The sequence below is a fragment of the Papio anubis genome, chromosome 18, assembly GCF_008728515.1.
Source record: "Papio anubis isolate 15944 chromosome 18, Panubis1.0, whole genome shotgun sequence".
Classification (NCBI taxonomy): domain Eukaryota; kingdom Metazoa; phylum Chordata; class Mammalia; order Primates; family Cercopithecidae; genus Papio; species Papio anubis.
This window is the reverse complement of record NC_044993.1, coordinates 61,182,229-62,335,661: the sequence shown is the minus strand read 5'-3', so window position 1 is coordinate 62,335,661 and position 1,153,433 is coordinate 61,182,229. Positions and strand designations below refer to the sequence as shown.

Sequence of the window (1,153,433 nt, the reverse complement as noted above, 5' to 3'; positions counted from 1 at the left end):
AACCAGCAACCCTTGCATGGGGCTTCTCTGTCTATGGAGTGGCCATTCTTTATTCCTTTTCTTTCCTAAAAAACTTGCTTTCACTTTACGGACTTGCCCTGAATTCTTTCTTGCACGAGACCCAGGAACCCTCTCTTGGAGTCTGGATCAGGACCCCTTTCTGGTAACAGTAGGACCCACCTGAAAGGGTTGTTGTGAGGATTAACTGAGTTGATGCATAGATAGCACTCAAACCCTGGAACACAGGATGTGCCACGTATGTGTTTGCTGTGGTTAGCAGCACCACACACACAGACATGTGTAAGGCCACTTAGCGATACACAGACACATGCAGAGGGACATGCGGAACCTCAACAACTCACACACAAATAGACACACAGACATGTGGGACATAAGGGGCATTTCTGAGCCACGCACCCAGTACCTACATGCAGAGACACAGGCACTTATACGCACATGCACACAGATGAGACCATCTTTGCAAAAATTATAACAGTGAGAAAATTGTGACAGTGAAGGGGATCTGATCTAACCGACTCCCATCTTGCCTTTCACCCCCAAACTGCTCCTCATCATTCCTGGGCTTGAGCCACACTAACTCTGGGGAACATTTAGTTGATAGTTTAAGTGATAACTTTTATTTTTAGTGCATAGTTTAATGATAATGATTCCCTTCCTCCAAACACAACCGCCTTTGTGAAGCTAACAAAAGGCCACCAGGTTACGAAGCTAAGGAATAAGAGAAAGCTAAATTCTGCTAAGGTATAGACATACATGATTACCAGCCATTATTCCAGAGGCCACAAGATTTGTAACTTTCCCTATTGCCCCTGCAGATAACATCACTATTGTGAATCTAAGGTCAGCCTTTTGAAACGTCTTCTCAGGTTTTTGCATTTCTGACAATCCACTGAGGACTCAGTGCACATGAGGACCGTTTTCCACAACCCTATGATTGCATCCCCTGCCAATCAGCAGCACCCATTCCCTGGCCAGTCAAACCATCCTTGAAAAACCCTAGCCTCTGAATTTTCAGGGAGACTGACTCAAGTCATAAAACTCCAGTCTCAGTCAGGCACAGTGGCTCATGCCTGTAATCCCAGCAATTTGGGAGGCCAAGGTGGTGGATCACTTGAGGTCAGGAGTTCAGGACCAGCCTGGCCAACATGATGAAACCCCATCTCTACTAAAAATGCCAAAATTAGCCAGGCATGGCGGTGGGCGCCTATAATCCCAGCTACAGCTACTCGAGTGGCTGAGGCAGGAGAATCGCTTGAACCTGGGAAGCAGAGGTTGCAGAGAGCTGAGATCACGCCATTGCACTCCAGCCTGGGTGTCACAGTGAGACACCATCTCAAAATAATAAAATAAAATAAAACTCCGTCTCCCATTCAGCCAGCTCTGTGTGAATTAAACTCTTTCTCCCTTGCAAATTCCCATCATGATAAATTGGCTCTATCTGGGCAGTAGGCAAAATGAATCCATTAGGTGGTTACACAGATACACAAATGCATATTCAGAGCCTAAAGACAGATGCACCCACAGTGATTGCGCAAACACTTGCATAGACACACACTCATGCACGCATGCAGATACCAAGCAACGCTGGGGCGATGTCTGCAACCAGCGCTCCAGCCAGAGCCAACCCCTGCAGTGGTTCATGATGGTTCCCGTGCTTCCTCTCCCTCTCCCCTCCCTTACACCCTCCACCCTGGCTCACCTTTGTCCAGGACACACCTGGGAGTGGCCATGGGAACAAGAAGACTTCCATGTCCCTCAACAGGCTCCTTTGTCACCTCTCGGGTTATAATACACCGGCTCACACACAGGCCAGTTTCTGTCTGCCTGACTGCAGATACCCCCAAAGCGCCCACTTCAAGGAGGAAATGAAACCTGGGCTCCAGTAGCCTCTGACCCCATATCTGTCTCTCTGACCAAGGGGAAGAAAAACGCCCAAACTGCAACAGCTCCCACCTGTCTCCCCTCCTCTGGGCCAGCGTCCCCAGAGGGACCCTTTTTGTCATCAGCGCCTCAACCCAGACCACGTGGATTAAAAGCTTTCTTCTGTGGGACATACGGAGCCACGCTCCCAGTACCTTTTTGACTCCTCCCAGACCTGTGTCGCAGGTGGCAGGGTTCCACACCCACACGGGCACATGGGGCCAGACTTGGGCTCTGGGTAGCACAAAGACACGGGGCATTTACAGGGGAGGTGGCTGGAGGCTTTGGAAGACACTCGGGCCATCACAGGCTGGGTTCTTTTTCCTCCCCAAGGCTCAGTCTGCTCATCTGTAAAAGGGGGTGAGAAGAACTGCCATCTGCATTGGGCATGAACATTGTGTGGGGCTACCCAGGCTCTGAGCTCCATCCCAAGCATGGAGAAATTTCCCTCCTTAGAAGGCTTGCAATTCTCCAGCCTCCTTGGAGCCAGGCTGAGGCAATCAGGTGTGCCTGCTCCAGATGGAATGGGTGCTAGTGAAGCAGCATCGTTGTCTGATGTAAATACACGAGATTTGTTGTCTCACAGCCATGGAAAACTAGGACGCGGACGCACCAGAGTGAGGTTAAGAGCAGAGGTTTAGCAGGCGAAAGAATGAGCTCTCTGCGCAGACACAAGTCCCAGAGAAAATGGGTTGCTGCTTCCGCAGTGGAATGCAGAAGGTTTTATAGATGAGCTTGAGAAGGCAGAGTCTGATTTACATAGGGCACGAAGATTGGTCGAACCAGGTGTGCTATTTGCATAGCACGTGAAGAACTGGTTAGGACTAGGTGTGCCGTTTGCATAGTGCATGAAGAAGCTGGCTGTCCCACCCTAATCGTTTATTATGCAGATGAGCTCTCTACCTGGCCAACGCCAATGTTGCCTGTTCCTTTACTGTACACACAGTGACGAAGAAAAGGGAAGATAGAGCCCCCGTTTTGAACGTACCTGGCCTTCAGGTAGCCCTTCCCTATTGGCACAGCTGCCGGCACTCACCTGTGCAAGCTTCCAGCTTGCTTAACTATGTCTGCAGCTCGATTTTCCAGCCTGCTCTTTGTTAGAAAAGAAATGATTTGGGGGCTACTTTTTATTAAAAGGGAAATTCTACCAAGGACTCTGTTGCCCTTACTATCTGCCTAAATATATATTTTTTCTTTTTTTTTCTTTTGAGATGGAGTCTAGCTTTGTTGCCCAGACTGGAGTGCAGTAGCACAATTTCAGCTCACTGCAGCCTCCGCCTCCCGGGTTCCAGTGATTCTCCTGCCTCAGCCTCCCGGGTAGCTGGGATTATGGGCACGCACCACCAGTGTGCTCATGTGTAAAAGTGAGCCCAGCTAATTTTTGTATTTTTAGTAGAGATGGGGTTTCACCATGTTGGCCGGACTGGTCTCGAACTCCTGATCTCAGATGATTCACCCACCTCGTGCTATGATTATAGGCGTGGGCCACCATGCCTGGTCTGCCTAAATAATTTCTATCTCCTGTATCACTAGCAGCACAGAGAAGTGGAGAAGGGGCCTCGCGGTAGGTGGCAGGAACACCCACCTCTTGGGGCCAGTGTGGCTGCCATAGGTCCAGGACTGCAGCCTGGGAATGGAGCCCCAGTAGAGAGGTCCGGTTCCGGGCATTCATTGGCGGCTCACTCTCTATCCCATCTTCAGCGCTGGGGCAGAGCTACTCAGTCCCCTTTCTGTAAATTCTTCTTCTTACATCAGCCAAGTCTGTTTCTGCTGCTGGCAGCTGGGGACCAGGGGCTCATCTATGGCCTCGTAAAACTGCCGTGAGGAGCAAATGAAACAATCCACCAAAGACTCAGCACAGTGCCTGCCCACGAGGGGCACTCAGCACGTGGACAAGCCTGCTATCCACAACATAGGCTGCACGCAGCGGCTCACGCCTGTAATCCCAGCGCTTTGCAAGGCTGAGGTGGGAGGATCACTTGAGCCCAGGAGTTCAAGACCAGCCTGGGCAACATAAGGAGCTCCTGTCTCTACAAAAATGTTTAAAACTTAGCCAGGCATGCTAGTAGTGCCTGTAGTCCCAGCTACTCCAGAGGCTGAGGTGGGAGCATCACTTGACCCCAGGAGTTTGAGGCTTCAGTGAGCCATGATTGTGCCACTGCACTCTAGTCTGGGTGACAGAGTGAGACCCTTCCTCAAAAACACAAACAAAATATATATAATAACATATATGATCATATATATTACAATATATAATATATAATCATATATAATCATATATTATATATTGTAATCATATATATTATATATTATATATGATTATATATTATATATGATCATATATAATCACATATATATGATTAGCCTAGCTCTGTCACCTGCCAGCCAGGAACCTGAGTACGTCACATCACCTCTGGGCCTCAGTTTTCTCAGCTGTGAGATGGGAACAGTAATAGTCCACTTCCCCATGGGTTTGGGGTGATGATTAAATGAGATAATGCACATAACAAGTGCTCAGTATTTCCCATTGATGATGGTGCTTTTGCCTTAACATGGTAACAGCATGATTTATTTGAGTTTTATGAAATAAGAACTGAGTAGGTGTCCTCAAATTCAGAGGAAAAAAATACATTGGGGCTGGGTGTGGTGGCTCACGCCTGTAATCCCAGCACTTTGGGAGGCAGAAGCAGGCGGATCACGAGGTCAGGAGTTCAAGACCAGCCTGACCAACATGATGAAAGCCAGTCTCTACTAAAAATACAAAAATTAGCCGGGCATGGTGATGCGTGTCTGTAATTCCAGCTACTCAGGAGGCTAAGGCAGGAGAATCACTTGAACCCGGGAGGTGGAGGTTGCAGTGAGCCGAGATTGTGCCACTGCACTCCAGCCTTGGCCAACACAGCGAGACTCTGTCTCAAAAAAAAAAAAAATACGTTCTGTATTTTCACTAACCTGCAATTACAATTTAGCATCTAACTGTAATTCCTACTTTTTTTTTTTTTGAGTCGGAGTCTCACTCTGTCGCCCAGGTTGGAGTGCAATGGCACAATCTCTGGCTTAATACAACCGCCGCCTCCCAAGTTCAAGCAATTCTCCTGCCTCACCCTCCCAAGTAGCTGGGATTACAGGCACCCGCCACCACGCCCGGCTATTTTTGTGTTTTTAGTAGAGACAGGGTTTCACCATATTGGTCGGCCTGGTCTCAAACTCCTGACCTTGTGATCCGCCCTCCTGGGCCTCCCAAAGTGCTGGGATTACAGGCTTGAGCCACCGCGCCCGGCCTCTAACTGTAATTCCTAATGGAGCAATTCTCGTGTTAGTATTAGCAAGATTCCAACAGGAATCACAGGTATTTTTAATCCCACAATCTCATTTTAGGTATACATACCTGGCTACCTTTGTAACCTGTGTATTTATTTATTTTTTTTGCATTGAAAAAATATTCTGGATAGTAAACTTTAGTTATTTAAATGCACAACAAAGCTGGGCGTGGTGGCTCACATTGTAATCGCAGCACTTTGGGAGGCCAAGGTGGGCGGATCACGAGGTCAGGAGATGGAGACCATCCTGGCCAACATGGTGAAACCCCGTCTCTACTAAAAATACAAAAATTAGCTGGGCGTGGGGGTGGGAGACTGAGCCAGGAGAATGGCTTGAACCCGGGAGGCGGAGGTTGCAGTGAGCCAAGATCGCGCCACTGCACTCCAGCCCGGTGACAGAGCAAGACTCTATCTCAAAATAGAAAAAAAAAAAAAAAAAAGATCATAACAAAAGTGTTCAAGGAAATGGGTACTGACATCAACAACTTATTGTGAAATACATCCAAAAAGTAAGATGTGTAGAGTGATGGATGTATCACTCTCACATCTCATAATGTGCATTATGAGATCGGTGAATGATTAGGTAGAGAGAGGGATGGATGGATGGATGGACGGATGGATGGATGGATGAATAAACAAATGGGTAGAGTTTAGAGGGATGGTTAGAGGGAGACAGGAATGGATGCATAGATGGTCAGAGGTAGGGATAGATGGATGCATAAATGGATGGGTAAATGGATGAATGGGTAGATGGATGAATGTTTAGAGGGAGAGAAGGATGGATGGGTAAATGGTTAGAGGGAGGGATGGGTGGATAGATGATTGGAGGGAGGGATGGATGGATGGATAAATTGATGGATGGATGGGTGGTTAGAGGGAGGGAGGGATAGATGGGGCCTGGATAGACGGGTAGATGGATGAATGATTAGAGGGAGGGAAGGATAAATGGGTGAGTGGTGGATGCATGGGTAGATAGATGGATGGATGGCTGGTTAGAAGGAGTGAGGGATGGATGGGTGGGTGGGAGGCATGCATGGATGGATGAATGGATGGACAAATAGGACAAAATATTATCTGGGTGATGTGTACATAGGTATTCACCATGCAGTTCTTTCAACTTTTCTTTATATTTGGACATTTTCACAACAAAACTTTGGAAGAAAGATTTAAAAAAGAAAAAAGAATAAAACAGAAAAGGACATTCAAAGTCTAGGCAAAGAAAAAAGATTCATCTTTAAAATAATCTTTATAGGCCACGTGTGGTGGCTCATGCCTGTAATCCCAGCACTTTGGGAGGCAGAGGAGGGTGGATTACTTGAGATCAGGAGTTCAAGACCTGCCTGGCCAACATGGTGAAACCCCGTCTCTACTAAAAACACAAAAATTAGCCGGAGCCTCTGCCTCCTGGGCTCAAGAGATCCTCCCCTCTGAGCCCCCCCAAGTAGCTGGGAGTACAGGCGAGAGCCACCGTGCCTGGTTAATTTTTGTATTTTTTGCAGAGATGTGGTTTCACCATGTTGCCCAGGCTGGTCTTGAACTCCTGAGCTCAAGCGATCCACCCGCCTTAGCCTCCCAAAGTACTGAGATTATAGGCGTGAGCCACCGCACCCGGCAAACAATGTGTCGATGTAGATAACCTTGTTTGTTGACTGTCCTCTCACTAGAAAGGGAGGTCCACTCTGCCAGGGCTGGGTCCTTATTAGGCACTCATGGCTGGATCCATAGGGCTGAGCACAGCATCCAGCACATAGTAGCTGCTCAACACATGTGGGTGGCGTGATTGAGTGCCTAAGTCAGTGAACGGACAAACGAATGAAGGGGTTCTCGCCCTGATACTCGTTCTGCAGCCTGGGAAACTGAAGCTCAGAGACGAAGTGACTTCACTGAGGTCACATGGACAGTGGGCGGCAGAGCTGGAGCTACCTACGCGATTGGGATTACGAAATATTTCACAAGTGCCAAGAAGTGCACGTGATGCAGGGCTCCAGAAAGCTTCCTCTTCGATTTGCCGCAGTCCCTGCAGCAGAGAGGCAGCCCAAGGCTCTGCAGATCACTGCCCCTTCATCAGAGGTGTAGCCACCCTTGTGCAGGCCCCGGCTCGAGGTCTTCCCACTCGATGCTGGTATGGGGGTGATGATCATCCATCTGGCAGGTCACAAGGACAACCCTCGGGATGGGAAATCTGATCCTAACTGCTGAGTCACAGCTAAACGGCAGAATGACGTCATCTGTAACCAAGGCATGCATTCCAAACTCAGCCCCAGCTTGTCTTCTCCTCAAGTCCGAGTGAGACCCTCTCAATCTACACCACCCCTCCTCGTGTTCGGCTGTTTTCAAGCCCACACACTGGCAAAGACGCTGCCAGGAAGGAAGCAAGCCAAGCCCAGGGAGAGGAGAGAGCTGGTTTGCTGTGGGTGGCCGGGAACAAGGTCCCGGGTGGGGAGGAGACAGAGCACAGTCATGATACCAGGCCGGGAGCAGTGGTTGACTCCCGTAATCTCAGCATTTGGGGAGGTTGAGGCAGGAGGATCGCTTGAGCCCAGGAGTTCAAGACCAGCCTGGCAAACATAAGGAAACCCATCTCCATTTAAAAAAAAATTAGACAGGCATGGTGGTGCATACTTGTAGTACCTGCCACATGGGAGGCTGGGGCAGGAGGGTCGCTTGAGCCCAGGAGGTTGAGGCTGCTGTGAGCCGTGATTATGCCATTGCACTCCAGCCTGGGTGATGGAGGGGGACCCTGTCTCAGAGAAAGAAAGAAAAAGGGCGGGGGGGAAGGGTAAAGGCCCCATACTGGCATGTACAGCCTCCTGCCCGACCGCCATTTCCAGGAGCCCCTTTCAGAGAGTAAAGAGAGCTGGAACAAGGGCACAATGCTGACGGAAGGACAGACGGACAGATGGGCAGACTGCGTGGAGGGCAGAAGGGCCCGCAGCCTCCAGAGGAACACGATAAGCAGGAGAAAGCAGGCCATGCACAGGTGATGTGCGTGCCAGAAGCAAGCTAGCAGATAAGAGAAATTCCAATAACCGCACAGCACTCAAGTGAGATTAACAACACCCTGACTTCTCAGCAGGCCAGCATGGCCCCCTAGAGGCCAAGGGCAGAATTTTATTTTTATCTCTCTCTCTCTCTCTCTCTCTATTGTCTATTTATTTTTGAGACAGAATCTCGCTTTGTCGCCCAGGATGGACTGCAGTGATATGATCTTGGCTCACTGCAACCTCCGTCTCCAGGGTTCAAGTGATTCCCCTGCCTCAGCCTCCCAGGTAGCTGTAATTATAGGTGTGAGCCATCACAGCCAGTTAATTTTTGTATTTTTAGTAGAGACGGGGTTTTACCACGTTGGCCAGGCTGGTCTCTAACTCCTGGCCTCAAGTGATTCATCCGCCTTGTCCTCCCAAAGTGCTGGGATTACAGGCATGAGCCACTGCGCTGAGCCTGTTGAGGCAAAGCATAACCCCAGATCTTCCTAGCCAATGGACCCCTCGCTTCTGAAACAGTTCCGGTGGTCAAGTTCTGGGCATGGCCTGGACTTCTTGGTTTTGTGGGGAGGAATCACTAGTGCTGGGTGTTGATAGACACCAAAGCTTTTCCAACTGTGCATGTCCGGGATACCTGACTTGCTGCGTTGGCTCAGGTGTATCTGCCAGGTAACATGACCTTCTGTTATCAACAGAGTAGGGCCAGTTTGGGCTGGTCTTGCAGTTATGTTTTCTCGAGGAACAGTTTGGGCTCACCCTGTCTTTCCAATCAGCTGAAACTGGAGCATCCCTCAGCCTCAGTTTCCCCAATATCCTGAACTCTGCTCCCTTCATCGTGCACAAAGGCCAGATTTCCTGTGAAACCATGTGGTGCAGGGTTAGGAAGAGACAGCCCTGGCTGGGCATGGTAGATCATACCTGTAACCCCTGCACTTTGGGAGGCTGAAGCAGGCAGAGCACCTGAGGTCAGGAGTTTGAGACCAGCCTGGCCAACATAGTGAAAGTCCTTCTCTACTAAAAATACCAAAAAAATTAGCCAGGTATGGTGGCCCATGTCTGTAATCCCAGCTGCTCTGGAGGCTGAGGCAGGAGAATCTCTTGAACCTAGGAGGCGGAGGCTGCAGTGAGCCAAGATCCCAGCACTGCACTCCAGCCTGGGCGATATAGGGAGACTCTGTCTCAAAAAAAAAAAAAAAGAAAAGAAAAAAAAAGACAAAAAAGAAAGAGACAGTCCTTCCATGCCCCCTGCCTGGGCAAATGACACCTCCACCCACAGAGGCTCAAAGCTGGGGAGCAAGATATCCTCCTTACCACTGCCCTCTCCCACCCCCCACCTTTCCCAAACCCTCACAGAGCACAACACAGACTACTCTGCACCCCAATATCCACTCTCCCCTTCTTCCAAAGCAATAGGACTTCCAATACATAGCTGGGCATAGCCAGCCAGAAATAAGACCACATTTCCCGGCCTCCCTTGCATATAGGTGTGGCCAAGGGGTTAAATTCTGGCCAACAGGGTGTGCGAAAAAGTGACCTGCGCAGCTCCCTGGATGTGTCTTTAAGGGAAAGGGCAGGTCTACCTCCATCATTACCTTCTCTTCTCCTTTCCCCTTCCTGGTAGTTGGAGTGCAGGAGAGGGTGATCATCTGATTTGGACAATAAGAGCAAAGACAATCGTTTATGGATAATGCAGCAATAAGGTAGGAGGAGCCTGGGTCCCTGATGCCTTGGAAGAGCCAAACCAGAGCTGGGACACTTACTTACACCAGGACTGACTTGGTGTTAAAGGGAAACAGAGGCCAGGTGTGGTGGCTCATGCCTGTAATCCCAGCACTTTGGGAGGCCTAGGAGGGCAGATCACTTGAGACCAGGATTTCGAGACCAGCCTGGCCAACATGGTGAAACCCCGTCTCTACAAAAAATACAAAAATTAGCCAGGCGTGGTGGTGGGCGCCTGCAGTCTCAGCTCCTCAGAAGGCTGAGGCAGGCGAATCATTTGAAGGAGACTGAGGCTGCAGTGAGCTGTGATTGTGCCGCTGCACTCCAGCCTGGGCAACTGAGCAAGAACCTGTCTCAAAAAAAAAAAAAAAAAAAAGAAAGAAAGAAAGAAAAGAAAAGAAAGAAACAATCCTTTCATGTTTAAACCAGTTATTTTACGTCTTCAAAATGGCAGTTGAACCAATATCCCAACTAATAAAGTCACCAAGTTCTGTGCATTTTGCCTCATGCTGGTCACCTAAATTCATCTACTTTTCTCCTTTTTTTTTTTGAGACAGAGTTTCGCTCTTGTTGCTCAGGCTGGAGTGCAATGGCATGATCGGCTCACTGCAAACTCCGCCTCCTGGGTTCAAGTGCAATTCTCCTGCCTCAGCCTCCAGAGTAGCTGGGATTACAGGCCTGTGCCACCACACCTGGCTAATTTTGTATTTTTAGTAGAGACGGGGTTTCTCCATGTTGATCAGGTTGGTCTCAAACTCCTGACCTCAGGTGATCCACCCGCCTAGGCCTCCCAAAGTGCTGGGATTACAGGCGTGAGCCACTGTGCCTGGCCATCTACTTCTTTTCATCTCCACTGACCCCAACCCAGGCAAAGATATGGTCCCCTCCATCCCTTCCCTCACTTCCTGAGCTGCAGCCTCACCAGCTTTCTGTCAAATGTATCAGGCTCACTCGGGCAGCAGAGCCTTCATACATGCTACTGCCTGCTTCTTTCTCTCTTCATCTAATCACCTCCTATTTTTCCTTCAGATCTCAGCGTGACCACCAGCTCCTCTTCAAGAACAGCCTTCAGTGACCACCCTGATAGGGCAGAGCCCCTGTTTTGAAATCCCAGAACACCATGAACCTCTCCTGTATAATATATATCATAGTTAGGATTTAAAATCCCCTGAGGGCAACTAGGAATCCATTCCCCACATCACAGACACACAAGGTTTTTTATTGCGGCACTAGTAGTGACAGCAAAACACCAGAAACTCAAACATCCACCAAGAAGGAACTGGTTGAATAATCTATGGCAAAGCCATACAAAAGAGTACTATGCAGCAATATAAAGAAATGAGTCTGGGCACAGTGGCTCACACCTGTAATCCCAGCACTTTGGGAGGCCGAGGCAGGCAGATCACGAGGTCAGGAGATCCAGACCATCCGCATAACACAGTGAAACCCCTATCTGTACTAAAAATACAAAAAATTAGCTGGACGTGGTGGCAGACACCTGTAGTCCCAGCTACTCAGGAGGCTGAGGCAGGAGACTCCGAACACGGGAGGCGGAGCTTGCAATGAGCCAAGATCGTGCCATTGCACTCCGGCCTGGGCGACAGCGGCAGAGTGAGACTCTGTCTCACAAAAAAGAAAGGAAGAAAGGAGGAAAGGAAGAAAGGAAGAAAGACAAGAAAGAAAGAAAGAAAGAAAGAAAGAAAGAAAGAAAGAAAGAAAGAAAGAAAGAAAGAAAAGAAAGAAAGAAAGAAAGAAAGAAAGAAAGAAAGAAAGAAAAGAAAAGAAAGAGAAAGAGAGAGAGAAAGAAAGAAAAGAGAAAGAAAGAAAGAAAGAAAGAAAGAAAGAAAGAAAGAAAGAAAGAAAGAAAGAAAGAAAGAAAGAAAGAAAGAGAAGGCCAGGCATGGTGGCTCACGCCTGTAATCCTAACACCTTGGGAGGCTGAGGCAGGCAGATAGATCACCTGAGGTCAGAAGTTCCAAACCAGCCTGGCCATCATGGCAAAACCCTGTCTCTACTAAAATACAAAATTGGCTGGCATGGATGCCCAGAATCCCAGCTGCTCAAGAGGCTGAGGCAGGAGAATTGCTTAAACCCAGGAGGCAGAGGTTGCTGTGAGCCAAGATCACGCCATTGCACTCAAGCCTGGGCAACACAGTGACACTCCGTCTCAAAAAAAAAAAAAAAAAAAAAAAAATAGTTTCCTTATCCTACAATGGAGTGGTCTCCAGGATATATGGTTAAGCAAAAAATAAATAACTGGTCCACGTGTGGTGACTCACACCTGTAATCCCAGAACTTTGGGAGGCCAAAGCAGGTGGATCACCCGCGGTCAGGAGTTTGAGACCAGCCTGACCAACATGACAAAACCTTATCACTACTAAAAATACAAAAATTAGCTGAGCATGGTGGTGGGTGCCTGTAATTCCAGCTACACAGGAGGCTGAGGCAGGAGAATTACTTGAACCCTGGAGACAGAGGTTGCAGTGAGCCGAGGTTGCAGCACTGCACTCTAGCCTGAGTGACGCAGTGAGACTCTGTCTCAAAAAAAATTTTAAATAAAATAAATAAATAAATAAATAAATAAATAAATAACAGTATCCAAGGATCAGAACTATGAATGCAAAGCATGCTACCTACCTTCTGAATATGCCTGTGGTTTGTATATGTTTGTTCATATTTTCTTTTTTTTTTTTTGAGACAGAGTCTCACTCTGTCACCCAAGCTGGAGTGCAGTGGCATGATCTCAGCTCACTGCAAGCTCTGCCTCCCGGGTTCGCGGCATTCTCCTGCCTCAGCCTCTCAAGTAGCTGGGACTACAGGCGCCCGCCACCATGCCGGGCTAATTTTTTTTATTTTTGGTAGAGACGGGGTTTCACTGAGTTAGCCAGGGTGGTCTCGATCTCCTGTTCTTGTTATCTGCCCGCCTCGGCCTCCCAAAGTGCTGGGATTGCAGGCGTGAGCCACCGCGCCTGGCCTGTTCATATTTTCAAAGAAAAACAATGAAATAATAAAGCCAACATGGGCATTTAGGGGCTAAGAGGTGGGAGACTGGTGATGGGGGGTGGAAGCCCAGCTTCTCTGAGTGTGTCGTGTTTTAGAGTTCCTATTTGGTAAATGTAAATATTTTACAAAATTACAAAGTCAAATCAAAGACTAAAAGACCAATCCCTTAAAATAAAAAAAATTAAAAGTAAAAAACCGAGAGTATATGCCAACTTGGCATAACCACACTAAGAAGCATTATTGGAAGTGACTTTTTTTCCCTTTTTTTTTTTTCAGACAGAGTCTCACTCTGTCGCCCAGGCTGGAGTGCAGTGGCACAATCTTGGCTCACTGCAATCTCTGCCTGCTGTGTTCAAGCAATTCTCATGCCTCAGCCTCCCGACATAGCTGGGATCACGAGCAGGCATCGCCACGCCCGGCAAATTTTTTTGTAATTTTAGTAGGGACGGGGTTTCACCATGTTGGCCAGGCTGGTCTCGAACTCCTGACCTCAGGTGATCTGCCCGCCTTGGCCTCCCAAAGTGCTGGGATTGCAGGTGTGAGCCACCGCACCCAGCCTCTTCTTTTTTTTTTTAACTTTTACTTGAAGTTCAGGGGTACAAGTACAGGTTTGTTACATAGGTGAACCTGTGTCATGGGGGTTTGTTGTACAGATGATTTCACCACACAAGTATTAAGCCTAGTACCCAGTAGTTATTTTTCCTGATCCTCTCCCTCCTCCCACCCTCCACCCTCCAAAAGGCTCCAGTGTGTGTTGTTCTCCTCTATGTGTCCATGTGTTCTGTCATTGAGTTCCCAGGAAGTGACTTTAAAATAGCATATTGAGGCTGTGCACGGTGGCTCATGCCTGTAATCCCAGCACTTTCGGAAGCCAAAGCGGGCAGATCATGAGGTCATGAGTCTGAGACCAGCCTGGCCAATATGGTGAAACACTGTCTCTACTAAAAATACAAAAATTAGCCAGGTGTGGTGGCACGTGCCTGTAATCCCAGCTACTCGGGAGGCTGACGCAGAAGAATCGCTTGAATCCAGGAGGTGGAGGTTGCAGTGAGCAGAGATCACACCACTGCACCCCAACCTGGGCGACAGAGCGAGACTCTGTCTCAAAAACAAAAATAGCATTTTGAGCCAGGCACAGTGGCTCATGCCTATAATCCCAGCACTTTGGGAGGCCAGGAGTTCCAGACCAGCCTGGCCAACGTGGTGAAACCCTGTCTCTATCTACTAATAATAAAACTAAGCTGGGAGTGGTGGCACACAAATGTAATCCTAGCTACCCAGGAGGCTGACGCAGGAGAACTGCTTGAACCCAGGAGGCAGAGTCTGCAGTGAGCCGAGATTGTGCCACTGTACTCCAGCCTGAGTAACAGAGCGAAACTCTGTGTAAAAAAAAAAAAAAAAAGCACTTTAATTGTATTATATCAGATATTATATATCTCTAGTGAGTTTTACCCTAAGAACAAAAGAACCACCATAAAAGAGAACCACAATGAAATCCTCACCTGTACTCAGTTATCTTACAGGTAGTGATTATATTAGCATTGTGACATTGAAGCTGTCAGGTGTTTGCCATCTCTTGCTTCCTCTCTCACCACATGATCTCTGCACATGCCTGCTCCCTCTTTGCCATCCACCATGAGTGGACACAGCCCAAGGCTCTCACCAAATCCAGCTGCCCAATCTTGAACTATTCTTTTTTTCCTTTTTTTGAGATGGAGTCTTGTTCTCTCACCCAGGCTGGAGTGCAGTGGCACGATCTTGGCTCACTACAACTCCTGCCTCCTGGGTTCAAGCAATTCTCCTGCCTCAGCGTCCCAGGTAGCTGGGATTACAGGCACCCACCACCACACTCAGCTAATTTTTTGTATTTTTAATAGAGATGGGGTTTCACCATGCCTGGCCAGGCTGGTTTGAACTCCTGACCTCAGAATGATCCACCTGCCTCCCGGCCTCCCAGAGCTAAGGTTGCCCACAGGCATGAGCCACCACACACCTTGTCCCAATCTTGGAAGTTTTGAAGCCTCTTTTCTTTGTAAAGTTTTTACAAAGAAGTGATTATCTTTCCTGTAATAGGATAAGAAAGTAATGGAAATTGGGGGGGCACTGCTTGAAATCACCTGTAATCTTCGGTTTCATAGAGACCAAAGTGATGAACGTTGAAACTCCTAAAGTCTGAGATCTTATCAAACCGTTAAAACAACGTCTCTAAAAATAAAGAAGCAATAGCCAGGGCCAATGATGCATGCCGCCAGCGAAAGCAGAAAACTGAGGTCTAAAGCGAGGCAGGAGAAATTACGGTGAATGGGTGCCAGCTGACCAGATGCGGCTCAAAGGAAGGAAAGAAAAGACAGAAGACACAAAAGGAAGGAAAAGAGGAAGAAGGAAGGAAGGAAGGAAGAAGGAAGGAAGGAAAGGAAGGAAGGAAAGAAGGAAAGAAAGGGGAATTAGTATCAATCTCGCAATCGAAACCGTTTCTAAGATATATGCCAGGCATGGTGGCTCACACCTGTAATTCCCAGCACTTTGGGAGGCCGAGGTGGCCGGATCACCTGATGTTAGGAGTCACAGAGACCAGCCTGGCCAATTTGGTGAAACATCATCTCTACTAAAAGTACAAAAACTAAGCTAAAGCGTGGTGGTTTTGCACCTGTAGTCTCAGCTACTCAGGAGGCTGAGACAAGAGAATCCCTTGAACCTGGGGACAGAGGTTGCAGTGAGCTGAAATCCCATGCCCTGCACTCCAGCTATTAGGTAACAGAGCAAGACTCTGTCTAAAAAAAAAAAAAAGAAAAGAAAGAAAGAAAGAAAGAAAGAAAAAGGCCAGAGCACAGTGGCTCATGCCCTATAATCCTTTAGGAGGGGCTGAATAAATGGATCACAAAGTCAGGAGTTCAAGACCAGCCTGTGACCAACATGGGTAAGAACCAGGGAGTACAAAGGTGGCTGGGTGTGGTGGTGCACGCCTGGGAGTCAGGAGGCTGGGGCAGGAGAATCCGCCAGCAGGGAGGAGGGTTGCAGTGAGCCGAGGATCGGCCGCCATTGCACTCCAGCCTGGGCGGCGGGGACTCAGTCTTGGGAAGGAGGAAGGAAGGAAAAGAAGGAAGGGAGGAGAGGGGAGGGAGGGAGGGAGGGAGGAAGGAAAGAAAACAAAACAAACTCTCAGAGACTACTGAGGTCCCATCAAAGGTAAAGGACATCATGCAAAGACGTTCCTGTACTGACTATGATTCTGAGTGCTTTACAAGTTTTTATTTATTTATTTATTTTATTTTTTGAGATAGAGTCTCATTCTGTTTCCTAGGCTGGAGTGCAGTGGCATGATCTCGGCTCACTGCAACCTCTGCCCCCCAGGTTCAAGTAATTCTCCTACCTCAACCTCTGAGTAGCCGGGATTACAGGTGCGCCACCACACCCAGCTAATTTTTGTATTTTTCATAGAGATAGGGTTTCACCATGTTGCCCAGGCTGGTCTTGAACTCCTGGCCTCAAGTGATCCATCCACCTCAGCCTCCCAAACTCCTGGGATTACAGGCATGAGTCATTGCACCTGGCCCTTTACAAGTATTAACTCACCCCTAGGAACATTATGCTTAACCTCATTTAATCCTGGTAATGTGCCTTCTAGGAGGGCACGTGATTATGTTTCTTTTATACATGAGGAAACAGAGTCACAGGGAGATTACTAAAAAAAACTGCCCAGGACCATGAAGCCAGTGGGCGGCTGAGCCAGTATTTACATTCGGAAAGTCTGACCCTAGAGTCCAAGGCCTTAACCATTTTCTGAGCTAACGTAGGTGATTTCACATTGAAGTAGAAAAGGAAAACAAAGGAGGCCAACTATAGGAGCTCATGCTGGCCATCCTAGTGCTTTGGGAGGCCGAGGTAGGAGGATCACTTGAGGACAGGAGCTTGTGACCAGCCTGGGTAACATAGCAAAATCCTGTCTCTATGAAAAAAAAAAATTTGACTTAGCCAGGTGTAGTGGGGCACACCTGTAGTCCCAGCTATTTGGGAGGCTGATGCGGGGAGGATTGCTTGAGCCCACGAAGCTGAGGCTGCAGTGACCTGTGATCTCACTACTGCACTCTAGCCTGGGCAACAGAATAAGATGCTGTCTCAAACAAGCTTGGCTGTTTACAAGGCCAAATTCAAAAAAGAAAGGAAAATCAGCTAGAGCTGGTAAACTGTGCCTAAATCCAACACTTTGGGAGGCCTTGGGAGTTGGGCGGATTGCAGGCTCAGGAGTTCAGGAACCAGCCTGGGCAACATGGCAAGAGAACCCATCTCTACTAAAAATAAAAGATTATCAGATGTGGTATGTGAAATTGGTGCCTGTGATCCCTGGGCACTCGAGGGCTGAGAGAATTACTAGAATCGCTTGAAACTGCAAAGCAGAGGCCTTAGTAAGTCAAGATGGCCCCACTTTACTCCAGCCTGGGCAACAGAGTGAGACTCTGTCTCCAAAAAGAAAAAGAAAAAGAAAAGAAAAGAAAGGAAAGGTCCATCCAGAGACTTGACAGAAACTGGGGAATGGGGGGTGGTAAAGGGGTGGAGTTCAGAACCATGGACAGCACCCTCCCCCGTCCCCCCCTTCGCCCCCCCACCCCCGCCTCCCCTAACCTCACTCCCATCTTACCCACTTGGTAGCACACAGTGCCTATAATCAAGGCTTTCAGCGGCTGACACCAATGGGATCAGAGACCAGCTGGGATGTACTCGGCCCCATATCTTTTTTTTTTTTCCCCTGAGACGGAATCTGGCTCTGTCGCCCAGGCTGGAGTGCAGTGGTGCCATCTTGGCTCACTGCAACCTCCACCGGGTTCAAAGAATTCACCTGCCTCAGCGTTCCGAGTAGTTGGGATTACAGGCGCCCACCACCACACCTAGCTAGTTTTTGTATTTTTAGTGGAGACTGGGTTTCACCATGCTAGCCAGGCTGGTCTGGAACTCCTGACCTCTGGTGATCCGCCCACTTCAGCCTCCCAAAGTGCTGGGATTACAGGCGTGAGCCATCGCGCCCGGCCTCGCTCCTCTATCTTGATTAGTTGCTGACCAAGCTTCCATGACACCCAGCCTCCCTGCCAGTCACGTCTCACCTCCTCCTGACCTGCCTGGGGCCACCTAGGCTCTCTTCCTCAAGGCCACCCCTTAATAATAGGGATCACCATTTAATTCCTGAAAATGCTCAGCCAGGTGGGATTGAGTATTCCCACTTCCCAGATGGGGAAACTGAGGCTCAGAGATGTATCCAACTGCCGAGTTCATGCACCTGCGAAGCGGCTGCTTCTGGTACTGGGCTCTTGTGGCTCCCCATTGCCTCCCTCTTGTTGGCTCATGCTCCCCAGGAGGGTGAGCGTGGTGTGCTGGTGGCCCTTGCTGAGAAGTGAGTCACCCTCATTTTGTGTCTGTGTCATCCCCACAGCTGCAGCTGGGAGCTGGGAGGAGGCATCTGAGCCGATAAACTAGGGGTAAGAAGGCTGCTTCTCCCAGCGAGAAAGGATCCAGCTCTCACAGCACCTGACAATTCTACCTCCGGAAGATTCCTGGAACCTGTCCCTATTCCCTCCTCCCCGAAGCCCCAGGCCATGATCAGCTCTTGCCCACACTGTAAGGAGCCACCTCCCCAGTCTTCCTGCCTCCTCCTCACCTCCCCAAATCTGCTTCCTGCAAGAGAGATGGAGACAGATTCCAGATACACTTTGAAAGTGGAATTGACAGGGCTTGTGACGAAATGGACAAATGAGTATATTTAGCTGCCACCAACAACAGTGTGACTCCCTTCTCTAACCAGGCCTAATTTTGTTTCTTTCAAGATAGTTACCCAATAAAGCGGGATCCTCAGGCTCACCACAAGTCCCAGGCTGGAAGCCTTTCTGCTGGAGGCCATGTCAGGGGCAGCAAATCAATGATTATGAGTGAGGATTCCGTACTTTCTCTAACAATTAACACGCCAGGAAATACAAAGGAGGGAATCATCATAGACCAAAGGGGCTCTAAGAGATGTAGCAACCAAATGTGACATTTGGACTTTGTCTCTTGCTTTGACCCAATGAACCATAAAAATATATTTAGGAAACAACGGAGAGGAGATGGCATTTTTAGACAATATTGGTGAGTCATATCAAATGATACAATGCTGGAGACCTGAAATAGAATGATTCAGCAAGGGGCAGGTGAGGAAGTGGGTGAGGTAGAGCTGAAAAAAGGTTGTCCAGAGAAGGTTATACATTTCTCAAAAGACACACTTCAGGCCAGGCTCAGTGGCTCATGCCTGTAATCCCAGCACTGTGGGAGGCCAATGTGGGAGGATCACATATTCATTACAGTGGTTCATGCCTATAATCCCAATCCTTTGGGAGGCTGAGGCAGGATTCTCTTGAGGCCAAGTTCAAGAACATCCTGGGCAACATAGTCTCTACAAAAAATAAAAATTAAAAAAATAAATTAACAAAAAGAAAAGATTGCTCTCAAACCGTGTGCGGCAGTGTACACCCGTCGTCCTATCTACTTGGGAGGCTGAGGCAGGAGGATCACTGGAGCTCAGAAGTTTGAGGCTGCAGTGAGCCGTGATCTTACCACTGCACTCCAGCCTGGGCAACAGAGTAAGACTCTGTCACTAAAAGAAAAGAAAGAAAAATAAAATAAGATACACTTCCCATGATCACAGTAAATAGAGTATGTCTGGAAACTGGGCCAGCCAGCAGCTCACCGGTGCGAGAATATGGGGGTGGTCCACCCCAGCGTAGTGTTACTTGTTGATTATTGTTTTTTTGTTTTTCTATGGAGTGCAGCAGTGTGTGATCTTGGCTCACTGCAACCTTCACTTTCTGTGTTCAAGTGATTCTCCTGCCTCAGCCTCTCAAGTAGCCAGGATTACAGGCGCCTGCCACCACGCCCAGCTAATTTTTGTATTTTTAGTAGAGACAGGGTTTCACCATATTGGCCAGGCTGGTCTGGAACTCCTGATCTCAGTTGATCCGCCTGCCTCAGCCTCCCAGAGTGCTGGGATTACAGGCATGAGCCACTGGGCCAGGCCAAGAGTGAAGGTTTTAGAGCCAACCTGCTTGGTTCAAACCCTGCAGTGCGACCTGTGGCAACTCACGTTCCCACTCAGTTTCCCCATCTGTTAAATGGAGGGACAACAATCTCTGCCTGACAGGGTTGTGGTGAGGGTTCCAGGACTTGAAACTTAGAACAGGGCCCAGCAGGTCAAAAGCACTAAAGAAATGTCAGTTCTGATTCTTGCTATTAGGAAATATTGGGGTGTTTTTACGATTTTTTTTAAACTTTGTGTTCATCTGAACAGATTCAGACCCCCTCCCTTTCTGGGGGAACATACAGGGAACCTGGGGGGCTTGCTTATTTATAACAGATTTATTTAGTTATAATTCACATAGAATTCACCCATGTAAAGCGTACACAGCAGTGGTTTTTAGTGTATCTCTGGAGTTGTGTAAACTGCGATTTTATTTTATTTTTGAGACAAGGTTTCCCTTTGTCACCCAGACTGGAGTGCAGTGGAGTGATGATAGCTCATTGCAACCTCGATCTCCTTGGCTCAAGTGAGCCTCTGGCCTCAGCCTCCCACATAGCTGGGGCTACAGGCATATGCCACCACACCCAGCTAATTTCTGTGGGGTTTTTGTTTTGTTTTGTTTTGTTTGTATTTTTTGTAGGGACAAAGTCTCACTGTGTTGCTCAAGCTGGTCTCGAACTCCTGAGCTCAAGCAATCCTCCCGCCTTGGCCTCCCAGGCATGAGCCACCGTGCCTGGCCCATCATTGCAGCTTTAGAACATTACCCAAAGTAGGGTATGGCTTCAATGTGGGTAGGTGGGTGGTGATTCTGATCTCTCTCTCTCTCTCTCTTTTTGTTTGCCTCGACCTCTTGGGCTAAAGCAATCCTCCAGTCTCAGCCTCTCCAAGAGCTGGCATTAAAGGTACCACCAGGGCTGGATAATTTTCTTATTATTTTTTGGTAGAGACAGGGTCTGGCTATGTTGCCCAGGCTGGTTCCAAACTCCTGACCTCAAGATATCCTCCTGCCTTAGCCTCCCAAAGGGCTAGGATTACAGGGGTGAGCCACTGCATGCAGCCCCCTCAGCCTTCTTATGATTTATCTTATGGCCAAAAGTATGGGCCATGGGGGCACCATCTGCCCACTGCTCCCCTGGGGTGGGACCAACAGGCAGTTTCCACAATATTCTTTTTTTTTTTTTTTTGAGAGGGCGTCTGGCTCTGTTGCCCGGGCTGGAGTGCAGTGGCCGGATCTCAGCTCACTGCAAGCTCCGCCTCCCGGGTTTACGCCATTCTCCTGCGTCAGCCTCCCGGGTAGCTGGGACTACAGGTGCCCGCCACCTCGCCTGGCTAGTTTTCCTTTTTTGTATTTTTAGTAGAGACGGGGTTTCACCATGTTAGCCAGGATGGTCTCAATCTCCTGACCTAGTGATCCGCCCGTCTCGGCCTCCCAAAGTGCTGGGATTACAGGCTTGAGCCACCGCGCCCGGCCCCCACAATATTCTTTAAGGCACCCGTGGGCTGCCAGCTGGCCCAGCTTCCAGGTGCATTTAGTTACTGCAACCACGTGAAGAATGTCTTTAGAGAAAGGTGCCCACAGACCTCAGTGTGGCTTTCTCTAGATCAATGATAACCTGCCACAGTTTAATTTCCTTCTTTTCTGTCTCAAGGGAGGGAAAAATGATTACAGCCTACATGGCCAGTGTTAAAGTCACTGGAAGGCCCATCGAGGGCCACTGAGTGATTGGCACGCCATTGACTGCCCTGGAATAGAGGGCAGCAGAAGAGAGGAATCAAGAATGGCTCTGGGGTCGGCTGGGCACTGTGGTTCACACCTGTAATACTAGCACCTTGGGAGGCCAAGTCGGGTGGATCAGTTGAGGTCAGGAGTTCGAGACCAGCCTGGCCAACATGGTAAAACCCCGTCTCTACTAATAATATAAAAATAACCAGGTGTAGTGGCCACGCCTGTAGCCCCAGCTACTCAGGAGGCAGGAGGCTGAGGTGGGCGGATCTCTGGAGCCCAGGAGGCGGAGGTTTCAGTCAGCTGAGATCTCACCACTGCACTCCAGCCTGGGCAACAAAGTGAGACTCCGTCTCAAAAAAAAAAAACGCCGGGCACTGTGGCTCATGCCTGTAATCCCAGCACTTTGGGAGGCCGAGGCAGGTGGATCACGATGTCAAGAGATCAAGACCTTCCTGGCCAACATGGTGAAACCCCGTCTCTACTAAAAATACAAAAGTTAGTTGGGCATGGTAGCGCGCACCTGTGGTCCCAGCTACTCGGGAGGCTCAGGCAGGAGAATCGCTTGAGCCTGGGAGGCAGAAGTTGCAGTGAGCTGAGATGGCGCCACTATACTCCAGCCTCATGACAGAGCAAGACTCTGCCTCAAAAAAAAAAAAAAAAAGAAAAAGAAAAAATTGAGAATGGCTCTGGTGTGTCTGGCTCAGCAGCCAGTGGCTGACGGTGCCATTTACCGAAGGGGGCAGGTAGGAAAGGGGCAAGTGAATCCACAACCCCAATTTTCACAGAGTTGCTGCGAGGCTCAAATGAGATCTCACAGGCCTTTGGGGTCAGATGGAGCTGGGTTCAAATCCTGCCTCCCGCCTTCTGAGCCATGTGGTCCTGAGCGAGTCAGTCTGAGTCTGGGTCTCCCGGTCTGTGAAATGGACCGTGAATCCTGCCTCCGACAGTTGCGGTGTGAGGGGCAGAGAGGTCCAGGCCTGCGGTGCCCCCAGCACAAGACCTGGCGCGTGGTAGGTGGTACATGCCTGGCGCAGAGTAGGAGGTCCGTGGCCTTAAGGGAGATGAGTATTCGTATCTCACACTGGCCACAGATCCTGCTCACACCCTTGGGGGAAATTCCAGCTCAGAGAGTACCTGTCTTGCGGCTGGGAGGGGCAGAGACCATGGAAAGACCCCGAGAGACAGGGAACTGCCCGTTAGGGGGTTTCCAGGCTGCGGGGAGAAGAGTCTGATGGGCGAGGGGAGGTGAACACACCACCCCCTGCTTGAAACCCTCCATGCCTCCCCAACCAGGGTCACACTCCCCAATGTCACTCACCTTCCCAGCCTGGCCCACATCTTCCAACCCCAACTCCTCGCCCTCCCAGCCACCCTAGCCCTCTATGTTCCACCTCAAGCCTTTGCACTGGCCCTCCCTCCTCCAGGAATGTTCTTTCTCTCTTTTTTTCTTTTATTTATTTATTTTTTTGAGATGGAGTCTTGCTCTGTCACCCAGGTTGAAGTACAGTGGCACAATCTCAGCTCACGACAACCTCCACTTCCCAGATTCAAGTGATTCTCCTGCCTCAGCCGCCCGAGTAGCTGGGACTACAGGTGCAAGCCACCACGCCTAGCTAATTTTTGTATTTTTAGTAGAGACGGGGTTTCACTATGTTGGCCAGGATGGTCTCTAACTCCTGACCTCAGGTGATCTGCTCGCCTCAGCCTCCCAAAGTGCTGGGAATACAAGCGTGGGCCACCACACCTGGCCTTTTTTTTTTTTTTTTTTTTTTTTGTCCTTTTAATGAGATGGGATTTCACTCTGTTGCCCAGGATGGAGTGCAGTGGTGCAATTATAGCTCACTGTAGCCTTGACCTCTTGGGCTCAAGAGATCCTCCCACCTCAGCCTCCCAAGGACTGGTAGTGCTGGGACTACAGGCACACACTGTCATGCTTGGCTCGTATTTTCTTTTTTTTTTTTTTCTTTTTTTTTTTTGTAGGGATAGGGTGTGGGGGGGTCTCCCTATATTGCCCAGGCTGGTCTCAAACTCCTGGCCTCAAGCAATACTCATGCCTCAGCCTCCTAAAGTGCTGGGTTTACAGGTGTGAGCCTCTTGCTCTGGGCCCCAGAAATGCTCTTTCCATGAGTGGCTTCTTGGTGCACTTTAGGCTCTACGTCCTCAGGGAGTCCTACCCTGGCCCCTTCGCTATTGAAGTCCCAGCCCCGCACACCAGCTGTGCCTCTCTGAAACTATATTACACAATGTATTAATTAACTTACACGTTCCTATGCTGACGACCTCCCCCACCAGAAGGTCAGTGCCGTGGGGGCTGGAATCTCACTCTGTCGTCCAGGCTGGAGTGCAGGCACCATCTCTGCTCGCTGCAACCTCCGCCTCCCAGGTTCGAGCAATTCTCCTGCCTCAGCCTCCCGAGTAGCTCAGATTACAAGCGCCTGTCACCACACCTGGCTAATTTTTGTATTTCTAGTAGAGATGCGGGTTTCACCATATTGGCCTCGAACTCCTGAACTCAAGTGATCTGCCTGCCTTGGCCTCCCAAAGTGCTGGGATTACAGGTGTGAGCCACCGCGGTGGGGAAGGGGGTTTGGAATCTTGTCTTGTGCATGGCTCCATCTGTAGGCCTTTTCTTGTGCTTCCCCAGTGGCTGAGCCTGGGCTGGGGCTGCCTGGGAAGAATCCTCCAGGAGTCCCAGGTCCCCAACGAGGCCTTGGGAGGGCACCTAGGCTCTGAGTGACCCAAAGATGGTCACTCCACAGCTCCAGGGCAGGGCGGGGCTCAAACCTCTCCTCTTAAAGAATTCCATGGGCCTATTTCCTGCCTGTTTCCGGGAGGCAGAATGGTCTTCGTTCCTGGAATATGTTTTCATGTTGTCACCTCCAGTGTCCCCAAGTCCATGGCTCCGCCCATGGCTTCACTGACTGCTGGCCACTGGATAGGACTTGGAGGCTCCTCCGACCCTGTTCCTGGGATCGCCTGCAGCTGGCCTCAGCCTGATCCCCTGCTCTCCTCTGCACAGCGACTCCACCACTCGTTCTGTTGGCTCTTTGCTACCAATCCTCCTGTATCTATCAGCACCTCTTCATCTCTGCCTCAGTCCAAGGAATCAACCTTGCTCACTCAGGGACTCCAGGGGCCTCCACCCTGCTCTCCTGGCCTTGCTGTACTATTTTCTATACAGCAATCTCAGCCAGCTCTTTCAAATTTAATGTGGGACTGGCCACAGTGGCTCATGCCCTTAATCCCAGCACTCTGGGAGGCCGAGACAGGGGTATCGCTTGAGTCCAAGAGTTTGAGACTAGCCTGGACAACATAGCAATACCCCGTCTCAATTAAAAATAAAAAAGGGGCCAGGCACAGTGGCTCACACCTCCCAGCACTTTGGGAGGCCCAGGTGAGCAGGTCATTTGAAGTCAGGAGTTCCAGACCAGCCTGGCCAACACGGTAAAACCCCATCTCTACTAAAAACACAAAAATTAGCCAGGCTTGGTGGCCCGCACCTGTAATCCCAGCTACTTGGGAGGCTGAGGCAACAGAATCGCTTGAACCCAGAAGGCAGAGGCTGCAGTGAGCCAAGTTCTCGCCACTGCACTCCAGCCTGGGTGTCAGAATGAGACTCTGTCTCAAAATAAAATAAAATAGAGAGAGAGGATGGGTAGAAGGCCACATCACTGGAGAGGGACCGACTCCCCACACCTACTAAACATGAACCTGCATTTATTGAGCGCCAATTACAGGCATCACCCTGTGTTAGAGACAGATATGGTCCTTGCCTTCAGAGACAAAGTTTGGGGCTAGGGGGCACCTTCCTTGTTTGTTTCCTGTCTGCCTGCCTACATCCATTCATTCATTTCCTTTCAATAAGTATTTACCAAACAGGCATGATGGCTCACGCCTGTAACCCCAGCACTCTAGGACGCTGAGACAGGCAGATCACTTGAGTTTGAGACTAGCCTGGCCAACACGGTGAAACTCCATCTCTACTAAAACTACAAAACTTAGCTGGATGTGGTGGCATGAGAGTGCAATCCCAGCTACTCAGGAGGCTGAGGCAGGAGAATCGCTTGAATCCGGGAAGTGGAAGTTGCAGTGAGCTATGATTGTACCACTGCACTCCAGCTTGGGTGACAGGGTGAGACCTCGTCGCAAAAGATAAATAAATAAATAAAAGCCTTCACCAAGAATCCACAGTCCCTGGGTTACAGAGCTGGCACAGACTAGCAGACTTTTTCCCAGCCCTCAGGGGTCTCAGAGCTTGTTGGGGTCCACAGGTGAGATCTGGGCTGGGCTGTGGGAACACAGAGTGGGGTTGTGGGGCTGGTTTTTCCAGGCAGACTCTTGACTGGTGAGAAGGAGTCTGCAAGGAGGGGGCAGGAAATCCCAGGCCTCGGGAGCAGCTTGTGCAAAGGCTGGCAGCCCAAAGGAGACACAAGGAGCAGGGGACCGCGTGGCTGGCATGGAGTGAGGAGGCAGGAGGAAGAAGACAGGGCACGAAGGCAGTTGGAAATGCTGTGGGAGCCTCAGTGGCCCCACGGATCTCAGAGGGAACCAGGGACCTGGAGCTGCTGTCCTGGTCCTGCCCAGCCTCCCAGCCAGGACAGGCCAGGGCCTGCCTGAGACAGCTCACCAGACTCCAACCCTTCCCTCAGGGGCCAGAGCAGAAGGGACAGGGCTTGGCAGGGTGCCCCGAGCAGGGCGGGCCATTCTTCCTGAGTCAAGAATTGCCCTCCCGGGGAGGCCTTGGCTCTGCTTGGAAGGGGTTCTCATTTCGTCCCATGCTCCTCCCCGCCAGAGTTCTAAGCAGGCGCTCAGTCTGCCGACGCACCAAGCCCATGCTACAGATGGAGAAACAGGCGCAGTGGAGTTGAGCTCAGAGCCAGATGCGGCAGAGCCAGGCTTGAACCCAGAGCCTGTGTGGCTCAGAGCCCAGAAAAATGTTCCCTGGAGAGCTCGTCCCAGGCGGGGCAGTCTGGTTCTAGAGCAAAGATCTCTCCCTGAGCCTTGCAGGGCCTGGCAGGCTCGTCGGGGCTCAGGAAGATCACAAAAGCATCAACATCAGCTCCCTTGCTTTTTCCCTTTCTTTTTGTTGTTGTTGCTGTTGTTGAGACAGGGTCTTGCTCTGTCACCCGGCTGGAGAGCAGTGCTGCGGTCTCAGCTCATTGCAGCCCTGATCTCCCAGGCTCAGGTCATCCTCCCACCTCAGCCTCCCGAACAGCTGGGACTACAGGTGCTCAACCACGCCCAGCTAATTTTTTGATTTTTTTTGTAGAGATGGGGGTCTCGCTATGTTGCCCAGGCTAGTCTCAAACTCCTGACCTCAAGGAATCCTCCTGCCTTAGCCCCAAAGTCCTGGGATTATAGGCATGAGCCAGACACCTGACCTATGTCAGTATTTTAGTATAAAATGCTAATTATTTAGTATCAACCATCAAGAAGAGCTCGCCTACCATTTGGAAGTGCCAAATTCCAGGGCTTGACATTCCTTCAAGCTAGTAGTTTTGATTTTTTACTTTTTTGAGACAGGGTCTCTTACTCTGTCACCCAGGCTAGAGTCCAGCGGCACAATGATGACTCACTGCAGCCTCAGCTTCCCAGGCTTAAGTGATCCTCCTGCTTCAGCCTCCCAAGCAGCTGGGACCATGCCCTGCTAATATTTAAATTTTTTTGTAGAGACAGGGGTCTCACCGTGTTTCCCAGACTGGTCTCGAACTCTTGGCCTCAAGCATTCCTCCCACCTTGGCCTCCCAAAGTGCTGAGATCACAGGCATGAGCCACCACACCTGGCCCTCAAGCTAGTCATGTTTATTATCCACCTGTTTACAAATGCTGTGTGTGAACCTGAACCGTTTTTTGGAAATGGCCTTACATCACAGGGTTGTGGTGAGGATGAGATGTTGGAGTAAACTCCAGCTTCTGTTATTCTAGCTCAGCAGTACCGAGTCTTTATATGTTTCCAATTATTTGTTAAAATCTGAAATCTATGTGTGCTGATGGGGAGTAAGTTTCAAGATATATTTTCAAGTGAGAAATGGAAGGAACAGAACAGCATGTATGGAACATGGCCATCTGTGTTTTTAAAATGGGAATACATATATATATATATATATATGTATGTATTCTATATATGCCTGTGTTTGCGCAGATCTCTGGAAGGATGCACAGAGGAAATGGATTGTGCACCCCCCTACCCCCACACCCACCCCTTCCTCTCCTTCGCTCTTCTCCCCGGAATGTATGCAGCATATGGTGCATTTTCCTCTTTCTTATTGTCTGTCTCTTCCAGGAAAATGGACGCTCCATCAGGGCCGAGGGGTTTTGGGGTGTGTTTGCTGCTGACTCCAGCACCTAAACTTGCGCAGCCCAACCCAGCAACCCCAGCCGCGTGTGGTGACCAAGCGCTGGAAACATGGCTGGTCTGAATTGAGAAGGACATGAGAGTAAAATACATGTGAGTTTGTTTTTGGTTTTTGTTTTGTTTTGTTTTTTGAGACGGAGTCTCACTCTGTTGCCCAGGCTGCAGTGCAGTGGCACGATCTCAGCTCACTGCAACCTCTGCCTCCCAGGTTCAAGCGATTCTTCTGCCTCAGCCTCCCAAGTAGCTGGGATTACAGGCGTGCATGTGCCGCCACACCTGGCTAATTTCTGTAGTTTTAGTAGAGATGGGGTTTTGCCATGTTGGCTAGGCTGGTCTTGAACTCCTGACCTTGTGATCCACCCGCCTCAGCCCTCCAAAGTGCTGGGATTACAGGCGAGCCACTGTGCCCAGCCTATACCTGTATCTATGTACTTATACATGAATACATAATATGTGTGTGTGTGTGTGCGTGTATATACATATATATATAGAGAGAGAGAGAGAGAGAAAGTCTAAATACCATATCTGTAAATGTGACCTTATTTGAAAATAGGGGGCCATGCATGGTGGCTCATGTCTATAATCCCAGCACTCTGGGAGGCTGAGGTGGGAGGATCACTTGAGTCCAGGAGGAGTTAAGACAAGCCTGGGCAACACAGTGAGATCCATCTCTACAAAAATAAAATAAAATTAACCATGCATGGTGGCATGCACCTGTACTCCTAGCAACTTGGGAGACTGAGGTGGGAGGATCGCTTGAGCCCAGGAGTTGGAGGCCACAGTGAGCTATGATGGTTCCATGGTGAGAGAGAGAGAGAGAAAGAAGTTACGTAAAAAAATAAAAATAAAAAGATTCCAGTCCAGTCAGGCACAGTGGCTCATGCCTGTAATCACAGCACTTTGGGAGGCCAAGGCAGGGGGATCACCTGAGGTCAGGAGTTTGAGACCAGCCTGCCCAACATGGTGAAACCCCATCTCTACTAAAATACAAAAATTAGCCAGGCATGGTGAAGCATAGCTGTAATCCCAGCTACTCGGGAGGCTGAGGCAGGAGAATCACTTGAGCCCGGGAGGCGGAGGTTGCAGTGAGCCGAGATCGTGCCACTGCACTCCAGCCTGGGTGACAGAGTGAGACTCTGTCTCCAAAAAAAAAAAAAAAAAAAAAAATTCCCTTCCCAGGGCCAGCTCATTGTCCATCCACCTCCACACCTGTGGTTCCAGCACTAGGCTGTATCTATCTGGCGCCTGGCATCTTCTCAGAGAGGCCCTACCTACCTCTGTCCTGCAAGGGCCCCCTCACCTCTTACCTTACTCTTTCCTTTTCTCCATAACATGTACACCTGTTTCTGCATTTATCATCTGTCTTCCCTCGGGAGAATGTAAACCCCACAAAGGCTGGGTTTTGCCTGCCTGGCTCATGGCTATCTCCCCAGCACCTAGCACAGTGCTTAGAACATAGTAGCTGCTCAGTTAAAACCGACAGAAAAGGCTGGGTGCGGTGGCTCACACCTGTAATTCCCACACTTTGGGAGGCCGAGGTGGGAGGACTGCTTGAGCCTAGGAGGTCAAGACCAGTGTGGGCAACATAGAAAAACCCTGTCTCTACAAAAAACATACAAAAGTTACGTAGGCGTGGTGGCACGCACCTGTGGCCTAGTTACTCGGGAGGCTGAGGCAGGAAGATCGCTTGAGCCAGGAGGTGGAGGTTGTAATAAGCCAAGATCGCACCACTGCACTCCAGTCTGGGAGACAGAGTGAGACCCTGTCTCAAAAAAAAAAAAAAAAAGATTGGCAGAAAGGATGAATAACTGAATGAGTGAATAAATGAATGATCCAGTAGGTAGATGATGAACAGACGCCACTGTTCAGTGAGTTTGGGGCAGGGTACGGCAGAAGGAATCACAGGCCAGGCTGGGGGCAGGGAGCACCCTGGGCAGGGCATGCTGTTCCCCTCCCTCGGTCCTCTCCTTATCACATGGACCCCAAAGACCCCAGAGATGAAGGCCAGAACCAGCCCAGGCCCCGCTCAGACACGACAACCCAGATGGACTTTTCCAGGGGATGTAGAGACCTGTGGGATGGCCACATCTCCTGACTGAGGCTCTGCTGTGCCCACCAGGAAGAGGACCCTGAGGTGCCCGGGCTGTGATCACTCAGCTGTTTCATCTCACTTTAGTCACTCACCTGCCACTGTCCCCGTTTTTCCACCTCCCGCACCATCTCTTCAGTTACTGCCTTCATACTTTGCTTTAACTCATTTGTTCTTTCCCAAACACATTGATTTAAAAAGCAGTGGGGGCAGGCTGCAGTGGTTCACACCTGTAATCTTAGCACTTTGGGAGGCCGAGGCAGACAGATCACCTGGGGTCAGGAGTTCGAGACCAGCCTGGCCAACATGGCGAAACCCCATCTCTACTAAAATTATAAAAAGTATCTGGACATGGTGGCAGGGACCTCTATTCTCTGCTACTTAAAAGGCTTAGGTAGGAGAATCAATTGAACCCAGGAGGTGGAGGTTGTAGTGAGCCAAGATCGCACCACTGCATTCCAGCCTGGGCAACAAAGTGAGACTCTGTCTCAAAAAAAAAAAAAAAAAAAAAAAATAGCAATGAGGGCTGGACGCCGTAGCTCATACCTGTAATCCCAGCACTTTGGGAGGCTGAGGCAGGCAGATTGCTGAGCCCAGGAGTTCGAAACCAGCCTGGGTAACATAGAGAGATTCCATCTCTGCAGAAAAAAAAATAGGCTGGGTGCGGTGGCTCGTGCCTGTAATCCCAGCACCTTGGGAGGCCAAAGAGGATGGATCACTGAGGTCAGGAGTTCGAGACCAGGGTGACCAACATGGAAAAACCCCGTCTCTACTAAAAATACCAAAAAAATTAGCCAGCGGTGGTGGCTGGCATCTGTAATCCCAGCTGCTTGGGAGGCTGAGGCAGGAGAATCGCTTGAACCCGGGAGGCAGAGGTTGCAGTGAGCCAAGATTGCACCACTGCACTCCAGCCTGGGCGACAAGAGCAAGACTCTATCTCAAAAAAAAAAAAGGAAAGAAAGAAAAAGAAAATAATAAAATTAGCCCAGTGTGGAGGCACACCTGTAGTCCCAACTACTCGGGAGGCTGAGACAGTAGGATTGCTTGAGCCTGGATGGCAGAGGATGCAGTGAGCCAAGATCACGCCACTGCACTCCAGTCTGGATGACAGAGTGAGATCCTGTCTCAAACAAAAACAAAACAAAACGAAAAGCTGAGTGGGGTCACACACACCTGTGGTCCTAGCTACTCAAGAGGCTGAAGTGGGAGGATCCGGGGAGGTCAAGACGGCAGTAAGCAGTGATTGTGCCACTGGACTCCAGCCTGAGTGAAAAAAAATCAAGACCCTGCCTCAAAACCAAAGAAAATAAGAAATAAAAAGCAATGGGTATGTCATTACCATATACAGAAACACAATACCCACATCATACACAGAAGGTAACTGAAACATACACACACAGAAACCCACACATTGTTCAATTCTAGCTGCAGAGTGTCAACTGCCCGGGATTCTGAGTCTGAGGTCTGTGCTCTCTCGAGGACGTAAGGGGGCTGAGCCAGCCTTACAGAGATGCTCAGGCCACACTAGCAGCAAGGGAGGCCTTGCCCCTAGAATGGGAGCTGCTACGGGTTTCCGAGCTGGGTGATGTCCTCTTTTCCTTCCACCTAACCTCACCCTGCAGACCTCACCAGTGGTTCACATCTCACCCTTCATGAAAAATCCCCTCTGGCCACGCAGTTTTCATTTTGTTCTCAGGCCTGGATCCCCTATATAGATGCCCCAGGAGCAGAGGCCTGCCCACCCGAGCAGGGAGTCCCAGCTGTAGAGTCTCCCTTGAGGCTGAGGCCTCTCCACCCCCGAGCAATATCCTTCCTTGTCCTGGCCCTTATAGCGGATAGGGGAGTGGGGAGAGGGCCAGGCTGGCACAGGGCACACCAGCTGGACCCCAGCAAGCCCAGGGAGCTGGGGTGAGCTCATCCCAAGTCCTTAATCATCTTCCTGGCTAATGAGCATCCGAGAATCTCCATCCCATTCTATAAGGACGAAACCCCCGGGATGTAAGGCCAGATGTCACCACAGAGGGAGGTAGAGGAAATGGGCTTGGGGGAAGGGCGCGATACTTCCTGCCTCCTCTTTGTCGGGGAGAGAAAGGTGGGACTGCAGCAAGCAGTTTGGGTCGTGGTTAAGTGCAGGATCCTGTACCCTGTCTCATGGGCTCCAATGCAGGCTTGGAGCCCACTACTCTGTGACTTTCAGCAAGTGACTTCCCCATTGCTGCTCAAAGTGCATTCCCGAATTATCACCACCACTCGGGAACTTTTTGAAAAATGGGATTTAAAGTAGCAGTGGCTCAAGCCTGAAATCCCAGCACTTTGGGAGGCCGAGGCAGGCGAGGATCACGGAGTCAGAGTCCCGAGACCATCCTGGCTAACACGGTGAAACCCCGTCTCTACTAAGAAATACAAAACAGCCGGGGGCCGAGGTGGTGGGCCTGTAGTCCCAGCTTCTTTCGGGAGGCTGAGGCGGATAGCGTGAACCGGGAGGCGGAGCTTAGGTGAGAGCTGAGATCAGCCCTGCACTCCAGCCTGGGCGACAGCGAGACTCCGTCTCAAAAGAAAAATGCAGGATTTCGGGCTTAGATCTACTGGGTCAGAAGCTGGATATTTTATTTTATTTTACTTTATTTATTTTATTTTGAGACCGGGCTCAGCTCACTCTGTCACCCAAGCTGGAGTGCAATGGTGTAATCACAGCTCACTGCAGCCTCAACCTCCCAGGGTCAAGGAATCCTCCTACTTCAGCCTCCCCAGTACCTGGGACTACAGGCACACAACGCCACGGCCAGCTAACTTTTCTTTTTTAGAGATGAGGGTCTCACTACATTTCCAAGGCTGTTCTCAAACTCCTGGGCTCAAGCCATCCCCCTGCCTTGGCATTCCCCAAAGTGCTGAGATTACAGGTGTGAGCCACCGCACCCGGCCTCATCTCCATTTTTCAGATGAAAAAACTGAGGCACAGAAATGTTCGGCTGTTTTTCCAAAACCACCCAGCAGGAAAGGCTGGAATCTGGCAATCTGACTCTCAGCTTCTATGCCATGCTGAATCTCCCTCACTATTTCCCCCCCAGAATCTTTCCCCTCTAAGTGTCCCTGCCTCCTCTGTCATCATGTTGCCAGTCCTGGCCCTGAGTCACCTCCCAGGTCCTCACTGCCTTCATACTTTGCTTTAACTTATTTGTTCTTTCCCAAACACATTGATTTAAAAAGCAGTGGGGGCAGGGTGCATTGGCAGAGACTAATGAGGTCTCTGCCAACTTGAGGCAGGGACCACAGAAGCTGCTGGAACTGGCTTTGTGGGAAGAACCTATTTCCTTCCACTCTGGGCTCTCAGGTGTAGCTGATGGGGCAGCAGCTGGGCAGACATGGGTGCGGAGCTGTCCTGAGATGCCTGGCGCTGGACTGTGGGGCAGCTGGCTGAAGTTGGGCTCTCCTCTGCCTTTCTGTCCTACCTTCCTGCACGACTCCCAGCTCACCTCCTGGGCCTGGCTTCCTGGCTAGGCTGCCGCTGGACCTGGAGTTCTGCAGTCTGATCGTTCATTCATTCAGCATCCATGTATTCAGCAGACACTGTGTGTCAGGCACTGTTCTGGAGACACAGCAGTGACTGCAATACACCTGGTACTGGGAGAGAAGACCAAACGTTCATCACACATTGTCAAAAATATACAGTTTCACAATGGGCAGGCTGGGCATGGTGGCTCATGCCTCTAATCCCAGCATTTTGAGAGGCCGGGGCAGGAGGATCACCCAGGAGTTTGAGATCAGCTTAGGCAACAAAGAGAGACCCCCATCTCTACAAATAATTAAAAAGCTAGCCGGGCATGGTGGCATGCGCCTGTAGTCTCAGCTACCTGGGAGGCTGAGGTAGGAGGATCGCTTGAGCCCAGGAGTTCAAGGTTACAGTTAGCTATGAGTGCACCACTGTACTCCAGTCTGGGCGACAGAGCAAGACCTTGTCTCTAAAAAAGAAAAAAAAATAGCTTTGTCAAATCCGCCCACATTCATAGATACAGGCTGAGTGGGAGGATGGCTTGAGCCCAGGAAGGAGTTGGATGGAGGCTGTAATTGCACCACTGCACTCCAGCCTGAGTGACAGACCAAGACCCCGTCTCAAAAGCAAAACCAAAAACCCCAAGGCAGCTCCCCTTGGCTAGGCGATCAGGGAGGGCCCTCCTGAGGAAGGGGCATTTAAGCTGAGATCGGGAAGATGAAGTAGAAGAGTTCCAGCTGCAGGGAACCACACAGGCAAAGGCCTGGCGGTGGAAAAGCCTTGGTGCACCGGGCGCAGGAAAGAAAACCCAGCCAGGCTGAGTGGAGGGAGTGAGGGCCTGGCTACCTTGGCCTCGTGAGCCCAACCCTCCATGCTCTTCCAAAGCCTTCTGCTTGAGAATGGGAAAGAAGTTTCCAGCAAATAAGGCCCCCGCTCCCGGAAGGAGGTCCCACCTCGACCTTACCCCCTCCTGTCTTCTCAAGTCCCCTGGGACACAGAGGCCTTGAAGGACCCACCCTCACCCCTTCTGTGGGTCCCAGGGCTGGGGTGTCCTCTCGTTGATGGCTTTTTTGGGGTGGATGAGTGGAGATTACTCCAGTAACTGGCGCTCCTGTCTTCCCAGGCAGACAGGCCTGGCCTCAAATCCCCTCTTCATCAGGAGCAGGCTGTGGGACTTCAGCTCTGTGGAGCCTCGGGTTCCTTATCTGTAAAATGGGAGGATTCTTTCTTCCGGAGTCATCTTAATAAAATGTGTTGGGCTGTTTATACAGGACAGGCAGGCATTTGGTGGGGGCCAAACCACCGGGTTATCATGCTAAAAATAACCATGATTATAGATGGCCGAGGGGTGCAAATGCCTCACAGCCCCATTCCGCAGAGGAATGAGAGCTTCGTCAGGGCCTGGACCTTGTCTAGCTCGTGGCTGCTCCCACGACGACTGGCGTGGCAGGCACGTGGTCAGTGTTCCGCCATCGACTGACTGGGCGGATGAATGATAGATACATAAATGAATTCGCGAACGAATTCCCAGCTTCCTCTGGAAGCAAGGTCATTCACCTCAGCGGTCGCGCCTCTCCCCTGTCCCGGATTCCCCACCACTCTCAGCTCTCGGGGAGTATGCAGCACTCTTCGGTGCGGCGTGCCTCAGTTTCCTCTGCTGTAAGCGGGCGGGACCAGGGCAGCCTGCGGGGGTCAGGATGAAGCTGGCGGAGGAAGGGCGCCTGTAGAGGGGCCCCGTACCCATGGGCGCCCAATCCGCGCTCTCCAGGGCCGAGCCCGCCCCCCGCCCCCGCCCCCGCCCCGCCCCGCCCCCAGCCCCGCCCCGCCCGCTGCGCGCAGCCCCCGCCCCACCGTCCGTCGGCCCCGAGCGCACGTGACTCCGCCCCGGCCCGCCCCGCCCCGCCGTCCCAGCGCGGGCTCCCATTGGCTTCTCTGGGAGGCTCCGCCCCCAGCCGGGGAGGTGCCGGGCCCCGCCCGCCGCAGCGCGGGGCTCCTGCGTCCGGAGTGCGCGGCTGCCGGACCGGGCGGGCGGGCGGAGCCGGGCCCGCGGGGCTGCTGCGGGGCGATCGGGCCGGGCCGCGGCCGCGCCATGGTAAGCCGGGCGGGGCAGGCCGCGCGCTCGGGCCGGGCGGGGGCGCGGGGACCCGGGAGCGGGAAGGGGGCGGCCAGGACGGGGAGGGGCGCGCGCGACGGCGGGGCCGGGGTCTGCGGGCGGGGGAGGGGCGGCCCGGCGGGCGCGGCTCGGGGGAGGGTCCGTTCCAGGGGCCGCGCCCGCGGGCCGGGGTTCTTTGTCAGAGGCGCTGCGGCGAGATCGGGACAAAGGAGGCGGCGGGGGGCGGAGGCCGCTTTGCGGGGATCGCGGTCCGCTCGCCCCCGCCCGTGCAGCCCCCGCCCGTCCGCAGCTACGCGCCCGCCCGCCCGCCTTCCCCCGGCACTTCGGGGTTCTTCAAAATTCTGGGAGCTCCGGGAAGGGCTCCGGAGGATAGGGGTCCAGGTGACGTCCGGCGCCCGTCTCGCGGGTAGGGAAACTGAGTCCGGGCCGCAGCGTTGGGCGCCCTGTTCCATGGGCACTGGCTGCGCGGCGTGGGCATGCTTGGGTCCCGTGGTCCCCGTCCCACACCCCGCCCCCGTCGGGCCGACTCGAGCTACCTCCCCAGCTGCCGTCCCCCGTCCAGCTGTCGCCCCCTGGGCCGAGCCCCCTCCTCCCTGGAGCCTCGCTTTGCTCCTCCGTAGAGTGGGGGAGACGCCGGCGGCGCCGGGCTGGGCGGAACGGGAGGGTGAGTGGAGCGCGCCTGGCACCGCTCCTGCCTAGCCGCCCGCGCTCAGCATTTGGGAGCCGCCGGGGCGCTGTCACCCCTAAGTCCCTAGCACCCAGCCCAGGTCGCCCAGCCCGCCCCAGCGAGGACATCATTGGGGTTCACCTGTCCCCGGCCCCTCAGGCATGCGGGAGAGGAGGTGGGGAGAAGGTGGCATTTTAGAGTCAGGGTCGAAATGCGGGATTTTGGATGCAGGTTGCCTGGGTTTGAATCCCTGCGCGTCTACTTTTGAGCTGTGTGACCTTGGACAATGGACTGAACTTCTCTGAGCCACCGATTTCTGTATCTGCCAAGAGGGAACAGTAATAGCTCAACTGCCCTGTTGTCTTGAGGCAGAAAGGAGACGTCAGTGTGAGCTGTTTATCTCAGTGTCTGGCACATATAATTGCCACCAACTTTCTCCGGCATCTACCAGCAAAGTTGTTTGGCCAAACAGGCCAACCCTGGGCCAGCCTGTGAAAATGTGATTCACAGGGTGGGGGCATGAGCCTCTGGCCTGGGCCGAGGAAGACCCCGACTGACCTTGGGGCAGTCCCGAATCAGAGCTCTGCCGGCTCCCGCTTCCTCTTTTGCCACTGCGGAACCTAGGGGGTTCTGGAGCGAGTTTCCTCTTCTGAGGATGGGGGTGTCGTGGTTCGGGGTGGAGGATGAGATGACACTGGCCAGAGAGCTGGACACAGCCCCATCAGTGTCAGTCCTACTGGCATCCGGCTGTTCTCTGTCCTGGCTTCTGGGGGGCCGGGGCCTTGTGTGATGCGTCCTTGTGTCCCACTGGCTGCCCAGGGCCCAGGGCAGAGCGGACATCCCACCTTGTCCTGGCTGTGTCCAGCAGTGCCCTCTTCTCCCTACAACCCTGTTTTCCCAGTCAGAACCTGGGGCAGGAAATGTTTCTGGTTTGTGAACTGGGGTTCGCTGAAGAGTTTGTTGGCACCCTTGGCAGGTGGCTTTATGGGGGCAGTGTTGAAAGCTCCGTGGGGATGGCTGGCCCCTGTAAGCAGGGCAGCCCTCCTGGCATCTCTCGAGGAGCCTCAGGAGGTGGCGGCTGCCAGCCGGGGGTGTTTTGCTGGTGGTGAGCCCGGTAATGCTCGTGATGTGCCCAGTTGAGTTAGGAGGAGGCAGCGTGTCCCTGGGGAAGGGGTGTTTGTGGCACTGGGCCTAGGCCACGCTCTGTGCCCTCCTGGTCCTGGCGGTGGGCTTGGGGGTCCCTCGGGCTCAGTGTTCTCCCTTTGTCCCTCCTGTAGCACACAGGAAGGTGTAGCTGGTGACATGCAAACCTAGGTGACCTCATGGCCCTTTTGTTTTCACTTTTCTCACCACTTCTTATCCTCCCCATGACCTGGTAGATGAGGTCAGGGACTTGTACCCACTTTGCACATTGAGAAACTGAGGCCAAGAGGAGCAGCTTGCTTGGCTGGGAGGAAGCAGGCCACAAAAGTGAGTGCTGGGCTGGGAGGATGGAGGGGACTTCAGCCTGCTCTGCTGCAGGCTGTGGGCCCCCCGGGCCTAGAGCAAGTGGAGTGGCCTCTAGAGTGGGATCAGGCTCAGACAAGCCAGGGCCCTGGGAGGGAGAGCAGGACAGGAGGATACCCCTCCCCTCACTGGTAGCTGGGGCAGGGACTGTCCATTTGAATGGCTCTGACGGAGTGGGGTTCACCCCTGGCTCTGCCCCCATGCTCCTTGGGTCCCAGTTACTGATCTCTGTGGACCTTGGCAAACCAGGTAGGACAGTGTCAGTAACACCTGCAAGCTTGGGCGGCTGTGGGGAGTGGCTGAGGGCGGTGCGGGCCCCCGCTCACATGGCATGGCTCAGGCTTGTCTTGCTGTTATTATTCCATGGGACGCATGTGGGCTCTGTCAGAAGACAGAGCGTGTCCCGTGCTGCAGTTGAACCCCGCTGGGGTTGTTTGAGGGTGCTGGGGCAGGGGGTTCTGGAGAGCCTGGGCCTTGGAGCTTGCTTTTATGGTGGGTGTGTGGGATCTGAGAGTCAAGACCCCCTTGGCAGAGGATGGCAGGACTGAAGGCACATGGAGCAGGAGGGTGTGTGTTTGGGGGATCCAGATGGCCTTGGGCTTCAAATCCCAAGCAGAGGGGACACTCCAGCCTGCCCAGAGATCGAAGGCCCAGGCTGTGCTCTGGCCCCTAGCCCCTGGCCCCTCTGCACTTGGAAGACGCCCCCTTGGCTCTGCCGGGCTCCGCTCTGGGCTCCCATCCTGCCTTCTGGCTTTTTGCTTCACCTCCCTACATGCACCTCAGTTTCCTCACCTGCCAGATGGAGATGCTAGGGTGAGCAGAGGTGGCCGCAGCCTTGCTGGATCAGATGCTGGTGGGAATGATGGTTGCTGGGTGGGCCAGGATTCCCATGTGCCAGCCTGGGCATCCCCCCAACCCAAGCTGTGGCCCGTCTCTGTTCCCTGCATCCTGTGGGCTTTACTGGATCAGGGCGAGGGGTTACCCAGCTTGCAAGACACAGCTTTGCTCAGAGCGGCTAGAAAGGAAGAGCAGACAGGTGGGGTCCAGCCAGGCACAGGGCTTATGGAGACCTGCTGCCCTCCGTGCTTTGAGTTTCCCTGGGCTCTGCTTCTTGGCCACCCCCTTCCCTCCCTGCCTGCCAGCAAGCATGGAGCCAGCTGCCCCTCCATGGGCTCAGGCCTGCCAGAATCCACTGGCACTCACCGCTCTACCCCCACACTTGGCCTGCGGCCCTCTCCCACTCAATCTGCGGCTTTTCTGAGTCTGTTGGGACAGAACATGGGGACCTGTCCTCAGGGTCCTGGGAGTGCCGGGGTGTCAGGGACCCCCCACCTATGATCCCTGTGAGAACAGGGTCTCCTCTAACTCATCACTATCTGCAGGGTGGGAACACGCAACAGAGATTTACTGAGCACCTACTGTGTACCCGTGCAGGGCAGGGTACAGCTGTGGGTGGGACAGACGGTGCCCTCCTTGGACAGCCTTGGAGTCCAGTGCAGGGAGTGACACAGCAGCCAGAGGACGGCCCTGAGCCTAGAGAAGGGCAGCTAGCAAGGAGAGCAAATGAAGTAGGGCAAGGCTGTAGTGGTGGGGCGTGGGAGGAGGGGCGTCTGGGGCCAGTGGTATGGGAGGGCAGCCTGCAACAGGCGCCTTCTGAGAAAGTCCCGAATAGGAAGGTGCCAGCCATGGGGCAGTCAGGGCAGAGCTGGGAGCGTGAGCTCACAGCGGAGGGTGTGGGGACGCCTAGGGAGGCAGGGAGCTTGGATTCTCTTGTGCTGGGGAGGGTTCCCTGTGGGGATAACGCCATCTCATTTTTGCAAAGATAGTTTGTCAGGAAACATTTGCTGAGTGAATGAAGGAACAGATATGCACTTGGGAGGGCCGGACCACAGGCCAGGTGTGACTGTGGCTCGGTCACTAGGCTCTGTGCTCACGGTGGGGGCAGAGCCCCACATCTGGCCCTGTCCATGCCTCCTGGCCTGGGGTCAGGGTGGCAGACAGGGTTTTGAGGTCACCACTCCTCTTAGAGAATCCCTTTGAGCTGGGGCTGCCTGTTCCTCAGTTTCCTCATTAGTCCTGGGGCCACTGAACTCACGTGCCTCCTGGCCTGCCCACCTGGCTTTGCCCTGCCTACCCCAGGTCATGGTGCCATTGTTTGATTTTCTACTTCCTGTCCCTGAACCACCCCCACCCCCAAACACACACACTTCCCCTTCCGAATTGATACTGACTTGCCTTCCTGTCCAGAAGCCCCAGGGGAGGGCAGGTGCCCCAGCAGGCCCTGTGGACCAGAGGTGCAGGGGAGAGGGAAGCGGGAGGTGGGAGGCACAGGGCAGATTGGTGTTCTCCCTGCAGGGAGAGAACACAGAGGTTGGTAGGGACAGGTGTAGACAGGCTCACCCAGCCATGGTGGGCAGGCTGTCTGTGGAGTCAGAGGGGTCCCCTGTCCAGTCTGGAGGCGTGAGAGAACAGCTAAGTGGGGTTGTGGGACTGGACGGTGGCAGGGGAGAGGCCAGGGTGGTCTGTGCATGCAGGGGACAGAGCAGGGCCACCGGGGAGCTCATGGTCCGCTAGAGGGGGAGGTGGGCGCTAATCAGGTGGCCATGCTCCAGAAGCCAGGGCTACACGCCAAGGCCACTGCTCCGGAGGGAAGGAGCCCGACCTGGACTTCCGGGTTGGGAAGGCTTCCCTGCCAGAGCTGATGTTAACCGGTTCAGGGTTTCTTTCTGCAGCCAGGCCATCTGTGTGGTGGGGGCTGCCCTGTGCACTGTAAGTGCCAGCAGCATCCATGGTCTCCCTACTAGATGCCAGGATTGCCACCTGCCCCCAGTTGTGACAACCAGAATTGGTGCCAGACATGGCCAGATGTCCCCAGGGTGGGGGCAGAGTGGCCCCCAGTTGAGAACCACTGAACAAGGGTAAGCCGCCAGAACATTCTGGGCAGGGGCAACAGCCTGGGCCAGGGCCTGGTGGGAGGGTTCGTGGGGGGTCAGCGTGGCTGGTGAGCAGGGCATACTGGGGATGTGTAGTGTTCGGTCCTGCAGGTCATTGTGAGGACTTGGAAGGTGTCCTGGCTGCAGTGGCCCCTGAGGGTAGACAGGGAGATCCTTAGCGCCTGCAGCAGCCTAGCTCCTGGAGTCAGGGGGAAGGCAGTGGAATGGAGGGAGGGCGCCTCCTCTGCCTAGGGCCTCTGCAGAAGCTGCCCGTTTCCCGGTTCCTGGTCCCTGGTCCCTGGACAGATGCTGGGGGCGTTGACTTAACTGCCCTTGACCTTCAGGCAAACCTCGCTTCTGGGGAACCTCCTGGTTGGGTAAGAATCATTTCTCCTTAAGGCTGCTGTTCCTCAAGGACGCAGCAGGTTTGACCCTGTTTGGAGGGAAAATCTTCCAGTGCCGTCTGCCTGCGCTGATGTCAATCTTATCCAAAGGGAACAAAAAGAAGCCAGACGTCTCATTCTGAGTGCCGACCGCACGCCCAGTCCTGTGTGGAACGCGTCCCCGGCCTGTCCTCATCCTCCCTGACCCTGGGCGCAGTAAGCGTTTGCTCTGTTTGTGGCGAGTGAGGCAGGAGAGGGAAGAAAGTGCGGGCCAGAGAACCTGCCAGCATCAGCACTGCGGGGCAGCAGAGGCAAAGCCCTGGCCTCAGCAGTCTCACTGGCTGTGCCTTGGGTGTCACCTAGAGGGCTGACAGGGCGCCTGGAGCCGGGGACTCTTAGACCTTATGTGCATTCCACAGCCACACTGTCCTCAGCCACTCAGCAGGACCACCCCCGGGTGAACTCCGTGGCTTGGCCAGGTGGAGATGGTGGTCCCAGCCCTCCAACTTCTGGCATCATTCCTTCAATATGCGGAGCACAGGCTTGGCCTGGCCTGGGAGGGGCCTCGTCCCCGCCCCCACCCAAATCAGCTGGTGCCCCGACTCCTGGCACTTGCGGGGGGACCCTCTCCGCCTTCAGAGCCTTAGCCCTCACTGTGCTCCCTGCCAGGAACACTCTTCCCCATCAGCACCACCTCCCTGCCTCTCACCTGCCCACCCAAGTTAGCATCTTGGCATCTGGTCACTGTGTTCCTGACAATGGCACCCTGCATTGCAAGTGATGGGCATTTGGGGTACTAACCAGGTGCAGTCTGGCTCCCGCACTAGATGCTAAGCACCATCAGGGAGGGAGCCTCTGTCCCACCCTCCCTGCCTCCCTGAAACTCTCCCAAGTGCCTGTCTTCATCTCCCAGGACACTCTACCCTGTTGCTTGCTTGGTTGGCCTCCGTCCAAACCACACAAGGGAATCTGCCGCCCAGCTTCTTTCTCAGATGGTGTGCCGCGTTCCAGGGGTCTTCCCAGGCCAGCTGCAGTGTCTGGTGACAAAGGCTGTTGTCCACTATACCCTCTCACAGGTGTCCCCAAAGGACCTGCCTGTTCCGTATACGATGCCTGTTTGGGAGAGGGGCTGATGTCATTTCTTTTTTGTTTTTTTTTTGGAGATACTCTTGCTCTTGTTGCCCAGGCTGGAGGGCTAGAGTGTAGTGGCGTGATCTCGGCTCACTGCAACGTCTGCCTCCCAGCTTCAAGCAATTCTCATGCCTCAGCCTCCCAAGTAACTGGGATTACAGGCATGTGCCACCATGCCCAGCTAATTTTTGTATTTTAGTAGATACGCGGTTTCACTATGTTGGCCAGGCTGGTCTTAAACTCCTGGGCTCAAGTGATCTGCCCGCCTCAGCCTCCTAAAGTGCTGGAATTACAGGCATGAGCCACTGCGCCTGGCCATTTCTCTGCTTTCAAACCCCCATCTCTGGCCATTAGGAGGCCCTGGCTCCCCTCAGTCCCTGAGTGGTCATGAACACTGAGTGGGGGGCTGGGCTTCCCAAAGGCGTACCTTCAGCAGAAGAACCTGAACCGTGCCTGGCCCTCTGGCATTCTTTGCTGCAGCTGTCACTGTCACAGTGTTCTGCAGCCAGCGAGGGTGACTCGCCTGCCTGGTACAGCAGCACTCTTGGGGTTTCAAAGGTCATGAGCAGGAGCTGGGTGAGGACGGGCAAGCAGACACCTTCGAACACCGGCCAATATGCTTTTTGGCAGGGTGAGGGTGGGACGGGCAGGTCTGAGAACAATTAAAAATAGACCACGTGTTAGTGCCAACCGCAGCTCGTTCAACCTGCTTTGTCTTTCAGGACTCCCGTGTCCAGCCTGAGTTCCAGCCTCACTGAGTGGCCACCCCCAAAGCGCTTCCATCCGAGGAAGCCCCCAGCACTGACCATGTCTATTATGGACCACAGCCCCACCACGGGCGTGGTCACAGTCATCGTCATCCTCATTGCCATCGCGGCCCTGGGGGCCTTGATCCTGGGCTGCTGGTGCTACCTGCGGCTGCAGCGCATCAGCCAGTCAGAGGACGAGGAGAGCATCGTGGGGGATGGGGAGACCAAGGAACCCTTCCTGCTGGTGCAGTATTCGGCCAAGGGACCGTGCGTGGAGAGAAAGGCCAAGCTGATGACTCCCAACGGCCCGGAAGTCCACGGCTGAGCCAGGATGCGAGGCTCCTGGTCCTGTTTGCAGCCGGCCGAGAGGCGCTGGGAGGGGCAAAACCACATGGACGCGCTGCTGTCTGAGAGGAAGGGCTGACACTTGCTGGCATGGCCTCTGCGGGCTTCGTCATCGCATGCACTGATGCCCGGGGACCTGGCTGTCCTGGGCTTCGCCTCGGCCTCCGGGTGAGGCTGCCCATTGCAGGCACTGGGCAGGCCTGACCTTGCTGGGTCTCATGGCCCTGTAGCGCTTTTGTTACTTGAATGTCTAGCTGAGCCTGTTTTTGATGGAGCTACTACTGTAATGCGTGAACTAACAAACCTGTGAACTGTAAATAAGCCCCTGGAAGCACGTGCTTAAGCCCTTTTGCTGATTTTTAAAAATATCATCTAGCGCACACGGGACTGGTTTGATTCTGGCTGTACTAATGACAAGCTGAGTCAAGACCCTGGAGGGTCATAGGCTTGTAAAGGCCCACGCCGCACTCGGCAAGGGTCTCTCATGTGTGTCCGTCTGTGTGTATATCAAGGAAATGAGATGCCAGTTTGGGGTCTCGTGGCTGACCAGTTGGGGTGCTTGGGTGATCTCTGCTTGGTTAGTCATGGGTGGAAGAAGAACCACACCCCCCACACCCCTCTGTTCTTTCTCCAGATAGACTCACTTGTTAAATAGCAGTTTTGTTGAGTGGAGTTACTGCAGGGAAGCTACTGGACCTGCCTGGGAGCCAGTGAAGGGCGAGTCAGGGCACGTGTCCCAGAGGCTGCCAGCGTCCTTGTAGCAGAGCAGTTTCTTGCCGCTTTGGTCTTCAGCATGCCGAGTCCCCCATCCTGAGTGCAGGCTTCGCTGAAATTGCTCTGGTCCTCGTAGAACCTGTGGTGGCTACTTTTGGTCTGAAACCCAGCTGGCCCAGCAAAGAGAAAAGGTTGTATGTTTTGTATTGGTATTTCCTATTTTCTGCACTGGAGGGGAGGGGACTGTTGAGGTTCTGTCTTTTTTCTTTTTTTCCTCTTACCTTTTTACACCAGTTGGCTTCCTTTCCTCTCTGATGACTGCCTGCCTGTGGGGTCCTGACTTCACTTTCCTCAGTGGGTCTCCAGTCCCCTAACCCAGCTCTGAAGGCACTTAGGACCCAGGGAACATTTCTTGCATGCACATTCCCACAAGAGCCACCAGACTGCTTCCTGCTAGCCTGTGCTTGCGGCAGGGAGCCGGGGCAGGGCAGAGGTGAACTTTAAGTTCAGGACTTGTCTGTCCCACAGGTGGCTCTCGGGTGAGCTAGCATCTCCACAGCCTGTCTTCAAGGCCTCCCTTGTGTACACTTCAGTGAGTGAGCTCACTTCGATTTTTAATCCCACCACCATAAGCACATACTAATTTTATTTATGATTCAAACATGACTCGTGCCGGCCATCCCTGTAATAGATGGAAGGTCAGCCCGGGCTTAACCACACAGAGCACTGGCCCTTAATGCCTGAGCTCAGAGCTCTGGCCTCCTGCTCAGACTGAAGGCACCTCCTCTGGCCTCACCTAAGCCTCTTCTAAAATACGTGTTGAATGAATCCATGTTCTGGAACCCTGAGGGCGGGAGAAGTAGGGAGGACTTTGTTTAAGCAGCATACACCTAAATTGGGGGTTTAAACATTTAAGTAGGAGCTTGGGGTGGGAAGAGGGACGGCTGGCTGGGCCATCTGAGCAAAAGGTAGTAATGAAACACCTCAGTTGGGCTCTTGAGATTCCTTAGGAAGCAGGAGAAGCAACACCTCTGGCTACTCTGGTGTGGCCAAGTTCAGAGGAGGTGGTGGTGGGGCAGGCGTGATGTCAGCAGAAGCCCTGCAGGCTGGGTGGGCAGGACGTGTGGTTGGGGCCACTGAAACTAGGTCTAGGAGGGAGAACAGAAGTTCCAAAGGTGCCGACTGAAGATGGGGGAAAAGGTTTGCTTTGGTGAGTGAGAAAAGGCTGGGTGTGTGATCCATCCCCTCACGTTTCAGAACTTCCAGGCTTTCTACCTCGACTCTCACCGCAGCCAGCACATACACCTAGGCTGTTTTTCTTTCCTCCACACCCGAGGGACACAGGAGCAGCTAGGATCTGCATTTTCAGGTTCCGAGCCTGACCCCTGGAACTGACCAGTGCTCGACTGTCAGACTTGGCCTATGGTTTTGACCTTGCCAGTGAAGTTTCAGTTTTGAAGTGATTAAATGTCACTTTCTCATCAGTTTCACTTCTGGAGGTTTTCCGATCCCACTCCCTGGTGGCAGGGATGTACCTGGGAGTTTGAATCAGGCCCATTTGAGCGTGGTAGCCGTGTTGGGTGAAGGTCAGGGGCTCAGTGAGGCACTGGGGGGGTTTTCAGGAGGAAAATGAAAATGGCTGTACAACCAGTGAACCACATCATAGCTCTCACTGTTCTTATTTTTCAATAGCTTTTTTTTTAGCATAGACACCAGAGCCACATTCAAATGGCTTAGTAGGTTATGACCTCTCTTTGAATTATTTCTGAATGCCCAACTGTTGCATTCAAGTTTTCTGACTAATCAAGAAATTAAGCATTCATCCTTCGTATCACTGCAGAAGCAACAGTGGGGGGACAGGGAGGGAACTCTTGACACTGAGCCACTAAAATATGGACTAATTTTTTGGACAAATCTTCAAACGGACTGTGCTACTGTTTTTGTTTCAAAGCTACCAAGTTTGTGCAATAAGTGGAAGGGATGTCATCTCTCTTCAATAAATGCTGAATGACATTCAAGTTGATTTTCTAGACCACTGAGAAAATCTTTATTTACAATAAATTTCAATAAAATTTGCATAAATATATTCCCAATGTACAATTTTCACCTCTGATTTCTTCACGTCATTTAAAAAGTTAGTCTGTCCTGTTCTCGTTATTCCTTTCAGACACCAGTGTGGCACTGACGTTGGCAGGTGGAGGGGAACTGCCAGGGAGCTGGGGGGTGCCTGAGGGCTCCGGCTGCTTGGGGCGGACCTCTTTCCGGGTCGCCAGGCTTTCAGCTCCATCCCTGCCTTCCAGTTTCCTCTCCATGGTCGCCACCAGGATCTTGAGCCATGTGTTCTCGGTGAGGAGGTTTTCCGAGGCATCAGCCAGCTCCTGTAGCTTGCGGGCCAGCTCCTGCAGCTCGCCTGTCTTCTGCTCGTAGAGGGCCTGCAGCTGCTCACTGTGGGCGCGGAGCAGGCTGTGCTGCTCCTCCAGGGCTCGCTGCTGCCGCCGCAGCCGGTGCTCATCTCTGCGGGCGCTGGAGAGCTGGGACTCTACCTGCACTTGTGCTCGCTGGAGGCTGCTTATTTCTGCTCTCAGTTTCTGGATCTCTCTCTCCAAGTGGGAGATGTGCCCCCGCTGTAAGACTGCCTCGCTCTGAAGACACTCCTTGGTAGGATAGTTAGCCATGTTCTGGGGGCTGGAAGCAGGATCTGAGTGATGCAAAATGAACTTCAACAGGTTTGGAAGGGTGATGGGGAGGTCTTCAGGGTATTTCACACTTAGGTCCTTTCTGGAGAGAAAGGGAAAGGAAGCAAAGACGGGAGTCATACCAACACAATTAGTCCAAAAGCAGACTACCTGAGGCCAGGCCATCTACTTCTCACCAAGAAAAGACATTCTATGGATTTTACTTACTGAAAGTGAGGAAAATGTTGCCTGGGCAAGAAATTCTCTACAAAGCTGAGGCTGTCCCATATGCTCGTTCTGCAATTAAGATGGCTTATCTGTTCCTGAAGCCAGAGCTCAGCTTCACCCACACCTTCCAAGAAAGACAAGAGCTCCTAGGCCCAGGCCTAAAGCCAGTGATGCAGGGCCCCAGGAGTGTGTGGGCATGGGGCCTCTGTGTGCTGGGAGATGCCCAGCGGCTGTGTCAGGAAGAGCGTCCAGGGGAAGCAGGATTGTCCCACCTATGTCCCTCTTGTGCCTACTGACAGTGCCCAGAGGAATAGGAAGAACTTCAAAGATACTCAGTTTCTTCAGCAAGCATTTATTACACATTATCTAAGGCAGGGGTTCTCAACTGGGGGTGATTGTACCCCCACTCCCCGGGTACATCTGGCTCATACCTGGCAACCTGATACCTGGCAAACAGCCCAACCAAGGGACTATGAATTCAGGCTGCCTGGCCCTGAGAGCACAGAACAAGGAAGGAAGGTGACATAGGAAGGGGTTTTTCATACAGCTTTGTTCCAGGTCCTGATCTAGAGATCTAGAAAATTCCTCTTCAGAACTTGTCATTTAATCATCTGATGATGTTTGTCTCACATATCTATTTACCTGTGCCTGTACAGTCTTGCTGCAATCGATCAAAACTACCAGCTTTATGCACTTAGGTATGAGGTGGGCTGGCAGCAGCCGGGTTTGTCTCCCTCAGGTATTAACAGAATGGAAGTCAACAGCAGGGACTCCAGAGCCTGGCTGCCCAGGGCCACTGCACCTGGCCGTAAATTGTTTTATAATTTTGGGGTAAGCATTCAACCATCCCCTCCTTTAAAGCTTAGTTTTCTTAACATACAAGCTTTCTTCAAGTGGGGCATCCCAGCCATTCAAATGACAAAGCTGGGTGTGGTGCTGTGTGCCTGTAATCCCAGTGCTTTGGGAGGCTGAGGCGGGAGGATCACTTGAGGCCAGGAGTTTGAGACCAGCCTGGACAATATAGTAAGGCCTCATCTGTATAAACAATAAAATAAAAAAATCAGCCAGGCAAGGTGGCACACGCCTGTAGATCCAGCTACTTGGGAGCCTGAGGTGGTGGGATCACTTGAGCCCAGGAGTTCAAGGCTGCAGTGAGCCATAATCACACCACTGCACTCCAGCCTGGGCAACAGAGTCAGACCTTGTCTCAAAAACAGAAAATAAAACCCCACAACAACTGAAAACATATCGTGGCCCTGTCAAGTGGGCCCATGGAAAAATACCAGATGCTGGACCTGCCCTCACGTTCTGCGGCACAAGCCTGGTCTTATAAGGCAGAGTAAAGGTGAATTACTCCCCAGAAAAAGCTGCCAAGGTCCCTCAGGATATCTACCTCCAGGCATATACAGGACATGACATTTGTGAGCATGCTCTCTGCTAACTAAGAAGTCTTGGTGCACCCTCCATGAATGTCCCTAATGGGCATGCTAAAATGCTGCCACACTTTGGGAAAGTAGAGGGACACAGAATGTCAACAGTCTACCGCCAGGAAAGCAGTCATGTGAAAGTTTGGTGGGAAGAGGTCCCCATGTCTATGCAACTCTCCTCTAACCCTGAGGGAGTGGCAGGGTACACCGCTAAAAAAGTGTGATTCTTCCCCTGGAACACATCAGAGTCTCTTGGTGGACAGGGGCACCCATCTCCCCTTCATCACCTGGCCCAGGGCTAGGTCAGAGCACCTATATTTTGAAATGTCACACAGAGTCTGATGCAAGTGCTGGCTGGAGGAGCACCTGCTTGGTGGAGCAAGTGGCTCCGAGACGCCTCTGCACAGGAAGGCTATGTCTCCCTCAAGGCCCCACCCCTTCCTCTTCCTCCCGAGGACAGCTCTTGCATTTTTTTCCTTCACGATTTTTATAAATCAGGACATGCTCTTTGTAGACAATTTGCAAGAGATGTAAAAACATACAAGCAGCACCTTCAAATCATTTGCAATCTCACTCCTCTGAAGTCATCAATGTTAACACCTCAACACTTTCCCCTCTGTGAACATCTCCACACAGCATTAGTTTCTATTTTATCACAGTAAATATACAATTTCATGTCCTTTTCACTAAAAATAGCATAAGCAGGTGGACAGTGAAAAAGGTCTTATTACATGTTATCAAACAGCCTTTTTCATTTCCTCTTTTGCAAGCTGTCAGCTCACGCTGTTTGCCCATTTACCTTCTGGCTAAACCAAACACTCGCTTGGGACCAGCTCATGATGAGCATACTTTACTTCTACCATTTCTTTTTAGGAAATGAGAAAAATTCCATTCCAAAGCCATAAAGCTTTGGTTTACCAACCTCCTTACATTAAAAGAGAAGTGGACAGCCTTCTTATGTTCGAGATTTAGAAACGACAAGGGTGAGGGCTGCAGCAAGTATCCAGCCTGGGGCCGGAGAAATGCGCTCATCTGCACGTTTCCCACAGCAGGCAGCCTAAGAACGAAGGTCACTCAGCCCAGACGCCGGTCTCCAGATGATGCCCCGCCCTGCCACCTGTTCCGCCTATGTCTCTCTACACAGATGCATTTCTGCCAGCTGCTGAGAACTTCTTCATTAAAAGGCATGTGCTGGGTGCTAAGATTTTAATATTTTTTCTTTTCTTTTCTTTTTTTTTGAGACGGAGTCTCGCTCTGTCACCCAGGCTGGAGTGCAGTGGCCGGATCTCAGCTCACTGCAAGCTCCGCCTCCCAGGTTTACGCCATTCTCCTGCCTCAGCCTCCCGAGTAGCTGGGACTGCAGGCGCCCGCCACCTCGCCCGGCTAGTTTTTTGTATTTTTTAGTAGAGACGGGGTTTCACCGTGTTAGCCAGGATGGTCTCGATCTCCTGACCTTGTGATCTGCCCGTCTCGGCCTCCCAAAGTGCTGGGATTACAGGCTTGAGCCACCGCGCCTGGCCAAGATTTTAATATTTTTTCAAACTATGCTTGGAATTCAAAAATTATACGTCATTAAACTACATGCTCAACTCCTGTCCCACACAGATGAAACTGTTAGTGTTAATATCCATGATTCCTGGACTATGTGGTAATTTAAACACTTCTTAGAAAGAAAAAGCCTCATCACAACTCAGTCGGCAGTAGAAAGGGTGAGTCACACTCTGTTTTTAGTGCATGACAAGACCCTACTACCACAGAAGTATTCCAGCAAAATTTCTTTGAGATACAAAGCAAAAACCAAGGGAATGATTCAATAGATACGAAGGAAACACTCTCCTAGAGAAACATGACAAGCTGAATCGCAAAAGGGAGGCAGGAAATTAAAACAGCAAACATCATACATGCGAGCCAGGGAACTCCCTAAATGATGCTACAGACACTTTCCCTGGGGAGAAGATATTGTCAAAGCCATGTGAGTGGGTCCCCAAAAGGACTAAACTTTCTAAAAACCAAAGGGAACCTATAAAAAGGGAGCAAACATCCAGTGTATTAGGCTCTAAAGGACCAAGAGTTAATTTCTTTTTCCACTAAAGCATCTGCATCTACGTTCACTAACTGGAAGTCCGCTCCCCCTTGTTCATGTCCTGCTTGCCGGGGCTTTCGGGGTAGTTGCTGTTAAGAACTGTGCCTGGAATACTGATTAGGCAAGCGTGAAAAAATCAAGCGACAACCCCATGGCAGACGTTCACAGCAGTCTGCATGCACGGGAGAAAGCCCCTTTGCAGGGCTCCTGGAATCCGAGGCAAGGATGTGCCACGGGTAAGAAAGCCACCCTATCCTCTGTACGAGAGGGATGAGGAGCTGCTGGGAGGCCAACTGACAGACAAGCATGTGGAAGGCTTGGGGCAGGCAGAGCTCCACAGATTCTCTGCTGTTTTACCCCACACAAACATGGGGCCTTTTTTTCCTGTCAGTCTCTGCGTCCTCCATATGTTCACATAGGCCATGAAAAGCTAAGAATTCTCACAGCCACATTCAAGCTTGGTAAGAGATAGGCTGTGAGAAGAACCACCTTTAAAAGATCCATACCACACATAACATCCTGACACTACAACCCTTTTAGTCTATGCCCCTAAGGACACTTTTTTTTTTGGAGACGGAGCCTTGTTCTGTCTTCCAGGCTGGAGTGCAGTGGTGTGATCTTGGCTCACTGCAACCTCTGCATCCCAGGTTCAAGAGATTCTCGTGCCTCAGCCTCAGAGTAGCTGGGATTATAAGCATATGTCACCATGCCTGGCTAATTTTTGTAATTTTTGTAGTGACGGGTTTCACCATGTTGGCCAGGCTGGTCTCAACTTCTTGAGCTCAAGCAGTCTGCCTGCCTCAACCTCCCAAAGTGCTGGCATTACAGGCGTGAGCCACCGCGCCTGGTTCCCAAGGGAACATTTTTTGAACATAATGAATGATTTACATCTTAAACCCATTTCAATTTCAGACCTCCACAAAAGAATCCCAACTGCCCACTAGTGAAAAAAATTCGGCATTACCTGTTGCAGGGAAAAAACAAGACAGTAGGAAGACGATCAACCATAAATTCCCAAGGAAGGTCATTCTGAGACACGTCAATCCTGGCAAAGCGGAAGAAGAGAAATGGCAGAAGATCAGCCCAAGAAACGCCAACTTGAAAGAACCTTCTCAGATAACTTCAAGAACCTGGTGCATTTTTTACACCCCACATTGGGGTAGCCCCTTCTCGATGAGTATACTACCAGGTGTGAGCTGGGCGCTGGTACTCCCAAGACATGCAACATTCCGCTATGTGGACGCTTCCCACTGAGTGGCAATGCAATGTCCTGAAAGTAAAAATGAACTTGCAGAAAATGCCACACTGACACCTAGGGAGTCGTTCACTCCTCACCTGACAGGATCTAGCCAAGTATTTTAATCCCTGAATAGCTCTGGGAAAAGAAAGGAAATAATTGAGCAAAATACATCAAGCCTCTCTGAAGATGGAAAATTATACCCTCTTTATGTTGTAAATCTGGATAGAGGCCAAAAACAGCCTATTTTCTTAGCAGATTTGACATTAATTTTCTAACACAGAAAGTGACATGTGTACTAACTCACCCAGCCTGTGCTCAATCACTGTGGGAGCTAACTGCAACTGCTCTAGAGGCCTGCCCTGGGCAGCTGGCACAGAGCTGGGCACACAGCTGGGCGCCCACACTCAGGCCAAGCAGACATGGGGCCACAACAGCACCCTTGATGGAAGGGGCTGCATCCTCCTTGCGGAGGGGCTACTCAGCTACTATTCATAAACAGTGCACACAAAAGATGAACATGTTTTCAATCATTACTTTGACAGAAGGTTTTAGAAAGCATAACTGGGGGAAGTGAGGGTGGGGTAAGTGCCATGTATTTGTCCAAAACGATGAAATTTCCTTTTTCAAAAATGGCACAACCAGGCTGGGCACAGTGGCTCACGCCTGTAAACCCAGCACTTTGGGGGGCCGAGGTGGGTGGATTGTTTGAGCCTAGGAGTTGGACACCAGCCTGGGCAACATGGCGAAACCCTGTCTCTACAAAACATTGGCCGGGTATCCTGGCACATGCCTGTAGTTCAGCTACTTGGGAAGGTGGGAGAATCACCTGAACCTGGGAGGTTGGGGCTGCAGTGAGCTGTGACTGCACCACTGCACTCTGGCCTAGGCAACAGAGTGAGACGCTGTCTCAAAAAAAACAACAACAAAAGGCATAACCAAATGAAAACCATTTACCAAAAGTTTACTAACAAAACAGCACACTCCTGCCTCACCTGTGCCAGCCTACCTAAAACATTAGTGTTCCTTTCTAAACAAGTGGTATAGAACACTATATTCCATAATTAAATGCTTTTTCTCACCTGATTTTTACTTCGAAGAAAGCACAAACTATAAAATTAAAACATTGTAAAAATCCACTCAGAATTCCACTGGGCTAATCAGGCCCCCCTTTCTTATGCAGGCTTGGTCTATATGCTTGCTTTTTAAAATTTTTTCTGAGACAGAGTCTTGCTCTGTCGCCCAGGCTGGAATGCAGTGGTGTGATCTTGGCTCACTGCAGCCTCCGCCTGGTGGATTCAAGTGATTCTCCTGCCTCAGCCTTCTGAGTAGCTGGGACTACAGGCATGTGCTGCCACACCTGGCTAATTTTTGTATTTTTAGTAGAGACAGGATTTCACTATGTTGGCCAGGCTGGTCTCAAACTCCTGGCCTCATGTGATCCGCCCACCTCAGCCTCCCAACGTGCTGGGATTAGAGGCATAAGCCACCGTGCCCGGCCTATATGCTTACATTTTTTTTTTTTTTGAGACGGAGTCTCGCTCTGTGCCCCAGGCTGGAGTGCAGTGGCGCAATTTCGGCTCACTGAAAGCTCCGCCTCCCAGGTTCACGCCATTCTCCTGCCTCAGCCTCCTCAGCACTACAGGTGCCCGCCACCGCGCCCGGCTAATTTTTTGTATTTTTAGTAGAGACGGGGTTTCACCGTGTTAGCCAGGATGGTCTCGATCTCCTGACCTTGTGATCCGCCCGCCTCGGCCTCCCAAAGTGCTGGGATTACAGGCGTGAGCCACCGCGCCCGGCATGCTTACATATTTTTAAGAATAGTTGTCATATATTGCATACTCTGTTCTTTTCCATTAATTGTGTGTATGAAAAGCATTGTTAAAGGATAAAAACTCCATTAAATGCCCAGCCATAATTTACTTAAACATTCATCTCCTGGTGGATATAAACAATGCTATAATGATGAGCTCATGCTTCTTTGGAATTCCTATTCCATTACTTCTCCAAAGTAAAATTAACTGGGTCAAAAATGTGTTAACTGTTTTTGTTGATTTCTTGCAAATGTTGCCAAATGCTTTCCAAAAGAGTTATGGCAATGTACTCATTCCATCAGATACATTTGACTGCAGTTTCCATTTTATTTTATCAACACAAGATTCTGTCACTTAAAACCACTGATTACTTTAATATGTTAAATGACACTTTGTTACTGTTTTAATTTACATTTATTAGATTATAATTTCCCCACATGTTTATTTACTCTCTCCTCTTAAAAGAAAAACCTGTTCACGTCCTTTGTTCACAATGGAATCTGTCTCAGCCGTTTCCTAAACCATTTTAATTTCGGGGGAGGCTGGAGTATGAATGCCTGATTCAATCCTGGCCCCTCATTTGCAGGTTGAAACTCTGGGCAACTTGTCTAATCTTTCCAAGCCTCAGTTTCCTCCTCAATACAAATAGCATTTTCTTTTTTTAACCAGAGTGCCTTCACTAAGCGTCACGAGGACTCAGTCAGGTAATATGTATATCGAAAACTCTAACTCTCCCAGCATAGTAACTTCTCAGATCTGGCTCTGATTATTACTCACAGTGCATGTAACAGGTGACACAGAGACACTGCAAAATTTTTTAATGGTCCCCCTTTTCGTCTGCTTTCCCTGTTTTCTTTCACTGCACGTATTTCTAGTGGAATCTGACCATTTTTCTTTCTTTATTTTTCCAACTGCTTCCACTTTCGAAACTTTCCATCACTCAGAGGAACCAGCAAATCCTATTTTTTGTTTTGATTTTTCATATTTAACTCTTATCTATCTGTAGGGATTTGGGGGAGGCGGGGGGTTAAATTTGAACAGTTTTCCCCACCCAAAACTGCTTACTACCCCATCTAAAAACTCTGTATTTGAGCCTTCTTTTTCCAAAAAATATTTTTTAAAATTTTACTTTTTCAAAAGCCCACATACAGTACCCATGGAATCACAATACTAGAATGTGGATATCTACCGACCTTTCCTTTTAATTTCACAAATGAGGTAAACCAGGGCTAGTGGAGAGATCTGCTTGGGATCCCAGGACCCACTGGCATTGCCTGGGGCAACTGTTCCATGGAATTCCAAGGGGCCATCCTGGCAACCAGGTCAGTGCTCTCCCCACAGAACTGCACTCAGCCACCTACGAATCTAGTCAGGGCTAAACATCAACATCATGGAAGGAACACTCTGAATTCATGAGGAAAAGTCCGGTTTCAAAGAGGCTTTGCTCATGGCTTCAACCTGACAATTAAATCCAGCCAAGTCCTACCAAAGGTTAATGGAAAATGGGCAGACCCTCGCACATCATATGGCTAAGCTGCAAAGAAGAGTAAAAATGGGCATACAGCCCAAAGCACTGCAGAAAAGGCCTGCTTACCTTGCCACAGTGAATGTGTCCATGGGCAGGTTCCGAGCTAGCTGGATGAAGACGTGATTGAGGGATGGACAGAAGCCACACCACGGAGCGTAATAGAGCAGGAGAACATCCTGTGGGAAGGGGAAGACAGCTGTTACTTGCACCAGGAAATGGGCTCTTCTTCATTTCTTTCCTTATTGCTTAGAATCCAGCAAGCACTCGATAAATGCTACCTATGCAAATATTACAGTGAAAATTTTCATCTTTAGGTCTTTCCAATTCTGTGCTTTCTGAAGCACTTTTTTGAAATTTAAAAACCACATGTAATTCATTCACGGTCCACAATCGGACCATCACGTGGTTACTCTTCTGTACATCAAAAACAGCTGCTCACCCCAACAACTGCAGTCTGGAAATTATTTTAAGAGGGACAGATGGCTTAACTTTTGCCTCTCATGACTCCATACCTGTTTCTGAAGGACTACTTCCCAAAAGGTATCAGTTGTCACTTCAGTGATTAAATGCTGAGACGGGAACTGGGCAGAGTCACTTCCAATGAGATGCCTTTTCAAGGGACTATAGAGAACGCTGAAGTTTTGAATAAAAGACTCTAAAAATAAAGAGAAAATGAGATCAACTCTTCTCTAGATACAAGAAGAATAGCTGGCCTACTTTTAAACTCCACATTTTAAAAACTCGAATGACTTCACAGGCTCACATTTTTAACATTTCACCTATCAGCAAAACCCCAAACAAAGCTGCCCGGGTGGCATCAGGTTTAGCTCTGGTAGTATTAACTCAGCAGACAGTAATGCAGATATCAAAACATTATGCAGTGTTAGATGCTCTAATATTCATAGATCATTCTTTTTTTAAAAGGACTGGTCCACAAATAGACACCAAGTGAGACTGTATAAATCGTCAAGAAGCCACAATCTTTTCAAGAAATTTCACCCTATAATACTAAAACCTTTAGGCTTAACTACAAAAGTAGCAATTGCACAAGCTACAGTAATGTGGAATGTGTTTAAATGTTCATTAGTTTGGGGACAATGAGCTATAGTTTTTTGTTTCCTTTATTAAGGTTAAGTTTCTTTTTTTAAAGGTTAAGAAAAAATTATATGTAGTGGAAAAATACATAAAACCCATAATAATAAAAAACCTGGCTTGAACCAACAGTTTTACCACAAATTCTGCCATCTTCAGAGTCCTTTGCTTCATCTGAAACAACAGTAATTTGAATTTCACTTTCTTTTTTTTTTTTTTTTTTAACAGACAGGGTCTCACTGTGTCACCCAGGCTGGAGTGCAGTGCTGCAATCACAGCTCACTGTAGCCTTGAACTCCTGGGCTCAAGTGATCCTCCTACCTCGGTCTCCAGAGTAGCTGGGACTACAGGCTTACACTATTGCACTCAGCTAAAGTTTCAGTTCTTTTTCTTTCTTCTAACTCCCTCCATTTTGAGGTGCAAGGGGCAATGCAGTGTGCAGAATGGAGGAGGAAGTGAAGAATGTCATGTGAATACGAAAGAGAATTCACGATCAGCATCTGAATAACACTTAGCTGGCTATGTTTTTGAAACATGAAACCAAGAATTATTTCCTACTCTGAATAAAGCCTAAATTCTGAAACTGCCCTAGAGACAGCTGACTTACGAATTAACTCTCTAAACCAACAATGACACACAGTAGGTGTTTTTTACAAGCTCCCTAAAAATTCTGTCACCAACTACAGGACAAAGAACAGCTAGGCTAAACATTTCAGAGAAGATACAGAAGATGGAAAGAAATCTAAAGAAGGCTTCTTTCAATTACCCTTAAATTCAAAGTGAACACATTATGAGGTCATTAAACACTTGAGCATTACTGAATGGAATTCAGGAAAATCTAATACAGACTACCTCAAAAATACATGCTTGTGGGAGCACTGACCCCATTTCTCTGGAGTCTGTTTCCCATTTTTAAAAAAATGCTTGTTTCATTTTAAGAAAGCTCAACACATCAAAATGACTTTAGAAAACATGAACTGGGAGTAATCTCTAATATCAACAGATTATCCCCTCCAAAAAGTGACTGGTCACAAGGTTCTTTTAAACACTGAAGAACTCTTGGATTTATAATATGCAATTGATACAGAAAAATCATTACTTACATAAAGCCTTTTCACAAATGTGTCTAATGTAAGAAACAAGCTTCACCAGGATTTGAAAGAGCATGGCTAAAAGGACTCATATGTAGAAGCTCTGAGTCTACAGTTGATTTCATACTTTGTAAAACTTGAAATGAAAGGTTTCCTTCCCTACCAAATTCCTCCTTTCTCCATTCGGCATACACTGACCCTCCCTCAGGTTTCCAATGAGGCTGAACTAACGTGGCTTTTGAATTCTCACTTCATTGTGTGTAGTCAGGGGCGTCAGCAGAGCCCTGGGGAACAGGCCAGTGTGGGTCAGCCCAATGTTGCTGCCAAGCCCCGGGGGCAAGCCCTGGATGCTTTCTCATCATGGAGTCTTACTCCTCAAAAAGTGGGGTTTGCTGGTTTGCAACTGACACTTATTTATTTGCACTTTACACTTGTTACAATCTAGGTACCCCAGGTCCCAACAATATTACTCAGTACATTATGAAACAGCAGCAGAACAAATTAGGTCTGGTGGCCTTGATCCTTAGACATTTAAGCCTGTGAGACAAAAAGGGAGGCAAGATGGCTCTACTTCCTTCTTCACTGCTTCTCTTTAAGCTCCTTTAGAACAAAGCTGCTGTCAAGGCTCCCTTTCATCAGCCCCTAGGACATCCTACCGGAATGGCTCTCCACCTCCCTGCCGGTTCTACTCCCCAAGTCCTCACTGCCTGCAGCTGGTTCTACCTTAGACATGTGACAGAAATCGCCAATTTAGAAAGTGGGACTCTTACCCCCACCATGGGCTAAATGACAAACTTATCCAAAATTTAGAGTGAGGAAGTTTCTGCTCCATTTAACAGACAAAATTACCTTCTTTGAAAATTACGACTGATGGTGGTCTAAAGACTTAAAATGAGCTACGAAGCTGACATTACCCCACAACTAAATGTAATGAGAGCCATCAATAAAATGTACCAATATGAAATCAAGCAAAATGTACAATGCTTGGGGAAATAAACTGCCTACAGTACCCAGGGTGAGCTTCATCAGCGCTTGCTTTGGATCCAAGATGTAGTGAGACTCTTCTTTCACGTCAACAATTGCCGCAAATTCTTTCACCTGAGTGGAGCTCGGAGCACCCAGTCTCTCTGCGTATAACCAAAACAAATTTGAATCCAAAAGGTAGATGTTGAGAGTCTTGTTGGTTCTGCAGCTCAGGCCTGTGAAGTTTGTGCTAGTCATGTCCACTCCTGGAAAGAGATACCTGTTCTCCTCAATGTGAGGAATGGAGCTTGGGGCATCGACCTCACATTTCTTCTCAAGGGAAGAAAATGCAACGGTAGGGGCTTCAAAGACACCTTGTTCAGAATCGATGAAGCCTGCCACACCCCTGCTTATGGTCCTGCAACATGCAGTGTAGTAGCTGAAGGGGCTATAGGAAGTTAAAAAATTGCTGCATTCTATGCTGTCTGATGCCACGTGATAAAAGGTCTGCTCCTTGAGGTAGAAAGAATCCAGAGCTGCTGCCATTTCAAAAAAGCTGCACTGTGGCATGCTGACCGAGCTCGGCTTCACGCCCCCGGCAGTCTGGTTGACACAGAGTTCACAGACGTTGTGGGTCCTGGAGAAGGAGTGCCACTGGGGCAGCACCACAGTGTTGCAGCAGGGGGATGCTGTGATCAGCGGCGGGTCTGGCAGCTGTGCCGGGGCTTCCAGGGCCAGGGACTCCAGCATTGGAGCGTCCACCCGCCGCAGGTGCTGAAGGAGACGCTCCACCACCTGGTCCCCATGACAGTTGTTGTACTCCAAGGCCACTTCGGTGATCTGAAATACAGGGCAGAGTTGGTGAGGGGCCTGGGGATGACTGAGGGACTAGCAACCCCTTAGCCACGTTTCACTTTCTGCAATTTCAATTATCCATGGTCACCTCTGGTTCAAAAATATTAAATGGAAAATTCCAGAAATAAACAAGTCGTAAGTTTTAAACTACACGTCGCTCTGAGTACTGTGATGAAATTTTTGTCATTACAAAAATTGCGAGCCATCCCTTTGTCTAGTGTGTCAGTGCTGTGGATGCTACTAGCCTGTTACTTAGTAGCCAACTCAGTTATCAGATCAACTGTCTCAGTATCACAGTGCTTGTCTTCAAGTAACCCTTTATTTATTACAAAGGCCCCAAAGTGCAAGGGTAGTGATGCTGGCAATTCAGATATGCCAAAGAGAAGCCAAAAATGCTTCCTTTAAGTGAAATGGCAAAAGTCTCAATAAGAAAAAAAAAACAAACAGTAAGGTTGCTAAGATCTTCGGTAAGAACGAATCTTCTACCCATGAAATTGTGAAGAAAAATGAAATTTGTGTGTAGTATATACAGGGTTCAGTATCATCTGTGGTTTCAGGCATTCATTGGGGGTCTTGGAACATATCACCAAGAATCCGCAGGGGGGTAGATGAGACTGCAGGGGGAGATGGTTACTGTATTTTTAAAAACACAACCCCAGGCATGGCACTCCTGGGCCAAATTATATGCTGCCCATGAGATAAAACCTCCATATAATCTGGCCCGTTTGGCTTTCCAGTCTTACCCTACCCTCTTCAGAACAGACCAGGCCCTCCCGCAATGCCACGCTGTTACAGAGGCCTGGCTGGGGACACCGCCTCCTCCATCTGTTCCTAAGGCCCAGCACCAGGGCAGCTGCTTCAGGGAAGCTAGCCCTACTCTCACTCCAGGAAGAGCTAGTTTCTGCACCTCCAATGTCCCTGAGGCCCCTTCTATAGTCTCACAAGCTTCTGCTGAGACAGACCTCTTCCCCACAAGCTTATGGAACCTCACGGGCAGAAGCCACATTGGATTTATCCTGCCATCCCCGGGGTCCAGTACAGGGCCAGGCACATAACAAATGCTCAGTAAACCCTTGATGAATGAGTGGCAGCTCAGGGTAATGCACACAATCCCCTTTCTTGGTAAGATTTGCCACTTTACCGTCAGACCAGTATTGGCAATTTGGATTTACATTTTATTCTAAGGTTCTTCCATTTCCAAAAAGAATATTTCATTACCCACCTCCCATTCTGGTTTCCTGAGAAAGACAAGTAAGTTACAATCCAAAGGCATTTACTCTCTAAAACAGAAGTGTGTCAACTTGAATCAAATCTCACCACAGTTAGTTACGGGGTGCTGTCACTCAGGATTTTGTTTCGCTGTGTGTGTGTAAAACAATTTAATGAGTGTAATTTCCAATTAAAAAAAACAAGTTTTATAAAAATAAAAATGTTTTATAACATGTAATATTTGTAGTTAATTCAAAACATACATATTTGTACAGAAGAATAAATTGTTCCAATAGTTCTTGGCATAAAAAAAGTCACCTTATAACCCACCAGAAAACTACTGGGTAAAGAAAAGAAGTCACTTTAGATGATAGGCCAGTGCTTGAAATTTTATTTCCCCTGCACAAAAACATCTCAGTGGTTTTTGGATGAGGCTCTGACAGCATGCAGCACTAACAAGGTCAAGCCTATATAATCCATGAAGAGCCCAGATGCTCTCTGGCCCCATCCTGGTACTGCTTTATATTCAAAGACGCAGTAATAGACAACTACTCCCACCCACTCCCCCCAAAACCTCTATAAGACTTCAAGATTTACTGTAATCTTTTACAGAAGTCCAAGTAGGAGATCATTAATTATATTGTAGAGAAGAAAATTCCTTGAAAAGTCTTTCTTCATTTCTTTTCTCTTCAGTATCTCATAAACAAAGCAGCCACATAAAGAATATTTTTAATTGAAGAAAGTATTCGGTCTACAGCAATGCTTTTTTTTTCTTTTTTTGAGATGGAGTTTCACTCTTGTCGCCCAAGCCGGAGTGCAATGGCATGATCTCAGCTCACTGCAACCTCCGCCTTCTGGGTTCAAGCAATTCTCCTGCCTTAGCCTCCCAAGTAGCTGGGATTACAGGCGTGCATCGCCACGCCCAGCTAATTCTTTCTATTTTTATTTCGCCTGGCTAATTTTTTTGTACTTTTAGGAGAGACGGGATTTCACCATGTTGGCCAGGCTGGTCTTGAACTCCTCATCTCAGGTGATCCACCTGCCTCGGCCTCCCAGGGCTTGTAATCCTGCTGGGATTATAAGCGTGAGCCACCACACCCAACCAGTAATGCTTTTTTTGAGACGGAGTTTTGCTCTTGTTGCACAGGCTACAGGGCAGTGGCACGATCTTGACTCACTGCGACCTCTGCCTCCCAGATTCAAGCGAGTCTCCTGCCTCAGCCTCCCAAGTAGCTGAGACTACAGGCGCACACCACCATGTCTGGCTAATTTTTGTATTTTCAGTAGAGACGAGAGTTCACTATGCTGGCCAGGCTTGTCTTGAACTCCTGGTATCAGGTGATGTGATCTGCCCGCCTCAGCCTTCCAAAGTGCTGGGATTACAGGCGTGAGCCACCGTGCCTGGCCAGCAATGCTCCTAAAGAGTTAGGCGTTATCATTTTTCTCCTATGAAGGGGTATTTATGTTTCTATTCCTTTTTACATAACAGGCAGTTTTGAAAACACAACTCAAGTTATGTCACATTATGTGTATCACTTGATATCATTTAATTTCATGTGAATAATTAAGGAAATCTTGGCAAATAACTTTAACTGTTCGCAGAGTAGATGGTTCCTTCTATTTTCTTTAATCAGGGAAATCTGTGAGTCTGAACATGCTAACCGCGCCTTTACTTACAAGATTCAGACGATGTGAATGCCTCAAATAAATGCTTTTAAAATAGAAAACAAGCCACGAAGACTCTTTGCTGGCTGAGGTAAGCATTTCCTTTGATTAACGAATTGTGTAATACACACTGCAATGTCTTTTTTTTTTTTTTTTTTTTTGAGACGGAGTCTCGCTCTGTCGCCCAGGCTGGAGTGCAGTGGCCGGATCTCAGCTCACTGCAAGCTCCGCCTCCCGGGTTCCCGCCATTCTCCTGCCTCAGCCTCCCGAGTAGCTGGGACTACAGGCGCCCACAACCGTGCCCGGCTAATTTTTTGTATTTTTAGTAGAGACGAGGTTTCACCGTGGTCTCGATCTCCTGACCTTGTGATCCGCCCGCCTCGGCCTCCCAAAGTGCTGGGATTACAGGCGTGAGCCACCGCGCCCGGCTGCAATGTCTTATAACTTCTCTAGAACTCTCTAGAGACACCGGGGTGTCAGTGGCCTTACATCGGTGTCAGGATCTGTGCTTTTGCGTGTGTGTGTACACACAGGCATGTGTCTGGGTATGCATGCAGGTACGCATGTGTGCAGAAGCAGCTACCCAGTATGGGCTTGGTACGGCCACCAAATGGTCACTCCTGACTGGCATCCTACACGCACCACAGCACAATTATCTAGAATGTTGGTGCTTGGTATGCCCGCAACTTTATTCCACTCACTCTAAGATGACCTCTCTCTTCTCAACAATGGAAGCATCCTCAACTTTCTGCCCAATATAAGGCCTAAGGTACTAATGGAAAAATAAAGCCACCTAACTCTTTCACGGTCAACAAGCTAATGAATTTACAACTCATCTTGCGTAAGTACAGCGTTCATCCTTCCCACCTTACCTGAATGCCCAAAGGCTTCTTCATCTCTAGTCACTGTGTCACAATTTCCCGGATCATAGACCCTACTTTCCATCCTCCACCTCTACCACCCAAGTTCAGGTTCTTACTACTTCGCAGTTTTCTGGAACCCTGCTGCCAGAAAAACTTTCATAATGATAATGCACAGCTCTGGCTGCATCTCTTCACTGTCAGTAAGACTTGTATGGGCCGAGGGCAGTGGCTCATGCCTGTAATCCCAACACTTTAGGAGGCCAAGGAAGGCCAATCGCTTGAGCCCAGGGCTTTTGAAACCTGCCTGGGTAACATGGCGAAACTCCATCTCTACAAAACAATACAAAAATTAGCCAGGCGTAGAGGCGTGCACCTGTAGTCCCAGCTACTTGGGAGGCTGAGGTGGCAGGATCACTTGAGCTCAGGAGGCAGTGAGCTGAGATCGTACCACTGTACTCCAACCTGGGCAACAAAGGCAGACCCTAACTCAAAAAAAAAAAAAAAAAACAGAAGACAAAGACTTGGATGACTATGATTAATCTTGAAATCCTCAGAGAATTCTGCAAGGCCCTCTCCTCCAAAGGCTTTTTCAAGATCTCTCCCCAGTTAGCCCTTCCTGCAGACCACAAACTCCAGCCTCCTTCCTAACACCCAAACCTGCGGCAACTCCCATCCCTCATGCCTCTGCTCAGGGTCCTCCTTCCCATAAGTTTTTCTCAACCCATGAAGATCCTGGCTGCCCCTACAAGACTGTCTAGAATACTTCACCCATCCAAAGCCTCTGCTAACCCCTCCCCTGTCCAGGACCCCGCTTTCTGAGATGGCACCCTCCCTCCTTCGGTTCCTCCTGACCCTGGGCCTGATCGTCCTCTACTGTGAATTATAGGCAGGCTTTCACTCCCTATACTGGACAAGCCTCTAAGACCACAGGGCAAGATGGTGTTGCATCCACCCTTTCTCCCCTGGAGCTTCCCATCGCAGTGCTCAGTAAACATTTGCCAAACTGACCTGAAACAAAAAGGGGAATGTGCTGGACAGGCACTTTGCTTGTCTAGTAGTTCATAATACAGTGAGATGCCGCGTGGTGTTCGGTTATCTCACCCACATGCTGAGGTTAAGGGAATGCACTTACCGCACAGAGACAATGGGAGCCCCAAAGAAAGGAGTCACAGGCAAAACCATGATAACAAGGAGGCCTGTTGGTAGGTAGAGGATTTGCGGACTGCTGGAGGGGACACTCATTGAGAAACAACAGGCGAGAAAGTAAGAGTCTTCCCACCAGGTGCCTAAATCCAGCCACAACCCTCTGGGTAGACAACCCCGCCAGGACCACTACCCAGCCAAACCAGACAGGAGAGAACTCTCCAAATCCACAACCATAGCCAAACCACCTTGATTGAAAACCTTCCTTTCCTACAACGAGCTTTAAGGCTATTAATATTAGATACAGTAAAGGCCTAGTCATTTGAAATGGTGTCACAGTTCACAAAAGATCCATGTAGTGAAAATTTTCTAAAGAAATAGTTTTATTACTTTGAGTCCTCCCTAATTAGAGGGGAAGAAACAAAGCTATTTCATTTCTTTCTTCTTTCTTCCTCTAAGCCAAAGAGCAGCATTCATTCAGAATACTCCCCGGGGGAATCCTAACTTGAACAAAAAGACTCCAGCACAGCAAAGGGAGGGATCCAGCTGGGCGAGAAGTCCTGCCTCCCTGTCCCTCCAGGCAGGGGGCCAGGCCAGCACTGAGGGCCTCAGGGACAGGCAGCATCTGCTTAGCTGGCCAGTGGTACGCTGGCTGTCTGAAATTGGTTTTGGCCAATTAAGGGATCCTTGAGGGAGAGAAAAAATAAAACCCTCAGTAAATGCAATTTTGCCACCCCAGGCTCGCTCTGCATACTATGCCTGCTGTCTCTAAGTGCCTCCAAATGCTCCGTGTAGAAAATAAACTCACACCCAGAGAGAGCGCACCAGATGAAGCCGAAGACAGGCAGGAACAGCAGGCTCCAATGGCGCTGCCTCTGAAAACCACTCTGGCTTCTGCACGACAAGGAAGGTTCAGAGAAGCAAGGTGTCCCAACATCACTGCTGCTGCTTGCTCTCCTCTGCTGTCCTGAGGATGGCCAGGGCTGGCAGTCTGGCCAAACCCCAAGACAATGGCACCTCCTAGGCCTCACTAAGCTCGGCCTGTGTTCCTACCACTCCCTATTTCACCTCCCAAACCGGAGGCTCAACAGCAGTCACATCAGAAGAGGGCATTTGGTCCTTCTCTAGAGGGGCACAGTATGGCTTCCCTGCCTCTTCCCACTCACTCCAGACACTAACAGCTGTCAATGAACACGGCCACAGAGGCTGCGGCAATCCCTGTCCTAGACACGGCTCTCTCCTGCCCATATGGAGGGGCAAAGAGCAATGCTCAGAGCCATAGCTGCCAGAGTAAACGACTGAGTGCGGGATGAGAGGGGCCAGGTAGATGAGGCTTCCCGACTCCTCATGAGGTGCTTTTCTATCACAGCTCTTACCTCGTCTATTAAAGGATGACTTTCGGCCAGGGGATTAAAAGGTATGAACAGAAACAGTGCTGGTCCTTTCTTCAGCTCGTTATTCAGCAAGAGACTCTTGCCTCCGTGTGGCTGCAGCCACCGAAAGAGCGTCTCCTGGTTTTCTAAGGCCCACTTACAGATGTTCTCAGCTGTGTAGTTCAGGACCTCCCTAGGGAAGACCTGTGAAGGACAAAGGCACAGAGGAAAAAGGAGAGCTCAGTGAGGTAGGGCAAGCTCAAGGCACATCAGTGCTGTCCCAACCCCACCACTGCAGGTGAGAAAACCCAGGCTCGGAGTGGGGCCTGGCCCCACTGTGCAGCCAACACCTGCTTCTCCAGAGACAGCATTTCCTCACGAGTGGTTGAAAAAACAAAAGTGGTTGCAGGAGGTGACTTCCATATTGTGTGATTCATCTTTCTGTCTTGAGACAGATCTACCTATCAACAAATAATTCTCCCTGCCAGCTGGTGGCGGTAACAACCTCTATCACCCTGTCCAAGGACAGGTATTAAACGTCACTGGGTATTTATAAAAGGACCAAGACATATTTAAGGGAACAGAAATTATGGAGTCAAGGATCACTTCGATTTTGACCTTGGTCCTTCAAATGCTGCCCCCCAAGGGCAGAATGGAGCCTCTGTGCGGCACAGGCTGTCTGTGCTGTTCACTTGTATCCTCTGGGACTAGACCAACACCAGGCACAGAGCAGGAACTCAACACATGTCTTCATCAATCAAAAATGACCTAAACTTGCACAAGGCCACGGATCATATTTTATGTGCACAAATAAACAAAAGAGACACTTAGATTTTTTGCTTTGTTTTGCTATAAATAACCAATGTATGTGAACATAAAATGAGTTTTGAAATTCTAAAAATATAAATCACTGGCTTCAAACAGAACTACCAAAGGGGTGCTTCAGAGGGTTTTACAAAATGAGATATTTAAAACTCCTCAAAACGAAGATTTAAATTGACTCATAACGAAGATAACCACTGCTTGTGTTTTTAAAAATAATGGTATCCCAGTATTCTTGCATTTGATAAAAGGAATTCTACTGCTACACAAACCAACCAACCTTAAACACTACCAAATCGAAGCAGTAAACCTGATATATTTTTCCATCTCACAGTCCTCCCTTTTTTTCCCCATCTACTTTTAATTTCTTTCTCAGTGCCCTTTACTATAAATAAATATATGGAGGCTGTGTAACATGCTAAAAATGAAGGATGTAGGAAAATGACAGATAGCAAAAGTAGATGATGTCAAAGCAGCTTAGGCAGAGGCACAAGGAGCGTAGGTGGGCAGCAGAGAAACAACTACAGCAGTGATTGTCAAGGTGGAACAGTGGGAGTTTGAAAAACCATACTCAAACTACACTCAAACATTTCTATTTGGAAAACACAAAAATACATTTGACTTTTGGAATATAAACTGCAAGAAGTAAAGCACAACATCTGGGCTACGAAGATATGCAGAAGCCAGGGCGACTGGCAAGCAAGGGGGCACCCTTGGAATGGGCCCAACAGTCCCTCCGAAGGCACAAGACTCAGACATTGTGCCAAGGGGGGCACAGGTTTTAAAGGCTGGGTACGCTGGGTGCAGGGAAATTTATCTGTATATGACATGCAAGTTACTGACAATGATGCAAGAGAGACAGACTACTTCAGGAAAGTCAGCTCAGTGATGTGACTGAGGAAGCAGCAACAGAGTAGAAGCACAGGACTGAGCAGGACACAGGTCAATGCTCAGAAGCAGCTGAGTTCAGGCTGCTCCACAGAAAGCAAATGAAATTGGGGAACAAAGGCGACAATGGAAAACTGAGGCTCTCTGGGATGAGAAGCCATCAACTTCTCACTGTGACTTGACAAGAACATCAAAAACCCATTACATCAGCTAAGGAGAAAAGCATGTCACATTACTACTCATCATAAAAGAAACAGATAAACAGAGAACATCACTTAGTGGAAGCCTAGCTTCTGAAAACACAGGCTCAGAGTAACAATTCTCCAAGAGAGTAACTCTGTAATTTTATCCAGGAAGAAAAACTTTCAAGTCTGTACCAAAATCTAAGAATACAAATAAAGAATTTCTGCACATTAATTTCAAGAGCCCTCTAATGCATGGGTTCTTAATCTGGGGCCTGGGCTCTAGGGTGGGGCTGGAAGAACTCTCCATTCATATATAAAATCATGTGCGCTTTTCTAGAGAGTGTCCATAGATTTTATCCAATTCTCAAAGGAGTCCGTGACCTAAACAAGGTTAAGAACCACTGCGCTAATATAAACGTGATTTCAAAATACTTACAAGTGATGTGTTGAAATGTCTATGTAAATACACACTTCCAGAGTGTACTAAGGATACCAGTTTCGCAAGATGTTTATTTGTGATAACCCCAAATCGTACTGTTCCTAGGTAATCTGAAACAGAAAATTTTCCTTTATTAAAGAAAAGGCCTGTGCCTTAAAACAACCACAAAACCCAACGATCAAGTCTTGAAGCACAAACCCCAGGAGCAAAGCTCCTTCTGGTAACCTAGCCTAGAGAGGGAAGGAAGAGGAGTTGAGGAACCTCTCCCCCTGAAACCGACCTCAGCCTCTCAGATGTCAAGCCTGCTCCTGAGAGGATGTCTCTAACGCCTCTGACAATCACTTGTGTTGAGGAGTCCCCTGTGTCCACCTATGATGGTCTGACTTGTCCCCCTTGATCACAGGCTGAGGCACACTATGTTCTCTGTCTGGACACTTCTTGTGGCTGGTTCCTTCTTATTACTCATCTCAGCTCCTACTTTCTCTGAGAAGCCTTCCCTGACCACCCCACCTAACACCTAATATACAGGGGACAGAGTTTACAAAGGGAAACTGGGCTCCCGACCCATTCAGGTACTCTCTTTACTGTTACCCTATTTTTGATAGCACTTATTAACATTTGCATAATCTCATTCATTTATTTAGATTTCCTTTGGTCCAATGTCCTCTTTTTTTTTTTTGAGATGGAGTCTCGCTCTGTGGCCCAGGTTGGAGTGCAGTGGTGCGATCTCGGCTCACTGCAACCACTGTCTCGTCGTGGGCTCAAGCAATTCTCCTGCCTCAGCCTCCCGAGTAGCTGCAATTACAGGCGTGCACCACCACACTCAGCTAATTTTTGTATTTTTAGTAGAGACGGGGTTTCACCATGTTGGCCAGGCTGGTCTCGAACTCCTGACCGCAAGTGATCTGCCCGCCTCTGCCTCCCAAAGTGCCAGAATTACAGGTGTGAGCCACCACGCTTGGCCCAATTTCCTCTTCTGACGGTAATTTCTGTGAAATTAGAGATTTTGTTTCATGCTAGATGTATCCCAGGACCTACAGAAGTGCCGGGATGTATAGTTAAGAGATCAAAAAATATTTATTAAATGAACAAATCTAGCATATATAAAGTCTTATACACATCAACAAGAAATGAAAAATTGTTAAAATGGGCAAACCACAGAAAAGGAAATGTGTATACATGGCTAATAATTACTGGAAATAAACTCAACCTCACTATCCCGAAAGAAAGCAAATTAAAACAAAAGACTATTTTTGACCCTCAAATTGCCCAGAATTTAAGACATAGGAAACATCAGGTATTGAACAGTAGAGAAATGAGTATTTGATGTGATGCTGGTGGAAAAAGGCAAAACGGCACAGCCACTCAGGAGAGCAGCTGCTGTACTGACTAGAAGAAGAATGGACACAGCTGGGATTTCCACTGCTGAGCATCCACATGTGTGTTGGAGCCACACGCAAGGACATTCACCAAGAAACACTCTGCAAATGTTAAAAACAATGAGGCAGGACTATACAGCAGAAACAGAAGCTGAAAAAGTTACAGTAGAACTTTGATGTTAACCAAAAAAAAAAAAAAAAAGGAAAAAAAGAACTCACACTTATAAATTGTTTTTTATATATATATATTTCCCCTCCTACGGGCACATATGTTTAGAAATGTACAAAGAATCTAAAAGGATAATAAAAGTGGTCTGATGTTGGAGAACAAACATCAACAGGGACCTTATCCTTATGTGTGAAGCTTTCATTTTTTTTCATGGAGTAAAATATTTGTGTGATTATAAAGTATTTAGTGTTAAAGGAGGGTGAATAAGATACTGCAGAAAAAGGTACATTCTTTCCTATCCCCTATTGCTTTATTAGCACATGCTAAATAAAACATCAGTTAAACTTTAGGCCAGGTGCAGTGGCTCATGCCTTTAATCCTAGCACTTTGGGAGGCCAAGGTGGGTGGATTGCCTGAGCTCAGAAGTTTAAGACCAGCGTGGCCAACACAGTGAAACCCTGTCTCTACTAAAAATATAAAAATTAGCTGGGTGTGTTGTGGTGGGCACCTGTAATCCCAGCTACTTGGGAGGCTGAGGCATGAGAATCATGTGAACCCAGGAGGCAGAGGTTGCTGTGAGCTGAGATCCCAAGATCGTGCCACTGCACTCCAGCCTGGGCGACAGAGTGAGACTCTGTCTCCAAAATAAATAAATAAGTAAACTTTAAAAAAAAATCAGTTAAACATCAAATGTTACCAAATTATATACAGGTAGCTAAGATATAAAAATATTGAGGTGCTAAACCCATAAAGTTTCTAGTTTTATCCCACGACCCCCACCTTTCAGTGGTGTGGTTCTCTCTCCCTCAGGTAAGGAGTGGTTGATGAGGTGGGAGTGAATATGTCCCTACTGCGAGAGTCAATAATTTTTCATACAAACCTGGTAAGTTTAAAATGGCACAAAACAAAAGAAATACAGGACAAATAAGCCAGAAATTAAACAGACTGATAACTTATGGGGTGGCTGGGGAAAAGGGGAATGGGAACGGGAAAGCAGGGCTGAGGAGGCCTGGCACTGAGTAGGTCTTTTTGTATCTGACTCCTAGGGCCACAGTGATGTATCACACACCCTTCACACACTCCAAAATTAAACCATTAGTTAAAACCAAGCGAGATGTGGCAAACCCAAAGTGGAATACAGTATGTACAAATAACCCTAACTATTGCAAATGGGTTAACACCATGGTGAATGGGATAGGAAGAAAGAACTAACCTAAGTAACTGGAAAACAGTATCTTGACTGGATGCTGTAAAACTAAAGGCAAAAAGAATTGTACATAAATGCTGTAAATCTGGTAGTAAATGTGTTTCTTAAGGAGGTATAAGTTAGCAATTCTGAAACTACGAACTTATTTACTTCTTTGTAGTAAATACATCATAGATAATTATAGCCAGGACTCTCACTGTCGCAGTAAGAAGTTATATACTAATAAGAGAAGGCTAAAATAAACTCTGTAATGTTAAATTGAAATCAGAGAGAATGAATATAAACTTATGGTTTTTGATACATACATACACACACACACACACACACAGAGGGAGAGAGAGAGGATGGATAGAGAAATACAGATATATGCATATGTGTGGATATAATACACTTCCTAGTTCTATCTACTGAGAAGACCTAGAAGTTATGACATCCTGATACCAAAGAGCACACCTAGCATGTAGATCTTGGTTTCTAAATGCCATTCTCCAGTAAAAGAAACCAAGGCCCTTGGAGAAGAGGTTGATTCCAGAGCTAGGGCAAAGAAAGTACAAGATAAGCCTGAAATACCTTGTATCAGAAGTAAAGAAGTGGGCATGGTGGCTCACACCTGTAATCCCAGCACTTTGGGAGGCCAAGGCGGGCGAATCACCTGAGGTCACGAGCTCGAGACCAGCCTGGCCAACATAGTGAAACCCCATCTCTACTAAAAATACAAAATTTAGCCTGGCATGGTGGCACACGCCTGTAATTCCAGCTATCTGCGAGGCTGAGGCAGCAGAACCGCTTGAACCCAGGAGGTGCAGGTTGCAGTGAGCTGAGATTTCGCCATTGCACTCCAGCCTGGGCGACAAGAGTGAAACTCTGTCTCAAAAAAAATAAATAAATGAAGTAAAGAAGTGCTCATAAAAGGATGGGGGTTTGTCCAAAGGACCCAGGAGCCAAGTGGAAGCCCTCCTAGTAGCCAAAGCTGGAACAATTTGAGCAACAAAATAAACAATGACAGTACACAGAATAAGATAAATACCCATGACTCCATAATAATATTAATGAGAACAGTCAGCTCTTCTTTATAGGAGAATTCCACTAATAATGAAAAATGAATGAAGGAAACAGAAAATAACCATTTGAACACCAGAGTAATTGTTGCAGGCAAGATCCACCTATGGCGGCTAAAATTCTTGAGCAAAAGTTTGAGGATATATTTATATAGTAACAAATGATCTTCCCCCAAGGTTATTTATTTACTAATTACAAAGGAAGAGATAGTAACTTTTCAGTGGAGAAACACAGCAGACACTACTTTAACCAAATGATCACAGTTAATGTGACCAGTAGGAGACACACTGACATCCTATGAACCCCCCGATAAGAAGTGCTGAGAAGGACCTATTTCTATGGTATTGTTGTCAAAAGACATGACCTATTCCAATAACAAGAAAACAGACAAAATTGAGTGATTTTCTACAAAATGCCTGAGAAGTATCTTCAGAAGTGTCAAGGTTATAAAGGACAAGGAAAGACAGAGGATTTGTCATAGGCTGAAGGAAACAGAAAAAAACAACCCGTTGCGATATGGGATCCCAGACTGGATCCTGAAACAAAAACAGGCACTAGTGGAAACACTCAGACAATTCAAATGAGGTCTGCAATTTAGTGAATAGGACTGTACCAATGTTAATTTCTTTTTCTTTTCTTTGTCTTTCTTTCTTTCTTTCTTTCTTTTTTTTTTTTTTTTTTTTTTTTTGAGAGACAGATTCTTGCTCTGTCACCCAGGCTGGAGTGCAGTGGTGCATCTCGGCTCACTGCAACCTTAAGTGATTCTCCTGCCTCAGCCTCCCGAGTAGCTGGGATTACAGCCATGCACCCCCACGTCTGGCTAATTTTTCTGTATTTTTAGTAGATAAGGGTTTCATCATGTTGGCCAGGATGGTCTCTAACTCCTGACCTCAAGCGGTCCACCTGGCCTCAGCCTCCTAAAGTGCTGGGATTACAGGTGTGAGCCACCACGCCCAACAGTAATATTAATTTCTTATTTTGTACAAAACCACCTAACAATTGGTTATGTAAGATGTTAACAACAGGGGAAACTGGCTAAAGGCAGGTAATTATGGAACTCTCTGTTCTATTTTTGCATCTTTTCTCTAAGTATAGAATTAAAGATTTTTAAGAACTTTGTTTAAAGGGCATGGCATATAAGTCCAGATCCCAAAGCTGTCAGAAGAAACAGACCAAAGAGAGGATGTGAATTAGCAGGACCAAAACACCACTCTCTCAGAGGCAACTGATCTTGGCGGACAGTCACAGTTAAAAGAAGAGAAGGAAAAGCAGCCAGTAAGGAAATTCATTTGATAGCCTGCCAAAGTCACCATCGCAATTTATTAGAGCAGAGGAACAAGAAGTGACAGCCTGACCCCAAAGTTAAAAGGGGCCATTCAAAAACCTGTTTAACTGCATTAATAAGAATGGACAGTCTGCCCACACAGAACAAATTCTAACATGGTCAAACATATTACAATTTCAAAACTGCATTTTTCACACATAGAGAAATTTACAAAAATCACACTTCTATTTAAGTTCTAGCATATGGTGGAAAACTTGCTGGAAGAAGCAGCTTAAATTTGCAGTCTCACGTGAACAAAGAATACTTAGATTAGCAGAGGAAGTTTATAGCGTAAAGATGACACAAAAAAACCGCATGTCACATCTTATCCAGAGTGTTCTCTGATAAGCAGAGCTCCAGGGCTTTCTACCATAGAGGTCTTAATCATTTATAAAATGAATTATTTTGTCCTAAAAGTCACGAAGTTTCAATATTTTAATTAAGAACCTGGAATCTGTTGGACAATTAAAAATAAACTAAGACTCATACTCTCCCCTCCTCTACCCAAAAAGGTCTAACAACTGCAGTATCCCATTCGATTAAAAAAAAAAAAATTCTCCATTAGCCTGATAATTGGCCAGTTCAAGATCTGTGTTAACCACACAGTGACAACTGGTGTCAATGATCACTGCAAGATGTAATGAGATCTTGAAGAAACATTTGGGTAAAAGAATTAGTTACTAAGCAGTTTCCACAGCTGCTCAAGCAGGTGGCTAAGAAGGTCAAGGTGACCATAGCATGTCTCTTGGCACCACTAACTTCTCAGGGAGGGAGGGTGCTCCTTTGCTGCTTGCTACAGAGGGTACTGAGCCCTGGGCCCCGTGATCATCGGCTACAAGGCCGTGCACACAGGCACCATCTAGACCCATCACAGCACATCTCCCGTGGGCATGGGCTGGGGAACCAGCACTATTATGTTGATGCTAATACTGTTTGCTGTGCTTTGAGTAGAAATGGTCTTGTGCTTTGACCCATCAAATCTTGCCTACTTTTGGCAGGCAGGCAGGTTTACTCCTGGTCATCTCTTGTGAGTGGGATTCTTCTCTGCCCCTAACAGAATGCTCCCCTCTTACTTCCCACACCCTCCCCAGGTATAGCTTTGGCTGCCCTTCTTGTGCCTCCCATGCACCGCTGTCACCATTCACCTCATGGCAGCTACCAAGGGTGCCCTGAAAGGCCTGAAACTCCATCTGGTTTCCACTCACATTCATCTGGCTCACTCTCCTCTAGTTTGAATAGAAGCTTTTTGGTTTTGGACAAGGTTTTAATACACAACTACAGCTGACCCTTGAACAACATGGGTTTGAACTGCATGGGTCCACTTACATGCAGATTTTTTTTTAATCAAACACAGATCCAAAATACAGTATTTGCAGAATTAAAAACCCACCTATATGGAGAGCCACTTTTCATACATGCAGGTTCTGAAGAGCCAACTGTGGGACTCGAGTATGCAAATTCTGGTATATTTGGGGATCTTAGAACTAATCCCCAATCTATAACAAGGGACAACTGTATTTTAGTTTAGTATCATATGACTTAAATTTAATTTTAAATATTAAAATGTCAGTTTAGGGCTGGACATGGTAGCTCACGCCTGTAATCCCAGCACTTTGGGAGGCCGAGGTGGGTGGATCAACTGAGGTCAGGAGTTCGAGACCAGCCTGGCCAACCTGGTGAAATCCCATCTCTACTCAAAATTAGCCAGGCTTAGTGGCAGGCGCCTGTAGTCCCAGCTATTCGGGATGCTGAGGCAGGAGAATCACTTTAATGTGGGAGGTGGAAAAAAAAAATTCATCATTTTTATACTGATTATATGTTGAAATAATTTGGATACACTGGGTTAAACATTAATTTCACCTGTTTCTTTGATTTGCCCCCCCCCGACCTTTTTTTTTTTTTTTTTTAAGGACAGTCTCATGTTGTCACCTAGCCTGGAGTAAAGTGGCCCGATCTTGGCTCACTGCAACCTCTGCCTCCCAGGTTCAAGCGATTCTCCTGCCTCAGCCTCCTGAGTAGCTGAGATTGCAGGTGTGCGCCACCATGCCCGGCTAATTTCTGTATTGTTAGTAGAGACAGAGTTTCACCATGTTGGCCAGGCTGGTCTCGAACTCCTGACCTCAAGTGATCTGCCTACCTCAGCCTCCCAAAGTGCTGGGATTACAGACCTGAGCCACTGCACCCAGACTCACCTACTTCTTTTTAATATTTAGTGAAGCTACTAGAAAATTTTAAATTAGGCTGGGAATGGTAGCTCACATCTATAATCTCAACAGTTTTGAGAGGTTGAGGCAGGAGGATCACTTGAGGCCAGAAGTCCAAGACCAGCCTGGGCGAGAGAGTGAGACCCTAGCTCTAAAAAAATTTTTAAAAATTAGCTGAGCGTGATGATGTAAGCCTATAGTCCTAGCTACTCAGGAGGCTGATGCAGGAGGACTGCTTGAGCCCAGGAGGTCGAGGCTGCAGTGAGTTATAATTGCACCACTGCACTCCAGCCTGGACAACAATGTGAGACCCTGTCTCAAAAAACAAAATTAAAAAAAGAAAATTTTAAATTAGCTATGTGGTTCATATTGTATTTCCACTGGATTATGCCAGAGTGGTAATGATGAAAAAGCAAGGTTCATGTATCTCAGGAAGAAAATTAGGCTGAGATGATAAATCCAGCAGCCAGCAAGTCTTAGTAATTGGCACTTATCCGGTAAGATCACATGAGACAATGTTTCTTGAATTTTTTTCATGAAAATCCCTCCAACAGCAAATAATAATTATCTTTAAGAACGTGTCCCCTTTTCTTCAAAAAGGAAAAAGTGGGGCTCTAGACCTATGACTCTAGCCTGAGCTTCTGAAGTTAATTCTCTCTCACAGGCCTACAGTAAATAGCACTTGGTGTACTACAAAGTACCCAAGGATACACTGAAAGAACAGACAGAAACTACAGATCTGAACAATGTGGAATTCCTTACATTAGGGAATGTCATCTGCTATCATGGAGACTTCTGTGTGAGCTCACCTCTAAGGCATCATGGAACAAAATAGAGTATCAGGTCAAGAAAAATGCTCATAAAGGTAACTGCTAACAAACCAACATACACTTCAAAACAAAATACCACTGGATTAAGTCACATGGCATTTAATCAGCATGGCTAAGAAGTCATTGACTCCATGGGGAAATTCTTCCCATTTCTTTAAACTGGAAAACAGTGATATCCCAAAAGGCAAACCTGTATCATGCTACCTTCCATCTGTTGGGAAACAACTCTCATTTTAGTCTGTTAATTTTAACTTTTACTTTCCCACTCTTCTTTCCAAAGTCAGAATAAGGAGAACAATAGGATTATTTTAAAAGGGATTTAAATAACCCCTCTAATTTTAATCTTTACAGAGTGATTCACTTCTCAAATTCTTCATAACCATTTACTAGACAGTGATGTCATACATTTCCAATAAAGTGTCCATTAAAACGAAAAAACCTTCGAAGAAATGTAACATTACAGAAATGCTTGTTTTCAATGTATAAACTATCATTACTTGGATTTTCCCCCTAGAAATGAGACAGTGAAATGTGCATAGTTTCAAAATTCTTTTTTTTGAGACAGAGTCTCGCTTGTGCCCCAGGCTGGAGGCAGGGCCGGATCTCCCACAAAGCTCCGGGCCTCCCAGGCTTCACGCCATTCTCCTGCCTCAGCCTCCCGAGTAGCTGGACTACAGGCGCCTCAGCCACCACCGCTAGTTTTTTAGCTTCTTTAGTAGAGACGGGGTTTCAATGGTTAGCCAGGATGGCCCTGGATCTCCTGACCTCGCGGATCCGCCTGGCCTGCTCTCCCAAAGTGCACGGATTACAGGCTTGAGCCACCGCGCCCGCCTTCAAAATTCTTAATATAAAGCACAAAGCAATTATCTAGAAAAAAAAAATCTGGCATTTGGACATCACAGACACACTGTGGTGTTTGCCAAGATATTACTAAACTAACACGTAACTTATAAGCTGTGATTCTTTTTTTTTTTTCTCTCTTTTTTTTTTTTTTTTTTGAGATGGAGTCTCATACTGTCCCCCAGGCTGGAGTACAATGGCGTGATCTCGGCTCACTGCAACCTCTGCCTCCCAGGTTCAAGTAATTCTCCTGCTTCAGCCTCCCGAGTAGCTGAGATTACAGGTGTCCACCACCACGCCCAGCTAATTTTTTGTATTTTTAGTAGAGATGAGGTTTCACTATATTGGTAAGGCTGGTCTCGAACTCCTGACCTTGTGATCTGCCCGCTTCAGCCTCCCAAAGTGCTGGGATTACAGGAGTGAGCCACCGCGCCCAACAGCTGTGATTCTTTTTGTGTGTGAGCTAGGCAGGAAGGAAAGAGAAATGCAGTTCCAAATACATGATTTTAGGAGGGAATAAACTATAGTACTAAATACGCATTGTTACATATACTTAACCTGACAGTAAAATAAACACCCTCACATCAGCTGTTCTCATTTAGTAAGTCTAAAGAACCATATTAAAATGATCAATTCAGGCTGGGCACAGTGGCTCACACCACCACGGTGAAACCCCGACTCTACCGAAAGTACAAACATTAGACAGACGTGGTGGCGCATGCCTATAATCCCAGCTACTCGGGAGGCTGAGGCAGGAGAATCGCTTGAACCCGGGAGACGGAGACTGCAGTGAGCCATGATCACACCACTGCACTCTAGACTCAGTGACAGAGCGAGACTCCATCTCAAAAGAAAAAATAAAATAAAATAAAAAATAAAATGATCAATTGAAAAACTTCCCTTGTATGCACCTCAATAAAATTTTTTTTTTTTTTTGGTAGCCCTCAGGGGAAGGAAGGACTCTGCAAACTAAATATATCCACTGAGAAACCTCCTCCACCCCATTTCAGGCTGTTCTTAAGGTCTAACACAGGAGTCAGCTAGATGAGGTCTCTGTCACATGTTCTCTTTTTCCCCTCCAAACAATGCTTTAAAAATGTAAAAAACATTCTTAGCTCCCAGGCCTACAAAAATAGGCCAAGGGCCATTGCTTTTTCAAGATGACGTGTCCCTTACAGGTAACTAGGGCAAAGCTCCCTTATTTTACAGATGGGAAACCTGAAACCTGAAGGCCAGTGAGAAAACGCCGCTGGGCCATGATTACACCAGGATACTTGCTATTAAAATGACTACAGGGCCAGGCGCAGTGGCTCATGCCTGTAATCCCAGCACTTTGGGAGGCCAAGGTGGGTGGACTGCTTGAGCCCAGGAATTCAAGAGCAGCCAAGGCAACATGGCAAAACCTCATCTCTACAAAAATTAGCTGAGTGTGATGGCATGAGCCTGCAGGAAGATCACCTGAGCCTGGGAAGTTGGAAGCTGTAATGAGTCATGACTGTGCCACTGCACTCTAGCTTGGGCAACAGAGTGAGACCCTGTCGAATAAATAAATAAACATTAAATAAGATAAAACGACTTCAGGACTCACTGGCCCCTGCCTATCTATGCTTATTGTTAGGAAGATACCACTAAAGCCCAGGGAAAACTAGAAACCAAGACAGGCTGCTAAGCAGAAGACACAGCCTATTTGTCTATTAGTGCAACAGGAGCTCCAAGAAAGAAGCTGGGGTAATGAGAATCACAGGACGTCCAGTGTGCCGGACGTCACGCTAGGTAGTCAAGAGTTATCAATCCACAGAACTTCCCCTAGGCCTTGAAAAATTAGGAAGGCAGACGTTAGCCAGGGAAACACATGACATTTAAAGCAGTATCACAGGCAAAGCCAAGAGGGAATCACCGTATCATACCACCTGCTGCACCTCAGTAAAGCAGAGGAGCTGCAGAGAAAACAGAGTAAGGGTGGAGTAAGTGAGCTCTGCACCAGGGTTCTCATTTCAGCTCCCGTATTTACCGGCATGTGACGGTACCGGCTTCCTGTTGCTGCTGTAAAAAATAACGGCAGACACAAATGTATTTTAAAATTCTGGATGTCAAAAGTCCAAAATGAGTCTCACTGGGCTAAAATCAACCCTGGCCTGTTAGCAAGTCATGTTCCTTTGGGAGGCTCTAGGAGAGAATCCATTTCCTTGACTTTTCCAGCTCCAGAGGTCACCCACATCCCTTGGTTTGTGGCCCTTTCCTCCTTCAAAGCCAGTGACAACTGGACTGTCGGTCTCACATTACACTCTGTTATTTTACCTCCAATTTTCATTCTTAAGAATCCTTCTGATTACACTGAGCCCACCCCAGTAACACAGGATAACCTCAGGGCCAGCTGATGAGCAATCTAATTCTCTTTGCTACCTTAATTCCTCCTTGCCATGTATCTAACCTATTCACAGGTTCTAGTAAGTAAGAAGTGGAGCTTTTTAAGGAGCCCTTAGGAGCCCTGCCTACTACATTAACCCCCAAGTTAACAACCTCCTCGAAGCTTCAGTTTCTTCATCTGTGAAACTGGAATAATAAACAGTTCCTACTTCAAAGGGTGACAGTGAAGACTGTCATTCAGGTAAAGTGACTGGCTATGGAAGTGCTCAGTCAAGTATCAGCTTATCTGGTTCAACTGTATATAAAAGGTGGCCAAGGACAGACTAGAACTGGGCCTTTCTGCATGGAGTTGTGTGACTGTAAGTTTCTGACTTTATTATGTGATCCCTAAGATTCTTCTCTAAGATTGTAATGCTTCTGGTTCTTTATCTAGGAGTCTTATCAACTTCCAAATATGAAAAAAACAAACTTGGAGAAATAGGATCAACACCCACACCCATACTCTTTTAAAAGAGGACAAGTTTAAAAGGGTAGAAAATATCACTAAATAATTAGAAAGTTAAGGTGCAATTTTTCAAATACCTGGGATCGAGGAATCAAAATCTCTCTAAATGAACACGAAATTTGGCTCTGAGCTTCCTGAAGCCAAAGCACAAGTGAACACACCTGTTGCTTTCCCCCGCCCCATCAATCTTCCACTCTGCATGTGGTTTCTTCCACCCTTACCTGCAGGCTGACCCTCCCACCCCCAAGCACCCATCTCCACTGAGTCATCTTCCCATCTCCACTGAGTAAGGAAGGCTGTCACAGACCCATCACCAAATTCTCATTGTGAGCAACCCTACTTCTTGGCCACACTGGCTGGTGGCTCCTGCTGATGGCAGGAAATGAGGTGCATTCATCATTACAGCTATATCACACACCAGATCCTCAAATGGTTGTTGAATTATTTAATAAGAAATCATAGTTCTGATTCTAACCTCAAGTGCTGGAAGGACCTTTTTTGGCCTTAGTTCTTATTTACAAGACTTAAGAAATAAGTCATGGAGGGGCACAGTGGCTTACGCCTTTAACCATAGCACTTTTTGAGGCTGAGGTGGCTGGACTGCTTCAGCCCAGGAGTTCAAGATCAGCCAGGGCAACATGATGAAACCACGTCTCTACAAAAAAATAGAAAAATTTGGCCAGGCGGGGTGGACGCCGCCTATAATGCCAGCACTTTGGGAGGCTGAGGTGGTCGGATCACCTGAGGTCAGGAGTTCGAAACCAGCCTGACCAACATGGAGAAACCCCATTTCTACTAAAAAAAAAAAAAAAAAAAAAAAATTAGTTGGGCGTGATGGCACATGCCTGTAAATCCCAGCTACTCGGGAGGCAGGAGAATCACTTGAACCCAGGAGGCGGAGGTTGCAGTAAGCCAAGATCGTGCCATTGCACTCTAGCCTGGGCAACAAGAGTGAAACTCTGTCTCGGGGGGGAAAAAATTGCCAGGCGTGGTGGTGCATGCCTATAGTCCCAGCTCCCTGGGGGGCTGAGGTGGGAGGATCACCTGAGCCTGGGGAGGTTGAGGCTGCAGTGAGCCATGATTGGCACTCCAGCCTGGGCAACAGAGCAAGACTCTGTCTCAAAAAAAAAAAAAGAAAAGAAAAGAAATCATAACGGAAATAAAAGCATCTCCCATAAAATACACAAGGATTCCTTTGCTAAAATAATGGCAACTGACTTAAAAAGTCAGGTTTTTTTGTTGTTGTTGGTTTGTTTTTGTTTTTTTGACAGAGTTTTGCTCTTGTTGCCCAGGCTGGAGTGCAATGGCATGACTTCAGCTCACCACAACCTCCGCCTCCCAGGTTCAAGCGATCCTCCTGTCTCAGCGTCCCGAGCAGCTAGGATTACAGGCATGTGCCACCATGCCCAGATATTTTTGTATTTTTAATAAAGACCAGGTTTCTCCATGTTGGCCAGGTTGGTCTCAAACTCCTGACCTCAGGTGATCCACCCGCCTTGGCCTCCGAAAGTGCTGGGATTACAGGCACGAGCCACAGCGCCCGGCCCAAAGTATGAAATTTTTAATATATTTATTCTAATCTGATTTAGTCAGTACCTAGAAGGGTCTCAATGCAGGCAGATAGTTAGAAAAAGATTCCCCCCATGAGTGGGTATAGTGACAACAAATGAAATTACCCAAGAAAACAAAACGATCCTAGAACCCATTCCACTTGCTGAGAACTGTTAGACTCAATGTCTGGTCCAAAGACCCAAGAGTTAGGTCCAAAAACCTGAGAAAATAAAGCAATCTCCAAGCCAGGCTTGCTTGTCAGTCCCTTGTTTTTCTAATGCCTTTTAAAATGTCACATACAGAGTAAGAAAACCCTAGCCTTCAGCTCTCTCTCTCTCTCTCTCTTTTTTTTTTTTTTTTTGAGACAGGGTCTCACTTTTGTCACCCGGGCCAGAAAGCAGTGGCATGATCTCAGCTCACTGCAGCCCTGACCTCCTAGGTTCAAGCGATCCTCCCACCTCAGCCCCTACGTACCTGCAACTACAGGCTACTTTTTGTATTTTTTGTAGCGATGGGGTTTCACCACACTGTGAAAGGCGGGTCTCAAACTCCTGAGCTCAAGGGATCCACCTGCCTCAGTCTCACAAAGTGCTAGGATTACAGGTGTGAGCCACCACGCCCCGCCAAGATCTCTTGATGCTGTATAAAATCTCACAATCTGACAGAATAGTGCTCCAGAAAAGCTTTCTTCATGCATAAGGTCTTGGAGGAGGGCACTTTTTGTGTGTACTGACTCAGTTCCACAAGCAAATCTCAGCAGCATCAGACGCCACCTGGTGGACTAAAGGGACACTACGCCGGAATCAAAGTTCTTCCTCCATTTAATACATTTCCTCTAAAACACTATTTCACAGAGGGAGTTCCTCAGAAAACTAATGCTACAAGATTTCCTCATCAACTGAGTTTAGGAATTCCCAAAGGTGAAAGAAAGGAGTGGAAATAGTATCTTTAGTTAACAGTTTAGTGTGGCCGGGAGCAGTGGCTCACTCCTGTAATCCCAGCTCTTTGGGAGGATTGCCTGAGCTCAGGAGCTTGAGACCACCCTGGGCAACACAGTGAAACCCCATGTCTACTAAAATACAAAAAAATTGGCCAGGCATAGTAGCGTGTGCCTGTAGTCCCAGCTACTCGGGAAGCTGAGGCAGGAGAATTGCTTGAACCCGGGAGGCGGAGGTTGCAGTGAGCAGAGAACGTGCGTCTCAAAAACAAAACAAAACAAAAAAATTTAGTGCATTTCCAAGATGACATTTAGGTACCATGTGAATTCAATTTGATCTCTACCAAAAAAAAAAAAATTGTTTTAACTTGCTGATGTGGTGGTGCATACCTGTAGTTCTAGCTACTCAGAAGGCTGAGGCAGAAGGATTGCTTGAGCCCAGGAGTTCAAGGTTACAGAGACCACCACTGCATTCCAGCCTGGGCAACAAAGTGAGACCCTGTCTTGGCAAAAAAAAAAAAAAAAAAGAACCAGGCAGGGAAATTCCTACACTATGGTCTATGGAGCCTGAAGGGACGGGCACAAGAAGTGGAGAAAGTGGTGAGAGGGGATCCAAAGTGATGTTTAAAATCCCGTAGCTAAAATCTTTCTCACGTGTCCTTTACCAGTCATTCATTCACCCTCTTAGCTACAACTATGCTCAGGCAGGGTATGGAGTTATAGGAGCAATAAAACAAAACTCTGCCATCAAGGTCCTTAGTAAATATTATCTGAACAAATTAGATCCTATTCTGGTGGGAGAGAGATTCAGTCCATTAGACAGGGAGAAACCCATGTGTTACAAACAGAAGCAGGTAGGAGGTGCACAGGAAAGGGGAAGAGAGAGACTGTGCCTGCTGGTCAGTCAATGACATCATTTCTTGTGTGGATGTTTTTACTAGAATAGGTAAAATACTTATCTGAGGTGCTTTCAGCCAGATGGCTTCGTTTCTAATTAAGGTATAAAGACTATTATTTAACTTACACACAAAGTATTTCTTTACTTAATCACTTTACTCACACACAAAATATTTCACATGATTTGACCTTATAAAATAAAGATTTATATACTTACCTCTAATCCTCCCCAAATTTACAGATAAACAAACTCAAACACAGAAAGGTTAAATATTTTGTTCCAAGTTTACAGACCCCACCAGGAGCAGACAAAGGGTAAGGACCAGGCACTCCTTGCTCCCAGCCCACTGTTTTTCTCCCTAAACTGCACTGCAAGCCCTTTTGTAGATTGGATGAAAAACAGGGTCAGAATTTGCTGCAAATCTTCTCTTTTAAAAAAGCCACTGAATTATAGTAGAATATAACAACATTTTGCCAGAACACATTTTTACAGCAAATAATGAAATAATCATCAGATTTTTAAAAATCAAGCAAGCAACTTCAGAATATGACCCCTCTACCAAATTTTCTTTTGGCAATAAAGTAGCCTCTCTGCCAAGATCAAATGTAAAAATGTTCCAAGAGGAACAGCCTTTGCAGTCCTGGAAGAATACAGAAGTATAAGAGAGCTGATTTCCTCCAGGCTTTTCAAACATACACAAAGATTGCCAGCTCACAATTAATCATCTAGCACCGTGAAACGATTAAACATTAATGAGAGATATGTAAAACCTACTATAAAAAATTAAAAGGAAGTTTTGAATAAATGAATAATCATGCTGTGAACCTAGAAAGGAAAGCTAAATGTTATGAACATGTCAATTATCTTCAAGTCAATTTATATATTTAACATAATTTCAACAAAATTCCAGCCAAAGGCAAGGATGGACATAAAAGAATATTCCACAAAACACAAGAACTAGAAGAAGTCCAGACTTGACCAAGTAATAGCAATTTACAAAGCAAGAACTTAGATTGTTTACTCAGACAAAAATAGGTATCTAGACCAAAATAAATCACAGAAATAGACCCAAATGCATGGAAAAATATGTTCTGTAGTAAAGCAGAAATCATCAAGGTTAGAGAGAAAGGAAACATCATTTTATAAATGAGAGGGGGAAAAAAATCAACTGTGCTCTATATTTTAAGCCAAAGTAAAGCCAGGGAGCATAAAGTGCTAAATAATTTTTAAATTTAAAAAAGAAGAAAATAGACTTCCTCTCAAGCTTGGCGTTTGTTTGGTGGGGTCCCACGCGGGTTCAACATGCGTATCGAGAAGTGTTATTTCTGTTCGGGGCCCATCTACCCTGGACACGGCATGATGTTCGTCCGCAACGATTGCAAGGTGTTCAGATTTTGCAAATCTAAATGTCATAAAAACTTTAAAAAGAAGCGCAATCCTCGCAAAGTTAGGTGGACCAAGGCATTCCGGAAAGCAGCTGGTAAAGAGCTTACAGTGGATAATTCATTTGAATTTGAAAAACGTAGAAATGAACCTATCAAATACCAGCGAGAGCTATGGAATAAAACTATTGATGCAATGAAGAGAGTTGAAGAGATCAAACAGAAATGCCAAGCTAAATTTATGATGAACAGATTGAAGAAAAATAAAGAGCTACAGAAAGTTCAGGATATCAAAGAAGTCAAGCAAAACATCCATCTTATCCGAGCCCCTCTTGCAGGCAAAGGGAAGCAGTTGGAAGAGAAAATGGTACAGCAGTTACAAGAGGATGTGGACATGGAAGATGCTCCTTAAAAATCTCTGTAACCATTTCTTTTGTGTACATTTGAAAAGACCCTTTGGATACTTGGAACTGCTAAATTATCTTATTTTTTACATAAGGTCACTTAAATGAAAGGTGATTAAAATACATCTTTCCTACATTGCCTTCTACATAACATCAGATATTATGGATGTTAGATTGCATCTCAGTGTTAAATCTTCACTGATAGATGTACTTAAGTAAATCATGAAAATTCTGCTTATAACTATAGAAGTGAATTGTGGATGTAAAATGGTTATGCCATTTGGGTAATGGCACTAGGCAGCATTTGTATAGTAACTAATGGCAAAAATTCATGGCTAGTGATGTATAAAATAAAATATTCTTTGCGGTAAAATATTCCCTTTGTTAATGTTATAGAAGGGGGGATACAAAAAGGAACTAACAATTTGTATGGCAGTATCAGATATTATTTTTGTTTTAGTATTTCCTGTTTTGGTTTATTTGCATCTTAGAAGAGCATAATGACATTGTTTGATGAAACCTAAATTATGCTGGACTGTTTTGACCTGGTTTAACCCTTCTGATAGGTAGTTGTGGATGTTGGGGATGAGATCTGAATAATCTTTGCCTGGAGTGACACTACACTCTAGAATTTCCACTTTGGAGAATATTCAGTTCTCACTTGTGATTCCTGGTAGAACAAACTTTATTTTTCTAGCCCAGCAGTGATCTAGAAGCAGAGGAATCCCAGCGCCTTTTAAAAGTTATTATGTGGTTTTCTTTTAAAAAGCTGCTGATTTTGGAAGGTAGAATTTATGGGTATAACGTATGTTCATTATTTGTATGTAAAATAAAACCATTTAAAAAGTAAAATAAAAAAAAAAAAAAAAAAAAAAAAAAACAAATATAGTCATCAGATTTTCAGGAAAAAAGAAAAAAGGAAAACTAACCAGAAGGCTGGGCACAGTGGCTCATGCCTGTAATCCCAGCACTTTGGGAAGCTGAGGTGGGTGGATCACTTGAGGTCATGAGTTTGAGATCAGCCTGGCCAACATGGCAAAAAACTGTCTCAACTAAAAATACAAAAATTAGGTGGGATGGTGGTGGGTGCCTGTAGTCCTAGCTACTTAGGAGGCTGAGGCATCAGAATCCCTTGAACCTGAGCCGAGGTTGCAGTGAGCTGAGATCACGCCACTGCACTCCAGCCTGGGCAAAAGAGAGAGACTCCAACTCAAAAAAAAAAAAAAAAAAAAGAAAAGAAAAAAAAAAAGGCTAACACAATAATGGACAGAAATATGTGCAAGAGTTCCTGTCCACAGCACCTAACAGCTGGGCCAAGGTAAACTGACAGACGAGCACTAAGGCCGAGCCTTGGAGAAAAAAGGAAACAGTTAAAACAACAAGAGAAGGCAGTTACTGTTACAGTGCTGAGGTGGGAAGTGAATTTCCTTTCTTTTACTGTGTAAAAATAGCAAATGTTAGACAAGTTTTGTTAAGTGGGGGGTAAAGGACCACAGAACCTGATCTTACAACCCAAGCCTCGCATGCTGAGGGGCAGGAATAAGCTCTCCTCACAGCACACCCTACAGCCCTGTGATGCTTCAGACGTGGTACACTCACAAATTATTTATGCACTGATGACCAGCTAGCTTCAAAAAACAAATGTAGAACTTGCAAGTGGCCTGGCTATTTCTAAGACAATTAAAAAAAAAATCATTAAGGCAGGGCAAAGGCATGTGCATTGTATAAATGCTTGTGGCCTGCTGAACCAAGGTATCTGCTTTCTGCTACAACAGTCTAAACACTTCTTCAGTTCAGCTCTCTATAACTAAATGTTAGATGTGTCAAATGTTTCTCCAGCCTTGATCTGTATACACAATCTAAACATGACATTGACCTAGAATTTAATTCGAAACTGTATCTTTTTTTTTTTAAGCGTGCATGTGTGTTTCTCCTACCTCCTACTGCACATCTGCTGTTAAGGAAAATACCATTTGACTTCAGGGTAGAAGAAAGGGAGAAAAACCCCACATGCCCAAGACAAGATTTACTTTAGGGAATCCTTCATAGTGCACATATTACAGAAAATAATCATTTCCAAATGTGTGAATTTAGCCACAAAAAAATGGGGTGAAAAGGATTAATCAGAATTCATCTCGGCTCCTGCAAACTTGCATATGCAACAGAATTTTACAAGATCCAACTAGAATCACAGGATAGGGAAGAGACGCAGAGAAGGTAAATCAGACCACATTTATTATGAAAACAACTTGCATATAAATTTGTCAAAAAAAAATTTTTGTTTTTGAGACGGAGTCTCGCTCTTGTTGTCCAGGCTGGAGTGCAATGGCACGATCTTGGCTCACCACAACCTCTGCCTCCTGGATTCAAGCGATTCTTCTGCCTCATCATCCCAAGTAGCTGAGATTACAGGCATGGACCACCACGCCTGGTTAATTTTGTATTTTTAGTAGAGACGGTTTCTCCATGTTGGTTAGGCTGGTCTCGAACTCCTGACCTCAGGTGATCCGCCCATCTCGGCCTCCCAAAGTGCTGGGATTACAGGTGTGAGCCACCATGCCCGGCCAGGTATAAATTTGTCAAAATTAGTGATTTGACCAAGGAGGTTCATTTTGTACCTCTGAGTAATTTTTAACCATTTATCTCTTTCAACCTTGTTTTATTTATCACTATTTACCCTTCTTTTGCTTAAAGAAAGGAGAAAAAAGCTACTGTCTCGTATTAGAAGGGTATTCCTAAAAGGAGCACCATTTTAGAAACCTCTGAATGAAAAAATAATTTAAAATGAGTAATGTATTTCTAATATGGCATAGCAGCACATAATACAAGCCAATCAAATAACAAAACATGCTTCTACGACCTTGAAATGGCCTCTTCAGCTTACAAACTTGAATGCTACCATCACTTTAGTGACTGACTCTAGGTTACCCTTTTATATAATCTTCATTAAGGTCTGTCTTCTTCTGTGAAGGGCTTTATTTAATTTTCCATGAAGATCTTTGAATGCTTATTTAAGTTGCTTATCTTAAGCTTATTTAAGTTGGCAGTATTTTGTTTTCAAAGTTCAAACTTTTATTTGCTAAGTCTTCTTAGTCACTTGAAACTGTGCAGCTCAAAGTCTTTCAATTAGACAGACATACTTATATGACAGCTTGATTTTCTCCCCCTATGTCTCCCAGACAATGTGAATATAGTAGATTCTCTGTGCTTTTAAATAAAACCTTCAAGGTATATATTTAAATGGCCAGTCATATAATTGTATCATAAATACTGTTTTAATATTCCAAAAATAAAAATAATAAAAGAATAATTACATATTTTTGGTTGATCTCCTGGGGGAAGATGATAGGGCCATTAATGTGATCACTTGCTTGGCAAAGACTGACTGAGCCCCTGCTTTATGCCAGGCTATACAGAAAGAACTCTAACATGAGGAACATGGTCCCTACCCTCAGAAATCTTACAGTCTAGGGAAAAAGACATTAAATAAATCATCTTGTAACCACATATATAAATGCAATCTGTGTTAACTGTTACAAAAGAAACAACAGGGTACCCAAGTTAGACTGGGGTAGAGGTTTCAGTTATTTAATTGTGGAAGTGATATTTGAGCTGGGCCCTGACAGGTGGAGAACTGGGACCTAGGGGTGGAGGCACATTCCAGGAAGAAGGACTAGCATGTGCAAAGGCCACAGTCCGAGGAAGGAGGAGTGAGTGGATACCAGTTACGTGTCCACTGGTCTGGTCTAGGTGTGGGTGAAGGGGCGCAGACTAGAGTGGTAACAAAGGGGATGGAGACAAGCGAGCAGATGAGAATGGATCTGACACAGAACTGACAGGCTGTAGAGTTAGGACTGAGAGAGAGCATAGAACAACATAAAACAATTGGGAGAATATGACCTTTCACTTAAAAACCAGGACACCAAACAATATACAATTCAACTAAGTCCAAAGAAAAATACAGATATGAGAAGCTGGCAGTATCCCATGCTGTAAAGTGACATGAGTTTTATACCTGGAAAAATACTTCTCAAAAGAAATGCATTGCTAAATTACAACCTATCTAACTGACAGACAAAATAACCACTAAAAATGCTGACAAAAACCTTTAACTATACATACAGAAAAAGATTATGATATAACAAATTTTAAAGTACAAAATATATAATTACAGATACAACGTGAAGTTCTCTTTCTCTCTTTCTCTCTCTCTCTCTCTATATTTTTGTTTTGTTTTGTTTTTAGGTTTTTTTTTTTTTTTTTGAGACAGAGTCTTGCTCTGTCACTCAGGCTGGAGTGCAATGGTGTGATCGCGGCTCACTGCAACCTCCGCCTCCCGGGTTCAAGGGATTCTCCTGCCTCAGCCTCCTAAGCAGCTGGGACTACAGGCGTGTGCGACCACGCCTGGCTAATTTTTGTATTTTTAGTAGAGACAGGGTTTTGTCATGTTGGCCAGGCTGTTCTCGAACCCCTGACCTCAGGTGATCCGCCCGCCTTGGCCTTCCAAAGTGCTGGGATTACAGGTGTGAGCCACTGCACCCAGCATATAGAAATATAAATATAAATAAACAAATATATATATATATATATTTGAGACAGGATATTACTCTTTTCCCCAGGTTGCAGTGCAGTGGTACGATCTCGGCTCACTGCAACCTCTGCCTCCTGGGTTGAAGCGATTCTCCCACCTCAGCCTCCTGAGTAGCTGGGATTACAGGTGTGCACCACCACACCTGCCTAATTTTTGTATTCTTTGTAGAGATGGGGTTTTGTCATGTTGGCCAGGCTGATCTCAATCTCCTGGACTCAAGTAATCCACCTGCCTCAGCCTCCCAAAGTGCTGGGACTACAGGCATGAGCCACTGCGCCCAGCCTCAAGCTATATTATTAGAAAGCTAAACATTTGAGAGACTATATGTGAAATAGAACAGTATTTCCTGTTTGCTAATGATGGAACATTAAACAATGTAATTATTAAAAATACAGTGACGGCCAAGCGCAGTGGCTCATGCCTGTAATCCCAGCACTTTGGGAACCGAGGCAGGTGGATCACCTGAGGTCAGGAGTCTGAGACCAGCCTGGCCAACATGGTAAAACCCCATATCTACTGAAAATACAAAAATTAGCCAGGCATGGTGGCAGGTGCCTGTAGTTCCAGCTACTCAGGAGTCTGAGGCAGGAGAATCACTTGAACCCGGGACACAGATTCCAGTGAGCCAAGATCATGCCACTGCACTGCAGCCTGGGCGACAGAGTAAGACTCCATCTAAAAATAAATAAAATAAATAAAAATACATTGAGAAAAGGAATCAAGCAAAGTAGAATATATATTAATAATAATACATGGAAAAGATGTAAATATCAATTCTACTGAAGTACCAATGTCTTAATATGAATCATTTTTTACCTTTCTTTAATGAATGTAATGCTGAGGTGAAGAAGGTCAAATAACCAGGAGGCTGGGGTGAGCCGCTGAACTCAAAGTACCCGAGTACTCCAGGCTGCAGGAAAAAGAGCAGAATTAGGTAAGTGAGGCACTGTCAGCCACAGTGTAATGGAGGATATTTTAAAGCAAGAAAGACATATTATAATTTAACAATTAATGCATCTTGTTGCATTTCCTTTTTTCAAAAAGCCTAAGCACATGAGAAAAATTTCAGGTTGGGGTTGAACATCCCCTCCATTTAAACAACAAACAGGGTAAGGGATGGAGTTGCAGCAGCTTTGACAGGATTGTACAGTGGTCATTCAGGGGCATTCAAAGCTGAAACTTCCTTCTGTCCCCACGAGTAGGTCTTTCCACACCCTGTTGACAGTACAATTCTCCCAGACTCAAAACTTCATCAGTAAGTTATGTCCTCAATCGCTTTTAACAACTCCAGACAAGCAGTGGCAATAATTTTCTTTTAACCTTTCTTAAGTTTCTTCTTGAATTGCTTTCTCTCATTGACTCCAAACATACCTTCACACTTTGCTGGAAATCAGGGTTAATCTTCACCTGTAATCAAGCCCCTTCAATGGGAAACAAACCATAGAACCGCCCCCCTCAAAACCCAGCATTCCACAGTGGCAACTCTCCTTTCCCTCAGGTCTGCAGAGGACCTACCTCCAGCCCTCTGGGCTCCTCCACCCTACATACTCATTTCCACCTGCTCATTCCATTCCTCTAAGCTGGGCGTAGAACTCTCCTTCATTCTGCCAAACCAATTAACTGTCCCCTACCAGATACGTTCTGCCTTCCTGTTTACAATCACTTCTTCCTTCTTTGAAGGCCCTATGGCACTCATTCAGTCAGGTTTTGTTCTGTAATAATCATATCTGCCTTAAAAGTCAAACTGTGAGATCCCTGAGGAAAGAGTGCTGGACTTGGAGTCAGAAGACCTAAGCTCAAGACTGAGATCTAGTGGCTGAAAGAACAGCCTCAGGAGAACCCTTCAATATGAACCCTCAGTTGCCTGATGTGGAAATAGGAACAATTCTTCACAGGGTTAGGCAAAGAGCAAGCCTGATGAACCGTAAAGCACTAGGCAAATGAAAAGAATCCTTTTAAGCCCAAAAGCACTTGGCACCACACTCTATATTAGTAAGTCATTGCGGAAGCGAACTTGATCACTGAAACAAAATTGCATCCAAAACTTAGGGTAGAAATTTAATCTGTTGGTAAAATTTAAAATCAGTATGCTATATAAAAGAGGAAACTTCTGGCCGGGTGCAGTGGCTCACGCCCATAATCCCAGCACTCTGGGAGGCCAAGGCAGCACCTGAGGTTGGGAGTTCGAGACCAGCCTGACCAACATGGAAAAACCCTGTCTCTATTACAAATACAAAATTAGCTGGGCGTGGTGGCACATGCCTGTAATCCCAGCTACTAGGGAGGCTGAGGCAGGAAAATCTCTCGAACCTGGGAGGTGGAGGTTGTGGCGGTGAGCTGAGATTGTACCATTGCACTCCAGCCTGGGCAGCAAGAGTGAAACTCTGTCTCAAAAAAAAAAGGAAAAAAAAAAAAAGAGGAAATTTCTGATCTGTAGTGGAATATACTATCTTTCCAATCTAAACCACTTGCTTGTTCTAAGATTCAACTGTAAATGAATCAACTGGTTTTCATTCTGATAGAAACTTAACATCTAGGCTGGGTGCAGTGGCTCACACTTGTAATCCCAGCACTTTGGGAGACCTAGGTGGGAGGATCATTTGAGGTCAGGAGTTCGAGACCAGCCTGGTCAACATGGCGAAACCCCGTCTCTATTAAAAAATACAAAAATTAGCCAGGTGTGGTGGTACGTGCCTGTAGTCGCAAATACTCAGGAAGCTGAGGCAAGAGAATCCCTTGAACCCTGGGGGCGGAGGTTGCAGCGAGCTGAGATCATGCCCCTGCACTCCGACCGGTGGGGGACAGAGCAAGACTCCATCTCAAAAAAAAAAAAAAAAAAAGGAAAAGAAAAAAAAAAGAAACAGAGTCTCACTCTGTTGCCCAGGCTCAAACCTGTAATCCCAGCACTTTGGGAGGCTGAGGCGGGAGGATCACTTGTGGTCAGTTCAAGACCAGCCTGGCCCTCATGGTGGAACCCCATCTCTATTGAAAATACAAAAATTAGCCAGGCTTGGTGGTGCATGCCTGTAATCCAGCTACTCGAGAGGCTGAGGCATGAGAATTGCTTGAACCAGGGAGGTGGAGATTGCAGTGAGCCAAGATCGTGCCACTGCATTCCGGCCTGGGCAACAGAGAAAGACTCTGTCTCAAACAAACAAACACAAAACTATGAACTAAGAGAAACAGTGCGCAACATTCAGAGTAGAATTTTACAAACAATATGACAATGTCGGGTACCAGCATTCTACAATTCTGTCAAAATGCTCAAGTTTTCTGTCATCTGGCAATTTTACTTAACTCTCTTCTTCCCCCTAAAAGATTCCTGAGCCTTTCCCCATCCCATTTAAATTTAAAACAATTTTGTTACCAAGCTGTTAGGAATAAATGAATGAATGTATGCTAAATAAGTGTTCTTAAATGGATACAGAAATTCACAAAAAGATTCTTAAAATATTTTGCCTGCAGATAGAAGATAAGAGTTTGAAATAATAATACTGTTAGCATTTGGTGAGTAAATTATACGGCACAAGTCAAACGAATCTGTCAAGTGCTTTAAAAAATAAAAAAGAGGCCAGCAGCGCTGGCTCATGCCTGTAATCCCTTCAGATCACTTGAGGCCAGGAGTTTGAGGCCACCCTGGCCAGCCTGGTGAAACCCCGCTCTACTAAAAATACAAAAATTAGCCGAGCATGATAGTGGGTGCCTGTAGTTGCAGCTACTTGGGAGGCTGAGGCAGGAGAATTGCTTGAACCTGGGAGGTGGAGGTTGCAGTGAGCAGAGATCACACCACTGAACTCCAGACTGTGGAAGAGAGTGAGACTCTGTCTCAAAAAACCAAATAAATAAATAAGAAAGCAACCACTATTGATGTAGAAGCTACCAATACCTAACACAATGATGTCCAAACAATACTGAAATTAGAGGAGCCAGAAAATCAGTCACTGAAAATTAAATTACCATTGCTCAGTCCTATTCCCTTTCCAATCAACTTAATATCCACTGAAATTAAAATGACACTGGCCAGGTGTGGTGGCTTATGTCTGTAATCCCAGGACTTCTGGGGGCTGAGATGGGAGGATCACCTGACCTCAGGAGTTCAAGACCAGCCTGGGCAATATGGCAAGATCTCATCTCTACAAAGTAAAAATAAAAATGACACTGGTTCTGTTAGAATACGTTGTTCACAGTAATCGACTTCATTTTCCTCTCTGTATTTAAATTGGCAGGAAGAACATTCGAGGAAGAGGGATTCCACAATTGGAGTAACTGAAGTAAGCAGAATTTCTTTTTTCTTTTTTTGAGACAGAGTCTTTCTCTGTCGCCAAGGCTGGAGTGCAGTGGCGCGATCTCGGCTCACTGCAATCTCTGCCTCCCGGGTTAAAGCAATTCTCCTGCCTCAGTCTCCCAAGTAGCTGGGATTACAGGCGCCTGCCACCATGTCCGGCTAATTTTTTGTATTTTTAGTAGAGACGGGGTTTCACCATGTTGGCCAGGCTGGTCGTGAACCCTGATCTCATGATCTGCTCGCCTCGGCCTCCCAAATCGCTGGGATTACAGGCGTGAGCCATGGGGCCCGGTAGAATTTCTTAACATGGTTTGCAAGGAAATGACATAGAGCTCTTAATCTCCCTTTATGGGATCTCCTGGCAAGTTCATTTCAGTTTTTTAGCTACATTCATCATTTATAAGGTAAATATTGTAGTGCTTACCTGGATAGAAAATTCTAGACCCTATCCTGCCTCAATATTGTGACTATCATACACAGAATAATCCCAGTTCTGCAGAATAAATGTGAATGACCCAATTAATAACAGGAAAGGGCAAAACTCTGCTGCTTCAGAGCCATGGCATCATCCTTTATCCATATTTATTCTTTTAAGTATTCATTTAAAAAAAAAAAAGCTACAGCCAAATTAAGGAGCCAATATCTTTAAAATGTTCTATCATGAAAGAAAAAAGTTTCAAAAAATGACATTAAATAGTTAAATGTTTGAAGTTGTAAGCCCTAGGTAGATACTGAAGTTTCAATTCAGGAACCTTAAATATCGCTTTGAGGAAGGAACATGATAGACAAGAATTTGGGGAGCCACAAGGCTGGGCTATCATCCAGTCTCCACGTAGGTAAATCACAGCCTCCCTGTACCTTAGCTTCTTAATCTGTTCGAAGGATCTACAATTTCCATCTACCTCACACGGCTGTTTGGAACATTAGAAATAAGCACTTGAAAACTAAAGAGCACTTGACAATGCATAGTTTATGCTTTACTTCTTTGCTAATAACAACTAAAGTATTTCAGGGTTTACAAAGTTAAGAATTTTTAGTATTCACCCTTTCATGTCTTTCTACGATGTTGAAGTAAATTAAAGGCAAAACTGTTGTCCTAGAAATTGTTTCTGGGCTCAGAGTCTTGTCTTTGTTTTGTTTTGAGATGGGGTCTCACTCTGTCACCCAGGCTGGAGTGCAGTGGTGCCATCATAGCTCATTGTAACCCCAAACTCCTGGGCTCAAGCAATTCTCCAGCCTCAGCCTCCCAAGTAGCTGGGACTACAGGCATGTGCCACCATGTCTGGCTAATTTTTAACATTTTGTTAGAGAGACAGGGTCTTATTTTGTTGCCCAGGCTGGTCTTGAATTCCTGTTTTCAAGCAATCTTCCCACCTTGGCCTCCCAAAGTGCTGGGATTACAGGCCTGAGGCACCTCGCCGGACCTCTTAGAGTCATATTTTACGAACATAAAACCGTGGTTGATGATTAGCAATCTGATATTGGTAGGTTTGAGATATCTAAGCGAAATAAAATATTTTCCATTGGTTAAAAACGTCCACTCTTCGGCCGGGTGCGGTGACTCACGCCTGTAATCCCAGCACTTTGGGAGGCTGAGGCAGGCGGATCACGAGGTCAGGAGATCGAGACCATCCTAGCTAACACGATGAAACTCCGTCTCTACTAAAAATACAAAAAATTAGCCAGGCACGGCGGCACATGCCTGTAGTCCCAGCTACTCATGAGGCTGAGGCAGGAGAATCGCTTGAACCTGGGAGGTGGAGGTTCTAGTGAGCCGAGATCACGCCACTACGCTCCAGCCTGGACAAGAGAGAGACTCCATCTCAAAAAAAAAAAAAAAATTCCACTCTAAGTAATTCAGTATCAAATCATCTGAATAGGCCTTTGAAACAATTCAACTATAGGATTTCTAAAAAAATAAATAAATAAAGATACAATTAGAACATTCCTTTTTCTAACAATAGAATAAGCATATATGAATAGAGTTCCATATACATATAACAACAGTTTACGTCAGCCGGGCACAGTGGCTTACACCTGCAATCCTAGCATTTTGGAAGGCTGAGGTGGGTGGACCGCTTGAGGCTAGGAGTTCAAGACCAGCCTGGTCAAATGGTGAAACCCCGTCTCTACTAAAAATACAAAAACAGCTGGGCGCGGTGGCACATGCCTGTAATCCCAGCTACTCAGGAGGCTGAGGCACGAGAATCGCTTGAACCCAGGAAGTGGAGGTTGCAGTGAGATGAGATTGTGCCACCACACTGGGAGACAGAGCGAGACTCTGTCTCAAAAAAAAGTTTATGTCAGTAGAGAATATTATTTATTTCAAGACATCGTTGCTTCCCAAATAATGCTAATTATATTATTTTCTAATGGTCCAAAATGCTCACAAATGTCTGAATTAGAGACAAATTTATAACTAACCAATATTTTTTTTCCTTCCTTAAAATCCAGATCCTACACAAGAAATTTTTTTTTTAAACAAGCAGGAAATTATCACACACACTCCTACAAGATGTTACAAACACATCTAATAGACATTAAGTCAAGCAAAAAAACACAATCCTTCATTATGTCAAACCTTAGAAATGCCATGAAAACATTAATTATTTTGACCCAATTTTGATATACTTAAATTTAAACACACTTGATACTGAAATCCATATTGATAAAAAACGTAAACTGAGATAAGGCTCTTGACCAAAACAAGTATCTTTCTTAGTAAGATGTCTTTAAATTAGCAAGCTCCTTCACATATTTAAACTGTATAGGGTTTTTTGTTTGTTTTTTGGAAAAAATAAGGAAAAAAAAATGAGTAAAAAGTTGAGTATCAGAGATAGCTCTAGTGATGACAATCTAACTCACCCCTAGCTATAATTCCCCCCCGATAACTTTCCAGCATTCTCTAGTCAAGGCACTGTTTAGTTTTCATCTTCTCTCTACTGTCACCATTATAAGCAGATAAACTTTTAATTATTAAATTAAGGCCTTCTGAGAGCCACATGAAAAAAGATGTGTTTTCTTCCTCTTAAGGCCTTAATTGGGAAAACTCAATTATTCAGAGCAGTAGTTCTTAACTGGGGGAATTTTGCCCCCTAAGGGGTATTTGGCAAGGTCTGCAGATATTTTTGGTTGTCACAACTGAGGGGAGAAAAGGGTGCTACCAACATGCAGTGGGTGGAGGCCAGGGATACTGCTAAATATCCTGCCAAGAACAGGACAGTCCCCCAAACCACAGAATTATCTGACCTCCAATGTCAACTGTGCCAAGGTTGAGAAACCCAAACTTAGCAGAATATTCAAAAGCTGATTGTACTCTACTCCAGGGACTCCAAAAATTCCTTAACTTTCCTAATCATTCAACCGTCAAAACCACGACAGTGGCTTCATTTCCCGATCGAGAATTCTGTGTCTATGTTATAGGCAATGTGTGTGAAACTGACACATTTTCTAGGCTGTGCTATTTGGTATATTTTGCAAGACAAATGGTTTCACAAGTGTCATGCTGGGCTTGACTAGTGAGTTATTTCACAATTAATCAAGTACTATCTATCTCTTGCTAATGAGACAATCTCATCTCAGTGAGAAGCCCAGCAAAAGATGACACTAACCCGATAAAAGCCACAGCTTTTGGGAGGAAGTCATTTTAAAGGCTGACAGAAGTGATCGAGGGACCCCATCTTGGTAGCACTCTTGTGGTTCCCATTTTAAAGGCAGTCCAGCTTAATCACTGTTGTACATCACTCTAATTCAGTGGGCTGCCAAAAAACTTTAATGTAATGTTTTAAATGTCATCAGCAGTAATATAATCAGATTAGTGAGTCTAACATGAACTCCAAATCAATACTTGGAGCACAGTCTTTTAAAGTACTGCTGGGCTGGGCACGGTGGCTCATGCCTGTAATCCCAGCACTTTGTGAGGCTGAAGCAGAAGGATCGCTTGAGCCAAGATGGCACCACCGCACTCCAGCCTAGGTGACAGAGTGAAACCCTATCTCAAAAAAATAAAATAATCCAGCCTGGCCAACAAATTGAAACCCCATCTCTACTAAAAATACAAAAAATTAGCCAGGTATGATGGTGCATGCCTGTAATCCCAGCTACTTAGGAGACTGAGGCAGAAGAATCACTTGAACTCAAGAGATGGAGGTTACAGTGAGCCAAGATCACGCCACTGCACTCCAGCCTGGGTAACAGAGTGAGACCATCTCTAAATAAATAAATAAATAAATAAATAAATAAATAAAATAGAGTACTGCTAAAAGCAGGTCTGTCTGACTCCTGATTCTTCACCATTTTGCTGTGCCATCTCGAGTCGCTCTGGCTGTAACCCACTGCAAATCCATGTCAAAACCCACTTATCACAACTTTACTATTAGAAGGAATCCCAAGGACACCCTGGCCCAGGCCCCTGATGCCCAGGAAGTAAGTAACCCGCCCCAAGTCACAGACCCAGTGAGTGTGCCAAAGGGATCAGGCCCCAGTACCCTGTCTCTTCATACAGCCCTCACCCACCAGCCTGCCCAGGGCAAACGAGAGGCAGGCCTCTGAGGTGCACAGACATCCATCTGCTATCTATGTAATTAAGGAATATTTATTCTGATGCATAGCTAAGAACTATAAGCAGAATAACTAGATATTCATACTGCTGCTTGGGGAATCTCTGCTAACATTTTACACATATGTAGAGTTTCTAACACGATTGAAAAAAGCTATACTGATGTTCTGGTGAAAAAATTTGTATCCAATCTACACAGAATATAAATAGTGCGAACAGTAAAATTCAACTAGCCACAATTCTAAACTGTCGGGAAGGTCTGGATTTACATGGTTTTTTATCTCTGTCAGATATTTACGGTCTTGATTTTGTCGTACCTAAGTATCTTTTTACTTGTACTCAAGTATGATTTTATACTTGCTCCAGTGAATTTTTTGCAACTACTTTTTTTTTTTTTTTTTTTTGAGACGGAGTCTCGCTGTGTCTCCCAGGCTGGAGTGCAGTGGCGTGATCTCAGCTCACTGCAAGCTCCGCCTCCCGGGTTCACACCATTCTCCCGCCTCAGCCTCCCAAGTAGCTGAGACTACAGGCGCCCGCCACCACGCCCGGCTAGTTTTTTTTTTTGTATTTTTGGTAGAGACGGGGTTTCACCATGTTAGCCAGGATAGTCTCGATCTCCTGACCTCGTGACCCACCCGCCTCGGCCTCCCAAAGTGCTGGGATTACAGGCTTGAGCCACCGCGCCCGGCCACAGAACTACTTTTACAATTTTTGAGGTTACATATTTTAATAATCCCAATACTGGCCTCACAATAAGAAGTCATTCTTAACCAGCATTAAAGATCCTATAGGGCTGGGCATGGTGGCTCATATCTGTAATCCCAACACTTTGGGAGGCCAACACGGGAGGATCACTTGAGGCCCAGAGTTCAAGACCAGCCTGGCCAACACGGCGAAACCCTCTTTAGTAAATATACAAAAATTAGCTGGGCGTGGTGGCACATGCCTGTAATCCCAACTACTTGGGTGGCTGAGGCACAAGAAGCATTTGAACCCGGGAGGGGAGGCTGCAGTGAGCTGAGATCACACTCCAGCCTGGGTGTCAGAGCAAGACTCTGTCTCAAAAAAAAAAAAAAAAACAAAACTATAAAAATAATTTACCAAGGGCTGAAGTTGGCAATGGGGAAGCAGGAAAGAAGCTACATTAGTAAAGTTAGAAAACTTTCTGTAAATAAGACCTTGAAATAGTTATATACTTCATAACATGGAAGGAAACATATTTCCAGTTTTCAAAAAAATCAAACTACAACTAACAAGAAAAACCAGGTATCTCATAGTACAATGCTATGAGAAGTGTCAAATAATATTCTTAGAAATTTGCAGCTGCACAGAAATTGTAAGTTAATTCTCATCTACTCTAAGTTAATTGTGAGGCAAGATGAAAATCTGTTGAAAATTCCCTAACAAAAAAACAAAGATTTTGCTAGTACTCTATTCTCTTAAAACTCTCTTGGACAAACCATCCTTACAGTCATATCTCAGAAAGCATTTAACTGGGGCTGATGCATCACATGACCTTCGACTTGCTGCAATTCAGGAGGTTTTTTTTAAAACCCCTTTAATACAAACAATCCAATACAACCCAGTGAAAGGCCTTGAGTATGGAGGAGGAGATATGAAAGACAAGTACCTCGTAGTTTGAGAGAAAATCTAGTAATTCTGATTGAGATGGGATGTAGAGAAGTGGTTTCATCACCCGGCGGACAAACTTCTCAATGTAAACAGCACTCATGGGGCCTTTGTATTCGATTGGTCCAAAACTAGTACCAAAAAATAAAAATAAAAATAAAAATAATACACCATGCATTAAGCCTGTAATGTAGAACTAAAATCATCACCACCACAAAATGAAAATGTCTTGCTTTGGGATCCAACCAAGTCACAGATCAGTAGCCTGCTTTGCTCAGGAGGTGACCAGAGAATTAAGAATAAGCATTTTAGGTGAGGAGAGGCGGAAGCAGCCCCTATCCTTCTATGATCTTGAATTCAACTGCAAACTGAATTGCCAAACAAAAAACATTTATTCTTGTCTCTTAAAAAAAAATTAATTCCCACAATATTTCTTTTAAAAACAAAACAGAAAGACAACCCTGGAAATTGACCTCATGCTAAGGGATTCCAGGATTTAACTATACAATTCAATGTAGGCGGGCAGATTTTCCTTCTACTAGTCACTGTAAGGTAAGGGACAGGTTGAACAGTTGGCCCTTGCCCTACTAAAAAGAAATAGGCGGACAAAGGATCACTGAATGAACCTTAAACTCATTTGAAGCTTTATTACAACAACAACAAATTATGTGAAGGTCTGAAGTCAGTGACCAGTATAAATGATCTGTCTTCCTTTCCCCTCCAGTTGTGCCTGGGAACACACACAATTTGATTCAGTGCCACCAAGTAATACCACCACCATTCAGTTATCCTTCTAAGCTAATCAGAATTCTCATGTGCCTCTCTTCAATCTCACGCAATACAGACACTGCCCATATATAATTGGATGGTAGGTGGCAAGGGTGGGGGGTTATGGTGAAATTCAACAACTGCATAATCATTCTTTTCTCTAAACAGAAATTGACATTAAGCTTACTGTTAACAGTAACAATAGAGCCCAGTTAAGAATTTTATAAAGGTTGTGATTATAATACCAGAATACATGGTTACAGAAATTCACATAGACACACACACACACACACACACACAGTGATGAGATAAACACAATTCTTCAATATACACTGCAGAATGATGTCAAAGGAATATTAGCATGAAAAAAAGTGAAAACAGCATTCTCTACATGTACAGCTGGGAGACAGTTAAGAATTCGACCAAATCAAGACTTACTACAAATTAGTTCAGTCTAAAAATTACCACCACCACCAACCCCATCAACCACCAATAATTTTTAATTTAAAGGAAGAAATCAAAAAAGCATCTAACTCATTCCAGAAAAAGGAGCCACCAATCTGGAAACCTCAACTACTCAGGCCAAGAGGCTTTGCTGAGTTTTCCTGGTGTGATGTTACAAGGGTCCTAGTGACTTATAAAACCCAACAACGCAAAGACAGGGGTGTGGAGGCAGGCATTTCAAGGTGCATGCCACCTCAAATTCCTCATCTGTAAAATAAGAACGTTGGACATATTTCTAAAGTTCCTTGGAGGTCCCTTCAATCTTTCTGCAAAAGCTAAGCAAACAAATATACATACATATATGACAATACTGTATACCCACATATCCCAAAATGACATTTGTACTTGATTCCGTGGAACTCTTCTGATTTTAATGTCACATCACATTAAGTCCACCCCTGAGCAGCCTGAAAGGACTATACCCCCCTACTAGGCTTCCATGCCCTTTTTCAAAGCCAAAAAGAAATGCAAGGACTTCAGCAGGGCAAGCTCATCATCCCATTACAGAGCACAGAGTTAAGTACACCACCTTACACTTACCTTTAAAACAAAAAGAGTAACTCTGAGAAAGTATTCCTGTATCCGAAAACACCTGTACTTGAACCTTCCACATAAAGGCAGAACCTCTAAGTTACTGGCCAAAAAGTGGGGAAGAAATCTGAAAATCATCTTAGTGGTCCCTAAGCAAACACTGGCTTGTTACTACAAATATTAAAATACAAACTTCTAATATCCAGAGGAAAACGTGGGGGTAGAGATGGAGTAAGAAAGTGTGTTTTTGCCCAAATACCATCTAATAGTTCCTGGGAGTCAATACTGTGTGCCAGACAACAGCTTATGTTACAGACACAGAAATGGGATGGAATGTGACAGATAACCCACAAATCATTGTTTGTTGATGTCTGCTATAAATCCCCAGTGATTATGGCCCAAGAAGTTTAGAAGGAAAAAGCAAAGCTCTCTATTAATCAAATCTCCTTTACCCATTTTACCTTCAACAAACTTCAAGCCAATTACCCTGAACAAAGTCCAAAGTCCTATCTCCTATCTCCAAAACCCTTCAAGTCAGATTTTTAGACATTACTTATCATTCACAGCAGGGTCTGGGCTATACTCTAGTACAGCCCAGGTTGAGACCAGCCTGGCCAACATGGTAAAACCCCGTCTCTACTAAAAATACAAAAATGAGCCAGGCATGGTGGCAGGCGCCTATAATCCCAGCTACTCGGGAGGCTAAGGCAGGAAAACTGCTTGAACCCGGAGGCGGAGGCTGCAGTGAGCCGAGATTGCACCATTGCACTCCAGCCTGGGCAACAAAAGCTAAACTCTGTCTCAAAAAAAAATTAAATAAGATAAAATAAAACGCTTTCCATTTTTCAGCCCTCTTTGTGACTTCAGAATTGTGGACATGGGACTGTGTACCTGTAGTAATTTTCTTCCCAATAGAAAAGATGGTAAGATACACTCTGGACTCTGCTATGCCTCCAGGTGAAAGGATAAGACACTTGGTGGATTTTTACATTACAAAACACTCTTACAATATCTGAAATACATTGGAGTAATTGGTACTTTGAAAAACAATGCTGTAAAATGTGTAATGACATGAAAAGATGCTCAAAAAAGTGAGAAAAGCAGTTTAGGAAAGAGTATTACTGCCTGATCCCACGTTTAGCTTTAAAAAGGGTGGTGGATTATCCAGCTCTTTTATTTTTGCTTATCTGTATTATCTAAATTTTCTGTACTGAGTATCTAATATTTTAATATAGAAAAAATGCAAAATTCATTTATAAACTGGCAAACCAAACTGGAATGAGAAACCTATTTAAAAAGTTCTTACCTCCGATGATATAGATATATTACAGGAAAATAAAAGAAGTGTTTCTGTTTTCTGCATTTCCCCTGGTTCCACCAACAGTTAATTGCCACAAACAACACCTGCAGAGCCAAAAAAGGGTTTCAAATGACTGTGAATAACAACTGAAAAGTTACCAAGATTTAAAAGATGAAATTAAAAATGGAAGTATTCCTCTCTCACTGAAACAGAAAGTACGAAAAAAAAACTGTTTTGAGTTTTCAAAGGTCATCATTTATCACTAAAATAAAAAAGAAAGACATACTCTTATCTATGATGTCCAGCCAGGACTTGGACCATGTTTACCAATCTTACCATGCAGTAAAGTTCAAAAGATTTTTATGTGTTTCCAAAAATAAACCCACTTTTTTCCCTACTGAGTACATGGAATAGTAAGCTCTCAATTTGGAAGAAGCTGAAATCTTTTTTTAAAAAAAGCAGCAGCAGTCGCTGGATTGCACTATAACCCCCACAACCTGTCACTATGTGATCGTAAACAAACTGCTTCACCCCTTACGCCTGCGGTCCTGCTTCAGAAAAACAGGGCTAACAGCATCGGCTTGCAAGTGGTTGAGAATTAGCACAGGGCCTGGCGCACCAGAGTATCATTATTATTATACTAATGCCATCACTCAGAAGGACATACTGCTTAGGTTGACAGTAAGGTAGCCAATTCACACTTATTAATAAAACACAATAGATTTCCCTCTTGTGCCCAACATGGGCAACATGAACTTTGTTCTCTAAATTTGGAAGGCTCCACAGTTTCTAAGAAAAACCAACTGAGAGTTCCAAATGAACTTCTGGAACTCGGCTGCCTACACACGTTACTTCAGATCAGTGGTTCTGAGCAGGAGAGTCTCAGAAATCTGTGGGACGCTTTTTGCTTGCTGCAATGACTGGGGGAAGCTACAGTACATATGTAGGGCAGGGCCATTGGTAGATGTCCTGCTACACTCAAACCTGCTTTGCACACAGAAGAATCATCCATAGCACTTCAAAGGAGTTCAAAATGCCTGCCAAACACTGATGTTGGGGAAAAACTGTTATTATCCAAGCCCAGAACCTAGCTCCATTTTACATGTGAATCTAAAGCATGCTTTTTGTGTTCACTGGATTTTTCAGGAAAGCAACTTCTATGTAAACTGAGAGCAGAAAGGGCTTTGTGTGGTTCAGGATTTTACCAAGATTGTTCACCATTTAGGATAATCAACTACTAAGAGCACTGTCCCTATGGCAGGTAAGTCACCAACATATCACCTTTATCAGTCTACATTTGTAACTATCCCACTCACAGCGGTTCTACATAAAGGTATATGGACCCGTTCTGACTGTGCACTTATATACTAAAATATATACAATTTAGTTACAAATTACTTTTTCCCCCCCAACTTTATGTTCCAGTCAGTGCATTAGATTATTTTGAAATTACATGTATAGGAAAAATTTATCATCTATGAATTCCTTTTCAGGAAGAAAAGGGGACATCAAAAAATACTTATTTTCTAAAGTGCAACTGGGGTCCACTGGGCTGAAAACCACTGCCATAACAGGTGACTTATTTGCCTATATATCTTTCTTACCTAGCCCAAAGGTGGCATTCCTTATCTGTTGAATATAGTTCTGGTCCAAATATTAAAAAGGTCGGCCTTGTTACAATGTAGTCATATCATACATAAATTTTCTTACCTGAAATACCTAACTAGCGGCTGAGCATGGTAGCTTAAGCCTGTAATCCCAGCACTCTGGGAGGCCAACGTGGGTGGATCACAAGGTCAGGAGATGGAGACCTCCTGGCTAACACAGTGAAACCCCGTCTCTACTAAAAATACAAAAAATTAGCTGGGTGTGGTGGCGGGTGCCTGTAGTCCCAGCTACTCAGGAGGCTCAGTCGGAAGAATGGTGTGAACTTGGGAGGCGGAGCTTGCAGTGAGCTGAGATCGCGCCACTGCACTCCAGTGACAGAGCGACACTCCGTCTCAAAAAAAAAATAATAAAATATAATATAAATAAATAAATAAACCTAACTAGCAAGTATCAAATGGATATGCAAGAACTAGGATTTTTAGTCCCTCTACCTTTTTTAATGCTTAAACCAAACAGTATGGCACCCCAGGATGAGCACTGGCCTGTGTTATGAGATTCAGAATCTGCTCCCACACTTGCCTCGGACTACAGTCACCACATTTGGAAATCCTTTCTTTTGCTTTACAGAAGGCTCTGTAACTTAGAAAGGACTCTCAGAGTTCACCTTGGCAAAGTCTGCCCATTGGGCAAGGTGTCTCTATGGGGACATCCTGCCCTACATACAGGACTGAAAGTCATTTGATTCTTAAGCTGAATGTGAGCATTACCTGGTCTGAAAGCCGACTTGCTGCTTGCTGAATTTCTGCCCTGGCAGCGATGGACTGTCCACACCAAGGGGCATAGAAGAACAGCAGTACCACCTCTGAGTCCCGGCGAATGTACTCTGCATAGTCCAGCTGTCCCTGGAAGAGGTCAAGCACTGGAGACCTCGGGGAGAAAAAGCTGACAGGTGGCTTTGCTGGTATTATCACATCTTTTGCTCGACTAAAAAAGAGCAAACACAGAAAAGATTGCTTAGTTTATCTCCTTCTAAAAATAGCTCTGTGGAAACAGAACGAAGCTTAAAAGAAAAATCCTCTTTTGAATAAGAAAATGGAGTCCCAAAATCACTGCCCTAGAAAGGCAACATCTGGCTAAGCAAATGCAAGACATGAATAATATGTTGGAAACAATTCTCTGAGATTCTGTCCCCTAGGTATAGGCTGGAAGGGCAGTGGAGAGCAGAGGAGGATGTCTTTGAATAATCCATATGCCTGCCCCCCATACCTCAAAGACTTCATCCTCCTTTTTCTGCAGCCTGGCTCTCCAAAGAAGCCACTTATCTCCAAGGGTTTAGAACCACCAGCATGCGAGCTCAGAATTACGGTGAGGGAGCATGTACACTACTACTAATGATTTCCATGGGAGATGCTCACAGTCAACTCAACTTTGAGAAAACATTAAGCTTATTAGCTGGAGTTGGCTTGTACTTATCCAGGACATTCAGCTAACAGTAACAATTAAACAATAATATACATTCCTCCAGATATATATCATAATCCTAAGACTAATGAAGATGAGTAACAAAGCAACAGCCTATTTAACTGGAAAATGGGCTTTTTGAACACTTGAGTTTCCCACAAGAAAGAGATCAGGAGGAAAAAGAAAATAACACTGGACAAACAAGAGGTCAGAAGTAACTTTCCTCATCAAGACCTAAAGGTCTAGGCCCAGGCTGCATTCCACCAAGTAGAAGGGCCCTAGTAAACACCCTGAGCTGTCCATGTAGCTGCACTCACATACCATAAAACGATTATAGCAGGTTTGCTAAGAAACAATGGAGACCCAATTATGCACTATCTAAACGAGATAAATAGAGAATATAAACATGGAAACCTAAAAAACGATTAGATTAACCCCAAAGAAAGTAAAGGAGGCCAGGCGCGGTTGACTCACACCTGTAATCCCAGCACTTTGGGAGGCTGAGGCAGGCAGATCTCCTGAGGTCAGGAGTTCAAGACCAGCCTGGCCATGGTGAAACCCCATCTCTACTCAAAATAAAAAAGTAGCTGGATGTGGTGATAGGTGCCCGTAATCGCTTGAACCCAGGAGGCAGAGGTTGCAGAGAGCCGAGATTGCACCATTGCACTCCAGCCTACGTGACAAGAGCAAAACTCCATCTAAAAAAAAAAAGAAAGGAAGGAACAAGAAAAGAAGCCAGATGGTACAAATGGAAAACGAGGAGCACAAAGGTACACTTAAACCCAACTACATCAACAATTACGTTACATATAAAAGGAGGGGCCAGGTGCAGTGGCTCACGCCTGTAATCACAGCACTTTGGGAAGCCAAGCTGGGCAGATCACGAGGTCAGAAGATGGAGACTATCCTAGGTAACACGGTGAAGCCCGGTCTCTACTAAAAAAATACAAAAAATTAGCTGGGCGTGGTGGCTGGGGCCTGTAGTTCCAGCTACTTGGAAGGCTGAGGCAGGAGAATCGTGTACGTTGCAGTAAACTGAGATCACACCACTGCACTCAGCCTGGGCAACAGAGCAAGACTACGCCTCTCAAAAAAAAAAAAAAAAAAAAAAAAGGAAGCAACCTAATTGGGAGGAACAGACTGCCAGACAGGATAAAGCAAGACCCAATTATGCACTATCTAAACGAGATATAGTTTAAATATAAAGATGTAGGTAGGATAAAGGCATAAGGATAAGAAAAGAAAAACTATGTAAACAGTAAGCATAAGAAAGCTGGCATGACTCATGAGGTAAAATGATAAACTGGGGTATATTCTTACCCCAGTTTACTTAATTGTTACTCCACAATAAAAACGAAAAACAAAACCTACTCATATATATTATAACTGGGATGAGTCTCAAAATGATTATGCTGAGTGAAAAAGGTGCTAAAGAGTACATGCACTATGACTGCATTTATATGAAATTCCAGAACAGGCAGAAGTCTTCAACGGAGCAAGTCACCTATTTATTCACTCAAATATTTTAACTTTCAATCAGAGAGCTTTCAGTCTACGCAGAATGCCTTCATAACCCGAAAAACTCAATCACTTACACAATTATTCAAAAATTCTTTACTGAGCAGCTGTGACTATGCTTTGGGAATGAGCACTGAGGCTGCAGCAGCTAGCACTGTGTGTTGTCGAGGAGATCACTTTCTAGGGGAGGAAGACAAGAAAAACATCAAATGTGTAAAAAATAAAAATATACAACATGCTCGCTGCTATGTGAAAAATTTAACAAAGTAATATACAGAAGGACACGGCAGCTACTCTGATGGCGTGGTGGTTTGGGAGGTGCTATAATTTAAGCTCTGAGACCTGAATGACAAGAAGATAGCCATGTAAGAGGTGAGGAAAGCACTACAGGAAAAAAAAAAAAAAAAAGGGACATGTTTTCAAGAGATCCAAAATTCTACTCTTTGGAGAAATTATTTTTCTACCATTCAAACTGCATATGGCCAAGCGTGGTGGCTCAGGCCTGTAATCCCAGCACTTTGGGAGGCTGAGGCGGGTGGATCACATGAGGTCAGGAGTTTGAGACCAGCCTGACCAACACAGTGAAACCCCATTTCTACTAAAAATACAAAATTAGCCGGGCATGGTGGTGCACACCTGTAATCCCAGCCACTTGGGAGGCCGAGGCAGAAGAATCGCTTAAACACGGGAGGCAGAGGTTGCCGTAAGCCAAGATCACTCCATTGCACTCCAGACTGGGAAACAAGAGCAAAACTCCATCTCAAAAGAAAAAAAAACAAAAAAACAAAAAAAAACACGATGTAAGCATCAGATAACGCAATCTGAGGAAAAATGTAGGTCTGACAGCAGAAGAAAGGATAAAGAGCAACTCAGTAATTTTGCTCTGCATATTCAGAAGCATTCCCAAATGGGCCAGAGAAAGTACAAGGCCAATCAAAAATCAAATATTAGCCAGGGAGAAGAAACACTGGCCTCAATTCCATCAGAAACACTGGTGAGTTTCTATTTAACTCATCAATCTGCTTCATGTTTTAGAGAAACTATACCTAGAGCAAAGATTTCCTGCAGCGATGAGGGTTATGTCTCGTGTACAAAAAACTCAAGAGTTGGTTGCAAATAAGGCGGCCTGTTGTTGCTGAGCCAGTGGCATGTGCCTATAGTCTCAGCTACTACTATACTCTGGAGGCTGAGGCAGGAGAATTACTTGAGCCCCGCAGTCTGAGGCTGTAGCATGCCATAACTGCACCTATGAATAGCCACTGCACTCCAGCCTGGGCAACATAAAAAAAAAAAAAGCCTGTTGAAACCCCAATTTTCATACGAAATTCATACCTTACATCACTTCCTTGCAAAGACCATTTGAGGCAGGTTTGAAATTACAAAATGGAATAAAGCAAAATAAATACATGTATACGTATATACGTATCTACACACAATTTTTTTTTGCCTCTAAATCAAGGTAAAAGAAAGGTGAGCAGGATGAAGAGACAGAGGTAAGTAAAGATTAGATGCCCAGAAATGCACAATTATTCACTGTGGCTCAACCTCAAATCAACCTTTTCCATATTATCTGGTTTGAACTCAGCCGAGCCACAGACATTGAAGAGAGCAGTCATTTATTTCAAGCCTGGAGCTGTTCGTAAAAATTAAAAAAAAAAAAAAATTCCTAGGCCAGGAGCGGTGGCTCACGCCTGTAATCCCAGCACTTTGGCAGGCTGAGGTAGGAGGATCACCTGAGGTCAGGAGTTCGAGACTAGCCTGGTCAACATGGTGAAACCTCATCTCTACTAAAAATACAAAAATTAGCTGGGTGTGGTGGTGCGCACCTGTAATCCCAGCTACTCGGGAGGCTGAGGCAGGAGAATCACTTGATCCCAGGAGGTGGAGGTTGCGGTGAGCTGAGATTTAAAAAAATCCTATTCTCCCTTAAGCCTTATTAAAGGAAAGATCTTAAAAGTGAAAGAGGAAAAGGGAGGTAGAAATGTTAGCCAGTTGTACATCAATAAATAGTATCATCACATCATTCAAAGATGACCCTAAAAAAATTAATCTGAGTCTATTCAAAGATGGTCAAATTTGCCAGTGACACAGAAAGATGAAGCAGCAGCCATTTACTGGTTCACGCTCCTTGTCTGAAGCAAGAAAGGATTTCATTTTGCCTACTCTAGTAAATGGATTTACTCTCTTCCTTCTGAATCTCAAAGGACTTCCGTATCAATTAAGTCATGCTGTCTCAGAACAAACATTAACCATTATTTCCATACTTTAACAAACCGATGTAAATAAACTCCACACCCCTGGAGTGGGGAACCTCTCTTCCTAATTTGAACCTAAATATCACCTCGCAACACTCTACCTTCTAAAATACTTTGTACATTGTCCTTGTGGGAGACAATAATAAAGTACAAGGTTAAGAATCTAGGTCCTGACAATAAATGATTCAAATTCCAGCTCAGTCACTTAACATGTGGGTGTGATTTGGGGCAGGTTCTGAAACATCACCAAGGCTGGACTCCTTCATCTGTGCATTGGGAAAGATAACAGTATATTCGAACTTTAATGGGTTCTGTGAGATTTAAATGACACCCATACTAGGCTCTCAATTATGTATTAAATGAATAAATGCATTCATGGAAACAGTGGTTCCCAAGCAGGCAGTTCTGCTCCCAGGGGACATCTAACAATGTCTGAAGCCATTGGGGGTTGTTACATCTTGTGGGGTGTGCTACTGGTATCTAGTGGGTAGAGGCCAGGGATGCTGCTAAACATCCTACAGTGCACAGGGCAGCCCCCACAACACAGAACTATCTGACCCAAAATATCAACAGTGCCAAGACTGAGAAACCCTGCTGACAGTACAGTACCTGGCCCATGGAAAATGCTGAGAGTTACTATAATTTATCTTTCCACTAAAATCCCCAATCTTTTGACACCTCTTTGACAACCAGCCGCATATCGTGCTAAATAAACTAAAAAATGTTCCAACGTGAAATCACAGATTATGATCATAGCAGCAATACAGATCTCACAAATTGGGATCCCAAAAGACCCACCGTTGATTTGGGAGACCAGAAGTACACCTGAAATACAAAGTCAATTTTGTATGTGTGTACATTCCTGAAAACACACACATGAGCTTTCATTTACCTACTCCCTACACCCCAGCCTACTGTCAGGTCTTTTTATCAATTCCAGGGAAACACCAAGCTTGTCCAGCCTCAGAACCTCCACATTTGCTGTTCGCTCTACCTTGGACACGCTCCCCCCAGATCTTCCCAGCGCTGGTCCCTTCTCCTTTTTGTATAAGCTTCAAATGTCACTTCCTTAGGAAGTCTTTCCTCACCGCCATCGTTTCTATGCCCTGCATAGCACTGAAGCTTTAAAAAATTATATTATGTTTACTTGCTCACTGTCCCACCCACTCAAGGGAGCAAAGAGTTCGCCTGGACAAGTGTCCGGCACATAGTAGGTGCAGATAAATAATCGTTAGATCAGGCCGGGTGCCGGGGCTCTAGGCTGTAAATCTCAGCATTTTGGGAGGCCAAGGCGGGTGGATCACGTGACGTTAGGAGTTCGAGACCAGCCTGGCCAACATGGTGAAACCCTGTCTCTACTAAAAACACAAAAATTAGCCAGGCATCGTGGCGCGAGCCTGTGATCCGAGCTACTCGGGAGGCTGAGGCAGGAGAACCCCTTGAACCCGGGAGGCGGAGGTTGCAGTGAGCCGAGATCGCACCACTGCACTCCTGCCTGGGCGACAGAGCGTGACTCCGTCTCAAAATAATAATGATCGTTAGATCAATGAGAGCGGGAATTCTAAAAGCGGTCTGGAACTCTCAGACGGTTGTGGATCTCTTACACCGGAAGCTTAAGGGGAATAAAATCGGTGAGAAATGAGGGTCCTACAGCCTGGGCCGAAGTGACAGGTCCACCCCTAGAGACTCCCACAGGTGAGGAGCACCCCGACCCTCCTCCCTCGGCACTAAAGCGGGACGACGGGGCGCGGGGCTGCACCCGGAAGCCTGGCTATAATGTCCGCGGGCGGGCCGGGGCAAGGGGAAGGTGGGAGGCCGTGGCTGCAGGCTCCAGGAGGGGCCAGCAGTCCTGGGCAACGTCAGGCCCGACTTCCCCGGCGGAGGCCGCTGCGACCCGACCCTGCAGGGTCCAGGCGGCAGAGCAGGGGGAGCGCCGCACCGGGGCCCCGGGGTCCGGGCCGCCTCACCTGCAGGTGAACTTGAGGGCGAGGAGCAGCGCGCAGCCGAGCGCCACGGCCCCGCAGAGCAGCTCGGGCCGCTGGCGCGCCATGAGGGAGGCGCCACGCAGCCCGCGACGGAGTCGCCCCGCCGAGGACGCTGTGGCCGGGGCCGGGCTCGGGCTGAGGCAGTCGGAGCCCGCGGGGCCGCCGCCACCCCCTCCCTCGTCCTCGGCGTCCTCGCTGCTGCTGCTGCCGCCGCCGCCGCGGCCTCCGCATTCCGACATTACATGCTCCCCGTCGCCGGCTTTATGCCGCCGCCTCGGGCCCGAAGGCCCGGCCCGGCCCGTCGCTCCCCAATCCCGCAGCTCGCCGCGCCCGCTAACCCGGACACTCCACGTCAGCTTCGCCGCCGCCTCAGGGTCCGCCCCAGCTCACACCCCAGAGCACACGGCTCCTCCCACCGCTCACGGAGTCCGCGCGGGCGCCGACACTGCCCAAATCCCCGCCCCCAACGGGCCACGCCCTACACACTACGTAAATGCGCGGAAGCCTGCCCCGCCCGCAGCCCCGCCTTCGTCTCACCGGCCGCGACCCGTCTGCGCAGGCGCCGTCGCGGGACGTGGAGAAACTGCGGCTTTGGGATCAGGCCCGCGGGGGACATTTGGAACTTTGACACCACTGTAGTCTCGTCTCGCCGCGCTGGGTTTTAGGAGCCGTAACGACAGCAGCAATCGTGTCCATTCTCACTACAGGCCCCGAAGCACGTAGGTGCCATTTTTTATCCCCACTTAACTGAAGGAAAAAAAAAAAAAAAACACGGCCGAGCGCAGTGGCTCGAGCCTGTAATCGCAGCACTTTGGGAAGCCAAGGCGGGCAGATTATATGGGACCAGGAGTTCGAGACCAGCCTGGCCAACATGGTGAAACCTCGTCTCTGCTGAAAATACAAAACTATTAGCCGGGCGTGGTGGCGGGCGCCTGTAATCCCAGCTGCTGAGGCAGAGAATTGCTCGAACCCGGGAGGCGGAGGTTGGCAGTGAGCGGAGATCGCGCCATTGCACTCCCGCCTGGGCAAGAGAGAGAGAGAGAGACTCTGTCTCAAAAAAAAAAAAAAAAAAAAAGACTTGTCCTCCAATGTCAATAACTACAAACTAGACAAACTTTCGAGGGCATTAAGACAATATGGTGTTATGCCACAAACAAAAGGCACAGCAAACAGCCAGTAGTTGAGACGCCACCGCTGCCACAGGTCAGCTATGTGACCCAGGTGCAAATCTCATCACTTCCTGTCTGGTTCTGCTTCTGTGGGTGTAGAATGGGGCAATCAATGGCTGTCTTGCTCGGTTGGCCATTTAATGTGTCAACCACCCAGGCCCAACATGTTGGGAGTTCATGTATACCAACCATTTTCCTACTTGTTTTCTGTATCTCCTTTTTTTTTGGTTGTTTTTTGATACAGGGTCTGGTGTCACCTAGGCTGGAGTGCAGTGGCGCAATCATAGCTCACTGCAGGCTTGACAACCCCAGCTCAAGCGATCCACCCCCCTCAGACTCCCAAGTAGTAGGCAACACAGATGTGTGCCGCTACGCCCAGCCTTTTTTTTTTTTTTTTTTTTTTTTAGTTTTTTGTAGAGACAAGGTCTCTCCATGTTGCCTAGGCTGGTCTTGAACTCCTGGGCTCAAGCGATCCTCCTACCTCGGCCTCTCAAAGCGTTAGGATTATGTAAAAGCATGAGCCACTTCACCCACCTGTCGCATCTTTTTGTTCCTTCTTTACTGCCTTATTTTGCAGAAAGTAGCTATTTTCTAGTATAACATTAATTCCTTTAATTATTTTTAACTTGTCCCTCATCCCCTTTGTTATTATTACCCTTATTATCTATGTTACAAACCCAACCATACAGTGTTAATCTTGTTTTAAAAAGCTAAGAGAAAAAATATAGAGTTTTTTTAACCTTCTAATACGCCATTTATACTTCTGTTGATTCCGTTGTGTAGATTAGAATTACACAATTTATTGCTAAAGAAAATAAATATGGTCAAAAGTCACCAGTGTCCTCATTCACTGTAGGTTGCTGGAACAGAATTTACCCTACACTTCCGTAAGACATCTGACATTTGCACAGGGCTTCGTAAGGTCCAAAGTACTTTTGTTGTCTGTGGTTTGTCTCACAAAACCCACAGTCCTTTGTGAGCAAATGCAAGGCAGTGTCTTACTGGCCGGAAAACCACCCTGGATTAATAAAAGAATGCCTCCTTTCCTCTTCACTTTCTGAGCAACTGGGGCGCTGCTCTGGCAGCAGAACGTTCTTTTTTATTTTTTGTAGAGATGGGATCTCACTGTGTTGCCCAGGCTGGTCTTGAACTCCTGGCCTCCAGTGATCCTCCTGCTCTGGACTCCCAGAGTTCTGGGATCTCAAGTATGAGCCACTGCAGCTGGCCCAGAATGTTTTTCCGAAACAATTATAAATTTGTTTCAAAATACACTAGGCCTTTGGGGTCAGGCTGTACTGCTTTTCAAAGGTTAGGTTAGCCCTAACTTGTCCACACCAACTTGTATCTGAGCTTTTCCTAGCCACTTTTTTTTTTTTTAATTTATTTATGTATTTTTCTGAGATGGAGTCTCACTCTATCGACCAGGCTGGAGTGCAGTGGCACCGTATCGGCTTACTGCAACCTCTGTCTCCTGGGTTCAAGCAATTCTCCTGCCTCAGCGTCCCGAGTAGCTGGAATTATAGGTACCCACCACCACGCCTGGGTAATTTTTATATTTTTAGTAGAGACAGGGTTTCACCATGTTGGCCAGACTGGTCTCAAACTCCTGACCTCAGGTGATCCACCCGCCTTGGCCTCCCAAAGTGCTGGGATTACAGGTATGAGCCACCGCTCCCAGCCTCTTGGCTACTTTTTATACCAAGATCAAGTTGCTGGGGGTTTGAGGAGGGAATGGGGCAGAGGAATATACGTGTCATGTGCTGTAACAGTGGTCCCAGAAAATTATGATACTGTTTTTATTGTACCTTTTCTTTTCTTTGACAGAGTCTTGCTCTGTCAACCAGGCTGGAGTGCAGTGGCACCATCTTGCTTCACTACAACCTCCACCTCCTGGGTTCAAACAATTCTCATGCCTCTGCCTCCCAAGTAGTTGGGATTACAGGCGTGTGCCACCATGTCTGGCTAATTTTTGTATGTTTTATAGTGATGGGGTTTTGCCATGGTGGCCAGGCTGGTGAACTCCTGACCTCAAGTGATCTGCCTGCCTTGGCCTCCCAAAGTGCTGAGATTAAAGGCGTGTGCCACCAGGCCCAGCCCACTATACCTTTTCTATGTTTGGGTAAATTTAGATACACAAATACCACTGTGTTACAGTTGTCTAAGATATTTAGTATAGTAACATGCTGTACTGGTTTGTAGCCTAGAGCACATAGTATATAGCAATAGCCTAGGCATGTAGTAGGCTATATTGTCTAGGTTTGTGTGCGTGTACTCTATGGATATTGACACACCACTGATATCCCCTAACAATATGTTTCTCAGAACATGTCCCTGTCATGCATGGCCATGTATTTCCTCCATATTAATCCTTCCTTGTAGCCAGAGAGAACTAATGCTTATTAATTTTGATTTTGTTTTTTTCAAGACAGTCTCGCTGTGTCGCCCAGGCTGGAGTGCAGTGGTGCAACCTCAGCTCACTGCAACCTCTGCCTCCCAGGTTCAAAAGATTCTCCTGCCTCAGTCTCCCGAGTAGCTGGGACTACAGGCATATACCACCATGCCCAGCTAATTTTTGTATTTTTTTTGTTTCTTGAGACGGAGTTTCACTCTTGTTACCCAGGCTGGAGTGCAATGGCACGATCTCGACTCACCGCAACCTCCGCTTCCTAGGTTCAAGCGATTCTCCTGCCTCAGCCTCCCGAGTAGGTGAGATTACAGGCACACGCCACCACTAATTTTGTATTTTTAGTAGAGACGGGGTGTCTCCATGTTGATCAGGCTGGTCTCAAACTCCTGACCTCAGGTGATCTGCCCACCTCAGCCTCCCAAAGTGCTGGGATTACAGGCATGAGCCACCACACCCGGCCTAATTTTTGTATTTTTACTAGAGATGGGGTTTCACCATGTTGGCAGTGCTTATTAATTTTGAAAGCTTCCAAGCCTTTACTTGGAATGCCTAACAACACAAGACATCAGATTATGCAGAAGAAAAGGGCAGGCCCTTGGCCTGGGTACTCTGGACAATGGTGTTTGTGTTCTTGGAGACTTTGTATCATCACCACAGAATGGGTTTTCTAGAAATGGGCATTCATCCCTTGCATCAAATAAAGCAGTGCGTATTCTCATCTCCCCAGGCCAACTAAAGTGTCTGAGGCATCAGGCATGGTGGTTCTCACCTGTAATCCCAGCACTTTGGGAGGCCAAGGTGAAAGGATTGCTTAAGCCCAGGAGCTGGAGATCAGCCTGGGCAACATAGTGAGACGCCAACTCTACAAAAAATAAAATACAAAAAACATTAGCTGGGCACGGTGGTGCATGCCTGTAGTCCTAGCTACTCGGGGGGCTGAGGCAGGAGATCACTTGCGCCCAGAAGGTTGAGGCTACAGTGATACAGTGAGCTAAGGTTTTGCCACTGCACTCCAGCCTAGGGACAGAGCAAGACTGTCTCGAAAAAAAACAAAAGAGTATTTGAAACCTGCCCTAACTGCCCTCCTTCAATTTCCCAATTGGTGCAGGTCCCTGGAGCTAAATCAAAACAAAGGCTGGGGGCTCTGTGCAAACAGTCCTCACAGGATAGGAAGCTCCAGGAAGGGTGAGTGATGGAGAGGGGTGGGCACCTCTGGGCAGTGGCCCCCCTGTCCAGGATGCCTCGGTCACAGAGTGGGAGCACTGTGCAGAGAAGGGGTCCCTGAGGGTAGGAAAGATTCACCTACAGCCTCCACACCTTCAGGGCAGATGAGATAGCTCACTACAGCCAAACAAAACTGAAGTCACAACTCTTGCACAACACTGTTGATATTCACAATAGCCAAAAATCAGAAACAACCCAAATGTCCATCAACCGACAAATGGATTTTTAAAAAATGTGGTCCATCCAAATAGTGGAGTATTATGTGGCTATAAAAAGTAATGACGTACCACTGGACACCGTGGCTCATGCCTGTAATCCCAGCACTTCGGGAGGCCGAGGCTGGTGGATCACCTGAGGTCAGGAGTTCAAGACCAACCTGACCAACATGGTGAAACCCCCGTCTCTACAAAAAATACAAAAAAAATTAGCTGGGCGTGGTGGTGTATGCCTGTAATCCCAGCTACTCAGGAGGCTGAGGCAGGAGAATTGCTTGAACCCAGGAGATAGAGGTTGCAGTGAGCCAAGATTGCGCCATTGCACTTTAGCCTGGGTGACGAGCGAAACTCCATCTCAAAAAAAAAAAGTAATGAAGTACTGATACATGCCACGACACAGGTGAGCCTTGGAGAATTATGCTAAAGAAAGAAGCCAGTCGTAAAAGGCCACATATTATATGATTCCATTTATACGAAATGTCTAGAACAAGAGAATCCCTGGAGACAGAAGGCAGGTTAGCTTGAGAGGCAGGACGAGTGTATAGATTCTGGGAGTGATGGCTAAGGCATGTGGGTTTTATTTAGGTAATGAAAATACTCTAAAATTGATTGTGGTGGTTATAGCACAACATTGTGAATATGCTAAACACCACTGAATCATATGCTTACAAATGGTGGTTTGTCAACTGAATTGTATCTCAATCATTTTTTAAACATTAAAAAAAAAATGAGATAACATGCCTAAGTTGACACACTAGTTATTACTTTCCTCTACTAATAAAATGGGATTGGAGTTTGCTTGTTCACTTTTTTTCCCCTTTCTTTTTATCCCCCACTGTGCACCACATTCTTCTCCAAACCTGCTGCAGTAAACCCCGCACTTGTAGGATGGGGTGTGATCTCACCGGAGTAATTAACATTGACTTCCTAATGCTGAGACCAAGGCTGTGTGGCAGGCAGGGTTCTTAGCTGCAAACCAGAGCATGAAACTGGCTGAGTTAGCAGAAATGGAATTTACCAAAAAGATGGTTCAGAGCTTAGAGAATTGCTGAGAAGGTGGAAAGCTGAAGCACAGAAAATGTAGGGGGAGTTTGGGGAAAAAATCTCAACACTCATAGGATCGTCAAAGGTTGTTTTTAGCCTAGATTCCAAAGGGTAAAGCAACTGGCTTTTTAGTCATTAAACAGGCTGGGTGCGGTGACTCACACCTGTAATCCTAGCACTTTGGGAGACTGAGGTGGGGGAATCACTTGAGACCAGGAATTCGAGACCTATCTAGTGAAGCCCCCATCTCTACCACAAATACAAAAATTAGCCAGGCATGGTGGCGTATGCTTGTAATCCCGGCTACTCAGGAAACTGAGGTGGGGGAATCACTTGAGACCAGGAATTCGAGACCTACCTGATGAAGCCCCCATCTCTACCACAAATACAAAAATTAGCCAGGCATGGGGGTGTGTGCCTGTAATCCCGGCTACTCAGAAGACTGAGGTGGGAGGATCGCTTGAGCCTGGTAGGTGAAGGTTGCAGTGAGCTGAGATCGTGACACTGTACTCCAGCCTGGGCTACAGAGTGAGATACTGTCTGATCTCAGTAACCTCCACCTCCCAGGTTCAAGTGATTCTCCTGCCTCAGCCTCCCAAATAACTGGGATTACAGGCACCCGTCGCCACACCCGGCGACTTTTTGTATTTTTAGTAGAGACGGGGTTTCACCATGTTGACCAAGGTATTCTTGAACTCCTGACCTCAAGTGATCCTCCCTTCTCGGCCTCCCAAAATGCTGGGATTACAGGTGTGAGCTATTGTGCCTGGCCCAGAGACAACTTTTTATTATCTATTCCCCCTGGAAAAAGAGGACATAAGGAGTTTGGGAGAAAGTACACGGAAGGAAAAAAACGTAACAACCATCAGCAGACTTAGGGAAACTCAGCAGAATAACATACTATTTCATTCTACAGAAAACATCACCCTAACACACGATTATTTTTTAGTTAAGATGCAATCCTGAGGTCAGGCGCCGTGGCTCAACGTAGTCCCAGCTACTCGGGAGGCAGGAGAATGGCGTGAACCCGGGAGGCGGAGCTTGCAGTGAGCCGAGATCGCAGGAGAATGGCGTAAACCCGGGAGGCGGAGCTTGCAGTGAGCCAAGATCGCCCCACTGCCGCTCCAGCTTGGGCAACAGAGCGTAATCCCAGCACTTTGGGAGGCCAAGCCGGGTAGATCATGAGGTCAGGAGATCGAGACCATCCTGGCTAACGTGGTGAAACCCCGTCTCTACTAAAAATACAAAAAATTAGCCGGGCGTGGTGGCAGGCGCCTGTAGTTCCAGTTACTCAGGAGGCTGAGTCAGGAGAATGGCGTGAATCTGGGAGGCGGAGCTTGCAGTGAGCTGAGATTATGCCACTGCACTCCACCCTGGGCGACAGAGCCAGACTCTGTCTAAAAAATAAAAAATAATAATAAAATAAAATTTTAAAAAAGATGCACTCCTGATGCCTCTTGTTCAGTGACTGGCCTCCACTGCCCCCTGACACATGGAGGGAACCAGAGACTCTCCTAGTATTTTTGAAGAGTCACAGATGGCATCCCATGTCACTCTACTTCTCTAACGCCTTGCAGCCATGCCCTCCTCTCCATTGGTCGGCTCACACAGAAAAAAGACCCTTTTCTATTTCCCCACATCCCACACGTTCAACGTTCCCATGAGGAAGTGACTTTGCTTAAGGGTTTAAAGGCTTGCTACATCACAGCCCAGTAGATCCTGTCTTTAAAGTCTCTGAGCCCTATCAAAGGTGTTATGCCAAACAGCCATCTTGGTGGTATTCCACAGCCCAAGTCTTACCAGCTGACCATTTTTCTCCCTGCTCATGTAGCTCATTTGAATGGAACACGGGAGCCCCAGGAAGAGCTACCTAGACGAATCGATCAGTGAGAGTCCCACAGCCCAAATTCAGAGGAGAGGAGGGCAAAGTCAAAAGCTGCTTTCATGTCCCAATTTGCATTCTGTCAGTCACTGCCTAAATGAAAATGTTTTTGAAAAAATCAACTTGATTTTTGTACCCAGTTTCAACAATTCTTTGTGGGAAAGGACCACAGGAAAAAAATGAAAGGCATCTATATATAAAATCTTTATTACAGGCAGTATTGGTCCATACACTAACACAATACCAACAGTACAAGTTTAATCTTTCAAAATCATCATTTAAACAGCAAAAGACCAAGAAATAAAATTTGAGTCAATTAATTATTTTTCAAAATATTCTCAATGCACATTATCCTTAATTCCCTTATTATAGTGAAACATACAAATACAGAAAAATACCCCATTTAACAAATACTAGTGTTAAATGGTTATTTGGCTTAAAATCTGAGTTAAGAAAATCCTTTTTAGCAACCTACATACAGATAAGTAGCAAACTTTATTATATTAAACAAATTCATTCTGCTAAAACATGTAAAGAATTTCATCGATCATGTATTCTGACCCCAGTACAAGTATTTATTCTCTTACCGTCATGATTCTTATATGAAGGACCAACTCAAAGAGTTGTCCTAGATATAACCTTATCCTCTTCCCCAACATACTTCATCCAAAAGTCTGTTCAACAGATGGCAACCGGGTAGCAGTCACTTCACCATCTGATGCCAATGGTTCCGTGAGAGCGTGGCCAGGCCTGTGAAACAGCCCATTTTCCTACCTACTGTGGGTTGCTGCTCAGGAGGAACGATATACGCCAATACAAGCAGAAAATCTGCAGCTCCTCTGCTATGTGCCTTAGAACACTTTCAATTTTTCTGGTCAATGCTCTGATTAGGTATCATACATAAAAGCCAGCATATTAGTTTAAATCTTTAAACAAAAAACTATATTTTCCAAAGTCATTATCATTTGGGCCAATTAAGTGATCTTTTCGTGCTTTGTTGAGCTTCATCTTTAGGGCATCTCTTCTTTCTTCCCATTCATGAAGTTCGGCGTTTCCGTGTGCAAATTTACAGCTGTTTCCTTCTGGGCAGGTGCCATTCATATACCTGTGAGGACAAGTCAGGTGCTCAGTGTCCACAAGTTGTTTCTAAAAATCGTGTCATGATTCTTGAAACTGTATACTTCACTAGCTTTATGATTTGCATGCAACTTTTAGTTAGGAATCTCAAGCCTAGAAAGGTAATTATTTTATAGCCATGACATCTACAATAGAAAAATCAGTACTTTATTTAAATGTACTCTATGAAAAGTACTGACTGACAGGAGAAAAAAGACTATAGTTGTTCCTGATGTAGTAGAAAGAAATCAGAGGTGGCATCAAGGAAAAAAATGTCTTCAATAGTTTTAAGGATCACATGCATCTAAATTAGGGAATTAAATATTAACAGTGATTTAATAAAATGAGCAATTCAGAATTACTTAGTTTTTCACTGAAAAACTTTTTTTTTTTTTTTTTTTTTTGAGACAGAGTCTCACTCTGTTGCCCAGGCTGGAGTACAGTGGTGCAACCTCAGCTGACTACAACCTCCGCCTCCTGGGTTCAAGTGATTGTCCTGCCTCAGCCTCCTGAGTAGCTGGGATTACAGGCACCTGCCACCACGCCCGGTTAATTTTTGCAGTTTTAGTAGAGACAGGGTTTCACCATGTTGGCCAGGATGGTCTCAAACTCCTGGCCTCAAGTGACCCAACCACCTCAGCCTCCCGAAGTGCTGGGATTACAGATGTGAGCCACCATGCCCGGCCGCGTTGAAAAACTTTCTAAGAAAATCGAACAAAGGAGTGATACATACCAACATCTTCCTTTGATCTAAGTTCTAGATTTTAAATATAATGTAAAAGCCATCTCAAATCTGATGAACATTTACTGTGAGCAAAGGTTGTGGCAAAGGGTTTGAGAATCACAGCTGTGAACACAAAGGTCATTTGGGCAAATTGGAATGAACATGCTTCTCTATTCAATTATCCTAAGACATTTCAAATTAGTATTGGAAGACTATTAAATCTTTTCATATAATCTAAGAAGAGTGAAAGGAATGGTTTGATGAGCAATGAAACACTTTGAGGCCAAAACCCAAGAATTTTTCAGGGTCTGTCAGAGCACAGCAACATTAGAACTTTAACACCCAGGTATTCCGTGTCAGCTGACATGTCCATGAAAATTTGAGATCAGCAATTCTGACATGGAAAACTGTAGAAACCTACATACCTATCACAAATACTGAAATAGCCTGTTGGGAAGCGGTGCTGCCAGCAGTACTGGTCGTCCTCGGTGTGGAAAACCTTCTCTTTGTGCTTCTCGGAGGAGATGTGGCCCTGCCACTGCTTCTCACTGTTGCAGTTTTTCCCACACATCCAGCAGTGAAAGTCCACCTAATGTGCAGCAAAGACACATGTCCCATCAGTCACCTGATCTAAGACCCAGACGCAATTCCAGGGAGCCCAGGCTGGTGGGAGAGCCAGGCAAGACATACAACTCAGGTTAGAAATAGGGACAAGGAAAGGACCGCAGCATGGGGATGCAAGCCAGCACTCAGGACACAGAGAAGAAGGGTGACAAATGCTGCCACCTGCCCAGGAAATCGCGGGTCAAGAGGCAATAGGAGCTGGTGTGCAAACAAGGATGTTTGCTGGGAGAACAAGAGGCAGGTGCAAACAAGGATTCAGGGAAGAATTAACACCATGAGGAAACTCAGAGAGGATGGGAAAGACTAGGACATGCCAACTCCAAAAGGACGAGCAGCAGCTCCACTCAGTGTATGTGAACTGAGCCTCTGCTATGGCATCAGGAATGTAAAGACACTGCCCCTGTGGGGAACAGACCTATGCAAAAGGAACTGTGATGGTGGGATTTAAGTGTTACAACAGATGCAAACTGTTAAGTGTTGGATAGTATTTCCCAAATGTCCTGGGCAATAAATATCTGCAACACTGGATAAAACCAGATTTGAACTCATTCAGTGTAGGGTATAAATGAAGACTTTTTATTACTTTATTTTTTTAGAGACATGGTCTCGCTGTCATCCAGGCTACAGTAAGGTGGTGTGATCATAGCTCACTGTAGTCTCAAATTCCTGGGCTCAAGTGATCCTCCCACTTCAGCCTCCTGAGTTGCTAGGATTACAGGTGCAAGCCACCACGCCCAGTTCCAAGACTCTTTATTATGAAACACCCCAAGTAAGCCTTATTTATTTATGTGTTTATTTTTGAGACAGAGTCTCACTCTGTCACCTAGGCTGGAGTGGAGTGATGCGATCTTGGCTCACTGCAACCTCCATCTCCCAGGTTTAAGCAATTCTCCTGCCTCAGCCTCCTAAGTAGCTGGGATTACAGGCACCTGCCACCATGCCCAGCTAATTGTTTGCATTTTTAGTGGAGAAGGGGTTTCACCAAGTTGGCCAGGCTGGTCTCGAACTCCTAATCTTAGGTGATCCACCCACCTCAGTCTCCCAAAGTGCTGGGATTACAGGCATGAACCACCATGCCCGGCCCCAGGTAAGCCTTATGATCTAGCAAGTCGAGGTGACCTGCTCTAGAAACACCAAGGAGCAGCCAGGCACAATGGCTCACGCCTATAATCACAGCACTTTGGGAGGCCGAGGCAGGAGAAGTGCTTGAGCACAGGAGTTTGAGACTAGCGTGGGCAACATGGCAAAATCCCCATCTCTACAAAAAATACAAAAATTAGCCAGGCGTGGCAGTGAGCACCTGTAGTTCTAGCTACTCGGGAGGCTGAGGTTGGAGGATCACCTGAGCCCAGGAGGCAGTGGCTGCAGTGAGCCATAATCATGCCACTGTACTCCAGCCTAGATGACAGAGTGAGACCCTGTCTCAAAAAAAAAAAAAAAAGAAAGAAAGGAAGGAAGAAAAAAATACATATATATAATAAACACTAAGGAGCACTTAAGTAAAGGTAGCAAGGGAATCAATGTGACAAAGGTAGAAATTCACAGGGCATGTCACAAGCAGAGAGACGCTGCGCAAGGCCAGGCCACACACAAGCCCTGTAATGGGCGGTGAAACTGGATCCGACTGAATCAACAGAGAGACTGAGGTGCCAAAAAACAAGAAATAAGGGCAGTAACACATATGCTTATGTAAACTTTTAAAACCACATCAAGCAGAACTATAGATTATTTAAGAATAAATGCAGCCAGGCATGGTGGCTCACGCCTGTAATCCCAGCACTTTGGGAGGCTGAGGCAGGCGGATCACCTGAGGTCGGGAGTTCAAGACCAGCCTGACCAACATGGTGAAACTCCATCTCTACTGAAAATACAAAAATTAGCCGTGCGTGGTGGCCGGCGCCTATAGTCCCAGCTACACGGGAGGCTAAGGCAGGAGAATTGCTTGAACCTGGGAGGCGGAGGTTGCAGTGAGCCAAGACCGTGCCACTGCACTCCAGCCTGGGTGACAGCGAGACTCCATCTCAAAAAAAAAAAAAAAAAGAATAAATGTGTCATCCATAGGTAAACATGGCCTGGAAAAATACACACTGGATTGTTCCTCTGGGAAGGGTAACATATGGGGCTCCAACTTTATCTGTAGCATTTTATTTTACAGTAGTAATTACAACAAATTGTTAACATCAGTTAACTTGTGATGGTGGGCTCAGATATTTGTTATATTATCCTCTTCAGTTTTTTGAAAATTTTAAAGGAAAACCAAAACAGTTAACAGACCACTGGTAACTTAATGTCCCCAAGAACCATAGAGAGAGAGGCCAGACTGCAGGCGGTAAGCAGGGAATGTAAGGTCCAGCGGGGTAGACAGCCCACATCGCTGAGCCACCTCCTGGGGCCTCCCACTAGGGAAGAGTCACAGACTCCTCATACTTCACTAATCCATCAGGAGAACCCCACTCGGAGACATAAATAATCTGCCCAGGGTGCCAGGCAAGTAAGGAGAGAAACCAGGACTTGGACTTACAATTCTCTGGCTCCAAAGTCAGAAGGATTGAAGAAAGGATTTTTTCACATGAGGAGACTTAAGCTAGTGGCAGGAAACCACTAGAGAGAGAAGATGAAGACACAGGACAGAGAAGGGCAGGCAGTGAGTGATGGTGCCAGGTTTTGGAGAAGATGGGAAAGAAAAGAAAGGCCGGGCATGGTGGCTCACACCTGTAATCCCAGCACTTTGGGAGGCTAAGGCAGGCAGATCACCAGGTCAGGAGATCGAGACCATCCTGGCCAACATGGTGAAACCCATCTCTACTAAAAATACAAAAATTATTTTGTATTTTTACAAAATAATTGCTGGGCGTGGTGGTATGAGCCTGTAATCCCAGCTACTTGGGAGGCTGAGGCAGTAGAATCGCTTGAACCAGGGAAGCAGAGTTTGCAGTGAGCCAAAATCACACCACTGCACTCCAGCCTGGCGACAGAGCAAGACTCTGTCTCAAAACAAACAAACAAACAAAAATGGAAAAAAAGGCTCCATCAATGGCTCAGCAAAGGGGGGAATGACCCATGGTACTCACTGTAACTTCAGCATAATCTGTTGGCATGTGAATTTGTTTTCCATTTTCCTTGTTTGACTGACTGGCTACATCTTCACTTTTTTCATTTTTTTGACTCTTTAGCCATAGTTCGTAAAATTGCTCCATATCTTGTACTAAAGAAAAATGAATTACTTTCAGCAGCACCAACTAAACACCACTTAAATACACACAACTGTGCGCACATTTTGTATCAGTCAGCATACATTTCAAAAGAAACTCGAAGGGGCTGAAGGAGACTATTGTATTAGACATGGAGAGATCACCCAGTTCAAGCAGCAGGTAAACTCTCATGCATAAGAACTACTTTCAGGACTCTTAGATGGCAAATATTAGTTCTCAAGATTAATGAACCCCTCCTTGCATTTGCACGACACTTTGGGGATGTTTAAAACTCAGAAACCATTATAAACGGCATTGTCACCAAAGCCTCACCACTGCCTATCGCCCTGCATTTCACACTCAGTGTCAGAGCTAGAACCACACAAGGCTACTTACGTGGCTTGGGGGACTTGGAGCTGATACACTCCTCACTGCTTACTGAGAAAGATGAGAAACATACTACTACTGGACCAAGATCCTGACCCTGATGGGAGTCCATCAGTCAAGCCACAGTCCCAGAGGGTGGACATGCTGGGCTGTAACTGACAAGACAACCATGACCAAGTCCTGGACAGCGGCTGCCAGTTGCTTCCTATGGTAAGAACAGGTGTATTCTGCATTATTGCCAAGTGCTAAAGCCGAGGTTTCTCAACCTCCATGCGGTTGACATTCTGGCTAGAGAATTCTTTGCTGGGGGCATGCCCTGTGCGTTACAGGATGGTGAGCAGCATCCCTGACCTCTACCCACTAGATGCCTGAGCAACTTCTGCCAGTCATGACAATGAAAATGTCTCCAGACATTGCCAAATGTCCCCAAGGAAGGGGAGTGGCAAAATTTGTTCCCAGTTGAGAACCGCTGTGCTAAAAATTCTGGTGATGAGGATCTGGTCAAAACTTGGCTTTGTTGTCTGCCTAATGGTTTCTAACAATGTATCATCAGGCAAAGATTAGAGATAAACTAGAAATTCTTCTTCCTTAAGACCAGTGGTGGCAGGGGTCACTGCAAAAGCCTGGTATGCAAGGGCATCTTCAGTGAGGCCAGACTGCATGGCCTCACTCCTAGCAAGACAGCTAGAGGGAATCCCCTCCACATACCACTAACAATCTATGTGGTTGAAACACGGCAGGCAATAGTCAAATCTGGTTGGTTCTTATAATCCGGAGACTGCAGTCAGTATACCTTTCATCAGTTTACTTAAGATTAAAGAATAATGACCCTTGTAGTAAAACATTTTATGGTCAAAAGTGAAAGGCTGTCTGCGGCTCCTCTCAAAGGCTCCCACAATAAACTTGGAATTTGACCAGAATAAACATTCTTCCCTTGGACCTCTGATTCTGAGCCTGTTTGATTACTAATGCCTCCCTGAAGAAACCCCAATTTTAACCTGGTTAATTCAGAAGGCAAACTATTTCCAATATGAGCAGATGATCTGATTGAAACAGTCAAGGGAGTACTGAACTTCCCAGGGCCATTTTTTAGGAATACATCTATTACACGTAAGGATGCAGACCTATATATTTATATCCAAATCTGACCTAACCAAACACAGATCAGATGCCAGATCCTACCCCACTGAGGCTGTGCCCACATTTTCCAGGCATCGCCACCAACAGAGCTACTGAAGAAACGGGGCAACCGTTTAGAATGCAAACTGCTTTCTGCGTTCACAGGAAGCTGGCATATTTATAGAGAGGAAAGGAACTTTCAGGCAAGCTAGCTCAAGGACACAGCTCAAAAGATTAACTTACTCCCATTCTCCTTCATGTAAGTCCAAACTTCTCTTTCCTCAGGACTATGAGCAAAGGAACAGTTTCCAACATATTGACATTTTTTCCCAGAAGCAATATGGTTGCACAGCTGTATAAAAAAATAGGAATATGATTAAGACAAAGTACACATAGTAAAACTGCCTAATTTTTACATTTTTCAAAAGAAGCATTATTATCCATGCTAATACTTAGTAATCAAGTTCTAAAGATTAATTTGATTCTATTCAAATTAACTATATGCCCTAAATATATGAGATGATATTAAGGTTTCTATCTCAAAATTTTTCAAAAGAAAATGTCCAAAACAGAGTAAAGCATAGAACATTTTCTAACAAGAAAATGTCTACAAACTCACTTACTCAGAACATTTAATCTCCACAATGAGCATCCCTGGCCCTCTCAGTCTGACAGCTCCTGTTTCCCCTGCCCAACACTAATGATTCCTCCACATCAAGCACTTGAAAGCAGTAAAGAAACTGCAGGCTACTCCAAAGGGTACTGAACAGTGCCAAAACATTTCAGAAATTTAACTTACTTATAACCAGTACTGGAAGCTAACCAAGGCCATAATTCATGATATATGCATTATCAGAAGACAGTTATCACACTAGCCATACCATGGAGTTACACAGCTTTCAAATAATACCTCTTCAGGTTATTTGTATTTTTATTTAACAAAGTAAATACAGTGATACTGGTAGGAAAATAGAGTGATCGTGATGAGCAGAACGCAGACTTCCCTAAGAATCATGAACCAGGAACCAAGAAAACCTCCATCACCGAGATCGCATTCTTGAATACCATCAACCTACTTGTCTGTATGAGGTATAAATCCTAGTACAACTAATTATTAGCTTATCTTAGTTTGTGCTTCAGCGGGAGCTGGCCCTGTATTATTTAGCTTACGTGACATTAAATGCTTAGCATCTGTCACATTTTTCAGAGTTTTGGCTAAAACTTGGTCACCCCCCTTAACACTGCACATTTCCTCCCTTGGACCAATGTCAGTGACCCCACCCTTAAAATCTTCTGCATAAAGTCAGTACTGGATAAAACAGTCATATTCTTTCCCCCATCAAACCCCAGTAAGTACTTAGTTATATTACTAGGGAAACATTTACCATAGTCTTTCAAAGCTCAATGATAAGAAGCAGGAAGAAGAGCAGGTAAAGGAGAAGGCTGGGCACCATGCCAGGTGTTTACATAACACCATTGCACATAATTATTTCCAATTACACATGAGTAAACTGAGGCTGAATAACTTGACTGGGGCCCTTCTGGCAGACTTTGAAGCCCATTGTCTTTAAGCCTCACCACACTATCTACACACATACACACACACAGTATAATTTCTTCTATAAGAAAAAAGGTCCCAGGCCGGGCACGGTGACTCAGCCTGTAATCCCAACACTTTAGGAGGCCGAGGCAGGTGGGTCACTTGAGGTCAGGAGTTCGAGAACAGCCTGGCCAACATGATGAAGCCTCATCTCTACTAAAAAAAAATACAAAAATTAGCTGAGCGTGGTGGCACATGCCTGTAATCCCAGCTACTTGGGAGGCTGAGGCAGGAGAATGGCCTGAACCCAGGAGGCGGAGGCTGTGGTGAGTGGAGATCGCACCATTGCACTCCAGCCTGGGTGACAAAGCAAGAAAAAATGCAAACAAAAAAAAAAAAAAAAAAAAAAAAAAAAAGAGAGGAAATAAGCTACTGTAATGTTGCACAGTACTACACCATGTTCAAGATTAAAGAATAACCAACACTCTAAGCTGCTGCCTCAGGAACCAGGGTTGTTCTCAGTTGTACTCATTTTAACAAGGTACTTGATATACATATTATCTCCATCATCCTTTAAACCACAAGAAATCAGTGTTCCAAATAAACTTCTTTCCCCCTCCTACATAACCCATTGATAAAATCTGAGTCTAAAACTACTCTGGATAAAACACAAACCCAGCAGAGTCTAAAACTACTCTGGATAAAACACAAACCCGGCAGGGCGCAGTGGCTCAAGCCTGTAATCCCAGCACTTTGGGAGGCCGAGACGGCGGATCACGAGGTCAGGAGATCGAGACCATCCTGGCTAACACGGTGAAACCCCGTCTCTATTAAAAAATACAAAAAAAAACTAGCCGGGCGCAGTGGCGGGCGCCAGTAGTCCCAGCTACTTGGGAGGCTGAGGCAGGAGAATGGCGTGAACCCGGGAGGCTGAGCTTGCAGTGAGCTGAGATCCGGCCACTGCACTCCAGCCTGGGCGGCAGAGCGAGACTCCGTCTCAAAAAAAAAAAAAAAAAAAAAAAAACACACACACACAAACCCACCAACCCCTCAAAAAGACTGGCTGTGTTACTTGTGTAAGTTTTACAAAACTGCAAGGTACTGTAGGTGGTGAAAAATGCATCTACCTCTTCTTCAACTCTTTCTTGCAGTTCAGAGAGAGGCCTCATTTACAAGAGGACTCTACAGTCCATCTGCCCTGCTTCTATGGGCAAAAGGTTCCCTCCATATTTCCTCAATCCGGGTAGAGAGCTTACTACCTGTGGATGCTCCAAGTGTCCCTGTTTGCTAATGCACATGTGAAGTGCCTCTGGACGCTCTCCAGACCCTCTCTCTCCTGAAGAAGAAAGTCCAGGACAACTCAAGTGATTTGCTCAGACAATCATCTTCAAGATCAGGTAAGGTGCTACAGTGTACCAAGATGAAATATGTGAATGAAATACTATCCTAACTTTAAGTTAGTCTAGTATTTTCTAGTTTTTGAAGAACATGTTCCTCTAACATTGAACATTTTCCTTTGGGTTACTTTTAGAAAGTCCTATAAAGTGAGGTGTCTTGTAGCTACATATCTCTTGCTGCAGTGAAAGAGACAAGGCATGATAAAAACAAACTCATCAACAGCATTCATAATACTGAAAACCTTGGGTCTGGTATCAAACCAAAGAAATCACAATTAAGTAAAATTTGCTCTCATTCCCTCCCCAAAGTAATTCATCTAAAAAATAAGTTACATTGTCCCCATAACTCTTCCTCAGATCCACTATCTATTTACTTTTTCCAAATAACTAATAAAATTCCAATCAATATGAAAACTGCTATGGAATCATACATATACTAAAGGGGAAGGAAAACCAAAGAGGAACCATTTAAATAGCATTATTACTGACGAATACTATTTAAAGGGCTTGAGTTTCAATCTGAATTACTACTATTTTCTAATGATTTGAAATGCCTAATTAAAAAAAAAGTGGCTTAAAAATTACGTATGTACATCAAACTGTAAAGGCATTTGTTTCTTTGTGGGGAGAGGACGGATGTTCATCCACTTCTTACGTTCAATAGACATCACTCTCATCGCACGCCGGTCTTTGGTCCACCTAAGAAAAATGGAGTTCAGAAAAAAACAAAGACACACGAGCAAAAGACATAACACAAAGGGAGAGGCACAAAGTTTGTACCTGAGGAACCAGAGAATTTTTTTCTCAATGATTCTATAAATACCTTATGATTCTATATTTTCACTTCCTATTATCATTTACAAACATTCCCTATTCCCTAAACAAAGAATTGATAAAATATAGGAAAAAAACACTACTTTTGAATTACTATCTACTAGGTCCTAAAAATCTCTTCCCTTGTGTTTGTAATTACCGTAAATTATCTATTTTTCTCTCCTCTCTTCAAAGCCTTAAACTTTTTTCTTATGTGTATGATTTTATACCTATGAAACAGAAAATTACAAAATAGGAATTGTTTCCACACACAATACTTACGAATGCCTTGCTTTTGCACTACAATATTTTCTGTTTTTGTCTGGTTCAATGACTTGACCGTTTCTCAGACACTGGGCGCACACAAACTTTATCTTCATATTAAGAAATCCAGGCATCATTTGATTACCAAGTACCTTAAACAATTAAAAGATTCGTTTTAATTTTTTTTTTTTTTTACAGAAAACCAGTTTTCTGATGACAAAATACTAAATCAACATGCATTTTTTTCACAACAATATACAATTTCCCATTTTTATCTGACGTGATGACTTGACCATTATATCTGATAACTACATCTCCAATTCTTCCCCCAAATGTAAGAGAATATCATAAAAGTAGATTATAGATGCCAAACTTTAATTTATGAAACCCATCTTTGAAATTGATGACTAGAATTGTTTTATCTGGGTCAGGGGTGTTGAGGGGAGAGCAATGGAAAAACGAGAGATGCCAGGTGGAAAGCTAACCTATAAAAATAATCTACCGCCCCCTTACTCCAAGAATCCATAAAGCCCAGAACTCCAGGTGTTTTGTCAATTAAACTAAATAAGAAAACAGTGTCCTCCACTCTTGGCAGGCATTGTGGGATGCATAATTTTTTTATTATAATCAACTAAAATGCAAATTGTTTTTTCTCATAAGAATGACTCACCTGAATGAACATTAAGAAAGTAACTGGACTGTAAGTGTTAACTGCATCCACCAACAACCAACATCTATTAGGCAATTCCAGAAAGGACACCAAATGCAGAAAGTACACAAGAGAAAAATACCTGCGCTCCAGGTACATTTGCTTCCAAATTCTGCCAATATCGTTTAGATTCTTGAGCAATAGCATCATGTGAGATACCTGGGGAATGTACAAGCCTTACTTTAAATTGTATCTATAAGAGCAACAGCCCACCAATCTGGGTGCAGTTAGACGTGGAGAACCTTCAGCTTCCAAACTATTCTCATACATCCTAATCCATCAGCAAGGATGAAGACCACCTTACTCTTTTTGGAAATGGAATATACACAAATATAGCTCTTTGTGCCTCCTGAGGAATCTTTCCTCCCAACAACTGCATGTATCAACTCGTATCAGTAATTAATGACATGAGAACACACTCAAAATAGGCAACTCTAAAAATCAAAAGTTTAAAGCTCAGGACAAAATCAATAGTGTCGCCACATCTTGTTGATGGAGAAGGGTAGGTCTCCAAATTTCCAAATTCCTTTTTTTTTTTTTTTCTTTTTTCTTTTTTGGAGACAGTCTCACTTTATCACCCAGGCTGGGGTGTAGTGGCATGATCTTGGCCTACTGCAATCTCTGCCTCCCAGGTTCAAGCAGTTCTCATGCCTCAGCCTCCCAGGTAGCTGGGATTACAGGCGCCCGCCACCACGCCCGATTAATTTTTGTATTTTTTGTAGAGATGGGGATTTCACAGTACTGGTCAGGCTGGTCTTGAACTCCTGGCCTCAAGTGATCCATCTGCCTCAGCCTCCCAAAGTAGTGGGATTACAGTCATGAGCCACCACGCCAGGCCCAAATTACTGTTTCATTAAACCCTGTCTGCTTTTGAGGAGACATACTTCTCAGTCACACACAAACCTACCTGTTTCATTTTGCATTATCCACACTTTCAGTTCCACAAGACTATGGGCATAAAAGCACTCATCTTCCCTTAAACAGCCATACCGAACCTCATGTCGACATAAATCAAGCTGACACTGACCATGAAAAGAACGTATTTTGGAGTATTTTACTGTTGTCTCTCGCAAAATGTGGACAAGGCACCTAAGATGAAAACAGTGACATTTTAATATTGTTCTGCCACAGATTTTTCAAATACATATATAAGTTCTACACTGACAATGCATTTAAAAAAAATTTTGTTTTTTTCGAGGCAGAGTCTTGCTCTGTCGCCCAGGCTGGAGTGCAGTGGCATGGACTACAGGCGCCCGCCACCATGCCCGGCTAATTTTTTGTATTTTTAGTAGAGACGGGGTTTCACCGTGTTAGCCAGGATGGTCTCGATCTTCTTACCTTGTGATCTGCCTGCCTCGGCCTCCCAAGTGCTGGGATTACAGGCGTAAGCCACCGCACCCGGCCCTACATTTTAAATTTTTATCAGAAAAAAAAAAAAAAAATCAGTGGGGCCGGGTACAGTGGCTCACACCTGTAATCCCAGCACTTTGGGAGGCCAACGTGGGTGGATCACCTGAGGTCAGGAGTTCGAAACCAGCCTGGCCAAAATGTTGAAACCCTGTCACTACTAAAAATACAAAAAATTGGCCAGGCGTGAAGGCTCACTCCTGTAATCCCAGCACTTTGGGAGGCCAAAACGGGTGGATAACTTGAGGTCAGGAGTTTAAGACCAGCCCGGCCAACATGGTAAAACCCTGTCTCTACTAAAAATGCAAAAATTAGCTGGGTGTGGTGGCACGCACCTGTAATCCCAGCTACTGGAGAGGCTGAGGCAGGAGAATCGCTTGAACCCGGGAGGCGGAGGTTGCAGTGAGCTGAGATCGCACCACTGCACTCCAGCCTTGGAAACAGAACAAGATTTCGTCTCAAAAAAAAAAAAAAAAATACAAAAAATTAGCCAGGCCTGGTGGTGGGTGTCTATAATCCCAGCTACTCGAGAGGCTGAGGCAGGAGAATCTCTTGAATCTGGGAGGCAGAACTTGCTGTGAGCCAAGATCATGCCACTGCACTTCAGCCTCGGTGACAGAGCAAGACTCTCTCTTGGCCGGGCGCGGTGGCTCAAGCCTGTAATCCCAGCACTTTGGGAGGCCGAGACGGGCGGATCACGAGGTCAGGAGATCGAGACCATCCTGGCGAACACAGTGAAACCCCGTCTCTACTAAAAAATACAAAAAAACTAGCCGGGCGAGGCGGCGGGCGCCTGTAGTCCCAGCTACTCGGGAGGCTGAGGCAGGAGAATGGCGTAAACCCGGGGGGCGGAGCTTGCAGTGAGCTGAGATCCGGCCACTGCACTCCAGCCCGGGCGACAGAGCCAGACTCCGTCTCAAAAAAAAAAAAAAAGACTCTCTCTCAAAAAAAACGAACAAAAAAACCAAATCACTACATGCAATTGTTGGATTAATTGGGGGGGGGGGGACTTATATTTTAAGCCATAAAAACCTAAATCCATGTCATGAGAAACTATACATCAATAAGGCTTTTCTGTTTTACATAATATATTTAGTTAATTATTCACTTCCCAGCCAAATCTACTAAAAGACATTTTAAAATTTCGTCATTGTTCTTCAGAACAACAACAAATGATGAAAGAGCAATGCCTGGACAGACACTACTACTAGTTTTTATTCAGATCTAGAAAAAGAATCTATTTTGTCATTACAGAAATTAGAAACTATCAACATACTTATTGTCTTCAAACTCATGCTTTGTAACCGGGTGAGAACAAGCAGTAGAATTATCTTTATTTCTTTTACTTATCATTCTAGGCTTATGATCAAAACATTTCTGGAATAGAGAGAGAAAGATTATCAAAAAAAATAGAAAATATAAATTTTGTACCCAGAATATTGTCCTAGTTTCAATATCATTACAAAATTAATACTCAATATGAAGTTTTAATATTCTTTTTGGTAACAGTAGTAGCTATCATTTACTGAATGAATGTTTTATCACATGGCAGGACCAGAGGAATATTTTATTCACAAATGAGATATTATTTATCATATAAATAAGTGAATATTTATTCATTTACTGAGTGAATGTTTTATCACATGGCAGGACAATACCACTGGGCTTGCAAATTCAACTTTACAATAGAAAATAAGTTTTGGAGAACGCACCTCACAAAGGAATATAAATTCTCCAAGATGCTCCTGGAGAAGTTTGAACACAGTAAGGTTAATCTTTCCATTGCCGCCAAAGAAAGCCTCGCGGCTGAATGCCCCTTTCCGCTCCAGTGTCCACACATCTATCTCCTCTTGGCAATAAGCAAACGTGCAGTGGCCTGAATATCTACATTCCTCCTCAGCAGCAACATCTAGAAAAACAGGGAATGGAAAGACAATGAAAACATGGCAATTGGCCTGTACTCCCAGTTACTTGGGAGGCTGAGGTGGATCCCTTGAGCCCAGGAGTTCAAGGCTGCGGTGAGCAATGATCTTGCCACTGCACTCCAGCCTGGGCAACAGAGCAAGTCCCAGTGTCAAAACAAACAAAAAAAATGATGTTAATTGTTTCCTTAAAGTCAATGAATATAAGTAACATTTAGGGCATCATTTGAACTTGTATAACAATTCATGGACAGTCTCAAACAATGATATGCATATTATTATCAGGGGATGGATGGTATCAACTCTAAAAAAGAGAAGTACCACAAGCCTTAATTATTTTTATTACAGACTGTGAGAAGAGCCTTGATACTCTCATGGAATACACCTCAGTTGAAAAAAAAAAAATTCACTTAGGGACATTCTAAGCTCACTCACACAAACTTGTTTGACAAACATGAAAATACCAAGTTCTCTCAAAAGCATCTTAAACACTTTTCAAAGCCTTAGCTCAGTGTTTTCATTCTGTTTAGAGAGAACTTAAGGTTTGAGACAGTCATCTATTTAAAACCTGGTCATAGGCGAGGTATGGTGGCTCACACCTGTAATCCCAATATTTTGGGAGGCCGAGGCAGGCAGATCATTTGAGGCCAGGACTTCAAAACGAGCCTAACCAACATGATGAAACCCATCTCTACCAAAAAATACAAAAATTAGTGGGGCAGGGTGGCACACGCCTGTAATTCCAGCTATTCGGTAGCTGAGTCATGAGAAAATTGCTTGAACCTGGGAAGCAGAGGTTGCAGGGAGCCGAGATTGCGCCTGTGCACGCCAGCCTGGGAGACAGCGAGACTCTGTCACAAAAAATTAAGAAATAAATAAATAAAATAAAACCTTGGCCAGTACAGTGGCTGACGCCTGTGATCCTAACACTCTGGGAAGCCCAGGTGGGCAGATAACTTGAGGCCAGGAATTTGAAACCAGCCTAGGCAACATTGCGAAACCCTGTCTCTACCAAAAATACAAAAATTAGCCAGGTGTATCGGCGGATGCCTGTAATCCCAGCTACTCGGGAGGCTGAGGCAGGAGAATTGCTTGAACCCAGAAGGCAGAGGTTGCAGTGAGTTGATATTGCGCCACTGCACTCCAGCCTGGATGACAGAGTGAGACTGTCTCAAAAAAGAAAAAGCTAAAAACAACAGTAAAAATAATATAAAACATATTAACATCTCAATCCAAGGAACTTGCTATTAGCTCTAAACATTTTTTATAACAGTCAATACCACTATAATAACATAATGGAATAAATTATATATTAATAGATGTTATAATAAATGTAGCAAGCACAGTCCTATACCACATACTGACATTTCAGTCAACTACAGACTGTATATATAATGGTGGTCCCATAAGATTAATACTGCGTTTTTTCTGTACCTTTTCTATGTTTAGATACACAGATACTGTTGCGTTACAGTAGCCTCAGTATTCAGTACAGTAACATGCTGTACAAGTCTGTAGTTTAGGAGCCATTGACTATGTCATGGATAGGCTAGGTGCATTGTCGGCTACACCGTTGAGGTTTGTGTAAGTAAACCTTACACAAATACATTTCTCAGAATGTATCCCTGTCATTAAGCTAAGCATGACTGTAGTTCATCACTTATGTAATGTATACTAATTAATTACAGTATATACCTTTACATATATAATATGGTCCTTCATAATTTGTTTTTGTTGGTCTTGGACGTATTTTTTTCCATGATTTATCTTCAACATTCTTTATCCTACCGATTAAAATATCTTTCTTACACTTATGATCTATATTAGCATGGTAAGTGAAATCCATTAACTTAGGGCCTGAAAAAGATGTAAAGAGGATTGCTCATATGCACAAAAAATATCATTTCATTTTACAGGTAAATTTACAAGCAGGCATGAACAGATGAACATCATTTATTAAATTCCCACAGAAATCCCACTTCCACAACCCTAAAATGTAAGCAGGCTACTAAGGTAGATTTTTGCCTTTTATATTTTATCAGACAACACAATGTTCTATTCAACTCCACTCCTGCCAAAAAAAATACCCTTACTTAACTTTAGGGAAATAATCTGGAGAGGAATTTTGACGGCTTGTAAAAGTAAAGAACACTGTTAAACTAAGAAAGAAAATGAAGTTGACTCCAATCAGAATAAACTGTGTTTATATCACTTGATTTAAGGTAAAGATATGAAACAATCTAACAAAGTATTTAATTTTCATATACACGGTATTGTATTCTGGTCTTACAATGCTGTTTTCTAGTCCTTGCTCTATTTGAAAATAATCAACTTCTTAAGCATATACTGAGAACATAAGGAGTTTCATTAAAATTTTAATAAGCTTCCAAAAATAGGTAAATATTCTATTCTACATGATTCTATAAATAAAATTACATCAAGTAAAAGCAGAGATTTATCCTATTGCCCTCCAAAGGCACTCAGTCAGTAACTGCTACTTGTTTAGGAAGAATTCAAAATAGGGATTGAAGAACCATAATAACTGATGTTGTTCACATGTATTTACAAATTCCTAAGAACTTTCAAGGTTACGAACAAGCAGTTTAATACTCTCTGCATGTTTGTTTGGTCCTGACCTGATTTTACAAAACAGATCTGGCAAGCTTGTCTCAATTCATGGGTTCCTTCGAGGGGATGTCTTGGAGTCACTGATGAAGATGGTTTGGTAACTGCACTTCCAAAAAAGTTTCCGAAGTCATTTCTAGGCTGACTTGAAATTCCCAGGAAATTCTCCGAGGCAAACAAACTACCTGGTCCATTCATCTGCAAGAAAAATAAGAAGAAAAAAAAAAAAAAAAAACCCAACAAATATTGCATTATCACTGAAGAAAGGAACTGAATACATCTGAAAAAATAAGATAATCTTCATAAACTGAGGTCAGTACTACTCCATCCTTAATGCTCTTCTATCTTAAAAACTGTCTCTTTCTACATTTTTCTCTCTTTTGGTTTCTAGGCACACCCCCCCTTTTTTGATCCTCCATATTATAGTAAGTTCTACTGCAAAAGTACACACGCTTTACATGCCCTGATCTTATATTTCCTTGATTTGTTTATGCTGTACTAAAGCCTCTTACACTGTCTGCAATACTGATTAATTTGCTATGACAGATCAAGTCTTAAACACAAAGCCATTATTACTAGATGTTCCAGAAGTCTTACTTTAACACAATTTCCTACAGCACACACAAAATTTAAGGGAGACTGTCATGTTCATTCAAATAACTCAGTTACTTAAGTAACTATCTTCAATTCAAGCGATGTATTTACAAAAGAGGAAGTGGCACTTACAAGTAAAAGGGAAGAATTACTGTTGTTAAGCGGTGTTCCCTCTCTAGAAGTTGAGGTGGACAGATCTAAAATAATAAAAAAACTTCAACAGACCTTTTCATTCTGATCATGTAATAAGAACATCAGGGCTTAGTAGCTTACTGGCTATGGCCTCCCACGCTATTCTCCCATCCCAATTTCTAGAAATTTTCTTGCTCAGTGTTGACACCCAAAGAGGGCTCTAGAGTCTTTGCTTTCCTCTAGAAACCAAGGGCATAGTCAAACAAATTTAAATAAAAACCTATTTTCAGAGAAATAAGCTAAGGCAGGGCCCACCAACTACAACTACTAAAAACACCAAGAAAATTCTTCATATTCAAAAATGGGAACCTTTTGAAAATATGGGGCTGGGTGCAGTGGCTCACATCTGGCAATCCCAGCACTTTGGGAGGCCGAAGTGGGCAGATCACAGGAGGTCAGGAGTTTGAGACCAGCCTGGCCAACATGGTGAAACCCCTTCTCTACTGAAAATACAAAAAAAAATTGCCAGGTGTGATGGCAGGCACCTGTAATCCCAGCTACTCGGGAGGCTAAGGCAGGAGACTCGCTTGAACCCAAGAGGCAGAGGTTGCAGTGAGCCAAGATCTCACCACTGCACTCCAGCCTGGGCAACAGAGTGAGACTGTCTCAAAAAAAATGAAGCAGGAACTGACCTAATATTTAAAAAAAAAAAAAAAAAAATCAGTAAGATTTTCAATTACTTTCTCTTTTTTGTTTTTTGTTTTTTTTTGAGACAGGGTCGCATTCTGTCACCCATGCTAGAGTGCAAGGGCGTGATCTTGGCTCACTGCAGCCTCAACCTCCTGGGCTCAAGGAATCCTCCCACCTCCACCTCCCGAGTAACTGGGATCACCGGCACATACCACATCCAGCTAATTTTTATATTTTTTGTAGAGACAGGGTTTCACCATGTTGCCCAGACTGGTCTCAAACTACTCAGGCTGGTCTCAAACCCCTGAGCTCAAGGGATCCTCCTGCCTCGGCCTCCCAAAGTGCTGGGATTACAGGTGTGAGCCACCGCGCCTGGCCTGCTTTCTTTTTCTTAGTCTAGCACTCAATTATTTTCTCTCTGCCCTTCTGTCTCCCATATATTTTAATTTCTTCCATTGTAAATCTTTAAGTCAATTATGTAAGATATTTGCCGTTTTAGCCATGTAACAACGCCTTCAAAAAAATATTTTTCTAGTGATTGTTTGTATATATGTTAAACCTACGATGACAGAAACAGGAGTCAGACCCCAAGCTCAGCAATCTCCTGGAAAGTTAAAGCAGCAGCCACGGTTTGCTGAGCTCCACAGATGAAACCTAAAATAGACACATCTAACTGCTATCATTCTAAACACTGATCTTAAATTAGTGTTTGCCTAGATCAAAATTTAATGGCATAGCCTGTCTCTAAGACCCTTTAAGATGAGATACACCTTTATGGGAGAATACACTAATAGTCATTTCACCCCCAAAACAATACACTCCCAGCTTAACAAACTATCCTACAGAAACACCAGTGCCACACACATTTCTCTTCTCATGCCTTTGCTCCTGGGTCTCCAGAATGGCATAGCTAAGTCAAGGTCAATTCAAAACTGAAGGCTTAGTCTTTCTATTTTTAGCTACAATGAAAATAATTCATGTCTCTGCTACCTAGAGTCAGTTAAATAATGGCCAAACAAACATTTTCATTTTGAGAAAATTAACTGCAATTGTTTACAATTTACATTTGGTTCTTACCTCGTTTGGATTCACTCATTGAAAATGAATTTAAAGAAGAACAAAAATCTTCTAAGGATGAAGTCAAAGGTGGATAAAATTCTGAGAAGGAGGGTGGAGGAGCATACCTCGCACCAATGGGTAAGGTTCCTAACAGAGATGCCGAAAAGGGCATGCTAGGAGAGACACTGGCCGTCTGAAGGGGTCCTCTGACTAAAGCTGACGGCTGTGGAAGAAAAAAAGATGTGATTAAAATTCATGAAGCTGTCATGGGTTTGACTGAACTACTTTCAACACCAGCAAATAAAAGCATTATTACACTGGGAGATCATGTTTAGGCCAGGCACGGTGGCCTGTAATCCTAACACTTTGGGAGGCCAAGGCAGGAGGATTGCCTGAGCTCAGGAGTTCGAGACCAGCCTGGGCAACACGGTGAAACCCCATCTCTACTAAAATACAAAAAGTTGGCTGTGCATGGCAGCGTGTGCCTGTAGTCCCAGCTACTTGGGAGGCTGAGGCAGGAGAATTGTTTGAACCCAGGAGGCGGAGCTTGTAGTGAGCCAAGATCATACAACTGCACTACAGCCTGGGCAACCGAGCAAGACTCCATCTCCAAGAAAAACAAAGTTTAAATCAGAATCAAGATTCGTTTAAAACTATTTTACCTACAGAACTTCTTTTCAAGAACAATTTTTTTAAAAAAATCAAGGTGGGATATCTAACTTTTTTTTTTTGAGATACAGGCTCACTCTGTCACCCAGGCTGGAGTACAGTGGCACAACCTCGGCTCACTGCAACCTCTGCCTTCCCAGTTCAAGCGATTCTCCTGCCTCAGCCTCCTGTGTAGCTGGGATTACAGGCATGTGCCACCACGCCCGGCTCATTTTTGTATTTTTAATAGAGACAGGGTTTCGCCATGTTGGCCAGGCTGGTCTCAAACTCCCGACCTCAAGTGATTCACCCACCTAGGACTCCCAAAGTGCTGGGATTACAAGCATGAGCCACTGCACCAGGCCAGATGTCTAACATTTTAATTCAAATGTTACATTCATGTTTCATCTGCAAAACTTCCCTATGCTTCCCTACCCTTACCTGACTATAGGACTCATAAGAATTTGCATCATATGAGGTTGGGCATGATGGCTCACACCTGTAATCCCAGCACTTTGGGAGGCCGAGGTGGGTGGATCACGAGGTCAGGAGTTCAAGACCAACCTGGCCAAGATAGTGAAACCCCATCTCTACTAAAAATACACAAAAAATTAGCCGGGCGTGGTAGCGGCTGCCTGTAATCTCAGCTGCTCGGGAGGCTGAGGCAGGTAATTGCTTGAACCTGGGAGGTGGAGGTTGCAGTAAGCCAAGATCGCGCCACTGCAATCCAGCCTGAGCGACAGAGTGAGACTCCATCTCAAAAAAAAAAAAAAAATTTTGCATCATTAAAGAGGAATTGTGGGATATATGTGGTGCAGCAGGAGGACAGGTGATCCAGAGACGGGAGCTGGAGAAGCCCATGAAGATTGGGACAACCTCTCTGGAGGTGTGAACTTACAACTGGACAAGAACATACAACTCTAACCTCTCCAGGCCCCATCAAAGCTGCAACTCACTGAGAGCTTCCACGCACCTTACATTATGGTATCATAGGCTATCTATTTGGTTCTTAAAACAGCTCTCTCAGATACATCCTACTGTGATAACCATCATACAGATGAGGGAAATGATGTACTATGGTGAAGTAACTTGCCCAGTACCGCAGAGCTGGTAAGAATCAAACCCAGCTCTGTCAGCCTTTTGCACACTGACACCATCTATTTCACCAGCCCTGGAAACCAGCTTGGAATGTCTCCCTCTCATCACTATCATCCTACCACTGCTGCTACTAAATTATTATACTTTATAGAAGGGGTCAGAAAAGTCTTTTTTTTTTTTTTTTTTTTGAGACAGAGTCTTGCTCTGTCACCCAGGGTGGAGTGCAGTGGTGCGATCTTGGCTCACTGCAACCTCCGCCTCCCGGGCTCAAGTGATTCTCTTGCCTCAACCACCCAAGTAGCTGGGATTACAGATGTGCACCACCATGCCCAGCTAATTTCTATAATTTTTAGTGGAGGTAGAGTTTTGCCATGTTGGCCAGGCTGTTCTCAAACTCCTGGTGATCTGCCCGCCTCAGCCTCCCAAAGTGCTGTGATTACAGGCATGCACCACTGCACCCAGCAAAAAAGTCTTTCTATACAGGGATGGATACTAAGTATTTTAGGCTCTGTAGGCCACACGGTCCCTCTTGCAAGGACTCAACTATGCTGTTGCAGTGCAAAAGCAGCCACAGACAGCACATAAAATGAGTAGTCACTGATGTGTTACAGTAAAACTTTACTTATGGACCCTGAAATTGGAATGTCATGTAATTTTATTGACTGACTGAGACAGGGCCTCACTGTGTTGCCCAGGCTAGAGTGCATGGCACAATCAGTGCTCACTACAGCCTAAACATCCTGGGCGCAAGTGATCCTCTCCTCTCAGCCTTCCAAGCAGTGGGACCATAGGCACGCACCACCATGCCAGGCTGTTTTTAATTTTTTGTAGAGACGTGGCCTTGCTATGGTTACCCAGGCTAGTTTCAAATAATTTCCACGTCACAAAATATTATTCTCTTTTTTTGTTCTTCTCTAAACCATTTAAGAATTGTAAAAAATATTCTTAGTTTGCAAGCCACACAAAAACAGGCAATAGGCCAGATTGAGCCTGTGGGCTATAGTTGGCTGAACCCTGCTTTAACATATGTGGTTGCTAGCGTATTATCTTTAAGAATAAGAAGTCCTGAGGCCAGGCACGGTGGCTCACACCTGTAATCCCAGCACTTCGGGAGCCCGAGGTGGGTGGATCACAAGGTCAGGAGATCAAGACCATTCTGGCTAACACGGTGAAACCCCATCTCTACTAAAAATACAAAAAAATTAGCCGGGCGTGGTGGCGGGTGCCTGTAGTCCCAGCTACTCAGGAAGCTGAGGCAGGAGAATGGTGTGAACCCAGGAGGTGGAGCTTGCAGTGAAGCGAGATTGCACCACTGCACTCCAGCCTGGGCAACAGAGCGAGACTCCGTCTCAAATAAATAAATAAATAAAAAAGAATAAGAAGTCCTTAATCTATATAATTCATTTTTTCTTAAATACAAAATGCCTATTATTTATCAGAATGTTTTATTTGCCCTTTCTATAATATGTGATCCCAATATGAATTGGAAAAAAATTGGCTAATTACTAGATAGCATTATTTCTTTTACTTCAAAATGATCAAATTAACCAGTTCCATTAGACAAGAATAAAAGTAACTTTCAAGGTTAGAACAAACCCCAAATTCAGCCTATATGCAATACTGAAAAAGTCTATCAAGTTATATTACAATTTTAAAAAAGTCAACCCTGTCTTCGGAAGAAACTTGAGTAACACTGAAACTTACCATAACAGTTTCATTAGTTTCAGGTGCAGAATCAAGGAGGTCATCTAGTTCATCTCCAAGGACCATATCTCCATCATCTAGAAAAGCTTCCGGCATAGTGAAGGGCATCTTTCCTCCATTTGCCAGCACTGCAGATGGCAGAGTGCTCTCTTCCACTTGCAGTGGCAGAATAGAAGTTAAGGGCATAACAGGAACTGAGGCCAGCTCACTTCCAACTTCATGAGAGAAACTGGGTGCGGGTAAAGAGACAACAGGAACTGCTTCTTGCCTTGGAGTTAATAAATCTGTAACACAGATGGAAATGTACTCAGTCACTTTCATTGTACTTACATAATAATAGCATTAATCCCCAATAGTAGAGATATGAAGATGAAAATATGAAAGCAATTATAAAAATAATAAAATTGACAGTATACTAAAGCAATTCCAAATAGATACAGTCACTTGTGAAAACTTATCCTTCTTTCACAAAATGCCTGTACCTCTTTTTGGGCACAGCTGTCAGACAGCAGCAAGGCCACCGGGGGTGTCAGTGGTTGCTTACTAACATCCAACGCTTATCAGTCACTCACTGGCACATCCAAAGGCATAAAGGGAGCGTTGGAAATCATTCTCACTTTAATATTAATACATTAATATGAATATAACCACACAGCAATATTATTTGACAACAATACATCACACACAAAGACATCAGGTACAAAGCTGGCACTCTTCAAATTGTTAAGATGATATGTGAAAACATACCTGGCTCAATATCTTCCACAGAATGGTTCAAAGCCTAGAAATTAAACAACAATAGGTCATAATATTTTCAGGACTCTAAGGCATAAAACAATTGGTAAAACTCACCCTAAGCCGGGCACAGTGGCTCACGCCTGGAATCCCAGCACCTGGGGAGGCCCACACAGGCAGATCACGAGATCAGGAGTTTGAGACCAGCCTGGCCAACATGGTGAAACCCCGTCTCTACTAAAATTACAAAAATTAGCCAGGTGTGGTGCTGGGTGTCTGTAATCCCAGCTACTCAGGAGGCTGAGGCAGGAGAACTGCTTGAACCCGGGAGTTGGAGGCTGCAGTGAGCTGAGATAGTGCCACTGCACTCCAGCCTAGGTGACAGAGTAAGACTGTGTCTCGGAAAAAAAAAAAAAAAAAGAAAAAAAAACTCACCCTGAGAGCAATGCATGTTTCCACAGAAATTCAACTCCCAATTAGGATCCAAGAAATGAATGGAACACACAAACCTGTATACACGTGGTGTTAGATGAGGTGCTGGTCTAGCAGTGCTGCCACTTATTTCTTGTGGACCAGCATTTCTCAAAGGCTATTCAGCAGAATACCAGGGACTAATTTGGCCACCATTCACTGTCCAACTCACAATAGCCATTAGCATCCTAATAGCCCCAAGAAGACTTACTTTAAAATTAAAAACAAAAGAGAAATAAAAACAAAAACCCACAAAAACCTTTGTTAATTTTATCACAAATGACTCCCAAAACTAGTATTTGGCCCTGAACCACTCTTATCGCACTGAAACCTAACATCTATGAACATCCTATAAAATGCCCCACTGGAGCATTCAGGAAATGCTGGTTACACCTAAAATATATTACTTGAGTTGGAGATGTTCTTTTGTAAAGTGACTGCAAGTGGCCAGAAGAGGTGGCTCACGCCTGTAATCCCAGCGTTTTCGGAGGCCAAGGCAGGAGGAATACTTGAGCTCAGGAGTTTGAGGCCAGCCTGGGCAACATGGTGAAACCCCATCGCTACAAAAAATACAAAAATTTGCCAGGCATGGTGGTATGTGCCTGTGGTCCCAGCTACTCGGGAGGCTGAGGTGGGAGGATCACTTGAGCCCAAGGAGGTGGAGCTTGCAGTGAGCCAAGATCAGGACACTGCCCTCCAGCCTGGGCAACAGAGCAAGACTCTGTCTCAAAAAAATAAATAAATGAAGTGACAGGAAGCTATGGCCAATTTCATGTTTGAAGAATTAAAAAGGTTCCCAAAATAAACACACACCAAAAATACTAAAAGCAGAATTGCTCCCATCCTTCCCTTTAAAAAACAAATTATAATTTTGACAGAAAAAATAACTTTACCTTGGTAGCCCCATCCCCAGGAACTGATTTTAATGAGAGCTGAAATAAAATAAAGACACTAATTTAAAAACAGAACTGACTCCAAGTTATAAAACAAAATGAAAACACCTTATGGAGAGAACACCTGCTTACCTCAGCTCTGACATATGCTTTTCTTATTTTAAATCCCAATTTCTGAGCTAGTTCTTGAGTTAGTTTTATTACATGCTCATCCTGAAAAAAATAAGTATATATAATTCACAAAAGGTTATATTTCCTAACTGTCAAGAAGAATAGACAAAACAGTGAAGTTTCCCATCAAGACACTTGCTTCATTAACAATTATACCCAACTGAAGCAGGTTGATGGATGCCTGGAAAATGTAACTCTTTAAATGCCATTTATTATGATGTAAATGGTTATGATGTAAACAAATAAACTATAAATTCCATACCTGAGGCACTGCTAAGGAGCACTTTGCTACAGCATCATAAGCCTTTTTGTATCTTCCTAAATCACTTAAAGCCTTAGATTTCCGATACAAAGCTTTGCAGTTACTGGCATTAAAACTGAGTACTATATTGCAGTCCTCCAAAACTTTATCATGGAAACCCTGGGGTGTAAAACCAAAGAATAAAGTCAGCAATCAAACAATTCATTTCTTGCACTGAAGACTTCCTGGAATGTAAACAAATTAATACCCCTTCCTATCACCCTCCCTCTAAACTCCAAGTTAGCAGTATTACTTTTATTTTTAAAATTATTTTATTAAATTTCAAATACACAGAAGTAGAAAAGAATATCATGAATACCCATGTACCCACCATCCAGGTCAGACAAATGCTAATATTTGGCCAGAAAGTCCCCAGATCTTCAAGAAATAAAGCTTTCCAGACCTAACTGATGTCCCCAGGTGTCCCTCTTCTATTCTCAACTCTGTAGTTACCCTTTTCTGGAGCACATTAAGATGTCAAAGAGAAACGTAACTCCAAACAGCTAACTGATAAGGAATATATTACTAAAAACAAAATAAACAATGAATGCTCTTTAACAAAGAGCTAGGTGACAACATGATATTTGTCCTTTTTTTTTTTTTTTTTTTGAGACGGAGTCTCACTTTGTCACCCAGGCTGGAGTGCAATGGCGGGCTCTCGGCTCACTGCAAGCTCCGCCTCCCGGATTCCTACCATTCTCCTGCCTCAGCCTCCCGAGTAGCTGGGACTACAGGCGCCTACCACCATGCCCGGCTAATTTTTTGTATTTTTAGTAGAGACAGGGTTTCACTGTATTAGCCAGGATGGTCTTGATCTCCTGACCTCGTGATCCACCCACCTCGGCCTCCCAGAGTGCTGGGATTACAGGCGTGAGCCACCGCGCCCGGCTGGATATTTTTCTTAAATTCAGGGTTATATTTTACTGAATGTCCACAGTGAAAATTAAAAGCACTTTGGGCTGGGCACAGTGGCTCATGGCTATAGTCTCAGCACTGTGGGAGGCAGAAGTGGGTGGATCACCTGAGGTCAGGAGTTCGACACCAGCCTAGCCAACATGGTGAAACCCCATCTCTACTAAAAATACAAAAATTAGCCAGGCAAGATGGTGGGCATCTGTAATCCCAGCTACTTGGGAGGCTGAAGCAGGAAAATTACCTGAGCCCGGGAGGTGGAGGATAGAGTAAGCCAAGATTGTGCCACTGTATTCCAGCCTGGGCAACACAGTGAGACTCCATCTCAAAAATTTTAAAAAGGTGTCTGGGCATGGTGGTTCATGCCTGTAATCCCAGCACTTGTGGGAGGCTGAGACAGGCAGATTACCTGAGGTCAGGAGTTCGAGACCAGCCTGACCAACATGGAGAACCTCCGTCTCTACTAAAAATACAAAATTAGCCGGGCGTGGTGGTACATGCCTGTAATCTCAGCTACTCAGGAGGCTGAGGCAGGAGAATCGCTTGAACCCAGAAGGCGGAGGTTACCGTGAGCCAAGACTGTGCCACTGTACTCCAGCCTGGGCAACAAGAGTGAAACTCTGTCTCAAAAAAAAAAAAAAAAAAAAAGTTTTAAAAGGAAAAAAAAAGAAAAGAAAAGAAAAAAAAAAGCACTTCAAAAGCTTTTTAAGCTTAAAAATGTGAAAAGCTAGTGTGAATTCCTTTGAAGACTAATTACTATTTCGTGACTAAGAACAAAAAACACTCGTAAGAGTGTTTTTTTACAAAGAGTATTTTATAACATCTACTGGATTTTGACTAAGATGTTAAATGGGAACATGGATACCTGAAAGACACATTTGACTTGTGAAGACCTGTATCTTCCCAGGATGACTTTTTTATAAACAGACACACCCTCAAAAGCCATACTCAAATGGGAATTGTCAAGGACCAGTAACTAAGAAACAAATTATTTCTTAAATCCCTAAGTTTTTGTCCAAAATTAATTTTTATTTTTTTATTTTACTTTATTTTTTGAGATGAAGTCTTGCTCTGTCGCCCAGGCTGGAGTGCAGTGGTGTAATCTCGGCTCACTGCAACCTCCGCCTCACGGGTTCAAGTGGTTCTCCTGCCTCAGCCTCCTGAGTAGCTGGGACTACAGGCACGTGCCACTGTGCCCAGCTGATTTTCGTATTTTTAGTAGAGACGGGGTTTCACCATATTGGCCAGGCTGGTCTCGAACTCCTGACCTCATGATCTACCCACCCTGGCCTCCCAAAGTGCTGGGATTACAGGCGTGAGCCACCGCACCCAGCCAATCCAAAGCTAACTTTTAAAAGCCTCACGTCACTCCAAAAGCAGGTAATACGACTTTCTTAAAAACTTAGTTTAAGAAACTGACTTTTTATTGGGCCGGGTGCAGTGGCTCACACCTGTAATCCCAACACTTTGGGAGGCCGAGGCGGGTGGATCACAAGGTCAGGAGTTCAAGACCAGCCTGGCCAAAATGGTGAAACCCTGTCTCTAATAAAAATACAAAAATTAGCTGGGCGTGGTGGCAGGCACCTATAATCCCAGCTACTCAGGAGGCTGAGGCAGAGAAGTGCTTGAACCCAGGAGGTGGAGGTTGCAGTGAGCCGAGATCACACCACTGCACTCCAGCCTGAGTGACTGAGCGAGACTCTGTCTCAAAAAAAAAAAAAAAAGAAATTGACTTTTTATTAATGTACTAAGTCATTGAAAAAATTCTTTTCACTCTAGAAACATCACTTTAAAAATTACAACTCCGCCGGGCGCGGTGGCTCACGCCTGTAATCCCAGCACTTTGGGAGGCCGAGGCGGGCGGATCACAAGGTCAGGAGATCGAGACCACGGTGAAACCCCGTCTCCACTAAAAATACAAAAAATTAGCCGGGCGCGGTGAAGGGCGCCTGTAGTCCCAGCTACTCAGGAGGCTGAGGCAGGAGAATGGCGTGAACCTGGGAGGCGGAGCTTGCAGTGCGCCGAGATCACGCCACTGCACTCCAGCCTGGGCGACAGAGCGAGACTCTGTCTCAAAAAAAAAAAAAAAATTACAACTCACCATATTAGAATAGCAGGCAATACGATTTATATATAGTTTTTCAATTATTTCTTTGGGGATTAAAATTTCTTCAGATTTTGCATAATCAGCTATATTCAAAGCTTCCGTGTACTGGCTTATCGAGTTGTTCCAATCACGTTCCCGATAAACGTCATTTCCTTCATTAAAAAGATTTCTCACGAGAGCATGCAAATATACCTAAAAAAGAGAAAGTTACCACTTGAAGTCTTCTATCAAACAAGATAAGGCATAAGTAATTTTTAATTTTTATACCTAAAACTTCACAGGAAACAATGTGACAGAACAGCAGCATTGCTCTAAGAAATTGTGAGATGCCCGAGTCACTGCTATCTCAGCTAGGTATTGTATCTTGCTTGCTTTTTCAAGGGGAAATTCAATTTCTCACTATTAAGAAATAGCAAAAGTACCCTATAAATATTTGTTCACATCTCCAATTCTGTTCCTACTAGAGAAACGAAGTGGAAGCCCCAGGTCAAAGAGAGTGAATAGCTTAAGGCTTTTGAGCAGTGTTTCCAAACTGCCTTCGAAAAAGGCCACGATGAAAAATGGTTCTAGTGGTTTTCTTTACACTCCATATTGGTCAGGCTGGTCTCGAACTCCTGACCTCATGATCCACCCACCTGGGTAGTGTGTGTGCATGTGTACACGTGTGGTTACACATGCACATGTATGTAAAATCTACCAATTTCTAGGTGGAAAATGGTATTATTTTGTGTTTTTATGGTTTTTTTTTTTTTTAATGGTATCCTCTTTGTATTTGCATGTCTTTACCAGTGAAATTGAACTATTCCACATTTTTATGGACCCCTTGTATTTCTTTTTCTGTAAATTGCTCAGGTCATTTACTGATTTGGGGGGAGGGGAATGTTAAACTTTTTTCTTATCAAGTAAGTACATATATTCTTTTAGCATGTACAAAAGTTTGTCATTTTCCTTCATTATTTCTATCATGCTTTAGTTTAGTTCTGAGTCTCACTCTGGCACCCAGGCTGGAGTGCAGTGGCACGATCTCAACTCACTGTAACTTCACTTCCTGCGTTCAAATGATTCTTGGTGTCTCAGCCTCCTGCGTAGCTGGGATTACAGGCACCTGCCACCACACTTGGCTAATTTTTGTATCTTTAGTAGAGATGGGGTTTTGCCATGTTGCCCAGGCTAGTCTCAAACTCCTGGCCTCAAGTGATCCACCCTCTTCAGCCTCCAAAAGTGCTGGGATTACAGGTATGAGCCACCATGCCTCGCCATATTTTCGTATTTTAAAAGCCCTTTTTCAACACAAGATCAGAAAAATATTCAACTTGTTTTGTCTCATTTTATGAATTCCTGTCTAAGCTGATTAAATCATTTAAAAGACGGGACAGATCAACTATTAACAATCAGTGTAACTCGTGACATGCCACTTAGCATCTTTAAACCCCAGTTCCACATGTGCAAAACGAAACAACTGTTACAGTTTATTTCTGGCTGTAATACTTTTTTATTCTAAATCTGTTTGTAGAGAGGGAAGGAATAAGAAAGAAGAAAAGGGGAGGAGGGAGAGAGGCAGCAAGAAAGTGACATTTAGAAGCCTCAAAACCCTCAGAGGATAAAAAACACAGGTGAACCAACCTGTGTTAGTAGAGACAAGAGTCTGCAGTCAAAGTCCCAATGAACTGGGCTTTCTCCCTGTTCCTAACTAGTAGATCACTAGTTCTTCCCTCTTGGTATCCAGTTCCCCTTTGCTGCTGTCAGAACATCTCCTAACAGAAAAAGATGTTCCACACACTCTTTCTCAATAAATTCTGTCCCACTTATTTTCAATGACATGATAAATAATTTTCAAGGGGCTCAAAAGATAAATTAATTCAAAACCACACTAATAGAGGAAAGAAAATACAGGACAACTGTGCAAGTATGCAAAAAAAAAAAAAAAAAAAAAAACCTATATAGAAGGGATTGGCAAACTTCTGCAAATGCCCAGACAGTACATGTTTTAGGCTCCATGGGCCATATGGTCTCTGTTAAAACTACCATATGTTGCAAAAACAGCCACAGATAATACATAAACAAATGAGTGTGGCTGTGTTCCAATAAAGCTTTATTTGCAAAAAAAAATGAAATAAAATTTAAAAAAGGACAGCAGGCCAGATTGGGCCCACAAGGCCATCATTTACCAACCCCTGCTACAAATTACAGTTTACAAGCCAGTTGCAGAGCTTTCAAGCAGACCTGCCCGGAGTCATTACCGCATATTGCTCCTGTGTTCCTGGATATGACAGCGGCGACCTAAGAACAAGAAACAAATTAACTGTAATTATCAAGCTCCTTATCAGGACTTGTTCAGCCAGAAGTCATCTTAAATCTATGGTTCCATTAGCTTGCTACTGGTTCAAGGCATATTTTAAAGACTTCCTCCTCCTTTACTACCATTATTCACAGATGACTACAGTTACGAAAACAAAAAATAAAACACACAAAAAAACTAAACTATTACTTAGTATTTTTTAAGTACAACACTTTACTTTCAAACCTACTTCTATTTTTAAAAACCCTAATTCTCCAAATGCCAAAAAAAAGGTTAAAAATAGTACAGAACCACTAACAATATTTGATCCAATTTACTGCAGTATAGAGAGAATGTCTCCTTCCCAGGAAGGAACAAAGAGGCCCTTCTGTCTGGACATGTCCATCCAAACCACAGCTGTCTCATCATTGACATGCTTCAAGAAGTCCAATTAAACACTGAGCTTCTGAACAGACACGTCTGATCACAGAAGCCCTCTGTGCCGCCAGATGTTCATTTTCAGTCACTTTCCACTCAGCAGCACTCTTCTTAGAACAAATTCAAATTCCTCAGTCTAACATTTTGGGGGAGACTAACAATTATAGCCCTAAAAGCCAGCAACAGTAAGACTTGCTTCCGAATGCAAGAATGTTCAAATGGACGAGAGAAAAAAATATTGCTAGAATATGGAGTTTCTAACCCAAATTAACTGGACCTATTAAACATGACTAAAGAGTTCTTACCCTCCACAAAACATACATCCACATCAAAGAATTAAGACGTGGCAAGAACACAAGAACTCTTGAAGCTCTTACTGTATGAACTGCAGTCCTTCCTTAATGTTCTGCTGCCTTTTTCTTCTCTCCTCGGACACACTGGACATGTTATCCCACACATCCACTTTCTAAATGAGCAATCTGGAAAGAAACAAGGCAAAAAAGCACATAAGGTACCAGGGCCCCTGGACTCCAATCAAAACACCCATAAATCCAGACCTTGTCACACAATCGGCTATGGACACGTCCATTTCTGACTTGACTCCAGGGTCCTGGACAGCAGGGACCCTACGGGAGTCATCTTTGTGGGCCCCCTATGGTCTGGCACACCATAAGCACACCGTTTTCACATTCTTTTTTTGAGACGGAGTCTTACTCCATTGCCCAGGCTAGAGTGTAGTGGCGTGATCTCGGCTCACTGCAACTTCCGCCTCCTGGGTTCAAGCAATTCTCCTGTCTCAGCCTCCTGAGTGGCTGGGACTACAGTCGCCTGCCACCACACCTAGCTAATTTTTGTATTTTTAGGAGAGACGGGATTTCACCTTGTTGGTCAAGCTAGACTCGAACTCCTGACCTCAAGTGATCCACCTACCTCGGCCTCCCAAAGTGTGGGATTATAGGTTTGAGCCACGGCGCCTGGCCAGTTTTCACGTTCTTTAAGGCTGAATGGCTATGCAGACTTCATATACCCCTCCTGAGCAGTCTCCAGGAAAAAGTCATGTCTCCCCTTCCTTTCCTCTTCCCTCCTTTGGCTTCAGGTTTTGTTTTTCCCCTGTCTACACGCACGCATAAGCTGTCCCTAGAACAGTTCCAGCCTTGTTTTGCTTCTGGAAGCTCTCCAGAAATAAAAGGGTTTCACATCCGCTTGCCTCCGAGGGAGTCTGACTTCCTTGTAAGCCAAGTTTAAACCTTATACATATTTTGTCCCACAAACTTCCAAAATGATTATTGTTGACACAACAGATAAAATAATGATATACATAAAGTTACTTCTATTGGAATGTTCTGGATGTTAAAATGTTACCTTCAATATAACACTTGCAAATGTCAACACATATCGTTCTTTTGGGCCCCACCTCCACTAATCAGTGTTCACTGAGCAGTTCCCCAAGTTCAAGGAGAGCCACAGAGAAGAGATCTGACAGAAAACATCATCTCCCAGTGGCCCAAACGAGTTTCTCAGGCGTGGCATTCTGGGCTAGCTAAGTAGTTGTCTTGTGATTGCAGGATGTTGGCAGTATTTCTGCCTCTACCCACTATGCCTGTAACCCCTCACCCCAACCCCACTCACAACCAAAAATGTCTCCAGATATTGTCAAATATCAGGGTGGGGAAAGCACAATCGGCCCCAGTTGAGAACAACTGACACCTCAAGTTAAGACAACATCTTACACATAAACCATGTATTTGGACCTAGGTGACAGGAAGGGAAATTCCACTCATGTTTCAAACACATTGCTGAAATTTTTTAGTTTCATTATTGCTTGGCATTTGCAGTTTTATTTTTAAATCTCATTTTTTTTTTAAGTATAAGGGTGAGATGGGGGTTGGAATGTCCCAAATGCTGGTAACTGGTGCTAATCCCTTTCTTCTTTGAAACATTGTCAGTTCTCAATATTTTTGTCCTATAAAGTTGGCACTTTACTGAAGTGTTTACATGGGAAAGGATATGACATAGGGGACTTGCTTTAAAATACTCCAGCAACAAAAAAAGGCAGGGGCGGGGGGAGGCGCTGGGTGTGAGGTGGGGAGGAAACAGCAGAACGCTGATAACCACGGGAGAAGTGCAGGGGATTCTTCAGTACTAGTCTCTGGACTTTGTAGGTGTTTGAAACATTACAAAATAAGAAGTTTAAGAAATCCATGACACTAGAGTAAAATGACACTATTTCTGGGATGTGCTTTTAAAACAGTTTAGCCAAAAGGCAGGTAGCTGGGTGGAAATAAAACAAGAATGCCAAAAATACGGATAATGGTTCCAGCTGGATGAGGGGACATGGAAGCTCATTCTGCCCTTCTATCTACTTGGACATGTCCACCCATGTTCTTATGAGAAGTGTTTTGGTTTTTTTTTTAATTTATATATTTTTTTAAAATGTATAAATGTTTTTTAAAAATTTATATGTACAAAATAATTTAAGGAAGCACTATTTGTAAAAGAAAAAGATTTTTAAAACTAACTCAGGCCACTCATGGTAGCTCATACCTGTAATCCCAGCACTTTGGGAGGCAAAGGCAGGAAGATCATTTGAGCCTAGGAGTTCAAGACCAACCTGGGCAACACAGGGAGACCCCCATCTCTACAAAAAATTTTAAAAGAGGCCAGGAGCAGTGGCTCACACCTGTAATCCAGCACTTTGAGAGGCCAAGGTGGGTGGATCACCTGAGGTCAGGAGTTCGAGACCAGCCTGACCAACATGGAGAAACCCCATCTCTACTGAAAATACAAAATTAGCCAGGCATGGTGGTGTGTGCCTATAATCCCAGTTATTTGGGAGGCTGAGGCAGGAGAATCGCTTGAACCTGGTAGGCGGATGTTGCAGTGAGCCAAGATCGCACCATTGCACTCCACTGGGCAACAAGAGTGACTCTCCGTCTCAAAACAAAACAAAACAAAACAAAAAAACAAAAAAAGTTGGTGGGGCGTGGTGGTTCATGCCTATAATCCCAGCACTTTGGGAGACTGAGGCGGGTGGATCACCTGAGGTCAGGAGTTCCAGACCAGCCTGATCAACATGCGGAAACCTACTAAAAATACAAAATTAGCCAGGTGTGGTGGTGCATGCCTGTAATCCCAGCTACTGTTGAGGCTGGGGCAGGAGAATCGCTTGAACTCGAGAGGTGGAGGTTGCGATGAGCTGAGATGGTGCCACGGCACTCCAGCCTAGGCAACAAGAGTGAAACTCCGTCTCAAAATAAATAAATAAACAAAAAATATAAAGATTAGCTAGGCATGGTGGCATGCACCTGTAGTCCTAGCTACTCAGGAGGCTGAGGTGGGAGGACTGATGGAGCCTGTGAGGTTGAGGTTGCAGTGAGCTGTAATCATGCCACTGCACTCCAGCCTGGGTGACAGAGTGAGACCCTGTCTCAAAAAAAAGAATAAATAAATAAAAATAAAGTAACCGGGTGTTGTGGTGCGTACCTGTAGTCCCAGCTACTCAGAAGATGGAGACAGGAGGATGGCTTGAACCCAGGAGGTCCAGGCTGTAATGAGCTACGATTGGGCCACTGCACTCCTGCCTGGGTGAGAAAGTGAGACCCTGTCTCAAAAGTAGTATTTTTTAAAAAAACTTACCCAAAGTCTATCAAAAACGAAATGCCTGAAGAAATTATAGGAAAAAAAAAAAAAAAAGATGAGGCATATAAGTATCCATGATATGACCTGTTTTGTTTTGTTTTGTTTTTTGAGACGGAGTCTCACTCTGTCAAGCAGGCTGGAGTGCAATGGCACGATCTCTGTTCACTGCAACCTCCGCCTCGTGGCTTCACGCCATTCTCCTGCCTCAGCCTCCCAAGTAGCTGGGACTACAGGTGCCCGCCACCACGCCCAGCTAATTTTTTGTATTTTTAGTAGAGATGGGGTTTCACTGTGTTAGCCAGGATGGTCTCGATCTCCTGACCTCGTGAGTGATCCGCCCGCCTCAGCCTCCCAAAGTGCTGGCATTACAAGTGTGAGCCACCGTGCCTGGCCATTTTGTTTTTTTTTTAAGTGGCAGGTAGGTATATATATTGACATATGCTTGTGTGGACATAAAATAGCTCCAGATGGAATCATGGAGACTACAGCAGTAGTGGAAGACTGAGGGCTGGAACAGGGGTAGGGCGAGGTCTTTTCAATTTATATGTTCAAAACTTTTGTTTTATTTGGAGCCACGTAAACGAATTACCTCTGTACAAAAATTAAACAAATTTTTTAAAGTTTATGTATCCTCTGAGCCCTTCCTTGGAAAGATGACTTAAGGGACCACCGGGCTTTTGTTTGTTTTAGCTAAAACAGGGCAATTTAATTAGAGTTCGAACTGTAGAGCTCAGAGGAACCCAGAGTAGTCTTCAGGGTGCCAGAGCAGTCAGGCCAGAAGGAGGGAACCAAAGAAAAGGATGCCCGAAACCAGGACGATGGCCATACTGTTCAGTGAATGATGTACCTTTCTCTCAGCCTCTGTCTAGCCAAGGTGGGGAACTGGTTTGAGGTTGACTCAGAAAGTTAATCTGCTGGTTAAGAATGGACTCCTGGGTACTGATATCTGCCAAGTTTATAGCCTTAAAGCTATTTTCCCCAGAAAGTGTTAGAGAACCTCGAACCTCAACCTTATACACAAAAGGCATGTGGCAAAGAGCTGACACCACAAGTAAGTGATTGAAAAGAAATGGAAAATGGATACAGACATTTTTAATGCACAAAATACACCCCTTTATATGTTTAAAGATCTAGGATCATAATATCAGGAATATTGAAATATAACATGACAGAAGATTTCATCTTCAGTCGTTTTTTAAGTTTCCCCAAAAACTTTTATTTTGAAAGTTCTCAAACACACAGTAAAGTTAAAAAAAAAAAATTACAATACTGTATGCCCAAATGTACAATTAATGTTTTGTGAGATCACATCTGCCCATCTTTATCTACCGGCTCATCCTTCTGTTCATTCATCAGTCCATCTTACTGTTTTAATAAATTTCAAAGTGAGCTGCAGACACCTAAACATCTCAGCACACACTTCAGTAACTAGAGATCAATATTTGTTTACAGTTTTGTTTTTCAAGATAAAACACACAAATCTTAATGTGAATTTTGACAAACTCATGTGACCCAAAGCCCTATCAGGATATAGACCAGCACTTTGGGAGGCCAAGGCAGGAGGATCATTTGAGCCCAGGAGTATAAGAACAGCCTGGGCAAGATAGAGAGACCCCATCTCTACAAAGAAACAAAAAAGAAAATAAGCCAGGTATGGTGGTATGTGCCTGTAGTCCCAGCTACTCAGGAGGCTAAGGCAAGAGGACTGATTAAGCCCAGGAGTTGGAGGCTGCAGCGAGCTGCCAACCGCGCCACTACACCTCAACTTGGGCAACAGAACAAGATCTTATCTCTTAAAAAAGAAAAGATACAGACCATTAACTGTCACTCTAGAGAAAATTCCCTCGTGCCCCTTCCCCAAACTACTACTGTAATTTCTTTTTTCCTCACCATTTATTAGTTCTACCTGTGAAACAACCTGCCCCACACACACACCCCTTTGTGTTTTGGGGTTTTGTGTTTTTTTTTTTTTTTTTGAGACAAGGTCTTACTGTCATCCAGGCTGGAGTACAGTGGTGTGATCACAGCTCATTGCAACCTCGAACTTCTGGTCTCAAGCGATCCTCCCCCATCAGCCCCTTCAGTAGCTGAGACTACAAGTGTGCCACCATGCCCAGCTAATTGTGTTAATTCCACAGGGATTAAAAGCACAGGGACTGGCCAGGTGGGGTGGCTCATGCCTGTAACCCCAGTACTTTGGGAGGCCGAGGCGGGCAGATCACCTGAGGTCAGGAGTTTGAGACTAGGCTTGCCAACATGGTGAAACCCTGTCTCTACTAAAAATACAAAAATTAGCCAGGCATGGTGGTACATGCCTGTAATTCCAGCTACTCGGAAGGCCGAGGTAGGAGAATCGTTTGAACCTGGCAGGCAGCGGTTGCAGTGAGCTGAAATCATGCCATCGCACTCCAGCCTGGGGGACAAGAGCAAGACTTTGTCTCCAAAGAAAAAAAAAAAAAAGCACAGGGATTACAGGTGTGAGCCCCCTTGTCCAGCCCCATACTGCTTTTTTTAAATAGAAAAAAAAGATGTTTAAAAATATACCATCTTATTTTTGGATCCTGTTAAAATCTAGCCTCAATTTTAAAGGAAGAAAGAATTTTACAAAGTCAAACCAACAGTCTCTTTTCTTACTCAGCCTCAGCAGCACTCCCTCCTTGGGGCCCCTCCCTTCAACTTCCACCTCACAGCCCTGGCTAGGTTTGTCCCTACCTCACAGGGCACTCGTCTCCTGCAGGCTGAGGCTCCATCTCCACAGACCTCTCACTTTGAGAGCCCTGAGGACCCACTCTTGAGATCTCCCGGAGCCATACTCTCCCATACAGGGCCTCCCTCCACCAGATGGATGTCAAATGCCCTCATGGAGGGCCCCATGACAACTCTCACATCCATCCCAAGGCAGACCCTCCGGCCTGTTTGACAGTTCCATTTGAATTTCTTTTTTTTTTTTTTTTTTTTTTTGTGTGAGACGGAGTCTCGCTCTGTCGCCCAGGCTGGAGTGCAGTGGCCGGATCTCAGCTCACTGCAAGCTCCGCCTCCCGGGTTCCCGCCATTCTCCTGCCTCAGCCTCCCGAGTAGCTGGGACTACAGGCGCCCACAACCGCGCCCGGCTAATTTTTTGTATTTTTAGTAGAGACGAGGTTTCACCGTGGTCTCGATCTCCTGACCTTGTGATCCGCCCGCCTCGGCCTCCCAAAGTGCTGGGATTACAGGCGTGAGCCACCGCGCCCGGCCTTCCATTTGAATTTCTCACAGACATCCCAAACTGTCCATTTTAACATGACAGTGAAAAGGAATGTCTCCTTCCCAACCAATCACTCAGCCACCCATTTGCCCCCCTGGAGGGCCACCAACCACTGTTACCAGTCTCAGAAAAGTCCTGACAAATATATATATCTATCTTTTCTTTTTCTTTTTTTTTTTTTGAGATGGAGTCTTGCTTTGTCGCCCAAGCTGGAGTGTAGTGGCGTGATCTCGGCTCACTACTACCTCCACCTCCTGAGTTCAAGCGACTATCCTGCCTCAGCCTCCTGAGTAGCTGGGATTACAGGTGTGCGCCACCACACCCAGCTAATTTTTGTATTTTTAATAGAGATGGGGTTTCACCATGTTGGTCAAGCAGATCTCAAAACTCCTGACCTTGTGATCTACCTGCCTTGGCCTCCCAAAGCGCTGGGATTACAGGCGTGAGCCACCGTGCCTGGCCCAACAAAGATATTCTATAGAACGATTCTGTATCTTGATTGTGGGAGTGGTTACATGAATTTATGCATGGGATAAAACTGCGTGATACTACACACACACACACACACACACACACACACACACACGAGTGCTGGTTAAAACCCAGTGAGGCCTGTAGTTTGGTTAACAGTATTATACTAATGTCAATTTCCTGGTTGTCTGACAGTGTGCTACAGTTATATGTCACCATTCAAGGAAGCAGGGGTGAAGGGTTCATGGGACTTTATGTACTACTTTTGCAACTTCCTGTGAGTCTATAATTATTTCAAAACAAAAAGTTAAAAGTATTCTGTATATATGTTTTTTTTGAGATGAACTCTCACTCTGTCACCCAGGCTGGAGTGCAATGACACGATCTCAACTCACTGCAACCTCTGCTTTCCGGGTTCAAGCAATTCTTCTGCCTCAGCCTCCCAAGTAGCTGGGATTACAGGCGCACACTACCATGCTTGGCTAATTTTTGTATTTCTGTAGAGACAGGGTTTCACCATGTCAGCCAGCTGGTCTTGAACTCCTGACCTCAGGTGATCGGCCTGCCTCAGCCTCCCAAAGTGCTGGAATTACAGGCGTGAGCCAGCACGCCCAGCAGTGTATATGTTCTTCTTTATTCAAACTGGAGCCACCAGCGAGTTCTGTACCCCACTGTCTTCATGGAGTATCTAATCAGTGTGTTTTCAATACACACTCAGCGTTCTATGATATGCCTGTACCACAATTTTACCAGGCCTCTGGTGATGGACCTTCTGGTTGTTTCCAATCTTTAAAGGTCACCATGTGCACGGGGCATTTCATACACATCTAAGTAACCCTTTAAAGAACTTTTAGGCCGGGCGCGGTGGCTCAAGCCTGTAATCCCAGCACTTTGGGAGGCCGAGACGGGCCGATCTCCACCTGAACTTAAGAGCGAGACTCCATCTCAGGAAAAAAAAAAAGAATTTGTAAAGGATAAAGGGCATATGTATTTATTTTGCCAGCTATTGCCACAATACACCGAGCGATACTCCCACTAACAATGCACAGGATTCCTGGTTCACTGCTTCATTCAGGCATTATCAAATGTGTGAATCCTTGTTAACCAAAAAAGTGAGAAACAGTGTGGCAATGTGATGAGGCTGGTTTGTTTTAATCTCTCATTATCAAGGCTGAGCGTCCTTTCAGATTTAAGAATCATCTGTACTTCCTTGTCTGTGAATTGTTTGCTCATATCCTCTGCTCATTTTTCTTCCAGGCTGAGCTTTACTTATTTATGGAAGCTCTTTATATGTTGAGGAAAATAGTCCTTTTTGATGTTGGTGTTTTTTCCAATTTGATGTCAATCTTTTGACTTTGGTTATTTTTGACAGCAAAGGTTTTTCATTGTTGTTGTTATTGTGTTTTGAGATGGAGTTTCACTCTTATTGCCCAGGCTGGAGTGCAATGGCACGATCTCGGCTCATTGCAACCTCCACCTCCCAGGTTCAAGCGATTCTTCTGCCTCAGCCTCCCAGGTAGCTGCGATTACAGGCATGCGCCAAAATGCCCAGCTAATTTTGTATTTTTAGTAGAGACGGGGTTTCTCCATGTTGGTCAGGCTGGTCTTGAACTCCTGACCTCAGGTGATCTTCCCACCTCAGCCTCTCAAAGTGCTGGGATTATAGGCGTGAGCCACCGTGCCCGGCCTTTTTTAAAAAAATTTTTTTTAAGTAGCTGAATTTATCAGTATTTCCTTTTATGGCTCCTAGATTCTGACATACTCAGAAATACTTTCCCCACTCTGAGATTATAAAATACTCACTCCTCTCATATTTTCTTCTAGTACGTGTTTCATCTTGAAGTATTTTTTAAATCTACCCCACCATTTTACTACAAAGAGTGATGTAGGGGCCGGGCACGGTGGCTCACGCCTATAATCCCAACACTTTGGGAGGCCAAGGCAGGTGGATCACCTGAAGTCAAGAGTTCGAGACGAGCCTGGCCAACACAGCGAAACCCCGTCTCTACTAAAAATACAAAAATTAGCTGGGCACGGTGGCAAACGCCTGTAATCCCAGCTACTCCGGAGGCTGAGGCATCAGAATCCCTTGAACCCAGGAGGCAGAGGGTGCAGTGAGCCAAGATAACACCATTGCACTCCAGTCTGGGCCACAGAGCGACATTCTGCCTCAAAAATAAATAAATAAAATAAGTAAAAAATAAAAATAAACATCAGCCCAGACTGGGGGCACCTTCCTGTATGTAGTCTCAGCTACTCAGAGGTTGAGGGAGGAAGATCGCTTAAGCCCAGGGGTTCAAGGCTCAGCAAGCTACAATCACACCACTGCACTCCAGCCTGGGGTACAGAGCGAGACCCTGTTTCAAAAATAAATTTTAAAACACACACACACACACACACCCTAATTCTTGCACTCTGCTTAAGACCCTTCAGCGGTTGCTCGGGACGCTGGATGAAGCCTTGCCTCCGTAGGGTGACCTAGCAGATCCCCCTCCCCAAGCCATGCAGCTCCTCCCTCCCCCAGTTTCACACATGAGGCTCCTGTCATACTGACCTTTTAAGAGCTCCCAGAACAAGTCAGGCACTCCATGCTTCTAAGTCACTGTGTTTGTTGCTCCCTCTGCCCAAAATACACTTCCCAGCTCTCCACAGGGCTGGCTCCTTTTCATCCATCCAGAAGTGGGCTTAAATAACACTGTTAGGGACCTTCCCTTGCCACCCTAAACTGCTGCCTCACCCCAGTCTCACCCCTCTTATTCACTTCAGCAGGTACCTGGTACTTCTTAGCCTTCATTGTAAGAACAACATCTGGGTGCAGCTCAACAAATACTTGAACGAAAGAATGAAGTAAGTGGCCCAGTGTAAAGAGAATGCCTCATACAAAGTTCAGAGACCCAGGAGATAGAAGCTGGTAAAACTATTCACAAAAAGCAAGCGTGGGCCAGGCGCGGTGGCTCAAGCCTGTAATCCCAGCACTCTGGGAGGCTGAGGCGGGCGGATCACGAAGTCAAGAGATCGAGACCATCCTGGCTAACACAGTGAAACCCCGTCTCTACTAAAATTACAAAAAATTAGCCAGGCGTGGTGGCAGGCACCTGTGGTCCCAGCTACTCGGGAGGCTGAGGCAGGAGAATGACGTGAACCGGGGAGGCGGAGCTTGCAGTGAGCCGAGATCGGGCCCCACTGCACTCCAGCCTGGGCGACACAGCAAGACTTCGCTTCAAAAAAAAAAGCAAGTGTGAAGAAGGAGGGTGCCCGGTAGGAAATGACTGCCTGCAAAGAGCTGGCTATGGTGGGGCTCGGCCTCCAACCCTTTGGGGGAACAAGGTGGGAAGTGAATTAATATAGTGGGAACTGGCTGGAGACAGCGATTGAAAAAAACCTGAAACCATAAGCAACTCCTCAAGTTATACAATGACAAGTTTCACTGATCCCCTCTCCTCCTAAATAAAAAAGAATTCCAGGGAAGAAGGCACTTTGTTTTTTTGTTTTGTCTTTGAGACAGTGTCTCCCTATGTTGCCCAGGTTGCAGTGCAGTGGCACAATCACAGCTCACTGCAGCCTCGACCTCCAGAGCTCAATCCTCCCACCTCAGCCTCCCAAGTAGCTGGGACTACAAGCACATGCCACTATACCTGAATAACTGTTGTATTTTTTGTAGAGACAGAGTCTCACTGTATTGCCCAGGCTGGTCTCAAACTTCTGGGCTCAAGCAATCCACCCACCTTAGCCTCCCAAAGTATTAGGATTATAGGTGTGACCCATGCCTGGCCCAAGGAGAAACACTTTGAACAGTTCATTTTAAAGCAAGAAACTCAATTAAATAGGAATTTCATTAAATTAACTGAACTCTTACAAACTGGAATATCATCTCTCTGGGATCAGCTGATTTAAAATTTGTTACTAATCTTGAAGTTATGTAAGATCTCAAGGTATCCTGGATCTTCAGAATTCCCTTACTATTTACTCAGTGCCTAGTAGGTTAAACTCATTATCACAAAGTCTAGTACAATGTTGGTAACTAGACAAATATATCCACATCCATGAGTTTTTGACCTTACATGGTAACTTTAGACACTAGCTCTCATTAACAGAAGACATCAAGGTAAGGGAAATGTGACTGCAACATACTGAGACAGAAATAGTAGCTCTTACTGGATGCCAGGCACTGTTCTACATGCTTTATACGTATTAAGTCATTTAATCCTCCTGCTAACCTTAAGTGACAGGTACTATAAAGAAACTGAAATATAGATAAGTGACGCAACTGGCCCAGGATTACAGCTAGGAAGTAGCAGAGCTCGATTTCAAAGGCAGACAGCCTGGCTCCAAGCCTGAGTGCCTATCCACCTGGCTCTTCTGAACATTATGTGCCAATGACGCCTGGAGGGGGGTGAGCACCTGTCTAGGGTGACCCTGGGCTGGGCTCTGAAAGACAAATATGGCTCTGATGAACAGGTGGGCACTTTGAAGCCATTCAGGAGAAATGAAAGAAACACACGCATGCGTGTGCGCACGTGCACACAAAAAGATATGCTCAACAGACATCATTTAATGCAACTCAGACAAAGTGATGAAGCAGAGGGCTTTCACAGGAATGCAGTAGGCCAGGAGTCAGGACATCACTCCAGGGAAAATCTTTCAAGGCAATATGCTCCACCCAGAACATAATGTATTTAAATACAAATAATATTAAAACAGCCTTACAAGACGTGCTAACACAGGACCAAAGTGTCCCACTGAATGCAGTGCAGAGGTCACCTAGCACAGCATTTGTACTTTTGCCTAAAAAGGTATCACTACATTTCAAGTGAAAAATTACAGGCTGGGTGCAGTGGCTCATGCCTGTAATCCCAACACTTTGGGAGGCTGAGGTGGGAGGATCACTTCAGGACAGGAGTTTGAGACCAGCCTGGGCAACACAGGAGACCCCATCTCTACAAAAAAACTTTTAAAAATTAAATGGGCATGGTGGTGTAGACCTGTAGTGCCAGCTACTCGGGAGACTGAGGTAGAAGGATTGCTTGAGGCCAGGAGTTTGAGGTCGCAGCAAACTATGACTATGCCACTATACTCCAGCTTGGGTGTCAGAGCAAGATCCTGTCTCAAAAAAAAGGGAGTTGGGGGGAGGAAAAATGATAGTCCATATTTAATTCTATCCTCAGACTGAAGCCTCTCTGTGTAATATTAACAGCTTTAAAAACAGTAACTACAAAGTAGTTCAAGTATCCTTATTGTCATCCTTGTTTGGCAACAGTGTATTAACTGGCTCTTGCAACACTTACAAAAGCACCTGGGGTACAATGCAAGCCTCAGAAGGCTGCAAACCCAGGTGATAACACATTAAAGATGTTGAAGCTCCTACTGGATACTTTGTGAAACAGTTTCTCCCTTTTACTGAAAAGGAAAACTTTGTGAGAGATGGTATGCCAAACAACAGCACGAAGGTAATGTTACATTTTGGCTGGAGTTCTTCCCCCGACAGGAACTATTCGCTTTGAAATTGCTGTCAGATTTCAGATTCTGTAAGATACAATGCCTGTCAAGAGGCTCCCCCGGCAAAAAGCCTCCCAAGAGCCTCCCTCTGCACCCAAGCCCCGCTAAGTGGTGGTTTCCAGGAACTTCTCATCTTATCTATGACCTCTGTATGGAAGAACTCAACAGGAATATTTCATGTAAAATCTTCATGATAAATGATTTGCCTGGGGACACTCATACCACCACGATGTGCCCAAGGAAGTCTTCCCAACCAAGTAAGTGCTGACACCTAACCCCAACACACACTCACCTTCTTACCAACTGTGCCAGATTAATGTCCTGCTCCAAATTCGGGCCTTTTCAGAAAACACAAAGCTTCCCACTTTCTATTTGTGAAAAAGTAACCGCGTTGCTTTACATAAACGAAAATCACCTCATTTAATATGTCTTCTGTGTACATGTAAATTAAAACATGTTATCACTAGCAGTAACTTTTAAACTTCCAGATTAATACTTTAATATTTCCTCCTTAAAAATTATCTAAAATTTCTTCTTGATTTGCCAACACCTCACTTTAATTTTCATAAGGATTCTGGAGAAAAATATTTTCTACCAAAAAAAAAAAAAAGGCAAAACAAAACACTTCAAGACATTATCTAGAAGACAAAAGTTTGCTCACATCATACTGTCTCTAGAAAGCACTTTCTAGGGTATCTGTGGCAACAGGATACAGACATCTTTTGTTTCTTTCTTCCTTTACTGAAATGCTCAAAACTTTCCAATAGTCACTCTCACCATCCCTAGAATTGAGAGTTTCTATAATTGATTCTTTTCCACTTATATTGACAATTTAATCCACCCCAATTGGCAGGTTTTAAAATCAGTCAGAATTAAGAATTGTGGAACAATGTAGCTGACAAATCACCATTCTTATTTGCAAAAACTGACAGAACCTGGGGAATGGGAAAGGAAGAGGGTGTAGGTCTGTGTAAAACCCGAAATTCACAGTAACATGAAGAAACGCAAGAATTCTCCACTTCATTTGGATGGCAGAAAATCAATGGGCTCTTTGCAGAATAAACACACACGCACGCAGACACACACACAAATATTGATAATATTCAGCCTCAGTAACTCATGATCTCATTCTGAGCCAAAACTCATATAACTATTTGTAGCCTCCAGCATACAGCAGATAGGGAAAATTTTTCAACAGGGAAAATACTGTCCATTAACCTGAATTATTCTGCAGATTAGGACAAGACCCCATTGTGCAATTCAGTTCAATAGTTTGGCTCAGGATGAGAAGGAAGAGGCAGCGGATTCTTTGAGAGCCTTAAGGGAAGGAGGCCACATGCCATCAGAGAAGCAGGAAAGATAAGCAGATAGACATGTGTTCTCAGGGCCACCACCCTTTCAGATGCCCCAGCTGAGCGCTGTCCAGTCAAAATACTATACAAAATATACAAAATGAGGCATACATGTCATTGTATGTATGTATGTATGTATGTGGTGAGGGAGTCTCATCTGTTGCCCAGGGAGGAGTGCAATGGTGCAATCTCTGCTCACTGCAACCTCTGTCTCCCGGTTCAAGCGATTCTTCTGCCTCAGCCTCCCCAGTAGCTGGGATTACAGGCGCCTGCCACCACGCCTGGTTAATTTTTGTATTTTTACTAGAGACGGGTTTCACCATGTTGGCCAGGCTGGTCTCGAATTCCTCACCTCAGGTGATGCACCCACCTCATCCTCCCAAAGTACTGGGATTACAGACGTGAGTCACCCCGCCCGGCCCATACATGTCATTTTAAATATCCAAATAGCCACACTAAAAAAGGGAAAAAGAAAAGCAGTGAGATTAACTTTTGTTTTTTTATTTGTTTTGAGACAGTGTCTCGCTCTGTCACCCAGGCTGGAGCGCACTGGCACAATCTCGGCTCACCGAAGCCTCAATCTCCTGGGCTCAAGGGATGCTCCCACCCAAGCCTCCCGAGTAGCAGATTCTCCCACCTTAGCCTCCCGAGTAGCTGACTACAGGCGTGTGCCACCACGCCCGGTTAATTTTTTGTATTTTCTGTAGAGACAGGGGCCTCACTAAGTTGAGCAGGCTGGTCTTGAACTCCTGCAATCAAACGATCCGCCTGCCTCAGCCTCCCAAAGTTTTGGGATGACAAGCATGAGCCACTGCATCCTGCCAAGATTAATTTTAATGATAGATTTTCGTTAATCCAGTTTGTCCCAAACATGACCATCTCAACATGCATTTAAGTGTAAGAGATTACCAATGACAACCTTTACGTTCTTTCTCATCCTAAGTCTTTAAAATCAGATGTACGTTTCACAGCTGGGACCACAACTCAAACTGGCCCCATTTCGTGGGCTCCATCGTCCCAAGCGGCCGGGGGTCAGTGGCCACTGTACTGGGCACGGCAAGGTCCTTCGTGGTTCCATACCGAACACGGACAACTCCTTTTCATCCCTAGACAGGTGGGGACAGGAAAATACCCAACTCCGAGCACATCCACCCAGTCCCCACGCAGGCGCGACCTCGGAGGCCCCGGCCAGGCCTCAGGCAGCCCCACCCCTGCGCTGCCCAGGCCTGACCGGAAGCCCCGCTAATGGGAACTGACAGGTCCCGGTCCCGGTCCTCCCGGGCGGCGCCCCCGCCTCCGCGGACCCCACGGCCTCTCCCCGCCCGGCCCAGGGCTGCACCCCGCGCGAAAAAATAAAAAAAGAAGAGGGGCTAAAAAAGAGGGATGAGCCCCCAAATTAATGCACCAAGCTCGCCGCCGGCATCCTTCCCGCCCCCAAGCCCAAGACGCTGACTCGGGGTCCCCGCGATCACCAGAGCAGACAGAAATAACGAAAAAAAAAGGTTTTTTTAGTGAAATCACCAAAAGAGACATTGTGCCGAGGAATGGCAGGCAGAAGTGGGTCACGTTATTCTCGGTGGGGGAAGGGGACGGCGCGCCCACCTGGCCCTCCGCGCGCAGGGCCCCGGCCCCGCTCCTCTCAGGGTCCTCTCGGGTCCGCGGGCCCTGGACCCCGCCGCCCCTCCCCCGCCCCGCCCGCCGTCCGTTAACGGCCGCGCGCGGGCACGAGGCGGCGGCGGCGCGCGCGCGGGGGCGCGGGCGCGCGCTTCCTTCACCCCAGCGGCGCCCCCCTACCCCTACCTGTGAGGACGACGCGCCGGCGGGCAGCGGAAGGCAGGCGGAGGCGGGCGGCAGCAGGCGGGCGGCGGTGGCGGCGGTGGCGGCGGCGGCGAGGCCCGGGTGCGCGCTCGCAGCTCTCCCTCGGTTAGCGGCGGCTGCGGCGGCTCGGCTGCGCCCGCGGCGGCGCCCTCTGGCGGCGGGAGGCCGCACTTGCCGCCCGAGAGACGCCGCCATTGGCTGCGCCGGAGCTACGGGCTGGGGGCGGTGGCGCCACGTCTGACTGGAGGCAGGGACCTGGGCGCGCCGTTCAATCCGGAGCCCCGGCGTCGAAGCGCGGCCCACCGGGGGAGCCAATGGGAAGGCCACGTTGCGCACTGGACGCGCTCGGACTCAAGACGGATTAACCAGCACCTGGGTGTTCTGGGGCCTCGCCGGGGCCGCGGCCTGATCAGAAGCGCGAGGAGGTAGAACAGCGTCCAGCGGGTAGAGGAGCCGGAGTCGGCATCGGGAAGCCCACCCTGGAGCCTGCGTAGCTTGGCGAGTCCTCATCCGGGGCGCCGTGCTGTGCGAAGAGTAACGCTGCATCCTCAGAACAACCGTGATTGTCCTCATCCCTACCGATGAGGAACGGAGGCGCGGAGCCCCGCGGCAGCCGGGGGTCCAAAGACAGCCTCCTTCCAGTTCCATCTGCCGGCTCTTGGAAGGCCTGGATCCCTGTCCTTTAGGGCCCAGCGCAAGTGCCGCCTCTTCCACATGCATTTTACGGCCAGGTGCCCCGCTGCGGGCACGGCTTCTTGTAAAACGCTCAGCTCAGCAGTGGGCGAGGCAGGGTCCCTGCCCCATGGGATGGAGGGCGGAAATCTGGGCCGACAAGCGCCCAAATAAGACCATTTTGGACGGTGAAGACCAAAGAAATTCAAGCAGGAGGGTGTGACAGGAGGTTTTGGGAAAGCCTCTGAGGAGGTGACAGCCGTGCAGCCATGGGGAAGTGTGCCCCAGGTAGAGGGGAGGTGGATGCAAAAGCCTTGAAGCTGGAGCTCCGTGTCTGGATAACAGGAAAGGCCTGCATGGCTGATGTGTGCCAGAGGGGAGAAAGATCTGTGACACAGAGGGCCCGCCCTGTGGAATTTGGAGTTTTGTGTGGATGGGGGTCATTGAGTCTGAATTGGGAGTTCCAAAATCTCATTTATATTTTAGAAAGTTCTCTCCAGCTACTGTGCAGAGATTGGGATGTAGGAGGGACAAGAGGGGAAGTGGGGACACTAGCTACAGTAGCTCTTCCAGGGGCCTGGGTGAGGTAGATTTACAAACCAGAGTATTAGTTCAGGCTGCCATGATAAAATACCCCCAGACCAGGCAGCTTAGACAACAGGAATTTATTTTCTCACAATTTTAGAGGCTACAAGTCTAAGGGCTGGTTTCTGGTGAGGCCTCTCTCCCTGGCTTGCAAACAGCTGCCTTCTCACTGTGTCCTCATATGACCTTTCTCTCTGAGCAGGAATCCCTGGTGTGTCCTCCTTTTTCTTACAGGAACAACAGTTTTACTAGATTAGGGCCCCACCCTATGACTTCATTTAACCCCATTGACTGCCTAAAAGGCCCTATTCAAACAGTCATGTTAGGCCAGGCGCGGTGGCTCACGCCTGTTATTCTAGCACTTTGGGAAGCCGAGGCAGATGAATTGCCTGAGCTCAGGAGTTGGAGACCAGCCTGGGCAACACAATGAAATCCCGTTCTCTACTAAAATACAAAAAATTAGCCAGGCATGGCGATGTGCACCTGTAATCCCAGCTACTCGGGAGGCTGAGTGAGAAGAATTGCTTGGACTTTGGAGGTGGAGGTTGCAGTGAGCTGAGATCGCGCCATTACACTCCAGCCTGGGGGAGAGAGAGATTCTGTCTTAAAAGAAAAAAAAAAAAAATTAGGGACCCTCTGACTTCATTTAACCCTAATGACTGCCTAAAAGGCCCTATTCAAATAGTCATGTTAGTGTTAGAGCTTCAACATATGGACTGCGTGGTGGGGATGTGAGGAGTGGGGAGCGTTTCAGTCCGTAACACCAGGTAAGTGCTGCAACAAATACTGGAGAGCTGATGGGCTATGGTTTTAGGGAAGCGCCTCTAAGAAAGGGGTGGATTACGCTGGGCGCAGTGGCTCACATCTGTAATCCCAGCACTTTGGGAGGCCGAGGCAGGGAGATCACAAGGTTAGAAGTTCAAGACCAGCCTGGCCAACATGGTGAAACCGTCTCTCTACTAAAAATACAAAAATTAGCCGGGCATGGTGGCAGGTGCCTGTAATCCCAGCTACTGGGGAGGCTGAGGCAGGAGAATCGCTTGAACCTGGGAGGCGGAGGTTGTAGTGAGATCGCACCACTGTACTCCAGCCTGGGTGACACAGCGAGACTCCATCTCAAAACAAAATAAGAAAAAGAAAGGGGTGGATTATTCTCGTGACCAGAGACTGCTCATCATTCAGGCCTCAGTTCCAACAGCCTCTTCTTCGAGAGGCTTTCACTGACAGCCCATCTAAAAGTTGCTCACTAACACAGCCCCCTATCTTATTTTCCAAGCAATCATCATGATCTGAAATGACCTCATCTAGTCCTGTTGCCAGAAGGCTCAGGAGATCTCTGGATACTGATGAGACCCCAGTCCCAGCCAGTTTCCAGGTTCTTGACACCATGGAGAGAAAGAATTCAAGAATGAGTTGAATGACGCAAAGGGCAAGAAGGGTTTTTTGGTTTTTGTCGTTTTTGGTTTTTTGAGACAGGATCTCCGTCACCCAGGCTGAAGTACAGAGGCGCAATCATGGCTCACTGCAGTCTTGATCTCCCAGGCTCAGGTGATTCCCCCACCTCAGCCTCCTGAGTAGCTGGGACTACAGGCATACACCACCACACTGACTAATTTTTTTTTTTTTTTTTTTTTTGTAGAGACAGGGTTTTGCCATGTTGCCCAGGCTGGTCCCAAACTTCTGGGCTCAAGCAGTCCTCCCACCGTGACCTCCCAAAGTGCTGGAATTACAGATGTAAGATACTGTACCCAGCTGCAAGAAGCTTTATTGTGAAGTGAACATACACATTTAAGAGAGAAATGCAGGCGTGCCAGTGAGAATGAGTCTCGCACAACGGAGTTTGGGTTTCTAATTTTATGGGTGTTTCTTTTAGTTACAGGATGGAATTATCATTAGGCATTCTGGAAAAGGAGGGGATTTCAGGGACCTCCACCTTAATTACTGCCCCCTTTCTCCCTTATTTGGGTTTGCTGGAAGAAGCATGGACATGTCACCCTGACCAGAGTTTTGGCCATATTCTCTCCCTTGGGTTTTCTGTTACCCTGTGGTTTCTTTGCCTAGTTCCTGTTTTAGCTGTTGTTTGGGTTTTTCCATCCTCCTGTGACCACCCAGTGCTGTTCCTGTCTCAGGCATTTGGGTGCGTGTTTGTGGTCTGCCTCCAACCCTACAGGAGAGCAGAGACCCTGCTTCTTTTTTTTGGTTTGTTTTTTATTTTTTTGCTTTTTGAGACAGGGTTTTGCTCTTGTTGCCCAGGCTGGAGTGCAATGATGCAATCTTGGCTCACTGCAACCTCCGCCTCCCGGGTTCAAGCGATTCTCCTGCCTCAGCCTCCCAAATAGCTTAGATTACAGGTGTGCGCCACCACACCTGGCTGATTTTTGTATTTTTAGTATAGACGGGGTTTCTCCGTGTTGGTCAGGCTGGTCTTACCTGACCTCAGGTGATCCACCCGCCTCAGCCTCCCAAAGTATTGGGATTGCAGGCATGAGTCACCACACCTGGCCCAACTGGTTTCTTTTGTCCTATATTCTCAGCCTCTCGATAGTAGGTAGCACCCCTTAAATACTTCTGGAGTGGGCCTGGCGCGGTGGCTCACGCCTGTAATCCCAGCACTTTGAAGCCTAGGCGGGCAGATCACAAGGTCAAGAGTTCAAGACCAGCCTGACCAACATGATGAAACCCCGTCTCTACTAAAAATACAAAAATTAGTCGGGCATGCGCGCCTGTAATCCTAGCCACTCAGGAGGCTGAGGCAGGAGAATCACTTGAACCCGGGAGGTGGAGGTTGCAGTGAGCCAAGATCATGCCATTGCACGCCAGCCTGGGCGACAGAGCGAGACTCTGTCTCAAAAAAATAAAATAAAAATTCTGGAGTGGATTTCTCAAGCAAGCCTGAGGCTAAGATCTGATGAGAAGCGTGAATAAGAGATATCCTAATGCAGTGGTGCACGTAGAAAAGAAAAAAGCCTGACGCGGTGGCTCACGCCTGCAATCCCAGCACTTTGGGAGGCCGAGGTGGGCAGATCACTTGAGCCCAGGAGTTCAAGACCTGCCTGGCCAACATGGCAAACCCATGTCTGTACCAAAAATACAAAAATTAGCCAGGCGTTGTGGCACGTGCCTGTAATCCCAACTACTTGGAAAGCTGAGGCGCTCATGCCACTGCACTCCAGCCTGGGCGACAGACCAAGACTCCATCTCGAAAAAAAAGCTCTTGTGATTGCATTGGGTCCACCTGGATAACCCAAGATGGTCTCTTCATCTCGAGATTGTAATTTAATCACAACAGCAGACTCCCTTTTGCTAGGTAACAGGTTACTGGGGTTAGCATGTGGACATCTTTGGGGAACCGTAAGTCTGCCTATCACAGAGCAAAGTAAAGGACATCTGTGTATGGGTGGGCCTGCTTCCTGGGATCCCCATCTCTAGCCCTTGTTGAGGTGATGACACTCCCTTTTCCCCCACCCCTGATAGCACGGGCGCTATTGTGCTAAGGAAAATAGATGGAGTCATTCCTGAGGCTTCCACTCTGGTGAGAGAAATTTTCAGTTTCTTCATTGGATATTGCACTGACAGGTACACTCTCTAAGGACCTATTATGTGCCCCATGCCTTGTGCAAGGCACCTGAGGGTACAAAGTTGGATAAGACAGGATTCCTGCCCTCAACCAACCTACAGTCAGGTTGAGGAGACAGGCTCTGTGCATCAGTGATTCCAGGGGTGGCCAGGGTAGGCAGAGGAGTCTGTGGAGCCACCTAGGAGTGACCTCTTCATTCTCTCCAGAAATGTTTACAGAGCACTTACTCTGTGCCAGATACTATTCTAAATTCATGGGATGTGTCAGTACAGAACAAAGATCACTATCCTCATGAAGTTTACATTCCAGGAGAGAGTGAAACAGACAAACAATATAAGTAAATCATAGAGTATGTTAGAGGATGCTGGGTATTATGTTTAAAGAAAAAGCGGTGGTGGGCAGAAGCCGAGCACAGTGGCTCCACCTGTCATCCCAGCACTTTGGGAGACTGAGGCAGAAGTTCGAAACTACTTTGGGCGCCATGAGGAGACATGTCTACAAAGAAAAAAGGTGGGGGGAAGGGGGAGATGTAGAACCAACAGTACTTAAAGACACTGATATAGATGCCAGATTGAGAAGTAGGGTGGTTATCAATGAATGCTATGAAGATACCATAAAGAAGATGGTGACAGCCTATTCTGGGCACACTGCTTGTGAGGTAGCCCCGCTCTGCAAGGAGTAGGGGTTTTTCTGTTTTGTTTTGTTTTTGGAAAATTTAATTTTGGCCAGGCATGGTGGCTCATACCTGTAATCCCAGCACTTTAGGAGGCTGAGGTAGGCAGATCACCTGAGGTCAGGAGTTTGAGACCAGCCTGGCCAACATGGCAAAACCTCGTCTCTACTAAAAATACAAAAATTAGCCGGGCGAGGTGGCGCACACCTGTAATCCCAGCTACACAGGAGGATGAGGCAGGAGAATCGCTTGAACTCAGAAGGCGGAGGTTGCAGTGAGCTGAGGTTGTGCCACTGTACTCCAGCCTGGGCAACAGAGTGAGACTCTATCTCAAATAATAATTTTTCAATTAATTGAAGGAGATGGTGGGAAAACCAAGTCATACAAAAGGAGTTGCAGAGTCATTCCTGTAGGGGTCCAGTAGGAGCCTGCCCAGGGGTCACCGGAACTGGGTAGACTCATGAACACCCTGCCCACTCTAGCTGAGGTTAACAACTGCTTCCCAGCCCTCTCTGTTCTTGCCATGTGGTCTACAAATGCAGCTTTACCAGAAACTCCAGGCATATTTCAAGATTAGCTAGAAATTGGGATTTTATTACAACAAATCACCCTATTTTGAAAAGCGAATTAAGTAGAGAAAAGAAACACTATATAATACAAATAAGCCATGTCCGTAGGCAGCATTGAGCCCATGGGCCACCCACTTGCAACATCTGTCTTAAAAACTAAATAAGATAGAGATAGATCTGGCTGGGCGCAGTGGCTCAAGCCTGTAATCCCAGCACTTTGGGAGGCCGAGATGGGCGGATCACGAGGTCAGGAGATCGAGACCATCCTGGCTAACGCAGTGAAACCCTGTCTCTACTAAAAAAAATACAAAAAACTAGCCGGGCGAGGTGGCGGGCGCCTGTAGTCCCAGCCACTCAGGAGGCTGATGCAGGAGAATGGCATGAACCCGGGAGGTGGAGCTTGCAGTGAGCCCAGATCGTGTCACTACACTCCAGCCCGGGCAACAGAGCGAGACTCCGTCTCAAAAAAAAAAAAAAGATATAGATAGATCTTAGGACAACCCTTCTAGATTCATTAATGGCAGTTATGATGTAGTCACCAGATACTGTAGTGAATGCCATAAAAAATACAGATGGGGCTAGGCGGGGTGGCTCACACCTGTAATCCCAGCGCTTTGGGAGTCCGAGGCAGGTGAATCACTTGAGGTCAGAGGTTCGAGACCAGCGTGGGAAACATGGTGAAACGCCATCTCTACCAAAAATACAAAAATTAGCCAGGCGTGGTAGTGGGCACCTGTAATTCCAACTACTTAGGAGGCTGAGGTGAGAGAATTGTTTGAACTCAGGAGGCAGAGGTTGCAGTGCGCTGAGATCTACCCACTGTATTCCAGCCTGGGTGACACAGCAAGACTTTGTCTCAAAAAAAAAAAAAAATATATATATATATATATTTGTATGTATATATATTTGTGGGTATATACATATATATACACACACACAAATATATTTGTGTATATATATAATATACATTTTTGTGTATATATGTTTTTGGGGGGAGGGGGCAAAAAAAATGGAAGACAAAGTTATGACTGGACACCTGATCTTTTTTTCTTTTTTTCTTCTCTTTTTCTTTTCTTTTTTTTTTTTTAAGACAGGGCCTCTCTCTGTTACCCAGGCTGGAGTGCAGTGGCACAACCACAGCTCACTGCAGCCTCAATCTCCTGGGCTCAAGCAATCCTCCCACCTCAGCCTCCCAAGTAGCTGGGACTACAGGCTCATGCCACAGCCTTTTTAATTAAAAAAAGAAAGAAAAAGAAAGAAAACAAGGGCTGTTATTTCCTATGCTTTTGGCTTTTCTGAAGTATATTAGTTTGCAATTTCAGCCTTCTTGCTCGCCTTGAATCCTCCACCCCTCTGCATGTTGTACCTGTTCTCAGCTGTATTAGGAGTCAGTATATAGGATTAGTTCAGGATGCCTTGGTTTTCCTTTCAGCTAGGCACCAAATCAAGTGTCTCAGTAAAATAACCCATCTCCTAGCACCCATCTAAAAAATTGGGAGTTACTTCTCCTTGGCCCATGAGGTCTCTGAATACCAGCTTCTACATCTAAGCAGCAATAGCAGTAGTAGTTCGGCTTTCTGTACAAAGTTATCTGAGATTCTCAGCAGGAGCTGGCGTGCACACATAACAGTATGTGCTTTTTAAAAATATATTCACTGGCCGGGCGCGGTGTCTCACGCCTATAATCCCAGTCATTTAGGAGGCCGAGGTGGGCAGATCACTTAAGGTCAGGTGTTCAAGACCAGTCTGGCCAACATGGTGAAACCCCATCTCTACTAAAAATACAAAAATTAGCTGGGCATGGTGATGGATCCCTGTAGTCCCAGCTACTTGGAGGCTGAGGCAGGAGAATTGCTTGAATCCAGAAGGCGGAGGTTGCAGTGAGTCAAGATTGTGCCACTGCACTCCAGCCTGAGCAACAGAGCAAGACTACATCTCAAAAAAATTTTTAAAAAGTATATATATATATATACACACACACACAGACACACACAACTTAAGTTCCCCCTGAAAGAAAAAAGTACTTTGTATTGTGATAAATATATTGACTCATTTAAGCTTTCCCAAATAAATACAAGGTGAACTTTAAGATGCTACAAGTAGGTAGCACAATTGTGGAAGCTTTGGAGTCTGGGAAGCATGGAGGCAAGTCCTCCTTACCCATCTGGGTGGCCCTAAGCAAGTATCTTTCAGAGCCTTGAGTTCATCTTTAAATGCGGATAACGATCCTCCTGGCACAGTGATGATTAAATAACATATATAAACCACCTGGCACAGTGACTGTTCAATAAACAGCAGATCCTTTTTTTTTTCTCACCTAGAGTTCAGTGGCAAGATCACAGCTCACTGTAACCTCAGCCTCCCGGAGCTCAAGGGGTCCTCCCACCTCAGCGTTCCGAGTAGCTGGGACTACAGGCATGCACACCACCACACCTGTCTAATTTTTGTATTTTTTGGTAGAGACGGGGTTTTACCACGTTGCCTAGGCTGGTCTCGAACTCCTGGGCTTAAGCAATCTGCCTACCTCGGCCTCCCGAAGCGCTGGGATTACAGGTGTGAGCCACCGTGCCCAGCATAGCAGTTATTATACCATGATGGAGTAATCTTTCCAGCAGTAATCTTTGGGGTGGGAAGGGATACTTGCACATGCACATACCCCATCCCCAGGAGATTGTGAAGCATGCTCCCCCGTCCACCCTGGGAGTGACTGCCTTGGAAAAAACTGTTCCTGAGAGGCAGGATGGAGGGTGACAAATCCCTCAGGTGCACTGAGGTGGAAAAATGGTCAAGCGTCTCTGCCTTAAAAATGGAGCTTAGGAGATAAAACCCACCATCTAGGGGCCATTATCACCATGTTACCTACTGAAATGAGCTGACCACAGGACCAACCTCAAATAAGAACAGATAACAAAAATGACCTGTTTGCAAATATTACAGACCTGTACGAGAAAAGAAGTACCTTCCAATTTCTAGCACTTAAAATATGAAAGAAACATTTAGGAAAACATTTAGAGAAGAAACATTTAATACTCAAAATGTGCTCCATGTTTGCCAAATTGCCCCAGGATACTCTGACCACATGCATTGAGTGTTGTCAGTACTCCTGGAAATCTGTGATAGAATCTTAATGTGCACCATGCAAAGTTTAATATCACATTTCTGTTGAATAATCACTGTGAGGCCGGGTGCGTTGGCTCATGCCTGTAATCCCAACACTTTGGGAGGCTGAGGCGGGCGTATCACCTGAGGTCAAGAGTTCGAGACCAGCCTGACCAACATGATGAAAACCTGTCTCTACTGAAAATACAAAATTAGCCAGGCGTGGTGACACATGTCTGTAATCCCAGCTACTCGGGAGGCTGAGACAGGAGAATCACTTGAACTCAGGAGGCAGAGGTCACAGTGAGCCAAGATCACGCCTTTGTACTTCAGCCCGGGCAAGAAGAGCAAAACTGTCTCAAAAAAAAAAAAAAAAAAATTAAATTAAAAAAAAAAATTAAACATGCTCTTTGACGATTCCCCAACATGTGGATTTGGGAAATGCATTACAGAATAGAAAGGAGCAAAAACACAGATTAAGGGAACCTGATATGCTGGGATACAGGGTCCAGGACCTTTGTCATTCAATATGTGAAAATATCAGGATGTGGCCAGACGCAGTGGCTCAAGCCTGTAATCCCAGCACTTTGGGAGGCCGAGACGGGCGGATCACAAGGTCAGGAGATCGAGACCATCCTGGCTAACACGGTGAAACCCCGTCTCTACTAAAAATACAAAAGACTAGCCGGGCGAGGTGGCGGCGCCTGTAGTCCCAGCTACTCGGGAGGCTGAGGCAGGAGAATGGCGGGAACCCGGGAGGCGGAGCTTGCAGTGAGCTGAGATCCGGCCACTACACTCCAGCCTGGGCGACAGAGCGAGACTCCGTCTCAAAAAAAAAAAGAAAAAAAGAAAAAAGAAAATATCAGGATGTGCAAGTGAGAAACAACTTAAAACCTTAAAATCAGAAGATCACTCCCCACCGACACCGCAGATTAGAAGATAAGAATCACCTCAAAGGAAGCTGCTGTCGAGCTCCTTTAATTCAACTAACCAACAATATTATGCAACTGCTTTTTTAAATTTATTTATTTATTTATTTATTTATTTATTTATTTATTTTTTTTTTTTTTTTTGAGGCAGAGTCTCGCTCTGTCGCCCAGGCTGGAGTGCAGTGGCGCCATCTCGGCTCACTACAAGCTCCGCCTCCCGGGTTCACGCCATTCTCCTCCCTCAGCCTCCCGAGTAGCTGGGACTACAGGCACCAGCCACCGTGTCTGGCTAATCTTTTGTATTTTTAGTAGAGACGGGGTTTCACTGTGTTAGCCAGGATGGTCTCGATCTCCTAACCTCGTGATCTGCCCGCCTCGGCCTCCCAAAGCGCTGGGATTACCGGCATGAGCCACCCTGCCCGGCCAGCAACTGCTTTTTAAAAAAAAAACATGTTCAAGGATCATACATTTTACTCAGATTTTTATATCATTTGGCAGGGAGCCAAGGCATATTAGGAAATTCACAGAAACCATAAACATAAAAAAATGTGTAAGTCCTCAGTTCAGTAACCACACAAATATTTCCAAGAACACATCCAAAGCCACTTTCCCTTCTGCAAAGCTGTTATAAAATGTACTTAGCACCAGGCACGTGGCTCATGCCTGTAATCCCAGCACTTTGGGAGGCCGAGGGGGGTGGATCACGAGGTCAGGAGTTCAAGACCAGCCTGACCAAGATGGTGAAACCCCTTCTCTACTAAAAATACAAAAATTAGCCAGGTGTGGTGGTGTGTGCCTGTAATCCCAGCTACTGAGGAGGCTGAGGCAGGAGAATCGCTTAAACCCGGGAGGCGGAGGTTGCAGTGAGCCGAGATCACGCCACTGCATCCCAGCTTGGGCAACAGAGCAAGACTGTCTCAAAAAAAGATAATAAAATATGCTAATTTATCCACAAAATGTATGACAATAGTTTGGCACCTTTTTTGCTGGAGGGTGTCAAAATCTAGCAAAAAAGTTGCTCTAACCAGATTCAAACTAGAATATTATAGATCAAATCTAACCACTCAAATCTTGCCTAAGTCTTAGTGATTCAAATACCCTTTGGGTGCCAGTTCCCTTTCAGCACTTCACTGGTATTTTCTTTCAAGGATTTATGAGTGTATATGTCAAGAATTTTTTGTCTGGGCGTGGTGGCTCACGCCTGTAATCCCAGCAGTTTGGGAGGCCAAGGCAAGTGGGTCACCTGAGGTCAGGAGTTGGAGACCAGCCCACCCAACATGGTAAAACACTGTCTCTACTAAAAATACAAAAAATTAGCTGAGCATAGTGGCAGGCACCTGTAATCCCAGCTACCAGGGAGGCTGAGGCAGAAGAATCAATCAAACCCAGAAAGCAGAGGTTGCAGTGAGCTGAGATGGTACCACTGTACTCCAGCCTGGGCAACAGAGCAAGACCCTGTCTCAAAACAAACAAACAAAAAGAATTTGTTAGTTGTAAGAGACTGTTAAGTAGTGAACCCTAATTTAAAAAGGCTAAGGGGGCCGGATGCGGTGGCTCACACCTGTAATCCCAGCACTTTGGGAGGTCGAGGCGGGCGGATCACAAGGTCAGGAGATCGAGACCATCCTGGCTAACACGGTGAAACTCCATCTCTACTTTAAAAAATACAAAAAAATTAGCCGGGCATGGTGGCAGGCGCCTGTAGTCCCAGCTACTCAGGAGGCTGAGGCAGGAGAATGGCGTGAACCCGGGAGGCGGAGCTTGCAGTGAGCAGAGATCGCGCCACTGCACTCCAGCCTGGGCAACAGAGTGAGACTCCCTCTCAAAAAATAAATAAATAACAAATAAAAAATAAAATAAAAAGGCTAAGGGGAAGAAAGGAAATTTATGAGCTCACAGAACTTAATTGTCCAGGTAAGGTTCATGTCAGTATCATCAGAAACTCAGGCACGCACTCTCCTTCTGTCAGTTATGCTTTCCATTCTCAGGCAGACCCACCCCTTGGGGCAATGTAACTGCCAGCAGTTCCAGGCTTAGGTGGTATTTTCTCAGCAACTTACACAAAGCCTTGCTCTTACAAACATTTCCATAAAACCTGGACCTGACTCACTGGCCAGAACTGTGTCACACTGTCACCAGTGGAGGGTGTCCAGCTTCTTGACATTTGAACAAAGAATTGGACGAAACGCACAAAGCAATGAAAGAAAAGCACAGATTTATTGAAACGAAAGTAACACTGCACAGAGTAGGGAGCAAGTTAGAGGAAGTGACTCAAGAACGCCGGTTACAGAATTTTCTGGGGTTTAAATACCCTTCAGAGGTTTCCCATTGGTTATTTGGGGTATACATTATGTAAATGAAGAGAATAAGTGAAGTTACAAAGCTATTTACTTGGCATACACCCTATGCAAATGAAGAGGATGTTTCCTGCCATAGCTGAAGTGAAGTTACCTCATCTCTACTAAAAATACAAAAATTAGCTGATGTGGTAGCGGGCATCTGTAATCCCAGCTACTCAAGAGGCTGAGGCAGGAGAATCGCTTGAATCCAGGAGGCAGAAGTTGCAGTGAGCCGAGATCAGGCCACTGAACTCCATCTAGAACAAAAAGCAAAAAACAAAAAAGGACAGTTAATTGGGGGGTTTTCCCTTTTATTTCATTCTAGGAAGTTTGTTTGTTTGTTTATTGAGACAGAGTCTCACTTTGTTGCCCAGGCTATAGTGCAGTGGTAGGCTCTTGGCTCACTGCAGCCTCTGCCTCCCAGGTTCAAGCAATTTTCCTGCCTCAGCCTCCCAAGTAGCTGGGATTACAGGTGCTCACCAGCACACCAAGCTAATTTTTCTATTTTTAATAGAGATGGAGTTTCACCATGTTGGCCAGGGTGGCCTCGAACTCCTGACCTCAGGTGATCCACCCACCTCGGCCTCCGAAAGTGCTGGGATTACAGGTGTGACAGCCACCACGCTCAGCCGAGTTCTAGAAAGTTTTTAGGTTCCCTGCCTCCAGACCCCATTCTCCTGCCTCAACATGACCATCCTGAATCAATCATCCAGGCAGGGCAGGTTATACAGTTTTGTTGTAAACAGTTATGTTAAGGCCGGGTGTGGTGGCTCACATCTGTAATCTCAGCACTTTGGGAGGCCGGGGTGGGCAGATCACTTGAGGCCAGAAATTCCAGACTAGCCTGGCCAACATGGTGAAACCCCATCTCTACCAAAAGTACAAAAATTACCAAGATGTGGTGGCATGCACCTATAACCTCAGCTACTCAGGAGGCTGAAATAGGAGAATCGCTTGAACCCAGGAGGCAGAGGTTGCAGTGAGCTGAGATTGGCCACTGCATTCCAGCCTGGGCAACAGAGCCAGACTCTGGACAAAAAAAAAAAAAAAAAGAACAATGCTCCTTGATAGGTGCTGTTCTACAACACAGAGACTAAGGGGAATTGAAAGATAATCCTCAAAGATTACCAAATGTTGGCTGCGTGCGGTGGCTCACATCTGTAATCTCAGCACTTTGGGAGGCCGGGGTGGGCAGATCACTTGAGGCCAGAAATTCCAGACTAGCCTGGCCAACATGGTGAAACCCCATCTCTACCAAAAGTACAAAAATTACCAAGATGTGGTGGCATGCACCTATAACCTCAGCTACTCAGGAGGCTGAAATAGGAGAATCGCTTGAACCCAGGAGGCAGAGGTTGCAGTGAGCTGAGATTGGCCACTGCATTCCCGCCCGGGCAAAAAGACCCAGCCCCGGAAAAAAAAAAAAAAAAAAAAGAACAATGCTCCTTGATAGGTGCTGTTCTACAACACAGAGACTAAGGGGAATTGAAAGATAATCCTCAAAGATTACCAAATGTTGGCTGCGTGCAGTGGCTCACGCCTGTAATTCCAGCACTTTGGGAGGCCGAGGTGGGCAGATCACCTGAGGTCAGGAGTTCGAGACCAACCTGACCAACATGGTAAAACCCCGTCTCTACTAAAAATTCAAAAATTAGCTGGGCATGGTGTCTTGCCCCTGTTGTCCCAGCTAGTCAGGAGGCTGAGGTGGGAGAATCGCTTGAACCCAAGAGGCAGAGGCTGCAGTGAGCCGAGATCGCACTACTGCATTTGAGCCTGGGTTTCAGAGTGAGACCCCATCTCAAAAAAAAAAAAAAAAAAGATTTCTATGTGGCATGAAGGCTTTTGGACGATATGTAAGTCAAAAAGAATGCATGTGACATCTTGTATTTAGTTATGAAAAACAAGTGTTTGTTGAATAACATGTATGTCGTGATTAAGATGTCAGGGTAAGGCCAGGCACGGTGGCTCACACCTGTAATCCCAGCACTTTGGGAGGCCGAGGTGGGCGGAGCTCACGAGGTCAGGAGATCAAGACCATCTGGCTAACATGGTGAAACCCCGTCTCTACTAAAAAATACAAAAAAACTAGCCGGGCGTGGTGGCGGGCGCCTGTAGTCCCAGCTACTCAGGACACTGAGGCAGGAGAATGGCGTGAACCCGGGAGGCGGAGCTTGCAGTGAGCTGAGATCATGCCACTGCACTCCAGTCTCGGTGACAGAGCAAGACTCCGTCTCAAAAAAATAAAGATGTGAGAGATGTGATCAGCTGAGGAGAAACTAAAGCAGAAGACAAGTGATCACTCATAAGATCAGAGAAGAGGCCAGGAAACAATATGCAGAGCCAAGGAACGAAAAATATACAGTAAGATGTAATCGGGGGTGTGGGGGGAGCGGGGCGCAGCGGCTTGTGTCTGTAATCCCAGCTACACAGGAGGCTGAGGCAAGAATTGCTGAACCCAGGAGGCGGAGGTTGCAGTGAGCTGAGATCGCGCCACTGAGCTCCAGCCTGGGCCACAGAGCGAGACTGTCTCAAAAAACAAAAAAGATGTCATCAGCCAGGAAACAAAACCTCCCTCAAAGAAGCTAAAGCTAAGCAAAGTTAAATGTGTTTGCAAACTGGCAGTTATGGTGGTAAATTTTGGGTATGCAGTTTTTAAAATCACAGTTTAGGGGGGTAAAAAAGCAGCAGCTCTGAAAAGTATTTGCCTTATGAAGGCAATTAAATAAATTCTTTTTTTTTTTTTTTTTTTTTTTTGAGATGGAGTCTCACTTTATTGCCTAGGCTGAATTGCCAGACCATGGCTCACTGCAACCTCTGCCTCCTGGGTTCAAGCAATTCTCCTGCCTCAGCCTTCTGAGTAGCTGGAATTACAGGTGCTGCCACCAAGCCTGGCCAATTTTTGCATTTTTAGTAGAGACGGGGTTTCACCATGTTGGCCAGGCTGGTCTCAAACTCCTGACCTCAGGTCATCCATTCGCCTCAGCCTCCCAAAGTGCTGGGATTACAGGCATCAACCACGGCACCCAGCTGAGCTTTGTTAAGAATCAAATTTTTAACACCAGCAACAAAAAAGTAAAGAATCTGGCCGGTTGTGGTGGCTTACACCTGTAATCCCAGCACTTTGGGAGGCCGAGACTGGCTGGATCACAAGGTCAGGAGATTGAGACCATCCTGGCTAACACAGTGAAACGACTTCTCTACTAAAAAAAATACAAAAAAAATTAGCCGGGCATGGTGGCAGGCGCCTGTAGTCCCAGCTACTTGAGAGGCTGAGGCAGGAGAATGGCGTGAACCTGGGAGGCGGAGCTTGCAGTGAGCTGAGATCACACCACTGCACTCCAGCCTGGGCGACAGAACGAGACTCCGTCTCAAAAACAACAACAAAACCCTATTCCTTTTCTTACGGTTTCTGTATTTGCACCTATAAAAGAATAAGATAAACAGGGCACGGTGGCTCATGCTTGTAATCCCATCTCTTTAGGAGGCCGAGGCGGATAGACTGCTTGAGGACAGGAGTTCAAGACCAGCCTGACCAACATGGTGAAACTCTGTCTCTACTAAAAATACAAAAATTAGCCGGGTGTGGTGGCAGACACCTGTAATCCCAGCTACTCGGGAGGCTGAGGCAGGAGAATCACTTGAACCCAGGGGGCAGAGTTTGCATCTTGCCACTGCGCTCCAGCATGGGCAACAGAGCAAGACTCCGTCTCAAAAAAAAAAAAAAAAAAAATATATATATATATATACACAATATTGGGATTTTACAGTGCTTCCAATCAGAAAAACAGCAATAGTTAAATACGGCAGTTTTAAAATAGCCACATCCAGCCGGTCATCGTGCCTCATGCCTGTAATTCCAGCACTTTGGGAGGCCGAGATGGATGGATCACCTGAGGTCAGGAGTTTGAGACCAGCTTGGCCAACATGGTGAAACCCCATCTCTGCTAAAAATAAAAAAAATCAGCCGGGCATCGTGGCATGTGCCAGTAATCCCAGCTACTGGGGGGCTGAGGCCGGAGGATCACTTGAACCTGGGAGACGGAGGTTGCAGTGAGCCAAGATCGTGCCACTGCACTCCAGCCTGGGCAACACAGTGAGACTGTCTCAAAAAAAAAAAAAGTCACGTCCTTTCTTCACCAAAACAATTCTTTTCTTGGGGGTGGCAGACAGGGTGGGTGGGTTGTGAGTTTTAGAGGGCTATGATAGACCACTGGTGACACCTTGTGGCTAGTTCTTACCATTACAACCACATTTTGGGTTCCCTTTCAAATGTAAAATTAGAAAAATCAACATTGGGTATTTTTTCATTTACATAATTTTGTGAAACTAAAATGTGTTTAACTTTTCATTTTGAGATGATTATAGATTCATCAGGGGGTCCCAAGAAATGTATAGGGAAGTTCCATAGACCCTTCTCAGCCTCCCCCAGTGTTAACTATTAAATACCAAAACCAAGAAAGGGACATTGGTACAATCTATAGATCTAATGCAGTTTTCACAGTTACACCTGCTCTCCTTTGTGACAAAAGCACTTTGACATATCAAGGAAAACACATCAGGCCAACAAGAATCTCTTTCTTTGGTGGTGAAATAATATTAAATTCAATGACCAACTAGAAATTTTACCTTAGTTTTATGATAAAGTAAAATGAATCTCAGCATTCTACAACTTAGTTTTGTTGAAACAAATCTTGTTTCAGCCTGGAGTGGTGCCATCTTGGCTCACTGCAGCCTCAACCTCCCAGCTCACGGCTCGAGTGATCCTCCCACCTCAGCATCCAGGGTGGCTGGAACTACAGGCACACAACGCAACACCCAATTTTTTTTTTTTTTGAGACAGGGTCTCACTCTGTCACCCAGGCTGGAGTCTGGAGTACAGTGGCATGATCATGGCTCACTACTGTCTCCGCCTCCCAGGTTCAAGCAGTTCTCTTGCTTCAGCCTCCTGAGCAGCTGGGACTACAGGCACACCAAATGTAATTTTTTTTTTTTTTTTTTTTTTTTTTGTATTTTTAGTAGAGACAGGGTTTTGCCATGTTGACCAGACTGGTCTCAAACCCCTGACTTCAGGAAATCCACCGGCCTTGGCCTCCCAAAGTGCTGGGATTACAAGCGTGAGCCACCACACCCAGCCCCCAACTAATTTCTTGTACTTTTTTTTTTGTAGAGATGGGATTTTTGCCATGTTGTCCAGGCAGGTGTTGAACTCCTGACCTCAAGTGACCCAGCCGCCTTGGCCTCCCAAAATGCTGGGATTACCAGTGGGAGAGACCACATATGACCTCTAGCTTTTTGTGTGTGTGTGAGACAGTTTCACTCTTGTTGCCCAGGCTGGAGCACAATGGCGCGATCTCTGCTCACCACAACCTCCGCCTCCAGGGTTCAAGCGATTCTCCCGCCTCAGCCTCCCTAGTAGCTGGGATTACAGGTGTCTGCCATCACGCTCGGCTAATTTTTCGTATGTTTAGTAGAAAGAGGGTTTCACCTTGTTGGTCAGGCTGGTCTTGAACTCCTGACCTCAGGTCATCCACCCACCTCAGGCTCCCGAAGTGCTGGGATTACAGGTGTGAGCCACCGCACCTGGCCTGCCTTTCTTCTTTTGCTCAGGATTGCTTTGGATATGTGGACTCATATTGGTTCCATATGAATTTTAGGATTTTTTTTTCTGTCTCTGTGAAAATGTCATTGGTATTTTGATAGGGAGTGAAATGAATCTGTAGATGACTTTGGATAGCATGGTCACCGAGGGAAAAAACACCGATTGTTTTTTCTCTGCTCTAACCACGACAGCAATGAATACAGATGACTTCTGTAACCACAGACGACTTCTGTGACCAAAGGTGTGGGGATTTCTCCCCACACACCAAGCAATCAATCAATTCTACATCAGACATCTGCTGGGTGGCCTCCAATATATATATATATATTTTTACATAGTCTGTGTCGCCCAGGCTGGAGTGCAGTGGTGCAATCTTGGCTCACTGCAACTTCCGCCTCCCGAGTTCAAGTGATTCTCCTGCCTCAGCCTCCTGAATAGCTGGGAATACAGGTGCCTGCCACCATGCCTGGGTAATTTTTGTATTTTTAGTAGACAGGGTTTCACCATGTTGTCCAGGCTGGTCTTGAACTCCTGACCTCAGGTGATCCACTCTCCTTGGCCTCCAAAAGTTCTGGGATTACAGGCATGAGCGACTGCACCCGGCATTTTTTTCCCCCCTTTTAAACAAGGTCTAGCTCTGTTGCCCAGGCTGGAGTGGAGTAGCACAATCTCAACCTCTGAGGCTCAATCAATCCTCCCACCTCAGCTTTCCAAGTAGCTGGACCACAGGCAAGTGCCATCGTGCCTGGCTTTTTTTTCTGAGACACAGTCTTGCTCTGTCACTCAGACTGGAGTGCAATGACGTGGTCTAGGCTCACTGCAGCCTCTGCCTCCCAGATTCAAGTGATTCTCTTGCCTCTGCCTCCCGAGTAGCCGGGACTACAGGGACACACCGCCATGCTTGGATAATTTCTGTATTTTTAGTAGAGACAGGGTTTCACCATATTGGCCAGGCTGGTCTCAAACTCCTGACCTCAGGTGATCCACCCATCTCGGCCTCCTAAAGTGCTAGATTGCAGGTGTGAGCCACCACACCGGGCCTGTTTTTGTATTTTTTATAGAGACAGGCTTTTGCCATGTTAACCAGGTTAGTCTCGAACTCCTGAACTTAAGCAATCTACCTGCCTTGGCCTCCCAACGTGCTGGGATTACAGGCATGAAGCACCATGCCCAGCCTCAATTCTGACACTATCTACCTTGATATAGCATCAGGCCCCACAGACTGAGGGCTCACTCCCACAAAACAGCCCTCTCCCTTCCCGCCAGTCACAAATCTGAGCCTCCAGAACTTCTGACTTGTTTCAACTTGGGCTTCCCACAACCCTCTCTTTGGGTTCATTTAATTTGCTAATGCAGCTTACAGAATCCAGGGAAACACATTTACTGGTTTATTATAAAGGATGTTACCGGGCAAGGGATGATGGCTCATGCCTGTAATCCTTTGGGAGGCAAAGGCAGGCCAGGGTGCCAGGGGTCAGGAGTTTGAGACCAGCCTGGCCAACAAGGCAAAACCTTGTCGGTACTAAAAATCCAAACAGTAGTCGGGTGTGGTGGCTCACACCTGCAATCCCAGCTACCCAGGAGGCTGAAGCAGAATCCCATATGGGCAGAGCGGAACCTCACAATGGCGGGCCTCCGCCTGCACTCCAGCATGGTCTACAGAATTGCCAATGTAAAAAAAAAAAAAAAAAAAAAAAAAAAGGAGATGTTACTGGCTCACACTGGGAGCTGACATGTGTCAGATCACTTGAGGTCAGGAGTTCAAGACCAGCCTGGCCAACATGGTGAAAACCCTTCTCTACTAAAAATCCAAAAAGTAGCCGGGCATGGTGGTAGGCACCTGTAATCCCAGCACTTTGGGAGGCTGAGGTGGGCAGATCACTTGAGATCAGGAGTTCGAGACCAGCCTGGCTAACATGGAGAAATTCTGTCTCTATTAAAAAATACAAAAATTAGCCAGGCGTAATGGCAAAGGAATCCCAGCTACTTGGGAGGTTAAGTCAGCACAATCACTTGAATATGGAAAGCAGAGGTTGCAGTGAGCCGAGACTGTGCCATTGCACTCCAACCTGGGTGACAGAGCGAGACTGTCTCAAAAATAAAAAATAAAAAAGATGTTACCAAGGATACAGATGAAGAGACTCATAGGGTGAGGTGTGGGGAAAGGGGCTCAGAACTTCCCTGCCCTTCTTGGGTGAGCCACCCTCCAGGAATCTCCCCATGTTCAGCTCTCTGGAAACTCCCTGAACCCTGTCCTCTTAGGCACTGGTTATGATGAATAACCACACAGAAATGCAACTGGACACAAAGATCTGGCCATGATCTAACAGACGAAGTGGAGAAACAGAGCAAGGCCTCCGATTCTTCATGCTCTCTGTGGCCCCTTCTTCCAGGGTACATGGCGGGATCTCCTCTGAAGCGGGGGGTATTGTGACCCGCAATCAAAGTAGGTCAGACAACATTCCTTCTCCCAGGGTATGGGGTAGAGCCCATTCTGAAATGGGAGTATTATCACCTACTGTCAGACAAGCTGTGTCACTGAATTTACCTTTTTTTTGGGGGGGGGAGATGGAGTCTCACTCTTGTCACCAGACAGGAGCGCAGTGGCGTGATCTCAGCTCACTGTAACCTCCTCCTCCTGGGTTCAAGCAGTTCTCCTGCCTGTCTCCCGAGTAGCTGGGACTATAGGCACATGCCACCACGCCTAGCTAATTTTTGTGTTTTTAGTAGAAATGGGGTTTCACCATGTTGGCCAGGATGGTCTTGACCTCGTGATCCACCTGCCTCAGCCTCCCAAAGTGCTGAGATTACAGGCATGAGCCACTGTGCCTGGCCACAGAACTTCTTCATAGCCAACTCCAAGAAGGAAGGCAAGAGAAGATTCCTGCCTTGGGGAGAAAAATGGCAGGAGAAAGAAAGGTTGTTTTCCAAGACCTGCTTCAGAAGTCTCGGCTCACAGCAAGCTCTGCATCCCAGGTTCAAGAATTATTGCACCTCAGCCTCCCGAGTAGCTGAGACTACAGGTACGTGCCACCACACCCGACTAGTTTTTGTATTTTCAGTAGAGATGTGGTTTCACCATGTTGCTCAGACTGGTCTTGAACTCTTGACCTCAAGTGATCCACCCATCTCAACCTCCCAAAATGCTGGGATTACCGGTGTGAGCCACCACACCCGGCCGACTTGGTTTTGTTTTTTTTTTTTTTTGAGACCAAGTCTTACTCTGTGCCCCAGCCTGGATTGCAATGGCAAGATCTTGGCTCACTGCAGCCCCCACCTCCCAGGTTCAAGTGATTCTGTCTCAGCCTCCCAAGTAGCTGGGATTACAGGCATGCACCACCACACCTAGCTAATTTTTATATTTTTAGTAGAGATGGGGTTTCACCATGTTGGTCAGGCTGGTCTCAAACGCCTGCCCTCAGGTGATCCATCCGCCTCGGCCTCCCAAAGTGCTGGGATTACAGGTGTGAGCCATTGTACCCAGCAACGACATGGAATTATTCTGTTGAGTGGGAGGGGAAGACAGTCTCATTTTGTCATCCAAGCTGGAATGCAGTGGCACAATCTCAGCTCACTGCAACCTCCGCCTCCTGGGCTCAAGCGATTCTCTTGCCTGAGCCTCCCAAGTACCTGAGACTATAGACATCCACCACCATGCCCAGGCTATTTTTTTTTTTTTTTTTTGAGACATGGTTTCACCATGTTGCCCATACTGGTTTCAAACTCCTGGGCTCAAGCGATCCACCCACCTTGGCCTCCCACAGTGCTAGGATTACAGGTGAGCGACACCATGCCTGGCCAGATGGCATGAATTTGAGAGGCATCATTATGACCTGAAGGTCCTTCTGCACAGGGAATCTTATGCTTTAGAGAATAAAAACATTATAAAATTAGAAGAGTGTTTTTTGAGACAGAGCCTCACCCTGTTGCCCAGGCTGGAGTGCAGTGGCACAATCTCAGCTCACTGCAACCTCCGCCTCCCAGGTTCAAGCGATTCTCTTGCCTCAGCCTCCAGAGCAGCTGGAATTACAGGCGGCTGCCACCACGCCTGGCTAATTTTTCTATTTTTAGTAGAGATGGGGTTTCACCATGTTGGCCAGGCTGGTCTCGAACTCCTGACCTTGTGATCCACCCACCTCGGCCTCCGAAACTGCTGGGATTTCAAGAGTTTTTTAAAAGCCAGATTTTATTTCTATTTTAAAACAATGCTCAGGAGACTTAGCTCCAAAGACCAAGAGGCCAGGGTTCCATGTACAGCTACAGCGAGGTGCTGGCGATGACTGAGTGAGTCGTGGAAGGCGCTGTAGTTCCTTGGAGACTTCCACTTTTTCGTATCACTCCTAGTCTTAGTCTCGTGGTTTTCTGCAAGTTCTCGTCGACTGTAACTGTACACAGGGCTGTCACTCCAGTGAGGACAATGAAAAAAGCACCTATGGCTATCATTGTTAATCCCGTAGAGAAAACCACAGAGTCAGAGGGGTCCTGTAGAACAACAACGAGTCCCAGAATCACAGTCGATAACCCTAAGCAGGTGACAAGCAGACATTCAGAACAAGACAAGCATCGAAACTCCTGTCTTCCAGATAGACTCATCCATGGGTAAGTTTGGATAGGTTGGTACATGGTGATTTTTTGCTGCAGTAGGTAAGGGAAGAAAAAGTCTATGAAAGCTCAAATATAAAAAGGGTAAATAGAATCCTTTCTTTTTTTCTGTGAATTGCATCTACTGTGCATTCTATTTTCCTTTTTTTTTGTTTTTTTTTTTGTTTTGTTTTTTTAAACAGAGTCTCGCTCTGTTGCCAGGCTCAAGTGCAGTGGCGTGATCTTGGCTCACTTCAAGCTCTGCCTCTCGGGTTCAAGTGATTCTCCTGCCTCAGACTCCCTAGTAGCTGGGATTACAGGTGTGTGCCACCACACCCAGCTAATTGTTGTATTTTTAGTAGAGACAGGGTTTCACCACGTTGGCCAGAATGGTCTCAGTCTCTTGACCTCTTGATCCGCCTGCCTCAGCCTCCCAAAGTGCTGGGATTATAGGTAGGACCCACGGCGCCCGGCCCTTTTTCTTTTCTTTTCTTTTCTTTTCTTTTTTTTTTTTTAATGAGACAGAGTCTCACTCTGTTGCCCAGGCTGGAGTGTAGTGGCACGATCTAGGCTCACTGCAACCTCCACCTCCCAGGTTCAAGGGATTCTCCTGCCTCAGCCTCCTGAGTAGCTGGGATTACAGGTGCCCACCGCCACAGCTGGCTAATTTTTGTATTTGTAGTAGAGACAGGGTTTCAGCATATTGGCCAGGCTAGTCTCAAACTCCTGAATTCAAGTGATATGCCCACCTTGGCCTCCCCAAACGCTGGATTTACAAGCATAAGCCACCACACTGGGCCTACTATGCATTTTCAATCAGAACTCCCTTGACCCTGTGTAATATCCTGAAGGTAATTTAAAGGGCTGGCTTCTAAGAGGCACTCAAATTCCCCTCTGAGGAGACTCTCAGGAGGTCAGAGTTCTTCACGGTTTAAAATATATCTTTTGGCTGGGTGCGGTGGCTCACACCTGTAATCCCAACATTTTTGGACACCAAGTTGGGAGGACTGCTTCAGCTCAGAAGTTCAAGACCAGCTTGGGCAACATAGCTGAGACCCTGCCTCTACTAAAAATTTGAAGAAAATTATCCAGTTCTGGTAGTACCTGCCTGTAGTCCCATATACTTGGGAAGCTGAAGCAGGAGAATCACCTGAACCCAGGAGATGGAGGCTACAGTGAGCTATGATTAGGCCACTGTACTCCAGCCTGAGTGACAGGACGAGACCCTGTCTCAAATTTTTAAAAAAAGGAAATAAGAAGATATATCTTTACAATGTGAAAAGAAAACAAAATCTCAACCCCAAACTCACTATGCCCAGGGGAAAAGTTAAGCTTGGAAACCAAGTCACACAAACAAAACAAAATCTGCCTTTCCTTTTGTTCCTAAACAGATAACTATAAGATAGAAGGCCAGCCGGGTGCGGTAGCTCATGCCTGTAATTCCAGCACTTTGGGAGGCTGAGGCAGGCGGATCATGAGGTCAGGAGATTGAGACCATCCTGGCTAACACGGTGAAACCCCATCTCTCCTAAAAATACAAATTAGCCGGGCCTGGTAGCGGGCGCCTGTAGTCCCAGCTACTTGGGAGGCTGAGGCAGGAGAATGGCATCAACCTGGGAGGTGGAGCTTGCAGTGAGCTGAGACCATGCCACTGCACTCCAGCCTGGGCGACAGAGCGGGACTCCGTCTCGGGGGGAAAAAAAAAGACTAAAAAAGATAGAAGGCCACGTGTCTCACAAGGGGGACTTTTTTACCTGACAATGTAAATTAGTAGCTTATCTTCATAGGGAGGAGACAAGAGACTATAAATCGCCCCACCCACCCACCCATGCATATTTGATTTTTATATTTATCTACAGGTCAAGTACAGATTGCCCGAGTTCGAGAAATACATGATTGTTCTTCCTCTCCTTCCAGTGGCTCATGCCTGTAATCCCAGCACTTTGGGAGGCTGAGGCGGGCAGATCATTAGGTCAGGAGATCGAGACCATCCTGGCTAACACGGTGAAACCCCGTCTCTACTAAAAATACAAAAAATTAGCCGGGTGTGGTGGCAGGCGCCTGTAGTCCCAGCTACTTGGGAGGCTGAGGCAGGAGAATGGCGTGAACCTGGGAGGTGCAGCTTGCAGGGAGCCGAGACGATGCCACTGCACTCCAGCCTGGGCAACAGAGCGGGACTCTGTCTCGGGGGGGAAAAAAAAAAGACTAAAAAAGATAGAAGGCCACATGTCTCACAAGGGGGACTTTTTTACCCAACAATGTAAATTAATAGCTTATCTTCATAGGGAAGAGACAAGAGGAGACTTTAAACCGCCCCACCCACCCACCCCGAGACCTGTGCATATTTGATTTTTATGTTTATCTACAGGTCAAGTACAGATTGCTTGAGTTCAAGAAATACATGATTGTTCTTCCTCTCCTTCCTTTTCACATGCAGCACGTGGATTCAGTGAGCACCCAAAGCCTCAAAACAATGTGACCCTATCCTTCCCTGTTTTTTCTGTCCACCTTTCCCCTCCTGCCCACTGTTTCCCCTTAAATATTGAAGCCCTCTAAATCCTGTTTGGAAAAAGTGCTGGCTCCAGATCCTCTTGTGGCTTCTGTCTCTTTTTCCTGGGCATGTCCTCAACGTTGGCCAAAATAAACCTCTACAGGAATTGGGACCTTCTGAAACTTCTAGTTTACAAGTGAAATTTCATGAAGCTATCTCAAGACATCCAGAAAGACTACTTCTGAAAATGAATCCTTGTGCTTGGGAGGCCAAGGCAGGTAGATCGCTTGAGCCCAAGAGTTCAAGACCAGCCTGGGGAATGTGGCAAAACCCTGTCTCTACAAAAATAAATAAATAAAATAAAATACAAAAAATGAGCCCCGCATGGTGGCATGTGCCTGTAGTCCCAGATACCCTGGGAGCTGAGGCTTCAGTGAGCCTTGATTGTGCCACTGCACTCCAACCTGTGAGACAGCAAGGCCTCATCTCAATTATAAAAAAAGAAGGCTGGGCACAGTGGCTCATGCCTGTAATCCCAGCTCTTTGAGAGGCCAAGGCGAGCAGATCGCCTGAGGTCAGGGGTTCAAGACCAGTCCAGCCAACATGATGAAACTCCATCTCTACTAAAAATACTAAAATTAGCCAGGTGTGGTGGCATGTGCCTGTAATCTCAGCTACTTGGGAGGCTGAGGCAGGAGAATCACCTGCACCTGGGAGGCAGAGGTGGCAGTGAGCCAAGATTACACCACTGCACTCCAGCCTGGGTGACAAGAACAAGACTTCATCTTAAAAAAAAAAAAAAAGAAGAAGAAAATAGCCGGGCGCAGTGGCTCATGCCTGTGATCCCAGCACTTTGGAAGGCTGAGGCAGGTGGATCACCTGAGATTGGGAGTTCAAGATCAGCCTGACCAACATTGAGAAACCCCATCTCTACTAAAAATACAACAATTAGCCAGATGTGCTGGCTGTAATCCCAGCTACTCGGGAGGCTGAGGTAGGAGAATTGCTTGAACCCGGTAGGGTGAGCCAAGATTACACCATTGCACTCCAGCCTGGGCAACAAGAGCAAAACTCCGTCTCAGAAGAAGAAGAAGAAACTGAAGTACAAGGCCAAGGGTACTTGAAGTAGGCTTAACTTCTTCCTGAAGCACCATTAGTACTTGAAGGTAAATTTATGTTTTTATACTTTAGGTACAAGTAATGAAATTCAAGGCCAGGCATAGTGACTCATGCTTGGAACCCCCGCACTTTGGGAGGCCGAGGCAGGAGAATCACTTGAGGTCAGGAGTTTGAGACCAGCTTGGCCAACATGGTGAAATCCCTTCTCTACCAAAAATACAAAAATTAAGCCAGGTGCATTGGCTCACGTCCATCGTCTCAGCCCTTTTGGAGGCTGAGGCGGGCAGATCACTTGAGGTCAGGAGTTTAAGACCAGCCTGGCCAACATGGTGAAACCCCATCTCTACTTAAAATATGAAAATTAGCTGGGTGTGGTGGCACACACCTGTAATCCCAGCTACTCAGGAAGCCAAGGCAGGAGAATTGCTTGAACCCAGGAAGCGGAGGTTGCAGCGAGCGGAGATCACACCATTGCACTCTAGCCTGGGTGAGAGAGTGAGACTCTGTCTCAAAAAACAAACAACAACAACAAAAAAAAAAACCCACAAAAATTAGCCAGGTATGGATGGCCCACACCTGTAGTTCCAGCTACTGAGAAGGCTTGAGGCAGGACAGTCTCTTGAACCCGGGAGGCAGAGGTTGCAGTGAGCCGAGATCACACCACTGCACTCCAGCCTGGACAACATGGCAAGACTCTGTCTCAAAAAAAAAAAAAAAAAAAAAAAAAAAATCCAGAAGACACAAACAAAAACAAGTGACAAGTAATGAAACTCAAGGTCAAAGATTAAGAACATGGACTTGAAGGAGACGGGACAGTCACTCAAAGGAAACGTATTTTGTTTTTCACCAGCAGGAGGACTCAGTAGGTACAAAGTTTATCAAGGAAGAAGCCTGGGCGGGGACAGTGATTGCCAAACGCTCCCCGCAGCTGTGGTTGCTCTTGCCTTGGGGACAGGAGTTCACCTGAGGTTACTGTTTATTAGAGAGCATCAAATGTGGATCGCAGAACTCCATAGCCACCAACCTAACTCAAGTCCCGGTTGGGATTTTCACTGAGAAATGGTTGTGTGGCATTTTATCAACACATCAGCACCCCTGCGAAAAAGGTTTGGCTTCTAATTAATCGGATTAATAGCCAGCTTCCAAATCAATGGCTTTTCTTAACACACCAGCAAAAGTCATTTGCTGAGTGAAAACCTGAGAACATCTACTATTCAGTGATCTTTCCTGAAGAGATAAGTGGTAAGAGCAACTCCGCCCAACAAAATATGAAGTCTTAGGTTTTTCAAGCAGTAAATGAATACTGAATGAAAGCTAAGCATAAAGATAATACATTAATGGCTGGGCGGGGTGGCTCACGCCTGTAATCCCAGCACTCTGGGAGGCCAAGGTGGGTGGATCACCTGCGGTCAAGAGTTCGAGACCATCCTGGCCAACATAGTAAAACCCCATTTCTACTAAAAATACAAAAAAAGTAGCCGGGCATGTGATGCATGCCTGTAATCCCAGGTACTCGGGCGGCTGAGGCAGGAGAATCGCTTGAACCCCGGAGGCAGAGGTTACAGTGAGCTGAGATCACACCACTGCACTCCAGCTTGGGCAACAAGAGTAAAACTCCACCTCAAAAAAATAAAATAAAATAAAATAAAATAATACTACTACATTCATATAAAATCATGGGGACAACTGGAATGGAAAAAGAAATTCGAAGAGGAAAAAATGGTAAACCTTGCTTTTTTTTTTTTTTTTGAGACAGTCTTGCTGTGTCACCAGGATGGGGTGCAGTGCTGTGATCTCAGCACACTGCAATCTCTACCTCCTGGGTTCAAGTGATTCTCCTGCCTCAACCTCCCGAGTAGCTGGGACTACAGGCATGTGCCACCACATCTGGGTAATTTTTGTATTTTTAGTAGAGACAGGGTTTCACCATGTTGGCCAGATGATCTCAATCTCTTGACCTCCTGATATGCCCGCCTCGGCCTCCCAAAGTGCTGTGATTACAGGCGTAAGCCACCGCGCCCAACCGGTTTTTTGTTTTGTTTTTGAGACAGGGTCTTGCTCTGTCCCCCAGGCTGGAGTGCAGTGGCGCAATCTCAGCTCACTGCAACCACTGCCTCCCAGGCTCAAGCGATCCTCCCATCTCAGCCTCCCAAGTAGCTGGGACTACAGTGCCTGCCACCACTCCTGGCTTATTTTTGTGTGTGTTTTTGTAGAGAGGGGGTTTCATCTTGTTGCCCAAGCTGGTGTCAAACTTCTGGGATCAGGCAATCCTCCTGCCTCGGCCTCCTGAACTGCTGGGATTACAGGTGTGAGCCACCACACCTGGCCCAGGTGTTTTCAATGATGTCTTTGCAACTGTATACACTAAACATTTTAGGTGTCAGGTTAAATACTAGGTGGAACAGAGTTCATCACAAAATTTTAGGGTATGTAGGAACACAAAAAAAAAAACACTAATGAAAACAATGACAAATACTAGTGGTTTTGGCCTTTTAGGCTTGAATTCACCTTTAATGGAACCATTTTATTAATTTGCCATTTCATATGATGTTTTAACCCTAAATTGCTGGTAAGTTTTGTAGCTGAATTTTCTGAGCATTTGTGACTAACTATGCTGTGTTCTTTAGTTTACTAACAATTTTGTTTCTGATTCCCTAATGTTTAGCCATCCTTACATTCTTCAGATAAGCTCTCCTAAGCTGTTATTAACCTGGTCAAGCAGTACATGGCGTACATTTATCTTAAGACCAGGTGAGAGCAGTTTTTCTGGAGAAGAAAACTACTAGGTTTGAGTACTAAAAATATTACTTTTGCAAAATGAATTGGGAAGCTTTGAATTATAACGGCAACTACTCAAGATTTGTATGCACGACATTATTTTATTTTTTGAGACAGGATCTTTCTCTGTTACCCAGGCTGGAGTGCATTGGCGTGGTCTCGGCTCACTGCAACCTCCACCTCCCATGCTCAAGCAATCCTCCTCCCTCAACCTCCAGAGTGACTGAGACTAAGCCACCTTGCCCAGCTAATTTTTGTATTTTGAGTAGAGACGGGGTTTGCCATGTTACCCAGGCTGGTCTGAGCTCAAGTGATCCACCTACATCAAGCCTTCCAAAGTGCTAGGACTACAGGCGTAAGCCAGCGCACCTGGCCCACAGTATTATTAAGTTAAATCTCACTGTCTTTTCTCTTCCAGTTTTCAGGTTTTTGTCTCTTCATCCAGTTTTGGGAACTTTTGAGTTCCCATTATCTAGACATAAGATGTTGATATGAAATGGGCATAATTCCCTTTGATTTTTTTTAGCTTATCTTTCCTGCCTAGGTTATTAAATGGCAAATATTTGTTTTTTCCCCCCCTGCTTTGCAGGGATGTATTGATCTGCCACCTTTTTCAAAAACCAGTTTAGGGCCAGGCACAGGAGCTTACACCTATAACCCCAGCACTTTGGGAGACTGAGGTGGGAGGATCCCTTGAAGTCAGGAGTTTGAGATTAGCCTGGGCAACATAGTTGAGACCCATCTCTACTAAAAATCTAAAAATTTTTTCAAAGCCAAGCACAGTAGCTCATGTCTGTAATGCTAACACTTTGCAAGGCCAAGGCGGGTAGATCACTTGAGGTTAAGAGTTCAAAATCAGACTGGCCAACATGGTAAATTCCTGTCTCCACTAAAAATACAAAAATTAGCCGAGCATGGTGGCACGCGCCTGTAATCCCAGCTACTTAGGAGGCAGTGAGCCGAGATTGTGCCACTGCACTCCAGCCTGAGCAACAGAGACTCTGTCTCAAAAAAAAAAAAAAAAAAAGAAAAGAAAAGAAAAAAGAGAAATCCAACAGCCTGACAGAAAAATAGTCAATGGATATGAACAAGAGACTAGATCTCTGAAGAAATATAAATTGTTAACTTAATATAAAAAAAAATGCAGCCCAACAACATTAATATTTAAGACAGCCTTTTAAGTGACTTTCAATCACAGTTAACAAAGAGCAAGCTAAAAGTTTTATAAAAGAAATGATAGCGTCTCTCACCTGTTACGGCAGGCAACTTTTTAGCAAAATAAGGTCAGGAATAGTTTCCCCAAACAGCTGGACACCCTCCGTCAAGACAAACCGTCTTAGATAAAAAGATGAGCAACGTGATGCTGTGTTTCTTTTATACGAATTAGGCTCTTGATTGGATAATTGAAATAACACGAATTCTCACAAGCAGAAATCTTCACACATCAGGTTAGATTGTTTTCTTAATTCATGCAATAATATAATCCCTCAGTTCTATAAACGTTGAAGAAATTCACTTCTCACAAGGAGAGACTGGGGGTAAATCCATATAGCAGTTCGCTTGAAAGCCCCCACGTAAAATAATAATAATAATAACAACAACAACAAATAAAAGATCTGTTTTACCCTGGTTGGTTTTTAGTTGAGCATTTCATTTGGTTCACCTGCTGAGAATTTGGTAACGATGTTACTGTGAAGCAGGACGACTTCTAGCCACTGTATCCTTCACAGCACTGTTTCCCAGCACTCACTGAGCAGAAGAATCACCTGGCCTCTTGGTCAAAACACAGATTCCTAAGTTCCACATGTATACAGTAATTCCAGTTAAGCAGGTCTGCAGTCGGACCGGGAGTGTGCATTTTTCAGAAACACCACCCACCCCGACCAGGGATCTTTAAATATTTTTACCATGCTCTTAATAATAGACATTTCAGAGGGATGAGTTGAAAGAGGGCTGGCATTTGTTCACTACAAAATCATACCATTGCAGGAATCTTGGAAAATATAGACCAGAAGGAAACAAAGGGAGAAAAATAAGCATAGGAAAAAATACTGTAAAAAAATCAAGATATTAAATATTAACTGAGCTTATGTTTAGGAAGTGGAACTGTGTATTATTATTTACAGGTTTTATTTACAGACTAAAGGGTGCAGAAGGCATTAAAATATTTTGTGATACTAATCCCATTTTGGAGATAAAAAATAAGCACTGGTCAGGCACAGTAGCTCATGCCTATAATCCCAGCACTTTAGCAGGCTGAGGTGGTAGGATCACTAGAGGCCAGGAGTTCAAAGTGGACGACATAATGAGATACTCAATTTTTTTTTTTTTTTTTTTTTTTTTTAGATGGAGTCTCCCTCTGTCGCCCAGGCTGGAGTGCAGTGACACCTTCTCGGCTCACTGCAACCTTCACCTCCTGGGTTCAAGTGATTTTCCTGTCTCAGACTCCCAAAGTAGCTGGGACTACAAGTGTGCACCACCACACCCAGCTAATTTTGTATTGATTTTTAGTAGAGATGAGGTTTCATCACGTTGGCCAGGCTGGTCTCGAACTCTTGACCTTAGGTGATCCACCCACCTTGGCCTCCCAAAGTGCTGGAATTATAGGTGTGAGCATCATGCCCAGCCCCCGAGATACTCCATCTCTTATATATATATATATACTTTTTAAAATTAGCTGGTCATAGTGGTGCCCACTTGTAGTCCCAGCTACTCAGGAGGCTGAGGTTGGAGGATCACTTGAGCCTAGGAGGTCAAGGCTGCACTGAGCCATGATCATGCCACTGCACTCCAGCCTGGGCAAAAAAGTGAGAACCTGTCTTACAGGTAAAATCTGTAAGTGTTTAAGTGTGGAATTTTTTAAAAATTTATTTTAATTTTATTTAAAAATTGAGGCCAGGTGTGGTGGCTCATGCCTATAATCCCAGCACTTTGGGACACTGAAGCAGGTGAATCACGAGGTCAGGAGTTCAAGACCAGACTGGCCAAGATGGTGAAGCCCCCATCTCTACTAAAAATACAAAAATTAGCCGGGCGTGGTGTCATGCGCCTATAATCCCAGCTACTCAGGAGGCTGAGGTATGAGAATCACTTGAACCCGGGAGGCAGAGGTTGCAGTGAGCTGAGATCGCGCCATTGCACTCCAGCCTGGGTGACAAGAGCAAGACTCCATCTCAAAAAAAAAAAAAGAAAAGAAAAAGAAACAAAAAGAAAAGGACCCAGCAGAGTTACATAAACAGGAGATACTAATCATTTTAAGCATTGAACTGCAATGTTATAATCTGGGGTTAAATAGAACCACCTAAATAATTTGCCATTTTTTCTCTCCAGGACCACTATACTGAAATAATCCCCACAACCAAAATTTTACTCATAGTCTTTGATCAGATGCACTAATTTCCTCAGGATCCAAGGACTGATGAAGGTTTCTCATGGCTCATACAGTCCAAATTGGGAATCTTGGTATTTCAATATTAATACTATCTGTAGGCAAGAAAACCTTGACAATATCAGAAAAAAAATGTAGGTAGTGCAGAACTTTCAAATATTTAACTAAATGGTAAGATTTCTTGGCTCTTAAACACCCATATACAGAAAGTAGAGCAATTTCTCGGTACCCTCATTTCAGTATTTCTCAAGGAGACCAAAATACAATGTGATCCTTTTTTTTTTTTTTTTTTTTTGAGATGGTGTCTTGCTCTGTCGCCCAGGCTGGAGTGCAGCAGCGTGATCTTGGCTCACTGCAAGCTCCACCTCCCGGGTTCATGCCATTCTCCTGCCTCAGCCTCCCGAATAGCTGGGATGACAGGCGCACGCTGCTGCGCCCAGCAAATTTTTTGTAGTTTTGGTATAGACGGGGTTTCACCGTATTAGCCAGGATGGTCTCAGTCTCCTGACATCATGATTCCCCCGCCTAGGCCTCTCAAAGTGCTGGGATTACAGGCGTCAGCCACCGCGCCCGGCCTTTTTTTTTTTTTTTTTTTTTTGATGGATTCTCACTCTGTCACCCAGGCTGGGGCTCAGTGGCGTGATCTTGGCTCACTGCAACCTCTGCCTCCTGGGTTCAAGCGATTCTCCTGCCTTAGCCTCTTGAGTAGCTGGGATTACAGATGCCCACTACCACATCGGCTAATTTTTGTATTTTTAGTACAGACGAGATTTTGCCATGTTGGCCAGGCTGGTTTCGAACTCCCGACCTCAGGTGATCTGCCCACTTCAGCCTCCCAAAGTGCTGGGATTACAGGCGTGAGCCACCGCGCCCAGCCACAATGTGATGTTTAGCAGTTGGATTGACTTAAATACATTCATGGCATGTAAAATGAAATTTTAATTATTATGATTCCTGAAAAAACAAATGAACTAAAACTCAATTACTTCCTTCAGAACAAAAATGTTACACTAGAATTTCTCCCATCAGATCTCATTTCGTTCATTAAATCTCCCTGGTGAAGAGGATGGATTCCAGAAACCCAGGGCCAACAATGAAATATCAGCCTCATACTTTGCCCACAAGAGCACACAAGAGCATCATATACCATAGTAGAGATTTATGGTCCTCCTCTTAGCCCCCGGGGAGACTACTATCAGCTCCTAGCACTATCAGCTGGCTAGGAATGTGTATGCAACACTTCTGAAGCCTTGGAAACCTAGTACAGAACGTACTCATCTTAAGATGATTCAACTTTATGATTTTTCAACTTTATGATGGTATAAAAGTGATACATAATCAGTAGAAACCATACACACATAACCATTGTTTTTTACTTTTAGTACAGTATTCATTACATTTGTCAACACTTTATTATAAGATAAGCTTTATGTTAGATGATAATACCAGCATCTTGCTCAATAAATTGAAGCCGGCTTTTTCAACAGAGAATATTATTAGAATGAAACTAGATGCAAGAACAGGAAGGTAAACACCTGTGTCATATTCAACAAGACTGAACTACGGGGCAAAGAATCACATAGTGTTGCAAAATCTTGAACTGGCTAGAGGATACGATTACAAAACCCACACAGCTATTGCTGGAAAATTATGTCATGCAGAGAACAGACTGGCATGATTATGTATGTGGATTTGTCCTACACAAATCAGATCTTTAAGTGAAACAAGTCTATCTAACCATAGAACCTAGTTTCTATGGAAAACAAATCAATTAAGCTAAACTCCCACATTTTAAATGTATATTCATTTATAGAAGCCTGAAAGGACAGTGGGGTTACAAATAATTTTATATTTTAGAGGCTTTCATAATTTAAAAAGTTAACATTACAATTCGTGTTACTAAAATGCAAAAGCAGGTTGGGCATGGCGCCTCACGCCTGTAATCTGAACATTTCGGGAGGCTGAGGCAGGAGGACTTGAGGACAGGAGTTCAAGGCCAGCCTCGGGAATACAGGGAAAACCCATCTCTACGACATACGTAAAAATTGGCCAGGTGTGATGGCATACCCCTGTAGTCTGAGCTACTTGGGAGGCTGAGGTGGGAGGATGGCCTTGAGCCCAGGAGATTGAGGCTGGAACTGTGATGGCACTAGTGCACTCCAGCCTGGGAAACAGTAAGACCATCTCCCCCACTGCCCGCACCCGCCCCCCCCCACCCCCCGCAAAAAAACAAAAGCAGGCTAGACTCCTCTAACTTGAGGGAGAGCTACAGATCTGTTTTCTTTTTACTCCGTTTTGCTCTGCCACCCAGGCTGGAATGCAGTGGTGTGATCTCGGCTCACTGCAACCTCCACCTCCTGGGTTAAAGTGATTCTCCTGCTTCAGCCTCCCAAGTAGCTGGGATCCCAGGCCTCCCACCACGTCTGGCTAGTTTTTGTATTTTTAGTAGAGATGGGGTTTCACCATGTTAACCAGGCTGATCTCAGATCTCCTGGCCTCAAGTGATCTGCCAGCCATGGCTGGGATTACAGATGTGAGCCACCATGCCCAGAATTTTTTTTTTTTTGAGACTGGGCCAGGGGAGGGGGCAGCAGGCCAGGGATTGTCTCTGTTGCCCAGGCTGGAGTACAAGATCGTGATCATGGCCCACTGCAGTCTCTACCTCCCAGGTTCAAGCAATCCTCCCACCTCAGCCTCCCAAGTAGCTGGGACCACGGGCATGTGCCAAATACACCCAGCTTATTTTTGGTAGAGGTGTGGTTTTGCCATGTTGCCCAGGATGGTCTCAAACTCCTAGGCTCAAGCAATCCACCCAGCCTTCCAAGTGCTGGGATTATGTTGGGAAAAGCTGAGTGTTGGGAGAAGCTGAGGCAGGGCTTGCATGTCTGACACAATGTAAGAGTCTTGGAACATGTCCGGGGTCCAGGGTCTAAAACCCCTTGTGGCCTTTGGAACACCAAGCTCTGTGCTAAAGGGTGGAAGGGTACCCTGAGGCGCCATAATCTAAGCCCAGGGCATAAAATCCCTCGTGGCTTGGATCGAATCCAGGGCTTGTGGCTCTGGAACGTGTCTAGACTTGCTGGCTCCTTGCTCTCCCAGGATCAATTGTATCTTGAGTTAAAACAACCTGCTCTCCACTATCTCGAGTAGCAGAACAAATGCTAAACCATCACAGCTGTAAATCATGTGCTTAATGCAACGCGCCCTTTCCACCTCCACATTCTCACCACTTGTTTCTTTGTTGGATTACCAATAAACAGCATGGGCTCCCAGTGCTCAGGGCCTTCGCAGCCTCCACGATGGCGATGGTCCCCGGTCCCACTTTTCTCTCTCTCAAATTTTTTCTCAATCCTTTGACTCCGCCAGACTTCATCACCCCCACGACCTGGTGTTGGGTCTGATCACTCCAACAGGGTTACAGATATGAGCCACTGCACCTGGCACCCACATCATCTCTGAAAGCAGTTCAGTCTTTTGCATGCAAGCACATTCCTGCACTGCAGTGAATCTGTAACTTACTACTACAGATGCATACCAATTCACAACCAGTGAAAGGCCGAATACCTAAAAAGTTTACCGCCTCAGAATATACTTGACAATTGCGGAAACTTCAGTAGTCTACTCTTCCAAGTTTCCTTGGAGTTGTCATATATAAGCAAGTCCATATGGACTGAGGAATAACGAGGAAGAGGGGAAGGCTTATGGAAGATAAATCACGTTCTTGCCTCCAGTAGGTAGGATTCAATTCAGTGCCTGTATAAATGACTCCATGTTAATTTCCCTTCCCATATGGATGCTAATCCAGTGACTCATAAGCTTAGACCAATTCAGCATGAGAGCCAAGCAACTCATGCTTCTCCTGAATTCTATAGCTGTATTCTCATACAGCGAGGCCCTCACTGGGCCACTTTGGGGATGACCACAAAGGTATGTGATGGGTCACATCATAGACCTCCAGTCAGACCCACGTGATTTGGAAAGCCAACAGTGTGTCTACTCAGAAGCAAAGCAACGTTATACTTTTTTCTGAGACGGAATCTCAGTCACCCAGGCTGGAGCACAGTGGGGTGATAGTGGCTCACTGTAGCCTCGACCTCTTGTGCTCACTTGATCCTTCCACCTCAGCCTGAGAGCACAGGTGCACACCACCATGCCACACTATTTTTTTTTTCTTTTGTAGAGATGGGGTTTCACCAAGTTGCCCAGGATAGCCCTAAACTCCTGGGCTCAAGCAATCCTCCCACCTTGGCTTCCCAAAGTGCTGAACCACCACAGAGAAGCACTCTATTTTTCCTCTATTGTATTAGCAAATACACAGAAGGACAATTTAAAAATATATTATTATACCCAGGAACATGTGTCAGAATTATTTATGGAGGTTTTATTATTTTTATTTATTTTTGAGATGCAGTCTCGTTCTGTCATCAGGCTGGAGTGCAGTGGCTCAATCTCGGCTCACTGCAACCTCTGCCTCCCAGGATCAGGCAATTCTCCTGCCTCAGCCTCCCTAGTAGCTGGGATTACAGGCGCTCGCCACCACGCCCAATTAATTTTTGTATTTTTAGTAGAGATGGAGTTTCACCATGTTGGCCAGGATGGTCTCAATCTCTTGACCTTATGATCCACCCGCCTCGACCACCTGAAGTGCTGGGATTACAGGCATGAGGCACCGCGCCTGGACTACTTATGGAGGTTTTAAAAAATCTTGAAGTCCAGGCCTGACGCTTGCAGAAGGTTACTTATAAAGGGGGTCAAGATCTGAGTATTTCTAAGAAGCTCTGGAGGCAGCACTGAAGTTTCCTTCCGGCTGAATGACTGACTTTAGGCCGACTGGGGTACTTTGGGTTTTTTGGGCCATTTTTTGGGGGTGTGGGAAGCTTTTCTCACAGATTTACTAAGAGTGGTGAAGAATCTGGCCCCCGGCTTTTTTGGAGTCTGTCTCGCATCTTTTTTCCCCAGTGAAGGATTTTTTTCCTTCACTGCCTCTTCTTTGATCTTTCGCTTCTTCCCTGGGCCTTTCCCTGGGGTCTCTGCAGCTTTTGGGGTCTCAGATGCTGGCAAGGCCTTTCTTTTCTTCCCACGAGGTGTACTGGGATTAGGACTCTTTGTTGGAGACTTCTTTCCTGTGGCATGTTTTTGAATCTAGGAAAAAAAAAAAGAAAGTTTAATACAGAAAAAGCCACAACACCTGACACTCTAACTCCAGGAGTTACTGTTTTTATTTTTATTATTTTTGAGACGGAGTTTCGCTCTTGCTGCCCATGCTAGAGTGCAATGGCACAATCTCAGCTCACTGCAACCTCCACCTCCCGAGTAGCTGGGATTATAGGCACGTGCCACCACGCCCTGCTCATTTTTTTTATTTTTAGTAGAAACAGGGTTTCACTATGTTGGCCAGGTTGGTCTCGAACGCCTGACCTAAGGTGATCCACTTGCCTTGGCCTCCTAAAGTGCTATGATTACAGGCGTGAGCCACTGTGCCCGGCCAAGTTACTCTTTTTCAGCACATGGCCAAGGTACTGTTTTTATTAGTTAACCCCCAAAAGGTACACCTCAGTATGATGACAGAGATAAGCTGTATTTCACTATTAAGAATGAGGGATAGGTGCAGTGGCTCATGTCTGTAATCCCAGCACTATGGGAGGCTGAGGCAGGTGGATCACTTCAGGCCAAGAGTTCAAGAGCAGCCTGGTCAACATGGTGAAACCCCGTCTCTACTAAAAATACAAAAGTAGCCGGGCATGGTGGCACTTACCTGTAATCCCAGCTACTCAAGAGGCTGAGGCATGAGAATTGCTTGGGCCTGAAAGGTGGAAGCTGCTGTGAGCTGAGATCATGCCACTGCACTCCAGCCTGGGCAACAAAGTGAGACCTTGTCTCAAAAAAAAAAAAAAAAAAAAAAAGAATTGTGAAGACCCAGAGGTCTTCCTGGTCCAGTCAGAGGAAAACCACCTTTCCCTACGACTGAGGGGAGGGACTCCTGGAAGCACCATGAGGAGCACAGCAGACACACATGGGAGCAAATCCTGAGTCCTCCAACTGTAGCTGCACATCCCTGGCACATGGTGTAGGGCAGGGGTTCCCAAATTCTCTGTGTAAAAGCCAACTGGTGGCTGGGTGCGGTGGTTCATGCCTGTAATCCCAGCACTCTGGGAGGCTGAGGCGGGCGGATCACCTGAGGCCAGGAGTTCGAGACAAGCCTAGTCAACGTGGCAAAACCCCGTCTCTACTAAAAACACAAAAATTAGCTGGGCGTGGTGGTATACGCCTATAATCCCAGCTACTTGGCAGGCTGAGGAAGGAGAATTGCTTGAATCAGGGAGGCAGAGGTTGCAGTGAGCTGAGATCACACTACTGCACTCCAGCCTGGGTGACAGATTGAGGCTCCATCTTCAAAAAAAACCAAAGCAAAAAAAAAAAAAAGCCAACTGGTTGGGGCTAGGTGTGGTGACTCACACTTGTAATCCCAGCACTTTGGCAGGCCGGGGTGGGAAGACTGTTTTGACCCCAGAAGTGTAAGACCAGTCTGGGCAATATAACAAGATTTCATCTCAAAAAAAAAAAAAGAAAAGAAAAAAAGTACAATAAATCATATGATAATCACTTTCATTGTTCTTTGGGTTCACTCTAGTATTTTTCATCAGCACAGTACCTGCCTGACACAGTAGCCACTAAACAATCCATTATGAACAGTAAATATTAAAACAATACCTCTACATTTTCATTAGCTGGAGTCGTCTTTCCTATTGGTACCAGCTGTGGAATTTCATCTCCGGATTCATCTGTTGCTTTAACTTGGGCTTTTCCTCTGCCACGTTTTTTCTTCCCATGCTCTGGGGTCTGTTCCTTCTTTGATTCAGGTTTCTTCACTGTAGTATCACCACTTTCAGGTGCCACATCATCTTTACTAAGAACTGATGCAGACTTCCTAGCCTGCCTCTTCTTTTTCCTCTCCTTTTGTTTTTCAAAATTTCTCTCTCTTCGTTTTCTCCTTGCCTCCTACCAAAAAACACCAAACACTTTAGCAGGAACAGTTCTGTTGGTTAAGAAACGGCATAGATTTACCACTTGCAGTTTTGATTATCCATAAGCCCCTGAATGGACCTTGATCTGTACAAAGAACAAACTCCTTAACTAGCACTGGAACCTCAACCGCAGTTTTTGACTCACAGCCAAACATGCATTTTACGCAGTAAATTATATACTGGTATTTCAGAATCTGACTATCTAAAGCATATAGTTAAGAGACTTTTGTGAAACACAGTATGGTTTAGAGAGTGTAAAGAATAATCCTCAGCTGGGCGTGGTGGCTCATGCCTGTAATCACAGCACTCAGGGAGGCTGAGGCAGGAGGATCACTTGAGGTCAGGACTTCGAGATCAGCCTGGTCAACATGGTGAAACCCCATCTCTATTAAAAACACAAAAATTAGTTGGGCATGGTGATGCGTGCCTGTAGTCCCAACTACTCAGGAGGGTGAGGCACAGAGAATCATCTGAACTTGGAAGGCAGGGGTTGTAGTGAGCTGAGATCATGCCACTACACTCCAGCCTGGGCGACAGAGCAAAACTGTCTCAAAAACAAAATTAAAAATTCATTGGACACACTTAACATGGCTAAAGAGAGAAACACTAGGAGATCAGTCTCACAAATAGCAAAAATTAAATTTTCTTTCCTTCCAAAAGCTTCTTTTGCTAGAGTACAAGTAATACTGAAAACCTACAAACCAAGCCCAGGAGGTATCTGTGAGCATAATCTCCCACACCCATGTGCGTGCACATCAGGTGAACTGGTGTGTTGAAATCATCCCTAGGCCCAGTCCCCATGAATGCGGGTGTACGAGTTTGTACTGTGATCAAACAGCGCCTTTTCTAGGGGTGGCTCGTGCCTGTCACTCTTTTCCCTGAGCTGTCAGGATTAAACTCCAGCCACCTACAACCCTGGATGGGAATAACTGGGTAAATAATTATGTCAATCCCTTTTATTACTGTTTCAAATGTATGTATATATCTCACATTTATTTCAATGTTTTAAGCGTTTTGGTCTTTATTTAGACGTATGGTGATGTTATCTACGACTGGAAATATGTGGTAAGAACTTAACTCAGGCCCCCTCAAAAGCCAGTTAATCTAGGCCAGGCATAGTAGCTCTTGCCTGTAATCCCAGCATTTTGGGAGGCCAAGGCAGGCCGGTTGCTTGAGCACAAGAATTCAAGATCAGCCTGAGAAACAGGGAGACCATGTCTGTACAAAAAAAAAAAAAATTAAAAATTAGCTGGGCGTGGTGGACCATGCCTGTAGTCCCAGCTACTCGGAAGGTTGACACAGGATTGTATGACCCCAGGAGGTCAAGGCTTCAGTAAGCCTTGATTGTGTCACTGTGCTCCAGCCCGGGGCACAGAGTGAGACACTGTCTCTCTAAACAAAACCAGCAAGCACTGGATCAAACAAAAGTTAAAAACACACCCAATTTATCAATAAATACAAGATATTTCTATCTTAACATGCATTACTGATACTAATATCAACTACTTCATGTAAAGTGACAAAAGCATAACCACCAGAAAACCAGAAGACAACTGGAAAGTCAGGCAGGGATGATGGTCTACTTCTCTCTCCTAGGGACTGAGTTTACACCCTTCATTATTCATTCTATAAGTATTTAAAATTCTACTAACTTTTTTCCGCTTATTAAGCATAGATCTTTTGGTGGCTTCATCCCAATTGCTGACAAAGGAGGAAAAGATGGGAAGCGCAGCCGATTTATCAGTTTTCACAAACAGGAGTTTCACGCTCTCCCACTTCTGAAACAAAGAAAAGAGTAACATCGTCTACATATACTTTGTTTCTTTTAAATGAACAATCAATTGATGCTCCTGCAATACTGTACCTCTGGCAATTTTTCTGAAAGTCCTTTGGTGACAGCAACAATGTTTTCAATGATGTGCTCAATTTGCATTCCAATGTGACCGATACGTATAGCACTGAAATTTAAGAGTATTAGACAAGATTTTAAAAAACCATTTTTCAAAATAAACCAGGCAGGTATATGAGAAATATAAATACATAATTCTCAAGTTTTTTTTCTTTTTTTTCTTTTAAAAAGGTAGAAACATTAAGCCTGGGCAACATGGCAAAATCCTGTCTCTACCACACTAACAAAAATTAACTGGGCATGGTGGTACATGCCTGTAATCTCAGTTACTCAGGATGCTAAGGCAGAAAAATCACCTGAGCCCAGGAGCTCAAGGCTAGTGAGCCCAGATCCGGCAACTGCACTCCAGCCTGGGTAACAGAGCAAAACAGTCTAAACAACAACAACAACAACAAAAATCCATTAAAATCTTTAGGTTCTAAATATATTTTATTTCATTTTTGAGAAAGTGTTTTCTTGTTGCCCAGGCTGAGGTGCAGTGGCACAATCAACGTACTGCACTTAATCGGAGTAGCTGGGACTACAGGTAGCCCAGTGGATTTTTGTATTTTTTGTAGAGATGGGTTCTCACTCCTGAGCTCAAGTGATCCACCAGGCTGGTCTTGAACTCCTGGGCTCAAGTGATCCTCCTGCCTTGGCCTCCCAAAGTGCTGGGATTACAGGCATGAGCCACCATGCCTGGCCTAAATGTATTTTAAAGGAAGATTATCATCTTTCATGTACTAGAAATTCCTTCTACCTAAAGTAAAATGTCACATCATGAGGGGGTGATTTTTTTTTGAGATGAAGTCTTGCTCTGTCGCCCAGGCTGAAGTGCAGTGACGTGATCTCGGCCCACTACAACCTTCGCCTCCTGGGTTCAAGCAATCCTCCTGCCTCAGTCTCCCTAGTAGCTGAGATTACAGGCGCACACCACCACGCACAGCTAATTCTTTTTCTGTTTTTGAGATGGAGTTTCGCTCTTGTTGCCTAGGCTGGAGTGCAATGGTGTGATCTTGGCTCACCACAACCTCCACCTCCTGGATTCAAGCGATTCTCCTGCCTTAGCCTCCCGAGTAGCTGGGATTACAGGCATGTGCCACCACGCCCGGCTAATTTTTTGTATTTTTTTCTTTTTTAAGTAGAGACGGAGTTTCTCCATGTTGGTCAGGCTGGTCTCAAACTCCTGACCTCAGGTGATCCACCTGCCTCGGCCTCCCAAAGTGCTGGGACTACAGGCTTGAACCACTGCGCACAGCCTAATTTGTATATTTTAGTAGGGATGGGGTTTCACCGTGTTGGCCAGGCTGGTCTTGAACACCTGACCTCCAGTGATCCACCCACCTCAGTCTCCCAAAGTGCTGGGATTATAAGCGTGAGCCACCATGCCCAGCTGAGGGGGTGATTAAAGAGCTGGTAGCACCTGACTGTGAGGCTAAGGAGCATTGGGAGGCAGGGGCAGAGCAGGTTCTACCTTTATCTTAGAAAAACCCATGTCGCTGAGTCTGCCTTCAAGCTGTTCTAAGGGGAGCTACCTCCAGGAGCGTCACCTGCTCTCTCTATAGTTCTACTGCTCCACTCAGCTGCCATGTTCAAGAATAAACAGTTCTTGTCCCTGGTGGAACAGTGTCTTTCAGCTAAGATCAAGATCATCCCTTCAGGTGAAAGAGAGTGCAGGCAGAAGCCCAGTGAGAAACCTGGAGGGCTCAGCGCTGGGGCCAAAAGGCAGGCTCACTGTCGGCACAGTGTCTGCGGAATGAGGATGAGACAGGCTGTTGCTCCTCTCTTTTCAGCCAAAGACTGGGTACTGCCCATTCCCTGTGCTTGTTACCACCTGCCTGCAAGCACACTTGAGCATCCCAGATAGAAAAATGGTGAGGGGGTCAGAAGAGAGAGGAACAGAAGTGGAAGAGGAAAATAAATTATTATGCTGGGGAAAGGTAAGAGAGGAAATAAAAGAATGATTTCTTTTTTTCTCAGTTGTCTGCAACTTTCTTTAAGCTGTTGCTTTTGCCTTGGAAGATCCCCAGTGGTAGGAGACTCCTTTACCTGCCTTCCTGGTGCCATCTCCTCCTCCCACGTACTGATGGGGCCCATAAACACGGCCTGACTTCTGGCCAACCAGTTCCATGAGCCACTGCTTTGACATCCGCCTTTAACCAAAAGGACAGGGGTCCAGGCCCCGTGGCTAACTCTTCTCAGCTACTTCATTACACCTGATGAAGGGCTTCCCAGCGGCACGCAGAAGACAACGCCAGAGACCACCTGTCCTGCCCATCCGCACCCTGCTCTGCTCTACCTGGAGACACTCTGCTGGGGTCAGGCCTCCCTGGTGAGCAGAGGTAAGAAATCTGTGTTTTCTGCCGAGTGTGACCACTAGGTATGCATGGTTCCTGGGGAATCTCTGGGTGGAAGGGCAGTGGCCTACAGCTCTGTCCTACTGGTAGCTACCCATCTCCACACCGCAGTCAGCAAGGTGAAGTACTTCATAAAATGTATTTTCAATACATTTAAAACCTGCCCTACCCCCCAAGCTGGTACACTGCCAAGAATACAAACTTAACCCATTTCTCAGCCTAATAAAATAGACTGAGCCACATCCTCTGCTCAGCCAGAGGTCGGAAGCAATCACTGACCTAAAACATCTGTTCTAGTAGACTAGGTGTGGGGGCTCCGCCTAGCTCAGTGTCCTGAGTAAGGTTAAACCAATACAACAACACAGACACCAAACAGGCGGATGAACAGGATAAATGCTGAATTCATTTAATAGGAAGTTGAACCAAGAATGAGGTGGATCTTCACTTTAAGGGGTAATATGGTGCTTTTAAAGGACAATCTGAGGCCAGGCATGGTGGCTCACGTCTATAATCTCAACACTTTTGGAGGCCAGGACTGGAGGACTAGTTTTGTCCAAGGGTTTAAGTCCAGACGGGGCAACATAGTGAGACCCTGCCTCTACAAAACATTGAAAAATTAGCCAGGTATGGTGGCATGTGCCTGTAGTCCCAGCTACTGAGGAGGCTGAGGTGGGAGGATTGCTTGAGCCAAGGAGTTGGAGGTTGCAGTGAACTGTGATTGCACCAGAGTGCAGTAGCACGATAAATAGAGGACAAGCTGAAAGCCCAGAACTAGTCATGTTCTCCAAGCATTCATCTTACTCTCTTTGCTTCCCTTAGTATCTGGAGCTGCCCTGTTCAACGCAGTGACCATCAGCCACTAGCCACATGTGCCTATTTTAAATTTAAAATTCAGTTCCTAGCACAGTAGCCACATTTCAAGTGCTCAATAGCTACATACAAGTAGTGCCTACTGTATGAGACAGCACAGACGCAGACCATTTCCATCACAGTAGAAAGCTCTACCAGACAACATTGTTCTAGAGAACTGAACTTTTTTTTCTTTTTTCATTTAAAGACACTCTTGCTCTGTCATTTAGGCTGGAGGACAGTGACAAGAACATGATTCACTGCAGTCTTGACCTCGTGGGCTCAAGTGATCTTCCTGCCTCAGCCTCCCACGTAGCTGGGAGCACATGGATGCAGCACTACACCTGGCTAATGTTCTTGATTTTTCTGTAAGTGGGGGAGGGGGGTCTCACTATGTTGCCCAAGCTGGACTTGAACTCCTGGGCTCAAGTGATCCTCCTGCCTCGGCCTCCCAAAGTACTGGGATTACAGGCATAAGCCACTGCACCTGACCTGAGAATGGATCACTTCTGAGGAACAGATTTTAGTTCTAAAAAAGATCTGGAGCCATTAACAAAATCTTTTTAAAAAGTATATAAAATCATTGTCAAATACAAGATTAAAGGAGGCACATATGAATGCCTTTTACCTACCTGCAAGAACCGCTTTTAGAAATGTTTAAGACCGTTCCACCTACACAGTCATTGATCTCTCTTGATAAATTCTTGGACAGAAGGTTTACAGATACTGGAACTCTATAAAAAACACACAGGCATTCAGAACACAATGCTTACACACCTAGAAACTTCATGCTGCTGAAGTCTCGTCATTACTAAGAAACTTACTTCTTTCTTTGATAGAAATGTCTCCCAATGAGTGAGGGTAAGAGCCGCCTAATTCTGGCATCAGTAAGGAAGAAGTCAAAACTGCTCAGAAGGCGGAGCTTGGCTTCATAGGATTTATATTCCTTCTTTAGCGTTTGGAGGGAGATAATCTAGGAAGTATAGAGAAGAATAAAAACAAAAAGTTAGGAATCTAAACAAGGGAAGAAATACTTAGGCAACAATTTGTATTTGGATTAAAAAAAGTCCTAGAGCTATGCCTCTTATACTTTTTTTTTTTTTTTTTTTTGAGGCGGAGTCTTCACTCTGTCGCCCAGGCTGGAGTGCAGTGGCGCGATCTCGGCTCACTGCAAGCTCCGCCTCCCGGGTCCGCGCCATTCTCCTGCCTCAGCCTCCCAAGTAGCTGGGACTACAGGCGCCCGCCACCGCGCCCGGCTAATTTTTTGTGTTTTAGTAGAGACGGGGTTTCACCGTGTTAGCCAGGATGGTCTCGATCTCCTGACCTCGTGATCCGCCCGCCTCGGCCTCCCAAAGTGCCGGGATTACAGGCGTGAGCCACCGCGCCCGGCCATGCCTCTTATACTTTAATGAACACATGAGTGCCTAAAATGTGCCGGGCACTATGCTACATGCTGGAGACACTGAGACAAATGAGAAAGGGCCCCAGCTAAAGAAACTTAGATACAGGTCAGCAACATATATATATTGTTATACATATATTGCTGTATGTGCTCACGCCTGTAACACCAGCCCTTTGGGAGGCCGAGGTGGCCGAATCACCAGAGGTCAGGAGTTCAAGACCAGCCTGGCCAACATATTGAAACCTCGTCTCTACAAAAATATAAAAATTAGCCAGGCATGATGGCGGGTGCCTGCAATTCCAGCTATTCGGGCGGCTGAGGCAGGAGAATAGCTTGAACCCAGGAGGTAGAGTTGCAGTCAGCCAAGGTCCTGCCACTGCATTCCAGCCTGGGCGACAGAGCGAGACTCCAAACAAAAAAAAACTTAGATACCTTAGATCCAGCAGGTAATAAAGATAAGTACACCAACTACAAAACAGCTAATCAGAGAAAAACAAGATGCTGTGGAAGTACAGAGGAATGACACGAGCCACCTCTTTTATAATTTGCAAGATACAAAAGCTACTGACATACACGCCACCACAAATTAAGTTAAAAAGAGAAAAGTAGAAGAAAAATACTAAGAAATATAGCAATGTATTTGTGACATCATTTTGACTGAATTAAATCCTCTTGAAAATATTAACCAGGCTTCCTACCTGAGAAATGGTTTTAATTCCATGCTTGTTTAAAAGCTTTCTATAAAACTGTTCCGTCTTTTCAGGAGTTGAATTGGGTTCGTCCTTTGTAAATAAACAGATATCTTCTGAATCTGATCGAATGCTATGAGGCAAGGTCCTACAAAATATGTGAAAAGAAACCGAGGAAAGCATTATTACACACATTATGCATGTTTGTATCACACAGAATACACAATAAACTTAGTGTCATTTAAATAACCTTTAGTCATGCTAGTTAAGCAAATATTGCACCACAAACAACATTTAAAAATATATTTTATGGCCAGTAGTAGTGGCTCAAGCCTGTAATCCCAGGACTTTAGGAGGCCAAGGCATATGGATCACCTGAGGTCAGGAGTTCAAGACCAGCCGGCCAACATGGTGAAACTGCATTTCTACTAAAAGTGTAAAAAATTAGCCAGGGGCAGTGGTGGGCGCCTGTAATCCCAGCTACTTGAGAGTCTGAGGCAGGAAAATCGCTTGAACCTGGGAGGTGGAGGTTGCAGTGAGCCAAGATGGCACCACTGGACTCCAGCCTGGGTAACAAGAGGCAAACTCCGTCTCAAAAAGCAAAAACCAAAATAAAAAACAAAACTCACTTTCAATGGCAAATAAATGACAAATACACACAGGCCCAAATATCAATTAACACTTGGGATATAGCAAGAATTAAAATATACTCAAAGACATCCAAATTCTTGCATATGTAATTATTATGATGTATCTGTTGCTGTATGTGCACACGTACTCTAATGTGCTATAATAACCTAGCTTAATCAGGACAGGCCTGGTTCAGAATTTTACCTTCTCTAAAACTCAACTCCATAAACAGAATAACTCTTTCTTCTTTTCTTTTTTTTTGAGACAGGGTTTTGCTCAGTCGCCAAGGCTGGAGTGCAGTGGTGTGACCACAGCTCACGATAGCCTCCAGCACAGTTGAGACTCCAGGCGCTTACCAGTTGGGCCCCCAGCTAACTTTTGTATTTTTCGCAGAGACAGGGTTTCGCTGCATAGCCTACGCTGGTCTTGAATTTGTGGGCTCACGTAATTCACCTGCCTCACCCTCCCAAACTGCTGAGATCATAGCTCAGCCAACTTTTTTTTTTTTTTTTTTTTTTTTTAAGATGGGAGTCTCACTGTTGCCCAGGCTGGAGTCTCTGCAACCTCTGCCTTCTGGGTTCAAATGATACTTGTGCTTCAGCCTCCCAAGCAGCTGGGATTACAGATGACCACCATCATGCCCAGCTAATTTTTGTATTTTTAGTAGAGATGGGGTTTTGCCATGTTGGTCAGGCTGATCTCAAACTCCCGGGCCTCAAGTGATCCACCTACCTTACCTCCCGAAGTGCTGGGATTACAGTGACGAGCCACCGTGCCCAGCACAACATAACTTTTAAGAATTGAAACAGGCCAGGCACGGTGGCTAAGCCTGTAATCCCAGCACTTTGGGAGGCTGAGACGGGCGGGTCACAAGGTCAGGAGATTGAGACCATCCTGGCTAACACAGTGAAATCCCGTCTCTACTAAAAAATACAAAAAACTAGCCGGGCGAGGTGGCGGGCGCCTGTAGTCCCAGCTACTCGGGAGGCTGAGGCAGGAGAATGGCGTGAACCTGGGAGGCGGAGCTTGCAGTGAGCTGAGATCCGGCCACTGCTCCCCAGCTTGGGCGACAGAGCGAGAGTCCGTCTCAAAAACAAAACAAAAAAAAGAAACAGGCTGGGCACAGTGGCTAAAGCCTGTAATCTCAACACTTTGGGAGACTGAGAGGGAGAACTGCTTGAGCTTGAGATTGAGATCAGCCTGGACAACACAGTGAAACCTCATCTCCCTCATCTCTACAAAAAATTTCAAAATTAGCTGGGCATGGTGGCATACACCTATAGTCCCAGCTACTTGGGAGGCTGAGATGGGAGGATCACTTGAGTCAGGTCAGGGAGGTCGACGTTGCAGCGAACACAGATCTCACTACTGCACTCCAGTTAGGCAACAGCACAAGACCCTGTCTCTTAAAAAAAAAAAAAAAAAGAGAGAGATAAAAGAATCGAAACCAAAAACATGGAATAAACCAAGCGGGACCAGCAAACACAATTATGCCACATCTTACAGAAAATAAAATAAGAGGGTTTAACTCATTTCTTATGCTTACAACCTATGTTCTGAAGAAGCATTTTGTATAATCACCATGGATTTTTTCATAGAAAGGACTTCACTGGAGTTTTTAGTAGTCTCTGTACAAAGGAATAAATTGTAGCCCCAAAGAATTTTTGCTTGACATAGAAAGATAACGGTTTCTAAAAAAAAAAAAAAAAAAAAAAAAAAAAGCTGTTTAACTTATTCCACCTTTATTCTTTCAAACACCAGGTTTTCGATTTAACAGACCTGATTACGTTAGCTGTTCACCAAGCTCTAAGAAAACTGGTGATTTTTTTTTTTTTTTTAGATGGAGTCTTGCTCTGTCGTCCAGACTAGAGTGCAGTGGCCGGATCTCAGCTCACTGCAAGCTCCGCTTCCTGGGTTCACGCCATTCTCCTGCCTCAGCCTCCCGGAGTAGCTGGGACTACAGGCAACCGTCACCACGGCCGGATAGTGTGTGTGTGTGTGTGTGTGTGTGTGTGTGTGTGTGTGTTTAGTAGAGACGGGGTTTCACTGTGTTAGCCAGGATGGTCTCGATCTCGTGTGTGTGTGTGTGTGTGTGTGTGTGTGTGTTTAGTAGAGACGGGGTTTCACCGTGTTAGCCAGGATGGTCTCGATCTCCTGACCTTGTGATCCGCCCGCCTCAGCCTCCCAAAGTGCTGGGATTACAGGTGTGAGCCACCGCGCCCAGTCAAAAACTGGTGAAATTTCTAGAAAATTTTAGCACATCTGAATTCCTACGGTTCTTTTATTTTTATTTTTTTGAGATGACTCTTGCTCTGTCGCCTAGGCTGGAATGCGATGGAGAGATCTCTGTTCGCTGTGACCTCCGCCTCCCAGGTTCAAGCGACTCTCCTGCCTCAGCCTTCCCAGCAGCTGAGATTACAGGCATTCGCCATCATGTACAGCTAATTTTTGTATTTTTGGAGAGACGGGGTTTTACCATGTTGGCCAGGCTGGTCTTGAACTCCTGATCTCAGGTGATCCGCCTACCTCGGCGTCCCAAAGTACTAGGATTACCGGTGTGAGCCACCACGCCAAACCTCTATGGTTCTTTTAGACCTAATTGTTTTACTTCATGTCAGATTTTTATTATAAGTTTGCAAAGTTTCCATTAGAAACTACGATGGAATTGTTCGAGTTACAAAGAATGAACAAGCAGATAAAAACAGCAAAGGTAGAAAATCACAACTTACAATCTGACCCTCAGTTCTTTACTTGGAATTTTCCATAATACCACCATTAAAAATAAATTTTCACTCTCATTCAAAAGCAACCCGTAATTGTTTTTCCTGGACTTGCAATGCGTCAGGAGCGCATCCACTGCCTTTCTAACCTGCAAAGTGAAGATTGACAAATAATTGAAATGTTCTCACAATAACTTACACAAATAAGTGAAACGTTCTCAATCTAATTTAGCATTTGTCCCCTCTCACACCTATTTTTTCCCTTCCAACTTCAATTTCAAGGGGTAACCTCCATAACCGTATCTATGAGGATCTTGCAATTTATATTCAGAAAAATCTAAGAATCCATCAAACACGCCTAAGTATCCACTTCCAGCACTGTCTGCAGGACGCCTCTTCTACTTAAGATATCGGGCCAGAGGGAAACGTGCCTCTCCTGCCCTCAACGATGAAAGCAGTAATTCCACGAAAAGTGCAAAGTGTCATCCATTTAGCATTTACTGAGCACTCTCGTTTTTTTTTTTTGAGACACAGTCTCGCTGTTGTCGCCTGAGCTGGAATGAAATGGCAGGATCTCGGCTCACTGAAACCTCCGCCTCCCAGGTTCCAGCAATTCTCCTGCCTCAGCCTCCCGAGTAGCTGACAATACACGCGCCCGCCACCAACCCCCAGCTAATTTTTGTATTTTTAGTAGAGACGGGGTTTCACCATGTCGGCCAGGCTGGTCTGTAACTCCTGATCTCAGGTGATCCACCCCCCTCGGCCTCCCAAAATGCTGGGATTACAGGCGTGAGCCACCGTGCCCGGCCTACTGAGTACCTTCTCACCACGTGCCAGGCCCTTGGTCAAAGCGCTTTACACGCATTACCTCTCCCGATCCTGGATAGCGGGGAATGGAAGGGCCCATTTTAAATAGCGGGTAGCAGACCTGCAAAACTAAACGACTCGGTCAAGGGCTAACGATAGGGAAGCTAAGCCAGGTCGCCAGGTCGATCTCGTCTAGCTCCACGGTACACTTGCAACCCAATTCAAGAGCGCCAGGCCGCAGGACTGGGGGAAGCAGGCGCCCACCCAAGTGTTTAAAGGGGAGAGGCAGCTGAGGCACACGGCCCGCAAGCAACCGTCCCACAGCCTCGGGGAAGTGCGCCGAGCACGCACTCAGGTTCCGGCACCCTGCGCCTCACGACGTCACCGCCACCACGCTTCCAAGCCACCCTCCCCAGGAACCACTCACCTGCTCTTTGTCCAGCTGCTTCCGTGCTGTCGGGGCCCCTGGAGTCGAGGCGGAGGTTGCAGTCGAGGCTGAAGAAGACGGCGGCGCGGAGTCCGAGTCCTCCATCTTGTTTTCACCTCGTGAAGACGCGCGTGTGAAACCCCGCGGCTGGCTTCTGCTGCGCACGCGCGAGCGAGGCCCGGACCCGGAAGCGAGGGGGCGGGAACCGAGCCTCTGTGCGTCATTTCCGGGCGAGCGTAGGGTTTTGCACTTAAGGGCGGTGGCTGCTGTCAGAGTCAGTTCCTTGAGGAGGCACCTGCTCTTCCGCTCTTCTCCCGCTTTGCATGAGGTGTGAGTAGTAGCTTGGGTGTCCCCTCAATCTTACACGATAGAAATCAAGAAAGCACCTTGAGACGGGAGTCCCGTCAGGAGGCCCAGTGGGGTCCCGCACACTCCACGGTCCCCGCCTCCGGGAAGGCCGCGCGTGGCGTGGGCAGAGAGCGGAATCCTGGCTCTACTGCCCACCTGCCGGTTGACTTTAGGCGATGCCAACCCCAGGCTGGTGAGGAGTCCATGAAATATAAGGCACGGGAGCCACCCGGCGCGTCGTTAAGCAGCGTGAGGGACTGAAAGATGAGTCTGAGCCAATCTCTTAGCTTCTGGTCTCTCAGAGAGGCGGGAGGTAAGATCCTGTACAAAAAAGCGTGGCTGGCCGTGCGCGTGGCTGGCGCCTGGAATCCTAGCGCTTTGGGAGGCCGAGGCGAGGGATTCCAGGAGTTGGAGACCAGCCCGTGCAATATACGAGACCCCGTCTCTCCAAAAAATACAAAGATTAGCCGGCGTGGTGGTGCGCGCCAGTAGTACCAGCTACTTGGGAGGTGGAGGATGGAGGATCTTGAGCCCAGGAATTGGAGGCTCAGTGAGTTCTGATCCGCGTCACTGCACTCCAGCATAGGCAGTAGAGCGAGACCTTGTCGCTAAACAAAGAAGCAAGTAAGAGCGGAGGCTGGGTAACTGACAAATCGAATATCTTACAACAGGGGAGTCCAATCTTTTGGCTTCCATGGGCCACAGTGGAAGAAGAATTGTCTGGGCCCACATATAAAATACATTAACACTAATGATAGCTGATAAGCTTTAAAAAAAAAATCTTTTAAAAATCTCATAATGCTTTAAGAAAGTTTACGAAATTGTGTTGGGCTGTATTCAAAACCTGGCCTCTAGGGCCGCACGCGGCCCTTGGGTAGGACAGGCTTGCTTTGTAATGTCTTCCTCCCACTCCACGCACCTCCCCAGAGGTACCCTTACCAGTGCCTCCTGGAACCTTCCAGAGATGTTCTAGGTATGTTTAGGAGATACTTCTCCTTTCTCTTTTTGGATGGGTTTAATTTTTTTCCTTTTTTTTGTGTGTGTGTGTGTAACAGTCTCGCTCTGTCGCCCAGGCTGGAGTGCAGTGATCTCGTCTCACTGCAATCTCCCCATTTTCAGTTCAAGCAGTTCTCTTGTCTCAGCCTCCCGAGTAGCTGGAACTACAGGCGCACGCCACCACGCCCGGCTACCTTTTTTTTTTTTTTTTTTCCGAGACGGACTTTCACTCTTGTTGCCTAGGCTGGAGTGCAATGGCGAGATCTCAGCCCACCGCAACCTCCGCCTCCCGGTTCAAGCTATTCTCTCCTGCCTCAGCCTCCCCAGTAGCTGAGATTACAGGCATGCGCCATCACGCCTGGCTAATTTTGTATTTTTAGTAGAGACGGGGTTTGTCCATGTTGGCCAGGCTGGTCTCGAACTCCTGACCTCAGGTGATCCACTCGCCTTGGCCTCCCAAAGTGCTGGGATGACAGGAGTGAGCCACTGTGCCCAGCCATTTTTTTTTTTTTTTTTTTTTTTTTTAAAGAAACGGAGACTGGCTCTGTCACTCAGGCTGGAGTGTAGTGGCGTGACTATAGCTTAACTGCAGTTTGGAACTCCTGGGTTCAAGAGATCCTCCGGCTTCAGCTTCCCGAGTAGGTAGGACTAAAGGTTCTGGTCACCATGTCCTGATATCTTTTACAGTTTTTTTTGTAGAGATGAGGACAGGGAGGAGTCTCACCATGTTGCCCAGGCTGGTCTCGAACTCCTGGCTTCAAGGGATCCTCCCACCTCAGCCTCCCAAAGTGCTGGGGTTGCATGCATGAACCACTGAACCTGGCCAAACTTACTTATTACAAAAACACATATAGTAGCCTGGTATACCCATTGTTCCACACCTTGCTTTTTCTTCTTAATGTACCTTGGAGATAGTTCCAAGTCAGTACACAAAGCTCTGCCTCATCTTTTTAAACGGCTCTATGGCGTCCCACCATGCAGCAACACTACAGTTTATATAGGAACTTTTTTAGGCGCCTTCAGGATGGTTTCAGACTTTTTACAACTAGTCATGTAAAGTTTTAAGAGATGGAGGAATGAGAGTAAGAGGTTTTCCCTCAGTTGCTTTCAGAAGGTGTTCCTTCCATGAAAGGATATTCTGCTAATCTCTAATAATAGCCTTGTGTTTAATCAACGTATAGAAGAAATGTTCTGAAATCATTGGCACCTGCTTCCCTTTGTGTATTCTAGAATCTAGTGTAAGAGTGGTTTCCTTTTAGCACAGTGTAATGAATTGTTACACTGGGCTTTGTGGATCTGTGTTTTGTAGTAGTATTAAGAGTATGGAGACTGTCAGATGTTCTTTCACCTGAACTTAAGTTTGAGAACCATGCTTGTAGGCCAAGGAAACAGTGTGAATGCCGGTGAACGAGTATGGAAGTGTTTGGAAGCAGTATGTAGCTAGAGCAGGAATGTGCAGAGGGGAGGAATGGGAGATGCAGGTTGGAAAGTAGGTAAAGGAATGAATTCATTATCAAGCTGAGGGTTTATACTCACTTTGGAGAAATTGTAAAGATAAGAGGTTTTTGAACTGGCAGTAGAGAAGAAAAGGTAGTGATGATTTATGCATTAGGTAAGTTAATAATGTGGTTGTGATATTGTGGTTTTAAAGATGTGTCCTATCTACTCATTCTTTGATAACTGTCCTCTCAGCTAATGAGGCTTCGTTTCCCTCCCCTTGAGTGTAGACTGGACTTAGTGGCTTGCTTGTGTCAAACAGAATATGGCAGAAGTGATACTATGTCACTTCTGAGATTAGGTTATAAAAAGACTGTAGTTTAATCTTTGATGTTCTTTCTCTCCCTGTTTCCCTCTCTCATTTACTCCCTCCCTCATTACTTGTAAGGCAGCCCTAGAGAAAGGGAAGCCAGCTGCCATGTTGTGAGGACACTTGGGCAGCCACACGAGTGAGCTTGGAAGTGGATCCTCCTTCAGTCCAACCTCGAGATGACTGCAAACTCAAGAGGCCCTGAGCCAGGCTAGGCTGCTCCCAGATTCCTGACCCATAAAAACTGTGATATCATAAATGTGTGTTCTTTTGAGGCACTAAATTGGGGTAATTTGTTACCCATTAGTAGATAACTAGTGTAGATTAGTAGACTTCCTGTCTTTGGACTCATTGACACATTCACCTGTCTTCACTTAAAAGTCCTATTGGGACCTCATCTTCGGCAAGTCCCATCATGAATCATCATCTTCTCAAACCTGCCCCTCTTGTGTGTGTGTGTGGTTTTTTTTTGTTTGTTTTTGTTTTGAGATGGAATCTTGCTCTGTCACTTAGGCTGGAGTGCACTGGCACAGTCTCGGCTCACTGCAACCTCTCCTTCCCAGGTTCAAGCGATTCTCGTGCCTCAACCTCCTGAGTAGCTGGGATTACGGGCATGTGCCATGGTGCCTGGCGAATTTTTGTGTTTTAAGTAGAGATGGGTTTTCTCCATGCTGGCCAGGCTAGTCTCGAGCCCCTGACCTCAAGTGACCCACCTGCCTTGGGCTCCCAAAGTGCTGGGATTACAGGTGTGAGCCACCGCTCCCGGCCCCTTGTGTGTGTTCTGTGTCCATCATTGGTACCACCAAGCCGAATAGGGGAGTTATTCTTAACTCTTTCCTTCTTATCCCCCAAACATAGTCAATAACAAAGTCTTGCTTATTCTTTTTTTTCGAGACGGAGACTTGCTCGGTAGCCCAGGCTGGAGTGCAGTGGCGCAATCTCATCTCACTGCAGCCTCCACCTCCTGGATTCAAGTGATTTTCCTGCCTCAGCCTCCCGAGTAAGAGGGATTACAAGCGTGTGCCACCATGCCCGGCTAAGTTTTGTAGTTTTAGTAATGACGAGATTTCACCATGTTGGCCAGTCTGGTCATGAACTCCTGACCTCAAGTGATTCTCCTGCCTTTGCCTTCCAAAGTGCTGCGATTACAGGCATGAACCACTGCACCAGGCCCTTGTTTATTCTTTTTAAATGTCTCTTGCATATATCCAATTCTGTTAATTCCTGCCACATGGTGGTAGAGGACATTATCATGTATTTGTTTTTTGTTTTTGCCTAGATTACTTAGGTTCCTCCTCCACTTTTGCATCTTTTATTTTTATTTATTTTAGTTTTGGGACAAGGTCTCACTCTGTCATGCAGGCTGGAGTATGGTGGGGTGATCACAGCTCATTGCAGCCTCAACCTCCTGGACTCAAGTGATGGTCCCACCTCAGACTCCCAAGTAGCTGAAATTACAGGTGTGTGCCACCACATCTGCGTAATTTTTTAACTTTTTTGTAGAGATGGGGTTCTCCCTATGTTACCCAGGCTGGTCTCGAACTCCTGGACTCAAGTGATCCTCCCACCTAGACCTCCCAAAGTGTTGGGATTATAGGTGTGAGCCATCGCTTCCAGCCCAATTTTGCATCTTACAGTCCATTCTCTACCCTTCAGATGGCGTGATCTTGTTAAAATTCAAATCTAATTGTATCAAACTATGCTGAATCACCTTCATTGGATTATTGTCATTGGAATGAGGTATATTCCTTAATTTGCCTTGTATGTATCACAGTTTGCATCTCTTGTCTGGTGTCCTATGTAGTTTAGTATTTGTCCAAGAAAATAGTGTTCCAGTTTGAAAGGTAAATCATATGGACCGGGCATGGTGACTCATGCCTGTAATCCTAGCACTTTGGGAGGTCAAGGTAGGATTGCTTGAGCTTAGGAGTTCAAAGCTGCAGTTAGCTGTGATTGTGCTACTGTACTCCAGCTTGGGTGACAGAGTGAGACCCTGTCTAAAAAAATAAATAAGTAAAAAATTTTAAAATGTAAGTCACATGGTAATTCTCAACATGGTAGTTACTCTTCATCTGGTCCCTTTCTTTTTATCTTCCTAACTTCATACCCTGCCACTCAATCCTTCGATCTTTAAGTCCTAGTTTCAACTCTGCAGTTTCTACTTTTCTTCATACCTTCCAACGTACTATCACTTCTTCCTGGAACACTATCGCCTTGTACCTCCATATACCATCCCCACATTTATTAACTCATCCTTCTAATTTCTGCTTCAGATTACTTCAGGAGAATTGTAGCTTAGATAATCCTGTCCTCTTACCCCAAAATATTTATGGTTTTCCTACTGTAATTGCCTCTCCCCTGTTTGAGGATAAGCTCTGAGAGGGTAGGAGAGAGCCAATTAATGGTAGGAAAACTATAAATGGTATCTTCACTATTTATCCTTATTTATTTACTATAAATGACATAAGTAGTATTTCTTTAGAATGAGCAATGCATTAGAATGGCCTGAAACAGGGCTTAAGGAGATGAACATGGGAAACTATTGTGGTTTTTTAGGTATCAAGATCTGATGGTAGGGTGATAGTGAGGACAGGGTACCTATACTGCTTGACCTGAGCTTGGAGATAGAAGGAGAGAAGTTTAGATTACTTCCAAATTCTGAGAGCCTGAAAAACTGGGCAAATGGGTGGTATTAATAGAACTGGGGAAGAAAGGAGGAGCAGCAGATTTAGAGGGAAAACATGAGATTCCTTTTCAATAGAGTCATGTACCACATAATGATGTTTCTTTCAACAACAGACCTACATACATGGTCACATAAGATCATAATGGAGCTGAAAAATTCCTGTCGCCTAGTGATGTAATAGCCATCATAATGTCAGAGCATTCCTCACATGTTTGTGGTGATGTTGGTGTAAATAAGCCTACTATACTGCCCCCAAGTATGGCAAATATAGTTATGTACAGTACAGAATTACTTGATAGCAGCAACTATGTTACTGGTTTATGTGTGTACTATACTGTGCCTTTTTTTTTTTAATAGATGGGATCTTACTACATTGCCCAGGCTGTTCTTGAACTCCTGAGCTCAAGTGGTCCTCCTGCTTCCTGCCTCCTGAAGTGTTGGGCATGAGATTACAGGGATGAGCCACCATGCCCTGCTATACTGTACTTTTTTTTTTTTTTTGAGACAGAGTCTTACTCTGTCACCCAAGCTTGAGTGCAGTGGCATGATATCAGCTCACTGGAACTTCCACCTCCTGGGTTCAAGCGATTCTCCTGCCTCAGCCTCCCGAGTAGCTGGGATTACAGGCGTTCGCCACCCTACCATGCTAATTTTTGTATTTTTAATAGAGACAGAGTTTTGCCTTGTTGGCCAGGCTGGTCTTGAACTCCTTGCTTCAGGTGATCTGCCTGCCTCGACCTCCCGAAGTGCTAGGATTACAGGCGTGAACCACCACGCCTGGCCTATACTGTACTTTTTATAGTTATTTTAGAGTATATCTCTTCTACTTATAAACAAAAAAAAAGTTAACTGTAAAACAGCCTCAGACAGGTCCTTCAGGAGATATTCCAGAAGAAGGCATTGTTAGTTATCATAGGAGATGACAACTGCAGGTGTCAGTGTCCTTGAACACCTTCTAGTAGGACAGATAAGATGTGGAAGTGGAAGACAGTTGATATTGATGATCCTGACTCTGTGTAGTCATAGACCTAGGTGTGTGTTTGTGTCTTCTTTTTATTTTATTTTAACTTTCTTTCTTTTCTTTTCTTTTTTTTTTAAGTAGAGACAAGGTCGCATTCTGTTGCCCAGGCTGGTCTCAAACTCCTGAGCTCAAGAGATCCTACCACCTCGACCTTCCAAAGTGCTGGGATTACAGGTGTGAGCCACTGTGCCCAGCCTGTGTTTTCTTTTTTTTTTTCTTTTTTTTTTTTTTTTGAGACAGAGTTTCGCTCTGTGGCTCAGGCTGGAGGTAATAGCGCGATCTTGGCTCACTACAACCTCCACCTTCCAGGTTCAAGCGATTCCCCTGCTTCAGCCTCCTGAGTAGCTGGGACTACAGGAGCATGCCACCATGCCTGGCTAATTTTTTGTACTTTTAGTAGAGGCAGGGTTTCACCGTGTTAGCCAGGATGGTCTCAATCTCCTAGCCTTGTGATCCGCCCACCTCCGCCTCCCAAAGTGCTGGGATTACAGGCATGAGCCAATGCGCCCGGCCTTTCATTTTTAATAAAAACGTTTTAAAAGGGCCAGGTACGGTGGCTCATACCTGTAATCCCAGCACTTTGGGAGGCTGAGGTGGGCAGATCACCTAAGGTCAAGAGTTCTGAGACCAGCCTGGCCAACATGATGAAACCCTGTCTCTACTAAAATTACAAAACTTAGCCGGGAGTGGTGACGGGTACCTGTAATCCCAGCTACTGAGGAGGCTGAGGCAGGAGAATCACTTGAACCCAGGAGGCAGAGGTTGCAGCAAGCCGAGATTGCCCCATCGCACTCCAGCCTGGGTGACAGAGCAAGACTCTGTCTAAAAAACAACAAAACTTTAAAAACGAAAAAAAGGCCAGACATGGTGGCTCACGCCTGAATCCCAGCACTTTGGGAGGCCGAGTTGGGTGGATCACGAGGTCAGGAGATTGAGACCATCGTGGCTAACATGGTGAAACCCCGTCTCTACTAAAAATACAAAAAAAAAAAAATTAGCTGGGTGTGGTGGCACGCACCTGTAGTCCCAGCTATTTGGGAGGCTAAGGCAGGAGAATCACTTGAACCTGGTAGGTGGAAGTTGCAGTGAGCCGAGATCACGCCACTGCACTCCAGCCTGGGCGATAGAACGAGACTCCGTCTCAGTAAAAACAAAAAACAAACAAACAAAAAAACGGAAAAAAATAAAAAATAGAGAAAATAGAGAAAAGCTTACAGAATAAGTATATAAAGAAAAACATTTTTGTGCAGCTGAACAATGTGTTTGTGTTTTAAGCAAAGTGTTACTACAAAAGAGTCAAAAACTTAAAAATGTAAAAGTTTATAAAGTAAAAATGTTACAGTAAGCCAAGGTTAATTTATTATTGAAGAAAGAAAAATTTTTTAAAGCCAGGCTCAGTGGTGTGTGCCTATTGTCTTAACTACTCAGGAGGCTGAGGCAGGAGGATTGCTTGAGCCTGGGAGTTCAAGTTCAGTCGGGACAACATAGTGAGACCCCTGTCTCAGAAAAAAAAAAAGAAAGAAAAATAAATCTAGTCTACCTAAGAGTACAGTGTTTGTAAGTCTGCAGTGGTGTACAGTAATGTCCTAGGCCTTCTCATTCACTCATTCACCCAGAGCAACTTCCAGTCCTGCAAGCTCCATTCACGATAAGTGCCCTATACAGGTGTGCCATTTTTAATGTTTTATACTGTTTTTTTTACTGTATCTTTTAGGTACAGTTGCCTACAGTATTTAGTACAGTAATATGCTGTACAGGTTTGTACCCCAGGAGCAATAAGCTGTATCACATAGCATTGGCGTGTAGCAAGCCATACCATTTAGGTTGGTGTGAGTACACTGATACTTCCACAACTATAAAGTCACCCAAAGGTGCATTTCTCAGGATGTATCCTTATCATTAAGCAACCCATGACTGTATTTTGAGTTTGAAGTTCCAGTGGTACATCTAAATGGATCTGGAATGTGGGAGAACATTCCTGAACTAAAAAGAAGGAAATTAGAAGTTATTTTCATGGAGGTGATGATTAAAGCTTTGTAAATAGGTGAGATTACAAAAAAAAGTCTAGAGGAAGAATAAAGTTGTAAAGAAACCTTCAATAACAAATGAGGAGGAAACAGAAATAGTTGAAGATGTAAAAGAAAACCAATTTAGGAGGCTGAGGCAGCCAGCTTGCTTGAGCTCAGGAGTTCAAGACTGCCCTGGGCAACATGGTAAGATCCTGTCTCTACAAAAAACAGAAAAATTAGATGGTTATGGTGGCATATGCCTGTGTCACAGCTACTCGTGATGCTGAAATGGGAGGATTGCTTGAGCCCAGGGAGTTGACGCTACAGTGAGCCACGATTGTGCCACTGCACTCTAGCCTAGACAACAGAGCAAGACCTTGTCTAAAAAAAAAAAAAAAAAAAGAATGAAGGCTGGGCGTGGTGGCTCACGCCTGTAATCCCAGCACTTTGGGAGGCCGAGAGGGGCAGATCACGAGGTCAGGAGATTGAGATCATCCTGGCTAACACAGTGAAACCCCATCTCTACTAAAAATACAAAAAGTTAGCCGGGAATGGTGGCGGGCACCTGTAGTCCCAGCTACTCAGGAGGCTGAGGCAGGAGAATCGCTTGAACCCAGGAGGTGGAGGTGGCAGTGAGCTGAGATTGCGCCACTGCTCTCCCACTCCAGCCTGGGAGACAGAGCGAGACTGTCTTAAAAAACAAACAAACAAAAAAAAACCAAAAAGAATGAAAACCAAGAGGGTGCCAAGTTACAGAAGCCATGAGAGAGTGGAGGTATCTGAAGCTGTGTTAACACTGTTAAATATTGAAGTTGAGAAGAATACATACTGATAAAAGACCATATTGTCAGCACCACAAGACAGAGTGAAAAAATTAAATAAATAAATAAATAGGCCAGGCGCGGTGGCTCACACCTGTAATCCCAGCACTTTGGGAGGCTGAGGAGGGAGGATTGCTTGAGGCCAGGAGTTCTAGGCTAGTCTGAATGACATAGCAAAACCTCATTTCTACAAAAACCAAGGTAATTAATTTCAATTAGTGAGTACCCAGTTCTCACTGATATCGTGAATACTATTAAGTTGTTTCTCTTGGAAGGTACTGAGATATGTCTCTTCAAACTTCTTGAAATTCTTTTTTGTAGTTAATTTTATGAAGGATTTTATAAATCAACTAATTGTAAAGAGCATTTGAATATGTTGCTGAATGGTAAACATAAAGTTCAAGAAACTTCACACTTAATAATGGAACTCATATTCTAGTTCAAAATAAATATTGTTACAATCAACTAGTAACCTTAGAAAACTATTAGACATCCATTTTTATATAGCACTGTTAACTCAGAGTTGTTACAAATGGCAGACTAACAAAAGAAATGCCACATAGTCAATTGGTGATGTCTGGATTATCTAAAGGTAATTTAATACTCAGCATATTCTTGGTACTGAAATCTGCTAAGTAATATTAACCTAAACATAATGGAATCAAGGGTGAAACAATATTGCCCAAATGTAGAATGTGACATTGTAAGGAAGGTACAAAGAACATAGTGTTTTGGGTCAGAAAGATCAGTCTGAATCCCAACTCCATGATTTACTAGTTGTTTAGCCTTAGACAAGGTGGCTAATCTCCCAAGCCTCAATGTCTTCATCTGTTAAATAAAGCTGGTTCCCTCGGATTCAATAGAATCTATCTTCACAGTGTCTGTCTTGTGCATGATAGCACAAGGTTAGTTCTCTTCCCCTTCCCTTTGCTGAAAATAATGTAATCATTATTAAATGGATTGGAAAATGAAATTGTGCATCTTAGGGGCCAAAAGAAGGCAGGAGGCAGCTTACCTGCATTCAAACAGGGAAGAAATAGCCAATCAGTAAATAAATTGATATTTGATTCTAATTTGGGGGCGAAGGGGCGGAGGGCTGGGAAAGAGAAACAAGAGAACAATGATATTACCGGAGAAAGAAATGTAAAGAGGTTTTCCATAGAAAACCTAACTTTATTAACTTAAGTTTGCTGTTTATTTTTAACTCTTTGTCCTCATACAATCTATGTGGGTATCACAAGTACACTATTTTGCTGCTAGGTATCATAGTGCACACCAACCCCACTCAATACATGATTAACAAACAGATTCTTAATCCAGTCAACCTGTATTTAGAGTTATATTCCCCAAGGAATAGAATATTAAGGCTAATCTTAGAAGTAATTTCTACATTTAAAAAAAAATAGGTTAAATAGCATAAGGTTAGTTCTCTTCTCCTCCTTTTGCTGAAAGGGATACTATTAGTCTCTTTTTATCAATGACAATACCAGCTGATAACTTGCAGGACTGTGGTCTTCTAGCCAGTCCCAGTACATAACTGGTAAATGTTATAACAACTCAAAGTGCTACTTTATTCAAATTAGGAAAGTTTTTTTTTTTTTTTTTTTTTTTTTTGAGATGGAGCCTCTCTCTATTGCCCAGGCTGGAGTGCAGTGGCGTGATCTCAGCTCACTGCAACCTCTGCCTCCGAGTAGCTGGGATTACAGGTATGTGCCACGATGCCTGGCTAATTTTTGTATTTTTAGTAGAGACAGGGTTTCACCATGCTGGCCAGGCTGGTCTAGAACTCCTAACCTCAGGCAGTCTGCCTGCCTTGGCCTCCCAAAGTGCTGGGATTACAGGGGTGAGCCAGCGTGCCTGGCAGGAAACTTTTAAATAGCTACTATACTGTAAAGTATTATGCTAGGTCATCAATAAGGATCTATAAAAGGACTTAGAGAAAATAAGTTATTCATACACAGAATTGAATAAATCTACCAAAAAAAGAAAAAGAAAATGATTTAGCCCTGAAGTTTAAAAACAGTTATTTAGTAGAGGTGCAAGTCAGGTTAGTTCTGTAAGTTAGCTCTAGCAACATGAAAGTCATAGGGACAATCCAGTTTTAGAATTGGCCCATCATTTAGAAATGGCGCCTCAGGCCAGGCACAGTGGCTCATGCCTGTAATCCCGGCACTTTGGGAAGCCGAGGAGGGTGGATCACCTGAGGTCAGGAGTTAGAGACCAGCCTGGCCAACATGGCAAAACCCCATCTCTACTAAAAAAAGTTTAAAAATTAGCCGGGTGTGGTGGCACATGCCTGTCATCCCAGCTACTCAGGACACTGATTGTTTGAACCTGGGAGGTGGAGGTTGCACTGAGCCAAGATCCTGCCACTGCACTCCAGCCTGGGCGACAGAGCGAGACTGTGTCTCAAAAACAAAAAGGAAAGGAAAGAAATGGTGCCTCACAGGCAATACAGGGAAGACCCTCTTTAGGATTGGAAAGGGAGATGAGAAGGGAGCTCATGTTATTTCACCACCTATTAGGATCATTACGTTATCTGTTTATCCTTGGTGAGTTTTATAAAAGTAGATGAAGAAGAGGTGAGACTTTTCTCTCTGGTTTTACTTCCTTGCATTAGAGAAATTCAGAAGAAAGGTATTTGCATTTGCAACTAACCTGTCAAAGAATGCTAATTGGAAAGCAAAATCAAATCTCCCTTCAAGGATAGATCATTTGAATTAGAAAGTATTCATAAAATGGAGTATTAGCAAAAAAAAAAAAAAAAGAGAACTGCTGATACACACAACATAAGCTCTGAAACGTAATGTGCCAAAGATGACAAAGTTGAGTTCAAGCTATGTGATTCCAGTTATGTAGAGTTCAAAAACAGACAAAACTATTATAATGGCAAACCAGTGAATGCCTTGGCAAGAGGGGATTGGTTGGAAAGTAGCAGAAGAGAGCTTTCTGAGGTGATGTGTTCTGCATGTTGATGGGGTGTTTACACAGTTGTATACACTTGACAAACTCATTGTAAAATTAAGATCTGTGCTTTTCACTGTATGCAAATTTTACCGTAATAAAAAATCCTCTTCTTTGTCATATAACATCTGTCTTCTGGAACTTCCTTACAAATCATAATTACTCCTAAGAATCTAAATCTTGAAGATTCATTTTTTATCCTAAAACCTGATGTATTTGCCAGGGAATTAACAAAGATAGTGTTGTCGACTGCTTTTAAGTAACTTCTGTAGTTTTAAAAAATTGATTCATAATAGAGGTACAAATTTTCAAGGTGCATGTGATAATACATTGATATAATGTGTACCAATCAAATCAGGGTAATTGGGATATCCATCGCCTGTTTATCTCCATGCTGGAAACATTCAAATTATTTCTTCTGTTTGGAAATGTAGAACTTGTGTAGTTGATAAGCAAATACAAAGTCGTTTGGGAGTACTGTGCCCAGTTAAGTGGGATGAAATCCTCATTAAAAATTTCAACCTAAATATAACTACAAGGTACAAAACAAAATTTTTTTTTTCCATTATGCCCTCCTAATTATTTTTACCAGTAGCTTGACTCTTGACTAAGCTCAAACCAGAGAACAGAACTTTTAGTGAAAATGCTTTAAACATGTAAACTAATATTACTGTGTTTGATGATGATCATTTCCATAGAAGGCAAATGTTTAGGAATCACATGTGGGCAATGGGATGTTAAGAAAATGTGCAGCTAACATTAAATGTGACTCACTGCAGATAGAGGAAATTTTTGGCCGTTTTTTTTTTTTTTTTTTTTTTTTGAGATGGAGTCTCACTCCCATTGCACAGGCTGGAGTGCAGTGGTGCCATCTCGGCTCACTGCAACCTCCACCTCCCGGGTTCAAACGATTCTTCCTCAGCCTCCCAAGTAGCTGGGATTACAGGCTTGTACTACTGTGCCTGGCTAATTTTAGTATTTTTAGCAGAGACAGGGTTTCGCCATGTTGGCCATGCTGGTCTTGAACTCCTGACCTCAGGTGATCCACCCACCTCGGCCTCCCAAAGTGCCAGGATTACAGGCGTGAGCCACTGTGCCCGGCCTGGCATAATTTTTAACAGAAGGATGATATTCCAAATAATTCAAAAAGTACACTCCTCAGCTAGAGGAATTTTACTTGTTGTAGGCAGTCTCTTATTCCTAGCAGAAAACATATGAAAATATTTCTTGCATGTAATATGGGTGCACAAAGCCTTCAGAAGCAATTTGAAGGAAAGATTGACAGTAACAAGAATTTCACTTAAAAACAAAACAAACAAAAAAAACCAGCATCTCATTATGTTGCCCAGGCTAGAATGCGTGGCAGTTCACAGGCGTAACCATAACCCACTGCAGCCTTGAACTCCTGGGCTCAGGTGATCTTCCCAACTCAGGAGTAGCTGGGAGTACAGGCATGTGTCACTGCATCTAGCAAATTTCCCCTTTTTTTTTTTTTTTTTTTAAAAAGAGTCTCGCCCTGTTAACAGGCTGGAGTGCAGTGGCGCTATCTCGGCTCACTGCAACCTCTGCCTTCTGGGTTCAAGTGATTCTCCTGCCTCAGTCTCCCCAGTAGCTGGGACTACAGGTGTGTGCCACCATGCTTGGCTAATTTTTGTATTTTCAGTAGAGACAGGGTTTCACCATGTTGGCCAGGATTGTATCGATCTTTTTACCTCATGATCTGCCCACCTCAGGCTCCCAAAGTGTTGGGATTACAGGCATGAGCCACCACACCCAGCTGGCAAATTTCACTTTTAAGACCAACACATTGAATTAACTCTAAAGAGGACAAAGTAAATATAAGTAAACAAAAAAAGGATGTTACATGACTTTTACAGTTCTTAATCCAACATCAAAATGGCGATAAAGGCTTAAAAATTGTCACTAATGGTTAAATAATTCTCCAGGATTTTTTTTTCACATGGCCAAAGAGGCTAAACTTGTGTTTTAAGACACTTTTAAGTTTGGTAAGCTTTAAAATTCTATTTTACTGTTATTTGGTCTTTATTCTAGATTGAGATACACAGTCTTTCACTACAGATTTACAGCATCCAAGGTATTAATGGCTATTTTTCGTGGTTTTTTTTTGAGATGGAGTCTTGCTCTTGTTGGCCAGGCTGGGTGCGTGGCGCGATCTTGGCTCACTGCAACCTTCGCCTCCTGGGTTCAAGCAATTCTCCTGCCTCGGCTTCCCAAGTAGCTGGGATTACAGGCGCATGCCTCCACGCCCAGCTAATTTTTGTATTTTTTAGTAGAGATGGGTTTTCACCACGTTTGCCACGCTGGTCTGGAATTGCAGACCTCTTAAGTGATTTGCCCGTCTCGGCCTCCCAAAGTGCTGGGATTACAGGCATGAGCCACTGTGCCTGACCTGAACCCCTACTTTAATAGCAAGCTTGGTCCCAAGTTTTAAGCTATGATTGGTTTAATGCCAGATACCTAGAGGCTGACTGCCAAAACCTCAAAGTGATTCACCTAAAGACAGTTCAAACAGGACCTTAGTGAGTACACAGGAATAAACTGCTGTCATTCAAGTAGCCACTGTATATATTACCTTTATCATTAATTTCTTCTTGCCCTTGCACATTGAATAAAATGGGCAAGCACTATTTGGTCTCTTGATCTTTATTAAAAATCCTCAATGTAGAGGTTCATAGTTCTGACAATTGACGTTTCCCCCAACTCTGCTATTCACATAAAACCACATACTGTGATCTAGTTATTTATTATTCAGCATCTCTAACTTCCTATAGGGTTATTTTTTGTTTCCTAAGGTTGTTGTATACATTATACAAAAGACTTGCATACCATATGCAAGCAGATGATGTTTGTGAATCCCTTATGTGACAGAGCTTATTAGATCCATCCAACAAACCTGTTGGTAGATGGTTCCAATAGCTGATACAAAAATAAAAGGATTGTACAGAAAAGGGCATGGATGGCTTTTGCTTGTTACAACACAGGTAATTACGAACGACAAATCCTTCAAAAGGGAAGATGACAACTTTTATTGTTATTACAAAAGCAAATTTAACTTGTCATTTGAATAATTGCAAGAGCAGACTAAGGGCTTAATCCTCACACAGGCACCAAGTCAGGCACAGTAGGTAGCTACAAATCGTAAGAAAAAAATTTCTTTCCTACCTAGAGCACTCTTCCATGCTTTGGAATTAGGCTAAAAAACTCGCAAACCTGATCAGCTCCCTTTAATCCTTTTTTTTTTTTTTTTTTTTTAAAAGAGATCTAGGTATTAACCTGCTGTCTAGCGAAAACTAGTCACTTAGTCACTAAGTCCTGGCCTGAGATACCTACATTTCCTTTAGAACAAACAGAACTAACAGGTGTGTACATTTCTGAGAGCCCGATGTGTGAGTCCTTAAAATGTAGACCTTGCAGGAGGCTCAGACCTCAGTTTCACCTAACGCATGTGGAGGAAATGGAGGTGAGAATAGTCACCTGAAGAGTGCAAGCGCTCCAGCTCCAACACACTCTTCCCCAGGCAGCAGGAAAAGGAGGTAGCAAGGACTTGGGCTGACATCTGAAGCACTAAGCTAATGTGCCTGGTAGAGGGGAGCCTCAGGAAGCACAAAATGTCGTTCCACCTGTGCTGTCCACAAACCTGAGGTTTCCACATCGTTTTAAAGGGCACAGTGGCAAATGTGACAAGGCAGAAAACAATAACCATTTCAAGGATCACTTAAGGAATCCTGGTGTTTTCTGCTTAATCAGACGTAGTGCCAATCTGCTTTTCCCTTATATTGGAGAACATAAAGGTTTTAATCTCCACTCCCGCACCTTCAGGCCCTTGTAATAATCCTTAGTAAACAACTCAGCTAGCATTATTGTTTCAAGGAAGCATAGGATTAGAGGTATGTGAGAAGTGTATTTATTGAAGGGAAGGGAAGACTCAGTAAGTTCTAGGATATTAAAGTCAAGAATATCCTAGAGCCAAAAACCACCAAAAGTTGAACCAAATCTACCTGAACTGAATTCTGACAGTAAACTGGGTCAAATGGAATCCACATTATTACTACTAGAAAATAAAAACACTTCCTATTCCATTTACTATGAAACCTAATCTAACCACAACTGACTGCTATAAATGTAAACCTAGTTAAGTCTTTTGTGCTATGTGATTACACTTAACAAGTTGCTGCCATGGCGAGATCTCTAAAGAAAGAAACAAGATCAAGAATGTATAGATGGCATCTGCTAGAATCACTGAAAAAGTTAGCTGGAAGAAATAAAGCCTATTATTTGGAGACAAATAATTGTCCCCTAAAACCACTGGTTGCTCTCTCTACCTTACGTATGTCTGTGAGAGGATTAATGGCACAGTTTGTTGTGATAAGGTAGGCCAACAATGAATATAACATTTAAACCATCCTAAAATCAGAGCTATAGTGCTATAACCAGATTTTTCACAAAGGGTTTTAAAGTTGAAAGTTGCCTGATGGTAAGAACTGTAATAAAACTGCATATTTTCCCCTTGACTACCTTAAATCCCTACCCAAAGCAATTAAGCTATCATCCATGAAGTAGCGGTCCATGAGGAAGTCCATGCCAGTAAGGAAAGGTGCTAGAGTGCTGTTATGTATAATAGTCATCAAAGATCACGGAGTAATTACAGTCGTTACTAGTGTTCCTGAAGATCGCCAAGGGAGTTTAGCTGATTTTTTTCCAGAGTTCATCTTGGGAAAAGTTTTTGACCATAGGTTCAACTTTTTTCTTGGGTTGCAAAACTGCATCTGGCTGCAAGTCTGACCCAAAATATTCGCAGCACATCAGCTGAGAGGATGCCGGCAATTGTTGAACTACATCACAGTTCAAAGTCCCATATTGTGAGAGCAGTACTTGTAGTTTATGTAACCAGCAAATGTGAGTTACCTCTTGTTACAGTGAACAACCTGCACTGTTAGAGTTTAGGAACTTTTGACATTCAGTTATCACATATTTCAAAGATTTTGAACTCAAAACAAAAAAAATACATGGACTTAATTATTCAGTAACACTTTACTATTTGTCACTTAATCTCAAGACAATACACACTCAGTCCAACTCTTTTGGTTTGATTTTACATAGATTTTCACTTACTTTTGCAAAGTAAAAACAAGAAATGAGTGCTGTATTTCCCCCCTCCCACAGTAAGAAACAAGGGTTTAAAATGGCAATTACTTAGATGTTTCTTTCAACATTTCTTAAATTCACTTTATTAATTTAAAAAACTAATTAAATAATCGAGCATGAAAGTTATATAAAGAACATCATTAATGTGAAAAGATGCAAGAAAAAAATCATTCTAGTAGAACAACGTTAAAGATAGAGAACAAATGCTTAGGCGATACCCTAAATATGCAGCCAACTACCCTATTTTTGCACTGTCGACCATCTAAACACGTTTGCATTTGCAGAAGACAGAATGACAGCACAGGAATTTGTATTGCTCTATAAAGGTCCAACGTCTCCACATAATGCCAAGTTCACCTTAGACATTTTAACTTTCTTATCCAAATGAATAGCCCGTGTAAGCAGGATTTGAAAATGCATCAACTTTAAAAAGATGAGAACAATTTTCAAAGCCCATAGAACTTATGTTGCTGGTTAATTTTAGCATTGAAATTTCTTTTGAATAATCTAATCTTGCAAATATGCAAGAATCCAGTGGAATTTTTACAGTTACATTTGTATTTGTATGAACTGTTACTTTTTAGAGGTAGGCCTTTCACAGTTGATATCCAAGTTACTTAAGAGTCTTGGCAACATGCACATAATATTCTAACAGTGCAAATGTTTTAGTAGCAAACATAACTTATTTTTTAAAAATGTGTTCAATTTAGAAAGGGAACTCTTATCTCTGGAAATGATTTCAGTGGCTCTTGAACTTTTAAATATTCATTAAAATTCAAGCAATTATTAGTATTTGTTTTTATTAACATGGAATTACAAAAAGAACTATTATGTTTTGATTAAAGCTCCTATATTTTCCAGAAAAATAAAAGCCCAGATATTTGCAGACCTAATAAAATTTATTTAAATTTCATGCAATTTAATAGCCATAATTATAGTTTCAAGAATCTGTAGAACAATAACTTTGCTCTGTCCATAAGATGTAGCCTCATTCATGAAATGAATGGGAATTTCACAGTTAAGAAAACACTAGGCCAAGCACAGGGCCTCACGCCTGTAATCCTAGCACTTTTGAGAGGCTGAAGCGAGTGGATCACTTGAGGTCAGGAGTTTGAGAGCAGCCTGGCCAATATGGTGAAACCTCGTCTCTACTAAAACTACAAAAATTAACTGGGCCTGGTGGTGGGCTCCTGTAATCCCAGCTACTCAAGAGGCTGAGGCAGGAAATTGAATCCGGGAGATGGAGGCTGCAGTGAGCCGAGATTGAGCCACTGCACTCCAGCCCAGGTGACAGAGTAAGCCTCTGTCTCAAAACAGAACAAAACACCCAATAGATTAAGTTTTATGTTCTGTGACTGGAAATACAGTCTGTCCAGGCTTTTCTTTTCCGAGGAGCAAAATTACAGGGAAGGGACTTGTCATTAAATATACAATTACAAAGTACCTTATTTAGACAGAAATCACAATCTAAAAGAGGCTCTCTTTGATAAATGGCAACACTCAACATCAAGGGGGCTTCGGATAAACCTACAAATTGCCTCCATTCCTCATTTTTCTCATGAAAAATTTCAGAGTCATGATAATTATAGCACAAAGTCATTCAATCTAAAACCACCATAGTGCTGCACTGTGGTTCATCAAAAACATGGTGAGCAAATTTCAGCTTTACACTTAACAAAACTCAGTGCATTTCAAATGATTGAGATAAAACTTACACTGTGCTTGATTCTACTTATTGATGATAATTTTAGTCTGTGCAGATTCTGATGATTCGAAATATGTTTATTTAGTTGCTGGGTTGAGATTTAGCTTTAACCAGCAAGGATCATCCAAACTTCAAAGTTATTGGTAAAAAGAGTAAACTGGGTAACTTGTAGAAGTGGCACTTGCAACTGATACGGTTTTCATACTAGAAGCATGCAGCTTTTATAAATACTAAAAGAGGAATTTTTGCCAGGTCTCAAACATGCTTTATTTGTTGTAAATTCCACTAATTTAACGAGTTAATGGAATTTTCTCTCGGGGTACAATTTCATTACGCTTTACTTACAAAAACTACAGTATGCTGTTCATTTTAAAACAACTTACTGTGTTTAAGAAATCATGGTACAATATAATTGGAAAAATAAATAAATAAATAACTGAAAGACCTAGTAAAGCAGTGTCACATTTGGATAAAGGGATTTAACTGCATGTATGCATTAACAATCAAAAGAAGGGGTCAAATTAATCCTTTCCTTTAATACAAACTTGAACACTGTGAATGCCTCATTTATAGTGGGTCGGGAAAGAGTTTATAAAAGTCCAAGTAATAAAATGTATTCAATTACTTGGGAAAGTTAAAAAGCTAATGCAACAATGTTACATCCAGATAAAAAACATTATTCAAAAGCAATTCAAATACCGAAAAGGATTTCAAATTGAATATTTTATTAACATGGTAGTTGCCTTTGTAACATGTGCACACACACTCGCACACTCAGAATGATCTGCCTGGGGAAAAAATACTAAATATGCCTAAGGGGAAAATGTAAAATAAAAAAATTCCTGTAGGTTTTCATTATTGTAGGCAATTATGTCCACATCACTTACAAAGCTATTGCCAAATCTGTCCAAGGAAGCAGAGTTTGAAGAGGGGGCTAGGGATGGGAATCTTGGGAAAAATTCAACAGTGGCATAGCAGAGCTCTCAATATGAGAAAGCTGACATAATGTGGACTTTTGCTGTGAATTTCCTCTTTGCAAAATATGGGGAGAGGTTTATGGGCAGAAAATAAGAGAAGGCGGTGTGAAGTAGGCTTTTGCAGTCAATTTTCCTCACAGTATTGTGCAGGGTCATCAAGAAAATGCTTAGTCTTTCTCTGGAACCAGTTTCAGAACTTTTCCAATTGCAATGGTCTTACCTAGAAATGAAAATTTTTAAAAATCTTTCAGTAGTTAACAGCAAGTCTATATAAGATACTAAAACTTATTATTTTAAATCACAAAAATATTTTTTACAATGTAAGTTACTAATTAACTAGCTTTACTGCCAAACCCATGATACTTCTATTTAGGTAGTCTTAATAAGTGGGTCTTATTTGGGGGAGCTGGTAAAGAGATGGTTCCCTGTATCAAAAACCTATCTCCCCCCCGCCCCCCACCAAGCAATTCTCCTGCTTCATCCTCCCGAGTAGCTGGGATTACAGGTGCCCGCCACTACACCCAGCTAATTTTTGTATTTTTAGTAGAGACGGAGTTTCACCATGTTGGCCTGGCTGGTCTCCAACTCCTGACCTCAGGTGATCCACCCGCCTCAGCCTCCCAAAGTGCTGAGATTACAGGCATGAGCCACTGAGTAAAGACAGAGTCTTACTCTGTCCACCCAGGCTGGAGTGCAGTGGCGTGACTTTGGCTGACTGCAACCTCCTCCTTCCAGGTTCAAGCGATTCTCCTGCCTCAGCCTCCCGAGTAGCTGATTATAGGTGCCTGCCACCATGCCCAGCTGATTTTTGTATTTTTAGTAGAGGAAGGGTTTCACCATGTTGGCCAGGCTGGTCTTGAACTCTTGGCCTCAGATGATCTGCCTGCCTTGGCCTCCCAAAGTGCTGGGATTACAGGCGTGAGGCACCACACTGGGCCAAAAACCTCTGGATTAAAAAAAAAGCGGGGTCAGGGGGAATATCTGTATTTGTGGAATATCCACACAATGGAATACTATTCAGCAATAAAAAGGAATAAATAACATGTTACATGGTTGAACTTCAAAATCATACTAAGTAAAATAAACTAGACAAAGGACCACATACTTTATAATTCTATTTATGGAGTGTCTATAAAAGACAAATTGAAAAGTGGTTGCCTAGGGGTGGAGTCGGGAATAAGGGGTGATTATGAACAAGTATAAGGTTTCTTTTTAGGTGTTCCAAATGTTCTAACATTAGTATATGGTAAAAGTTGTAAAATTCTGGAAACGTACTAAAATTCATTGAATTATATATTTAAAACAGGTCAGTTTCATATTATGAAAATTGTATCTCAATAAAGCTGCTAAAAAAATCCCAAAACCTATCCTTAAGTAACTGAAAAGACACAGCAATCGCCACTGACTACAATGCAGTGAACACATCCTTCTGGTAGTACTCCTGTGGACTGAAAGGAATACAAAACCCATTGGGTCTTGTGGAAAACCTAAAAGCCAAGTTATCTTTTTTTTTTTTTTAACCCAAGTTATCTTTTAGGGAAAAATAATTCTAGGGTTAAGAATTCCTGCTACATTAATTGCTTTTCTTCTGTCTTCCTGATTTTATCAGGTTCTGAGTGGTAAACTAAAACTATCATTTTGTTATATTAATAAGATAAACACAATAACCAGTTTTACTATCAACCAGAAAAGTTCTGGGCCTTTAAAGTAAAATAAACATTGTCTTTATACAATTTTGTCCAGTGTAAGGTTCAGGAACTGTATTCATCACCAGGTAAGCTTAGCACAGTTCCTGAGACTTTGTAGATACAAAGTAGTTTTTGCTAAATGGAATCGGAATGAACATGTGAAATGACTATTCTGTATTTGAATGGAACTATAAAGTTTTATGTAAAGTCTTCTATAGTCTTAAAATGGTTATCTAAGTTAGAAATATTAACAGCCGGGACAGGCTCGGTGGCTCACGTCTGTAATCCCAGCACTTTGGGAGGCCAAGGTGGGTGGATCGCGAGGTCAGGAGATCAAGACCATCCTGGCTAACACGATGAAACCCTGTCTCTACTTAAAATACAAAAAAGTAGCCGGGCATGGTGGCGGCGCCTGTAGCCACAGCTACTCGGGAGGCGAGGCAGGAGAATGGCGTGAACCTGGGAGGTGGAGCTTGCAGTGCCAAGATTGTGCCACTGTACTCCAGCCTGGGTGACAGAGCAAGACTCCATCTCAAAAAAAGGAAAGGAAAAGGAATATTAACAGACCATAAGGAAACGTTTCATAACAATCATTTTGTTTTTATGCCAAAGAAGTTCATGACCCCAAGATGGGAATATTAGTTGTTCTGCGTCACCGAGAGGTAGGCAGAAATGGATGCACACAAAAGGTCACAAACATTAGACCTCTGAAAAATTAGGTGTAAAAAAAATCATTCTCTATATCCCTTTTAATATCCAGACATATTACAAAGGATTACATCATAGAAATGTCTTAGTAAACAAAACAGCCCTCCAAATCCACTACTCACAAAACATCAAAATTAAGATTCTTTACGTAGAACATTACTAGATTTGGCATTACTGCTAAAACACGTGGTCAATTCTGTTCAATACATTCAACTCATAAAACATTCATATGAATACAGAATGTGAATGGAAGTTTTCTGTGAACCCACTGCAATGTGTACTGTACTGAGATGATGAAGATGACCAAAGCTAGGTATCCTGGATATACTACTAGACATCAGTTTAAAAACTCTTACCCTCATCTCTTAAGGTAAAACGACCCATCTGAGGGAAGTCTTTAAAGGTCTCCAGGCAGATGGTTCCTGCTGTCCTTAAGCGAGCAATGCATACTTGATCTTGTTTCACAAAACGGGGTCGGGTCTTACTTTTTTCTCCTGATTTTTTGTCTACCAAGCAGATTAAGGCCTAACCAAGAAAAGAGTATGAGAAAATCAGAATAATGCCAAATGAAATAATCTTTAAGAACAGGTATAGAAATAAAAGTGCATCACTGTTGCTGATTAGAAATTATGAAGATAAAATGGTATTAAAACCGAAATAAACCAATTATCTTAAACTCACTGTTATTTCGACTTCCTCAATACAGGTATGAATATGCAGCACCGCATTATAGCCTGGGCAGATGATGGATTTGTGCTCTATAATCACTATCTGTCAAACAAACAAACACACACATTCTTATCTTTATCCTTAGGGTAAAAAAGAATTCAGTGTTCTTAAGCGCCATATAAATCCCAAGAATTAGTGTTACCATCTCAGTAGGACACCAACTTAAAAGTGATTTTTGTTTTGTTTTTGTTGGTTTTTTTTTTTTTGAGACGGAGTCTCGCTCTGTCGCCCAGGCTGAAGTGCAGTGGCCGGATCTCACCTCACTGCAAGCTCCGCCTCCCGGGTTTACGCCATTCTCCTGCCTCAGCCTCCCGAGTAGCTGGGACTACAGGCGCCCGCCACCTCGCCCGGCTAGTTTTTTTGTATTTTTTAGTAGAGACGGGGTTTCACCGTATTAGCCAGGATAGTCTCTATGTCCTGACCTCGTGATCCACCTGTCTCGGCCTCCCAAAGTGCTGGGATTACAGGCTTGAGCCACCGTGCCCGGCCTAAAAGTGATTTTTGTATTAGAGGTGATAGGTTTGTCTTACTAATTTTGTTCACAGCATGGGGTCAGGCTGCTTGACCTCAAAGCACGAATTTCAATATCCTGTCCTCTATTAATGTTCTTGGTGAGTCCCTGGTCAATTTTCAAAACACAGCAGGCTGGCTGGGCACAGTGGCTCACGCCTGTAATCTCAGCACTTTGGGAGGCCGAGGCGTGGTGGGCAGGGGGAACACTTGAGGCCAGGAGTTCGAGACCAGCCTGGACAACATGGTGAAACCCCGTCTCTACTAAAAATACAAAACAATCAGCTAGGCCTGGTGGTGGGCGCCTATAATTCCAGCTACTCAGGAGGCTGAGGCAGGACAATCACTTGAATCCCGGAGGTGGAAGTTGCAGTGAGCCGAGATCGTGCCACTGCACTCCAGCCTGGGTGACAGAGCAAAACTCCATCTCCAAACAAAATAAAAGACAGCAGGCCAACCTTCTTCTTTGGGAAGCCTTTCTTCATATTCCCCAAGGAATTAAGCTAATCTTTACCGCTCAGAAGCTACCTAGATGTAAACTTATCCAGCTTTATCCATTTCTCAATATCCAAGGTCCAGTAAAGTAAACAACTTTACATCTGGCATCAAAATCTAACTTGATTAGTTGTCATACCTTAGAACAGAACTTTAAAAAATTCTGTTAACCACACCAGTCACTTACTCTGTCATTCTCCTAGGGAGGTTACCTTGTTAATAACAGGGAAACTTGTGTAATTTCTTGTCTGGAAAGCCATGTGCTGTGAATGAGCACATAAACCATGACTTCCACAGTAACAGTGCTCCGGTAAATATTAGATACTCTAAAATGTATCATCAGGAGATCAAACATAAAAAGGAACTTACAAAGAATACTCCTTATCCAGTAAGCACTTGTACCAGCTTGAAGATCTTGTATGAGGTGCCTATTGTGGTTATAAGTGGCTTATAATATTTCCATTCCCCTTCTATACACTAAGATGGGTTAACTGGCATGTCACCAATAATCAGGACAAAAGGCACTGATATTCCAATTTCATTTAGACATTAAAACCCACTATTACAACGACAATAATTTGTTTACCTGGGCATCAAATGTGCGTCCAGAATGACAAAGATTATTAGGATCACAAAGTATAAATCCGGGAAGAATCTCCTCTTCTTCAATTCCTTTCAGTCTGATTTTGAGGTTTTCACCTGGGGCTACAGTATCCGTTTCTACATCATCGGAAAGTATTCCAAGAACTTCCACGTTGTGCTTTAAAATAAAACAAGACTGGAGGTTTTCTGACACATTCACTGCATTATGGGACATAAAATGATCTGAATGTCTGCTCAATAAAGAGTTTCAAGATTTGACTGTAAACACTTATTATATCTGTATGGACATAAAATCTTAGCCTAGATATGATCGGTGAAAATCATATCCTAGAAGTATAACTGCCAATTAAAGTATTAACGTGTCACCTTTTAAATATCACATTCTAATCATTTTCAAATAGAACACAGTATACACTAGCATTTGCCTTTTTTACTTTTTCAAAATCAAAAACACAATATTTGGATTTCAGTTTCATGGATATAATTTTTATTATTATGGAATTCTATGAAGGATTTAATAAACCTGTCTTCCATTACCTATCAATCTCCAAATATCGGAATTCTGCACTACTTAAAAGTTATTGAACTAAGCTTTAAAAGTCTATCACCTATTTAATGAATACATAATTTCCTTTTGGTGTGATCAAATGCTCTGGAATTAGATAGTGATGATGGCTGCATAGGACTGTTTTTTTTTTGAGGTGGACTTTTGCTCTTGTTGCCCAGGCTGGAGTGCAGTGGCGTGATCTTGGCTCACTGCAACTTCCACCTCCTGCGTTCAAGCCATTCTCCTGCTTCAGCCTCCCAAGTAGCTGGGATTACAGGCACCCGCCACCTCGCCCGGCTAATTTTTTGTATTTTTAGTAGTGACGAGCTTTCACCATGTTGGCCAGGCAGGTCTCAAACTCCTGACCACAGGTGATCCACCCACCTTTGCCTCCCAAAGTGCTCAGATTACAGGCGTGAGCCACTGTGCCCAGCCTAAACTCTTTGTTTCTAACAAAATAGTCCATAGAGCTGGGTAGTCCACATGCCTTTAGCCCAGCTACTTGGAAGGTTGAGGCATGAGGATTGCCTGAGCCCAGGAGTTTAAGGCTGCAGTGAGCTACGATCACACCACCGCACTGTAGCCTGAGTGACACAGCGAGACCCTGTCTTTAAAAAAAAAAAAAAAAAAAAAGTTTTTAATGTAAAAATAAAATAGTTATGGAAGCCTCCAGTTCTGATGCCAGTATTGCTCCTCAGTACTTCCAATGCTGGCTGTGGCAGTAAGGTGAAGCAAAAGAACAAGTGATGTGAGAGGAGATACACATGAAATTTACCATCAGTGACATTGACTACATTTAACAATGCCCTGCAGGCCGGGTGCAGTGGCTCATGCCTCAGCACTTTGGGAGGCTGAGGCGGGTGGATCACCTGAGGTCAGGAGTTTGAGACCAGCCTGGCCAACATGGTGAAACCCTGTCTCTACTAAAAATACAAAAGAAAAAAAGCAATTAGCGGGGCATGGTGGCAGGTGCCTGTAATCCCAGCTACTCGGGAGGACTGGGCAGGAGAATCACTTGAACCCAGGATGCAGAGGATGCAGTGAGCCAAGATCGTGTCACTGTACTCCAGCCTGGGCAACAAGAGCGAAACTCCATCTCCAGGGAAAAAAAAAAAGGATGGGGGGTGCCAGGCGTGGTGGCTCACACCTGGAATCCCAGCACTTTGGGGGGCTGAGGCAGGTGGACCATGATGTCAGGAGTTCAAGGCCAGCCTTGCCAAGATGGTGAAATCCTGTCTCTACTAAAAATACAAAAATTAGCCAGGCGCGGTGGCAGGCACTTGTAATCCCAGCTACTCGGGAGGCCGAGGCAGAGAATTGCTTGAACCCTGGAGGTGGAGGCTGCAGTAAGCCAAGATGGCGCCAGTGTACTCCAGCCTGGGCCACAGTAGGAGACTCCGTCTCAAAAAAAAAAAAGAAGAAAGAAAGAAACAAGAGTTTAGAAGTCACTCACCTAAAAAACAATCTGTATTGGCTGGGCGCAGTGGCTCACGCCTGTAATCCCAGCACTTTGGGAGGCCGAGGCAGATGGATCACGAGGTCATAAGTTCAAGACCAGCCTGGCCAACATGGTGAAACCCCGTCTCTACTAAAAATACAAAAATGAGCTAGGCATGTTGGCACGTTCCTGTAATCCCAGCTACTCGGGAGGCTGAGGCAGGAGCATTGCTTGAACTGGGACCCGGGAGGTGGAGGTTGCAGTGAGCTGAGATAGTGCCACTACACTCCAGCCTGGCATACAGAGTGAGACTCCGTCTCAAAAAACAAACAAACAAACAAATAAAAAAACCACTATCTGTATCTCAGAACAGTTTCATAAAATATCAAAGTAAAAAACCAATTTTTAATTTAACCCATTAATTACTGTGGTTAAAATACATGTAACAAAATTTACCAGCATAACCATTTTAGATGTACGTTTCAATAGTATTAGATACATTAAAATACTGTACAACCAATATTCAGAACTCCAAAATCTTGTTATCTTGCAAAACTTAAACTCCCCATTCCCCCAAACACTGGCAACCACCATCCTACTTTCAGTTGACAAATGTGACTATTCGAGGTACCTCATTTAAGTAGAATCATACGGTATTTGTCTTTTTGTGACTGGTTTATTTCACATAGCATAATGTCCTCAAGGTTCATTCATGTTGTGGCCTATGTCAGAACTTCCTTTTGAAGGCTGTACAATATTCTATTACATATATGTAACACGCTTGCTTTATCCATTCATCCTTTAGGGACACCAGGGCTGCTTCCACCTTCTGGCTAATGTGAATAATGCATCTATGAACATGTTTATACAGATATCTGAGACTCTGCTTTCAACTCTTTTGAGTATATACTCAGAAATGGTATTGCTGGATTACGTGGGAAATCTATGTTTGATTTTTTGAGGAAGTGCTATATTTTTTCACAGCACTTGGCACAATTTTACATTACCAACAGTGCACAAGGGTTCCAAATTCTCCACATCCTTGCCAACACATGTTACTTTGTTTTCCAAAAAAAGTTTTTAACTGAGATGGGATCTTACACATAGAGACCTGGCCTGGTCTCAAAATTCAAGTGATCCTCCTGCCTCAGCTTCTCCCAAAGTGCAGGGATGATAGGCGTAAGCCACCATGTCCAGCCCTGTGGATTTGATTTCTATTTCCCTAATGGTTAGTGGTGCTAAGCATCTTTTCATGTACGTTTTGGCTGTTTGTACATCATCTTTGGAAAAATGTCTATTGCAGTCCTTTGCCCATTTTTGAATTGGGTTGTTTAGTTTTTTTGTTGACTTGTAGGAGTTCTTCATATATTCTAGTATTAACCCCATATTTAGATATATGATTGGCAAATGTTTTCTCTCATTCCATAGGTTGCCAACCCCATGAATTTTTTATTGTAAAAGTCTTGCCAGTTTTTTATTTGATATTTGAGACGGTGTCTCGCACTGTTGCCCGTGCTGGTGTGCAGTGGTGTGATCTTGGCTCGCTGTAACCTCCACCTCCTGGGTTCAAGCGATTCTCCTGTCTCAGCCTCCTGGATAGCTAGGATTACAGGCACCCGCTGACACACTTGGCTAATTTTTTGTATTTTTAGTAGAGACGGGGTTTCACTATGTTGGCCAAGCTGGTCTCGAACTCCTGACCTCGTGATCCACCCACCTCAGCCTCCCAAAGTGCTGGAATTACATGCGTGGCCCACTGTGCCAGCCGCGTCTATGTCTTTTAAACTATTCTAGCTCTGTTCCACTGAGATTCAGGAGGACTAAACTGAAGTGAGTTTTTGAGACTTGCTCAACTCTAGGACATTCTGTACCTGCCTAGTGATTAGTATCAAGTGACGGCTTCCACAGAGAACAGCCACTTTCTCTATACTAGCTACTAAGGCCCCTCACTTGCAAATATGTCTGGGTACTAACTTCACTTATGTTTAGAGAATCATACTTTTTTCTATTCTGGAAAAATATAAATAATAACATTTAACTTTTAAACCATTTAGTTTGCAATTCAGTGCCATCTAGTGTATTCACCATGTTGTACAATCAATACCACTAATTCTAAAACTTTATTGTCCCAAAAAGGAAATCCTATACCCATTAAGCAGTCACTCCCTACTTTCCCTCCTTCAGCCCCTTGCAACCAAGCTGCCTTACACCTCCATAGCTTTTTTTTTTTTTTTTTTCCGAGAAAAGGTCTTGCTCTGTTGCCCAGCCTGGAGTGCAGTGGTATGATCAGACATCATAAATCATAGCAGCCTTGACTTCCTGGGCTTAAGCAATCCTCCTGCCTCAACCTCCCAAATAGCTGGGACCACAGGCATGTATCACCACAAGTGGCTAATTTTATTTTTCAAAGAGACAGAGTCTCCCTACGTTGCCCAGTGTGGTCTCCAATTCCTGGGCTCAAGCTATCTGTCCACCTCAAACTCCCAAAGTGCTAGGTGTTAGCCACCCGGCCTGGCTCATCTCCATAATTTTTGTGACAACTCTACAGACAAAACTCAGTAAGGGCTGGGTGTGGTGGCTCACGCCTGTAATCCCAGCACTTTGGGAGGCCCAGGCGGGCAAATCACAAGGTTAGGAGTTCGAGACCAGCCTGGCCAACATGGTGAAACCCTGTCTCTACTAAAACTACAAAAGTTAGCCAGATATAGTGATGCATGCCTGTAATCCCAGCTACCCAGTTGGCGGAGGTTGCAGTAAGTCGAGAATGCACCACTGCACTCCAGCCTGGGCGATGGGGCTAGACTCCATCTCAAAACAACAACAACTAACTAAGAACTCAACCTGAGAATTATTTTCATTCAGATGTCAGCCTTCAAGTTGCAAAGATAATAGGAAAAAGCAGGCTTTAAAATAGAAACATTTTAGAAGATACTATATATTCTAATCTCCAATGCACAAGGCATCAAGAAGCGAGATAATACAATTTGTAAGGTGCCAATTATGTCTAAATATTACATTTGATAATGGATTCTTTTTCTAATTTACTCTGCCTGGAGTTAGCATGGTAAATAAATTCTCACTGAAATCTAGCAAAATCTCCATCTGAAGGTACTGATGACTCAAGTATGTGGTCCAGCATAAGCAACATCTTTGGAGCTGTTAGAGAAGCTCTGCTTCAGGTTATCTGCAAACATCAGCAATTGAACAGTCAAAAATAACACAAAGGAGGTCAGGTATGGTGGCTCACGCCTGTAATCCTAGCACTTTGGGAGGCCAAGATGGGAGGATTCTTTGAGGCCAGGAGTTAGAGACTAGTCTAGTCAACATAGTGAGACCCCATCTCAATTTTTATTTAAAGAAAAAAAAAAAAAATTAGCCAGGCAGAGTGGCACATGCCTATAGTCCCAGCTACTTGGGAGGCTCAGGTGGCAGGATTACTTGAAAGTTTGAGGCTGCAATAAGCTATGACTGTGCCATTGCACTGCTGCCTCAGTGACAGAACAAGACCCTATCTTTAAAAAAAAAAAAAAAAAATCAATAAATAGATGGGAAACAGCATAACCGATTCTTACCTTGTTTGGCATCATCACAAGCTGCTGGCCTTTACAAATAGATCCTGATTCCAGCTTTCCCAGGACCACAGTGCCCATATCCTGATGAAATGTAAAATAAAATCCAGTTTCAGACTTACTGGTGCTGTATAACAGCTCAATAGCCCAAAGTGAAATTCTACACTGCTTATTCATAAAGGAAAATCATTTGCTTAAGTAGAAGGCTTAGGTTCATCTTAAACTCAGTAACAAATACTCTATAATAATTTGTCATAAGCATTTGTGTGATCATATTAATAATGCAGGATGCCTATGATTTAAAAAGAAAATATGGTGCAGGGTGGGTACGGTGGCTCATGCCTATAATCTCAACACTTTGGGAGGCAGAGGGGGTGGACCACCTGAGGTCAGGAGTTCGAGACCAGCCTGGCCAATATGGCGAAACCCCATCTCTACTAAAAATACAAAAATTAGCCAGGCATGGTGGAATGCCTGTAATCCCAGCTACTCGAGAGGCTGAAGCAGAAAAATCGCTTGAACTTGGGAGGCAGAGGTTGCCGTGAGCCAAGACTGAACCACTCAACTCTAGCTTGAGACAGAGCAAGACTCTGTCTCAAAAAACAGGCTGGGCTCGGTGGCTCACAAGGTCAGGAAATCGAGCCCATCCTGGCTAACACGGTGAAACCCCATTTCTACTAAAAATACAAAAATTAGCTGGGTGTGATGGTGCATGCCTATAATCCCAGCTACTCAGAAGGCTGAGGCATGAGAATCGCTTAAACCTAGGAGGCAGAGGTTGCAGTGAGCTGAGATGATGCCACTGCACACCAGCCTGGCGAAAGAGCGAGACTCCATCTAAAAAAAGAAAAAAGAAAAAAAAAAGGTGCAAAAAACAACAAAGAAATTCATGTTGGAAGATCTGAACTGATTGTACCAATTCAGGTTCTCCTGATCTCTAGGCCTGTTTCCTCATATATAAAATTGGAAAAAACAGTATTTGTTAAAGAAATTTAGAATGGAGCTAATTAAAGAATGATGTATTTGAGGAGGAGAAAACATTACATACACTGATACCGCAAAACTTAAAAAAAATTCAAGTTGGAAATCCAGTTAAAAACAAGGAAGTTTATTTTAAGATGAACATCCAGTGCTGGTGAGGCTGTGGTAAAACGAACACTCATGCTGCCAGTGGTAACAGAAGTTAGCACAGTATTTTTGCGATGCTATGTATCAATATGCATCAACTTTAATGAGAAAATCCTTTGAGCCCAGCAGTTACATCTATGAGTTTATCACTGAGATATGATCCCTGGCTCATCTGGAAACAGCTAAAATAAACTAAACTTGTTGAATAAATTATGGTCTGTCTATATCACTAAAATAAAGCCAGTAAGAAAAAGACATCAATGTTATGTTGTTAATAAAGTTTCTGGACCAGGCATGGTGGCTCATGCCTGTAATCCCAGCACTTTGGAAGGCCAAGGCGGGCAGATCACCTGAGCTTAGGAGTTCGAGACCAGCCTGGCCAACATTGTGAAACCCCATCTCTACTAAAAATACAAAAAACAATTAGCCGGATGCAGTAGCACATGTCTGTACTCCCAGTGACTTAGGAGGCTGAGGCTGGAGAATCTCCTGAACCTGGAAGACAGAGATTGCAGTGAGCTCACACCACTGCACTCTAGCCTGGGTGACAGAACGAGACTCCATCTCAAAAAAAAAAAAAAAAGGCCAGGTGTAGTAACTCACACCTGTAATCCCGGCACTTTGGGAGGCCAAGGTGAATGGATCACAAGGTCAGGAGATCGAGACCATCCTAGCTAACACGGTGAAACCCTGTCTCTACTAACAATACAAAAAAATTAGTTAGGCATGGTGGTGGGTACCTGTAGTCCTAGCTACTCAGGAGGCTGAGGCAGGGCAATGGCGTGAACCTGCAAGGCGTGACCTGCAAGCTTGCAGTGAGCCCAGACTACACCACTGCACTCTAGCCTGGAGAACAGAGTGTGAGACTCTGTCTCAAAAAGAAAAAAAAAGAAAGAAAAAAAGTTTTCATAATTAGAAACAAAATGCACAACAATGATTTCACCTCCCAAGAAACCCAATTTCTTTAACATTTTGGGTACCTTGTACTTATCCACAATTGGCAGCCTGATTGGTCCATCAACTGATCTATTGAAGTTTGGCAAATTATCCAGATATGGAATAAACGGTAATCCACTGAGAACATAACAACAATATCCATTAAAGGAAAGAAAGTCAACATAAATATCAAAATGTTAAGTTAACATGACTATAACTTTAAACAGGTTATAACAATATTTTCATTCTACTCATGTATTTTTCCCATTCAACCAATTTATTATCCATTTCATCTCACTTATTCCACAGAAAACTAAAAATATTACAAAACTGCTCAGTATAAGGCTTCCTCATAAACTTATTAAAATTTAGAAAAGTATTTTACAGCAAATAACCTATATGTAATAAATTGACTATATTACTTAATTTTTATCGACTTTTCCAGTTTTGAAACCAAGATTCCATAAAATAATTTCCCCTTTAAACATATAGTACTGGCTGGGTGCAGTGGCTCATGCCTATAATTCCAGCACTTTGGGAGGCCGAAAAGCAGGTGCATCTCTTGAGCCCAGGAGTCCAAGACCAGCCTGGGCAACATGGTGACTCCTCATCTCTACTAAAAATACAAAAATCAGCCAGGTGCGGTGGCATGCGCTTATAGTCCCTACGACTTGGGAGGCTGAGGTAGGAGGATCTCTTGAGCTGGGAGGTAGAGGTTGCAGTGAGCTGAGATCATGCCACCGCACTCCAGCCTGGGCAACAGAGTGAAAGCCTGTTTCAAAAAAAAACAAATAAACAACAACAAAAAAAACCAGAAACACAGAGTCCAAGAATAAACTCATATTTATGGTCATTTGATTTTCAATGAGGGAGCCAATTCAATTCAATGGAAAAAGAATAGTCTTTTCAACAAATTGTGTGTAAACAATTAATATACAAAAACAAAATGAACCTAGACATAGACCTTACATCTTACACAAAAGTTAACTCAAAATAAAATACACACCTAAATGTAAAAAGCTTCAAAAATAAAACCTTTTGTGCTTCAAAGGACACCATCGAGAAGTGAAAAAAGGCAACTCATAAAGTGGGAGAAAATACTTGCTATAATCAGATTGCAGCTGATAAGGGACTGGTGGCCAGTATTAAAAAGAACTCTTAGGACTCAGCAACAAAATGACAACCCAGTTTAAAAATGGGCAAAGATCTAAGTATTTTTAAAACCAAGGTTACAGTTAATATTCTCTTAAACTACTTATAAAGATGTATGCTCAATAGCATATGTTAACATGTTACTCAGCATATGTCTTTATAAGTAATTTAAGTAGTAACATCCTTTTCCTTTTTAAAAAAAGGAAAAAACAGTTACTTACATGTACCAAGGACAGAAATCCGACTGCTCTTTGAGATTTGCTCCAGTAAGTCCTGAGCAGGGCATAAAGTGAATGTCCTTTTTGGGATTGAAGCCAACTTTTTTCAAAAATGGCACTAGTTTCTCTTTACATTCTTCATATCTACAATTATAATATAACCAAAATAACTCAATTACAATGTAAACCAAGAACTCTAGTTTCCTAAGTAAACAGATTAAGGTTTAGAAAAACCCTAGAGAAAAAGGCGTACAATAACAAAACCATCCTTAGTCCCACTAACATAAAATACCAGACATCTACGCTCACCTCTCATTGCTCCAATTTACTGTTGGATCATCCATCTTATTAATTAGCACAATTAGGTGTTTTACACCTGCTGTCTTTGCCAACATTGCATGTTCTCTTGTCTGTCCTCCTTTTTCAAATCCAGTTTCAAACTCTCCTTTCCTGGCTGAGATTACCTAATTCCAAGAAAGGAAACAGTTTACTCCTACGCCTTCAGGCATACCCTTATGGCAGTAAAACATCTTTCCTTTCAGTTATATCACAAGGTTTTTTGGCAAGAAAATAGAAGAAAATGAGTTATGACGTACTTGCTTTTGAATGTCACAAATCAAACAATGTCTAAATGCTTCCAATCCCCCACATTCCCAAAATCTAGTATACCTGCATATTTTAAAATTCCAACATTTACTTTCTAGACCTTGTAACTACAAAAAAAACCAAAAAACAAAAAAAAAGGGATCTACTACCAGTATTTTGTGAAAATTGCAAAACGACTGAAGACCATATGAAACAGATGGTTTCCTATTCATCTTTTACCCATGGTGCCTAACGGCGGACTTGGCATTTAATAGAGACTAAGATCTGACATGGTAATAGGTAACAGCAACAGGAGAGAAAAGGTAAAATATACTTTCAGAAGTAAATCAAATTTTGAAGATTTCTTGAAGAGATTAGTATGATGAAAACTGACCGTGTACATCATTATATTTCACTACAACCTGAATTTGAGCTTTTAGAAGATAAATTCAAATTTAAAGACATAAGTGGGGCTACTAACAAATTAGACGGACTGGAAATGTCTTCTTACCAGCACAGCCAGATCAGCTTGAGAGGCACCACCAATCATATTTGGGACAAAACTCTTGTGGCCAGGGGCATCTAGAATTGTGAAATGCTTCTTTTCGGTTTCAAAATAGGCACGACCCACTTCTACTGTTTTACCCTTGTCTCGTTCTTCCTGATTTGTGTCTAAGGCCCAAGACAAGTACCTGAAATAATTTTTTACAAAAGAATAATATTCCTAAGAACATCAGAGTTTTTAGGATATTCTTCACCATTAAAGATATAATTGACAACATCCAGCTTTATGTCCATCACACAACAACTAAATCATGAACAAGACTGGTGAAATTAAAACTGAGCCGGGCACGGTGGCTCACACCTGTAATCCTAGCACTTCTGGAGGCCAAGGCGGTGGATCACGAGGTCAGGGGTTTGAGACCAGCCTGACCAACATGGTGACGCCACGTCTCTACTGAAAATACAAAAATTAGCAGGGTGTGGAGGCGCCCACCTGTAATCCCACCTAGTTAGGAGGCTGAGGCAGGAGAATCGCTTGAACTCAGGAGCTTGCAGTAAGCCAAGATCGTGCCACTGCACTCCAGCCCGGGCAACAGGGAGAGGCTCCGTCTCAAAAGAAAAAAAAGTAAACGAAGAAATTGAAAGAATAGGGCTGGGTGCGGTGGCTCACGCCTTTAATCCCCACACTTTGGGAGGGCGAGGCTGGCAGATCACCTGAGGTCAGGAGTTTGAGACCAGCCTGGCCAATACAACAAAACCTCATCTCTACTAAAAATACAAAAATTGGGCATAGTAGTGCATACCTATAGTCACAGCTATTTCAGAAGCTGAAACAGGAGAATCGCTTGAAGTTGGGAAGTAGAGGTTGCAGTGAGCCGAGATCGTGCCACTGCACTTCAGGCTGGGCAACAGAGCGAGACTCTGTCTCAAAAAAAAAGGGGGGTTGGGCACAGTGGCTCACGCCTATAATCCCAGCACTTTGGGAGGCCGAGGCGGGCGGATCACCTGAGGTCAAGAGATCGAGACCATTCTGGCCAACATGGTGAGACCCCGTCTCTACTAAAAATACAAAAATTAGCTGGGCATGGTGGCGCATGCCTGTAGTCCCAGCTACTGGGGAGGCTGAGGCAGGAGAATCGCTTGAACCCAGGAGGCGGACATTGCAGTGAGCTGAGATTGCACCACTGCACTCCAGCCTGGTGACACAGGGAGACTCTGTCTCCAAAAAAAAAGAAAACTGAAAAAATGTATTATTTTGATTCAAACCCTTGGAAGTTTTATATAAACACAGTCAATTATACAGTCTAGAACATTATTTTATGGCAAGTTGACAACATACACAGAAAAACTAAGTACAAATGCCAGTATCACTGTGTGTTAAGTGATAATGAGCTCCCTTATTACTTCATTTTTATACTCACATGGCACAAAATACAACACAAATAATGGGTGTCTTGAGAGTCAAAGGGTAATACAACTTTTTTGGATGGGCACGGTGACTCACGCCTATAATCTCAGCACTCTGAGAGGCTAAGGTGGGCGGATCACGAGGTCAGGAGATCAAGACCATCCTAGCTAACACAGTGAAACCCCGACTCTACTAAAAATACAAAAAATTAGCCGGGCGTGGTGGCGGGCACCTGTAGTCCGAGCTACTCGGGAGGCTGAGGCAGGACAATGGTGTGAACTCAGGAGGCAGAGCTTGCAGTGAGCGGAGATGGAGCCACTACACTCTAGCCTGGGCGACAGAGCCCAGGCCATGTCTGGCCCCTTTTTTTTTTTTTTTGAGACGGAGTCTCACTCTGGCCCAGGATGAAGTGCAGCGGCACCATCTCGGCTCACTGCAACCTCTGCTTCCCAGGTTTCAGCTATTCTCCTGCCTCAGGCTCCCAAGTAGCTGGGATTACAGGTGCCCACCACCACACCTTCCTAATTTTTGTCGTTTTGTTTTTTTTGGAGATGGAGTTTCACTCTTGTTGCCCAGCCTGGAGTGCAACAGCCCGATCTCGGTTCACTGCAACCTCCGCCTCCCGGGTTCAAGTGATTCTCCTGCCTCAGCCTCCCCAGTAGATGGGATTAGAGGCATGTGCCACCACGCCCAGCTGATTTTGTATTTTTAGTAGAGACAGGGTTTCTCCATGTTGGTCAGGCTGGTCTCGAACTCCTGACCTCAGGTGATCCGCCTGCCTCGGCCTCCCAAAGAGCTGGGATTACAGGCATGAGCCACTGCACCCAGCCATTTTTGTAGTTTTAGTAGAGACAAGGTTTCACCATGTTGGCCAGGGTGGTCTCGAACTCCCGACCTCAGGTGATCTGCCTGCCTTGCCTCCCAAAGTGCTGAGATTACAGACGTGAGTCACCACACCTGGCCCAATAAAAATTGTTGTTTTTTTTTTTTTTTTTGACAGGGAGTCTTACTCTGTTGCCCAGGCTGGAGTGCAGTGGCGCGATCTCGGCTCACTGCAAGCTCCGCCTCCCAGGTTCATGCCATTCTCTTGCCTCAGCCTCCCTAGTGGCTAGGACTACAGGCGCCTGCCACCTCGCCCAGCTAATTTTTTGGATTTTTAGCAGAGAAGGGGTTTCACCGTGTTAGCCACGATGGTCTCGATCTCCTGACCTCGTGATCCGTCCACCTCGGCCTCCCAAAGTGCTGGGATTACAGGCGTAAACCACTGTGCCAGGCCTAAAACTTTTTAATAAAATAAAAAATAACTGTCCTCAGATATTTTTGAAAAGTGAAAGCTACTAACGCACCATGTGGGAGCAATGGCTACTTGCTAAAAATTGCTTCAATATTACACTGCCAAGTAAAAATTTATATAAATTCAAACCATCCATAACAGTAAGCATTAATTTAGCTTACCTCATCATCTGTACTTCATAGCATGTCCTCAATTTTTTATAACACTGACTAGCATTTTTCCCACTGATTATAGAGGAATATAATTTTATTTTTTCTTAAATGACCACCAATATCCCATTGAGATAAGGCTTGCTAACTTTTTAAAAATAAAAGTAGTAAGGTTAGAAAACAGAAAAAAGTTGACTGTCTCACCATTCAAAGGCAACCACTGTCAATAATTCCATTCCATTTTATTTCCAGCATTTATTTACATAATGGTCATATCTTAAGCACAAGGATGTTTCCTGCTTCCCCCCAACTGCCACCACAATGCAAGTTCTATTCATGGTTACTATAAATTATGTAAATGTAAGTTTTCAGCGGTTGCAGAATGACCCAATTAAATGGATGGTTTATAATATTTTCAACAAGTCTATCACCAAATGTATGGATTGTTTCCAAATTTCTCTGTGTTAGTTATTAAGTCATTAGGAACTCATCTTCTGTGTATTATGAGGAGAGGGGAAATTTCCTTTGTTGTGATACCATTTTAGACTTCAACAATTTATATTTTAACAGGCTCCAAAAGCAGTAAGTGGGCATCGTTTCCTTAAAAGTAATTTATAATGTCATTAAAGTTTACTATACCAAGTTTCTCTGTTTTTCTCTTTAGCTTCTCTTTCATACTTTTCAAGTGTCCTTTTGTCAACCATTCCAGTCAAATACCTGAAAACATTTAAAGAAAAAAAAAGTAAACAATTATTCACGAATTACTCAGTGGAATTAGGAAAATGTGAAAATCGCCGACGGGAATTTCAACTCCAGAAAATAGTTATTTTATGTGTGTGTGTGTGTGTCCATCTCAAAATATATGTATTAAAAATATATATTAAAAAAAAAAAATATATATATATATTTTTTTTTTTTTGAGACGGAGTTTCGCTCTTGTCATCCAGCTGGAGTGCAATGGCACAATCTCGGCTCACTGCAACCTCTGTCTCCCGGGTTCAAGTGATTCTCCTGCCTGAGCCTCCCGAGTAGCTGGGATTACAGGCATCCACCACCATGCCCGGCTAATTTTTGTACTTGTAGTAGAGACAGGGTTTCACTATGTTGACCAGGCTGGTCTCAAACTCCTCACCTCAGGTGATCCACCCGCCTCGGCCTCCCAAAGTGCTGGGATTACAGGCGTGAGTCACTGCGCCTGGCCATATTTTTTTTTTTTTTTTTTTGAGACAGGGTCTCGCTGTGTTGCCCAGGGTAGAGTGCAGCGGCGTGGTCTCAGCTCACTGCAACCTCTTCCTCCTGGGTCCAAGTGATTCTCCTGTCTCAGTCTCTCAAGCAGCTGGGATTACAGGCAAGTGCCACCATGCCAGACTAAGTTTTTGTATTTTCAGTAGAGACTGGGTTTCACCATGTTGGTCAGGCTGGTCTCGAACTCCTGACCTCAAGTGATCTGCCCACCTCGGCCTCCCAAAGTGCTGGGATTACAGGTGTGAGAGCCACCATGCCTGGCTAGAAAATAGTTAAAGGTACCACTGGTGGATGCTAAAATTATGGAAAGTGTAAGTGGAAAAAGGATATTTACAGTCTCAAATTATCAGACAAAGTGGCCTGGTGTGGTGGTTCACGCCCATAATCCCAGCACTTTGGGAGGCCAAAGCAGGTGGATCACAAGGTCAGGAGTTCGAGACCAGCCTGACCAACATAGTGAAACCTCATCTCTACTAAAAATACAAAATAATTAGCCAGACGTGGTGGTGCATGCCTATAATCCCAGCCACTTGGGAGACTAAGGCAGGAGAATTGCTTGAACCCTGGAGGCAGAGGTTGCAATGAGCCAAGATCACGCCACTGCACTCCAGCCTGGGGGATACAGTGAGACTCAGTCTAAAAAAAAAAAAAAAAAAAAAGAAAAGAAAAGGAAAAACTAACCTTATAGTGGACAATCTTGACAGATGACACCTTAACCAAGTAATTATGACTAATTTCACCAGTAATAAGGAAGTTCTGATGAATGACTATGGTTATAAGATGTTAACATCAGGGCAGGATGAATGAAGGGAACTTTCTGTACTGTTTTTGCAATCATTCCGTAAATCTAAAATTATTTCAGAATATAGAAGGTTTTTGTTTGTTTTTTAAAGTAAATATAAGGTGGGCATGGTGGTGCAAGCATGTAGTCCCAGCTACTTGAGAGGCTGAGGTAGGAGGATCAGTTGAGCACAGGAGTTTGAAGCTATAGTGTGCTATGATCCCCCCTATAAATAGCCACTACGCTCCAGCCCGGACAACACAGCAAGACCCTGTCTCTTAAAATAAATATAGTTTTATTTTTATTTTTTATAGCAATGAGGGTCTCACTATATTGCCCTGGTTGTTCTTGAAGCCTGGGCTCAAATGATCCTTCCACCTTGGCCTCCCCAAAGTGCTAGGATTACAGGTATGAGCCACCATGCCTAGCCAAGTAAATTTAAAAATAAAATAACAAGTAAATGTAAATGTAGGTACTATAGAAAAGAGAAAAAATTGCAACAATGTTGTCTAGGCAAGTAAATCTTATTACTTGTCAAAATGAGATAATAATTTTAAAATAGTTCGTTAGTAACGCATACTTCCTTTGACTCACTCCAATTCAAAGCCCTTTCCCTATAGCTTTCATCTGTGTTCTCCACATAGACATCTATAGTGCAGTGCACATAAGCATTTGCATGTAGAAACCCAGTGTGATGCCACCAAAACTTACAGTCCATCAGCAAAAAATATACACTGTCCTGAAACATAACATTATATGGCTGTGACACTTCAACCACAGAGACCTGGTGAAGGACCCCTGTTTAACAGCCTCTCTTAGGGTCTCTGTTGTGGAAACGTTCAGAAGTAACTAGCAAGATTACCAATTACCATTAGCCAGGTGTGGTTAATCACACCTGTATCCCAGCACTTTGGGAGGCAGAGGAGGGCAGAACACTTGACCCCAAGAGGTCAAGACCAGCCTGGGCAATATGAAGAAACACCACCTCTACAAAAAACACAAAAATTAGCCAGGCCTGGGCCTGGTCGCATGCACCTGTAATCCCACCTACTTAGGAGGCTGAGGTGGAAGGACTGCTTGAGCCCAGGAGGTCGAGGCTGCAGTGAGCCAAAATCATGCCACTGCACTCCAGCCTTGGTAACAGAATGAGACCCTATCTCAAAAAAAAAAAATTTAACTAGGCAAGATGATGGCAAGCCCTCTAGGTCTTCTGATGACACAGTTTGAAGAAATGGGTCTAATTTAGAGGAGCAATTAAAAATTTAGGACTTTTTAGTTATCAAGATTTGTCAATACTAAAATGCATTACTAAAAGCCAGCCAGTCATTTCCTACCTAGGAAATTCCTATCATACGATCAAAAAATTATCTTAGCATTTTAGCTAGTCTACCTGTCTATTAAATCCATATACATTTAAGGAGCTAATGAATGAGGAAAAAACAGTTCTCCCATTCACCATATTCAAGAGCTGGTTTTCATTATTCCCATGTATGTTATATGCAAAGCACACTAAGATTTCCCATAATCTAGAGTTTTATGTTCATTTTTTATTTTTAAAAAATGTAAAAAGCTTTCAGAAACACATTTAACAATAGCAATAGTCACATTACAAAAACTACTACTTTTTTTAAAAAATTAAAGTAGAGACAGAGTGTCACTGTCTTGCCCAGGCCGGCCCAGGCTGGTTTCAAACTCTAGACCTCAAGTCAAGTGATCCTCCCACCTTAGCCTCTCAAAATGCTGGGATTAGAGGTGTGTTCCACCACACCAGGCCAAAAATCACTTCTTAACATCAGTATTACGTCTCAGTAATTTTATTTTTAATTTTTCTTGGGGGGACCCATTTTATCTCCTTTGTGTGACTGTATGAAAGTTTACAATGCCTAAAATTCATTCAATCAATTTAACTCTGTTATTTAACAAAAGATACAGACTTACATTATTTGTCCTCCAATGGTTGACTTGCCAGCATCTAAAAGTAACATCAACATGCAAACCATAGGTTAAAACCAAAAACCAGTGGCTACATATGCAAGCAACAGTGCCCTTTAACATACATAATTAAATCTTCCATATGAATTTGTGGCATAAATCCTAGTTCATTACCCTTCTGCTTTTGAAAATGAGGCTCAAGGCTGGGCTCGGTGGCTCACGCCTGTAATTCCAGCACTTTGGGAGGCCAGTGAGGGCAGATCACCTGAGGTCAGGAGTTCAAGACCAGCCTGGCCAACATGGTGAAACCTTATTTCTACTAAAAATACAAAAATTAGCTAGGCATGGTGGCGGCCACCTGTAATCCCAGCGACTTGGGAAGCTGAGGCAGAAAAATCGTGTGAACTTGGGAAACAGAGGTTGCAGTGAGCCGAGATCATACCATTGCATTCCAGCCTGGGCGACAAGAGCGAAACTCCGTCTCAAAAAAAAAGAGAAACATTTATAAATACTTTACTGATAAACGAAAGAATTTTTTAACAGATTACTCCGAAGGCACAGCAGCAACTGACTATAAATTCCCCAGGAGGAGTTTCAGAGAACAAAAGCAGCTGAAGAACTGTGAACTACATTTAGGTGCTTTCACTTATAGCAAGTAAGGTATGTGCTCCTTTACACTTTTTTTTTTTTTCCTCCCAGACAGAATCTTGCTCCGTTGCCCAGAGTTGGAATGCAGTGGCGCTATCTTGGTTCACTGCAACCTTCACCTCCTGGGTTCAAGCAATTCTCCTGCCTCAGCCTCCAGAGTAGATGGGATTACAGGCTCATGTCGCCATACCTGGCTAATTTTTGTATTTTTAGTAGAGACAGGGTTTCACCATGTTGGCCAGGCTGGTCTTGAACTCCTGACCTCATGATCCACCCACCTTGGCCTCCCAAAGTGCTGGGATTACAGGCGTGAGCCACAGTGCTCAGTCGCTCCTTTACACTTTCAAAAGAGTTCTTGCTACTAAAAGAAGGAGTATGGTGTTTCATATTCGGGGGGAAGGCAGAGACAGTAGAAATGAAAGACACATAATTCTGTATTTTTTTCTCACAATTCTGGGGATAGGTCATATAATCAGATAATATCTGAATAAATTAAATAAATTTGTTCTTGTGTTTTTTGCTAAACCAGCAACCTGGCAAGCATCCAGAAGTTACTCCAAATTATTGATTTCCAGCTTCACAAAAAATTAAGATATCTGGTAAGGTCAATCACATTAAAATTAACAAAGTTAACTGAGGTTCATTAAAAAAGGGCACATTTTCTAAGATATTGATATTATCTATGCTGAACCACCATCAATGGTCAATAGACTAATTATATGTTACATACAATATACTGAGGTTTTTCTTCCAGCATCTATGCTATTACAGAATTATTCATTTGCCTAAACTTCAAGAAAAGTACTTGCATTTTTTTGCCAGCTAAAAAAACTCTAGCAAGTTAAAAATCAAGACATTTTCAATTAATTTGCTTCAGTTTCACTAAACATCTCCAAGTAGCTAAAAAGGATGTTCTATGTTTCATGTATCCAGTAACTTTAATTGCTATGACAGCAGCTTACCTACATGCCCAATGAATACTACATTTACATGCTCTTTCTTAGGAGCACCTGGTGGTGCAACCACAGACTTAGGTTTTGGGATCTCCTCTTCCTCCTCCATCATTTCATGGGCACTTTCCTCTGGCGGCCTTCCATCTCCCAAGGAACCAACCCCTGGCTCTGCTTCACTTATTTCTTCTTTGTGCTCCCATGATTCTTCTGGAGACATTTCTGTCTCTCCATTTTCTACTGAAGGAAGACATTTTAACTTAGTATTCTGAAAAAGATTTATAATCTATACTTTAAAATACACAAGCTTTAAAACAACAAATGGGACTTTGCATATGTAGTTCCATTTCCTAATGCCTAGTGACACATAAGCAGGAAAACCTCTTTCGTAACAGAAATGGGTGACAGCTTTCAAGGCAGACTCACTGCTGGTATCAGATCAGAGGGCACTGACTCACAGGCTGAGATTGCTATTTTAGCAAAGCTTCATTTTCATGAGGACAAACAAAATGTAAACAAGAGTCCTAACATTCCCAACAGCCTAGTTATTCCAGTGTTGAGACACCCTGATAGTAAGAAAAAAAGTAAAGTTTAAAATTGTGACACACGAAAAGTATGAAAGGATTTAGGAAATACTTTCTTTTTCCTCTTAAAGTAATAAAACTTTGGCATCAACTTTAATCACCCTGGGAACATGAAACCCTTAAGAATTAAGTTATAAAAAGGAAGAACATTTTTCACCAAAAAAACAGAACATGTGGCCTGGCATGGTGGCTCACACCTGTAATCCCAGCACTTTGGGAGGCCGAGGTGGGCGGATCACGAGGTCAGGAGTTCCAGACCAGCCTGACCAAGATGGTGAAACCCCATCTCTACTAAAAATAAAAAAATTGCCAGGCGTCGTGGCACCGCTTGTAATCCCAGCTACTCAGGAAGCTGAGGCCGGAGAATCATTTGAAGCCGGGAGGCGGAGGTTGCAGTGAGCCGAGATCACACCACTGCACTCCAGCTTGGGCGACAGAGCAAGACTCCATCTCAAAAAAAGAAAACAGAACATGTACAGGTATTTTAATTGACTTTACCATTCCTCCACTCAATTTTATTTGCAATCACTAAGTTTATCAAGACAGTGTTAATGCCTAGTTTGTTCTACTTTCTAAATACTAATAGCAAAGACTCAATATGACTTAAATGTAGGCATTACAATAATCATAACACATTTGCACCTTAATTCTTGAGAGTGAAAGAGTTTCATTTACTGTATTAATATGATCAAAAATTTTCTTACCAATAGGTTCTGAAAGTTCCATGCTAACAGCTGAATTTGAACCTAGACAAGAGATTGAAATATAATATATATTTACAAAACAGTATCTAGCTTTATACAGCATAGACAACCTAATGTTTTCTCAAGTAGACTTTCAAAGACAGCATCATTACCTTCACACAATGACTGTTCCTCTTGAGAGGATTCCACAGGTGCTGTTTAACAGAAATAAGTTCTGTTAAAAATTGATACTTATCCATCCATTTCACTTATCTTTTAATATGTAGTAAAAACAGAAGTTCAATAACACAACACAAGCCTCAATCAATAACCCCAGATCAATGGCAGCTAACTCAGGCCTTCAAATTAGAAGTCTCTGCTTAACCTACTTTTCAAAATTCTACTAATTACAGCTAATTTTGAAACATTTTCAGTAGTTTCAATGTATTCATAAAAACATGCTTATTCTTTTGATTTGCTTTATAAACTTTTTCTTCACAGATACTGTCAAAGTAATCTGCAGCTCAGCACAGATCAGATGTGTTCAACAAATACACATCTACTTCCCATGATTCTCTCTTGGTAAGCTAGCCCAAGAAAGCTGTGATTAGCTTTTTTTTTTTTTTTTGAGACTCAGTTTCACTCTTGTTGTCCAGGCTAGAGTGCAATGAATGGCACCATCTCGGCTTACCACAGCCTCCACCTCCCTGGTTCAAGCGATTCTCCTGCCTCAGTCTCCTGAATAGCTGGGATTACAGGCACATGCCACCACGCCTGGCTAATTTTGTATTTTTAGTAAAGACGGGGTTTTGCCATGTTGGTCAGGCTGGTCTTGAACTACTGACCTCAGGTGATCCGCCCACCTCGGCCTCCCAAAGTGCTGGGATTACAGGTTTGAGCCACCGCGCCCGGCCTGTGATTAGCCCATTTTAATATTCCATACTCATCAAAATTCCTGAATAAATTAGATACCTGTAAGATAAATGACATTTGTATAGTGTCCTGAAATACATATAAGCCGCTTAAAAAACATCTGCAGAAAAGGTGATTCCAGTGATGCCAGTTTTTTCCTACACTAGAACTCTAAGACCAAGCAACAATCCAGTTTCCAGTTGCCACACTGCAAATTTATTTATGACATTACTGGAAGAGATGTGGAAGAAATACATACTAATAACCAAATATCTAAGTCTGCTTTTTGGATTTTAGTTTGTCAGATACAGACAAACCTAAATTATACTCCAATATGAACGTGCCCCTGCTCTAAACAATCTCCACCATAGAAAAAGACACCAAAGAATTAAATCATATGAATCATGCACAGCAAGTATGAAAAAATAATGAATTTGTAACCTGTAAAATCATTACCCGGAAAGGATCAATACCTTTAAGAGTCAAGAGAGAGTGTTTTGGGCCCAACCTTCAATAGCATCAAATGTTGAGTAAAGTAATTTCCTGTCCCTGATAGGTAAAGGACACACCAAATTGTTTTTCTTTTTTATTTTTTAAGTGACAGGCTCAGATTGTCACTTAGGAAGATCTGTTTCTTGCAGCTTAAACTACATGAACTAGAGTGGGCAAGACCCCACAAGCAGGAAGACCCACATCACCACTACAAGAAAGCATGCCATGGGGACAACCAAGCAATACAACTGGAAGGGCAGGCGGGCTACACCTGACAGGAGGTGGGAGAAAGGGAGAGTACAAGGTCTAAGATGACCCCAAGCTGTGGGATGAGCAGGACATTAACAAACAGGGGGGAAACCCATTTGAACCTGGTTTGGAAGGAGACCGAAACTGTACTTCAAACACAATACAGATTTAACCTTTTTTTGCTTTTCCATTTTGAAGAAAAGTTTAAGGGTAAGGTAAGGAAAAATTACTCAATTTTCAGAGAAAGCCAGGCAGTACTGAGAGAATCAAGTTCACAGGCCACCCTAAGAAGGAGGTGACAGCATGGGGTACTCTCAAAGCCTGGAACTAAGCTGACTCCTAGGCTTGACTCCTGGCTTATGACAAGCTGTGAATGCATTTATTCCATTGAAATTGTGGGAATGATACACCATCTACCTGAGAGGATTGTTGAGGGGTTTATGGGAGGAAATGGGAGAATAATTTGTTTAGTGTCAGTTAAAGAACTCCTGGCATATTCAACAAATGTCAGTCTCCATCTGCTATGTAACTACTCCAACTCAATCCTATCAATATGTATTGAGTATCAGTCAGACACAGTGGCTCACACCTGTAATCCCAACACTTTGGGAGGCCAAGGCGGGGGGATCATTTGAGTTCGGGAGTTCAAGACCAGCCTGGCCAACATGGCAAAACCCTGTCTCTACTAAAAATGCAAAAAAATTAGCCGAGTGTGGCGCACACCTGTAATCCCAGCTACTCGGGAGGCCGAGGCAGGAGGATCACTTGATCCCGGGAGGTGGAGGTTGCAGTGAGCCAAGATCACGTCACTGTACTCCAGCCTGGGCAACAAGAGTGAAACTCCATCTCAAAAAAAAAAAAGAAAAACTAATAAAAATGCGTGTGTGTGTGTGTGTGTGTGTGTGTGTGTGTGTGTGTGTGTACTGAGTATCTATTATAGGCCAGACAAGGATAAAAAGTACTCACGAATCCATATTGTGTAGGGGGTGGGTGGTGGTGGTAGCAATTTGTTTTAACTAATTTTTATTGAGCCCTATGTGCCGACTGCTAGCTCATCCCCACCAAAAGCCCTAGGAAACAGATCCTGTAATCACTACCATCTAACATACAGGCACATCAGAATCAACTGCAGGCATTTCCAAGTTATGCAAGTGCCATCTTCCCCTTCCTCAGATAGCCCCTGCTGAAAATTAGTATTCAAGTAAAGTAAGCTCTGGTGGACATACAGTTATGATGTACTGTATGTTAAAGCAGGAAAATGACTGGTATGGTGGGCTTCCTCACCACTCTCAAGCGCATCACTAACTGTAACAGCTTTTCAAAACAAAACAGTACTTACACCTGACCACTTAGTTCCTGGCACCAGCTATTAGATTTACAATACAGATGGCTCCTCAACTTACAATGGATTGTAAATTGCAAACGGGTTGGGCATGGTGGCTCACACCTGTAGTCCCAAACCTCTGGGAGTCCAAGGTGGGAGGATGGCAAGAGTTTGAGACCAGCCTGGGCAACATGGCAAAACCCCATCTGTACCAAAAAAAAAAAAAATTCTGTCAGGAGTGGTGGCACACGCCCAGAGTCCCAGCTGCTCGGGGGGCTGAGCCCGGGAGGTCAAGGTTGCAATGAGTAGTGATTGCACCACTGCACTCCAGCCTGGGCGGGACAGTGACACCCTGTCTTAAAAAATAAAAACGATATATTTCTACCCTGTCTTCATTCATCCACAGTAAACCCTTACTTCTTCATTCTTCTCTGGTCTTATTCATGATGCATACAACATCCAGATTTTACTGGCTACTAATGAGCCTGGGCTTAGAATCTTCCTAGGTTGAACTGTTCATGGCTAGGAAATAGATGATTAGGGTGTAATTTCTCACATCCTGCATGGTTCACAGCTGCTAGTAAAAGAAGTTAGAACCCTCTCAAGGAATGAAACTAGAGTTTCAAATTTTCCAACGTTATCTCTATGTTTAGAAACACACCCTTATTAACTATTTAAAAATGGAACAATTTTTGTAAGTGGAAAAGCTTTTCAGAGTTTACCACTGAGTGCAACTGCCATGCCCCAAATTAAAAGGAAAAACTAAGTTTGAGACCAGCCTGGGCAACATGGCAAAACCCCATCTCTACAAAAAATATATATGTATAAAAATTAGGCTGGACATGGTGGTTCATGCTTGTAGTCCCAGCTACTTAGGAAGCTGAGGCAAGAGAATTGCTTGAGCCCAGGTAGCAGAGGTCGCAGTGAGCCAAGATTGCACCACTGCACTCTAGCCTGGGTGAAAGAATGAGACCCTGTCTCGGCCAGGCGCAGTGGCTCAAGCCTGTAATCCCAGCACTTTGTTGGGAGGCCGAGACAGGCGGATCACGAGGTCAGGAGATAGAGATCATTCTGGCTAACACGGTGAAACCCCGTCTCTACTAAAAAATACAAAAAACTAGCCGGGCGAGGTGGCGGCGCCTGTAGTCCCAGCTACTCGGGAGGCTGAGGCAGGAGAATGGCGTAAACCCGGGAGGCAGAGCTTGCAGTGAGCTGAGATCTGGCCACTGCACTCCAGCCTGGGTGACAGAGCGAGACTCCTCCCCCAAAAAAAAAAAAAAAAAAAATGAATGAGACCCTGTCTCAAAAAAAAGAGGAAAAATTAGGCTGGGCATTGTGGCTCACACCTGTAATGCCAGCACTTTGGGAGGCCGAGGTGGGCGGATTACCTGAGGTCAGGAGTATGAGACCAGCCTGACCAATATGAGGAAACCCCGACTCTACTAAAAATACAAAAATTTGCCAGGCATGATGTCTCATGCCTGTAATCCCAGCTACTTGGGAGGCTGAGGCAGGATAATCACTTGAACTTGGAAGGCGGAGATTGCTGTGAGCTGAGATTGCACCATTGCACTCCAGCCTGGGCAACGTGAGTGAAACTCCGTCTTTTAAAAAAAAAAAAAAAAAAGAAGCAAAACTAATAGTATAATTTATAATAAAGGAAAATTAATCAATTGGCTGTGATACTTGGTACATTACCACAAATTTTAAAACATGAAGTGAAAAGATTTTACCACAAGACAGCAGAACACTAGTACTGCCTGTGATACAGATGATAAACTGGATCTTGTTTTTTTTTTTTTTTAGAGATGGAGTCTCGCTCTGTCGCCCAGGCTGGAGTGCAATATCGTGGTCTCGGCTCATTGCAACCTCCACTTCCCAGGTTCAAGCGATTCTCCAGCTTGAAGTCCCGAGTAGCTGAGACTACAGGCATGTGCCACCATACCCAGCTAATTTTTGTAGTTTTAGTAGAGACAGGGTTTCACTATGTTGGCCAGGCTGGTCTCAAACTCCTGACCTCATGTGATCTGCCCACCTCAGCCTCCCAAAGTCCTGGGATTACAGTCATGAGCCACCGCACCTGGCCTTAAATTTTTTATAGAGATGGGGTTTCAATAGGTTTCCCAGACTGGTCTCCAACTCCTGAGCTCAAGCAATCCACCCACCTCAGCCTCCCAAAGTGCTAGGATTACAGGTGTGAGCCACCGCGCCCAACTTCCAAAATACTTTAATAACCCAAAAGGAAACCCATATTCATTTAGCAGTTACTGCCCACACTCTCTCCTAGCTTCTGGCAGCCACCAGTAAGTCTGTTTTCTGTCTCTGTGGATTTACCTCTTCTGAATATTTCATATCAATGGAATCATAGAATATGTGGTGTTTGTGTTGTTTCACCATAATCAAATTCTAACTATCAATTTTAAGATCCAGTTATCAGGCCAGGCGCGGTGGCTCACGACTGTAATCCCAGCACTTTGGGAGGCTGAGGCAGGCAGAGCACCTGAGGTTGGGAGTTTGAGACCAGCCTGGCCAACACCATGAAACCCCGTCTCTACTAAAAATACAAAAATTAGCTGGGGTGGTGACAGGTGCCTATAATCCCAGCTACTCAGGAGGCTGAGCCAGGAGAATCTGGGAATCTTGAACCTGGAAGGCAGAGGCTGCAGTGAGCTGAGATCACACCACTGCACTTCAGCCTGGGCATAACAGTGAGACTCTGTCTCAAAAAAAAATAAAAATAAAAATTAGCTGGGCGTGGTGGCACATGTCTGTAGCGCCAGCTACTTGGGATGCTGAGGTGGGAAGATCACTTGAACCCGGGAGGTGGAGCGAGGTTGCAGTGAACCAAGATGGCACCACTGCTCTCCAACCTGGACGATGGGGTGAGACCCTGTCTCCCCCCAAAAAAAAGAAAATGCTTTAGAACTAGCTAGAAATGCTGGTTGTACAACACGGTGTGAATGTACTAAATGTCACTGAATTGTTCACTTTAAAATGGTTAGTTTTATTTATTTATTTGTTAATTGTTTATCAAGAGGAACTATTTCTTAGCCCACATATTCATGTGTTCAGGAACACGAGTCAGTGACAAACTTCTAAGTAAACCAACCTGAATAAATTCTTTATATTCCAAGATTACTTTACACTCTGACAGATACCAGCCTTCCTCATCTCCTCAAAATCTCATCATTTCTGTAGAAATCTGCATATGCCTTCTTTCTTGGTTCAGCCACACCAAACTTATACAAAGCTGCAACCCCCAGGGATACCATGAATGCTCCAAACATATGAAATTGCAGACGCTTGGCCAAAAGGCCAGGCATCTGAGGCTTTGGCAACACTTCGGGAACCATGGTAGTTACTGTCCTTGATATGTGCGCCAACCTCAACACCAACGTCCTTCCTGACTCATGTTATTTTATTTTATTTATTTTGAGACGGAGTCTTGCTCTGTCGCCAGGCTGGAGTGCAGTGGTGCAATCTCGACTCACGGCAACTTCCGCCTCCCGGGTTCAAGTGATTCCCCTGCCTCAGCCTCCTGAATAGCTGGGACAACAAGCGCGCGCCACCACGCCTGGGTAATTTTTTTATTTTAGTAGAGATGGGGTTTCACCATGTTGGCCAGGATGGTCTCAATCTCCTGACCTTGTGATCTGCCCACCTAGGCCTCCTAAAGTGCTGGGATTACAGGCGTGAGCTACCGCACCCAACCAGTTTTATGTTATGTGGATTTTGCTTCAATTTTTAAAAAGGGTATACAATTATTTTTAAAGCTTTGATCATGGATCAAAGGACTTGAACATGGAGAATCCTACTTGGCCAGCACATCCACACAGCACACGTCAGTCAAGGCCACAGACATCATGGCAGGTAAAAAAAAGCTACGTTTTGATTCAAGTTATATGTTTGAAACACAAATGTTTGCCTAATTCTTAAAAAGTGCCTGATGCATATATTTCATAAATCAGCAATTTAAATTCATACTGCTTTAGACACAAAACTAATCTTTAGGCCGGGTGCAGTGGCTCATGCCTGTAAAACCAACACTCTGGGAGGCAAGGCAGGAGGATCACTTGAGGCCAGGAGTTTGAGGCCAGGTGGTCACCCTGCGAAACACAAGGAGACTTCATCCTTACAAAAAATTTAAAAATTAACTGGGTATAGTGGCACAAGCCTATAGTCCCAGGCAGGAGAATCACTTGAACCTGGGAGGTGGAGGCTGCAGTGAGCAGTGATCACACCAGTGCACTCCAGCCTGGGCGACACAGCAAGACCCTGTATCAAACAATAACAACAAAACACAGTCATCCTAAGTAAAATTGTAGTTTTGTTAGCTAAATGGGGTGTTAATTAAAGAAAAATACTATTTCAGAGCTGTCACAGAAGTGTCTCACATTGCATGAAAGTGAGAAGTATGTGTGACAAAAATCTGTCCAAGTTTCTGTAGTGATGGAAATGTTTTACATCTGTGCTGTGACATGATAGTCACCAGCGACATGTGGTTATTAAGCACTGGAAACATGGTTATTACGACTGAGGAACTGAATTTTAAATTTAATTTTAATAAATTTAAATAGCCACATGTGGTTTTCGATCACACTTTGGACACACAGTTCTAGCTCAAGGATTCTCCTAAATTGTAGTACACACTTGCCTACCTAATCCCCCATTTCTATCCCATTCCCTGTCCATCCCCCAGCCTGAAGGGCTAACGATCACTCCTCTCAGACATGACACCTCTTTAAATTAGAGGCACACGCGGGGACTGGGTGCAGTGGCTCACACCTTTACCTGTAATCCCAGCACTTTGGGAGGCCAAGGCAGGTGGATCACTTGAGGTCAGGAATTTGAGACCAGCCTGGCCAACATGGTGAAACCCCGTCTCTACTAAAAAATTAGCCGGGTCTGGTGGCACACACCTGTAACCCCAGCTACTCAGGAGGCTGTGGTGGGAGAATGGCTTGAACTGGGGAGGCGCAGGTTGCAGTGAGTTGAGATCATTCAGTTACTGCACTCCAGCCTGAGTGACAGAACAAGACTCTGTCTCAAAAATAAATAAATAAATACATACATAATAGGTACACATGTATCTTAGCTCTTGTTCCCTAGATTATAGACTTCCAGAATTAACTGTAGGTGGATGGATTTCTGAAACATGGAGACTTTTTTCTACTTCGGTAATCTCAACAAGTTGGCATGATGTATTGTATAGAATAAATACACAGTCAATTTTTACTGAATTAGCGTGTTTTTCCTTGACTTTCACACTGGTTCCTTCCAGTCACATCAGTTCACTTTTTCACTTTTCTTTTTTCTTCTTTTTGAGATGGAGTCTCGCTCTGTCGCCCAGGCTGGAGTGCAGTGGCACAATCTCGGCTCACTGCAACCTCCACCTCCTGGGTTCAAGCATGAGCCACCGCGCCTGGCCTCACTTTCCTTTTCTGACCAGGATCCTTAGCCTCCATCTGTACATTCATTGCATTTCCATTAGGGTTCAAGAGAGTTGAAAACAATTGTAAATGTGTCAACTTTCTAAGAAGGGGTTAGGGAAGCACTACACTCAGGAGGTGTTGGGCCAGGTGTGGTGGTTCTCGCCTATAAGCCCAGCACTTTGGGACGCCAAGCTAAGAGGACTGCTTGAGGCCAAGAGTTCAAGACCTGCTGGGGCAACACAGCGAGGCTTTGTCTCTACAAAAAAAAAATGTAAAAATTAGCCAAGCGTGGAGGCATATAGTTGTAGTCCCAGCTATTTGGGAGGCTGAGGCAGGAGGATCCCTTAAACCCAGGAGGTTGAGGCCGCAGTGAGCTCTGACTGTGCCACTGCACTCCAGCCTGGGCAACATGAGACTCTGTCTCAAAAAACAAAATTAAAAAAAGAAAATTTTAAATTAACTATGTGGTTCATATTACATTTCCATTGCATTATGCCAGGGTGGTAACGATAAAAAAGCAAGATTCATTTATCTCAGGAAGAAAATTAGGCTGAGATGATAAATCCAGCAGCCAGCAAGTCTTAATAATTGGCACTTATCTGGTAAGATCACATGAGACAATGTTTCTTGAAATTTTTTCACGAAAATCCCTCCAACAGCAAAGAATGACCCCATCTCTGAACAAAAATTTGCAAGCTGAGGTATTTTTTTCCCCCATAGACAATACCGAAAAACAGTAAAAGCAAACACCAGAAAGAAAAGTCAGCAGAACACATAAAAAATGTGGATGGTTTTGCCTTAATTACCTAACAGTCTAAAAATAAAAAGGCACAGTGGTACAGACAGTGGTGAACAGAGCTGTTTTAAAGTATTTTACATCAACATTTGCTAAAATGTAAAAAGAAGTAATTTCAAAATATTGCTTTAAATCAGAGCATTGCCTACTTATGACAAATATCATTCTGCTACCACTGAGACAGAACACGGAGAAATGCCACAGTCCAAGCTCACGGGCCCAGTTTCTGGAGAGTCTCAGTCTACTTTAATACAAAATCACAGGGAAAGCACTAGCAGTCACTACTAGAACAAACTTTGAAATGACCTAGATTCTAAGCCTCGCTCCTCTCATGGATGTGACCTAAGTTATTTAGCTTTACTGAGCCCTTATTTTCTCATCTGTAAAATGGGTCAACAGTACCTAAACCTCAAGAGAATGTTGTGAAGACTAAATAACTGAGAAGGGGATATTAAGCAGTGGTGGTAACTGCTCAATAAATTTATTACAGCAAGCATTTCAAAGCCCCAAAATAATTTCAAAAACCTTTAAGAATGAAACATGAGGCAAATGCCAAGGCCACTCTCAGAAAACACATGCCAGTTGTAGTAATCAGCTCTAAGCATGCCCTTCCCCGCCCCTGCCCCCGACCGCCCCCTCCCCTCCCCCGTTATTAAAGAGCATGATGTGGCAGATCGAGCACTAAACTAGCAGGTGGCAAATCTGCATTCTAGACTCAACAGGGTCATTAACTCTGTGAGTGACCTTAGGCATCTACTTAGCATTTCTAAGGCTCCAGTTCCTTTATCCGAAAATGAGGAGATTGTACAAGTGCTAGGGTCATATCCAGCGCTAACATTCTAAGAACCTCTTTATTCAGACACTAAAGGAATACCACATTATCAACCTGATTAGACTTTGCATAGAGTAACTAAAATTCTATTCTGTTTTTCAAACAACCCTGAAGGATAGTCTTACAGCTACATCCTGACTACTTCAAAAACAATTTGAAGCCAGGCAAGGTGGCTCACACATGTAATCCCAGCACTTTGGGAGGCTGAGGCGGGTGGATCACTTGAGGTCAGGAGTTCGAGACTAGCCTGGTCAGCATGGCAAAGCCCTATCTCTACTAAAAATACAAAAATTAGCCAGGCGTGGTGGTGCACGTGTATAATCCCAGCTACTTGGGAGGCTGAGGCAGGAGAATCACTTGAACCAGGCAGGCAGAGGTTGGGGTGAGCCAACATCACGCCAGTGCACTCCAGCCTGGGCGACAGAGAGAGATTCATCTCAAAAACAAAAAAACAAAACAAAAAAACCATTTAAATAACACTTAAAATACACAAACCAAAACCATTTCAGAGAGCCTCAAAAAAACGTACAAAAATAACAGAAAGAGCAGGGTGCGGTGTCTCATGCCTGTAATCCCAGCACTTTGGGAGGCCAAGGTGGGTGGCTCACTTGAGGTCAGTAGTTCAAGACCTGCCTCGCCAACATGGCGAATCCCTGTCTCTACTAAAAATACAAAAATTAGCAGGGCATGGTGGTGCGCACCTGTAATCCCAGCTACTCGGGAGACTAGGGCAGGAGAATCGCTTGAACCCGGGAGGTGGAGGCTGCCGTGAGCCGCGATCACTACACTCCAGCTGGGGCAACAGAGGGAGACTCCATGTCAAAAACAAAAAATAACAGAAACATTTTTCTGCTACCAAAATGAACCACCCAAAGGCAATGGACAAGTAGTATGGTAACATACCGGAATTCCACAGAAATACTCAACCAGGAAATTACCCAGTGAAATTCTGCAGAATGAGGTTTTTTTTTTTTTCAAGTGAAGTGACAATTACCTAATGGGAATGTGGTTTGGAAGTGAGTGTCACCAATGTTAGGTCAGGTGCTCAAGAAAGCCTTAATGTGTTCTTCTCCCTTTGAAAGTAGAATTATGACGGGAAACTGGTTCAACATGCAGTACTGTAACAACTAGATTTCCTTAAAACAAAGCCATTTACAAAGGAGCCATATAAATCTACATCCTAGGCTCTACTGAAAACAAGGCAGAAAATTATAAGCCTTGAAACAAATCAACAGCTAAAAACTGTCAATTTTCTTGATTGTTCTGAGGACCTCAGACCCTTCAACTAGTAGCCAAATTCTTGCCTCCCGAAGATATTTTAAAACTAAAGGTAAAATGATGAAATTCTAAACATGCCCCAATAGATACACTAGCCAGACTCATAGTAACTGAACTCACTGCTGTTTAATGCGAAATAGACAAGTACTGTAAAAAGATAACTAGTGCTCTACCTTCAGCACTCTCGAAAAACTTAAAAATACGAAACCTGGCCAGGCACAGTGGCTCTCGCCTGTAATCCCAGCACTTTGGGAGGCTGAGACAGGTGGATCACCTGGGGTCAGGAGTTTGAGACCAGCCTGGGCAACATGCTGAAACCCTGCCTCTACTAAAAATACAAAAATTAGCTGGGCGTGGTGGCAGGCACCTGTAATCTCAGCTACTTGGGAAGCTGAGGCAGGAGAATTGCTTGAACCTGGGAGGCGAAGGTTAAGGTGAACCGAATTAAGGCCACTGCACTCCAGCCTGTGACAGAGCCAGACTCCATCGCAAAAAACAAAAACAAAATCTTAGCCAGGCGTTGTGGTGGGTGCCTATAGTCCTAGCTACTCAGGAGGCTGAGGCAGAAGGATCACTTGAGCCCAGGGATTTGAAGTAACAATGGGCTATGATCACACCACTGTACTCTAGCTTGGGTGGCAAAGTAAGATCCTGTCTCTAAAAATAGTAAGTAAAAAGTTTTTTAAAATGCACACAACCTTGGTGTTCAGGCTTTGGCTACAACTCTGGCCCAGGAGGCCAGAAAAAAAAATACACACAAGGCATTCAGAAAGAACAGTGAGTAGATAATAAAACTTTAATTTTATTAGAGTGACAAGACTGCAATGTTTTACATAAGGGATTGCTGTTCTCAGCTTTGAAAGCCCTCTCTACACTCTCTGCAGGGCTCGCTTACCACGCTGTGACTTCCACTAGAGTACACTGGGCATCTGATCCCTTTATAGATTCCTTCAGGACCACAACTGATTCATCTTGGTGTTATTTCAAGTGCCTAGCACAGCACCTTACATTCAGTGGACTGCTAAATGTTTGTTAATTAGTTGCCAGTACACATATCTGAGCAAAACCAGAAATTCGCATTTCTGGAAAAAATTCCATTCTAATACTGCTAACTCAACCCAGAAGGTTATCAAATCTTTTTCATTTCTTTCTCTCCAACCAGAAAGAAAGTATTATGTGAAAACTTTCAGATATTTCTTCCCCAGCAAACCAAAGCAAGCAAATCAAGGCTTAAAGTCTGTCCTCTACATTACCTCCTTAACTTGTCCAAACTGAAATTGCTGTCTTTTCACGCACTACAACTTCAGAAAAGGTAAAAAATAAAGAAGAATGCAATGAGATATGTACTAACAGCACTACGTAAAACCTGCTTCAAAGAGGGTTTATTCCAGTCAAAATTTCTAACAGTTTAAACAACTGCACAACTTGGCACAGCATATCCCTAGATGATGCCTTCGCTTGTTCCCTAAATCCTCACTTTCAAGCCATTCATACATGTAAAACCATGAAACAGACAAAAAGGTCAGCCATGGCAGGAGAAGTAAAGAAAGGCTGTGTAATACTTACTACTGTGATACTCCAGGGATACTGTGGGGCCTCTACTCTACCCCATCTGCTGTCCCACTGAAGCCTAAAAACGCCTTTATATGAGCACAGTTCTTGCAGGCACTTCAGTCTCAAAAACGGATTCTCAAATATAGAATTTTCGCTATCGTCTACCTCAACAGACAGAATTTAACATAATAAAGTATAAGGGCCTTTCTGGATTAAACAACCATTACTTTGATTTGGGATCCTCTCTACTCTGGTGGCCCTGAAGAGGTCACTTCTGAGATGTTCCAGCTTAAAACTGAGAATATTCTAAAAAGTATCTGCCAAGTGGTGATGGTTGCATAACCTTACAAATATACCAGAAGCCACTGAACTGTACACTTTACTTTTCTTTTTGGACAGTGTCTCATTTGGTCACCCAGGCTGAGTGCAGTGGTGCCATCATAGCTCACTGCAGCCTCCAACTCCTGGGCTCAAGAGATCCTCCCACCTCAGCCTCCCAAGTAGCTGGGACTACAGGCTTATGCCACCACTCTCAGCTTTTTTTTTTTTTTTTTTTTTTTTTGAGATGGAGTCTCATTGTCACCCAGGCTAGAGTGCAGTGGTGTGATCTCAGCTCACTGCAACCTCCGCCTCCCAGGTTCAAGTGATTCTCCTGCCTCAGCCTCCCAAGTAGCTGGGACTATGGGCGTGCACAACCACGCCTGACTAATTTTTATATTTTTAGTAGAGATGGGTTTTGCCATGTTGGCCAGGCTGGTCTCGAACTCCTGACCTCAGGTGATCCATCGACCTCGGCCTCCCAAAGTGCTGGGATTACAGGCATGAGCCACTGCGCCCTGTTGTATTTTAGTGTTTGTGGACACAGGGTCTCAGTCTCACTATGTTTTACAGAGACCTCAGGCAACCCTCTCACCTCAGACTCCCAGAGTGTTGGGTTTATAGGTGTGAGCCAATGCACCCAGCTTGTACAGTTGAAAAGGGTGAATTTGGCCAGGCGCGGTGGCTCAAGCCTGTAATCCCAGCACTTTGGGAGGCCGAGACGGGCGGATCATGAGGTCAGGAGATCGAGACCATCCTGGCTAACACGGTGAAACCCCGTCTCTACTAAAAATACAAGAAAATTAGCCGGGCGAGGTGGCGGGCGCCTGTAGTCCCAGCTACTCGGGAGGCTGAGGCAGGAGAATGGCGTGAACCCGGGGGGGCGGAGCTTGCAGTGAGCCGAGATCGCGCCACTACACTCCAGCCTGGGGCACAGAGCAAGACTCCGTCTCAAAAAAAAAAAAAGAAAAAAAGAAAAAAAAAAGAAAAAAAAAGAAAAGGGTGAATTTTACAGTGTGTAAGCTAAATCTCAATCAAAAAAAAAAAAAAAAAGCTGGGCGCAGTGGCTCACACCTGTAATCCCAGCATTTTGGGAGGCCAAGGTGGGCAGATCACCTGAAGTCAGGAGTTCAAGACCAACCTAGCCAATATGGTGAAATCTCATCTCTACAAAAACACACACAGAAAAGAAAAATAGCTAGGCATGATGGCAGGTGCCTGTGATCCCAGCTACTTGGGAGGCTGAGGCAGGAGAATTGCTTGAACCTGGGAGGAGGAGGTTGTAGTGAGCCGAGATCATGCCATTGCACACCAGCCGGGGCAACAGAGCGAGACTCCGTCTCAAAAAAAAAAAAAAAAAAAAGGCCTCCTCCAATAAATAAGGCATTCAGCAAATGAACGCTACAAAACAGAATGTTCTCTTTAAAATTCAAGTTCCACAATACAATCTGCTAAGTTATGGAGACAGTGCCTCCTCTGAGTAAGTACTGAGGGCTGCTGGTTTTATTCCATGCTTATTTCTTAATGGCACTGAGTTTTGAGAGGCATTAAAGGTGGGATGATGCAAAGAACACCACATCATTACTTTAGAAGCTCTGGCTGTTCTAGAAAGTCCAAATAACCCTAAAAATCACTAAACCAGTTTCTTACCTAAGAATAAAAAAAACTAGTTGCAAATTAAAACTTAAATACATCCTATCAGAGAAAATGCTTGTTCTAATACACATTAAACCTTGTCTTCTACATTGTCATTCATTTGGGGACCTCAATTTTTAAGGAGAATCTCTTGGCCAATTTACTTGGCTCTAGAGAACTGTGCTTAAATGAATTACACTTAATTACACTTACATGGGTTCCACTTAATTATTTCTTAGGAACCTGTATTCTTTAGTTTTCAAAGATATCCAAGGTCAACACTGAATCCCAAGGTCTGACTCTCCAGGCTCCTTCAACAGCTTTCCTGGCAAGCAGTTTAAAAACACACCCACCACAAATTTCAGCTATGGCTTAACTAAAGAACAAAATGTGCTGCTAGCCCTATTGTCCACTTCCTCACTATCAAAAAAACCTTGCAAACTTTTTGGTTCCCCTTTTGTAAATTTCAATCCAGGTGTTATTTCCTAATTTTCCCCCTGCTTTTTACAAGCACTGATTGTTATCCGATGCTGGCTTTTTATGGACTGGAACATGCAATCCAACAGTCTCAATATAACTGTGGACCTCAATTTAGAAAATCAGTTCTTTTCCAAATAGACATCTTACGTAGGATAATTTTTTAAAAACATTAACTGGCATCTTGGTAGAAGCAGTTGGTAAACTCAGTAACACCAAAATAGTTTTCTGATTAAAAACAAGAAAGCTGACCATGATGTAGGGATTTTCTTACTGACAGCTACTTCCCTACAGGTTTTCACATCTCCAACTTCTAGCATTGTTAAAGAGAAAAAAATTAGGTCTAACTACAAATTAGCAACTATGAGGAAGAGAGAAAGCCTGCATAAAAGGTAATACCTAGTCACCAACAGGCACCAACAGTGACTATTTTAGACCAAGGATGGTTATCCCCGGATGACTGGCTGGACAGGCTGTAAATGGAATCCTGAGTCTAGTCAGAGTCCTGAGTCTAGTCAGAGTGGTGCTGGCGGCTCCACAGAAAGGAGGAAGAGCCAAAAAAGAAAATGGCTGGATAAACAAAATCTGCAAAATAAGGTAGGGAATGGGCACTTTTAGGAGCTGAGAAGTGAACTAGGTTAGGCAGTCAAAATGGCTTGATATATCAAGTCAAGAATTACAAGCTAAGCTTCCTTATTCAAAAGGAAAACATCGTCTATGGCCATACCACCCTGGACGTGCTCGATCTCCTCAAATCTCCTCAAAAGAAAACATCAGGCCGGGCGCGGTGGCTCAAGCCTGTAATCCCAGCACTTTGGGAGGCCGAGACGGGTGGATCACGAGGTCAGGAGATCGAGACCATCCTGGCTAACATGGTGAAACCCCGTCTCTACTAAAAAAATACAAAAAACTAGCCGGGCGTGGTGGCGGGTGCCTGTAGTCCCAGCTACTTGGGAGGCTGAGGCAGGAGAATGGCGTGAACCCGGGAGGCGGAGCTTGCAGTGAGCCGAGATCCGGCCATTGCACTCCAGCCTGGGCGGCAGAGCAAGACTCCGTCTCAAAAAAATAAAAAAGAAAAAAGAAAAAAGAAAACATCAACCATCCACACAAACAAAAGAAATGCCATTGTCAATAAAACCACCAAATCAACCGTGTTGACGTACATACGTCATCAGAGTGTTTCTCCAAACGCTATCCTTTTACCACAAAAGAGCAAACGGTGACAAGCCTCCGTAGAAACCAAATTCCTAAAGCACTTTTATAATGTCCACTTATCTAAGAACCACAATACAGAACTTTATTTTTTATATGAAAAACATAAATGTATTTCTCATAACACAATACAGAACTTTAAAGAGACAAATCAACAATATGTTCTCACTTAAAATGCGCTGGAAGTCATGACCCAACCCATCAATGTCCTGGCTAAATGATGAAAGGACGTTCAGCCTTTTCCTTCCTTTTTCATTTTCTCTTTAAGGAAACACTGACATTTCCTAAAATAAGCACCATTAGGAAGAGAATACTTAAGTTCACTCATTTGACATTCCTCCAAAATCAGTACCTGAAAGCATGCTACCTACCACAAAATAAGCACCATTGTAAGAATACTTAAGTTCACTCATTTGATATTCCTACAACGTCAGCACCTGCAAGCAGGCTACCTACCACTTAAGCAACCCCTAAGTACTGGAAGATGTTTAAAAACCAAAGTTAATTCGAAATCACAGAATGTATGTCTACTAGCTACAGTCAGAAAGACACCTGACAACCATTAAATTATAACAAATGCTCAAGTGTCTGAAGAAGTAGACTGAATTACTGACACACGAACACAGTGAGTTATTCCAAGCAATCTGAATAAGGTCAACGATTTTACAGCAATGAAAATTCTCTAAACGTGTCGCTGACAAAGGAGAAAAGTGTAAGCCTCACTTAAAAAAGACAAATCAATATAGTCTCCTATCACACATTAAGTGAGGAATCCTAACTTTGCGGCACTTTGTAAACTTTAGAAGCCTACACAATGCTAAAGGTAAAACAGATCTTGGTATTGATAGCCAAGTTTCTGCCCGATCACAAGGCTGCAATGCATCTTGGGATCCCTTCAGGACGGTTCAGGGCCATGGATAATTTAAAACGTAATTACAGTTTCAACAGTAGGAACTGCAGCAGGAGACGCTCTCTCAGCTGGACCTAAGGTGAAAGGAAAACTCGGGCATTTGTCTTCCCCCACTCCTCCGATCTCTAAACGCCCACCCGACTGATTCCTGGCTCCATCTGCGCCTCGTGGCGGTGATCCGCCGCGGCCCCCACTCTGTCCCATACGGTTCACATCTCAAGCAGGTAACTGCGGACTCCAGAGCAGGGTAGGGGCGCGGAAGGGCGGCACTCGGGTCCGGGTCTTTGGGCGCGCTACCCGCTGTCCGCTCCCCGCCTGGCCACCGCCGCGGGCCGCCCCGCGCAGGCCGGCTCCCGGGCTCGGGGCGCCCCACCTAGGCGGACGGCGCCACTGTCAGCACCCCACGTGCCGGCCGGGCTCCAGGGCCGCGCGCCCCCGGGCCGCACCCCTACGCCATGTGGGCTCCGGCGCCCTGCCTGGCTTCCTCCCGCGTCCCCGGGGCTGCCCAGCGTCCCGGGCCTTTACCCGCAGGGCCTCCCGCGCCGCTGCCAGCTCCGTGGTTGGTGGCGGCGCCGCCAGCTGGGGGTGGCGGCGCTGCCGGGCCCCGCAGGAAGGACGGCACGAACTCGGCGGCGTGGACGTTGGGCACGAAGGGCTTGGCGTTGACGTTGAGTTGCCGGCTGAAGGCCGCGCTGAGGTTCTCCCGCTGGGCCTCGGCCGCCGCCGCCAGGGAGCCGCCGCCGCCGCCGCCGCCACACGGGCCCGGCCCGGGGGCTTCCATGTCCGCCTGGTCCCAGCAGTCGGGCGCCGAGTCGCTGCTGCTGCTGCCGCTGCTGCTCCCGCCGCCGCCGCCGCCGCCGCCACCGCCGCCACTGCCCGGATCCATGATCGGGGGGGCCGTGTGTGTGGTGGACAGAGAGCGGGAAATGGAGGCAGGGGCGCCCGGCCGGGGAGGAGTGGGCCGCGCTGACCGAGGGAAGGCGGCGGGGCAGAAGGGCCGGGAGCTAGCGACAAAGATTCCCGGCGTCGCCGCGGCAGCAGCTCCAGTCCCGACTCCACACTCGCGACGACGACAGAGGCGACGGCTGCGGCGGCGGCTCAACCCTCCTCCTCGTGTCTGCGAGCGGATCTCCTCCCACCTAACCACATCCGACTGCCTCACCGCCAACCCCACGCCCGGCGCGGATTGACCCCTCACCGCTACCCGTACCTTCGCCTCGGTAGTTCTCTGTTCTGGCCGCCCCCGTTTCCGGCTATTTAGCACGGCGGGAGGCGGAACTACAAGTTCCGGCAGCGCCCGCGCGACCTCGCTGCAGTTTTCCCGGGGGCCGACGGGAGTCGGAGTTCAGGGACTGGGCGCAACCGGAAGCCGCTCCGGCTCCCGGCAGGCAACGCAAGGAGGGGGAGGTCTTGTGGCCGCTCGACTGCCCCACCTGTCACCGGGTGGGGGGCAGGGGCAGGCTCTGGTTGGTGCAGCTCTGGGCTGGGCCGAAGACCGAGAGTCTTTTAGCCCATAGGAGGGGTCCACTCTGGCCTGTGGGACACAGGGTGCGGGAAAACGGACAGCATCAATAACGTGGGGAAGAAAAATACACTCAGCTCCCGAAAATTCCTGTACTCTCTTTTCACCACCTTTCCTGCGTTCTCTGCCTCACAGTCTCCCTACCTTGTTCTCTCTCCACCTTCTTTCTCCCTACCCCCAGCCAGATTTTGCCCTACATTTCAAAGCCGGTGCCGATTTCAAAGCTGATTTCATTTTATGTAATCATTTGGTGGAAGAGACAATAAAACTGTGAGATGTTCCAGCTTAAAACTGCAGTGTGGCTCATAAATCGCTGGGGCCCAGGCTCTGCCCAGGCAGAAGGGATCGTTAACTGGAAACTTTCAATGACTCACTGTTTGTTTGACTAGTCATATAAAGCCTTCACCCAAATTTTTCCATCCTTTCCTCCTCCCTGCCAAAGGGTTTGCAAATTAAACAGAGGATTGCCATATTCCATGGTGTATCCGGCTGTACCTAACTAACAGGGTTATTTGGTGAGTCCAGCTTCCTTATGCACCATTAGGTGAAGTGCTTTCCTCTTGAATGGTCTGATTTGCTCAAGAATTCCTATGGTAGTTTTCATTGACTGCATCTTACACTTACAGATTGCAATTAGGTAAACCTGGGAAAAGAGCAAAAGCAAAAGAGAAATACTTAGAGTTCGCATTTAGGCTCTTCATGAAGTAGGAAAAATGTTGCTCTGAGTACCTGTTAAGTTTTCCTGTAATTCACCCATATGGAGCCCAAGACAGAGAAAAACATATTGTTAGTATTTTCCTGAAAAGAGTCTAGACAGGGTGCAACTAATCTGCCTAGAAATTACAGAGTAAAGGAAGTACATACATAGAATAGATGTTTCTGAACAACCTTAGGTTGTTTAAAAAAAAAAAAAACTGGCCGGGCGCGGTTCCTCAAGCCTGTAATCCCAGCACTTAGGGAGGCCGAGACGGGCAGATCACGAGGTCAGGAGATCGAGACCATCCTGGCTAACACAGTGAAACCCCGTGTCTACTAAAAAAATATAAAAAAACTAGCCGGGCGAGGTGGCGGGCGCCTGTAGTCCCAGCTACTTGGGAGGCTGAGGCAGAAGAATGGCGTGAACCCAGGAGGCGGAGCTTGCAGTAAGCTGAGATCCGGCCACTGCACTCCAGCCTGGGCGACAGAGCGAGACTCTGTCTCAACAACAACAACAAAAAAAACTAACAAAATCTCGATCTTGATCTGTATTTTAATTTTAAACCTCTGTATTGTAAAGATAAGAGACAACTCAGCCTAATGAGATAGGTCACAAACGACGCTCTCAAGTATTTTTCAAAAGAGTCCTAGGCTACAGTAGTTTGAATTTAATTTTAAACTACCAAGCTTTATGGATTGAAAAAACACATACTGGCCAGGCGCAGTAGCTCATGCCCATAATCCCAGCACTTTGGGAGGCCGAGGCAGATGGATCACGTGAGGTGAGGAGTCCGTGACCAGCCTGGCCAACATGGTGAAACCCCGTCTCTACTAAAAATACAAAAATTAGCTGGGCATGGTGGCACATGCCTGTAATCCCAGCCCACTTTGGGGAGGCGAGATGGGATCCGAGGTCAGGAGGTCGAGACCATCACAGCTACTGCGGTGGAAACCCGTCTCTACTAAGAAATACAAAAAATAGCGGAGGTGCTTGGCCGCCTGTAGTCCCAGCTACTTTCCGGGAGAGCTGAGGCCGAGGAGAATAAGTGAACCAGGGGCCGGAGCTGCAGTGAGCTGAATCCGACCACACTCCCAGCCTGGAAGCGACAGCTGAGACTCGTCTCAAAAAAAAAAAAAAAAAAAAAAAAAAAAGTAATACAAAAAAATTAGCTGGGCATGGTGGCACATGCCTGTAATCCCAGCTGCTCAGGAAGCTGAGGCAGGAAAATCGCCTGAACCTGGGAGGTGGAGGTTGCAGTGAGCCAACATTGTGCCACTACACTCCAGCCTGGGCAACAGAGTGAGAGTCTGTCCTCTCAAAAACAAACAAGCGAAAAAAAAAAAAAAAAAAACGTGATCCACCCTCCTCAGCCTCCCAAAGTGCTGGGATTACGATTAATGAGCCACCCGGCGCCCGGCAGAGTTTGCCTCTGCTTAATAGGAAATTTGGTTATAGCACATTATTATACCCGAGACCTAACTGAATCATACTTAACAATGTCCATTTAAAGTTGGTTAAGTAACCGTCAGATTACAGAGAACTTAACAACTGTTTATAAAAATTAGAACCATTTATCACGGGGCTTTGTAATTGCTATTGAATAAAAGATGTTCACCTTATATTCCACAAGAAAAAATACAAGGTGTTCAAAATGAAATGCCTTCTCTTTCAGATTTTCATTCCCATCCACCCACTCCTAAGAAAATGTCAACACAATCAGCGGGCTCAAATAATGAACTACATCCTTCTGCAAGCATTTTGTCTTTGAATACTGCTCTCCTCTTTGTAGCACCCTACAGCACTGAATGGTCCCTTTCTCACAGGTTAGTTCTTCACATCTAATTGAATTGGCGAGGTTCCTTCTGCCTGGTTCTTTTCTGGGACAAAGGCAGAAACTGTTCAGACTGCTGCTTAGAAAGCAGTTGATGTCATTAGAACACTTGTCTGAACAGGATAATTATAGTTATTCTGGGAAAAAATCCACTCCAGTTGGTTCAAAGCTTTGACCTGCCAGACAGACCTCCAGCAGAAAAGGAAAAATCCTTCTTGTTAGTTGTGCTAAGACTGAGCAACTTGAGGGCAGGGTCTTGCAGCCAATCTTCTTTACATTTCCTGCCTAGAGAATAATGCCCATTATATAAAGGGGCATTTTATATCAATTTAACTGGCTGATACTGTCCTTTGATACTCATTTAAGACTGTTGTTGGCGGTGAAGCTCACGCCCTGTAATCCCAGCTTTTGGGAGGCGAGAGGCGGAGGCGGATCACAAAGGTCAGGAGATCGAGACCACGGTGAAACCCCGTCTCTACTAAAAAATACAAAAAATTAGCGGTGATTTGTAGGCCTGTAGTCCCAGCTACTCGGGAGGCTGAGGCAGGAGAATGGTGAACCGGAGGGCTTGCAGTGAGCGGTCAGCCACTGCACTCAACCTGGGCGACAGAAGCTGAGACTCTGTCTCAAAAAAAAAAAAAAAGACTGTTGAGGCGTAGAATTTAATTTTATTTATTTATTTATTTGTTTTGTTTATAATTTTCTTGAGATGGGGTCTCACTCTGTCGCCCAGGCTGGGAATGCACGAGTGGCGTGATCTCAGCTCACTGCAACCTCTACCTCCCAGTTCAGCGATTCTCTCCCCTCAGCCTCCCGAGGTAGCACTGGGACTAGAGTGCACCACCACACCCAGCTAAGTTTTGTATTTTTTGAAATGAGAGCAGTTCTATTGACCAGGATGGTCTTGATTTCTTGACCTTGTGATTCACCCTCCTCAGCCTCCCAAAGTGTTGGATTACAGGCGTGAGACACTGCGCCCGGCCTGTATTTTTTTTTTTTTTTTTAGTAGAGATGGGGTTTCACAATGTTGGCCAGGCTGGTCTCGAACTCCTGACCTCAGGTGATCCACCTGGCTCGGCATCCCAAAATGCTGGGATTACAGGCGTGAGCCACTGCACCTGGTCCAGAAATAAAACAAATTTAATATGCGTGTTTGTTGCCTCCTTGACCACCAACCTAGTCCAATTCTGCCTCTTCAAAAAAGGCAACCACATGTTGCCTCTTCCTTTTCTCCCCAGAAAAAAATTATCTTTATCTTTTTTTTTTTTTTTTTTTGTGACAGAGTCTCACTCTGTTGCCCAGGCTGGAGTGCAGTGGCACGATCTTGGCTCCCTGGAATCTCCACCTCCCAGGTTCAAGCGATTCTCCTGCCTCAGCCTCCCGAGTAGCTGGGACTACAGGCATCTGCCCCCATGCCCAGCTAATTTTTGTATTTTTAGTAGAGAGGAGGGTTTCACCATGTTGGCCAGGCTGGTCTCGAACTCCTGACTTCAAGTGATCCACCCACCTCTGCCTCCCAAAGTGCTGGGATGACAGGCGTGAGCCACCGCACCCGGCCTTTTTTTTTGAAACAAAGTCTTGCCCTGTTGCCTCGGCTGGAGGGCACTACATGATCACAGCTCACTACAACCCTGACCTCCTGGGCTCAAGCAATCCTCCCACCTCAGCCCCTGGAGTAGCTGGGACCACAGGTTCAAGCCACTTACTTTTTACATTTTTTTTGTAGGGGGTGAGTCTCACTATGTTGCGCAGGCTGGTCTTAAACACCTGGGCTGAAATGATCCTCCTGCCTCAGCCTCCCAAAGGGTTAGGATTACAAGAGTGAACCGCCACAGCCAACCATACGTTGCCTTTACAGCGTGGGCAAGTGGGAACTTATATCCAAGAAGCAGGGAGGGGGGCAATAAATGGAAACAATTAAGAGGAAACATAGGGGTAAGGGGGATTCTGGCTAAGCCCACCTAACAGGATTCTTGCTGAAGGCAGGTCAGGGTGACCAAATATTACCTAGAGGATGGTGGAGGATGAGGAACCTGATCAGCTATGGAAGATGATCAGATATCAACGGTGGGGGGTTCTTGCTAAACTGACTTAGCAGGGTTCTTTGCTAAAACTGGATTTAATAAGGAAGTGCACAGATGGGCTTTGCAGAAGATTCAGAAGCCTGACTAAAGTTTGGCCAAACAAAGAATCTTTGTCATGTGTGAGATTAAAAAAAAAAAAAAGGTAAGGAAGCCGGGCATGGTAGCTTGCACCTGTAATCCCAGCTACTTGAGAGGCTAACGCAGGTGGATGGTTTGAGTCCAGGAGTTTGAAACCAGCCTGGGCAACATACCGAAAGACTGCATCTCTACAAAAATAAATTTTAAAAAAAGACAAGGAAAGGCTGGGGGCGGTGGCTCACGCCTGTAATCCCAGCACTTTGGGAGGCTGAGGCGGATGAATCTTGAGGTCAGGAGTTTGAGACCAGCGTGGCCAACATGGGGAAACCCCGTCTCTACTAAAGATATAAAAAATTAGCCGGGCGTGGTGGCGCGTGCTTGTAATGCCAGCTACTCAGGAGGGTGAGACAGGAGAATCACTTGAACCTGGGAGGCAGAGGTTGCAGTGAGCTGACATTGTGTCATTACACTCCAGCCTGGGTGACAGGGTGAGACTCTGCCTCAAAATAAACAATAAATAAATAAGGAAAGGCTGAATGGATAGCAGATGGTGATGATAATGATGATGCTATTGTTAAAACTTGGTAATGCCAACATGATCAAAATGACACTGAGCCCCAGAGCTCTGTCTTAAAGGACAGTCAATTGACCAGTTCATGTGCCAGAACTGGCTTCCTTGTCAGCTCCTGTGGGTTAATTGCCTTTTCAATGAACAGCTACAAAAACCAGTTATCCTGGTTTCCCCAGGAATCAGAGACGCTTCTGTGAGTCAATCTTTTACGTCACTTTGCAGGTCTCATTTTCTGAGTCCATCCATCTGGAGGAAGAGATCTTAGTCAATAAAATCACGGTGCCTTCTGTCACTAAAACCCAGGAGGCATTAACACTCATTTACACCCCCTGGGTTTCCCTGTAAATGGACTTATCCCCCGCTGGTAGAATGAAGCTACCAGGATCACTCTAAGAGTTGCCAATTTCCTACGCCAGCATAGTGCAGGTCTCCTCCCTGTACTGGCAGAGCTAGGCCCTTGAAAGGTATCTGAACAGCGGCTGTCCCCAGGTTGAACAGGCTTGTTGATTTACGTTGGAAATAGCTGTCTTGCTGTAATGATTGTCCCAGTACATCCACTTTGTGCATGTAGAAGACTCATAAGAGCATGGAGAAAGCCTGATCATCAACGTATGACTCAGATGAAAAGTTGATTTATTCTGCAGAGACCAGGGTTCATTGTCATTTTCCATTGTCAAGGGAAGAAAACAAAGTTCAGAGACGTTGAATAACTTGAGATATTGACATATTGCTTGGCATGTTTTTTTGTTTTGTTTTGTTTTTGTTCTTTTTTCTTTTTTTCTTTCTTTTTTTTTTTGAGATGGAGTTTCACTCTTGTTGCCCAGCCTGGAGTGCAATGGCTTGATCTTGGTTCACTGCAACCTCTGCCTCCTAGGCTCAACCGATTTGCCTGCCTCAGCCCCTCAAGTAGCTGGGATTACAGGCATGTGCCACCACACCTGGCTAATTTGATATTTATAGTTTTATTTTATTTATTTATTTGTTTTTGAGATGGAGTCTCACTCTGTACCCCAAGCTGGGGCGCAGTAGCGTGATCTTGGCTCACTGCAACCTCTGCCTCCGGGGCTCAAGTGATTCTCGTGCCTCAACCTCCCGAGTAGCTGGGACTACAGGAGCCTGCCACCACACCCAGCTAATTTTTTGTATTTTAGTAGAGACAGGATTTCACCAGGTTGCTGAGGGCGGTCTCGAATCCTGAGCTCAGAAGATCTGTCCGCCTTGGCCTCCCAAAGTGCTGGGATTACAAGCATGAGCCATGACACCACAGTGCCCAGCTTAATTTCATATTTTAGTAGAAACAAGGTTTCACTAAAAAAAAAAAAAAAAAAGGAATGGAACTGCTGGATGATGTGGATATTACCTTTAATGTTACTTTAAAATGTGTTTACCTTTGGCCAAGAGCAGTAGCTCACACCTATAGTCTCAGCACTTTGGGAGGCTGAGGTGGGAGGATGGCTTGAAGCCAGGAGGTAAAGACCAGCCTGGGCAACAAAGTCAAGATCCTGTGCCTACAAAAAATTTAAAAATTATCTGTGTGGTAGTGCATTCCTGTAGTCCCAGCTACCTGGGAGGCTGACGTGGCAGGATAGTTTGAGTCCGGAAGACATAGGCTGCAGTGAGCCATGACCGTGCCACTGCATAGTCTTGGTGACAGAGGGAGACCCATCTCAAAACAAAAAACAAACAAACAAAAAAACCTGGGCACAGTGGCAGCCATCTATAGTCCCAGCTACTTGGGAGGCTGAGGCAGGAGGATCACTTGAGCCCAGGAGTTTGAGGCTGTGGTTAGCTATGATCAGACAGTCCTCTCCAGCCCGGGCAACAGAGCAGCACCTTGTCTCGAAAAATATTAAAAAATAAAAGTAAAAGAAAAATAGGCTAGTCGCAGTGGCTCACGCCTGTAATCCCAGCACTTTGGGAGGCCGAGGCAGGCGGATCACCCGAGATTGGGAGTTCAAGATCAGCCTGACCAACATGAATAAACTCCGTCTTTACTAAAAATACAAAATTAGCCGGGCATGGTGGCATCTGCCTGTAATCTCAGGTACTTGGGAGGCTGAGGCAGGAGAATCACTTGAATCCGGGAGGCCAAGGTTGTGGTGAGCCAAGATCACGCCATTACACTCCAGCCTGGGCAACAAGAGCGAAACTTTGTTTCATTAAAAAAAAAAAAAAAAGGTGTGTGTATATATATATACACACACACACACACACATATATATATATTTATTAGAGATGGAGTCTTGCTGTATTGGCCAGGCTGGTCTCAAACTCCTGGCCTCAAGCTATCCTCCTCCCTTGCTCTTCTAAAGTGTTGGGATTACAGGCATGAACCACCATGCCCAGACAAAACTTTAAAAAAAATTTTTATTTACCTTTAACATCACAACAGCCCTGAAGGGCTGCATGTGTTATCTCCATATTATCAAGATGAGAAAACAAAAGTTCACAGAGGTTGAATAACTTGAAGCCAGTTCTATCAGACCGCGAAGCTATGGCGCACGCTTTCATCCTCACTTAGCAAAATCATAGCATCACTGGGGTTTCTTGCATAGGGAACTCAATCGGAAACTGTACAAGCCAGCTCCTGCAAAGAATACCTTCTAAAGTTTTAACGCATAAGTTTTCTTCTCATCAGCTGGATTAAAAATAAACCTCTGATTTCCTGGGAGAGGACCTCGGCTGGCCTCTGATAGCCGGTCCCCGCGGTCCGCGTCTGTGGGCCGCTCCGCCCCACGTGGGGCTTTCTTTTGCTCCGGGACGGGTCCATACGGAGAGCCCTTCGTCCTGGGCAACGGGGTGTGGCTGGAAAGGCGGTCGCCCCTCGCACGTCACGTCACGCAACGCACGTTCGTGGGGAACCCGGCGCTAAACCCTTCGTAGACTACCTGCTTCTGGGTCGGAGTTTCGTACCTAGCAGAGCAGCTCCCTCGCTGCGATCTATAGAAAGTCAGCCCTGAGGCCGGGCGCGGTGGCTCAAGCCTGTAATCCCAGCACTTTGGGAGGCCGAGACGGGCGGATCACAAGGTCAGGGGATCGAGACCATCCTGGCTAACCCGGTGAAACCCCGTCTCTACTAAAAAATACAAATAACTAGCCGGGCGAGGTGGCGGGCGCCTGTAGTCCCAGCTACTGGGGAGGCTGGGGCAGGAGAATGGCGTGAACCCGGGAGGCGGAGCTTGCAGTGAGCCGAGATCTGGCCACTGCACTCCAGCCTGGGTGACTGAGCGAGACTCTGTCTCAAAAAAAAAAAAAAGAAAGTCAGCCCTGACAGAGGGGTTGTTTTATTTAAAAAAATAAAATGAATGAATGAATGAATGAATGGATAGATAAATATCTGATTTTAAAATCTCACTGATTCAAATCCATATCAACTTTCAAAGAGGATTTGAAGCTTGTTAGAATAAAACCATAGGGGCAGTAATGTCCAAAATTAAGAAACAAGAGAAAAGTCAGAAACCAACACATAAAGAGAGGAGAAGGAGAGGGAAAGGGTATCAAGATTCTTTTTATTTTATTTTATCATTAATTAATTAATTAATTTATTTATTTGATATGGAGTCTTGCTGTGTTGCCAGGCTGGAGGGCAGTGGCCTGATCTCGGCTCTTGGCTCACTGCAACCTCTGCCTCCCCAGCTCAAGCAATTCCCCTGGCTCAGCCTCCCGAGTAGCTGGGGCTACAGGCTTCTGCCACCAGGCCCAGCTAATTTTCTGTATTTTAGTAGAGACGGGGTTTCACCGTGTTGGCCAGGATGGTCTCGATCTCCTGACCTTAAGTGATCCGCCCACCTCGGCCTCCCAAAGTGCTGGGATTACAGACGTGAGCCACCGGGACTTCTTTTTTTATTTTTATTTATTTATTTATTTATTTTTGAGACGGAGTCTCGCTCTGTCGCCCAGGCTGGAGTGCAGTGGCCGGATCTCAGCTCACTGCAAGCTCCGCCTCCCGGGTTTATGCCATTCTCCTGCCTCAGCCTCCCGAGTAGCTGGGACTACAGGCGCCCGCCACCACACCCGGCTAGTTTTTTGTATTTTTCTTTTCTTTTCTTCTCCTAGAATTGAAATTCTCTTTTCTTTTCTTTTTTTAAAGAGATGGGTTCTCACTCTCACTCTGTTGCCCATGCTGGAGTGCAGTGGTGCAATCTTAGCTCACTGCAGCTTCGCACTCCTGGCATCAAGCAATTCTCTCTCCTCAGCCTCCTGAGTACCTGGGATTACAGGTGTGTGCCATCATGCCAGGCCAATTTTTTTGTTTGTTTTTTTAGAGATGGGGGGGGGGTCTCACTATGTTGCCTAGGCTGGTCTTGAACTCCTGGCTTCAAGCGATTCTCCTGCCTTGGCCTCTCAAAGTGCTGGGATTACAGGTGTGAGCCACCGCACCTGGCCAAGATCTCTTGATTAAAGACAGCTACGGCAACTGATCATAATATTTAATTCTAAGTTCCTTAGCACACAGGGAAAAGACAGACATTGGACAATGCACCTCTCTTTGGCAGCAGAGCACACACAAATTTATTCATTCATTTTACTTCCATTCATTCTGAGTCTACTGAAGGCCAACGAACATTTTCCTGATCCTGAAGCAATTTCCTGGGAATTGATGTTAGCATAATCAACACAACACCATTCACGGTGCTGGGGTCCTACCTTCACTTCCCGACTTTTGACTTCCCCAAATGTGACTGGCCCCTTACTGATAGGATCTTTTTTTTTTTTTTTTTTTTTTTTTTTGAGATAAGGTCTCGCTCTGTTGCCAGGCTGGAGTGCAGTGGCGTGATCTCAGCTCACTGCAACCTCTGCCTCCCGGGTTCAAACGATTCTCCTGCCGCAACCTCTGGAGTAGCTGAGACTACAGAAGCATGCCCCCACGCCCAGCTAATTTTTGTAATTTTAGTAGAGACGGAGTTTCACCATGTTGGCCAGGCTGGTCTCGAACTCCTGACCTCGTGATCCACCCTCCTCGGCCTCCCAAAGTGTTGGGATTACAGGCATGAGCCACGGTGCCTGACCCTTGATACTATCTTTATTGAGTACATGGCTGGTATTGGAGATCAGGAAAGCAGATTAGACATTCACAGTGCATGTTTTTACAGAAGCCCAATATGCAGTTTTCAAGCCGTATTAAAGACTGTCCCTATCCTCAGTTCATTTCACTATAATTATTCTTGCCTCATGGATCAATTAACAATCATCTATTCTCTTACACCTTCTGTAATGGGGTTTGTTTTCCTGCCTCTAATTGTGTATTACGGGATTTGCTTTCAAACTGCCTTTGCGAAGATTAAGAGAGTGAGAGAAGCCTAGCATGGCTGCCTCTATCTTGCTTCTAGACTCACAGGCTGGCTGTCTTTGCTCATTCCTAGGTGTAGACCAAGCTAACCATGGAGGAAATGTAGCTTATTATTTAACTTTTTTTTTGAGATGGAGTCTTGCTCTGTCGCCCAGGCTGGAGCACAGTGGCCCGATCCAGGCTCACTGCAACCTCCGCCTTATTGCTTAACTTTGAAGCAAGGATGATAATAGTCCCTCCCTAAAATAAACCGCCTCTTTGCTCAGGGACCACCTTTGTAAACTAATGAAAGGATTTACATTGTGGGAAGGGAGCGAATTCTGCTAAAATGTAGGCAAAGTTTCTATAAATCCCTTACTGCTCAGAAGTCATATGGCCAGAAGTCACAAGATTTGTGACTTCTCCAATTACTCCTGTAGATAACACTGCTATTATAGAACCCACAGTTGGTCTTTGAGATGTTTTTCAGACTATTGTATCCTGGCAACCAACTCACCCCATCAGACCCATGAATTATAACTTAGCCAGTCCTATGGTCCTCACCAAGGGGCAGATTCAGCACATAGGAACCACTTCCCACACCCCTGTGATTTCATCCCCAGTCAATCACCAGCACCCATTTCCTAGCTCACTGCCCACCAAATTACCCATACAATCCCAGTTTCTCCCTTGATCCCAGGAGTTTGGGACCAGCCTGGGCAATATGGCAAAACCTCATCTCTACAAAAAATACAAAAATCAGCTGGGTGTGGTGACGCAGCACCTGTAGTCCCACCTACTCAGGAGGCTGAGGTGGGAGGCTTGCTTGAGCTGGGGATGTGGAGGCTGCAGTGAGCCATGACCATGCCACTGTGCTGCAGCCTGGGTGACAGAGTGAAACCCTGTCTCAAAAAAAAAGAAAAAAAAAAGAAAAAAGAAAAGAAAAAGAAAAAAAGAAAGAACCAAGTATAAATGTATCAGCAGGAAAAGATCTTACAAATCTAATGTTGGGGGCAGAGGAGAAATTTGTAGAATATGTACAATATGACTCCACTTGTGAAAAACTTTTAAAGACTCAAACTGAAAAAAGAATATGTTGTTATGGGAACATATCAAGCAGGAAAAGCATCTTCTCTGAGTTATCTGGGAGACTGGTTTGAGTAATAGCTCTAGTCCCTCCACTTGGCGAGCCTTGTGTTAATTGATCTCTTTCTTTACTGCAATCTCAATCTCAGTGATTTGGGTTTATCTCTGCAGCGGGCAAGAAGGCCAGGTGAGGTGGCTCAAAGTGCTATAATCCCAGCACTTTGGGAGGTTGAGATGGCAGTACTGCGTGAGTCCAGGAGTTCAAGATGAGCCTGGAAAACATAGCAAGACCCCCATCTCTATTAAAATTTTAAAAGTTAACCAGGTATGGTGGTGCATGCCTGTACCGCTACTCAGGAGGCTGAGGTGGGAGTATTGCTTGAGCCCAGGAAGTAGAGGCTGCAGTGAGTGAGCCATAATTATGCCATGGCACTCTAGCCTAGGCAACAGAATGAGACCCTGTTTAAAAAAAAAAAAAAGTCAGGTTAACATCAAGTGTTGGTAAGGAAGTGAGGAAATAGGGACATGTATATGCCACTGGTAGGTGTGCAAATTGCTATGACATCTTGGGAAAGCATTTTGCAACCTGTAATACTGATGTGGAGATGTGCCTATCCCACAAGCCAGCAATACAATTTCATTGTCAAGTACATTCCCTTGATTTGAACTTCCCAACCTGTGAGTGGCCAAGTGAATGACAGGTGCTGAGAAACTGATCCCCTCAGTGCCCACAGGACCTAAGTAGCTCCAGCCTTTGGGCGTGTGGCGTCTGGCCGTGAGCAGCCTCCTGCTTACAAATACTCTATTACTATTTCTTGTGTGAGCCGGACATGAAAAGGATCGGGAAATACTGAGCTAGGGAAACTCCCTGGTGAGCACCAAGAGATGGGTTTAAAGCTGTTCATTACAGCACTGCTCGAAGTAGCCCAAATTAGAAACACCTATAAATGTCTATCAGTAGGAGAAGAAATAACTAAACATGATGGAATACTATTCAGCAATGATCACGAATGAACCAAACCCTGCTGGGTGCGGTGGCTCATGCCTGTAATCCCAGCACTCTGGGAGGCTGACGGGCTTGGATTGCTTGAGCCCAGGAGTTCGATACCAGCCTGGGCAACATGGCAAAACCCCATCTCTACAAAAATACAAAAATCAGCTGGGTGTGGTGACACAGCACCTGTAGTCCCACCTACTCAGGAGGCTGAGGTGGGAGGCTTGCTTGAGCTGGGGATGTGGAGGCTGCAGTGAGCCATGAATGCCACTGAGGCCCAGGCCTGGTGGTGGACTGAAACCCCATCCCCAAAAAAAAAAAAAAAAAAAAAATGAAAGAAAAAAGAAAGAGGAAAGAGGAAAGAAAAGAAAGAAAGAAAGAAAGAAAGAAAGAAAGAAAGAAAGAAAGAAAGAGAAAGAAAGAATAGCTGGATGGAAAGAAAAGAAAGAAAGAAAGGAAAGAAAAAGAAAGAAAGAGAAAGAAAGAAAGAAAGAAAGAAAGAAAGAAAGAAAGAAAGAAAGAAAGAAAGAAAGAAAGAAAGAGAGAGAGGAAAGAAAGAAAGAAAGAAAGAGAAAGAAAGAAAGAAAACCAACCAAACAGGTCAAGGGGACAGCTTAACACTTAATGTTTTAGTAGATCTGGAAAGTTAGAATGATAAAATAATATGATGCCATTTAGAAAAACTTTTTCATGACAGAGTCTCACTCTGTCACCCAGGCTGGAGTACAGTGGCATGATCTCGGCTCACTGCAACCTCTGCCTCCTGGGTTCAAGTGATTCTCCTGCCTCAGCCTCCTGAGTAGCTGGGATTATAGGCGTCTGCCACCAAACCCAGCTAATTTTTAGTAGAGATGGGGTTTCACCACGTTTATCAGGCTGGTCTCGAACTCCTGACCTTATGATCCGCCCACCTCGGCCTCCCAAAGTGCTGGGATTACAGGTGTGAGCCACCGTGCCCAGCCTGTGAAAAACTTTTAAAGACACACTGAAAAAACAATACTCTATGTTGTTATGGGAACATATACAAGCAGGAAAAGTATTACAACAGGCACACAGAGGCTGCTGGCCAACTTGAAGAAAGTGATTTCTGTAGATGAGGAAAAAAAATAAATGGAATAAGGGCATGGTTTTAGCTATATATGTAACATTGCATTTACTTATTTTATCTTTATGTATTTATTTATTTATTTTTCTTGTGACGGAGTCTCTCCCTCTGTTGCCCAGACTAGAGTAGAGTGGCGAGATCTGCAACCTCCACCTCCCGGGTTCAATCGATTCCCCTGTCTTCCGCACAGCCGGCTCTGCATGAGTTACTCTTTCTCCGTTGCAATTTCCCTGTCTCCTGATAAATCGACTCTGTCTAGGCAGGGGGCAAGGTGAACCCGCTGGGCAGTTAAGGCCCCAGAATTTAGTCCGCAGGTAAGTGGAGCAGGAGTCACATCAATAGCATCCATTCAGTGGGCTGTTTTTCCGAGTCAGATGCTGTGCCGGGGGTTTTGTTTACACACCTCTTTGCATCCCCTGAAACGACTCTGTGGGCTTGGGATTATCCCCTCAGGAGGTAACTAGGTCCAAGACAGCAAAAGAACTGGCTAAGGATCACAGAGAAGTCTCATGGCAGAGCTGAAATTCAAAGCTTCATTCAGTATTCTTTTTTTTTTTTAAGGCGGGGTCTCACTCTGTCGCCTAGGCTGGAGTGCAATGGTGTGATCTCAGCTCACTGCAACCTCCGCTGCCTGGGTTCAAGCAATTCTCATCCCTCAACCTCCCGAGTAGCTGGGATTACAGGCACCTGCCGCCACGTCCAGCTAATTTTTGTATTTTTAGTAGAGACGGGGTTTCCCTATATTGGTCAGGCTGGTCTCAAGCTCCTGACCTCAGGTGATCCACCTGCCTCGGCCTCCCAAAGTGCTGAGATTACAGGCATGAGCCACCCCACCTGGCCTGTCTTCACATTTTTGCCATCGGCACTTATCATCTGTGCTGTTATTTACTTAATGCTTTTTCTTCAAACTGATACCCTTTTGTAATTGAATAAATGTACTTTAAAAGGAAACTTTATTTCTACAATAAATGGGAAACATGTGTCTGTTACAGTGAAAAGAAGGTTATTTCGAAAACATATACAAAAGAAACAAAATATTGTAACATTTGGTCAGATACTATTACCTGCTGAGACCCTCTCTTTGTTCAAAATGGAGATGAGAAAGCCCTGGAGATGTGTTAAAGATATAATAAGGCCAGGCACCGTGGCTTATGCCTGTAATCCCAGCACTTTGGGAGGCCGATGTGGGTGGATCACCTGAGGTCAGGAGTTTGAGACCAGCCTGGCCAACATGGCAAAATTCCGTCTCTACTAAAAATACAAAAATTAGCTGGGCATGGTGGCGCACGCCTCTAATCCCAGCTACTTGGAAGGCTGAGGCAGGAGAATCGCTTGAACCTGGGAGATGGAGGTTGCAGTGAGCCGAGATCACGCCATGGAGCTGCAGCCTGAGTAACAGAGTGAGACTCTGTGTTTAAAAAAAAAAAAAAAAAAAGGAACAAAAACAAAACAAAACAAAACATATACAAAACAAACAAAATACATTTAGGCCAGATACTATTACCTGCTGAGGCCCTCTCTCTTCAAAATGGAGATTAGAAAACCTTGGAGATGTGTTAAAGATATAATAGCCAGCCGGGTGTGGTGGCTCATGCCTGTAATCCCAGCACTTTGGAAGGCTGAGGCAGGTGGATCACCTGAGGTCGGGAGTTCAAGACCAGCCTGACCAACATGGAGAAACCGTGTCTCCACTAAAAATAATAAAAAAAAAAAAAAAAAAGGAAAACAGAAAATGGCAAGTGTTGGTGATGATTTGCAGAAATTATTGGAATCTTTGTGCACTAGGGTGGGAATATAAAACAATGCAGCCACTGTGGACAATGGTATGGCAATTCTTCAACAAAATTAAACTGAGAATTAGTATATGAGTCAGCAATTTCACTTCCCGGTATGTGCACAAAAGAATTGAAAACAGGGACTGCAACAGATATTTCTTTTCTTTTTTTTTTTTTTTGAGACGGAGTCTCGCTCTGTCTCCCGGGCTGGAGTGCAGTGGCCGGATCTCAGCTCACTGCAAGCTCCGCCTCCCGGGTTCACGCCATTCTCCTGCCTCAGCCTCCCGAGTAGCTGGGACTACAGGCGCCCGCCACCTCGCCCGGCTAGTTTTTTGTATTTTTTTAGTAGAGACGGGGTTTCACCGTGTTAGCCAGGCTAGTCTCGAAATCCTGACCTCATGATCCGCCCGTCTCGGCCTCCCAAAGTGCTGGGATTACAGGCTTGAGCCACCGCGCCCGGCCCCTGGAACAGATATTTCTATACTAATGTTAATACCAATAGCCAAATGTTTGTTCGCAATAGCCAAAATGTAGAAACAACCGAAATGTCCATTGATAGATGAATAGATAAACAAAATATAGTACTTATGTATATATATTATGTATATATATGCACAATAAAATAATTTTTGTGTGTGCATGTGACAGTCTTGCTCTGTCACCTGGGCTGGAGCGCAGTGGCTCAATCTTAGCTCACTGCAACCTCCGCCTCCTGGGTTCAAGCCGTTCTCGTGCCTCAGCCTCCCAAGTAGCTGGGATTACAGGTGTGTGCCATCACACCCAGTCCTGTTTGTTTTGTTTTGTTTTTCGGATGGAGTCTCACTCTGTTGCCCAGGCTGGAGCACAATAGTGTGATCTCAGCTCACTGCAGCCTCCACCTCCTGGGTTCAAGCGATTCTCCTGCCTCAGCCTCCTGAGGAGCTGGGACTACAGGCGCATATCACCACACCCGGCTAATTTTTGTATTTTTAGTAGAGATGGGGTTTCACCATGTTGGCCAGGCTGGTCTTGAATTCCTGACCTCAGGTGATCCACCCACCTCGGCCTCCCAATGTGATGGGATTACAAGCATGAGCCACCGTGCCTAGTCCCTGTTTATTTTTTAAGTAATAGCCATCCTAATGGGTGTAAAGTGGTATCTCATTGGGGTTTTGTTTGCATTTCCCTAATGATTAGTGATTTTGTGCATCTTTTCATGGGCTTTTGGGCATTTATGTTAATATATCCTTGGGAATATCTATTGAAGTTCTGATTCTAGATTCCACCCTCGGCCTGGTATGGTGGCTCATGCCTGTAATCTCAGCACATTGGGAAGCTAAGTCAGGCAGATCTCTTGAGGTCAGCAGTTCAAGAACTTCCTGGCTAAGATGGCGAAACCCTATCTCTACTAAAAATACAAAAATTAGCTGGGCATGATGGCAAGTGTCTGTAATCCCACTACTTGGGAGTCTAAGGCATGAGAATTGTTTGAACCTGGGGAGGCAGAGATTGCAGTGAGCTTAGATCGTGCCACTGCACTCCAGCCTGGGCAACAGAGCAAGACTTTGTCTCCAATTAGTCAATCAATAAACAAATTCCACCTTCTTCCTCCCAGATTTCTTGATATGTCAGAGGATCTGGTTTTGTGTCTTTTTTTTTTTTTTTTTTTTTTTGAGATAGAGTCTCACTCTATTGCTCAGGCTGGAGTGCAGTGGAGCGATATTGGTTCATTGCAAGCTCCACCTCCCGGGTTCACACCATTCTCCTGCCTCAGCCTCCCAAGTAGCTGGGACTATAGGCACATGCCATCACGCCCTGCTAATTTTTTGTATTTTTAGTAGAGACAAGGTTTCACCGTGTTAGCCAGGATGGTCTCAATCTCCTGACCTCGTGATTCACCCACCTCAGCCTCCCAAAGTGCTGCGATTACAGGCATGAGCCAGTGGGCCCATCTGGTTTTGTGCCATTTTTACACATAACTACATGGTACTGCATTGTTTTGAAGTTCGACTTGATAACATGATGATGAACATTCTTGTAACCAAATCTTTGAAGACTTCCTTAATTCTGTAAAAGAAATTTCTGGATGTGAACTTCTGACTTCTGAATCAAAGTATATGTGTGTGTGTGTGTGTGTGTGTGTGTGTGTGTGTGTGTAGTATGTATTTTGTTGTTGTTTGTTTGTTTTTGTTTTTTTGTTTGTTTGTTTGAGATGGATCTCACTCTGTCGCCCAGGCTGGAGTGCAGTGGCACAATCTTGGCTCACTGCAACCTCTGCCTCCTGGGTTCAAGTGATTCTCCTGCCTCAGCCTCCTGAGTAGCTGGGACTACAGGCACTACAGGCACATGCCACAACACCCAGCTAATTTTTTGTATTTTTAGTAGAGACGGGGTCTCACTGTGTTAGCCAGGATGGTCTCGATATCCCGACCTCGTGATCCACCTGCCTCGGCCTCCCAAAGTTTTTTTTTTTCCAGACAGGGTCTTGCTTTGTCACCCAGGCTGGAGTATACTGGAACAATCATGGCTCACTGCAGCCTTGACCTCCTGGGTTCAGGTGATCCTCCAACATCAGCTTCTTGAGTAGCTGGGACTGTAAGTGTGCACCAGCATGTCTGGCTAATTTTTGTGGGTTTTTTTGTAGAGATAGGGTCTCTCTATGTTGCCCAGGCTGGTCTGGCCTCCAACTCCTGGGCTCAAGGGATCCTCCTGTCTTGGCCTCCCCAAGCGCTAATATTACAGGCATGAGCCACTGGGCCCAGAATATCTATTTTTCAGAGCCTTTCCATTCACATTGCTGAATGTCCCTTGGAGTGGGGATACTGCTTATATTGCTGCTTGAGTTCTAAGAGGGATAGTATTATTTTAGTGCTTAGAAACACATTTTATGGCCGGGCGCGGTGGCTCAAGCCTGTAATCCCAGCACTTTGGGAGGCCGAGACAGGCGGATCACTAGGTCAGGAGATAGAGACCATCCTGGCTAACACAGTGAAACCCCGTCTCTACTAAAAAATACAAAAAACTAGCCGGGCGAGGTGGCGGGCGCCTGTAGTCCCAGCTACTCGGGAGGCTGAGGCAGGAGAATGGCGTAAACCTGGGAGGCGGAGCTTGCAGTGAGCCGAGATCCAGCCACTGCACTCCAGCCTGGGCGACAGAGCGGGACTCTGCCTCAAAAAAAAAAAAAAAAAAAAAAAAAGAAGAAACACATTTTATGCCTTTACCCCCTATAAATTACATTTTGTTTCTTTGGGGTTTGAATTACTTTTGTCAGATAAGTCAGGCTAGTGGGTGCTAATCTTCGTGACTGTGACTAAACATTGCTAATGTTACTAAGCTAATAGCAGCAGCAATATCAGACTGAGAGTGGGATGGCCTTTCATTTCCAGCCAGGCGATTAAAGTCTGTTTATAATTGCCTGGCAGAGAGACTGGCTGATTTCCAATTAGCAAACCAGACGAACAGCATTCATTTGAAATTTTTTTTTTGAATTTTTTTGTTTGTGTACAACCAACTTAGTGTTTCCATAATTCAGTTTCTGATGAAACATAAATTTGGAGAATGATAATTTGCCTGGTAGTTTCTGACAGTTCCTGGACAAATCTTTGCACTGTTGTTGTTTTATTTTACTTATTTAATTTTTTGAGACAGATTCTCGTTCTTTCACCCAGGCTGAAATGCAATGGTATGATTTTTGCTCGCTGCAACCTCCGCTCTGGGGTTCAAGCGATTCTCCTGCCTCAGCCTCCCAAGTAGCTGGGACTACAGGTGTGCACCACCACACCCAGCTAATTTTTGTATTTTTAGTAGAGATGGGGTTTCACCATGTTACCCAGGCTGGTCTCGAACTCCCGGGCTCAAGCAATTCTCTGGCCTCAGCCTCCCAAAGTGCTGGGATTACAGGTGTGAAGCACCGTGTCTGACAGGAATAGATGTTTCTAAGAGTGCGACCCAGAGGTTATTGGGCTTCCGTCTACAGTGTGTAGGTGGCTTCCTGGCTTCTAGAGCAGTTGGGGTCAGCAGTTTCTTTCTTTCTTTCCTTTCTTTCTTTCTTTTTTTGAGACAGAGTCTGGCTCTGTTGCCCATGCTGGAGTGCAGTGGTATGATTTGGGCTCACTGCAACCTCTGCCTCCCAGGTTCAAGCAATTATCCTACTTCAGCCTCCCAAGTAGCTGAGATTTCAGGCGCCTGCCACCACATCCGGCTAATTTTTGCATTTTTAGTGGAGACGGGGTTTCACCATGTTGGCCAGGCTGGTCTTGAACTCCTGACCTCAAGTGATGTACCCGCCTCGGCCTCCCAAAGTGCCAGGATTACAGGCATGAGCCACCGTGCCCGGCCAGGGGTCACCAGTTTCAATTCTCCCCAACAGTTTGCCAGGTCTCAGGCAGCTTTTCTGGCTCCGGCTGAGTCTTTTGTCAGATGAATACATCACCAGAGCTCCCCCTCCAGTTGCGGAAATGAGAGCTCTAAATAAGAAAGTTGAGGTTCTGCCTGGAATGAGAATTCTCATGAGAGAGAGGACATCGATGACGGCCAAAGCCTGTCAATCTTCCTCCTTGCAGACTTCCAGGCCTGGTTTCTGCTGACCTGTGTATCTTTGCACATTGAAAGGGAACGCTGCCCTCCAGGAGCCTTCAACATGGATCAGCACACTCATTGTGCCCATGGCAGAGCTATGGCTCTTGTTTGCAGAAAGGAGGGTACCAGCTTCAGGGCCATGTGGCTCCCAGTGGAGAAGCACACTTTATGGTGTGCGTCTCTAAAATGGGGATCATAACAGAACCTATTCATAAGGCTATGATGAAGGTTAAAGGGTACCACACAGCAATAGCATTTATCACAGTGCCTAGTACATGCTAGCCACTCAGTAAGTGTTCGTTGAATGAAAATGCCCCATGAGATAGTTCTAGAAGGGGGACTACTTTGTTATTTTGCTGATGTGGGATAATGTTCTCGATTGAATGATATCAAATGCTGTCTTTGCATGAATTGTGATTGTCATATGGTATACCTCTTTTAGCTATGCCATATGATATACCTCTATGAGGGTGGTGAATTACAATGATAGATTTTGGTTTTTTTAGATAGAGTCTTGCTCTGTCACCTGGCTGGAGTGCAGTGGTACAATCTCAGCTCACTGCTACCTCTGCCTCCTGGGTTCGACCGATTCTCCCACCTTGGCCTCCTGAGTAGCTAAGACTTGGGACCACAGGCACACATCACCATACCCAGCTAAGTTTTGTATTTTTTTGTTTGTTTGTTTGGAGACAGAGTCTCACTCTGTCATCCAAGCTGGAGTGCAGTGGTGCAATCTCCACTCACTGCAACCTCCGCCTCCCAGGTTCAAGTGATTCTCCTGCCTCAGCCTCCTGAGTAGCTGAGATTACAGATGCACACCACCACACATGGCTAATTTTTGCATTTTTAGTGGAGACAGGGTTTTACCATGTTGATCAGGCTGGTCTTGAACTACTGACTTCATGATCCGCCCACCTTGGCCTCCCAAAGTGCTAGGATTATAGGCATGAGCCACTGTGCTTGGCTCAATTTTTGTATTTTTAGTAGAGATGGTGTTTCACCATGTGGCCCAGGCTGATCTCAAACTTCTGAGCTCAAGCAATCCACCTGCCTTGGCCTCCCAAAGTCTTGGGATTACAGGCAGGAGCTGTTGTGCCTGGTGATAAATTTTATTATGTTGAGCCATCCTTGCATTTCTGAGATAAGCCCTACTTGATCACGATTGTTATGGTTTTAATTGTGTCCCCCAAAAAGATGTGTTGAAGGCCTACACCTAGGTGCCCATGAATGTAACCCTATTTGGAAATAGTCTTTGAAGATGTAGTGAAGATGAGGTAATTCCGGTGGGCCATAATCCAATGTGGCTGGTGTCCTTATGAGAAGGGGAAAATACCATGTGAAGACAGATATTCACAAGGGAAAAACAGCATTGAACAAGGGAGTCAGAGATTGAAATGTGGCAGCTGCAAAATGAAGAATGGCAAGGATTTCTAGTAAACCACGAGCAGCTAGGAAGAGGCAAGGAAGGATTCTCCCCAGTAGATTTCAGAGGGATCATGGCCGTGCTGGCATCTTGATTTCAGATGTCTAATCTTCGCAACCCTGAGATGATAAATAAGTTTCCATTGTTTTAAGCCACCCAGTTTGTGGAACTTTAATAGATCAGCCTTAGGCAACTAACATAATGATACACTATTTTCTTATCTATTTGGATTCAGTTAGCCAACATTTTATTTACAATTTTAGCCTCTACATTTGGAAATGAAATGCATCTATAATTGTATTTATCTTATCTGGTTTTGGAGTCAAGATTACACTCATGTCATCTTGTGTTAGTCAGGGTTCTCCAGAGGGACAGAACGTATAGGATACTTGTGTATATGAAGGGAGTTTATTAGGGACAATAGGCTCACATGATCACAAGGTGAAGTCCCATGATAGGCCATCTGAAAGCTGGGGAAGAAAGAAGCCACTAGGGGCTCAATCAGAGGCCAAAAGCATCAAAAGCAGGAAAGCCAACAGTGCAGCCTTTGGTCTGTGGCTAAAGGCCCAAGAGTCCCTGGCAAACCACTGGTATATGTCTGGGGGTCCAAAGGCGAAAGAACCTGGAGTCTGACGTCCAAGGGCAGAAGGAATGGGAGGAAGCATGCAGCATGGGAGCAGGACCAGAAGACTCAGCAAGCCAGTTTAACCCACCTTCCTCTGCCTGCTTTGTTCTAGCCATGATCACAGCATATCAGACGGTGCCCACCCATATTGAGGGTGGGTCTTCCTCTCCTAGTCCACTGAGTCAAATGTCAATCTCCTTTGGCAACACCCTCATAGACACACTCAGAAGCAATTATTATTATTAGTTTTTAGAAGGAGTCTCGCTCTGTCGCCCAGGCTGGAGTGCAGTGGCACGATATTGGCTCACTGCATGCTCCGCCTCCCAGGTTCACGCCATTCTCCTGCCTCAGCCTCCCAAGTAGCTGGGACTACAGGTGCCTGCCACCACACCTGGCTAATTTTTTGTATTTTTAGTAGAGATGGGGTTTCACTGTGTTAGCCAGGATGGTCTCAATCTCCTGACCTCATGATCTGCCCACCTCTGCCTCCCAAAGTGCTGGGATTACAGGCGTGAGTCACCGTGCCAGGCCCGTGCCTGGCTAATAAATTTTTTATAGAGACAAAGTCCTGCTCTGTTAGCCAGGTTGGTCTCGAACTCCTGGCCTCAAGCAACTCAAACAATCTCCCTACCTCAGCCTCCTGAAGTGTTGGGATTACAGGTGGGAGCCACTAAGCCCAGAGGTACTGGCTTCTTAATCTCTTTTTCTCCTCTCACCTTGCCCTCATCTCCTTTTAGGGTTCCCCCTGGGGGCCCGACTTCTCTTTCTATTCTTCTGGTTCCCCCTCCTTTGAAGCTTTGTTTCTATTCTTCCGGTTCTCCCTCCTTTGAAGCTTTTTGTCCCATAGACCCTAAGACAAAAGAGGAGGCTCATTTTCTAGCCTAAGCATTTATCTTGGTCATCTTTACCAACAAAGAAAATTCCCTCCCTCAAAGGAATGCTCATTTTGTGTTAAAGTAATATACCTTATTATATCTCTCCACCAATATTTGGGCTATTTGGACTTTTTTAAAATGAGGAAAGGGTAAACGGAGAGTGACCGAAGCCATCCAAAGGAAGGAGAACTCTACAATGTTAATAAAAAGGCACACAACACATTACAGATTCCATACAATGGGATTCATTCTGATATCAGTTTCCTGTTCTTTCTACAAAGGAACTATTCATATTACAAATTTCTTAGCTGTAGCTTAAATAATACTCTGCATTGTGGTTCAGGTTAGTGTTCTCGTCTTGAAAATCCCAATTTTAGCTCATTCCCTTTTCTGTACCATCCTCTCTCTCGCTCTCTGTTTTTTGTTTTGTTTTGTTTTTCATTTTTTTTGAGAGGGAGTCTTGCTCTTTTTGCCCAGGCCAGAGTGCAATGGATCTCAGCTCACCGCAACCTCTGCCTCCCGAGTTCAAGCGATTCTCCTGTCTCAGCCTCCCAAGTAGCTGGGATTATGGCATGAGACACCACGCCCAGCTAATTTTGTATTTTTAGTAGAGACAGGGGTTTCACCATGTTGGTCAGGCTGTTCTTGAACACCTGACTTCAGGTGATCTGCCCGCCTCGGTCTCCCAAAGTGCTGGGATGACAGGTATGAGCCACCACACCAGTCTCTTTTATGTTTGTAGAGAAGGGGTATTGCTCTGTGGCCCAGGCTAGAGTGCAGGAGCACGATCATAGTTCACAGCAACTTCCGACTCCTGGGCTCAAATGATCCTGCCGCCTTGGCCTCCCAAAGTGCTGGGATTACAGGCATGAGCCACTGCACCCAGGCATCATCCTCTTTTCTTATTCCTTGATTTCTCTGCTGTAGTTGCCTCCTTGTATCAAATTCTTTGTCCTATTCAAACTGAGTTATTTGTCTTCACCACAGCAAGCATGCAAAGTTGATTCTCAAATGCTCAATCTTTGCCCCAGAATTAATAAGGAACATTGCGTCACTCCATGATGCTCAGTAAAATGCAAGTAACACAAAATCCAGCTCAAGTTGGTTTAGGCAATACGAAGGATTTCTTGGCACCTGTAACTGAAGAAGAGTCCAGACGTTGGGTGAAGTTCATGTGCTGTTTCATCAGGAGTCTGACCGTGTTTCTGTTCAGTTTTCTGAGCTCTGCCCTCCTCTGAGTCAGCTCCATCCTAGGATGGTGGGAAGATCCCAAACCCCATATCACTTTAGAAGAAGCTGTTTCTTCATCCCTCGCTCTTGAGAGTGAGGAAATGTTTCATGAAAAGATGCTAAATAGGGCCGGGTGTGGTGGCTCACAACTAATCCCAGAACTTTGGGAGGCTGAGGCCGGCGGATCACGAAGTCAGGAGTTCGAGACCAGTCTGACCAATATGGTGAAACCCCACCTCTACTAAAAATACAAAAACATTAGTCAGGTGTGGTGGCACACACCTGTAATCCCAGCTACTCAGGAGGTTGAAGCAGGAGAAATGCCTGAGTCTGGGAGGCGGAGGTTGCAGTGAGCCAAGATCGCGCCACTGCGCTCCAGCCTGGGCAACAGATCAAGACTGCCTCAAAAAAAAAAAAAAAAATTAGCTGGGCGTTGTGGTGGGCTCCTGCAATCCCAGCTACTCAGGAGTCTGAGGCAGGGAGAATTGCTTGAACCCGGGAGGCAGAGGTTGCAGTGAGCTGAGATCACGCTACTTCACTCCAGCCTGGGCAACAGAGTGAGACCCTGTCTTTAAAAAAAAAAAAGCATAATGAGATACCACTTCATATCCACTAGGATGACTAATACTCAAAAACAGAATAATAAATGGTGAGGATATGGAGAAACAGAGATACTCCCAAATTGCTGGTAGGAAAGTAAAATAAGGCCTGCCACTTTGGAAAGTGGTTAGAAAGTTTAATAAAAATGTAAACATAAATTCATCCGGCAATTTTATTCCTAGGTATTTCTGACTGAGAGGAATGAAAGCATATGTTTACACAAAGTAACATAAACTCCCCTGCTGAGTAGCTGGGATTACTGGTGCTTGCCACCACACCCAGCTAATTTTTGTATTTTTAGTAGAGATGGGGTTTCATCGTGTTGGCCAGGCTGGTCTCGAACTCCTGACCTGAGGTGTGATCCACCTGCCTCAGTCTCCCAAAGTGCTAGGATTACAGGTGTGAGCCACCTCGACCAGCCTAAAATTCAACTATTTGAATTATATATATGGTGTATATATAGATATATACATAACATATAAAATAAAATTCAATTATGTATATATTTTAATTAAACAAATCTTTTTGTTCTGATGGGGTCTCACTATGATGCTTGGGTAGGTCTCGAACTCTTGAGCTCAGGATATCCTCCTGCCTCAGTCTTCCAAAGTGCTGGAAGGTGTGAGCCACCATGCCTAGCCAATGGTTGAATGGTGTATGTGTGTGTGTGTGTGTGTGTGTATACATATATACATACACATATACATTTTTTTTTTTTTTTTTTTGAGACGGAGTCTCGCTCTGCTGCCCGGGCTGGAGTGCAGTGGCCGGATCTCAGCTCACTGCAAGCTCCGCCTCCCGGGTTCACGCCATTCTCCTGCCTCAGTCTCCCGAGTAGCTGGGACTACAGGCGCCCGCCACCTCGCCCGGCTAGTTTTTTGTATTTTTTTTAGTAGAGATGGGGTTTCACCGTGTTAGCCAGGATGGTCTCGATCTCCCGACCTCGTGATCCGCCCGTCTCGGCCTCCCAAAGTGCTGGGATTACAGGCTTGAGCCACCGCGCCCGGCCCACATATACATATTTTAAAGAGTGATCTTCATCAGAAATTCTGGATGAAAAAAAGGAAATAAAAGTTTTAAAAAGAAGAATAAGGAAACGTTTTCCAAAATGCCTCTGACAAATTACCTCTTGTGATTTATTGGCCCAAGGTGTGGCATGGGGACTGGCTTGCACTGACTGGCTTCGTCTGGGTTCTAGACGGGAGCAGCTGGTCATGGGAGCTGGGGCTATCACGAGTGCCCGTGAAGCATGTGGGCTGTGGGTAGGGACCATTACCTAATCAAAAATCAGAGGATTGCAAGAAGGTGGAAGTGGACACTAGGTGGACAACCACTAAGGTGTCATTTACACCCAAGACTGGCCACTTGATACAGACCCCTCCCCCTGCATTCTCCAGCCCGTTATCCACATCCTGTCTCCTACTTCTCTGCCCACTATGGCAAAGGGAGGCAGAGTAGGGGTGGGAAGAGTCACTGCCTAAAACATGGCTTTCCTGCAGGGTGACCAGCTGTCCTGGGACTGAGTGCTTTTCTGGGACATGGGACCGAAGGTGCTAAAACTGGGGAAGTTCCAGGTGAACTGGGAGGGGTTGGTCACCTGGTCACCTCACCAAATAGAAACAAAGAAGCACTCCTAATGAACTATGAATCTTGTCATCAAGCACCAATGGCTGCCAACACCACAAAGAGACAATCGGTCATTGTGTGTCTGTGAGGAAAGCATGCTCAACACTATTTTTGAAATATTTTTTGACAAAAAGATTGAACATAAATACAAACAAGCCTATAGATCCAACTACCAATTCACAGGAAATACAGAGACTGTGGGGTGTTTAAAATGGAAACTTGCTGGGCGTGGTGGCTCACGCCTGTAATCCCAGCACTTTGGGAGCCCAAGGTGGGTGGATCACCTGAGGTCAGGAGTTTGAGAGCAGCCTGGCCAACGTGGCGAAACCCCTTCTCTACTAAAAATATAAAAATTAGCCGGATGTGGTGGCAGGCGCCTGTAGTCCCAGCTACTTGGGAAGCTGAAGCAGGAGAATTGCTTGAACCTGGGAGGTGAAGTTTGCACTGAGCCAAGATCTTGCCACTGCACTCCAGCCTGGACAACAGAACAAGACTCTGTCTCAGAAAAAAAAAAAAAAAAAAAAAAAAAAAATCCAAGGGGAAGTAGACAAGAGTAAAGGTAAGTTAAGCTTGACCCTCCTTGGTTGATAATTTTTGAAGCCCAGTGATGGTAGATGCTACTCTCTTTACTTTTTGAGATGTTGACATGCTGCTGCATAATGAAAACAATGAGGAGAGGCTCGGCATCTCTTTCTCTCTGTGTAACGCTGTGAACGGGTTTGCATGGTCCATTCCCTTCCTCCCCTAGCCCATGGGCTTCTCTGAGTCACAAGTGCACCAGCGTCTCAACAGAAATTAGAATGTCACAGATCAGGAAATTTTCCAAAATTTTGGTGAAGAACAAAGTCAACTTTTCGTTTTGCCAAATTAAAATAAAACTTCTCATCTACTCTCAGCATAATTTCATGTAAATATCAAGAACATAATTTCAGAACTGAGCTGGGCTTTCAACCGCCTATGATTCGCTTCTGAACAAACTGGCTTCAGTGTCTCTGTTTCCTCAATTTGTCCTGAAACTGGCAACGTACACACCCCGGAGACAGGAAGGAAGGCTTTGAGGACTGACTGCTCCCACTTTGCACTTCCCTTCTTGATGATAAGAGACGGACTTGGACGCTGCTGTCGTTATAAAGTGCAGGGCTGAGAAATTATAAGCTGCTCAAGCAGTGCAGGTGTGGGTCCCCCTACATCGAGTACTTCGGGGTTCATGCCACTGCTGTGGCGTGAGCCACCGCGCCCGGCCATGCCTAGCTAATTTTTAAAATTTTTTGTAGAACTGAGCTCACTGCAACCTCCGCCTCCTGTATTCAAGAGATTCTCATGCCTCAGCCTCCCGAATAGCTGGGAATACAGGCGTGCACCACCACACCCAGCTAATTTTTTGTACTTTAGTAGAGGTTGGGTTTCATCATGTTGGTCAGTCTGGTCTCAAACTCCTGACCTCAAGTGATCCACCCACCTCGGCCTCCCAAAGTGCTGGGATTATAGGCATGAGCCCCCTTGCCCAGCTGCTGCATCTGTTTTTTTTTCCACCTCCTGGGTTCAAGCGATTCTCCTGCCTCAGCCTCCCGAATAGCTGAGATTACAGGTGCCCATCACCATGTCCGGCTAATTTTTGTACTTTTAGTAGAGACAGGGATTCATACTGTTGCCCAGGCTGATCTTGAACTCCTGGTCTCAAGTGATCCACCTGCCTTGGCCTCCCTAAGTGCTGGGATTACAGGTGTGAGGCACCAAACCCAGGCTGAGTAGCTAGGACTGTGGGTGAATGTCCTCATGCCTAGCTAATTTTTTTTTTTTTTTGAGATGGAGTCTCACTCTGTCGCCCAGACTGGAGTGCAGTGGTGCCATCTCGGCTCACTGCAAATTCCGCCCCTCAGGTTCATGCCATTCTCCTGCCTCAGCCTCCTGAGTAGCTGGGACTACCGGCGCCTGCCACCACACCCGGCTAATTTTTGTATTTTCCTTGGCTCATGGCCCCACATCACTTTGACTTTGGTTCCCATTGTCACATTTACTTCTATGACTCTGAGACTACTTCCCCACTCTTTTCTTTTCTTTTTTTTTTTTTTGAGACAAAGTATCACTCTTGTCCCCCAGGCTGGAGTGCAATGACTCGATCTCAGTTCACTGCAGCTCCGCCTCCCAGGTTCAAGTGATTCTCCTGCTTCAGCCTCCTGAGTAGCTGGAATTACAGGCGCCTGCCACCACGCCCGGCTAATTTTTGTATTTTTAGTAGAGACAGGGTTTCACTATGTTGGCCAGGCTAGTCTCGAACTCCTGACCTCAGGTGATCCACCTGCCTCTGCCTCCCAAAGTGCTAGGATTGCAGGTGTGAACCACCATGCCCAGCCCTTCCCCACTCTTTTAAGAAGCCATTTGAATGGGCTTATTTCACTGGACACATCTGAATAACCCATGATCTTCTTATCTCAAAATCTCTCTCTCTCTTTTTGAGATAGGGTCTCGCTCTGTCATCCAGGCTGGAATGCAGTGGTGCAGTCATAGCTCCCTGCAACCTCCAACTTCTGTGCTCAAGCCATCCTCCTGCCTGTCTCCCAAGCAGCTGGAACTACAGGCACATACCACCATGCCCGGCTAATTTTTAAATTGTTTGTAGATACGGGCTCTCGCTATATTGCCCAGGGTGGTCTCAAATTCCTGGCCTCAAGCAATCCTCCTGCCTCAGTCTGTCAAAGTGCTGGGATTACAGGCTTGAGCCATGACATGCCGCCTCAATATCTTTAGCTGAATCTCCAAACTCATCTGCAACATCCCTTTTGCCACATAAGGTCACATATTCGCAGGTTCTGGGGATCAGGAAGTGGATATTTTTAGGAACCATTATTCTGCCTAACATTCCATGTGTCCACAGTTTTGGTTTATAACAATTTATCTGGGAGATAGCCAGAAAAATAAGTCTATTTCCTGTCTTCAAATGTCATCATTCTGTTGGTAAGACAAAATATTTACGCAGTAAACAGAAACACAGGCAGCACGGTCAGGGCTGCTGTGGGAGAGAGAGATAATAGATTGAGTTGATATAGATGAGGATGAATGTGGGATCCTTTTGTCTCTCCCAGTATCTCCCCTCCACAGACCTACAGGTTATTGCCTTGTAGGCTGGCCCCTGCCCACTGTGAACGCCGCCCCCAGGAACTGTGGTGTGGATGTTGTACCCTGGAGGTGTATAACAGCTTCCCTGCCTCATCCCCACACAGGAAGGAGGGAGCTCTGGGGAAAGGTGAGATGGACTCTCCCACCAGATCACCAGAGGCCCTCGCTTTCTGCTTTGACTGATGCTTTACTGAGGTAGGAGGTGGGACTCAACTCCAGGGGTGGGGCTCAGACACCGGACCCAGTTGAGGACTAGGCAGCTTTCCATCAGACATGCCCACCAGTGTGCCATGTCAGTTTACCATCACCATGGCAACACTCCAGGGCTTACTGCCCATTTCCTGGCAATGCCCTGAGGACCCAAAAGTTACCACCCCTTCCCTAGAAATTCTGCATAAACCACTACTTAATCGGCATATTATTAATTAATTAATTATTTGAGATGGAGTCTTGCTCTGTCATCAGGCTGGAGTTCAGTGGCACGAACTCGGCTCGCTGCAACCTCTGCCTCCTGGGTTCAAGCGATTCCCCTGCCTCAGCCTCCTGAGTAGCTGGGATTACAGGTGCGCACCACCACGCCCTCCTAATTTTTTGTATTTTTTAGTAGAGACAGGATTTCACCGTGTTGGCCAGGATGGTCTTGATCTACTGACTTCGTGAATCCGCCTGCCTAGGCCTCCCAAAGTGCTGGGATTACAGGCATGAGCCACCGCGCCCAGCTTTAACCTGCATGTTATTAAAAGTGGGTATATGGCCAGGCACGGTGGCTCACACCTGTAATCCCAGCACTTTGGGAGACCAAGGTGGGTGGATCACCTGAAGTCAGGAGTTCAAGACCAGCCAACATGGTGAAACCGCATCTCTTCTAAAAATACAAAAAATTAGCTGGGTGGTGCATGCCTGTAACCCCAGGTACTCGGGAGACTGAGGCAGGAGAATCGCTTGAGCCCGGGAGGTAGAAGTTGCAGCGAGCCGAGATCACACCACTGCACTCCAGCTTGGGCAACAAGAGTAAAACTCTGTTTCCACAAAAAAAAAAAAAAAAAAAAAAAGAAAGAAAGAAAAAGAAAAAGAAAAAGAAAAAAAGGGTGTAGCTGGGCACGGTGGCTCATGCCTGTAATCCCAGCAATTTGGAAGGCTGAGGCAAGCAGATCACCAGCCTGGCCAACCTGATGAAACCCCGTCTCTAACTCCATCTCTACTAAGAATACAAAAATTAGCTGGACATGGTTGTGGATGCCTGTAATCTCAGCTACTCGGGAGGCCGAGGCAGGAGAACTGCCTGAACCCAGCAGGTAGAGGTTACAGTGAACTGAGATCACGCCACGGCACTCCAACCTGGGAAACAAAAAGTTAACCATATGACCCAGCAATTCCACTCCTAGGTAAATACCCAAGAGCACTAAAAACGCCTGTGCACTCAAAAACTCATGCACAAATGCCCATAGCATTGTTAATGTCGGTACTGTCATTACTCTCTGTTATAGCCAAAAAGTGCAGACATCCCAAATGTCCCTCAACTAATGAATGGATAAAGAAAATGTAGTCTACCCATACAATGAAATAGTATTTGGCCATAAAAAGGAATGAAGTGGGCGCAGGGGTTCACACCTGTAATCCTAGCACTTTGGGAGGACTGCTTGAGGACAGGAGTTCGAGACCAGCCTAGTCAACATGGTGAAACCCCATCTGTACTAAAAATGTACAAAAATTAGCTGGGCGTGGTGGCAGGTGCCTGTGTCCCAGCTACTCGGGAGGCCGAGGCAGGAGAATCACTTGAACTCGGGAGGCAGAGGTTGCAATGAGCTGAGATCATCCCCCTGAACTCTAGCCTGGATGACAGAGCGAGACAGTCTAAAAAAGAAAAAAAAAAAAAAAAGGAATGAAGTGCATGCTACAATATGGATAGACCCTGAAAACATGCTGAGCAAAAGGAAGATAGACACAGAAGATGACAAAGTGTATGATTCCATTTATAGGAAATGTACAGAACAGGCAAATCCAGAGACAAAAATGGATTGCTGGTTCCTGGGGGCTGGGAAGTGAATGGAAGGACATGGGGAGTGACTTTTTTTTTTTTTTTTTAAGACAGACTCTTGCTCTGTTGCCCAGGCTGGAGTGCAGTGGCGCAATCTCTGCTCACTGCAAGCTCCGCCTCCTGGGTTCATGCCATTCTCCTGCCTCAGCCTCCTTAGTAGCTGGGACTACAGGTGCCTGCCGCCATACCCGGGTAATTTTTTTGTATTTTTTAGTAGAGACGGTGTTTCACCATGTTAGCCAGGATGGTCTTGATCTCCTGACCTCGTGATCCGCCTGCCTCGGCCTCCCAAAGTGCTGGGATTACAGGCATGAGCCACCATGCCTGGTCTTTTTTTTTTTTTTTTGAGATGGAGTCTTGCTCTTGTTGCCCAGACTAGAGTGCAGTGGCACGATCTCAGCTCTGCCTCCCAGGTTGAAGCGATTCTCCTGCCTCAGCCTCCTGAGTAGCTGGGACTACAGGCGTGCACCACCATGCCCAGCTAATTTTTCTATTTTTTGTAGATATGGGGTTTCACCAGGTTGGCCAGGCTGGTCTCAAACTCCTGACCTCGTGATCTGCCCACCTCATTCTCCCAAAGTGCTGGGATTACAGGAGTGAGCCACTGTGTTTGGCCTCCTCTCTCCCCCTCCACCTCCCCTCCCCTTCCCTCTCCTCCCCTTCTCTTTCCTCCCCTTCCCTCTCTTTTTTTTCTTTTCTTTCTTGCAAGGGCTCACTCTTTCACCCAGACTGGAGTGCAGTGGTGAAACCATAGCTCACTGTAGCCTCCCTCAGACTCCTGGCCTCAACCAATCCTCTTGCCTCAACTTCCCAAGTAGCTGGGACTACAGGTATGCACCATCACACCTGGACAATTTTTTTTTTTTTACTTTTGTAGAGATGCAAGTCTTGCTATGTTGCCCAGGCTGGTCTCAAACTCCTGGGCCCTAGTAATCCTCCCACCTCGGACTCTCAAACTGCTGGGATTACAGGTGTGAGTCACTGCACCTGGCCAGTGTAGGATTTCTTTGGGGAATGATGAAAATATTCTAAAATTGATTGTGGTGAGATGCTGCAACTCTGGATATACTAAAAACCATGGAATTGTTCACTTTAAAGGGTGAATTTTATAGCATGTAAATTACATCTCAACAAAGCTGTTTTTACAGAAAGGACGAAATAGACAAGTAAATTTTGAGGCCGTTGTATTTGTCACACAGCTCTCACGCACTAAGTAATCCTTACTGAAACTCACATCATAATGGAAGTCTCACAGAACTCTGCTATTCCCACAGGTCCAGGACAGACCAGTTGGAGGCTGAGGACTCATTCTAGTCATGTCCAGACCCAGAGTCTGTTGCCTGGGGGCTGTGGGCTTGGCAGAGCCTATTTTGATGTGGTGGTATCAAGTCTCTCTTCTGGATACCTCAATTAGTTGCTTGCAGCCTGTCTTTGTTGCTGTTTGCAGTGGTGTTTTACTACCTTGTTGAGAGATCTGCAAAGTTCATGCTTTCGCCGAGCAATCTGAACAGTATGTAATCTGGTTGAGTTCCTGTACTTGGTTGCAGTTAGAAACAGTCCTGCCCTCTTCCTACTACAATTTCTCCTGGACTCTGGAAGGCTGGAGGCAAGGGATACGCCTTCCCCTTTCTCCTCCCTGCCTCTTTACTATCCATTCATCTGTTAGACCTTAAACCGTGCTTAACACTAACATTCTCTCCAGAGGCCAAATGAAATTTACCACTGATGCAGGGCAAGTGAGCCCCAAAGTGGGGCTTAGCCCATGAGGGTTCTTGTCTTTGCCCAGGAAAGAACTGAAGGGCAAGCGGAGGTAAAATAAAACAGCTTTATTAAAGCAGTGGTGTTACAACTCCTTAGGTGTTACAGCTCTGTGACTGTTCCTGCAGAATCAGGCTACCCTGTAAGCAGGGAGTAGCCACTCAGGCAGTTTTGCAGTCACATTTATACCCACTCTTTTCCTTTTTTTTTTTTTTTTTTTTGACATGGAGTCTCACTCTGCTGCCCAGGCTGGAGTACAGTGGCATGATCTTGGCTCACTGCAACCTCTGCCTCCCAGGTTCAAGTGATTCTCCTGCCTCAGTCTCCTGAGTAGCTGGGATTACAGGTGCGTACCACCATATCTGACTAATTTCTGTATTTTTACTAGAGACGGGGTTTCATCATGTTGGCCAGGCTGGTCTCAAACTCCCAACCTCAGGTGATCCACCTGCCTCAGCCTCCCAAAGTGCTGGGATTACAGGTGTGAGCCACGGCACCCAGCTTGAGCATCTTTTATTTAAAAATTAAAAAAATGCCGGGCACAGCGGCTCATGCCTGTAATCCCAGCACTTTGGGAGGCTGAGGCAGGCAGATCGCCTGAGGTCAGGAGTTTGAGACCAGCCTGACCAACACGGAGAAACCCCGTCTCTACTAAAAATACAAAATTAGCCGGGCATGGTGGTGCATGCCTGAAATCTCAGCTACTCAGGAGGCTGAGGCGGGAGGATCACTTGAACCCGGGAGGCGGAGGTTGTGGTGAGCCGAGATCTCGCCATTGCACTCCAGCCTGGGTGACAAGAATGAAACTCCGTCTCAAACAAACAAACAGAAACTGAGCATTTTTGAGTGTGCTTCCTGGCTATTTGTACCTCTTCCTTAGAGAAATGTCTTTTCAGACTCTTGGCCCATTTAAAAATCAGGTACATTTAATCTTTTAAAAAACTATTATGTTTTTTAGAGAAGGGTGTCTTGTTATATTGTCTGGGCTGGGCCGGAACTCCGGGGGTCAAGCAGTCCTCCTGCCTCAGCCTCCTGAGTAGCTGGCATTACAGGCACATGACACCACACCTAGCCAAGTACATTTGATTTTGAATGATCTCCTCAACAATAATATACTGGAGCCACTCTCTATGTTTGTTTTCCTCAGACATCTCAGGGATGAACAGAGCCACTATGCAGTAATGCTTCACGGTGGGCATTCTGAAGTCAGATGGACTGCATTTGAATCCCAGCGTAGCTACTTATTAATATGCGATCTTCATCATTCTCTCTGGACCTCGGTTTTACCCACCTACACAATGCAGATGGAAATATTAGCTACTTTAGGCCAGGTGCACTGGCTCACACCTATAATCCCAGCACTTTGGGAGGTCAAGGCAGGCGGATTGCTCGAGGCCAGGAGTTCCAGACCAGCCTGGTCAACACAGCAAAACCCCAACTCCACCCAAAATACAAAAATTAGCCAGGCGTGGTGGCACATGCCTGTAGTCCCAGCTATGCTGGGAGGCTGAGACATGAGAATCACTTGAACCTGGAAGGCGGAAGTTACAGTGAGCTGAGATTGCGCCACTGGACTCCAGCCTGGGTGACAGAGTGAGAGTTTCTTAAAAAAAAAAAGAAAAGAAAAAAAGAAGAGTTGCCGGGTGCAGTGGCTCACACCTGTAATCCCAGTACTTTGGGAGGCTGAGGCGGGTGGATCGCCTGAGGTCGGGAGTTTGAGACCAGCCTGGGCAACACGGTGAAATCCTGTCTCTACTAAACATACAAAATTAGCTGGGTGTGGTGGCGGGTGCCTGTAATCCCAGCTACTCAGGAGGCTGAGACATGAGAATTGCGTGAACCCGGGAGGCGGAGGTTACAGTGCGCCAAAATCGCGCCACTGCACTCTGGGCGACAAGAGCGAAACTCTGTCTCAAAAAGAAAAGAAATATTAACTACTTTAGAGGTTTGTTGTGAGCATTGAAAAAGGCAGTGATTTGTTGGGTGTGGTGGCTCATGTCGGTAATCGTAGCACTTTGGGAGGCTGAGGTGGGTGGATTGCTTGAGGCCAGGATTTGCAGACCAGCCTGGGCAACATAGCAAGACACTGTGTCTACAAAAAATTTGAAAATCAGCTGAGTGTGGTGCCTGCTGCATGCCTGTAATCCCAGCTTCTTGTAGGGGGGAGGGGGCTGAGATGGGAGGATTGCTTGAGCCCGGGAAGTCAAGGCTGCTGTGAGCCATGATGCTGTGATCAGGCCACTGTACTTCAGCCTGGGCAACAGAGTGAGACCCTGTCTCAAAAAAAGAAAAGGAGACAGAAAGGAAGGAAGGAAAAAAGACAGTGATTGTCAAAGGCTTTGGTAAGGGCTCAGTAAATGTCAGCCACAACAGTAATGACATCAACACTTGCTAAGCCTTTTCTGTTTTACTACTGTGCACGTTGGTGACGTCATGCAATCAACTCGGCAACCTTGCAAAATAGGTATCATCATCTCCACTTACAAGCAAGAAACTGAGGCTTAGCAAGGTGAAGTCGTGTGAGCAGAGCTACATAGCTGGTAGGTGGCAAAGCAGATTCCCACCCAGGCTCCTGTGACTCCTGGGTCCTCCTCAGATGTTAGCCTCAGTCAAGTTTTTAGCCCAAATCTTCATCTCCTCTTGCCAGGATTTCTGCTATTCAAATGCAATCACGGGAATCAGAAAAGAACCCAGATAAATACATCAGCAGCAGCTTATTCAGGCAGAGAAAACATACAGCAGCCCCGAGAATGCAGCTCATCTTGCTTTGGGCTTACTTTTGAGTGAAAGGTTCTCTTAGCCAAGCCCTGGCCAGTCTCCTCATTCAGCCCAGACTCTCAGAGCCTTATGGAGCTGGCTGGACAGCAGTGGAAGTAAAGGGCAGCCTTGCTCCCTCTTCTTTAACATCGTTTAGGATTTCTGTGTAGTTCCTCAGAGCGACATTGGGTGTCACCTTTGAGTTACCTGAAGCCAGTTTCCCCCAGAGGTTGATGAGTGTGTCCTTTTCCCAGAGTTTCTGGTTGTCTAAGATCTATCTGCTTTGGAGATACAGTACATTCATTGCCAATACTTGTGCCCCCGACTTCACAGGAATATCTCGTTCTCATTTGTCCTGAAAGAAGAGTGTTCTCTGCAACCACATAAGCCTTGAATTTGTTTTTTAATTAATTTTTTTTTTGAGATGGAGTCTCTCTCTGTCACCCAGGCTGGAGTGCAGTGGCACGATCTTGGCTCATTGCAACCTCCACCTCCTGGGTTTAAGCGATTCTCCTGCCTCAACCTACTGAGTAGCTGGGATTACAGGCGCCCGCCACCACCCGTGGCTAATTTTTGTATCTTTAGTAGTAGTGATGGGGTTTCGTCCTGTTGGCTGGGCTTGTCTTGAACTCTTGACCTCAGTTGATCTGCCCACCTCAGCCTCCCAAGGTGCTGGGATTACAGGCATGAGCCACTGTGCCCAGCCTAATTAATTTTTTTTCTAAGAGATAGGGTATCACTATGTTGTCCAGGCTGGTCTTGAACTCTTGGGCTCAAAGCAATCCTCTTGCTGCAGCCTCCAAAAATGCTCAGATTATAGGCCTGAGCCACGATGCCCACTAAGCCTTGAATTTCAAGATGGGCTTCATGCCTGATGACTTTGCAAATGACTTCTCTTCTGTGGAAAGGAGGATGCTAACATAAGGACGAGAGAGAGTTTATGCAAAGTCCCTACCAACTCAGAGCCCTTTTCTCCCTATGTTCTTTGCACTCTGCCCACACATCGGTTTCCAAGCCTGGCTGTGAGTAACAGTGAACAACTCAGGGGCCAGGACTCTTTTCGATCGCTCCCTCCTTCCTCTCATCCTCCATCCCTTCCTTCTTCCTTCCGCCCCATAAATATTTACCAAGTAGATATTACGTGTCAGACACTGGGAACATAACAGAGAACGAAACAAAAGTTCTCTTTCTTTGTAGAATTTACACTGAAACTTCTTATTTCTCTGTATGTTCTCAGCAGCATCTAAGCTGAGAACATACAGAGAAACAAGACATTGAATGGCTTGGCTAACCCTCTTCCTTTCTAGTTTTTCCTATCCATATACTAACATATATACATGATTTTTTTGTATGTAAAATATATTTTATTGTTCTTTAAAAGGATTCAGGGTTTGGTTTTAAATCAGACTGCACACCTTTCAAATCAATTTGACATCTCTCTCACTGTGTCAAACTGGCTTCAGTTAGCAATACCTCATTAAATCCAAAAGAAAAAAAATGCTTTAATTTTAAGGAAGAAAATTCAGTTTTGAGAACACTAACATTAGTCTGTAATTCAAAACAAAGTGAGGGCTAATGTTTCATGATTCTTTATACATCCTTCTCCTCAACACAGAACCAGGGAAGTAGCAGGCACTGGCACTGATACTGACGGACACTGCAAGCACACACACCCAGCCCCCAAACAACAAAATTCAGAGTATGTCAAAGGCAAAAGGTTTGTTATGGTATTGATCGAAACCCCCGGAGTCCGTCGGGCATCTCATGCCTGTAATCCCAGCACTCTGGGAGGCCGAGGTGGGCGGATGAGGAGGTCAGGAGATCAAGACCATCCTGGCTAATGAGGTCAGGAGATCAAGACCATCTTGGCTAACTAGGTCAGGAGATCAAGACCATCCTGGCTAATGAGGTCAGGAGATCAAGACCGTCCTGGCTAACAGGGGTGAACCCCATCTCTACTAAAAACAAAAAGAAAAAAATTAAGTGGCTCACACCTGTAATCCCAAGCACTGGGAGGCAGAAGTAGAAGTGAGATCCACAAAGATCAGGAGATCACTTGACCACAGTGAAACCCAAGTCTCTACTAAAAAAAAAAATACAAAAAATTAGCGAGCAGTGGGCAGGCACCTGTAGTCCCAGCCTTGGGAGGCAGAGGCAGGAGAATGGCTTTTGGGAACCGGGGAGGCCCGGAGCTTGCAGTGAGCCGGGATGGGTGCCACTGCACTCCAGCCAGTGGGACAGAGAGGGCAGGACTCATTAAAAAGAAAAAAAAGTGGCTGAAGTGAGGTGGTGGGTGCCTGTAGTCCCAAATTTTCAGGAAGAGGATGAGGAGCAGGAGCAGCATGAACCGGGGAAACCGACGCTTCCAGTAAGCGAGATCAAACCCACTGCACTCCAGCCACAGACGATAGAGCAAGACTCATCTCAAAAAAAAAAAAAAAAAAAAAAAAAGCAAGAAACCCCTGGAGTCAACAGTCTCAGCAGGTATCTTCAAGGTTTTGATCTTGAATCTATATGAAAGAATCTATTGTCATGTACATGATATTTACATTTCAAATGGAAATAGGACCCATCTTAATAACATTCGATGACTAACCCCTACACCTGAAACTTAATAGGGTACTATGGCCACCCTCCCTCCCTCCCTCCCTCCCTTCCTTCCTTCCTTCCTCTCTCTTTCTTGTCTCTCTCTCTCTCTCTCTGCCTTCCTTCCTTCCTTCCTTCCTTTTTTTTTTAAGATGGAGTCTCGCTCTGTCACCCAGGCTGGAGTGTAGTGGTGCAATCTCGGCTCACTGCAACCTCCGCCTCCCGGGTTCAAGCGATTCTCCTGCCTCAGCCTCCCAAGTAGCTGAGACTACAGGCACATGCCACCATGCCTGGCTAACTTTTTGTATCTTTAGTAGGGACGGGGTTTCACCGTGTTAGCCAGGACGGTCTCGATCTCCTGACCTCATGATTCACCTGCCTCGGCGTCTCAAAGTGCTAGGATTACAGGCGTGAGCCACCGCGCCTGGTGTGAGATGCAAACATTTTTCTTAGTTTATTTTTTGCTTTCATATCATCCTTTGTTTTATTTACTTATTTATTTACTTTAATTTTTTTTTTTTTTTTTGAGATGGAGTCTCTTGCTCTGTGGTCTGGGCTGGAATGCAGTGGCGCAATTCTCCTGCCTCAGCCTTTGGAATAGCTGGGATTACAGGTGCACGCTAACATGCCCGGCTAGTTTTTGTATTTTTAGTAGAGACGGGGTTTCACCAAGTTGGCCAGGCTAGTCTCCACCTCCTGACCTCAAGTGATTTGCCCATCTCGGCCTCCCAAAGTCCTGGGACTACAGGCATAAGCCACTGCACCCAGCCTCATATCATCTTTCTTTTGTAAACAGTGCTTAGCATTCTATTGATCAGGCATACTATAATTTTTAAGCAGTCTTTTATTAATAATAGGCATTTTGGTTATTTCCAATTTTTTTGCAATTAAAAACCACTCAGCTCTTTCTAGTAATCTGCTTTGCATCTCTTTCATGCGAAATTCCTAAAAGTGGAATTGCTTCATTAAAGAACATTAATTTTAGGCCAGGTGTGCTGGCTAATGCCTGTAATCCCAACACTTTGGAAGACTGGGGTGGAAGGATCACTTGAGACCAGAAGTTCGAGACCAGCCTGGGCAACATAGCGAGACCCCATCTCTGAAAAAAAAAAAAAAATTAGCCAGTTGTGGTTGCATGCCTATAATCCCAGCTTCTGGGGAGGCTGAGGCAGAAGAATCACTTGAACCCAGGAGTTTAAGGTTACAGTGAGTTATGATTGCACCACTGCACTCCAGCCTGGGTGACAAGGTAAGACTCTGTCCCTAAAAAAAAAAAAAAAAAAGGACTCTTTTAGGTATAATTGAGAAATAAAAATTTTTTTTTTTTTTTTTTTTTTTTTGAGACGGAGTCTCGCTCTGTCGCCCAGGCTGGAGTGCAGTGGCGCAATCTCCGCTCACTGCAAGCTCCGCCTCCCGGGCTCACGCCATTCTCCCGCCTCAGCCTCCGAGTAGCTGGGACTACAGGCGCCCGCCACCACGCCCGGCTAGTTTTTTGTATTTTTAGTAGAGACGGGGTTTCACCATGTTAGCCAGGATGGTCTCGATCTCCTGACCTCGTGATCCACCCGCCTCGGCCTCCCAAAGTGCTGGGATTACAGGCTTGAGCCACCGCGCCCGGCCTAAAAATTTGTTTTAAAAAGAAAAAAGGCTCGATACATATTGAGTATTGGATATTATATTTAAAATAACTTTTTGCTATTTAAAAACAACAAACTTTTATTGATTAAAAAAAAAACCCTCACATACCCATCACCCATCAAGTCAGGCTGACCTGATCTAATCTGTACACGTAACTACATCTGCCTCTCTTGTATTATTTTGAAGTAATTCATTTCAGCTATAAGGATTTCAGAATTTAGACTGGGCGCGGTGGCTCACACCTATAATCCCAGCATTGTGGATTGAGGCCAGGAGTCCGAGACCAGCCTGGCCAACATGGTGAAACTCCATCTCTACTAAAAATACAAAAATTAGCCAGCTGTGGCCGCACATGTCTGTAATCCAAGCTACTCTGGAGGCTGAGGCATGAGAATCACTTGAACCTGGGAGGCGGAGTTTGCAGTGAACCAAGATGGTACCATTGTACTCTAGCCTAGGTGACCGAGTGAAACTCTGTCTCAAAAAAAAAAAAAAAAAAAAAAATTTTTTGAGATTTAGAGAGACACTATCTTTGGATAAGAAATTTGCCATTCCAGCTGGACGTGGTGGCTCACGCCTGTAATCCCAGCACTTTGGGAGGCTGAGGCAGGTGGATCATGAGGTCAGAAGATCGAGACCATCCTGGCCAACATGGTGAAATTCTGTCTCTACTAAAAATACCAAAAAAAAAAAAAAATAGCCAGGTGTGGTGGCACACCTCCGTATTCCCAGCTAGCTACTTGGGAGGCTGGGGCAGGAGAATTGCTTGAACCCAAGAGGCGGAGGTTGCAGTGAGCCAAGATTGTACCACTGGACTGCAGCCTGGGTGACAGAGAGAGATTCTGTCTCAAAAAAAAAAAAAAAAAAAAAAGAAAGAAAGAAAAAAAAGAAAAAAGAAATTTGCCATTCCTCCTCCCAGTTCTGTCAGAGAGTGGCAACGGAAATTTACCCAATGATGCTGCTTGGGAAGGCTTCCACTGGGAGGATGCTTGGAGGAAAACGTTTAATCCCACTCCACGTATCCCCTCTGGAACCTGGCTCTCGTTTTGAAAACAGGAAAAAACCGATCACCCACTTAGATGACTCAGCCAGCCCCAGGCCTCCTCTGGTCCACTGCAGAGTCCCTGCAGACCCAAATGCTTTGCCTCAGCCACGCTTTTTCACTTATTTTTGATTCATTTCAAAGGCAGGCAGGAAATTGCCGCCAGTCATTAATCATGCATGAATCTTTCCTCTGCCCCTCTTCCATGAAGAGGACCCATGTTGATGGGCACCTCCCTCTTGTGTTCTTACCTTGATGGGCTCTGACAGCAGGTGGTAGGTGTCTCTCTCTATTTCACAGCACAGGTCACCAAGACTCAGGGAGGGAAAGTGAATTGCTCAAGCCCTGTAAGTGGGAGAACCAAGCCTTGAACCCGGTTCTGTGGGCTCTTAGTGGAAAGCCCACAGGGTGGGTTCAAGGCCTGGTTCCCACATTGCACTCAAAAATGAACACTCTCTGGGGTCCTGCTCTCAGTAGCCGTCTGGATGAGAAATGATCTCTTGCAGGGCGCAGTGGCTCACACCTGTAATCCCAGTACTTTGGGAGGCTGAGGCGGGCAGATCACCTGAGGTCAGGAGTTTGAGACCAGCCTGGCCAATGTGGTGAAACCCTGTCTCTATTAAAAATACAAAAATTAGCCGGACGTGGTGGCAGGCACCTGTAGTCCCAACTACTTGGGAGGCTGAGGCAGGAGAATTGCTTGAACCCAGGAGGTAGAGGTTGCAGTGAGCTGAGATTGTACCATTGCTCTCCAGCCTGGGCAACAGAGTGAGACTCTGTCTGAAAAGAGAAAAGAAGAGAAGAGAAGAGAAGAGAAGAGAAGAGAAGAGAAGAGAAGAGAATATTTCCTTCAGAATGCCCAGGAGGGACACTGACTAAGAACCGGATGCTCATGCTGGCATTGGAACCAGGCTTCTCCAGGTCCCTTCCTGAAAACCTCTCTTGCTCTTGGCAGGCTCTCAGTCTCCATACTCAGCTGGCTTCACCCCAGGGGTACCAGGCACTAGGGGGTGGAGGACAGGTACCCTACTGGCCAGGCCCCCAGGAGGGCTCCACAGCTGGCCCTGCCTCCTCATTCAGGCAGCACCAGTTGTTGCCAAGATGGCTATTGTTTTTATTTTAAGTTAATTAATTAATTAATTATTATTATTATTATTCTTTTGAGATGGAGTCTCGCTGTGTCACCCAGGCTGGAGTGCAGTGGTGCGATCTCAGCTTACTGTAGCCTCCACTGCTTGGGGTTCAAGCGATTCTCCTGCCTCAGCCTCCCAAGTGGCTGGGATTACAGGTATGTGCCACCATACCTGTCTAACTTTTTTTTTTTTTTTTGAGATGGAGTCTCACTCTGTTGCCCAGGCTGGAGTGCAGTGGTGCGATCTCAGCTTACTGCAACCTCCACCTTCTGGGTTCAAGCGATTGTCCTCCCTCAGCCTCCCGAGTAGCTGGGACTACAGGCGTGTGCCACTGTGCCCGGCTAAGTTTTGTATTTTTAGTTGAGACAGGGTTTCACCATGTTAGCCAGGATGGTTTCCATCTCCTGACCTCATGATCCACCTGCCTTGGCCTCCCAAAGGCTGGGACCTCGTGAGCCACCACGCCCAGCCAAACTTTTGTAGTTTTTGTAGAAACGGGGTTTCACTATGTTGGCCAGGCTGGTCTTGACCTCCTGGGCTCATCTGATCCTCCCGCCCCATCTGATCCCATCCCAAAGTGCCAGGATTATAGGTGTGAGCCACTGCGCCTGGCCCCGTTGCCCTATTCTTGCTGTTGGACCTTGGGCAAGAGCTGTAACTTCTCAGCCTCAGCCTTAGCCTACTCATCTGTGGAATGGGAGTAATAATAAGAATTGCACCTACCTTACCTCTTAACTGTCTGCAGCTTCCCCTCTGTCTCCATGGCAGTCTCTTCTCACGAAACAGGCAGAATGGGCTTTTTTTTTTTTTTTTTTCTAAGATGGAGTCTCAGTCTGTCTCCCAGGCTGGAGTGCAGTGGCGCAATCTTGGCTCACTGAAACCTCCGCCTTCTGGGTTCAAGGGATTCTCCTGCCTCAGCCTCCTGAGTAGCTGGGATTACAGGTGTCCGCCACAACACCCAGCTAATTTTTCTATTTTTAGTAGAGACGGAGTTTCACCATGTTGACCAGGCTGGTCTCCATCTCCTGACCTCTAGTGATCCGCCCTCCTTGGATTACCAAAGTGCTGGGATTACAGGCATGAGCCACCGTGCCTTGCCTAAATTTTTTTGGGTGAATCATTTCCTTTACATCTAGTCCACTGTACCATTTAATCAACTTTAGCTTGTCTTGGGTTCATCACTCTAAATCCTGTCCATTGCTCCCACTGAATTATTATAACAGCTTTTCATCTACCTTTTCTCCTCTTTTTAACACAAATCTGATCTCACTTTTCTACTTTAAACTCTTTAGTTTTTACCCGTTGCCCTACTCTTTTTTTTTTTTTTTTTTTTTTTTGAGACGGAGTCTCGCTCTGACGCCTAGGCTGGAGTACAGTGGCCAGATCTCAGCTCACTGCAACCTCTGCCTCCCGGGTTTACGCCATTCTCCTGCCTCAATCTCCCAGAGTAGCTGGGACTACGGGCGCCCGCCACCTCGCCCGGCTAGTTTTTTGTAGTTTTTAGTAGAGACGGGGTTTCACTGTGTTAGCCAGGATGGTCTCAATCTCCTGACCTCGTGATCTGCCTGTCTCGGCCTCCCAAAGTGCTGGGATTACAGGCTTAAGCCACCGCGCCCGGCCACCCTACTCTTTTTTTTTAGACATGGTCTCTGTCACCCAGGCTGGAGCGCAGTAGCATGGTCATAGCTCACTGCTGTCTCAAATTTTTAGGCTCAAGCAATCTGCCTGCCTCAGCCTCCTGAGTGGCTGGGACTACAGGTGTGTGCCACCACGCCTGGGTAATTAAAAAAAATTTTTTTTTAGTAGAGATGAGGTCTCACTATATTGCCCGGCTGGTCTTAAACTCCTGGGCTCATCTGATTCTCCCACCTCAGCCTCCCAAAATGCCGGGATTACAGGTGTGAGCCACTGCGCCTGGCCCTATTGCCCTATTCTTGCTGTTGGACCCTGGGCAAGAGCTGTAACTTCTCAACCTCAGCCTTAGTCTACTCATCTGTGGAATGGGAGTAATAATAAGAATTGCACCTACCTTACCGGATTGATGAGAAGATCAGCTCGTTGCAAAATACGCAGCACAGCACACAGCATCTCCCAAGAGCCCTGTGAATGGAAGCTTTCATTATTTAGGTCAGCATTTGTTTTGTATTGAAGCTAGACACAAGGCTATACAAAATGAATCCTCTGTGAGGATGGCAATAAGTGTTAGAAAAATCACATGTCCAAAGTGAACTTTTCCAATAACTGTTAAAATAATGAAAAAAGCAGAGTTTGCCTAGCATTTCGGCCTGTTGAAACGTGGAAGAGACATCTATTTTGAAAGCTTGAGTTTGCATATCATTAGATTCACAATGAAAACACATTAAGTAAAAGACTTAAAAGTAGGCTCACATTTACATTAAAATCATGTCGTCTGCACCATCGACAGAATCTTAAACGTAGAAATAAAGGAATTCATTTTAATCATAGCTCCAAACTGATTTCCGAAACCTCTTAATCAGGAAATTTCAAAAAAAATATTTAAAAATGCATGGTAACACTTTTCAGAGCAATTGCAAAATTTAATGTGTGCAAATTATTCATATATTCATAATTTTATTATCACATATCAGATTTGGGGAATCGAGTGCAAGGTAAAGGAAATATCTATTAGCTGCTAAAAAAAAAAAAACCCATATGTGAAAAGAATTTGAATTTAAATATTGTAACTGCCATCCTATTGACTCAGAACTCTCACAAAAGCTCTCACTACTTAATAAGGTTGGCAGCGCTCATCGATTGGAAAGGCTACATTAGTGGGAACCTTTCTGTTTTTTTTTTTTTTTTTAAAACAGAGTCTCGCATTGTCGCCCAGGCTGGAGGGCAGTGGTGCGATCTTGGCTCACTGCAATCTCCACCTCCCGGGTTCAAGCGATTCTCCTGCCTCAGCCTCCCAAGTAGCTGGGATTACTCGTGCCCTCCACCACACACAGCTAATTTTTTGTATTTCTAGTAGAGAAGTGGTTTCACTGTGTTGGCCAGGCTGGTCTCAAACTCCTGACCTCATGATCCACCTGCGTCAGGCTCCCAAAGTGCTGGGATTACAGGCGTGAGCCACTGCACCTGGCCCCTTTCTTTTTTAAAGAGCTTTCACAGAGTCAGACTTTCTGTAGAACTGAACCAAACTGTGATGTGGCCAGCTGTTTTTCTGAAACTGCTTTTGTTTGATTTGGTAAATTTTAAAAATAGGTCCAGCAAGGAAGGGAATAAATGACTGAAAACGGAAATACGAAGAGGCCTTGACGTTCTAGCCAGCCCAGGAGAGCTCTCAGCAAAGTGAGCATGCTGGTCATTACCATTTACTAAAATTAGAAATTCTCCTAAAAGTTAATAGGAGAAACAGAGAGGCTTTTGGCCAAAGCGCCATAGGCTGGGAGGGTAGAATTGAGGCCTCAGGCAGTGCTGTGGTTTGAATGTGTCCCCCAAAATTCACGCGTTGGAAACTGAATCCCTGGTGCAACAGTGTTGGGAGGTGAGATTTTTAAGAGGTGATTAAGTCATGAAGCCTCTGAGCTCATGAATGGATGAATGCTAGGATCCTTCTAAAAAAATGAGTTCTAGGCCTGGCATGGTGGCTCACGCCTGTAATCCCAGCACTCTAGGAGGCTGAGACAGGCAAATCACTTGAGGTCAGGAGTTTGAGACCAGCCTGGGCAACACGGTAAGATCCTGTCTCTACTAAAAATACAAAAATTAGCCAGGTGTGGTGGCACGTGCCTGTAGTCCCAGCTAAGGCACGTGGGAGGCTCAGGCACAAGAATTGCTTAAATCTGGGAGGTAGAGGTTGCTGTGAGCTGAGATTGTGCCACTGCACTACAGCCTGGGTAACAGAGCGAGACTCCATCTCAAAAACAAAACAAAACAAACAAAAAATATATGTATACACATAGAAAACCTGTTCCCATAAAAATGTACATGAATGCTCATAGCAGCATTATTCATAATAGCTAAGTGAAAATAACCCAAATACCCATGAACTGATGAATACATGAACAAAATTTGGTATATCCATAGAACAGACTATTATTCGGCCGTAGGAAGGACTGAAGTACTGATTCATGCTACAGCATGGATGAACCTGGAAATCATTATATGAAGTGAAAGAAGCCGGACACAAAAGACCACCTACTGTATGATACTGTATGATTCCATTTATATGAAATGTCCAGAATAAGCAAATCCACAGAGGAAGAAAGTAGGTTAGTGGTTGTCAGGGGCTGGAGGAGGGGGAATGGAGAGTGACTGCTAGTGGGGACAAGGTTAATTTTGGGGGTAATGGAAATGTTGTGGAATTAGGTAACCATGATTGATGCATGAATCTATGAATACGCTAAAATTCACCTAATTATGTACTTTATTTATTTCTTTACTATTTTTTATTTTTGAGACAGGGTCTGGCTCTAATTGCCCACGTTTGCTCACTGCTGCCTCTGCCTCCTGGGCTTAAGCAATCCTCCCACCTCAGCCTCCCCTGAGTAGCTGGGACTACAGGCGTGTATCAGTGTGCTTGGACAATTTTTGTATTTTTCTTGGTAGAGACAGGGTTTTGCCATGTTGCCTAGGCTGGTCTCGAATTCCTAGGCTCAAGTGATCCCAGCCATACACATTAAGAGAGTGATCTTGCTGGATGTGGTGGCTCATGCCTGTAATCTCAATACTTTGGGAGGCTGAGGTGGGAGGGTCCCTTGAGCCCAGGAGTTCAAGACCAGCCTCAGCAACAAAGGAAGACCCCATCTCTACAAAAAAATTGAAATATTAACCAGGTGTGGTGGCGTGCACCATTGGCCCCAGCTACTCAGGAGGTTGAGGTGGGAGTATTGCTTGAACCTAGGAGGTAGAGGTGGCACTGAACTATGATTGTGCCACTGCCCTCTAGCCTGGGCAACAGAATGAGAACTGTCTCAAAACCAAAAACAAAACCAAGAGTTATCTTTACAGTATGTGAATGATATCTCAAAGCTGGTATTAAAGTAAAATAAACTGGGCTGGGCATGGTGGCTTATGCCTGTAATCCCAGCACTTTGGGAGGCCTAGGCGGGAGGATCACTTAAGCCCAGGAGTTCAAGACCAGCCTGGGAAACGTAGTGAGACTCCCGTCTCTGAAAAAAAAAAAAAAATGTAGCCGAGCATGGTGATGTATACTTGTAGTCTCAGCTACTTGGAAGGCTGAGGAGGGACGACTGCTTGAGCCCTGGAGGTGGAGGTTACACTGAGCCGTGATCCCACCACTGTACTTTAGTCTTTTTTATCTCAAAAAAAAAAAAAAAAAAAAAAAAGCCGAGCGTGGCGGTTCACACCTGTAATCCCAGCACTTTGGGAGGCCGAGGCGGGCAGATCACCTGAGATCGGGAGTTTGAAACCAGCCTGACCAACACGGACAAACCCCATCTCTACTAAAAATACAAAATTAGCCAGGCGTGGTGGCAGGTGCCTGTAATCCCAGCTACTCGGGAGGCCGAGGCAGGAGAATTACTTGATCCTGGAAGGTGGAGTTTGTGGTGAGCCGAGATCGCGCCGTTGCACTTCAGCCTGGGCAACAAGAGCAAAATTCCATCTCAAAAAAAAAAAAAAAAAGGAACCTGACCAAGCCTGCATGATCATAAAGGGACTTTTCCAGGACCCCAAATCACGGTGATTACTGCCTGTTGGAAAGTTCCCTGTGTTGTGCAGTTGCACTTGTATCTAAATGACAGCCCAAGTCAGGGAAAGAAAGTGTGCATTAGGCTGGGCGTGGTGGCTCACGCCTGGGCAACACGGCAAAACCTTGTCTCTACGAAAAATACAAAAATTAGGTGGGTGTGGTGGTGTGCACCTGCAGTCCCAGGTACCTGGGAGGCCGAGGCAGGAGAATCACTTGAACCTGGGAGGGGGAGTTTGTAGTGAGCTGAGATCGCACCACTGTACTCCAGCCTGGACAATAGAGCGAGACCCTGTCAAATAAACAAACAAACAAACAAATAAATAAATAAATAGCGCTAGAAAGACAAACCAAACTGATTTAAGCAAAAAAGGAGTGTATTGGCTCACATAACTCCAGGCACGGCTTGTTTCTCCCTCTTTACATCTCAGTTCCAGCCTTCTGTTTCATGGCTCAATTTTGAGACCAAGTCTGGCTAGTGGGTCATGAAATGGTTGCAGCCACCCTCTCAAATTCAGTAGGAAAGGCAACAAGAGGTTCTTTCTCAAATGTCTCAGCAAAAAGCTTGTTGTGGTTCAGGGACTCTGGTGGAGTTAACAGCTGCACCCACAGACTAGAGGCCAAGGGATGGTAATCGGTTATATTTTACAGTATTATGGGCACCAGCCACTGAAACCAGGCAGGTGACGGGAGAAGGAGGAATGGTGGTTAAAGGCCCCACCAGAATCTCAATGACAGAGAATGTGGCAGGGATGGGTTCTAAACGGGTGCTACTAGAAACAGGGTGCATGGTTCTTGGGGTAGGGAGAGGGCAAGAGAAAAACAAGCTAGGATGCCTGCTCTAGGGAGTGTTTTGGGCTAATACCCTACAACAGGATATAGACTTACTTAACAAGTCAGGAGATCGAGACCATCCTGGCTAACACGGTGAAACCCCGTCTCTACTAAAAATAAAAAAAAAATCAGCCGGGTGTGGTGGCACGTGCCTATAGTCCCAGCTACCCAGGAGGGCGAGACAGGAGAATGGCGTGAACCCAGGAGGCGGAGCTTGCAGTGAGCCGAGATCGTGCCACTGCACTCCAGCTTGGGCGATAGAGCGAGACTTGGTCTCAAAAAAAAAAAAACCAAAAAACAAAACAAAACAAGTCTCTACCAGATGGCTCCCATAGGCAAAACATTTGCTAGGTGATGGAGCAGAGGTTGATACAAACATGAATACTGGTCAATTTCTTTTCTGAAAAGCACCAGCCATCTAATGAAAGGGATGCTCTGTTCTAACTCAGAATATAAGAATGGTAGTGATGGCCGGGTGCAGTGGCTCACGCCTGTAATCCCAGCACTTTAGTTGGCCGAGATGGGCTGATCACTTGAGGTCAGGAGTTCAAGACCAGTCTGTCCAACATGGCGAAACCTTGTCTTTACTAGAAACACGAAAATCAGCCAGGTGTGGTGGCATGCAACTGTAATCCCAGCTACTCGGGAGGCTGAGACAGGAGAATCGCTTGAACCAGGGAGGCAGAGGTTGCAGTGAGCCGAGATTGCACCACTGTACTCTAGCCTGGGCAACAGAGTGAGACTGTCTCAAAAAAAAAAAAAAAAAAGGGAAAGAAAACATTAGCTGGGTGTGGTGGTGTGTGCCCATGGTCCCAGTTGCTCGGGAGGCTGAGGTGGGAGGATCACTTGAGCCCAAGAGGTCGAGGCTGCAGTGAGCTATGATCACGCCACTGCACTCCAGCCTGGGTGGCAGAGCAAGACTCTGTCTCAAAAAAAAAAAAAAAAAAAAAGGAAGAAACAAATTCAACTTATGAATTTTGGGGGGACCCAATTCTGCCCATAGCCCTCATTATTTATATCACTTTCCATCCTCCCTTTCTTCACTTTCCTTTTCTCTCATCGTTCCTGCACTGTTTGTGTCTCCCAGATAAAGCATTAGCACTTCCATCCTTGCCTAAGGCTCCATTTCCCAGGGAATTTAGGCTAATACAGTGTTGTTAGAACACACACACACACACCACACACACACATACCACACATACACACCACACACACGCATACACCACACACACACCCCTCCACCCCCACCCCTGCAGTTTAGCACCAAATCTATGTTCCTTGTCACCATAGAGTTAAGTGAAATAGTTTCTATGCTGTAATTGGACCACAACACTCCCTTTCTCCAAATGCACCAGAGCCTCCCAGTGCACTGGGACTAAAACTCTGACTCCTAATCCTTCAGGGCCCTGCCTGATCGGTGACCTGCTCGCCCCTCTATTCTCACTTCCAATATGCTCCAGCCACACAGGGCCTCTTACGGGTCCTCCAGCTCAACTGAGTCCCTCCTTGCCTCAGGGGTATCACTGTTGCAGTCCCCTTTGCCTAGGGCACTCTTCCCAGCTGGGTCACAGGGCTGCCTTCTCTCTACCTGATGGGTTCCAGACTGAATCTCACCTTCTGCATTTGTTTGCTAGGATCCTTGAGTAGAAGCTACAGAGAGAGCAGGGCCTTGCTGACACAGCCTGTCCTCGGCCTTCCAAAGTGCTGGGGTTACAGGCATGAGCCACTGAGCCTTGCCTATATGTTACAGTAACTTTCTTTCTTTCTTTCTCTCTTTCTTTCTCTCTCTCTTTCTCTTTCTTTCTTTCTTTCTTTCTTTCTTTCTTTCTTTCTTTCTTTCTTTCTTTCTTTCTTTCTTTCTTTCTTTCTTTCTTTTTCTTTCTTTCTTTCTCTTTCTCTCCTTTCTCTCCTTCCTTCCTTCCTCCCTTCCTCCCTCCCTCTCCCTCCCTCCCTGCTCCCCTCCCTCCCTCCCTCCCTGCCTCCTTCCTTCCTTCCTTCCTTCCCTGTAACAAAGGACCACAACTTTGGTGTCAAAAAAAAAAAAAAAAAGACTGGGCACAGTGGCTCATGCCTGTAATCCCAGCATTTTGGGAGGCTGAGGTGGTAGAATTACTTGAGCCCCAGAGTTCAGGATGACCCTGGACAACATAGTGAGACCCTATCTCTTAAAAAAAAAATTAGCCAGTTATGGTGACATGCACCTGTGGTCTCAGCTACTTGGGAGGCTGAGGCAGGAGGATCACTTGATCCCAGGAGTTTGAGTCCAGCCCAGGCAATACAGTGAGACTTGCCTCTATAAATAAATAAATAAATACACACCTGTGGTCCCAGCTGCTTAGGGGGCTGAGGCAGGAGGATTCCTTGAGCTCTGACTGTGCCATTGCACTCCAGCCTGGGCAATAGAGTGAGACCCCATTTCAAACAAACAAACAAACATAGAATTAATTATCTCCCAACTCTGGAAGACAGAAGTCTGAAATCAAGGTGTCAGTAGGGGCTGGGTGCACTGGCTCATGCCTGTAATCCCAGCACTTTGGGAGGCCGAGGCGGGTGGATCATGAGGTCAGGAGATCCAGACCATCCTGGCTAACATGATGAAACTCCATCTCTACTAAAAATACAAAAAAAATTTAGCTGGGCGTGGTGGCGGGCGCCTGTAGTACCAGCTACTCAGGAGGCTGAGGCAGGAGAATGGCATGAACCCGGGAGGCAGAGCTTGCAGTGAGCCGAGATTGCGCCACCCCACCCCAACCGGGGGGAAAAGGGGAGACCCTTTCCCAAAAAAAAAAAAAAAAAAAAGAAACAGAAATTAAAGTTTATAGCAGTTTTACTCATAATTTCCAAAACTTGGAAGCAACTAAGATGTTCATTAGTAGGTGAATGGATAACTAAACTGTGGTACATCTAGATGACAGAATATTACTCAGGGCTAAAAAGAAATAAGCTATCGAAGTGTGAAAAGACATGGAAGAAAGTTAAATGCATATTACTAAATGAAAGAAATCCGGCCGGGCGCGGTGGCTCAAGCCTGTAATCCCAGCACTTTGGGAGGCTGAGGAGGGCGGATCACGAGCTCAGGAGATCGAGACCATCCTGGCTAACACGGTGAAACCCCGTCTCTACTAGGAAAAAAAAAAAAAAAAATTCGCCGGGTGTGGTGGCAGGCACCTGTAATCCCAGCTACTCGGGAGGCTGAGGCAGGAGAATGGTGTGAACCCAGGAGGCGGAGCTTGCAGTGAGCTGAGATTATGCCACTGCACTCAGCCTGGGTGACAGAGAGAGACTCTGCCTCAAAAAAATAAATAAATAAATAAAAAGGTGACATACTGTATGATTTCAAAGATGACATTCTGGAAAAGGCAAAACTATGGAGACAGTAAAAAAAACAGTCATTGCAGGGATTAGGTGGGGAGGGATGAGGAGAAAGGAAGCAGAAGAGTTTCAGGGCAGTAAAACTACTCTGTATGATTCTATGATGATGGATACACGTCACCAAGAGTGAACCCTAATGTAGACTATGGACTTGGATGACAATGATTTGGCAATGTAGGTTTGTTGATTGCAACAAATGTACTGTACTGCTGGGGGATTTTGATCATCAGGGATGCTGTGCATGTGTACAGGCAAGAGGTATATGGGATATCTCTGTAGTGGGGTGTCTAATCCCATTTTGGGCCTTGGCTATTGTGTGTTCAGAAGTTTTAAAGCCACTTTCATAGTTTATTTTACATCAGCTAGGGTTTTACAGTTTAGATAGAGTTTAGCTTTATTGCATCAGATCTAAAACACCCTCTACGCCGATTCCTATTGACTCGGGCTAATCGTATGACCACGGTGGCTGGCACGAAATTAACCAGCCCTTAACGTAGCATAGCTTAGTTAAACTTTCATTTATTGCTAAAGATTTGTCACTGCTGTCTCCCATGGGGGTGTGGCTGGGCAAAGTGTTTTGAGCTGCGTGTGCGTGCTTGATACTCACTCCTCTTATGATAGAGGGGATATGAATCTAGAACTACTGTAAAAAATAATAATAATAAAGTCAGGCTGAGTGTGGTGGCTCACGCCTGTAATCCTAGGACTTTGGGAGGCGTGGACGGGAGGATCTCATGAGCCCAGAAGTTTGAGACCAGTCATGGGCAACATAGTGGGACCTCATCTCTACAAAAAAATTAAAAATTAGGCCGGGCGCGGTGGGTGTCGCCTGTAATCCCAGCACTTTAGGAGGCCGAGGTGGGTGGATCACATGAGAGGTCAGGATTTCAAGACAAGCCTAGCCAACATGATGAAACCCCGTCTCTACTAAAAATACAAAAAATTAGCTGGGCGTGGTGGCGGGCTCCTGTAATCCCAGCTACTCGGGAGGTTGAGGCTGGAGAATCGCTTGAACCAAGGAGGCAGAGGTTGCAGTGAGCCCAGATTGCACCACTGCACTCCAGCCTGAGTGACAAGAGCTAAACTCCGTCCCCCAAAAAAAGGAAAAAAGAAAAATTAAACTTCACCATGAGCCTTCCAGTTGCCAACAGTCAAGGCACCCTGGAAATCAGAGTGAAGCCGCATTGAAAAATTCTAAAAAGCCGACAGAATGTGGCACTTCTGATAGCGTGGAGGGAGAGCAGTTCAGAGGAGCTGATCTTCAAAGGGAATCTTTGTGGAAAACAAGCAGAGAGCCTCGAGAATTGGCCCCATGTCAAATTCGCCTTTTCATGTTGGTAAGCAAATAAGGCTTCTGAGGAACGTGCAAAGATCTAAGTCCGAGGGAGAGGGAGGGAGGAAGAAGGTCTTTGCACTGGACTCTGCCTTTGCAGGACTTGCTGAGCAGGGCTCCTGGGCTCCCTCCTTTTCAGACCCCAGCTCCAAACTGTTTCATCTCCTCCAGCTCCCCTAAGTGCAAGGCTCACCTCCTTCAGGCTGTTTCACGTTGAAGAAGAAACTAACCTGTGTGCAGTTTATGGGTATGCCAGAGGGCCAGTATTTCTAACTTGTTGCCTGATGTTCATTTGTGTTCTTGTTAGTTTTGTGTTCTTTTCAGGCTTCTTTCATTTTGAACTGCATGCACTAGAAAGGGTTTGCTCATTCGTATAGAGATATAGTTATCATAAAGAAGTTTTTGCCAGGTGTAGTGGCCATGCCTGTAATCCTAGCACTTTGGGAGGCCAAGGTGGGCAGATTGCCTGAGGTCAGGAGTTCGAGACCAGCCTGGCCAACATGGTGAAACCCTGTCTCTACTAAAAATACAAAAATTAGCCAGGTGTGTTGGCACATGCCTGTAGTTCCAGCTACTTGGGAGGCTGAGGCAGGAGAATTGCTTGAAGCCGGGAGGCGGAGGATGCAGTGAGCTGAGATTGCAGGACTGCATTTCAGCCTGGGTGACAGAGTGAGACTGTAGCTCAAAAAAAAAAAAAAAAAAAAAAAAAATTTTAAAATGAAGTTTTTAGTGCAAGTAAAGAGACAGTATTGTACAGGAGTTAATGCAACAGCTTTGGACTCTATCGGTCAGGATAGATGAGGTTTTGCTGCAATAACAAACACCACCCACATCTCAGGGGTTTATTTCTCATTCATGAAACATGTCTGTCTTAGTCTACTTGCGCTGCTATAATGAAATACTGGCTGGGCGTGGCAGCTCACATCTGTAATTCCAGTACTTTGAGAGGCTGAGGCAGGAGGATCGCTTGAGCCCAGGAGTTTGAGACCAGCCTGGGAGAGGGAGACCCTGTCTCTATCAGGAAAAAAAGATGGCTCAAGCCTGTAATCCCAGCACTTTGGGAGGCTGAGGCAGGCAGATCACAAGGTCAGGATATTGAGACCATCCTGGCTAACACAGTGAAACCCTATTTCTACTAAAAATACACAAACCAGCTGGGCATGGTGGCAGGCCCCAGCTACTCGGGAGGCTGAGGCAGGAGAATGGCGTGAACCCGGGAGGCAGAGCTTGCAGTGCGCCAAGATCATGCCACTGCACTCCAGGTGGGCAATAGAGCGAGACTCTGTCTCAAAAAAAAAAAAAAAAAAAAAAGGTCCAGATGCAGTGGCTTATGTCTGTAATCCCAGCAATTAGCAATTTGGGAGGTGATGGCGGGCAGATCACTTGAGGTCAGGAGTTCAAGAGCAGCCTGGCCAAAGTGATGAAACCCCGTTTCTATTAAAAATACAAAAATGAGTTGGGCGTGGTGTGCACCTATAGTCCCAGCTACTTGGGAAGCTGAGGCAGGAGAAACACTTCAACTCAGGAGGTGGAGGTTGCAGTGAGCCGAGATTGCACCACTGCAGTTTAGGCCTGGGTGACAGAGAAAGACTCCACCTAAAAAAAAAAAAAAAAAAAAAAAAGAAAAGAAAGAAAATAAATAAAAACAAAATATCATAGACTGTTGGCTTGAAGAACAGAGATTTATTTCTCACAGTTCTGGAGACAAGGAAGTCCCAAATCAATATGCTGACAAATGTAGTGCTTGGTGAGGGCTTGCCTCCTGTCCTGTAGACAGCCAGCTTCTCGCTGTGTCCTCACATGGACTTGTCTAGTTACGTGCTCACGGAGAGCTCTCATCTTTTTTCTTTTTCTTTTTCTTTTTTTGAGACAGATTCTCACTCTCTCACCCAGGCTAGGGTGCAGCAGTGCAATCACGGCTCACTGCAACCTCCGCCTCCCGGATTCAAGCAGTTCTCCTGCCTCAGCCTCCTGAGTAGCTGGGATTACACACACCACTATGCCTGGCTAATTTTTGTATTTTTAGTAGAGACGGGGTTTCACCATGTTGGTCAGGCTGATCTTGAACTCCTGACCTCGTGATCTGCCCACCTCAGCCTTCCAAAGTGCTGGGATTACAGGCATGAGCCACTGCACCTGGCCTTTTTTTGTGTGTGTGTTTTTTTTTTTTCCCCCCCAGACATGGAGTCTCGCTCTATTGCCCAGGCTGGAGTGCAGTGGTGTGATCTTGGCTCACTACAACCTCTGCCACCCGGGTTCAAGTGATTCCCCTGCCTCAGCCTCCTGAGTAGCTGGGATTACAGGCATGTGCTACCATACCCAGCTAATTTCTGTATTTTTTTTAGTGGAGACAGGGTTTCACCATGTTGGCCAGGCTGGTCTTAAACTCCTGACCTCAAGTGGTCTGCCTGCCTCAGCGTCCCAAAGTGCTGGGATTACAGACCTGAGTCAACATGCCTGGCCCTTAAATCAGTAGACTTTGAACAAAGGACATTGCCCTCCATAATGTGGGTGGGCTTCATCCAATCAGGTGAAGGCCTTAAGAGCAAAGACCAACATTTCCTGAAAAAAAAAGGAATTCAGCCTCAAGACTGAAACACAGACACCCTCTCTGAGTTTCCGGCCTGCCTGGTTTGCCCTGTGGATTTCAAACTCAGGACTGCAACATCCACTGTTACCTGGATTTTCAGTCTGCTGGCCTGCCCTACGGAGTTTGGACTTGCCAGCTCCCACAATTGCATGAAGCAATTCCTTAAAGTAAATCTCTGTCTCTAGCTCTATATCTTCTATTGGTTCTGTTTCTCTGGAGAATTCTACTGATACTTAGACATCCCCCAATTACAGAATCCCCCGCATATCCTGCCAACATCAGTTAAGCCGTGTTTTTGCAAACTCTCCCCAAATAACCTGACACAAATCCAAAGCCTATGATGAGAACTTTCTAACATTGTCTTTATTGAGTCACTCAGGACTGACTACTTAACTTGTGGGACCCAGTACACAATGAAAATGCTGGCTGGGTGCGGTGGCTCACTCCTGTAATTCCAACACTTTGGGAGGCTGTGGTGGGCGGATCACCTGAGGTCAGGAGTTCAAGACCAGCCTGGCCAACATGGTGAAACCTCACCTCTACTAAAAACACAAAATTAAACTGGGTGTGGTGGTGGGTGCCTGTAATCCCAGCTACTCAGGAAGGCTGAGGCAGGAGACGTGCTTGAACCTGGGAGGCGGAGGCTGCAGTGAGCCCAGATCACACCACTGCAGTCCAGCCTGGAAGACACAGCGAGACTCTGTTAAAAAAAAAAAAAAAAAAAAAAATCATAGGCCAGGCATGGTGGCTCATGCTTATAATCCTAGCACTTTGGGAGGCCAAGTAGGGTGGATGCCTTGAGTCTAGGAGTTTGAGACCAGCCTGGGCAACACAGTGAGATCCGCATCTCTGCAAAAAATAAAGTTAAATAAAAAACCTAGCCAGGCAAGGTGGCATGTGCCTATAGTCCCAGCTACTCAGGGGACTGAAGTGGGATGATGATCACTTGGGCCGGGGAGGTTGAGGCTGCAGTGAGCTTTGATCTCACTAACAGAGTGAGACCCTGTCTCAAAAACAAAGCAAAATAAGAAAGCCTGCAGGTTGAAAATATCAAGGTTAAAGAGATGGTAACAGTCAGGGTTGGTGTGGGGAACTGAGCCACCATGGGTGAGTGTTATGGGATAAGGGAAGGAATGAGACTTTGCACAATTATTGCAGGATCTGGGGAGGTGAAGATCTGGGAGTGGGACCAGAGGAGTCACCAACCAGTGGATCTAGAATCAGGAATGTCTGTTTGCCAAAGTGGGGCTTTGCAGGGGGAGCTCGTGGAAGGGTTTAGGTTGCCCCTGTATGGCTCTTGCCTCTGTGAATGGGCAGCCAAGCATTTGGTGCTGGGGCTCAGGCCATGGCAGAAGAAGCTATTAATGACTTTGAGAGTTTCCAGCACCACTTTGCTTCCTTAGAGCTGTGAGTAACAAGTGAAGCTTGAGGCAGGCGTGAGTACTGGATTCCTCTCTGTTCTTTCCATGTCATGCGAGGGCAAACACAGCACTCTTTTGGTGATGTGATTACATCAGCACCAGTCTCATAAAACTTTAAAAAAAAATCCTTATTTCAAAATCATGCTCCTAGCCAGGCACAGTGGCTCACACATGTAATCCCAGCACTTTGGGAGGCTGAAGTGGGAGAATCGCTTGAGGCCAGGAGTTCAAGACTTGCCTGGGCAACAGAGCAAGACCCGGCCCCTAAAAAAAATTAAAAAGAAAAAAAATTGCTGTGCATGGTGGTGTACTACCGTAGTCCCAGCTACATGGGAGGCTGAGGCAGGAGGATTGTCTGAGCCTAGGAATTTCAGGCCGCAGTGAGCTGTGATCACACAACTACACTCCAACCTGGGTGACAGAGGGAGACCCTGTCTCAAAAAAAAAAAAAAAAATCATATTATTAAAAAAAAGTATTCAAACACTACCAAAGATTTTTCAATGAAAAGTGAGTCTTTTTCTTTCTTTAGATTTTGTCTATTGCCAGAGACAGTCTATCAGTCTTCTTTCTATGTTTGCAAATAAAGCCTCTGTTTACGTCTATCTATTCAGACGCTACCTATTTTTTAAAATTTCATTTTATTTGAGACAGAGTCTTGCTCTGTTGCCCAGGTTGGAGTGCAGTAGCACACAACCATGGTTCACTGCAGCCTCAACCTCCTAGGTTCAGGTGATCCTCCTGCCTCAGCCTCCCTAGTAGCTGGGACCACAGGCATGCACTACCACACCTAGCTAATTTTTAAATTATTTGTAGAGAAAGAGTCTCCCTGTGTTGCCCAGGCTGTCTCTAACTACTGGGCTCAAGTGATTCTTCTACCTCGGGCTACCAAAATGCTGGCATTACAGGTGAGAGCCACGGTGCCCAATCTGTATTTCGTGTTTTTCACTTAGCGATTTATCTTTCATATGAGAACACATCTGTCTCATTCTTTTTGATGGCCATAGTCTTCCACTGTGAGGCTCCCAGTGACAAACAGTTAGGTTGTTCTAGGCTCTTATGAATAGATATGATGCTGCAGTGAACTACACTGTACATGCGATTTTAAGTACCTGAGCAAGTATATCTGTCAGACACAATAGTGTTTTCTTTCCAAAGAGTTATCAAAGCTTTCTTCCTCTGGCTTCTCCTCGCTTCCCAGGTATGGCTCCTTTTTTTTTTTTTTTTTTTTTTTGAGACGGAGTCTCGTTCTGTCGCCCAGGCGGGAGTGTGCAGTGGCACGATCTCAGCTCACTGCAACCTCTGCCTCCCGGGTTCAAGCAACTGTCCTGCCTCAGGCTACCAAGTAGCTAGGATTACAGGCGCGCACCACCATGCCCGGCTAATTTTTTTGTATTTTTGGTAGAGACGGGGTTTCACCATGTTGGCCAGGCTGGTCTCGAATTCCTGACCGGAATTCGCCAGTTATCCGCCGGCTTTGGCCTCCCAAAGTGCTGGGATTACAGGTGTGAGCCACGGCGCCTGGCCTCAGGCATGGCTCCTATTGGTTGCTTCCTCTTCCTCACTACTCCTTAAATATCTACCATCTGGCTTGCATCAGGGACACACTCAAAGGCCACCAATGACCTGCTTCTTTAGTGCGTCGCCCCAATCTTCCTGTAGAATTTGACTCCACCCCGTAACTCAGGCTAAAATCTCTCCTTGCTTGACTGTTACGGGAGTTTTTTTTTTTTTTTTTTTTTTGAGGCAGGTCTCACTCTGTAGTCCAGACTGCAGTGCAGTGGTGCAATCTTGGCTCCCTGCAACCTCTGCTTCCCAGGATCAAACGATCCTCCTGCCTCAGCCTCCCAAGTAGCTGGGATTACAGGTGCACACCACCACACCTGGCTAATTTTTGTATTTTCAGTAGAGATGGGGTTTCACCATGTTGGCCAGGCTGGTCTCGAACTACTGACCTCAGGTGATCCGCCCGCCTCAGCCTCCCAAAGTGCTGGGATTACAGGCGTAAGCCACCGCACCTGGCCTGGGAGATAATTTTTGTTCTCTCCCTATTTCTCTAATCACGTTTCTCCTGTCTTCTTTGCCGGTCTTCCAAAGGTCAGCTATCTGGCAGAGGCTGAGGGAGTGGAGCCTCCTGGGCCAGCTGCTTCAGCTTCTCCCTGTCCTGCCAAGGCAGCCTCACCCACTTACTTCACTGCCTGGACCCCAGAGGAATGTGAGGTTTTGATCAGTATCTAAGTTCAAGATCTTTCCTAGGCTCAAGTCCTGCATTTAAAAAAAAAAAAAAAGTATTGTTTAAATTTCTGCATTTTATTTTCATGATTTTAGCATTTATTATGTACTACTTTAAAAATACAAAAAGCAGCCAGGCGCAGTGGCTCACACCTGTAATCCCAGCACTTTGGGAGGCCAAGGTGGGTGGATCACTTGAGGTCAGGAGTTTGAGACCAGCCTGGCCAACACAGTGAAACCCCGTCTCTACTAAAAATACAAAAACTAGCCAGGCCTGGAGGCACGCACCTGTAATCCCAGCTACTAGGGAGGCTGAGGCAAGAGAATGGCTTGAACCTGGGAGGTGGATGTTGCAGTGAGCCGAAATTTCGCCACTGCACTCCAGCCTGGGCGACAGAGGGAGACTCTGTCTCAAAAAAAAAAAAAAAAAAAAAAGCAACGTATGAACAGTTGTATAATATGCTCTAGCTGCCTCCTGGGTGGATACAAATATAATAGGTAGGGTCTGAATAGACAGACATAAACAGAGGCTCTATTTGGAAAGGCAGAAGACTGATAGTCTTGACTGGGCGCTGTGGCTTACACCTGTAATCTCAGTACTTTGGGAGGCTGAGGCAGGAGGATCACTTGAGCTCAGGAGTTCGAGACCAACATGATGAAATCTCATCTCTACAAAACATGGGCAACATGATGAAATCTCATCTCTACAAAAAAAATACAAAAATTAGCTGGGCATGGTGGCATGTGCGTAGTTCTAGCTACTCAGCTGAGGTGGGAGGATGGCTTGAGCCCAGAAGGTGGAGGCTGCAGTGAACCCTGATGGTGTCACTGCACTCCAGCCGGGGCAACAGAGCAATACCCTGTCTTAAAAAAAAAAAAAAGTCCGGGCGCGGTGGCTCATGCCGGTAATCCCAGCACTTTGGGAGGCCGAGGCAGGCGGATCACGAGGTCAGGAGATCGAGACCATCCTGGCTAACATGGTGAAACCCTGTCTCTACTAAAAATACAAAAACAAAATTAGCCGGACGTGGTGGTGGGCGCCTATTGTCCCAGCTCCTCTGGAGGCTGAGGCAGGAGAATGGTGTGAACCCGGGATTCGGAGCTTGCAGTAAGCCGAGATAGAGCCCCTGCACTCCAGCCTGGGTGGCGGAGTGAGACTCTATCTCAAAAAAAAAAAAAAAAAAAAAAAGAGAAAGAAGACTGATAGTAATTACTGCCTCTGGCAAGAGATAGGAAATCTAGGGTAGGAAAAGACTTACTTTTCATTAAAAAATCTTTGGTACTGTTTGAATACTTATTTTTTAATAATATTAATTTTAAAAATAAGAATTATCAATGGCTAGGCATGATGCCTCATGCCTGTAATTCCAGCACTTTGGGAGGCCAAGGCGGGTACATCACGAGGTCAGGAGATCGAGACCATCCTGGCCAACAAGGTGAAACCCTGTCTCTACTAAAAATACAAATGTTAGCTGGCTGTGGTGGTGTGCGCCTGTAATCCCAGCTACTTGGGAGGCTGAGGCAGGAGAATCGCTTGAACCAGGGAGGCAGGGGTTGCAGATCCAGTGTACCCCAGCCTGGCGACAGAGTGAGACTCCGTCTCAAAAAAAAAAAAAAAATTATCAGCCAGGCGAGGGGGCTCGTGCCTGTAATCCCAGCAGTTTGGGAGGCCAAGGCGGGTGGATCACCTGAGGTCAGGAGTTCGAGACCAGCCTGACCAACATGGTGAAACCCTGTCTCTACTAAAAATGGAAAAATTAGCTGGGCGTGGTGGCACATGCCTGTAATCCCAGCTACTCAGGAGGCTGAGGCAAGAGAATCACTTGAACCTGGGAGGTGGAGGTTGCAGTGAGCCGAGATCGTGCCACTGCACTCCAGCCTGGGCAACAAGAGTGAAATTTCAGCTCATAAAAAAAAAAAAAAAAAAAAAAAAAAAAGGAATAATTTTTTAAAGGATGGGGCGCTTGGAGGATGGAATAAAGTAGAAAGGATGGCAGGTTTCCTTGGCACACTCCTTGGGCCTTAAGAAAGTGTAAAGAATAACAAAAATACAACAAAAGGAAAACAACAAATATCAATGTTTCTACCATTCAGCTTAATAAAGAAAATATAATAAACACAGGTGGAGCCTCTTTTGTGCTCCCCTTCTTCCCCACCACTCACCCCACAGATAATCACTATACGGAATTAGGAGTTTGTCATTCCCTCAAATTTTACTTGAGTCCTGCATTTCTGACAAACCTCTGGACATCTCTATACGGGTATTTCACTCAGTATCGTTAAAAGCAAATTCAAGACGGGCTTAGTGGCTCACACCTGTAATCCCAGCACTTTGGGAGGCCGAGGTAGGTGGATCACTTGACCCCAAGTGTTTGAGAGCAACCTGGGAAACATGGCAAAAACCCATCTCTACAAAAAATACAAAACTTACCAGGTATGCTGGCACATGTCTGTAGTCCCAGCTACTTGGAAGGCTGGGGTGGGAAGATCGCCTGAACCCAGGAGGTGGAGGCTGCAGTGAGCTGTGATCGTGCCACGGCACTCAGCCTGGGCGACAGTGTGAGACCCTGCCTAAAAAAAAGAAAAAAAAAAAAAGGCAAATTCAAGTACTTCATTTATGTAAACAGAAAAATGCACTATATAAATCTATCTATCTAGAATTCAGGGATCATTGAAACAAAAGACATCACTTCAGCAGGCCTGTTTGCAACTTCTGGGATACACTAGGTGTTAGCAGTGATTACTTGTGGATGCTTGGACTGTGGATTTTTAAAATGGTTTTTTATCTGCTCATCTGTATTTGTAAATTTTCAACAATGGAACATAGATTATTGCATTATTATTATAATACCCCAAACCTATCTTCCCTTCAGCCCTCTTTCCACGAGCTCTTACCCTAAATGTCTCTTTTTCTGTCAGTGGTATTGTGAGTCTTCCTTAGTGCATCACCTCTGATCTTTCTGTAGAGTTTGTTTTTTTTGAGATAGAGTCTCAAAAAAAGACTCTATCACAAAAAAAGATAGATCCTCACTGCAACCTCCGCCTCCCGGGTTCAAGCACGTCTCCCTGACTCAGCCACCTCAGTAGCTGGGATTATAGGTGCCTGCCACCATGCGTGGCTAATTTTTGTATTTTTGGTAGAGACGGGGTTTCACCATGTTGGCCAGGCTGTTCTGGAACTCCTGATGTCAAATGATCCAACCACCTTGGCCTCCCAAAGTGCTGGGATTACAAGAGTGAGCCACAGCGTCCAGCCCACACCCGACTAATTTTTAAAATGTTTTAGTAAAGACAGGGTTTTGCCATGTTGCCCAGGCTGGTTTTGAGCTCCTAGGCTCAAGTAATCATTTTGCCTTGGCCTCCCAAAGTCCTGGGATTACTGTTGTGAGTCCCTGCGCCTGGCCTCAATGTTAAGATCTTAAGGGGCACAGCACAGACCTTGTCTTGTCTATCTCCCTGGCGCCTCTCACACAGTACAGCTCATTAACAGATGTTCCAGAAACTGTTACTGAACACGGCTTGATGCCGTGGGCTTGTCTGCATCTTGCAACTGTCACCTGGCTGAGAAATTTCTTCTATAAATAGCAGTTTCTGTTTCAGATGTGATTTGCCCCGATATTTACACCCTGTCTCTTACCCCGTCCACGACTCAAACTTAGAAACTTGTATTAGATGTGGTATTCAAATCCTTAGCTGCCGCGAAGAAACAGACGGCCCCGTAAGAACCCACGAAGCAGGCCAAGTTCATAGTTCTCGACATTCTAGCTGCTCTTGCTGCATTTGCTCCGGAATTCTTGTGGAGATATTACTTGTCCTTCCAGGCTGTTTTTTCTGTAGCTCCCTTGTTTTCTTTTCGTGATCATGTTGCAGATGGCTCGGCAGTGCTCCCAAAATGAGTATTTTGACAGTTTGTTGCATGATTGCAAACCTTGTCAACTTCGATGTTCTAGTACTCCTCCTCTAACATGTCAGCGTTATTGCAATGCAAGTAAGTAATGTCGCTTGAACGATTATTCATTGGTGTGAACTCTTCTGTCTCTATGGACTGCTTATTCAGAGAATCAACATAATGGGCATGATGGTGAGTTTTCTTGAATCAAAAAGAGAAAGGAAGCAAGGCAATAATTTTAACGTTTACAGAAACAATGTAATTATTTGGAACTGAACTCGATATGATTCAGCACTATTAGCAACATAGATTTTAAAAAAAATATCAGCTCTTGTAGTTAAGTGATATTTAGAATTTAAAAGTCAATGTTCATTAATTAAGGTGATTGAATGGAAAAAGTCCATACTTGATTATTTTGCTAACAAAATAATCCATAATTGATTATTTTAGCAAAACAATCAAGTATGACAGCCGGGTGTGGTGGCTCACACCTGTAATCCCAGCACTTTGGGAGGCTGAGGCGGGTGGATCACCTGAGGTCGGGAGTTTGAGACCAGGCTGGCCAACGTGGTGAAACCCCGTCTCTACTAAAAATACAAAAATTAGCTGGGCGTGGGGGTGCAGGTCTGTAATTCCAGCTACTCGGGAGGCTGAGGCAGGAGAATCGCTTGAACTCAGGAGGTGGAGGCTGCAGTGACCTGAGATCGCGCCACTGCACTCCAGCCTGGGCAACAGAGCAAGACTTCATCTCAAAATAAATAAATAAATAAATAACAACAATAAAGGATGTGAATATTATGTTATCAGCTCATTATCTGTCTGACATTCTTTTCATAAAGGTATGACCAATTCAGTGAAAGGAATGAATGCGATTCTCTGGACCTGTTTGGGACTGAGCTTGATAATTTCTTTGGCAGTTTTCGTGCTAACGTTTTTGCTAAGGAAGATGAGCTCTGAACCATTAAAGGATGAGTTTAAAAACACAGGTTGGTTTGATGGTGAATCTTTGAAATCTGTTTCCAGTGGATGGCTATTGTGAGTTTCAGTTCCTTTTCTTTTTTTAGCATTGACTATTTCACTTCATTACAGCCCTTTTGAATGTGTTAGAGCATAGTTATATTAAACGAGCTTGGTAGAGGTGAGCCATCTTCACTCTGATTTTGACACCTTGGCAGATTTTCTACAATGTCAGCCTTCCCCAGGATTCTTCCCTTGTTAATTACTCTATTGAAAGTACTAAGGCTTTCTTGGGAAACATCAGTCTCTTTGTCTGAAGTTAGCACATCGATTAAATGCCACATTATCAGAAACTCCTAGCCAGGTCTGCTACTGTCAGGAAAAGCATATTTGTTAAGATCTAAGGCCATGTTATTATACAAATATGTGTTGTTTCCTTGGGTGAACACTTTACTACTGAAAAATGTTAGAAATGAATAACCACTTGCTCCTGAATTATTTGAGGAATCATCTAAAAAATAATTATCTTTTTTAAGCAATAGAGAACTAGTCCCAGAAAAATGAATGTTCTACTTAAGTGCCTCTTAAGATAAAAATACTTCTGCAGCACCTTTGCTCATGATTGGATTCCCTAGTATGTACAACCACTGCCCTATTTTTGTATGCATTTATTTATGTATGTATGTATTTATTTATTTAGAGACGGAGTCTCGCTCTGTGGCCCATGCTGGAGTGCAGTGGCATGATCTCAACTCACTACAATCTCTGCCTCTTGGGTTCAAACGATTCTCCCACCTCAGCCTCCTGAGTAACTGGGACTATAGGCATGTGCCACCACGTCCGACTAATTTTTGTACTTTTTGGTAGAGACAGGGTTTCATCATGTTGGCCAGGATGGTCTCAAGTTCCTGAACACAAGTGATCTGCCCTCCTCGGCTTCCCAAAGTGCTGGGATTACAGATGTGAGCCACCGTGCCCAGCACATACTCATTCTTTTTTACTGAAAAGATCTGTTTCAAGCTGGGTGTGGTGGCATGGAGCTGTAGTCCCAACTACTCTGGAGGCAAACGTGGGAGGATTGCTTGAGCCCAGGAATTTGAATGTAGCCTGGCAACATAGTAAGACCCCATATCTAAAAAATGAAAAAATCTCTCTCACATTGCTTTGAGTCCCGATGTGTACTGGTAAGACTCTCATGACCACACACTCTGTCAAGTTTAGGTTAATGTTTCTGTTTCTGCATAATCAGGATCAGGTCTCCTGGGCATGGCTAACATTGACCTGGAAAAGGGCAGGACTGGTGATGAAATTGTTCTTCCAAGAGGCCTGGAGTACACGGTGGAAGAATGCACCTGTGAAGACTGCATCAAGAATAAACCAAAGGTCGATTCTGACCATTGCTTTCCACTCCCAGCCATGGAGGAAGGCGCAACCATTCTCGTCACCACGAAAACGAATGACTATTGCAATAGCCTGCCAGCTGCTTTGAGTGTTACGGAGATAGAGAAATCAATTTCTGCTAGGTAATTAACCATTTCAACTCCTGCAGTGCCACTTTAAAAATCTTTTGTTGGAATAGATGATGTGTCAGATCTCTTTAGGATGACTATATTTTTCAGTTGCTGATATAGCTTTTTGTCTAACCATGGAAACTCTTTATGTTAGATATATTTCTCTAGGTTACTGTCGGGAGCTTAATGGTAGAAACTTCCCTGGTTTCATGATTAAACTCTTTTTTTTTTCCTGACATCTAAGTTTTTATTAACATGAGTTTTAAAAAACAAGCATGTATACCAGTGTGGGGGGTGAGGGTGGGAGAGAAAGGTGGGACAGGGGGAGAGAATTCCAATCTATTGATAATAAAGTTCCAGTTTTGGCCAGGCGTGGTGGCTCACGCCTGTAATCCCAGCACTTTGAAAGGCTGAGGCAGGCAGATTACCTGAGATTAGGAATTCGAGACCAGCCTGACCAACATGGTGAAACCCTGTCTCTACTAAAAATACAAAAATTAGCTGGGCATGGTGGTAGGTGCCTATAATCCCAGCTACTCGGGAGGCTGAGGCAGGAGAATTGGTTGAACCTGGAAGGTGGAGGTTGCAATGAACTGAGATAGCGCCCCTGCACTCCAGCCTGGGCGACAGAGCGAGACTCCGTCTCAAAACAAAACAAAACAAACCAAACAAACAAACAAAAAAACCCTCCAGTTTCATCTTCTGCTGGATTTCATAGTGCCCCAAATATATGTGGTCCTTAAAAATTGTATACCACTTATTCAGGAGTCTCGTTCTGAAAGGACTGTTCTTGTTACAGCCCAGACTAGGGCTTCTTAAGGTCCCCAATGGTGTTATCTGTGTAGCATTTAACACAGACCTTCTCCACACTATCCACTCTCCACTGAGGTTGTTGCAAACAACCTCGATCATCCTAGCTGATGCTCATCACCTTGAACATGCTGACATGACATTCTTCTCACTAGAGTCCTCTAAACGCTTGACTTACTGAAAAAAAAAAAAGTACAGCATTCTGTAGATCTCAGTAACAAATTTCTTTCTTTCCTTTCTTTTTTTTTTTGAGACAGAGTCCTGCTCTGTTGCCCAGGTTGGAGTGCAGTGGTGTGACCACAGCTCACCACAACCTCTACCTTGCACATTCAAGCGATTCTCCTGCCTCAGCCTCCCGAGTAGCTGGGATTACAGGCACGTGGCAACATGCCCTGCTGATTTTTGTACTTTTTTTTTTTTTTTTTTTGAGACGAAGTCTTGCTCTGTCGCCCAGGCTGGAGTGCAGTGGCCGGATCTCAGCTCACTGCAAGCTCCGCCTCCCGGGTTCACGCCATTCTCCTGCCTCAGCCTCCCGAGTAGCTGGGACTACAGGCGTCCGCCACATCGCCCGGCTAGTTTTTTGTATTTTTTAGTAGAGACGGGGTTTCACCATGTTAGCCAGGATGGTCTCGATCTCCTGACCTCGTGATCCGACTGTCTCGGCCTCCCAAAGTGCTGGGATTACAGGCTTGAGCCACCGCGCCCGGCCGATTTTTGTACTTTTAGTAGAGATGGGGTTTCACCATGTTGGTCAGGCTGGTCTTGAACACGTGACTTCAGGTGATCCACCTGCCTTGGCCTCCCAAAGTAATGGGATTACCGGCGTGAGCCATCGCGGCCAGCCCCAGTCACATGCTTCCATGGCTAGGGCGCTTCTCTCCCATATACTCATTTCAGGAAAGATCGGATTTTTCTATTTATTTTTAAATTTTATTTATTTATTTTTTGAGACAGAGTCTCGCTCTGTCACTGAGACTGGAGTGCAGTGGTGTGATCTCAGCTCACTGCAACCTCTGCCTCCAGGGTTCAAGCAATTCTCTGTCTCAGCCTCCTGAGTAGCTGGGATTACAGGTGCCCGCCACTATGCCTAGCTAATTTTTGTATTTTTAGTAGAGATGGGGTTTCACCATCTTGGTCAGGTTGGTCTTGAACTCCTGATCTCATGATCCACCTGTCTTGGCCACTCAAAGTGCTGGGACTACAGGTGTGAGCCACTGTGCTTGGCCTTTTCTCTTTATTGTTAACGGAAAGCTAACTTATCCTATGTACTTCTGCAAACAGGAGAAGCCTAGAATCAACCAGACAAATTCAGTGTGCAGTGCACAGGTAGTTCTTGGCCTTGTGAGCTTCCAGCCTAATGAAAGCATCAGGCATTACTATAATTACACAACTAAATGTGTAATCGCAAACTGTGTTAATGGTGCACGAGATACTGTTTTCAGCCCAAAATGTGAGTGTGCTATAATAATCATATTTCACCCTTATATAGTCTTATTTATGTGCCTGTAGTTCCAGCTACACAGGAGCCTGAGGTGGCAGGATCACCTGAGCCCCAGAGGTAGAGGCTGCAGTGAGCCAAGATCATGCCACTGCATTCCAGCCTGGGCAATGGAGTGAGACCCTATCTCAAAAAAAAAAAAAAAAAAAAAAAAAGAAAAAGAATAAGAAAACGCTAATTTTCTCAAAGTGCTGGGACTACAGGCACAAGCCACCGTGCCTGGCCTTTTCTCTTTATTGTTAACGGAAAGCTAACTTATCCTATGTACTTCTGCAAACAGGAGAAGCCTAGAATCAACCAGACAAATTCAGTGTGCAGTGCACAGGTAGTTTTTGGCCTTGTGAGCTTCCAGCTTAATGAAAGCATCAGGCATTACTATAATTACACAATTAAATGTGTACTCTACAGGCTGGGATTACAGGCGCCTGCCACCATGCCCGGCTATATTTTTGTATTTTTAGTATAGATGGGGTTTCACTCTGTTGGCCAGGGTGGTCTTGAACTCTGTTGTAAGTGCCTTACCTGTACTAACTCATTTTATTTTATTTTTTTGAGATGGAGTCTCGCTCTGTTGCCCAGGCTGGACTGCGCTGGTGTGATCTCGGCTCACTGCAACCTCCACCTCCTGGGTTCAAGATTCTCCTATCTCAGCCTCCCAAGTAGCTGGGATTACAGGTGCCCGCCACCACACCTGCCTTATACTAACTCATTTTAAGAACACAAAAACTCCTGGGTATGGCCGGGTGTGGTGGCTCATGCCTGTAATCCCAGCACTTTGGGAGGCCGAGACAGGCAGATCACCTGAGGTCAGGAGTTGGAGACCAGCCTGACCAACATTGTGAAAATCTGTCTTGTCTCACATTTCCAGTCTCTTTTTTTTTTTTTTTTTTGAGATGGAGTCTCGCTCTGTCGCCCAGGCTGGAGTGCAGTGGCCGGATCTCAGCTCACAGCAAGCTCCGCCTCCCGGGTTTACGCCATTCTCCTGCCTCAGCCTCCCGAGTAGCTGGGACTACAGGCGCCCGCCACCTCGCCGGGCTATTTTTTTGTATTTTTTTAGTAGAGACGGGGTTTCACCGTGTTAGCCAGGATGGTCTCGATCTCCTGACCTCGTGATCCGCCCGTCTTGGCCTCCCAAAGTGCTGGGATTACAGGCTTGAGCCACTGCACCTGGCTTGTGTTTTGTTTTTTAGAGACAGAGTCTTGCTCTGTTGCCCAGGCTGGAGTGCAGTGGCCGGATCTCAGCTCACTGCAAGCTCCGCCTTCCGGGTTCACGCCATTCTCCTGCCTCAGCCTCCCGAGTAGCTGGGACTACCGGCGCCCGCCACCTCGCCTGGCTAGTTTTTTGTATTTTTTAGTAGAGACGGGGTTTCACCGTGTTAGCCAGGATGGTCTCGATCTCCTGACCTCGTGATCCGCCCGTCTCGGCCTCCCAAAGTGCTGGGATTACAGGCTTGAGCCACCATGCCCGGCCACATTTCCAGTCTTTATTTATTTTTGAGATGAAGTCTCACTCTGTCGCCCATGCTGGAACACAGTGGCACTATCTGAGCTCACTGCAACCTCTGCTTTCTGGGTTCAAGCAATTCTCCTCTCTCGGCCTCCTGAGCAGCTGGGACTACATTCGCATGCCACCATGCCCGGCTAGTTTTTGTATTTTTAGTACAGACGGGGTTTCACCATATTGGTCAGGCTGGTCTCGGACTCCTGACCTCAGGTGATCCACCCACTTTGGCCTCCCAAAGTGCTAGAACTATAAGTGTGGGCCATCGCACCTGGCCTTCCGCTATTTAAAATCAGCATTTTTTTTTCTCTCTTTTGAGACAGAGTTTTGCTCTTGTTGCCCAGGTTAGAGTGCAGTGGTGCGATCTTGGCTCACTGTAACCTCCACCTTACAGTTTCAAATGATTCTCCTGCCTCAGCCTCCCAAGTAGCTGGGATTACAGGCGCCCGTCACCACGCGCGGCTAATTTTTGTATTTTTAGTATAGATTGGGTTTCACTCTGTTGGCCACAGTGGTCTTCAACTCCTGACCTCATGACCCACCTGCCTCGGCCTCCCAAAGTGCTGGGATTACAGGCATGAGCTACCGTGCCTGGCCTAAAGTCAGCGTTTTCTTGTTCATTTTTTTTTTTTTTTTTTTTGAGATAGGGTCTCACTCCAATGCACAGGTTGGAGTGCAGTGGCATGATCTTGGCTCACTGCAGCCTCGACGTCTGGGGCTCAGATGATCCTCCCACCTCAGGCTCCTGTGTAGCTGGAACTATAGGCATATATCATCACACTTGGCTAATTTTTTCTATTTTTTTAGTACAGACGGAGTTTGGCTATATTGCCAAGGCTGGTCTTGAACTCCTGGGCTCAAGCGATCCTCCCACCTTGGCCTCCCAAAGTGCTGGGATCACACATGAGCCACTATGCCTGGCCTAAAACCAGCATTTTCATCTGCTACATCATTGTGTGCTAGGTCAGTCATGTTAAAGAAAAGGGTCAAACTCTAAAATATGTGAAGAGATTTATTCTGAACCAAATATGCGTGACCAATGGCCAGGACATAGCCCTGAGGAGATTCTGAGAACACATGCACGGGGTGGTTGGGCCACAGCTTGGTTTTATACATTTTAGGGAGACAAAAAGCATCAATCAGTATGTATAAAATGTACAACGGTTTGGTCCAGAAAGGCAGGCCAACCAGAAGCAGGTATGGGGTAGTGGGGTGGTGGTGGGAGTGGTTCAAGTCATAGGTAGATTCAAAGATTTTCCTTCTTTTTTATTTTTTTAGACAGAGTCTTGCTCTGTTACCCAGACTGGAGTGCAGTGGCGCAATCTTGGCTCACTGCAACCTCTGCCTCCCAGGTTCAAGCAATCCTCCTGCCTCAGCCTCTCAAGTAGCTAGGATTACAACAGTGCGGCACCACGCCCAACTAATTTTTGGGCTGGTCTTTGGGGTTTTGCCATGTTGGCCAGGCTGGTCTCGAACTCCTGACCTCAAGTGATCCGCTTGCCTCAGCCTCGCAAAGTGCTGGGATTACAGGCGCGAGCTACTGTGCTCCTGGCCTAGATTCAAAGATTTTCTGATTGGCAACTGGTTGAAAGAGTTAAGTTATTGTTTAAAGATTTAGAATCAGCCAGGCATGGTGGCTCATGCCTGTAATCCCAGCACTTTGGGAGGCTGAGGTGGGCGGATCACGAGGCCAGGAGTTCGAGACCAGCATCGCCAACACAATGAAACCCCGTCTCTACTAAAAATACAAAAAATTAGCCAGGCGTGGTGGCAGGCACCTGTAATCTCAGCTACTCGGGAGGCTGAGGCAGGAGAATCGCTTGAACCTGGGAGACAGAGGTTGCAGTGAGCTGAGATCACGCTATTGCACTCCACAGCCCCACAGCCCAGGTGACAGTGTGAGACTGTCTCAAAAAAAAAAAAAAAAAAAAAAAAAAAGATTTCTGGGTTAACATAAGGGATTGTGGAGACCATGGTTCTGTCATGCAGATGAAGCCTCCAGGTGTCAGGCTTCAGAAAACAGATTGTAAATGTTTCTTACCAGACTTAAAGAGTCTCTACTGGGCTAGGCACCCTGGCTCACACCCATAATTCCAGCACTTTGGGAGGCCGAGGCGGGTGGATCATAAGCTCAAGAGTTTGAAACCAGCCTGAACAATATGGGGAAACCCCGTCTCTACTGAAAATACAGTAATTAGCCGGGGCTTGGTGGCATGTGCCTGTAATTCCAGCTACTTTGGAGTCTGAGGCACAAGAATCACTTGAACCCGGGAGGCAGAGGTTGCAGCGAGCTGAGATCACACCACTGCACTCCAGCCTGGGTAACACAGCGAGACTGCATCTTTAAAAAAAAAAAAAAAAAAAGCTAGGCATAGTGGCTTATGCCTGTAATCTCAGCACTTTGGGAGGCTGAGGTGGGCGGATCACCGGGTTAAGAGATTGAGCCCATCCTGGCCAACATGGTGAAACCCCATCTCTACTAAAATTAGCTGGGCGCGGTGGTGGGCCCCTGTAATCCCAGCTACTCAGGAGGCTGAGGCAGGAGAATCGCTTGAAACCAGGAGGTGGAGGTTGCTGTGAGCTGAGATGGCGTCAGTGCATTCTACGTTGGCAACAGAGCGAGACTCGATCTCAAAAAAAAAAAAAAAAAAAAAATAGCTGGCACGGAGGCTGATGCCTGTAATCCCAGCACTTTGGGAGGCCAAGGTGGGTGGATCACCTGAGGTCAAGAGTTCAAGACCAGTCTGGCCAACATGGAGAAATCCTGTCTCTACTAAAAATATAAAATTAATCGGGCGTGGTGGGGCATGCCTGTAATCCCAGATACTCAGGAGGCTGAGGCAGGAGACTTGCTTGAACCTGGGAAGCGGAAGTTGCAGTGAGCCGAGATCGCGCCATTGCACTCCAGGCTGGGCAACAAGAGTGAAACTCAGTCTAAAAAAAAAAAAAAAGACTCTATTCTATCAGTAATTCTAAAAGGGAGGAGTCTATCATGAGGCATGTCTGCCTCCCATTTCCCATCATGGTCTGAACTAGTTTTTCAGGTTGCCTTTGGAATGCCCTTGGCCAAGAGGAGGGCTCCATTCAGATGACTGGGGGGCTTAGAATTTTATTTTTGGTTTACAGACATGATTTGCTTAGCTATCCTTCCATAGCTGAGCTTTGGTTCTTTCCACTGTAGGGGCCAAGGGAAAAACTTCCTCTTAGCCCTTTGAAAGTTGCTGAAAGGCTGGGTGCGGTGGCTCACGCCTGTAATCCTAGCACTTTGGGAGGCTGAGGCGGTGGATCATGAGGTCAGGAGATCAAGACCATCCTGGCTAACACGGTGAAACCCTGTTTCTACTAAAAATACAAAAAATTAGCCGGGCATAGTGGCGGGCGCCTGTAGTCCCTGCTACTTGGCAGGCTGAGGCAGGAGAATGGTGTGAATCCCGGAGGCAGAGCTTGCAGGAAGCCGAGATCGCGCCACTGCACTCCAGCCTGGGCGACAGAGCGAGACTCCGTCTCAAAAAAAAAAAAAAAAAAAAAGATTTTGAATGATTCTGAGACTGTCTTTATCTTGCGAAAGGATTTGTTCAGGTGTGGTTACATTCTTAGTTTTACAAGGAGGGGGAAAATTGTTATTTTTGGTGGGTCCCAAGTTTTAGGCAGATGAAGGAACTTCATCCTGGCTTTGGGAGATTTGCTGTGTATGGGCGAGGCCAGAGAGACTATGATGCTTCTTCAGTCCAGCATGTCAAAATGCCATATTTTCGGGTACTGGTGTCTAAGCCCCAACGCCACTTTTCCATTATTATAGAAAATGCTGCAGACTGGGCTTGGTGACTCATGCCTGCAATCCCAGCACTTTGGGAGGCCGAGGAGGGTTGATTACCTCAGGTCAGGAGTTCACGGCTGGCCAACATGTTGAAACCCCATCTTTACTAAAAACACAAAATACAAAAGTTAGCATGCATGGTGGTGCCACACCTGTAATCCCAGCTACTTGGGTGGCTGAGGCAGGAGAATCGTTAGAACCTAGGAAGCGGAGGTTGCAGTGAGCCGAGATTGTGTCATTATGGATCAATCGAGACTTATTATGGATCAATCGAGTAAGTCTCCTTCAGCATTAGAGAAAAAAAGATAGAAAGTAGAGGAGAATATATTACCTACAGAATTGGTTTTTAAAACATCTCCTTAAATGTATGCTTATGTGTACAGGGTTGTGATATAAAATACATTTCTTCACTCTGGGTGTGGGCAAAACAAGTTGGGAAAATACTCCTTCAGTCCCCCCATCTGTAAAATGGGACAAAACCCTGGACTTCATAAAAATGTGCCAGGCGGGGTGGCTCATGCTTGTAATCCCAGCACTTTGGGAGGCCGAGGTGGGTGGATCACGAGGTCAGGAGATGGAGACCATTCTGGCTAACACGTTGAAACCCCCTCTCTACTAAAAAAATACAAAAAATTAGCTGGGCATGGTGGCAGGTGCCAGTAGTCCCAGCTACTTGGGAGGCTGAGGCAGGAGAATCACCTGAAACTGGGAGGCGGAGTTTGCAGTGAGCCGAGATCGCACCACTGCATTCCAGCCAGGGCAACATAGCAATACTCTTTCTCAAAAAAAAAAAAAAAAAAAAAAATTTTTTGTGAATGTTTAACACTTGTGTTCACACTCAATCCATCACCTTTTCCATCTCCACTGCCACCATTGCAGCTAGGCACCATGTCTTGCCTGGACAACTGCAGTAACTCCTTAACCAGCTGCTCTTTCTCCACCCTGCCCCCATTATAATTCATTCTCATCCCAGGAAGAGCCATATCTTCTTTTCTTTTTTTTTTTTTTTGAGAGGGAGTCTCTCTCTGTTACCCAGGCTAAAGTGTGGTGGCAGGATCTCGGCTCAGTGCAACCTCTGCCTCCCGGGTTCAAGCAATTCTCCTGTTTCAGCCTCCCCAGTAGCTGGGACTACAGGAGCACGCCACCATGGCCTGGCTAATTTTTATATTTTTAGTAGAGATGGGATTTCACTATGTTGGCCAGGCTGGTCTCGAACTTCTGATCTCAGGAGATTCATCCACTTTGGCCTCCCAAAGTGTTGGGATTACAGGCATGAGTCACCGCGTCCGGCCTAGGAGCCATATCTTTTTCTTTTTTGTTTTTCAGTGGGGCGTTCTCCACTCACTGAAAGCTCCGCCTCCCGGGTTCACGCCATTCTCCTGCCTCAGCCTCTCGAGTAGCTGGGACCACAGGCGCCCGCCACCACGCCCGGCCAATTTTTTGTATTTTTAGTAGAGATGGGGTTTCACCGTGTTAGCCAGGATGGTCTCGATCTCCTGACCTTGTGATCCGCCCGCCTCGGCCTCCCAAAGTGCTGGGATTACAGGCGTGAGATACCACGCCCGGCCGGGGCCATATCTTAAAATCTATGTCACTCCTCTGTTCGAATCCTTTTTTTTTCTTTTTTCTTTTTTTTTTTTTAGAGAACGGCGTCTCGCTATGTTGCCCAGGCTGCTCTCGAACTCCTGGCCTCAAGCGATCCGCCCGCCTCGGCCCTCCCAACTGCTGAGATTACAGATGTGAGCCACAGCGCTCGGTCTCTGCTTCCTTTTTTGCAATAGCCTCCTATTCCCCGACCTTCCTAGAGTTAGGCAGAAAACCCCAAACTCCTTCCTCTGGCCTGCAAGGCCCTCCCTCCACCTCTTCAATTTCCTCCCTCTCACCACCCTTTTCTCACTCACCCTCTCGAACTCCTGGACTCAGGTGATCCGCCCGCCTCGGCCTCCCAAAGTGTTGGGATTACAGGCGTGAGCCACCGCACCAGGCCTATTTTCTCACTCATCCCCTCGCTCCGGTCAACTCCTCCAGGCAGGGGCCTGGCAATTGCACCTCCTTATGGAACGCTGTCCCTGGGGATCTTCCCAGGCTGGTTTCGTCTCATCACCCAGGTCTGAGCTCAAAAGTCGTCTCCTTAGAGAGGCCCTCCGGGATTGCCCATCTGCCTGTGATCACGCTTTGTCCCGTTACTCTCTTTTTATTTCCTTTCCTGCTCGTATCCCTCTCTGGGACAAAGTCGCCCACCACTCGTGGCTTTCTTCTCTATCTGTTGCCCCGACAGGAGTGGGAACCTCAGGAGGGCAGGAGAGGCGTCTTGGGGACTTGGGGACAGTGACACCTCCTCGCGGGGTCTCGGGTCCACCGGGAGTCCCCAGCCCGCGTCGCCTCTGCATCGCTCTTCACACCAGGTCCCGCAACCTGGACCTGCGCCGGTGTTTACGTTCCGGGTCGGCGGGCGGGGCCTTGTCGGCGGTCAGGCTCTGCTTCCGGGGCGGGGCGGCTGGGGCGGGGCTCCTGTCTCCCGGCCTGTCTGGAGCTCGGCGGCCGCAGAGGCGGCAGCGGCGGCGGCGCGGCGCAGGCACCGGCCCGGGGAGCGGCATCATGAGCGGTGAGTGGCGACCCCGCCGCTGTCACCCGCCCTGGCCGCCCCGGCTCCCGCCGCTGCAGCTGCACACTCCGGTCCCTGGGTCCCCGCGCCCCACTCCCTCGCAGACCCCCGCCCAGTCGCTCCCTTTTCCAGACCCCTGGTTCCCAGGACTCCCGGCTCCTGGCCCCTGCTCACCTGCGGGTCTCTGATCTCCCGTCGCCGGGCACTCCTGGTCTCCTGACTCTTGTCCATCCATAAAAACCAGCTCCTAAACCGCTGTCCCCAGTCGTCCCAGTCCTGCGACCCCTTTGCCTAGTGTCCAGACCCCCAGTTCTGAGACCTCCCAGGTCTCAGTCTCTCCTGACTCCTAGACCTGCTGCGTCCCAGCTGCAGTTCCCGGGCCTCCATCCCCAGTCATCCCCGCTACCCAGGCCCCTGGTCTCCAGTCCCTGCGGTTTCCATACAGGCAGAGTCTTTTTGGACACTTAGTTTGCTGACCCCACTATCCCCGTGTCCCAGGAGCTCCTGGTCCCCAGAGGAGCTCACTTCTCCAACCCCTTTGTCTTCCCCATCCCTCTCATCCCTCCCACCCGTGTTCCCAGTGCTTTGCTCTTCCCATCACCAGTTCTTCCCAGTTACCCACTCAGCTTCCCTGTCGGGTCCTGGCTTTTACATTTCGATGATCCTTGCATATTCCATCCTTTTCCATGTCTTATCCTGGCTCATCATTATCTTTTAAGATCTCTCTTGCCTTGTCCTGCAGCCCTTCCCTTCTTGTCCCGTGCCCAGCTCATCTGGGGACCGTCACTTCGTCCTTGCTCTTCCCAGTGCAAACTTCTTCCTCTCACCATCGAGGGGGTGGTATTGGTGGGGATGCTGGAAGTGAGAGGGAGGTGGGTGTGGACAGCTCATCCTCAATGTTTTCTGAAGTTTAGTCCCTTGACTCTACCCTCCTTTCCTCTGAGGAGTCTTATTGGTGTTGTGGTGCTAAGTCATTCCTGGGTGTTGTATGTGGAGATGGGAGTGACTCAGGGAAGCCTCTCAGCTCTCCCCTGACTGTCTGTCCAGCCACTCTGGGATCTGGATTTATTTAGGAAGCCCCGCCTATCCTCCTAGTGCCTGTTTCTCCCTCACGGTGGAATTGTTTCTGAGGAATCCCTGTATCCAGCCCTCCTGGCCGTTGTCTTCCACGCAGGCATTTCTGGAGGTTGAGCGAGGGGCAAGGCCGAGGGATACCGCTGTCTTCAATGTTAACTTTTAAAGTTATCTCTGTGGATCTTTTTTGTTGTTTGTTTGTTTGTTTAAACAAGTGATGTGCCTTTTGTGTTTGTTATTCAAAGGCAAGATTTGTGAAATGGACAGTCCTAATAATGAGGGGCCTGGTGAGGGGGAGTTTCCTGGGAGATAATCCACCTTTGGTTGCCAAATCAAATGGTTTTAAGCCTAAGTATGGTTTCTGATTTGTGAATATTAGTAATACCACAATAAAGACGTTATGAGCTGGCTTCCAGCAGGAAGTGAGGTAGGTTGGTATAAGTGCAGGTCCTGAAGCCAGACTTCCTGGGTTCAAATCTTGGCCCTGCCATATAAAGCTGTGTGATTTAAGAGTAAGTTACTTGACCATTCTGGGAGTCCCAGCAAAATGAGGATACGTAGTAGTACCCATCTCCTAGACTTGTAATGACTGAGTAACATTCATCAGGTAAAGTGACTGGTACTGTGTGTATCACGAGGTGCACTGTCCGAATCTCAGAGCTGTCTGCTGTTGTTTCTGTAAGGGCTCATGTGGGGTAGGAGTGGGATTGTTTTTGCCTAGTTATGAGAGACATAACTCTCATTTGGGCTGGGACTAGGCACTCTCGGAAAATCTTTTCCTTTTAATGTGACCAAGGAGTCTTTGCCACAAGCTCACATTTCTGGACCCCTTTCATTCTACTTTTAGCACAAGAGAAAATGAAATTGATAAGCCAATAGAAATTGGTCAGTTTATCTTTCAAGGAGAAATAATATGAAAACTCTGGTGGTGTGCGTCTGTAATCCCAGCTACTTCGGAGGCTGAGGCAGGAGAATCGCTTAAACCCGGGTGCCAGAGGTTGCAGTGAGCCAAGATCAAGCCACTGCACTCCAGCCTGGGCGACAGAGCAAGACTTTGTCTCAAAAAAAAAAAAAAAAAAAAAAAAAAAGAAAACTCAGCAAATTTTAAAATAAAAAATCATTACGTCTGCTGGACATGATGGCTCACACCTGTAATCTCAGCACTTTGGGAGGCAGATGCAGGCGGGTCACTTGAGGTCAGGAGTTTGAGACCAGCCTGGCCAACATGGTGAAACCTTGTGTCTACTCAAAATACAAAAATTAACAGGGCATAATGGCAGGTGCCTGGAATGCCGGCTACTCGGGAGGCTGAGGGATGAGAATCTCTTGAACCCAGGAGGTGGAGGTTGCAGCGAGCCATGATCATGTCACTGCACTCCAGCCTGCGCAATAGAGTGGGACTCAGTCTCAAAAAAAAAAAAAAAAAAAAAAAAATTATATCTAAAGCCAAACAAATTAGAAAAGGAAACCAACAAATGACTTTTTAGGAAAAAGCATTAAGGATGAAAACCTTCCTTTGGAAACATTGTAATTGAGGCAGAAAAAGTGGTCTGTGAAGATGTTAGGGGAAGTCCAGCCGTATATTTTAATTGTTTCTTGAGAATGCAGTTGAAAGTGGGTTTCCCCACTTCTGGGGTTGATAACTGGTACATGATAAAATAAAGTGGCACGGAAATATTTCCTCTTTCTTCTGTCCCTCACTTATAATGTTTTATTTATTTATTTATTTATTTATTTATTTTATTTATGTTTTAGAGACGGAGTCATGCTCTGTCACCCAGGCTGGAGTGCAGTGGCACGATCTTAGCTTACTGCAACCTTCGTCTCCTGGGTTTGAGCAATTCTCCTGCCTCAGGCTCCTGAGTAGCTGGGACTACAGATGTGCACCACCATGCCCGGCTGATTTTTGTATTTTTAGTAGAGATGGAGTTTCGCCCTGTTGGCCAGGCTGGTCTCGAACTCCTGGCTTCATGTGATCCACTCTTGAACTCCTGGCTTCATGTGATCCACCTGCCTCAGACCCGCAAAGTGCTGGGATTAGAGGCATGAGCTACCGCGCCCCGGCCTTAACATTTTCTAATATAGTGTATTTTAAAACCTCAGAATCTAAGTAAGGTTTAAACAGTGCACATTGGTTTGTCTTTTTTTTTTTTTTTTTGAGACAGAGTCTCGCTCTGTCGCCCAGGCTGGAGTGCAGTGGCGCGATCTTGGCTCACTGCAAGCTCCGCCTCCCGGGTTCACGCCATTCACCTGCCTCAGCCTCCCGAGTAGCTGGGACTACAGGCGCCCGCCACTGTGCCCGGCTAATTTTTTGTATTTTTAGTAGAGACGGGGTTTCACCGTGGTCTCGATCTCCTGACCTTGTGATCCGCCCGCCTCGGCCTCCCAAAGTGCTGGGATTACAGGCGTGAGCCACCGCGCCCGGCCTGGTTTGTCTTTTAAATCTTTTAGGTCTCTCCCTCACCTCCTTTTTATTTTATTTTTATTTTTTATTTTTTGGTATTTTCAGAACCGTGCAAATATCACCATAGTTAATTTCACAACGTTTTAATTACCTCAGAAAGAAACTTTGTACCCATTAGCAGTCATTCATCTTTCCCCCTCCCCTCAGCCCCTGGGAACCACTCATCTACTTTCTGTCTCTGGATGTGCCTGTTGTGGGTATTTCATATAAATGAAATCATACAATATGTGCCCTCTCGTATCTGGCTTTTTTCACTCGGTATAATTTTCCTGAGGTTAAACCATGTTATAGCATATATCTGTACTTCATTCCTTTTTGTGGCCAAATTATATTCCTTTATGTGGGTATCATACATTTTGTTTATTCATGCATCAAAAATGGGCATTTGAGTTGTTTCTACTTTTTAGCTGTTTTGAATAATGCTGCTATGAACATTCACACACAAGTGTTTGCGGGGGCAAGTCTCTTCATTTCTCTTGGGCATGTATGGAAGAGTGGAATTGCAGGGTCATATAGTAACTGTGGTTAACCATTTGAAGAACTGTGTCAGACTGGTTTTCAAAGTGGCTGCACCATTTTAAATTCTCACCAACAGCATATGAGGGTTCTGTTTCTCCACACCTTCCCCAATAGTCTTTTTAATAATAGACATTCTAGTGGGTGTGAAGTGATATTTCTTTGTAGTTTTGATTTGCATTTCCTAAGTGACTAGTGATGTTGAGCATCTTATCTTGTGCTTATTGACCAATTGTATATTCTCCTTGGAGAAATGTCTATTCAAATCCTTTGGCCATTTTAACATTAGGCTGTCTTTTTATTGCTGATCTGTAAGAATCCTCTGTAATTTCTAGATACAAGTCCCGTATCAGGTTTATTGTTTACAAAATTTTTCTCCCCCTCCATGGTTTGTCTTTTCATTTTCATTTTCTTTTCTTTTCTTTTCTTTTTTTTTTTTTTTGATTTGGAGTCTTGCTCTGTCACCCAGGCTGGAGTACTGGAGTGCAGTGAGCAATCTTGGCTCACTGCAACCTCTGCCTCCCGGGTTCAAGTGATTCTCCTGTCTCAGCCTCTGGAGTAGCTGGGACTGCAGGTGCACTGCCCCACACCCAGCTAATTTTTTTGTAGTTTTAGTAGACATGGGGTTTCGCCATGTTGACCGGGCTGGTCTCGAACTCCTGGCCTCAAGTGATCCTCCTACCTTGGCCTCCCAAAGTGTTGGGATTACAGGCATGAGCCACCGCGCCTGGCCAATTTTTGTATTATTAGTATTGATGGGGTTTTACCATGTTAGCTAGCTGGTCTCGAGCTCCTGACCTCAAGTGATCTGCCCACCTCAGCCTCCCAAAGTGCTGGGATTACAGGCCTGAGTCACTGTGCCTGGGCTCTTTTCACTTTCTTGATGGTGTTTTTTGAAGCAGGGAGTCTTTTTTTAAACTACAGGCTGCCCTTTAGTCTCTCTCCTTTTTCCTCTTGCAGTTGTTGTTGAAGGAAACAGTTATTTATCCCAAGGATCCTTTGCAGGTCTCTGCTGATTGCATGCTTTTGGTGTGGCATAAAGTGTTTTTCAGTCTCTTGTATGTGCTATAAATTGGTAATTAGAGTCTGCTGTATTTTTGAGTTGAAAATGTTTGAGTAGAGTCAGAGGCTAGATGGGTGCAAAGCTGAATACATTAAGTACAAGTAACCAGGAAGTGGAATGGCCCTAGGTAATATATACACAAGATAAGTGGGTATCATGAGGCCAGAAACAACTAAGATGACCATTAATTGGGGGGTAGGTAAACCTAGTGTGCTGTGGTCACCTGATGGAAAGCCTCAGAAATGTTAAAAGCAGTGATACAGATTCATACACATGACCGTGGCAGTATCTCAATGTTAATGTTCTGTAAGAAAAGCAGGGTGGGTCTGGCGTGATTGCTCATGCCTGTAATCTCAGCACTTTGGGAGGCCCAGGTGGGAGGATTGCTTGAGTCCAGAAGTTAGAGACCAGTCTGGGTAACATAGCGAGATCTCATCTCAATTAAAAAAAAAAAAAAAAAAAAAAGCAGAGTGTAGAATTATACCTAAAATATATACCTTGGTCCAAATTAAAACATACACAAGACAATATTTATGGATTCTTATATGTATGTAGAACTAAAAAAATTATCAGGAAGAAAGATGCCTGCAGACATGTAGGGGTGGTTACTGTAGGATGGTGGCCACAATTTGTTTCTTTTTCTTTAGAGAACCCAGTAGATGGGAATACCTGATTGCCCACCTCTTCAGACTATGTAAGGAATGCTGATTTTCAGATACGTGTTTGCTGTTACTGGGAAAGTAGAGCTTGTAGAGCCAGAAAGTCATTATTATACTCAAGTTTTGTCTTCTGTAAGTCTTTATTCTTAAGTTCCTAGATGCTCGTTAACATCAGTGTTTTTTCAGGAGACACTGAGATTTCCATTTGAAGGGTGAGGAAAGCCAGGCCCACAGTGATCAAATAATTTGTGTAACAGATGAGCTCAAAGATTCGTCATATATCAGAATTTTGGGCTTAATGGGTAATTTACTGCTGTTTCTTGCCTGATGTTGATGTATATTTTGGCAGCTTTGTATTAAAAAAAATTTTTTTAAATTAACAAATACTTTTTTGAGACAGATTCTCACTGTGTTGTCCAGGCTGGAGTGCAGTGCCGTAATGTTGGCTCAGTGCAACCTCTGCCTCCTGGGCTCCAGTGATTCTTGTGCCTCAGCCTCCCAAGCAGCTGGGATTACGGGTGCGCGCCACCACGCCTGGCTAATTTTTTATGTTTTTAGTAGAGATGGGTTTTGCCATGTTGCCCAGGTTGGTCTCAAAATTCTGAGCTCAGGTTATCCACCTGCCTTGGCCTCCCAAAGTGCTAGGATTACAGGCGTGAGCCACGGCACCTGGTCTACTTTTTTTTTTTTTTTTTTTTTTGTGGAGATGGGTCTTACTGCGTTGCCCAGGTTTATCTGGTATTCCTGGCCTTAAGCCATCCTGTCTCAACCTTCCGAAGTGCTGAGATTATAGTCGTAAGCCACTGTGCTCGGCTGCTCTTTCTTAGTTTTCTGGAATGTTGAAGGTCACATTTTTCTCCTTGGCACTGACTGGGCCCTCTCCGGCAGTGGCTTGTACTTAGAATAAGGAATCAGCTGAAATGAATGAAAGAATGAATGAAAAAAGAATCTTTGTGGTTTTCATTCAAAGTAGAAAGTGATGCTATCAACATTTCCCCCCCTCGTGAAGGCACTGGATTGATCTATGATGGTGGAATGCAAGAAGTACATGTTCCACCATCAGCAAACAGTTGATCCCCACCTGCGATGGACTAGGTCCTACTGGTGTTGGTTCTCCTGCTTCCTGGTTGCTTGACTCCAGGTAACTGATAGGAACTCAAATGCTTAGAGCTCTTAAAATATGTAACTAAAATCCAAGATTTTATAGATTTCTCTAACTTGTGGCAATGTGAGCCTAGTTCCAGATAAAGCAACTTCCATCTGCCACTGTCTTGTCTATACATAGGCCATATATTTGCAGTGGGGGTGATATCACCCCCAAGGGGTTGAACACTGGTTCTCAGGAGAGAAAAAAAACTTACTTGGACGTAGAAAGCACAGATAGGCATATAGTACATATGTACATTGTATCTGTGGTATGACTTTTTCATGGAGAGGATGATTAGCAAAAAAGTGTCTAAAAAGTATCCTTGAGGGCAAGAATGAAACAGATTGAGCAGGACACAGTGGCTCACACCTGTAATTCCAGCACTTTGGGAGGCTAAGCTGGGAGGATCACTTGAGCCCAGGAGTTTGAGACCAGCCTGGGCAACATAGCGGGACCCCGTCTGTGTACACACACACATACACACACACACACACACACAGTAGCTGGGTGTAATGGTGCATACCCATGGTCCTAGCCACTCGGGAGGCTGAGGTGGGAGGATCACTTGAGCCTGGGAGGTTGAGGCTACAGTGAGCCGTGAAAGTACCATTGCACTCCAGCCTGGGTGACAGAGCCAGACCCTCAGACCCTGTCTCAAAAAAAAAAAAAAAAAAAAAAAAAAAAGAGAAATACTGATACAGGCTGCAGTAATTTTTTTATTATCATACAACTTTGCATCTTGCTTTCTTGCTTTTCACCATTAACATTTCAGGACAAAACTTTACCACATTGCTCCATGGATTCCCTATTGATCACTTTTACGGACTGTACAGTCCATCTTTCATCCACCACTTTGCATGTCGTACAACTTTTAACTATCGATTTTAGTTGTGGAAACTTAGCCTATCTTCCTCTCTCCCTCTAGCCTCTCCTCCCTCTCTCCCTCTCTCTTTCCCTTCCTCCCTTTCTTCTTCTCTTTCCTCCCTTTCTTTTTCTTTTGAGACAGGATGTTGCTCTGTTGCCCAGGCTGGAGTGCAGTGGTGGTACAATTATAGCTCACAGCAGCCTTGACCTCCTGGGCTCAAGTGATCCTCCCACCTCAGCCTCCTGAGTATCTGGGACTAAAGGTACAACACCACACCCGTCTAACTTTTTAATTTGGTGTAGAGACAGGGTCTCACTATATTGCCCAGGCTGATCTTGAACTCCGGACCTCAAGTGATCTTCCTGCTTCAGCCTCCCAAAGTGCCAGGATTACAGGTGTGATCCACTATACCTGGCTTTCCTTCTTTCTTTTTGTTTCAAAGTAATGATGCAGTGAACATTTTTTTTTTTCAAGGTAGTTTTCCATCCTTTAGATTATGTCTTTAGGGTGATTTTCCAAAAGTAGCATTGACATCGAAGAGTTTATCACTTTTGATGCCTTTTTTTTTGGCACATAATTAAACTCAGTTGGATTGATTTTTCCAAAGTGGTTACACTAAATTCAAATGCTGCCAGTAAGCATGAGGGCTCTGGTGGAAGCAGAGGTTGGCCAGAAATTCGGGGTTCAACATTCAGCAAACACTGGATGATAATTTGGTATATCCTCTATCACTTATCAAAAGGTTGTTACCATTGGGGTCTGTTGAAGCAAAAGGAATGAATGTACCAGATTTTGTTGGGATCGTGCTGAGTGTGTTAGCCAGGACTCTTTTCAGTGGAATGTGACAGAAGCTGATCAAACTGATTTCAGCAACATGGGAATGTATGGTGTCTTATAGGGCTGGCTTTGAGCTTAGCTGGATCCACGTGGTAAAGGACTATCAGGACTATCTTTCTGTCTGGCTGTCAACTCGGCTTTCCTCTCTGTGGGCTTCATCCACAGGCAGCCGCTCCTCCACGGAGGCGAGAGAGCCACCAGTTGGACCTCATCGTCCAACCCGGCAATACCCGAGCACAAAGTGAGCTGCTTTCCCTAGTGCTCTAGCCAGAGTCCTGGGGCGGACCCACCAGAGTCGGGCTGGCCACGTGGTCATCCTGCGACCCATCGCTGTGACGGTGGTTGGCCAGGTCTGGACCATAAGTCTAGTCTGGAGCCTGTGGCTGGGAGTCCATCCGACTAAATTGTCTGGATGGAGGATGAACTTCAGGGGAAGGGCTGCTGTAATTTTGGATGGGGTGGTTAGGAATGTGATGTGGCAACAGAGGCTTCATGAGGCAGGTGGCTCCTAGGTTTTCTTCCTGAGCAGCTAAAAGGGGTGGGAATTGCCTTATCTTTTATTTTTTATTTTTTTGAGTTGGAGTCTCGCTCTGTAACCCAGGCTGGACTGTAGTGGCATGATCTTTGCCCACTGCAACCTCTGTCTCCCACGTTCAAGCGATTCTCCCGCCTCAAGCGCCACCATGCCTGGCTCATTATTGTATTTTTAGTAGAGATGGGGTTTCACTATGTTGGCCAGGCTGGTCTCAAACTCCTGACCTCAGGTGATTCACCGGCCTCGGGCTCCCAGAGTGCTGGGATGACAGGCGTGAGCCACCGCGTCTAACCAGAATTGCCTTTTCCTGAGGTGGGAGAGCCTGTAGGGGAGCAGGTTGGGTGGGGGCTGAGCACTTTGAAGCCTGCAAGGGCAGTGAGGACTCTTTTCCTTGCCCTGACATTTTGCTGTCTGGGAGCCCTTCAGAGACCTGGCACTAGTGTTTCCTCTGCCCACCCAGGCAGTACCCCGCTTCCTCCGAGGAGGGAATCTTGCCCACTCCATCTCATTTTTCTTTGCTTGCATCTGTGTTTCTTGGAATCGCTCTTTCCTCCTACAACTTAAAAAAAAAAAAAGCAAAAACCCAAAACGACATTAAAGACTATTGTGAAAACAAAATATACCTTTAAATATACATTCTTGGCACATTTAATATTTAAATTTGTAGGTATTCCACTTCTGCCTTTGTTCAGAGCATACACTATATATGTATTTGCATAATTGCATTGTATCTACGTTTGAATGAGCGTTTCTGCTTAGATGATAGCACTTATCCACGTTCCTTATCTTCAAAATTCTTTGAAAAGGCAGCATAACATTCCACCAAATTGATGTGCCGCAGCTATTTAACCCCTCTCCCATTGCAAAAGACAGTCAATTCCATTTGTGGTGTTCTTGGTAGGCGTTTCCTGTGAAGGGCCAGATAGTAAATATTTTCTGCTTTGTGGGCCATCTGGTCTCAGCCTCAAGTATTCATCTCTGCTGTCATAGCATGAAGGCAGCCACAGACCATGGGTAAATGAAAGGACGTGGCTATGTTCCAATAAAACTTTATTTAGAGAAAGTCAGCAGCTGGATTTGGCTTGGGGGCTATAGTTGACTGACCCCTATACTAGGACACTACAGTAAAAATCTTCGTGCCCTTTGATGCTCAGGAAGTCATTGTGTTATTGTGGAAAAGCTTTGGATGCAGACAAGTTCTGGATTTAACTCCCTGTTGAAGAACTTGGGCAGTTTTTGTTTTCTGTCTTATTTTTTTGAGACAGGGTCTCACTGTGTCACCCAGGCTGGAGTGCAGTGGTACAATCATAGCTCACTGCAGCCTCAACCTCCTGGGCTCAAGTGATCCTTCCTCCTCAGCTCCCCAAGAGGCTGGGACTACAGGTGTGTGCCACCCTGCCCGGCTAATTTTTTTTTGTTTTTGAATTTTCATGGAGACGAGGCCTCACTATGTTGCCTAGGCTGGTCTCAAACTCCTGAGCCCAAGCAGCCCTCCCTCCTTGGCGTCCCAAAGTGCTGGAGTTATAAGCGTGAGCCACTGTGCCAGCCCGGGCAGAATTTTGAACTTCTCTGACTCTTACTCTTTTTTTTTTTTTTTTGGAGACAGAGTCTCGCTCTGTCACCCAGGCTGGAGTGCAGCGGCTTAATCGCTGCAACCTCTGCCTCCCGGGTTCAAGTAATCCTTCCGCCTCAGCCTCCCCAGTAGCTGGGACTACAGGTGCGTGCCACCACGCCCAGCTAGTTTTTGTATTATTAGTAGAGACGGAGTTTCACCATGTTAGCCAGGCTGGTCTTGAACTCCTGGCCTTGTGATCCGCTTGCCTCAGCCTCCCAAAGTGCTGGGATTACAGGCGTGAGCCACCACGCCTGACTCTGACTCTTACTCTTAATTCCCTTATCGGAAAATGGAAATTAAAGCAAGTAATGAATGTATAGTGCCTTTCTCAGGACCTGCAACATAGAGGACCAGGTGAAATTGTTATTTGTATCTTTTCTCATTTCCCCTGTTCCTTTTTAGCTTAATTTCCAAGGTGTCAAAAGGGATTTTCATTTTTTTTGTAGCTTTTGATATGCATTGCCACATCGCTTTTCAGTACTTCCTGCACCCATAAATTGTTACCAGTGGTGTGTACTTGATTTATCATAGGTTTACTGGCATTGGGGAATTTCACCTTAAATGTTTCTTGGAGGCTAGGTACGGTAGCTCATGCCTGTAATCCCAGCACTTTGGGAGGCCGAGGTGGGTGGATCACCTGAGATCAGAAGTTTGAGACCAGCCTGAACAACATGGTGAAACCCCATCTCTACTAAAAGTACAAAAATTAGGTGGATGTGGTAGTGGGTGCCTGTAATCCCAGCTACGCGGGAGACTGAGGCAGGAGAATCACTTGAACCCGGGAGGCAGACGTTGCAATGAGCCAAGATCACGCCACTGTACTCCAGCCTGGGCGAGACTGAGACTCCATCTCAAAAAAAAAAAAAAAAGTTTCTTGGTTAATTTGTGGTTATATAATGGGGCCTTGTGGTAGTTATTAGTAAGCATATAATTTGCATTTCTCCAACCAGGAGGGAAGATATTCTTTCTTTCTTTTTTGAGATAGGACCTTGCTCTGTCGCTTAGGCTGGAGTGCAATGGTGTGATCAGTGCTTACTGCAGCCTTGACCTATAGGCTCAAGTGATCCTCCAGCCTCAGTCTCCCTCATAGCTTGGACTACAGGTGTGTGCCACCACACACAGCTAATTTTTAGAAAAAACTTTTTTTTTTTTTTAGACGGAGTCTTGCTCTGTTACCCAGTGCAGTGGTGCAATCTCTGCTCACTGCAAGCGCCGCCTCCTGGGTTCACGCCATTCTCCTGCCTCAACCTCTCGAGTAGCTGGGAGTACAGGCACCCGCCACCACGCCCAGCTAATTTTTTTTTGTATTTTTAGTAGAGACGGGGTTTCACCGTGTTTGCCAGGATGGTCTCGATCTTCTGACCTTGTGATCCGCCCGCCTTGGCCTCCCAAAGTGCTGGGATTACAGGTGTGAGCCACAACGCCCGGCCAGTTAAAAAAACCTTTTTGTAGGGACGGTGTTTCACTGTGTTACGCAGGCTGGTCTCAAACTCCTAGGCGCAAGCAATTCTCTTACCTCTACCTCCCAAAGTTCCAAGATTACAGGTGTGAGCCACCATGCTTGGCCTCTTGTCTCTTTAAAGTTTTTGCACATTGCCATGTTAGTGTTTTTTTTTTTTTTTTTCTACAGCAAGAACTGGTGAACTGGGTTGGCCTCCTGTTTTGCAAATAAAGTTTTATTGGAACAAAGCTATATCTATTCATTTACTATTGTCTGTGGTTTCTTTCAGGCTACAATGGCAGAACTGAGTAACTGTGACAGAGAGTGTATGGCCTGCAAAGCCTAAAATATAAATATTTACTGTTTTGCTCTTTATGGAAAATGTTTGCCAATCCCTGCTCAAGAGAAATTTTTTTTTTTTGAGATGGAATCTCACTCTGTTGCTCAGGCTGGAGTGCAGTGGTGCAATCTCGGCAACCTCCACCCCGTTGGGTTCAAGTGATTCTCCTGCCTCAGCCTCCCAGTAGCTGAGATTACAGGTGGGCACCATCATGCCTGGCTAATTTTTGTATTTTCAGTGGAAACGGGGTTTCACCATTTTGGCCAGGCTGGTCTTTAACTCCTGACCGCCAGTGATCTGCCTGCCTCAGCCTCCCAAAGTGCTGGGATTACAGGCAGGAGCCATCACGCCTGGCCTGCTCTAGAGTAAACTGATGGTCCCCATTCTTTGCTCATTTATTTTGTCATTGATCTTGGACACCATAAGCCCACATGGATGGCCTGAGCCCATCTGTCTACATGCAGAGCCTGTCTCTTTCTGTTGTGTGGTGGCAGATAGTCTGTCCTTTTGTCCTGGGCCAGCTGTGCCACTTTACCGTACAATACTGGAACCAGCGCCCTGACTTTGGGGAAGAACGATTGTCCATTTTATCTGTGCGTGTGCTAAGGCTAGAGCAGATGAAACCACCACCTCGCTCTGCCCATGACAGGAATGAGGCGGCTGCTGTATCCTGGCCAGTCCTGGTCCTTTTTATTTAAAGTAGCCACTTGGGGAGCCACAGAAGTGAACTGCACCAGAATCTAGATTCAACAGCTGTTGAGTTCCTTCTGTGATGGGAGAGTTCATGAGGCTCCCGTCTATCCCGGAGAGCTCACAATGCATAATCCCTTCCACGACAGGGATGACACCAGCACTATGGCAGGACTGCAGGGCCATGGGAGCGCTGTGTGGGGAGACAGCAGTGTGCCCCTTGCGGGACCCTCTGCAGGAAGATTTCTCTGAGAAGGGAACCATTTGAGTCAGCCATCGGGAGGTTGTTTTTTCTTTGGTGGCACTTTGATGACGGAGCCCTTTTCTGTGCCGAGATTGAGCCATTCAAGGAGTGAGCCTGGTTTTGTGAAGGTTGGAAGGTACAAGGTTTGGGGTAAAATGTCGGGTCTGTCACCTCTGAGCTGTTCTTTGGGCAAATGATCAATGTCTCGTAGCCTCAGTTCCTTTGTCTGTTTCACCAGGGTGGCCAGCCCCCACCTTCCAGATAGATGTGAGGGTTAAACGTATGTCTCAGTATGGCGGATTGGCAGCAGACCTGGCCCCAGATGTGTTGTGTTTGGTTCATGCCGAGTTGGCTGGAACATTGTTCTAACAAGAGTATAATTAGGGGCCAAGTAACTGACACAAAAAATCTGGATTTTCAGCCTCTCTTGAAAAACCAGGAGATGGGGCAATTACTGGTATTGCTGTGAGGTGCTGTCTGCCAGTACTGGGTAGCAGCTGTCATCTCGAGAGGGGCACCTGCTCTGCTCTTGTGATCTGTGCCTTGCCAGCCCACCCCACTCATTTCTATCCCCCACCTGACCCCTTGGTTATTACAGGGGTCCCTCTTGGTCTTGTATGTGCCCCGGGCATATATTGGGCAGCCCTTTCTGCCCCCTCCTCCTTTGCTTCTGCTTTCTTTCAGTTTCTTTATTTGGAATGGTTGTGGATTTTGGGGAGTGGGATGGGAATTAGACAATAGCAACAACGTTAAAGTCATCATTGGGCTGGTAGCGCCAGGCATCCCAGATGCCTGCCAGTGTAACTGAGGATGAATTCTGCAGTGACAACAGGTTGATAATGTCCTTGTTCTCTGCAAGACTCTGTATGTGGGGCCTTGGTTAGACGGTGAGGGGAGATGGGAGCATGATTATGATGTGGGCCTGGTCTACGGCCTGCTGGGGAACTCTTACGTTTAACCGTCTAATTGCACGGTGGCTGTAAGGTCTACAAACACAGATACTATTGTTTTAATTTTTAACCTGCCATCCTTCATTATTTCTGCCAGGGCAGTGGGCTGTTAAATCCAGCCCAAGACCTGTTCGTTATACATTATCTATGGCTGTTTTTCACCCTGCAGTGGCAGAGTTGGGTAGTGACAGCAACCCTTTGGCCCACAAAGCCTAAAATGTTGACGGCGGGACTCTTTCCAGAAAAAGCTTGCTGACCCCCATTCTAGGGTATGCTAAAGGTACAGGTTCAGTGAAAATCAGAAACAAATCATGTGAGGCAGCCCACCGCAGATGCACACGCAGGGCTTAGAGAAATACCGTGTTCATTGCAGTTTTGCAGGGCACATTGGATGAATCACATAACATCATTGTGTGTATCCTGTAATACTAGTAAGTCATTTATTGTGTATTCATCTGCGCTTCCAGATGCTCTATCCACTGCATAGAAAATTCAGTGCGCGGTAAAGGAAATGAGAGCAAAAGGGCCAGAGCTAGGAACAGCAACTGAGGCAGGGGTGGCTGTCACAGAGGGCCTTTGCCGTGAGACTTGCCATCTCATGAGGGAAGAGCCATACCAGGTAGGGGGAGATTGGGGTGCAGGAGGGGCCCGTGGAAGCGAGGCATGGTTTCTATTACATGTATTAATTTTATTTTATAAAAGTATAAATCTATGTAAATGTAAATATATGTAAATTTATTTATTTTTTTAAATTTCATTTTAGTTTGTTTTGAGATGGAGTCTCACTCTGTTGCAGTGGTGTGATCTCGGCTCACTGCAACCTCCACCTCCAAGGTTCAAGTGATTCTCCAGCCTCAGCCTCCTGAGTAGCTGGGATAACAGGCGCCTGCCACCATACCTGGGTAATTTTTTGTATTATTATTATTATTTTTGAGATGGAGTTTTGCTCTTGTTGCCCAGGCTAGAGTGCAATGGCGCAATCTTGGCTCTCTGCAACCTCCGCCTCTTGGATTCAAGTGATTCTCCTGCCTCAGCTTCCCAAGTAGCTGGGATTATAGGCGTCTGTCATCATGCCTGACTCATTTTTGTATTTTTAGTAGAGATGGGGTTTAACCATGTTGGCCAGGCTGGTCTCGAACTCCTGACCTCAGGTGATCCGCCTGGCTAGGCCTCCCAAAATGCTGGGATAACAGGCGTGAGCCACTGCACCTGGCCAATTTTTTTGTATTTTTAGTAGAGATGGGGGTTTCACCATGTTGGCCAGGCTGATTTCGAACTCTTGGCCCCAAGTCATCCACCTGCCTCTACCTCCCAAAGTGCTGGGATTACAAGCATGAGCCACCTCACCCAGCCGGGAGTAGCTTTTCTACTGTGTGATTCAATATGGGGACTGGGTTCTCCGTGCAGTTGCTTTGTCTAACCCTTGGGAGAATCCTACTGTAGTTGTTCGTTAGAATAGGAACATTTTCTCAGCCAACATCTACCTGTTGCAGTCCTTTTCATAAAAATATTGGGCCAAGAGTGGTGGCTTACATCTGTAATCTCAGCACATTGGGAGACTGAGGCAGGAGGATCGTTTGAGGCCAGGAGTTTGAGACCAGCCTGGGCAACTTAGCGAGACCCTCTCTTTACAAAACATACAAAATTAACCCAGTGTGGTGGTGCATGCCTGTAGTCCCAGCTACTTGGGAGGCTGAGGTGGGAGGACTGCTTGAGCCCAGGAGTTGGAGGCCTCAGTGAGCTATGATCATGCCACTGTACTCTAGCCTGGGTGACAGAGCCAGACTCCATTTCTTAAATTTTTTTTTTTTAAATTGAGGTGAAATTCACAAAACAAAGAATTAACTGTTGTTCTAAAGCAAGCAGTTCACTAGTATTTAGTACATTTGCATTGTTGTGCAATCAGCACTCTTGTCTAGTTTCAAAACATTTTCATCACCCAAAGGAAACTCCATATCCATTAAGCAGTAGCTCCCCATCCCCCTACTGCCCCAGCCCCTGGCAACCACCTGTCTGCCTTCTGTCTATAGATTTCCTGTTCTGGTCCTTCCCAGTTTTGCAAGCGTGGCTAAGGTTCCCAGTTGTTCAGTGAAGGATGTCAGTGTGGTGTGTGGAAGGAGCACTTGCTTGAGAGTTAGGGAGAGCAGGGCTCAGCCTGCAATGCAGCATCTGCTTGACTGCCCTTGGGCAGAATTCCTTGTACAGAGTGGGCACTCAGAGAGCATTGCCCTTTTTTTCTTTTCTCGCTTGTACCTGCTTAATGTATTACAAAGATCTCACCAGGGAAATGTCTAGCATGACGTTGCCTCCACCGTGCTGCATGGAGAGGCAGCAAAATACCACTATTTAAATATCTGCACGGGCCAGGCATGGTGGCTCATGCCTGTAATCCCAGCACTTTGGAAGGCCCGGGTGGGTGGATCACTTGAGGTCAGGAGTTTGAGACCAGCCTGACCAACATGGCGAAACCCCATCTCTACTAAAAATAAAAACAAACAAACAAAAAAATGAGCCAGGCGTGGTAGGGGACACCTGTAATCCCAGCTACTCAGGAGGCTGAGGTAGGAGAATTGCTTGAACCTGGGAGGTGGAGGCCTCAGTGAGAAGAGATGGAGTCACTGTACTCCAGCCTGGGCGAAAAAAGCAAGACTCCATCTCATAAATAAAAAAAATATATATATGTGCGTGTGTGCATATATATGTGTGTGTATATGTGTATATGTGTGTGTGTGTGTATATATATATGTGTGTGGGCTTGACTAAGGGGCTTGACCTCTGTGGAATGGGAACCAGTTTACTTGGAGCTCCAGGGTTGCGAAGGTTAAAGAAGGAATATAGCCAGAATGCCTGGTTGCATCCTGCTTGTTTTCCCCTCTCCACATGCCAGGGGTCCTCTTTCACCCTTTCATCTCCCAGGGCAGCAAACACAGGCCTGGATTGAATTGCTTTGCCTGGGCTTTGGAGAGAAGGTAGCTCGTTGAAACGACTTCTGGGAGCCAGAGGTCTTGATACCTTGGGGTAAGGGTTGCCAACAATGATGATAATGATGGCTAATTTTATTAAATGCTTGGTATATACCAGGCACTATTCTAGGTGCACAATACAATTTCCCTCATTTCATCATCCAAAGAGGTAGGTTCTCTGGTGAGCCTGAAGCAGGGGGGTTAAGTAACTTGCTCATGATCACATGGCTGGTAGAGTAGGATTCTAACCTGGGCTATCCTGTTCTTAATTTCTGCTCTTTCTCTCCAGGAGGTCACTGTAGCTTGAATGGCAACCCCAGGCAGAAGGCTAGAGGTTTGTGGTAAAAATTAATGTAGGACTCAAAGGACTGTAAACATTAAACATTAAATCCTGAGAGTTCTAAACATTGAAGACAAAGGCCGGGTGTGGTGACTCACGCCTGTAATCCCAGCACTTTGGAAGGCCAAGGCAGTCGGATCACCTGAGGTCAGGCATTTGAGAGCAGTCTGGCCAACATGGTGAAACCCTGTCTCTACTAAAAAGACAAAAATTAGCTGGGCGTGGTAGCAGGCGCCTGTAATCCCAGCTACTTGGGAGGCTGAGGCAGGATAATTGCTTGAATCTGGGAGGCGGAGGTTGCAGTTAGCTGAGATGGTGCCATTGCACTCCAGCCTGGGCGACAGGAGTGAGACTCCACCTACAAACAAACAACAACAACAAGAAAACATTAAAGAGAGACCCAAGTAGGTGACTGATTTTCCCATGCACATGAGGTTTCTGAGTAGAGTTAGGGGGTGTCAGCTGACTGCATTTCTCAGACAGGTTTGTGAATCCCTGGAGGTATTCCCTCGGGTGCCTTTCCATTTTCTGTTTTCATTTTGATGATGATCTAAATGAGAAATAAAAAGAAGCCTATTCTTGTTCACCTGGTTGCTGGCTGGGGGCTGCCCCTGGAGATGAGGAAGCAGGAAGATGGGGTTTGATCGCTCCTGTGTGGCGAAGTGTTTGCAGAATTTGGAAGTGCTTGCTGAAATTGGAAGTGCTTGCTGAATTTGGAAGTGCTTGCTGAATTTGGAAGTGTTTGCTGAATTTGCAGTGGGCCACTGCTGCAGGTTGTGAAGGAGGTCGAGGGCGAGCAGGGCTTAGCAGCTGGCAGGTCCAGGATCCCATGGACTTGGAAGTGAATCCCTCCTCAGCCACTTCCCATGGGTCTGGTCCTGTAAAGGTATTTTCCTGAGTCGCAGTCCTCGCTACTGAGTGGAGCCGTTTTTTCCTTCTTTGTCAAGGATTTAATAGGTCATTTAATGACTTAGCCTCTGGTTGGGACTCAGTAGGTGGGCACATTCTTCCTGCTTCTCTCTGAGTGGCGGCAACATTTGAAGCTGGCAGATTCTTGTGGGCCCTGGCGGAGGTGCTGTATTCTCCACTGGATTCAAAGGGAGAAGGTAAGAAGGAGACTGGTAGCATCGATTGCTCTGCCTGCCTGTCTCTGCAGAGTTTCCATAGACTCTAGAGCTAGGAGAGCATGATCTCATGCAGAAACCAGTGGCCAAACAAGGGAAGTGACTGTCCCTATCACATGGCTAGCAAGCGGGCCAGGCAGGATGAGAGCTCAGGCCTTGTGACTTCCCGCTCAGTGCGCTCCACTGTTCCTCTCAGTTGATAAGCGGTCCTCAGACCACCTGTGCTCCCTGCAGCCTAGTAAAGCCCCTTCTCTCTCTCTCTTTACTTATTTATTTATTTATGAGACACTCTCACTCTGTTGCCCAGGCTGGAGTGCATTGGTGCAATCTTGGCTCGCTGCAACCTCCATCTCCCAGGTTCAAGCGATTCTCCTGCCTCAGCCTTCTGAGTAGCTGGGACTAAAGGTGCTTGCCACCACACCTGGCTAGTTTTTGTATTTTTAGTAGAGATGGGGTTTTGCCATGTTCGTGAGGCTGGTCTTAAACTCCTGACTTCATGTGATCCGTCCGCCTTGGCCTCCCAAAGTTGCTGAGATTATAGATTTGAGCCATTGCTCCCGGCCGACCCCTTTCTCTTAAGCTCATTCAGGGATAAGTTGCCACAGCTGCCCCTTCTGAGGTCAAGGTTGTCTCAGTTGAGAGCTGCTTGCCTGCAGAGAGACATCACAGCCAGGAAGTGTGAGCCTCTGGGTTGAGACCTGCACAACCTCGGGTAGTTTTTTTTTTTTTTTTTTTTTTGAGACGGAGTCTCGCTCTGTAGCCCAGGCTGGAGTGCAGTGGCCCGATCTCAGCTCACTGCAAGCTCCGCCTCCCAGGTTCACGCCATTCTCCGGCCTCAGCCTCCCGAGTAGCTGGGACTACAGGTGCCGCCACCTCGCCCGGCTAGTTTTTTTTTTTTTTTTGTATTTCTTAGTAGAGACGGAGTTTCACCGTGAACAGGTTTTTCTTTTCTTCCCCTCACCCCATCATAAAAAGAGGCTTTGCAGAGTAAGGCAGAGGAGGCTGCGACATCTCATCCAGAACAAGCAGTAGGGCAAAATACTCTTAAAAAAAAAAAAAAAAAGAGACCTGGAGGATCATTGTGCATTTCAGGAAGGGTAGGTGCTAAATCTTTGTTATTCAAGTGTGAAGGGAGTCAGCAGTATTAGCTCACCTGAGAGCTTATGAGAAACACAGAGTTGGCTGGGCGCGGTGGCTCATACCTGTAATCCCAGCACGTTGGGAGGCTGAGGTGGGTGGATCACAAGGTCAGGAGTTCAAGACCAGCCTGGCCAACATGGTGAAACCCTGTCTCTACTAAAAATACAAAAATTAGCTTGGCGTGGTGGTGTGTGCCTGTAATTCCAGCTATTCGGGAGGCTGAGGCAGGAGAATTGCTTGAACCTGGGAGGTGGAGGTTGCAGTGAGCCCAGATTGCGCCACTGAACTCCAGCCTGGGCAATGGAGCAAGACTGTCTCAGAAAAAAAAAAAAGAGAAATACAGAATTAGGCCCCATTTGCAGCCTCCTGAATCAGAATCTGCCTTTTGGGCTGGGCGCGGTGGCTCACGCCTATTATCCCAGCTCTTTGGGAGGCTGAGGCAGGAGGATCGCTTGAGCCCAGGAGTTCAAGAGCTGCTTGGGCAACCTCGTGAGACCCCGTCTTTATAAAAAATAAAAATAAATAAATTATCTGTGAGTGGTGCCCTATGCCTGTAGTCCCAGCTACTCGGAGGGCTGAGACAGGAGAGTGGATTGAGCCCAGGAGGTTGAGACTGCAGAGAGCTGTGATTGTACCACTTACTCCAGCCTGGGTGATAGAGTTCCTGTCTCAGAAAAAACGCCAGCAAACAAATGGCTGCTTTTTAACAAGATCTCCAGGAGATCTGTGTGGACATCAAAGTTTGAGAAGAACTGCATTACAAAATTTTTTTTTTTTTTTTTTTTTTTGAGACGGAGTCTCGCTCTGTCGCCCAGGCTGGAGTGCAGTGGCCGGATCTCAGCTCACTGCACGCTCCGCCTCCCGGGTTTACGCCATTCGCCTGCCTCAGCCTCCCGAGTAGCTGGGACTACAGGCGCCCGCCACCTCGCCCGGCTAGTTTTTTGTATTTTTTTTAGTAGAGACGGGGTTTCACCGTGTTAGCCAGGATGGTCTCGATCTCCTGACCTCGTGATCCACCGGTCTCGGCCTCCCAAAGTGCTGGGATTACAGGCTTGAGCCACCGCGCCCGGCCTACAAAATTATCAGTAGGGAGATGAAAGAGATTTTTGTTTTCTTTGTATATTTTTTCCCGATTTGTTATTATTCTATTTTTTTTTTTTTTTTCCCTACATGAATTGCTTTTACGATGAGAAAAAAATAACAAAGGCATTTCCAGTGCGGGGAACCCTGTCAAGTTTCCAGTTGATATTGCTCAAGGGCAGGTAGAGCTGTCAGGTCTCATACTTGGAAAAAGGAAGAAAGCAAGCCTGACTTTTCTATTCTGGTGTTAGGGAGGGAAGACCAGAATCCAAACCCTGGATTCTGGAACAAAGAGCGTTTGATTGATAGAGACAGGTGTCAAGAGGTGTCAGAGGACCTTGGCCAGATGGGTCTATAGCCATCCTGAGCAATGCCTTGAGATGCCTCATGGCTGGTGGGAATGGTGTCCAGGCTATTCTTGATCGAAACCTCTGCCAGAAAAAAATACTAATGGTATTTTTTTGAAGAGTCAGTTGTTTTACTGTGTGTCTGCTGACTGGTTTTATCACTAGGCCTGGAGGTAAGGCGGGATCCTTGGTATCATGGTCCTAACACAGGCTTTAGAGGTCTTGAGTCAGGATTACTGTTTAACCAATTAGTATTAAAATTTCAACAGAGTCTAACCCCATTATCATGGCCCACATGATCCTATGTGACTGGTCTCTGCCTGCCTGTTTGATCTTTCCTTCCGTTTTTTTTTTTTTTTTTTTTTTTTTTTTTGAGATGGAGTCTGGCTCTGTTGCCCAGGCTGGAGTGCAGTGGCCGGATCTCAGCTCACTGCAAGCACTGCCTCCCGGGTTCACGCCATTCTCCTGCCTCAGCCTCCCGAGTAGCTGGGAGTACAGGCGCCCGCCACCTCGCCCGGCTAATTTTTTTTGTACTTTAGTAGAGACGGGGTTTCACCGTGTTAGCCAGGATGGTCTCGATCTCCTGACCTCGTGATCCGCCCGTCTCGGCCTCCCAAAGTGCTGGGATTACAGGCTTGAGCCACCGCGCCCGGCCTCCTTCTCTTTATAGAGGGCTCAGCTCACATGTCACCTGTGCAGAGAGGCCCTCAGGGGCTGCCTTGGCTAAAGCAGCCTTCTTGCTTCCTCCCTATCCCATCACTGTCTTTGTTTTTTCTTCCTAGTATGACTCTAACACTTTTTCGTTGATTAGTTTATTTTTATACTATTTTTTTTTGTTTGTTTTTGAGATAGGGTCTCACTCTGTCACCCAGGCCAGAGTGTAGTGGCACGATCTCAGCTCACTGCAACCTCTGCCTCCCGGGTTCAAGTGATCCTTCCACCTCTGTCTCGTGAACAGCTGGGACCACAGCTGTGTGCCACCATGCCCGGCTAAATTTTTTGTGTTTTTTGGTAGATACAGGGCTTCGTCATGTTGCCCAACCTGGTCTCAAACTCCTGATCTCAAGCAATCTGCCTGCCTCAGCCTCCCAAAGCGTTGGGATTACAGGCGTGAACCACTGTGCCCGGCCTTCTAGTAGGATTTTTAGCTCCATGAGAAGATGGCTCTTTTACACCATTTAACTTGTATGTCCTCAGCTCTTAAAACATTGCCTCACACACACTAGAAGTTAAATAAATCCTGGGTGGATCAACACACACAGTCAATTGACTTCTCCCAGCTTCAGCTTTCCCATCTGTGTTTGGGATCCTGGCTTGTAGGCTGGATGTGAAGATGAAGGGAGATATTGCATGCATAGTACTCAGCTTGGTTCCTGGCATGTAGGATGCGCCCAGCATATGGTGGTGGTTGTTATCAACCAGCTGGCCCTGGCTTGACCTGGAGGAATCACTGACCATCTCTGAGATAATGCCCTGCTGCTCCGCCCCGGTGCAGCCTACGTAGAGTTGCCCAGGACAGAAGCAGCCTGATGGCAATTCAACGCCTGCAGTGTGAAGCATCTGTCCTTACAACCTGAATTCCAGTATCCTTTGAAGTCAGTGTGCTCTGTGACTGGTGCATCATAGTCCGTGGCTTTGTATCTTGCTTGGAGTCACTGGGCCTCTTGTGGAGATCAGGTGTGGCTCTGACAGCTGTCCGCCTGGTGTTTTCAAGTGCACTTTCCCCAGACCTTCTGAAATGGAAATTCAGTATATGTCATGTGTGTCAGTTGGGAATGCTTTTGGCTGCAAGTAACAGCTCAATGTGCCGTGGTGTGGACAAATATCGTTATTTATTTTGTGAGAGTTAGCTTGTTTCTAGTCTTGGCTTACCAACTCAGTGATATCAGGGCTGGTGTCTTTGTGACTCTCTAGGTCTTTCTCTCAGGCTCATGACTTCATGGTGGCAAAATGCTACTCGGGCTCCACCCAACATGTCTATGATTGAGGCATGAAGGATGGAAGACAGAATGATGCCCTTCATAGCTCTTCTTTCTATCAGAAAGGAATGACTTTCCCAGAACTTTCCCAGTACACTTCTGCTATCTTCTCATTGGCCAGACCGCTTAAGTTCAACCTCAGCTGCCGAGAAGAGGAGTAATCAGGTTTTACAGCTTGGATTGCTGAAGGCGGCATGGGAAAAGGATGTAGGAGATGATAGTGAGAACAGCCAGTGAGCAGTTCCCACTGTACTGGGAAACTTGTATTTTATTTCAGGCTGCTGGTTGATAACTGGGGGCAGTTTTGATTCCCAGGGGACATTGGCATTACATGGAAACATTTTGGTATGACTCAGGGGTTTGTGTGTGCTAATGCCACGTAGTGTGTAGAGGCCAGGGATGCTGCTAAACATCCTACAATGTCAGTAGTGCCAAGGGATGAGAAACCTTTAGACCACTGTAGACATGTTGTTCAGATTTGGGGAAAATTAGTTTACCTGTTTTCCTTTGATGCAGTAACAGGCAATAGCCAAACTTCATTGTAATGATACAGATTATTGGTACCTAGTCGTGCTATTGATTTGGTTAAAGATCAGTTGTAAAGGACTGGTCTAGTTGGGGACAGCCGTGTCCGAGTGTCAACGAGAACTAATTAAGCCTCATTGCGTTTTAGGATCACAGAACAATGACAAAAGACAATTTCTGCTGGAGCGACTGCTGGATGCAGTGAAACAGGTAAGCAGAAAGCACACATTTGCCTTTTTGGTCGAGTAATAGTGTCAGATAATTAATGTAGGTCATTTCTTCCCTATAACATACACAGACTAACTCCCACTTTATACTTGGGAACAGTGAAGCGATCTAATCGTTTTCCCCAGGAAATGATAGAGCAGTGAACCCGGTCAGAGTTGGGTTGGAGGAAGTCCTGTGTCTTGAATTTCGAAAGCCCTCTAGAGGACCCCCATCCTTCAGTGATGTCCCTTCAAGAAAGGCACTGAGCTGGGTGCGGTGGCTCACGCCTGTAATCCCAGCACCTTGGGAGGTCAAGGTGACCGCATCACTTGAGGTCAGGAGTTCCAAACTAACCTGGCCAACATGGTGAAACCCTGTCTCTACTAAAAATACAAAAATTAGCTGGACGTGGTGGCAGCCACCTGTAATCCCAGCTATTTGGGAGGCTGAGGCAGGAGAATTGCTTGAACCTGGGAGGTGGAGGTTGCAGTGAGCCGAGATTGCCCCACTGCACTCCAGCCTGGGCAACAGAGTGAGACTTTGTCTCAAAAAAAAAAAAAAAAAAAAGGGCATTGATGTGGGTTTCAAAGTCCCATTGTCTCATTTCCAAGCAGTTGTGTTTGAGGGCATCTCTGAGGGGTGCAGAGGTGGTGGTTTGGAGTTAGGATCCCTGAGCACAAGAAGGCTAGGACAAGGAGGAAGGAGGCCACGCCTGGGGTCCTCTGCTGCTGCCCCCAGCTGTGTGGACACTCCAGGTGGCTTTGCTGTGATTGATGTGATGCTGTTTCTGATGCTTGACTCTGGCTGGGCTTGGAAGCAAGCTTGGATGTGAGACTGGAATCTGCTTGCTGCATGTACCAGATGCATGCTACTGTTAGCTGTCACTGATCACACCTCCACTGTGTGCCAGGCTCTCTGCTGAGCACTTTATATTTAATCCTTCCAACAACACTGTGAGATTATAGTTCCTGCAGTTGGTTTCATTTTACAGCTGAAGAGACTGAAACTCAGAGGGATCCAATAACTTGCTCAAGGCGTCGTAGTTAGTAAGCGGCAGAGCTAGGATCCAAATCTGGGAATTCTAGGAGCTCACTTTTTGGAAGGGGCAGTTGACAGTTATAATTATGTGTGTAATTACACTGTAGGGAGGTAAGTACTGTAATAGGGGTGTGTGTGAAATTTTTTTATTTTTTTATTTTTTAGAGATAAGGTCTTGCTCTTGTCTAGGCTGGAGCACAGTGGTACCATCATAGTTCATTGTAACCTCAAACTCCTGGGCTCAAGCAATCCTCCCACCTTGGCCTCCTGAGTGGCTGGGACTACAGGTGCGTGCCACCATATGTGGCTGGGGTGTATGTTGAGTATTGAAGTGAGCCCAGAGAATGCAGTATCTATGTAAGCCTTGAGGCGTTGTGTGGTAAGAGGGACACAGGCTTTCTGCTCCGACGTAGTTGGAATTAAAGGTAGCTTTACTTCTTCAGCTCTGTGTGTACAGGGACAGCTCACGCACCCTCCCTGAGCATCTCTCTGCTCTTCTGTAACTGGGTCACTTAATCTGTGTATGGCTTCTGAGGGAATTGGCTTGTTAAAGTAGGTAAAGGGCCTGGACAGAGCCTGGTCCTCTGTTAACATGGTAACATCTGGAGCCCATGTTATTAGCTTATTCTTTCTTTGCTGCAGAAATGGAAAATATAATAAGATGAGGAGGCAAGATGAACCACTTTAAAGGTAGCAGAGAGAAATAAAATGGAGCTTATGCCCAGAGCTTCTGCTGCTTTTTTTTTTTTTTTGGATGGAGTCTAGCTCTGTCGCCCGGGCTGGAGTGCAGTGGCGCAATCTCAGCTCACTGCAACTTCTGTCTCCTGGGCTCAAGTGATTTTCCTGCCTCAAACTCCTGAGTAGCTGGGACTACAGGTGCGTGCCACCACACCTGGCTAATTTTTGTATTTTTTAGTAGAGGTGGGATTTCACCATGTTGGCCAGGCTGGTCTCGAACTCCTGACCTTGGGTGATCAGCCCACCTCGGCCTCCCTTACTGCTAGGATTACAGATGTGAGCCACTGCGCCTAGCCTGCAGTTATTATTATTATTATTATTATTATTATTATTATTATTGTTATTTTGAGGGTTAAAGTGTTGCACATGACTTTTTTGCATGACTTTCAAAAATAAATTTTATTGATGTATAATTTACATATAATAAAATATAGCATTTTAAGTGTACAGTTTCATGTGTTTTGACAAATATATCATTTAAAATTATATATATACACACACATATACACATACACACACAGATACACACACACACATACAATGTAGTAGTTTTCATAATAAGTTTAGGAACCCTGCAAGCCTGCTACCCATAGCAGCGATTCTATACCTTTAAAAGAAAAAGACAGTAGTAGGCCAGGCATAGTGGCTTATGCCTGTAATCCCAGTGCTTTGGGAGGTTGGAGCAGGAGGATCTCTTGAGGCTAGGAGTATGAGGGCAGCCTGGGCAACATAGTGAGAACCCTATCTCTATAAAAAATAAAAAATATGAGTTGGACCTGGTGGCACGTGCCTGTAATCCCAGCTACTTGGGAGGCTGAGGTGGGAGAATTGCTTGAGCCCAGGTATTTGAGGTTACCATGAGCTATGATGGCACCACTACCCTTCAGCCTGGTGACAGAGCGAGACCCCATTTTTTTTTTTTTTTGTTAAGAAAATTAGAATAGTGGATAATGGTGATGGTTGCTCAACATTGTGAATTGAAATTTACACCTAAAGATGGTTAAAATGGCAAAGTTTATGTTATCTATATTTTAATTTTACCAATTCAAAAAGTAGCCTGCAGGGTCAGGTGCCGTGGCTCATGCCTGTAATCCCAGCACTTTGGGAGGCCAAGGTGGGCGATCACCTGAGGTCAGGAGTTCAAGACCAGCCTGACCAACATGGAGAAACCCCATCTCTACTAAAAATACAAAAATTAGCCGGGCATAGTGGCACATGCCTGTATCCCAGCTACTTGGGAGTCTGAGGCAGGAGAATCACTTGAACCCGGGAGGGAGAGGTTGCGGTGAGCTGAGATCGATCCATTACACTCCAGCCTGGGCAACAAGAGTGAAACTCCGTCTCAAAAAATAAAAAATAAAAATAAAAAAGAAGTAGCCTGCTTTCATTTTTACCCACCCTCAGTAAATGGTCATTCCACACAACCCAATGACTCGTATGAGGCTTGATTTGTACTGCTGTAACGTCATAGCCAGTCACGACAACTCTGGGGCTTGTCCAAAGGGGCCCATTCAGCGCAGGTTTGTGGAAGTTGTAATTATCTCCCGCGAAGCGCTCTGTGTGGTAGACAGTCAGCTGCCGACAGGCAGGAGCAGCTTCCTGGATAATGCACAGATGGCCGTGTGCTTTTGTTTTTCTGTTAGCAATGTTTTCCCACAAGGCTTGCTTTTGTACAAGTGGGAGATAAGGGTTTCCTTTAAGTGGCAGCTTCAAGGCTGAGGTGTGCACCTTCTTAAGTCTTGTGCTGATACCCAGGGGACAGGGACGTCCTCACTTGACGTGCAGAGCTTCTGGTCCCGTGTCCCCTCCCTGACCCTTAAGCCCTACGTGGGCTGTTGTGTGACGTTTTGAGTGTCGCATCCCAGCAGCTGATCTCAGCAGCTTCTTTTTCTGTGCAGTGCCAAATCCGCTTTGGAGGGAGAAAGGAGATCGCCTCGGATTCCGACAGCAGGTAAATATGTCACTTCTAAAACCATTGACCATCGAGCTTGAAAAGGCGGCAGAAGGCGGCCGGCTTCTGTGCTCTGCCTCTGCAGCCAAGAGGTGCAGCGCTGAAATTTGAGTCAACCGTGGACTCTCTGTGCGGTGACTGCTCATCTCCCACACTGCACGTTTTCCATAATTCTCTTTCTAGGAATCTATTCGGAGGGAATTATTCGAGATACCTTTCCATATAAAATTATTTTCAGGGTAATTAATAATTATGAGAACTTGGATGCCTAAATACCCAATAATTGGGAAATGGTTAATAAAATATAGTGCGTTAATGGGGTGGAATGTTTTTTTTTTTTTTTTTTTGAGGGAGGGGGGCTCTCGCGGTCGCCCAGGCGGGAGTGCAGTGGCGGGGTCTCGGCTCACTGCAAGCTCCGCCTCCCGGGTTCACGCCATTCTCCTGCCTCAGCCTCCTGAGTAGCTGGGACTACAGGCGCCCACCACCGCGCCCGGCTGATTTTTTGTATTTTTAGTAGAGACGGGGTTTCACTGTGGTCTCGATCTCCTGACCTTGTGATCCGCCCGCCTCGGCCTCCCAAAGTGCTGGGATTACAGGCGTGAGCCACCGCGCCCAGCCGGTGGAATGTTATATAGCCATTAAGAGTAATGTTTATATGGAATTTGTTTTCAATGGAATGTTTTATAGCCATTAAGAGTAATGTTTATATGGAATTTGTTTTCAATGGAAAAATGCATGGGTAATAATTTAGAAATTACATATATAGTAAAAAGGCATATGTTGTAAAAAGAGCAGGATCCGAAATTCTATGCATATGGAGTGGTCCTAGCTATGTTAGATAGCAACTCTGGCCAGAACACACTGAAATGTGGCCTAAGGTAGCAGTAGGGGTAAGAATACTGGGAATATTGCTTTCTGGTATTTTTCGCGTTTTTTATTGTGATCATGTGTTCCTTTTATGATAAAAAATAATTCCTAAAAATGGGCCAGGTGCGGTGGCTCATGCCTATAATCCCAGCATTTGCGAGGCCGAGTCAGGTGGATCACCTGGTTCGAGACCAGGCTGGCCAACATGGTGAAATCTCGTCTCTACTAAAAATACAAAAATTAGCTGAGTGTGGTGGTGCACGCCTGTAGTCCCAGAGACTTGGGAGGCTGAGGCAGGACAATCGCTTGAACCCAGGCTAATTTTGGGGAAAATTAAGGATTTAGGAGGTGGAGGTTGCAGTGAGCTGAGATCGCGCCACTACACTCCAGCCTGGGTGACAAAGTGACACAGGGTGAGCCTCTGTCTCAAAAAATAAAATTTGGCTGGGTGCAGTGGCTCATGCCTGTAATCCCACCACTTTGGGAGGTTGAGGCAGGTGGATCACGAGGTCAGGAGTTCGAGACCAGCCTGGCCAAGATGGTGAAACCCCTTGAGGCTTGATTTGTGCTGCTAAAAATACCAAAAATTAGCCGGGCTTGGTGGCGGGTGCCTATAATCCCAGCTACTCAGGAGGCTGAGGCAGGAGAATTGCCTAAACCCAGGAGGCAGAGGTTGCAGTGAGCCGAGATTGTGCCACTGTACTCTAGCCTGGGTGACAAAGCAAGACTCTATCTCAAAAAAAAAAAAAAAAAATTTCCTAAAAATGGCCATTGACATTCACGACCCAGGAAAGGCTGACATCATGGCATAAGCTAATAACATTGGCTGGAAGGAGACCCATAGGCCACATAGGGCTTGGCAAAGGTAGGAGACTCGCAAGCATCCAGTCCTTGCTGCAAATGCGTTGTGAGCTCAGTCAGAGCTAATTTGTGCTCTGCAGCCCCTGAGGTGGCAGGAGGGAGATTCCTGCATGGGAAGGAAAGGAAAGGGAACTTGCTTGCTCAACGTTCATCTCATCCTGGAAACTGTTCATGTCCCCCACACTCTCACCGTAGCCCACCCTGCCGTGTCCATCGTTCCTTTTTCTGTCCTTTCCTACTGTAAACTTTTAACAGCCATGAGCAAAGCATGTAGACCTTCCTGGAATAGAGCCATGTGGATGATTCGAAACTGGCACAGATTTAAAGTGATGCACCCTATTATCCGTGCCTTCTCTGCTTATGTTTTCTCCATTGCACGTATCACCATCCAACTAACTATATATACATTCGGCTTTTTAATTTTGCCTATTATCCTGTCACTATAATGTCGGCTCTGTGCAGGCAGGTATGTTTTGCTGTCTTGTTTACAGATGTTTTCTAGTGCCTAGAAGCATTCAGTAAAGATTTGTTAGCCAGATGAGTGTGTATTACATTGTACTGTAGTCAGGTGTTCAAATATCTGTGCCACCACGAAGCTTGTGAGATTGGAAGGCAGAAAGGGTGTTTCTCCATTTATTTTTAAAAATTTTACTTCTCAGTGTTTTACACAAGCACTTTGTGCCTGTCGTACATTAGATTCTCAGTATATGTTCGTGGCATTAGATCATTAGACTCAATGATCAATTTAGTCCTTCCTGAGGGCCTACTATGGGGCCTGGCCTTGGCCAGGGATCCAAGGTCCGCTTGCGTCAGAATCACCTGGGAGGCTTATTGATTAATGATGCAGTGTCTAAGTCCTGTCCTAGTTGTATTGGAGCAGGATGTGTATATGTGCATGAGTGTGTGTGTGAATGACTGAAGCCGAGGAGCTTGCTGAGAATTTGCATTTCAACAGGATCTCCAGGTGATTCTGCTGGACAGCAAAGCTTCCAGTGCAATCACTGTTCCAGGGCCTGGGATGCAGAGGTCATTAGGAAAGACTCCTCTTTCCTGACCCGGTTGGTTTGTCTGTGTTTATGTGTGTGTATGGGTGTGTGTGGTGTGTGTGTGTCTAAGTATCCATGACTTCTTGACCACTTTTCTTCATTACCGTGCTGTCCGCTTCCTGAGAGAGGCAGTCCTGCTTGGAATGTTAGGTTAACGTGTTCTTACACAGGTGGAGTATCCCTCATCCAAAAACCCACAATTCAAAATGCTCCAAAATCTAAAACTTTTTGAGTACCAACCTGATGCTCAAAGGAGATGCTAATGGAAGCCAGTTGGATTTTGGATTTTTGGATTAGGCTCACCTAACTGGTAACTATATAATGCAAATATTCCACAGTCTGGAAAAACCTGAAATCCGAAACATTTCTGATCCTAAGCATTTTGGATAAAGAATACTGAACCTATATAATAGAATTTGCTACCATAACCTTTGTTACAGAAAATGTTATGTTTTGTAGTAGAATTGAAAAAGTTAATTCCTTCTGTGATAACTGTCGTTTGTGGCTAAAAGGAGTATGCTGCTTACTATTACTAATAATAGGCCAGGCACTGTGGCTCATGTCTGTAATCTCATTGCTTTGGGAGGCTGAGGTAGGAGGATTGCTTGAGGCCAGGAGTTCAAGGCCGCGGTGAGCTACGATCGTGCCATTGCATTCCAGCCTGGGCAATAGACAGAGACCCTGTCTCTAAAAATAATAATAATAATAGCCAGGCATGGTGGCTCATGCCTGTAATCGCAGCACTTTGGGAGGCCAAGGCGGGAGGATCACCTGAGGTCAGGAGTTCGAGACCAGCCTGACCAATGTGGAGAAACCCTGTCTCTACTTAAAATACAAAATTAGCCAGGCATGGTGGCACATGCCTGTAATCCCAGCTAGGCAGGGAGGCTGAGGCACGAGAAGCGCTTCAACCTGGGAGGTGGAGGTTTCGGTGAGCCGCAATTGCTCCAGTCTGGGCAACAAGAGCGATACTCCATCTCAAAAAAAAAAAAAAAAAAGTAATAATAATAGTTATAGTTTGTGACTGCCTTTGCTACATTTTATTTATGTTGATTCTTAGTCCTCAGAAGGAGCAGAGGTATTATCCTTTCTTTTTTTCTTTTTTTTTTTTTTGAGGCAGGGTCTTCCTCTGTCACTCAGCCTGGAGTGCAGTAGTGTGATCATGGTTCATAGCAGCCTCAACCTCCCAGGCTCAAGATCTTCCCACCTCAGCCTCCTGAGTAGCTGGGAGTACAGATGCAAGCCACCATACTTGGCTACTTTTTGTATTTTTTGTAGAGATGGGGTCTCACTATGTTGCCCAGGCTGGTCTCGAACTCGTGGACTCAAGTGATCCTCCCACCTTGGCCTCCCAAAATGTTGGGATTACAGGTATGAGCCATACTGTGCCTGGGTTATCCCTTTTTCACTGATGAGAAAACTGATTCAGGCCGGGCGTGGTGGCTCACGCCTGTAATCCCAGCACTTTTGGAGGCCGAGGCGGGCGGATCACAAGGTCAGGAGATCTAGACCATGGTGAAACCCCGTCTCTACTAAAAATAGAAAAAATTAGCCGGGCGCAGTGGTGGGCGCCTGTAGTCCCAGCTACTCGGGAGGCTGAGGCAGGAGAATGGCGTGAACCCGGGAGGCGGAGCTTGCAGTGAGCCGAGATTGCGCCACTGCACCCCACCCGGGGGAAAAAAGAAAACCCCCGCCCCAAAAAAAAAAAAAAAAAAAAAAAGAAAACTGATTCAGAGAGGCAAAATGCCATAGCCTAGGTTAGACATTTTGAAAGGGCTAGAGTTCCATGATTTGTTCTTTCTCTGGTCTTACCTTGGAAATGTACTTGGGTAAAGGTGGCACCACCTTCATGTTGGAAAGGCCACATCATTGTCCCTATTCTGTGAGAAAGTTGAATCTCGGCTGGACGCGGCAGCTCACGCCTATAATCCTAGCCTTTTGGGAGGCTGAGGCAGGTGAATCCCTTAAGGTCAGGAGTTCAAGACCAGCCTGGCCAACATGGCAAAACCCTGTCTGTACTAAAAAAATTAGCCGGACATGGTGGTGCCCGCCTGTAATCCCAGCTACTCGGGAGGCTGAGACAGGAGAATCGCTTGAACCCGGAAGGCAGAGGTTGCAGTGAGCCGAGATTGCACCATTGCAATCCAGCCTGGATGAGAGAGTGAGACTCCGTCTCAAAAAAATAATTAAAAAAAAAGAAGAAAGTTGAATCTCAAGAGGGAAAGTCAGCGAACATTTAAAAATAACTTAGGAGGACTGACAAGATAGATGAGTTGCCTCCCTTCCTCACCGCTGGTAGCTGACCCGACCCTGGAGTTGAGGTCAAATCCACTTACTTCCCTCCAGCTCCTCTGCTGGCCTGCGGTCCCCATTACCAGCATCTCACAGGATGGCCGCTGCAGCTCTGGGCTCTCCCCATTTGTTCTTCTCCTGCTTCTACCACATTGAATGCAGAATGCAGATTCCCTCACCTCATGCTCCCTTGAAACCTCCCAGCTGCCTTCTCTTTGCTCTTGGGAGAAAGACCCACATCCTTAACACAGCCTGGAGGCCTCACATGCTTTCCCCTGCTCTCTGATCCAGCCATCTGCCCTTTTTCTCCTTTTGTTTTTAAAGCTTTTGACTACTTTTTCTTTCTTCTTTTTTTTTTTTTTTTTTTTTTTTTTTTGAGATGGAGTCTCTCTCTGTCACCCAGACTGGAGTGCAGTGGCGTGATCTCGGCTCACTGCAAGCTCTGCCTCCCTGGTTCACGCCATTCTCCTGCCTCAGCCTCCCGAGTAGCTGGGACTACAGATGCCCGCCACCATGGCCAGCTAATTTTTTTGTATTTTTAGTAGAGATGGGGTTTCATCGTGTTAGCCAGGATAATCTTGATCTCCTGACCTCGTGATCCACCCACCTTGGCCTCCCAAAGTGCTGGGATTACAGGCGTGAGCCACTGCATCCGTTCTGCTTTTCACTACTTTTTCAAGGAAATTTTTTTCTTTTTCTGAGATGGAGTTTCGCTCTTATTGCCCAGGCTGGAGTGCAGTGACGTGATCTTGGCTCACCACAACCTCCGTCTCCTGGGTTCAAGCGATTCTCTTGCCTCGGCCTCCCAGGTAGCTGGAATTACAGGTGTGCACCACCATGCCCAGCTAATTTTGTATTTTTAGTAGAGACGGGATTTTTCCATGTTGGTCAGGCTGGTCCTGAACTCCCGACCTCAGGTGATCCGCCCGCCTCAGCCTCTCAAAGTGCTGGGATTACAGGCATGAGCCACTGCACCCGGCCTGGATCATTTTTGACTTACAAAAATGACAGCTTGTTCAAAATAGTTAAAAACAATATGTTTCTAATGCCTCTCCTTTTTAAAACAGAGTGTGCAGATTTCAGGCTCAGAGCTGTCCTCTGGCCATGGCAGAGAGTCAAAATTTATTACTTAATTGTATTTAGTTTTTTTTTTTTTTAATTTGAGATGGAGCCTTGCTCCGTTGCACAGTTTGGAGTGCAGTGGTGCAGTCTCTGTTCACTGCAACCTCCACCTCCCGGGTTCAAGTGATTCTCTTGCCTCAGCCTCCCTAGTAGCTGGGATTACAGGTGCGCGCCTCCAGGCCTGGCTAATTTTTGTATTTTTTAGTAGAGACGGGGTTTCACCATGTTGGTCAGGCTGGTCTTAAACTCTTGGCCTCAAGTGATGCACCTGCCTCAGCCTCCCAAAGTGGTGGGATTACAGGCATGAGCCACCGTGCCCAGCCTACGTTTACCTTTTTTTTTTTTTTTTTTTACTTTTTTTTTTCACTTTTTTTTTTCATTTACTTTTAAGGCTACTGTTTTTATGTCATATGATGCTAGTTTTCCATTTACAACTGTGATGCAGCTTTCCATTTTTTAAATTTTAAAATAATTTTTTAAACATGTGTATGTAACTGAACAAAGTGAGTCAAATTCAAGACAAATAAGTAAATAATAGCACATATCCTTACGTCGAAAAAAAGCTGTCAGGGTGGACGAATCATGTTTCGAGTAGAGACGGTGCTAGCAGAACAGAGCAGACCGTTGCTGGATTTGGGAGCCTAAATGTACACTGTATTATTGTGCCAAAATACAAAATCCAAAGTGGATGTGTGCGAGCATGTTTCTGTATGTGTGTGTATGTGTGTGAAATATATATGTATATATGTGTATATATATGTTATATGTGTGTGTGTGTATGTATATTTGTTTGTGAGAGACGGACACTGTGAGATGCAGCCGTCTTCACATGGAACATAAAACAGTATTGACATTAGGGGAAATGCAGGCGAGACTTGTTTTTTCCTTCAGATGGAGTCCTGAGAAGCTTCCCGAGGAGGAAGTGGTGGCAGCCGCTGACTCTGAAATGCGTGCTTCTCCTCTTTACTTTCTGTTGGCAATGTTTTCTAGCTCTTTTTTTTAACCTAGGAACAAAGACTCATTCTTGTGGTTCATTGAAATTATTCCACTTTCTTTCAGTCAGACTGGCCTGTGAAGCAGCTTTAAGATATCTTTGGAATATTTTCCCTTCTAGAAATAATGGCCCAGGAGCTTTGTAGGCCCTGTAAGTTACCTCAAAGACTACACACGTGATTGTTCCGCCAAGGCGTCTTTGTCGCATATGGAATCAGAGGACGTAATCTGGAAGTTTTCCCTTTAAATTTTGAACGGGAACAGTAACGGAGGCAGTGGAATCAACGTGGGCTTTGGAGCTTGGCGTTTGAATCCTAGGTTTGCCGGTTCTGAATTGTGTTGCGATTTTGGGCAAGTTTCTTTCTTGCACCTGAATTTCCGCAACTCTGAAATGGGTAGTATAACGGTATTCACTTCAGAGGGTTGTTATGAGTCAGTTCATGTACAGCGCTTAGAACACTGCCTGGCAGGTAGTAAGTTTCCAGTAATTATTAGCTGTTGTGATTTTCATTATAAGGATATGTAAGGTGTTTTGACACTTGGTAGATGTTTACCACACACTCACACACTGGATCTCTTTGCCATATGGGTGGCAGTGAGTTGGCTTCAGGTATTGATCTGCATTTAGAAATGGTTAATTTTGGCCAGGTGCGGTGGCCTGCACCTGTAATCTCAGCACTTTGGGAGGCCAAGGTGGGAGGATCACTTGAGCCCAGGAGTTTGAGACCAGCCTGGGCAACATGGCGAAACCCCCTGTCTACAGAAAAAAAAAATTAGCTAGCTGGGTGTGGTGGTGCAGGCCTGTGGTCTCAGCTACTCAGGAGGCTGAAGCGGGAGGATCACTTGAGCCTAGGAGGTCGAGGCTGCAGTGAGCCATCAACTCACCACTGCACTCTAGCCTGGTTGATGTGAGTGAGACCCTGTCTCAAAAAAAAAAAAAAGAAATTCCTCTTTTTTGTGAACTTTCAGGTGACTGTCAGAGGAAATCATAGGAGAGCATTTCTTCTCCCTTCAAAGCATGCGAGAAAGAATGATTTGTTTTGGTGTTTTTTTTTTTTAACCTGCCGAGGAATTAGAATCAGTTTTGGACTTTTCAGGAAGCTAAAAACCAAAACCAGCTGCCCTTTGTTGTTCCTGATGTTATTCTTAATGCAGTTGAAAACTGTCACGTGTATCCCCCAGAGGACTTACGAAACGGAATGGTTTTTTCAGGTATTTTTTTCTCTTTTAAATGTCTCTGAATGTTTGTCATGTGAGTTTTATGTTCCCTGCGTCACAAGTTTCTTACCAGCCTCTAACTAATTTGAGGTGTTGACTGGATGTTACGATTCTTGTCATCCTGGTCAAAAATCCTGGGGTTCATTAATTGGATTCTCCCCCTCCCTTACCCCAAGTACTTTATTTCTACTCTGAGACTCTGTACTAGACAGTCCATATTGCATACTCTTTTATTTTACTGCTTGATTAAATGAATTGCTTGGGGTTTTTTTTGAAAAAAGATTATTTCTAGCAATGGGGAACCTCTAGGACGTTTAACAAATCTAAGCCCATTTTTATATCTGAATTTTTTTTTTTTTTTTGAGACAGGGTCTCACTCTGTCACACAGGCTGGAGTGCAGTGGTGTGATCTCGGCTCACTGCAACCTCCACCTCCTGGGTTCCAGCGATTCTTGTGCCTCAGCCTCCGAGTAGCTGGGATTTTAGGCTTGTGTCACCACACCCAGCTAATTTTTGTATTTTTAGTAGAGACGGGGTTTAACCATGTTGGCCAGGCTGCTCTCAAACTCCCGACCTCAGGTGATCCATCCTTCTTGGCCTCCCAAAGTGCTAGGATTATAGGTGTGAGTCACTATGCCTGGCCCTGAGCCTATTTTTATATCTGAATTTTAATTAATATTTGTCTTATTTATATTGATAGTTGTTGAGAGCACTGCCTAGGCCATAGTAAACAATATGTTAGCACCATCATCATCATTGTCATGAACCTGACAGTGGGGAGACGTGGTGAGCATGGGGTGTGAGCTTTGGTGTCAGACATACTGACCTTCATGCCTACTTCAGCCACAAATCACCAGTTACCAGCTGTGTAATTTTGGACTGACCTAGCTCCTTTAAGCCTCTCATGCACCATCTGGAAAATCAGATGATAATAATGATACTCACTTCCTAGGGTTATAGTCAGGATTAGCTGTAATAATATTTGCTTGGGACACCCAGTAAGAACGTAATAAACTCAATACACTTTTTTTCTAATGATTAGACATACCTGTGTTTTTTGACAATTACTAGTAACTGAAGGCTAGAAGGATTGCCTCATTAATTCCTTCATTCAACGGCTATTTATTTGTAGAGCACTATGTTGGCATTGGCGATGCAAATTGGATGAGATGGTTGCTGTCTCCAAGAAATTCAAAATTGAATCTGGGAGTTGGACATGTAAATTGTGGACAATTATGGTGACCTGTAATAAATATTAGTTGTCATAGAGGTGACACCAGGGTTGTTAGTGGTCAGATAGGTGGGATAGGAATTTTAGGCAGAGGGAATAGCAGATGTGAAGGTGCAGGGATGTGGGGCACAATGGTGGGGTGTGTGGATGAGTGTTGTTTGGTTTGGGAGACAGGTGGGAAGTCAGCAGGGAAGTATTTGAATGCCATCACAGGGAAGTATTTGAATGCCATCAGTTAGGGCATTATTTCTTTTTTTATTTTTGAGACAGAGTTTTGCTTTTGTTGATCAGGCTGGAGTACAATGACGCAATCTTGGCTCACTGCAACCTCCGCCTCCAAGGTTCAAGTGATTTTCCTGCCTCAGCCTCCAGAGAGGCGCCCGCCACCATGCCTGGCTAATTTTTGTATTTTTTGTAGAGATGGGGTTTCACCATGTTAGCCAGGCTGGTCTCAAACTCCTGACCTCGTGATCTGCCTGCCTCAGCCTCCCAAAGTGCTGAGATTACAGGTGTGAGCCACCGTGCCTGTCAGGGTATTATTTCTTAAACTTAGGCCATCATGTACCATTTTCACCATTTTTGCCATTTCTGTGTTCCATCTGAGCCAGAGGTTGGCTTGAAGTGGAATTCCAAGGCACTGTCTACTGTGGTCTGGGTCTGGTTATATTTTTTCCTGACACATATAAATGTTTATCTGTGTTCCCCTAAAATCATGTCATGTACTGTGAACCCATAGCATGGTGTGGTGCCAATTGGTAAAAAAGAAAGACAGAAAATGACACAGTCAGATTTGCATTTCAGGGAGATAGCTTCTGCCCAGGATGCATGGGTTGGGGTGGGTGGAGGTGGGTGGGGTGAGACGGAGTCTGGGAGAGCCAGGGTTGGAGGGCTGAGTGAAGCGGGGACTGGGGAAGAGACAGGAGGATTGAGGTTCAGGACTGAGCCTTGATGAGATTCAGTGATTACTCGAATGTGGAGGCTGAGAAATAATGCCATGGATCTACTATGGAAGCTTTGCTCAAAACGGCAAAGCCAAATAGCCAGCAAACATGTATTAGGGGAAAAAAAGACACTGAAATTCACTAGTAGTCAAGGAAATGCAAATTAAAGCAACAGTGAGCTGCCTACTTTTCACCCACCAGACTGACAAAATCTCAAAACAACAGTCAAGATTATTGTTAGTGGCCAGGCACGGTGGCTCACGCCTCCAATCCCAGCACTTTGGGAGGCTGAGGGGGGTAGATTGCTTGAGGCCAGGAGTTCGAGACCGCCTGGTCAATGTGGTGAAACCCCGTCTCTACTGGGAAAAAAAAGAAATATATATATATATATATATGTATTTATATTTATATATAATATATAATTAGCTATATATATATTTTTTTTTTAGCAAGACAGAGGACAAAAGGGTGGTCTCATGCACTGCTGGCCAGAAAGCAGGAATGAAAATAAATATATATTGGTTTTTAAATTTTTTATTTTTATTTATTATTTATGTATTTAATTTTGAGATGGAGTCCCGCTCTGTTGCCCAGCCTGGAGTGCAGTGGCATGATCTTGGCTCACTGCAACCTCTGCCTCCCAGGTTGAAGTGATTCTCTGTCTCAGCCTCCCAAGTAGCTGGGATTACAGGTACGCACCGCCATATCCGGCTAATTTTTTTTGTTTTGTATTTTAGTAGAGACAGGGTTTCACCGTGTTGCCCAGGCTGGTCTTGAACTCTTGAGCTGAGGCAGTCTACCTGCTTCAACCTCCCAAAGTGCTAGGATTACAGGCATGAGCCACTGTGCCTGGCCTTTATTTTATTTTTATTTATTAAGAAAATGTTTTTAAAATGTTTTTAAAGATGGATCTCATTATATTGCCCAGGCTGGCTTTGAACTCCTGGCCTCAAGTGATCCTCCTTCCTCAAACTCCCGAATAGCTGGGACTCTAGGTACATGCCACTGTGCCTGACTGAGTTCTTATTTTTTTAAAGCAAGCTTTTGATTTGAATTTTTTGTTCTCCCACGCTGTGGACTTTGACCAGACTTGGAGATCCCGTTGGCAATTGGCTTCATGTGATTTTTCGTTTCTCATTTATTCATGTCTGCATCCAGGGGCTCTTGTTTTTCTCCACTCCCTTTTTCCCTTTTGATTTACCGGCTCCTTCAGCAGATTCCTTCTCAGTGCCAGCACCTGTTCCTGATTTTGACATTCCTCATCTGCCAAGAGCATCCAGGCAGCATTTGCATCTAGACCAAGAGCTGGAGATCTGTCTATGCCAGGGTGGACAATTATTGTTTATATTAGTAACATTTGAGAATTATCAGAGTCAGGCGTGGTGGCTCATGCTTGTAATCCGAGCACTTTGGAAGGCCGAGGTGTGCAGATCACCTGAGGTTGGGAGTTCGAGACCCACCTGACCGACGTGGAGAAACCCTGTCTCTACTAAAAATATGAAATTAGCTGGGTGGTGGCGCATGCCTGTAATCCTAGCTTCTTGGGAGGCTGAGGCAGAAGAATTCCTTGAACCCGGGAGGCTGAGGCAGAAGAATTGCTTGAATCCGGGAGGCAGAGGTTGTGGTGAGCCGAGATCACACCATTACACTCCAGCCTGGGCGACAAGAATGAAACTCCGTCTCAAAAAAAAAAAAAAAAAAGAAAAGAAAAAGAAAATCATCAGAAATTATGATTTACCATTTAAAGATAGGTTATTTTTCCATTTTCTGGTTCCTCTGTACAAAGATTAATTTGATTCTTTGTATATACCTTTCTGCTATTCTCAAACCTTCACACTTATGGTACCTTGAAAACTGCTGCCTTGTGAGTTATCACTGTTGCCAAGCATGAATTTTTTTTTTACTTTTTGATCAACTATTTTATTTTGGGGAGAGGGGGAGGGTCCCTTTTTTTCTGTCCTATATGTTCTCCTTCCCTTTGGGTTGCTTATGTTAATGACCAAGAATTATTTGTTCTATATTTTCCCATGCTTACACAATTATTTACAAATAAAATAGCCATGTATATATATACACACATATATAGCCTTTATTGCCATTGTTTTACAAAAATGGAATCATACATAGTGCTCTGCATTTTTATTTTTTCTCTTGGTACTCCTGTGTTGAAACATTTCCAAGGTATAGTTCTTTTGGAGACAGTGTCTCACTCTGTCGCTAGACTGGAGTGCCATGGTGTGATCTTAGCTCATTGCAACTCCCTGGTTCAAGCGATTCTCCTGCCTCAGCCTCCTGAGTAGCTGGGATTACAGGCACATGCCACCATGCTCGGCTAATTTTTGTATTTTAGTAGAGATGGAGTTTCACTGTGTTGGCCAGGATGGTCTCGATCTCCTGACCTTGTGATCCGCCCGCCTCAGCCTCCCAAAGTGCTGGGATTACAGGTGTGAGCCACCATGCCCGGCCTTTTTTTTTTTTTGAGATGGAGCCTTGCTCTGTTGCCTAGGCTGAAGTGCAGTGACGTGATCTTGGCTCACTGTAAGCTCCGCCTCCCGGGTTCATGGCATTCTCCTGCCTCAGCCTCCCAAGTAGCTGGGACTACAGGCACCCGCCACCACACCTGGCTAATTTTTTGTATTTTTAGTAGAGACGGGGTTTCACCATGTTAGCCAGGATGATCTCCTGACCTCGTGATCCGCCTGCCTCGGCCTCCCAAAGTGCTGGCATTACAGGCGTGCACCGCACCCGGCCTCCAAGTTACAGTTCTAATAATTCTTTTTATTTATTTACTTTTTGGGGATAGAATGTCGCTCTGTCACCCAGGCTGAAGTGCAGTGGTGCAGTCTTGGCTCACTGCAATCTCCACTTCCCGGGTTCAAGTGTTTCTCCTGCCTCAGCCTCCCAAGTGGCTGGGATTACAGGTGGGCGCCACCACACCCGACTTTTTTTTTTGTATTTTTAGTAGAAATGGGATTTCACCATTTTAATCAGGCTGGTCTCAAACTCCTGACCTCGGGTGATCCGCCTGCCTTGGCCTCCCAAAGTGCTGGGATTACAGGCGTGAGCTACTGCGCCTGACCTGTATTGTTTTTTTTAAGCACAACTGAGAGCATACTTAACATACAGTTCCCTATCCTGCTTATTTTTCATCTTATGTTATAAAGATACTGACTTATCAGTATAAGCTCTTGGTAAACATTTTTAAGACCTAAATAGGTATTGTTTATCTAACCAGTTTCCCAAGTGTTAAATATTTAGGCAGTTTCTAAGTTTTTTTTTTTTTTAAAGACAAGGTCTTGCTCTGTCACCCATGCTAAAGTGCATTGGTGTGATCCTGGCTCACCGTAGCCTCCGCTTCCTGGGCTCAAGAAACCCTCCTGTCTCAGCTTCCTGAGTAGCTGGGACTACAGGCATGCACAGCCACACCCAGGGCTAATTTTTTTATTTTTTGTAGAGCCAGGGTTTCAGGCCACTGTGCCTGTAATCTTAACTCTTTAAAAAATTTATTTATTTATTTATTTATTTATTTATTTATTTATTTATTTATTTTTTAGGATAGAGACAAGGTTTTGCTTTGTTGCCCAGGCTGGTTTCAAACTCCTGGCCTCAAGTGATCTGCCCCCCTCGGCCTCTCAAATTGCTAGGATTGCAGGTGTAAGCCACTGCGCCCCACCTATTCTTAGATTTTTATCTGATTTGTAGATTATAGTCTAGGATTGATTTCTGCTACTGAAATTCATGGATTAAGGATGTAAATCTTTTTGAAAAGTTAATTAAACATAAATATAGCTCATGGCCCATTTCTTCTTCTTTTTTGTTTTCTTTTCTTTTCTTTTTTTTTTTTTGAGACAGAGTATCACTCCGTTGCTCAGCCTGGAGTGCAGTGGTGCCATCTCAGTTCACTGCAACCTCTGCCTCCTGGGTTCAAGTGATTATCCTGTCTCAGCCTCCTGAGTAGCTGGGATTATAGGCGCTCGCCACCATGCCCAGCTAATTTTTGTATTTTTAGTAGAGATAGGGTTTTGCCATGTTGGCCAGGCTGGTCTGGAACTTCTGACCTCAGGTGATCTTCCTGTCTCGGCCTCCCAAAGTGCTGAGATTACAGGTGTGAGCCACTGAACCTGGCCTCATGGCCCATTTCAAATGATTGTCATGTAATGGCCTTGTACTTACTGTCTTCAATCTGAGATACGGCTCATACTGTTGACTGAATGATTTTCATTGGTACAGCAGACTCCATTCCAGCTAACATTGAAATTTTACAAATGAGGATAATCCAGTCCATTTTCATGACTGTACTTGGTTTTCTCAAAAAGGCTCCAGTAAAGCTGTAACATAGTAAAAGAATTGCCAGGCACGGTGGCTCACACCTGGAATCCCAGCACTTTGGGAGGCTGAGGCTGGCGGCTCACAAGTCAGGAGTTTGAGATCAGCCTGGCCAACACAATGAAACCCGATCTCTACAAAAAAATTAAAAAAAATTAGCTGGGCATGGTGGCGCGCACCTGTAATCCCAGCTATTTGGGAGGCTGGGTCAGGACAATTGCTTGAACTCAGGAGACAGAGGTTGCAGTGAGCCGAGATTGTGCCACTGCACTTCAGCTTGGGCAACATAGCGAGACTCTGACTCAAAAAAAAAAAAGTATCAAGTAAATAGGTCCTTCTGTCACAAGGTTAATTTGATGCAGTTTATAAAAATGCAGCATTCATAGCTGATCCTGTTGTTCTAATATTTGCCATGCAGAAGTATAGGATTCTTAGGAATCTTTTACTAGATTAGTGTGGCAGATTAAGCAGTCTTGAAATATAGGACAGGCTGTGCTTCGTGTCTCACTTCTGTAATCCTAGCACTTTGGAAGGCCAAGGTGGGCAAATCACTTGAGGTCAGGAGTTCGAGATCAGCCTGGCCAACATGGTAAAACCCTGTCTCTACTAAAAATACAAAAAAATTGGCCAGGCATGGTGGCACGTGCCTGTAATCCTAGCTACTCCAGAGGCTGAGGCAGGAGAATCTTGAACCTGGGAGGCGGAGGTTACAGTGAGCCGAGATCACGTCGCTGCACTCCAGCCTGGGGAACAGAGCGAGGCTCCATCTCAAAAAAAAAAAAAAAGATAAGACAAAGCTAATGAAAACACACGCTTGCTGAATCTTAACAGAAAACTGGTTGAGCGGGTGCAGTGTCCAGCTGTGCTGATGTTGGTGGACAGTTTTAAATGCAGCAGAAGGAAGTTACTTCATTTTCCATTCACAACTCTTTTGCTACTTTGTCAGACTTCTACTGAGCACCTGGGGAGGAAGTTTTTTTTTTTTGTAAACAGCTTTATTGAGGTCTAGTTTTTATGCCATTAAAATTGTAAGTACACAATTCAGTGATTTTTTTTTCTTTCAATTCAGTGATTTTTGTGCTTTTTTTTTTTTTCTTTTCTTTGAGGCAGAGTTTCGCTGTTGTTGCCCAGGCTGGAGTACAGTGGCACCATCTTGGCTCACTGCAACCTCCACCTCCCAGGTTCAAGCGATTCTCCAGTCTCAGCGTCTGGAGTAGCTGGGATTACAGGGGCCTGCCACTACGCCTGGCTAATTTTTGTATTTTTTAATAGAGAGGGAGTTTCACCATGTTGGCCAGGCTGGTCTCGAACTTCTGACCTCAGGTGATCCGCCCACCTCAGCCTTCCAAAGTGTTGGGATTACAGGTGTGAGCCACCTTGCCCAGCTGATTTTTGTGCTTTTTAATACATTTATAGAGTTGTGCAAGCATCATGACAATTCAGTTTTAGAGCATTTCCATTATCCCCCCCAAATTCCCTTGTGCTAGTTAACACTTAATCCCTAATTTCAACCCCAGCCTTAGAGAACCACTAATTAAATGACTTTCTGTTTCTATATCCAAATGTTCCTTGACTTATGATGGGGTTATATCCTGATAATCCTATCAGGACAAAAAATCATAAATTGAACCATGGTTATGTTGAGGACTGTCTGTATTTACCCTTCTTAGACGTTTCATGGAATTTACAATGTGTGGTGTTTTGTGTCTGGCTTCCTTCCTCTAGCATAATATTTTCAAGGTTCTTCCATGTTGTAGCATGGATCAGTACCTTATTCCTTTTTTTTTTTTTTTTTGAGACTGAGTCTCTCTCTGTTGCCCAAGGTGGAGTGCAGTGGTGTGATCTCGGCTCACACTGCAACCTATGCCCCCTGGGTTCAAGGAATTCTGCTTCAGCCTCCCCAGTAGCTGGAATTACAGGTGGCCGCCGTAACGCCCAACTAATTTTTGTGTTTTTAGTAGAGATGAGATTTCCCCATGTTGGCCAGGCTGGTCTTGAACTCCTGACCTCAAGTGGTCCGCCTGCCTTGGCCTCCCAAAGTGCTGGGATCATAGATGTGAGCTACTGCGCCCCACCTGACTGGTGCTTTTTAAAAAATTAAAATATTCACTGTTGTTAAGTAACCCACTTATTGAAAATAATATTCCTAGTTCATTACCTTGGAATGGAAGTTTGGTGTGATAAAATGGCAAGGAGGCAGCTGACGTCTGCAGTGAAGCTGGAGTGTCTGCAGCAGAGAGTATTCTGGGTACCTCCAGCCTTCTCAACAAAGTGAGACTCTGTCTAAAAAAAAAAAAAAAGGTAGCTGCGCATGGTAGTGCATGCCTGTAGTCTCAGTTACTTGGTCAGCTGACGTGGGAGGATTGTTTGGGGGAGGTTGAGGCTGCAGGGAGCCATGATCACACTGCCACACTCCAGCCTGGGCAACAACAGAGCAAGACCCTATCTCAAAAAAAAAAAAAAAAAAAAAAAAAAGAAAAAGAAAAAAAAGAACTGTACTAAAGCTAGTGCCCCTTTCATTTTTGGGGAATTATCATCTACTGCTTCCCATATAAGATGGGAAGCAGTGGAAAGCCTTAGTGTGACCTAGTGTATGATACAGTTATCAGTTGGTACGTCCAAGATGTGCCCATCAGAAGCTAAAGAGTAGATTCCTGTGCTTAGACAGGTGTGTTCTACTTGATTCCCTAGTTTTAACTGATCTGGATTTGAATGACAAATTACACGAAATCTCCTGAGATGCATCTCCCACCAAAATGTACATCATGTTCATAATCTTGAGTTCCCCGACTGGAGAGACCGTGTCGGTCACATTCTCTATAGCAACCAGGCGTGGTGCTAAGTGCACGGAAGCTCACAGTTAGCAAGAGCAGGCAGCCCTGGAAATCAGACCATTAACAGAGAGTGGCGAGTGCTGCAGTAGAAAGAAACTCAGAATGAGGAAACATTCAGAAAGGCTTCCTGGAGGAGAGAATACGTGAGCTAAGTCTTGTTTTTTTCTTTTGAGACTGAGTTTCGCTCTTATTGCCCAGGCTAGAGTACAATGGCACGATCTCGGCTCACTGCAGCCTCCGCCTCCTAGATTCATGTGATTCTCCTGCCTCAGCCTCCAGAGTAGCTGGGATTATAAGCATGTGCCACCACACCCAGCTCATTTTTTTGTATTTTTTTTAAGTAGAAATGGAGTTTCACCATGTTGGCCAGGCTGGTCTCGAACTCCTGACCCCAGTTGATCCATCCCCGCCTTGGCCTTCCAGAGTGCTGGGATTACAAGTGTGAGCCATCACGCCCAGCCAAAGTCTGTCTTGAATGACCAGTAGATACGTGCTCAGGAGGTGGAAAGGGCATATGGGGAGGGTGTTAACTAGAACGGCCTTTGGCAAGGAAGGCATCATAATGATCTAATTATAGGACTAGCATCCACCTGGGTATTCACGCGGTGTTAGGTTAGTTGTGACCTGTGTGCCTCTGTGACACAGTACTGATGATGTAATCCAAACCTTGGGGACTGGGTTTGTGCAGTTCACCTGCATTCCATTCCTCTTAGGGCCCTAGTTTTATCTAGAGCTGGCTGGGCAGTTACTGACTTGTGCATTGGAACTAAGCAAACGGATAGCAATTGTTGAGTTGATTGCTGTATTTGCAGAAGATTCTTTTAAAGATAGAGGCTTTGGTTAATTACAGAGAACTCTCAACACACCCCAGAGTTTTTTTGTTTTTGTTTTTGTTTTTTTCTCTCTTTCTGAGACAGACGCCTGATCAGGGTCAATGTTGCTCTGTGCCATGGTTTTGGTTTCTGTGGTATTTAGAGAGTTTTGGTGGATGTCCCAGCTTTCAGGAAGCCTTAAAATATGTGCCTATGAGGCTGGACACAGTGGTTCATACCTGTAACCCCAGCACTTTGGGAGGCCAAGGCAGGCGGATCTCCTGAGGTCAGGAGTTGGAGACCAGCCTGGCCAACATGGCGAAACCCCATCTCTACTAAAATACAAACATTAGCCAGGTGTGGTGGAGGGCACCTGTAATCTCAGCTACATGGGAGGCTGAGGCAGGAGAATCGCTTGGACCTGGGAGGCGGAGGTTGCAGTGAGCTGAGATTGTGCCATTGTACTCCAGCCTGGGCAACAAGAGCAAAACTTCATCTCAAAAAAAAAAAAAAGTGCCTATGTGCACAGAGACTAGCGTATGCACATCTATAATAATTGAGAGTGTTATCTGCCCAGCAAAGAGGCTTGTTTCAATGTGGAGGAGTATTCTGGGATCTTTGGTTCAAGGCTAATCATTCATTTACCTACTACTTACCCACTGGAAAAACATTTATGGGGCACACACTGTGTACCAGGTACTGAGCTCAGTGTCAGGGATCCAGCAAAGATAAGATAGAAGGTGAAAACCAAGCAGTGTGGTTGAGGGGCAGTATCAGATTTGTGATGCCTAATAGGCTTCCTTCTGTGGAGGGCCAGCTTTGGTCATCTGCTAGTGGTGGCCTACAATGCTGGGATCGATTAGTGATGTCTGTCATGGGCACAGAATACAATGGAAAGGCATGAATGCTGTGGATTTGCTGATGCTGTGTTAGGGTTGTATGGCGTAGACAGAATGACGAGTGAAGATTCAGTAAGGGAGCTAGAGGACTTTTATCTTAGAATAAAGGATGTTCATCTTGGTGATATGGGGGATGGAGGAAACCACATTAGATCAGCTTACGAGGATGGGGTTCAGGTACGGATGTTGCTGCTTATTATGCAGTTTTCAGGAGGTCACTTAAATGTCCTTAGCCTCAGCTTCTTCAAGTGTAAAATGGAGATAATAATACCTGCCTCATCTATATAGTGTTGATGAGAAGAGTAAAATAATGGGTATGAAAATATTTTACTATGCACAGAGTGATAAACACCTGGAGTATTGTTACCATGGGTGTTGGGATGGGTGGAGCACCTGTCTTTCCAGCCGGCTGCCCTTGTCATATCCAGCTCGTAATTCCAAGGCTACCTTTATTCAGCCCACAGATTCTAAGCCTGTCCTTGCCCCATCACTACCTGCCATCTCATCCTGTCTTATTTTCTTCTAAGTTCTGATTAACTGAAATGGTCTCGTTAACTTATTTGTGTATCATGCACAAACATGTGCATTCTTTGCTAGAAACATGCACATGAGTGAGGCAGAAACCTTGCCTGTCTCACTCCCACCATCATCTCCTCAGAGCCTAGAACAGTGCCGGCATATGGCAGACATTCAGAATTTCTTAACATTTGTTGCATGAGTGAATGGAAAGGGCTCAGAAGTCCACAGACCCAAATGGGCAGAGGCTCAGGAGTCCTGAGAAGATTGCTAAGATCAAGTGCAGTTGCTGTGACCTCATCTCTTTGTTCCTGAATCTCCTATTTCTCTGGTTATTGAGAAACAAATTCAATTAAATGCACAGTAATTGTAACTTAATTGAAAATTCCATCAACTCACAATCTGAGTTCACAATGTAATCTCTTACAACAGAATAAAGAACAAGAATCAGAATTCATATTATTATTATTTTTAGAGCATGTAATCTCATATAACAGAATAAAGAATGAGACTCAGAATTCATATATTTTTTTCAGAGCATGTAACAGGCCATGAAATTACACAATGTTTCCAATTTGGCAGCCTGGTGAATTCAGTCTCCAAAAACATAATCTTGTTCCTTAAACTACACGTAATATGAATTAGAGTTAAAACTTGTGAATTGGATGCAATTAACATCCAACCGCTCCCCACACGGAACTGATTGGTTTTTAACTTGTCCCCCCTCTGCACCCCTGCCAGCTGGCACCCGTCCCTGTTCCCATGTTCCTTGTGAATTGTTACTGTGCCAGTCTGATGCATATGGGTAGACTGTGCTGGGCATCCTGAGCTCTGTGAAATGAACATCATATACAGGAGGTGTGTGGAGTGGCGCAGGTCAGTTACCCAGCCTGCAAATCCAGGTGTCTCCTGTCTGCCTTCACGTTAAGGTTTACACCTGGCAGCTTACTCACTTCCTGGAGATGCTGGGGCTGCCCTAGTTGCTACTCCCTTTTCTGGGGAGACTGATGAGTCATTGGTTCTCTCACAGGGTCACCTGTCTCTGTGCCCAGTTTGAAGCCGTCCTGCAGCATGGCTTGAAGAGGAGTCGAGGACTGGCACTCACGGCAGCAGCGATCAAGCAGGCAGCAGGCTTTGCCAGCAAAACCGAAACAGGTACCGCTCTGCCTGGCCATAGCTTGGAGGAGCTTGTCTTCCTTCTGCTCTTTTTCTTTTTATTTGTTTTTTAATAGTAGGCAGGGCAGTCATCGAGTAGGACTTGGTGGGGTGGTATGTGCGCACAGAAATCCATGTCTTAATAGTAGTCAAAACGTAATGGTGTTGTCTGGCATCTTAATTTAAATGAAATCATCTTTTGCGCAGAATTCTCAGAGCCACATGGTACAGTCTCCTCTGGGTTTGGGGCCCTGCGGCACACTGGTTTATTTCACCAGTGTGGCGTCCTGGTTGCTGGGAAATTAATAATCTGTTTTAATTTGATGCCTGAGGATAGCATGGCATTTCATAATTAAATGTTGTCAGCACCAGCAACAGAAACCCCAGAGGTTCTGTTATCTTCCAATTTAATGTTGGAAAAACATTTCCATGTGAATGACAAGCATAATGCTAAATAATAACTATTAACGCTTAGTACTTTGTGCAAGACTTGCACTTTGATGTAAATTAACTCATTCCGTTCTTCGAGAGCCCTGTGAGTAGCAGGACTGTTATTACTGCCACTGTACAGATGAGGAAGCTGTTCACAGTGATCTGCTTTGGAGCTGAACCTGGAAGTGGATCATGTCATGTAACAAATGTCCGGTGGTCTCCTGCTCCCTTGAGCTTTCAGTTCTAGCCCTGGCCGCGGCTGCTGCTGGGAATCCAGGAATCTTTCTTATCACTATGTCAGTGTCATTGCTGAGTAAAATGTGTTGTCTTTTGCTGGTTCCCCTTTCACAGCCAAACGTTCGACCTTGTTGCATTTGGTGGCGGTGTGTGGAAATTCTCTGCTAACAGAATCCTTAGTCTTTCCCTCTCCTTCATGTTGCTGTGTCATCCTTCCTTTTTTTCTCAGCCCTTCTATGTATTTATTTAGTGTTTTAGAGTTGGGGTCTTGCTCTGTTACCCAGGCTGAAGTACAGTGCTGTGATCATGGCTCACTGAAGCCTGGAACTCCTAGGCTCAAGTGATCCCCTTGTGTGAGCCTCTGAAATAGCTGGGACTGCAGGCTTGCACCACCATGCCTGGCTGGTTTTTAAACTTTTATAGAGACAGAGATCTTGTTCTGTTGACCAGGCTGGTCTCAAACTCCTGAGCTCAAGTGATCCTCTCACCTCAGCCTGCCAACTAGCTGGGATTACAAATGTGAGACACCGTGCCTGGCTCCAACAGTTTTTTTTTTTTAATTATTAAGATCATTTTATTGGTACATAATATTTGTACATTTGTATGAAGTACCTGTGTTTTTTTTTTTTTGAGACGGAGTGTTGCTCTTGTTGCCCAAGCTGGAGTGCGATGGCAACATCTTGGCTCACTGCAACCTCTGCCTCCGGGGTTCAAGCGATTCTCCTGCCTCAGCCTCCCGAGCAGCTGGGATTACAGGTGCCCGCCAGCATGCCTTGCTAATTTTTGTATTTTTAGTAGAGACAGGGTTTCACCATGTTGGCCAGGCTGGTCTTGAACTCCTGACCTTGTGATCTGCTCACCTTGGGCTCCCAAAGTGCTGGGATTATAGGTGTGAGCCACTGTGCCTGGCCTTGGTACTTGTGATATTTTGATACATGCCTAGAATGTGTAATGACTTTCAACAGATCTTTGCTTTTTTTTTTTCTTTCTTTGGGCAGTCTCCCGGGGCTAGCATAAGCTCAGGCTCCTAGATCTTTGTTTCTTGTTTATTTCACCAGTTACTCATTTTCAGAAATGAAGCAAAGATCTAGGAGCCTCTCTGAGCCTACTGTAGCCCCTGGAGACGGCCTAAAGAAAGAAAAAAAAAGCAAAGATCTGTTGAAAGTCATTACACATTCTAGGCATGTATCAGAATATCACAGGTACCCTATAAATATGTACAAATATTACGTATCAATAAAATAATTTTAATAATTTTTTTTAAAAAAAGATCTGTTGGAGCCAGCCACGGTGGCTCACATTTAGAATCGCTTGAACCCGGGAGGCGGAGGTTGCAGTGAGCCGAGATAGCGCCACTGCACTCCAGCCTGGGTGACAGAGCGAGACTCGTCTCAAAAAAAAAAAAAAAAAAAAAACCAAAACAAAACAAAAGGGATTCCTGTCCCTGTTGAATTTTCTGTCATGCTTCTGTGCTCCTTCAAAAGCCAGGGAGGGAGGGATCCAGTCTGAGAAAAGTCAGCATCAAGGACTACTTCAGTCCTTGTAGAAATCACTGCCAATGACTTTGGCCACCTCCTGTGTCCTGGATTATGTCTCTGCAGCTTCCCGTCTCCAGGACGACGCCTCCCTGAGTCCCTGTGTGTGAGTGACTTGGTGTTACAGGCTGGGTGAGGAGCTTTGCAGGGATTTAGCTTTTTCCAGGGCCGCCTGCCCTCAGGATTCCTGGGCCCTCACACTTCTTGTTTATATCTCATCTGCCTTTGGAGGAATGACCTTAGAGGAATTGGTGTGAGTAAGCCGGGAGGTTCTTGGTCCACTTCCATCCAACCGAGGGCAGCTGCCGGGTAAGGCAGAGGCAACCTTGGCTTTGAAGTCAGACTGCAAGGGTGAGTCTGAATGGCCTCGGGAAAGTTCTCTCTGAGCCTTCGTTTTTTTCACATGTAAAGGCGATAGTCTGATAGTCTGGATAGTCTCCCCTAGCTTCAGGGTTTGTCAGGGGGATTCAGTGAGAACCTCATTTGAAGCAGCTGCTTTAGTTCTTCACACCTAATAAATGTTTAACCACTTACCCTCCTCTCCCACCACCCTTTCAACTTTGAACCTCTTCCTCCATCTCATCCCTGCTTAAGGCGCTGACCTTTTGGCCACAAAGAATGGCTCTTTTTGTTGCCACCAGGACTAGAAGTCTTACCTTTCTGTTGCTTGGCCCTGGTAATCAAAGAACCACCAACACATTTGCAAGGCATCTCCAGCATTCTGGTTCTGGCCGCCCCTCTCTGTCTTGGTATGAGTGCTATACCTGCATGGTGGGGAGATGAATGAAAGGGCAGTCTCTGGCTGTTTTCTGCTGACGAGGATGTGCTGAGCAGCCTCCTGCAAATGAGAAGCAGGGAAAAGACCAAACCAGCTTAGCTCATTAGCCGGGCGTGGTGGTGCCCACTTGTAATCCCAGCTACTTGGGAGGCTGAGGCAGGAGAATTGTTTGAGCCCGGGAGGCTGAGGTTGCAGTGAGCCGAGATCATGCAATCTGGGAGAAAGAGCGAGGCTCCATCTCTAAAAAAAAAAAAAAAAAAAAAAAAAAGAAAGAAAAGAAAAATTTGCCTGCCTTTGTCTTACAGAACAAAGGACAGGAGATTCCACTTTACCCTCTCATCATCACACCATATTCAGTTTTCTGTATATCCCACGACGTAGCATGCTTTGTGAAGGCAGGATACCCTGTCTGTTTGCTTTCTCTTGACTCCTAGCGTAGTGTCTGCCACTACACAGTTCTTCAATAAAATTATGTTCAATAAACAAATACATCTTGGTTGGAAGGAAGGCTTTATTCATCGTGTGCAGTACTGTATTTCGTGGTTCCTGAGGTACCATATACCAGGATCACTCCAGCATACTACAGGGAAAGTGATCAATTTTTGAGGAACAAAGCAAAAATTAATTAAAAGTGACCCAGAGCTCTACACAGACTTGGCTTGCTGTTGTTGTAGCCACTGGAAACCCAAGTAGCCAGTACAGAATACAGTATGGAAAAATGAATTATTTTCCATTCCACTTGGGAAAGGAGAAAGAACCACTGCCATTATTGGCGTTTGATGCATGACCTTGGAATTTGTTTTTTTTTTTTTTGGAGAAGGAGTCTCACTGTGTTGCCCAGGCTGGAGTGCAGTGGCATGATCTCGGCTCACTGCAACCTCTGCCTCCCGGGTGCAAGTGATTCTTTAGCCTCAGCCTCCTGAGTAGCTGGGATTACAGGTGCCTGCCACCATGCCTGGCTAATTTTTGTAATTTTAGTAGAGACGGAGTTTCACCATGTTGGCCAGGTTGGCCTCGATCTCCTGACCTCAAGTGATCTGCCCGCCTTGGCAAAGTGCTGGGATTACAGGCGTGAGCCACTATGCCCAGCTGGAATTTGATGTTCTTTTAATCAGTGATATATCGGCATCAGGTTATAGGTTGGCAGTCAATTACAAGGTGATTGGCGCCATTCAGAATATACCAGAGGCACAGTTTCTGTTGCTGAGCTGCCTGTAAAATTTAAGTCTAATCTTCCCTGTCTGTTCAGCAGCCTTGGGCATTGAGGATCCTCTGACTTTGAAACACTGCCTTCCCTTGCTTTCTGCGATGCTATAGCCTCTTGGCATGCTTTCTTCTTCTTTTCTGATTGTTCTTGGCATATCACTTCTGTACCCTCAAATATTATTCATCCTTGGATTTATTGTTGGCTCTTGTTTCTACACATACTGTTTGGATTCCTTGGTGAAGTTGCTCTGTATGTGCCTGTTATTCTTAGTCATGCCCGCAGCCCAGAGCACTTCCTTAAACTCTGTCTCTTGAATGTCTCTATTTGGTGTACAGCATGGGCTTGTCAGTCTCCAAGACTGAATTCTGATCTTCATCCATATGTGTTCCTGTGTTTCTTGCTTAGTAAATGGCTCTGCCCTTTACCCAGGTCCCCTGGACAGCTCTTGGGCTTCCTCCCAGCCTTCTCCTTCTCCCTGCCCTCTGCCCCCAAACCAGTCCTGCGCTGAGCACTGTTTCTGTCTCTCACATGGGTCCCTGAGCCACTTGCAGTTCCTCCATCCTCAATGAGTTCTCTTCTTTCTTCCCGACTTGTGTTTTTCTGCCTTCAGTCTTGATCAGCTCTGACCCAATTTGCACATCATGGAGTGGTCTTCTTTCGCCATCCCACTCCCCCACTTACTCCCTGTAACTGCATTGACTTACAGCTCTTCCGTGGGTCTCTTGTAACGTTGGGACAAAGTATCCAGTGCTTGATCTGGCTTTTAGGGCTCTGTTCTCTACTGGCTGTGTCTCTTTCTGTTCTACCTCTTATGCCGTGCTGTATGCCAGGGGTGACAGACAGTGGCAGGTAAGACACCACAACTCTTTCATCCAGTTTGCAAATAAATGATGGCCTGAGTCCCACAAGCTCCCCTCTTGCCGCGCCCCTGCCTTGGGACTCTTGAGACCTCTCCACAATTCAGCAGCTAAAGCACTAATGCCAGATCCTGTGTGGGGCAGGGCCTTCAGCACCACTGCCTGTGCCTTGCTTGGTGCTTCTCACTAATTTAGATGATTCAGTTCTGTATTTTTTTTTTTTTTTTGAGATGGTATCTCGCTCTGTCGCCCAGGCTAGAGTGCAGTGGTGCGATCTCGGCTCACTGCAACTTCCACCTCCCGGGTTCAAGTGATTCTCAAGCCTCGGCCTCCTGGGTAGCTGGGACTACAGGTGTGTACCACCATGCCACCTACTTTTTGTATTTTTAGTAGAGATGGGGTTTCCTCATGTTGGCTAGGCTGGTCTCAAACTCCTGGCCTCATGTGACCTGCCCGCCTCAGCTTCCCAAAGTGTTGGGATTAGAGGCATTAGCCACTGTGCCTGGCCCAATCCTGTATTTTGAACAACTCTCCTGGTTTCTACTGTCTTGAAACTCTTCAAGTCTGGCAGTTCTTTCCCTTCCACTACCTTCCTTCCTCAGCTCTCACCCAAACTCCTACCGGCCAAACTTCTATTCTCTCTTAAAAAAAAAATATGGCCGGGTGTGGTGGCTCATGCCTGTAATTATAGCACTTTGGGAGGCCGAGGCAGGTGGATCACGAGGTCAAGAGAGAGATCGAGACCATCCTGGCTAACACGGTGAAACCCCATCTCAAGTAAAAATACAAAAAATTAGCTGGGTGTGGTGGCGGGCACCTGTAGTCCCAGCTACTTGGGAGGCTGAGGCAGGAGAATGGTATGAACCCGGGAGGTGGAGCTTGCAATGAGCAGAGAGTGTGCCACTGCACTCCAGCCTGGGCAACAGAGCGAGACTCCACCTCAAAAAAACAAAAAAAATTGGTAAAATATACATAATGAAATTTACTATTTCAGCCATTTGAAGTGTACGGTTCAGCATAAGAGTACTTAATGCACATTCACATGTCGTACAATAATCTTTACCACCATTCATCTCAGAACCTTTCCATTTTTACAAACCAAAACTGTATTCATTAAACACTAACACTCACTCCCTCCAGTCCCCTGCCTCTGGCAGCTGGCATTCTACTTTCTGCCTCAGTGCATTCTACTACTTTAGGTTCCTTGTATCAGTGGGATCATGCAATATTTGTTCTTTTGTGTCTGGCTTTATTTAGCATAACGTCTTCAAGGATCGTCCATGTTGTAATATGTGTCAGAATTTCCTTTTTTTTTTTTTAAAAAAAAAAAAAAGATGGAGTCTTGCTCTGTTGCCCAGGCTGCTGGAGTACAGTAAGTAGTGCTATCTCAGCTCACCACAACCTCCGCCTCCTGGGTTCAAGTGATTCTGCTGACTCAGCCTCCCGAGTAGCTGGGACTGCAGGTGTGCGCCACCATGCCTGGCTAATTTTTTTATTTTTAATAGAGACGGGGTTTCACTGTGTTGGCCAGGCTGCTCTCGGACCCCTGACCTTGTGATCCACCCGCCTTGGCCTCCCAAAGTGCTGGGATTACAAGCGTGAGCAACCACACCCAGCCCAGAATTTTCTTCTTTTTAAAGGCTGAATAGGCCGGGCGCGGTGGCTCACGCCTGTAATCCCAGCACTTTGGGAGGCCGAGGCGGGCGGATCACAAGGTCAGGAGATCGAGACCACGGTGAAACCCCGTCTCTACTAAAAATACAAAAAATTAGCCTGGCGCGGTTGTGGGCGCCTGTAGTCCCAGCTACTCGGGAGGCTGAGGCAGGAGAATGGCGTGAACCCGGGAGGCGGAGCTTGCAGTGAGCCGAGATCGCGCCACTGCACTCCAGCCTGGGCGACAGAGCGAGACTCCGTCTCAAAAAAAAAAAAAAAATAAAGGCTGAATAATACTTTTGAGGGTATGTAGAACCCGTATTTTGTTTATTCCCATGATAGTTGGGTGTCTTCCACTTATGGGCTATAGTGAATGGTACTGCTATGAATATGAAGATGCAAATATATGTTTTTTCCACTTTTAGTTCCTTTGGGGAATATACCCAGAAGGACAATGCTGGATCATGTTGTAATTCTATGTTTAATATTTTTTAGGAACCATCAGAGGGTTTTCCATAGTGGCTACACCATGTTGCATTCCCACGAGCAATGCACAAGAGGTCCATTTTCTCCACATCCTTGCCAACTCCACAGCCTTGCCAGTGCTGGCTTTTTATTTATTTTTATTTATTTATTTTTTGAGATGGAGTCTTACTTCGTCACCCAGGCTGGAGTGCAGCAGTGTGATCTCGGCTCACTGCAGCCTCTACCTCCCGGGTTCAAGTGATTTTCCTGCCTCAGCTTCCCAAGTAGCTGGGATTACAGGCATGAGCCACCGTGACTTGCTAATTTTTGTATTTTTAGTAGAGGCAGAGTTTCACTGTGTTGGCCAGGCTGGTCTCGAACTCCTGGCCTGAAATGATCTGCCCGCCTTGGCCTCCCAAAGTGCTAGGAGTATAGGTGTGAGCCACTGCACCCAGTCAATGCTGGCTTTTTAAATTAGAGAAAAGTTATACAGCTTTAATTATATACATGGAGAGAACCAGAGAGTGATTACCACCCCCTTTTTTCATATATATATATATATACACACACACACACTATACATATATATATATATGTATAGTAACTTTATTATTTTTTGTAGGGACAGAATCTTACTATTTTGCCCAGGGTGGTCTCAAACTCCTTGTCCTAAGTGATCCTCCCACCTTGGCCTCCCAAAGTGCTGGAATTACAGGCCTGAGCCACCATCCCTGGCCTCCTTTTTTCTGTTTTCATAATTGCCATCCTAATGGGTGTGAAGTGGTATCTCATGTGGTTTTGTTCTCTTCTCTCTTGAAGTTTCAGAATTGTTTTCAAAAAGCCAGTCATGAGCTCCCTACGTGGTTCAGCTGGACTGTGCCCCTCCTATAGTCCTAAGTTCTTCTTCCTTCAAACCTATGTATGGAACTACCCATTTTCTTTCTTTCTTTCTTTTTTTTTTTTTTTGTTGAGATGAAGTCTCGCTCTATTGCCCATGCTGGAGTGCAGTGGCACTATCTTGGCTCACTGCAGCCTCTGCCTCCTGGGTTCAAGCGATTCTCCTGCCCCAGTCTCCTTAGTAGCTGTGATTACAGACGCACATCACCACGCCTGGCTAAGTTTTATATTTTTAGTAGGGACGGGGTTTCATCATATTGGCCAGGCTGGTCTCGAACTAGTGACTTCAGGTGATCCGCCTGCCTTGACCTCCCAAAGTGTTACGATTACAGGCTCATCCTTGTAGCTCCAGTGTCTGGAGCTCCAGTATCTGGCTACTTGCATAGTAGAGGCCACCAAAGGACTGCATTCAAAATAACCACTTGAGGACCCTGACTTCAGAACACCCTGTTCATTTTCCTGGGAAGCCAAACCACTACTCTCAGTGGTCTGTATGCATCCTCAGTCAGTGGGAGCAGGTGGTAGTAATATACCCACAACTATAAATGAGAGAGACCGACTTCCTTGATCTTCAGTGGGGATTTTTGAAAATGGTTGATTGCACTCAAAGCAGAATTTATATTTTGCTTCATTGGGTCACCTTGGGCAACAATTTCATTTCTGTAGAACATTAATTTTGGATGTGTTTGCTCTTGCTTCTCTAGTTCTTTTAATTGTGATGTTAGAGTGTCAATTTTAGATCTTTGCTGCTTTCTCTTGTAGGCAGTTAGTGCTATAAATTTCCCTCTACACACTGCTTTAAATGTGTCCCAGAGATTCTGGTATGTTGTATCTTTGTTCTCATTGGTTTCAAAGAACATCTTTATTTCTGCCTTCATTTCATTATGTACCCAGTAGTCATTCAGGAGCAGGTTGTTCAGTTTCCATGTATTTGAGCAGTTTTGATTGAGTTTCTTAGTCCTGAGTTCTAGTTTGATTGCACTGTGGTCTGAGAGACAGTTTGTTATAATTTCTGTTCTTTTACATTTGCTGAGGAGTGCTTTACTTCCAACTATGTGGTCAATTTTGGAATAAGTGCGATGTAGCAAACTATCACAAGAATGGAAAAACCAAATACCGCATGTTCTCACTCATAGGTGGGAATTGAACAATGAGATCACTTGGACACAGGAAGGGGAACATCACACACCGGGTCCTATTGTGGGGAGGAGGGAGCGGGGAGGGGAGGGATAGCATTAGCAGATATACCTAATATAAATGACGAGTTAAGGGGTGAAGCACACCAACATGGCACATGTATACATATGTAACAAACCTGCACGTTGTGCACATGTACCCTAGAACTTAAAGTATAATAATTTAAAAAAAAGTTAGAAAAAATGAAAAAAAAATTAATTTTGGAGGAAGCTGCGTGTGCCAGGGGAGCCCTGGGTGCATCCTTTTGATGGTGAGGGGAAGTCCAGTTCCTCACCCGCCCATCCCTGCTTTCGGTTCCCTATTGGTGATTTTCTTTTGTGTTCATGCACGTGCAAATCAGCTGCTTTTGGTGAGGGAAGCCTTGGAAGGATGTCTGCTAAAGGTGCAGAGAAAATGCAGAGCTCCGTTCAAGGTGAAAAAAGTGGTTGACAACCAGCAGAAAGAAGCTGGCCTTAGGGAGGAAGGCAGAAGCCAGGGTTCTGTACCCCTTGGGCTCTTTGTTAACTCCTGGGTCGCTGTAGCATGGGGATGGCCACAGGGTCCCTTGGGGTTGGGTCCTTGACACCCAGGGTGGCAGGGACCTGGGCCAGTGGCTATTTACTAAGGGGTATGAATGTGTCCCAGCACGTTAAGATCTAGTGGAGCTGGACTGATACCTCTTGGCGGAATGTGACTTCTGCCTGTTTCAAAGGTGTTTAATCCTGCTGTTTCATAAATTAAAACTCAGGCCTGTAATTCCAGCACTTTGGGAGGCCGAGGTGAGTGGATCACTTGAGGCCTGGATTTCGAGACCAGCCTGGCCAACATGGTGAAACCCTGTCTCCATTAAAAATACAAAAATTAGCTGGGCATGGTGGTAGGCACCTGTAATTCCAGCTACTTGGGAGGCTGAGGCAGGAGAATCGCTTGAACCCAGGAGGCAGAGGTTTCAGTGAGCTGAGACCATGCCCTGGCACTCCAGCCTGGGTGACAGAGTGAGACTCCGCCTCAAAAAAAAAAAAAAAAAAAGTAAAAGAGACTCAGTTTGGCCTCTGAGTTGTCAGTTTTTAGATCACAGTTATCCAGCCTGAGTTCCATGGGTCCTTTGCTTTGCTCCTTTCAGAATGTAAATGACTTTTCAGCTCTTGATGGGGTATGCCCCTAAAAGGAAGTGAGACACAATTTTTAGAAGTCCTTCTTAGAAATTTCCCACTTTTTTTTTTTAAATAAGAGACGGGGTCTTTCTCTGTTGCCAGACTAGAGTGCAGTGGTGCAATCATGGCTCTCTGCAGCCTTCAACTTCCTGGCTCAAGCGATCCTCTCACTTCAGCCTCTCAGGTAGCTGGGACTGCACGTGCAGGCCACCATGCCTGGTTAATTTCTTTCGGACTCTTTAATAAAGGAGGTGCTACGCTGTAAACTCTCATAGGATACAGGTGTATTATGCTGAGCTCTGGTTCTGGAAGGCAGTCTTGTGGCTAGTTGGAAGATGGCCAAGTGACAGAGCTCAGCCCCTTGTTGGCACTCTGCTCTGCCAATCCATTTGTGCCTTGCAGTCAGGCTGGTTCAGTTTGGGATGTGACAGATTTGGGAGCACCTGTATTCACTGAGTTCTCAGACTGGCACATGAGCGAACTTGGTTTACCTTTGTTCCTGGCATGGCTGATACCACGTGTGGCTGATTCTGTTAGATTCTGCCCTCAGATTCATCCCTCTGTCTTCTTTGGCTTTGATAGAACCCAGATTTTGCTTGAGGCTGTGGTATGTACTCTTTTGTCTCGGCGAGGGATCCTGAAGGATTAAGCCAGTTTTGAGTTTTGTTCTCTGCTTTCTGTGCTCCCTTGTGATTTGTCTGGAATTACTTGTTCTTTCCTGATAAAAGGGGCGATAGAGCTGGCTTCATCCCATTCCCTTTCTTCCTGCTCAGTTGTGAATGAGATGCCCAGAGTTATGACAGTCCTCTGGGACAGCGAGATCAAAAGGTTGGAGATTCTGGCCTGACAGAGCCTTCGTATCACTGGCCTATTTCCAGACCAACCCAGCTCTATGGACTTGGATTTTCTTTGTGTGTGGGTTTTTTTCGTTTTGTTTTGTTTTTAGAGACAGGGCCTTGCTCTGTTAACCAGGCTGGAGTGTAGTGGTGCAGTCATAGCTCACTACAGCCTCAAACTCCTGGGCTCCAGCCATCCCCCTGCCTCAGCCTCCTAAGTCGCTGGGACTACGGGTGTGTGCCGCTACACTAGGCTCCTTGTAGTTGGGTTTTCTGTTTCCTTTTTGTAGAGATGGGGTCTTACCATGTTGCCCAGGCTGGTCTTGGGTTTTCTGATTTTTTTGTTGAGCAATACTTTGTTTGTTTTGGGGCAATGTTGTCACATTGATGAGACACCCCTCGCCCCCCCCATGGCTGTAGAGCACAGGTGTTGCTCCATTCCTGGCGTGTTCTTGGTCTTCTATAGATGATTGTCAGATGACTGAAGAACATGTCCTGTCTCACTGCATTATTTCCTGTGGTTGCAAGTGATAGAAAATCCTTTAGACTGATTTAAAAAATCAGATGAAGGACATTTATGTATTGACTCAAGTAAGTAAGAATTCATCTCAGAGTTGAGCTGGATTCAGGGGCCCTGCCTTCTCCCAAATCTGCCGTCCCTCCGGCACAGCTTCTCTGTGGTTGGGTGTCTTTTCAGATGGGGTCTCTCTACATGGTGGGGTGGAAAATGGCCCCAGGTAGCTACAGGTTTCCAGGGATGAGAGATCCTACTTCTAGAAGGGGGTGGGCACACTCCCTCCTTAAGGGTCGTATTACAGGTTTTGTGAGCCATGCAGTCTCCATAGCAGTGACTCAGCTCTGCCACTGGAGCAGAAACTCAGCCACAGACCATATGGGAGCAAATGGGTGTGGCTGCGTTCCAGGAACACTGTGCTTACAAAAACAGTTTGGAGGCCAAATTTGACCCCCAGGCCATAGTTTGCTGACCTCAGCTCCTGGAGGAGACAAGGCGTCTTTTCTGGTGGCTCCAGAGAACCCTGTGGTCCAGGGCTGAGACTAGGGTGAGGTTAGTGAGACACTCACTTTGGCCACAAAATTGAAGGTGGTACCAAAAAACTTATCAATCAAGATAACTCATATTTTTATGTAATATTAAAAAAAATGAAAGTTGCATATGCCGTGGTTCTGGCCAGTTAATTGCCTGCCCTGGGTTAGCTGTCCACCCCTGCTGTAGGGGGAGGTTAGGGCAGTGCGGAAGGATCCCAGTGGATTGCGTTTCCCATACGAAAGAGGGGTGCTCTTACTAGAAGAAAGGGAAAAGGACCAGGCTTGGTGGCTTACGCCTGTAATCCCAGTGCTTTGGGAGTCCGATGCTGGAGGATCATTTGATTTCAGGAGTTCAAGACCAGCCTGATAATGTAGTGAGACCCTCATCTCTACAGAAAAAAACAAACAAACAAAAGCCATGTATAGTGGTGTACACCTGTAGTCCCAGCTACTTGTGAGCCTGAGGTGGGAGGATCGCTTGAGCCCAGAAGTTCAAGACTGCAGTGTACTATGATCGTGCCACTGTGCTCTAGCCTGGGCGACAGAGCGAGACCTTGTCCCCACCCCGCCCCTCAAAAAAAAAAAAAAAAAAAAAAGAAACTCCAAACAAGGAAAAGGAATGCTGTTTGGTGCAAGTGTGGTAGTGATATTAATAGCTGGTTTTCACTGAGCACCAATTATATGCCGGGTATGTTAATCACTATGGCTAACATTTATTCACTGCATTATTGGATACACTTGACATGTATTCCTATTTCTCATTTTTCCCTCATAGCAATCCATACAGGTAGGTACTGTTCTCCCCATTGTACAGATGAAGAAAGTAGAGGACAAAAAAAGTTTCCCAAGGTGACACAGTGCCTGAACTAGAATTTGGGACAAGGTTTTTGTCTTCCTTGTGGTCTCTAAGGTATGAATTCTTGGCATTGGTGATGGCATCGGTGATAGGTTAAGACTTGATAGAAACTTTCCAAAAAGCCTGGTGCTGTTAGTCATCCTCTTTTAACAGGTGCCCCAGGGCAGCTCTTCTCAACACCCCTTCCTGGCACTTGTTTTTGTTGGTGTTTGGCTTTCAGGTGTTTGCAGAACCAGAAGCCCTTGCCCGCTTTTTGACTTAGCACCATGTTTCAAAGCAGATCAGCGTATATCTCTAAATTAAATTACGGACACGGCAGGCGCTAATTGGCAGGTGAGCTGCACTTTAAATAGAGCACATTCATTATGGCAGTGGAAGCAAAACCCTGCTGGGATAATTCTTATCAGCAGCAGCATCACCCTGACACGCTTTAAAAGGATTCTGTAGCAGTAAGCAATTTGCAGAATTGAAAGGTGAAAACACACTTTAAAGCATTCATGTAGATTCAAGGTCGGAGGGAGGTGACTGAGTTTTTCAAGACAGGCTGCAGGTGAGTCACTTGATTGGAAATGTGATGGACGTACAGATAATGGTCTGGGGTATTTCGAAACACGTTGTTGGCCAGCTGACCGAGGGAGTTGTCATCAGATTCCCCGTCCTGGTTTCTGAGTGAGGTGGAGAGTGGAAGGAAGGCGGTTGTGTACAGTTGTGTGGATTAGACTGATCTGATGAGCTTGGGAAGTGGATTAGTTTGACATTTAGTGATTGAGACAGAAGATAGTCTTGAGGGACCTGCCCTCTTGCTGGTTTTTGTTATTCCTGGGAAGATTATTCTAAATGATCCCAGCGATTGGCTTGATCCACACATACTTACGCTCACGCATACAGATGTGTACATTTAGATGCTGTGAAAACAGAAGAACCCACGTGAATGCCCTCTGCTGTGAAGGGAATTAATTATTAAGGAAATGCTGATTGGTCATCATGGACTGGGCACTGTGCTTGGTGCTTTCCTTCCCTTTCTAGTTACCCCAGTAACCTTGGGTGATTCTGTACTTTTGTGTTGATTTTATGGGAGAGGATTTTCAGGCTTAGCATGGTTGAGTGACTTGCGGAAGGTCATTTGGTTGAATGGACTTTTTCTCTGTTCGTCCTGCCTGCTAGACTGGAAGTCCCTTAGGAACGAGTTGTTGTTGTCTCTAGCTGGTGACACATAGCCTACCTCGGTTCACAGCTCACAGGAAGAATGCAGTGCATCCTAGTGAAGTTGAATTGAAACATTAGAGTGAACTTAACTAGCCTGCCATGCAGTTTCTGGAGATGGGTGTACTTGCCTACTTCTGGAAGGCAGGTTCAAAGCCTTTGTGACGTTTCAGAGGGGACTGTGAGCCTGTTTAGCTCCTAGATTGGAAGCCGGGTCTAACTGCAAAGACTCAGCTTCCCCCACTTGGAATATTAAACAGTTGTGAACGTGACCATTTCGAAGAAGGCCAAGTCCCCTCATTTTGCAAGGCAGCGTGATTTGGGTTTGCAGTGAGCTCTGAGGTCCCTTTCTGCCATACTGTTTACTAACTGTGTTGCTGGGTGAGTCGCTTCACTTGTCCTGGCTTCAGACCTTGTCTTTCACATGGAGATGGCCTTGGTTGTGATGATGTCAGATGTAAAGTGTTTGCTGCAATGGCTGGTGCTTAGTTACTGCTCAGTAAATAGTAGTTGCTGTTGCTGCTGTTATTATTATTGCCAGCCCGAAAAAGTGTTGAAGAGCCAATGTTAAGTGAAGAAAATTGATCACAAAATTATGTATACACTAGCATGACAACTATGAAAAAATCTGGGGTTGGGCATGGTGGCTCCCGACTGTAATCCTAGCATTTTGGGAATCTTAGGCAAGAGGATCACTTGAAGCCAGAAGTTTGATACCAGACTGCACAACATAGCAGAACATCATCTCTACAAATAAATAAAAAATTAAAAAATTAGCTGGGCATGGGGGTGCATGCCTGTGTCTCAGCTACTCGGGAGGCCGAGACAGGAGGATCACTTGAGGCCAGGACATTGAGGCTGCAGTGAACTCCAGCCTGGGTGACAGAGGGAGAGGCCTTGTCTCAAAAATAAACAAATAATAATTAATTTAAAATGTATAGTAAAAAATTTAAAAATCTGTGTACACGTGGATAAAAAGTGGTGGGATGTGAGGAGATACAAGTAGTTGTAGGAATGACTGTCTTATGGGTAAAAATAAACTGTCTTGAGTTTCCCATAAAGCCTTAAATCTGTTCCTATCCTCAGACTGAGTAATTTGACATGTGGAAATCTTTCCTAAGGAACTAGAAATGAGGACAATTATTTATGTATAGGGGTGTTCTTTACTGTACAGAAGGAAAGTTGACCATGTGCCATGCCCTTAGTAGTAGGGAAATAGTTATGTTTTACTGGAAAACCATCAAAAATCATCTTTGAAAGACTTTTAATTGTAATAGGAAAATGTTCATGATCTAGACAAGAAATAAATGAATCAGGATATAAAATTACACATATAACTATGTATGCATATACACTCTTACAATATGATATGGTTTTATTTATTTATTTTTTGAGACAGAGTCTCGCTCTGTCACCAACCTGGAGTGTTGTGGTGTGATATCGGCTCACTGCAACCTCCGCCTCCTGGGTTCAAGTGATTCTCCTGCCTCAGCCTCCCGAGTAGCTGGGACTACTGGCGTGCGCCACCATGCCCAGCTAATTTTTGTATTTTTAGTCGAGACGGGATTTCACCATTTTGGCCAGGATGGCCTCCATGTCGACCTTGTGATGTGCCTGCTTCAGCCTCCCAAAGTGCTGGGATTACAGGAGTGAGCTACTGTGCCAGCCTATTTTTTTTGTTTTTGTTTTTGTTTTTGTTTTTTTTGAGGCAGAGTCTTTCTCTGTTGCCCAGGCTGGAGTGCAGTGGTGTGATCTCGGCTCACTGCAACCTCTGCCTCCTGACTTTAAGTGATTCTCCTGCCTCAGCCTCCCGTGTAGCTGGGATTACAGGCACCTGCCACCAGGCCTGGCTCATTATTGTATTTTTAGTAGAGATGGGGTTTCACCATGTTGGTCAGGCTGGTCTGGAACTCCTGACCTCAGATGATCCGCTTGCATTGGCCTCCTGGAGTGCTGAGATTACAGGCGTGAGCCACCGTGCCCGGCCTGATGTGTTCTTTTCTTCTGGCTGCTATAACAAATTAATACACAGTTGGTGACTTTTAAACACTATAATTTATTCTCCCACAGTTCCGGAGGCCAGAAGTCCCAAATCAGCTTCACTCGGCTAAAGTCAAGGTGACAGACAGCAGGGCTGCTTGCTTCTGGAGGCTCCAGGGCCGAATCCGTTCCTGGACCTTCCAGAGTCTGCTCGCTGCCCACCTTCCTTGGCTATGGCTGCCCCATGCTAGTCTTTGCTTCTCTGGTCACATCGTGTCCTCCTATTCTGCGTCAAGTTTCTCTCTGCCTGTCCCTGCCTCTGATGAAGATCTTGTGATTACATCAGCCTCACAGGGATGATGCAAGATAACCTCCCAATTTCCAGATCCTAACACAGTTGCAAAGACTCTTTTACCGTATAACGTAATATTCAGAGAATTCTGGAGCTTAGGATGTCAATATCTTTGAGGATTATAATTCAGCCTACAGCAAATGTTGGTTTTATTATAAAAAAGAAAAGTGCAGTAAAAAAGACTGAGAATTCTTAAAAATGTCATCGTTGGTCTTTCCTGGATGAGAGGTTTTAGAGTAATTCTTATTTTTGATATTCTCTTCTATATCTCCCACTTTTTAAAAATTTCATTATTGTTTTGGAGGCTGAGTCTTGCTCTGTCACCAGGCTGAAGTGCAGTGGTGCAATCTCACCTCACTGCAACCTCTGCCTCCTGAGTTTAAGTGATTCTCCTGCCTCAGCTGCCCGGTAGGTGGGATTACAGGTGTGCATCACCACGCCCAGCTAATTTTTGCATTTTTAGTAGAGACGGGGTTTTACTGTGTTGGCCAGGCTGGTCTCAAACTCCTAGCCTCAAGTGATCCACCACGTCAGCCTCCCAAGTGCTGGGATTACAGGTGTGAGCCACTGTTTCCAGCCTCAATTTTTATTTTAGATTCAAGGGGTACATGTGCAGGTTTGTTACCTGGGAACGTTGTGTGATGCCGAGGTTTAGGGCACGATTGAACCCATCTCCCAGGTAGTGAACATAGTACCCGGTAGGTAGTTTTTTAGTCCATGCTCTTCTCCCTCTCTACTCTCTCTAGCAGTCCCCAGTGTCTGTTGTTTGCCATCTTTATGTCTGTGTGTACCCAGTGTTTAGCTTCCATTTATAAGTGAGAATATGCAGTATTTCATTTTCTATTTCTGTGTAATTCGCTTAAAATAATGGCCTCCAGTCATCTGTGTTGCTGCAGAGGACACAATTTTGTTCTTTTTCATGGCTGCGTAGTATTCCGTTGTGTAAATGTACCACATTTTGTTTATCTAGTCCACTATTGGTGGGTATCTGGTTTGATTCCATGTCTTTGGTGTTATCCCCCACCTTTTCCATCCTAAGCGGATACTCTGTTACAATCTCCAACATCGCCTAGGGGCTTTGTGTGTTCCTTTCCCAATGCTAAGTACCCCAGGCTGAGTGCCAGGTGCCTGTGCCCTCTCTCCTTAGAGCCGGTGTTCTGGTACTACGTGAAGGAGGTCCTCAACAAGCACGAGCTGCAGCGCTTCTACTCCCTGCGCCACATCGCCTCCGACGTGGGCCGGGGCCGCGCCTGGCTGCGCTGTGCCCTCAACGAGCACTCCCTAGAGCGCTACCTGCACATGCTCCTAGCCGACCGCTGCAGGCTCAGGTACGTGGCCGGGATGGGACCTGGGATGGGGTGGAACAAGGGGTGAAGATCTTGGAGTCTAGAGTCAGACCACCTGGATTTTCATCCTAGTTCCCCGATCTGGGGCAAGTGGGCCTCCCTCTGACAGCTCTGGAGTGTTCTGCTGAGCTGTGGGGAAACTTGGGAGAGAATCATTGAGAGACTGCCTGTAAAGGGCTCGGCATGGCACTTGAATGTGGAGAGAGCTGTTGTCTTAAGATGTAGCTTGCTCTTCACTTTCTGGATTTTTTTTTTTTTTTTTTTTTTTGACGGGGTTTCCCTCTGTCACCCAGGCTGGAGTGCAGTGGCTGCATCTCAGCTCACTGCAAGCTCCACCTCCCGGGTTCACGCCATTCTCCTGCCTCAGCCTCCCGAGTAGCTGGGACTACAGGCGCCTGCCACCTCGCCCGGCTAGTTTTTTTTTTTGTATTTTTAGTAGAGACGGGGTTTCACCGTGCTAGCCAGGATGGTCTCTATCTCCTGACCTCGTGATCCGACTGTCTCGGCCTCCCAAAGTGCTGGGATTACAGGCTTGAGCCACCGCGCCCGGCCTTTTTTTTTTTTTTTTTAAGACTGGGTCTTGCTTTGTTGCCCAAGTTGGAGTGCAGTGGCATGAACCCGGCTCATTGCAGCCTGGACCTCCCTGGCTCAAGCAATCCTCCCACCTCAGCCTCCTGAGCAGCTAGGACCATAAGCGTATGCCACCATGCCTGGCTAATTTAAACATTTTTTTTTGTAGTGATGGGGTCTCAGTGTGTTGCCCAGGCTGGTCTTGAACTCCTAGGTTCAAGTAATCTTCCCACCTCAGCCTCGCAAAGTGCTGAGATTACAGGTGTGAGCTACCATGCCAGGCATAGAATTTTAATTTGGGATTCTTGCATTCGTTCAATCCCAAACTGAAAAAAACATGGAAATTTTAACTTGGAGAAGGAAGTCATTTTTTTGTGTTTGTTTTTTGTTTGTTTGTTTTTGAGACGGAGTTTCACTCTGTTGCCCAGGCTGGAGTGCATTGATGCTATCTGGGCTCACTGCAACTTCTGTCTTCCCAGTTCAAGCGATTCTCCTGCCTCAGCGCCTCCTGAGTAGCATGTGCCACAACACCCAGCTAATTTTTTGTATTTTTAGTAGGTACGGGGTTTAATTATGTTGACCAGGCTGGTCTCAAACTCCTGACCTCAGGTGATCCGCCCACCTAGGCCTCCCAAAGTGCTGGGATTACAGGCGTGAGCCACCGTGCCTGGGCGTGGCCATTACTTTTACTCTGAGAATGGTGGACTAGACATGTTGTTTTGTGTCCTTGAGTGATATGGAGCGACATTGATGAATCCTCTTCTGGTTCCTTAAGTAACTTCCCCATCAGCAATGCCCGGATCTTCAACAGTGAAATTTCCCTGAATTCAATCAGTGGGCAGTTTGTGAGCAGTGTGGTGTGTTCCCGTGACTTTATATCTTGACCTGTGTTCCCTAGTTCAGGTCTCCTCTTCTGCTTTATGTACTGCTGTGGTCACCTCTCTACTGGTAATGTCTCAGGTCTTCTGGTATTGTGCACTGGGGCTCTTGAAAATATCGTTAAAGTTCTCTGTTGCCTGTGGCTCTTTGTTCAATTGTATGGGTCCAAAATGGGAGGACTTGGGAGCCAGGAGGACTGACACTGGTGACACTTGTGTACTGCTCAGGGTCAGAGTCCGGGGGGCTGAGAACATCTGGACCTCTGGGGCATTAACCAGCTTTAGTTAAGGAAAACACACTCCTTAACTTTCTTTCTTTCTTTTCTTTTCTTTTCTTTTCTTTTTTTTTTTTGAGATGGAGTCTCGCTTTTTTGCCTAGGCTGGAGTGTAGTGGCGTGATCTTGGCTCACTGTAACCTCCGCCTCCCGGGTTCAAGCGATTCTCCTGCCTCAGCCTCCTGAGTAGCTGGGTCTACAGGCGCACGCCACCACACCTGGCTAATTTTTTGTATTTTTAATAGAGACGGATTTCACCACGTTAGCCCGGATGGTCTTGATCTCCTGACCTCGTGATCCTCCCGCCTCAGCCTCCCAAAGTGCTGGGATTATAGGCGTGAGCTACTGTGTGTGGCCTACTCCTATTTCTTGAAGTGAATTTCTGTGAAACTCTTTCCAGCATATCATTTATGGGTAGTTCAGAGTTACATACTCAGTCTCAAAGTTGAAGTGAACATCAAGAAGAAGTGAGTCCAGCAGGTAAGAATCACAGTTGACCTTACCTGGACCACCAGCCACTTCCCCAGCCCGATGTGGGGAAAACACATTAATTTAGATGCACGAAAACGGGCTCAGATTTTTAAAGGATCATGATTTTAGGAATCAGGTGCAGTCAGAATGTCAGCTTGAGCACGTGGTTTGTACGTCTGCTAATATTTTCTGGAAAAGTATATTGGAAATGCACCTCTTCTCTCTTTCTCCTGCCTCACCCTGCCCGGTAGGTGGGATTACAGGTGTGTACCACCACGCCCAGCTAATTTTTGCATTTTTAATAGAGACGGGGTTTTACTGTATTGGCCAGGCTGGTCTCGAACTCCTAGCCTCAAGTGATCCACCACGTCAGCCTCCCAAGTGCCGGGATTACAGGCGTGAGCCACCGTTCCCAGCCTCAATTTTTATTTTAGATTCAGGGGGTACATGTGCAGGTTTGTTACCTGGGAACATTGCGTGATGCCGAGGTTTAGGGCATGATTGAACCCATCTCCCAGGTAGTGAACATAGTACCTGGTAGGTAGTTTTTCAGTCCATGCTTTTCTCCCTCTCTACTCTCTCTAGCAGTCCCCATCTTTGTTTGCCATCTTTATGTATGTGTGTACCCAGTGTTAGTTTCTGTTAGTTGTATTCAGTCACTTCAGTGGCTAATTTTTCCAACCCCTCACTCAACTATAGGTCTTGTATCCCTGACTTTGCTTTAGTGAAATTGACCTTTGCCTCAATTAATTTAGAATTCAGTGACCTGGCGGGGAAGTTATGGCATTGGGGATTTTTGGTTGTCATTGCTTGACAGGAAGTCAGAGAGAGCTTGGAAGTTGGACTCGGGAGAACTTCTTTTAAGCCCTGGCTGGACCATTTATTGGCCAGATGACCTTGGACAGGCCCTGTAGGCTTTCTTGACGGCCTTATCCCAATGCCGTCTAGATTTGTCGTGTATTTTTAGCCTCCTGGCCTTTTCCAAGGATAATGTGGGCTTTCAGGTCTGTAACCTAGGCAGGCATTATATTATTATTATTATTATTTTGAGGTGGAGTCTCGCTCTTTCGCCCAAGCTGGAGTACAGTGGTGCAATCTCTGCTCACTGAGCCTCCAGGTTCAAGCGATTCTACTGTTTCAGCCTCCTGAGTAGCTGTGATTACAAGCATCTGCCACCATGCCCAGCTAATTTTTTATATTTTTAATAGAGATGGGGTTTCACTGTGTTGGCCAGGCTGGTCTCGAACTCTTGACCTCAAGTGATCTTCCCACCCCAGCCTCCCAAAGTGCTGGGATTACAAGCATGAGCCACCATGCCTGGCCAAGGCAGGCATTATATTAAATGCCCTGGTTGATGAAGCCATAGAGGCTCTGTAATTTCTGTCTGAAATGGTCTCTTCTTGTATTAGGCAAATCAGGCGAGCCCTGTTGGCTGGCTTGGATTTCCTGTCTGTCTCTTGGGGACATTGCTTGAGTGGAAGTCACCCACCTGACTGCTCCCTCCTACTTTGCTGCTTTATAAATACATTTACGTATAATGTCTATTTTCGTACTCTGAAGCTGGGGGTCTCGGGGGACCAGCGAGGAAGTTGTAGGATGTGTGTGTTCGATCTTCTGTTCGTAAGCAGAAGCTTTAAACCAGCAGACACCTCAGACAAATCATATCCCTCCTGGGGTGATCAGGTGCAGATCTTCCAGGGAGCCGTCTAATGAAATTTCTTGGTTAATAGACACAGAGAACCACTGCTAAGAGCGATTTCCTCTTCTCTTTGAATCTGCAGCACTTTTTATGAAGACTGGTCTTTTGTGATGGATGAAGAGAGGTCCAGCATGCTTCCAACCATGGCAGCGGGTAAGCCTGGCCCAGACCAGGGCGCCGTGCCTTGTGACATTTGCGAGCAGAGGGGCTGCCTTGGGGCAGATCCACAACGCCATGGAATGTTGTGATTCTTCTCTGTCCCTGAACAACTTAATGAGTCACTTGCTGCTGTCCTTCTTTTACTAGCACTGAATGTTGGTTGTTTTATTTTTATTTTTTAAAAGATAGAGCCTCACTCTGTCACCCAGGCTGGAGTGCAGTGGTGCGATCTCGGCTCACTGCAACCTCTGCCTCCTGGGTTCAAGTCATTTTCCTGTCTCAACCTCCCGAAAAGCTGGGATTACAGGTGCCTGCCACCACGCCCAGCTAATTTTTGTATTTTAATAGAGATAGGGTTTCACTGTGTTGGCCAGGCTGGTCTCGAACTCCTGAGCTCAAGTAATCCACTCGCCTTGGCCTCCCAAAGTGTTGGGATTGCAGGTGTAAGTCCCCATGCCCGACCAGAGTGTTGGGTCTATTCCTCTAGAATGTGAGACCCTGGCAGAGAAAGCGAAGATTTGAGAAGGTTTTTAGTTGGGCTTTGGAGATGTAATATACCTTGCGGGGAATTGGAGGTGGGAGACCTACCTTTGAATCCTGGCTTTACCCCTTGCTAACTGGTGACCTGGGGCAGATGCTATAAGCTTTGCTACCTTTTCTTTCCTCTCTGTGAGATGGGAATCATGCTGTCTCAGCAATCACCTTCATGGGGCTGTGAGACAATCATGTGAGATCGGGAGCCGCACACATGACAGTCATCGTGGAGACCCTGGGTTGATGTTACTCGGTGGACTGTTACATTGTTTGCCCTTTGACTCAAAGGGTGAAAGGTGGAATCAGCCGGACTGAAGTGGGCAACTTGCTTCCTCTTTCCAAGTTCTTTTTTGCCTCATTTTTGTTTTTCCTTGAAAGTTTATAGTAAGTCTCATATATTTGGGGTTATGTTAGTCCTGTCCATTGATGAGAAAAAGGATTTGACCATGATTTCTTTGTAGACCATAAGATGCCAGTGTAAGTGTCTGTCCAGAGTAATGATGATGATGTTATCGGTGCACATTTGATGGTTTATGGAGCTGAGTGTCTTGTGAGTGATTGCCTTTAATACTTACAATCCTGTGAGAGAGATAATATTGTCCCCATCTTACAGATAAGGTGACTGGAGTACAGGGAGATGATAAGTTGCTGGACCAAGGTCTTTTTTTTTTTTCTGAGACGGAGTTTCACTCTTGTTGCCCAGGTTGGAGTGCAGTGGCATGATCTTGGCTCGCTGCAACCTCTGCCTCCTGGGTTCAAGCAATTCTCCTGTGCAGCCTCCCCAGTAGCTGGGATTATAGGCATGTACCACCACGCCCGGCTAATTTCATGTTTTTAATAGAGATGAGGTGTCTCCGTTTGGTCAGGCTGGTCTCGAACTCCCGACCTCAGGTGATCCACTTGTCTTGGCCTCCCAAAATGCTGGGATTACAGGGATGAGCCACTGTACCCGGCCTGGACCAAGGTCTTGTAGCTAGTAGGTGACAGTGCTGGAACTGACCCCCAGGCAGTCTGATCCCAGAACTTGTGCCTTCACCTCCTCCTGGTTGTCTTCTTATTTGTATTCATCTTTGTGGCTGTTAGGGAGAGAATGTGGCATGACTCAACTCCCGTGATAACGGATGTCTGCTGACCCCAGTTTCATGGGAGGTGTTTTTTTTTTTTTTTGAGACAGGGTCTTGCTCTGTCCCCCAGGCTGGAGTGCAGTGGCACGATCTCGGTTCCCTACAACCTCCGCGTGGGAGGTATTTTTATACCTATTTAAGATCAGTGTGTCTCCTTTTCCGTACTCTGTTGTCTGCAGCTGTCTTCTCTTGGTGGTGGTGTGACTGCCCATCAGCAAGCACTCCAGACTTCTCCCTTTTTTTGGGCAGGTCTGAACTCCATACTCTTTGCGATTAACATCGACAACAAGGATTTGAACGGGCAGAGTAAGTTTGCTCCCACCGTTTCAGACCTCTTAAAGGAGTCAACGCAGAATGTGACCTCCTTGCTGAAGGAGTCCACGCAAGGAGTGAGCAGCCTGTTCAGGGAGATCACAGCCTCCTCTGCCGTCTCCATCCTCATCAAACCTGAACAGGAGACCGACCCCTTGCCTGTCGTGTCCAGGAATGTCAGTGCCGGTGAGTGGGAACGGGTGCCGAGGCGGAGCAGAGGGAAGCAGAATGTGGCTGATGGGGTGGACGTACCTCATCATCTGAAAGTCATTCCAAGGGGAATAGAGTCCAGTACACTTGTTTTCCATTTGTGTTTCTGTTTCTCATTCTCATTCACTCTGAAAGGGCTCTGACGGCCTTATCTAGATGCGAGAATTGCCGGGTGGAAAAATGAGCAGCTCAACCATAGCAAACGGAAAGTGAGGGTGTGAGAGACACCGGGAGCCAGATGACATTGATCTTCATTCATTCATTCCTTTATTTGTTCCTTCATCGTATTCTGTGTGCTAGGCAGTGAGCTGAATAGGAAAGACAGATTGCCAGCAGGTAGCCTGCAGTCTCCTTTGGGATGGGTGTGGGTGGGTAGTTCATGACAAAATATATAATTTATGATCCTTAGGATAAAAGGGATGAAAGCCAAGCGTAGGCTGCTATGGGAACGTCTGCCGTTGGGCTTGCCTCTGATTGGGGATGGCTTTTAAGTAGAGGCCTCAGGAAAGACAGGAGTTGTCAGCTTTGACTCTAGGGAGTCATGGGGAGGCAGAAGATAGTTGGTTCAGGCTGGGCTTGGTGGCTCATGCCTGTAATCCTAGCACTTTGGGAGGCCGAGGCAGGAGGATCGCTTGAGTTCAAGGGTTCTAGACCAGCCTGGGCAATGTAGTGAGACCCTGTCTCAATTTTTTAACTTTTTTTTTTTTTTTTGAGACAGTCTCACTCTATTGCCCAGGTTGGAGTGCAGGGGCATGATCTCAGCTCACTGCAACCTTTACCTCCCGGATTCAAGCAATTCTCCTGCCTCAACCTCCTGAGTAGATGGGACTACAGGCGTGTGCCAACATGCCTGGCTGGCTTCTTTTTGTATTTTTAGCAGAGATGGGGTTTCCCATGTTGGCCAGGCTGATCTTGAACTCCTAATCCCAGGTGATCTGCCCGCCCTGCCCTCTCAAAATGCTGGGATTACAGGCATGAGCCACTGTGCCCAGCCTGTTTTTAAAAAAATTTAATTAAAAAATTGAATAAAAAAAAGAAAGTTGATTAAGTTGAGATTAATTTGGTGAGAAGTTTTCAATACCCTTTGATTCCTTTGGGACATTAAGATGTTACTACAGCAAAATTGGAAATTTTGTTGTAGTATGTATGTGTATATATGTAGAGACAGGGTCTTGCTATGTTGCCCAGGCTGGTCTTGAACTCCCGGCCTCAAGTGGTCCTCCTGCCTTGGCCTCCCAAAGTGCTGGGATTACAGGTGTGAGCCACTGCGCCTGGTTGAAATTGGAAATTTTGGGCTTAAGTACTTAGTATCCTCAGATCTGTTAAACAAGGCAGTAACTGGGGCCATCCCTTTGGAATTACTGATGGTGAAAGTGCAGAATCCCATGGTGTCTTTGGTACACGGTGGCCTTGTTTGTCTTGCCCTGTGCTTCTCCAGCAGAGACCCTGCATGAGCAGTGTAGGAGATAGGGCTGTTGATGGCTTCGTGTAACAAAGACACTGAAATTTCTACACCCACAGGAGTAGCAGTCCCACCCATTTTTGGAACTCTGCTTTTGAGGTAATCTCGGAGTTGTGCTATACCAGTGAGGCCTCACCGCATCACACATTGGTTTAGACGGATTGGGTTTTTGGAATTGGCTCAAAGTGTCTTACATCCAAGTGTGGTGATTAAAATGGGGGCACAAAGAGTCTTCTCTGAGTGCTGGTCACTAAGGCAGGCTTGATTTCTTTTTCAGTTAACATTTGCTATATAACAAGTGATTAAAAAATGTAGCGACTTAAAACCACCACAGTTCGTTCCTTTTTTAGGTGGGTTGGCATGGTGGCTCTTCCGCTGGATTCCTTGGGCTCACTCATGGGAGCTGGTGGTTAGACTGGAAGATCCAAGATGGCCCCATCCACATGTCTGGAATAAGTGCTGGGGCGGCTCAGGTTGTGCTCCTGGTCTCTCATCCTCCAGTCGGCTGAGCTGGCTTCTTCATGTATGGGGTCAGGGCCTCTGTCCGGGAGAGCAAAGGCAAAGCTGTGAGACCTGTTAACACCTAGCTACTAGAACTCACACAGTGTGATTCCTGCCACTTTGTTTTTTTTTTTGGAAACAGAGGCTTGTTCTGTCACCCAGACTGGACTGCAATGGCGCAATCTCAGCTCGCTGCAACCTCTGCCTCCCATGTTCAAGAAATTCTCCTGCATCAGCCTCCCAAGTAGCTGGGATTACAGGCACCCGCCACCACACCTAGCTGATTTTTTTTTGTGTGTGTGTGTTTTTATTAGAGATGGAGTTTCACCATGTTTGCCAGGTTGGTCTTGAACTCCTGACCTCAGGTGATCCACCCACCTTCACCTCCAAAGTGCTGAGATTACAGGTGTGAGCCACTGCGCCCGGCCCTTTCTGCCACATTCTCTTGGTAAAAGCAGGGCATGGTGGCTCATGCCTATAATCCCAGCAATTTAGGAGGCTGAGGTGGGAGTATTGCTTGAGGCCAGAAGTTTTGAGACCAGCCTGGGCAGCACAGCAAGACCTCATCTTTTAAAAAAATAGTAAAATTAGCTAGGTGTTGTGGCATGCACCTGTAGTCCCAGTTACTCAGGAGGCTGAGGCCAGAGGATTGTTTGATCCCAGGAATTGGAGGTTACAGTGAGCTATGATTGCGCCATTGTACTCCAGCCTGGGCAATAGAGCGAGATGCTCCAACTCAAAAAAAAAAAAAAAAAAAAAAAAAAAAAAAAGCACTATGCCAGCCAGATTCAAGAGGGTGCAGAAATAGACATCACCTCTGGCTGGGAGGAGCCACAAAGCCCCATTGCGAAGGGGCACTGCACAGGAATGGCAGGAATTTGAGGCTGTTCAACTCTTGACTATACCCCCCAGCTGGTTTTCCTGGTCTCATCTACGGCTATGAGAATATTTTCCAAAGAGAAGCATTGAAGATCATTTTGGTAATGGTAGCATCCTTCGCATCAAAGTGACTGCTTAGAAGGAACAGTTTCAATGTGGGCTCTGTGGTGTGTTTATTTAAATCAGAGGTAGAGGGCTGTATCCATTCTGCTCAATCTTCTGTACACAGATTTTCATTGAGGATTTTAAAAAGTCTGAATTAATGTTACAGTGGATTACTCAGTAGAATAGTATTTTCCATAACCTGGAGGTGAGTTGGTTCCATCATCCTTTTGTCTTGCCTACTTTTTCTTATGCCATATCTTTTTTTTTTTTCTTTTGTCAGATGCCAAATGCAAAAAGGAGCGAAAAAAGAAAAAGAAAGTGACCAACATTATCTCATTTGATGATGAGGAGGATGAGCAGAACTCTGGGGACGTTTTTAAAAAGACACCTGGGGCAGGGGAGAGCTCGGAGGACAACTCCGACCGCTCCTCTGTAAATATCATATCAGCCTTTGAAAGCCCCTTTGGGCCAAATTCCAATGGAAGTCAGAGCAGCAACTCATGGAAAATTGATTCCCTGTCTTTGAATGGGGAGTTTGGGTACCAGAAACTTGATGTAAAAAGCATTGATGATGAAGATGTGGATGAAAACGAAGATGACGTGTATGGAAACTCATCAGGAAGGAAGCACAGGGGCCACGCGGAGTCACCTGAGAAGTAAGTTCCCGTCACACTTCCTTGTGTGTGTGTGTGTGAGATGGAGTCTCACCGTCCCCCAGGCTGAAGTGCTGTGGCATGATCTCAGCTCACTGCAGCCTGCACCTCCCGGGTTCAAGCTATTCTCCTGCCTCAGCCTTCCGAGTAGCTGAGATTACAGGCGCCTGTCACCACACCTAGCTAATTTTTCTGCTTTTAGTAGAGATGGGGTTTCACCACATTGACCAGGCTGGTCTCAAACTCTTGACCTCAAGTGATCCGCCTGCCTTGGCCTCCCAAAGTGCTAGGTTTACAGGCGTGAGCCACCATGCCCAGCCTCCCCTTGTGCTTTTAATGAGGGAGTTAAGTTCACCGTTTTCTCTTTCTATGGTATGAGGTGAAATACAACTGCAAGTTTTATATTTGCCCAGGGCATCATTCATTCTTCAGGTGTTGATCTAGGAGTGTTATTTGGAAGGAGTGTTATTTGCTCTTTCCCTGAGAACTGAAAGAGGGGAAGGGAGTACATTTGAGGGCACTTAATACAAAGTTAATGTCAGAATGTGTGCCTTGAAATTCTTGCTTTATACATACATCTGTCATGTTCACTTCCCAGGGTTCACACGGTTTCACAGTCTGATGAGACTGTGCCTATTATTATTTTTTATTTTTACTCTGGATTTTCCTTGCATCTGACTTGCCACTAGCACAGGAAGCTCAGGACAAAGGCAGGGTTAGGAGAATAGTTGTGGTATGGTGACTTCTGTGTTTATCTGCAGGGGTGTGAATAGCAGTAACTTGCCTGCACCTGCTGCCTTAACCGTGGAGTTGGCCGGGCGCAGTGGCTCACACCTGTAATCCCAGCACTCTGGGACACCAAGGTGGGTGGATCACCTGAGGTCGGGAGTTCGAGACCAGCCTGACTAACATGGTGAAACCCCTTCTCTACTAAAAAAAATACAAAATTAGCCTGGCATGATGGTGCATGCCTGTAACTCCAATACTTAGGATGCTGAGGCAGGAGAATCGCTTGAACATGGGAGGCGGAGCCAAGATGACATCACTGCACTCCAGCCTGGGCAACAAGAAAGTCCTTCTCAAAAAAAAAAAAAAAAAAACAAAACCCAAAATACCCCAAATAAGCTAGTTACCACTTAGGCTTTGTAGTGCCCAGTGCCCTCCTAATCATGACTACTGCAAAATCCAGTTCCTTAAAGTGTAAAATGAGGCCAGGTGCAGTAGTTCACGCCTGTAATCCCAGCACTTTGGGAGGCTGAGGTGGGAGTACTGCTTAAGGCCAAGAGTTTGAGAGCAGCCTGGGCAACACAGCAAGACTCCATCTCTACAAAAAATAAAAAGTGTAAAATGAATATACAGAAATGTATCTTTCTGTCTGACCTAAATCTTAACGGTATTGTTTAGGCTGCAGTATACCTTTAGCCCTAAGATTTTCATTTTCTTTTTTTTTTTTTGAGACGGAGTCTAGTTCTATCGCCCAGGCTGGAGTGCAGTGGCGCCATCTCGGCTCACTGCAAGCTCCACCTCCCGGGTTCACGCCATTCTCCTGGCTCAGCCTCCCGAGTAGCTGGGACTACAGGCGCCCACCACCGCGCCTGGCTAATTTTTTGTATTTTTAGTAGAGACGGGGTTTCACTGTGATCTCGATCTCCTGACCTCGTGATCCGCCCGCCTGGGCCTCCCAAAGTGCTGGGATTACAGGCGTGAGCCACTGCGCCCGGCAGATTTTCATTTTCATGTTGTTTTAATATTAGGTTTTTTGTTTTTTTTTTTTTCTGATGAGACTGTGCCTATTATTGTTTTTTATTTTTACTCTAGTCCTCATCCACATGGATACTTGTACTAATAGTGTTACCTTATTGATCATCTGAGATATGCCAGATGCTGCAGGTGATTTGTACACTGTATTGTAAGACTTCTAGCAACCCTGTGAGGTTCATGGGCATATCACCCCCATTTTACAGACAGAAGAACAGGATTCCATAGAGAGGCAAGATTTGTCAAAGCCATGGGCAAAGTTGAGATTTGGATTCAGATATGCTGTAATCCAAAGCTTATACTGTCAATTTTTTTTTTTTTTTGACATGGGTCTTGCTCTGTCACCCAGGCTGGAGCACAATGGCTCCGTCTCGGGTCACTGCAACCTCTGCTTCCAGGGTTCAAGTGATTCTCCTGCCTCAGCCTCCCAAGTAGCTGGGATTACAGGTGCCCGCCACTACGCCCAGCTAATTTTTTAGTAGAGACGGGGTTTCACCAAGTTGGCCAGGCTGATCTCAAACTCCTGACCTCATGATCTGCCCGGTTCGGCCTCCCAAAGTGCTGGGATTACAGGTGTGAGCCACTGCACCCGGCTCTTCTGTCAAATGTTTTTCATGTTTCTACATAATTATGAATACTGATTTTTGATGTGATGATTAAGTTTGTGTGTCAGCCTGACTGGGCTGTGGGGTGCCCAGATTGAACGTTACTTCTACTTCTGGGTGCGTCGGTGAGGATGTTTCTGGGTGAGGGTAGTGTCTAAATTGGTGGACTCAGTAAAGGAGACAGCCCTCCCCAGTGTGGAGGGACCCCATCCAATCCATTGAGGGCCTGAACAGAACAACAAGCGAAGACAGGGAGGGATTCTTTCCTTTCCGCCTGCTAGCTTCCGCTGGGACATGGGTTTTCTGCCCTGGGCCAGGGATTCCTACCATCTGCTGTCCCGGTTCTCAGGCTTCAGGCTTGGACTTCGCCACGCCACCAGCTTTCCTGGGTCTTCGGCTTGTGGACTGTGGGTCATGGGACTTCCTGGTCTCTGTGGTTGCGTGGACCAGTTCCTCAATATAAACCTCTATCTGTATCTGTCTCTGTCTCCATGCACGCACCCCTTGGCTCCATTTCTCCGCAGAACCCTGGCTAATGCAGTTGCCGTTCAGTCAGATCAACACGTTATGACTTGTGAAATGGTTCCCCTTTTGTTGGGTATTTAGGTTGATGGTTTCTGTTTTTGCTTTTTGTTATCAGCCTATCTTTTGTTTGCAGCCTATCTCAAATGAATATTTTCACACACAAGATTTTTTCCTATGACTGAACTCTTTGTTAGGGCAGCTTTTCAGCAGCCCTTGTTCTTGCTCATAGCGTGTGAGTGTTTTTATATCTGGCATCCAAGTCGTGTGACCTGCTGTGTTATTCAGGGCTCTCCAGAGAGGCAGAACCAGTGGGGCGGGACAGAGCGGGGGGCATTCTGTATGTGGATGTGTATAGTTCCTTCTCCGTCCTGCTCTGTTTTTGCCTCAATTTCTACCTCTGTCTCTACCTCTAACTCCGTCTCTATCTATCTCTGTTTCTGTCTGTCTGTGTCTCTGTTTCCTGTCTGTTTGTTTGTTTTGTTTTGTTTTTGAGATGGAGTCTTGCTTTGTTACCCAGGCTGGAGTACAGTGGCACGATCTCGGCTCACTGCAACCTCTGCCTGCGGGGTTTAAGTAATTCTTGTGCCTCAGCCTCTCAAGTAGCTGGGATTACAGGTACCCACCACACCCTGCTAACTTTTGTGTTTTTAGTAGAGATGGGGTTTCGTCCTGTTGACCAGGCCAGACTCAAACTCCTGACCTTGTGATCCACCTGCCTTGGCCTCCCAGAGTGCTGGGATTACAGGCATGAGCCACCGTGCCCAGTCTTCTCTTGACTTATTTTAAGGAATTGGCTCATGTGATTGTGGGGCTGGGAAGTCCAAAATCCGCAGGGTAGGCGTGTGGACTGGAGACCCAGGGAAGAGTTGCAGTTCAGGTCCAGAGGCAATCTGCTGGTGGAATTTCTTCTTCTTCTGGAAGGTCCATCTTTTTCCTATTGAGGCCTTGCACTGCTTGCATGAAGCCCGCCCACATTATGCGGTGTAATCTGGTTCACCCAAAATCTACTGATTTAAAATGTTAATCTCATCCAAAAAATACCCTTATAGAAACATCTAGAATAATGTTTGACCAAATATCTGGGTATTGTGGCCCAGCCAAATTGACACATACAATTAACCCTCGCAAGTGCCTTTATTCTTTTTTTTTTTGAAACAGTCTTGCTTCATGGCCCCAGCTGTAGTGCAGTGGCGTGATCTTAGTTCACTGCAACCTCCACCTCCCGGGTGCAAGCGATTCTCCTGCCTCAGCCTCCAGAGTAGGTGGGACTACAGGAGTGCGCCACTGCGCCCGGCTAATTTTTGTATTTTTAGTAGAGATGGGGTTTCACCATGTTGGCCAGGCTGGTATTGAACTCCTGAGCTCAAGTGATCCACCTGCTTCAGCCTCCCAAAGTGCTGGGATTGCTGGCATGAGCCTCCGCACCTGTCCACGTGCCTTTACTTTGTAATCTGGGCCTTTGAGGAGATGCTGCTTGCTGATGCCACTGAGTGTAGCCACATGGGTGAGGCTGGTGTGTGAGCCAAGGCAGCCTCCAGCATTGTGATGTGTAAATGCCCAACACAGTGCAGGGTGACCTTCACTTGGCCTGGGCCCTCCGAAGCCAGAGGGCCTCCTGCAGACTCCGGACAGCTCTCCCTGGCATTCAGAGGGATCTTGATTGACCTTCCACAGAACAGCCTGGGGAAGACACAGCGGAGTGATGGGATGGCCTGCTGAGTAATGCTTTGATTTTTATTCTAAGCTGGTGTTCACAGGGAAGGTCGAGGGGGCTGGTGCACAGCAGATGTGTGAGGGGAATGTGGCCAGACCAGGAGAAACTCACTGTGGATTGCCAAAGCCTCTGGCAGAGTCTGCTGCCCTGTTGTCTTTAAGATCCTCTGTTGGTCAAAGTTAGGCTTACTCCTCAGTTTACTGGTCATTAAACCACTTCTTTGATGTCTGAAGAAGTCTTGTTTCTTCTGCCTCAGTATTTATCTCAAGTATTAGCTTTGCTTTTTGTATTTTTCTTTAAAAGGGATAGTATTTTTATTACAGTCAGGGTTTGTCGTTTTGTTCTTTGTTTTTTTTGTTTGTTTGTTTGTCTTTTTTTTTTTTTTTGAGACAGGTCTTGCTCTGTCATCCAGGCTGGAGTGCAGTGGACTGATCACAGCTCATTACAGCCTTGAACTCCTAGTGTCAAGTGATCTCCCTACCTTGGCCTCCTGAGTAGCTAGGACTATAGGTGCATGCCACCAGGCGCAACTAATTCTTTATAGAAATGGGGTCTCAAGGCATTGCCCAGGTTGGTCTTGACTTCCTGGCCTCAAGTGATCCTCCCATGTTGGCCTCCCAAAGTGTTGGGATTATAGGCATGGGCCACCGCGCCAGGCCCAGAAAGGGCTTTTTGAATCACTTTATATGTGTTCTCTGATACCGGTAGGGAAGGAGGGGGAAACATAATTCAGAAAGGACTACAAACATATGTGGCGTCTTGCTATTCTGCATCTCACTAGCAGTTAAGCAAATGCAAAGTGAAACAAGGCCACATATTTTGCCCATCGTATTTGCGGAGACCTTGGGTTGGCGCCCTGGTGGAAGGGAAAGATCTTGCTGTCAGTGGGTCCTCAGTTCCAGGCACATCCCATGGCATCCACTTGGTGTCTGTGGGATGAATGAGGCTGCAGGGGTGGTGCACAGGGGCTGCCCTCAAAGACAGCTGGAAGCAGTTGAGCTGGGAGCAGTTGATAGCCTTGGGGGAAAGCAGTTTGACAAATTGGCATGAACTTAACGATGTTTATTCCACTGGATTTAGCAGTCCCAGTGCAAGAAGCTACCCGGAGAACATACCCTCGATTCAGGGAAAAGTTGCTGCATCTAGATACCAAAGTGCTTATTCAGAGAAGCAGAACGCTGGAGTTGACCTAAATGTGCAGCCACAGGGGGACAGTTAACAGCAGAAGATTTTGTAGTTTAAGCCTTGACATCTTGACGTTTGGAATCTCAAACATCTCAAATGATGTTTAAGCGTATCTAGTGTTAAGAAGATGAGCTAATCAGTGTATTATATATATGTGTATATATATATATATTTTTTTGTTTGTTTGTTTGTTTTGTTTTGTTTTGAGATGGATTCTCGCTCTGTCACTCAGGCTGGAGTACAGTGGCACAATCTTGGCTTACTGCAATCCCTGCCTCCTGGGTTCAAGCAATTCTCTTGCCCCAGCCTCCCAAGTATCTGGGATTACAGGTGCCCACCACCACACCCGATTAATTTTTCTGTATTTTTAGTAGAGATGGGGTTTCACCATGTTGGCCAGGCTAATCTCAAACTCCTGACCTCAGGTGATCCACCCACCTTGGCCTCCCAAAGTGTTGGGATTATAGGCGTTAGCCACAGCACCTAGAGTGTTTTTTTGTTTTTTTGTTTGTTTGTTTTGAGACAGGGTCTTGCTCTGTGGCCCAGGATGGAGGCAGTGGAATGATCTCGGCTCACTGCAGCCCTCGACCTCCCAGGCTCAAGGGAGCCTCCCACCTCAGCCGCTCCAGTAGCTGGGTCTACAGGTGTGCAACACCATACCTGGCTAATTTTTAAATTTTTTGTAAAGACAGGGCTCGAACTCCTGGGCTCAAGTGATCCTTCTGCCTCGGCCTCCCAAAGTACCGGGATTACAAGTGTGAGCCACTGGCCTGACCAGCAATCTTTAATGTAACTCATTTTGAGGTGGCGGTCCTTGGGGCTCACTTCTCGGGTTTGGAACCTCATCCTCTTGAGGCCTGCTTCCACCTTGTACTTGGATATGTTGCGGGGAAGTGTCGAGAATTATCTTAGAAACCAGCAGAACATTGCATCTGCTCGGAATCAGTGGAGTGGCCGAGACAGGTCTGGCTGCTTTTGCTGCCTTCTCCTGAAAGGGCGCCCGTGACCACCTCTGGGTGCCTGCCCTGTGGTCACCAGTGGCCGGGTCAGAGCCTCAGGAGGGCACCTCTTGACAGATTCCAGAGGCACAGCCAAGTTCACCTGGTTCTCTGCCCAGGTTGGGCGCGCTGCCAGGACACCGGCGGGAGTGGCTCTTCTTTTGCCCCCATCCTGCTGTCTGAAAGCCGCATTGTGTTACGGGCATGGTTGAATGATCCGTCTTGCAAAATTCTGCTGGATTATTTACTCCTGCGCTTCTCGCTCTGTGCCAGATGTCTGGCCAAAAGCTAGAGAGGGCTGAAAGGAGACTTCTACCTGACAAGCCTCTAAAATAGGAGCTGGCAAACCATGCCTGCAGGCCAAATCCGCCCCCAAGCAGTGAACGGCTGTTACGTTTTTAAAGAGTTGTTAAGAGACACCAACAAAGAAGAGTATGTCACAAAGCCTGAAATATGTACTCTGTGGTCTATTACAGAAAATATTTGTGGATTTTAGAGTAACTCTAAGATAAAGACAAACTATGTAAGTAATGTCACTTGTGAGCAGGAGACGAAAGACTCAGTGCACTTGAATTTGGAAGACTTGGGCTCCAGTCCCACAGCTTTGGTTCTGTTGCTTAGGGCTGATGGCCTTGGACAAGCCACACACTCTTTCTTCTTTTGCTTCCCTTCCCTTTGTTTGCCCCTCCCTCCCCCTTTCCTTCCCTACTTAAGTAGATATGATTATGATCTGCTTTGGTCTTCTTTATCTACTGAGATACAAAATGATGTTTAAACCTTATAGTACAGGCTGGGCACGGTGGCTCATGCCTGTAATCCCAGCACTTTGGGAGGCAGAGGCAGGGATCATGAGGTCAGATCGAGACCATCCTGGCTAACACGGTGAAACCCCGTCTCTACTAAAAATACAAAAATTAGCTGGGCTTGGTGGTGGGCGCCGGTAGTCCCAGCTACTCGGGAGGCTGAGGCAGGAGAATGGCGTGAATCCAGGAGGCGGAGCTTGCAGTGAGCGGAGATTGCGCCCCTGCACTCCAGCCTGGGCGACAGAGGGAGACTCTGTCCCCCCCCCCCCCAAAAAAAAAAAAAAAAAAGCTTACAGTGCAGCTGGCTGTCTGCCTCCATGGACTCTGCATCCGTGGGTTCTGCCTCTATGGTTTCAACCAACTGTGGATCGAAAATATTACCCAAAAAAAACCCAATAAAAATAATGAAGATAAAAATACAATATAACAACTATTTACATAGCATTTGGATTTTATTAGGTATCGTAAGCAATCTAGTGATGACGTAAAGTACGTATGTGGGGGGATGTGCTTATGCAAATACAACACCATTTTACATCGGGAACTTCAGGCTAGGCGAGGTGGCTTATGCCTGTCATCCAAGCACTTGGGGAGGCTGAGGTGGGAGGATCGCTTCAGGCTAGGATTTTGAGACCAGCCTGGACAACATAGCGAAACCCTGTCTTCACAAAAAACCAAACCAAACAAAAAATTAGTTGGGTATGGTGGCTCACGCCTGTAGTCCAAACTCCTTGGGAGGCTGAGGCAGGAGGGTCCGCTGAATCCCAGGAGCTCAAGGTTGCAGTGAACTGTGATTGTGCCACTGTCCTCCAGCATGGGCAACAGAGCAAGACCCCGACTCTAAAAACAAACAAAACAAGAGACTTTGAGCATCCTCAGATTTGCAGGGGGTTTTTGAAACGGTTGATACAGATTGAATGCAGATACTGGGTGACGACTATACTGCAAAAATACCGCCAGGTATTTATTAACATTTCTTGATTGCTCCGAGGCAGGGGCCATTACTCCCAAACAAACCCTACCACACCGCCTGGCATTACGAAGATGGCACGCATTAGAGTTTTGTACTTTGTGGGTAAGGTGACAATATAACAGATCATATGAGCCTGGTTAATAGTTGAGCCGACCCCCTTTCTTGGAAGGGGCCCAGATGTGACTGGTCTGATTCTGTCCTTTTACCCATGAGGGGCTCAGAAGCAGTGAGGCAGAGCAGCACTAGCCCCAGCTCAGGTGACTGCTGTCATTTTGGAACCTGGAGCAGATGGCCTGTGATGCATGTGCTGTCTCCTCCCCCAAGTCTCTGTTCCTTTTCTTGGGAAGGAACAGAGCTTGGGCCAGCTCCCTCCTCAAGCCCTGCTTCTTCCAGGCAGCCTTCCATGACCTTCCTCTATGATCTAAGCTGCCATTTCCAGCTTCTTGCAGGATTATTTGATTCATGTTCATGCTCCCCAGCAGACTGCAGGCTCCCTGAGGTCAGGATCAACACTGTTCACTGGCTTTTTTGCCGCCAGTAGGGAGCACAGTGCGTGGCATAGAATAGGTGCTCAATAAACACTGGTTGAGAGAACAAATGCAAGAGGTCTGGATCTGGACTCCATGCTCCTCCCAGCCCACACGTCCTTCTGTTCTCAGCCCTGCCGTGGCCTGGTTAGTTCTCAAGAGAGCGATGTGGATGCTTGTTGGTGAATCATGAGGCCTCTGGGCTCTTTGGCCTGTCCTGCAGCTGTGTTCTTTCACCTTAGGCCACTGGATGGGAACACCTGCCTCTCCCAGATGCACAGCTGGGCTCCGCTGAAGGTGCTGCACAATGACTCGGACATCCTCTTCCCTGTCAGCGGCGTGGGCTCTTACAGCCCGGCAGGTGGGTGTCTCCCGATTACTCCTTTCCTCCAGTAAGAGCTTTGGCTTCGAGAAGCAGCAGGAATATCTGAGTTCCCTGGACAGGTAGGAATGGGAGCTGGGAGGCACAGGAGGCGGGTGGGGATGGGGCTCAGGGCCAGGTGGGGTTCACTGAGATGCAGACGTGAGCGAGGGCTTGGCTTCTCTGCCTGAACCTGGGTATCCTGAGGTGCTCCGGTGGAGTGAGTGTTGGGCTGAACCGGCTGGCAAGTCACCAGGGCCCTCAGGCCCGTTTTTCTCCCTTACCAGTGGCTTGTTGAACTTGGTCGTTTAAAAACTGACCACAAATAGTGACCATGATTTTACCTCTTTGGAGACGCAAGAAGGTAACTGAACCCCTGTCTGTAAAGGCCCTGCCCCCCTGTGCAGAAAAGTGCTTGGGGATCGGGAAGTAGCTTGGTTAAAAGCTGTTTCTGGGCTGGGTGCGATGTCTCATGCCTGTAATCCCAGCACTTTGTGAAGCCGAGGTGGGTGGATCCCCTGAGGTCAGGAGTTTGAGACCAGCCTGGCCAACATGGTGAAGCCCTGTCTCTACCAAAAATACAAAAATTAGCCGGGTGTGGTGGTGTGTGTCTGTAATCCAAGGTACTCAGGAGGCTGAGGCAGGAGAATCGCCTGAACCCGGGAGGTGGAGGTTGCAGTGAGCCGAGATCATGGCACTGTCCTCCACCCTGGGCGACAGAGTGAGACTCCATCTCAAAATAAATAAATAAGTAAGTAAGTAAGTAAATAAAAAGTCTCTGGTGTGGGTCAGCGTTTTCCTACCGTTCCACACGGTTGAGCACGTGCCCATGTGGTTTGTTATTGCTTTCTTCAGTGCAGGTCGCGGGGAGGACGTGGTTGATCCCAGCTGGGCCGTGGGGTGCAGTGTAAAGCAGCTGGCACAGCGTCTGGCTCAGAGAAGTGCCCATTTGCTGTCCCTGCCCACAGAGCACCGCTGGGTCAGAGAAGGCTTGGCCCAACCCACTTAAGCGCCTCCTCGTTTTCCTAGGAAGTGAATGTCCCTTGTCTGGGCCCAGATTTAGGAAATTATGACTGGAGCCCACCAGTCACTCAGGAAGCTGTTGAAATTCTGAACTGGGGTGTAGAATCTTCCTGTCCCTTGGCAGGGAGGGGAAACCTACTCAAACTAGTCAAGTGCAGAGGCAGGGCGGGGCAGCCACTGGCAGCAGGACGGGGGCCGGTCAGATGCAGTACCAGCTCTAGAAAGTTGTGTAAGCCCGAGTGCTTTACTGCTCTGAGTGTCAGCATTCCTGGCTGTTAAATGAGGCCGAATGCTTCCTATCTGTCAGTTGCTGTGTCCTCATCTGGAAAACGGGGTGACAGTGACAATGAGAGCCAGCATTTGCAAAGCCGAAGGCGTCCTGCACTGCGATGTGGCTGGACCTGATGAACTCATCTGCTCTTGACCACAGTCCTGTGAGAGTAGGGGTGTGATTATATCAGCTCTCTTTGAGATCCACGGTGAAGGTGCCCTGAGTTAATCTGGGGAAGGTGCCAGGCACATGCCAAGGCCCCTGGTGAGAACTTCCTGGACATCTTGTCTGTGGCCCGGGAGCTGGGGCGTTGGCATGGAGGGGCCTTTCTTGACTTAGTGGGGTGCTGTCATATTTCTCGTGTGGCCTCCCTCCACTTCCTGGTGGGGGTCTGCCCATCTCCTCTTTTCCTAGTCCATCGTTTTTTTTTTTTTTGAGATGGAGTCTCACTCTGTCACCCAGGCTGGAGTGCAGTGGCGTGATCTTGGCTCACTGCAACCTCCACCTTCTGGGTTCAAGCGATTCTCCTGCCTCAGCTTCCAGAATAGCTGGGATTACAGGTGTCCGCCACCGTGCCCAGCTAATTTTTTTAAAAATATTTTTAGTAGAGATTGGGTTTCACCATATTGGCTGGGCTGATCTCAAACTCCTGACCTCAGGTGATCCACCCTCCTCGGCCTCTCAAAGTGTTGGGATTACAGGCAGGAGCCACCGTGCCCAGCCTTTTCTAGTCCGTCTTTGCTCCCTGTTCATTCTCACGCCCTCCTTGGCCCACAGCATTGCCTCAGTCACATGACCTTCCACACCAACTGGAATTTCTCACTGGGTCTCAGTTGAGGTCCCCTAAAAGTAACAATCTCGTAGGCCTAGCTCATGTCTTCAGGCCAGGCCACAGCAGTCCTGGATTTCTAGACCATCCTTGGTCCAAATAGCCAAAGGTTAGGGGGTTGGTGACCTTGCCGATGCCTGTTCAGCAGCAGTGTAGATGTAGGCAGGTCATCTGAGGAGGGGCAGGAGCTGGGAGAGAGCTGGTGGTCCCAGGGTATGTCTAGGACCCCTGGGGAGTTTTGAATGTGTGTTCACAGCCTCTGTCTCATGAATCAATTTCCTGCTCTCCCTCTCCCGTTCCCCACGGAGGGGACCTTGTAGTTGGGTTCCTGAATCATTGTGGGACCGTGAGGTGCTTGCAGTAGGTGGTCTGATTGTTTCAGCAGCTCCTTTGCCGCTTAGCTGGGCCCTCCTGAACCATCAGACATCCGAGTCACCTTTTTCGTGCATGTTGGGCTTTGGTGTTAGAGAACCCAGAGCTCTTCATCCTCCTCTGGGCAGATGTCTCCAGGGAAGGTAACGCCCCATCAGCCTCTAGAGACCTTGCAGATTTCCCGTGGCCCCACACCCAGCAGTCAGCTCGCAGACTCAGCTCCATCTTCTCACTGATGTTGGGACCCGAGCTCCAGCTGATGTCAACTGCACTCTCTGGGCAGTCAGCTCGCAGACTCAGCTCCATCTCACTGCTGATGGGATCCGAGCTCCAGCTGATGTCTATTGCATTCCCTGGGCAGTCAGCTTGCCGACTTAGCTCCATTTTCTCACTGCTGATGGGACCCGAGCTTCAGCTGATGTCTATTGCATTCCCTGGGCAGTCAGCTCGCCGACTCAGCTCCATCTTCTCACTGCTGATGGGACCCGAGCTCCAGCTGCTGCCGATTGCACTCTGTGGAGATGATGTGTGCAGGCGTCGGCCGGCATTTCCTTTCACTGCAGTAACGATACTGTCGGGGCTTGCAAGCTGGGGCAGCCCGGGGGCTGCGCACAGGGGCAGGACGTGGCATAGGAAGGAACGCTATTCTAGGACTGTGTCAGGATGTTGGACTCAGATCCAGGGGAATGGGTAGCCTGATTGGAACGCCAGGTTGCATCAAGTTCCTTCTGTCCTGATGCCCCATATCCATGGGAGGTGTGGGGCCGAGTGGTGCCAAGATTCTGCCTGCCTGCCCAGGTGGCCACTGCCAGCATTTCTCCTGAGACTCCATTCCTTTTGCTCCATTTCTACCTCTTGTCCCTTCTAAGGGACATCTTCCTCCCTTAGCGACATTCTGATATTCCCTCTCATTCTGGAGGCACTTCGTCTTTTAATGGAGACTTCCCACATGGAGGGCTCCTCACCTTAGCAGACTTTTGTCATCTTTGAACACACTGGTGCCTTTGAGTCACTAGCCTGTTAGTTCCAGAGACTACTTATGGCCCCACTTCTTGTGAATGTCTTTCCTAAATGCACTTAATGCAGGGAAAAGTGGCCTTTTTAGAAAGCTGCAGACATTGTCAGCAGTTAGACCATGCTGCCCCCTAGTGTCTTACTCAAGGCACTACAAGCAGGAGCAGTTTTTGTCTTAACAGCAAGCTGATTCATTATACCCGGTTTCTGACGTTGGTTCTGAATACGGACTTCATGCATAATTCTAGGTGGCTCAAGGTCGAAAATAACACAGGCCAGGCACAGTTGCTCACATCTGTATTCCAAGCACTTTGGGAGGCCAAGGTGGAAGGATTGCTCGAGCCCAGGAGTTTGAGACCAGCCTGGGCAACATAGTGGGACCCCCATCTCTACAAAAAAAAAAAAAAAAAAATTAGCTGGGCATGGTGCCACACACCTGTAGTCCCAGGTACTTGAGAGGCTGAGGCAGGAGGACCACTTGAGCCTGGGAGGTTGAAGGTGCAGTGAGCCGTGATCACACCACACCACTGCACTCCAGCCTGGGTGACAGAGTGAGACCCTGTCAAAAAAAAAAAAAAAAGGCACAGGTTAAAGGGAAGTATAGGGCTTTTTTTTTTTTTTTTTTTTTTTTAAATGGAGTTTCGCTTTTGTTGCCCAGGCTGGAGTGCAGTGGCACGATCTTGGCTCACTGCACCCTCTGCCTCCCGGGTTCAAACGATTCTCTTGCCTCAGCCTTCCAAGTAGCTGGGATTATAGGCATGCACCAACATGCCTGGTTAATTTTTGTATTTTTAGTAGAGATGGGGTTTCACCATGTTGGCCAGGCTGGTCTCGAACTCCTGACCTCAGGTGATCCACCTGCTTCGACCTCCCAAAGTGCTGGGATTACAAGAGTGAGCCACCATGCCCGGCCTAGTATAGGACTTTCTATTTCTTTCTTTCTTTTTTTTTTTTTTTGAGATGGAGTCTCACTTTGTCGCCCAGGCTGGAGTGCAGTGGCACGACCTTGGCTCACTGCAAGCTCTGCCTCCCGGATTCACGCCATTCTCCTGCCTCAGCCTCCGGAGTAGCTGGGACTACAGGCGCCCGCCACCACGCCCGGCTAATGTTTTGTATTTTTAGTGGAGATGGGGTTTCACCATGTTAGTCAGGATGGTCTGGATCTCCTGACCTCACGATCTGCTCGCCTTGGCCTCCCAAAGTGCTGGGATTCCAGGAGTGAGCCACCGCGCCTGGCCAGGGCTTTCTGTTTCTACAGTGACTGATGCCAAGTCTGAGATGATCTCTGAAGAACAGGAAACAGCTGATTAAAATCCAGCACGCAGGCAAGATGGAGAAAAATTTCTTCGTCAAGTGATGTAGCAGATGAGCCAATGTCTGCATTGTGTCTTTGTCTTATGGAAAACACGGAATGAGAAAAGTGACCTCTTTCTGTCATTGCTCTCTCTGCACAGATGCCCCCCTCGGAAGCCTGGAGAACGGGACAGGACCAGAGGACCACGTTCTCCCGGATCCTGGACTTCGGTACAGGTTAATGTTGAGAAACCCAGTTACCTTTGGCATTGAAACGTCCTATTCACGGCTGTGCATTTTATTCTTTTTTAAAGATAGGAGTGCACCTGCTAGGATTAAGGGGCAAGGGCTTACTTCACTTTTATGTTCAGATTTAGTCTTTTTTTTTTGAGTCGCCCAGGCTGGAGTGCAGTGGCTCAGTCTTGGCTCACTGCAATCTCCGCCTCCCAAGTTCAAGCCATTCTCTTGTCTCAGCCTCCTGAGTAGGTAGAGTTACAGGCACACACCACCATGCCCAGCTAATTTTTTTGTATTTTTAGTAGAGATGGGGTTTCACAGTGTTGGCCAGGCTGGTGTCGAACTCCTGACCTCAGGTGATCTGCCCGCCTCGGCCTCCCATTGTATTGGGATCACATGTGAGAGCCACTGCACCTGGCCTGGTCACAGCATTTTTATCAGCTGATCAATACATAACCTGGTTTTATGTCTGTTCCTGTTTAAAGACACCTTGTTTAATGTATATAGTTCATTCATTAACATTGCACTCACAACCAGCAGCACTGTAAGCCATGCCTGAATGAAGCATCTTTAACTCACAAAACTATCTCCATACGGCACATCACAGCGTTCCTGTGCTTAGGAACTGTCGGCAGTACCACTGCAGCACTGTGCCTGGGGACATTTTAAACAACAAAATCAAGTGAAAAAAAAAAGGCCGGGCACGGTGGATCACACCTGTAATCCCAGCACTTTGGGAGGCTGAGGCAGGTGGATCACCTGAGGTCAGGAGTTTGCGACTAGTCTGACCAACATGGCGAAATCCCATTTCTAGTAAAAATACAAAAATTAGCCGGGTGTGGTGGCGCAGGCCTGTCATCCCAGCTACTTGGGAGGCTGAGGCACGAGAATCGGTTGAACCCAGGAGGTGGAGGTTACAGTGAGCCAAGATTGCACAAAAGAAAGAAAAGTGAAAAAAAAAATGCTGAAAACATGGCAGTAAATAGACAGCAAAGAGGATGCTTGTTTGTGGTGTAAGATCTGAGGTCCCAGCTGTTTGACTTCAGCTGAGAACATGCACATTAGGGACCGAAATGATTGGCCTCTGCACATGTTCATGAATGACTGTGAAAGCACCTCGAGTATTGACTCTGGGGTTACAAATAAACTTTAGTTCGTAGATGAATTTGCAAATACGGAATCTGCAGATAACAAAGCCTGACTAATTTCCGATGACTGCTTCTATCCCTTCTGGTAGAGGTACCGGAGTAAACCGACCTCTGCTAGCTTTTGGAGTGGTGAGGGTGTGTACTTTCAATGGCCGAGTGTAACTTCCTCCTGCCTGCTTTTTCCTAGCGTGGAAGCCAGCTCTCCAGGTCACGGAAGTCCTCTGAGCAGCCTGTTACCTTCTGCCTCAGTGCCAGAGTCCATGACAATTAGTAAGTACTTTTGCAGCCACCTCCACCAGCTCTGGGATGACTCCTGGCCCTTGTCTCATGGCAGTGCCTTTGTGCTTATAGCCCTGTGACTATGGGTTCAAGTCAGGTATGTACATCCCTGGTTGTAGACTGGAGATGTGGTGTGTGCTTGTGAATTTCCAGAACTGTGGTTAGTGCATGGCACTTGGGCGTATGTGCACGGGCGTGCCTTAGGGGTGGAGCTGCATTGCCGTAGAATTCTGTGGTTCCACGTTTCGGGGTTTGCCTCCCGTAACGCAGTTAGCTACAGAGGACCTATTCTAGTTGGATTTCCTTTGTAACTCTGGAGGACTCATTTTGTAAGTGAAGAAGAATGTGTCTCTCCAAGATGATTAAACTTTGCTAATGATCAGGCTTCAACTGTTTCCAATTTTACTACCTAGAAAAATTTTTAGAGATACAGCAAGGAAGGCTAGGTTTGAATGGCTTCGTGTAACAAAGAATCAACCAACTGTTCTATAAACCGACAGGTGCTCCTAGTACCTCACTCGCGTCTTGAGCCAGCATTTGTCCCATGGCCTCCCCTGGCTGCAGAGGGGGTGCTTGTTCCCAATTAAAAAAAAATTAGCTTTTGTTGCTAAGGAAGGAAGAAGGAGTTTGGGAGGCACCCAGCATTTTCTGATTCAAGGATGAAGCAGGAAGTGAGCAGACACTTATGTAAACCAACAATTGGTTTATTTTTTGTATATGAAGCCATTCAGATCTACTTTTCTTGAAGTTCTCATGGTCAAGGAGATGTGATGGAAATTTCTCTCTACCCAGAGGTAGACGGGCTGGGGCTGGCATGTGGCTCCTCGGCCATCAGAGACTGAGACTCCTCCTGTCTTGCCTCGTAGGCCAAAATAGCCAGTTTAGCTCCAGCCATTTCATTCTCATTCCAGGTGGCAGGAAAGAGGAGAGGGCAAAAGGGAGACTTCATCTGTTTCTACATACAGGATTCAGGGGCCTGAGCTTGGACAGGGAAAATATTACAATGTTTTTCATTTAGCTCTGGGTGAAATGTAGTGTTTTCTTCAATTACGATCATTCTATTTTGATGTAATTGGTTTCCTTTGTGATATGGTATGTGTTATATATTTTAATACATTTTCCTGAAAAGGAGCCCATGGTTATTCCTAGACTACAGAATGGGCTCTTGGTACAAAAACGGTGAAGCCTCCCGCCGTCACTGGAAGGTGCTCACAGTATACCACTTGGGCCAGCATTCATCTCATGGCCCCCCGTGGCTGCAGAGGGGGCAATTGTTCTCGATAAAAAAGAAATTAGTTTTTGTTGCTAAGGAAGGAAGAAAGAGTCTGGGAGGCACCCAGCGGTCTTTGACTCAAGGGTGAAGCAGGAAGTGAGCAGACACTGCGAGGCTGCTGCGTGGGAACGGCTGGCCGCACTTTTTGTATAATGAGCGTGTGTGGTTTACTGTGGCGCTGCTCAGCCCTGAACTCGGCTGAGCAGGTGTTAATAGATCACTCGGTCTGTGGGACGTGTTAATAGATCACTCAGTCTGTGGGACACGGGGTGGGTGAGTATGTAGCTGGCTGCTTTTCACTGGTCAATCTTTTGTTTACCACAGTACTGTTACTTACCCTGTAGTTTACTTTATTATTCATTTTTATTTATTTATTTTTTTGTAGAGGTGAGGTCTCACCATGTTGTCTAGGCTGGTCTTGAACTCCTGGGCTCAAGCGATCCACCTGCCTCAGCCTCCCAAAGCGGTGGGATGACAGGTGTGAGCCACCGTACATGGCCTACTATAGTTTACTTTTTTATTTTTATTTTTTTTTATTTTTTATTTATTTATTTTTTTTTGAGACGGAGTCTCGCTGTGCTCCCAGGCTGGAGTGCAGTGGCGTGATCTCGGCTCACTGCAAGCTCCGCCTCCCGGGTTCACGCCATTCTCCCGCCTCAGCCTCCCAAGTAGCTGAGACTACAGGCGCCCGCCACCACGCCCGGCTAGTTTTTTGTATTTTTAGTAGAGACGGGGTTTCACCATGTTAGCCAGGATAGTCTCGATCTTCTGACCTCGTGATCCACCTGCCTCGGCCTCCCAAAGTGCTGGGATTACAGGCTTGAGCCACTGCGCCCGGCCTACTTTTTTATTTTTTTTGAGACAGAGTCTTGCTCTTGTTGCCCAGGCTGGAGTGCAATGGCACGATCTCAGCTCACTGCAACCTCCACCCCCTGGGTTCAAGTGATTCCCCTGCCTCAGCCTCCTGAGTAGCTGGGATTACAGGCCCACGCCTTTCTAATTTTTGTATTTTTAGTAGAGACGGGGTTTTGCCATGTTAGCCTGGCTGGTCTTCAACTCCTAACCTCATGATCTGCCTGCTTCTCCCAAAGTGCTGGGATTACAGGCGTGAGCCACCATGCCCGGACTATAGTTTATTTTTAATGATGCACTTCAACAAACTTGAATGCCTTTATTTTTTGAAAAAGGAAACTTTATCTCACTACTGTAAATGGAGAGTCACTATGAGTTAATCAAAATAGCAGATCACTGTAAAATGAAGACAATGGAAGGAAATTATTACTAAGTGTGCCTGGCATGGTTGCCTGCCCTGGATTCTGATTGAGGCCCACTCTCATTGTTCAAAAGAGAGATGGATGCTGCTTCTTTTTGGCCCTGGTCTATGTCAAGCATCTCAGTCTTTATACTGCCGAGAAGCTCTGTAACCATCAGAAAGACCAGAAGTGGGGTGATCAGCAGTGCGGGGAAAGCCCATTTGGGTGCAGCCCCTGCGCCCAGCCTTTTGGAAATGCTTCTCCAAAAGAGAATTGTGCCAGAAAAGTAGGGGTTGAAATGGAACAGCCACATCCTGCCATCAGGCTGCGCTTTATGGCCCCACAGACCAAGAAATCACAGCTTCTGTACCCAGTGATGACTGCTGGACTTCGGTTGAGGAAATCAATGAAGTTCTGCAGCTGCGCATGGTGGTGGACGCCTGCAATCCCAGCTACTCAGGAGGCTGAGGCAAGAGAATCGCTTGAACCCCGGGAGGCGGAGGTTGCAGTGAGACGAGAGGGCGCCACTGTACTCCAGCTTGGGTGCCAGAGCGAGACTCTGTCTCAAAAAAAAAAAAAAAAAAATCTAAAATAAAAATTTTGGGGAAAAAATATTTAGGCGTAAAAACCTTGATGAAGTTCTGATCGCTGGATTTGGTCACAAAGGTCATGCTGTTGGTGACATCCCTGGGGTCCACGTTAGGGTTGTCAGAGTAGCCAGTGTCTCTCCGTTGGTCCTATGCAAAGGCAAGAAAGAAAGACCAAGATAATGCATTTTGGTGGTGAAAACACAGTCGAAATATATTTTTATAAGCCAAAGGAAAAAGATGAGTGAGCGAGTCACATTAGAAAGGTGTTGAGGATATCCTGTTACTGAACTGATAGTAATGGAAAGAACTGAAGATGGAAGAAGCAGCCACCCTATGTGACTTGCTGGGATCTAACGCCCCATCACCTTCCCAGCACCTGCGATTCTGTGTTTGTGTGGGCAGCACCGTGGTGTAGACGGACAAGACTTTACTCTGGCTGTGAGGCACAGCTGCTGTAAAAGAACACTGCATTTTGATTTATGGGCATTTTCTTTTTTAAGGACAGCAGCCCCTGAGATCACACCTGTGAGCCTTTGAAGGTGTGTAGGCTCACCTTCAAAGTGAGCCTTTGTAAGTGGGGCTGCAGGCATCCCTGTGTGCCCGGGCAGCTGTCCGACATTCTGTTTCTGAAAAGTTCCTGCAGCCGGGGCTGAGGTCCCAGCATCTCAGATAAACACGATTTGCTTTGTCAACTGCTTCTCAGGTCCACATAGAGCATGGTGTCTGGGTCTCCCTCAGCCACTTTCTGTCTTTGAGGAAGTCACCGGCCTTGCCCGTGCATTTTCACTGGTGACACACATGCCCTTAAACACGCTCGAGTTAGGCCAATGACAGAGGCATAGATTGTTTTTCTTGTTTTGACTCAGACAATTTTTTAGAACGAAATTGTTTTATTATTTGGCATCTTGAGCAAGTTTGGGACGTATCCAGAGCTTACACCTTGAATCTCTGAAGAAAAAAAATGTCACTATGTCTGCATTTGAGCCTTGATACTTGGTAGAGACGTGGTCTGTGGTTAGGACTGTGTGTGGGTGGCTGGGGCAAGGGGCTTCTGTTTTCTGCGGTGCCTGTACCTTTAGGAAGTCTTCAAGGACAGCGCTGTTGTCTACCCTTGATGTCATCCAGCACAGATGAGGAATCAGGAATTCTAGAAATTTTGAGCAAAGGGTGGTTTTAAATTCCGTTCCCCCTTCCTGCCATCACCTCCTGTGTCACGTGCGAGAGGAGTAAGAAGAGTGGGTCCATCTGGGTGTCTGGGGTGTTTGCTTGGGCTACCATGACAAGGGGCCACAGATAGGGTGGCTTCAACAACAAGAACTTATTTTCTCAGCCAGGCATGGTGGCTCATGCCTGTAATCCTAGCACTTTGGGAGACCGAGGTGGGGGGTATCACTTGAGGTCAGGAGTTCAAAACCAGCCTGGCCAACATGGTGAAACCCCGTCTCTACTACAAATACTAAAAATTAGCAGGGCATGGTGGTGGGTGCCTGTAATCCCACTTACTCGGGAGGCGGAGGCAGGAGAATCCCTTGAATCTGGGAGGCAAAGGCTGCAGTGAGCTGAGATTGTACCACTACACTCAGCCTGGGCGACAGAGCAAGACTCTGTCTGAAAACCCTCCCCCCACAAAAAAAAAAGAACAACAACAACAAAAAAAAACTGAAAAACTTATTTTCTCACAGTTCTGGAGGCTGAAAGACCAAGATCAAGGTGCCAGCAGGGTTGATTTCTGGTGAGGCCTCTCTCCTTGGCTTGCAGACGGCCAGCTTCTCTCTCTGTCCTTATGTGACTTTTCCTCTGCAGGCACTTCCTGGTGTCCCTTCTCTCATCTTATAAGGACACTGGTCCTGTGGGATCAGAGCCCCACCCTTATGACCTTATTAACTTTGATTACCTCATTAAGGCCTTGTCTCCATATAAACTCCGATTGGGAGTTAGGGCTTCAACGTGTCCATTTGGGAAGGGATGCAATTCAGTCCATAGCATGAGTTGTCCCAGGAGTGAGTGTCGCAAATGCCGTCCCAGTTCAGATTGAGCATCCCATCCCAGCCTGTGAAGCACCTGAGATTCTACTCTAGAGCAGTCACTTGACTCTTGCGAACCCCAGAGGAGCTTGGCAAAGAAACTCATCAGCTCTGTCCCCCAAAGCAGCGAATGCTTCACTCACATCCCAAGTGGCTTCCCTGGCTTCGTGTAATAATGCGTGCAGGTGGCTGCCTCTGTACTGTAATTGAGCTAGAGCTAGGTTATTTAATCCTCAGTGCCTGGGGATAATTGTGAAGTCTTCTGTCGAGCAACCTTTCCCTCTCGGGTGTCTCTGAAATTGCAAAGGGTGTTTTGTCCTGAGGCATTCAGAGGGACTGTATTCTTGTGGTTATTTACTACTAAAGAGAAGATGGTGTGTCCAGACCCACATGATTGCTCTCCTTCTGCAAGGCCCTCTGGTACTTAAGAAAATACAAAAGCCTGTTATGAAAAAGTTATTTATTTATTTTTTGAGATGGAGTGTCACTCTTATCGCCTAGGCTGGAGTACAGTGGCACGATCTCGGGTCACTGAAACCTCTGCCTCCCGGGTTCAAGCTATTCTCCTGCCTCAGCCTCCTGAGTAGCTGGGATTATAGACGCCCGCCACCACACCCAGCTAATTTTTGTACTTTTAGTAGAGGCAGGGTTTCACCATGTTGGCCAGGCTGGTCTCGAACTCCTGACCTCCTGATCCGCTCACTTCGGCTTCCCAAAGTGAAAAAGTTAATTATTTAGCAAAGCAGTAAAGACAGTTTGGAGCAAACTAAAACACCCATAATTGTGCCTCAGGGACGCCTTGCATTTCTGCTGGTAGGTTCCCAGTTCTTGTTTCGGGCACACGGAGCTGTACCTGGGGTTGGAGTTGCAGCTGTGCCTGTTGCTCTAGGGAGGCCATGTGCCCTCAGGGCCTGGAGGGCACACTCAGAAGCTCAGCTGCCTGGGCGCAGGTTCCAGCCGAGTGGCCCCAACCCTCTCCGTACCCATGTCCTTATCAAGACAGAGTGACAGGATCAACACCCATCTCATGGGCGGCCATGAAGATGACTGTGATGTGCTTAGAACAGCATCAGGATCAGAGTTAAGAATCAATAAATAGGCCGGGTGCAGTGGCACACGCCTGTAATCCCAGCGCTTTGGGAGGCCGAGGTGGGCCTTGATCACTTGAAGGCAGGAATTTGAGACTAGCCAGGCCAACATAGTGAGACTCTGTCTCTATAAAAAAATTAAAAAAAAAATTACCCTGGATGTGGTGGTGCGTACCTGTATTCCCAGCTAGTTGGGAGGTTGAGGCAGGAGGATTGTTTGAGCCCAGGAGGTCAAAGCTACAGTGAACTGTGATTACACCAGTGCACTCCAGCCTGGGTGACAGGGCTAGACCCTGTCTGGACAAAAAAAAAAAAAAGAAAGGAAGAAATCCCCAGGGCAGTGAGTGTCTTCTGTCCCCTCTGGGCTCTTTCCCTTTGTCTGAAGTCACCCGCATGGCCAGTGGCTTTCCTTTTCTGCCTCCTCTTCTGTCAGCTTTTACCACCTGTTCCTGACAAACCCTCAAAGCAAACTTCTGGAATGCGATTGGCTTGTTAAGAACACAGCAGGTCCGAGGAGAGTGGCATTTGATTTGCTTTTGGAGACCCCATATTCCTTCTCTACTCTTCTTCCCTTACCTTTTGGACAGTCTCGCTCTGTCGCCCAGGCTGGAATGCCCTGGTGTAATCTTGGTTCACTGTAACCTCTGCCTCCCAGGTTCAAGTGATTCTCCTGCCTCGGCCTCCTGAGTAGCTGGGATTACAGGCACGCGCCAGCACGCCTGGCTAATTTTTATATTTCTAGTAGTGATGGGATTTTGCCATGTTGGCCAGGCTGGTCTCAAACTCCTGACTTCAGGTGATCCTCCCGCCTTGGCCTCCCAAAGTGGTGGGGTTACAGGCGTGAGCCACCATGCCCGGCCCCCACCCTACTTCTCTAATAAAATGTGTCTGTTTATTTTTCTAGTTCTGACTAGAATAATAATCTTCTATCAAAATAGAGGCTAGTAAAAGTCACAGTATATTCTGGCAGAACCGACTGTATGCCACGTATTGTGCTGAAGCATTTTTATTTATGTTTCCTTGTTGAATCCCCAGCAGCCTTCTGAGGTGTAGGTTATATTATTCTCTCTCTTTGTGTAAGAAAATTGAGGCTTAGGAGGATAAGTACCTTCCTAAGACCTCATGGCTAGTAGAACAGATAGTTACTGAACACCTACTGTATGCCAGGCATGGTGCCTGGCTATGCTCAGTGGTGAATCTGGCAACAGACCCAAGTGTTCTTACTCCAAAGCCCACACTCTTGCCAATTCTACATTACCTAAGGGGACACGTTCCACTGTCACCCAGCCAGGCTAGCAGCAGTGGACTGGTCATGTGTAGGCATCCAGGTCTGAGAGCCTTAAGCTTATCATTACTATTTTTGGAGGCAGGGTATCTGTTGCCCAGGCTGGAGTGCAGTGATGCATTCCTGGCTCACTGGGCTTAAGTGATCCTCCTGCCTCAGCTTCCCAAGTAGCTAGGACTGTCGGTGCATGCCACCTGCCCTGCTGTGTTTTAATGCTTATTTTGTAGAGATGGGAGTCTTGCTATGTTGCCCAGGCTGGTCTTGAACTCCTGGGCTCAAATGATCCTCCCGCCTCAGCCTCTCAAAGTGCTGGGGTTACAACGTGAGCTACTATGCCTGGCCAAACACCAAATTTTAAAATGAAGACAATTTTTCTTTTTACTAGTTTCATTTAACTATTGTCATTTGAAAAAAACCTAATTTGTGGCAACAATGTTTCAACAAAATTTTAGATTAGATAGTCCCATGGGTCCCAATCTGGGGGACCGGGAGGGTACAAATGGAAGATGGGGGTAAGAGAGAAACACTGTGAACCAGAGTAATGGAGGCTGACACAGACGCAGAGCAGAGAGCAGTTGCGTCTTTCTGGAATAGCATGTGTCTCTGCCTTTGGCTGCGATATTTCAGCTCTGCTATTGGCAGGCTTTAATAACAAGCAGGGTAACTATCATAATACTTAAGACTGATAGACAAATGTGGTTCATGGGTGTGGAATGAGAAGCGTTCTTGGTGGTAATGATTACGGGGCCAGGCACAGTGGCTCATGTCTGTAATCTCAGCACTTTGGGAAGCTGACGCTGGAGGATTGCTTGAGCCCAGGAGTTTGAGACCAACGTGGGCAATGTAGCAAGATCCTGTCTCTACAAAAAATAAAAATTGGCTGGGTGCCGGTGGCTCATGCCTATAATCCCAGCACTTTGGGAGGCTGAGGTGGGTAGATCACCTGAGGTCAAGAGTTTGAGACCAGCCTGGCCAACATGGTGAAACCCATCTCTACTAACAACACAAAAAACAATTAGCCGGGCATGATGGTGGGTGCCAGTAGTCCTAGGCTTGGGAGGCTGAGGCAGGAGAATCGCTTGAACCCAGGAGGTGGAGGTTGCAGTGAGCTGAGATCGTGCCACTGCACTCCAGCCTGGCCAACAGAGCGAGACTCTATCTTAAAATAAATAACTAAATAAATAAAACTTAGCTGGTCATGGTGGCACATGTCTGTGGTCTCAGCTACATGGGAGAATGAGGCAGGAGGATTGCTTGAGCCCAGGAGTTCGAGGCTGCAGCGAGCAGTGATCATGACACTGCACCCCAGCCTGGGCAACAGAGCAAGACCTGCCTCTTAAACAGTCATGATAATGATTAGTACTCATTAGATGGTAAAGCGACTGACATTATGTGAGATGCCTCTCTGAAGTTATCCCGGGCTTTACAACAACCCAGAAGGTACAGGCATTACTGGTCCATTGTACAGATGGGAAAGTCATTGAGGCAGAGGCCAAATACAGTGCTCAGAGTCACACACACAAACTTCTGGGGCTGCAGCTTCCATATCCAGCTCTATGCTCTTTCCTTCTTCTTCCTGGTTGACATGGCTGGGAAGCAGCAGTGTTTTGTCTTCGATAGGCTAACCTGGCAACCTGATTCCTGCTGGTGGATCTGCCGCCGCCTCTGCAATATGCTTTGGGAGGAAGAGCTGTTGGGCAGTGGGCTCTCATGGCCAGACCCCGTGCTGGGGGCCATGGTCCTTTAGGGGGTATGAGCACTGCCCTGCCTCGTTCTGGCTTTGCTTGTGTCTCTAGGCTGCATGACTGGGAAGGATGGGTGCTTTCCACACAGGTCCTGCCGTGGGTGTCTGAGGCTGCAGGACACCAGCTCAATCTCTGCAGCAGGCCTCACGGTGTCACTGTTTGGGCCGGGCAGAAAGCTAGAGAGAGACAGGAGAGGCAGGAACAGATCTGGTCAGCTGATTCGGCACCTGCAGAAGGCTGCAGCAGGACCAGCTCTGCGGGGTCAGAGCAGGGGCGGGTGTTGGGTGGGTGTTTCCATGTTGCCAGGGGGAGGTGCCACATTGCCAGGTGTCCTTTGTAAGCTCTGCAGGGTGCTTTTAGGACATGGGTGCTGACTTGTGCTGTTTGACAGACATAGACTCTGTTCCCACTTGTTCTTATACTTAGAAAGAATTTTAGCTGTCCCTCCCCAGCCCTCATTTATATGGGAAGGCTTGACTCAGGGAGCGTAAGGACATTGTGGTCATGTGGTGTGAAAGTGGCAGAGGAATGGCGTTTTGAGTGTTGACGGGAGTGCTTTTCTTTTTGAAGAAAAAGAGAGAAATGTCTTTCTTTCTATTTTCTTTTCTTCTGTTCTTTCTTTTACTGTTTGCTAGATTCCTTTTTCCATTCAAACACAATTCACGGCACTGTACGCCTGTAATCCCAGCACTTTGGGAGGCTGAGGCAGTAGGATCGCTTGAATCCAGGAGTTCAAGACCAGCCTGGGCAACATAGCAAGACCCTTCCTCTACAAATAAAAAAATCTAAAAATTGACCAGGTGTGGTGGCTCATGCCTGTAATCCCAGCACTTTGGGAGGCTGAGGCGGGCAGATTACTGTTGAGGTCAGGAGTTCGAGACCAGCCTGGCCAACATAGCAAAACCCCATCTCTGCTAACAGAACAAAAATTAGCTGGGAGAATCGCTTGAACCCAGGAGGTGGAGGTTGGCTAGTGGTGGGCACCTGTGGTCCCAGCTACTGGGGGACTGAGGTAGATAATCGCTTAAATCTGGGAAGCAGAGGCTGCAGTGAGCCAAGATCACACCACTGCATTACAGCCTGGAAGGCAGAGTGAGACTTTGTCTCAAAAAAAAAAAAAAAAAAAAAAAAAGAATTAATGTGTGTGGTGGTGGCGCCTGGCATCTGCCTGTAGTCGCAGCTACTCGGGAGGCTGAGATGGGAGGATTGCTCGAGCCTAGGAGGTTGAGGCTTTAGTGAGTAATGATTATGCCCCTGCACTGCAGCCTGGGTGACAGTACAAGACCGTCTCAAAAAAAAAAAAAACAAAAACCAAAATAGAAAAAAACCTACAACTATTTCTGCCCAGTGCTCAAAGTATAATATGATCACCACGCTGCTGCTCTTGGCATATATATTCATGAACAAGAAGCAAAGGTCCTGCGTTGGGAAGCTGCCAGACCTGTGGAGGAGACAAGCAGCAACGATTAGAAAGGCAAAGCCTGTGCCCTGTTTTAAGACGTGTTTCGGGAAAGGGCTCTCTCAGATGACAGCGGGGCTGAGGCCTCAGGATGGGGGGCTTGGCCCATTTTGGTGGCAGGTGGTACCGCTGGCATTGTGCTGCCAGAAGTGAGGGGGAGAGTGAGTTGGAGGATGCTAGAGAGGGTGGCCCGTGTAGATTTTATCCCATGTACACTGGGAAGCCAGTGGAGGACTTGAAGCAGTGGTGATAGGATTTACTCACTTCTTCTTGCAAAGAGCAGGCTCTGAAGCCTGCCTGCCATGCAGAGCACACTCAGCGGTGCGTTCCTTCCGTCCTTCCCTGCTCCTTCCCTTGGCCCTCCCTTGCAAGGCAATGCTGAGGGCTCCCCTGTGCCTCGGGGTACGGAGTCCTGAGTTGACTTAGCGGCCACACTCTCAGGCTGCTGACAGTCCTGTCACTGCCCTAAGCACAGTGCCCTAACACCCGTGAATCCTAGACCTGTGCTGGGTGCAGCGGGACAGACGTGCCCCAGCGGGGAGTTCTGGAGCCGGGGGTCACAGTCCTGGCTCCCAGCCTCAGCTCCAGGACTTCCTAGAACTAGATTTCTCTTTCTTTTTTCCTTAAAGACTCTCTGGGTCCCGTGTCCTCATTTGTGAAATGAGGACATTCTCACTGGTGTCTCAGGGGTGTTCTGAGGACCAAACACACTAGCTCAGGAAAGCGTTAGACTTGAGTGTGGAGCCGGGCGTCCTTTGTGACTGGAGCCTTCTCAGCTACCTGGAAGCTTTTACAGTGGTGAGCGGTGGGGCTGTAGTTCTTCAGGGTTAGGCCTTTGCCTGGGAATGCGGAGAACCAGGCTGAGGAGAGTGGGAGGGAATGGGGGTAAATGTTCCGTGCCGCCTCACGTGGTTATTGATGGTAGGTAGTGGCATCGCTCCAGGGAGGCCAGTTCTTTCTGATGTCACATCTGGAGATCCCCTTGGAGACCAATTTTTAAGCCCATTTGGTAGCTCCCCAAGGGTTCGAGTGCCGGCTCCAAACCTTAGTCGCGGGGTTTAGGGTTTGAGTCCTAGAACGCTGCCTGGTCTCCCATTTTCATCCTGGTTTCTCTCCGGATGGCCTCTGCCAGTCTTCACATATCAAATCCATCAGTAAGTTCATTCCTATTTCTGGGGCAATTCCAGATTTTCCTTCAAAGAGTGCCTGGAAGGCTGGGTATGGAGGCTCATACCTGTAATCTCAGCACTTTGGGAGGCTGAACACCTGAAGCCAGGAGTTCAAGACCAGCCTGGCCAACATGGTGAAACCCTGTCTCTACTGAAAATACAAAAATTAGCCAGGTGTGGTGGTGCATGCCTGTAAACCCAGCTACTTGGGGGGCTGAGGCAGGAAAATCACTTGAACCCAGGAAGCGGAGGTTGCAGTGAGCTGAGATCACGCCATTGCACTCAGCCTGGGCGACAGAGTGAGACTTCGTCTCAGAAAAAAAAAAAAAAAAAAAAAGGCGCCTGGAAAAGAATAAGAATAATAATACAAATGCCTCCTTATTCATTTTGCATACCACAAACCAGGCTTTACCTTTACTAATGCTTAATCTTCATAGCATCTGTGTAAAATAGGAGTGCTAGACTTGTTCTGTAGTTGAAGAAACTGAGAGGCCTTGCTGAAGGTCATACTGCTAGTGTGTGGTGGAGGCAGGGTACATACCCCCTCTCCTTGACGTTCCTGGAGACCCACAAGCTTGTGTAATGCCCCACCTTCAGAGAAAAGCACCCGGGTCTCTTAGGATGTCCCCTTTGCTATGGACTGAATGTTTGTGTGCCCCTAAAATTCCTAGGTTGGAATCTTAACCCCCCAGTGTGATGGTGTTAGGAGGTGGGCCTGTGGGAGTTGATTAGGTCATGAAGCTGGAGCCCACATGAGTGGGATTAGTGCCCTTATAAAAGGGACCCCAGAGGTCAGGTATGGTGGCTCATGCCTGCAATCCCAGCACTTTGGGAGGCTGAGGCAGGAGGATTGCTTGATCCCAGAGCTCAAGACCAGCCTGAGTAGCACAGAGAGACCCTGTCTCTACATGCACACAGAAATTACACTTGGTGGTGCATGCCTGTAGTCCTAGCTACTCGGAAGGTTGAGGTGAGCCCAGGAGGTTGAGGCTGCAGTGAGCCAAGATGGTGCCACTGCCCTCCAGCCTGGGCAACAGAGCAAGATCCTGTCTCAAAAAAAAATTAAAAAAAAAAGGACCCCAGAGACCTTGTCTGCCCTTTCTGCCATGTGATGATGACACAACAGGAAGGCACCATCAGTGAACCAGGAAGAGGGCCCTCACCAGATCCCAAATCTGTAGGTGCCTTGATCTCGGACTTCAGCACCAGAACTGTGAGAAATCAGTCCCTTTTGTTCACAGTGCACCGGGTCTGTGGCGTTTTGTTATCGCAGCCCCGGTGGGCGGAGGCGCTCCTGCAAGAGGCCCTCCTTCCCTGGCCGTCCATCTGGAAGAGCCCAGCACAGGCAACTTCATCCCATCACCCCACGTGCAGCACTTCCCTGGCTGCTGACTTCAGGTTTCAGAGCCCTCTATAACCTCTCTCCCCTCTTTAGTTTCTTTCCTGTAGCGTCCACCGGGATACAAGCTCCCGGAGTAGACACACTTTGTCTGCTAGTTCATTGCCATTTTCCTGGTGCCCCAAATCCTGCCTGACAAATAGTTGTTCAAGAAACATTTAAAGAAGGAAGGAAGGAACGAAGGAACAAAGGAACTAATATTTATTTTAGTTCTAACAAGCATGGAAAGTTAAAAGAGCATTCTGCAGGAATGAATTGAAAGCAAGTTCTCTGAGGGCGGGCTGCAGTCTGTTGTAATCACCACTGCATCTCTATCTGGGGATGCAGTAAAGGCCTGGTAATATCTGAGGGCGGGTTCCAGTCTGTTGTAATCACCATTGCATCTCTATCTGGGGATGCAGTAAAGGCCTGGTAATATGAGTTGTTCAAGGGAGTGGAGTTTGGTCTTTTTTCGTGCTGTGTCAGGTAGGGCAGCTGGCTGTAGTGGAGTGATGCATTACACACTCTTTGCTTTCAGTGAGTGAGAACACTTGGTTTTAATCCTGGCTCTGAGAGTAGTAGGTCGCTTGACCTCTCTGTGCCTCAGTTTCTCAAGGTGTGAAGTGGAGGAGGCTTCCCTCAAGGATTCTTTGTGGTGCTGCCCATCTGTTCTGGGAAAGGAGCCAGGCTACCCACATTCTTATTTGCAGTGATTAAAGAGCCACGTGGCTGAAGTTCCTAATGACTTGCCTGACCTTGTTAGTTTCTTTGATACCAAACACAGGTGTCTTCCTTTCCCCATTGTCTACTGTCTCCTTTACAGATGTGGTGTCAGTTCAGGTGACTGAATGACTTTTGGCCAGGCAAGCAAGTATGAGTAAACACACTGGCTTGGACATTTGGCCCATAACTTTTTATACCCAAGGCCAGGTGTTGGCCGACGTGGGAAGCATGACTGGGCTGGAAAGAGGCAGGATGGTATTTGTGTGAGTGCCCAGACCCCTGTGGACTGTTTTGCTAAGATGCTCTCTCACTGAGTTTATAGAGGTGAATCAACAACCTTCTTTGTGAAAGGCAAACGTCACCTTCAGGTTTTAATTCTGAGTGGCCAGCAGCCCTTACATTGTCACTGTATATCATCAGAGCCACTAGAATATTAGATATGTAAATCCTTTCTGCACTTTGTACATCCTTTAGTTTCGTACGGCCCTGATGTCAGTGATCATGGCCAGTTGAGAGGCAATGTGTTGGGGAGGAAAGCACAGGGGTCAGGCGGACCACAGCACTGATGTTCAAGAGCTGTGTGGCTATGCGTAGTGGCTCGTGGTTGTAATCCTAGCACTTTGGGAAGACAAGGAAGGAGGATTGCTTGAGGCCAGGAGTTCAAAATCAGCCTGGGCAACATAGTGAGACCCCTCTCTTTACAAAAGAAGAAGAAGAAGAAGAAGAAAAAAAAGCTAGACATGGTGGCATGTGCCTGTAATCCCAGCTACTTGGGAGGTTGAGGCAGGAGGATCTCTTGAACCCAGGAGTTATAGGCTACAGTGAGCCTTGATCGCACCACAGCCTGGGTGACAGAGTGAGACCATGTCTTAAAGAAAAAGATCTATGTGACCCTGGGCCAATGCTTTAATTCCTCTGAACTCATTTTCCCAGTCCTTGAAATGATGGTAATATTATCTCCTTGATGGATTCCTGGGAGTTATATGAAGTGTCTAGCACACAGCCTAGGATATGTTGTATCTGGGAACCTCACTGGAGGCTCATAGATAGTTTTAGAGATTTCAGATGCCTCTTGCAATTGGGTGCAAGAATCGTGCTTGTGTGTTTGTGCACATATGTGGATTTTCCTGGGGAGAAGTTCCTTTGCTTTCACGACTCTCCTTTAGAGTGTTCCAGGCTTTAGAAAAAAGTAAGAAACATGAAACACTTCTGGTAGTTAGTAGGTGGTAATTGCACATAGTGTTTGGGGCAACACTGGCAATGGTGGTATCATTAATTTTGTTTTTGTTGTTCTGCTTGCTGATGTTAAACCAGCTAGACTGACTGTGTTCTTATGCACATCCCTACATGTATTAGCAGTGGGAACTTGGGCAAGTTATTTAAGCTAACTGTGCCTCAGCGTTCTCGTCTATAAAATGGGGCTATCATAGTACCCCTCTGACACAGTTGTGAGGATTAAATGAACTGACAGATGGAACATACTCAGAAGATACACTATGTAAATTACCACTTGAGCTATCGAAGGGTGTTATACGCTATAAAAATTATACCTTGATGAGAAAAATTGGAAAAAAAAATCCAAGAGAGTACCTGGCATCTTAAAGACTGAATAGCTGGTAGGTGTGATTATTATCAACACCCTCAAAGGATACATTGCTGACAAATCTTCCTGAAAACAGCATCTGGGCCTTATTGTTGAACTGCAAATAGTTTGACCTGATTTTCCATCTTGCTGAAACCATCCCTACAGCAGAGGCCCTGAAGTTCCCTTTACCTGATATCTACCCCTCAGTCCTCCCTGTGGTTAAGAGGACATAGACCAGGCTACTGTTCCTGTGAGGCCTGAAGACAGGATGGTGGTTCTCAGCTGGGGGTAACTGCAACCCCCAGGGGACATTTAGCCATGTCTGGGACATATTTGGTTGTCACAGCTGGGATGAGGGTCCTTCTGGCATCTGGTAAGTAGACCCCGGGGATGCTACTGAACGTCCTGTAGTGGACAGGATAGCTCCTCCCAACAGAGCATTATCCAGTCCCAAATGGCAGTACTGCTCGCTTGAGAAACCCTGAGACAGAAGGAAGCAGCAGGGCTGTTTTCCAGGAACCGTATTTTGCCTTAGACTTTTAAAACCTCTCGCCTCCTGCATGGGTCAAGGAATGAAACTTAGGAAAAAATGAACCTAAAGAAAAGGACAGATCCAGGGAGCATTTGTTTGCGTGTGTGCGTGCGCGCATGTGTGTGTGTGTTTGGGAGCTTTTTTGTGCCATCACTCCTGCAGTGAAGATGATGATTTAGGAAGGCTGTAGATGCATAAGGATACACACCTGTGGAATGCACCAGAATACGTGATTCTGACTCCATAGCTGCGGAAGTACCGTCACTGCTGCGGAAGTACCAGCTCACTGGTACTACTTTACTGGAGCTTAATGAAAATTCATTCAGTTGATATTTCTTGGTGTTTACAACAGCCTTGTCTCCCTTCACCTCCTTTTTAATAACCAAGTTTCTACTCTTGAGTTAATTTCGTTTGAATATATGGTTATTTGGGAGCTGGAGGTTGCAAGAAAGCGGCTCAGGCTTTATTCCTGCCAATTTCAGGAAGAGCCGCGTGGAAGCCACCAGGGGGCGCCCTGGTCTTTTCTCTGCCGCTTTCCTTCCGCAGCTGCGGATGATGGTTATCTGAATTTTTGATGTCCAGCGCTGTACCCCTTTCAGTGTTGAGGTAGTGAGTGGTGGTGGTCGTGAAAGCAATGGTCTTTTGTAGTTGAAAAGCATCAAGCATGCATGCAGCTTTCTGTTCACCATCAGTATAGCACAGTCATGCACTGCCAGCCACTTTGTGGTCCTGTTCTAAAAGGGAATTTGCAGCTAATCAGAAAACATTTCCTCTGTGTCATTGCTTTTCATGAGATGTCATTGATTAGCTGTGCGTATTCAGCTTTTGAATCCTGATTGTTGCCTTCTCGCCCCTTTTTTTGGGGCTGGGGAGTGAAGGTGGTAGATTGAGGTGGGCCCAGATCAGCCGGCCCAGTTGTTTCCTTTTGATTTGTCATAGCTTTTGATCGTGAGCCAGGGCAGAGAGGGCAAGAAAAACATCCTCACTTGTCAATAGGTTGTGTTGAGTGGGTCCTTCTTTTTCTTTTTTTTCTTTTTTTTGAGACGGAGTCTTGCTCTGTCGCCCGGGCTGGAGTGCAGTGGCCGGATCTCAGCTCACTGCAAGCTCCGCCTCCCGGGTTTACGCCATTCTCCTGCCTCAGCCTCCCGAGTAGCTGGGACTACAGGCGCCCGCCACCGCGCCCGGCTAGTTTTTTGTATTTTTTAGTAGAGACGGGGTTTCACCGGGTTAGCCAGGATGGTCTCGATCTGCTGACCTCGTGATCCGCCCGTCTCGGCCTCCCAAAGTGCTGGGATTACAGGCTTCAGCCACCGCGCCCGGCCGGGTCCTTCTTTTTCTGTTGGCTATTATTGGAAGAGACTCTCAATACTAGTGAGGCGTTCTGGCTCGTTGCCTAGCAACACAATTCCAAACATTCGGCAGCTCCAGAATTGAAGTTGAGGAGTGCTATAGTAACATCAGAGAGAGATGCGAGGCCCCGCAGCCAGCTGCTTGCTCGGCTAAGGGCTCGATGATAAAATTTTAGGATGAGATGGTAGGGCAGTGACCGTTAAATTGGCTGCAGTCTGAGCCCCCTGCCCCTTAACCACCAGGAGTGAACCTAGGTGGCATGGCCAACACAGATCCCTCATGCTGGGCATCTTTTTTTTTTTTTTTTTTTTGAGACGGAGTCTCGCTCTGTCGCCCAGGCTGGAGTGCAGTGGCCGGATCTCAGCTCACTGCAAGCTCCGCCTCCTGGGTTCCTGCCATTCTCCTGCCTCAGCCTCTAGAGCAGCTGGGACTACAGGCGCCCACCACCTCGCCCGGCTAATTTTTTGTATTTTTAGTAGAGACGGGGTTTCACCGTGTTAGCCAGGATGGTCTCGATCTCCTGACCTCGTGATCCGCCCGCCTCGGCCTCCCAAAGTGCTGGGATTACAGGCTTGAGCCACTGCGCCCGGCCGGGCATCTTTCTTTAAAGGGGAAACTTCCCACTGAATTTTGTGTACTAGCCCTTCAGTGATTATCTTAGTGTCTTAGTAATTGGAAGGTTCCTGATGACATTTAGACATGCCTCACTTCTTTATCATCTGTTTATTCATTCCCCAAACATTTACCAAGCATCTCTCATGTGCTGGGCGCAGTTCTAGGTACTGAGGAGCTAGAGGTGGGGATCCAGCTTGGCCATGCACAAGCTCTGTGTCACACGTTAAAATTTCCCCATCATTAAAATGCAGATTCTAAGAGTGCCAGCACCATGGGCTGTTGTGAGGACTAAATGAGTTCATACATAGAGAGTGCTTTGACAGTGTGGTCAGCACTCAATAGATGTTAGCTCTTCTCACATGGGCTCTGCCTACAGAGCGTTCTAGTGGAGGTAACGATGGTAATGAAATAAAGAAGTGATCGATGATTAGATGGGGCAAAACGGGAGGCAGTGGGGTCATGTGGGAGTGATGTACTCTTTGTTGTCTGTGGCACTGAACAATCCCCACTTGATCCACCCATGGGAATGAGTTCCTGTGAAGCGGGAAGTTCCTAATGGAAGTTTTGGGTTATGCAATACCGCTCCCAACTCCTTACGTGGAAAAAGACCAGTGCTGGGTGCTGGTCCCTCATCTAGACCCTGGATTCCTCGCTCCCAGGAGGGGAAGGAGGAACCGATGACAGCAGGATGAATGTAGCAAGGACAGGGTGGCTGAGGTGCAGAGGGCCACAGGGGGGAAGGGTTAAGGGCTGGGTGCAGGGGCGGTCAGGAGGTCTTGCAGAGATGGGGATGCTGGGCCAGGAGGGGACCTCCCTGCAGTGTGCAAAGGTGGCTGACGGTGATCTCCTGGGCTGCACCTCTGGCTCTGCACTAAGCACTGCAGGACGTCTGGGTGGGCTTGAGAAGCTGTTGTCACCATTATGAAGCCCTTGAGGAAGCAATGGTGATGGTATTGCCAAGTACTGAGTCTGCCCTTGTCACCCATTAACTCACGCATGTCTGCGATCCTGTGAGAGCTTGCAGTGATCCGCATTTCACAGAGGAGACGGGAGTGCTTAGCAGTAGGGAAGGTTAGCCGGCATCACAGCCAGTGGCTGATGGAGCTGGGCTGCACAGCTAGGCTCTTAGCCTGGGAAGAATGTGTTTTAGCTCCACCTGGAGACCCTGCACCAAGCCACAGGGCATTTTGAGGGGGCTGTATTTCAGGCTGACTTCGTGCATCTGGCTGTTTGTTCCCTGCCTCGCCAAGCTCTCTTGCCTGTGGTTAATGATCCAGGCTGCAGTGAGCTCACAAGGTCTCAGTATCATTTCTGTGCTCTTGGTTTGGGCCACACATTTTTTTTTTTTGTCCTTTTTAGCATTTGACCATTTTATTTGAGGTCTGCTGCTTTCCTGCTGACCTCCCTAACAGCTCAGATTCTTAATTTGTTTACCGACTTTCAGGAAGGGCTGTCCCTGAACTTTAAGCTGGGATCAACTTTTGGTCTGGAGGTTTCTAGCCGGCTGTCTCAGCTGGGCCAGGCAGCAGCTTATGTAACTGATGCAATTTAGAGCTGATCCAAAATGGGCCTCTTGCTTAGGGGATGAGACGCGGTCAGACTTGTTGGAAATGTCAGCTTTGTTTGAATTGTGCCACTGGCAGAGCTGGGACAGCTCGGTGTGTAAAGTTGAAAGGTAGGGGTGGCAGGGAGGCAGTTGGGTGTAAGTTTATTGGGAAGGAGTAGCCTGACGGGGCTGCTTCATTAAAGTTGGGGGAGCTGCACCGCCCTGGAGGAGAGCACCCCAGGCTCCTGCAGTCCCATGTGAAGGGCTCACGTCCTGGCCTTGCCCTTTACTTCGTTTGTTTCCTTATTTCCAAAAGGAGGTGAATAACACGCGCCATGTGCAGCGCCTGCACACGCTGGGCCCAGAGGACACGCTCCGTACGTGGCAGGGGTGCTTACATTTTGGTTGCAGCCCAGCAGTTCCAACCCTTCCCCTGACCCCTCCTTCAACTCCTTTTCCTCCTCCTCTTCTCCCTCCTGCCCTAGACCTTAAATATTAATGTTAAACATTCGTATTTAAAGTTTTGTTTGCATAAGTGTAAATTTACATGGAACAAAACTCAAAAGGTACACATGGGACACCGTAAAGGATTTCTCTTCCACTCCCATGTCAGCCACCTTGCTCCCCGCCCAGGACTCTAACCTTTGGAGTTTACCTTCTGGAAGAACATCGCTGCCCAGTTGAATAGGGGGTTGGGCATACTGGAGCTCCCACTTGAAGTGGCCACCGCGTGCCCTTTGATTGGACGTTACGTTGCATTTCAGCAGCACCAAGCTGCTTCCAGGTGTCTGTATACACTGTCGGTTTCATGCGCGCACGATTCAGTTTCATGCACTTCCTTCTGCTGGGACACCCTCCCCTCTCCTCCCCTTTTGCCTCGGTCGTGCTTATTCATCCTTTAAGACACAGCTTAGGCGTGGCCTCCTCCAGACAGACACTTGAAGATCAAGAGGCTAGCTTCGTCATCAGTAAAGCTGGTTGGAAAACAGAGCTTGAGCCTGCGGGCAGGTGGACTTACATAAACTTCGTCCCTGAGTCTAACAGTCAGAGGTAGACACTCCCTCGGGGCAGCTCCTGAGCACACCTTGTGGGCGGGTGAACAGGTGGGTGGGCCCTGAGAGTAGCCACAGGAGCTGAACTGAGGTAGAGCTCCTCCTGGCTGGTCCGAGTGGGCCCGATCACTCCCTGCCTCCTGGGAGCAGACAGTAGGGCACAGAGAGAGGGAGGGTGGGAACTGGGGAGTGGGAACCTATTTCATGCGAAGATGGTAAGTCAGAACTGGCGGTTCCCCTCCAGCACAGAGCACTTCATGAGGAGACACTCACTTAGGTTTCAGGCTGTTGTTAGATACATGGCTGTGGCTGGGTGACTTTACTGAGGTTCTATTTTCTCTTCTGCAGAATGGGACTAATTACCTGTCTTTCACATGTTTGCTCTGAACATTGGCTAAAATAAAGTAGCTGGAGAGAGGCGTCTGAGTCTGCGAGGTGGTCAGCTCAGCACTAAACCCAGGGCCCTTGGTTCCGTTTTCTTGTACCGCCCTTCTCCCTGATTCTTCTCGAACCTCCCATCTCCTCTTCCCCTGAAGGAAGGAAGAGGCACATGTTGTTGAATGGAGTTGCGTTGCTCGTAGGGGAGTTGGGTGTGTGTGAGGAAGGGCCGGTCAGTTGGTGACAGCTGGGAGTTAGGTGACAGCTAGCAGCTCAGTATTTAGTGACCTAAACAGGGAGGCTCCAGAGACAGAAGCAGATGCAGCCTGTCTGAGGGTGGCTCTGCCCTCGCCTCTTTGGTCCCCCATGGTATTCTGCTGGCCTGGACTCCCAATGAGGGTGGAGTCCTGTCCGCCTCCAGAAGGAAGCCCAGTTCTGACCATGCCCTCTACCCTTTTGTATTCAGACTCCCACCAGCATCTGGCAGGACTTGCATCAGCCTGCTGTGCCCTTTTGATTCGGGGAGTGTGGATCCCTGGACTGAGGGACACAGCAGAATGCCTCTGCATGCCTGTGTCCCTGGGGTGCTAGCCCACCTCCCTCTGTGGTGCAGTGCCCTCATGACTGCCTGGCTCTGAGATGGAGCTGGACCCGAGGACCCTATATGCAAATCCATCTCTCTGGAGTGGCACTCTCCCCGGTGAGCGCTAGGCATGATGAACCCGGGATGCGTGGTACTTGATCAATATGCAGGCACCGTGCTCAGTACCAGACGTGGATTTCCCCTGTCTAGTCCTTGCAGCGACCCCATGCGGCAGCCACTGTTATCACCTCTCTCTCACTGATGAGCAGAATCAAGGCTCAGCGATGTAGGAACTTGTCCAGCACAGGGAGTCCTTGGTGGGAGAGCATGGGACTTCAAAGCCCACCTCTTAAACCGCGTGCCCAATAGCGTCTGGCTTTTCATCCTTCAGTCATTCATTCACCAAATGTTTACAAAGGCCTGCTGTGTGCCAGGCGCTGTGCTGGCTTGAGGCAGGGTGTCCACCACGGCACTGTCGACCTTTGGGTTGGATCATCCTTTGCCATCCTCTGAGTTGTAGGAGATTTTGCGGGGTCTCTGGCCTCTACCCACTAGCTGCCGGTAGCACCACCACCAGCTGTGACAGGCAAGTGTCTGTGAACAGTCCTCAGTGTCCTCCGGGGGATGGGGTGGGCAAAACTGCCCTTGGTTGAAACCCGCTGCTCTAGGAGTCCATAAGCAGAAGAGACATGTCGGGTGGGGCTCTCTCCTCTACGGTAAAGTAAAGCTGGACAAGAGGAGGGACGGTGCATGCTGGAGGGGCTGCTGTGCCTAGATAGGGCTGTCTGCAGAGGCCTTCTGACAAGGTGGTTTTGAGTAGGGGCCTGAATGAAGTGAGGAAGAGATTGCAGGGGTGTGGAGGGAAGAGTGTGCTTGGTGGAGGGAATGGCCAGGACAGAGGCCCTGGGTCCAGGGGGCGCTGGGTGTGGCTGGGGTAGGAGGAGATGAGGCAGAGAAGTTGGGGATGGGGCGGGTAGGGTGGCCTCAGCTTTCACCCTGAGTGAGTGGGGGTGCTGCTGGGGGCATTACAGCAGAGGATAGTGAGTGATGCAGGGAGGCCTATGCCTTAGACAAGTCATCTGGCCCCTGGGTGGACTGGGGGACAGCAGGGAGGGCAGGTGGCAGGTGGGGGTCACAATGTAGGCAGCAGATGCTGGCCACCTGGGGGAGGGCTGGGGACTTTCTGATTAGGAGAATGACCTTTGGGGTTTCTCCACATTGAAACGATCAGTACGACACCTGCCCATGGTGAAGACACCTGTCCTTGGCCCATCTCCTCTCAATTCCCAGGATGAAGAGTGCCTCTGCAGTCTTTCAGCTGTTACTTCATTGGCGGGACTCTTTCTACCACCATTTCTTGAATTGCCATGTTTTAGACATTACCAGTTTCCTGCTGGAATAGGTAGGGGTTGTGGGTGCGTGTCCTGAGCATCCTGCTGGGCTGAAGGGAGCAGCCTGTTTTGTTCTCTCCTTTCGCAGGGCTCTGCATTATTTTCTTTTTCATCTGGGTGGCCTAATGTACCTTTGTGGCCTCCCCGCTTTTTTTTTTTTTTTTTTTTTTTTTTGCCTTGCAGAACCTTTAGCATCTCTCTCATTCCGTTCTTCCTCCTCCTGAATGGTTGACCCCCAGTTTTATTTATTTATTTTTATTTTAAATTTTTTCGAGATAGCATCTCACTCTGTTGCCCAGGCTGGAGTGCAGTGGTGTGATCTTGGCTCACTGCAACCTCCGCCTCCCGGGTTCAAGTGATTTTCCTGCCTCAGCCTCCCGGGTAGCTGGGATTACAGGCATGCGCCACCATGCCTGGTTCCTTTTTGTATTTTCACTGGAGATGGGGTTTCACCATGTTGGCCAGGCTGATCTTGAAGTCCTGACCTCAAGTGATCTGCCTGCCTTGGCCTCCCAGAGTGCTGAGATTACAGGCATGAATCACTGTGCCCGGCCTGACCCCCAATTTTAATCATTTTATGTTGGCAGCTGTAGTTTTAGTCACAGCTGTCCCTTGGTAATAATGAAAAAGGAAAGTGCCGTCTTTCTTTTTAAAAAAATATACTTTAAGTTCTGGGATAGATGTGCAGAATGTGCAGGTTTGTTACATAAATATACACGTGCCATGTTTTTTTGCTGCACCCATCAACCCGTCATCTGCATTAGGTATTTCTCCTAATGCTATCCCTACCCGAGCTCCCTACCCCCAGACAGGCCTGGATGTGTGATGTTCCCCTTGCCTCTCCTGCATGTGTTCTCATTGTTCAACTCCCACTTAGGAGTGAGAACATGTGGTGTTTGGTTTTCTGTTCCTGTGTTAGTTTGCTGAGAATGATGGTTTCCAGCCTCATCCATGTCCCTGCAAAGGACATGAACTCATTCTTTTTTATGGTTGCATAGTATTCCATGGTGTATATGTGCCACATTTTCTTTATCCAGTCTATCATTGATGGGCATTTGGTTTGGTTCCAAGTCTTTGCTATTGTGAACAGTGCTGCAATAAACATACGTGTGCATGTGTCTTTATAGCAGGATGACTTATAATCCTTTGGGTATATACCCAGTAATGGGATTGCTGGGTCAAATGGTATTTCTGGTTCTAGATCCTTGAGGAATCACCACACTGTCTTCCACAACGGTTGAACTAATTTACACTCTCACCAACAGTGTAAAAGTGTTCCTATTTCTCCACATCCTCTCCAGCACCTGTTGTTTCCTGACTCTTTAATGTTCGCCATTCTAACTGGCGTGAGATGGTATCTCATTGTGGTTTTGATTTGCATTTCTTTAATGGCGGCTTTTTTTCATATGTTTGTTGGCTGCATAAATGTCTAGTTTTGAGAAGTGTCCATTCATATCCTTCGCCCACTTTTTGACGGGGTTGTTTGTCAAAAGCTGGAAGCATTCCCTCTGAAAACTGGCACACAACAAGGACGCCCTCTCTCACACTCCTATTCAACATAGTATTGGAAGTTCTGGCCAGGGCAGTCCGGCAAGAGAAAGAAAGAAAGGGTATTCAGATAGTAAGAGTGGAAGTCAAATTGTCTCTGTTTGCAGATGACATGATTGTATGTTTAAAACCCCATTGTCTCAGCCCAAGATCTCCTTAAGCTGATAAGCACCTTCAGCGAAGTCTCTGGATACAAAATCAATGTGCAAAAATCACAGACATTCCTATACACCAATAATAGAGAGCCAAATCATGAGTGAACCTCCCATTCACAATAAAATAGAATAAAATACCTAGGAATACAACTTACAAGGGATGTGAAGGACATTTTCAAGGGGAACTACAAACCACTGCTCAAAGAAATAAGAGAAGACACAAACAAATGGAAAAACATTCCATGCTCATGCGTAGGTAGAATCAATACTGTAAAAATGGCCATACTGCCCAAAGTAATTTATAGATTCAATGCTATTCCCATCAAGCTACCATTCACTTTCTTCACAGAATTAGAAAAAACTGCTTTAAATTTCATATGGAACCAAAAAAGAGCCCATATAGCCAAGCGAATCCTAAGCAAAAAGAACAAAGCTGGAAGCATCATGTTATCTGACTTCAAACTATATTACAAGGCTATAGTAACCAAAATAGCATGGTACTGATACCAGAACAGATATATAGACCAATGGAACAGAACAGAGGCCTCAGAAATAATGCTACACATCTACAACCATCTGATCTTTGACAAACCTGACAAAAACAAGCAATGCGGAAAGGATTCCCTATTGAATAAATAGTGTTAGGAAAACTGGCTAGCCATATGCAGAAAACTGAAACTGGACCCCTTCCTTACACCTTATACAAAAATTAACTGAAGATGGATTAAAGACTTAAACGTAAGATCTAAGACCATAAACATTCTGGAATAAAACCTAGGTAATACCATTCAGGACATAGGCATGGGCAGACTTCATGACTAAAATACCAAAAGCAGTGGCAACAAAAGTCAAAATTGACAAATGGGATCTAATTAAACTAAGAGCTTCTGCACAGCAAAATGAACTATCATCAGAGTGAACAGGTGACCTACAGAATGGGAGAGAATTTTTGCAATCTATCCATCCAGACTCTACAAGGAACTTAAACAACTTTACAAGAGAAAAACAAGGAAAGTGTCTTCTTAATGTTCCCTTGTCTCCCTTATCATCCTTCTGTGATGTTATTGTAATCATCAATTTATTCTTCATTTCTAGAGCCCTGATTGTGTGATTAGAACCCTTCTAGAATTCACTGCTAAAAAAGATGAACTACACTTGCAAAAATGACCTATATTCGCTTCAGTTTCCTAGAATTGGAAGCCCTCATTCCAGATGAGGCAGCAGAAAAAATCAGTTTGTTTCCTTGAAATGGTGGCTACCACGTGACCCCACACCATCTGGCAGGTGTGTGCTTTGTTTGCAAATTAAGGCATAGTTTGATGCTTGTGGGTACTGAGCTGCCAGGAGAATCTTCTCAAGGAAAATTAGGCGCAGAGATCACCCAGGCTATGGTTCTTTGAGGCCAGTACTTTAAAAAAAAAAACTTCTTGTGGCCAGGTGTGGTGAATCATGCCTGTAATCCCAGCACCTGGGGAGGCCGAGGCGGGCAGATCACCTGAGGTCAGGTGATCGAGACCAGCCTGGCCAACATGGTGAAACCCTATCTCTACTAAAAATACACAAATTAGCCAGGCGTGGTGGCACACACCTGTAATCCCAGCTACACAGGAGGCTGAGGCAGGAGAATTGCTTGAATCCAGGAGGTGAAGATTGCAGTGAGCCGAGATTGTACCACTGCACTCCAGCCTGGGTGACAGAGTGAGATTCCATCTCAAAAACAACAAACAAACAAACAAACAAAAAACCCCAAAACTAAAAAACTTGTTGCCACTTTTTCTTTGACCTTCAAGTTCTCCAGATCTCCAGGATCGTTCCAGGATTAGCTTTGGGTTGGGGCCATTATCTTTATAAAGTGTAGTTGGAAGGTTCCTTAAATAGTGGGTGCACCCATCACTGTGAATACTGGAAACTTGTTATGTTTATCTGTGCAAATCTTTGTTAAAAATAGTTGGCAACCCATGTCTTTATTGTTGTGCATTGCATGCAGAGCTTTCTTTGCTTTCCAGAGATAAGATCCACAAGACAAATTGTACTGAATAAAGCGAACTGGAATGAATGCAAAAGACTTGCCTTCTAGGGCTGGGTCTGAATGTCTGCTGGGAATGGCGGTGTGATTCAAAGCGTTGGCTCCAAATGCAGATCTGCTTGGGTTTTATTAGTGCTTCTTTCTGCTGGGTCCCTGCTCATCCGCATAGGAAGGAGATTAAGGCTTAATTTGGAATTCCAGTAAAGTCAGCCTCAGTCTTCAGAGCATGAGGCAACACTGTGAGCTGTTTCTTCATGGTGAGGGTCACAGTTAACCCAAAATGAGGCCAGACTGTGCTAAGAGTCTAATTTCCTTCCCTCCTTCCTGCCTCCCTTCCCTCCCTCCCTCCTTCCTTCCTCCCTTCCCTCCCTCCCTCCTTCCTTCCTTCCTTCCTTCCTTGTCTCACTCTGTCACTAGGCTGGAGTGCAGTGGCGTGATCTTGGCTCACTGCAACCTCCGCCTCCTGGGTTCAAGCGATTCTTGTGCTTCAGCCACCTGAGTAGCTGGGATTGCAGGCACATGCCACCACACCCAGCTAGTTTTTTTTTTTTTTTTTTTTTTTAATATTTTTAGTAGAGATGGGGTTTCACCATGTTGGCCAGTATGGTCTCCATCTCCTGACCTTGTGATCCACCCATTTCGGCCTCCCAAAGTGCTGGGATTACAGGCGTGAGCCACCACGCCCGGCCAGGAATCTAATTTCTAAAGTGCATTTTGGGAAAGAAAAAAGATGGACCCACAAATCTTCATTAAAGAGTTACCCTTATTAGTCTATATGTGATTTTCTTCTTTTCTAGGCAGCACTGGTGACTCAGGTGATGCATTTTGCGATGGAAAAACTCACAACACAGAGACAGTGCTGTCTGTATTTCCGGGGACTCCTAGCCCGTCTCTCCTCCCACCCCAGAAGCCTTTAGGCTCAGCAGTGCGGTGTGTGGTCCTGCTGCACAGATGAGCCACAGGCCTTGGAGTGCAGAGATTAGCTTGGAAAGAAGAGCTCTGCAAAGCTCTTTTTGTGCGGATATTAAGTTTGGTGAATGAGTGGAGAAGTTGGGAGCCGGGGACCGCAACCATATTTACCAGCGAGCTCAGCGGTGGGCGTCCTGGCTGGCCCAACATGGGAGGAGTGATTACTTCCTGGAGGAGTCTGTACTAATCCATCTTCATAAGCCTCAGCCGTGGCTCCTCTGGAGGGACAGAGCCAACGTCTCCATCTAAGTAACGCGAGGGAGGAGGGAGAGATGCTGAAGCAAGATTGTCACAGCTTAATGATGGGAAATGCTCTCACCCGGGACTCGAGAAACTTGGCTTCTGTGAGTTTCATCTGCTCACTCCTGGCCTGTGTGGGCTGAGGAGTGGACTGAAAGGCTGCCTTCCTAAGGTGTCAATTGCTTTGCCAGGAATTGCATCGGTAGTGTGTCAGGGGGGCTGTGGTGTGGTTTCTGTGACAGAGACCCCGAGCAACACTGGTTTAGACAAGGTAGAATTTTATTTCTTCCCACTTGACAGTTTGAGGCCCAGTCCTCTCTTCCTTGGTGGTGCCATTACATTTCAGGTGTTGCCCTTGTCCATGTGTCCATCGCATGCACATTTCTGCCAGAGCGGAGATACGGGCCCCTCCTTTGCTGCTGCTGCTTGCTTTTCTTTTTCAGACAGGGTCTTGGAGTCACCCAGGCTGGAGCACAGTGGAATGATGATAGCTTATGGCAGCATCCACTTCCCAGGCTCAATTGATCCCCTCCTGCCTTCGCCTCCTGAGTAGCTGGGACTATAGGCATGTGCCACCATGCCTGGCTCATTTTTCTATTTATTTATTTTTTTTGGAGACAGGGTCTCACTATGTTGCCTAGGCTGATCTGTAACTCCTGGGCTTAAGCGATCCTTCTGCCTCGGCCTCTGAAAGTGCTGGGAGTACAGGTGTGAGCCATCGTGCCTGGCCTCTTTTATTTAAGGGCATACCCCCAACTTCCAGTATTGCTTCCTTTTTTTTTTTTTTTTTTTTTTTTTTTTTTTGGAGACAGGGTCTCATTCTGTTACCCAGGCTGCAGTGCAGTGGCACGATTATGGCTCCCTGCAGCCTTGTACTCCTGGACTCAAGCAATCTTCCCACCTTAGCCTCCCAAGTAGCTGGGACTACAGGTGCAGGTCACCATGCCCAGCTAATTTTGAAATTTTTTTATAGAGATGAGGTCTCACTGTGTTCCCTAGGCTGGTCTTGAACCCCTGGGCTAAAGCAATCCTCCCTCAGCCTCCCAGAGTGCTGGGATTCCAGGTGCGGGTCTCGGCCTCCCAGAATGCTGAGATTCCAGGTGCGAGCCATGGTACATGGCCCCGCATCACTACCTATTAACCTCACCTTGGCTGGAATTAGTTAAACAGCCACAGCTGCAAGGCTGCACGCGCAGGCAAGAGATGTCTTTATTCTGAGTGGTCACCTGGCCAGCCAAGGCCCTTCAGTTACTATAGAAGAAGAAAATGGGTGTGGGGACAGCTGACATCTGCTCCAGGTGGAAGACAGCACTGGCCAATCTGACCGCAGCACTGTGGGGTTTTGTTTTGTTTTTAACTTTTTTACTTTGAAAGAATTTAAGGCCAGGTGCGGTGGCTCATGCTTGTAATCCCAGCACTGCGGGAGGTTGAGACAGGAGGATCACCTGAGGTCAGGAGTTCAAGACCAGCCTGGCAAACATGATGAAACCCTGTCTGTACTGAAAAATACAAAAATTAGCCAGGCATGGTGACTGAGGCAGGAAAATCTCTTGAACCTGGGAGATGCAGTGAACCGAGATTGAGCCCCTTCATTCCAGCCTGGGCGACAGAGTGAGACTCTGCCTCAAAAGCCAAAAAAAAAAAAAAAAAAAAAAAAAGGAGTTGCTGGTTAAGTGCATAGAAGAGAATTGAGGTGACAAGTGGGTGGTGGGCACCGTGGATGTGATGGCTGCCTGCCCTGTGCGGGCCTCATACATCCTCCCCAGGCCCGGAAGCAGGTGTTCTGTTACCTGTCCATAGGAATTCTTCATTAGGAATGAAGAAACTGTGTCCCACAGGGATTGATTAACAATCATGTTTTAAGTGATAGAATTAGGTACTGTTGAAGCTATGAAATGAATTAGGCTGTGAACATTTTTTTTTTTAAGGCCAAAGATTGATTGATGGTAATGGAATGAAACTTGGAAATTTATTAGGAGTTGCTAGAAAAATAAGAAGGGGAAAGGTCCATGTTGAACCATAGAGATTTTCCATTTGACATCAATTGCTATTTGCTGTTCCAAGGAGGACAATTATGCCACCCGAACTGAGATGCAGATGGGCCAGGCTCTTCTTGGACAATCTTTAGGGTAGGAGAAGCCCTCCCAGTGGTAGAGAAAGTTGACTTTGACTAGCCTTGCCTGGCATTCTTTGACGAGCTCTGGTGGAGGTTAGGAAGGGCCAGGACTGAGGTGGGGGAGAATGCCACCTGGCTCTTGAGGCTGGGACCACAGGCCTGATGCCCTCCTTATGGAAGTTCCATGCCAGGCCATGGGGAGACTCCATGATGGTAAGTGGCTTCCATCAGAAAAAGACAACTGGGCTGGGCTTGACCATGGGGGAACCAAGTCAGCAGGTGCACCAGAAGGTGTCATAGCACCTGGAGGCTGGTTCTGGCTCCAGACTTGAACCTTTTGAGGCTTGGAGGTGCTGTGTTTTCTCTTTTAGGAGAGGGGTCAGAGGCATCCAAGCTTGCTGGGTGACTACTGTATCTGGGCACTGTGCATGCGGGAACCTCCATAGCCTGTGGCTCTCTTAATACCCACAACAGCCCTGTGAGTTGAGTGATCATGTCCCTGTGCCCCGATGCCACAGCTGGCCATCAGGGAGGTTCAGTCCATTATGTAGAGTTATGCTGGTGATGGCCGGAGCAAGGGTTTGAACCTAGGCTGAGCCCTGAAGCCTCTGCTCCATACACACCAAGCTGTCCCTGTCTTAGTTCATCTTCTGTTGCTTATAACAGAGTACTTGAAGTTGGTAATTAATAAAGAAAAGGAGGCTGGACACAATGGCTCACGCCTGTAATCCTAGCACTTTGGAAGGCCGAGGTGGGTGGATCACAAAGGCAGGAGTTCAAGACCAGCCTGGCCAAGATGATGAAACCCCATCTCTACTAAAAATACAAAAATTAGCTGGGCGCTGTGGCAGGTGCCTGTAACCCCAGCTACTTGGTAGGCTAAGGCCGGAGAATCACTTGAACCTGGGGAGCAGAGGTTGCAGTGAGCCGAGATTGCAGTGTTGCACTCCAGCCTGGGCAATAGAGTGAGACTGTGTGTCAAAAAAAAAAAAAAAAAAAAAGAAAAAAGAAAAGGAATTTATTTCTTAGAGTTATGCAGGCTGAGAAGTCTAGAGTTGAGAGTTTGTATCTGGTGAGGGCCTTCTTGCTGATGGGGACTCTCTGCAGAGTCCTGAACTGGCACAGAGCAGCAGATGGAGAGGGGACTGAGTGTGTGAGCTCAGGTCTCTCTTCCTCTTCTTAAAAAGCCACCACTCCAAAAATGGGCCCACTCCCATGATACCCCATGCTTCCATTAACTCATTCATCCATGAGTCCATGAATGGTTCATGATTCCCACTCATGATTCCCAAGCCCTCATGACACAGTCACTTCTTAAAAGCCCCACATCTCAGTACTGCCACTGACGCTTAAATTTCACCATAAGTTTTGGAGGGGAGACACATTGAAACCTCAGCAGTCCCCTGTCGGTGGCCTCACTACATCACTAGCCCTAATTGTCTACATTTGGGACCCTCACGCATACACCGCGAAGCTGCTGTCATCTGGAGTGAGGAGGGACATGGTGAACAGGGGGATGCCCAGCAGTGCAGACTCTGGAAGGTTCCTGCAAGAAGCCTCAAGGGTTAACCTGTTTAGCTTCCATTGCCCTCATCTTTTTTTTTTTTTTTTCTCTCGAGATAGAGTCCCGCTCTGTCATCCAGGCTGGAGTGCAGTGGCGCAATCTTGGCTCACTGCAACCTCCGCCTGCCAGACTCAAGCAATTCTCCTGCCTCAGCCTCCCAAGTAGCTGGAATTACAGGTGTGCACCACCACGCCCAGCTAATTTTTGTATTTTTAGTGGAGACAGAGTTTCACCATGTTGGCCAGGCTGGTCGTGAACTCCTGACCTCGTGATCCACCCGCCTTGGCCTCCCGGAGTGCTGGTATTACAGGTGTGAGCCACTGTGCCTGGCCCTCATCTTTAAAATGAGTGTGATCTCACTGCCCTGCCCTCTGCACAGGGCAAAGTGAATATGGAGGCTCCGACCCTAAGCTGGACCTGTCCCTGGATGCTGAGCTTGGCGGGAGGTGTTTCAGAACTGCAGCTCACGTGTCTAAAGCTGCAGATGGCTCTCAGATGACTCTCTTGCTGCATTGGGGATACCTTTCCCTGAAGCTCCTGAGGTAGGAGAGAGGTGGAAGCATCCTTTATGTCGTGGGGCGAGGCAGCCCTTACTCCCGTGTGTCTAACGTCTCCTGCAGCCCAGCATGGCGTTCCCGCCTTAGTGTGATTAAATACTAATTTTCTAGCTCTGAAGGTGGAACTTGGAACAGACTTTTTCCTTTTCCCCAGATGAGTGAGTTTTGCACAGATGACTCAGACCATAGACTATGATGAACCCAGAAGCAAGCTTTTAGTCCAGCTTTTAGGGCCACCTTTTGGCCTGCTGAGCCCAGCGACGAGGAAGGGACAGCCTTTTGCTGGGGAAGAGCAGGTGTGAGTGGCTGGGCTGCTTGACTCCCTTTGGTTTCTGAAGGCTTAGTGATTGGGCTTGCGGCGAGACAAACGCCCAGGCCTTTAAAAACACCTGGCTCGCGGCTGGTCAGTGTCACTTCATACAAGCCCTTGGTATCTAAAGCCAACCTCTGGACTACAGCGGTTGTATCAGCCAATTTTCTGTTGACAGTCTGTGGACCTGAGCCCTTTTAAGACACTGTGGTGGCTTGAGGAAACAAACTTGATTATTAACAAAAAATGGTGTTTTTCTTTTTTAATTTTTTTTTTTTTTTTTTTTTTTGAGAAAGAGTCTTGCCCTGTTGCCCAGGCTGGAGTGAGGTGGTGCAATCATAGCTCACTGTAGCCTCGAAGTCCTGGGCTCAAGTGATCTTCTCGGCTCAGAGTAGCTGAGATCACAGGTGCACACCACCACACTTGGCTAATTTCTCATTTCTTGTAAAGATAGGGTCTGTAGTGAGCTATGTTGCCTCAAACTCCTAGGCTCAAGTGATCCTCCCACCTTGGCTTCCCAGAGTACTGGGATCACAGGTGTGGTCCAGAAAGCAGTGTTTTTCTGAGGGGGCCAAGGTCTTAGTACAATGGCATGTTCACAAGGACTCCTAGAAAGACAGGGCTACTGAAGCGATCTGCTGCATGCCCCCGCACCTCAGCAGGATGGTGGTTCATCTGGACAGGTGCATGCACACACCTGTACCCTCCCACCCCCCACCAGGCAGCTCACTTCCCTGCCCAGCACTCTGCTGTGGCCTCGTTCTGCACTTTAGAGCAAAATCCATGTTTTTGCTGTGGCATTCAAAGCCTGCCTGATAGGACCCCTGCTGCCCTTTGCCTTCCATGCCCTGTGCTTGTCACTTGCCAGCCACACCGGCCTTTGAGCCATTTCTCAGATGTGCCAAGTTTCTTCTTACGTCAGAGACTTGAGGCAGGCTCCTCCTTCCCTCCCTGCCCAGGAGTACGCTTCGAAGACTTCCCTTTACATCTCAGCGAGCACAGCCAGATTCCCGGCCCCTTCCCACTGCAAGGAAAGCAGGTGCCTGCTTCCAGCCTCCAAGATGGCAGGCAGCAAGGAGAATGGGCTGGGAATGGCTTTGGGCATAGCCACCCAGCAGAGCTTGTTTAGTTGAGTGTGATGGAGAGGTCACCTAGACTGAATGGTGTGGGTAGCAGCTGGTAGGAGGCCTGAGAGGCATTTCAGACGGTTTAGGAAAGCCTGAGTGAGAGGGGGAGATCTTCAGGAGGCTGCTGGGGTAAAGAAAACCACAGGAGTAGGGAGAGGTGGGATTTGAGAGTGTGTGGAGGTTGCTCCCACAGACCCGTGTCGCCTGCTTCTCTGAAGATCTGAGAAGATCTCAGATGCGTAATCTCTTTTCCCCATTGAATCACCTCCATAATTTTGGAGGTAGACAGGAGGTGCCGTCATGCCCAGTTCACAGGTGGGGAGACTGAGCCTCAGAGCAGACAAGCCACACATCCATGGCTTGGTAAAGTCGCCGAGCTGGGGCTGGAACCGGACCCCTCCTGACTACATGGTGCGCATGTTCTGTCTAAGGCTGTTCTGGTTATTTCTCAAAGTGTCAGGTGCAGAGTAGGATGGCTCAGAGTTGGTGAGAACCATTCTGAGTGTGAGAGCTGCCTGCACCCTCCCAGTGGCCGTCTGCTTCTAATTAATTGCAGATTATGTGTGAGAGTCTGTTTGAGAATTGCCCGTACATATGATACCACAGCCTGAAGGGGAAGGAAGCTGTGCAGCTTCGTGTCCTCATTATTTATGAGTATTTCACATGCAATTAATCTTCCTTGCCATCAGTTAACCTCACCACTCCACTGTGCATGAGGCCAATGACAACAGATGTTGGCCTCACAGCCCCAGGGGCCGTGGCAGACTCAGGGCTTTAGACAGGTCACGGTCATCTCTCTGCTGGTTGCATTTGGCCGGCGAGCGGCCAGTGGACAGGAGCAGATGACGAGGACAGCTAATGTGCCACATTTGCTTGCAGGAGCCAGAAACTGGTAGGGCTCATCTGGTATCCCTGATGAATCACAGCATCTGAGAGTCTTGAGAATGTTGATTCTGAGAAGAATCAGCTTGTGTAACCTCTGGCATCTTTGTAGATGAGATTACATCTGAGGACGCCTGGGAGACAGTGGGTTTGACAATGGCCATCGGTTCCAGTGTCAGATGGCCTGGGCCCACAGTCCTTGTTCTGTTACTTGCCATGGCATCACTATGTCTTTGCTTATAATGTCATTGTTTTTCTTCAGTCAGAGTCTGTGCTGTGCTGCCCAGCCTGGAGTGCAATGGCCACATCTGCAGCTCCCATGCCAGCTCCACATCGTAGGTTCCAGCGATAGTAGCATGCCTAAGCCTCGTGACTCATCTTGGATTGCAAGGCGCACAGAAACCATGCCTGGCTAATTTTTTTGTAGATGGAACATCTGAGACCCAAAGTGGGTTTGAAATGCCATGGCCAGTTAGAGGCTGGGCCCACAGTCCTTGTCTGTTACTTGCCATGGCATCACATGTCTTTGCTTATAATGTCATTTTTTTCTCATCTATAAAATGGGTTTGATTCTAACACTTGCTTCGTGGCGTGATTTGGAAGGTTGAGTGAGATAATCGACACACAGTTTCACCCTGTGCCTGGCACATGGCTGGTGCCCTACTAGCAGCTGTTATCAGGAGCACTTAACTTCTCTCAGTCTTTCGGTCTGTGAAATGGGGGATGACACCACCAGTTCCATGAAATAAGGAACTCCCTGGTTCCTTTAGTACAGTCAGGCCCAGACCTAGCCTTCAGGGTTGGCAGTGAATGAAAAATTGCCCCTGGCAGAAGCTGAAGCCCGTCCCTCCTCCTCTGTTGCTTTTTCCCCCGGCCCCACGCTGGTTTCACTGCTGCTGGTGTTGTCTTCTTCTTGGTTGGGAATCCCATCCTATCTGTGGTAGGGACCGGATTCTCCTCCACAAGTACTGAAGGAAGAAAGTGGATTTCTCAGTCTCCCTAGGGTTTATAGACCCATGCAGCTTTGAGAGCCAGGCCAGTAAAACCCCAGGCAGGGATGGGACACAGCAGGGTCCCATCGGTGGGATGGACCCTGAGAAATTCAGGGGAGTTTTTGCTGCCTCTGTTGCATAGCCCAGGCCTTCCACCTGGATTGTTCCACCTGGATTGTTCCACCTTGTTTTGTGTGTGTGTATGGTGCTGGTTACTAAGTGGAATCGCTCTGTAAAGGCACATAGGACAGCCTGTTATTCACAAGAGCTCATAGGAATATCTTTGCAGAATGTGCCATCTCTTCCTGGAGACCTCTTGTTTTTGTGTTTTGCAATGAGGAATGGGTAGGCTCCACTATGCACAGATTCACATTTACCTGGAGCCATCTAATTAACACCTGTACTCCACTCGTCACCTGCACCTGGGCCTTGGGCGGATTTCTGCAGTATGTTTCTCCCTGAGGCCTTTCTTTGTGAAAGACGTGTGTACCTCGCCTGCAGCTCTCTGCCCACTGAAGGAGAAGCGAGTGAGCCTCATGTGTAATTGATGGATAAGCCCTCGACTGCACCCCGCAAGAGTGTTCTTCTCAGGGGAGCAGATGTCGTCCTTTCAACCCTCGTCTCTCTCTCCCTAACTGCTTTTTCAACTGGATCAGTAAGATTTTAGTGTTAAGCAATATTTGGAGTCACTGTGGTGAAATAATCCAAATTGACCATGCCAGGGGATGGAGACAAAGATATCCGCCATAGTAATTTCTGAACTCTTCTGTAAGTGAGATATAGTGATTTTGAAAAACTCACTCTTCTTATTGTGGGAAACAGTTTGGTGAATCCTTAAAACATTAGTAGAATTACCGGATGTCCCTGTGATTCCAATCCTAGGTACATATCCAAAAGAACTGAAAATAGAGACTCAGTCAGGTACCTATGCACAAGGGTTGACGGCAATATGATCACCATCTCCAAAAGGTGGAAACAGCTCAGTGTAAATGTCCATCATCTGAAGAATGGATAAACAAATTGTGGCATATCCTTACAGTGGAACATGATTCAGCTATAAAAGGAATGAGGGGCCAGGCGCTGTGGCTCACGCCTATAATCCTGACACTTTGGGAGCCCAAGGTGGGGTGGATCACTTGAGGGTCAGGAGTTCAAGACCAGCCTGTCCAAAATGCTGAAACCTCAGCTCTACTTAAAAAATACAAAAATTACCCGGACATGGTGGTGGACACCTGTAGCCTCAGGTACTTGGGAGGCTGAGGCATGAGAATTGCTTGAACCCGGGAGGCGGATGTTGTAGTGAGCTGAGATTGCACCACTGCACTCCAGCCTGGGCGACAGAGCCAGACTCCGTCTCAAAAAAAAAAAAAAAAAAAAAAGAAAAGGAATGAGGCACTGATACATGCTTCAACATGAACCGTGAAAATATGCTTAGTCAAAGAAGCCAGACAAAAAGTCTGTATTAAAAAAAGACCACATATGAGATGATTCCATTTATGTGAAACATCTGGAGTAGGTAAATTCATAGAGACGCAATGTGGATCAGTGGTTGCCAGGAAGGAGGATGAAATGGGAAGAAATTGCTTAATGGGTAAGAGGTTTTACTTTGGAGTGATAGAAATGTTCTAGAACTGGATAGTGGTGATGGTTGCACAACATTTTGAAAGTACTAAAGGCCACTGAAATGTTCACTTTCAAATGGTTAATTTTATATGAATCATACCTCAATACATGATTTTTTTTTTTTTGAGACGGAGTCTCACTCTGTCGCCCAGGCTGGAGTGCAGTAGCGTGATCTCGGCTCACTGCAAGCTCCGCCTCCCGAGTTCACGCCATTGTCCTGCCTCAGCCTCCCGAGTAGCTGGGACTACAGGTGCCCGCCACCACGCCTGGCTAATTTTTTGTATCTTTTAGGAGAGATGGGGTTTCACTGTGTTAGTCAGGATGGTCTCGATCTCCTGACCTCATGGTCTACCTGCCTCGGCATCGCAAAGTGCTGGGATTACAGTCGTGAGCCACTGCGCCCGACCAATACATGATTTTTAAAAAACCTTCAGCTTAGACCATCCTGGCTAACACAGTGAAACCCTGTCTCTACTAAAAGTACAAAAAAACTAAGCCGAGTGTGGTGGCCTGCTGCTGTAGTCCCAGCTACTTGGGCGGCTGAGACAGGAGAATCGCTTGAACCCGGGAGGCGGAGGTTGCAGTGAGCGGAGATCACACCACTGCACTCCAGCCTGGGCGACAGAGCGAGACTCTGTCTCAAAAACAAAAACAAAAAACAAAACCGTCAGCTGTGCCACCGCTCCCCACCCGCTTCTCACTAGCCAAGTAAGCCTTTCACTCAGTTCCATTGCTTCTGCTGCTGGAAGCAACCTCTACAACTTTGTGCTTTCAATTCTGGTGAGTACTCGTTTAAAGCTAAAGTGCTCATCATGCCTTTTAAAAGAAGACTTTAGATAGTAAACATAGAGACCACCGTTTTTGTTTTTTTTTTGAGGTAGAGTCTTGGTCTGTTACCCAGGCTGGAGTGCAGTGGCACGATCTCGGCTCACTGCAACCTCCGCCTCCTGGATTCAACTAATACCCCTGCTTCAGCCTCCCAAGTAGCTGGGATTACAGGCGCCTGCCACCATGCCTGGCTGATTTTTATGTTTTTAGTAGAGATGGGATTTCACTGTGTTGGCTAGGCTGGTCTCGAATTCCTGACCTGACGTGATCTGCCCACCTCAGCCTCCCGAAGTGCTGGTATTCAGGCGTGAGCCACTGTGCCCAGCGTGGAGACCATCTTTTGACACCTTGATATGAAATGAGAACATATATGTGGAAAGGTGTAAAATTAAAAGAGACACCCCCTACCCTCACCTGAGTTACTACTTCTAATAAATTCATACCTAAGTGCTGTGTTTTCTAGCCTTCTGTGAGTGGGGCTGGGCAGGGCAGGGATGCTTGGACTCTCTTTGGTCTCTGATTTAGTCACTTCGAGGCTCCTGGGGGAGTTCCTCTGAGGTGTCCATTCCCTGTCCCCTGTCTGCTTGCATTAGATCCCATCTCAGGCCCTTTCCCACTCTACACTTCTGAAATTCACTGATGTGGGTGGAATGATGCTTTGTAAAAATGGCTGTGCAAATGTGTGCTAATTACCTTGACATTTCCAAGCTGCTTGGTGCTTAGAACTCGTACTTTAGGACAGGAGGCTCACAATGGTGACCCATAGCGTGATCTCTTGGACTTGTGTGGTAAGAGCCTCAGTTTACAGTGTTTAAAAATCATATCTGTATAAAAATGTGACTCCTGGCTTCTCTCAACAACTCAGGACTGGTGGCAACCATGTCCTCGCGTAGACAGTGGGTTGGAAGTGGGGACTGCTCCTTAGCTGGGGTACTCTTGTCTCAGTGTGCCCTGTGAGGACTTCGCTCCTTGGAGGCCTTGTCTGTATCTGCTTTTGGGATGCCTGCCTTAAGGATTCGTAGTAGAAATCTTTACAAACACTCACCGTGTGTGTGTTTGTGTTTGAGAGTGCGCACATGAACAAGAGAGAGAAAACCAAAAAATTACAAATCTGGAAAAGTTAATAAAGATCTAGAACCTTATCAAGATTTTCCAAGGTGGTGTTCTTCTGTACCTTGTGACTTTCTTCCATTTTCCATCCCGTTCCCATGAGTGCCTCACATTTGTGTTTTCTATTTTGAGATTATAATTCTGTAGAAACCATAGTTCTGAAACTGGGCAGGGCCAGAATTTAATCACACTTTTGATTTTCCAAAAGAGGACAGAGAAAGACCGGGAGAAGTGCCAGAGGCCACACCCTGGGAACTGTCATGAGTCCTGAGGCTGTGCGCTGCCTCCCAGGAGCCGGGCTGGGGCTGGCACGGCCCGCTTGGGGAACAGGCTTTCAAGCGAGCTGGACCAGGTGTGGGTACTTGCCTGGCCACTTCCTGGCCGTGTGGCCTGAGGCAAGTCACTTCCCTTCTTCTGGCCTCTGTTGCCTCATTCAGACAGCAGGTGTAATCATGCTTGCTTCTCAGAAACCTTGTGAGAATTACATGAGATTGTGTATTTCAGGTGCCTCTCACATTGCTGGGTGTGCACGAAACAGGCGATGCATGGTAACCACTGGCCATCTGAGTCCTGGGAAGGGATCTTGGGACATTTCTTCCTCTTTCATCTTAACAAATTGAAAAGAATAGAAACTCTAGGTGGGCTAGGGGTAGAGGGAGGCAGGAGAGAGAAACAGAACGAAAAGTTAGAACGGGCCTGAGTACTTAAAAAGTTATGTTTTGGAACTCGATATAGTTTATCCTTTCTTTTGGAGATAAAAGGAAAGGGAGTGGGTAGGCAGACAAAGATATAAAAAGCAGGATGTTAAGTTTGAAAAACGATGATGTAGGTTAAGTCCATCCCCGTAGAGGAACATTCTTTATTTGTACATGTGCCCTCATGAGCTCTCTGTTTAAATATAGCTGAGTACGGGCCCCAGGGGAGTGTTTGTAAAGGCTCTTTGAGGTCTTTGGATAAAGATGCTATATAAAGCCAGGGAATTATTGCACAGATCTATGTATATATGTGAGAAAGTATGTGTGCGCACACATGCGTCCACACGTCACCCTGTCTAGTCATCGCAGTCAGCAGTCTCTTCCCTTTTTAATTTTGAAAAGCCAGTTGAAGATCAATTAGTCCCAGGATAATTTCCCCCGGGGGGCCTTTAGTGGCTGAAAAAGAGACGCCTTTCACCCCTCCCTTGGCGTCACTGTTTCAGTGCTTTATATAGCAGCCTCTGAGGCCCGTAATCATTTGTGTGAATGGGCCTGTGCGTCATCTGGCTGTGTGTCTGTGTTTATGTTTGGGTCCCTGGGGACTGGGGGCTGGTCCCTGCTCCACTGTTCTTTTTGAAATTGAGCATTCGTGTGGTCACTGCCGAGAAAGGAGGAGAATGGTTTTGTAGGCTCGTCCTGTTTGAGGTCATGGTAATGATATATGGGACCGTGTCCCCTCCTCCCCATGCCTGTTGCATTCCCGAGATGCGTAATGGAAAAAGCTCAACTGGAGCCTGAATCTCTGTCACTGGGGCAGGAAATTACAGCTGTGAACCTGGTGGTTAGTGTTCTCTGCCAAGGCCTCGAACTTATGATTAACGCGGTTGACATTTCTGCCCAGCTAATCCCATGCTGAGTTCTTGGAGCTGAGGGTGTTGTTTCAGCAGTGGGCAACTGTCAGTCATTCATTTGTTTATTAATTCACTTACGCATCTTACCTTTGATCATTCACCAGGTCTCACGTGTGTCCTGTGCTGGGCACTAGAGCCCCAGTACTCAAGGGACCCACAGGCTCGGGGGTGGGGCTTTGGTGGGCAGAGATGCAGATGGGTGCCTCTAGCCCAGTGGACAGTGTGCTTTCTTGGAGGTGCATATGAAGTACAGTGGGAATCACTGAACTCTACTTGGATTGTTTGGCTGTGAGGACACAGAACCCATGCCGATTTCGAACACAAGGGCACAGAAACCCATAGGGGTTCCCCAGGGCCTGGGAGCTGAGAGTCGCGCAGAAGCCAAGGTGGCCATTCGTGTATGACTCCTTTATTCCCTGTGGCCACATGGTCACTGCAGGTCGCCTCTCACTTCTCCCGCTGGCCCTTGGATAGCCGCCTTGGCTATGGTGGTGCAGCAGGAGGCTAAGCCAGGAATGAGGAGTTCACTGAGTCACCCCAGGCTGCAGGGCTCCGTAGAAGCATGTTTGATGGTTCGAACACCCGATGCTTTGCCAGACTTAGCACTTTCTCTGTGGCTGAGTGGGCTTGCCTTGAGGGGCTTTGCTGGCTCCCCCGTTTGGTGGCCCTCTGCCTGTGGCTGCTGCATCTGCATTTGTCTCTGTCCAGACCTCTGTACATAGCAATAGAGGAGCCTCCAACCAATGGTCCTGGGCCCAGTTTAGGATTTCATTTAAGGATGGGTTCATTTATTTATTTATTTTTTATTTTTTGAGGCGGAGTCTCGCTCTGTTGCCAGGCTGGAATGCAGTGGCGCAATCTTGGCTCCCTGCAACCTCTGCCTCCCTGCAACCTCCACCTCCTGGGTTCAAGCGATTCTCCTGCCTCAGCCTCCCGAGTAGCTGGGACTACAGGCACACACCACCACACCTGACTCATTTTTGTGTTTGTAGTAGAGACGGAGTTTCACCATGTTGGCTGGGATGGCCTCCATCTCCTGACCTGAAGTGATCCGCCCACCTCAGCGTCCCAAAGTGCTGGGATCACAGGTGTGAGCCACTGTGCCCGGCCAGGGTGGGTTTATTAAACTGGTCTTTTGAGCACTTGGCTTTCAGCAAATCACTATTTCAGTGTGTCTCCACACTCACCATTGTGGAGTGACTTGCAAGTGTTTGCTCTTGGGCCACAGGTGTCTGTTGCCACCTTCTTTTGCATCTCTTGTCAGGCTGTGGCACATCTGAACTTCTGGAAGACTCTCTATGATGGGCTCGGTTTGAGTCAGTAGCCACCCTTGGTCTCACTGATTGCAAGTGGAGTGGGTGGGATGGGAGGCCTGTGGGAGCTGAGTCTCTGAGCAGGGGCAAGAGTATGACAGGGCAGGCCTGTGGACTCCCACGACTGCTACAGCCAGAGAGCCCCGGCTGCTCAGAAAAGGCACGCCCCAAGCGGAAGCTTGAAGGACAACCTGGAGTCAGGGAGGGGGCCAGGCCTTCCAGACCCTGGGAAACAGCCTGTGCCAAGACACAGAGGCACGAGAGAAGGAGAGAGTGTTCAGTATGGTTGGAGTCTAACCAAGGATATGGGCAGAGGCTGGAGTGGCAGAGAGAACACTGGTCTGGAGCTCAGGAGAGGGCCTGAGTAGAGACGTGGGTGTGTGCATGGTGGACGCAGTGATTGAGCTCTTGGCATAGATACAGCCTTATATCCACACAACACTACTGAGACCGGGCTGTAACTTTTTCATTGCCTATCATCTCTGTCATTAAAATTTAAAAAAAAATTTTTTTTTTTTTTTTTAGGTGGAGTCTCACTCTGTCACCCAGGCTGGAGTGCAGTGGCATAATCTTGGCTCACTGCAATCTCTGTCTCCCAGGTTCAAGTGATTCTCCTGCCTCTGCCTCCAGAGTAGCTGGGATTACAGGTGTGTCCCACCACACCCGGCTAATTTTTGTATTTTTAGTAGAGGTAAGGTTTCACCATGTTGGCCAGGCTGGTCTCGAACTTCTGACCTCAAGTGATCTGCCCGCCTCGGTCCCCAAGGGATTACAGGCGTGAGTCACCATGCCCAGCCTATTTTTTTTTTTTTTAATTTTAACTATATGACAAAAATTGTACGTGTTCAGGGCATACAACATGATGATTTGATGTATCTCTGCATTGCATAATGACTACCACAATGAGATGAACATATACACCACCTCCGGAATGAACATGTTTTTTTTGTGTTAATATGTGTGATGAAGACACTTAAAGTCGGCTCTCTCTTCAGATTTCAAGTAAACAGTACCATAGTATTGTTAGCCAGAGTCCCCATGCTGTCATCAGATCCACAGAATTTACTCACCTTCTAATAGAAAATTATAAGATGTAGCCTTTGGCCAACATCACCCATCTCTTCCATACCCCTATATATACAAATATACTTCATATATGTACACATCATATAAATACACATATACATAATATACATACAGATATACATCATATACATATACATCATATGCATACACATATACATACACATATACATCATATACATATACATCATATACATACATATATATCATATACATATACATCATACACACATGTATATCATATACATATAAACATATACATCATATACATACACATACATCATGTACATATACATCATATACATATACATCATATACCTACACACATACATACACATACATCATATACACCTACATCATATACATACACATATACATCATATACATATACATCATACACATACACATGTATATAATATACATATGCAACATATACATCATACACATACATATACATCATACACATACACTACATATACATATACATATACATATGCAGTGGAATATACAGCCATAAAAAAAGAAGGAGTCCGAAGCAGCAGTGGCTCTCCTGCTGTTCCGTTTCTCTCCGTCTGCAGTGTCCTGTGTGGGTACAGCCAGTGGCCCCACCTGATTGGCACAGTCACAGCTGCTGCAGAGCTGCCTTCAGCCCTGAATGAAGAAGGCTGAGAGTGGGCCATGGAGGGAAGAACTTGTGATGTTCTCTTAAGATGGGCTGGCAAATGTTTTCTGGAAAGGGCTGGACAGTGGATATTTCAGGCCGTGTGGGCCCCACAGTCTCTGTCGAAACAACTCATCAAAGCAGACTTACACAATCCCGAAATGGGCAGGTGTGGTTCGGGGAAAGCTTTACTGGCCCCTACTGTATCCTATGAGGCTGGTGATACCAGCAACATTTTCCAGCTGAAGGAGCTGAGAAGCAAGGATGATACCATTTGCTGGGACCTCGAACTGAAGTGTGAGGGACATGGGATTCAAAGGTAGATCTAATTAGAAAACTGGTGTTCAAGGCAGGGCACGGTGGCTCATGCCTGTAATCCCAGCACTTTGGGAGGCCGAGGCAGGCGGATCATGAGGTCAGGAGTTTGAGACCAACCTGGCCAACATGGTGAAACACTATCTCTACTAAAAATAGAAAAATTACCCAGGCATGGTGGTGGACGCCTGTAATCCCAGCTACTTGGGAGACTGAGGCAGAAAAATCACTTGAACCCTGGAGGCAGAGGTTGCAGTGAGCCGAGATTACGCCACTGCACTCCAGCCTGGTGACAGAGCAGGACTCTTGTCTCAAAAAAGAAAAAAAAGAAAACTGATTTTCTTTCTACACTGCCAATTTACTGCCCTGAGGAGCTTAAAGTTCTACAAACAGTGGACCAATTTTCCATGTGTGTTAGATGTGCCCTTGATGTGCAGATACTATAGCAAAATTATTATTTCCTTAACGGAGTTGGTCTTCGGTTTCAGGTTAAGAGAGATGGCATACATGTTTGTTCAGATACTCATGTAGTTTTTATTGCTTCATTTCACATATTTAAACATTATTGTACCAGAAATTAATTTCAGAACATTGCAGGAACCGAGATTTATTGAAGTCTGGTGTCTTGCTTTTCCAATGGTTCCTTGCCCAGCTGCATTTGTGGACGAATCCATCCTGTCCGCAGCATTTTCAACGCTGCTTTTTATCTCAGATCAGTTTCTGATGGTTTGAATTAACATTCCCCTGTGCTCTTGCCTGGTTTTGTGGTTCTGTCTTCTGAAGCCGAGCAAGGAACCAATGTTGAGATGGATGGTCATTTGCCTTTCAGCCATAGGAGAAGGGACCCCCCAGCGTGGCCAGGCTCTGCAGAGGCCACAGTGCAGAAGCACTACTCTGTTTTCTCTCGAAATGTGAGCTGTGGCAGGTCACAAAGAGGAAGGAAATCACAGTGATAGAGACTAAACAAATCATGGGCTGCACGGCGCGGGAGAGAGGAGGGAAAATTACATGTTCGGGAGCTCCTCTGCTCGTGTGTGTCACTCGTGCTTGGCGAAGTATAATATTTACCCAATCTATGGAAATCACCCCAACGTTACCTACCAGCTTTACTGCCCCCAAAGAGTCACAGAACAGCCGAAGTGGCAGCAAAAGTGAATGTGCGTTCAGGTTCAAGCCCGTTGAAAGAACATTTTGGGGGGCATGCCAGCTCTCGGTCCCTTTCCTTCTTCACCATTAATCTGAACATTATGTCATAGCCGCGTGAGGAAGGCGGAAGAGTCTCACAGCTTGTCTTTCTGTGATGGCTTTTTAAAAAGATTCCCACTACCAGAGTACGGTTTGGCTGCGCTTGTGATATCAGTCATTTTGATGCTGATAAAAACACAGGTGTCTCATCCAAGAGGCTGGAGATGCACCATGTATAGGACGGGGGAGGGCAGGGAAGGGTGAGGCCAGGGTGGTAGAGTGGATTGGGTCAGCATCCATCGTCCCCTGTTTCTCACAGGTGGCTTTTGGGCAGTGATTTGGGCTCCTGCAAGGGGGGCTTGTGGCTGAGATCTCTCTTTTTGTTTTTGTTTTTTTGAGATGGGGTCTCACTCTGTTGACCAGTCTGGTCCTGAACTCCTGGGCTCAAATGATCCTCCTACCTTGGCTTCCCAAACTGTTGGGACTACGAGCATGAGCCCCCGTGCCCGGCCTACATCTCTTAAGGCTACTTGAGGCTGTACTTGCCAGGCAAGCATTGCTGTCTCTGAAACCTCCTGGGAAACAGTTTTTTCCTCCTAGAATTTCCTCCTGGAATATAACATTTTCAGCTACAAAGTCTGAGTAGCAGCATTGAGGACCCCGTTATCCCGTGCCTGCAAGGCCCAGAACCCAGATACTTGCTCTTCCAAATGCCACATTGCTGTCTGGGGTTGATTTCCCACATTGCCCGTGGTGATCTTGTTTCACACTTCAGAAAATTCTACTATCTAGTCTGCTGCTCTGGGGCATAAACCATTTAAAAAATCCTTTATTTCCCAAGGTGAGGCAGACAGGAGCTCAATAAATCCCCTAACTCTTGAAAATGTTTAACCCACTTGTGCTTGTGAGCCATACGGCTACCTTATCTCCATTTTCCTGTCTTCTGCTGTTGCATTTCTGCAAAGACTGTAATGATACTGATCAGTAATACTTGCTAAATGCTATCCTGTGCTGGGCACCATTCCTAAGCATCTCACTTACATATTGTCTTACTGAATTCTTACAACACTTCTAGGAGATAGTAACTGTTAAGATCTCGTTTTATAGATAAGGGAGTTGGTGCTCAACGGGGATCACTAACTTGCCCAAGGTTAATCCACTGTAGAGGCAGGATTTGAACCTGGGACCTGACTCCAGAGACTGTGCTCTGAAATCCAGGACCCTGATCAGCTGAGTCTCTTAGACTGTTATAGGAGTTATTTTTGAAAGGGAAAAGGGAACTTATCTAGACAAGTCATCCTTAATAGCGTATAATCCAGAGAGATGAGGGCATGCTGTAATAGGCGAGACCTGCCAATTAATCTTGACTTTGTTTTCTCTCTTAGGTGAGCTGCGCCAGGCCATTGTGGCCATGATGAACAGGAAGGATGAGCTGGAGGAGGAGAACAGGTACTGTGATTTTCAGGCTTGAGGAATAGCCTCTTTCTTTGACGTTATAACAGATGAGGGACATTTTGCTTTCTTGGCAAAAATCGTGACTGGCAATTTCTCATCATCGGGGATGTGCCACTGTGGTAGCTCTCTTGTGCCTGGTGTGTTAGAAAGGAGTGAGAACCTTATGATAACAGCACCTTCATAGAACAAGCTAAGAATTTGGTAGAACAGTCATTAATTCTTTTTTAAAAAACAGCCTTTATTGATATTTAATTCACATGCACTATAATTAACTCATCTAAAGTGTATGGCTGAGGCAGGCGGATCACAAGGTCAGGAGTTCAAGACCAGCCTGATCAACATGGTGAAATCTCATCTCTACTAAAAATACAAAAATTAGCTTGGCGTGGTGGCACATACCTGTAATCCCAGCTATTCAGAAGGCTGAGGCAGGAGAATTGCTTGAACCTGGGAGGCGAAGGTTGCAGTGAGCCGAGATTGTGCCATTGCACTCCAGCCTGAGTGACAGAGTGAGACTCCGTCTCAAAAAAATAAATAAAGAAATAAAGTATATAATTCAATAGTTTTTACTATATTCACAGATAGGAGTTAACATCAACACAGTCAATTTTAGAACGTTTCATCACCCCTGAAAGAAGCCCTATACCCTTTAGTTATTACCTCTTTAGCCTTGGCAATCTTTTTGCCCTTTTGACAATTCTGGCTCTGTCACCCAGGCTGGAATGCAGTGGCGTGATCTCTGCTCACTGCAACCTCCACCTCCCGGGCTCAAGTGATTCTCCAATGTCACCCTTCTGAATAGCTGAGACTATGGGCGCATGCCACCACACCTGGCTAATTTTGGTATTTTAGTTTTGACATGTTGCGTAGGCTGGTCTTGAACTTCTGAGCTTCAGTAATCTGCCCACCTTGTCCTCCCAAAGTGCTGAGATTATAGGAGTGAGCCGCTGTGCCTGGCCTCTAGGCAGCCTTTAGTCATCATTAGTCAAAGACCTGTCTACCTACCATGTTCCAGGCATCTGAACACTTACCTTAAAGTTTGCCCAAATTGGGGATACTTAGGGCAAGATGAAATTCGGAGTCTTTTGACTTGGCCAAAAACCCAGTTGCAAACTCTTGAGAGGGCGAAATTTTTCATTAATCTTTCTTCCCTTTTGAAACTCATGCTAGATACCACCTGACATTGGCTGCCGACTCCCATCTGACTTATCTTGACTGTGGGGTGGTCATAGAAGGCTTACCTGCAGTTACCCCCTGAACTTCAGCAAGCATGATTCAACTGCCTCCCTGGGACGTGGGGAGAGGGGGCGTGTGCGTTCACGTCATCCTCTCTTACTCACACCCTCTTTTTTTTTTTTTTTTTTGAGATGGAGTCTCGCTCTGCCGCCCAGGCTGGAGTGTGGTGGCCAAATCTCAGCTCACTGCAAGCTCCGCCTCCTTGGTTTCGCCATTCTCCTGCCTCAGCCTCCTGAGTAGCTGGGACTACAGGCACCTGCCACGTCGCCCGGCTAGTTTTTTGTACCTTTTTTTAGTAGAGATGGGGTTTCACCAGGTTAGCCAGGATGGTCTCGATCTCCTGACTGCGTGATCCGCCCGTCTCGGCCTCCCAAAGTGCTGGGATTACAGGCTTGAGCCTCTGCGCCTGGCACTCACACCCTCTTTTACACACAGTCATGATTCTCCTTTAAACCTCATTTTTGGTCCTGCTAGACAAGCTTCTCTCTTGTCCTTTCTGGAAACATATAAAAGCAAACAAGCATGATTTCTGAAACAAAAGAGGATGTCTTCAAAAGGAATCTTTAGACCGCACCGTTTTCCAACTAGAATAAACTTTCAATAGAGGGCTCGCACCATTGCGGGATTCTTTCTCCTTGCTCCAGCTGGGGCTATTATCCTGGAAGAAGCCATAGATTTTGTCTTACCTTGTGAAGAACAATAACCGATGTCTGTTACTTTTTTGTACTTCCCAGAAAGAAAGGAAAAATTATACCATGTTTTTATCAGGGACCCCCAGGCACCACGGGGGTAATTTCCTCAAAGCTCTCAAGGAACACAAGTCTTGGAGATTTCAGTGAATGATCAGAGTGCGGTGGGGGTCAGATGTTTTTGATTATATTCTTTTTTTTTTTTTTCCTTGAGACAGAGTCTTGTTCTGTTGCCCAGGGTGGAGTGCAGTGGCGTGATCTCGGCTCACTGCAGCCTCTGCCTCCCGCGTTCAAGCAAGTCTCCTGCCTCAGCCTCCCGAGTAGCTGGGATTACAGGTGTGTATCACCACGCCTGACTAAGTTTTGTATTTTTAGTAGAGATGGGGTTTCATTTTGGCCAGGCTGGTCTCAAACACTCCTGACCTCAAGTGATCCACCCACCTTGGCCTCCCTAAGTGCTGGATTACAGGCGTGAGCCACCCCGCCCGGCCATGTTTTTGCTCGTATCCTGATGTCACATGGCAGGTGTCCTCTGGATTTAGTATGTAGATGTACCATGGTTGGTAATTGTTTTCCAGAAACAGCCAGGTAGAGTGAAGTAAATGGTCAGCAGCACCATGGTTGGCTGTCTCCGAGGCGGTCACTGGTGATGGTTTCTAGAAGACCTGCTGTGCTCTCCTTTATTTAAGACCAGGGATGTCAGATACACAAGTGAATCCTGTGCTGGCTGCAAGCCCCCTGTTGGAGGGTTAACAAACTTGGGAATGTAAAATGCTATCTGTGCTATCTCAGATGCTTTAGTGATGTAAGACATTTCATATATGTGCTTGTTTCACCTGAAGTTGGCCATGAAACAGGCTCGCGATGTGTTTTGTAGGCACAGGTGGAAATGAGACTAGACGTTTCTCAGATACTCTGAGTGTATATTCTATTTTTATGCCTCGGATTATTGTTTTGGCCTCTCCTGGCATCCTTTCCTTGGTTAAATCTCTTACCTGGTGTAGCTGTGACAAAATGGTCTCATTGGAACATGCTACACCTTTGAGTGGGGTATTTGTAAAGGGACTTGGCTGGAATTTGCTCACCTCATTGTTTTCCCTTGATTTAGGCTGTCAGAAGGCTGGCCTGCTCGCAGGCAATCAGGGACATGGAGCCCAGGCCACAGACGACTGTCCCTTAATTCTTACTCTAAGGCTGTCAGAGTTTGCTATCTCCAGTTCACATGAGATAGACTTGAATTATGGTTTATGCAGAGCCTTGTGGAAAATGCATGGCTTAGGACTTGACTTACATTAGGAACTGTGTCCTGGGTTCAGTGGGGTCTGGGTTGACAGCTTCTGAACAGATGGGGCCTTCTCTTCCCAGATCGCTGCGGAACCTGCTCGACGGTGAGATGGAGCACTCAGCCGCGCTCCGGCAAGAGGTGGACACCTTGAAAAGGAAGGTGGCTGAACAGGAGGAGCGACAGGGCATGAAGGTCCAGGCGCTGGCCAGGTAGGAGAGGGTGAGGGATGGAGAGGTAAGCACGTGGGGGCTTCATTAAAACCTGAGCATACTGGGCCGGGCGCGGTGGCTGACGTCTGTAATCCCAGTACTTTGGGAGGCCAGGGTGGGTGGATCATGAGGTCAGGAGATTGAGACCATCCTGGCTAACATGGTGAAACCCCATTTCTACTAAAAATACAAAAATTAGCCAGGCATGGTGGCATGTGCCTGTAGTCCCAGCTGCTTGGGAGGCTGAGGCAGGAGAATGGCGTGAACCCGGGAGGCAGAGCTTGCAGTGAGCTGAAATCATGCCACTGCACTCCATTCCAGCCTGGGTGACAGAGCAAGACTCCGTCTCTAAAAGAAAAAAAAAAAAAAAGATAGTGACTAAAGCAAAAAATGTGTTTTACTTTATTTCATTGAGTAAATAGTTTGTATGCATGTGGTTCAAAATACAAAAGGTGAACCTGTGCAAGTCGCCCTTCTCTTATCCCAGCCACCCAGTTTGTTCCTTAGAGGGGGTCATCGTTACTGATTCCAGAGATGTTCCCTGTGCACACAAGCAGATACGTGTGCATATACTTTTTTCCTTTTCATTCTCTTCTCCTCCTTCCTTTCTTCCTTAATGTGAAATGGTAGCCTGTCCTATGCAGCATTCACTTGACGTCTCAGAGATTGCTCTCATTGGTCCGCGTGGGGCTGCCCTCTGCTTGTTAAGAGCTCCTGACATTTCCTCATCTGATTGCATCAGAATTCATTTAAGCAGCCTGCCAACAGCCAGGCGTTGAGATGGTTTCCAGTCTTTTGCTAGCACTAATAATGCCACAGTCAACAACCTTGGCGTTGGTTGTTTTCTTCCCGTATGAGTATATATTTTGGAAATATTCCTGGAAGTGGAATTGCTGGGTCAAAGTGCAGCGCATTTGTAAGTTGGACAGGGACCATCAGCTCGCCTGGCACGGGCGTGAGCCGCATGTTCTGCAGCAGCATGGGAGAGGGCTTGTTGCGCTGCAGCTGTGCTCACAGCCACGGGATCCGACTGCTGGGTCTCTGATAATGCCAGGGCTGGAAATGGTGCTGGCAGAACATTTTTCTTTCCCATTTCTCTAATTAAGAGTATGGTTTAGCCACCTTTTATTTAAAAGCCATTTTATTTCCTTTTCCGTCACTTTGTTTAGGTACTATTAAAGAAAGCTGCAAAGTAAACTGCCCCAAATCCCAGTTTACATGCATCTTTACTGAATTTGTTCGTATACTAACATTTTTTGTTTTTTGTTTTTTTTACTATACATTTAATCTATGCCTGTCATTGTTTAGTCTGCCTTCTAGCACTGCTTAGGAGTGCAAAAGCAGCTTTTGTCGTTTCCATATAGGCCTCATGTTAACCACCTTTGTGTACCTGGATGTGATATTTGATTGAGTTAACACGCCATATTAAATTGTCCATTCTGGATTGGAATGATGAATTTAATATGGTCAGTTTCACATTCAGATTGTTTTCAGTTTGTTCTCATTTTAGGTAAGATAAGCAGTTTATTGATTGTTCTGTAAATCTACTTTAAAATAAGACCACGAGATAAACACGTCTTGTGGATGTGCAAGGGAGCCCAGAGTTAAGTCAATTTACCTCTCTGTGCTGTTAGATGCTGCGAATGGCTCTAAGGTAATTGTTTTGTATGTCTTATTGAATGTTGGCACTATGATCCTATGTTGAATTTCCATTCTTTGAGATTTTCCCCTTTCGTCACATTTTAAAATGATAGCTCAAGGGCATCAAAGACAGTTAAATGACTGTTATAAATAGTGTAAATGTGCCTAGTTTGGCATTTTCTCACCTGGACCGCCCTTTTGCCTGGCCATGCTAGAGTTCTGCAGCATAATTGCATTTAATGTTCACAATAAAGTCTGAAGCCTTTAGAGACTGGTTCTTAGTGAGCAAAGAGATACAGAATTATATGTCCTGTCTTTTTTTTTTTTTTTTTTTTTTTTTGAGATGGAGTCTTGCTCTGTCGTGCCCAGGCTAGAGTGCAGTGGCATGATCTCGGATCACTGCAACCTCTGCCTCCTGGGTTCAGGTGACTCTCCGGCCTCAGCCTCCCAAGTAACTGGGATTACAGGCTTGTGCCACCATGCCCAGCTAACATTTTGTATTTTTAGTAGGGATGGGGTTTTACCATGTTGGCCAGGCTGGTCTTGAGCTCCTGACCTCAGGTGATCCGCCTGCCTCAGCCTCCCAAAGTGCTCGGATTACAGGCGTGAGCCACCATGCCCAGCCTCTGTGTCATTTAATGGCTTGTATTAGCAGTTAGCGTAGTCTTGAGTCTTTGCATCATTACTTGCAAATTGTGTGTTTCTGGGTGAATGGCTCAACTTCTGCACGTGTGTGCTTCCTCATCTCTGGGATGGAGAGGATGATCTCATCCGGCTGAAGGGGCTGAATGAGGAGGAAAAGAAGTGAGGGTGCATATGGCAGTGGACACGAGCAAGGCATCCTAAGTGTATTCCACAGGACGCGTGTTTTAGTGCATGACAATTGTTGGGAAAATTTTATCCCATAAATGGGGTAGATAAAACCAATTTCCTAACTGGGCAGTTTTATAATCCCTACTTAAGCAGTGGGTAGCTAAGAGTTTAAGGTGTCTGAAAGTTTGCAGTCTGCAGGCAGAAGGAACCAATATCTGTAAAACAGACCAATATTTCAAAAGGAGAAACTAGAAGTAGGCAAACCAATCAGCTGGATATGTAAGTTTTGAAAAATTCCGTTGCTGACATGTTCCAGATAGAGTTAACCTCTGCCAATGGTCAGAACTTTCTTCTTGCTTCTGGCCAGAGTAAAAGCAGCTGTCAGTGTTGGCAGTTGTTACCTGGGGGTGGGTGGCTGTAGCTGCTGGGGCACAGGAGGGGGCAGTGGAGTGTCACAGGCTGGAAGGTGAGGCTCAGTCACCAGCACTACACTTTCCTCAGGTGCGTGGGTGTTCAGGTGCAGGGGTCACAGTGCAGGTGGGTATAGCTAGGGCTTTATGGTACAGGTGCTTGCCTTGTACTGACGGGGTCAGACCACGGCTCTCCTGCTTACTAGTTGTGTGACCTTGGGTGAGTTACTTAACTTCTCTGTTTCTGTTTCCTTAGTGTTTTCTTTTTTTTTTTTTAAGACAGTGTCTCACTCTGTCACCCAGGCTGGACTGCAGTGATGCGATCTCAATTCACTGCAGCCTCCACCTCCTGGGCTCAAGCAGTTCTCCCATTTTAGCCTCCAAGTAGCTGGGACTGTGGGTAGGCACCACCATATCCAGCTAATTTTTCTCTCTTTTTGTACGGACGGGGTTTTACCATGTTGTCCAGACTGGTTTTAAACTCCTGGGCTCAAGTGATCTACCCGCCTCGGCCTCACGAAGTGCTGTCATTACAGGCATGAGCGACTGCGCTTGGCCTGTTTCCTTAGTTTTAAAATGGTAATAAGAAAACTCTTTACCTCATAGAGTTTTGTTGAATAAATAAAACGAGAGACCATGTATTGCTCAATGTGCTTGATAAATACTTAGTAAATGTTAACTATTATTTTCATTTTTCTTGACTATAATAATTATGTCTCCTTACCTCATCAAAAGGTCTATTTTAACAGCAACGGTGCAGAAAGAATTAGGAGCTAGTCTATCTCCTACTCAGAAAAGTGAAATATCCGAATGCTAAGTATGTGCTTATGTATATGCGTGTTTCACTGGCTCTGAGTTCATGGTTGTAAAACTGAATGTCGCCAAGCAAATCCTGCATTTGATGACACATTCCTTTTGCTAGGAATTACTGGATTTTCTAGAACAAGGTCGTGTAACTAGCCTGGTGCTTTTTGGCCCTGGGCAGCTGCGAGTTCCTGAGGCAGAGGCATAATAATCATTTGCAATTAAGGCTCTGTAAGTCACATTCCTCTAAATAATCGATTGCCTTGTTTCCTTTTGAATTAAGAAAACTCAAGCTATGAGACATGTTAAAAAAAGACACACATTTATATGAGGAAAAGTGGCTTTGAAGGAAGCAAGTAAATGGGTTCTTGAATTATTGTGAGGGCTTATTTTCTGTTTCTTGTCATTGTATTATAGCAGTATTAGCTCTCGCTGTGTAACAAATTATCCTCAAACTTGGTTGCTTAGAACAACAAATATTTATGATCCCCCACAATTTCTGTGAATTAGGACTCTGGGAATGGCTTAGCCAGGGCATCAGGGTCTCTCATGATGTTGCAGTCAAGCTGTTGGCCAGAGTTGCTGTCATCTGAAGGCTTGACTGGGGATGGGGGGATCCACTTGCAAGCATCATCCTGTGGCTGTTGGCAGGAGGCTTCAACTTCTTGCCACGTGGGCCTCTCCGTGAGGCTGCTCCCAATACAGTAGCTGACTTCCCAGGGTGAGTAACCCAGGAGCAAGAGAGGGCGCACCCAAGCTGGAAGCCACCGTGTTTTTAATAACCAAGCCTTGGAGGTGACACAGGATTGCTTCTGCTCTATTCTGTAGTCACAGTCAGCCTTGGTTCAGTGTTGGGGGAAACACACAGTGGTGTGACTAGCAAGAGGCAGGGGTCACTAGAGACCACCTTGAAGGCTGCCTGCTACACCCATCAGGCGTCTGCTTCCTCCTGGGGCAGATACTACCTGTATTAATATTAGGGTCATCCAGAGAAAGAGACCAATAGGATGCATATATGTTTCTAGAAAGGGGTTATTATAAGGCATTGGCTCATATAATTATGGGGGCCAAGAAGTCCCACAAGCTGCCCTCTGCAGGCTAGAGACCTAGAAAAGCTCATGGTGTAGTTCAAAGGCCCAAGAGCCAGAGAACCTGTGGTGTAGGTTCCAGTCTGAGTCTGAAGGCCTGAGAGCCAGGAGTGCCGACGGCAGGGGAAGAGCCATGTCCTAGCTCAAGCAGTCAGGCAGGGAGAGAACTCACTTTCCTTTTCTTCTACTCAGGCCCTCCATGGAATGGGGGGTGCTTGCCCACAGTGGTGAGGGCCATCTGTTTCACTCAGTGCACAAACTCACATGCTAATCTCTTCCAGAAACACCATCACAGGCACACTGAGAAACTGTGTTGATCTAGCTGTCTGGGCATCCGGTGGCCCAGACACATGGATATGCAAAATTAACCATCACACCCCCCAATTTTCCTTGGTGAATCCTTGCTCCTTCCTTTCTGTCCATGTGGTTTAATGGGGCTACCCCTGCCTTCTGCCCCCACAGGGCTTTAGTGGAGGGCAGCCCACCCAGGCCTGGACAGTCAGGTTGCACCATGCACTGGCCACCATGAGGGCTTTTTAGGAGGGCATATGGCCAGGATGGTCTGATAAGAGCCAGTCACAGCATCCTTGAGAGAATGGTGCCAGCCAGGAGTCACTGGCAGCTATCTTTGCTATTTTATGGGGAGATTCTAATCCCACGTGAGAACCATGTGGTGGAGAAATGGAGGGAGGGAGAAATCAGCAGTTCCTGATAGTCTCATTTGAGCTCCTGGATCCAGTCTTTCCTGAAGCTGTCTTTCCTCTGAACTCTTCACGTATATGAGCCAATAAATTGCTTTAATTCCTTGAGCCATTTGTGGTGGTGTTTCTCCGTTATAAGAGTCCTGACTGAAGAGGCCTCTTGTTTGGTTATTAGAGATTGGAGGATGGGTATTTTCTCTGCACCTAAGTAGACATGTCATTTCAACAGTCAACCTGCCAGGTCTGGGAAGGGGCTTCTGGTTGATTGAGAGTCACGAAGGTGGTGGAGAGAGTGTTCCTCGGGGGGAGCCCCTTGGACTGCTGCTCAGAGCACCGCTCCAGACTTCCCTTCGTGTATCTCACTGGGGCCGGCCTTGCGGTTACTCTCCTGTCGTGACTTAGAGCGCCGCTGTAGACTTCGCTTCTTGTGTCTTACTGGGGCCAGCCTTGCGGTCACTCGCCTGTTGTGACTTTTCCCTCCTTCTGTGCAGTTCTGCTGCGCTCACATGAACATGTTGTCAGTTGTATGGCTGGGCTGTTCTCTTCATGCTTCTGAGCCTCTCTGGTTCTTTACCTATTTAGAAACTTAAAGGGGGCTGGGGTGGCATGGAGCACTCTCCCTCCTTTCTCCTGTGCAGTGGCGTAAAGCACCCTGTTGATGTGTCATGGTCACTGCTGGCTTTGGAGGGCCGTGTCCGACCCTTACCTAGGGAAACAGCACAGCACAGTGACTCTGGTCCTGGCTCTGCCACTTGGTAACTTCTCAGTTGTCAGTTTCCCCACTGACACTAACATGCTTTTGATGGCAGAAACCCACACCAAATTAGCTTTTTTCTTGCAGTAGCTGGGAAATCCAGGACAGGTTACTTTCTTCAAGCACTGTGGGACCCAGGTCCCCCAGTGGCACCAATGCATTCTCCCTCTCTCTTTCCTTGGTCTCGCCCTCTGTGCACTGGTGTCATGCTTAGGTAGGCCCTCTGCACAGAGCAAAGGTGGCCTCTGGTAGCACTAAGCCTCGCCCAGGATCCAAAGGGAAGAGACTCTAATGTCTGTATATAACACTTTAGGAAAGTTTCTTCTTGTTGTTGTTGTTGTTGTTGTTGTTTTGAGACAGAGTCTTGCTCTGTTGCCCAGGCTGTAGTGCAGTGGTGCCATCTCAGATCACTGCGATCTCCACCTCCAGGGTTCAAGCAATCATCCTGCCTCAGCCTCCTGAGTAGCTGGGAATACAGGTGCCCACCACCATGCCTGGCTAATTTTTGTATTTTTAGTAGAGAAGGGGTTTCACCATGTTGGCCAGGCTGGTCTCGAACTCCTGACCTCAAATGATCCACCTGCTTCAGCCTCCCAAAGTGCTGGAATTACAGGCGTAAGCCACTGTGCCCGGCCTAGGAAAGATTTTTTAGTGGGCATGTTATGGCCAAGAGTGAGCGGAGGGCCATGATTGACACTCTTGCCAGGTCCCCAAGGCAAGCAGCGGGCAGCAAGAGCATGTCTCTTGCATTTTCTCCTAGGATTGTCGGGACGATTACAGGAGCTGAGGCTGCTAAGCACTCAGCGCAGCTCTAGGCCCTCAGTAAGCGCTCAGTGAATGTCACCTAATTTCTTCTTCTTGGCTGGTGCCTTGGCCGTAGGTGGCTGGGGATGCCGAGGCGAGGGCAGAATCTCCTGGACCCTTCCCTTGTCCAAACCTCCCCTGCAGTGAGTATCTTAGAGCCTTTGGCCCCTGGTCTTCATTTGACCTTCAACTCCTCCTGCTGTATTTTTCCAGCCCTGCCTGCCTAGTGTGTGTCCCTTTGTTTATTTGTCCCTGCTGGGCTGCTGAGCAGTGAGACCGTCCGTGACAGTGTTGTGCGTGTGAGATTGAGAACTGTACTGTACAACCTGGAATGGCCTTGGGAGCCTTGCTCAGATCATGCTGTCCCGCACCCCAGGAGACTTTTATTGGCTTTCTATGAAGGCTTTAAATCTCACACTCTACCCTAAGGCTCAGCCTCTTCTGTCCTTTGCCTTTAAATCATTGGAGAAATATGAAGATTATGTCCTTTGTGGAAAAGGACAGTATATTTCTCCAGTGTCCATCCAAAGGCACTGATTATGTTTTTATCACAAGAGGCAAGTGGTGGGAGTTGAGAAGGTCTGGCATACTGACTTGAATTATGGGGATACTGGCTTGAATTTGAGCCCAGCCTGGGCTAGGGATGGCCTTTGGAATCAAGGGTCTGGGCCTTTTCAGTGCTGTCTCCCCAGTTCAGAACACCTGCTCCGGCGGGAAAAGCCAGTAGGCTTCATCCTGCTGCCAACTCTGGTAGTCACTGCCTGGGATTCTGGCTGAGAAGGACTGGAGTCCTGTCAGGACTCAACAGGAAAGAGTGTTGTTATTGATTAGCAATGTCTGCCATGCACATGGGAAGGGGATGTGGTGGCAAGTCTGGCGAGAATTTGCCATCCATATGCTAGCACTTCTGGTGTCTTGGAAACTGCTTGAGATAAGGTCCCCAGGCCAAGATGGCAGCATTGTACATGAGACTGAAAAAAAAAAAAAGGAATTTGTCACTCTTTTTTTTTTTTTTTTTTTTTTTGAGATGGAGTCTCGCTCTGTCTCCCAGGCTGGAGTGCAGTGGTGCAATCTTGGGTCACTGCAACCTCTGCTTCCCAGGTTCAAGCAATTCTCCTGCCTCAGCCTCCTGAGTAACCGGGACTACAGGCATGTGCCACCATGCCCAGCTCATTTTTGTATTTTTAGTAGAGATAGGGTTTCACCATGTTGTCCAGGCTGGTCTGGAACTCCTGACCTCAAGTAATCTGCCTGCCTTGGCCTTCTAAAGTGTTGGGATTACAGGCGTGAGCCACCACGCCCAACCTGTCACTCTTCTATGAAGCCCACATGATTATTTTCTGTTTGGTAAAAGAAACATGCTTTGAAGGAATATCTTAAATCCATGATGTAAAATAAAACGAAACTTTGCTCTTAGGCTTAGTAGAGACAAGAAATAAGACTCAGTTTTTGTTACATGTCTTTCAAAAATTAACAGTTGCTTTGTTGTCTGATTTAGGAAGCCTATGTTTATGGATGAGAGGAGGGGAGGAAGAGAGGGGTTCTTTCATAAGAAGAAGAGTTGCTGTAGTGGACATAGTGTTATCACTAGGCTGCTGGCAAGAGGCACCAGAGCTGTCTCTTGACTTTCTAGGTATGTAGGTCAGTAAACCTCTTTTTCTGTTCAAGAGAGTTTGAGTGGGGCTTTCTGTTTCTGACTACATGAATACAGAAGGCTTTGTCGGTCAGGCGCAGTGGCTCATGCCTGTAATCCCAACACTTTGGGAGGCTGAGGTAGGCAGTTCACTGAGATTAGGAGTTCGAGGCCAGCCTGGACAACCTGGTGAAAACTTGTCTCTACCAAAAATACAAAAATTGGCTGGGTGTGGTGGTGTGTACCTGTAATCCTAGCTACTCCAGATGCTGAGGCAGGAGAATAGAGAATCACTTGGGCCCAGGAGGTGGAGCTGCAGTAAGCTGAGATCGGCCACTGTACTCCAGCGTGGGCGATGGAGCGAGACTCTAAAAAAAAAAAAAAAAGCTGGAAGGCTTTGTGCGCTATCTCCTGCCTGATCATGAGTCCAGTCAGGTCCCTCTGAGACACACTTCATGGGAGCCAGTATTCCTGAATAGCATTTTTATAGATAGTTGCAGTCCGGGTTGTCGTCTATGCACTGCCTGTCTTCCCTTTTAAACTGTGTGATCCATGAGCACAGTGACCTGCCCTTGCACCTAGTACAGTGCCTGGCATTGCTCAGTCATATTGGCTAAATGAGGGACTGAAGGGACCGTGGGGCCAGTGTGTGTCACTCGGTACGAGTGTCACTGAGAAATGTCAGTTCTTCCAGCACCTTGATGGTTCTCCTCCTGTTGGCATCTTCTCTTGGCACAAAGCAGCCAGTTAGGCTCGGCTTTAGACCTGTGGATGGTCGTTTGCCCCAAGACAGTATTTTTTAGTCATTTTCTGGGAATTAGGGCTTTCTGGAAGCCTCTCAGCCATTCGTTGAAATCTTACCACATAGAGGCCAGGTGCAGTGGCCCATACCTGTAATCCCAGTCCTTTGCGGGGGCCAAGGTGGGCAGATAGCTTGAGCCCAGGAGACCAGCCTGGGCAACATGATGAGACCCTGTCTCCACAAGAATTACAAAAATTAGCCGTGCGTGGTGGTGCAGTCCTGTGGTACCAGCTACTCAGGAGACTGATGTGGGAGAATCACCTGAGCCCAGGAGATCAAGGCTGCAGTGAGCTGAGATTGTACCACTGTACTCCAGCCTGGGAGACAGAGCCTGGGAGGCAGAGAGAGACCGTCTTAAAAAAAAAAGGAAAAGGAATCTTACCACTTAGAGTCAGTAGTAGGTGACAGAAACCCACCCTAAACTGTCTATGAAAAAGTGCAGTTGATTGGCTTATGAAACTTAAACCTGTAGGAGAAGAGCTAGCTTTTTGCTGGGCTGGATCAAAGCTCTCGGGAGGTACCATGAATATCATGCAGTCCCCATGACATTCCATGTCTCCTCTCTCTTTCCCTCGGTCTTGGCTTCATTCTTAGGTCAGTCTTCTCTTGTGGTAACAAGAGGGCACCCAGGGGCCCCAGCCTAAATCCTGTCGATTTAACACCACCAGTGGGAGGAGAAGACTTTTTTCCAGTAGCTCTGGAAAGGTCATTTCCTGGGCCAGCTGTGTTACTTTTGCTGCCCATGCCTGGGTCCCATTCCCCCTGGAGCTGGGGGTGGCTGGCTTTCCCTCACCTGGACTCCATGGAGCAGGAACAACGGGGAGGAGAGTTTGCTCAAAAGGAAAACCAGCATGTTCCTGCCATCAGATTGGGGGTGCATGTGGTGGGTGCAGCCTGCAGATGCCCCAACAGTGGGTTGCTTCCACAGAGGGCTCATGACACTTGGAGTTTGTTGATTTTCCCGAGTGACACTACTGTGCTGTCACTCTTGTGCCAGCCGTCTTGTGCACCCTGTCTTGGTAGGTGAAATCTGGGCTCAGCTGTTCTAAGCGGCAGCCCAAAGGTCTCTGTGCTGTGTTCTCTATTGTGTTTTTCCTTGGCTAGATATTTCGGTCTGATATAATCTGACCTTTTTAGCAAACCCCTGGTCCAGCTACTTTGGCATATTTAGGCTTGATCTTAGCAGACTCAATATCTGTTTTAAATAAAAATATTTGGTAATGCCCCCTTCCGAAATGAAATTTATGGTGAATATAACCTACCTACACAGGTAATTAAAAAAATCAGTATAACACTCTACTGTAACGTGAAAGAGAAATGAAAGGAAAGGAATTTATCATACAACATAGATTTCAGTACATATTGGTCAGGCGCAACTCTGCCAGAAAACGTGCTGACGCCAAGTGCTTGCACCTCCTTCTCATGGATGAGGTTTGATTTTAAGAAGGTAAGAAGATCAGAAGTCATTCTTTAGAAGGAGCCCAGAAAAAGAGCAGAGAGTGGGTGAACCACAAAGTAAACCTGGTCTGGTCAGTATATATGAAAGGCATTCCATTCTAGGCCCAGATTATAAGTAAGGTTTCTACCTACATGAATGGCCACAGGACGACTGAAGTATTACAGGAGGTAGGCTGATCTTGGTTGAGTGCTACTGCCTTGGCCTTTCAGGACAGTTAGTATCCTCGGCTCCGTGCTGTAAATGCTGGTAGTGCCAACGGAAAGGGGTCCCGATCCAGATCCCAAGAGAGGGTTGTTGGATCTTGTGCAAGAAAGGATTCAGGGCAAGCCCTTAAAGTGAAAGCAGGTTTATTAGAGAAAGAAGCAAAAGAATGGCTACTGCATAGACAGAGCAGCAGCGTGGGCCGGCAGACTTCGAGTACTTATGGTTATTTCTTGATTATATGCTGAACAAGAGGCAGATTATTCATGAGTTTTGCAGGAAAGGGGCAGGATTTGCTGGAACTGATGGTTCCTCCTACTTTTAGACCATGCAGGGTAACTTATGAACATTGCCGTGGCATTTGTAAACTGTCATGGTGCTGGTGGGAGTGTCCTTAGCATGTTTATGCATTCTAATTAGCACACAGTGAGCAGTGAGGATGACCAGAGGTCACTTTCATCACCATCTTGGTTTTGCTGGGTTTTGGCCGCCCTTCTTACGGCATCCTGTTTTATCGTCAGGGTCTTTGTGACCCATATCTAATGATACCAGTCCTCCTGACCTCCCATCTCATCTGTGACTAGGAATGCCTCACTTCCTGGGAATGCCCTCAGTGGGTCTGAGCCTCATTTTAACCAGCTCCTATTCCAGATGGAGCTGTTACGGTTCAAACACCTCCGACAGTAGCACCCATCATCCTTGTGATGACCCAAACTGTCCCCACGGCCCCCAGTGAGAATCTCTGCTTTAGCTCTTTCCCCAGTGTCCTCTTTTTCAAGACCATTTACAAATGTATCGGAATTTTGTGTGCAAGGTCCCTTTTGGTTGCCCCGATCTTTTTGAGTCCTTGTCCAGAGACTGGCTCCAGTCTACACTGAACTCCAGTCTATACGTGCTGCGTATGTGACCCACTCTGGCTCTCCCGTCTCTCGCTTCTCCTTGGGTGTGAAGGTTGCTTCCCCAAGGTCGCTGGCTCTTTCCCTTGGCTGAGTCTCATGAGCTGAGTGAGTTGTGCCCTTCATCATTGTTAAGCACATGCTTATCAGCAGCTGGCTTGTCTCATGATGTACCCCGGAGCAGCTAGGGAGCCTTGAGTGCATGGGGTGGGTGGGGCTGGTGTTCAGGTCAGGGGTGAGTACAAGACACACGTGTCAGTCAAGAGGGAAGATGGCTTAGGAGAAGCTGTTTTCCTGCAGTTTGATGCTACTGATGCAATTTAGTCACAGATGAACGATTGATTTTGTTTGTTTGTTTGTTTTTGAGATGGAGTTTGGCTCTTGTTGCTCAGGATGGAGTGCAGTGGTGCAATCTCAGATCACACAATTGGGTGCCTATCCAAGATTTTTTTTTTTTTCAGAGTCTCGCTGCTGTCACCCAGGCTGGAGTGCAATGGTGCACTCATGGCTCACAGCAACCTTCGCCTCCTGGGTTCAAGCGATTCTCCTGTCTTAGCCTCCCAAGTAACTAGGATTACAGACGCCCACCACCACACCGGCTAATTTTTTTGTATTTTTAGTAGAGACGGGGTTTCAGCATGTTGGCAAGGCTGATCTCAAACTCCTGACCTCAGGTGATCCACCTGCCTCAGCCTCCCAAAGTGCTGGGATTACAGGCATGAGCCAACGCTCCTGGCCGTTGTTGTTTATTTGTTGATTCACTCATCAAACATTTACTGTTCTGTGTGAAGCTTAGTGAATCAGAGAGAAACACAATACAGCTGATTCTGTCCTGTGGGTGCTAGAAATTGAAGGGAAGGCTATGCAAGCAAAGATTTTTTTTTTGAGGCAGAAGTTTGCTCTTGTTGCCCAGGCTGGAGTCCAGTGGCGCGATCTCGGCTCACTGCAACCTCCACCTCGAGGTTCAAGTGATTCTCCTGCCTCAGCCTCCCAAGTACCTGGGATTACAGGCATGCACCACCACCACACCCGGCTAATTTTTGTATTTTTAGTAGAGGCGGGGTTTCTCCATGTTGGTTAGACTGGTTTTGAACTTCCGACCTCTGGTGATCCGTCCACCTCGGCCTCCCAAAGTGCTGGGATTGCAGGCGTGAGCCACTGCGCCTGGCCGCAAGCAAAGATTTTAACCTTCAGGCTGACAGCTCCAGAAGTTCCATTTTCGTGGGGCCACTATTAGCAGAAAGTGTCCTGTGGGGCAGGTGTGGATTTGAGTCCTGCTGCTCAGGGCTAGGGCAAGGGCAAGGGCAAGGGTGAAACAAGTGAGGCACCTCTGCTACCCAATTTAAGGCAGTGCTTGTCCTTAGGGTCATGCAGGGGCTTCCACCACTCCTAGATGTGTGATCTGAGATGGCCATTTTACCCCTCATGCTCCCTATCTAGAAAACCACGGTGGTAATACACCCTCCCTTAGAAAGACGATGAAGAGGTAATGCATGTCAAGTGCTAAGCACATTGAGTACCCCGTGTGAGTACTGAGTAAAAGACAGCCATGGTGATTACTGTTGGTTTCATGGAAGTAAATTATGCCTCCATTTCAAGTCTGCAAAAAGTCATTTTCTGGAGTTAATCTACCCTGCCATTGCTCAGATGTAACTAACTTCCTAATAAAGAATTCTCTGGGTTGAAGAGCTACATCTGTTGCTTAAACTTTGCTGAACATCATAGTCACCTGGGGAGCTTTTAAAATGGTTATGTCCAGGCTGCCCTCCAGACCAATTAAATCCGAATCTCTGGAGCTGAGGCCCAGACGCTCACGTAATTCCAGTGTGCAGCCAATGTTGACAACTGGTGGCTTAGAGCAGTTTCTCAAACCTTAATGTACCCACCAAGCACCTGGGGCTCGGGTTAGTCTTTAAATTCTCATCGAGCAGGTCTGGAGTGGGGCCTGCTATCATGGAGGTCTAATAAGCTCCTAGGTGATGCTGATGCTGCTGGTTGCTAGACCACACTTTTTAATTAGCAAGGACTTAGAATGCTAGCAATGATCTGAACGGGTAAGCTCATTGAAAGCCTTAGAAAGACTGATTTTTAGCTCAGAACCAAGCTGGGAGCTAATTTTTTGTTGCTTGGCTGGTTTGAAAAATATAAAGAATACTATGACCCACTGCAACAATTAGCACTACTAACATTTGTCATTTTTGTTTTAGATTTTATTTTTAAGTAAACCATAAACAACGTGTAGGTTTGTGCTATGATTTGAAGGTAGTCCCTCTAAAACTCACGTTGAAACTTAATTACCAAACAACAGTATAAAAAGGTGGTGACCTGAGTGGTGATTAGACCATGAGCGCTCCACCCCCATGGAGGGGAGGTGGGATTCGTGCTGTTATAAAAGGGCCAGTTTGGCTCCTTTTTTCGTTTCTGCCTTCTGACACGTGATGACGCAGCAAAGGTCCTCGCCAGATGCCAGCCCCTTGATCTTGGACTTCCCAGCTTCCAGAACTGTGAGAAAAGAAATTTCTGTTCCTTATAAATTACCCAGCCTCAGGTATTTGGTTATAGCAGCACAAAACAGACTGAGCTTGCTTTGTGGGTATTTATTTATTTTTTTGAGATGGAGTCTTGCTTTGTCACCTAAGCTGGAGTGCAGTGGTGCAGTCTCTGCTCACTGCAAGCTCTGCTTCCCGGGTTCACACTGTTCTCCTGCCTCAGCCTTCCGAGTAGCTGTGACTACAGGCGCCTGCCACCACACCTGGCTAAGTTTTTGTAGTTTTAGTAGAGACGGAGTTTCACCGTGTTACCCAGGATGGTCTCAATGTCCTGACCTAGTGATCCGCCCACCTCAGCGTCCCAAAGTGCTGGGATTACAAGCGTGAGCCACTGCGCCTGGCTGCTTTGTGGGTTTTTAAGGATCTGCCTGTGAGCTTGCAATATGCACCCATTGTTCTGCAACTGGCTTTGCTCACTCAATATGAAGCTGAATGCTTTCAGATTAAGATGTCCACAAGAGGGATTCTTCCATGGAATTCTGCCATACTTGAGATTTCTTGAGGGAACTCTTATTTTCCTACTTAAAAAAAAAAAAAAAATTACCTTTAAATAGTGAAAGCAGCGTAACAACTCAAAATGGGGAAAGGAGTCCCAAATCCCATGACCCTAGCGTGATAATTATTTCCATTCTTAGTCCACTTAAGTACATTTTTACAGAGTTATTCCACTGTTTGTTGTATACATGCAATTTACATTCTGTTTATTTTATTCTGTTTCCATGTAGATGTCAAACTATGTTTAAATACAAGATTTTTTTCCCTGCTCATAAATGTAATATGTACGTTCACATCCTTAAGGTTTTTCCCTTAGGTTAGGGTATTTCCCCCCTGCACATAAAAGTAATTTGCAAGTTAGAATTCTTAAGTCTGGGAATACCAGAAAAGTTTAAAGAGGAAAATCAGCTGAACACAATTACCATCAATGAATTTATTATTATGGGATATTCCAGCTTATTTTTATGCATATATGTATTTTATATAATTCAGATCATTCTGAATCTATAACTTGGGGGTCTGTTTTGAAATTTTTTTATTATAATACAATAAACAGACATTGTCTGTTGTTATTCAATTAAATGGATATCACTTTTGATAGCTTTGTGGAGTTCTGTGTTTGGATATGTCCTTGTTTCTGACATCATTTTTCTTAACCGTTTTTTCCCTTGTAGGATTAGTATTTCTATAAACATGTATTTTTATAAACCTATTCCACCTTTTAAAAAGTATTTCCTTCAGCTAGATTCCAAAAAGTGAAATTCCCATGTTAGAAGGCAAGCATGTTTGTGAAGGCTCTTGATCTTGTATTACTAAAATCCTTTCCAAGAAAGCATCCTCTCTCTTACTCCAACAGCAGTGTGTGAGAGAGCCTGAACCGGCTGTGATTTTTAACGGCTGTGTAGCATTCCTTAGGGTACTTGGTGATTTCCACCTCGGTTTGCATTGCAGCTGCTTCTAGTCTGACATTATAGATGAAGGCTGCAGTGAATATCTCAGCATCTGTGTGTATTTCTCTGTCAGTTTCTTTCCTTAATGTGTATTTCCAGAAGTGAGATCTCATGGCAAAATCTGCTTTTTTTTTTTTTTTTTTTTTTTTTTTGGAGATAGAATCTTGCCCTCTTGCTCAGGCTAGAGTGCAGTGGCGCAATCTCAGCTCACTGCAAGCTCCACCTTCCAGGTTCAAGCTATTCTCCCGCCTCAGCCTCCCGAGTAGCTGGGATTATAGGCACACACCATCACGCCCAGCAAATTTTTGTGTTTTTAATAGAGACAGGGTTTTGCCATGTTGGCTGGGATGGTCTTGAACTCCTGACCTCAAGTGATCCACCCGCCTTGGCCTCCCAAAGTGCTGAGATTACAGGTGTGAGCCACTGCACCCAGCCAAGAGATATGAATGTTTTCATGGCCCAAGTTCTTGGCTGCAGGCTGAGGCAGGAGGACCTGCTCATCAGAACTTGAGTTAGTTCTACCACCATTCATCACTGCTTGGCTCCTGCTTCTGAGGCTGTGGAAGGTGAAGGTATCCTTGGCATGAATGATTTCCCAGCTGGTTTTTCTTTTGGGAGTAATGATGTGGGACTCCCAGAGGTAGGAGAATGGAAATGCCGAATGCATTAATGTTGAAATTTAAAATAATGGAAGCACCTTCTCAAACATGACCAACAGTGGAAAGCTATGTAAATTTCTTCATGAGCCTTTCAGAATTTTGTAACCGGTATAGGTTTCCTAGATAGTTTTTAAAAATATGAAAATGGTAGATGCAGCATAATGGGAGAGGAACAGAAGCTTGGTGACATCTCAGAGCAATCACACGTACAAGGGAGAAAGCCATGTGCTTGTTTATTTTCTCTAATGCTTCTAGAATCCAATCAAAGACTCAGGTTTTGTTGACGAACTCAACTTTTTAGGGAGCAAGCAGCAAGGTATATTTGCATGAACATCTGCGTTTTGAAGCGCGTGCCCGTGTTGAATGGTTGAGCGTCAGAGTCATTAGTGCCCGATGCCAGATGTTCCCTGAAAAATCTGCACCAAACACGGACTTGGGCAGTTCATCAAGATGTGAAAAACATGCAGCTGTTAAGGGAAAAGGGAGAAGGTTGTGTCTGAAATGTCGCTCCAGCCCATCGCTTTCCCCCATCAAAGGACAGAAGCAGGAGGAGATAAAAAAAAGTCCCAAAACCCATAAATATGATAGAACTCTTATGAAAAGGTTACGGTAATTATTCATTGGGGAGGGAAATGCTTTTCCCGTTCATTAATGCTTCATTTCTTATCTTTTCTAATGAGAAGTAGGTAGAGATGTCTAGAGAGAGAAAAATAGCAGAATGGTTTTGAGGGATACCAAAAGAGCCCAGGAAAGGGGAACAATGGGAAGAGAGGCGTGGCCGCTAGGTAAATGCTGGTGTTTGAGTTACTTTCGAGAAATGGTTGGAATGAAACAGCGGGATGTAGCCGATCTAAGGAGCTGGAGCCCATGACTCAGTTTAACCCCCTTGACTTTCCATCTTTGCCTCCGGAGAGGCAGAATTTGCAGCCTGATGATTCGCAGAAGTAATTTTTCAAATCTTGCCTTTCCGGTACGGTTCACAAGGTGGCAATTTCCATGTCACTGAACATGAAGCCTGGGTCTTAAATATAGCCAGCATGTGAATGCCCTGCAGGCGGTGACAGTGGCAATGTGACATCACTGCCAAGCAACTACTTGTTATTTTGGAGCCTGGGAGGGGAGCAACAGGAAGCTCGGCGGAGGGGAGATATTCTTGGCAGCAGCGGCGATGCGGTTTAAAGAGAGACAACTGTCAAGGCTAGTGACTCTGGAAGTTTGCAAAGTTGATTGGTTCACTGAGCAAACCAGAGTTCGCCAAATTCGTGCTGGTGCCAAACATAGCCAAAGCGAAGATGTGTGAGACTTGTACCTGCTGCTGCTCAGCTCCAGCCACCAAATAGCCATCATGAAAACGTTTTATTTTAAGCAGAAAACCTTTCCTTCCAATGCATTCTTACTTGGAAGCTCTCTGAGACCCAAGAGAGCTCCCTGAGAGCTGAGCCACACAGGTTAAAGTGGAGAGGTGGGGTCTTGGAATGCCACCCACCGAGCTACAAAATGCCCTTTGTTATCCATGCTGAAAAGGCCACTTAAAAATGGCAGCCTAGCGTGGAATAGGCTTGCCTTTGAGCACATTCCCTCTTGTTTCTGGTAATGTGAGCTAAGGAGCTGTTAGGGCTGAACTAAATTCACAGATGGTCTCTGCCTCTCTTTCTGTATCTGGCGAGGCTCTTTCTCAAGTTTGTTAGGGAGTGACGTTAGCTGCATCTTAGCAGATATTCTTGTTTTTCTTGTTTTTCACTCATTTGTCCCTCAGATTTTCTTGTCCAATCTCTCCCTCCCCTGCGTGATTAGTCCCCCTTATTTTGCTTAACTTTTTCTTATTTCCGTAGCATTTCTTGTTTTCTAATACGTCACTTCTTACATTCATGATTTATCATTGCCTTTTGGTCTTAATTTTTAAGTCTCATGAGGGCAGGAGCCTTTGTCTTGTTTTATTTTATTTTAATTTCTTTGAGATGGAATCTTGCTCTTGTTGCCCAGGCTGGAGTACAGTGGCACGATCTCGGCTCACGGCAACCTCCACCTCCCAGGTTCAAGTGATTCTCCTGCCTCAACCTCCTGAGTAGCTGGGATTACAGGCATGTAGTGCCACGCCCGGCTACTTTTTTTGTATTTTCAGTAGAGACAGGGTTTCTCCATGTTTGTCAGGCTGGTCTTGAACTCCCTACCTCAGGTGATCCACCCGCCTTGGCCTCCCAAAGTGCTGGGATTACAGGTGTGAGCCACCACACCCGGCCTGCCTTTGTCTCATTAGCTCACCGGTAGATCTATTCCCAGGAGCCTGGACAATGCCTGGCACATGATAGAGCTCAGCGGGTGTTTGTTGAATGAACAAATGAGCATTTGTCAATTACTTCTATGTTGTTGTTCTGCTGTGTTTGGCTTATGTTTCCAAGGTGATTTCATTTCATGGTCTAAAGTGGCTGCTGGAGCCCCAGCCATGACATCTGTGTTCTTGGCAGCAGGAAGGGTGAGGCAGGGGAAGGGAAGAAAGTGCGTGCCAACTTCTTGTACAGAGGGTACCACAAGTCACTCAAACACTTTCTCTTACTTCTCAATGGCCTGAACTTACTCTACTAGGGATGCTGAGAAATCTGATTTCTGTTTTTTAGTGGAGCACACTGTCACTGTAAATAAAACAGAAGACAAGTAGTGGTCTGTGTTTAGTGCCTGGTACATAGTAATCTCTCCTGAGGAAAATTCACTTGTTTTGTTATCTGGGTGATGAGGGAGTATATACTCTGTTCTGTAGTTGTCAGTAGATCAGATTGTCCCTATAGTGATTAACAAATGACCTTGTGATTCACAAAGACCTTGACTCTAATCCCTGCAGTAACCACTTGCTAGCATTGTGACTTTGGACAAGTTATTGTACCTCTATGAGCCTCCGTGTTTAAAAATCATGAAAATGGGGAAACTAATAGCACCTACCTCATGGGTATTGGTGAGGATTGAATGAGATAATGCAGGTAAAGAAGTGTGGGCTGGTATCGGAGACACAGGAAGCTAATAAATGAAGGCAGTTCTATATCATCCTACGATCTTTACCAGCCTCAGTCAAGTATGGTTTCTAGGTGCTCAGGACCCACGGATCACAGAGACGTCCTTCCAGAAGCTCACAGAGTACCCTCCAGTTAGAACAGTTTGTGCCAAGGGGGAGAGGCATGAAGGAAGATGCTGTGTCAAGGAAGCTTCAGGTTGCTCCCTGTGGCTGTATCCTGGAATCGTGGAGTCCAGAGTACATCTGGGGAATGACTGAGGGTGGGGTTTCTGCAAGGGTGGCCTGGGAGCAGATTCCCAAGGTCCCAGCGAGGAGTTTGGCCTTGGTTCTGTGGATAGTGGGCAACTATTGAAGGCCTTTAAGGAGGGGGAGTAATTGATCAGATCTGTTCGAGGGACAGAGCCATAATCCCCTCCTGGGCATTGTAGAGAAGTAGACAGGAGGAGGCCAGTGTCGGAGGGGCTGGAAGTTCTTTGAGCTGTTCAGGCAAGAGATAATGATGGTCAGATCTAAAGCAGGATGAATGATTCTAGAGAGAGACTGGGTAGATCAACCATGGTAAGTATGATTCCAGTTGTTTGGTTCTTGGATTAGAGTCTTATCTTCCCAGGAGATTTTGCTACTGGGGGTTAAGGATGGATAACCAAGATGTGAATGAATTATTTGCCTAGCTCCTCAAGGTACAAGGCCAGAGCTAACCCAGGCCTTCACCAGCACTGGCATCTTCCCTGAGGCTGTGCAGCCTTTGTTAACCTGAGTCATTGAGGAGCAGATCTTTTGAAGAGTGAGTCCACATCACAGCTTTAACACCCTGAGCCCTGTGGCAGGTAATTGTGACCAGGAACAGCAGCCTATGAGCTAATTTTTGTCCAGTGATCACATCTCGAGATAGCGTGTGTGAGCTGCGTCCCTTTGTAATTGCCATGGTCACAGTGTCGGGAGGCCCCAAGCCCGTGAGGAGGAGGTTGTCTTAGGGTCACCAGCAGGGTCACAGCCTGTGATTTGGGTTCATTTGTGCAGATTGGGGCTAATTTGTTTTGGCTCTTTTATCTGAATTGGAAATTGCTCAGACTGGCAAGAGATACGGTCGTTTAACAGACAGAAGCGCTCTGATGGAGGAGGGTGTGAGGCTGGATAGGACCTGTGTTTTCCTCCCAAGTTCATGGCTAATGGGGATGTGACCTTGGCTTTCAGAGGACCTCACCCAGCAAAGATACCTTTCCCCTGTCTGCTATATGGCCACAGATTCAAAATGCTAATATGTTTGTTTCTGCTTTTTATTTAAAAATTTTAAATTATGTAATTTTTCAAACATGAACAAAAATACATGGAATAGTATAACAACCCCTGTGTACCCATCCCCCCAGTCTTCGCAGTAACTCACTTGTTACTATTGCTTTGCTGAGCCTGTTAAACTCCCTGCTTTGTTTTTTGCTTAACAATTCACAGCAAGTCCTAGATGTTACATCAGCTATAAATACTTGCTTATATATGAATCTCTTACAGTAAGACCAAAAAAAAAAAAAAAAAAAACCACACAACACTATTACACAATAAAATTAGCAACAGTCTCTTAGTATCTAATTTCTATGTTCAAAGTTCCCTGATGGTCATTTACACCGGCTTTGTTTGAGTGGGTTCTGGTTTTACTTTCTAAGTGTTAAGTCAACTCATGCCATTCTTATGCATACAGTGCTCCATTGTACTCAGAAAAAAGAACATCCCCCCTCCTTTCCTGGTCTGCATGCTCTGCGTGATCTGACCGGGCCTGCCTGCTTCCTGGTAAGCGTCTTTGCTGTTTCTTCTGCCTGGGACTCGTACTGCGCAGGTCTTCAGATCTTTGCAGGAAGGTTTCTTCTCAGTATCTCTGAAGAGAGGGTGGTCTTCCACGTCAGTCATTCCACCTCCTCATTATAGTTTTACATTTTCTCACAAAACCTACTCTTCCACATGTATTTGTGTGTGTGTGTGTGTGTGTGTGTGTGTGTGTGTTTTGAGATGGAGCCTCATTCTGACACCCAGGCTGGAGTGCAGCGGCGTGATCTCGGCTCACTGCAACATTCGCCTCCTGGGTTCAAGCGATTCTCCTGCCACAGCTTTCTGTGTAGCTGGGATTACAGGTGCCCATCACTGTGCCTGGCTACTTTTTGTATTTTTAGTAGAGATGAAGTTTCGCCATGTTGGCCAGGCTAGTCTGAAACTCCTGACCTCAGGTGATCCTGAGGCCGAGGCAGGCAGATCGCTTGAGCTCAGGAGTTTGAGACCAGCCTGGGCAATGTGGTGAAACCCCATGTCTACAAAAAATACAAATAAATTTAACTAGGTGTGGTGGTATGCGCCTGTAGTCCCAGCTACTCTGGAGGCTGAGGTGGGAGGATTGCTTGGGCTGGGGAGGTGAAGGTTGCAGTAAGCTGAGACTGTGCCACTGCACTCCAGCCTGGGCAACAAAGTAAGACCCTGTTTTAAAAAAAAATGCACATAATAATACACACAAAAAGATTCACGTTGTAGAATCTTTGGTTTCTGTGGCACTTTTCTGTTAAGACGTGATACCAAGCCCATGTTGGAGTTATTACCTCCCACATCCAGACCAGGTAACTGGTTTACAGATTGGGAAGATGGGACACCTGCAGATGGTCATTTCAAGGTTTGGCATCGGATGGGCATGTGGGGAGCAGCAGACAGTGTGGTTTCATGGAGACTGCCCTGGGCTTTGCATTGGGGTCTTTGGAAACCCTGCCCTGTCTTAGCTCTGTAACGTGGAACGTGTTGCTTTCCTTCTCTGAACCCTAGATTCACCCATCAAATGGGGGCAAACCACCATCTTCAAACTGGTAAGAGACACAGTGTTTCTGAGGCTTTTTCCATTTTCCTGCAGAAAGAAACTGACCTGTACTAGTAGCAACCAGTCGGGCTGAGAGATGAACGCAGCACGTATACCACAAGTCCCTGGAACAGATGCCACTAATTCATTATTGACAAAACGTTAATAGACATCTAAGTTTTTACGTTTTCCAGGTGTTTTCTGAACACCCAGAATTCTGTCTCACGTAGATCAGCTAAGTTAATCCTTGTGGTGACCAGTGAGCGAGGTCCTTTGGTGTTCTCAGTTCACAAGAGGGTGACAGGCTAAGCAGCTTGCTCAGGGCCCCATGCACAGTGGCAGGGCTGGAATTCGAATGCAGACTCTGCTAGAAAGTCCCCTGCCATCCACCCTCCATGGTCATTAGGGTGGTTTTTATACTTGGTGATTGTCAGAGTGCCTCTGTAGTCATGTCTATTACTGTAGCTCTCTTTTGTGCCCCAGCGTTGGCTGTTTTTAGTCAAGGATAATAATCGTTTAAAAAGACCTGGGCACTGTGGCTCATGCCTATAATCCCAGTGCTTTGGGAGGCCAAAGCAGGAAGATCGCTTGAGCCCAGGAGTTCGAGGTTGCAGTGAGCTGTGATTGTGCCACTGCACTCCAGCTTGGGCAACAGAGCAAGACCCTGTCTGAATGAATGAATGGCACATCCTTTTTTTTTTTAGCTGTAGGGAGGGTCATAACATTTTCCAAAATATCATCTAATTCAGAGCCTTCCATGTTGGTACCCACTCCGGATCTCTCGGCCGGTCTTGTGTACAGTCTGGAGGCCCCTGGGGAGAACCCCCCATGTTTTGTCTTTCTCTCATGCTCCCCCTGAATCTTTGTCTCAGGGGAAGAAAAAAAAAAAAAAAAAAAAAAGAGTCTGGCTCTGTCGCCCAGGCTGGAGTGCAGTGGTACAACTTCAGCTCACTGCACCCTCTGCCTGCTGGGTTCAAGCGATTCTCCTGCCTCAGCCTCCCGAGTAGCTGGGATTATTGGCGTGCACCACCACACCTGGCTAATTTTTTGTTTTTTAGTACAGATGGGATTTCAGCATGTTGGCCAGGCTGGTCTCGAACTCTTGGCCTCAAGTGATCCATCCGTCTCAGCCTCCCAAAGTGCTGAGATTACAGGCGTGAGCCACCGTGCACAGCCAGTCTCCCTGATCTTTACGGTGAGCCTTTTGAATGCAGCTTTTTCCAGAAAGCTTTATGTAGCAAGGTGGTGTGACAGGAAGACAAATTGTTGGGGTTTCAGTTGAAGAAAAACAGAAGGCAATTTGTCTGATGTGTTCCAGTTCTGTTCTTCTACCTTTTCAAGTTTGAATTATGGACACGGTTTCCTCTGGCTTTGAAGGTTGATCTGCTGGGAGGTATTTTATTGGGGAATGTTCTATTAAAGCATTAAGAACAATTAGATGTAAAGTCCTCTTTTATTTTTATGGAGTTTGACATACAAATAATTAGATGTTTGGGTTTTCCCTCTCTCCTTACCTTCCTTCTCTTTCCTCCTCCCTCCTGCCCCCGCCCCACCTCTTTCTTCCCTTTCTTCCTTAAGGGAATTCTAAAAGCCCTGGAATGAAGTGCATTTTGGGAAGAATTTGGCAGTAGGCTTTCTGTAATTGCCCACGGAAGGAGAAAAAACATATTTACCTACTTTTAGAGGTGAAAACTGCTCCTCCAGGCTTAAGGGCTTTGCTAGGGCAGGCTGTCCCCACTTCTGAGACCCCCACAGTGGGAACTGGCTTCCCTGTCCCCTCTGACACCCCTGAGGTGGAAGCAGGCTGTTTTTTTTTTTTTTTTTTGGAGATTCTGGCAGGCTTTTCTATCTGTCACAGCACTGACTGTGGTTCCTAATTACATACGTGTGTGTCTGATTAGGGTCTGTTGCTCCTATTAGACTCAGAATCCCATGAGAAAGGGTGTTTTGGCATTTCCCCCATCTCCAACTCTTCATCCTCAGGCCTGAAGTCCGTGTCTCACCCACAGCAGGTGACCGGCAGGTGCCTTAGTCCATCCGGGCTACTATAACAAAACAGTACCAGAAACTAGGTGACTTATAAACAACAAATAGATCTCTCATGGTTGTGGAGGCTGGAAGTCAAAGATCAAGGTGCCAGCAGATGTGGTATCTGGGGAGGGCCTATTTCCTGTTTCATAGATGGCACCTTCTCCCTGTGTCCTTACATGGTGGAAGGGGTGAGGGAGCTCTCTCGGGCCTCTTTTATAAGGGCACGAATCCCATTCATAAAGAACTCTACCCTCATAACCATAAGCTCTTTCAAATGCCCCAGCTCCTAATATCATCATGTTGTAGGGTAAGATTTCAGCATATGAATTTGGCAGTGGGGAGAGGACACAAACATTGAGACCGCGGTAGCAAGTATTTAGGCGTGAAGAATGTCATGGGAACAAGGCTTGGCTTCTCACTCTGCCTTCCACCCCCCCATGCTCTTCTGCCAGTGGCTGCCCCTGTGGGATGCCTCGTTCTGAACTTCTTGCTTGTTCTGCCCCCACTGGGTGATGCCCCACCACCTCTTCCCTGTCCCAGGGGACTCTGGTGCTTGTTGCCACTGTGTAGACCAGGAGAGAAAACTCTGTCCCAGGAGGAAACATATTTGGTTAGAAGGTTTGTAACAATGTAATTATGCGGCTGAGTGTGCTCAGATATATTCTGTATATTACATTGGTAGAAAAATATTGTGTTAAGTCAGTGGATTCAGAAGCACAGGCACAATTTAGCAAGCCACTGGGAGCAGCAGCTCATATGAAGAGCCACAGAATGTTTATCTTCTTGAGAGCACAGGGATGAGTGAGCCAGGGACATGGTTGTTAACAGTGGAGGAGGGGGTTTGGCTTGGTTAAAGGACCCTGGACTCCTCCTGTTGCCTCAGTTACAGGCCCTTTTCTCAGGGCAATGATGTTTTCGTTAGAAGAGCCACAGACACACCGACTGTAACTGAGGACTAAAAGAGAAGCCACCTTTCTATGCTAGCTGCTTCTCGAGGGCAGACTGTGAAGTTGTACATGCTTTTGAGTAAGGGGTGGTGGCCTGCCGAGATGGACAATGAAAGGGGTAGATGCAGCTGGGAGTGCTAGAGCAGGGAGGGCCCAGAACCTCCTGCAATTCATCCTTCTGGAGAGTCTACAACCAGCATGGGTACACTAAGTGATTGTGTAGTCCTGGGGCCTGTCCTGTTCCAGTGACACTGCTGCAACGAAGGGGCCTGTGCTAGAGATGGCTGGGCCCATCCTCATGAGATCCCTCCTCTGCTGAAGATCCTGCAGTGGCTCCCCACTTCCCTTGAAGTAAAGCCAAAGCTGGTGAATGGTATAAAAGGACTTGACATGATGCGGTGCTCCAATCACCTCTCTCTGCTCCTCCGACTCCTCCTTGTGTTCATCTGTTCTGGGCATATTCGCCTCTTTGCTGTTCCTTAATGTGCGTGGCGCACACCCCCCACACCTCCTTGAAGCCTTGGCTGTAAGGTTTCTCTCTACCAAGACCCTCTTCCTCCAGATAGCTTCTTGGTTAACTCTCTCGCTTCTTTCTAATCTATTTTATTTTATTTTTGAGATGGAGTCTTGCTCTGTCGCCCAGGCTGGAGTGCAGTGGCGTGATCTTGGCTCACTGCAACCTCCGCCTCCCAGGTTCAAGCGATTCTCCTGCCTCAATCTCCTGAGTAGCTGGGACTATAGGCACGCACCACCATACCCGGCTAATTTTTGTATTTTTAGTAGAGACAGTGTTTCGCCATATTGGCCAGGATGGTCTCATCCTGACCTCAGGTGGTCCGCCCACCTCGACCTCCCAAAGTACTGGGATTATAGGCATGAGCCTTGTTGGCCCAGCCCTCATGGAGTCTTAAGAAGGGGACCCGGTTGCCTGGGTTTCCCTCCCTGTGTCTTCCTGCCCCCAGAGAGCACCACGAAGCCCAGTGAAGGTGGACATGGGGCAGGGGTTCGCTGGGGCTCTGATGTGCAGGAAGGTTTCCCTGTTTGTCTTCCAGACTGATTTTCTAAGTGCCGAGAGCGGTGTTTTGTTTGTCTACCCCTATGGCCTCATCTGTAAGGCAGGCCTCTCTAGGTCCTTAGCAAATGGCTGTCCAGCCGACTTGGCGAAATGAATGGATTGATTATCAGGGCTGCCTATATATCCAACCTCAGGAGAATGGGAGCGCAGGAGCCCAGGGCGTGGTCCCTCTGGGCACTGAGTTTCCTCGTGTCCCCCTCCCCCGGAGCTCTGGTATGTGCAGATGCATGACCAAGGACCAGGGGGCATTTTCATTTCTGTGGGGCGGGCCTGCCGAGTGGCTGGGAAGGGAGACCCCTGTTCTAGTCCTAGTTCTCCTGGGAGCAGAGCCTGAGTCAGGAGCTTGGATTCAGGTGCTTCTCTAAGAGCCGATCCTAGGAACCTGCAGTGAGGGAGCTGGAGGGTGAGAAGAGAAGGAACAGCAGTCAGGAAAGGGGGTGTCTTGAGATGGCTGCAGGTGGGCGGCCGGAGGGTCCCCTGAGGAGTGCAGAGAACATGCCTCGCAGTTGCCTCTGAAGGATGGGGTGTTCATCCACCAACATCCCCCCCATAGGCTGATGGCTGTCCCCTCAAGGTGCTGACTGTCTCTGCCCTGCTTCCACACTGCCCTGCCAGCAGGGCTGGTCCCCTTCTCTGGCTCTGGAGGAAGTCCTGAGGCAGGACAGGGGAGACCTCATGGTGATGGGGGTGGGAGTGAGTAGGTGATGTGCACACACTGGCTCTCCACAGCATGAGGGTGAGAGGTGAGCCAAGGGCAAGGGACGTGGGGTCTTGATGTCTCCTAAAGGAACTGCTCTTGCTGCTCAGGGTGGGAGGTTTCACAGCAACTGTTTCCTGGGTGTCCTGCTCCCCCAGAGAGCTCTGCCGTATTATCTTTTGACCCCAGGCCACGGTGTGGCACTGTGTAGAAGGTCTTAAGCCTTTACATTGACATAATTCCATGGAACCCTTGAAACGTGGCTATGAAGCAGGCTTGATTTTCTGCATTTTTCGGATGAAAAAGCAGAGACTGGAGGTTTCCTATCTTGGTTAAGTTCATGTGAGCTCGTACGTGAAGAATCTAGGAACTGAATTCCTGTCCCTAACCCCAAATTCCTTGCTGGGAGGGCTTGAGTGGTGCCCTGTTCCCTACACTATGAAGTGGAGACATCGTGCAGGGTCATTCTCTGAAAGCCCTTTGTGCCTCTGGGCCTTTGCATGTGCTTATCCCCATCTGCCCGAGGGCTGGCTTCTGTTCATGCATCAGGAGCCAGCTGCAGTGTGAAGGCGCCATGATTTCCTCTGGTGCTTCATCCTCTGTGTTTTCCAGCATCCCAGATTTGTATTATAATTGACATTACATCACAGCATCTGGTGTAAGTTCTCAGGTGCTAGGTACAGTAACCAACTCCAGCTGATCATGCATGAGTTAAAGTGTTGCTGCTGCTGCCTTTTTTTTTTTTTTTAAGAGACACTGTCTCACTCTGTTGCCCAGGCTTGATTGCAGTGGTGGCTTCACCGCCCACTGCAGCCTTTACCTCCCAGGTAGAGCACTTTAAATTAAAAAAAAAATTTTTTTTTTTTTTGAGACAGGATCTTGGTCTGTCACCCAGCCTGGAGTGCAGTGGCACAATCTCAGCTTACTGCAGTCTCCGCCTCCAGGGTTCAAGCTATTCTCCTGCCTCAGCCTCCTGAGTAGCTGGGATTATAGATGTGCACCACCATGCCTGGCTAATTTTTGTATTTTTAGTAGAGACGAGGTTTCACCATGTTGGCCAGGCTGGTCTTGAACTCCTGACCGCAAGTGATGCACCTACCTTGGCCTCCCAAAGTGCTGGGATAACAGGCGTGAGCCACTGCACCCGGCCAGTTTTAATTGTCACGGATGTGGGCACCCAGTAGTTCTGCTTGAACATTCTCATGTCTTTTGTGGTCCATTTGCCTAATGATGCATGAGTGCCTCATAGGCCAAGCTCACATTAGTTCTTTTTCTTGAACATTGATATGATGCCTCACCCAGGCTGTGGGCCAAGAGGACAGCGTGGCATGATGAAAAGAACATGCAACGTGCACCGGAGACTTGCGGTGGCCTGAGTGGACCCCTGCTCCCTCATTTCCTGCTGTGTGACCTCAGGCAACTTTGAGCCTGTTTCCTTATTTGTAAAATGGGGACATGGGGATTGAGTGAAATGGGGGAGCCCTTAGCTCAGTGCTTGACCGTTTAAATACTGACTTCTGTCCCACTTTCTCTAGTTAGTGCCCAGTAAATTGTTGTTGACTTGATCTCAACTCAGAACGAGGATCTTCTTTGCCTGTGGCGTGGATTCGTTTCTCCAGTCATGGAGAATGGGCAGAGAAGGAGATTTGTAACACCTGCCTGTTGGTTTTAGATGAGCCCTTCTGGAATTAATGTGGTGTAGGCTTTGGTAGAAAGCACGTCTTGTGCATAACTGCATTATCTTAGCAATTAGCCGGAATGAAGGTTCCAAGTGCCCCCTGCTGAGGACACCAGTCTAACAAAGGGCTTCTTTGGCTCCTAGCAAGGCTGGCACCCCTGCAAGTGTGTGACGATACCCAGCCAAGTTCATCCCTCTGCCTAATCCCCAGTTCCAGGCATGGCCGGTGGAGCATTGTAGGGAGTTGGCTTCATTCCTCACCCTTCCATTCTTTCAGAGACGATGGCTCAGCACACTGTATGTTGGGCTGCTTCTCAAGAACTAATTCCCAGTAACCAGCGATCCCAGGATTGAGCAGATGCAAGACGATTTTGAGAACTCTCACTGTTTTGTTTCTAGGCTTCAACTTCGAATGTCTTGGACCAGGCGTTTCTCCCTAAAGAATTTGCTGAGGTTTCAGCAAACGATTTTATGAGACTGTAGGTTCCATGGGCCACATCTGCATAGAGACATGGCTGTGTGTTTCACAAGTAGGAGAATAGAAATCCCCTCTGGGGCTAGGCACGGTAGCTCACATCTGTAATCCCAACACTTTGGGGGAGCTGAAACAGGAGAATCACTTGAGCCTAGAAGTTTGAGACCAGCCTGGGCAACATAAGGAGACCCTGTCTCTATTAAAAATAAGTAAATTTAGAAATAAAAATATAAAAAGAAAAATTCCCAGTAGGACTGGGAGAACTCATACCTCATGGGTAGTGGGCTCAGTGGCCTTCGTGCACATTCAAGAGAGGGATAGGAAGTACAGGGTCCTTTGCTGCTACTCCCTTATCCCGTGCTCTTGCAGACATTACTAATCAATCACTGCACTCTTTATAGCCCCAGAATCTTAGAATCCAGTGTATTCAGGTAGCCACTTCAGTCACTGCACTCTTTATAGCCCCAAAATCTTAGAACCCAGTGCATCTAAGCAGCACTTCCAATCATAGGCACGAATTTTCTTTAGTGAAAATCTGTTCTTCACCTCTTTTGTCTCTGAGAACTCTAAGTAAGTCCCTTCCCAAAAGTACAGGCTAGTCAAATGTCTCAAACAAATGTTTTTAGGGCCAAGTGGTAATGACAAGATTTGCCACAGCAGGGAACAGCACCGTGACTCTGACGTTGCCAGGTGTGGAAATGATACTGGTGAGGCCTGGGTGGTGGGCTGGATGCCCATTGTTTGCCCCATTGCTGGGTCTGATGGACCCCAAGAACTGCCTCCACTCCACTTTCTGACTGTATTCATGTTGCTGAGGGGTGGCGGCAGGCGTGGTAGGAATAGATGTTAGATTTTTAGTATCAAGAATCTTCATTTTAGTTTGGATTCAGAATCTTTCAGCCCTCTGAGTCTACCCCCTTGGTTACATAGCAGAAAGGCTTACGTGCTCTGCCAACTAGCTCACCAACTTTAGAAGGTCACAGCCAGAAAAATAGTCCTGCACTAATCATTTAAAAATAACTTGGTGTTATTATATCATTCCATTCCTATGAAACATCTGGGATAAGCACATTTCTAGAGACAGCAACAAGATTAGTGGTTGTCAGGGGCCATGGTTGGGGCGTGGGCGGTTGGGAGTGACTGCTAATGGATATAGGGTTTCTTTTTGGGGTGATGAAAATGATCTCCTCATAGAATTAGTGGTGGTGTTATACAGTCTTGCAAATATACTAAAAACCACTGGACATGCACTTTAAAAGGGTGAATTATATCTTACGGAAGATGAGAAAAAAGTATATGGAGATTGTGCACAAAATAAAATTGAGTATTAATAACAGCTACTATTGAGCACTTAAGACATAACTTCATGGCAGAAGTGTTAGTGCTGTTCCCCCCCCATTTCTTGATGGCATTATAGCATCAATGTCTGAACCATGGGAGCTTTCTTTTTTGGGATCTTGACGGCTTTCACTTCTGGCCTCGTGCGGGGAGTAGCGACTGTATGTGTGATTTCGAGATATGCAAATCATCCTCTTCTTGCTTTCCTGGTTTTTCTCAGGAATGCTGACATGCTACAGTTGATCAAAACCCACACCCGAGTACATTTTTGACAGAGATACAGTGATGATTTCATCTTTCATTTGCACCTCCCCTGATACGTCCTGCAATGAGTTGCAATGTCTGATACCTCGTCATATTCTGAGGTTGGTAATACTATCTTCATTCATGGCCCTTGAAGCCATGTTGGCCACCTTTCTGACCTTTGGATAGACAGGGAATACCAGACGGGCTGTGTTTTCCCCTTGGATTTTCTTTCCAGCCCTTTCCCTTTCCACTGTCCTCTTGGCCCCGGAGGCGCAGCTTGGTGGACTCCATCACGAGGCTCTCCAACCCCTGACTTATGGTTGGCTTTGGCCCATTTGGTCAGTGGGAAGCTCTTCCAGGAAGGACTTGAGGCCGGGGCAGTTACTCTCTCGTCTTCCTCTCTGCTGGAGACTGCACCTTCTTTCAGTGGCATCACTGCCCATTTGATGCTGGACTCCAGTAACCACTATCTGCCTTACCCGTCAGGCCTGAAGGAGCATAGGGTGGGCATCTGATATAGTTTGGATGTTTGTTCCCTGCTAATCTTATGTTAAAATGTGATTCCCAATGTTGGAGGTGGGATCTGATGGGAAGTGTTGGGTCATGGGGACAGGTGGGTCCCTCGTGAATCGCTTAGCACCCTCCCCTTGGTGATGAGTGAGTTCTTGCTCTATTAGTTCATACCAGAGCTGGTTGCTTAAAAAGAGACTGGTGCCTCCACCCTCCCTGCCCTTGCTTCTCTTGCCATGTGGCACACCGGCTCCCCATGCCTTCTGCCATGACTGAAAGCTTTCTGAGGCCTCACTAGAAGCAGGTGCTGGCACTGCGCTTCTTACACAGTCTGCAGAACTGTGAACCAAATAAACCTCCCTTCCGTATAAATTATCCAGCCTCAGGTATTCCTGTTGAGCAACGCAAAATGGACCAATACAGTCTTTCCACAATTGTCAGCCCCCGAATCCCTCACCTCCCCTGTTGGGTTTTTTTCACCTTACTCCTCTGTAAATGGTCTATTAAACCTCACCATCAACCCCTTTGATGGTGCCATGTACTTCCTGCTGAGCTGTGACTGAAACGCCAGGCTTGTTCCCACTGGATGACTTTGCATGTGATGGCTCCCTTCTTGAACACTCTTCCCTCAGATCTCAGCATGGTTGGCTTCTTCTTAGGGTGTCCAGCCTCAGCACAGATGTCAGCGCCTCCGAGGGGCCTCGTCTGTTTACCTTCTCATCGTCCATCCTAGTACCATGTGTCATTTTCTTTATGTCCCTTTGACCCTCTGAAATGATCAACACTTGGTTGGCTGACTGGGCTTGCTCAGGGCATCCACACCCTCCTAGGTAGATGAGGAGTTGGTAAATATTTTCTGTTGAGGGCCAGAGGGCAAATATTTTTGGCTTTGCAGGCCATGTGGTCTCTGTCACAGCTACTGAAGTCTGCCGTTGCAGCAAGAAAGCCGCCAGAGACAGTACATAAATGAATGGACATGCCTGTGTTCCACTAAAACTTCATTCACAGAAACAGAGCAGAAATGTGTGGTAGGCACATTATAGTCAATAAAGCTATTTAAGAAGCCACAAAAAATACACAGCAGGCTGGATTTGTCCTGTGGGCCATAGTTGATGACCTTGAGCTAGCCTGAAGGCAGTAGGGTCTTGTGTATCCTCTTCACTTTGGGTCTGGTGCTTTGAACAGGGCCTGGCTTGTAGGAGGTGTGTAGTAACTGTTTCCTGAATACAAACCTGGGAATGCCTGTTCCATGTAGGTCATGGTGCTGGGCAGTGGCAACAGTACAAAATAAGACTTTGTCTTATTTTACCCTGGAGGGCCGGCAATCGCGTGTTTGTCACACAACATAGTTGTTGCTTTTTTTTTTTTTTTTTTTTTTTTTAGACTGTCTCACTCTGTTGCCAAAGCTGGAGTGCAGTGGTATGCTCTTGGCTTACTGCAACTTCCGCCTCCAGGGTTTAAGTGATTCTCTTGCCTCAGCCTCCCAAGTAGCTGGGACTACAGGTGTGTACCACCATGCCCATCTAATTTTTGTATTTTTAGTTGAGATGAGGTTTCACCATGTTGGCCAGGCTGGTCTCAAACTCCTGACCTCAGGTGATCTGCCCAAAGTGCTGGGATTACAGCGTGAGCCACTGTGCCTGGCCAGTTGTTGCTTCTGATGGTAGATAGAAATGGCCTTTGGGGAGTTCCCAGGGTGGATTGGCTCACTGTGCTGAGAAAGGCAGGACTGGCCTTCCTGGGGAGCAACACTGGAGCTCCATCTGGAAGGCTGATTAGGGGGTTGGCAGGTGGGTGAGGTGGGGTGGCAGGGAGGAAGGCATGGTGTGTTCGATGGACTAGACTCTGCTACCCAGGGTGGTGAGGGTGACTGGAGAGGAGCTGGAGTGGACACAGGCCAGACCAGAGTCCTGCACACCATGCCTGGCGGTGGGTCATTATCCTCTAGGCGATGGAGCAGCACTGAGGATGCAGCACCGACGAATTCACATGGTTAGAGAGGCGTTTCCATTGAGAGCAGTGTAGAGAGGCTGGTGGCAACAGGAGATTAGAAATCCCCTTTAGAAGATTCCCTCTGTAGAAGCTTCTTGCCCAACATGGGTGTCTTGGTCTAGGGCGGGGTCTTGGGAGGATGTGTATTTGTAAAACCAAACCTTTCGTTCAGCCCGGGCCAGGGACTGTTCCCTGTCTTGGCACATCCTGCAGTCTCTGTTGGAGAGAATGGACCATAAGCTGATGCAGGCTCTGTTTCTGGCTTGCTGGATGGTGGTACTGTTCCCTGGTGCAGAGGATGAGCAGGTGTGGGTGAGGAGAGGGTGTGTCCAGATTTGGACATTCTATGGGGTGGAGTGGGGAGGACTGAGATGATAAAAAGTAATTGAAAAATGAGGTCTCAGGTGGTACAGCTTCCAAGAAGATAGTACCAGATGATGATGTGAATCTGCAAAGGACCTAGGGAGGGGAATATCTTTTGATGGGAGGGTTTGCTTTCTTAGATGGGGAAAGCATTTTGGTGGTGCAGTGTGTGTGTGGGGGCACAAAGGAGCCAAGACCGGAAGGATGAGGAGGAGCCAGCTCTCCCAATGTCTGGGGGAAGACAGGAAAGGGCATATGCAAAGGCCCTGGGGTAGGGATGAGTGTGGAGTATGAAAGAAATATTAAGAAGGGCACAGAGCAGAATGTGAGAGGGAATGAGGTCCCAAATAAGACATCTGAGTGGAGTTTGGAACACAGAATTTCCAGTTGACCAAGATTTCTGGTTAATAGAATACTAGTTACGCTGATTTAAGAAAACCCATGCAATAGCGAGTTACCCTGTGATAAGGATTTATAAGATGTGCTTGGGAATCTTTGATCCTGTAGGTTCGTGGTTTTGAGAAGTTTAGCTGCTATATTTTTGCCCCCGGCCTAGCATTACAACCTTGACAAGGCTGAATACTGCTTACAAGTATATACTTTTTTGGTTGATAATATTTCTTGAAACTTCTCACTTTGGAAGGGGCTGGCATTTGGAAGCTGTATGGGCAGCCTGAGCATTTGGCTTGGATTTCATCATGGGATTTTCTTACTTTGGGCAGCAGAATTCATATGAGTATGTTTACTCATTTTTTTTTTTTTTTTTTGAGATGAACATTTTTGACTCTTGTCGCCCAGGCTGGAGTGCAGTGGTGCGATCTCAGCTCACCACAACCTCCGCCTCCTGGGTTCGAGCAACTTTCCTGCCTCAGCCTCCTGAGTAGCTGGGATTACAGGTGCCCACCACCATGCCCAGCTAATTTTTGTATTTTTAGTAGAGAAGGGATTTTACCATGTTTGTCAGACTGGTCTTGAACTCCTGACCTCAGGTGATCTGCCCACCTTGACTTCACAAAGTGCTTGGGTTACAGGTGTGAGCCACCGCGCCTGGCCTTGTTCATGCCTTTTCGACTCACTTCTCCTACGGCTGCTCTTGAGTTTGCATTTGCTGTCGTGTGAGTGAATCAGGAGTTTGTCATGTTCAGCCTTTTGAGGAACAGATAAAGGCCACTTACCAGAACTTTTGGAGATGCATTGGCATCTTATTAAGCGGGAAATACATGGTTTCACATGCAAGTGAATATAAATCGAGTAGACTCATGTTTTTGCTTTGCAATCTCTGTTGCTCATGTGTTTCCCGCACAATTGTCCTGAATAAGAGAGGAGTTTGAGTGACACGCATTCTGCAAATAGCATTTTCCTTTTGCAGTGTGCTTTCTAGTTATTATGTGGTAGCATATACAGCTTGTCAAGTTGTTTAGCAATTTAGTGGCATAAAAAGATAACTTGCTTGTCATTTTTTGTCTCAGGTCAAGTCACTTATGCCTAAGAAAAGAGAAAGAATAATATATGTAGGCAAAATAGTCAATCCTTTAGTTTGAGTCTGTACTCAGCTAAACATTTTTTGTAAGCCTACTTTTACAGGTCTGTTTTTTACCATTCAAATATTAAATATAAACTTTGCTTATTTTTATTTTATTTTATTTTTTGAGACAGAGTCTTGCTCTGTCGCCCAGGCTGGCGTGCAGTGGTGTGATCTCGGCCCACTGCAACCTCTGCCTCCCAGGTTCAAGCAGGTCTCCTGCCTCAGCCTCCTGAGTAGCTGGGATTACAGGTGCACGCCACCACTATGCCTGGCTAATTTTTGTGTGTTTAGTGGAAACAGTGTTTTGCCATGTTGTCCAGGTTTGTCTCGAACTCCTGGGCTCAAGTGATCCACCTGCCTTGGCCTCCCAAAGTGTTGGGATTTCTGGTGTGAGCCACCACACCCGGCCAGCCTTTGATTCCCTTCTGACTGATGAGAGTCAGCCAGCTCTGCTTCACACTAACCATGTGACCTCGGGTCTACCGCCTTGCCTGTCTAGGCCATGTTTGTCCCTGTCTAATGGGGCTACCTTAGGGGATTGTCAAGAGAATAGTTTAAAGTACTTATCACGCTGTTTAATGCATGGCAAGCATTTAATCCATGGCACCTATTCATAGTAGTAGTATTAATAGTAGTAGTCATTGCCGTTATCATAATAATAATAGTAGCAGCAGTCTTGGTTAAAAATGTGATTTGGTGGTTTGCCAAAGTAGTTACATCAATTCATCGATGAAACAAACATTTATTGAGCATCTCCTTTGTGCCAGGCACTGAGCAAAGTACTTGGGATGCAGAGATAAGTGGGCAGGGCTCTTGTTGAAGAGCAGCCAGGCAAATGGGAGAGACAAATGAGGGGGCCGTGATGGGCATTTAGAGCCGTGAGTGCTGGGAGCAAATTATACAGAAGGTGGTTTGGGAGCACAGAGGAAGAAGTCTACCCACGGGCTGAGGTCAGGCAAGGCTGAGCCTTGAAACAGGAGGGCCAGCCAGGTTAACATGGTGAGGGAAGGGCTCTCCACGCGGAGTTGCTGGCGAGCGCGAAGGCTGGAGGCATAGGTAGCCGAGTCTTGTAGTGTGCAGGGGAGCGTGGGACTCAGTTTACTTGGAGCTGATGATGGTATTGGGTCATTTCCTTACCAGAGCCTTTCCCCACCTACTTCTCAGGTGGCTGGACCAAGAAGGATACAAATTGTTAGGTAGACACCACTCTTGGAAAACCCAAAGATTCCGTGTACCCACCCTCCTTTAGAGGCCCTGTATTCATTGGTTTAATGATTGCCACCAGCAGCTTCAGGCATTAGAGTTGGGTGTGTGTGGCTGTTGAAAACCGGAAGCCATGATATACTTTCATTCAGTGCTTCCAGCGGATCTCGTGTCCAACTTAATATTGTGAATTTAATAACTGTTGGTTTGTTTGGACTATTTATGTGCTTATTTTGCAAAGCAAAATGCAAGCCCTACTAGGAAGAAGAAAATGCTCCGTCCTTGCTTTTGGGTTGCTCCATGGAGCTCTCCTTACGTGGATCAGCCGGTGGTTAAGGATGGTGGTAAACCGGGGGCTCTCAGTTACAGTCTTCCACATGGCCCATTTGCTCAATGCCTGTCTCTTCTGCGTCCAAAGGAATTTTGACTTTGTGGGGCACGCTATGACGAAGTCTTAGCTTTGCTGACTGAACCGAATAAACTGCCTTCCTGGCCATCTCATAGCTGGTGAGGCCATTGTTCCCATTTGGAAACTTTTTTCTTTGCCTCCCTCATGAGAAAGCTGGTTCCAGTGACCTGTGACGGCACCAGCTGGTTGTCTGGTCCAGAGCTGGAGTCACCCAGTGGTCCTTGTCTGAGCTCTGCCACCGATGCAGATGAGGTTGCAGAGAGGTGGCTTTGGGGTCACCTGTCTGGCCCTCCAGACTGTCCAGGTGTCAGATGTCACAGAGCCTCTGTGGGCCCAGGTAGAGCTCTTGGTATTTCTTGTCCCTTCCCTGAGCTCACCTGGTTGCCATTCTTTTTGTCAGGGTTGACTCCTTCACCCACCACCACCACCATCATCAATGTGATCATCGTCATGGCAGCCACCATTAATTGCCTAGGGTTGGGAGGTGCAATCATTGATTCCCTTATCGCCACCATTAAGTAATGACGATTATGATGACAGCAGCTCATATTTATTGAGTGCTTAGTGTGTTTTAGAGGTTCTTTTAATCCTCCCAGTGAGGTAGGTAGAAGTACCACTGCCCTCTTGCAGATGAGGTACCAAGGCACAAGGAAGTCACCATTTGTTGAAGGTGACAAGCTGGGGAGTGAATGAACCAGGATCCAAATTTAGTGTGCTTCTATATCAGGGGCTGGCAAACCGTCACCTGCAGGGCCACCATTTGTTTCGTGAATAAAGCGTTATCGTAACCCATTTGTTTAGGAATGGTCCTTGGCAGCTTGCATGTGGCAGCAGCAGAGTGAGTAGTTACAAAGGAGACTGCGTGGCTCACAGGCCAAAAGAGCTCACCTGACACCCTGTTCTGGAACCCAAGCTCTCAGCCAGCACACTGCACTGCCTCTCCAGGAAAGACAAAATCACCAGGTTTCCACAGTGTCCCAGGCACTGGGAGACAGTAATGAAGTGGCATATTCTGGTGAGGAGGCAGACAGTAATGATATACTCACTTTAGTACAAACAGAGAATTGCTCTGAAGGAAAAGTGTAGGCTGTCAAGAAAGCAGCAAACACAGGCAGTGAATGCTTGCATGTCTATGCTGGAGGGCGGGGATCCAGGCAGTTTCGCTGGTGGAAGTGACATTTGAGCAGATGAGGGTGAAGGGAGGAGCCTTTCGGGGGAAGGAGAGGATGTGCAGAAGCCCAGAGGTGAGCAACCACGATCTAGAGGAAAGGGTGGTTCCCCCTTCCATGTGAGGAAACTGGAAGTTTAAGGAACCCTTGTCACAGGTCACATGGCAAGCTGAATGGTTGCTCAGAGAATCGAACCAACTTTGAATCTAAGCCCCATGTTATTGCTCCTATTCTAGGTTCCTCTGCTCCTAGGTCCCCACCTCCTTACACACCTCGCCCCAGTTAGCATCCTCTTCCCATAACTGAACAGGCTGATGGGTGCCCTCGTAACCATGGAATGTGCCTTGGCCATAGCACAGGGGCATTGGCGCGGTTTGTGGAGCCCAGCCTACTGTACATTCCTGGTTTTTCCCTTTGCTTCATCCCTCATCACACAGAAGCACTTCAGCCACATTTCTGGTTACCTTTGCTGCTAGAACCTTTTTAACAATGACGTATTGAGTTATTATTAGATCGTTACATAAATTTCTATCAGCACATTCTAGTAGATTGCCCTCTAGAGAGCTCCTTCAGGAGGAGAAAAGCTCTTAGAGGAGTGATTTGAGGGAGTGAGTTCTTTGCATGCTGGTTTCTTCTTGCCCCAGATCATCCGGAGAGAGGGCGGAACGTTGGCCCTGGGGTTGTGGGGTGAGGAGGGTGGCGGTCGCCTTCTGAACTGCACATGTTGGGGAGAGCTTTCACCAGAAAGGGTTTCCTGCCACACCTGAAAGATGGCTTTGGAGGTGATCTCAGGACTTGGCCTCACTGCTGAGGGGTGTGAGGTTTCTTGTGGAAGTGATGAAATGTTTTACGATAACATTGTCGGGATAGCTGCACAGCTCTGTGACTATGCTGAAAACCCCTGAATTGTACGCTTGAACTGGGCGAATTGTTTGGTATGTGAATTGTATCTCACAGTTGTTCTTTGAAAAAGGAGAAGCCTGACAAAGCCTCAGGGAGGTTATCCGGGAGCCCCAGTTCTAGGGAGGGCGCCCTGAGGCCCAAAGCGCACGTGATGCCACCTGATTTGTTCATGGCCCCGTGAGGCTGTGACACTGAAACAAGCCGAAATGCAGCTCTCATGGGTGGGAGCTGATCACGGGCTTCCTTCAGAAATGACCCCACGAGGCCATGTGGGTCTTGTCAATGGACACGGACTTGGCTAGAGGGCCTGGGCTGAGGATGGTCTTTTGCCACCTACTGCCTTGGTGAAGTGGCTTTGTCTTTGGGCAGGGCAACACGGATGTACTGTGTGAACATAAAATGCATTCATGGCCAGGCGTGGTGGCTCATGCCTGTAATCCTAGCACTTTGGGAGGCCAAGGTGCGTGGATCACCTGAGGTCAGTAGTTCGAGACCAGCCTGGCCAACATGGTGAAACGTTGTCTGTACTAAAAATACAAAAAATTAGCCGGGCATGGTGGCGTGCTCCTGTATTCCCAGCTACTTGGGAGGCTGAGGCAGGAGAATCGCTTGGACCCCAGAGGAGGAGGTTGCAGTAAGCAGAGATTGCACCACTGCACTTCAGCCTGGGGACCACCCAGGGTTCAACAACCGCCTCCTAGGTTCAAGTGATTCCCCTGCCTTGGCCTCCCAAAGTACTGGGATTACAGGCGTGAGCCACCGCACCTGGCCACATTCATTTATTAAATATTGGTGCTGCAGGAAACGGTAAAGAAGGTGGACAAGAAGCTCAAGTTCTGGATCGGGTGTCTCACTCTTCGTACTTACATTTGGGCTGGATAATCCTTTGTGGTGGGGGCTGTCCTGTGCACCTCTGATTTCTAGATGCCAGAAGTGCCCCTCCCTTCCCCGTTATGACAACTAAAAAAGTCTCCAGACGTTGCCCAGTGTCTCCTGGGGGTTAAAATTGCTCCAGTTGAGAAGCCCAGCTCTAGATGGTGGGGGCAGATCCTGTGGCAGAGGAACCACGGAGAACAGATGGTGTGAGAGCGGCAGTGCGGGTGATGGTGTGTGGGTGACGGGGAGTGGGGTCCTTAGTGAAGCTCAGTGACATGTGTGTATGTGAGCCGGCGACTGGGAAGGCCGTGTAGCGTTTGTGGCAGTTGGGAGCACTGGATCCAGATCCATGGAGCAAAGCCAGCTCCAGGTCTCCTCTGTGACACGGGGGAGGCCACTTACCCCTGAGGTCATCGGTCAGGGAGGCGTATGCATGGTATACCTACCTGCTGGTATGCATATATCAGAACAGGGAGGAAAAGCTCAGGCAGAAGGAGGAGGGTAGATGGGCTGTTCTTGGGGCTGTGGGGGTGGAGGAGAATGCTCTGACATGGGTCGGAGGCTTCGGGGACTTCTCATGGATTGGTTCCAGAGGGAGTTGTGGAGGGTGGCAGCCAGGATTCTGGTTTAAGTGGCTAAGTAGGTGGTGGACACAGTCCCAGAGAAGGGGTTCTGTAGGAGCGGAGGCTGTGTGTGTGGAGTGTGTGAGGAGTGTGAGTGTGTGTGAATGCATGTGTGAGGAGCGTGTATGTGAGGAGTGTGAGGAGTGCGCGTGTGTGTGGAGTGTGTGAGGAGTGTGTGTGTGAATGCGTGTGTGTGAGGAGTGTGTATGTGAGTGTGAGAAGAGTGAGAGAGTGACAGCACGTGTGCGTGTGGTGTGTGTGAGTGAGGAGTGTGAGAGTGTGAGTGTGTGTGTGGAATGTGAGGATTGTGTGAATGCATGTGTGAGTTTGTGAGAGTGTAGAGTGTGGCAGAGTGTGTGAGAGCCGCGTGTGTGTGTGAGGTGAAGTGTGTGGAGGTGAGTGTGTGAATGTGTGTGAGGTGGCAGGGAGTGTGTGTGTGAGTCCATGTGAGAGTGAGAGCACGTGTGTGTGAGGAGTGTGAGTGTGTGTGTGGAGTGTGAGTGAGGAGTGTGTGAATGCGTGTGTGTGAGGAGTGTGAGTGTGTGTGTGGAGTGTGAGTGAGGAGTGTGTGAAGGCGTGTGTGTGAGGAGTGTGAGGAGTGTGTGTGTGAGAGTGCATGTGAGAATGAGAGCACGTGTGTGTGTGAAGAGTGTGAGAGTGTGAGTGTGTGTGTGGAGTGTGTGAGTGAGGGAGTGTGAGGGAAGTGAGTGTGTGGTGAGTGTGTGAGGGAGTGTTAGAGAGTGTAGGAAGTGTGAAGGTGTGTGTGTGGAGTGTGTGTGAGGGAGTGTGAGGGAGTGTGTGTGTGTGGGTGTGTGAGTGAGGAGTGTGAGGAGTGTGAGAATGTGTGTGTGTGGAGTGTGTGAGTGAGGAGTGTGAGAGTGAGTGTGTGTGGAGTGTGTGAGTGAGGAGTGTGAGGAGTGTGAGAGTGTGAGAGTGTGTGTGGAGTGTGTGGTGAGGAGTGTGAGAGTGTGAGTGTGTGCGTGCGCGCTGTTTGCAGTGCCTCCGAGACGTTCCCGAGGCCCTGATGGCTGGAGAGAGAGCCGTAGGATTTACTGACGCCCTGGAGCCCAGGAGAAAAATCCCGGCCAGCATGTTTCGGGTGTTAGGGACGCAGCGTGATTTTACACATCTTAGATCACATAGCAGCTTGAAGGAGAACTTGGAGGGGCCTTTCACTGGGCCAGGTGCTTGTTTGTGGTCTGTGATTCCTTCTCTAGCTCCTGATGGACCCTGTGGGACAGCTTCACCCTCCTCCCTGGTTGACACAGGCTCTTAGAGAGCTGAGAAGTTCCTATAGAGCTGTCTATTCCTGCTGCTAATTGGAGGTTTCAGAAAGCTGCCCACACCATCTTCACGTGATGACTAAGAGCACCAAATGGAACCCAGCTCTGGGGTCTGCTGTTGCATCCCTAAGCCTTTCTGAAAAGGCTTAATTTTTTTTAAGGGAGGGAGAAAACATGCAGTTATTCCCATCTTGTGATCATCCTGAGTCAGATAGCAGCAAATGTGTGGTTCTGAAGTCATACCAAAGCATGGACTTTTTTAGTAGAAGATTCTCACATTTTGAGCCTGTGGTGCAGAGGGGAGGGCTCGAGGGAGGGCAGGGGGTCGGCTGAGCACCCAGCTCTGGCTGTAGCTATGTTCCAGAGGCTGTGGGTGGATTTCTACCTTTACAGTGGAGAGGCTGGTTCAGGGATGTAGCCCTCTTCTGGGGTAGTGCTGCCCTCCCTGGGGAACCTTGGCAAGTGCCAACAGCCACAGGCAGCCCAGATTTCAGGACAGGGAACTGAAGCGTAGATGGATTTCTCCTGACCGAAAGGATAGGGAGGCCTTAGCTTGGGCATTGTACAGCATTTGGGTGCATTCCTGTTTCACTAATGATCGTTACATGTACTCAACCTCTAATGTCTTGTGGAGTGGTGGTATGGCCCAATTGTTAGATCTGGTAGAAGACCTAGTTTTGATAATCAGTTCTGCTGCTTACTGACTGTGCACTGTCAGGCAATTCCCTGACCTCTCTGGGCTCCAGTGTCCAGGGAATCCCAGGCCTCACAGGGCATTTGCGAGGATGCAGTGAGAATTCTGAGATTCCCAGCAGACATTCCCGCTGCTGCTTATTAGTGGTGGTGTTCTACGTTACACATGTATTTTTCTAAATTACACCGAAAGCTTTGAGTCTTTATTCTGGAAGTGTTACTCTCTGTTTTAGAAGTGTTTTTACAGACTTAACAACATGAAGTGTTGCCTAAGAATGAAATGCAAATCGGTACCTGGTGGCTGTCATTGTTTGGCTTTGCTTACCAACTGAGAAGTAGGCCACGTATGTTTCTGAAAAGGAAAATGGCAAACTCTTCTTGGGAATTCAAGATGGGAAGAAAAAGAAGGGAGGAGGAGAGGGGCGAGGCTGGAGGGAAAAGGTGGAGACAGGCCAGAGGGTGGCAAGGTGTCAGTGCAGGGCTGAGATCTGTCATTTCACTCTTCTGCTGGGCGGTACCTCCAATACCTCTGTGTCCCCCAGGGCCAGGAAGAGAAGGGGATGCTGAATGGAGGAAGAGCTTGGATGGGATCCCAGCTCTACCACCTGGCAGAGGGGTCATCTTGGTCACCATCCTTCACCTCTCTGAATCTCAGTGTTCTCATCTATAAAATGGGTTTATAATATTCTCTTCCTCTTAGCAATGTTGAAGGATTACATGAAATCAGGCAAGGTGCTTAGAATACTGCCTGGCAGATAGTAAGGGCTCAAAGAATTGTCATTGTCATTAACATGATATTCTGATAAATGAATTTGACTTTTATCATCCCTCAAGATAGGAAGGACAGATGATCATGCCATTCTCGATTTAAGGAACATGGGCACTGAGATTCAAAGAAGTAAAGTAGTAGATGTGAAGTGGCACACAGGGCAGGGGTCAGTCAGTGCTCTGTGTGAAGATGGGAAATATTTTCAGCTTTGTGGGCCATATGGTCTTTGTCACAGCTGCTCAACTCCGCCATTGTAGTGTGAAAGCAGTGTTGAAGTCAAATGAAATATAGAGATGAATCTACATTTAAAACGTTTCATTTGGGAAGCAAGAATTGGAATTCAGGGTGTACACACAGATCAGGTGGTCTTTGGTAGGTCCAAAGAACAAGGAGAGGGTTGGAGGTTTTCTAAACGGCAGGAATGTTACACGTTGCTCTGCAAGAAAGTTCATTGGCACTGGTAAGTTCTGTGGAGCCGACAACCTCGGATTGGTGAGTGACTGCGGTAGATAAAGCTAGTCTTAGAATTGCAGCCAGTTTCAGTAGCTATTAGATAAAAGTGGGTTCCAGTTCCAACAGGCAGTTCCAACAGCCAGGCTTGCAGAGAGTTACATTCTTGGAGCAATGTTGTATTCCCTGAGTGCTTTTCCCTACCGGCTGCTTGACTCTGTTTTAGTTGGGTGTGACAAGAATGACCCAGTTTGTGTGATCAGCTTTCACAAGCAGGCACAGATACTATATGCTCTAATGGCATGCCTGTGTTTCAATAAAACTTTATTTACAAAAGCAGGTGATGGCTGGATTTGCCTGTGGACTCTAGTTTTTACTCCCTGACATCAGTGCCCAAGTGCTGAGTGAGGTCTTGAATCTGTGTCTTTTGGCTCCAAATTCTCACTCTCTCCCATTCTGTCACATAGCTTCCTCTACGTCCCAACCAGGAGAAGCTTGTATCTGTCAACCAGGAGCCAAACACCTTCTGCTTCTGGAGCCAATGCTAATGTTTGGGAGAAGGGAAGGCTTCATTTTCCAACCTCTGAGATGCCTGCAGAGATGTTTCCTTGCTTATAACTTAATACAGTTTGATCCCCTTGACTTTTGGATGGGTGCTGCTGCCCCTCTGCTTCTTATTTATTTATTTATTTATTTATTTAGAGACACAGTCTCGCTCTGTTGCCCAGACTGGAGTGCAGGGGTGCGATCTCAGCTCACTCTGCCTCCCAGGTTCAAGTGATTCTCCTGCCTCAGTCTCCTAAGTAACTGGGATTACAAGTATGCCCCACCACGCCCAGCTCATTTTTGTATTTTTAGTAGAGATGGGGTTTCACCATATTGGCCAGGCTGGTCTCAAGCTCTTGACCTTAAGTGGTCCCCCCAACCTTGGCCTCCCAAAGTGTTGGGATTGCGGGTGTGAGCCACTGCCCCCGGCCCCCTCTGCTTCTTATTAGTGATTGTACAGAAGCAAGTCTGAATAACCCAAGATCATTATTGGGAACCGCAAGTTCCTGTTAATTCCCTCTCCAGAGGGCAGAAAGATGCTTGCCTGGTGCACTACTGGTACAGAGCAGTGTCTCCTGGGAGGTAGCTGGAGTATCTCCCCTGTGCTTCTGAGCTGCAGGAATGATGATGTGGGAGGTTTGGTGGAGTGAAACTCATCAAGAGAGCAGGTGGTGGGTACACAGTTAGCCTGATGACCTCTTTGACTGCAGAAACTCAGGGCAAGAAGAAAACAGTCCCATCTTGGCAAGATACGTCGTTTGAGATTTTCAGCCTCGACCTCTGCCCAAAGGAAAGAGTGAGAGAATCTAGCTGTTGCTGCCTGTGTGAACTCCGGGCAGATGGGAGGTAGGGAGATTTATCACGGGATTTCGGACAGCTCTGCAGCAGCATTAGCTCCTTTGTTGACCCAAGCTGGGCTGGAAGAGAAATTAACGATGACAGACAAACCAACCTCTTGTGGCATTCACCAGCTTTCAAGGCAGCATTTGAGCCAGCACAAAAGAATTCTCAAAGCTCGTTCAAGGCAATAGGTTTATTTTCCACGTGATAATGCTGTTGGTGCTTTATAAATGATGAACAATAAAAAGATTAGAAGTTTATCAAATGACCTGGATGTGGGATCTGTGCCGCGTGGCTTGTTTGAAAGTTGCTAAGTTCTCCCCTCCTCTTAGTAATAAACAGCATGTTGAAGGAGATTTTATGTTTGGCATTTTTGCTCTTTGGATTTTTAGGGGGAAGAAAATGGTCTTATAAATGGGAAGTATTGTTACTATTAAAAAAAAAAAAAAAAACAAAAACCAAAAAACCAATTCTCTTGTCCCCGAGGTAGGAGGGTTAGTAAACAGCTTAGTGTCCTCTCCTGAGAAGTCTCACAAGCAATGCTAATTATATTTCATTTACTGCTTATGTGATTTCTAAAGGGAGATTGGCTTGGGAATAATTATTTGGGGATTATTCTGTTTTTAGGGTTTATGTTCAGGGATTATCTAAATTTTTACTGATCTATTACTAGGTTGCATTTTTATAAACTTCCTCTATTTATAAATTTGTAGCAGGCAAATTTGGCCCCGGCCAGAAGTGGGTCACTGTTTGTCATGGAGTGAATTATTTCCTCCTACCCCCCAAATATATATATTAAGCCCTAACTCCCAATGTTATTGTGTTTGGAGAAAGGCCTTTTAAGGATTTAATTGAAGTGAAGTGAGGTCATAAGTGAGGGGCTGGCTGGGCATGGTGGCTCACGCCTTTGGGAAACCATGGCAGGTGGATCATTTGAGGTCAGGAGTTTGAGATCAGCCTGGCCAAATAAATGAAACCCCGTCTCTACTAAAAAATACAAAACAAACAAACAAACAAAATTAGCCAGGCGTGGTGGCACATACCTGTAGTCCCAGCTACCTGAGAGGCAGAGGCATGAGAATCTCCTGAACCTCGGAGGCAGAGGTTGCAGTGAGCCGAGATGGTAACCCTGCACTCCAGCCTGGGTGACACAGCAAGACTCCATCTCAAAAAAAAAGAAAGTATGGGGCTGTAATATGATAGGACCAACACCCTTATAAGAAGAGGGGAGGTCAGGTGTGGTATAATAGCTCACACCCGTAAGCTCTTTGGAAGGCTGAGGCAGGAGGATCACTTGAGGATCTCTTGGAGTTTGAGACTAGCCCAGAAAACACAGGGAGAGCATGTCTCTACAAAAAGTAAAATGATTCGCCGAGTGTAGTGGTGTGTACCTGCTATTCAGGAGGCTGAGGCAGGAGGATTGCTTGATCCCAGGAGCTGCAAGCTACAGTAAGCTGTGATTGAGCCACTGCACTCCAGCCTGGATGACAAAGCAAGAGTCCATCTCAGAAAACAAAAAACAGGCTGGGCGCAGTGGCTGAAATCTGTAATTCCAGCACTTTGGGAGGCCAAGGTGGGCGGATCACTAGGTCAGGAGATCGAGACCATCCTAGCTAACAAGATAAAACCCTGTCTCTACTTAAAATAACAAAAATCAGCCGGGCGCGGTGGCAGGCACCTGTAGTCCCAGCTACTCGGGAGGCTGAGGCAGGAGAATGGCGTGAACCCAGGAAGTGGAGCTTCCAGTGAGCCGAGATCGCGCCACTGCACTGCAGCTTGGGTGACAGAGCAAGACTTCATCTCAAAAAAAACAAAAAAACAAAAAACCAAACAAAAAACAGCAACAAAAAAAACCCTGAACAGCCCGACCCCAGGACCTGCAAATTTTCCCGCACACCGCACTGCCTCAGTGATAAACCTAGTGAAATGTGTATCCCCAGGTTGTCAAATTTAAATCACTGAGAACAAAGGAGAATCAACATTTGATAGCAACACTCAGATGTAGCCAATATCTTTCACAATTCACACTAAAACAACACACGGACACATCCTTTGGTATCATGGGGTATTGGCTCCAGGACCCACCTCGGATACTACAATCCAAGGGTGCTCAAGTCCCTTATATGAAATGGCACAGTATTTGTAAATAGCCTAAACACATCCTCTGGTAGACTTTAAATCATCTCTAGATTACTTATAATACCTATTATAATGCAAATACTATATAAATAATTGATATACTATTTTGGATTTTTATTTGTATTGTTTTCTGTTTTTGTATTGATATTTTGTATGTTCTTCCTGAATATTTTCAACCACAGTTGGTTGAATCTACAGATATAAAACGCACAGATACTGAGGACTGACTAGATACAGTTTCTGGAACATTCACTATTCCCATTTCACATAAATGGAAACTGGGGCACAGAAGGGTTATCAGCTTGTCTAAAGACTGGAGCTGCTAAGCGGCAGAGCCAAGATTTGAACCTGCACCTGTCAAAAGCTGGGAGAAGAGACATCACTAATGTCTATCAGTCTGCCCGGGCTGCCGTAACAAAATGCCGCAAACTGGGCAGTTGAAACCACAGAAATGTTTTTCTCACAGTTCTGGAAGCTGCAAGTCTAAGATCGAGGTGTTGGCAGAGTTGGTTTCTCCTGAGGCCTCTCTCCTTGATTTGTAGATGGCTGCCTTTTACCACTAGTCCTTACACAGTCTTCTCTTTGCCAGTGTGTCCCCTGATAACTTTTTTTTTTTTTTTTTAAAGACAGGGTCTTGTTCTGTTGCCCAGGCTGGAGTGCAATGACACAATCATAGCTCACTGTAGCCTCCAGCTTCTGGCCTCTAGCAATCTTCCTGCCTTATGGGTGATTTTTATCTCAGTTTTACTTTTCTGTCGGGTGTGTCTAGCTGCTTTCCTACTCATAGCCTCAGTTTACTTAGCTGTAGAGTAGGAGGAGGAGAGTGGAATTGGGCTGGATCATTAACATTCTTGTATGTGATGCCAGTTACATGATTTTTATGGCTCCATTTTAATTATCGAGATGTGACTAGGTCGTCATGACCCTCCTGTGGTCTTTCTCCCTACGTGTGCGTATTTATCTGTGTAGGTCTTAATGAAAGTTACACCTATCATCTTCACAAGCAGACCTTGTCATATTCTCTCACAGCTGCAGTGCTTGTCTCAATGCCTGGTATATAATAGATGCTTAATTACTGTTAATTTTTTAATAGCTGTATTCAGATAGGATTTACATCTCTTACAATTTACCCACCCACCTATGCAGTTCAGTGGTTTTTTTATATTAACAGGATACAATTATTTTTTTCCAGTCTTTTAAAATGAGTGAATGAATTCTGTATCTGGTGCTTTGTCTGTAACTGTCTTACCTTCAATCAGTCAGTATTTGCCAAGTGCCTGCTGTGGGCAGGGTGCTGGTCTCAACACTGGGGAGACAGTAGTCTGACAATCAGATGAAATTTACCCTGCCCTCACGGAGCTTGGGTTTTTGTTGGGAGAATACTGTGTGCCTAGAGGTGATAGTTTTTTGGCATCTGTTTTTTGTCTAGCTTTTCTCCAGCTATTGTGCAGAGATGGTTAGCTGGCTAGTGATAACCCATAGTCTACTTGGTCTTAGACCTCATCGTCCTCACTGTGTCGGGCGTTGTGGGTGAAGGCTCTGTGTCATCTTAGTTTTCATATGATCAGTAGTCACTGGGCATGGGGGAGGGAGCCAGGGTAGGAAATGCCAGGCTGGAGGTTACAGATGCTGCAGGCTCAATGGGACAAGACGCACAGGGACCCTGGCAGGATGAGCATCTCATGGTTGCAGGGCCCGGGGCAGGGGCTGATGGGTTCCTCTGGGCTCCCTTGCTCATGTTCCATTTGCTATGATCTGGGGGTGGCTGTTATGTTGGAAGGGCGCCGGTGCCGGGAGAGGCATGTAAACTGTTAGCAGCCAGAAGAGGTGGGAGGTTTAAGTCATGCTCATTGGAGTGTGATGCTAGAGACGTATTGCTCTCTGTTCCATGGAATGCAACCCTTGGTCAGGACGGCACCCAGATGTCCCCAGATTTCACAAAACCAGCCTGGCTTTCGTCATCTGTTGAGTCAGCCCAGGACACAAGGGGCCAGATGTCCTGAATGTTCCATCACGGTCCTGGAAAAAACACGGAACCCCCAACAATTGGGAAACTTGCTTGATAGGCCTTCTGACTTTTTGTTCAGGAGATCAGAGATGAGTCAAAACAGGACCTTCCAGGGTATGGCCCAGGCCTCTCCATTATCGTGCATGGGCGATGCTCTTAGTGGTGATAGCCTGTCTTCAGCATCCAGAGTATCAGACAGTGTGTGTAGTTTTCTGACTTGAGTAGTATTTTCTTTTCTCTGTACAGTTGTGCAGGTGTGACTTGGAAGGAGCATATTTCACTAGATGACACATGGGCTTCTCTGGAGTTCCTGCTCTGATCGTAATAGTGTGTTATTTTTTCTGAGGCTATTATGTCTATATTGTGCCAGAAAGCAAATGAGTTATTATGGATCATTCCAAGTGTATTATCCCATGTATCCCTGAGATGCTTTGTATGTGGGTTAAATATATAAAAGAGTGTAAATAAATAACCGTATAATACTGTGTTTGGGAAATTGTCGTGAAATGATGAGGTATTTTAAAATTATGTTTGTGTGTCTATGTGTGAGTATATATATATTCCTGTGTGTAGATATCTATAAAGTTTTCGAATAACACTACTACAACAATATGATTGCTGAGAATAGATGAAACTATTGGCATGTGAGGGCCAGGCACAGTCGCTTACTCCTGTAATCCTAGCACTTTGGGAGGTCAGTGGAGGTGGGCCTGGGTTACTATGGATCTCCTTGCGCTCATCTGCTAGGGGAGAGGGAAAATCTCCTGGCTTTACTGCACTTCTCAGTGTGGCCCACCATGCTTTTATGAACCCGGAATATCTGAGGCAGGCCTCAGTTAATTTAGAAAGTTTATTTTGCTAAGGTTGAGGGTTCGCGCCTATGACACAGCCTTAGGAGGACCTAATGACACGTGTCCGAGGTGGTCAGAGCGCAGTTGGGTTTTATACATTTTAGGGAGACACGAGACATCAATCAACATATGTGAGATGAACATTGGTTCAGTCTGGAAGGCGGGACAGCTCGAAGTGGGGCTTCCAGGTTCCTAGGTAAGAGACAAATGGTTGCATTCTTTTGAGTTTCTGATTAGCCTCTCCAAAGAAGGCAATCAGATCTGCGTTCAGCTCAGTGAATAGAGGGGTGACTTTGAATAGAATGGGAGACAGGTTGGCCCTAAGCAGTTCCCAGCTTGACTTTTCCCTTTAGCTTAATGATTTGGGGGCCCCAAGATTTCTTTTCCTTTCACTTTCCTTCCAGGGAGCACCTGTTGGTGATTTGCGGGGGGCTCTCGGCTGACTGCACCCTGTGTCTCTGGGGTTCAAGCGATTCTCCTGCCTCACCATCCTAAGTAGCTAGGACTACAGGCATGTGCCACCATGCCCTGCTAATTTTTTTTGTATTTTTAGTGGAGAAGGGGTTTTGCCATGTTGATCAGACTGGTCTTGAAGTCCTGACCTCAGGTGACCTGCCTGCTTTGGCCTCCCAAAGTGCTGGGATAACAGGTGTGCGCCACTGTACCTGGCCTAGTTTTTTTTATGGGGATTTTGAGAGATTAAAAAATTATGCTGCTGTCACTGTCGTCTTTCTAGAATCTCTTTCTAAACAGGCATTTAAAATAATACTAATAAATCCCCCTTTAATAATAATCCCACCAGACAAAGCACAAAGGAAGGAAGCTGCCAGCAAGGGTGAAATTGAAGGTGAACAGGCAGCTGGTAATAGGCCAATTGATTACAGTGGATTAGAGCTCATTCTGCTTCACAAAAGTAATTACTCTGATGGCTGCTAACGCTTGCTCATTCAGAGCAGAGGTTCCCAGCTAGGATGCTGCAGTTGGCTCTTGGGAGGGCTGAGATAGTGATTCCTTCAGCACTCAGGATAGTACTGAGGTGGCAGGAGCTCCCACCACCCCCAACCAGTTACCCCTAGCCTGAGTTTCATCTGTTTACCCTCAATGGGACATAGAAATGTCATCATGAGGCCTGGTGCAGTGGTTCACACCTGTAATCCCAGCACTTCAGGAGGCCGAGGCAGGTGGATCACTTGAGGTCAGGAGTTCGAGACCAGCCTGATCAACATGGTGAAACTCCATCTCTACTAAAAATGCAAAAAAAAAATTAGCCAGGTGTGGTGGTGTGCACCTGTAATTCCAGCTACTCAGAAGGCTGAGGCAGGAGACTTGCTTGAACCTGGGAGGTGGAAGTTACAGTGACGTGAGATTGCACCATTGCACTCCAGCCTGGGCGACAGAGCAAGACTCTGTCTCAAAAAAAAAAAAAAAAAAAAAAGGGACATTATGGGCCTTGCATATGGATTTATTTATTCATCAAACATTTATTTTTTTCTTTTTTTCTGGGTAGGGGTAGAGACAGGGTCAGCCAGGTTGGAGTGCAGTAGATGATAGCTCACTGCAGCCACAGCCTACTAGGACCAAGCAGTCCTCCTGCCTCAGACTCCCAAGTAGCTGGGAGTGCAGGCGTGTGCCACCACACTGGGCTAATTTTTAAATTATTTTTTAGAGGTGGAGTCTCCCTATGTTGCTCAGGCTGGTCTTGAACTCCTGGGCTCAAGCGATCCTCCTGCCTTAGCCTCCCAAAGTGCTGAGATTACAGGTATAAGCCATGGCACCTAGCCAAATACTTGTTTTTTGTTTGTTTGTTTTTTAATTTCCTTTTTATTTTGAAAAATTTCAAACCTGCTGAAAAGTCCTGGTACTATAAACTTGGATATACCTACCCTCCACCTAGATTTACCAACTTTTTTTGCACATTTCTCACTGTTTTTCTAAGTAAAGAAATGAATAAACACAAACATACAGAGATGCATGCTGTGTATAGATATGTATGTGTGTATGTAAATATACTTTTTCTAAGTGATGTGAAAGTTGTTTGAAACATTATGATTCTTTTTCCCTGAACTCTTCTGACTTCTCTCCTAAGAACAAGGACATTCTCCTGCATTACCCTATAGTAATGTCAGAGGCATTTGAACCAGAGCAACTCCATCTTGAATAGGGGCTGGATAGAATGAGGCTGAAACTACTCGACTGCATTCCCAGATGGTTAAGGCATTCTAAGTCACTGGATGAGATAGGAGGTCAGTACAAGATACAGGTCATAAAGACCTTGCTGATAGAACAGTTTGCAGTAAAGAAACTGGCTGAATCCCACTGAAACCAAGATGGCGATGAGAGTCACCTCTGGTCATCCTCACTGCTATGTGATAGTCCACCAGTGCCATGACAGTTTACAAATGCCATGACAATATCAAGAAGTCACCCTGTATGGTCTAAAAGGGGATACTCACCCTGTGTTTAGCATGTTATCAAGAAATAACCATGACAATGGGCTACCAGCAGCCCTCGGGGCTGCTCTGTCTATGGAGGAGCCATTCTTTCATTCCTCTACTTTCTTAATACACTTGCTTTCACTTTATGAACTCACCCTAAGTTTGTTCTTGCGTAAGATCCAAGAACTCCCTCTTGGGGTCTGGATCGGAACTCCTTTTGTGTAACAGTATTCTGCTGGAGAAAAAGGACAGTAATTCCACAGTATCTAACATACGGTTCATATTCACAGTTCCCTAATTGTTCCTAAAGTGTCTTTTATAGCCATTTCCTCCCAAATCAGGATCCAAACAAGGTTTGTATGTTAGCTTCAGTTTGGATGTCATCACACGGTCCTTGAGGCTGGATTGCATGCCAGGCACTGTGCTGAATGTTGGGCTGTAGAAACTAGGCAGGCCCGGAGTTGTTGGTTTTCAGGAGGTCATGGCTGAGGAACAGCCTTGTTACAAACAAAATCAATAGAGGTTCAGATCTCCTAGAGCCTCCTGCTGGTAGCCTTATTCCCAAGAGTTCCGATTTACCTTGTAAACAAATGGCATCCAGTTCCCTCAGGGTCTTCAAACTCCCTGTGCCTTGTTAGCTTCCTGGAAACCACAGAATCCTTTCACGCTTGGGCACTGACCTGTAAAAAGCTGTCTCAAGAGGCTTCCAGGTACATTGTCTTGGCTCTCTTGAGTTTTGAGCTGGGAGCCTGGAGGCCAGAGAACAGACAGTCCCTAGAAATGCCTTCTGTAGTTCTTCCATAATTCATCCCCAAGGCATGGGCTGGAATGGAACACAGCAGAAACATGTTTTACTCAAGCGTAGACTAGCAGCAGTGTCAGACAGCTTGAGGGAGTCTTGTTTTCCTTTTGCTGTATCAACTCTTGCAGGCATTAGCTGTCAAGGGGAAAATCATTGTGTTTCCTCAGAAATGTGGTTTATTTGGCTAGATCCTTTGGGACTGGTTTGTGTCAAGGGCAAGTGTGTGTTTGAGGGTGCCAGTGGCAGTTTTGCTGTGGTTGCCAAACCATCAGCTGCCACAGGAAAGGCTGTTTGTATGAACCTGGACTTAGAATCCTGTGGTCACCTAATTTTTATACCTTGCTTTGAAATTCCCAGTCCACAGCTGCCTGTGGAATTTGTAGGACTCCCAGAGTTCATATGCAGTAGGGGGTCTCAAACTGGAATTCCTACAGGGGCCAGGTAGATAACGGAAGTGAATAAATCAGCCACATGTGAGAGACTAGGGAGTGGCGGGGGATCTTTGGGGGAACTGGAGAGTACTTGGCTGGTCTAAAGGGGCGTCAGGTCCTTAGTACCAGCCCCGGTTGCTCTGAGGGTGCCCAGGCCCCTTTGGTCAGACACTTGGCTTTTTCAAGAGAAACCTAGATCTTTAAGGGAAATGTTCTGATTTTTAATTATTTGCACCAAATTTAAAAACCACCTTCTTTCCCTCTTTCCTGTCTGTCTTCCTCCTGCTTGTCCTGCAAACATGTGTTTCAGCCAGCCAGGCCAGTGGGGTGTGGTTCTCCTGTTGGGTACGTGGTGATGATCTGCTTCCTTCAACCACCTTTCTCTCTCTCTCTGTCTGCTACGTGGCCTGCATCGTTGTATTCTGTTGTTATGTTTTTATCCTTGCTGCATTCGCAGTCCGTGTTTCTGCCTGTAGTCTCAAGAGGCCGAGATTTGACGAGACTATTGTGACTTGTGTAAGAGTCAAATTGAGTTTTCAGCTTGTTGTTCAGATGCAGGACATCTCACCCTCCAGCCGTTATTGGGAACAACAACTGCACAGTTGCAATCCCCAGATGCCATGCCTCTGCACTGTAGAAAAGGGACTCCTTTGAGGTCAGATGCAAGTTGCAAGATAATAGCGATTGTACCTCCTTGTTCCCAAATGTCACTCAAAGTGTTTCCTAGGTTCTGTCAGTGCCTCTGCTGGAATTGTCATGGAGGAGACAGGTGAACTGCACCCCTCAAAACCCCAGTATTTATCAAAGTAATAATAGTAGATGGGGTTTGTTATTCCCAGATACTATTTAATATTTAATATGCTCTATTTATATTGACCAAACAAATTTTCTTGGCTTTATAGTAGCAGTTATGAGCTATTCAGTTAACCCTTTTAACCCTTACTGCATGGGCCATTATTATAAATCCATATACATGTGCGTGTGTGTGTGTGTGTGTGTGTATATATATATGTATGTATATTGTTGGGAGCTTTTCATTTCTAGAGGAATTTCTTTTTTTAAAAATCTTTATTTTGAAGTAATCTGAGATTTGCTCAATAATTGCAGGAACAAAAAAAGAACTCCCATGTGTGCTCTTCCTGCAGAGTGACTAGTTGTTAATATTTTGCTCTGTTTGAGATAGATTTATCTGTATTTATATCTGTGTGTATCCATACGAACGTTTTTCCTGATCCATTTAAGAATTAGTTGCAAACATCATGACCATTTACCCCTAAATACTCAAGTATATAATTTGCTAAGAACAAAGATTTCTTCTTACATGACTGCAGTGTGATGATAAAACACAAGAGATGTAACACCGGTGCAGTATTATGATGTGATGTTTAGTCTGTATTCCTATTTCACCAATGGGGCCGATTCCACCTTTCATGGCTAGTCTCTGACTGAGCTCAGATCTCGTCCAGGATCAGGCATTGTACCGAAGGATCCTGTCTCTTTAATCTGGAATCCCTCCACAGCTTCTTTGTCTTTCATGACCTTGACTTTTTTTGGGGGTCCCTCTTCTGGCCAGTTGTTTGGTAGAACGTCCCTCAATTTGGGTCTGTCAGCTGTTTCCTCATGATTAGATTCAGAATATGTGTTTTTGACAGGAACTCAAGGCTTTTAATCCACCTCCTTTTGGCCTAATAAAGAGACACTATAGCAAGTAGACTTCTGGTCTCACAGATGGCAAAACTCAATGCCAAGAGGTCAAAGTCGAGAGCGATGCAGCACTCCGTGGCCGGGGCCGACGGTGGCTCCCAGCTGTGTTTTGTTTGGCACGTGAGATGTTTGAAAAATGAGTCAATCACTGGTTCAAGACCTGATGGGTCCCAGAGGAATCCGGACTTCCAGCTGCTCTTGAAGAGTTGGAAGATCTGGCCAAACAGGGCCATATTCCCGTCTGCCTGGTTTCGAGTCCTGGACAATGGGCACACCTTCTCTACTTTGCCGTGGCCGCCACCACTCACAAGATGCCTCTGTGCGTGTCCCCTGGCATGCTTCAATCTTCTGTTACCTGCCCTGCCCCTCTATGCCTGGGACTCTGAAAGATCTGTTATACAGCCAGGCGCGGTGGCTCATGCCTGGAATCCCAGCACTTTGGGAGGCCAAGGTGGGTAGATCGCCTGAGGCCAGGAGTTTCAGGCTGGCCAACGTGGCAAAACTCTGTCTCTACTAAAACTACAAAATTAGCCGGGTGTGCATGCGTGTAATCCCAGCTACTTGGGAGGCTGAGGCAGGAGAATCGTTTGAACCCAGGAGGCGGAGGTTGCTGTGAGCCGAGAGCGCGCCATTGCACTTCAGCCGAGGTGACAGAGCGAGACTCTGTTAAAAAAAAAAAAAAAAAAATGTGGGATAGGTTTCCAGTTGTGTTCTCTCCATCTGCTGCTCCGTATTCTTCTTGGGGCCTGTCGGGAAACAATTTTCTATTTCATAGTAGTTTCTCTTGCCTATTCTCCGCCTCCAGCCCCCTTTTTTTGAGGGTGTTTATTTGGGTTGCCAGACTTGTGTTTACTTACCTCTCCATGCAGTGGTACTCCTGCGTTCACTCCTCCAAAAGGTGAGTGGTCACATTGGCGGTACCTTAGGGTATTCCACACTGGCTTCCATGGAAGCCCAGTTCAGTCCGTGAGAGGCTCCCTCACCTTCCCGTTATTTTGGGAAATGCCACATCCCTCGAGGGACCTGATGCAGCTGAGGGAAATCGGATAATTATTTTCTGAAGGGGTGAAGTTGAATCCACCATGCCCTAGGAGTTAGCTAGGGATGAGCTGGGGAAGAGGACTCAGTCATTTGATGCCCGACCTGGAAATATGTCCAGGTGATAATTTCAGCATTATTCCAAGTGTTTCCCTAGTCCTCACTCCCTAGGAGCAAACAGGCCTCCTTGATTTGGAATATAATGACACTAGAGCCCTGGTTTGCAATTTATGGGTAATGATGATGATGACAATGAATTAATAAGCGCTAACATTTATTTAATACTTACCATATGCCAGACGCTTTACACGTATTTATACACACACATACTTATTTTAATTCTCTCTGTAGTTTCTGAAGGTAGGTACTTTCATCATCCCATTTTATACATGCTGAACTAGGGCTCAGAGAGGTTAAGCGACTTGCCCAAGGTCACACAGAGGCAGAGCAAGCATTCCCATCAGGGCTGTCTGACCTCCAAGCAAACATTTTTTCATGGCACAAAGGGCTGAAGTGAGCTGCCTTCTTTGTGCCTGGGGAGTAACTTACGTAAGTTTTGAGTGAGGGACTGACAAGTATGATTCCGGCTGTTAAGTTTGGAACCCTGTGATTTTCCCATTGCACTGAGGATATTTTGGGTGTGTGTCATCTGTAATTAATTACCTTCTTGAGTGACGGCTTGTTTGGGCTGTTTCTCTGGCTCTGGATGTGCAATGCAGGGGCCAGTGTGCCATTCTGAGTGGGATTTACCAGGTGGCTAATGAGATGGGGTTTATAAAATAAATAGTGCAATGATGGTAACGGGGGAGAGAGCACTAAAAATCAGACAAGCTTTTTACAGCTCCATTCTCCACCCCCTCCAGCTGGCAGAGATGAGATGCCACACAGCTTCATCCAGAGAACAGCCCAAGGAGGAATGCAGATATCCTGGTATTTGAGTCCCCTGGCAGCCCTTGCCCTGTCTTATTAGAAAAAACTCGAAGGAAAGGGAAAGTTACCCAGACTTCTTGTACGTGGGAGGTACCACTGTTTTCTGAACAGGATTATGAGCAGTAATTGTTATGAATGTGATATGGCAGGAGGGCATATGGCACGGAGTGGCTCCCAGGTGCCAGAGTGGCCCGGAAGTGTCCTGGAGGCTTGCCAAAATACAGATTCCAGGCTTCACCCCTAGAGGGTGATTACAGAGAGGGGCCTGGGAATCTGCTTTTTACTTTTTAATTTTTCACCCCTGAATCTATTAATGTGTTTCACAAGCAAAACATTCTCCTTTGTAATAGCAATATAACAATCAGAATTAGAAAATTAACATCGACACATTTCTGCTGTCTCATCTTTACATTATGCTCAACTTTAACCAGTAGTCCCAGCAGTGTCTTTTCTTGCAAAATGATTGAGTCCACAGTGACACATTGCATGTAATTTTCATGTCTCTTCGGTCTAGAACAGTTGTCTCTTTTCTTGACTTTCATGACCTTGACATTCTTGAAGATGATAGGCCAGTTTATTGTGCAGAATATCCGTGCCTTTGGTTCGCTTGATGTTTCCTTCTGATGAGATTGAGTTTATGCATCTGTAGGAATGTTACAGAGGGGATGCATCTCTTTAGTGCATCCTGGCAGGTGGTGCATGGCTTTCATTTGTGTTTGTTCCATTCCTGATGTTAACTTTGATCCTCTGATTAAAATGATGTCTGTTATGCTCCTTCACTGTGGAGCTTCCCCTTTGCAATTAATACATATTTTGTGGGGAGATTTTTGACCTCTAAATATCCTATTATGCATTAAATTTTCCATTAATTAATTTTGGATTCATCAGTTTCTATTTTATTCAGCGTATAATCCATTACTATCACTGTTTTGATGCCTGGATTGTCTCAGAGCATCCAAGCGTCAAAACAGTGATAGTAATGGATTATAAGCTGAATCTGTCCCATCCATCCCATTTATCAGTGGGAGCTCTTATGAGCTGGCTTCTGTGTCCTTTTGAAATGGGCCTGTGAGTTCGCACTGATATCTTCAATCCCAGTCCAACATCCCCATTGACTTCTCACTTTCTTACTTGATGTATTTGTTATTCTCTTCTCCAATAACAAGAAACCTGGCTCCAGTTGTCTGTAATATATTTAATTATTGATCCACCCCCTTGTAAGTTAACTAACGTCTAATAGGTTTGGGCTGAATTGCTTGGGAATGGAAAGGCAGGGTTATGGGGAGATTTGCTTTCTGGAGAAGCTCCTCCGCTCCCTTCATTATAGAGATCGTCCATCCTCTGACCACATCTGGAAGGACCCTGGCCTAGCGCCGGCGGGTAGAGGCTTTGGAGTTGCCCCGATGTCAATTCCACTTCCACTCCTGATTGACCTTGGCAGGTCACTAACCACACTGAGCCTCCATTTCCTTATGGACAAGGGCAATATTTCATGGTACAGAGAGAAATAAGGCACGGCCACTGTCCTCAACGATCTCATACTCTAGATAGGGGAAGATGAGCACAGGCCAGGGGTATTAAAGTGTGAGACTTGGCCATGCATGGTGGCTCACGCCTGTAATCCCAGCACTGGGAGGCCGAGGCGGGTGGATCATGAGCTCAGGAGATCAAGACCATCCTGGCTAACATGGTGAAACTCCATCTCTACTAACAATACAAAATAAATGAATGAATAAATAAGTTAGCCGGGCGTGGTGGCAGGTGCCTGTAGTCCCAGCTACTTGGGAGGTTGAGGCAGGAGAATGGCGTGAACCCGGGAGGTGGAGTTTGCAGTGAGCTGAGATCGCGCCACTGCACTCCAGTCTGGGTGACAGAGTGAGACTCCGTCTCAAAAAATAAATAAATAAATAAAAAATAAAGTATGAAACTTGTTAAGAGAGAAGCTTGTCTAGAATATGCTGGGGGCAGAGGAAGGAGCTGTCACAAGCTCCATGTGGTGGAGGCAAGGTTGGCAGGAAGGACTTCAGAGGGAAGAGGGCCTTTGAGGAGACACTTGCAAAATTTGTAGCTGTTCACCAAGGACTTGGGGCAGATGGGAGAGTTGCAGATAGAGAATCAGATCAACCTTAGCAAAGACAAATGTGGTAGAAAGAGCTTGGCTGGTATGGGCAACAGGGAAGAGCTATGATTGGCCAAATCCCAGAGTGGAGGTGGGGGGCTATATTAGGTGAATGTCTCAGCTACTCTGGGAGCCCTGACAACTGCAAGAGGAGGGGAGGGAGTTGGGTCTAGCTTAGAGAGCCCGGTGTATTGGGTAGCGGGGCAGCAGCCTGGGTAGAACCTGGGAGCCGCCTTTCCAAGATGACGCTGGGGGAAGATAATCTGGAAGGCATCTTTTGCTTTCCCTCTTGCCCTGATCCCCTCAGTGTCAGAGGTGCTGGGTGACTGGGTTATTCCTAAAGCCCTCTTAGGATTGATTGTTTCACAAAAATGGTGTAGAGCAGTGGTCCCCAACCTTTTTGGCACCAGGGACTGGTTTCATGGAAGACAATTTTTTCATGGGGACGGGGTGGTGGAATGGTTTTGGAATAAAATGGTTCCACTTCAGACCATCAGACATTAGATTTTCATAGGGAGTGTGCAACCTAGATCTTGCGTGCCCAGTTTACGGTAGGGTTCGTGCTCCCATGAGAATGTAAGGCTGCCGCTGGTCTGACAGGAGGGAGAGCTGAGGTGGTAATGCTTGCTCACTGCTCGCTCACCCTTGGTCACTGCTCAGTCACCTCTGGCTGTGCGGCCCGGTTTCTGACAGCCACAGTGATGGAGGACCCCTGGTGTAGAGGACTGGTCCGGTTTTCACTCTGGAGTTGCACTGTCTGAGTGTGAATCCCAGCTCTGCCACTCATCAGCTTCTTTTGCCAGGAACATGACTTACCTCCTCTGTAGGTATCTCAGTCTGCAGGCATCTAAAAAGCTTTGCTTACCCCTCTACCCTTCTCTCCTCCCCCACTCAGTGCTGGACAAAAACTAGCATCATTTTCATGGTGACAATTACTCGAGTGTGGGAGGGCAAACGTGTTCTGTAAAGGGCAGTGCAAGAATGCATGTTAGGCTCAGTGCAGCAACAGGCTAAAGGAGTTCTCATGCCTTAGAAAAGGTGGCGGGGTTGGAGTTGGGGTCAGAAGAGACTAACAGGAATATGTACAGTTCGGGAAAAATGGTTTTTCAACATTGACTCTTTTATTTTGCAGTGAACTTGACCTTTGAAGATTTAGGAGTGGCTGTAAGCATCACAAAGCCAGGCAGTTTATGCCTCCCTTCCTGCCTTTTATTGGTGCCTATTTTGGGGTAGTCCTCATGGTCTTGGATAGCCTGGCCACTGGGCCACGTTCTTCTTGTAGTTGGGTGTGGTTATGGTTGATGCCTACTCAGTACCTGCTGGACAGTAGACATGAGGTCCCCTCGAGCCATGCTTTTTTGCATCTAGGGAGAGTATAATTCCCATAGGTATATCTTAGTGTGGTGTTTTCATGCCTGAGAATTACCAAATGTACTTAACAGGTTCGTTAGTTTTGTTGTGAGTAATTTTCCTTTGAGTAGTGCTGTCTGGGGTTGCTGGTTGTTTACTCTGACATTGGGGCAGGCATAATTGCTTTGACTTACAAACATTAATTATTGCAGTCATTGGAAGCTGTTTGAGAGGTACTTGCCATCTACTCAGTGATTTGCTTTCGTTCCCATGCTTTTAAAGAAATCTGCAGGGTAGCCAGCAGGCCTGTTTGGGGCTGGGAGTGGGAGGGAGTTGGCAAGGCTTTCTGGAATTGGACAGGCGAATATTTGAATACTTGTCTCCATCTCCACGGCTACCACTTCGGTCCTCTCAGTTCTGGCTACCATTGTTTCTTGCCTGGATGACTGTAATGGCCTCCTGTCTTCCATCTTCTTCTATTTCTACCCCTGACTCCATTTGCCTTTTCCACATAGCATGTCTGCATTCCCCTGTTTAACACCTTTTTAATTTATTTTTTTGTGAATTGCAGTCTTGCTCTGTTGCCCAGGCTGGAGTGCAATGGTGCGATCATAGCTCACTGCAGCCTGCAACTCCTGTACTCAAGTGATCCTCCTGCCTCAGCCTCTGGAGAAGCTGGGACTATAGATACATGCCACCATGTCCAGCTAATTTTTAAATTAATTTTATTTATTTATTTATTTATTGAGACAAGGTCTCACTTTCACCCAGGCTGGAGTGCAATGGCACGATCTCGGCTCACTGCAACCTCTGCCTCCTGCGTTCAAGCGATTTTCCTGCCTTAAGCTCCCAAGTAGCTGGGATTACAGGCGCCTGCCACCATGCCAGCTAATTTTTGTATTTTTAGTGGAGGCGGGGTTTCACCATGTTGGCCGGGCTGCTCTCGAGCTCCTAACCTAAGGTGATCCAGCTGCCTCGGCCTCCCAAAGTGCTGGGATTACAGGCATAAGCCAATGTGCCCGCCCTAAAAAATTTTTTTATAGAGATGTGGTCTTGCTCTATTGCCCAGGCTAATCTCAAACTCCTAGGCTCAGGTGATCCTCCTGCCTCAGCCGCCCTAAGTGCTGTGATTATAGGCATGTGCCACTGCGCCCAAAACATTTAGCATAATGTTTTTGGAGTTTCATTCAAGTTGTTGCATGTGTCAATAGTGCATTCCTTTGTATTGATGAGTAAGTATTCCGTTACGTACATTCCATTACAGGAGTTTGAGACCAGCCTGATCGACATGGCAAAACCCCGTCTCTATTGAAAATAAAAAAATTAGCTGGACCTGGTGGTGGGTACTGGTAATGCCAGTTACTTGAGAGGCTGAGACAGGAGAATCACTTGAACCCAGGAGGTGAAGGTTGCAGTGAGCCGAGATTGTGCCACTGCACTCCAGTCTGGGCAACAGGAGTGAAATTCTGTCTTTAAATAAATAAATAAATAAATAAATAAAAATAAAAGTCTTTCACAAAGCAAATCCAGTTAAACTCTTTTTTTACTCTGGATCATGCTCTTAGTATTGTATCTAAGAACTCTTCCTTGTCTAACTCAGGTTAGGTATGATTTTCTCTGACATTTTCTTCTAAACCTTTCATAGTTTTAAATTACGTTTCTTTGTGGTCCAATTTTAATTAATATTTGTATAAGTTGTGAGTATTGGTTGAAGTTTTTTTTTTTTGTTTTTTTTTTTTTTTTTTGTTTTTTTTTGCGTCTGAATGTCTTGTTATTCAAAATCATGTGTGGAAAAGACTGTCCTTTCCCCAGAAGCGCCTTCCTACCTTCGTCACATTCCTTGACTGTGTGCATATGGGTTTATTCTCTGATTCTTCGGTCTGTCTTGTTGGTGCGTGTCTGTCATTTTGCCTGTATGACATTGGCTTGAGAGCTGTAGCTTTACAGGAAATTCTAAAATTGGGCAGTGTGAGTCTTCCTGCTTTGTGCTGCTTTTTCAGAAATGATTTTGGCTATTTTAGTTTCTTTGTCTTTCCATATGAATGTTATAATTGGCTGGTCTATATCTATAAAAAATCCTGCTGGGATTTTGATTGGCCTTTCATTAAATTTATAGATCAATGTGGGGATAATTGACATCTTAATTCTTTTGAGTCTTCTAAGCCATGAACCTGGTATATCCAGGTATTTAGCTCTTCTTTGATTATTTTGTTAGTATTTTGTAGTTTTCAGCATGCAGATCCTAGATACATTTTGTTAGATTTATATGAATGTATTTCATCTTTTGGAGCTTTTATAAATGATTCTTTTTAAAAGTAATTTGCTTTCTGATTGTTCATTGGTAGTGTATAGAAATACAGTTAATGTTTACATTTGACCCTGTGTTCTGTGACCTTGAAAAACTCGGTTATTCTATGACCATTTTTATCAGTTCTTGGGATTTCCTTTGCAGACGGTCATGTCACTTGTGAAGAGGAAAAGTTTTAGTCCTTCCTTTCTAACCTGTATGTTTTTTGGATGGGGAGGGCCTTATTTCACCGGCTAGAACCTACTGTGCTGAATAGGAGTGCTGAGGGAAGAATTGCTTGACTCATTCTCGGTCTTTGGGGGAAAATATTTAGCCTTTCATTATTGGCATTATTAGGTGTGATGTTACTGTAGGATTTGGTAGTTTTTTTGTTTTGTTTTGTTTTGTTTCGTTTTGAGAAGGAATCTCACTTTGTCTCCTAGGCTGGAGTGCAGTGGTGTGATCTTGGCTCAGTGCAACCTCCGCCTTCCAGGTTCAAGTGATTCTTGTGCCTCAGCTTCCCAAGCAGCTGGGATTACAGGCGTGCACCACCAGGCCCAGCTCATTTTTGTATTTTTAGTAGAGTTGGGGTTTCACCATGTTGGCCAGGCTGGTCTCAAACTCCCGACCTCAGGTGATCCACCCACCTCGGTCTCCCAAAGTGCTGGGATTACAGGCGTGAGCCACTGCACCTGGCCTGGGGGTGAGTATTTCTAACCTCTTAATACATTTTAAAAAGTGCTGTAGTAAAGTGCATTGTTGAAAAATTAAAGAAAAATTTCCAATTAATTTTATCATCTAGAAATGAGCACTGTTAACATTGTGGTCTATACATTTCCAGTGCAAATATATCCATCTAAATAGATATAAGGGGTTAGAGTAAATATACTCTGTTGCATTCAGTTAATGGCATATCAGTGTGAATATATATATATAATATTTATCCCTGGGGATAAACATACATATTTATCATAGCCTTGACAATCCTATAGCATCCCATTATAGGAGCATGCACCATAACTTTTCCACCCACTCCTACATTGTCAGACAATTAATTTGCAACCAGTTTCTTTTATATTCAAAGCATCCTCATGCATATGGTTTTGAGACTTCTCTTTCTTTTCTGAATACAGTTTCTTAGAAGTGGAGTTGCTGGGTCAGAAGGTTACAGTTCTTGAGGCTGTTGATTCATTATTCCTAAAGCTCACCTGTGACCAACTGCTTACATTTATGAGATGCCTAAGGGGGTTGGCAGCAGAAGCTTGAGCTCCATAACTCGAGGAAAGTCCTTAGCCTCTCTTAGCAAAGCTAGCTGGTCAGGAGGATCCTGTTCACATCTGCACAGTAGTCGCAGCCACCCAAGAGATTCTGTAGACCTGTGCTGATGAGCACACGTTTTCTCATGGAATTTTTCTAGGCCTTACGTTTTCAATGTTGCCCTGTTCACTTAATTCTCTAAACATATATGATGTAACAGGAGACTTTGAAGTTAAAGGATATGGGTTTAAATCCCAGGTTGGAGTGTGTGTTAGACCCTCTGGGCCTCAAATTTCCCATCTGCAAAATGGGCACAGTAAAACCAACCTCATGATGTGTTGCTGGTGATCTAATTAGACACCAAGTACGTGGCAGAGAGGAGAGGGACATAGACATGGAGAGGCTGAAGTGAACTGTGGCTCTGCCTTTGCTGGTTGTCAGTTTTTGGATAGTTCATTTAGCCTCGTTGAGCCTCAGTTTCTTTCCTCCTTTTTTTTTTTGAGACAAGGTCTTACTCTGTCACTCAGGCTGGGTCTTTGTTCACTGCAACCTCCGCCTCCCATGCTGGAACGATCCTCCCATCTCAGCCTCCCAAGTAGATGGGACTGCAGGTGCATGCCACCACACCCAGCTAATCTTTGTATCTTTTGTAGAGATGGGGTTTCACCATGTTGCCCAGGCTAGTGTCCTGGGCTCAAGTGATGGGCCTGCCTTGGCCTTCCCAGGCGGGTGGCATGAGCCACCACTCCTGGTCTTCAGAAGGCAGTAAGAAAAATGGCAGCGCCGGGCACGGTGGCTCAAGCCTGTAATCCCAGCACTTTGGGAGGCCGAGACGGGCGGATCACGAGGTCAGGAGATCAAGACCATCCTGGCTAACACAGTGAAACCCCGTCTCTACTAGAAAATACAAAAAATGAGCCGGGCGTGGTGGCGGCCCCTGTAGTCCCAGCTACTCAGGAGACTGAGGCAGGAGAATGGCGTAAACCCGGGAGGTGGAGCTTGCAGTGAGCCGAGATCATGCCACTGCACTCCAGCCTGGGCAACAGAGCGAGACTCCGTGTCAAAAAAAAGAAAAAAAAAAAAAAAGGAAAAATGGCAGCAATAATAACCTGTTTTGTAGGGTTACTGTGTAGGTAAAATGTGAGCATGTCTTCCACACCTCGAATATTAAGTGCCCTACTCAGAGGCAGGTGCTGATATGTTGCAGATTGAAAAGCATATTTCCCACTATACATGTATGGATCTCTGGGAATGAGGCACAGCTTTTACCTATAAGGGAGTCTTGGTGCTGTGCTGCTTCTCACTTCATAGCTAGCAAGGAGGGATTTCAAGGAAGGTGCAAACATCTCAGATATCCAACTCTGCCACACTCCACATTGGCAACACTTTTTTTTCTTTTCTTTTTTTCTTTTGAGACAGAGTCTTGCTCTGTCACGAGGCTGGAGTGCAGTGGCATGATCTCGGCTTATGGCAACCTCCACCTCCCAGGTTCAAGTGATTCTTCTGCCTCAGCTTCCTGAGTAGCTGGGACTATAGGCGCCTGCCACCACGCCCAGCTAATTTTTGTATTTTCAGTAGAGACAGGATTTCACCATGTTGACCAGGCTGATCTCAAACTCTTAGCCTCAGATGATCCCCCTGCCTCGGCCTCCCAGAGTGCTGGAATTACAGATGTGAGCCACCGCACCCAGCCAGGTGTGATTTTAGATGGAATCTGAACAGAGTATTAAAAGATTTTTTCAGACCAGAAGAAAAGCAGCTATCTGAAACATTTTAGTGCTGGCCCCAGAGCTGAAGATGAACAGGGAAGTGGAGGATTGGCCTGACAGCTGGCAGCAAATGGGAGGAGCCCTGACCTCCAAGCAGTGATATGACTTCTGTTGGTCATGGGGCCTCTTGGAAAATGTTCTTCCATGAACTACTGTTTAGAAATGTGTATAAATGCCTTTCTTTCCCTGACTTTAAGATATGTGACTTGAATTCACATGTGGAGATTAGGAATAGGCTGGGCTGAGCAATGAGATTCTGGCTATAGGAATCCTAGAAAACATGCTCTACAGACTGGGCACAGTGGCTCACACCTGTAATCCCAGCACTTGTGGAGGCTGCGGCGGGCGGATCACTTAAGGTCAGGAGTTTGAGAACAGCCTGGCCAACATGGTGAAACCCCATCTCTACTAAAAATACAAAAATTAGCCGGTCATGGTAGTGTGTGCCTGTAGTCCCAGCTACTCGGGAGGCTGAGGCAGGAGAATTGCTTGAACCCGGGAGGCTAAGGTTGCAGTGAGCCGAGATCATGCCACTGCAATCCAGCCTGGGCGACAGAGTGAGACTCCATCTCAAAAACAAAACAAAACAAAAAACATCCTGTACAATCCCCATCAGGGAAGATTTTCTCTCCCACAAACATTTTAAGGACTTGTTATTTCGTTTCAAACATTTGCAACTCATGTCACAGATGGAGAAAGTACAGATACCTGTGGAGGCATCCATGACAGGCTTTGTCTGGGACGAGGGGATAACTAAGGGACTCCCTTGTGGTTTTCTTTCTCCAGAGCTTCGGAGACGAACGTCAAGTTCTCAGGTGATGCCTAAGTCTACGGTAGTGTCTGAGTTTGATCTTGATGTTTTTTTCTGCCACAATACAGCACAGAGAAGCAAAATACAAAGAAAGTGCTGTTGTCGTGGGCTGGGATGTAGTCAGATGCCTTGAAAACAGACACTCGGCACCAGGGATGAGCAGTCTCAAGTTTTTCAACTAAGTCAGTGTTTGGCGTATCTATAGCAGTGGGTGGTATTTCCATCCGTAAATAGACTGAGCGAGAGGCTTACTGTGGTGTGTTATTAAATGAGACGTCCCAATCTCAGAAACATTTATAATATCCTGTCATAGAGACTCTGAGTGTATTGGGTTGGTAGTGATTGTCAGAGCATCGAGGAAGTCCTGAAAGGTATATACTAGGTTTTTGCCGTTGGGTACCATGGGGAAGTGTTGAGTGGAACAGTAAACAGGGGAAAAAAGCCTTCAAACATTCACACAAAAATTAAAGCATTGTGAAGGATGTTTCATCCCCCTAAAATTGTTTAGGATGTGTGTGTGCACCTAGAGAAATAATAGGATGGATATAAAAATGTTAATGGAGTTTATTTCAAGTTGTTGGGGTCTTAGCATGTTTTTGCTTTTCTTCTTAAGTGTATTCTGATTATTTTGCAATGAGCATTTTTTATTTTTATAATCACAGAAAAAAACCTAGTCTTCAGCTCTTTTCATTGCAAGGAAAGAAAAAATACTCTAGCACATTTAAAGGCACTTAGGCTCAAGGCCTGAGGTGTAGGGGGTGGGGGCAGAAATAGAAAATGTGCAAGAGGCAGCTCCCTCTGGTAGAGCTGGTCAGACACCAAGTCTGAATCTCAAAGGAGATGGTGAAGAGTCCTTGTGGGCCTTGGGGGCAGGGAAACCTGGGTTCAGATCTTACTAGTGAGTTTTCCTGGTGACCTTGGTCAGAAACCTTACTTGTCCAACTCTTCTCCTGTAAAATATGGAGATTACTGCAGGCCACTGTGCATTTTTCTACTGAATGAAGCATCTTTCTGCTGAATGACGGATGGATGAATGAATGAATGGATGCATGCTTGGTTCAAAGAGACATATGTAAAGTCTAAATACTCAACAAATGGCAGATTTTCCCCCTTGGTCCTCACGTTCCGTTGTCAGCCAGTGTACCTGGGGAGTGAGTTCAGCAGGTAGGGTCCTGTCATACCCTGGGTTCTGTGTTCCTTAGTGTAATCTTACTTGGGGGTGGATGTGGACTTGATCCAACTGCTTCTCTTTATGCCTCAGCCTCCTTATCTGTAAAATGAGGGTTGTGTTAGTGCCTTGGAAGGATTCAAGGAGATTCTGTACAAACACTTGACATGACTCCTGACAAATAATAGGTGTTTAATACATGTCACAGTTGATAAAAATATTAAGAACATTCCCCAGGGTGAATGCACATTAGTCAGTACATGCTTCTGTAAATGGAGAGAAGACTAGAGTTCCTGACACTGAATAGGCACCTGATAGATGGGTAGCTTCAAACAGCCTAAGCACAGCCTGTGTCTGTGTTCTGGATTTGTGGACACTGGAACCAATTGGTGCTTATCTGTCTCATGAAAGAACAGTTCTTGAAGGTATTCTGCAAACATACCTGTGGTAACACGGCCTTCTCCCATGATGATCTCGAAACCATGAGAATAGATTAACATTTATAAGATGCAAATTGTGCTTTTCTTTGCACAGATTCACCACCCACCCCTGCCCCCTCCTGTGGGTCCACATTGTCACTTTTTAAATATATATATTTTAACATTCTTGTACTTGCAGAGAGAACGAGGTGCTCAAAGTCCAGCTGAAGAAATATGTAGGAGCTGTCCAGATGCTGAAAAGAGAAGGTCAAACAGCTGAAGGTGAGGGGGAGCCTGAGCCCCGGTTGGGAGGGGCCGGGCTTTTTCATTAACACCTGTACGTGGCATGCAATAGACACTCAACATGTGATGAGTGCATGTGTGGATGGATTAGAATAATGGTGCTGCTCAGGATTCCAGAAAATTAATCAGGTGGAAAACCTGATGTATATCCCTGCAACATGCATAACTAATATTATAAGACTCACTTGCTAGACTATTAGCAACAGTCTTATTGATTTGTGTACTTAGAGAATTTTATGTCCATAGTCTTGAGATAGTTGCATGGCAGTGAACCTTGTGATATGATGACGTCACAGCAGGCCACGGGTGCAAGCCACAGAAATCCAAGATGACAGAGAATCAGAGTGGTGGACTTAGGCTGATCAGGTTCCAATCCCAGCTCTGGTTAAGTTTCCTAATTTCGCTGCACTTCAGTTTTTTCATCTCTACAATGAGGTTGGTTGATAGCACCTGCCTCATGAGGCAATCCATGTAGACATCTTAGCATAATGTCTACCATAGAATAAATGCTGGATAAATTTTAGCTGTTATTATTGTTATTAATCAGAAATTCCAGTAGACAGAAGAACAATCATGAAGATCTCACCAAATGAGGTGGGGCCATGTGCTGCTTCTAAAATCTCCCAAACTATTTCTCAGGGCAGCTTGAAGAAAGGATCTTTAACTCTGGTTGATGTATCTTGCAGCCCTCAGCCAAAAGACCACAACAAAATTTCCTTGAAGACAAGCTCATAGAATGTGGACGTTTTAACGAATGCTGGGTGTTCCCCACATTCATATGTCTCTTTTTTTTTTTTTGTGAGACAGAGTCTCACTCTGCCACCCAGGATGGAGTGCACTGGCACAATGTCGGCTCACTGCAACTTCCACCTCCCGGGTTCAAGTGATTCTCCTGCCTCAGCCTCCTGAGTAGCTGGGATTACAGGCAACTGCCACCATACCCAGCTAATTTTTGTATTTTTAGTAGAGATGGGGTTTCCCTATGTTGGTCAGGCTGGTCTTGAACTCCTGACCTCAGGTGATCCACCCCCCTCGGCCTCCCAAAGTGTTGGGATTACAGGCGTGAGCCACCGCTCCCAGTCCATGTCTTCCAAACCTGCACTGAATTCATGCTCACCCATGACTGCCTGACCGCTTGGAATTATTTTCCCACATGTACCAGGACATCAAACCAGTGTCCTGAGAGCATTGTGAGGATTTTCCAAAACAATGAATGCAGAGTTTCTAGTAAGGTACCCGGTATATAATAAATGGTTGTTATTTTTATAGGAGACAGGATTGGAATCTGGCTATGACTTATTTAGTAATTGCGTGAAGACGTGAATGTTTTTGAAGCTTGTATATTTCTTTTGGTTCCCATTTGATCAGGATCAGGTTATTGGTGATACTATTTGATAACATGCCTTGCTTCGTTCATATTTGGGTAGGTAACTGTGATCATTCTGGGGGTTATCAGTGCAGAATTAATTATCTTTCTCTGTGGGCTCATGCCCTTCTCATACAAATATTGCTATTATGGCCCTGAATTCATTTCATTATACAGAATTATTTATATGTTGGTCTCCCAAGTTTTTATATCTCATCTCTGTTTCCCCAGCAACTGGCTTTTTAGTCATTCACTACATTCATTACATGCTTTGAATGAATAATATTTGTCTAGCCCTTTGCCCTTTCCAAGCAAGTTCAAATGTACTCTGATTTGACTTAGTAACCTTGTGATGAGCAGGTATTTTTCCATTATTTTAAAGTTTGTTATTAGGGGCTTAGGAGAGCTTAAGGGGCTGGTACATGTGTCTGTGGTGGAAATGAGCTCAGGCATTTTTCTCCAAACCTCTGGTTCTTTGTATTATAAAATTCTTTTAACTTTACTGTGCAGAGGAATTGCTTGGGGAGCCCATTAAATATACCTCTTTCCAGGACCCTGCCTCTGGGAGTTATGCCAGTGGACTTAGGATGAGGCTCTAGATTTACACTTCTAGATATGTGACTCTAATGCAGGTGACCTGAGGACAGCGCCACCACCTTTTGTGAAATCTACACATTACTTACACAGAACTTGGATTCAATACAACAAGACTATTAAAGTCAGGTTAAAAAGAAGCACCACTGGGCTTGCTTTTGATTTGAAAACCTCAGCACTACACAATGCATTTCTAAGTCGGAAAATTTTGAGCGTGATTCTCCCCAAATGGGCATATGGAACCTACAATGGGCAGAATGGTTTTTCATAGCAGCTGAAAGTCCATTTCCCCAGGCCGATCCTGAGTGCCCTGAGCCACAGCTGGATATGAGCCATTTCAGGATGTAGTTGCGACAGCTCTTACATGAATTAGAGCGGAGATGGTTACATACATGTGGTGACTCCACCTAGCAGCAGTCTCTTACTCCTGCATTACTACATTCTTACGGAAAATGCCTCCAGGGTTTAAACAAAACAACTTAAAATGAACTTTTAGAATAGACATTGACAACCTTTAATTTTACAGATATCAAATTTCAGATTCCCACCCTCTTTTTTTTTTTTTTTTTAAGAGGAGTGATCTAGTCCCTCCAAGAAAATCATTATTTAAGCAGCAAAATAAGGACTGGAATTTGGAATTTGGGTGGTGTCATTATCTATTGGAAAGTTTTTTTTTTCTCCCCCTCTAATGTGGTCCAGAAGTGAGGTTGGGTTATTTGCCTCTCAAGTGCTGTTTTTCCTTGGTGATGTCAGATTTGCCAAAAGCTGATACCTTTATTTGCTCTTTTGAGTCTCTCACCTTAGGGCAAATTCTTTGTGCTCTTCCTCCAGCGTTAGAACCGTGGTGCAAGGGCTGCCATATCTATCAGGAACTCACCTGGCAGTTCCACTTCATTGTAACTCTTACTGGTCGTTTTATCAGTTCTGTTGTTAATGGCATTGGACACCCTTTCTCCTCCCCAGGGAGCCAGTGTAGGGAAGTTTCACTTATGAAATCAGGAGATCCCTCTGAAAACTCATGCTTTCATTTTGGGCGTATTGCTGAAATTTGAAACAAGATGTTTGCAAGTTGGCTTCCTGCCTGCAGAGGCCCCTTGGCAGCTCACTGAGAGGTCTGGGGAGAGCAGGTGCGTCACTTCAACTTTAGGGTTGTGTGGACAGACTGGCTCGTTAGGAGCAGGCTCACGTTAGCCAGGCACACAAACAGTGATGGACACCAGAACACCTGACTCAACACTGGTGAGACACGGAGCTGCTGGGTACACCAGAAGGCCTGTCCTCTCTCTCGCTGACTTACCTGGGAAGCTGGAGTCTCACCTGTTGGTACTCGGTAAGTCAGAAAGGAGGAAGTAGTCGGGTGGTTCAGGTGTTTAGTGGTGTTGGGCCTGATGGAAATGTGCCCAGCACGGGGAGCAGGAAAGGTCTCTGGACCTGGTCAAGCTCTCACTTGGAGAGTCAACTTCTGGCTCTTCACACGGCCTTTTTCCTTTAAACATATATGCATACATTAATTAATTCATTCATTCCCATCCTCGGTGGAAGAGAGCTTTTTCCTTTTCCAGCTCATGGTTTATCAGAGAGCCCTGAGGAGCGCCGGTTCTGCCGGATGTCGGTTGGCATTGAGGGAGCGAGGGCGGCTGTTACGTAAGATGCTTATATGTTCTGTTCTTATCACATAACAAGTGGTCAGCAAATCATAACTTTGTTTTAACATGTAATTAATCATGGCTCTTTTCTTTTCCCCTGAAGTTCTCTATAAGAAATAGATGCAGGAATCAGACAAATGTGATCAAAATACCATTTTCATTACTGGCGGTTGATTGGAGACTCGGGTTTCACCTAGAACACTGATTGCCACATCTGGACACAGGAATCTCCCCTGTGAGGTGCCAGTGGGTTTTCAGAATTACTTCTCAGTCATTAGGGCCCAAAGGGGAGAGAGTCCATTGGGGCGTTTCACTTTTTTTCTTTTTTTTTGAGACAGAGTCTCGCTCTGTCGCCCAGGCTGGAGTGCGGTGGCCCGATCTCAGTTCGCTGCAACCTCCGCCTCTCAGGTTCAAGTGATTCTCCTGCCTTAGCCTCTGGAGTAGCTGGGATTACAGGCACATATCACTATGCCCGGCTAAGTTTTGTATTTTTAGTAGAGACCAGGTTTTGCCATGTTGGCCAAGGCTGGTCTTGCCTTCCTGACCTCAGGTGATCCGCCTGCCTCGGGCTCCCGAAGCGCTGGGATTACAGGTGTGATCCACCATGCCTGGCCTGACCCTGTCTCTTAAAAAAAAAAAAAAAAGAAATAGAGTCACTTGTTACTCATTTTTTTTCTGCATTTACGGAGAGCCTTGCACTACTAGGTTGCAAAAAAGGAAAAACAACCCATGTTGGCCTTCTGCCATCCTGAACTTGACATAATAAATCTGTGTTGTCTTACACCACTAGGTTTGTGGTAATTTGTTATAGCAGCAATGGGAGACTAATACAGTTGAACGGAGCTGTTGATTTTGTCTTTGATGGATATGGGCATCGTCTTCACTTCATCATCATCCTATGGAGATGGTGGTGGGAGGCTGATGTTTTGAAGATTAGAAATTTTTTTGGTCATAACTCCCTGGCTGGACAAACTTGGTGTCTCAGAGGAGAGCTCCAGCTTTTCATCTGTAGCCACACCTGGGTCGGGAAAACCTACCTTTTCCACCCCCTGCCCATGCATTGTCTGCCTTTCTGGCCAAAGGAAGCCCTTGCCCCATTTTTACGCTTATTCATCTGGGATTGCTGATGCCAGACCCGGTGACCAGCCCCCTCTAGATATTGGAGGGGACGTCTCTGAAGTTGTGTGGCATGGCCCCGCTGTCAGGTGGGCCGGTGGTGTCATTCTTCGGGTGTGGTCAGTGGTTGCATGTTCAGCTGGGAGGCTGGTCGCTCTGATGTTCCCACAGCAGGCAAGTTCTTATGGAGGTGTTTGCTGCAAAACAGAACCATCTTAGGCGGTGGGCTTCTCCTGGACTCTTCCCAGGAGCGTTTGTCTGACATGAGAGCTTGCTCTGTGTACTGAAGAAGAGATCCTCCTGCTAGGATTGGCCACACGGGACTCCAGAGAGACACGGGTCTGTCCGTGTCACATGGCTTGCGTGACTTCCCCATCCACGTGTGGGTAGTGAACATCCGTGTCCTCTGCACTTGCTCCAGTTTTCACTTGACAGCGTCCTCACTCACTGTCAGTCCTGTGATGTCACTGGTTTCATCCTCGGCACGGCACTTGACCTTACCTGGCCGCCTCTGGCTGGATCTCAGGGCTTTCATACACAATCAACAAGAATTCTTGCTTTCCTGTTGGGCTGGGAGACTGGGGCTGCTGTAGTCCGCTTGTCTCCACGTGGAGCTTGGGAATGAGGACATCGCACAGAAAGAGCAGCTGAGCTGAAAGGCAGAGAGACAGCAAGCTCTGATCCTGTCTTTAGGGTCCCTGAATCCAGCTGTGCCTGCTGTGACAGTCCCACCCTGGACCTTTTGGTGATAGGAACAGTCATTCCGCTAGCCTCCCCTGCTCCTGTTGTCAAGCTTGACTAGTTTTCTATAGCTCATGTGTTCTATGGCAAATTATTACCTCTTTCCTGGATACAGGCCCGTTCGTCCTTGTAAAGGGCGATTATTTCTGTGGAATTGTCTTTCCAAGTACAGTATCTGCTCCTGCACTGTAAGGCTTTTCCTCCTACCTCCCTTCTTACTGGATACTCTATTGTCATAACTGTTCCTGGCCACCGTAGCGTAGTCCTGTTCCGTAGCAATGGATTTTAAAGCTGCGAACTCTCCTCAGCATCCCCATGTAATTAATCTGCAGTCAACCCAGGGAGAGAGGGAGAAGGAATAGACCATTGCTGGTGGCCATCAAAATAATCAGCAGCAAGGGCAGGAGACTGAGTGGGAGGAAGCTGACAGATGAGGGAGGCTTGGGAGCAGTTTAAAAAGTTTGTTCTCAGAAACAAAAGAAGTAAAAAATTGGGAAGTCATCAGCCTGTCTGGTGTGTCGTGTCTTTGCGGCTGTGTGGTGTGCTCAGCAATCCCTGCTCCACACCCATGTGTGCTTTGTGCTCTGGCTGGGGTGTCAGTTTCCCTGGGGTGAGTCCAGTGATCCGCGATTCCACACCCACGTGTGCTTTGTTCTCTAAGGTGTTAGTTTTCCAGGGGTGAGCCCGGCGATCCCTGCTCCACACCCACGTGTGCTTCGTGCTCTCACTGGGGTGTCAGTTTCCCTGGGGTGAGCCCAGCGATCCCTGATTCCACACCCGCGTGTGCTTCGTGCTCTCACTGGGGTGTCAGTTTCCCTGGGGTGAGCCCAGCGATCCCTGATTCCACACCCGCGTGTGCTTTGTGCTCTGGCTGGGGTGTCAGTTTCCCTGGCCTTCCAAAGAATGGGACAGGGCAGTTTAGAAGGCTGATTCAGTGAAGATGGAGAGTCGTGGGCTAGATGATTCCTGGAGCCCACAGTGTTTCAGGGGAGCTTGCAGGGTAACTTTTTATTCTTTTTTTCTTGAACCATTGCAGGCTTCAGGGCATCTCTACGTGCATGGCCTGCTGTTTCCACTCCCAGTGTGCACAGAAGCAAAGATGTCTTTGTTTGAGGCAGCCTTCTTTGGTTGCAAGGAATAGCAATCCACCAAAGCTGGCTCTGTGTGTGTGTGTCCCAAGTGGAGTAAACATGGAACCTCGTAAATCCCTTCACTCTGCTGTTTTCCGCTCATGGTTTTCCAGTCCTGACTTCTCGATGATGGCCTTCATTGCTTGTGATCTGGCTAAATGCCAACCTCATCTCCCACCATCCTGCCTCTTGCTGTTTCCACCCCAGCCACACTGGCCTTTAGGCCAATCCTCAAACATGCCAGGCTGGTTCCTGCCTTAGGCCCTTTGCACGTGCTGCCCTTATGCAGGGACGCTGTTCCCTGGTCTCTGTATGGCTGGTTCCACCTTGCCATGCAGGTCTCCATTCAGATGCTACCTCCTCTTGACTGCCCTGTCTTACCTTGTGCCGCCTCCCTCATTCCATCTCCGTCTTTTCATCATAGCACTTACCAGGCCCTCGAAGTATCTTGGTCATTGATTTTCTTGCTTATTTCTTCCCAGTGTTCCCCCTTGCACCATACAGTTCACAGGAGCAGGGATCTTGGCATGTCTATTCCCCTGCTGTGTTGAAAGTGCCTGCACAGTGCTTGATCCATGATGCATGCTCTATAAATGTTTATAACATAAATGAATACAAATAAAATAGGAGCTGTTGGCTGCTGTTGGATCTCATGGCCTTTAGTTGATTTCAGATCCATTGCAGCTGTGGAGAGCCTAGTAGTGGACAAATTCATAGATCTTCCTTTTAGTGCCCCTCAAATAATGTGCGTCACCCCCATGAAACTGCATCTTTCAGTTGTGCCTCCAATTGGATTCTCCTGATCACGTGTGGTTTTTGCTTTTAGTGACCACAGCTAGCATGTGACCTTGACCCTGCCCTAGTTGCATCTTTCGGAGCTCTTGTGATGACAAGAGTCATAAAATCTGATTTAATCTGTCTTAAGCGGATAAAAGAGAAGTCCAGGAGTATCTGCCTTAAGGGATGGTTTGATCCAGGGGCTCAAACAATATCATCAGAAGTTTTTTCTTTCTTTCTTCAGTTTCTCAACTCTGTTACTTTTTTTCATTGTTGGGAGTGATGTGCTGGTAAATGTCTAACAAATAGCTCTCTGGAAAAAAAAAAAAAAACCCAAAAAACCCTGGTTTAGAATGTTTGCAGATTTCCATGGTGTTGTAAATCCTCCTTCTATGTCTGATTTCAGACTGCCAACACGATGTCACTGTTTGCAGAGTTGGAAAGAGACGCACACAGTTAGCTCCCATGAGTCAGTACACGGGTGCTCCCATCCCTCACTGTGTGCTGGCCGCCTTCTCAGCCAGGTGTTCTCCTTGGACTGGCAAGAGGTTGCCAGCAGCTGTAGCTTTAGTCTTTCTAGCAGGCCCAGCAGGAGAGGAGCTTCTCTCACTGTCCCGTCTTTCCATCTCTTCACCCCATAGAGCAGTGGTTCCTAGTATTGGCTTTTAATGGAGTCACCTGGGAAATTTAAAAACATCCTGATGCTTGGACCCACCCAGATCCAAAAGTTAGTACTGGGAATGAGGATTTTTTTTTAAACTTCTGAAATGATTCCAGTGTGCAGGTTGGAGTGCAGTGTTTGGAACCACTGCCTTGGAGGATATCCCTTTCCAATTAATGAAGTTCAGAGTCAGCAAATATGCTACAAATATGCTGACACTCTCTGATTCTTGGCCAGTGGTTGATATAGTAAATTAGTCAAGGGTGCACTTTTCTTCTTGAATCCAGATTTAGCCTCAGAATTTGTCTCTTCAACTAGGCACCGTTGAGTTAAGACCAGGGAGGCTAGGCCAAGAGTGGTTGCTCATGCCTGTAATCCCAGCATTTTGGGAGGCCAAGATGGGTGGATCACCTGAGGTCAGGAGTTCAAGACCAGCCTGACCGACATGGTGAAACCCCATCTCTACTAAAAATGCAAAAATTAGCTGGGTGTGGTGGCATGTGCCTGTAATCCTAGTTACTCGGGAGGCTGAAGCAGGAGAATTGCTTGAACCTGGGAGGTGGAGGTTGCAGTGAGCCAAGATCACACCTCTTCACTCCAGCCTGGGTGAAAGAGTGAAACTCTGTCTAAAAAATAAAAAACAAAAACCAGGGAGGCTCGATGGAAGCTGTTCACCACCACTGTGTGAGTTAACCCAGTGCCTTTACTGTGTCCCAATCCCTGCTCCCACAAGAATCCACTGTGGGTAACTGTATTTCATCTCCGTTCTCGACCCTTCCTGTCCCACCGCCATGTGCCCCCTCTCACTGCTCATCACGAAGCTGCTTTGCTGTTATGTTTGTCTCATGTGCCCCCATCAGAACCACTTTACGACCCCACTCTTGGCTCATCCGGTCTCCTCTCCTAGAAACGCCGCTTCCCTTATGCTTGCTCAGGCCAGCCGTTGCATTTATGGTAAGATCCAGCTCTTCTCCTATCACCTGAAAGAAATCTAATTACTTGCATCTGTCAATTTCCTAAACCACTGTGGTGCTTGCTAGGAGCTGTAAGCAGAGTCTGGCATTTGCTTTTTGCTACTATGGGTTATTTTGTGGTCATGTCTTGTGTGTGTGCTCTGTCTACTCTGCTAGACCATGTGACCACATAGGGGGCAGGGTCTGGGACTTAGAAACTTGCAGGTTTTTTCTCTTTTTATTAATCAAGTACACAACAGGTGCTTAATAAAAACTTGTTACCGGGGTCCATCCAAGTGACTATCGGGAGTGATTTCAGTCACAGAGATGTTGATGTAGATGGAAAGAGCATTCCCTGAGAAGGGAAACAAGTCTCAGGAAGCAACATTCCATACCACTTAAGAGCGGGGAGATGATTCTCATTCTCCTTTCCTCTAGAAGTGACCACACCGCTCTGCTCACGTTCCATGGGTGAGGGCTAGTCGTCCAGCCCCACCTGGGTACAGAGGGGTCTGAGAACTCTTCTCTCTGGCTGGGCAGCTGCTTTGCACAAGAAATCTACCCCGTGGAAGTGGGGAGCATTGAGTTGTGGCCGGCTGGCCAGCTCTGCTGTCCCTGCTGGAGCACTCAGAGGCATGTGGTCTCCATCTTCTCATTCATTTGTGTGGCTCTTCAGAAAGAGCTTACTTTGGGGTTTGTGCTATTGGAGTCTCAGAAGGAATACCTGATAGGTTGTGAGGGTCTATGGTAGGAAGGGTGTCCAAGAATGTGCTAGCGACATGTCTGTCAGATATGCTGAGTCACTTGGCTGGGTGTGGTGGCTCACGCCTATAACCCCAGCACTTTGGGAGGCTGAATCATGATGATTGCTTGAGCCCAGGCGTTCAAGACCAGCCTGGGCAAGCGCCTTCAGTGAGCCATGATTGTGCCACTGCACTGTAGTTTGGATGACAGAGCAAGACCCCGTCTCTACAAACAATTAAAACAAAAATTAGCCAGGTGTGCTGGTGCATGCCTGTAGTTTCAGCTCTTTGGGAGGCTGAGGTGGGAGGATCGTTTGAGCCTGGAAGGTTGAGACTGCCCTGAGCCATGATCATGCTCCTGCACTCTAGCTTGGGTGGTAGAGTGAGACCCTGTCTCAAAAAAAAAAAAAAAAAAAAAAAAAAAAGAAAAAGAAAGACTGAGTCACTTGTTACTCATTGATTTCTGCATTTATGGAGATCCTTGCAGTACTAGGTTGCATTTTGGAAATGTACTTAGCTTTGTTAGGGGGCTGTTAGAAGGTCTGTTCTGCACGGGTATGTTGTGGTATCATTTACATTGGAGGCACCAGTTGCGACGGAGAGACCATGTTGTAGCTGCCCCTTTCCGTAAGGTGCTTTTGGCTTCTCCTGAAAATCTTGGTTTACTAATGGGAAAAATAGGGCTTTAGATAAATTTGGTTGGTTGTTGACAAATGAGACAGGCAGGTATTCCCTGTGAAACTCACGGGTTGCAGGGGGTTAAAGTATAATGTCCTGACTCTGTGACGGTTTGGAGCCTGGAGAGATGATGGACAGATTGTGGACTTAGCTGTGGGATTCCAAGTCTGGAAACAACAGAACCTAGAGTTGCTGTGGTGGGCAGGGTCACATGCTGTGCTGTTCTTATCTCCTCTGTTAGCAGCTGCTGGTCATTGGTGGTGAAGCTTCAGAGTTATGTTCTGATTCTTTTCTTTTCTTTCCTTTTTTTTTTTTTAAGATGGGGTCTCACTCTGTCACCCAGGCTGGAGTGCAGTGGGGTGATCTCAGCTCATTGTAACCTCTGCCTCCTGAGTTCAAGCGATTCTCCTACCTTAGCCTCCCAAGTAGCTGGGATTACAGGCGTGCGCCACCATGCCTGGCTGATTTTTGTATTTTTAGTAGGGACGGGGTTTTGCCATGTTGGCCAGGCTGGTCTCAAACTCCTGGCTTCAAGTGATCCGCCCACCTTGGCCTCCCAAAGTGCTGAGATTACAGGCATGAGCCACCGCACCTGGCTTTGAGTGTTTTAAGAGTTTGAGTGACCACCTGCTGTCCTCTCACTCTCCAGCTCGAGACTCCTCATTTCTGTTTGGACCAGATCCTGGTGGGGCTCAACGGCTCCATAGCTGGGACCTGTAGGTGGCTGAAGGGATGCTCCTGGGCCACTGGCCGCGTGTCTGACTCCTCTGTAGTCTCATCAGGACCACTTAGGAGACGTGGGACCAGCAGTGGCCCCAACTGTCTGCTGCTCAGCGCTCCTTGGTCAGTAGCATGAGTTGGACCTTGCCTACCTGCTGCTCTGCACTTAAGTCAGGTATTCCTTGTTTGTGTGTTGTCCTTAACAAGGTGGCATGACTTTAGGACGCTGGCCCTCTGTTGTTGTCGAGACTGAAGACTCGCTACGTAAGAGCCTGCCCATCTGACTGTGCGTGGCCGAGAAGGGTGGCAGGTGCTGGCGGAAAGAGTGTGGGCTGTGAAGATGAATTCGTTTGGGTCGAAGTCCTGGTTCAGTTTCTGTCTGTGTGCTCGTGGCACCTTCGACATTGGATACCTTTTGTCTAGTCAGTATCCATTCCCCCTTTCCTGGTAACCTGTTTTTTCTTTGGGAAACCCTCTGTCCAGCCCTCAATCCATGTGGTTTATGTGGGCCTGTCACCCCCCCTACCTTGGCTACTTCCCGGGCACACTGGTTCAGGGTGTGCGTGTTTTGGTCAGAGCCAGTCACTGCTGTGACAGTGCTGCTGGGGTCTTAGAGCAGGAGGCGCACACCTTTACTTGCTGGACTTGAACCGGAGAGGCTGGGGCTGGGGCTCATTTTTCCACTCAAGGGACTCAGACGTTCCCATGAGTGGAAAGGGTCTTGCTGTGTTGCCCAGGCTGGAGTGCAGCTGCACAATCATAGCTCACTGTGACCTCCACCTCCTGGGCTCAAGCAATCCCTCCCGCCTCGGCCTCCCGAGGAGCTGGGAGCACTGATGTCCGCCATCACTCTCGGTGGGACTGAGAAGTCTTGCCTGAGCATGGAGTTGATGCAGAGGAAGGTCGAGTCAAGAGACAGAGAAAGGGAATCCAGCCAGGCCTGAAGCTCCCTGTCCCTCTGGACTGCTCCACCGCCAAGCTTCCACCATCTTTCTGCTCCCCCTCGGCTTGCCTTCTTTTTTCCAGCTGCATCCTTGCTTCAGGTTGTAGCCAAGGCGTCCTCACCTGCTGGCCATTCTCTCTCACGTGTTCCCTCCCTCCTGCCCTCCCTTTCTCCTCCTCTCATCTGTCTCCTCCCCTCCTCTCTCTCTCCTCTCTTGTTTCACTTTGTCGCGGTCTATTTTGTATTTGTTTTATGGGCAGAATCTCAAGTGGCCTTTACCTTTTCAGATACTAAGTTTATAAACAGGGAACCTCATAGTTGCTCTCCTCCCTGCTTGAAGTAACTGCCTTTTGGTCATTGTTTTCACCTGCAACCCCTGTGCTGAGGAGTAATTGAGAGAATTAGCTGTAAAGTTCCCAACACATCCTTTGGTGCAGAGTGGGGCTTCGTAAGCTGTTGTTCCCACCAACTCCCTCCCTCTTTACACAGACTCCAAAACCCCCGGGGGGTTTGGGAAGTGAGGTTGTTTACTTTGTGCAAAGTACAAGGTCAGAGCACCATTTCATTCATTCAGCCAATATTGATTGAATACTCCTTGAGTACCAGACACAGTTCTGGGAATACTTCAGGCCCAAGGAGACCCCTCAGGTTTAGTGGGAGAGATGGACACTAAACATATAAACAAGCAGGTAATTTCGAATACATATTCTCATTCAGCTCAACCTTTTTCCACAAGGCCTTGTAACCATCTAGAGAAATCCCTGGTTGACACATAACAGAAGCTCTGTTCATTGGGTACCTGTAATGTGCTGGGCCCCAGGGTAGCTTTCCCTGCAGCTTTTTTCCGTCTAACAGCTCTGTGAGGATGGGGTTGTTGCCTGTGTTTTACAGATGTGAGAAACCAAGGCTCTGAGAGGTGGGTGTGCTGAACCTCACTGTATTAGTCAGGGTTCTCCAGAAATGTGGACCAATTGTGTGTGTGTGTGTAGACAGATTAAGATTGATTGATATTTAAAGGAATTGACCCATGTGATGGTGGCATCTGTCAACTCTAGAATCTGCAGGGTGGGCCTCTAGGCTGGAGACCCAGGGAAAAACTGATGTTGCAACTCAAGTCCAAAGGCTGTCTTGGGGCAGAATTCATACTTCCTTATGAAACCTCCATTTTGTTTGTTTGTTTTTCGGAAAGCCTTCAGCGGATTGGATGAGGCCCACTCTCATGATGGAAGATAATCTGCTTTACTGATTAAGCTGTTAATCTCATTTAAACAATACTTTTGCAATGACATTTAGTCTGGTGTTGGATGAAATATCTGGGTACCGTGACCTAGCCACATTGGCACATGAAATTAACCTAGAAAGTAGCAGAGCCAAGATTCCTACCCAGAGCTTTCTGTTAAATCCATGCTTTTCCCAGCGCTTCTGGAGTTGATTCTCTCAGACGTGTTCTCCAGCTAGGGTATGTTGCCTCTCCTGGGGCTCGGTGGTGGCGTGTGACGAGCTAGCCCAGAGACGCCTGTGTATGTGGGGCAGCCTCTGTTGGACGGACTGGCATCCACCATGTAGTCTGTCCTGAGAAAAAATGCAACCTGTTCGCCTTTCCCCCTGGAGACTGAAATCTGATTGTGTACCATGAGTCACATGGGGAGCCGGGTCAGCGTGGGAGGGACGCGGAAGTGGACATCACGGTTGGTGGAAAGCAGACCCATTGGCTTCTCAGGAGCAGGGCTGTGTGTAGACCGGACCTGCTCTCTGTCTGCGAAGGCTGCTTCCTCCGTGGCAGAGAGAAGCCATTGCCTGGAGGAGGAGCCTGGGGAAGCATTCCTAGAACTGGAGGGGGAAAGGCAGGCGCAGAACTTCCAGTTGGAGGAACCTGGGTCCAATCCCAGCCCCGTCTTTTACCAGCCCTGCGCTCCTGGAATAAGTTGCCATCTCGGAGCTTCAGTATTTCTATTTGAGGAGTAAAGATAACATATATTTTATATATGTTTGTAGGCCATTTGTATATCTTCTTTTGAAACAATGTCTGTTCTTGTTTGCTTACTTTTTAATGAGATTATTCATTTTTTTCATGACTGATGTGTTTGAGTTCCTTGTAGATTCTGGATATCAACCCCTGGTCGGATGTGTACTTTGCAAATACTTTCTTGAGTGGAGAAAGAAAACATGGTAGTATACACCATACTATACTACTCAGTCACAAAGGGCTGGGCGCTGTGGCTCATGCCGGTCATCCCAGCACTGGCCAATATAGTGAAACCCCATCTCTACTAAAAATACAAAAAATTAGCTGGGCGTTGTGGCATGCACCTGTAATTCCAGCTACTTGGGAGGCTGAGGCAGGAGAATAGCTTGAATCCAGGAGGTGAAGGCTGCAGTGAGCCAAGATCGTGCCATGCACTTCAGCCTGGGCAACAGAGTGAGACTGTCTCAAAAAAAAAAAAAAGACTACTCGGCCATAAAGAGTGGAGTACTGTCTTTTGCAGCCACTTGGATGGAACTGAAGGCCATCATCCTAAGTGAAGTAACTCTGGAACAGAAAAATAGCACATCCTCTAACTTATAAGTGGGAGCCAAGCTGTGGGCACACAGGGGCATATAGAGAAACATAAGGGACATTAGAGACTCTGACGGGGAGGGGAGTCGAGGGATGAAAAACTGCCTGTTGGGTCCAGTGTACACATTGTTTGAGTGACAGGTGCACTGAGAACCCAGACTTTGCCGCTACACAGTTCACTCAAGTCACCAAAAGCCGTTTATACCCCTGAAGCTATTGAAATAAAGAAAAAAAATTAAAAACAACATTGACTTTATAGAATTATTTGCAGTTTAAAAATGAGGACACACGCAAAGTGGCAGGCAGTGGTTGATGTTGTGGGTTGGAAATGCATTTAGGAGAGTGTCCAGGCTGTGGAAGGTCACAGCACATTAGCAGACACCTGTAAATTAGTTTCTCCAAGTGGATGAATAATTAAGATGAGAATTATAGAGCAAACCTTTTCAAAAGCTTTGCAATCCATTATCCTGACAAAACAGTATTTGTGTCATTAGCCAGTTTCCCGACCTTTAAATAAAACCCTGAACAGGCAGCCCCAGTACCCAGCTATGTGGCCACCCCAAATTGCAAGGTGGGCTGGGAAACGTGGGGCTTATTTGGCAGATAAGGAAGGAGCGACGACGAATACTGGGTAGGCAGCCAGGAGTTCCTGCTTCTTCTGGTGGCCTTGGAGGATGAGGCTGGTGGAGTCAGGGATGGAGGGTGCTAAAGTCCCTTCAAGCCACCCCTTTGTGCCCCACTCCGGGGAAAACATCATCAAATTTTGGGTCGCAGCTGCAAGAGGATCCAGTCCCAGGTTCTAGAAGAGTGGCCCTCGTCTCTCTGGCGACCTCCATAAGGGGTAACGTTTTATTTGTTCAACCTGATTTCTTCCCTGGCAGGAGGGCTTTCTCCTCCCAAATCACTGCAAACAGAATTGCCTCGAAATATCAAGTATCGATTCATGATTGTTGTTCATTTCATTTTTATTGTTTGGTAGGAAACAAAGACCCAGAAACACAACAGGAGCAGTTGGAGTGCCTCAGCTCCCTCCTCGGAGGCGGAGGCCAGACGTGTATTCATTGTTGTCGTCATTAACTTTTTGGGGCTGTCTCAGCATTGTGTTTATGGGTGTACTTTGTCAATCAGCTTTTGTTTTGAACTCCTCTCTGTCCTGCGAGCTGACAGGTGGCTTGTTTTGTGAAAAGCCGCTTTGATTTTGAAAACTGCTCTAAGTTTCTCACTGCAGCTTTTGTAAGGAAACTGGTCATTTTGTTTTGCTCGAGTGGGTAATGATGCCGTGGACCTTGGTTGAGAGTGGCTTGCCTGAATATTTTCTTTTTCTCCGGCTGAATGGAAGAATCGACACCCTGTACAGAGAGAGAGCCTCTCTCCTGGTCTGGGCTTAATTCACTGGTTTATGGATTCACTTGCATTCTTTGCATTTCCGTAGAAATAGACTCCCTCCTTGTCCTCTCTGTGGTGTGCCTTCTGTGTACTCTGCAGTCTCCCTGATGCCTGGCACACCACATTCACCTCCAGAAACCCCTGCTCCAGGAAGCCCTGCATGATTTCCCTGCCATCATTTTTCCTAGTTGGTCACTCCCAGGTCTGTTGCTGCCTATTTTATACTTTACAATTTTAATCTCTTTATTTCTTTGGTGACAGATTCAAGAAACATTAGCCAGGATATAAGCTCATGAGAGTAGGGACTGACTTGATGTTGATACTGTTATGCACCTAGCTTCCAAAACAGTGCCTGGTGCCTGTAGACATTTGATGAATGAATGAGTGAGTGAATGCATGAATGAGTTTGCTGAGTGCCTAATAATACTAGCTAACATGGATTAAGCACCACTGCTGGGCCCTGTGCTAACCGCTTCATGGCAACTGTCCTTTGAGGTGGGTACTATTATCCCCATTTACACAGGAAAACTGAAGCTTAGAAAGGTCAGAGACTGGCTGGGCACGGCGGTTTACACCTGTAATCCCAGCACTTTGAGAGGCTGAGGTAGGAGGAGGTTTGCTTAAGGCCAGGAGTTTGAGACGCCATCTCTACATTAAAAAAAAAAAAAAAAATTCAGAGTGTGTATAGTGGAGTTAGACTGTCTGGGCTAAAGTCCCCTCCATGCACGCTATGTAAGTATTAGATTGTTATCATCAAGCGCATTGCCCCAGGTGCACAGCTGGGGAGTGGCAGGGCCTGGATCTCTGATGTCCTGATACGGAAGTGAGTAATACTCGATATCTGCCCACCTGGAGCTCATAGACTCGGGTGACTGGGTAGGCACAGGAACCTGGGCTCCAGAGGGGGCTGCCTGGTGTTTCCATTTCAAGATCTCTGCCAGGCAGCCAAGCCAGGGGGCGGAACAGGCAGGCAGGTGGACCTTGGGTCCTGTGATGCCCAAGTTGGGTGTACTTAACCAGAGTCGCTGGGAGGCATTTGAGGTACGTGCTGTGCCCAGAATTCCTCAGCTTGCCAAGCGCCCCCTTACCCTCTCTTTCCGATTCTGTCCTCATAATCTCACTGTTTGGGGGAGTGAATTCCTCCAAAAACACCCCCTTTCCTGCAGGTGGAGCCAATTAAGCCAAGCAAGGCTCTACCTTTAATTACTGTTGCCCTCATTTGCATCTGACTGCCCTCATTATAGTGCTATTAGCAGAGTGCAGGGGTCCTCCTGCTGGCCCATCAGGAGTGGTGCATGCGCAGTTGCGGGGCCTTTCTTCAGTGGTCTTTGCTGCCTTCTGAGCAAAATGAAGGATTTGGAGTAGACAGCAAGCAGGCAGACACCCTGGGCCAGAAGCAGCCTGCGGAGGTCATCATGGCTTGCCTTACATTGTTGTTCAACAATAAGGTTGTTGAAAAACAATTTGTGTTTTCTTTCTCCTTATTAAAAACCCCAAATTATATTCATTGTAGAAAATTAAAGAAGATAAACACAAGAGAAAAAGGAGAAAATAAAATAGCATTTATAAACCCTCCAGCACTGTTAGTATTTTGGAATATATTTTTCCAGGTAGGTACAGCACTTGGCCACAGTCTTGGGAGAAGCATTCTCTGCCTGAAGGGCTTCGTGACCCCTCCCCTGACCCTTTACTTGACCCATGGACTTTTTATGGGCTCAGAAGAAATCTGATGGCACAAAAAGCAATAAATCATTGGTAGGGAGTTCGGGAAAAATCAGATGATGGTACAATGTGAGTGTACATAACATCAAGCACCTGTCAGCAGCCAGCCACACGTGTGTCCAAGATGACAAGAAGTCGGGTTTGATGGGCATGCAAGCTGGCCACTGTCTTGTCTCCTCCTCCATGTCTTCCTATGGAAGGCAAGACAGCATTTATTATGCAGCCTGTACTGGGAAGCCTTATAGCATGAAGACTTAGACCGTGGGTGTTGACCCAGAAAGTTCTAGCTCTGTCCTTTGCTAGCAGTGTGATACTGGCCACATTGCCTGCCCATGTGCCCTCCCCGCCTCACCCACCCCTGCATCTCATTTTGGATCATTTCTAGTGCTGAGTCTTCAAGTTCACTCGTCTTCTCTTCTGCAGTTTGCTCACGACCTTTCATAAGGCCACCCTAGCTGCAAGGGATGCTGGGAAACATAGTGTCTTTGTTTTCCACCTAGGTGGCCAAGCACCTGGTAAAAATTACTCATTTTCTTGCTAAAGAAGAAAAGAAGGGGTATTAGGGGACACCTGCTGAGTTTCTTTTGTTTTTGTTTTGAGACAGGCTCTCACTCCATTGCCCAGGCTGGAGTGCAGTGGTGTGATCATGGCTTACCTCAGCCTTGACTTCCTAGGCTCAGGTGATTCTCCCATCTCAGCCTCTGTAGTAGCTGGGAGTATAGCATGCCTGGATAATTATTTGTATTTTTTTTGTAGAGACAAGGTCTCATGATGTTACCCATGCTGGTCTTGAACTCCTGGGCTTGAGCAATCCTCCTGCCTTGGCCTCCCAAAGTTCTGGGATTATAGGTGTGAGTCACCATGCCCAGCCCCCAACACCTGCTGTTTCTGCCACAGTTGTTTGTTAGCAGGTACTGTGCTTTTGATGAGCCATCTGGGAGGAGGTTCTGGCTTTGCTAGAGATACAGTGATGGTGTCAGTTCAGTGGAGACATGTGAATATGGTCTCTACTTGATACTTTGAAACCTACAGGTGGTAGTATGTCTAACACCTGTAGACAGGTAGTACAGTAGTGTATCTACCACCTGTAGTATGTCTGCCATCCATAGGTGAGGCAGTGACTCATCCCTATTTGGGTGAAACAGAGGTGATCCTTCTCTTAATGTTTCAGCAGTAAGGTGGCCAGCTGCTTTTAGTCCCGTGCTTATTTTCCCTGTAAATCTAGGGTGCTCTTGGAGCATGAAGGATTGGATTTACCATGGACATATGTGCTATTTATCTGCTATTGATCAATGCCAAGTGAATTTCATTCAACTGGAATTCAGACCCAGGTCTAAATCTTGGCTTCATGCTCAATTGTCATGTCATTTGGGGATGGCATAAACTCAGCCCCATCCTCCACCTGTAAAATGTGGATGGTAACTGCCCAGCTTACTGAACAGTGGATCCAGGCTTGTGAGTGTAAGTTTTAAACTACTCTTACTGTATAATTCTGGTCCTCACTGGGAGAGAATAAATTTTTTCTTGGTTTCCCATGACTTGTTATCACTTTTCCCACCTTTTGGGGACAATTTTTAGATGGAGAGTTCCAATTATGACAGTTGACATCCAATTAAATATGAATTATGGAAGGCTGTATTTCCAATGATAAAAAAATTGTTGGGATATATTACAGAGAATTGATTTCAGTGAAAGTAGATACCGGAGCTTGTACTTCATACGTTGGTTTTTTACATAATTTAATACTTTATTAGAATTTTAAAAATGAGGCCGGGCGTGGTGGCTCACGCCTGTAATCCCAGCACTTTAGGAGACCAAGGCAGGCAGATCACGAGGTCAGGAGATTGAGACCATCCTGGCTAACACGGTGAAAACCCGTCTCTACTAAAAATACAAAAAAATTAGCCGGGGATGGTTGCAGGCGCCTGTAGTCTCAGCCACTTGGGAGGCTGAGGCAGGAGAATGGCCTGAACCCAGGAGGCGGAGCTTACAGTGAGCCGAGATGACGCCACTGCACTCCAGCCTGGGCAACAGAGCGAGACTCCGCCTCAAAAAAAAAAAAAAAAAAGAATTTTAAAAATGAGAAATGTATGCCCTTTATAACAAGTCTAGCAACGCAGAAGTATGTAAAGAAGTTAATCTCTCCCAATGCTACCCTTTTTAGATCACCAGAGGTAATCACACAAATCTGTACTCCACAAACAAATGTATATTTGTTCTATTTCTTTTCCAAAAATGGAATTACAGTCTATATCAGGAGTTGGGAAACCACGGCCCGTGGGTATGCCACCTTTATAAATAAGGTTTTATTGGATCATGGCCATATTCATTCATTATTTCCATCTCTGCTTTTGAGCTACAACACAAGAGTTGAATAGTTCTTGCAGAGACCTGTGGCCTGCAAACCCCAAAATATTTACCATCTGGCCCGTTGAAGAAAATGGGTGCTGATCCCTGGTCGACCTTGTCTTTTTCAGGTAAGAGTGTATCACTGAACCCTCAGGAATTTTCCTCCTGATCAACAGATGTATAGCTAAATCATTAATATCTGCATATTAGAGTCTATCGTGTGGCTATGCTATAATTTTTCAAATCATTTCCTCATAGATGGAATTTAGGTTGTTTCCAGGTTTTTGCTACTACAAAGAGGATTGTAGTAAGCTGTGTCCTTATGTACTGGGGCCTTTTGGCAGGAAAGAGGTACAGAAGTGCGGTTGCTGATTCAAAGTGTGGGTGCAGCGTCCATCATTCGGTTTGAAAACAACATGTGATATCGTCAGGTGTCATCTCTGATCTACATCCTCATTTTTTTTTTTTTTTTTGATCTAACATATTTTGTAAAAGTAGTTTTCAGTCCTTTTTGACTGTGGCTCACAGTAAGAAATACTCTTTTAAGCATACACATATGTGTATATAGTCATTGAGACACAACCTTCTGGGAACAATATTTAACCTTTATTACGTGCAGAACGTTCTCATGTGTTATATCCTGTTCTACTCTGTTTTAACAAACATCAATTGTGACTTACTGATTATTTTCACTGCCTTGCTAATGAGATACAACCTGTAGTGTGAAGGCTGTTGTTGTGTAGACATTGGTAATATTCTGGAATGCCATGATGTACTTGTTTGATGTTCTCTTCTGTTTGTGAAGGCCATTCTTCCCTTTTTGTCTTCCTTATTGAATGTATAAACACGTTTTTTCTTATTGAAAATTCCTGCGTATTTTAACACATAATGTCTTTCTAATTGCAAAGTGATACCCAGACCAGTTTCCTTTGGAAATGGGGGTTGTCCTTTGGTTTTCATGTTTCACTGAAAAGAGTGGATTGGGGGCTTTTCTACCACCATGCAGTATAGACACACCTCTTGGCCAGGCCACCTCATAGGTGATTTGTCCTCTCTTGGGTCTGGCTCAGGCTCTCCTACATTGATCCTGATACCGCTCACTCCACAGCCCCCCAGCACACATGCATGCACACACATGCGCGCACACATACACCCCACCACTACCTGTCCTGGCCTCAACTGTCTCTGTGTCCCTGACTGAGTGTTTGGCTTTGTGGGCTTTGGCCCAGACCAGCCTTGGAAACTGATTCTGCTATTACTCCAGAGTCTCTTGAGGCCTGCAGCCTTATTTTAGTAAGAAGAACCCCCACCCCACTGCCATCCCACTGTGAGTTGAAGGTAACAAGAATGTGTGTTATTTCACAGAACTAAGAAGCTTGGGGTGCAGGTGTGGCTGGATCCAGGTGCTCAAACAGTTTAGCAGGAAGATGCATCACTTTGTGTGTTGGTTCTGCTTCCAGTGTAGGCTTGGTTCATTTTCAGGCAGGTTTTCTTTGTTGGAGGGAGGGAGGGAGAGCAACATGTTTACAGGCACAGAAGCCCTGGGAGGTTAGGGGCCTGCATAGAACCTACGGTGGCAGGAGGAAGAGGTGAGAGATGAACTACAGAGACCTGCTGTGAGGCTGGGATTTTATCCTCAGGCTAGGGGGACCTGATGAAAAATCAAAAGACTGAAGTGACCTGAGCCAATTTGCATGTTTCTTCCCCTCGTGCTGACCTGCCCTGTGTATTGTGTTGTTTCTGTGCACATCAGAAACTGGATTCTGCTTTTAAAGGGATGGTTACTTTTAGGCACCTAAAATATTTTTCTTTTCTTTTCTTTTTTTTTTTTTTTAATTTCTGACATTGTTTGAATTTAATGATTCATATTACGAATTATTCATGAAAATGATCTTTTAAGCTTCTTATAATAGCTGAAATTATCCATCATTAGATGCTGACAGTTCCTGTGATGGGTGTAATTATAAAAACATATTCTTAGGCTGGCTATATTCTGCAGTGTTAAAATTACGCAAATGAGCAAGGGATAAGAATAGCAGCTGAGTAGGATGGTCAGGTTTTATGGGAGAAGGGGGGTTGTAGCGCTGCACATTTTCTAAAAATGAATAAATATGTGCTGTACACATTAAGTACGTCTTTATTACAGTCTGCCTCAATGCTCACCCTCTCTTCATTGGCAGGGGAGCAAATTAATTTTAGCGCCCTGAATTGTTTGTAGTTCTTGCCCATATATGAATCGTATGATGAAGTTTTTTTTTTTTTTTTTCTTCATTCCACTCAGCATTTTCTGCGAGGCACACGTAGTAATCTCTGGTACTTCTGAAGAATGGCAAACTTGGCGCTGATACGCAGCAGGCTGAGTGGGGAGGGGAGAAATAGGAGGGTGGGGGCAGAAAGCTGGGGGTCACTGTGTAGGTCATTGAGCTTGGGAAATCAGGCCCTCATCTTGTTCCTGTCCAAAGGATGACCAGATGGGCCAGGTGTGGTGGCTTAGGCCCGTAATCCCAGCACTTAGGGAGGCTGAGGTGGGTGGATTACCTCAGGTCAGGAGTTTGAGACCAGCCTGGCCAGCATGGTAAAACCCAATCTCTACTAAAAATACAAAATTAGCTGGGCATGGTGGCAGCCATCTGTAATTGAAGCTACTTGGGAGGCTGAGGCAGGAGAATCACTTGAACGCGGGAGGCGGAGGTTGCAGTGAGCCAAGATGGCGCCACTGCATTCCAGCCTGGGCGACAGAGCAAGACTGTCTCAAAAATGAATAAACAAAAAAAGGATGACCGGATGGGATATTCATGTTTTAAGACCTGTACATGGACTCATTGAATCGTCACATAATCCTACATAGGTAGGTGGTATTATGATCTTCATTCTGCAAATGCAGAAACACAGAGAGCTTAAGCCACTTGCCCAAGGTCCCAGAGCAAATTAGGAAACAGAAACAAGCCTGGTAAATTTACATTGATTGCTGACAGGGGTGCGGGGATGAGGGTGGGTTGGAGGGGGTTGCGTACTGGTTGAAATGGTTCATCTGCCCATTAAAACATTCTCAAACAAGCGGGCTTGAAGTTGATGTCAGCCCATCCTCTAAGCCTCTCCTTTCCTTGTTACCTCTTCCACAGTGGACACGCATTATTTTCATCAGGGAAAAAGACCACTTGATACAACCACCAGCTTGTGTGTTTAAGTCAAAGGGACCTTCAACTGGGGCAGCTTCCCACTGGGCTTCTAGTGCAGCCAGGAAGAAGAGTGGGGCTGGCTATTTCATATCTGGGTGAAGCTTCACAGTTTGCAGAGTGCTGTCTTTTTTCTTTGAGACAGAGTCTCACTCTGTCACTCGGGCTGGAGTGTAATGGCGCCATCTTGGCTGCCTGCAAATTCTGCCTCCCGGGTTCAAGTGATTCTTCTGCCTGAGCCTCCTGAGTAGCTGGGGCTACAGGCACCCACCAGCATGCCTGGCTAATTTTGTATTTTTAGTAGAGATGAGGTTTTGCTGTGCTGGCCAGTCTGGTCTCAAACTCCCGACCTCAGGTGATCCGCCCACCTTAGCCTCCCAAAGTGCTAGGATTATAGGCGTGAGCCACCACGCCCAGCCTGCAGAGTGCTGTTTTCTTTTGGATCCTTTGACAGCCCTTTGAGGCCACAGGTGTAGATATTATTCTCACTTTAAAAGTGGCTAAGCTGAGGCTCAGTGCAGGGCTCTGCACCTGGCAAGTGGCGGAGTGGGAAACTGAGTTAGGTCTTTGGATTCTAAATTTGGGACTCTGGCTCTTGCCTCCTTTTGACACTAGTAATCTGAAGTGCCTTTCCTTAGTGTGAGTTGTGGTTATGAGTAGGGTTTCTGGAGTCAGACCATGTAAGGGTGAACCCCAGTGCTACCACTCAGCAGCTCTGTGATTCTGGGCAGGTTACATACCCTCCCTGGACCTCAGTTTATTATGTGTAAAATCAAGATTATACTAGTATTAGGCTGGGCATAGTGGCTCACCCCTGTAATCCCAGAACTTTGGGAGGCTGAGGCTGGAGGATCACCTGAGGCCAGGAGTTCGAGACAAACGTGGCCAACATGGCAAAACCCTGTCTCTACTAAAAATACAAAACTTAGGCCAGGCATGGTGGCCCACGCCTGTAATCCCAGCACTTTGAGAGGCTGAGGTGGGGTGGATCACCTGAAGTCAGGAGTTTGAGGCCAGCCTGGCCAACGTGGTAAAACCCTATCTCTATCCAAAATACAAAAATTAACTGTGCATGGCGGTGTGTGCACCTGTAGTCCTAGCTACTCGGGAGGCTGAGGCAGGAGAATCGCTTGAACCCAGGAGGCAGAGGTTGCAGTGAGCCAGGATGGCACCACTGCACTCCAGCCTGGGTGACAAGAGAAGGAAAAAATTCAGGTGAGAGCCACGTGTACTTGATTGAATCGAAACCTGTTGACTGTGCTGCTACTTTGCCCTGTGGGTGGGCTCAGCACTTCTGCGTGTGATGAGGCGTTGAGACCTAGAGGGGACCTCTTCATCTGTCATCATGGTTGCTGCCATGTATTGAGTGCTTACTTTTTGCCAGGCTGTTGGCAAGCCTTTCATGGCCAGCAGCTCATGGAATCCGTACCACAGTACTTTATGATACGATCTTATCGTTCCCGTGTTTAACATGTGAAGAAACATAGTCTCAGAGGGATTCAGCAGCTCATTGAAGGCCGTGTGGATAACGGAGGCGAGAGCTCAGGTGGGTGCCCAGGGGTCCTCACTCCAGAGCCACGGCTTCTACCTCTTGCCCGGAAAAGTGGCCTTGCGTGTGGTCGCCATCCTCCCCTAGCCAGCATGCAGTTGGTATTGGAGAGCTGGGTGAGACTCTTTTTCCTCTTGTTTCTTTCTCAGCATGTCAAATAGTACTCTCCTTGAGTAGTAGGTTATTGGGGCACCTGGCATCAGCCTTCAAGAGTCGAGTAGACATGGCAAATTCTACATCTCCCTTGCTCCCTGCATTCTTCCCTCTCCTTTCTTCTTTCCTTCTTCCTTTTCTCTTCTTCCTCCCTCCCTACTTCTTTCTCTCTCCCTCCCTCTCCTTATTGCTTTCTCTGACACCTGTTTATAGAGGTCCTGCCACGGGCCAGGCCCCAGTGGATGCTGTGAGGCAGACCTTAGACATGGTCATTCTCCCTGGGGCTCCCAGCCTGGAGAGGATGGAGCAGTGACCACACCACAGGACGCGTTTCCTAACATGGTGCTGAGAACATCCAGGTGCAGCTGGGGCACTGCGTGGAGCTCCTCGTTCTAGATCAAGGAAGGGTTCTTGGAGAAAGTGACATTTGATCAGAGGGTTGAAGGTTGAGTTTGAGTTCTTCAGGTCAAAACAGGGAGGTGAGATGGCCAAAGCTCACTGAAGAGTTCTAAACAGCCTACATTTGCAAAAGCAGGGAGTATTGTTGAATTTACCAGTGGATCTTTGTCTAGGCAAAGGGTTTGTTTGTCTGGATAGTAAGCAGGCACAAAACCAGATAGTCCACCAAGACGAACCTGATAGAGTCCCAGCTCTGTGTCCTTTTGCACATGTTTATAGTACGTCGAGAATGAGCCCAGGCAAACGTGACAGAGTTCTAGGAGCAGGATGAGTTCTCATGAACTGTGGATTCAGATCTGTGACTGTACATAGGGCCAGCTCAAAACCACACCTGGGCATTCTCCCCTCAAAGGGTGAAGACTCTTGGCTTCATAGATGTTCTGCTCTGTTTCGGGAAGGGTGGGATAGTCGATAACCTTGCAAACCAGCCTGTGGATCTTGACTTCCTCTTACTTCAGTCAAAAATCTTTCTAACAAACTGTTAGAAATAATAACTGTTTGTTATTCTAACAAACAGTGCCTTTGGTATTGGTTAATATTGATTAATATCAGTATCAATGATACTATTATCAATGCCTTTTATATTATCTTTTGATCAGAGATAAAGACAGCTGAAGTCTTAGTGTATCTACCTTTAAGAGACCTCTTTTTTACTTGGCTCTGGATGTATCATAAACTTTACAGAAGGCATCTGATATGGTTTGGCTGCGTCCCCACCCAAATCTCATCTTGAATTATAACTCCCACAATTCCCACATGGCATGGGAGGAACCCGGTGGGAGATAATTGAATCATGGGAGCGCGTCTTTCCCATGCTGTTCTCATGATAGTGAATAAGTGTCATGAGATATGATGACTTTAAAAACGGGAGTTTTCCTGCACAAGCTGTCTTTGATGGCTGCTATCCGTGGAAGATATGATTTGCTCCTCCTTCCTCCATGATTGTGAGGCCTCCCCAGCAATGTGGAACTGAAAGTCCATTAAACCTCTTTCTTTTGTAAGTTGCCCAGTCTTGGGTATGTCTTTATCAGCATTGTGAAAACGGACTAATACAGCATCCGGGTCAGCCCAGGTACAAGTTGTAAGGTAGAGGCAGCTTGGAAAGTTAAAGGCCTTTCCCACATTGCATGAAGATTTGAGGAGCTAATGTAGGGATTTGACCAGATCTCAGCAAAGCCCAGACAAGTCTTGTTCTTCCTCATGTGTTAAAAAATGTATTGACTTTCTAGCATCCAGCCCACATTGACTTGGCCTCCCTCAATGTAGTTAACTCCACAATAATACACTAGAGTTAATGAAGAGGCTCTCCTGCCTTTTAACTAACCCCAGTTAGACAGATGAAGCAATTGAGTTCTGTGTTTTACACTGGGAAACTAGCCAGCATCCAGCCCTCATCCTCCGGCATTCTAGCAAGGGGCAAATTCATACAAGGTACTAAAGCCCTCGCATACAAATGACTTCTCTGTTGTTCCACGCTTTCCTAACAATTAATCCTAGTGATGATTAATCTTTTCACACTTACATTATCTGAAGAACAGTCTTGTTCGACATTCTGGAGATCTGAAAAGTGCTGTATGTGTTTAATGTTAATAGGCAACTACTAGAAAGGTGCAGAATAAATTAAATTAATATCGTCTGGGAGTTTGGGATGTCGTAACCAGCAGAGGCCCAAAAATGAAGTGGATGCTGGCAGAAAGCATGAATCACCTCCCTGCAACAGGAGAATGTTCTCATGATTTTTTAATGACCCCCTGAAAATGAATGTGCACTATTAAGGTAAACTGTTTAAAAATTAAGGCTTTTGTAATTCTGTGAGTTTAAAAGGAGGAGAGAGAGGGAAAGAGAATCTGTAGACTGTATGGTTGATAGGAGGCAGCTTGTGGAGCTGAAGGGGTCTGCGTGGAGCCCCAGGTTCTCTGCTTATTCTAGAAAGAGGGCTTGGGTTTCCAGGGAAGCTGAAGGGCATGGACTGAGCCTTAGGTGTTTTTTTTGTTTGTTTGTTTGTTCTTTTGAGACAGAGTCTCGCTCTGTCACCCATGGTAGAGTACAGTGGTGCCATCTCGGCTCACTGCAACCTCTGCCTCCTGGGTTCAAACAGTTCTCCTGCCTCAGTCTCCCGAGTAGCCAGGATTACATGTGTGTGTCATCATACCCAGCTAATTTTTTTTTTTTTTTTTTTGTATTTTTAGTAGAGACGGGGTTTCACTGTATCGGCCAGGCTGGTCTCAAACTCCTGACTTCAGGTGATCTGCCCACCTTAGCCTCCCAAAGTTCTGGGATTACAGGCATGAGCCACCATGCCCCACCGAGCCTTCATGTTTTGTTGGCATTTATGTAACGCGTCCGCTGGCTAGCTGATTCCATCTGCAGGCGGCAGGGTCTGGCTACCATCCTTAATTCAGACCTGATTTGAATCTGTGTTTGAAAGGGAAATTTGGACTTGGCCAATGCTCAGATAAATTGGGATTATGGGCTAGAACTGTGGTGAAGTGTAGGATGAGGCTGCAAACTCCCTGTTGGGGCTTTTGTACAAGCCAGCATTGCTGTTGTAATGCAGTGCATCTGGGGATCTGGTGGGTTGGGGTGCTGCTTTTCTGAGGACATAGCACCAGCTCCTCCTTTCACCCCATCGTACTTCCCTTGTCATCCCACAGAGCTGAATGTTCCGATCATGACCCTGTGGTTAGGATCAGCCCTGTTAAGTGCATTTCTCACCTTTGCATTTTCCTAACTTCTTCTCTTGAACCCCTTCCCCCACCCAAATGATCTGTACCTCAGTGACAACGTGGAGCAGCTCCACGGAAGATGGATGACACACACTTGCGATGTTGCTCATGTTTTATGGTTAACTTCCTGGAATTCTTCACAGTTCTTTTCATAGCAGTTGAAGGCTGAAAGACACACAGAAATGACCAACTCAATTCTGTCAACATTTGCTGAGTGTCCTTTTTCTGTGTCAGGCCCTGGGAGCTGGATCTTATCTTATACAAGTCTATGGGGGGAAAATAAGTTCTCTAGATTCTTGCTATTCAAAATGAGGTCTCTGAGGCTGGGCGTGGTGGCTCATGCCTGTAATCCCAGCACTTTGGCAGGCCGAGGCAGGCCGAGGCAGGCAGATCACCTGAGGTCAGGAGTTCAAGACCAGCCTAGCCAACATGGCAAAACCCAGTCTCTACTATAAATACAAAAAGTAGCCAGGCGTGGTGGCTCATGCTTGTAATCTCAGCTACTCGGGAGGCTGAGGCAGGAGAATTGCTTAAACCCAGGTGGCGGAGGTTGCAGTGAGCTCAGATCCAGCCAGTGCACTCCAGCCTGGGCAACAGAGTGAGACTGCATCTGGGGAAAACAAAAAAACAAAAAAAAACTCTGGACCAGCAACAGTGGCCTTGTCACCTGAGAGCATGTTAGAGAGGCAGGATTTTGCTGGGCTGGCCCATGCCTATAATCTCAGCACTTCCAGAGGCTGAGGTAGGAGGATCACTTCAGCCCAGGAGCTCAAGACCAGACTGGGCAACACAGTGAGACCCTGTCAGGAAAAGAAAAAAGAAAAGCAGAATGTCAGGCCCCACCCCAGACCTTACAGTCTCAGAGTCTGCACTTTGACAGGGCCCCCAGCTGAGCTGTAGACACATTAGTGTTAGAGGCACTGAAATGTTCTCAGTCTCTATAGAGAGATGGAGGACAGATATTGACACGATACTGCTATTCTCCCTTCTACACCCATGGCAGGCATCATTAATCAAACAGGATACTTTTCCCCCGTGATCCCTGTCTAAACTTCCGACGCTTTCTCAGCACAGTGTTATAGATGGCCACTTCCAGTGGGTCCGAGTAGGCACTCGAGGTCAGGTTCAGCTGCTTTACCTCGCCTCTAGCACAGTCCATGACAGCAGCAGCATCCTCTCTCTACCTCCGCTCTGGCCCCTCTTCCCTGTTCTTCACAAGTCAGAGTTTTTCTTTTAAAAATACAAATATGCGCAGGATATTTTCCTGGTTAAAACCCTTCAGTGACTTCCCATTGCAATTAAAATGAAACCCAGATGCCTTACCATGATTTGCAAGACCCTGCCTGACTTGGCCCTGCCCACCTTTCCAACCCTGTCTGGTGCGCCGCTCCCCACCCTATGCTATTCTCTGCCTGTATCACCTCATTTCAGTTCCCGGAACATGCCGTGCTTTTCCCACCTCAGGGCTGGGCAGACCTAAGTCAGTGTCTCTTGAGTCTCCCCAGTGTCCACGTGGAAAAGCTAGGGGCACAGAGGCTTGATCTGCCTGAGGCCACGTGGCGAGTCAAGAGCCAGAGGGGCTTCCTTGCAAAGCTGGAGATGCAGGGCAGGCTGCCTCCCTGCAGTGACCACACGAGGGAGCCTGCACCGAGTCTTCTGACTCCTGCTACTCTCCTTAAGTGAGTGTCTACAATGCACTTTTCTCCCCCACTCCCAAATGCCTTGCAGGGCTAGCTCGCCCCCATTCCTTCGCCCAGACCTTGGATTTGCCACCTCCTCAGAGAGCCATTCCCTGGCCTTTCTGCCAGGACGTACCCCGTCCCCTTCAGCATCCCAGCTATGTTTTCCAGAGCACTTGTCACAATTTGCAGTAGGTCTTGTTTATTCGTGGTTTGACTTGTTTTCAGTTTCTCCACTAGTCAGTAAGCTCCCTGGAGGCAGGATTCCTGTTTGTGTTATTGGCCTCTATATCTAAAGCACCTGGCACTGAACATAGTAGGTGTTCAGTAAATATGATTTGAATGTGTGCATGAATGAATGATGGAAGTGCTGAGGATAGTCCTAGGATTTTAGGCCTGGTCTGGATCTAAATGAACATCTAACCACTTTCCATGTCATGTGTGCGGTGAAGCCAAGAAAAAGAGTGGTTTCATCTCACTGATGTCGAATGGGCAATTGGACCCAGCATGAGTTTTTGTCAATGTAGAGATAGTTTTGTGACTTACCTCCAGTGGACCACATCAGATGGCCCCAAATAGACCTTCTTCCTACTATTTTTCATCTTTTACAATTCCTTTTGAAGAATGGTGTTTTTTTTGACAGTCACGCGATGTTTAAAAAAAAAATCAAGGAAGATACTTCATGCATTCTTCAAAGATCTACCATCAAAGGGATTTACCTGACATTTGAAGTAGGGTAAAGGGTTGCTGTTCTTGGGGTATTGCCTTCAGCCAAGTCAAAAGGGATGAACTGAGCTGACGCTGAGGTCACCGCTGCAGTCCGACCTGTACTGGTCAACTGTGCTTGCACCTCGATCACTCAGGTAGCTCAGCTGTGTCTCATACTGGTCTGGTTGAACTTAACAAGGTAATGCAGAGGAACTGCTTTCATTCTTTCTAGGACAGGGTTCAGCAAACTTTTTCTATAAAAGTCCAGATAGTAAATATTTTTGGCTTTGTTGTCCGGATGGGTCTCGGTCACAACTGCTCAGCTCTGCTGTTGTAGCAGTCGTAGACATTGTGTAAATGAATGAGCTTGGCTGTGTGCCAATAAAACTTTATTTACAAAAACTTGCGTCAGCCCAGATTTAGCCTCAGGGTCATAGTTTGTACACTCCTGTTCTAGGAGTGTTTAAACAAAAACAAAGAAAATGTAAAAGACAGCTTTCATTAGTCGTCCAAGTCTTTCTGCAAACCGTCTTGAAAGACGGCTTCTGAAGCTGGTCCTTGGACTCAGGAGCTTGTTCTTAAACTTGAGAAACATCATTGTCTCACTTCCTGTTTGGGCAAAGAGTCAAGCCATGATTTATCAGTTGCAATAAATAGCCTGTATTTTTCCAAATAGACAATCACGTTCTCTTCATTAGCAACCCATCTGCTGGACCTGCAGTGGTACTGAGGAAAGATGCCTTGGTAAACACAGTAGCAGGATTGCAAAGTCCAAACGAACCCTCTTGCTTTAGTGACAGCTTGTTTGTGGAAACTGGACCATTCTGCAAATGAGTTCATCAATCTTGCCTAAATACTGGAAGGGCCTGTTCAACATTAGGGGAAATGCCAATGTATTTTGAGACAGATCAAACAAAGCTGCAAGTGGATAAATTTTAGCATTTGTTTTTTAACTAATGAGCAGATGGTAGGCCTTGAATGCCCCAGATGCTTATCTTTGAGTTAGGTTGGGGGGAAAATAGGGAAACCAAATCTAAAGTGAATACGTTAATACTGTGCCATCACCTAGAAACTATTTGGGCTGCAAGTTGGAGTTGCAGTTGTGACTCTTAAGAATAAAAATGTTTTTCCCTTGTAATAAGCCATATTTATTTATTTATTAACTTACTGAAGTGGAGTCTGTCTCTGTCACCCAGGCTGGAGTGCAGTGCCATGATCTGGGCTCACTGCAACTTACACCTCTTGGGTTCAAGCGATTCTCCTGCCTCAGCCTCCCAAGTAGCTGGGACTATCTATGGGCATGTACCACCACGCCCGGCTAATTTCCCTATTTTTTATTACAGATGGAATTTTACCATGTTGGCCAGGCTGGTCCTGAACTCCTGACCTCAGGTGATCCAGCTCGGCCTCCCAAAGTGCTGAGGTTACAGACGTAAAGCAATGTGCCCTGCTGGTAATAAGTCATTTAAAGGTTAAACTGTCTGATTAGGAAACAGGCACAGGTTGATTAAATAGGATGCAAAGGTCCCTGGATTGGGTTCTAAAACTTAGTCCCTTTCCACCCTACCCATCCCACCCAGCTCACTAGGGAAAATGAGGAAAACAGAACTTCGTTTAAAAGATTTTCCCCCTCTGTAGACACTTTCTTAAAAACATAATTGAACTCCAGCTGTGCATACAATTTTGTTTGTTGCTTTTTTCCCCACTTAATCGTCTATCACAAAGCCTTTTCTATCATTATGTGGACTAGGTTGCCCTAATTTGTAACAACTGTGTGATATTCCAGCTAGTGGATAGACCTGAGTTTTAGTCAATTTTCAATTGTTGGGCCTTAAAAAACAAAACAAAACACTTTTACCATACTGTAAAATGCTGCAGGGGATGCCTTTTGCAAACAGAATTTCCCCGTTTCCAGTTGTTTTGGAAGATGTGGTCTCATCAGCAGAATTGCTGAATGAAGTGCTAAGGTTTTTCTGACTTCTGTTTCGGATTTCGATATTGCTCCCCAGGATTGTGGCCATTTGAAAGTGTCACCAGCAAGCAGACCCTCTTGGCCACTCTCACCGGCATTCATAGCTGTTGCCACTGGAACTCCAGTAGGCAAAAACCTAGCTCGTTATATTTGTAATTCATGAGTTGCAATGGAGATGGAATACTTTTTTTCTGTGTTTATGAATTGAATTTCTTTTTGGTGAATTATCAGCTCATTTCCTTGGCCTATATGTTTCAAGGATTTTTCCTCTGGGTTATGTGACGGTTTGGTACCAATAAAGATGCCGGCCCTTTGTTTCAACAGATTCATAAGTTCTCATGTCTGGGAATTGTCATGAATTGTCCTGCCCTTCTGGTTGTGTGCCCCAGTTTAGGTTTTTAGCAGTTGTTGTGAATTAGGTGCTTGGACAGCCCATATTTTGAGGATGAAACCTTCAAGGCTGTTTGAGGATACTTTAAAGGGCTGATGGCCATTAAGGGGAAGATGCATTTGCACGCCATGTTAGTAGATGTGGTTTAAATGCTTGAGTTGGCTGGGAAGGTGGCTCACACTTGTAATCCCAGAACTTTGGAGGCTGAGGCGGGCAAATCACTTGAGTCCAGGAGTTCGAGACCAGCCTGATCAACATGGTGAAACAGCTGTCTCTACTAAAAATACAAAAATTAGCTGGGCATGGTGACGTGCGCCTGTAATCCTTTAGAGACTGAGGCACAAGAATCACTTGAACCCAGGAGGGTGGAGGTTGCAGTGAGCCGAGATCACGCCACTGCACTCCAGGCTGGGCCACAGAGTGAGACTCGGCCACAAACAAATAAATAAATGCTTGAATCATGGCTTATGTTTCCTTTGGTAAACAAAGGAAGCATTTTGGTTTTTAATCTTTCAGTGGGCTTCACGGTGGAGTAGTGGAAACGTTGGGGAATCTGAATATTCATGAGAGTGTGATTCTCCCCAAAGCCAACAAAGACCCTTTTCCTTTTCTTTTTGAGACAGAGTCTCACTCTGTCACCCAGGATGGCTGCAGCCTAGGGGGTGACTGTGGGCAGAAAATGTCCCCTGAAGGGGCTGGAAAGGAGATGACACACAGAAGTCAGCGCAGATTGGTCCTTCAAAGTATCCTGTAGAGACACCCCTTTGCTGAGTTGAGAGCCCACCCATCGTGGGCTTGGAGGGGCAGGGAGGCTGGTTGGGGGAGGTGGTCCACCCTGAACTTGTCCTCCCAAGCCCCAGCCTGGAAAGTTGTAGTCTTGGAAGAAACCTGACCCTCACATTCAAGTTACCACAGTTCTGGATGAGAGATGGAAGGGCAGCTTGGTTTGCTGCAAATGCCTTCTTCTTCGTCTTCGTCTTTGTCTTTGTCTTTGTCTTTCCTCCTCCTCCTCCTCTTCTTCTTCCTCCTCCTCCTCTTCTTCCTCTTCCTTCTCCTCCTCTGCTCCCTCCTTCCTCCCTCCCCCCTGCAAAAACATGTAGTCAGTCCAGGTACCCATCAATGGTAGACTGGATAAAGAAAATGTGGTACATATACACTATGGAATACTATACAGCCATAAAAAGAATGAACTCTTGCCCTTTGCACAATATGAATACAGCTGGAGGCCATTATCTTAAGCAAATTAGTGCCCCAACAGAAAACCAGATATTGCATGTTCTGACTTATAAGTGGGAGCTAAACACTGGGTACTCCTGGACATGAAGATGCTAACATAGACACTGGGGGCTACTAGAGGCGGGGAGGAATGGAGGAACAAGGGTTGAAAAACTACCAGTTGGATACTATGCTTACTACCAGGGTGATGGGATCATTTGTACCCCAAACTTCAGCATTATGCAATATACCCGTGTAACAAACCTGCACTTGTACCCCCGAATCTAAAATGAAAGGTGAGAAAACCACACAACTTTATTGAGATGTAATTCACATGCCATACAATTAACCTATTTAGTGTATGATTTAATGATTTTTAGTATATTCATGGAGTTTGCATTCACAACATTTTAGAACATTTTCACTCCCTCACAAAGAAGCCCCTTTCCATGCGCAGTCATTCTCCACCCCAGGGCCTGGCAAGCACCATTCTGTTTCCTGTCTCTGTGGATGCGCCTGTTCTGGACCCTTCATATCAGTGGAATGATACCGTGTGTGGTTTGTAATAGGTTTCTTTCACTTAGCATAAGGTTTTCAAGGTTTATCTACATTGTAGCATGTATCAGGATGGCATTCTGTTTTATGGCTAAAACAGATTTTACTACAAGGATATGCCACATTTTGTTTACCCTTTCATTAGTGGATGGACATTTGGGTTTCACTTTTTGGCTATTGTACATAATGTTGCAATGAACATTCATGTACAAGTTGTGTGGACATGTTTTTCATTTCTCTTGGGTACAACCTAGGAGTGGAATTGCTGGGTCAAAGCGGCTATACTTTCCCGCCAGAAGTGAATGAAGGTTCCAGTTATTCTACCGTATTGTCACCAAACATTTGTTATTGTCTGTTTTTTATTGTACCCATCAGGTGGATGTGAAGCAGTATCTTCAGGTTTGCAAATCAGTGGTTTCGATTTGCATTTCCCTGATGGTTGATGGTGTTGAGTATCTTCTCATGGGTGTACTGTCCATTTGTAGATCTTCAAAAGATGTCTTTTCAAATCTTTTGTCCATTACTTAATTTGTTTAGTTGTCTTTTTTATTGTTGAGTTGTGTGAGTTCTTTGTGTATTCTGGATACTAGACCCTTAACAGAGATGTGTGATGTACATGCATTTTCTACCATTCTGTAAGTTTCTTTTCATTTTCTTGATGGTGTCCTTGAAGCATACATGTTTTTAATTCTGATGAAATTGTATTCATCTATTTTTTCTTTTGTCATGTGTACTTTTGGCATCATATCTAAGTTTGTTTTTAAACCAGTGTTTCTGTTAATTTTATGCTTCAAAATGATTGGATATCAGAGATGAGATGCTGTTGGCTTCAGCCCAGAGGTTTGGGGGCTTGTTGGGTGGAGAGTTGTTCATTCCCTCTCTGGACTCAGCACTGCACTGTGTGTTTCCCCACCTCAGTCCTGACCCCCAGTTCCCAGCCCTGAAATTGCTTAGGGCTCTGTCCATCTGCCTCCTGGCATCGTAGGTGCTCAGAAAATACCTGCTGAATGGATAGATGATGGGGTGATGACTTCCTGTTTGGGTCTCAGCTCCCTACCTTACGTGGCTCTCGTTCTTTCCCTGTGTGTTTCTCTCTCCTCCTCTCCCCGCTCCTTCTCTTCTCTGAGTGTGTGTATGTCTACTTATCTCCCTCATTCCTTCCTTCCTCCTTTCCCATTCTCTCTCTGTCTTTGGTCTGTTTCTCTTGGAATCTCTCTCTGTCCTGGCCTCATTCTGTCCCTCTGTGTCTCTTTTTTCATTTTTCTTTAACTTTTTCTTCTAAGCTGTTGACCTTTTCAGATGACCTTTGCAGTCAGTTGGAAACAGGCGCGCTTGCTCACTCTTTCTTTCCTTTCTCTCTCTGATTGCCCCCGGTGTTCAGTAAGTTTAGAGAAGAAATGCACAAACTGTCAATCTCCCCTTCACCAACGTGCCCCAGAGTTGGCAGATGTCAGAGAGCAGCTGGCACCAGGCATCCCGCAGTGCTCATGTTTTCAGCTTGCTGCGTGCGAGGCTGTCCCTCGGGCCTGCGGTACTTAATTTGAAATTTGGTTAGGAAGCTGCAATGATCCATTTTCACATTTGGAGGTACATTTTTGGCATGTCGGATGGGAGCAGTGCAGACAGATTTTTTTCTGTGCACTACTGCTCGAGTTTGTCAGGAGTTTTATTATGGAAGTCACTATTTCTGCCTTTCCATTTTCCCAAGTTCCTTTCCTATATTGATATATTTTCACCTGCCTAACATTGGGATATTTTTCAGAGTTCTTGCTTTACGATTCAGTAGCAAGACTCAAAATAACACAGAGGAAAGAAATGAAAAAACCTCTGGGTAAAAAAACACTAGCATCCACATTTCCTTTATTGAAAGGAAACTTCATCAGTGTTTTGAACAGAAAACTTAAACACAATAAAAGGTGGATGAAAACATGGGTTGTAAATTTTGTGTGCGTGTGTGTGTGTGTGTGCTTGGAGTGTAGATTCTGACATAAAAATCACAGTTCTCTTGGCAGTGTATAGAAACCTTAGGAAACTGAACGATAACAGGTAAAGGTTCAGAAATAAATAGCAATTTAGGGATTATTGGAAAAGTACAATTTTCTGTTTCCGTAGGGCATTTTTCTGCTAGGGTGGGGGACGGAATAAATGTTATTTAAAACTCTCTTTCCTTCTTCCCCTCTCTGTCTCATATGTGCTGCTCCTGGTTGCATAGAAAACCCAGCACTGCTTTACATACTTATTTCCCTATGTAACTATGGGTTTTGATTTTATATCTGTTTTCCCACATCAATCTGACATAAATCTCATTAAATATCCATCCACTGTTGCCCTAACAGTTAACACGTCATTTGGTTGAACCAGAAGACCAAACTGGAGAAGGGAATGCGGTCACTGTTAGTCTTCAAGTATCTATTTTCAAAGCCTTCATTTGAAGACCTGTTGGGAGACTGAGGAGGGCATGGGGTAGGGGAGAAGTCAGTGGTCTTGACCCTTCTGTTGTGGGTGACCTCTTTACTTTTGTACTTTAATTTCTCGCTATTCTTCTTCTTGTACTTTATACCACAGCAATGCTGAACTACTTGGGATTACGCAAGGCTATTATTTACTGCAATGGTTGGTGCCTGGAAGCCCTTTTCCCACTACACCTTCTCTGTTGCATGACTTTCCTCATCCCTGAAGACTTAGTATGAGGTGGGACCGACTCTGGAAAGACTCTCTGGGTCCGGTGAATGCTGTTCTTCCTCCTGTCATGCTGGCGGCTGTCACTACCGCCATCTGTCCTGCTGCGCTGGAGAACCAGCCACGGGCTACCATTGATTGTAGACTCCCTGTGTGCCAGGTACCACGGTGAACACTTTGAGGTGCTGGCATTCCTCTTTCGCATCTCCCTTGGCCCTGTGCTGACATTAGTCTGAGCACCGGTCACATGCTTCGGTGATCAAGCGTTTGGTCATCCATCCTCCCCTAGTGGATTCTGAGTTGCTTGGAGGAAATGCTTTGTACCTTCTTCCAGCCCTGGGAACTGCGCTTGACACATGGTGGGGGTCAGCAAGTTGGTGCTGCATGAATGGATGGAGAAAGCGGGGTGGGGAGTAAAGGCGCCGGGTAGCACGAGGGCTTTCCTGGAACCTGAGGGTTGGTGCAGGCATGGACTCCGGCTAGTGGGGTCATTCTTATGGAATCTCTTGGGAAACTGACCCTCAGTCTCGCAGTAACTTCACAGGAACATGTTGGCTGTTTGCAGCAGTTGTACCTGGGGACGGGCAGATGTAGCGCCCCAGTCTCCAAGCAGGCAGGTAGGAGGTAGGCCAGGAGGGTGAGAAGCCCTGTCCATCCCCCACTCCTCAACCTGGCCAGCATGAAACACAAAAAGGGAGTTTCTGAAGTCCGGTGGTACTTCCTGTCATGCGCAGCGGGAATCACAAAGTGCGTCCACTGGAGGCCTTTGGGGATCTGGGAGTGCGCAGTTTCCCCTGCTTTATGTGCTTATCTCTAAGCCTCCCAGACTTTGCAATTAAGGACATTTCACATTTTTTGTATCTCTCTGACCATCATGTTGCTGTTCTGTTGTGACAGCCATGCCCCCAGATAGGATTTAGATGGGGCCTGGCCGGGTGCGGTGGCTCACGCCTGTAATCCCAGCACTTTGGGAGTCCGAGGTGGGTGGATCACCTGAGGTCAGGAGTTTGAGACCAGACTGGGCAATGTGGTGGAACCCCCATCTGTACTAAAGTTAGCAGGGTATGATGGTGGGCGCCTTGTAATCCCAGCTACTTGGGAGGCTGAGGCAGGAGAATCACTTGAACCCAGGAGATGGAGGTGCAGTGAGCTGAGATCATGCCACTGCACTCCAGCCTGGGTGACAAGAGTGAAAACTCCATCTCTAAATAAATAAATAAATAAATAAATAAATAAATGGGACCTGAGGTAGAATTAGATTTCATGATGCAGGGGCCACAGAAGCAGCCACGCTGGCATGCTTTTGTGACATGCATAGCAGCTGAGGAGAAGGTAACTGGGTGTGGGGGTTGAGGTTGGATAAGGGTGAGACCTACAAGCCAGAGAAGGAGATGAACCTCTGCGGAGGGGCAGTGGGCAGACCTTTTAAAAATCAACCTGGTAAAACATAGGAAACATAAGATTTACAATTGTAACAGTTGTTTAAAAAAATACTCAGAAATTTAGTTATAAAAGGAAGGAAATCAAGGGGTAGGAAGGCCTCGGCCTCTCCATTCCATGACAGCCTTTTGGATGGGCACTGTTTTTTTTTTTTTTTTTTTTTTTTGAGATGGTATCTCGCTCTGTCACCCAGGCTGGAGTGCACTCTGGGAGGATCGCTTGATCACCCAGGCGTGATCTTGACTCACTGCAGCCTCCGCCTCCCGAGTTCAAGGGATTCTCCTGACTCAGCCTCCTGAGTAGCTGGGATTACAGCCACACGCCACTATGCCTGGCTAATTTTTGTATTTTTGTAGAGATGGGGTTTCACCATGTTGGCCAGGCTGGTCTCAAACTCCTGACCTCAAGTGATCCGCCCACCTTGGCCTCCCAAAATGCTGGGATTACATGCGTGAGCCACCACGTCCGGCCTTGAATAGCTACTTCTGAGGAACCTTGGAGTTTGCAGTACTGTGAACCACTGCCATCACCATGCTAATAATAGTGTTACTGGTTCTTTGGGTTTGGAATTGTGCATGACTGCCTGTAATAAATATATGGCCCTGGTGGCTTAAATCAACAATGTATCTTTCCTAGAAGGTCACACTTAGGCAGTCCAGAGCTGGCCAGTGTCTCTGCCACAGTCCTAGTGTCCTTAGCTGTGACTTTTATCCTCAGGTTGGTCTAAGATGCCTGTTGAAGCTCTAGCCAGCGTGTCTGTGTTGTAAGTAGGAAACAGGAGAAAACAGGAAGGCAAAAAGGACTCTTCCCCACCAACTGTCCTTCCTTTAAGGAGCTTTCTTGGGAGTCTCATCTCACAACTTGAGTTTACATTGGTACCGCTTTGATGGAAGGGGCATGTGAAGTGTGGTCTTTTAGCTTGGCACATGGCCTTTCTGAATAAAATGGGGCTTCTGTGATGAAGGGAGAAGGAGGGGATGGATGCTAGGCAATCTGCCCTGGTTGTAGAGGTAGTGCTGGAGGTAGCTGATGTTCATTGTGTTCATTGTTTGTTGCCAGGAAGTGCATTCCATACATGACCTGTATTAGAGATGGCGTGTAGTGACCAGCTGGAGCCCACGTCTCTAGCACCAGTGAACATTTGGCTGACCAGCAGAGTTTTTCAGTGGTCAGCACCCTTTGCTGGGTCATATGTAGCTCACTGGACCGTGAACTCCTTGAGGACAGGAGTATTTGCTTTTGTCTCCCAAAGCACCTGGCTCAGTATCCAGAAAGTGTCATAAAATGTTGGCTTATTTAAACCAAAGCTACTTCTATTAAAAAATGTAATTAAAAAATATCGTTTGGCAGGGCGTGGTGGCTCACTTCTGTAATCACAGCACGTTGGGAGGCCAAAACTGGAGAATCACTTGAGGCAAGAAGTGAGACCCTGTTTCTACCAAAAAAAAAAAAAAAAAAAAAATTGGTGTGGTGGGGTACACATGTGGTCCCAGCTACTTGGGAGGCTGAGGCAGGAGGATTGCTTGAACCCAGGAGATCTGGGCTGCAGTGAGCTAGTGTCATGCCACTGCACTCCAGCCTGAGCAGTAGACTGACACGCTGTCTCAAAAAAAAAAAAAAAAAAAAATCCTGATTATAATGAAATACAAGTCCGTTAGAATTTTTTAAAGTAGCACCAGGACAGAAAAAGAAAAATCACTTATAATCTCAGCACCCAAAAATAGCCACTCAATTATTGAAGAGATTCGAAGTACCTCTTACCAGTCTTTTTTCTTTGTATTTAGAGTGTCTGTGTAAAACACATTTGGATCATTCTAGGTATATCATTTTGCATTCTCTCATTTCACTTGGTTTTATATCATGAGCTGTTTTATGTCTTTAAATATTTTCTCTGAGCAGCCTTAACGGCCGCATGATGTCTCTGATAACTTCCCACGGCTAGGCATTTAAGTCGTTTGTTGTTGTTATTACTGCCATGGTGACTATCTTTATACCCACATTTTAGTGTATGATTCTAATTATTTCTCTAGGGTCAGCTCCTATGAAGAGAATTGCTAGGTCCTTTAAGGTTCTTGGCAAAGACTGTCAACATGCTTCCCAGAAAAACATATATTGACTCCAGCTGTGTACGGGTGTGCCTGACAGGCCTTACCCTACTTGGTACAGGGTGTTGTCATTTTAGTTGCTAATTTGATTGCAAGTTTTATTTTGTATTTCTACCGTGTTTCAATTTTTCCGAGACTATTGACCATTTGTTGTTTTGTTTGCCGTCAGTTAGTTTTTTAGTATTGAGTCTGTAACGATCTTGATTTTTTTCTGTCAGTTTTTGTTTCTTTTAGATGTTCTTTGATGCGGCTGTGCTTCTTATAAAATACCATTTGTTTGTCATTCCTTTTTTTTCCTTTTTTTGTGAGATGGAGTCTCGCTCTGTCACCCAGACTGGAGTGCAGTGGCGCAATCTCAGCTTACTGCAGCCTCTGCCTCCCAGGTTCAAGCGATCCTCCCACCTCAGCCTTCCAAGTAGCTGGGATTACAAGCCTTTGCCACCACACCAGGCTAATTTCTGTGGAGACTGTCTTTCACCATGTTGGCCAGGCTAGTCTTGATCTGTTGACCTCAAGTGATCCACCTGCCTTGGCCCGTCAAAGTGCTGGGATTACAGGCGTTAGGCACTGCGCCTGGCCATCTTTCTCATTCTTGTGGCAAATCTTTTTCTTTTACTTTTTCTGCATAATTATTTTGACCCGTAGTGGTTTTTAATTTTTACCTAATCAAATCCATTGACTTTTTTGGTGTGAAATTTCTTCCATTTGTAGTATGCATGATTGTTGGAACAAGTCCCTGCTTGCTTTTCTTGAAAAAATTAACTATTTGTATTTGCTCATTTTCTAGATAAGCTTTAAACCTCGATTCCAGTGGAAAAATAATTAACTAGGATTCCAATTATAATTTTATAAGCTGCCTGGGTTACTTTTAAGAGGAGTAATGAGTATTGAGTAAAATTCTTGTCTGGGATTGTCCTGGTGGTCTCTTAGAATTCATTGTTGTGAACAAAAAAAGATAATTGGCTTAAAATTGAAGCAAGAAACCCTGAAAATGACTGTTTTACATTAAAAGGGGGTTTATTGATTGATTTAACAGAAGTTTTGTCTTGATCAGACAATGGCATGATCAAGGACTTGGTGTTACCGGGACCTAGTCTGTCTCTGTGTTGGTCTGTTGGTCTGTATTTGTCTCCCTGGTCTATCCTTGAGATGGAGTCTCTGTTGCCCAGGCTGGAGTACAGTGCCATGATCTCAGCTCACTGCAACCTCCACCTCCCAGGTTCAAGTGATTCTCCTGCCTGTCAGCCTCCTAAGTAGCTGGAATTACAGGCACCTGCCACCACACCTGGCTAATTTTTGTATTTTTAGTAGAGACAGGATTTCATCATGTTGGCCAGTCTAGTCTCAAACTCCTGACCTCAAGTAATCTGCCTGCCTTGGCCTCCCAAAGTGTGGGATTATAGGCATGAGCCACCACACCCAGCCTCCCTGGCCTATCTTTATTTCCCCATCTCTTTGTCTCAACACTAGTTTCATCCATGATGGATCCATCATCAGACAGTTTTATCTCTTCTTATGGCTAGAGGATGATTGCAGCAGTTCCAGAACTTTCTAATTCATGTTCAGGGTGGAAAAGGGGCTCCTGCCTCTGTGTCAGGAGACTGTGCTCAGGTTCCCGGAGTTGCGCTGACTCCAGCATGCTCATCTAAGAACCCATAGCTGGCCAGGGAGGTTGCCCAGCTCTTGAGTGGCCAGGCCCAAGTCACATGCCACTCCTTAAGCTGGGTTGGAGTCAGGCCTGGGGTACAGTCAGTGGAGTGTGAGAGCTGGGGAGAATTGGCTTCCCAAGCAAAAAATGGGTGCTCTTTCCTAGAAGTTGGGTGTGTGGAGTCTGAGTTTGATATACAGTAAATGTTAAGAATAATTCCTTGTGAGTGGTGGAGTACAGCCTTGGACCCTACTTGTTTGATTTCTTGGGAGGAGAAGGAAGCTACCAGTGCCCTGATATATATATATGTGTGTGTGTGTGTATATATATATGTATATATGCGCACATTACGTTGTCATAGGAAAATCTAATTATATAGTATAATATATATATTTTATATATATAATATACATTATATATATATTATTTTATATATATATATATTCTTTTTTAAGAAGAGGAATTACATTCAGTCCTCATCTTGAATCCTATGAGTCTCGATGTTCATAGTCCACTTGTCTCTTATCTGGAAAGTATCCATCTCTGTCTGTGAGTGGCCGGAGAAGAATTAGTCGGCTAAGTTTCCCAGAGAAGAGCATTCCTTCCAGGGGTTCAGCTGTGTCTCATTTGGCCGGCTTTTCTTTTCTCTTTGTTTTTTGTTTTTTTGAGGCAGGGTCTCACTGTGTCACCCAGGCTGGAGTATAATGACATGATCACAGCTCACTGCAGCCTCAACCTACCAGGCTCAAGCAATCCTCCCACCTCAGCCCCACCCCAAGTAGCTGGTGCTACAGGTTCCCACCACCATGCCTTGCTAGGTTTTTTTTTTTTTTTTTTGGTATTTTTGGTAGTGACAGGGTTTTGCCACGTTGCCCAGGCTGGACTCAAGCAATCCTTCGGCCTCAGCCTCCCAAAGTGCCGGGATTACAGGTGTGGGCCATCATGCCCAACGATCCCCCACCCTGCAAACCCTACCGCGTCTCTCAGTTCAGCAGGAGCCTCATCTTTGGAGAAGCCCTTGGCTCTGGAGACTCCTGGGGAGTGGCAGTTCACACGTCCATCTTTCACGTGTCCTGGCCCGTGGGCTGGAAGAATGGAACTGTGGGAGTGGCACACAGCAGGGACATGATTTGTCTTCTCGCTCTTTCCGTATCTTTCAGTGCAGCCCTGGCATCTCTTGTGCACACACTGATTCATGCATGTAGTTGACAGCGAGTAAGCTAAATGTGCATTTGATGCCATTCTAGGGCGTATGCCAGATACCGGGTTGGGCTTCATGTGCTCCGGGTGACCAAAGTCTGACCCCCTAGCCTGGACAGGTTTCCTGTCTGACCTCTGAACCTGTGCCGCTTTTGTTCTGCCGCCCTGCCATTCCTCTCTTACACACCTGATGTCTCCTGCAGTTGGTAAGTATTTGATGCCTCTATGAAGAATGTTTAATAAGAGCACATTAGGCTCAGGGACTCAGTAAGGTGTGAGACTGTTAGCTAACTTTTGGTAGATCCTGCTGGTTATTCTTGATCTCTTAGGGCAGCAGTCTCCGACCTTTTGGGCAACAGGGACCAGCTTGGGGGAAGACAATTTTTTAATGAACCAGTCTGCTACCCTATTTTGGCCCAGACATCTGTGGGGCATGTAATTGGGTTGAATAGTTGTATGGTTGGGTATCAGGTCCGTCCATCTAGAAGACATCAGAGGCTGGATTGCAGGCCTGGTTCTACCCTCATGGGAGCCTGGTGGGCTCATTCACCCTGTCAGAGGATCAGGTTGCTTCTCTGCTCAGACAGAAGTACCTCCTGGTGCACCTGCATCAGAGACTCACGTGGATTAAGTAGGATAATAACCGTTACGACTTTGTGTCTTTGCATAAGTCCATTCAGCATGTCTGGAACCAATGTCAAATGTCATGGAGTCCTTTGTGGCTCTGGTAGAGGTTAGGTTCTCACCAATAAAATTACTCTACTGGTGGTGGGGGTGGCGGTTTCAGGATAAAACTGTTCCACCTCAGATCATCAGGCATTAGATTTTCATAAGGAGCACTCAGCTTAGATCCCATGCGTACACAGCTCACAATAGGGTTCATGCTCCTCTGAGAGTCTAATGCCACCTCTGATCTGACAGGAGGTGGAGCTCAGGCGGTAATGCTCAGTCACCCGCCACTCACCTCGTGCTGTGTGGCCTGGTTCCTAACAGGCCATTGGGGGTTGGGGATCCCTGACTTAGGGTGCCAAAGTGGAGTCTAGAATTCTGAGAATGGAAGAAAGGACTGCTTTTTTCCTGATATAATCATGCACGCCAGGCGTGATGGTTCATGTCTGTAATCCCAGCACTTTGGGAGGCTGAGGTGGGTAGGTCACTTGCAGTCAGGAGTTTGAGACCAGACTGGCCAACATGGAAAAACACTGTCTCTACTAAAAATACAAAAATTAGCCAGGCGTGGTGGTGCGTGCCTGTAATCCCAGCTGCTCCAGAGTCTGTGGCAGGAGAATTGCTTGAACCTGGGAGGTGGAGGTTGCAGTGAGCTGAAATCATGCCACTGCACTTTAGCCTAGGTGACAGAGTGAGACTCCATCTCAAAGGAAAAAAAAAAAATCTCCAAATCACCTGTGCAGAATGGAGGGTTTCTTGTGTGCTTCTTGGAAGCAAAACCATCTTTTCAGTACTGATCAGAGCCCTGGTATCGAAATGAAGGATGGTTTACCATTGTTTGAGAAACACTTCAGCATCTTTAAGCTGGAGGGAGTGGTGTGGATGGTTAACAAGGAAGATCCCAGGTTAATGCTCAAACACAGATGTGCCTTGCTGACAGAGTCACATGTCTCACCATTTGTTACTGTTACTTAATTTGAAATGACAGTTTTGTGTTCTCAAAAGAACAGTCACATTTCTCCTTTCAGATTTGTTGTGGCAGTTTATTAGCAGATCTAATTATAATATTTGTTCGATGAAGCCTCAGGTAGGATCTACCTAAGTGGTGGTAGTATCGCCTTAAAAATAAGTCTGAAAGGGCATATTTTTCTTACAGTGATAGAAAACATCGATGTCCCCCCACCCACAAAAATTACTTGTAAATGGTATATTTAAATTGAACAATGGCAAGATTTTTGTGGTTGGATTCCTTAAGTAGTGGTTGAGAGCATATGCTCTGAAATTGGTCGTTCTTACGGTGGAATCCTGGCATTTTTCCCTGTGAGCTGTGTGACCTCAGCTGAGTTATTTAACATCCCCTGGTCTCAGTATTTTCATCTGTTAAATGGTGTGATGAGAAGCTCCCTCACAAGGTTGTTGAGATGTTACGTACATGATACGTATATTTAACATGCAGTGACAGGGTGTGTAAACCGCTCAGTAAGGGTGACTGCTACTCTCATTACTTTGTTTAGATTCATGTCATCTGCTTGGGTTTCGAATTACAGTGACAACTGCTTACATTTTTTTTGTAATGTAGGAGATGCTGACTTCTTCTAGTTATATTTATGGGGGGAAAGTCTCTTAAACATCTTTAAAAATAGAGTGATTGTAGTTTAACTTTATTTACTTATTTATTCCTTTTTGACCAAACAAAAACCCGTGGTTGTGATTTAGCTTCCCTTGCCGCCACTCCTCCTCCTGGTTTATGGAACTAGTCACAGGCCTTGGTCAATGAATTCTGAAACAAGGATTTTTCCTGCAGGAGTGGCATCTGTTTCCTTGGCTGAAAACACACTTGTGTTGGCAGCTCTGGGGCAGGCAGTTTAGTGGATGATGGTGAGGGTAGGGAGAGATGAAGTGCTTGAAACACAGAGTTTCTGCTGTAGGAACTGGGTTGTTTGGAAGGCACTGGGGCTGCAGGTTACGTGTTTGGACCTATCAGTCATTTGACTGTGGGATAGTAACTTCCTTAAGCCCCAGAATCATCTTCTGTGAGCTAGGGATATTAACAACGCTTAATGAGTAGGTTTTTCAACAGAGTGGATAAGTCAACAAAAGTTAACACCCTACCTGGTGTGTGGGAAGCACTCCACAAATAGCGACTGCTGTGTTTCTATCTCTGTTACTGCTTTCCACATAAAGCACAGGTGATGACCAAGAGGGTGTCAACCTATGTCAACGTTGTTATCCTTCCGTTGGAGTCTGTAATTGAGGCTGATGTATATTAACATGGAAATAAGGTCTCAGGAAGCAAGAGAGTGCAGCTGACATGCAGCGCTGCAGGCAGACAGCTCATAATTTTCTCCTCCTTTTTGGGTGGTCACAGCTGGAACTAGTCTCTGGATTAAAAACAGTGCTAATATCCTCAATGTCTGCATGTAAGAAAGAAACATCGGCCAGGCATGGTGGCTCACGCTTGTAATCCCAGCACTTTGGGAGGCCGGGGCAGGCAGATCACTTCGGGTCAGGAGTTTGAGAGCAGCCTGGCCAATGTGGTGAAACCCCATCTCTATTAAAAATACAAAAATTAGCTGGGTATAGTGGCACACTCCTGTAATCTCAGCTACTCAGGAGGCTGAGGCAGGAGAATCGCTTGGACCTAGGAGGTGGAGATTATAGTGAGCCGAGATCGTGTCACTGGGTGACGAGCGAGACTCTGTCTCCAAAAAAAAGGACATCAAAAACAAAATCCAGTGCTAACCCTGATCATTCATGGTTGAGTCCTCGAGTCAAAGGTCAGCCTTTATATGTGACCAGCACAGAAGGGTCAGTTGGTGGTAGTCTTAGAACAATGACCTCAGGCTCATGGCGGTCGCTGGCAATAGTAACAGCTGCAGAGGGTCTTCTGAGGTCTGGATGTTGGGGATGGGTCGGGCATGGCTTCTTGTGGAAGACATGTTGGAACTCAGGTCTGTGGGACAGGAAGGTGTCTCCTCCCCTCGGCAGGTTTGTCACCTTGCCTTGGATATGGGGAAGGCCAGAGGCATAAGGGGAAACAGGGCGTCAGGAGGCTGAGAAGAGACCTGTGTTGCTTGAACTCAGAGAGTGAGAGGAGTAGGGCCTTATAGGTCCCTGGAAGGGTTTGATCTTTATCCTAAGAAAGATAGAAAAGCTTTGAAGACTCCTAAATAGAGGGCTGGCAGTATCAGCCCTGTGTTTTAAATTGATCACCTTCCGTATACAATGGGGAGAGAATTCAGGAAGGCAGAGGCTGGTGTGGGGTGACCATTTGGCCGTTATAGCAGTCAGTAAGGGATGGAGGCTGGCTCTTCAGGTGGAGATGATGGGAATTAAAATAAGTTCAAAGGATATGGGAGAGGTGTGGGAGATAAAGTGGGCAAGACCAGGAATCTATGGTTTGCATTTTTCAACAAAACTCTATTATCAGGCTCTATTCCTCCTCTAGCCTTTCTACCTTTACTTAATTTTCCTATGGCCTGCACAGTCTATTTCCTCCTGTTTTTCCCTGAAAATCATTCTGTGGGTAAAAATAAATATCTTCTGACTTACAGCAGCTCCTCTTCCAGATGAAGTAAATGAGTGAGTGACTGCAATACGCAGTGACTTGTTGTGAGAAAGGAACCGGGGGCCTGTCATTGACACGGGCACAGTGTTTCTTCCTGGAGAGCCATTGGGTCCAAGTTCTGTTTACCAAGCGCTCAGCAGGGCCTGTGTTTCGTAGTGGCGTGACCCAGTGGAGCATCTCAATGTTGTTTAGTTTATTTTCAGCTTCAATTAAGGTTTAAAAAGTCCCACTTCCCAGCGGCCTCCAGACTAGTTTTTAACTTTTTAAAATTTTAAGGTTGGGTTCCTTACATGGCATTCTCAGGAGGTGCTGTTGGAGGGTCTTTCAAAAGTAAATCAGCTATGACCACACGTGCTTCTTAGTCCAACCCTGCAGTCATACAAGAATGACAGTAAATCTAACTTTTATCCCAGAGAAAGGAAGATAATGCACAGTGTGGTGTTTACCGCACACTGTGTAGGATTACCATGGAACAAGGGCAGGGCTGACCTCTCTTCCCCTCTGCTGCAGCCCTCCCACCTCCCCGGGCCCGCCGTCATCAGATGCTGGGATTGTCGCAGCAGCCTTCCTGCTGCCCTCCCTGCTTTCACTCTGGTGGTGCCCCTCTCCCGTGAGGCTTCTTTGTAGCCAGGTGGTCCTTTGAAAATAGAAGTTGGCTCATGTCGCTGTTGGGCCCTCTGGCCTTTAAGGCTTCCCTTCCTACCTGGAACACAGTCATGCCCTGAGTGTGGCCCTCATTTCCACAGGATCCGGCCCTGGCCTCTTCCTCCTCCCTCAGACACGCCCAGTCCTTGTTCTTCATCTTGTTGCATCTTGGGAGGTCCCTTGTTCTTGCTGCCTCTGTTTCCTGGCATTCTTCCTCCCGGTCTTTACATGGCTCTCTTCCTCTCTCCATCCAGGTCTCTGCTTTTTTTTTTTTTTCTTTTGAGACAGTCTCACTCTATCACCCAGACTGGAGTGCAGTGGCGCCATCTCAGCTCACTGCAACCTCTGCCTCCCGGGTTCAAGTGATTCTCCTGCCTCAGCCTCCCGAGGGATTACAGGTGTGCACCACCATGCCTGGCTAGCTCTTGTGTTTTTAGTAGAGATGGGAGTCTGTCCACGTTGGTCAGGCTGGTGTTGAACTCCTGATCTCAAGTGATCCGCCTTCCTCTGACCCCAAAGTGCTGGGATTACAGATGTGAGTAACCACGCCCAGCCAGGTTTCTGCTTAAATGTCACTTTTTCAGGAGGTCATTTTATCTAGAATGGCACTTCTGGCACTGCTTTATTTTTCTGTGTAGCTCTTAGCAGCACATGATATAAAAATGCATTCGTCTGTTGGTCTGTCTGACTCCCCCAGTAGAATCTAAGTTCCTTAAGAGTAAGGACTTTTCTATTCTCTACTGAGTCTTGGTGTCCAGAACAGTGACTAGTGTGGAGCATGCTGTAGTAATGTTTACTGATTGCGTGAGTGCCTGGGAAGTGCCGTGCTGGATCTACATGATTCTGTTTCTCATAGTAAGGAGATGTTTTCTTTAACTACTTTTGCTTAACAAACCATTCTCAAGATGAGTAGCTTAAAACAACCCTGATTTTGGTTACTAACCGTTGGGTGAGTCAGGAGTTCAGGCAGATTGTATGATTCAGGCAGCTGTGGTGGGGACAGCTCATCTGTGCTCCATGATGTCTGAGGCCTCAGCTCATGGCTCAAATGACTGGAAAGGCCTGGGCCCCTCAATGAAGGCCATGGTGTCTGGGTCCTTGGCTGTGGCTGCTGGCTGAGTCCTGCCATTTTCTTTCACATCGCATCCCCGCATGGCTGGCTTGGGCTTATTCATGCCACGGTGGTCTCAGAGTTCCAAGAGGAAGCATCCTGAAAGACAAGCCCACGTGTAAGGCTTATCAAACCTCTGCTAGGCTCACACTTGCAAATACTCCACTGGCCAGAGTAAGTCACATGGCCAGGCCCAGAGTCATTCCAGGAGGGGGACTGCTCAAGGGTGTGGATCCCAGGAGGTGGGAGTCAGGCCAGGCCACTGGTCTAACCACTGGCGGTATCATAGGTAGGTGAAAGGACAGATTGTAAAACCAGCCTGCTGGGTCTGAGTCTTCACTTAACCACTCTCCATTGATAGGACCGCAGGGTGATTGCTGAGCTTTTCTGCGCCTCTGTTTTTCTCATGTGCAAAATGAGGTGGAGGGTATTTCACAGGGAGATCATTGAGAATTAGGTGCATAATACATGTAAAAGTTCTTAGACTACTTCTTGGTGCATAGGAAACACTGTATATGCTACTGGGTGACCAAAACCCATCTATGTGCTGAACTGTCCCAGTCCCCGTTACTCATGTATTCCTTTACTTACTCTTTCACACCGTTCATTTTCTTATTTAATATTAAACCCCTGCTGGGTCCCAGCCCTCTGCTAGGTTCTGGGATACAGGAGAATCCCCTCCTGGAGTTTGCAGGAGGTGGGGAGGGCAGATCGACAGGTCAAGGAGCAATCTCAATAAAGCATGGGCTCTGCCACGTTGGGGAGCTCCAGTGCCAGGGGAGCCCATCACCGGGGCTGTGGTGGGGACACGCAGGGAGGGCTTCCTGCAGGAACCTACATAAAACCAGCCTTGAAGGGTTAGACAGACTTAGGTGGGCAAAGGGTTCCAGGCGGGTGGAGGAGCATGTGCAAAGGCCCAGAGACAAGAGCGAGCATGGGGGTTGAAAGCCTAGAAACATACAGAAGGTGGCAGAGCTCCTGCCCAGTTCCCATGGGGAGCTAAATATATAGTGGTTCATTTGCAATTTTCAGTCTGTAGAAATGAGTGTCAGAGGAAGAGATACAAGTCAGAGCCCCAGGAGAGAAGCCACGGGGTGGGAGCCGGGCTGAGGGCCATTTGGCGTCATGTTGGAATGCCCTGTCAGGGAGAAGAGGGTTTTAAGGTAGGTGTTAGTTGGCCGGAAGCACAGCTGCGGATCAAGGTGTTGGGAGCTTTTTCTGCAGGGCTCATGTGCCCGTCAGGCTAGCATCTTACCCACTTACCTCTTACTTGCTCCACTGGGTGCTGGCTTGAAGCACGATGCAGAGCTTGATGCAGTCCTTGGGTTGTGTTTCGGGAGCAGGCTATTATTTGTTTCCATTCTTTAAGCGCTCATTTTTGTACCAGAGGTGAAAAGCAGGCAGATCTGTGCCCAGGTGGTTGAAACACTGGGTTGTAACTGCCCCATGTGTGAGGTCCAGAGAGCAGAGCTGTCCTGGGTGGCTTAGGGCATGCTTCCTGAAGGAGGTGGCATCTGAGCTCAGTGCAGAAAGACAAACAGGGGTTTTCTAGAAGAACCTGTTCCGCATCCAGTGACAGACTGGTGGCTTGGCCTCTTCCTGGGGAGCTCCAGTTGCCTGAAGTCCCCCTGGGCTGGTGCACAGATCCCTGAGCCAGGTACTGCAGTTACTCCTGCAGGCTGTGAGGTGCTGGGAAGGATGGCGAAATAGATAGCTGCTGGCTGCTCCTCAGAGCTCCACCATGGCCCCTTCTTCACCTTCAGGGCCCTGCCCTCTGGGCTGCAGGCCCTGTGGCCAGGCTGCTCAGGACATCACCAAGATCCCGCTTTGTTGGGAGCATAGGCTCAAGGCAAACTGCCTGGGTTGGAGTCTTGGCTGTGCCACTTGCTGGCTTCCTGTCCTTGAGCAAAGTGCCTGTAAAGTCTGTGCCTCACTTGGCTCATCTGTAAAGTGGACGTGATAATAGCTCCTGCCTCAGAAGAGCTTTTCGCAGGTTTAAATGAGCTAATGTGTGGCAAGGACTTAGAACAGCAGAAAAAAACTGCTAATAAATGTCATCGCCATTATGGTTATTAATATTATTGACCCTCAGTGGACCATTATTGAGGATTTTTAATGATTTTACCTTTATGATGCACAAGCCAGCAATATAAGAATTCATACACTGGACGCAGTGGCTCACGCCTGTAATCCCAACACTTTGAGGGGCCGAGGTGGGCGGATCACCTGAGGTCAGGAGCTCGAGACAAGCCTGTCCAACATGGTGAAACCCTGTCTCTACTACAAATACAAAAGTTAGCCGGGCGTGGTGGCATGTGCCTGTAGTCCCAGCTACTCAGGAGACCGAGGCAGGAGAATCACTTGAACCTGGGAGGCAGAGGTTGCAGTGAGCTGAGATCGTGCCATTGCACTCCAGCCTGGGCAACAGAGCAAGACTCTGTCTCAAAAAAGACAAAAAACAAAAAACAAAACAAAAAAACAAACATGAATTCATAACTAATTTTATTTGTTTTAGTTTTTTTTTCTTTAGAGACAGTGTCTTGCTCTGTCACCCAGGCTGGAGTGTGGTGGCACGATCACGGCTCACTGCAGGCTTGAACTTCTGGACTCAGGCAGTCGTCTTTACTCAGCCTCCCCAGTAGCTAGAACTATAGGTGTGTGCCACCATGTGAAGTCATTTTTTAAAAAACTTTTTGTTAGAGATGAGGTCCCGCTATGTTGCTCAGGCTGGCGTCGAACTCCTGGCCTCAAGCAGTCCTCTCACCCTGGCCTCCTGAATAGTGGGTTACGGATATGAGCCACCACGCCTGGGTCCCATAACTAATTTCCTTGCAAGAAAATCGCAGTCTTCTCCCAAGTCCAGTTTACTCCCACAAATCATCTCTTCTGCGCTTACCAGCTTTCCCCAAATCCACAAGGGTTTCTGCAAACAGAATTGCGCGACAAAGGAAACAGTCCACAAGCTACCTCCACCAGCTTCAAAGTGACAGATGTAAATGAAACTCTCTCATCTTCCTCCTCTATCCTCCTGTCCAAAAGCATTTGAATCCCCTGGCTGAAAGCTGGAAAGCTGGAGTTGCCAGAGAGGTCTGGTTTGGCCTCCCACCTGACGGCTACCTCTCATCTTCTCTGGACCCTCTGAGCCCCTGCCCCTCTTCTTTAGCAACTGGCTTTTTGACCTTTCAGGAATTCAGTTTTCCTGTCTCTAAGATAGGGGAACACACCCGCTTCCTCGTACTGATGGAATTCAGTGAGGCAGTGTGCCATACTAAGTTCATAGGAAGTGCTTGCTGAAGTCATCATCATCACCCAATAATAATCACATTATTTAGGCTTTGCCTTCGTGAACGTGTGTGCTTTTCCCGGTTCCATCAGTGCCCTTTCTCACTCCTGCCTGCACCAGGTGACCTCCTGTCATCACAGCTTGCCTCCTCCTGGTTCTGGCAGTCCCGTTGTGGTGCCGAGGTGCCTGGTGTCCACTCCACCTCCCTGGCTCACACCACTAAGAGGCAGCCGCCATTGGAGGGGCTCTGGGCGCCCAGCCACGGGGAGCCTCTAGTGGGCCGCCAGCTGCCTCTCCAAGCGGCACGGTGCCCACAGCGAGGGAGCAGCTGGCTTTTCCAGCTGTCTAATTGCTCATCAGACCCAGTTTAGCACCAGCTTAACAAATTCCACTCCTTCATCCCAAGCCATCTTTTTCATGACCTGGACTGGCAGCTGGGATAGGAGTGAGGGAGGGTTCTTGTGTTGGGAAATTTCCAGACCCAGATAGAGAAGCTATTGGTATTTAGGTCTTTGGGTCATTTTTGTGGGTCTAGCGGTTCTAGAGGCATGTTCAAGGGTTCATTCAGGAGCTGTTCCCTAACCCTCCTGCCCCTCAGCAGCATGTGCCAGGCAAGTGCTTGACATGAGAGCAGCAGAGGTGGCGAGATGGTCATTCGGGTCATTACCTGTTGGTAACCATGCATTTGCCTTGATGTAGATCTTTTGTTAATTCATAGCTCCTTTCAATGCTGTGTTTATTGAGTGCCTGTCATGGGCCATGTCCTGTACTAGGCCCTCGGGTTGAAAGTGAACAAGACAGATAAAGATTCCTGCTATGTGGAGCTGGATTCTAGTTAGGGGGAGACAGACGATAATCAACAAATAGGATAAACTAAGGATGTGTAGTGTGTCAGAAACTGATAATTGATATGGAACAAAAGTCAAAATAGGGCAGGTTCAGGAGTGTGGGGAGATCATGACTTCAAATGAGACGGGATGAACTTTGTTGAGAAGGCGCTGCCTGAGCACAGAGTTGCCGAGGGGGCACTGGCCATGTGAATACAGGCAGGGGGTTGGTGGCAGTGTGCCTGGTGCGTCCAAGGAACAGCAAGGAGGCAGCAAGGCAGAGAGGAGGCGGAGAAGCTACACAGGCTTTAGACAGCTGCATCCCCTGGGGCCTGGTGAGGTTGGTAGGCAGGGAGGCTGGCCACAGGTGGGAATGAGAAGGGGGCCACTGGAAGACTGTGAGCAGAGGAGGGACTGCCTCTGAGTTAGGATTTTGGAAGTTTGCTCTGTGGAGACGAGTGTGGGAGCAGGGGTGGAGGCAGAGAAGAGCTGGTGGGTGGTTCTAGGAGCCCAGGCATGAGGCAGTAGTGGCTGGGACCAGATGAGGAAGTGAGAATGATAAGAAGTGGCCTGTCCCTGGCCTTGTGTGGATGCTGGAGCTGGAACGATTTCCAGGAACATGGGCTGTGAGGTGTGAGTGACAGCAGTGCCTGTCATGGGCCAGGTCCTGTACTAGGCCCTTGGGTTGAAAGTGAACAAAACAGATAAAGATTCCTGCTATGTGGAGTTGGATTCTAGCTAGGGGGAGACAGACGACAATCAACATCAAGATCTACAGGTAATGGCCTGAATGACTGTCTCCCACCTCTGCTTCTCTCGTCTCAAGCACTTGCCTGGCACATGCTGCTGAGGGGCAGGAGGGTTAGGGAACAGCTCCTGAGTGAACCCCTGAACATGCCTCTAGAACCACTAGACCCACAAAAATGACCCAAAGACCTAGATGCTTCCAAGGCATTGTCCCAAGCAGCCAGAAGGGTGTGGAGGGAGGCTGCTAACCAGGATGGGGATGACTCTGTGGGGGCCGAGCAGGAGCTTGGGTCCAGGCATGCTGAGTGTGATCTATTGGAACCTCTGCGGAGAGACAGAAGGCACGTGTGTATCAGGAGTTCAGTTAGCATGCTGGGGCCCACAGTACGGAATGGAACACATTGAGGGTATTGAAAGCCCCAAAGCTGGATAACATTTCCGAGAGAGTGAGTGTACGTGGGCCAGGACTGAGCTCTGCGGCCCTCCCACGTTAAGATGTGGAAAAAAGGAGATACCAGCAAAAGAGATGGAGAAGGAGGCCAGGCGCAGTGGCTCACACCTGTAATCCAGCCCTTTGGGAGGCCAAGGCAGGCAGATAACTTGGGGTCAGAAGTTTGAGACCAGCCTGGCCATCCCCGTCTCCACTAAAAATACAAAAAATGAATCAGGCGTGGTGGTGCGTGCCTGTGATCCCAGCTACTCAGGAGGCTGAGGCAGGAGAATCGCTTGAACCCGGGAGGCAAAGGTTGCAGTGAGCTGGGATTGTGCCACTGCACTCCAGCCTGGGTGACAAAGTGAGACTCCATCTCCAAAAATAAAAAATAAAAAATAAAAAAAATAAAAAATAAAAAATAAAGATGGAGAAGGACTGACCAGGGAGGAGACTAAGAGCATGGGGTCCTGGAAGCCGTGTGAGAGCGTGCTTGCAGGAGGGAAAAGCCCAGCTGTGTGGTGGCTGCCGATGGGGTAAATGAGGCAAGTGCAGTTGGTTCCCTGAGTCATCTGGTGGCAGCCAGTGGACTGCAGGGGTGAGGGCCTGAGTGCAGAGCGCTGCTGAGAGAATAGGAGAGGGGCTGGAGGGGCGAGTGGAGACAGCTCTTTCCAGGAGTTTGGCCGCAGACAGGAGTAAGGAAATGTAGCAGTAATGGCAGGGACGTGGAGCAGGAATGGTTTCTTTCCATCAACTGTATTGAAGTATCATTGACAAAAACTGTGTATCTTTATGGTGTACAATGTGTTGTTTTGATCTATATGTTGTGAAATTATTAAATCAAGCTAATAAACATATTCATCACCTCACATACTTTTTTTTTTTTTTGGTGATGAGACCATTTAGGATATAATCTCTTAGCAATTTTCAAGGAAACAATCCTGTATTTTTTTATTTTTTTGAGACTGAGTCTTGGTGCGATGCCCAGGCTGGAGTGCAATGGTACGATCTCGGCTCACTGCCACCTCTGCTTCCCGGATTCAAGTGATTCTGCTGCCTCAGCCTCCCAAGTAGCTGGTATTACAGGCACCCACCACCACACCTGGCTAATTTTTTTTAGTAGAGACAAGATTTTGCCATATTGACCAGGCTTGTGTGAGCCACTTTGTTTTGCCAACAATCCAGTATTCTTAACTATAGCCACCGCGCTATCCCCTAGCCCGCCAGAACTCATTCATCCTGCCCAACTGAAGCTTTGTACTTTTTGACCAGCATCCCCCCATCACTCCTCTGCCCCGGGCCGAACCTCTGGTAATCACCATTCTGCTCTCCGCTTCTATGCTTGACTTTTAATACTCCGTATGAGTGAGAGCATGTGGTATTTTGTCTTTGTGTGCCTGGTTGAGTTCACTTAGCGTAATGTCCTCGAAGTTTATCCATGTTGTCACAAATGACAGGATTTTCTTCTTTTTTAAGGCTGAGTAGCTTTCCATTGTGTATATATGCCATATTTTGTTTATTCATCTGTTGATGGACACACGTTGATTCTATATCTTGGCTATTGTGAATAGTGCTGCAATAAACATGAGAGCACAGATAAAGAACTCTGACATACTCCTTTCATTTCCTTTGGATAAATACACAGTAGTGGGATTGCTGGATCATATGGCAGCTCTATTTTTAGTTTTTTGAGGACCCTCCCTGCTGTTTTCCATAATGGCTGTGCTAATTTACATTCCTACCCACAGTGTACAAGGTTTCCCTTTTCCCCATCCTCGCCAACATTTATCTTTCTTCTGTTTTGGAACAGCCGTCTTAACAGGTGTGAGGTGCTATCTCATTGTGGTTTTGATTTGCATTTCTCCGATGATTGGTGATGTTGAACAGCTGGTCATACACCTGCTGGCCGTTTGGATGTCTTCCTTGAGAAATGTTTATTTGCATCCTGTGTCCATTTTTTAATCAGGTTATATTTTCTTGCTATTGAGTTGTTTGAGTTCCTTTTATATTTTGGATATTAACCCCTTGTCAGACCTATTTCGCAAACAGCTTCTTCTATTTGGTAAGTTGTCTCTTCACTCTGTTGATTGTTCCTTGAGTTTTGTTTTTGTTTTGTTTTATTTTGTTTTTGTGATGAAGTCTCACTCTGTCACCCAGATCTTGGCTCACTGCAACCTCTGCCTCCCTGGTTCAGGCGATTCTCCTGCCTCAGCTTCCTGAGTAGCTGGAATTACAGGCGCGTACCATCATGTCCAACTAGTTTTTGTATTTGAGCAGAGACGAGGTTTCACCATGTTAGCCAGGCTGGTCTTGAACTCCTGACCTCAAGTGATCTGCCTGCCTTGGTCCCCCGAAGTGCTGGGATTACAGGTGTGAACCACTGCGCCCAGCCTCCTGAGCATTTTTTTTGAAGAGGCAGAGCCAGCACTCAGCAGTTGTTTATGAAGCACCTGCTATGTGCCAGGTACCAGGCTACTGTCTGACTTAAAATGGGGATCAAGACAGAGTTCCTGGGTATATGGAACTTCCATTTTACTGGGAATCACGGTGGAAGAGGCAGGAATGGCCACTGACAGCTCTGCTTAGTTCCACATGCTCACAACCATTTGTCTACTGGCCTCCTCCGCTTGGACTTATAGCTAAAGCAGAACATCTGCTTTTCCCACCAAACCTTCAGTTTCTCCCCAGTCTTCCCCATTGTATTAGTTTTCTTTTGGTGTGGCAACAAATGACTGATAACAAATTATCTTACAGATTTGGAGGTCAGAAGTCTGCCATGGATTTCAATGGGCTGAATGAGGTGCTGGCAGGATTGTATTCATTTCCATAGACTCTAGGGGAGAATTCCTTTCCTTGCTCACTCCGTTGTTGACAGAATCCAGTTCCGAGTAGTTGAATGACTAAGGTTCCTGCTTCTGGTTGGCTCTCAGCTGGGGGCTGCCCTGAGCTCTGGAGGCCCCCAGAACCCAGAACCAGCAATGGCATGTCGAGTCCTTTTCATTCTTAGAATCTGACTTCCTCTTCTCCTGTGTCTCCTCGGTGGTTGTCTTCTGCCATCCCTCTCTTCTGTTTTCAACTGGAGAGCATTCTCTGCTTTTAAGGGCTCACATTATTAGATTGGACTCGCAAAGGTAATCCAGTATACTCTCCTATCTCAAGGTCTGTAACTCTCATTATATCTGCAAAGTCTCTCTGGGTATGTGCGGTAACATATTCATAGCATCTTTGTGGCATGGGCATCTTTGGGGGCCATTCTGCCTACCACAAGCATCTCTCTCTCTCTCTTTTTTTTTTAAGAGAGACAGGGTCTTTCTCTGCCACTCAGCCTGGAGTGCAGTGGCACAACTATAGCTCACTGCAGCCTTGAACTCCTGGGATCAAGCGATCCTCCTCCCTCAGCCTCCTGAATAGTTGGGGCTACAGGCATGCACCACCATGCCCGGCTTATTTAAATTTTTTTTTTTTTTTTTTTTGTAGCATCAGAGTCTCTCTGCATTGCCTAGGCTGGTCTCGAATTCCTGATCTCAAGCAGTCCTCCCACCTTAGCCTCCCAAAGTGCTAGGATTACAGATGCGAGCCACCGTGCCCAGCCCCCACTCATAAGTGCCACCACTGGGTTGCTCAAACCAGAAATCTAGGAGTCATCTTGTGTTTTTCCGCAGACTTTGTCTCTCATTTACAATCCATAGCCAGTCCTGCCAGTTCCAAAATACACCCTGGAGATGAATGGCCATTTATGACTGTCCTCACTGCTATCACCTGGGTCAGGCCCCCACAGTCTTGCCTGGGATGCTACTGGAGCCCGGAGCTGGTCACCCGCTTTCCATCCTGTCTCCTGTGCAGTCCGCACTTCACACAGCAGCCAGAGTGTTTTAGCAATCAGCAAACAGATCACAGCTCCCGGCTCCGCTGATGAAAGGCCTCCACCGACTTTGCCTCATCCTGAAAATAAGATGTGAAGTTTCCCCCGCAGCCTCCAGTCCTATGTCATCTGCCGCCACCCGCCATCCCGCTCTGACCTGTCACCTCATCTCTGTGTGTACCTTCTGTCAGTCACAGTGGCCTTTCTGTTCCTGGAAGAAGTCCCGCATTCCCATGTCATCGCACTTGCCATTCCCTTTGCCAGAACATTCCCCCGTGGTGGCCCCACGACGGAGCTTCGAGCCAGTCAGTTCTCTGTGTGGTTGAGGTCTCCCCACAGAGGCCCGGCCTCCACGTCTGCAGGAGCTCTCCTGAGGCACCCTCTCCGGTTTACGTTTTGCATAGAAATTGTTACTCCTGGAAATTCTCCTTACTTATCTGCTCATTTGCTACAAGCCAGATGTAAGTGCTCAGCAGGAACTGCCTCTCATGTTCCACTCCCCATGGGCTCGAGGGCCCTGACCCATGGCAGTTGCTCACCATGCATATACTGGGGCAGCAAATGCAACGGTGGCATCAGAATTCTAGAGCCTTCTTGGAGAGTGAATGGTATTTCGCCGCCTTTCCATCTTAGTAGCTCAGAGGAAACGTGGGACTTGTAAGGGTTTGGGAGGTAGTTCCTGAATCAGACGTCTCCTCTGTTAAAGGTGCCCTGTGTGGAGAGCGTTGTTATTTTTTATCTAATATATAATAAGACACCGAGGAGGACTTCCAGCCTCCCTTGGGAAATTTCCCTGAGTCTCTGTGAGAGGAGGACTTATGTCTTGTCTCATTCTCTGTCACTATGATAGCCTGGTACAAAGAGATCCTCCACAGACGAGTTGTTCCATCCGCAGACAGAGAGCTGGATTCAGCCCTCTGGCGGGAGTGCCACGCCTCCCTCCCCAGATTCCCCCTCCTCTCTCTCCTGCCCTCCACTTACCCAGAGCTTCCTTGCTTTGGGTTCCTAGACATAATTAAGATTATCTGGGAAGTTGTCTAGGCTGTACATAATCTCTATAGGCTTTCAAAATAGCCTCTAGTTTGTCATTTATTATACCGTTCTGAATATGTCAAGGTCTTCTCACATGGGGGAAAAAATGCACTCAGCTTCCAGGTATACATGGGGATCGTTCAAACTACAGTATGGTCACAGCTGGGCCACCTGGCTGTTCATTCTGCACCATCTTTGAGAGGAGGCAGCATTAGCTTTGCTGGCTTCGTGTGGCTGCTGGCTTAGCCGCTGGCTAAGAGTCTGTCCTCCTCCTCTCTGCCCCTGCCTCCAGCTTGAGCAAGCCCTAGTTCTGCTGGGTAAGCGGGATGCTAGAATGTTTCTCTGCCTCCTCCAGCACACCCCCCCACCACCTGACTCCCCGCAGCTTTTGTGAGAGCTGTGGCTCAGAGGACCAAGGAGCGGATTGAAGCCAGCCCAGGGTCACGTGTGGCTTTATAGATGAGAGCCCTTGAATATGATTGTTTTCCCATTTTCTGATTTTTTTTTTTTTTTTTTTTGAGACGGAGTGTCGCTCTGTCGCCCAGGCTGGAGTGCAGTGGCCAGATCTCAGCTCACTGCAAGCTCCGCCTCCCAGGTCTACGCCATTCTCCTGCCTCAGCCTCCCCAGTAGCTGGGACTACAGGCGCCCGCCACCTCGCCCGGCTAGTTTTTTGTATTTTTTTAGTAGAGACAGGGTTTCACCGTGTTAGCCAGGCTAGTCTCGATCTCCTGACCTCGTGATTCGCCCGTCTCGGCCTCCCAAAGTGCTGGGATTACAAGCTTGAGCCACCGCACCCGGCCAAATTTTCTGATTTTTCTTATGTTTAGGACATTTTCTCATTGCCTAATGCTGGTCTTCAAACGGTAAGGTACATCGAAATCACCCTGGATAGTTATGAAAATGCAGATTCCTGGCCCTCATCTCAGATCTACCGAATTCATTTCTGGGAACGGAGACCCATGAATCTGCATTCTGACAAGTTTTCCCCTTCTCTCCCAGCCCTCCCCATGTGACTTTGATGAGGGTGGTTCAGAGTCTCCCTTTGAGCCATGCTGATAAAATGGACCTCTCTGCTCGGGTCACCGCCACGTCAAAGTCCCTGCTGACCCCTGATCCCCCGTGTCCTCTGCCTCTGGCCCATGAACTCAGCTGCTCAGGTCTTTGCTCCTGCCGATGTGCGGTGGTGTCCTCCGCTCTTCTCCTCTGTCTCCGCAGGAGACAGCTGCCACATGGAGGCTTCTCGAGCTCTTCCCTGTGACCCCTTTTTTCTCTCCATTGTGACCTGACCCTGTGGCATTCTTCAGAATTCATATGGGAAGTGAGCTTTCAATGTGATTTCTTTTTTAAACGTATCTTTTTTTATCCCCTTGAAACATTAGACTTTGCCTTGACCTTGGGTTTCCGGGATGATGAGTCGTCTTCTGCTGGTGCTACAGGCGTCCTTGTTCCAGCCTTGACATTGTTTTCCTTGTAGGTTCCCGGAACAGGGATAGATTCTGGATTACCAACGTGAATTGTGTGAGATTTTTTTTTTTTTAACCTCTCTTGTTAACATCTGCCTTCTCATCCGTCATCTTTTGTGTGCCTGGTGCTCCTTGAGGGCTTTGTATTCCTGGCTTTGGGCTTCGTTCCCATGCAGCTTGAGGCACTGGCCCGTGTTATCTGTTGTTGTCCCGAAGTCTCTCCACAAAGCCCAGCCCCTTGCAGATGATTTGTCTTCGCCTTCTGAGCTTCTCTTTTCTCTCCTGTGGGGTGGGGGCATCCATGTCCTCCTGGTCTCTTGGCGCGCATTCCACTTTCTGGTGCCTTTCTCCTTCTGCTTGCTCTCCGGGGCTTTCTCAGCCAGGTCCCTGGCTGGAGTGGATGTTTGCTCTGAGCTCAGGTCTGTGCAAGTGCCCCCGTCTGGAGTGTTTGCTGAGCTCGGGTCTGTGCAGTGCCCCCATCTGGAGTGTTTGCTGAGCTTGAGGTCTGTGCCTGCGCCCGGCTGGAAAGCGAAGTGTTTGCTGAAACTTCCGGGTCTGTACGGACCCGGCTGGAGTGTTTGCTGAGCTTGGGTCTGTGCACGCCCCGGCTGGTGCTGCTGAGCTTCGGGTCTGTGCATCTTGGGACCCGGCTGGAGTGAGGTGTTTGCTGAGCTGGGGTCTGTGCAAGTGCCCCCATCTGGAAGTGTTGCTGAGCTGGTCTGTGCCTGCGCCCGGCTGGAGAGTGAGTGTTTAGAGGATCTGGGCAGCGTCCCGGCTGGAAGTGAAGTGTTGCTGGCTTCGGGTCTGTGCGGACCCGGCTGGAGTGAGTGTTTGCGAGCCGAGGTCTGTGCCGCAGCGGACCCGGCTGGAGTGAAGTGTTGCTGAGCTCAGGTCTGTGCACATGGACCCGTGGGCGAGTGTTTGCGAGGCACCGGTCTGTGCACCCAGCGTCCCCGGCTGGAGTGAGTGTTTGCTGAGCTGGGTCTGTGCAGCGTCCCGGCTGGAGTGAGTGTTTGCTGAGCTCGGGTCTTGTGCAGCATCCTGGCTGGAGTGAGTGTTTGCTACAGGCTGGGGTCTGTGTATGTGCTAGCTCTGCTTGCTGTTTGTCATCCATCCTCGGATCTTGTTTAAAATGAATGTTAGAACTAAAATTGACTCAAAGTCTTCCCTTGGTTTGATAAATGAGAGGCGGAGGCTCTAGGAAATGAGGGTGGCCGTTCAGGTCACAGAACGCACTCCCAGGAATTTGTCAGCTATCAAAATTTAAAACTGCATCCCCTTTGACCCTTAGCTTCATTTCTAGAAGTCCATCCAAAGGAATACTTAAGCATGCAAAGAGATAGGCACGAGGCTATAGATGGTGGTGTTGTAGAGGTAGGATCGGCCAAAAGGCTGGTGGAATGGGTGTTGGTTTGATCACAAAATGCGGCGATGACAGCGGCACGGTCGTATTATGAATCGATCATTGTCGATCGGCTCAAGCATCGTCAAAACCGTGATGATTTATTGTTAGTCGTGGTGGTCTCACGGATCGCCGTTCTCGCGCCGGCGCCGGTGGTGGGACTGCAGAGCCTGCCACCTGCGCCACCAGCTAGTTTTTTGTATTTTTAGTAGAGGCGGGGTTTCACCATGTTAGCCAGGATGGTCTCGATCTCCTGACCTCGTGATTCGCCCGTCTTGGCCTCCCAAAGTGCTGGGATTACAGGCTTGAGCCACCGCCCCCGGCCTGAATTGTTTTAATACAGATGGCATTCACAAACCATGCAGTCCACGTGTTCTAAGTGTACAATTCAGTGGTTTTCCATGTATTCAGAGTTGTGCAACCATCACCACTATCCAACTCCAGAACGTTTTGATGAGATCCTGTTCCCATTTGCAGTCACTTCCCTCTCCCTGCAGCCCTTGGCAACTATGAAACTACCTTCTGTTTCTATGTATTATTTTTTGAAGGCAGTAGACTCAGCTCCTTCGTGTGCAGAATGGGAGGCCAGATGAACTGGATCAGAGCGTGTGAAGTGCTTGCCATGGTGCTGGGCACTTGGTCAGCCTCTGGTTAAATATTAACTGATGTTGTTATCATTATTGTCATGTCCTCTCTTCTTGGACAGTTGTCCAACTTTATTTATTTTTGAGACAAGATCTCACTCTTGTCACCTAAGCTGGAGTGCAGTGGCATGGTCTCGGCTCACTGAAACCTCTGCCTCCTGGGTACAAGCGATTCTTCGACCTCATCCTCCTGAGTAGCTAGGATTACAGCCACCACCATGCCAAGCTAATTTTTATGTTTTTAGTAGAGACAGGTTTCTGCCATGTTGGCCAGGCTGGTGTCAAACTGCTGACCTCAGGTGGTCCGCCTGCCTCGGCCTCCAAAAGTGCTGGGATGACAGGTGTGAGCCACTGTGCCGAGCCCCAACATCTTGAATGGTTGTATGGACCCCATGAGAGAGAATGAGCTTTCTAGAAATCTAGCAGGTTATCATACAACTTGTTGGCCTTGTTGGGATTTATACCCTGTCCCTATTCCTTGATTTGCAGGGGTCTGGCATACGTACAAGGGCCATACACATTTAAAAATGGATATATATTTTCCCTGCAGTGAACATATATTACTTATATAATTTGAGAAAATAACTTTTTAAAGAAATAAAGAGAAAACATTATAAAGCCATGTTAAATGCACCTTGTTAGTTGGATGGCATCCCTAGTGAGAGTGACAAATTTTTTCTTCGTTTATATATATATATATATATGTAAATATAATATGTGTGTGTATGTGTGTATATATATATTTATTATTTATATATAAATAATTTTTTTTTTTTTTGCCAAGTTTTTATAGTCAGGCTTAAGTGAGGTATTGGTCAGTAATTCAGTCAGGAAGGAATGAGAGTCCAATCTGTGGATGTTTCATGGGTTCTGAGAAACTAGATGGAGTTTTTGCCCTTTTGAAGCTTCTAATCTAGGTAGACGGTCAAGGTCATGATCTGATGTTCTATTAATGACTCCAGCGCCCTCCACCACCATTGCCATCCATGGAGCATGCTTTCTGGACCAGGTACCCTTCTGGTTGATTCAGCCCTTCCTCGATGTCTCCTCTAATGTTAACCTGCAAGAAAGGTGTGATTATTCTCTTCGTTCTGGGCAAGAGACTGTGTGCCGGGCAGCTGAGCCCTTTGCAGAAAGTGGCTGAGCCGGGATTTGAACCCAGGTCTGTGTGGCTCCAGCCCTTGTGCCTTCTGCAGTGTCATGTCCTCACTCTGTTGACATGCATCGTTTTTTAGCTGCGCCATATCTAACTGCCTGTGGTACGGCATAGAGTCCTAGGATTGAGGCAGTTCTGTGAAATCCTCTGCATGGGCTTTTGAAATTCCAAGATTCTCTTCTTAAGGGCAGGTTGCACAGTAATTTCCTGAGGAAAGCTTTGTTTCATAAACCCAGGCCTTACAAACAAACAGTTTCCGCCTCTTATATGTGTAACTCTGCTGCTTTAAGAATGAATTGCAGAAGTCACATGTGCTTATTGCACCAAATAGAAATGCTTCACAGGGCCGGGTGCTGTGGCTCACGTTTGTAATCCCAGCACTTTGGGAGGTTAAAGCCAGAGGGTTACCTGTGGTCAGGAGTTTGAGACGAGCCTGGCTAACATGGTGAAACCCTGTCTCTACTGCAAATACAGAAATTAGCCGGGCGTGATGGCAAGTGCCTGTAGTTTCACCTACTTGGGAGGCTGAGGGAGGAGAATCTCTTGAACCTGGGAGGCATAGGTTACAGTGAGCCAAGATCATGCCACTGCACTCCAGCCTGGGTGACAGAGCGAGACTCTGTCTCCAAAAAATAAATAAATAAATAAATAAATAAATAAATAAATAAATAAATGCTTCAGAGGTTTAGGATGAAAACACTTACTATCTATTGCCCTCCATACCACAGGGCACAACAGTTAACAGCCTGAGTGTCCTTTGTGCTCAGACCACCATGTACATACCTGGATGATATCTTTCCACTCTCACCAAAATAGAACCATACTACATGCATTTCTGTTACTAGTTTAATTTTTGAACCCAGATACATCTGCTGTTTGGAATGAACTGTTTTTTGTTTTTGTTTTCGGTTTTTTTTTTTTGGAATGAGCTGTTTTAAAACAACATTTGGGGTGATCCATGATACCCTGGCCCTTTGCTGACAAGCTGACACTTCCTTTTTTGGGTCTGTAGAGTGCAGTTAGGGCCCAGAGTTCTTTCGAGCAAATACTTCTGCACCACTCGGTTCAGGGCAGGAAATCACCCTGTCTGGCACAGCTGTCCACGTGTTTTATTCCAGCAAAGAAGTGGTTTTCACTGTCACAAACTACTTTTCACTTAGAGGGAGGAACACAACTCTGAAGTTTCCATCGGAGCCTCTCCTGGGCTCCATCACGTGAGCAGATGGGACTGTGGCTGGGGAAGGGTGTGATGACAGCTTTGAGTTTATGCAACAGCCATTCCCAGCTGTCCCCGTGCATGCGTTATATATTTAGCTGATCTCTTGGAAGGGAGATGCAGCTTCGAAACAGGTGAGCAGATTTCTCAGGAAAGACACATGAGACATGAAACTTAATGGAGAGGTGTTCTGATTTTAAAAAGAGGGCAGGCTCTCACTCTCGGATTTGTTTTTTAAAAAATTCTCGTATCGGCCAGACACAGTGGCTCATGACTATAATCCTAGCACCTTGAGAGACCCAGTTGGGCGATCACTCGTGCCTAGGAGTTTGAGACCAGTGTGGAAAACATGGAGAAACCTCAACTCTACCAAAAAAAAAAAAAAGGTACAAAAATTAGCTGGGTTTGGTGGCACAGGCCTGTAGTCCCAGCTACTTGGGAGGCTGAGGTAGAGGATCACCTGAGCCCGGGGATGTCAAGACTGAAGTAAGCCATGATTGTATCACTGCACTCCAGTCAGGGTGACAGTGAGAGACCCAGTCTCAAAAAAAAAAAAAAGAAAACTCTCATATCTTTGACACTTGACGTGAGAATGGAAAGTAATTTCTGTTTTTCTCATGTTTAATTCTTCCAAGAGTTACCGTTATCCCCATTTTACAAATGAGGAAACTGAGGTTCAGAGAAAGGAAGTCATGAGTCCAAGATCTGCTAGTTAGTGACACCTGTAGGGAAAAACAAATTGGGGTTTTCTTTTTTTAAGATAGAGACAGGGTCTCACCATGTTGCCCAGGCTGGTCTTGAGCTACTTGGCTCAAGCGATCCTCCTGCCTCAGCCTCCCAAAGCACTGGGATTGCTGGCGTGAGCCACTACACCGAGCCCCAAGTTGCTTTTCCTTTTATACTCACACCACTCTTAACACACCATTTCTACTGCCACGTGTGTGCAGGTTTCCTCCACGCCAGGCAGTTCTCCAACACCAGCCGGGCTCCTTACCGTTCAATTCAGTTCTGACAGGACCCCATAGGGTAAGCTCTTAGTCCCAGGACTGCCCCTACTTCAGATGCCAGTTGCAAGTCCGTGTTATCACCTGTGCTTCTGACCAACCAGCCTCTCTGGAGACCATGCAGCGGCCCCCATCTACCAGTCATCTCGGTAGCATGCAAAACACCACCTGTCACTTGGGAGATTCCAAGGGACTTTGGAAGCTGTATGCCAGCAAATGTTGCAAAATCAAATAGATGTATTTCCTATTATGAATTACAGTGTCACTGTGACAGAGCCAAGATTTGAACCCAGGGATGGCTTGTGTCTCTGCCCACACGATTGATCATCTGCAATTCTCCATCTGTTATAGAAAAAGAATATGCCACTCAGACAACATGGTTCTTGGTCTTGGTCTTGGTCTTGTTCTTGAGGGATACAGTCAAGCCTGTACTTTTTTTTTTTTTTTTGAGATAGAGTCTCACTTTGTCGCCCAGGCTGGAGTGCACTAGTGTGATCTCGGGTCACTGCAGCCTGCACCTCCTGGGTTCAAGCGATTCTCCTGCCTCAGCCTCCCGAGTAGCTGGGATTACAGGTGCATGTCACCATGCCCAGCTAAGTTTTGTATTTTTAGTAGAGATGGGGTTTCAGCATGTTGACCAGGCTGGTCTCGAACTCCTGACCTCAAGTGATCCGCCCACCTAAGCCTCCCAAAATGCTGGGATTACAGTGAGCCAAGTCTGTACTTTTTGGGTAGTGTTTTCTTGGCTTGGAGGTCACTGGAGCCCCTTGCTTTTTAGTGGAGAATCCATTACCTGGGAAGTAGGTTTGTATAATGTGTTTTTAAAGCGTTTGATTTCAACTTTTTGGAAAGGTTAAAGTTTATAGTTTTCTTAAATCATGAGTGGACAACCAAAAATGTTAGCATGGGTATGAGAGAGAGACAGAGACAGAGACAGAGACACTGTGTGTGTGTATGTGTGTGGCATGCAGGGGAGTAGGCTCCCTTTGATGTTTAACATATGACCTTGGATGTCTGTCCCAAGCGGGGGATTTTGAAATTAGGCAGGCTGGGGTTTGCATCACTGGTTTCATCATTGACAGGGTTTTCTAAAAACCCAGCCGTCCATTTTCTCAGCTCTGAAATAGAGATTTCATGCCGTAGTGTTTGAAGCCTCAAGCGGGACTGTTAAATTGTCCAGGCCGTGCTGTGCTCCTGGGGGCCTATAGGCAGTAGCCCCTTAGCACCTTTATTGCTGCCTGTGGATTTGGGTTTGTGCTGGAGCCGGAGACCACGGCAGGGCACTGGAACCTCCCTCACGTTGCGGGAGCAGCCACGTATGCTGAGCTGTTGACCAGGGATGTCCGGGAAGAGCAGCACAACTGGAAGGTGCTGTAGCTGGAGGCTGTTGGGTAACTGCATTCCTTGCAGTGGAATGGCAGGTTATCTTTTGGAGGGAGATCTGAGCTGTTCACTCCCTGGGTTCGACCTCCCAGCCTCTGCACAGCATATACCCCGTGGAGTGATCCTTAAAAAAGACCAATCATCCGACTTCTTCTGAATCCTCCAGGGGCTACTTGTTTTGCTCGGAATAAAATACCATAGCCTGCAAACCCTTCCTGTCCCCTCTCTGTTCTCATTTCCTGCCAATGTCTCCCTCCTTCTTTTATCCTTTAGCCACGCGGGGCTTCCTCACTGTTGGTAGAACACATGGGTGCCCACCCTGGGCCCTTTGCATTTGCAGTTTCTGGGAACGTTCTCTCTAGGGCTGTGTGGGGCTCACTCCCCTGCCTTATCCCAGTCTCTGCTCAGACAGCGCCTCCCGAGAGAGGCCTTTCCTCAAACCTTATTTAACTAGCATTCTCCACCGTCATTTTCTCACGCTTTAACTTCCTCTGGCCCTTCTCCTGGCCTGGCATATTAAATAGTCACTTCTTGGGTTTCTGAGTCTCCTCACTGGAACGTCAGCTTCTTATTGGCACTCACCTTTCCCCCCCTTGATATATCCCTGTATCTCTAGTGCCTGGTACCTGGCAGGTAATAAACCTTCAGTAGCTGGTTGTGTAGGAACTAAATGAAAGACTTGCTCAAAGTCATCCCTGCTAAGCGGTGGAGCCAGACTTTGACTCCCAGGATCTGTTTCACTGCAGAGCTCCAGGGTCTTGTTGCCCGTGTTTCTCCCTTTGCCACAGTGAGCGCTGGAAGATGGCGGATGTTACTGTTAGGAAGACCATTTCCTTTGTTGGAACTCTGTGGGTACCTGCTGTCTTGTAGACCTCATTGGCATCTGACTCGGAAGGATCCTTTCTCCTTTGGAACTGTAAAGTGTCCCAAATTTCCTAAGACACAGAACCTTGCCTGTTGTTATGGGACCTGAGCATACCTCATTGTGTGCATTCGAATGTCCTAGGAAACCATCTCGGAATTTAAAATGATTCTTTATTTTCGCCAGCAGCATCTCACGCTGTTTGCATCTGGGTCATGCTCAGCTTGTTCACATTGAAAGCAAAACAGTAACCTCATCATGCTGTTTGCCATGCCGCTCTCCATGGTCTCAGAAGTTTCACTTAATTTAGACAGAAAACCCTGTGTGTTCTCTGGTGCCTGCTAGCAAGCCCAGCACTGTTTCTACCTATTTTAGACAACTTAACACAGATACCCCCAAACAGATACGGCCGGCTGCGATGAGATGAAAAGTTATGAATGTTCTCTAAGTTTAGATGACCTGCTGATGGTCCTGACTAACCCACAGCTTTTTCTGGAGCATGAAAATTAGTTCTTATTGAACATCAATGTCTGTATACTTCTACCAAACCCAGTCTCCATGTCTATTTGAATGGAGAGAGAGAAGGCTTCTTGTTTTTGCCAAATCATTATTTTCCCATTTGGAGTGGAACTTTTAAAATTATGCCATCAGGGAGACACAGGAGAAAGTTGCTGACTATTCAGAGTACAGGCAAGTAAGTAGAGCGTGGATTTTTCCCGTGAATAAGGTAGATGTTAACTAGGTTGATTGGCTCAATGGGAAATCCCAGTTAATAGCATCACCATCTTCACATTCGGCACGAGATTAAAATGGCCAGGCTGCATCGTGCTTGGAGGCTCCAGTGAGATTCTGATGTGAAAGTACTGTGTGATCTGCAGTGCTATGTAAATAAATTGAAGCAGTACCATTATTTTGATTTCTGTGACACCCCGTTATATATGGATATAGTTTTCAAATGTTAATTAGAAAATTGGAAATTAAATGCAGCCTTTCTTTTTGCTTTTTGACCTATCTTTCTATTTGAGCTTTTTAAGCACAATGTAAGTTTCTGATTGAACATGGAAATATCCAGCCATATAGATGAAAGCTTCCGTCTTCTTGGATTCTAGCAGGTGTACTTTTCATGCAGTCCTTGACCAGGGCAAAATATAAAGTTCTGAACACTGTCAAGGTAACTCAGAATATGGGTGGAAATTGTTAATGCATTTCAGATTGCATTGCTAACCAGTGTCTTGAAGCCTTCTGTTTTTGAAGTCACTGCGAGCTATCATCGACATGAATAGAGAAGTATGTTTTTCTCTTGGGGTATTAAATTGTCGTTCTTTCCATTTTATTTTACATTATTATTATCATTATTTTGAGATGGAGTCTCACTCTGTTGCCCAGGCCGGAGTGCAGTGGTGCAATCATGGGTCACTGCAGTTTCCATCTCCCAGATTCAATCGATTCTCCTGCTTCAGCTTCTGGAGTAGCTGGGATTACAAGCACACACCACCATGCCTAGCTAAGTTTTGTATTTTAAGTAGAGATGGGGTTTCACCATGTTGGCCAGGCTGGTCTCGAACTCCTGACCTCAAGTGATCCACCCACCTTGGCCTCCCAAAGCCCCAGAGATTACAGATGTGAGCCACCATGTCCAGCCCCATTCTTTCAGTTTTAAAACTCATAGATCACCCTCAGGGAAGATGCAACTTAGAAAAGTTGTAGTTTGATCGGTTGCAAATGTTTGTATTTATTGTTTAGATTTGACTTTCAGAATTCGGTCACAATTGATTCTTTACAAATTGATTGGTTATTGGGGGCATGTGCAAAGAGTGTAGAATGGTGTTGTCATCTGTTATTTTTGTCTCTCAAATGACTTGACATTACTCAGACTTTAATTGTGCTGCCTTGCTTAATACCCAGATGTTGTTTTACTCCCAAGGCAAATGAACCTTCTCAACTTGAAAATAAATCTGATGTGCTTGAATGAATTTAGCCTCATGGGATGAATGGCCTCTCACGCCTTGACCCCCCATACTCACCTTTGTGAGAGGTGGGAGACGTCTAACCTGTTCAGTCAATTCCCTCACTTTGTAAATACTAATACTTATGCTGTTGAGCAACATGGCACATTTACCTCCTAGTTTTCTTTTTTTTTTTTTTTGTACATGTCATCTACATGGAATGATATCACCGTCTCTGTAACTTCACGGTCTAACTCAGTCTAATTTAAAGTGGTCTCTTGGCTGGGCATGGTGGCTCATGTCTGTAATCCCAGCACTTTGGGAGGGCAAGGCAGGCAGATCACCTGCGGTTGGGTGTTCGATATCCGCCTGGCCAACATGGTGAAACCCCATCTCTACTAAAAATACAAAAAATTAGCTGGGTGTAGTGGCACGCTCCTGTAATCCCAGCTACTCAGGAGACTGAGGCAGGAGAATGACTTGAACCGGAGCGGTGGAGGTTGCAGTGAACCGAGATCGCACCATTGCACTCCAGCCTGGGTGACAGAATGAAACTCTCTCAAAATAAAATAAAAATAAATAAATAAATAAATAAATAAATAAATAATAAATAAAGTGGTCTCTCAAGAAGTAACTATGGAATGGTTAAAGACTCTACATTAGATAACTATTGTGTAACGAATTACCCCACAGTTAGATGACTTAAAACAACAAACATTTACTGTCTCACAGTTTGTGCGGGATAGACAGCCTGGGTGTGGCTTAGCCACATGCCTGGCTCAGGGTCTCTCCTAAGGCTGTATCAAGGTGTCAGTTGGAGGCTGCGGTTGTCCCAAGGCTCCACTAGAGGAGGGCGCACTGCTCCTCGTGTGGCTCATGGGGGCTGTTGGCTGCGTGCATCGGTTCCTTGCCATGAGATTCTCTCCGTAGGAGAGCTCTCTTGTATAAATGTATAAATGAGAGTTCTCCTACGGACCTCATAAGAATAAATGAACAAGAAAGGCCACCTCACACAGAAGCAGCAGGCTTTATAACTTCATCTTAGAGGTGAAACCCCATCACTTCTGCCATAGTCTGTTTATTAGAGGTGAGTCAATAAGTCCAGCCTATGCTCAAGGGGTAGGGATTATTTAAGAATGTGAATACCAAGGGAAAGGGGGCATTGGAACCATCTTTGTTTTTTTTTTGTTTTTTTTTTTTTCATTTTTTTTTTTTGAGACAGATCCCACTCTGTTGCCCAGGCTGGAGTGCAGTGGTGTGATCTTGGCTCACTGCAACCTTCGCCTCCTGGATTCTCCTGCCTAAGTCTCTCGAGTAGCTGGGTTTACAGGCGTGTGCCACCATGCCCGGCTAATTTTTGAAATTTTTGCATTTAAAAAAATTTTTAAAATTTTTGCATTTGTAGTGGAGACCAGGGTTTCACCCTGTTGACCAGGCTGGTTTCAAACTCCTAATCTCAAGTGATCCGCCTGCCTTAGCCTCCTGAAGTGCCGGGATTCCAGGCGTGAGCCACTGCACACTGCCTGGGGTCTATATTTGAAGCTGCCTACTGATGAGAAAAGTATGATATAGGTAGGCTTAATTTTGTATTATTTCATACATGGAATTGAAGTTTTTGGCATGCTTGCTAAAACTGAACCAGGGCAGCGAGGAGGTCAGGTAGTTGCTAGGGAAGGTTGCCTGGCTAGTTGCTAAGAGAACTTCTATAAATTCATGACTGTCCAGGGTCTTTCCCCAAGGCTTCAAGGTTAAAAAGCTTATTTCTGCATCTCTACCACCCCGGTGTTGAAGGTTGCTGATTCTTCTTAAATATAGTCCTAGAGGGGCTGATGCCTTGGGGACAGGAGCCTGGTGACTTGGGGATAGGAAGCCAGTGGCTTGATTGGACTTGAAGTAGATTGAATGAATCATGATGAGCAGGACCTCCTTGCAGAGGGCAGCAGCCTGGGCCTGGCCAAGATGAGGAGATCATTTGGAGTCAGGGGCAGAGCAGGGCTGTGAGTCTGCCATTTTGGGTATGTATTAGCGCCAGGCTCTGCTGAGCAGCTGCAGCCAGCTTGAAAGTGCAGTGCCTGCCAAGGCATCTGTCTCCTGGTTGCCCTGCCGACGGGCTCCTCTGCTCCCTTACCTGACTTTTCTAAGTCCCATGGCTAAGGGCAGGCTCCCCTCAAATTCTGATTACATAGTTTACATATCACTAACATATAATCATAGTTTACTCATAATTTTGTTTGTGTCTTTAAATCAAAACTTTGCAGGTACATAGATAAAGTCATTGGTTCTCTTAGCTTTATTACAAAAGACAGGAGGCCTCTGGCTGTCACCGTCTGCCACTTCCCACGCTTCAGAAGCCCCTCTTTGAAACTTTTCCACTCATGCTTTAGGTTGTTGCCTCCGTATCTCTGATCAACATGCCTGTTGCCACGTTTTTATTTTTCAATTGTGGGAGTTACCTATTTCTCGTTGTGGAAGAGGAAGGGTAACTGTCTTTGACTGCTCCACCTTCAGAAAACGCACACACGGCTCCACATCCTCTGGCACAGTCGTATCCTCATTTTGGTTAGATCAGTATTCAGTGATTACATTATTATAACTGGAAATGCTCTCCACAGCTGTGAGATGCATGATCGTTTTTCCTGCATGATCTCTTGATTTCTCTGGTGTTAATACTTAATTCAACTGCACGTTCGTCCTCAGTGTGTAAATCCCCCTGGTACATTCAGGCACTTCAAGCTGCCTCCCACTTGCACCCAAGGCAGTCTCTCCTGGTGCATTCTGGCCTACTCGAGCCAGAACTCTGCTGCTTGTGGGCCCACATTCTCCACTCAGTTTTTTTCTTAAAAACTTTCTTGAGATATAATGCACATGACATACAGCTCACCCTTTGAGAGTACATAATTTCAGTGGAGGTTTTTTTTGGGTTTTTGTTTGTTTGTGTTTGTTTGTTTTTAAGATGGAGTTTTCCTCTTGTTGCTCAGGCTGGAGTGCAATGGTGGGATCTTGGCTCACTGCAACCTCTGCCTCCCGAGTTCAAGCAATTCTCATGCCTCAGCCTCCTGAGTAGTTGGGGTTACAGGCGCATACCACCATGCCTGGCTAATTTTTGTATTTTTAGTAGAGATGGGGTTTCACCATGTTGGCCAGCTGGTCTCGAACACTTGACCTCAGGTGATCCACCCACCTGGACCTCCCAAAGTGCTGGGATTACAGGTGTGAGCCACCACCCCCTACCCTCAGTGGTTTTTATATTCACAAACTGTGCAACCATCACCACTCTAATTCCAGAACATTTTTGTTGTGCCCCAAAGAAACCTCATACCCTATAGCAGTCAGTCTTCATCCCTCCTACCCCCAGACCCTGGCAGCCAAGACCTATGGACATTCTGTGTACGTGGGATTGGGTAATCTGCAGCCTTTTGGATCTGGCTTCTTTCTCCTGGCTGAATGCTCTCACGGTCTATCCGTGTTGCAGCGTGAGTTGGCTCTTCAGTCCTCTCATGTCTGAATAGAACTCCCCTGCATGCCTAGACCACATCTTGTTGACTTACCAGGTGATAGTCATTTGGGTTGCTTCTGCTTTTTTGTTACTATGAAAAGTTCTCTGGCTTACTTTTGTGTCGGATCCCCCATATCTTTACAATTCCTAGATTTCTTCTCTTCTTTAGGTGCGAGGTAAAGTTTCTGCAAGGACACGTGTCTGAAAATGCCTTTATCCTGCCTCTCACGTGGCTTGCCTGGGTATATAATTTAAGGCTCAAAATCATTTTTCTTCAGGATGTTGAAGATGTTTCTTCATTGTTTTCTAGCTTTCCGTGTTGCTGTTTAGAAATCCTACGCCATTTCTAGTTTTTATCGTTTGTAAAAATTCTTTCTCCCCTTCAGAAGTTGGTAGGCTGTCGTCTCTGTCTCCTGTGTTCTGAAGTCTGTGAGCGAGGCTTGCTTTTGTCCATTTTGCTGAACGTTCATTAAACTCTTCCATCCTGCCCCTCGTTTCTGTTGACTCTGAATTATATCTTTGATTTCCTCTTCTGTGCATTATCTTTTTCTCCTTTCTTGATCTCTTCTCATTTGGACTTGTAGTTCTCTGTTTCCCCCCTCTTTTTTTGGGGGGACAGGGTCTTGCTCTGTGGCCCAGGATGGAGTGCAGTGACACCATCTCCGTTCACTGCAACCTCTGCCTGCGAGGCTCAAGTGAGCCTCCCACCTCAGCCTCCCTAGTGCCTGGGACTACAGGCACGTGGCACCACACCGCACTAATTTTTGTGGTTTTTGCAGAGGTGGGGCGTCACCATGTCACCCAGGCTTGTATTCCATTTTGTTATTCGTTGCCTCTATTTTCTGGAAATTTTGCTACCCTTTCCCTTGTAGTCCCTGTTCTGTTTCTGCTGTTATAGTTTCACTCTGTAAAAGGGCTTTTGTGTGCTTTGTGTTTTTCTTTTTCTCCTTTTTTAAATATCTCCCTATTCTTATTTCATGACTACACTGTCTCCTCCTCTCTCTCTGGAAATATTACCAACAGTTTGCTTTTGAAGTGTTTTCCCTAAATAGTCTCTCTTTCCTGCAAGTTGCTTTTCTCTGTTTATTCCTGTCTCAATCTTTCTTCTCAATCTTTCATAAAGTTCTTAGGTGCTTTTCTCAAATGGGAGGTGATTTCTAGATGTCTACAGAGGTGTTGGAGTGGGATTAGAAATTGATTCGAAGCTCCATGAACACTGACTTTGGGCCTCTTGGGGTGATCTGGCTGTGGCATTCCACTGGAGAACTACCCCTGGTCTCCAAAGCTTTTTTAGATTCCTGGGAGAATACCTTTCCATTCCCTGGCTTAGAGGCAAATGCTGTCTGCCTGCTATTCTGGGAATGAGTGGGGCTGGGGAGAGGGAAGAAGAATGGGAGAAACTCAGAAGTTGAGTGTGTTACTTTTATCTCTCCATTAAAAAAATAGAATACCCCAACCTCAACTAAGTCCAGACCTACCGCATTTTCTCCAGAGAATGAACATGTATATTCTGCTAATCGCTTCTTAAACAGACTTTTAAAACCTTTCTTTCGCTTTCTAGTCCTGTGTTCACCCTCACTTCCAGAGGTGTCTCGTGCTAACAATTCATTAGCCTTTTGTGAATCATTCCATTCTCATGAGATATTATTTTGGTGGCACGCATGTTTATTTAGGAATGAAATTTTCTCTGGTCTGTCAAGTTACTTATCAGTCATCTACCTGATTCTCAGCTTCTGTAATTTTGTTGTTTCCTCTCCAATTCTTTTTTTTTGAGCGATGCCTTTATAAAAACCCTTTTTTTTTTTGCTTTTAGTGTCTTATATTATGATACATGTATATGAAATTTAATGATCAAATCAGGGTACTTACCATATTCATCATCGCCTCATAGGAAACATTTTAATTTGCTTTTTTTTTTTTTTTTTTTGAGACAGAGTCTTGCTGTGTTGCCCAGGCTGGAGTGCAGTGGCACGATCTCGGCTCGCTGCAGTCTCTGTCTCCCTGTTTCAAGTGATTCTCCTGCTTCAGCCCCGCCAAGTAGCTAGGAATACAGGAGTGTGCCACCATGCCCAGCTGATTTTTGTAGTTTTAGTAGAAACAGTTTCTCCATGTTGGCCAGGCTGGTTTCGAACTCCTGACCTCAAGTGATCCACTAGCCTTAGCCTCCCAAAAGTGCTGGCATTACAGGCGTGAGCCACTGCGCCCAGCCTCAATTGACAGTTTAATGGGATTTTGAGAGGATGTGAGTGTAAATTACCGTATTCAGGCTCTCATCTTTACGGAGTTCTTCACAGTTTTTCTTTCCATAACTATTTGGGGTTATCTGTTGTGATCGGGTCACTCTGTGCGTTTCTGGCCCAGGACTCAGGGCTTCTTTCTGCATGTTCCCTGCTGTCACTCATGGCCTTGAGCCTTCGTCAGGCTCTAACAGTGCGGCCCGAGGAGGCTTAGCCGCCTGGCTTATTGCTTCAGTTTTGACTCCTGGTTTTGCTCAGCCTTACTGACTTTCACCTTCTCCCTGAAGGCTACCCCTGTCACTGGGGGGCTAGTCTCAGATCCTTGTTTAGCCTCACTGCCCGCTCCATACAGCTGATAGGGCATCCAAGGGGTTTCTTGTCCCTGAACACACAGGAAACTGATCCTGCGTCGTCGATGCTTGTTTTGAGGCTTGAGGGTAATCCGCGTTCTTAAACATGCTGTGAATCTTTTTCTTTGCCCTTGGTGTGGGAGGTCTTCCCTGTTCTTGTTTCCTGCTTTTCTTGGAACTGTCTGGTTCATTCCCAGTTCTTCTTTATTTGCTCTTCGCTACAGAGTGGGCGTATATGGGCATATACGTAATCATGGAAACACTACTCAGAGCCGTCTGTGCCCATGCTTGCTCTGACCTGGGAGCCAGTCTCTTTAACATGTCTTTTGCATTGACGTTCTGTGTTGGTTTTCGAGTTTTTCTAGAGGTTTTCTTGCTGTCATCCTAAGTATGGTTTATAAATGCTGATCCTTGGTTTTACACATTATTCTGACCCCCATTAGTGCTCCACAGCTGGCTGTGGGCAGGCACTACCTCACTGGATCACTTTTTTGTTGTAGAAAAGGAAACTTAGCAAATATAAAAGATGTAAGTGGACTGAATGCAGGGGCTCACCCCTGCAATCTCAGCACTTTGGGAAGCCGAGGAGGGAGGATCACTTGAGGCCAGGAGTTCAAGACCAGCCTGGTCAACATAGTGAGAACTTGTCTCTACAAAAACTAAAAGAAAAAAAAAAAGAATTAGCCTGGTGCAGCAGGGGTATGCCTGCAGTCCCAGTGACTCAGGAGGCTGAGGCAGAAGGATTGTTTGAGCCCAGGAGTTCGAGGCTGTAGTGAGCTGTATGATTGATTATGCCACTGTACTCCAGCCTGGGTGACAGACAAGACCCCATCTCAAATGAAACAAAACAAAACCTACACCCCCCCCCCAAAAAAAAAAACAAAACAACAAATGTAGGCTCTTATGTCTTGCCAAATCTGTCAAAACATTGCCTGCTTTCTCCTGAAATGGAAAGTAGTGACAAGATTATTCCTTGACTCCTGTGCCTCTATCTCATGACAGTTCTTGCATTTTAAAAATACAGCTTAACTCTTTTTTTTTTTTTTTAAAGTGACAAAGTCTAATTCTGTCACCCAGGCTGAATGACATTGGCACAATCATAGCTCATGGCATCCTCGACCTCCTGGGCTCAAGCAATCCTCTCCCCTCAGCCTCCTGAGCAGCTGACACTACAGGCACACACCACCGTGCAGGCCTTATCACTTGTTTTATTGTACTAAGGTGAAAATGTCCCATTGTTGAAGTAATTAGTAAGTGTGCTTGTGTGTGTGTGTGTGTGTGTTTTTTTTTTTTTTTCTTGAGAGCATTTTCAATCTGAAGTCATCTGAGAAAGAAGAATTTTTTTTTTTTACTGGGAGAATAGTTTTCGATACTGTTGAAATACTTATGACATGTCTCTCTTTCTCTAAAGTTGTGCCAAATCTTTGGAGTGTTGATGGAGAAGTTACAGTAACTGAACAGAAGCCGGGAGAAATTGCTGAAGAACTTGCAAGCTCCTACGAAAGAAAGCTCATCGAGGTAAGGCCAGTGGAGTCTGCGTCTTTGTTTCTGATGTTGGCTGCTTTGGAGACTTTCCAGGATAAGCCCAGCCTGTTCTAAAGACACGTGAGCAAAACAACCAAACAACTCCTCAGCCCCACAAAACAAAACAAGACCAAGTCAGTGTGCTTTATAAAGAGAAGTATGAGCTGATCCTTTGAAACATATCACTTAATTATTGGAAATTTCTGGCACTTACGATAAGAAAATAAGAGAAAAATATATATGTAACATTAAAAATGAAATAATTGTAACATTTGGAGATGAAAACAGGAGAGAATATCGCATGCAGCTTTGTGCTGTTAAATGTGAAAATATGGATGAGGTGAACTATTTTTCAGAAAACACATTCCTTATCAGAATTAATTGAAGATGAGGCAGACTGGTCAAAGGGAACCCCTCGCCCTCAAAAGAAAAAACAAAACAAAAAACCAAAACACTTTGGAATAAAGTTGTACAAGTAACTGAAGAACTGCTTCCTTAGAAGACAGTAAGCCTAGATGCTTTCATGGTGATTTCTAGGAAACTCTTCAAGGTAATACACAAAGAGCCCTTTGCTATTTATATTTCCTGAGAGGGTTTTTATACGTCTCTATCTTGGTTCAGGTATGCATTACCATGATATAAAAAAATCCTGCCAAAGATAGCATAAAAAAGAACACTATCAAATAGAATCATCTGTGTATGAGATGTACAAAAATTCTAGAAAGTCATTACTCAAATTCAGTCACATATTAAAAGAACAGTGCACGTAAAACAGGGTTTATTTAGGATTGCAAGGATGGCTGCATGCTAGAAATTCATCCATGTAAATCATCTCATTAGTGGCCTCAAAGAGGAAAACCAGATATTTATCTTGCTAGGTAATGAAAAATCATTTTATAACTTTGTTGATACCTGATAAACAATATTCTTCATAAATGAGGAATAAAGGTAATTCTTGGATATGATAAAGAGGTTTTTCAGAAACCATTGATTATTACCATATTCGATGGTAAAGTTGAGAAGCTATGTTTTTGATGAGCTGTGTGTACATGTTGTAATGGTCCCTTGGTGGTAGTATTATAAGCAATGTGTGTATGTACATACATACACATGCTAACTATACAAGCATACTTTTGGTTGTTTCTAAATCTTCTACAGTGAGTTTTATTTTGGTAATCAGGAAAACACTCACTCATTGCTGTGGAGACATGCGTGAGCTTCGGTGGGTTGCAGAAGCCCAGGGCCTTGGAGGGGGTCCCCCTAAGTTCATTGCTGGTTCAGGCTGCCATTGTTACCATCTGTTTTGTCTGGTCTCTAAATTGACTCTAAAGAAGGAAGGTGACTTTAGAAACATCTTGCGTTCTAACTCAAGTGAGCGCAAGGGAAGGCAAGCTGAGGCCTTAACACACAGGCTGGTGGGGATGAGTCAAAAGCCAGGCTGGGGAGCCCTGGGGACAGGGCACTCCTGTGTGGTCTCTGCCCACCGCTGTGCCCTTCCTTGGGAGCTCCCTCAGTGGGGCCGTGAGACTCAGACTTGGCTGGTGGCAATGCCAGGGTTCTGGGCCGCGAGTCTATGCCTGGAAGGCCCAAGTGGAGAGGGAAACAGGGCCCCAATCTCAGGATTCGGACGACTTGTGTATTTCTTTCCCCCAGTGGACTCCAAGCCCCTGGAAGGCGGGACCGTGTCTTTGCCAGCTCTGTACATTCCACAGCCACTTATTGGCAAATGGTAGATGCCGCATAACCCTTGAGTTTTTAAATTCTCCCTAGGATGGGGATGTCTGGATTTACTGAATGAAAATCAGTAAAGGCCTGATGAGCTTAGAGAGGGTGAAAGGTTCTCAGAATGAAAGTGCAGGATGAAAGGTTCTGTTCCTCTGGGGAACAAGGGTGCTATGGTGAGGACTCCGTCAGACCAGTGCAGCTCAGCAAGGGCGCCTGCTTTGCAGGGTCCACAAAGGCATTGATTGCTGGGTCCAGGCACCGCTCTCCTTGGAGATTTTCTACCTGTGGGGCTGCTGAGCGTGTAGGGTGGGGTGGGGTGGGGTGGGGGTGCAAGAAGACGGTGATTGGGTGTTTGACCCTGTGAGCCAAGTGCCACTAGTTCATTCGTGGGCCGGGTGGTTGGATGATTTATTTCAGTGTTTATCAGATGCCTGCTTTCTGCATCAGCAACAGCAAGAACAGAGGCTGAATACAAGGAAGCATTGGCAGGAACTGAAAGGAGACTGACAGGTCGGGAGCAGAGTGGAGGAGGGGAGAAAGGTGGTACTGTGGCTCTATCCTGGCTGTGTCGTCACCTGCTTGGCTTTGACCGTGTGAAAGTCTCATCCCCTGCTGTGCTGACCTCAGCTGGGATGTGTGGAGAGGATCGGGTCATGTGGGGAGTTACTGCAGGGTTCACCTGCCTGGCTGTTCCAGCCAGCTGTGAGAGGGTGAGTGTGGAACTACCAAACGGGAGGGCTCAAGGTTCAGGCATGAAGGCCTGAAGACCTAAAGTAAATGCCATAAAGCCCTCTTTAAATGGGCTGGTCTCAAACTCCTGACCTTAGGTGATCCATCCGCCTTGGCCTCCTAAAGTGCTGGGATTACAGTGTGAGCCACTGCACCCGGCCCACAGTTAAGTCTTAACTAGAGCTCAGAGCATCCTGGTGGAAATTAGATTAGATAGCTAATTAGAAATTAGTTTAGATAGCTAATAAGAGCACATGGGTTCTGTAGAGGAGGCACTTTCCTCTGGCCCTCAGTGTTAGCAGGAAGCATAGCCTGGAGCCTAGGGAGGCCATTGAGTAATAGATGGTGCCAACACAGTTCACGCACACCCATTGAGCGCCTTCTCAGTGTCCAGCCCTTAGCTTCCTTTCTCCTCCCTTTGTGACTTTTCCTAGCCTGGGAGCAGCAGTGTTGATGGTTGTAGGAGATGAGCCAAGGAAGTTGTAAGGTTGAAACAGACATCCCTGAAATGGCATTCACTACCCTAGATGGAGCGTTTTTTGTTTTTTTTTGTTTTTTTTTTTGGAGACAGAGTCTCACTCTGTCGCCAGGCTGGAGTGCAGAGGCGTGATCTTAGCTTGCTGCAACCTCTGCCTCCTGGGTTCAAGCGATTCTCCTGCCTCAGCCTCCTGAGTAGCTGGGACTACGGGCATGCGTCACCATGCCCAGCTAATTTTTGTATTTTTAGTAGAGATGGGGGTTTCACCATGTTGATCAGAATGGTCTCCATCTCTTGACCTCATGATCCACCAACCTCAGCCTCCCAAAGTACTGGGATTACAGGCGTGAGCCACTTGCAGAGCGACTTCTTGTGGATGAGGCAGACGTGCCTGTTGTGATAGTCAGCACACAGGATTGAAGTGCAGAGGTGGGGTTATACCCACAGACCTGGAGCCGTGTCTTTGACAGCAGCTCTGCAGAGGTTGGCACCTAACCACAGCTTCTTTAGATAATTCCTCCCTGCTTCTTAGAGACTGTTAGTGATGCTCAGAATTTCTTCTGTAAACTTCCCCATCCTTCTTGAAATTCTAAGACATCAGAAGAGAAGCAATTGTTCTCACCAAGGTTTTGAAGATAAAATATATTGAACACATCCAAGATAGATCTCTTCTGAGTCTCTTGCTTCTTTACCTCTTTTAAGTACATTTCCTTTGGTTTGGACACATCTTCAGAGATGTTCTATTCTTTTTCAGCAGTTGCCTTCACAACAATGTGACATGTTGGCGACATTTGGACTTTGGGCCTCCATCACTCTGTCGCTGCCTTCTGCAGCCTGGTGACTTGGAAAGCACATGTATCGCGTGTCAGACTGAGTTCAGATTTGCCACTTACTGCCGTATGTTCCTGGGCACAGCCCCTAACCTCTCTAAGCCTCACGTTCTCCATTAGTGAAATGCAGCCAGTCATAGCTGCAAGTGGGTTTGTTTTGGGAATGGCACATAAAGAACCCAGCTGAGTGCCTGCAGTATACAGGAGGTGTCTCTGTGCTTCCTCTTCTCCCCTCTGTCCTGACTTCCTTTGGAGGGCTTCCTCTCCACCATAGCATGCTGTCTGGGTGGGACAGTACATCTAAGTGCTTTGCCCTGGGTTTGGTTCAGGGCCGGGCACATGACCTGAGCTAGGCCAATGGGGGTTTAACTCTGAAGGTATATAAGAATGCAGCAATGCTTGGGAGGCCATTTATTCAATAGCAATTAACAATAAGCATTTATTCAATAGACTACTAGCAATGAGTCTGATAAGACTCTAGTTATTTCCTGTGTTGAACCTGTCAGAATTGCTCTGGTTTCAGTTCCTTTTTCTTTTTTTTTTTTCTTCTCTTGAGACAGAGTCTCATTCTGTCACCCAGGCTGGAGTGCAATGGCACAATCTCAGCTCACTGCGACCTCTGCCTCTTAGGTTCAAGCAATTCTCCTGCTTCAGCCTCCCAAGTAGCTGAGATTATAGATGCGTGCCACCGCACTCGGCTAATTTTTTTTTTTTTTTTTTTTTTTAACAGAGATGGGTTTTCACCATCTTGGCCAGGCTGGTCTCAAACTCCTGACCTCAGGTGATCTACCTGCCTCGGCCTCCCACAGTGATGGGATGGATTATAGGTGTGAGCCACTGTGCCTGGCCCCAGTTACTTTTCTGAGCCTGATTTCCACTTTTCTGCCTGTTTATAGTGAATTCTATTTTAGTTTAGGTTAGAATCTAGTGTTTTTTTTGTTTTGTTTTGTTTGTTTGTTTGTTTGTTTTTTGCTTTTACAGGACCTTGGGAGCAGTTACACTGCCAGAGCTTGCCTCATAAATGGGCACCAATGGGTTCCAACACTTTTGATGTGTCCAGGGGTTATTTTTATATAAGAGCAGCATGGGCTTTTCAATAAAATACTGGATTTTTGTATAAGGACTTTTGCTTTTGCTTACCAGCGGCGCCCTCACTTACATAAAGCTTTGTATCCATATGTAATCAGTAGATGCCGTTTCCCTTCAGTTCTCCTTCCGCTCACTGTTTACCAGGGCTTAGCTCCCTCATGCTGCCTTCAGGCTCTCCCAGGTCTTGCTTGCTGGCACCGTTTTCCAGCTGTTTGCCCCACTTGTGTATCTTCTGCTTCAATATTGCCGGTCCATCCTCTGCAAACAGAACTTTACTTCCTTCCATATGGCAGGGCTCGGCTAGCTATTGATTGATTTTTAAAATTATAAGACACTTATCATTTACTGTCTGAGTATAGTTAATCCCTGAATTTTTCTCATGGGTAAAATAATGGTGTATTAGCAACATTTGTTCTCATTATAATGGCAGAGTTGCTATTAATGGAAAAGTAAGCTTAAACATCAAGCTGGTAAAAAATAAACTCATAATCACATGCTGTAGATAACTGTGAATGTGATCATCATTTTAATAAACTGTAAACATTCCGGAAGCAGCCAGCACCTTGGGAGCAGTTACACCACCAGTGCTTGCCTCATAAATTGGCACCAATGGGTTCCAACACTTTTGACGTGTCCAGGAGTCATTTTTATATAAGAGCAGCATGGGCTTTTCAATAAAATACTGGATTCTGTATCAGGACTCAGGATAAAAAACTCTGAGCTGAGATCTACATTAAACTGATACTCAAAATGAAAGATATGATGTGACTCTTTTTTTTTTTTTTTTTTTTTAATGGAGTCTCACTCTGTTGCCCAGGCTGGAGTACAGTGGTATACGATCTCGGCTCACTGCAACCTCTGCCTCCCTGGTTCAAGCGATTCTCCTGCTTCCCGCTCCATAGTAGCTGGGATTACAGGCATGCGCTACCATGCTCAGCTAATTTTTGTATTTTTAGTAGAGACAGGGTTTCACCAAATTGGCCAGGCTGGTCTCAAACTCCTGACCTCAAGTGATCTGCCCACCTCGGCCTCCTAAAGTGCTGGGATTACAGGTGTGAGCCACCATGCCTGTTCTGGTTTTCTTTGTTTTTGTTTTTGTTTTTTTTTAAATCACATGAAACTGAGTGGATTGAGACCAGGCTCTTACCTCATATAGTTTGATTACCAAGCAAAACTGAGTGTTTAAGTGCCTCCTGTGTATCAGTGAAAAAGGGTAAGAAGTTATAGTTTCTAGCAGGCTAGGTGTAATTCCCACTAAAGTGTGAATGACTAACAGGGCTAAACTTCCAAGGAGTTCTTAAAATCTTTTTATTACGTAAAAGTTGAAATATACACAGATATAAATGAGTGTAATGAGCTTCTATGTATCCATCACCTGGCTGTAGCTGTTAGTAACTCCTGGCCAATCTTGCTTCATCTGTATCTTGTCCCACCCCTCAAACCTTAGCCTCTTATGGTATTTTGAAGAAAATTCCAGATTCCATATTATTACATTCCTATTTCAGAATCTATCTTTAAAAGATAAGAGCTCTTTTAAAAGCCCCACATTACTGCAATACCATAGTCACACTTTAAAAAGCCTGTTAAAGAAGGGTCATGCTACTCCCAGTGATTCTCAGGTTGGAGTGTCAGGGAAAGGAGCTTCTTTAAGAAGGTCTTTCAGGGGGTCCCTGGCTCACTCTTTCTCATCCCCAGCTTCCCGAACAAGGAACTGGAGCATCTCATTTACGCAAGATGGCTAAGCTCGGAGCTTTTCTGCCTCTTGGATGTGCCCTTTGTTTGGCTGTCTGCCTTGACTTCAGTTAACAACACACACAGTCAGGTCAGCAGCACAGCTGCACAGGCCCTGGGAAAGTGAGGGATTTGAGGACGAGGAGATGTGACCCAGGCTGCAGGCTTCACCAGCGCATGGATTTCCAGCCTCCAGTGTGGTCTCCTTTACAAATGGACTCCTTCCCTAACGAAGGTCTCTCCAGGAGGAGGAGGCGGGCTGTATCTCACACAGGTGTCTCTGTTTTTTTTTAAATAGCGTATATATTTTACTGGTAAAGAATAGGCGAAAGAGCATAAAGAACTTCTATATACTCATCACCCTACTTCAATAGTTATCAACTCTTGGCCAGTCTTGTTTCATCCACTTACCCTCCTGTTTCCCCAGCATCACGTAGTGTTTGGAAGGAAATCCGAAGCACAACGTTGATTTCACCCCTAAGTAGTTAGGAATATATTGGTAGTAAACTATAAGGGCTCTCTTTTTAAAACAGAAAAAACTCTGTAGGATCATTATCACACCAAAAGTTGGCGGTAATTCTTTGGTATTGTCAAATATCTGGTGAGTGTTCACATTTGCAGTTTAAACAGATGTTTGAGTCAGGATCCTAGTAAGGTCCCTACCTCACGATTGGTGACGGATCTCTTGAGTCTCTTTTAATCTGTGTGTTCTGTCACCTGTGTCTCCCTACCTCTCCCTTCTTCCTTACCTGTCATCTATTAGTTGAAGAACCTGGGTTGTTGATCCTGTAGAATTTCTCCCACCAGTGCTTTATGAGGGTCTATTACGTGTGTGGTACTCGGTGGCCTGTTGGGTTTTTCGTGACATTTTATGAAAAGCAGCTATAGATATTGATGTTACAGCCTGGTCAATGTAGTGAGACCCTGTACTTACAAAACAATGTTTTTTTTAACTAGCCGGGCACAGCAGCGTGCCTGTGGTCCCAACCACTCAGGAGGTTGAGGCAGGAAGATTGCTTGAGCCCAGAAGGTCAAGGCTGCAGTGAGCTATTGAAGGAGGAGGTGGGACTTGACTCCAGAGGTGGGACTCAGACACTGGACCAAACTGACTGCTAGCTAAAACAGGGCTGGGTGGAAGCAGCTTTCCATCAGACATGCCCGTGGGTACCATGTCAGTTTATCATCGTCATGGCAACATCCAGGAGTTACCACCCCTTTCCATGGCAGTGACCCAAAAGTTAATACTTCCTTTCTAGAAATTTCTGCGTAAACGACCCCTTAATCTACACGTAATTAAAAGTAGGTACAAATGTGACTGCACAACTGCCCTGAGCTGCCGTCTTCTGTCTATGGGTCACCCTGCTCTGCAGGAGCAGTCCTGGAGCTGTCACTCCACTGGAGCTGTGATACCACTGCTTCGATAAAGTTGTTTTCTTCTACCTCCAGCTTGCCCTTGAATACTTTCCCGGGCACAACCAAGAACCCTTGCAGGCTTAGCCCTTCTTTGGGAGCTCATCAGTCCTGCATCACTATGATGGCGCCACTGTACTCCAGCCTAGGTGACAGAGTGAGACGTCTCCAAAACAAACAAACAAACAGAAAAAGATAATGAAGGTAATAGCAGTGAGGGCGAATTGAGGGGCTACTCTATTTTTAGGCACTGTGTTAATTGCATTACATGGACTGTCTGATTCGTTGTTCTCTACATACCTACAGATGAGGAAGCCAAGACTTGGAAGGGCTAAGTCACCTGCCCGAGGTCACGGGGCTAGCCTGGGTAGAAGCAAGATTTGACCCCCTGACTGACCCCAGAGTTGGTACTCTTCCCATTGCCCTCTGTGGCCTTCTCTGTACCTGACTAGAAACAGGAATCGGGCCTGCCTTGCCGGCTAGCTCTAACTTTTAGTTCTAAGCAGAGCCAGGAAAATGAACTCAGTGACAAACATGCTGGCTATTAGCTTGTCAAGAACTAGGGAACGATGGAAGAGATGAGGAGGGAGAATGGAAACAGATTCTAGCTGGTGACACGGTTTCTGATGTGAGCACTTACTGGGTAAACAGCCGTGTGTGCTGCCTTGGATGGCAGGCCCCTTCTGATGCCCCTTGTGCCCACTGGATATCCCCATCTGTTCCTGTGTGCTGGGGTTATCCGCCTGTGCAGCAGGAGGAGAAGGGTTCACTATTGGCACTGTCTTCTTCTCAATGGCTCTTCCTTCATCCCTCCTCTCCCTTGGCCTCTCAGTTACCTGTTTGCGTTTGCCTGGGGCGTGTTCAGGTGCAGGTCACAGCCGTGCCTCTGTGCAGGCATGCTTGCGCCCCCAGCTTTGTAGTGTCTATCTTTGCCGATCTTTTGATTTCTCTCATAGAACCTTGGATACCTCGTTTCTCATTTCATGGCGAGGTCACCACCCTCTCCGGTGGCAGCGCCGGGCCCTGATCTTTGCTGTGTCTCCACCCCGTGTGTTCTGTTTCGCTTCCATTTCTGCTGAAGCCTTATTTCCGGTTGTGCCTCTGATCTGGAAGTCTAGAGTACTTGCGAATGAACAGATGAACTTCCTTAGAGAAACACTTGGAAAATGATCCAATACTCCTTTTTTGGACGATAGATAAAAATACTTGTAATTATAGTGGCTGGTTTTCAGCTTTTCAGACCCACACTATTTTGGGCCTGTTTTATATTTGCCTTCCTCTTTGAGGCGGGAAGTGGCTTCAGGAAGCCAGAAGGAGTCCTATGGCCTTGATGGAAGCGAGTAAAAGAGATGTAGTCCTGTCAAGGTTGGGCTCAGAGTTCAGAATACACCCGGTGAAGGGACAGGGCTGTCCTGAATGCTGCATGAGCTCAGCCTGCTGGCAACATCAAGGGCTCATCACTGGCAGTGTGGAGTTGGAGAAACTGGGGGTGCGGGGAGAGTGAAAAACGCTGAGACGGGGAGGAGGGAGGGACTTGTGGTATTTAATGCATGTAGATGGACAATGACAAACTACTCTGGACCCAGTCTGCTTGGTCCATTTCTTTTTCTGCTTAAAACTTGCCATTGGCTCACTTTCGCCCTTGGGTTCCTGTAAAAGTAACATGTACACATGTTAAAGTAAGCCTTTTTGCTATACTCTTGCCTTCCTGCTCTGAGCATGTTTTCCTTTCTCAAATGCACGTGTTCTCACTGCAGAACTTTACACAGGCAGATATAAGGTCCCACCTGGAACCCTGTTCTTTTTTCATGAACCCTCTCCTCTCCGTTTTCCCTGGCTGACTTCTGAGCTTTCAAATCTCATCCTGGAAGCCTTCTCGAATCACCCCACTGCACTCCTGAAGACTGGGTTCAGTTTGCCCCGGGTGTCCTACACATGCTTTGTGTCACCTCTCCTAATCCTGCTAGTATGGTGTCGTGAATGTGCCCCACTTATCTGTGTTCATCCTTCATGACCTCTGGTACCTGGTTGATGCTTGTATCATTGAATAAATAGTTTTTTTGGTTGCAGAATAAAAAAGCTTGGCTCAGGCTGTCCGTGACAAAGACTGTGTTATTTATCAAGGTCTGTCTCATTTTTCTTTTTGTATACACACAGGACAGATGCATTTCCTAGTCTCCTTTATGGGTAGCTTGGGACTATGTGACTAGTTTTGGCCAATGGGTTGAAAGTAGAGGTGATGAGCGTTATCCTAGACTGAGGCATAGGAGAGTGGGGATGAGTTTTCTTGGTTCTTGCTCCCCTGCCATGGTAATTCTGGAAGCCCTGTGTTCCATGATGCATAGCTAGAAAATGACACTAGCCTGGATTCCTGAGTCACTGCTTGGAGGAGAGTTGCTCTGTTGTGTTGCCGGATCCACTACAGACTTTTTGTAAGAGCAAGAATTGACCGGTATCTGTTCAGCTTGTTATTACCACTGAGTCGAGCCTGTCGTGGTAATCTCGAGGAAGGGAATCCCTTGGCCCAAGGAAAAGTCTGGCTTTAGCTGTGGCAAATGCTTGATACTTAAGCTGTGTTACCAGGCTCCTGTTTCTCTCTCTTTAGTGTGCTTTCCTGTTCCCTTTCTGGGTTGACATCATTTTTGGTAGGTGTGTTAGTCCATTGTCATGGTGCTGATAAAGACATACCCAAGACCGGGAAGAAAAAGAGGCTTAATGGATTCACAATTCCACATGGCTGGGGAGACCTCACAATCATGGCAGAAGGCAAGGAAGAGCAAGTTGTGTCTAACATGGATGGTGGCAGTCAAAGAGAGAGAGCTTGTGCAGGGGAACTCCCTCTTATAAAACCATCAGATCTCGTGAGACTTATTCACTGTCATGAGGACAGCACGGGAAAGACCTGCCCCCATCATTCCGTTACCTCCCACTGGGTCCCTCCGACGACACGTGGGAATTGTGGGAGCTACAATTCAAGGTGAGATTTGGCTGGGGACACAGGCAAACCATATCAATGGGTTTTCCTCCTCAGGGTCACACATGACTGTGATCACCCCTGGGCACACAGTTTTTCTTCCAGGTTCACATTTATAGGAAAAAGTAAGAGTCTGTCTCCATTCCTGTCAAAAAGCTTACGTTTACTCTGTAGAGTCAACTTAGGTTCCATTCTCTCTTTTCAGCTGATCACAGGTTCTGGCTGGTGCTAAGACAGGGAAGAGCTCCATTGAGACATGGAGAAGGGAGGTTGGGGAGAGGGATGGATCCCAGATGAAAACTGGGACTGTTGTTAGGGGAAGCGGATGCCGTGGTGGCAGAAAACCAAGGTTCACTTCAGTGCTCGGTGTGTGAATGAATGGATGAGTGAGTGAGGGCCAGATCAGTGGATAGATTGAAGAATCAGCCCTCTCCCTCGCCTTGGGGGGCTCACAGCCTACTAGCCGAGTTAGCGCCATAAAACAGTAATTTTTAGCAGCAAGCAGTGAATCAGTGAATCAAAAGAAGAGGGAAATTGGTGCTGTCAGATCTGCTGGTCGAGGGGTTGTGGTTTGGGGTGTATTGGAGAAGATAGCGCAGAAATGTTCGTTTCGAAGCTGGGCTTTGCAGGTAGAATAGGACTTTGCCAGCGAGACAGGGTGGGGAAGGGCAGTCCAGATGGCAGGAACAGCAGGTGCGAAGGTTTGGCCACCTGGGCGTGTCAGGTGGCAACTGACTGATAGACCGTAGAGTGAGACAGAGGCAAGACGCCTCCGTAGTTCCTTTTTTAGCACTGTTTGTCATTCCTACTAGAGAGTCTTTTAGGTTTCAGATGCTACAATTAATGTTTCTTTTTCTGAAAGTGGTAGGATTGGAAAGTTCTCCCTTTTCTCTGTCTTGATTCTCCCTACCACAAGTGCATGTGGCGAGCTGCACCTTCCTCCCATGGCCGCTCTTGGACTTTGGATAGGAATTTCCTCCTAAGTCCCAGCCAGTCATTTCAGACCCGTTCTGGAAGGTAGAGTTTTGTAGGTCGGTGGTGCAGAGAGAGGCTTCTGTTCCTTAAAGGTGCTCTACTAGTTGACTGTCAGGGGCACTGCCAGAGGACTCTCAGCTCGAATGACTTGTAGCAGTTAGGCTTGGAAGACGTCTTGTCAAAAGCGTTGCCTCCAGGTGCCCTGTCATTTCAGAAACATCTCCCCATATGTAATAGGGAGACTTAGGACTTTGCTTCTAATAGTGTGATATTCTTGTGTGTTTTATTTGAAGGATCTAAAATCTTCTGTCCCCTCCTTGTTCTCTTCCCCTGCGAGGCTGATACAAGGCACAGTGGCTCTAGTGTTAGTTAAGCTTGTAAGGATCAGAGGTTTTACTAACCTTGTTTAAACTCTTATGTAAGAATTGTTGCTAACGTCCAGCTGAGCAACTTTCTTATGTAGAATAAATAGACATTTTCACTAGTGTAGTTCACTCTTATTAATGAATGAATAATGAATAGACAAATTATTTAAATCCAAATTAATATAATTGACACCATTTAATAAGCATGTACTGTGTGTCAAACACTGGACGGGGGCATCATATACATCTTTTTATTATTATACATATATTTTCAAAGAGATGGGGTCTTGCTATGTTGACCAGGCCGATCTTGAACTCCTGGCCTCAAATGATCCTCCCACCTTGGCCTCCCAAAGTGCTGGGGTTACAGGTGTGAGCCACCATGCCTGGCCCCGTTATATGCATCATGTCATTTAATATTCACGACAGCCCTGCAAGGTAGGCGGTGGTGGATACTGAGGCTCAGAAGGGTTGAGTAGAATATCCCAAGTCGCATAGTCAGCAAGTGGCAGAGCTGACATTTGGACCCAGTTCTGATAACAGCGGTGACTGCTTTCCCTGCTGTTCAGACAGTGTGTTCGTTTCCGAAGATTAGTCGGCCCGAGGTAGAGGTTAAGCTCATCGTTTCTGTTTCCTGACACATTTTATGACTGTCTTCTGGTTGAAGACTTTTCGAAAGCCTGAAAGAGACTTGAAATTGGACTTGGAACGACTTTGAGGTTTTGTAGCTTCTCCTGATTCATTACAGTGCGAATTAACTAAATGAATTATTTAGCTCAGGTAATAGGGTGATTTGATCCAGTAGCTTGGTAGAAAGAACATATTGAACGTTTTTATTTAATCTACTTTGGGGGCATATTTGAATGGATTAAAAAAATAAAGTACAAAGAATCCTTTTTATCAATTAATTTTGAGCCATTCTGTTCTTTTGGAAAGCTGCAGATATCTTTCTCCGTGATTGTTAAAATCCTTATCAGGCTGGCAAGCTTGCATTCATTCAGTGCTTACGCAGTGCCAGACATATTCCTAAGCACTTTATTGATCTCTTGTGATCCTTATAACCACTCTGTGTGGTGGTATTACTCTCTTCCCCACTCTACAGGGAGGACACTGAAGTGTGGTGAGCTTACTGATGGTCAGGGTCACGTAGGTGCTCAGATTCCAGACCTGAAGCTCACAGCCACTCTCTGGGGAGAACTTTGAATCCAAACACCAGGAGATGACGATCTGTCCCCACTCTTGGTCAGAATGTGAGAATCGAAATCGAAATCCTGGCTCTAGGCACATGCCTGGGCCCTGTCACCTGACCTCTGTGAGCCTCAGATGTCTGCATCTGTGGCCTGGGAGTCATCGTTTCCAATGTGTAGCATTTATAGATCAAGCAGGGAATTGTATGCATGGCCGCCCGTCACCCCTCATCTCTCAGGTGGGGTGCCTGCTGTGGTGGGGAACCCTCTTGTCTCATTTACCTGTTTTGGGGACAGACATTGTCACTCTCAGTGGAACAGCCCTCAACGCTGTCATGCACAGGGTCGCTGGAAATCTCCCATTCCTCCCTCCTCCGATGGATTGAGAATGGCCTGGCATGCTTACTCAGGGAGAATGAGTCTTCTTGGTTTCTAAAGACTCACCCCGTCTACTCCCAGGCCTGGGAATTCCACAGTCACCTGCCTCCTTCCACTGTCTGTCTGCAGCATTCTGGGCAGCTGTGGGCTCATGCTGCCACCATCTCACGGCTGCCACCATCTCACAGCTGTCGCCTGCTAGCTGGTCCCGCCTCCCTGCCCTTTGTCTATGCTCAGTGGGGAACACAGTTCGTCTCTGGGTAGGTTCAGGTCATTTCAGTCACAGCCCAGACCTGTCTATGTCCCCAGCCTGGCTCCCTGCCTCCCTACTGGCTGACTGTCGCTTGGCTGAGGACTAGAACTGCCCTGGACCTCTCTGGGCCTTTGTGTCCAGGCCTAACGCAGCTGGAGCCCCAGGGAAGAGATGACTGCCCCTTCCTGTATTAGCCTGTTTTCATGCTGCTGATAAAGACATATCCAAGACTGGGTAATTTATTTAAAAAAAAAAAAAAAAAAAAAAAAGGCTTAATGGATTCACGGTTTCACATGACTGGGGAGGCCTCACAATCATGGCCGAAGGTGAAAGGCACGTCTTACATGGTGTCAGGCAAAGAGAGAATGAGAACCAAGTGAAAGGGGTTTCCCCCTATAAAACCATCAGATCTTGTGAAACTTATTCTCTACCATGAGAACATTATGGTGTAAACTGCCCCAGTGACTCAATTATCCCCATGGGTTCCTCCCACAACACATGGGAATTATGGGAGCTATAGGTCAAGATGAGATTTGGGTGGGGACACAGCCAAACGATGTCACTTCCCATGTCCTTGCTTCTCCACTTCTACTCGTCCCAGGGTTGACTTTCCTAGGATGATAGGCAGTGGGGTCAGTGGCTCCCTTTAAGGATATGCACACACCCCACCATGGGGCAGTGAAGCCAGCCTTCCAGGAGAAGTTGCCAGAATCCCTGAACATTCCTTCTCTTCCTACCAACCCAAGAACTTTTGCTTGCCAAGTCGCCCACCGCTTTCTTAGTTTTGTTTTTGAGAAAACAACTCTCACAACTTCCTTCGTGGCTAATTTTTTCCCATCAGTATCCTGCTTTTTCTGCAGCTTCCGTTGACGAAGGTACATTTTACCTCTGGAACCGGTGGAGCAGAGAGCTGAATATACCCTGTTTCCTCGGGCTTCCTCGGAGTGACTCACAGGTTCCATTTTCAGTACTGAAAACTCAGCTTTGCCAGCGCAAACTCTCAGCAACTCTTTTACAGTGACAAGTACTTTAGAAAAGTTTCAATTCACTTATTTCTCTGGGTCACACAGGCGACTCTCTGCCCTGTTTTGAGCAAAGACTATTTCTTTAGCAAAGGATATTGAAATTGGGTTCTTTTTTTCCCCCCCATTCCCTTCAAGTAGTTTTTTTTTTTTTTTAAATCCATTTTTAAGGTAGAGAAGGGAGATAAGTCTTATAAAAACTTGAAAACTGTCTTTCGACAAAGACCAACTTCTGTGCACCAGCGCTTTCATCTCCAGGTGCCCGAGATTAACGTTTCCAAAAATGAATCTTTTAAACTCAGTTCTTCTCCTCAAAATGAAATATGTTCTATGGTAACAACCCAATTCCTACTATGTAATATGTAGAAATCATTTTCACTTTGTGAAGAAAACTAGATTTAAATGCTAAAATATTATCTTTTTGTCTTCCTGAAAAAATTTTCTTCCTTTGGTGGTAAAAAGCTTTTAAAATTAATGGAAAATTGTCCCCTTCCTGTGCTCTGGCTTGGGAGGAGAGCGAGATATCAGATCTCAGTTTCTCTGTAAGTATCATAATGACTGCCTTCCCGGTGTTAGAGGTTTGAACTGCTATGATGGCGTGTATTTTAAAGCAAAGTGGTGGTCAATTTTGATGAAAAGTGATAAAATCGAGTGGATAAAATTGGCTTTCAGCAATTAGAATGCTCTGCACCTGTAACTTTGTGCCCATGGCCCTTACACATGTAGGGGGAAGAAAGAAATTTCCTACAATTTTTTTTTGACACATCAGAATTATAACAATTTGTTTTTCATATAGCACTTCACATTTCTTGATCATTCCTAGGCCAGCAGACTTTTTTTCTATAAAGAGATAAATAGTAAAATCTTTCGGTGTTGTGGGCCATGTGATCCCCTGCCATCGAAGCAGTGAAACAGCCCAAGACAATTTGTAAACATGGTTGAGTGCCAATAAAACTTTATTTACGAAAACAGGCAGGGGGCCAGCAGGTCACATTGTGCCAATCCCTAATGCAGGTACTTCTCCTACTTAATGATGGTGGTGATGCTGACAGGGATGATTATGCCATTAGTGTCAGCTGCTGTTTTGAGTGCCTGTCATGGGCCAGACAGTAGATATATTTACTGCTCATAAATACTTTAATGAAGGGTAAACATGGGTAATGAAGGGTAAACATGGCTATCACCACTTAACAAAGGACAAAAGTGAGGCCCAGCTAGGTCAGGTGACTTGCTCTATGCCAGGGTTCTCAACCCCAACACTATTGACATTTTGGGCCACAGAATCCTTTGTCATGGGGGCCGTCCTGTGTGTAGTAGGATGTTTCATGGCACGCCTGGCTGCTGCCCACTTGATGCTGGTGGCACCCCCTTCCCCCCAACTGTGATAATCACAAATGTCTCCAGATGTGGCCACATGTCTCTGGGGTCAAAATCCCTGCTGGTTGAGAACCACTCCTCTAGGACATACCACTTTTTTTCCCCTGCTATGGAGGGGAGACAGGGTTAGGGGTCGGAGGCTGGAGACAAAGGCAGACGGCACCAGCAGCGGCGCTGGGGTGGAGGCCACGGCATCCGTTGGGGCCTGGGTTTCACCGCCACACACGGGGCAGTGTGTGGTGAGCTGAGGCTCTGGGCATCGAATCTCGCCTGCAGCCATGGCCAAAGCCCGGGGGTGATTTTCAACCAATGCCAGTAGGATGTACCACTTCTCAGTGTCAAAATCTGGGCTGGAAAAATGGTCTTTATGATTTTTTGTTGTTGTTTATTGGTTTTGTTTTGTTCTACACAGAAATAATGACCTCCCCCAAGCCAAAGCTCTTTTCCTTGATGTGTGTATTCACTGCTCTCCTCCTCTGCATCCCTGGCTTCCTTCCCTTATCCTGGCCTCTCCTACTTGAAACTTGCTAAGAGAAATCTGAAGTGTCCTCAGCACCCCCTGTTGTGTGATAAAGATCACAGAGTTAAAAAATGATAACTGTGGGTGTTGATGGATGTGTTCATTTGATTGCATTAGTCATTACACGGTGTACACATACCTCATCTCTTTGTATATCTCGAATGTATTCAATTTTTATTTGTCAATCGTACCTCAATAAAGCTGGGGGAAAATGTGAGCTGTGGAATATCGTTGACTGGCTTCCAAGTCTGGCTCCACCTGTGTTTCACTGAACAACTGTGGAAATCTTCCCAACTTTGCTGAACCTTACTTTTCACCTCCAGAAAGTGGAATAATAAGAGCACTTATGGGCCAGGTGCAGTGGCTCATGTCTGTAGTCCCAGCGCTTTAGGAGGCCCAGGTGGGCAGATCACTTGAGACCAGGAGTTCAAGACCAGCCTGGCCAACATGGCAAAAGCCCGTCTCTACTAAAAGTACAAAAAAATGGCTTGGTGTGATGGTGCATGTGTGTGATCCTGGCTACTTGGGAGGCTGAGGCAGGAGAATTGCTTGAACCCAGGAATTGGAGGTTGCAGTGAGCCATGATTGTGCCACTGCACTCCAGCCTGGGCTACAGAGCGAGACTCTGTTTCAGAAAGAAAAGAAATAATAGTACTTCTGTCATGGCATAATTGATGTGGAATGATGAATTCAAAGTGAACGCTCAGTGAATAACTGGTAACATGATGATGACAGTGACAATAATGATAACACAGATAAGTTCCTTAGACTCCTCGTCCCCTGGGTGGTTTTCTGCAGGGCTGATGTTTATTACCTTCTTCAAGGTTTCATACTTTGCAGAATCCTGAACAAGCCTGTGCAGATTATACCTTTCCTTGCAATGAACAAGTCTATGATCATGAGAAAGTTATTAACCTCTCTGAGCCTCAGTTTTCTGATCTGTAAAATGAGAATGGTAATAGTTCCTACCTCCTAGTGTTACTGTGAAGAATAAGTTAACATGCATCTAACATTTAGAAGAATTTCTGGCCCTTGGTAAGGGCAATATATATGCATGTTGTGTGTTTCTAGATTTTCCTGACAATTAGACGAGATGGAAAATATTCTCTTACTTTCCTCTCTAGAATAGACCAGGCATCCTCTGCTGCCTCCCATGGCTGGGAGGACCCTTGCTGCCTCTCACCGGCCAAGGATGGTTGGGTGTGGATGTCCCCAAGGGCCCAGGGGTGACGATGTGGGTATAGTGCCAACAGTCACAGTTGCTTTCACATGTGGCATGATTCCCATGTGCCTGGCGATATTTCTGGTTGTTAGCTACATTAACCTCATCATAATGCAATGAGGAAGCCAGGGGAACCAAGGCTTTGATTATTTTATTTATCTATTTACATAATAATGAGTTGGTTCCTTTCTCTCCTCCAGAGAGGGCCAATGAGTCTTTAAAAAAAAAAAAAAAAATAGGGCCAGGCATGGTGGCTCACGCCTGTAATCCCAACACTTTGAGAGGTCGAGGTGGGTGAACCACTTGAGGTCAGAAGTTCAAGACTAACCTGGCCAATATGGCGAGACCCAGTCTCTACTAAAAATACAAAAGTTAGCTAGGTATGGTGGCACATGCCTGTAGTCCCAGCTACAGGCATGAAGGCTGAGGCAGAAGAATCGCTGGAACCTGGGAGGTGGAGCTTGCAGTGAGCCAAGATCATGCTACTGCACTTCAGTCTGGATGACAGAGCGAGACTCTGTCTCAAAAAAAAAAAAAAAAAGCATTGCAAATTTACGTATTTAAACCTATTTGATGTTTTCCAGTTCATCACAGTAATTTTTTTTTGTGGTATTCAAGTTGTCCTATCTTCTGCCCATGGACGGTGTTTAGTTTGATTCCTGAATCCTCAGGAGTAGTTTTTGCCATCACACTGGACATCAAAGCAAGGAAGCCGAGGTGTTCTAGGCCATTCTTGTACTTCATGCCCCAGACTTGGAAACACCTGTTCCTCCAGGGGTTCCTGGCTTCTTGACTGGGAAAAGGGATTTAATTTTTTTTTTTTTTCTTTGAGACGGAGTCTCACTCTGTTGTCCAGGCAGGAGTGCAGTGACACGATCTTGGCTCACTGCAAGCTCCGCCTCCCGGGTTCACGCCATTCTCCTGCCTCAGCCTCCCGAGTAGCTGGGACTACAGGCGCCCACCAGCTTGCCCGGCTAATTTTTCATATTTTTTAGTAGAGACGGGGTTTTACCGGGTTAGCCAGGATGGTCTCGATCTCCTGACCTCGTGATCCTCCCATCTTGGCCTCCCACAGTGCTGGGATGACAGGGTGAGCCCCCGCGCCCGGTGGGAAAAGGTGTTTGTACAGCATCATCTAGTTGGTGGGGCTTGTTGCTGCTGGGTTGGTTATCGTTTCTAGGCCTTTTCAGTGTTCAGAGCTAGAAAATCTTTCCCTTTCTTCTTCCCCACCTGCCTCTTCCCTCCCTTTCCCCTACCCCATCCCTTCTTTTTTAGTAGACTGTATATTATGATCCATATAGATATTTCTAATTCAAATTTTGAGTTATGGATTTTTTTTTTTTTTACTTACCTACCTTGATTTAATATTTGTATCCCTTTTCTTACACTAGAAATATCTTAATGGCATAAGTAAAATTTCTTTTTTTTTTTTTTTTTTGAGATGGAGTCTTGCTCTGTCACCCAGGCTGGGGTGCAGTGGCGCCATCTTGGCTCACTGAAACCTCCACCTCCCTGGTTCAAGCGATTCTCGTGTCTCAGCCTCCTGACTAGCTGGGACCACAGGTGCATGCTACCACACCCGGCTAATTTTTTGTATTTTAAGTAGAGGCAGGGCTTCACCATGTTGGCCAGGCTGGTCTTGAACTCCTGACCTCAGGTGATCTGCCTGCCTTGGCCTCCCAAAGTGCTGAGGTTACACGTGTGAGCCACTGCAACTGGCTGGGATAAATACAATTGCTTACGAGGTTTTGCTAATCTGGTAGCTGAGTAATGTAATCTCCATGTAGTTTTAATTTGCATTTCTCTAACATGAATGAAAAGAACCCTTTCTTGCCTCCCACCTTCCACCACTTTTTCCAACCAAGGCAGAGTTGATCACATTTTCCTTCATGTCCCCATGATGCCTTGGAGACAGTGCTCTGATAGCATCGATCATCAGTGATCAGCTTAGTGGTTTCTCGAAGCTGTATATTTTACTCTGTGTATTTTACTCTCTTTTTATCTTCCACTGTTTGGCATTGTGTTTTACCTTAGTGTTTATGAACGACTTAATAGTTTTGACAGTTTTTACTAGATCTGTTAACCTCAATCCCTTTTTAATTCCTATGTAACTGCTTTTCCCCAGCAGAGCAGCTAAAAAAAGAATGAGAGAGAGAATAGCAACACAAGAAAAACAAGCTGTTGAGAAAAAACAGATGTATGCTTGTAACGCTGACTTCTCTTTGAGTTCCAGACACACGTTGCTCCAGCGGCCTTCATGACATCTCCATGGATTGTCTGAAGCAGGGTTTCCCAAACTCAGTCTTGATGACATGGACTGCGTAGCTCTTTGCTGTGGGAGGCTGTCCCGTGCGTTGCAGGGTGTTTAGTGACATCTCCCCACTAGCCTTACCTACTAGATGCTGGTGACATCTCCCTATCCCAGTTGTGATAACCAAAAATGTCTCTCAACATTCCCTACTCTGCCCTTAGAAGCAAAAATACCCTTCTTTGAGGACCACTGGTTTAAAGGCGTCTCACACCGAATGAGGCCAGTGCAGAACCCAGATCTTCCTCCTGACTTGCTCGTCTGCGGTTTTCTCCATCTTCCTAAATGGCACCACGTTCCATTCAGCTAGCTAATCAAGTTAAACAGCCTGAGTCATCCTTGATTTCTCTCTTTCCCTCACTGTCTACATCTAGTCACTCAATGAGTTATATAGTTCCTTCTAAAATATCTCATAAAGCCAGCCATTGCTTTCTATCTGCGTTACTACCGCGAGTCTAACCTGCCATTTTCTCTTGCCGGGAGTACTACGTGTCGACTCCTTCCTGGACTCTGGAAGCTGATTCCAAATCTGCAGACACTCTGGTGTGCACCCACATCTCCTGCCTCACCTGTCACCACACTCCTCATTCTACTCTCCAGCCCCGTCAGCCTGCCTCTAGGAAGGGCCAGGGTCACTTCGCCCTCCGGGCCCATGTGTTTCCCGTATTCCCTCTCCCCCAAATCTCCAGATGGTTGGCTTCTTGTCCTCCTGGTCTCCATTCAGTGTCACCGCATCAGTGAGACCTTCCCTGGCAGTCCAGTCTGACCTGACTGTGCCTTCCATCTGGCTAATCCATCGTATTGCCCAGTTTTATTTTCTTGATTGAAATATCAGGATCCCCAGTCTTCTAGTTGACATCCCCAGTCTTCTAGTTTACATCGTGTTGGCTCTTTATGGTCCATCTCTCCTCTAGAATGTAACTTCCAGGAAGGTAGAGATCAAGCTTACCTTGCTTCCCTTTGAATCCTGACTCAGAGGATGGACTCTGCATGAGACCGGCACTAAGAGACTGCGGCATGAACATTCTAGTGTTTCCCTGAGAGGACTCTAGTCATGATTTACCTTGCCCTATGGACAGAGAAAGAAAGATTTTAGTCCTTCTCAGAGTCGAAGCTCTTTTACAGACATCATCCCGAATAACACTCGATAGTCACACTATCATTTCCTCCTTACCTAACATTGCGGCTGCTGGTCATCCTCCCTTGTACCATGTTTAAAGAATATTGATCCTGAAGCTAAATTTCAATTATATACAAAAGAAAGGTAATTTACTTTGAATCTGGTTCTGTCTCAATTCACAATGCAGGAAATGACCCAGTGCCTACAGTCTTTTCTGTATCGGAATCTAGAATGTGTGTGTGACCCAGTGATGTAACACAGAGATGGGGAAACCTCTTTTGTAAAGGGCCAGAGAGTGGACGTGTTGGGATTTGTGGGTGGGGCAGACATCGTAACTCTTCAACTCCATCGAAGTGGTATGGAAACAGCTGAATGTAAGCAAATGGCCGCGGCCACGTTCTGTCAAACTTTATGAAACTATTTCCAAAAAATAAAAATCACTTTCTACAGTTACAGCAGGCACACTTTTATGTTGTTTGCACTGATGCGGTAATTTTCTGTTTATTGTTATCAATTGTGTTATCTACTGTCTTAGTGTGTTCAGGCTATTTTAACAAAATACCGTAAACCGAGAAGCTTAGAAACAACAGAAATGTATTTCTCGCAGTTCTGAAGGCCAAGGTCAAGGCAGCTGTGGGATCTGGTGAGGGTCCACTTTGTGGTTCATAGAGGGTGCGTTCTTGCCACGTCCTCACGTTGCGGACAGACGAGGGGTCTCTGGGGCCTTTTTTATAAGGGCACAAATCCCATTTGTGAGGGCTCTGCCCTCATGACTTAAGCGCCTCCCAAAGGTCCTGCTCTTCTAATACATTACCTTGGGGGTTAGAATTTCAATGTGCTTTTGAGGGAACACAAACATTCAGACCGTAGTTTCTCCTGTTCTGTCACTCTGGAAACTTCAGGCTACATAACACCTTTTATAAAAAGCCGTGGAGTGCCTTGGGGGCCACATTGTTAGGGAGAATGCATTTTAAAAGAAATCTCACCAGTACATATTTTCTAAAAGCACTTCTAGTTTAAGAGGATCCATCTCAGCTCTTTAGAAACCTCTGGGCTTGTGTTAGTGAGGACAAGCCCAAGCTCGTCACCGTTCAATTTTGTTTTAAAGATAATTTTCAAGAAACGATGTTTATAAACACCTGCCAAAAGGTCATGTGATCTATCAACGTGGGACCCTTTTTTTCTTGAAACAAGCTAGATAAAAGGCAGAAACAAATGCAGCCTGAACCATTTTACTGCTCAGAGAATCTTCTTTTGCAATTTGCCATGAAGCTGTCCGCCTGTTGCAGGCTATAGGCTGGCAGCCGATAGAGGTATGGAGTTGGTCCACATAGTTGCTTTTGTTTTTTTAAAAAAATTTTAATTAGTTTGACCAGTATTAAAATACAGATGAATTTTAGCCCCACCCTAGTGAAACACTTGCCCACGAGCACCGGGAGAAACACACACAGCCGTGTTCACAGCATCGCTCGCAACGACAAAGCATTCCACACAACTTAGATATCCATCGATAGGAGAGTAGATTTTCACAAAGTGTGTTACAGCATAGAAATCAACACAGCTACGAAAATGGATGAACCTCAGCTGTGCACATCAGTTCTGATGGATCTCATGAAAATTATGTGGCTCGAAGAAAGTGAGTTATAGCCAGACACATTCATAAGAAGATGAGAAAAATGTAGAATGGAACAGGAGGTAGGTTAAGAATTCACACTTACGGGAAGCTATACGGAAAGGCAAGGGCATGGTAACCATAAAAATTAGGGTTGTGATCATGGGAGAGGGCCAACATTGGAGAGAGGTTCTCAAAAGTTCAGAGGTTCTGTACCTTAAGATGGTACACAGATAATATGTCTTGTTGGTTCCTCATTTCCTATATGTAGATATGCGTTAGTTATTCTCTTGCATGCTTGAAATGTTTTGTAATTTAAAAAATTAGATTTTCTGGAAGCATTGGGCAGATTATTTCCACATAGCAGCAGTTGGCTGGGCGGAGTCATAGCTGAGTCCTTGAGAATGATGTGCACCTTCTGGTTTATCACAGTACTTAGTTGTACTCTCCCTGCTGTTCCCCCGGCTCAGCCTGTCTTGCCCGTTTTCAGTGGCATTTGAGGTTTGAACGTCTGGCCCTGGGACGTTAGGGGATACAGCCTGTTGAAAATCGTCATGGTGTTTTCTATTAACACATTGGTAAGGCAGTTGTTGCCTATGCATATCATCTGTAATAGGAATGATTTGTACACGAGAGAAATTTTTCCCAGGCATAAGTAGCAGGAATGATTCCCTTGACCAAGTAGTAGATCTTTTGGATGCTGTGAATCCTGTCACTGTGTTTTCTTTTTTTTTTTTGGTCTTGACTTCCAAGAAGCTTGGTGGAACTGTGAGCTCATCTTTAGCGAAAGTGGAGACCTTATGGCATGTGGTTTTGGTTTTAATCTTACTGTTGGCTTTTTTGTTGTTGTTTGAGACAGTCTCACTCTGTCTCCCAGGCTGGAGTGCAATGGAGAGATCTCGGCTCACTTTAACTTCTGCCTCCCAGGTTCAAGTGATTCTCCTGCCTTAGTCTCCTGAGTAGCTGGGACTACAGGCGCACACCACCGTGCCTGGCTAGTTTTTAGCAGACACGGGGTTTCACCAGTTGGCCAGGGTGGCGTTGAACTCCTGACCTCAAGTGATCCACCTGCCTTGGCCTCCCAAAGTGCTGGGATTACAGGCGTGAGCCACCGCACCTGGTCAGCTTCACTTATTTTCTTGTTTCTCCTCCTCCTATTTTATTTCCTCCCTGAAGAATATTACTCCATAATTCACTTGTTTATGTAAGTGACAATTTTTTTTTTTTAAAAAGAGGATATGAACTATAAACTCTCATTTACCTAGCATGATGGCAGAATATGATTTTGTGAGAACATTCTGGAAAGCTGGGCTTTATCCAGAACGTTTTATTCACAAAGCTGCCTTGATCATCTATTTCAGCTGTGCGTGTTACTAATTTTCCAAGAATGAGAATATAATTAAAATACACTTAATGCTAAAATGCAACTGAACATAATTTGATCTTCGATAATTTAGAAGGCAGTTAAAGAGCGTGCCGTGCCTCAAGGCCATAATTAGGAACATCAATTATCATAGTGTGACACTATAAAAATCTGGTTATTTCAGCTTTCTGATGATTTGAAATCTGTGGGAACTAGAATTTCAAGTCTGTGCATGCAGTCTGCGTATATATAGGTCTTTTGAGCCCCTTATATGAGCAGTCCATACATGATTTCCTAGCTGATGAGTGTGAGAAAGGAGAGGCCACCTGACAAGTCTTAGCAGAGATGTGACAAGGTTAGACTCGGGTGTTGCGAAGATCCTCCCGGCCGCAGAGTGGTGTCAGGACTGGAGCAGGGCAAGGCTAGGGCAGTAGTCCCTGCCCAAGGTGACAGGGACCCAAGAGCACAGCGCTGAGGGCCTCAAGCCCTAGACATTTGAGCTACCAGTATCTGTGACACTGGCAGGTCCCTTCACTTTTCTGGGCACACTTGACCATCTTCAGAAGGAGCAAGAGTGTGGAGCCATAGGCCAGAGGAAAAATCAGTGGTCCTGAGCCTATCCTCCTGCCTGGTTTAAAATTTTACTATTTTGTTCTCCACAGATTGATTTATTTATTTATTTTTGGCATTAATTTTGGTATTTCAAAGCATTGCATGGAAATATTATTTATTACGATTACTGAGCTTTTTGCCACCTCCTCAAGTTTTGCAGCTGGATACCTGGGCCTTGCCCACCCAGACTCTGAAAACTTCTGAATGGTGCCATTCCTAGTTACAATTTTTAATTATAATTCTCTGGGCTTTGAATAGGGAAAGACCGTGTTTCCACTTAGAATTTGGTCAAAGCCCTTGTCCATTTCTGTACGTCAAGGTGGAGTACCGACGAGCTGTAACCTGTTCTGATTTAAAACAGACATTTAATTCGTTTTGCTGTTTGTTGAAATAGAAGCTGTGGCTGGAGAATTAGCGTATTACAGAGCCTTTGAAATCTTTGTCCTTTCCTGGCCGGGGCTGAGCATGTAAATGCCTTTGAATGCGTGTTTCGCCGCCTTTGTATCTACATTCCCTCCAGCGGAAATTGAAGGCAACTTTCCAGTTTAATGATGATTGCGCTGAGTTAGGCCCCTGCTGATGACAGTGCTCCTGCTGCGGCGGCATGGCCTTTGGGGATAATATTCAATATTGCTTCCCCAGCACTTTGGAAATTCTTCAGAAAAGTTACTAGGGACCCGAGTGCAAAGGGCAGCCTTGTCAACCGAGCTATCTTATGTAACTCACTGGTGGCCAGCCCCTAGTTTGGGCAGAATCTTTGTCTTTGGGGGAGGTGGGTAGAGTGGCTGCTCTTCAAAGGTTTGCCGTAAGAGAGGGCTTCGGTGATCACAGCTTCAGGGCTGCCTGCACCCCTCGCGCAGGGGAAGGGTATGAGGGAAGCAGAGTCACCCTTTGGAGGGACCTGGAGTAGGTGCTCAGTATGGGCCTCACAAGGGAGAGGAGTTCCCTGAATCCAGGCCCCTTCCTCTGAACCTCCGTTTCCCTCTTCTTAAACAGTTTGTGGACAGGATATTTTATTTTAGCAATGGATTTCAGAATAGTGGTCTGTCAACTGTAATGGCTTTGATATAGAAAGAGTTGCATTGAAATTCTGACTACTCTTAAACCACATTTTCCCCTCGCTCACATGGCATGGTGATGCCAACTGCATATGGTCACGAGGATGAATGGTTTTACATGCAGGTGCCTAGCTGAGGGAAGGTGTGGAATAGACGGTGAGTCAGGTTATTAAGGCCACAGAAAGAACTGTGTCTTCCAGTATCAAATGAGGAATGCAGTTCCTGTCATTAAATGAGGTGATGTCACTAACATCATGAGGACAGTGCCAGGCATGTGAATTCTCACATTTGTGAATGTTGAATGGGGTGTGGATGCCTTCATGCAGGGCTGGTCTGGGTACATTTTTTCCCCCACTTTATTCTGTGTCTGGCACACAGTTGGGAAGCTTAATAGGTGTCAAACATTTGCCTGTTGAACGCCTAGGCCAAGAAGAGGGGAGAAGTTGTCAGTGGTAGAATGCAGAGGCCACACGGGGTCATGAATGGTCTTGGATCTGCCAGAGCCTGGAATGGCTTGGAGAATCTGTCTTGAAGCCTGCCTGTCTGCACAGTGGTCAAGGCCCAGATGCCTTCTACCAGGCTCGGCCTTGGCTGGTAGGCACCAACGTAGCTGTGTTGATCGTTAAAATGGCAAAACACATCTCCATCAGTCAGCAAAGTGCTGCTACCCTGAGATCCTCTCATGTTGACCTTCACTTCCCCACTGACCTTGACCTTCTGAACTCCTGGCCCAGCAGGAGATGGGAGAGAAGAGGCAGGCTTCCGCTGCAATCGTGGTCTGTTTGAGTTGTGTTTAGGACAAACAACCTTTGGTGTGGACAGAGCATTGTGTTAGCCACTGAGTCCAGCCCTCATGGTGCTCAAATGAGAGAGATGCACAGACAGGGGCAACCTAAACTCTAGCCTCCCAATGCAACAAAAGCCTACAGCCTGCAAGGGCTCACTGCTCAAGGTGATGCATGGTCCCTGCTCTGAGGGTTTTTTCCCGACCAGCAGCAGAGATGGCACCTCGCTGGTGGTGCTGACACCTGGCAGGCAGGCACATACATGCCTACTGCTCATCTGTCCCCACCAAGTGGCATTCCACGGAATTCCCTGCTCATGGTGGCTTCTGGGACTCACAGCCTCTACTGTGTATCATTCGGATTGTTCAGTAATGTGAACGTTTCCCCCATGGGACTTGGGGTATTTACGGATTTCATCCAGGCTCTGGGTGGCATGTTATCCCTTCTGCAGGGATCAACCTTTTAATAGCAGCCACGTGCTGGATTGTTGCTGTGGCCTGGCACTCCCGGGGCCCTCTACAGATACTGTCATTAATCCTCAAATCACTCATGCCAGGTGGGTGCCATCGTCATCCCTCCTTCATATTTGTCGACTTGTTGTGCAGATACCTCCTGAGTGCCTGCCGTGTGCTAGTCACGGCTCCGAGTGCCAGGGATAAACAGGAAACAAGACAGAAAATATCCTTGACTTCTAAGGTATAAGGCAGACTGTTGCAATGCCTGTGTAATATTTTCTACTGCTATTTACACATAAATGGTATTTCTAGATGGGTACAAATTAAAGACAAGTCCATCAATTTCTCAGCTGGAGTGTCCTGACAACATGTAAGGATTTATTTATCTAATGAGCGAAAGAAACAAGAATGCCAAGTCCCAGTGGACGCAAGTGTGATTATGTAAGCTGTCTGTTATGTCGAAAAGCGCTAGAAGACTGTTAGGCCTGTTGCATGTAGGAAGGAGAGAATGAGTCGGGAAAGTGCAGGTCACAATGGGCTGGGGCTAACGGGACAAACATAAATGGTTATGGCAGAGACTGTTACAAAGGAAGCTTCACTTTGAGAGAGGCGATGGAAAGGTTGTCTCTCTTTGAGGTTGGGCCATTAGCATCAACAAAAACTGCTCTAAGATTACCCACCACGTGTGTTTGGGAGTTACTTGGGTGTTCTACAACCCTGCTGTGATTTCTGTGTACAGGAAGAGAGGGGAGAGAAGAGGTGGGCTTCCTCTGTAATCAGGGTCTGTTTGAGTTGCATTCAGGACAAACAACCTTTGGTGTGGACAGAACTGTGTTAGCCACTGAGCCCCATCCCTCATTCTGCCTTTTTGGTGCTCAAGTTGGGGAGATGCACAGATAGGGGCTACCTAAGCTCTAGCCTCCCAGTGCAACAGTAGCCTAAAGCCTGCGAGGGCTCACTGAAGGCAGTGCATGGTCTCTGCTCAGTTATTTATCCCCCTGGAAGCCCTTCTTCCCTGATCCCCCTGCAAGTAACCTGTCCCCTTCCATCTGTCGCTCTCTTGGCCCCTCTTTGTCTCATTTTTCTTGGTAGCATCCAGCAGAGACATTTATTTGTGTCCTGTCTGGCTTCTGCATTAGCTCATCCACTCCTTGAGGGCAGAGATTGACTCGTTCACCATGGTGTCCCAGAGCCCACTGTGGCACCTGTCACGTAGCAGGTCTTTCCTGGGCATGTGGTGAATGAACGGGTGCTCACAGTGATTCTCAGAGGGAGGCGGGTTCTCACTCGTTACTTGAAGTGAATGTGTTCAACACCGTTAAATCGCTCCTGCCAGTTAGTATCTGGCTGCAGGTATTGAGTGGTTTGGAGGAATTGGAAGGGTTTCCCTTAGACAGGGCAGTGGAGTTGAAGGCACCTGCGTAGGTGTCATGCGGTGCCTTTGACCATCCCCTACCCTTGGCCTGAAGTCTATGCGTATCCCCTCAACTCTGCAGCTGAAGTTCCAGCTCGGTGCGAGTTTGTATTTTGTCTTGATACTTATTGAGCTAAATATGCAGCAGAGTTCAATCAGAAGCAGGATCACCAAGATAAACACACATGTGCACACATGCTTGCACACATGCATGTGCACACACACATGCACACATACACACATGCACACACATGCACACACACATACACATGTGAACACACATGCACACACACATGTGCACACACATGCACACAGATGCATGCACGTACATACACATCGCATAGTTGACATACAGTGTTTACTGCTGCACCAGCTAAAGTTCTCATGTCAGAGATCATATATGCACTGCATCAGGAGAGACTCACTGAAATGCTACTCTTAATACTTCACCCCGAAAAAGGCAGGTAACAATGAGATAATACTCCACCTTCAGAGGCAAGGTTCTCATTCCCCTCCTAGGGTTTTATCTGAGAGAAAAGGAAATACACATTCACACAAGGACTTGTGCACAAATGTTCAGAGCAACTTTGTGTTAGCCTACAACTAGAAAAGGCCAAATGGCCATTGGCGGTGAAAAGATACACAAATTGTGTCAAGGAGGAATGAACCACTGGCACACGTAACAGCATGGATGAATCTCAAAATAATTGTGCCAGTGAAAAAAAAAAAAAGACCATAAAGAGCATATGCTGTATGATTCCATTTATAGAAAACTCTGGAAAATGCAAGCTAATCTGTAGGGACAGAAAGCAGATCACTGGCTGTCTGGCGACAGGATGGGAGGGTGGTGTTACCAGGAGTCTGAAGAAACCTTTGGGGGTGATGGACATGTCCTGTGTCTTGTGATGGGGGTTTCATAAACGTAAACATATGTCAAAACTTGTCAAATGGTATGCTTTAAATATGTGCACTGTGCTGTTTGTTGGTTAAACCTCAGTAAAGCTTAAAAAAAAAAAAAAAAAAAAAAGAAGGCAAGATGGGAGCTGCCCAGGGCATCCTGGCACATAGGAGCAGTGACCCGCAGCAGGAAAGACAGTCTCCAAACCCATCAATTCAGGGCAAAATAACTGAAGAAGTAGCACATTCCCCACAGGAGAGGCTTGTTCTTTCCTCAGTAACAGCTGTGGAAGGAGGGAAGGAGGTAAGTGATGAGATGGGGCTTCCCTGGGAGGACCATAACCTAGTTATAAATTGTAATAAAAAGACAGTGAATAAGGCTTCTTGTAAAAAGAAAGTTACATGCGAGGGCCGGTCCTTCCTAGTCAACTCTATAGGGCAGAGCTGCATTGCTAAAAAATGAAGTTCTTCACTTGAAACCCTGTTGGGAACTTCAGGGAGTGATTTTCTGAACCCCCGCCCCCTACCCTAGGTAAAGAAACTTCTTTCTAACCTTCCAGTGTCTCTCCTCCCAGAGCTTGCTGGAATGGGTAGAGGTCTCTCCCACCAGTTTCCATTACAAAGGGAACAGGAATTGAAGCCCTTACTCCAAACACACCCTCTCACCCCATGACATTATTTTCGCCCCTGTCCGGGTGTTATTTTCTCTGGGTAGCCCACAGGGACCTCCCAGGCAGGGCTCACACCCTCCTCTGTCCTCCTTTCCTGGCTCCTGGCTTCCTCTGCTTGCTGGACTGCACCATGCTGGCCACCTCCCATTTCCTCCAGGAGATGCAGGGCGTGTGAGCTTGCAGCTCCCTCGGCCTGAAATGCTCTTCCCAAGGCCGTTGGCCCCTCTGCCCTTAGGTCTGAGCTTTCCCTTCCTTGAGACAGCATGGCTGGGCATGCCTAAATTCATCTCCAACCCTTCACCCTGCTTATTTCCTTCGAAAAAACACAGTCTGAGTTACTTGTTTCTTTGTATGTTGTCTGTCACCAATTCAGATGTGAGGTGCTGGAGGCAGAGACCTCGGTCATCTCTGTCCATCTCTGCTGTATCTCTGGCACCTGGAGCAGGATGGCAGCCACACAACTGGGGCTTGTTTTAATGAGAGTGTTGGTTTAACTGAGCATAGCTTATCATTGGGTTAAACAAGGTAGAGTTATTTCTCTCTTTGCATGAAAATGTGAAGTGGAAGGTGTGGGGTAGGTAGGCAGCTGTTTTCCACGAGAAACCGGGACCCGGTTTCTTCTGTTTTGTTGCTACACTGGCCTGCGGGAAGGGTGTGTGATCCAGAAGTTGCTCACATCGCTAATTTCCACATCCTGCTGGACAGAGTTTAGCTACTCAGATGGCTGCTCTGAGCTGCAAGGGAAGCTGGGAAATGCAGTCTTTGTCTTGCAGCCCTGTGTCCAGCTACAACTTGGTGGGTTTTATAACTCAAGGCAAAAAGGATATTGGGGGCTATTTAGCAGTTGCAGTGCTTGATCCGTATTTGATGAATGAATGAATGTCCCCGTCCCAGCCCCCTACATGTCCATCTAGCACAGCACTTGCCACACTGTCGTTTAGTCAGGGCTTGCTCATCTCTGAATTTCCAGCGCGCAGCCAGAGCCTGGGTATAATAGACGCGTAGCGGAGGTTGAGTTGAAAAGCTGGCCACTGGACTGTAGAGACTTTCCCCTAACTCTGGGCCATTGGTGAGAGTGAGGGTCGTTTTTGAGAAAACCCTGTTCGTCTGCAGGAACAGCTTTTCCTTGTAAATGTAGATGAAAATGAAGTGTCCCATCGGGGCAGGTTTTACCAGGAAATAAGCTCCAGGAGCCAAAGCAGAGGTGAGGCGTGAGGGCACGGGAGGCCAGGGGGTCTCGTATTTCTTTGGAGCTTCAGATCTTGTACTTCATCTCCCCCTCCTCAAGAACCTTCTTTGCTGAGTGTCAGATGTTTCTGCTTGGTTTTAGGACAGAGGGGGAGAGCTTCCAAGTGGTCCTTGGAATTTATCGGCCAAATAACTTCCATGGTCAGGGAAAAGCTGATATTCTTGATATATTATTTACTCGTAGGTAATGGAGATAGAAGGAGTTTTACTAAGTTCACACGCAGACATTCCTGTGAGCGTTCTAAGACAACCAGGTAGACCTCATCCTTAGACTGCTTTAAAAGCCCTTTCACAGAAGATGCTGAGGCTTGCTGGAGATGGGATGGCCTTCCGAGTCAGGGGGATCTGGCTTTTCAGGTCCTGGCATTGTCATAAAGGAGTTTCGGACCCTGGGGAGACTTTTTGGTTTTTTTTGTTTTTTGTTTTTTTTTCAACGGAATATCACTCCGTTGCTGAGGCTGGAGTGAGTGGGGCGATGTCAGCTCACTACGCCCTCTGCCTCCTGGGGTCAAGTGATTCTCCTGCCTCAGTCTCCTGAGTAGCTGGGACTATAGGTGCCCACCACCATGCCCGGCTAATTTTTGTATTTTTAGTAGAGACAGGATGTCGCTATGTTGACCAGGCTGGTCTTGAACTCCTGACCTCAGGTGATCCACCTGCCTTGGCCTCCCAAATTGCTGGGATTACAGGCTTGAGCCACTGCACCTGGCCTGAGTTTTTTAAACCTCTGAGAAGCTTGGTTGATGCGTCTGAAGTAAGGATAATTATGCCTACGCCCTGAGTTGCAGAAGGGGTAAAATGGTGGTGCCTAACCACAGGCTGACCCCAGGGCCTTTATACCTGCCTTTCTCTCTTCTGGGAAAGTCCCTGCCACCATGGCTTGATAAGTTCCTGCCAGGTAAGAAGCACCTTTCATGACCTGCCAGTATGAACTGGGGCAGTCTCCGTCAGTCCTTTTGTGGAATTCCATCCATCCCTTGCAGCATCGTCCCAGCTCTGAATTCTGTGGTTCTTCTTGTCAGCGTTTGTTTCACATGTATTATAGCAGCTGACTCAGGGCCCCTCGAGGGGCCCATTCTGCTCATTGTTGCATCCCCCACACCTCACCCAGTGCCAGGTGTGGAGTCTTAATTGCCCCACTGGTATCGGTTGAGTCAGTGATGCTGTATGTGACAGAGATCAGTAAATTAGAGCCACTTCAGCTGAATCCTATGACAATGGCTTCCTATAACATAGAGGGTATTTATGATCTTTGCTTTACCGCAAATGAGACTGAGCCTCAAAAACAACCATCTGGCTGTTAAGTGGAGGGCCTAGGAGGGCCAAGACTCAAGTCCAGGTCTTTGGTTTCTAAGCTAATCATTCTTTCGCTTATTTATTTTTTTTTTTTTAAATTTATAGAGTCAAGGTCTCACTCTGTTGCTCAGCCTGGAGCACAGTGGTGCAATCACAGCTCACCGCAGCCTGCAACTCTTGGGCTCAGGTGATCCTCCCACCTCAGCCTCCTGCGTAGCTGGGAGATCACAGGCGCATGCCACCACCATGCCTGGCTATTTTTTTTTTTTTTTTTTAACTTTTGTACAGCTGGGGTCTTTCTGTGTTGCCCAGGCTGGTCCCAAACTCCTGGTCTCAAGCGATTCTCCTGCCTTGGCCGCCCAAAGTACTGGCATTACAGGCATGAGCCACTGTACCCAGCTTGTTAATTGTAGAAATACCTGTTGGATGAATGGTCTGCAGATGTAACGTATGCACACAGTTTATACCTGAAAGCAGCAGCACAGAGTGGTGGTTGCGAGTGGAGTGTGGAGCCAGACAGCCCGGGTTGGACTCTCGGCTCCGTGACTTCCTAGCCGTGTGGCCTCAGCCGAGTTACCTAGTCTTTCTGCGTCTCATTTTCCTCATCTGTAACACGAAGGTCTTAATAGTGGTTTGTTGTGAGGACTGAATGAGTTAATGTTTGTGAATAGGCTGGAATGGATCCTGATATGCAAGAAACAGCAGTTAAGTCTTTATCTTAAAAACTTAAAGCTGTTTCCTCAGCATCGTCTTTCCTGTGAGCTTTTGCAACTGAGGTTCTTTGATTCTACAACTTGGTGGGTTCTGTAACACAAAATCGAAAAGGATGTTGGGGGATGGTTAGCCGTTGCAGTCTTAAATTGAATTGGTTCTGATTGAAACTGTGGTTAAGCAGAAAGAAACAAGCAGCGGGAAGAAAAAAAGCCATCACGTCCTTGCCCTTGATAGATCTTCGTGGCTAAAAGATGACACACACGATGTCATTTTGTCTCCTACCAGGAGGCCTGTGGCACCAAAGTCTCGTCTTCTCAATAATCCTTGAGTGGTTTCTGAATTATTAATGGCTGTGGTATTAGCAAACCACAAGTTCCACGAAATTGCTCTGGGGCTGGCATTTGACAGGCAATTCTGTTCCCTAATTTTCTGCGTATATCTTAATTATGACTTCGTGGGCTTGTACTTTGTAGTCTCTGGTTTCATCCTCTGGAATCGTGGGAGGCCTGGCTGACTCCCTTTGTCTCAGGGGAATGATAGAACCACTGGTGACTGTGACGCAGAGTAAGAGGAGCCAGGTGCATTGGAGTGGGCTTCACAGTGGGGCCTTCCAGTTGAGAGTAATGCGGAAAATGACTGTTGTTGTGATATGTCGAACAGCAGGGGCCTTGCTCCAGACCAGGGATGAGTATTTTCCTTCCATAAAGGGTGGCCAGAGAGTAAATTCTTCACACCTTGTGGATCTAACGCCTCTGCTTCCAGCACTCAACTTGGCTGTCATTCCAGGAACGCAACCAGAGATGATATGTAAACAGAACACAGCAATGCTCATTTGTTACAGGGACGGAATTGTGTTGCCCCCATCATTACATATTGAATCCCTAACCCCCAGTGTGACTGTCTATGGAGACAGGGCCATTAAGGAGGTAATTAAGATGAAACGTTATTAGGATGGGGCTTGTGTGCGTGCAGAGATGAGACCATGTAAAGACGCAGCAAAAAAGATGGTTATCTGTAAGCCGTGGAGCGGCCTCAGGAGAAACCAACCCTGCCGGCACCTTGATCTTGGACTTTGCACCTCTACAACTGTGGGAAGTAGATTTCTGTTGTTTGAACAACCATCTGTGGTATTTTGTTACCACAGCCCTAATAGACTAATACAGTTCCAATAAACCTTATTTACGAAAATGGATGGTGGGCCGGATTTGACTCATGGTAGAGAGTTTGTCACCCCCTGCTCTAAAGGACTGTCCATATTGTTAGTAAATCAGGAGGTCTCTCTTCTGGGTCAGGGGCTGCAGATGTAATGGGGTGAGCTGCATCAGGCCTCTGCTTCTGTGGAAGATCCTTTCTAATGAGTGAGATAGGCAGTCCACGGATACACAACTGCTTAGCCAGGCTGTTCTCGGATACAGCGAAGTGCTCTGAAGAAGACATGGGGTGATGTGATCGGGTGACTGCTGGCTGGGGAGAGGAGATGTTGCTTGAAGTACGAAGATCTAGGAGGGGAGCATCCCAGGCAGAGAGACAGCAAAGGTCAAGGCTAGAAGCAGGAGAGCTTGGCAGATTGGAGGGACTGGCTGTAGCCAGTGGGGCTGGAAGAATTTGGGATAGATTCCCCAGGAACGGGGCTGACTTGTGTCTAAACTCTCATCAGATTCAAAAGGCCTCTTCTGGGAAGCTGAGGCGGGTGGATCATGAATGGAGATCATCCTGGCCAACGTGGGGAAACCCTGTCTCTACTGAAAATACAAAAATTAACCGGGTGTGGTGGCGGGCACCTGTAATCCCTGCTACTTGGGAGGCTGAGGCAGGAGAATCGCTTGAACCGGGGAGGCGGAGGTTGCAGTGAACCCAGATCTTGCCACTCACTCCAGCCTGGGAGACCGAGTGAAACTCCATTTCAAAATAAAAGCCCTCTTCTTACCCAAATCAGGATCTTGCTTTCTCTCACCTCAGGGGCCTCCCTCCTACTCCTTCTGTGCCCTCTAAAGGTCCTTGTTATGCTCCCCGCGCCCCCTTCCACATCTTAATGTCCAGCTCGCTTGGACTTGATTAGGGCAGGCACACTTCCTTCGCTCCCATGCCTCCTTTCTGCTCCTGACTTCTCGGCATCCCCTTCCCTCCTGGCTCTTTCTGCAGCCCTCCCAGGGATGGAACGAGGAGCTCCAGGTTGATGCCCAGTGATCCTCGAAGGGGGTGGAAAGTGAGATCTTCTGAGGCCTTGTGGGGAGCTATTGGAGGGGGTCGAGTAGAGACAGGTTTTCAAAGTGTCATTCTGGTTATTGGATTCAAAATCGATCATACAGTGGTGGCTAGGACAGGAGCCCATCACGAAGCTAGAAACCTCACATTCAGTGATTCCTTTATTAAGTGGAATGGAACTTGAATTGTTATTTTCCGGTTTTCCTCCTACCTGCCCAGGTGAGAGGAAATTCAGTTACAGACGATGTTTCTCCCAGACGTTTTCTCTGTCCACCTTCCTGTTCTGCAGGTGCCCAGGACCCGGGAGAAGGGAGTGGCGGGCTGTCTTCACGTTAACAATCCATGGGGCAACTGCTCCAGTGCCCATGCACGGGCCTTTGAAGGCTCTGCTGCTGGCTGTCACTCCCTCCGGGGCCACACTTGGGCACAGGAAACTTCGCCGGCCCGAGATGTGCGGGACTCAGTCTGAACAGGTGGCTCCCCTTGTCTCCCTCCTGGCGTCTCTGTGTCCCTCTCTGTCTTGGCTCTTCTGTGAAGCCCTCACAAATAAGCTGTCCTTACAGTGGGGCTCAGTGACTCATCGAGAGATGCTGGGAGTTTGGGCAGCTGGGCTCCATGTCCTAGGGTGACTTGAGAACCTGGTGGCCTTTCCTGTGTCTTTAGAACCACAATGGCTTCCCTTCCCTCAAGGATAGGAACTTGCTGCTTGTAAAGCCACAAAGAACAAATAACATGGCTTAAATTTCTGTGTCCTGCCACCTAACACTCTCACTTCCTCACCCTGTGAGCAATTCATTGTGCATTTAATTAACACCTGACATCAGCTTCACAGGGACTAAGTGTATCTTATGCACCACCATGTGCCTAGTGGCCAGCAGACACAAACTGTGAAATTAGTGTAAAATGAATTAAATGAACATTATTAACTGAGTGAGCCTGGATAGGTTCCCTAACCTCTCTAAGCCTCAGTCTCTTCATCTGCAAAATGGTGATGCTAATGACACACCTCTCCCTGTGCTGGGAGGCTGAAATGAGGTAATGCACATAAGGCATTCAGGCCAGGACCCGACTGAGAGCTGAAACGTATTAGCACCTGCCACTTCTACCGGCCTGGGGGAACCACAGTTAGTTTGGATGGGAGTGGTAATAACAGCCTTGGATGAGGCAGTGGTCATCATGCCACCATCACACCACCGATGGAGAACCGACCTTGTGTTCGGCCCCATGCTGGCTCTTGGTGTTCTTGGTTCTCAGCAGTGCTGTGACTGAGACATCCTTGGCCCGTTTCACATATGAGCCCCAACAGCTGCAAGAGAGTGAGCTGCTTCTAGAGAGGGCAGCAGAGCCAGGACTGAAGTTCACATCCTCCAAGCTCACGCACACCTGGGAGCCCGCATGTTCTTGCTAGATTTTGCAACTGGCAGGCCTTTGTTGAACCATAAGCAGCAGTGGCCTCGATCAGGCTGCTTTTTCTGCCCAGAGGCCCGTTTGGCGGCGTGACTCAAAATTTTCTCTGGGTATTTTGCGTCCTCGCTGATGCATCGTTCGCTGGATGGTAGAGTGTTGACTTTCTACCTCCAGTCAGAGTCGAGAACATGACTTGGATACACACTCCACATGGTGGGAGGCATGACTTGGAAGGGCAGAACCCGGCAGCTTCATTCCCATCCTCTGTTGGTGGGGAAGAGTGAGCAACCCACAGGTAAAACCAGGGCAGTAGTCAGGGCTGTTTAAAAGTTGAGGGATCCCGGCTGGATGCGGTGGCTTATGCATGTAATCCTGTTCCCAAACCAAACCAAGGGTTGTGCTGCTTATTCTCATGGCCCAATAACAAGATGCAGATGAACTAGGAGAGAAGAAAATTTTTATTTCTGTAACCTGGTACTGGGAGAAGGCCTGGAAGTTATCCACAGACCAACTCAAAATTACAAAGTTTCCCAGAGCTTGCATACCTCCTAAGCTATCTGTCCATGTGTCAGTGTGCATTCTTCTAAAGACCTAAGTGATTAGCCTTTTCTAGTCTGTAACTAAGGTCTGAGTCCTGAAGACCTTCCTCTGGAGCCTCAGTAAATTTACTTAATCTAAATGGGTCCAGGTGTGGACGTGATTGCCCTTATCTTGTCTCCTGCTAAATCATGGAGGTTTGGGGAGTCCCTTCAGACCCCCAGTAAACTTGTTTGTGGAGGCCTGGGGAGTTTCTTCACACCCCCAATAATACTTGTTTAATCCTTCATTATCTTGTCATGCTTCAAGGCCCAGGAAAGGCCTGGGCACAACTAGGGGTGGGCTTTTGTTACATTCCAGCCTTTGTATAAGGGCACTAGCTCTCTCAGCTTTTTTTTTTTTTTTTTTTTTGAGACGGAGTCTCGCTGTGTCGCCCAGGCTGGAGTGCAGTGGCCGGATCTCAGCTCATTGCAAGCTCCGCCTCCCGGGTTTTTACGCCATTCTCCTGCCTCAGCCTCCCGAGTAGCTGGGACTACAGGCGCCCACCACCTCGCCCGGCTAGTTTTTTGTATTTTTTAGTAGAGATGGGGTTTCACCGTGTTAGCCAGGATGGTCTCGAACTCCTGACCTCGTGATCCGCCCGTCTCGGCCTCCCAAAGTGCTGGGATTACAGGCTTGAGCCACCGCGCCCGGCCTCTCTCAGCTTTTAATATTTAACTTCACCACTTAGTCAGTGCCGAAACAATTGTTACAGAGGCCTGCTGTGTTAGTGAGATCTGGCCTGCCACAATCTCAGCACTGTGGGAGGATCATTTGAAGCCAGAAGTTTGAGACTAGCCCAAGCAACATAGACCATCTCTACAAAAGTAAAGAGTTAGTCGGGCATGGTGGTGCATAGCTGTAGTTCCAGCTACTGGGGAGGCTGAGGTGAGAGGATTGCATGAGCCCAGGATACTGAGGCTATGATGAGCTATGATCGCCCCAGCCTAGGTGGCAGAGCCAGACCCTGTCTTAAGAAAAAATTAGGACTCCTATCCCACCTCTTCAGAGACACTCCCATATAAAAATGCAGTGTTTCCAGCTGCCATTTGTTGAGTGTCTGTTGGCTGTGAGCCAGACTGTTCATCTGTGATGTTGCATTAAGTCATCCCGCAGGAAGTGAGGTAGCAATGAGGAGGGCCCGTTTCACAGACCAGGAAACTGACCTGCCAGGAGAAGAGAAGATGATCTCCGCCATAGCTCTCTGTAGTGTGCTCTGGGCTCTGCATGACCAGAGCAGCTCAGCCCAGATCCACACCACAGCCCTGGGCGGTCAGTATCACTGCAGCTTTGTTAACTATGGAGACATCAAAGCAGGAAGGGGGAGGGGTGCACACCCTTTGTCTTGGAAATTTCCTGGAAGGCAAGAACTGCTTGGGCTCAGCCATAATTAGTTCCTTGGTGGCAGGTTTCTTCAACCTCCCACATGGGAAGAAACCAGAGTAGGTTGTGGAAATGCGGGTTCCAGGAGGCCTTGCCTGACAGCTCCTGGCTGGGCGTGGCTGCATCTTGTCACGGGTCTCCCTGCTCCTGGGGAGCTGCCACCTCTCTGCGGTCACCGTCCACTGGGGCAGACACAGATGGGTCCTAAAGAGAGAAATGAACAAACTAATTACTACCGTGCTAAGACATAGTGCGCTTGAGAGAGAGAGTGAAGGGCCGGACGCTGACTTCCCAGGGGGAGGTCTCCCTCTGTGCAGGTGTCCTTTCAGGATGAGAAGGGGCCAGGCAGCTGGAGACTTGGGCAGGAGCATAGTAGGCAGAGGGCACAGCCTGTGCACCAGCCCTGCGGTTGGAAGGGGCTTGGAAAGAACTTCAGGAGAGTCACCGAGGGCCAGAACCATGCCTGTCTTCCTGCCACAATGCCTGTGTGCCCAGCGTGGGGGCTGGCATGTAGCAGGGATTTATCTATATTTGTCCTGAATGAATGTGAAGACAGGAAGCCCTCAGCCACCATCTTCAGCCCCAAGCGGTGGGAACCAGAAGTCAGAGGCTGGGAACCGTGACACGTTACTGCTGCTTTTTTGGTGACCTCACTGGAAAATACTTAAGATTAACCGTGTGTGTGTGTGTGTGTGTGTGTGTGTGTGTGTGTGTGTGTATGTGAGTGATCCCTCACTCATCCCTTCTACAATGTTCTGAATTGCCCACCGTGTTCCAGGCACTGTGTCATGCGCTGGGGAAACCTAAGATCACTCCAGCATAGACCAATTTCAGGGAACTCAGTTTAAATAAATGAGGCCAGTAAGAGAACAGCATCCCCATGCATTGTGACAAAATGACAATGACTCTCTTCCAAACTCAAGAGTCGTGATCTAATCAGAATTGTGTTCCAGTTCTTTAGATAAAAAGGCAATTGGGAGTTTAAGCAAATCTGGGACCTGAGGTCACCTTAGATCCCACATTTGTGTGCTTAAAAGGATGACGGCAGCGTTTACATGTTGATAAACAAGAGCAGAAAAAAGCAGCACGTTGGTGTTTCCTTCCCTGTCCATAGAGCGCATCAGGACCGGGGCGGTAAGGCCTGAGCGAAACCTGTTGAAGAAAATCCTCACCCTCCTCGTCTGGCCTCCTCCAGGAGGTCCTCACCGCAATCCCTTTCCCTCCGCCGCCGCCTCTAGGTCTCAGCTTCCCACACGACTTCCAGAGCATCCCTTCTGTCACCTGCCACACTACTCTGTTCCCACCACATCCCGAGCTCACGCCCACCACAGTTACCACCCCTGCTCAGACCTCGTAGTCCCCCTTAGTTCCCCACCCAGGGACCAAAGCCACCATGTCTTCTCCAGCGGCCCCACCCTCCCCATCAGAACAAGGACACGCCATTGGAGTTGGTTCACTGTGTCCTGGAGGAAGGACTTCCCAAACCCAGGCCGGCCCAGCTGGAGAGAAACATCTTGGCCTTTCAGAATTTAGCCCTCACACTTCCACCTCTGGAATCGCAGCGATTCCCAGGCCAGGCCTGGGAGCGAGGACAGGTGATGTGTGTCAAGGGCATATGATGTCATCTGTCATAGCTATTTCTTTCTTCCATGGAACATGGTTGCAGAGCCTGTGAGAGAGCTGGGGGAGGAGTGCTTTGTTTTTGGAGCTGTGCAGGTGGTTGAGAGATCAGGGGATGAGCTCCAGTGAGCAGATGAGCTCCGAGAGGGCACTGAGAGCTGGGCTGAACGTGCATGCCGGAGTGAGTGAGTAAGTGGGCCTCCAGCCAGCCTGCAGATACTCAGGTCTTATGAAGGCCCCAGGGAGAAGAAACTTGGGCTCGAACGAATGGCAGGTGTGAGAGTCACAGATATAATTGTCAGAAGACAAACACATGCTGCCACCCACTCAAAGAGCACAGGTCCTGATGGGACTTCCTTGGGGTAAGGAGGAGAGAGAGCCGGGGATATCACAGCTGTGCCAGGGAGGTGGCCCAGCGTGGATGAACTTTGGGATTTGTGTTAGTTAGGGCCCCGATTCTGGCTGACTCAAACATCAAAGCACCTATAGTGGTTCATGTGGTGGTGAAGTCCAGGTAAGGAGGGGCTCCAGAGGAGGTTCAGGCGGTCGTCGGGGTCCCGATGCTGTGTCTGTGTGACACAATCCTACGTGGTTCCCTTTACTGGAGCAAAAATGGCTCCAACAGTGCCAGGCTTCTCCCTACCTGCAGGGTGAGAACAAGTGCTTGTCCCTGCGTCCTCAGCAGGGGACCTAGGGTAGAACCCATAAGGCCAGTCACGATGGTGATGGTAGTGGGGAGAACTCCGAGTGGCCTAACCTATATCTTGTGTTCCACGCTGGAGCCGGGTGAGGAGTCAGCTTGCCCAGAACTGCATGGGGTCTCTGGTGGAAATCAGGGGCTATCGTAAGAGAGGGCAGGGAGGGGCCACTCCAGCACCTCAGTGTTCATGACACATCTCTTGGGATTCTGTCCCATGTAAAGTACAGAGTCTAGACCTGGGTTTGAAAAACTTCTTTGATCACATTTCCAATTATTAGAAAGAATTGTGGTTCACTGCAATATACACTTGTTTGTAGTATACCTAGATTCTTTATAATACACAAAACAAAAATCAGGAACTTATTAAAGATGATGAATAAAGACTAATCTGTGTTGGAGTTCTAACACTCCTTTGGGTAACTTGGGGATCATCTCAAGCACCCTGCGCTGGAGACAACCATTAGGACGCGGTCGCTGGGGACCATCATCGGGATGCAGTCTCTGAGGACCACTGTCAGGACTCGGTCACTGGAGACCACCGTCAGGATGCAGTCACAGGGACTACTGTCAGAATGGGGCCCCTGGGGACCACTGTCAGGATGCGGTCACTGGAGTTACTGGGGGAACAACGCCAGGACATGGTCGCTGGGGACCACTGTCAGGATGCGGTCACTGGAGTCACTAAATCTTCTACCGTCAGGATGCGGTCACTGGAGTCACTGGGGACCACTGTCAGGATGTAAAGTACTGAGTCACTGGGGACCACTGCCGTGAGGTCACTGGAGTCATCAGGACCACTGCTATCGATGTGGGCACTGGAGTCACTGGGGACCACTGTCACGATGCGGTCACTGGGACCACTGTCAGGATGCAGTCACTGGAGTCACTGGGGACCACTGTCAGGATGTGGGCACTGGAGTCACTGGGGACCACTGTCAGGATGTGGGCACTGGAGTCACTGGGGACCACTGTCAGGATGTGGGCACTGGGGACCACTGTCAGGATGCGGTCACTGGAGTCACTGGGGACCACTGTCAGGATGCGGTCACTGAAACTGGAGTCATTCCGGTGCTGTGGCATTTTAATGTCGTTACTTAAAGTTGAGTCATTCCTTTTCTGCAGTCATGAGCTGAACTGTCTGCCCACCACTACACTGAATATTTTCTTTAAATTTTCTCTCACTTTTTACCTAAAGTAAACTCATTTGCAAAGAAAGCCAGCATCATTTGGCATCAATAGAAAAATAACTTCAAAAGTACCATGGTGAATACAAAACAGTGTTTAGTTTCTAGTCAGCCACTGTTGTCTGCTTAGAGGTTTAAAAAAAAAAAACAAACGGTGAGCAAAGGTGAGCGCGCAAAGGCAGATGAAGCCCGACCTGAAAGACTGAGACGGCATGAGAAAGGGAAGAGCTTTGTCTGGAATTCAGCGTTGTTCACAGTCATTTGCGGGCACCACACAAAACGATCTTGGGTTCCGAGTTCCATGCTTGGGGAGACACTGGTAGGGTGATTAAGAGTGTGGGCACTGAAGCCAGGTGGACTGGAGTTTGAGTGCTGTTTTTATCCCTTCCCTGTGCCTCATCGTCTTCATCTGTGATGTGGACCTACCTCCCAGGGATGTTGGGACTAGATGGAGCAGTATTTTCAAATGTCTTCACATATGACATGCAGTTGTTAAGTAGTAACTTTTATTATTACTGGTTTGAGTTGTTGTTTAAACTGTTCCAGACTTTTTAAGGAATATTTTCGGTTTGAAAATACAGAGATTGAGTGTAAGTGTTTTTTGAGCAAACCGATCCCAGAGAAGAATCTGACATACTTCCCCAGTTTATCCATGGGGCTGAGATCCAACCAGTCTGCAGAGACCCGGATTGGACCATCACAGTGTACTGGGGTTTGTTTCCTCATGTGATTATAAACTTTCACATGAGACTGGGCCCTGTTCTAGGCATTTCTGGGGGTCATTCCATGGGCTTTGGGGGAGTCCCATGAGTTTACATTGAGGAGAGCATCCTTGGAGCCTCAGAAAACTGAGCAGCCCATCACCGCTGGTCTCTTGGTGCTGCAAAGGCAACTCAGATGCCAGCAAGTTCCATGCCGGGGGTATAATGAGGCATGAAGTCCCAGGAGGACGGGGAGGAAGACAGGAGTGTCCGAATAGGATGACCTTTCTCCTCTCCAGCTGATTCGTGCCCTGTGGAAATGGTCTTGGCATTTCAGTGCTGGCATCTGGCTTTTTTTTTTTCTTTCTTTCTTTTTGTAGAGATGGAGTCAGGCCGTGTTGCCCAGGCTGGTCTCAAACTCCTGGTCTCAGGCGATCCTCCGCCTCAGCCTCCCCAAGTGTTGAGATTCTAGGCCTGAACCACTGTGCCTGTCAATGTTTTCTTTTTAAAAATTATACCAGGTGAACAAAACCTGTTTGTAACCTCTGGCCTAAGCCCGTTTGTGAATTGATCCCCTTCTCCTCTCCTGCTCCCCATGTTGTTGACTTTAAAGCTCTATTCTCGGCCCCTAGCCCATCTCCTAGTCCCTTTGATGATAAACAGTGCCATGAACACAGCTCAGAGCTGACAAATGGGCCTCCTGGTCCAACAGTCCATCTATCTGGGAGGTTGCTGAAAGCGAAACCTCCCAGGCTACCTGAACATACACTTCTGAAGCCCCTAAACTCCACCAGGTAATGAAAGATACCCAGGGAAATTAGAACAGCGGCAATAAAAACAACATTTCAACCGGGACACAAGCTCTGGGTGACTTTACTCAGGAGAGTTTTCTCTCCCACTGGCCCTTTATATAATTCTCCACAGTGATGGGTATATTACAGCAATCTGGCAAACCAACAGCCTTGTGAAAGACAGGAAACACATAACTGCCCCCGGTTTTTAACTGACTTTCCTTTGCAAGATTTTGCCCTTCACTAGCAATGTATCCCGTCTCCACACTTCTGCAGGCCGCTCCCTAATGGCAAGAAAGAATAGAAATCTGACATGTCTGCATTTTGACTATAGCCTTTCCAGTTTGCCCTCTCTCAAAGGCATTTTTAAGAACGAGCAGCATTGTTGAAATGTCACAGACATTTATTTGCATAGTATCATAACAGATTTTAATTTGACGAGGAAACTGCCTAAGAGGAAGGATTGAAAAGCCAATGCGAGGTGATTTGGAAGAGGTTTGCTTAGCGAAAATTATTTAAATGCATTCTGGCAGCTCCTATTTGAAGGTTAATTGTGATCCCGACTGTTAGGGAAAACCTAATTAATAATAATGGGAAAAAACTACATTTAAGTAATATTAAGGTTGTGACAAGCATTTTATAAAAGCAAGAACTCATTGCTGAAGTTTAGACTTGCTCTTCCAACCTGTGGCCCATTGTTCTCAGGTAGTGAAGCAGATAAAACACATTAATTAAATATTTCGAAGCACTTTGCTGGTTCTTCTTATTTATTATCTTGTGTGAGGTTGACATCTTGGCAATTTCTGAGAACAAAAGAATACACAGGGAAGTAGATTTGTTCTTTATCAGCGGGATTATATTTAAATATAATTTTTGGCCAGGCACAGTGGCTTATGCCTGTGATCCCAATGTTTTGAGGGTCCAAAGCAGGAGAATTGCTTAAGGTCAGGAGTTCAAGACCAGCCTGGACAACATAGCAAGCTCCTGTCTCTAAAAAATTTTTTAAAAGCTATTAGTTGGGTGTGGGGGCATGTACCCGTGGTTTCAACTATGCAGGAGACTGAGGCAGGAAGATTGCTTGAGCCCAGGAGGTCGAGAGTGCAGTGAGCTATAATCACACCGGTGCATTCCACCCTGGGCAACAGAGTGAGACCCTATCTCTTAAAAAAAAAAATCTGTCTGTCTGTCTGTCTGTCTGTCTGTCTGTCTGTCTGTCCTGTCACCATCCTATCCTATCCTATCTATCTATCTATCTATCTATCTATCTATCTATCTCACTCACTCCTGGTGCCCAGGCTGGAGTGCAGTTTTGTGATCTCGGCTCACTGCAACCTCTGCCTCCCAGGTTCAAGTGATTCTCGTGCCTCAGCCTCCGGAGAGGCTGGGACTTACATGCACGTGCCACCACACCCTGATAATTTTTGTATATTTTTTAGTAGAGATGAGGTTTTGCCATGTTGGCCAGGCTGGTTTTGAGGTCCTGACCTCTCAGGTGATCTGCCCGCCTCGGCCCCCCCAAAGGGCTGGTATTATCAGGCGTGAGCCCCAGCTAAATAAATATGTAATTTTTTTGTCTTTTTTTTTTTTTTTTTTCTGTCCAGGTGTGAGGGGCAGTCAGGTTGGGAGGAGCCCTGGAAGGGTTGAACCAGGTGAGCATGGCATGGAGGCATGCGTATAGGGCAAGTTGGCAAACTTTCTGTAAAGGACTGAATCGGAAACATGTCCCGCCTGATGGCCCTGTGGTCTCTGTCACATCTGCTCAGCTCTGCCAGTGTGTCTCACAAACAGTCATAGACGATACACAAATGAATGGGTGGGGCTTTGTTCCAAGAAAACTTTATGTGCAAAAATGGGCACTGGGGCTGGCTTTGGCCCTGGGCTGTAGTTTGCTGGCCCCTGTGTGGAGTCTGGAATCTGGTGGCCAAGGTTTGAATTTAAGTTACTCCCAAGTCTGTAACCCTGGACAAGTTTCTCTGTGCTGTTGTTTTCTTGCAGGACAGTGGATATTATACTAGCACTGAGCCTCGTGGTACTGTGGTGCAGGCGGCACTGAGGCTGGGGCAGTGTGGTGGGGCATGGGCTGCTGAGACTTGTGGGAAGTGGGGGCAGCCCCATTTGGTTGGAACGTGGTGCTTTTTATTCCTGTGGGCCAAAGCCTGAGACATTTGGGAAAGACTGGATTAGGAATGGGGGCAGCGGCTGCAGGTGGAGAGAAACACTGAAGGCTTTAGGGGCGGGGCTGATGATGGTGGGACTGACCGGTGGGGCTGATGGGATGCTGGGTTGCTCTGTGAGAATCGGAGGGGTCATCCTACAGGAACCACATGACCCATCTGTGGGTCCCTTTATATCCTGTTGGACAACCTCTGTCTTCCCCCTGTAAGTCAATAAAACAGTCCCCCTGACTCAATTTCATGTCTTCTGTGTCAGCCGTGTTACTGTCTTAGTCAGTATCAGTGAAATCACAGCCCTCACAAAACTTCCTTTCCAATGATGGGGTCTTTGTAAGCTTCTGACTGACATCAGCTTTTGTAGCAGGATGGGCGTCCTGTAATTTGAGGAGATTGGATGGTGTGTTAATTAGCTAGAGCTGCCCTAACAGAGTGCCATGGGTTGGGTGTCATCACAGAAATGTGTCTTCTCACCTTCTGGAGGCTGCGAGGCTGAGATCAAGGTGTCGGCGGGGTTGTTTTCTTCTGAGGCCTCTCTCCTTGGTTCATAGACGGCCGTCTTCCCCCGTGGTCTTTCTTCTGTGCATGACTCTGTCTTAATCTCCTCTTCTTAGAAGGACGGCAGTCATGTTGGATTAGGGCCCACCTAAATGACCTCATCTAACCTTAGTTACCTCCTTAAAGCCTCTGTCTGCAGGTACAGTCACATTCTCAAGTACTGGGGGTTTGGATTTGAATGTGTGAATTACAGGGTAACACAGTTCAGCCTATAACAGATGGAGTTGCTTGGCACATGGAAACAGCCAGAGAGAGAGAGAGAGAAAGAGAGAGAGAGAGAGAGAGAGAGAGAGGAAATCGGAAATGAGGCTGTTGATGCTTGGAGGAAGGACAGGCAGGAAGGGTCCTAAATTGGGTCACCTGTTGAGGTCACTCCCATGAGGTGGCCATTTGGGATTAGGTCTGAGCATCGTTCTACTGAGTGCCAGGTGGACAGGGCCCTTCCTGCCACCATCCTGCTCATGGCACCGTCCTGTGGATTTCCACATAATCTTGTGGAGTTGAACCCCACCCGGAGACCGTATTCAGACATTGTCACCTGGTGGTACGAGCAGTGTCACAAAGTCAGACTGTTGTGGGTTTCTAAAGCCAGCTTAGGTCACCACTTTCCAGCGCCTCAGGCTGCCCATTTGTAAAATGGAGCTGCACGTACCTCTCCCTTATAGTCCTGGGAAGATTGCTTGAGAATCTGCATATGGCACATTTGGCACAGTGCCTCCCGCAGAGTAGACCTCAGTAAACGCTAGTTGTTCTTTTATCCTAGTTGTTGCTTTTATTATTTTACCACTACTCTTTGTATTACGCTTAACCAGAGATGTTTCTAGCTTGTTGATATCTCTTGACCTTTCAGCTATAGATGATTTATTATAGCAACTAACTTGAAAAGTCATGCATTTGTGGTTTCGTGTATCTTAGAAGTAAAGAAAATTCTTCTACAAGCCAAACAGAAAGCCCTTGGCTGCGTCATATCCCCAGTGACAATATTTTTTGCAGTGTTAACAACTCTCAGAAGCACAGGCTGTGACCTCCACCCCAAAGCACTTGACTCTTAGCCAGGGAGAGGCCATGGGGAGGACCACTTCTGGAACTTGAGTGATTCCTGTGTGCGCAGATTCCTCGTTCTCTGTCCCCAGAGGCCTTGGTTCTCTGAACTTCTCGGTCACCTCCACTGTCTTACCGCATTCAAACCTTTCTTGGAAAAGAATTGTTCATCCTTTCACTTGGATGCCCTCTACATTTGAACACGTTTCTATCACAGTCTGCTAAGTCTTATTTTCATGTATGTATCTCTTCCTGAGAGATACATAGATGACTTTTTTTCCTTATTGCCAGAAATGCTTCTTTAAATGATTTAGGCAAAGATGGAATTGATTGGCTCATGTAACAGACAATTCTGAGAACGCTGGCTGAAGGTACGGCTGGATGTGGGAGCTGAAGCGATGTGATGTCAGGACACTGTCTCCCTGATTCCCTGGACTCGGTTTCCTATCGGCTTTATTCTCAGTGGGCTTCTCATCTATGTGACAAAATAACCCCCTGGCCAGGCATGATGGCTCACACCTGTAATCCCAACACTTTGGGAGGCTGAGGCAGGAGGATGGCTTGAGGCCAGGAGTTCACGACCAGCTTAGGCAACATCGGGAGACCCAGTCTACAAAAAAGAAAAAAGAAAATTGAGCTGGGCATGGTGGTGCGTACCTGTGGTCCTAGCTACTCAGGAGGCTGAGGCAGGAGGATCTCTTGAGCCCAGGAGTTCAAGACTGCAGTTAGCTGTGATTACGCCACTGCACTCCAGCCTGAGCAACATGGTGAGACCTTGTCTCAAAAAATATATAAATAATAAAAGTGAAAAAATACCCCAGCAGTCTTGGCTTTCATCTCAGCCCCTTAGCAACTGTAGGCAAAGACCTGGGATGGATGCTGGGTTGCTACTAGCAGCTGTGTCCGGTTGAACTCTCCACAGGCAGAGTGCTGGCTTACTGGGTTTTGTCATCCCAGCCACTTACATGGTGCCTGACACATAAACTCCAAGATCGAACAATGTTGTTAGGTGAAGATAATTTGGTTCCTCACTGGGAACTAGCCCTCCTCTTAATGGTTTTTATGATTGTATTTTTAGTGGCATAAATGATTGGAGAGTGGTTTGTACCTTGCACAGCCCCATGCAATGAACAGGAGTGTATATTACCTTCGTGTCTACGCATGCCAGCTGCGAAGCATGTTTATCTGCTATGCATTGGCTCACAGTCCACTGGCAACGAGTCTTCTGCCTTAGATCACTCAGGTGGGATTGAGGTGTTGGCACACATGCCAAGTGGCCCTTCTCTTTTCTGCTTCTGTTGAATGACTTGACTTGTATTTTTCAGACCTGTTCATTGAATAGTACAAAGATCACTCTTCCTCTTTGACAAGGGCTCTTTTTTTCTGAAGGGACTAAGATGCGTTAGCAGTTATTTGTACCCTGTCTTGTTCCAGAAAGCATTTGAGTGGCGTATCTTACACATAGGGGCAGGAGCTTGGGCTGTTGCATCTGAGACACTGTCCTGATGGGCACACTCCTCAACATCTCTGAACCTCATTTTCCCCGTCTGTGAAATGGGGATAACGAAGACCCATTGCAGAATGTTGTTTTGAGAATTAAATAATTTACAGCTTAAGTATGAGTCACTTTTGTTGTTATTGCGGGAGGCTTAGGATCAGTGACGTGAAACAGGTGGCCTGGTGCCTGGGACGGAGATGTGCTGAGGACATGGTGGCCCCTTTGTGGCCTTGAGTAAAAGACTTAATCTCTCTGTGCCTGTTTCCTCACCTCGAGACCAGCCTGACCAACATGGCGAAACCCCGTTTCCACTAAAAATAGAGAAATTGGCCGGGCACGGTGGTGGGTGCCTGTAATCCCAGCTACTCGGGAGGCTGAGGCAGGAGAGTCACTTGAACCCAGGAGGCAGAGGTTGCAGTGAGCTGAGATCCCACCACGGCACTCCAGCCTGAAATGGGCTTGATGGTCATAAGTAATGATAGTCAACACTCACTCAAAGCATCTGTGATCCAGGCTTTCCGTGCGTGAACCGTTTAATCCTCCGGCCAGCTCTGAACCACAGGTACTCACCATTGTCACCTTTTGACAGAATATGGAAACTGAGTCCCAGCGGGTTGAAATAGTAGCCTGAGGTGACATATCCGCAGGCAGCGCAGCCAGGCAGCCGGACCCCAGAGTCCTGGTTCTTAACCAGCGTGCGAGTCCTGGTGGCGCTGGTGGCAGGTTGCAGGGCTGAGGGTGGCATCCTTGCTCCCAGAAAATCACTTCAGATATTTCTAGGCCTGCATCCTATTTGGTCACTCAGCAGCCCAGTGTGGGTCTGGCTGGTGGAGACGTTTGGTGGCAGCTTCACGTTCAGATGGAAAAACTGGTCTTCTCTGTACCTGCCTCTGAAGGCTCCTGGGGCAGAGCCCTGACACAGAACATGGTTGGCCACTCCAGGCACGTTAGCCCACCAGCTTGTAGGCTGCGGAAGGCTTTCTTGGCTGTCATCCACAGACCAGGAGCAATTCAGTTTCTCATCTTCTTTGGACCTGTGAAGCCAACTGCAGTTCCTTGCTTCAGAGCCTGTACCTGTGTTTGGAAGGGGGCTGTGGCTGCACTCCACAGGCTCCTACCTTGAATCCTCTGCTGGTGTGAGCTTGGCAGGCCTGACTGGCCCTTCTCCAGAGAGACCTTTGGCCTCAGCTGCGTGAGCCCAACTTTCCAGGCTGCTGGACTTGGCTGCCCGGTTTCATTCCCAGAAACTCCTACACAGAGATCATGAGATTACAGGACAGAACCTTCTCTACATGCTCCAAGTGGGTCCCTTGGTCATGCATTTCTCGGGCCTAGCTTGGTACCAGAAAAGGATACAGAAGCTGTCTAAAATTTGATTTAATTTTTATTCATTTATACCCGGTCTTGTTCCAAAAAGCGTTTGAAGCAGCATAGCTTACATGTAGGTGCTGAGAGCATGAGCTGTTGTATCAGATAGTGTGTCATTGTGGGCATGTTCCTTAATGTCTCTGAGCCTCAGTTTCCCCACCTGTGAAATGGGAACAACAGAATACCTGTTCCAGGATTGTTTTGTTTTGTTTTGTTTTGTTTTTGTTTTTGAGATGAAGTCTCACTCTGTTGCCCAGGCTGGAGTGCAGTGGCAGTGATCTTGGCTCACTGCAGCTTCTACCGCCTGGGTTCAAGTGAATGTCCTGCCTCAGTCTCCGAAGTAGCTGGAACTACAGGCACCTGCCACCACACCTGGCTAACTTTTGTATTTTTAGTAGAGATGTGGTTTCGCCATGTTGGCCAGGCTGGTCTTGAACTCCTGACCTCAGGTGATCTGCCCACCTCAGCCTCCCAAAGTGCTGGGATTATAAGCGTGAGCCACCACGCCTGGCCAGAATATTGTTTTAAGAATTAAACAATTTGGCCAAGCACAGTGAATGCCCCAGGAACCTTAGCAGGCAAGTGGTGGCACACGCCTGTAGTCCCAGCTACTTGGGAGGCTGTTGCAGGAGGATTGCTTGAAACTAGTAGGTGGAGCCTGCAGTGAGCCGAGATCACACCACTGCACTGGAGCCTGGATGACAGAGCGAAACTCTGTCTCAAAGAAAGAAGAATTAAATAATTTACAGTGTGAGCATTACTTACTTCTGCTGTTATTGATGCTGTTATTAACTTTACTATTATCCTCATCCTGGAAGAAAATTGATGGTCAGGGAAAATGAACTTTCACCTGACTCAGAGCCAGGTGTGCTTGTGGTGTGTGCACGTGCATCCTTTTGTGTGTGTGCGCGCGCACGGGCATATGCATGCACGTGTGCGTGTCTTCAGCTCGTTGCCAAATGGTTGCATCTGGCTTTCCCCTGCATGAAACTCTATCATTTTCCATAGATTCTGAGCAAATTAGCATTGGCATCTAGCTGGGTTGCTCATTTGCTAGTCGTGCCTGTTAGGAAAGTCTCGTTAAAGCTGTTTTATTGGTGGCATTTTAAAAATGTGTTACGCTCTGTGTGTGCCTTTTGCCTGTTAAAGTGGTGACTCTGTCCTTCCCCATCCTCGTCGTATTGAAGGCTGTGATCACAAAGCTTGAGAAAGACCTAGTGCTGGGTGGGATGGTTGTGGGCTCCCCCGAGGTCTATGGGTGGGTGCTTCTGACGCTCAAGAACCTCGTCCTTAGGCCCACCTTCCAGGTCCACCTGCATCCCAGCCCCTGGCCGCCACCAGGGTTGGGCATCTCTGGCTTTCTCTTATCTTCCCAGCCTGATCTCTTGTGCTTCCCTGTTCCCACTCTTGATTCTTCTGGCCTCTGGTCTCCTCGTCAGTCCTCACAGTCCTGTCTGCTCCTCTTTCATTTCATCTTGGCTGCCGTTGCCCTCCTTCTTCCTCACTCCGTATGCCCTGGTCCTTCAAGCCTCACCTCCAATCTCCCTCCTCTCCTGGGCCCACTTTGAGACCCTCATGGCCACCCCTGCTCTAGTGGTGAGTGTGTACAGATGCCCTGCTGGCGATATTTCAGAGGGGAGGAAATGGAACAAGGGAGGAAAGAAAGGAGGGAATGGAGTATTTAGCACACTGGATATTTAGCAGTATAGTTTTCTTCATTCATGGGATGCTGGGTACTACGTTTTGTAGGCAATCAGTTAATTTTTTTTTTTTTTTGAGACAGAGTCTTGTTCTGTTGCCCAGGCTGGAGTGCAGTGGCACCATCTTGGCTCACTGCAACCTCCGTGTACCGGGTTCAAGCGATTCTTGTGTCTTAGCCTCCCAAGTAGCTGGGACTACAGGTGTGTGCTACCTCGCCCGGCTAATTTTTGTATTTTTAGTAGAGATGGGGGTTTCACCACATTGGTCAGGCTGGTCTTGAACTCCTGACCTCGCGATCCACCTGCCTCGCCCTCCCAAAGTGTTGGGATTACACGCGTGAGCCACCACGCCTGGCCGCAATCAGTTAATTTTTACAACTCTTAGGATGTTGGTGGAGTTTTCCCTGTTTGAGAGAGAAGAAACCTGAAGCTCAGATATTAAGTAATTTGATCAATTACGTTTGATCAATGATCAGTATGGGTGTGTTGAATTCGGTGTATTCAACAACGTTTATCAAGCACCTGTGATGGGCCTGGTGCTGTCCAGGTGCTGGGCTTGTGGCTGTGATCGAGAGGGTGTGATTTCCTCTTCCCCAGGGCTCCCAGTCCAGATTCTCTGATCTTTTCATGGTTCCTGATAAGAATTTCTTCCCAAGCAGGTGAGAAGTCTTATTACTTCAGCCATTATCTGTATCTCTCACAGAGCCTATGTCCTGGGGGCTGGGCAGGCAGGAGGGTCCTACCCTGTAGGATGACTGAGGTAGGAAAGGGCACATTTAGCCAAGTCCATTCCGGCTGTTCTTAGAGACCCGAATGGAGAATGACAGGTGCGGCTGCCAGACGGATGCATCCCGTGTTTCTGTGCCCTGTGTTTATCTTTGCCATCTCACTGCTATGAATGCAACCTCACGGGGATGTTCGTTGTCTCCCTCTGTGGCTGGTGGGTCTGTTTGTTAAATATCTGGGATGTTTAATTTCTAGATGGCCTTGTAGGGAAGAGAAAACATGGCTCATCCCTTTCAACTAGACGTAGGGAATCACTTCAAAGACACTGTCACCTCTGAAGCCATCCACTTTACGTCTTTGAGGTTTTGAGTGAAGACAAGTGCAGTAAAATGACAAATGTTGATTTAAAAACCTAAGCAGTCTGGAGATCTTTGGGATGGGATGTTTTAAAACAAAGCACACCACCAAGGAACTTGCTTAGCTTGGGGCAACTTTCACAGCAACTGTTTGTTGGTGGGTCCTTTGATAGAGAAACATTAGAGACTTCGAGGTCTGGGGCTTTGCTTTTGTGAAGCTCTGTTTTCCTGCGTAGGTGAGTCCCACCTTGGGGAAAAATCATCCCCGGGTGCATTTGAATGTTCTTTTGTGTTCAGCACTGTGCAAAGCGCTTTGCATGAATGATCTCACTTAATCTTGATGCATAAAAGAGGGATATAGGGATGCTATTCTGATGACAAAGTATCCTTCCTCCCAAAGATGAAATCATGATGGAACTCTTTAAATCAAAGATAGGAATCTGGCACTCTGGGCCGCATATAGCCCATAGATCTGATTTGTCTAATGCAGTTTTTAGGATTGAATTTATCAAATTTATTTATTTTATGTATTTATTTTTTTGAAATGGAGTCTCACTCTGTCGCCCAGGCTGGATCTCGGCTCACTGCAAGCTCTGCCTCCCGGATTCACGCGATTCTCCTGCCTCAGCCTCCTAAGTAGCTGGGACTACGGGTGCCCGCCACCACGCCTGGCTAATTTTTTATATTTTTAGTAGAGATGGGGTTTCACCGTGTTAGCCAGGATGGTCTCGATCTCCTAACCTCGTGATCCGCCCGCGTCGGCCTCCCAAAGTGTATTGAGTTTATTGACAATGCTGAACCATCAAGCCATTTCCCATAAAGTTCACTATTTCCAATTTCCCTTAAGGAAATGGAAAGGTCCCACAGCGGTGGGTGTGTTCACTTGGGGCTCAGTATTGGTGGCCCTATTTTCAAGAGGGCATTCGTCACCTTGTCATCCTGTCCCCACCTGGCCTGCTTCTCTCGCTTATTTTACCTGCCTGGTCCCTGTAGGCATTTGTGTCATCCCCTTCTGCTTTAAGTTATCCGCCGCAGAGGCTTTTTTAAAAAAGCAACAGTCTTTCAAATGTGACGTCATACACAAACCTTTGGGCCTGTCATCCATCGAGCCTTCCATCAGCAAATATGCGTCAGAAAACAAACCCTGCCAAGATGCATGCGAGGGGAGGTTGACTGTCACTTCACTACTGTTCCTGTGGGAAATGGCATCAACTGCAGCAGGGGAGAGGTGGGCAGGACACTGAGCCGCACTTCCCAGAGGGTGTCCCAGGACAGAGTGGCTGCAGTCTCCAGGAAGGCGGGTCATCGTCTCGCTATTGTCTTAGATGTCTGAGTTACAGATCTTTGAGGATCTTGGACTCCAGGACAGGAGGGAGGTAGAGAGAGGAGTCATCCAGACTTGGAAAAGATTCTTTAATTTTACCCAAAGTGAACCTCTTGCTGCTGGGGGTATAAGAATTCATTTCATCAAGCAAAAAAAGCTCAAATCAATGATGTTTAATGATGATTATGAGGCCAGGTGAAATGGCTCACACCTGTAATCCCAGCACTTTGAGAGACTAAGATGGAAGGATCTCTTCAGGTCAAGAGTTCAAGACCAGCCTGGGCAACATAGGGAGATTTCCCCCCTGCTCATCACTACAAAACATTAAGAAAACTAGCTGGGTTTGGTTGCACATGCTTGTATTCGTAGCTACTCAGGAGGCTGAGGTGGGAGGATCTCTTGAGCCTAGGCATTTGAGGCTGCGATGAGCTATGATGGTGCTACTGCACTGCAGACTGGGTGACAGAGCAAGACCATATCAGGGTTGGGGGTTTGGGGGAAGCTGGTGGTCATGATGAGAGCAGTCAATGCTCTTTGCATTTCCTTATGTGCTAGACAGTGTGTTAAGTGCCTTCCCCAGATTATTTTAGTGAATTTTTCACAATAACTCAGTAAAATGGGTACCATAGTTCTCCCTCCCATTTACTAATGAAGACGCCAAGGTCCAGCCAGGATCACCACATGCTCAAGCTCATGTGACTCGTTGCTGGCAGGATCAGGATTTGAACCCAGGCAGTTGGACCCTACCTCCACTGCTACCCTCTCCTGCTTCCTGTGAGTCAAAGCATATCCAGGAAGACAGTCTGTCTGGGTCTATGTTTGTGACAACAGCCCAGCACTTGGTGTCTTTATGAAATCCTTACTAAATCAAACAAGAAGAACCCATTGGTATTTTGGGACATAGAGAAATACAATATTTACATTTTAAATAAATTAGACCCAGAGACAGTGGTGATTCTCAGAGTAGCTAACAGGAGGTTGGCATGACTTAATATTGTGGGTCTTCCAGCTTGTAGGAGAAAGTTTTGGTTCGGAGCTCACTGTAACACAGTTAAAGCCAAGGTATTCAGAACAGACTCTGCTCAGCATCCTGTGTTGACACAGGAGTCATAAGTAAATTTGATGGCGGAGCAGTTCTTGGCAAGAATTTAACAGCAAATCTTGGAGCAGGTGACATGGAACTCTGTCCCCACTGCCCTGTGTCTGCCACTGTGTTGTTCAGATTGGCCTGGACATGTTGGCACGTTTCGCTGGATGGTCTGTGTTGTTGTCATGCCCATACCTTGAAATTTTATCCCCTCAGAGAAAAGAAATTGGAGTACTGTGTTTTCTCTTTACTCAGGGTTTGCATTCAGAGTGGTGACATTTGCACTTCATTGTGTATTCTGAAGGGTTGGCAAGTGACAAGTCACCTGTCCTTCCATTTTAGAGATGGAAAATCAAGGTATGAGAGAACTCTGTTGGCTGAGTACAGTCGCTCATGCTTGTAATCCCAGCCCTTTGGGAGGCCAAAGCAGGAGGATCACTTGAGTCCAGGAGTTGGAGACCAGCCTGGCCAACATGGTGAAACCCCGTCTGTACTAAAAATACCAAAATTAGCTGGATGTGGTGGTGCATGCCTGTCATCCCAGCTACTCAGAAGGCTGATATGGGAAGATCACTTGAGCCCAGGAAGTTGTGGCTGCAATGAGCTATGATGGTGCCACCGCACTCCAGCTTGGGCAACAAAACAAGACCCAGTCTCAAAAACAAACAAGCAAAAAACAGACACCACAAAAGCCTTGGAAGGCAGAGGGACTGGGCATCATTGGGCACCAGAGCTGGCCAGGCCTGGGAGATGTTTTCTCAGTTCGGTCTGAACCATCGTGGGCAGCAGGTAGTGGTAAACTCTTTTACAGACAAGAAAGTGAGTTTGCATAAAGCGTGTCACCTTCTGAAGGTCACCCAGCTGGCAGGTGATGGGGCTGGGAGGCAAAAGCAGGTTTGTTTTCCCTCCAGAAGTTCCTTTCATGTCACACTGACTCCAGGATTGCTGGAGGTAGATCTTTTAATTTTTTTTCTTACTTTTCTCAGCTTTATTGAGGTATAAATGGTAACTGGAAATTATGTGGATTTAAGGTACGCCATGTGATGGGTGTTTTGTTGTTGTTTTTGTTTGAGACAGGGTCTTGCTTTGTCCCCCAGGCTGAAGTGCAGTGGTGTGATCTCAGGTCACTGCAGTGTTGACATCCTGGGCTCCAGTGATCCTCCCACCTCAGCTTCCCCAGTAGCTGAGACTACAGGCACGTACCATCATGCCCGGCTAATTTTTATATTTTCTGTAGAAACGAGGTTTCCCCATGTCATCCAGGCTGGTCCCGAATTCCTGGGTTCAAGCAATCTGCTCACCTCGGCCTGCCAAAGTACTAGGATTACAGGTGTGAGCCACTGCGCCTGGTCACAAATCTCACTTTGAAGAAGAATACTTGCAAACATGTAACCCATTTGCCCCGGATTTTATTGACGAAGGGAAGGATTATCATTCAGTGACGGTGATGGGGTGGTTTCCCTGGCCGAATGAGAACAGTGACCTCGTGGAGAAACCCTGAGATTTTGATTTTGCTGCCACTGTCACATCTTCCCTCATCATCTCAAGTCTGGGATAGTCCTCTTTAGGACCTGGGTATAAAAGCTCCAAAGAAGCAAACAGGTTGCAAGTGGAAGTTTCTGTGGCCGAGGAACGGTCGTGACACTTCCATGGCCCTCTCACGGCCGCTTCACTTTGAAAGTGCTGCAGTCCTTGAGCTGAATCCAGGTTCTCTTCGCAGTGGCTGCCAGAGGAGCCGATGAAGCACCTGCATTTGGAGCTATTCAATGCATCCTGGAATCGGTGTTTGACTTATTTTCTTAGCAGAAGTAGATTTCTATCTAATGTGTCATCAGTGTTCTCTGGGGCTGACTCATTAGGGAGGTGGGAGGCTGTTCAATTGTTTAGGCCAGACATTGCCTCTGCAGTTTGCCGAAGGCACGGCTTTTGTTTTCTTTGAAAAGGAAAGTGTTGGAGTCCAGTGGACTTTCTTAAGCAGTGTGGAGGTAACTCATGAGCCCTGGGGTTGAGCGAGGAAGGGAAGTACACTCTGTTCAGAACCCTGGGGATGTTCAGAACCCTGGGGGTAAATAAGGAAGCTCCTCAGGGACCAGGCCAGCAGAGGAACTGCCTTCCTTGGCTGCCGGCCCACTGGGAGGTATTCCCAGGAACAAAGAAGCTCATCCCCTCTTAGGTTCTCATTGCGCATCAGGTGTTGTGCACAGGACCCCACGGGGGTGTCACGTTCTCCTCACAACTTCAGGAAACCTGTATCATTAAAATTTCCACTTACAGATGAGAAAACTGAGTCTCAGAAAGGCCGTGTAATTTGTGTGAAGTCACACAGTAGCATTCACGCCATGTCTCCCAGAACCCACAGCCCATACCATATCCCTGTGGGCAAATCAGAAATGGCTGGCTTGATAAGGGACATCATCCTTGACCTGTTGCCTTCCTGGATGGCAGGGGCCTGGGAGATGAGACTCTATGGAATCTCTCTCTGCAGCCCTCTACCCCATCCCCACCCCCAGGCCCACCTTCCACGTGGGAGTTTTGATGGAAAGATGTTGAAAGAAACATGTTTAACAACACATGGCCCAAAAACATAACAGTGTTTCCAGATAGAGGATGCATGATGCTGCCCTGCAGCTTAAGAGTCCCTCAGATAAGGAGTGTCACATGGAGGGAGAGGTTGAACTTGTTCTACCTGTGACTGTCATGGACTATCCTAGGACTACACACAGACAACTTTGAATTCAGTGGAAAGAGACATGCGCTATCGTCACTGTTTCATGATGAGTGGTGGCCGGGCATGGTGGCTCACACCTGTAATCTCAGCATTTTGAGAGATGGAGGCAGGTGGATCACCTGAGGTCAGGAGTTCGAGACCAGCCTGGCCAACATGGCGAAACCTCATGTCTACTAAAAATACAAAAAAAAGAAAATTAGCCAGGCTTGGTGGCACATGCCTGTAATCTCAGCTACTTATGTGGCTGAGGCAGGAGAATCTCTTGAACCCGGGAGGCAGAGGTTGTGGTAACCTGAGATCATGCCATTGCACTCCAGCCTGGGCAACACAGTGAGACTCTGTCTCAAAAAAAAAAAAAAAAAAAAAAAAAAGGAGAGATAGTGAGTTTCTTGTGAGTGGAGGTGTTCAAGCAGAAACTGGGCAGTTACTTGGTGGCTTTGTGAGTCAGGATTCTAATCCAAATGACAGAAAAATCAAACTGGGCTTAATAAAAAATGAAACTTTTTGATGGATGAAAACAGGACATCCAGGGATTGGTGTAACCTTTGGCAGGGTTGCATCCAGAGGTCAGATGAGCGAATGTGGATATTCTCTTCCTGCTGTTGCTCTCTGTTTTCTTTTCTGTGGTCTTCATTCTTAGGAAGGCTCCCGCTATATGTGATGGATCCTAGCAGCTCCAGGCTTATGTCCTATGAGCTTAGCAATTCTGGTCATGAAGAGAGAGTTTTTCTCCCAGTAGCTCTAACAAGATTCTTGGAATTGACTCTTATCGGCCTGACTTGAGTCTTCTGCCATCCCTGAACCAGTCACTGTGGCCACAGGATGAAATACACTGGTTGCAGGGTCAGGGCATGTGCCCACCAATCAGTGGGGGCCTTTGGTCAGCTTCCCCAGACCACTGGGAAGAGAGGTGGTTTCTTAAGAAAAACCAGGATTCCATTAGCTGAAAAAGAGGGGAATTCATCTTGGACAGAGAGAAAAAGAGAGAGATTCACCATGAGGGCCACTGAAAAAGGGTCTTTTAGCATCAAATGAGGAATTGGAGAAGATCACTTTTTCGATTTAAATCCAGGATGTAATGATCAGGTTTAGATTCTTAGCCAAAAATTGTTTTCTTTTTCCTCTTCATCTTCATCACCATCATCATCATCATCATCTTCATCTTCTTCTTCTTCTCCATCATCCTCCTCTTCTTCCCTGGAGAAACTAACTAGAATGGAATCTAGCTGTAGAAATCCTGGTTAATTTCTCAGATGTAGAATCAGACTCTGCAAAGGAAGGAGAATTTTGATTGAAGCCTGACATTTTGTTTGAAGTCCTCTTTTCTGTAATGGGGCATAAAGACAATGTCCCTCAGTCAATGGTCATTCCTAACCTTGGGCTCAAGGATGTAAGCTCAAAGGAGGAAGGAGCTTTTATCTGTTTGTTCCCTGTTGTATCCCCAGTGTCTAGACAGTGCTTGACATGTAATAGTAAAGGTAGATGGATGGAGGGATGGATGGATGAATGGATGGATGTGGGAGGCAGAATGGGAAGAGCATGGTTTTGCATAAAACAGATTTGTCTTTGGAGTTCCAGAACCGCTGGTCTGTGAGTCATCTGGAGCAGAGTGACCACTTGGGGTCAGTGTGAGGTTATTACCAGTAACTTGAACCTGGTGGCGAGGTAGACAAGAGGCTAGAACTGCGAGAACAGTTGGGAGGGACCAGAAGGGATGATCTCCTCCGTCTCTCTTTCACAACCCTCGCAGCAAACATCTCTAAGAGTCTGATTAGGTCACCCTGAACATGTGGTGTCTTGCGCGTTGAAGCATCTTTGTGGGTTCTTGAAGGCCTGAGATCCTCCAGTGGAGAGTGTTCCTCAGTGTCCCGCTTCATAGCCGTTTATGTGGAGTCTTTGCTTTCCATCCACTAAAAGGACCCATATGCTTTGTCTGTCACCATTAGCATCTTTCCTTTATTTACTTCACCATCAGGTTGTGAGAACTCATCCTACAGTCTCTTCTAAGCCCCTGTTTTCTTACCTGTAGAATGGGCCTAATGCCTCGAAGGGACATGATGATTACGGTGCAGGAATATTGATAAAGGACCCAGAAGAATGTCTGGCCTGTGGAATGCATCCAACCTGTGGTTACTATTATGATTGGAGCCCAAGGAGAGATTTGAATTGTATTTGGTGCTTTCACAGACAAATTCATTAGAAAGTACTTCCTGGGCCCATATAGTAGACAGAATACAAGCCTTGTGATGGATAGACCTGGGTTCAAATTCTGACTTCACCACTTGTGATTTGTATGACCTTGAACAAATGATTTAATGTGTCTGAGTCCAGTTTCTTCTCGGGAAAAAGGATATCATGATACCTACTTCCTATGGCTGTTGCAAAGCTGCCTTTAACAAATATCTTTGGTCTCTGTGCCTTTCCTCAGACTTTCAGGCCCATTGTGAGAGAGCTGGAAAGATATAGGGTCGTCACGTTGACACGTGTCAGAATAGGGTTGGTTCTGCCACAGTAACAAATGATCGTCAGTCTCGGTCTTTAACAAAATAAAAGCTTATTTCCTGTTCATATATGTCCAACATAGGTTGCCCAAGGGCAACAGTGGGACCGTTCAGCTCTACACAGTGACTCAGAAATCTAGGTGGACAGAGGCTCCCATCTTGTAGCCACATCATGGCTATCTCACTTAGTGTGGCAGGGGAGGGATGGTGCAGGGTTGCACACCAGCGGTCCTATGCTGTGACTCAGAAGAAACATTTGTCACTTCCACCTGGAGCTCGTTGGCCCTGAGTCAAAAGCATGTGCCCTGTTTTGCAGAGGGGGCTGGGAAGTTTGGGGAGCAGGTAGGGTGCATGGTGAGCACCAGTATCTCGGCCACAAGGACCCGCTTGTTGTTTCCATGACATTCCCATTGTAGGGATTAGAGAAGCTCTGGGCTGGTGACTCCTTAGCTGCCAGGTCATTTCCAGCACAGTGCTTTGTGCCAGGAAGTAAAGAAATTTAGGCTTGAGACCCCAGCTTCACAGATGCTGCTGAGAACGTGAACTGTTTTACCTCTCCCAGATTCTGGGAGGTAGATGTGGTCTTGTAATGCTGACTGCTGAATAGAAAACAGAAGAAGATCGCATTTGATGAGCCACTCTGTTGGGGGTGGCCCAGGCAGGGAAGCACTGTGATACTTTTGCAATTATCTTCACTGAGTATGTCATGGGGATATGAGTCACCCAGGGAAAAAGTTTTACTGCCTGTTACCCTCTGCAAGGAAAGAAAAGTCACAGATGTCTGCTGCATGCCTGCTGAGGGCAAGAGTGTATGCTTGGCATTTTAACATGCAAGATCTCAGTCGTATCTTCAGTGTCCCTTGGAGAGAAGAGGTTACAGTCTCCATGTTGCTGGTGAAACCATGAGGCTTAGGGGTGTTCAGAGCTGTATAGAAACAATGGCTGCCCCTGTTCATAGGACACAGCCAGTGAAGTGTGGTCCCAGATTCAAGCCCTTTACATTCCATGTTGTTGTTTTAAACTATACCATCTCATCTTTCCATTGTAATGTCCGTGGGGCTTAAGGAAGTAGTTAGGGATGTGCCCAGTTCTGTGTGTCAATCAAAGCTGTAAGAATCAGAACCTTGTGTCTTTTACGAAGCTTGAATTGTGTATTGGCTCATTTAGTCCTCATAACAACGCTGTCATGTAAGAGCTCCTATGGCCACCATTTTTCAGATGTAGAAACTGGGGCCCAGAGAGGTGGAATGACTTACCCAAGGTCACCCAGCAAGTTACTGGCAGACTGGGACAGAGTCCTGGCCATCCAGCTCCAAGTTCATCCCCCAGACCACTACCCTACACTGCTCATTCACATTTCAGCACAGTCTTCCCTCTGTCCAGGTGTTGGTGTTCACGAATTACTACTTGGCAGGAATGAATAGCTGTGTACGCCTTCCTGGGTGGAGCAAGCCAGCCGTTACCTGAACGAGGCTCTTGGCAGCTTTACGGGAGTGCTGTTGGGTATGAGAAAGAGACTCTCAAAGGAAAACAACATTTTGATGCTCATAAAATTTAATGTTCTTTCATTTACTTTCTCTTGAAACTTGGACATAATTTATTGAGCCCATGGTTGAAATATTCGGGAGGTCTCTGTGTGTTACTTCGAAAGGAATATGATTAAAAACACACACCAGCCTCCACTGATTTCTCAAGACGTTAGAACACGACAAAGAGCCACATAATTTCAGAATTTACATCTTTATGTGAAAGCCTGTGCTTTCCAGCACCTTGCAAAATAAATGGAAAAGCAGCACTTCAGGGTGAAATATTTTCCAGAAAAGTTTCTGAATTGGTGTGCTAGTGTTAGCCTCATGGTACTAAGTAACTTCCTGGGTCCAGCAGCCAATTCTCGGGGATAAGAAGCTGCCCCAGGCCCTGTGCCGGGCTGGCTGCTCTGAAGTCACATCTTAACCACGTTTAAAATCCTGCTCAACATGATGGAGCCCCACTTTATAGCTGAGGAAATGGGAGCAGATGCATGACGGGGCTTGGGTGTTAACCTGTTCTCCTGCCGGCTGACCTCTGCCTGCCTCCAGCCTCAGCTTAGTATCACAAGCCCCAGGGCAGGTAGCTGCCTCCCCTTCATGTTTCCAGGGACCTCAGTCTTCCTGCTGTGCCACTGGCCACTTTGTCTGAGAACTATTGGCCACCTAGATCCCCAGGAGATAGGGAGCTCTGTGAGCACAGGGGCAGGGTCCTTGCCACACTGATGCCCAGAGCTCAGTTCAGTACCTGGTACACAGTTGGTCAATAAATGTTTGTTGAATGAATGAAGAAACATGAATGAATGACTGAATAAGCAAATGAATTGGTGCTTCTAGGCCTGTGCAGGGAGGTGCATTTGACCTCTGATATGGCTTGGCTAGGTCCCCACCCAAATCTCATCTTGAATTGTAGCTCCCATCATTCCCACATGTTGTGGGAGGGGCCCGGTGGGAGATAACTGAATCATGGAGGTGGTTCCCCTCTACTGTTCTTGTGGTAGTGAGTCTCATGAGATCTGATGGTTTTATGAGAGGTTTCCTCTTTCTCTTGGCTCTCATTCCCTCTCTTGTCTGCCACCATATAAGACGTGCCTTTCGCCTTCTGCCAGATTGTGAGGCCTCCCCAGTCATGTGGAACTGTGAGTCCATTAAACCTCTTTTTCTTTATAAATTACCCAGTCTTGGGTATGTCTTTATCAGTAGCATGAGAACAGAACTAATACGACCTCACAAAGGGAGAGGGTTTATAAAATAACTGCAGAGCGGAGAGAGATTGTCCAGCATGGTGGTGTAAGAAAGGACTCTGGTTCCAATCCCATGGCCTTTAGTGTTAGCTTTGCCTGGGACTGAACCTCCGTGAGCGTCTGTTTCCTCAATCTGTAGGTGGAACCACTAGCTAGAATATAGAAGCCACCAGGGCAAGAGTCTCTCTTGTTTGCTGCTGTATCCATAGTGTTTAAAACAGGGCTTGGCAAATGATAGATGTGGTAGATGCTCAATAGATGTTTGTGGAATGAATGAACGAATGAATCTGAGAATTTTCAGATATTGAAGATAAGTTTCTTGAGGAGCCATGGACGGGTCTCGTATGGATAAGTTAACACAAGGATGGGGCTTATTATTGGGTCTGGCGTCCAATACATGCTCAGTAAATGTTTGCTCTTGATGACAGTGGCCTCACTGTATCCTCCTCTTCCTCTTTCTCCTCCTGGGCTGCCTGCCTGGCGGGCTGGAGAAGGCCTTCTGCACTGGGGAGGAGAGGAGGCCAATGCTGCGCTGCCTTCTAACTCCCAGGTCCTGGGAAATCAATAGCCGCCCTCTGCGAGCCAGCCTGTAACCACCGTGCTTTTGAAAGGAGAGGCCAGCAGAGCCTTTTAAAGTAATTCTGGCCCCATTTTCACAGGCCTAGCTGAGCTCTGTGTTTTGTGCTTGTGATGGAACTATAATTATACCCATTGTGTGGCACCAAGTAAACCACCTCATATGCTATGTTTACAGAAAGAAGCCTCTTCCCCCTTTTCCGTTGACCCTCCCATAATCGATGCAGCAGAAATAAGCCCTGCAAGTGTCTGCTGTTGTCAGTGGCTTTGGCAGTAATCCCGGGTAACACACGTGGAGTTGGGTAAGATCCTGTGCCCTGTGCTAGAGCTGTGAACTGCCCAGGAAGCATTACCATATGCAGAAGTGCATGCTACACCTTCTTCTGGGGGAGCCTCATATAACACATAGAACATGGGTCTGGACGTTAGCTACTGCAGCCATCTCCATGAGACCATGGGCAAGTGTTCTAGTCCCTGTGGGCCTCAGTTTCCTCCCATATAAAATAGGAACAACACCAGCACCTAGTATGATGTCTAAGGCTTCTGTGTGCAGTTGTGCTGGTTGTACACTGCACAACAGCTTATGGCTCTGGGGGGACCCGTGGGAGCTGTATCCAGCTGTGCTCCACTCCCTGAACTCAGGTCTCATGGGGCCGTGGCCAGTCAGGGCGCTCCCTTTTATTGCACGAAAGAGCCTTTATGTCAAACATGATGTACTTGACATGTAGTAAGTGCTCAGAAAACAGTTAACTATTGTTGCCACTCATACCGGAGGATGACCTATGGAAGAGGTGGATGAATGGATTGAAGGCATTGGGCAAGGAGATCAACTGAGATTTGAGTGACGTTGTGAAGGGTGGATAGAATTTTAGGATGTGTGCATGGTGGGAAGGTGGGGGTGCAGCCGTATTCTCATTCCATCCATATAGGTCCTTCTCTTGAAATGTTTTCTCCCCTCTCCTCTCCCACCAGTTGCTTTTATGCCATGCCAAGAAAATTAGTGGAAAGGTATTGAAGAATTTTTTTTTAAAGTTTGGATTGTAGACACATGTGAATGTGGACAGAACAGTAGAATGCACCTCTGTGTGCCCAGCACATAGTCCCGTCAACTTCAGCAGCCACCAACCCAAGCCAATCCCACTCCCCCACCCCCGCCATTCCCAGTATTATTTTGAAGCAAATTGCAGACATCATGCAGTCTAGTTTGTAATTGTTATTGAAGGGTTTTAAGCAGTAAAGGGGTGTGATACTTTAGAAAGATCATTTGAGCATCAGCTGGTGGCGGGGGCAGCAGGGAGGCGGTGGTGTTTCTCTAGGTGGGAGGGGGCTTCTGAACCTAGGTTTGGCAACAAGGATGGAGGAGCGGGGACAGACCTTGGAGACATGAAGGATGTAGATTCTACAGGACCAGTGGCACTGGACGCTTCTGCTGGTGCCTCTTTGATGGATAATTATGGTAATTAACCTTTATGGAGTACTTCATATATGCCAAACCCTGAGTTAAGCACTTTTTTCTTTTATTATTTAAACCTCACAAAAGCCCTGTGAATTTTGCGTTGTTGTTAATGTAATTTTATGGATGAGAAACTGAGGCCCAGAGAGGTGAAGGTACATTGCCCAAAGCCACATCTAAGAAGTAAGGAATGGTGGGTTTTAATCCAAAACGGCCTGGCTCTAGCTCACCCCCTTCCGTACTGCTCTCACAGGACAGGTGTGAATCAGAGAACCCGCTTAAAGACCCTCACAGCTGCATCAGTGCCTCTTGCTTGTTCTTAGAGGAACACACCTTTCAGCAGAGGGCTTGGGCTCAGGCTTTTGTTTTTGCTTTCTTTCCCCTGTCGTTGCTCATTTGTCTCAAACAGCCACCAGGAAGGTGACGGCTGCTATTGTAACATGGTCATTTCTGTGGATTCTGCCATGGCTCTTGGAGGGCTGTTGGTGTGGGGCAGGAGAGCATCAGTGTCTCCAGGCTGGTAGCAGCTGCTGCTGCTTTGTGAAGCCTCCCTCCCTGGCTTGCCTGTGTATTCTCCAAAAGGCCACGTGTCGGGAGAAGTGATGACCAACATTGGGGACTGAGACCCGGCAGCTCTGTGGCCGAGCTATGACAGTTACCTAAACCTCTGCTTCTCAGAGGCGTCCCCTTACTAATTGATCTGTTGTTAGTGATAGGTGTTTTCCCTCTTTAAAGTGTAATCCCATCCTGATGTATGTAAGCATTACCTCTCGCCATCTCAGTGTTCTGAGTGCGGAGGGGCTTGTTGCAGAGGCAATCAAGGGAGCGTTTGAAATGTGAAGTTATCACCAGGGTTACTTACAAGCCTCTACTTAGTGGCTCTGCATACAGCGCCCGCACAGCACTGGCCCAGTGGCACTTCAGGATGATCTGCCCCACAGGTCTCAGCTGAATTTATTGCATGGTAGCTTTATGGTGTGGCATTGAGGAGGATGAGTCCCAAGATTCCAGAGCACCTGGCTCATCAGGGCGAGCCCAAATAACTTCCTGGGGCCAGCCCTCCACACACCTGAACCAAAGCAAAAGGTGGATTGGAATGAAGAAAGAAACAAGAGAGATTCCAAAGATGGTAGACGCAGGACCATGAGCTCTGGAGCCAGACTGACCACCTCCCTCCCTTCCAGACTGCATGACTTGGGACATTCAAGTCACCCTTCTGAGCCTCAGTTTTCCTCATCTATAAAATGGGAGTAAATCTCCACCTCCCAGGCTTGTAATGTGTGCTAATGTGTAAAACACAGAGCGCTGTCAGACCCATAGCAGGTGCTCATTCTGTTACATCGTGTCCTCATCATAGCAGGTACTGGTGACTACCCGAACTCTTTCATCCCTTTGTACCTCATGACAAACCTGTACAATAGGTGACAGTATCCTCGTTTGACAAATAAGATACCAGGAATTAGAGCTAGGTGCAGTGGGTCATGCCTGTAATCATAGCCCTTTGGGAGGCAGAGGCAGGAGGCTCGCTTGTGTCCAGGAGTTCAAGACCAGCCTGAGAGACATAGCCATATCATCTTTACAAAAGAAAAAAAAATTAGCCGAGCATGGTGGCACATGCCTGTAGTCCCAGCTACTCAGGAGGCTGAGACAGGAGGATCGCTTGAACCCAGGAGGTCAAGGCTGCAGTGAGCCGTGATTGTACCACTGCACTCCAGCCTGGGCCACAGAATAAGACTCCGTCTCTGGAAAACAAAATTTAAAAAATAGGATACCAGGAATCAAAGACGTGTAATTCTTTTTTTTTCTTGAGACAGAATCTTGCTATGTTGCCAGGCTGGAGTGCAGTGGCATGATCTCGGCTCACTCCAACCTCCGCCTCCCAGGTTCAAACGATTCTCCTGCCTCAGCTTCCCGAGTAGCTGGAACGACAGGCCTGCGCCACCACGCCCAGCTCATTTTTTTTGTATTTTTTTAGTACAGACGGTGTTTCACCATGTTGGCCAGGATGGTCTGGATCTCCTGACCTTGTGATCTGCCTGCTTCGGCCTCCCAAAGTGCTGGGATTACAGGCTTGAGCTACCACGCCCAGCCTAAGACGTGTGATTCTTTATACAAGGTCACCCAGCAGTGAGTAGACAGGACCTGAATTTGACCTCCAGGGGCCTTGTTTTTTCTCCTTGACATGGAACATCTGGAAGTCATGTCTGCCAGTCGCCTGGATTGTCTTCACATTGGGATTTTCGTTTGAAGCAATTCTCTGTGTTACCTTCACCTGAAGCAAAAACCATCTTGGAGAAGGCTTACCCTAGCTGCTGGGGAGCTCCTAGACTCTTCTCTGGGAGTCTCCTTTGGCGTTGGATTGGCCGAGGTTCTTACTCTCGGTGCCCCTTCCCTTACTGCTAGGTCCCTCTGAGGGGGATGTGGGAGCAGCCAGAGGCTACGTGGTTTTTCCCCTCTGCCTGCTAATGGCAGTCATTCGCTATGGGGTTGACGGCTCCTTTCCCCGGCTCTGTGTGTATGTACGTGTGTGCGTGACAGTGTCCCTTACCTTCGAGATGCCCCCAGCCCTCCGTCCGTGGCTCAGCACCTTTCCAGGTCCTCTGCTCTTCACTGATACCTTGAGATGCCAGCTCAGCATCACAGTGGTGGCGTATGCTGAGAGGGAGGAGAGAGGAGTGTGGCCAAGAACACAGGCTTGGGAATCCAAATCCCGCTTCTGCTGCATACTTCCTGTGTGGCCTTGGGCAAGTTGCACACCCTTTCTGTGCCTCAGTTTTCTTAGCTACAAAATTAGGAACAGTAACACAACTCACCTCCCAGGGGAGTTGTAGGGTTCAGGTGAGTACTGCTTGGAGAGGACGTGGAACATTCCTGGTGTGCAGGGAGTGCCCCTGAGTCTGCCCTTCCCCCCCCACCCCCCGCCACTGTCACCATCGCCCCTCCGGGAAGACAGCACCCTCATTTTACAGAACACTTCCCCGTTGCTCAGCTTGTTTAAAAGTCTTGTGGCCTCCCAGTAGAGGAGCAGAGAGTGCTGCATTAAAAGCAGGAAGCTCGGTGTGTAGTCGTGGCTCTGTTAGGGAATAAAAGGAACTGTATGGCTTTAGACAGGCCACTTACCCCACCAAGCCCACGTTTCCTCCACTCTCAAACGGGCGCAGTGTTTCTCTTCCTGGGTTATTTATTTGTGGCCTGAAAGGCCATGTGACAAGAAGAGCATGGGCTTTGGAGCCCTAATAACTGGGATTCACATCTCACTGTCACTGCCTGGACCCACAGTGCCAAGGTCAAAGAGGTCAATGGCTACTGGAATTGCGTGAGGATTTCCTGTGAGTCTGTGTCTGGTGCTAGATCTGGACACCTATTATTTCTTTTCTTTTTCTTTCTTTCTTTTTTTTTTTTTTGAAATAGAGTTTCGTTCTTCTTGCCCAGGCTGGAGTGCAGTGGTGCGATCTCGGCTCACTGCCACCTCCGCCTCCCAGGTTCAAGCGACTCTTCTGCCTCAGCCTCCTGAGTAGCTGGGATTACAGGCATGTGCCATCATGCCTAGCTAATTTTTTGTATTTTTAGTAGAGATGGGGTTTCTCCATGTTGGTCAGGACACCCATTATTTCAATTAAAATTTCTAGTTTTCTTAGTTTTCAAGGCTGAATGGACACTATAAGACAATGTAGAGGTTGAGCATCCCAAATCCAAAAACTATAAATTCAAGATGTTCCGGAATTTGAAATGTTTTGAGCGCTGACATAATGCTCAAAGGAAATGCTCATTGGAGCATTTTGGATTTCACATTTTCAGATTTGGAATGCTTAACCTGTAAGTATAATGAAATACTCCAAAGTCCAAAAATTTCAAAATCCAAAATACTTCTGGTCCCGCACATTTTGGATAAGGGATACTTAACTTGTATATGCAGGTAAAAGAATGACGGGTGTTGTTAGCATTGGTTTTATCTCATTTTTCTTTTCAGCTCTCTTGAATTTTATCCAAACATGGCTGTAGTTTGGCTTTTTTTTCATTATTTTTTATCCTTGTTTTTCATAATTATTAATGCAAGAGATTGCTTCAAACACAGCACTTAGAGGTCAATTCTTCTCAAACTATAAGAACCAATTTTCTTTTTAAAAAAGCTTTTAATTCATTGCAGACTGATATTTTTATAAATTACCAAAAAACAATCTAGAAAAGCCCTGAAGCTCCTGTGTTCACAGCAATATGAAATTGCTTGAAACATTTCTAAACGCTTGCTTCCAGTTCCTTTCCTCCTCTGGTCTCATACTGGTAGAAAACAGGTGGCACACCCACACCAGTTTGTGGGCCACCCTGTGCATGTCCCTGTCGTAGACTCACTTGCTGTGTGTGTGTGGCACTTGCCGTGTCATTACTGAGGTAGCAACGCTGCATGTGACAGTTACAATTGGCCCTCTATCTGCGACTCTGCATCTGTGATTCAACCAGTGGAGGAGTAAAAATACCGGGCGGGGAGAATGCATCTGTACTGAACGTGTACAGACTTTTTTCCTTGTCTTTATTCCCCAAACAATATGGTATAACAATTGTTTACATAGCACTTACATCATATCAGGGACTGTAAGTAATTTGGAGAAGATCTAGAGTATACAGGAGGAGGGAGGTGTGTAGGTTCTATTGTAGATACTACACCATTTTATAGAAGGGACTTGAGTGTCCGTGGATTTTGGTATCCGTGTGGAGTCCTGGGACCAATCCCCCACGGATAGCGAGGGATGACTGTACCGCCCCCATCCTGCTGTGGGCAGGCGGGGTTCATGCCGTTTTCTTCTGGCTTGTAGCTTTGTTCACATCAGCGAGAATTCAGAGGTGGAGAGCTGACAAGTGGAGGAGCTTCTGCGACATCCCCATTTTACAAATGAGGAACAGGAAAACAGTTTTCTATAAGTAGGGAATGGCCCAACTGCTGTTCAAAGCTGAGTCTGTGAAATGCTCCCTTTGTGTTTACCAGTGGCTGTCAGTTCTGACTGATCATTACAGTCAACACGGGCTTTAAAAAGTATTCTTTGAGGTCCTTCCCCTCAGTCTACTGAATCAGAATTTCAGGGGCCAAGACCTAGAAACCCGCATTTTTCAGAAGCCCTTCCAGTGACCAGTGATCAGCTTGGATTGGGAGCCACGGGTCCAAACCATGTCACTTCCCTCTACTCTGCGGTACAAACCAATTGTTCTTAACCACCAAAGAGATCAGCTTCCTACCATATCCAAGATGGAGTGCAAAGAGCACAGATAGTAGGGCCGTTAAGGTGTGGGTTCCAATCCCCACTCTGTCATTTCCTTGCCCTGATATTTGAGGCTTACGAGCCAACCTCTCTGCGCCTCATTGGTAAGGAAAGCATGCCTGCCCTGCAGGGGGTTGCAGGAATTATATGAACTGGTGCACCTAATGCCTGTAAAAGGCCTAACACTTAGTTGGTGCTCTGGAGCATGTGAATGCAAAGTGGGCGTTGTCTAGGTTCACTTTTTAACTAGACAGGTGCAATGCCATCATCATAGAAACAGGCTTCAGGCCCCTCCCCACAACCAGAGTAAACGGCCAGAAAACGGGTTGTTTTATAAAACTTACAGATTCTAAGGCATCGAAGTGAATAATCTTGGAGAGTTTTGAGTATGTGACCCAAAGAGCCTCAGTTGCTATTGAAATTTGGGGAGTGTCTTGATCGAATTAATCAAGAAGCATCTAATTTGTGAGCCGGAGGAGGGTGAAGCATGATTTACTTGAATGTGATTAGATGGAGGGAACGTTCTGATATGAAACGAAATGCCAGAGGCGTTTTTGAAAAACTTATAATCCTTTCATGATTTGGCAGGTAATTATGATAATTCCCGGTATTTTCACAGACTTAAAAGTTTTCTCACAGCAACATTGTTACTGGAGATCATGTTTCCTGATACTCCAGCTGGAAGGAATTGCTCCATCTCCTAAAGCCCCGAAGGCATCATTTTCCAAAGCCCAACTCAAATGTCACCTTCTTGGTGATGCTTTCCCCCATCTTTTAGACCAGGGTTACCAAATAGGCATCATCTTGCTGGTCAACACACTGATTGATCAGTTATGACTGCCTAGGTATCTTCTTGAGGAACGGGCGCAGTGATTGATTAGTGCTGTCTGCCAAGGGAACAGCGGGCAGGGGAGTAGTGGAATCCTGAGATACTTAACCAGTCCCCTTTGATGGGCATTTAGGTGGATCCTAGCCATTTGGAGCTAAGCTTGTATTTTGAGCTCACTTGCAAGTAGAGAGGCAAGATTTCTGCCCAGCCATGATTTGTCAAATCAAAGGTGAGTGATTTAAAAAATTTGATAAACATTGCCAAATAGGCAAGTTACCTAAACTTCTTGAATCTTCTACCTTCTCTCCAGCCCAAAAGATGAAACCCAGATGGTGGCGCAAAGTCTTTGCATCTCATTAACTGATAAGTTGTGCACCTTCCAAGCACAAGTTCAGAACCACAACTTCTACTGGCCACATGGTGTCCTTGGGCCTCTTGGAGGATGAAGGCTTCATTCCTGGTCCTCTGTCCCGTGCTGGGCTGGGTTTGGGGCTGTGTCAGCCCTGGTCAGTGTATCTCCACCTGGCATTTGCTTTTGACTTGTCACTGTCATAGTGTTGTCAAATGGCATCTCCTCCTTAGCTACCTGCAGATTGATTAATTTTCATGAAATACAACTAAGGGTAGAAGGAAGCACATCAGACTCTCAAACTGGTGATGTCAGGACACAAGTGCCCGGTGGGGATACAGGCGTTGGATACGGCTTGGGAGGCTGCCTGGCATGTACCAAGGCTCATTAGAAAAGTGATTCCTGAATGTTAACTCTTGGAGGGGTGGGCCTTCCCTGACACACTGTCTTCTTTCCGAGTCACTCTATCATAATTTACCAGATGTCAAAGGATGTGAACTGTGTGGCTCTCCTTCCTCCTCCCTAAGATCCCAGCACCGTGCCTGGAAGATGGTTAGCAGCTCTGTGGTGCTCTTGCTTCAGGGCACACTGAGTGCTCCCCACAGCATTTCTAGCTCCTCAGTGTGGCACGTCATGGCCTTTCTCCACCTGGCCCCTGGAGAACTGCTTGTCTGCCACTTCTTCCATGTCTCCTGTCGTGATCACCCATGACATAAAACCAGCTCTCATCTACCGGGAACTTATCCTGCCCCAGATTTGCTGCCAAGCCTGCTAAGTGCGGCATCTCCTGCCATCCTCACAGTGGCCTGGTGAAATGGGTGTGGCTTTTAATGCCCATTTCACAGACGCACAGCCACAGGCTCACACGAGAACACACACACAATCAGTAACTGATCTAGCCCGGGCCCATCTTGCACCAAGGCCTGACGCCTGCACCACCTCTCTCCGCCTCCTGCCTGCCAGCCTCTGGTGCCAGCATTTGCACCTGTAGTTTCCTTCACTGGTCATACCTTTCTCTTCCTTGTCTGCAGGGTGACCTCCTAGAACTCAGCAGGTTTATGGAGCAGAGAAGGCCTGTGAGGGCTGAGTGAGTTAGTGAGACCCCCAGAGGGAGAAAGGGGATTGGAGAGAAAGGCTGGGGCTGCATCTTGAAGGAGTTTGGATTTTACTCTTAGAGCTGTGGAAGCACTGAAAGTATTAAACAGCAGATGACAATATTAGATGTTACTTTGGGGAGATCATTGTGCCTGCTTAGAGGAGAATGGATTGGAGGGCACCTGTTCTCTCTCTGTCCTATTTTCTGTGGCTGTTGAAAAATAAGAAGGTCAGATGAGAACCCATAAGTGCCCTCAGAGCCTAATAAAAATTTCAAGAGGCAGTGGTTGTGCAGCCTACTTTTATTTTTGTGATAACAGGAACTATTTGTGATTTCACATTCTCTCTTCTGAGGCTCTTTCTGAGTCCTGAATTTATTTCTAGTTATACTGGAGTTTGGAAATAGTTATTTGAGGAACAGTAAGCTCAGTATGGTTTACGTAAGATGAAAGCTGTTTATACCAATGGCTGTAGGTAGGGATATGTAATATAAAAACTCAGAGTTTCAGAGCTTAGCTTAGTAACAATGAACATTGTAGTTTTAATGGTTTCTGGAAATTATTTTTATCAACTTTTGTCTCTTAAATTGCATCGGATTTTTCCTTTTCATTCCCCAGTGAAATGAAAGATTTGCCTGATGTGGTCAAGTTCTGCTCTTCTGGCTGCAAAAGAGAACCAGGGTTTTGACAGCTTACGGTAAACACCACTTGGAGCTGGGATGTTTCGATGTTTTCTGCATTTATGGAAAATAGCAGTAACACTCTGGCTCCCACTGCAAAACAAAACAGAAACAAAACATAAAACCCTGCTTTGCTTTGGAAATGGCAGTGGCATTTATTTAAGGCTCACATTTTGTGGGGGCACATTGGCAGGTATTTAGCAGTAATATCAGCAGCTGTGGATTTCCAGCTTGCTGCGTGGTGAATGGATTCACAGCCCGGAGGAAGCTCGTGGAAGGTTTATATGATTTCTGTGTGTGGGGGGCACACAGGCATTATTAGCAATGCTGTATTTGTTTGTTAAAGGCCAAAAGACGATCGACTCAAGCTTTTCTTATCCAAAAGGAATAAGGCAACAAAGGAATATTAATTTTACATCTGTACAAAGAAAAAATCTGTCAGAAAGGTTCAGTGACTTATTCTGCCTTTGTTAATTGCATGGTTCTTGCAGTATCTTTTGTGTTATTTTCACTTACTATTTCACACTGGTTTGAAAGCCTCTGTACCTCAGGGACAGAAGGGGGTACCTTTGGAGGGGAACTCACAGAGCAAGTTAATGGAAGCCTGATATATTTCATGTTGATTGCACAATGGCTCCCTTGTATTTCAGATGAAGAATTTTAATTCTTTATAAAGGGTCTACGTGGCTTCTCTCACTGATGAATGGGAGCTCAAATAAGGAAAAGTAGAAAGAACAAGAAGGAAACATACCCCACATACCCCTTTGGCTATCATTCATATCTTGGTGGATTTTCTTCTGTGACTTACCCTTCATACAACAACAACAACAAAAAAGGAGGGCTCCCTTTTATTCCTCCTGAGATAAGACACACATTAGTGACCCCTGTTTTTTCACAAAGCTTTTCCCTGTGTCCCTCCTTTATTCTGACAGTGTCTTCTATAGCTCATGTAAAGTACTTATTGCAAATGGCCTGGTATTGTTTTTACACTGCATACAGTGTAGTTAGTGCATAGGTGAGGCCTGGGGCATTGGAGGGGTGATCTCCTGGGAAGGGCAGGGAGCTAAGGGCCTAGGTAAGGATCTGCCTGACCTGGCATTGTGGGGATTTCTCTTAAAACATGCTTGCAAGATTCTTCCTTCAGGGTTCTTGGAGAGTGTAGCAGGATTACGTCTCACATTTTTCTAAAATGCTTAAGTAAATTATAGTTGAATAGTCTGTACCTTAACTATAGACTGTCTATAGCCACCTCCAGTTTTATTTATTGGGGATCAGCTGAGAATATCGAATAACTCAATTTGGAAAAATTTAGCAGCTTACAGCAGGCCCAGATGGGTTGCTTGTGGGCAGAGTGGATTGGTAGGACCGCAGTGTATAGCCAGGGCTCCGGCGTCAGTTTCTTGTTAGATGTTTGGCCTTGGGCGAGCTCCCTATATTCCTGAGGCACTGTTTCTTTTTGTGTAAGGTGGGAATAATAACATCCACCTCAGAGAGACAGTGTGATGAAGCTGCAAAGAGCGCTCTGGGAGGATTTAGCCTGACAGGGAACAAACAGTGACTTCAGGGTAGCTGCACTGCTGTGATTTCATCTGTCACCATTGTTGTCACTATCCTTGATAAAGCTCTGGTTCTCTTTTCTTGATTTTCTGAGCCAAGGACCTGATAAACCAAATGGTCAGTTATTCTCGTGCCGTTAGCAAAATTCTTGACAAGTATAAGTCAGCTGTGGAAGAAAGCCTTTGCTAGATAGAACAGCATTCATTTATTAAGAATCAGGCTGGGTGCGGTGGCTCACGCCTGTAATCCCAGCACTTTGGGAGGCCGAGGCGGGTGGATCACTTGAGGTCAGGAGTTCAAGACCAGCCTGGCCAACATGGTGAAACCCCGTCTCTACTAAAAATACAGGGCGTGGTGGTACATGCCTGTAATCCCAGCTCTTGGGATGCTGAGGCAGGAGAATTGCATGAACCTGGGAGGCAGAGGTTGCAGTGAGCTGAGATCGTGTCACTGTACTCCAGCCTGGGTGACAGAGCAAGACCTTATTTAAAAGAAAAAAAAAAAAAAAAGAGAAAAAAAAGCCCAAGGTCCAAACATGATCTGATACTATCTTATTTGGACCATAACTTCACACTGTTGACTCTGGAGCGTGTGAAGCAGGTTAGAACACACTGAGCTTACAGGTGGATTGCATGGTTCACAGGTAAGCGGTGTCATTGACTCCAGCCCCAACAGCCTACGGATGTTTTGCTGACAGGTGTCAGGAAGGAGAGTCCAGAAAAGGCGGGATCGGTCCCTGGGGAATGTCCGCCTCTAAGTCCCACCTTTCGGTTCTTGTGTTCCAGGTGGCAGAGATGCATGGTGAGCTGATTGAGTTCAACGAGCGCCTGCACAGGGCCCTGGTGGCCAAGGAAGCCCTCGTGTCCCAGATGAGGCAGGAGCTCATCGATCTCCGGGGACCGGTGAGTGTTCCCCCAACCTTTTGTGTCCGTCCAGCTTCTGCTGCCCACAGCCCGGGAGAAAAACATAGAGACTAACAGAGCAAGCAACCATGTATCCACCGGCCAGATTTGCCCACATTCACCTCTGCCACATTTGCTATTTGTTTTTTATGGGGAGGGGGTAGAATAAGTAAAATGTTACAAGTTCTGTTGAAGCAACATTTCATGCTTCTCTTTCTAGTCATCTATAGTTAAAATTGGCATATAGTTCCCCCATCCATGTTTCCATACTTCCCTGCGTGGATAAATTTCCATGAGCAGTAAACACTCTTGGTTTTGTGTTCTTAACTTTTACCTCCATGGCATTACTTTTGTATGTATCTGTTTGCCACTTGTCTTTGCTTATTTGTTTTTAATTCAATATTGCGGTTTGAGGAGTAATCCACATACATCAGGTACAAGGCTTTTCAACCACAGCACTGCTGATATTTTGGATCATGTAATTCTTTATTGTGGGGGTTGTTCTGAGCATTATGGGATGTTTAGCAGCATCCCTGGGTTCCACCTACTAGAGGCCAGTGGCTTCACCTCGCCAGGTTTTGACAACCACAGATGTCTCCAGATATCGTCAAATGTCCTCCCGATTTCAGAACCTGGTAGAATCACCCCTGGTTGAGATCTGCTAATCTAGATCACTTGCTTGCTTGGCTCTGTAGTTCTCTGTTGAATGAAATACCACAATATTTTTGGTTCAGTTGTGTCTTTGTAAACATTTAGGATGTCTCCACTATTTTGCTATTACGAACCACAACGCTGTGAGCATCTAACACTTGTCCTTTTGTGCAGACATATAATAGCTTCCTCATTTTACAACTTCTTTATTATGTAAAATGCCCACATTTAGGCAGGCTGTGTCATGCACACTTGTATTTCCTTTGTCAGGGTGGACAGTTATCTGTCATGGCCAATTGTGTTTCAGGTTATCTACGTCCGTTTCCTCCTTCTATATCATTTCAATCAAATTCTAGGTATTATTTCATGTACAGACATCTTTGTGTTTATCTCTAAAAATACGAAAAAAATAAATACAATATCCTTATCACCCCCATTACCAGTAATCCCTTTATGTCATCACAGTCAGTGTTCAAATTTCCAATTGCCTCATACCTTTGAATAGCTTTTTTGATTCAGGATCCACGTGAGATCTATGCATTGTGATTGGTTAATATGTGTCTATGTTGCTTTTCCTTTAAATTTTAAGAATTAGGGTAAAATATACCTAACATAACTTTTACCATTTTAACCATCATTAAGTGTACAGTTGAGTGGCATTAAGTATGTTCACACAGTGTGAGGCCATCGCTACCACCCCTCTCCAGAACTGTTCCATCTTCCCCGACTGAAACTGTCCCCGTTAAACACTCAGTCCCTGCTCCCCATTCCCCCAGCCCTTGGCGACGATTCTACTTTGTTTTCCTATGAATCCACTACTGTCTTAGGTTTCTTTTCTTCAGCAGAGTCTTCTCTCATCTCTCTCTCTCCCCTTCTCTCTCGTAATTTGTTTACTGAAGACACTGGATTTGCCTTACAGAGGTTTACACCACCTCAGTTTTGCTGCAGGTATCTCTGTAGTGCGATTCGATATGCTGCTTCATTTCCTCTATTTCCTTCCATCAGAGGCTTGGATTCAGGTTTAATTTTGCTGATGATATGACTCTGTTGTTGGGCGGTGCTTTCTGTCGGGAGATGCATATGTTTGCTACCTTTTTGTGATATTAGCAGCCATCTGTTATCACTTCCTGGGTCCATTACACAAACCTTTCTTTAAGGTCAGTACCTAAGTATGAAACTGCAGAGTTTTAGTGTATGGCATCTTAACCTTTACTGAGATTCACCATTTTATAAAGTAAAAGAACCTATTTATTATCCCTCTGTTTGTGTGCAAAAGTTCCTGCTGACACTGTTACATCCCTGCTGTGATATTTTATATATTTGTGTTTTCATCCGCTGTTCTGGCCCATAACTCCCACAGCCCTTGTTGTAAGGTTGGAGGCACTTTAGGCCTCAGAAGAAGGCCTCAGAAAACAGAATCTCTCTGACCTTCTCCTGCCCTCTTTTCACCTCTTCCTTTTCCTACCCAAGGCAAGAGTCTACTCTTCCCCTGCTTTCTGTAAAGAAATTGACCCACATTGTCTGTTTGTAGGTCACAAGACCCCCATTTCAGAAGGGGTCCAGCCCCACCCCCGGGAGGAAAGAGTACTGCACAGAGAAGCCAGGAAGGATCTGGACAGACAGGCGCTGCAGGGTCTCCCCACTCAGTCTGTTAGTCTTAGACCCTACCCTTTTTATCCAATCACGTTGCTAATCTTGATTATCTAGTGATGTCTCCATAAAAGGCCCGGGAAGACGAGATTCAGGGAGCTTCCAGGTAGCTAAACAGGTGGAGGTTCCTGGAGGTTGATACACGGGGAGAGCATGGAAGCTCCACACCGCTTCCCATACCTTGGCCTATGCATGTCTTCACTGGATGCTTCGTAATATCCTTTATAATAAACCAGAAACTGTGTTTCTCTGAGTTCTGTGAGCTGCTCTAGCAAATTAATGGAACCCAAGAAGGGGATGGTGAGATCCGCATTTTATCGCTAGTGAGTCAGAAGCACAAGTCAAACAACCTGGGGCTTGTGGTTGACATCAGAAGTGAGGAGCGGTCTTGTGGGACTGAGCCTCACCCTGTGGGATCTGATGCTACCTCTGGGTAGATGTGTCAGAATTGAATCAGAGGATGCCCAGCTGGTATCCGCTGCAGAACTGATTGTTTGCTGGTAGGGAGAAACCCCCACACATTTCGTCCCAAGAAGTCGTCTTTGTTGATGGTTGCGGTGTGACAGCAGAAGGAAGACGGTTCGTATTTTCCCACTCGTACCTACCAATGCCTTTTTGCATGAGATGGCTTTAACTTGTGTTTCCCTGACCACAGATGAGGTTGCCCATCTTTTCATTTGCCTGTTCCCCATTCTGGGTTCCACATCTGGCTTCTCACAGCCTTTGTCCATTTTTCTACTGCACAATATTTGACTTTCTTGCTTTCTCACTGTTTTTATATCTCCTTTGCAGTTACATGTATTTTACATATCCCCTCCTAGCCTATGACTTACTTTCACTTTAAATAAAAGTAGAAAATTTAAAACATACGTAAAAGCACAGGGAATTATGTAACAAAAACCCATGTCCCAGGCCGGGCGCGGTGGCTCAAGCCTGTAATCCCAGCACTTTGGGAGGCCGAGACGGGCGGATCACAAGGTCAGGAGATCGAGACCATCCTGGCTAACACGGCGAAACCCCGTCTCTACTAAAAACACAAAAAATTAGCCGGGCGAGGTGGCGGCGCCTGTGGTCCCAGCTACTCGGGAGGCTGAGGCAGGAGAATGGCGGGAACCCGGGAAGCGGAGCTTGCAGTGAGCTGAGATCTGGCCACTGCACTCCAGCCTGGGCGACAGAGCGAGACTCCATCTCAAAAAAAAAAAAAAAAAAACCCCATGTCCCTATCACTCAGCCTCAGTAATAATCAACTCAAGGTCATTCTCGCTTTACTCATACTCTGCTCATTACTTCTCAGCTCAGATTATTTGGTTGTATATCCAAGCCATCTTACACTTTCATTCATAAATACCCACTATTTACTGCTAAAATATATTCACAATACCATCATCACACCTTTTTTTATTTTATTTATATTTTTGAGACTGAATCGTGCTCTATTGCCCAGGCTGGAGTGCAGTGGCGCGACCTCAGCTCAATGCAACCTCTGCCTCCCAGGTTCAAGCAATTCTCATGCCTTAGCCTCCCGAGTAGCTGGGATTACAGGTGCCCGCCATCACGCCTGGCTAATTTTTGTATTTTTATTAGAGACAGGGTTTCACCATTTTGGTCAGGCTGGTCTCGAACTCCTGACCTCAAGTGATCTGCCCACCTTGGCCTCCCAAAGTGCTGGGATCACAGGTGTGAGCCACTGCACCTGGCCTCACGCCTATTTTTAACAGTAATTTGATGATATTATGAAATACCCAGTCAGTGTTCAATATTCTCCAGTTAGCTCAAAAGAGTTTTCCATGTCTTTGTGTTGATCAGGATCCTGATAAAGTTCATATAGTGCAGTTGGTTGGTGCCCCTCTTCAGGCTCTTTTAATTTGTAGATTCCATTGCTATGTCTCTTTTTTTTCCCTTGTCTTTTTTGTCGTTATTGTGGAAGATACTTGGATCCTTGAACTGTAGGTTTTCCCAGGTAGGATTTTGCTAATTGTAATCCTATGGTGATGTTTGTCATATTCCTCTGTCCCTTACCTTTCCTTTAAATTGGTCATTCACTCTGGAGGCTTGACGAGCTTCAGGTTTGGTTTTTTTGCCACAATGGTGTCACAGGTGGTGGTGTGTGTTTCCATCAGGAGGCTCATAAATGTTGGTGTAGGAAAGCACTATTTGAGGAGCCAGTTCACACCGGACCCCATTTGTTTCAGTGGGGCCAGTGTGCAAATGTAATCCCCATCCCCCCACCCCCCACCATATTGAAAGCCTAATAGTGCAGTCCCTGACTGAGTTTGCTTCCCTAATTTCTGACACTCCAAGACTTTGTACATGTTTTTGTGGATTTCTTTAATTAGATAGTTAGGAGTTTCCTTAAGGGGAAACATATTTAGGAAGGACCTGTTGTATACTAAGAACCCTTTCAGGGAGGTAATATCATCTCCATTTTGCAGGTTTACTGAGGTTCAGAGAAGGCTCCAGTAATTCTGTGAGTGTGTATGTAATAGAGCCTGGATTCAGACTCAGGTTTAATTTCAAAGCCCATTTTCTTCAAGCTATACCAGCTCTAGAGAATTGCAGGAACAGGTATGGGAGAGGGAGCCCCTTGTGTTACCCATTTCCCCCAGCCAAGGTTCCAGCATCCCTGCAGTGGCCCTGCCACCTGTGTTGCACATTAGAGACTTGGCAACATCTAATCTGCCTCCTCTGAGAAAGGACAATGGGGTGTGGGGATGGAGGCCTGGCCCTGACCTGTCTCCCCGTGTGAGTGGAGTAGGTCTTGAAGGTGGGCCAGCCTCTCCCTTGTCCCTGCCCAACACCAAGGGTCCCAGCCTACTCCAAGGCTAGCCTTGCAAGAGGGGCTCAGTGGGCAACCAGGAACCAGACAGTGGTCCCATTTCTTAGGACAGGTTCAGTTTGACCCTGTGAGTGTCAGGTAGTAAATGGTAGGTGACTGTTGTCACTGCAGATAAATTTTTGGAGAGCAACATCAGTGTATCATTCTCATTGTGAATAATAAAGATGCCCAATTAACCAGTACAAATGAATAACTGCTGATATTAATAGCTAATATTTATTAATTGCTATCAGCCAAAAATTTGGCTTCTCTCTTGAATGTTAGTAATTCATTTAGTCCTCACGTGGCCTCAGAGTAATTACTATTTTGATGCCCATTTTGCAGAAGACAAAGCTGAGACTCAGAAACGATGTAACTCTCCCAACATCCCACACTGAGAAGTGGCAGTTCTGGATCTGACTTAAAAAATTAAATTTTTGTTTTTTTTAAATTTATTTTTTTCTTAAACTTTTTTTCATATTGTACAATAGGATATACTAATGGTAATATTTTTGCTTTTAACAGTTGGAAAGTATCAAAATTTTTGGATTCATGACAGACCTTGGCATCCCCATGCTAAAAAGTTAAGTAGTAAAAAGGGTAAAATAAATCTCTTCCTGTCTCTGACCCCCTGATTTTCCTACCCAGAAGCAGTAACTGTTACCAGTCTTGGGTTTCTCTTTGCAGATATGAGTGACACCTCAGCATGCTGTTTTCACGCGTCTATACATGTTAATAATGAGTAGCCTGCTGAATGCATTCTTCTGTGTCTTACCTTTCCTCATTTAACAGTATGCTTTAAAGATCTTTTAATTTTACTTCACGAGTAGAACTGTCGTTCATTTTAAGAACTGTGTCTTGTTCCCTGGGGAAAACCATAATGGATTTCCCCAGGCCCCTGTTGGATGTTGCATGGTTTCCCGTTTTTGTTTTTACAGTAATGTTGGGCTAGCATCCTGGGTGGAAATCCTCACTGTAGATGAAATCCTGCCTTTAGACTGGAAGGCTGGCTGGCAGTCCACAGGGCTCAGTTAGACTGGGTGAAAACCCGGAGATCTTGCCCTGCAGGACTCTCGGGGCTTTGGAAAGGATGACCACCTCCTCCCAGCCTCCTCCACCTGCTGCAGGAATATCGCTTTTGAGGCCCATAATCCTTTCGCAGATCACGATGTAATTCCAACAACGTGTTGGGCATACAAACGAAGTATTGTCCTCTTTTATGAGTTTGACAACTGAGTTGCAGAAGGATTTTGGTCGCTGCATCCCTGCCCCACCCCGCCCCACCAATGTCTCCTCATGCTCCCCCAGGGTGCTGGACCTCCTGCCCTGCGCTGCCTCCCACTCAGGGCCTTCGCTCCTGGCGTTCCCTCGCCTGGAACACTGCTCAGTGCGAGAGCTGCATATCAGCTCCACGCTTCCTCAGGAACCCTCCCTGATGCCCTGACAAGGTCAGATTTTCCATGTCGACTATGATGCCGACATGTGTCTCTCCCTTCCTGTCTTAATGTAATGTTACACTGATTTATCACTGATCAGTGTTATCTCTCCTGCGTCCACAAGGGCAAGTTTTTGTTTCTTTCTGCTCCCTTTGGGTTTCAGTGATTCACACGGTAGGTGTTCAGTAAATGTGGGTCGACTCATTGAGTGAATGAGTGAATGAATGAATGTCACCACTAGGCCCCCAGGCCATGCCAGCCCACCTCTCCTCTGTGCTATGCTCCTTCTGCCTAAGTCTGATGCCCTCCAGGACAGAGACAGTCATTTACACAGAGGCAGTTCTCATGGCATCAGATCCTTTCCTCCGGCAGGCTGTGATGGCCAGAAGCGAGGAGCAAGTAAAACGGTCATTAAGGGCCTGAAGGCTGTCAGAAGAGCTCGCCGTTTGGACCGGGGTCCCCAGGGGATACCCCATTATTGCCTCAGGCCTGCTTTGGTTATCTCCCCAGAGTCAGACAGCCAGGGCAGAAGGAAGAAGGCCGTTTCCAGCTCAGTCTTCCTCCTGGAGTTGTCTTTTGCTTTTTTTTTTTTCTGGCTTTTCACTGTGAGAGACATGTATTATGGGAATCTCAGCCACTTCTCTCTTCCTTTCCATGGGGCCTGGATCCCTGACCACACTGCATTATAATGGCTTCCTCCCAGACCCCAGGGTGTTCGAGTGACTCAGGGTCCGGACTGTCTGCTCTAGGTGGAAACCCAAATCTCCTCTTCTGTCTGCTGGGAATAAACATGGTGCTGACCGTAGCGCGAGGTTCTGTGAGGTTCTGCCAGTGAAACAGTGCTCTCTGTGCTGGCCCTCATGACCCATTTCCAACTCCGATCCCCCGTGCCTAGCACCATGCCCAGCATGTAGTAGGTGCTCAGTAAATGTTTGCCACATGATGAGTTCATTTTCATACAGAGAGGCTGAGCGCATAGACCAAATGAGAATTCAGAAAACAGACGAGCAGGGTTAGTGTCCTTTCAGCGGTATCTTTTTCTGATACAGGTTGAGTAGCTCTCTTCTGAAATGTTTGGGACCACAAGTGTTTCAGAGTTCTTTGCATTTTGGAATATTTGCATTACACTTGTGGGTTGAGCATCCCTAATCCAAAAGTCTGAAATCTGAGGTGCTCCAAAATCTAAAATTCTTTGGGTGCCAATAGGATGCTCAAATGCTCATTGGAACATTTTGGATTTCAGATTTTAGGATTAGGAATGCTTAACTTGTATCACTATATATACTTCACTTTTTTTTAGAGACAGGGTCTTGCTCTCTTGCCCAGGCTGGAGTGCAGTGGCACCATCATAGCTCACTGTAACCTCAAACTCCTGGACTCAAGCAGTCCTCCTGCCTCAGTCTCTGGAGTAGCTAGGACTACAGGTGTGTGCCACCAAGCCTGGCTAATTATTTTATTTTATTTTATTTATTTTTTTTTAGAGGCAGGATCTCACTACATTGTCCAGGCTGGTATTGAACACCTGGCATCAAGTGTTTCTCCTGCTTTGGCCTCCCAAACTGCTGGGATTACAGGCGTGAGCCACCAAACTTGGCCTGTGTATCCTTTTAAGCTAAGACACTTATTTTTAAGGAAAAGGAGTTTGGGATTAAGGATTGAATTTGTCTCTCTTTTTTTTTTTTTTACTGTGAGTATTTTTAGGACTCTTATTATGTTTTTCCCCTTTGGTATAAGATGTGAATGAATGCTGGAGATTTTTACCTTTTAGCAGGATTTGATTACAGTCTGGGAGAACAGCTCCTAGTTTGAATAATAAATGGAGACAGGGAAATAGAACCTTGTAAGACTGCAAGTTGTAGAGGTCAATTAAAGGCACAGCGCGGTGAAAGCTAAAGGTGAAGCCACTCATTAAACGCAATTTGTTCCCGTGGCGGATGCAAACACGAGCTCACTTTATATAATGGACATTGGATTCCTCTTTTTTTCAGCCTCTTTGGCAAGGCTCTGTTTCTCTGTCCCTAGTCCCGTTTCTGATCATCTCCACTTAAGCAGAAAAGATGGTCTGGCTTGGTATGACTTACTGCCTGTGGAACCACTGCCCTGACTCCAAGCATCCATGCTGTCAGCTCCTTCCCCCGACCCCCACTCTCTCACTCGTCCCCTCCCTTGTCTGTACCACCCTTTGGTAGAGTTTTGCTGTGTGTTTGTTGTGCATTTTTTTTCCTTGCACCCTCTAGACAGTCCTTATAATTTTCTGGTTAGGCTCATTTTTCAGCTGAGCAAATGAGGTACAGAGAGGTTTTGTGGCTCACCCAAAGGCACACAGCTTCTTGGCAGCACCTGAATGTAAACCCAGGACTCTGTTGTTCCATACCACCACACTGCTCACTCTTTTATTTTATGTTTTCCAATTTCAAGCAAAATTTGGTGTCTGTTGTGCTCCAGGCACAGCACTCTGGATGGGTTTAAACATTCAGATGCTTCTGTGGTGAAGCTCTCAAACATGCCCATTCTTGATCTGCAAAGTGAATCTCTCCCTTTCTTATCTCTCCTTCTCACTTCATGCATCAGGAGTTACGTGTGTGTGTGTGTGTGTGTGTGTGTGTGTGTGTTTAGCATACTCATGACATGGTGTTTATGTCAGAAAGGCTCTTCAGAGGCCGGGTATGGTGTCTCACACCTGTAATCCCAGCACTGTGGGAGGCCGAGGCAGGTGGATCACTTGAGGTCAGGAGTTCGAGACTGGCCTAGCCAACATGGTGAAACCCCGTCTCTACTAAAAATACAAAAATTAGCATGCATGGTGGTGTGTGCCTGTACTCACAGCTACTCGGGAGGCTGAGTCAGGAGAATCACCCTTGAACCCAGACAGTAGAGGTTGCATTGAGCCGAGATCACGCTGCTACACGCTCCAGCCTGGGTGACAGAGCAAGACTCCACCTCAAAAAAAAAAAAAAAAAAGGCTCTTTGGAAACTTGTAATCTAGAGAAGGCAGAGTTTCCCGAAAGCAGAACAGTGATTGAGTGGGGGGTTTGCATAGTTGCTTCATGTATTTTTTAAAAAGGAACTGGGGTTCTGTGATGCAATAAGCCTGAAAAATGTTGGATTAAAGATAGTTTGATGGTCTTCTACACTGTGCGATTTCCCTCAAGGGTCACACACCAGGGTGCTCCATGACTCTCCAAAAGGGATGGGCTAGGTATAGTAGCATTTCCCAAAATTATTTCCCCAAGGAACACTATTGCAGTCATTATTTCGCAGAATTATTTCCCTGAGGAACATCTTCTCTTAGAAGATGGTCATGGAACTATTTTCCGAAGAGTGCATTTGGGAAAGGTAGCGCCATTGAGTGTCATGTTTTTTATTGATGTACTAGCTAGCGGGGAGCTCATCAGAGCCTGCCTTATCTCATGAGCCTGCCCTGGCATGGAGTCTGCAGGGCCTGGAGGAGAGAAGGTGACATAGCGTGGCTCTGGGGTGCAGTGAGCCTGCCTGTGTTGAGTCCCAGGTCCAGCTGGCCTCCCACCCACTCACCAGCCTGGTCAGGGTTTGATGTGAACAGCACTGCCTTTCCCAGGCACTTTGGGTCTCTGCCACCTGGGCTGTCTCTTACCTTCTGCATTTTCTCCCACTCTCTCCGTTTCTCCTCCTGTTTTTGTATCTTTGTTTCTTCTTTGGTCTCTGTGTGCTTCTCTTTTTGTTGTTCTTTTGTGTCTGCCTTTCTCTCACTCCCTTTCTCTCCTTTTGTTTCTCTCTCTGCTTCTTTGTATTTCTCTCTCTCTCTCTCTCTCTCTCTCTCTCTCTCATTTCCTCTGTCTCTCCCCCCGCCTGATCTCTCTCTCTCTGTGTTTGCAACTCTCTCCCTCTCCCTTCCCTTCTGCTCTCCCATTGTCTCCAGTTTAATAAACATTTACATTGCTGTAGTTTGCCATGATAATTGCTATTCATTGCAATTGCCTGAAAAACTACAAAGCCTTTCCATCTCCCCTTCATCATCCAAGCCTTGTGTGTTTTGTGAGGGTCCCTGTAGAGTGGGCCATTGCCTGCCTTCCACCGTATGGCTGGCCCCTGATGAGTGTTTCTGGAGCATTTTGTGCTGTGGCACTTGCCACTCTGCAGTACCACTTGGTGTTGACTTTTCCATTTTCCCCTGTGGACCAGGAGCTTCCCTGAGACCGAGACTGTTGTCCTCATTTTCCTACCCTCAGAGCCTGGAACACGTAGTCACTCAGGGAGCACATGACGTATACATCTGAGTGTGCACCTGGAGTATCTCTGGCAACGCTCTGTTCACTAGCACGATCGATTATCGAGAAAGCTGCCTTCCTGTCGTGCTCGATAACACCCCATGTGGGTCCTCGCTGTGAGCCTTCTGTGTTTCCTGGGGCACCTTGTTTCCTCTGAGATGACTGAGCTGATAGGAGAGAAAGATGAGTAATTTCACATCCAGCGATGAGAGAGATGGAAAAACCCCATCCCAAGTTTTGTAATAAGTTTCACTTTAAAATAAAATGCTCCCTGGGACTTTCTCGGTACCTTTAAAACCTTCGGAGGGAGTGATCTCATTTGAGGGCTGATGCTATTTAAGTATGGAAGCTTAATAAGAAATCTATTTTTCTGCCGGGTGGCGCTTGCCGCATAGCTAATGATCAAGTACCAAATTGTCTGCTGCCCCGCGGCAACGTTAAACTTCGTGTTCCAAATTATAAGAGGCTTTTTAACTCAGCGGTTGGACATCCCTGTTTTAATCGTCTGCCGTCTTGAAGGAGATTATTTTTAAAAGTGCCATTTAAGAGGGGCTACTAAAAATATATCTCACATAGAGGCTTAACTCAGAAATATTAGTCTTTGACACAAAATCATTTGGAAAAATGCTTGTGGAACCCACTTTAAACCTCTCAGATCCAGAAAAGAAAAGCCTGTCTTTGGGCCTAGCTGTGTTTTCCTTCCCATGGCCAAATACCCCAAGTGATCACATGCTCCTTGCTGTTCGTGCAGGTACCTCTTGCACCTGGGGGGAGTTGGAAGTGTTAAACTCACAGATCATTCTTTTCTGATGCTCCTGTGTTAAACTCTCATCGTTTACCTGGCTTGCTCATCACCATGGGTCGTCAGTTTCCCCTGGGGACCCATGACGGTCTGGACTCTAGGGTTTGAGTGGATAGAGTCTGGTTATCCAAGGCATCCAGGTGTGGAACTTTACACTTCCCTGAAGATCAGAGTTTCGTGTCTGTGGGCAGATGCAGTGTATGCAAGCTTAACTTTAAAGTTGGTCCTGTGTTGATTCAAACAGAAAGCATTGTCAAGGTGCAAAATGATCAAGATTTAGAAATTTGGTACTATGTAACGACTTCAGCTGTGAGTCGAGGGAGGCATTTTCCACGCTGGATTACGTTGCTTGTCAGTCACTTGTGTTTTGTGTGGCTGCTTTACCCAGTGTGAGGCAGACTACGGAGATGTAGTGGATATGGAAAATACAGTCTCTGCCTTTGAAAAGGTCAAAGCCCAGAGTATATTTCGTGTGACTTGTGTCTCTCTGGCTTCACTTCATGGGGGTTTGGCATGGAGACAGAGGTCCTGCTTGGAGAATGCTGAGGTCTTGCCTGCTGTGGATCCTGAAGGAGTAGAAGCCGGGATCGGAAGGCAGCTTTTGACCCCTCCGCCCCACCTGTCCTCTCTTCTCTTCTCCAGCATATGTTTGTGAACGCGTGGTTTGAGTTTGCCACTCACAGCCTCACCTGCAGGAGAAGTGATGGGCAGTGACCACCAGGATGCTCCTGGGGCTCACATGCCCCCTGTTCTCATTTTAATTACCACCCAGTCCTTCTTGAAATGGCCTCTTTGTTCTTTGAATTTCATCTGAACCAGGTGCTCAGATTTGGATTCATCAAAATCCTGAGCTCATGACCCACATTCGTTATTGGTGCAAGAAGGCCTGCTCTTATTGAATACAAGTAAGCTTCCTCTGATCTCATTCTTTGTCTCTTATGGAAACTGCCCCAGATTCCACTCACCTCTCCCACAGGGAGGAATCTCAAGACCGCGGTTCTTTGCTCCTTCCTGGTATGCATGTTATTAGCATGTTCGTTTTTTGTTGTTTTTTTTTTTTGAGACGGAGTCTCGCTCTGTCACTCAGACTGGAGTGCAGTGGCGCAATCTCAGCTCACTACAATCTCTGCCTCCCAGGTTCAAGCAATTCTCCTGCCTCAGCCTCCTGAGTAGCTGGGATTACAGGCGTGCACCACCACGTCCAGCTAATTTTTGTATTTTTAGTAGAGGTGGGGTTTTGCCAGGTTGGCCAGGCTGGTCTTGAACTCGTGGCCTCAAGTGATCCACCCACTTTGGCCTCCCAAAGTGCTGGGATTACAGGCGTGAGCCACCGTGCCCAGCCACATGTTCATATCTTAATAAGATGTCATCAGCATGGAAAAGGGGTTCCTGTGCCTGGGGCAACCACATGGGACTCCTCTAGAAGCTGGTCTAGGCCAGGTCCTCTCCTCTACATGGTCAGATGATGACACTGTCCTTGACCATTTCATGTTTGTCATCCTAAAAATGTGGGTCCTCCCAGTGCTTTCCATTCTGTCTCAATGCCACCTTGTAAATCTCACTGGCCATGACACATCCATCTAGATACTAATTTAATTTATTCAATTTCTGCTAAATTAACACACACAGTATTTCCAGGGATACATAATAACCACATGATTATATTAATAGTTGTATGAACCTTCTAACTAAATATACTTATTCCTTAATTTAATTTATTTCTTTACCTTCATTAAGAGTTCACTTCTGGTTAGTCATACCTTCCGCACAAGTTGGATCTGATGTTCTTTATATTTTTTGAAAGATTTCTTCTTATTTTAAAAAATCTTTCTTTGAGGCCAGGCACAGTGGCTCACGTATCTGTAAGCCTGTAATAGACATGCCTGTAATCCCAGCACTTTGGGAGGCTGAGGTGGGCAGATCACCTGAGGTCAGGAGTTTGTGAGCAGCCTGGTCAACATGGTGAAACCCCGCCTCTACTGAAAATATAAAAAGTTAACTGGGCATGGTAGCATGTGGCTTTAATCCCAGTTACTTGGGAGGCTGAAGCAGGAGAATCACTTGAACCTGGGATGTGGAGGCTGCAGTGAGCCAAGATGGTGCCATTGCACTCCAGCCTGAGAGACAGAGCAAGACTCCATCTCAAAAAGAAAAGAAAAGAGAGGAAAACAAAAAACAACAACAACAACAACGTGGCTGCGTGTGGTGGCTCACACTTGTAATCCCAGCACTTTGGGAGGCCGAGGAGAGCGGATCACCTGAGGTCAGGAGTTCGAGATCAGCCTGGCGCCAACATGGTAAAAACCCATCTCTACTAAGAATACAAAAATGAGCTAGGTTTGATGGCAGGTGCCTGTAATCCCAGTTACTTGGGAGGGTGAGGCAGGATAATTGCTTGAACCTGGGAGGTGGAGGTTGCAGTGAGTGGAGATTGCGCCATTGTACTTTAGCCTGGGTGACAGTGAAACTCCGTCTCAAAACAAATAAATGAAGGCACGTCTCTGCTTCCTTGTCTCCCGGGCCATCATTCACATAGACACTTTGGCTCAGGCAGTAAGCAGCACCAAGGGTATCTCCTGGCATGTTCTAGGAGGCTTCCCCATCTCCCTAAAATGAATTTATATAATCTCCTAGTAAAAGTCAATGCTGTTTTGCTGTGTGTTTCATGGAGTTTGATTCCCTGGCCAGCTGGTCTGTGGGAACCAGAGCAGATTGTACCTAGATTCATTGCTTTCTCTTTTTCTGAGCAACCAGCACGTTATGTGATTAGATGGGAATAGATACGTTTTGGTAAAGGAATCCCTAGTTTAGTTGCAAAAAGCCAAACTATTGGCTCCCGTTGACTTGTTCTTCTGGAAATGACCTCTTCTTGAGGGGTGGGCACCATGTTAGTATTACCTACACCCCAGTGTTCCTGGGATGCGGCTTTCTTGCCCATGAGGTCTGCAGAGCTGCAGTCCTGATTTCTGAGGAAGGTGATTTTGTTCATCAGAGTTCAAATGGTGTTCTCCCAGGTATTCGAAAACGGAGGGCCTCGTCCACCCCAAAGCAGTGACTGTGGTTTGGGATGCAACTGATGTTGCCAGCCAGACACTGGGGATCAGCCAAGGCTTTTGATAAAGTTGGAAGAACTTCAAGCTTCTTTAGACTGACCCTTCCTTCCTTCCTCCCTCCCTCCCTCTCTCTCTCCCCTTCTCCCTCCCTTCCTCCGTTCCTTCCTTCCCTCTTTCCTTGCTTTCCTCTTTCCTAAATAGAGACAGGGTCTTTCTCTGTCACCCAGGCTGGAGTGCAGTGGTGCAATCATAGCTCACTTGAGCCTCAAACTCCTGGGCTCAGCCATCCTTGCACTTCAGCCTCTAGAGAAGCTGGCACTATAGGTGCATACCACCATGCCTGGCTAATTTTGTTGTTTTTAAAATTTTTTTTGTAGAGACAGGGTCTTTCTATGTTGCCCATACTGATCTCGAGCTTCTGGGCTCAAGCAATCCTGCCTCAGCCACCCAGAGTGCTGGGATTACAGGCGTGAGCCACTGCACCCAGACAGATTTTTATTTCTGTTCTGGGAAAGTGGCTTCCTTTCGTTTCTCCCGTCCAGGGTGTCACTGCCTATGCCAGCCTGAGTGTGTGGGCCTCCTGTGGGAATCGCCACCCTGTCCTGTTAGAGCAAAGCTCGGAGCCAACTCTTGCCCCCAGTGCTGCAGTGCAACGCAGATATTTTTTAGCTTTGCTTTAAAAATAATATGGCAGATGGTGAAGCAGGACCTGACTTTTGCCTTCGCCCTCATGTCTTGCCGTCTGCTGTTTCTCCACCGAGTCCTGTCCCTCAGCATTGGCTCTTCCTATTCCTTCTACTTCCATCGCTCTGCCTTTTCACCATTTGTCTTTTGGAAGACATGCTTTAACATTTTTTCTAAGTTACATAAATAATATAAAAATACATTTCTGAAAGAATATAAATAATGCAAAACTATATAGAGTACAAAAGACAAGTGTTCCCTCCTAGCGATCCTGCTATGAAGCATTTGGTATATACCCTTCCAGGTATTTTGTATGCATTTGCATATAGGCAGGCATATATATACACACACACACGCACAACACACATCTATTGTTAACACAAAACGGATCATTTATACTGTTCCGATTGTTTTGCGACTTTGCATTCTTCAGTCGTGAATATATGTCGACTTCCTCCTTTTTCACACTCTTCCAAATCTTCCCCATCCTTCAAGGTCTCGTTCATTCTTTGACAAAGCCCCTAGTGGCCCTGTCAATACTGCGTTTTGGTAGGTATGTTTCCGTTGTTCTTTAAATTCCTGTAATCCTTTTTCCCTCTGGACCGCTTGTTTTATCTAATCTTATGTTGTTCTTTGTTTATTCATTAGTTAATTAGTTCTGTTGAGCTACACCCAGTCAATTTCTCTCCCAAGAAGTTTGTCGTCCAGTGGAGGACACAGACATACTAAACATCCTTGCCGTGGAGGTTGATGAGGGCGTGGCAGATGGCAGGCTGTTGACACACAGTAGTTGAATGAAAGAATGAGCAATGAGTAAGAAATAGAATTATGTAGGTATCAAGTATAATGATAGCACAATGGTGGGGTTAATTACCTGCTAGGGTATGTCTTGGAAGGTTTTAAAGAGGAGGCGTTTAACTTGAGTTTTTAAGGATGAGTTGAAGTTGATCAGGAAGATGGGCCTGTTAGGCAGCGGAAATGGTGGTATGAATTAACGTGATTTGTTCAAAATATTATCATTGCTAGTTTCATGGATGTATCCTTTGGCTTCTCCATGAGATAATGAAGTTCTTATAAATGGGAGTGTCATTTACACTCCTACCTGCAGACAGGTATACCGGCACTTATTACGTACCAAATCCTATTCCATGAGCTGTATATGTAGTAGCAAGCAGTGATGTAGGTTCTTGTGTCTCGATTTTAGAGATGAGGAGACTAAGGCACAGATAAGATAAGTAACATCCCCAAGTCTCCATGTCCCCATGACTAGTAGGAGATGGAGCTGATAAGTCTCTTTTTAGAGTCTTCATGTCCTCCCCTTTATTTCTTTACACTTTGTATTTTTAATTTTTTTAAGAGACAGTCTCGCTCTGTTGCCCAGACTGGAGTGCAGTGGTGCAGTCATAGCTCACTGCAGCCTCCAACTTGTGGGCTCAAGCAGTTCTCCGACCTCAGCCTCCTGAGTAGCTGGGATTACAGGCATGCACCACTACACTTGGCTAACTCTTAAATTTTTGTAGTGATGGGGTTTCACTATATTGCCCAGGCTGGTCTCAAACTCCTGGGCTCAAGTGATCCTCCTGCCTTGGCCTCCCATAGTGCTGGGATTACAAGTGTGAGCTGCTATGCCTGGCCCATATCCTCATCTTGAAGTGGGACTAGGAATGCCCACCAAAGAGAGTTGTATGAGGTTTACATTAAACAGTAAATGCCTCTAAATCATCCAAAGTAGGGAGTAAAATATCAGCTTATATCATAAACTTGGTTAAAATAGCATTCTGCTGCTCTATTTTTCTTCATAATACTAACACTGCTTGGCATAGAGTTGTTTATTTGCTCTCTTCTTTGTCCATTTTATGTATGACTGTGTCCCCAGCGCCTGAATACAGGGTATAAAGCATTTGCCGAATGCGTGAACCTCAGTTCCCACTTCTCACCTTAGCATCCTGACTACAGATGCCCAGAACACACGTGGGGAATTTGACTGAAATGAAGGACTCTGTGCCTGCCCCACAAACCACCAAGGGACTGTGGGTTTATTTGTCTCAAGATGGTCAACACTGCTGTTCTCATTTTTTACTTGCTGTCAAATATAAAGAGGTATCATATGTTGCCCGCCTCTGATTTTCCTGATGTCTCCATTTAAATGGTTTCCAATTTGGGTATGAAATTATCCATCAGTCACAAAGAGAACGGGTGCCTTCAGCAGTGGCTGTGTTGGAATAAGCCAGGGCTTAATTGGAGAAGCTATTGGTGGAGGAGCAAGGGCTGGCTGGCAGAGGCTTGTCCCTGCTCCTCTGGGTCCCCTCTGGAATACCACTTCTTCCCCTGGATGGTGGGCTGTGTCTAGATCCAGTTTGGATGACACTTCATCTGTTTATTCATTGGATGCTAATAGTGTCTTCCATATGCCAGGGACTGACCTAGGCACCAGCGATGTAGAGAGCAGGCCTTGGTCACTGTCCACTGGACTCACAGTCTGCAGCCTGGTGGAGGAGACACCATGTGAGCTGAGCTACGATGACTGAATCCAGTCCCTCACCAGATGCTGTAACCTACAAATGTCTGTCGCTCAGAATCTCTTTATTTTGGTCAGTCACTTCCACAGAGGATTGTCCGAAGAGATGCATCTGTCACGCTCTCGGGTCTGTCTGTAGAGTGCGAGGCGTGTAGCCCTGGTGATAGTAGAGTGATGTTAGATGGCTCAGGGTCAAGTGCTGAATAATATGGGCTGCTAGGGAAGGTGTTCCCCTTTTCTTTTCCTTTCGGCCATGCTGGTGTGGTCTCAGTTTGGTGCTAGTCCGGCTTTAACTCCTGGAGACCCTGACAAAGTGAGTTTAGGCCTCTGGGTCATGTTGCCGTTGGCCACTGGGAAGTTCCGAGCTCTCAGACGCGGCTGCAGTAGACGCCGCTCAGAACGTCCAGATGCCTTGATGACAAGGCTCAACCCCAGATCGGCTGCAGGAGAATCTCTTTGATGGGACCTGGGCACCCCTCATTGTTTTGCATGATTCCGATGCTCCTGGGGTTGAGAACCACTAACACTTAGGATTTAATCACAGTTGGCTTTCATCAGATCCAGTTGCCTTCTAGTGATACTGGCTTTCTATTTGCTAGAGTGATGTATACTTGCCTTTTAAAGTAAATGTTAAAAGTGAAAAAAGATGCGTGGTGTAATCCAGCTGCTCAGGAGGATCACTTGAGCCCAGGAGCTCGAGACCATCCTGGGCAACATAGTGAGACCTTGTCTTTAAAAAAAAAAAATGAGGGGATTGAAAAGGCAACATTATTCAGCAACTGTGCAAGTCGGGGGTGTGTGTGGCAAGAATCCTGGTGGTGCTTTGTGATGCACCAGGGTTTGGGGAACACTCCTCTAGATTTTATCTATATATTGCAGTTTTAGCCCCCATTATTTTGACCCCCATAGACTCACTGGGAATGATTTGGCATTATGCCAATGATTCATTAAGTGCGAGCACCAGAAATAGCTAAATGAAACTCACTATTTAGCGATTGTGTCTTTCTCCGCGTAACAAATCGTCCCAACACTGAGAGGAAAAACGACACTTGACAGTGACAACATTTACCATCTCACAGTTTCTGTGGGCCTGGAGTCTCGGTGCCACTCAACTGGTTCTCTCTCCAGGGTCTCTCTCAGGCTGCACACCGCAGCCTCAGCCGGCGACTGCAGACACCTCAGGGCTCCCCTAGGGAAGGATCCGCGTCCAAGCTAACCCGTGTGGTTGTTGGTGGGATTCGGTTTCTTAAGGGCTCTTGGACTGAGGGCCTCAGTTCCTCTCAGGCTGTTGGCTGGAGGCCACCCCAGGTTTCTTGCCTACCCAGATCTCTTCACTGTGGCCAAAGAAAGCAAAAGAGAGAGAGAGCCCAAGTAAATGGGAGTCGGGGTGTTTTGTAGTCTAAGCTTCAGAAGTAGCATTCTGGCCGGAGCGGTGGCTCACGCCCGTAATTCTAGCATTTTGGGAGGCTGAGGTGGGGGTCATTTGAGCTCAGGAGTTGGAGACCAGCCTGGCCAACATGGTGAAACCCCTTCTCTACTAAAAACACAAAAATTAGCCAGACGGTAGTAACACATACCTGTGATCCCAGCTACTTGGGAGACTGAGGCAGGAGAATCGCTTGAGCCCGGGAGGCAGAGGTTGCAGTGAGCTGAGATCGCGCCACTCTACTCCAGTTTGGGCGACAGAGTGAGACCCTGTCTCAGAAAAAACAAAACAACAACAAAAAAAGTGGCATTCCATGACTTCTACAATATTCTACTATAATCTGTTCATTAGGGCAGAGGCAAGTCACTGGGGCCAAGCGACACTCAGGGGATTGCCCAGGAGGTGAAGACCAGGAAATAGAGCCACTGGGGTCTGTTTTAGAAGGCTGCACACCACAGGAATATCACTGAAGACAACCCCCACACCACATCCCTGGCATCTTTACTGGCCCCCCGAAGCGAGTTCTCACAGGCTAAATGCCAGGTGAAGCCGAGCAATCACTAGTTATTTTATGGACAAAGTGAGCCTTATAACCGTTTTTGCACTCCACTTTGGTCACAAATCATCTCAGCCAAAATTACTGTTTCCCTACAATTGATTATATAGGAATGATTGATTGGTTGTATTGAAAATCTATGGTAGGGGCCAGGCATGGTGGCTCATACCTGTAATCTCAGCACTTTGGGAGGCCAAGGCAGGTGGATCATTTGAGGTCAGGAGTTCGAGACCAGCCTGGCCAACAAGGTGAAACCCCATCTCTACTAAAAATACAAAAATTAGCTGGGCGTGGTGGCCAGCACGTATAATCCCAGCTACTCCGGAGGCTGAGGCAGGAAGAACTGCTTGAACCTGGGAGGTGGAGGTTGCAGTGAGCTGAGATCGCATCCCCGCACTCCAGCCTGGGCAACAAAGCAAGATTCTGTGTCAAAAAAAAAAAAAAGAAAAAAAGAGAGAGAGAAAAAAGGAAGGAAGGCAGGAAGAGAGGGAGGGAGGGAAGGAAGGAAGGAAGGAAGGAGGGAAGGAAGGAAGGAGGGAAGGAAGGAAGGGAGGGAGGAAGGAAATTAATTTTGTGGCAGGAGTTTCAGCAGACTGACTCACTCTGGCCTTTTCTTCAACAATGTACTTTATTTCCCTTCTCTTTACTCTGTCTGTTTGCCCCATTCTATCCTACATTGTATATTTTCTTATATGTCTATAATTTCATGTCTTGAGGGTTGGTTTGGGGAACTTGGTTTCTGTGAATTTTACTCCGTCTTGGCTGTTGGTTTCTGAGGTCCAGAGGTTTTTCTGGATCTGGAGTTTTCTAACCAGGAGAATGTGGGCAAGGCTTCCATTGAAAGCCCCAAGTCAGCCGGAGTGAACATCGGGATCAAGGACCTGGGGACCAATGGCCAGACTTTCTGTGTTCTCCAGGCCTATACAAGCCTTTCTGCTGCAGTAACTATGTGGTTTCAGGCAAGGAGCTTTATGTCTCTGAGCCTCAGTTTTCACATCTGTTAACCAGGGTGTAGTATATTAGTCAATTTAGGTTGAGTTACACTGCAGTAACAACCCCATACTGTCATGAACAGAAAACACATAGATTTCTGTCTGTTTCACGTCACTTATCCTTTGTGAAGTTGGCTGGGCCACTCCTCTGTGTTGTCACCATCCTCACCCACAGACCCAGGTTGTGGCAGAGGGGCAGGTGACATTGGCCAAGCACACTCTGACTCTGAAAGCTTCCACCCAGAAATTACATGTAACATTTCTCTTATTTCAGTGGTAAAGCAAGTTCCACAGACACATCTAACTGCAGGTGGGTGGGGAGGGGCAGTCTTCCAGGCTCCTGGAAAGACAGAGCATAGTTAATTGTGAGTGGTCCTGATCACTCGACGGGCGGGTTATGAGGCTTCAGGCAGGTCGTAGATGCAGAGCTGTGCGCACCCGGTACCTAGTAAGCACTCAGCAGATAGTAGTGCTGATGGTGGTTACGGTGGTGATGGGAATGATGCTGATTAGAGAACTAAAGCTTATCTCGGGCCTGCAGTTTACAAAACCTTGGTCTTACTCAGCCACTCATTTAGCCCATGCGTGTTGAGTTTTTCAGTGTCCCGAGTTGTAGGTACTGTGCTTTGAACTCGGGATCAAAGAGAAGACTGCCATGGTCTGTGGTCTTGAATAGCCCACAATCTCTCCTTGGCAACAGGGATTGAGGGTTTTCATTTGGGTTTTCCTTTTCAGGCCTTGGCGTGGTTAGGAAATCTTACCAATGAAAGAAATGCTGGAGCTGGGTGAGACCTTTGGGATCATGGTTTTTGTATTAGTTAGGATGATTTCAATGGAAGAAACAGAGAGCCCAGTACAAACTGGCCTCTGCAAAGCAAGGAATTCGTTATGTTAGATACTAAAAAAGTCCAGAGGTAGGTGAGTGCCTCAGTGCATTTTGTGTTGCTACAAAGGAATGCCTGGTGCTGGGTAGTTTATGAGGAAATGGTTTATTTGGCTCACAATTCTGATGACTGCAAAGTTCAAGATTGGGTATCTGCATCTGGTGAGGGTGTTTCCACTCGTGGCAGAAGGCAGAGGGGAGTTGCTATGTGCAGAGATCACATCAGTGAGAATGGAAGCAGGAGAGTGGGGAGGTGTCAGGCTCTTTTAAACAACCAGCTCTTGCAGAAACTAATAGAGGCCGGGGGCGGTGGCTCACGCCTGTAATCCCAGCACTTGGGGAGGCCAAGGTGGGCGGACCGCTTGAGACCAGCCTGGCCAACATGGTGAACCTTGTCTCTACTAAAAAGACAAAAATTAGCCAGGTGCGGTGGTGTGTGCCTGTAGTCTCAGCTACTCATGAGGCTAAGGCAGGAGAATCACTTGAAACTGAGAGGTGGAGGTTGCAGTGAGCTGAGAGGGCTTGGTCCCCAGCACCCAAACACCGCTCATGAGGCCCCGCTTCCAACATTGGGGAATGAATTTCAACACGAGGTTTGGAGGGGACAGGCATGCCAACCATAGTAGCAAGTGTCAGCTTCACGGTGACCCAGAGGCCTGAGATATCATGGAAACCTGGTCCATTTCTGCCTGATTCTGTTTTCACTGCTCCATTTCACTCCCCCAGCCCAGTCCCCTCAAGGAAACAGCAGTAGCTGCAGTGTTCTTAGACTGTTTAGACTCAAGAGAAAGAGCAAGTCTCTGCCCAGAGTTGCCAGCAGAAACCCCCAGATTCTCTCTGAACCATATGAGAGTAATTGACCCATCCTGAACACTGCGGCCAGAAGGACAAGATATGCTGATTGGCCGAAATCAGTTAGTGCTCACCTTTGGATCACATCTCTTGGAAGGATGGTTTCCCAAGAGGAGAGTGGAGGTGGGGCAGCAGAGAGCCATAGTCTCCCCACTTTTCCTGCCCCTTCTTTTCTTCCTTTTCTTAAAAAATAGATGATGAACTTATTTATTTTTGAGACAAGGTCTTTGTTTCTCAAGCAGGGGTGCAGTGGTGAGTCACTACAGCCTCACCCTCCTGGGGTAAAATTATCCTCTCACCTCAGACTCCCAAATAGCTGTGACCATAGCTGGCTAATTAAAAAAATTTTTTTTGTGGAGATGGGGGCTCCCTTTGTTGCCCAGGTTGATCTTTAACTCCTGGGCTCAAGCGATCTACCCGCCTCGGCCTCCTAAAGTGTTGGGATTACAGGCATGAGCCACTACTCTCAGCCGTTTTCCTTTCTTTAGGGAAGAAATTGAAGCTCAGAGCAGGGAAAAGACTTGGCTGCTGCCACTCAGCTTATTAGAAGTAGGGCAGGCCGCGGGTCCAGGACAGTGCCCTGTTGCTGCATTGACTCTGTTCCAAAAACATCTTCTCAAAGAGTCATCAGTTTCAAAAGGGTATTGGGGAAGCAGTGATAAAGTGAGGTGATTATAAAAGGGATGTTAATTGCACTATGCCTGGCATTTTCAATTAGTAGAACTTTGTCATTTATTGCTTATTGACAGAAGAGATGAGAAATGAGGCTGATTTCTCTCTGGCAGGGCTGCTGCCTGGGTTTGATCTCTGTGAGGAACAGGTCAGGGCTCTAATTGAGGGTTTTGGTGATTGGCTTCCTAAGTCATCGATCCCGGTGAGTGGGGCCTGCCCAGCAGTGATGAGACTGTTGTTTAGCTGATGATGGGAGGCACTGGTGTGTGTATCTGGGGGCATGTGTTAACTTTTACATATGAATATTTCTGGAAGGTACTTTTTTGGAATTATTGCTAGCTTCAATATTGAATGTCACAGAGCAAGTTGTCCAGGAGGCAGATTCTGCTATATGACCTCTTGGTGTTTGAAGACAGAACTCCTAAGAATTCTCTCTTACTTTCTGCTACCAATACCCTAATCTCTTAACCTTGCAGAATGGAATTATCTGGAAGCTGCACCAGCACACGAGACCACAGGAGGAGTCCTTAGCTGGCCTAAGGGCTGATCAGAATGACCTTGGTCTTGGTTCCAGGGGTTCAGAAATATAAGTGGATCAGGAGGGTACTGGCTTAGAGAATCTGAGGTTGAGGAAGGCCACTTACGTGTCCAAACTGTTCTCCACCCAACCACCCACCTATCATCCATCCATTCATTCCCTCAACCCACCCACCCATCCCTTCACCTGTCATCCCTCTACCTATCCACCCACCCATCATCTACCCACCATCCACCCACCCACCTACCATTCATCCACCTATCCACCCACCCCTCATCCGTCCACCTATCCACCTCCCACCCACCATCCATCCACCCACCCATCATCCATCCACCCACCCACCCACCATCCATCCATCTACCCACCCACCCACCCATCCATCCATCCACCCACCTACCCATCCACCTACCCACCATCCATCCTCCCACCCACCACCCATCCTCCATCATCCATCCACCCATCATCCACCCAGCCACCCACCTACCATTCATTCACCCACCCACGCACCTTCATCCACCCACCCATCCACCTATCCACCCACTCGTCCACCCACCCACCCACCCACCATTCATCCACCCAGCCATCATTCACCTATCCACCCAGCCACCTACCTACCCATCATTCATCCACCCACCCATCGTCCATCCACCTATCCACCCATCCACCCAGCCATCTACGCAACGGTTATCCACCCACCCACTCATCATCCATCCACCCACCCACTTTACCGCCCATATCTTACCCACCCATCATCATCCACTACCCATCATCCATCACCCATCAGACCTTATCATCTATCCATCACTTATCTACTCCATTGTCCATCACTCCATTCCACCCACCCACTCATCATCCACCCACCCACCCACCCACCATTCACCCACCCATCATCCACCTATCCATCCAGCCACTGTACCCACCCATCAGCCACCAACCCACTCATCATCCATCCACCCATCATCTATCTACCCACCCACTCATCATTGATCCGCCCACCCATCATCCATCCACCTATCCACCCAGCCACCCACCCTACCCATCATCCATCCATACACCCATCATCCATTCACCTATCCACCCAGCCACCCACCCCACCCATCATTCATCCACCTATCCACCCAGCCACCCACCCACCCATCATCCATCCACCCACCCACCCACCCATCATCCATCCACCCACCCACCCATCATCCATCCACCTCATCCATCCACCCACCCATCATCCATCCACCTATCCACCCAGCCACACCCACCCCACCCATCATCCATCCATCTATCCACCCAGCCACCAACTCACCCATCATCCACCCACCGGTCATCCATCCATCGACCCATCCATCATCCATCCACTCACCCATTATCCATCCACTCACCCACCCACCCATCATGCATCTTCCCATTCACCCCTGTGCCTATCATCCATCTACCCACCCCACCCAGCCATCCGGCATTTCTAAGAGCTTGTAGAGTAGTGGATATGGCTGTGCAAATGAATTTAGAAAATGATTTGTACCTAAAGTCATCACGTTCATCATGAGGAATATGTCTTCAAGCAGCTTCCAAAACCCAGCCATCTGAAATGACTGCCTGTGCCAATGAATAACACTGGGGTTCCACATCAAGGGAGAAAGCAGCCCTCCCTGACCCCTGCCTCTCATTCACTCAGGAGGTATTTGTTGAGCACCTGAGGCCCTAAGATAGACGACACCAAACTCAGAATGCGGGGAAGTAATATTTTCCTGCTTTCTAACTGAGAAAAGTGAAGGTCAGAGAGGTCAGGTGCTTTCCTAAGATAGCAGAGTCATGGTGTGAGCCTCGCTCCGTCTGACCCCACAGCCATGGTCTTGCGAGTTGAGTTACAACCTAGTGTGTGGACTCTGGAGCCCACGCTGCCTGCTTCCAGTCCTCACTGTGCCACTTAGAACTCTGTGCCCTTGAGCAAGTTAAGTCAACTCTCTGAGTCTATTTACCCATCAGTAAAATGAGGATGATCATGATATCTACTCCTTGGGAAGATGATGTTTAAAAAAATGCTGAACCTGGGGTCTGGTGCTGGGCATGCAATTACCCGACATTAGCTGCCAGTGTTAGTTTCTTAGGGCTGCTGTAACCAATTACCATAAACGTGCTGGCTTAAAACAACATACGTTTATTTGCTTGCACTTCTGGAGGCCAGAATCTGCAATCATGGTGCCAGCAGTGGCAGGGCTGTGTTCCCCCTGGAGGCTCTAGGGGAAGATCTTTCCCTGTCTCGTCTAGCCTCGGGTGGCTCCAGGCATCCCTTGGTTTATGGCCATGTCACACCGATCTCCGCCTCTGTCTTCACCTGGCTTCTCCCTGGCGCCTCTCTGTATCTCTCTTATAAGGACACCTGCCATGGGATTTAGGGCCCACCTGGATAATCCAGAATGTTCTCATCTCAGGAGTCTGAATTACATCTGCAAAGACCCTTTTTTCTACATTCACAAGTCACATTTATAGGTTCTGAGGCTTAGGATGTGGACGTATCTTTTTGGAGGACGCCATTCAACTTACCACAGCTGCTATTATTTAAAAAATGTGTTTAGAAGATACAAGTAATACATGAATACATTCTCAGTATAAACCTTTAGACATTAAGTTAAGCATCTCTTTGGCCACCACTGTCACCTCCATTTGCATCCCCCGAGGTCACCATCGTGATGAGCTTGGAGCTTATCCTTCCAGACCTTTCTATTGGGGTAGAAAGATACATGACATCTTTACATACGTGGATTATTGTCCTGTTGCCAAGCACTGGGATAAGTCTTGGGTATTCTGAGATAAGACACAGCATTATAAGAACATCATTTGAAAAAGCATCTTAAACACTTCGTTACATACATGACAGTTCGGGTTAATAGCATAGCTGATGAGTAACTTTCTTTTTTTTTTTTTTTTTTTTGATACGGAGTCTCGCTCTGTCCCCCAGGCTGGAGTGCAGTGGTGCGATCTTGGCTCACTGCAACCTCCGCCTCCCGGGTTCAAGCTGTTCTCCTGCCTCAGCCTCCCGAGTAGCTGGGATTACAGGTGCCCACCACCACGCCCGGCTAATTTTTGTATTTTTAGTAGAGACGGGGTTTCACCATGTTGGCCAGGCTGGTCTCAAATTCCTGGCCTCAGGTGATCTACCTGTGTCAGCCTCCCAAAGTGCTAGGATTACAGGTGTGAACCACCACGCCCTGGCCTAATGAGTAACTTTCTTAGTAACATTTTTAAAAAAAAGATACGACAACTTTCTTTTCCTTTTTTTTTTTTTTTTTTTTTTGGTATCAAATACCATGTCTTATTCATTGTTTCTATTTTTTGTACCCATTAGCCATACCATCCTCCCCCGCTCCTCCCTCCACTGCCCTTCCCAGCCTCTGGTAACTATCATTCTACTTTCTGTCTACGTGAGTTCAAATGTTTTCATTTGTAGCTCCCACAAATAAGTGAGAACATGAGATGTTTGTCTTTCGGTGCCTGTCATATTTCACTTAACATAATGGCCTCCAGTTCCATCCACGTTGTTGCTAAATGACAGGCTCATTTTTTGTTAATGGCTGAATAGTACTCCATTTTGTATATGTACCACATTTTCTCTACCCATTCATCTGTTGGTGGACATTTAGGTTGCTTCCAAATCTTGGTTGTTGCGAATAGTGCTGCAGTAAACACGGGAGTGTGGATCTCTCTTCAATATACTGATTTTCTTTCTTTTGAGTATATACCCAGCAGTGGGATTGCTGGATGATATGGTAGCTCTATTTTTAGTTTTCTGAGAAACCTCCAAACTTTCCTCCATAGTGGTTGTACGAATTTACCTTCCCATCAGCAGTGTACAAGGGTTCCCTTTTTTCCACATCCTCGCCAGCATTTATTATTGCCTGTCTTTTGGATTCAAACCATTTGAACTGGGGTGACACGATATCTCATTGTAGTTTTGATTTGCATTTCTGTAATCAGTGACTGGAGCACCTTTTCATATACCTGTTTGCCATTTGTATGTCTTCTTTTGAGAAATGTCTATTCAGATCTTTTCCTAGTTTTTAATTGGATTATTAGATTTTTTTCCTGTTGAGTTGCTTGAGTTCCTTGTACAGTCTGTTTATTAATTCCTTGCCAGATGTGTAGTTTGCAGATATTTTCTCCCATTCTGTGAGTTGTTTCTTCACTTTGCTCATTGTTTTCTTTGCTGTGCAGAAGCTTTTGAACTTGATGTGATCCCATTTGTCCATTTTTGCTTTGGTTGCCTGTTGGGGTTTATGTAACTTTCTTAGAAAGTCTCCGTGACCCACAGACTTCTGGGGTAGTAGGAATTAAACCCATGATCTCCATGCAATGTAGGCCGTGGTGTAATGGACACATATAAAAAGTGCTGTGGAGGCCAGGCACAGTGGCTCATGCCCATAATTCCAGCACTTTGGGAGGCCAAGGCAGGTGGATCACCTCAGGTCAGGAGTTGAAGACCAGCCTGACCAACGTGATGAAACCCCAACTCTACTAAAAATACAAAAGTAGCTGGGCATGGCGGCGCACGCCTATAGTACCAGCTACTTGGGAGGCTGAGGCAGGAGAATTGCTTGAACCTGGGAGGCAGAGGTTGCAGTGAGCCCGAGATCACGCCACTGAACTCCAGCCTGGGCAACAAGAGCGAAACTCCGTCTCAAAAAAGAAAAAAAAAAAGTTCTGTGGGGACACAGGGGAGAAGGGATTATCAGTTCTAAAGTCTTTGCTTATTGGGGGACACCTAAGCTTTGTAGGCTTTGAAAGAATAAACCTTGGCAGACCCATATCTGGGGACTTGTGGAAGGAAAGAACCCGGAAGGGATGTTGCCTGCAGCAGGAAGTGAATCCCGAGTCAAGTTGTTCCTAGAGGACCTTGATTGTCATCCTTAAAGAGTTGGAGTTTGTCTCATGGGGCGGTGGGATTCACATTGTGTCCCGCAGGGCTCTAGGGCTCAAGGCAGGGGAGAAGTGAAGGAAGGAGGAGGCCAGCACTCCAGGCCCTCACACAGCCTGTGTCCCCACAGTCTCTGCTTTCTGCCAGGTGACATTTGCAGGAGCTAATGAGTGGTTTGAGGGGGCTGTAGTTACCTCCCACCCTGTGTCCATCAGCTGTACCCAAAACTTCCCAAATAAACATGCAAACGAAGGAAAAGCCTGTGTGCTCTAGGCCACTTAGCTGTATCGACAACTCACAATAATAGGCATAGAGTGACAGAAAGACCTGACAAGATGCCACTTGGCTTCCTTTTTCAAGTAACTGTAGGATTTTCCCACATAACGGATACAGAAGGAATTTATTGTTGGGAAATGGGGCAGCAAGATGGACAGCGTTCTCCAGGACCAATGGGATGCGCGGCCTCCTGGGCTCCGGCCTCTCCAGCTCCAGAACAAAGGTGGGGATGAGGACTGAGGGACACATCACGTCTCCTGACAGCACAAGATGATGTCTGCGAACCCAGCTTAATGTGCATGGCCTTGTCCCCAGGCAGGGGCAGCCTCAGCTGGCCAGGTGTCCCCGTCACTGCAGAGTTCTGTTATTGGACTGGCTGCGCAGGGAGACTCCAGGGCACCAAAACATCTTCCTGCCTCACCCTCAGGCTCTCTGAGCCAGTACCTCCTGATCCAGGTCTATTTCTGAACTCCGAGATCCAAGACCAAGGTCATTCTCATCAGCCCTTAAGCCAGCTAAGGACTCTTCCTGGCTCCTTGTGTGCTGGTGCGGCTTCCAGATAATGATAGCCAAGGTCACACTTGCTGAGCGCTCTGGTGATTCAGGCACTCTTCTTAGTACTTTATGCAAATTATCTCATTGAGTCCTTACAGCAAACCTCTGAGGGAGGTGGAATTACCATATTCATTCCACGGAGGAGGAAGCCGAAGGGCGGAGAGGTGGAGCCACTCGCCCTGCTCACAGCTAGGAGGAGGCAGTTCGCAATGTGAGCTGGGTGGCTGGTTCTGCCTGCACGCCCTTCCCTGCTCTGCCCACCTGCTCTCCGTCCACCGACCACCAGATCAGTGTCCCAGAGAGCAAGTGCGACACTCTTGCCAATAGCACAGGGTTCTTGGTAAGATGCCATTCAAGAGAAGGAATCTGCTTTAAAAAATAAATAAAGAAAGAAACCTTGAGACTGCAGGGAATGGAAAACCCATAGATGCTTTTTCAACGTGAGATGAATCTTTCCCAAACAGGTGGCAGTGACTATGCCTGCTCCGTGTTAATAAGAAAAGGGTTGATGGGTGAAAAATTAAACAAAAAAGCCTTCTTTTCCAGAAGGCAGGAAAGAGCAAATAAGAGAGAGCCACACCTAGGTCAGGTGTGGTGGCTCACGCCTATAATTCCAGCACTTTGGCAGGCCGAGGTGAGCGGATCACTTGAAGCCAGGAGTTCGAGACCAGCCTGGCCAACATGGTGAACCCCTGTCTGTACTAAAAATACAAAAATTAGCTGGGCATGGTGGCATACGCCTGTCATCCCAACTACTCTGGAGGCCAAGGCAGGAGAATCACTTGAACCCGGGAGGCAGAGGCTGCCGTGAGTCGAGATTGTGCCACTGCACTCCAGCCTGGGCGACAGAGTGAGACTCAGTCTCATTAAAAAAAGAGAGCCACACCTAGATTCCCATTACTGATCCATTGAAACCGAGTTAGCGGTTCCATTCCTGCTGCCTCGGCACTGACTAGGAGGGAAGCTGGCTTCAGCAGTTCTCTTTGTTCCTCATCACACAACCGTATGGCCTAGGAGAGGCCGAGAGAGAAGGCTGCAGCTTGCTCTGGTGCCCCATTCTTCCCAGGGCTGCAGCACCGGTCTACTTGGAATAGCACTTGAGCCTTGGGAGAGCAATGAGGAGAAATGCTGGCGTCTCAGAAGTGGAGAACAGGTCCCCATCCAAGCTGAGCTGAGGGGACAATGGCTCAGGTCAAAGCTGGCTACACTCCCCTTGCCATTTGTTATCTTTTTAGTGCAGGGATGTGAAAGGGAGGGGCTAGGGAGGGAGGATGAGAAAGGCTGTTTTATTGAGTGTTTATTATTGTGGACCCGGCAGGATGCCAGGTGTTTTACAAATAGGACGTTGCAGGTGGGTGAGTACTGGCCCTCTTTTACAGATGAGGAAACTGAGGCTCAAGATTTTCTGTTAATAAGTGTTGAGGCCCGAGTCTACTTCACCTTAAGCCATCTGACGTTAAGACCCTGTGTCTTCTCCGGGAGACCTTGGTAGCCAAAACTAATCAGTGAAGAGCTTTATGAGAACATTCTTCCCCTATCTCCATGCCTCCATGCCTAAAGCAGCCTCCGGGACGTGGCATTCTTTCTTGTGACTGGTGGAAATTAAACTCTAAGGAAGAACCCTGGAGGAAATATTCCAGAGTTGTTTTGCTTTTATCTGCAAATTAGCAGCAAACACAGAGCCTTTTCATCCACAGATATCATCATTGTGCTTATAATGTTAAAAATACAGTCCACGTGTGTGGTTAACAGCAAATGACCCAGTCATACACATGCTGGGATTGCCAGAGCATCTTCACTTTTCTTTCGAGGCACCACCTTTTGCAGGTGCTGAGCTTTAGGGCTTCCTTCTTTCAGAGGAGGTGAGCCTGGATTCTTTTTCTGCAGCCATGTTTCTTCTAGGGGAGACAGCAGGTGTTATAGAAGGAGCACAAATTGGGATTGAGCCACAGTTGGCTTTGAATTCTTGCTGTGTCTGTGGGCACATCACTTAGCCTCTCTGAGCCTCTGTAGAATATGGGAAACAGGTTACTCAAAGAATGACATGAGTGGGTGCAAATAAATGTCTGACTCCTTAACGTCTTGACATTCCTTCTCTATCGGAGCCAGGGGCCTTGTTTGATTCTCAAGTCCCTGACATTTTATAAAGCTGTGGAGATCAAAGATTTATTCCTCCCTACCTAGACAAATGAGATTTCCCTGAAATTACAAATGATTTTTCTACGTCTTTCCAGCTATCAGTTAGGAATTGGCAAACATTTTCCGTAAATGCCCAGATAGTAGATGACTCTGCGGGTCACGCTGTCTCTCTCACCATGACTCCACTTTGCTGATGCAGCCTGAAAGTGGTCATAGATGATGCATAACCGGCTGTTGAGTGTGACTGTGTTCCCATAAAACTCCGTTTACAAAAACAGGCTGGATTTGGCCCAGGAGCCATAGTTTGCCGATCCCTGATGTAGAGTTTGGAGAGGTACTGGGTTTAGGTGCCAGAAATGCAAGAATGAATGAGTCCTTGTCCCGGAGGGTTCTCGGTGTAACACACTTGCATGTAGTGCTGGTAAGGGATATTCTTTTTGCAAGAGGACATTTAAGGTAACAGGAAAGGCAGGTACCTTTGGTTGTTCTTACAGGCTGGCATCACTAGCCGATGAACCCAGGTGTGTCTAAATCTGCTCCTGCCTGTAAGGATGAGCTCCTCAGACCTGCCGCTTAAACATCCTTGATATCTCTCAGTGCTGTTAAATGCTGCTCGGTGGTCCCAGGCCAATTTTTACATCACAGTTTTCCTTGGGATTGTAGTGCGTCTTCGGAAATCCTACATCCACTCCCCATGTTACTGTAACAGTAGCACGAGCCAGTTCAGATTCTCGGTTTTGCACAGCTGCCTTTCTTTGGCATCATCTGGTTGATCTGTGCCTCAGTTTCCCTGGCTGTTCAATAGGAGTTAAGGATGAAATAGTGCATGAGAACTGATATGATTTGGCTGTGTCCCCACCCACATCTCATCTTGAATTGTAGCCCCCATAGTTCCCACGTGTTGTGGGAGGGACCTGGTGGGAGATAATGGAATCACAGGGGCGGTTTCTCCCGTACTGTTGTCGTGGTAGTGATTAAGTCTCATGAGATCTGAGGGTTTTATAAGGAGTTTCCCCTTTCTCTTGGCTCTTGTTCTTCTCCTGCCTGCCACCATGTAAGATGTGACTTGCTCTTTCTTTCTGCCATCATTGTGCGGCTTCCCCAGCCACGTGGAACTGAGAGTCCATTAAACTCTTTCTTTTATAATTACCTTTATCAGCAGTGTGAGAACAGACTAATACAAGAACATTTGTTCCATGTTTGCTGAACTTAAAAAAAATCATGTTTGTGTAACCCTTTAAGAGCAACTCATCCTTCGCAACTCAGTAGGGGGCATGGGTCAATAGGGAGAGCACAGGAAGGGCTCTGGCCACTGAGCCTTGAAACATCTCCTAGAAACCCTGGGACCTGGGAGGAGAGGCTAAAAACACCACAGATGTGGGGCAAAGCAGGAGAAGCCTGCAGCCCAGGGCCCCAGCCACTGTAAGGCTGCTCATTTACTCTTCAGACCGTTCCCCTCATCTGAAGTGGGAGCAAGTTTGGGTTAGCTGAATACTCTCCACTCATTGCGGTAAGTCTGAGTGTTTCACCAACTGGTTGAAAACTCATAAGTTAAGAATAGTTCTATATTGGTAGCTTCAGCCTGGAGGGATGCTAGGCAGTTGTTGATTTGTGCTTTTCTTATAGGTGATTCTTAAAAGTCTGTTGATATAAAGGGGATGGCAGAGAGTTTGGCACGTTACCCCTTGTGTGCAGTTCAGGGGTGTGTGTGTGTGGGGGTGTGTGTGTGTGTGTAGGGGTGTGTATGCATGTGCGCGCAGCCTCCTGGCAGTTCACCTCTTGTCTCCCATCTCTGCTCTGCAGCCAGAGTGACTGACTGAAGTGTGAGCTGGACCAGACTCTCTCTTGCTTAAATCCCTCAGAGGTTTCCCCGGTTGGAGCACAGACCAAAGCCATTGTCATCTCCCTCATGCTTCAGGCTCCTCCCAGACGCCTCCTCCATTCCTGTCCTCCATGGACTTTTCACAGCCTTAACTGTCTAACGAATTGTGCTGACTGCTGTGTGGAGGCTGTCTCTCCTGGTGGATTGTATGCTTCGCGAGCTCCGGGGCTTCCTCTCCCCCGGCACCTGCAGAGAGTCACTACTGAGTGGAATGTAGTGCAAATCTGTGGAATAAACATATGCATAACTAGTGTGCATTTGTGGAATGGAGCAGTCAGCCCCTCACTCCGGGCGAGGGCTGCTCAACACCCAAACCGCCGTGCCCTCAGTGGGGTTTCCACAGAGCCCAGAATGTTTCTCCGCCAAGTACTGGGCTGGGGCGGTTCTTGCAGGATCCTATTGGAGCTTCCCAACAACCCCACCCAGGGAAGCTTCTATTGTCCCTATTTTCCAGGAGGGAAGTAAGGCCCAGAGAAGAGGAGTGGTTTATTATCGGCCACACAACTGAGTCAGAGCTCAGGCCCGGCAGACTCAAGTCTTGTTCAGTCTTTAAAGTAAAACAACAACAACAACAACAACAAAACACTTATTTAGAATGAAGAAGTAAATCACAACAGATTATCTTTATTTGTTGTTTAGAGATGGGGTCTCACTCTGTCACCCTGGCTGGGGTGCAGTGGCACAATCACGCCTCACTGCAGCCTCTCCCTCCCGGGATCGGGCGATCCTTCCACTTCAGCCTCATGAGTAGTTGGGACTACAGGAGCATGCCACCACGTCCAGCTGCTTTTTAAATATTCTGTAGAGATGAGGTCTCCCTGTGTTGGCCAGACTGGCCTTAGTCTCCTGGGCTCAAGCGATCCTCCTGCCTTGGCCTCCTGAGTTACTGGGATTATAAGCATGAGCCACCATGCGCAGCCTTACAAATTATCGTTGTTAAAGAGCTGATACATACCACAAATACCACAGAATCCAGACAAACATCATAGTTTAATTAATCAACCATCAGGCACATTTCTCTGATCCGTTTTCTCCTACATTTTTAAGCTGCATACTCTGATAGCCTGTTTAGAAGACAGTACTGTTACATCATTTTCTGTACAGAGAGTAGAAAGATAATTCAGTCGTTGTTCCAGCATGGTGGAACAAAAACTTTCCAGCATTTTGCTTGAAATTTTAAAAGCAATTATATGAAAGAATTTTACAGTGAACACCTGTATACCTACCACTTAGAGTCTACCATTAACATTTTGCTGTACTTTATCATCGTTTTTTTAATCCATCTATCTATGCATGCATCCATCAAGCCATTCATTCATTCATCTGTCCATTTTATCTTTTTTGGGATGCATTTCATGGTAAATTGCTGCTATCGGTACATGTTTCTTCCAAAATACTTCAGTATGCACGTAGAACTTTGCCATCACCGCAGAATGGCCCTTCATGCCATTTCCTGGTGTTCCCCACTCCACTCTCCCCGAGGCATTCACTGTTCTGATTTTCTTTCCACCACAGACATGATAGTTTCTTTCTTTTGATTTAAAATTGCGTGATTGTTATGTTGATTTTTTGAAAGGTTAACAAGTCTTGTACGTGGTAAAAATTTATAAGGTCTAAAGTTTTACAGATAGGAATAAATCCTCTTCTCTCCTCTGACACTTGCTTCTCAGTGCCTTGCCTCAAAGGCATCCATGGCTAGCAGGTTATTATGTGTCTTTATAGAAATGGTTCCTGCGTATAGACACGTGTGTCTCCCGACACGCTACTTCTTCATGAGGATGGTAGTTCACCTGACACATTGTTTTGTGTCTAGCTTTTGTAATTTGACATTATATCTTAGAGATCTTCTCCTCCTCAGAGGGGATGACTGCTGTTCTTTTTGTAACTGCACAGCCTGGCTGTGACTGTGCTGTATTTTATATCACCATTTCATTCCTTGTTTCCAGGCTTTTATTACCCTAAGTGATGTTGCAACAAATGTCTTTGTATCCTTATCTCTGTGCTTATGTTGTCCATCACTCTTTATTTCTTGGAAAGAAAGTAGATGTCCATTCTTAGTGAATTAGTAAGTTCAATTATTTCCCCATGCCCTTTGCCTCCAACCCCTTCCCTACTCCAGCCATTCATTCATCCATCTGTCCATTTTTACATCCGCGTGTCTATCCATCCAATGGGAACATTGAGCAGTCAGATGTGCCTGCCTACCACCTTGGACTCTGAGAATATTGTCCTCGACACCCCCATTATCTTTTGGGAAAAACATGTCAAAAACTAATTCACAGAAGTGTGATAGTCTATGTTTGTGTAAGGTTTCAGGGCTGCCCAGAGGATAAAATAAAAACTCTTTAAAGCTCTTATTTGCCAAGTTTTTACTCCTAGCAAAGAGTCCTTGACCTCGGCTGTTTTTAAAAACCACAGAGAACAGAGAACAAAAACAACAAAACAAAAACCACAGAGATATGATACCTCTAGTTGTATGTTTGTAAATCAAATGAAAAAACTAACAGAGAACCCTGAAAGTGCTCCAGAAGTGGGCTGGCTTTGTCCTGAAGGGCATGGATAGCCCAGGCTGACTTTATGATCTTATCATCAGACCTGAGCCTGTTGCTTGGCTTGACCAACCAAGCTGAGAGACAGAACTGTGCCATTTCCCATTATGTTCCTTATTAAAAGATGAGATGAGAAAGCAAGCTCATTGGTGGAATGGAAAAGTTGTCATTTTTTTGGCAGTAAAAAGGGAGAGCTAATTGCATAAGGGCAGGCTATTTGAAAACAGGAATGAGTGAGAAAGCGACTCTGGAAAACAAATTATGGCTGTCTCTTCATGATTGAAACAAAGATTTGCTGGCTCCATAGCATCTTCCTTGTTGCTTTTCTTTGGAGCAGTGAATCTGAGAACCTGGTAATTAGAAGGAAGAAAATAAGAATCTCTTTCTTTGATTCTTTCGTCTCCAAACTATCTTATCCTTCCCGTGCATCAAGATTTTGAATTTGCCACAAAGCAGTCTAAAAATCTGTTGGCATTTCAGGGTGGAAACATAGTGTATCTTATGCTTCGTTTTTTCATTCATTCATTCATTCATTCAGTGTGTTAATTCAGTGCCTACATGTGCTGGGTTCTTGGCCAGGCTGCAGTGTGTCATGCTGAACAGGTGGGTGTGGTAAGCACATATAGAGCTCTCTGAGCTCACAAGGAGGGTTCCAATCTGCAGATAACCAGCATGGAGTCATTACAGACTGAGGAATGTGAAACGTAGAGGGTTGCATTGGAGACACTGCTTAGTTCTGGTGGTCTGGGAAGGTGCCTCCTAGGAATTCATATTTTGGCTGAGTCTCAGATGAGAAGAGCTAACCTTACAGAGAGGCTGAGGAAGAGGAGAAGGGAGCTGTAGCTTACAATAATACTTGCTTCACAGATTGTTTGAGGATTTACTGTGAGACCGTGAAGTCCTTGGCACGTAGTAATTGTTCAACACATGCTGGCCTCTCCCCTTGCCTTTGCTGATTTTTTTGAATAGGGCAATCAGAGGCTGGTTGTCATGAGGTAGACAAGGAAGAAATCAAGGTTTACGGAAGTCAAGTGACTTCTCAAACCATCAGAGGAAGCCCAGGATTAGAACTCAAAATGTCTGCATTTCCGTCTGTTCCTGAGAGCTTATGTACTTGGCCCAGAGTCTGGAGGCTGACCTGTGTACCCAGAGATGGAAAAGGACCTGGGACTTCCTAGGGGCAAAGCCTCCTAAGTCATCCTGCAGCAGCAACAGGAAAATAAAATCAGAAAACCCCCAAGCTTTAAGGAGGCTCAAGGTTTTAGACCCAGTTGTACATCATATATGTCTACTTTGGAGCTATTGAGCCCTTTCAGACTTTCTTCACCCATCAGAGGTCCGTTTACCAGCTAAGGCTCTTGAGTATGAATAGGGTTACTTCATTTTCTGGGCATCCCAGAGGCAAGATGTGAAGAACGGAGACTTTGTAGTGGGAGGCAGTATAGCTTAGCAGTTAGAAGTGTAGGCTCTGGAGCCAGACCACCTGCATTTGAACTCCACCTATGCTACTTACTAGCCAAATGACCTTGGGCAAGTTACTTTTATGGAGTATATATCACTGTATGTGAAACTACCCCAAAACTTAATGGCTTTAAAAAAAATGGCTATTTTTTAATCTCTCATGATTCTGTGGGCTGACTGAGCTCAGCTGGGTGGTTCTTATGCATCATGTGGTATCCACCAGGGCTTGACTGAGCTGGACATCCAAGATAGTGCTCTCATTTATCTAGCAGTTGGTGCTGGCAGCCCACTGGGACCTCAGATGGGATTATTGATCAGAATACCTCGTATGGCTTCTCCACCTGGAGAAAGCCTGAGCACATGAAGTCACTCAGGCTGAGTGAGAGGCTGCTGAGTAGACTGAGATTTGGTTTGGGCTCCTGACATCTTTACTTCCTCTGTGTTTATTCACAGTGATCTCTCTTGTCCTTGCCCATGAAATCGGGAGCACACCTCTGCCCACCCACTGTGGAAGAGCTTTGTGGAGTGGGCAGCCTTTGATGATACTGGTGGTGGCGGTGTCATTCTTGCACACCCCTCAGGACTAGAAGTGAGGGCAGCTGCAACGATGAAAGGGTTCCCTGTTCATCTTCAGTGCCCCCTTACCCGGACCCTTATTGTGCTAATGGGAAGAGGCGTAATTTTTTTTCTATGGCTCTGGCAAATTGGCTGATTTTCTTTTTCTCTCCCTCTTCTGTCTTTCCTTTTTATTTAAATAAATATTTATTCAGCACATAATGGATACTTTTCATTCTTTTTGGCGGAACCTCTAGTGTCTTCCCAGGTTTGAGGACTTGCCAGTCAAAGTGGCAGGGTGGACCTGTGTCAGAGTTCCACATGGCACTGGGGTCAGAGTTTCATGACTAGGGAGAAAGCTGTTGTCCTGGCCTGTACCTGCTCCCCACCTTCCCCAACAACCCAGGAAATCCTGAGTCAGGGGAGATGATGGAAACTTCTTTGCTGATGCAGCCCAGAAGTGGATTCCCCATTGGTCTCATCTACCATTTCACATCCTTGTGTGTACAGCACCATGGGTGTTTGCTCCAGCGTGATTCAGGAATCCTGGCTGCTCTGTTGCTCTAGTAATAGGATCCGCCTTTCCTTGCACCTGAAGACTGCCACGTGAGTGCCCAGACCACAGGCATAGAGTGAGCTGCCTTCTCTGCAGGGTCAGGGAGAGGCGAATGGAGATAGCCATGTTGCTGATGGCTGCTTTGTGCCCCATATCGAGGGTAAACTAAAGAGAAGCCTGCATCCCAGGGATGTGTTCTCCAAGATTCCCCAGACTTCAGGAGGTCACAGGGGATGTTTGTGGCCAGTATCAGTAGAAAGTTGATTTTTCTTACAAAATAATCTCTTCTCCACACTCTTTATTGCCAGAATATAAAATAAAATCAGCTCTCTAAAGGGCTGCTGTCAAGTCTAGCTAATATCTGGCTGCAGTCTTGAAAAACAGTGAGAAAATACAAAATTTGATGTTGAATAAGCTCGGCCTTTAATTATTATCATGCATTTGCTACAGTGCCTGGCCTTATCATCAAGTTATGTTCCACGGAGGTTAGAAAGTTCCCAAATTCTTTTTCCAAGCAGCCTCCCTGGTACTCATGTAGGCACACAAAATCTTCTGGTTTACTGATCCCAATAATGCCATGTAATTAGAAGAAAAGCCTCTAAGTCAGAAGGATTGAACAACTCCTGGGTACGCATATCCACTATTCAAAATGTTCCCTGAAAATCACCACCCCTGAAGGGAAACTTTTACCTACACAAAAGATACCTTGTTCCAGAATTAGTCATTTTTGAAGAAGCCCTTTTTTTTCTATAATTGTAGATTAATGTCTGTCCATAAAAAAATCTGCCTTGTGTTTCACCTTGGTCCTTTTGGTTGCCTTCTGCCTGTGCTCTGTGGGGTAGATACAGCAAGACGCTCTTGTGATTGAGTTTCATGGGTGCAAACTCTGTTCACTTCCATCTGGAAATGAGGCTGCATTTAAAGGCGGTGGTGATTGTGTGTAGCAGTGGAGCTTGTGTCTTGATGGCCTGTGAGTCCCCCTCCAGCCTGCTCACTTGATCCCCATAGCAGGTCCAGAAGAGCTTTTCCCAGCCTCAGTGCTGAGGGGGAAACCCAGAGAAGAGGAGTGGCGTGCTGGCGTCCTGGCTTTTTTTTTTTTTTTTTTTTTTTTTTCCTGAGACGGAGTCTCGCTCTGTTGCCCAGGCTGGAGTGTAGTGGCCGGATCTCAGCTCACTGCAAGCTCCGCCTCCCCAGTTTACGCCATTCTCCTGCCTCAGCCTCCCAAGTAGCTGGGACTACAGGCGCCCGCCACCTCACCCGGCTAGTTTTTTGTATTTTTTTTTTTTAGTAGACACGGGGTTTCACCGTGTTAGCCAGGATGGTCTTGATCTCCTGACCTCGTGATCCACCCGTCTCGGCCTCCCAAAGTGCTGGAATTACAGGCTTGAGCCACCACGCCCGGTGTCCTGGCCATTTCTGCTGGGCTCCACATGGATGTAAAAGGGGAGAATGGGTGTTGTCTAGAAGGTGACATGGCTTTAGAACCCTTTCTTTGCCCTTTTCCATCCCTGATGCATAACTATTTGGAAGGCACTGTCTCTGCCACCTTGCTTTCTGGATTTGAGTGACATGCATGGAGTGGGATCAGGTGGAAAGGGTATTTGATTACTTAATAATGTGATATGCACTTAAATTAATATATATCTGCTTATGGTTATGCAGTTAATATGTCTTCATTGTAGAAGGTACAGAAAAGTTCAAAATAGAAAATACAAATTCTCTTAATTTTTTTTTTTGAAACAGGGTCATGCTCTGTCACTCAGGTTAGGGTGTAGTGGTGTGATCATAGGTCACTGCAGCCTTGAACTGCGGGACTCAAGTGATGCTCCCACGTCAGCTTCTGGAGTAGGTGGGAGTACAGGCTTGTGCCACCATGCCTGGCTAATTTTTTTTCCATTATTTTTAGGAGAGACACGGTCTTGCTATGTTGCCCAGGCTCGTCTTGAACTCCTGGGCTCAAGCGATCTGCCCACCTCGGCCTTCGGAGTTACAGGCATGAGCCACTTCACCCAGCCTCCACTGTTGATTGAAGGAGAGCCTTCTAATGTGTCCTAACCTTCAGTTTCCTCATTTCTTCTTGAAGCCTTCGAGACTACTTCAATCTTACTTTCTTTTTTCACCTTTTAGCTGACTTTTCCTGTTTGCTGAGGGTTTATAGCAGAAAAGCTTTGAAGTTGGACAGATCCATTTCCTAAATGTGTGACCTTGGGCAAGTTTTACAGCCTCCCTGAGCCTCGATTTCCTCATCTGTAAAGTGGGGAGAATAATAGCTATCCTCAAGTTCACTGTGAAGCTTGCTGGGGATTGTGGGTAGTGTGGGAACCCCGAGAGGTGAAAGGTGTGAAGTTAGTGTCCTCTTTTTTCCCTTCACTACTCCTCACCCTTCTCTGTTCCACTTGGTTTCTCTTAGTCTCGATCCTCCTTCTTAAAATTCTAGCCAGTTTAATTTCTAGCAGATCAAAAAAAGAAGCTCATTCCCTGGGTACGAGGAAAATATCAACATTTATTGAACGTCTACCACTACTGGGCATTTTGCTGTCTGCTTTACATAATAATTGCAATCCTTGTGACAGCTGTGAGAATCAGTTTCCTATCTGAGGGGGAGCTGAGGGTGGGTGGCTTACTGGGGGTCACGTGTACCTGTGAATGCCTGCCTGCCCTCACCCCCACCTCCACAGTGTGTGGTAAGGACCCCTAAGCGGTACTGGTGGTGGGCTCCACCATGCCACACAGTTTAGTTTCTCTCCTCTAGTCATCATCTCATGTGGCCCTTCTAAGTCAAAAGGAGAAGCCGTATTCTGCTGCCTCAAATTGCTCATACATTACGAGGGGAAAGGATGGAGCCGTTGTGGATGTGACTTTGGCCTTTTGTGTTTACCTACTGGGTGTGTCTGTGTGCGATGTTCATCATGGTGACAATGGATGTTTTTTCCATTGCACCTCTGATAACTTGCATCTCAGATCCTAATTAGGCCTTTACTGCTCCAAAATTACATGCCCTTACATGCCTGTGATTATCTCAATAGGATTAAGAGTCCCTTGTCCCTAAAGATAATTGAGATCTCTCATGGTAGCATGTTTTTATTGCTGCAACATCCTCTCCAACCATCCCTCCACGCAGTCTCTTACTGTTTTCCAGTGACTGCTTTTTCACTTCATTCTGAACAGGAAATATTCAGGGATCTCTGAGAGGCAGAATTCGTCTGTGATTATGCAAACCGTGGTAACCATTGTGCATTTTCTCTCCCCTCTCCCCCTTCTCCTGATGGTAGGTGCCTGGAGATTTGAGTCAAACCTCCGAAGACCAGAGTTTGTCGGATTTTGAAATGTAAGTCCGCAGCCTGTGCTCACAAGGGATCCTTTGGAAACTGGACTCTGTTGTTGGCTTCTGTCCCAGAAGACCACAGAGGGAAACAGAAATGACTGTTCAGACCCACACCAGGTTGATGTGGTTCTTGTAGAGCTAGTAGGAGTCCTTCTCCTACAGCCTCAGTCTGGCCCTCAGATGTGTTTTAGCTCCCCCTTGGGTATTTAAAAACTTTTTTTTTTTTCTTGGCCGACATTTAGAAGTTGGAAGCTATCACATAAAACTACAAATTTCCTTTATTTTCTTTAAAAATTAGACGTTTGTCCCTGTGAGGCCACAGTCTGCTGGAGCTGAGTAAAAGCTATCCCCTTTGCACAGGGCATGTGCTGTCCAATTGACCACAGTCCCCGCTCTTTGCTGTTGCCTGGAAGTGACCGACTTCACTTGTTGTATTATCTGTGTGGCCCTTGGGTTATTGGAAACAACAGTAGTCAGTGCCTTGGTTGGATTTTTGATTGGATTAGATTCGATTTGGTGCCTTTGCTGAGCACCGCTAGGGAGAGGTTAGTTGGTCTCAGACTATTTTTTTTTTTGAGACGTAATCTCTCTCTGTTGCCCAGGCTGGAGTGCAGTGGCACGATCTCAGCTCATTGCACCCTTCGCCCACCAGGTTCAAGTGATTCTGCTGCCTCAGCCTTCCAAGTAGCTGGGATTATAGGCACACACCAGCACACCTGGCTAATTTTTGTATTTTTTACTAGAGATGGAGTTTCACCCTGTTGACCAACCTCGTCTCAAACTCCTGACCTCAGGTGATCCACCCACCTCAGCCTCCCAGAGTGCTGGGATTACAGGCAGGAACCACTGCACCCAGCCCTGATTTTTGTTCAGGATTTCTTGGGCTTTGGACAAATAGATCCTTTAGGCTGGTAAAGGAAATGGGATAAGTTCTCTCCTCTCTCATTCAGCTCTGGTGAGTTTAAGGTTCAGCACCCCTTGGGAAGAAAAGCCCCTTCTCGAGCAGGCAGGGCTGGGCCTTGGAAAGAGCATTTCTTCAGAACCAGACTGGCCTGCATTGAAATCTCAGGCATCAGTCCAGCCATTTGACCTCACTGGGCCTCACTTTCCTAATCTGTGAGGTGAAGGTCCTGATGTGAACCTTGCAGGGCTTGTGGTAGCAGTAAGAGTGAGGTTATGAAAGGCATGAGGGCATCACAGGGCTACTTGTGTTCTGGCAACTACTGAGGTCGGGGGTGGAGGTGGCCGTTAGGCTGATAGGGTGGAGAGGCTGAGGTTGGGTGAGAGGTGACGAATGAAAATCAAAGGTGAATTTGCCTGCTCTGGGCTTGTGGGCAGGGGGAGCACAGCATGAAGAGGCTCCTGGAATGGCAGTCCTGTGGAGGGCAGCGGTGGGAAGAAACTGGGAAGACGGGAGAGAGCCACAGAGGGGAGTCCTAGACACGAGGCTGGAAGCACTCATTATTAAAGCAAGAATTCACCCAGGTCCTGCTGCAGGCGGGTGTCCGGGCAGGTCCCCGATAGAAGGGATCAATTAACCATGGTCCCTGCCCTCAAGTGGTCTCTGCCTGATCCAGGCCACATTGTCTCTCCCCAGAGATTTGGAACCTCCCCCAACCAGTTTACTCATCTACACTAAATCCAGAGGGAGCAATGGCACCATTCCCCTCTCATCATGGAGACCGAAATCCTTCGTGGAGCTTGCAAGGAAGGCCCTCACTCATCTCTGGCTTTGTCCCCAGCCTTTGCCACTCCTCTCCCTGCATCAGCCACTCTGGCAGGTCCACTCCTCTAACCCACTTGGTCTTCTCCCTTTAGGGTTATTATTTTACCCACTTAAACCGCTTGTACACAGCATCGCCTCTGTGCTGGACACTGTTCTAACCCACTCAGTCCCTACAACAACCTTCAGAGATGGGTATCACCTCACAGATGATGAAATTGAGCTGGGATTCAAACCCAGGCAGTGCTGGTGTAGACTCACTGCTCTTCACAAATGTTCATTCTCCTGCCTGAAGCACCTTTCTCATCCTCAACCTCCCTTCCCCAACTTGGCTAACTCTAAATATCCCTTAAAGCCTGGCCCAAACATTGCTTCTTCAAAGAAGCCTTCTCTGGTGTCCCAGACCAAAACAGGCCCTGGAAGTCACTCTCCTTAGATCCAGTGTTCCTTGGTGGCACTTAAAATAATAGTAAATAATTTATCTGTAACAGCTGTTGGCATATCTACACCTGACAACAAAGCTTCAGAACATATGATGTAAAAAATCAACAGAAATGAAAGGAGAAACAAACAGCTCTACAATGAGAGTTCACCTCAGTACCCCACTTTTAGTAATGGATAGGATAACTAGATAGAAGATCAGTAAGGGGTAGAAGATTTGAACAACATGAGAAACCAATTAGATATAACAGGCTTATATAGAACATTCCCCAAACACTTCTCAAGTGCACATAACTTTCCAGGAAAGACCATATGTTAGGCCACAAAACCAGTCTCAATAAATTTTTAAAAATTGAAATTATCCAAAATATCTTCCTTGACCACAAAAGAGTAAATTTTTTTTTTTTTTTGTGATGGAGTGTCACCTGTCAGCTTCAGGCTGGAGTGCAGTTGTGGATCTCGCTCACTGCAACCTCCTCAGCCCAGGTCTGCTGATTCTCCCAGTTCTCAGTTCACAAGTAGCTGGGACTACAGGCATGCACACCATACCCAGCTAATTTTTGTATTTTTAGTAGAGATAGGGTTTCACCATCTTGACCAGGCTGGTCTCGAACTGCTGACCTCAGATGATCTGCCTGCCTCAGCCTCCCAAAGTGCTGTGATTACAGGTGTAAGCCCCTGTACCCAGCCCACAACAAAGTAAATTTTATGGAGATTTGTCAGTCTCCCATGTTAAAACTGAATGCTCCATGAAGAAAGGGCTATGTCTGCTTCTTTCATTGCTCTATCTCCAGTACCCAGAGTAACTTCTCAATAAATACTTGTTTAATGAGTGAGTGAAGGAACAAAAGGATGAACAAATGAACTAACACCTAGGAGGGAGATGGTCACGTAAACAATCAATTCTGATACAGTGTGGTCAATGCACTGAAAGAGAGAACCATCTAACCCAGACTGGGGTATCCTCGCTCTAACCCTGGGAGGTCGTCCAGTCCTCACCAATCCAGAAAAGTTAATAAAAACCAGAGTGCTAGTTATATTTCTGCCTTTGTAGCCTGACACAGAAATGAAAGGAGAATGTTCTAGGCACTAGTACAATTTCAGGGACTTTTCCAGGAGGAAAGTGATTAGATACACAAACCAGTTTTGATGGCTCAGAATTGCAAGGTGCGAATTGCATTGAGCCCTGGGGAAGTGGTCAATGGGGTTTAATTTACCCCTCAAAGGAGGTCAGCTTCTCAGCTCAGAGATGAGGAGAAATGCTGTTTCAGCAGAGACCCATTACCTGAAGGGTTATTTTCATTGTGAAAATGAAATGGTCTTTAGAGGTTGTGAGAACATTGAGTCGTGGAATCTTCCATCACCGGTGTCTCAAATTGTGTTCCAAACTCAGAAGGCTGGCGAGTTTTTATGAGCTGCTCTTTAGAGAGAAGGAGAGCTCAGGAGAAAGCATTTAGCCCTGGAACAGCTCTAATTAGAGGCGAAGCCTGGGACCTTACAGCCCTTCCAGAATGGTGCAGTGCCGTTTTGATAATTACTACAATTGATCTTGAAGTTTCAGGGACAGTCAGCTTATTAGCTCTGTGTAATTTGGATCCAGCCAGGTACAAATGTGATAGTGACTTACAAGTTGAGTTTAAAGTCATCACATAAGACAAAACAATCACAAAACCAAAGTATCTCTTAAACATGCCTCAAATAGCCCATGTGAGGTGAGAAATAAATGATTTTACTATAGGTAAAAGCATGGAACAGTTCACGGCAGGTACTCAGTAAATTATTTTGCATTTGACTTTAAACCTCAGTGTACTGGACCCATATACACCGTGTTTTTGGAAAAGTTGAAAGAGAGGTATTTGTACCCATCAGCCTGGTTTTCTAACTTGTCATTTTCTCTCGTTCCTCCCTCCTCCCATCCTAAACAGCTGTCACCCTTGTTGCCATGAGTGTTGGTCTCCTGAGCTCATTTGTGGAGTCTGATCTTAAAATGGGCTCAGGGTCTAAAGTCAGCTCAGTAAGGAGGCAGCGTGAGTGCTGGGTACTCCAGAAACGCTGAGCATTGCTGTGTGTGACCTCCTGTGATCGCGTCCTTGGGGCTTCCGGTTATTATCCTCATTTTCAGATGTGGAGACTGAGGTTCAGATACATTATGGGCCAGATCAGTCCGTAAGAACTGAAGGGAGATCTTTCTCATTCCAGAGTACAGGGGTGTGTGTGTGTGTGTGTGTGTATGTGTATATATGGAGAGGGAGAGACACAGGCTCAGTGATAAGACTTAAACTTGTCCTTTAGCTTGCCATCAGGTGTGATGTTAAGTTGTCATAAATTGCTTGTGCATAATACCTCGTAGAGGAGAAAATTGTCTCCTTGCCTCTTTTTTATTTGTTATTGTTTTGTAAGTTAAAATGTCCAATGTTGGTCTCTCTCTCTTTTGGTTATAGATCAAACCGGGCGCTGATCAATGTCTGGATCCCCTCCGTGTTTCTCCGGGGCAAGGCAGCAAATGCATTCCACGTGTATCAGGTGAGTGCCTGGTTTTCAGGTGGACATCACAGCCGGGTGGAAAGACGCCCATTTGTCATGCTGTGGTGCTTTGCCTCTTGGTGGTGGGACAGTATGATTAGGAAGCCATGGCCCTCCATACACCCACATCGTAACTGCCCGGAGGCCTTATGTAAGAAGTCTGTGGCTTTCTGTGGGCAGGAGGATACAGTGGGCCTCTTCGTGCCAGTCAGGCTCGTAGTGTGGCTGCTGTGGAATCTCAGCTCAGACTGCCTGAGCAGAAACGGAGATGTGTTGGCTTGTATTGCATCTGAAAAGTCCAGTGGTAGGTCGGGCCTTGGGCGTGGCTGGACCTGCCACCAGGAACCTGCTGCCGTCTCCTGTATCTGCTGCTTGGTGACCCTCTCAGGCCAGCTGTCTATGGATTGACAGGATGACCCCAGCAGCGCCAGGTTCTCAGCCCGTCTGGATGGGCGGGTCTCACTGGTCTGTCCTGGATCTTGAGCCTCTTCCTACACCTTGAGGTTGGGTGATGGACTCTGTGACTGGCCTGGGTCGGTTCGTGTGACCACCACTGGCCCCAGGGTGGACGTTTACCTCACCTGACCACATGTCTGAGAGTGGAGAGAGGAGATTCCCCAAATGAGAGCCAGAGAATTCTTTCCAAAAGAAGGGGCAACCGACGCTTGACAAGCAGGACCTGTGGACGTCACCTCTGCTTTCTTGGGGTTAGTGATAGCCGCACCCAGGTGGGCATTGAGTATCTGCGGCAGCGAGATGTGTGTCTGTTGAGGAGGTGATTTTACCCAATCAAGGGGACTCCGGTTCTCCATCTCCTCTCTGATTTTCTGAAGCTTCTTTTAGCCCTGCCCACATCTCATCTGCATGTCTGTCTTCCTTCTCCTCCTCTCTGTTACCACGAACTCTGATTTCCAGGCTTTTGTGCACCCTTGTTCTGGGACTGCTTTGTTCTCGGTGCTGAGCCCCAGCTGCTTCCTGCTTCTCCTGTCTGCTTGTGCTAAAATAATTGTCTTTAGGTTTTGTTTTATTCCCCATGAGCTCTCTGCAAAGCCTTGGATTTTGTTGCCATTTTTCTTAGTGAGAAATTGACTTATTGAAGAAATTTTCTTGGCTATTAAGGTATTTTTTCCCCAAAGAGTGGGGTGTTGAAGAAAGGACACAGAACTTGAAAGCAGAATCCCTGGTTTAAATCCTATGACCTTAGATGAGTCTTAGTTTCTTCAGCCGTAAAATGGAGACAGTAATCTATCTTGTAAAACTCTTTGGAGATTAGAAATACCTGGCGTGCAGTAAACACTCTATTCATTTCTCCCTTCCCAAATGACCGCTGGGCTTGGTCTCGGGTCTAAGCATAGTATGCACATCTTACTGGAAATCTTAGGGACAGATGAGCTAGACTTTGGCATGAGAAGGTTGTTTTAGTTGACACGTTCAGCTGGGCAACAGTCGCAGGAGAATCTTGAGTGTTCATGTTGTTCCCAGCTCCGGTTTAAAGAGAGAATTAGATATTATAGATTTTCAAAAATCCTCTTCTCTTTCTTTCTCCTTTTATCCCCCCCAAACCCAACTGCCTTATTTGACCCTTCAAGTTCTGCTTTGTGGTCATCAGAGAGCTGGAAGGTGCAGCCTGGAGGATGAAAACAGTGCAGCAGATGGCTTTATTTTAGAGCAAAATTAAAACATGTTATCACTTGAGAGGTTTCCTTGACCTTTCAGTTTTGACTTTTCCCTCCTCTCACCCTATGAAGCAACTTGGCAATTTTTAGCTCCTGAAAGTCAGCTATGAAATGAGAGGGACCTCAGCAAATATGCCGTTGCCTGGGAGATGGTTTCCGCAATGGCCACCGTGGCAGTGAAGCCACTCTCTCCCCATCCTTCGCTGTGTGAAGCTCTCATGGGCGCAGCCCTGCTTCCAGCCAGTGCCAGGCCTGGCCGCTCCGCATCACTGGGAGCAACTTCATTCCACGCCTCTGGCCTTCTGTAGCCTTCCCTGGTGCTGGGGTGTGTGAAGTGGCGTCTCTTCCATGCAATTATTTTTCTCTTTTTAGCAAATGATGCTTCTGATTGGTGCCTGCAGAGCAAAATCAGAGCATCTGTTTGGAAGCATTTTAGAAAGCTTTTATTGCCATGTTTTTACTTTATATAAATGATATTGCATAAAAGGTGACTCATTTAAAAGACTGGTACTGTTGAAGAGTACTTATTTTAGAATTTAAAAAGTATGCTGGCCGGGCATGGTGGCTCATGCCTGTAATCCCAGCACTTTGGGAGGCTGAGGCGGGCAGGGCAGATCACCTGAGGTCAGGAGTTTGAGACCAGCCTGGCCAACTTAGTGAAACCCCATCTCTAATAAAAATAAAAAAATTAGCCGAGCGTGGTGGTGGGCATCTGTAATCCCAGCTACTTGGGAGGCTGAGACAGGAGAATCGCTTGAACCCAGGAGGCAGAGGTTGTAGTGAGCCAAGATTGCGCCACTGCACTCCAACCTGGGTGACAAGAATGAGACTCTGCCTCAAAAAGATGTGAGATAATTTCTAGAGAAACATCTAAAAAAGAATGATAGAGGTAAAAAAAAAAAAAAAAAAAAAAACATCAGGATCAGTGAAAATGTAAACTAAGAGTTTAAAAGGAAAAAGCAGAAAGTGTATATACGTATCATGAGATTCTACACTGTTGCGCTCATTGATTTATGAACTTCCCGTGGGCTTCCTGGCAGCCAGTGTGAGAGAGAAATGTGGTTATTTGGATAATTCTGTTGCTAATGATCATAAAATATGTTAATTCTTCAAAAGAAGCTCTAAAAGAAATTTCCACACAAGGTTTGAGATTAAACAATAAAAAAGGATAGAGGAGACAATTGCCAACTACATTCCCGTGACAGCCACTGTCTAGTTTTGGAAGATTTCCCTTGAAGGAAAACAAGGGCATAACCCCAAAGTGAGCGTAAATTTGACTGGAGAGCCAAGACGTAGAGTTTTCTCAGTAGAGCTCTGCCCCCCGGTACTGGAGCTACACTATCCGTACCAGAGCTCCTAGCCGTGTGTGGCTCTTGAGATTTATATTAATTAAAATGAGATTTATATTAATTAAAATGGCCACACCTGTAATGCCAGCACTTTGGGAGGTCAAGGAGGGCAGACCACGAGGTCAGGAGTTCGAGACCATCCTGGCCAACATGGTGAAACCCCGTCTCTACTAAAAATACAAAAATTAGCTAGGTGTGGTGGCGTGCACCTGTAATCCCAGCTACTTGGGAGGCTGAGGCAGGACAATCGCTTGAACCTGGGAGGCGGAGGTTGCAGTGAGCTGAGATCGTGCCACTGCACTCCAGCCTGGGAAACAGAGCGAGACCGTCTAAAAGAAAAAAGAAAAAGAAAGAAAGAAAACGAAAGATTTGACTGGTCAGTTGCACCACATTTCACATGCTGAGCAGCCACACATGGCTGGTGGCTTCTGTTCTGGACAGCACATTTATCCCGTACACAGAGGTCTGCAGGGCGGCTGCCTTGGAACAAGCCCTCCCAGCGTATGGGATGGCAAGATGGTGTCTTTGTGCCAAGTCAGGATTTAGAAGGACCACACTGGCCATGAAAGGGCACATCATGCAGGGAGAAGGGCCCTCCCTTTTCAGCTCTTCATGGCTTCCAGCTCCTTGGAGGAGAAAGTCTCTGTGTCACTTTCTTACCTCTCATGTGCCTCTGGTCTTTCTTCTTAGGAAAAGCAGCAAGGCTGGGGTCAATGCCTTTGGTGGGCGACAGACTTGAGGTTAATTAGATTTGTTTTCTTTGTATTCATTTTTATATTTGTCTCCTAGTTATGACACAGAATTCTATTTTTCCATTTACCATGGTGATGTACAGTCCCCCTTTAAAATTATTTTAAGTAGAAAGGAAATGAGTCAGCTTAAAGAAAGCTACTAAACAAACAATCGTGAAAACAGTGCAAAGTTTAGCATGATGCTCTATGAATGATTGATATTTGGGTAACACCGACATAAAGGAACAGATAGACTGTGATTAACAAAAACCAGTATAATAACTAGTAGCCACCTCTCACTGGTTTGTGTGTTGTGTAATAGCTCATTCAACCCTTGTAGCCACTCTGTGGGGTAAGAAACTCTTACCCCATTTTATAGGTGAAGAATCAAAGATACAGGGAAGCATCTCATTTACTGACATGTTTTTAGCCCCCAAAGCAGTCTCTGACAAGGTCCCAGTCTGTAGAGATTCTATGTTACTGAATCAAGCTCTTTAAAAATCCTAAAAGCAGCTGCACATGATGGCATGGGCCTGTAGTCCCAGCAACTCCAGAGGCTGAGGTAGGAAAATTGCTTGAGCCCAGGAGTTTGAGCCTGCAGTGAGCTGTGATCGCATCTGTGAATAGCCCCTGTATTTCAGCCTACACAACACAGTGAGACCCTGTCTCGCCAAAAGAAATGTAAAAATTAACCGGGCATGGTGGTGCATACCTATAGTCCCAACTATTGGGGAGGCTGAGGCAGGAGGATTGCCTGAGCCCAGGATTTTGAGATTGCACTGAGCTATTATAATGCCACTGCCACTGTGGCCTGGGTGACAGAGCAGGACCCTTCTCAAAAAAAAAACAAAAACAAAAAAACAAAAAAACAAAAACCAAAAAAAAAACACCTGGGGCAGCTGGGCTAATTACCCTCGCTGGGGCCCAGCTCAACTAAGATCTCACCTGCATGGACAGCCACTTGCACCCCTGAGATGGTGGGCTAAGGGCAGGCCTGCAGCCAAGCCAGGACTTTTCCACAGGACCTCTCTGGGTCCACTGTGGTGCACACATTACCCAGAAAGCCTTCCATATCCAAGAGCCATGCTGAGATGGTTTGCTTTGGAAAGTTGTCAGAGCGGGTGCTGGTTCACAGTGACTTGTCTGGCCGTCCAGTATCTCAGGACATCTCGTTTGAGCAATGTCAGGGTCCCAGAACCTGCCTTGGGGTGGCTGCTTGAAAATATCCTCTGGCCGGGCACGGTGACTCACGCCTGTAATCCCAGCACTTTGGGAAGCCAAGGCGGGTGGATCACCTGAGGTCAGGAGTTCAAGACCAGCCTGGCCAACATGGTGAAACCCTGTCTCTACTAAAAATACAAAATTAGCCGGACTTGGTGGCACACATTATAATCCTAGCCACTCGAGAGACTGAGGCAGGAGAATCTCTTGAACCTGGGAGGCAGAGGTTGCAGTGAGCCGAGATCATGCCATTGCACTCCAGCCTGGGCGACAAGAGCAAAGCTTCATGTCAAAGAAAATAAAATGTCCTCTTACATGCCAAAGAAACTAAGGTAATTCCCCTGCTGTGTGCAGTCACAGAGCCCCCACTACTTGTATTGTGGAAAAATCTGGAATTATATTTGGCACAGAGGATTCTAGCAAGAAGTGCTGTGCATTGTCAAGGTTGAATGCAAATTATTGAAAAAGTTTAGTGTTCCTATGTCCTGAGAGGGAGCTGAGGTGTGTTCTGCCACTAAAAATAAGAAATGGCAGCATTTGACTACTTTTCAGGACAAAGTAATATTTGAAGAGTTCCTGATTTTAAGTTTTTCATGCGTGAGTGCTTCTTAAACATTACGCTCTGCTGATGCGTGGCTGCTGGCAGGCACTAGCCAGAGAAAAAATGATTAAGGAGTGTCAAATAAAATGGAAAACAAAATTAAACTCAACCCAGTACCTTGTTCTGCTGGGTTTTTCTCTTTCTCTCTCTCTCTCAACACACATTTTGGTTTGATTTTTCTGGCACTTCCATATGATAGAGTTAAATTTGTTGTTAGTTAATTTCTCGTTTATACCTTTGCAGATGTTTGGTCTTTTTCCCCAAATACCCTGACTTCCAAACAGGTTTGAGATTCAGTGTCTGAATAGCCCACTCAGGTGTCTCTAAAGGTATGTTAGGTCTTAAAAAAGTTCACCTACTTGTTTTCTTCAACTGTTACAGCCACCAGATTGGTATGAAGTCATACATCAGTGTACTTACCTGGGATCTTAGGTCTTTCCCTTTGAAAAGTACCTTCAGTGTGTTTGGAATCGGTCTTCCATGTGGGATAAATTTCAGCCTTTGCGTCTAGCCACCACAAACGCTGGCTGTTACACAGTATTTCATTTGCAGAACAGAACCGATTAGATCTCCTTTGTAAAGAGAGTTGCTTTGTTTCAGCAAAGCTTTTTTTTTTTTTTTTTTTTGGGAGAGGAAGTCTCACTCTGTCGCCCAGGCTGGAGTGCAGTGGCGCTATCTCGGCTCACTGCAAGTTCTGCCTCCTGGATTCAAGCGATTCTCCTGCCTCAGCCTCCCGAGTAGCTGGGACTATAGGCGCCTGCCACCATGTCCGGCTAATTTTTTGTATTTTTAGTAGAGACGGGGTTTCACCATGTTAGCTAGGATGGTCTCCATCTCCTGACTTCGTGATCCACCCGCCTCGGACTCCCAAAGTGCCAGGATTACAGGTGTGAGCCACCGCGCCTGGCCACGTTTTCTTCTTCTAGAATAAGTTCTGTTTCCTAGAGGCCACAGGGTGTTGTCTTGGCCTGAGGAATGACAGTATCCCAGTAAAACTTGTTCGGTATTTAAACTCTTCCCATCCCCCATCCTGCAGAACAAAATCACGTAGCCTGAGCGATTATTATTATTACTTTGTTGGAGACAGGGGTCTCGCTTTGTCACCCAGATTGGAGTGCAGTGGCACAGTCATGGCTCACTTTAGCCTTCAACTTCCAAGCTCAAGCAGTCCTCCTGCCTCAGCCTCCTGAGTATCTGGAAGTATAGGCATGTACCACAATGCCCGTATTTTTGAAGAGAGAGGATCTCATTATGCTGCCCAGGCTGTTCTGTAACTCCTGGCCTCAAGTGTTCTTCCCTCTTGGGCCTCCCAAAGTGCTGGGATTATAGGTGCAAGCCACTGTGCCTGGCCTCTGGGGACTTTTAAAGGTTTAATCCAGCTAAGCATATTTATATATGTAATGCAGGGAAAGTGTGTTATTTTTCTATTAATAATAAATCACAGCGTCTTGGCGGGCTGCATGAGCTTCAGGTGGTTTGGAGGATGGTGATGCTTTTGGACTTCAGGCTTTGCGTTTCTCAGCTCTTCCTTTTCATCAGTGTTCTCTTAAGATAGCTTACCCCCTGGGCCCTCGAGTTTTCTTTTACCCACAGCTCTGTCTTTATGCTCGCTTCCTGTGTAGCTGTGCAGAGAGGGAAGAATTCATTGAGTAGAGAAAGATGAAATGGTTGGGCCGAGTACAGAAATGGGAACTGCAGCTGCAGTGGTGTGGGCTCTAAGAAGCCTCCGCCTTCGCAGATACCATTCCAAATTTAGGGGAGACAAGGACCCGTTCTAAGGCTGAAGCATTTCTCTCTTGCTCACACCTGGTCCTTCCTGTCACACCTGTTGTATGCCAGGTAGGCAGGAGAGCCGGCTGTGGACTGAGGCAGCCGTTGTCTGTTTGATTTGTGAGTTTCATCCCAGCCAGTGTGGGCTCCTGTGTTGCAGGTCAAGCCAGACCAGGGAGCACTTGCCCTTGTTCTTGCTGTCTCTCGAGAACTTTCCACCCTGGCATTCTGAGGATCACAGCACATGAACCCCTGGCCATTCCTGGAATGCTTAGGGCTCCCAGGAAAGCCTGATGTAGGTGAAAACAGAAAGCAAAAGGCAAAATGCTCTCTCCTTCCTGCTGGACATATGTGTCACTGCTGTCCTCTCTCTGCTTTTATCTTTCCAAATAGGACGAATTTTAAAAATTTCCCTTCCAGTATAAAGCCTTTATTCATCCCAAAGCTGTTGATCAAGGGTCTGCTATATGCCCAGCGTGTGCCGAACCTGTAGAACCAGTGGGAGCCGAACTTGACATTGAGCTGACCTTCACCAGCCTCACTAGCTTAGCAAGAAGGCAGGCTTGCTCAACTAGTGTGGGGTAAAGGTAGCCTCATTCTGCAGAGAAAGGAACAAGGGGGAGGGACGGGACACCACTCACCTTACAGCACGCATGTGACCATGTGTGATGACATATGAAATGCTTTGCCCATAGCTACTGTGTGAATATTACCTTTGTGATCTAATAACCACTTGACTTGTGATAAGCAATTAAACTTGGAAGGAAACGTAGAAAGATTTTCCCGTTGTTGAATCGCATGTCTCTGGGCATGTCCCTGTGTTCAAAAACACTGTATGGAGCATCTACTTCGCCAAGGGCTTTAAAAGGGCTGCAAAGAGCAAGATAGCATTTTCCTAAGGTATCTGGCACCTGGTGGGGAGACAGGACCTCCACGAAAGCAACCCAAGTTCAAGGGTGGCTACATGAGGCTTTGCAGAGGGGTGGGAGAGCCGGCCGTCGGGTAGGCAGCCCCAGCCTCTGCTGCAGGCTGTTTAATGCACATTGCTGCTTAATTCTTTCAGCAACCTACGGGGTAGGCACTGTTTTCATGATCCTCATCTTATAGATGAAGCAGCTGGAACTCTGGGTTGAATAACTCTCTCTGGGTCGTGCACAAGATCCTGCCTTGTGCCTCTGTCTGCTCCATGTTGCTCCTCACCCAAATACCAAGGCATGCGCTTCACGAATTTGTGTCAGTGAAATGAACCTGTTCCATAACATGTTTCCTGCAAGGAATTCTGCCACTCTCTCACTGACCCGTCACTCATTGTCACCGCTGCCATGGGCAGCTGATATTGGTGATATTCTCACGTGGGAGAGAGCGCTGCAAAGACCAGAGTGTGGAATTGGTGGGTCCCTGGGAATGCGGGAAGTCTGTTAAGGTGGAGACCTTTTCAGCCTCATATGCATAAAGTCTTTGCGTATTAGGCTTTGAAGAAAACTTAGAGCTCACCTGTGTGTGTGCACACGTGTCTGTGTGTTTGTGTGTGTGTTTTGAAAGGTACATTCAGGATTATAATTTTTTACTTGGAAAGCTAAAGACATGGGCTTTGTAAATAGTCTATAGATAGACGTGGGCATACCCTCTTGACAGGTGTACTGTCTGAGTTTTTATATTTACTTTTTATATGAGAAAATCAAAACAAGTGTTTTGCAGTAGATCAAACCCTCAGTAGCAAAGTGTAGGACTGGGGGCCGCTTTCTGGCCACTCAACACTCTGCTGTGTCTCAGGGCTACTTGGCTCTCTCTCCCTTTCCTGACTCCTTCTGCACCCAGAAGTGACCCATCTGGAGAGCTGTCCGGCGTGTTTATCAGGCAAGGGCTGGGGAGGTGGAGCATGCTGTCACGTTTGCTCGTCTTGGAGACTGGCAGCTTTGGTTTTGTTTTGTTTCTGTTCTGTGGCCACAGTTGTCACTGATACTTTGGTTTTTGTTGGGAAGGGAGCGTTGGGCCCGGGCAAGGTTCATCTCATTAGCTAAGTTCTAATGGAGAAGGGGAATGTGAAGTAATCATTACAAGTGTGGGGAATGTCTCAAAGGGGGAGATAACAACAGTGAAGGGCATAGCCAGGTCACTCTTGCTGACGTGGTGGTAGGACCCCCTAACTTCAGGAGACTACCTCAGCAGTAGCAACTGCCCTTAGAAATGAAAGTTCTGGGGAAAAGGCAGGTGGCGGCGGCAGGGGGGTGTACAGGGTGGATGTGGGAGTGGATAAAAGGGTTCTGACTTACTGAATGGCAACCAGGGTGCAGTGATCTCTCAGAGGAGGCCTGAGGCTGCAGAGAAGGGAGCCAGGTGAGGTGGTGGAGACAGCAGGAAGGATGCTGAGGAGAAGGAAGCCGAGGTGTTAACATGGAGTGGCGGCTCTGTGGGAAGTGACAGGGCTCTCGAGACAATGGCACCTCGGAAGCAGTGCGAGTGTTCAGTAGTGTACTGCTGTGCAGAGGAGACAGCTTGTTCATCCTGTCTCCCTTTGAGTCGTCTTGGAGGCAGGCAGCGCGCTGAGCATACACAGGCACTGGACGGTCCTCACGCCAGGTGCCCTGCCCCACACTTCCTGCATCAGCCTATTGCTTTCAGAGCCGCCTTGCTGAGAGTGGCCTTACTCACTTACCGCTCCTAAATGGTGGTGTCCATTGTTCTAAATGAGGTGGGATATAAATTACCATACAGTCATCCCTTGCTATCTCTGGGGGATTGGTTCCAGGACCCCTCATGGATACCCAAATCTGAGGATGCTCAAGTCCCTCATATAAAACGGCATAGTGTTTGCATATAACCTAAGTGCGTCCTCCTGTAGACACTGGATTACTTACAATATCTAGTACAATGCAAATACCATGTACATAGTTGTTATATGGTATTGCTTAGGGAATATGACAAGATCAAAAGTCTGTACGTATTCAGTAGAGATGCACTTTTTTGAGTATTTGTAATCTGTTGTCTGTTGAATCTGTGGATGCAGAACCCACTGATAGGGAGTGCTGACTGTGTTAAAAAGTAAGGGGGTGTTTGAGCCAGGTGTGGTGGCCTGCATGTGTAAACACAGCTCTTCAGCAGACTGAGGTAAGAGAAGTGCTTGAGCCCAGGAGATTGAGACTGCAGTGAGCTATGATCATGCCGCTGCACTCCAGCTTGGGTGACCGCAAGACCTCAACTCTAAAAGTACGAATAGAGATGTAAGAGTAGTGTTTGGAAATCATCCTGTTTTCACCGGGTCATATTAAGCGTGGCTTAACTGGCACCTTGTCAGTGTGGCCTCCATATCCCATCTTCACCTCCATTGTTTCAGAAACAAAAACCTGAAGAAGAGGAACTTGCTAAGATGTTGACCTGTGATTCCCCTGGTCGCTTTCCTCTTCCAGGTTCCCTGGGTGTAGCCAGCTGGTCTTTTCTGCTCCCTCACCTGAAGGGAGATTTCTGGTAAAAGTAGAAGTCCTGCAAAGACATTTTCCTGCCTAGCTGTTGTTTTTCAAAAGCTTGGGATGGTTTTGTTTGTTTATTTGTTCGTTCGTATATATGTATGTATGTATATATTTAAAGACAGAGTCTCTCTCTGTCTCCCAGGCTGGAGTGGAGTGGCACTCTCTTGGCTTATTGCAACCTCCACCTCCGGGTTCAAGCGATTCTCCCACCTGAGCCTCCTGAGTAACTGGGATTACATGTGCCCGCCACCATGCCCGGCTAATTTTTGTATTTGTAGTAGAGACGGGGTTTCACCATATTGGCCAGGCTGGTCTCGAACTCCTGACCTCAAATGATCCACCTGCCTCAGCCTCCCAAAGTGCTGGAATTACAGACGTGAGCCACTGCACGTGGACTCTTGTCTTTTAAAGAGACTCCTTTGAGGAGACAGGTAGGGGATAAGGGCTCCATGACAGGCCCCAGAACAAGAGAGACCTCCCAGGGAGGTGAGGCTCCAAGTCTGGGCAAAACTTCCAGCTTGCTTGTGTGCCCTGGGAGCAGAAAACCAGGACCCGCAAGCTGGCGGTGACTGGACCACTGTCTGCAGGTTGGAGCTCCCTTCTGCAAGGTGTAGGCACCGCACAAGCACCACACTGTCCTGAAGGCCAGGGAGGGACAGGATTCCAGTAATGGCTGAGATGGCCTTGCTGCCCACTAGTCAGGGCTGCCTCGGAGTCTTGATCAGGATGCACTCAGCAGCTCCTTTTGGCACCGTTGAGTTTCATACTGACACACAGCATCTCTAATGTGTTTGGATGAGGCCTTGTAATTACACAGCAAGGACAGGTTGTCCGTTTGCCCTCATCTCCTGCCTGAACACAGAGGATAAACTTAAAAAACTTTCTAAGATGAATTAATCCACCCATGAAGGTCTTCTCGCAGGTGAGTTGGTATTGATGTCTGGGGGTCCTGCACTATGCCAGGCCCAGCGTCTGCCTCTGTCAGACCTTCCATCCCACCTGATGATCGGGGCTGGCCTAGGATGTTACCTCCCGCATCCAGGGGAGGAAGTGAGGCCTGGTGAGTGGACTTGGTCAGAGCTGACAGGTAGGTGGACTCTCCTCCCCAGCGGGTCTCCATGGGAACAGATGGGACCTGCCCTGAAGTGCCACACCACACTCCCTGTGCTCCCCAACCCAGGCTGGGAATGCCCACTCTCTGCTACACCCAAAGTAGTTAGATTCATTTTTAGGGGTGTTGGAAAGGGACATCTCTTAAACCCCATCTCCCCTGGGGAGATCATCTTGTCGGGAGGAAATGGCAGGACCTCTTCCCTGTACAGCTCATCTTGGGAGCGTTGGTGGAACGGGGGCCTTCTTCTGAATGTGGCCAGGGCCGTACTCTCGGACACATACATCTGCCTGAGTTAAACAGGCTCTGAGGATGACCGCCTGGCTTGTCCTCTGGTTTGAAAAAGACAGCCGCAGCCCCTTTGCATCAGCCCGTGGGAGGTAAGGAACCCAGAACTGGGCAGGCTGTGCTCTGTTCAGTTTCTGACCCCAGAGACTGCTCATGGGCCGTCCTCCTTAAACGCTGAGTCCCTCTCAGCTTTTCTTAAACTGCCCCTCAAATACACTTAGCACAGAGTAAGTAAAGCCCAGGGGCTTGGCTGGGGGCACAGCCCAGTCACTCACTGGCATTGCAGAGTCACAGTTAGACAGGAGGAAGAAGTTCTGGTGATCTGTTGCACAGCAGGGTGACTATGGTTAACAATGACTATGGATAACAATATTTCAAAATAGCTAGAAGAGAGGATTCTGAATGTGTCAACCACAAAGAAAGGAGAAGTATTTGAGTTGATGGATCTGCTCATTACCTTGATGTGATCGTTACAAAATAGATACATGTAGCAAAACACCACATCCTGCCCCTGAGTTAGTTTATTTTGCATGGCTGTGAAGGAACACCTGGCGCTGGGTAATTGATGAAGGGAAGAGGTATCTTTGGCTCCCAGTTCTGCAGGCTGTACAAGAAGCATTGGCTCGGCTTTTGGGGAGGACTTGGGGGCTTTTAGTCATGACGGAAGGTGCAGGGGGAGCAGGCGTGTCACCTGGCAAGAGAAGGAGCAAGAGAGGAGGAGGTGTTACTCTACCCCAACCACCAGCTCTCACATGAACTGACAGAACAAGAACACACTCATTCCCATGGGCAGGGCACCAAGCCATTCATGAGGCGTCTGCTTCATGCCCCAGACACCTCCCACTAGGCTCACCTCCAGCATCAGGAGTCACATTGCAACATGACTTGGAGGGGACAAACATATCAACCCCATAACTGTGTATAATTATTATGTGCCAATTAGAAGTAAAATAAAACTAGACATTTATGGAGCCCCTGCTGCATGCCAGGCACTGATCTCAGTGAGATACGCTCGAGTAAGGGGAAGGGCCTCCCAGGCGCTGCCGGGATGCCAGCCACCAGGCACAGTACTTCTTGGGCGCCTGCCATTCCATGTTAGACAGTCAGGGGCGGTTTGCATTCTATTCCATAATCCCTCTGTATCTTACTGTTTATGAAACTTGCATTTCCCTCAGGCTAGTCTGCAGTGAAAATGCTTTGTGTTTCTTACGTGTAGCCCAGGCTGTGTGTACGTCTTGGCACACTGGGCTTCCTGTGTTCAGTGTCTAGAGGGTCCTGATTCCAGAAGTGAGCTTCCATGGACGCTGTCTCTGTCCACATGTCTTTCCTTGTTTCGGGCTGTCTAGCTCACCTGGTCTCCCTGCATCTGTCTGTGAGGGCCAGGGGCAATGAGGACATTTCTCTGGCACGTCAGGGAGGGAGCTAGCAGGTCAGAGGGGATGGGCGGTTCTCCTTTCCTTCCTTCTCTTTGCTCCCTGCTTTGCACACACTCCATCTCTCCCCTGGTCTTTAACTTTTCTCTTTCTGTTTCCCTCTTTCCTCTTCCTCTTTCCTCCTCCTTCTCATTCTGTTTCCCTCCTCCTCATCGTTCCTTTTCCCTGTCATTTCCCCCTTCTCTTCCTCCTCTTCTTGCCTCTCTCCTGTTCTGTTTCCTCTCTTCTCTTTCCTTCCTCCCACTTCTTGTCTCCTCACCCTCCTTACCCTTTCCCTCCCCCTTTCCTTTTTTCTCTTTGTCCCTCCTTAGTCCTTGATGTGGAGATGAAATCCTTAATTCCCCGCCTCTGCCTGTTTTTCTTGAGCCCTGGAAAGAGAAGCACAGTAGGCCGACAGCGAGCGAACTTTCTCTACCTGCGGTAATTGGATGGCTTCTTGGTATTCCGCACTGTCTGTCTTGGACCGCAGAATTGAGTTTCTGAGCTCCTGGGAAGGGGAAGGGAACAGATAAAGCGGCAGGGCACGTTTTTCTCTGGGAGCCGGAACCACATGCAAATGCATGTGGGATTTGTTTTACATTGGAGGATTCCCGCATGTCCGGAAAGTGCTTCCCTGGCGTGACTACCGAGTCACTCCTGATGGTATTCACCCGGAACTTTTAATGACCAATTATTGTTGTAGTACAGATTTAAATTAAAATTGATGTTAATTGGCTGGTGATATTTCATACTTAAGACAGCCGTAACTCTAAATACCACTTTTCATCAATGGCTGCAAAACCGTATGCCAGCGTCCTTCCTCCACATTAACCTGATCAGGAGATAAATCAGTCTGGAGACACAACACACATCAGATGTGGGACATTCAGGTTGACAATGAGAATTGTATTTATTTATTTTTTTTGCTAGAAAGCTGTTTTTCTAGTGGAGTGGGTGAGAAGGGGAAAGGGACCTGTTCAGTCTGACTGTGGTCTTAGGGTTTCTGGGCATGGTGTGGTCATCGGCACCAGTTTCTGTCCCTCTGGGTTTCCCCTCCCCTCCCCTCCCATCCCCTCCCCTTCTCTTCGGGTTTTTTTTTGTTTTTTTTTTTGGGATGGAGTCTCACTCTGTTGCCCAGGCTGGAGTGTGGTGGTGCGATCTCGGCTCACTGCAATCTCCACCTCTCGGATTCAAGTGATTCTCCTGCCTCAGCCTCCTGAGTAGCTGGGATTACAGGCATGCACCACCATGCCTGGCTAATTTTTGTATTTTTATTAGAGATGGGTTTTGTCATGTTGGCCAGGCTGGTCTCGACCTCCTGACCTCAGGTGATCCACCCACCCTGGCCTCCCAAAGTGCTGGGATTACAGGCATGAGCCACCGCTCCTGGCCATGTTTCCAAGTTTTCTTTACATGCCTGGTGTCAGTTCCTGTCTTGGAGTCTCCTGCACAGTCAGCTCAGAAGTCCGCTTCTCCATGAAGCTTTCTCTCATTGCCAGGAGCAGTAGTTACAAATCTGCCTAAACCTGTCTGATGGCTCCCTTGCTAGACTCGGTGGAAAGAAAGGGCTACTGGCATCTAGTGGGCAGGGCCGGGGTGCTGCTCAACATCCTACAGTGCACAGGACATCCCTCCACAACAGAGAATGACCTATCCCAAAATTTCTACAGCGCCACCATTGAAAAACCCTGGTCTATAGTAAACAGTGTAAGCATTGTTTAGTTCCGATGTTTCTGCCAGTCCTTGTGCTTATTTCTTTGTAGGCAGGTTTATGTGAGGAGCTGCATCTTGGTCCGAGGGCTGGTGGTAGGGATTGAATCTGCTCATGCCCAGATAGTTCCGTGACAGCATCCTCTGGATGTGGCCATCTCCTCAGCAGGACCCGGCCTGCCCCTGTAATGTGATTCCTGCTCCTATTTAGGGCAGGGCTCCTCAAATGGGGACAGTGTGGGAGACTAGCTGACCACCTCATCGTTCTCACCAAGACACTCGTTCCGCATCGACACCTGCATGCTCTTGGTTTCAGGAGAGGAAACCCAGCTCAGATTGACAGGAAGCAGATGACATTCATTGAGTTGCCTGATGGAAAAAACCAAGGGCAGAGCTTGAATTTTAGGGGCTTAATGTCATCAGACTCAGCCCCCCATCTTTCTGTCAATTTGCGTTGCTCTGTGTTGGCTGGGTTCACAGCCAGGCTGTGGTGGGGGGGGTGGCAGGTGGCAGCTCCAGGCTGACATTGTCTTGGAAATGTCCATGCTGTCCCCAGGGGAAAGGCCCCTATTTCTTCTGAGGCTGACAACAGTCCTGGAAGTGACTCTCTTTGACTCTCAATGGTCCAGGCCATACCACGTGTCTGCTGACCCCAGTGCCTGGGTAGGTGTGATACGGGGTGGGTGGCATGTACGTGTTTCTAAAGCCATAGGTCAGTGGGAGAAAGATGTTTTCCCTGAAGGAAAATGAGGGTGCTCTGACTAGCAGAAGGGAGATGGTGTTAAACTGGTCAAAATCAGCACACGTCCACTAAAGCCTGCAGGCTGCCCACAGCTCAGGCTCAGCTTAAGGCCAATTTGGTGAAATATGTGCATCTCCACACCAGGGTTTTTCAACTGCAGCACAGCTGACATTTTGGGCCAGGTCACTCTGTGTTACAAGGGGTCCCCTGTGCATTATGGGATGTTGAACAGCCTCCTGGCCTCTACCCAGAGCACCCACACCCACTCCCTAGTTGTGACAACCTAAGATGTTTCCAAGCATTGCCAAATGTCCCTGGGGAGGCAAAACTGCCTTCTTGTGAAGTTTCATATTAATACTTACTGATGAACAGACAACTGAAATGAATAAAGAAATGAATGAGTTGATAGCTCATTACTGTCCAATATTTCACAGAATCGAAGACACCATCAACTGTTAGACCCATCCTGATTTCAGAGATGTCAAATGTGAAGATAATGCCTGCCTCAGAATCAGTAAAATCAGGGTGTTTCATCTTCTCCTCCAGAGGCCTGGGCGGTGAGGGTGGGAAGCCAGTGGGTCTGCTGTAGGAATCACACCTCAGCAGTGAGGCACACCCTGGTGTTGGCAGATGGTTGACGTGATTTCTTAAGATGGAGCATGGTGTTGAGTCGACCGAAACCCGACTTCACACCTCTATGTGCTGTGAAGTTTCTTAACATCTCTGCATGTCAGTTTCTGTCTCCATACAAGGAGATAATCATAGCACTGACCTCACAGACTTGATGTAGGGATTAAACGAGAGGATAGAGGTAAGGCCTCTATGAAAGAGGTAAAGTAGGGGCCTTAGTAGGACCGGCCCCTACTGAGTGTTCAGTCAAGGTGAGATGAGATGAAGAGGCAGCCTCAGGGAAATGATGGACACATGAGTCACCAAGCTCATGCTTCAGGGTGAACACTGATAGTCTTACCCACGAGGCCCCATGCCTGCCCTGGGGAAAGTGATGAGCAAGGGAAGGAGGGAGCTGCCAGCACTGCTGAGAGCACCACCTCCTTGTCTCCTCTGCAGTTTGACAGCAAGATGGGAACACAGATGAGACAGTGTCTGTTAAGTCCTGTGTACCAGGTACTATGTGGGGTACTTTTTCTATGATACCTCATTTAATCCTCATGCCAGCCTGAGACATGAGGTGGTCAGTAACTGCATTTTACAGATAAGGAAACTATGGCCAGGAAGGTTAAGTGCCTTGCCTAAGGTCATAACTGAGAAATAATAGAGCTGGGCTTTGCACCCTGATCCACAGTCTTTCAAAACCCAAGGTATTGAAAACACAGACTGAGAAGCCAAGCCAGCAGCCACTGCTTTATTCTTCATGCTAAGAGCTAGAAGCCAAAAGTGATGGAGGGTACTCCTAAGAGCCAAGGAGGTGGAAATTCAAAGTAGGCTGCTCTGCCCTTTAACAAGTCCAGACAAAGATGTAGCCAGGGAGAGAGTAAAAACCAAGGTCTCCAAAGAGGTTTGGAGACCAAATGGGGCTTTAGTTCCCCAAGCTCTGCCAGGCCCTTGACCATGAATACTAAAAGCCAGCTGTGTTGTGAACAGTGGAAAGATTCCTAGATCTTTCTTGATTTGATTTTCCTTAACACATATAGAATATTCAAGGAAAACACTGACCTCTTACTCTGTAACTGCAGCTGTAACTAGAATTTTCCTAACACAGTGCTGTTAGATTTAAGGAGGTAAAGAATGGAGAGAACTTGACACAATGTCTAACACATGGGAAGTGCTTAGGAAATATTATAGCTGCTGCCACTGCTGTCATCAACCATGGTCACCATTGTCATCATTAGTTCCCCTCCTCCTTCCTCCTTAATCAGAATCATCACCATCATCATCATCATCACCATCATTACCAGTTATCATCACCATCATCAACCATCCATCACCGTCATCAACCATCCATCACCATCATCCATCACCATCATCAACCATCCATTACCATCATCAACCATCCATCACTATCATCATCATCCATCACCATCATCAACCACCCATCACAATCATCATCCATCCATCACCAGCCATCCATCACCATCATCAACCATCCATCACCACCATCAACCATCCATCACCATCATCAACCATCCGTCACCATCATCATCCATCACCATCATCATCCACCCATCACAATCGTCATCCATCCATCACCATCATCAGCCGTCTATCACCATCGTCAGCCATCCATAGCATCATCACCTATCATCCATATCATCCTCACCTTCATCAAACATTGTCACCATCAGTATTTCACCTTCTCTCTCCTTTCTTAGGGAAACTCATTTAAGAAAGAGGCAGCATTTTTCTTCTTAAAAACATACAGCTAGCAGGCTGTCTAGACCTAGATTTGCAGCTTCCTCTGCCATTCAGTGGCTGTGTGACCTTGGGAAGGTTATTGCACCTGTTGGGCCTCAGGTTACCCGTCTGCAAACAGATGAAAATACCTCCCCTCATGAGGTGGCGGAGAGGATCAGAGTTGTGATATGAAAGGCACGGCAAATAGCCATGCTTATTGTTACCACAGCCCTTGTGTGTCTGTTTCCCCTGCTCTTTTTAATTAATGCAAAATTAGGCGGGGTAGGGGCAGACTTGGTAACATAACTCTGTTACTTTGACAGTCCAGCAAGTAACTTCTTCCAAATCCCCTGCTGCAAAAAGCTGCTCGTTTCCCTTTTGGCTTCTTCTGGCAAGTGAGGTGCTTGAACTTTGCTGCCCTCCACGTCTTCCCTGGGCTCCCTGCCCCAACACCTGCCTCCTGTTGTGTGGGCCAAGTCAGTCTAGTAGCAGAGTTGAGATTCCTCATCCCATGTCCACTGTCCTGTGCTCTCAAGGTCCTAATACCATCCTCAGGGACTTCCTGAGAACCCAACCAGCAAACTACACACTTTTTCACACACCTCTCTCTCCCAGCCCCTGAGAAGCGGCCTCCACAGGGCCGCCAGCTCAGCTGCTTCCTCCAGCCTCCGACAGAGCAGTCTGACAATTTCACTCTCGTGAAGCCTGGCATGGAGCTGGGATTCACAGTCTCTCGGGATGAGGCTGCTGGTGGTGTAGAGAGATAGGCTTTAAAGGTTGGACTGGAAATGCATTTCTGTATCTGGAAGAGGTAGGAAAGAAACATCTGAAACTTAAAGCAACAACCCCACCCTATCTACTTCCTTATAAGACTCAGACTTCTCAAAGCCCAGCTCAGGAAGAAACAAACACACACAGAAAAACCCAGCCTCATGGTATCATGCAGCAGTTCAGGTGAATAGAAGGTGATACCAAGCCTTCTTGCTACAGGCACAATGCAAGTTCTGAAGATGGACCCTCGGCTCGCTAAAGTTAAGAGAAGCATTTAGTTGCCAATGCACGGGGTTGTTTTTTTTTAACACAGAAATAGTTATTATTCCCATGCCACAGGCCCTAGGAAAACATTCATCACGTAAACATAGATCATAAGAGCTGATGACTGAACAGCTGCCTGATGGCTCGCAGACTGTCTCTACCCACTGCCTCCTGTCAACCTCTGGATGAACATCGGGCATGAGCAGTGGCATCACCTCCAGATGAGGAAGCTGCAGCCGGCGTCACTCAGCTCAGAGCCTCCCTCCAGCTCAGGGCTTTGGGGCTCCGTCAAGCCCTACGAGCACAGAGGGACAGGCAGATAACTGTGTCCAAATGTTACCCAAATGGGGTAACAGGTGCCAAGTGCATTTGGGACATGCTTTTTTTTCCTTCTTCCCCTTGAGATGGAGTCTGGCTCTGTTTCCCAGCCTGGAGTGCAGTGGCGCCATCTCGGCCCACTGCAACTTCCTTCTCCCAGGTTCAAATGATTCTCCTGCCTCAGCCTCCCGAATAGCTGGGGTTACAGGCCCGCACCTCCAAGCCTGGGTAAGTTTTTGTATTTTTAATAGAGATGGAGTTTCGCTATGTTGACCGGGCTGGTCTTGAATTCCTGACCTGAAGTGATCCACCCGCCTCGGCTTCCCAAAATGTTGGGATTACAGGTGTGAGCCACCACGCCCAGCCTACAAGTTTTTGTAAGAAGAGTACACGTCAGGGCATGTGGCCAAAAGGTGATGCTGTTGAGGTGGACAAGGGGCCTGGTGTCACGGATAGTCCTGGTTTCTTCCCATAGAGTGTGAGGTGCATGAAGTGAAGTTCTGAGCATATTCTGAGCTGGCTGGCCGGAGGGAATCAGGGCTACTGGCAGCCTTAGCTTTGCACATGTCCATGTTAGAGCCTCAGAGGCATGATCAGAAAGATTTAGTTTTAAGTGGATGACTTTGTACCTTTCAGATTTCAGAAGCCAATTTATCTTCCCAGGTAGCAGTGCAGCGACTTTCTCTTGCCAACCTCCATCACAGGTAAAATGAGAGCCCTTCCAGAGCAGAGTGTGGGGTCTGTCTAGGGTGTGGCCATTGCCCAAGGCGGGAGCCTTTGACCAGGAGGCCCTGTGGTCAATTTCTGTTCTGTCTTGCATAAGAGTTTTGATTTTGCTGTTTCTTTTCTCTTCCACTGCATACTTCATATGGAAATTTGAAGAGATAATTGAATAGGGAGGTTTTATCTCTTGAATGTGCTGATAACATGGAGATGATAATATTCTGTCTTAGAGCCTGTCCTTGGGCAACTAGAGCCTTGGTAAGCAGTCTGCTTTGAGAGAGCTGGAGACTGCTGATACCTGCAAATTATTACTAATAACATCTAAATATGTTTATTAGCTGTAAGAGGCAGAAATAGTTTAAGAGCCTAGGGGCTTAATTAAATGTGAAATATGCAGGGAGAGAAGTAGGTAATAAGGCAAGCAGGAATCAGGCTATTATTTACTTTGATTGTTGAAATAGACCTTGTTGTTGCGAGTGGAGTCCTATCTGGGGGGATACCTGTAACAGTATCTTCTTCTCCCTCTCTCCCCTCTCTATCCCTTCCCTCCCTCATTTATTATGGATCAGGCACTGTGTTAAGGATTAGATTACAGTAATGAGAGAGGAGACTAGGTTCTTGTCGTCGTGGAATTACAGTCTATAGTGAGGAGAAAATTAATACTAATCAACCACATCAGTAAATGCAAGATAACCATGACATGCCCGTCCACAGACAAATGGATAAATAAATTGGGGTACATTTACACAGTGGAAACTTGGGCTGCAAGGAGATTAAAGATCTGTAACTACAGGCAACAGTATGGCTGGATCTCATAAACAATGTTGACTGAAAGAAACTAGGTACAAACAGATACAACCAAAACACACTCAGGTGATTGTATTAATCTAAATGCAAAAGCAGGTGAGACCGATGCGTGCTCTTGGAGGTGCCCGTTGTGGTTGTCCTCTGGGGGTATGGTGCAGCGTGGCTGATGTGGGTCACTCAGATTTTCGGGGCACAGGGTGAAATTGAGGGGTCAGGAGAGAGCCGAACGCTGGATCACCCCGCACATGCTAAGAAACCAGGATGGCAATGTGGGTGTGGCGGGTTCCATGGAGGTTAAGCAAATGGAAACTGTGGATGGTCGTTAGCTCAACAGATGCCGTAAGATCAGAGTGCCCCTGAGGCCTCTGGTTTCTGGATGATCCCCATGTATTTATCACTTAGTCATGGGAGCACAGATCTTAGAAGGAGGCTCAGGAGTCCTGGCTGCACAAGTAATTCCACTGCACACTGATTCAGTTTGGTGATGTCCACACCACTCAACTGACCAGAGTCACAAAAAAGGAAAAACAAAAAGGAGAGGGAATAGAAAATGGAGGCAGGGTGGGAAGTAGAGAAAGAGGCAGATAGAGACAAGGAGGAAAAAACCCAACAAGACGGACAGACGTGCCTGGTTTAAATCCCAGGGCAGCCTGGGCCGGTTCGCCTCAGAACGTGTCTCCTGGAGTCTGCACAGATGATTCGGTGGCTAGGGTCTGTTCTTCACCAGCCAGGAAGTCATTTCTGAGTTCCTCTCTGAATTCCTCTCCTATTGTAAGCATCTTGTGCTGAGAGCTACATGTTTTTTTCATGCTGCTTTCTTCTACCCTTGGGCACTGTTGACACAAATAACCATCTCTGTCATAGCCACAAAACTTGGTGTGTTTCCTGGAGGGCTCACCTGGACTCTCTTGCAGGCAGACAGAACCATCAACCAGCCACAGCCTGCCAAGACCTTCAGGGGCAGGCCTTGGGCACTGGCTGGAGACCTTTTAAAATTATCTTATAGGAGTACTAAAGGCTTATTGGGAAAAAAAAAAAAAAAAAAAGCTTTTTAGTTATCTTATTTAAAAAAAAATACATTACTATTTTAATGCTTTGGTATATCGGGTAGCTTGGGCTAAATTATACTGTTGTGACAAGCAGTCCGCAAGCCTTGGCAGCTTACAACAGTAAGTTTATTATTCGTCTGTTTCCCACTCATGCCACACATCCATCGTGGGTTAGCTGTGGCTGTGCTCATGCTGTCTCCATGCCAGGATCCAGGAAGAAGCAACAGCCCTTCGCCGGGGCGTGCAGCTCTCCTGACACGGGGATAAGAGACAATGGCAGGCCTTGCTCCGATCCTGAAAGCTTCTGCTCAGAAGCGACACACATCACTCCCTCAAAACACATGGTGAGGCCTGATGATAATGAGCTGGAAGGTATAATCCTCTCTCAGGGAGGAGCCCTGCAGGAGGACGATGGGAACATCAGGCAGAATAGAAATGTAATGTGCCTCCACAAGTAATACTCATTATAGAAAAACCCAGGAAGGATAGATATGTGTTACGTAGCCATTAAAAATGGTGATGTAGATCTAATTTTAAAATTCTTTTAAAGGTGAATTTTATGGTATGTGAATTGTATCTCAGTTTTTAAAAATTATTTATTTTTGTGAAACGGTCTCACTCTGTTGCCCAGGATGCAGTGCAATGGTGCAGTCTCGGCTCACTGCAGCCTCCGCCTCCTGGGTTCAAGCAATTCTCGTGCCTCGGCTACGTGTGTAGCTGGGATTACAGGTGCGCGCTACCATGCCTAGCTAATTTTTGTGTTTTTAGTAGAGATGGGGTTTTGCCATGTTGGCCAGGCTGGTCTTGAACTTGTGGCCTCAAGTGATCTACCTGCCTCAGCCTCCCAGAGTGCTGGGATTACAGGTGTGAGCCACCATGCCTGACTGGTGATATAGATCTAATATGTCAGTTTGGAAAGCTGTTATATGTGCCAGAATGGGGGGAGGGAGAAGCAGGTAACAAAGGAGAATGGATAGTTCAGGCTCATTTTAAAAAATTATAATTAAAATGTATGTATTAGCATAGGAAAAGAAATGGAAAGATCTAGGCCAGGTATAGCACACCTTGGGGTCTGCAGACCCCAGTTGGGAAATGACTCAGGATGACTCGGTGCCAGCCCTCTGTCACCGTGCAGCATTTCAGACTCCGTGTTCCTTCATCTTCCAGGTTTGTCTGTCGTTGCTGTTGTTTTTTGTAATGAAAATCTGGATTTCAGTGTTAAAACCTCTTATTTTTAAATGTTGGGAACCAATTAGATGTTTTCACCTGCGCGAATTACCAGTTTGCCACCTCTGATGGGAGCCAACTGTGACCTTCTCTGGGTAGTGAGATTTTGTGTGTTTTGTTTTTCTTTTTTTTTAATTTGTCTATATTTTCTCACTTTACCCTGAAGCCAGGTATTTCCTTTTGACAAATAGTAATTGGGGAACTGATTAAAAAAAAAAAAAAAAAACTTTAGGTATAGGAATTGCTCTTGACTTTGTAATTCTGTATTCGGTTGTTGGTGTTTAATCAAACGATAGTGACCCAAAGCATTGGCCATGCTTGATGGTTAATAAATGGCAGGGACAATGCCTGTGCCAGGACAGGCTGAACCCCAAGAGGAAGTCACAGTGGGGAGAGGGTACAGATCGCCCTTGATGTCTTGCTGACCTTGAACATCAGGATTCTCTGTGCTGGCTTCTGTTCACACAGAGCACTGGTGTGTTCTTGAAAATGACCCCATGACTGGGAAGATGCCAGCTGACTTGGTAGGAGAAAGGAGAAACCTTCTGAGGGCAAGTTCCCAGAGCAGTTGCTGAATAAGATCAGACAAAGCACTTAAACTCCAATTTAGCAATTACCCGAAGCACTGCTTCCTGCAGCGCCTTCATTTGCCAAATACGCCTTTTGCCTTTAAAGACACAGGAAATTGCATGAAGCAGAAAATTTGTTGGATATGAACGTGAATGTAAGAGTAGGCCTTAGATTCAATACACGCTGTTGAATATTCAGGGTTTTATTTTATTTTATTTTATTTCTCCCAACTGTAATTCCCTGCCTCATCACCCATCATGCAAATGTGATTCTTAGGCATTTTCTAATGTTACTCTTTCCCTAAACAAGTAATCAAAACAGGGCTTTAAGCTGCATTTGGACTGCAAATAAGTTTAGTATAAGGTGTAATTATTCTCCTTAAAAAAAAAAATCAACAGAGACAATTTGGACATTGGAATAGCTTGAATTATCCTTAATCAGAATTCAGAGTGGTGTCCATTCCAAAGATTAAAGTAAGGTCAGACCAGTCTTCTCTGGTAATAGCCAGTTTCTTAAAAAAAAAAGAAAGAAAGAAAGAAAGAAAACAAAACTTTAAAAAATGCTAAAAGTAGTACATCTTCATTATAGAAAATTCAGAAAATAAAGTTAGGAAAACAAAGGACTCACATAGGTACGACTGCAATTAATATCTCCTTCTAGTTAATCCCAATACGTAGATATGATGGCAATTATTATCTCCTTCTAGTTAATCCCAACACATAATATATGATTGCAATTAATATTTTCTTCTAGTTAGTCTCACCACACAGATACGATGGTAATTAATATCTCGTAGTTAATCCCAACACATAGATATGATTGCAGTTAATATCTCCTCCTAGTTAGTCCCACCACTTAGATGTGATTGCAAGTAATATCTCCTTCTAGTTAGTAACAACACACAGATATGACTGCAGTTAATATCTCCTTCTAGTTAGTCCCACCACACAGACACAATTGCAGTTAATATCTCCTAGTAGTTAATCCAAACCCATAGATACGATTGCAGTTAATATCTCCTTCTAGCTTTTCCTCTGTGCTTTTTTTTGAGATGGAATCTTGCTCTGTCACCCAGGCTGGAGTGCAGTGGCACAATCTCGGCTCACTGCAAACTCTGCCTCCCAGATTCACGCCATTCTCCCGCCTCAGCCTCCCGAGTAGCTGGGACTACAGGCGCCCCCCACCATGCCTGGCTAATTTTTTGTATTTTTAGTAGAGACGGGGGTTTCACCGTGTTAGCCAGGATGGTCTCGATCTCCTGACCTCGTGATCTTCCCCCCTCGGCCTCCCAGAGTGCTGGGATTACAGGCGTGAGCCACCGTGCCTGGCCCATTTTTTTCTTTAGTTGGAATCGTGTCACATGTCTGTGTTCTGCTTTTTTTTTTTTTTTTTCCTTTAAGAGATAGTGTCTCGTTCTGTCTCCCAGGCTGGAGCGCAATGGCAAGATCATAGCTCACTGAAGCCTCAAACGCTTGGGCTCAAGCTGCCCAAAGCCTTGGGATTACAGATGTGAGCCACTGTACCTGGCCCTGCGTCTGCTTTTTAATTTAACGTGAGATTTTTCTCCTGTTACTCCGCACTTTACACCAGAACCATCTCTTGCGGTGCACGGTGTCCGGTGACACCATCACGCGGTCGTATCATTTCTCTGATTGTTCCTTTTGCTCAGCATTTAAGTTTTTTTCTAATTTCTCCTTGTCAAACAGTTGTAGGGAGCCATGTTGCTCTTCAGGCTTGTTTTGTATGTCGGATTCTTTTCCTGAATAGGTTTGTGGTGAGAGGAGCCGGTAGCAGTGTGCTGTCTTAGAAAGGGCATAGACTTCCTTAGTAGATGGATACAAATTGCAATCTTGACTGTTGTTTTCTTGCTCTCTGACCACAGGCAGCTTACTGAACTGCTGTGCTTTATTCAGGGGTCCCCAGCTGATACCAGGCTGTTGCCTGTTAGGAACTGGGCCACACAGCAGGAGGTGAGCGGCAGGCCAGCGAGCAGTACTGCCTGAGCTCCGCCTCCTGTCAGATCAGCAGTGGCATCAGATTCTCATAGAGCACAAACCCCATTGTGAACTTCGCATACAAGGGATCTAGGTTGCATGCTCCTTATGAGAATCTAATGTCCAACTATCTGAGGGGAAACAGTTTCATCCCCAAACCATCAGTTTCCCACCCCCGAGCCCCAGTCCATGGAAAAATAGTGTTGCACAAAACTGGTCCCTGGTGCCAAAATGGTTGGGAACCGCTGTTTTATTTTCTTTGCACATTGGGGCAATGCCACCCAACTTGCAGGGTAGTTGTGAAGTGAAGGATAATGACTGTGAGGTTCCCGGCCTTGAGGGGGACTCTTACATCAGTTGCTGTGCTGTCTGCTCCAAGAACAGACCTGAGGGGCAGTGACCTTGGGATCAGGCGCACCTGCTTTGGAATCAGTCATTCCTGAGTTTGCATCTCAGCTCTGCCTTCAGAGATCTATAGCCTTGGGCAAGTTAACATTCCTAACCTCAGTTTATTCATTTGTAAAATGAGCATAGTACATCAAAGCTCATACAGTAGTTATTAGGATCAGATGAAATTAATAAAGTGATATTACTTGTAAAGCACTTATATAGTCCCAGTAATGTAGCTCATACTGAATATGTGACAGCCGTTATTGTTGTGACGGTTACTATTACTTTTGTCGTCCTCATTGTTCTTCTCCGTGCTGGCAGTGGGCTGTAGAGAAGCTGTGGTGGGAGAATAAGGAGAAACACCTTACTTCACGTGTAAGTGGTGATAGTCACAGGAGCTTCCAGGAGGGGGTGAGGCTTGATGCAGTCTTTTTTTATTTTTTTATTTTTTTTGGAGATGGAGTCTCGGTCTGTCACGCCCAGGCTGGAGTGCAGTGGTGCGATGTCGACTCACTGCAGCCTCTGCCTCCTGGGTTCAAATGATTCTCCCGCCTCAGCCTCCCAAGTAGGTGGGATTACAGGTACCTGCCACCCACACCCGGCTATTTTTGCATTTTCAGTAGAGATGGGGTTTTGCCATTTTGGCCAGGCTGGTCTCGAACTCCTGGCCTCAGGTGATCCACCCATCCCGGCCTCCCAAAGTGCTAGCATTATAGGCATGAGCCATGGCGCCCAGCCTGAGGCACTCTTAAATGGGAGTTGGGAGTGAGTGGGGTGGGGGTCCTGTGAGCTCCCAGGCCCCAAGATGAGATGTCTGGGCAAAGGGTGAAATGAGGGATGGGTAGGAGAAATGGCCCCCTGCTGTGAGGGTTGAATCAGTGCAGATCCTGAGAACATCGCTCCAATTAACTGAGCCCCAGGGATTTGTGAGGAGGAGAGTATTAGATTTATTATATTGTGATGTCTTTTGCTTTTTCGTTTAGTCGCTGGAGCTTTTTCTTCTTCTATTTTTTTTTTTTTTTTTAACCATGGAATTTATTGATCCACAGTGTACGAATGATGCTCTCCCGCTCTGTGTTCTAATGAAAAAAGTTAGCTCTGATGGAACACATCAAAAGGTGAAATAAACTCATTCCCTTAAAAAATTTTTTTAAAAAGTTGACCTTTTGCAAAAAGTGTCAGAAAATGGGTCCATCTGTGTTATGTAAAGTGTGAGTTTTCTCTCTGAGTTGAATGAAGTCAGGAAGACGGACCTTCATGTAGAAAAACTGGTCTGGGCTGGTGGCAGGAGGATCAGGCAGAGAAGTTTAGGGGTGTTGCATCTTGAGTCAGCGGACATCTTCATGAAGCTGTTAACCTAGGGAACACCACAGCTGGTGCGTAGCTGCAGCGTCACTGCTCATGTGCTACGTGGCACCTAGCTTTAGGCCCAGGGCGAGACCCTGCCTTTACTGTGATGTCTAAGTACAGGGCTGTATAGGTCCATGCCTTCACTTGCCAGTGACAGGAGCTTGGCTAGTTTATTTGGGAGGAAAAAAAGGTTGAGGAGAGGAGAGGAGCTCACTCTGCTAGAATTCTATGGCAGCTCACAGAATGAAGAGTAGGGGTGAGAGGCTGGGTCTTGCAGCCGGGGAGCAGGGCTCCTCACTATGCAACTGCCAGGGGCAGAAGGCTTTCTCCCCATGTGTTGACTGTGCATTGGTCTCAGGGAAGGGCTTTGGTGGACTGGACCTGGTGCAAGGGGTATTGTGACGAGCCGGGCCTGGGCCATGGCATAGGGGTGAGGGTATGGGTAGAGGTGGGTCCTGTGGCAGAGCCACTAGGAATATGCGGAATGGGGAGCGGGTTCCTGAGTGGAAGGAGCCCCAGGGAAACAAAACCAACCCCATGCTTCTGAAAAGTTGTGTATGTCCCATTGCTTTCCAACTCTGTGGAGGTCCCCTCCCACCACGAGTCATTACATTTGTCTACATCCTGGTTAGCCACAGTTCTGGGCAGCTTTTGTCACCTTGAAAACAGAGAAAAGAAATGTCTTGAGGGGAGATAATGTCGACCTAAGGAGCCTTCTTCCTCTGCCTTAACGTCCACTGATTGGAACACCCCCTTTAGAAACTCGGCTCACAGGATCATAAGAACTGTAACAATTGGCTGGGCTTAATGGCTCATGCCTGTAAGCCCAGCAGTTTAGGAGGCTGAGGTGGGTGGACCACCTGAGGGCAGGAGTTTGAGACCAGCCTGGCCAATATGGTAAAACCCCATCTCTATTAAAAATACAAAAATTAGCCTGGTGTGGTGGCGTATGTCTGTAGTCCCAGCTACTTGGGAACTGAGGCAGAAGAATCGCTTGAACCCAGGAGGGAGAGGTTGCAGTTAGCCAAGGTCGTGCCACTGCACTCCAGCCTGGGCGACAGAGCAAGACTGCGTCTCAAAAAAAAAAAAAAAAAAAAGAAAAGAAAGAAAAAAAGAAACTTAGCCAGGCCTGGTGGTGCACATGTGTAATCCCAGGTACTTGGGAGGCTGAGGCACAAGAATCGCTTGAACCCGGGGGACAGAGGTTGCAGTGAGCTGAGGTTGTGCCACTCCACTCCAGCCTAGGTGACAAAGTGAGACCCTGTCTCAAAACAAAACAAAACCCCAAAAACCTATTGATGAGAGGCCCTGTTCAGCTTTCTCTGGACCCATTCCAGTTCATTGCTGTTTTCATTCCTGATGCTGGTGCCGCTGCTCAAGGGTCAGTCTCCTCTGCTCCACCTGCTGGACAGAGTATCTGTCCCCTGCCCCCTGTTTTGAGGTCCTCACATGGGGCATCCATCTTAAAACCTCCCATGCTTGTTCTCTTGCCCAGCCCTACATGAAGGCTGATGGGCAAGTTTACTGGGTGGTGTTTATTTCATGCCATTTGACATGCTGGGGTGGAGAGTCTGGACGGTGGATTGAAACATACTTCTGCTGCATGGCCTCAGGCAACTTATTTGACCTTTCCGAGTCTCAGTTTCCTTCTCTATGAAATGGGGATCATATTGTAACAGGAACAAATCGGTAAGATAATACTAATTATTGACCAGAGCGTCGACAACATAGTAAGCTCTCAGTGGCTGTTTTTGTTTCTCTGTTTGCCTGAAATAGAAAGTAGCTGATCTGTGAGTTCTAGGATCAGAAACCTGGGCCCTGGGGACAGCCCGGTACCCTGATAACTGCAAAGCAGGGTGTTTGGTGGGGTGGAAGGCAGCAGAAGTGGGATCAGGGAGAGGGAGCCCACGTTCATTCATTTTTTGTGTGTCCTGTCTCAGAGCCAGAGTGATATGCCGGGAAGTGCTAGTCAAGGGGGTAATATGTATCTAAACCACTGGTTTCTAAACTGTGTACTGAAACAGCTGCACCTTGTGTACCCTGCAACCCACAAAGTAGGGCCTTCCCATGACCCACGCAGACAGTTCCTCCGAGTGCTAGGGACCCTCCAACGCCTCTGCACAACGGCGGGGGGCTTTCTTGACTTCCTGCATCTGACACCAAAGGCCCCGCTGACCTCATCCAGGACAGCACAGGTCAGACAGGCCTTTGCTCCAGTCCCACGAGCACATTGACGTTAACCTGTAAGGAAAGGCTAGAACAGGGCGGGTGCCAGGCCTGACATCTCGCATCGTGCTGGGAAGTCCCTGCATGCTGCCACTCTGTAACGTCTGTTACAAAGTATAAATTCAGCCTTCTGGGGCCCCAGAGAAAAGGGAGCTGGCTCTTGGTGTCTTTGGTGTCAGTCCTGTTGGTTATGAGATGGGGGTAGGGCTGGTCATCTCTTCATGGGGAAGAGGCTGTGCTCTGCGGGCAGGTCATATACCAGGAGCTTGACCTTGGGCCAGTCTGCCCATCCTCCGGCCCAGGAGAGGGTTGGGGGGATCACATCACTTTGCCCTTTGCAGCTGTTCTTCAGTTGCAGAGAATGTGCGCAGCGCGCTGCCCTCTCCCTCTCCATCTGTCTTCCTCTGTCTCCTCCTGTTTCCCTCTATTTCTCCTACCCCAAGAAATCAGTGCAAGCATCGGCTGATAGGAACTATCTGGTCTTAGCCAGTATTGAGAATAAAGGTATTTTGCAGGGACATACTTCTGCCTTACAACTGTTTGTTAAAATTCTGAAGTGTTCTCTAGATCAGAAAAAGATCACATTTATTAAACTGATGACCAGCGAGGAGACGGTCAGGTAATTTGGTTGAAGGGAGCAGCTCCTTTTTAGGGCACCGTCTTGGAGACTCAGGCCACAGGAAGGTGGATGCAAGGCTCTAAGAACGTGCCCTGCTTGAGGCTCTGAGAACCTGCCCTGCTTGAGGCTCTGAGAACCTGCCCTGCTTGAGGGGTCCTGAGCGTGGCTTTGGCTACTTCCATTTTTTTGAGTCCTAGACATCTCTTGGGACACAGCTGTTTCAGGACACAGTGTAGAAAACACCAGAGGACGCCCTTTAGAAAACACCAGTTTAGGTATGTATTTCCTCCTTGATGAGCACAGTTCTTCCCAGCAGCTGCATCCAGCAGCACAGTCTGGGTCCTCAGCCTTGCAGGTTTCTCTTGCTTTGCTCCTGGAAGGCCCCCGCTGGAATGTTGTCACCCATGATCCTGGAGCTCCTTGCGGCAGAACCAGCTACTCCATGGCGAGGACACACCTTGTCGGTTCGCCTGGCCTCTGGGCCTTGGGCTGGTTGAAATGATGGGCGTAGTCCCAGCTGGACAGGGCATCCTGAGAGAGGGGATGGCAGGAAGCAGAGCCAGGGAACAGCACGCTATGTGTAGGAGCAGCGATGCCGCACACGTGCCGCACGTCACATCCTGTAGGCCCAGGGTCTGGGCCTTGGGGTTGGGTTTTGGGTCTGCCTTGCTCCTGGGGCAGCTGCTGGGATCAAATGGTGGGGGGCGGGTGTCAGTGGCACTCAGTTGGGGCCCTGCACACCCCAGGAGTTTTATGTTGATGATGCAGAAGTCGCTGAGGGTTGTTTTTCCAAAGGGGATTAAAGCTCTTTTCCTGGCGATGCCCGAGACCCCTGCTATGTTCTGCTGCAGCGCCCGGAGCAGCACTGGCACAGGTGAGGGCCACGCCTCCTCCCTGGGCCCAGGCGTCAGGTGCTGGCTCTCCACAAGAGGCCGTGGCTTTAGGACCTCACAGACATTTCTATTCGGAGAGGGGATGGAATGAAGACAGGAACACAGCACTGTTTTTAGTACAAGGAGACGGCAACAGCTTGGCGTCAGCGCGATGCGTGACATTTCCGTGTGTAAGGTGTGCTGCTGCCTGGTGGAGTGGCGCGCAAGCACCTGGCTGCTTTCCTCCCTGCCAGATGCCATTTCAGGAAATCACCTTTGTTGCTCAGGCATTCGTACCCCTGACTGCTCAGGCGTGGCCTGGCTTGGGATTCAGGAGGGCTGAGGGGCCTCTCTGAGCTCCCCCGGTGCCTGGAAGGACTCTGCAGGGTCCTAGCCCCTGGCCTGCCATGAGGGCCTTCATCTTAAGGCACTTTCTGACTGGGGGACTTTGGCTGTGTCCTTTTGAGACAGTCTTGCCCTGTGGCCCAGGCTGGAGTACAGTGGCTCACTGCAACCTCCACCTCCTGGGTTCAAACGATTCTCCTGCCTCAGCCTCCCAAGTAGCTGGGATTACAGGTGCCTGCCACCATGCCCAGCTAATGTTTGTATTTTAGTAGGAATGGGGTGTTGCCATATTGGCTAGGCTGGTCTCGAACTCCTGGCCTCAAGTGTTCTGCCTGCCTCGGCCGCCCAAAGTGCTGGGATTACAGGCATGAGCCACCGCGCCCGGCCTCTTTCCTTGTCTTTGAACTTGAGGGGTCGCTAGGGTATTTCCAATGTCCCGGTCTAGGCCTGACGTCTCTGAATATATGAAAGGAAAGGAGCAAACCTGAGATTCTGAAAGACAGTTTGTGTTCCAGCTTAGAAAGAGAGGCAGAGAAAGCAACAGCGTGTCCATAAAGCATCATAGGGGCTTACAACTGTAACTGAAATCCTGTAATTTTTCAGCGTAGCCCAAATGAATGTGGTATGTTTCTTTCTCTCTGCTTCTCCTCCTATTTTTCATTCTTTCTCTCTTGCTTTGCTTTTCTTCCTTTCTTAGTCTGTTTATTTTCACTCACTCACTCAGTCACTCTCTTTAACCTGAGTCCCGGCAAGTTGTCACCCACTGTGCTCTGTGCTCGGGATGCAGTGGATGGGCCCGAGGTCCTGCACACCGCATGGCCTCTCCATAGGGGAGAGACTCAGGTGTTCAGACCGCTGTGAGGCAGTGGGTCAGGGGGTGGTGTGAGAGGAGGGTTGGCTGTGCCAGGCATGGGAGATGGTGGCCTTTGTGGAGGACAGGCGACATCTGAACTGAGTCTCAGGCCATACATATGAAATAGATCGAGGGACAGAATGGAGCTGGCAGGCAGACAACGTCTCTGTCTCCCCGAATTGCTGGTTAGCTGGTCTCGTTCCTTTCCCCTCTTGACCCTGGTTCCTTCCCCACTCATAGCTGTCCCCTCCTCCTTCATAGCCCCGGGACCCAAAGCCCCTGGGAGGGGTCAGGAGCACACCAGCACCCAGATTTATCTCCACCATCTTCCCCTTCTTCCTTCAGGCGAAATCTCAACAATGCATGGTGGCTGCTAGCACTTAATGTCTTTTTCTGCTGCACCCTCAGTGAAGCAGGGCTGGTCTTCCGAACCACTCTGGGGCACGCCCTTCCCCCATCCCAGGGCCACTGCCTGGCATGTTCATGCTGGGCTTGCTGCAGCTGCCCACATTCCAGGGCCCCAGCAGTCCATCTGCACTGCCCGGCCCAGTCCTGCCTAGTATAGGCTCCGCACCCCTGTGTGGCACAGATGCAGAACCTTGGACTTGGGGGCACATGCTCACTCTTGGTCGGGGGCTGCTGGCTTATGGAGAGTTTCCTGTTGACCTTTCTAAGCAGCCTCAGAGATTCACCTCTTGGCCTAGCTTGGGCAGGAGTGGCGAGGTCAGGGGGCACGAGTGGGGGGACATCTCGGGGCTGTCTTTATTCTGACCTGCTTGATGCATCAGGTGGGACTTGCAGGCAGCCACCAGTCCTGCGAGACCAGGCAGGCGGTTCACTGCAGGCGTCCCAGCCCCACCCGGTTTCCAGCCAAGGCATCAGCCCCCCCTGGGAAACTTTCACCTAATTTCAGAGCTCGGCTGGGTTCAGCGCTCTCCCGCTCCCTTTATTTTCTTTCTACTGTTGTCCTTCTCCTTTCCTTCTTACCACCCAGTTCACCTCTCCCCTTCTTCATTAACCCCCTCACTCCAACCCGGGACCCCTTTACTCTGGCAGACCATGTCTTTTTAGTGATCGTTTGATCTCAACCTCTGTCCAAGCAGCAAAAGGTAGCAGCGTAGATTTGGGCATTCTTTTAACACAGACCAGCAGTGAGGCTGTGCCTTGCCAGGTGCCAGGTAGAGGCAGTGGGGCTGCCTGGTCTATGGTGGCAAGGACAGCCCGACTCACAGACTTTCAGAACTTCAGCCCAGAGGTAAGAGCTTGTCGTTGAAGAAGTGATCACAATCATGAATGAACAGTCAGAAAGCCCAGGGGCTATTGAGCACATTAAAATCAGAAGAGGTCACACGTGAACTGAGATCCGATGACTGAATTGGAGCTAACCAGGTGTAGGGGTGGCAGGAGTGTTCTAGACTCAGGGAAGGTCTGGGCTGAGGGTCTGGGATGGGCAGGAGCCAGGCCTGTTGGAGGAACTGGAAGGAACTCTACCTGGTAGCAGAGAGGGAAACACAGCAGGGAAGGGGGAGAGTGATACAAGGGAGGGTAGAGAGGAAGGCACCGGACGGGATCGTCCACCTGTCATGTAGACCATTGTCTTCCATCGTGATTGCACATGGCAGCCTGGGCTTCCAAGGCAGGGGTCAGAGCAGGGGAGAAGCAAGGCTTCTCTTCCCCAGCCCCCTCATCAGTGAGGCCAGTCTTTCCCAGAGGCCCTCCACCTGTTCTTGCCCTAGTTGCAGGGGCACCTGAGAAAGTGTCATTTGCCAGCCTTGCAATGGGACGCAGCCTCTGTGGGATGGGAAGAGAGCTGAGAGACAGGTGGTGGGCCAGCAGCTGCATGTCTGCCGTGACCTGGTGACAGTGACACTTAAGAGCCGCTGGAAGTCACCAAAGAGGCCCATGGGGAGTAGCAGGTCCTGATTTGCCAGTGGAGTCAGGGCTTGGCTTCTGATTTAGCCACTGTATTAGTTTGTTTTTACACTGGTGATAAAGGCCTACCAGAGACCGGGCAATTTACAAAAGAAAGAGGTTTAATGGACTCACAGTTCCATGTGGCTGGGGAGACCTCACAATCATGGTGGAAGGTGAAAGTCCTGTCTCACGTGGTGGCAGACAAGAGAAGAATGAGAGCCAAGAGGAAGGGGTTTCCCCTGATAAAACCATCAGATCTTGTGATACTTACTTACTACCACAAGAACAGTACAGGGGAAACTGCCCCCGTGACTCAGTTATCTGGGTCCCTCCCACAACATGAGGAAATTATGGGAGCTACAATTCAAGATGAGATTTCGGTGGGGATCACAGCTAAACCATATCAGCCACGTACTAGCCATGTGACCTTGGTCCACTTACTTTGCCTCTCTGAGCCTCAATTTCCCCCTTTTCTGGTAGGGCAGTAGTACACCTTCACCCCTGCAGTGGGGGAAGAGCACTAACATGCTTGGTACAGGGTATGCCAAGTTGTATTTTCCTGGCTCTCCCTGAGTATCTGGTGGGTTCAGCTGGCCTGCCGAACCGTACAGCTGGTGTGTGGGTACAGGGGACGTGGGGATCCAGCCCAAGTCTGCCTCCTGGAATTGCGTGGCCTTGGGCCAGCCTCGCCTCTTAGAGTCTCATGTATAAAATGGGAATTTCACCCACCCCACTGGATTGACTTGAGACTGAAAGAAGCTGTGCTCGCAAAGGGCATAAGTTGTAACAAGGGCCAGAGCAGGAGTCAGCACCTGTCACATCCTCCCTCCCCTTGCCTTGGGCTTCAGCCCTCTCTCTCTCTCCTGTTCCTTAAAAACAAAAGAGGTATTCACACACCTTAAAACTCACCTTTTCAAAGTGTACGATTCAGTCACTTTTTAGTATATTCACAAGATTACGCAACCATCACCACTCTCTAATTCCAGAAGGTTTTCATCACCCTAGAGAAACTCTGTGGCTGTTAGCAGGCACTCTCCATCACCCCCACACCCCTTCCCCTTCTAGCCCTTGGCAGCCAGTAATCTACTTTCTTTTCTTTTCTTATTTAACTTTTATTTGAAGTTCAGGAGTACAAGTGCAGGTTTGTTACATAGGTGAACTTGTGCCATGGGGATTCGTTGTAAATGTTATTTCTTCACTCAGGTATTAAGCCTCATACTTGTTATTTTTCCTGATCCTCTCCCTCCTCCCACCCTCCTCCCACCCTCCCCCCACCAGAAGGCCCCAGTGTGTGGTGTTTCCCTCTGTGTCCATGTGTTCTCATCCTGTAGCTCCCACTTATAAGTGATAACATGCAGTACTTGCTTTTGTGTTTCTGTGTTAGTTTGCTAAGGATAATGACCTCCAGTCCCATCCATGTCCCTGCAAAGGACATGATCTCATTCTGTTTTTGGCTGCATAGGATTCCATGGTGTAAATGTATCGCATTTTCTTTATCCAGTGTTATCATCGATGGGCATTGAGGTGGATTCCATGTCTTTGCTATTGTGAATAGTACTGCAGTGAATGTGTGCAAGCATGAGTCTTTGTAATAGAATGATTTATCTTTTTCTCTGCAGATTTTTCTCTAGATCTGCCTTTTGTGACTTAGAATTGTAGACATCGTACAATATGTAGCCTTCTATGCTTGGCTTCTTTCGCTTAGCACAATATCCTCAGGTTTCATCTGTGTGGCAGCATGCATCACTACTTCATTCCTTTTTTTTTTTTTCTTTTTGAGACTGTGTCTTGCTCTTTCGCCCAGGCTGGACTGCAGTGGCGCTATCTTGGCTCACTGCAAGCTCCACCTCCTGGGTTCACGCCATTCTCCTGCCTCAGCCTCCCGAGTAGCTGGGACTACAGGCATCCGCCACCACACCCGGCTAAATTTTTTTTGTATTTTTAGTAGAGAGGGGGTTTCACCGTGTTACCCAGGATGGTCTCCATTTCCTGACCTCAGGATATGCCCGCCTCGGCCTCCCAAAGTGCTGGGATTACAGGTGTGAGCCACCGCGCCCGGCCTACTTCACTCTTTCTTATGGCTGAATAATATTTCATTGTTTGGATAGACCACATTTTTCTTATCCATTCATCTACCGATGGCCATTTGGGTTGTTTCCCATTTTTGGCTATTGCAAATTATGTTGCTCTGAACTTTCCTATACTAGTCTCTGTATGAAAACATTTGTTTTCAGTTCTCTTGGGCATTTACCCAAGAACAGAACTGCCAGGTCACATGTCAGTTTTCTTGATTATAGCCATCCTTGTGCTTTGAAAGTGTATCTTGTGTTGTGTTTCTCTAATGGCTAATGACATTGAGCATCTTTTCATGTGTTTATTAGCTATTTGTGTACCTTTTTTGGAGAAATACCTGTTCAATTCTTTTATCTATTTAAAACTCATGGCCGGGCGCAGTGGCTCACGCCTGTAATCCCAGCACTTTGGGAGGCTGAGGTGGGTGGATCACAAGGTCAGGAGTTTGAGACCAGCCTGACCAACATGGTGAAACCCCGTCTCTACTAAAAATACAAAAATTAACCAGGCCTGGTGGCGGGTGCCTGTAATCCCAGCTACTCAGGAGGCTGAGGCAGGAGAATTGCTTGAATCTGGGAGGTGGAGTTGCAGTGAGCTGAGATTGGGCCACTGCACTCCAGCCTGAGCAACAGAGCGAGACTCTGTCTCAAAACAAACAAACAAACAAAAACAAAACAAAAAAAACCCCTAAAACTCATAGGTTTTTAAGTTTTTGAGTTGTAAGGGTTCTTTATAGATTCCACATATAAGTCCCTTATTAGACACAGGATTTGAACGTATCTTCTCCTGTTTTGTGGTGGTCCTTCCATTTTGTTAGTGTCTTTTGAAGCACAGAAGTTTTTAACGTCAATAAAGTCCAATTTATCTGTTTTTTCTTTTGTTGCTTACGCTCCTGGTATCATGTCTAAGAATCCTTTGTCTACTTGATGGCACACAGATTTAGCCCTGTGTTTTCTTCTGAGAGTTTTATAGTTTCAGCTCTTACATTTAGTTCTTTGATCCATTTTGACTTTTTTTTTTTTTTTTGAGATGGAGTCTCACTCTGTCACCCAGGCTGGAGTGCAGTGGCACGATCTCGGCTCACTGCAACCTCTGTCTCCTGGATTCAAGCTATTCTTCTGCCTCAGCCTCCCAAGTAGCTGGAGTTAAAGGCACCTGCCATTATGCCTGGCTAATTTTTGTAGAGATGGGGCTTCACCTTGTTGGCCAGGCTGGTCTTGAACTCCTGACCTCAGGTGATCTGCCCACCTCGGCCTCTCAAAGTGCTGGGATTACAGGCGTGAGCCACCACGCCTGGCCTTGACTTAATTTTTATGTATGGTATGAGGTAAGGATCCAGCTTCATTTTATTGTGGATACCCAGTTGTGCCAGCACAATTTGTTAGAAAAAACTATTCTTTCCCTACTGAATGATCTTGGCACTCTTGCCAAAAATAAGTTGACCATAGATGAATGGGTTTGTTTCTGAGCTCTTGACTCTGTCCCATGCATCTCTATGCTTGTCTTTCTGACAGTGTCACATAGTCTTAATTACTCTGGTTTATTAGGATGTCTTGGAATCAGGAAATGTCTTTCCACTCTCCTTACCCCATTTCTTCTTTTCTGTCTTCTTCCCTTCATCTTTTATGTAATCTTTAGGGCAAGGGATTACAAGTGTTTGTTTTAAAGGGCTAGATAGTAAATATTTTATGTCTTTGTAGGCTGTGCAGTCTCCATCTCAGACGCAAATCTGTTCTTACAGAGCCAAAGCAACCATAGGCTATACGTAATGAATGGATGCGACTTTTTTTTTTTTTTTTTTTTTTTTTTTTTTTGAGATAGGGTCTCCGGTTGTCACCCGGACCTAGGCTGGAGTGCAGTGGCACAATCATGGCTCACTGTAACTGCTACCACCTGGACTCAAGTGATCCTCCCACCTCAGCCTCTGGAGTAGCTGGGACTACAGGCACTTGCCACCACAACTGGCTAAATTTTTCTTCATTATTTGCAGAGATAAGGTCTCCCTATGTTGCCCAGGCTGGTCTCCAACACCCAGGCTCAAGCCATCCTCCCATCTCGGCGTCCCAAGTGCTGGGATTTTAGGTGTCAGCCACCATACCTGGCTGTGTTCAAAGAAACCTTTTTTTTTCTTGTTTGACACTGAACTTTGAATTTCATGTACTTTGCCCATGCTAAAGAATACTACTTTCCTTTTGATTTTTTTCCAGCTATTTAAAAATGTGAAAACCATTCTTAGTCTGTGGGCCATATGAAAACAGCCAGCAGGCCAGGTGGCCAGCCCAGTTTGAGAGGAATGCGTCTGGAGGGAACAGTGTGTCGGAGGAAGATGGAGCATCTGCCTAAATCCTGCCGGGCCTAGGGCCTGCGTGGGCTTTCTCTGTCATGCTCTTCCCTATGGAAGCTGCTCAGTAGATCCTGCTGGGGACATGGCATTGCTGCATTGAGACATCAGAGCGGGGTCACCTGTGTGCTGCCAGAGGGGGCCACACTGTTCCTCCCTGATTAGTCTACCAACCCCTGGCCAGGGCAGCAGAGTCTTCCCGCAGATACTCTGATAAATCAAACCACAATGGGTGCCAGCCACATGTTTTACCTTTTCTTCTGGAAAAACACACAATCCTCACTGCACCCCAGAATATCAGCTCTAAATCTTTCTAGGAAGAGCATGGCTTTTTTTTTTTTTTCTTTTTTTGACAGGGTCTTGCTCTGTCGCCCACATTGGAGTGCATTGGTACTATCTTGGCTCACTACAATCTCTGCCTCCCCTTCAAGCAATTCTCCTGCCTCAGCCTCCCAGTTAGCTGGGACTACAGACATGGACCACCACGCCTGGCTAATTTTTGTGTTTTTAGTAGAGACAGGGCTTCACTAGGTTGACCAGGCTGGTCTCGAACTCCCGACCTCAGGTAATCTACCTGTCTCGGCCTCCCGAAGTGCTGGAATTACAGGCGTGAGCCACCACGCCCGGCCAAGCACAGCTTTTAAAGCCAGTCCAAACTCTGCCAGATGCTGTCATATGTGACTTTGGTCAGGTAAGTTAGTCTGAGACTCAGTATCTTCACTTGCAAAAAGGGTATGGGATGAGTGAGTACCTTCTTCACTGGGGAATGTGAGCGTTCGAAACTTGCATAGCACCTAGCATGTAGTAAGCACTCAGCATAGCACCCTAGCACATAGTAAGCACTCAGTATAGCACCTACCATGTAGTAAGCACTCAGTATAGCACCTAGCATGCAGTAAGCTCTCAGTCAAAGCTATTTGCCACTGTGCTGCTGTTTGTTCCCAGTGCATCCCTTATGGCACTGGATAGTGAGGGAGATGCAGGTGGCTGCGTCCAGCTTGTGGTGGTTCCCTGAGCCTGCAGCCTCAACTGCAGCATAGGAATAAACACAGATACTCAAGTACTGGCCCCAGATACTGGTACATTGTAGGTGCTGACTTTTCTTCTTTGCCTGAGCTGGATCAGGTGGGTCTGGGAGGAATTCTTGTTCCATACCAGAGTAAGCATTTGTGGCGTGTTTCTGGCACAGGTACCTGAGTCATCTTCCTGGACCTTTTCAATGAGGGAGAGTGTTTTTCTCCATGGCCTCCAAGCCTCACTCCCCAGGCTGCAGGCCCTTCCCTCTGTGTCTTCCTTATAGGCCCCACCGCACCCTACCAGTCATATCCATCACATCTCCAGAACCCCTTCCTCTAGATCAGGGGTCAGCAAGCTATGGCTTGTGGGCCACATTGTCCCCTTGACAGTTTTTTTATTTTATTTTATTTTTTTGAGACGGAATCTCACTCTGTCATCCAGGCTCGAGTGCAGTAGCATGACCTCAGCTCACTGCAACCTCTGCTTCCCGAGTTCAAGGGGTTCTTCTGCCTCAGCGTCCCAAGTAGCTAGACTATAGATATCTGCCACCACGCCCGGCTAATTTTGGTATTTTTAGTAGAGATGGGGTTTCACCATGTTGGCCAGGCTGGTCTCGAACTCCTGACCTGAAGTGATCTACCCACCTCGGCCTCTCAAAGTGCTGGGATTGTAGGACTGAGCCACTGCACCCAGCTGACAGTTTTTTTTTTTTTAATAAAATTTTATTGGAATGCAGCCATGTCCATTTATTTATATAATGTCTGTGGCTGCTTTTATACAACAAAGACACAGGTGAGTCTGTATGATCCACAGAGCCCATATGATTCACAAAGCCTAAAACATTTCTCATCTGGCTGGCTACCGAAGACATCTGCTGAGCCCTTATCGAGATGTCCCCGCTTCAGGGCTCCTATATGCTGAGCCGTCCTCCATTCAACGCTGTTCATGCTGTATACTGAGCAACTCTCCTGTGTGCATCTCCCCAGGAGGCTGGGGCTCCCTGAGGGTAGGGCTGTGTCATCCCAGATGCCCACCTTGCTCACAACACAGGCACATAGCAGGTGCTCAATACCTATGAAGTGATAGATGACTGGCTGGCTGAATGAATGAAAGAATGAAACAGACATGATATAGTAAATCAAGATAGAGTTCTTCCCAGGTCAACCAAAGCTAAGGTTTTTCACCTGCAAAAAAAAATATCTTCAGCGTACAGTGGGTTCAGAACTTCTCTTTCTGTAGCCCATCAGCTTCCTCTCCAACCTCACAAGTAGATATCAACAATAAAAATGGCTGATGCTCAACATGGCGCCTCCTGTATGCCAGGCCCTGGATTGAGTGCTTTATGGATATTAACAAATTCAAGCCTCGGGACAACCCTAGGAAGAAACTACTGCTGCTACCCCCGTTCTACAGATAAGGAAATTGAGCACTGGAGAGGCTAAGCTGCTTACCCAAGGACACTCAGCTGGTAAATGTGTGTGTGAGAAGGGAGTGCATTGAAACCTAGGAGGTGGAGTTCCTGAGTCCACACTTTGCTGCTGCACACCTGCTCCCATGCAGCTCCTGGACATGCAGTTGAAATAGTAGCTTCTCATTCTTTTTTTTTTTTTTTTTTTGAGACAGGGCCTTGCTCTGTTACCCAGGCTGGAGTGCAGCAGTGCAATCTCGGCTCACTGCAGCCTCCACTTCTTGGGTTCTTCAGCCTGTGCCTCCTGAGTAGCTGGGACTAGAGGTGTGCACCACCATGCCCGGCTAATTTTTGTATTTTTAGTAGAGACAAGGTTTCACCATGTTGGCCAGGCTGGTCTCGAACTCCTGACCTCAAGTGATCCACCCGCCTCGGCCTCCCAAAGTGCTGGGATTACGGGCGTGAGCCACCGTACCTGGCCTCATTTGTTTTTGAGACAAGGAAATTCTTTTCAGAGTCTCTGCGTAGAATCTTAAAAGCTCAGCACAGTCAGTAATTGTTCTTTATCATCTGCTGGACTATTTAGTGTAGTAACTGCCTCTGATTGAATGGGTAATTGAGGATTGATCTGGCACTCCAAGAGGGACCCGCCGTGTGCTCAGTGAACAGAGAGGAGGCAGAGGAACTTAACAAGAGGAGGCAGAGGAACTTAACAAGAACATTGCTCAGAATAAGAGTTAGTATCGATGTTCTGGTTGGAAAGAGTTGGCCCTGTGGAGGGGATTCCTTGTAAAGTTTCATGGCAGTGGATCTCCTGTTGACTTTCCTCTGTGCCTTATTAGGTATACTCAGCACTTAACATGGATGAGGATTAAATGAGTTAACCTATAGGAAACACTTAGAATCGGTCCTGGTATGTATTAAGCTCTCAGTATGAAGTGGCTGTTGTTAACCTGTTTTGTTAACTGGATCCCAAAGAGCTGCCTTACGTTCTTTATTTTCTAAGGACAGGATTGAAGTATGTAAAATAGGGGCCGGGTATGGTGACTCACACCTGTAATCCCAGAACTTTGGGAGGTCAAGGTGGGTGGAACATTTGAGGTCAGGGATTCAAGACCAGCCTGACCAACATGGTGAAACCCTGTCTCTACTGTAATATTTAAAAATTAGCAGGTTATGGTGGCACATACCTGTAGTCCCAGCTACTTGGAGGCTGAGGCAGCAGAATCATTTGAATTTGGTGGGTGGAGGTTTCAGTGAGCCGAGATGGTGCCACGCTGCACTCCAGCCTGGGCAACAGAGGGAGACTCCGTCTCAAAAAAAAAAAAAAAAAAAAGGAAAATAAATGCTACAGACCAGCACCACTTCTTAAATAAAAACTGTGATTCTTAAAGCATTCAGGTAATTAAAGAAGTCCCATCGGCTTAGCATGAACTTTGAGCACCTTTCTCCCTTGCCTTTTTCTGCAAATGAACGGAAGTATACATGGCGGATTTTTGTTGTTAGTGGAATTCTAAAAATCAATTCTAAAAACTTTGCTGGTGCCCAGCCTAATCCTGGATACCCCCAAAGACTCTCAATCAGTACTTTCTGGATCAATTTTCACCTCTTCGAAACCTCATTTTTAATCTGTAGTGACAAAAGTCCAGAGAAACCACCCGGACAGAGCCAAGATTTCATAAATGGAAAGAAGGTGGTGTAGACCAGCAGCCTGCTCTTCTAGGGCTTACAGCAAAATCAATATTCCCTTGCTGTGAGACCTGAATCGTGGAAACCAGTTGGCCAAGGGGACTAATTGGATGCCTTTTGAAAATTCCCTAGCTGGAATTGAGATGCAGGTTAACAGACAAGATTGGCAGCTCATGCATTATTTTCAAAGCTCTCTCCTGAGATTGTGTTTGTGACTTGGTGAGAGTGCTTCATTTGCCCACACAAAAGCAGGAACAGCCCCACCACTCAGAGAGCCTTCTCTTCCCTGTGCCCTGCCCCTCTCAACACACATCTGAGTGTCTCCATTGCTGGCACGGTTGTCAGGAAGACACTAGGGAAGGGCTTTTATCCAATGGGATAAAAACCTCCCCAAATCAGCTGATGGTAGCTGAGATCATTCACATCTAGCTCCGGGAAGGCCTAGGATTGGGGCTCGGGAGTGATGACGATGATGGCGTTCCTGGGATTGTGCTGGTTGTGGATGTACGAGGCCTGTGTCTTGCAGTGGCCCCACCAGGACAACAGCAAGAATGACATTATTTTCCCCCCATTTATAGATGAGCATTGAAGTTCAGAGGGTTTAAGCAAGGTAACCAAGGACACGTAGCTTATAAATGACAAAACCAAGACTCTTCAAAGCCTGTGGGTTTCCAGCTGACCACCTTTCCCTCTCCTCCTTGCACCTGCAGTGAACTTCCCTGAATCCCATTCCTCAAATCCCTGTCTTTGGTCAAGGATGGTGGTGACAGTGTCAGACACCAGCTGAGTATCGGATCATGTTTTTACATGATTTCCATGATATATTTCCATGTCTTCAATTGCTGGTGAACATCTTTTTCATAAAGTGCAGATTACTAAATCGTTCAAGGTCATTGGGAACTCTTTTTTTTTTTTTTTTTTTTTTTTTTAGGCTATCAAGTCAGTGATCCTGTTTGACTGCAGTTATTTTTTGTGGTGACACCTCCTGCTTATGTACTGCCCAACATCTGGTGACATATTAAAAGTTCTGAGAAGTTGATGGGAAAAGAGCAGATAATTTTTTTTTTTCCAGAAAATCCTCTTGCCCTCATTGTTGGCTGGAAAAGTCCAACTTTATCTCAAGCCCTCATCTCATTCATCCAGACATCAGTCCACTCCACCCTGCTAATTATGGGAATGACCGCCCAGTGCTCAGAGACACAGCTGAGACTTTCCCTGAAGTGTCTGGTTCATAGTCATGTCTGTCAGTCTTTCTCCAAGACAACACGCTGTCCTGGTCTGGTGCATCAAACCGCCTTGCATCCAGCTCTACCCATTTTCCTCTAATTAAGCATCTTTCTTTGCCTTTTAGACGATAGTGATTTGCTTTGGTTTTTGCATTCACTAGGCTGTACCCATAGGTACCAGGTTGACTCCCAGTGATTGTCTATCCAAGCTAGGGGAAGAGATGCTGGCTGCAGGGAAGGTTTGCCATCAGGAACAAGCCTCAGTTTAATTTCGACATGCATGTATTGCACAACCTAATTTCTGCTGGGTATGATGCCCAAAACTGGGGATAGAGAGATGAGACATAGCTCCTTACCCTCGGGTGGTGCTCAGTCTAGTTGGGGTGGATAGGGAAGGCAGGCACACAGCAGCAGGGGACAGGGAGGAGGGACAGCAATAGACCTGTGGTCTAGGGCATTGGGGGAACACAGAAGTTGAGTATAATTGAGGAAAGGAGAAGAGAGCAGAGAAGGATGTTGCAGGGTGAAGACGCTGGAGGCAAGCCCTCCAGAATGAGTAGGACTTAGCCAGGCAAAGGCACAGTGGGGACAAGCAGAGGGAACAGGCTTGAGAATAGGCATGTCAAGGACAGGGATCCTGGCATATGTGTGAGCTTGGAGTGAGCTGGTTTAGGTGGATTATGCAGTGCAAAGCAGGTAATGATGTTTGTATTTGGCATCTTAACTCACAAGTGGCAGAAAACCCAAACCAAACTGCCTTACACAAAAAGGGAATTTGTTGCTCCCTGTATATCAGTAGTCTTGGGGTAACCTGGCTGCAGGCATGAGTTGATAAGGGGCTCGAATGCAGCACCGCCCCCCCAGCTCTGCATCTCCCTACTCTGTTTTCTGCATTCAGAAGTCACAATCACTTCAGAAGCTATTTGTCTGAGGTAACACAGGTTGCATCCAGTCCCGTCTCACTTCAAACCCTGTGGGTTTCCTGCTGACCACTATCCCTTCTCTTCTCTGCAACTCCAGTGAACTTCCTTAAATTCCATTGCTGAAATCCCTATCTTTGGTCACAGATGGTGGTGACTGGGGCAGACAATGGCTGTACATTTGACAGTGTTTTTTACATGATTTCTGATATGGTTTGGCTGTGTCCCCACCCAAATCTCATCTTTGATTATAGCTCCCATAATTCCCACGTGTTGTGGGAGGGACCTGGTGGGAGATAATTGAATCATGGGGGGCGGTTTCCCCCATACTGTTGATATGGTAGTGAGTAAGTCTCAGGAGACCTGATGGTTTTATAAGGGAAAACCCCTTTTGCTCGGTTCTCATTCTCTCTTGCCTGCCACCATGTAAGATGTGCCTTTGCTCTTCCTTTGTCTTCCGTCATGGTTCTGAGGCCTCCCCAACCATGTGGAACTGTGAGTCCATTAAACCTCTTTTTCTTTATAAATTACCCAGTCTCAGTATGTCTTTATTAGCAGTAAGAACAGACTAATACAATTCCCATGATATATGGAGACACTCGGTTGTGTGTTGAGAGGGGCAGGGTGCAGGGAAGGGAGGGCTCTCTGAGTGGTGGGGCTGTTCTAGCTTTTTTTTGGGCACATTCTCTAACAGCCTCTCTTCTCGACAGCCTCTCTTCTCATGGGCAGGAGTCAACTGGGAAGCTCCAAATGGGATCAACTTGACTTCAAGTCAGTGAGAAAAGGGTACAGCTCTGTATCCCATTAATTGGAAAAGCTTCACCCAATCATAGGCGATGATGTGCCCATTCCTGAACCACTTGCTGTGGCCAAGGGAATGAGGTGCTCTGATTGGCTGAAGCCTGAGTCATAGGCTCTGTCCAGTGCCCATGGTGTGAGAGAAGGGAAGACAGAGGCTTCCCGCAGAGTGGTCAGGCCTCGGTTACCAAAGAGGATGCGATCTGAACCAGGTGGCCCAAAGCATGAGCTAGTCAGGTGGGCTTTGCTTGCTGAGGACCTTGGGCATTGACTTAGAGAATTTTAAGTGGAGGAGTGAATGGTATGATTGGAGCTTTAGGCCAGTCATTGTGGTGGCACTGGGGAACCTAGGATCAATCAGGGACCATTTGGAGGTCCTGGCAAGTACAGCTGATGAAGGACTGAGGGCAGGAGTGGAGAAAACCCAGAACACATGAGGAGGTAGAAGTGCTTGGACTTGGTACACCATCCCCCTGCTTACCCAGTAAGCAAACCGAGATGAACTTCGCCAAGCAGTTGAGTCGGGGACCTGGTGCTGGGGAATAACAAGGCTTCTGACCATGGCTTTGCACAGAATATGCACCTTCTAGAAGCAAGGGAGAAAGTACATCTGCTGCCCCCAAAGTAGCCACTTTTGTCCTTGAACAGAAGAGCTGCAGAGGTACTTACTGACTTACTGCTATTTTTATTGATTCAACAATCTGCTACTCAGTGGCCTCCAAACTCCTGAGAGTTATGTGCTCATTACTGCCAACCACATTCCTCTAAAGTACACATTAGGTTCATAAACACAATTTCAGGGCTCTGTGCGAAAATGGAGATGCTCTCTAATAGAAAATTAGCTTCTTCCCTGCCAGCTCTACCAAGTTTACATTTCATCTCTTTGGATGGCAGTATTCTTGGTAGGGGAGAGAAAGGAGTACCTGGAGCTGGGAGTACTCGAGGCTGATTGCCGAGTAGGAGCCTCCTCCTGTTGCCAACCGTTTAATGATCCCGTGACTGCCCAGTGTGTGGGATGACCTGTGACCTGCTCTGTTTTATTTACCAACAAAAGAGATTCCGTGTAGCAGCCTTTTAGCATTAACAGAAATAGGAAAGGCTGCCATGCACTGGTTGCATTCAAGAAATGGATGGGGTTGGGCGTGATGGCTCACACCTATAATCCCAGCACTTTGGGAGGCTGAGGCGGGTGGATCATGAGGTCAGGAGATCAAGACTATCCTGGCTAACACGGTGAAAACCCGTCTCTACTAAAATACAAAAAATTAGCCGGGCAAGGTGACTCACGCCTATTGTCCCAGCTACTTGGGAGGCTGAGGTAGCAGAATCACTTGAACCTGTAAGGCGGAGGTTGCAGTGAGTCGAGATCATACCACTGCACTGTAGCCTGGGTGACAAAGTGAGACTTCATCTCAAAAATAAATAAGTAAATGAACAAACAAACAGGTGGTTTCCAACCAAACTGGCCTTACTGGGTACCTCCAATTCTTTCTTTCTTAAAATAAGGGAGTGATGTCTCTGGCCTGGACAAGCAGCTTGAGCCATGTGGTTCTTCTGGATTCAGTTCTAGAAAGGGCCCGTGCCCAGCTGTTTAGCTGTGGGCAAATTATTGAGCCTCACCAAAGCTCAGTCCTGTCATCCGTGTGACAGGATCACTGGACCCACCCCAAGGGATTATCTTGAGGCTTAAGTGAGATAGAACAGCTGTAGGGTGCTCAGTGCAAGTTCTGGGTGAGTGGCCCTGGGCAACTCTGAGATAATGCCCTTCAGTGATTCACGGCCAGAGGTGGTTTTGTTCTATCCCTCAGGGGACATTTGGCAATGCCTGAAAGCACTTTTGATTGTCACAACTGGGGTGGCTGCTACTGGCATCTCATGGGTGGAGGCCAGGGATGCAGTGGAATGTCTCACAATGCGCAGGACAGCTCCTCATACAAGAAAGACTTACCTGGCCCCAAGCATCAGTAGTGCTGTGACTGAGAAAACCTCATGTAGAGAAAACTGTGGTATCTGGAGCTGACTCTGTTCTCAATAGTGGGTAGCTGTCAAATGGTAGGTGCTCTGTGCCAGGGACTGTGCTAAATGCAGAAAGTCAGAGACCAGAGGCAGATGCCCATCGCTGAGTACAGTACGCTTAGAGACTAAAGGCACTCAGAGGAGAGTTGCCTCGTACAGTCTGGAGGCAGGATGGGGTGAGGGGTGAGGGATGGCTTTGTGGATGGGGAGGGCATGTGAGCTGAGTCTGGAAGTTGCCCCCAATCGTTTTCTCTCCTTCTTTGGTGGATGTGAGGGGAGGTCACCAGCCCTGCGGACTGGTGTGGGGAGGAGGTGGCTTGCATCTGTGACTGCCAGACCCCTCCGAGTGTGAGGTCACATGGGCCCGTGGGTGTGAGGAGAGGAGCCGAGTGGTGAAGGTGTTGGCAGGCATGGTGCTGTGGGACAGGAACTGTCACCTCTGCTCCGACATGAGATCACAGGCCTGTCCTTTTAAAGTTGGGTTTTAAAATAAAATTGCTCCTTGTTCTGACTGCAGCTGTCATTTCTTTTGTTACTTCTGAGGCTGTTAGTAAGAGGAATAATTTAGAGCTTGGAGGTGGCCTTCATCTTGGCTAGTTGCTAAGCACCCACTTTCTCAAGGCACGGGGGCCCTAGATGCAAAAAGAATCCCCAGCAGCAAGACCTGGGGCTGTCTTGCCTGGTGGCAACATGTGCCTCCCCTCCCACCCTTCGTTCTCCCAGGCGTAGACACCAGAGTGCCAGTGTGGCATTTCCACAGATGAACCAACTGCTGTAAGCCTCTGAAACAGGAATGTTACATGTATAGTTCTCGTGCCACTTGGCCCCATTCGCCTGTCCATGGCAGACCTGGCTAATCAATCACAGACATTCTCAGTGAGCTCAGGTGCCTTCTCAGAATCATCCTCCACATGACCACCATCTTTCCCTGGCAGCCACCACTGTACACTAGAGTAGGCAGGTAGCTCTAGACTTGGCAGTTTGCCATCCTTGCTGGAAATCATTACTGGCGGTGTGACCCTGGGCATGTCATATAACTCCAGTTTATTTCCTCTTATGCAAAATGCAGATGCTAATGCCTACTTTGCAAGGTTGTTGTGAAAACTAAGAGAAATGAAAACATAGAAAGCAGCTGGCATAGAGTCCAGCATGAAGTAAGGGCTTAGTAATTTTTTTTGTAGAAATGGGGTCTCACTGTGTTGCCCAGGCTGGTCTTGAACTCCTGGTCTCAAGCAGTCCTTGTGCCTCCGCCTCCCAAATTGCTGGGATTACAGGCATGAGCCACCTTGCTGGCCCTCAGTAATTGTTCCTTGTCTTGCTTTTTGCATAAAATTTACCCTTCAAAGACTGCAGAGGGACTTGTGGTTCATTTAATTCTGCTTGATATTGTCATTTATATTTTCAGCTATATTTGTTTGAGTCCTCAGTAAGACTGTAGGCATTTAGATTGCAGGGAAGGTATCTTTGGATTTTTTTTGTCCCCTGGCCTTCCATCAAGATGTGGTAATTGGATGTATGGGAGTGTGGCAGACACTGCTAGTTGCTTGCTGAAAATAGCTGTGAGGTTTTTTTCCTTATGTCTTAGTAACAGAGCCCTGGGCATTATGCCCACGTAGAAAATAGTAAATTTCTCAGCTTCCCTTGCAGCTACATATGGCCATGTAACTAAGATCTGGCCACTAAGATATAGGTAGATGTATTAGTTGTGGCTTCCCAGAAAGCCTGCTTACATCTCATCTGGGTGGTACATGCCTTGCCTTTCTCCTTCCTGTTGCCTAGAACTGAGAAATGATAGCTGGAACTCCAGCAGCCACCTTGGGCCATGTGATAACCTAGGGGATGGCAACTCTGCAGCCAAGATAGCAGAGCAGAAAGATGGAGGACCTCAGTCCCTGATGACTGAGAGGGCAGCCATCCCAATCCTGGACTACCTCCCTGCACACTGCGTGTCCATCAGAAAATGAGCCCCAAGTGATTAGACCTCTGCTATTTTGGAGCCAAATGCAATTCCTAACTGATGCAAAGAGCTCTTTGATAGAGGCTGAGAGAACTGCTGCCCAGAACTCTAGAGGTGACATAGCACATGGCGTTTAGGGACTTTGGAGTTCAGCTCATGTAGTCAACAACTAGTTACGAGTTTCCATGGGCCACAGGTGCTGCTGGGGAATGTGACTTGTTGCTCAGTTTAAGAGCAAACATAGAAAATAACCCGAAGAGAGAAGTGAGGGCCCTGCAAGCCACATCCAGGAATTTAGACTTGAGCTTGAGTGCAGTGGCGCATCATTGGAGGAATTTATTTATTTATTTATTTATTTAATTATTTTTTGAGATGGAGTCTCACCCTGTCACCCAGGCTGGAATGCAGTGGTGTAATCTTGACTCACTGCAACCTCTGTCTCCCAGGTTCAGGCACTTCTGCCTTAGCCTCCCAAGTAGCTGGGACTATAGGCGTGCACCACCATGCCTGGCTACTTCTTTTGTGTTCTTAGTAGAGACAGGGTTTCACCATTTGGCCAAGCTGGTCTCGAACTCCTGACCTTAAGTGATCCACCTGCCTCGGCCTCCCAAAGCGCTGGAATTACAGGCATCAGCCACCACGCCTGGCCCATTGGAGGACTTTAATTTACACTTAGGAACCATTGCTCTGGCTGTGGTGTGGAAAAGGAGTCGGATGCAAGATAGCTGATTTTGTCCCTCCTGACAAGGGTTTCCTCCTCCTTCTAGAAGACCTGAGTCTGTTAGCCAGCTCCAGGATACCCTTCTCCTTGGCAGAACCTCACCGAGTCTGATTTGGGTGGGAAGTCAGACGTTGGTCTACGCCTGGGATTTCTAAAGCCCCCACACCTTGTGGCCCTCTTGGCTGGGACTTCCAGACCCTGGGTCTACCCCACCAAGGACTTTTTTTTGAGAACCTCCAACACTCCTGGTCAGGCACACAGCAGGTAAGCCCTGCATACCGGCTTGGCTAGCACCAGCGGTGGCTATAACTGACCTCTAGGTGGCGGTGGCCACCTGCTACCGCTCCGGCTCCCAGAGCCCTGGCGGAGGAAGTCCTCTTTCTCTCCGCATTAGCCAGTGTTCCTTGTCTCTTTCCTCCCTGAGTTGTGGATCCTGGGTCCTACCTGTTTCTTCCTCTGTCTTAGGTGAGACTTTTCTGGCTTTCCAGTTTTCACTGCTCTGAGTGTCGGGCAACTTCATCCAGTAGGCTTTGCAAAGTCTTCATTTGTGTAGGAGACCGGAGGAGGTGTCACAGTGTCACACACAGAGATTTGCATACGCAGACCTTGGTCTTGACTGTCGAAAGCATCCATCCTTTGCCCACTGCCAGACGCTTATCAGCAAGGATAGATGTGCATTAGAGATAGCGATGTAGGTGGCCCGGTATGGAGGGTAAGCCCTCCCTCCTTCCTTCTTTCTTGCCTGCCTTCTTGTTTCCTTCTCTTCCTTCCATTTATCCATCCATCTACCTACCCACCCATCTAGCACCCACTGAGCATCTCTAGGAACTGGGGGCTTCTAGCAGTTTCTATCTTGGTTCTTGCCCTCAAAGAATTCATGGCATAGTAAAGATGGAGACTTGTAAAGGTACAATTGCAAGTACATGTTCAGGTGATGTTCATTTATTCATGTGTTCATTTGTTCATTCATTCATTCATTCGTAGTATTGAATATCCATTATTTCCAGGCACTGGTCTGGATACTGGGGCATAGTGAATAAGACTGTGGCCATGTACCCCCAAGATAATTACTATTTGTCAATTAAGAGAATAAATTTTTAAAATTTGCAGAGCTTACATTCTAGTGGAGAGAGGACAGAGAGCCATCAATAAATAAAGGCTCAATATGTACCATAGATTGAGGTCAGCAGCTGTGGTTGCCTGCCATTTCAAATGATTCATCTTGTAAACAGACAGTGTCAACCTACGGCATCAATAAATACAGCACGATACTGGAAAAAACTAGGCAAGATAATTGCTCATTATGCCAAACGCTGTGAAGAAGCAGAGAGAGAATGATGGTAGAGGATAGTTTTGGGCTGGGGTAAGGGTGTATGCTGGGTGGTATGTGTGCATGTGTGTGTGTGCGCATCTGGTGGAAGTGATGTATACCTGGTGGGATAGTGTATGAGTACTTGGTAATGTGTGCACCTGTTAGTGTGTGTGCATCTGCGGGGGTGTGTGCATGTGTGTCTGAAGGGATATGTGTGTGAGTACTTGACAGTGTGTGCACCCGGTAGCGTGTGTATGTATGTGTATCTGGTGGGGTATGTGCCTGTGTGCCTGGGAGGATGTGTGAAATTGCCTCCTTTCAGGGAGAGAATGCATCAGAATTACGAGCTTTTCCAAAGGTGGAAAGCTTCTGAGCTCCTGGCCTTCACAGAGACATATCTGGGTTGATGGGAGCTGTTCAGGAGCACCCTCTGAACTCTCAGAAGGCCCGGGGCATTAGCATCTTGTCTTGCCGATGGCCGCCAGAGAGAACACTGTGCATCTCGGGACCAAAGCAGTGTTTGAATTGCATGGACAGAGTTGATTGTGACACTTGAGGCCTCCTTTGCCATAATTCCACCCTCTTTTAGTGGGCAGTAAGCTGTGATATCAGACCAGACCCCTTTTCCCTTTTCTTCTCCGTACTGAGTAGCAGTACATTCCGGGAAGGTCAAGTCAGGTTGTGTGTTCATGTAGCATTTAAGGGAGAGTTCAACCCCTTTCCAGAATTGCTAATAACAGTACAATAGACACTGGTCATGCATTACGCATGCATTACATCACAACCCTCTTAGGTCGGTGCTAATAGTATCCCTGCTCTATAGATGCTAAAACGGAGGCACAGAAAGGTTAGGTGGGCTGGCCAGGGTCACCCAGCTGACAGGTGGTGGAGTCAAGGGTTAATCGAGGCATCAGTTCCCGCAGCCTGCGCTTTAACCTCTGTTTTCTGGAGTGGGGCCTCCCCACTCTTAGTGATTAGGAGGCATCTGCCTGTGTTTTGCAGAGATATGGCAGGTCTCAAGAATGGCCCTCACAATGCCTCAATGTCTTGTCTACAGCCTGAGCTCTTTCTCTACTGCTTAAGGACAGGGTGGTCTGGAGGAAGAACACAGATTAGGTGCTGGAAAAAATAGAGGTTCAAATCACGTCTACACCACTCACTCTGGGCCTTTGGGTAAGTCCCTGTTCACACCTCATTTACGCACCATAAAAAGACTTGGACCAGGCAAAATGGCACACATTAGCCTCTACCATGGTGCTTTGCAAGCCAGCAAGATGGAAAAATGTTCATCCCAGCCCCATCTTGTATGTGAGGAAATTTTAAAACAAAATTGAGTGCTGTCTTACAGGCATTGTTATGAGAGAGAAATGAGTACACTGGGTAAATTAACTGTATTACGATGTTTGTGGTCTGCATGCGGGCGCAGTTTGATTGCATGGGGAGACAAAAGAGGGTTCCTCATGATGACTAATACGTCTCTTTAAACATGCATTAGAGAGAGGTGCAAAGAGTGCGCCTATCACATCTGAAATGTTCTATTGTTCTGTTTGTTTTTCATTACTCTGAAATGATTACTGCAAAAATTCCTAAATTGGATGCTTTTCACAGAGGAAGATTAAAGACCATAAGCACAGTCTTGCAGCTGTGCAAAAAAGCCTGTGCATCTGTAGATGGATGAAGAGCCTCAGCAGCTTCACCTTGGGTTCTGCACTGCACATGGAGAAGCCTCAGGCCCACTGGGAAGTGGGATGTTCCATCTGTGAGCCCAGAGGGACCTTTCGTTGGCATTTTGTAGCATATCTGCCCCGAGCTGACCACCATCTGCTTGGCATTATTTAAAGCCTCTTAAATGCATTTCGGTGGGGGACATGTCTCCATAACACCGGGACAGGGAGGCAGAGTCTTCTGGAGAAAGCCAGACAGAAACCTTGCCTGGTTGCAGAGGAGGAAGAAGCATCAAACGCAAGCCCTACCCAGACACTAAGTGGTCTCGCTTCTGTGGCTGCCTGAGAAGTTGCAGCTCTTTGATTAAAGATCAATACTCAATTTTTTTTTTTTTTTTTTTTTTTTGAGACAGTCTCGCTCCGTCGCCCAGGCTGGAGTGCAGTGGCCGGATCTCAGCTCACTGCAAGCTCCGCCTCCCGGGTTTACGCCATTCTCCTGCCTCAGCCTCCCTAGTAGCTGGAACTACAGGCGCCGCCACCTCGCCCAGCTAGTTTTTTGTATTTTTAGTAGAGACAGGGTTTCACCGTGTTAGCCAGGACGGTCTCGATCTCCTGACCTCGTGATCCGCCCGTCTCAGCCTCCCAAAGTGCTGGGATTACAGGCTTGAGCCACCGCGCCCAGCCGATTAGTACTCATTTGAAGGTTTTGTATTTATTACGCACTTTTTGTTGTTAGTAAGTTATCACTGGTCCTGTGTGTAGAGGGAGAAAGGAAGTATTTGTACTTGGTGTTGGCTGCAAGGTTGTCCTAGCCAACAATTCCCAGTCACAGCGAAGGATACAGGAGGGAGCTTTGAATTGTGTAGATAAGTTAGAGGGCCAGTTAAACCCAGAAAGGGCAGTGCTGTGGGCACCAAGGAGGAGGTAGCCTTTGGAGTGTGTCACAATCCACTCCCCTTCTCCTTCTGTGTACACTGCACATGTGCACAGAGGCAGGCTCCGGCCACAGCTCATTGGCCCAGAGTGAGCACCCACGCAGGAGAGAACTACCCAGATACCGGCCCAATCAGATTCCCGTTGGTCTCAGGTCTTTTCATTACAAGTGGCAAAATCTTACCTTGAACTGGCTAAAACAAAACAATGTTTTGCCTTGTATAAGTAAAATATAAGGACGACCATTAGCAGGTCACCATGGAAGCTGAAGCGTGGCTCAGCTTCCATGCAGCCAGAGAAGCTCCTGATTTCTGTAAAGCACCGTTAGCCATGGCAGGAGGGAGAGGGCCGTTCATGATCACATCTGCTTGATCCAGGGTCTCAGCTATTCTCCTTCCCCCTCCCTTTCTCCCTCCCTCCTCCTCCACCCCCTCCTGCTGTCTTCTTCCCCCACCTCTTTCTCCCCGTTTCACTCCCCCCTCCTCCCACCATTTCACTCTCTCTTCCTTCCCCCATTTTACTCCTCCCTCCTCCCCCTTTCCACTTCCCCCGCTCCGCCATCCTTCTCCCCACTGTTTCCCCCTTAGGTTCTGCCTCCCTCTGTAGTGTGTTCTCTGGTAGTTCCTCTCTTGTAGGTCTCACCAGCAGCTCTGAGCTTAGATCCTCACAGGCCAAGAAACACGGCTATGAAAACCCTCAGCTCTCTCCCTGTCATACAGGCTCCTGATCGGCCTGGATGGGGCGGAACACCCTCACGGTGGTACATGCAGGGCTTTGATTCTCCCAGCCTTGATCTCATGCCTACTCTAGGCTCAGAGCTAGAGCGGGACCGACAGGGAGCCCAGAGACAGGCCGGGTGGAGAGCGGGTCCCTAAAGGAGAACTGAAGAAGAGGAAGTGGATGGGAGGCAGTGAAAGACGACCGCTGTTCGCACGGAGGCTTCTTCCTGGACCATGCGGGATTATGCCCCAGAACCTGGGTCAGTCTGCTTGCACGTGGGACAGGGTTGAGGGAGTGTCGTGTCTAGACCCTGAGCTCAGGAGGTGGAGAAAGCAACCCTGCAGAAAGGGGGCAGGATCCCTTGGGCGTGCAGAGGGGCAGAGCAGTGTGGCCTCGCAGCTAGCCATGGACTTGGGTGGCTTTCTGGTCGCTGGTCCTGCCCCTCAGGAGGCCCAGCAGGCTTTCTGGCTCTTGGTTTTTTGAGATACTCTTGTACCCTTCCAGTAATACCCCATTTCCCCAAAGCCATAGTGAACTGGCTTTTCTTCCTGGTAATCAAAGAGTCTGTGACTTAAGAAGATAGAAAGACCAGCGACGCCGTCGGCCTGGCTCACAGAGTTCCTCTCCAGGAGAGAAGTGCCTGGCTCCCGGTGTGGTTGGGAGCATGCGGAGCAGAAGCACGGCGAGATGAAGCGCGGCTCAGCTTCCATGCAGCCAGAGAAGCTCCTGATTTCTGTAAAGCACAGTTAGCCGTGGCAGGAGGGAGAGGGCCGTTCGTGATCACATCAGACGGTGCCATGCTAACGGCCGTTCTAGCTGAATCACGGCCTCCCCAGCCCATTCCTTCACACAGGAGCTGTTTGGCTGAATGAGACTTCATCACCCAACCACGTCTCGCAGCCAGATGCAGCCGAAGAGGCCTAGTGCGGCTGAAACTTTCCTTTAGGGAGGGAAACTGTAAAACTGTCTTCTGGGCATCGTGATTTCTTTAGTATTTTCAGAGTTGAAGGTATTGCTTGTTCAAATGCCAAGATCATTTTTAAGGCCGTTATATTCTCACTGATTTATTATTGTCAAGAACATTTTATTTGGAAAGGTCTTAGTGAAACCAAAGTAGGAAACTCCTTCTATATTTTTAGTTTGGAGTTCTCTCTTGTTACCTCCTCCTCCCCCGGCCAGCTCCTCTTCATCCTTCAAGACATCACCTCCTCCAGGGAACTGCATTCCGTATCACCTCTCCTTATCTTCTGGCCTCCTGTGCGTCTCTCTGCCATAACACTTATTCCACTGGACTATAACTTTTTGGCTGGCTGGCTGCCTCACAAATGTGTGAACTCTTCTTTTTTTTTTTTTTGAGACGGAGTCTAACTCTGTTGCCAAGGCTGGAGTGCAGTGGTGCGATCTCAGCTCAATGCAACCTCTGCCTCCCAGGTTCAAGCAGTTCTCCAGCCTCAGCCTCCTAAGTAGCTGGGACTACAGGCACATGCCACCGTGCCCAGCTAATTTTTGTACTTCTAGTAGAGACAGAATTTTGCCATGTTGGCCAGGCTGGTCTCAAACGCCTGACCTCAGCCTTCCAAAGTGCTGAGATTACAGGCGTGAGCCACCGCACCCAGCCAAATGTGTGAACTTCTTTAGAACAGGCACTTTGCTTTTGCTAATAATAGCCAACTTTTGTTAAATACTTATGTGTTAAGCAAAGTAGTTGATTTTCAAACACAGTCCTAGAAGGTAGATGCGGTAATTGCCCACATTTTACTTTAGGAAATTGAAGCATGTATGGAGAGGTTTAGCAAATTACTTAAGGTCATACCACTAATCAGAATATGAAATCAAAATTCTATCCCAGGCAGTCTTAATCTTATTGTGTCCATAATCATTGCTCTGAACTATTGACTCAGCGCAGCGTCTCTCCTTGGAGCCACCACAAGTCTGGTGAGTAGTAGGTGCTCAATAAATGTTGGGTGAACTTAAAGAGATTGGATACCTGTGAATGTGTAGCTGGGCTGACTTGGAAGGAATTTCCAGAGGTGGTTTTGCTGCTTCTATTACTGTGATGAGGGGTAGAGGCACGTTTGGCCTCCTGCCCGCATGGAATTTTGCAGTCAGAGCAAGTTGTCACCGCAGCCCTTCTCTCCTTCTCTCCAAGACAAATGGAAACTTACTCTGTTCTTAAAACTTGTCTCCGCTATCAGAAGCTTTTTCAAAGGCTCTGGTGCTGAGGCTGCAGGGTGAAAAGTAACGTCCCATCTGTCACAGCAATTCTGCTTGGGATTGGAAAACAATTTGAAGCATCACATCTTCCAAGAGGAGTTTTCCTTTAAATTTTTTATGATAGAAAATATTCAGGCTGGCCGGGTGTCGTGGCTCACACCTGTAATCCCAGCACTTTGGGAGGCTGAGGCGAGCAGATCACTTGAGGTCAGAAGTTCAAGACCAGCATGGCTAACATGGTGAAACCCCGTCTCTACTAAAAATAGAAAATTAGCCGGGCGTAGTGGCGGATGCCTGTAATCCCAGCTACTCTGGAGGCTGAGGCAGGAGAATCACTTGAACCTGGGAGGCGGCGGTTGCAGTGAGCCGAGACTGCACCACTACACTCCAGCCTGGGTGACAGAGTGAGACTCGGTGTCAAAATAATAATAATAATAATATATATGCACGCACACACATTCTCTCTCCCTTATATATGAGAAAATATTCAGGCCAATGTGGAGATCAGTATCTCAAACACCCTGAACACTCTGGGCCTCAGCTGTGGCTTTCCTCTGGGTGCTGGGCTCCATCTCTTGCCGTGGGTCTAGTCCCCAGCGAGCTCTCAGCCCTGGCCCTGCAGCCTGCGCTGGACCCTGCTTCCATGGTCAGCTTCACTTTCCCCCTTCGCTCTTGTACGTTGCCTCTTTGTTCCTGAACGACAGAGATGTGCCTTTCATTTTCGGAGGTGACCATGCCTTTTCAAGTACCTCTGCAGTTTAGCCTCCATCCGATTGCATTTGGGGAGAAGATGGAGGGTTGGAGGTGCGTTGTCTTCACAGTGTCAACCAGAAGTCCCACTTACTTGAAAAATAAGTAATTTAATTTTTCTGCTATCAAAGTCTGTTCAGTAGAAGAAAAAATTTTGAAATCTTGAAAAAAGATAAAGAAAAATAAAAATCTATCACCATTCGGAAATAGCAGCCACTGTTAATGTTTTAATTTGTATCCCAGTCTTATTTCTGGGGATTTAATTATACACATACACACACGTGACTAGAATCATACTTATCAATATATCATAAGCAGTGTCTCAAGTCCATGATTTCAGAATAAACAGGGTTGCAGCTTCTGTTCCTTGCTGCCTCCCCCCATCCCAGGAAGACTTGGCAGGTATTTATATCTATGAAGAGAGAAGCAGAAGCCTGTTCTACCTTCCCAGGGAAATAGAAAGCTCTTTGCAGAATATCAGTGCTGCAAATGGAGCAGCCAGTTTAGCAATGCACATGGCTAAGGGGGGATCATGTGCATGACTCAAATATCCAGACTGCAACATGTGACTGCAGGATGAAGTCATACTTCCTTTTACATCCCCCTGCTATGATCGCTGGAGCCCCCAGCAGCTTGATTGCCGGAAATTAGCTCCCATTGCCGTGGCTCCAGCTATTTCTGAGTTTCCCAGGAGCCGCCTCACGTGGACTCAGGGACTCGACCCTTGTGATTTTCTCTGTGGCCCCTGCTGCTGCTGCACATGCTGAAGACGCCACTTGTTAGGACGCCAGGATCCTGGGCACTGCTGCCCACCAGCGGTCATTGTCGCTCTGACTTGGGTTGGGGGCGGAGGCAGTTTCTCTGCATTGCTACTCAAACCCAGATGTGACAGCTGGGCCTGTGCCTTATATCCACACAACACAACTGAGGCCAGGCTAGAACTTTTTCATTGCATATCACCTCTGTATTAGTCCATTTTCATGCTGCTGATAGAGACATACCCGAGACTGGGCAATTTACAAAAGAAAGAGCTTTAATTGGACTCAGTTCCACATGGCTGAGGAGGCCTCACAGTCATGGCAGAAGGCAGGGAGGAGCAAGTCACATCTTACATGGATGGTGGCAGGCAAAGAAAGCTTGTACAGGGAAACTCCGCCTTATAAAGACATCAGATCTCATGAGACTTGTTCACTAACAAGAGAACAGCACAGGAAAGACATGCCCCCGTGATTCAATTATCTCCCACCGGGCCCCTCGCACAACATGTGGGAATTATGGGAGCTACGATTCAAGATGAGATTTGGGTGGGGATGCAGAGCTAAATTGTTTTTAAATTTTTAAATGTTGACAAATAAAAATTGTATATATTCAAGGCATACGACATGATGATTTGATGTACGTATACGTTGTGTAATGACTGCCACAATCAGATTAACATATCCACTACCTCCCCAAGAGAGCGTGTGTGTGTGTGTTAAAGCAGAAGTTAAATTATCTCTATGTGCAGATGATATCATGTCATATAGAAAACCTTAAAGAGATCACGAAAGCAGAACAAAAGAAACCCACAACTGCCAGAACTAATAAGTAAATTCAGTAAAGTTGTCGGATGCAAAGTCAACATACAGAATCTGGTGTGTTTATATACACTAACAGTGAACCATCTGAAAAAACAAATTTAGAAAAGTCTCATAATAACATCAGGCTAGAACTTTTAATAAAACTGTATATACAGCAGCATAGGGATCATGGGAGAGAGATATGGCAGCGGGGACAACTTTTAATGGCTACTACCAGATGAAGCTGCCTTCAGATGTGGCAACCCCCTCCCGGAGTCCCGGTCTTCAGAGCATCTTTGAGAGGGGCCTTCCTGCCTTGCTCGTGTCCACCACTCCCTTGAAAAGGCCAGCTTTCTGCCTCACCATGATTTACCTGGAGCGCCAGCCCAACAGCCATGAACCAAAGCATGGATAGTTTCATGCTTAAGTTGTCTCCTCCTTAGGTTTCTGGCAGGGACTGGTGTTGGCAGCAGTTGGGACTGAAAGAGGCCATAACAGTTGGCTGCCTGGGCTCTGAGGTCCTCAGTGGGTTCCAAGGGGATTGGCAAGTCCATTAACTTAGCAGGGTGACATAAAGTGGAGACTGTTCCATGAGTCCTCTAACAGAGGCCATTTGCATCTTCCTTTGTTGGAAATGGTCCAGTCCATGGCATATGTACTCATAGACTTTGTTTTAGAGCCAACGGGTGGGCACCTGTACCAGAAATTCAGTGAGTTATGGGAACAAGAGTGCCCACCTTTTCCCCTAGCTTTCCTAGGTGTGAAGGAAAGGGCAGTGGCCAGTGATGCAAAGATGTGGGCCATGAAGTCAGGCAGACCTGGGCTTCAGTCCTTGTTTCACTAATAACTAGCTCTGTGCTAGACCAGTGACTCAGACTCAGTAAGGGAGAGTGGCAAATTCCTCTCCATCAGGGCTTATGGCAAGTGAAAGTGAATGGGCCAACCATGGTCCATGGCCAGTAGTGCTAAAAATATTTCCTTTTCTCTTAGAGACATACATCTATGTTCTCTCTCCAGTAATCTAAAAGTGAGTGAAAGAAAACCCATTTGTGTATAAATGACTATGGCTCACTAGGGCAAAGATCCATGCTCTCATTTTCCTCTTCCAAATCCGTAAGAACTGTAGACAACAGTCCCGTGCTCTGAGCGGCCCCCGGTTCGTGTATTTGACATGTATCTATCAGGCGCACGCACAGACACACAGGTGACATCCTGCTTTTGTGGGATTGAGAGGGGCAGAACCTGTCAGACGCTCCCTGGCAGTGCTCTCATGGACAGGCAAATAGACTGCCTGCATCCGCTCTGACCTGTCCATTCCTTCCTTCCTTCATTCATTCATTCTGTCCTTCTTACAAATTTAGTCCTGGGAATATATACTGAGTGTTTCTTTTGTACTTCCTTTGGATAAAATTGACCAGATTCGTGTCCTCATGGAGCTCATCCTCTGGTTGGAGGAGAAAGACAACAAACAGGTCTACCTAGCATGCCACATGGTGGTCCGTGCTGGGGTCAGCCGTGATAGTTGAGCCAGAAGCCTCATGGAGTGTGGGGATAGACATCGAGTCTGTCCAGGGACAGGGCATTCCAGACAGAGGGAGCAGCTATGGCTCCGGCTCTGTGGCTCCACCCACTTCATCATCCTCTAACGTCCCGGACCGGGCCCTGGACACCTCTGGCATCCTCTTGGGTCCCTCGTCCTCCCTGTTCCAGCTGCCCCAGCCTCCTTTCACTTGTCTCCTGTTACACAAGCCTCTGCCACATATCCCCTCTGCCCTGCCCTTTGCCCGACAGCTGCTTCCCTTCCAGGACTGTCTATTCTGACTCCTTTGTTTTCTTTTTTTTTTAGATGGAGTTTTACTCCGTCACCCAGGCTGGAGTGCAGTGGTGTGATCTCAGCTCACTGTAACCTCTACCTCCCAGTTTCAGGCGATTCTCATGCCTCAGCCTCCTGAGTATCTGGGATTATAGGCGCCCGCCACCATGCCCCCCTAATTTTTGTACTTAGTAGAGACGGGGTTTCACCATGTTGCCCAGACTGGTCTCGAACTCCTGACCTTAAGTGATCTGCCCACCTCAGCCTGGGATTACAGGTGCTGGGATTACAGGTGTGAGCCACCGTGCCCAACCTCTGACTCAATATTTTGGTTCCAGATCAAACATCAAAGCTCAGCGAACCCAGCCCCACTCCCAGGCGTGGTGCTGCTGGCAGAACCAGGCCCCCTCCCGCAGCCCTCATCTCCCTTTGAAAGCCTGTATTCCTATGGGTGATTATTGGCATCAGGTCGGCTGAGGTCCCCGAGGACTGAGCCCTGGAGGTGGGGATCCTGCCTGGTTTTGTTCTCCATGATAGCCCCAGGGCCCAGCCCCGAGGTTGGTATACAACAGGCTACCTGGTGGTGACTGAGGAGGTTCTGCCTGGGGGACAGTGGGGATTGGGAAAAGAGACCTGGTTTGAGGAGGGTCTTGAAGGAGGAGTACACACCCTCAACCTAGCGTCCAGTTCTCATCATGTCTCAAAACTAATAAACAGCGCAGGCAGTGTCGGGGGGTTGGAAAGCTGGTCTTTGGGCAGTTCCGGCCATGCCACTTTCAGAAGCATTGAGTCAAATGTCCAGAGACAGTAGAGCATGGGCTGAAATGGAGTGAACATAATGTGTGCACCTCAGTTCTCTCCGAGTCACAGAGGCTGCTCTTCAGCTACAATTAGTGTACTGGTTCCAGGTAAAGCAGAGACTGGCTGGGTCTCTGCCACATCCAAACCTTTACACTACATCCTTCTTTCAAAGGTCTGTGGAATGGTGCTGGCAATTCTTAGTAAATAATGCATTTCCTCTTGTACTCGTCTGTCTCATTTACATAACCCAGTGAACTGAGAAGTCATTTTTCTTGGGCTGAGTTATTCATCTTATTCTCGGCATTTGGCTGCAATAATATCCCTCTATCGGCACGGCCATACCGTAATTCAGGCATTTTGTTCTAGCAGTGAGGACACTTATAGTTAATAACACATGAAGCCATTTCATTAAAAGGAAAGTTTTTGAGGATACATTAACACAGGCCTTGAACCAAAACACAAATCATTTCATTCCCTGGCTATTAAGGAAGCAAAATGAATTGGGAACCTGAAACCATTTTTTGAAAAATCGTTGTTATCCTCATGTTGTCTGACTCTCTCTGCATTCAACAGTCTGCATAAAGGGGATCGGGGTTTTAGAGAGTTGATAGCACTTGTTTTTCTCTGAGATGGAGAAGATGTGGTATGGGCTTTGGGGGCAGCATATTACTGAAGGCCCAGTGTTAGTTCCGCTGCTCACTCCCTAGGGGATAGAGAGCGCATTTCTTAGTTGCTCCATGTCTGTTTTAAGGCATACAGAGTTGCAGGGCTAGCCCGGTGCAGGGTGGCTCACGCCTGTAATCCCAGCACTTTTGGAGGCCAAGGCAGGTGGATCACCTGAGGTCAGAAGTTCAAGAGCAGCCTGGCCAACATGGTGAAACCCCATCTCTACTAAAAATACAAAATTAGCCAGGTATGGTGGCTTGTGCCTGTAATCCCAGCTACCTAGGAGGCTGAGGCAGGCTGAGAATCACTTGAACCCGGGAGGCGGAGGTTGCAGTGAGCTGAGATCGCACCATCGCACTCTATCTTGGGCAAGAAGAGCAAAACTCCGTCTCAAAAAAATAAAAATAAAAAATAAATCGCAGGGCTTTTTGTGAACATTGTGCGTAACATGTCTGGCACATGACAGGTGCTGTGAAACGGTACAACTGTTTCCGTATGTCCAAGAAAGTTCCAGTTAATACTAGTTTTCACTCTTGGATATTACAACATGCAGAAAAAGTATTTAGTTTTGAGGTGCAGGACTTTGGATTGTTAAGGAGTTACGTGAAGTTTGAAATGGAGAGGGAGGCATTTGGTCGATGCTGCAGGAAGCCGGACGTGTTGGTTCCACATTCGCTGTGTGTCAGTGACTGTTTTATTTCTGAGTTCTCGCCGCCTTCATGTCAGCGGGTTTCTCTGTGGGGTCTGATCCTTGCAGGGGTTTACAACATCCATCAAGTATCTCCTACGAGGTCTTCCTCCTAAAACAGCACTCTTGCCCGGGAACCTGGGGGCTTGTGTGGCAGGGGCTGGATAAATGCCCAGGCCGGCCTGCAGCCAGCAGAGAGGTGCACTGAGCTCGTTCTGAGTCAGAAGCGCGGGGAACGCTTCCCGGGTTTTGTTTTAGCACTCAGAAACCCACTCAAAAAGGTCATTTCCTGAACTCTGCTGTTGCTGTTGAGTTTTCTGGAAGCAGAGGGGATGCTTAGCTGCCCAATCCACAGAGCGTGCTTTATGTTTGTGTTTCCCCGCCTGCCTAGCATTTGACAATTAATTAGGCATGGTAATTACCTGCTTTAATTTCATGATTGCACATCCTATAATTAGCCCTAATTCTGTAATAGGGAAGTTCATGTACACAAAGGCAGCCGATGATGAAGGTGATAAGGGTTACAATATTAACAGCTGCCATTGCTTATTGCCTGCCAGGCATGGGCGAGGCACGATACCTCACAACCACCCAGTGACATTGGCACTGGCCTGTCTAACAGATGAAGAAGCTGAGTCTCAAGGTGGGATGTCATCCCCAGGGTCACAGCAGCTGCAAAGGGAATTGTGAGGATGTGAACCCAGGCCTCCCTCCCTACACAGCTGTGCCCTTTCACGCTGCCATTCTGCCTCTTGTAGGAGCACCTGAGATCTGACGTGCTTTGGGCTAAAGATGCCCATTCCTATGCTTGGCACACCCTCAAACCAGATTGAGGGCTTCAACCACTTAAAGCAAGCTTTTACATCTTCATTCTTTCTCTCTGTCTGCCTGACTCCCTCCCCTCTTCTTCTTTTCCACCCCACTATGGGAGTGCATGTTTGTGCATGTGTGTGTGTCTGAGATAAATTTTACCCTGAAACGTTGACTGCTTCGTTGTTAGATGTTTTAGTATGTGTACAAAATGTTGTCCTGAATATAATTGCCCAGTTCTCCTCCTCTCCCAAAGATTTAGCCTCTAGCACTATCTTCATTTATCCAAATGGAGACTCGGCTTGAAGAGGTGAATTAACTTATCCAGAATCCCTTGTCTGGCAAGGGGTGGAGCTGGAATTCAAACCCATTTCTCTCTCAGGCCAGAGTCCAGTGTCTGGTCTCCCTCCTGATGCTGACATATGACGATGTGTGAGGTCCCCCTGGAGGCGCACCCACAGAGCCTTGGCACTGCCTCCTGCCCTATCTACGGCCTGGCTTAGACCTCCCCACCCCATGAGTTAGGGTGAAAGCTCACTCTCCCGAGGACAGTGAAGGCAGGGCTTTGTTGTGTTTTTCCTTTTAAATTCAGGATTAACGTAAATATGATCAGGTGTATAAATCTTAAGTTTATAGTTCAATTAATTTTACTTCTGTATGGACATTCATAACCACTGCCCAGATACAGATCCTGGATGTTTCCAGCGCCCAGAAGGCTCCTTTGTGCCCTGCACAAGAATCCTTTCTCCCGCCCAAGGTCACGAAGACATTCTGCCATGTTTTCTCCTCCTCGCTTTTTGATTTCACTTTTCACGCTGAAGTCTATGACCCCAAAAGACACGAGTGCAAAAGCCACACATGTGAATGTTCATAGTTGCTTTATTCATCAAAGTCGCGACTGGAAACAACCTCGACGTCCACCCCAGCAGAACAGGTAGATACAAACAGGGAAATATTCATGCGGTGGAATACTATGCAGTAGTGCAAAGGAACTTGAGGGCCATACACAGCAACATAGCTGCTTCTCACATCCACAGTACTGAGTGAGAGAAACTAGACCCAGAGGAGCATACACTAATTCCATTTAGGTCAAGTTCAAAAACAGGGGGAAGGCTGGTTGCGGTGGCTCACGCCTGTCATCCCAGCACTTTGGGAGGCCGAGGTGGGTGGATCACCTGAGGCCAGGAGTTCAAGACCAGCCTGGCCAACATGGTGAAACCCCATCTCTACAAAAATACAAAAATTAGCCGGGCGTGGTGGTGGGCGCCTGTAATCCCAGCTACTCAGGAGGCTGAGGCAGGAGAATCACTTGAACCCGGGAGGCGATGGATGGTTGCAGTGAACCAAGATCACGCCACTGCACTTAAGCCTGGGCGACAGAGTGAGTCTCCATCTCAAAAAAAAAAAAAAAAAAAAGGGAAGAAATCTAGGGGATAGTGCTTAGCATTGCAGGAGAGCACTATTGATTAGAACAGGGCACAGGAAAGTCTCATAAGAACACTGGTAGATGCTCTTCATCTTCTAAAAAGAAAGCGTTTCCTTGAGACCTTATCTGTGCTCGAGCTTGTTCTAGATTCTGTTCATTGATGGACTGAAGTTTTTGCATTTTTTTCTCCCCTTAACCTCCCTTTACCTCCACTGTTATTCCAGACATTGTGAGGGTAATTCTTCTCAGTGGAAAAGAAATCTTCAGATTTGAACTTCCTCCTAAAATGAACAAGAGAGGGTTTGCCCCGATGCCCGATTACAGATATTACCCTCCGATTTAATCTTCTTTTGCTGAGTCGAGGAGATCCGACATAAAGTGGTTTTTTATTGCTTGTTTTAAAAGGGAACTTAGTTGTGTCAGAAGAGGTCAACTCTTTTCATCCCTCCGAGGAATTATTATCTTTACGGCTCAAGCGGAAGGAATTGAGGCTGATCAAACTTAATTTGGAGGGGAGAGGCTTCTAAAATAACAAACAAAACAAGAGACTCTTAACAATTCGGGGCCTAAGCCCTTTGAAATCCTTAGTGAAATAAGTCCGTGATTTGGTTAAGTATATATAATTCAAGGACAAGTTAATTTGCAGAGCAAGTTTCCTAACTTTGGATGTTTGGAGCATTGTTGTTGTGGATCAGCCATCGGGGTAATTTCGGGTAATTTTAATGGCATTAGACTGGATTCGATTAGATCCAAAGGGAGAGGCACAAATGAGGTGAGACTGGAACGTCTGATAGCAAGGAGGCCTTTCCAAGAACACGGGGTCTGCTAAGAGGTGCCTGGGCTTCAGGAGAACAAGGCAAGGGCTCCTGGTTCCAGCTACCCACATTGCTGGCCTGGGATTCCTGGTGCCTTCAGGATTCTGGGTGACTGCTGCAGACTGTTGTTGTCAAAGATGCTTGAACCAGAGCAACTCCATCTTGAATAGGGGATGGATAAGATGAGGCTGAGACCTACTGGGCTGCATTTTCATATGGTTGGGCATTCAAAGTCACAGGATGAGATGCGCAGTCGGCACAAAATACAGGTCATAAAGATCTTGCTGATTAAACAGGTTGCAGTAAAGAAGCTGGCCAAAACCCACTAAAACCAAGATGGCGACGAGAGTGACTTCTGGTCATCCTCACTGCTACACTCCCACCAGCACCATGACAGTTTACCAGTGCCATGGCAACAGCAGGAAATTACCCTATATGGTCTAAAAAGGGGAGGCATGAATAATCCATTTCTTGTTTAGCATATAATCAAGAAATAACCATAAAAATGGGTAACCAGCGGCTCTCAGGGCTGCTCTGTCTATGGAGTAGTGGTTCTTTATTCCTTTACTTTCCTAATCAACTTACTTTCACTTTACAGTCTTGCCCTAAATTATTTCTTGCTTGAGATCCGAGAACCTTCTCTTGGGGTCTGGATCAGAACCCCTGTCCGGTAACACTGTGATAGAAAGTGTTAGAGGCAGAGGGCAGGGTTCAAATTCCTTATCTCCCCATCTACCCTGGGCAAGTGATCTGACCTCTCTGAGCCCATTACTTCATCTGAAAAGGGAGTGTTCGTACCATCGGCCTTGCAGGTTAACATGAGGCTGGGCAGTGAGTTGTATGAAGTGCTTGGGATAGGACTCAACACATAATAGGTGGGCGGATCCTGGGTGCAGATTTAGGCCTGATGCGTTTTAGGTACCTAGGGGATAGCACGTCCTGGTCTGGAGTTTGTATCAGAGGTCCAGACTAGAGATACAGATTTTGGAGTCATTGGCCTAAACATGAAATGTGCAGGCCTGGGAGTGTGCATGTGTGTTCCGGGAAGAGGCAGGGCATGGGCAGGAGAGGAGGTGCCCATGTGGAAGGCGGAGAGAGAGCAGTTGGAGAAGAAGGGGGAGACTCAGGCCTCCAGGGAGCAAAACCAGTGGACTTTTGCATGCCCTTTATGAAAAATGTAGAGTCAGAATTTATCACTCACAGGAGAGAGACTTGTTTTTATTATTACGTTAAAGAGGTTTTAAAGACGCGTATTGACATTCGCTGATGCAAATTACAATGGCCATTCATCATTGGAGGCTTAACCCTGTGGGCTGTTCTTAACTCGGGTAATTTTTTAAATTGCATTGATTTCTCTCTCACTTTTCTGGTTTCCCTTGTGATGTATTATAGTTGCTGTATATCCTTGGAAGATGCTAGGGCCTGTAAAAGGCTGGTGAAGCAGTGCTCATGTTTTCTCTACTTGGTTGCAATAAAGAAGGTGTACGCCCATGTGTGCTTGTGCTATCTGGATGTGACCTTTTGTTCAGTTGAGCTGACAATTGCAAGTCCAGATCTTTACTCATTCCTAACCCAAGTCCAGTTCCTCCCCGTCTGTAGGGGGGCCCGAGTGATCCCGGGCATAGCTGCACTGCTTGTATACCTGAATTATTTCCATATCATTTTGGGTGGGAGATGCTGTTCTCAGCTCCATTTTGTAGACGAGGAAATGAATGACCAGAAAGGTTGCATGACTTGTCTGACGGGTGAGTTTGTGCATTACATCGGGGTTCCTGAAATTGCCCGCTTGTCAATCACTGGAGAAGCTTTGGTTGCTTTGGGGATTCCTGGGCCTCACTCAGGTTGTTAATGGAGCTCACCCAGTGGCTGGTAAGATTTGGAAAGGACTGTCCCTCTCCACACCAGATCTTGGATATGTTGGTGGAAAAATAACAATAATGACTTCTTGATTGTTTAGATTGGGGGTTATCAAACTCTTTCTGTAAAGGGCCAGAAAAAACACTTTTAGCTTTGCAGGCTGTATGGTCTGTTTCAGCTTCTTAACTCTGCTGTACAGAAGCTCCTTGACTTATGATGGGGTTATGTCCAGATAAGCACATTGTAAGTTGAAAATATCGTAAGTTGAAAATGCATTTAATACGCTTCACCTAGTGAACAACTTAGCTCAGCCTAGTCTACCTTCAACCGCTCAGAACACTGAGATTCACCTATAGTTAGGCACAATCATCTAACACAAAGCCTATTTTTTAATAAAGTGTTGAACAACTCATGTAAAATATACTGCACATCACTAGCCTAGAAAAAAGGTCAGAATTTGAAGTGTGGTTTCTACTGAATGCTTATTGCTTTTGTACCATTATAAACTTGAAAAATTGCAAGACAATTGCCATCCTAAGTGAGGGACTGTCTGTATTGCAAAAGCAGCCAAAACAAATGAATGTGGCTTCATTGGGCCCATGGGGCCATAGTTTGCCCACCCCGATCTAGAAAATTAGTATTACGTATGATGACCAGAGAAGTGATTGAACTTGCCACTCTCCAAGGGATGTTTGGACTTTTATAAGAATATATCATAAGCAGGTATGGGCCATTCAAGATATATAGGGTGACAGCCAGGCGTGGTGGGTCACACCTATAATCCCAGCATTTTGGGAGGCCAAGGCAGGCAGATCATCTGAGGCCAGGAGTTCAAGACCAGCCTGACCAACATGGCGAAACCTCGTCTCTACTAAAAATACAAAAAATTAGCCAGGTGTGATGGTGGGCACCTGTAATCCCAGCTACTCGGGAGGCCGAGGCAGGAGAATCGCTTGAACCTGAACAGATGGCTACAGGAAACAATGACTAAATCAGGCAAGTTATGGGAACAACATGCTGTATGCAATTTTCGCCAATGTCAACAGAGATCCGCAGCCCAGTTAATAGCAGAGATGCATTTTCATGTTTCTGTCATGTGTGTATTGCAGCACTAACAGCAGAGGTTGCTGAGATCATGCCACTGCACTGCAGCCTGGGCAACAGAGTGAGATACTGTCTCATTTTAAAAAAAAGAAAAAGATATATAGGATGAGAAAGAACTACATTCAGCTGCTCATACAAAGACCCCTCAAACATTACCTTGAACAAATTAGTGATGAATATTTCTTGTTTGTTGAAGAAGCCTTGAGTAACTGATCTGATTGTAGGTTTGGTGATGTGACGTCGACAATAATGGGATGACATTATTGCTCCTTAAGGTCATCAGAGACCCCGGGACTTCTGTAAACTTGACAGGCATTCTGTTTCTCCATCTCACTCCATCAAAAACATCTATCTATTCGTTAATTGAAACGTTGGGTTTGATTTGAGTCTCTAGTCCTTCCTCCTGTTCAGAGAATAATGTGAGACATTCTATGGTCGCCATACCAGAGTTCGAACACATAATGTCTGTGTTCGGGGTTGATGGGTGGCTTCACGTAGGAACAGAATTTATCACTCACATTAGAGATGCCTCTTTTCATGGTCATACAGGTTTTAAAGATGTGTATTGACATTCATGGAGTATAAATTACAATAGCCCTTTATCCTTGGGGACTTTTCTCTCTGGGCTGTTCTTAACTCATGTAATTTTAAAAAGTGGATTGATGTCTCTCCTCCTTCTCTATTTTTCCTTGTGATGAAGTCGCTACTTGCCCCTGGAAGGTGCTAAGGCCTGCAAAAAGCTGATGAAACAGCCCTCACATTTGAGAATACTCCTCAGAGTATTCTCTAAGGAGTCATAACTTGATTAAAATGAAGAAATTCTATGTCCCGGTTATGCTTATCCCATCAGGACATGGCCTTCTGTGTAGTGGGGCAGATTTCAGCTCTGGCCCCCTCCCTTCTTTCTGAAACTGAATTCCACCTCGTCTTTGTGGTGGTTGGAGTGGTCCCAGGCACCAGCGCATTGCTCTCCAAACCACCTTTGGAGCGAGGTGCTGCTCTCAGCTCTGTTTTACAGATGAGGAAACAAGTGGCCAGAAAGGTTGACTAGCCTCTCACCGGCAAGCTGTTAGTGCTGCAATACACACATGACAGAAACATGAAAATGCATCTCTGCTATTAATTGGGCTGTGGATCTCTGTTGATATTGGGAAAATAGCATACAGTATGTTGTTCCCATAACTTGCCTGATTTAGTCATTCTTTCCTGTAGCCATCTGTTCAGCCAGCACCAATGAGTCCCTGCTCTATGCCAGGAACTGGACATCCAGTGGTGTGTAACACAGATGTGACTCCTGCTGCAACTGGTTTTCTTGGGGAAAGCATTGCCGAAATCCTACTCCTTTATAATAAGGGTTTTAAAAGGAATTTACGTTTTCTGTCTCTTTCTTGACAGGTCTACATCCGGATAAAAGACGATGAATGGAACATCTATCGCCGGTATACAGAGTTCAGGAGTTTGCACCACAAGTTACAAAACAAGTACCCTCAAGTGAGGGCCTACAACTTCCCACCCAAAAAGGCCATCGGAAACAAGGTACCATCCCACGCCGGGAAGCTCACTTGTCACTGCCTGCGTTAAAATGGATTATTTATTCTTCTTCTTTAGTCCGTTACTTAAAAACACATGCTCCTTAAAGAAAAGTTGGCAGATATAAGAAAAAAAATAGAGAAAAGAAATAGCCACTCATAATTCCACCACCTAAAGACGGTCACCATTAGGTTGTGTGTGTGTGTGTGTATGTCCTCTCATTTCTCTAGGGCAAGAAGTTGGAAAACATTTTCTTTAAAGGGCCAGAGAGTAAATATGTTTGGCTTTGGGGACTATACTATTTCAGAGGCAAATATTCACCTCTGCGGGGGTCCTGTGTAAGCCCCCATAGACAGTGCAGACACAAATGAGCGTGGCTGAGTGCCAATAGCAGTTTATTTTTAAGAATAGACAGCAGCTGGATTTGGCCTGTAGGTTAGTTTGCCAGCCCCTGTTCTGGACCGAAAAATGCTTTTGTAGTTTTCATCCATCGTGGTCATGATGTTCACTTCAACTTGTGATTGTGGAGTCGAACTTTCTCGGAGGAGTTTGTTGTTGTTGTTGTTGTTATATGTTTATTTGCCTTGTGAAGGCTAATGATTTAAGATGACCCAGTTTGCCTCTGTGTATTCATCCCGGTACCCTTGAGGAAGGAGGAGCTAGCCCTCTGCAAGCTTGTTGGTTGATTAGTATTATTTACTCAGCAGTCAATAATTGGGCACCAATTGTGTGTCATTGTGCAAAGGGCTGGGTCCAGCCCTGGAGAAGACAGACCTGTGTCTGGACCTGGCTTGGAGCCCTGTCAAATGGTCAGCTTCAGCCAGGAGGCATCATGATGTCACTCCTCATGTTTGCTTAGGGAAGCAGTTCTCTGTCATGGCTGCACTTTGGATCCCCTGGGGAGCTGTGAAAACCACTGAGGACTGCCTGTGGCCCACCTCCATCCCCATTCTGATTTATCTGAAGTGAGGGCTGGGCGTAGAGGGGTTGAATAGTTGTCTTAGTGATTGCACTCTGCGGCCAAACTGGAGAACCTTTGGCTGAGAGTCAAGAAGGAGACAGAGGCACTTCATCAGTTTCAGTATGTGTTCAACAGCTTGGCAGGGACAGTCCGATTGGGAGGTAGAGCCATGACCTTTCTCAGGACATGTAAGACATCGGGCGTTGTATTGAGCATGATCTCTCTGCCGTGGTCGTTCTCAAAGTGTGGCCCCAGCCAGCAACAGCAGCAGCAGCCCCTGGGAGCTGGTTAGAAATGCATGTTCTTGGGCTCACCCTAGACTTGCTGATTCACAAGCTCTAGGGCTGAGACCCTGCAGTCTGGGTTGAACAAGCCCTCTAGGTGATGCTGTTTATGAGGAAGTATGAGGACTGCCCTTCTATCTTTTGACAAAGCCATGTGGCAGATGCCATATGGGGCGAATCCCTAGTTTCTGTCTTCAGGAGGTACCGTGTTAGGATTTGCTTGACCTTTATCACAGAAACACAGAGCAAGAGTTTCCATAACCCACTCCTGGCGCTTGGGAATTTCATAGGGAAATCTGTTCCCAACCCTTACGTTTACATGTGTGTAGATTTCTACGTATGAAACAGACTGAAACCTGATCATGCCAAGGTCTGCTCAATTTGAACATAAACAGTTACAAAGCAGGTTTATCCCAGGGCCAGAATACATTTGTCCTTCATTTTTCTGTTGAGGAAAAGTAGAGCTGAACCGCTACACATGGCAGACAGAAACTCTATACTTGTTCGTAGCAAGGAGTATAAGAATTCTTTTGAAAAGAGGGGAAAATTATATATTGATTTAATCTAATGACCCATAGGCTCATACAAATCTTGAGACTCATTTGGAATGTCCTAAAATGTCATAAAACAACATGCTGCTAACCAGCGTATTATCAAATTATAAGACATTCTTATGTGCAAGAAACACGAACCTGGAGTGGCCGTTCCGTGACAGCTTCTTTGCAGAACCTGCCTGCGTCTTCTGCTAAGGGAACGCCATTGTAGCACAAGGTGGAAATGAGGGGATTTGGATGAGGAAAAGTCTTAGGTTGTGGCTTTACACTGTCCTGACTTAACATTGTCCAGGGGTGAGTCCTGACTTAACATTATCCAGGCGTGCATGGGAACTGCAGCTTTAAGCAATATGACGTATTGTGTTATAAAATGAACTTTAGCATGGACAAATTGATACAAACAAGACTTCGGTTCGTAGGGCATAAAGTACTGTATTTAGCTTAAAGTCTTAGTTTCCAAGAACCTATCACCAATGTTGAGTCAACACTTGCTATGTTAGTTTCCTCTTGCTGCTGTCACAAATCACCACAAATGTAGGGACCTAGAACAAATTTATTGTTTTACAATTCCAGAGGTCACATGTCCAAAATGAGCATCACTGAGCTAAACTCACGGCGTCAACCAGGCCTCTTCCTTCCGGAGCCCCAGGAGAGAGTTCACTCCTTGCTTTTTCAGCTTCTCAAGGCCACCCTCATTTTTGCCTTGTGGCCTTCTGTTTTCAAAGACATCACTCAGCCCTCTGCTTCCGTCATCACAGTCACATTTTTTTCTGGTTCTGACCCTCTTCCTTTTAGAATTCCCCTTTGATCACATTGGGCTCACCCAGATCATCGAAAATAATCCCCCTTTATCTCAAGATCCTTTACTTAATCACATCTGCTGAGTCCCTTTGGTCATGACAGGTTCTGGGGATTTGAGTGTGGACGTCTGTGGGAGCCATTATTGCACCCACCGCATGTTAGACATTGTTCCATGCTTTTCCTGCAGCCTTGACTCCTTTCCCACCTCCTGCCTTCTCAAGCCCCCCAGTTACACAAAACTTAAGACAAAGCAAATCTCACCAGTCCTGAAAACACTGGATTCGAGTTTAGCGAGATGAGGCTGAGCCCTGAGGAGTGGGAGGGTTTTTCTGGAGTTGGGTCGTATAGAAAGAGAGCATGAAGATGTCGTGGGTCTCTCCTGTGCAGGAGCTGGGAACTGTGTTGTTGTTGTTTGGTGGGTTTTTTGGAGGCAAAGTCTCACTCTGTTCCCAGGCTGGAGTGCAGTGATGCGATCTCGACTCACCGCAACCTCCGCTTCTGGAGCAGGGAACTGGGTCTGCTTTATGCAGTCCACCCTCATCCCCAGGCTGGAGAGACGATCTGCCCCTGCTAATCCCAGGGCTGACTCCTTACAGCGGTGGACCTTTCCCCTGTGAAGCCTCTGTCCACTGAGCAATGTGCTTTTCTCCCCCCAACATAACCCTGTTTGCACATAAACAAGCTTGGGAATAAAAGACACCATCTTAGTGGGCCTGGCCCAATAATGACCAGCGAGTACGAGTGCACCAGCTGGCTCTTAACCGGATTTATGGTCCTGCTCCCCGTGGTGGGGGTGGATCTGACCGCTCAGGTCATGAGCAGTCTTGGGGCCACAGCTCCATTTCTAGCCTGTGCTGCTTTTAACTTCTAATTAGTTTTTAATAAGCTGGTTGAACTATGATTGTCTTTTATACATACATATATATATATATATATATACAGCGAATCTTGCTCTGTTGCCCAGGCTGGAGTGCAGTGGCACAATTTCAGTTCACAGCAACCTCTGTCTCCTGAGTTCAAGTGATTCTCCTGCCTCAGCCTCCTGAGTAGCTGGGACTACAGGTGCCCACTACCACACTTGGCTAATTTTTGTATTTTTAGTAAAGACAGGGTTTTGCCATGTTGGCCAGGCTGGTCTCAAACTCCTGATCTGAAGTGATCCACCTGCCTTGGCCTCCCAAAGTGCTGGGATTACAGGTGTGAGTAACAGGAGGGGCCATACCTGGCCCTGTGATTGTCCTTTGATTCCTTTTTTCTTTTTCTCTGCATTTGGCTAAGACATACACACTTCCCTTAAATCCACCTTAGCTGCTGCTCAGGACAGATCTGAGTGATTCTTCCCATTTCCAAAGGAGGATTGAGTCCAGATGCAGAACCTTCGACACCCAACAGAGGCCATTGGTGAATTTATTTCAAGGCCCAGCTTATGCTAGTCCCACTGGGCCTAATAACTCAAGACACCTGCTTTAATATCCCAAGGGCAAAATCTCTGGAGTGTGTTGATTCTAAATTGGCCCAGAAAAACTCGCCATGTCAGAATCTTTTCTTTGATTGGGTTACTTCAGGGATAACTCACTTGTCCACTTGGAATTATGGCACACCTCTAGACAAGACGTCTTCGGGTTGATAGAATTTCATTTCCTTCCTTCCTTCCTTCCTTCCTTCCTCCTCCCTTCCTCCCTACCTCCCTTTTCTTTCTTTCCTTCTTCCTTCCTTCCTTCCTTCCTTCCTTCCTTCCTTCCTTCCTTCCTTTCTTCCTTTCTTCCTTTCTTCCTTTCTTCCTTCTTTTCTTTCTTCCTTTCCTCCTTCCTTTCTTCCTTCCTTCCTTCCTTTCTTTCTTTCTCTTCTCTTCTCTTCTCTTCTCTTCTCTTCTCTTCTCTTCTCTTCTCTTCTCTTTTCTTTTCTTTCGCAGGGTCTTGCTCTGTCACCCAGGCTAGAGTTCTGTGATGCAATTGTAGCTCACTGCAGCCTCAAACTCCTGGGTTCCAGTGACCCTCCTTGCTTCAGCCTCCCAAGTAGCTGGGACCACAGGCACGTACCACCACGCCTGCCTAATATTTCAATTTTTTGCAGAGACAGGGTTTCACCATGTTGGCCAGGCTGGTCTCAAATTCCTGGGCTCAAGAGATCCTCCCACCTCAGCCACCCAAAGTGCTGGCATTGCAGGCATGAGCCATCGCACCCGACCAGGGTTGGTTGAATTTTGCATGCCTTGTTACTCTTAAGCCTTAAACCCATTAAATGACTCACTGCAGAATCCACAGACCTAGACATTTTTTTTTTAATTACAAGTCTTTTTTGTTTTTGTTTTTGTTTTTGTTTTTGTTTTGACGGAGTCTCGTTCTGTCGCCCAGGCTGGAGTGCAGTGGCACGATCTTGGCTCACTGCAAGCTCCACCTCCCGGGTTCACGCCATTCTCCTGCATCAGCCTCCCGAGTAGCTGGGACCACAGGCGCCTGCCACTATGCCCAGCTACTTTTTTGGTTTTTTTTTAGTAGAGACAGGGTTTCACCATGTTAGCCTGGATGGTCTAGATCTCCTGACCTCATGATCTGCCCTCCTCGGCCTCCCAAAGTGCTAGGATTACAGGCGTGAACCACCACATCCAGCCATAGACCTAGACGTTATTCAAAGAAATAGTAAACATAGTTTAGCCTTTCTCATTTGTCAGATGAGTATCCTTGTAGCCTGAATTTCTGTATATTTCCCATACTATGCCATCATTGGTGATTGTCTGACAGTTTTATAATTGAAAGTGATCTTAATCCCAATTTGAATCTTTTTTAATTGACAAGATTAGCATGTTGTATAGTATGTGGACCCAGCATTTTTCTTTACCAAAGAATCTGTTGCCTTAATATGCCATGCATGTGTGTAATTGTATATTCACAGGATACCCAGAGCTCTCCCTGGAGGTATCCATGCCTTCACGTACCATATCAAGTTCAAATCATGTTGAAATAGTTGGTCTGAATATCAGTTCACCATTCGATGAAGTTTATTCTTTCATAGCTGAGTCAAGCCGAGTCAAGCCACAATAGACATATATTGAAGTTATTCATTAACTTTTTTTTTTTTTTGGAGATGGAGTCTTGCTCTGTCACCCAGGCTAGAGTGCAGTTGCATGATCTTAACTCACTTCAACCTCCGCCTCCCGGGTTCAGCTTCCTGAGTAGCTGGGATTACAGGCACCTGCCATCATGCCTGGCTAATTTTTATGTGTTTTTGTGAAGATGGCATTTCACCATGTTGGCCAGGCTGGTCTTGGACTCATGACCTCAGGTGATCCGCCCACCTTGACCTCCCAAAATGCTGAGATTACAAGTGTGAGCCACCATGCCTGGCCATTAACTTTTTTTTTTTTTTTTGTGACGGAGTGTTGCTCTGTCATCCAGGCTGGAGTGCAGTGGTGTGATCTCAGCTCACTGCAACCTCCACCTGCTGGGTCCATGCGATTCTCCTGCCTCAGCCTCCTGAGTAGCTGGGATTACAGGTGTGCGCCACCACACCTGGCTAATTTTTGCATTTTAGGTAGAGACGGGGTTTCACCATGTTGGTCAGGCTGGTCTTGGACTCATGACCTCAGGTGATCCACCCGCCTTGGCCTCCCGAAGTGCTGGATTACAGGTGTGAGCCACTGCACCTGGCCCATTAAGTTTAATGTATCACTGGGGTGGGACTTGGTTAGGCCAAGGTAACAATTCCAAGATCTTGGTGACTTAAGCCAACAAGGGTGTATCTTTGGCTCATGTTCTCTGCCATCGCGGGTTGGCCCAGGGCTCTGCTCTTCACAATGCTGGGTTCCAGGCTGCTGGAGGCTCCATCTGCATGCATGTGGCAACAGGAACAAGGAGTAGGGGCAAGTCAGGCGGTGGCTTCTAAAGTTGCTGCCCAGAAGTGATACATGGCAATTCTACTTGTATTTCATTGGCCAGAGCAAGTTCCTTGGCTGTGCCTGATGCCAGGGAGCAAAGGAGTCCACTCCAGATGTTAATGACTAGCTCTAATGACGCAAGCTGGAGTGACATTTCTGCTGAATGACATTATTCAGCGGGACTTAGAGAGCAAGAGCACAACTTCACCCATCCAAAACTAACATGCCCGTCCCATGGGCTCCACTTTCAAAAGAGTCACAGTTCACCTGCTTCCTGCATCCCTGCTTAAGTCATTCTCTCTTTCTCTCTCTCTCTCTTTTCCTTGAGAGAGGGTCTCTCTCTGTCACCCAGGCTGGAATGTAGTGGTGCGATCATGGCTCACTGCAGCCTCAAACTCCCTGGCTCCAGCCATCCTTCCATCTCAGCCTCTCAAAGTGCTGGCATTACAGACATGAACCACTGCCCCTGGCTCCTGTTAAGATTATGCTAACTCCAAGCCACTGTCACCGCACTGTGGACACCTGCAGTGGCTGTGTCTTTTTCTCTTTTGCCTCCCTGTAGCCTATTTTCCACACTGCAGCCAGAGTTAGATTTGTACAACATAAATCGGATTGTGTCAACTGTAGATTAAGACCCTCCAGTGACACCCCTGGTACTTATAATGGGGACTCGTTATTGTGGCCTCAGGTGTCCCCTGCTAGCTCCCTCACCTCCCTCTCCTACCTCATCTCATGCCCTGCCCCCACGCTCTCCACTCAGCCACAGTGGTGTCCTAAGACATCTACACTGTTCTCACCTCAGGGCCTTTGCACCTTTCACACCCTGTACCTGGAATGGCCGTTCCCAGATTTCTGCATGGACACCTCCTCCCATTCACCAGATCTCAGTTCAGATTTGCCCTCCTTGGACACAGGCCTTTCCTGACACTCCTCCCTCTGCCGCCCTTAGTCACTCTCTGGCCCTTTCCTCTGCTTTAATTTTCTTCGCAGTGTGTATCATTAATGGAAATGACTTCTTTGTGCACTTCAGCATTATCTGTCTCTCTGCACCAGCATGGAATCTCATGAACCAGGGCTGGAATCTGTTGCTGTTCACTGCTCTGTCCCCAGCTCCTGGAATAGCACCTGACATACCAAGATACTGGCGGTCTAAATTAATGAACAAACAAACAGAAATTCATTGGAAGAGTTTCCCTTTTGTTTTCTTCTTCGCTTTGCTGGGTGTTGGCACACATTCAAAAAATCTCAATTCCAAAAGCGAGTACATAAACTTTCAAGGTGACTCGGGAGGTTGTTCTCACCCTGCTTTTGGCTGAATATTTTTTGCAGAGTGGGCGTGAGGCCAAGCAGGCTTTTGGAGACAGGAAAGGTGGCTCTCTAATGGTCCAAGGAAGTTGACCGGCGAGCTCCCTGTCCAAATGGGCTTTAGCAGCATGAGGCTTAGGTAAAGGACTCGTTCTTGATGATGTGACTAAAGTCTGCATTATGGCTCAGGGAGCAAATGAGAATGGAGAGACTGTCATTCCTTCTTAGGCTAATAGATTCCGTCTCTGAAAGTTCATTTGGCATTAAGGCAAGGCAAATCACTTTCCCTGGAGCCACAGATAATTCAACTTGTTGGAGAAATTATGCATTAAAATCCTCATTAAAAACACATACACCGTGTGTGGTAGAGGAACCAACTAGTACTCGCTGAGCCACGGGAAGCCCCTTTGCAGCTTCTTGGGAGGTGCCATTGGAAACGCAGCCCTGGAGACGGCAGGGTGGGCGCAGAGATGGGAGCGAGTGGACCTCATACAGGAACCAGAGGCAAATGTGTACCGAGTGCAGGGCTGTTGTGCTGGGTGTAGGGGCAACGAAGGCGGATTAAGGTTTGGTCTCTGTCCTTAAGAAGCTGCCCGTCTTGTAGGGAGGATGACAAGTAAATGAGTCGTCAGAGAGGAGCTATGTAAGCTGCAGGGAACCTGGTGCAATTTTCAGACAGAGGAGAGAGAAGCAGAGAAGTCTTCCTGCGGGAGGTGAAATGCTTGAGGGGCCACAGGGCTCCCAGCCAGAAATCTAGGAGAAGGAACAGGTGGGCCAGCAGAATCAATGCCAGGTGTCCTTTCTGTACATCCCGGATCAGTTTCCTGTAGCTTACAACAACACACATTTATTCTCGTACAGTTCAGGAGGCCAGATGTTCCAAACGAGCCTCACCAGGTTAAAATCACGGTGTCAGCGAGGCTGCATTTCTTTCTAGAGACTCCAGAGGAGAATATTATCCTGGCCTTTTCCAGCTTAGAAGCTGCCTGCATTTCTTAGCTCGTGGCCCCTTCCTCTATCTTCCATGTTGCCTCTCTCCCACCATTCTTCTGTTGTCAGATCTTCCCCTGACCACAGCAGGGAAAGGTTCTACACTTTTCAGTAATGTGATTAGACTGGGCCCACCTAGCTTATCCAGGGTAATCTCCCTGTCTCAGAGCCCTTAATTTCACCTCCTCTGCAATGGCCCCTGTACAGTGGCATATTCAGAGGTTCTGGGGATTGAGGCATAGACACTTTGGGAGAGGATGGCCCTCATCCTGCCTCCTGTACACCTCTTCTTCCTGCTTCCTTGCCCTGGGTAGAGAACTCTTACTGTCAGCCCACTTGACAAATGGGGCAGTAGAGGCACAGGGATGTGAAGTGACCTGCCTGGACCATCTTGCTTGGCAGCGTCAAGGCTGATATCTGGGCCCAGGCAGGTCATCTGCCTTCAGCCTTTGTGAGCACAGCCTATCCCACAGGAAGGTCGGCTGCAGAGGATCCTGGAGGCGGGACAGGCAGAATCAGTCAGCCGTTGCCTATTTGATGGACATTCACATTAACTCCCTAAGTCAACTCGTCAACCTCAGTGCTGTGGAGAGCAGGGGGCAGGTGAGGAGGGGCTCTGATGGCCTCTCTCTCCACCCACATCCACTGCTCCAGCCTTGCTTAGGGGCCATTGGGAGTGCTGCCCTCATAGTTCATCCACAGGCTTGGAAGAATTTCCCTGTTAATCCTAAACTTGTGGGGAGACAGTTACTCGTTCATGCATTTATGCGTTTATTCTTTCAGTGGGACTTTACCAACTCTATAAGTAAGAGGCTGTAATAAGCACTGAGAGTCAAACAAACAAAGAAAAGGATCCTTAAGACTGTGCTCCATGTATACTGATGTGCCTCGGGCACGTTATTTGCCCTCTCTGTGCCTGTTTCCCCTTTCATATACCAGGAATACTCATGCTACTTCTAGCATTGTTTTTATGAGGATTGAAAGCAGTTACATCTGTAAAGTGCTCAGAACAGTGTCTGGCCCAGGGTAAGATCTGTCTTCAGGTTTGTTAGGTCAGGGTCATTGGGCTGGTAGCAAAGTGGAGCGAGCAGACACACAAGTGCGTTCTTATCCCCGGCAATGCCAGGACACCGAACCTGTGCAGTGGGTGAGCCTGACATGGACGGTCCCGCCAGAAACCTCAAACCCGGCGTCTCCATGTAAACTAATACCAGCCACCATATACTGGCTTGCCAGGCACACCGGGAGCTTTGTATTCATTTTCTCATCATGAAGTTCTTATTGGGCTCCATATAAAGTGTTTTGTAGATGAGGAAACTGGGGATTAGGGGCAATAAGCATCCTGCCCGAACTCCCATAGCTTGTAAGTGCCAGAGCCAGGAATTGAGCTGAACTCTTCAAATGCAGAGGGCCGTACCACCGGGCCTTCCGTGGAGAAGTAAGTCCCACGTGTCTGTACCCAAATCTAGGAGCTGGTGATACAGAGAGTCACCTACTACAGGTTTCGGCCAGAAAGTTCATCACGTGAAGACAATTCAGAAGACGATGTGACTCCCCCACCTGCTCGCAGCAGAGATGCAGGGAGCTCACACACCATCCCCTGCAACTGCTAGGGCCCCACAGAGAAATTTGGGAGCAAAAAGCAGCTCCGAGTGAATGAAGCCATAAACTCAAGCCTGTGTCTCATTTGACACTCTGCCAACCACCATGTAAATATTCCTAGTACTTAATGTATTAATCGAGAAGAAGAGAGAAATTGGGCTCATTATACATCACACATTTGTGTTTCTCTTTAATACACTAAAAGCCTCTTAAGATATTTTCCAGGAGAGCAACCACTAACGTCATCTTGCCAGAAAAAGCATCTCAGGGGAGAGACCTTGGTGAGCTTCAGACTCGGAATGTGTCTGTGGAGGCCTTTGCATAGGTATATATATGTTTAATTAGTGGGGTTTCTTGGGAGGACTTTTCTATAATATCAAATTAAAATCCAGTTAAAAAAAAAATCAAGGTCATTTATAAACAAAAAATCCAGAACCAGCCACTGAAAGCATATTTGCTGTTCTGTTCCCATCCTGCGTATTTTCTGGGTATAACACATGAAGAAGCAGAATTCAAGAGACTCCTTTTGATGGACTCAAGTCGTAGAACTTGCTGGTCCCTCCCTCCACTGTGGCCTTCATACCTCCACCAGGAAGTCTTCCCTGACTTCAAAAACATGAGCCGCCCCTCCCCTAGGTTCATTTCTCATACTCTATCTTATCACGGTTGGCTGATTTACAGTTCTTCCTTCCTGTAGTCCCCCCCGCCCCCCCGTCCCCGCACCCATTACATCATAGAATTAGAGGGCAGAGCCTGGTCTTACTTGAGTCTTCATCTTCTTAGGATCTGTCACAGCACCGAGTACTGAGTTGAACCTGTTTGTTGAATAATGAACTGAAGCTGTGTGGAAGTCATTGTGTAGCACCGGCTTTGTCGGGTCATTAATTTCCTTTCTCCCTCGTCCTGTGTCCCTTCACTTCCAGGACACTGTCATTCATGGCGGTTCATAGATGCTCAGTTCCCATATGGCGCCATCTCACCTGCCCGCTGGACGTTGACCAGCTGGTATTTGCAGGAGTTTCCATGAAGACTCTGCATTAGTTGTTCCTGGTGTCACAGAAGATTTGTTTGGCACTTCTGGGGTCTGGTCTTCCCAGTGAACCCACTAGAATTAGCCAGCTTGCCCCACTTCACTCATTTCAGGCTGAGTTCGAGGACCCTATTTCTAGGTAGAACCGACTGGCTTTGTGATTGAGTGAATTATAAGACAGCTTGACTCTGCTGGGCATTAAACGTTGGCCAAAATATTTCTGGGGCTGTATATTATTATTGAATCTCTCCTTCCAGCTCTAAAAGCCTTCTGAAAAGACTTAACCCGTATTCTATCTGCTTTTGTTCCTCACATTTTCAGACAACTGATTAAAATCACAACTTAGAAGTATTTCTTGGCTCTTACCCTTTTGAATAATTGGAGAATAATTGCTACCTTTCCCTTCAGTATTTTCATTAATATCTGAGAACTTCAAACAGCAGCAAAACACAAAGGAGAAAACAAATTGAGAACTGTGTATTGCAGTCTTGGTTCATCTCTAGCACGCTGGGGAAAACAAAAAATTTCAGCCTCTCAAGTTGCCACCAATTGGTTATTTCCTGAAGCCACCTTTTTGGAATTCACAACCCCAGGCTGGAGGAAGCCTGTCTCTTTCTCTCATCCTTCTCCACAGTGTCAGGGGCCACTTGCATCTTCAGAAACCAGGCCATACAGAGGGAAAGAGTTTGGACTGTGGATCGAGGTCCTGCCCCCGCCCACACTGGCTTTGTGACCCTGGACAAGTCGTCAGCCTCTGTGACACTCAGCTGTCACATGGTGGTGAGCACACTGACAGCCTGGGCTCTGGTGAAGAGTGAACAAGCTCATGCTAGTCAGCTGTTACCCATGGTATAGTGTGTCCTTAGCCCTCAAATGTCAGCGTAAAAACCAGGTCTACAGGGAGGACGCACTGATTTGATTTCCTTTCCTTTGTGATTGGTGACAACTCACACATAGGCATGCTTGCTTTTTCTTTCTTTTTTTCTCTCTTCTTCCTCCCCTCTTCACTTCTCTGCTTCTTCTTGTGGTGTGTTGTGGGTTTTGGCTTTTTTTGTTTTTTGAGATAGCATCTCACTCTGTCACCCAGGCTCGAATGCAGTAGTGCGATCTTGGCTCACCGCAACCTCCGCCTCCCGGGTTCAAACAATTCTTGTGCCTCAGCCTCCTGAGTAGCTGGGGCTATAGGCATGCACCACCAGGCTTGGCTAATTTCTGTATTTTTAGTAGAGATGGGGTTTTGCCACGTTGGCCAGGCTGGTCTCAAACTCCTGGCCTCAAGTGATCTGCCCACCTCAGCCTCCCACAGTGCTGGGATTACAGGCATGAGCCACCAAGCCAGGCCTTTTTTGGCTGTTTTTTTAAGTTGTGGTATAGCATACCTCCAATTTTAAGGTACAGTTTGATGGATTTTCACAAAATGAACACACCTAGGCAAACAGCAATAGACCAAGAAATAGACCATTATGAGAGCTCCAGAGCCTCCTCTTCTTAAAGGGCCACTGTGCTGCTTTCTGATACCATAGTGTGCTTTTGCCTGTGTGTACTCCTTTGTGTCTGGCTTCTTTCTCTCAGCGTCACACCTGTGAGCTTCATCCATGTTGCTGCAAGTAGCAGTTGTTGGTTCATTTTCATTGCTCTGTAATATTCCATTGTATGACTACACCACAATTTATTTATCTTTTACTGTCAGTGGATAGTTCAGTGGCTTCTGGTCTGGCTCAATTACAAATAGTGCTGTGATTAGCAGTTCTTCCATATGTCTTCTGCTGGCTCTGAGTCCTGATTTCTGTGGGATAAGATCCTTAGGAATGGACTTGCTGGTCACAGGGTATGTTTATACTGCACTGTAGTGGATACTGCCAAACAGTGTCCCCAAGTGGCCATATGGTGATGATTTTTTAAACAAAGGGAAAAATAATACAAAGGATAGGATACCAGGCACCTGTATTCCCACCACACAAACTTAACAGCTATCCACATTTTATCATATTTGCTTCCAAGCTCCTAAAAAATTGTTATGGAATGTTTCAGATGTGTCCTGGAATACACAGGAAAATGTAATGAACACACACGTCACCATCCAGATTAATAAATGTTAACATTCAGAAATTAAACACTATAAATACAGCGAAACCCTTGTTGCACCATTTCTCCCAGAAGGGAACGACTCTGCAGAATCGTTCTGTGTCCTTATATTGCATATGATTATGAGAGGGTTTTCTTTTTTTTACTGCTTCACATCAATGATATTATTCTTTCTTTCTTCTCTTCTCTTCTCTTCTCTTCTCTTCTCTTCTCTTTTCTTTTCTTTTCTTTTCTTTTCTTTTCTTTCTTTTCTTCTTTGAGCTGGAGTCTCGCTTTGTCGTCCAGGCTGGAGTGCAGTGGCACGATCTCGGCTCACTGCAACCTCCGCCTCCCGGGTTCACGCCATTCTCCTGCCTCAGCCTCCCGTGTAGCTGGGACTACAGGTGCCCGCCACTGCGACCGGCTAATTTTTTTGTATTTTTAGTAGAGATGGGGTTTCACCGTGGTCTCGATCTCCTAACCTCGTGATCCGCCTGCCTCGGCCTCCCAAAGTGCTGGGATTACAGGTGTGAGCCACTGCGCCCGGCCTGATATTATTCTTTAGGTAGCCTTTCACAACTACCGTTCTTCGCCAGTATCACATTTTTTGAGATTTATTCATTTAGGCTCAGGGCATTCTAATTCGTTAACTGCTACACTTATTGATAGTCTATGGTATGACTACTCAGTGTTGCATTTACGTACTCTGTCTTTGATGGACATTTAGGTTGTTTGCAATTTTTCCCTATTCAGGCATTGTTGCATTAGCATCCTTGTACACATGTCTTGGTACACAGGTTTGAGACTCGGTTTCTCTAGGTTGTCTGCCCATGAATGGGGTTGTTGGCTTGTAAGGTATGCTTGTCATCAGCTTGCCTAGCTCTTGCCACATTGTTCTCCAAGATGGCAGCACCAGTGGTTCACTTTCAATCATGGATGAGAATTCCCGTTGTCTCACATTCGCAACAACACTTGGCTTTGTTCAACTTAAAATTTGTTTATATTTCGCCAACACAATGGGTACAAAATGGTATCTCATTTTGTTGTTATTGTTGTTTTGAGACAGGGTCTCACTCTTGCCCAGGCTGGATTGTAGTGGCACCACCTCGGCTCACTGCAACCTGCGCTTCCTGGGTTCAAGCGATTCTTCCGCCTCAGCCTCCCAAGTAGCTGGGACTATAGGCGCGTGCTACCATGCCTAACTAATTTTTGTATTTTTAATAGAGATGGGGTTTTACCGTGTTGGCCAGGCTGGTTACAAACTCATGACCTCAGATGATCCACCTGCCTTGGCTTCCAAAAGTGCTGGGGTTACAGGCGTGAGCCACCGCACCCAGCCCTCATTTTGTTTTTGATTCACATTTTCCCAGTTACCGATAAGGCTGATGAACTGCTTGTGATTTTCAGTCATTGGGATTTCCTCTTCCCTTTCTTGCCTTTGTGTGTCCTTTGGCTATTTTTCTTCTGGGGTATTTTGTTGGTTTCTAGGATCCCTTTATGTTTTCTGGATGCCATCCTTTGTCTTTACAAAGATAGAGCCCCCAGTGCTATGCGAGGCTGAAGTGGGAAGATCCCTTGATTCCCGGAGTTCAAGACCAGCCTGGGCAAGATAGTGAGTTTCTGTCTCAACAACAAGGAACTCTTGGTGTCACCTCATTGGAGCAGCAACTCTGGCTCCATTCACCCTAGAACCCACGATCTCTCCGTCCTCCCTGTGCCTCCTGCGTGCCTGGCCCCTATTCCCTTTGCAGCCCCCAGAGCTTTGGTGCACACACTCGTTTAAGTGTCTCCTTCCTCACTGGACTTGTTTTCTGGGGGAGCAGTTCCCCATTAGGCTCTGCTCACTGAGAGACAGGCATGGCTGCTTGCATCGGTGGAGGCTGGATTTGTGGGTATTGGCATGAAGGAACATTGGGCTGCAGATTACACTCTTTCACGTGGATCCAGAGTAAACCCGCTCCAAAGCTCCTCTCTCCAAATTGGGGCCCAGCAAGCTTTAAGTGTCCTGGCAGTACAGGGCCCAGTCTCACTTGCCGAAGAGCCCATCTTCTCTACCGGCTCACAACCACATTCAGCTTAACCACCCCCTTGGAACTTTCTCATCATTTAATTTTTCAGCTCTTTTGCCTTCTGAGGGAAAAGTGAAGTTCCTTTTGGTAATGAGTTTTGAAGCTTTTTTGAGTTAAGTGCCTGATCCTCATAAGCCGGTGAAAATGGGAACTGTTTTGTGTCACAAAGGAGCCTTTGATGCTGGCTCTTAGCTCTCCCTGGTGAACTGGGCCGCCTTTTTCCTATCAGCAGGAAATAAACAAGCCCTGCTTCACATCAGTGGCACCATCTTAATAAGAATAGTGGCTATTCATTGAGTGCTAACTGCATGCCAGGCAGGGTGCCAAGGACTGCCTGCACATTCTCATTTAATCCCCTCAGCATCCCTGGGGCCAAGGAGTTAGCATCCCTTCCTCACCTCATGTGACCCCTCAAACCTTCAAGCTCTTTCTTGCCTCAGGACCTTTGCACATACAGTTCCTTTAGGATACTCCATCCCTCAACCCTTCCTGTGGCCACATTCCTCTGGCAGGTCTCAACTGGAATTCTTTTTTTTTTTTTTTTGGAGTCTCGCTCTGTTGCCCAGGCCTGGAGTACAGTGGCACAGTCTCAGCTCACTGCACCTTCCACCTCCCAGGTTCAAGCAATCCTCCTGCCTCAGCCTCCCAAGTAGTTGGGATTATAGACGTGCACCACCACATCCAGCTAGTTTATGTATGTTTAGTAGAGATGGGGTTTCACCGTGTTGTCCAGGTGTCAAACTCCTGACCTCAAGTGATCCGCCCACCTCGACTTCCCCAAGTGCTGGGATTACAGGTGTGAGCCACCGCACCTGGCCTCATCTGGAATTCTGTGTCCTTGAAGAACTGTTTCCCAGCTACCCAAAATAAGTTAGTTCCCTCTATTACATGCTTTCTTTCTTTGCCCCTTATTTTTTCCTTTTATAGTATTAGCACATTTTATGAACATAGTTATTTGCTTAAACATGTTAGATGTGTTTGTGTGCTGGCCAGGGGAGCCATTGAAGGAGTTTAAGCAGGTAGTGACAAAATCCAGTTTGTATTTTTGGAGATGTCACTGACCCCTAGAGGACAGCTGGATGGGGTCAGTGTGGCTGGGAGTCTCATGAGAGGGGAATGTGAGAGGCAGGATGTCTGCAGCTGTGTTGGGCGTGGTGGCGCACGCCTGGAATCCCAGCACTTTGGGAGACCAAGGCAGGTGGATCACCTGAGGTCAGGAGTTCGAGACTGGTCTGGCCAACATGGTGAAACACCAGTCTCTACTAAAAATACAAACATTAGCCAGATGTGGTGGCAGATGCCTATAATCCCAGCTGCTTGGGAGGCTGAGGCAGGAGAATCTCATGAACTCTGGAGGCGAAGGTTTTAGTGAGCCGAGATCACACCACTGCACTCCAGCCCGGGTGACAGGATGAGACTCTGTCTGAAAAAAAAAAAAAAAAAGAAATGTCTGCAAGTTTCGGTGAGTGCAGAGCTATTGAGGACTGGGAGAGGAATCAGTAGACATGGAGACTTGGAGCCTGACTTGGTAGAGATGGGGACTCGCAGAAAGGTCACACGCATTTGTAGGTGACTATACCAAGCAGTGAGAGGGCCCTAAAATCGTGCCTTGGACAAAGTTGCAGCACGGGGTAGTCAGCTGGCAGCCCACAGGTCACATTCCACCCAAGTCAAGGTTTGTGTTTCACGGTGGTGGTGATGAGAAGTATGATAAACCCATGCCTGCAGCTCAGGGTACACGGCCTCCCCAGCAAGCGAGGCTGGTCTTCCTCTTTATCTCACACTTCCTCGTTGCAACCATTGTCGGGCACTGAAAGGAGGCTGGGCCCTTCACTGGAGCACATGGTCCTAGGTCACCAGCCTGCCCTGCTTCTCTCACTTCTGTGGCCCTAATGGCGCTTTTTTTTTTTTTTTTTTTTTTTTTTTGTCTCGCCTAGTCTTGCTCTGTTTCCCAGGCTAGAGTGCAGTGGTGCGATCTCAGCTTACTGCAACTCTGCCTCCCAGGTTCAAGCAATTCTCCTGCCTCAGCCTCCCAAGTAGCTGGGATTACAGGCACCTGCCACCATGCCTGGCTAATTTTTATATTTTTAGTAGAGACGGGGTTTCGCCATGTTGGCCAGGCCGGTCTCGAACTCCTGACCTCAAGTGATCTGCCTGCCTTGGCCTTCTGACGGCTTTTGAATTTGGTTCCCTGCAGGGTTCGGGGAAGACTTCTTGGAGCGGGTGATTTTTTTTCCTCTGAGCTTTGAATAATTAAGTAGACAAGGGAAGAGCATTCCAGGGAGGGGACAGCATGAGCAAAGCTGCAGAAGTATGGGGAACAGACAGGTTCAGGCATGCGCTCAATTCTTGATGTCCAGGTGCTCCTGCCCCTCACCAGTGTTGGGAAGGGGTCCGGAGATGAGTGTGCCCTTGGGTGAAGCCCAGGTGAGCAGGTAGCACAGTAATGGGCGTTGGACTTTCTCAGCAGCCTGGACCTGCCCTTCCTGTTATCTCCAGGACCGATGACTTCAGAGGACTGAACAGTAAGGGCTCTGGGGAGGACAGCCACCTGGCTGCAACCAAGATCCCGAAGCGTCTAAGAGTTCTTGGCAGAAAGGGCCTAAAGTAAAAAAGTAAATGAAAAGCTCCATTAATTTCTAGATAAACATCACTTCATTTTTTATTTCACAAATCTTTATTGAATATCTATGATACACCAAGTCTTGTGACCTTGGAGACAAATAAGACACATTTCTTGCCCTCAGGGAGTTCTCATAGGGCCCCCCAAGTCAGTGCTATGGGGGAGGTTAAATTAGGATGTGGGAGCACACGGGAGAGTATATCATCGAGGATGCTTTCTACGGCAAGTGGGAACACCAAAGTCAAACTATTTTTAATCTAACAAGATCGTGTATTGGCTTGTGTAACGAGAGGCTTAGGAATGCTAAGCTCCAGGAGTGGCTGGAGTCGGGAGCTCAGCATCATCAGACATCTGTATCTTGACCACTCTCCTTCTCGTGTATTTGCTGACACGAGAAATAAACTGAGTCTTGCCTGTTGTCTCTGTGCCTGTTTTTCTCTCTGCCTGCTTTTTCTCAGTTGGCTTCCTTCTTAGGCAGCCACCTTTCTGATGACAAAGATGATCGGCTGCCTCAGGCTTCCGTTGTATCCGCTAGGCGCCTCAGGCAGAAAGAGCAAATTGCTTTCCCAGTTGTTTCCGTCTCTGCACTGATGCTCAGTGGCCTAGCTTGAGTCTCCTGCCTGTCCCAGGACGAATCACAGTGACTGTGATTGGCCAGGTCATTGGTTCAGCCCTGGATGGAGGGGTAGATAATTTCTGTCCACTCTCAGACAAGAAGGTTGATTCCCTAAGGAAAGGCTGTAGCACTGTTACCAGGATAAAAGGACATGGGTAGTGAGCAGGCAAAATATCAAGGGGAGACAGCCTGTGGGGAGAAGGGAAAGAGAGACTGGGGAAGCATCAAAACTGAGGTGCCACCAGAATTGAGTCTTGAGGGATAAGCAGCATTCAGCTGTTGAATGAGATGGATGAATTCCAGGCAGAGGAAACAGCACTTCTGAGAGCCAAGTTTATGGAACAGCGCAACTTCGTCTAGCCCCATGAGGCCCACTGAGAAGTCAGCATGTCCCACTAGCAGCAGGTACACGTGGCAGAGCATCTGCACGTTAGCAGATGAGGCAGAACAGCCAGGCAGGGCCAGTTACCTTGTATGCTTAGCTAAGGAGTTTGGACTTTTATTCTGAAAGCAAAAAAAGTGGCATGGTTTTTAAAACGGTTTTGTATTTTTAAAAAATGCTTGCTTGGGAAGCAGTGTAGGGGATGACCAGTAGCAGGAGACACTGGGCTAGTTAATAAAGAGAGGGCTGCGTGCATATCAAGGGGACACCATTTATTCATCCATTCTACACATCTTTCATGAGCACCTACTATGTGCTAGCCACTGAAAATACAGTGGGGGAATTAAACAGTTAAGGGCCCTGTTTGCATAGGCTTACAATTTTTGAGTGGGAAGGAGAACAGATAATGCACACATAAACAAACACGTAGGTAGTCTCTAGTCATCTCTGAATAGCACAAAAGAGATTCAACTCTGCAGCTGTCTCTAAGTCAGGTCATAGGAGGCTTTAACTTATAAACCAAACAGCGTAGAATTTCTTCAATTTGCAAATTAAAAAATGTTTGGCCACTGTTGCCAACTAAAGTAAAATTACTCAGTTCTGCTTGAAAGATGAGGCTGTAAGTAGAGAGGTGGTAGGTTTTTCAGAAGCTAGGAGTGAACTATCATCTAGGTTTGATCTGCTACTTGATAGCAGAAGGGGCTTTGCATGCTGGGTCATGGAGCCATAGCTCCTTTTGGACAGCTGCAGAAATCTTTTTAGGGGGCTGGAAAAATGAGCCACCCAGGCGGACTTGGCATTCTGCTTAAATCTCATTTCCACCTTTCATCCCTTCCCCTTCTGCCCTCCACTCGTTCCCTCCTCCTGCAGTGGGGAATCATGGCAGAAGGCACAAGTTAGAGTTCTATACAGGCATTCTTCAAACTGGAACAACCAATAAAAGATGGGTTCGCTCTCTGGGGCATTTCCCTCAGCAATACCGTCGGTGACCAGGCAGGTCTGGAGAGCTATACATCGTCTTTCACGTTGTTTTGGAGACTCTCGCAGATGCCCCCAATGCACTGATTCTGGAAGTAATTGAACATCATTGTTTTCTGTTTTGTGGTGGGTTAGGCTTCACTGCTAAGTTCCAGGTGACTGACGGAGGTGCCAGTAATGCCAGCACCCAAGCAGGGCAAGACATAGCTGCATCTTTTCCAGATTCGCAAGCCAAGTGGTAAAATGACGGCCTCTAGGGGATCCTCCTTTAGTCCGTATTTAGGCCACATAGCTCTCCACTGGTCAGCACCAAGGATAGGTCCACCGCAGCTGTCATTTGCCTGATGGTTTCCCTCTCTGGGTGTGATCTGAATCACTGGAGTTTAAGCATATTCATATGGTCAGACCACCCCCGAGACCTGGTGAATTAGAATCTCTACAGTGAAGCCCCACAATCTGCCTCTATTTACTTCTTTATTTATTTAGAGATGGGATCTCACTCTCACCCAGGCTGGAGTTCGGCGGAACAATCACGGCTCTCTTGTAGCCTTGACCTCCCTGTGCTCAGGCGATTCTCCTGACTCAGCCTCCTGAGTAGCTGGGACCACAGGCATGCACCACCATGCCTGGCTAATTTTTTTTTATTTTTTATTTTTTATTTTTTTGTAGAGACAGGGCTTTGCTATGTTGCCCAGGCTGCTCTCAAACTCCTGGGCTCAAGGGGTCTACCTGCCTCGGTCTTGCAAAGTGCTAGGATTACAGGTATGAGCCATTGTGCCCAGCTTGCGTTTATTTTATTTTAACTTTAAATTTTTTAGAGATAGGATCTTGCTCTGTCACCCAGGTTGGAGTACAGTGGCATGATCATAGCACACTGCAGCCTCAAACTCCTGGGCTTAAGGGATCCTCCTGCCTCAGCCTCCTGAGCAGCTGGGACTACAGGCACATGCCACCACACCCAGCTAATTTTTTGTTTTTTAATTTATGCAGAGACAAGACCTGGCTGTGTTGTACAGACTGGTCTTGAATTCCTGGACTCAATCAAACCTCGTGCCTCAGTCTACCAAAGTGCTAGGATTATAGGCATGAGCCACTGCTCCTGGCCCTGCATTTGTGAAAGGTCCTTAGATAATGCTGATGGAGCTTGCCTGCAGACCAGTGACTGAGGACCACCCAGGAGGAGGGAATAACTGGCCCCAGGTACACGGTGAGGTACGTAGGTGCTCGGAAAGCCAGGGCTGGGACTTCTGACAGGAGTCGACTTCTCTGTAACCTTCACTGGCTCCTTTTGCTGTCAACCTCATGCCGTTATGTGGATGAGCAAAGAACACAGTGGTGAACATTTTCATGCGTTGGTGCCAGATTTTCCAGTCAAAATGTGGCTTGAGTTGAACAGTATCAAATAAGACCTCAAAGAATGATTCTAAAATTTTATCGCGTGTCTATTCTTTCTCAGTATCTTACCACTTAAAATGTGATCTGTTTACCAGTGACCTCAGACTCATCCAAGAGCTTATTGGATGTGCAGATTTCAGGCCTCATCGCAGACCTGCTGAATGAGAATCTGCACGTTAACAGCCCCCAGGTGGGTTGCATAAACAAGCAAGTTTGAGAAGCACCGTTCCGTGTCATTGTTGTGGTTGCTATTGGAAGACTGGACCCTTCCAATGAGACCCTTTTCTGTCTCCTTCCTCCCCGCCTCACCTTGGCCCCCTCGGTGGAGGGCAACTGTTGCTCACTTGTCTGCTTGTCAGGCTTTGAGCTACGCCTGTTGTGGGCAGAGTGACTGTGTGTTTGTTCTGTTGGCCTGTTGGGGTGTGGCTATATGCTGTGTTGCTCTCTCAGGGTGAAACAGGAAGCTCCCAGCTGCAGGCAAGTCTCAAGCCTCTCACCGCTTCCACCTCTTCTTGTGGGCTCTTCATTCAGATTTATTCAAGAATTTTGTTCAATTATAACCCCAGCACTTTGGGAGGTCAAGACAAGAGGATTGGTAGAGGCTAAGAGTTCAAAACCAGCCTGGGCAACAGAGTGAGACTCCAACTCTACAAAAACATTAAAAATACAAAAATTACAGCCTTGACCTCCCTGTGCTCAGATGATTCTCCCAACTCAGCCTCCTGAGTCACTGGGACCACAGGCATGTACCACCATGCCTGGCTACAGGTGGTGTGCCCCTGTAACTTCAGCTACTTAGAAGGCTGAGGCAGGAGGATTGCTTGAGATTAGGAGTTCAAGGCTTCAGTGAGCTAGGGTCGCACCACTACACTCCAGCCTGGGTGACAGAGTGAAACGCTGTCTCTTTAAAAACAAACAAATTATGTTTAAGACAGTGGTAGGCCAGGCCCGGTGCCTCACACCTGTAATCCCAGCACTTTGGGAGGCTGAGGCGGGTGGATCACCTGAGGTCAGGAGTTTAAGACCAGCCTGGCCAACATGATGAAACCTTATCTCTATTAAAATACAAAATTTAGCTGAGCATGGTGACACATGCCTGTAGTCCCAGCTACTTGGGAGGCTGAGGCAGGAGAATCGCTTGAACCCGAGAGGTGGAGGTTCCAGTGGGCCGAGGTCTACCACTGTACTACTCCAGCGACAGAGCGAGACACTGTGTCCAAAAAAAAAAAAAAAAAAGGCAGTGGTAAAAGATCTACATGGTTCCTGCCCTCATGGAATTTTCAGCCTAGCAGAGAATTTTACGGGTTTGTTTGTTTACTTATTAAGCAAATAACGTGAGTTAGTCCCAGGGTCAGTTAGGGACCTTCACACTGAGATGTGGAAGCTGTGATCCAGTTGAGCTAAGAAGCAACAGGCAGCGTGGGTACCAGGGGACGTGCAGGCCTGCAGCAGCCCAACACTAGATACAGAGTCAAGGCCTTCTCTGTCTGACTCCTGCAGCTTTTCCTGTCACTGCAATAGAAAGGTTCTAGTTCTTGGTGAGAACACAGGACCTGCTTAGTGTCCAGGCTCAGGACCGCCTCTGAGCCGGGCAAGCAACATGGTCTGTCCAGATGTGCGAGGCTTGGAACTGAGGCTGCAACTCAAAATAGGGTCTGATGAGGTCTCCTCTGGGCATTTACTTCCCTTGGGACAGTGGTAGTGAGGGGCGGTGGAGGAGGGCGTGGGTTCTGGGGTCAGAGTACTTGGGTTTGAATCTTGACGCCAGTGTAGACCAGCCTGTCACCTTACTGTGCCTCAGTGTGTCTTCACTGAGGTTCAGAGTGGCCTGCTCTGGGGCTCAGCCCGATCTTCTAGCCCATGAATTCTTGTCCTGGGGTGTGAGGAAGAAATTCAAGTGATCAGTGGAAAAGATTTACACTTTTATTCTCACTACCCTCTACGTGAAGCATGGACTTTAAATGTGAACTTAGATGACAAATTCTAATAGCAGTAATGGTGCCTCCTTCTTTGTCCCCAGTAGAAAGCAATCACATGTATTTTCGTATCACATCGCAGTGGCTGCGGTGTTTGCAGCCATCGTTAAAGCTCATGGTTAAGGGTCACTACTTGAGAACTACAGGAGCGATTAGAGCTGCCAGTAGATCTTGTTATTGAATGCATCTGCAAAGAAACACTTACATTGCTGCCTCGCAGTTCTGATACCTGTGTTTAAGAGTATGTGCTTTTCTGCCTTTTTTCCCTAATCCTGTGTGTCTTATTTTGTGAACTTAAAAACATCATTCTGACAAGCAGCTAGTGGGCTCCACCACTGCCACAGAGAGGACCCTCCCATCCACCACCCCCACCCCAGGGTTGCCTCAACTGTACACCCCCCTGCCCCTACCCCGCTGGGTGCTGCCACCCACCACCGCTGCTCTGAGCTGCCTCACTCCTTCCAGTTCCTCTTCCTATTCCTTCCCTGCTAAGTTCCTTTTTTTGAAGCAGGTGCTGGATAAATAATTAATAGGGTGGGAAGACTGTGGAGAGAATAACATCGCTCGTGTTTATTTTTAAGCAGCTGCTCCAGGTGCAGTCTAGGTGGGGGAAGCGGTTGAGGGGAGGCTGCTGCTGAGTGGTGGGAAGATGCTTTGCAGATAAGCCCATGCACTGAGAAGTCAGGGTGTTGAGGAGCAGGATGGGGCTCCAGAATGGGAAGCCCAGGGAAGGAAGGTCTGTGACCAGAACAATAAGTGGGAGATGCCCAGGAAGTGTCAACATTTCAGTGAGAAGCTGAGGAAAACTCCTCCTAGACTAGCAAAGGCATGAGAGGAGTTTGATTTCTGTGATTGAAAAGAGCCAGAGATGGTGCAGCTTCAGGTAAAGCTGGCTCCAGGGCTGGAGCGATCTCAGCAGAACGGGGCCTCCTCTTCATTCTTTCCCTCCTTCCTTCTCTCTACTTTTTTTCTGTGTAGGATTCATTGTCATAGAGGCTTTCTTCAAGGTACAACCTCTGGCAGGCCCAGACTTATCCTGGCGGTACTCGCTGAGAAAGAGAACTTTTCCTTTCTAATAGTCCCAGAAAAGTCCTAGGATTAGATTCCATTTGTTCTGTTTGTCTGAGTCATGTGTCCATTCTTTTTTATTTTAAACAGCTTTATTGAGATATAATTCACATACCATACAATTTAACCATTTAAAATGCACAATTCAGTGGCTCTTGGTATATTCAGAGTTGTGCAACCATCACCCCAAGTTTTAGAATATTTTTATCACCGCCAGAAGAAACCCTGTACCACTTGGCAGTCACCACATCCTCTCCTGCCAAACCCCGGACCTCAACCCCTAGCAACCACTCATCTGTTTTCTGCATCTGTGGATCTGCCTATTCTGAACATTTCCTATCCATGGAATAGTATAATACGTAGTCTTTCCCGAGTGGCTTCTTAGCATATTTTCAAGGTTCAGTCCTGTTGTAGCATATAACAGAACTTCATTCCTTTTTTAAAAGATATAATTCATGTACAAGGTAATTCACCCCTTTAAAGTCTCAAATTCAGTGGCTTTTACTATATTTCCAGAATCGTGCAGTTATCACTAGGAGCAATTTTAGAATGTTTTCATCACCCAGAAAGAAACTCTGTATCCATACACAGCCTCTCCCCATTTCTCCCCAGCCCCCAGCCCTAGGCAACCACTCACGTGCTTTCCGTATCTCTAGGATTGCCTGTTCTGGAAATGTTATATCCGTGGAATCATGCACTATGAAGTCTTTTGTGAGTCAGAGAAGGATCGTGTTCCCAAGGTTCGTCTGTGTCATAGCGTGTATCGGTGCAGTAACCCCCCTCATCCAAGGTTTTACCTTCTGCAGTTTCAGTTACCCACAGTACAGTACAGTCAGATATTTTGAGAGACCACATTCACATTACTTTTATTGTTGTATATAATTCTTATGTTTGATTATTGTTGTTAATCTCTTCCGGTGCCTTATTTAGAAGTTAAACTTTGTCATAAGTATGTATGTATAGGAGAAAACATAATATATGTATAAGGTTTGGTGCTATCTGCAGTTTCAGACATCCCCTAGGGGTCTTGGAATGTATCCTGTGGATGAGTAGGACCGCTGTACTTCATTCCTTTTTCTCGTCAAATATTTCATTGTGTGGCTATGCCATATTTTGCCTATTCATTCATCAGTTGGTAGACCAATTGGAGTTATTTCCATTTTTTGGCTTTTGTGAAGAATCCTAGGCCAGGTACAGTGGCTCATACTCCTGCGACCTTGGGGAGGCCAAGGTAGGATGATCAGTTGAGCTCAGGAATTTAAGACCAGCCTGGGCAACATAGTGAGACTCTGTCTCTACAAAAAATATAAAGGAAAAAACAAAGAGAGACTCCCACTCAATGTTTTCGGGTGGACAAATGTTTATCTTCTTTATTTCATTCCATCTAGGAGTGGAATCACCAGGTCATGTGGTATCTCAGTCTGTTCAGGCTGCTGTGACAAAATACCACAAACTGGTGGTTTTTAAATAAAAGAAACTCGTTCTTTTGTAGGCTAGGAAGTCCAAGATCAAGGTGCTAGCATTTCGGTGTCTGGTGAGGGCCTGTTTGAAAAGACTATTGTTTCCACATTGAATTTTCTTGGGATCCTTGTGGAAAATCCATTGACTATAAATGTGAGAGTTTCTCACAATTCTACAATTTCAGTTCTTTTTCATTGATCTAAACATCTTTATGCCAGTTCCTTTTTTTAAAAAAAAAAAACCTATTTTGTATATTCGAGGTTTGCAACATGATGCTATAGTATATATAGAGATAGGAAAATGGTTACTCTAGTGAAGCAATTAGCATAGTAATCATTTCACATAGTTCCTTGATGACTGTGGCTTTGTACAGGTAGTAGCTTTTGGAATTGAAAAGTATGAGTCCTCCAGCTTTGTTCTTTTTCAACATTAGTTTGGCTTCTGTGGATTCCTTAGTTTTCATATGAATTTTTGGATCAGCTTATTGATTCTGGGGAAAAAAAAAAAAAGGCAACTGGGGTTTTGATAAGGAATGATGTTGAATCTGCCAATCAATTTGAGGAGTATCACCATCTTCATAATATTAAGTCTTCCCATCCATGACCATGGAATTTTTTCTATTTAGGCCTTCTTTAATTTCTTTTGATCATATTTTGTAGTTTTTCAGAGTACAAGTTTCAATTTTTGTTTGTTTGTTTGAGACAGAGTCTCACTCTGTCACCCAGGCTGGAGTGCAGTGGTATGATCTCGGCTTACTGCAACCTCCGCCTCCCAGGCTCAGGTGATTCTCATGCCTTGGCCTTCTGAGTAGCTGGGACTACGCATGTGTGCCACCACACCTGGCTAGTTTTTGTATTTTTAGTAGAGACGGAGTTACACCATGTTGACCAGGCTGGTCTCGAACTTCTAACCTCAGGTGATCCACCTGCCTCGGCCTCCCAAAGTCTGGGATTACAGGCGTGAGCCACCAGCGCCTGGTCAGTGTGTCCATTCTTGAGCCAATCACTATGTCCAGGGAGACAGAACACCCTTAAAAAAAAAGCTGGATTGAATCCTGTGCCTGCCCCTGCAACTGGAGGGAGGAGTAGTCTGTCCCCAACTACTTCGTCTGGAAATGAGAAGTGGGAGATGTTTGAAAGGATTATTCTAGTGCTCCTAACAGGGCCATGAAGGGGATGTGTGCTGGACAGGCAAGAGTTAGAAGAAGAAAAGTTATCTGTTATAAATTCTGACCACCTAAGCTTCATTAAAGGCACCTCACATGATACGGAGGGAATAGAAACAGACTTGAAAAGGCTTTTGGCTATTTGATTGCCCAAAAGGAAAGAAATGAAAGATGAAAGAAATCACTGAGGTTTCCAGCATTTTATCTAGAGGTGATTTCTTAGAATCGTGTTCAGCAAAGGCAGCATATCAAGGGCTTAAGTCAGGCTTAAGAACGTCAACTATGGTCAGGGAATGGTGGTGAAGAAGACAGCTGAGGAGGTGGAATCTGTCTGCCCGGCCTGGAAAGGTTATTCTAACCACACTTTGCTCCCAACCTACCCACCAAATCCAGCTGAAACCTTCTCATCCTTCAAATCTCTTTCCTGAGGCTTGTCCGTAACAGTGTGTATCTGTTTTCTGATCATCAGTCATTTTTGCATTCGTTTGTCTGACAGAGCTCTGAACTGCAGAGCAAAGGCCATGTCTTGTCTGCTTACCTGCTGGGGGGGAACATGATTGTACGGAACCCGTAGGTTATTGTGAGAATTAAATGGCCTGACAAAGATGATGATAGCTAAGGTGAGCTAAGTGCTTACTTTGTGTTAGGCACTGCAACTATTGTTATCATCCCTCTTTCAGAGGTGATAAGACTAAAATGCTTTCTGAGGCCGTAGACCTGGTAAGTGGCAGAGTCAGGATTGAAATACAGAGGGTCTGACTCCTGGCCTGGGTTCTTTCCCATCACATCAAAGCACTTTGCACCGTGCCTGGCATGGAGCAAGCCCTCAGTAGATGCGAGCTGCTATTTATAGTCAGAGAAGGAGAAGCTTGACTCCTGTCTGGCATTGCTGGTATTTGTGTGCTAGCCCTGTGGTCCCAGATCTGGACAGTCAATGGCTAATGCAGAATCGCATCCTCCCCAGTTCTGTTTTCCATACGTGTTGGAATTGAGCTAACTGCTGTAACAGATTGCAATGCCAGACTCTGTTTCTTGTTGATGTTATTGTTTAGATGCTTGTGGTTGATGAGTGGCTTGTGTGTAGATCCCAGATCTTTCCATACTGAGCCTTCACCATCCCCTGGGGTAAGAGTTAACAACCTTTTTCTGCAAAGGGCCAGATACTAAGCTAAGAACCTGACTTGGGACATGTCTTGACTGCAGCTGGAATGATTCCTTTTTCGGCCCTGATTTATTTTTTACTTTCCTTCTTATGAGAAAACTCCAGAACCTTTGTCTAGGGTATGTAATGCTCTGACGTAGGACATTAAAATAACCCCTTTCCTTTCCCTCCCTCCCCTTATCCATTTGGTTTGCATTAAACTCAAAGGCCCTGACAGGTGGTGCTTCTGTGCTGTGCTGTCTCCTTTCTCCAGTTCCCAGCATGGCACCAGGCACATGGTCAAGGCCAAGTCAAGGGCTTTTAATTGAGTGGAGCTTTTGCAAACCTCTCCTGTGTCAACAAAGGGGCAAATGGGACAACTGAGTAGCTGGGCCTGGAAGCCGTGTGAACCTGGGTTCAAATCCCAGCTCTGGCGCTAGTTAACATGGCCAAGGGCAAGCTAATCCATCTCTGTGAGTTTCAGTGTTCTTACCTGTAAACTGGAGGTACCGCTACCTTCTTGGGAAGAGTGTTTTTGAAGATACTGTAGCTGCCGTATTTTGAATGGCACCTGGTAGGCTGTGGCGGGTGGCTGTTCTGTCTGTAGCCGTTGCAGTCACAGGGAGGAGTCCAGAGAAGCCGCACCGTCATGCATCCCCGGCCCTGCTCCGGAGGGCGAGCTGGGCCCCACCCTTCCCAGCATGTCTGGATTGTTTCTGTAGATAGGTGCTTGGCCTTCAGAAGCATGGACCGCTGTCACCTCTCAGTAGCACAGCTCGATGAACTGTAGCAGCGGGGCGGCAACAAGCTTGCAGACTGTTTTTGATGGCCTATTGATTTCTTTTTTCTGTTGCTTCTGGATGGCCTGCAGATATATTTTGTTTGATCTGTACCGTGATATTCAGGCATTTGAATTAGCTGCCAGCTGATCTGAGAAGGGAGAGATCTCGCTTAATGATCCAGATTTGCAGGTTCCTTTAAAAAGCAGACAGAGCTGGCCCTGCGAGCTCCTGCTCTCAAAGGGCTGTGGTCCGCCAGAGCGTCCCTCCCACTTCACCAGCGTTCTTGGCACCCTCTGTTCCTGCAGTTTATACCTTCAGCCTGGCCATTGCAGTATGGGATTGTCCTTGGGGTGTCTGATTCACTCCTGGTTTCTTTTATCTCCATCAGCTCCAGGGAGGGGTGCAAATGCCACGCCACCTTCTCTCTCCTGGCTGGCTTCGAAGGGTACTTGTTCCTCCCTAGCCATGTCCTACCCTGAAGGAGCTTTCTTGGGGACACAAAATGGCCAAGCGGAGTGGAAAGAACATGGCCCTGGAGTCCCTTCACTGTGGGGTCCTGGCCATGATACTTACCTCCTTTGAGCCTCATCTGTGAAATGTTGTTCGGGTTGGAGATAGTGTCCATAAGTCCCTCCACTCAGTTCCTGGCATCCAACACACGTTGGCTGGTGCCAACATTTTGTCTCCATTATGGTCTCTCTGCCCACTGAGCCATTTCAGCCTGTGGCCTCTGCAGTGAAGAATTTATGTTAGTTGTAGAAGCTACAATTAAGGCAGTTAGAGATGGTCCCACCTAATGCCACCACCGCTGCCATTAAAGTCTCTGAGAATCTCTAACCCAGACCCTGGGTGACCATCACACTTGGAATTGAGTGTGAAGGGATTCAGGGCATGGGGAGGGCATTCACTCGGTGATGGCAAGGGAAGGGCACCAGGCATGCCATCTCTCAGCCCGGCCAGCCCCTCAGATGTCCAGGGCCCACACCACCCAGGCAATTGCTTAGAGGGCTGGGGAGGCACGGGGAGCGGATCTCCAGGAAGACTGAAATGTAGAGTATCTGAGAGCACTGGGAATTCCTGGGTGGAATTCCACAGCTCAGTCTTGGCTTCTGGAATTATTGGCCTTGGGAGCTCTTTTAGGGCAGAACATGTCGGAACCCCATATCCTATCTTTGGGTCCCGTGGAGGTGGTGGGGGGTCCTGGCAGTAAACAGGTATGGACAAGAAAATATCTTTCCTTTTTGTTTTTTCTCTTTGGACCTCAGATACCAAAATGTGAGTGAAACCAAGTGTAGTGGCTTACACCTGTAATCCCAGCGCTTTGGGAGGCCAAGGTGGGAGGACTGCTTGAGCCCAGGAGTTTGAGACAATCTGAGCAGCATAGTGAGAGCTTGCCTCTCAAAATCCATGAATGAATGAATAAATAGATCCACCCCTCCATTCTGCCACATGAGTGAATGCTGTTCCTAGCTCCTGGCATGCTGTCCTCACTGGTCACTCTAGAGCCCTGTATTTATCCCCTCTTGTCCCTGTTCTCCCTGCCACAAGCAGCTACTCCAGTAGCCTCAGCGTGTATCTGTAAATTTGTTTCCTTCCAGAATGTGTTGGGTCATTGCATGTATTTTTCATTTCCTTCCATAGCATTGTGCTTCGGTCCTCATTCTTCGGCTTGGTTCGCCCGGTGCCATATTGCAGCTGCAGCCATGTGGCTGTGCATACCTGCACGCTGCCTCTGGGACTGTTGATTCCATTTTTGGAGTGTGCATCGGCAGCATCTCCTTTGATGCAGCCCATACGGCCCAGGACGAGAATTCCTCTGGGAGAGATCCTCCAGGTGGAATTACAGGGTTATGTATTCTACTGTGTCTAATTTGACCAAATATTGACAGATTGCTCCAAAATATGGTAGTTTTACTGAGGGTTGTGTGCCTTGTGCTGAAGATGGATACAGGGATGAGGTGGACCCTGGAGGGCCTTGCAGCGGATGGGTGAGAGTCAGGGGTGTCTCAACAGATGAGGCCAAACTGCATAAGGAAGAGGCTGGCCACAGTGACTCAGGCCTAGAAAACCAGCACTTTGGGAGGCTGAGATGGGTGGATCACTTGAGGTCAGGAGTTCGAGACCAGCCAGACCAACATGGTGAAATCCCATCTCTACTAAAATGACAAAAATTAGGCAGGCATTATGGCGCTGGCCTTTAGTCCCAGCTACTTGGGAGGCTGAGGCAGGAGAATCACTGGAACCCGGGAGGCAGAGGTTGCGGTCAGCCGAGATGGCACCACTGTACTCCAGCCTGGGCGGCAGAGTGAGACTCTGTCAAAAAAAAAAAAAAAAAAGAAAAAAAAGCAAGCATGAACTAGCCTTTTTCCTCCTCTCCTCCCCCATCCTCCAGCTGTCCAGCCTGCAGTCTGCCTTGGCTGCAAAGTCAAAATCAAAGAAAAAAATAGGCTTTAGCTGCAACAGAGCCCATAGCTTTCCTGCCATGGGAATCATTTGTTGTGTCCTGCCGAGGGCCCAGCCTGTGCCAAGCACCATGGAGGGTAGAAGAGTCATCGCAGGCAGGCTCCTGCCTGTCGGGAGACAGGCTGCCATATCCAGCCCTTCTTGAGCAAAAGCACTCCCCGACAGTCTCACTCTGTCACCCAGGATGGAATGCAGTGGTGCCATTTTGGCTGAATGCAACCTCTGCCTCCTGGGTTCAAGGCTGGGGTTCTGTTGAGACATAAAGATGAGTTTTCATGCAACCACAAGTATTTTCTCACTGGGCCAGGAGGTAAGTTTTTAGAACTCTGGTATTTTGGTTCACCCTATGTGAACTGCAGGACTAGGTCATTTTTTAATTTCTGTTTTTAGCAAAGCCGCAGGTCTCCTGTGCTCATGAATGCATGGGTCTTAAGAGGCAGGACAGCCTCATACTCCTGAGCTCAGGTGCAGAACTCAGGCAGACGTGGCTCTGAACTCAGCTGGGTCACCTTGGAGAAGCCACTGGATCTCTTGGAGCCTCAGTTTATTCATTTGCCAAATGGGGATATTACTATTTCCCAAAGCTGTTGCAGGGGTATGCTGAGACAATGGAAGCAAACACTTCACATTGCACTTGGCATGTAGGAAGCTGGTGATAATGGGCCTATTATTGTTAAGAGAAGCACGTGTGAGAAGAGTGTAACTGGGCCTTCAGCTCCATGTGGAGCCCTTGTTCCTTTTCTGAAATAGAGACATGCTTTCCTTCCTGTGCTTGCAGTTAAGTTTTGATTTGGGCACATCCTCATTGTAGATGCAGGACCAGGTTTTATTTTCTGTTCTAACATTTAGCACAGTTTAAAGATACCATGTGAATGCTGTGGTGCAGTCTCCGAGCTCTTTCATGGGTATTCCCCTCTTGAGCTGCCCCAGGATTGGAGCTATGATCTGTCATGCCCCCTCCCCTGCAACTTTAGAGTAAGATCTCGAAAGCAGTGGGGCTGAGCTCAAAGCCTCGGGCTCTCCCACAGCCTCCTATGGGACTTAAGAACTTGGGAGTTTGTTGTAGGTGGGCCAAGAAACCACTGGACGGTGTTGGGAAGGGCAGAGGAAATGGTTGGGCCGCATAGAAGCCACTCGGTTCACAGTAGCCGTAAACAGTCACTGAGGGGTGTGCGCCTTGTGCTGGGCACTGAAGATAGATACAGTCATGAGGAGGACCCTGGAGGGCCTTGCAGCAAATGGGGAAGAGTCAGGGATGTTTCAACAGATGAGGAGGCAGCAACCAGCTATCTCCCAGGGGATGTAGGCAGGCATTTACGTTGGACCCTAAGATTAAGTTTGGGGTGTGAGCATCTCCTTAGTGTTGTGAAAGTGCCCAGGGAGTGGAGCTGTGCCAGGTGAGAGGGTGCAGCTGGAGAGGCAGGTGGGAGCCGGATGGTGAGGGCCCTCGTGTGCTGTGCAGGGAGCTTGAATCTCCCCATCACTGTTTACGTCCATCACGGAAGGCCCAGGGAATATATATATATAGACAGATGGTTTTTGTTTTTGAGACGGGGTCTCTCTGTTGCCCAGGCTGGAGTGCAGTGATGTGATCTGAGCTCACTGCAGCCTTGACCTCCCAGGCTCACATGATCCTTCCGCCTCCCATGGGGTCATTCTGGAGTTTGCCATTGCTTCTTCCCTTGGCTGGCCCCTTCTCATCTGTGGGACTCACAAGCAGTACTGGAGGGAGATGGGCATCCCATGGACATGAAGGTGGTTGATGGATTCTCTCTACCACGGGTGCCTGACGGAGGCTGGAGTATGTGCATGAATCATAGACCGTTCACGACTTCGGGGACAACTAGGTGCTGTTCACCTCTACTCACAGGGCCTGGCACAGAAGGGCAGTCAAAGAGATGTCTGCTTAGGTGGAGGACCGAATCTGATCCCATGGACTCAATCAATGTCCGGAGAGCGAAGGCGCGATGGCCTCTGCAGGGCGAGGCCTGTTTCCTCCCCTCCTCCCTCCTTCCCAGTCCGTCACAAAAGCACTTGCTTGGGACATGGTGGCAGTGCAGAGTTGCTGCGGTGAAAGAGTCGATAGGGCCTCGCTTCCCTCGTCCCCACAGAGGAGCAGTGTCCCTGGCCTCCAAGGCAGTGTGTCTGCAGAGGCTTATGGGAGGGGAGTCCCACCAAGGGTGCCTTTGACATGCATCCCCGCCCTGCGCGCCCCTTCCTCAGTTCTCTCCTCTCCTCTCTGACCCTACCCTCCCTCATCCTCCCTTCCTCTGACCTCCTCTCCCCTCCCTCCCATACCTTTCTTCCCTCTCCCTTGCCCTGCCCTACTGTGCCTGCCTTTCCCCTAGCCTGCTTTGTTTTCTCCCCTCCTCTTCCCTCCCCTCCCCAGTGCTCCCTCCCCTTCTCAGTGCTCCCGCCCTAGCCCTCCTGCCCTGCCCTCCTCTCCCTTTCTCTCCCTTCCCCTGCCTGCCCTGCCCTGAGCTGCTCTGCTCTCTTCTCCTCAGCCTTCCTCTGCCCTGCCCTGCTCTCCTCTCCCCTTCCCTCCCCCCTACTCACTTCTCTTCCCTCCTCCCCTCTCTTCTTCCCTGCCCTGCCTTCCTCTGCTCTCTCCTTCCCTTCCCTGCCCTTGCAAAACGCCTTCAGATAAAGACCTCATCCCTCCCCTCTTCCGTCCATGCCTGGTACATTCCAGGCGGTGATCACCTAGAAAAAGGCCTGGTGAACAAGCTGCAGGACCTGTTCCAGCCCTTCAGCCAGGCCCCTACCTCGCTGGTTGGCCCAGATGGGAGCCTCAGGACCTTCCTCATGAATATTTGGGGCCAAGTCCCATTGTAAAGATTAGAACAGTTTTCTTTTCGAAATCTGCAATTGTATTATTTTCCCCAAGTTAATCAGGGGAGACCACTTCGCGAAGCTTTACTAACAGCACCCAGTCAGCGGCTGATAAAAGGAGCTCCGTGATGTTTGGGAAGCCACCGCTGTGAGGGTCACCATGCCCGACTATTTGTTTCTCTCAGATGTCTCTGTCGAGAGTTTTTAAAGTGGCAATAACAGGATTTTCTCTCGTCAGCTTCCCAATTAGCAACTGCGCAATGGACTCCCCAGAAACAACTGCTTGGGCCTGGGTGCTGGGAGGCCAGGCGCCCTCCATTATAAAGCAGAGTTCACAGGTTGGCATGGATTTGCCATGGATTGCGGCTCGCTCCCTGCATCCCAGGGTAGCAGAATTCGTCTGTGGTTTAGATGAGCTCCACACCTCCCAGCTGGCTAATGCTTGAAAGAAGAAAGGCAGATTTTCAATGCTCCAGGGATAAAACAGAGTGTTTTTTTACAATTGAAGCCTCAGAGCTGTTTTCAGTCTCAGGAATAGCTGATTCTCACTCTGGCTTAAAATGCTTGTCACTCCTTGGATAGAGTCCAGATTCTCTAATGTGGCTTCCCAGGGCTGCCTCAGCTCCCCGTACCCCAGGCCCCTCTGCTTCTGAATCTTGTGGTCCCCCTAAGCGACTGTCTTTGGCATCTTCAGGCTCCTCCCTGCCCTGGAGCTGCCTTTCTCTCCCACTGTCTTAGAGCAGAGTGGATATAAGGGCACTGGCTCGGGAATCAGGCCTCTTGGGGCCAATTCTTGTCTCCACCCACCCACTCAAGGAGTTGTGGACCTGGGCGCCTCTGAGTCTCAGCCTCCTTCTTCTGAAATGGGAACATGAAAAAGCCCCTCTCTTGGCCGGGCGCGATGGCTCATGTCTGTCATTCCAGCACTTTGGGAGGCCAAGACGGGCGGATCACTTGAGGCCAGGAGTTCAAGACCAGCCTGGCCAATATGGTGAAACCCCGTCTCTAGTAAAAATAGAAAGATTAGCTGGGAGTGGTGGCATGCGCCTGTAATCCCTCCTACTCAGGAGGCTAAGGCAGGAGAATCACTTGAACTGGGGAGGCGGAGGTTGCAGTGAGCCGAGATTGTGCCACTGCAGTCCAGCCTGGGCAACAGAGTAAAACTACAAAAAAAAAAAAAAAAGAAAAAAGAAGAAAAGAAAAGAAGGCCATCTCTCAATGGGTTGCTGAGGATAAATGAAATGATGTGTAAGCATAGATGTGCCTAGCCCAGTGCCTGGCAGAGAAAGCACTCCAAAAATGTTGCTAGTAACAGCTCCTCCTGCTGCTGCTACTAATAATGACGGCAGTCATTATTATGTCCCACAGCCCTTTGGGAGGGCTCCCTGACCCCCATTCAGATCAGGCACCTCACACCATTCTCCCCCACGGGAGAAGAGAAGGGCTACCTTGTGTAGCCCTTCATCAGGCGTGTGTCGTGGCTTTGTCACACTGTTTCGTAATGATTGCTTTGGATGTCTTTTCCAACTGACTGTAAGTTCCACGAAGGCAGGATCCACAGGTCTCATTGGTCTTTTTATTGGAAGTGTCTGGCTCACAGTAGACCCCCAAAGAATGCATGCTGAATGAATCAACAAATGAATATATGTGACTGGATAGCTAAATGAGCAAATGAATTATTGCAACACATCAGCAAGTCACCCCTGAAATAGATCAGTGAGCTCTGAAATAGAACTCAAACCCATTCACTTCTCCTTGCCTCCCCGGCTGCCAGTGTGTCCTGCCTGGCTGGCTGCATCCTTGCCGGCCTCTGTGCTTCCTGCATTGCTTCCTTTGAATCTTCAGGTCTCGTCTCCGAAGCCACCTCCTCCCAGGTGCCTTCCTGTCCTAGCCACCCAAGCCAAGTCCATCTCTGTCCCAGCTCTCTTTATGATGTGTTCACGTATCTGCTTGTTGGCTCTACTGGATCTAAGCTCCGGAGGGCAGGGGCCACATCTGTTTGCCAGTACGTTCCTTCAAGGCACAGTACCTTGGACACACACAGGCATGCAGCAGAGAGTTACTGAGTTAGCCATGCAAAAGCCAGCACAGTTAACGCGGGTGCCAGTAACCAGCATGGGCGTAAATCTGTAACTCGATGGCACACCACGAGTTAACTTCTCATTCATGTCACGGTCCACTGCAGATCAGGCGGCCCCTCCTTTCTCCACGTGTGGGCTACACACTCCCAGAGGAAGGGGAAGGGGAAGCGGGGGAGGAGAGAATCGCAGTGAATTTCCTTTTTTCGGCTAGGCCTGGACGTGGCCTGCCCCAACTCCCATTACCTTACATTAACCAGAAGTCAGCCTGTGGCTCTCGTCTAATTGCAAGGCATGCTGGGAAGCCCGGTTTTTGTGCCCAGAAAGAAGAAATGTGGTTGGTGAGCCAGTCTCATCAGAGTGGGTGCAAGACCAGGCGTGGTGGCTCACACCTGTGATCCCAGCACTCTAGGAGGCTGAGGAGGGAGGATTGCCTAAGCCCAAGAGTTCAAGACCATCCTGGGCAACATAGCGAGACGCCATCTCTACAAAACCTTTAAAAATTAGCCAGACATGGTGGTGTGCACCTGTAGCCCCAGCTACTCTGGAGGCTGAGGCAGGAGAATTGCTGGAGCCCTAGAGGTTAGGGCTGCAGTGAGCCATGATTGTACCACTGCACTTCAGTCTTGGCAACAGAGAGATACCCTGTCTCAGAAAAAAAAAAAAAGTGCAGGATGGAATCTCATAGCCAGGAGGCCTTGTTGCTGGGGTCCTTGGTAGTCTCATCAATATTCTAGAATTCTCTAGCCAGTGACAAGTTACAAGATCAGCTGACTCCAAAGCAAGTATCTCTTAAGGGAGCTGAGCTGCCTGCTACTCCCGATAGACCAGACCTTTTTATTTTACAAAATACTTTGATGTTCCTTGATAAAAAGAAAAAGAACTTTGGAAATGCAGAATCACCTCTGTCTGTCCCATAGCTCACATGAGGTGCGGCTCCCGAGGAAGGGCCTGCTGGGGAGCGGGACACGCATTGCAAAGACACACTTGTCAGAAACGAGCCAGGAAACAAAATTCGGGGAAATACAGGGGGCGGGGCCTGAGCATTGGTTCCAGGAGCCTCGTCGTCTTGTTCACAGCATTCCATCGTTTTAAAAATAGCTATTCTTCATTTGATGATATCTTTATCTTCTTGAAGCTCAAAATAAAATTAACCTTTTTTGGAGGGAAGAAAAATACTCCTATGAAAATCGTCTTGAGTGTTCTTTTTGAAAGCGAGGCCCAACTCCCAGTGCCGTGTATGAATAGCTCTCAGGCATCATTGACGATGGTGTTACGATAGGAATGCCGCAGAGTGACAGCAGGGCCACGGGCGGCGAGGACTCATTAGGCAGCCCCCAGAGGAGTCTGGCAGGTTCCGTGTGCTGGGCTTGCCTCCAGTCCTGTGGCTTCTCATCTGAATTTTGGCTGCGGCCCCAGGAGCCCAACCAGAAAACTCACAGATCCCTCATGGCCCTTTAAGAGCTGGACACTCCTCAGGGGGTCAGGGCCCCTTCCTGGATGTCCCATCTCCTCCTGGGAGGTCCATGTGACAGAGGGGGCCTCTGAAGGCCTAGTTCCCCGCCTTCACTCACTTGCTCCCTGGTGTTCGGCTCTCTTTGGAACCAGGGAGCTGCCTTCCAGGCCAGTCTGTCTACTCCACCACCAGGCAGTCTTTGTTCTCTCTCTCTGGACTTTGGCAACACCCTCCAGGCCATTCTTCCTGTGGCCTGCCTGGCCTTCGCTGATTTTATCCCCAACAGGTATTTGTTCTTTCAACAAATGTGTATGGAGCCTCTTGGGATCTCCAGGAACTGTGTTAGGCTCCAGAGATAAAGGGATGAACCACACAGATAAGGTCCCTGCCTTGGCGGAATTACCGTCTAGCAAGGGAGGTGGAGGAGCGAGCAAGAGGCCCACAGTGAAGGAATGAGACTATCCCAGGAAGCACGGAGTGCTTTGAAGAAGGGAGAACGAGGACTGGATCAGAGAGAGCCTGGGCCACCTCCACTGGCATGTCCCGAGAGTTCTCTCAGAGGTGGTGGCACAGGAGCAAAGATCAAAATGGCAAGCCTTCTGGGCCAGGAGGACATCCCAGACAGAGATGGGAGACATCAGGAGATTGCTGATCTCATGCTGGACATGAGAAGAAACTCGGGGCTGCTAACATATTACGGTGTTGGTGAGGGTCGGGGTGGGAGGCGTTGGGGAGAAGGTGACATGAAGAGAGGTTGGCAAGGCATGCTGAGGCCACATGGCAAGGTTCCCATGAGCCATGCTGGGAGTTTAGTCATGTGTCCTGGGAGATGGACGGAGTGCATGGGAGCCATTGAAGAATTCCAATAGCAAAGGGTCGTGATGGAGTTTTGAGAGCTCTCTCTGCCTAAGCTGCCTACAGCCTACTGTCCCCAAGCATTCCTTCTCAGTGTTTATCAGATCATCGACCTCCTGCTTCCCACCTCCCGCTGGCTTTGTTCCCTGGTCTCCGTGGCTCTGCACCGTCTTACTGCTGACACTGCAGTCTTACACCTCTGGAGCTGCTAAACCCAGCCACGCGGGCTGCCTCCTGTTCCAGCAAGCCAAGCTCCTTCTGCCCGGGCGTTTCTTCTTTGCATTTGCTATTCTTTCCACTTGGCGTGCCCTTCCCCCACCCCCAGGGCACCACCTTGACCACCTGATGGCCACATGTCTTTCCTCCAGGAGCCAGCTAAAGCACCGGCTTCCGAGGCTGCTTCCCTGGAGTGAAGCGCTGTCTCCAGCCCTCCTGCAAACATAGACACTCCTCCTTGCGAGCTTCCCTGAGCACCTGTGGGTTCCACTGCAGCACTTGCCCCAGCCTGTCCCCACCCCCTCCTGCACATTTCAACTCCTGGAGGAAAAGGATCCCAGCTAAACATCCGTGGATCATCAGCACCTGGCCTGATGGGCCATGTTGGCTACCAGGTGCTGAGCCTGGGTTATTACCAGTGGGGTAGGCGTACCCCATCGCTATCCTGCAGATGAGAAACAGATTCCCAGGGATTTCCACGCATTCCCGGTAAATGGTACCGCAGGTCTCTGACAGTCCCAGGGAATGTCACTTATGATGTGAAGTAGATGCAGTATAGCCTCTGGGATGCATTTCTAGGGCCTTGACTGGTCATACTGCCTGTGCAAGGGGTATAAACCAGGGCTTGCAAATGCACTGGATCACAGAGGCCACCAGGCAGGGGACCAGGCTGGGCAGAGTGACAGTGCTATGTGGTCCGCTAATTAGGCACTTCTGGCTTAGCCCGTACCCACTGGCAGGGCTGCTCATTATGTAAAGGGAAGCCAGAAATCTGGGTTTTATGCAGAAATCTCCTAGTTTTAATGTTTCAAAACGTTACTCAGGCCATACAAAACATACCTGTGGGTCACATTTAGTCTGTAGACCTCTGTGAGCAGCTTGTGGTGAAAATGGTGGCACCATGTCCCCCAAAAGGTCAGAACCCAGGTGATCCCAGGGGGAATCCAGTCTGAACAGTGTTGCATTCAACCTCTTAAAGAATGGATAGATAAAGAGGTGCCCTGTAACTCCTCTTTTAAAATTCCAGAAGCAGCAGGCACTTTTGAAAACTCAAACGTTTAAACACGGGCTAGGTCTTAGATAGCACCAACGAGTCATCATTAATTTTGTTAGAGGTGATTATGCCGTTGCGTTTAAATGGGAAAATGTTGTTAATTTTTCAGAAATACGCACCAAAGTATTTAGGAGTAAAATGTCATGACTATAATTTATCTTAAAACACCTTAGCGAGAAGATAAAAATGATGACATAAATATGGAAAAGAGTTAAGACTTTTCAGACAAAGTATTGTGGGGATTCATTAAAATTTGCACTGCTTTTTGCCTTATTTAAATTTTTTCAGTGAGGTGTGATGGCTCACACCTGTAATCCTAGCGCTTTGGGAGGCCGAGGCAGGTGGATCACCTGAGGTCAGGAGTTCGAGACCAGCCTGGCTGACATGGCGAAACCTGTCTCTATTAAAAATACAAAAATTAGCCAGGTATGGTGGAGTGTACCTGTAGTCCCAGCTACTTGGGAGGCTGAGGCAGGAGAATCTCTTGAACGAGGGATTGCACCACTGCACTCCAGCCTGGGTGACAGAGCGAGACCCTGTCCCCCCCGCAAAAAAAAAAAAAAAAACATTCACAATATAAATGTAAGAAAACAAAACACAGTCACAGGCGAGAATATAGCCTTCCATGAATTATTCTGGGATCTTCCACACCTCTCAGGTCACCTTCTGTCGAGTCCTGTGCTGCAATTCAGGCCAAGGTGTCTGCACCTCTAGGGTCAGAGTGAGACCTGAGGGAAAAGTGCCCGGGGTGGAGGATGAGTCAGGCAGCCCTGCCTGCCGTTGCACCCAGGTGTCAGGCTTCCTCCTTTTCACAGGGCAAATGGCTTCTGCTAAAGCCAGCCTGGAAGTAGAATCTCAAAGAAGTGAACCTCGCTTTGGGGAAACCTGGTGTAGAGGAACCCATGGGTTTTTCTTTGGAAGGCTGAAAGTTGTCTTCTGTACTGGGGGAGGCTGCCTGATGGAAGAGCCTGCTCAGCCACCTGCTGGTCTTGACCCTTTGTGCAAGTGCCTCACCTTTCTGAAATTCAGTGACCAGCCTTGGATGTGCTGTAGCGACACAGGGCAGGGGAAGCTCTGAGAACGGAGTGTGAGTGAAGATGTCACAGACGTCAATGGATAAAGAAAATGTGGTGTGTGTACACCGTGGAATACTATCAGCCATAAAAAGGAACGAAATCATGTCTTTTGCAGCAACTTGGATGGGGCCAAAGGCCATGATTCTAAGTGAAGTAACTCAGGAATGGAAAACCGAATCCCGTGTATTCTCACTTATAAGTGGAGCTAAGCTACGGGCATGCAAATACATACAGAGTGATATTGTGGACTTTGGGGACTCAGGCGTAGGGGAGGTAGGGAAAGGGGTGAGGGATAAATGACCTCATATTTGAGTACAATGTACACTGCTCAGGTGAAGGGGGCACTAGAGTTTCAGAATTCACCACTAAAGAACTCATTCGGCCGGGCGCGGTGGCTCAAGCCTGTAATCCTAGCACTTTGGGAGGCCGAGACGGGTGGCTCACGAGGTCAGGAGATCGAGACCATCCTGGCTAACACGGTGAAACCCCGTCTCTACTAAAAAAAAAAAAAAAATACAAAAACTAGCCGGGCGTGGTGGCAGGCACCTGTAGTCCCAGCTACTCGGGAGGCTGAGGCCGGAGAATGGCATGAACCCAGGAGGCGGAGCTTGCAGTGAGCTGAGATCCGGCCACTGCACTCCAGCCCGGGCGACAGAGCGAGACTCCGTCTCAAAAAAAAAAAAAAAAAGAACTCATTCAAGGCCGGGTGCAGTAGCTTATGCCTGTAATCCCAGTACTTTGGGAGGCTGAGGTGGGCGGATCACTTGAAGTCAGGAGTTCGAGACCAGTCGTCACTACTAAAAATGCAAAAATTAACCAGGCATGGCTATGCGTGTGCCTGTAATCCCAGCTACTTGGGAGGCTGAGGTAGGAGGATTGTTTGAACCTGGGAGGCGCAGGATGCGGTGAGCCGAGACTATGCCACTGCCCTCCACCCTGGGTGACAGAGTGAGACACAGTCTCAAACAAAAACAAAAAACAAAGAAACTCATTCATGTAACCAGAAATCACCTGTATTCCCAAAAATTATTGAAATAAATCAGATTTTTAAAAAATTCCAGTTGCTGCCATATTGGATGTTCTTAGAGCAGAACCTGGCTTAGGTTTCCAGGGAGCCGCTATTGTGAGGAGTGAGCACTTGGAAGGGACTTGGGATTCCTCCAGGGGCCTCTGAGACCTGGGTGAGAGAGGCAGATCAGACTCATGGATGGAATTCTCTAACCTTCATTTTGGGGGTGGGAGGGTCACCTTCCTTGGGCTCTGTAGCAGCACCCCACATACAGCAGGAAGGACCATCTCTGATCGCTCCTCATTGCTTTAGTGTTTTGAGCATTTCCCTTCCAAAAAAAAAAAGAAAAACCTTCACAAGTTCTTGCAGGGCTGATGAGCTCCTTTCTTGTCTTCCTGTGGTAGAGTCTCCCAAGCTGCCTCGAGGGTTTCTTGTGCAGATGAAAAACTAGGCTTCATGAGCTCCATTGGGCACTAACCTGGCATCTTAACCACCTTCCAAGGAAAAGCATCTCATTGTTTAATGGTGGGTTGAAACTTGCCTTCCAAGGAGCAGAACCAGCATTCAGACTGGGTGAGCAGAGGCCCCAGCTTGGGTTGTAGGATCCTGGGACAACCTTGTCTAAATGTCTTCTCTCATTCGTACATAGCCCACCTCCTGCCAGGCTGTGAGATTGTAGCCACCAGCTGGACTGATGGTGACACTGGAGTGGCTCTCAGCAGTGTTTGAGAGCTGCCACCCCTCTGGAGAAAGGTCCCCCACTGAGGCCGCTCATCAGAGGTGGCTTTGGACGAGAAGACTTTGTTGTGACTTTGGAGTGGCCCTGAGGGACCCCTGCTGGCATAGATGCTCCACGGTTCCATCTCCCACCTGGTGCTCACAAGAGGCTTGCCAGAGAAAATATAAGGATGCCCAGTGAAATTGGAAGTTCACATAAACCAATAATTTTGTGGTATAAGTGTATCGCAAATAGTGCATGGAAAGGTTTCCTTGCATAGAACATACTTTTTGCTGAAAAATTATTCATTATTTATTTGAAGTTCAAATTTCACTGGGTGCCCTGTATTCTCATTTGCTAAATCTGCCAACCCTGGCTCAGAGGTGCCGCTTAAGAAAGACTCTTCTTGCCATGCTCGGGGCCTTGGCAGGGCTTTGTAGGGACTCTTCTCTTCTTTTTATTCTGATTTTGATTTTTAGAGTCAGTGATATGGTTTGGATTTGTGTTCCTGCCCAAATCTCCTGTCAAATTATAATCCGCAGTGTTGGAGGTGGGGCTGGGTGGGAGGTGATTGGATTGTGGGGGTGGATTTCCTCCTTGTTGTTCTCATGACAGTGAGTTCTCATGAGATCTGGTTGTTTAAAAGTATGTGGCACCTCCCCCTTCCCTCTCTTCCTCCTGCTCCAGCCACGTAAGACGTGCCTGCGTCCCCTTTGCCTTCCACCATGGTTGTAAGTTTCTGAGGCCTCCCCCACCATGTTTCCTGTACAGCCTGCGAAACCATGAGCCAGTTAAATCTCTTTTCTTTATAAATTACCCAGTAAGTAGTTCTTTATAGCAGTGTGAGAATGGACTAATACAGTCAGGGTCTAACTGTCTCCCAGGTTGGAGTGCAGTAGTGTGATCATAGCTCACTGTACACCCTACCTCTAGGACTTAAGCAATCCTCCTGCTGCAGCCACCCACGTAGCTGGGACTACAGGTGCACACCACCACGCCCGGCTACTTTTTTCAATTTTTTGTAGAGATTGGGCCTTGTTATGTTACCCAGGCTGGTCTTAAACTCCTGGGCTCAAGTGATCCTCTTGCCTCAACCTCCTAAGGTGCTGGGATTATAGGCGTGAGCCACCACACCTGGCCTGTGGGAGCTCTTCACCGGGGACCAGGGCATGTGATGCTAGGCAGTTTTTCGAGGTGCTGACAGATTGTGACTGAGCCCCTGCCTTGGGCCAGCTCTGTGCCTGCACAGGGAGAGAAGAGACGAGTGCCACATGCGATCTATGGGCCTCCAGGGTGAGGTACCAAGGCCCACTGCAGACTGCAGTTTCCTCATCTGTTTCACGCAATCGTCATAGAACATTCCTCCTTGTGTTCTGTGAGGTTGGAAAGACCCCGTTCCTCCACTGCCTTCTGTCAGCTCTTTGTTTCTTCACCTTGCTTGGTCTTCAGTCCAGAAGGAGCATGATTGTCTCAGAGAAAGCCTTTCCCGGCCCTGACGCTCACTGCCCAGCGTGTCTTTGTTACAAGCCAGGGGCTATTAGCACAGATGCACAAAGCAGGACTGGCTATGGAATGTGTGGGGCCCAGGCCAGCGTGACAGTGTGGAGCCCCTGGTTCCAAATTAATGAGAATGTCAAGGTGGGCAGCAGCTCACCAGTGTGGACCCTCTGCGACAGCTGGGGTTGCACACCAAGCAAGCTGGCCCTGCCCACAAACACCAAGCAGACATGGGTGTGGTGGGGGCTGCAGGATGAGTGAGGGGGTTCTGGAGCACAAAGCCCCTGATCACTGAGTGGTGGAAACTGCTCAGACCTGGGAACCTGTGCCTGCCTTGTGGGGCCACGCTGCACAGCCCAGGCTGGTATGGACCTATGGGTGGGGCCATGCTACCATACATCCTAGGGTTTGTGTGTGTGTGTGTGTGAGATGGAGTTTCGTTCTTGTTACCCAGTCTGGAGTGCAATGGCGCCATCTTGGCATACCGCAACCTCTGCCTCCCGGGTTCAAGCGATTCTCCTACCTCAGCCTCCCCAGTAGCTGCGATTACAGGCATGTGCCACTATGCCCAGCTAGTTTTGTATTTTTAGTAGAGATGGGGTTTCTCTTTGTTAGTTAGGCTGGTCTCGAACTCCCAACCTCAGGTGATCCGCCCGCCTTGGCATTGTGTCCCACGCATCCTAGTTTTTCAAGAGAACACAGAAATTGTTTATTAATAAAATCTCTTTCTTAATCAGTGGCGGTTGATTTGTATTTCGAGAAAGTCCTCTGAAGGCAACATTAAGCCCGTGCTCTGGAGTGGCATTTGGTGTGACTGATAATTACCCGCTGACCTGTGTGGTCGCTGGATTGATTTGTGTCTCCCTCGCTGGCCCGTGAACTCCACGAAGGCCACAGCAGCGCGTTCATTGTTCTACCCCTGACCCCAGCACCACATTCGGCACGTTTTGGTGCCCCATAAATAACCGTCCCATTTGAATAGGAACACACCAGATGTAGGTCTTGGACCTGCTTTTCCTCCACTTAATAATAATATCGTGGGCATCTTTCTTGTTATTCCATGTGATGATACGTGTAAGGGCTTAGGGACCAGTCACACAAGGCGGTTGCTCAATCAGTGTTGGCTGCCGGGATGGCGCTGATGGGTGATCGCCTGTTCTATGGGGTCGTTTCTGACCAGGTGAGGACCACATACCTGAGCGAAGATGTTTTGTGTTTCCTCAGGATGCCAAGTTTGTGGAGGAACGAAGAAAGCAGCTTCAGAATTACCTGCGCAGCGTCATGAACAAAGTCATCCAGATGGTCCCCGAGTTCGCCACCAGCCCCAAGAAGGAGACCCTCATCCAGCTGATGCCCTTCTTCGTGTAAGTACCGCTCCTACGGGCACGCGCCGCCAGCCCTGCCAGCACTTCGTTCTTGGTTGTTTTATAAAGGTTGGGGAGGAAAGTGGCTCTCCATGATGCCCTGATCGCCACGGGACCCAGGCGACCTCCAGGGCCTGTTCCAGGTGCCGCGATGGAGGCCGGGCCTCAGTGCTTTGGAGCTTCTAAAGGATAGGAAGAGAGCAGGCCTGCAAATGAGCATTGTTGACTTCAGGCTCACAAATAAACTCAGGGCTCTGTGATTTTATACTTTGACACATTTCAATCAAGGAAAGATTCATTTTCTACACAGCCCACTGGGTGCTCCAAGACTGAAACAAATTGTGTCAGTGTTTCTCTAGCTTGGGTGATGAACCCAAGGAAAAGTTCTCCCAGACTCGTACCATATTAACTTAAGTTATTTTTATATGAGTATTACTTAAAAATGAACATTAATATTATTTAAATACCTTCTCTTGAAAAAGTAAAAAAAAAAAAAGAGTTTACATATTATGCACTTAGAAAATCATTATGCTTCAGGCTGGGCATGGTGGCCCACACCTGTAATCCCAGCACTTTGGGAGGCCGAGGTGGGTGGATCAGTGAGGTCGGGAGTTCGAGACCAGCCTAGCCAACATGGTGAAATCCCATATCTACTAAAAATACAAAAATTAGCCGGGCATGCAAAAATTAGCTGGACATGGTGGCGGGCACCTGTAGTCCCAGCTACTTGGGAGGCTGAAGCAGGAAAATCGCTTGAACCCAGGAGGCAGAGGTTGCAGTGAGCTGAGATTGCGCCGCTGTACTCCAGCCTGGGCGACAGAGCAAGACTCCGTCTCAAAAAAAAAAAAAAAAAAAATCGTTACATTTCAAAATTGTCAATTAACCCAATGGATGCTACTGTTTTCAAGAAAGCTAATCTTGGCTCGAAATGTCATGCAGTGACTTCTTTTCACCTGCCACATGCCAGGCATGCTGACCTCATCCACCCCTTTGCTCTGGTCCCATTGCCAGGAAACATCGGGCCGTCCTTTTGATGTCACTGCCTTACCACTGATTAGTCCACTCTGTTGTCATAACCTGAGACCTCTGACGTTTACATCCTTGGAATTAGGGGAACCAAGATCATCAAGCCCGACTTGGTTTTTATAGTCTTCAGAAGCTACAGAATGTAATTCTATTGTTTCTAAAATCTTATCGTAATAGAAACATGAAACGTGAAAGTCCATAGAGAAGACCTGTGGGATTGGGACTCATTCGAGAAGCACTGTTCTGGCTCGGTGTGATCTGTATGATTTGCTGGGGTAAAATAAGAGTTTCCTGTCACTGTAGCTCTTTAACACTTGTTCTGATGGTGATGCTGGGTTCAAAACAGAGGGTGGATTTCTGCTCCTCTCCGTGGGGTGCACCTTTGGGAGCCGGCTTCTGTGGGGTGTGCTTCTGTCTGTGGGGTGTGCCCGGCAGTACCATCCAGATAGACATGAGCAGCTGCCCGTCTTCCCTGCCTAGGCCCTTTGAAATTGTCTCCAAGATGGTTGCTTAGATTTTCTCATTGTTCCAGGGTTTTTGTGAGAAGACATCATAGTGTCGTGCTGCCTTTGATAAGAGGTGCCTTTTTATCCTGAATAGAAGACAGTATCTAGAACGCTTTATTTTCCTTTTGTCCTTTTATTTGTGATGCCAGGGCCTTGATCTCAGTATTTGGAAATGGCCGCGATAGTTCACGTGAGGAGTTCTCATTCTCTTAGAGGCATCCGCTTACAGGCAGCCTGGGGTGTGTCTCGGAGTCATCGCACATCGGCTGAATTCCCCGGTGAAAACTGAGTTAGCAAGTTGCTCCTAAGATGCTCCTGATGTTGACAGTGTGAGCAGGAGACACTGCCCCATCCGCAAGTCAGTGTCCCCCACCCCCCACAGGGCTCCACAGCCCAGGCCTCTCCGGTCCAGTGTTTCCCAAACATTCGTGTGCCTAATTGTAAAAACAGCACGTTAATGCGAGCCTCTCGGCGTGATGTGAATCTCAGCCACGCTGGTTGCCATCAGTCAGCGCTGAGAGAGAAACCTCACAGAACACAAGGTTCAATGTATGGACTTTACAGAACAAGAATTTCAGTGGGAGACTGTGGCAAAAGACACAGTGTCGATGCTGGAATTTTCACTACGTGTTGGTCTAGATCCCAGTTGAAATTAAACAGCTCTTTTAATAAAAGCTCTTTGGCGTTCCTCGCTGTTCCAAATCACACTGCTCCCTTCTTCTTCTTCTTTTTTGAGGAGGATGGGATTACAGGTCAGAATGTACGGATTGTTTCATTTTGGGGCAATGATGGATGAGGCACAGCCAAGCCTTGCCCGTGCTGACGAATCTCAACGTGATCGTGTCCTTTCTCCATGTGCTGCCCACAGAAAGCAGCGAGACTGCTGTCTCAGCTGGAAAGCCGAGCCTGAGAGATTCCTGGTTTAAAAAAACAAAACAAAAATCTCCTGGCTAAGGAAATAAACCCCAAAGCATTATTATTCTTATAAATCTTGACACATTTTCTCCTTGGTTCTTTCAAATGTTGATTTAGGATCTGGAAAGTCCATTTGAGTTACTGAACGTAACTGGATTGTTCACTAAAGAGAGGGCCCCCCATTTTCCTGTGGATGCCAGCCTCGCGTTTCACAGCACCCATCTCATCTCGTCTTCTGGAGAGCCAGTGAAATCTATTTCATAGTGATGAGGAAAGTGAGGCTCAAAGGGGTGACCTGGCTGGTCCCGGGGTCCCCACCCAGCACGATGGGATCCTAGGGTATTTGGCACCATAGCCCATGTTTTTGGGATGTAGGTGGGAAGCCTGCAGCCTGCGGACTGAGCCTGATTCTCCAACTTATTTTATTTAGCCAGTATAGTGGGATTTTGTTTTGTTATTTATTTTTCTTAATTCAAGTACTTGCCAACATCAAAAAATTAGGTGTCAGATAAAAAAATCCAGATGTCAAGCGTCTTTTTTTTTGAGGCAAGTTCTCACTCTGTTGCCCAGGCTGGAGTGCAGTGGCATAATCTTGGCTCACTGCAACCTCTACCTCCTGGGTTCAGGCGATTCTCCTGCCTCAGCCTCTAAGTAACTGGGATTACAGGCACGTGCCACCATGCTCAGCTAATTTTTGTATTTTTTTTTAAGTAGAGATGGGGTTTTGCCATGTTGGCCAGGCTGGTCTCGAACTCCTGACCTCAGGTGATCCACCCACCTCAGCCTCCCAAAGTGCTGCAATTACAGGTGTGAGCCACCATGCCCAGCCTAGCTTGTCTTGAAAAATCAGAATTGGTCACAGCCCCATTCGCCCACTCTCCCACACTTGGGTGCCCCGTGTCCACTGAATCCCCAACTCCTGTTGTCTCCCTGGCACTGAGCCAGCCTCCTCTGCCATGCTGTTTGCCTGGTTATGTCATATATTTGGGTGGACCACTTACCGGCATGACGGCTCTGGAGTTTGCAGTCCTGGCTCTTCCCCACTGCTCCCACGGCCCCTCCATTTGAATCTGCGGACACTCCACGTTACTCATGATGCTTTTGGTTTGCACACTGTGCCCCTGTGTGTTCTATGAACAGGGCCACTGATCGGCTTCAGGAATGGTGGTCCCATTCCAGTTTGGGAGCTGAGAAGGTGGGCAGGAAAGATAAAAGCCAGTGGGTAGAAATTGCTTGTGTTTTTCCTCACAAATACTACTTAAAAGTTTCAGTCCAGTATTAGATGGGACCTGCTTTCACACACATTCTTCCATTTTTTAATTCCATTTTACGTGTCCATATTTCACTGTGTTCCATAAGAGGCATTATGACTTCTAAGTAATCTGCCATCTGCACAAATCTGAGTCGAAGAATGGGGAGGTTGAGTTTTTCCTCCCAGTCCCTCTGCCTCCCGTTGCCTCTCTTGTTAATGCCAGCTCTGAATTGGAAAGTAGGCCGGTGGGAAGTGGGGCATTTCTTTTCTATTTTGAATTCTGTATATCAGTGTGGCCCAGAGGGGGACCAGAGTCTACTCCCCAACACAAGGAACAGATGAGTGAGTGCCAGCCTCCCAACGCCCACATCTTTTGGAAACCCCGTGCTGTGTTCGTCGTCTGACATTTGGGGAAAGGGTGCTTACTGAGAGACGTGACACTTTGCAGATGGCGGAGATACCCAGGGAGATGTGAGGTGCCGTTCGTTCGTGGAGGGAGGCTCAGACTCCGAGAAGTCGCTCAGGGAAACTGGACCGCAAATCGGTGACAGCTTCAGTGATTTGCTGTGCTGTCATTTAGCACATTATTAAAATGGTTCTCTGCAGAGTAATTTAACTTTGGGAAATACGTTATGTTCTGCTGCTCCTCCTTGAGGAGAGAGAAAGTTGGGGGGCTGGAAAGCGGCAGAGTAATGTAGGTCACAGCAGAAATTCCCAACTGGATTTTCAGCAGAAAACCCAGTTTGGGTTTCCCCTGCCCCCGCCCCCATTTGCTGCTGCATTCTCTCTTAGGATTGTGAAATATATCCATGTTTTGCTGAAATATGAGCTGCCTTGTTCTCCCAGTGAGCAGATTACGTTTAGCTCAGCGATGCCTTGCCCTGACCTGTGCACTGCGGGGGTCACTTGAACCTAAGCTGCTTTGGAAGTCACTGCTAACAAGAAGTAGCAACTTTTGACTTCTCTTGCTTTGTGGACTGACCAGAACCTTCCAGACTCCAAAGTCCTCAGCATTGCCCAGTTGCCAGGAAGGAGTGGCGATGCTGTGCAAGAGATCTCAAACCCGCGGGCCTGCTGGTTAGGTGTGTGTTCAATAAAATGTCCACACACATCACTTTCCTTGGGTGAGCGTGTCCCAGTTCGGCATCGTTCCAACTACTCCGTCTTGCTTTTCCCCTTGGCCTGCTCTGCTGACTTACATCAGCCACCTGGCCCTCTTAGGCAGGTGCGTTGAGACCCCTGGTAGCCACATGGAGAGTGTGGTGTTGATTTTGGAGTCGCTGGTAGTCTTTGGCGCTTCCACTAAGGAGGAAAGTGGTCTCTTAGAAGCTTTTAGAACAGCGCGTCACACATAGTAAGCACCATAAGTGTCTAACTGTTTCTACCAACAGAAAGGGAGCCTCGGGGAAAGAGATTGTGGGGGGCAGATATTTTAGGGAAAGTGATGAACTTCTAGTGTGGAAAAACCCTAAAACACCACAGAAAGAAGATGAGGAAGTAAACAGCACCCACCCCGTGTGCACACCTGCCCTCGCATTCACTGTCAAGTCTCTCGTGTAACTTTGCAGAAATCATCAATACTTAGGTAAGTCAAGTAAAACTCCACTGTTCTAAAATTTGCCTTTCTTTTTTTTTTTTTTCTTTTTTCTTTTTTTTTGAAACAGTTTCACTCTTGTTGCCCAGGCTAGAGTGCAGTGGCACAATCTCGGCTCACTGCAATTTCCGCCTTCCAGGTTCAAGCGATTCCCCTGCCTCAGCCTCCCGAGCAGCTAGAATTACAAGCACCCGCTACCACACCCAGCTAATTTTTGTATTTTTAGTAGAGACGGGGTTTCTCCATGTTGGCCAGGCTTGTCTCAAACTTCTGACCTCAGGTGATCCACCCGCCTTGGCCTCCCGAAGTGCTGGGATTACAGGCGTGAACCTCCGTGCCTGGCCGCTTTTCTTAATTTAATAAAACTGGCTCAGTCCTTTTGAAAGCTGATGAGTATCCACTGTAATGGCTGTTTCCTAATTTATTTCACCATTGCTCTACTTGAACAGTTAAGAGGTTTCCAGATTTTTCTCCCTCAGACTGTAGTCTGGAACATCTCAATGCATACACATTTTCGCAGGTAAAGCTACAGGCTTGATGTGTAGAAGCCATTCTGGCTTAGAGGGTATGTGCATTTTAAATTTTTCCCGACATCACTAAAGCCCACCCTCTTATACCAATTTGATATGCAGGGTTTGATCTGGATCGAAGGAGAAGCCACTCTTTCCAAGTGTGCAGAATAGCTGCAAGGGGCAGGGAACCCCAAGTCATCCTCTATGGCTGCAGAACAGGGCACTTGGCCCTATGGTCAGGGCACACTGGGACCTGGGATGGAGGTCTTGGTCTCTGGGGGCTGGAGCCCTTGCAGGTGTGTGAGCTCAGGGCTGTGCTTTCCGAAGAGCACGCCAGGAGTGGGTATAGTGGATGGATTGGGAGATGGGCTAGGGTGCCCTCATCATGTTGCAGACAGAAGGCGGGGAGGGCCTGACCCAGATGGTCAATAGGAAAGGGGGACGTGGGTTTGGAAGGCCCTACCAAGAGGGGACATGGGGCCCCACGTCTTAGGTGTGCAGCAGCATCTGCCCCATGGTCCTCATGGCAAAGGGGTAGCAGCGGCATTGCCACCCTCTGGGATGAGGACAGTGAGACTTGAGTAGGTGACTAGGCCTCCCGCTGGACCAATGGAAGGGGAGCAGCAGCAGATGCCGAGTTTTTGAGGCTGAACATCTGGGTGCAGAGAGGTCAAGGGGACAAGGAGGGGAAACCCACTTAGGAGCAGATGAGACGTAAAGGAAGCATTGGGGTCGGAAACTGGTCTACGTGCATCCTGAAGGCAGGCCGGAGCCAGGCGAGAGCAGAGTAAACGTCTCCTAGGATGGCCGCCTCTGAGCTGGCTTCAGGAGGCAGCTCCTCCCAGGCATGCCTCCGGAAATGTACGTCTTCTCCCATCTCACATCACAAGGAAAACCATTCAAGAGATTGGAGAAGTGTGTTATAATTGTCCTGCTGAAAATTAAGGCGTAGCAGTCACAGTTTGGAGGAATCCACAGCCACAGAGCCGAGGCAGGAGCAGGAGGTATGAACACACGGAGCTGCAGGTCTGGGGCGGCGTTTGCGGGTACCAGGACAGGAACACATGGGAGAGACATGGTCACGATCTCATTCGTCAGGATTGCCTTGTACTGACGCCATGTTCCAACTGTGTATTCCTGGCTCTGTCTACTGCAAACAATGAATCATTCTTGCAAATAAATACTAATGTGTTTATGTGAATTGTATACTTTCTGTGAGTGGCATTCCAAGAAGTTACAAGTTTTGGAAGCACAGTAAGTCCTTAAATTGGCATTCTGGACACCAGACTCTGTAGCGCCACGAGCCCTGCTAGGAGGTGCCCACGTTGCGTGATTCTCCCAGCAGCACCCAACAGCGCTCACTTGTGTTTCCCAGTGTTTGGAGATTCATTCTAAGCTATCGTGTTTTACAAATCCTACTAAACTCAATATTATTAAGCGAACAGTTTTAGATTTCTAGGATAATGAGTAAGTAGTGGGAAGGATGTTAGTAATAGTTTAAGAATAACTTATAATTTGGAGAATTCCTAAGAAGTTGCAGGAATTCTGACTTCACCATCTCAAATCCCAGTCTCTCTCAAGAATTTGGAAACACTCTTGGGCATGCGATTTCCCTAAACATAGAATTGTTTGACATATGGGGGATTGCAGAGGTTACAAGGTCGGGGTCAGGTGCCCAGGGAAAGAGAGGGCACAAAGAGGTGTTGGCCTCGGATGGAAGCTAGGGACAGGGCAGGAGACTGGAGCCCGCGGGGCAGAGGTGGGAGGAGGTGCGAAAGCCGAAGAGAGCCTGGTCAGCCTAGCGAGGGGAATCAGTGTCTCCCAGAGAAGCCTGCATAAGAGAGCTGCAGAATCAACATCTAGCCCCAGAGTGTTAAGAATAGCAGTCTGTCCTCCTCTGCTGCCAAGTTGGCTGCGGACCCAGGGAGCAGGTGGCACAGCGCGGCTGTGGTGGCATCCCTGTGCCTCTCGTGTATGGGAGAGTGCCACCAACAAGTTATCAAGGGCAGCAAGGGGAAACGGTGGTGCCTTTGCAAGCCACGGCCCACATCACACCTCTGGGAGGGATACGTTCAACTCAACAGTCTGCTTAGAAACGTGGCCACCTTTGCCAGGCAGGGACTCTCTCTGAACAAACTGGATTCTGGAACCGGCGGCCATCTGAGGCCACAGAGGACACTTTGCTGCTGTTTTGCCCAAAGAGCAGCTTATTCTCATGTGGAGCACTTTGCAGAATCCGCAGCAGCTGCCTGGAAAGTCAGCCCCGGTCACCGTTTGTGGGCTGGTACCTGTGGCCCTGTGGGTCCTGGGATAGCTTACATGCTAAGAGGCTGTTTGGGCCCCTGGAATCTTTGGCCTCTTTTCTGATGTGTTGATACGTATTTGCACACCACAGGAGGTGACACACTAATGTTGCACGCCCCTCCCAACCCCCAGCAATGAGGCTCCTGGACAGACCTGTCTCATCAGAGAGCAGCCCATCAGCCATTGCAGCCTTTTGTCCTCATTTCTTACTTTCTCAGCCTCATTATTATCAACTAGATGTATTATTTGGAGGGAGGAGACACCCTGCTACCTGGACTGACACCCCAGATTGGGGCCTTGGTGGTGTGATCTTCCAGTATCTACAGGCATCCCAAATTTACCTCTGTCGACTGGGATGTCGTGGCAAACTCAGGTGCCTGTAGGTCTGGGTGGGTCATGTAAGTGAATTAAGCCATTAAGTTGTCAGCAGGGAGTGGTGTGGAGTGCAGCTCATAGACCCCATCTAAAGGGATTGGCCACTCCTTACCTGGCTGATTGCTGTTATATAGAACTGCAGCTAGCTGGATAAAAGTCCTTGACCTTTTTAAGAGGTGGCAGAAATGCACATCTTGATATAAAGTCTGATGTTTAAGTTGGTTGGAAATTCCTTTGTTTGCTTAAAACATCTGTGGGCCTCATGGGGTCCACTGTACCTCAAAAGCCTTCCAGGGCAAAAGGGGACTTCGGTGCATAAAGCTGTTTAACATGTGAAGAGTGCGGGATGAGGGCGGCAAGGGATCCCACTTGACCCCAGGGGATCACAATGACGAGGTGCTGACCAGGACAGCTCCAACACCAGGCCTCCGGGCAACGCGGCCCCTGCGGTTCTGACTGAGGTCCTCAAAAGAGTTTGGACTCCATGAAAAAAGGGTCCACTGGAATAATCCTCGGGCTAGAGATGTCCGCTCAGTGCCCAAGCACCGCTGGCACACCTGCCCTCTTCCTCCATGTGGAAGACGTGTTCCCAAAGAGGGCCTCTGTGCCCAGCCAAATGTCCTGCTCTTCGGAGAGGTGTCCCGCGCTTCTCACACCTTCTCTATGGCAGCTCCTTTGGCTTCTTGTCCTCTCTGTGTAGCCAGCGGCTGCACTTGGTTACCTGTAGAAAGAACACAGCCAGTGATTATGGAGGGTTTGGTTTTTGTTTTGGGTTTTTTTTTTTTGTTTTGCTTTTAGCAGCTCACCAAGAAAAGTGGGTCTTTGGAGGGCAGTTGTGTCAGTTTAGGGAAATCAGTCACAGGTTATTAGGGTTGAAAAGGAAGTCTGGTGTTCTCACCTGTTAAATTCAAATAAGTGCACTTAAAGAGCACTCCTGAATATCTTCAGGGCTGGGGATTTGCAGATCCTGCATTTTAACTGTGGGTCCTCTGTGCCCCTAGGAAATGAAGCCAGGCTTGGTCATAGTTGCCTTCCACCAAATTCTGTTCATGGGTAAAATTCACCTGAAGGAGTTCCCTGCAGAGGGGCTGTCAGAGGACCTTTGATTCTGCTTTTCTTGGGTTGCCACTCCCCTGTCACTCACTGCCCCCTGCCCTACTAAACCCCAGTGGGTTTTCTTATGCCTCTACCCCTCTGGTTTTTAACTAAGGGCAATTTTGCCTTACTCTCCAATTCCAGGGACAGCTGGGAATGAATGCAGACATTTTTGGTTGTCCCAGTCATGGGGGACAGTGCCACCAGAATCTAGTGGGTAGAGACGAGGGATGTGCTGAGCATCCTACGCCTCACAGGACAGCCTCCTCCCTGCACAGCAGAGTTATCTGACCCGAACGTCAGTAGTGCCATGGTTGAGAAACCCAGACCTGGCCTGAGAAGCTCGCTCGTTGCGTCTTGTAAAACCAGCTAGAAAGCACTGGGACTCCACAATCAAGAAAAAGAGACAGGGAGGAGAAACCAATGTGTGTTTAGCACCTGTCAGGATCCAGGTATTGGGCCAGGAGCTTTTCATTTCTTTATTTTTTGAGACAGTCTCACTCTGTCACCCAGGCTGGAGTGCAGTGGTGTGATCTCAGCTCACTGCAACCTCTGCCTCCCAGGCTCAAGTAACTTTCGTGCTTCAGCCTCCCAAGTAGCTGGGATAACAGGCATGTGCCACCATGCCCAGCTAATTTTTGGGGTTTTTTTTGTTTTTTTAGTAGAGATGGGGTTTGATTGTGTTGGCCGGGCTGGTCTCGAACTCCTGGCCTCAAGTGATTTACCCACCTCGGCCTCCCAAAGTGCTGGGATTACAGGCATGAGCCACTATGCACAGCCAGCTTTTCATTTATTAAGTTCACACATCCTTTCTTTGAGGTTGGTGTTACTGTCCCTTTTTTCCAGATGACGAAACTGAGCCTCACAGAGTGACGTGGCCAAGCCATCGTCTCACAGCTGGGATATGGCGGCGTGGGGAGTGTGAGCTGGGTGTGCACGATCGGCAAGCCTCTACCATTTGTCACCGTCACACCAAAATGAAGCACTTAAAGAGCACTCCTGAATATCTTCAGGGCTGGGGATTTGCAGGTCCTGCATTTTAACTGTGGGTCCTCTGTGCCCCTAGGAAATGAAGTCAGGCTTGGTCACACTCATCTTCCACCACTGCGTGTCTCCCCTGGAGGTCCTCAGAGTATAGAGGCCGTAGCCACTGTATAAGCCCTGCCACCGCTGTGGCCTCTTGGTGCTTAGATTGGCCATGGGAGGTCTATTGGTGCTGTCCAAGGTCCTACCCATCTCCCCTTCTTTGAGGTTAATTGCAGAAAGCGCTAGAAAGTGGGGCTGGGGAGGGTTAAGGAACTTCTGAGAGCTTTGATCCCAGCTGAGAAAAGGGGTCTTTGATACCTGTTGGACACCCACTTGGAGCCATCCCGTTCCTAACCTGTTTGCCCATGAGCCAAGCCCCTTGTCTTCATTCATGTCACACACGCAGGATGTTTTGCCTGGACCAGAGAGAAGGGTGAACAAAGCTCAGCTTTGGCCCTGGCACTCGCCCGTGAGCGCACAATCTGCTGGCTTAGCAGGCGTCACTCAGAAGATAAAGCAGGTTATGGCTTGCTGAGTAAGAACAGGATTTCGTGTGTTTATTTTTCTTTTTTATACATGAGAACTTGCTGTGACAGAGTTGAGGATGTTTTTCTCACTCGCTTGTTCTGGGAAGGCAGGTTGAGAAATTACTAATGCAGCAGGAAACAAGCCGTACTGTCAGGGTTGGGGACGAGGCTTGTTTATTACTTTCACATCAAAGGTACAAGCAGCATGGCCTAATCAGTGAGAAGGAGGGCGGCCGTTGTGCAGGCTTGGGTTTGACGCGAGGCCATGCCATTTACTGTATCAGTGATCTTGGATTAGAACCTTTAGGGACTTCATGCTTCTATTTTTCCCTCTGTAAAATGGGACTAATTATAGCCCCTATTCCGGAAAGTTGAAGAACTCACACCTAGCACAGAGTACACACTAACTAGTTTAGCTGTGGCTGCAGCAGGGGTCGCTTTCGTTGCTAGCAGGAGTGTACACAGCTAATTTCTGGGTTCCTTAGATCCAGGGCAGAGCTGGTATTAAGAGGTGTCAGGGGGCTGGGTACGGTGTCTCACGCCTGTAATCCCAGCACTTTGGGAGGCCAAGGCAGGCAGATCAAGTGGCCAGGAGTTTCAGACCAGCCTGGCCAACATGGTAAAACCCCATCTCTACTAAAACTACAAAAATTAGCCGGGCATGGTGGCGCACACCTGTAATCCCAGCTACTCAGGAGGCTGACATAAGAGAATCGCTTGAGCCTGGGAGGTGGAGGTTGCAGTGAGCCAAGATCACACCACAGCACTCCAGCCTGGGCGACAGAATGAGACTCCATCTCAAAAAAAAAGAGTTGATCAGGGCCTGGGGGCCGGGGGAGCACACAGCAGGCGCATTCACTGAGCATATTTAGGAGACGATGTAGATTTATCCATGTATCTCCACCCACGGTCACTCCCTTTCCTCCCAGCTGTTGGTCAAGTCAATCTCAGAGGCTGGGACTCTGGGATCTTGTTAGCATAAAGATGCCATCCCTCTGGCCAGGCCCTAAATTGCTGAGCCCAAAGACCAGACTGCAAGGTGCCAGGCACACCTAAAATAATGGACCTTCTTTTCACCTCAGTAAACTGGTTAGCGTGGTACGTGGTCAGATTTCAGTATAGTGGCTAAGCCAAAGCACTGTTGGTAATTTCTTACAGGAGTTCATCAGCAGCTTGGTACATGACAGAAAGAGCAAGACTTTGAGCCAAACAGACCTGGGCTCCAATTCCAGCTCAACTACATAGCAGCCTTGTGAACCTGACCTCTGCCTCAGCATCCCCCTCTATAAAATGGGGATAGTGGCAGAGATCTCACAGCCTCATTGAGAGGATTTAAAGGAAATATTACCTACTCGGAGTTTCTCAAAGGGAAGCAATTTTGACTGTGGTTTTACTTCTTTCTTCAAACTCTCACTTCAGTCCCAAAATGATTTGAGTTGGCAGCTTAGACATTATTACAATTGCTTGCCCTACTTCATGTCTTTTATTTTTAAATGTTGGAGCATCTGAAACTTCACTTCGGAAAAAGGGAAGCAGATTAGGTATTTTTGGCACAATGGCCTCCATCCTATGTGGGGTTTGTTTAAACAAACAAACAAAAAAGTAATAAAATATCTCCTATATCAGAGAGGTGTGTCCACAGCATATAAAAAATTGGCTGGGCATGGTGGCTCATGCCTGTAATCCCAGCACTTTGGGAGGCCAAGGTGGGCAGATCACGAGGTCAGGACTGAGACCATCCTGGCTCATATGGTGAAACCCCATCTCTACTAAAAATAGAAAAAAAATAAAATTAGACAGGTGTGGTGGCATGTGCCTGTAGTCCCAGCTACTTGGGAGGCTAAGACAGGAGAATCACTGGAACCTGGGAGGCAGAGGTTGCAGTGAGCCGAGATCACACCACTGCCCTCCAGCCTGGGCAATGCAGCAAAACTCCATTTCAAAAAAAAAAAGAAAAGAAAAAGGAAATTGTCTGCCATTTGTAGACCAAAATCATCCTGTCCTGCTAAAGTATAATTGATCTCGGTAAGAGGTTTCTTCTCAGTAGGTCAAGCAAACTCATAGCTTTCTGCATTTCCCCTTGCACTTTTTAGTTTTATTTATTTATTTTTGAGACAGAGTCTCAGTCTGTCGCCCAGGCTGGAGGGCAGTGACGCGATCTCGGCTCACTGCAACCACCGCCTCCCTGGTTCAAGCGATTCTCCTGCTTCAGCCTCCCCAGTAGCTGGGATTACAGGCTTGCACCAGCACGCCTGACTAATTTTTGTATTTTTAGTAGAGACAGGGTTTCACCATATTGGCCAGGCTGGTCCCGAACTCCTGACCTCAGGTGATCCTCCTGCCTTGACCTACCAAAGTGCTGGGATTACAGGCATGAGCCACTGTGCCCGGCCTCCCCTTGCACTTTTAAAATGATGTCTGGGAGTGATAACTGAGAATGGTTACTTGGTTTGGTTATCAGTTATCTCCTGCCATGTTGATGCTGTGTCACAAACATCTACGATACTTTAAAGGTGGAATGTGATAATAACATATTGCTTATGCATCAGGTGATGGGCTAGGAGGCTTAGCTGGTCTTGACTGAGCTGGCTTCTGTGTCTGGGAATCAGTAGGTGGCTGTGGATGCAGGATGGCCTTGACTAGGAAGAATGGAAAAACTGGGCTGTGAAACGGAAAGATCCACAGATCTTTCATCCTCCTCCCAGGACCAGCAGGCCAGCCTGGGTACGTACAGCAGGGAGCACAGACAGGGCAAGCCCACCCATATAGGTACCATCCAAGCTCTGAGCATGTCACATCGGCTGATGTCCCATTGCCAAGGGGGGTCACAAGGTAGAAACCAGAGTCAGAGTGGGAGGGCACTGCAAAGCCTCGTGGCAAAGGAGGGGCACAGAGAAGGGTAGATGATGGAGCCATTTGTGCACTCGCACAGATTAATGACCTATTCTAGGCAGGAGAAAGGGTGTCTGTGGGTGTGTAGCACTGCTGTGAAATGCTAAGGCAAGTGATATTATAAGGAGGGAGAAGATGGAACACAGACTAGTAATTCGAGCCCAGACCATTCATGAATCCACAATGGGGCCCAGAAAGACATCACTCTGTGTATTCTGGGATAGAGCCAGGTTTAACAGATTGATCAGAGCCCTGCTTGCCTTGACTTTCACCAAAAAAAAATTTAAATTAACATACAGTGCGATTGACTTTTGTTGTTTTGTTCAGGTCTGTGAATTTAAACACTTGCATAGATTTGAGTAACCACCATCACCGTCAAGATATAGACCAGTTCCATCGCCCCAAAAAGCTTCTTCATGCTTTTCCTTCATTTCCTTTCTAGCCACACCCTCCCCCAACCCTAAGCCCTTGTCCCTACCCCTCTAGTTTTCTCCTTTCAGGAATGTCATATAAATGGAATCATACGGTAAACAACCTCTTGAGACTGGCGTCTTTCACTTAGCATGTGTGAGAATCGTCAAGTTGTTGGGTGAGTCAGCAGTTTGTTTTTATTACTGAGCAGTGTTTGGTTAAATGGATATACCATGGTTTTTCATCTGTTCATAAAGGATACTTGCGTTGTCTCCAGTTGTTGGCAATTTTGAATAGAGCTGGTGGAAACATTCAAGTGCAGCTTTTTGTGTGAACAAAAGTTTTCATTTCTCTACTGCAAATACCTAACAGTGAATGACTGGGTCCTTTGCTAAATGTAAAAAACTGTGCATTCCCACAGTGTACGAGAGGCCCAGTTGCTCTGCACCCTGGGCAGCATTTGATACTGTCATGATTCTTTACTGTGGCCGTTCACAAGGATGCAGAATATCTCATCGCGGTCTTAATTTGCATTTCCCTAATGACTAATGATGTTGAGCATCTTTTCACGTGCATATTTTTCTTTCACACATCCTCTTTGGGGAAGTAAATGTATGTTCAAGTATTTTGCCTATTCTTAGAAACTAGGCTGTTTGTGGTTTTACAAAGGTTGAGTTTTGGGAGTACTTTGTATATGTTGGATACAAGACCTTTGTCAAACACGTGACTTGTACATATTTTCTTCTAGTCTTCAGCTTGTCTTTTCAGTTTTCAGTCTTAACGGTGTCTTTTGCATGAGACAACTTTTTAATTTTGATGAAATTCATTTTTTTTTTTTTCTGTTCGAGATCGTACTTTTGGTGTCATGTCTACCAACTGTTAGCCTAAACCCAGGTCATAAAGATTTTCTCCTAGGTTTTCCTTTAAAAGTTTTATAGCTTTACATTTAGATCTGTGATTCATTTTGAGTGGACTTTTGTCTAAGGTGCAAGGATTGGGTCAAGGTTAACCTACTTCCCCTGGCTAACTGCTCCCCAACGCCCCACCACCCCCCACCCACGGTCAAGTGGAGGGAGGGCAGGACAAAAGAGAGGCATTGTGGGTTGGCCCCACCCTCTTGGGACCACAGCTCTTCTGATTAAAGAGGAAAGTTTTCCCCTGTGTTAATTTCCTATTGTTGCCATAACAAATTAGCACAAACTTCTTGGCTAAAAATTGCACAGATTTATTCTCCAGCCGCTGTAGAGGCCGGAAGTCCAAGATCCGTCTTACTGGGCTACAGTCAAGGTGTCGGCGGGGCTGGTGCCTTCTGGAGGCCGTGGGGCAGAATCCCTTTCCCGGCTTCCTGGAAGCTGCCCATGCCATGGCCCCTTCCTTGCTTCCCAGCAACTACTCTGCGACCGTGAGATTCCACAGGGTGCACCTGAAGAGTCCAGGATCATCTCCCCATGTCAAAAGGCTGAATGTAAACACAGCAGCCAGTCCCTCTTCTCATAGAAGCTGACATATGAACAGGCTCCAGGGATGAAGACCTGGGCATCCTTGAGGAACCACTGATCTTAGTGCCCCTCCCCGAGAGTGTCAGGTGCTTGAGGACTGCTGCAGGCTGAGGCACGAGAGAAGGGACGAAAAGAAAAAAAAGAAAAACAAGATCCCCTCCACCCTTTCTGAGCATAGGAGTCCCCTTTTGCACTCCTGGAGCCAGAGCTGGAGGGCTTCTCTGAGAGCCCTGTCTGTTCATCCCCTGCCCAACTTTTGGGGTCAAGCTGCCTGCAGTTTAGGCTGGAGGATGCTAGAGGGGAAAAATGGTGAACTCACTGCAGGTTTGATGGGACAGCAACAGCTGGTCATCTCCACAGTCTGCCTGGTGCTGTTCACTTTCCTGAGTCATTGACTAGCTGCCTCGTGCATCCGCTGCAGGTTTGAAAGCTGACTTGGTGAGAGACACAGGGGGAGGTGACCTTACTCCATCATACCCAGACCTGGAACCCCTTCGTCAGTATTGTCTATCCTGAAGTTTTATGGAATATTGGTGCATGGTAAGAAGAACTATGGAACCATGTATCGTATCGCGTCAGGGAGAGAATGACTGGAGCAGGGGAATACAATTAACTGTGGGGATGGTCAGCCCTGATGGAGCATTTCTGAGTGCCAGAATTACCTTCTTTAATCTTCACAGAATTCCCTGTGAGGGCGGTTACCATATGCAGGCCCACTGTACAGATAAACTAAGGCTCAGGTAGGGCCATCAATGTCTCAAAGGACCCAGACTTAGTGCGTGATGGAGCCAGGATCTCAGACCCAGACTTCTGTGATCTGAGTCCCGGGTCATAACCGTTTCAGCGTGTAGTTGTTCATCAGCCTCCCTTGTCAGGCTGCCTAATTGTTCTCCACTCCAGACCTCGACCCTGAGGCCCCACCCTGGGCCACATCTCTATCGGGCTCCACCGCATCTTCCTTCAGCCAGCTCCTAACGCAGCCGTGCCGCACCCGTTTACCACTACCCTGGGTGGGGAGTGGGTTCTGGATTCCTGTCGCCTCCTGTCTTTCCCCTACTGTGGCAGCCAGTGCCTGGTGCTGGCCTGCATTTCCCATCCCCTGGGATGGAAAGGTGCAGAGGGCAGGAACCTCGCTTCTTCCCCTCTTCTCCCAGCTTTGTAGCACATGCTTGGAAACCAGTCGATGCTGGATGAATGTTTATCATGATGAAGCAACAGCTGTTTTCCGCTGATTTTTTGCCTGTGGTACATCCTGGGCCCACACAGGAGGATGCTGGATGCACTTCAGAGACTTGGCTTGTCTCATGAGTCCAGAAGGGCTCAGGTTTGTGGCACCGCTCTGTTTTCTTTTTTTTTAATTAGTTTGGCAAAGATATTCCTAGTTGCCGGTTAGTCCAAATCCTGCCATATTGTCTCTTCCCAACGGATCCCTAAACTGAGCCACCATTTCCAATTCAGCCCACGCTGCCTGGGCTTCTGCTGGTTGTCAGGCCCTGCGCTAAGCCTTTTCCATGCAGGGTCTCATGGAATCTGCAACTCTAAGAGGGGTAGGATCTATTGTTATTCCTACTTTATAGATGAGGAAATTGAGGCATGGAGAAATGGAGGACCTTGCCCAAGATCACACAGCTAGGAAGTTTTAGAGCTGCTGGTAGAACTTGGGTCTAACTTTTTTTTTTTTTTTTAAGGCAGTCTCTTGCTCTGTCACCCAGGCTGGAGTACAGTGGCACAATGTCAGCTCACTGCAACCTCCGCCTCCCGGGTTCAAGCAATTTTCCTGCCTCAGCCTCCTGAGTAGCTGGGATTACAGGGGCCTGTCACCACGCCCAGCTAATTTTTATCTTTTTAGGAGAGCCGGGGTTTCGTCATGTTGACCAGGCTGATCTCGAACTCCTGACCTCAAATGATCCACCTGCCTCAGCCTCCCAAAGTGCTGGGATTACAGGTGTGAGCCACCGCGCCCAGCGTGGGTCTAACACTTAAACTTCTGTTTGAAGGCAGGGTGTTGGGACCGTGGACTTTGGGGCCAGGCTGATGTGGGTCCCAGTCTCTTTTACTGTTCAATCCTGTGCAGATAAGCCCTGGACTATCGCTGCCTGTTTTCTTTTTCTTTCTCTCTCTTTTTTTTAAACAAAGTATTAGTTAAATAGGTAAGGGAAGTAAAAGCATCCAGTAAGGTGTGTGGACCCATGAGAGATACTCAGAAATGCTACATGCCTGATTCTGCAGAGGTCTCAGAAACATGGTGTGTGTCAGTAGGGACTCTGCTTAGCAAAACTGTAGAGCCCCACTTCAAATTAGCTTGAAGCAGAAAAGGAGTACTTACTACTCATGTAACTATGAAGTCCAGGGACAGGGCTAGCTTCAGGAGTGGCTGGATGCAGAGGCTCCAGTACTGTCACCAGGACCCTGCTGGTTTCACGCTCAAGCCTGTTCTGTCTGGTGGAAAGATGGATCCTGGCAGCTGCGTACCTTATGGATGGTTTAGATCCAGGCCCTGAAGCATAAGTGTTCTCACCAGCTCCTGTAAAAGTCCTAGGAGAAATCTCATTTATCCTGTTGCTCCTGAGAGCTGCAGCAGAAATTCTAGAGAGATTCTGACTGATGCAGCCTTGGGTCATCAGCACATCTGGGTCCATGCCTGTGGCCCGGGGACTGGAGCACCTTGATTAGCCAAATCTGGGGCAGAGGGGCAGGGCATTCAGCCCACCTAAGCTCATGGACTGAACATGATCGTTCCAGAAGGAGGGGGCACGATTCCCCGAAAGGAGAGAAGGTGGGTGGGCAAACATATGTTCCTGCTGCGGGGTCTGGTGTACAGCTGTCAGTAAAGCCACAGCCACCTGTGCTGGCGAGTCGTTGTGTAAGAAGCTTGTGACACCTTTGGCCCAGCCTTCCACGCCCACTGAGCCATGAGATCACGCTTCTGTGGCGCGTCCCAGTTCATCCTCCCCAATGGAGTGGGCAGTGCCCCAGCACTCCGCAGCTGGTGCCATCTGTCTCCAGACGCGCTTCCAGCCTGCATTCGACAAGGCGGTCGTATTGGAAAATATTAACCACGGGAATTAATGAATGTTGGCGTTGCAGTGGGTTTGATTGGGGGAGATTTTCCAAGTTTATTTTCCAAGATGTGTCTGGTGCTCTAGAGATTTCTCCCAGCCCATGAGACAGGGACACCTTCATATTTGGAAGAGAAGCCAGTGATGGAACATCCTGTTACCACACTACAAGAGCTTGCGTATTCCTTTATCTTGGATTGCTGAAGGTGGAATCCAGCACCCTCTTGTTCTAATCGAGGAGCCCATCTGCTGGGAGAAATGGTCTTAGCTGAGGTCACGCCATGAGTTAAATGCAAAGACCCTGGACTCTAGACCCTGTTGACTCATCACATTGCAAAGCCACAGGAATCACATTTGTAGGGGCAAAGGTCTTTCAGCAGATTTGGTTGCGAAAGCCTGTTATAGTAAGGAAGTCCGTCATCCTACCATCTTCACTGGCATCATTCCTAAGAACACAGTGGATGGGAAGGGGTGGTGTGCACATCAGCCAAGGGCCCAGAACCACGGCAGCTGGTTCCTCACCACACCCAGATTGCAACTCAGGACCTTAGACTCTGAGAATGGCCTCCAGGCCACAGGGGAAGGTTGTCTCCTGATGCTCAGGTAGGGTCAGGGAAGGTGGACCCCGAAGTCACGAGGCACCAAAAGTCAGTACTGTTGGAAAGGAGAAGTGATGCTGGGGGGTGGAAGGCGTCATGGGGCATGTCTGCTCAAACATTAAGTATCTGTCAGCTGCGAAGACTTGGAAGTTTCTTTCTCTACACTGTCTTATTCTGAAGAGGCTGATTTCGTGATTGGGGTTGGGGGGGTCTAGATGGCATTTTTCTGTGGGTAATTGTGTGGCCTAGGAACATTCTCTGGAATGTTCCACTGAGGGATTCATTGTTCCGCGGGCATTTCTTAATGAGTTGTCATTCCTGACTCCGCATCAGGCCTTGCGATCAGCAGATTCATGCCAGGTTCTATTTACTTCTCACGAAGCCTTTGAGAGAGCTGTCACTCGAATTCTCTCCCTCCACCATCCCTTCAATAGGAGGGGAAACTTCAGCCCAGGGAGGTGAAGGGACTTGCTCTGGGTCCCACAGCTGGTAAACTGCAGAGCCAGGATTCTAGAACCCAAGCTCTTGACCACTGTTTCATGCCGACTTACTCAGCAAGAACTCCTTGGGGAAATGCCCACATGCAGGCCAGGTGGAGGTTGTTAGCTCTGTTTTGTGGATGAGGAAATACAGGGTGCAGAGGGGAGAATACATTGTCCAAAGTCACACAGCTAAGTGACAGACTGGGGACTCAAACCAGGACTGTTTCACTCCCATCATGTGAACTCAAGTGTGTTTTGTCTTATCTGCTGTTGAACTATCAGGATCTGAAATGGTGCACAGTAAGTACTAATTGGAGGGATGGGTGGATGGAGGGGCAGGGAATTTACTTCCTCTTCATCCCTGCTCTCATCCTCCTAGGGCTTCGGGTTGTACTCCTAGCCCAGCCCTGGGAAAACCAAACCAGCCTGATCTTACCTGTGACTGTTTAATCTTAACCCCTTTATTTTCATGTATTTCGTAAGCAATCCTGGCCCTGGTTCTGTGGTCAATGGGCCAGTCATCAATAATCATTAGATGGTATCATCATCATCCCTTGTTCACTGTATTTCCAGATGAGGAAACTGAGGCTCAGAGAGGTTGAGTAACTTGTCCAAGATGGCACAGCTAGGAAGCAGCAGACCCGGGCTTCCGTAGCCGGCCCTATGAGGCCCTACACCCCTAGCACAGCCACGAAATGCACTCTGCCAGCCCTCAGCCTTGGGCTGCGGTAGCCATCTATATGAGGCCCCACTTCCCTAGCACAGCTATGAAGTACAGACACTCTGCCAGCCCTCAGAGGAGCAAAAATGATCAGTACAAAAAGGAAGGGGTGGGGCAGGCAATGACAGGGAGAGGGCCTCTGCTCTCAAGCAACTCCAAAGACTACTGTTGAGAAATTGGTTTGCCACGTGGCCCTCTTTACATTTGGAAGACCTGCACCCCCCAGAGCAAGGGTGTCACATGCCTCCAGTGCATACAGATGGCAACAACCCATTGTCACACAACAGGTGCACAGTCCCAGCCGGCTCTTGCCTGTCCCCACCCCCAGGACTCTTCCTTCCGGGGCTTGTGGACAGATAGGATGCTGATGACTGTCCTCCTACAGCCGTGGTGAGACCGTGTGTCCTGTCGGAGTGAGTGACCAGGGCCTTTGCCAGCAGAGGACTTACAGAGAAACGTTTGAATAGACAGAGGAACCCATTTTCTCTGGAATCCAGACATACAGAAAGCAAGGGTCTGTCTGTTTCCTTCTGTTCTCCGAGTCTCGACTATGGCCTTTCCCAGCCTCTAGACTCCAGGTTAAGGGGAGTGACTGGTGACAGGTGTGTGGCAGGAGACGAGGTCACCATGAAGCCTTCAGATTTTAACCGGAGAGGCAGCCTTTAAACAGCACCTTTCACCACTGAGCACACAGGGGCCCTTCGAGTCTCCACCCAGAGCCCACTCGGGGGGCTGCAGTAGGTAGGGTAGAGATGACCCTCAGCTGAGCCTGCCTGGCCCTGCAGATGCCGGGCCTGGTCTCCTGCTGTCTCGCTCAGCTCCTAGCAACTCAGCCGGCACAGGGGTCTCCCTGCTGTGATGCTCCAGACCCCTGGGGGAGTGACCACCTCTCCTTGAGAGAGGAGAGCCTAAGCTGTGGGCATTGGGGTGGGGTACCCGGAGCATTCCAGGTGTTTGGGGCTGTTAATATTTATGCATTATTCTGACAACTAAGGGCAGGATGTGTGCTTCAGTGAGGACTATAGTTTGAATACCTGGATGCAAACAAAACAAAACAAAACACAGTTGAGTTCACATGACAGGAGTGAAGCAGTCCTGGGTTTGAGTCCCCAGTCTGTCACTTAGCTGTGTGACTTTGGACAATGTATTCTCCCCTGTACACCCTGTATTTCCTCACCCACAAAACAGAGCTAATAACCTCCATCTGGTAACGTAGTAACGGGGGCTGATGCAGGGAATGTAAAGTAACCAGGCACATAGTAGGTGCTCGTTGCTGTAGAGGAAAACTTGACCTCTCTGTTCCATCCTTGGTACAACTGTATTAGTCCATTTTCAAACTGCTGATAAAGACATACCGGAGACTGTGCAGTTTACAGAAGAAAGAAAGGTTTAATGGACTCACAGTTCCACATGGCTGGGGAGGCCTCACAATCATGGTGGAAAACAAGGAGGAGCAAGTCACGTCTTACATGGATGGCACTAGGCAAAGAGAGAGCTTGTGCCGGCAAACTCTCCCTTATGAAACCATTGCATCTCATCTCATGAGACTTACTCACTGTCACAAGAGTAGCACAGGAAAGACCTGCCCCTGTGATTCAATTATCTCCCGCTGGGTCCCTTCCATGACACGTGGGAATTGAATATGAGATTTGGGTGGGGACACAGCCAAACCATATCACCAACCCAAGAAGGATAATACGGGTAGAACATAAATGCCAGATTGATTTACTGATAATTATAAACAATTACCAAGAAGAGGGAAAAATCTTCATTTCTGAATCCATCTAGAACTGCTGTGATTAAAGCTGTTATTTTGACTAGAAAACTAAGAAAACATGATGAGAAAATTACAGAGACATTTAAGCAGCTACCTTCCTTGCAAGAACGTTTATTAAAGGAAATTTTAAAAACAAGTGATTAGGATTGCTTTCAAAATACATGAAAATAAAGGGATGAAGATTAAACAGTCACAGGTAAGATCAGGCTGGTTTGGTTTTCCCAGGGCTGGGCTGGGAGTACAGCCCAGGGAGGATGAGAGCAGGGATGAAGAGGAGGTAAATTCCCTGCCCCTCCCTCCACCCATCCCTCCAATTAGTACTTACTGTGCACCATTTCAGATCCTGATAGTTCAACAGCAGACAAGACGAAGCATCTGCCCTTATGGGGGACACAGACATTGACTAGCCAAGCAGATGTGTGTATGTTGGGTGGCGATTCCCAGTGAGAAGACAGGAAAGGACATCACAGTCATTGTGGAGGAAAAGAAGCCTGCTGGGGATGTGCCGTTTATGGTCCAGGAAGACCCCAAGGATAGTCTGACATGAAGTGGAGATCTGAGGCATTGAGCCAGGCAGTAGACACAGCAGGTGCAAAGGTCCTGAGGCTGTAAGGACTTGGCCCCCTGGAGAAACAGCAAGGAAGCCAGGGCAGGGCAGCCCGGGCACAGAGGCCTTGCAGCCAAGGGGACTCTGGCTGCCATGTGGAGCCAGCAGAGGGTAGAGCTCTGTTGTGGCTGATGGAACAGGCAGTTAGGGGACCATGTAGTCACCCCGGGGAGAAGGGATGGTGCCTCAGGCAGCCTGGGAGGGGTATTCTCAAAGCAGAGCTACCAGAACATGCTGCTGGTTTGAATGAGGATGTGAGAGAAAGAGGAGTGAGGAACTGAAAGAACAGAGTCCTGAGATGGGGTTAATAGCATCCCCTTACCTCACAAGGAGGGTTAAATACATCCCCACGGAGCCAGCCTCAGCACCACCAAGCTGTCCCATGGGACAGAGGTAGGATTCCCGCCCTGGGCACCATCTCTTATAATGAAACCTAGCCCCCGAGTTCATGTCTGAGATCTGCATAGCATGGCACCCATCACTGCCTAAGCCTCCTGCTGTGAAGCTACAGCCGCTCACACTTGCCTGGCCAAGCAGGATGGGCACAAGGATGTGCTGCAGGGACAGCCTTACTGAGCCCCGAGTTCCAAACTGGGCTTCCAGCAAAATGAGCCACTTCCTTCAGTAGCGTTTCTAGAGCTCCACAAGGGCTGTGCCAGGGGTTCAGGGATACCTCAACCTCGGCCTGCCCTCAAGGTGCTCACAGTCTCTTGGGAGCTGGGGGGAGGCCACGTGGCCCAGCAGTCTGGAGTGAAGGTGGCATCTCGGACTTTTGCACTGCCCATGCTTACAGGAAGGCAGGCACCGCCCCTGGCATGGGCAGGGCCAGGCATGACATAAAAAGATGTTGCTAAGGGACACTGAGGTCCATTTATTGGGTCCAGCAGGAGTTCTCTATCCCTATTCATTCTTAATCCTGGCCACATACACTCGCTCCCTCGCTTATCTCACAGGGACTCCCACAGTCACACTGGATCTTGCCATGGTGTCAGGTCACCTTTCCTTCCTCCTGACTGGGAAGGGTGGAGGCTGCTGTCCCTGGAGCCCTGCTCTCCCAGCTTGTTGCCTCCATGGGGATGACAGTGCGGGCTCTGCACCCATGTGGAAGGGAGTCCCACACCTCCCAAGGTCTCCTTCTTTGTAACCTACCCCTGGTCCCCCAGACTGTGCCACATCCCTGTAGCATCTGTGTCTCTAGGACAGCACTGGGCTTTCCGGATGAGTGGTCATGGTTGTCTTGTCTGCACCAGATGCCTTGATGGTGAAACCTTCTGGGAAATTCCTCTGTCTGGGGCCTTTCCATGATGGTGGCTTCGCCGTAAGTCCCACTCCAGGCCGGGGTCCTCTGTGCAAGCCCCACAGAGGAAGAGGCTCCTCAGGGACCTCATTTGGCCTCAACTCAGCAGGAACTGAAGTTTAAAGCCCAGAGCACCACAGGGCTTTGTGCTGCTGTGGGAGGGGCAGGTCCCAGGCTCCACGGCGTTTTCTGTGCTGAGTTCATCCCCCATCCCCCACAGCTCTGGGTCAGAGCTGGGCTGGTGTTTTCCCCCAGCAGGCCCAGCCCTGTCCAGCTCTCGGCTCGGCAGCTCTGCAGCCAGGGCCCTGAGTATGGACCCTGCACCTACGGGCATTCACTTGGGCTGTAGGTATTTTCCAGCACCTGCTATGGCCCGGCGCTTGGGGAGCCCTCAAGCAGCAGGACAAGCGAGGTCCCTGCTCTCCCGTGTTTTGCGTTCTTTGCAGGCAGCATAAAAAGCTTGTGGAATATCTTAGGTGGTGAGGCCACTCTTGCAGCTGGACAGAGATCGTAGCGTTCGGCTTTATGTTCCACGGTGTCATTTCTTGGGGACACAGCAGCTGGAAAATCCTGGGGTAGAGTTTTGACCTTTGATTTAGCAATGAACATCGTGATCACGTTTGCTGTTCATGGAGTGTCTGCATGGGCCAGGCCCCCTCAAGATGCTTGTGTCTGTTGGCCATGGTGTCTCATGCCTGTAGTCCCAGCCCTTTGGGAGGCTGAGGTGGCAGATCACTTGGGGTCAGGAGTTGGAAACCAGCCTGGCCAACACAGCAAAACCCTGTCTCTATCAAAAATACAAAAATTAGCCAGGGGTGGTGGTGTGCACCTGTAGTCCTAGCTACTCAGGAGGCTGAGACAGGAGAATCTGTTGAATCTGGGAGGTGGAGGTTGCAGTGAACCGAGATCACACCACTGCACCACTGTACCCCAGCCTGGGCGACAGGGAGATCTTAATACACACACACAAAGATGCCCATGTCATTTCTCATCCTCTATCTCACACAGCCAGTAAGGGATGGAGTGGGCTTCCACCCTAGGACCCCAGCCCTAAGGCCTTTTTCCACTCCAGAGCGCTCACCCTCTACACCGTCTCTGGAAAGAAAGCATAGCTGCCAAAACCAGCTTGAGGCAGCTGGCATCTTGATGTCCCAGATGCTGCTCGGGGCCAGGAGAGTCGCCATACAAAGTCTGTTCCAGCATTTACTTTGAGATCTGTTGGTAATGAACAGGTGATTTCCATTTGCAGCCAAGGCCCATCGTGGTTTCTGTCCCCTGTGCCAGCAGGCCTTGCCTCCTTGGCCCCGTGTGGCCATATGACTGTGGTGAAAAACCCAAGATGGTTCAGACTAGAACGGAGGTCAGAAAATGACAGCCCACAGGCCAAATCCTACCCTCTACCTGTTTTTGTAAATAAAGCTTTATTGGAACATGCCCATTCATTCACACTTCATCTATAGCTTCTTTCTTGCTATAAGGGCAAAGTTGAAGAGTTGTAACTAAGATGGAATGGCTCCGAGCCTAATATGTTTACAGTCTCACCCTTTATAGGAAGTTTGCCAACCTATGGGCTAGAATACTGAGGCTGATGTACACCTCATACCACATGGAAAAAATCTCTATGACATAATCACTAAGAGGAAAAAGCATAGAAGAGTACCACACATAATCCCTTTCTATTTTTAGAAATAGCAAATATGGGCTGGGTACAGTGGCTCGTGCCTGTAATCCCAGCACTTTGGGAGGCCAAGGTGGATGGATCACCTGAGGTCAGGAGATTGAGACCAGCCTGGCCAACATGGTGAAACCCCGTCTCTACCAAAAATACAAAAATCATCCAGGCATGGTGGTGCACACCTGTAGTCCTAGCTACTCAGGAGGCTGAGGCAGGAGAATCACTTGAACCCTGGAGGTTGAGGTGGCAGTGAGCTGAGATTGCGTCACTGCATTCCAGCCTGGGAGACAGAGTGAGACTTAGTCTCCAAAAAAAAAAAACAAAAACAAATATGAGGATATATACTCACACCTGTGCATACATACATGCTTTATATGTAATGGATACCTCTAGGAAGATACATTAAAAAATAACCGTGGCTTACTGGAGGACCAGGGTGGGGAGAGTCACTTTTTCATGCATTCAGCCCCTCATTCTGCACTCCTTTCTGTGTTGCCTATTCAAAAAAGGTGATGAAATAAAATCGTTCAAAAAGTATGTTGAGGCTGAAGAGCTGAGATAAGGAAGATGGAGCAAAGAATATGTGTTGCCTTATTTACCTTTTTACGGATGATTTTTGAGAGGTATTTTCATGATAGACTCTGGGAGGAAACCTGTGAGGGGAGGGGAAGCTCAGCATTGCTGGTTTCACTTAAGTGGAAATAAATTTTTAGTTGAATCATAAACGTAGAATGGCTTAGGGCACAGCGGAAAGGTGTTCTCGATCTAAATATTCTCTGGCCAAGTGATGGGCTCCTAAGCAAGGTGCCATCCAGGTGAAGGAAGTGGGGAGTTTTCATCTTCATTGATCCTCTTTCCTTGGATGAAATCTGGTCTGAAATGATGACACAGCGGTCCATAGCTGCCCGGAGAATCTCAGAAAACCCTCAGCACCATCGTGCAGACTTCCCTGCAGTGAGCCTTCAGGAACAGAGTGCGCTCAGATCTGCCCTGTTCTGAGGACAGTCTAAAAATCACTTCTCCAGGAGGTTCAGACACCGTTGAATGTTTAACCAGTTTCTCAACCCACCAAAAAGCCACCTGTAACCTCAGAGATACGTGGAATCACTCTTTTGGGGGCTAGTCTTTCCATTTGCAGAACTTCCCTAATGGTACGACTGCTTTCAAGTTGGGGTCTCAACCACAGCTTGCACGTTAGATCTCCCGGCATGCTTTTAAAACTAGAGGCGAGGCCCTGCCTGGTTAATGCAACATCAGTCTTTGGCCCTTAGCATCAGTATTTTTTTAAAGTTTCCCGGGTAATTCTAAGGTGCATCCAAAGTTGAGAAGCCCTGCTTTCAAAACGCTGGAACACATTCTGGTGTTAGAATCAGATCTGAGTCTGAGGCATCAACCCAGCCAGTATTTTCTCTGAGCTTTGGTTTCCGTTTCTGTGCGGTAGGATAAAAGTGCCACCCTCCTTTCAGGTGGTGAGCCAGCTTCTGGAAGGGAGCAGCTGACAAATAATCACTTCCTGGCTGCCTCGTACACGTAACCGGGGGCCCGCTTCGGAAGCACATGGGCGTCAAACTTCTGTGTCCCCGTCTCAGTTCTGCTGCGTAGCTGCTGGGGATACAGGACCGGGCAGATGATGTTTCTGAGCCTCTGTCTGCTCATCTGTAAGGTGGAGACCGCTATACTCAAGCACACAGAGCTGCTGTGAGGATGCAGTGAGATCCCTCAGCCAGGCTGTGCCCAACACAGTGCCATGTGACAGCAGCTCCTGCTGGTCCCCGTCTCTAAAAAAGGTGGCAAGTCCGGGCTCAGATGGGAAGGATTTCTGGGGCAGTGAATCTCTGTCTCAGCCACTCAGCTGTACTATCTCAGTGAGTGCAAACATGGCTGATACGGAAATGCCTGAGTGAGGCTGCGTTCCAGTACAGCTTAATCTGCAAATTCTGCAGAAAGGGAAACAAATGGCAGATGAGGCAGGGGAAGGCATAGAGTCAGACACCTGCTTCCACACGCCAACTCTGCCTCCTACGGGGCTTCTAAGCCCGGGCCAGTTAGCTTCTATGCCTCAGTTTCCTCATCTAGAAGAGGAGGTGATAACGGAACCTCCCTCCTGGCTTCTGTGAGGGTTTAATAAGCCAATACCTGTAAGACAGCAAAGACGGTGCCCGGCGCAGAGCAGTGGTGAGGACATGGTCGGTTCTTCTGGCTCGAGAGCTGGAGTGAAATACCTCGGTCCATCTCATCACCAACCATCGGGCCTCAGGAATGGTGCTGAAAAATAGCCTGCCAAATAGGCCTTCATTCCTCAATGATGTCCCCAGCACTGGCACACAGGCCAGCCAAGTTGGCTGCCCTCATGGAGTTTACATTCTCATGGGGGTGACTGAAAAAGCAAAAATGAAACACCAAACAGATGGAAGGACTGCAATGGGAGACAAGGCCATGAAGGGCATTTATAAGAGGGGGGAAGATTTCGAGTGGGGGACTGATAAGAGACACGATATCTCCAGTGAAGTCACTTCTGAACTCAGATGTGAATTCGTCTCCGCTCTGGGGTTTGAGTTGTCCTGGAGGAGGGAACAGCCAGCAGTGTGAGGCCCTGACCTGCCAGAGAGGAGAGGGCGTGGCAGGTGGCATATGGCAGGGCCTGGGGAGACGTGGACACGGGGGCAGGGGAGAGGCAAGGGCGGCAGAGCTGATTGTGCCTGGCCTCATCTGCCGCATCATCAGGAGCATGGATTGTATTGAGTGTAGCAGGCACTGTCTGAGGGCCTGAAATCAGGAGAGTGGGATTCGGTCAGCTTTAAGAGGACATTAATTAGAGACGGTAAGTGCAAAGCAACACTCACCTCCATGTCGTTCAGGCTTGGCCTGGGGCCTGAAGGCTGGGGAGGCCTTGGGCATCTGGCTCACAGCTCGGGGGTCTTCCTGGGATTTTTGGATCCTGAAGTCAGTATACAGCTGCAGTTATTTCCAGTGGCCATGCTAGCAGATGGGGACTCGGGAATACAGAGGGAGATCGTACAAGACTGCTGCCGCGTAGGGACACCTGTCCGGCACACAGAGGAATGGGAAAATGAGCGGTTGCGTAGCCCTGGGAAATGCCCTAGCGAGGCGGGCAGAGAAGAAAGCTCGTCTGCTCAGAGCTTGCCAGACGTGCTCACAAGTTGAATGTATTATAAGCAGTTCTGGTTACCAAAAACCGGATCTGACACGCCCCAGCCTGCTGAGCACGGTGTAGACCAGCTGAGACTAGCCCCAGCTGCTTAGACCAGGCAGGGCAGGTGCACACCTGCCGTCACAGTGCCGGAGGAGGGGCCCAGCAGAGCACTCCAGGGGGCTAAGCAGGAGCTGTGGGCTCTTTCTCAAGACGCTTTGTTCTTCCACCCGTCCTCCCCAAGATGGAATCTCACTTCGGTAGCCCAGGCTGGAGTGCAATGACGCAATCTTGGCTCAATGCAACCTCCGCCTCCTGGGTTCAAGTGATTCTTCTGCCTCAGCCTACTGAGTAGCTGGGATTACAGGCACGTGCCACCATGACCGGCTAATTTTTGTTTTTTATTTTTTTCTAGTACAGACAGGGTTTACACCACGTTGACCAGGCTGGTCTCGACTTTGTGATCTGCCCGCCTCGGCCTCCCAAAGTGCTGGGATTGGAAATGGAGTCTCAACTCTTTTGCCCAGGCTGGAGTGCGGTGGCACGATCTCAGCTCACTGCAACCTCTGCCTTCCAGGTTCAAGCGATTCTCCTGCCTCAGCCTCCCGAGTAGCTGGGACTACAGGCATACACCACCACATCTGGCTAATTTTTGTATTTTTAGTAGAGACTGGGTTTTATCATGTTGCCCAGGCTGGTCTCTAACTGCTGACCTCAAGTGATCCTCTTACCTTGGCCTCCGAAAGCACTGGGATTACAGGTCTGAGCCACTGTGCCCGGCCAGGATGCTTTGTTCTTGACTGTTTTTAATTAAATGAGCAATGTGTGAATAAGTTCTGGCTTAAACCATTTGAATGATGAGCATAGATGGAGCAAAACATGAACATCCCCTTGGCTGCATCCTCGTCTGTGCCTGTTGGCGCATCTGTGTAGACACGGGTGCTTGCTTCATGTGAGGTTTCCGTTTTAACTAAAATGGGACCAGATGTCTCTTGTTCTGTAGCTTTTCCCTTACCTGGGTCTTGAAGGTGTTTCCGTGTCCCTGTGCATGGGTGTGCATCGTCCTCTGTAACGGCAGCGTGTGCTGCTGCTTCTGCACACCTGACCTCGCGGGTCCGTGGGTCCTGCACACGGGCATGGGGTGGTTTCCAAGCTTCCTCCTCAGAAGGACGCTGCACTGAACATCCTCGCCCATGTCTTTGTGAACTTGCTCAACAGTTTCTTAAAGCAGACACCAAGATGTGCAGCTCCCGAGTCAGAGGAGCTCACTCATGCACACACCTGCCTCAGTTTTGCCAGGTTTCACCAGTGTGTGCCTCTGCTAACCACAGATGCGCCATTTCTCAGCATCCCCGACCATGCCTGGTAACAGCCGTCTTTGAATCTTTTTCAGTTTGCATTTTCCTGATGACTCATAATGATAAATGTATTCGAACGTGTCCTCTCCCCCTGTAGAATGCAATCGTTCATTCCAGAAATTGGTATTGAGCACCTGCTCTGTGCCACTCATTCTGTAGGTGCCAGGGTGCTCAGGGAAGAGGACAAAGATACATCAGCATGCTATACAGGAGAGGCTGTGGAGGGGAGCTGGGGAGGGCAGCAAGCACGGCCTCCAGAGAAAGTGACAGAGGTGGTGAGGGGTCAGGCCGGGCTGGAGTACCGCTCTTTTTGAGACGGAGTCTCACTCTGTTGCCCGTGGCTGGCGTGCAGTGGCCGATCTCAGCTCACTGCAAGCTCTGCCTCCGGTTTACAGCATTCCTTCCTGTTCTCAGCCTCCCGAGTAGCTGGGACCACAGGCTCTCGCCCACCCCGCCTTCGGCTAGTTTTTTTTGTATTTTTTAGTAGAGACGGGGTTTCACCGGGTTAGCCAGGATGGTCTCGATCTCCTGACCTGGTGATCCGCCCGTCTCGGCCTCCCAAAGGCACCATTCTTTCTTGCAGAGGGAGGCAGGAGTGTGCCTCAGTCTTGCAGGGGCCTGGTGCCACCGAGGAGCCTTGAGGCTGGTTGGCGTCATGGGGAGGAGGGGAGGAGGTGGAAAGGTGAAAGTGCTGATCAGGGAGGATCTCGTAGAGTATCTTGGCTTATTCTCTGAGACAGACTTGGTGCGGGAGTGACACGGTCTGTCGTCAGTGGCGTTACTCAGGTGTGGCGTGGAGACTGGATTGGAGGCAGCTGCTGGGTTCAGGGAGAAATGGAGGAGAGAGATGAGGGTGCCCAACCCCAGGGTATGACCTCCCAGAGAGTAGGGGCGCTGTCCGCTCAGTCCCTCTTGTAGCCCCGGTGCTTCTTGGCACGTGGAAGGGTTGCAGCAGATGTCACTGGAATTACTGAGAAACGTTGGTCAGCCTTTCTCCCATGAGGTACTCACTGCCTTTCCCTGCGTGTCTGCTGGACTGCCGGCCCCTCGGGTTGCTCTGTGGGAGCCCCTGATGCCCGCAGGGCATTTCCCTAGCTGCTATCTCCCAGGCTGTCTTTCATGACAGGGAGTCTCGGTCTCGACCCTTATGTATTTTTGCATGTGGTATCAGGTCTGTTTATAGCACACTGACTTGTAACGCCACCTGCCTGGCTATCAATTTTCAAATGTCTTTTCTTTTTTGCTCATTTGTCCTCTGGACTCATGCCATCTTGTATCGTGCTGAATGAGGCTTAGAGGGCGCTTTTCTTATTAACAGTCTTTTAAAAGTAACTATCTCTGCTTTCAATGAGAGAGATGAGTATGGGTTATTACTCTTATTTTCTCAAAGGGATGGTTGGAGAAGTTAAACAGCTTTGCCACTATGACACGTCCCAGATGTTGCCAAATTCTGAAATCCAACCCAGGGCTGACTGCGAGGTTGGTGTCGTGGCATCACACCCCACCTCCCTGAGCTGGTAAGTCCAAGGTGCCATGGGGCCAGTGGGCAGTGGTCCGCTGTAGAGCTAGACCAGGACAGACCACTTTGATGTCGCTCACCTGGTTGAGTGCACCAGATGTAATTCTAGGCGCTGGGGATATAGCAGGGGAGATGACATTTCAGACAGTAATAGATGCTGTGAAGAAACTGTGAGGGACCGATGCAGTGGTGGGTGACTAGAGGGGACTTTTGGGCAAAGGCCAAAAGCACGAGGAGGAGTTAGGGCATGACGCGCAGTCCCTGTGTCGCTGGAGGAAGTGACGATGGAATTACAGCCGTGGCAGAAACACTTGCATTTGATTCTGAACGCATTGGGAAGCCATGGAAGGGTTTGGTCTGAGGAAGGGTCTAGGCGAGAAGGGAAGGTGTCTGGGTTTAGGAGACACAGCAGACACAGAAGTAGCAGCAGTGGACACGTGTGTGGAGGCAGAAGCCGCAGGCCATTGGGTGTTGGATTTGGTATGGAATGTGAAGAAAAGGAAAAATTAAGATGCTTCCCAGAGTTCTGGTTTGAGCAGTGGAGTTGGCAGTTACATTTACTAAAATATGGAAGTCCAGAGGAGGAACAGAAGTTTAATGGGGGAAAAAAACCTGAATTTCCTTTTCTTTTTTGAAATAGGGTGTCAATCTGTCACTTCGCCTGGAGTGTAGTGGTGTGATGTTGGCTCACTACAGCTTGTGCCTACTAGGTTCAAGCAGTCCTCCCACCTCTGCCTCCTGAGTAGCTGGACTACAGGCACATGCCACCACATCTGCCTAATTTTTTTTTTGTAGCCCTGGGGTCTATGTGGCCCAGGGCGGCCTCAGACTCCTCCGAGCTCAAGCTGTCCAGCTGTCTCTACCTCCCAAAGGGCTGAGATTAGAGGCATGAGTCACTGCATGTGGCCACAGTTCTCATTTTGGTCATGTTCAGAGTAGATATATGGGCTCCAGAGGGAAGTCAGGGCCAACAGTGAATTTGGGAAGCTTTGCCATTTGGATCTATGCAGAGCCATCCAAATGGACAAGAGCACATGTGGGGAGTGCAGGCAGAAGAGACCCAGGACCCGCCACGATTTAGTGGTAAAGCAGTCCTCAGATAGATGGAAGGAACCTCAGAAGAGGGTGGAGATGCTGAATGGTTGAGGACTTGTAACTAGAACAAGCCACCATTGGTTTTTTTTTTTTTTTTTTTTTTTTAGAGAGAGTTTTGCTCGTCACCCAGGCTGGAGTAGTGGTGTGATCTTGGCTCACTGCAACCGCCTCCCAGGTTCAAACAAACAACTCTTCTGCCTCAGCCTCCCGAGTAGCTGGGATTACAGGTGCCTGCCACCACGCCCGGCTAATTTGTGTATTTTTAGTAGAGATGGGGTTTCACCATGTTGGCCAGACTGGTCTCGAACTCCTGACGTCAAGTGATCTGCCTGCCTGCCTGCCTCAGCCTCCCAAAGTGCTGGCATTACAGGTGGGAGCCGGTGTGCCCAGCCCACCAGTTGACTTTGAAAACACAGTAGTCACTAGTGACCTTCCTGAGAGCTTTAAAAGTGGAGTAGTGGTTGAGATGAGAGGAAGTAGTCAATTGCTACCCACCAGTCTTTTAAGTTCTCCTGGGATGGGGGATGGAGAGCTGAATACCAGCCAGAGGGGCTGGGAGGCCGAGGGAGAGAGGGTATCGTTGCAGGTGGGGCCACGGGAGAGAGGAGTTGTGGAGTTGCAAAGTCCTGGAGGAAGGTATTGGGGAACGGCCCGATGGAGGGGTGAGCCTTCCCCACGAGCGAGGCTCTTCCGTCCTTATGTCAGGAGCAGCAGAGGGAGGGTGTACGCTAATGGCTTCTCAGGGAATGGTGTCAAAAGACAGAATTACAGTAAATTTAGATATAGAGTCAACTGGCTTTTGTGATTCACGAATTGAGGCAGCCTCCATTGTACAAAATAGGATGACAGCTCCCACTGGTCAATGGCAGAACACGTTTTGTGAGGTGGGGACAAATGATGGATTGGTTAACATCAGGTTACCTACCTCAAGTTGCTTTTTTGGTAAGAGTTAAACAGAGGGGACTTCCTTCTTATGCTGTCTCAGGTAGACTGCAATTGCTTGCGTGGGGGGTCTTCCTGCTCCCATACCATTGTAGCTTAACTAGGTGGCATTGGGCTTGAGTGACTCCAGTTTGGTTTGGTCCGTTGGGGCCTAGTGCAGGGTGTACAGGGCAAAATAATCACGCTTCGCCCATTGATGGGGATAAATTCTGAGATGGGTCATTAGGTGATGGCAGTGGTGTGTGAACCTCAGAGTGTGCTCATCTACACAAACCTATGCAATACATGAGCATACTGGATACCATGGGCACTTGCAACACAGCGGGATTCGTGTATCTACAAAGGGTAAGAGTTGAAAAATGATCCACCTGCCTAGGGCCCTGCCCATGAGTGGAGCCTGTAGGACTGTAAGTGGTTTTGGGTGAGTATTAGGGGGAGGTGAAAGCTCAGGACGTCACGTGCACTAGGGGACTTTACAGATGTGGGACCCCTCGGCTATACTGAATTTATAAGATATTTTCCTTTAATAATTAGCCTTTGGTTATTATAACTTTTGTACTTTATAAAGTTTTCTTAAAACTTGACTTTCATAACACACATTGTACAGCAGTGTAAAAAATCTTTATATCCCTACTGATGAGGTTTTTTTTTTTCTCCCTTTAAATTTTTTGATGTGGAATCTTGCTCTGTCACCCAGGCTGGGATGCAGTGGCATGGTCTCTGCTCACTGAAACCTCTTGAGTTCAAGTGATTTTCCTGCCTCAGCCTCCCGAGTAGCTGGGATTCCAGGAACATGCCACCACACCCAATGAATTTTTGCATTTTCAGTAGAGACAGGGTTTCACCATGTTGGTCAGTCTGATCTCAAACTCCTGACCTCGAGTGAACCACCACGCCCGGCCCAAAAAATCTTTTCTATGACTGGCAGTGCAGTAGGCTCGACACCAGCATCACCTGAGACATAGGAGTAGTGTGGTGTACTGTGATGTCAGTAAGTGACATATTTTTCAGCCCCATCATGATCTTTCGGGAACTGGAGGACTCTCAAGTCTGCGGGGCAGGCAGGCTGCGTTTTTCATTCACCACTGTCTTCCTGTGGGTCTTCTGCTTCCGTTTTTGGCCAGGGTTGGTTGGGCCAGGTGCTGTGGTGGGGAGAGCACTGCGAGGGAAGTGACTGGGATTACAACAGAGACATGATGTGTTCTGAGCATCCCATGGAAAGTGGGGACAGGGGCGACTGAGAATTAGAACAGCAGCAGGATTCAGGGAGAATCCTTTCCATCCTTGGAAAGTGAGGCGGTTTACCCTAGCAGAACCATCACACGGCCTCTTTAGCCTACCCTAGTAGATGATATATGTGGCCTTCTGAAATGTCAGCCCAAGCCAGCTGTGAAACCTGAGGTACCCACTTAAGGTGACCATGGGCTACCAACAAAGAGGCCGTCGGCATCACAGCCATTGGTCATGATCAGGATTTTACCCAGAGTGATCTTTTAGCCTTGAAATGGTGAAAGCTGACGTCTAGAGAGCATTGGTAGACTGCTCTATGAACTTAAGCCATCCTTGAAAGTTAGGCACAGTGGATCTCTAGTTTTTAATGGGCACTGTTTACCCCGGGGATGTATGCACCCTGCTGTGCCATGCCTCTCAGTACCCTGTCCATGGTGGATTCATACACCTGTCCCTCTGCCCCAGCTGCTCCCACAGTCCAGGCCCCAAGCTCAAAAGAAATCCATTCTCCATCCCCCCATTCCGTTTCTGGTCCTTGTGCCTGGGATCCGAATCCACCCCCATTCCGTTTCTACAGGGGTGCTGTACCTGCCTCACCACAAGGCTCCCTGTCTCAGACTCAGCTTTGTCCCCAGCACTCCTCAGGCCCCTTGGGTGATCTTCACAAGTTGTACATCTCATTTATCCACCTGATGGGGCTCCCTAGGGACACGTCCGCAGTCGCCAAGAGCCACAACAGGGCCACAGGCAGCCCATTTGCAGAAAATGTGCTTGAGTTTGCTTCGGACCCTAAATGCCTTATCTTGTTTAATCTTATAGGTGGTTTATAGCGGCCCCATTTTTCAGATAATAGAGGAATTAAGAGACTTTACACAGATGTTGGGGGAGAGAGAGAAGAGACTCCTTTTAAACAAGTAAATTCACAGGTCATGACTGCAACGTCTTCCTAGAAACCTCGAGGCCTACTGCTGTGTTCTCTGCCTCTTAGCCCAGGATAAGAAGTAGTCGGATCACGTTTGGGTCCCCAACCCCTGGACCAGTACCCAATCAGTAGCCTGTTAGGAACTGGGCTACACAGCAGGTGAGCAAAGCTTCACTCTGTATTTACAGCCACGCCCCATCACTCACATCACTGCCTGAGCTCCGCCTCCTGACAGATCAGCAGTGGCATTTGATTTTCATAGGAGTGCAAAGCCTACTGTAAACTGCACATACGAAGTCTAGGCTGCGTGCTCCTTATGAGAATCTAATACCTGATCTCTCACCATCTCCCATCGCCCCCAGAAGGGACTGTCTAGTTGCAGGAAAACAAGCTCAGGGCTCCCAGTGATTCTACATTATGGTGAGTTGTATAATTATTGCAGTATTTATTGCAATGTAGTAATAGAATGTACAAATGTAATGTACTTTATCTCAAAACCATCCCCACCCCCCGAGCCTGTGGAAAAATTTTACCAAACTGGTCCCAAAAATGTTGGGGACTGCTGCCACGTGACCGTGGGCATGACCGTGTACCCAAATGTAAGCCACATTCTGCTTCTCTAATGTGGGCCTGGGGCAGTAACTTCTTGAACTTCACATCTCCCATGGTGAGGACAGCAAGAAATAGTGACACCCAGCCTCCCAGCAGTCACTCCGCGACTTACACAGCACCTTCGTCCTATCTTCCAGGCCATTTCCACCATCGTCTCTGGCTTATCCAAGGCCAGAATGCTTTGATTTAAAGCAATACCAAATTTCAGAGCAACTTTACTTTCATTTTGGAAGACGTACTATGACAAACACATATAGAAAGACGACTAGAAAACTGTATACTGCTGTCCGAACAGTGGTTATTCACAAAGTGTGGGTTGACAAGCTGTTTTTTGTTTTCAAGCAATGAGCCTGTATAAATGAGAGGATTCTCTAGATTCTTACTGCTTTCCCTTTCACCATTTAACTTATGCTTGTAGAAGAGCAACTACACAGCCAGAGTTTGCAGAAGAAAAGCCTGAAGCTTAAAAATATCAGGAACCTAGCAGCAGTGTCACAGCGTTATTGAAAGCACTCTCAAAAGATCATGAAAAAATAATGGATGAGGGATTTACTTTCATCTGGGAACAGGTTGTGCTCTCAGTATTTTGAGTTCTTTAGTTCCCAGCAACCACCGTGTCTGTCCTGCAGGCATCACTTGTCCCCTGCCCCAAGTCTTTTGGGTTCTTCCCTGGGAGTCACATGTACCTCCTGCTTTTCTGGGCACGCCTATCCTGGCCTCCACCTTACGGACCATTTCTATTTATGGTTGAAACCTTGCTCACTGCAACTCCCATCTGTACCTCTCAAAACAGCGAGCTATAGCTGACTTGTCACATACCCACTTCTGCCCCCACCTAACTGTAGTATCTTGGGGACTGGGCTTGGATGCATTTGCATCTAGTCATGGACCCTGGGGTGAGACCACACATTTGAGATGAAGACCAGCCTCTGCTCCTTATTAGCCATACGATTTACCCTCCCTGCTTTATTTTCCACCCCAAGATTAGGATGGTAATTACAGCACCCCCTTCACGTGGCCAGCTTAAGGATGATATAAGAATCTGTTATTCCTTTAGCTCAAGATTTGACAAGCTCAAGATTTAATTATTCAAAATAATTAAATCAAGTGCCTTATGGTGTTGGGATCCAAAGAGAACCAGACCCAGACCTGCCTTCAAGGAACCCTTGGTACTGCCAGAGCCATTTCTGGGTTGCTTGTGTGGATGGTGGAAATCTTGGAGACCCATTTCAAACGAAGAGGCAGGAGGTAAAAGCCTTGGTGGATGTCAGCCTAGTTCACAATGGAATTGGATTTCATGGGGCAGCCATCACGCAATCCTGAGGCCCAGGTGTTGCCCAGGAACGAATTCAAAGGCTGTTCAGCCTGGTATGCTCTGACACCACCCATCAGGACCCACAAGGCCACACGGTACAGAAGGCAGGGCAGCGCCACTGCCTCCCACTCCACAGATCCAAGGGCCTAAGTAAGATGCAGGGAGCACATTCTCCATGATTTCCACGTCCCAGAGGCAGAACTGGGTTTTCAAACTGGTACACGCACAGACTCATCAGTGAGCTGGGCCATGGAGGATGTTGGCCACATCGCTGCTGCACACACAGCTCGGTCCTAGCTGGGTTGCAGAGACTGAGCCCTCCTCACTATGAAGGCAGCTCCTAGTAAATGAAATATTGACTAGGTCGCCTAAATCCAGATCACAGATGAAGCGAAATGAGAAGCTACTCTCTCCTCGCAGCCGTTTTCACTGATGAGCAGTTGAGGCTGTCGGGTCAATTTCAGCCGCATATGCTGGTGACAGGGCACCATGCAGTGCACCCCCGAGGCTTATTAAAAAGAACACCCACCCATGGGACCCTCGGCGGGTGCCCTCACAGACCCCCTTCGCCCCAACGCCCGCAGTGCTGCTATAGATGCCAGCAGTGGGGAGGATGGAGATGGAGTTTGTGAAATACCAAGCGCGTGTGTCGGGAATACGCGTGGCCTGGCAGGGGGCTCATTACCGCAGCTTACATCCCTCTCCTGGCAGGGGAGGCGGCAGTGCCATGGGGACGCATGGGCTGTCTCCTAAGTGACCGTGGTATCCCAAGAGTTCTTTCTCCAGTTGCCTCCCAGATGAGTTCAGAGCGAGGTGCAGTCCTGGGGAAGTGATGTCCCCAGAGTCTTTCCCAGTTTGGTGGCAATGCACACCCTGCAACCGAGGAGGGCCCGGCCCCTCGTGGATTTGGGGATGAATCCTCTGTGCCATTTCCTTCCTGTGTTTTCTGCCCCGTAGTTTGAACTGCGTTTCTAAGTCCATTTCCTCCCTGTGTGATCCCAAAATGGCTCTGGCAATACTAGGTCTGAAGAATAAGATCGAGGTCTGAGCTGAACCCAGGGTTCGCAGAGGAGTGAACCCTGCCGGAGGCAGCAAAACCCAAGTTCAGCAGTGAAGGGTAAGGGCATTCACTAAGCAGCACCCCCACGAGCCGCGCTCTATCTCAGCATCGAACGAGATCCTCGGCTTTGTCTTAAGAACCTGTAAGGCAGATCCTGTGATTTCCCCGTTCATGTATGGTTGCACCATTTTTTAACACAGTTCAAGATACAGATCACACACCATACAGTTCATCCATTTAAAGTGCACGCAGCTTGGTAGTTTGACTTTGATCCCCCTTCACAGGCGAAGAATCTGAGTCCTAGAAAGGAGCATCCTGACCAGCCCAAGTACCCCTGCTGGTGAATGACACGGCTGGGAATCATCTCAGACTTTGTCCCTAGGGCCCCTGCTTTCTACCCAGAGACAGGGACAAAGGCCGCTGGCCCGAGAGCTTCAGGCTATCACGGTCTTCCCTGATGGGCTCTTTCACCCCGGAAAAGTCTAGATTTACAGATACTGCCCTCTTGGAGTCAAGTTTGAGATTGAAGCCTACCATGGTGCCATTTCTCGTTTTTATGGCGTAGTTCACTGAGTTTTGACAAAGACATGGAGTCCTGTAGCCACCACCATCAAGGTATGGAAGAGCTCCTTTACCCCCCAAATCCCCTAGCGTTATTCTATAGTTAATCCCTGGCAACCCCGATCTGTTCTTTGTCAGTCCTAGCTTTGCCTTTTCCAGAGCAGGCTATGAATGGACTCAGATGTGGGGCAGCTCTGGGAATTTGACAATGCACTTGAGATTTCTCCATGTTGCAAAAACCAGCATAGTAAGAAGCAAACATTCACCCAATATGAGGGGCAGCAAAGGAATGAGGGCTGGTACATAAGAAAAGCTTCTCAAATTCTTCAATGTGCCTTTAAAACCGTGTTCATGAAGATTGTTGGAAAGGCCAAGGTCACCAAAAAATAGAGGTACTGAATGTCATATAGGAGATGCACAGAAGACAGTAACAACAGAGCCTGGGAAAGGGTGGGGCCTGTCCTCATCCCAGCTCCAGGTGGGGTGACTCTGGGCTCAGGGATGTCACTTCCCACAATCAAGATGCTGGGATTCTGAGGCTCACACCCTCAAAGTGGCCTCCCGATTCCCGCCCTCCAGGTACCAGAGGAGCATTGGGATCTGGATCCATGGCTCAGAAAGTCCACCTTGTGGAGTGGAGAAAGTCACTGTAGAGGAGTGGCCGCTATCCTGAGCGAGTCCTTTATCAGCACATTGATATTTCACCCACAATGGTGAAAATAGATGGTGACTGCATTTTGTTCCTTGTAGTATGTCCTTCGTGAGTAAATTTAGCAACCTAATAGGGTGAATAACATAACTGGCTCAAGGAATAGGGCCAGTAAATGGGGGAACTCTGGGAGGTTGAGACAGGCAGATCACGAGGTCAGGAAACCCCGTCTCTACTAAAAATACAACAATTAGCTGGGCATGCTGGCGGGCGCCTGTAGTCCCAGCTACTCGGGAGGCTGAGGCAGGAGAATGGCATGAAGCCGAGAGGTGCAGCTTTCAGTGAGCTGAAATTTTGCCAGTGCACTCCAGCCTGGGCAACAGAGCGAGACTCCGTCTCAAAAACAAAAAAATGGGGAGACTGCTCCCCAAGTCTGAAAGATGTTGAGTCATTTCGCACCACTGGCTGAGGGGTCTGCACCCTCGGGTGGTGGCTTCGTTAGGCCTCCTTGTCTGTCACATCTCACAGGCTGTCCTGACCCCTGGAAGGTAGAAACTGAGTCTTTTCTCTTGAATTCTCCAGAGCCCCTGATGGACTCTGGTCGCAGCTAAGAGGAATATGAAGAATGCCAGAGATGGCACTCTCATTCTTTACAGAACGGCCACGATTTCCCCACCCTCATTTGCCAAGCTGTCTCAAGACTGGAACCCCCACCTGTTTGCTCACTGCCTTTTATTTCTTCAGGCTGTCCGAAAATATCCCTGCTGAATACCCATCTCTCCCCATCTACGTAGCCCTCTAAGGCCTCTGCTGTGTCGGGACCAGGCAGCAAAAGACCTGCAATGCCTAGACATTGATCTTGTTCCAGAAAGACGAGGATGGGCACTTCAGAGAAGGTTCCATCAGCTCCCTCCAGGCCCCTTCCCCCAGGGCAGGGAGTTGAGGGGTTGCACTGGGAACAGGACGGTTTGGGAAGTATGCTGTATTTTGGGAGATTGTAAACGCCTCCTTGGCTGGGTATGGTGGTTCACGCCTGTAATCCCAAGCAGTTGGGAGGCTGAGATGAGAGGATCGCTTGAACCCAGGAGTTTGAGACCATCCTGGGCCCCACAGGGAGACCCCCATCTCTAGAAGAGGAAAAAAAAAAAAAGTCTATACCCAGTTCCTTTGGTGTATTAGATGCTTCTACCAGTAGAAGTTCCCATGAATTTGCTGGCCAGACTTTACTGGTGCTCTTACCTTCTTATTTCAGCATGTCAAAACAGCCATATCTATTTCTAATTATTGCCAACCACATACATATGCATTGAATGATGTATAATTGGCACTATTATCCTCACCTTCAGACATCAGAAAGCTGTGTCTTGCAGAGGTTATGGATCTTTCTCTAAGGTCTATAGTGTCTAACAAAAGGAACCCAAGTTTTCTGACTCTGAATATGGATTTAAGGCCTTTGGCAATTCATTCTTAGGGATTGCCATCCAGACTCCCTTTTTCTTGTTTGCAAAACTGGAACAGACCTAGCCCCAGCATTAACAGAGTCCCTGCTGGGGAGCAGGAACGGAACGTCACTTGTCCATGCATTCGTCTCTCGCTTAGGCCCCAGAGCTGCAAGCCTACTTTGTTATAAAAATGCAGTCATGCCAGACAAGAGACAGTCTGCTTCTTGGAGACTGGCTTCTGTCAGTGGAGCCGGGTAAGAAATGGTGCTGTCATTCTGGAAATCTTACTGGTATAGTAGATAAAAGTCGGCAGCTAAGAAGGGCTATGAGGGATGAGAATTTCACTCTGAGGATGCTGTCGGGAGGAGGCATCTGCAACAGGGGCTGGAGGGAGCCTTGGTTTTAAAGGGGGGGAAAAAAATCAATGGATCTTCTTTAAGGCTGCCATTATAAATGCAAGGCCTTTCAGCTTCCCTGGAAACCATCTGAGTACAGCCCCTATCTCTACTTTCGGATGCCAGTCCTGGAGTGAGCATGCCACTGGCCTTATAGCTCCCCTGTAGGGGAGGGACCCAGTGGGGGAATGTGGGGTCTCCTTCCCTTCTCGCTGTTGGCCCTGTCTCTTCTATCCACATCATCCTGCTTCCTTCCCCAGTTTACACACTCGTAGTCACACCCACCCCACACCTTCAGATCCTGCTGTTCAGCCAGACAGCATTACCAGTATTAGGCTATTCTCGACCTACAAAGATAATAGTTGAAAGAGGTTCAGCCTCATATGCCAGCAGCCGCCAGCACTGTCCGCTCAAGCCCACTGTGCTCAGCAGTCTGGGTTTTCCGTCCGTCACATGCTCACTGAAGCCCCTGTTCCAGGCAGATTTCTGCAGGTATCATCCGCTCAACCTGTCCCAAATGAAGCCCATCCTCACCCTGGGTTCTCAGGAGCCATCATAGCAGCCCTGCCTCCAGCCCACCTGGGTCCACCCGTCTCACTACCCAACAAGCCTGTGTCCCAAGACATGGCTCTGTTCCACAGGGCCTGGAGGATTGAACCGTCCGCATGTCACACGAGCCCACTGTCACCCACAGCAGCCAACACTCACTGGGAGTCCCCAGCTGCCAGGTACGGACATCAGGACAAACAGAGCCCCATAACAGGTCAAGTGCACGCCCTGAGCTAACCCTGCCTTCCAGGCAGAGGAAGCAGCTGGGCCAGGTCTGCCAGGTTACAAGTCCACCCCTCCTCACGGGCCCGCCACTTCACCTGTGCTCATCTTCACAGCTAGAAGGCCCTTTGGACAGTGATCCTCAGCTCACTCCTGCTCACCTTCCACGCCTGTACCTCCTCCAGGGTGCCCTGCTCCAAAGCAACTGGGTTCCCCCTCATTGGGGCATTCCCCCCGCCCCATGCTTCTACCACAGCGATCTATCCATGGTCTGCCCTCCCCATCTTCAGTGAGACTGCCTCTCTAAGCCCAAAGCAACTTCTGCACCCCTTCGTGCCCAGCATGGTGTCTGGTGGCACAGCCCATGTGTGTTTGAATGTTCAATGCTGCCTAGTCATTGTCACTCTAGGCACTGGATCCCCATGATGCTTAAAACCACCCCACCTTTATTCTGTCCAAGACTCAGCAGGCATTTGCCTACAGAAACACAGCTAATTGCTGGCTTCAGGTAGCCCTCAAATCCCCACCACAGCACTAGGATGTGCTCACGGTTGGCATCACCAAATAACAAGGAAACCAAGGCTCAGACAGCACCATCCACAATAGGACTGAACAAAGGCATCTACCTCAGAGCCCTGCCCTCTCCCCACCCCTGCATGGCAGGTAAGGTTCGTTATAAAAGCACCCTTGCCCCACCAACTGGTACCTCTTCTCTCACAACCGGCAAGGCACTGGCCTCTGCCACCCACTCTGAGCCCGTTACTTCCAGAGCTTCTCCCCAGGCTCTGGTCATTGCAGGCCAGGTTCGTCCTGGCTGTGCTGACTGATGGCCGTAGGTGCAGGCTAAGGAGTGGCTGGTCAGACCCTGGATCTGAACAGCGTGACAGGAGAGGATTGTGAGGGCATCGCTTTAAACTCACATTGACATCCAAGCCTTCCTGTATCTAAGAATCCGTCCCCCTACACTGTGAGCAAAGACCTCCTTCCAGCGTCTTCAAAGCGTCCTCGCAGCAGGGTCCAGGCATAAAGAGTCTTCTGGTAAGGCGGGTCAGCCTTTGAAGTAAGAGGGGCATGTGTGCTTTGGGCCTGCGGCCGGACACCCACCTAAAGGAGGAACAGGCGGCACACACCAGGCTGGACGGGCTCAGAGATGATTCAGAGCATCTCCAGCTTTGTTCAAGGTCAAATGTTTTTTTCATCCATGCACAGAAGACAAAGCCCAACTTGAGTTACAGGATGAGAAGGCAATCATGAAAAGGGGTCTTCATTTTGTTAGCTTATCAGGGTGTCAAACTTGAAACAGGAGGCATTTCACTCGAACAGTTGCTGTGTCCCTGGAATGGTGCAATGCAAACCAGATCATCGTAAAGAGAATCACTCCTGAGATGCAATGAAGACACATTGGGCTATTTCAGGGAACCCTGCAGGGACCCTCTGGGGGAACGGATTTCTGTATGAACACAAGTCTCCCCTTAACTCATGTGGTGTGTGAAACTGGGCTTGGAGACAGCTGGGGGTGGATGATCCTGATCTGACACTTACTCACTAGGTGGCCCTTGTCCTCCCTGAGCCAAAAATAGGGCGGAGCTAGCTGTGGACAGGGTCCTGTCTTCCCTCGTAGGGTCCAGAGGGCTCACGTCCAGAAAGCTACGACAGCACAGAGGTGCTCAGGATGCGGGAGTGAACACTGATCCTAGTAGGTTTTTGTCTTTTGTTTTAAAGCAATTTGTCCCAGTGAGATATTTATTGTAGACAATTTTTCTTATGTCTGTTTTTTAACATCTGTAATCTTAACACTTAGAGATCACTCCTATCAACTGCTGTGTCCTGTTGATGTTTACTTCCTATTCAAATAGCCTATGGTCGACAGAACATTCCCAGCCCCCGATTTTACGTGTCCCCTTAGCTAGCAAAGGGGACTTTACAAGTGTGGTTAAAGGATTGGCCAGGCACAGTGGCTAACACCTGTAATCCCAGCACTTTGGGAGGTTGAGCATGAGGATCACTTGAGACCAGCCTGAGCAACAGAGCAAGACTCCATCTCTACAGAAAGTTTAAAAAATTAGCCAGGCATGGCGGCTAGTACCTACAGTCCCAGCTGCTCAGGCAGCTGAGGTGGGAGGATCGCTTGAGCCCAGGAGATCAAGGCTGCAGTGAGCTACGCCTGCACCATTGCACTCTAACCCGGGCAACAGAGTTGAGACTCTGTCCCAAGAAAATATAGTTTAAAAATGCAACTGCAACACGGGACTTCCTGCTGAGCCCCCTCCACTCTCAGGGTGCAGCCTCCCGGCCTCTACCCTGTGCCCTCAAAAGCGTGCTGAGGGCCTCCCAACCCAGACCCGTGCCTGGGGACCCACACATGCTGTGCTGCTGTCTGTGGTTTCAGAACCAGGATCGGTGTCCCCCTCTTGTTATCTTCTGCTGTTCCTGGCTCTTAAACGCAGTACCATGCCCAACGACCTTATAACTGGACCAGGGCCTAGGGCCTAGGGCCTGATTATTTTCTTAGGATCAATTCCACAGGAAGTCCCTCTGCTGTGTTTTGCTACACATCTTTTATGATTTTACAGTGTTCTCCAAAGTCGCCTTCGACTTGGAACTGTACCTGTGCTGGAAGATGAAGGAAAACGGGGGGAAGAAAGCTATGCCTAGAACACTCTTTCATAGCCTTAAAATGCAGCCGGAACAGTGGTACCATGAGCTAGCTGTGACTCACAGCCAAGCTTGGTTGGAGCCTCACAGTGCTTTTAAAAGAAAGTGTATGTGACAATACGGGTTTCTTGTTTCTCCAGGTAGCACTTACCAGTCAGAGGCTGCTCCAATGAGCCGGCCCATAGTCCCCAACCACATCCCTCCTGCTGCCCACACACCTGGCTCCCTTACCGGCCCGTGGTCATTTGCGTCTGAACCCTCAGACTTAACCTGATTCTCTGCCCTTCCAGCGACATCGCCCCGCCCGGAGAGCCTGGGAACAAGAACAGCCGGCCGAAAGCGGCTTCTCGCTTCCCCAAACTGTCCCGAGGTCAGCCCCGGGAGACGCGCAATGTGGAGCCCCAGAGCGGCGACCTCTGACCTCGACGGAACCCCAGCCACAGGCCCTACGCGTCACGCCAGCTGCCTCCACCCCAGCCACTGCCGTTGGTCCCTCACCTCGGCGTGACGACCACGTCCACCCGGTGACCCTGAGAGCACACGATCCCCACCAGTTAAACAACACCCTGATTAAACTGGTCAGTCTTGGAGCCACATGGTCCCTGACCCCAGAGAGCAAGGTGGTGCCTCGCTGGACAGACTGCAACACGCGGTCCTTCTGCTCCTGGGGTCTGCCCTGGGCTTCAGGGGCTGTTCGTTCACCTCCCAGCAGTTCAGGGCTGGCAGGAGGTTGGGCACCAGGTCAGGCTTGGTGCCCCCTGGGGGAGACGCACAGCTTATCCCCTATGCAGGAAGGTACCCGCGAAGCCAGCCTCTCCACTCTTTCCCACACGGGGCCTAGAATGACTGTTAGACTTTTTGCTGTTTAAGGTTATTGCCTGGCCCAAGCTAGGAATGCCTGGGATTGGCAAGGGGGAGGGGATCTGGTTCCTTTCACTGCATTCTCCACCAATGGTTATTAGACACCCAGCCGTCTCACAGCTCACTTTTCCCAAGGGATATTCCTGTGGCCTTGGCAAGGAGCCATTAGTGATATTTAACTTGAGTTCAGAGAACTTCCCCTACCTCCCCCTATGGCCGGCTTCAGGAAGGACCAGTGTGCCCTCGGGAGCCTGAGGCCACCAAAGCCCTCACCAGGCTTGGAAGGGAGACTTGGACATCTGACCCAGTCATCAGCAGCAGCTTGGTAACCCCGCGTCATCCAGCTTGTCCAAAGTGGCCTTGGCCTCACAGTCATGAGAGACTTGGCTCAGGGAACCACTGCACAAGGTTCCATGGTTCTCAAACCAGGCTCCATGTCTGTGAAGTTGGACACAACATGGACCCTGAACAGATGTTTCTCTCCCCTAAAGACATTTTCCATCCCCCGTCTGCCCAGCTACCATTGTCCGTGGGAACAGAACTCTGCATCCCCTAAGATGGAGTCCTCTTGTTCCTTCCATGCCAGGATGGCTCTCAGAGTACAGGGGGCCTTGGCAGGTGGGGCAGAGGATGGGGACCAGTAACTGGGCAGCCCCTGGGGCTCCTCCTCCAGTGAGCTCACATCAGAGCCCCTCAGAGGACGAGGGCTGTCCTCACAGGCTCAGCACCGTTGAGGCAGTTTAGATTTCTGGGGTAAAATAACCAAGGTGGTGGTCGTGAAATGCACTATGCAATAAGTCAGTGCGTTCCACCTTAAGCTGAGGCAGAGACGCAGTGGAACCTGAGGACAGAAGCAGGTGGAAGGCGAGTTAGATGGCAAGCCATGGGCTTGTCCTGGAACTGCTTCAACTCAGTGGCTTAAAATGTGTACGGCCTACCTGAACATGGAGTATTTCCTGGCTCGAGGAAATCTCTGGAGAATCATCTGGAAGGTTTATGCTGTGCATTCCCCTCCTAGTAAGGAGGAAGATTGTTCACGGCCTTTAAGGCTGAGATCACTCACACACAGCCCCCCAGAGAAACCGAGGCCTACATGACTTCTTAGGGGACCTTGGGCCAGGTAAGCCACGCCCCGGTGAGACTCAATGAGCCGGAGTGTGCACGGAAGTGGGGACCCTGCAGTCAGTTTGCAAGTCTGGAGGACCTGAGACATACCGGAAGGGCAACCTGGTCTGTCTCCCACCCACCTGCCAACGTTGCTGCAATACACATGCTTTTTTTTTTTTTTGAGACGGAGTCTCGTTTTTGTTGCCCAGGCTGGAGTGCAGTGGTGCCATCTCTGCTCACTGCAAGCTCCGTTGCCTCCCGGGTCCACACCATTCTCCTGCCTCAGCCTCCCGAGAAGCTGGGACTACAGGCGTCCACCACCTCACCTAGCTAATTTTTTTGTATTTTTAGTAGAGACGGGGTTTCACCGTGTTTGCCAGGATGGTCTTGATCTCCTGACCTCGTGATCCGCCTCGGCCTCCCAAAGTGCTGGGATTACAGGCGTCAGCCACTGCGCCTGGCCAATACACATGCTTTATTGGAAATTCCAGGGCTGGAGTGCACATCAGCCCACGTGGCTGGCAAGTCTGAGTAGAGGGCCTTCATGGACTGAGGCAGGGACTGTCTAAAAGCTCAAGGTGCCATCTGGCTCAAGCTGCCGTCTGTCATGGCCCCTCTAGTTGGGTTTATGCCACATCGTTCATTTTGAAGTAGGTGTTTGCTGCCAGCTCAGAGATGGTCTCAGAAGTGCCTCTGTAAAACAGGGAACTTGCCCTGGAGGTTATCTCCCTGTTCTCTGCTGGATACAAAAAGGAACCTCCCATCTCCGACATCCTCCTGGGCCCAGGCTTATAACCCGCACCTTTTCTGACACCTGCCCCCGGAACACAGGATGTGAATCAGGTCTTGCCCTCTTCTCCAGATACCCCACCAGGAAGCACCTTGGACATTCTGCACATGATGTCAAAGAAGAACGCAAAGTCAGTCCCCCAGAGCTGACAGATACTACATGAGAAACAAGTATGCTCTCAGCTGATATTGAGTGGGTGGCAGAAACTCCACCTTCCCCTTTTCTAAAGCTTCATTATTCACATAAAACCTGCCCTCTCCCAAATGTGGAGAGCATGTTCCTGGGACCCACGTGGGGACCATCCCACCTGCCTGTTCCTGGTGCCTCTCCTATGATCATGCACTGACCCTACAGTCATCTCCCAGATCCAGACCATCTCCCCTCATTTTTGTTCAGAAATGCTAGTGACTGGTGCATGGCAGCAGGTCCCTGAAGCCCTTCCCTTCGGAATCCCGTAAAATGTTCTGCAATGATTGGGTTCATCCTGCTGCTCTAAAGACCCCTGTCCTGCTCTCTAATGTGGTGGGATAAACTTCAGGCAACAGAGACAACTGGCAGGGTTCCCAGTTCCTGGAGAAACGGGCTGTGGCAACACCCAGGGCTAGCAGGATTGTGGCTGGAACCTGGTGCCCAAATTGCATGCCATTTAAATGTGTCGTCACCTGCCTCTCAGCGTAGATTCAATTCCAAGGCCTGACTCAGCCCATGGCCCATCAGTGGCAAAGACACCCCTGCTGAAAGGAACCCTCGCAAGTCACGCCTGTCTCCTTCATCCAGGAAGATTACTCGGGGGTTTCCAAAGTCAGCATCTGAGAAAGGAAGTCCCTCCTGCATTCCGAGAGGAACCAGGGGGCCTGCCGGTCTCTCAAGGGATTTCTGGGACCACCTCTGCTGGGAGGAAGAATCCTCGCCGAATCCTTCTCTCCATGGCCTGCTCTGACTCAAACAGAGCATCACTGGGTTCCCTCCTTGAAAGAGAACAAACGCTTGCAGGAAGGGAGGTTAAAGGCTGCTAGAAACCTAGCCCAGCCCTGCACTCCTGACCTGAGACAGAACCTTCTCCGCCACTCTTCCTGGAATCACTCTGAAATTCCAGCTTCTCTGATTCGCACTTAGCAGTATACTCCACTCACGTTGCTCGCAACCCATTGTAGACTGTGGAGCTGGGGTTCAAAGCCCCCAGCATTTCTCTACTGGCACGCCCTGGTGGAGAAAGACACTTTCACGGAAGTTCTTACAGGCCGTGGTGGCCGCAGCCATCCTCACATCCAGTCACCAGTTGCATCTAGGGACCTGCTGGCTGCAAAAGGGATCATCCAGTGGAGTAATCGAAGGTGCCATCTTGCAAGATCGAGGAAGAGGAGGGATGTGGACTGGGTCTATCACAGCCCTTGGCCCTGCTTTATACCTTGGAGCTTATTAAGGTGAATTCTTCGATAACCATTTAATTATTTACAACCATGGCAGGTAACTGTGCTTTAAAACCAGAGTCGCTCAAAAGTCATTTACACCAGGCAGATTGATAGCATGGCTGTAGCTGATGCAACAAACAGGCACTGGGGTCAGAGATCACAACCCAGGGTTGGAAACGGGAGGGAAGCCCACCAGCCTGCCTCATTGATGCGCGGCAGCTCTGCCTTCCGGAGGCGGCTTATTTCCTAACACCCTGAGCCAGGGCTTTGCGGCCCCGGTGAGCCGTGGCTGCCTCTCTTGGTTCTGCATGGGACGATGTGCCCACCCTGAGGACCAAATCACGGGGTTCTGGGCCTCGGCCTTCCCACCCCACCTGCTCAAGCCCCCATGGGGCTGCAACTCCATCTGGCCCCTCACAGGGCGGCCCAGCTGTGTTCTCTCTTCCCCTCCTCTCTCCAAGCCACCCCCGGAATCCATACTTCGTTCCTCCGCCAAGCTCCTATGTGACCTGCAGCGCCCATGCTGGGGAGGCCCTGCACTACAGAAGCATCTTCTGACCTTGGCACAGAACTGATGGCAAAGGAAGGGCTGGGTTTTCAGCTCCTGGGACCTGAGCAAGACCCCACACCTCACTCCTTCCCCACTATACATCACACTGGCTAGGCGGCCAGTCGGCCTCCAATGGTAACCCCATTTGGGGGTGCCCCTGATCGGGTCCCAAGGAGCCATCTTAAGGGTAAGAGGACCGCGTATCTAGAGTCTATGATAGTCTGTCTGTACATAAGGTCCAGAAGTCTTCCGGAAATCCCGCAAAGGGCAGCCTCGTGCCTGGGTTTCAACCCCAAAGGCAGCGATTGTCTTGACTGTCTTTGCTGTTTCACTCAGAATCATGGCAGACATGGGGTGTCTCTGGAAGGCAGGCATCTGCTATGAGCAAGGTCAAAGGTAACATTTTTCAAAATATTGTGCATTAATTCATTAAAGCTACTGTTAAATATTTGCTGTTTTCAGATTGGCTTCTGTGCTAATTTTGCATAGTTGTAGCACTGTATATTTTATCTCACATTTCTGTGCCAAAAAAGTTCATCTTCATGTTTTTGTAATACACAATGTTGATTATGTTTCTAAAATCAAGCTTCAGCTCCTGGGTCAATAGGAATGAGGGTGTAGCATCCAGGGTCTCCTGGCTCGGGGCACACCAGATCCCGCGGTTCATCCCACAGCTGTTGAAATGCACCCTGGATCAGTCGCGTCTGATATTCCTCACTCTAGCCATGAACCATTGCCATCTTATGGGTCTGATTTGGGTAACTGAATTCTGTCATGGAGCACACACTTGTTTCTAAATCCCAGCAACCAAGTTGCACATCCTTCCTTATAGCTAGTTTCTATAGAGAAGTGAAAAAGAAGTCTGGCTTCCTCAGAAGATGGTTGAGCGAGCAGCCCTGCTGGCAGAAGATTCTAGATTCACTGGTGGTTTAAGGCCCAGGGATTTAGTTCTTACTGGTGCATAAATGTTTTCCCATCCTAACCGGAAAACCACTCACCCAGGCCCCCCGCTTCCCCTCGAATCTGCTCAGCTCTGCTGCCGGTCTCCATGAACGGCAAGGGGAACCACCACTCGTTCATGGTCAGTGTAGGAAAGAGGATGTGCTTGCAAAAATCGGAACTGAGGACAGCAGCACACACAATGGTGGATCGTACATTTGCACCCCGAGCAACTAACCGCTCAATAAGTGACCCCAGAGACCATGAATTTCCCGGAGTGAAGGGAATGGAGGTAGAGCTAATTAGTTTTTATTATCCAGCATTCATCATAAGAAGAATGTAGCCCTGTCTTCATCCCTGGCTTAGCCGTCAGGTAGAACACTTACTCAGCTGACACCGACTTCTTAGAGAAGCGAGTCTTTTGAGTGGAGGAGTGATGGTAACCCCACTGGGGGGTGGCCCATGATCGGGTCCCAGTAAGCCGTCTTAGGGGTAAGAGGACTGTGTATCTAGAGTCTATGATAGTCTGTGTCTACGTAAGGTCTAGAAGTCTGCAGAAACGCCCTGAAACCTGTAGTATTATCTTAAGTACCCTCTTATGTTAAGGTTTACATAATAGGATTTTTAAACAAATGTGTTTAATTTTTTAAGATCTCTTGTATTAAAATTTTCTTTTGGAATAAGCTGTGGAAATTTTGTTACAGCCTGGTTGAGATAAACCTCTTTACAATGACAAAATAAAAATGGTGACATTTTATAAATTAGATACTTCAGTGAACAGTCTGTCTCAATTCTTTTTCAACAACCGGAGATTGAGGTGAAGTTTTAATTATATTAGGCAGATCTGGATAAACTGGCAATGTAGAATTAAAAATTCATACTGAAAAAAAACAAACCACTCATTACAGGTACTTACGTATTCGCTCCTATAAGAAACAGAGCATTATTAGGTACCTACTATATACCAGGTGCTGGGCATACAGCAGTAAGCAAGACAGGTAAGGTGCACTGTGGGAGTCACAGTGGACATGAAGGCAGGCAGATCACATTTTGCTAAAGAAATCAACCATCTGGATAATTTCAGACCACAGTAAATATTGCAGAAGAGTGACAGGGTTCAGAGATCCTTGGTTCCAACCAAGAATCTACGTTAAAAAACCTAGGCACTGCTGACATTGGGGACTGGATGATTCTGTGTTGTGGGGGGCTGTCCCATGCATCGTAGGATGCTTCCATCTGCTAGATGCCAGGGACACCCCTTGAGTTGTAACAGACAGATGTCCAGACATGGCCAGAGGTCCCCCCTGGGGGGAAGGGGAGCCAGTGGAGAGCCATGGGGCCAAGGCCAAGAGGTCCTCTTGGCTCAAGTGTTTTTTTGTTTTTTTTTTTTTTGAGACAGTTTTACTCTTGTTGCCCAGGCTGGAGTGCAATGGCGCGGTCTCGGCTCACTGCAACCTCCACCTCGCAGGTTTCAAGCAGTTCTCCTGCTCCAGCCTCCCGAGTAGCTGGGATTACAGGCATTCACCACCAAACCTGGCTAATTTTCTTCTATTTTTAGTCAAGATGGGGTTTCTCCATGACAGTCAGGCTTGTCTCGGGACTCCTGACCTCAGCCTCCCAAAATACTGGGATTACAAGTGTCAGCCACCGCACCTGCCTGGCTAAAGTGACTTTTAAGCTGACATCTAGAGAATGAGAAGAAACTCTGCTCTGCCCCCGCACCTCCCAAATAATTCATACTGGCTCAAACACACAGACCCTACAACAAGGTAGTCAACATTTTTAACCCAGTTATGGTAACTGAGAAAAGAAAGGCTCCTGGGATGAGAATCCAGGCGTAGGGTCAGCTCCCACCAGGGCTGCATGAAGGGCACTGTTACAGGTGGCCCTCAAAGCCCAGGTGGGCCAAGGCTGCTGTGGGCTGTCACAGATGGATGCGGCAGGTAACCATTTTTGTCTGGGGGGTGGGGGGGTAACATGAGTACCATGCCAGGCACCCCACAGGTGCATTCCTCTGGGCATTAAATCGGGAGGCCGCACTTAGGGGAATGCAGAGGGGGCTCAGGGCATAGTCTTCAGGCTGCTGCTCCTGTCCTGCACCATCCTAAGTGACCCCCCAATGCCACCGCCACCAGCGCTGTCCAACAGAAATGCCATGTCAGCCACGTATGCCATTTAAAATTTTCAGCTGGGTACAGTGGCTCAAGCCTGTAATCCCAGCACTTTGGGAGGCTGAAACAAAGACAGCTTGAGGCTAAGTATTCAAGACAAGCCTGGGCAGCATAGCAAAACCCTGTCTCTACAAACTTTTTTGTTTTTTGTTTTTTGTTTTAAATTAGCTATACATGGTAGTGTGTGCCTGTCTTCCCAGCTCCTCAGCAGGCCAGGGCAGGTAGATCACCTGAGCTCAGGAGTTCAAATCTGCAGTGAGCACTGATCATAGCACTGCATTCTGGCCTGGATGACACAGATCATGTTTCACAAAAATTCTGGTAACCCCATTAAAAATACGTTTAAAATGCAGGTGAAAATTATAATACTATCATTTCATTTAACCCCCTACATCCAAGACATTGTCATTTCAGCATGCCATTTTTTGAAACGTGTTGATGTGTTTTCCATTTGGGGCACCAAGTCTACCAAACCGGTATGTTATTTTATGCACTGCACAGCTGAGCTTGGACGAGCTGCATCTCAAGTGCTCTGTATCCTGTATGACTGGTGTCTCCTGTATTGGGCAGCAGAGCTCTGTGGACCGTCTCCCAAAGCTATGTCAGCCTCATGTCCCACTGTCTAACCAACACTCCATCGGAAACACTTCACGAGCGTCTCAAACCAAACTAAAAGGCATCTCTTTGTTTTCTGCCCTAAAACTGCTCCTACCTGTGACTTTCCCCAGCTGAGGAAGCAGCTGTGGAGGCCACCACTCCTTGCCTCTTCCTGTCCCGTAACTCCCATCTAATTGACCAGGTTCCTACTTATTCACTCCCGTAAGAAACAGGCACCTACTGTATATACCAGTTGCCAGGCATACAGCAGTGATCAAGACAGGTAAGGTGCACTAGTGCCCTCGGCTCCACCCCTGAAACAGATGTGGATCTGACGGCTTCCAGCACCCTCCACCCCTCACCACCACCATGGTGAGAGCTGCCATTGGCTGTCACAATGTGAGTGCCGCACTGTCCTCCCCAGTCACCCCCCCGGTGCCATCACACTGCCATTCAGGCTCCTCTCCATGCAGCACCCACTGTGACCTTTAACATTGGTTTGGGTCACTCACTTGATTACAACCTTCTGGAGAATGCCAGCCCTGCCCTGCCGTGCTCTGCTTCAGGTGACCTGGCCCATGGCACACAATGCTTTAAGAAGTATTGGCCAGGGCTGGGCACAGTGGCTCACGCCTATAATCCTAACACTTTGGGAGGCCAAGGCGGGCAGACCACGAAGTCAGGAGATCAAGACCATCCTGGCTAACATGATGAAACCCTGTCTCTACTAAAAATAGAAAAAAATCAGCCGGGCATGGTGGTGGGCACCTGTAGTCCCAGCTACTCGGGAGGCTGAGGCAGGAGAATGGCGTAAACCCGAGAGGCAGAGCTTGCAGTGAGCAGAGATTGTGCCACTGCACTCCAGCCTGGGCAACAGAGCAAGACTGTCTCAAAACAAAACAAAACAAAACAAACAAGTAGTATTGGCTGGGTCCCGTGGCTCACACCTGCAATCCCAGCACTTTTGGAGGTCACGGCGGGTTGGATCACTTGAGCTCAGGAGTTAGAGACCAGCCTAGGCAACATATTAAGACCCCATCTCTAACAAAACAAAAAACAAAAAACAAAAAGCAAAAACAAAACAAAAAAATGTACGTACACACACACGCAGACACACTAGCCAGGTGTTTTGGCAAATGCCTGTGTCCCAGCAACTCAGGAGGCTGAGGGGGGAGGATCGCTCGAGCCCACAAGGCAGAAGCTGCTGTAAACTGATCATGCCACTGCACTCCGGCCTCAGCAACAAAGCAAGCCCCAGTCTCCAAACAAAACCCAACCCTAAAATCTGCTATGAAGGGGCAGGGATGTAGGGGGCTGTCATAGAAACTCGTTCCAAGAGTGGCCTCAAGGCCTGCCCCGATAATAAATGCCCCACGTTTGTAGCTGAATATTCTGAGGATTCTTCATGATGTACATGTGATGAGTAATGAATGCATCACTGTGCATCTAGCTGGACCTCTGCGAGCCTTGATGACTGACAGATTTGATGATGCCGACAAGGCCTGGATTCTCCACGTGGGCTGTTTTTCTTAGAGTCCCCATACATCTGTGAGATGCCATCTGTGACAGACTGAACAATGGCCCCAAAGACATCCACACCCAAATCCCTGTCAATGTATGACCTTACAAGGGGCAGTGGGTTGAACAGTGTCCCCCATAACTCATGCCTGCCTAGAACGTGACTATGGCCTTATTTGGGAAACAGGGTCTTTGCAAATGTCATGAAGATGAGGTCACGCTGCATTTGAGTGGGTCCTACTAATCCAGTGACTGGCGCCCCTGCCAGGAGGAGAAATCTGGACACAGAGGGAAGACAGCGTGTGAAGACAGGCAGGGACTGCGGTGCGGCAGCTACAACCAAAGGAGCATCCAGGAATGCTGGCAACTACCAGAGGCCAGGAGAGGGGCACGGGGCGCCCGCCCTCAGAGCCCCAAAAAGGAGCCCGGGCTGCCGACACCTTGAATTCAGACCTCTGATCTCCAGAACTAAAAGAATACGTTTCCAGGAAGCAATACATGTGGTGTAAGGGCCTTTGCAGATGGGATTAACGGGAGGATCTGGAGATGGGGAGATCATCCGGATCATGAGGACAGGCCCAGTGGAATCAGAAGGGTCCTTGGAATAAGTCAGGAGAGGAGACGTGATAGTGGAAGGAGAGAGACGAGGGACAGCATGAGAGAGACTTGAAGATGCCACCCTGCTGGCTTGGAATAGTGGAAGGGCCTTCAGCCAGGGAATGCAGGTGGCCTCTGGAAGCCAGAAAAGGCAGGGAACTACTTGCTCCTTCCAGATGTCACCCTTTAAGGGCCAACCCCAGGGCTAACACGAGCATCCAGCAACTCCTGGAAACTGGCCACCAGTGGTCAGCTGAGGGAGGCAGTGTGCCCAGCATTATGGTAGCCGGGGTTTCCACACTCCCCACCAACCCCTCTCCATGCCAGCCCTACACTGAGCCCTGGGATCTAGAAAGAATGAGATAGGCCTGGGGAGGGGCAATTAAGAAAGATACATCAAATACCTAGAACAAAGTGCACTGTTGGGAGACACGTGTTGTCTGTGACGATGCTGAGAGCACCTAAATAATTTATAATAGCAAAGATAAGGAATCACGCTAGGTTCCCATCAATGGTGGATCAGATAAAGAAAATGTGGTACCGTGGAATACTATGCAGCCATAAAAAAGAACAAAATCACTTCCTGGGCAACATCATGAATGCAACTGGAAGCCATTATCCTAAGAGAATTAGTACAGGAACAGAAAACCAAACACCACATGTCAGAAGTGCAAGCTAAACATCAAGTACACATGGACACAAAGGAAACAACAGACACTGGGGCCTCCTTGGAGGTTGAAAAACCACCCATCAGGTACTAGCGCTTATTACCTGGGTGACAAAATAATCCATACACCAAACGCCATGATGCCCAATTTTACCCACATAACAAACCTGCACCTCTGAACCTAAAAGTTGGATTAAAAAAGAATCCAGAGTTTGATGTTATCCCAAAGGATTTAGGTTACATTTACTGCAGCAAAAACAGGACATAGCCTCTCATCCTGAAAATCATCGTGATTAATGGGTCAAAAACATTGGCTCTTTCCACACAAGGGAAGAGTGCTCAGTGCTCCCTTAAAAACGAAGGGAGTGCTGACACGTGGATAAGCCTTGAGGACTGATATGGTTTGGCTCTGTGTCCCCACCCAAATCTCAGGTTGAATTGTAATCCCCAGTGTTGGGGGAGGGATCCGGTGGGAGGTGACTGGATCATGGGGGCAGATTTCCCCCTCGCTGTTCATGATAACAAGAGAGTTCTCACGAGATCTGGTCATTCAAAAGTGTGTAGCACCTCCTGCTTCACTGTCTCTCCTACTCCACCATGATGAGACGTGGCTGCTTCCCTTTGGACTTCTGCCATGATTGTAAGTTTCCTGAGGCCTTCCAGCCACGCTTCCTGTACAGCCTACAGACCTGTGGTCCATTAACTCTTTTCATAAATTACCCAGCCTCAGGTAGGTTTTTTTTTTTTTTAAGACACTGTCACTGTCACCCAGGCTGGAGTGTAGTGGCGCAATCTCAGCTCACTGCAACCTCCACCTCCTGGGTTCAAGTGATTCTCATGCCTCAGCCTCCTGAATAGCTAGGATTACAGGCACACACTACCATGCCTGCTAACTTTTTATATTTAGTAGACACAGGGTTTCGCCATGTTGGTCAGACTGCTGTCGAACTCCTGACCCTCAGGTGATCCACCCACCTCGGCCTCCCAAAGTGCTGAGATTACAGGCGTGAGCCACTGTGCCCAGCCTCAGGCAATTCTTTGTAGCAACGTGAAAACGGACTAATGCCAGGGTATTATGCTGACTGAAATAAACCAATCACAAAGAATGGGCGTTCCTGTCTGAATGCACTTATGGCATTTCCTAGAAGAGTGAAATTCATAGGGATAGAAGGTAGAGTGCCAGTGACCAGGGGTTGGAGGAAGGGGACATGCGAAGTTCGTGTTTAAAGGGTGCAGAGTTTGGGAAGATGAAAAATCTGGAGATGGATGACACTGTCAGCTGCATAACGATGTGAATATGCCGAATACCATGGAACAGCACACTGACAAATAGTTAAGATGAGACAGTTTATGTTCCATGTATTTTACCACAATAAAATCCTTAGTCATCAGCCAGATTTCACAGATGAGATTATTGAAGCCCAGACAGGCAAGAAGCTCACCCGAGCGTCTGCAGCTTCAACGCAGCATTACTGCCGATTCAAACCCAAGCTTTTCCATTCCAAAATCTTAGCCCCGCCCGCTGAGTGAAAGAGCAGCTAGGAGTATGATGAAATAAGAGTAGAGTGTCTGCCAATATGTGATTGTTTTCCTATCCTGTGCCATCAACTGGGTCCGATACCAGTTGAGATGGCCAACCAAGTTTGCTGAAGATTGTAAGACAGACAAGGATAACATTTGTCGCAGGGCTGTTCAGCGGCTTATGGGAAGAGGTCAACTTTTTGATCAGAGAATAGATGGGAATTACCACCCAAGGCAGGGCTGGGCCCCGTGACTTCTGAGCTACGCTGGCAGTCCATGGGGGAAGTGGGAGGGCTCCTCTGTGAAGCCAGCCCCCTGCAAAGGGGGTTTCCCTCTGATGACACAGTCAGAGCTTCACAATTTCCCAGGGTCAACCCCTCAAACACGATACTCAGACTAGAAAAATCACATGAAAGAACGGAACCCCTTGCAAGCCCACGCATGAAAAGGCACTGACTGGCCGGACGTGGTAGCTCACACGCTTGTAATCCCAGCGCTTTGGGAGGCGGGCAGATCACCTGACGTCAGGAGTTAGAGACCAGCCTGGCCAACATGGTGAAACCCCGTGTCTACTCAAAATACAAAAGTTAGCCAGGCGTGGTGTTGCACATTTGTAATCCTAACTACTTAGGAGGTTGAGGCAGGATAATTACTTAAACCCAGGAGGCAAAAGTTGCAGTGAGCCAAGAGCATGCCATTATACTCCAGCCTGGGCAACAGAGTGAGACTGTCTCAAAGAAAAAAAAAGAAGGCCACCGACTTTGGCAATGAGAGTCAAGGGCATGAGGTGGGGGTCTCCTACCAAGGTCCAGGCCCGGCTCTGCCCCACCTGGCTATGGGAGCTGACCCTTGTCTATCAACCTCTCTGGGCCTCAGTGTCTTCAATGTGGAAAACGGCCTTTCTGCTGATCATTGTTTTAAATGAGTAAGATGTGTCGAGTGCCGATAGCACCGCTTGTCCCCAAGCGAGCGTTTCTAAAGGGTCTCCTCACATCTGCAAACACAACTGTTGTTCACAATACCTCACACTCTTCCTCTGGCTCATTCTTCCACTTTCTCTGCTCTGACCCCTGGGTCCTGGGGTCCATGGCAAGATGCCTCGGGCATGATCCAGGAACCAGAAATGTCTCAGACAGTGAAGGCACCAGTGAGCCTCTGGCCACCTTGTCTTATTTAAAATCCTCAGTCCCATTAAGCAGGAATTCTCCACTCCTATTTTCCCCAACAGGGAAACTGAGGCTTGGAGAAAGCAAATTATATAGAAGCAAAAAAACCCTAAAAGCAGCTCAAAAACTCAGGAACGACATGGAGAATGGCTGGAGCAGGTACCTGCTCCTCCAAGGCCTCAGTTTGTCAGATGGGACTGACAGCATTACTCACCTCATGAGGTTGTCAGGAGGAACAAAGGAGGGGATGGAGCATTGAGCATACAGTAAGTGCTCAGTAGATGGTCACTCCCATTCCCTTGGTGTGCAGACTAGGTAGTCCCATTAAATCGTTCCACCGTGGCAGGCAGAGGCCCACAGACTCACTTCAGGGCACCCCGTATTGCTAATGATGGTAATTTTTATTTACTGAGCACTATGTGCCAGGTCCTGGGCTAAGCCCTTCATGTTTACCCTTCAAAGCACTTACAAGACTTACAGCAATGCTGAAAGGAACCTGAGGCCCAGAGAGGTGGTGAAACGTGCCCAAAGCCACACAGCACTGGAAGGCACACTTAAGTGGGAGCACAGTATGTTGCTGGGGGAAGGGGGGGAAGGGGGAGAAGGGGGAGAAGGGGGGAAGGGGGGAAGTGGAGGGGGGGGGGAGGGGGGAAGGGGGGGAGGGGGGAGGGGAGGAGGGAGGGAGGGGGGGGGGGGGGGGGGGGGGGGAGGGTGGAATGGAATGGACAATGGAAGGACGATGAACTGAAATGGAAGGAATGGCCCTGGACCAGATCTGCACTTTTCCACAGGCAAGCATTTCTACTTTTACTTTTCTTCATGGAGAGTGGATAGGTGTGTTTGTTACCTCCAGAGTTTTGTTTCTTTATGGAAATCCAGGAGTTCTTGAAATAGCAGAGTCTCCATTTGTATAGGTTCTTGAATTTGATAGCATTTCTGTAGGGAGGACTCCTGGCTACACTGTCACCTCCTAGGATATGAGTGGACGGCAGGAAGACTCCAGGAGGCCACCTGCTGCCCTCAGGAACATCTGCCAAGGCACTCCCACACTGCGGGTAACAGGAGGCACTGAGTGTGTGGTGAGAAACTCCAGTCACCAGGAGGCCGACAACCCCTGGGTACTCCACCACCTCCTCCAACTCCTCCGGGGTGCTGTCTCGGGTGGCAGCAGCTCTCCGTGCCTTCAGCCTAGCCAGTCTGCTTGCTTAGCTCCTGGTCTCCCCGGAGTGACACTAAAAACCCACCCACCTCAGTTCCTCAGCAGGCTGCACACTTGAGCACACCACAGCATCACCCAGAGGGCTGGAGAGGAGGGGACCACATTGATTTTATTCACCACTGCCGGAACACAATAGACACTCATAGTTTTAAGTGAATGAATAATTCAGTGAATGAACTAATTAACCATCACTTGCGTTGTTGGCTCCTCTCCCTCTCTCCTGGTGAAAAGGCGTAATTATCCCACCGCCATCCACGAGATTTCCCTGAAATGCTGGCTGTGAAGACACCAACTGGGCCCTAGGCTCTGACCTGTGTCTCAGTAATAGCTGCATGTGCCCCACGTCTGGCACCGGAGCAGCTGCTCTGTGGATGGGCGTGACATGTTAGTCTTCCAAGCCTCTGCCATGTGTAGACAAACCCAGCTCAGGTGGCTACGAACCCTGAACCAGGACTGGAACCAGGGTATGGGGGTTTATCTGGACATCAAAAGCCTCCGTGGGATAGGGTGCAGTGGCTCACATGTGTAATTCCAGCACTTCAGGAGGCCAAGGCTGGAGGATCGCTTGACTCCAGCAGTTCAAGACCAGCCTGGACAACATAGTAAGACTCCGTATCTCTACAAAATAATAAGTAAATAGCTAGGTGTGGTGGCACATGCCTGTAGCCTCAGCTACTTGCAAGGCTGAGTTAGGAAGATTACCTGAGCCTTGAGAGGTTGAGGCTGCACTGAACCATAATCACGCCACTGCACTGCAGCCTGTGTCACAGAGCAGAACTTTCAAAAAAAAAAAAGAAAAAAGAAAATATTTCTTCTGGTCATCGGACCTCAGCTAAGCCCTCATCCTGAAGATGATCCACACTGACCCTCTCCAAGGACAAGGGTTCATAGCAGCAGAAATCTAGGACACCCTGTATCCTGTGCCAGGGGACTCCCTGTGTCCTCTGGAGAGGGACTAATGTATGTCCCTCCTGTGGTTGCCAACCCTGATAAAGAGAGTAAAGCAACATCAGTCCCACACATGAGGCTCAGAGATATTCTGAGAATGGTGTGTGTGACTTTTTTTTTTTTTTTTGAGGCGGGAGCCTCCTGCTCTGTCACCCAGGCTAGGGGTGTTTTCTTCGGCTCCACAGCAACCTCCGCCTCCCGGGTTCAAGCAATTCTCCTGCCTCAGTCCCCGAGTAGCCCTAACAGCTTTTTCACTCTTTGAAAACCGGAAATGTTTCCCTGTTCTGCATGGTAGGACAGGTGGTTGAGGAGGTTGCTTCCAAGATATACATGTGACCATAGAAAATTTTGATTTCTCTACAGTGCAACTGCAATGGTACTTTTTGAAACTGAGTCTCACTCTGTCACCCATGCTGGAGTGCAGTGGCGCAATCTCAGCTCACCGCAACCTCCACCTCCCCAGTTCAAGTGATTCTTGTGCTTCAGCCTCCCGATTACAGGCACGTGCCATCATGCCTAGCTAATTTGTGTTTTCAGCAGAAACGGGGTTTCGCCATATTGGCCAGTCTGGTCCTGAACTCCTGACCTCAGGTGATCCACCCACCTCGGCCTCCCCAAGTGCTGGCATTATAGGCATGAGCCACCACGCTCGACCTAATCTGTTTTTCTTTGCCTGTTGCTACTGTAGCTTGCATTTGTTTGAAGGATCACCAAAGCTGCTGTACCTCAGTCTCTCCCTCCATTTAGAAACCTCTGAAGGTTAAGGGGCTCAAGGCTGGGTGTTTGACCCCTTCTCTTCCTGTTTATACCCTTTCCCAGTATTATCTGCTGCTTTCAACACTGTCCATACACTCGTGACTCTGCCATGGAGTAATCTCATGGGCATCTCAGATGTAACATGGCCCAGGCAGAAACCCTGAGGCCTCCCCCAGCTGTCCCTTCAGTCTCTCATGATGGTACAACAGGCACCTCCACCCACCATTTCAAGCTCACACCCGAGTTATACCCGAGTCGTCTGCCTTCACCCACTTCCCACGATACCGGGCACATCAGCGAGTCCCATCTGCTCCACATTCAATACCTGTCATGTGTTGATGAATGTCCCCATAAGATCCAGGTCCTCCCCAGAACCTCAGAATGTTACCTTATTTGAAAATAGGGTCTTTGCAGATGTAATTAGTTACATTAAGCTCAAGTTATACTACATTAGAGCGGGTCCTCCATCTCACGCCCGGAGCCCTTCTAAGAAGGGAGAAAACATAGAAATAGATGTGACCAAGAAAAGGTTCAGTAAAGAGGAGGCAGAGCTTGGAGTCACACAGCCTTGCACTGAGAAACGCCCAGGAGTGGCAGAAACCACAGGAAGCCAAAGAAGGGCCCTTCAGAGAAAGGAGGGGCCCGCCAACACTGCGATTCTAACCTTCTCAACTCCGGAATTGCTGCGGAACGAATTTCTACAAAGCCACCAAGTTCATGGTCATGCATCACAACAGCCCTAGAAAGAAACTAACCTGGCCGGGCACGGTGGCACACACCTGTAATCCCAGCACTTTGGGAGGCCGAGGCGGGTGGACCACCTGAGGTCAGCAATTTGAAACCAGCCTGGCCAACATGGAGAAACCCCATCTCTACTAAAAACACAAGAATTAGGCAGGCAGGGTGGTGTACACCACTAATCTCACCTACTCGGGAGGCAGGTGACACAATTGCTTGAACCTGGGAGATAGAGATTGCAGTGATCCAAGATTGTGCCACCGCACTCCAGCCTGGGTGACACAGTGAGACTCCATTGCAAAAAAAAAAAAAAAAAAAAACACTCTCCACCCACACCCATCTACATCATTCCATCGCTGCTGCCACGCCCTCTCCCAGCTCACCATAAGCACCTGCTGGGACACACCAAAAGCCTTCCGCTGGTCTCTGCCCTATCTCTTTTTCCTCCATAATAAACCCAATATTTTATATGCACATATACGCCTCCATATGATGTAAATATAACACATAAGCTACATGTATATACACAGGTGTATACATGTATATGTATCTGTATTAAGACAGGGTGTCACTCCTGTTGCCCAGGCTGGAGTACAGTGGTGCTGTCAACTTCCTGGCTCAAGCGATCCTCCTATCTCAGCCTCCTGAGTAGCCAAGATTGCAGGCACGCACCACCACGCCAGACTAATTTTTTGTATTTTCAGTGGAATCGGGGTTTTGCCATGTTGCCCAGGCTGGTCTCGAACTCCTGGGCTCACACAACCCTCCCACCTCCGCCTCTTGAACTGCTGGGATTACAGGCGTAAGCCAACGTGCCCACCCCATAAGCTGTATTTTAAACAGGTGTATAAATGTGTATGTCATACGTACATACGTAACACATGCTTGTGACTTCCTCGCAAAGTACAGCATCCTCTAACCCAGAATGTTCCCTCCCACCCCTTTCCAACTAATTCCCACGCTGAACTCAGCAGGCGGCCGCTTTCTGATTTCTGTCACCATAGAGGAGTTGGCCTATTCCCGGATGTCATGTAAATCACATCTTGAAGTGTGCAAACAGTCCCGTCTGGCTTCTTTTACTCAGCATAATCTTTTTGAGATTCATCCACAGTGCTGTATGTGTCAATAATTCATTCTCTTATCACAGAGTTATTCCATTGCAGCCAGTGATATTTGTAAAACAGAATCAAAGGCTGGGCGCAGTGGCTCACACCTGTAATCTCAGCACTTTGGGAGGCTGAGGCAGGTAGATCACCTGAAATCATGAATTCAAAGATCAGCCTGGCCAACATGGTGAAACCCTGTTTCTACCAAAAATACACAAACTAGCCAGGTATCGTGGCATATGCCTGTAGTCCCAGCTACTTGGGAGGCTGGGGCACAATAATTGCTAGAACCTCGGAGATGGTGGGAGGAGGTTGCAGTCAGCCAAGATGGTGCCACTGCACGCCAGCCTGAGCAACAGCAAGACTCCATCTCAAAAATAGAGAAACAGAATCAGAGGTCATCCCCTCGTGCTGAAAGTTCATCGACAGCTGCCCGTGGGCTTGAACTGAAACATTAGTCCCTCACTGCAGCCCACTGGTGTTAGTGACCCCGATTCCTGCCCACCGTGCCCATCTCCTAACTCCCCGGGCCCAGCATGTCCCAGGCTCAAAGTGAGGCTGACCCAAATACTTGTGCCTATGGAATCCTCTTCACCCTGTTCAACTCAGTCGCAGGGAGGTTTTCCCTGGCCATTCTGTCTGAAACAGCACTGAGCAACACCACTGTGTTCCAGAGAGCAAAGTGGGAGTGGGGACCTTGCCTTACTCTCTGCTGCCCTCTCAGCCCCTAGAATAACTTCCTGGCAGAGCAGTTCACCCTCAAATATTTGAGTGAATCATCTTCAGAAAGCTTCAAGCACAAGTTATGCCTTTTGTATGATTCCCGAGTGCCCTTTGTTGATACCCCTGGTTCTCTTCTTCTAGGCACCCTGTGAGGTGAGAAGTAGTCACGCATCTTGGTTTGGCCAATGACATTTGAAAGGAAGCGATCTGTGTCCATTCCAGGGGCGACCTCAGAAGACTGGTGTGCGATCTACCTTCCCTTCCCTCTGCTGTGGGTGATCACCAAGCTCATGTGGAGAGACCCTCCACCAGCCTCCTTCCAAGGGAGCCACAATGCCCAAAGCCCCTGGCTGGCCTGTATTGAATGGATACCTCCAGCAAGGAACAAATTTATTGTGTGAAGACAGTGCCTTTTGGGGGTGTTATGGCAGCATAACCTACAATATCCTAACTCATACTTTTTTCACACGTACCCTCCACATTCCCCTCCTGCCTCTTTTCTCTAGGGGGTGGATCGAGTCTCACTCTGTCACCCACACTGCAGTGCAGTAATGCAATCTCAGCTCACTACAACCTTCACCTCCTGGGTTCAAGCGATTCTCATGCCTCAGCCTATGGAGTAGTTGGGGCTGTGGGTGCGGGCCACCACACCCAGATCGTTTTGTATGGGTGTGTATTTTAGCAGAGACAAGGTTTCACCATGTTGGCCAGGCTGGTCTCGAACTCCTGAGCTCAGGCAGTGCTCCCACCCCAGCCTCTCAAAGTACTGAGATTACAGGTGTGGGCCACCATGCCCAGCCTACCTCTCAGATGCTCTGTGATCCTGTGCTGGCCCCGGCCACTGCACCCAGACTGCTTCTTGTAAAGTTAAGGTCACCAATGACTAACAGAGTGAAGCCCAGTGGTTGAGTTCTGGTCCTTGTGTTACTTGGCCAGCATCTGATGTGGCCACTCATGCTCTCCTTCTCATGAACCTTTCTTTGCCTGGTTCCAGGACACCACTCTCTCCCAGCTTCCTTCCCCCCTGTAATACTCCTGCCCAGCCTTCTCTTGCTTGTTTAGCCTCATCTCCCCAGCCTCCCAGGGCTCAGTGCAAGACCCCTTTCTCTCTGCTTCTTTAGGCACTTCAGCCTTTTACCGTTTAATTTTTTAGATGGATTCTTGCTCTGTCGCCCAGGCTGGAGTACAATCTTGACTCACTGCAACCTCTGCCTCCTGGCTTCAAATGATTCTCCCATCCTCAGCCTCCTGAGAAACTTGGATTATAGGTGCCTACCACCATGCCTAATTTTTTATTTTTAGTAGACACAGGGTTTATACCACGTTCTCCAGGCTGGTCTCCAACTCCTGAGCTCAGGCAATCCACCAATCCCCCTGCCTCGGCCTCCCAAAGTACTAGGATTACAGGCATGAGCCACTGCACCCAGCTTCAGCCTCCTGCTTTTAACTAGAGGCCACATCCTATTGACCCCCAAATTCACAACTGTAATTCCTGCTCTTCTCCACAACTACAGACCTATATTTTCATTGCTTGCTTGATACTGCTGCCTGGCATCTCATCAACCTCTCAAATTTCGTATTTCTAAAAGGGAGCTCCTGGTCTTGCTTTCAAACGTGTTCCACCCTGCAATCTTCCCCTCTCAGAGTCCCTGAGCAACTGCAGTCAGTAGACCAGAAACTGTGGAGTTGGCTTTCAGTCCTTTCTTTCACGCCTCACACCCGATTTGTCACCAATTCCTATCAAAATACATCCAGATCCGGCCAGGTATGGTAGCTCATGCCTGTAATGCCAGAGTTCGAGAGTCTGAGATGGGACGACCACTTGAGGCCTGGAGTTTGATACCACCCTGAGCAATATAGCAAGACCCCATTCTCTGCAAAAAGGTTTCAAAAATTACATTAAGCAGGCATGGTGGCCTGCACTTATGGTCCTAGCTACCTGGGAGGCTGAAGCAAGAGGACTGCTTAAGCCCAGGATATCAACACTGCAATGAGCTATGATTGTGCCACTGCACTCCAGCCTGTGTGACAGAGTGGGACCTTGTCCTGAACATAAGGTGGGGTGCGGTAGCTCATGCCTGTAATCCTAGCACTTTGGGAGGCTGAGTAAAGAGGATCATCTGAAGTCAGGAGTTTAAGATCAGCCTGGCCAACATACAGCAAAACCCCATCTCTACAAAAAAAAAAAAAAAAAAAAAAATTAGCTGGGCATGTTGGCACATGCCAGTATTTCTAGCTACTTGAGAAGCTGAGGCAGGAGAATCGCTTGAACCTGGGAGGCAAAGGTTGTAGTGAGCCAAGATTGCACCATTGCACTTCAGCCTGGGTGATACAGCAAGATCCCATCTCTCAAAAAAATAGAAAATCTTGAGACCCCAAACTCATTCAGCCAAAGGGAAAAGTCAAGCTGGGAACTGGCTCACGCAAACCTGCCTCCCCCATTTTTGTTCCTAAATAAGATGGTTACAAGATTAAGAGCTATAAGCCTCTTCCATATTTTACCCATGAAGAAATTGTGAGCTCCAAGATCCTTAACCCTAAGGTCTTTGTTAAAATGTCACCATGGCAATGTAAATTGATAGTTTATCTTTAGAACTGCAGTCACCCAGGGCCCACCAGGCACAAATGTGGATCTGATTGTTCCCTGCCCCATTCTGTCTATGTTATCTTATGTAAAAATGTAGACTTCCTGTATTTTTCCTCTGCCCCATTTATCTGTCTTTTGTAAAAAATGCAGATTCACTGAGCCAAAGGGCACGAATGACTTTTTTCCTTCTCCACTCTTACATGAGAATTGTGTATTTCTCAATATCCTCTCTAAATTTGGAGCCTTCCAAATCATCTTCAGAGAAAGGCATAGACTTATCTCCTGGGTGCACATCCTTATCCTAACATGATTGAATCCTGTCTCATATTTTCTGGATTGACAGCTTAACTGATGCTCTAGAGTGAGCTGGACCCAAATGGGATTCCTGTGATTATGGTATCTTATGTGGAGGCAAAAGGGATTTTGCAGATGTAATTAAGGTTACTAATCAGTTGACTTTGAGCTAATCCAAAAGGAGATGATGTGGGGTGGGGGCAGCCTAGTTGCCTGGGCCCTTTAAATCTAGATCAAGAGCTAAGAGATAGAAGTGGCCAGAATGTCAAAGTGTAGGAAAGATTTGAAGTCCCATTGCTGGGTTAGCAGATGGAGGGGGCTGTGTGGAAAGGAACATGAGTAGCCTTCAGGCACTAATGGCAGCCCCAACTGATGGACAAGGCAACAGGGACCATGATTGTATGGCTATAAAGCACAGAACCCTATCAGTGACAAGAATGAGTTTGGCTGTAATCCCAGCACTTGGGGAGGCCAAGGAAAGTGGATCACTTGAGGCCAGAAGTTTGAGACCACCCTGGCCAAGATGGTGAAACCCCATCTCTATTAAAAATACAGAAGTTTGCCAGGTATAGTGGTGCACACCTGTAATCCCAGCTACTCAGGAGGCTGAGGCAGGAGAATCGCTTGAATCTGGGAAGTGGAGGTTGCAGTGAGTCAAGATTGTGACACTGTACTCCAGCCTGGGCAACAAAGAGAGATACCTTCCAAAAAAAATGAGCTTAGAAGTTTGTTCCCCACATCCTCCAGGTGAGAATTCAGTCCGGCTTTATTATACCTTGAACAGACAACCTAGCCATGCTCTGGTAGACTCAGTCTACAGAAGTGAGCTATACATGTAGGCTGTTTCAATCTGCTACGTTTGTGGTAATTCTTAATGCAGCAACAGAAAGCTAATACAAACAATGACCTTCAAGCCCCAAAGGCAGGGCAATATATTTGCAATATCGTACTCCACAAACAACTTAGATCCAGGAATAAAAAACTCCCACAAAGGAATGAGGATGACAACCTGATAGAAAAGTGAGCAAAAGACCTAAAGAGACACTTCATTAAAAAATAGCTAATAGGCCGGGTGTGACAACTCATGCCTTTAATCCCAGCACTTTCAGAGGCCGAGGCAGGTAGATCATTTGAAGTCAGGAGTTCAAGACCAGCCTGGCCAACACAGTGAAACCCCTTCTCTACTGAAGTCAAGCACAAAAATCAGCCGTGTGTGGTGGTGGGCACCCGCAGTCCCAGCTACATGGGAGGCTAAGGCAGGACAATCACTTGAGCCTGGGAGGCGGAGACTGCAGTGAGCTGAGATTGTGCCACTGCACTCCAGCCTGGGCAACAGAGTGAGACTCCATCTCAAAAAAAAAAAAAAAAAGAAAAGAAAAAAAAGTGGCTAACAAAGATGTAAAAAAGCATTGAGTCATGAGTCATTAGTCATCAGAAAATGCAAATTAAAACAGCACTTCATACTCATTAAAATCCTAAAATGAAAAAGGCAGGAAATAGTAAGTTTTGGCCTAATTTGATGAAAGTAATTCTCATTCACCCCTGGTGGGAGATCAGATAGATACAAATGCTTAGGAAGACTGATCTACCTCCTAAGATTGAATAGATGCCTGTCTTACCATCCAGCAATCTCACTGTTTAACTTTCCTAAAAGTAGTTCACAGGTCCAAGATATCCACAGGAATATTTAAATGTGCAAAATGCCTATCAATCAGACTAAGAAAATATGGTACATACACACCATCAATACTATGCAGTCATAAAAAGGAACGAGATCATGTCCTTTGCAGGGACATGGATGGAGCTGGGGCCATTATCCTCAGCAAACTAATATGGTAACAGAGAACCAAATACCGCATTATCCTCCCTTGTAAGTGAAAACTAAACGACGAGAACACATGGACACACTGAGTAGAACAACCACTGAGCCTGTGGTGGTGGGGGAGGGAGAGCATCAGAAAGAATAGCTAATGCAGGCCAGGCGCAGTGGCTCACACCTGGAATCCCAGCACCCTGGGAGGCCAAGGCAGGCAGATCACCCGAGATTGGGAGTTTGACACCAGCCTGGGCAACATGGTGAAACCCTGTCTGTATTCAAAATACATAAATCAGCTGGGTGTGGTTACAGGTGCCTGTAATCCCAACTACTCATGAGGCTGAGGCAGGACAATTGCTTGAACCCGGGAGGCAGAGGTTGCAGTGAGCCGAGATCCTGCCACTGCACTCCAGCCTGGGTGACAGTGAAACTATCTCACAAAAAAAAGTAGCACCTAATGGATGCTGGGCTTAATACCTAGATGATGGGATGATCTGTACAGCGAACCACCATGGCACGATTTACCCATGTAAGAAACCTGCACATCCTGCATGGGTACCCCTGAACTCAAAAGTTGAAAAAATACAGTTCACCAAAGGTTAAAGAATATTTAAATGTGCATAATTTCATAATGCCTTACAACAGCCCGGCTCTCCACGGCTGCTGTAACTCCACCACCCCCTTCTCTTTGCTCCCCCTCCTCCCTCAGGGACTTCGTACTTACTGCTCCACTGCTTAAAAACCTCTGCCCATAGAGCTGTGGTTCTCAGCTCAGAGGACGATGTTGTTCCCCAGTGGATGTGTGGTCATGCCTGGAGGTGGCCTTATCCAACCAGGCGGTGGGGGTGCTACTGACATTCACTGGGCAGAGGCCAACAATGCTGCTTTAAAAATCCTGCGGCACCCATGGCAGAGAATTATCCAGCTTGAAACACCCATGGTGATAAGGATGAAAGAGCTACCCTACGTGTCACCATGGCTCCCTCACTGACCTCTTTAAAGTCTTTCCTGGAAAGTCACTCGCCTAGTGAGGCCTTCCTAAGTCACCCCATTTAAGGCTGCTTGGTTTTTGAGACGGAGCCTCAACCTGTCACCCAGGCTGGAGGGCAGTGGTGCAATCCTGGCTCACTGCAACCTGTCTTCTGGGTTCAAGCAATTCTCCCGCCTCAGCCTCCTGAGTAGCTGGGATGACAGGTGCCCGCCACCATGCCTGGCTAATTTTTGTGATTTTAGTAGAGACAGGGTTCCACCATGTTACCAGAGCACGTCTCAAACTCCCAACCGCAGGCAGTCTGCTCACCTTGGCCTCCCAAGCTGCTGGGGTTACAGCATGAGCCACCATGCCCAGCTCATTTAAAGTTCTTAAGTGACCTTTGGATGTGGTACGTTTCCCCCCCACCCTGCCCACCCCAGCATCCTTGCCTTTGTTTCTCCATGACGGTCAGACCCACCATAAACTTCCCTTATTCATCTGCTCCCATCTCTCATACTCACTAGAATGTGCCCTCTTGCAACGCAGACAGTTTGTGTTATTCTCTGGACTCCTAGCCCCTAGAGTAGGTGCCCAAACATTTGCTGGGTGGATGCATGGATGAATATCAGACTCAACCAGAGAGCAAATAATAACCAAGGTCTTTGGACGCTCTCAGCAACTTCGCTCTTCTCTGTCTACTGTGAACATTAGCTTGAAAGGTAAGACTGCTGTTGAAGAGGCACCAATAGACAACCGTTTGAAAGACCGGCTTCTCAACCGCCTGTCTTTTATGTGTAAATGGTTTGCCTTCAAGGTCTAGCGTGTTGCTATTCAACAAAAAGTCAAGCGAGCTTTAGGGCAGCTTACCATTGTAATCAATAAAACAATCATGGGATAAAAACGTAGAGGCCGAGACCCCACACATTCAGGAAGCAGAACAGGACAATATTCAGATGGAAAAACCTGCAACAGTTCCAAAGAAGCTTTGTCCCAGATGACGGGATTTGACCAGACAAGTATTAATTTCTAACGTGAATCCTTGACTCCCTGAACTAAAAAACAATCAGTACTACGTTAACTTCAGCATGGATGACAGGTACCCCCCCTTTTTTTTTTTTGAGACAGGGTCCTAACTCTGTCACCCAGGCTGGAGTGCAGTGACAGTCACGATTCACTGCAGCCTTAATCTCCTGGGCTTAAGCCATCCTCTGACCTCAGCCTCCCAAGTAGCTGGGTCTAATTACAAGCACATGCCACCACACCTGGCTAATTTTTTTTTTCCCCACGGTATAGATGAGGTCTTACTATACATCGTCCAGGCTGGTCTCAAACTCCTGGGCTCAAGCTATCCTGCCACCTCGGCCTCCCAAAGTGCTGGGATTATAGGCTGAGCCACCGCCCCCAGCTGTGATTCCAATGCATGAGTTTTAGGGAAGGGGGCTGGTCCAGATGCACAAGAGGATGGCAGCTCCAGAAGGGGCCTCCGTTTGAAAGGGACAGCTGTGATGTAACCTCTTTGGTGCAGTGCTTTCAAATGTTCTTGTCACATGCCCTTGTCAGCAAAAATTTTGAGCATGAACTCCTAACAGATTGCTTCACTTCAGAAATGAAATGTATTCTAATATGCTATTTATATTACAACACGTACCCCAAAGAAAAATTTTGGTATGAGATTTTCAAAAAGTAGACTTTCATTTAGATTTATACATCTACCCAACGACTTGTCTTATGCGTCCTCTGGGGCACAAGGACCCTATCGCAGCAACCTCGGCATTAGATGGAGTTTTTAAGATTCTTCTCAACCAGTTCTGTAAGTACAATGGTAGCAAATGAAGTCAAAGTCCAGCAGCCAAACGTCTGTTCCTGAAAGAAATCAGGCACATTCCTCAGCCCCGAGCTCAACACAAACATGCCCAGTACAAACACATCCCACCACGTATCTCTCAATTTCCTGAGCCCAGTACAAACACATCCCACCATATATCTTCTCAATTTCCTGAGCCCAGTACAAACACCACCTGGAAAAGTCCCAGATAAGGACACAGCCGTTTGTGGTTTTACTGAAAGCACGGAAACCAATAGAAAACTGCTAAATGTATAACTTAAAATGTAAACCAATTGTAATGCTGTAACCAAAAGAATTCCCTTGTTCCTCTGTAACTTTACGTATCTTATTTACATCGGGCTATAAAAAGCAAGCACTCGCATTGTTCGGGGCCCTCTTGTATGCTGTGGAAGGGAGGGACCAAGTTCAAACTGGCAGTAAAAGATCCTTGCCGCTTAGCTTTGACTCTGAACTCTGGTGGTCTTCTTTGGGGAACAAACGGTCTGGGCATAACATTCCAGGACGGTCATTATCTTCACAGCAGTCGCCAGTCACATTCCTCATAGGGAGGGGCCTTGGGACTCAGGCTGCGAGAATGGGACAAAAGGCACCTGGGGCCATTTCTATCCTTTCAGCTTCGTGTCCTATTTCTTCTACCTCTTTCTAGAGCTTTCCATTGAAGACTGCTGAATTGGGCTGGGCTGTGCAGCTGGGCTGAGGAAGTATGTAACATTCCGCATACATATCGTGGGAACCTTCCCAGTAGCCAGAGCATTTCTGGTAGCTACTGTAGTAGACATCCCTGGAGTCCCCAATATCCATTCCTTCTTCCTTCTACAAGGACAGAACATCTAGTTTTCAACAGAACACGTGACCACCCAGGAGATAGACTATGTTCCCAGCCTCTTGCAAGAATGGCCATGGGACTTTTTTTTTTTTTGAGACAGTCTTGCTCTGTCACCCAGGCTGGAGTACAGTAACATGATCGTGGCTCACTGCAACCTGTACCTACTGGGTTCAAGTGATTCTCCTGCCTCAGCCTCCCAAGTACCTGGGATTACAGGCATGCCCCAACCACACTCAGCTAGTTTTTTTGTGTTTTTAGTAGAGATGGGGTTTTCACCATGTTGGCCATGCTGGTCTCAAACTCCTGACCTCAAACAATCCACCTGCATTGGTCTCCTGAAGTGCTGGGATTACAGGCATGAGCCACCAGGCCTGGCTCGTGGGACTAATTTCTGGCCACGTCCCAGTCACAGTAGGTCTCCCTTGCCTATCTCCTGTATCCCTCACATCCTCCCAATCAGTCCACAAAGAAACTTTTCCAGGCTGTCATGAAAGGAATGGAGAACCCTAGAGTCCCAGGACATCAACATGTAAGCTTTCTGTTTCTCTTAGGAAAGATGACAAATGGAGCCCTTCATTTTTCAGCACATCCCATCAGTGTGTGTCCATTACCACATGGGGCCCAAAAATAAGACCCAGGGTGCATTAAGTCCTTCTTTGTGTAAACACAACCCAAGCTTTATTTCTAGGTTTCTGGTAGAGATCTGGAACAACTCGCCTCTCACTGCCCCAAATGCATGACAGCTTCAGTTGAGTATCACCAGGGAGAAAGTTGCTGTTAACGCCTAAGCTGTCTCTGCACAAATGAGAAAGAAAGGTTTCTTCCCCGAGGCAGACGTAGCCCTATACTTACCTTCACAGGTTTGGCGAGTGGGGCACAGGTCAGGCTTCAACTCCTACTGGCTCCATCAAAGGACATCCTGGAATTGTGTGCGACCTGTTCAACAGCACGTGGCAGCCTTAAAGAGGTCCAGGATTTCCAACTGAGGTTGGGTTAATAAAAGCAGTTGTAACTCTTTCTTCCACTCCAAAAGCATCACAAGGTCTCACCCACAGAGCTCAGCTATGGTGAGCAAGCTTCTTACACCTCAATAATGCCGTTTGGAGAATGAAGGATCCACTTTGGCTAAGGGTTGGCTGCTGTGTAGATTACATGAATATTGCTTGAAGAGTCAGGCTCTGGAAACTGGGGAACTTCATCCCATTGCAATGGAAATAGTTAAAGTAAGGGAAGCCCTGGAGATGCAGGTTGGCCTTTGTTTTCTTGGGTTCTCAGACTCAGGACTACACGGTTCTGAAAGCCTTTGTCCTCCTCCTCACATAGCAAATCCCACCTTGATCCTGCTCATCTTCCCTGCTCTCATTAAGACTCATTTTTTTGAGCATCTATTACTCACAAGGACAGGTGACTAACACATTTTAGAGCTACCATGTTACGTGGGAAGTAACACCCAGAACAAGGCCACACAACCAGGAGAGAGCCAGACTCACACTCAGGGCAGCCAACTCCCAAGCTAGCGCTCCTTGGTGAAAAGTCCAGATACTAACGTCAGTAACACTTAAGAGTGTGTTAATGCTTATCACCGCTTCTAAGCCTCAAGGCGCTATACTGTTCCTCATACAAAAACACACCTCAGATGAATCCAAGTTAATACCACAGTGATTTCTCATTTTAGGCATGCCAGGCTGGCAAAACTGTAAAAGCCTAATACATGTGGTAGGCAGAAAAATGGCCCCCTGTAGGCGACCATCTCCTCCTCCCCAGGCTCCTGTCAGGGGACATAGTGATGGCAGCGACAGCCCATCTGGAGCAGCCACTGCAGGGATGCCAGCTGCAGAAGGGGAGGCATGGCCAGGCTGCGCAATCCAGAGCCAGCAAGAGCTGGGAACAGGCAGGAGCCCCACCCTCCTGGCACAGCTGCAGCCACCCAGCTGTGGCTCTAGACCCAGGCATCTCTGTGCTCTCAAGGGCCTGAGAAGCCTCCCCCCCCCCCCCCCCCGCAGACTCCAAAGTACCTGCTCCCATTCCCCGGTCTCTCCCCACTTCCGGTGCCCACTCCAATCTCAAAGCAAATTTGTGGCCAAACCTGGACACTTTTGTAACCCACCTGGGTGTACATGTGCTTGGAGCAGCACTGAAACACCAGCACACACACACCACCCCCGCCACTACCTTGGCCCCCTCCAGACTTCGGGTGGCAACACGTGTGGGAAGGAGGTCAGGGGTGGCTGAGGGCAGCTCAACATGGGCCTGCGAGAACCCCTCGGCGTGAACAGCCTGGGTGCCAAGAACAGCATGTTGATACCAAGAGGCAGACACGTTTCTGGACAGAAAGGGGCAGGTCCCTGGTGAAACCTCACCTTAAAAGCCAGGGATGGCCTGAAGCCCAGGCTGGCTGTCCCAGGTGGAGTAAGAACTTAGTGCTTTCACTGGGCCCGCTCATGGACCAGTCAGCACGTACTTCCTTCCTTCTGACCGTCCAACAACCCCAGACTCAGCCAGACTAACAGCAGTGGGGACTACCCGCTGTGGGAGGAAACTACCCACTTCAGGTCTCCTCTCCACTGAGCGCTGGACACTTATCAGGACAACCTACTTTGGGAAGCAGCTACCGTCCGAGGGCCTCCTGAGAGCTGTTCTGTCTCTCAGTGAACCTCTTCTCCACCTTGCTCACCCTCCAGTTGTCCACGTACCTCATTCTTCCAGGAAGCAGAACAAGAACTAGGGACCCGCCAAATGGTGGGCCTGAAAGCTTTGCAACACAAGCAGGGCTGAAACACATGCCCCCGCTGCAACACCAACTTGCCACATTGCAGGCAACGAGAAGGAGAGAAGAGCTGTGGCCGTCCAGGGAGCCCAGATCTAGGGGCTCCCCACGCCAGGGCTGTGATATCCTCTTTGGGGCTCCCCAGTTCCTGACATCTCCAAGCGTCCAGGTGCCATCCCATGCCCCTCATTCAGACACAAGTACCCAAAGCAGAAGCCACATGTGGTACATCTGGTCCAGTCACAGCCTTGAAGAGCCAGCACCTGTGCCAGTGCCCGGAGCTGCCTGCCCTGCTATAGCACCCAGCACAGCTGGCCGTACACAGTAAAGAGATCCTGTACTTGCTCACCCACACGCCCACCGCCACTCTGTGCCTGGCTCACCCTTGGCAGGTATGGGGATCTGGGCCAGTGGTATGAGCCAAGTGCAGCCTACTGGGCTAGGTGGGCAGAATGAGCCCAGCAGATGCAAACAATGCTGAGGCAGAAGGCACCACTGGCCACAGGGGTTTCCAGCTGGCAAAGCAATACCCTAAGGATCTTGTGACGATGGCATGGGGGCATGAAGGATACAGATGGGATCAACCTTGCTAACCAGCTGACTGTGATGGGAGGGTTATCCTGGATTAGCTGAGTGTAGCCAGTGTCATCACAGGGGTCCATTAGATATAGAAGGGAAGGGCAGAGGTGGTCACTGCCAAGAGATGCTCTAAGGAGAGAAGTAGCCACAGGCCATAAGAACGCAGGTGGCCTCCAGAAGCTGTAAAAAGGAAACAGTCTCCCCTAGAGCTTCCTAAAGGGATGCAGCGAACACCTTGATTTTATCTAGAGACGCGTATCAGACTTCTGAGGGCGACTGATGTGATCCTGTCTAAAGTGAAAACGTATACACCCTGTTGCCCTATTCTCCGAAGGCTCCATCCCTAGGTAAAACACTGTTAGACGCCTATTGCTGCTGTAACAGGTGACCAGAGTTAGTAGCTTAAAACATTCCTTGGGCTGTGGCCTCCTTTCTTTCACGTCCAAAGCCAGATGAAGGTAGCCCCTCTCACCTCTAATCTGTCCTCACAGCTTAGTTGCACATCTCAGGTCCTTGTAGCATCTCTCTGAACACAGCCAAGACAGGCTCTCTGCTTTTAAGAGCTTATGGGATTAAAGTCAAGGCGGCCAGATCACCAGAGGTCAGGAGCTCAAGACCAGCCTGGTCAACATAGCAAAACCCCATCTCTAGTAAAAATGCAAAAAGTAGCCCAGCATGGTGGTGCACACCCATAATCCCAGCTACTCAGGACGTTGAGGCAGGAATATTGCTTGAACCTGGGAGGCAGAGGTTGCAGTGAGCCAACATCACACCACTGCACTCCAGCTTTCATGACAGAGCAAGACCCAAAAAGAACTTATGTGATTCTATTGGATGGACCTGGATAATTCAGAATAATCTCTCCCATCTCAGATGCCTTCATCACAGCTGCTAACTAAACCCCTTTTATCCTACAAGTTAACACTCGTAGGTGCCAAGGATTAGGAGGTAGATACCTCTGAGGGGCTTTGGCAGTAACACAAGGTACAGGGAGAGCTGCTCAGCCCTGGCTGCCTCCAGGTGGCGGGAGGTACGTGGTGAGCAGTGTCAGGGACCGGGAGCAACCAGATGCAGCAGGGCTTGGCTGCCTCAAGGCCACCTTCCATGAAGTTCATGCTGCTGCTGTGGGGTTGACTGGACCATGAAAGCAGACGCAAGCAACCCCGATGGGAGGCTTCTGCAGCATCCACGCAGGTGGTGCTAGAAGCCCAGCCCAGGGTTCCCATGGAGGAGAGGCACCAATGGACAGATTCAAGGGGATGCCCACAGTGGCTGCCCTCCTCAGACTCAGGGTAGGGGCAAGATGGAGGTATGTGGGTGGCACATCCCTTCCACCACGTCCTCCCATCAACAACAGTCCAAAAACTGCTGACACTCCTTACAAGTTCCTCCTGTCCCCAGAGTAACATTTAACATGGAACAGGGTCGTCATTTGCCATCTGCTGAGAGGCCCGGGCGGAGGAAGATGCATGCTAATGAGGAGGGAGCTGGAGGGGAATGGAAGATGACCGCCATCTGCTCCAAGGCTTTGGGGGAAGGGAGGGACTAGGACAGATGTAGACTCGGTGACCCCAATTTGGTTTAAAGTACAACCGTCTCAAGGTCTGGGCTGCAGGGGCCCAGGTGTCCTTGGTGATACCCTCAGCAGGCAGATGCCATTTCCACAGTTCCCAACTAAAAAAAGGCTCTTGGTCTTCTCAAGAACATGGTCACCCGTTGCAGACGGTCAGCGCTGGGGGTCTGCGGGAGGGGGTTCTCCAGGCAGAGGCAGTCACGGGACAACGAGGAGTTGGCCAGAGCAGGCAGTTTGGGGGAGGGAGGAGGAACTGAGGCAGGAAGGCTGGCACCAGGACAGATGGATCTTAAGTGGAGTCCCTCACGTCATTCTATGGGTAAACACATTTTCTAGGCAAAGTTGGGAGTAGAGGTGAAGTCAGAGATCATGTATCCCCCAAATGCCGCTCAAATCAAGAATTTCTGGAACAAAAATAACTCATTCAGTATGGGGTAGAGGGGTGGGTCCTATTATTATCGGACCATTTAATGGATGGGGGAACTGAGGCCCAGATGGATTAAAAGGTTAAAGCTAATTGATACACTAGTCTGGATTAAAGTTCTGCCCTGTGACTCACATGGCTTTGTTTTTTTGTTTTTATTTTTGAGACAGGGTCTTGCTGTTACCCAGGCTGCAGTGCAATGGCACAACCATAGCTCACTCCAGCCTCTGCCTCCTGGGCTCAAGCAATCCTCCCTCAGCCTCCCAAGTAGTTGGGATTACAGGCACACCCCCATCATACCCTGTTCATTTTTGTATTTTTAGTGGAGACAGGGTTTTGCCATGTTGCCCAGGCTCGTTTTGAACTCCTGAGCTCAAGTGATCCTCTTGCCTCGGCCTCCCAAAGTGCAGGGATTATAGGTGTGAGCCACTGTGCCCAGCTACACATGCCTTGGTTATCCACAGAAGTGGACAGAAAGCTTCCTGGGAGCAGGATTGTGGGTGAAGGTTCTGTGAACACCCACGCACACCCCCATCTCCAAATACACCATGACCCCATAGCAACGAACCCTTGTTAGCTGATTTGATCAACTGAATGCACTTTCCCCAGACCTGATTAGACAAACTGAGGCTAACCCAAATCCTAGCTCTGGGGGAGGCAAAAAAAAAAAAAAAAAAAAAAAAAAAAAACCACTATAAGCCAGGGGACAGCAGACTTTCTGTAAAGGGTCAAATAGTAAATACTGTAGGCGCAGGCCATGAGATTCTCATTTCAAGTATTCAACTGATGCGTGGACAACGCTGTGTTCCAATTAACCTTTACTTCCTAAACAGGCAGGCCAAAGTTTGCTGGCCTCTGCACGCTATGATCAATCTACCAAAAGCCAGTCCTGGGGATGGGGGTGCATATTAGATCTTAAAAAAAAAAAAAAAAAAAAAAAAAAAAAAAAAGGTGTTTGTCTTTTTCTCTCCTTTAGAAAGTGGGGGAGGGAGGGAGGTGTAAGAAAATGAACAAATTCTAAGCTGAAGACTGAATAATAGTATTTACTTTTGATTTAGTTGTTTACTGTGTGTCAGGTGCCTTACATTCATTGGCTGTACGCCTCAGAAAAAACTCAGAGGAAGATTTAGCCCCATTCTCCAGATAAATGAACTGGCTCAGAGATGTTAAGGAAGTTGCTGAAGATCACACAGCCAGGATTCTAATACAAAAGCCTATTGTTTCGCTATGTTCCACTGGGCCTGATCCAGTCTTGGCCTCGATTCTCCTGTTTGGGTAGTGATATCATATTATCCAGTGAGATGGCCCTGCAAAGTCACTGTTGGGTGTTCAAGGCACAATAGACAAAGTCTTCTAGAGGCAGTAGCCTCCACCCAGCACGGTACGGTGACACAAGGTAGTCCAGGCTGTCTGACCACTTCAGCCCAAGTAAGAATTTCACACAGGAATGAAAATTAGAGATGTCGTGGTGATGTCAGAGGGGTTTGAAGCCGAGCAACTCCACCTTGAATAGGAGCTGGGTAAAATGAGGCTGAAACTACTGGGCCGCATTCCCAGATCGTTAAGACACTCTTAGTCACAGCATGAGGTAGGAGGTCGGCACAAGATACAGGTCTTTGCCGATACAACAGGTTGCAGTCAAGAAGCCGGCTAAAACCCACCAAAACCAAGATGGTGATGAGGGCGACCTCTGGTCGTCCTCACGGCTACACTCCCATCAGCGCCACGACAGCTTACACATGCCATGGCAACGTCTGGGACTTGCTCTATGTGGTCTAAAGAGGAGAGGCATGAATAATCCACCCATTGCTTAAGCACAGAGGGGAGGCATGAATAATCCACCCATTGTTTAGCACATCAAGAAATAACCATAAAAACGGGCAACCAGCAGCCCTCGGGGCTGCTCTGTCTATGGAGTAGTCCTTTATTCCTTGACTTTCCTAATCAACTTGCTTTCACTTTATTCCAGACTTACCCTGATTTCTTTATTGTGCGAGATCCAAGAACCCTCTCTCAGGGCTGGATCAGGAACCCGTTCCTGTAACAACGATAATGTTAGAAGCACCTGGGATTTGGGAAAATCTTGGGAGGGTACTTTGAACTTCTAAAAACCCATGAAAAGGGAGATTTTAAAAAATACACCAAATATTACCTAGATTTTAAGGGACCCAGAGACACCAGCTAGTTTTGTGGCTCCACCCCAAAATGCAGTCAGAATAAACTGGTAAGGGAGGCTGCTTTGGTTCAAAGGGAGGTAACAATGTTACAGGCAAGAGGTCCCAATCCAGACCCTAAGAGGGGGTTCTTGAATCTCATGAAAGAAAGAATTCAGGGCAAGTCTACAATGCAAAGCAAAAGTTTACTAAGGAAGTAGTGAAAGTACTGTTATCCATAGAATAGGGCATTCCCAAAAGTAAGAGGGGGAATGCGTCCACCCTAGGTATAATACTAGTTTATACAACATAAAAAAGATCTTAAGGGGCCGGGTGCAAGGCGGCTCACACCTATAATCCCAGCACTTTGTGAGGCTGAGGTGGGAGGATCACTTGAGGTCAGGAGTTCGAGACCAGCCTAGCCAACATATTGAAACAGTCTCTGCTAAAAAATATAAAAATTATCCAGGGGTGGTAGTACATGCCTGTGAGCCCAGTTACTTGGGAGGCTAAGGCAGGAGAATTGGTTGAACCCGGGAGGTAGCAGTCGCAATGAGCAGCAATTGCACCGTTGCACTCCAACCTGGGCAATAGAGCAAGACTACAAGACTGACAAAAAAAAAAAAAAAAAATCATGGGGAGAGAGACATGCTCTGCTGTAAGGATTTGTGATAAAAAATTTTCTTAATTACTAGATTTTGCAAGAATCATTATCTTTAAAGCAAAATTAGGAATGCTTCTGTTCAAGGTATCAGGATAAAAGAACACTCCCAAGTCTGGGTCTCTTTAGTAAGTGTTGTAGGATATAATAAATACCTCTTCAAATATTTTAGGCTGTAAATTGTTAAGTACAATGAGTTCTGACATCCTCTCCAAAGAACCAATGTATCAGTATGTTTGGCTCTCCTGTTCTTTGTCCATTTACAGTTTAACTTCTTCATTCTCGTCTCCTTGCCCCTACTTGGAGTAAACAACGTTTTCTGCCAGTTCTAATCAGTAGTTCACATCTGTTGCCCTGGTCACCTGCTCCGTCCTGAATCATCCTGAGTCACCTGTTCTGTAACTGGCCTTCCTGCCGAACTACTCACCCCACCAGACTCGTACCACTACTCTTTAAAATAGCCAGTCAGAACTAGCTTAGACTGTGTGGTCCAACCCCAGCTAATAGGGGAATGACACAGCAGTAGGTGCTACCTGCGTCAGGAGTAAAAACCCCGTCCCTTGTTCAGGTGTGCTCTCGCCATTGCTCCACTCACAAGTTGCCCCCTTCTATAGAAGTAAAATTGCCTTGCTGAGAAAATCAAATTTATGTTCAAGTGCTATTTCTTTTGTGGCACCAAAAATTTTTAACAGTGTTATTAATCTGTTCCCTTAACCACAAACATCTAGAGGCCAGGAATAGCTAACAGTCCAGAATGCAGCCTGCCAAGTCCCACTTTCATTTTCTTAGTCCTCACTCAGGATGAAATAGCTCTGCTTTCAATGCTTCTGATAACCACAGACCCAAAAAGCTTCTTACCCATTCTCCCTGTCTCCTCAACCCCCACCCCCCACTACAAAAACAAAAAATTCAGTGGGTTACATGGTACTTGAGGTTGAAGTCTCTTTCAGCCTTGAGACAGTCATTTCTATGCAAATTTTTGCAAATGAGATGAACACCACTGATAAAGCCAGAGAGGGGGAAGAATCAGGGATACAGACCCTGGCCATGCTCCCAGGGAGAACAGCAGCAGACCAGCAGATATTAATCATTTATTAACCCGACAAACACTTGAATGCCTCTGTCCTTTGAACTCAAGGGCTGAGGGACAGACAGGGACCAAGAGAGAATGCTTGTTCATTTTCTTTTCATGCCTTCCACCTCTTTGTTAAAGATAGTGAACTCCAAGTTTCTCTTCAAAGAATCAGTATGTTCAGCTGTCTTATTTTTTGTTCTCCGTTTTAAAGTTTTTCATGGTTCTCTTCATCCCCTGTCCTCTAATTTCAGTAAACAACTTTCCCACCAGTTCTTATCAGTAGTTCACATCTGCTCCCCTGGTCGCCTGCTTTGACCTGAGTCACCCTTGGTCACCTGCTGTCTTTACTCATGCTGAGTCACCTGTTCTGTAACTGTCCTTCCCACCAAGCTACTCACCCCACCACTGACTTGTATCCCTGCTCTTTAAAATAGCCAGTCGAAATTAGCTTAGACTGTGCGGTCCAACCTTTGCCAATAGGGGAATGACACAGCAGTAGGTGCTACCCACACATCACGAATAAAAACCCTTTCCCCTCCCCCTTTGTTCAAGGGTGCCCTCACCATTGCTCCACCCATGAATTGTACCCTTTTATAGAAGTAAAAATTGCCTTGCTAAGAAAATTAAATTTACTTTCAAGTGCTATTTCTTTGTGGCACTGAGATTTATAACATCTTGGTCCATGAGCAGCTTTCTGACAGCCACTGTGTTTGCAATCCCCTCTCCAAAAAGAGAAGCAGCATGGCGCTCAGGGCCAAAGCTGCAATCATGAATGTCTGCTCTCCTTGGGCACATAGGCTGTTTTTAGACAAGGTTATGCATTATCAGTTTGTAACTGGAAATCATGGAGAAACAATGTTCATTCTGCAGTAACAATGAGTGTTTAACCACGTATACTAAAATCTTCATGTGTGAATACCAGTTCTCTCATGAACATAACCTCACATCTCATAGTCAGCCAAATTGGCTTAGAACTCAGGCTGATAAACTCAATTACCATAATCTAAGTCTTTAACAAATTATGTTACATTCAAAAAACAAAACAGACACCTTGGCCAGGCACAGTGGCTCATGCCTGTAATCCCAGGACTTTGGGAGGCCAAGGTGGGGCAGATCTCTTGAGCCCAGGAGTTCAAGACCAGCCTGGACAACACTGCAAGATCCCATCTCTAAAAAGAAAAAACAACAAACAAAAACCACCTTTTTAAACCTATATGATTATTACCCAACGGGAGATAATCCATGGAGAGTAAGGAAAGGACTGGCAAAGAGGTCAAAGGTCTAAATGTAACCTATTCCTATTCCAAAGGATTTTGGAACAGCAGCAGTAACTGTAACGGCTATGAAGCCAGAATTTCACTATGGTGTACTAGTTATTATGATTTATATGGATTATCTTACTAATTATCCCTCCCTAGGTACTATTATCCATTTTACAGATGTGGAAACCGAGGCTCAAGTTGCACAGTAGGAAATCTCAGATGTGTGAAAGGAAAATTTATCTTGGGGCCCCCAAATCTAAGCTGAAGGGAAAAGTTAGCCTTGGAACTGCTTAGGGCCAACCTACCTTCCATTCTATTCAAAGTCACCCCCCTCTGCTTACTGAGATGAATGCACACTCTATTGCCTCCTTTGGAGAGGCTCATCAGAAAGTCAAAAGAATGTAACCATTTATCTCTTATCTACCCAGGACCTGGAAGCCCCCTCCCGCATTGAGTCTTCCCACGTTTGCTTCAGGTTGGCTTGCCTTTCTAGACCTGCCCCACCTTTCCAGAGTGAACCGATGTTCATCCTGCATGTTGATATCTCATGTCTCCCTAGCCTGTATACAACCCAGCTGTGCTCTGACCACCTCGGGCACATGTCACTAGGACCTCCTGAGGCTGTGTCATGGGCATGTGTCCTCAACTTTGGCAAAATAAACTTTCCAGATGAACTGAGACCTGTCTCAAATTTTCAGGGTTTGCAGACGTACACCACGTGCTGAGTCTAGAGCCTTTGCTCTTGACCCCTGGGTGCCCCTGCCTTTCACAAACACCTGTGTGTGCTTTCTGTAGGCAGATCTAGTGAGTAGTTCTCTGGCAAGAATGCATTTAGGAAGCCGCCCGGGTGATTCAATGGTCAGCCAATACACGCACTGGGAGTTAAAACACAGGTTCTCTGCTTCTTCTTACAAGTTATGACATTTAGTACCTACAGAACATCCTTAGTTCACCTCTTAGTGTATCCTTTTTGAAAGGATACACCAATCTCTTTAAATGCATGACTGTGGTAATCAAATCAGATGATGCATATCAAAGCATGAGTCATCATGTGCACATATAATCCATTATCATACAGTTGTAAGAAGTTCTTATCACTGGAAGAGACTAAAAAATCATCTTTTTGCCTAGAGCCATCCCCCAAAGTAGAAGAAAACCTTCTTCCAGAAGATGTGACTGCAATGAAGAGAGGGTCAGGCCAGGCCTGGTGGCTGATGCCTATAATCCTAGCACTTTGGGAGGCCAAGGCAGGAGGATTGCTCCAGTTTAGGAGTTTGAGACCATCCTAGACAACATATCAAGACCCCGTCTCTACAAAAGTTTAAAAATTAGCCAGGAGTGGTGGCATACACCAATAGTCCCCAGATACTTGGGAGGATTACTTGAACCCAGGAGGTGGAGGTAGAGGTCGAGGCTGTGATCTTATCACCGTACTCCAGCCTAGACAGGGCGAGATCCTCTTTAAAAAAAAAACAAAAAACAAAAAACAAAAAAAAAACGTGGGGGGTAGTGGGGAGATGGGGGTCGGGGAATAACTCCGCATTGGAGATAATGAACAGAAATGACGTTAGAAAATCCATTTGTCCCAAAAGGCAGAAGAAAGGGCTAAATACCAGAGAACATCAGAAATAAGAACCAGCAAGATAATAATGAATACAAAGGACAAGAAAGAGTGAATCATGAAACCAATGCTTTCTGTAGGAAGACGCCCTGAAACTATTGCTATGGAATACAAGATGAAATGCTCCCGATTATTGTAAATACAAAATTGCATGCAGGATTGTGTAAAGACAATGCCAGGTTGGACTGCCAGAATGAGCCAACAGCATGTGATGTGCTTCCCCCTGCAGAGAGCCCACGAATGGATGTGCAGTCAGGGAGGTTTCTCATCACCAAGATTCCTATCCCAGAAAATCAAATGTTCAAAGCTCTGAGAATGGAATGTGACCCTCGTGGAGAGCCTATAAATGGATGCACGGGGGGCACCTGTCCATATGGATAAGATAGGGCTATAAATGACCTCATCTTGCCACAGCTCTTCTAGGCCTCTTTAGGGTTAAGGCATACTCCCTTCTGAGAATTTCTGGTCTAACCAGTTGTCTAACTTCATGTCCTGTTTCTATGAATTGTATGTAACCACCCTTTGCTGTAGCCGTTACTGCCGATTAATATCTTGCTTATCATAGGTTATCGGCAAGACTGTTCCTGTTTTAAGGCTCTGTTAGAAATTACTGATGCACACACTATTGTAAATTCTTATCTCTGTACACTGTACTTCTGCATACAGATGTTATGTTAAAGAAATCATCCCCATGTGACCATCTCACCTCATAATCAAATGACCTTAAATCCCTCACTAACCTACCCCTCTCTCACTAAACTTAATGCTGGCATATCCAGTGCATTGTTGGCACCATGGGACCAGAAGGCAGTGACCCCCTGGACCCAGCTTTCACTATCTTGTGTGGGTGTATTATTTCTCGACCTGCCTATCTGGCGGGACTAAAGAGAGCCCCGTTGCATTGCAGGCTGCTGGCCAGATCCCGCAATACCTTTCCCTAGTAATTAAAACAGAATTAACAAGGATATAGCTGAAGAAATTTGGAGCTGAAAATACTCATTTTACGGATCAGAAAGGATAAACAAAACTAGTGAAAGGAAAGGAGATCTCTAGCGTGGCAAAGTTCTTATATCATAAGGCTGAAGAATCCTGCATATATCCAGGATAATAAAATGTTAACCAGAAAAGGCCAGTTTAAAAAAAAAATCCAGAATAGAACAAAATTTAAAGGATTGAGCCATGACCTAACAATTTTATGCCAAACCAAACTACTGTTCTCTTATTTTAAAAAGATATGAGAAGGCAATAAAGAGAAAACTGACTCAGCCCTTTATATTAAAATGTAACCTAAAGCTTGAATAGATATACTAATATCACTGCTCTGAGAATTAACCCTCAGATTAATGGAAACTGTATTATTAACCTTAAGATGGCCCCAATTTTTTTTTTTTTTTTTTTTTTTTTTTTTTTTTTAAAAAAAAGAACGAGAGATGCATGCTGTCATTGCCTTTTTTTGGGGGGTGGGGGACGGTGGGGACATAGGGTCTCCTCTGTTACCCAGGCTAGAGTGGAGTGGCACCATCATGACTCACTGCAGCCTCAACCTCCCAAACTCAAGGGATCCTCCTACCTTGACCTCCTCCCCAGGCTTGAGGGATCCTATCTCAGCCTCCTGAGTAGCTGGGACTACAAGGCTGGTCTCAAACTCCTGGGCTCAAGCCATCCTCTCCTACAAAGTGCTGGGGTTACAGGCCTCAGCCACTGCACCCCACCCCATTGCTACTTTTCAAAATTGCACTTGAGGTTGTAGCTTATGTGGTAAGAATTTTAAGTAGCAGGGAGATACAAAATTGTACTTATTTATAGTAACTGTCCAAGCTAGAAAATGCTCAGGAAATAAACTGACAAATTTACTTTGAGCAGTGTAGCCCCATACTGTATCAACCTAAAAATGAACAAGTCAAAAATATAATAGGAAGCTTTTTAAAAACAATAGCCACAAAGCTAAGTCTTTTTTAAAATGATCTATATAGAGAAAGCTGTAAATCTTTACTGAATGACCAGAGACTTATAATACCATCCTCATGAATGAAAGACTCAATGATATCAGTTCTTCCCAAATTTTATGAATCTAATGCATCACAACCCTAGTCCCATGTCAATTCTTTGTAGAATTTGACAAACTTATTCCAAAACACAGAAGAGCTAGGGCAATTTTGGGAAGGAAAAAGTGAAACTTTAACCACTAGATACCGAAAACGTAACAAAGCTCTACAAAACCAAGGCAGGAATACACAAACCAATAAAAAAATGCAAACCTGGGTAGAGACACAGGTTTAATAGATGTTAAAGGGGGTATTTCACATGAGCAGAGACACTCTTCCATAGTCTTAAGACAACTGCCTGTATATCCAGAAAGTCAGTATATTGGAACACTCATCACACACAAAAGTAAACTTTAGCAAATCCTCAAGCTATTTTAATATAATGAAAGAGTCATGGACTTTGCGCTATTACAGACTTTTACAAAGAAGTTTTTTTACAAAGAAGTTTTTCAAAAACTATGGAAGAAATGACTGATAAACTTGACCACAGCAAAGTTTCAAGGTTCTGCATGACAAAAATATGAACAAAGTAAGACAACCAACATCCCAGAAGATACTTGTAACTTACAACAAATTGTTATTGACAAGGGTCCCCAAACCCCAGGCCACAGACCAAGAAAGGTTCGTGGCCTGTTAGGAACAGGTGACACAGCAGAAGGTGAGCAGCAGGTGAACAAGCAAAGCTTCATCTGTATTTATAGCTGCTCCCTATCGCTCACATTACACCACCTGAGCTCTGCCTCCTGTTGGATCAGTGGCAGCATTAGATTCTCACAGGAGGATGAACCCTATTGGGAACTGCCCATGCGAGGGATCTAGGTTGTGTGTCCTTGTGACAACGTTAACTAATGCCGAATGATCTGTCACTGTCTCCCATCACCTCCAGATGGGGCCGTCTAGTTTCGGGAAAACAAGCTCAGGGCTCCCACTGATTCTACATTATAGTGAGTTGTGTAGTTATTTCATTGTAATGTAATAATTATAGAAAAAGTACACAAGAGGCTGAGTGCGGTGGCTCAAGCCGCTAATCCCAGCGCTTTGGGAGGCCGAGACGGGCGGATCACGAGGTCAGGAGATCGAGACCATCCTGGCGAAAACGGTGAAACCCCGTCTCTACTAAAAAATACAAAAAACTAGGCTGGGCATGGTGGGGGGCGCCTGTAGTTCCAGCTACTCGGAAGGCTGAGGCAGGAGAATGGCATGAACTCAGGTGGCAGAGCTTGCAGTGAGCCGAGATCGCGCCACTGCACTCCAGGCTGGGCAACAGAACAAGACTCCGTCTCAAAAAAAAAAAAAAAAAAAGAAAAAGTACACAAGAAATATAAGGTGCCTGAATCATCCCCAAACCATCCCCCACCGAACCCCATCTGTGGAAAAATTGTCTTCCACACAACCGGTCCCTGTTGCCAGAAAGTTCGGGGACTGTTGATCTACAATGTGCGTATTTTAGAGAAATAATGTGTCTCTTTCCCCCAAGGGCTCCCCATTTCAAAAGAAAATGGGATACCAATCCAAAAGAAAGGGAGTGTAAATGAGCAATTCACAGAAAATGCAAATACCCACTGATCATATGAAAAGATGTTCCACCTCATTAGCCATCAGGGGGCTGTAAGTTAATGAATTGTTTCTATCAAATCACCAAAAACTTAATCAGCTGTTCTCATACCTCCCTTGTGGTCCAACTGCTATAATCATTTTGGAGAAAATTTTGACGAAGAAATATGCATGTGCCCCAAGATGGAGCCACCATCAGTATCTCCACTTGAAAAGCATTTACCCAAACATCAGCAAGATGGCCTGGCCAGGGGGGCCTGACTTGTGTACAGTAGCTCAAGAAAGAAATAACAGTAAACAACCCACATCACCTCCAATTGATGGGATGGTTGCGTCAACTTTCATATATTTGGACCATAATATACCACTCAGAGAAAGGCGATTTGTCTGGGTATACTGATACAGCCGAGACACAAGTGGTGAAAAGACCAGGTTGCTGAATGATAGGTACATGATACAGTTTATACCTAACAGTTGCTAAAGGTGTAGATGTTCATGTATAGTAAAGGTCCTGGAAAAGTGCACATGAAACCCATCAAGATCAGCCCCAGAGAAGAGAGAAAGGAGACCAGGTCCTGGAATCATGGTAGGTGGTCACGTTACAGTGGGTAGCTAGCCAGACACAATCAAGGAAGCAGCAGCCCCCACCGCACCACCACCAGAAATGCCAGGCCACTGTCACGTGATGTGCTGACAGTTGTTAATGGCCTGAAGACTAGGTCATAGCCAGTGCCAGGGCAAGACAGCCTCACAACAGATAGACATGCCTGAGGCCAAGCGCAGTGGCTCACGCTTGTAATCCCAGCACTTTAGGAGGCCAAGGTGGGTGGATCACGATGTCAGGAGCTAGACATCAGTCTGGCCAACATAGTGAAACCCCATCTCTGCCAAAAATACAAAAGTTAGCTGGGCATGGTGGTGCACACCTGTAGTCCCAACTACTTGGGAGGCTGAGGCAGGAGACTCGCTTGAACCCAGGAGGCAGACGTTGAGGGCAGCCGAGATTGTGCCACTGCACTACAGCCTGAGCAACAGAACAAGACTTCATCTCAGAGAGAAAAAAAAAAAAGTACCCTAAACTGGTGATCAGCAAATTCCCAGTAAGATCTCAGGAGCTGGGCAAGTGGGCTCAAGCATGCACAGAGGAGCAAAATAGTGGAGTTTTAAACACTCGATTGGTAAGGGAAGAACACCTCAAGTGGGCTTGTAACAACTTCAATAAGCACACTCCACTTCAGTACATGCTCCACTCCTAAGTGCTGGCAGGCCCTGCACATGCGGACAGTCCACCCCAAGGGAAAAATCGGGAAGAAGGGACCCAAGACCCTAGAAGCATGCCAACATACAAACCCAAGTCAAATTTCAGCCCATGCCCTCGGTCTCTCAAGTCACCTGCTTGACCTCCTTCCAAGTGTACTTTACCTCCCTTTCATTCCTGCTCGAAAACTTTTTAATAAAAACTTTCACTCCTGCTCTAAAACTTCCCTTGGGCTCTCCTTCTGCCATATGCCCCTGGGTCAAATTCTTTCTCCTGGCTAGGTGCGGTGTCTCAAGCCTGTAATCCCAGCACTTTGAGAGGTGGGTAGATCACTTGAGGCCAGGAGTTTGAGACCAGCCTGGCCAACCTGATGAAACCCTGTCTGTACTAAAAATACAAAAAATTAGCCAGGCATGGTGGCATGCACCTGTAGTCCCAGCTGCTGAGGCAGAAGAATCACTTGAACCGGGGAGACGGAGGTTGCAGTGAGCTGAGATCACACCATTCCACTCCAGCGTGGGCAGCACGCTGGACTTTTACTCCCACTCAAAAAAAAAATCTCCTGCAGATGTTTATGGATTTGCTGCTGGTAACAGAACACTGTCTTGATTTTTAAGATTGCGTGTAAGACTAATGGATGAACAAACTGAGTAATTAAAAACCCATTTAAAACAGAAGGCCGTTTTGCCCCCCAAAATTTCCTATTAGTTGGATAGTCACTTTACGCCAAATTCTAAAAGCCCAGATGAAATAATGAGCCAAGTGGTAAAAATGCAAGGATTAAAAAAGATTCCTGAACATATGAGAAAATATTTTGTTTAAGCATAAAAACCTTAACTTTACATCAAATGACAAAAGCCAAAAATCAAAAGGCAGACAAATCTAAAATACATATGCAATATAAAGATATTCCACAAACCAAGGTAGAGAAGACCAAAAATTCTATAATCCAATAGGCACATAATTTCCAGAATTAAACCAATAGACCAAAGAACGTGTCTGACCTCAGGTTGCAGGAGGAGCAGTTAAATGACAAGCCATTTATTTTTGGCTACCAAACTGGTCCAAATCAAAAATAAAATACTTAATGTTGACAAAGTAGGATGAACCATTCCAAGGAGTATGTGCAAAGGAAATAGATACAAACCACATATGCCACTTTTAAGATTACCAGAACCCATTGCAAAAAAGAAACAGGTGCAATTTTAATACTGTATCTAACATACTCTATCAAAAGTACTATTTCGAGTTACTATAAACATTTACAAGCTATTCACTTTTTTGTAGGGGTACTAATTGAAATTTGCCATGTGTCTTACGCTGCTACTGTATCAATCCAGATGCAAAATTTTTTACTACAAAAGTTTCATAAAATTTTCCATTGAAAAGAACATTCACATAGTCAACTTGTTTCGAACATATTTAAGCTTCCCAATAAGAAAATGAGTAACAGGTCTTACAATGTATTCAAGGGTGGTTAAAATTAATACAATTCAAGCCTCAGTTCCTCAGTCGCACCGACTTTTTTTTTTTAAGACAGGGTCTCACCCTGTCACGCAGACTGGAGTGTAGTGGCGGGATCACAGCTCACTGCAGCATCTGCCTCCTAGGCTCAAATGATCCTCCCACCTCTGCCTCTTGGAATAGCTGGGACCACAGGCATGCACTGTCATGCTTACCTGATTTTTTAATTTTTGTTGGGAGATGGGGTTTCGCCATGTTGCCCAGACTGGTCTCAAACTCCTGAGCTCAGAGATGGGGTTTCGCCATGTTGCCCAGACTGGTCTCAAACTCCTGAGCTCAAGTGATCCCCCCAGCTCAGCCTCCCAAAGTGCTGGGATTACAGGCTTGAGCCACCACACCCCACCTTGACCACTCTTCAAATGCATGAAAGCCACCTGCGGCTGGTGGCTGCCATACTGAAGGCTGCAGTTCTAGAGTAAGTGCACCTGCCCAACCCAGGTCCCGGCTATAGGTGGATACAGCTCTTTCCCCAGTTTCCCAAGCCCTGACATCACAGTGCCCGCTGATCAATATCCCCCGGCGATTTCCAGACTCACCCCTCCTGGCCTCATCCACAGGTGCCTTCTAGTCCTTCCCTGTTCTTGCTGGGAACTTTGCCATGAGGCACACAGCCCAGTCCTTAGTCAATTGCCACCTTTTGAGTTCTCAGACTATAATTGTAGATAATGGGTATAAAAATGATACTAAAATCAACAGACTCCTTGTATCAAGTAGACTGTGTGCTCAATGCTTTGCATCCTTTATCATCTGTACCCCTTCCAATTATTCGGGAAACTGAAGCTTAGAAAAGGACATGTTACGGCCTCAGTATTACTAAGAGCCAAGGACATAATTTGTCCTTGGAACCGGAGCTAACTGGCACCAAACCCCATGCTCTCCCCACTTCCTCACGGTTCTGGCCTAATTATGTAATCTCCCTCCCCCATTCATCAACAATGACTCCCAGCGCTCCTTGCTGATTGGGGTCAGTGGGACCCTGCCTGGGACATTGCTTCTTCAGACTTTCGGCCAAGATGGCACAAACAAAGGAAACCCCTACATGAGAACCTACCCTTGTCTATGTAATGAGCCACTGTCCTAGGTGCCTTGCATAGATGCTCATTTAATTCTACAGCTATTTATGAAGTCAAAACTAATTACCATTTTACAGAGAACAAGTGAGTCACTCAAAGGCCAACAGCTGGGAGGCTGTGGGGCTGGGATTTGGTAGTGGACTGTTCCCTCCCCAGGAAACCGGGGATGCAGGGGGAAGCCCACCAGGCAGGGTTCACCCCATGCCCCCGTCTTTTCCCGAGATGATCACAGTACTTGTCTCCAGGGTCTGTGATCCCACCAGAGTCCACAATATGTCAAGCAACAGTTTGAGATGCGGTCTCACTCTGGCCCAGGCTGGAGAGCAGTGGCAGGATCTTCGCTCATGGCAACCTCCGCCTCCTGGATTCAAGCAATTCTCCTGCCTCAGCCTCCTGAGTAGCTAGGATTACAGGCACCTGCCACCATACCTGGCTAATTTTTGCTAGAAACAAGGTTTCACCATGTTGGCCAGACTGGTCTCAAACTCCTGACCTCAGGTAATCCACCCACCTCAGCCTCCCAAAGTGCTAGGATTACAGGCATGAGCCACCGCGCCCAGCCAAGAGCCCTTTTATTACTGTGCACTTGCCCCATGATGAGCCATTCTGGAAACCACTGCGTTGGGATCATTGGGTCCTCACGCTGCTCTAGCAGTGTATGAAGCATTCGCCTATATTTCCACACGCAAGTCTCTTACAAGCCTATGGCTGAGGTGCTATCATTTGCATTTCAAGGAACAAATAACCAAGGTTACCATGGCAAGTCTAAAACCACAAAGCAAGTGAACAGCAAAGTTGAGGCACTAAACCACACCCTGAAGCTGGAGTTCACTCTGAACGCTTTTTTTTTTGAGCTGGAGTCTCATTCTGTCACCAGGCTGGAGCGCAGTGGTGTGATCTCGACTCACTGCAACCTCCGCCTCCTGGGTTGAAGTGATTCTCCTGCCTCAGCCTCCGAGTAGCTGGGACTGCAGGTGCCTGCCACCACGCCTGGCTATTTTTTGTGTTTTTAGTAGACACAGGGTTTACCATATTGGCCAGGCTGGTCTCGAACTCTTGACCTTGTGATCTGCCCACCTCGGCCTCCCAAAGTGCTGGGATTACAGGTGTGAGCCACCACGCCCGGCCTATTCCTTCATTCTTACAGGCAAACACCATTTATTGGACACCTCCTGTGTGCTAAGGCAACCGGGATACAAAAATGAATCAGACGTGAACCTGTCAGAAAAAAAAAACCTGAAAGACTGCTTAAAAAGCAGCCCAAGACGGCTGTAGGTTGCACGTAGAGGTAACAGGAAGTAAGCCTATGAACGAAAACTGAACCCTGGTCAGTGAGGCTGCGGTTAATCAGATATTTCACTGCCGTGCAGCAGGTGCCTACCAAATAAAGAGCAAAGGGAGGAGACTCGGTCCTCCCTCTGTAGACTCTAAAAGGCCTTTGTACTTGTTAACTTTTTACCCTATATACTGTGAAATACTGTGAAAGGAAAATAAATGTTGGCGCCCCCAAATCACTAAGCTAGAGGTAAAAGTCAAGTTGGGACCTCCTTAGGGCCAACCTGCCTCCCATTCTATTCAAAGTCATCCCTCTGCTCACTGAGGTAAATGTTTATCTGATTGCCTCTTTTGGAGAGGCTAATCAGAAACTCAAGAATGCAGCCAGCAGGCGGCACAGTGATTCATTCCTGTAATCCCAGAACTTGGGGGAGGCCCAGGTGGGTGACCCACGTGAGGTCAGGAGTTCAAGACCAGCCTGGCCAACATGGTGAAACCACCCCCTCTACACCCAAAAATACAAAAATCAGCTGCGTTTGTTGGCAGGTGCCTGTAATCCCAGCTACTCAGGAGGTGGAGGCAGGAAAATCACTTGAACTCAGGAGGTGGAGGTTGCAGGGAGCCGAAATCGCACCGCTGCACTCCAGCCTGCGCAACAAAGTGAGACTGTCTTAAAAAAAAAAAAAAAAACAACACAGGAACACAACTGTGTCTCTTATCTAGGACCTGGAAACTTACTCCCCGCTTTGAGTTGTCCCGCCTTTCCAATCACAACTGTCAGAGTATCACCTTTTCTTCATTACCTACTCCAGGCTTCTCGGTTTCCACTAAGTCTGTGTTCCTGGGTTATTATCCTCAAACTTGGCTCAGAATAAAGTTCATTTTGTTTGATATCTATAGTGCCTGTTATTTTAACCTTTTGGGTTGACAATTCTGACTCCCAGGAGGTAAATCCTCAGTGGATGACTGTAGAAACATCCATCACTAAGTTCCCACGTGCTGCCCCCCTCACCTGCCACTTCCCAGGCCCTTTGTAGTCAGCTGTGATCATGTGCTCAGTCCCAAACAGCAGTGACAGGTGTCTTCTCCAGGTTGAAGCACTTAGGGGTTGAGGCATGACTCTCTGCCCCTCCTTGGGGGCCACAGACTGAGCTGGTGGCATCACAGGTAGAATCAGCCTGGATCCCGAGTCACCACATGGAGGTCTGTGTACTCAGTGGATTGTGCGAGTCAAGAGGCGGCTTGGGTGGGTCAACTCACTGGAATGTTGCTGTTTTACTGCAGCATAGCCTAATATATTCTGATTAGACCAGTGAGACATAAGCTTATCAGATACTGTAGACAGTTAAAAGCTGTAAAATTTTTTTTTTTGGTAACAGGTCTCACTCTATGGTCCAAGGTGGAGTTCAGTGGTGCAATCGTATCTCACTGCAACGTCAACCTCCCGGCCTCAAACCATCCTCCCACCTCAGTCTCCCACATACCTGGGACCATGGGTGTGCCTCTACCACACCTAATTTTTACTTTTTGGGGGAGGGTGGAGTGGGTAGAGACACGGTCCCACTATGTTGCCCAGGCTAGTCTCACTCTCTTGGGCTCAAGCGATTCTCCTGCCTTGGGCTCCCCAGGTGCTGAGATTACAGGCATAAGCCACCACACCTGGCTGAAAAAGCTGTAATTCAAAAGAAGAAAAAAAGGGCACAGTGAGAAATTTTAACAGAGACCCGATTGATCTGGTCTTGAGGGGAAGGAGAATATTGGGAAGAGTCAAAATCTGGCAGGTAATGATGGCAGGTTAACATTTGTCAAACACTCTGCCATGTGCCCAGCACTGGCCTAAATGCTTATAAACATCCGAGCAAAAGCCACACTCAGAAAAAAGCCTATAGGATGGTAGCTAGGAGATCAGCCAGTAAAGGTCTCTCCCCCATTAGCCACTATACACTGACGATCCTTTTGCCCCGCTTTGCAAGGCAAAGCAAAGATGACAAGGACATCCAAGCAGGGACATTCAGAGGTAACTACAGTGGCACAGTCCCCAAAGCTGAGATGCCTGCTGCCTTTGAGAACCAGCAAGAGGAGTGGGGGGTTGGGCTGGCAGATAACTCAGGCTCAGGGCCCCGATGTTATAACTGAGTGTCTTAGGAAGGTTCTGAGCAGACAAGGAACATGACTTCTCTCTTCAGGGCTCAGAAGGATCTCTGCTGGCTGGCGTGGTGGCTCATGCCTGTAATCCCAGCACTTTGCAAGACACAGGCAGGCGGGTCGCTTGAGCTCAGAAGTTCCAGACTAACCTGGGCAACATGGAGAAACCCCGTCTCTACTAAAAAGCAGAAAAATTAGCTGGGTGTGGTGGTGCGTACCTGCAGTCCCAGCTACTTGGTAGGGAGGTCGGGGTACGTAATGGTGCGAGAATTGCTGGAGCCTGGGAGGTGGGGGCTGCGTGAGGACCAGCGGTTTCAGCTAGGATTGTGTCCCTCCTCCCTCTCCCCTCCCCCCCATCCCGATGAACAGCGGGGCCCCGTCTCCTCTACTTCCAGCGATGACTTCTCATGCCAAGGCCCAGCCTCACTCCCAAACGGGCTTTTACATTAAGGCCACACTATGTGTTTTCCTGAAGACTGGGCTGGAGAAAGCAGCACGGGCCTGCGCGAGGGGAGCGAGGGCTAGAGGAGGCGGTTGGGGAACAGCCGCTGCCAGAGCAGAGACTTAGACTCTGGGTTCTCCCGGGATGATGACCCGGGAAGCGGTGGGGACTTCCCCGATACAGCAGTCTCTAAAGCCGCCTCCTACTTAAGTCATTGCCTGCAAAGGGGAGGAGCACAGGTGGTGTCGCTCCGTTTTCTGCACGCCCACCCTGTCTCCAAGGACAGTGCTCAAAATGTGTAGCCCCACTTTTTAAATGGCTTCTTCCAGGCTAAGTGCGGTACCTCAGGCCTGTCATCCCAGCACTTTGGGAAGCCGAGGCAGGCAAATCACCTGAGGTCAACCTGGTCAACATGGCAAAACCCTGCCTCTACTTAAAACATAAAAATTAGCCAAGCATGGTGGCAGGCTCCTGTAACCCCAGCTACTTGGGAGACTGAGGCAAGAAACCCGCTTGAACCTGGGAGACGGAGGTTGCAGCCAGCAGATACTGAGACGGTGCCACTGCACTCCAGCCTGGGTAATACAGCGTGACTCTGTCCTAAAAAAACAAACAAAGGGCTTCTTCCTGCCCTTACCGCTGGCTTCTGTCCCTGTTGTGACCAGGACCATCCAGCCTCCCCCTAGCCTTCGTCCCCTCAGACTTTCTGCCTCCACCTCTTCCTGCCACACCAACCTTTTCTCCAGCAACCACCTCACTCCTCTTCCCTGAATGTCAGCAGCCGACTGAGTCCCCAGAGGGCCTTCTCCAGGACTCCGTTACTAGAGAAATGGACACGGCTTAGTCTGAGGTCTGCAGAGAGAGGGAGAAAAATGACCACTTACCTCTCATGACATACCGAAAATGTCCTCCTCCGGCTGTGGGGAATCCACAGAGATAAGGATGGGGCTGAGCCTGGAAGATTAATAAGGGGCTGGTTAATACAATCCACACCTGCCCCAGCCTTGTGCAAGCCCGTGGCAAACTCGGGCCCCAGGGCAGAGCCTGGATCTCTACCACCTGTGTTGGCTTCGCCCAGGGTGCTTAAGAGCCAGTCCCTGGCCCCACCCCAGAGCCAGCGCTGCAGCTGCTGAGGCCTGGGAATCTGCGTTTTCAGGAGCGTCGAATACCATTTCCTCCCACCCTGACATGCAGAGCATCTCCTCCTGGATTCAGGTCTTGGTGTGTCTACTTCCAACCTCTTTATTACCAGGAGATCAGAGAGGTCCCAGCTGTGAGGGGTTTTCTTCTTTCCTTGTGTTTTATCGCTTTGTCTTAACAAACCAAGGGAGAATCTCAGTTCTCACTTCCAACCATAAGCCAGACGCATCATGTACAAGGGAGCAACGGTTTATGATCCCTCATCAGGCCGTTTGAACACAGCCGCTCCCCTCTGTATTCAAGTCTTCCATGCCCATTATGGGGAATTTGAAAACTACAGCCAATTATAAAAATAAGAATGATAGGGGCCAGGTGTGGTGGCTCACGACCGTAATCCCAATTTATGAGGCTGACATGAGAGGATCACTTGAGACCAGGAGTTTGAGACCGGCCTGGGCAACATAGCAAAACACCATCTCTACAAAAAATAAAATGTAAAAAAATTAGCCAGGTGTGGTGGCATGCACCTGTAGTCTCAGCTACTCTGGAGGCTGGGACAGCAGGATGACTTGAGCCCAGGACTTCAAGGCTATAGTGAGCTATTATTGTACCACTGCACTCCAGCCTAACTGACAGAGAGAAACTCTGTCTCTACAAAAATAAATAATAAAATAAAATAAGAATTAGAATCACCGGACATCCTACTAGCCACAGACACCAGCATCCATTAACACTTTGATATTTTTTAATCCAGTTTCTATTTCCTATGCATATACTTTAGGAGGCATATACTTTATGCATATAATGAGGAGCTTACCAAATACAGCAGTTTTCTCCTTTTTTAAAAAAAGACCTATTAAGGTGTAATTGACTTAAAAAGGATAATTGACATAATTAAACAGCACGTATTTCATCTGTATAATAAAATATGTTTTCACACTTGTATACATCCATGACAATCAAGATAATGAATATGGCTGGGTACAATGGCTCACACCTGTAATCCCAGTACTTTGCGAGGCTGAGGCACGCAGATCACTTGAGCTCAGGAGTTTGACATCAGCCTGGCCAACATGGTGAAACCCTATCTCTACTAAAAGTAAACAAATTAGCCAGGTGTGGTGGCAGGTGCCTGTAATCCCAGCTACTCGGGAAGCTGAGGTAGAAGAATCGCTTGAACCTACGAGGCAGAGGTTGCAGTGAGCCAAGATTGCACCAATGCACTCCAGCCTGGGAGACAGAGAGCGAGACTCCGTCTCAAAAAAAAAAAAAAAGATAATGAACATTTCCAACACTTCCAGGTGTTGGAAATAACGACATTTTTATTTTTGAATAATTCTAAGTTTACAGAAAACTTGCAAAGATAGTAGAGACCATTCTCCTTTATCTCTCAGTCACCCGAATATTAATATCTTACATGCCTATGGTACATTTATTAAATAAAACCCAAGAAATTAATATTGGCACATTACTATTAACCGAACTAAGGGCTTTATTTGAATCTCATCAGCTTTTCCACTGATGTCCTTTTTCTGTTTCACCATTCCAATCCAGCATCTCATATTGTATTTAGCCAAATGTGGTTTAATATCTTACCATTACTTACCACATTACTAAGCATTATGTGGTGGAAATCTCTTCAAAAACATTGTTTTAAACGTTGCTTCACATTTCTTGATATCAATTTACTGTATTGCTTAACTTAGGTTATTTCCAAGTTTTGCTCTTATAAGCACTGTTGCAATGAAATTCTTTATATCTAAATCTCACATCTCATATTGTTTCCTGGAGATATCCTCCTTGAAATAAAGCCAGTAGGTCAAAGGTCCTTTGATACATGCTTGCTTTTAATCTTCTCAAGAATGCAGTAAACACTTTGCAAGCATCTTAAGAATACCTTTTTTTCCAGTGGAGAATCATTCATGGAAGCAAAAATTGAAGGATGGAAGTTTAATGAGAAACAGGATATTTACATGATCTCAAAATATCTCCCTGCATATTACTTGTCCATTACCAAGAAAAGAGTACCAACTTTACATTGGAGAAAGCTGGCAAGATTGTTAATTGAGTAATCAAAGTTAACAACATCAGAGCAAGGCAAACCAACATAATGGGCTTCACATGGCATATGAAGGCAAACACGAAATCAGCCTGTGATCATTTTGCCAAAGATGCAAAACCTGAATTGAAAAACGAGAACACTCTAGGCAAACAGCATCGAGGGACATGTACCTAATAATCGGCTTGTACTCTTCAAAACCGTCAATGTCATGAAACGCTGAGGAACATTCCAGGTGAAAGGAGATTAAAGGGACATGACTACTAAATGCAATGGATAATCCTGGATGGAATCCTGAAACGAAAAAAAAAGAATCTTAAAATTTTCATGTAAGATATATTCTTGGGAAAATTGATCCGTAGATTAGATCATAGTACCATGTCAATGCCAAAAAAAAATTCTTTTTTCTTTTCTTTTTTTTGTTTGAGACAGTCTCACTCTGTCACCCAAGCTGGGCGTGGTGATTAGAGCAAGATTGATTATTTATTTACTTCTGTATTTATTTTCGAGACAGGGTCTTGCTCTGTCACTGCAGTGCAGTGGCACTATCATGACTTATTGCAGCCTCCAACTTTGAGGCTCAAGTGAGTCTCCCACTTCAGCCTCCTAAGTAGCTGGGACTATAGGCGTGCACCACCTTGCCCGGCTAATTTTTTATTTTTTATAGACACGAGGTTTCTACATGTTTCTCTGGGCTAGTGTTGAATTCCGAGGCTCAAGGGATCGTCCCTCCGCGGCCTTTCAAAGTGCTGGGATTACCGGCGTGCGCTACTCTGCCCAGCTGATTTTTATAATGTATCTTCTTATGCTGTTTGAAAATTTTACCATGCAGTTGTATTCTGTAAACGTGAGGCTATTCAGGAGGTTGGGGTGCGAGGATTTTTAAAAACTTTTTAAAAACTACCAATAAAGAAATGCTAATGAAACACTAGCTTCAGCCGGAAGGCAGTGATTTGGAGCGTGTGTGGGTGGAGCACAGGCCCGGCACGGTATTTCTAAGTTATCCTATTGGGTCTTGACACCTTCACCTAATTAAAGTGGGTGAGCACAGAGGTGTCTGCTGGTTCTGGGAAGGCATTTGTCACCGGCCCCGCCGCAGGTGGAGGCTAGCGTGCTGAGCGTGGGGAATGCGGAGCCTCCGCCCTGCAGCCTGGGCAGCTGGAGTTCAGACCGCACGTTCCCAGATCAGCTCCCAGCTCACTAGGCTTCTTCCTATGACAGATAGAGGGCAGCAGAGTGTTCAGCCTCCAGCTTCCGGGCAGCCCACCTGCCCTTTCTGTGCTGTAAATGCCTCCTCCCAGGTTCGTGGAGTGGCTCCCCAGCCTTGAAGCCCACCTGTGTGCCGTCTAATGTGATGGTCATGAGTGTAGGCTCAGAGGGCAGAGGCACCTTGGAGACCTGCTTCAGGCCAGGCGCGGTAGCTCACGCCTGTAATCCCAGCACTTTGGGAGGCTTAGGCAGGTGGATCACCTGAGGTTAGGAGTTCGAGACCAGCCTGGCCAACATGGTGAAACCCCATCTCTATTAAAAAATACAAAAACTAGCCGGGCGTGGTGGCATACTCTTGTAATCCCAGCTACTCAGGAGCTGACGCAGGAGAATTGCTTGAACCTGGGAGGCAGAGGTTGCAGTGAGCCAAGATCATGCCATTGCACTCCAGCGTGAACAACAGACTGAGACTCCATCTCAAATTAATAATAATAATAAAAACCCTGCTTCAACCACTTACTCTGCAGCCTTGAGAACTGTACCCAGCTTTTCTGAGCCCTTGTTTCCTCGTTGGTAAGATGGAGTAAATAATATCTATCTCTCCAGTGGCTGTAAGAATTAAATGAGGTCATTGTAGGAAGAGTTCATCAAATATCAATTATTTATTTCATTAACGAACCTTTATCAAGCACACTAGTAGGTGTCAAATCCCTTGCTAGGAGCTGGAGATTTAAAAAATTATTTATTTGGCCAGGCGTGGTGGCTCACGCCTGTAATCCCAGCACTTTGGGAGGCCGAGGCGGGTGGATCACAAGGTCAGGAGATCGAGACCACGGTGAAACCCCGTCTCTACTAAAAATACAAAAAATTAGCCGGGTGCGGTTGTGGGCGCCTGTAGTCTCAGCTACTCGGGAGGCTGAGGCAGGAGAATGGCATGAACCCGGGAGGTGGAGCTTGCAGTGAGCCGAGATCGCGCCACTGCACTCCAGACTGGGCGACAGAGCGAGACTCCGTCTCAAAAAAAAAAAAAAATTATTTATTTATTATATATTGAGACAAAGTCTTGCTCTGTTGCCCAGGCTAGAGTACAATGGCATGATCTCTGCTCATTGCAGCCTCCACCCCCCGGGTTCAAGCAATTCTCGTGACTGAGCCTCCTGAGTAGCTGGAATTACAGGGGTTTGCCACCACGCCTGGCTAATTTTTGTATTTTTTTGTAGAGACAAAATGAAAGAAAATATTGGGTTTTACCATGTTGGCCAGGCTGGTTTTGAACTCCTGACCTCAAGTTGTCCTCCTGCCTCAGCCTCCCAAAGTGCTGAGATTACAGGTGTGAGCCACCACACCTGGCCAAAAAAATTTTTTAAAGGGCTGGGCGGGGCAAGGTGGCTTCTGCCTGCAATCCTAGCACTTTGGGAGGCCAAGGTGGAGGAATCCCTTGAGCCCAGGAGTTTGAGACCAGCATGGGCAACATCATGAGACCCTTGTCTCTACAAAAAAAAATTTTTTTTTTCAATTAGGCAGGTGTGGTGGCACATGCCTGTGGTCCCAGCTACTCCAAAGGCTGAGGCAGGAGGCTCTCTTGAGCCCAAGAGTTTGAGGCTTCAGTAAGATATGGTTGCACCACTGCACTCCAGCCTACATGACAGAGCAAGACCTGTCTCTAAAAAAGAAAAAAATAATGACATGTTTTTTGCTGTTAATTCACCGTCTAACAGAAAAAGGGTAATATATAAAATTAATAGTTTTTAAAAAACGATCCTGGAAAAAAACTCTCTCAGATTTATTATCTTATTTAATTTTATTACAATCCTCTGAGGTAGCTATTATTATTCGTATTTTATAGATGAGGAAATTAAGGTCCAGAGAAAAGTGGAGCAGTGGACTGGAAGGTAAAGGAAGTTAATTGGCTAACAGAGAAGAGAATTCTCTGGGGTTCTCTGATGACAATTAACACACTCTTTCAAGGCTACTTTAAGCAATTTTTTTAAACGAAGGAAATTTGACATAGGGATCCAAGGGCCTCATGTAATGCCTGTCATCAAAGTGCAGACAGTGTAGCTAGCCCTCCCCCAGAAAAAATAGGAAGTAGGACAAAGTTAGTATTTTCTGCATCTAAGCCAGTCCTGTCTTCCTTCTCTCATCATTGCCTCCATTTGTGCATGTGCCTCTTTCTTCATCGTCAATCTATTTTCAGAGCACAGGGCAGAAAATGACCATCCTTGACTCAGATACATACCATCTCCATGGAGGAGACCAGCCCAGATAGCAACAGGACTCCTCCAAGGAAAGACAATCTGATTGGCCCAGGCTGGACCGTGTGTCTACTTCTGGACCAATCAGCTATGGCTAGAAAGTCAAGTAGCCTGCTCATTGGTGGAGCAGCTAATTGTCAAAAAGGAGGGTCTGGGTGGCTGTGTCCACCCTGGGAACGTATAGAAAAACAATAAATTTCAATAAACGGTGCAAAAGGGGTGTCCGGAAAAGACTTCCGGAAGAAGATGAAATTGAACCTTTTCCCCAAACGCTTCTCTTTTCTTCATTAAATCTGTAATTTCCAACACACTTCAGTGATGTAGAATGTCTTATTTAAGTCAACAAATGTTACCTTGAAAAATAAGGAGAGAGAAAAAATTAAAATGACCTTGGCCACTTCTCAATGCCTTTTCACATAAAAGTACAATTATCCAATATGTCCCTGAGGGAATGGAGCTGGTACTTCTCATGTATGCACTAAAGAGTGTTCCCTAAAAAGATATGTCCACGTCCTGACCTCAGGTACGTGGGAATGCACTCTTATTTGGAAATAGAGTCTTTGCATATGCAATTAAGTTAAGGATCTCAAGATGGAAGCATCCTGGATTATCTGAGTGGGTCCTAAATCCAATATCTAGTGTCCTTATAAGAGCAAACAGTGGGAAATTTAAGATACACAGACATGGGGGAGAAACCCATGAGAATTCATGTGCAGATGGAGGCAGAGACTGGAGTAGTAGTTTATAAGCCGAGGAACGCCAAAGATTGCTTCAACCACCAACAGCTGGGAGAGAGGCATGGAACAGATTCTCCCTCAGTGCCCCTAGAAGAAACGAACCCTTCCAAACCCTTCCCACACCTTGAGTTCACATTTCTGGCCTCCAGAACTGTGAGAAAATAAATTTCTATTTCTTTTGTTTGTTTGTTTAGATGTTATATACAACATGAGGACTATCATTATAATACTGTATCAGACCAGGCATGGTGGCTTACACTTGCGATTCCAGCATTTTGGGAGGCCAAGGCAGGTGGATCACTTGAGGTCAGGAGTTCGAGAACAGCCTGGCCAACATGGTGAAACCTCATTTCTACTAAAAATAACAATAATAATGATAATTATTATTATTATTATCCATGTGTGGTGACGGGTGCCTGTAGTCCCAGCTACTCAGGAGGCTGAGGCAGAAGAATCATTTGAATCCAGCAGGTGGAAGCTGCAGTGAGCCGAGATCATGCCGCTGCACTTCAGCCTGGGCAACAGAGTGAGACTTCATCTCAAAAAAGCAAAAAATGGCCGGACGTGGTGGCTCACACCTGTAATCCCAGCACTTTCAGAGGCCCAGGAGGGTGGATCACCTGAGGTCAGGAGTTCAAGACCAGCCTGACCAACATGGTGAAACCCCGTCTCTACTAAAAAAACACAAAATTGGCTGGGTGTGGTGGTGCATGCCTGTAATCCCAGCAACTCGGGAGGCTGAGGCAGGAGAATCGCTTGAACCGGGGAGGTGGAGGTTGCAGTGAGCCGAGATTGTGCCATTGCATTTCTGCCTGGGCAACAAGAGTGAAACTTCATCTCAAAAAAAAAAAAAAAAAAAAATTACCATATGAATATACACCTATTCATCCCATAAAACTCCAGCTTTACATTCTTTGACCACCATATCCCCACTTTCCCACCCCTGGCTACCACTGTTTTACTCTCTGTTTCTATGTATTTATCTTTCTAAAATTCCACATATACGTCAGATCACGCAGTGTTTTCGTTTCCGTGTCTGGCTCATTTCACTTGGCATAATGTCCTCCAGGTACCATTCCACAGATGGTAGGAAGTCCTTTTTAAAGGCTGAATAATATTCCCATGTAAATAGTACAACACTCGAGGGAGCTATAGTGCAGCTACATTTTGGACACTGTGTGGGGCTCTGTGAACATTTACCTACGGGGCCTACGCAAATACCACTGAATGTTCAATTTGATGGAAACTGTGTAAGGCACAGATTCTTAAAGTGTGAGCTGGAAAACACTGACCACACTGAGTTTTTTTGGTGTCGCATGTTGTAGTAGTGCATTCGTTGCTCTGACTGCCGTGACACGATATCGTAGACTAAGTGGCTTATGCAACAGATTTTTTTTTCTTGCAGTTCTGGAGGCTGGAAGTCCAAGATCAAGGTGCTGGCCAATTCAGTTTCTGGCACTTAATCTCTTCCTGGCTTGCAGATGGCTGCTTTCTTTCTATGTCCTCTCCTGGTCTTTCCTTGGTGCACATGCAGAGAAAGAGAGCAAGCAAACACTCTGGTGTCTCTACTTTTTAAAAATCTTTTTAGACACAGGGTATTGCTCTGTTGCCCAGGCTGGAGCAGCAGATTGGTGCAATCTGTTGCACCAAGATTGTGATACAACCATAGTTCATTGCAGCCTCAACCTCCTGGGCTCACGTAATCCTCTTGCCTCAAGCTCCGGAGTAGCTAGGACTACAGGTGCATGTCACCATGTCCAGTTAACTAACTTTTTGTTTTGTTTTCTTTTGTTTGCTAGAGATGAGGCCTTGCTATGCTGCCTAGGCTGGTCTAGAACTTTTGGCCTCAAATGATCATCCTTTCTTGGCCTCCCAAAGTACTTGGATTTCAGGTGTGAGGCACCAAGCCCAACCTGGTGTCACTTTTTTTTTTCTTTGATATGAAGTCCCACTCTGTTGCCCAGGCTGGAGTGCAGTGGCATGATCTCAGCTCACTGCTGCCTCCGCCTCCTGGATTCAAGCAATTATCCTGCCTCAGCCTCCTCAGTAGCTTGGGATTACAGGCGCCTGCTACCATGCCTGGCTAATTTTTGTATTTTTAGTAGAGACGGGGTTTCACCAGGTCGGCCAGGCTGGTCTCAAACTCCTGACCTCTTCATCTGCCCACCTCAGTCTCCCAAAGTGCTTGGATTTCAGGTGTGAGCCACCAAGCCCAACCTGGTGTCTCTTCTTATAAAGACACAAATCCTGTCAGATCAGGGCCCCACCCTTTTGATCTCAATTAACCTTAATTACTTTCTTAGAGGCTCCATCTCCAAACATAACCACATTGGGGTTAGGGCTTTAATATATGAATTGGGTGGGGGAAACCAACAGTTCATCACAAGTAGTCAGGATGAGTAATGGCAGCTGCAGTAATAAAACATCCCACCATATCAATGGCACACATTACAGTTCCATGCAAGTGTGTGACAGGCAGCCTTCCACACAGTGCTTCAAGGGTTCACGCTCTTTCCATCTGTGGCTCTGACTTCCTCATCCCCATGGGTCCACTCTACTCCGCTGGCAGACAGGGAAAGCGAGTGAAGCATTGTATGGGGTGTGTGTATGAGGCAGGCCTGGAAGAGGTGCCTGTCACTTCATCTTCTGTCCCATTTGCTAGAACTCCATCGTGTAGCTGGATTGAACTGCAAAGGAGACTGTCTATCTGGGTATCTGGAATAAGGAAGTGGACTGAGTGAACTGCTAGCCAGTCTTTGCTACCACGGTGGAAAAGAGTTTGTGATGAAATCAACTTAGGAAAAGATGTTTTTAAAACAGTTAGATGGGGGCTGGGAGTGGTGGCTTACAATTATAATCCCAGCCCTTTAGAAGACTGAGATAGGAGGACTGCTTGAGCCCAGGAGTTTGAGACCAGCCTGGGCAACATGGTGAAACCCCATCTCTACAGGAAATATGAAAAAATAGCCAGGCGGGTTGCAGCGCCCACCTATAGTCCCAGCTACTTAGGAAGCTGAGGCAGGAGGATCCTTGAGCCCAGGATGTTGAGGTTTCAGTGAGCTGTGATCACCCCACTGCACTCTAGCCTGGGCAACAGAATGAGACCCCATCTCAAAAACAAAAACAAAAAGACAAAACAAAACAAAACAAAAAAACCCAGTCAGATGAATTACCTTACTGTGGAACATCTGAGGGCCTTTAGTGAACTATTGTGCACTGTGAATTGCTAAGACGGCAGGGAGTGAATGCTGTTTCTCATCCAGACTTGGAGACTAACGCTGTTTTGCTCAAAGAGCTTCTTGTGGCAAAAACATCAGTGTAGAGCAATAGGTCCAAAACCAAGTGAAAAGGGATGCGTGTGGAGGGGGGAAATGACCGGGTGTTGCAATGTGGATTTTGTGGGATGAGCAAATAGAGCTCTGGAAGTCAACATCAACAGAGAAGAGGCAGCCTCACAGTGCAGCCCCGGTGCCCTGCCCTGACTGTGGAAGTCACCATCCTGGCCCCCAGTGAGCTCATCGAAAGAGGGATGTTGTTCACAGGCACTCAGAGGTCAGATAAGTTCATTGCAGTTGAAGGCATTAAAGCATTTTCCAAACGACTTCAGTACGTCATCTCCTGTGGGTCAGAAGCTGTGCTTTTCTTGGCATCATCTTCAGCTTCAAGATGGAGGACAAACACTGGCATTGTTGAGAAATTTCTTGAGAGCTCCAGGGAGCCTCTCTGCATCAGCCTGGTCTGATGCACTGGCTGGTTGGAAGTGCAGAAAACCAGTTTGAATGCAGAAAACCTGTATTCTGACCATCTGGGTCCTTCGGAGCTGATGTGGGGTGTATAGTGGAGTCCAGATTATGCGAGTTTAGGCAGGGCTGCCTGAAGTGTGGCGGGAAGGTGGATGCTGGAAATACCCAAAACTCTACTCAAAGCCTGGCTCTGGCTTTGTTTCCTTACCTGTAAAGTGGGGACGATAGACCCCGCTCCAATGCAAATATGAATACAAATAACAACAACAATGGCGACGATTAATTGAACACTTACTATATAGAAGGCACTGTGAGCTATTTTACATACATCATCTCTCATCCTTTCAGCAGTGGTTCTCCACCAGGGGTGAATTTGCCCCCCAGTGGACACTGGGCGATGTTTGGAAGCATTTTTGGTTGTTACAGCCAGGGGAGGGGTAGTGCTACTGGCATCCAGTGAATAGAGGCCAGGGATGCTGCTAACATCCTACAGTGCATAGGACAGCCCCCACAGCAAGGAATGATCCAGCCCAAAGTATTGACATTGCTGAGGTTGAGAAATCTGACTTTCGGGGATCCTTCAAGATTGTTTCACCCTTTCCCCATTTTACAGATGGAGCAACTGAGACTCAGAGACGTTATCTAATTTGGAGAAACCTAGACCTGAACCCACCTGATAACCACTGTTTACAATGCCTCTGTGAGCGTGTGTGTTTGTGTGTGTGTGTATATGTGTCATCCCCGTTCCTCTCACCATTCCTGTTTAGTGACCTTGAGCAAACTCCTCTTCCTCTCATGGTTGTTCCAATCCATGCTAATCATGACAGTGTGCAACTCATGGTACTTTAAAATCAATAAGAAAGGCTTAGCTGGGCGCGGTGGCTCATGCCTGTAATCCCAGCACTTTGGGAGGCCCAGGTGGGTGGATCACTTGAGGTCAGGAGATCGAGACCAGCCTGGGCAACATGATGAAACTCCATCTCTACTAAAAATACAAAAATTAGCCAGGTGTGGTGGCACACACCTGTAATCCTAGCTTCTTAGGAAACTGAGGCATGAGAATTACTTGAACCCAGGAAGTAGAGGTTGTAGTGAGCCAAGATTGTGTCACTGCACTCCAGCCTGGCAACAGAGTGAGACTCTGTCTCAAAATAAATAAATAAATAAATAAAACAAGTGAGACTTGGTCTCCAAAAAAAAAAAGTAAACTGGCTTTCCATTTCCATTGATAATTTTAAACATTTCCTTATTAGATAATTTTTTTGTAAAAAAGAGTCAATGTGTGGCCGGGCGCAGTGGCTCACGCCTGTAATCCCAGCACTTCGGGACGCCAAGGCAGGCAGATCATGAAGTTAGGAGATACAGATCATCCTGGCCAACACAGTGAAACCCTGTCTCTACTAAAAATACAAAAATTGGCTGGATGTGGTGGCATGTGGCTGTAATCCCAGCTACTTGAGAGGCTGAGGCAGGAGAATCGCTTGAACCTGGGAGGTGGAGGTTGTAGTGAGCTGAGATTGCATCACTGCACTCCAGCCTGGCAACACAGCGAGACTCTGTCTCATAATAAATAAATAAATAAATAAATAAATAAATAAATAAATAAATAAATAAAACAAGTCAATGTGGCAAAAATTGTGAAGATGATATATTAAAAATATAAATTAAAAATGACTGCCATTTGGGAAATATGGTTCTAGGGGTGTCCAGGTGGACTTTCTGCAATAATTGAAGTGTTCTATTCTGCGCTGTCCAGTAGCCACATGTGGCTACTGAGTACTGGAAAGGTGGCTAGTGTAACTGAGGCACTGAATTTTAAAATTTTTGCAGATCTTGGATGATAACCATGATTGATAATGCATGCCTGGAATACTGTCTTTAGGAGGACTCAGAGGTCAGTAGTACTGTGATGAATTATTAATGTCTGGTGTGGGTATGAGGGGGAACGTGATGGTGAGAGTGCCATTTATTGGCCATCCCTAGACTACGGTTTCTTAGAGGGTTCTTCTAGCTCTAACATTTCAGAATGATACATTCTTCCCTAAACCTTCAGTTAATGATCTGTCTAACCCAGGATGTCATGGAATTATTTCTTTCTGCTCTCTGTGTTTTTTAGAAAACCTCACACCATCTGTTCATTTCCTGATAAACATAGAGACTATTGATTAGAAGGCTTCACTTTAAAGTATTTACCCATATCTACATGCATTTGCCTGAAACTAATTATTTCAGGCTGGTGAGATGTGAGTCACCATTTCCTTTTCTCAAGAAAGACTAAAAAGTCACCTCTTTAGAGGCAGGGGATCATCACCAACAGAAAAGGAAGGACCCCATCTGTTTAATGTGCGGCTAAAAGCGGGGTGCTGGAAATAACCTTTCTCCATATGACCACAGAGTTGGGACAGGCTATCAATAGGCTTGGGCTGTCTTAGAGAGAAAGTCACAGATTCTGCCACGGAGAACAGAGGCAAGGCATGGCGTGGAACACTCCTCCACCCCCCGCCATAGAAGCTGAATGTCAAGCACGTTGGCAGCTTTCCCCAGCCCTCCCCCAGTGTCCCCGCCAGGCACGGAAGGACGGGTCACAGGGCCGACCCTGGCTGGCATTTCAGACAGCTTTATAATTACACCATCCATTTTTCAACTTGCCACTGACCTTTTGGTCTTCTCATTTGTGAGCATGTGAGCATGTGTGTATGTGTGTGTGTTAGATGTGTCTTCTTTCATCTTCGCCTGCTGCTCTCATCCTCATTTCCTTTTCTCTTCTCCTCTGGTCTTGTTTATCATTTAAACCACAGGTTGTTAGGGCCAAGTTGGTTTCTCTTTCCTTTCGCTTTATCCTATTATGGAATTATCTTGAATGAGCCCTGTCATCTCTGTGACCTCAGTTTCCCATTTGTCAAATCAAAGGCTTTGATTGGATCATAAGAATTGGTAACATTGCATTTTTTTTTTGAGACAGAGTCTCGCTCTGTCCCCCAGGCTGGAGTGCAGTGGCGTGATCTTAGCTCACTGCAACCTCTGCCTCCCGGGTTCAACAAATTCTTCTGCCTTAGCCTCCCCAGTAGCTGGGGACTACAGGTGCCCGCCACCACTCCCAGATAATTTTTGTGTTTTTAGTAGAGCTGGGGTTTCACCATGTTGGCCAGGCTGGTCTCGAACTCCTGATCTTGTAATCTGCCCACCTCAGCCTCCCAAAGTGGTGGGATTACAGGCATGAGCCACTGCACCCAGCCAACATAGAACTCTTGACTCTGCCCACCATATTGCTGTCACCTGCTGTCACTGCCTTAGTCCAAGTCCTCATCGCCTGTCACCATTGGAACCAAGGTTCTGTCACTCCAGATCTGGTACCCTCACCCTTGGGCTCCCCTCCAATCTGTTCATGAACCTGAGCCAGAGGCATCTTTTGGAAATGTCCATTGGATCATGTCACTCCTCTACCCTCCTTGTACCTCCAAGCCCAGCCTCCCTAGCACGTCCTCTGAGGTGCATCATCAGGTCCAGCATCTGCCCACCTCTTGTCCCCACTCTATATCCCTCTTCTGCACTCTCCACCCTCCAGCCCTCCTGGCCCTCAGTTCCTCAAGCATGTTAGTCTCCCTCTGATAACAGACATTTGTGTAGGTGGTTCCCTATCCTAGAACAATTGTTCTCTAACATGGTTGCACATTGGAATTGCCTTGGGAGCTTGAAAAAATCCTAATGCCCAGGCGTTACCCCAGACCATTTAGATCAGAGTCTTTGGAGGGGCAGTCTGGGCAACAGTATTTTTTTGCTTTTTTGAGACAGAGTTTCGCTCTTGTTGCCCAGGCTAGAGTGCAATGGCGTGATCTTGGCTCACCGCAACCCCCACCTCCTGGGTTCGAGTGAGTCTCCTGCCTCAGCCTCCCGAGTAGCTGGGATTACAGGCGTCCACCACCACGCCCGACTAGTTTTTGTATTTTTAGTAGAGACGGGGTGTCACCATCTTGGCCAGGCTGGTCTTAAACTCCTGACCTCAGGTGATTCACCTACCTCAGCCTCTCAAAGTGCTGGGATTACAGGTGTCAGCCACCATGCTCGGCCAACAGTATTTTTAAAATCTCCTCAGACGACTCCAATGAGCAATCAAGGTTGTGAACCAATGGCCTAGGATGCCCTTTTTCCTTTCTTCGTCTCTTATTGACTCATCCCTTAGAGGCGATGTCAAAGTTTCATCTCTGGTTTCCACCTATGTCTAAGTTGGACCCCTTGTTATTCGCTCTCACAGGACCATGGGCTGTATTTTGAGAGCACATAGCTCAGTTTGCAATGACACGTGCATTAGTGTGATGTTTGATTACTGTCTTTCTCCCCCACTGTGGGACCAGCCTCCAAGACGGCACCCAATGTTCTCCACCTCCTGCTGTTACACCCTGTAAGGTGTGATCCCTTCCCACATTGTACCAGGCTTGGTTTCTGCGACCAATTGCATATGGCAGAGGTGATGGTATGTCACTCTCAAGATTAGATTTTAAAACACGATGACTTCCATCTTGAAGATTCTCTCTCCCCTGGATCACTAACTTTGGGGGAAGCCCACCCCCATGTCATGGGGTCACGAGGACATTCAAGGCAGCCTATGGAGAGACGCGTGGTAAGAAACAAAGACCTCTGGCCAGTAAGGAATTGCAGCCAACCAAGAGCCAAGGGGGATCACCTGAGATCATGGATTCGAGAGCAGCCTGACCAATATGAGCCTGTCTCTACTAAAAATACAAAAATTAGCTGGGTGTGGTGGCACATGCCTGTAATCCCAGCTACTCGGGAGGCTGAGGCAGGAGAACCACTTCAATCTGAGAGGCAGAGGTTGTGGTGAGCTGACGTTGCACCACTGCACTCCAGCCTGGGTGACAGAGCGAGACTGCCTCTCAAAAAAACAAAAAAGAAAAAAGAAAAAACAAAGCATAATGGGTGCTGCACAGGGGTCCATCACAGGTGGGTGGTTCCCATAGACACTAAGTCACCCTGAAGGGAGGTTACATTTGGGTGATCATAAAGACTATTAATCAAGTCCCAGAGTCTTCTATAAAAGAGTCTTCGCCAGGAAATCGGTGGATGATTTCCATGAGAATGAGCCATTAGATATATCCCTGGCACAGAGTAGGTACCCGATAATTTGCTGAATGAATGTAGAAATGAGTGTAAAGCCTGGGCACAGTGGCTCACACCTGAAATCCCAGCACTTTGGGAGGCTGAGGCGAGAGGATTGCTTGAGCCCAAGAGTTCAAGACCAGCCTGGGAAACATAGCTCCCTACCCCATCTCTACGTTTTTTTTTTGTTTGTTTTTTTGTTTTTTTGTTTTTTTTAATTAGCCAGGTGTGGTGGTATACACCTGTAATCACAAGTACTTGGGAGACTGGGCGGGAGGATCACTTGAGCCCAGAAGTCAAGGCTGTGGTGAGCTATTATCAGAGCACAGCACTCCAGCCTGGGCCACAGAACAAGACCCTGTCTCTAAAACGCATAAAGGAAATGAGTGAAAGGCAGTGGAGGGCATGCTGGGGAACTGGGAGGCCCCCACCTGGTTTATGGGCATCGAGGAAAGTGGCACATGGAGGAGGGAACAGCTTCTACTCAGAGGGAGTCGCAGACAAAGTAAAACGAGGAGTGAGAGGGGCTCAGGACTCAGAGGAGAGGCTGAGAATACAGGGGGATTTGTTTCACAGAAACTAGAGCTCTGGGGGCTTCAGAGGAAAACTGAGAGAAGGAGAGGCAGAAAGGGGGAAAGTAAGTGTTCTGTGTGGGTGCACAAGAACACAAGACTGGGCTGGCATGGTGATGCACACCTGTAATCCCCAGCACTCTGGAGGGCAGAGGCGGGTGAATCACTTCAGGCCAGGAGTTCGAGACCAGCCTAACCAACATGGTGAAACCCCGTCTCTACTAAAAATACAAAAAAAAAAAAAAGAAAAGAAAAGAAAAGAAAAATTAGCTGGGTGTGGTAGCACACACCTGTCGTTTCAGCTACTTGGGAGGCTGAGGCATGAGGATCACTTGAGCTTGGGAGGCAGAGATTACAGTGAGCTGAGACCACACCACTGCACTGCACTCCAGTCTGGGCGACAGAACGAGACTGTCAAAAAAAAAAAAAAAACCACAAAAAACATAAGACTGGATTGAGGGATTAAGCTAGAGTCTGCATAGAGAGGAAGGATGATATGGGTTGGGGACATGGTGGAATGAGCTGTCCTCAGGGTGCCATATAAAATCCTGGAAGCAAACTGGAGTCTGGTGATTGGTCCTGTGTTTGGATGGAAAAGCAGAGATCACTGGGGTTGAGGAGTGTCTGTGTGTGAGAGAGAAAGAGAACCTGGAGGTCACCTCCTCTCTCCCTCAGTGGTGCATGGCTTTTATCTTACTGATTTTCTGGAACTGAATGATGTGAACCAAGAAGAAAGTGTTGCTGTCAAATTGACATTTTCAGTCTGTAGTTAACTTTGTGAAAAATCTTTAGCTCTCAATAACTCAATGGAATCCTGCCACAGGGGAACTCAAATTATTCCCCCACTCCTCTTTGCTTTTAAACAAAACATACTGTAAAATTTATTAGTATCAATGAATATCTGTATCCACACTAATCTTTTAGTTATTGAACTGTTTTCCTTTACGCTGGGTTTGATTTCATGACAATAAATGGTACCCAGGGACACGATGGTCGCATTGGTTGTTTAATCTGAATTTCGGACGCCTGGCAAAATCCATGCCAATACAAACCATTAGCTTTAGAGCCCTTGACAGATTCGACTGGCGCCAAGATCGGCAAGGCGTCCAGGACGGAGAGGAGCAGAGATGAGTTCCCAGTTTCTAGTTCCCCAGGATCTGATGTGATCACCTGTGGAAAAAGCCCATCACGTACTGAAAGGGGGTTAAAATGATCAGCCCTGTTGGGGAGATGTTGGTGAACTGTCTACAGAACATCAAAAAGCTTGTTTTCTTCAATGATAATTAGAACAGCTCCATAGGAGAGCTAGTTCATAAAGACGCTCCCTGTGAAACTGCTCCACCCACACAAACAAGCCAGACGCGGTGCTGTGACCAGAAGGGCAGAGGCCACCGCTAATTAGACATGACATCAGCATTTATACTCTCCTGACCAATTAGATCGGAAGAAGTAAATAAAGCTAATGAAACTTTCCTTTCACCCAAGCTAGGAGCTGCGGACGCTCCGTAGGTGAGTAATGTTGGCCCAGAAATCCCTCTGCTGGAGATCTTTTGGATAATGTGCGACTTTATTGCTGGAACTCCTTGGAGAGAGAGAGAGAAAAAAATACTTAACTAAACTGAATAATGAAATAAATAAACTTGGTTCCATATGTCAGTGGAGACATAATTTGAGGATGAAAATAATTTACTTTTTTTTTGAGGAGGAGACGGAGTCTCACTCTGTTGCCCAGGCTAGAGTGCGATGGCACAATCTCAGCTCACTGCAACCTCTGCCTCTGGGGTTCAAGCAATTCTCCTGCCTCAGCCTCCCGAGTAGCTGGAATTACAGGCACACACCACCACGCCTGGCTAATTTTTGTATTTTTAGTGGAGATGAGGTTTCACCATGTTGACCAGGCTGGTCTCGAACTCCAGACCTCAAGTGATCTACCCACCTTGACCTGCCAAAGTGCTAGGATTACAGGCGTGAGCCACTGTGCCCGGCTGAAAATAATTTACATTCCAGTGTTTGATTCCAAGAGGAGCAGACCTGATTCTGCGTCTAAGAGAAGAAAGCCTGGGGTCCTATTTGTGAACACACTTTATCCCTTTTCGGTAAGGGAGTACATATGTCATTCCAACTCCCCCTGCCACAGAAGGCTAGAGGCTTGGTAGAGTGGAGAGGTCACGGGTGCGGGGACCACAATGCTCGGGTGTGAATCCCAACTCTGACACTCACACACTACGTGACCTTGAGCAAGTTCCTCAATGTCTTAGGTCTCAGTTTTCTCATCTGAAAAATGGGAATAATAAAAATACTTACCTTGGTAGTAGGGTTGTTTTTAGCACTCAGCGAGTTCATACATGGGAAGTAATCACAATAGTCTCAGGCCACGTAGCCCATGTCTCAGTTGTCTGCTCCATTACAGACAAGAGGGAAAGTTTATTTTGTTCTTTTGAGGCTGCATTATAAAAAGTTTGCTGCTCTGCTATCAAATGTAGTGTTTTTTTTTTTTGAGACAGCCTCACCCACTCTGTTGCCTGGGCTGGAGTGCCGTGGCGCAATCTTGGCTCACTGCAACCTCTGCCTCCTGGGTTTAAGAGATTCTCCTGCCTCAGCCTCCCGAGTATCTGGGATTACAGGCATGTGCCACCACGCTTCACTAATTTTCGTATTTTTAATAGAGATGGGGTTCACCATGTTGGCCAGGTTAGTCTCGAACTCCTGACCTCAGGTGATATCCACCAGCCTCTGCCTCCCAAAGTGCTGAAATTACAGGCATCAGCCATCCAAGCCAGCCCAAATCTAGTTTTAAGAACCCAGTCTGGGAGGCTCAGCACATGAGGAGGGGGACCATGGGCCCCTCGTGGATGCACGGCTGGGCTCTGTGCTGGGGGATGAGGCTGGAGAAACAAACATGTGATGTTTGAAGATGATCAATGCCGTGATTATCTATTATGCAAATCCTCTGCACAAACACAATGGATATTGCAGAAGCATTTGGTTATATTCCGCCAAGATTTGTTCACGTATCAGTGCTAAGGTGTCAAGTAGGTTCATGTCAACCTGAAGGGAAAGGTACTATATTGTCCCCACTTTCTAGATGAAGAAACTGAGTCCCAGAAACAGGACACTACCTGCCCAAGGCCGCAATGTCATTGAGTAAGTAGGAGAGCCAGCACTGGAACCCAGGTGGGCTAACTCCGTCCCTTTAACCCTTCTCCCTCTTCCTTTCTTCCTTCCATTTTCTTTCTTCTTTTTTTCTTTCCTTCTCTTTCTTTTTTCCTTCCTTCCTCCGTCTTTCTTTCTTTTTTCTTTTTCTTTTTCTTTTTTTTTTTTTTTGAGACAGAGTATCTCTTTGTTGCCAAGACTGGAGTGCAATGGCATGATCTGGGCTCACTGCAACTTCTGCCTCCTGGTTTCAAGCGATTCTTCTGCCTCAGCCTCCTGAGAAGCTGGGACTACAGGCATGCGCCACCACACGTGGCTAAGTTTTCTATTTGTAGTAGAGATGGGGCTTCACCTTGTTGGCCAGTCGGGTCTCAAACTCCTGACCTCAAGTGATCCACCTGCCTTGGCCTCCCAAAGTGCTGGGATTACAGGTGTGAGCCACCACGCCTGGCCCATTTTTAAATGTATCTGTCTTTCTAGCATTTTCTCCATGTTAAGGAGGCCACCGATGGCGAGCCTGGGTTTTGATTTCAGAAACAGTAAAATGTGAAAAAAAGGTGCATCTTGGAATTGAGGAGACGCACCCTGCCCTGGAGGTGACGCTCTGCGCCCTGCCTGCTCCCTGCAAGAGCAGCTCTTGGAGGCGTGGATTGAAAACTTCCGCACTGTGCTGCCTGTCTGGCGGTGCCGGGGGAGGTGCTCAGGTACGGCTGGGGGAGTCCGGGAGTGGGTGAGACGGGAGCTGGGCCCTGAAAGAAGTTTGGGCAGAGTGGGGGGCCAGGAGTTGTTCTAAGGAACATCACCAGGAAAAGGCCTAAGGAAAGCAGGCCCTGGGGAGGCGGCTCCTCCAAGGTGAGTCCCGAGGCCTTAGCAACTGAAAGTTGTGAGACACTGGGGCACAGGATAGAGGCAGAACCTGACCTTCTGGTTTAAGGCACATGGGTAGGGGCTGTAGCTATTTGCCAAGACAGGGAAATACAAGACAGGCGCGGTGGCTCACACCTGTAATCCCAGCACTTTGGGAGGCTGAGGTGGGTGGATCGCTTGAGCTCGGGAATTCGAGACCAGCCTGGGAAACATAGAGAAACCCCGTCTCTACTAAAAGATACAGAAATTAACCAGGCATGGTGGCTGGTGCCTGTGGTCCCAGCTACTTGGGGAGGCTGAGGCAGGAGGATCGCTTGAGCCTGGGAGGCGGAGGTTGCAGTAAGCTCAGATCGTGCTGCTGAACTCCCCCCTGGGGTACAGAGGGAAATCCTGCCTTGAAAGAAAGAAAAGAAAAGAAAAGAAAGAGAAGGTGCTTTGGGAACAGACATGAATTAAAGTTTGGAAATGGTGTGTGTGAGTTGTTTTGGGGACACCATCATGCTGTCCAGTCAGCGGAAGTTCATCTTGTCTTAAAATCATTCTGTGTGGGAACCGTCATCACATACACAGTAATGACTGTGATTGGTGCTCGTCAGGTTTCCCAGGAACGTCAGAGAGCAGAGAAGGCTGCCCGGGACACAGGAAACATCAGTGTTTAAGTTGTCTCATAGGAGACAAAGGCTGCTCTCTGTTTACCAGCACCAGGCACAGGGCGTGGTACCTCCTCCACAAGTCTTTGGAATGGATGAACAATTGGAGGGAAGGTTCGCAGTGTTGGGTTGCTGAGCAGGGAAGCCTTAAATCCAGAAAGCCTCATCTGCTTCACAATGAAACACAGCACAGAGGAAGCAACAAGGAGGCAACACACATTTACAAGGAGGGCCAGGTCCCAGGCCAGGCAATGAGGACACAGTGCCTATGAAGACACTGTTCCTGCCCTCAGGGTACCATGTTGGATCTCATCCCACGACAACATAAGAGAACAGGAAAACCTGGACCTATAGGGTAGATACAATACCGTATCATTTTAATAGCTTTTCACACCAAAATATGTGGTTTAAGTGTGTGATATTGCATTTGGTAGCCTTTTTTTTTTTTCCTTTTTTTTTTAGAGACAGGGTCTTGCTTTGTTACCCAGGCTGGAGTGCAGTTGTATGATCACAGCTCACTGCAGCCTCGACCTCCTGGGCTCAAGCGATCCTCCCATCTCAGCCTCCCAAGTAGCTGGGACTACAGATAGGTGTCACCATGCCCAGCTAATGCTTTATATTTGTAGAGATGGGAGGGGTGGTCTCATTATGTTGCCTAGACTTGTCTTGAACTCCTGGACTCAAGCAATCCTCCCATCTCAGAATCCCAAAGTGCTGGGATTACAGGCGTGAGTTACTGCACCACTGAGCCAAAAACCTGCCTTGGTAGCTTTTTATTAATTACTTATTATTTTATTTTATTTTTTGAGATGGAGTCTCACTCACTCTGTTGCCCAGGCTAGAGTGCTGTGGCGTGATCTCGGCTCACTGCAACCTCTGCCTCCCGGGTTCAAGTGATTCTCCTGCCTCAGCCTCCCGAGTCGCTGGGACTACAGGCATATGCCACCACACCTGGCAGATTTTTCTATTTTTGGTAGAGACAGGGTTTCACCATGTTGGCCAGGCTGATCTCAAACTCCCAAACTCAAGTGATCCGCCCGCCTCGGCCTCCCAAAGTGCTGGGATTACAGGCTTGAGCCACTGCACCTGGCCTCCGTGGTAGCTTTTTAAGAGAGCAAATCCAGAGTATTTCAAAAATATTATGAGATGAAATCATTAGCTGTTTTGTGGAAGCTTGAAAGGACAGCTTGGAAGACCAAGGAAAGACTTTCACATATCATGGTAATAGGCTACATCCTGGATCTACTCTCCTTCAGTGCCTAGAACACATCCATATGGTCTGCCCAGAGGCAGGGATTCCACAAAAGGCAGATGTCACCCGTTGTATATAGATGGTGGCTCTTTCCTGACATGACCAAGGCTAACTGTGCATAAATCCAAAAAGCCTCACCTGCTTCACAATGAAACACAGCACAGAGTGCCTCTGAGAGAGGAATTAGCAGGAAATGGACATGTGCCTATCAAACAATGGATTGAATACATTATCCTATGTCTCTATCCACCGCCCTAGCCTCATCGCCCTTTCCCTTCCCTCCATTCTGGTCTCTAAAAAGAAGGGTTCAGCTGGGCGCAGTGGCTCTCGCCTGTAATCCCAACACTTTGGGAAGCCAAGGCGGGCAGATCACTTGAGGTCAGGAGTTGGAGATATGGCTATGTTGCCCAGGCTGCAGTTCTTTACATACTTTTGGATACAAGCCCTTTATCTGATAAATGTGCTGCAATTTATTCTTCCAGGCTTGCCTCCCATTTTCCAATATCACTGAAAAGCAAAATCTTTATAGAGTCCAATTTAGTAATATTTTGCTTCGTGACTCATGTTTTCTGTGTTTGTTGAGCATACAGAATTTAATTTTTTTAAATTTCACAAAATATGAGACATTGTTGGCTATCATTTTTCCAAACCTTTTTTTGTGGCCCATTCTTTCTTTCCTTTCTGGTACTCGTCACCTGTACGTTAGACTTTTCATATAGGGTCCTGAAGCTTTGCTTAATAGAATCCTTTTTGTCTTTGTATCTTAGAGTGAATACTTTCTATTGATCTGTCTTCATGCTTCCTGACTCTTTTCTCTCTCCTCCATTCTGCTATTAAGCCCATCCAGTAAGTTTTAAAATTTTAGATATTATATTTTTCAATTCTGAAATTTTCATTTGATTTTTTATATGTTCTAGGAGATATCCTTTCTTTTCATTCATATTAGGTATATTTTCCTTTACTTTATAAAGCTTTGTTATAGTAGCTGCTCTATTCTCCTGGAGTGAAAATTCCAACATCTGGGGCATCTTAGGATGGACTGTCTTTTCCTTTGAGAGTAATGTGTTTTCTTTTTTCTGTTGTTGCTTTTGTTGTTTTGTTGTATGTCAAGCAATTTTGGGTTGTATCCTGGGCAAGGTGAATATTATATTGTGAAGAACTGGATTCAGTTATATTCTTCTAAAGAATGTTGAGGCTCTTGCAGGCAATTAACTTGACCAGACTCCAACGGTAAGCTTTCTGTTGCTTCCTCTGGGCAGTGATTCAAATCTTGCTTCAATTCTTTAAGCTTGTGTTGCCCTGCCTGTCCTGCTCATGCATGCTTTGGGGGTAAGCAAGCCGATATACAAATCAGATGCTTCCCATCCCTGGCTGTCTCCCTGCTAGGACTCCTCACTCCCCAGTGACCTGGGCTTCTTCCTCTGGTATCTCTGGTCTAATACATAGTGAATTTTAGGCCAGGCCTGGTGGTTCACGCCTGTTAACACTAGCACTTTGGGAAGTCGAGGCAGGTGAGTCACTTGAGCCTAGCAGTTTGAGGGCAGCCTGAGCAACATGGCGAAACTCCATCTACCAAAAGAACAAAAATTAGCTGGGTGTGGTGGCACATGCCTTTGGTCCCAGCTACTTGGGAGGCTGAGGCAGGAGGATTGCTTGAACCTGGGAAGTGGAGACTGTCATGTGCTGAGATTGTGCCACTGCACCCCACCCTGGGCAACAGAGTGAGACCCCATGTCAAAACCAAAAAAGTGAATTTTGAGAAGAACTTTATTGACCTCTGGTGTGCTGCTTTGCAATTGTGGTTTGCCCTCAGACCAATATGGAGGGGAGGGGAGACTCACCAAGGTTTTGAGTTCCTTGCATGTCTTCACTCTACGAAGTTTGGACTGTAGGGGCTTAAACCACTGAACTCCAGGTGGAGCCAATTCCTTTTTTGTTCAGGGTGCACAAGCCTGGAGTTTTCAGATTCCCCTTTACTCCTTCTGCAACTTCCATCTTTTGCCTAATCATCTATTTTAAGGTTCTGTCCTTAGGTATCTTGCAGTGCTGCTAGATTTTCCCACGAATCTTATTCATTCCCACCATGTCCCTGGGCTGCGCTCCCATGATGCAGTTTTCAGTATTTCCTGAGTTTCATGCCTGTATTTCAAGCCATCTCTTTTATATTCACATAGAACCTTCAGTCTAGGGTCACTCCCTTGTCTGGCTCCCTGCTTTGGTTACTGTACAGTATTTGTTCAGTGAACTAAGCTTAGAATTACTACAAGTGGAGAATATTTTTGTTATCACCTCCTATTTCTTCACTGAGAGTACTGAACTAAAGATGACAATGATGCTGCTAGTTATTGGTGGAGCTGCTGACAATACTTCACTTTGAGGACAATCCCACAAGGACTACTACCAGGCTTAGGAATATCACCTCCTTCCCTTTCTTCCTCCCCTATCAATTGGGTGTTCATAGTGATAATCAGTATAGATTACTATGTGATCGCCATAGCTATATAGCTTTACTCACCATCCACTGCCGAGTATTCTTTGAGCAGCAACTCTATGCCCTTAGGCATAGTTCCAGATGCTGGGGATAGAGCGGCAAATGGGACAGACATGGTCCCTGCTGTCTGGAGCTTGCATTCTGGTGGGTGTGTGTGGTGGTTTACACTTCGAGATAATTAAGCAAGGACATTTCTCAGTGATGTGCTACGGGAAAAAAAAAAAAAAAAAGAAAAAAAGCAAGGGAATGAGAAAGCAATGCTGGGACAAGCAGTGTAACCTTAGATAGGGTGGAGCAGTGTATTAGCCCACTTTTACACCGCTATGAAGAACTGCCTGAGACTGGGTAATTTATAAAGAAAAGAGATTTAATAGACTCACAGTTCTGCATGGCTGGGGAGGCCTCAGGAAACTTACAATCCTGGTGGAAGGGGAAGCAGGCATGTCTTACCCGGCAACAGGAGAGAAAGAGTGTGAAGGAGGAACTGTCAAACATGAAACCATCAGTTTCGTGAGAACTCACTATCACAAGAATAGCATGGGAGAAACTGCCTCCGTGATCCAATTACCTCCCACCAGGTCCATCCCTTGACACAGGGGGATTATGGGGATTACAATTCGAGAGGAGATTTGGGTGGGGACACACAGCCAAACAATTTCAAGGAGGAAGGCCACTTTTAGGGGTGAGCGTTTGAGTGGATCTCAAAATGATGACAAGAAGCATTTCTAGAAAGGCACAGTGGCTCACTCATTCTAAGTGTGCTGTGAAGCCCCTTTAGTGAAGAAATCTACTTCTCAAACATAATTGCCAGAATAATGAAGGGTAACATGATTATTCACATTTAACCGACTTCATTTACACAGATAAAACCTAAAGGAAAAATCCAATCTGTATTCATGTGCATGCACTGATGTTTAAAAATCCACCGGAGGAAAAAGAAAATTTAGTCAGCAGAATCTTTTCTAGATAAATGCTAGAAATCATTATTCCAAGAAAAGAATCCTCCACTTTTACTATATGTGTGTGTGTGTATACTCACTAAAAAATACATAAGAGCTCCCCCATGGCTTGGGAGTATTTTATGAAGTTATAAAAATCGGTATTACAAGTACTATCTGTTACATGTGCAATCAAAACTGTTGAGGTTACCTGAATAAAAAATTCCTGACGTCTATTACAGAAAGCTTTTAATAGAACTTGCCTTGGCAATTTACTCTTAAATATTCTTTTTCCCCAGCTCAATATAATATTGCTACCTACTTTTGTGACTGCACAAAACCGTTTTAGGCACTACTTGAGGAAAAAGTATTAAGAGTTCAAGTAAGGCTGGGTGTAGTGGCCAACGCCTGTAATCCCAACACTTTGGGAGGCCAAGGTGGAAGGACTGCTTGGGACCAGGAGTTCAAGACAAGCCTGAGTAACAGAGCAAGACCTCCATCTCTACAAATACAAAAACAAAAAATTAGATGTGGTGACACGAGCCTATAGTCCCACCTAATTTGGGAGGCTGAGGTGGAAGGGTTGGCTGAACCCAAGCGTTCAAGGCTGCAGCCTGGGTGATAGAGCAAGACCCTGTCTGAAAAAAAAAAAGAGTTCAAGTAAATGCAAATGATGTTTTGGCAACCTTTTCTCAAAAGATTCTGCATTGGAATACAGACTATAATACCAAACTACTATGTATATACTCTTTCTACAGTTATATACACTGCAGTGTTGTTTACAGGTATATAAGGTCAATGGTCCCTGTCTTATTCAAGTTTAAACCAGTGCTTGCCTTGTAACTCTGCAAATGACCAACAGTCTCTTAATTCTGAAAATCACAAAATAGGATAAAATGTTCTGTTGCGAGTCCCATAATGCTTACTAGATTTTTTCCCCATTCTTCCCGGTCTTAGGAGAAACATGACTGAAGATGTGAGATAAAATTATTTATTGTAATAAGTAAATGATCATCTTCCCAGCCCCACTCCCAAAGTCACTTGAGCCTTTGCAATCCAATTTGAGATCACTTCAAAAAATCTTCCCCCTGTAACATGCCCTTGTGTTTTTGTTTTTTCCTCCAATTAAAGTGATTAATCGGAAAGGGGAGCATTAGATGACATTCCTTGCCTTGAGACAGCTGATGGTTTCCTACACCCTGGGGTGATAACTCCAGACATGGAGCAGCTAGAGCTGTGGACAGTTACTGCTGCAGACAGGGCTGTGTCCCGTCACTCATGATGGTTCAGCTCAGTTTCTAAATCCCCCAGTAAAAATCCTCCCCCTGGAACCATCTGCCCTTTGGACAAGCTTCTGCCCGCTGAACCTGGTGCAATCAGGGTATGGTTTAGGCTTTGCAGAGCTGGGAGGAAATTCCCGGGGCCTCGAGCTAACGCTGTCCAAGGTGCTGATTACAGTACTCAGTGTGTTGCCACTGGCTGAGCTGGTGCAACCTTTCGCCGCTGAGAAACATTTTCCAAGACAGGACAGTGTTACGGAGCATGGACTCAAGCCTTGGGCCATCTACATCCATTCCTTCTCCACCAAGATGAGTTGGGAGACCTTGGCCACGCGACCCCCACCTTTCTGAGCCAAAGCACTTAAAACACATAACAAACATTCAAAACCACAGCACTTTGAATCAGGAAGTCCTTTTATCATTTTTCACAGTATAAGGCACTTATTTTTTTTAACATCATTCTCTTTTTTTTAAAGGCAAAGGAACGGCAAGTGAACACACTAGTCATGACCTATCAGAATGATAGATGCTTATCTACAAAAACATTTCCTTACATCTTTCTGAACCTCCTGCCACTGGGAAATACCGCTGTTTACTTACTTAAAAAGTGGTGAAAATTTAATATGATTCTCTCTTCCTTTTTAAAAAATTAAATTTGTATAAATATAAGGCGTACAAGTGCAGTTTTGTTACACGGATATATTGCGAAGTGGTGAAGTCTGGGCTTCTCCTGCAACCAACAGCAGAAAAGTGTACATTGTACCCATTGGATAATTTCTCATCCCTTACCCTCCTCCCACCCTTCTGAGTCTCCAATGTCTATTCCACACTCTTTGTTCATGGGTACACTTTATTTAGCTCCCATTTATGAGTGAGAACATGAGCTATTTGACTTCCCACTTCTAAGTTATTTCACTTATGATAACGGCCTCCAGTTCCACCCAGGTTGCTGCAAAGGACATGGTTTCATTCTTTTTAATGGCTGAATAGTATTCCATTGTGTATACATACCACATGTTCTTTATCCAATCATCTGTTGATGTGATTCCCTTTTCTTTGCATATTCTTGGGGTACTTTTAAATCAGTTCTTTTAGGTTTTGGGGGAAGGAGATTTGGTAAGTTTCATTTTCATTACTTTCAATTATCTCCATTATCCTTCTGCAAACCCATGTGCCACATTTCAGAGCATTTTGCAAGTGTAAGACCACAATGAGAGCTCCTTTTCATTTCCCCCTGGAGAAACCCCCATCCTGGAATTGAAGCCCTCTGTTTATGATCCAAGTGTCACCACATCTCAAGTCTCAGTGTGTGTGTGTGTGTGTGTGTGTGTGTGTGTGTGTGTTTTCTTTTTTGAGACAGAGTCTTGCTCTGTCACCCAGGCTGGAGTGCGGTGGCATGATCTTGGCTCACCGCAACCTCTGCCTCCTGGGTTCCAGTGATCTCCTGCCTCAGCCTTCTGAGTAGGCGGGCTTACAGGTGTGCACCAGCATGCCTGGCTAATTTTTGTATTTTCAGTAGAGATGGAGTTTCACCATGTTGTCCAGACTGGTCTCAAACTCCTGATCTCAGGTGATCCACCCGTCTCAGCCTCCCAAAGTGCTGGGATTACAGGTGTGAGCCACTGCGCCCAGCCCAATGTGTGGTTGTTATTAGCTATGCCCTTTACCGAACTCCTTTTCTTGACCTCTTATACCTACACCTGTTGTAAAGAAACAAATACAAAACAAGATTGCAGCAAAACACTAAAAGAAGAGCACTTTAGTTTTTAAAAATTTTAATTTTCTTGTGGCACATAACAACGAACTATGGTGTCACCAACCTATCGTATAATTAACTTCTCGTCTTTTGTTCCTTATGAATTTACATATTTAATTATCTTTCCATTTAATTTCCCATGGTTTTGCTATGTTGACTAAAACTTTGTAACGAGAAAGTCTTTTAATTTAATAGACTTGGCAGTTCATGTGTAACCAGCTTTGGAAGTCATTTTAGGATTACTGAGTGTTGCTTCCTAATGCTGTGCATTTTTCCTGCCAGGATTTGGAGTACCTAGGTTACCTGTCCACCAGAACAATGGCCGTAGAAGAGAAAACTGAGCAGTGGTCACGAGCTGCCGAGAAGATGCCGTGAAACAGGTTACATCAGAACAATGCTGATTGGAAATAACTTACGCGTTTTTGTCAAGGGATTTTGCCTTAGTGCATTTAATTCAGGTTAGGGCCAATTCAGAGGATGTGGCTTAAGGCACCGTTTTGGCCTCACCAGAATTTCTGCTTTGTTTCTTTTGAGAGCTCTGCATACATTCCCACTTTTTCTGTCGAAGTGGACACAATGAAGAGTCTCATGAGCGGCGGGGCATTCTGATCCCCAGAGACCACCCATCTGCGGAGTGACTACACAGACAGAATGTGGATGTGAACAAACTCAAAATGTGCTGCCCAGCGGCTGGAGAAGTGGCATTTTAGAGCTTCGGTTTCAGTCTCTTCGAAGAGATTTTCATAAATGGTCAATTTATGTGCAAAGGTGACTTTTCTAGGCACCCGGGAAGGCAAATTTAGGCTCCGAGCTGTATCAACTGTATTCTGTTTCTATCATCAGCAATAACAGAAGTCTCAGAATTTAAGAGTAAATGGTGGCTACTTGGCTCCTTGTCAAAATAAGTGTGCATGGCTCTTGCAACAAGGGAGACAGCTGTTCATTCTGCTGGGAAGGAAAGGAGATGAACTTTGTTGTGCCTCGCATTTTGGGAATCATGACCACAATTTAATACAATCAGGTGTAGTTTGTTTAAGGAATTATCAAAGATCATACTTGGATATCAGATTGGAATTGAGGTTGATAGGCAGACTTTGTTCATATGCTAACCAGAAAACAATACAATTCAAAAGTGGAGTTGAGAAACAGCATTAGGAGAATTTATTCAAACAGCCATGCAGAGATAGCCTAATATTTTAAAAACTGATTTCCAGGATCTCTCGCTCCATTTTAAAGGAATCGCAGTTCTATTTTGAGTAAAATTTAGGACAGGGCCCCAGCTCTCTGATTTATGCAAAAGGACATAAATTCACAAACCTGCCTGGGCTATTTTTATATTTCAGCAAGGGGTTGTGTGCAGCTGCTGTTTCTGGCAAAATTAAAAAAAAAATAGTGCAAGTGAAAAGTGAACAGGAACAGGAAGGACCGTCATTTTTTCTTGATCAAATCCATGAGATCGCCTTCTATTCCTTTCTCACTCAGCTCATCTAGACTGTAGTATCGGTGAACAATTTTCTCGGCAGTGACCACCACGACTCGGAGCCCATGGGGGTCTCTGCCAAGCTGGCATCCGATGGCAGATGATACCACCATGTCAAGGTTCTGGTAGGTGCCCCCGGCATTCCTGTGGTAGTGGCCAGAGAACACGACTTTGACACCTGCAGGGAAGGGAAAAAGACATTAGGGGGCCGAGGACTTCCATTAGGTAACCTGGGGTCTCCAGCATTTTATTCTGTGAACAGTAATATATTAAGTATATTATTATACCATCATGTAGAATTATCATATTAAATGTATACTATTATTCTGTATATAATCAACAAATAGAAAGTGTATGTGACATACAGAATCTCTGAAAGGATACTTCATATTTATAATATATTATTAACACTTTTGTCTTAACTAGTACAAAGAACTACTAGGGAAGAAAATGAGAGAAGGAAGATGAAGTGAATGACTTTGAGAAAAGACAAAGGAGACTGAAGAAAACATCCTGAGGCCTATAGAAATATCCAGATGACAGAAGTTATGTCTTTTAAAAATAACGTTTATGGCCAGGGATGGTGGCTCATGCCTGTAATCCCAGCACTTTGGGAGGCCAAGATGGGTGGATCACTTGAGGTCAGGAGTTCGAGACCAGCCTGGCCAACATGGTGAAACCCTGTCTCTACTAAAAATATTTTTAAAAATGGCCAGGCGTGGTGGCTCACACCTGTAATCACAGCACTTTGGGAGGCCAAGATGGGTGGATCACAAGGTCAAGAGTTCGAGACCAGCCTGGCCAATATGGTGAAGCCTCATACGAAAAAATACAAAAATAAGATGGGCGTGATGGCAGGTGCCTGTAGTCCCAGCCACCTGGGAGGCTGAGACAGGAGAATCACTTGAATTCGGGAGGTGGAGGTTGCAGTGAGCCAAGATCATGCCACTGCACTCTAGTCTAAGCAACAAAGCGAGACTCTGTCTGAAAAATAAACACATAAACAAGTAAATAAATAATACAAAAAAATTAGGAGGGCCTGGTGGCTGGTGTCTGTAACCCCAGCTACTCGGGAGGCTGAGGTAGGAGAACTGCTTGAACCCAGGAGACAGAGGTTGCAATGAGCCTAGATCACGCCACTGCACTCCAGCCTGGGCAACAAGAGCAAGACTCCATCTCAAAATAAATAAATAAGTAAAAATAATGTTCATGGTATTCTAATTAAGATAGCAGAGCATGTTTGGCATTTCATGAACCCCCTCTGCTCCAAACAGCCATAATGGATGAAACGTAAACCAGAAAACCCAAGGACACAGGTAGGCTCAAAAACAAAACAAATAGCTCTACCGGCCAGACACAAAACAGAGAGGCAAAGTCATGAGTGGGAGTAAAATGTCACCAGGAGTTCAGCTCTTAGAAGATCACAGAGACTGAAAGCATTTTCAGGGGAAAAGGGGGAAAATAAAGCCTGGCTCCCTGCTGGAAGAAGGGCTGTTGTGGGTGCCTCTGTTTATGGAAGGAGGCTGAAGAACGCTGCTGCTGCCTGGGGCTGGGGAAGTGGTAGGCTGGTAAATGTTTCACATGTTATTATTATTTTTAAAGACCTGATTTCTCATGTTTGTCAATTTCCATGGTGTAAATACTTCCATTGTGGTCGCGGCTGATTTCAAGTTGCAAGGTGATGTCATCGAACCAGATGTAGAAGAGATGCCCAGTAGTGCCCATTACATGTATATCAGATCTGTTTCTACCACAGAGATACAAAAGCTGCCAACAGCCTCAAGAGCATGGATCACAGGAATATTTAGCAAAAGAATTACAAAGTGATCAGTTTTGAGTATTTATTACCTTTGCTTTTTCATATAATCTATTTAATGCTGAGTTTATATAACTATTAATGCCACTTAACAACCACCTCACAACATTCCTTAAAATGTAATGACTGGTCCTAATGGGTTGGTAGGAGCTGTCTCCAGCACACCACTGGGCTAAGGCTTATTGCAACCTGACAGTCTAGGAAGGAAGGAGAGACACAAGCTGAAGTCTAGGAACCGAAATGTTTTCCCCGATATTACCGTGGGGCCCTAAACTACTATTATCAGGCCTGGTCCTGAATGGGGGTGGGGGTAGAGGTAATGAAAACCACTAGAGAGACAGAAGTTAGCCAAGAGAGAAAGAATGAGGGAAAAACAAAACAAAAAAATACCCCTTACTCAAATTGACCCCGCAATTAAAAATTCTGCTGCCCATGAAGAAATCACGTGGTAAAATAGTCTATGAACCCTTCAATTGGGAACATAAATTCACTCCAGATGAAATTAATTATTTAAAATTGACAAATATTTCAAATCAATGTGTTTAAGACATCAAAGGGTCCTTAATAAAGGACTAACACCCATAAAAAGATGTTATGAGACAACATTGGCATAAATTGAATGAGAATAGGAGGTAATGAACATTTAGAAATAGTGGACACAAAAGAAGCATCCACTAAAATTTAAAATAAAAACAACCCTCAACAAATGAGATAGGCCAGGCATGGTGGCTCATGCCTGTAATCCCTGTACTTTGAGAGGCTGAGGTGCAAGAATTGCTTGACGCCACGAGTATGAGACTAGCCTGGGCAGTGTACCAAGACCCCATCTCTATGAAAAATAATAAAATAAATGAGATCGATTCTAGACATCAAAGAGGAAATTAGTGAACTGAGAGGTAAAACTGAGGAACCAGAAGACAATACAGAGGCCCAGACACAAGCAACAGGAACACGCTTTTGATTTGAGTTCTTTGAATTTAGAAATTCTAAGGACAGATTAAGATCAGCAGAAGTTTAGAGGAGTTGGTGGAGGAGAAAGGAGAAAATAATAGTGAGAAGGATTTGAAGAAATAACAGAAATTTTCCAGAAATAAGGAAGACACAGGTCCTCAGATAAAAGTACTACACAGGAAACATGAAAGTTAATTCATACTGATGTATGGTGCAATGAAACTGTGGTACAGCAAAGACAAAGAGAAAAACCATAGAAAGACAACTGCAGTAAAAACATTATAAAGAAATAATCACACAGATAGCAGGAATCTTAACAATAACAGAATCAAAGAGTAATGCCTTCTAAATGCTGACAGCAAATAACTATGGACCTCAAATTTTATACCTAGCTAAACTATCATTTAAGCTCGAGGGCAAAAAAAAGACATGTTTGGAATATAAAAACTAAAAGTTTACCACGTCTAAATCTTCACTGAAAGAATTGCTTCAGCAAAAGAAAGGATGAAATATTAAAAAAATAATGATGAGCAAACACCAATATTTTAGTAAACTGAATTAACTATTGATTTATCTTTAAACCTATTTTTTAATGTTAAAAGTGAAACAAAATCAAAAATGTCAGGATAGGGAGTTCGGTGGAAAATTAAAACACATACAAGTTATTGCCATATTTGGAAGGGAGATAAAAATACTGAATAACCTGATACTTTGCAAGAAAAAATGTATAGTTATCTTATTTCTTTAAAATGTCTGAGCATAGCAGTCAAACTAAAAAGAAATAAACTGAACTTCATCAAAATTACCAACTTTTGTGCTCCCAAAACATCATAAAAAATGAAAAGGCAACCCATGGAATGGGAGAAAATATTTGCAAATCATGTATCCATTCAGGGTCTAATATGCAGAAAACATAAAGAGCTTTTACAACTCAACCAAAAGACAACCCAATTAACAAGCGGGAACGTATTTAAACAGACATTTCTTCAAAGGAGATATACAAATGGCCGATAATCACGTGACAAGATGCTCAACATCATTTATCTTTAGGGAAATGCGAATAGCGACAATGAGGTAACCACTTCATATCCACTCGGATGGCTGTGATGAAAGAGATGGAAAGCAACAAGTGTTCACAGGGATTTGGAGAAATTAGAACCTTCATACAGTGCTGGTGGGAATGTAAAATGGTACAGTTCTTTTGGAAAACATTTTGGCAACTCCTCAAATGTTAAACACATATTTACCATAATTGTGCTATTTCACTCCTAAGTATGCATCTAAGAGAAAACATTTGCCCATGCAAAAACTTGTAGGTGAGTGTTCATAGCAGCATTTTTCAAAAGACCCTAAAATATGGAAGCAACCTAAATGTCCATCAGTTGATGATGGATAAACAAAATGTGGTCTACCCATACAATGGGATGTTATTTAACCATGAAAAGGCATAAAGCATTGATACATGCTGCAATGTAGATGCACCTTAAAAATATTAAGCTAAGTTAAATAAGTCACTTGCAAAAGGCCCCATCTTGTATGCTTCCATTTATATAAAATGTCCAGAATAGCAAAATCCATAGAGAAAGTAGATCAGTGGTTGCTAGGGGCCGAGGGAAGGATGGAACAGGAGAGTGACTGCTGACAGGTGCAGGGTTTCTCTGTGGAATGGTAAAAATGGTCTGCAATTAGATCATGGTGATGGTTGCACAACCTTGTGAATATATTAAAATGACTAAATTTGATACTTCAAAAGAGCACATTTTATGGTATGTGAATTATACCTCAACAAAAAATGCAAAAAAATTACAGGAAGAGGAGGAAGCTAAAATGATCCATATGGTAATAATGGATTAGAGTTGCAGGTATCAGTGGTAATTCATGTTTAGCTCAATATCACTGTGGTTTCACATAAAAATATTTATAGATATGTATATACACAGGCCAGTACATAGACATTCACTTCCTTGCTCTGTCAGCTGAGAGCCCCTAGAAGCATGTACTAGCAATGACAGCACCTAGCACTCAGATCTGGCTTTCTAGTAAGGATTCTCTAATAAAAGGAACTATGGCTCCTTGGAGAAATGGCTACTGTAGCACTGAGCAGGAAATACAGATGAGCCTGGAACATCTTGTGTTGCGAGAAAGGAAAGCGGTGATCAGAAACAAAAACCCTGCAACGATGGGGTATGGCAAAGGGACACAGGAATCAAGCGACAGGATTCCCAATGGCCGAAGCTTAACAATCTGAGTAGCGAAATAAACTAGTGTTGAATTATAACCCAAAGTATTAAAAAATCCCTGAGGCGGCCAGGCGCATGGACTCATGCCTGCAATCCCAGCACTTTGGGAGGCCAAGCCAAGAGGATCGCTTGAGGCCAGGAGTTCGACCAGCCTGGGCAACAGAGTGAGACCCCGTCTCTACAAAACATTACAAAATTAGCAGGTGTGGTGGCTCATGCCTGTGGTCCTAGCTACGCAGGAGGCTGAGGTGGGAGGATTGCTTGAGCCTGAAAGTTTGAAGCTACAGTAAGCTATGACTGCGCCATTGCATTCCAGTTTGAGTGACAGAGAGACCTTGTCTCTAAAAACAAACAAATAAACACTTTGCAAGACCATAATAATAAATTACTGAATAAATAAATAAATGGTAGGGGGGAAACATCTCCTACACACAGAAGGGTAACAGAAAAATGACACAGACACCCCACCCTCTAGGAAGTACAGCATCTTTCCTCACCCCTTAGGTGTGGGCTGCGCATTGTGACTTCTGTTCAGAGTATAAAGAGTAGGTTAAAAAAAAAAAAAGAAAGAAAGAAAAGAATGTATTTACAGTGAAGAAACTGGACAAACACCAAAAGTGGTAAGTCACACGGTTAGTATGTGCTCTTGATATGAATGTGATGAAAATGGCACTTCACCTCTGTGGTCTTTCTCCCCCAAATCCATCACCCCAGTCTAATCCAGAGAAAAACATCAGACACATTCCCAAGAGAGACGCATCATATCAAATACCTGACCAGCATTCCTCAAAACTGTCATCGAAAACAAGGAAAAGTGTAAGAAACTGTCATAGCCAAGAGGAACTGAAGCACATACAATGACTAAATGCAAATGATCCATGTGTTTTTATTTTTTAAATTATATATATTTTTTGTATATTTTTTTGAGATAGAGTCTCACTGTGATGCCCAGGCTGGTGTGCAGTGGCACGATCTCGGCTCGCTGCAATCTCCGCCTCCTGGGTTCAAGTGATTCTCCTGGCTCAGCCTCCTGAGTACCTGGGATTACAGGTACGTGCCAGCATGCCCAGCTGATTTTTGTATTTTTAGTAGAGATGGGGTTTCACCATGTTGGCCAGGCTGGTCTCAAACTCTTGACCTCAAGTGATCTGCCTGCCTCAGCCTCCTGAAGTGCTGGGATTACAGGTGTGAGCCATCGCGCCTGGCTGTATTTTTAAAAATACACTTTTAATTTTAGAACAATTTATATTTACAGAAAAATCACAAAGATAATAGAGAGAATTCTCATATCCCCTTTACCGTTTTCCCCATTCATTCACACACCACATCAGGATAATACATGTGTTACAATTAATGAACCAATATTGACACATTAACATTAATTAAAGCCCATGATTAGATTCCCTTAGTTTTTTCCTAATGTCCTTTTTCTGTTCCAGGATCTAAATGATTTTTACTAGGTCCACGCTGGGGAACAGAAAGGAAACAGAGATTGAGAATGGTGGTAAAGGGTGGTAAAGAGGGGCAAGGGAAAGCAAATGAGGAGACAGGAGAGCAAGGGGAGAGAAAGAGAAAGGCAGGAAGGGAATCTGCTGACAGCCTCTGCTTCTGGTGAGTGGGGTTCTGGGGGGCTGTAAAGAGAGCTCTTGGGACTATAGCTACCTATGCTGGCAGGAATTGGAGATTCACCTGTGGGGAGGTGGGGATCAGCTCAGGTGCATAAAGGATCAGCTCAGGTGCAAAAATGAAGGGTATTCAGCCTTCCCGACTTAAGACAGCCACAGGTGGAGAGAAACAGCTACAGTCACGTGCAGCACACGGACATTTTGGTCAATGATGGATGCCATATATGAAGGTGGTCCCGTACGATTATAATGCTGTATTTTCACTGTACCTTCTCTATGTCTAGATATACAAATCCCTACCATTGTGCTATGGTTGCCTGCAGTATCCACTACAGTACCATGCTGCGTGGTTTGCAGTCTAGGAGCCATAGGCTATAGCACACAGCCTAGGTGTGCAGTAGACTACACCATCTAAGTTTGCATAAGGACACTGTGATGTTTACAACACGACAAAATTGCCTAATGGTACATGACTGTAATTCCATTTACTTCCTATTAGAATCTGAACAGAAAGAACTCATGTCAAGGGGCCATCTAGCAATACTATCGCACATTTTACTGTACGTTCCCTTGGCCCAAAAAGACCATTTTGGTAGATGGTTATCCTTCAGAAATCCCCAGGGAAAAGCCCAAAGATGTATCTGTGTTGTGCCTGTGGACATTAATATATGGTTCAACGTGCATCGCAGTACCGTTAGTAACGGTTGTTTATGGAAGATCTGTTAAATGACAGCATGTGCATTTTTAAAAAAGAGGTAATTTATATGTACTGGCACCAAAAGGTGCCAAATACCATTAATATGTATAGCACACTGCTGCAAAAACATCGTGTGATCCTGCATAAAATAATGTGTACCTTAGGTTTGTGTGCATATAGAGGTATGTGTGCCTGTGTGTGCATATGTATACCTAAGAGGGTATGTGTGCATAGGCATTAAACTGCTTATAGTGGTGGTTCCAGGTGAGGGGGGCGGGGTGGGATTAGTGAGAGGTGCATCATTCTCTCTTATTACAATAGTGTAATGCTTATGACGATCACAAATTAATCTGGTGATGGGGGTTGAAATCCCAGCACTTTCGGAGGCCAAGGCGGGCAGATCAGTTGAGGTCAGGAGTTCGAGAACAGCCTGGCCAAGATGGCAAAACCCCATCTTTACTAAAAATACAAAAACTAGCCAGGCGTGGTGGCAGGCGCCTATAATCCTAGCTACTTGGGAGGCTGAGGCAGGAGACTCACTTGAACTCGGGAGGCAGAGGTTGCAGTGAGCCGAGATTGTGCCACTACACTCCAGCCTGGGTGACAGAGCGAGACCCTGTCTCGAAAGAAAAGAAAAGAGAAAAAAGAAAAGAAAGAAAAAGAAAAATTAGGGCAACATGAACAGGGCAGGCTGGCATGACAAGATGCAGCCACTGTCACTCCAGAGCACAAACTGTGCGGTTCTCAGGTTGCAGCTGGGTTGGGCGCCCGATGGGTCCTCGCCATAAATAGAGAACTGAAAGGCTCCCATCGTACAGACTCAAGGGGCGGTGGAAATGACTGCTTCCTCTGTAGCTTTCCTGGGGTTTCAAAGCCAGTCTGTGGCTCAAATGGGACCGCATGAGATCAGCCCTGCCTGGGGGAACACTGAACGGCTGGACAGTAAGCACTTAGCATTATTATATCTTTGCACGCTAAATTATGTGTATGAGACTTGGCTCTTCATGCCTAACTCATAGTTGTAAACGGTACTATTCTGGAAAGAATGTCTGGCAATTTTGAAAGAAGTTTGCATTAGTCATAATTAGCTGTAAAAACTCATTTATGTTTAATTTTCACACCATATTGATTGGCATTAACAGAGAGGGGAGCATTTAATGGTGATTGTTCGAGTGCCCAGAGGACCTTTCAGAGCGGTTTCCCCAGACCGTGGACAGCTGCGCTTCTCTGTAATATACATGTCCTCTCCATCTGCTCCTCAGGGCTCACCAATTATTGTTAACGTCCTAAGTCAGAGAAAATGTGACCAAAGGAGGATTCTTAGAGTAGCAAAGATGCTGCAAGAGGACTAGCAATAAAGATGAGGCCAGGTGCAGTGGCTCCCACTTATAATCTCAGTACTTTGGGAGGCCAAGGTAAGAGGATCGCTTGGGTCCAGGAGTTTGAGACCAGCCTCGGCAACAAAATAAGACCCTGTCTCTACAAAAAAATTTATCAAATCAGCCTGGCATGGGGGTGCATGCCTGTAGTTCCAGCTACTCGGGACGCTGAGAAGGGAGGATTGCTTGAGTTCAAGAGTTGGAGGTTGCAGTGGGCTATGGTGGCACCACTGCACTCCAGCTTGGGCAAGAGAGCAAGACCCTGTCTCAAAATAATAATAATAATAATAATAACAACAATAATGATGATGATGATGATGAGAGAAACTACTAGTGAGCAAAAAAGTTGTGTTCAAAACCTCCTTCTGGTAAAAGAGATTTCTCCCCAATTCCAATGAGGAACTTGGCTTTCTGGGGTCCTGCAAGACAAAAAATCAAGCAATGACCATGTGATGAGTTTACAAAGAGATGGCCAGGCAGGGGACGAAAGTCTGTCTCAGAAGTCGCAAGATGTGACTAACTCTGTCCTCCTGGGTTCTGATGCTGAGTTCAAGGCTCTGGCATGTTCCTGGCTGGCTCAAGGAGTCTGAAACGAGGGATGAGATGTTGAGTTGGAAAATGGGGGAGACACTTCTTGGGTTGGAGCCAGATTCAGAAGAAGCCTGGTGAATTTCCAGACGTGGGGGTTTCTGAGTCTATTTCTCAGCTCCAGGGATGCCCGGAAGTTCTGAACCTGCAATATTTCTCCTAGTTCCAGCTCCAGTAAGGGCAACCACTCCAGGTGGAGTGAAAGGAGGAGGGGCCTGGAAGGGGGTGGCACAGCAGCGGGGCGCTCTGTATCCTTCATCCTGTTTTACTGGATCCTCCCAATGCACCTCTGTCCTAGGGACTCACATCATCTCTATTTTACAGATGAGAAAACTGAGGCCCAGAGACGTTAAGAAACAAACACGAAGCCACACAGTTAGACAACAGGGCATCGAGGATCGGAACTCGGTGTACTCAGACATCAGAGCCCATTCTGCTTTGGGACCTTGGACCCATTACTGACCTCCATGAGTTTGTATTTCCTTATTTGTACAATGAATAATAATGACAGCCCATCTCATGGGTGGCACAGGTCTGGGGGGAGCATGGGTGTTGGTACCAAGCTCATCATCGCCCCACCCAGGAGGATTTCTCCAGGGCAGGGCCAGCTGCTCACTGCTGGAAGGGGGGCACACAGCACGGCAGTCCAGCTCTGCAACACGCAGCCTCTCTCCGAGTTATAATCCTGTCCCTTTCCTGCCAACGGGCCACAAGGACCTGTAAGAAGTTTCACCTATCTCAGCTTTCTATTAGCTTTTGATAGGGAAGCATTGATTCACAACTCGATGGAGGTAAGGAATGTATTAATAAATCTTGGTTTCCCTGACGGGGGATTGATTTTAGTGGTGTTTTCAAGAGTTGGGCAGAATTTCCACTCAGCCTGTGCATCAGTCATCTGTGGCTGACATGCCTCTATGGTTCCTTAATTGAGTATTACATATAGATTGTTTTTGAATTATGAACTGCTGTAAGGAGATGACAGGCATCTTTTTAAATTACTGCCAGAAGAATTTCCAGCAAAGGCAGCCACTGCATCAACAGAGGACGACTTCTGTGGCATTAGCTTTCGTATTTTTTTTTTTTTCTCCACAGTATTAAGTCATGAAGACACTATAAAAGCTATTTTTAAGTTATCTTGATTCAAGTTCATTTCAAATCAATCAGAGGATTGGGACACAGTCTCTGTATAACGTAATATTCTAATATTGGAAACTTGCTTCAAATCAATCAGGAAATTGAGATGCAACCCAGTACAATTCCGATACTAAACACTGGATTTCTTTAATGCCTTGGTGTTGGGGCTTAGACCTGAAAGTGTAAACACACTCCAATTGGATAGCTTTTACTTTTATCCTGAATGAGACTATATTTGTGAAAATGTGATCCAGCTTTACGCTGTCAGTGATAACAGTGAAAACTGCACTGCAAAGCATCACTCACACTGACTTTATTCCGCCTCAGTGATAGGGAAATATGTCACACAAATAAAAAAGAGGGAGAGAAATGGAAAACTAAAAAAGGAAAGGTTTGGTGTAAATGTACAGAAAGTAGGTATAAATAATCCCTCCTGCCGGTAAAGAATTTCCGTAGCTGGCTTTGAGATAAGAGATTCTGGCCAGGAGTGGCCAGGGGGCAAAAGGGAAGAGACAGATATTTCTTAAGTGGGTTTGGGAGGTGCAGGTTGGGAATACGAAGTCGTGGTTAAGCCCCACCTGACTCATTCAGGAAAAGGTTCTTCACTTTGTGCTGTCAATTGGGGAATTCTAGATTCCAGCATATTTACTCACTCTCATCAGAATTTCCCTGGTATATATCTTCCCCAGTGACCCAATGCCTGTGGCCCAGGACTGCCAGGGGACACGGTGGAAGGGGATCCGGGTAAGGTGGGAGGTTGTTTCTTCAGTTAGTTTGAGGCCATAAACATTTGTTGAGCTCCCTCCTGGTGCCAGGTATTACGGAGTGTGGTGGGACCAACCATTCCCAGCAATCAAGAACTCGAGGTCTACAGCCAGGCAGTCACAGAAAGAGCTACTCATAACAAAACGCAGAAATCGACATCATTCAGCAGCGTTTTATTCACTGGACATCTATGAGCTGCATTTTGCACCCGCATCATCTCACTCAAGCCGAATGAGGACCCTGACGAGGAAGATATCATCCCCTTTTGCAGATGAGGGAATGAGGCAGACAGGTTAAGTGACCTGCCTGGATGCACATAGCTAAGATGTATACTTGGACAAGGCCAATTCAGAAGCACAGGCTCTGTCCACCATCTCAGAGGTGCAAAGTGCCAAAGATCACGGTGCCATAGGCCCTGTAAGAAGGCTTCCTGGAGGGGGTGGCTCTGACCTAAACACATCCTTAATTTCTCCTAGTTCTCTGCTCATGTCTGACCTGAGGCCTGAGGGGGGATCATATTATGATGGTAATAACAATAATGATGATAACAGTATTTATGGAGTGTTCATTATCTGTCTAGACATTGTTCTATGCACTTCACTTGTTTTTAGCTCATTTAATTGCCACAGTTTCTCCATGAAGGAGGTGTGGTTATTACCTGTGATTTTTTTATCCGATTTAGAGATGTTCAGTAGTTTGCCTAACTCAGCCTGTAAGTGGCACGGCGGGATCTGAACCCAGGAGTCTGTCCCCAGAGTCAGCACTAAAACACCTGCCAAGTGGAGGTAAAGACACATCAGGTGAGGGGAATATCACGAGTGAGTGAAGAGAGTCAAGTGTGCCCAGGAAGCAGCAGGCACCAAACGTAAAGGCTCCTGCACACTGGCACCTGCTGGGCGTCCGAATTTCCCCTTCAGCATTTTTAATCCTCCTGACATCCAACATCAAGAAACTCCTGCACATTTCCCAGAGGACACGACTGAAGGTCAGCTGGTGGGTGGTACCAGAATTCCAGTTCAGATTCTGGCTTGGCTGGAGGACAGGCGAGGGCGGGGAAAGGCGGGCCAGAGGGCTGCATGGGGCTACACACTGGCCGAAATGGAATGACTTACAAAAAGTGCCATGGTTGGCTGGGCGCAGTGGCTCATGCCTGTAATCCCAGCAGTTTGGGAGGCCGAGGCGGGAGGATCACTTGAGGTCAAGAGTTTGAGACCAACCTGACACACATGGCAAAATCCCATCTCTACTAAAAATATAGAAATGTGGATGTGGATGTGGTGGTGTGTACCTGTAATCTCAGCTACTTGGGAGGCTGAGGCACGAGAATCACTTGAACCTGGGAGGCGGAGGCTGCAGTGAGCTGAGCTCGTGCCACTGCACTCCAGTTTGGTGACAGAGCGAGACTCTGTCTCAAAAAGAGAAAAAAGAAAGTGCCACGGTCGTGTATGTGTCTCCCTTCTCATGGTAAGCATCAAAGCATCCCATCACTTCCAGCTTCAGCCTTTCACTGATTCAAACCCTATCATCCCCAAATCCCGTGAACTAGCATGGGATCTTAAAGACATTTTCATGGAACTTCTTTTGAGGATCACTTCTAACTTAATTGACCCACGTCAGCAAACGTTTTCCAGAAAGGTCTGGATAATAAATATTTTAGCCTTTGTGGGCCATGCGGTCTCTGTCACGACTACTCAACTCTGCTTTCCTTTGTAGTGTGAAAGCAGCCATAGAAAGTATATAAGTTTGTGGGTAAGGCTGTGATGCAATAAAACATTATTTACAAAAACAGGAGGAAGGCCACCCTCACTAATAAAGCATACCATTAAAAATAATACATTTGGGTAAGTTCAGCCAAGAGTTCTTGACTCTTCAAAAATCTGAAAGTTTCTGTGCTTCTCAAAAATAAAAATTGAAAAACAGTAACAACAAAGGAAACAGTAACTTGTAGTTTCATTTATAAAACCACGAATGCCATTTCTTTTCTTTTCTTTTTTTTTTTTGAGACGGAGTCTTGCTCTGTAGCCCGAGCTGGAGTGCAGTGGCCGGATCTCAGCTCACTGCAAGCTCCACCTCCCGGGTTTACGCCATTCTCCTGGCTCAGCCTCCGGAGTAGCTGGGACTACAGGCGCCCGCCACCTCACCCGGCTAGTTTTTTGTATTTTTAGTAGAGACGGGGTTTCATCATGTTAGCCAGGATGGTCTCGATCTCCTGACCTCGTGATCCGCCCGTCTCGGCCTCCCAAAGTGCTGGGATTACAGGCTTGAGCCACCGCGCCCGGCCATTTCAAACAAGGGAGGCAAGTGAATTGTGCTAGTGAACACAAAAAAGGTCAACTATTCTATAAGTAAGAGCATCTGTCCTCATGGTCAGAAAGAGACTTCTATATCTACTTTAAAAGTGTCTACATCCTTCCATCTAAAAAAGTAACTCAGATCTAATTCAACTGTTTTGGCCATTATAGGTACCCTGCATTTCCACAGAAATTTTACCATCAGCATGCTGATTTCTACAAATAATAAAACTGCTATAATTTTGATTGGGATTTTGTTGAATCTATCGATCAACCCAGGGGAAAATGCCATATTAACATTGGCCCTGTAATCCATGAATATGGTCTATCTTTCCATTTACTTAGGTCTTTTAAAATGTTTTGTAGAGGCAGAGGTCTTGGACATCCTTTGTTATTCCTAGGTATTTCATGTTTTATGATGCTATTGTAAACTGAATTATTTTTGCAATTTCACTTAACAATTGCTTGCTGATACTATATAAAAAATGCAATTATTTTTGTCTATTAACCTTGTATCCTGAGACCCTGCTAAATTCATTTATTCATTCTAGTAATTATTTGGTAGACTCCTGGGATTTTCTAAGTTAAAAAAAAAATCATATCATCTGCAAATAGGTCATTTTACTTCTTATCTTTATGTCTCTTATTTCTTTCTCTTGCTTTTTGCAATAGTTAGGATCTCCAATATAACGTTAAAAAGTAATGGTGAAAATAGTCACTCTTTTTCTTGTTGGCTATAAATTTAGTTTTCATATTCCTACTTTTTAGACTTTTGATATGACTGCCAAATTATTCTTCAGAAAAACATAATCAACTTAAATACCCAACAAGGATTTGAGACTTTGATCAATGAGAACTCATTCTTTGGTGATCTCACACAAGCCTTGAAAAGATTAAAAGCAAAAATCCTCAGGAGGACCTAAAATAAGGATCTGTTTATCCAGAACTTCCAAGTAACTGCTATCCTCTCCGTTCTTTTTTCATGCTGGATAATCCCTTTCATCTTTCTCAGAACAAAGCACGTTCACAGGACTTACTATGGTTGGACGTGTATGTTAAGAGTAGGTAGGCATTCCTTTTACTATTCCTTTTCTTGCATCTTTTCTGTAAGCTTGAAAATATTTCCAAATAAAATGTGAAAACAAAAACAAACACAATGCATACTTGCTAAAATTAAACCCAAATGTTGTAAAAATACAGAATATCAAACAAAAGAAAGTGGGAGGAAGGAAATTTCTTGAAATCCGTGTTCCTATTTTAGGATTTTAGTGTGTATTTTCCAGATAATTTAAATGTGTATACTACTATACATATGTTAGATATAGATCTAAAGAAACATATATACATACATAAAATCTCACAAAAATGGAATAGGCTACATATAGATTTGCAACTTGCTTTTATATATTCGACAATGGATCTTTTACTTATTCCATTCAGGATATGCTGCCCTATTTCAGAGCTACTCACTAATGTCCTGAAAACTGTATTTCTGGTGTTGGGGCTCAGAAATGGTACCCGAAAACATGGCACTTTGATGTGCTGAACTAAAGCAGCAGCCTCAAGGTCTCTCTGACCTTCCCTCCTCAACAGCAGTGACAGACTCTCTCTCTGGAATTTCCTTATCTGACTAAGGAGATTTCTTTCTAAAAGAAATGCAATTATCTTAAGAATCCCTCCCTAGGAATCTCATCAAATAACTGAGAAAGATTAGCCAATGGAGAAGAGAAGAGACTAAAAGTCATCACCATGCCCAGACAGGCTTTTCTTCCATTCTTCTGAGGGTAGCTCCAAGAGATTATGTGGGAGACTTTATCTACATGATAAGACAACCTTTGTTCACAATGCAGTTCTGTCTCTTACCTTCCTATAACTTGCCAGTCCCATTCAGTTTCCTAAAAGAATCATTTACAAGATAATGTCTGCTTCCTAGGCCCATTCAATTCCCCTAAAAATCATTTATGACTCCTCAAAATTGCCTACATTTCTCCCATCTCCCTCTCCCCTATGAAGAGGGTATATAAGCTTCAACCATTTGCCCCTTGAGTCTCATATTTTGAATGGCTCTCAAGTTCAGCACATTCATACATCTGTACGCATGTTTTTCCTGATCACCTGTTCACTGTCAGTTCATTTCCACAGTGAACCTTCAGAAGGTGGACCAAAAGCTTTCCCTCTGTCCCTACACTGCTATGTAAAATCTAGGTTGTCGGATGATCTTTCTATATCTTAATAATACAAATACTGTAAACTGGGAGCTCAGGAGAGTTCAGAGCCTTTCAGCCCTCTAAGGACTACTCACATGCATGGGGACACACATAGTTACTACAGCTTCTCAGACAGCATCCGGGACTCAGTGGGCAGAAACAGATCCAGGGAAGAAGGAGTCTTATCTGCAGAGCCCCTCTGACCTGGGTCTTGGGGGAGAAGCCCATCTACTCCTGCTTGCTGTATCATCAGCATGAGAAGAGAGACACTCTCGGGCTACGGAGTGCCCAAGTCAAGCAGCTCTGCCCCTGTGAGACCTGGGGTGGGTTGTGGGGGCAATATCTCCTTCTGGAGCTGAGCCTCTCAAATATTTCACTGTGATGGGTCCAGGTGCTCCTGGGCTGAACCCTGCTGGAAACCTGGGTTCAAGCCTCATCTCCTCTTATGGGTGTGACATTAACACCTATACACTTGGTCATTTCAGGCATTTGCTCACATGTCTGATCTATGTGATATGAAGCATCTGGCTTGTCTTAGGATTCTTAGCCTCCTCTTGAGATTCTCTTCCTCTTTCTCTCTTTTTAATGTTTTGCTTGGGTAGGAAGCAATGGCCCAGTTGTTAAAATGACCTTTACCTAAAGCAGGCTCATACTCTAAAACCTGAAGAGATTTCTTTAAGGATTCCTCCCCCACCCCCGTTTCCTCCCCTAAAGAAGAGCCATGCGTTATGATTTCAATGTGTCCCCCAAAGTTTAAGTGTTATAAACTTAAACCCCAGTGTAACAGCATTGGGAGGTGGACCTTTAAGAGATGATTAGGTCACGAGGGCTCTGTCCTCATGAATGTATTAATGCTGTCATCACAGAACTGGCTTCCTAATTTTAAAAAGAGGATAAATTTGGCCAGGCCCCCTTCCTCCTCACTCTTGTCAGGGATGCCCCAACAAGAAGGCCCTCACCAGACGCAGCCCCTTGACCTTGGACTTCCCCACCTCCAGAACTGAAAGAAATCAATCTCTGTTCTTTATAAATTACCCAGGCTCAGGTATTCTGTTATAGCAGCACAAAAAGAACTAAGACACCATGTAAATTATACTTTTCTTACCTCACCTGATTAATGATCCACAAAAGTTATATTCTTCCCTTTTCAAAGTTCCTCTTAATTAAAACTCACAATGTGGGAGATGGGGATGGCACAGAAGTGGCCTGGAAAACACCTAGGGCTGTGCATTTTCAGCTTCATCAGGACGGAAGGAGTCCTGCTGCAAAAAGTTTGAGAGCGGATGGAAGAGGTTCAGCGGTCACAGGCATCACACCAACACCTGGAGGCAGCTGAGGGGGGCCCACATCCCTGTGCATAACGTGACGTCTCCCACTTCCACCCACCACATCTGCATCCCACTTAGAATTAAAAAGGGCACGTGGATGTGCTCTCATGCTGCAGGGCAAAGAGCAGTATTGGGAAATAACTACTCTCCACGGCCTGGAGGCGTCTGGCTGCCCTCTTGAGTCCACAGCCTTGCGAGTGTGATTACAGCAGAGCATCACCTCCCTACCCTGTACTCAAGGATTAGTTACGCTCCTCCACCCCGAGACTCACTGCCGTTTACTACTTTTTAGAGACAGCGTCTTGCTCTGTCGCCTATGTTGGAGTGCAGTGGCGTGATCTTGGCTCACTGCAACTTGTGTCTCCTGGGTTCAAGCAATTCTCCCTGCCTCAGCCTCCTGAGGAGCTGAGATTACACGTTCCCACCACCACGCCCAGCTGATTTTTGTATCTTTAGTAGAGGTGGGATTTTGCGATGTTGGCCAGGCTGGTCTCAAACTCCTGAACTCAGGTGATCTGCCCACTTTGGCCTCCCAAAAGTGCTGGGATGACAGGCATGAGCCACTGCGCCCAGCCCCTTTGTTACTTTTCTACAAGGGGGGTTATGCTCAACTTTTTATTTTTTCCCCTTCCTGATGACTTACAGATTCAAAACCTGTAGAATATGCAAGAGGAGGGCTGCATTTTGTTAATACTAATATTTGGTTGTCAGAAAACCAGTGGCAGCCTGGGGTGGGAGCTAGAGGTTGGGAGCCTCAGGCTTGAACCTCAGTTCTACTGTTGCTGAGCTGTGTAGGTGTGGCATGTGCAGCAACATATGTGAACCCAAGTTTCCTCATTTGGAAGGCAAGACTAGTATCCACCACTCCCAGGGCCACTGGGAAGATAAGTGAGAATCAGAGACACGCCCTGGGTGGCACAGCAGGAAGCTGCGTGTCTTGTACTCGGGCAGCACTCAATAATTATACTTTCCTCTCATCCTTCTCTAAGTATCTGATCAGAAGATCTTTTTCTTTTCATTTGCACAAATTACATCTTTCTCACTGTTCATAATTTCCTCTTTATTTTTAAAAGAAGATGGCAGCTTGCGTGTGAAGTGGACCGTGGGGCACACATTAAGGTTTCAATCCAGAATGGACAATTTTCTAGATTTCCATACCCTACCTTAAACACAGCTGTCAGGACAAGAGGCTCATTAAAAAGATTGTTTTGACTGACAGAATGTTCATGTATCAAATTGGAAATCCATCCAAAAATACTCGAGGGAGGTAGACAGAGGTGGCGGCCAGCCACGGAAGGAAAATGTTTTGCAGAATTTGTTCAAGATGAAATTTGCTAGGGAGAAAGTGCTCTGCCTCTGACTTGAGCCAGGGAAAGCCAAGAAGGGGGTACTGCAGCCATCAGAACATGAGAACCATGGGTAAGTCAGATTCCGTCTGAATAACTGCGGCAAGAAAAATTCTGATCAGGCAATGATCCCTTAAAGAACACACATTAACTAATTTGTGCACTTTTCCTTACCCCTGGGCTTCGAGGCACTTCCTCCTTCAGTTAACAGCTTATTCTTCCTGCATACATCCCTGGCTTCCACAAGCCCTTTCAATGGTGGCCTTCCCTGGGCTCTGTCCATTCTCTCGTCCTTTTCCCTCTCACTGATGACCACCGCTTCTGCTATAACCTCAACCACCTCCACCTGCCAAAAATTCAGAATCATTTCCCAGCCAACAATGGGTTCCTAGGCTTCGTGGACCTCTCTTCTGGACATCCTTGCAAGCCCTGCAAACTCAACCCACTTACTTCTTTTGCCCCAATGCCCACCCCGACTCGTGTGGGTTTAACTGGAGCACCATGAAGTCATCCAACCCAAGCCTGCGGGAGTCACCCTGAGACTCCCTTCCTCCGCCTGGTCCATGCGTCCTGTTGACCTGTCTGCCTGAACATGCTTACCCCCATCTCCGCTCCATCCTCAGTGTGATCTTCCTGGTTGCCTGATCTCCTGTATGATATTCAGCTGTCAGTGGCTATGGTGGCTTTAAAAAGTAAAGGCTGTATTTGTGCTTAACTATGATTCTACCCCATAAAAAGAGGAGGTAAGCAGTCCAGGGAGGGCGCAGCCTCTCCAGGATTTCATTAAGGATCCAGCCTCCTTCCATCTTTCTGTTTTGCCTTCCTCAGTTTGTAGCTTCTATTCTCAAGATCACAAGATGGCTGCAGGGCTTCCAGGCACTGGGTCCAAGTTCCAAGGTGGAAGAAGAGGTAAGGGCCAACAAAAAGCTTTTTTGGAAGCCCCACTTGCTAAACCCCTGAACTAGGTCATGCAGCCACACACAGCTGCATGGGGGTCTGGAGAAGGAGTGTTTCAGCCTGCCATGCTAGTGCCCTGAACAAAACCTGCTCTGTAAGGAAGGAAAGCAGAGAAAATGCATCCGGGTAAAACTGAGCAGAGCCATCTTTCTAAAATGCAAAACCCGGGCCCAGTGGCTCATGCCTGTAATCCCAGCACTTTGGGAGGCTGAGGTTGGAGGATCACCTAAGCCCAGGAGCTCGGGACCAGCCTGGGCAACAAAACGAGACCCCATCTCTACAATTCCTTTTTTTAAAAGCAAAACCCACTTGTGCCACTTCATCAAGTAAAATTTGAGGGTTCCCATCACCTTAAGGTCCTGATCAAACACAATGTCTCCGCTTGAGCCTACTCCAGTCACTGAGCAACTCCAGCGCCAGTGCCGGCACCGGATGAGCTATTTTGTGGCTCCAGTCTCGCCCATGTTGTGCCCTCTTTCTGCCCAGGTCTGCCTGATGAACTCTTACTCATTCTTCAAGACCCTGTTCATTCCTTTCCTCCAATGGAAAAACATCCCTGGTGAAGCTGGACAGGGCTCCTTCTTCATCCTCCTTGCACATTCTTTTACTTTTGCCCTGATTTCTGGCTCCCACCTTGGTTTCCCCTACTGGTCTATGAGCTCCTTAAGGGCAGAGGCCACGTGTGTTTAACTGAATACTCATCCCCAGGATGAACAGCAGAGAGTGGCTGCTCTGTGACTGCTGGATAAACGAATGAATGGAGAGATGGATGGATGGATGGATGGACAGTGAATGAATAAATGAAACTTACGGCAACTCAGAAGCTATACTTTAGGAGTTATCCTGGAGGAGAAACCCAAATCGCCCCTTTGTCAATATTATCAAAGGGAAGGGAGAGTTTCCATATTTTCTGATTTTACAAAAGAACTGCCATGTTCCTTACAAAAGGAGACCATATTCACAAGAGGGTGGAAATCGGAGACAGCGGAACAAGCACCGACTCTGGATCCTGTCTGTTACTTAAATGCCAAAAGACAAGGGACTGCACCTCACTGTATACTGTTTCCTCAGTTTTAAAAAGGGGACAATAATGGATACCTTAGCTGGGCACGATGGCTCACGCCTGCAATCCCAGCACTTTGGGAGGCTGAGGTGGGCAGATACCTGAGGTCAGGAGATTGAGACCAGCCTGGCCAACATGGTGAAACCCCATCTCTACTAAAAATACAAAAATTAGCCAGGTGTGGTGGTGGGCACCTGTAATCCCAGCTACTCGGGAGGCTGAGGCAGGAGAATCGCTTGAACCCAGGAGGCGGAGGTTGCAGTGAGCCGAGATCCTGCCACTGCACTCAAGCCTGTGTGACAGAGCTAGATTCCTTCTCAAAAAAAAATAAAAAATAAAAATAAATAAAGAAAATAATAATAATAACAGTAATAATAATAGCCTCAGGAGGCTATTGTGAGTTTCAGTCGTAATGCGTTTAAACCCCTGGCACAATCACCATTGTACACCAGGGACCGATGCTTCTTGGGACTGTGTTTGAAATAAAGTGTGGACAAAGGCATTTTTCTTTCTTGCCTTTGGAGACAGTGCTGGTTGCCTCTCAATATCCACACCCTCCCTTTTCCTCCTGATTTTCTTCTGGGCAATGTCCTGCTCAGGGAGACCACCAACTTCATTCCCCAAACCAGGATGGACGCAGCTATGACAATTCTCCTCCCACGGCCACTCGGGGTCTAGGCAGGAGCCCAGGTCTAGATACGGAGATGTGGGAGGAAGTTACCGGGGCATCTGAGAAAGGTTATGTTTCTTGTAAAAAGTCCCCCTTTCTTCCTCTGGGGTTGTCAAGTGTTAATGTGACGTGCAGAAGTGTATCAGCCAGCTGAGAGGTCCAGCCTAAGGAATGGGTCATGACAGGGAGAAGCACAGCAGGTGTGCAGAGAGATCCTGCTCATGCATTCAGCCAAGCCAAACGCCTGAGCCACCTGTGGCCCTCTGTCCAAAGAACTTCCTTATTTTCTGAGTTGGGTGATGGGAGTTTCCTATTCTGCACAGCCCAAAGGAACTGATGCTACTGATACTATCCTATACTTGTTAGAACAGTCACTCTCCTTTTGGGGTGGCCAGTAATCCATTTGTTTTGAAGATTGCTTGTTTATTAATTATATATGTTTATTTTTGAGATGGGGTCTTACTATCTTGCCCAGGCTGGTCATGAACTCCTGGGCTCAAGTGATCTTCCTCCCTCAGCTTCCCTAGGAGCTGGGACTAGAGGCATGAGCCACCATGTCCAAGAATCCATTTGTGAACAAACACTATGTAAGTTGGCCTTTGGAAACTCCTACAAAATAACAGAGTTCCCCTGTTATCCGAGAGGCCGCAGAGGGTTTCCATGTCAGGGTGGGATTCAGTGAGACTCCATTAGAATACAGTTTTGTCAATAAGCTTCTTGCATCGTTTCTACGCCTGTGAAATTGGTTTCCCAACCCTCTTGCCTTCAGTAGGACCAAGGCACGCATAGGTCCAAAGGTAGTGAGTGCTGTGGCACATTCCTCATCAGAGAGGGGAGGACGCTGGGACAGGAAAGGTGGCTTAGTAACCCTGTTGCCACGTCTGTATGACAACTTGGAGGCAATTTGGAAGTGAGAACCAGACGACAGACATGAGAGGCAGAGTGTCACTTACTAAAACACCCAAAATGTTGGCAACTGAAAACAAAGACAATCTCTTCCTCCCTTTGATTTAGATTGTGGCCTTTTACATGTGGCTGAAGATTTAAGTGCAGAAAATGTACAGTGGCATAATTTTTTTTGAAAAGAACTGAGGGCTCTGTAACTATGATCTTTAAAAATAAGCATCAGTGGTGACTGATTTAGTACCTACACCACGGGTTGGCAAACCAAAGCCCATTGCCCGCTTTCTGATGGGGCCTGTGAGCTAAGAATGCTTCTTACATTTCTATCATAAATGGCTGCATTTAGGACTATGTAAGTACCTGTATCATACCCTTAATTTTGCCTCTTGTCCCACAAAACCTAAACTATTTAATCAGGCCCTTTACAGAAACTGTTTGCCAACTCTTGACCTGTACTCACACTCCACTACAGGGATCCTTTTTATAATATTATTCTTTTCTCATGTTTTGAGAAATTTAAAAGATACAGTAATTACAAAAGAGTAATGTAACATTCATAATGCCACCACCCAGAGATAATAAATATTAACATCTTGCAAGATCTACCTTTACATTTTTTAAAAAAAGAAATGAAATATTACAATGATATCCCAAGTCCCTTTTAACTGCTCCCTTCTGCACCAGAAGGTCTTAGCTTTGCCTTTAAGCAATGTGCACCTTCTTGGAATAGGGCCTGGCCAGGGATTTGGCCATAGTGTCACTGACTTCAACAAGATTAAGAATGGCTATTCCTAGGCCAGGCACACCTGTAATCCCAGCATTTTAGGAGGCTCAGGTGGGCAGATCACTTGAGGTCAGGAATCTGAGACCAGCCTGGCCAACATGGTGAAACCCCATCTCTACTAAAAATACAGAAATTAGCTAGGCGTGGTGGTGGGTGCCTGTAATCCCAGCTATTCGGGAGGCTGAGGTTGCAGTAAGCAAGAAAATGGTTATTCCACAACCCTGACTGGAATATAGGAAAGAGAGGCACCAGGTCACAATGGTCCTGTATATTGATGGATTAATCACATAAAAAAGCTTTCTTTGGGCTTTGCATAGAGTAGGCAATCCCCAAATTTATACTCAATTAATTGAACAGATGCCCCCAAAGCAGACACTTAACGGAGTAATTTTATGAAGACAGTAATAACGTAAAGGTTGTTATAAATTAAAGGAACAACAAGAGAATGAAGGAAGAAGGAGGGAAGGAGGAAGCAAGGAGGAATGGAAAGTCACTAACATGAAAGTCACAAGGGCAGCAGGTGCCACGCAACTCACACTTTTTTTTTTTTTTTTTGAGACAGGGTCTTACTCTGTCTCCCAGGCTAGAATGCAGTGGTGCGATCACAGTTCACTGCAGCCTCGACTACCCGAGGCTCAGGTGATTCTCCTGTCTCAGCCTTTGGGGTAGCTGGGACTACAGGTGTGCACCACCACACTCATATAATCTTAAGAGGAACCACACCCCTATCCAATAGGTAGCAAGCAAAGTACTTGCACATCTTCACATGTGATTTATGGGGAGAGAAATAAATAATAAGAAACAACCTAAAGTGTCCTGGAATCCTACTCCAGGACTTTTTTTTTTTTTTTTTTTTTTGAGATGGAGTCTTGCTCTGTCACCCAGGCTGGGGTGCAATGGCACGATCTTGGCTCATTGCAATCTCCACCTCCTCCTGGGTTCAAGTGATTATTCTCCTGCTTCAGTTTCCCCAGTAGCTGGGATTATAGGCACCTGCCACCACTCCCGGCTAACTTTTGTATTTTTAGTAGACACGGGGTTTCGCCATGTTGGTCAGGCTGGTCTCCAACTCTGGACCTCAGGTGATCTGCTGCCTCCGCCTCTCAAAGTGCTAGGATTACAGCTGTGATTTATCACACCCGGCCCCCACTCCACGTCTTAAGTGTAATTCTCTGGTTTCTTTCCTGACTTTTCTCCAAGGCTCTGAGCTTCTTGAGGGCAGGGCCGACGCTTACTCCACCTCATGTGTTCCCGTTGTCTCCAAGGAACACGTGGAAACATGCAGAGAACATCTGCCATCAATGTTAAAAGATGTAAAGATGAATGTAACACTAAGCAAAATACCTGACCCCAATGTCAAAAGCTCCAGTCAGAATGCTACATCTCTTCAGCAAAACACGACACACAGTCACATGTGGCCTTACTAAGACTGATTGCAGGCATTCGTTCCACAAATATGAAAATGCACAAGTATCTTTATGTTAAGATTTGGGTCTGTTTATGCACGAAGAAGTTCAAGATGGTATGATGTATGACAGAGAACAAGTGGAAACAGCCTCAGTGTCCAACAATGACAAGACTTTAATGAACGTGGAATGTCTACAGAGTACAATGAGCTGTGGTCTGGGTTTTTAATGACATGAGATAATGCTTTGTATGACATAATCTTATGCTTCCTAAATGCCTGTATATGATCAGCTATATGAAAAGAGGGCTTTTTTTTTTTTTTTTTTTTTTTTTTTTTTAAAGAGATAGGGTCTCACTGTGTCCTCAAGGCTGGAGTTCAGTGGTGCGATCTTGGCTCACTGCAACCTCGAACTTCTGGGTTCAAGAGATCCTCCCACCTCAGCCTCCCGAGTAACTAGGACTAGAGGTGAACAGCACCATGCCTGGCTAATTAAAAAAGTATATTCTGAGCCGGGTATGGGGGCTCACATCTGTAATCCCAGCACTTTGGGAGGCTGAGATGGGCGGATCACGAGGTCAGGAGATTGAGACCATCCTGGCTAACACGGTGAAACCCCATCTCTACTAAAAATACAAAAAAATTAGCTGGGTGTGGTGGCGGGTGCCTGTAGTCCCAGCTACTCGGGAGGCTGGGGTCTTGTTACATCACCCAGGCTGGTCTCAAACTCCTGGCCTCAACTGATCCTCCCACCTTGGCCTCCCAAATCACTGGGATTACAGGTGAGAGCCACCACACCCAGCCAGTATTTCTTATTAACAAGAAACTGTTCATAAATGGACTGCTTATAAACCAAGCCACCACCCCCAATCCCCCAAGCTGTGCAACCAGAGTGCACCTGCATGTGAGACCACAAATCACACTAAAGATGCAGGATTTCACAAAGCCGAAGAAAATGACACTGGGGAAGTCATCAGCAAATAAGGCTCTCATGGAGTAAACATACCTGTCCACATTAGCTCCTTAGAAGCCAATCATCAGATTATCGATGGATTCAGAAACAGACCCTTAGGAAGACTGATGAAATCTGAAAATAACCCTCAGTGATGCTGCTGCCAATGTCAAATGTAAAGTACAGGATGCTGTCAAAGAATTTTTTCAGACCATTTACTCCAAGGAAACCAAGTCGACACTTGATTTCTTCTCCGTTCATTGTGAGTTGGTGCGTACCGGCAGTAACAACCATTTTATCGAATACAAGTTGAAATTAACTGATTGCCATAATTTATCTCTTTTCTCAAGACAATGTCTCAAACCAACCTTTATTTTTGTTTTATCGCCGTTTTCTGTAGCTACGGTCCACATTTTAAGTGAGCTTTTTTTTGGCAGCCATGATCTTTAGATAATGAGCCCTCCTGGGCTTGAACCCGTGAGGGGCTGGCCAGAGTCTGCGGGGATGGGCACAGATCCCTCCCTGTTTTATGAAAGACACCATCAAGAAGGCCAGGTGTGGTGGCTCACGCATATAACCACAGCACTTTGGGAGGCCAAGGCAGGCAGACTGCTTGAGCTCAGGTGTTCCAGACCAACCTGGGCAACATGGTGAAACCCAGCCTTTATCGAAAATACAAAAATTAGCTGGGCATGGTGGGGAGCAACCGTACTCCTGGCTACTCGGGAGGCTGAGGCAGGAGAATCACTTGAGCCCGGGAGGCGGAGGTTGCAGTGAGCTGAGGTCATGCCACTGCACTCCAGCCTGGGCAATAGCACGAGACTCCATCTCAAGAAAGAAAGGAGAAAAAAAAAAAAAGGTCAGGCGTGGTGGCTCATGCCTGTAATCCCAGCACTTTGGGAGGCTGAGGAAGGTAGATTGCTTGAGTTCAGGAGTTTGAGACCAGCTTGGGCAAAGTAGTGAGACCCAGTTTCTACAAAAAAAAAAAAAAAAAAAAAAAAGAAAGAAAGACACCATCAAGAGCATCTTTGTCGGCAGAAGGCACAATTCACATACTCAAGATGAATGGATAAACGGAAAGGCTTACTATGAAAGAAAAATTCCTGCTTGTGGAGGCCAAAGGGGAATTCCACGCCCTTGTATTCCATGCTGAGTGGGCTCCAGGGATCCTCGCTTGGCAGATCCCTTTTGGACATCCCCGGGCTGAGCCTCTGTGGTCGTTGCACCAGCTCCTTTCCTGAGGCAGCCCGTGGAGAGGAGCAGGTGAAGAATGGGCAGGAGGGTGAGCAGGTGGGACTCTGCCCCACACAGGCATCCCAGCTCCTCTCTCCTTGCCATCAACACCCATGCCCATGGTGTATTCTGCTCATCAACATGCTCTGGGGCACCCAAAAGCAATGTTGTTGAGAACACAGGACCCAGGGTCACTGCCCAGGCCCCAAGCATTAGTGTCACCCACCACTTCGCAGCTGGGTGATGCTGGGGAAGCCGATTTGTCTCCCTGTGCAGCAGTTTCCTTGTCTACAAAATCAGAGCAAGAGTCCCTGTGGTGTACTATTTATTAAGTAGTCATTATTACTATTTTACAAGTATAGTGTCCTCTGTGTGCGTGTGTTTCCTTCCTTCCTTCCTCCCTCCCTTCTTCCCTCCCTCCCTTCCTTCGAGACGTAGTCTCACTCTGTCACTCAGGCTAGTGGCGTGATCTCAGCTCACTGCAACCTCCGCCTCCTGCGTGCAAGCGACATTCTCCTGCCTCAGCCTCTCGAGTAGCTAGGATTAAAGGCACACACCATCATGCCTGGATAATTTTTATATTTTTAGTAGCTATGGGGTTTCACCATGCTGGCCAGGCTGGTCTTGAACTCCTGACCTGTGATCTGCCTGCCTCGGCCTCCCAAAGTGCTAGGATTACAGGTGTGAGCCACTGTGCCTGGCTGTATCCACTGCTTTTTAAATGACCAATGGAGTCACACCGACCCTCGAGGAAGGTGGTTTTTAGCACCCTCTGGTAGCACTTCATAGAGCCATCCTGGGGACAGGGGACCCCAGTGTGGTGAATAGGGGAGTGACAGAAGAAACACTGCCAGGAAGACTTCGGTTCCCACTCTGGTAACACTCGGCAGTGGGTCAGGGGTACCAATTCAAGGAAAATCAGAAATTGTGTCCCTTACACATCCTTTTCATGTCCAGTCATTTAAAATATTTTTAAATAATAATGATGATAATGATAAGAATACAAGTTCACCATCACCGAACACCTACCAGGAGCCAGACACTGTCTCAAGATACTGGATTATTTCATCTGATCCCCACAAAACCCTTAGCTATCACTGCACTTGCTTCGTAGCTTTATGACCCGAATGAATCAGTCCGACTCTAGGACCTGAATTTGTTTGTTGGCAAAACGGAAATAATACCCAGTACCTTGTGGGGTTGTGCTGTAGGTTTGCCACACCATGGGAGCCGCTGCTGACAATAATGTGAATAAAAATAAAAGTGAACATTGACCATGGCTCTCAAGAAGCCTGTTCATCTGCATTTTTCGGAAGAGAAATTGCTCTATTAGGTGTCTTCAGTGGCATAATGGAGGAGTGAGATCAGAGAATATCACAGTCCCCAGGGAGACAGAGCACACAGCACAGGGCCCCCCACCCTTGGCAGGGCGGCCCCAGAGGAGGCTCAGTGGCTGCAGGAACATCACCCCTGCCTGACATGGCCCCTTCCATCTGGACAATGTTACTGCAGGGAACAGCGCCCTCACCTGGACTCCAACTGCACACAGCATAGCGCTTACAGAGCGGAGATGTGTGAGAAAAAAGATTTCCTTTCCTCTTACCACGCCTGTGAAATTTAAAATAGACTCAGGAGTTAGAGGGCCTCTGCTCCTTACAACTGGCGTGCTCAGTTTCCACACCTGTGCCGAAGACCTGGAGAAAGCACCTTTAAGGTCCTGACACAGGGGTTCACGGCACAGACACAGGCGTCTGGCACCCAGGGGGCTTCACCTAAATGAGTGGTATTTGCTTTTGGAGACACAGTCTCACTCTGTCACTCACGCTGGAGTGCAGTGGTGCAATCATGGATCACTGTAGCTTCAACCTTCCAGGCTCAGACGATCCTCCCACCTCAGCCTCCTATGTAGCTGGGACCACAGGCATGCACCACAATGCCTGGACTCATTTTGTGTGTGTGTGTGTTGTTTTTTTTTTTTGGTAGAGACAGCATTTCACCATGTTGCTTAGGCTGGTCTCGAACTCCTGGGCTCAAGCGACCCGCCCACCTCGGCTTTCTAAAGTGTTGGAATTACAGGGGTGAGTCACCATGCCTGGCCATGCTATTTTTTTTTTTTTAACTTTCAAATCAATCAATTAATATGCAAACATTTTCAAGTAAAATTTAAAAGGCAATGAAATTAAGCATTTTTGAGCTTATTTTACAAAGCAACGTTGTAGATTTGTACTTACACTGTGGGAAATAGTTACGGAAAACGTCAACGCAAGTGCAGTAAATAAAAAAATAACTTGAACTAGTAGACAGAATGAGCGTCTCACTGAGCTGGGGATATTGAAATTTTACAAAGAATCTCACTGCTGATTTCAAAATGACACTAATTGCTATTTTTGAAACATGACCTCAAAGGAGAAGATACAATATTTTGACTTCATAAACTTCAACAGACACTGCTGTTTCTCATGCACTGGGGGCTCCTTTTTGCAATGTTGTGATGGAATTTAAAAATTACATCATTTTTAGTTGGCTGGCTGTGTTGCCTCATGCCTGTAATCCCAGCACTTTAGGAGGGGCTCAGGTGGGCGGGTCACCTGAGGTCAGGAGTTAAGAGACCAGCCTGGCCAACATGGTGAAACCCTATAGCTTCTAAAAATACAAAAATTAGCCAAGTGTGGTGGCGGGTGCCTGTAGTTCCAGCTACTTGGGAGTCTGAGGCAGGAGAATCACTTGAACCCAGGAGGTGGAGGTTGCAGTGAGCTGAGATTGCGCCACTGCACTCCAGCCTGGGTGACAGAGTGAGACCCTCTCACGAGAAACAAAAGAACAGAAAAACCCCAACATTTTTGATTGAAGAGCAATCCACAACCTCAGAGAAGAAACTTGTTTGTTTCGTTCACCCCTCTGTCCTCAGTGCCTAGCATGGGACCCATGCTATTTGCTGAATGGATAAATGTTGACTTAACTTCAGGAATCAGCAGCATACATTTACACATGCCAGATTCTCAATTTATAAATATTTACCATCGGGACTTGATTTCAACTTTAATTAGCCCAACTGTTAAGGATACCTCCAAAGTGAGAAATCTAATCCATCACTTCACACCAGATGTAGCTTTGGCAGTTGGTCTTTTATCTAGGTTTATAGTGAATGAGAATCAGACATTAAATGACTAGCATGTGATATTTTACGGCAAACTGATCAGAACCTAAAAAATAGGCTAAACGTGGGAAAATGAATTCAAGACTAAATCTTAGGAAATAAAACAAAAAGGGAAAACTTCCTCAAACTGATAAGGCCCCACAAACTCTGGATTCTATAGATGCTTAAAAAAAATTTGGGGGGGGGGTAGGGCGGGGGCATGAGTGTGAGATCATTTTTAAAAAATCTTTTTTTTTTGAGACGGAGTTTCCCTCTTGTTGCCCAGGCTGGAGTACAGTGGCACGATCCCTGCTCACTGCAACCTCCGCCTCCCAGATTCAAGTGACTCTCCTGCTTCAGCCTCCGGAGTAGCTGTGATTACAGGTGCGTGCCACCACACCCCGCTAATTTTTATATTTTTAGTAGAGATGAGGTTTCACCATGTTGGCCAGGCTGGTTTTGAACTCCTGACCTCAGGTGATCCGCCCACCTCGCCCTCCCAAAGGGCTGGTATTATAGGTGTGAGCCACCACGCTCAGCCTAAAAAATTCATTTTAAATGGGAGGTCACTGTAACATGATTGTCACTGCCCTATGGACAGGTCTACTATATTTCGAAAAAAAAATATGAAACTAAACATTCAAAGGTGTGTTTACTAACACTTAATTGGTGAGGTATGTTAAATTAAATTGAGGCTTCAAGCTGCCTCCTTACATACTTTATTTTTATTTACTTATTTTTTTGAAACAGGGTCTTGCTCTGTTGCCCAGGATGGAGTACAGTGGTGCAATCATAGCTTACTGCAGCCTTGGCTTCCGGGGCTCAACCAATCCTCCCACCTCAGCCTTCTGAGTAGCTGAGACCACAGGTGCATACCATTATGCCTGGTTAGTTAAAAAAAAAAATTCTTTTTGGTAAAGATGGAGTCTCACTATGTTGCCTGGGCTGGTCTCGAACTCTTAGGCTCAAGCGATCCTCCTGCTTCGGTCTCCCAAAGTGCTGGGATCACAGGTGTGAGCCACCATGCCCAGCCTTCTTTACACATTTTAATTTCAGCCAAAGGTTTCTCTGTATACATAGTGAACTGGATGTGTAAACAGAATAGAACACACTCTTGCCCATCTCTGGTTTTGGCCACTCACAGGCAGTCAACTGTTCAAACTGTGTTCAAATAAGACAAATGCTGAGTTGTAACCAATCTGGCTGTTTTTGTACCTCACTTCCGATTTCCGTAGGTCACTTTCCTTTTTCTGTCCACAAGTCTGTCACCATTTGGCTGTGCTGGAGTCTTTCTGAGCCTCTATTCTGGTTAAGGGTCTGCCTGGATTTACGAATCATTCTTTGCTCAACTAAACTGTGAACTTTAATTTGTCTAAAGTTTTTTCTTTTGAAACAGGCGTGTGCTTTGAAAAATAAAAGGATCAAATTTTATCACTAAATTCCATAAGAATGTTTCATCTACTTCAATGATTACCACTCTTTTAAACCAGTACCCCCTTTTGTTAAAATTAAAAGTAGCATGCATTCCTCACCTACCCTGAAAAATCTCAGACTGGCTGTAACTGTCTATCTTCCCGCACATCCCAGGAACCAAGAGAATTTTGTCTAGCTTTACTTCCTATAGCTTGAATTTTGAACAGAGTTGATCACTATTTCCCTTTCAAATCTATACAGCTATATCAGCAGGCAGCAGGCATGTCCCCAAACCAGGCCCGCCTGTCCTGGAGATTCTCATGAACCCCTACAAGAAGGACGCCAGCACCCCAGAGGTGAGAAGCATGCTGGTCTAGCTAATGGATAAAGCACAGTCGCCTGCTGTGGGTTCCCCAAACGGTTCGGGATCATACAGAACAACAAACATGCCCTTACTGAGTGCTCACTATGAGCCAGACATGGTGCTAAGTGACTTGTTTTGTTTTTTTTTTTTTTTTGAGATGGAATGTCACTCAGTCACCCAGGCTGGAGTGCAGTGGCGTGATCTTGGATTACTGCAACCTCCGCCTCCTGGGTTCAAGCAATTCTCGTGCCTCAGCCTCCCGAGTAGCTGGGATTACAGGCGCTCACCACCACACCTGGCTAATTTTTTGTGTTTTTAGTAGACATGGGGGTTTCACCTTGTTGGCCAGGCTGGTCTTGAACTCCTGATCTCAGGTGATCCACCCGCCTCGGTTTGCCAAAGTGCTGGGATTACAGGTGTGAGCCGCTGCGCCTGGCCTGACTTGTCTTTTTGATTTTATATATGACTCCCCTTAAGGGATACACCAACTCGACAAGATTGGGGTGAGTACCCTCATTTTATAAGTGAGAAAACTAAGGCAGAGAAATGTTTAGTGACTTATCTCAAACAACTTAGGAAGCCAAATCCTGTTTGTTCACCTGCCAGGTTACAGGACCCCCCGCCCACCAGCCTAGACACTAATTCCCCCTGTACAAATTCCCAAGTTTTGCCTTATCTGCACAGTACTCATACTATTATTTACTCAATCATTTTCTTTACTTTTTCTTTTATTTTTTACTTTTTGAGTCAGAGTCTTGCTCTGTCACCCAGGCTGGAGTGCAGTGGCACGATCTCGGCTCACTGTAACCTCCCTCTCCCGGGTTCAAGCCAATGTCCTGCTTTAGCCTCCCAAGCAGCTAGGACTACAGGTGTGTGCCACCACACTTGGTTAATTTTTGTATTTTTAGTAGAGATGGGGTTTCTCCATGTTGGCCGGGCTGGTCTCGAACTCCTGAGCTCAGGTGATCATTCAATCATTTTCTTTAAATTGATAAGCTAGTTCTATTTTTTCTAATACATGTGAAGCTGATCACCCAATTATTAGACATCTTACATGCACCATGGACCCTCTTATCCACACTCCATCCCCAAATCACATCCTGGTCTTCAGGGGAACATGTGCCTCACCCAGGCACGCCCTCCACTGAGAACCTTCAGGAGGCTTGTTCTGGGCAGACCCTTCCGTGAGTCAGGCAGTTGTCACAATGGGGTCGTCAGATACATCCTAGACTTAGACACATACAGAATGTGGACAAGGTTCTGGGGAGAGCAAGTGCATCACCCCGTAATCGGAACATTTCTCCAAGCCAAGAGTTGGAAAATTATCACCGACAGGCCTACCACCTGTTTCTGTAAATAAAGTTTTACTGGAACACCGCCATACCCCGTTGTTTATGCACTGTCTGTGGCTGCTCTCTTATTATGAAGGCAGAGTTGAGTAGTTGCTACAGAGACCATAGAGCCACAAAGCCCAAAATGTTTACTATCTGACCCTTTACAGAAAAGTTCTATTGACCCCTCTAGGCGAAGCATTTCCCATAAAAAAGTCAGCTTGTGGGCTGGGTGTGGTGGCTCATGCCTGTAATCTTAGCACTTTGGGAGGCCAAGGTGAGCGGATCACTTGAGGTCAGGAGTTCAAGACCAGCCTGGCCAATATAGTGAAATTGTCTCTACTAAAAATACCAAAATTAGCCAGACGTGGTGGTGTGCGCCTGTAATCCCAGCTACTCGGGAGGCTGAGGCAGGAGAAACCTGGGAGGCGGAAGTTGCAGTGAGTGGAGATGGTGCCACTGCACTCCAGCGTGGGTGACACAGCGAGACCCTGTCCCCCACCACCACCATAAAAAAGTCAGTTCATGAAAACTAACTCACAATGATACGGATATTACCTGCTGATAAGTAGACTCCAATCACGCTTAAATCAATTCTATTAACCACTATTTACTTATTGGGGAGCTACTATATGACACTCTCGGCTGGGGGCTGGCCTTACAGAGGTGAATAAGGCTGGGCTTCTGTTTCCTGGAGGAACCAGGATCTAAACAAGTGATTGCAATACAGCTCAAAGGATGTCAGAGCAGGATTTGATGTTTTATCTTCCTATAAAGTCGATCCTGGGAACCTGACCTTTTTGTTCTTTAAAACTTTGAACTTTTTTTTTTTTTTTTTTTGAGATGGAGTCTTGCTCTGTTACCCACACTGGCACGCACTGGCGTAATCTTGGCTCACTGCAACCTCCACCTCCAGGGTTCAAGCAATTCTTCTGCCTCAGCCTCCCAAGTAGCTGGGACTACAGGTGCCCGCCACCATGCCCGGCTAATTTCTGTATTTTAGTAGAGATGGGGCTTCACCATGTTGCCCAGGCTGGTCTTGAATTCCTAACTTCAAGTGATCCACCCACATTGGCCTCCCAAAGTGCTGGGATTACATGTGTGAGCCACTGTGCCCGGCCAAAACTTTGAAATCTTAAAACTATAACCATGGGCTAAGATTTATCTTCTCTCTCTCTCATTTTCTAAAAAAGCATAAATACTAGAAATGAAACTCTAATTCTGTGAAATGACTCATTAACTTTTGCAGGAAAGATCAACTTATTAGAATTTTTCATAATTGCCACATTTGCTCTGGGCTCTCTAAAACACAGTTCTAACCTCTCTGCTGAGAATGGAAAAAAAGAAAAGGTATCGAGACATCAAGGGAAACATGGTCAGTTAAAGAGCTAGCTTTTGTTTTTCAAGATCGAGTTTCTAAATTGGAATCCATATTAAATGGATCACATATTAATCCTCTGCTGAAAGAGGCATAAGGGACAGAGACAATGTCCCGGTTCAACCAAGATTTCACTATCTACTACCTATCTTTGCTACTCCAACTAGGTATTAGGCAAATTAAGGGGAAAACCAATTTTTACATCCCTTGGATGTGATGAAATTGATTATCCTCACGCAGGGGAAACAGAGACAGAAAATAACAGGTGCCACTTCACACCGGTATATCTGTCCTGCCCTGATAACTGTTTATTTGTACCGGCTATTGACAGTGTTTTTGTATCATACAAAGAGGGTTTTCTACTGAGCTTCAAAAGTAGAAATAGGATGCATCTGTTTCTAGGGAAACCTGAGCTTGGAGGCTGGCGGGCTTCGGTTCACACAGCACACCCCTCTGCTCCCGGTGGTCCACTGCACAGTGACATCCCTCCTCCTCATTTACCTCATCCAATTTTTAAAAATTAATGCAACAATGAGAGATGATTGTTGATGCTCATTATTAAATCATTTATTCATCCCACACAATGATTCAGAATTATTCATTAAGCTTGCTGGAAGGAAGCTGGGTTTTACCTCCACGGTGGTTTGGGGAGAGACGTGCTCTTTAAAAGGATATTGTATAACAACACAATTATCATAATTAAAAGCTACCCTGATATTCTGATGAGCTTTTGACATATTTTTGAGTACTGGCATTTCAGCACAAGGAGATAAATGAGACTGAAACAGTAGTAGGGAATAATATTGCCATGGGGGGAGAAAAAACCAAAGGCAATATTAAATACCAGCTGCCATCGTCACCCCCAATTTTATCCCAGCTTTTCAGTTAATGAATTTTACAAAATATCACTTGAACTTGTGGCTTTCCAAAATGAGTTCCAATTATGTTGTTGTGACCTGAGCTGCTTTCTGCATAACTGAGTCATGGATGCGTACAGTCCCCGAGAGCGCCCACCTACCTGAGCTTCCAAGCCCAGCAAGTCTCTTTGCCTGCGGCAGAGTGCATCCACGTCTGACTCATATCTCTTTCTGATGTTGCCTAAGATTCGTTCTGTGTTTGGAAGGTCATTCAGCAAAGGGCCTGGTTTGGCAGGCCGCGGAAACTGAAAGGGAATTGCGGAAAGGGCTCTCACCTCTCTGGCCTTCTCTGTGAAGCAGGTTTAGCTGAAGACCCTTAGGCCACTGGCCAAGAAGAGGTGTCTGTATACCTGCAGGCGTTGCCCAGAGGAAGCACTGGGAGAGGGTGCTTGGGAAGAGAGACACAGACTGATGAGTGACCCCGGAGAGCCAGCCTGAGGACCGGAGCAGAGAGAGGCACAAGTGGCTTCCCTAAGACCAAAGCCACAGAGGCCACGGGCTGGGAACTTGATGGTCTGAACATGCTCCTGTCGCCCAGGCTGGAGTGCAGGGGCGCAATCTTGGCTCACTGCAATCTCCACCTCCCAGGTTCAAGTGATTCTTCTGCCTCAGCCTCCCGAGTAGCTGGGATTACAGGTGGGCACCATCAGGCCTGGCTAATTATTGTATTTTTTAGTACCGACAGGGTTTCGCCACGTTGGCCAGCCTGGTCTCAAACTCCTGACTTCATGTGATCCGCCTGCCTTGGCCTCCGAAAGTGCTGGGATTACAGGCATGAGCCACCACACCTGGCCCAAAGACTTTGACTCATTCATTCATTCCACAAATACTGACAAAGCATTTATTATGAGCTAATATCTGAGCCAGGCTTCCCAACTGCATAGCTGAATATAACCCTGTCCCTGCCCTCAGGGAGCTGAGAGTTTAGCGGGGATTCAGACAAGTCAACACTTGCAAATCCATTTGACAAGTGCTGGGATAAGAGAAGCTGAAGAACCTGGGGCAGGGAGGAGGGGAGAGCCTTATACAGAAGGTGTCAAAGTTGAGTGGGAGGCGGGATGTGGTGTCTCACACCTATAATCCCAGCGCTTTGGGATACCCAGGCGGGAGGGTCACTTGAGGCCAGGAATTTGATACCAGCCTGGGCAACACAGTGAGCCTTCCATCTCTGCAAAAAATAAAAAATTAGCCAGGCATCATGGTGCTCTACTGTAGTCTCAGCTACTTAGGGGGCTGAGGTGGGAGGATCACTTGAGCCCAGGAATCCAGAGCTGCAGTGAGCTATGATCACAACACTGCACTCCAGCCTGAGTGACATGGTAAGACCCCATCTCAAGAAAAAAAAAATGTTGAGGCCAGGCATGGTGGCTCACACCTGTAATTCCAGCACTTTGGGAGGCTGAGGCGGGCAGATCACTTGAGGTCAGGAGTTCGAGACCATCCTGGCCAACACGGTGAAACCCCATCTCTACTAAAAATGCAAAAATGAGCCAGGCGTGGTGCTGCGCGCCTGTAATCCCAGTTACTCGGGAGGCTGAGGCAGGATAATCACTCGAACTCGGGAGGTGGAGGTTGTAGTGACCCGAGATCATGCCACTGCACTACAGCCTGGGTGACAGAGTGAGACTCTGTCTCAAAAAACAAAAAATTGTTGAGTGGGCCTAGGCAGATGAACCAGAAGTGGCCGGAGGGGAAGGCGGATGTGACTGAGAAGGGCCCTGGACACTGCAGTGAGGAACTGGGCCAGACCTGGGGGTGAAGGGAAGCCTCACACTGGGCAGTCAGTTACACACCCATCTTGCTGTTAGGTGCAGAATGAACTAGAATGGGCAAGAGCAGAGTGGGAAGCACTGTGCAGAGCTGCTGCTAGGTCCCAGATTAGACAGTGGGCAGGCTACAGAGACAATTGAAGGGACATGAAATGACCAAGTGCCTTCAGCTAGCGAGCTCCTCTGGAGACGGAGCCACTGGATTCCAGCGCCTGATGTCACTGAGAGTGGAATAAGGAAACTAACCCCCCTGCTCTGTCTCACGCCTACCAAGCAGCCTCCTGATTATAATTGGGCTTCCCATGTAGCTCTGCCTACAGGAAGAGAAAGCACTGCTGGGGCAGAGGCCAGGGCTGCAGTCTTGCCCTAAATTAATCAACTGCCATTCTGGTTGTGGCTATCAGTCTCTGGGAGCTGGGATAACTGGAGACATAGACCAGCCCGTGGTTTGCCAACAACTCTGGTTCCTGAGCTTGAGGGGTTGCAGTTCTGAGTGGGCAGGGGGCTGGGGCATCATGGATACGATGCCACCCTGTAGGGCCCTTGGTGGGTGGTCAACAGGCTTCTCCCAAGGGTGCTCTGTTAGAGCTCACACCTGTAATTTATAACTCTTTCAGGGGCCAAGGCAAGGGGATCATTTGAGGCCAGGAATTCAAGCCCGGCCAGGTGCAACACAGTGAGACCCCGTTTCAACACATAATTTAAAAAATTAGCTGGGCATGGTGGCGTGTGCCTATAGTCCCAGTTTCTCAGAAGGTAGAGGTGGGAAGATTGCTTAAGCCTAGGAGGTCGAGGCTGCAGTGAGCCATGATCACGCCACTGCACTCCAGTCTGGGTGACAGAGCAAGACTCTCTCAATAAATAAAAAAATAAATAAATTTAGAGCTGTGGGTCTTCTCGATATCTGGGGGTGCTCCGTCCTACAATGGGAAAACCACAGAACTACATACCACTCAGGAATGTGGTTGACAAGAACAAAGAACTCAGGGCAGTCATGGGTTTTACTCATCTAACATTAGATCTGGCTGGCTGCGGTGGCTCACACCTGTAATCCCAGCGCTTTGGAAGGCTGAGGTGGGTGGATCACCTGAGGTCAGGAGTTTCAAGAGCAGCCTGGCCAACATGGTGAAACTAAACCTGGCCAACCTGCCTCTACTAAAAATACAAAAATTAGCTGGACATGGTGACGGCTGCCTGTAATCCCAGGTACTCAGCAGGCTGAGACAGAAAAATTGCTTTAACCCAGGAGATGGAGGTTGCAGTGAGCTGAGATTGTGCCACTGCACTCCAGCCTGGGTGACAAGAGCGGGACTCCGTCTCAAAAAAAACCACTATTGGATATGAAAGGAATCACTTCAGTGGCATTAAATGTTCTCTCTGGCTTTATTCTTCGTTACAGAATAGTCTCCATGGTGGTGCTCATGCCATCTTGATGCTTTGTTTCCTTGTCATCAAGACAGTTTTCTGCACCAACTCAAGCATGGCATGAAATTTCAAAGGCCTTAATAGAAGTTTTCTAACGTTATCTCCATGGAACAGCTAGAAAACATCTCCAATTATATGAGCTTTTTGCAAAATGTCTCGAAAACACGGAAGTGTCAGCTGGGCGTGGTGGCTCACACCTTTAATCCCAGCATTGTAATCCCAGGTGGGACTAAATCCGTTACTCTCTCCCGATTCTAGAGGAGAACTTAATCCACCTCACCAGAGGAAAACTGATCAGGTCCTGTGGCCTTGAGAAGCCAAGGTAGGCAAATCACTTGAGGTCAGGAGTTTGAAACCAGCCTGGCCAACATGGTGAAACCCCATTTCTACTAAAAGTACAAAAATTAGCTGGGTGTGGTGGTCAGCGTCTGTAATCCCAGCTACTTGGGAGGCTGAGGCATGAGAATTGCTGGAATCCGGGAGGCAGTGGTTGCAGTGAGCCGAGATTTTGCCACTGCACTCCAGCCTGGGCAACAAAACAAGACTTTGTCTCAAAAAAAAAAAAAAAAAAGAAAGAAAAGAAAGTAAGCCCTGGTGAAAGGAAGAATGAGGACAAAGAGAAGAGACACAACTGTTGGCAAAACTGGAATTTGCCAAGTCACTGGTAACCCAGGGAATCCACCTAGAACAGACTATTTCTCTTGAAAGGCCCATGGCAGGTGCTACCAGAAAAATAAAGGAGGTGGGTGGGCTAGTGCCTTAGAGTGCCGTCAGAAACTGAGATGTGGCCTCCAGAAATGGAGCGCCTTCATTCTGTGTGTGCACACGTGTGTTACATGTATGACTGGCAGCAAAAGATGGGACTAAATCCATTACTCTCTCCTGATCCTGGAAGAGAACTTAATCCACCTTGCCAGAGGAAAACTGATCAGGCCCCAGGAACTGTCCACCAAAGTCACATCCCAGGATTTCCTGGGTCACAGCTGACGAACACTGGAGGGAAACTTGGCTCTTAAAGATCGTCTGCCCTTGAGCAAGGTGCCTGCTTCCCAGAGAAGTGAAAGCAGATGTCCCTGGCATCTTGCCTTCTCCTAAGGCACATGCAAGCCACATTCACACCCACCTGCACCACCTGGTCTCCTTCCCCCAATAAACCCCTCCTGCCACTTCCAGAACCCCCATCTTCAACTATGAGCAGCTACGGCACACTGAGTACTCAGGCTACAGGCTGTTCTCCATGTTTGGGACGCCTTTCTCATATACTCCTCGAACCCATCCTGCAAGAGGGCTACTATTACTAATCCTCTTTTACAGACGAGGAAACTGAGGCGCAGGAGGATTAGGTAGCCAGCCATGCAGTCTGCAAGTCCAAGAGCTGGGATCAGAACTCGCGGCCTAGTCCTCTCTCCCTTTTTGCCACATTGCAGCGGGTCAGGAGAAGGATCTGGAAATGCCCTCTCTAGACGTGCCCTTCCTCCCTGAAACCCGTGGCCCGAGACATCTACCTGCGTGGATGAGCTTGTCTGCCAGCTTCTTCCGAGTAGGCTTGCTGAGGTTGAAGTAGTCGTCGTCGTCCTCGTCAATGCTCTCTAGGAACAGCGGGATGTGCTGGAAGACGATGGCATGCTGGCAGTGCCGCTGCCTCGCGATGCTCAGTTGCTCGTCCAGCCACTGGTCCTGCGCCTGCTTCAGGCTGGGGCACTGGGAGGGGTTCTGGTACAACTGGGAGTTGAGGACCAGGAACAGGATGCCCCCGACCCAGAAGCTGAAGTAGTCGTCTCCCCAAGTTTGGCAGAACTCCTCGACGGTCTCGGCCGTGGGGGCATTGCCGATGTCGTGGTTGCCGCTGACGAGGACCAATGGGATCGCCCTGTCCACCGTTCTGAGCACTCGCTTCAGGTCCTCCGTCTGCTCCGTTCGCCACGGCTTCCCTGGAAGAGAGAGGGTCACGTCCTGAGACAGCCAGAGGCTTATTCACTTGAAATAACTAACTTAAGTACTTACTAACATAAAATTAAAAGAGAGAGTAATCTAGAAATCCACTTGACCTGGCACATGGAAACTGCAAAATGCAGTCATGTGCTAAAAGCAAACCAACAAGTCTGATGGGGGCCTCTGCCCATCCTTCCCCAGGACACCTTAGAAATTCCATGACTACATGGCCCCCTGCCTCATGTTGCTGAGTGATGGTGTGAAGTCAATCCTGAGATTAAATATTAGTGGACCGGGTGCGGCGGCTCACATCTGTAATCCCAGCACTTTGGGAGGCTGAGCTGGGAGGGATCACTTGAGCCCAGGAACTCCAAGACAAACCTAGGCACTATAGTGGGACCCTGTCTTCATAAAAAGAAAATCAGGCTGGATGTGGTGGCTCACACCTGTAATCCCAGCACTTTGGGAAGCACAGGAGGGTGGATCACCTGAGGTCAGGAGTTCAAGACCAGCCTGGACAACATGGTGAAACCCCATCTCTACTAAAAATACAAAAATTAGCTGGGCATGGGTGCCGGTGCCTGTAATCCCAGCTACTCGGGAGGCTGAGGCAGGAGAATCGCTTGAACTGGGGAGGCGGAGGTTGCAGTGAGCCAAGATCACGCCATTGCCTGGGCAACAAGAGTGAATCTCTGCCTTAGCCTCCCAAAGTACTGGGATTACAGGCGTGAGCCACCGCACCCAACAGAACATGCATTCTGTAACTGTTGAATACCAAGTTCCTCATATTTCCACTGAATCAAACTCGTTAATGGTGTGGTTCAAATTTTCTGTGACATTATCCTTTTCTTTTGGCCTGTTGATGTATATTTGTTTCTGAGAGACTTGGTTAAGTTGTCACTGTAACTGTGGATTGATCTGTCTCTTTTTATAATTCTGCCAAGGTTCATGCCATTTACTTTTAGTTATGTTCTTAGATGTGTAAGAGTTCAGAATTTCAATATCTCACTGAAATAGTTTTATATTTAACCCTAATGAAATAAATAAATATCAAGATAAGAAACAGGCGATCTATATTAATGCTATGAGAAGATCTTTAATATATAGTAAGTTAATAATATAAGGCACAGAGGAATAAAATCAAACATAAATTTTTAAAAGCCTCACATATATTCATGTATTATGAATAAAATGTCCCCCAAGATTCAAAGAAAACTGTTAACTCTGGTTAAATCCAGGAAACAGAAGGAGAGAGGGAAGGAGTCTTACATTTGGTTTAAAACTCTTTATATTAGGCTGGTGCAAAAGTAATTGCAGTTTTTGACATTGAAAGTAATGGCAAAAAATCACAATTACTTTTGCACCAACCTAAATACTACTTTCTTTCTTTCCCTGCCTCTCTCCCTTCCTTCCCTCCTTTCCCTTCTCCCTTCCTTCTTTCCTTCCTCCCTTTGCCCAAGCTTATGTATAATTTTCACTGGAAAAAAAAAAAGAACTCAAAGGTTTTGGCTCCATGGTTCCAGGGCTTAAAGAAGATCGAGGAAGCCAGCCAGGTGGCTGGAATGAATGTTTGCACTCGGAACCCCAGGGCCAGCCTAGATCAACTCAGACCAGCCATGAGGCCAACGTGGACTGCAGACAAACCCCCAGCGCCCCTGGAAGAGAGGACTCTAGGTCCCTGGAGCAGGCAGGACCTGCTTCTGCTGAAGGCCGAGCAGACTGGGCTACGGACCCCAATTCCTGCTGCAGGGGTCAGCCAGCCTTTCCTGAGCGCATTCCACTGGTCCCCAGAGATGGAAGGTGGCTGCACGGCCTGAAGCCCAATGGACGGAGCCTTAGGGAGAAGCAGGTTCTGCCTGCACCAGAAACCAGGAGGCCTCTCTCTCGGGGGTGCTCGGGGTTCGTTCACCTGCCATCTGCATCAAAGGTGCCATTGATTGACATTGCTTCTTTAGCCGAACCCAGACTGCAGGCATCTGTGTTGACTTACATGATCCTCTCGAAGACTCTATTGGTTGGTTCTTTTCCCATGCCAGTTTAGGAATGACAAGTCCTTTGTGGCTTTGAACACAACAAACTCTCTCAAAGAGACCCTTGTGGTCCAAGGCTGATTCATCACCACTTTCCTCACTGGCTTTTCTCAAAGACCTGAAAGCAGCCTCTCTTACTTCCTCTTCTTTCTGTTCACACTGACTTGAGGATTTGGGGACATTCGATCACTGACAATACTTTCTAGCACTTCCTACAGGCCAGGCACTGTTCTCAGAGCTGTGTGTGCACCGACTCACTTCCTCTGGACACCAGTGGAGGAGCAGGGATTTGAACTTGGTGGTCCAGATCAGGGTGCTGTCTGCAGGGTCTTGGTCACAAACTGAGGTCCTTGCTCTTAGGGTGACTTCTCTTGGCTGCCCTGAGACACAGGATGAGGACTTTATAATACACTGGGGTGTGGAGCATCCCCTGTTCTTGATTTTCAAAGGCATTAATCATGGCTCTTCACCTGCTAACTGAGGCAGGTATGGAAAACTTCCGAATCCCTAATGACCATAAACAGAAAAGTTAAGAAGGGGCAGTTCAAAAGAAAGGCTTACTTGGGAAGGAAACCTTGTCTGGGAGCAACCAACAAGGAAGAGCTGGGAATTACACACAGTAACGTGATGTGAGTTTCCAAACAAAGAGGGATGCTGCTTTTGGGGAAACCACCAATATCCTCCAATAATCTGTTAAAAACAAAAAACAAAAAACAAAAAACAAAACCATGCAGCTCATCTTCCCTGAATTTCCTCCAGCAAAGATGAGCCTCTTGGCAGGGCGTAGTGATTGATGCCTATAATCCCCGCACTTTGGTAGGCCGAGGCAGGCAGATCACTTGAGGTCAAGAGTTCAAGACCAACCTGGCCAACATGGTGAAACCCCATCTCTGCTAAAAATAGAAAAATTAGCCTGGTGTGGTGGCATATACCTGTTACCCCAGCTACTTGGGAGGCTGAAGCAGGAGAATCGCTTGAACCCGGGAGGCGGAGGTTGCAGTGAGCAGCTGAGACCGCACCACTGCACTCCAGCCTGGGCAACAGAGTGAGATTCTGTCTCAAAAAAATTATTTTTATTATTATTTATTATATAAATTATATTAATTATATTAAATATAAATTAATACTAATTATATTAAATTATTTATTATTATTATTATTTATCTATCTATTGTTGAAAAATAATAATAAAAAAAAGATGAGCCTCTTTCTTGTGTAGCTCTTCCAACACTTTCTATACCTCTTGCACAGAGTCACAAGCGCTGAGGTGGAGTGAGTGTGCCCCGGGGTTGGTCTCTTGCCCCTTACAAGCTGCACGGCCTTGGGTAAGTCCCTTGGTTCCTCTGAGTCTTGGTTTCATCGTGTATGAAATGGGGATGATAATTCCCATCCCTCCAGAATGGCTGTAAGAATTCCTACTAGGATAACGATGCCTAGAGTCTGGTACAAACAAGAATGCAAAGCTGTCGGCTGTCTGCTTTCCACATCCCATCCCCCGAAATGTGATAAATTCTTCCATTTCTATCAGTGACCCACTGTGTGTGCCTAACAACCAGTAAGTCGTTTCGGAAGGAATGAAAATCTTCCCCCAGGGACAGAAATAGTTTTTAGTTAAGAATTTAGAAATAAAAGAGTAAATCCTAGATTACAAAACGCCAAGTTGAATATAAACGTTTGCATGATCTTTAACAAGCTCTCATTTGCATATATCAGAATCTCTGTAGGGTTACATACAATATTAACAACAACTTAGTATTAACAAAGATCACAGCACAACTTAGCAGAGCTTCCTGAAAAATAGTCCCATTGTGGCCGGGCGCAGTGGCTCATGCCTGTAATCCTAAGACTTTGGGAGGCTAAGGCAGGAGGAGGATCACTTGAGATCAGGAGTTTAAGACCAGCCTGGCTAATGTGGCAAAACCCCATCTCTACTAAAAATACAAAAATTAGCTGGGCATGGTGGCGTGGGCCTGTAATCCCAGCTACTCAGGAAGCTGAGACAGGAGAATTGCTTGAAGCCGGGAGGCGGAGGTTGCAGTGAGCCAAGATTGCAACATTGCACTCCAGCCTGGGTGACAAGAGCAAAACTCTTTCTCAAAAAAGTCCCATCGTATATGAGAACCCAGTGTTATCGTATATTAGGTTGGCCAAAGCCAACCTCACCAGCATGAACAGAAAAAAATAGAAACCTGCCCAAGGACACAGAGCTTCAATGAGTTTCCTGTCTCATTGCAGGGTTCTATGTTCACAAAAAGAATGTATATAAAGGACAGGAAGAAAGGCAGGGAAACAAGGGGAAAGACTCTGAAAAATGGCAAGAAATGACTCAGAAGAGGGGCAGAGAAGGATTGTTCTGGGCTCTCCAAGGTGGATAAGAGGTATCTGCTGAGAAGTGGGTGCCAAGAGTACCGGGACCCCAATGTCAGCACACACCTGACCCCCATGGAGAGGAGTCCTGGGTGGGAATGGCGAGAGCAGTCTAGAAAGCTGCAAAGTGTTTAAAACACTTTAAAAAACTTTAATGCAATCAGTCAAAATAAAACTAGGAAGTCAAAAGCATTATAACGATAATTACAAAATTCTTATTTGTATCAGTGGTACTGTGAGAGGTATGATTTATTTTTTTCCATATTCATTAAGGCAGACATTAGTATCTTGGTTGTTTTCCAAATAGCCTTAAAATGCATTGTCTAATAAAATCTCTTTGTGAATTAGGAAGAGAAATAAACATCCTTAACTGGATAAAGGACATCTGTAAATAAGTATAGCTATGATCATAGGTAATGGTGAAAGACTGACTGCCTTGCCCCAAGATCAGGAACAAAACAAGGAGGTCTCATCTCACACTCTCACTGAAATTCATACCAGAAATCCTAGTCAGTGCAATAGGCAGGCAGGCAGGCAGGGAAGGAAGGGAAGGAAGGGAAGGAAGGGAAGGGAAGGAAGGGAAGGAAGGGAAGGAAGGAAGGAAGGAAGGGAAGGAAGGAAAGGAAGGAAGGAAAAGAAGGAAGGAAAAGAAGGAAGGGAGGAAGGAAGGGAAAGGAAGGGAAGGAAGGGAAGGGAAGGGCATACAGATTAGAAAGAAAGAAATCAAACAGTCTATTCTCATAAGACAAGACTGTCTCCACAAAAAAATCCCAAATAATCTACAAAAAGCAAAATAAAATAAAACAAAACATCAAAGACTCTTAGCACTAATAAAAGAAATTAGCTTGGATGCAAAGTAAATATATAAAAATCAATAGTATTTCTATATCCTAACATAATATAAAAATTAGAGGTTTAACAAGAAGGATTTAAGAGATATTTGGGAGGTAGAATTGACAGGAATCCTCTTGTACTGGTTACAGGAAGGACTCAAAATTAATTCCCAGACATCTGAGCAACTGGGAGGCTGGTCATGTTGTTTACTGTCAGGGAAAAGACTAGGAGAGAAACAGGTTACAGGTAGAAATCAAAAGCTCAGTTTGAATATAAAATTCGATGTATTGTTACAGGCAAAAAAAAAAGTGGGGGGAAACAGACAAATTGGACCTCATGAAAATTTAAAACGTTTGTGCATCAAAAGACACTGTCAACAGAGAAAAAAGTGCAAACCATGGAATGGGAGAAAATATTCTCAAATTAAACATCTGACAGGGAATTAATATCAGAGTATATGGAGAACTCCTAAAACTCAACAACCACTAAAACAACCCAACTCAAAAGTTGGCAAAGGATTCAACAGGCATTTCTCCAAAGAGGATATATAAATGGCCAATAAGGACGTTAAAAAGGTGCCCAACACGACTACTTATTAGAGAAATGCAAATCAAAACCACAATGAGATACCACCCCATACCCATGAGGATAGCTACTATCGAAGAGACAGAAAATAACAGGTATTGGTGAGGATGTGGAGAAACTGGAAACCTTGTGCATTGTTGATGGGAATGAAAAATGGTGTAGCCACGTAAAACAATATGGTGGCTCCCCCCAAAATTAAACATAGAATTACCAGATAATCCAACAATTCTATATCTGAGTATGTCTCCAAAATAACTGAAAGCAGGGTCTCAAAGAGATGTTTTTATACCTATGTTCACAGTAGCATTATTCACAACAGCTTAAACATGGAAGCAACCCAAATATCCACTGACAGATGAATGGATAAGCGAACTGTGGTATATCCATACAATGGAATATTATTCAATCATAATAAAGAAGGGAATTCTGACACATGCTACAACATGGATGAACCTTTAGGATATATGCTAAGTGAAATAAGTCATGCAGAAAAGACAAATACTGTTTGATGTCACTTATATGAGGCACTTACAGTGGTCAAATTCATAGAGGCAGAAAGTAGAATGGTGGTTGCCAGGACTTTCAGGAGGGAAGGATGGTAAGTTACTGTTTAATGGGCACAGAGTTTCCATTTTGCAAGATAAAAAGAGCCATGGAGACAGATGGTGATGATGACTGCATAACAAATAGGAATATACTTCATGCCACTGAATGGTACCCTTAAAATGGTTAAGGTGGTACATGTAACGTTATGTATATTCTGCCATGCTAAAAGAAAAGAGAAGAAACTGCCAAAGTTATCAATATACTCATGATCCCTCCAGGTTGGGCTGCTGAGAGGGCAGCTGGATCTAGGAGTCTGGAGTTCAGTGGAGGGTGGGGCTGGAGACACATTCACCATCATTCTAATAGGTGCCCCCATGATGGTGCCCTTGGGGTTGGCTTTTCAAGGGGATCCATAGGTGGGCTCTAGATTCAGAGGACCTGAGGTTGCTTTTTATTAGGGGTATCCTCTGGGGATGCTGCCCTCTGAGCCTGTCTTCTAGACACTAAAATGAAAATCTTATCACCTCCTTTATGGAAATTGTGAGGTAAATGAGATCACGTATTTAAAGTGTCCAGTATGTAGTATGTGCATACCTTCCCTTCCCCTCTTTCTAACAGTCCCCTACCCAGGGAAGAGACAGGGGAGGAGGGAGGCGGGTCTCAGGTTTTCTGAGATCTCCCTTGCATTTTCCTCATTCTCAGGGAGCTTGACCCCCAGTGCTGCTGCTGTCTCTGAGAAATGCAGGAAAGAACACACATGTCTGCAGGTTGACATCCTAGCCCAGAGCTCACGTTTGCCTGACAACTCATCTGCTGTGGTGCCTGGAGGCCACACCTGTCCTGCAGACAGATGGATACATGGATGAGACGGTGCTTAGGCCCTTGCACAGAGAGGGAAGCATGCCAAGGACAAGAATTTCCAGAGCCAGCCCTAAGAGGTCCCTGGAAACAGAGTCGGTGGGGCCCCGTCCCTACCTCAGGTTGGAACGGAATAGTCAAGTCAGGGCATCAACTATATGGTTAAGATCATAGTTCAGTAATTAAAACTCCTTTCAGGGGGCAAGTAGAACTCCTTTCAGGGGGCAACTGGAAATATCCATTAGAACTTTAATAACTTCATGATACTGAGCGAACCAGCAGCTCCATTTATCAGCATTTATCCCACAGAGACATACACAAGTGTGCAAAACATAACCATTCCTTGTAACAATAATTGAGAAGGTATAAACATTTAAATTGGCTTAAGTGTTCATTAATAAGGAATGGGTAATATGTGTAGAGTAATAAACAGGCATCACAAAGAACGAAGGAGATCTGAAGTTAGTGGCCACGGATACATAGAAAAGGGACATTGTTAAGGTTTGGGGAGCAAGCGCTGGGCTGGCAGTGGCAGACAGTAAGTGAAAACAGGAAGTTACAAGAGCTAGTAGTATGACACAATTTTGTTAAAAATAAATCAACGAGTTGGTATACTCAGAGATAAAAGTATCTAGAAAAACATGGCAAAACCATTAATAGTAGCTGTCTGTGGGGAAGTGGAAGGACAGAAAATATTTCAGTTTCCTGCAAAACTTAATTTTTTATGAGCATAAGTTACTTTCATTATAGAAAAATAATCAAGACATTAAAAAAATCACAACTGCACTAAAATTAGATCTTATTAAGTAAATAAGTATACATTTAAATAAAATGGGAACAAATATAAAACAAGTGATAAGGTCAATTGTATAAGTACTGTTCTTTACTCTCAGAAACAGAGAAAATGGGGAAAAGAGTATCAGAAAGGTAATTCTAAACAAATTCTTAAAAAAAAATCGCAGTGGGTAAATTCATTAAAAAAAATGTAAAACAAAATTGCGCTCAGGACAAATTGTGTTCTTTCTGAATCTGAATAATTACATTTTCATAAAGAGAGTCTTCTTCTAGAGCAGATGACTTCAAAAGTCAACATAATATCTCTGCTACTATTTTGATATCTGAATGAAATACCATCAAAGGAGAAAGTGGTTGTCCTGGTCTTGTAAATCTAGTTTCTTTTTATTTTTTTTGAGATGGAGTCTCGCTCTGTCACCCAGGCTGGAGTGTAGTGGTGCAATCTTGGCTTGCTGCAACCTCCGCCTCCCGGGTTCACGCGATTCTCCTGCCTCAACCTCCTGAGTAGCTGGGATTATAGGCATGTACCACCACGCCAGGCCAATTTTTGTATTTTTAGTAGAGATGGGGTTTCGTCATATTGGCCAGTCTTCCACTCCTGACCTCAGGTGATCCGCCTGCCTCGGCCTCCCAAAGTGCTGGAATTACAGGTGTGAGACACCATGGCTGGCCATAAATCTTGTTTCTTCAATCTTACTAAAATATGATATGTGTTTCTCAACTATTTTTCTCGTTATTGCTCCCCCAAGGAGCCTAAAAATTAGACTTTTTTCCTAATCTCCCCTCCACTAATAACAGCTTGAGATATAAATACACAAGCAATATAATTCATCATTTGAAGGTATGTAATTCAGTGGTTTTTAGAATATTCACAGAGTTGTGGACTGTCACGAAAATCAATTGTGGGACATTCTCATCACCCCAAAATGAACTTTCACCCATCAGCAGCCCCTCCCCATTGCCCCGCAACTCCCATCACCCTAATTCTAAGCAATCACTAATCTATCTTCTGTAGATTTCTCCACTCCAGCCATTTCATACAAATAGAATCATGTAAAATGTAGTCTTTTGTGACTGATCATTCACTTTGCATGACGTTTTCAAGGTTCGTCTATTTTGTAGCCTATATTAGTGCTTCATTCTTTAATTGCTGAATACCATTCTACTGTACGAATATATCATCATATTTTGTTTATCCATTCATCTGCTGATGGACATTCGGGTGGCTTCTACTTTCTGGCTGTTATGAATTATGCTGCTATGAAAATCCATGTGCAAGTTTGTGTGTGGATATCTTTCATCTCTCTTGAGTGTGTACCTAGGAGTATACATGGTCTTCCATGAATTATTTTTCCTCCAAAGTGATCACCTCTCCTGTACTTAACCTTCTTTAGAGCTAATGCTGGTGCCGCTATAAGGTATGTGCGCACTTAATCATAGAATATTCAGTTTAACAAACTGCTTCTGGACATTTGGTACACATGAGGCACTGCTCAAGGCTAATGATGGACAACGTGATATCCAGGGACGAACGAGTTCCAGGACAATTCCATGCAGATCCACTACGGCCAAGTCCCTTCACTTGAAGGAAAGAGCACAATTCATTTCTGTTTAGAGATTCTGGGGTGTCAGATCCATGAACAAGTCTTATTTAGAATGACTGCCTTTTTTTACTTTAAGATTCCATTCTACAGTCTGAACTCAGGTATTCGTGGCTATGCCCCTAAATCTTCAGTCCCATTTGGGATTTTACATACGCAACCTAATGAAAAGTCAGTAAGAGTTTTACAATTAAACTCCACATAGAGATATTGCTCTTTCAAAGCCAGAGGCAGAATCTAAGCAGTCTTAGTCATTACAGCGCTAGAAGCACAAAAGTTATCTGTCTTCAGTTAGGCATTTATTCAATGCAATCCTGCTACCCGCTGTGTGCTAGGTCACGGCCAGACCAGCAGGAGTGAGAGGCGTCTTTGTTCTCAATGGCCCAAGCTCTAGGGAGGGGCCCAGACGTGGGAATAGGCAATGAACTTGTGGTATTGCATGAGTTATGAAGTTACGTCATGAAAGTACTGGGTGCCGTGGAAGCTCAGGGTGGGGGTTCAAGCCAGTTGGGAGGTGCCCCAGAGCTTTCCCAGAGGAAGCAACATTCCCACCAAACACCACAGGAATTAGGTGGAGCTAGGGCCTGCTGAAGAGGGGAAAGAAGGCGGGGAAGGGAGCTTTCCTAACCAAAGGGAACAGTAGGGTGAGGGTGGAGAGGTTAAAAAAAAGAACAGGGTGCCTTTTGGAAAGTGGGGCAGTAAAGAGCAAACAAGTCAGAGTAATAAAAACAGTTTGGGTTTCTGAAGCACCAACTATGTACCAGGCCCCTGGCTAAGTACTCTACACAGATTATCTCATCCAATTCTATAAGAATCCTACTGGGATCATTTTTTTAGTATAACTATATTCTATGCAATATTTGTGTTTAAATACACACAGACACACACACACAAACACACACATATATATAATAATAATGATTATTTTTTGAGACAGAATCTCGCTCTGTTGCGCAGGCAGGAGTAGAGAGGCGTGAATCTTGGCTCACTACAACCTCCACCTCCTGGGTTCAAGTCATTCTCTTGCCTCAGCCTCCCAAGTAGCTGGGATTACAGGAGCCTGCCACCACACCCAGCTAATCTTTGTACTTTTAGTAGAGACGGGGTTTCACCGTGTTGGCCAGGCTGGTCTCGAACTCCTGACCTCAAGTGATCTGCCCACCTCCACCTCTCAAAGTGCTGGGATTACAGGCGTGAGCCACTACGCCCGACTTGTTCCTGTATTTTTCTTATCAAATCTACCCTTCCTAAACTCAAGTCCCATCTGGGTTAACACAGCCTGACTCCAGAGCTGGTGTTTTCAGCTAAGAATGGGAAAGACTGCGCTGTCTCCTGGTCAGCACCAACAGCAGACACAGCATGAACTCTATCAGGCGAAGGGAAGGTAGCTGCAGTTAGCTCCATGAATTTCAATGTTGAGATACAAGACTTCAGGTCCAATCCCTTAAGCAGTGAGTCAGCTTGGCCACGTTTTTCTTGATGTGATACCTATCAGACTGGTAACAACAAAAAACCATAGATTGGCCAGGAGCAGTGGCTTACGTCTATAATCTCAGCACTTTGGCACACCGAGGCAGGCGGATCATTTGAGGTCAGGAGTTTGAGACCAGCTTGGCCAACATGGTAAAACCCTGTCTCTACTAAAAATACAAAAACTAGCCGGGCCTGGTGGCAGGTGCCTGTAGTCCCAGCTACTTGAGAGGCTGAGGCTGGAGGATCACTTGAACCCAGGAGGCAGAGGTTGCAACCTGGGCGACAGAGCAAGACTCTGTCTCAAAAAAGAAAAAATAAAAAAGGTGTTGATAATACCATTTGTTGGTGAGAGCATGTGGATACAGGGATTCTCTTATATGGCTGGCTGGGATGTAAATGGTTTCTTTTATTCAAATTTAAAAATGCACGTTCAGATGGGAGCGGTGGTTCACGTCTGTAATCCCAACACCTTGGGAGGCTGAGGCGGGCAGATCACTTGAGGTCAGGAGTTCAAGACCAGCCTGGCCAACATGGTGGAATCCTGTCTCTACTAAAAATACAAAAAATAGCTGGGCGTGGTGGCATGCACCAATAATACCAGCTATTTGGGAGGCTGAGGCAGGAGAATCATTTGAACCCAGGAGGCGGAGGTTGCAGTGAGCTGAGATCCTGCCACTGCACTCCAGCCTGGGCAACAGAGCAAGATTCTTAAGCAAAAAAGTTTAATGGGCTAATAGTTTCATGTGGCTGGGGAGGCCTCACAATCATGGCAGAAGGTGAAAGGCATGTCTTACATGGCGGCAGGCAAGAGAGCATGAGAACCAAGAGAAAAGGTAAAAAACCCCTTATAAAACCATCAGATCTCCTGAGACTTATTCACTACCATAAGAACAGTATGGGGGAAACCGTCCCCATGACTCAATTATGTCTGCCTGGCCCCACTCCCTTGACACATGAGGATTATGCAAATATGCTTAGAAACGTCTCTCGGAAAGATACACAAGAAACTGGTCGTGGTCTCCAGGAGCGAAGACGGAAAGATTGACTTACTATGTCCTATATACTTTAGCTATATATAGGATTTGATTTTTCCCTCCATACACACAAACGACCTTAAAAATTAAACACCTAGAGGCCAGGCGTGGTCGCTCACACCTGTAATCCCAGCACTTTCGGAGGCCAAGGCATGTGGATCACCTGAGGTCAGGAGTTCGAGACCAGCCTGGCCAACATGGTGAAAGCTTGTCTCTACTAAAACTACAAAAATTAGCCGGGCATGATGGCACATTCCTGTAAGTCCCAGCTACTCTGGAGGCTGAGGCAGGAGAATAGCTTGCACCCAGGAGGCAGAGGTTGCAGTGAGCTGAGATCACACCATTGAACTCCAGCCTGGGCGACAAAAGCGAAACTCTGTCTCAGGGGGAAAAAAAAAAAAAGTAAACACCCATATAAATGCATGTATGTTAATTACCATTACACTATGTACGCGCGCGCGTGCACACACACACACACACCCCCCTGTATGTTTTTATCAGGCCATTATTAAAACTGAACAAAACTGGATGACTTTATATAGTTCTGGACAGGCCTAGACAGGAGAGCACACATGCCTTCACACAGATCCCGTCTTCCCAAGAGAGATGCACTCTTCGTTTGGTGAGCGTGTGGCACTGGTTTTCTCCCCAGGAAATGGGACCCAGATAAATCAATCAGAGCAGTGCGAGACCAGGCCTTTTTCAGCCTTGGAGAAGGAAGCCTTTGCCCTAAAAATACAAAAGTGTCAGCTTCTCTTTTGTGTTCTTTGTAGCTGTACCTGAAACCAAGCATCTGTTTGTGACTTGGCTTCAGTTACTAGCAAGCTTTTCCTAAGGAGGTGTTCAAATCCTGCACACCAAAGGATTTGTGCTTCAGTGAAGGAAACTTCTTGTTTTCTATACCTTTGAAATTAACAAAGTATCTTATTATTTTATTTTATTTATTATTTATTTTGAGACCAAGTCTCGCTCTATCGCCCAGGTTGGAGTGCAGTGGTGTAATCTTGGCTCACGGCAACCTCTGTCTCCTGGATTCAAGTGATTCTCCTGCCTCAGCCTCCCAAGTAGCTGGGACTACAGGCATGCACTACCATACTTGGCTAATTTTGGTATTTTTAGTGGAGACAGGGTTTCACCATGTTGGCCAGGCTGGTCCTGAACTCCTGACTTCAGGTGATCCACCCTCCTTGGCGTTCCAAAGTGCTGGGATTACAGGTGTGAGCCACCGTGCCCAGCTCAAAGTGTTTTATTTTATACAAATTCTGTGCAAAGCTTAGTTTACAACTCAACACAAATAAACAAAATTATATGTTGTTATTAGGATAAAAATCCCATGCCCAATTCATTTATCCCTCAATTAAACTCTTTTGGCATGGAGGACTAAAAGCAAACAATATTTGGAATGTCCCTAGGATAGCTATGAATGGCATGTTGCCATAGTATTTCAGAAGCCACTGATAGAAGTCCTAGATGGATAGGATGAGCTCTTGGCCACAAAGCTTTCCTTAGGATTTTAATATACTACAATTTATCGTTTACTGGGAACCCAGGTGGAATGACTTCATTTCCAAGAACACAAGTGCCCACATTACCACCATTATTTTTTTCAGATTAAGGCTCTGTCTTCTGAAGGGAAAATGACCACTATGCTTCACTAAAAGTCCATCTCAATCAGAAAGACAGGCAGATACCACGGAAACTTAGTGCTTACCTGCCAAGCCCGAGACATCACGATGATACACATTTTGTGTTTCCCTCTGAGGGTAAAAGAAGAAGGAAACTGCTGCAAAGTACCGAGGAATATAACCCAGTTATAAAACAGAACGAGAAACAAATGGCAAACCCAAGTGTTGACATTCCCATTCAACCTAGACCACCCCTCTGCTTGCAGGAACTAGGAGTAGAGAAAAAATACAAAAAAAAAAAAAAAAAAAAAAAAAAAAAAAAAAAAAAAAGCGGCTGGGGCTGGGCACGATGGCTCATACCTGTAATCCCAGCACTTTGGGAGGCCGAGGCAGGCAGATCACCTGAGGTCAGGAGTTCCAGACCAGCCTGACCAACATGGTGAAACCTCGTCCCTACTAAAAATACAAAGATTAGCTGGGCGTGGTGGCGGGCACCTGTAGTCCCAGCTACTTGGGAGGCTGAGGCAGGAGAATCCACTTGAACCCGGGAGACAGAGGCTGCAGTGAGCCAAGATCACACCACTGTACTCCAGCCCGGGTGACAGAGCAAGATCCATCTAACAACAACAAAAAAAGAGGTAAAATAAATAAATAAATAAATAAATAAATAAATAAATAACAACCGGACCATCCCAGCCAGCAATACGCAGAGATGGCAAGATTCTACTAGCAGATAATTTTTAAAAACCAACCACCTCTGAGACCTTCAAAATATTTTCTCTCCTCTATGGAGGTTGTCTAAATAACAGATTCTGTGAATAGACTTCAACTGTGTTATGAATCCATGTACTGTCTTAGTAAGAATGTTTTTTTTGGTTTTTTTTTTTCCGCCAGCAAGAACAAGCAAACCAATGTTCTCTGAGGCAAACAGACAAGAAAAGATGCTGCTTATAGTTAAAGAAAATAAGACCGCTCTAATCCCTATTCCCTGTAGGCACGGCAACTCAAAGGAGAACTGATGATGATACACTCAGCCGCTGCTGAAAGATTTGAAATTAAATAGCAGGACAACCTCAGTAAGCGGAGAGATAGTCAGGTGATGTCACAGGCCACTGATGGAGCCTTTTACTCATTCGGAGCGGCAGAGAGTGGACTCCCCGGTTCAATATAAGTAGCAGCCAAAAGAACAACAAAATCAATATGGCCCTCAAGTAAGTAGACACCGAGCAGTTACTTGCAAACCAAATGATTTCTCCAGCTGAGGCAGGCTGCAGGGCAGCCAGATGAATGACAGTTTGCAATGAGGAAGAATTTCCTGCTGGAAAGACTGCTGCCATACTTCGTCAAATCCTGTACCAGCTGGGCACGGTGGCGCAGGCCTGTCATCTCAGCACTTTGGGAGGCCAACGCAAGCGCATCGCCGGAGCCCCAGAGCTCTAGACTAGCCTGGGCAACATGACGAGACTCTGTCTCTACAAAAATACAGAAATTAGTTAGGCATGGTGGTGTGCACCTGTAGTCCCAGCTACTCAGGAGGCTGAGGCAGGAGGCTCACCGGAGCCTGGGGAGGTCAAGTCTGCAGTGAGCTGTCATTGCACCACTGGACTCCAACCTGGGTGACAGACTTTAACTGTGTTATGAATCCATGTACTGTCTTAGTAAGAATGTTTTGTTTTTTTCCCTGTCTCAAGGAAAAAAAAAAATCCTTTCCCACCTACATAGTTTCCTCAGGCTGCCCCGGCTTTCAGGGGTTTCTTTTGTCCTGGGATTCCAGCCACTGGCTTTCCCATGGACCCCGAGGCTGGGTGGTGCAGTAAGATGCAGGCTCCAGCGTATTTTCATTGCACAATCAAGATGCTCAGTAGTGTGTGGGTTGGTCTAATGCGAAATCAGCTGAGGGCAGAAATTAACAGGAAGACATTGGGATACCCACTTCTCAACTCTCCGATCACCCCAATTTCAGGAGTGGGTTATCAGCAGGGCTCTTTCAGAATCCTTCCTCATCAGTCCAGGATTTCTGATGAGAACAGGGGGGTCAGCAACGTTTCCACCCGGCTCCCATCTAACTTTCGCATGTGCGCACACACACTGCACATGCACACGCACATGCACAATGCACACATATAATGCACACACACACGCACACAGGGTGTCATTTCCCTGTCTTCTATACCCTTTTCCCCTAACAGAACAGTGGGCGAACCTTAGGCAATTACAGGTGTGACTTCTGGCTTACTGCAATCTGTGAAGCTGCAATGGGCGGGATATGCCTGTTCTGGATGAACTGTGTCTCTGCAAATTCCTATGTGAAGTCCTGACCCCAGTACCTCATCATATGACTGCATTTGGACACCGGGTCTCCAACAAGGTAATTAAGTTAAAGTGAGGTCCTTAGGGTGAGCCTTAGTTCAGTCTGACTGGAGTCGTTATAAGACGAGGGGATTAATGAGAACACAGCTGCAGAGAGAGGAAGGCCACCTGAGGATACAGGGAGAAGTCGGCCATCTGCAAGCCAAGAAGAGAGGCCTCAGGAGGAATCGATCTGCCAACACTTTGATCTCAGGCTTCCAGCTTCCAGAACTGTGAGAAAGCAAATTTCTGCTGTGTACACCCCCAAGCCTGTGGTCCTTCCTGCCTTATAGAAAAGGAATTCACTCCCAGGGAGGGAGGACAGTGAGGTGTGGTTGAAGCAGCTGTGCTTCCCTTACCTGAAGCTTCCTGATGCTCTGGGAGAAGGAATGTTCTCTGGAAAATTCTGCCAGCTGCCATGGGATAGGAGGTGGGTTTGTAGCATGCCTCACTTCTCCCCACTGGTTTCTGCCCATGCCACTGCCTCCACCACGCGGGGAAAGGCTGCCATCCACCCAGCTCCCTGACTCAGAGATCTGATCCCTGACCGCTCCCTTCCCGCCGCCCTCATACCCAGCCACCACCATGTCTTGGGGATCCCACTTCCCAAACGTCTCTCAAACCCCTCATGGTGCATGGTTTCCTTTGCCTAAATCAGAGTCTATTTCCCCAAATAACCTGTGATGTATGCGAACCATCCCCCACTCCGGCCCCCAGGCTCCCTCTGGGGCTTCCTCCAGGTGGGGAATGACAAAGTCATAAACACCTCCTGTGTTCACAGTGGTGGTGGCCACGATGGCAGACAAGAAGAGGCATGCTCAGTGCTAAGATGCCCCGAACTCACGGACTCTGGGGGTCCCACTGACTTACTACCCAGGCCCTGCCCCAGTGAGCTCACCCTCTGTCCTCTGCTTCAATTCCTCACACACTTTACCCATCCCTCTTGCATTGCAGAACCGGCAAGACCACGCTGCTTCTCCCCGGGTTACAGCTCACTGCCTGGGAGAAAATAACCTCCTGACCAGCCCATCACTTCCTTGAATGGCCCGCACAACCCATTCTCACACAGCCGCCAGCAGGAGCTCTTTCAGCTGTCACCAGCCTGGCCTCTTCCAATCACAAACCGCTCGCAGCTTCCCACACTCATCTCAACTTCAGATCCTTTATCCCACTGACACCTTACATCATCCCTTCCCTGGTGCAGTAGATGGCCTTGTGGCATCTTATGCAAGAGATCCTTTTGGGAAACCTTGCCCATTTCAAGACTTGAACATTTCCAGACTAATTCTGCAACAGAACGGTGTATTTCTGTTACCAGCTGAAATGTCCGTGTCATTTTGCAAGAGAATGGAAAGTGTTTTGCATTTACTCATTACCAGCTCTGAAATGACATGATTCTTTTTGTTTTGTTTGAGATGGGGAGTCTCATTCTGTCACCCAGGCTGGAGTGCAGTATGGTGCGTTCTCAGCCCACTGCAGTATCTGCCTCCCAGGTTCAAGTGATTCTCATGCCTCGGCCTCCTGAGTAGCTGGGATTACAGGCATGCGCCACCACACCTAATTTTTGTATTTTTAGTAGAGATAGAGCTTTGCCATGTTGGCCAGGCTGGTCTCGAACTCCTGACCTCAAGTGATCTGCCTACCTGTAATCCCAAAGTGTTGGGATTACAGGCATGAGCCACTGTGCCCGGCCAACATGATTCTTGACAAATGTTTACTTTGAAGGGACTTATAGGTGGAGATCACTTACAAGATAGGCTTTTATTTTTTTCACACTACTTTGGGTTCACACAGCATCAATCCCTTTATTCCACCCCAACCATTTACAGATGAGCAAACTGAGGCTTGATGCAGTCATAGTGGTGCGGGGGAGGGAAGAATGAGGACTCAGGGTTCAGCTGCAGGGGGTCCAGCATAGCCACAAAGGGTCAGCCTGGGAACTGATGTGTCAACAGGACCACAGGTAGAGACGGGGGAGGGTATGGAGACCTCGTGTTCAAATCTCTCTCAGTGACCACTAGCTGTACTCTTGTGCACCACAATGAATGATAACACGTCTTAGATATCTTTAGCAAGTCCTTCCCTCTGCCAGGGCACCAAGGCCAAGTATTTCACGTATATTTCATCTTGACAATAACTCTGTCACTATGACACCACCTCTTACTTAGTTGTCTGCTGTCTTAATTTCTCTAGGTATAAAGCAGCAATAGGTCAGCTACAGTGGCTCATGCCTTTAATCCCAGCACTCTGGGAGGCTGAGGCAGGAGGATGGCTTGAGCCCAGGAGTTCAAGACCAGCCTGGGCAACATAGGGAGATCCCATCTCTACTTTTTTGAGATGAAGTCTTACTCTGTCGCCCAAGCTGGAGTGCAATGGCACGATCTCGGCTCACAACCTCCGCCTCCTGGGTTCAAGTGATCTTCCTACCTCAGCCTCCCGAGTAGCTGGGATTACAGGTGCATATCACCACACCCAGATAATTTTTGTATTTTTAGTAGAGATGGGGTTTCACTATGTTGGCCAAGCTGGTCTTGAACTCCTGACCTCATGATCTGCCCGCCTCAGCCTCCCAAAGTGCTGGGATTACAGGTGTGAGCCACTGTACCTAGCCTTTTTTTTTTCTTTTTAATACAGAGTCTCACTCTGTTGCCCAGGTTGGAGTGCAGTAGGGTGATCTCAGCTCACTGCAATCTCTACCTTCTGGGTTCAAGCGATTTTCCTACCTCGGCCTCCCAAGCAGCTGAGACTACAGGCGCATACCACTACACCCAGCTAATTTCTGAATTTTTAGTAGAGACGAGGTTTCACTCTGTTGGGCAGGCTGGTCCTGACCTCAAGTGATCTGCCTGCCTCTGCCTCTCAAAGCGCTGGGATTACAGGCATTAACCAGGTGTGGTGGTACATGCCTATGCTCCCAGCTGCTCGGGAGGCTGAGGTGGGAGGATCGCTTGAACCCAGGATGCTGAGGTTGCAGTGAGCTGTGTTGGCACCACTCTACTCCAGCCTGGGTGACAGAGCAAGTCCCTGTCTCAAAATAAATAATAAATAGATAAATAAATAAATACAATAAAATAAAAATTAAGCAGCAATGGTGAACTTGTATCCATCTTCAAAGAACACAGAAAAACAAAAAAACAAACAAAAACGGTGTTATGTGTACAGGGCTAGATGCCTGGGAGAGGGTGGTAAATGGGATGGTCTCCGTGCCTGTGAAGCTCAGAATGTGCACACAAGGCTTATTCCAGAGCTGCCAGGGGAAGGACGCTGCCCCTCGTTTCTAAGGACTGTCTTCACAGCACCTGTCAAGGAACCGCTGACTAAGTGACGATGAAGCGCAAATAACTCTCGCAGGCTTTAGGCCATATACAACTGGAGCCCTAGGTTGGCCACATTCAGTTCAGTACAGTACAACCAAATGTATGTCCAGTACAGAGGCGTTTTAGACACTGTTGGAATGTCTCCAGTTTAATTATCCACACAGGCATTCTGGCTGGTGGCAATGGGGAAAACAGTAACACTCAATGATCAAATCTACCCAAAGGTTATCAAGGAGGTCCCTAGAACTGTAGGGGAGAGTCTGGATATCAAAGCCTTTTGTTTCTTTGCTTTTTGAGACACCATCTTGCTCTGCTGCCCAGGCTGGAGTGCAGTGGCATGACCAGGACTCACTGCAGACTCGACCTCCTGGGCTCAAGCCATCCTCTCACTCCAGCCTCTCAAGTAGCTGGGACCACAGGCATACACCACCACATCTGACTAACTGTTAAAGTTTTGTAGAGATGGGGTCTGACTACGTTGCTCAGATTGCTCTTGAACTTCTGGGCTTAAGTGATCCTCACACTTTGGCCTCCCAAAGTGTAGGGATTACAGGCATGAACCACTGTGCCTGACCCAAAGCCATCTGAATTCAAACATTTTAATCTGATGGAGTAATGTTAATTCCTCAAATAATGACCAAGCTATACAATTTCTGAATCCATCATAACCCTGCACTAAAGAACATTACAACACAGACTTATTAACACGCAGTTCGTAAATTATCCCCCATCGCAGCAGCCAGCAGTAATAAAAAGCAAAGACACCAGAATTATAACATATTATTATTCTCCTACAGTCCTCTTCACCTTACAAATGTATGGTATGCAAAAATTTGTTCATAAACTGGCTGCCTGGAATGCAACTACGGTTTGTCATAGAGATCATGTTATAACTGATGGTGAGATTTCAGGCTAACTCCCACAAACTGAATTAATCTACAATGCAGATGAATATACTAATTCAACTTGATTTATAATCACGCTTCCTTCCCTTGCTGCATGGTTTACTTCCCCAGCAAAATATTTGCGATTTCTGTTATTATTGCTGGATTTCGTGTCTTTTTCTGCTTTTCAAAATTCCTCTTATCAGCAAGTACAAAAACCTAACCACTATTTATACCCACAGGTATAATAGCAACGATCATAAGAGAATTCAGTGTAAGAGAGGGGGGAAATGTATTACGTACGATAATAAGCATATTAAATGCATTTGATTAGAGGGTCCGTAGAGGTATAATTATGTGATTATCTATACTGAGAAATACTATTTGTTATATTAATAGAAATAAAATATACTGAATTCGTAGATTTAGCATAACACATCCCTGATACATAAAAAAGCAAAAGAGATGGAGAAAGGATTACAGGTTGGTTATAATCTTGAGACCCCCCGAGAAAGAGTGGAGGAGCCAATTACAACTTGGGTGTGACCAAGTGAAGTAAAACATTTCCTGAGCTGCTCAGAAAGTCACTCTATAGAATCAATCATGAGTATACTAGTGATCACTCATGGAACTCTTACCACGTGGCAGGCACTGAGCACTTTACTTGCATGATTGCAACTTTCCGAGCCTGTTACTCTACAACAAGATGCCATATTCCTGGCTGACCGGGTGGCTGGGGCCTCTCCTTGTGCTGACAGTATTTTAATGAGTAAAATGACATTAAATGAAGTGAGCTGTAACCAGGGAGAAGCAGTGAGGCCTGGCCAGTTCTGTGAGGCAAGAGGGTTCTGTGAGGCGAGAGGCAAGGCCCAGGAGTTCGAGACCAGCCCGGGCAACATACAGAGACCCTGTCTCTTCGAAAAGTGTGCAACGAATTGAAGCAGAGGACAAAGGGTGAGCTCACTGGGGCGGGACCTGAATGGTAAGTGAATGGGGGGAGGCTCCCCAGAGTCTGTGAGCTTGGGAGCATCTTAGCACTAAGTGTACTTGTTCTTCTCTGCTGGTGAGATCATCATCACTAGAAACATGGGTGTTTGTGAGTCCTTCTTGCAATTTCTGATCTGCCTATCACCATCTCTGCGCTGCACGAAGCCCCAGAGGGAGCCCTGGGGTGGGAGGTGTGGAGAGTCCAGTATATATCATGAGTTCTTTGGGAAAACCTGATCTGACACCCAATTCAGGTCTCTAGAAGTTCAGCTGTGCCTCCCAGCCCTGGCATACCCTAACCAAAATAGTGAAGATGGTTCCAAGGGCCAGGGGAACACCTGGGACCCAGGGATATTATTAATATTACAAGGTTAATTTGGGGACATTACAAGGTTTAAGGTTAAGATGTTTTGATTTGCCTGGACTTGAAGGACTTGAACAGCTTAAACATCCATATAATTGGGCACAAAGATTTTTGCAAACTCCAGAAAAAAAAAATTTAAAAGAAAGCATCCCATAGACCATACATTCAGTTTGGACTGTTTATTAATCATTCTATCTAATAAAGATGTGGAATCAGAATCGTGTTGTCATCTTGTTGGCAATGCAGACGCAGAAAACGATGTCTGGAGTACTGGTTAGAGGCGGAGGCATTAAAACTTTGTTTTTATAAAGCCACTGAGCAGAAATGACTCAGAGGAAACACAAGGGTATTCTGTTTGGGAAGACTGAGAAAGCTAAAAAGCCATCTTAAAGTCATAATAAAGGTTTCCAGTTAAATATAGTAGATTGAAAACACATTCAGCTTTGTTCCTTCCACAAATCCCACTGTAAAGGCAGGAAACTCTCAAGGACAAACAGAAGAGGAGAGAACGCCACAAAATTTAGAAACTGGAAAGTACATGGATAAGCAGCAATGGGCTTAGCCGAGTTATTATTGCTTCTTTTGAGATGAGGGTCTCACTCTGTTGCCAAGGCTGGAGTGCAACAGCGTGACCACAGCTCACTGCAACCTCAACCTCCTAGGCTCAAGTGATCCTCCCAGCTCAGCCTCCTGAGTTGCTGGGACTATAGACACACACCACCATGCCTGGCTGATTTTTAAATTTTATGTAGAGATGGGGTCTTGCTATGTTGCCCAGGCTGGTTTCAAACTCTTGGCTTGAAGCAATACTCCTGCCTTGGCCTCCCGAGTTGCTGGGATTACACATGTGAGCCACCACGGCCAGCTAAGTTTTTTATTTTTTGTAGAGAAAGGGTCTTTCTATGTTGCCCTGGCTAGTCTTGAACCATGAGCCTCAAGCAATCCTCCCACCTTGGCCTCCCAAAGTGTTCGGATTACAGGTGTGAGCCACTGTGCCAAGCTGCAGCTGACTTAGTTTAAATTAAATATTCAGCTGGCAGTGAGAAAAGTCAAGAATCAACTGGCTTTCGAAAACTCTTGGGCAGTATTTGCCAAAGACAAACCCACATCTTCCCGATGACACAGTAATTCTGCTCCTTGGAATATACCCAAAGAAATGAGGATGTCGGTCTATTAAAAGATAGCAACCAGAATGCTCTTGGTAGCTTTATTCACAATAGCCCCCAAGTAGAAATAACCTAGATATCCATCAGTAGTGGGATGGGTAATTATTTGTGATCTATCCATTAGGTGGTATACTACATGGCTATAACAAAGAACCAATTGCTGCTACATGTAATAACACAGATGAATCTCAGACATCACACACAGCAAAAGAAATCAGAAGACACAAGAGTCATTACTGCATGATTTCATTTTTATGAAGCTCAAGAACAAACAAAACCAACTAGTCCTGTTGACAGAAAGTTTACTGACAGAGAAGGCACACGAGGGAGCCTTCTGGAGTCTGGCAAGTGTTCCACATCTCAACTCGAGTGGTGGGGAAAGGATGGGTTCATGTGATCCAGCTCTTCCCTTCAGATTACCTGCATTTTAGTTTCTGAGAAACCTCAATTTTTAGCTATTACTGGGTATAGAAATAAAAAGAGAGCTAAAACAGAAAGATGGCTTGAAACTGCATGAAGCTGGACCACTGTACTTCTCACCCTGGCAGAAGATGGGACTTTTAGTCTTTATAAAGAGTAAACAAAGGTCCCAGCACTTTGGGAGGCCAAGGTGGGAGGATCACTTGAGCCCAGGAGTTCAAGAACAGCTTGGACAACATATGGAGACCTTGTCTCTTCAAAAAACAATTTTTTTTTCATTAAAAACAAAGAGTAAACAAAGGAGTTCTGAGAGCCAGCAGACACTGCTGGGGCGTGGGTCCCCCAGAGAAAACAAGGAGATAAAGATGAAAGGTTTTACCCTAGATTTCAGGGTAGAGCCTTTTTCTTCCATTTGGCTCCTAGAATGCTCAGAGTGAAAGAAGTCAGGCACAGCCCTCCAACAGGAGTGGTCTCTGGGGAATCTGAGAGCCAAAAAGAAACAACCAAAAGCCACCGATAATACAGAAATGGGAGCCTTCATCATGCAATGGTGAAGGCCGTGGGCAAGAAGGCCTCCCTCCCCCACATGTATCAGCTTTTCTGTGCTGTACTCCTTCTCATTCTTCTTTTTTTTAATTGCACTTTTAAATGGAAGCAGGCAACCAAGGATTATTAGATATATGAGGAATGTGTCTAATATGAAAAAAAGAATAAACCCCAATGGTAAGAAACAGAGGCTATATGGGGAGGAGGAAAAAAAAAACATTAGCAGGCTGGGCGCGGTGACTCATGCTTGTAATCCTAGCACTTTGGGAGGCCAAGACGGGTGGATCACCTGAGGTCAGGAGTTGGAGACCAGCCTGGTCAACAGGGCAAAACCCAGTCTCTACTAAAAATACAAAAAGTAGCCAGGCATGATGGCAGGCGCCTGTAATCCCAGCTACTCAGGAGGCTGGGGCAGTAGAATCACCCAGGGGGCAGAGGTTGCAGTGAGCCAAGATCGCACCACTGCACTCCAGCCTGGATGACAAGAGTGAAACTCCATCTCAAAAAAAAAAAAAAAAAAAATCATTAGCATTCTCAGAGAGAGAAGATACTGCATTAATCAACCAATTACAGGATGCTATTTTGAAAAGGAGTAATGAAAAAAAAGCTCTTGAAAATTAAAACTATGGTAGCAAAAATGAAAAGCTCAGTAGAAGGTTTAGAAGATAAAGGTGAGGAATCATCTCAAAAAGTAGAGTAAGCAAGGAAGTGGGAAAAAAAAAAAAAGGAAATAATATTTAAGGACCAGAACAAGAGGTCCAATATTTGTAGACTATGAGTACCAGAGTACAGGGGAGCTCCCCTGCCCACACACAACAGACACACACACACATACACAAACACACACACACACACACACACACACAGATGGAGAGAGAGAGAGACACAGAGAGAGAGAGACAGGGAGAGAGGGAGACAGGGAAAGAGAGAGACACACACACACAGAGGATGAAATAATTCAAAACGACTTCCCAGAACAAAAGGGCATGAGTTTAAACAGACTCACACCGAAGTACATCACAGTATTATTGTAGAACCCTGGATGCAAAGAGAGGATCCTATGTGCTTCTGGTCTCATATAAAGGATCAAGAATCAGAATAAAATTGAACTTCTTAAAATCCATACTGAAAGAACAAAGGCAAGGAGACAAAACCTTCAAAATTCTGAGAGAAAAGAAACTCCTCACCTATCATTCTATACCCAGCCAAACTATCAAACTATCACTTTAATGTGAGGGTGGAATGAAGACATTTTTAGATGCAAATTCTTCTCCAGAAGCTACTGGAGAATGGGATCCATCTAAAAAGGAGGCAAAAGTAGATCCAACATGAGAGAGAAGTGCAGATGGTTCCTAGATTGGAAACAGAAATCCTAAGATCACAGCTGTTAGCAGGCCTACAGAGCAACCAATCAGGAAATAGCTCCAGGAGAAATTTCGCCAAAAAGCTGAGATTGGTTATAATTTTAAATTTATTGACAGGAAATTGGTACGCTCAGACTTTTTGAAGAAGTGTTTCAGGTTGAATTAGCACTCTTCAAAAACTTAAAACAATTTTGAAACCACAACAAATAACGCATGCAGGAAAAATAACCATGCCTACAATGTGGCTCTGTTGTGAAAGATGTTTAAAATAATATATGTACAGGCAAGATATTACAAATACTAAATGCTGATATAACCCAAATTAGGACTTTGTCTTGTTTTTTTTTTGAGACAGAGTCTTGCACTGTCGCCCAGGCTGGAATGCAGTGCCACAATCTCACCTCACTGCAACCTCTGCCTCTCAGGTTCAAGAGATTCTCATGCCCCAGTTTCCCAAGTAGCTAGGATTACAGGTGCCCACCACCACACTCAGCGAATTTTTGTATTTTTAGTAGAGACAGGGTTTCACCATGCTGGCCAGGCTGGTCTCGAACTTGTCACCTCAGATGATCCGCCCGCCTCGGCCTCCCAAAGTGCTGGGATTACAGGTGTGAGCCACTGCACGCAGCCAACCAAATTAGGATTTAATGACACTGGAAAGACATGGGGATGAAATGTGGGATGGGATGGAGAGAAGGACAGAGCTAAATCCTCATTCTCTAGGACACAAATTCAATACATAACAGTAAGTAGATCCAGAAACAGCAACACCAGCATGTTGTTTAGAACAATGGAAGTGAATATCCACAAAATACGCTCAACTCAAGGGCGTAGCTGCCTCTAGAAGTGAGCAACGGGCCAATGAGGAGTTGTGCACTGCTGCTTTGTATAACTTGCTGGGTACAACTACTTGACTCATTAATCTGCATGCATTTATAATGTCAATAAAGACGGAAAACAAAATAAAAAAAAGAATCTAAATCATAACCTCGTTTTTGCTTCCTATGAAACAGCAATTCCATAACCTATAGAAACATTACACAATTACTTCTAGATGGCAATAGTTACAGGACAATAATTTGTCTTTGTCTCTGTTTTCAAATTACATGGTAATTTATTTTATTTTTTTAATTTTATTTATTTATTTATTTTGAGACTGAGACTCACTCTGTCACCCAGGCTGGAGTGCAATGGCACGATCTTGGGTCATTGCCGCCTCTAGGGTTCAAGCGATTCTCCTGCCTCTGCCTCCCAAGTTGCTGCGATTACAAGCATGCGTCACCATGCCCAGTTAATTTTTATATATTTAGTAGAAACGGGGCTTTGCTATATTGGCCAGCCTGGTCTCGAACTCCTGGCCTCAACTGATCTGCCCACCTTGGCCTCCCAAAGTTCTGGGATTACAGGTATGAGTCACTGTACCTAGCCACACAATTATTTTTTAACTAGCAAATAATTTTCCTGTTCCCCAAAGGTATTTAAATGTCTGGCCCCAGGATGTGCTTCCACTCCCCTAAGAGTCTACAGGGTCCCCATGGCAACACTCATCAGAGAGATAGGTCCTCTCATGGTCTCCCAACAGAACACAGGAGAATCAGGACTTGCACCCCACAAAAATCACAATCCAAGTGCAAGCCTCGAGGCACACAGGGATGAACCTGGGTCAGGCGGTAAAGGGATCCTGTCTTACCTAGCGCTCCCCAGCTCTCCCGTGCCCATCACCAGACTGCAGAGACAGGGAGGCTCAAGATAGATCCTGGGTTGAAGCCAGGGCAATGGGGTGAACCCCACCAACAGGCAGAGAAGCAGCTGGGAGTACTATCTGGAGGGTAACCAGCAGCAGAGAGCCAGGAAAGGTTTGTGTTGCCACTGTCCCAAGTGCATGGATGTCCAGGCAATGTCGGGTACAACTCCCTTTTATGGACCTGAAAATCTGCTCCCAACATACTCCATGGACCGATGATTATTTCTGCCTTTCTCTTGGGAAAAGAGAATGGCATGAGCAGACTATGACAATAAAGCAGTTTGCACCAAGATCCAATGGCCCCTTCTCCAAAAATAATTTTTTTTTTTAGATGGAGTCTTGCTCTGTTGCCCAGGCTACAGTGCAGTGGCGCGATCTTGGCTCACTGCAAACTCCACCTATTGGGTTCAACCTATTCTCCCGCCTTAGCCTCCCACCTTAGCCTCCTGAGTAGCTGGGATCACAGGCACGCATCACCGTGCCTGGCTAATTTTTGTATTGAGACAGGGTTTTGCCATGTTGGCCATCCTGGTCTCAAGCTCCCAGCCTCATGTGATCTACCTGCCTCGGCCACTCAAAGGGCTGGGACTGTAGGTGTGAGCCACTGCACCTGACCTGGATTTTGGCTTTCATTGTCTGGAAACTTCCAGCTGTTGTGTTGAAAGGAATCAAAGTAAACTCTAGCCCACAGAAGTGAATACAAAGAAAAGGGAGGAGGAGAGACTTAGATTTAGTATTCTTCCATTTGCTTAATGATTATTTACAAAACGCTAGGCAATCTAAACACTAAGATTCTAGGCACTAAGAACACAACAAAGTGCTTGCCTTCATGGAGCTTATGTTTGAATGGAGAAAGATGGACGATCAGTGCAGCTAATAGGTAAAGCAGGCACTATGTTAGATGGTGCTAAGTGTTATGGAGGGAAACCATGCAGGAAGGTGGTGGGGAGGGGAAGAGCTGCAACTCTAAAATCAGAGATCTTCAGATGGGTGCAGTGGCTCACGCCTATAATCCCAGCACCTTGGGAGGCCCAGGTGGGTGGATCACTTGAGGTCAGGAGTTTGAGACCAGCCTGGTTAACATGGTAAAACCCTGTCTCTACTAAAAATACAAAAATTAGCTGGGTACGGTGGTGCACACCTGCAGTTACAGCTACTCAGGAGGCTGAGGCAAGAGGATCTCTTGAACTCGGGAGGTGGAGGTTGCAGTGAGCCAAGGTTGTGCCATTGCACTCCAGTCTGGGTAACAGAGTGAGACCCTGTCTCAAAAAAAAAAAAAAAAAAAGCAAATCAGAGATCATCTCTATGAAAAGGTAACATCTGAGCAACAACTTGAAGGTGTACAGCAACAAAGATCTGAAGGACAAGCAGGCAGTCCCAATTTATGGGAAGAAGGAGAAGAAGGGAGAGCAGGCAGAGGAAACAGTGTAGGAAGAGGGAAGAGAATGTGAAAGGGACATAGAGGAACCAAAAAGCACCCCTTACAGATGGGGCCCAGAGTGACAGGAGATGCAGCAGGCAGGCCCAGATCAGGCAGAGCCCTGTGGCTCCTATGGAGGGACCTGTCTGGATTCTCAGAGCAACTGGCAGCCCCTGGAGGGTTTTAAGTAGGCAAGGCCATGATCAGGCCTGAGCTTTCAAATAAACTCTCTGGCTACAATGCTTTTATTGGCCACAGTATTTTGGAAGACTGAAAAGTTAACACATAGTCTGAGCAGCTTACTCTTGCCCCCCTGGAGAATTCTAGGAACCGTGTGAGACTGCAGTGATCAGAGGGGCTGCTGAGCCATGAGAAGAAAACGGACGCTGGAGCTGGGCAAGCAAAAGGGCTCTGAGGTCACCAGAGTGGCGGCCAGATATGGAACAGTGGGAGGGAGCAGCTGAAGGGAACACTTGAGCAATTTTCTCTCTCTCTTCTTGGTCTTCTTGGCATTCATCTTCCCTGCGTCAGGGGACCCCTGCCTGCAAGACTGAGGAATCTGGTCATTTTTTAAAACATAAAAATTGCCAGCATCCTGTTCTACCAGGACAAAGTCATCATGGCAATGATAATGACTGATACCTTCCTGGGGATAAGTGGTTAACATGGTACCCGATGCAGGCAGAGGGCCTGTTAGCAGACGTCGTGGTTCGGATCGTTCTTCCTTCAGAAACTGTTAACAATTCAAGGCACACGTCATGTATCCGGGAGATAATCCGAATGTCCATCATGAGAAGAGCAGCCCAGTAAAGGATTGCTGGGTTCTTAATGAAAGGACATTATGCAGCTGTTCACAACGATGCTTGTAATAACAAAGACGCTGTTGATATTATATGAAAAATTGCAGCACACAAAACTGCAAATAATGTAGGAACTCAACTGTGCAAAAAAAGTTTTTTAAAGATTAGGAAGGAAATGTGCCAAAAATGTTAATAGTTATTGCCTCTAGGTGGTACAGAATTACGAGCGATTTTTCTCAATCTTCTTCCAAAATTTCTTTCGATTGCGCATCTATTACTTTTATAATCACACACACATGCACACGCGTGCACACACACACACACACCTGCTTATTATTAAAAAAACATGTTGCAGAGATGAAATGTCTCCAAATATTTTAGTTCACAAATGGGTAACTGTAAGCTGTGGACATGAATACAGATGATCACTGATTCATTTATTCAGAAGCAAGAATGCTGAGAGTTTTCAGGAGTAAGAAAGTAAAAGCAAAATCTCCTGGCAAACTGCCTAACCGACTTAAACAGGAAAAAAATTATTCAAATTATATAGAGAGTTTACGGCTATGGACTAACCGCTGGGTAATTTAGTAGTCTACCATACAAGGTCCTGTGCTAAAAATTATAACCCTTCTCATAAAATGAATGTCACCTAGTTAGGCCTCAAATATAAAACCACCCCAAATTACAGATTCAATGTATTTTGTTCACTTGCAATATTATTAGCCAACTGTTTTGCCAAAACATGTTTAATGTAGCAGCTAAACCCTGGCAGGCTAATGATCATTATCTCCTGGTAGAGAAATGTCAAACGCAGGAGGTTTCCTACTCTGATCCCAGGATCAGCCGTGCTCGCTCAGGGAGGTAACGCCACACGGTGAAGGGTGAGTGGGTTTGGGAGGGAGGCGGCTTTTGCTTTGGTCTTGGGTCTGCCACTTACAGAGCTGTGTAACCTTAAGTTAGGTATTGATTCTTTCTGAGCTTGTTTCTAATCACAAAATAAAAATAGTAACGCCTAACTGGACAGAACGGTCATGAGAAGAAGAAAGTGTGCGTGTAGAATAAGTAGTAGAGAGACTGGCTCGCCCTGGACACTAAATGAATGGATGAATGAATGGACAAACAGTCAAAGCAGGTGAGATTTTTCCACTTGTCCATTAATACCAAAGTGCTGGCCAGGCGCGGTGCCTCACGCCTGTAATCACAGCACTTTGGAAGGCTGAGGCGGGTGGATCACCTGAGGTCAGGAGTTCAAGACCAGGATGGCCAACATGGTGAAACTCTGTCTCTACTAAAAATATAAAAAATTAGCTGGGCATGGTGGCAGGCGCCTGTAATCCTTCAGGAGGGTGAGGCAGGAGAATCACTTGAACCTGGGAGGCAGAGGTTGCAGTGAGCTGAGATCACACCATTGCACTCCGGACTGGGTAACAAGAGCAAAACCCCATTTCAAAAAAAAAAAAAAAAGTGCTTGTTCGGGTAAACACTGGGGCTGCAAGTGTGGGGTAGATTGCTAGTAGTAGGCTAAGCTCACTCTCATTTCCTCCTTTTTCTCCCCTTTTCACCTCCAGTATAGAGGACCCCAAAGCAACAACATGCTTTGCAGCCTCCATCTCTACAAAGTTACGAAAATTAGCTGGCCATAATGGCAGACGCCAGAAATGACCAGAAATTGGCTGGGGGATTCGAGGGAAACATCTGATTTCTTGATAAAAGGCTTAGGTGTCACTGGTACTGCTTCCCTTCCTGCCTTCTTCTCTTAAACAGTAAAGTGATGCAGCCATTTTGCAACCATGAGGAAAATAACAAGATACTTATTAAAAAGCAGTAGCCACACGGATGACTAGTGTGATAGCAATCATGAGCCAATGCTCAGAGTCTGGTCCTAGCACTTATGTAGTTTATGGTCGAAAAGGAAGGAAGGGAGGAACGGAAGGGCAGGACAGGATAGGAATGTGAAAGAAGGATAGGATTAGTGTAAGGAAGGAAGGGAGTGCTTGGCCCACTCCCTTATATAGCAGGGGTTTTCAGCCAGTTGCAAGGGCAAGGGCAGCTTTCCCCAGTGGGTGATGAGAATGCTGGGGGAGCAGCGGTGAAGGAGAGAATTCCCAGCAGAGTGAACAGCAGGTGCAAGGCTCTGTGGCAGGAAAGGAGAGCACAGAGTGGGAGGATCTGTTAGAAGGTCAGAAAGCCCCTGGTCCGGGAGGGTGCTGCTGGGGGGCCGCTGCACCGTGCCCCCTACTGCTCTCAGCTCCCAATACTGGGTGGCTTGTTACCTGCAGCCAAACACTCTCCTAAGTGATCCACCAGCTTTCCTGGCTGATCACAAGAGAAAAGGATAAGAGTCCACAACTATTTAACAGGCTTAGCAAGTCATTTAACCCACATCTCTAAGGAGTCAGCATTGCACTAGATAACACTGCCATTTCTAAAACAGGAAAACTGCCCAACACAGCAATATAATGGGGCCCAATTATGACAAAATATGGTAATAACTTCAGGCCAACCAGGATGGTACTTAAAATACAGTGGGCAGGACGGCAAAGAGAGTAAATCATCAGAAAGAATGGTTCTGCCTCATAAATGGCACCAGAGACGCTCAGAATGGTTTCTTAATAGACTTTTAAAAATCAACAGAAAAAACCAAATCCTCCTCTGGCCTTTTTTTTTTTTTTTTTTTTGTAGAATAAATGAACCGAGACAGACTTGTTTATGGAGAGCTGGGGAGGCTCACATGTGAGTGGAGAGAGATGTCAGAGTCATTAGCGGTGATAAAGGGACACCATTCACTGTGAGTGTGATTTAAGGCAGGAAGCTCAATTCAGAGCAGTTTTTGCAATGGGCCTGATGATTTGCTTTTCCTCGGTGGAGGAAGAAATTAGATGGACACTATTAATCTGTTCACATAGGCCACGAGAGAAAAATCACAGCTGAAGAGCAGGTTGGGTACGTGAATTTCTATGGGACAGAAGGCCCTTTATGGACAAATGAGACATCTGTTAGGGTTTTATGATACGGCTCACAGTTAACTGCGCTACACTTTGCACTTTCTAGTATATGATGCTAATCACCACAGTCTGTGTGTGCCTCTCTCCTCTCAAAGATAACAGTATTTAAAACACTGCAAAACTGACGGGGCGCGGTGGCTCGTGCCTATAATCCTAGCACTTTGGGAGGCCAAGGCAGGCGGATCACTTGAGGTCAGGAGTTCGAAACCAGCATAGCCAACATGGCGAAACCCTGTCTCCACTAAAAATACCAAAAATTAGCAGGGCATGGTGGCACGCGACTGTAATCCCAACTACTTGGGAGGCTGAGGCAGGAGAATCACTTGAACCTGGGAAGCGGAGGTTACAGTGAGACGAGATCACGCCACTGCACTTCAGCCTGGGTGACAGAACGAGGCTCCATCTCAAAAAATAAAATAAAATAAAAAATAAAAATAAATAAATAAAATACTGCAAAAATAGACATATTCTTATAAATACGTGAATAGAGAAATATGTGGAAATGACCATGATACTCAGAGAAACAGCATTTTACATAACCATAGACACATCTTTAAAACACCGTAATCACATAACCAACAATAAGCTATTCCTCAAAGAAACACTTACTCTACAAGTAAAAGCAACTAACTGGTTTGCATAGCATGACATGTTAGAAATCATACAGTGACACACAGACAGGAATGAGGAGCCTGCGAAATAACCGTGGGATTTTAAATTATTGGACAAGATGAAGAAGGTAGAAAATTCCTAACTAAAGATATTAAAGGAATGACAAATGTTCCAAGATGATAAAAAGATAATGATTGCCAACCTTAAATAGATATGGGACAATTTATTTCACTCATTACAAAAACATAAAATGTATCTGCTCAAAAGAGTTACTGCTGAACGCCTGCCACCTTCCCCCAAACCACCAAGGCAGTTTCACTGTTCCTTTCCTACGGTGATCAACGACTGTTTATTGGGTGATACAGGATATGCGCCCTGCACTGAAAAATCAGGGGTAGTAGATGGATGTTCAGATGAAGACACGAATGTTCAAGGTTAGTTCAGAACATTGCCCAAATAAATCCCAGTTATTTTAATGTCAGTGGGGATACGACAGTTGTTGGGGATCCCAAACACCACCTCTAGATTCAACTGTTTGTTAGGAGGACTCACAGGACCCCGCAAACAGTCATACTCCTGGCTGTGATTTATCTCAGCAAAAGGACACAAAACGAGATCAGCAAAGGGACTGGAGGCGTGGGACAAATACACAGGGAACGAGGCACCAGTTTCCTCTCCCAGTGTGGTCACACAGGACGTGCTGACTCCTCCAGCGATAAGCTGTGACAACACGTGTAGCATTTTGTCTATGGAAGAAGCTCATGAGTGACCCAGCACCCAGGGCTGTTGTTGAAGCTGGTCACTTAGGCAGCCTCTGTCCAACATGTACCCAAATTCCAGACTCTCAGAAGGAAAGGTGGGTGTTCAGCATGCACCACATTGTAGGAACCATCCCAAAATCCAGGTTCTCAGATGCACGCCAAGTGCCAGCCTTGTGAATGGGGCCTTTTGAAGGATAAGTCTCAGGACTTCTCTGCTAGTTAAGTCTTTTCTGCACAGAAAGACTATTCAATAAATGGAAATGGTGCCACTGGCATAACCAAGTGGAAAAAAAATGAAATAAAGTTGTGATCCTTATCTCCCATATAAATTAAAGACCCAAATAGAAAACACCTTTTTAGCTCTTAAAAGAAAATACAGTAGACTATCTTTATGACCTCAGGATAAAGAATGATTTCTTAAACAAGACCCCAAAATGCACTGGTCATAAAGAAACTGGACAAAGTGGACTACGTTAAAACTTAAAAATTCTGTTCATTGAAACAATGTAATTTTTAAAATGAAAAGACAAATCTAAGAAAAGACAGCAGCAACTGATATAAGTTGATAAGGGATTAACCTGTAAATATATAAAGTACTCTAAGTTACTAAGAAAAAGTCATTTATCTCAATGGAACAAATAGGGTGAGGTGAACAGAGAACGCAGACAGATGGAAATCCATGTGCTCAGAAAACATACGAAAGAAGCTTGGCCGAGCATGGTTGCTCACACCTGTAATTCCAGCACTTTAGGAGGCCAAGGCAGGTGAATCACTTGAGCCCAGGAGTTTGAGAGCAGTCTGGGCAGCATGGTGAAACCCCACCTCTTCAAAAAATACAAAAATTCGCCAGGCATGGTGGCTCAGGCCTGTGGTCTCAGCAACTTGGAAGGCTGAGGTGGCAGGTTCACTTAAGCCTGGGAGGTTGAGGTTGCAGTGAACCACGATCGCACCTTTGCATCCCAGCCTGGGTGACAGAGCAAGACCTTGTCTCAAACAACAAACAAAAACCAAAAAGAAAGAAAGAAAGATGCTCAACTTCTCTAAGAATTATAAAAACGAAATTAATACCACAGTGAGGACTTATTTCTTCTTCTAGCCAAGAAGGAGGAACACACACTGGCTTCATCCTCCTGCCTGAAACAATTAAAAAACTGGACAAGAAACACGAAACCACACGACTTGAGACGTGGACTAGCAGGCTATGGTGGCCAGCGACCCATAAGAGACAGGACATTAGTGAGACAGGTCCTACAGGCATCAGACTGCTGCAGGATTTCCAGGCCATGCTACACAGAGGGGAACACAGGGAGGGTCTGACAGTCTCCCTGAGATGAGAAAATAGAGCTGGGAGTGCAAGCATCAAGGTATTAAGAGTTTGAAGGGCAGAAGCCAGGCATGGTGGCTCACGCCTGTAATCCCAGCACTTTGGGAGGCCAAGGCAGGTAGAGTGCTTGGGCTCACAAGTTCAAGACCAGCCTGGGCAACATGGCAAAACACCATCTCCACAAAAAATACAAAAATAAGCCAGGCATGGTGGTGCAGGCCTATAATCCCAGCGACTCGGGAGGCTGAGATGGGAGGATGGCTCGAGCCCGGGAGGTAAAGGTTGCAGTCAGCTGAGATCACACTACTGAAGTCCAGCCTTGGGCAATAGAGCCAGACCTTGTCTCAAAAATAAAAAAGTAAAAATAACAGCAGATTAGACACTACAAAAGGAAAGATCAGTGAACTTAAAGGCAGTCCAAAAGGAAATATAGAGGGGAAAAGAGACAAAAACAGTAACAAACACCCTCAGAGTATCAGTGAGCTGTGGGACAACTTCAAGCAGGCTAATAAGTGTGCAACAGAAGTCCCTCAGAGGTGGGAACAGAAAAAATACGTGAAGAAATGCGGGCTGAAATCTCTTCAAATATGATGCGAGTTATGAATTCACAGATCTAAGAGGCTCAACGAACTCTGAATGAAAGAAACATAAAGACGACCCAGCAATCCCATTGCCGGGCACATATGCAGAGGAATATAAAGCATTCTACCATAAAGTCACATGCATGTGAATGTGCACTGCAGCACCGTTCACAATAGAAAAGACATGGAATCAACCTAAATGCCCATCAATGACAGACTGGATAAAGAAAATGTGGTCCATATACACCATAGAACACCATGCAGCTATTAAAAAAAGAACGGGATCATGTCTTTTGCAGGAACACGGATGGAGCTGGAGGGTATTATCTTTAGCAACCCAGGAATAGAAAACCAAATACCGCATGTTCTCACTTATAAGTGGAAGTTAAATGATAACAACTCACGAGTGCAAAGAAGGAAGCAACAGACACTGGGGTCTACTTGAGGCAGGAGGGTGGGAGGAGGGAGAGAAGCAGAAAAGATAACCATTGGGTACTAAGCTGAATACCTGGGTGATGTAATAGTATGTACAACAAATCCATTACTGTGGAAGTTAAATATGCAACAATAGCACAAGTAATCTATGTAACAAACCTTCACATGTATCCCTAAACGTAAAATGAAGGTGAAAAATAAAAGAAACATAAAATGACACCAAGGCACATTATAATCAAATTGCTTAAAACCAATGATAAAGAGAAAATCTGAAGAGCCGCCAGAGAGAAAAAACACATTATACAGAGGAAAAGGTAAGGACTATAGCAGTTCTTTCTTGGAAGTAATGCAAGTCAGAAGAAAAAAAAGTAGGTACCGAAAAATCAAAACAAAACAAAATTGTCACACTATAATTCTATGTCCCGGCAGGGCGTGGTGGCTCACGCCTGTAATCCCAACACTTTGGGAGGCTGAGGGGGGCGGATCACCTGAGATCAGGAGTTCAAGACCAGACTGGCCAACATGGAAAAACCTTGTCTCTACTAAAAATACAAAAATTACCTGGGTGTGGTGGCACGCGCCTGTAATCCCAGCTACTTGGGAGGCTGAAGCAGGAAAATTGCTTGAGCCTTGGAGGCAGAGGTTACAGCGAGCTGAGAGTGAACCACTGCTCTCTAGCCTAGGTGACAGAGCAAGACTCTGTCTCAAAAAAAAAAAAAAAAAAAAAAATCAATGTCCAGTGAAACAAGCTTTCCAAAACAAAGGTAACATAAAAACTTTCACAGACATCCTGAAAAAGTACATCAGCAGCAGCCTGGCGCTGGCTACATAAAGAAGGGTTAAAGGAAGGCTGGAAGCAGAAGAAAACCAGTATCAGATGCAGCTCTGGATCTAGACAAAGGCACGAAGCCCACCAGAAATGGCAACTATGTGGGCAAACACAGAATCCTTTTTTTTTTCTTATAATTTAAATTTCTTTGAAAGGAAATTGTCTTTGTAAAAGAAAAAAAAATCACGACAGCATATGGCAGGATTTTTAGTATTTATTTGTGGAAGTAAAATATGCTACACCAATAGCACGAAGCACAGAAATGGAGGAATGGGTGTCTATTGTTATCAGGGTCTTACATAATACGCAAAGTGGAGTAATATTGCTTTTGCAGGTGGACTGTGAAAAGTTAAAGATGTATACTGTGCACACTAATGCAATCTTGAAAATGCTACAGCAAAGGGTTATAGCTAATGGGCCAGGTGGAACTCAAGTGGGATCAGGAACAATAATCCAAAAAAAGTCAGGAAAAGAGGAAAAAGGGGAACAGACAACATATAGAAAAATGGGAAATAGTGTTACAGCTCTTTTGGACTGCAGGCTTTCCAGAGTTTACTCCCAATAAAGAAAAAAAAAAAAGAAAGAAGAATAGGAAATAAATGGCAACATGGTAGGTTTGAATTCTACCAGTAGAAATATCAATAAGGCTGGGCACGGTGGTTCATGTCTGTAATCCCAGCATTTTGGGAGACTGAGGTGGGCGGATCGCTTGACCCCAGGAATACAAGACCAGTGTGGGCAACATGGCAAAACCCTACCTCTACAAAAAATACAAAAATTTGCCAGGCACAATAACTGGCATCTGTAGTCCCAGCTACTCAGGAGGCTGAGGTAGGAGGATCGATTGAGCCTAAGAGGTTGATGCTGCAGTGAGCCGTGATTGCGCCACTGCACTCCAACCTGGATGAAAGAGGGGGACCCTGTTTCAAAAATAAATAAATAAATAAATAAATAAATAATCACATTCCATAGAAAAGGGAAAAAATCCCTCTATAGGTACATCATACTGAAAAATCACTCATGGAAAAATACATGACCTGAATAGCCTTACAGCTATTAAATAAATTAAATGTGTAAAAACCTACACACAATGAAAACTCCAGGCCCACGTTGCCTGTCTGGTCTCAAACTCCTGGGCTCAGGCAATCCGCACGCCCTAGCCTCCCAAAGTGCTAGAATTATAGGCACGAGCCACCACGCCCAGCCTTAACGAGGAAACTTTGGGTGTGATGCGTGCACTGATTATTGTGATTGTAGTTTCACAGGTATATACATATGTCAACACTTATTAAATTGCACACTTTAAACATGTGCAGTATAGCATGTATATGCTATGTTAAGTATAGCATATAACCCAATAAAGCTGTTTAAAAACTGTTCGCTGTGTGCGCATTTTTAAATGTCTGCCAATTCTATCTCCGTTAAGCTAAAAGAGGAACACCACACAGTGTTAATCTCACATCCAAGAGACTGGTCAAAGTTACAAGCCCAACAACTGAAAGTGTCGGTGAGGAAACGGCCAGTGGACATTCGCACACATTTCTGCTAGGTGTATAAATTAACCTACCATTTCGTAGACAAAATCTAGCAATATCCTGGAATGCTGAAGTGATTATTCCAGAATCTCTTGCATATGGGCACAGTGACAAAGGAGAAAGCTCACTCATAGTGGCATAATTTGTGGTAGCAAAAGGCTGAAGACAACCTATATGCCCAAACACAGCACAGTGGTTAACTAAATTGTGGTATACTCATATACGGTAATACTCTACCACAATGAAAACAAATGAACAGGAATGATACATATGAATACAGAAGGCTTTCTAACATGCAGGGAAACCAATCTATAAAAGAAAATCTGTGAGATACGATACCATTTACATACAGTTTAAGAACATGTGAAATAAGCTGATATATTTCTGAGGAATACATACAAATATTAAAAGCATGCCTCAGAGATATTGCAGATTCAGTTCCAGACCATGACAATAAAGTATCTCAATAAAGCAAGTCACACAAATTCTTTGGTTTCCCAGTGCATATAAAAGTTATATTTACACTATGCTGTAGTCTATTAAGTATGCAAAAGTGGCCAGGCGTGGTGGCTCACGCCTGTAATCCCAGCACTTTGGAAGGCTGAGGTGGGTGGATCACAAGGTCAGGAGTTCTAGACCAGCCTGACCAACATGGTGAAATCCCGTCTCTATTAAACATACAAAAAGTAGCCAGTCATGGTGGTGCGCACCTGTAATCCCAGCTACTCAGGAGGCTGAGGTAGGAGAATCACTTGAACCCAGGAGGCGGAGGCTGCAGTGAGCAGAGATCTTGCCACTGAACTCCAGCCTAGATGACAGAGCGAGACTCTGTCTCTAAAAAAAAAAAAAAAAAAAAGTATGCAATAGCATTATGTCTAAAAAAAAATACATAATTAAAAATATTTTATTGCTAAAAAATGCTAGCAATCATCTGAGCCTTTAGTGAATCACAGTCTTTTTGCTGGCAGAGGGTCTTGCCTTGACGTTCATGACCTCTGACTGACGAGGACGCTAGCTGCTGAAGGGTGAGGTGGCTGGGGCAATTTCTTAAAATAAGACAACCATGAAGTTGTCCATGTCAACTGACTCCTCCTTCCATGAAAGATCTCTCTGGAGCATGTGAAGCTGTTTTGTTTAAAAGCATTTCACCTACAGAATGTCCTTCCAAATTGCGTGAATTCTCTCAAACCCTGCCACTGCATTATCGACTGAGTTTATAGAATATTCTAAATTCTTTGTTGTAATTTCAGCAATGTTCACAGCATCTTCACCAAGAGTAGATTCCATCCCAAGAAACCACTTTCTTTGCTCATCAGTAAGAAGCAACTCCTCATCCATTCAAGTTTTGATCATGAGATTGCAATGCGGTCACATCTTCAGACTCCACTTTTAATTCCAGTTCTCTTGCTATTTCTACCACATCTGCAGTTCTGTCTTCTACTGAAGTCTTAAACCCTTCGAAGTCATCCATGATGACTGGAATCAACTTCTTCCAAACTCCTGTTAATGTTAATATTTTGACCTCTTCCCACGAATCACAAATTTTATGTGTGTGTCTTTTTGTTTTGTTTTTTGTTTTTTGTTTGAGATGGAGTGTCTTTCTGCACCCAGGCTAGAGTATAGTGGCACAATCTCAGCTCACTGCAACCTCCGTCTCCCACGTTCAAGCGATTCTCCTGCCTCAGCCTCCCAAGTAGCTGGAATTACAGGCGCCTTCCACCATGCCTGGCTAATTTTTGTATTTTTAGTAGACACAGGGGATTTCACCATGTTGACCAGGCTGGTCTGGAACCCCTGACCTCAAATGATCCGCCCGCCTTGGCCTTCCAAAGTACTGGGATTACACGCATGAGCCACAGCGCCCAGACGAATCCCAAATGTTAATGGCATCTAGAATGGTGAATCCTTTCCAGAAGGTTTTCAGTTTACTTTGCCCAGATCCATCCAAGGAGTCACTATCTATGGAGTTACACCTTTATGAAATGTATTTCTTAAATACATTAAACGTTTCCGTTGTGGAGATGGCTTCTTTCCTTAAACCTCGTGAACCTTAGACTTTGGCTTAAGGGAATGTTGTGGCTGGTTTGATCTCCCATCCTGACCACTAAAACTTTCTCCATATCAGCAATAAGGCTGTTTCACTTTCTTATCATTTGTGTGTTTACTGGAATCCCTAGCACTTGTTAATTTCCTTTAAGAACTTTTCCTTTGCAACCACAACCTGGCTGTTTGGCACGAGAAGCCCAGTTTTCAGCCTCTCTCAGTTTTCGACATGCCTTTCTCACTAAGCTTAATCATTTCTACCTTTCTATTTAAAGCAAAGGATGTATGACTCTTCCTTTCACTTGAATGCTTAGAAGCCAGTGTAGGGTTATTAAGTGACCTAATTTCATATTAGTGTGATTCAGGAAATAGGGAGGCCCAAAAAGAGAGAGAGAGACAGGGAAATGGCCAGTCAGTGGAGCAGTCAGAACACACACGTTTATCTATTAAATTTGCCACCTTAAATGGACGTGGTTTGTGGCACCTCAGAATGATGACGCCATCAAAGATCACCAATCACAGATCACCATAATAGATATAATAATAAAGAAAAAGTTCAAAATATTGCAAGAATTACCAAGATGTAAGAATATGCTGTTGAAAAAATGATGCTAACAGAGGTCAGGCACAATGGCTCATGCCTATTATCCCAGCACTTTGGGAGGCCAAGGTGGGCGGATCACTTGAGGTCAGGAGTTCAAGACCAGCCAGGGCAACATGGTTAAATCCTGTCTCTACTAAAAATACAAAAATTAGCCAAGCGTGGTGGCTCATGTCTATACAAGCTACTGGGGAGGTTGAGGCAAAAGAATCCCTTGAACTTGAGAGGTGGAGGTTGCAACGAGCCAAGATCGTGCCACTGCACTCCAGCCTGGGCAACAGAGCGAGACTCTGTCTCAAAACAAACAAACAAAACAAAACAAACAAAAAACAGAAAAAAATGATGTTGGATGCATCACAAACCTTCAATATGTAAAAAAACACAGTATCTGTAAAGTACAATCAAGAGAAGTCCAATAAAATAAGGTATGCCTATAATAAAAATATAAAGAGATACAATAAAAAAAACCCCAAAATTCTTAAGGATAATACTTACCTCTGGAGGGAAGCAGAGGAATGTTCTCAGGGAGAGGCGGCTAGCTTCCTATCTAATAACCCTTCTTTTTGTTGGCAGCAAGTGTCCTAGCAGATTGTTCTTAAGGAAATTAACAGTGCTACTCCAGTAAACACACAAATGATAAGAAAGTGAAACAGCCTTATTGCTGATATGAAGAAAGTCTTAGCGATCAGGATGGAAGATGAAACCAGCCACAATATGAAAACATATTACATTTTCTGGTACAATTCTGGTCTCTAGAGTAAAAGTCACTGGATCGACTTCCTCGAAAAGTCCTTCTGCTACTGACCTTTCCTCCTTCGTGGAATACAGATGTGATGGCTGTAGCTCCTGCAGCCATTTTGTAAGCATGAAGACAAGGGCCATACCCTAAAGATGATGGAGCAGACAGCTAGGAAGTCCCGGGTCCCGGGAACCCCTGCCTCCAAATGTCTCATTACTTGAGAGAAAAATAAACTCTTAATATCTGCCACTGTTCTTTGCATTTTCTTGTCACATGCCCTTAATCCCTAACTAAAACTGGCACACAGGAAGCTTAAATAGGACTGATAATGTTTTACTTCTGAAGCTGGCTGGTGGATACATGTGTATGCATTATATTAATCTTTAGACTATTTTTGGTGTTTTTTATGCTTTTCAATTTTTCCAAGATGCTGAAACATTTAAAACTTAAAAAGAAATTGCAGCCCAATACCTAATCCACAGTAAGATTTTGAGGACTCAGTGATAAAATAAATGAGAAATGTCTATGCTAGGAAGCTCTGAATAGGAAGTAAAAAGCAAGCTTTCTAGAGCCACCAAAGTCATAGAACGCAAACCCAGTTTTGTCTGACTCCCCAGGTCCAAGCATTTCCCACTCCACCCCAAATTACTGAGCACAACTTCGCTTTGAAGATTAAAGCTTTCTCATAATCAACTAGCTCTGGTTTATAAACTTAAACACGATGAGAATAGAGCAGAGGTTAAAGTGCTGTTTGAATATAAAAAGGCTCCTGCTTTCTTTAAGAAAGTCTATTTAAAAAAACATCACAGGCTGTAACTGGATTTTGGTGTGAAAAGCATCTTCTGGCTCTTAAAAAGCCTAATTGGTGTTAGTTTATGACATAAACTGGCACCTGAATCGCTGTTAGGGGTTTAATGAGTTGTCATGCTTGATAAGAAACTCTCACGTTATCTGTTACTCTACCACACGAAATAGGGAAGCTTTGTTTAATCTTGACAGCCCTCACTTAATTCTCTCTAACGGCCTTCTGTTCAACCACAGTTGTCTTCAGATTGTTGGGAATAAATCAATCTGCGTCAGCTCTGAGTAGATCAAATTTATTATGCTCTGAAAATCAGTTACTTCCTGGCAGGTAAACAAATGAATAAAAAGAAAGATAGTACGTAATGGTATGAAAATTTACATATAGTGTATATATTTATATTACATATTATGTATATGTTTATATATTATATATTTGTATATTATATAATATATATTTATATTCTATTTTTAATACTATTAATATTTATAGTAAATATATATTATATAATATATATTTAGCATATATTATATATTTATATATAACATATATTTATATTATATATGTAACATATATAATATATATTTATACATTGTATATAATATATATTTATATATATAAAATCTTACAATCTAAAACATATGCCAAAAATGAAGTGCTTTCAAAAACTGCACCAGGATAAAATAAAAACAAAGAAAACCATTTGGATCTAGTAGAAATTATCTATTAAAATTCATCTCTGGCAAGACATTATATAATGTATATATTAATTAGATTATGTATTAATATACTAGCTATATTATTTATTAATATAATATATAATTACATATTAATAACACATTATATAATGTATAAATATGTCACTATATTAATGACATATATCTATTTCTGCCTCTCTAGTCATAAACTCCAAACTCTCTTGCCTTTCAGATTTATAAACTGAAGACAGATAGCAAAATGATGGTTAGTTAAGCAAATTCAACATGTCTGAACCTTCATAAATTCAGTATAGTGTGAATTTATTATCTAATTTTTTTTTACTACCCTATTATTCATTGTGAAAAATATTTCTTTGAAAAGTTACTGGATTTCTTTACACGCTGCTATGGACTGAATGTTTGTGTCACTCCCAAATTCGCATGCTGAAATCCTAACCCCCAGTGATGCTGTCCTGCAGTGTGATCCTGGCCTCAGGAGATGTCTGTCCCCAGCTGAGCCAATCACCTTTACTCTTTGGGTGAAATTGAAACTTACAATATTTTGATGTCAACGCACCTCATTCAAGAGCTGAGCTGTGAAATCCCACGAAGGCATGGCAGGGGTAGTCCTGTGCGTGCACCAAAACCAAGAAAGCCAGTCTTTGGCAAAGGAACAAAGAGAAGCAGCAGCAGCAGAGAACAGAAGGCCATGTGGTCCCAGCAATGGTAAAATCACTGATGGCCGCCTTTCCTGGTCACTGATGGCCGCCTTTCCTGGTCACTGATCCCCATGCCTAGACCCTCCCCTCCTCCTCCAGGTCTGACTGCTCTTCCTGCCCCTGGATTCTCAATCTTCCCAAGTGTCAACAACCCCAGCCATCTCATACATTCATAAATCCCCCTTCCCCAGAATCCATGTGTCCACTCGCCCTCCTGCCCCTAATGTGAACACACTTCCCGTTTTCCACAGGGAGCCTGTGGTTCTTTCTTTCTTTAGTTCTTCTCCCTATGGGAGCCCCCTCCCTTTTTTTTTTTTTTTTTTTTAAATGTCTCCCTTTCATAGAGTGTAGCCTTCTCAGGTTATCCAATCCTGTTTGGTGACTGATCTAGGAAAAGAGGATATGAAGCTGGCCCTCCAGTGTGGCTTGGGGAGAACCTGGGTAAGAATGACAAGCTGGGTAATGAATGGCAGCTCTGGTTGCTTGCAAGGGTGATCCTGGTCATTTCACTGCGAGAAAGTCAGTCTCACAGGGGTCTTGGTAGCCCTCCTTTCCAACTGACAGCCCTCTGAGGCTCTGCACGCAGACTTTTTTATTTCTTTGTACACTATTGCTTTTTCAGGTGGAAGAAAACAGAGAGACGCTTAGTTCCTAAACTGCATCTCGGTGACGGAGGCGCACACTCGGGTATGCTGTGGCTTTTGAACCCACCCATTTGAGGCTTTAGAGGCTCTGTTTGATGACAGATGAAATAATATTGATTTTAAAACGGGCTCCATCTCTAGATCATTTCGACAGAGTGTTTTCAAGCCAAACCAAACACCAGATGAAGCCCTCTTAGTTCAAGGCAACTTTATTTCGTCAGCAGCTGCTTGTTAGCCGTGGATCTGTTGTGGTGAACACACACAGGGGGGCCTCTCTTTCCCCATCATGAGACGGGCCACCCATGCTAAAAGCAGTCACATTTAATACACTGAGGAAACGGGGGCCCAATTTCTAAACCTGAGGTCTACAAATCTGATTAAACAAATTAAAGTGACATGTGCACATTATAAGCAGATTCTTCATCTTACAAAAGCATCCACTGCAGGGTCCCTCTAAGGTCCTCCTGCATATTCTATTTTTAAAAATCCAATTTCGCAGAACCTTCTCCATAGCTGACAGGCAGCGGCGAAAAGGGAGAATACCAGCTATTCTTTGGCCCCACAATGGACCCAAGTGAAAAAAATGTTAAAGTGTAGCATAGGCAGGTACCGTGGCTCACATCTGTAACCCCAGCACTTGGGGAGGCCGAGGCAGGAGGATCACTTGAAGCCGGGAGTTTGAGACCAGCCTGGGCAACATAGTGAGACCCTTGTCTCTACAAAAAAAAAAAAAAAAAAAAAATTCTTTTAATTAGGCCAGCATGGTGGTACGTGCTTGTAGTCCCAGCTACTCAGGAGGCTGAGGTGGGAGGATGGCTTGAGCCCAGGAGTTAGAAGCTGCAGTGAGCCGTGACTACAGCACTGCACTCCAGCCTGGGCAACAGAGAGGTACTGTCTCCAAAAAAGAAAAAAAATGTGTAGCAGAAAAAGGTAAGTCAGATTCACTGTAAAACATCTGCTCCCAGGAAGCTGCAGGCAAACGTGACTTATTCAAGACTAAGGTGAACAGTTTCCTCCTGGACATAAAGCGGCAAAAACGGGGTCAAATGGTCTCTAATGGGTCCCTTCTGGCATTGGAATTGCATCATTTTTATGACGACTATACCAGTGATGCTCATGTATTAATCACAGACATTCTCTCAGGGTAACCTTCTTACAAGCATTGAGTATGCATCCTTTTTTTTTTTTTTTTTTTTTTTTTTTTTGAGACAAGGTCTCACTCTGTTGCCCAGGCGGCAGTTCAGTGGCACAATCACAGCTCACTGCAGCCTCGACCTCCCAGGCTCAAGCAATCCTCCTCCTCCTACCTCAGCCTCCTGAGTAGCTGGGACTACAGGTGCATGCCACCATGCCTGGCTAATTTTTCTATTTTCTGTACAGATGGGGTCTCACTATGTGACTTAGGCTGGTGGATGAACTCCTGGCCTCAAGCAATCCTCCCACCTCAGCCTCTAAACATGCTAGGATTACAGGCATGAACTACCATACCCTGCCTCAATATGTATCTTTATGTGTCTACTTGTTAGGATGTTAGGGCATTTTTGCAATAGATATATTTTCCAGAAGGCTAACACCCGTACAATAAAATTAATTCACTCATTTGCTTCATTATATGAAAACAGCTAGACACATTCAGCAGATTTAGAAGGTATGTTTGGGACAGTGTGATGTAAAATCCAGGTTCTGTGGCACATATGAAATCTGCATGGCAGGGGCATGGTGGGGGTGCTCTGCAAGATGCCTCAAAGAATTGGAAGTTGGTTCAGCTCTGGACCAGCTGAAACGCATATAATGATACGTCCACAGGACTGGTGATTTGGGAAGGACACGCTGTCCATACTGAGAAGCTGTGGATGTAGTCAGTTACGGTCTTAAATAAGAGTCTCAAACTGAAATTCACAAGGGCAAAATGCTGCAAATTATGGGAGTGATCTGTAACAATGCTGCATCTCACGTGGGTAGTTCCAAGCAAACTACTCTGGGGCTGTGGCAGCAGAGATGCATTGAAGAACAGTGAGCCAGGCGCGGTGGCTCACATCTCTGGGAGGCTGAGGTGGGAGGCTCACTTGAGGTCAGGAGTTCGAGACCACCCTGGCCAACATGGCAAAACCCCGTCTCTACTAAAAGTACAAAAAAAATTAGCTGGGTGTGATGGCACAGGCATGGTGGAGTACGCCTGTAATCCCAGCTACTTGGGAGGCTAAGGCACGAGAATCACTTGAACCTAGGAGACAGAGGTTGCAGTGAGCCGAGATCATAACACTGCACCCCAGCCTGGGCAATAGAGCAAGACTCTGTCTCAAAAATTAAAAAAAATAAAATAAAAACAGTGAGTGATTCCCTTGACACATGCTGGGAAAGGCAGCCAGCAAAATAATAAATCAGACAAAACTAAGCAATTAAGGGCCCCTATGGAAGTTCAGGATAGCAACGTAACCCTTGAGATCAAAGTTATAGACACCTACAGTGCTCTCCCAAAAGCGTGTTTTTTTTCCCCTAGAGAGTGTTAAACATTCATGTTAAATGATGTCATCAATTTTCCACATCTTACTTCTAAAAGTTTTAGATTCAATCCCCTGAAAAAATGTTTATCTTCACGAACTAGAATCAGGGTAAGTAAGGCAGGACCCTATTACAGCACCTCAAGGGTGACCAACTAAGTCAGCCCAGGGCTGAGCGGTTTCCCAGGATGTGGTACTTTTCAGTGCTAAAACCAGAACAGTCCTGGGCAAACCAGGCTGGCTGGTCACCGTAATTTGGAAGAAGATTCCAAAGCATAACTGCAAGCATTACTACAAATTTGAAGGGCCCAGTATAATGCAGTCGGCCCACAGGTTTGCCTACCAGAGCGGCACAGGGGGATCTTACTTAAGTGGGGAAAATAAAATTCACAAAATTGAATCTCTCTACTGGCTTCCCTTTGAATGTTTTGTATTTTACAGATAGAGCCTCAGATCCTGGGCATGGATATTCCACATGGATCCTGTCTGTACCTCTTGTATTCATACTGGGGAAATTGCAAAGGGAAGACTGCTAAGTTATGGCCGGTGCCTGCACAAATTCTTCCTAGCAGGTGCACTGGGGGCCTTAGTAGAGGAAGTGTTGTGAGTGAGTAACACTTTGCATCCACAACGGACTTCATGCCTTTCAGACGATCTGCTAGACCAGTCCTAATGGCAACCTTTTAAAAAAGGATGACAAGTCCTTCTAGCACGCTGTCACATGTTGCCAGATTAAAACAGTGCGTAACTATTTACAGGAGACGGTGGAGTGTCAGAGCATTTGGTTGGAAAGACCATGTTTCCAAATAAATTTAAGAGATAGCTACAGCTGCTCTAAAACAGAGCAAAATATATGGCAACAAAAGGCAGAAGAAGAATACGTTATTGAGGCAAATCATGCAATTAAGTATCCACGTTTTGTCATAGAACATTTTGGCTGTCCCTGCCTCTCCAGGCAAGCTTCTGGAATATTCTGAATACGAGCTGGAGAGTCAAAGAAAGAGAAAACACAGCCCCTTTCTATCCCCCATACTTTTGCTTCCTGCAGGAAAACGGACACAGTGCCACACAGTTGAATACCATGTCAAATGAGGATAAAGGAAAACAGCCATGACATCACTCCATTACTGCCACCCCCAGTGTGCCTCACAGGCCCTGCAATTTATAATCTTGTTTAATCCTCCAAGCAACCCAGGAATACAGATACCATCACCCCTGCTGTACAGATAAGGAAGCAGAGGCTCACTGGGGTCCAGGAGCATGCCTGTGGTCAAATAGCTCCTAAATGACATTGAGTTTTAAACCCAATCTCCAAAAAGCCTGTATGTATTGAGTGCCTATGATGTGTCATCAGACAGTGAGGCAGGTACTTGGGATACAAACAGATAAATGGCAGAGAACCTATCCAAGAAGCCCACAAGCTGGAAGCGAATATAAGAAACGCCATTACTCACAGCCATGACAATTACTGAGTGCCTGTTACATGCCTGGCATTGTTCCCATTCATGACTTCAGTTCAGCCTCCCACCAGCTCACTGACCAAGGCACTATTTTCCATGATGTCTTAACTTTCTGACTCTAAAACCCAGATTCTTCATCATTAGACCATGTGCCTGAGATCAGTGGCAAGAGATGAAAGCCCGGCCAAGGCACCGTGTTAATGAAGTAGACTGATTATGTAGTTTACAAGTAGAAGGAATCACCGAGAACTGGTACTTCCGGAGAAGTGTTCAGGAAGAAGGCAGGAACTGCAGCCGAATCTAATAAGAAGGCACGATGATGATGATGATGATGATAGCAATGACAACAGCAATAACAAAAATAGAGGCTGGGTGCGGTGGCTCATGTCTGTAATTCCAGCATTCTGGGAGGCAGAGGCGGGAGGATCGCTTGAGCCCAGGAGTTTGAGACCAGTCTCGGCAACAGAGCAAGACCCCACCTCTACAAAAAATTTAAAAATTAGCTGGACATGGTGGCATGTGTCTGCAGGCCCAGCTACTCAGGAGGCTAGGGTGGGAGGATCACTTGAGCCCAAGAAGTAGAGGCTGCAGTGAGGTATGATTGCACCACTGCACTCCAGCCTGGGCAACAGAGGAAGAAGACCCTGTCTCTAAAAAAAAAAAAAAAACCCAAAAAAAAAAAAAAAAAAAAAGCTAGAGAACCAGATTTAAAGCAGAAGCAATCCCGAAATCACATGCAAAACTGCTCCCAGGGAGAAACACCAGCCCAGGCACAGAGCCCCACTTGGTGGCAGGTGCTGGACAATAATAATGCTGGGATCCCCGCCTCTGCTGCCACTTTCCTCACCAGCATGGATCCTGCCTTCTCCTTTGTGTCACTCACTAAAGGCTCAAGGTCTGGTTCAGGTGAGTCTGAGTACTTGGGCCTGGGATACATGCCTGAGTCCTAACTGCAAAGAAAGAAAGAGGCCATCAGGCCATCTAGCTTCCATTATGCAGGTGGTGTATACCACAAAGCAGGTGAATATATTCAGGGGGTGATACGGTTTGTCTCTGTGTTCTCACCTAAAGCTCATCTCAGATTGGAATCCCTGTGTGTCAAGGGAGGGACCTGGTGGGAAGTGACTGGATCATGGGGTCGGGGGGTAGTGTGGTTATCCCACACTGTTCTCATGACAGCGTGTGAGTTCTCACAAGACCTGATGGTTTAAAAGTGTTGGGCAGTTGCCCCTTCTGCTCTCTCTCTCCTGACGTCTTGTGAAAAAGATGCTTGCTTCTCCTTTGCCTTCTGTCATGACGGTAAGTTTCCTGAGGCTCCCCAGCCATGTGCAACTGTGAGTCAATTAAACCCATCTCAGCTAGTATCTTTGTATCAGTGTGAAAACAGACTAACACTGGGGGAAACTCCAGAAGTCAGAAGGGAATACTAAAGTACTGGGAGGTCAGAAAGGACAAATGGCCACTCACTGAAAGCTCCTTGTTCTGTCTTTTCTAAATGAAGTCATCCTTCCAACGGCAGCTGTGGGTTCCACATCTGTGGATTCAACTGTTGATTGAAAATATTCAGAAAAACATTCCGTGATGTTTCAAAAAGCAAAACTTGAACTTGCTGTGTGCTGAGTATGACGCTGAATGCATGAGAATAAAGTGATGTGTAGCACTGTATTGGGTATAAGTAATCTAGAGATGATTTAGATTATACAGGAGGGTGTGCATAAGTTATACGCAAATACCATGCTATTTTATATCAGGGACCTGAGGCCTGGTGGATCCTGGTACCCTTGGGAGGGTGCTGGAACCAATCCCCCACAGATACCAAAGGATGATGGTAACTGGTTGCTAAATTTGCCCTTCACAGGTAGAAACAATTTTACGTGTCTCAGAAAGAACAAAGAGTTTAAGATGGTGATGCTTAGATTCTGGACAAGATGGACACGGTGATCTCTACTGGAATCTGGGGACTGCTGTACTATGGTCATATGCTACTGCTGGGGGCCTAGTGTTCCCAGGGTGTGCCGGGGGCCTTGCTGTACCGATACGGTCATATGCTACTGGGGGCCTGCTGTTGCTGGGGTTCATTGTCAGCAAGCCTAAGCATTGAAAATGACAAAACTGTCTCCTGTTCAGAAGCACTTAGAATCTCCTGCATTATGTGCCAAGTGTTTAGAGATCCCTAGATAAGGGACTCTGGGGACAGTTTTTAATTTACTGATAAGTAAAGTTTTAAAATGTGACATCTTTGAGTACTGCTGCCCTAGTCTATTAAACAGAGAGAAGCAATTCCCAGGCCAGGATCATCCTATTAACCCAAACCTGATCATGCTGATGTGGCCCAGGGCTGCCAGGATGGCCTCGACTGTAACTAGGGATTTCTTGCTTCCATTTGCAGACAGGTGGCTTTGCCCTGGTGGAGACATACAGACAGGTCATTTTGTACAATGTAGGTACAGATCCAAAGGGCGTCTTAGGCTGGCTGTCATCAAATTCCAGTGAAGAACACCTGTCTTCTCCTTCAGTACCTGTTTCCCCAGTTTGCATGCAGCCTTAGCCCATCAGAAGGCAGCAGATAAGAGTTCCCCGTCAGATGGCTTTAAGTCGGCAAACGGGTAGAAAAGAGGCCAAGCTACGTGGTGGCAGGCACCTGTAATCCTAGTTACTTGGGAGGCTGAGGCAGGAGAATTGCTTGAACCCAGGAGGCGGAGGTTGCAATGAGCCGAGATCATGTTATTGCACTCCAGCCCGGGAGACAGAGGCAGACTCTGTCTCAAAAAAAAAAAAAAAAAAAGAAAGAAAAAGAAAGAAAGAAAAAAAAAGAAAAGAGGCCAAGTTCTGAGTTTCTGAGATGGGCTGGAACCACAGGGTCACTACCCATCAGTTGGGCGGTGCCGGGCAAGTTGTTTGACCTGACAGTTTCGTCATTTGCAAAAAGGGATAAAGGTAAAACTATTTCATAATAAAAAAGCAATATTTGCAGCTCTATACTATGACGAGTAGTATTTACATTAGTAACAAGCTCTTCCCAATTTCTAGTGGCCGCTTAGGTTTACCCAATGATAATGAATCAATCAGGGAAAACAGTGTCCTGTGAAGTGACTAGTTAACCAGAAATTAATGAAAGCTATGGATACCAGCAATGGAACTACATTTACTAAAATTACTTCCTATTTTCCAAAAGTTTGGGCTATTACAATCTTTAGATAAAATATTAGTGATTAAAAATGTGGGCCGGGCACAGTGGCTCATGGTATAATCCCAGGACTCTGGGAGGCCGAGGTGGGCGGATCACTTGAGGTCAGAAGTTCGAGACCAGCTTGGCCAACATGGCGAAACCTCACCTCTACTAAAAATACAAAAATTAGCTGGGCGTGGTGGCACGTGCCTGTAATTCCAGCTACTCGGGAGGCTGAGGCATGACTTGAACGCAGGAGGTGGAGGTTGCAGTGAGCTGAGATCGCACCACTGCACTCCAGCCTGGGCGACAGAGGGAGACTCTGTCTCAAAAAAAGAAAAAAAGAAAAAAAAAGTGAACAACGTCAGCACAATAGGAAAGGTAAATTTATTTTTTTTAAAATGGGAACAATGGAAAGAGGAGTTACAGTCTTAAAATAAACAGATCCTCGGCTAATTGAGAGGACAGCCTGGGGTCTGCCCAAGAGCAGGGAACTGGGCCTCTCTCTTCTGCTTAGTTCCTTGGGACTTAAATTTCCACATTAAAAATACTCTCTCATTAATTTTTACTTCTTTGTCGGGGGAAGAGGGTAACACCAAGGAGATGGTGAATTCGATTTCTTGGACCGCTAGGGATATTATTTAGTAATGGAGGTAAAAATATGATATTGTACTAGTTATTCCGTATGTCAGGGCAAGAATCTAATTTCCACTTTCTTTAACGTTATCATTTGAATAAAGTGATTCAAATTAATCAACAATCTACTTCTAAGAATGTATCTCATAGTATAATAAAAAGTAGTAGCAGTAGATAGATAAAACGTGGTACATCCATATGGTAGAATATTATTCAAGAACAGCTGCAACATGGATGAACCCTGAAAATATCACGGGAAGTGAAAGAAGTCAATCCCAAGGGGCCGCATACTGTATATTCCATTTATATGAAATATCCAGTATAAGCAAATCTACACACAGACAGTGGATTAGTGGCTGCCTAGGACTGGAGTGGGAGGTGAAGGGAAATAGGGAATGACAGCTAACAAGGACGGAGTTTCTTTTTGGGTTGATAAAAATGTTTTGTTTTGTTTTGAGACAGGGTTCCACTCTGTCCTCCAGGCTGCAGTGTAGGGGCACAGTATCAGCTAACTGCAACCTCTGCCTCCTGGGCTCGGGCAATCCTCCCATCTCAGCCTCCCCAGTGGCTGGGACTACAGGTACACACCACCACACCCAGCTAATTTAAAAAAAATTTTTTTTGTAGAAATGAAGGCTTGCACCAGGTACAGTGGCTCACGCCTGTAATCCCAGCACTTTGGGAGGCCAAGGTGGGTGGATCACTTGAGGTTGGGAGTTCAAGACCAGCCTGGCCAACATGGTAAAACCCCATCTCTACTCTAAAAATACAAAAATTAGCTGGGTGTGGTGGTGGATGCCTGTAATTCCAGCTACTTGGGAGGCTGAGGCAGGAGAATTGCTTGAACCTGGGAGGTGGAGGTTGCAGTAAGCCGAGATGGCGCCATTGCACTCCAGCCTGGGAAACAAGAGTGAGACTCCATCTCAAAAAAAAAAAAAAAAAAAAAAAAAAGAAACGAGGTCTCGCTATGTTGCCCAGGCTGGTCTCAAACTCCTGGCGTTCAGGCTATTCTCCCAAGGCCTGCCTCGGCCTCCCAAAGTGCTGGGATTACAGGCATGAGCCCACCATGGCTCGCCTTGATAAAAATGTTTTAATACTGATTTTGGTGATCATTACACAACTCAGCAAATACACAAAAGACCAATGAATGGAAATGGATGAGTGGCATGGTATAGAATTCAATCTCAATAGAGTCATTATTAAAAATAGAACAGAAGTAATCGTAGTTACTGGGCTGTATTAAACACCAGCCAATATTCTAAGCACTTTTATAGATTACTTCATTTAAGTCTTATGAGAAACCTATGAAGCGAGTACCATTATTATCTGCATTTTACAGATAAGGAAATTCAGCTACAGAGAGATTAGATAACTTGCCCAAAGCTATTTGGCCAGGAAACAAGAGAGCCAGGATCTGAATTTAAGCCATCCGACATCACAGGCCAGTTCTCAACTGCTGCCCATGTACACAAACGTACGGACTCCAGGAGGGGCCCTGTGGTGCTGGCTCTGGCAGGACTTTGGACACAGTGTGAACCTCAAATATTAAATTGGTGCCAAGGTAATTGCAGTTTCTGCCATTGAAAGTAATGGCAAAACTGCCATTACTTGAGCATCAACCTAATGCAAGCTGGTATTTTGTCCACTGAAAAAAGTGAAACACATCTGCATATCCTGCTATCGAAAGACCAGGACAACAACAAGGTATTTAAACATTGTGTCTTTTTTCCTCCCATTTGCATTTTTTTTTTTTTTTAAAAAGCTACACATGCAAGTGTATCCACACTTGACAAGTTTCCCTAATTTTTCATGAAAAAGCATTAACTGTAGCTTTCTCTGAGAAGTAGGTCAATGGTGGCAGAGGCATTAATTAAGGTTTTTTCTGGATACCTTTGGTACTATTTTATTTTTTTATTTTATTTTATTTTATTTTATTTTTATTTTTTGAGATAGGGTCTTGCTCTGTCACCCAGGCTGGAGTGCAGTAGTGCAGTCTCAGCTTACCGCAATCTCCACTTCCCAAGTTCAAGCGATTCTCGTGCCTCAGCCTCCCAAATAGCTGCGATTGCATGCGCATGCCACCACACCCAACTAATTCTTGTATTTTTTTGTAGAGAGGGATTTCACCATGCTAGCCAGTTCACCATGCTAGCCAGGCTGGTCTCGAATTCCTGAGCTCAAATGATCTGCCCACCTTGGCCTCCCAAAGTGCTGAGATTACAGGTGTGAGCTACCACATCTGGCCAAATTTTTGAATTTTTTGTAGAGTTGGGGTTTTGCCATGTTGCCCAGGCTGGTCTCAAACTTCTGACCTCAAGTGATCCTTCTGCCTCGGCCTCCCAAAGTGCTGAGATTACAGGTGTGAGTTACTGCACCTGACCTGATTTGATTTTTTAATAAACCATGAGCCTGGTCGGGGCCACCCGGTCCTGCTCCAGTTTCAATGAAGCCTTCTCTAACTCACCCACCTCCCACCTTCTTGGGTACCACAGGCTCAGAGTCACCATTTTGTTTTATTTGTACCTCTTGATGCCTCATGACTCTGCCTGACTAGCCTGTAAGTTTCCTGAGGACAGACACCGTATTTGTTTCTTGCTAAGCAGGGGCAGACACATAAGGCAGATCCCCTCGGTAACCATCAGAAAAACAAATGAGTAAATGAATTAAAGTCAAACAACTTGACCTCAACCGCCAGCCTCAAGGTCATGAGCAGTGACTGGTGGAACAGAAGAGTGTCACGCTGTAAACCACGTCTGTCAGACGAACTACGTCCCCACTAGCACTGGGAACACTGTGACTTAAGAAGTCTGGAGTGGAACTCAAGTAAATGATTTATTCCTTTGATTAAACACATTTACTTTCATCTAGTCCCAGAGAATTTATGGAGCCATAATCCCTTCCATCTCTAATGCTGTTCATTATCTCTTCCTAATTAACGGAGGTATGTAAATTCATTGATCTAAAACTTTGCAGGCATAAACGTTACTCAGGTAGTGATCCAGCCCCACACTGCTAACACATCAAGCTTCATCAGGTCCTACCAGTTTTTAAATTATACATGTTATTAGACAAGATTCATTTAATTTTGCATCTAACAGCTACAGCTGATTATGTTGGCTGCTAGATATTTATAGCAACTCTGTTGAATCTTTACTGTTAGCCTGCTTAGGATACAATTAATAAAGGAGATTTAACTATCTGACATAATAGGCGGCTTTAGTATGATATAAAATATGCTTTAATGTGCTTTTGAAAAAAAAATTTAAGAAGGTATATTATCCAAGTGAAATTTCTTCCATTGCTACCTTGCAGATCAATACAAAATTTCTTCACAAGAATATTTATGGATGATGACAGTGGTATTTCACTCCAATAATATATAAAGAAAGAAGGGAACAGTAAATATTTCCTACAAACCAAATAACACATATTGAATAGACTCCACTATGGCTTTCCAATAAACTACTTAGGAACTGGGGAAAAACCATACAGAATTTGAAACACGCAGGTGACTTTCTAAATTCTGCGTTTGCGAAATATATGTCCTCACCCATTCTGGCATTCAAATGCTCCATTTTCCAACCTCTCATTATTGTTTTTCATTCCACATTCTGATCACTTGACCAATTACCTGATAATTGAACCCCTTTGGGATCATGCTCCTTTTTAGTGCTTCATTTAGTTGCAGAAAATAGGCCCATCAAGGAGGCAAAATGTTCTAACTCCAGGAAATGAGTGTTTAGAGCAAAAACAACAATGAAAGAGAAGATGTAAATATTCCAGTCAGCTAAGCACAAGCTAGAAAGACACTCGCTTTGTCTATGGCACGCTGATTTGCCAGGGGATTGTGCAAACTTCTGCAGAAGACGTTCATTAGTTCCAGAAAACCCCAAGGGGAGGCAGAGGCAGGTGGATCACCTTAGGTCAGGAGTTCGAGATCAGCCTGGCTAACATGGTGAAACCCCAACTCTACAAAAAAAAAAAAAAATAGCTGGGCATTGTATTAGTCCATTTTTGTGCTGCTGATAATGACATACCTGAGACTGGGAAGGAAAAGGGGTTTAATTTGACTTACAGCTCCACATGGCTGGGAGGCCTCAGAATCATGGCAGGAGGCAGAAGGCACTTCTTACATGGTGGCGTCAAGAGAAAAATGAGGAAGATGCAAAAGCAGAAACCCCTGATAAAACCATGAGATCTCGTGAGACTTACTCAACCACCACGAGAACAGTATGGGGGAAATCACTCCCATCATTCAATGATCTCCCACTGGGTCCCTCCCACAACACATGGGAATTACGGAAGTACAATTCAAGTTGAGATTTGGGTGGGGACAAACAGCCAAACCATATCAGGCCTGGTGGTGGGCACCTGTAATCCCAGCCACTTGGGAGGCTGACGCAGGAAAATTGCTTGAACCAGGGAGGCAGAGGTTGCAGTGAGCAGAGATCATGCCACTGCACTCCAGCCTGGGCACAGAGCAAGACTCCGTCTCAAATAAAAAGAAAAGTAAAAACAGAAAACCCCAAGGAAGCACAAAGAGTGGAAGCAGGCTCTAGCACTCTTCTGCTCAGAGGGCTGGTCTGGTGTCTCCGATCAGACTGCCATAGCCGATTTGCCTAACAGCCTCTACAATCATGGTCTGCTATGAGGGACAGCATCCACAGGTGGGAGCAGAACACAAGAACATTCAGATCCCAAATCATTTTGGCTCCATGGCTGTTCAGAGGTCCTCATTTTTCTTTTGAGTCATGCAGCCTGTATCCGTCATGTGCTCCAGGGAACCAATAGGAGATACACAGATATGTAAGAGGAGGCTTAGTATGGGAATGGGTTCACATGGTCACAGGAGCCAAGAAGTCACACCACCTGCCATGTGTAAGCCGGGGGTTTCATTCAATCTAAATCCAAAGGCCTGAGAATCAGAGAAACTGATGGTGTTAGTGCTGGTCTGAATCTAGAGGTCTGACAACCAGGAGTGCCGATGTCCAAGGGCAGGAGAAGGTAGACGTCTCAGCCCAAACAGGCGGCAAATTCATCCTTTCTCCATCTTTTTGTTCTATTCAAACCCTCAATGCATTGGATGATGCCTGCCCACAATACTGAAGGCAGATCTTCTTCACTCAGTCTACTGATTTAAACACTAATCTCTTTCACAAACACCCTCACGGACACACCCAGAAATCATGCCTTCCCAGCTAGCTGGGCACCTCTCAGCCCAGCCTGGCAGACACGTAAACTGAACCATCACCAGGTCCTCGAAGGTTCTGATGAGAGCTATGGACCTTCTCCCCACTGCAGTCCCCAGAGCATCCTCACGACCTCAAGCATCTATGTAAATACATTGGACTTTGCAGAGCTGACAGGGCCCAGTGGCTGGATGAAGCCCATCCATGGAGTTCACACCCAGGTGAAGAAACCTACACCTAGAAATTGCCCTACTGGGGTGCAGTGGCTCATGCCTGTAATCCCAGCACTTAGAAGGCTGAGGCGGGTAGATCATGTGAGGTCAGGAGTTTGAGACTAGCCTGGCCAGCATGCTGAAATTCCATCTCTACTAAAAATACAAAAATTAGCTGAGTGTGGGGGTGGGCACCTGTAGTCCCAGTTACTTGGGAGGCTGAGGCGAGAGAATCGCTTGAACCCAGGAGGAAGGTTGCAGTGAGTAGAGATCAAGCCACTGCACTCCAGCCTGGGCGACAAATTGGGACTCATTAGAAAAAAAAAAAAACTGCCCTATTGGACACTGTACTACTTAGTGCCCCAAAAGGAAAGTTTCATAAAAATTTTCTTTAAAGATGAGATTTTCCAGGAAAAGCTGTATTCCTCTTAGAAATAGATAAGATTTTATTTATTTGACAAACTCTCTCTGGCTGAACCTTCGACTGAATTCTATCAACCACAGGGACTCTTAAGATCTTACTACCTGTTTCGGCCCCTGGTTTTGTCTTCCTATATGAACTTTTATTTTCTTCGGTCCTGATATATTTCTTCTCTACTGTGTGTTTTTGTTTTTTTTAAGCCTTCCCAAATGCATCACTGAACAAATAAACAAATAAGGCAAGGCTCTCTCAGTTTTCAGTTTTTGATCTAAACACTGGAACCCAGACAGCAAGATTATGCTTTTTTATTTTTAACGTAATCAAAAGGCAACTGTTAAGTAGTCCCTATTATTGAGCTCCTGATACTTCTTTTCACTGAATAATCAAATATTCACATTTTTCTAGCTACAGTTAAGGCTTCTGGCCTTTAATTAAAGGTAGAGTTTCACTGTTGAGTTTATACTTTGGTCAATTAAAATAGCCACATGTTGACTATGAAAAGGTAGCTCCAACAAGTCAAAGAACAAGAGTATGTGCGTATGTGCACACAGGTGTGGGCTTTTAATCTGGAGTCATGGCGATCTGGGGTTCATCCTGTGAACTTGGATGGGAAGAAACCAGTTTTTTCATGAACTTCTGATATTTAACATTTCCTTCTATCATGAAGTTAGTAGAAATTACAGAGGTATTAACATCCCCCTTGAATTTTGCACCAACAGACAGAAATCACATGGATTTTTTTCCCATCACATCACACTTGCTGCAGATTAATTCAGGGTGCGGTTTAAACTCACTGCCATTTTTTCTTTTCTTTGTTTTTTGAGACAGTTTCACTCTTGTGGCCCAGACTGGAGTCCAGTGGCGCGATCTCTGCTCACTGCAACCTCTACCTCCCAGGTTCAAGCGATTTTCCTGCCTCGGACTCCCAAGTAGCTGGGATGGCAGGCACACGCCCCCACGCCTAGCTAATTTTGTATTTTTAGTAGAGACAGGGTTTCACCACACTGGTCAGGTTGGTCTTGAACTCCCAACCTCAAGTGATCCACCTGCCTCAGCCTCCCAAAGTGCTGGGATTACAGGTATGAGCCACCGTGCCTGGCCTTAAACTCACTGCCATTTTGAAACTATGACAGTTATCAGCTCCATTAGATTGTGTTATATAACTGACCAACACATGCATATTACTATATCCAATAATTTAAAAAAATATTTTGATAACCATATTTCACGAATATTCTATCCATATTTCAATAGAATTGGTTTCCTCAAAAATCCTAGGAACTTTATTTTATGTATTTAGAAATATTATTCTGAGATGGGATCCAGGGGTTTCAGCAACTTGATGAAGGAATCCAAGGCACAAAATGGGTTAAGACGCCGAGACTTGGAATAAAGGACTGACAGCAGCCAGTGTGGCTCCTCTGCCGGGTCACCACGTAGAAAATGCTGGCAGGGGTGGAAGGGCGATCACACACCTAATCAGAAACAACTTTTTAAGTAATGTTCCCAGTTCCCTAATTAGTCATATAAGGTAAATTAGTTCCAACCACTTTTAATCAGCCTCAGCAGAAGGGCGGCATTGTCACTGATTGCCTGGATGCTTTCACCGGGCTCATAATGGATGTGAAGGAGTGCAGGAGCCAGGGGGCTTGGCTGATTGCTCCCGGGTTACTGCTCAGCATTCGGCCCACACACGACCTGCGGAAAATCTGAGCACAGACAGCCCCGGCCCATTCCAGAGGCTGGTGATATTTCAACTACGGCATCACTTTCTTGCACGCATAGAACTCCCCTTTGATGTTTCTCTGTGTTAAACTGTAGGGTAAATTGTCTTTAAATCCTGGCATTTCTTGGAGCCTGGAGTAGACACTTAAACATAACAACTCAAGGCTAATGATACAGCTGCAGAAATAAACGTGATTTAACTGAGCCTCTTTAAAACCAAAACCAAACAAAACAAACAGATCCTACTTTAATATGAACAAAAGGGTTTCTGTTCAATGGAAACGTTCTGAGTATCTATGACATGGTAGGCGGTGCAGGAACTTATTGCTTACGTGACAGGGATGGAGGCTCTCGGATACAAACAAGAGATAGCATCGAAGAAAAGTGCTGGTCACTGCAAATGGCGCTGAGGCAGATTCCAAACGCAGGCAACCCACTTCAAGCCTAAAGAAATACTTTCCTGACTACACAACAGTATGTATGAGGATGCTCACAGCAGCGCTGTTCAGATTAACTCCCACCTGGAGGAGTTGTAAGATTAGCCAATTATGAAATGCCCATCCACGGAACGCAATGCAGTTACTAAAAGCCTCACATGTATGTGTGAACATAAGATTTTCTAGACAGATGAAAGGAGAAAAAGTAAATCACACGACAATGTGCACAGTATGCTCACGTTTGTATTTAAGAAAAGCGTGCTGGCCGGGGAGTGGTGGCTCACACATGTAATCCCAGCACTTTGGGAGGCCAAGATGGGCGGATCACCGGAGGTCAGGAGTTCGAGACCAGCCTGGCCAACATGACAAAACTCTGTCTCTACTAAAAATAAAAAAATCAGCTGGTGTGGTGGCACACACACCTGTAGTCCCAGCTACTCGGGAGGCTGAGGCAGGAGAATCGCTTGAACCCAGGAGGCAGAGGTTGTAGTGAGCCAAGATCATGCCACTGTACTCCAGCCTGGGCACCAGAGTGAGACTATATCAAGGAAAGGAAAAGAAAGGGAAGGCAGAAGGAAAGGAAAGGGAGGGCAGAAGGAAAGGGAGGGGAGAAGGAAAGGAGAGGGAGAGGAGGGGATGGGAGGGGATGGGAGGAGAGGGGAGGGGATGAGAGGAGAGGGGAGGAGAGGGGAGGGGAGGGGAGGGGAGGGGAGGGAAGGGAAGAGGAGGGCAGAGAAGAGGAAAGGGCGAGCATGCTTACATTCATAAACACTTTTGACCATGGTGACGCCGAGGGAAGCACTTAGGGATCGGTCAAAGTTTATTTTAACTATAGATTTTAAATTTACAAGGAGAATGTCTCTATGTATTATTGCAGAATTTAAAAATTTAATAAAGTAACAATAAAAAGATCCATATCTACCCTCATTTAAATCATACAAAACACTAGAATGACAACAACAAAAAACACAAAGAATTTCATATTTCAATATATCTACATGTATCTATATTCCTTATTTCTAAATGAAGCACAGATTTCTGTCTGTTTCATTCACTAACACAGCACAAACATCTAGAACAGTGCCTGGTACAAAGTAGACTCTCAATACAGATTTGTTAAATAAATGAATTGACTATTTATTCACGTGTTCCGGAAATCTGTACTGGGTGCCTACCATGTGCTGGCTTCTTGCTAAAGATCATGGGAAACATACCGTGAAGTATCTGAGCAGCATTCACTGAATACCTTCCATGTGCCTTGCACTGGGTACTAAACGAAAGTACACACCAATACAGACACACAGACACACACACACACCCCCGCTGCCCTTTAGGAACTTGGAACTAAGCTTGGGGGAAGGCGAACTTGCGGAGGTTGGAGCAATGAGATAAAGCCTTTTCCTGGCCAGAGCCTTAATCCTGGCTTTGGTTTTCAAAATTATGCCTCTGAGGCTTTGCTTATCATGGCCTGTCTTGTACCAGAATTATGTTCATGGGTTTGCGTCGGCCCAGCTGGAGGAAAATGAATATCAACCTTCCTGGATTGTGGAACCACAGAAAGACAAAGGGCTTTATTCTTTGCCTGAAGCCCAGCACACCAAAGCATTCTTTGTTCAAAGGTTTTATTTCCCAATTCTACACATTCATTACAGAATTAGAAACCTCCCAGTGGGGGTCAGGTGTGGTGGCTCACGTCTGTAATCCCAGAACTTTGGGGGGCCAAGGCAGGGGGATCACCCGAGGTCAGGAGTTTGAGACCAGCCTGGCCAACATGGAGAAACCTCGTCTCTACTAAAAATACAAAAATTAGCTGAGCATGGTGGTACATGCCTGTAGTCCCAGCTACTCGGGAGGCTGAGGCAGGAGAATTGCTTGAACCCGGGAGATGGAGGTTGCAGTGAGTTGAGATTGCGCCACTACACTCCAGCCTGGGTGACAGAACAAGACTCTGTCTCAAAAAACAAACAAACAAAAACAAAAAAAAAACCTCCTAGTGAGGAAGGAGTCTTGACGGTTATTTGGACACAGCTACTCTTATCGGGACCTTGGTCTAGCCCTTGACATCTAATTTAAGGTGAAGAGCTACCAAACTAGATGAATTTGAATTAGAAGTTTCAGGTCTCCTGGGGCGTTTTCCTGATGGAAAAGCCTAACTCCCTTCATCAGTAATTCTACTTTACCTCCCCATAGCATCTGCCATTCTTAACCACACTCTACTGATTTGCTTCCTCTCCTCTACAGCCTTTTGCAACCACATCTGCACAAGTCCAGCCCTTCTTTACCTTGAAGTTCAGACTTCTCTGCCTAAGTGGATTATTCTGCTTTATCTATAGCAAGTATCACTTTTGTGCATGCTCCCTCGCCTCCATTTGTTGGAATCATTTCTAAATCCAATTCCATTTTCATATTGAGTCTCTTTGGTCCCAACAGAAATGGTCCCCAAAATTCAAATATGAGATGTCTGAGACCCTTTTAACTTTTGAAAATACAGTTGCTGGGCAATGGATGTGGGAAAGTCAACTTGGGGAACTATATTAAATCAGAAAAGCCTTCTGCTTTTAGTGATGAAAGGCTTCTTCATCTATCAATCCCAAAGTATCAACTTTGCAGATCCATAAGCTCTTATCCCAAACCCCCTAGGCCAGATCTCATTTGAAATTCCGTGTTTTTCTAACTTTAGAATGGTAAGACAGGGCATAGAACACAGATTAAATAACGCTTCGAGCTGGGACTCGGGCAGTGCCCTGTAACGAAACCCAGTAATATTTTGTTAGCAAAACATATGAATATGCTCACGAAATATTGGGATCAATAAAGACCATAAACAGCCCTTTTGTCAGCTGGAAGGCAGTTTTGCCACCAGCTTAGTTTCAAACTTAAGAAAAAACTCATAGTTTTCAGAGCTTTCTGAACTTTGAGATGGCAGGTAAGGGGTTATGTACAAGTGCAAGACCCAAAAGAAAGAAGCCATTGTAGCTCTTCTAAGCGTTCTGCATAAAGACCCTTTTAAAGTACATATGTGTGGCTGTTTTCCTGAATATCAAAGGGCTATTTTGGAAGTCCTGTAAGAAGAGGTCATCCTGCATTTTCTTTTTTTTTTTTTTTTTTTTTTGAGACGGAGTCTTGCTCTGTCGCCCAGGCTGGAGTGCAGTGGCCGGATCTCAGCTCACTGCAAGCTCCGCCTCCCGGGTTCACGCCATTCTCCTGCCTCAGCCTCCCGAGTAGCTGGGACTACAGGTGCCCGCCACCTCGCCTGGCTAGTTTTTTGTATTTTTTAGTAGAGACGGGGTTTCACTGTGTCAGCCAGGATGGTCTCGATCTCCTGACCTCGTGATCCGCCCGTCTCGGCCTCCCAAAGTGCTGGGATTACAGGCTTGAGTCACCGCGCCCGGCCCATCCTGCATTTTCAAAGTGTTGTGTAAAAAGCAAAGCAAATCCTACAAACTTAAAGCATTTCCCTTTAAATGCTGAGTATGTGTAAGTCTAAAGGAATAATGGTTCTCTTCATATACACTATTATCTTCCCCAGTTAAAAGGAATGTTCACAAACCACTTGCATATACACAAGATTACATTTAGCCCACTAAAAAGTGGACGTGACCCAGCGGGGTGGCTCATGCCTGTTAAGTCCAACACTTTGGGAGGGCGAGGCGAGCAGATCACTTCTGGCCAGGAGTTCAAGACCAGCCTAGCCAACGTGGTGAAACCCCATCTCTACTAAAAATACAAAAATTAGCCGGGCGTGGTGAGGCATGAGAATTGCTTGAACCCGGGAGGTGGAGGGTGCAGTGAGGAGCTGAGATCATGACATTGCACCCAGTGTAGACGACAGAGTGAGGCTCTCCCTCAAAAAATAATAAAAATACATAAATAAATAATAAAAAGTATCTGTCTCAGCCACCCAAGTGAACAATCTGTGGTTGTTTGGCATCATCATGATTCCTGACTCTGAATTCACTGAATTTACATGCTACCGGTAAACAATCATTTTGTTACACTTATTCACACCTAAGTACTTAACAGTAAAAAATATGACACACCATTAACATGGTGAGAAAACAACGTGCCCAGGGAAACTAAGCGGCACAGGGCATCATCAGAATACCTGCCTCAGCTGTTCAGTAACAGCGGCAGCAACAGATGACAGCAGGCTTCCAGTCTCCACCTGCAATGCTGCTAAAAGGCTCCTGTGCACTGTATTTTATTTTTTCAGGTGAGAAGAAACATCAGAAGCCATTGAGGGACCAGAAAGTGAGTCCACCAAGGATGACGAGGCATTCTGCTGGATGGCTTTTTAAAACTGTTCCCTCTAAGCTGGGTGCCGTGACTCAACACTTATAATCCCAGCACTTTGGGAGACCGAGGGGGGCACTCACTTGAGGTCAGGAGTTCAAGACCAGCCTGGCCAACATGACGAAACCTCATCTCTACTAAAATTTAAAAATTAGCCAGGTATGGTGGCAGGCACCTGTAATCCCAGCTACTCAGGAGACTGAGGCAGGAGAATCACTTGAACCCGGGAGGCAGAGGTTGCAGTGAGACGAGATCATGCCACTGCACTCCAGCCTGGGTGACAGAGTAAGATTCTGTTTCAAAAAAAAAAAAAAAAGGTTCCCTCCAGAGTCATCTGCCTTATTAACAAGGGCTTTTGTCTTAGAAGTCTCTTTTATTAACTGACACAATTTCTTGATCTGTTATGAATGTGTGCTGCTCTAGTCCTTCAATAGCTCACCACACATTGCTATGGTTTAAATATCTGTGTCCTCCAAAACTCATGTTGAAATGTAATCTCCAGTGTGGCAGTTGTGAGAGGTGGGGCGTTTAAGAGGTGGCTGGATCATGAGGGCCCTGCCCTCATGAATGGATTAATGTTGCAAAACCTATGAATACGCTTAATCCATTCATGGATTAATGAACAAATGAGTTAGTGGATTAATGGGTTATCATGAGAGTGGGACAGGATGCTTTTTTTTTTTTTTTTTGAGAAAGGGTCTTGCTCTGTCACCCAGGCTGGAGTGCAGTGGCATGATTGCGGCTCACTGAAGCTTGGCCTCCCAGGTTCAGGCAATTCTCTCGCCTCAGCCTCCCAAGTAGCTGGGACGACAGGTATGCACCACCATATCTGGCTAATTTTCTATTTTTTGTAAAGATGGGGTTTCACTATGTTGCCCAGGCTAGTCTCAAACTTCTGAGCTCAAGCAATCCACTTGCCTTGGCCTCCCAAAGTGCCGGGATTATAGATGTGAGCCACTGCACCTGGCCTGGTGGCTTTTTAAGAAGAGGAGAGACCCGAGTTAGCACACTCAGTCCCCTCCCCATGTGATGTTCTGTACCACTTTGAGAATCTGCAGAGAGTCCCCACCAGCAAGAAGGCCCTCAGCTGAGGCAGCCCCTTGACCCTGGACTTCTCAGCCTCCATAACTGAAATAAATAAATTTCCTTTCTTATAAACGACCCAGTTCCAGATATTCCATTATAAGCAACAGAAAACAGACTAAGACACACACCTTCACCATGTCATCTATGGGTACTTTTCCTGCAGCACTGCCATCATCCTCATCATCACTATTACAAGTTGAGTATCTCTTATTCAAAATGCTTGGGACCAAAGGTGTAGAGTTTTCCACTGTGGTGTCATGGCAGTGCTCAAAAACTTTCACATTTTGAAGCATAGTGGATTTTCAGATTAGGGATGCTCAACCTATAAGTGCTTCTTAACCTCACTGTCCATACGACTCATCTGGGAATCTTGTTAAAATTCTGATTCCACTAGGTCTGAGTAGGGCAGAGATTCCACATCTCTAACAGCTCCATCTGCTGCTCTGGGCACCACCCTCTGTCTGACCAGGCAGGCTGCAAAATGAAGCACATGAGGTTTGGAAACAGATGAACAAGAGTTCCCGGTTTACAAGCTGAGTGGCCTTGGGAAAAGCAATTCACTGCTCTGAGCCAGTTTCCCCATCAATTAAAATGGAAATAGCAATGACACCTCCTTTGCAAGACTGTAATGAGTAGATGAGAGATAGTAACACAGTTCCTGGCAGATAACAGACCCTGAATTCCAGTCCCTGCCATCTGCAGTAGGCTGAACGATGTCCCTCCAAAGATGTTCGACATCCTAACTCCTGGAACTTACAAGTATGCTACCTTATATGGCAAAAGGGGAATCTGCAGATGGAATTATGTTAAGGATCTTCAGATGGAAACATTATCCTGGGTTATCTGGATGGACCTAATATAATCACCAGGGTCTTTATAAGAGGAAAGCAGGAGAATCAGAGTAACAGAATATGAGAGGGTGGAGCAGAGGTCAGAGAGGAGAAAAGGTGCAACGCTGCTGCTGGCTTTGAAGACAGAAGAAGAGCACAAGCCAAGAAATGTAGTTGGCCTCTAGAAGCTGGAACCCCTACAAGGAACACACTGCTGAGGTTCTTGTTGGTATGACCTCTGGGATGGTAAGATAACTGTTTGATTCCACTAAGTTGGTGATAATTTGTGATAGCAGGAACAGGAAACTAACATACCATCCTTTGGAATAACACTGATAAGGTTTTGCTGTGGCCCCACTCAAGTCTCATCTTGAATTGTAGCTCCCACAATTCCCACACGTTGTGGAAGGGACCTGGTGGGAGGTAACTGAATCACGGGTGGGTCTTTCTCGTGCTGTTCTCATGATTGTGAATAAGTCTCACGAGATCTGATGGTTTTGTAAAGGGGAGTTTCCCTGCACAATTTCTCTTCTCTCTTGTCTGCTGCCATATAAGATGTGCCTTTCAGCCAGGTGTGGTGGCTTACACCTGTAATCACAGCACTTTGGGAGGCTGAGGCAGGTGGATCACGAGGTCAGGAGATCCAGACCATTCTGGCCAACATGGTGAAATCCCATCCCTACTGAAAATACAAAAATTAGCCGGGTGTGGTGGTGTGTGCCTGTAGTCCCAGCTACTTGGGAAGCTGAGGCAGGAGAATCGCTTGAACCCAGGAGGCAGAGGTTGCAGTGAGCCAAGATCGCACCACTGCACTCCAGCCTGGGCAACAGAGAGAGACTCCATCTCAAAAAAAAAAAAAAAAAAAAAAAAGATGTGCCTTTTGCCTTCTGCCATGATTGTGAGGCCTCCCCAGCCTCCCCAGCCACGTGGAACTGTGAGGCAATTAAATCTTTTTGTTTATAAATTACTCAGTCTCAAATAGGTCTTTATCAGCAGCATGAAAACAGACTAATAAAGGCTTGCCTCCCTTTACAGAACAGAGGAGTTCCCCGGGCTAAATGATCAACTGAAGCTAAGTCACAGAATAGTTGCCCAAGTGCAGGTCAATACATGAAGAACTCTTCAAGGAGACTTTATAGCAAGGGAAGAATTCATCCTGTATTAACTGCTTTTGTGTGGTTATGCCAATTTTTAATAAACAGGGATGGACGTGTGTGTTAGTAACAAACTGTTCTAAAGGCTCAAAGGAATCTCTTGCACCTTAAAGGTTTCATCACGTTCTGATTTGTCAGTTTCACACGTAATTGCTGAAATCTAACAAGGCTCCTGGGGACAAAACCAGTGGGTCGATGCCTCAGCATCAGTAGGACTGACAAGAGTAACCCTAAATTAAGAGTGAGGGATGAAAATCGATGGGTCTCAATATCTGTACAAATCTTCACTTGCTACTTATAATGTGGCTTACCCCATAGAGGAGCTTTATAATAGAAAAAAATACCAAGATAACCCAAAAGATGCCTGCAAAACGAAAAAGTGCTTCAAAACTAAATGGACTTTATGTGAAACAAAGAAGCTTGTATCTCTTAAGGATTTTCCTATGGGCTTGGCACCAAGGACTCCTCTTCCTGTCATATTTTTATGCTTCTCTCCCAAGATTCTAGTTCCATAGAAGGACCAGGTCTCTTGTCTCCAGTATTATATCCATAGCACCTAGTGCTGTAACTGGCACTTAGTTTGCACACAAGACATTTTTGTGGACGATAAATACTGTAATGGATATTTATAAGAAAAAGCATATTATAACTTTCACAAAAAAAATGAAAGTTCTTTTTCTCTATTTTCTTCTTCTTTTTTTTTTTTTTTTTGAGCTGAAGTCTTGCTCTGTCGCTCAGGCCGGAATGCAGTGGTGCAATCTTGGCTCACTGGATTCTCTGCCTCCTGGGTTCAAGCGATTCTCCTCCCTCAATCTCCCAAGTAGCTGAGATTACAGGCCCGTGCCACCATGCTGAGCTAGTTTTTGTATTTTTAGTAGGGACAGGGTTTCACCATGTTGGCCAAGCTGGTCTCAAATTCCTGACCTCAAGTGATCTGCCCACCATGGCCTCCCAAAGTGCTAGGATTACAGGTGTGAGCCACCATGCCTGGCCTTTCTCCATTGTCAACTTAAATCCACTTGGCCCAAGGTATTTTCTTTTCTTTTTTTTTTTTTTTTTTTTTTTGAGATGGAGTCTCACTCTGCTGCCCAGGTTGGAGTGCAGTGGTACAATCTTGCTCATTGCAACCTCCACCTCCTGGGTTCAAGCGATTCTCCTGCCTCAGCCTCCAGAGTAGCTGGGATCACAGGTGTGCACCACCAGGTCCAGCTAATTTTTGTATTTTAGTAGAGACGGGGGTTTCACCATGTTGGCCAGGCTGGTCTCGAACTCCTGACCTCAGGTGATCCACCCACCTTGGCCTCCCAAAGTGCTGGGATTGCAAGCGTCAGCCATTGCGCCTGGCCAGGGCCAAGATATTATTTATGGTAGAACTAAAAGTATGCTTTCTGATTTTGTTTGCTATTAATATATGCATTTGATAATGAAGAATGTGCTAAGTAGTCAAAGCAAATAATTACTTTTTAGTGTCTAACCCTGCCTATGAGCTAAATGAGAGAGAAGGCACTTATTGCATATTAAAAAATGGTAACTAGTTTTAAAATGCTCTGTTTAATCTCAAACTACAATATTCAAAACAGTTACAGTCCTTTCACTGGTTCAATTAAAACTGCAGAAAACAGTCCAAGTCTTCAGAACAAATTATCAATTCTGCTTGAGTTGCATTGCATGTAAAATTCACGTTCAAAAGTTTGCCAAGTCACATTTACGAAGTCTTGACCAACTGGCAGGGCAGATCATAAAAACCGTACCTTTCAATTTATAATGTTTAATGTACATTCAGTACATCTTATTTAAAAAGCAACGTAATTGCAGGAAAAGCTTTTATTTGAAATCTGATTTTGAAATATGACTGAACACATTAACAGAATTCAAAACAAGTTGGTAAACATCTACGAGAACATGCTATATAATTCCAGTGAGCCTTATAACACTCTGTTTTTAAAGAGAAGAAACCACTGAACAGAAAAATTTGAAATCTTCTTTTCATCTTTTTTATTAGAGACAGGGGCTCTCTCTGTTGTCTGGAGGCTGGAGTGCAGTGGTAGGTTCATGGCTTACTGCAGCCTCAAACTCCTGGACTCAAGTGTTCTTCCCACTTTAGCCTCCTCAGCAGCTGGGACCACAGGCATGCACCACCACACCTGGCTAATTTTTTTTAGACCGAGTTTCGCGCTCTATCGCCCAGGCTGGAGTGCAGTGGCACGACCTTGGCTCACTGCAACCTCTGCCTCCCGAGTTCGAGCGATTCTCGTGCCTTAGCCTCTCGAGTAGCTAGGATTACAGGCGCCTGCCACCACGCCTGGCTAATTTTTATATTTTTTAGTAGAGACAGGGTTTCACCATGTTGGCCAGACTGATCTTGAACTCCTGACCTCAAGTGATCCACCTGTCTCGGCCTCCCCAAGTGCATAAGCCACCGCGCCCAGCCATTCTCATGTTTTCATTATGGGTTTTGTTCTGGGTAAGTGGGTTGCTAGAAAAAAAGAGCCATGATGGGGAGGAATTGATACACCCAGACCTACTACAGGGTACCTCGGCTTCTAAAGGAGTTAGACATCATCACAGGACTCAGAGGCTTGGTTTACAAGGTACAGCTAGCCCCAGACAGACACCCACAGCCACTGCTGTGTTTTCTGCAATGGTCGAAGGTCCCCTGCCTCCTTGAGGGACAGGGACACTCTCTGTTTGCTTATACCTGCTTACTGGGCTTTATCCTTGCCTAGGAGAAAAGGACATCAGAGTAGGCAAAATAGGAAGAAAGGTCCAGAAGGCATCTGTCATTGTTTCATTTCCAACGTCTCACTTTTTTGGGGGGAGACTGTCCTCTTCTTTAGGGTATATGGTTGCAGTTCCCCCACACTCTGGTGGAAGGGGGCCATGTGAGTCAGAGGTGTATGAGCCTAGGACTTTGTTTTTTGTGTTTTTGAGATGGAGTCTCACTCCTTCACCCAGGCTGAAGTGCAGTGGCAAAATCTTGGCTCACTGCAACCTCCGCCTCCTGAGTTCAAGCAATTCTCGTGCCTCAGCCTCCTGAGTAACTGGGACTACAGACATGCACCACCACGCCTGGCTAATTTTTGTATTTTTAGTAGAGATGGGATTTCACCATGATGGCCAGGCTGGTCTCGAACTCCTGAGCTCAAGTGATCCACCTGCCTCGGCCTCCCAAAGTGCTGGGATTACAGGCATGAGTCACTGCACCCAGCCAGCCTGGGACTTTGGATCACCCAGAATAAGGCACTTTCTTTCTGTTGTGGTTTCTGTCAAAAGGATACAAATGCAGAGCTCCCAGGAGCCACTATCTAGAGAGAGCCTGAATGTAATGGAGAGACCAAGTCCTGATAACCAAACTGACCCCCTAGATCCAGCTATACCGGCAACTCAGGTCTGCCTCTGGACTTTACATTTCCATGAGGCAACACATACCTTTAAAAAAAAAAAAAGGGATTCCTGTTTTAAGTTGGATTTCTGTCACTTGCAACTAAAAAAGCACCAACAAATAAGGGAGAAATAAAAGTGTAAGAAGAAAGGAAATGAGGAGAGAAGATTGTATTTATGGATATAGTGTCTGGAAGCAGTTCAAGTTTGTCCCTGGAAATGCAGAAAGGTGATATGTGGGAATCTGTTCCATGTTTCATATTAAGCTCAAATCATCAGAACTGTAGCTGTGCCTAATTACTGTGATTAATCTCGCCAAACTCTCAATGTAAAATGAGTGTGCACTTTCGGATGTTCAAGGATACTGCAACAATCATGAAGCAAAATAATGGTCCATGACTGAGCAAAGATGCCTTTGAAGCGACATCTTTTTTTTCCCTGCCCAAATGCAGTCATGACTGGCTGAAGGAGGAAAGGTCACAAGCGGCGACCCGAGTCTCACCTGGCGTGGCGTGGATGAGGTCGCCGCACAGAACGAAGAATTTGGGCTTGGGGTTCAGCCTGTTGATGGCCTGGACGGCTTGCTCAGTTAGACGGATCTCCTGTTCCCATTCATCACCGCCATTGTCACAGTCCCCAGTGGACCAGGCCTTCATCAGCCCAAACTGTGGGTCTGCGCCCAGGATGAAGTAGAATGGGCCTTTCCATTCGCTTTCCTTTTCTTCAAAAAAAAAGACAGAGAGAGAGAAAGAAGGAGAAATGTTGTAAAATCTGCCATAAAAGCAACCAGGTTACCATGCAAAGTGGATACACTATTTTTCTTAAATTAAGTAGGTCATTTTAATACGCTGCTGTTCAAACATACCATTTTCCTGTCATAGTCTAGAGGATTTTGATTTATACTAATTACGCCTGGGACCTGGTCATACCCAAAGGCCAGGAATGTCCACATGGGCTTCTGCAGCCACACCACCGAGCTGCCTGTTGACAAGCTAGACAGCCAAAAGGAAGCACGGGGCCACAAGAGCACCCAATTGCAGAGGATATTTGTGCTCAATAATCGTCTTTAAATTCGAATAAAACACCCCAAATTGAATGCTGCCAGAAGTATTATATTTAAATTACTAGGTGAAGTGCTTACAAATCTTTTCTGCGAGGCTTCATGGCACCATTTCCACCGTTTCGGGGGATGTGACAGAATTTTAATTATAAAACTTGGCACTCAGAAGCTCTGGCTATCTGGTGGGAGATGTGGTGCCAGAAATGAGATCTTGAAATGAGTAAGTCAATGTGGGAGAAAAAAAAAAAGAAAAAAGAAAAATCGATGCTAACATTTCAAAGGCAGTAGGATGTGGGCATCTGTGAGGTGTGAGGCTGGGGGTGGGGGCTCTTTATGTTCTTGGAAAGGGATCTAGGCCACCTGAAATCATTCTGCTTGCTCTTCCGATTGGCTCTCCTGGGCCAAAGCTTTATGGGTGTTGGGTTTCTACTCTCATCTGCCAGAACTGCCGCTGGTGCCTGCTTGGGCAGAGCTGGAATGGCCATTAACGGGCACAGAAGTGCTGTGGGTTTCACTTTTTAAAAAATTATTTGGCCACAGAATCCTTTCTATAATCAAAATCGTACATGGCAGACCAAAGTTGAAAAAATATGCCAGGCAAAGCCGCTTGCTCTTACAGAAGAGCATCTGGAACTTCTGGTGCCAGAGCCAGATTTGGTGCTGGGCACAGCACAGTCTGAGGACCCCCAATCTACAGCTCCCTCATTTATCCTCTGAGGAAACTGATGCCATGAGAGGTGACAGAACTTGCTGAATGGCCCGCTAGTGCTTAGTGGTGGGACAGAGCTGCCCCTTCATCTTGAGGCTGTTTTTATTTTTATTTTTTTTCATAATTTAATGTATGGCCAGGTATGGTGGTTCACGCCTGTAATCCCAACACTTTAGGAGGCCAACATGGGTGGGTCACCTGAGGTCAAGGGTCCAAGACCAGCCTGGGCAACATGGTGAAACCCCATCTCTACCAAAAATACAAAAATTAGCCAGGCGTGGTGGTGGGCATGGGTAATCCCAGCTATCTGGGAGGCTGAGGCACGAGAATCACTTGAATCCGGAAGGCGGAGGTTGCAGTGAGCCGAGATCGCGTCACTGCACTCCAGCCTGGGTGACAGAATGAGACTCTATCTCAATAATAATAATTATTATTATTATAATTTAATGGACAATGCATGTTAACTGAATAAATGGCATTTCCTTTGGAAGTCATGATGATGCTGCAATTTCTAAAAAACTCCTTGGAATCAGTTCACGTCCATGTGTTTGATTCATTTGTCTATTGGATAAGTATCATACCGGGAGCCTTTGCTTTGCCAGGACTTGTGAGAGGTGCTGGCAGTATGAGGGTGACCAAGACAGATGAGTCCCTGCTGTCCTCACACTCAGTGCTCGTGGGGGGAGATGAGCAAGTAAACAGGCAGGGAATAGAATCAGAGACTATTAATGACGATGCAGATTAAGAGTGAGGCAATGGCTAGTTCAGACACACAGGGCCGGGCTCGGTGACTCACACCTAGGATCCCAGCAGTTTGGGAGGCCAAGGTGGGCAGATCACTTGAGGTAACGAATTCGAGACCAGCCTGACCAACATGGCAAAACCCCATTTCTACTAAAAATATAAAAAATTAGCCAGACGTGGTAGTGCATCCCTGTAGTCTCAGCTACTTTGAAGGTTGAGGTGAGAGGAATGCTTTAACCCGGGAGGCGGAGATTGCAGTGAGCCGGGATCATGCCACTGCACTCCAGCCTGGATGACAGAGAGAGATTCTGTCTCAAAACTAAATAAAAATAAATAAATAAGACAGGAAAGACCTCTCTGAAGTGGTGACATTTAAGCTGAGATCTAAATGGCAAGTAAGGGCCAGTGATAACCTTTTTAAATTCCATGGCCACTTTTCCACCCATCACACTGAGCTTACTATTGCCTTCGAGTGGATTCTGGTTTCAAGCCTCCTTTCCCTTCTTAATTCCTTTTTCACAGTTAAAGAAAAAAAAAGTGAACAAACAAAACTACCTCTGCACTTTACAGAACAAATTGTACATGCACATAAACCCACCACTCCTCAACTTACAGCACAGTGTTCAATCACAAGGGGCCAGAACTCAATCTAAACAAAGACTGCATGAAACCCTGGTGTGTGTACCTCATGGAGAAAGACAGCAATATGGCACATCCAACAGGGACTGAGGGAGTCAACTGTCATTCACTGAGCACTGATTGTGATTGAGCACTGATTCACTGTGCCAACTGATTGTGTTGGCAGAAAGACTCTAAGATGCCCCCAAATCCCTGCCTCCTGATATTTACATCCCTGTGCAACACCCTCTGAGTGTGGGCTGCAGCCTGCTTCTAATAAACAGAATACAATGATGGGAGTCCCTTCTGAGAGTGGGCTAAAAGAAGACCATGACTTTCATCTCTTTCTCAGATCCTTTGCTCTGGAAATTAAAAACTGCCATGTTGTGAATATCCCTATAGAGAGGCCAGTGTGCTGAGGAACAGAGGGAAACCTCTGGCCAACAGCCCATGAGAAACCAATCCTGCTAACAACCATGTGAGTCAGCTTGGCAGAGGACACTCCTCTGTTGAGCTTTCAGATGAGACCACAGTCCCAACAGATACCTTGATTGAAGCCTTATGAGACTCTTTGGCAGACGAACTCAACTAAGCTGTACCCAGATTCCTCACAAAATCCTGTGACATGATACATATTTGCTTTTTCAGTCCTGAAGTTTCAGGGTAATTTGTTACACAGTAATAGATCCCTATAAACGAGGCATTAGGGATAAGTGGTCAAGAAGTAGACAACGAGATTTCCTGAAGATCGGGATCATTGTGTCATCCAAAAAAAAAAAAATGAGATTCTGCTTTGTGTCTTAACATATTAATCATTTATTTTACTTTCATAATAACCTTTTTACACCAATGAATGCTTCTAGCTGTGTTTCTACTTCTGAGGCTGTTTACAGAGCCATTTAAGCTGGATGAATTAATCAGAACCAGATAAGGGAGGTGACCACAGGCACCCCAAGGTAGCAGTGTAAATCAACATTCTACAACAGAGTTTATAAACAGCTCCCTACAGCAAATGTTTTAACAAATCGTTTCCTATGACAAATAGAATTTCAAAAAGTCAATAGTCCTTGGAGCTATTATAATAAATCTTTCATTATTACTTGTTTACTTACTAAAACCTTAGAATCTCAATTTTATGATGACAAGGTACAAAATAAATAGATTTGACCTAAAATAAATGACAGCTCACACATCAGTATTCAATCTACCTATCTAATGAGATAATTTGTTTACTCAGGAATCTTCATTTTCCAAAGGAACTGGGTGCTCTTAAGGTTCCTGCTACAGAAGCTGGTGGTCTTTGGTCTCATGGTATTTTTTTTTTTTTATCAAGGCAGAATTAAAGATATTTGGAGCTTACAATGCTTAATTCTAGAAGGAGGAATCTCTTTTAAATGTATACCTCTCCATCCCCTAAAAGGGCAGCTTTTTACATTATGAAACTGAATTGTGTCTTTTTAAATTTATTTTTACAGATGGGGTCTGGCTTTGTCACCCAAGCTAGAGTACAGTGGCATAATCATGGCTCCCTGCAGCCTTGATCTCCTGTGCTCAAGTGATCCTCCTGCCTCAGCCTCCCAAAATGCTGGGATTACAGGCATGAGCCACCAACACCCAGACAAAAGTGAATTCTTTTTTTTTTTTTTTAAGACAAAGTTTCCCTCTGTCACCCAGGCTGGAGTGCAATGCTGCAATCTCTGCCTCCCAGGCTCAAGCGATTCTCATGCCTCAGCCTCCCGAGTAGCTGCGATTACAGGCATACACCACCACACCCGACTAATTTTTGTAGTTTTAGTAGAGCGGGGGTTTTGCCATGTTGGCCAGGCTGGTCTCAAGCTCCTGGCCTCAAATGATCTGCCCACCTCGGCCCTGACCTCCCAAAGTGCGGGGATTATAGGGATGAGCCACCACACTCAGATGAAAGTGACTTCTTAACAATACTTGCATTAAAATTATTTCACCAAAGCCTAGAATTACCCCCCAGGGTACGGTCCCCAGGCACAGTCCAGCTTTTCTGGAAACCCTCTGGAAGCACTCTTTTAGCAGCTTGAGCCATGGAAGTATGGATAAACTGAGGTCCACTCCTAAAGCATGACAGGATTTGTAAAGTCAGTGTCTATAAAGTATGACAGTATTTGTCATTACTGGGGGAGGGGGAAAGACACTCAGGGGTCCACTTTTTTCCCCCTACATCTCCTGGCAAAAAAACTTAAATATGAGACTGCCCAATCAAAAGGTACAAGCCTGACAATACTAATTAAGGAGCAGAACTGCCTGGCAACGAGGCTGATGAAGAGGGACAAGGTGAGGGTTACCTGACAGCAGAAACCAGCAGGTTGCTCATGGCACAGAAACGGCAGGGCTGGGCCACAGCCTTACTCATCCAAGTGTGACACTGGCGTCGCCTGGGAGCATGTTCAAAATGCAGAATCTCTGGCCCCAGATCCACTGGGTCGGGATGCGCATTTTACTGAACCCCCGGGTCATCTATGTGCACATCCAAATGTGGGAAGCACCAGTCTACAACTAACCAAGGAACTCGAATGGCCTGCAACTTACATGAGTTGGATGAGAAACAGAAGCACAGTGACTATCGTTTCCTTAAACTAAAGTAACACTTCAGAGGGGTTTTGTTCAGGTTGTTAGTGGTGGTATATTTTTTATTTTGTTTTGGTTTGGTTTTGCATACTTCCCTGGTCATTGTTAGGTCTCTGCCTATGTACAGGTCATGGATTTGGCCCTAAATATTTCTCTGTATTATTCATTACTATCTAGTCATCACCGTTTATATAGCCTTGCAAAACTAAGCATCAAGATTCTTTGAAAAGTAAGAAGTTGGGCTGGGCAAGATGGCTCACACCTGTAATCCCAGCACTTTGGGAGGCCGAGGTGGGTGGATCAGGAGGTCAAGAGATAAGACCATCCTGGCCAACATGGTGAAATCCCGTCTCTACTAAAAATACAAAAATTAGCTGGGCATGGTGGTGTGTGCCTGTAGTCCCAGCTACTCGGGAGGCTGAGGCAGGAGAATCACTTGAACCGGGAGGCGGAGGTTGCAGTGCGCCAAGATCGTGCCACTGCACTCCAGTCTGGGTGACAAAGAGAGACTCCATCTCAAAAATAAGAAGTTAATCAGGGAATTCATTACTAATTAGTAAGTTTTAATTTATTTTTACATGACTTCATGGAAAAAGCACCCATTAGCAAGTATGAGTATATAGCACACATGCATGTGTACACATGCACACATACACACACACGCACACATACACACACATTTTCCAGTGCACAACAGAGAAGTCTGTATTTTTCTTCCAAAATTGACTTAAAACAATAACCCAGTCTGGGGTCCTAACTGATGACTATGATTAAGACCAAGGTCAAATTTTGAGACAAACTTAAATACGTATGGAAGGAATAAAAGAAAAAAGTGTTAAGATCTCGTTTCTGACCCAGATGGTATCAAACAAGACCATAAACTTTAGAAGCAACTTACACAAAGCTCTGGATAATGCCTATAAGGTATTTAGTGTTAACACGTGGTAAAAATATACATTTATTTAATTAAAACACCTATATGTTATGAATAAGAATGTACAGAATGAATTTTTCTTTTCTTTTTTTTGAGATGGTGTCTCACTCTGTCATTTAGACTGCAGTGCAGTGGCGTGGTCTCAGCTCACTGCAACCTCCACCTCCCAGTTCAAGCGATTCTCTTGCCTCAACCTCCTGAGTAGCTGGTACTATAGACACCTGCCACCACGCCTGGCTAATTTTTATATTTTTAGTAGAGATGGGGTTTCACTATGTTGGCCAGGCTGGTTTTGAACTCCTGACCTCGTGATCTGCCCGTCTCAGCCTCCCAAAGGGCTGGGATTACAGGTGTGAGCCACCGCACCCAGCCAGTGAATTTAACTTTTTCAACATTAATTTTTTAACAGATTCATAGAGAAGGTAATTTAGCTGTCTACTGCTGTGTAACAAACTACCACAAATGCATCAGCTTCAAACAACCCACATTTATTATCTCATAGCCTCCGTGGGAGTCTGGCATGGTTTAGCTAGTCCTCTGCAAGGTCTCTCACAACTTGCAACAGAAGTGTTGGTCAATGTTGAGGTCTCATCTGAAGACTCACATGGGGCAGAATCTGTTTCCAAGCTCACTCACATAGTGGTTAGCAGGATTCAGCTCCTTGTAGGTGGTAGGACTGATGGCTTCAGTTCCTCACTGGCTGCTGACTGGAGGCTGCCCTCAGTTCCTTGCCATATGGGCCTCTCCAATATGGCAGCTTGCAACATGGAGACTTGCCTCATCAAACCACACAAGGCAGAGGGTCTGCTAGCAAATGGAAGCTACAATCTTATATACCATCACGATGGAAGTAACATCCCATCACTTTTGCTGTGCTGTGCTCATTACAATCAAGTCACTAGGGCAGCCCACCTTAAGGGTAGAGGATCACACAGAGCATGAACACCTGGAGGTGAGATCACTCGGCTCAGCTGAGAGTCAGCCATGGATGGTAATATAAACCTCAGGGCTAGCCTCACATACTTAACTTATCTCAGTTTAATGTCACATTTGCACCTGATCTTCCAGCACGGCACTCAATAAGGCCATTTATTGTAGCTCATCCTGGTGAGATCAGAAGGCTTAACTCACAGAAGCCCGCCTTTTCCCACCTAAGTACTAGAAACTGTTAGTGCTGTAGGGACTCTCAGAGTTACTTTAACCAGCCTTTCATTAAACCAAGGGGGAGATGCTGAGGTCTGGGTAGTGAGGGGGAAGGGAGATGGGGCTTAGGCATGCCTCAAGTTCAAGGTCACACAATAAAGACTCAGCAACTTCTACGCAAGAGCTATTCAGAACCTCAGTGCTGCTGGGCTGGGTGGCCTGGAGTGGAGAGAGCCATGAAGAAGACAGAACATGCTCTAGGCTGCCCCCAAGTTATCCACCTCAATACTGACATTTTCTCTCCAAAAAGCTTCCTTCAAATGGAACGTCTTGATAAATGGGCTGACTGTACACAAAGACAACGATGGCAAGACCCAGAGCTTTGTCCTGGTCGGCCGTGATGTTCAGGGTCCCTGCCAACGGCGCAGGGTTGATTTGAGGCACAGGCTGGGGCCGAGACATCTGTCTTCTGTGAGTGCTCAGCGGTGATCTCTTCCAGAGATTACAAACTCGACGTCTGTGGATGAGGTCTGGCTAGCAGGTATGTGCTGTGGGGCCCAAGCAGCGTTTATACATTTCTGAATTTGTTGCCAACCTTTTTAATTCATGAGTTTCATATATACACCTGGCTCTCTGGATTCTCCTGGAAAATCTGGCCACATCAGACCCAAATGAAGTGTGCTAGTGACTCTCTGGGTCTGTAGGGTGGTTGTGCCTTTACATGGGGTTTGTGCTCTCAAATTTGCCACAGTCTCCACCTGGCCCAATTTACCACCTGGCTGCTGTTGGCATCTGCAATGACAAGCTCTTATCCATGGTAATCTTTCCATTTTGCTTAGAGGTGAGGAAGAGGAGACCCAGCAAAGGAAAATACGTGGACTGAGATCTACAAAGTCTGAGGGCAAACCAGACCCCCACCTTTGCATATTCTGCCACAGACATCACTCACCCACATTTCAGGGCAGGTGAAATTACTATAGAGAAGACATATACAAGCCAGGAATGCCTAGGTCTAGCCAAACAAGCCAGAAAATAATAATAATAATAATAAGCTAATGAGTTACCATAATTTTTTTTTAATGGGGTCTCACTCTGTCACCCAGGTTGGAGTGCAGTGGCATGACCTTGATTCACTGCAACTTCCACTTCCTGGGCTCAAGCGATCCTCCCATGTCAGCCTCTCAAGCAGCTGGGACCACAGGTGCACACCACCATGCCCGGTTAATTTTGTGTATTTTTGGTAGAGACAGGGTTTTGCCATGTTGCCCAGGCTGCTCTAGAACTCCTGAGCTCAAGTGATCAGCCCACCTCAGCCTCCCAAGGTGCTAGGATTACAGCCATGAGACACCGCATCCAGCCTGAGTTGTCATAATTTTCTAAATTGAATTGTAAAATTAACTTTGAAATACTTTTAAATGAAAAATTGACCTTAGAAATCAGATTCACCTGTTGTACAGAAAATAACAAGATCTGGCCACTTCCACATTTCAGCTAACTTATAAAACACTGTCACAGAAACCGTATTTCAAAACTGAGGGATAATATTTCAAAACTGAGGGATAAATATACAGTGAATTTTGGCTAATATCAAACTAAGGACAGAAAGGCCTGTAGGTTTTCTTTACACATTATCAGGTGCAAAGCAACTGCATTCAGAGAAAAATCTTAAAAACCTGGAAGAATTTTCACACAACGCTTTACCATTAATCTTTCCTATGAGCCTCTGTTTATGTGCCAATATCCTGCCTCAAAGACAGATACTCAAATTGCAATTGCTCTTTACCGTTGAACTTTTAAAATTACAAACTAAATGTTTTCTTCGATTTGTCTCTGCTAATATATTTCCTCTCCTATTTTTATTATCCCTTTTAGGCATATTTGTCAATGTTAATAAAAGCTGACTTTTTAATATATACCAAGAATTAGAAAGTTTATTGATTCCTTCACTATTACCAGTTGATCAATGACTAACTATAATAAATGCGCCCCCAAAAGCAAATGAATCACTGTTTTCATCACCCAACTAGGAAAAGGCCTGGAGGGCAGCCACGTTATTAAGTAATACCTTACATTATAATTTGTGCTCTCATGATGTGCTAAACCTGTTACTTGTATGCAACCTCAAAAAATTCAAGGTAGAACACAATGATAAATAGCTTTCTTAACTTGATTTTTGTAACAAAAGTCACATTGGCTGAGCGCAGTGGCTCACGCCTGTAATCCCAGCACTTTGGGAGGCTGAGGGGGTGGATCATGAGGTCAAGAGATCGAGACCATCCTGGCCAACACAGTGAAACCCCATCTCTACTAAAAATATAAAAATTAGCCAGGCATGGTGGCGCATACCTGTAGTCCCAGCTTCTCTGGCGGCTGGGGCAGGAGAATTGCTTGAACCTGGGAGGCAGAGGCAGCAGTGAGCCAAAATTACGCCACTGCACTCTAGCCTGGTGACAGAGCAAGACTCTGTCTCAAAAAAAAAAAAAAAAAAGAGTAGAACATAGTATTAGTATGTTTGTTTTCCTGGACATGTCCAAGCTCCCAGCTTGTCCCATCAGGATCTTAAATTCAACACTTCCACAGGCAAATCCATCATCTTTTTTTTTAATTGTACTTTAAGTTCTGGGATGCATGTGCAGTACATGCAGGTTTGTTACATAGGTTACATGTGCTATTGTGGTCTGCTGCCCCTATCAACCCATTCTCTAGGTTTTAAGCCCCACATGCATTAGGTATTTGTTCTAACGCTCTCCCTCCCCTTGCCCCCAATCCCCCGACGGGCCCCCGTGTGTGATGTTCCCCTCCTTTGTCCATGTGTTCTCATTGTTCAACTCCCGCTTATGAGCGAGAACATGCTGTGTTTGGTTTTCTGTTCCTACGTTTGCTGAAAATGATGGCTCCCAGCTTCATCCATGTCCCTGCAAAGGACATGAGCTCATTCTTTTCTATGGCTGCACATCTTTCTTTAAGACTGATTCCCTCCCTAGATCTCGCTAATTTTGCCACCATCATCCCTAGTCCCCCAATCTACAGATCTTAAGATCGTGTGTCATCCTGTGCATGTAGCCAGCCAAGATGCATCATTCCATGTCTACAACATCCCTGCAACAGCCCCACCTTCCCGTTCCCACCACCAACTACTCTTGGGCCAGGTTTTCATGATTCCCACCTGGGAGAAAGAGGCTGCCAGGATGGCTCCCTGCAGCTCCCCCTACTCCAGTCCATCTCAGTCAGTTGCTGCCATTATGTCTCTTCCCAACCCCTTAACCAGATCATCAAATTCCTGGCTACAGAGCCACCATCCTGAAAGCTCTAGGGCAGGCCCACGTTTGCATTCCCTTTCTAGCATATCAGCAGCTTATACTATTCAGTCTGGCATGTGGCAGGCATCAGTCAATATTTGGTGAAGAAAAAGATGAAGACATCAATGGATTCCCACTCATTCTCGCACTTGGGCCTAAAAGGGGCCCAAAGTTCTTCCAGCTGTACCTTTTTTTTTTTTTGAGATGTTGTCTTGATCTGTCGTCCAGACTGGAGTGCAGTGGCACGATCTTGACTCACTGCAACCTCTGCCCCCAGGTTCAAGCAATTCTCCTGCCTCAGCCTCTCGAGCAACTGAGATTACAGGAGTGTGCCACCACACTCGGCTAATGTTTTTTATTTTTAGTAGAGATGAGTTTCACCATCTTGGCCACACTAGTCTCAAACTCCTGACTTCAAGTGATCCACCTGCCTCAGCCTCCCAAAGTGCTGGGATTACAGGCCTGAACCGCTGCACCTGGCCTCTTCCAGCTGTATCTCACTGGTCCTGATGGACCAGTGGCTGTAGTCCCATCAGACCAGGGATGATTTTGACACGTGACAATGTCTACAGACATTTTGGGGTACCACACTGGGAAGTGGGTGGTGCTGCTGGAATCCAGTGGATAAAGGCGAGGGATGCTGCTAAACATCTCATGACACACAGGACAGGAACCCACGACAAAATCCAGCCTATAAATGTCAACAATGCTGGGGGGTTGAGAAACCCTGCTTAAGACATACCACAGGATTCCCCCCAGATAGACCACTATCTGCTTCTCCAACACACCCCATAATTCCTGATATGGTTTGGCTGTGTCCCCACCCAAATCTCATCTTGAATTGTAGCTCCCATAATTCCCACATGTCATGAGAAGGACCCGGTGGGAGGTAACTGAATCATGGGGGCTGGTCTTTCCCACGCTGTTCTCGTGATAGTGAATAAGTCCCACGAGATCTGATGGTTTTATAAAGGGCAGTTCCCCTGCATATGCTCTTTTGCCTGCCACTATGTAAGACGTCCCTTTGCTCTTCCTTTGTCTTTCGCCATGATTGTAAGGCCTCCCCAGCAATGTGAAGTGTGAGTCCACTAAACCTCTTTCCTTTATAAATTACCCAGTCTTGGTTCTGTCTTTATTAGCAGTGAGAATGGATTAATACACTTCCCCTCCTCTTTCCGGGATATGCTCTCCGTTCTACCAACTCTTCCTGCTGAAATCCCTTCTACCCTTCCCTGCCAGCTCAAATGCTCCCTGCCCTGTAGGCAGATGCAGCTTGGCCTCCTTCACTCATTCAAGCAGGTATGTTCTGAGCACGTGCTCTATGATATTGGCTGTCAGTGGCTGGACATTCAACAGCGAGCAACGCTGATGGATCCTGTTCCTTAAAATCTTACATGATAGCTGGGGAGATGCACAACAAACAAGCAAATAACTAAGTCAGTTACACAACTCAATTACACACTTTGCTCTTTACAACTACAGGGTAACCAGACTGATTGCAAGACAGAGTGGCCAGTGGGTGGGGCTGTGGGGACGCACTCCAGGCAGGGGGCACTGCAAGTACCCAGACCCTGAGTGATCAGAAGGCTGGATCGGGAGGCAGGGGACAGACCATGCTGACGACTGACTTTCAGCCTCTATCTCCCGCAACTCTTAACTGAGTTCCAGTGGAGCCCAGACTGAGGCTTGAGTGCCCAAGTTCAAATCCCATTTCTACCCTTTACCAGCTACGTGACATGATGCAAGTTCCTGAACCTCTCTGGGCCTCAGTCTCCTTATCTGCAAAGTAGGAATAATAGCACCTACCTCGAAAGGGTTGTTGGGAAGAATGAATGACTTAAAACATGTAAAGCATCTGGACTAGACAAAGAGGAAGTAGTCAAAAGTGAGTTACTCATACCATGACAACCACTCATAGTAACCCCTACCCTTACCTTAGCAGAGACAGACTTTTTAAAGACTCATCCATCTCTTGGTTCCCCCGGCACATGGTGGGGCTGAGAAAACATCTGATGAGAGACACGTATATATTTACATGCTATGGTCTCAACATCTTTTCCTTTGTATACTGTGAATATTGCTTTGGTTATAAAGCAGCAAAGATGGGTAGGTTCACAGCCGCCTGGAGGCTTTCTGGTGAAAGAGCAAATGGCAACAAAATGCAATTTTTGCAGATTCTCACAATAGCAATCTGCATAGTGAACCACAATCTAAATGTCTCCAGCAATACCCTTCAACTGCTCTGGGGAATAATCTTATTTTAGTGGTAAAGGAAAACAAAAACAAAAACAAAAAAACACTGAAGAGTAGCTAAACAATATTTACCACTTTGGGACTCTTTCTGACTTAGCAATCTTAATGTCCCTACTGTGAAGCTGCCAGAATGGTATGCAGCAGATTAAGAGTGTCCTTCATTAGTAGCTCTTAAGGGGTTGGGGGCCTTTGGGGGCAGTTTTAGCACAGGGGTGCAGGGTTTCTTCCTGGATTCAGGAAAATGTTTTAAAATTGATTGTGGTGATGGTTGTACACCTCTGTGAATATACTAAAAGCCACTGAATTGTACACACTTAGACTGTTAAATCAGAAAGAAGCCCAAAGTAGTAAATATTATTTAATTAACAATTAACATGGTGAACTGTAGGGTATGCTAAGAGTTGTTAAAGAAAAAAAAAATAGTGTCCCTCAGGACCCTGTCCCTTCCCCAACCCCCAAAATAATTAACTGTGACAGCAGTATCCTCAGAGTCTCCAAATGTCTTGTCCTAAGTACAGGTTGCATACCTCTTACCCAAAATGCTTGGGACCAGAAGTGTTTCAGATTCCAGATTTTTTTATATTTTGGAATATTTGCATATGCAAACTGGTAGAGCATTTCTAATCTGTAAAATCTGAAATTCAAAATGCTTTTGCGCATGACCTTTGATCATCAAATGAGTGCTCAAAAGGTGTCGGATCTTAGAGCATTTTGCATTAGGGATGCTAAACCTGTACAAAGGTACCCAACCTCTCTCTTCTTGGCCTAAATGCATTCAAAAGGTAGTTTCTGAGACACACAAAAGCTTCTGAGTCATGGCTTGGCTGCCACACTGGCTGTCCTGCCAAAATCTTTATCTGCAACTCTTCAGAGAACTAAGAAAGCAGATGGGTTGGGACTTCGTGGCCAGGCAGCTTTCAGCATCACTGGCTTTAGCCGATGCCATTTGAGACGACAGTTAAAGAGGGGAAGACATTTCCAGAACCTCTCTCACTTTTCAAGAGCAGAACTCCACTTGGGGTTTGCCTGTTTTTGGTGGATATTTGCTGCTATTTTTTTTCCCCATTTCCCTAACAAGACAGCAGGCAGTTGCTGTCCCAGGCAGCACTCTGGGGAGAATTGGTAGAAGGCACCTCTGGGCAGAAGCACCTGTTTAGGCACAAGGCCAGGCTAACAGAAGCCCCAGATGCAAAGAGAAGGTAACCCTTCCTCCGGGCAGATGTGCTCCATGTGAGGGCACCCACCTGGTAGGCAAAACCTCTGCCTCTAGATGCCATGGAATAGTGTACATGGTGCACAGCCACCTGGCATAGTCATGCAACCTCTTTTTTTTTTTTTTTTTGGAGATGGAGTCTTGGTCTGTGGCCCAGTCTGGAGTGCAGTGGCATGATCTTGGCTGACTGCAACCTCCATCTCACAGGCTCATGCAGTTCTCCTGCCTCAGCCTCCAGAGTAGCTGGAATTACAGGTGCCAGCCACCATGCCCAGCTAATTTTTGTATTTTTAGTAAAGATGGGGTTTCACCATGTTGGCCAGGCTGGTCTCAAACTCCTGACCTCAAGCAATCCACTCGCCTCAGCCTCCCAAAGTGCTCGGATTACAGGCGTGAGCCACTGCACCCAGCCAACAACTTCTATTGGTTTGATCAATACCTTGGTCTCAGCTTTGTTTAGTCTGGAGACTCCATGGTGCCTGACAGCAGTGGGTTGGACAGATACACACAGGTGACCCAGATGGAGTGTATTCATTCATACTCATTCACTTACTCAATATTAAATGGTCACTGAGGCCAAGTGTGGTGGCTCCCAGCACTTCAAGAGGTCAAAGAAAGCAGCTCACTTGAGGTCAGGAGTTCAAGACCAGCCTGGTCAACATGGTAAAATCCTGTCTCTACTAAAAACACAAAAATTAGCTAGGTGCGGTGGCATGCACCTGTAGTCCCAACTACTCGGGAGGCTGAGGCGGGAGACTCACGTGAACCCAGGAAGCAGAGGTTGCTGTGAGCTGAGATCATGCCACCACACTCCAGCCTGGGCAACAGGGCAAGACTCTGCCTTAAAAAAAAAAAAAAAAAAGCCACTGAATGTCCACTACTGCCAGACACCATCCTAGGTCTGGGCTTCTTGCTCCTCAAGAATTTATAGTCTACAGGTAGAAAAAGACAGCAAAGTCACAAGAAGAAACACACAAGGGGCCAGGCATGGTGGCTCATGTCTGTAATCCCAGCATTTTGGGAGGCCGAGGCAAGTGGATTACCTGAGGTCAGGAATTCCAGACCAGCCTGGTCAACATGGTGAAACCCCGTCTCTAATAAAAAACACAAAAATTAGCCAGGTGTGGTGGTGCGCATCTGAAATCCCAGCTACTTGGGAGTCTGAGGCAGGAGAACCACTTGAATCCGGGAGGCAGAGGTTGCAGGGAGCTGAGATCACACCACTGCACTCCAGCCTGGGTGACAGAGTGAGACCCTGTCTCAAAACAAACAAACAAACAAAAAAACCCTCACAATGAGATAGTACTTCACAACCATTTGGATGGTTATAATAAAAAAGACCAGCAATAAGAAATGTTGGCAAGGATATGGAGAAACTGGAATCCATATAAATTGCTGGTGGGAATGTAAAATGGCACATCTGCTTTGGAAAATACTTCGGTGGTTCCTCAAAATATGAAACATAGTTACCGCATGACTTAGCAATTCCAATCCCAGGTATCTACCCAAAAGATATGAGAACAAATATCCTTAAAAACATGTGTCTGTGACTGTTCATAGCACCTTTATTCCCAACAGACAAGAGGTACCCAGATGGGTGAAATGTCCATCAGTGTCAAAAAAAAAAAAAAGTCCAAATGTTTATCAATAGGCGGTTGGATAAACAAAATGGGTTATCCATACAATGGAATATCATTTAGTAAAAAGGAACAAAGTATTGGTTCAAGCTACAAAATGAGTGAGCCTCAGAAACGTTATGCTAACACCAAGAGGCCAGCCACAAAAGACCATATATTATTCCATTTACATGAAACGTCCAGAAAAGGCAAATCTATGGCGGTAAAGTAGTAGTTGCCTGTGCTGGGGGTGGCAACATGAAGAGGCTTGCAAGTGGGCATAACACTTCTTTTTTGGGAAGGTAGAGATGTGCTAGTTAGATTGTGACTGCACCACTCTAAAGTTACTAAAATCCCTTGAGTTGTAAACTTATAATGAATGTTATGGTATATAAATTACACCTCAAGAAAGTTATTAAAAAATTTAGGCCAGATGCAGTGGCTCATGCCTGTAATCCCAGCACTTTTGGAGGCTGAGGCAGGAGGACTGCTCGAGTCCAAGAGTTCCAGACTAACCTGAGTGACATGGCGAAACTGTCTCTACAAAAAATACAAAAATCAGCCAGGTGTGGTCGCACCTTCTGTGGTCCTAGTGACTCAGGAGGCGGAGGTGGGAGGATCGAGGATGGCTTAAGCACAGGATGGGGAGGCCGCAGTGGGCAGAGATCACGCCACTGCACTCCAGCATAGGTGACAGAGCAAGACCTTGCCTCCAAAAAAATTTTTAAAGCAGGCCAGGCACAGTGGCTCACACCTGTAATCCTAGCACAGGGATGTCCAATCTTTTGGTTTTCCTGGGCCACAACGGAAGAACTGTCTTGGGCCACACATGAAATACACTAACATTAATGATAGCTGATGAGCTTAAAAAAAAGAAAAATCGCAAAAAAATCTCATTTTTTTTTTTTTTTTTTTTGAGACGGAGTCATGCTGTCGCCCGGGCTGGAGTGCAGTGGCCGGATCTCAGCTCACTGCAAGCTCTGCTTCCCAGGTTTACGCCATTCTCCTGCCTCAGCCTCCCGTGTAGCTGGGACCACAGGCGCCTGCCACCTCGCCCAGCTAGTTTTTTGTATTTTTTATTAGAGACAGGGTTTCACCGTGTTAGCCAGGATGGTCTTGATCTCCTGACCTCGTGATCCGCCCGTCTTGGCCTCCCAAAGTGCTGGGATTACAGGCTTGAGCCACCGCACCCGGCCAAAAAAAATCTCAACTTTTAAAACAGTTTAGGAATTCGTGCTGGGACGCATTCAAAGCCATCCTGGGCCACATGTGACCAGCGGACCATGGGTTGAACAAGCTTGTCCTAACAGTTTGGGAGGCTGAGGTGGGAGGATGGCTTGAGTTCAGGAGTTCAAGACCAGCCTGGGGAACATAGTAAGACCTTGTCTCTAAAAAAATATTTTAAAATTAGCCAGGCATGGTGGTACATGCCTGTAGTCTCAGCTACTCAGGAGGCTGAGGTGAAAGGATCACTTAAGCACCACAGATTGAGGCTGCAGTGAGCCATGATCACATCACTGTACTTCAGTCTGGGTGACAGACCAAGACAACCTCAAAAGATATAAAATATAATAAATAAATAAATAAATTTTTTAAAATGAGGAAAAACCCTGACATTCAAAAATAAAATTAATTGTGTTTTCTGGAAATGGTACAGTGTGAACTTTTTACATATGTGTCCTGGTCCCTCTATCTCTTGATTGATGATTACAACAAAGAGTTGAGAAAGTAATCATAAGCCCAATTTAGTCATAGAAACCCTCAAATAAGACCTTCAAATCGATCTCAAATAAGAGGTAACTAGTTTGGCCTAAACGTATGGCACAGTTGAAAGTATTTATTTCATCATCATCATCATCCTGTTAGAATTTTTAAAACCACAGTATTTTCAACTCTGTTCAAACTTGGAGATACCTTTCTAGGTCTACTATTTCTAGAAAAGTTCTTAGGTGAGACCTGCAAGAGACGGAGTGAGTTATTTTTTTTTTTTTTACTGAGATTCTATTTATTCTCTGCCATGGGAGAAGTTCTCCAGAGAGTACAAGGAGAGATTCAGGATATAGCAAATTCCTTCAGCTTCTTAGGAACAGCAGCAGAGGTTTGAAATGTCCAGGAAAATAATCTTTTTAAGAATACCACCCATTAATCCAGTTCTCTGAAGGGAAAATATCAAACCGGAAAAACAGATTCAGACCTAAAAATAATTAAACATAAGTCACTTTAAAAGCATATTTTATCTTAATATCGCTCCCTTTTAGGATTTCTTCAAAACAGAAGCCATAAACTTCTCAAAAGACAATTGCTTACTAGAAGAAAGTAGTCCTAATTAGGATATGTGTCAAGAAAACCTAATTATCAATTTGCCTAATTAAAATGAATATCTGAACATGCCTTAGGAATGTGAGCTTTCTCAGGTGAGACGTGTACCGTTTTTTTAAAATCAACATCCGTCAACAGAGCCTAGCAGATTATGTTAACAGGGAACGGATGACTGAAAGCAAGCGTCACACACACCACTACTGGAAGGAGGTGATGGGAATACTGTTACTCACGTAAACCACCGGTGGGAGGAAATGCGTCTTAAAGCAAAGCGCTCTTTCATTTAATTGGCAGGCTACACTTGGAAAACAAACCGCTCAATGAGCTAATTCTGCAGCACAGGTGATGGTTCAGAGCTGTGATTTTTAGGGACTGTTGCTTGAGTTAATCAAACCCCTTTGATGGTGTATGTTTTGGCAAGGGAAGAAGAAAAGCCAGGTTTGCTTGTTTGTTTGTTTGTTTGGAGACACAGTCATCACTCTGTCTCCAAGGCTGGAGTGCAGCGGGCGATCTTGGCTCACTGCAACCTCCACCTCCCAGGTTCAAGCTATTCTCCTGCCTCAGCCTCCTGAGCGGCTGGGATTACAGGTGCATGCCACCACATCTGGCTAATTTTTCCATTTTTAGTAGAGACGGGGTTTCGCCATGTTGGCCAGGCTGGTCTTAAACTCCTGGCCTCAAGCAATCCACCCGCCTCGGTCTCCCAAAGTGCTAGAATTACAGGCATAAGCCACCACTCCCAGCCTCGAAAAGTCAGTTCTTAAACTTTCTCAGTCTGCCCAAGGGGCAACTCTACTGGCTTCCCAAGGAGTCTGGAGAGGCCTCTGATGCCTCTAAGGGCACCTCTCCAAGTTGCCAGTGATGCTAAGAGAGTCAGGACCCTGGGAAATTGTCAATGAGTGCAACGGAAGCAGCGATGGTAGGTTAGGGTTCAGTGCTTAGTAATGTGAAGCCACAAACCTGGGGTTCTCAGCAGAACACTCTGAGGCTGGGCCTCTCAAGGCCCTCCATTAAATGACCCATCCTGGCTGTGTCTATGGACTGCATGGATCACAGAGGAGATCAAGTGCTGGCCCCACTTCTAGATTTACTCGGGGCTAAGAAAAGTTCCAGGTCACTCTCTCCTTCTATCAGTAGGGTAGGTGTCTCATAGATTTATCGTCAAGTCTCTCTCCAGCACCCCCATTCTTATCCAGGGGAGATGCCCTCTGATCCTCTGGTCCCAGTGGTGGCCCCCTGGCAGCTGCAATGGCCTAGGAAGCTTCTATACCTCAGCACTCCCATCATCTCCACTGGAAGACACTGCGGCGCCCAATAGGTACCTCCAGCTACAGCAAATAAACACATTCAAAGTAAGTAATGGGGGCCGGGTGCTGTGGCTCACGCCTGTAAATCCCAGCACTTTGGGAGGCCGAGGCGGGTGGATCACTTGAGGTCAGGAGTTCCAGACCAGCCTGGCCAACATGGCGAAACTCCATCGCTACTAAAAATGCAAAAATTAGCCGGGCATGGTGGTACACGCCTGTAATCCGAGCTACTCGGGAGGCTGACGCAGGAGAATTGTTTGAACCTGGGAGGTGGAGGCTGCAGTGAGTAAAGATAGCATCACTGTACTGCAGTCTGGGTGACAGAGCAAGACTCCGTCTCAAAACAAACAAACAAACAAAAACAAAAAAACACAAAGTAAATAACAGGGGCTACAGAAAGGCAGCTTCCAGACAAATCCTGGAGCTCCAGCTTCCAACTGGATTGCACTCCAAGTTGCTCTAAAGTAGAAACGCTTTTGTTGCCATTGCTGTAACCAGACCATTCTTTTCAAAATAAAAATCTGATCATGCGTCCTTGCTTCTTCACACATCCAGCTTGAAACCTCTTGATGCTATTAGGATACAATGAAAATTCTTAGTTACCACCATCCCCCTCTCCAGCCTCATTCCACACCATGCCCCAACCTCACCTTTCTGCTCCAGACTCAGAGATTTCCTTCAGCCCTCATCTTTCCCTTTCCCATCCTGCCATGTTCTAGGACTCTCACACTTGCTCTGCCCATGGTCCACAATGGTCTTCCCTCCCTTCGTGACCCAGTTAACTGATACTCCTCTTTGAGCAATCAGATGAAGCAACATGTCCTCAGGAAAGCCCTGCCTGAATGCTCTCAGAGCCCACCAGTAGCCAAGCATTATATTTTGTGCCCTAGCTTTGTACCTGGATTATTATAAGCCTCTGAGAGCATGTAACTTGAACCACTCCCCCGCCCCCAACTTCCTATTCTACACAATACTGGAGAGTGCAATAGGAATATAAGAAATATTTAGTTTTGTTTTTTTTTTTTTGGAGATGGAGTCTCACTCTATTGCCCAAGCCGGTGTACAGTGGCATGTTCTTGGTTCACTGCAACTTCTGATTCCCGGGCTCAGGCAATTCTCCTGCCATAGCCTCCCAAGTCGCAAGTAGCTGAGACTACAGGCATGCGCCATCACACCCAGGTAATTTTGTATTTTTAATAGAGAGGCGGTTTCGCCATGTTGGCCAGGCTGGTCTCGAACTCCTGAGCTCAGGTGATCCACCCGCCTCGGCCTCCCAAAGTGCTGGGATTACAGGCATGAGCCACTGCGGCCAGCCCACAACAAGTATTTCTTGAACTGAAAGAAAAAATATATATACATATGCAGCAACAGGGAACTCTCATATACTGCTGGTGGGAGTATAAATTGGCGCTACCACTTTGGAAGGCAGTTTGACCGTATCTAATAATGCTGGGGATGATTATATCCTATAACCCAGAACTTAGCTCGTAGGTATATGCCTCGGAGTAACTCTCCCATGTGTCCACAAAGAGATTTGTGCAGAATGTTCATAACAGCACTGTTACCAAGGGCAAAAACCAGAAACAACTAAATGGCCATTATATCAGTCAGGATCCTTACAGGAAATAGCTGGCATTCTCAAATTAGGATAATTTTTAAAAGCACTTAAAAGGGGATTACTTGGGGTGGGTTGGGTGGATGAAACCTACAAGGGGGTGTGGCAACCCAAGGATAGAAAAGCAGAACCACTGCCACTCCCACGCCTCAAAGAAGGAAATAGTTACTCAAATACAGAACTAGAGAGAATGAAGAGAAATGCTGTCCTGAGAGAAGGAGCGACCTTGACCTTCAGGGGTGGAGAGGAAGACAGCCAGGCCAGGCAACTCCACGGGGAGTAAACTGCAAAAATAAACACAGCTGCCTTTTGCTTCTCTCCCTCTCTTATTTCTTCTCAGGGCTCCCCACTGGATGAGCCCAAAGGAAAACCAAAAGGCAAGGAGCCCACTGATGTAGTTCATGGAGGGCAACTCCCTGGGGCAACTCCCTGGGGGAGGGAGAAAGGTTTGGAGAGGCAAAGGGAAGATATTCAACATATACATCAACAGAATGTATAAAGTATATAATCATCCAATGGAATGCTGCTCCGCAAGAAAAGAGCAAAATCTTCATGTTGGACAAACAAGACAAGTTGCATTAAAATACAGTCATCCCAGGCCAGGCGCGGTGGCTCAGGCACTTTGGGAGGCTGAGGAGGGCGGATAACCTGAGGTTGGGAGCTCGAGACCAGCCTGACCAACATGGAGCAACCACGTCTCTACTAAAAACACAAAATTAGTCGGGCGTGCCTACAGTCCCATCTACTCCGGAGGCTGAGGCAGGAGAATCGCTTGAACCTGGGAGGCGGAGGTTGCAGTGAGCCAAGATCACCACTGCACTCCAGCCTGGGCGACAGAGCAAGACTCTGCCATAAATAAATAAATAAGGTTTTAGCATAGAATTACAGGAGAAACCTACTTTAGGTAACGTAGCAGGTAAAGTCTCTATGAGGAAGTGAATGAACTTTAAAATGAGGTCTCACGGCTGAGAGAGCCAGGCTCCCCAACCCTGCTAGCAGCAGAAAACAGCAAGCGCCAAGACCCTCAGGGAAAGAACGGCCTGGCCCTTTTAAATGCAGTTCAAACAAGGGCAACAACAAAACCTGTTTCAGAATTGGGCAAGAGAGAGAATGACAACCCTGAAGGAAGTGGACACAAGCCCGATCACGTAGGGCATTTAGGGTGACTTCCTTGGGGGTATAAAGCTGGTGAGAGCCTAGAAGGCGATCTGGCTCCAGGCAGTAAAAAGCCACAGAGGGGAATCAAGGAACCAGTAACAAACCTCCCTCTTGACTTAGCACCTCACATGCGTTCAACACCGGGTTACAAAAATACTTTTGATCTGTTTACGCTTCCAAAACCCCTATGAGGCAGGTAGTATCAAACCCCCTTTTACGGCCAAGCAGATAATCTAAATCCAAAATTCAAGCACTTTACCACGACTCTCGACTGCCCTCCCTCTCTACTGCTCTGATGGGGCAACGTTACCATTTCGGTGAATGACTTATAGTAAATAACTGTACTTATGGAGTCTAGAACACATAACGGTGAACAACCTTAACAAAACCGATGGCCTCTAACATGCACCGAGCGCTTATCCAGTAACACCCACAAGTATTCCCGTTTTACAGATATGGAAGCTGAGGCCAAGATGCTAATGCAGGGCTTGGAAACCAGGTCTCGCTGCAGAGCCCAAGCAGTCATTAACTATGCTTCGCTGCTTTCCTCTTACTTCCCTTCTCTGGGGGAAGTTAGGTCAAGGCCAGGGAGGCTCCTGGACCAGACCGCTCTCTCGGACTCGCCTCTCAACCGCGCCCCTGCAATTCCTAAATTCAGGTTTTGATGCAGCTATGGCGGCCCCCAGGCCCGGGTGCAGCCCCGGATGGTGTCCGACTGGCGGAGAGCACACCTGAACAAAAGGTTCCCCCGGCGGACGGTTCCGCAGCCCCAGAGTCCCCTCCCTGGGTGAGGGGCGGGCAGTACCTGCGGGAAACGCGTCCAGGGTCCTGCCCCGGGCTCTGTGGAAAACACCCCCCTCCTCTGCAGCCGACATGGCGAGCGAGTTTCTGGCCTTCACTCAGAACACTGCGTGGGTGGAAGACGCGCGACTACACACCGGCCAACCGCCAGAACTATCCCGCTTCGGGCGGCGCCCTTTGCTCTCGGGGCGGGACTGGGGCGGGACGGGGCGGGGCCCGGTCGCTCGGGGCGCCGCTAGTGCTGCCTGGGCGGAGCGGAGGCGCCAGCGGCCCCTCTGGGATCGACCTGCGCGCCTGGCGAGTGGAGATTGTCTAGGGCAGGCGTGGGCGGGAATAAGGCTTTGGGGTCAGTCCTTCCCCAAAGGCAGAGTTACTAGATTTAACAGTAAAAATGCAGGACTCCCAGTTAAATTGGAATTTCAGATTTTTTAAAAAAAGAATGACTGACTTAGTATAAATATGTCCCATGCAGTATTTGGGAGCTACTTACTTTTTTTTTTTAATCTGAAATTCCAATTGAACTGGGCGTCCTAATTTTTTAAAATTTTTCTCTTTTTGCAGGTTTGAATGGAAGTGTCCTGATTTTTTTTTTTATCTGACAACTAAAGTCAGAAGGAGCCTCTGGGGTGGCTAACGCCTGTAAACCCAGCTCTTTGGGAGGCCAA

General features: G+C 46.5%; 9 protein-coding genes, 3 long non-coding RNA genes, 1 other non-coding gene and 2 pseudogenes across 44 annotated transcripts; 4 read left to right on the top strand and 11 right to left on the bottom strand.

Annotated features, from left to right (window-relative positions):
* Positions 1-31,292: 31,292 nt before the first annotated feature.
* On the bottom strand, positions 31,293-35,397 carry LOC103880322. Its single transcript, XR_641281.3, has 3 exons — positions 34,686-35,397; positions 33,647-33,794; positions 31,293-31,436 (listed from the first exon to the last, which is right to left on the bottom strand). It is a non-coding gene; the product is annotated as an uncharacterized LOC103880322 (long non-coding RNA).
* A 234-nt stretch (positions 35,398-35,631) lies between these two features.
* SNN (stannin) lies at positions 35,632-46,301 on the top strand. Of its 3 annotated transcripts, none has more exons than XM_031658465.1 (3): positions 35,737-35,755; positions 41,377-41,481; positions 43,119-46,301. In XM_031658465.1, the coding sequence occupies exon 3, from the start codon at positions 43,204-43,206 to the stop codon at positions 43,468-43,470; it is 267 nt and encodes an 88-aa protein (XP_031514325.1). In that variant the 5' UTR covers positions 35,737-35,755; positions 41,377-41,481; positions 43,119-43,203; the 3' UTR covers positions 43,471-46,301. The 3 variants fall into 3 exon arrangements, with proteins under 3 accessions (XP_003916601.1, XP_031514325.1, XP_009194278.1); XM_009196014.4 differs by lacking the exon at positions 35,737-35,755 and adding an exon at positions 40,910-41,259; XM_003916552.4 differs by lacking the exon at positions 41,377-41,481 and having other exon boundaries at positions 35,632-35,755.
* On the bottom strand, positions 46,224-112,208 carry TXNDC11 (thioredoxin domain containing 11). 11 transcript variants are annotated; one of them, XM_031658464.1, is made up of 13 exons: positions 111,816-112,208; positions 105,382-105,598; positions 103,013-103,110; positions 99,905-100,034; positions 90,248-90,341; positions 70,993-71,073; positions 67,782-67,894; positions 65,454-65,654; positions 58,390-59,182; positions 55,709-55,851; positions 55,263-55,372; positions 51,582-51,662; positions 46,224-46,982 (listed from the first exon to the last, which is right to left on the bottom strand). In XM_031658464.1, the coding sequence occupies exons 1-13, from the start codon at positions 112,070-112,072 to the stop codon at positions 46,340-46,342; spliced, it is 2,961 nt and encodes a 986-aa protein (XP_031514324.1). In that variant the 5' UTR covers positions 112,073-112,208; the 3' UTR covers positions 46,224-46,339. The 11 variants fall into 11 exon arrangements, with proteins under 11 accessions (XP_031514324.1, XP_031514315.1, XP_031514319.1 ...); XM_031658455.1 differs by lacking the exon at positions 70,993-71,073 and adding an exon at positions 56,427-56,462; XM_031658459.1 differs by lacking the exons at positions 70,993-71,073; positions 103,013-103,110 and adding exons at positions 56,427-56,462; positions 107,671-107,773 and having other exon boundaries at positions 111,816-111,910.
* LOC101004069 lies at positions 84,311-85,213 on the top strand (annotated as a pseudogene). The gene has a single exon (XR_646174.4). The product of XR_646174.4 is annotated as a probable ribosome biogenesis protein RLP24 pseudogene (transcript).
* Positions 112,209-119,956: 7,748 nt separating the features above from the next.
* ZC3H7A (zinc finger CCCH-type containing 7A) lies at positions 119,957-167,988 on the bottom strand. 6 transcript variants are annotated; one of them, XR_001898050.2, is made up of 23 exons: positions 167,846-167,921; positions 152,221-152,322; positions 151,368-151,407; positions 149,122-149,319; positions 146,070-146,228; positions 145,769-145,849; positions 145,637-145,675; positions 144,285-144,318; positions 143,538-143,821; positions 140,106-140,310; positions 138,339-138,403; positions 137,624-137,810; positions 136,683-136,844; positions 134,778-134,974; positions 134,342-134,442; positions 132,566-132,747; positions 131,741-131,817; positions 130,968-131,101; positions 130,528-130,571; positions 127,179-127,287; positions 125,310-125,443; positions 122,040-122,203; positions 119,957-120,879 (listed from the first exon to the last, which is right to left on the bottom strand). XR_001898050.2 is itself a non-coding variant. In XM_003916554.3 (23 exons), exons 2-23 carry the CDS (start codon positions 152,286-152,288, stop codon positions 120,690-120,692), a joined length of 2,916 nt encoding a protein of 971 aa, XP_003916603.1. In that variant the 5' UTR covers positions 152,289-152,322; positions 167,846-167,988; the 3' UTR covers positions 119,957-120,689. The 6 variants fall into 6 exon arrangements, 5 of the variants coding, with proteins under 5 accessions (XP_003916603.1, XP_021787461.1, XP_009194271.1 ...); XM_003916554.3 differs by having other exon boundaries at positions 130,466-130,571; positions 167,846-167,988; XM_021931769.1 differs by having other exon boundaries at positions 130,466-130,571; positions 151,351-151,407; positions 167,846-167,981.
* A 22,030-nt stretch (positions 167,989-190,018) lies between these two features.
* Positions 190,019-190,667, bottom strand: LOC101015582. The gene has a single exon (XM_009196016.4). The coding sequence runs from the start codon at positions 190,526-190,528 to the stop codon at positions 190,163-190,165; it is 366 nt and encodes a 121-aa protein (XP_009194280.1). The 5' UTR covers positions 190,529-190,667; the 3' UTR covers positions 190,019-190,162.
* A 13,880-nt stretch (positions 190,668-204,547) lies between these two features.
* RSL1D1 (ribosomal L1 domain containing 1) lies at positions 204,548-219,295 on the bottom strand. 2 transcript variants are annotated; one of them, XM_003916555.3, is made up of 9 exons: positions 219,057-219,227; positions 217,832-217,971; positions 214,482-214,620; positions 213,206-213,354; positions 213,014-213,115; positions 209,152-209,245; positions 208,940-209,065; positions 206,974-207,261; positions 204,548-205,404 (listed from the first exon to the last, which is right to left on the bottom strand). In XM_003916555.3, the coding sequence occupies exons 1-9, from the start codon at positions 219,159-219,161 to the stop codon at positions 205,084-205,086; spliced, it is 1,464 nt and encodes a 487-aa protein (XP_003916604.2). In that variant the 5' UTR covers positions 219,162-219,227; the 3' UTR covers positions 204,548-205,083. The 2 variants fall into 2 exon arrangements, with proteins under 2 accessions (XP_003916604.2, XP_021788022.1); XM_021932330.1 differs by lacking the exon at positions 217,832-217,971 and having other exon boundaries at positions 219,057-219,295.
* A 17,446-nt stretch (positions 219,296-236,741) lies between these two features.
* On the bottom strand, positions 236,742-283,748 carry GSPT1 (G1 to S phase transition 1). Of its 3 annotated transcripts, none has more exons than XM_009196019.3 (15): positions 282,672-283,748; positions 264,214-264,255; positions 264,062-264,103; positions 262,786-263,013; positions 261,182-261,215; positions 257,857-257,934; positions 254,374-254,554; positions 253,587-253,741; positions 253,281-253,421; positions 251,952-252,045; positions 249,847-249,927; positions 244,273-244,446; positions 242,634-242,723; positions 242,309-242,477; positions 236,742-239,776 (listed from the first exon to the last, which is right to left on the bottom strand). In XM_009196019.3, exons 3-15 carry the CDS (start codon positions 264,081-264,083, stop codon positions 239,724-239,726), a joined length of 1,500 nt encoding a protein of 499 aa, XP_009194283.1. In that variant the 5' UTR covers positions 264,084-264,103; positions 264,214-264,255; positions 282,672-283,748; the 3' UTR covers positions 236,742-239,723. The 3 variants fall into 3 exon arrangements, with proteins under 3 accessions (XP_009194283.1, XP_009194282.1, XP_003916608.1); XM_009196018.4 differs by lacking the exon at positions 282,672-283,748 and adding an exon at positions 281,987-282,600; XM_003916559.5 differs by lacking the exon at positions 282,672-283,748 and adding an exon at positions 281,987-282,580 and having other exon boundaries at positions 262,786-263,010.
* Positions 269,850-270,528, bottom strand: LOC108583410 (annotated as a pseudogene).
* A 22,841-nt stretch (positions 283,749-306,589) lies between the features above and the next one.
* On the bottom strand, positions 306,590-345,413 carry LOC103880325. Of its 2 annotated transcripts, none has more exons than XR_004179663.1 (4): positions 345,364-345,413; positions 327,508-327,578; positions 324,597-324,690; positions 306,590-307,203 (listed from the first exon to the last, which is right to left on the bottom strand). It is a non-coding gene; the product is annotated as an uncharacterized LOC103880325 (long non-coding RNA). The 2 variants fall into 2 exon arrangements; XR_004179664.1 differs by lacking the exon at positions 306,590-307,203 and adding an exon at positions 319,812-319,977.
* A 1,167-nt stretch (positions 345,414-346,580) lies between these two features.
* TNFRSF17 (TNF receptor superfamily member 17) lies at positions 346,581-349,525 on the top strand. Its single transcript, XM_003916560.5, has 3 exons — positions 346,581-346,920; positions 347,661-347,807; positions 349,028-349,525. The coding sequence occupies exons 1-3, from the start codon at positions 346,794-346,796 to the stop codon at positions 349,303-349,305; spliced, it is 552 nt and encodes a 183-aa protein (XP_003916609.2). The 5' UTR covers positions 346,581-346,793; the 3' UTR covers positions 349,306-349,525.
* Positions 349,192-937,214, top strand: SNX29 (sorting nexin 29). 8 transcript variants are annotated; one of them, XM_031657931.1, is made up of 21 exons: positions 359,413-359,520; positions 383,607-383,668; positions 387,340-387,392; positions 408,381-408,505; positions 426,318-426,498; positions 430,492-430,562; positions 432,476-432,724; positions 435,976-436,351; positions 445,679-445,797; positions 450,761-450,830; positions 452,172-452,254; positions 498,878-498,941; positions 502,238-502,366; positions 571,212-571,294; positions 649,798-649,904; positions 726,699-726,815; positions 768,739-768,794; positions 773,397-773,478; positions 844,894-845,034; positions 890,628-890,767; positions 936,886-937,214. In XM_031657931.1, the coding sequence occupies exons 1-21, from the start codon at positions 359,514-359,516 to the stop codon at positions 937,013-937,015; spliced, it is 2,445 nt and encodes an 814-aa protein (XP_031513791.1). In that variant the 5' UTR covers positions 359,413-359,513; the 3' UTR covers positions 937,016-937,214. The 8 variants fall into 8 exon arrangements, with proteins under 8 accessions (XP_031513794.1, XP_031513791.1, XP_031513790.1 ...); XM_031657930.1 differs by having other exon boundaries at positions 450,761-450,836; XM_031657934.1 differs by lacking the exons at positions 359,413-359,520; positions 387,340-387,392 and adding an exon at positions 349,192-349,301 and having other exon boundaries at positions 450,761-450,836.
* LOC116271394 lies at positions 666,627-666,744 on the bottom strand. The gene has a single exon (XR_004179952.1). It is a non-coding gene; the product is annotated as a small nucleolar RNA ACA64 (small nucleolar RNA).
* On the bottom strand, positions 666,828-671,787 carry LOC116271231. Of its 2 annotated transcripts, none has more exons than XR_004179666.1 (3): positions 671,658-671,787; positions 671,433-671,552; positions 666,828-666,992 (listed from the first exon to the last, which is right to left on the bottom strand). It is a non-coding gene; the product is annotated as an uncharacterized LOC116271231 (long non-coding RNA). The 2 variants fall into 2 exon arrangements; XR_004179665.1 differs by lacking the exon at positions 666,828-666,992 and adding an exon at positions 670,431-670,517 and having other exon boundaries at positions 671,658-671,782.
* A 79,762-nt stretch (positions 937,215-1,016,976) lies between the features above and the next one.
* On the bottom strand, positions 1,016,977-1,153,078 carry CPPED1 (calcineurin like phosphoesterase domain containing 1). Of its 2 annotated transcripts, XM_021931770.2 has the most exons (5): positions 1,152,773-1,153,078; positions 1,129,884-1,130,102; positions 1,058,024-1,058,449; positions 1,053,600-1,053,712; positions 1,018,522-1,018,629 (listed from the first exon to the last, which is right to left on the bottom strand). In XM_021931770.2, the coding sequence occupies exons 1-4, from the start codon at positions 1,152,840-1,152,842 to the stop codon at positions 1,053,627-1,053,629; spliced, it is 801 nt and encodes a 266-aa protein (XP_021787462.1). In that variant the 5' UTR covers positions 1,152,843-1,153,078; the 3' UTR covers positions 1,018,522-1,018,629; positions 1,053,600-1,053,626. The 2 variants fall into 2 exon arrangements, with proteins under 2 accessions (XP_003916613.1, XP_021787462.1); XM_003916564.5 differs by lacking the exon at positions 1,053,600-1,053,712 and having other exon boundaries at positions 1,016,977-1,018,629.
* Positions 1,153,079-1,153,433: the final 355 nt, after the last annotated feature.

Excerpts from the sequence above, each read along its gene's own strand:
- TNFRSF17 (XM_003916560.5), top strand. The coding sequence starts at position 346,794 with ATGTTGCAGATGGCTCGGCAGTGCTCCCAAAATGAGTATTTTGACAGT. Across the intron at positions 346,921-347,660 it reads TCAGCGTTATTGCAATGCAA|GTATGACCAATTCAGTGAAA; the intron begins GTAAGTAATGTC and ends CTTTTCATAAAG. Across the intron at positions 347,808-349,027 it reads GGATGAGTTTAAAAACACAG|GATCAGGTCTCCTGGGCATG; the intron begins GTTGGTTTGATG and ends CTGCATAATCAG.
- GSPT1 (XM_009196018.4), bottom strand. The coding sequence starts at position 282,347 with ATGGATCCGGGCAGTGGCGGCGGTGGCGGCGGCGGCGGCGGCGGCGGG. Across the intron at positions 257,935-261,181 it reads ACCATTGGAGGACAAATAAT|GTATTTGACTGGAATGGTTG; the intron begins GTAAGTCTGTAT and ends AAATGTTTTCAG. Across the intron at positions 253,742-254,373 it reads AAGCTGATCTGGCTGTGCTG|GTAATCTCAGCCAGGAAAGG; the intron begins GTAAGAAGACAT and ends TCTTGGAATTAG.
- SNN (XM_003916552.4), top strand. The coding sequence starts at position 43,204 with ATGTCTATTATGGACCACAGCCCCACCACGGGCGTGGTCACAGTCATC.
- RSL1D1 (XM_003916555.3), bottom strand. The coding sequence starts at position 219,161 with ATGGAGGACTCGGACTCCGCGCCGCCGTCTTCTTCAGCCTCGACTGCA. Across the intron at positions 213,116-213,205 it reads CATTTCTATCAAAGAAAGAA|AGTTCCAGTATCTGTAAACC; the intron begins GTAAGTTTCTTA and ends TGTTTTTTATAG. Across the intron at positions 205,405-206,973 it reads CAGCTAATGAAAATGTAGAG|ATTCAAAAACATGCCACAGG; the intron begins GTATTGTTTTAA and ends TTTTTTTCCTAG.
- SNX29 (XM_031657930.1), top strand. Across the intron at positions 408,506-426,317 it reads TGCCAGCAAAACCGAAACAG|AGCCGGTGTTCTGGTACTAC; the intron begins GTACCGCTCTGC and ends CTCTCTCCTTAG. Across the intron at positions 430,563-432,475 it reads GCTTCCAACCATGGCAGCGG|GTCTGAACTCCATACTCTTT; the intron begins GTAAGCCTGGCC and ends TTTTTTGGGCAG.
- LOC101015582 (XM_009196016.4), bottom strand. The coding sequence starts at position 190,528 with ATGTACCAACCTATCCAAACTTACCCATGGATGAGTCTATCTGGAAGA.
- ZC3H7A (XM_003916554.3), bottom strand. The coding sequence starts at position 152,288 with ATGTCCAGTGTGTCCGAGGAGAGAAGAAAAAGGCAGCAGAACATTAAG. Across the intron at positions 134,443-134,777 it reads AATTTATATTCCTTTGTGAG|AAATGTTTTGATCATAAGCC; the intron begins GTGCGTTCTCCA and ends TCTCTATTCCAG. Across the intron at positions 131,102-131,740 it reads CAAATGTACCTGGAGCGCAG|GTACTTGGTAATCAAATGAT; the intron begins GTATTTTTCTCT and ends TAATTGTTTAAG.
- CPPED1 (XM_003916564.5), bottom strand. The coding sequence starts at position 1,152,842 with ATGTCGGCTGCAGAGGAGGGGGGTGTTTTCCACAGAGCCCGGGGCAGG. Across the intron at positions 1,058,450-1,129,883 it reads CCTCATCCACGCCACGCCAG|GGAAGCCGTGGCGAACGGAG; the intron begins GTGAGACTCGGG and ends TCTCTCTTCCAG. Across the intron at positions 1,018,630-1,058,023 it reads AGACAAGCTCATCCACGCAG|GTGTCAAAGTCGTGTTCTCT; the intron begins GTAGATGTCTCG and ends CCTTCCCTGCAG.
- TXNDC11 (XM_031658464.1), bottom strand. The coding sequence starts at position 112,072 with ATGTCGGAATGCGGAGGCCGCGGCGGCGGCGGCAGCAGCAGCAGCGAG. Across the intron at positions 71,074-90,247 it reads ATTACATTCATTAAAGAAAG|CTCTGGAATCAACCTCTTCT; the intron begins GTAAAAAATGAT and ends TCTTTGCCCTAG. Across the intron at positions 46,983-51,581 it reads TTGTTTTTTCCCTGCAACAG|AAAGGACCTAAGTGTGAAAT; the intron begins GTAATGCCGAAT and ends CTTTCTCTCCAG.